Genomic DNA, 967,160 nt, shown 5'->3' with positions numbered 1-967,160 from the left:
ACACCCTAACACCCTAACACCCTAACACCCTAACACCCTAACACCCTAACACCCTAACACCTAACACCCTAACACCCTAACACCAAAATATTATAGACTCATCTCCCAGTCCGTCCGGCATCACATTTCTAAGCCCTATTTCCGATTCGTCAAGACAGGATGAAGTTCGCCGGTGCTGTCCATCGACGTCCCAGGCAGAGCAATTATGGCAAACATTTTTGGAAAATATCAATCCTATCATCAGGATAATTCATATTCCATCTATTGAGAAAGGAATTGCCGCTGTCATTGCCTCCCCAGGAAATGCTCCTCATGACCTAAACGCCCTTCTTTTTTCAATCTATTTTTGTGCGACAGTCAGTCTGCGCGCAATGAACGGTTTTGGTGTTTTAGACTGCGACCATGATTCGGCGCTGGCACTATACCAACGAGGATTCGAGGCATCATTACAACGAGCTTCATTTTTGACCTCGCCCACTGTCTTATCAATACAAGCAATGGCGATTTTCTTGGTGAGTGAAATATTTGGCAGCGTGCGCTTGGCGTCACGTATTAAAATTCGAACTCTAGATGGGTCATCGAACTCTAAACGGCAATCGTCCTGCTTGGATGTTGAATGGGCTTCTCTCTCGTGCATCACAGTCTATTGGGTTGCACCAAAATGGGGAATTATTTGGACTCCCACCTTTGGAGTGTGAGATTCGTCGTCGTCTATGGTGGCTGATTCATTCTTCTGATTGTCGAGTCGCAGAAGATGACGGTCTTCTGACACCAACCTCTTGTAGCCCTTGCTATACGAGCTTTCCGCTTAACGTTGATGATGCTGATCTACATCAGACTACCACTACTCTTCCAGAGCCGAAGGAACAGTGTACTGAAATGTCTATGTTCCTTGTGGCGCTAGAGGGAAACAGAGCATTCCAGCAAGTTTACAAAACCGCAATGGAAGTCACAGATGGCTCTATCAAGACGAAGCGGTTGAATCAGATCTTACAAGATTTGAAAGCCCGGATGCATTCAGTATACTTGAAGAATTGCGACCTCGGAATTCCAACACAGCTGTCTGCTTCACTATTAGGTCGAATGACTTTGGGCAAGTTGGAACTTTTCATTGGCCAACAAATTACCGCTTCGTCCGACAGCAGTGTGCCTATTGGTCAGACGCACGATACATTGACATTGGCCTGTGATACATTGTCGTTGGCCATACAAATGACAACAAATGATCTCCTCAAGCCATTTCGATGGCTATTTACCAGCTACACCCAACACTATCTTCTAACCTTCATAATCTACCACCTATGTTACGATTGGCAACATCCCGAGTCTGCAAGGGCATGGGGACTAGTGGAGCAAACTTTCCTTTCTGCGCAGAATCATCCGAATTGGAAAAAATGCGGCCCTAGGTGGAACATACTCTGCAAATTGTACGAGAAAGCTCAGAAATTGCGACCTACTTCTCTTTTGGAACAAGTGCGTCGCGCAGATGAAAAATGGCATGTTTCCTATGCGCTAACATGTGAACAGGCAGAGCATAGTGGTGAAAGTGAATTACTATGGGAGCCAGAGTTTCCTTTCTATCCTAATTGGTTGAATCTGGCTCAGCTTGATGAAAATTGGGCAATGGAAGCGCTTGAGATGGTGTAACTCATCATTATGCTGCGAATGATTGTTGAACTTCGCAACTATAACGGCCGTCTTTGAAATTATTGTCGACCTGAGTGTTGGAGTGTTGGATCTGTTGGATCCCCTGTACTGATGGTATTGTCCTGTCACCCTGATATGCACTACTCATGCATTAGGTTTAGACCTGTATCTATAATACGCTGTCATGACCCATAGATCTTCCAGAGAATACAATTTGGGAATGCAAAATAGGTGTATTCACTAGTTATTCCTTGAACACAGCGATATTTCAGCTTGCCAAAAAGAGAATCTTTCAAGATCAATCGTGTCTATAGCTCAAAACGCAAATTAGCCAACTTTTGTTTCTCATTGCCGTTCTCTTAGCCTATACCAGTGCTCATAAGTGCTACTTGATGGAGAAGAGGACACTGTACAAACTAAACGGTGCTACAAGGCATTAGGTGGTATATTCCAAGATGGGATATTCCAAGATGGGAATGATTGCAAGGCTGGTTCAATTTCGAATAGTCTAGAGGAGTTTGAGGAGTGTTGTGGTGCGTCTAGCACATCTGTCTCAGGCTGCAAATGTCCAACCTGCAAATTTTAGTTGAGTAAGTATTGACAGATGATATTGAATTGTGTCGGGATGCCACCATGGTGGATCCATGGATAAAAGTTTTGTACAGCACTAAACTGCTTTTGATTTTTGACATTCTTGGCATTGTGCGCTCATTTCGCTTACTATGCGTTGTATATTATAAAAGGGATAGCTAGATTATATACAGAATGCCAGAATTCTTCTATCTTGCGATTTTCGACCACATTTGGGAATTACTAGTGTAATTCGTGGTGGATCACATACACCGCCTAGATTCGATAAATTGATAAAAAGTTACTAACCATTTTGATTGATAGACCAGTGCATCTTTTCTGAATTGATCCTCGCTAGATTGGGTCAGCTCTTTTACCAAGAAATCAGGACGGACCGGGGAATGGGTGATGATAGACTGTGTCTGGAGATAAGTTGTATCAGTGACTTGTAGTATCGTGGGAATTTTGCTGCCAATGAGATCTCTAGTTTTCGTTTAGTAAGTTTTTTATTCTGATCTGGAAACATGGCTTTGTCTTTCGGATTTTGTTCTTGCTGTAGGAGTCATACAACTCCACCTTTTTGAGATTCAGTTGTTGGTAGTAAGTTACATTGTTTGGGGATAGCTGAATTTTCGGATCACGGGATCGCAGGCTTTTTCCAAAAGCGGAAAGGCGTTTTTGGCCACAGCTGCAGCTGCCGAGAACGTGGCTGTGCTCGCAATCTCATTGCGACCCCTGATAGAGCATCAGTGGGGTAACTGGTAGCCTCGCTTTCCCGGGCCCCAACAAGAACAAATACCTGACTATTAACCTCGTGCTCACTCTTACTTAAGATAGAACACTCCTGTGCACCGCACTACATGCAATCGACCCAGAAGATCGGATCCCGCGATGCGCGGTTGAAGAGCAGGGGTTGTCTTTCGTGTATTCGGATGAAAGTCAAGGCTAGTGAATTTGGATCGCCGTGCTGGCGACGTGCCAAAAGCCATGAGACATGCTAACACGTTTAATCTAGTGTGATGAAACGAAGCCACACTGCCAGAGATGTCAAAAATCCCGCCGAGTATGCCCAGGGTATCGGGACCAGAACGCTCTCATCTTTCGGGCCGAGACTGGTCTGGCATCTAGCAGATCTCGATCTAACACAGTCACCGTGTATACGAGCCCTGTTCCCGTCTCATTGCCCACTGATTGGTTTCAATGTGCTGTCTCCTACTACTTTCATAATTACGTATTGACGCGAACCAACGGCTTTCCCGGACACTACGACTTTCTTCCACGGCTTTACGGATCGAATGCCGAAGCAGGATACTTTCGGAACTCAGTCGAGGCAGTAGCACTAGCAAGCTTCGCCCAAGTCAAGAAAATGAGTCCCATATATGTCCGCAAATCTCGTGATTCTTATGGACTGGCCCTTAAGCAACTCGGATCTGTTTTAAACAATGCTACTGAGGCATATTCCCCAGCTTCCCTGGCAGCGGTGGCCCTGCTGTGGATGTACGATGTATGCAGCCTTGCTACTAGTTTCTTCTGGATCTGGCTTGCTTTGGCTAATGGAAATATCTGCTACGTAGATCATTGTGGGTGAAGACAAACTAGAGTCCAGAAGCCCGCACCGCCAAGGCCTACTACAAATCTTGTGTACACGACTCTCTTTGAACGCTCACGGCGAGAAATGGATCAACCGTCCCATCCTTGCGACAATACACATGCAGAACATTGACAAGTCACCGTCCTCTGCCGGCGCGGCCTTAGCTGTGGCTCCATCGCCACCATTTCACCGAGGAGTCTCTCTCTTAGAAGAGTTGCTTCCGCGGGTGGCTCAGGTCAGCACAGCCAACGCCACACTGATACAAAGAACGCCTAATCAAGTGGAAGCTAGAGTGGGTCTTCAACACCTGCAGTATCTTCTTGAAGATTTGGAAACTTGGGAGGGATCCCTACCCGAAGAATGGTTATACAAGATATACCCTAATCCGATACCAACCGACAGAAGCCCATTCCCTCTAGAAGTTATGGTCTTCCCTACTCTGTCCATGGGTGGATTATGGACGGCCAAGTGGCTCGCACAGTTGTCCGTTCTTCGTAACTTGGTACTGCTTGCGCCTATTGCACTCAAGATTGACGTTCCATGCCCACCAATAGCTGAGATCCGGAAGCAGATAAATTCTGTGGCCACGCTTCTTTGCTCTAGCATTCCGTATCTGCTTGGACATATCGCTGAAGATGGGAAGGCGAAAGATATTGGGAATACACCGGCAATCGGGGCCTTCTTCGCAATACGGTCGCTGTTTGTTACGGCCCAGCTGCCTGGCCTGTCTGAAGAACAGGTGAACTGGATATTGGATCGACTCGGGGAGATTGGTCGAGAAAGGGGGATACACCGGGCTCTTATTATCCGAGAGTCAATTTCAGGACGCAGGCTAGTCAATCACAGGCAAGCTCTCTGAGTACAGTGACGACCAGTGCATTGCTATGAGAATCATCGAGCGTTTTGCACCAAGAATATCCGAATCGAAGGAACGGATGAGTGCGGCAACATTTCAACCCACATTTTCTATTGCCTTCAAAGTCTTTTATATACTGTGAGGGTCGCGAAATGTTATAGAATTCATATTTGAAAAATATTCCATGCTGGGTCGTGCTCCACTTCTTGTCACTCCCTCTCTACCTTCAACTCAGTGGCGTGGGCTCATTCTAGGTAGAATGGCAAAACAAGCGACCGCATGAATGGCCGCGGTTGCGCCATTGGTTTGTCCTAATGCTCCAACGTCCCCTTTATTAGATTCCGTTAGAAATAACCCGCCTACATTTCAAAGATTCGGGAAATGGCTAGTGGTATATTGATCTAGCACAATTGATAAGAACCGAATTCTCGACCGTTTGTCACTTTTCAGCACTGTTGGGTATTCGTTGATTCATTTATCCGATCATTTCGTCGCTCGTTCGACCATTCAGAGGTCTCATTCGATTCCGAAAGGCGTGATCTCTCCGCGCCCTATCGCCAGATATCTTGTCTTACTCCATTTAGGGTTTAAACTGACCGAATCGCATATTATATAAAGGCTCATATTCTCTATTAACAAGTTTATCCTAAAAATATTATCCTTATAACCAATATGTCGAAAAATGGTACCATTCTCTCTAGGGAACGGACTTCAAAAAAGTTAAGGATCTTTCTAGTAATGTGGGCTGTGTATAGCTTCTTTCTGCGGGTTGTGATGCGGGTGTGCCCAGAATGAGGCGAGCCCCACTCACGCATGGACAAAAAGTATTCCTTGAGCTCAAAAATTCATGGACCTTCTAAATCGACGAGTAGAGAATCGGTTGAGTTCTCGAGCGGAATACTGGGGAGCGGAGCTTTTTCATCAATATTGAGAAAAAGCGATTATAAAGCCCATTCGGGTGCTCTCCAAGAGATATCACCTTGGGAACAGGCAGCCTAGTAGCTCTTGCCATGTGCTTTGCGGCAGCCTCCTCTATGCTTGTTTAGTCTGATCATTTCAAGACAAGTCCGCAGGGTAAATCTACGATCCGGGAGTCAAGCCTTATGCCATACCATGCAGAGTACCATCTTGATACGTAATAAAAAGCTTCATGCAATAGACCGCATACTTTTCGTCGAAATTTTCCAGGAAAAGGTGGCATTTGGGGGGTTGTCTTGCAAATCGCTGGCTTCATTCTTCTTCCGCGGGCATGCGGTCCACTATATTATAATCAGAATGGACATCTACTCAGACATTCCCATGAGGTGGAGGCCAGAAGGACTTTATAGTTTAGTTGGTCACTACGCAAATATAGGTTGCGATTACTGAATATAGTCTTTAAAAATGATTCAACATTTGGGTTGCGACTTGCGAGTGTACAGGCTTTATGATACCTCACGAAAAGCGTCGCAGTTAGACGAAAGCCGTTCTTCGACCTAGGGACACTGAAATGACGCTGTTATCTCTTTTGAGATGCTCTTTGAACAGCCGTCCTTTCTCAAAGGCGCTTAGAGCACATTTCTGCCCATATCCATTCTCTTTCGCTCTCTCTTCAAGCTACCTCTAGTTTAAACCACTATTGACTATGAAAGTCCTTTCACTTTGTCAATAACTTGGCTCTAGGTCACTCAATGGGCCTTGTCGAACAGTTCAGCGGGAGTTGTGTAGAAACAATAATAGCGGCCGATTAGTTCCGATGGTTCATACGCCCATCGAGTTGCAGTTGCACGGGAGCGCAAACCGTTTTCGGGCAGAACCAGCAGGTACCATATCAGGCGATATTTTGACTATTTGTCTAGTCAGGGGGATGTAGAGATATTCGTTTTACTTGGTTGCTCCGACTAAAATTCGCTTGTTAGTCGACCGAGAAGGATCCACTACATGGTAAAAAGCGTAAATCTGGCATTTCCATAATTCGTTGAAACAAAACCTTTGTTGAGGGGTAAAGTGGCACGTTATGCTGTGCTTGACGAGTGATCAAATTCAATCACCCCGACATTTTCCCGATGTTTAACAGATTAATCAAGTAGATCACACCTAGAGGTTTTGAAATGGCTTGTTGATATGTTTTATAGGATGGTCAAATTCAATCATCCTAGTCATCGGGATTGAACGGCTGGTCAGAGATGTGCTTATTCAAGAAGTGGTAGCAAGTTCCCCGAAGCCATACTGAAGCTCAGATTCTAAGTGTAATGCTCAGTACTATACCGTGGACCTTGGGGTAGAAAGACGGTGTATTTTATCCAAAGGAAAGATAACATCTATGAATGCCCCACTGAAACAGAATACTCCACCTCCTTCCGGATGATCATCTTCGTACTCCCATCACTCCCACTGTGCGTACTGCCCCCCTCCCCTTCGGACCTCCCCTCAACCGAATGCGCTGGTCCCGTAGCCTCACAAACAACCGTCCCGTTCTCCGTCCCATCGCCCACTTCTGGCCTCTCTCTAAACAAGCCACTCGCCCGGCGCCCGGGACGTCCCTTCACTCTCCCCATTTCGTAATCCCGCGACCGCCCCGATGCGTAGGGGTCTGTGTTTCGCCGTCTCTCGGACCCATACCTAGACCCGTAGCCGCCGCTACTACTACCAAGGTTGGAATCGCCAGCTGTGCCATAGTAGGTTGTGAGGGCCTTCATGAAGGGTCGTAGGCAGAAGGCCGTGCATGCTATTAGGGCGTAGTTGAGGTGGAGCTGGGTGAAGACCGTGTGGCTGATTGCTGTGAGGGTGGGGTTTTTGGTGGTTGTGTATTCTTCGAGGGTGGAGAGATGGAGGGCGGAGAATATAATCAATCTATCGGTTCGATCTGTTTTAGTTTCATGTAATGGGATTTGGGATGGACTTTCGAGAAGTGGAAGAGGGACGTACGGTAGTCTCGCCGCGAAAGATACCATGATCACGATTTTATGTGAGATGTGCATCTGCAGACCCCAGAGCATGGCGATGCAGAAGGTGAATAGCAAGATTTCGGTCGAGATGTCGAGCGCAGCGATTGCTTGCCAGCGGGGGAACTTATCACCGTCAGTATATCTCATTCCACGTCCGTATCTTTGATTCGCGGTAGATTCTAGAGGGCTGCTGGCTCTTCCGTAATTGTAGACATACCAGATTATGGCACTGCTCGCCAGGTATAGCCCACGGCTTGTTGCCCTCGCAGTTCACCGCAATAACCAACACCGACACGATAGTCCCCATTGTGCTGAGCCCGAACGTCGCCCAGAGGATGCTCTTGTGGCGCTTGCGGGGCGTCAAGCGCAGGTAGATGGCGATGATGCAGCATTTCGAGAGGTACAGGGTTAAGAGGTAGAGGACATCGACAGCGAGGAGCGACTATGTTGTCAGGTATTCTCTTATATGCAATTGGGTGAGGTGTTGGGTAATGAATACATTTTGTATTTGATCAACGGCCTTCTCGGTGAGTAGTGAAATGTCCGTCCCGAAGCCAATGCTCGCGGCGTGAAAGACGATGATCGACTCGGCGATGGCGGAGATCTATCCCGTTAGCCTCATTTACAGAACAGTTCAACTTCTCTCAATTGCGTACTGTCGCTCCCAACAGGATGACATCGTCTGATCCCCATGGTGGACTGAGGAATATCCGCACGTACACCCGGATTAGCAGACCGACCAGCGAGATCACCAGGCAGATGGCGGCGGTGATGATGATAATACCGGCATGATGCTTGTCGTCTATCGTCTCGAAAGGCGGCGACTGGCCAGGGGGCACTTTGATAGCCATTGCGGCACAGAGACTAAATCGTAGTTTGTGCGTTAGAAGTGTCAGGGAGGGAATGGTCTAAAAGGAAAAGGAAAAGGACGGCAATCAGCGATCATTATCATGGCAATTCCATGGATAGTGGCCACACAGCTCGGGCAACTCAAACGGAGGCAGCTAGCAGGGATGGTTTCAACGCAACGTGATCGATTAAGTTTACTAGGGCTATTTTATCAGCTGCGTGCGATCCTCCTGGTAGCCAGCTATGGGGCCGACGTGCGTGGGCATACTAGGCATACAAGTCGTCCAAAGCTCGGCAGTTCCGCATGCACTCACTGGTGCTGTATCATGAAACCGACATCCCTGTCTAGCAAGATAGCTAAGTTAGCTAGCGCACGATTGACAAATTAACCGGGAAATTAGAAGGAGACACGGCCCGAACTGGATCGCTAGCATCCAATCAGGGGGATATTCAAGCTAACCGGATGAACTAATGGGCGGGATAGAGTTCACGATGTGGAGGTCGGAATCCTTCCGCTAAATCGAGCTGCCCTCCGCCACCCGAATATCTAAGTAAATTAAATTAATCCATCGAGCTTATGCTCACGACCTTACTATTCTTTATCTTGCCAAGCGCTCCACTAGGTATGCCCTCAACTTCTCGATGTTGCATCGAATCTGCATTATTACCGTCCGAGCATGAGATTCATTTTACTAGCATACCGAATTGTTTTCCCTCCCTTCAACGTAACACTTATACAAGTAGGTAGAGATTACATCTCTCGCTTCACCAGCGCCACGGGCGGGATGTAATGGTGCCGTCCCCGCAACACATAATACACCACCGCGATTATCAGAATCGCTCCGTACATCACTGCGCACCAGTTCATACTGTCTGGTTCTACAGTCGAGGTGAGTGGGAAGAAGGCGAACACGAACACCGGGCACAGGAAGCACAGCGCCCCGATGTTGATTGCCATGCCGAACCGACCTAGCGTCCATCTGTGTGGTGGAAGGGGTTCCCCTCTGATACGCTTGAGGAGCACGCAGGCGATCGTAATGATGTACGAGGACATCATTGCGCCGATGGTCAGGGTCACGATGGCGAGAAGCGCGGTCGTCGAGCCGATGTTGATCAGCGATAAGAGGACGGTCACTGCCAGCGAGACCATCACGGCGTTCAAGGGGATGTTCCAGCCGGGGTTTACCTGGTGCTATTAGTGTTGCCACCCCTGGAGAAAGAAGGTAGGACGTACATATCCGAAGAAATCGGAGAAAGGAAGGCCGCGATCACGCGCGAAAGACCACAACTGGCGCGATGCCGTTGCTACTTCTGTAATCGTGCTCGCTGTCAGGGTCAGCACCAGAATGGCGGTCATGGTGTTCGTTCCCGGCAGACTCTCCGTCGCGTTGTAGAACACCTGCATGAACGGGTACCCTGTTGGAGTGGTCAAGATGTCGTCAATGTCGCCTAGCGTGAAGCAGACCGTCACTAGCATCAGAAAACCGGAGACAGCGTTGACGCAGACAGAGGTGATCATCGCCTTTGGCAGGGTCTCAGACGCATCTTTGATCTCTTCCGCTGCACGCCATTAGCGGAGTACGTCAATTTGAGAGAGAGACATACACATATGCACCGCGCAATCATATCCAATCAGGGCTGTGATGGTGGTCGAGAATCCAACGAGCGTGGCAGTCCCGGCGCTGTTCCAGGCCCCGCCGTTGTTGAATTCAGTAAACACCTGGGTCGCGCTGCGGCGAGGGCCAAGCACCCAAAGCGGAATTATGATGGCGAACAGGCCGCACACATGCAGGATCAAAATCAACACCTCCACGAAAGGCAGCCGCTTAGCCAGGAAGGTGTTAAATATGATCGAAAACAAGGTGATGGCTATCACCAGCAGGGTACCGTGCCACCGCTGGAAGTCGTAGTTTGGGTTATTTAGCACGATCAGGCCTTGAATGATGGTTCCAGCCAAAAAAGCGATCGACACAATGGCGCATTGCCAGCCCGTAGCGCACAGCCAGCCTACATTATTAGCTTAGTTGAGCAGGAAGGGAGCAAAAGAACTTGCCGGTCATATAGCTGAGGAACTTCTGGCAGCTAGGAGGGGCAAACTCCGATACCCAATGGTATTGTCCGCCGGAGGTGGGAGCCCTTGGAAGTCAGGATGGAGACAAGGTCTCAATGGGTTGACTCACATGGAGGCCATCTCAGCCAGACTCAGGAACACCAGAAGGAATCCAGCAGCGACGATGACGAACCCCCAGATCAGACCGGCAGTTCCGCCATCAGTCAGGCCTTGCTCCAGCAGACTAGACGGGCGGTCAGCCATTGAACCACAGAGTAACTATGGATAGCATACGTCAAAATAACCTCCCAGGTGGCGATCAGCGTGCAGCCAAATCCTACAATGGAGATGTATCGGAAGTTACGCTGCAGGGTCAGTTCAGATGCATGAGCCACAAAGTACTAAAAGACGTACACGCAAGACCTGCTCTCTCCCCAGAGCGCTCATATCGACCTGATCGGCCGGGGTGCCGCGCCATTTGGGGGCGACCTGGCCTCTGGACGGGGCTTCCTCGGCCAGAGGCATTGTGACTGTCGAAGGGTCTTTGTTCCAGGGCATATTGGCATGTAGACATCAAAGAGGACGAAGGATTAGTATGAAAGACAGGAGTAACGGTAGGTCCCGTCTGTATAAAAGCAGGGTGGTGTGAAGCGTTGGAATATTCTCTCGCCCCTCGTGGAATCCACCCGGCGCTTGTGGCCGACAGTGGAGCAATTCGCCTCCAACAAAATCTGGGGTCTTGAGCAGCGAAACTCTGTAGCAGGACTAGAGCATGGTTGCAGCATCCTGCGGGTTAGTGTAAACTAGGGCTTCGTGTTGATTGTGGCTCCACCGTGATTGTTATTGCCACGCCGGGAGTGGGGGTTGAACATAATTTGGCGGCAGCAAAGACTCTTTGCGTGAGAACAGAGCCTGATTGGGACTGACTACGAAGTATCGATTGAAATAATCGCCGCCTGATTGGCATTTTATCTTCTTCGTCTTTACCCTCACCCGTCACTATGATCCCCCTCATCCCCCTCGCCGTTCTCATTCTCACCTCCTACCTCATATATCACCATGTTATACACCCCTACTTCCTCTCTCCGCTATCTCCCATCCCCAACGCTCACCTCACATCTCCCCTCTCCAGCTGCTGGATCGACCGCAAGCGCAGCAGAGGAACGGAAGTCCTCACCATCTACGCCCTGCACCAAAAGCATGGGCCCATCGTCCGCCTCGGGCCCAAGGAGCTGAGCGTCAATTCTCTCCATGGTCTGAAAATAATATATACGGGCGCTTTCGAGAAACACGCATTCTACAATGATTTCTTCGTCAACTTCAGCACCGAAAATTTAGTCGGCATGGTGCACAATGCGCCGCACGCGCACCAGAAGCGCATGCTGAGCAAGACCTACTCCAAGTCGTTTCTCCAGGAATCCAGTGATCTGCGCGTGATTGCGAAGGATGTGCTGTGGGGGCGGTTGATGCCTATTCTCAAAAAGGCGGGAGAGAGTGGCGAGGTGTTGAATGTGCTGCCGCTGTTCCAGGCTGTTGGGATGGACTTTACCTCCTCTTTCCTATTTGGATTGGGACAAGGAACAAGGTACTTGTTTAGTATTCCCGAGTGGAAGATGTGGTTGGAGGAGTATGAGCGGTTTAAGTATTTGAGTCGGGACGACCGATTTATGGGGTTCATCGAAGAATGGTGCATGGGGTTCTGCGAGCGGATGGAGGCGTCTAAGAAACAAGACGTCTTCAGAAAGGAGGTAAAGCTGCCATCCACGAACCCAGTCGTCTACGACCAACTGCGCCAGAGCCTCCTCACTCAGAAAGAATACGATCCGCGTCCGCTGAACCTAGCAATTGCATCCGAACTACTGGACCACTTGGTTGCAGGCCATGAAACGACAGGCATCACGTTCACGTACATGATGTGGGAGCTGTCGCAGCATCCGGAGCTTCAGGCCGAGCTGCGAAAGGAGCTACTCACTTTATCTCCGTCCCTCCGATACCCAGACACAGACGGAGAGAAGCCACTTCCCTCTCCTTTCGCGATCGACGCCCTCCCCCTGCTGGACGCTATGGTCCGCGAGACCCTCCGTCTTCACTCCCCAGCCCCAGCCCAACTCCCCCGTGTCACCCCAATAACAGAAAAAGGGACTTCCCTACACGGGTATGACAATATACCCGGCGGCGTGATGGTCAGTTCAACCGCCTACTCCCTCCACCGCATAAGCGAGGTATACCCAAGCCCGCTGGAATGGCTGCCACGACGATGGCTCGAGCCAGGCGACAAGATTCACGGCATGAGGCGGCTGTTCTGGCCGTTCGGGAGCGGCGGACGCATGTGTCTAGGGAGTAATTTCGCACTGCAAGGTATTCCTCCCAAGTCTGGATTTTGGAGAAGAGACTAACGGTGCAGAAATCAAATTGGTCATGGCGGCTCTGTATTCAAATTACACGACATCTATTGTAGACGACGAGGGCATCGAGCAGGACTACGCGTTTATTTCGCTGCCGCGTGGGCGAAAGCTCATGTTGAGGTTTACCCCGGTTGATGAATGATGCGATGCAGTCATGATAATATCATAAGTAATGGAAAGCATTCTTTGATCCTTCTCGAACCTTGCCTGGAGCTGTTATATCAGGTTTCACTCCCAGCTTTCCAGACAAATACCAAGTGAACATTTGGCGCACAGGCCGCCAGATATGTCCTCGCAACCGGTGAACGGCAGCACGGTCATGTATCACCAGCTGAATAGTACCATCAACCATGACCCAAATCCAAGGAATCACCTTCCACAATAGCTTGTATCAGCTTAACCAGTCCAATTACACCCCCCACCCCCCACCACAAGTTCCCAGGGCCCAGGATAGATATGACTCGGACTGGGGTTGAGACAGCTCGTTAGCCAGCAATTGATCAAGAAATCAGGCTGGATTTCACGGCTCCCTTGGGGGGAGGGGATGATTATTAGTTAGTTCGCCTTTAAATTGTTGAGCATCCCTAGACTTGTTTTAATTGGAGATATATTCACTCGTGATTAGTAGTTCAATTATGGGAGATCGTACGGTCTAAACTTTGACACAACACTGACGTTTAGTGCTCTATATCGTGCTTCCAAGACCTTCTCTTGGAGGTATTACTAGGCGTATACACATGTAAATCTACCAGCTAGTCAGATCTGACAATGACAAAAACGGTGGGATTCCATCTATCTATCGTGTTTGCATTATTGGGGTAGAGAAGCGGAAAAATTCTTCAATCCAGATTGAATCATGGGAGATCAGGTGATCAAGATGCTGTGGGCATCGAGAATGGTAAAGAGGAGAAACCCTTCAACGCCTCCCCATCATCATGGTCACCGGTCGGGCGTTGTATCTTAGTTTTATCACCTATCATCATTGAAAATTGAACATCATCAATCCCCACTGGTTTCTGCATTGAGCAATCCACTGTTTGCCAGGTCCCGATACGGCTTACAACATTGAGATCCTCTCTCTCACTAGTTCGCCCCCAATTCAGCCTCTGGTCCCGGTTCGGACTAGTGGCTCACTATCCACCAATCCCCGTCAATCTGACGGATTCCGTGTCAAGTGCTTCAGTGCGGCAGGTCAACCGTCTAGTAAATTCCTAAGGGAGATTTACTTTGACACCTTCCATGGCCTCTCCGCCAATCCTGTGGTTTCCCCAGCAGTTCTGGTTTTGGTAGATTCTAGCAATTGTATGGAAATGCGATTCCATAAAGCGATTTTACAGACTATCCTCATTGTGGGGTCCAACTTCGGGGCGAGTATTTGGCCCCATTTGCTCTACCTACCGTACAGGCTAAGCTCAGCCGCTTCAGTAGATATGGGGGCCTAATTTGGTAGTCTGAGACATAAAGAGCGGGTCGGCGACACGCGGCTAGTTAAGAATTGAGACTTGCGGCCCTCTTCCTATTGCCCGGACCCGCCCTACCCCTTTTCGGGGCTGTTCCGCAACTCTCCTGACACCTCAAGTTCATTCTGAAGTCAGATTGGCACTTCGCGCGGTCGCAGTCATCACAGGCTGAGGGAATGCTAACATCCCCAAACGGCAATATGCAAGATCCGATGGCTCCATTCAAAGTCCTTATCGTGGGGGGCAGCGTATCGGGCCTCTCCCTGGCCAATATGCTCGAACAACATGCAATCGACTACGAATTATTCGAATCGTCGTCGACTATAGGACCAGACTTAGGTTTCGTTTTGGCGATGCAACCCAACGGCATGCGGATATTAGATCAGCTAGGTTGTTACGATGCAGTGATGGAACGTGCCGTCGAGATTGAGTCGTTGCGGGGTTGTGGTCCGACTGGAAATGTGCTCCTTGATCTTGAGAATCATGGAAATGATCAAGTAGAGAGGTCGGTTTTTATGAAATTTCTTAAATTCGCCCCCCCCCCCTCCCTTCCATGGAGAGTGCATAGCCTAATCGAGAGACCAGGCTAGGATATCGTCTCACCTCGCTGGCGCGCAGCGATCTCATCCGTTCCTTATACGGCAATCTGAAGGATAAATCGAAGGTTTATCCGAACAAACGTGTAACAAGAGTTGAGCCTACTGAATCTGGGGTCACGGTACTTACTGAAGATGGTTCTGTCCGGACCGGAAGCATTGTCGTGGGAGCGGATGGGGTCCGCAGCATGGTCAGACGAGAGATGTGGCGGGTCGCACGAGAGCAGAAATCAGACCTATTGGGCGAAGAAGATGGGAAATGTAAGACAGGCTTCCATCGAGATTATAAAGTCAAACGTTACTAACTACATCATGAACAGCTATATCCAGCACCTACAGCTGCGTCTTTGGCATCTCTACAGACATTTCGCGCGTGCGGCAGAACACTTTCTACATAACGGTCAATTCCGGCCGCTCATATATTGTGGCTCCTGGTCTAAACGGAACCTCTTATTGGGTGCTCTTTGTGCCAAATGAAAAGCCTATACCCGGGCCAGACGGCCGACGGTACACGGAAGAAGATGAGCAAAAGATGGTAAAGACATACTCTAACGACCCTGTCGTTGAAGGAGTGTCGCTGGGAGATTTCTACAAACGCAAGACGCGTTCCATCATGCTAACGCTTGAGGAGGGTGTGTTGAAGCAGTGGTATGGTGGACGAATTGTCCTTCTGGGAGATACTGCTCATAAAGTAAGTCCGTGAATATGGGTGTGCAAGCTCATTCAGTATCGACGGCTCGATTAGTAGATCCTGACACTTCTCTAGATGCATCCGGTGGCCGGCGTTGGCGGGAGCCATGCAATTGAGAGCGCTGCTGCGCTGACAAATAACCTTGCGGAGACTTTGCAAAGAGAACCTTGTCCCAGCGATGCATCTATCAATGAATGCTTCAAGCTATATCAAGCCGGCCGTAGAGACCGGGCTACAGAGAGTTACAATGAAGCGCACCAAACGCAAAAAATGCATGTCCTTGAAAATAAGGTGCTTCGATTTATTCAACTTGTGGTCTCTCCAAGACTCTCCGCCGAATTTATAATGGATCAGATAGCCTCGCAGTTCAGTCCTGCGCCGCGATTAAACGCTCTTACGATACCCATGAGACAGAATAGATGGGGATATGATGATGAGGTACAATTGAAGCCGTGTCAACGCGCACCCGGTCAAACGCTGCTGTTCATATTGTTACTTGTCTGTGTCATGATCGCATCCTGGTTTGTTTCGTACTTGAATACGGCATCGAACATATCATCGGTGAGCCCTCTACTACATGAAGATATTCAGGTTCGTTCTATGGTCTTGAGACTGGCTCTAGCAGTAATATGGACCATTGAATCTTATCGAGTGGGTGCGGTCATGACTCCTCTTATTAGGTAAGTAATATCAGCTCATTAAGTAACCTGTTTAACTCTTCGGTTACAGTGGAATTCTATGGACAATGATGGCTCATTTCTTTGGCTATGAGGTCATTGGAGCGCTGTACATATCAGTCCATGCGTTCATGAGCCAGAAGAGATCGTTTTATTATCCGATTCCGAGAGGGATCTCAGTACCAGCGGCCCGAGCATGCTTCTGGTCGCTTTTACTGGCTGCCATAATTCTGCCAACGGCCTGGTCTTCTCGGTTGCTGGATGACAAAATCTCTTTCGGTAACGCGGCTTATGCCTGCGAGACGACACTGTTATGCTACCCCACAATGGTCTTTGGAGTTTCAAAACTCGCACGTCTGTCATCTCCTCATCCTGAAGGTTCTATGGATAAGAAGAGGGCTGACATGAAATATATCTCGTGGACTCTGATACTACTGGCCCTTCTTTCCGGTGTTGTATCTCTGTTTCACACTCTTCTGATCCTCCATAGTGACGGCGTTACTCTTTCAGACGTCTTTGGCCCTTTCACACCATATGACCCTTTAGCGCCTGGTATTTTCATCTGGTGTGCTTTCACAATCTGGGACCTTCAAAGAGTTCAAGCTCCTGGAATTAGGATGCTTAAAAACTGCTTCGTTTTTCTCCTTATTGGTACTGTTTTAGGGTCTTCTGCGGTGCTGCCATTGACATGGCTGCTTAGGGAGTATGCGCTGGAGCGAGGAAGAAAGAGACGGGAGCCGCTATAACTTCATGTCGGGATGCCAGCAGGGTGGATTCATGGATAAAAGTATTGTACAGCACTAAACTGCTTTTTATTTTTGACGTACTTGGCATTGGGTGTTCATTTCGCTTACTATGCGTTCTGTATTATAAAAGGGATAGCTAGATTATACACAGAATGCCAGACTTCTTCTATCTTGCGATTTTCCTCCACATTTGGAAATTACTAGTGTAATTTCTGGTGGATCACATACACCGCATAGATTCGACACTTCATGACATGTTTATAATTTCAATAACACTCTTCAACCGGTCGATTAGGCTGATATTGGCTTCTCTCTTTGTCTTTGTGGCGGGAAAGTGCTGAAGACGCAAGCACTGTGCTGTCTGCTCATAAATAGATTCACCAAATGAAATTTCGAGACAAAGTCCTCTGCTAGAAATACTGATCGCAATATTGAGCCCTTTGAATACCAGCTCTGCACCGATAGACGTTAGTGGGCTATTTTAGCGTTGCTTGAGGCTCTATTTGTAGTTGAGTATGTTACCATGTGCTGAAAAGAGAAGCACTGGAAAAAAGGACCAAGAACGAGAGAAATAGAGAAGGGGGGTCCGCAAACTGAAAAATTGCAGACAGATGATTATAAAGATGGTGAGCCTATATTTTTTGAGTAATAGAATATTTTGATGTAAAGGCAGAAAAAGATTGACGATATATACAGTCGTCTTCTTGCACCGCAGTATTCAAAAACAAGTTCCACCATGGATACAGGGGCAGTGCTGAAGTCTGAGGCTCTCCCAAGTACCGCGCGAATATTCTGCCGGCAATTAGTAAGATTTAATCATCTGGGTGAAAACTACACCATAAGGAAACTCGCGTCGCTATTTCAAAGTAGCAAGGGTGTCAAGGGAGCATTATGATTTGGCGGTACAGAGTATGTGGTACGCCCACAGGTAAATATTTCTCTCGCATGTAGATTTTGTGAAGACTTGAGACTCATTCTGGGCTGCCGGAAAAGCACTTATGTCATGATGAGTTAATGGGAGCCTTTTCATTGCACCATTGAACCATTAAACTGGTTAGGTTCTTCTCAATTGTCAATTAATTTCTCTTCGAAGACACAATATTGGCGCAATGGGATTACCAGTGAATATCGCAGAATCTTGGAACAATAGCAACATCCTGGATAGCCTTCCCTATTCAACCAGTGAATACGAGTATCGGGGAAAGAACCACTTCTGGAATACCGTTGTTGCAGAATTGACTCTATTCATGAATGATAAAGCGGGAGCTAGGAGCCAATATGTAATATTTTCACATTTGGATGAACATAAATTCTTGAAGGATTTCGACTCGGAAAACTTCAAATACTTCGATTCCTATGATGCAGATGAGCAAATTCTCCTGATCAAAATGCCGACCAAGGCACATGAGCAAATCTCCAGGAAGTTCTCCAGCGGGTTGATCGTCAAACTATCCCGCATGAAGGAGGGTCTTCAAGATGAATTGCACGAGACCGGATCCGCCGATGTTGATCTAACGTCACGGCGAAAGGAACCCGACCAGTCCTTTCTCCCTGCAACCCTCCCATCGAGCCGTAGCGACAAATTTCCGACCCTGGTCATCGAGGCTGCATTTTCCGAGTCCAAAACAAGATTGCGCAGCAATGCGAAGCTGTGGCTGGTTGAATCAAAAGGTGATGTAAAAATTGCTCTCATTATGTCTACGAGCAAGACACGAAAGGAGGTTGTGTTTGAATTATGGCAGGCAACTGGGCGGGCGACTCGAAATGAGCCTGGGAGGATAGTTGCTGAGCTCAAACAAACAGTGTTTGTGACCGAAGAGGGCGGCCATGTCCGAGCTAGTGGAAAGTTGATTATTCGATTTGAGGATCTTTTCTTGCGAGGCGCTATTCTTCCCGAAGAAGACATTGTCTTCACGGAGCGTGATTTTGCGAAGATAGCGAGCCAGGTCTGGGCGGTGCAGAAGTTCTGATCTGCCGCCCTTCGTTCTTGGTGTGTTGGGATTTTCGACCCAGTGAGCTTCTACCGTCACTTTTTATCAAAAGTGGCAACCAAAAATGCAATGCAAAATATACCGCTAGGCCGATAAGCGCCGAAGGCCCTATTACAGCTCTTAACGATAATCTTCGCGGGCTGACAAAAAGTCCAGAGCCGAATCGGCGCGGTTCTGACTCAGCAGTCTCGTGGTTGTGTCTCTGATGCCCAAGAAGACACGGAGACTGATGAGTACCGCGTTCATAGTATAACTAAATTGCAACAGAGCCTCCAGAGCCTCCATGTTTCACAAGTTTTCTGCCACGCCTGCGAATGCGCGCAGCCAAACCCAAAACTCTAGATCGGCTCGCATCAGCAACGATCCTAACAACCACAGCATTGGTAACGCAGCCTCTCGCCCCGGCCTCGAACACAAAGCCGTACCCCCGGTCAAGCGGCATAAGGTCGCCAGAGCCTGCGACCGCTGTCGCCGGCACCGTCTCAAGTGCGACGAGCAGAAGCCTTGTGCACAATGTGTCGGCATAAAGGCAAAGTGCATGATGTCCTACCCTCTTCCACGCACCTCTCGGGCCAGCAACAGTGGCACCGACCACACGAGATATGTGTCGTCAGCACTCCCTTCAAGATCGCCACCTCCTTCGCCTTCTCACGTTACATGTCATGACAATAACGCCAGCCCGATCAGCCTGTCTGCCTCTCCTTCTCACTCTACTTGCATAGGCCAGGAGAGCTCGCACATGACAAGAACCGCGCCGGAAAATGTCCCCATGGAAAGCTTCGATCTCGCTCATATGCAAGGCTTCTTTGCCAGCGGGCAGTCGTCCTGCTCATATACCCCCGCCCTTGGTGGCTGTCTCTTCCCCCAGCTCCCGTATCCTAGCCTCCCTTCAGGAGAAGGTCTTCCGGTGCCGAATGCGCTTCCCAAGGGTCAGCGCAGCTGCTTGCTCCGGCTTTTTTGGGACACTTGTCATCCGCTTCTGCAGATCTTGAGCGAGACAGAATTTGCCGAGCTTGTTTCCATGCCGCCGTCAACCATGGGCGATGAATTTTCGGTGAAGAACGCTTTGCTTGATTCCATGATCGCTCTGGGCATACAGCACAGCAATGCTACTGGCCGCGCATGGCGCGTACTGGGTCTCCAGCAGCTACGCTCACTGGACACCGCCCGTCCTGGCTTTGAATACTTTCATCGTTGTCGTGAATGCATGAGGACCACTACAGAAGTGACGTTGGAGGTCTTACGATGCCACGCCCTTATGGTCCTCTACCTCATGAAGGGCAATGCTATCCACGACGCGTACAACCTGATCGGCATCACCATTCGCAAGGCCTACGTCATCAAGCTCCATCAACAGCCTCCGAGCCATCTTCCTGAGGCCGCAAAGATTGCTCACATGCAATTATGGTGGATGCTCTTCTCTCTAGACCTCCAGTGCTCATTGCAGCTCGACTTGCCCCCCGTCAGCCAGAAAAGTCTCGTCACATGTCCCTTTCCCGCTGAAGACGCCCTCACCCGCTTCCTCTCCTTTTCCAGCCATAGCGAGAAGGGCATGTACGCTTATATTTACTCCGCTCGTTTAGCAAAACTCGCCGTCATCGTGTCTGACATTAGCGAGTGCACCTCGACCGCAGGCCTTGCTGATGACGACAGCATTAGCTCGGCCACTCGAGAGCATCATGCCCTCAATCTCTCGTCCGCCCTGCAAAAGCTCGAGGCCTGGCGGGACCAGATACCTCCAGAGCTGCTGCTGTTGTGCCAGTGTGCAAACGGTTCTGCCAATACCGAAGTGCTTGATTTCGATCGCGCCCTGGCCTTGCCCGATTGGCTGCTGCGGCAAGCTGTGCTCTTGGAACTGCACTATCACAACGCATTCATGATGATCCAACGTCCCTTCGTCCGTCTTCTCTACGCCCACTCCGGCGACACTAGAGGCATGATAAACCCACCCGATTCCCGAGAGCCACACTTGGAGCTGCACATTGCGAGCGCCCTCGAGCACGCAACTTTAATTGTTGACTTAGTCTTCACGGTTTGCTCTATGTCCGACGTCCTCTACGGCTGGTCAGAGATCCTGCAGCCGCTCTGGAACGCGACACTGACAATCATGGCCTATCTTTCCGCTAATTCACTGAGCTCCGTGGTACCACGGGCGCTTGAAACCCTCACACGCGCCCAAGCTGTTTTTGAGTTCTTCTCCCCCACTAGCCCGACTGCCCTCTCCGCCAAAACCATTGTCCATTCGCTCGCCAACAGCCTACATGATACAATGACGCACAAATCATACACAGATTCCGGAAATGAACCAATGAACTGGCACATTCTTGCATCGCTGCTTGAGGAGCAGCAAATGTTCTCAGGCGGCTTCGAGAGCGCTTCTTCGTCGAAAGATATCTATAGCAATGTGCTTTTTCCAACCCTCATGCATTCGGTATCGCAAATGAACGACTCCGCCGCTTGAACTCGGTGACCACTCAATTCGAGAATTCGTGAGGCTTAGTCATGGAGCTTTTTCGTGGTAGTTTCAGATGGGTTACGCTATAACTCTTAGACCCCAGCACATCTCTCAGGGAGAGCTAATGACCTGGAGTTTAGCCCATTTACGGACCCTTTATTCTCAGTGGCAAACTTCTGTATTTCTGCTCGATACCTTCCTATGATCTTTTAACCTTGGTCAATTGACTCTGCTCTGTGGCGAAATCCTTAATCAACTTCATTCTCCGGGACAGTGCAGGAGATTATTTAATAGATTGCCAGTTGAACAGTCTGGCTTCATAATCGCTCGGAATCAAGGTCATTATGACACAGCTGGGCGTAACGGGGGTTGTCATATTCGAAAGTCCGAATCAGCCGCCATTGATCAAGGAGAAAACTCCCAGAGTTTAGAGTGGCGACCGGATGCATCCTCCGCCCGCAACTCCCCGCCATTTCTCCTGACTTTCTGTCTGCTCCGAGACAGAGAAGCCTATATTGTTACTTATACACACAATTGATGTGTCGTGATACCTCGTCGTTGCTATCTTAGAGTTTTGGTATGGTACAATAAAGTGTCAAAACATCGCGCAATGAATGTATCTTGTAAAAGCAGCACATTGAAAACAATGGCCTATTAGTTCTTACTTAATGTACAGTGAAGATCTCCAGCTTGGTAATGCCTCCGTCGAGCGTTGCCCCGAAGTTACTAACGACGTGGCCGAATGGCCCCGCAGGTGCCGGCTAAGACCCACCGGTGGACCGCTCGAGATGGTTCTATTTTTCATTTGTAGACCTTCACGGTATCAGAGACTGGTAGCTTTTCAGGTGCAATTGGCATCTTGCCTGACAGAGCGCCAAATACAATCTGTGCCTTAATGGACCACGCGGACGGAATGCTAAATGCGGACCTGATGCTGCGCTCCACGCCAGGTACAAAGTGCGAATGCTGCAGGTTAGCACCAAGGCCTTCTAGTTCAACGGCGGTCCAAAGCGTAATCTGATGCATCGCGTCCGAGTGCTCGGCGTACCCCTCAAAAACGGTAATGGGAAACTTAGGAAATTTCTGGTGCATCTTCTCAATAGCTGTATGGTCTTCGAAGACGAAGATCTGTCGACTACAGTCAGCCTTGCACGGGAAGAGAGAACCAGGAATAAGTAAGCATTTAAATTGCCGTTCCTGATATGGGTGCAGAAGATAACGTACTGTCCCGTAGGCAGCTTGAAATGACTTGAAACGATCCTCGTAGCGGTTCCAATCCTCTTCACCCTGCTGTTCGAGGACAAATGGCTTTGCACCGGCGATAACAGTGTTCCAAAGTCTCTTGTTCTCCTTGCCAAGGGTGACAAGGATGCGGGTACTCTGCATATTCCATGGCGAAGGGCAGGTTTGGATGACTTCATTCACAATCTCGACAATACGATCATCGGAGACTGAAACGTTGTCGGTAAGGCCGTAAACAGTGCGACGGTGCTTGACGGCCTCGAGATAGGTAGAACTCTGAACCTGGCAGTGCTTTTCTGCCATTGTAGGAAATTTGAAGACTTCTAGCTTCTGAGAAGTTTTATCAAATAGTATTTCCTTAGTGAGGAGAAAGGTTGAGTTGGGTATGCTGAATATTGCGAACGAAAACAAAGATTAAATAACCGGCGACATATATCTAGATTGAACGCGAACAAGCCTGGTAGGAGATTTATCATCAAGCTTAATAATATGGCGGACGCGGGTTGCGACCCCATCATCAGCAGCTCTGCGAAGCTAAAGACGGGCTTGAGATGCCCCGGAACGATGCCAAGGAATTTCCTGATTTAGACGCGCAGCCCCACATCAGGCCGGAATCGAGCTGACAAAGGACCTAGATTTACCAGATTCGGTAATTTGGATCCCGGAATACCCAAGCGGAAGGCTTAATTTGTATGCCATTAGAAATGACCAGGAATAGATTTCAAATCCACCGGCTGCACAATACTGCAACTGATGTCCAATTGTTATATATATGATCCATCACTTGACCCATTTTTGAAAGAAAGTCACTTGAAAGGCCTCCACAGCACAATCACTGCTGAAAGCAATTCAAGGTTTGTCAATGCTGCAACCATTTCAACAACGAGCACAAATAATGGACATCATGAGGAATTATTACCAAGGATCCAACTCGACGTCCACTAGACAGCCAGATGAGCAGCTATTCTTTGACAAGAATGGTCATCTGGAGTTTGGGCCGAATGATCCCGAAAACCCAAAGAACTATCCCTTTAGACGCAAATGCTATATCACCGCTATCGCTATATCCCTGGTAATGAACGCCACTTTCTCTTCTTCTGCCCCATCTGGCTCTTTTGAAGGCATTAGTGAGGACCTCCATGTCTCTACTGAAGCCGCCGGCTTGGTTACCACCCTCTTTCTCCTAGGCTACTGCGCTGGCCCGCTCTTCTGGGCACCGTTGTCCGAATTCTACGGCCGCCGCTGGATATTTTATACCTCCTTCACCATCTACCTCGCTTTTGGCTTTCTCTGTGCCTTTACTCCCAATTTTGCTGGTCTGTTGGTGGGCCGTTTCTTAACCGGTACAGCCGCGAGTGCTGCCCTGACAAACGCACCGGGCATTATCGCTGACATCTGGGGACCTGTGGAGCGTGGGAATGTCATGATACTGTTTGCGACAATGACATTTGTGGGGCCTGCCTTAGGACCAGTCGTCAGTGGATTCCTTCAATTAAAAAAGACATGGCGATGGACCTTCTACGTTCTACTCTGGATGGCGGGTACCTCCGAGATCATGCTCATTACTCTCCCTGAGACACTCCCAATGATAGTTTTGCGCAACAAAGCTCGCCGTATCCAAAACATTCCTGGCAAGGAGGGCGTCCTGGCCCCGGTCGAGGCGTCAGATCGTTCCCTGGCAGGTATCTTCAAGGTCGCCCTGACACGGCCTTGGAGACTTCTTATTGACCCAATCAGCTTTTTTGTCGCCATATACTACGCTGTAGTCTATACGCTTCTGTATATGCTGTTCAGCATCTACCCTATTGTTTTCAAGCAGAAGCGCGGCTGGAACGCTGGCGTCGGCGAATTGCCATTGATCGGTACTGTTATCGGTGCATGCATTGGCGGACTGGCACTTTTCATCAATAGCCAGATACAGCTCAAAAAGCCCCAGAGCCGCAAGCCGGTGCCAGAAGATCGTCTTCCGGGTGCGATGGTGGGGGGGGTCATGTTCACAGTGACGATATTCTGGTTCGCTTGGACAGCGGAATACGACTCAGTTCACTGGGCCTTCCCGACAGTGGCAGGGACCTTTCTCGCAACATCGATTCTGCTCATCTTCGTCGCTTTCATCAACTATATCATGGATTCGTACCTGATGTACGCCGCATCCGCCGTCGCAGCAAACACTATCTTGAGATCTGCCTGCGCAGCAGTCTCACCTCTGTTCACACAATATATGTTCGATGTACTCAGTGTGAGCGGGGCTGGTTCGCTCATCGGAGGCATCGGGATGCTCCTAGTGCCCATCCCGTTTGTCTTCTATAAGTATGGTGGTGCACTTCGGGCACGGTCTAAGTTGGTGCCGAAAGACGAACCGCCGCTCCCACATATTGATGAAGAGAAGGCCGTTGACGATATATTCCTTAGTCAGATGTTCCAGAAAAAGAAAAAACTGGTAGAGGAGCCGGTGGGAAGTGAGCAGATGAACTAGTCTTGTGGCAGTTGCTTCTCGGCCCTGAAAAAAGCAACGATGAATATGGAATATGTACAGCGACGACATATTAGCTATACCCAAGGTTACGGCTTCAGTGTTGTTTTCCGCTGCCCCCTTATTACTCGTCAAAGATAGGGAGCATCTTAAGGAGAAGTTGGAAAAACACTCCTCTAAACTTTTATTTCTACACCACAGAACATCCAATTACTTCACATTTCTTCAATCTCGAGGTCTTTCGGAGTAGTATCTATTAACCAAGGATACCTGATGAGTGTAGCACCAATATACATGTAGCTGTTCGTACTCAACAATCGAAATAACACTCACAACATTGACTAGTATGAAAAGGCCTACTACGTCTTATACGTAGAGTCGCTAACGTCTTCGCTATTGTAGAATTTGCTTCTAAGTTTAGTAAGACAATTTGATAGCGATTAAAACTCCCGAAATAGCAGACTAATTAGTCTCATTGGTATATATGCTGTTAGAGTTAGATTTACTCTAAAACGTGAACTAAGAACCATTCGGATTTTTAAAGAAGCACAACAGTCGAATATGGCTATATTAGCTCCTACACCCTATATAAGTTCATCTCTGTGGTGGTCTTTGCTACAGCGTTAAGAGAGTTATAGAGAAGGTACTGCTATGGAGAGAATAAGGCATAGGCGAAGTATAGTCAAAGATATATTTTTGGGTGATTTATTTAGTATTTAGGTTTAATATACTAGTATGAAGACGTAAACAAACTTAAAATGCAGTGCACTACTACATCTCGCAGGGCTCGGCGTGGGTAGTAGTGGAGTGGGTTTTGTGTTCCTGTGTGGTGTTGCTGTAGCTGTCCTCACTAGTCATTTGGTTACCGGAGGTGAGAGGCTGGGTGTGAGATTTATTTTCCTGCTTGGAGCTGCTATAGTTGTCCTCGCTAGTCATATGATTGTCGATACCGCGGGACTGCCCAGTGGAGCCTGTGCTGCTAGAGTCGAAATCACGAGCACCGTCGCTGATGTTCTGAGAACCGGCATTTTGAGAACCGGCATTTTGAGAACCGGCACTCTGAGAACCGGCATTCTGAGAACCGACATTTTGAGAACCGGCATTCTGAGAACCGGCATTTTGAGAACCGGCATTTTGAGAACCGGCATTCTGAGAACCGGCATTCTGAGAACCGGCATTCTGAGAACCAGTGGTCCCGTAATAGTTGCGGCGGTTGTCTATATAGGGATTTGAATTAGCTTTCTAGCTTTAAAACTGGTCATGCGTGTAAACGTGGATATGGATCGCGGGATATTGTGCAAGACATAATGGGAAGAAATATTCGAAATGGACAATGTGACGTATGAAGTGTCAAATTATGCATAAGAACCCACGGGTTCTCACTAAAAGGAATGACTCAACCAACCTAGATCACTATCGACGCGAGGATCCATCTTGTTGGCCATCTTTGATTGATGAGGGCCAGCATTGATTGGACCACCTGCGTTCTTAGCACCTACATATCCAGCCATTATGTCAACAAATGCCATTAGAAAAGAAAAATGCTCTTGGGAAACTAACCGCCGACATTTGGATCGCGATGAGTACCGGCCTCGTTGCTATAGCCAGGACCAGAGCCATAAGTGTTAGAGCCCACACCGGAAGAGGAACCCACGCCGGAAGAGGTGCCCATGCCAGAAGAGTGACCTATTCCAGAGGAGTTGCGCTGGTTAGGTCCGGAGTTCATTGCCTGAGGATTATCCACGTCATGATGATCAGACACGGCATCCTTGACTTTGTGCATGAAGTTCGACATGATGATGGTAATCTGTCGTAGTAGTAAATATTAAAAAGACGTTTTAAATCTGGTTGTTTGATAGTATGTTGGGATTAAGTAATCCTGAGTTGCTATATTTCTAGAAAATATAAGAAGATTTGATGCTTCTTTTGCGGGTTTATATGCCTCTAAGCCGCTATTACTAGATTTTTATTTGCGGAGACTTAGTGACGCCATAACGCGGGGGATCACGAGCGCTAGAACCAGTGAACAAGGATAAAGCCTATTAATTGCCTTATTTTGTAAGGTCGTGACGTGCCAAACAGGTTTAAAGCAGCTAAATGAGTATGTTGGCCGAAAATGAGAGAGCAGTGGATGTCATTCGTCGTCATGTCCAGGATCTAGAAAGCCAATAATGCCGCTGAACCCGGGTCCCTCTATGAAAACCCAAAATTTGGGAGAGTATACCACCTGGAGATCTTGTGGGTACGACCATTGTTGTCTATTGTGATTTCCATGGTTGCCTCATCACCAATAGCTCCATGTTCAGGTTTTGACAATTATCAATACCGGCGTCATTTGCCACCCACAGAAGAATGCCCAATTTCTTGGTAAACTCATAATTTATACTATTCAAGAAATCCTGATGTTGAATTAAAAGATTCCACCCTATAGGGGGCTCTGAGATGCAACGCGTCCTAGTTCGCGTCTTTTCTCCACTAGGAGAAAAAGTGGGGCCACGTAGATCATCCCATATAGTTTGCAAAGTTCGTATGAATATTATGTGCTGAGAATATTCTCGCGCGTGAAGCCTGGCCGAGCCTAAGTTCCGCATTTGGGACTACCTATACGAGATTTGTCTAAATTCGCAGGGTGCTTTCAGCGAACTCCCAGGTACTCTCAACCGTGTGCCCTTACGTGCGATACCGCTGCCCTCCCTTTTTTCTGATCGTTCAGTATTCGCTCGACTGAGCCATGATGGCCTCCACAAAGTCAAATTCAATGTCAAATCATATCCCATCTGTATTAATCAATTTTTATAGCTAATCTGCCCTAAAAGATATTTGAATAATCCTGAAGACCAGGTAAAAAGGATAGAGCGAAGCATGTTTTAGGTAAGCCTTCCAAATCAACTATTCATTGTTCATTTATTCACCCTCTTGGCTTCCCGCTTCGTGTCTATCTTAGGATTAGTTGCAAAATTGAGCCACCTACTGGTACAATGTCATTTCTCTAAACTACTAGTTTGGAGGCGGTTCCCATGTTTGTATTGGTTGGCATCTTGCCATGTTTGAGATTAAAAAAAGCTCTTCCACAAATTTTCCGACGATACAGGATGTCGCCTGTGAACCTAGGCCTGCCGCTTGCCCATAGGCCAAGCGTATTTCACATTCAAGAAGATTTTCATATATACTTAGAGAGGCGCTGAATTTTTAGTTTCACATGAACTATAGAGAACCTTTTTCCCACCCAGATTTCACTGACCATTCGATGCAGCCGCAAAATCTTTCATTTAGCCCAATGTATCGAATCGATGATTAAGCTCAAATACTAGGAAGCTGTGATTTAAGTCCGGCAATATGAACCCTCAAACGGGACAAATAGAACGAGCCTTTAGAATTAAACTATTTCTGTTTGATTAGCTTACTATGTGGGTTTATAGCCATGTCATATGTTTCGCCCGTTACTCTTATCTTGATATATGACAAAACACAATAACTCTAGGTGTCAGCCAATGAACCAATAATAGAAATATGTATGTTTCTTTTTTTCCCTTTATTTGACGTAAAGAAGTACATTACACGCAGATTTGAGTATAGCCAAGGGCAAAATTGCTTGCTGTTGTTAGGATAACTGCAAACTTACGTGCAATACCCCAGTGCCCGGCGTGGTTCAGTAAATCAATCATAGAAAACAATATTGTCTTAAGGGAGAGAGAACAGTCAAGTTCAGCCTGCTTTAGCCCGTTAATCAGCATGGACAGATTCATACCGGGTAAAGAAAGCTCCGGATAGTTATTCCATGCTGACAGGTGTGGGTGCGCCCCTTTACTCAGGGAACCGAATCTTATGTAGCAAAGTAGCGAAATTCCTGCCCAAAATATAGCCCTAGGCACATGTATTGCAAGTTCAGAGATTATTGGCATGGCTTGAACATATTTTCGAATCATCAGTCCATGAAGAATGCAGCGGGAGGCGTCTTCTGACGTTGCCCATGCCGTAATCGCTGAGTATTCGCTCGTGGTAAGCTTGCATCCTTCGCGTCCCACGGCCTTTTCAAGAAGATTGAAGTTGGCAAATGTTTCCATGAAGACAATATGCCATAGGATGTTTAGTTGAAGTGGGTCTGGGTTTGCGCCGCTCTCTTTCGGATTTAAGAATCGATTATGAAAATCAATAAGATGCTGGTCATACTCTCGGGCTGAGTGAGGAGTTCTAAGAGAGGACGCCTGTGAAGATAAAACTTGAATGCTGATGCTTTCTAGAATAGCATACGCAGTGAAGCGGCTGGTAGCTGGTATTAGACAGATGCCGTTTGAACTAGAAAAGATAGTTCGCGAGTCTAATGTCAATGGTTGATTGTGACATTGGCGGGTTTCCACGAGATATTTTACCTTCCAATCGAGAGCGTTTGGGGCTGAAAAGAGGCTGTCAGAACATGTGAAAGTGAATGAGTATGATTCGAAGTTTTGAAAAGGTTCGCGGTGTAGAATGCTTGCTAGCTCAGCGTCGACGATGTAGAGTCCATGTAGCACACGTTGAAGTTGCTCGCCGTAGGCCCATTTACGCCATATCTTATCGAGTTCTGCTCCATTTGTGCCTGGTTCAACCGGAATGAAGCCACCAGCTCTGTTAAGGTTGAGATGTCTCGCCCAAACTATTGGCGGGCCGTGAAAAGCATCGACAGTAAGCAGTATCTGTGGGCTTCCTGACATCATGCCAAATACCTGTGCCACCGATGCGCAATGGATGATTGACACCATGGTATCTCGGCTCTTGCTCATCAGGTTCTCCCAGTTCTGGAGTGTTGCCTTGTGGATACGTTCAAAGAAGTGGGTTCCCTGCTGCAATCCTTGGTCGGAGCCGGTGAAGAGGCTCCCTAGAGCGCACATCGCAATCAGAAGACTTGCACTTGCTCTGACTGGTCTGAAAGTAGCTTCATGAACGACTGGAAACACGGGTTGTGCCTTGGCGAAATATAGCCGTAATCCTACATTAAGACTATCTGCCGATGGAACTGTCGGTTCATAGGGATTGATTCGTAGGCGCTTCTGGATGTCCTGTCGATACTGATCGTCGATTTCCGAATCTGTGTAACGTGTAGATGGTGCTTCAGATCCCGATCGATAAGGTTGTTCAGAGACGGGCACACTAGAAGAATGGTTCGACGTATGACTGAACCATAGAAGTTTCATAGACTGGAGGTGCACCAGTTCCGCATCCATAAATTCGGCGCTTGGCTCACCAGCCATCAAGTTATTGTCTGGGGGACTTGGATTCACTCTAAAAATATCCTCCTGGAATCCAGAATTCATGATCCATGCCGCAAAGTCCTCACTAATGTTGATTGGAGAGGATGGGAAATTGGGGTCCAGTCTCCTTATGTCCGGAGAGGGATAAGGCGACCGCAATCCAGCCACATTCGGGTTCGCGACATACGATTCGCTGACGGGGTAAAGGTCCGACATCGTACTGAGAAAAGGACTAATTCTTGCGCTCTGGGACGTTGTAGTAAGATTGTTGCTTGTTGCTGATACAGTCGGTAACACTGTTGGCTGGACGAATTCGGTGGTCTCGCCACCAGTCTTGCCAGCGCCTTTGCAACGGACATGACGCCGATGACGAATCAGAATGTCCCTGTAAGGAGATTAATATGAACCAATGTGTGCATTATTATATATCCTTACTGTCGGCTATAAGAGCTCCCGCAATCAGGGCACTTAAAGGGCTTCTCTTTGGTATGAGAGCGAACATGACGCACCAAATGTTCATTTTTCAAGAAGCTTCGGCCGCATGTACGGCATTGGTAAGGTCTCTGGGAGCAAGGCTTTTGCTGCGAATTCAGCTGTCTGACGTTAGCCATATTGCTATTTGGTGGCTTCCGTGGTGTGATGTCTATGTCGAAACGTGTGCAGGGCAAGAGAGTGGAATGAAACCGCACGGAACAGCCTCCTATCTAATCTATCGCTCGGGGCCTGAGGCTTATTTTGTGTGGACTAGTACCCCGCACTAACCCCGCATGTGCAAAGGCCATCTTACCGTAGTGTGATGTTTCGAATCTACCATGGGGGGAGGATACTAACACAAATCACCGCTAGCATAGCTTGGCGCGCTAGTGTACAATAAAAATAAATGACGGTTGAAAAGATACTTGGTTACATACCAAACTACCTAGTATTTCGTATTCCATTTACCTGGTTTAATCACTGTTTGCACGCGACACGGCATCGTCATGGTGAGGTTGATAATTACCTGTTTCCTAATATTTGACCTTGCGATTTGGGCGTAGTCTATGAGATGCATATAATACTAGTAATTTGTTTTCACAATAAGGCCTATCCTAATATAGTATAGTGCTAGGCGGGTCTACTAGCGCTGATTTATTTCATTGCTTGGCACTGTACCTCTGTGATTGGTGGCGATGCCTTGGCATTTACAATGCTGGTCTAGCCATGGCCCTGTGTCGGGGTGCTTGCACTGGACGCCGCGTTGGTGGCAAGTCAAGATATCTCTGCGGTTGCCATTGATTAGGGATCTTGAGCTGGCCGGGGGAGCTCAACTTCTACTGACTTTCTGGAGTAGCGGTTCCCGCAGGTCTGGTACACAAACAGCTTCTCCATGGTGCATGACCGGACGTGGCGGGCTAAGTGTTCATTCTTTGTGAACCTGCGGCCGCATTTCTTGCACTGGAATGCTCCTGTCACTTGGTTCTATCGCATTTCGGCCGAGCACTCGACTTGAGACGTCAGAAGATGTGATGTGGGTAAAATCGAGTCGTGTACAAAGTGTGGGGAAGTTTCCGCCTCTGTCCTCAGGACGGAGTGCAAGGCACCACAGCCAATCCTGCTTGCAGATCGTCGGTTTTTGGTGCAATCTGAGCTACGCGGGAAACTGTAAATATCAATCGAGAAAGGGGCCATCAATGGGCGCGCGTATAATGGGGCTGAGCTGCGCGTATAGCGCATAAGATACTACGGAGGTAGAACTCTCCATGATGCGTTTTGGATGCATTGTCCTACCTCTTAAGCTTTCGGGTGTCCTGATGCATAATTGGAAAGAAAAAGTCCTATGCAACTGGTTCAACTATCAAAATGGTTAAGCATCTGGGTCCGTTTTTCTTGTCTTTTAAGGGACCATCGGCAGGTCTTCCGTGCCGTCCAGAATTGCCCCTCTGATCCTCCTAGTCGTGGCTTGGCGATCATGGCTCAAATCTTCGACACTGAACTGGCTTCTGACTTCTGCGTCGGCCACACGAGGACCGGCTTGGTCGCCCTGCCTTCTCTCATGTCGTCCAGCGCGCGCTGGTAATCCGCAACAGGGTAGAGGCTGACGAGCTTGTCAACTGGCAACTTGCCGTGCCGGAACCAATCGATCAGTTGGAGTATGTACTCCTGCGGAACCGAGTCACCCTGCACACAGCCAATTATTTGCTTGCCCGAGTTCATGTGGTCAGACATGGAGATGTCCCACGTGGCTTCTGGTCCGGCTAGTCCAACTTGGAGGACCTTCCCGTGGACGCGGACAAAGTCCCAGGACTGTCTCGCTAGAGTTTGTACTCCCGTCGTGTCAAGTGAGACGTGCACTCCTCTCCCCCCGGTCAGCTTCCGGACCACAGCAACGAGGTCCATGGCAGGATCACTGGTGTCAATGGTATGAGTCGCTCCCAAGCTTTTGGCAAGCCGCAGCCGCGAGGGCATGCGGTCAATGGCTATGATAGTTTTGCATCCAACCATTGCCGCAGCCTATCAGATATTTCAGTCAGCGGTATGCACGTTTTATCGTTTAGCCCGCTCGTCGGAGTTTCACCTACCATGATAGCACTTTGGCCAACGCCTCCCACACCGATGACAGCAACCTCGTCCGATGCCCGAACGTCTGCGATGCGACTGAAGGCCCCCGTTCCTGTTTGCACACCACAGCCCAGCGGTGCCAGGATCTGCATTTCCTGTTCCGTCACATTCGCACTGGAGATATTAACGACGCTGCGCTCCTTGACAAGTGCTTTGCTGGCAAAGGAGGACTGGCCAAAGAAAGCCCCTCCAATCGCTGAATCCTTACCATCCCTGCCAGCATACACTCCCGGCTCACCATGGAAGTTGCAACTGAAACAATGGATGCAGTATGCTGGATGCATATCGAGGCAGTTGTAGCACTCTCCGCATGACAGGAACGTGAGCAGCACGGCGTCGTCGACCTTGACGCCTCTCACTGCCTCGCCAACTTGTTCGACGTATCCCGCACCTGGTCCGCGCTCGAAAAGCTCGCTTAGCAAGAGCTATTCATAGATAAAACTTCGTTGGGGGTGGAATGGGAAAGAAGTAGACGGCCCCATCTGCACACTACTTACCCTCATGGCCCAGCACTCGCGGGTACCATATTGCCGGGTTTTGAGCGATTTTTTCCTGGGCAACATCGCCAAAGTGGACGTCTGCCAGACAGACACCAGAGGCGACCACTCTGACTAGCACCTCGTCATCTTTGATCGCGCGAGGCACAACGGACTCTAGCTTCCACTGCCCGGCGCTGAGCGGACCGTGAGCAACGATAGCGAGCGCCTCGTCCATATTTGCAGAGCTCATGGCCACAGGACTAAATTTCCGTAGATTGATTGCGCTTTAAACTGGATTGTCGATTGTCAGACTTAGAGCTAGCATTGTGCCTCGTCCCCCCTTCCCTTTTTCCCCACCTCCTCAGCCCCACGGCACTTCGAAATCGAATACATCTCCACGCCCCACTGATATTGGCTTGAAATGGTAGAGCGTCGGAAAGTTGGCCTTTTGAGGAGATTATCCATACTTCCCGCAACTGGTTAAAGCTGCTCTTCAAGGTCTGAAGCATGGCATCAATCGTCGGCTCCTTTCGCGCCCCTTGGGAAGAGACCCTTGTGATATCCAGAAATGCGTGCAAAATATACCGCTTTGGGAGGACAGCGACAATCCGTGACTGCACTAGTGCTTGCGTAGGCCCCCTGTCCCGCCCACCATTCCCCGCTCGCGGCGGAGGGGATGGCGGGGAAGTGAACGCCGTCTGGGTCTTCCCGGCCAAGTGTCTTCCCCACGAAGGGACGGGGGCATTTTGGGGGTACAGTGGCAAGCGGGCGCATCTGCTGGGGTCCACGGGCTTCGCTGGCACAGCACCAGCGAGGCCTCAAGAACGCTCGAATGGCTGCCAAGACTACGTGGGCTTCCTTGCTAGATTCTCCGCACCACAGGCGATATCTCTCCCTTCGCAGTAATCGTGCACAAGAAGAACCAAGCAGCCCAAAATGGCAACCACGAACGAGCTCGAGACCATCCCGCTCATCATCGACGGCAAACGTACCACCTCGTCCCCGTCCAAGACCTTTGCGGTATACGGCCTCGAGGAGCAGAGGGAAGTCTACCTGGCCGAGTCGGCCAACGTTGAGGCCGCTAATCAGGCCGCCGAGGCGTCATGGAAGACTTTCCAGATGTGGAAAACGAGTTCCGTCGTGACCCGCCGCAAGCTGCTCCAGCGTTACGCCGAGCTCCTGCGGAAGCACGAAGAGGACTTGGTACAGACCCAACGCCTCGAGACCAGCGTGATTGAGATGTGGGCACGCAAGAATGTGCACCTGGCCGCGGATCTGATCGAGGAGACGGCAGCATGTATCTCGCGTCTCGCGGGGGAGATCCCACAGACGCAGACGCCCTCGAGCTTGGCCCTCGCCTTCACCGTGCCGGTTGGGCCCGTGCTTTCTATCGCACCGCAAGTATCCCCCATCCCTCATACCGCAAACAGTGGCAGACGTAGGAAGTATGGGTACGCTAACTCTTGTCTGCTTTCCGCACTTCCAGATGGAATTCCGCGGTGATCCTTGGAGCGCGCTCACTCGCCACTCCAGTGGCTGCTGGCTGCACTGTGGTCTTCAAGGCCTCGGAGCTGAGCCCCAAGACGCACCATTTGCTGGTGGAAATCTTCAAAGAGGCCGGGCTGCCGGACGGTGTTATAAATGTCGTCCAGACCCGGCGCGAGGACGCGCCGTCGGTGACCGAAGCACTGGTGGCACATCCCGCGATCCGCAAAGTCGAATTTATTGGCAGTGCCCCCGTTGGCAGAATCATCGGACAATTGGGCGGGAAGTATCTCAAGCCCGTCCTGATGGAGCTGGGCGGCAAAGGCCCGGCTATCGTGCTCGCCGATGCGGATCTGGCGGACGCGGCCAAGAAATGTGTGACCGGAGGTAGGTCAGGCATGACAAACCAGGCCATAGACGGACTTCATTGGGGATGATACTCGATGGGCTGGTGCTGACTTGCGCCTTTCTAGCTTTCCTCCACCACGGCCAGCTCTGCTTCTCGACGGAGCGAGTCATTGTGGTCAAGGCAGTCGCCGATCAGTTCAAGGAATTGCTCAAGCAAGTCGCGCCGACTTTCACTACGGGAAGCGGAGTATCAGACCGCATCATCGAGGCTTCGCGGGAGAAGCTGATTGACGCGGAGAAAAAGGGAGCGCAGTTTCTCATCGGTGGCCCCGACAAAGCCTCGGCATCTGCGCTCCAGCCAACCATTGTGATGGGCATCAAAGAGAACATGCCGCTCTTCGATGAAGAGGCCTTCGGGCCGTCCTTCACTCTATACGTTGCCGATGACGATGCGAAAGCGATTGCAATTGCGAACAACACAGCGTACGGCTTGAATGCCGCCGTCCACTCCAGCAATATGCAGCATGCTCTCGATGTCGCCAAGCAGATCGATACGGCACAGGTCCACATCAACAGCATGACTGCGCACGACGAACGTAAGTCCATTCTTCTGTACTAGCTGATCAAATCCACCCGCCTGACATCATGCCGCGCGTGCGGACGTATTGCTGACCCTTTCGATAGCTACTCTGCCCGTGGGAGGCACGAAGGGCAGTGGCTGGGGCCGCAACAACGCAATGTGGGGATTGCAGGAGTTCTCCGAGATCAAGTTGATCACGGTCAGCATGAAAGGCAATTCATTCATCTGAGCAGGCAGGCCGACAACCCCGTGCAGCTAGCTCTCTACGACATTCAGATAGATACCGTTACTCAGTAGTACCATGAATCCAATCGCAGCGTCTTCTTTTAATCTGCCTCACTGCTTCACGAACATCTAGCGTGATAAGCCGTGTATCCACTAGCTTGTTTTCAATGTCTTGCACGTAAGTGGCCTCGCGACTGTGCATTCATTAGGAGTGTGTATGGATATTAGTTGGGAAGTGACGATCGTGCTGCGACAACCCTGGCCACACGGTAATCTTTGGCTTACGCTGATCTGAGACCGCAATCAGAATGCTGCGCGCGAGAGGCCGTGCCCAGACATGCTGCTTCGGTGGGCAACCATAGGGCTAGAACCGACCGGAGGGCCGTCCATCAGGCCGCCCGGTAGCTACAGTACTTCCTCTCAGAGTGTGGGGATACCCAGTCAGTCCCCACCCGTCGGCCACTAGCCTAACCGTGGAGGGAATGCTCCGACATGTGGGACAATGTACCGCTGAGGCTACACAATGTGGGGAAGAAGGCGGCATGTGGTTGCCAGTCGCGTTGGGAGAAAGAGACAAGGGCACCGACTTTGGGAACGCTGATAACATCGGAGATACGCTCCATTCTGCGTGGTCGCAATTGTTGGAATTGTTGGCAGCGTCGAAACCGGTGACCCCAGCTCCTCCCAAGTAGGCCGCCGCTCCTTCACTCCTTTCCTCCGTATTGTTCCAGACATCTTTCCTGCTCCGCCCACAGAATGGAATTGTGGGATTTCAAATACCTCCGCCGCGGCGACGCAGACTACGAGAAGGCTCGCTGCGGTGCCGTCTGGAATGGTCGTGTGCCGGATCGCTACCCAGAGCTCATCGTTTACCCGCAGCAGGACAGCCACGTCCAGAGCATCGTCTGCTACGCCCGCGAGCATGGCATGACCATCGGCACCAAGTCGGGGGGCCACTCATGGACGGCCTCATTCCTGCGCGACGGCGGCATCTTTGTCGACCTCGCCCACATGAATCATTTTAGCTTCGATGTGCAGCAGCGCATCGCCGTCGCGCAGCCGGCCGCCTATGGATCCGACCTCAACGCTGCCCTGGTACCGCACGATCTCATGTTCCCCGGCGGTCACTGTCCTACGGTTGGACTCGGCGGATTCCTACTACAGGGCGGCTTCGGCTGGAACTCGCGCAAGTGGGGGGTCGCCTGTGAGAGCGTGCTAGCCATCGACGTGGTCACCGCTACGGGCGAGCTGATCCACGCTAGTGCCTATGAGCATACCGACTTCTTCTGGGCGGCCCGCGGCGCCGGCTGCGGCTACTTTGGGCTTATCACTAAGTTCTACCTTAAGCTACACACGCTGCCGCACGGCATCATGACGGCCCGCTATGTCTTTGAGATCGACGACTTCGACGAGGTACTCACAGCCGTTGATAGCGTATCGGAGCAGGTCTTGCCAGACCTCGAGATTGGCTTCTTTGTGGCGCGCGACCAGGATGGCTTCGTAGGCCGGCCGACCCTCGCCCTGACGGCCGATGCGCTCTCCGATACCGAGGAGGAAGCGAGGCGCGCGCTAGGCCTCCTACACAACCTACCGGTCTTTAGCAAGACGATCAAGTCGTTCCCCTATATAAGTTGCACGCTCAAGCAGATGCTGCAGCGCTTCGACGACATCCTCGATAACCGCGGGCGGCGGTACGAAGCCAACAACCTCTGGGCTGACGTGCCAGTGCAGATGCTGCTCCCGACCTTCCATAACATCATAGATGCCCTACCGGCGGCGCCTTCGCACCTCTACACGATGTGGTGGTTGCCAAACAAAGAGCGGCCCGAGATGGCTTTTTCGATGGAGGCCCGGCTGTACATCGCCCTCTACGCAATTTCCGTAGACCCAAAGGACGACCAGCCCAATGGCAAATACGTTGTGGATTCTATGGTGCCGATGAACGAGTACAAGAAGGGTATCCAGCTTGCAGACGAGAATCTCCCTGCAGCCCCCGGCATGTTCATGAAGATGCGCAACTTCTCGAAGCTGGAGAATCTGCGCCACAAGCACGACCGGGAAGGCCGTTTCTACGGCTACATCCGCCTCCCGGAGGAATTTGAACGAGCCATGGCTGTTCTATGATCGTCATGCTCCCAGCGTTCAGTTGGACCCATGCGGCCTTTATGCTTCACTATCTCTCCCATCAGAAGACACTTTCGCACTACTTGGAGTTGGGCAACTATGGGCAACTATGCATGATGTATTCAAGTCGAATAGGAGGAAAGCCCGTACGATGGCACCACACTTAGCGTCTCTTCTATGTTGTCATGTAGTGATCACTTTTTATTCTCTTAGACAGATCAATATTAACAACGAATCCAAGCGTGGAAGTTTTCAGGCGCAATGGCCCTTCTATGCAATGCAGTATCTACAAAGCGCGGGGAAAACTGAAGGTGTTGAAGTTCCATCTTTGCCGGGCTAGGCTCTGTCAGTCGTCAAGGACTGGGAACTCCTGTAGCAACCACGCTAATCCTAAACTGGCCTAGTCGGATCTCATTGACGAGCCCCTCTCTTCCGTGTGTCTTTCCATGGGTCTAATAGACAAGTGCTTGTTGCCAACCAGGTCAAGGCGTACACATACAATGCCAAAAGGAAAACGCATCATCCTATGTCTAGATGGCACGTGGGTCAACAGCGACAAGGGATATAACCGGCCGACCCTTGGCCAGCCGGATGCCACTCTTCAGGTGCCTACAAATGTGACGCGCGTCTATCGGTCCCTGAAGAAACGGGACGCGAATGGGAAGAACCAGGTCATGTACTATCATCCTGGTGTTGGAACCACTGGGAACATCACTGATGAGATTGCGGGCGGAGTTTTTGGTTCTGGAGTTTCTGAGGTGCGTTGAGATCATACTTGTTGAGGTGACGGAAAGGGGGAGGCAAATTTCTAACTACGAGATGACAGAATATTCGGGAAGCGTATAGTTTCGCTGCAACCAATTACGAACCTGGCGATGATATTATCATAGTGGGCTTCTCTCGCGGTGCATTCACTGCGCGTAGTGTGGCAGTGAGCATAGCCGTTCTTTAAAAAAGGTTTCGGTCATTGAAAATTTATGGTTTTAGGGTCTCATAACCGAGATTGGGCTGCTCAATAACAAAGGAATGGAACTCCTCTATCCAATCTTCAAAGACATAGAGAACATACGAAACCCTCGGTACAAGGATGAATTCCCGACCACACCATTCCCCGGCAAACCCAGAGACAAACGGGAGTACAGGCATCGCCTGGAAGAAGAGGATCTCACGCGACTGTACGACCCAGATGGACGTCGCATCAAGATTCGCTGTGTTGCGGTCTGGGAAACGGTTGGAAGCCTAGGCATCCCGGACACCAACTTGAGCAACAAACTCAAGATACCTCGCTCTACAAAAGAATGCAAATTCTACGACACATCACTATCGAACGGAATCGAGTACGCCTTTCAAGCCCTTGCTTTGGAAGAAGATCGCACATCATTTGCTCCATGTGTTTGGAACCGACCTCGCAACGTTCGCACCGATCTACGGCAGGTCTGGTTCCTTGGAGCCCATTCCAATGTGGGGGGTGGGCTTCCAGACCAGGAACTGGCCAATATAGCCATGGCCTGGATGATGGACCAACTAACATCAATTGGCGTGGCCTTCGAGGACGATACTATCGATCGGATCTTTCAACAAAGTGTCCGCTACTTCTTCAGTCATCCCCACCCTCAAAAATCACAAACCAGCTCCAAACACAAGCCGTGGAGCCAGTGGGCCGTTTCCTCCGTCTATAATGAACACAGACCTGTTCGACCTTGGGGGCTTGGTGAAATTGTACAGCCCGAGACCGGATACTATCACCTCGCTGGAAAAACCACTCGAACGCCGGGGATGTACCATTATGTTGATCCGAACACAGCTCTTTCCACTCCTGAGTTTTTGACACATACTCACGAAAGTGTGCACAGAAGCGTGCGGATTCGTCTCACCCTCGAGGGTCTTGGATACGATGATGTAGGGCTGTATAAATGTTCTGCACTGAAGGACTGGAAGCTGGAGCGGATGCGTGTTGTATCTCGCCGTGATACTCGCTATTCTGGTGGGACAGAGGAAGAAGAGGAGATTGTGGAGAAGGTACAAGATCATCGATGGGGATGGGTGTACGTTGGGCCTGAGCGAGATACGCCGCCGAAAGCTATTTTGATGGAGGAGCCACTGGGCCCATATGAAGACAGATTGCTTCACCTTAATAAAGGCAAGTTGGCATTCCTTCTTGGAAATTCGGTCGTCTGTTCATCACAAAATTTCTACTACAAAGTTTTTACATACTACTCATTGGACGTGTGTGCTAATTTTATCATCGGTATCACAGGTCGGCCGTTCTACAAAGCTATGCTTGCAGAAAGCAGGCGGCCATGAAAGAAAGGAAAATGACAATTTCTCAGCCACCGTGTATCTTACTTGGATGTGATGCTCCTTGCTAGATTCGACCAAAATAGGACATCACTTCCGTGATCGAAACCGGCACTTTAATCCATGCTGCTTGGCAAACCAGAATGTCTGAACCCGCCATGTCGGGTCTTCAGATGCCCACTCAATCTCGAAGTGCCGCATTAGTTGTGGAATCAGTTTCCCCATCTCCATAATAGAGATATTCTTTCCAATGCACGTCCTCGGACCGTATCCAAACTGTGGCATATCAGTATGGTTGCGAAAGAATGAGAGCATTGTACAGACGGTCATCAGATGGCGATCCATAATCTTCATCTCTTCATCACTCGATTCGATCCATCGCTCTGGGCGAAAGTCACTGGCGTCATCCCCAAAAATTGTCTTATCGTGGTGCATCACCGCCGGATTGATACCGACAATGGTACCCGCTTCGAGATGAACGCCGCAGAGCTCAGTTCCTCCTTCAGGAACAATTCTCTCCAAGGGAAAGGCAACCCCGGGATGACACCGCATGGCCTCTTTCATTACTGCTTGGCTATTTGGTTGGAGAGACGTTAGCCAACAGCGCTTGAAAGTGGAGTCCAATGCTCACAGGTATCCCAATTCAAGACATTCGGCATAAGTGACATATTCCGAGAACTTTCCGGCCTGGTCGGCTTCGTCAATCTCGTTTTGAAGTTTACGATAAACCGTCGGATTCTGGACAACGTAGTAAACGATCGCTCGGAGTGAGATAGCAGTAGTATCACTCCCAGCAAGTCTGAGGAGGTGGTAAGAATGTTAGGCAACATAGGGTTTGAGAGTGTGTCCATGAACTCACAAATTGTTACTAAGATGATTGATCATATCTCGATTCAGCATTGGCTTGCCCCTCTTCTCCTCGTTTCGAAGCCATGCAAGGAAATCCGGCCGATCGCCGTGCATTTCAACCGGCTCGCTGTCATAGTCATCAATGCATTGCTGAGTAAACTGCATGCAATTAATACTTCATTAGATTGCTCAGCCATACCCTAAAGAACAGGGTACTTACCTGAACAATAGTCCTCAAAGGATCTGGAACTTTCACAAACGGCTGTGCAGCCAAAAACTTCGATAGCCAGAGGTTGCCCACAAGCCATGGGTGGAGGGCAGGCACCTGGCCAATGGTGCCTGCATACTGAAGGACCATTTCAATATCGGCGATCATGCCCTTGAAATCCTGGCGGGTCTCCATGAAGCCAAACCGGCGCTGGAAAGTGATTGCTCCGATCACATCAAAGGCATACCATTGGAGCCAGACTCCCAAATCAACGGATTCACCTTCAAGATCCTTCAAAGAATCGACCAAGATTTTGGTGCATTCATCTGCGAATGGCTCTAGGGCTTTGATCGAGGACATGGAAAATTTCTGTGCCACTGGTCGACGGAGAGCCTGGTGCTGGATTGGATCGCGCACAGTAAACATGCTCGGCATGATCTTATCTTCGTAAAACGGACTCATAGTGTCATAGAATGCAGACTAGTTACGCGTTAAAATGTCCTTAATTGCAGCTTAATTATACCCACTTTGAGGAACTTGCTGCTGATGCCGTATATGATTGGCAGGGCTTTGGGGTCTGAAATATCCACTGTCTTCGGCCCGGTGCGAACAATCCGACCATACTGACGATGCAGTCTCAGATAGAAGTCGGGAGCGTCTCCCTTGGCAATCTTCCAGAGGCGATAGAAAGGCGTAAAAGGTGCAACAGTCGGCCCTGGTATTGATCTTAGGCCAGGCTTCAACGCGACAGCAGTTGGCCTGACAATTAAAAATACCAACAACGCGAAACAAACGCCCAGAGTAAGCCAACTGTGATTCTGACTCAAAATAGAGGAGGGAGATCCAGGATGACCGGGCGCTGGTTGTGAGGCTGTCATTTTCAACGTGTTAAGTCGACAAGCTTGAAGTCATGCTCTAGGATGCCCTTTGCCTTATCCACCCTATGTTGATTCTCCAGGATTTCCCCGCAAATCTTCACTTCGGTCATCGGGAAAAGGTAACGTGATCCACAAGCGATCGCCTCGCCCCAAAACACTGTAATAGTGGGGAGTCAGCAAGCACTCTTCTTAGACCTTGCACGTCGCATTCTCAGTATCAACCTGTAAGTTCTCTTTCCAGTCTATGCTTGCCTTGATCAAACCTGCAAGCAGCCTAGGGGATTCGGAGTCTCTTGCTAGAGCTCATCGCCATTAGCCTCCAATATGTCTGCAAACTGTATTTGCTTGAAACAATCAGATAATTTTGTCTTGATAAACATGTTCTGATGCAGATTGCTATCTATTTCTCTTAAATCACTCCAAAGCAAGTAAAGCGTAAAAAGAGCGACGAGCAGAGGTATACCTATTGTGATCCTGGGCATTTCTAAGGTACACATGATCTTTCACTTCAGACAAAAAAACGGCCGGCACCAGTGTGTAATGGCAGCTGCTCCCATAAAAGAGTCTTGACAAAACCATCAATCGAAGAAGACTGTTTATTTGATCGGGGAATGGCAATTCAGCAAGACCAAAGAAGAAACGTGTTTGTAGCATTTCTTTCACCACTTCTCCAGTAACTCGTGGCTCTGGACTGAGCATAACTTGAGAAACCTGAGCAATCCGCTCCATGACCGGTGGAAACATGCCTCCACAATGGCATGCCCAAAGCGTAATGCCACGGCATCTGTTTACTGTACCTGATGTGAAGAGATTCATGAGTGACCAGGTTGAATCAAACATGAATTCCATCATCAGTCTCGGGTGTGCCGAGTCACGGATCCATCCTACCAATTGATAATGTTGCAGCTGGTTGTATGAAAGAAAACAATTGCTTTCCGCTCACTGAGCTTGTCGAAAACTCGGCTGAAGCGTGGATCTCCTGGGTACATGCCGCGCGAGTTGGTCGGAATTTGAAATCAGACTGCGCCCAGGGGGTCAAGCACATAGTCGATCTCCGAAAGGGGAACTTCTCCGTCCGGCAGTAGAAGCGAAACAAAGAATAGAAATTGATCTGGATGGTCGGCGCAAATCTTGGACATGCCGACGTTCACGTAGCAGTTTGAGACCAACCCTTTTAAACTTCTCTAATGTCTTTATGCATTTTGCAATTATGGTATTCTATTTGGAGCTGGTAATGCTATCTCTCTTTTCAGTATATAGTCGGGGTTCTGTTCTGAACCTCGACGTGACAGTTGCAGCAATAATGGGGACATTAGCAGAATCGTATTCACTTTCCCAATGCGTAACTATACTAACTGTAACAGTTGTAAATATCGCAAACAACTGTCCACGTTTTAATTATTGTTAATCTATTAATACCGAGATATTGAGATTCATGCTTAGGGCGTTAGATATGGCCCACGAGTGCTGTTAACCCGTTCTTTTGTCTTGAAGCAAACTACGCCCAAGAAAGCTTAGATTTGGCAGCCAAAACAAACCAGCGAATGGTTCAGGCGATCACCAGATCACGGGATAGTAGAAACTGCACAGCGCGAGATCGGTTCAGTTCCAACCATTTCGACCTCAAAAGCCAGATAAGCGGAGGGTTGCAGATCGACAGTTGCGCTAACCTGGAGAGTGCCAAGCCGGCCTGTTTCCAGTGCGCTCATTCGACCAGTGCCCTGCGATCAAGGGTCCGGTTTATCCACAATCTGGCCCGCAGTCATGAGATTGGATCTCCCGTGCCGGCGCTTCGTAGGGTCCAAGCGCAAGAAACGGCCAGCCTAATAATAATAATAATGGTTTGTCGTGGCCTAAGACTTCTCCTAACCGCAGGTGTTGTTCCGTCAACATTGGCCTCTTCAGCAATTTCACTCATTATGGCGTCTGCTAATGAGCAGCAGGAAAGGGATGCGGCCTTTTGGGCGCCAGGGACAGTGGCGCTGGAAGACCGTAAGCATGATTTCCCAAGTCCAATCGAGAAAAGAACGCGCTCACGTTCGATTCAGTTCACCAAGCCAGAGATCAACTGGTTCTCTTTCCTACCCCCTCCTCTGACCCGAATGACCCTCTCAACTGGTCTACCGCTCGCAAGGCCCTCAATTTTACCTTGGTCAGCTTCTACGTCCTTTGGACCTTTGTCCAGCTTGACATCGGCTTTACGGCATGGGGTCCCATGGAGACAGATCTCGGCTTTACGTTCGATAATCTGAGTATGGGTGCCGGGATCAACTACGCCGGCCTTGCTGTGGGGTGCATATTCTTCATTCCTCTGGTTCACAGATATGGTCGGCGGCCGATTTACATCTTCAGCGTTACTCTTCAGTTGGCGTCCTGCATTTGGCAGGCTAAGGTCCATACTTTTGGTGATCTCATTGGAAGCAATTTGATATCTGGGCTTGGGGGCGCGATCAGCGAGATCATTGCTCAGATTACCATCGCGGACATGTTTTTCGTACATCAACATGCCACCATGAATGGCTGGTATGTCATCTTCCAGAGTACCGGTGCTTTTCTTGGTCCTGTCGCTTCTGGATACATTACTGTCTCGCAGGGTTGGAGGTGGATGTGGTGGTGGTGTGTCATCTTCTTTGGCGTGACACTACTCTGCGTGATCTTCCTCTTTGAGGAGTCGAAATACATACCGCTTGTCGGCGGTCACGGTGTTACACCTATACCTGCCTCGCAGCGTCCAAATTCAACGGGTGGAAAGCTCAAATCTGAAAATGAGGATCGGACCGACAGAGAAGCCGCGGCGAATCGAGTCGCGCAATCCGATATCAAGCCGAAGACATATCGCCAACGAATGGCCCTCGTCACCACCACCGACGAGTCCATTTGGCAGCATGTTTATCAGCCATTTATAACGCTTCTGACTTTTCCAGCAGTTACATACTGTGCCATAACTTATGGCACCACATTGTGCTGGTTTGCGGTCATGACCTCACTGCAAGCATCGTACATGATCTATGTTCCATATAATTTTTCCGCGATCGGCATTGGCCTGATGAACCTTCCACCTTTCTTGGGTGCTCTTCTAGGCTTTCCATTTGGTGGATATATCTGCGACAAGTTTATTATGCGGCTCTCGAAGAGGAATGGCGGTATCTATGAACCGGAGATGCGTCTCTGGCTAGCCCTTCCTGTTGCCATCATAAGTCCAGCCGGGATTTTGATGTTCGGCATAGGTATTGCTCATGTATGCTTTTATCTCTGAATATATTTCATACTCCTGACTGATTTGGAATACAGGGAGTTAGCTGGGGTCTTCTGGCCGTTGGCTTTGGCTTCTTTGGGTTTGCATTAGCTTCGGTCGGCGCTATCTCGCTATCTTACCTCATGGACTGCTATCAGGATGTGAGTGAACCTACAGCCATATGATTGTCGATTTGACTGATTGAGTTGCTTAGATTATTGGCGATGCACTGGTTGGAGTTGTCTTCATGCGAAACATCTTATCTGTCATTGTCCTCCTTGTCCTGACTCCATGGGTCGAAGGGATGGGCCTGCAGAACCTCCATGTTCTTATTGCGCTCATCAACTTTGTTATCTTATTGCTTCCGGTTCCTTTGCTCGTTTGGGGCAAAAGGGCAAGAGTCGCTACTGCGACGAGGTACAAGAAAATGGCACAAAAACAGCTTAGCCATCGTGCTATCTGACCAGGGTCAACAGTACTAAAAATCATATGTCAACTCTTCAACTTTCCCATTCGGTCAGTATAGTCTGCTATGTTGAACCAGTAGAAATGAGTTCCACAATCTCGTACCGCCCACATGGAGATTAAATAGGCCTTGAATAAGGACTCAGACTGTTTCGAGAATTTTATGACCCACTATAGCATCTTTCAGGATCGGTGGCGCTTCAAGGAGATACTGCACAAAGGACCGATGGTGGGCTTTGTAAAAACTTGGGCCAATCAAATATTTATCGAGGGGCGAAGGGGCGGATATATCTTTCATGGGGCTGAAGAAAAAATTTATTCCCACATACCTAGCTCGGGAAATTGGGCTGTGTTGCTGGGAATATAGTTGTAGACACGAGAACCAAAGAACACATAAGCATCACCTCGGGGAGGTGTAGAGCGATTGGTAGGAACCAATTGATCGCTATGTGATTCGACGGAGCTGGGAAGCGTGTACCCCACGGTTTTGGTACCTGGAGGTTTCTGCCAGGCCGACCATACTGGCGAGTAGTGTGGCAAGTCTGATTGAGTCGAGTACATCGTTCGCACGGGACGGTAATATTAGGCCGCCGGCACTTCTTGAAGGTGTAGCATTGGTCACAGGCTCTTTTCGTTTCGCACGGTGTGGTCATCGCAGGTACTCCGGTTAAAGAGCTTCAATCAGTTGACTAACTTATGCAGAAGGTCATCAATGATATTGAAGTTATCAATATCCAGATTTTACTAATGCTGATGACGAGTTTATAGAATTTGATTCTTGTTCAATCGCTTCTATTTCTCTCTTAATGATGCGTTGGTCTTCCATGGTAAGGTACGAGATGAGATAAGGAAGAATAAAAAGAAGTCAGTGCATACCTACCGCTAGTAGCATTAACCACAGAATAAATCGGTTTGCCCGTCTATACTTCTCGTTGTCGCGCACGGACCCCTTTCTCCCGCCGCCGAGGAAATTCTTCCTTCGCCTCTCTCTCTCTCTCTCTCTCTCTCTCTCTCTCTCCCGCGCAAACTCCCCCACCCTAAACTCTCCCAATATGGCGCCGTCGACCTGTTTTCACTGCCATCAGGCTCGCGCAATCATTATCCGACCCAAGAACCGGCACAAGCTGTGCCGTGCCTGCTTCCTCCAGATCTTCGAGGCCGAAGTCCACGAAACGATCACCGGCGCTCGCCTCTTCTACCCCGGTGAGCGCGTCGCAATCGGTGCCAGCGGCGGCAAGGACAGCACCGTGCTCGCGGCTGTCCTGAAGACACTAAACGAGCGATACAACTACGGGCTGGATCTTTGTCTCTTATCGATCGACGAAGGTATCCGCGGCTACCGTGACGACAGCCTGGAAACTGTCAAGCGCAACGCGGTGCAATATGATATGCCACTTGAGATAGTGGGTTACGGCGAGTTGTACGGATGGACGATGGACCAGGTGGTGGAACAAATCGGCAAGAAGGGCAACTGCACGTACTGCGGTGTGTTTCGGCGACAGGCGCTCGACCGGGGCGCGGCGCGCTTGGCGATCAAGCATGTTGTCACTGGGCACAATGCGGATGATGTTGCGGAGACGGTCATGATGAATATGTTGCGGGGAGACGTGCCGCGCTTGTCTCGCGGGACCAACATCGTCACTGATTCGGACGCTTCGGAGATCAAGCGCAGCAAACCGCTCAAGTATGCATATGAGAAGGAGATTGTGCTTTATGCGCATCACCGCCAGCTGGACTACTTCAGTACCGAGTGCATTTATTCTCCGGAGGCGTTTCGGGGTAGTGCACGCACTCTGATCAAAGATCTGGAGAAGATCCGCCCCAGCTCAATTCTAGATATTGTCAAGAGCGGCGAGGATATGGCAGCACTTGTTCCACAGGAACGGTCCCAGGGTGGGAAATCAAGACAGGCAGCTGCAGCGGCAGAGGATGAGTCGGCTGGTGGCTGCGGCAGCCAGAACGGGCGATCCAGCGGCGGTGAGATGGCAGCGATGGAGAAGCAGTTGGCGGCCAACGACGCAGCCGAGTCGCGCGAGACAGAAATTGGACATCCAACCAAGTCGTTCCGGCCGACAGGTAAACAGGTCAAGGTGCAGACCATGGGCTATTGCGAGAAATGCGGCTATATCTCTAGCAACCGGATCTGCAAAGCCTGCTCGCTTCTGGAGGGTCTTAATCGGAACCGACCTAAAACCGCTATTGAGGTCAGCGTGGGCATAGAAGATGAGGAAAGCAGCACGACCTTAAGGCGGCAGATGGAGCGGACTCATTTAACGAACAGCTGAAGTATCTCACCGGGCCATTCATGACCGAGTACCCTTCCCCTTCCGAAGATGCAAAAAGCATCACGAAATCGGTGCTGCCAGTGAGCGCATTCACTTCTAACCACCTGAGACTTAACCACCTGAGGCATTGCTGTTACCACCACAGCCTGGAAATCATCTAGCGATGACCAGTCGCAGCAGCATCTACATCTGCGTCCCAAGACTTCGTCGAACTGGACCGACCTGGATGATTGTTACGACTCTCTTTAAACAGACACCAAAACCACCGAGTGGCCAATGTTCGAGTCTCGTCTCCTCGAAAGCAAGACCTATACAAATACCAAGGAGATACCAATTGTCCAAACAAGGATCATCCTTCAATTCAATCTTTGTACAAAACAAATAGACCAGATCCTAGTATACATAGACATAGACTTATATTCAAAAGAAACGCCCATCCCGTGCCGAGGCCTCTAGTCACGGAATATAGATGCACTCACCACCACAACCACCGCCAACAACAGCACAAACAACAACCCAGATATTTCTTGCTGTGTTTGTCTTGTCCCCATCTATATCAACCCCCCCGAACAATAATCAAACCCTGACTAGTTGTCCACTCCGGTATAACTAACAGTACTCCCATGACTGGCAGTCAATAACTCCAACCTACTCCTGTGTCCCCTTCGTCACCGGCAAATCAAAGCCCACCCTCCTAGCGGTCAACCTAACCCTCTCCTCCTCATCCATGTCCATGCCGGGATTATACCGCTCCAGCAGCGCAGCATAGGAACGCTGCGCGCGGGCGTACTGGGCCAGTTGCTCTGCTTCTTGGATGCGGAGGGCGCGTTCTTCTGTTGTGGATGGTGTTGAGAAGGGGGGCGTGGATGTTGGTGTTGGTGTTGATTGAGGGAGTGGTGATGAGGTTGAGGGGGTTGTGGTTTCTGCGCGGAAGAGCTGGCGGAGACGTTGGTGTAGCGGGGACGGGGTGGAGAGGTGCCGGCGTGGGAGTTCGCGGAGGAGGGCGCGGTAGACAGTGCGAGTTTGGATGGTGAGTGGTTCAGTCATTGTGGTGTTGATTTCGGAGGCAGAGGAGAGGATACAGAGATGAAGCGGAATGAATGGACGGGCTGTTCCTGGAAGAGTCGGAGCTCGGTCATCACGTGATGTTAAAATCATGCGGTCTGGATCGTGGCCTGATCAGAGATACGGTTACAGACGTTTATTATTTACTGAATGAAAAAGAGGTAAAGAGGTATATGTCAGGGGGTAGAAATTCCGATCTACACCACGGGGCCGGTGACACTCCCGCCGCCAGAGACGGACGAACTCACTCTATGTACAAAACATCGTCGCGGCCTGATCAATCAAATGCATGCGCCGCTCCAAGCGTCATGTCATGTCACGGTACAGCTCACGTACCTTCATCAACACGCAGTAAATGAAGAAAAAAACAAGGGGCAATATATATCAATCATAGAGGGGCATATCGACGTGAGGGGGAGCATGTTGGGATGGAAGAAGAAGAAGAAGAAGAGAGAGGGAAATGTGTTTTTGTATAGGGGAAAGACCTCGGGGAATATGATTATCATGAACGTAACCAGCCGAATTTTCTGCGTGGTGCCTCGCCGCCGGTGGATGGTTCGAGATACAAGCTGCGGCTGTACAAGTCCTGGCAGGGTCAGGTCAGCCAAAAGGGCAATCAATCGCTAGCACAAGAACCGGGTTCACTCACCTCTTCATCGCCAGAGAATTTCGAGTTCAAAATCAACCGCTCAACATCATCATACCGGTGAGCCTGCGGGTGAGGCGTCTTCTGGCTTCGCTGGATTCCCAGCACGACCTCGCCCATGACCTCGAATTTCTTCCAATTAATCCGAGATCGATTCTCGCCGACGAAGGTCTTGTTTCCTTCCTCGGCAGAGACCAGGTCACGCCGGTGTAGTGGCAAGAATGGGATACGCTCTGTGAAGGAGTTCTCCCACGCAAGACGGTAGGCAAAGTGGCTGCGCTGGGTGCTCATGAGGATGACCAGCCGCATAAACTCCTTCTGCGTGTGGGCGGGGATCAGATCCCGGGTTTGGTTCAGGCGGTGGACAGGGGTGCCGTTAATGGCGGCAATGACGGCGCCCAGTGAGTTGTAATTGTTTTGGCGGCGGAGTTTCTGGATTACTGTCAGCAATAATCTGAGACGGGAATGGAACAAAACTTACGGCCGCGATCAGCATGAACTTTTCCAATGCCTTGGCCCGGTGCTTCGGCTTGTCTCGTAAGAGAATCATGCTCGCCACGAAGAAAGCGAGGTGATTGAACTGCTTGATCATGCGGTTGACATTCTTCAAACTCTTGATTTTCTCCTTGTCCATGCCGGAGATGCTCACATGGCGGACGAGATCGCGTGGCCGGAACGAGTTGTACATGATCCAGTCGATACGCGTTAGTTCCCGCGCGAACTCTTCCTCCGGGGTCTCCATAAAATACCGCCACTGGACCTTGCTCAGAAGAGTACGAGGGGTAAGCTCCAGACGCGCAGCTTCTTTCTGAGCAGCCTCGGTTGTTAACATGGTAAATGACAGATTGAGGGTGCTGCTGGGCTTCTCCGGGTTGGACGATAGCGAAACGCTTGCCGAAAGCCGGGAAGTCGAGTCATGCGGCCCGTCGCTGAGGTCGAGTGCGCTCATGCTGTAGATAGGATCCTCCTCTTCCTCGTCGTCATCGTAGGCGGAAGTGAGGAATGGAACTGGCGAGCTTCGACCAGAATTGTGAAAGAACGTCTCTGTATGGCCGCTGTCGCCAACGTCGCCATCCGAAAAGGCCCAGCTAACTTCGTCATCCTCGGCATTCAAGTCTAGATATGATCCGATCTCCTTGGCGGCGAACATGTAGAAATGGCTCTTCTCAAGCGTTGCCACGAACTCAGTGATGCGCTTGCGCGTCTTGGGATAGGCAAAGTCGCCAGGATATTCAGACGCCCACTGGGCGACGACATTCAACAGCCTCAACTGATCGGCAATGCGGGCAAGCTGGTCGGTGGTGTTTGTCTCGTTCCGATCAAAACGAGTGATCAGCGCTCCCAGTAAGCTTGCAGGTGCTGCAAACTTTCGGTATAGGCACAGGAATATTGACTGGAACTTGTTGTCATTCTTCGACATGGGCATTGCAACCAAACGGTCCACCAGCTCATCAAATGATAACCCTGATTCAGCACTCGAATTGCTCTCGCTGCTAGGCTTCGGTCGAATCACCCCACCACCAGGACTGGTGGGGCGGCTCTGTCCGTCTTCCAATTCCTCGTCCATATTCAAGAAGCTGCTGAAGGCGTCCAAACCAACGCTGTCACGCCAAGCCGTATGCATTCGCTGCTGGCGGTTTTGGTCTCGGTTTGGCGAGTCGCTCGTGGCGGACGGTCTGCGGGGGTTCAGGCGAGCCGCAGAAGGAGGCGTCTGCGGTCGCACAGGCTGGGAATTGCTCCGAGCATATCGCGAGGAGCTAGACGGACGGGCGGTAGTTTGGTGAGCCAGATTGGAGGAGGGTGCCTGGTCGGTGGGCCGACGCTTCCCGCCGTCCCCATCGACTGTCCGATCCACGGCCGTCGTTCTTGAGCTGCCAGCGGCTCCAGTCAAGGCGGTAGGGTTCTCGGATTTGGCGCGGGCGTGGTGTCTGTCAGTGGTCGATTGCCGAGTCGAGTCGGGAGATTTTTGAGGAGGGGATGACGAAGGAGGATTCGAATTTTTAGGTTGGGCGGACAAGTCTGGCGAAAGGCTGTCAGATTCGAGTCCCTGTCTTTTTTGGGGGGGAAGGGGGGGGGGGGGGGGGGGGGGGGCTGCGCTGTCGATCGGTGCGTGACAAGAACAAAAAGGACCGCTAACGCCGCTAGTGGCTCACTAGAGGCCCAAGCTCACCACAATCGGATTGAACCAGACAAAGAAACGAAAACTCACCTTCTCGGTGCGCAATGACGGTCCGTAGCACCAGTGCAATACACATCCGCTGCGACCGTGGCGATTCGGGAGATGTACGGCGGATCTCGTAGCGTCCATGAAGCGGCTCCAGCTTGCTGTCGTCGGTGGTCAAATCGCATTTGCACGCCACCAGCAGGAACGGTAGCGCCGTGGCATCCAGGGAGTCTGTTAACAGTCAGTCCATAATGTGCCCGAGGAGAGGCCTGGGGTCGACGCACCCAGTAGATCCGTCATCTCTTCCAGCTTCTCCGGCTCCGTGGCATCATGCAGCACCAGAGCCCCATCAATTCGGGGCGAGGATTTGGGCCATAGAATGTTCTTCTTGCTGCCCAGCCGGACCTCCTTCAGATCGACCTCGAGCATGCGCACGATGTAAACCGACCCGTCCAGCGACATCTTCTTCTTGCTGGAGCTCGCAGCGGGCGTCGTCTTCAAGTCCAAGGCGCGACGAATGAAGCTGCTCTTGCCCGCATTCTCCTCACCGACTACCGCAATGGTAACTTCGGGGAACCCGACTTGGGCCGGTTCCTGACGTCGGTTAGAAACGCAGTCACTCTCTTGGGGGGTGGTCTTCCGCCATACCTCGTCGCCCTTGCTCTGAGCCGACGCGGACTTGGCAGGGATGGGCGGGCGCTCATCCTCCTTGACGAGGGGCTGGTCGGATCTCGAGCCCTTTAGCCCTGGGTCGGGTTTGTGAGAACCACTCGAGGAGGCAGATGGGGTGCGAGGGATGCCCGGTCGAGGGGAGGTGAGCGTCTTCTGGCCCTTGTCGGTGGACGCTCGGGCAGATTGAGACGAGGCCATAACGAGGGGAAGTCGAGCAGGCGAATACGAATTATTGCGAGCACCAGCAACACGGCGCCAGACCCATTCTTCTTGTCGGACAGAGCAGACAGACCATGCAGGGAAAGAGGTCAGAACGAAAGAGAGACGAAGGCGGTCGATCGAGAACCCAGGAGAGGTCGGGTGCAAACAGGAGGGCCCCCCGTGTGGCTGATTAACGGACCCTTGGTTCCCTAACTTAGTTGACCTAACTAACTTGACTTAGTTCACTAGTGAGTTTGTTCGCCTACGAATGAGTCCTCTCTACGCGGTCTCCCTCGTCTCCATGTATTTTTTCGATCCGGATTCATTAACTCTTCCTGACCAAGATCCGTTCATTCGGTCGCATTATGCTCCTGGGTGACCAGCGCCAAAAATTGCATAAACCCCTCCGCCCCGGGCCCCGTCTCCAGCCCGGCCTCACAGCGCTGTCGTAGCTGGCGCACCTTGCCCAGACCGCGATTGAATCCCTTCTCGGCCGTCCACGGGCCTCTGCTACGGCGAGCAGATCCTCCCCGGCTGCGGCCGCGTCCGGCGGGGGGATGCCATTCGACCCATTCTTCTTCGAGTGTGGTCTGGTATGTATCTTGCAACTGACCGCGAAGCTGCGGGCAGCGCTGCAACAGGTCTTTTAGCTCGGGTGATGCCGCGATGGCCCCGGGTGTGGCCATGCGCTTTTTCTGGTCGGAGGGAGTGTCGCCATGGGCATCGCTCAGTGACTGTGTCAGAGGTGGGGGTTCCTCGTGCGACGGGCTCGTCTTGGGCGCACAGTATATCTTATGGGACTGGGTGCAGGCCAGCGAACAACTGCCTCAATGAGTTAGTGAGCTGGTTCGACGCTGTGAACAAGAACCAAAATACCTCATGAGCCCACAGGTGGGACAGCGATACTTGGCTGCTTCAGACGAACAGACCTCGCAGGCCCCCATCGCGTGGTGTGCGGGTTGAGAGAGGGAGCGAGAACGGTGCCACGAGGAAAGCGTCGATGCCTGAGGCTGGACAAGCTGCACTTGCCTGTTGCGGGACATCACGTGACTCTCGTTGGCGGGCAGGGTTGGGAGGATCTCGAGGCTTCCAAAGCACATCACGGGTCTAAAGACTAGTGTGCCACGGTCCGGAATTCATGGACTCCTATAGACCTCCATCGTAAGAGGCTGATTGGCGGATCCTGATTTATCAGCTCCAGGTCAGGTGACCCTCTAGATTGCGTCAGAGTCCGTTTTTCTCCGCCGAGTGATGGTTTGCAACTTTTGCCATCTCGCAATCAAAATGTCCCTGGGCACTGCATCAACTGCCATGCTGCGCCGCACACTCCTCAGTGCGCGCCGAGCCACATCCACCACGGAGTCCTGCACCCGCACCATCAAACCTGCAGCGTTCGGCGCGGTTCGCGGCATCTCCAGCACCACCCGACTGCCAACCCTGACAGCCTCGGAGAGTCGTCGACGCCCGACCGTCCGTCTACACCAGCAGCGGGCTACACAAACGCCCCTGTCTCCGAGTAGCAAGCGGACGATCTTCATCCAGACCGAAAACACGCCCAACCCAGATGTACGTCTGATTTGCCTCCCCGGACCTGCGGCTCTGCACCGAAATAAAGAATCCAACTGATTGACCACCTCCTCTGCAGGCTCTCAAATTTATCCCCAACCACCGCGTCCTGCCCGAAGACTTCCCCACCACCTTCCTGGAGTATCTCTCCCCGCGCGCCACGCTCGCTCCGCCGCACCCATCCCCACTGGCCGCCAAGCTCCTCGACGTCGAGGGCGTCACGTCCGTCTTCTACGGCGCGGACTTTATCACCGTCACCAAGGCCAGCGATGCGCAGTGGGCGCATATCAAACCCGAGGTGTTCAGCATCATCACGCAGGCCGTGACGTCGGGCGAGACGATCGTCGCCACGGTTGAGAATGTCGGCGCCGAGAGCGCGCAGGAAGGCGGTGGTGAGGACTCGCTTGTGTACAATGAGGAGGATGATGAAGTCGTGGGCATGATCAAGGAGTTGCTGGAGACGCGGATTCGGCCGGCGATCCAGGAAGATGGCGGGGATATCGAGCTCCGCGGGTTCGAGAATGGTATTGTGTTGCTGAAGCTACGGGGCGCGTGTCGGACGTGCGACTCAAGCACGGTGACGTTGAAGAATGGGATTGAATCGATGCTGATGCATTACGTGAGTTCTTTTTGCCCCCTCGAATGAGTGAGTGGGTGCTGACTGCGGGTAGATTGAGGAGGTCAAGGGTGTTGAGCAGGTCATGGACCAAGAAGAGGAGATCAGCATGCATGAGTTTGCCCGGTTTGAGGAGAAGTTACGCCAGCAGAAGGGTGCTGGGGCGACGGCCAGTAGCCCGCTGGACAATGCACCGCAGTAGTTAGTTAGGGCCCGGGGCGGTTGGATCACCCATCCACAATCCCCCGGCTGATCGATCCATGATAACATCACCCCCCCACTTTCCGAACCTTTCGATCCCTCTCTCTCGCCTGGTAGTCCTCACCACAGTATGCCCCTTGTCTTCTTCGAGGATCTCGTAGGAAACCCCCCTCTCCACCTACGTCAGCACTCTGGCCAGCACACCCAAGTGCCTAGATTGGCCAGGCCGCGCGGGGGAAGGCGACTCGACATGCCCCGGAGGCTCGGGGGGTGGCATGATTCGCCTGTGCACCGTCCAGCTGTAACCGTGTGTGATCAACAAGCTCTCCCCGCAACATCAATCCGGGGTAAGTCTAGAATCATCTCATAGGTCCGTCCGCGCGAACACTAGTGAAGACCTCGCTAAAGCATCGACTGTCCCACCTGAGCTTCGGGGCAACGTTGCCAGATCCGTTGGACGGTCTCTCTGCCCATCCACCCCCGCCCTTTCTCTCGGACTTTCTGACTTTCTGACTTTCTTTCTCCCTCTGTTCTTCTTCGTCCTCCCCTAACGATCCCTTCCCTCCCCTTCCCCGTCTCATCTTCTACTCCGCCTCCTCCCCTTTCTCTCCTATTCGACAATGCGCCCGTAACGGGTCGTCGGTCTCGACTCCACAACGTCATCCATAGTCACGCCACCACTACTGCAACCTCGCGCGCATTCTGCACGCGAGCACCAAGAACCAAAAAAAGAACCCCTGCCGACCGACGGCGATTCCTCTCTCAACCACGAGCAGGTGTGTCGCGGCCACCCTCTCCCCCCCCCCTTCGTGCGAAATACTGGCCTGCTCAACTTGTCTCGGCTGCTAGACAGAAGACCGACCAGAAGAAGCCTGGCCGCTTCAGTCAAATCAACCACCCCAAAAAAGGAGCCGGATAAATTTTTGTGACGAGACCCACGAAGAAGCACACCTGGTTTCCCAATAGATCTGGCCCGATAAAAGAACGCGAGAAAGACCCTTTTAGAGTGGTGAGTGACGGGTGGCGCGCATTGTTCCCTTCTTTCTGCCCCCCCGCAATACGGGGAATGCGACGGTCGCTGACTGGAACATCATTCATCTCCAACGCACACAGACACGATTACGATCCCCTCGCTTTTTGTCGCATTCCGTTCCTCGGTTTCTTCGGGCGAGGTCCACTCCAACACACAATCGCCATCACCTCGGGGGCTATAGTCGCGTGACGGATATCCTGAAGAAATCCATCCGGTACGTGTGCAGACTGGGGCGCTGCGCTCCCACCCTTTTTTATTTTTCCCTCTCTCGCTCGCCTTCCGGGCGTCTTATCACTCCCTATGGTGTTCCCGAATTCCAGAGCACTTATCGGCTGCCTGGAGCTTGCGATATGTGGTCTCCTCACTGTCGCCACTGGCAGAGCTCGGCCACCTCCACATGCTGCGTGCTGCCCTTTGGTTTTTGTCTGACAGCAAGAAATCATCCGATCGTTTTGACTGACTGTTGCTTTAATGGAACATAGTGCATCGCGCCTCCTTCCCTCCCCCCCACCTGGTTTTTGAAAGACTGAGCCGGTTTCTCTGTATCTTTTTCTACCGCGTGAGCACCAAAGGCTGGAGCTTTGTCGCGTGTGCACACTCTTTCCTTCCAGAATCCGTTGTACCTACCCTAGTCCGACAGAGATCTCAGAGGTGAGCATAGCCCGGTCGGAAATCATTTGCAGAAGTTCCTAATTGCGACCAGTTCCACCATGGCCGCGCCATCGAATAAGCTGGCCTCGGCCCAGTCAAGCACACCACCTGCATCGGGTGCGACAGCTGTCAGGCTAGAGAAGAGCCATCCGGGTGTGCGCCGCTCGACCCCAGACTCGGAAGCGCTGGCCTCATCGGATGATGACGGGGACCATATCGCTCCCACCCAAACCACCGCCCCCCAGACCAAGCCTGTGAGGCGCCCCTCCTGGTTAAACGAGGTGCCACTAGGTGCTCAGCGAAAGCCCTCTCTACCTGGAGGCCCGCTTGCTGCAGGCCCATCCAACCCCGCCAGCCCTTCTGGCGACCAAGCGCCCTGGGCGACAAACCCGAGTCCCGGTCTGAGCGGCGGCTCATTCAACTGGAATCAAGCGGGCGGCAGCAGTTCATTTCCCTGGGGAACTGGTATCTGGAACACCGAATCCCGCAAGGAACCACCGTCTCGTCTGTCAGAAATTGTGCCGTCGCCAACGATGACCAACCCTCCACTATCGAGCGGGAACCTAGCAGAGGACATGCTGAGTCCAGTGACGCGCACTATCTCCGGTGAATCGGCAATTCCATTCTCGATACCGCTTCATCCTACCCCCAAGACCTATCGCTCTCAATCCTATTCTGTCGGTCAGATGGACCCAGAGTTGCTGGGGTTAATGGTCAGCAAGGCAGGGACTGGCGCTCCGTATGCGGGTGGTCGCTCTCGTGGACCAGGTCAAATGTCTGCTGTTCAGCCTCGCTCCGCACGACCCAATGTTCTCGGTGAACTAGGCCATGACCCCGCGATGCTCGGCCAGCTCCGAGAAGACGAAGACGGCGATGATGATGATGATGATGACAACGGCGCGGACGACAGCAATTACTCCGCAAGCCAGGCGCGCACGATTGAGCAGCTTGCGCGCGAGAATGCCATGTTACGACAAGCTGCAGCAGGTCAAATGGACAGCCGATTCCGGGACCGGGCTTCTTCGTCTGCCTCCGTCACCGGTGCCGCGCATGCCTTGCATCGCATCCATGGCAGTGTTCCAGAGGAATCGGATCTTGCCGTTGAGGATATAGGAGAGCTGCGCGATATTCAAGGATATAGCAACATGCGCAGCAACACGCGGAGACGGTTCTCTGAGCATTCAGCCAATCTGGAGCCGCAGTTTTCGTCGTTCGCTTCTCCCCTGGACAATCGTGCGCTGGACAATGTCCGCAAGGCTCATTGGCAGACGTCGCTGGGGTTTGGGAGTCTTGTCGACGTGCCTCAGAGCCGTCGCCACTCGTTTGCTGATATCCCAGTCCGGCACCCGTCCGCCGGCTCGGTCGATGCACATGCCGCGGGTGCTCGACCGGGCATGGGAGATCGTGAGGAGAACTATGATTACACTAACCCGCCCATGCAGCCACGTAAGTCTTAACTTAACGTCCATCCCTGCCTTCAGGTAAGATGCTAACTCTGTCTTCACAGAATCCTACTACCCCCGTGAACAAACCTTACGCGGTGATGGTTCATCGGGCATACCGGCTTCCCTTAATCAGTATGCCCTGTCAGGTGCCTATGGCCGTCAGCCAGGCTTGTCGCACGCCCACCAGAACCAACTTCTGTACATCGTAACATTCAAGTGCCACCGTGCAGATGTGTTCTACATCCAAGAAGACACAGGCCTCCAGGTCAAAGCCGGCGACTTGGTTATTGTTGAGGCCGATCGAGGTACAGATTTGGGCACTGTCCAGCATGCGAACGTCTCTCTTCAGAAAGCACGGGAGCTCAAACAGCAATATGCCGAGGAGCATTACAAGTGGCTCATGATGTTTTCTCGACAGGGCCAGCTCGAAGCGTCGAGCGTGGCAAGTCCAACTGGAGGGATAGCAGGTCTGGGTCGAAGTGCCACGGGAGGCATGGGTCCCCATGGTCCGCACGGTGTGCAGGAGCCCACCACGGACATCAAGCCCAAGCTTATCAAGCGCCTGGCGCAGAATCACGAGATTCTGACTCTGCGCGACAAGGAAGGAAACGAGGCGAAAGCCAAACGAGTCTGCCAGCAGAAGGTTGCCGAGCATCGACTCAACATGGAGATCCTCGATGCCGAGTTCCAGATGTAAGTTTCTTCTGCCATCTTCTGTCTTCTTGACAAGCAGCTAATTGGTTTCTCTGTAGGGACTGGAAGAAACTCACATTTTACTACTTCGCGGACTCATACATCAACTTCAACTCGCTCGTCACCGACCTCTTCAAGATATACAAAACCCGCATCTGGATGTCAGCCATCAACCCAGCCTCCTTCGTCACCCCACCCAGCGCGGGCCTCCAAGGTCCGCCGAGCGGGATCAGCAACCCCCTCTACAACCAGGACGGACCGCACGCCGACCGCCGACACCAGCACGATGGCAGAGCCTATGCTGGCGCGCGCGCCGACGTGGATCCTGGCCGCGAGGGAATCCCCAATCCCATGATGCTGCGCACGAATTACCCCGAGTCGTACCAGCCATTCACGCAGCCTTCCCGCCGGGCAGAGGGCCAGTCCGACCCGTTTGCCACTTACTCGCCTACCAGCTACGGCCCCCTCGACACAGCAGGGTACGCCGACTTCCCTCCCGGCGGCGCTGGCTCAAACGGTGCCCCGCGCATGCATCCGGCCCAGGGCGAATGGGTCAATCGCTTCCAGGGCCTATCACTCAATTCCTGAGTGGTCATCGATCGATCGGTTCTTGTTTCCATTTACTCATTTTACTCATCTGCTTACTTACTACTAAACCTTTGTACAATCTGCTTTTTGAAGTCTGTTGTTTTTGTCTTTGTGCCTTGTCTTGTTGTCTTGAGTCGTTAGTGCTTTTTGTTGCTATTTGTTCCCTGGCGAAAGAAAGATTCACACACGCGTTCCTAGACTTGTTACGGTTCGATCCATACGCTCTGACTGATGTTTTTGGTTTTGTTTTCATTCTTTTGATTTGACCCTTTTTGATCTGTTTTGTTTTGTTTTTTTCCCCGAAGAAATGGATGATGGATAGGGGGGATATGGATGCCACTCTCTATCTAATTTCTGCAAGAACTGCAGGATTTGCAAGAATGTTCTTTTATCTGTTCTGTTCGTGGATCTGTGGTCTACTTTCTATTTTCTTGTCCTTTGCCTTTTCTTTTGGTTTCTTGTCAACCTCTCCGTGTACGAACGACTTCTTTAAAGATTAGAATTCATACCCCTGGGGTGCACACGGGACGGAGAGACCCGCAGTCGTTACCACCGCCTTCTTTCTTTCTCTGTTTTCTGTTTCTTGATAGGTTGATGTTAAAAGATTGAGAACAGAATAGAAAGAAGAAAATATTTGTGTTCTAGTGGATAATGAGTCGAGATCTCTGTTGATATAGAAATTAGACAAAAATGTTATGATGAAAGATACTCTTGATATCGTCTGTCTACTGCATCTACAACTACGGTCTCTCTCTTTGTCTACAGTGGAATGAATGTGAGACTATCCCATCATGCTACTTTGATTTTGGACTTAATGGTACTGAAATCCAAAGGTCAAAAGAAGTAGATATACTACACTGTGTATATGCCGAGCTTCATAGCCAGCTGGGTGATTGGTAGGTGTGTGAGATCTAGCACTTGCGCAGGCTAGGTTCTAATCTCTCAGTATCCTCAAGGATCTTCTCCTGGTGGATATGGACTGGTGGCCTTTTGTTCTTCAGTCGCAATGTCTCTTGGCGAGCAGGATCTACAGCGCACAAAGAGGAGCGTGCCATATCGGCTTCTTTGCCAGTGAGCAATCGAGATCCTTGAGATGTTCCGCTGAGCTTTTGGTAGCCCATCATCTATCATCAATACATCTAGACATCCAGAAGTATACTCATCTCTGGGCTGCAGGCTATATAACCCTATCCAGGTTAGCATTTCTTCCTACCAACCCCCATACTGAAGAAAGAAGAAGAAACATACCTCAAGCAAACTTATCATGCTTCCCCTTAACCCTAACGTCCAACACCTCCTCATGAAAATTGCCCTCCTTCCTCGCCCTCCTCAACCGTTTCACATCCCCATCATCAAGTTTCCTCCGCACAATCCCCTCCAATTCCTTACGGCTAATCTTTTCATAAGCCTTGGACTCCTTCGACGCGCGGAGCTTCGGCTTAAACCGTGCCTGCATCCGAATGCGCACCGTCGTGTCGAACGAGAGCGCGCTCGCGTCCCCGCGGATCTCGACGCCTTTCGCGGACTCTTTCACGCTGAGAAATGTCTCCGAGTCGCCGCCGCGTGTTTGCACTGAGAATGTCCCCGGCAGGTCGGGTGATGGAATCGCGAGGAAGGACTCGTAGTGCGATACTGCTGATGCGGTGGCGCTTAGGATGCCGTAGTTGTCGCTGCTGAGGTATCTGCCAGCCATGCTACTCGTCAGTGGATGTGTCGATATGGCACTCCTCCAATGGAGTGGGAAAGGGGGAAACGCACTTCCCATGATGCCCCTTGAAACTAAAACTCTCCGTCCCCGCCACGCGCGTCGCAACCCACACCTGCCGCACATCATGCGGCTCCGCCGTGCCGGGGTCATCTGCAATGAGATTCTCCAGCGCGCTCGCGAAAACGGTCCCGTTCGCGTCGCTGGCGATGCAGCTTGGTTTGTCTGACGCGAGGACTAGCACGATTGGGCCGGCAATATCGCTCGGTGCGTCGGCGGAGACCCAGCTCTGGTCTTCGGGCGGGTTATCGTCGTCCTCGGTGGTCTTGGCGGGTGCGGCGGAGGAGGGGGAGTCGTCGGTTTTGAGAGTTTTGGAGGATGATTTGTCTTGGTCGGAGGGATCGCGATGCTTGCGCTTTCTGGGCTTGTCGCCTTTGAATGTTAGGGGTTTGACCATTTCCGGTGGTGGTAATGTGATGTGGTTGGTGGGGAGGTGAAGAATGGATTAGCCGTGATGGAGCAGGAAGTGGAAGGGGAAGTGGAGATATTGAACGAACTAGTTAAGCAGTTGCATGATCTGATCATCAGTTCGTTCGGCGCATTTTTATTAGATGATTAGCAGTGATAGGTCAACTGGAGACTATTTCGAGAATAAATCTCATTACTTAGGTCAACAGCCCACCTACCTTGGTGGCGGCCCTAGAGGTCCTCATTTACACCCCCATATCCATAAAAGTGCATGTTCAAGGATGTCAACTATTTTATGAATTAAAATCCTATGTGTCCAAATATCACTACTCGCTCATCTCACAACTCATCATATTTACCCGGCTTAGTCGAAGGTGATGGCAGCCTTGATGGCGCTCTTGTTACGCATCGACTCCAGGCACTCGGCCCACTGGTCAATCTTGAACACCTTGTTGACAATACCGTTGACTTTGACCTTGCCGGAGTCCAGGTAGTCGATAGCAGCGGGGAACTTGTACGTCTCGGAGAAGCTGCCGATGATGGTGATCTCGTCACCGACTGCGCAATAATCAGCAATTGAGCCACACCTTCAAACAAAAATAAGAAAATAACTTACAGATCTTGGACGGAGGCCACGAGACGCGGTCCTTGCTTGAGTACACGCCGTACACAACCAGTTTGCCGCCACGACGAACATAGTTGATCGAGTCCTCGAGGATTTTCACGTTACCGGTAGCCTCGATGACGATGTCGAAGCCGTACGGGTTCTCGGCCTTGAGCTTGTCGAACTGCGCTTGGGGATCCTGGCGTGACAGCTCAACATACACATCGCCAGCACCAAGATTCTTCGCAAGGTCCATCTTCAGACCCTGCGGCGCAGCCACAACGACATGGCAGCCACCGCACTGGCGGAGCATCTGCGCGAGAACCAACCCGGTAGGTCCAGCACCGAAGATGAGCACGGACGAGCCCATCTTCGGCGCGATCTTATCAAGACCGTGCGCTGCGCACGATGCCGGCTCCAGCAGCGTCGCATCCACATCGGACAGGTTCTTGATCTTGAACACCCGGCCGGCGGGGTACGCGCAGTATTCGGCGAAACCGCCATTCATCGTCACGCCGTGAGCCTGAAAGTTCTCGCAAAATAGCTCGTCGCCGCGGCGGCAGTAGAAACAGGTGCCGCACAGCTCAGAGTTGTCAGCGACTACACGCTCCCCAACTTCGAAGCCCTTCACCTTGGGGCCCACGGCGGCGACCACACCGACAGTCTCATGACCGGGGATCAGGGGGAACTTGTGGAATTGTCAGCTGTCTGTCCCAGCAATAGGACTGGAGACATACCTGGGCGATAAATTCACCCTCGTGGATATGCAGGTCAGTGCCGCAGACACCGCACGCCTTGACCTTGATCTATAATGTCACCGCGGTCAGCTACCGCTTCCACAGTACGTACTGTGGCCATACCAAAATATCGTTCTCGCGCAGCTCAGGCACAGGGACCTCAACGAGGCCATAGTGCTCTGGCTTCGAGTATCTATAGGAGGTGGTCAGTGTACCTGCAACATAGGGCGAGTCAGATAAGGTAGGGACTAACTGGAGAGCACGCATAGTCTTGGGAACAGCCATAATGGAAGATTGAGTTTAATTCAACTGAATGCGGAGGGAAAAAACAGAGGGTTCAAGAGGGAAAGAGGGGCATTATATACCCGCGGCCAAGGAGGGGCCACTGCAACGCCATCATCTACTTGACTATTGTCACTACATGGTTACTTCTCACCATGAAGTCACAGCCTCATGTGGGCCTGGATCGACATCGACGGGATTCCTGTTCCTGTATCGACTCCACTATTGCCTTTAAACATCTGTCATCGCTGCTCGTGGCCGCTGTTTGCGCATTGATCCGATAGAGTGCCGGTGGCCCTCTCTTCTGGAGAATTGCTAATAGTAATCGAACAATTTAGAACAGTTATTTTATTTCAGACCCCAGTCAGGCTCAATTCGGTGAACCGATAGGAGAAACGTCGTTGTTGTTTTGCCCATGACTTCATCTGCGTCTCCTGACGGCCTCGCCCTAAAACTGGACAGTATGCGGGACCAAATCTCAGTATGAACAACCAGTTGCGCTTATAGTTATTGTCCGCAGCCCTCCCTAATCTCTCACCAGAAAACTCTTCACACCACTTGACTTCCCCCCAAAACAAATCCGGTGAATTCGCCTTGCTCCTAACTCAGATCTAAACTGACTGACTCGTCCATCTCGTCTCATCTCACCGCCAGCTCCACCGAAAAAACAAATACAGACATGGCGGCACTTGAAACTGATTACGCGGACCAGCCTGGCTATAGCTTATTTTTGCCAATTTGACTGCCTAGGCGAGTGGGCGCGATCTGGACTCCTTGACCGCTGCGGCGGGGGCGCCGAGTTGGACGCTTGGACGCCAGCTGCAGGAGGTTACTACGAGGGGTTCAATGTATGTTCCCCAGAGTCAACGAGCACGCTGCTGGACGGGCGGTTGTGACTCGTAGCTGTTGAATGAATCAGACCGGATTGGAATTTGGTGGGAGTCTATTGAGTTTGAATTGATAGCGTCAGGATTAAGACTCTGCTAATCGATCTTTGGGATTCATGTCTTAGCCGTGAATTGTTAGAGTAGAAATTCGGCGGTTCCAAGCTTGAACTGCATAGTTGATTAGCTTCGCATTTCACAGACTGGCCCGACATAGCCCATTAATGCAATGGCACCGTCCACCTCTTCCCACCCCAACCGGCCAGAAACAGGCTTAAATTCGATCTATACCCCTAAATATTAGGTAAAATAGTTGCTAGGTCTAATTATGCCTCCCAGCTAGAAAGGATGAAAGAGTCCAATATAGTCAAAAGAGTTGTATAGTTCTGAATTGTGTTTATGATCTAGATCCAGAGTAAGCGGACCGGGCAGACTACTGGGCCATGGTCCACTCCGCTCAATCCACGGCAAGTTCCGCGGAGTCTGCCCCCCCCAAATTATCGTCTGTCTTGGGGGCCGTTCAGAGCCTCGGCCAGACCCAGGTAATCTGATGTAAGACTTTAGAAGAACAACCAACCTCTTCCCTTTCTGTTTTCTTTCTTCTGCTTCTCCCTCCAGAACCTCGATCCATCAATCTCCCCAAAATGAGCTCAATTCTCACACACCTCGGCCTCCGCGCCGCACCCGCCACGGCCGCAATCTCAAACTACGGCCCCGCCTTCCTGGGATTTAACTTCGTCTTCGCCTATGGCCTCCTCTCCAGCCGCACGCTTAAACAAATCTACGGAATCGACCACCAGGAATCACCACGCGAGGACCTGTCTAAATACGGCGAAGCCGCTGTGCGCGAGGGCAAGATGACTCGCGCGCAGCTGGACATGCTGAAGCGAAACGAGGCGGCGCATGCTAACGCTGTGGAGAATTTCACGTTGCTGGTCGCTAGTGTGCTTTTTGCGTCGCATGCTGGTGTCCCGGCGCAGACTATTAATGCTGCGGCGGCGTCGTATACCCTTGCTCGGACTGTTTATGGAGCGGTTTACATTCTCATTGGACATCCGCAATGGAGTCTGGTTCGGGCACTTGCGTGGTGGTGGGGAAATTTGAGCTGCTTCTTTTTGCTGTGGAGGGCTGGGGGGTTGCTTGCTGCTTAGATGGGACGAGGGTCGAATTTGTAGCAATAGTAATAGCACGTTATCATCGCCACTCAGTCAGGTTTAGAGCAAAACATGGCCAGAAATATAGCCTACGAAATGTCCTCATTGTAGAGAATTACAAGCCCCATCTCCATTCCTATGTATTTATAAAAACACTAGCAGAGCCACCATTGTAAGAAGAAGAAGAAAAAGGTATCCATGGACGCCGAGCCAGCCCATTCGTGTCATATCATAAAAGTGTCTTCCGCCAGGGTATTCAAGACTAGCAAGACTGGAGAAGTTATTCTTCATCCCAGGCTTCCAATTCCGCCTTTTCGTATTCATTCATGGTTGCTGCGTCGAAAATCGTCTCTCCAGCAGTGGGGATGGTGGTTTTGATGTCTTCAAAGATAGGTCGGAAAGCATCACCCCAGCGCTTGCGGCGGTCCATCACGATCTTCGCGGCGTCTCCGACAGCGGGGCGAGAAATGCCCGCGCTGGCAATGTGGCTACCTCCACCAGCACCACCTGGGCGATGCTTTGCCTGGGAGCCCTTCTTGCTCTTGCCCATAGTGCGGGTACGTTTGAGATAGGCCTGCTGGACTTGGGAGTCAAGGTCGTCCTGGATGGTAGTGAATTCCAGAAGCGCCATGTGCTCCTGCGCGATCTTCAGGATGCGGGCCTTGCGCGCGTTGTTGGTAATGACCTGCTTCTTGAGCTCGTTCTGAAGCAGACGGAGGCGCTCGGCAACTTCGTCGTCGAAATGTGCGTCGTAGTCCGGGTTGTCATCTGTGCCCAAGAATCCAATGTAGCGTAGCTCGGCTTTTGCGCGCTCGTCCAGTTGGGCATGGTCGAGCTTTGCCACGGATGTTTTGAACCCGTTAGGGTCGGCGTCTCGGAAGGCTGTTGCCGGAGGGTGTGGTTTGCTCTCAGTCTTGGTTTCTAGCTCACCGTTCGTCCCATCAATGTCCATCGCATCACCTCCCAGGCCGCCTGCGCCGGAGGTGTCGCCATTAGAAGTAGGGTTGTCTTCCGGGAGAGTGCGATGCTCGTACCGGAGAAGGGAGCATAGTCGACTGAGCAAAGGCCCGATCGAGACTTCGTTAGTTTCCGTCTTGTCGTCAGTCAGTTGCTCGATGCTGCCACGTCCTTGGTTTAGAGGTAGCTGGTCCTTGTCGTCTTGGCTTTGGTCGTAAGAAAGTCCGTCTTCCTCGGACCAGAGCTGACGGTAGTTCTTCTTTCCCCGGCGCGGATTAATAAAGGGAGTCACGCGATCGCCCTGTATCCAATTAGTATCTTGTGCTGCACTGATATGAGCGGCGCAGCTTACCCTATCTCTGAGCCAGGCAATGTCCTCTTCGGTAAGAGGCCGAACGAAAGGATCAATGTATGCCTGGAATGTATTGGCGCTGACCTGGTTGGAAGGCTTGGCGTTGCTGAAGTCTTTGTCCGGAGGCGTACCCGCCATTAAGTCCTTGAGATCGGTTTTAGGGAAGCGAGCCACACTGTAAATCTCCTTTTTCTCGTCGTCCGTCATGTCTGCCAGGACGTCACGGATGTGGTAAACAGTCGGATCGTCGAACTTGAGTGGATTTGCTCCAAAGACCTGCACCTGGGGTACTGCCGGTGTGGGTTCAGGCTGGTGGGATTCAGCGCCGGACTCGGACCCGGGAGAGCCAGGTCCGGCTGCACCTTCATCCTTCATAGTTGCGCCGTTCGGTGACATGGATGGTGGTGAAAGAGACGAACTGCCTTCGGAGGCTGCGTTTTTGGAGTTTTTCGAGATTGGAGAAGCAGCTGGAAATTGTCAGTTATTTTTGAGATCCGAAAACAGTTGAGGCATTGACGCATCACTCACCTCCCTCGACCTTCGTCTCTGCTCCATCCTGCCGAGCGATATCATGCGCACCGTGGCTCAATGGGCGCTCGTCCTTTGCACTGGCGCGCTCCTTGCGCTTCTTCAACTTCCCTCCCTTGGGCACATCGTCGTCATCCTCCGTCTCGCGCTTCAACTTTGAGCGTTCTCCCACCTCTCGCTCAAGCTCTTGGTCATCGACCACCTCTTTCCGTTTTTGGGACATCTCACGCATTCCAGCATTGAATGTATCGCCACGCACATCTGCCATATCACTGAGGGACTTGAGGTGTTCCACTAGCCTTTCAAGGGTCTTAGAGTCGGGGATGTTCGGTCCGGCCACCAAGTCGAGCAGATCCGTATACTCGGTATTGGCTACATCAATCTGCTTCGTCACATCATTGTCCAGATAGCTGGGAATTGATGACGCTGCGGCCGTGGGAGCGCTCGCGGTGGATGGGGTGGTGTTGCGGCTTCGCGACTGCCGCGCGTCGCGACCTTTGCCCTTGCTCTTGTATGCGGAAGGCATGGTTGAGTCGCGGATAAAGCCGAACGAAAATTGTTATGAAAGAGTCGGGAGAAAGTAGTACAGAGTAATATCAATTGGGGTGGACTGAGAGGTTCGTTCTTAAGAGGCACGGCTTGGAGTCCGGTAGGACATGTCTTCGGTCGGTCACTGGGCCAGGAATCGATCAGATGAATGAAACCAGCACACTGTCTCTGGTATCTCTGGACAACACGGGCGCGTTCTGATGGACAGTGATGAATATCAACAGACACGACGACGTTGGCGATATCGAGGCTCCCGTGACTCCAAGTTGTCGACCACGTGATATTGATCACATGATGATAGGCGATAGCAGATTGTGGCACGTGACTCGCCCGGAAATAGGGATGCTGGGGTGCTCGGCTTCTATTGTGTAGGTTTCTAAGTATCCGTTGATTTACAATAAAATGTTTTCATTTCGTAGGCTTTGAGAACGCATCACTGGTTGACGTAACATCTCTAGGGTGGTGAGCGAACAGAAGACCGGGGCAAGCTAATATATATTTCTGAACTATTGGGTGTTGCGCTCTTGCAAAACCATGACAGATTAGACACTATTCGCAAGATAGAAAAACGAGCTATGTTTTATATGTAAGACCGAATATTTACTATGTACTACATATATAATATCCAAACCATCTATTTTTATTGTGAGAGTGCGCGGGAAATAAAGATACCCCGGAAGCGTAGTCTTTCCGCAAACGGAAACCCTAATCCGGCAACCACTTGAGACGAACAGGGCACCCACCCATCCCTTGGCACGATTGCGGATGTGTTTCGATGTTTATCTATACTAATAATAATTCCCATTCATGATCCACAAGCTCCTCGTGGTCGGAACCAGACCTATGGGCATTCCTACGACGGACCCGATCAGGCAGGGCATTCTTCTAGCCACACATGATGGCCGAAATGGCTGCAATAGCTATGTTTGGCCTTTTTTTTGGCCGGAATCAAATTCCTTGATATCTCCCAGGCTGGCCTCTAAAACCGATGCTTTCTCATACCCTTCTTCTCTTCTTTCCTACTCGGCTACTGCAACTTCACCATGTGCATGCACCCACAATCGGTCAAGCTGATCCTGTGGAGTTTATGCTTCAGCTTGCATGGTGCTCAGTAATAGAGCATTGTTGCCATAATGTCTCGCACGTACTCGTCCGACTCGTCGCAGTCCACGGTGGCCACACTGTTTGCGGGCCCCGGGAGAGCTTCCAACGACACGCCGTCGGTTAATGTAAGGATATTGTGATCCTCTTTTCATTCTCGGATAGAAGAAACTGACTTAAAACCTCCAGGATAACGTTGGATTTCGCTTTGTTCTCGACAACACAGTCCAGACACTCTCAAGCTACAATGCGCCGAAATCCGGGGCCATCTCAGGTCTCTTGTTCGTCCCCAGTCTCGAGCCGAGAGACCCATGTAATTCAATCACTTTGCCATGGATTCCATCAAATGTGACTCGCCATGAAGATGTCTGGCAGTTCGGATACCCCATTCTCGGCCTGGCCCCATGGGTGAATGACGAGTGCACAAAATCCTTCTTGGCTGCTTCGGAAAAAGTTGGAATCCAAGCCCTCATCTTTTTCCAACCCTTCAGTAACGAGACGGGATTACCACCACCACCCAACGACGATTTGTGGAATTTGAATGATCGGGATGCATGGAAATCCGACAATCACTACCCTGTCTATGCGATCCCTGGTCCGGCAGGTGAAACACTGATGCGTGAGCTTTCTTGGTTCTCGGATGGTGGGAACATGAGCAATGTCAGCAATAGTAGCCATCCATTCATGGACCATCATGCGGAGGATAGTAGACTCTTTGCCATGATTGACATCAGTAAGTGATTGCACAAGATGTATTGTAGCTAGATTGGATTGCTAATCCTTTTCACAGATGACCCAGCAAGCCAGATGCCGAGTCTCTGGGGGTTCATCCTGGCTATTCTGGGAACTATTCTGGTGCTTACTCTGATCATCCTGGTCCTCTATCGTGTGTTACAGCGACGGCGGCGGAATACGCTCCGCAGACGTATCGATGCAGGCGAAGTTGACATCGAGTATCTGGCCTTGAATCAGATCAAGGTTCCTCGCAATGTCGTCGAAGAACTGCCGCTTTACACTTATCCCACCATCGAATCACCCCCCGCAGCGACACTGGCCAAGGACAATACGCACTCTGGTGTGGCTGAGGTCAACGGTGCCATCGATTCCGCCACATCCTCTGTTGAGAACGTGGTGGATGATGCTGGTCTGAAGAAGCCCGAGCTTGCGGTGACCAGCTCGGCGGCACAGACTGAGCCTGAAGACCCAAAAGCTCATTATCGACTGAGCCACACGCAAACCACCTGCGCGATCTGTCTTGATGATTTTGTGGCTGGGGAATCCACAGTCAGGGAACTTCCTTGTGGCCACATTTTTGACCCAAGCTGCATTGACCCGTTTCTCATGGAGAACAGCAGCCTATGTCCATTGTGCAAGAAGAGCGTCATGCCGTCGGGCCTGTGCGAGGTGCAAGTGACGAATGCGATGGTTGAACGGGACGATATGATGAGGCGGTTTCGGGAGAGACCCGCACGGGGGTTGCGCCGGCCGACCAGACCAGATGGCGAGACGGCGGAGACTGTACAGAGTGAATAATAGTTCTGGAGTTGGTTCCAATGTTGAATTTAGATGTTATTATTAGTCATGCAATAAAATCCGTTCATGCCTGAGGCAGAAAAGGCAGAAAGCGACTCCGCCCTCGCCTAATCCCACACACAGTCCATCCTCTTCTTTCCCGTCCGTTGAACTTTTCCGCCGACCGACAACGAACGACACCACCACACAACACCTAAACCGACAAGGTATGCCTACAATAATTGAATCTGGGACAGTTCCCCCGAATTGAATTTCGATTTCTGACTGGCTGTGCGTTCTCTAGATGGGTGCCCTCAAGTACGTGGAAGAGATCCAGAAGAAGAAGCAGTCCGACGTGATTCGCTTTCTGCTGCGCGTCCGATGCTGGGAGGTGAGATAGACCCCTACGACCCCCTCGATCCGCTTAACATCTCCGCCGGACGCTCGTGTGCGTTGCCATCGGAATTACCTTTCAGTGGTGTTGCGAGGCTCGAACAAAATTCGATTGGCCCGGCGGAAATGCTTTTTGTGGCACGCAAGAGACCCCTCACCATGGAGCCCTGTGTCTTGCTATACACTCGTTGAACTTTGCTGAGAGTGCATCAATATAGCTTCGTCAGCTGAACGCCATCCACCGTGCTTCGCGTCCCTCCCGCCCCGACAAGGCCCGCCGCCTCGGCTACAAGGCTAAGCAGGGCTACGTTATCTACCGCATCCGTGTCCGCCGCGGTGGTCGCAAGCGCCCTGTCCCCAAGGGTGCCACCTACGGCAAGCCCACCAACCACGGTGTCAACCAGCTCAAGTACCAGCGTGCCCTCAAGGCCACCGCTGAGGAGCGTGTTGGCCGCCGCTGCGCCAACCTGCGTGTCCTGAACTCGTACTGGATCAACCAGGACTCGACCTACAAGTACTTCGAAGTCATCTGCGTCGACCCCCAGCACAAGGCTATCCGCCGCGATGCTCGCATCAACTGGATTTGCAAGCCTGTCCACAAGGTGAGATTTATTTTCCCCTCTCTGGATTCTACGATTATACTAACATATTGTGTTTCAGCACCGCGAGAGCCGTGGCCTCACTGCCACCGGCAAGAAGTCCCGTGGCATGAACAAGGGCCACCGCTACAACAATACCAAGGCCGGCCGTCGTCACACTTGGAAGATCCACAACACCCAGAGCGTGTGGCGTTACCGTTAAGTGCTGCAAGGCACTGGGGTGGTGGAGGTTGGAGGATTCTGGCAGCGACATGTGGATATCTTTCCGAAAACTTGTTGCCCGTGTGTCATCTGCGCTGGGGTTGAGTTTAATACCACCGACCGGTTGGATCTACTGTTAGCCAAAAAGCTGATTTTTCATAACGAAGTATGACTGGTTCAACTTGATTAGTCTGGCCGGGTCCTCGGCCAGTAAGTAGAGTGTAGCACGGAACCACCGAGTAGTCTGCGGCGATAGTCTTTTATTCGAATTTGGACTGGCCCCACAGGTCCTCCCGGCCTAGTCTGGCAGGTCTTCAGCCGCACTAGTTGTGATAGAATATAGAGTCGCATGTTGTCCGTCCATCAGCTCATAGTTCCGCGCCCGGAGTTCGTTGCTGCCTCAGGCCACCACCAGGCACGGGTTCGCGGCTTCCCATGGGCGGGTCCGTTACCCTCCGCTTTCCCAATCCGTCGACGATAGGCTGCAACTCACTCACTCTGCTTCACTCACTCACCTTGACTTCTTTGTTACTTTTCATCCCTTCCTCCATGTACGACTGAATCCTGCCTTGGGCCGGCATCTCGGTTCTCTTTGATGCCAAAAGAGCGACCTTGAAGCCTGTGACGTTTCTTTCTACTCGAACTACTCGCCGAACCGATGCGCCTCCATGCCGTCCTCTGGACGCAACCTGCCTGTCCCTCCTCTCCCCCCTCTCAGTCCGCGACGTCCTTCTTATTCACATGATACTCCCCCGCCAGTCAACGGCGGCACATCCACTAGTCCATACCGTCGCGGACATTCTCGCTCCATCTCTCTCACCTCCCCATTCTCCGGCAAAAAGCAGAAAGGGGGCGCCCTAGACATCTGGGATTCTGATGATTCCGATGATGATGATTTCACCCCTTTGGAGTCTACATCGACGAGTCCCCGGAAAGGACTCCAGACACCTCGAGGGCTCATCGGCGACGATTTGGCTACCGGTAAGTGCGCAACATGCAATGCAACGGTCCGGTGGCCGCGAAATATGAACTCCTACCGGTGTACGGAATGCCTGATGGTCAACGACCTGGAAATCAGCAAGGATGTGAAAAGCCCGGGTGATACAGAGCTTAGGGTTCCGATTCCCTCGAATCCTACCACCACGTCACCACCATCCCGTTTGCATAGGAAAGAGGTTCCTTTGTCAATTGAACGTACCCACGTACTCATTGAGACATGTGTATCGGCCTATTTTCGGAGTCTTTTAGATGATGCGGACTCTACTATGTTATCACCCGGTGATAATCAACCTGGCAGGTCGCGGGATCTAAGACCTGAGGGCTCTGCATCGGGTGCCGCGCATCGTTCTGCCGGCAGGTACCTTCGGGTTTCTCGACCAGGTGATTCTCGAAGCCGAAGTGCATCTGCATCTAGTGAACGCGAACGATTCGACGTGACGAAAGAAAACTCGGCTTATCTCACACCGCAAGCTGCCCATCAAGATAGGAAGGCTGGCCCTCGGAAGCATGTCCCACTCAGAATACGTGCGAATTCAGATCTTCAGAGCCCGAAAGCGGAACGACATCCAGCACGACCAGCAGACCCTGACCTAAGGAGCCGCAGGCCGGCGCTGATTTTCGGTCAGTTAGAAGAGTACATTATACGCTCTTTTAAAAGTTGCGAATGCCTCAACAACTCGTTCACCACGAATTCTCACCGATCTACTCGTTCGGCCAGCAACTTCAACACCCCTCTGCCAGAGAAAACAACCACCACAGAACTGTCAGCAAATACAGCAGTCTTTGAACCCGACGCCAAAACACTTCTCCTGGGCGACTTGGCCGAGAACTCTTCCTGGTGGATGAATGAATGGGCCCAGATAGATGGCAACCGTGCCCATTTCAGGAAGAGCTCACACAGCGGATCTCGCACGGTCTCATCGCGAAGCCCTCGAATCAACTGGACTGATGTCTCTCAGTGGTACCAATTGATACTCACTGCAGGGAATTCGTGGGCCGAGCAATGGTCCGCGGAAAAGCCAAAAATCTTGCAGTCAGACGCGGACTTGACGAAGAAAAAGAGATGGGAGTCCATCGACCAGTCTGTGATCGAGAGGGAGCTTGCCGATGCTCGTATGCATCTTCAGAGAACTTTGCTGAAAGCCACCGAGAATCTTTTGAAACGACCACGGCGACCTCTGAAGAAAATTGACGATACAAGGTTTCTTTTTATCTTGTTGGCGAATCCTGTTCTTTATTGGCCCCATTCCCAGCCGAGCTCACCATCTCGAGAAGCTCGACGGCCATCGACTCATCACCAAGGCAAGACGCGACTGACGCCCCAGGATGGCAATTCGTCTCGAAAATCCTCCACCACGTCTTCTACGCGGCAAAGCAGTTCGAGTCATCATTATGGAATTGTCAAGCGAATCCTGGGCCTGATGTCCAATATGTCCAATGACTGTCATCATTATTTCGTTTCTTGGTTCTCGCGTTTCTCAGCCGGACACTTGGAGCGATTGGTGGAGCTGATAGGGGGGTTTGTCACGTACCGGTTAATTCGTCAGCATGGCCGCAGACGGAGTGAGTCGGCGCAGAACGGAAATGAACTGGTCCCAAGCTTTGCCAGCGCCGCCGGCAACACGCCAGCCGAACTGCATGCCGCTATCAATCGACGAAGCCCTAATAAGAAAGCCGCTGCGAAAAAGGAAACCCCTATTATGTACGAGGAAGACTGGCAGATCCGAGCCGCGGCCAGGATGATGTCGTTGCTCTTCACGGCCAACGATGCAAATGTCCCACGCCAACCGGACGGAGTTCTGGGAGCTTTAAAGACTGTGCATCGCTTTGACTCTGCTGTGAAACATTCGGGGCACCGCCAGGGCAACATGCTCCCCATTAGCTCTTTCTACAACACCCTTCTGGACTACTCGGACTTGGTTGCAGACTTTGAAATTTGGGAATCTCGAAGTGCCAAATTTTCGTTCTGCCAATACCCCTTTTTCCTCAGCATTTGGGCGAAGATCCATATCATGGAGCACGATGCGCGTCGTCAGATGGAGGGGAAAGCCCGGGAGGCATTCTTCAACAGCATTCTGAATCACAGGGCTGTGAGCCAGTATCTTGTGTTGAAAGTGCGGCGCGACTGTCTGGTTGAAGACAGCCTTCGCGGTGTGAGCGAAGTCGTTGGATCTGGACAAGAGGAAATCAAGAAGGGCCTCCGCATTGAATTTGTTGGGGAGGAAGGTATTGATGCCGGCGGCCTGCGCAAGGAATGGTTTCTCTTGCTCGTTCGAGAGGTGTTTGACCCGCACCATGGTAAGTAGACGAAGCATGAGTGAGTCTGTCGGATTATAGCTAACGAGTGAACAGGACTGTTTGTTTATGATGACGATTCAAAGTATTGCTATTTCAACCCAAATTGCTTCGAGTCGTCTGAGCAATTTTTCCTGGTCGGGGTGCTCCTCGGGCTTGCCATATACAACTCCACAATTCTGGACATTGATCTCCCACCCTTCGCCTTCAAGAAACTCTTAGCAGCGGCACCGCAGAACACCGGGCCTCAGCCAGTAACGTCAGCGCGAATCAACTTCAAATGTACTCTGGATGATCTTGCCGAATTCCGCCCTGCGCTCGCCAAAGGGTTTCGAGCGCTACTGGAGTTCGACGGTGACGTCGCCGAAACTTTTTGCTATGACTTTGTTGCTCAGGTCGACCGCTACGGTTCAATCGTCGAAGCGCCTCTCTGCGCCGGTGGCGAGAAACGGCCGGTGACCAATTCCAATCGACGCGAGTTTGTCGATCTCTATGTCCACTATCTCCTGGACACGGCCGTGGCCCGACAATTCGAGCCCTTCAAGCGAGGATTCTTCACTGTCTGTGGAGGCAATGCGTTGTCTCTGTTCCGCCCAGAGGAGATCGAGCTGCTAGTCCGCGGCTCGGACGAGCCACTCGATGTGCTTTCGCTCAAAGCCGTGGCCATTTACGACAATTGGAAGACCCCCAAACCCGAGTCAGTCCCTGCTGTCCAATGGTTCTGGCACTTCTTCGAGACAGCCGCGCCACAGGAGCAGCGCAAGATCCTGTCGTTCATCACTGGCAGCGATCGCATCCCCGCAATGGGGGCAACCAGCTTGACGATAAAGCTTGCTTGTCTGGGAGATGATTGCTCGCGATACCCCATCGCGCGGACTTGCTTCAACACACTGGCCTTGTACCGGTATACCACGCGGGAGAAATTGCAGCGTCTGCTCTGGGATGCAGTCGTCAATAGCGAGGGCTTTGGACTGAAATGAACGAATAAATTGAGTTTGGGGTAGGGGTCTTTTACGCTTGTGTCTTTTTTGTTTTTTTGCCACTCTCAGAAGTTTGAACACTGCTACGACTTGATGAATCATTGGCGCGCTGGATAGGGCCATCACAGATCGCAATGGAGGAGTTTGGAGTTTGGCGTTGTTTGTTTTTCTTTTGCTGCTGGCTTCGGGATCACGGATTTCGGCACATTGCTGCTTAGCTAGAGATTGATTGAGACAATCATATCAATGCTCTTTTATGTCTTGAACGGTATTCATATCCTCATGTCCCTGAAATCCAAGATTCTATAGTTCTCCTGCTTAACAACAACGCATTCGATTTGCCACGTAGCTTCGAGCCCTAAGCAAGGAGATAAAACCCCCAACCTCTCAGCGCCTTGGTTTTATTGAAACTGTTCCCAGAAACTCAAATCTAGAAGACCATGAAGCCCCTCATCGAGAGGGAACAGTGACGCATCCGAATTCCAGGCCTCGAGAGTGTTAGGGAAGGTAAAGTCATTAGGATCATAGTTGTCATATTGGTTGTCCATGCTCGGGGTGATGGTCCTAGGCCGCTCGAGATACTGACGTGTCCTATCCTTGCCACCAATGACAGAATACACAGATGATATGAGTGAAACCTGTACGAGGTCATCTTCCTGGCCTCTGGCGTCGTAAAGCGATAGTACATGTCGGAGAATTCGCGAGCCATGCACGGCAAGTGGAAGCGAGAGCCGCCGTTCTTGGGAATATTCTAGATCGGCGGCGACCATCTCGACATCGGCGCGGATCTTTGAAGCGGCTGGATCTGAGGGCATCTCCTTGACAAGGAAGAGAACGAGAGATATTGCCGTGGAGAATAACTGGTATGTGTGTGTCGAGAAACGGTGGCGAATAGGAGCTAGATTGTCGGCATACTGAGCACGGATAGTCCGATACACGGCGAAAGCGTCTGTAGAGGCATTCAACACGGCCTTTTTTGCTGAAATATCGCCAGTCTCTAGGAAGGGTTGGTACAAACGCATTCTTTGGACACATAAAAAAGCATGGAATAGATGACACTCCCAGGGAAACGCAGCCAACGCTAGAGGAAGACTGTCCAAAAACACAGTTTGCTCAGTTGAGCGAGAGGAGCAAAGCTGTCGGTACCAGGGAAACCGCGAGGTAAGGGCCTCTAGATCAGTGTCGATAGCGATGGCCAACTCATAAGATGGCTGCGTCCGTCCATACTCGGAGAAAAGCCGGTTCAAAATTCGGGTGGCTTCAGAGCGCAGAAGGTTGAAACTTCCTTCCGTCGGTTCGAAAGCTCCGCGCGGTACCAACCTTTCAGATCCCATGTCGACATCGTTGCAATTGGACGGCAAAGGCACCTCCGACAGCCGTGACGGGATTAACGGCATGCGATTCAGACAGAGGGACTGGAAGCTGGCAATAACAAGTCAACATTCGCGTAATCAAACGGCTTTCAGGAATCACTTACGTATCGGCAGTACAAATTTCCCACCAAATGCGATGCCGCATCTCAGATTCGGCCGAGAAGGCAGTCGATGTGTCCATGTCCAGACCTAGCGACTGGGCAGTGCGAACCGCTTGACCTAAACATCTGTAAATACCGTGTTGCATTAGCATCATCTCTAATGGATCTATTTAGAAGTGGCCAAATCAAACGAATCTTGACGTATTGTGGCAGTCAAGCTGTGCCTGACAGGTTCGGAGTTGCATACGAATTAAGAGTCTCCACGTCTTCCATGGTTAACCAGTACGACTGCAGCGTTAAAAAAGTCTGCAACTGCAGCAAGTTCGGCCTCGCTTCGGCACCTCCGGCAATGAGGCATTGACGCGAAGCCACATACCATGATTTTGAGAGTTGGACCATCTGAGCACTATCGAAGCCGACTAGCTCCGCCATCTCCCTCGGCAGATATAGAGCACTGACCGACAGGACAGCGAAGAGCAGAGAGAGCCAAAGAAGGGAAACTTCATCGGTCTTGTCGGTCCAAAATGCAGCATATGCCTGCCGGAAGGAAGGCGCATGTATAACCTGATAAATCCAGTTCGAGTTCTCAAGAAAGAATGAAACAATAACATCACACTGACTCTGCATCGGCACTACCTGTACCAGAAGATAGCGCCAGCGTCTAGAGTTGTATGCAGATGTCGTGTGAGACATGCAGGGAATATTGCAGGCCCAGTCGAAGGGTGGAGTCAGTGTCATAGTCTGAGCAGCCCATGTTAATGACCCTTTTTCCATTGCATCTTCTTCACAGGCAGAACAGGCTCGTTTGGTAGTAGAATGGGCCTGCAAGCTCTTGTAATCTCGCACACTGGTGCGATGCGAGCCGCCCACATTCTGAGAGCAAACCGCTGGCGTCAGACCTGAGCCATGGCATGCACTTGCAGAGCTAGATTGAGATACCGTCGGATCACCGATTATTGCTCCGCATTCCTGGCTTGAGGGCAATTGGCGCTGGGCTATCGTTGCCTCTGGCGTTCTCGGGGTTCCCCGGTTGGCGGATCTCACACCGCTGTTCAACGCAGGATGTTCTCGACAAGTATCTTCGCGGCAGTACTTGATGCAATTTTTACAAGGAACTAACCGATTGCATTTCACCTTGTGCTTTCGGCAAGGCAAACAGCTAAAAGTTTGCCGCTGAGGCTTCCGCTTCGGAGTCAACGTTAGATTGCTACCGATCGATTCTGGCCCCCTATTGGCCCGGGGTTTGAGTATCAAATACAACGGATTTGGAGATGATGAGGACATGTTCCCATATGTAACCAGACAATTGTTAAGGAGCAAGGTCGTGAGGATGTTGACCAGATCAGGTCGGATTTCGGACGATGGGGATAATATGCCGTAACATAATTGGTGGATTTCGTCTTAAGCTCCGATTGGTGATAAGCAAGTGGTGCGGGAGCCCTAAACACTCCCCCCCACTAGTTAGCCATCTATAACTTAGGATTCCCTAGACATTGGATGCAACGGGCCAGAAACTTGCAAGCCTGGACCTAGAGGAAGCTGTGTCTACCAATCATAGCACCAACGCAAAGCCGATTAAAGCCGATCAGAGAACGAACCAGAGCCGAACTCTTTGGAGTAGTGCCGTACCTGCGGTAGTATTTATAGATCTCCTTGAGAATGAAAGTGCATTTGAAGGCATATCAAATTTTACTTGGCAATTACCACAGCATCCAATTTCCCTACTTTCATAACCAAAATGTTATCTCAGCCTGCAAAGTTGTATCGACTGGGAGTGGATGTTGGTACTGGTCTTCCCTCAACCTATTGATCGATTCCTTTAGGGGTAACCAAGATTATGAGTTTACTAATCTGTAAATCTAGGAGGCACTAACACGGACTCGGCCCTTGTCTGTGCAAGCTATGAAAGCGATCATGAAGATGAGACCCCACGGCTTGAGGTTGTTTCCAGTTACAAGACCCCCACAACTCCGGACGTCACTTTAGGTATAGAAGCGGCGGTTGAGGGAGTTCTCAAGCAGACCAATGCCTTACGATCTGATATTTTGTCTCTGAACGTCGGAACCACCCATTTTATTAATGCGATCATTGAAAGCGATGAAAGCAAACTATCCCGTGTCGCAGTTCTCCGGCTGTGTGGGCCCTTCTGCCGCAATATGCGCCCCTTTGAAGAGTTTCCAAAGACATTGCGCTCAACCATACAAGGTCACATTGGCTACCTTCAAGGTGGAATCGAGAGTGAGTAATTATCTTCAGGAAGTAATTTCAGTTATTCTGTCTCTTACTATAGCTGCACAGTTGATGGCCGATTGATCGGCAGTGTCTGCGAGCAAGAAGTCTTACAGCATGCCACAGACATCCTTCAACGTGGTGACCAAGCTGTAGTGGTCATCGGCGTGTTCTCACCTTTGGATACAGCCGCAGTCTCTCAAGAGGATACAGTCAAAGAAATTCTTCAGAGGCATTTACCCGGGGTCGACATTGTGGTCTCACGAGATATTGGCGGTCTCGGTTTTATCGAGAGAGAAAATGCTTCGATACTCAATGCAAGCATACTGAGATATGGCAGGAGAGTTATCAGCGCTTTCCAAAGTGCGAAACTAAAATTAGGTCTCAATTGCCTCTTATATATCTCGCAAAATGACGGAACTGTCTTGGGTGCCTGTGCTGCAGCGTCCTTGCCCATTAAGACCTTTTCCTCTGGCGCTACCGTGAGTTGTGTAGATTTTCTGACATAACATAGGCTAATCTTTCTCCAGAATTCTTTGACGGGGGCTTCTTTTCTGGCCAATTTGCATGCTTCGGTCAAGATACCCGACTTAGATAACGAGCAGATTATTGTGGTATGTAATTGATGAATTTGAATCGTGAGGTATGCTCCGTATCGAATTTGCTGACATGGCATATAAAAGGTCGATATAGGAGGCACGTCTTCCGACTTTGCAGCACTGACACCGAGCGGATTTCCGCGCCAATCCTCGGCCGTTGTCAAGGTTTGTGGCGTTCGTACGGCTTTTTCAATGCCTGAAGTCATAAGTCTGGGGTTGGGAGGTGGCTCCCGCGTAATATTTGACGACCAAGGCTCCGTATCTGTTGGTCCGGAGTCAGTGGGTTATCAGTTACAGACACAATCCCAGTGCTTTGGGGGGTCCATTCTCACAGCAACCGATATCGCTGTTGCGAGTGGTCGGATACATACTTCCATCCAGCCAAAATGGCAAGATGCCCCCAGTGCTACAGCTGTGACAGAGGCACAGAAATCGATTGCACGAATTTTAAAAAATGGTATTGAGTTGATGAAGACTTCGGACCATCCAGTTACTGTAATACTGGTCGGTGGAGGCTCTATTATCCAGGTTGATGACTTGGAAAATGTCGGGCGCTGTATTCGACCTCCATTCCACGATACTGCAAATGCAGTAGGTGCAGCAATTGCAAAGGTAACCTCTTTTCCCGGAACCGAGATATGAAAGGAAATATTAACCTGCTTTCCAAGATTGCTGGCGAGGTTGATTGCGTACATATCCCCGGTACCAGAGCCCGGGAGGAAATTGTCGAAGATCTGAAGAGGCTGGCCGCCAAGTTAGCCATCGAGAACGGGGCTCAAGCCAGCACCGTTCGTACTGTTGAAGCCGAAGTCACACCTTTGGCATACGTAAACAATGGCGCTATCAGAGTCCGAGTGAAAACAGTGAGTTCATGGAAATTTTTATGAAAAAATTCTGAGCCTAAACATGGCATAGGTCGGAGAGTTATCCTGGAAAAGGCCAAGCCCTAATGCTCATCACACGGAAATTTTTGAGCCCGAAACTTATGAATCTTCAACTTCTAGAGGGTTCAGCCCGCCCGGTGAACCGACTTTTGATGAAAATGAGCTATGTTTGCTCGCAGATCAAAATCTCGAAAACTATGAGCCCACTGTCCTGCCTGTGACGGGGGAGTGGGTAGTATCAGAGACCGATCTGGCTTTCATATCAGAAGGAGTTGGTGTTCTAGGAACAGGTATGATATGAATTTACTATCAAATCTGCCCTTTATGAGATGATCACTAATAATACTGCCCAGGTGGAGGAGGATCTGTCCGGGACACATATCTGGATTGTATGAAGGTACTAAAGTCGGTTGGTTTCGGGAGACTGAAGATAGTTGATCCCGGGACACTGCCTCTCAATGGCCATATTGTAAGAGCTTCGCTATCCTTTTTGGAAATAAATTACTGACAAAATCAGGCGATGGTGGCTTGGACAGGGTGAATATTATACCCCGATTAATTTCGCCTTGTAGTGTGTCGTGTTCGTGCTGATCAGTGATCAGGTCACCTTTAGTATCGGATGAGCGTCTGTCAAATGGCGATGAGCTTATCACCGCGATGAAAGCGTTAAGGCAATTTCAAGGCGTCCAAAACTACGATGCAATCATGGGCCCAGAGATTGGCGGTGCGAACGGTATATGTGCTTTTCCAGTCGCAGCGTCTTTGGGGCTACCCATCGTCGACGCCGACACTATGGGTCGAGCCTTTCCCAAAGTGGACATGGCTTTGCCATATGTCCATGGCGTAGCAGTTCCGTGGCCTTCTGCATTTTCAGATGCGAGAAATAATGTTCAAATTGTTTCTAGCGCTCAAGATGCGTCTCGGTTCGAGTCCATGGGGAGAGCCATATGCGTAGAGCTTGGATCTAGTGCGTCAATGGTTTTGAACTCACTTTCTGGCAAAGTTATTCGAGACTTTTGTTGTCTTCGGGGACTATCTGCTGCTTGGTTCATAGGTCGACAGATTCTTCTCGCGAGACAGAAGAACCAAAACCCCGCCGTATCTGTGGTAGGCGGATTTCTTTTTAACCCATTTATCAGGAATAAACAATGTTCGTGTCAGCTGACATCTTATTCCAGCTTTCCGTTACAGGTGGTCGTCTTCTGTACACCGGAAAGGTGACCACTGCCGACCGGTCAGTTGCAGGCGGGTTCACAATCGGAAAGGCAGTCATCGAGCCCAGTGAGGAGGTTCCCTTCCCATCAGAAATGACAAAGACCGAGTCCCGCACTTTAGTATTGAAGTTCCAGGTATAAACTCCAAATATCAGCTCTAGGAGCATTGCTGACCCATAACAGAACGAGTTTCTTTGCGCAGAGCTTCGGAGTGCGGACAGCACTGATGAGGTCGTGTGTACCGTTCCTGATCTTATATCCGTACTTGACCAGAACGGATCGGCCCTCGAAACACATGAACTGCGATACGGCTTGTTAGTTCAGGTCATAGCAATGCCTGCTCATCCATTGTGGAAAACCGAGCAGGGGATGAAATCTGGTGGCCCAGATGCATTCAAGTACGTAAAAATCCACCTCTTAAGTTTACGGAGTGCTGTTCCTAGAGGCATTTTGCTGATTTCGTTTCTAACGCTCGAGAAGCCTGGGAATGCCCTACACGCCTTGCGGTAGCGAATATAATGTTCCAGTGTCTGTCATTGAAAGATATTCCGCGCGATATTCTGCGAAGTGACAAACGTCTATCTGCGGTCCGCGAGATCCTCGTTTACTCGATGGCACTTTCCTTCCCACATTGTTTGCCTCAACAACGGATGTACTTGCCTTCGATATGCCTTCCCCTGAGAGTTTGCTGGGTCTTGACGCTCAGCGAGACGAAATGTAGCAAGGCCTTTCCCAAGTTTCATCCGACACAGATATGGAAACCTGCTGAGCGGGGCGATTTGAGAAGTCTTTGCGACATTATTGATGAAGGTTCACACCGTCATGGAAACAGTGTATGGGTTTTGTCGAAGCGATAAAAAAGGAAATCTTCAGGGCTGCCCTCTACATTTAGGTGTCATCGTGACCTACGGATTCGTCCGGTAACTGTTTTGACTATGGAATACGCAACACTGACTTAGCCTGAAACCCATCAACTATGGATCTTATCAAGAGATTGGAAGAAACAGTCAGGATTGCAATATCTCAATATTAACAATAAGCAACATGGTAAAACATGAACAAGCCGTAGACGACATCTATTAGCAACTGCCCAGCCCCGACAGGCAATGCCATAAGAGGTAATAGAGATCGAATCTCGAGCCTCGAGAAAAGGAATCCAGTCCTTGGAATATAACGCCAGGGGAAGAATACGCCGACTGATGCAAGGCTGTCACAGACTAGCCACGAAAGACCGAAAAATGGGATAGGTGATGGGAAGGTTACCTCACCGGGCAGTGCCGGAGGCCTGGTTGGAAGACGATGGAAGAGTCGCACTTGATGCCAGGAGGTTGGCTGTTGAAAGAGGGATTGATTCGAAGAAACTCGTTGCGCTGGTTGCTAGACGTGTACCCTCGCGGTGCCGAAGCGATGAGAGGAAGTTGAGCGGTTGACCTGCGCGGATAGCGTGGAACATCTCGCTATAGCCTCGCTCTCCATCTCCGACCTCTTTCAACCACTGTTCCCAATCTTCATCGAGAGGTACGTTGGCTCCTTGGTCTCGTGCAGCCATGGCGGCCAGAAGACGGCTGTTCAGCGCGACGCCGCAGCTCTCCATTTCTTCATCACTATAATCCTCCTCTTCCTCTTCTTGGTCTTCAACCTTGTGATCCAGCAACTCAGTAGAATTGCGCTGGCTCGCGCGGACGGTGTGGTCACTCCGGGTATCGATGTTGTGATCCAGTTCCTCTTCTGGCCCGCAGAAGTCCTGGAAATGCACCTCAACCGGCGGCGAGGGAGGCGGAGTGGCTGGACGGATTGAACGGGCCGTGGTGTCCTGCACGCTGATCCCTTCTTCCTTCTCGTAGCGCTCTCGAGCCCACCTGGTCCCTTCCCAGCGACAGAGCGAGAGAATCTCAGCCTCTGTCAGCCCCAGCTCATCGAAAACACGGAACAGCTCGTGATGCCACGTGAAGCGACCGAGCCGCATGCGATGCGGTCCGTAGGAGTAGTCCAGTCCCGGGTACTGGGCCTCGATGCAGTCCAGCGAGCCGTAGAAAATGGACGTCTCGAGGCGTACCTCTGGCACGAGGTTGCGGGTGATATGAGCGGCGAAGGAGCCCGGGTCACTCGTAAGCGGGCGAGGGAACGTGGCGTTGTACACGATCTGGGCGAGCGACGGTTTGTGCATAGTGAAGTATACCGTTTGGCTGATATGATGAAGAGGAGACGAGGTGTCAGAAGGGAAATGAAAGGGTGGACAACACAGACAGACGCAGGCCCTGGAGGGATGCCCCTTGCCCTAGCGTTAGTGTAGTTGTACGGGAACAGGAACACAAGAAAGAGGGTGATCTAGGGATAAGCACCCGCGATGGAGAAGAATGACAAGCACCGCCTCTCAGTCTTTTTATATCGGCGACTCGCGGTGGAGTGTGCGTTGGCCGTGCAGCGGCCAGCTGGACGACCTGAACACGGAGAACAACACGGGGTTGTGTTGGCGGCCTGGCGGCCTGAGGCATTCTATCAGTCACAGGATTATCCATCCTGTTCATCTACACTCTGGATGATTCTCCTTCTACTTTCAATCAACCATGTCTCTGTAAATCAGCCCGTGGGTGGATGGCGGTCTTTGTGAAGCATTTGAGGCATCCGGTCTTTTCTATTGTCCGCCATGTATTCTCTTTCGAGCGCATCAACGACGATATTCCGAGACACCTCTGCCTGGATCAAATAAGATCTCTCGATGAGAGCCTCACTGGCCCCTGATGTCGACATTTGATGGCCGAGTGGAGGGTAAGTCTCAAGCAGCATGTTGAAAAATGAGCCAAGCTAATCGCCCTTGACAGAATTCCCTGACATCCAGAGTGAGTTGGCCGTGCTCTTGTAAACCCGCCGCTGACAGCCACAGTCGACTACTTCCGCAAGAGGCCTGAACGGCCACCGCTAGCATGCTTCCTTAGCCATGTGCACAGCGACCACTTGCAGGGCCTGGAGTCCTTCCGGGCTCCGTTCATTTACTGCTCACTAGCTACGCGGGAGTTGCTCTTGCGGATTGAGAAGTATCCCCATCGGATGAACTTCCGCAAGGGCATCTTGGAATCGCGCCGGCTTCATTACAAGCACCTCGCCAAACTGCTGCGTCCGATTCCATTAGATACGCCCACGGAGATTGAACTCACGCCTCGGAGGCGCGTTCGGATTACTTTGTTTAATGCAAACCACTGCATCGGGGCGGTGATGTTTCTCATTGAAGGAGATGGGAAAGCTATCTTATACACCGGTGATATCCGAGGTGAATTTCTTTCGCTTTCTAGTTTTGGTTGTTCATTAGCTAAAGACCGCCAGCGGAGCGATGGTGGATCAACAGCTTGGTCCGGAACCCGGTCTTGATACCATACACGCTGGGCCAGAAACGGCTGGACAAGCTGTATCTCGACACAACATTTGCACGCGCACCCAACACTTTTCGCGAGTTTCCATCCAAGGCGGTTGGACTGGCTGAGCTTCTCCGAAAGGTCGAGGCATATCCGGACGACACTGTGTTCTACTTCCGCGCATGGACGTTCGGCTACGAGGATGTGTGGATAGCGCTTTCAGCGGCGCTAAACACCAAGGTAATCAGTTGATTTAAGAGATCTTCCGCATGTTCGCTAACGACTCCTCCAGATCCATATAGATCAGTACCAGATGGGTCTCTATCGGTCCCTCCTGCGTGCCTCGAGCACCCACAGTATCAGTGAGGCATCTGCACTCTGTGGATTTAGTCTGGGCAACGGGACAGTCGCAGGTTGTCTGAGCGGCAACACCACCAGCCGAATCCACAGCTGCGAGCCGGGCGTATCATGCCCTACAACCCGTAGCCCCAGCACCGTCTACATTGTTCCGATTGTGAACCGCACTAGCGACGGCGCTGAAGTTCCGGAAGTCGGTGCAGGCGGCGGCATCGGAGATCTATATCAAACTCACGAGCTTGAGCTGCCTGATGAGTCTACGCTTGAGGAGCTGGAGAAGCTTTGTTTGCAACACATCCATGATGAGCAGTTGCGACAGCAACTGCGTACTACACTCATCCAAGCGTTTCGCTCAAAGAAAAAGGCGCTGTCACTCGACGAATACGGCATGAAGGACGAAGGAGACATTTCTCTCAAAAGGCTAGTGGATCTTCTCAGCCATGGTATGTCCGAAGGACCGTCCAGCACCATCACATTCAGAGAGCCTATGGCCAATCTACCGAGAACAATAGTAAGTTGACCCACCTTCCTGCAATATACTTGTCCTAAATATCCATCAGCGATTCCCGTACTCTCGCCATTCATCCTACGCTGAACTATGCGACTTCGTCGCCGCTTTCCGGCCTAAAGACATCCACCCCTGCACCGTGGACGAATCAACTTGGACCGAAGATGTCTCTATCGGGTATCTCTTCGGCCATCTATGCACAGGAACTCAATTCTCACATGATGCCCACATGCGGGAGATTCTCGGCGATGCAAGCGAGAATGGGGAGAACGATCCGCGAGCGAGAAAAAGAACTCGCTACGATCCGGAGCTTTCAACTCAGTCTACCGAGGGATCCAACAATCCGGTTATGGGCAATGAACCGAGTACAGGAAGCAGAGATCAGACTCAAACTCAGACTGCTGCCCCATTCTGTGACCCAATACAAGAAACCATCAATAAGCCACTCGATTTCCCACTGTCGAATCTGGAAACTGCAGAAGCGAAGCGGAACGAGATTCGGCAGGCTCGTCGGTACCTCCAGGAATATGCAGATCCTGAAATGTTTCAAATCGGCGCTCTCCCTTCTTCATGGGGGACAGAGGGGGATGAGTTCGAGCCTGGGCAGAAGAAGAAACACGCCTCCGAAGCAGAAGAGAAGCCAACTACTACCGACACCGCAGAATTTTGGGAGGTGTTAAAGATAGATCCCGGCGGTGATGAAGCCACAGACGGGCAAATGGAGTCTCAGCAGGCTGACAGCCAGCACACAGCACTTTCGATTTCCGAATCGGCATTTGCCTCTCCGCTGCCGGTCGAAGAGCAATCTGTCGGACTATCAGAGGACAATGAACCCGATTCGGAAACTACTCCCACTCACCATCGATCACGGACTCATACCCACGCTCGCATTGCTGCATACCTCGCTGCTCGTGCGGACACCTACTCTGCATGGACGGATGTATCTCTTGTGTCTGCGGGGGATAATCATACCGAGGAGGAGATCGAATTATGACCTTACTTCAGTCTACGTTGTGTTACATGCCACACACTAAGATGGGAAGGGCTGAGTGGGAATCAATGCGTCGTATGGATCTAGCTGGTTATATCGTCATTATGTACTCAAAATGGGGAGGAAAAACAGATATCAATCAATCAACGCTCAGGCAGAGAGGCACAAAGGTATAGTGAAAAGAAAAGGGCAGGACAAGACGCAAAACTGAAAGCCGAAAATGTGAAAGGAATGCCATCTAGAAGATATAGTACGCCTGCGTCAAGGGTAACTCGGCCGCAGGCTCAGCGTCACAGAGCATGCCATCCGCTTCGACGGTCTGTGCGAGGGGAGAGTATCATTAGAATTGAATAAGGAATCAAAAAAGAAACAGAGGGAGGAAACTCACATAGCTCTCTGGGTCAACCTTCATCTTCGGCATGGCATCATTGAACTTCATATCTTTCTTCCCGACAGAGCGACAATTCTTAACGGCTTCGATGCGCTTGCGCAGACCGTAAGACTGCACGACCCCGGCGTCGATGGAGGCCTGGGAGACGAACATGATTGAAGCGCTCGGGAGACGAGCCTGTTTTGGATATGAGCAGACGCTTTTTAGAGATAGAATAGAAACTCCAACTTACTGCGAATTGTGGTCGCACGATCATTGGTTCGATGGTTGGGATAGAGGCGTTGGGATCACCCTGGTTCGGTCACAAGTCAGCAAAAAAAAAGAGCCAAGAAAAAGCAAGGAAGGAAAGACAAACCATCTCAGCCACGACGATGAAGCCACTTTTCAGGACTTGGACCGGTTTCGTTCCGAATGTGTTCGGGTTCCAAACGACCAAATCCGCGACCTTGCCTACCTCTACACTCCCAATAGCATGCGCCATGCCTTGCGCCAGAGCAGGGTTGATGGTGTACTTGCTCACATAGCGCTTGACCCGGAAATTGTCAGCGCCCGTGCCCTCATCCTCAGCCAACGGTCCGCGTTGGGCCTTGTTCTTGTGCGCGGTGTGCCAGTTGCGCAGGATGACTTCGCCGCAACGGCCCATAGCCTGCGAGTCTGAGGACATCATGCTGATGGCGCCGAGGTCGTGCAGCACGTCCTCGGCAGCGATGGTCTCGGCGCGGATGCGGCTTTCGGCGAAGGCGACGTCTTCGGGGATGTTCTTGGACAGGTGATGGCATACCATCAGCATGTCCAGGTGTTCATCGAGCGTGTTGAGAGTGAACGGTCGGGTCGGGTTCGTGCTGCTGGGTAGGACGTTGGGGTGCTCCACCACCGAGATGATGTCTGGAGCGTGGCCGCCGCCAGCGCCTTCCGTGTGGTACGTGTGGATGGTGCGGCCCTTGAAGGCTTCGATTGTTTGCTCGACGAACCCGGACTCATTGAGGGTGTCTGTGTGGATCATGCATTGGACATCGTACTCGTCGCAGACGCCGAGACAGGTATCAATCGCCGCTGGCGTTGATCCCCAGTCTTCGTGCAGTTTCAGGCCTGCTGCTCCAGCCAGGATCTGCTCCTCGATGCTCACCCGCCCGCAGTCGTTCCCTTTGCCCGTGATGCCAATGTTGATCGGGAGGCTGTCGCACGCCTGCATCATCTGGCGCAGATGGTTCGGTCCGGGTGTGCACGTCGTCGCATTCGAACCAGTCGTGGGACCAGTGCCACCGCCCAGGAAGGTTGTGATGCCCGATGCCAATGCTTCATCCACCTGCTGCGGACAGATGAAATGAATATGTGTGTCGATCCCACCTGCAGTGATGATCTTATTCTCACCAGCCATCACATCCGTGGAGGCTCCCACCACCATGTCCGGATGCACACCGTCCATGACGTCCGGGTTGCCTGCTTTGCCGATGCCCGCAATAAGACCGTCCTTGATTCCGATGTCGGCCTTGTAGATACCGGTCCAGTCGATAATCATAGCGTTCGTGATGACAGTGTCCAGGCACTCCGCCGCCGACCTCCCAGACGCCTGACCCATTCCCTCACGCAGCGTCTTGCCACCACCAAAGGCGCACTCATCCCCGTAGACCGTCAGATCCTTCTCAATTCGCACCCACAAGTTCGTCAGTGCCAGTCGCACCAGGTCACCAGTGGTCGGACCAAACATGCGCGAGTATGCCTCGCGCTCCATCGAAAACCCACTGACTAGGGCACTATCCGCCGTCGGCTCCGGCACATGCGCAAACCCAGCCGTCTGCAAGCGCTCCACGATCTCCTCCGTTCGACTGAGGTCCACGGGCCCATTCGCCAGGAAATTCCCGCCGCGGATCACCCGGTTCCCGCCAATCTCAACGAGGGTCACCGTCTTCGTGTCGCCTGGTTCGAAGCGGACCGATGTGCCTGCGGGGATATCCAGCCGGAATCCATACGCCTGGACACGATCAAAATGCAGCTGCGGATTCGTCTCGACAAAGTGATAGTGCGATCCCACCTATTCCCCACGCCTCGTTTAGTTTCTGCGATTTCAAATCCTCCTCAAGTGAAGACGTACCTGAATCGGCCGATCCCCTTTGCTCATCACCTTAAGCCGAATCCTCCTCCTCCCCTCATTCAGGGCCACCCTCGCACTCTTGACAGGAATGACCGCGCCGGGCATTTTCTCGGGCAGGAAATCATTGGGGTCTGGGTCTGGAAACGCGTCCCGCGGCGGAATTGGCAGGAAACTACTGTACAGCGCGCGTTCGAGGTCGCCCTCATCGCTGCTGATCGGGTGGTGCACGGTGACGAGGTATGTGCCTGTGGGAAAGGTGCCTTCGACCTGGAGTTCGACGAGAGTGGCGACGACGGAGGGCAGGACGTGGCGCCGGCCTAGCATGGTTTTGCCGATTGACATGAGGTCTGCGACGGAGTAGATGCCATCGCGGATGAGCTGTGACAGCAGTGTTGGTGGATTGGATCTAGTGGAAAGAAGACGGGCAGGGGAGGGCCGGGCGTACCTCGTGGAGATTGGCGGAGATCAGGGCCTTTGCAGTTGCGTCAGCCTTTTCCCTCCCTCTCTCTCTCTCTATGTCTCTTTGGGAATGGAATCGGGTACTCACCACTGCCTCAGCATGGTTCAAGCGCACTCCGCGGGCCAAGCGACGCTGCGCCAGGAACCCCAGATGCGCGATGGTGAGCTTGTCGAGCTAGGCCAGTCAGTCAGTGGGCAGTTGTTCAATGCAGGATGGATCTTCCCACACACCTCCTTCGGAACCAACTGCATGGCGGACCTGGATATACGGCAATGAGGAGGAAGAAACCCGTGGTGTGGGGGATGTCCTTCCTGTCTTTTTCCTCCAGCCGATCCGATAAGGGCGATAATGCCCCGACGGCCGATTGGGTCGCCCTTCGGGGGTGTTAGTCAAGGCTTTAGTGACCCTAATCAGTGGAGCTCGGCGGACGAGGTCTCAGCAGGAGTACAACAGGCGGTGATCGTGGGTAGGTGGCATATTATTAGTCGCAGAGACATTCTCACTATACGAAGTACAAGTACAGCCATAATCACATAACATTATCCCCACTCTACTCCTTGTCCGTCTCGCTCTTGCGCTTCTTGCGCTTGGGCTTGCTCTCCGCGGGCTTGTCCGCCTTCTTCGCCGACGCGGGCGGCTCGCTCTTCTTGCCCTTCTTCTGCGGCGACGCCTTCTTCGCAGGTGCGGGAGTGTCGACCTCCTTCTTGGCTTCGCTACGACGGCGCTTGGACACGCTCTTCGGAGGTGTCTTCTCCTTGGGTTTGGGGGAGGGGGACTCGTCCGAAGAAGAGTCGTCTTCAGACTCGGAAGACGAACTGTTCTCGGACTCGTGCTCTGCGACGGCGAAGTCGTTCTGCAGCTGGTTCGCGGCCGGGTCGTCGTCATCCCCGGCCTTCTTGGCCTTGTACGCCGCTACTTCCACTTTGTACTTGTCCAGGTTCTCCCCGTACAACTTCTTCCAGATCTGGTGAGACGCGAGTTAGTGATCATGGTTCCATCAAGCTCTCGGGGCGAAGGACATACCTCCTTCTCCGTGTCCGACATCTGCTGCCAGCGTCTGGTTCCCTCCTCGGCGACATCCCGGGGGCGCGAGCCCTGGCCTAGCTCTTTGGTGATATCCCCCCGTCGGTGCTGCATATATAGAAAGTACGGGGTCAAGGGCCGCTTCGGCGCATTGGGGTCCACGACGCGCTTGCGCTTCTGCTTCCCGTCGCCGGCTTCCGACTTGACGCCGGGGCTGCCGGCGCGCGGTAGGCTACTGATGCCGGCGAACATGGGCGGGATCTCGATGGTGGCGGGCCCGCCGTTGATGACATTCTCGGCATGCTTGAGGTAAGACTTGCTGAGTTCGGCGACGTAGGATTGCAGGTCCATCAATCGCATAAGCATCTGCGATCGCGAGGGTTAGTTTGGGGTGCACTCGAGTCAATAGGGCAAGGCGCGGTGGGAAGAGTGGTCGAAAACACGGCTGCGACGAGACGCGTGGGTGTCGCGCCAGCGACAGCTAGAGGGGAGAAACAAGAAAATCATAATGAGATGGAGAACGAAGCCTATCAAAGGGGCCCCCGAGCTTGCGAAGACCAAATTATAGCCTTGGGGGGGAGGTCATAGCAAGCTTTGGGGCTTGCGACGCGTAGGCGACGCGCGACAACAACAATAGGTGAAACAAGCCCTCCCGAACAGAAAAGAAAAGAAAGGAAGAGAACTATGACATAGAAAAGTAAGACATACCGCATCCTTAGATTTTCTCAGCTCGTCGATGTTGACGGGCACAGTGGCCGCGCCGGGGGTGGAGGTCTCCTTCGGGGCCATGGTTGTTGGCTGGGGAGGGAGAGAAAGAGAATTTTTCGGGGCAAGAGAGGGTTAAGAGTTGGGGGGGAAGGGAGGTGGGCTAGGGGGGCCACTAAATACCCCCGAACGTCAGCCTGGCATGCCTGCCGTCTCTGCTTTGGGCTTAGGCGCTTCCACCCCCGATACTTAGGGGACGATCTGCCTGGCTATCGCCCACGGTCGGGGATGACGGTTAGGCATGTTCCCTATTTCTAACTTACGGTCGCTGGCGGTGGTTCCAAGGTTGATTTCGCGTGTGTGGGGGTTTTTTTTTCTTTCCAAGGCCATCATTCCAGAATTCAAACGAAACATACTATCGCAGGGCCAAGTGGTGAGATCATTCTCCGCTAGATATATATTTCTGCATCTCTGCAATACTTAGCCGCTAAGCTGAGAACGAAAGTACCCCAAGTTTAGTAGGTTGCAGTATTCCTCAGCAGCACAAAGGCTCCGCCATTATTATTACCCTAGATAACCCTATCGTTTTTTTTTAACCCAGAAAGACGGATGAAACAGTTATATTGTCTAGTGGATATCCTATGAGAAAGAAGGAGAACAGAAAAAGACGCATCAATATACACAGCCCATTCTATGTCCCTGCCCCCATCTCGGTATTGTGCAGCCTTCTATTTTAGAACTTGAAGACCTGGTCCTTGCTGTAGCCCAGCTCCTGCAGGACGCCGCTGAGCTCACCCTGGTCCTTGGGGCTCACCTTGGTACCGCTGACAGCCTTGTACAGACCCGGCGGACCGCAGACAAAGAGCTTAATGTTCTCCTCCTTCGGTTCGGGGAGGACGGTCTTCAGGAGCTCCTTGTTGATGTAGCCCTTGCCGCCGGTCCATTCCTTGGGTGGAGTGTCGAGCACGTAGAAGGCGCGGAAGCGCTGCGGGTACGTGTTCTCCAGCTCCTGCAGCTCCTTCTTCAGCAGGATGTCCTGCTCCGTGACATTGCCGAACACCAGCGTCACCTTGGTCTTGTCCTCTGGGTTCTTGAAGATCTGGCGGGCCAGCTGGTACATCGGCGTGATACCCGTGCCGCCTGCGATCAGGCAGACGTGGTCATGCTTGTTGGCCTCCCAAGGGTACTTGGGAAGAGGACCCTTCATCGACAGCCGCTGGTCGGGGTTCATCGAGTGGATGTGCTCCGACATGGGGCCGTTCGGGTAAGACTTGATCACCAGATCGAGGTATCCGGGGGTTTCTAGTGAGCGTCAGCAATGATTATGCAATCAACCAAGAAAAAAGGCATACCCTCATCACTGGTAGGAGTGTAAGGACGGATAACAGGCTTTTCCGCGCCCTCCGGCTGAAACTTGGTCAACAGCGCAGCTGAATGTGTGTCAACAAACCGGTCTGACCATCAACCTCAAACCACTTACAGGCAACGTGCAGACCCGAGACAGCCTCCTTGTCCTCGAACTCGAAGCGGAATCTCTTGGTGTTGGAGCTCAGATTCTCCACGGAAGCCAGCTTGAGGTCCACCCATCCTTGGTCACCACCGACAAAGACCTTCGGGCGCTCCTTGAGCTCCGCGGCAGAACCGTAGTAGCGCCACAGACCAATACCCACACCGGCGGCACCGACAGTGGCGTAGATGGGGGCGAGGGACTTCTTCTGTTGAGGGGCCTCCGAGGAGTATTTGCGGAAGCTCTATCGAGGCGTTAAAACTGGTGATGAAAACCTTCAGTGGGGCCGGAAAACGTACCTGGCGCAGAGGCTGCGCACAGCGGAAAGATTGGCGGGCAAACATGGTGTGCGTGGGAATCAATTGAGATGTATGGGGGATGAGAGAAGGGGAAGAGGAGAAGAGAACAGGGCGGAATCGGGTTGATCGGAGAGGAAGGCGGACAGGCTCCGCCCAGACATGACGCAATCAGCCTCAGGAGTACCCTATCGGACGGACTGTCTATCGATCTATGCGTGGCCGATTATTAATGTTGGAGCAAGTCAGGGTCGTTATTGTGTTGCTCGCCGGACATTAAAAAAAGTTCTTTAGATGTAGGATTCGGCTTCGGCGTACACGGTGCTGGAGGGATCCATGGTAAGCCAGAACCCAATGATCCGACCGTGTGAGCATGTCAAGTTAAACATGGATTGCTACGATAATGCATAAAATGAAAGAAACCCGATAATTTTTTTCAGATAACACCTCGAGATGTCACTATACGGGACTAGGGACATCCAAACAGGCTTGTGGCCAGTCTCGTTCATGCATGCTATGGCCATAACATAATTCTCATCCACATACACACCAAAAACCCCAGAACATCACGTTTAAGCAAAGGTCGAGGGGCGCGAGTAGGCGAAGAGTTTCTTGCCAGGCTTGACAGCGCGGTGGGGCAGGGGGAACTTGAGGTTCTTGGTGAGGAGCTGCCGGATGTAGGGGCGACGGATGCTATCGACGTTGTCGATCTCGACGACCTTGAGGATCTGCGGAGAAGGTTAGTTATGTAGTCCACAGAAATGACAGTAAGAAACATACGTGGATGGAACCGAAGCGGGAACGGTGACGGGCAGCCATGTCCTGGTAGAGGGCCTCGACGGCCTCGGTGCGGCTCATCTCACGGAACTCCTTGTACATGTTGTGGGTACCGGAGCGCGAGTTGTAGCGGAGCCAGATGCCGAAGTTCTTGACCTTGAGAGGGCGCTTCTCGTTGATCTGGGTGTGGTCAATTTTTGTTTTTGTTTTGTTGGAAGGCTAGGAAGAAAAAAAAAAAAAATCCCCCGACATACCACGTTCAGGCTGACGATCTCGCCGTTGGCCTTCTTCAGCTTGCGGAGCTGAGCGATGAAGTACCAGAACCGCGACTTGGCGACGACGGTGTTGGGCGCAAAGATGCGCATGCGGTACAGCTTGGGCGAAGGGTTCGCCTCGGTGGGCAGGTGACGCCCGATGACCTGGTACTCAGTGAGACGCCCTAGATGAATCCGTCAGTCATTGCCAAAAACCCCATGAAATATTCCATTCCAAATCAAGCAGGCAGACGGTGCGCGATCGAAGCCAACGAGTGACATCCAAGGGTGCGAATGAATTGATGGTGGTGGTCGTTGAAAAAAAATATTTCGAGATTCGGGTTTCGATTTTCACTTGATCGTAGTGTGCGCCCAGGTCCTCCACCGTATAGCATTGCATTCCCGTTTCATTTTCGCTGCGTGTGTTGCAGTTTGCCGTGGGTTGTCGCTCCTTGGGATATTTCGCCAGTCCGACCGTAACGCACCGTCGCCCTCCAATCCAGACCAGAAGAAAAAGAATGGCACTTACCCATCTGTGAAATCAAGACGTTAGTATAATCCCAGAAGATCCAGCAGCATTGGCACAGCGCCAGGGGGTGGAAGTCACTCACTTTGATTGTCGCTGTGGTGGATGAGTCGTTAGTGGTGCCGTCGGGGTTGAGGAGAATTGTGAGATGGGGTGGTTGTGTGCAACCCTAAGCCCTTAGCGAGGGTGGGTCACGTGCTGGGCGGGATTGTTCACCAGCCACAGTTTGCATCACCAGCCACACCCTCGGCCGCCCCACATGATCCCAGCTTCTCTCAACTTGTACTCTGCGCCGGTGGTCACACTATACTATACTATAACATCACTGCCATGAGCACCACTGCAACCGCGTTCCGGGATGCCTACCTTTACGGGTCGGGCCCTGCCCTCGCTGCCGTGCTCACACCGATCGCTCCGCCCGAAGATCCAGACCGATTGCGCGCCTTCTACCAGTTCTCCAACCCGGCCTATCTGACCAAAGACCTCCATTTCCATCTCTTCCACGGCAAGAACCTCAAGCTGTCAAAAGCGGAACAGAATGCATGGGTTGACATCTTTGCCGCATACTGGGAAGCCGTGGGGGAGGTGCTCAAGTGCGAGGACCGACACCCCGGGGCCTCCGTGGTCGCAGTCTTCAATGCGTGGAAGAAGGTAGCCAATGCTGTGATCAGGGGCTACTCGAGCTCTTCCGGGCTCCCAGCCTGGACGCTACCTTGTCTGTACACGGTGGGAAAGTTCTTGCGTACATTTGCGCTCAAGGCGGACGTCGAGGCGGCTTCCCAGGGATCGACGGGGTTTGGTTTTCACGACGATGTTGCGGCCGATGTGGATAAAAATGCAAACTTGGAGGAGGCGGCTCGGATTATCAATCGAATGTTCACGCTGTGTCTGAATGACAGGTGAGTCACTTGGGCCTGCTGAGAGCTTGCATGGCTGAACTAACTGGATCCCCAGAGCGGCCATTGAGGAATCGCGCAAATGGGGGATATACAACGTTACCAATCTGCTGTTCAAGACCTACTTCAAGGTATGAGATGACCGAGTGGAGTGTTTGAAGGCGTTGCTGACTGACTACAGCTCAACTCCGTTGGACTTACCAAAAACCTGCTGCGTGCCCTCAATGCCCAGTCGGTCGATTTGCCCCCATTGGAATCCTTCCCCAAATCTCAGATCGTCACTTTCAAATATTACATGGGAGTCATTCACTTCTTGGATGAGAACTATGCAGAGGTAGGGAAGATCGAGAGAAAAGATGGACGCAGCTGACTTTGCCCTTTATAGGCGGAAGAACATTTGACATCTGCATGGAAAACATGCCACCGAGGGGCATCCAAGAACCGGGAGTGCGTATACCACTTGCTTGTAGACGATCCTTGACTGACGAGCATGCAGACTCATTCTCACGTATCTCATTCCATGCCATCTCGTGACGACTCACACGCTCCCCAGCAAAGAACTTCTTGCTCCATTTCCACGACTCGAAAAATCCTTCCGTCCTCTCTCCAACTGTATCCGTAAGGGTGACCTGGTTGGGTTCGACCAGGCCATGTCTGCCGGGGAAGACGAATTCGTCAAGAGACGCATCTACTTGCCACTTGAACGAGGACGAGATATTGCCTTGCGCAATTTATTCCGCAAAGTTTTTATTGTGGGTGGGTGGGATGAATCCAAGGATGGGCAGCCTCCTGCCCGGCGATCCCGTGTCCCTATTGCGGAGTTCGCGGGCGCTCTTCGAATTGGGACTCATGCGACAGACCGATCGCGAGTCGATATGGACGAGGTGGAGTGTTTGCTGTCCAACCTGATCTACAAGGTATATTTGCTCTGGATTTTACGCGCCCAGATCTGACAGCTCTTTAGGGCCTGATGAAGGGATACATCCATCGTGAGAGAGGAATGGTCGTTTTGAGTAAAAAGAACGATGCTTTTCCCGGCACTGGTATCTAGTCAACTGTCAACGCCTCGGCCAGTGCTGGCTTGTACTCAAAACCACCGTCGACACATCGATCTCAGCGTGACCACAACTACCATTGAACAACCACCTGCCTTCAAGCCGCTGCCGAAACTTCGTTTACCGGCATCGACATTCGAGACTTCGCCGTCATCCTACCGATGCTCCGATATATCTCGAACAGTACATTAGGGCGACCAACATCGATACCCCAAATCCGCATCCTTACGAAAATTACTACCTCGTGACCCACTAGCGCGAAGTTCACTCTTTCATACAGGAAGGGCACTTTATGCCTAACAGCTCGACGAAGAGAATTCCCAGCCAGTACCCGCCACATCTCTCCAGGGTGATGGATGGACCATACTGAGAGGAGGCCAGCCAACGGGCTTGCCTCGGCTCGGAGATATGACATGAAATCAATTAGCATTAGAAAGAATAAAATGCATCACAGCCATGTAGACTCTTAATCCAGTAAGCTTGCAGTAACCAGGTATGGATATGTCTGTTTGGCCTGGGATTCTAGTCTTCTGTCTGCAATACCTGCTTAATGAAAATTTGAAAGGAAGATAACTTGATAAATTCCCAGTTACTGTAAAGACATTCTACTGTACAATAGCAACCAAATATAGTAGCACACTCAGGACTGATGCATTGCGGTCCTTACTCCCTTCAGCATAAAGTACAAGATGCTACGCAGATGCTACGCAGATGCTGGTAGCCGGGCGACACCATCACTGGCCCATCGAGGCCTGAGCAGCAGCAGCAACAGGATCCATATCATCCTGGACATACAAATCAGCATTATTACCCTCCTCCCCTAATCCTCCAAAATCAAAAATCAAAGGAAGAAGGAGAGGAAAAGACATACCATATGATTACACAACGCAACAAACAAGTCAAAAAACATCTTCCCTCCACGTTCCATCTCCATTTGCATCGTGCCACTCTGCTTAAAAGTCTCGCGGCACCGAACGATAAGCGCCAGATAATGCGCGCGTAGCTTGGACTCCGTGTCCGGCGTGTGCGCGTAGGCGTACCGCGCGCTGGCGAGGATGGTGCTGCATGAAATCCCGGCATGGAGGCCTTGTTTGCGCAGGGCGAGGCGTTGGAGTGTGGGGAGTGCGTATTTTTCGGCCGCGCAGCTGGGGTTGTTAGCTTTTCTGCTTGAGAGTATTGAGAGGAATAGAGGATCGAAGGGTAAGTAGGGAGGAAAAGGACATACTAGACAGCCGTGTCCCTCAGAATCAACCCGCCAACCTCAGCGCAGAACATCGTCGCCCCATGATTATCAGCACTACTGCCTCGCTCTCCCTGTCCCTCTCCCTCAGTGCTCACATCATCATTCAACCCCTCCAACGCCCAACACCCCTTTTCCTGGTCCCGTCTCAGCCGCGGCGAATAGTCCCCCTTATACAGAAACTCCAGCACACATGCAAAAACTTCCGGATGCTCATCAGGCAGATCGATTCGTCTCGCAGGCGGGTGGCGCGGCGGTGCCCGGGTGCGCGAGCTGAAACTGCGACAGCGCGATGCGAAGAAGGGGGATGTGCTGAGGATGGATTCGTGGGCGGCGAAGAGGCGCTTGGAGGGGCCGATGCGGAGCATTACTACAGCTGCTGATGAGGTGGATGGAGAGAGTGAGCTTTTGGGGTGATATGGTTAGTTAGTGGTTTGTGTAATTGATGAATGAATGGTCTTGGATTGGTATAGATGATTTCAGTGTCCTTTCAGCTGGAAGACATACATTCTATCGGGAGGATGACTCGGTTTCCGTCGTCGGTCCAGAGGTCTTGAGCTACTTTCCCCTCTGGTTAGACCTCGATCTCTCTCTCTCATGACAGATTTGGAAGCTCGATACCGAGCTGAAAGCACATCGGGAGGCTGTGTTGGCTTTCGAGTGGACAGCATGCTGAAAAGTCATGGAAACCGATGAAGATGAGAAGACCAAGAAAGATTCAGGGGCTTCGCCAGCTCTTTATACGCCGCCCAGGAGGCCATGCAGGTACGAGACGATGCCCGGTCGGGCCGTGTATTGCTGATCGGTGGGCCACTGTCCAGTCAGAGTACCCAACGGGGGGCATTGGACAGCCCCGAACGCGTACGAGCTTGTACTAGGCGGGTATGGCGGACGCCAAATGGGCGCGTGGTCACGTGTGGCGGGCCCATTTAACCCCATTCGGCCCGTTTCGATGGCATTGACCAGGCCGCTTAGATGAAGCTTAGGATGGCTGGCAGCCAGCTGCAATTGCAATATACAACCATACCCGGGATGCTACGTACAATTCATCCCTCCATTCATCGAGTCACTCGAAAACACCAAACGCCACGATCCCCGTGATATAGCCCAGCTCACAAGAAAGAAAAAAAAGACGGAAAGCAAAAGGAAAACTACAAGAACACCTTTCGAGCATCCTTGAAATGGCTCTCGTTCGGGCAGTACGGGCATTTGAATCTATTGCCCTTGCTCAGCCGCTTCAAAGACTCCTCAGCAATGACGTGCCCGCACGGCATCATCATCGGCGGGTTCTGGTCAGTCGCTTGCTCCTTGGAGACGGGGCAGACGAAGATGGAGTGGAAGAGATACGAGGGAGGAAGTGAGATTTCGACCTGGACGGATATCAGTATCTGGAAAAACAAGAAGGTGGCCGGGTTCACACTTACTGGAAGCTCATTCTCGGTCGTCCATTCCGTCCGCTTGGCCTTCATGATCGTCTGCAGCTTCAACAATGTCGGCAGCGCAATTGCACCAGCGGTGGCAGCGATATACAGGGGCGAGTCAGCGGACAACCCCAACAGCGAGCAGAACTCGCGCGTAAAGGAATGGGCGACATCCTCCCACGCGGACGGATTGTTGAAGATGGACCCGTAGGGCGAGTCCTGCAGGTTGGAACAAAAGGCCATGGCGCCCATTAGCTGCTGGATCTCCCGGAGATACCGGGGCACAAAGGAGTGGAACTCGCGTCGGGCGTATTCCAGTGCTGCCTGCCGACCACTGATCCCAGTCACCTGCTGATCCGATGCGCCGTGGTACAGCCAGACAAACTGCAGCCGGGACAGTTCGAATTCTAGGTTACTGCCGCGAGCTTCCAGCGCCTCGCGGTTCTCTCTCGACCATTCGATGGCCGGTAACAGGTTGTAGTTCTCCTGCATTTCCTGGAGGATGTAGTACATCGCCGCGAACTGCTTTCGGATCTCGGTGGAAGGGACTTCGTCGACGTCGAGCAGGTTTATGCCGTGGTCGGTGAATTTGGCATCCGGTGCATGCACTGCCGCTCGCTTCTCGGTGATTTCGGAGAGAAAGGTCGCCGCGACGGAGAACTGGCCCTCGCGGAGGAGGTGCATCGCAATAGCGCGGTTGATTAAATGTTCTTGGGAGGAGAGAGCATCGTGCTCGGTGCTGGGAAGGGGTCGGTCTTTAAAAAGCTGTTGTGTCGGTCCGTTAGCGAAGTCCATGAACGAGATGGGTGGGGGGCCTCGCAAGTACCTTATCTAGAGACTTGGTGTACTTATTCAGGCCACTGTGAGTTTCCTTCAAGCTATCATTGATCGAATCAAATGAAGTCTTGACGGGGTTCTGGAGTTTGGCGAGGGTAATCGACGCTTGTGTTGGATCTATAGTCCGAGGGTCAGCTTGCCTCGTTCTATATCCGGGTGATCTTCCTACCAGCGGCGATGGAATCCCGAGCGGACTGCAGCAAGTCGATCGAGGACTGGACATTCTTGATGCCCTGTGAGGCCTTGAGCCTCTTGGAGAGCCGCTCGTGCTCTTTCTGCACCAGGTCCATGGCGGGTTGGGCAGTTCGGTGCGGAGTCGACGAAGGGACCACTCAGGTTACCGCTGCTCGGGCCGTGCGGACGGTGCCATGAGGAGGATACAGGAATAGGCGAGGCGGTGTCTATATTGATTCCAACAATAATAATCGTTTGGGGAGGAGGCCGTATGATCCGGACGAAGTGATGCGTGGGTAGGTGAGGCCATGACCTGCTCCAGTCCCGGGGGATCGACTGACGCCACGGGCACGTGACTGCCCCGAGTGGATGATTCGGGGACGATGAGTTATGGTTTACCTCGGTCTTCGATCGTGGATAGGGGGTGTCATGAGTGACTTCGCGGGACACCACACAAATCCATTGTCACTCCAATCCTGTCTGTCTGTCTGTCTCTCTCTCTCTCTCTCTCTCTAGACCTCGAGCTGTCCCCATTGGGTCAAGGGGCTGACTCATCCCCGCTGAGTCACACCCGCTCTCGCTTATGCTAGCGCGCTTTCCCGGCCCGGTATTTAAGGGGGGAGCGCGCAGCCTCCCTTCCTCTTCTTTTTCTTTTTTTCTTCATCCTAGTGCACGGGTTTTACACGCGTCAGTGAGGAGACATCCGAGACCGTGTTTTTGCTAGTTGAAAACTACCAAATTGACTACTCCAGTTGGTCTTCGGATCGTCTGGGAATTTTTGAAAAAATACTTGCCCTGACAGATCCTGCTTGTTGGGATGTCAGACGGCTCTGGTCGCCACTGGTCGTGGATGACTGGAGCTGGTATCGGTTCTTCTTTTCACTGCTGCTTGCCGACCTGGTTGTTGGCCTGTAGAGAAGAGAGTCTCGTGACTGCTATCGGTGTTGCCCCTGGCGAGGGAAGGCAGGTGTCCTGTCAATAGTGTTGGAATACACTTCTGGACTCTTTGCATAGTAGATTCATTAGATTCATTTCCATTCACTATGTACCATATACCAATTGCTCATCCTTTTACCGTCCCTGTGCCGTCCCTCATAATCCTCCCTTCGCGTCCCTTGCCAGGCTCATGCCAAATGACGGCGGTAGCACTTGCACCTTGACCGCTTTACAACCAGTCAACGTCACCTTCTCGTTCGCCAATACTCCCTGCAGGTAGGGAGTAAGTATAGAACTGTGGTAATGTAGAAATAATAGCTGCTTGCCGTACACTGACTTTGGTATGTACATTAAAGTAGATCGCCGATTCACCGCCCGCCAGGGTGACGTCGGCTTCTGCAGGTTGCCGCTTCCTGTCCACTGCTTCTCTTCTCACACCTCGAGTCTTCGTCTTCCTGGACATGTCCACCCGCTGCTTCTCCCCGACCAGCACTGTCGGAGGATTGAGGGAAGGCCGGCTCCTTTCTTCGAGTGACCGGGTGGCGGTAGACAGCAGACTATGATGCAGCCCGCTACCCCCGGTCCGTCTTCGGATCGACACGATTCCGTGAAAGGCAGTCCCGCCTCGCTCCAGGAAAGCAACAAGCCATCCCCAAAGCACGGCCACCAGCGCCTCGTCTTTGTCGACCCCGTCGCCTTGCGATACCTCGAAGAAGACCCCTCGACCGACGTGCTCCACCGCCGCACAAGCCTTCAGGGCTACGAACTCTACATCGTCGAGCAGTGGGCCTGCTCCCGAGCCCATCCCACCTTCGTCATCTCGACCTACACCGGCGACCTCTCGCACAAGGTGATTGTCGGGGTGCTCAGTGTTCCTACCGATGAGAGTACATGGTCGCCGCGGTTGAAGTTGTATTTCGACGCGGTGAAGCAGTATGGTGCACGGAAGAAGGATACACCCCTGGGGACGGTCATGGTGACGGATCTGGGTTCGTTCCCGTCCGCCCTGACCGTCATTCCGGTACCCGAGGGCGACATCAAGAAACACAGAGAGGATTTTATTGTCAACGAGAACTTGAAGCGACTGGGTTGTGCAGGCCGTGCAGGCCTAAAGCTCCAACCACCGTCCGCGGCCACCGAGGCCAAATTCCACCAGCTATACCGAACAAGTGAGAGGGTGCCCCTCTACCACGCTGTCTTCGAGCTGGTTAAGCAGTGCCAGGTCGCTTTGTTGGTTTTTGGCAAACTCGCGCCGGAGTATATTGATGGCCTACTCTGTGACGTGACAGAAGGGGCGGTCGCCGACTGGTGGACAGATATCGGGACGGACCTGTACAATGTCGAGCCGAGCGACGGCAATCTGGGACCAACAAGTGTAGCTGCCCTGCTGGGCACTCTTCTAGGCGCTCGAAATCGGCTACATGCCTACGGAGCACCAGTGGCCAAGGATGCATTCGATATATCCACTCTGAAGAGAGGAATTGGCAGTTTCCAGAAATCGCAGAAGATGTCTCGGACACGGAGACTGGACCGACAAACCTTGCATCGACTTCATCGGGCCACGGCCAAGGCGGCGAACGCTGAAGGGTGGACGGACGCAGTGAAATCTACAGTGGCCGAGCTCAGTGGACAAGGAGGCGAGATGGTCATGGGGATGGTTCGCGGCCGCGAGAAAGGCGGTATTGCCGATATTGAAACCCTGGATTTGGACAACTTTGTACAGTGCTGCTCGGGAGAACGAGCGAAATGGTTGTGGCTGGGCAAGCCACGCAAGAGTGGGCTTGATGACCGCTTCAGCCGCGGGCCAGCAGCGGACATGATGTTCACGACCGATGAGCAAGGTGGCTACGTCTGGACCAGCCGAAAGAGAAACTCCACCGAAGACTTACTCGCGGATCGACTGGGCGCCGCATTCGACCGCCCCAGCAAGGCGTTGGAGCCCTCCTCAGAGGAAAGGGATCAGAGACGCAAAGGTGTCAGCGAACGAGTCTCGGATGCACGGGCGGGTCTTGGCCGCTTTAAGGACGCAGTTGGGTTGCCGGGTCTTCGGTCACATCACAGCAAGCCATCACGAGATGGTGTAGGCCTGACGCACGACGCAGCTTACCGTCCGTCGATTGACAGTGACACAGAGATACCACCACCTGCAAAGGCGCAGTCTACCTTCGCCCTGCTATCTGAACCCAAACACGATGTTTCCACCCAACTACTCTCCGAGGATGACCTTGAGCCTCCAAGTGCCATCGAGTCCGAGACTAAAGCACCTGAGATTCACATTCAAACTGCACCTTCGGTCCTAGATTTCGAGCCACCGCCACCGCCGTCGGATCAACTTGCAGTGGAGCAGCCTTCTCGCGGACGAGAAGTGGAATTAGACATGGACCGCACCAGAACTCGGTCCACTGCAGCATCGAGCGAACGAGAAGAACAAGTCCCTGGACTGGCCGTCATGGCTCTGCGACGGCCTCAAAGCTGTGATGATCTCGACAAGGCCGATAAACGGCTCTACCGACGAGACAACTATTATGCTCGTCACCTGTCCTTTACTGCCGTCGAGGAAGTCGTGCTGGGCTGGGAGCCGCTGGTCGGCAAGATGTCTGTTGACGACACTGTCGAACATACGCTGGAGGAGGCAATTATCCAAGAAGACATACTTGCCTCCGAGGCGCGGATCTTCAGCTCCCGAATGCTCGAGCTGAGTCACTACACCGTCCCCTGGGTCGAGCGGCAGGTGGATTCCGTCGACGGCCTGAACCAAACTCTGTACGACCGACATGAAGAACTCAATTCCGTCTACCTGGAACGACTGGGCGATTTCCAACGACTCCGCGAACGATCCAGCGACCTGCTCACCGACGAGCAAGCCCATCTCGGCGACAGCGTGAAGCGCGTGGAGTTACTGGGCGCCAAAATGGACTACGAACTGCATGTGCTCGAGTCCAAGGTCGAGGACATGGAAAACGGACTGAGCGATTTCGAGCGCCATATCGTTAACGTCGAGACGAGGATCAAGGCCCTCATCCGGAACGAGGAGCAGCACAGTGGCTCATCGTGGGTTACCTGGCTGGGCCGGTCGATTGGTTTTAATATGCAGTGAACGGTCGAGAGGGTGGTTGTACGATATTTCCATTTCTCCAGATCGTCTTTCCTTGCCCACCACACTATTGTACATAGAATATTTGATCTCGCCTTTTCCCACCCGCGATGATCTCGACAGCCTCCTAGATAGAATGATATGATACGGAGCTCTGAAATTACATGCCAAAGCCCACTCCGCCACCCTGCTTGTTGGCCGCCTCTCCCTGCATCTTCTCGCTGACCTTGATGTTGACGTCGAAGAACTTGGACACGCACCGGTCTAGGCACACGGACTCGCCCTTGTTCAGGTCGCCTTCCCGGTAGTCGGCGGGGACGCACTTCTTGGTGCAGGACTCGGTCAATCTGATCGATTGCCATGGGTTAGTCTCTCTTCTTTTGGGGGTGGTTGCTGGAGTCACGGCAAGATCTTTCTTTCGTACCGGTTGAACATGTCGGAGATCATCTCGACCTCGGTCTCAGCGGCAGCAATCTTCTCTGCCGAGGACATCTTGGGGGCACCGCCGAAGAGGAAAGACATTTTGATAGCGTGATGGGATGATAGGGCAGAATCCGTGGGAGTGGTAGTAGTTTAGTTGATGCTCCGGATGTAATAATGAGCGAGGTTGAGCCAAGGCGGAGAGAAGCTTGGACCCGCCGAACCCGAATTTTCTGCTTCCCTTCCTTTTCTTTCACCCTGGAACAACCATCATGCATTCAGTGCGCCCTCGGGCAGTGTGGTCAGGCCTAGCCCTGCGGAGGAGGTAAGAATCATCTCGTTTTTGTCTTTTCTTTCTTTTTGACTCTCAATACTTTCATGATGACTTTTCCCATTTGCTTCAGAACCGCTGCAATTGATGCTCCTCGCGGGTACATGAACTAACTGGAACTCATTTCTGACCTTTTTCCGTCTCTGTCCTTTTCCATTGAACCATTCGATTCTTGGTTATGTTGCCCTGGCTAACCCAGAGATTTAGCATAGGATTGCGTCCCTATCTCCTGATCCCCCGACACCAACAACAACTAACCGAGCAGCCCCTGCGGAAAAGTAGCACGACCGCGTCCTCCCCCGAAAAGGCATTCCAGGAGCGACTGCACGAAGTCAGCAATGCTTGTGCAGACCCGTACCCGCGCCTTGCGGTCGACTCCCGCTCTCTGAGCTGTGCGCAGTTCCGCGCGCGGTACAGCCAGCTGGCGGATAATGAATCAGTAGAGGACACGGTCGTGGTCACTGGTAGGTTTTTGCAGCCACATATTCAATGTCATGCCATGTATACTTAGATTAGCTTAGGTAGGATCCGTACCTATAGACTCGCGGGGAGCAAATTGATCTTCTTCGATATCGTGCAAGACGGACACAAGCTGCAGGTAATGTGCAACCAGCGCAGACTGGACGGCGTGACGCCGGAGCAGTTCAAGCGGCTGTACCGTCTGCTACGAAGGGGAGACGCCTTTTGTATGTTTTTCTTCGATCCTGTCTTGTATACCTTAACCCTCACTAAACCCATGTCAAAGCTATCACTGGCAAACCGCACCGGACTGGCCGCGGCGAACTCACCATTGAGACGACGGAACTGCCTCGGTTGCTCTCGCCGTGTCTGCACGATATCCCCGTCCACGACTCCACGCATGAAACCTCGCCATATCCGCGCCATGTGCAGTTCCTGGCTGATCCCGCTGTCGCGGATATCATCCGGGCCCGGTCATCGATCGTCCAGTACCTGCGTCAGTTCTTTTTGGACCGGTCGTTCATGGAGGTCAACACCCCGATTCTGGAGGCCGTCGCCGGTGGCGCGGTTGCCCGTCCGTTCTATACATCTGCCACGGAATTCCCCGAGCGGCAGCTGTCGCTGCGAATTGCGCCGGAGTTGTGGCTGAAGCGGCTGGTTGTCGGTGGGTTCGACAAGGTCTTTGAGATTGGGCCGTCGTTTCGCAATGAAGGTGCGTATATCTTCATGGGAAAGTTGAACCAAACGCTAACGAACGGGCTATAGGTCTGGATAAGACACACAACCCCGAATTCACCACCTGCGAATTCTACCACGCATACGCCAACCTCGAAATCCTCATGTCCATGACCGAGGACCTCCTCTCCGGCATGGCCGCCCACATCCGCGCCTTCAGTGATCAAACGGGAACCCTCAATCCCACACCCGTCAACTTCAACGCGCCCTTCCGCCGCATCGACTTCATCTCCGGCATCGAGTCCCACATCAACCGCAAACTCCCCGACCTGACTTCATCCTCCGCCCTCCCCGAAACCCGCCACCTATTCGACACCCTCTCCCTCACCCTCCCCGAAAACGCAACCCTCCCGCGCCTCCTCGACGAGCTCGCCGCCATCTACCTCGAGCCCCAATGCAAAGACCCAACCTTCCTCATCAACCCGCCAGAATGCCTTTCCCCACTCTCCAAATCGTTCATTCATCCAACAACACACCAGCGCGTCGCGGCGCGCGGGGAACTTTTTATCGAAGGCAAGGAGGTCGTGAATACCTATGAAGAAGAGAACTCGCCGTTTGAGCAGCGCCGCAAGTTCGAGGACCAGCTGCGGTATTCCAAAGAGACCGGTGAGCTTGGTGAAGTCGATGAGAGTTATCTCGAGGCACTGGAATGGGGATTGCCCTCGACTGGAGGGTGGGGGTGCGGTGTTGATCGGTTGGTGATGCTGTTCACCGGGGCGAAGCGTATTGGGGATGTGTTGCCGTTTGGAAATTTGAGGGCCGTGACGAGACGACCGACGGGAGAGAATAATCAGTAATATGTTACGATAGCATGGTGTACACAATTTCCATTCACGATGTATACAGTACGAACTATGAAGAATATCCGCTGATAAGCGTCCAGCCCTCGTTCGGCGCGGCCCGATCTCGCGGGGAAAGAAAACTTTCTCCTTCACACAATTTCGTCATGACGAAGGGAATCCAGGACGCAACGGTGGCCCAGGCGGTTACGGTGAGCCTGCAGGAGCTGATCGACGGTACGTAAGAGGAGAAGCTGCAATGCGAATGAATGAAATATCTATAGAATCAACTCCGATCTAATAATGCGGTCGTCCACCACCCACAGGCACCGTCTCCTTCGACACGTTGACCGAAGCCTTCGGGCCGTCCTCCCTGGGGATTATTATCGTCAAGGACCTCCCAGCGGACTTTGTGAAATTGCGCGCCCAGGTCCTCTCCAATGCGTCGTATCTCGCTGCTCTTCCAGCGGAGGAACTAGGTGAACCACCTCCATCCCACTTCCACCCCATCTATCACAGTAAGGAACTAACGAACGAACCACCCAAAGAATCCCTGGAAAGTCCCGAATCCAAGTACCTTGTCGGCTGGTCCTGCGGCAAAGAAACCCTCAAGACAGGGCACTTCGACACGCTGAAGGGATCCTACTACGTCAACTGCGCCTTCTACCAAGACCCCTCTCTGCAAAGCGCACCAGCAGACGGTTTCCCAGATCTGCCGCAGTACACAGCGCCCAACATTTGGCCGTCTGTCCCGCGTCTGCCCGGTTTTCAGGACGGGCTCGAGCAGCTCTGCGCGCTGATTATTCGCACCGCGGCGCTCGTTGCGCAAGCCTGTGATCGCTACGCGGAGGCCAATATCGACGGCTATAAACCTGGTTATTTGCATCATGTCGTTACGACCAGTTTGACTACCAAGGCGCGGCTGTTGCATTATTTTCCAGCGTCGAAGACGGAGGCGCAGAAGGGCTCTGGGCTTGAAAATGAGGATGAGGCTGATGATGATTGGTGTGCTACGCATATCGACCACGGCTGTCTGACGGGTCTCACGTCGGCAATGTTTCTCGACGAAGCTGCTTCGCCTCCTACTCTATCTGCATCTTCATCTTCATCGTCCCTCCCTCTCCTCCACGAACTCCCCCGCTCGCCCGACCCGCAAGCAGGCCTCTACATCTCCTCTCGCACGGGCGACATCGTCAAAGTCAACATCCCCAAGGACTGCCTGGCCTTCCAAACAGGGGAGGCCCTCCAACTCATCACGCAAGGCAAGTTCCGTGCTGTTCCGCACTTTGTTCGTGGTGCGCGGCGCCCGGACACGGCGGAGTTTGAGCGTGCGAGGATTGCGCGCAATACACTGGCTGTTTTTACCCAGCCGAATCTGGCAGAGGAGGTGCAGGCGGGTGTTTCTTTTGCGGAGTTTGCGAGGGGGGTTGTGCAGAGGAATTATTAGGTATTCTACATTGACATTTACATTTACATCTACTTTTGGGAGTCAGTTCAGTTCACTTCAATTGGAGATCTAGTTGTACATTTTATGGAAGTGGTGCAATGCAATGCTGCGCTCGCTCGCTGATTCGAGGAAGGGATCATGGGGGTATCTGTTCATCAACATCATAGGGTGTGCTCGAGTGTAAGGACAGCTCGAGAATGGATTAGTGGGTGCTCATTCGTTTTCGGGATGGTAATCGCCGAGCTCGGTCTCTTCAGTTCCTCCACGGAAATACAGTGGCTGCGAGTGACCTTCGAAGGGATCCTCCTGTTCGCTCGAGCTGGATTCGGCCTCGGCCTCCTCCTCGCTGTCGACGGCGATGGCATTGCCGGGACGGTTACCACGGACGGTGTGTGCGCCGTGGAGTCTCTGCCGTTTGCCGCTCGCGGACCTCACTGTTTTCTCTTCTTTTATTTCCATCTCATCCTTTTCTTCCTCCTTTGCATCCTCCTCCTCCTCATCATAATCATCATCGTTAGAGACTTGTCCCAACCCCGTGCTGATAAGCTTGCTCGTCTTCCCCAGCCTTTGAAGATCCGAGTCCTTCTTAAACGGACGGCCACGCTTCCTGGGCAGACGGGCATCCCGTTCGTCAGTGGGGGTCGCCTTGCCGTCCAGAATCCGGAAGATAGCCAGCCAGGGTCTCATGTGGATGGGGTGGTTGGGGTCGTACTCGACGTCGAGATTGGGATCACGTCGCTGCTCGGCCGCCACGCCAACATCATATCCGTTCACACTCTCCAGCCCCAATGTCTCGGCGCGGTAATCGCCCCAGAACCAGGTGCTACGCTCTGGCATGCGGGCATCGGCGATGCGGGAGTAATCGCGGCCCGCGAGGATAGCTGCCAAGTCGTTTCCGAGGTTATGATTTCCCCAGTGGAACAGGTGGGCGTCGGGGTCGTAGCATCGGCCGAGAATCATGTCCTGCGATACAACGGCCGTCTTGCCTCCAGCCACGCGGTACCAGTGGCCGTATTTGTTCATGATGTTCAAGTTAAGTGCGGTGGCCACCTCTTCCATCGACATGGATTGCAATGGGATATTCCCAAACATAGCGGTCTCGGGTCTCTTTTTGTCAAGAGTGTAGATTTTGCCCTTGATTCGAGCGCTGTACTGGGCTGCCAGCTGCTCATTATCCGGATCGTCAATGCAATCCTTCAAATGCACTTCGATCGTTTTAATAACCATCACATCGGTGACTTGAGAAAGACTGGTTCCATCGCGCGAAAGTGGACGGAGGCGCACCGTGTCGCCCACCGCTAGCAGCTCCGCGCCAATCCAGATTCCCTTGCAGAAGATGGAGGCGTTCGGCCAGGTACCCTTGAAGCGGTAGCGGGACACGACGCTCCACGAGGCCATGGTCATCAGGGCGTTTTCGACAGATGGGTCCCATTTCTCGCGAGGAACGGAATGCAAAAAAAATTGCCAGAAGCTGAACGGCTTGATGCAACTCAGTGGGAGATATTTGTAGTGCAGCGAGGCAGACTTGTCATCCTCAATCGGATGCGGGAGGGTTTCAACCCGAAAAAGAGCAGAGGTCCAGTCTTTGAGTCCTTTGTTCGAGGCCCAGGTTCCAGGTTCCCTGTCCTCGGGCGTGATGATTTCCTGGCAGAGGATTTCTTCCAAGGGAGTCTGCGTGATAATGCCGGCGAGCCATTCGGGCTTACGGAGCCATTCACCCTTGTCATTGCGCACCATGACGGCTTCGGTATCTTTGTTGAACTGAAGGTATTCACCGGGCTTGAGAGGCGACGGGGTCCAGAGCACCGTCTCCCCGTGGCGGGGGAGGAAGGCAGGCTGGAGGGTCAGCATTTCGAAACATTCCGTGAGGCGATCGTTGGTAAACCGCCAGTCCATATTCATGCGCTCTTCGATCAGCTCGTCGATTTTCGCAGGAGCCTTGGTCTTCATTTTCGTGATAGCAACCCTGAACACATCGACATCCGTCGGGACACTGCGGTCTCGACTCTGGCGATGGCGAACGGGAATCATGGTGCGGGCTGTGGGAAAGGTTAGATTGTGATCTCAGTTGAATGGAAAAGAAGAGTAGCGTACTCTGCGTCTGAGGTCTGGTATCAGGAGTTTTTGCTTTCCCACAGAGGTCACAAGGGCAGTCGGCAAGAGAGTCGGTCATCAAAGCAAAGAAGTGTGGGTAGAAGCGAACCCGCGATTGGTAATACTTTCCGCTGGGATGGCCGAAGAGAAATTTGTCGCGCTGTTGGGAACAAGGTTAGACATGCTTCAAGTATGGGCCCAGCAGGACACAACGACAACATCGACAACGTACAGGGGCTTTTGGGTCGCCTCCGCGGGGGCGGTCACAGAGCAGGTAGCCTTCCGGCAGCCTAGGAATGGTGTAGGTAAGGCCATTAGGAGGGCGGAAGTTCGTTATTGTCACATTCACATCTGAGCGGACTGTGAGCCAAGGCTCCGCCGTGCCTGCAAACTGGCGTAAAGCCAAGGATGTCGTAGAAACTTACTCGCGCCGATCTCTCCAAGCACTCCGATGTCCCTCATCCACATCATAGCGAGACCATAGCACCAGCTTGTGTCATCGGCCGCCTCATATCGCGTTGTGCTCTCCTCAGGCCAGAAGTCCTCGTTCCCATCACTGACGCCCTCGAGCGGGACGACAATCTGGGTAGAATCTTCTTTGACTTGGGAGGACATAGTGTGAGCAATAGGGGAAGCTAGGAGCTAGGGACACGAATGAGGAGTAGAGGGTCCATGTTAGGAAGAATAGACAATTGTTGCTCTCGCAAGCTACTCGTTTGGTCGATGCGATCCTTGGCGACAACAGTGGTCACGTGGTGATAAGACAAATGGTTATGGATAATATTCCGCGGGAGAGAGCCTCTCTCTGCCTTGGGATGAGAAGGTGACTATTGATTCTTCTCTTATTTAACAATCATATATACTAACGATATCCTGCCCATCAGTTCGCGGTTCCCTCAGTAGGGCCCTCTGGCATGGGCTGGTCTTCTTCCTCCTGGTAAGGCGGCGGCGCAATTTCGCCTTCGCTAGTCCAGACCTCGCGGAGTTCATTCTCAATCTCCTCACGGCGCATCTTCCACTCATCCACGCGATCGAGCCGTTTGCGCAACTCTTGCAGCTCTTTTTCAACGCCAAGCTTCTCCTTCTCGGTGCCGATCCGTTCAAACTCCCACTGCTCGCCTTCAACGCCGAGTCCGAGAGTGAGATTATAGGTGTGGTACTTCTTGAGGGATGCGCGAGTTGAGATGGTGATGAGCGTGATACCTTGCTCCTTGGCTCGCTCGTACAGCACACCCTCGACGTCGGAAGAAACGGCCGACGTGCCTTCGTCGACAAATGCATACCGCGGCTCGTGGTAGAACAGTCTCGCCAAGCCCATGCGCTGCTTCTCGCCGCCGCTGAAGACGTCCTTCCACTCCTTGCGGGCGTCCCAGCCGCCTTCGCGCGCAGGCAGATACCCAAGATGCGCGGCGTCGAGGACCTTCTGCAGGTCGGCGTCGGAGACGTCGCCCTCGCGCATGTCGATCTCGGTGTGTGGATAGATGACCTGGTCACGCAGGGTGCCTACACTCAAATAGGGCCGTTGGGGAAGGAACATGATGCCATCAAGACCAAACCCTCGTGGCCGGCTGACGAGGCCACGATACACGGGCCACAGTCCTGCCACAATGCGAGGAATCGCAGACTTGCCCACGCCATTGGGACCGGAAATCAGAAGATGGTCGCCCGAATGCACGATGAAAGACAGCGACTCGATGAGCTCGTCACCTCCGCGTGGATGGAGAGATGGCGCAACGATCGGGACCTGCTCTAGGCGAACCCCGTCGAAGCCGTTGTGGATGGTTCCTTGCGAATCTGCAAGAGAATAAAATTCGGGATGTGTGCCTCGGGGCATATAGTATGCGTTGGCATGAACGCGGTGCAGGGTGGCAATCAGACTGTACACCCGCGAGGTGTGTCCGGCCAGTTCAGAGATATCCTTGATGCTGTACATCATGCGGCCACCTGCATCGGCCAACGAAAGCATGAGGCGCTTGTTCGTGATGAATTCCTTCATTCGGCCTCGCTCACGGCCCATGCCCTCGGGTGCATCGGCCAACTCCATGGCACCCCCCATGCCGCCCCAGGCGGGAAGGAAGACAGGCAGTGAGGTGACGAGATAACCAAAGGCCGACCACGAGTATTTCAAAATCATATCTTCGAGCATGTTGTATCGGATCTTGAGGCTGTAAATGCCTTCCATCCAGCGCTGGAGGTCCTTGAAGCTGCGGACCAGGAAGACTCTCTCGATATCGGCGCCGCCGTAGAACGAGATCTCTTCCGCATTGGCCAGAAGTCGAGAGTGCAGACCGCGGAAGTCGCCTTCCCGTTTGCCCTCGACGGCCTTGAGCTTTCCGAACGGAGGTGACAGCTTCCGGAGTAGCACGGCTGTACTGAAATAGCCAGTGAGAATCCCGCTCAAGGCCAGCGGCCCGAGCGAACGGTACAGCTGGTAGTTAAACACGAACAGATCCACCAGAGGCTTGCCCATGGATGAGTACAGTGCGGCGGCGGACGAACAGAACAGTGTGAGATCTTGCGTGATGAATTGATCGGGACCATGGCCAATGCCTCCGTCCAGATTCATCAACTTGTAGTAATTGTTGTTGTCGGTCAGGTAGAGGTCATGGATATACCTCGTCAACCGAGTCCGGAAGGCGATCGACACCTTGGACTGAAGGAATTTGATCATTGCATTGGTGTACGATGCGAGGGTTCCAATACCGCACCACTTGACAATGCCCCAGGCGAAGGCACGGCCTTTGCCGGCAACCAGATCTCTGACAATATCACCATCCAGCCGTGCAATCAGCAGCGAGAGATATGTTCTCAGCAGGAGAAACACGCCGTGGCTCATTAGCAAGCCAGTTTCCTTGCTTCCCCACCGCGGGACCATGATGCTGCCGAGACTGAGGAATTGATGCAGGAAGGCCAAGTTCAGACCTGGTTTCGTTGTCGGTGGAGGGATTTGGGTTGCTGAGCCATCATCTTTGGCCCGCGCAGATGCTGGGGGGTTCAGGAACAGTCGTCGATGCGCATCGAAGGTGGTCGGTTTGGTTGGGTGAATCAACACCTTGGAGGTCTTGGATCCCTTGTAGGGAACATAGATGGTTCGCGACCCATCTTTACCCCGGATCCCCGAGTTTCGACGCAGCAGACGGCGGCCCTGCGCCCGTTCTTTTGCTCGTGCCCGGAACCAAGTATACCCACCGTATCCTGACCCGATGATAGACAGGAGCAGTGTGATAGTGGCGATGATTCGAGTCATGCGGGAGCTCTGGCCGATGCGTGAACGCAGCAAGTCGGAGTAGCGGAGGTATAGTGCCAGGAGGGGATCCTGCGGGCGCCGAAGCGTCGACTGGGCGGCCATGCTGATGCCCAATGTGAAGTCTCTCCGTGTCTTGAGATGCCTCAACGGCGGGTGGTCTTTTACATATGAGGGTTGGAGGCCATGCTCCCGATGCCTGAGCAGTGCAGACTAAGAAGGAGAGGAAGTCGACAACACGAAGGAAGCAGCTACATCATGGCATGTGAACAGCCTCGGCGCCGGAGAAACTCACGTGGCCGGGGAACAGGGTCACGTGACTGTGCCTAGCAGGTGGTGTTGTGTTAAGAGTCACGATCTGAAACATCCATCAGGTGATGACTAGAGTATGAAGTGGCAGTCGGAAGATCCATGGATCTGGAATCAAGAAAGATATCTAGAATGCCTTCACAGAGAACACGACAATAGACGTGTGCTACTTGAGTGATCTGAACAATGGAACCCGCTAGTAGTAAATCAATCAACTCCGTACAGTAACGTGTGTTGTCAATAAGGATTGTGAACCGGGATGCTCTACTCACGACGAGGGTGATTGTGGAATAACTTTGGTTGTTATTATTCGGTAGGCTAATCACTATGCCTAGTAAACCCACCGTCCCCAGAGAGTAAACTCGATAAACTCCAATCGATGTGGATCAGGGAGACACAACCACTATGTCCTATCCTATAACTATGATCACTAGGATAAAAATAAATCTCACTTTCGTTAAGCTTCTTCGGATTGTAGCTTGGGCCGCGTAACATCAATACATGACCATCAGCACGTTGTGGTCAACCACCTCGTGCGCGACGGGCCAGGGAAAAGGGGCCTGTGCAGCCAGCCAGCCAGTGGTGAAAACCACAGTGGAGCACGATCTGATCGGAGGGCGGATTACTATCATTTGTGCGAAAATCATGCTGGCTTCTGGTCCAGGCCCAACTAGTCTCTCAGGGGGGGCTGGTCCTGGGTACTTGGCTCGTTCCTTCACCCGGCCGGGAGGAGGAGGTACCTGGTACTGTCGCAATGTGACGACCACGATGACTAGAGCACTAGCCGCCGAGGGCTGAAGAGAGAGGAGCCTGTTACCATACCGTAATCCTACTTTAGCTCGTAAATAATGGTCACCCCCCAGACAGAAGAAAAAGCAACGCCAGGGCTTCCAGAACACGTGACCGCCTCGACTCCTCTTCTCGCCCTCCACCCCCGAGCACTGCTTTTCGTCCCATCGGATCTTCCCACCGTTTCTTATTGATTTCTCTGAGCCTGAGTGTGCTGTTGCCATCCTTGGCGTGTTGACCAGCCAATAGTGTTGGCTGATTATTTGGGGGGCTCGTTGAAAGGCGGTACGTGCTGTGTTCCAACGCCAGAGCTCAGGGCGCTTGCTTATCCAGGAGGTGAGCCCATGTTCATAGCCGCGCTCTCTCATTCCTCGTGCTGGTGAGCCTTCTGGCCTGCTACTGCATCCCCTCGAGTGCTTGTGCACTACTGGATCCTTTGCGCTGGACAACCTTCCTCCGCAGCTACCCCCGATGCGTGGCGCGAGCACGGGGCGAGACTCCTCTCCCTCAGCTCCGCCTACCCAAGCGCCCATGAATTCCACCCCTGGACAGTCGGACCCGAACAGTAAGTCAATGCGCATGACCCTTCTCCGGCTCTGTTGGCGCCTAGAGAACATTGCCCCCCTGACGCGTTTCGTTCTCCAGGTCCTGAATCGCCCCCAGGTCCCAGTCGCGCTGCCGCCGAGGAGGCCGAGATACAGCCCACCGAGCAGTCAAACCAGGCTTCATCTTCCATCGCATCGGCATCGAGTCCTCCCGAGGCTGCTGAAAGTGCGGACGCGCCGAAGAAGCACCATCTGCTGATCCCCATGCCGTCCCGACGCTCCTCGAAGAAGGCAGACAAATCCTCCGTGTCGGAACAGACCGAAGAGACTGGGCACAAAGAGCCGACTCGGCGACCTTCGAAAGTGAGCATCTTGAAAGCTGGCAGAGACCGGAGTAGGGCCAGCAGCCGCCGGTCGCGCCGGACGCAGCAGGACGTGGCCAATGTGGAAGAGAGCAAAGAAACTCCTGCGCCCGCGATGAACGGTCCCGCGAGACCTCAAAAGAAAGCCCCTAATAAGTTGTTTGCTTTCCTGAGTTGCTGTTCTTCCCAGGACGTTGATGCCGACGATGCGACCCTGCCTGCAAAGAAGACGACCAAGCGGCAACCGGCCTCCAACCGGCTGCCCACCCCCGACAAAGCAGAAGTCCACAATGGCGACTCGAGCACGGCCGAGTCGAGAGACCCGGCATACTTTGGTGATGAGAAAGCGAGCTTGACAGTCAGCGCCGACCAAGCGCAACCTCAGGCCGAGGAGGAGCCCAGCTCAGCTGCGACTGATGTGCAGGCAACGGCCGTGGGGCTCAGCCCGCCTGAGGCCGGCGCGTCCCCTGTGTCCAAGGAACAATCCGAGGATCATGCCGCCAATGGGACGATAGCTGAGTCGAAAATGGAGGGCATTCAGCGATCAAATGAGCCACCCAGCCCGGTCCCTGAAGAGCCGGCCGCTGAAGCTCCGGCGCCCAAGACGTCAGGCGACGGTCTTGATGAGTCGTCCCATGAAGAGGCGGTTCCGTCGGCGACAGTACTTCCCCCGCCACCTCCATTGGCGCCGCCTGCTCCCCAAGCTCGCTCTGGAACCGACGAAGATCAACAGTGGCTGTTGGGGCCTCCGCCACCTCACCTCCAAAATCGAAAATGCCTTGTCCTTGATCTTGATGAGACTCTGGTTCACAGCAGCTTCAAGGTGAATAAATCCTTTTTTCTGCAATGTTGCTAGTACTTATCTTTGATATAGGTCCTTGAACGCGCCGACTTCACTATCCCAGTGGAGATTGAAGGCCAGTATCATAATATCTACGTGATCAAGCGGCCAGGTGTGGATCAGTTCATGAAGCGAATGGGCGAGTTGTATGAAGTAGTAGTGTTTACTGCGTCTGTTTCCAAGGTAAGTATCAATCCCCCCTTTCCCCACCACATGCGCTGATTGTGTTCCAGTACGGCGATCCTTTGCTGGACCAACTAGACATCCACAATGTGGTGCATCACCGGTTATTCCGAGAGAGCTGTTACAATCACCAGGGGAATTATGTAAAGGTCAGTATCATTTGGGCGAGGAGCAATAGCAGACTCTGACTATCGTGCAGGACCTTTCCCAGGTCGGACGAGACCTCCGGGAAACCATTATCATCGACAACTCCCCAACGTCCTACATCTTCCATCCCCAACACGCGATACCCATCAGCAGCTGGTTTTCTGACGCACACGACAACGAGCTGCTTGATCTTATCCCCGTCCTGGAGGATCTGGCAGGGGCGCAAGTCCAAGATGTTAGCATGGTCCTGGACATCACCCTCTAAAGGTCCGGGCAGTACGCCTTGAGATTCCCGTTTTTGAGCGAGCTCTTTTCTCTTGCACGCGCGAAAAGCCTCTGTTCCAGCATTTCTTTCCCTCTCTCTGTTTTCTCTGTTTGGGGGTTTACTTTCTTTTGGCCCCTCACGCTCAAGGGAACTGGCCTCCCTTGACGTGTCCGGCGGCATCTATTGCATTGTTGTTCTAGGGCTGCCACTAAGCCTGGCATCTTGTTGACCTTTTGCATTTGTGTGATTCCATTTGACCAGACGACCGCTCCCAGCGAGCCGGCTTCCTCCCCTTTTTTCCTTTTCTTGTTGTTGATTTGATTCCCTGACGCGCTCTGACATCCTTTCTCTTTTTCTTCCCTATCCACGTCCTCTTTTCTGTTGTTTCCTATGCATCCCGCAGGCGTCCATTGGTTCTCATGTCAATGCTGTACCCTCAGCCAGCCTTTTCTTTATTACTTGTCTGCCTCGCTACCTACACTGCCAGCCGGTTCTCGAAAGATCCCCCTCAATCCATCCTGCTTCGTTCCGATCCCTCCTCCCCAGTGACCGGTTTAATAGCCTCCCTTCCTCTGTGCCGCCATTAAGGAAAGGACGCCTCCTGTTGGATAGTATTGCTTGAAACTACAATGTACATGACTATGAACCTCGCTCTAGTTGCTGCCGTAGTTATGTGTCTATTTGTATAGTCGTGTCTAGTACATGTAGTTAGTGAATGCTGGGTACCTTGACGATCAAACCATGTGTAGTCAGCCGCTCTCCAAAACTCCAAAAAAAAGGCTCCCCGCATCATCGTCATCCCACCCGCTCACACCTCTAGCCACAACCCGCAACCATGAAGAACAAGGAAGGCTGGGACGGAAAGCTTCGTATGGAGCCCCAGGCTGTGATCTCCAACCCGGAGGCCCTGGAAGATTCCGATTACTCGGACCCCGACGCCCCGCCCGTGGAAGAGATCGACGCCGATGAGGGTGAGTGAGCACGGTGGTGGTATCCCCCAGCACGGAATGAATGGATGCTGATAACCCGGCAGATCTACTCGCCGATGAGGATCCAAACACAGAGGAAATTGACATGGTACATTGTCGCATAACCTCCCTCGCAGCGCTCCGGTTAGAGCGCTTCTCAAAACTTCAGGTACTCCCACTGCTCCCTTTCCCTCTCTCCAACCAAACCCATACTGACTCCAGGATGGAACAGAAACTCTGCTTTCGCCAAAACCAAATCACCAAAATCGACTTCCCGCCCAACATCGCCGCCTCTATCACCGAGCTCGACCTCTACGACAACCTCATCTCGCACATCAAGGGCCTCGACGAGTTCCGCGATCTCACGAGCCTGGACCTCAGCTTCAATAAGATCAAGCATATCAAGAATGTGGCACATTTGACCAAACTGACGGACATCTTCTTCGTGCAGAATAAGATCTCCCGCATTGAGGGCTTGGAGACGCTGACCCAGTTGAGGAACTTGGAGCTGGGCGCGAATAAGATTCGGGTGTGTCTCTCTCCCTCTTTTTTGGGGTGAATTGATCTGACATGTTGGCCAGGAAATTGAGAATCTCGAGACCCTCACGGCCTTGGAGGAGCTGTGGCTGGGCAAGAATAAGATCACCGAGATGAAGGTACTATTTTCTCCCACTGATTTGAAAACATTCATGGAACTGACATCGGCATAGAACCTAGACCACTTAACAAGCCTCCGCATTCTGTCCATACAGTCCAACCGCCTCACCAACCTAACAGGCCTTTCCTCCCTCCCACAACTCGAAGAACTCTACTTCTCGCACAACGCCGTCACCGATCTCTCCGGCCTAGAATCCAACACGGGCCTCCGCGTCCTCGACTTCTCCAACAACCAAGTCTCAAATCTAGCGCATCTCTCATCCCTCACAAATCTGGAAGAACTGTGGGCGTCGAACAACCAACTCTCCAGCTTCGAGGAAGTGGAGCGCGAGCTGAAAGACAAGGAGAAGCTGGAGACTGTTTACTTTGAGGGGAACCCGTTGCAGACTGCTGGTCCCGCGGTTTATCGGAACAAAGTCCGGCTGGCGTTGCCGCGGATTAAACAGATTGATGCGAGTATGTATATGTTTCATCTTGATCAGGGAGGACCCATGCTAACGTGATGATTCTGCCTAGCTTTCGTTCGGGTTTGATACACATGTGGGATTCTCCCATCCAGGTGCCGGTAATGACCCCGGTGTTCTGTCAGTTTTTATAGCCCTTTTTCTGCAGCGAATACACACGATGCGATGCGCTGCTGGGCCCTGGATCAATGGCGTAGACGGTCCGATATGTGGCGCGAGTATCCTCCCTGGGCCACTGGCTCTGCTCTCGAGAGCGATGCCTATCTGGGGACGCCTGTCGGAAAGGGACTCGTAGACTCCATGCGGCGAAGCAGAGTCTACATAGATAGCTCCTCGATATGTTCGAGTGTGTTGCTCTCAGTTGATACTCCTCCAAGCAGCACCAGCACCAATTCACCCAATATCCTTCCCACTCTCCTTCTGCTCCGTTTCAATCTCCCGCACCCTGTCCTCCCTCCCCATATGTTCTTCCTGTTCCTCAATCTCCATCCCTTGTCCCTTCCTCCAAAGCCCCATCAAGCTCCCCGCACCCAGCGCCTTCGAATTCTCCGCAATCTTCTCCTTCACCGCATTCGAGATATAATACTTCTTGCTCGCAAGCACATCCGCCAATTCCCGTAACGGGATCGCGGTTTCTTTGCCTGTCAGATCCTCGTAGTGCGGGTTCTTCTTGTAGATGTTATATGTGCTGTGGAACGGGTTGCGGCGGAGATTGTGCGCGTGGTTGTGGTATGAGGGGGAGATGGTGCATGTTAGCACTGTGGGAGAAGTGTTTGGGGCGTTCGCAGAGGAGGTGGTGGTGAGGGAGGAGAAGAGCGAGGAGAGAGATGTTTTTTCTGGCGGCGAGAGCGGGACGGTTATGGGCGACGAGGCGATGGCGCGCTCGGCTGCGTCGGGGGTGGCGAAGATGGCGAGGATTGACTCGTGTTTTTTGGGGCTTGTGTTGAAGACATCGTACTGTTCCATCGGTCAGTTTGTTAGTAGGAAGTGCTGGGGTTGGTTGGTTGGTAGGTTGGGCTCACTTTAAGGTTCCGAAAGGTCACCACCTCGCCGAACTTCTGCAGCGCTGCCAGCACCAGCTTGCTGTCGCCTAGTTTGCGCGGCACGGGATGTGTGGTGATGTGCACCTGAGCGCGCGTGAGGGTCGACGGGGAGGCCATCGGGGCCAGTAGGAGAGAGGTGGTAGAGGGAAAGGAGAAGAAGTTGTGATGAATTAATGCCGAACGAACAAATGCTTGGCATTTTTCTATTTAGCCTCAAACTACAACACAAAAGGTGACCGAATATATCATTTTATCATTTTATGTACACAATCCGAATAAAAAGTAAGTCGTCATCAACGTCGGGACTCGTCATGTTCTAGGACCGTTTCTTGACATCTAGAAAATTGGGACATAGAGGCCGTACTATGTCGATCGTCAGTATCTACTTCAACTTGATAGAAAAGAGAGGCGGAAAACTCACAGCAAGGGGGTCATTGAAGCGCAGACCCTTATCCAGAGCACTGATCGAATCAATCTCGGCAGCATCCAGCTCAAAGTCGGTGACCTGGAGGTTCTGCGCCAGACGAGTCGGGTTGTTGCTCTTGGGGATGACGGCAATCTTGCGCTGCGTAGCCCAGCGCAGCAGCACCTGCGCCGGGGTGCGGCCGTGCTTCTGCGCAATAGCAGTGACAGCGGCGTGCTCAAACAGCAGCGGCGTATCCTGCGCATCCTTCAAGTTCAGCTCGAGGAAGCTGAGCGGGCCGAACGACGAGTACGCCGTGACAGTCAGGCCCTCCTTCTGCGCATAGTCGACCAGACGCTTCTGGGTCAGGTAGGGGTGGTGCTCGATCTGCAGGGTAGCCGGGCGGACACGCGCATACCGCAGCAGATCCATCAGCAGCTGGGCGCTGAAGTTGCTGACGCCGATGCTGTGGGCCAGCTTCTGGTCGACCAGCGACTCCATGGCGGTCCAGGTCTCGCGGATGCTGGCCGTGCTGAGCTCCAGCTTGTCGTCGGCGGACATCCAGCCCGGGGGATAGCGCACCGCCGGGTCGACGTACTTGAGCGCAATGGGGAAATGCACGATGTACAGATCGAAGTAGTCCACGCCCCAGTCGGCTAGCTGCTTGCGGCAGATCGGTCCGACCTTGTCGCCATCGTGAAAGCTGTTCCACAGCTTCGACACGATGAACAGCTCCTCGCGCTTGACTAGGCCGTCTTTGATGGCGCGTGCCACGCCCTGTCCGGCTTCCACCTCGTTGCCGTAGTCTGGCCGGGTGGGTCAGAATTTGGGGGAGACACTATTTAGATACTATGAAAGGAGACTCACCGCAGGCACCGTCGAAACAGCGGTAACCGGCCTTAATGGCATTGTAGATCTGGTCGGCGCAAGTGTCATTGTTGACCTTCCACAGGCCGAAGCCCACGAGGGGCATTTCGAAGCCGCTGTTCAGCGTGACGGTAGGAGCAACCATTGTGAGAGAGAGGGGGGGAGTACGTGACAAGAAGAGAGAGAAAAAAAAGAGGAAATCTGACCGGAACCGCAACAAGCGAGGGACGAGTGTCTGCTCTTAAATTCACATTTACACGGCGCCACACAGCTCATGGTCCAGGCTAAATGCGAGAAGTGTACATGACTAGCGGCCGGTAAAATACACGGCTAAATTCGTTCTATGGAATCTCGCCGCTGATTTACCCCGGGCCCTTCGGAGAAGAATGCAAGAAGAGGATCGTAACTATTATTATTTTCCAGAAATCATCTTGGTCCTGTCCGACGCCACATCCTTCCCCAGACCCCGAATAAATAAATAAACAATTCATATCATGTGAGCGTACATGAGTTTTCGAGACACAGTAGTACATAATTATCATTACCAATAAAGATCTTATCCGTTGGGAATATTTCCTAGACAGCATCCACCGCGTTCTCTCCGTAGCCATTACCGGCATGGTCGGGGCCTGCCCCGTGAGCATGCATACCCGGCCCGGGATTCGACATGCGTCCGACGATTTTGTCCATCAGGTCGTCACCCGGCATGAGGCCGTCGAAATGTTGCTGTGAGTCCCGCGAGGATGGTTGTTGCTCCGGCGCATGGAACTGGAGGTGATGATGGTGGTAGTTGCCGCCGCCGACATCGCTGGCCATCTGGCCTGAGTGGGTGCCCCACGACGATTGGCCGTGGCTGAGATCGTCCAGGGACTGCGTGTTGGGCGCAAAGAAGCCGTTCAGCATGTGGTTGCTGCTGTCGTGCACGCCGACGCTATGCTGCTGCGAGGGCACGTACTGCGACCCGTCTGGACCCATCCCGTATCCACCGAGACCGGAGTGGGAGAGTGGCAGATCGTGCATGTTCAGCATCACGGGCCCGCCGCTGGAGACGCTGAGACTGGTGGGTTGGGAGGTCTCGGGAGCGAGACTCGTGGGGAAAGAATCGAGGACGGAGGACCCGGAGGTCTTGTCGCCGAGTCCATCTTCGGACTTCATAAAATCAAGATGTCCCGATGAATTAAACATGTGGGTCATGTTGTCCTGACCCGAGTACATGGGCCATTGAGACTGGGACTGGCTCTGGTGGTGCATCAGTTCCTGAGACTGCGGCGTCTGGTAGACGCCCTGGGAAGGCTTGTTGAGAAGAATAGAATCCAGGGAAAGAGGCGGGAGGTCCACCCCAGACGCGGGCAGCGGGCTGTTGGTCGATGTGCGGTCCGGCGGTGGGATCAGACGTCTCCAGGTCGTGGTGCCTACTTCATTGGGCCGAGTTTGACGGAACTTCCAGACCAAAACGGCCATCCGCTTGCTTTCCTCGCCATGGTGGCCCGGGTGATTGGCCATGCGTCGAGAATTGGGTGAAACGGCGCGAAGCTCTTGCACCGCAGTCAATGACCGCAGGAATCGCCGAGTACGCTCCTCGGCGGCATGGGCGGCCTCAGGGTTGCCCGAATCTTCTGCGATACGCTTATCCTGCGTCAACTCTGTGAAGACCTTAGCCCACCAGGACGACTCGAAGAGCGGCTTGATCTTGGTCGACTGGGTTTTGGGAAGATCGTGGTATGTCTCCAGGAGCCTCCGGCCATCATCGTAGATGTGCGTGCTACATGTCCAGTTTTCCATCTGGCTGACCATCAAGACATCTCCCGCAGTAGGATGCCCGAAGTCCAGATCCAACTGGATACCCAGGCGCGACCTCGCCGGAGGAAAGTCGCTCATGAGTTGGAGATTGACCTCCAGCATGATGATATCGCAGTCCAATGGACCATTGATATCATCGACCATTGAAGACAGATGAGGAAATGAGGCCCTCCATCCCGAAACAGTTTCGAGAGGCATGGGCGGTGCCACGGGATGGTGCGAGTCTCCTTGGAGACGGGTGTACGCATGAAGGGCTTTATCAATGCGGTTGGCCTGCTGAGGAGCACTCACCCACATGTCAAAACTGAAGCCGTGGATACCATGCGTTCCTGCGTCCTGCATACTATGACCCATGCTGTAGTGAGACGAGGTAAGATCCCCATATGACTGCATCGATCTCATATGATCCAGATAGCCGGGGTGAGCATGGCCCCCATAGGGGTTGGATACCGATGGGTGCTCCATTGAGGTACGCCATTTCGGGCCATTGGCCTGGGCATGTCCATTCGACCGCTCAGCGGAGGCTTCACGTACCAGGCGTTCCCCTACCAGTCCACGTCAGTCAATTGTTGAAGATAGGTTTTCATATACTCACAGTCCGGGTCGCCCTTCAAGAACGAGTCGAGCACCTGCAGATGGCTGGAGACCTGCTTCCGGGTTCTTCTCTTGCCGGTCAATTTGAATATATACTCCGCAATGAGCTCGTTTCGACCATAAGACTTGCCCCGTTCGGACCACTTTCTCCGGCCCATGGGAGGGTTCGCTTCGAGGGCTGTATATACAATTTTTAGCATCTTGCTGTTGTCGTTGTTTTTTCAACAGGAGAGAAAATCTTACCCTGCTGGAATGCGTCTTCCAATTCATCCGACCATACGGCTTCTCCATCCTTGCCGGTGTCCCGACGAGGGCGTGCCCTGTATTCCAGGTACTTTTGGGACTTGAGGTAGCTTCTTGCACGTCGAGCCGCTACATTGGGACCAACGGAGTGAAGTCGTCGTAGCTTTCGGGCATGCAGCCTGGCTGCTACGGCCTGCTGGTGCATGTTGGGGCCTTGCAGACCGTGAGGAGGGGCGACATGGTGAGCATGAGGATATTTGTAGCCCAACTGCTGGAGTTGTTCTTCATGACTGGTGGGATCGTTGTGTGCCAGGCTATCCGAGTAGGACTGGACATTCCCAGAGGTATTCTGGAGAGCACGATCCGAATGAGCACCGACAGCGGGCTCCAGGGACGGCTGGTTCTGAGGCACGAGGCAGTCGGGCTGCCAGTCAGCAGCCATTGGAGGCAGCAGGCACCCAGCGTGCTATTCTCTCGAAAAGAATGACGGATTCCAATGAAGGATTGGAGAGATGTGAGAGAGTGTGGCACACCGGGCCAAATGCTTACTGCCTGGGCAAAGGAACGCAGCGCAGTCACAACACACTGCCGACCCAAGAACGCAAGATAGTCGGGAAGAGAATGTAAGAAACTGGGAAAGAGAATGTGAGAGCGAGCAAGATGGTGTTTATAGGGACTACCATAACTCTTGGCCCTAAAGGGAGGATGGAGGGGGAGGGTGGGACGTGATTATAGTAGCAGCATTGCTACGCCAGGCTGTTTGTCGCCTGCCGTCCCTCGAACGCCATCTCCATACTCCTGGGCAGGTCGCCGGTTCACGCGTTGATGGGGCCAGAGAGCAAAGGACGGCCGCCTCTCCGTCCTTGCCGCAGCAAATCAGGAGTCAAGAAAGGGCTTGATGGAAAGGACGGTGCTCCCAAATGCAAGGGATGCAGAGCAGCACGATCCAGTGAGCAGTCAGCCGGAGATTTTGGGTGCCCGTCCATCGACGACAATTGCCACTGATCGGTGGTAGTTGCGGACGAGCAGGAATGTTGCTCATCCAACAACATTGCCATTCGCGGGCGCTGAAGAATGTTGGAGAGAGAAAAAACCTCACAACATTGGTAGCTGGAATGTCAACCTGGAGGGTCTGGAGGGTCTGGAGGGTCTGGCTCTGTTGACCCTGCAATCCAGGCTCGTGGAGTGTACAAAGGGTGGATGTAGCGCACGTTGGTTGGTACGATGTAGGGTTAGGTTACTTGGACGGGGAGATTTAGCGCACGAGGATCGACTTGCAGCACACTGACAGCTGCAGGAACGTGTTCGGGGTATCTCTTTTGCGTACAGTAGTAGACTCTTTGTGTCCTCCATTGCTCTCCACTGCAATGCAAGGGATAGTTTTTTGACCAATCCATGGCCACCCATTGATCCCTGGAGGGCCGAAAGACCTGGAAAGAAAGAAAGGGACCAACCAGCCTTCATGCCTCCTCGTCCTCCTGGGCCCCTACGGTAAATTTCTTCCTTCCCGCGCCCGTAAGCTGCTGGAGCTTGACCCTGTCCACCTGCTCCCCTACCTTCTTCTCGATCTTTGCGATCTCCTCCTCGGGATCGACGGCCTCCTCGCTCGCGAATTCCAGCACCAATCTCCGGCCCAGGAGATGCGTGTTTTTCAACGCGTCCATGGCATTTTCCGCCTCCCGGGCGCTTACAAAATCAGCAAATCCAAATCCACGCGCCGTCCGGTCGAATTTCTTGGGAACCCGCACAGACCGCAGTTGGCCATAGGCTCCGAAGAGTGACCAAATGTCCTTTTTGGTAGCTTGGAACGGCAAGTTCTTGATGATGATCTTCGTCCGTCGGGCGGCCATCTTCTTGGCGGTATCCTCGCGACGCCGCTCTTCCGCAGCATCCATGCCCTTGTGCGATGCACGGATGACAAGCTCATGTTGCTCCAACTTGTAGCCATTCATGGCGGCAAGAGCCGCCTCGGCTTGAGCCTTGGTTCTGAAATCAACAAACCCAAAGCCCATACTGAGTGTTTGCCCGGGTCGTTTGGGATCTGTTTTGGTCTTGATGCGGCCTGTGATAAAGCCGTCCAGCGGCCGGAAGGCCTCCACGAAAATTTCGTTTGTTGTGGAGAAGTTCAAGTTCTTGACAAACAGCGTCGAAGTTGCCACCGAGCTCTCGGGCTCATCTGCTGCGAAGGTGTCCGCCGTAGAGAATCCTTGAGACCTGCCCCGAATCTCCGGAGCAACTGCCTGCGGAATAACGGTGGGATCAAACAGGTTCTTAGGCGCTTTTTCCAGGAAAAGAATAGAATCACCCAGCTTGCGATAAGCAAGTCCCCTGAATGCCTTTTGTGCTTCATCGGGCCGACCAAACTCCACAATAGCAATGGTACCACTGGGCGGCATCAGTAGTCGGACAATCTGGCCATAGGGCTCAAAGAGTTTTCTCATTTCTCCCATCTTCACACCGAAAGAAAAGTTCTTCACTAGGATTGCTGTATTGCCACGTTCTCGGCCCTTAAAGGCATCGATGTTGACTCCGTTAGATGCGAAGTAGGCCTTCGTCTCTTGGATAACATGCGTCTCAGCATGTGCCTGTTTGACGGCGGCATCGGACGACGTCGGGTCTAGCAGGTCTGCTTTGGAGACACCGAGTCTGTCGGCTACGGAGGACATGACAGCATCTGCCTAAGAGGGTAGTCAGTATATAGAATATGTTCAGTGTAGCGCGTGAACTGACATTCATATAAAGTGAGTTCCAACTGAAGTTGGAGGAGGTTGCATCCATCTTGCGCCTGATTTGCTTCTGCTTTTTCAGGGGGAGCTTCGATAGCTCGTACTCGTCAATCTTATATGTTTTCTTGGCAGAAGCTGGCAGAATATGAAGAAGGCGACCCTGGAAATGCTTGCCGTCCAGACTTCGATAGGCCTCCACGGCTGCATCGGCGTCGGCATACTGAATGTAAGCAAAGCCTTTGCTGGTTGTAGAGCGAGTATCGAAAGCGACGTGGATCTGTATTCATTCTGTCAGCATTTGATCAATGACAAAAAAAAGTGCTATAAAAGAATGGACGAGTGGCTCTTCAGATAAACAAGAGCATCTACTAAAATATCTTGACCTGTTCACATCACATGCGTTTTGCATCAGATGTCCCTATCAGGAAAATCATCATACGAGCACTCTGCCGACATATATATATGATAAATATATCATATGTATATGCCAGCATGTCCAATGGGGAAACAATGAAAGAAAAATAAGACACTGACCTCCTCGATCTTTCCAAATGGTGTAAAGAGTGGTTGAAGATCCACCTCCGTTAAATCGTAAGCCAGGTTTCTGACAAATAACCGAGCAGAATCATGAATGAGATCAACATTCTGATCCTTCTCGGGTGTTGCTCGAGCTACATCATCATCATCATTATCATCATCATAATTATCGTTAGTTGCGGGTTGAGCCCCAATGGTCTCAATTGCCGCAGTGCGGGATTCCTCATGGTTGCTTGCTGGTGAGTCGGCCCGTTCTTCAACTTTCGGTTGATTGAATTCAGCCTGTTCGTCCTCATCCAGAAGTCCCAAAAGACGACTCGTTTTGGACCGCAGCCAGTCTGCATCTGACACCGGCTCAGCGTCACCTGGAGCCGAGTCTTCTTGCTCTGCTTCATCCTTATTCTCGTCTGCCCCACTTTGGTCGACCACAATGGGCTCAGGATGCGCAGCTGGCACTTGGATCTTGGCTTTCTTTGGTAGAGACTGCAACTCCTCGGCCACACCATCATCGTCGGGCTGGTTAGTGGAAGGCACAGGATCCTCCGAAGCCTTTGCCGTGTTATCATCATTCGCCCATGTCCGGGTCTTCGATGAATGCTGCATTAACGAGAGGTATTCCTGAAGCTTTGGGTCCTGTGACTTGGTCTCGGCATCCCTCTTGCGCTTGAGCCCGTTTTCCGAGTTATCGGTAACAGCATCATGTTTCCGTGTTGTATGAGCCTTCTCAACTGGGTTTGAATCAATCTACAATGATACGGGTCAGTCTCCAGACCACCTTGATCGGTCAGCGTGCGCGGCGGCGAGAGGATGAGGCCGATCAATCACCGTGTGTGTTCACGTACCGGACGAGCGATGTCTACCGAGATCTTGGACATCTTCATGTAAGACCTGTTGAAATAGTCCACGGCTTGTTTGGCAGCTTCCTGGCTTTTGAAGCCGACGAAGCCCATGCGGCGTTTCGGCAGGACATGGGCATCCGTGACTTGGAAGCGGGTTGAAAAATGCTGCCGCAGCTGATCATTCGAGCAGGATGGCGGCAGACCACTGACGAAGACCCTTGTATTCTCCATTTTGAGGGAGTTCGGAGCCGAATGCCGGTTCAGAAGAGCAGAAGCAAAACGACGAGGAAAACTTTTTTTTTTTTTTCTTGTAGACAGACCCAGGCGGTGAGAACGGGCTCCGACAGGCGGTGAGTGGAATGGAAATTCCCGGCAATACTAGTCAAGGCGGTCAGCCACTGTTGGTGACGCGACTCCCATCACCGCGCAATTATTGTGCCTTGTCACCAAACATTCGACCGGCACCTCGCACCTCTGACCCTCTTCATCTCGCTCAATCAAATTTAGTCTCCAGCTGCGAACATGGCTTCAGAGAAGAAGGACAAGATGGAGGGTATGTTCTGCCCCTCCACGGTGGTTCCACCTGCTAAACATTGTGCGCAGCGCAAATCAAGTCCGTCGACATGGTAAGAGACACAGTACAATGGCCAGAAGTTCGGGCTCTCATTCAGATTTTTAGACGGAAGATATGCAGCAAGAGGCGATTGCCCTCGGTATGAGACCATGCACACCCCCGCGCACGATCAGAAAACAGTGACTGATTTTCCACAGCGATCGAGGCAATGGAGAAGTACCACATTGAGAAGGTGGGTGCATATATCCAGACATTCTGGATTAAGACTGACGTTCAATAGGACATTGCGCAATATATCAAGAAAGAAGTCCGCCACCCTCAGAACCCCCCTCGCTCGCCCGCAGCGCTGATACTTAATCTAGTTCGATTCGCGGAAGGGAGCCACCTGGCACTGTGTTGTCGGCCGGAACTTTGGCAGTTTCGTCACTCACGGTGAGATGATCTCCAATAGAGGACCCCACGGGACAGATGCTGATATTCGTAACAGAGACAAAGCACTTCATCTACTTCTACCTCGGACACTGTGCGATCCTCCTCTTCAAGACCCAGTAAATCTGTTATTTGCAATACTTTAGGATCAACATATCCTGCACAATCCCTGATTTCTTCAGCGATCTTCTTGTCTTCGTGTGATCACTTTCTGTTTGCGGGCCAGTTGTCTCTTTTGCCTTGGAATGCCGTGTCCCTCTGTATACAGTATAACGATGCCTTGATCAGCAATCCTGTGCACCTGTCTCTAGGAATTAGTGTAGCACGGCTTACTGTAACCAAGCCAGTACAACCTGATGATGTAGAGGTCCCAATTTGGCCTTTGCACATAAATGATGCACGAGCCCAACCTCCTTCAACATATTCACTCACGCGAATGCACCCCGAAGAGTTTAGTCCATCCAGTTTGTTTCTTAGATATAGAACTAAGGCATTAGAGAAATAGTACTCTGAATTAGCGAAGGAACCAGCTGTTGTTGCGCTTGTGATACTTAAAATGGGCATGCTTTGGTGTCACAAAAAGCGTGATACGAGGGAAATCTTCCACAATGGCCATTGCTTACCAGTGGATGTCTAATAACCCAACAGCTGAAATTTGGCTCAATATGACTTGGGCAAGCCCAAAACTCGTTCACCAATATAGTTACATATCATCTCCCGACTCACTGGAGCGATCCTAGGGATGAACACTTCACGGAGATACCTTTCCACATGATACTCCTTTGCATATCCCATCCCTCCATGTACCATAACAGCTCTTTCACATGCCTCAAAGGCAGCCTCCGCTGCGAGATATTTTGCTGTATTAGCGTATTCCCCTCCACCATACCCTTCGTCATACATTCGAGCCGCATGGTATGTCATTAGGCGGGCCCCCTCCAGTTTCATCCAACTCTCTGCAAGAGGGTGCTGAATAGCTTGATTTTTTCCAATGGCACGCCCGAAAACCGTTCGATCGCCGGCGTAGATAGCTGCTTTTCGCAAAGCTGCATAGCCAAGACCTAGAGCCTCGGCACCAATGAGAATACGCTCAGCATTCATCCCATGTATGATCATTTTGAATCCTTCATTTTCTTTTCCAACCATATCACTAGCCGGGACCCGCCAATTGTCGAAAAAAAGAGTGTTCGTGTCGACTGCTGCACGTCCCATTTTGGGAATTTCTGTGATTTCGACGACAGATGGATCAAGGTCGGCATAGAAAAGTGATAGACCTTGTGACGGCTTTTGGACTTGATCTAGAGCCGTGGTTCGAACGAGTATAAGGATCTTTTGCGCGTTTTGGGCGGTAGAGATCCAGATTTTCTGACCCGAAAGGTGATAATAGTCCCCTTCTTTCCGAGCCTGAGACTGTAGCTTCAATGTATCCAGTCCAGTATTTGGCTCAGTGACACCGAAACATGCCCTTTCCGAGCCAGCAATTAGGGGCTCAAGCCAGCGCTTTTTCTGCTCCTCTGTGCCAAATTTAGCAACAGGTTCCAAACCAAAGATATTCATATGCACCGACGAAGCAGCTGCCATTCCACCACCAGACTCGGAAATGGTTTGCATCATTATAGCGGCTTCAGCAATGCCCAGCTCGGATCCGCCATATTTTTGCGGTAAGCAGATACCGAGCCAACCATGCTGAGCAAGCTCCTGGTGCAGCTCGGTGGGAAACTTTTTGCTTTCCTCTTGCTTGAGCCAGTATTCATCGGAGTAGTTACTGCAAATCTTGGATATTGCTTCGCGGACAGTCCGCTGGGAATCGGTCAAGTCGGCATCGTAGTTCTGGAGGTACTCAATTGCACGGGCATGGCCATGAACATGCCGCAGACACCTGGTGAGATTGGAAGATGATCTCAGCGGGTGCCTTATCACCGGCCGTATGCTGGACACCCTCAACTTGGAGGATTTAGTAAGTCATGCATTTCCCGCACCGGTGAGGGGGAGAGACAAACAGGAAATTTGCACGCCAGAGATGCCATCTCGATCAAACAGAGATCCTGAATCACAGTTTACTTCTGCCAAAATGTCTTTTTAAATACCTTAAGCCACGGTTGACCCGAATATATCTAAAGAGAGAATGCCGAGTGCGTCACTTGTTCATTGGAGCCAAAAGATACTCTAGTTCGGACATCGGTGCCGCGGTCCGAATGCCCTCCCCGCTTTCTCCGAATGTGGAGCATCTTCGGCGCAAAAGCCCGAAGGCCTCCCTGGAAATCTGTTATTGATCGCAATGCCATCGTATGACCGATGGAAGATAGGTAATTACCGGGAGATTCTAAACTCCTCGCTAATATCACCACTTTCGAGCACTGAAAGGGGCTGTCATTTCAGATTTGTGTATAACAATAATCGGCGGGGAAAGACTCCACTGTCTAAAAAGAGTCCTAGAGTTCGAAGGGACAAACTAGTATTTCTAGTAATGTTCCGCAGAAATCGCATAGACCGGTCCTTCTCTTCTTTCTGACGTTCTGACGTTTTCCATCTTCATTTCATTTCATATAATCAACAGTAGTGGATTGCCCACAATTCACTTCAAGATGAACTGTTTGACTCGCACCCTACCCAGTCCGTCATCGCCATCCGCGGTCTTTAGGTCTCGCATCTCTCTCATTGCACGCGGGAACCACACAGGTGCCTCGCGCATCACTCCCAGTGGCCCATTGGCAGGCGTCAGAATTCTTGACTTGACACGGGTCCTTGCAGTATGAACCCCTCGAACGATATGGATTGACGGCTTCTGGGTATCTGACCTCGATAGGGACCATTTTGCACTCAAATCCTTGCAGATTACGGTGCAGATGTAATTAAGGTTGAGCATCCACAAGGCGGAGTATGTTAACCTTTATCTCTTACCTCACCATCGAAGTCGTCCATCTCTAACGTCGCATGCAGGACGACACGCGCCTTTGGAGAGAGGCAGGTGAGGAGAATATTTGGAAGCCTGAAGCTACCGGAACTTCACTTTATTTCAACGCCATTAATCGAAACAAACGTTCAATTGCCGTCAATCTGAAGAATGGGAAAGGGAAAAACCTCGTCTTGGAGTTAGCACGCCAGGCAGACGTCGTGTGAGTTGTGTGACAGCCCATGAGGCAGTACTCTGTCATGGTTGCCTGACATTATACCATTGGTACTAGGGTGGAAAATTTCATTCCTGGAAAATTAGATCAGATGGGCCTCGGATATGATATTCTGAAAAGCATCAACCCGTCTATTATTCTGGCTAGTATATCGGGTTTGTCGTCACACTCTTTGAAGTTTTCTGGGACTCTAATAGGTTGCCGTTACTTTCAGGTTACGGTGCAGACGGTCCCTATGCCCAGCGTGCAGGATACGATGTGATTGGAGCGGCCGAAGGTGGTTTGCTCCATATCACCGGCGAAGCAGACGGCCCTCCCACCAAACCAGGCGTTGGCTTAATGGATATGTGTACGGGACTATATCTCCATGGCGCAATTACGTCTGCATTGCTTGCACGTGAAAAGACCGGCTCGGGACAGAAGATCGATACCTCACTCTTCGAAACCACGATCTCGATCCTTGCGAATGTAGGGATGTCTTGGATGAACCTTGCCAAAGAAGCGCAAAGATGGGGAACAGAGCACCCCACTATTGTGCCTTACGATGCATTCAAAACGAAAGACTCGTATTTTGTCATTGGTGCGGTCAATAACAGGCAATTCAAAAACCTGTGTCTACGCTTAGGACACGAGGATCTGGCAAACGACCCTCGGTTCCTAGACAATAATTCCAGAGTCCAGAATCGAAAGGATCTGAAGCGCATTCTGAGTGAGTCCTTTGTGTTAGGGACAACTGAAGAATGGGAAAAGGCTTTCGAAGGAAGTGGGATGCCTTATGGTCCTATCAATACCCTAGAAAAAGTATTTTCGCATCCGCAGGCTCTAGCGAGAAGGATGGTAGAAGACGTTGGACAGGATGCAGCAGTATCGGGGAAAATTAAGGTTCTAGGTATGTCTTTTGCTAACCATCGGACATGACAGTATCTCGCGTTTGCTGATCATATGAAACGCAGGTATGCCGGTCAAGTTCAGCGGGTCAAAACCATCAATCCGGCAAGGTCCACCATCGCTGGGACAACACACAGACGAGGTGTTGCAAGAGCTGGGATTATCTTCTGACAAAATTGCAGAACTACGCAACGACGGGGCAATTTGATGATGTGAATTGGATGCTATGTGATGCATGACCTTGTATACATCAATTGCAGGATCTATTCATCCAAAAAGGGCTAGCTTTCAAATCGCTCCTGCGCCAACCCTAGCATACAGAACCTACTCCTCCTCGAAGATGACCTGACCGAAAGCATCCTGTAGTTGTCACCCAGCCAATCGTATTTCAGTAAATCTTCAGGCAGCATCAGGCATCCACAATCGACTGAGTTAAAGTTGGACAGAGAATCACGTGCCCGCCAAGCTGCCTCGCCACAAGCGCAATGCCGCTGCCTTGATCTTCGGTCTTTCTTCATCTCCGGCCAACTGGTCTTCTTCTTGCTATTGCACCCGACTTCATCATGGCTATCTGTATCACGTTTGGCATGCACGGTGAGTGTGCCTGTCCCGACTGGCCTTGTTCCTGGATTCGGCTGCAAGTGGACCTACCCTTCCCGTTCCTGAATAATGAAGCCATCCACCCCATCCACTTTATATCTAGCTCCTCTCTACTGAACTGGCGACCACAACAACTGACATGATCGCATCCAGAGTTTACCTCCATGCTGGAGGGCTATGAGCACGTACGTGCCTATTGCTACAATTGTGAGTGATTCTCATGTTGCTGTGGCCTAGTTGGCTGGAAGCTCTCTTTGAAGCTTCCAGCCCACCTTCCAATCGCCCGCTAATCAAACTTGTTCTTCCAGGCCAGCACTGGAATGGTCACTGCGTCAGCCGATGGTATGTATTTATTTCGGCGCCCCCCACGGTCAACTATCGAACTGGACAAGCTAACTTCTCTCGCAGGCCTTGGTTTACCCTCTGCTTTGTGGTAAGCTTCCTCAATTCAAGCCAACTCACCATGGAATACTAAGGTCATTAACCCATACCTCAGCCTATCCTTCCGCTTGCCATACACAAATACAAGGTAAACCCTCAACCTCCTTTGACGTAAGTCTCTGATGTTGATCCCCTTGCAGGAGGTGACTTGCCACACCTGCCGATTCACACAAGACCTGCGGTAGGTTAATTTTTTTTTGCCCATCGAGCTTTTTATGTTGGTGAACTAATTTCCATACCAGCGACCGGCCTGACATTACTCCCGAAACACGGCCCCCTCAGGGAATGAACTATGGCCCGCAACCGCCTCCACAGGCTTATGCCTCTGGAGGGTGGCAACCGCAGCAGCAAGGGCCCCCGCAAGGGGCTCCTGATCAGAAGCTGCAGTCTGAACAGCCACAGAAAACAGCCGATCAGTATGTATAGATAATGGTCGAAGTGTGGGTTCTTGTGGGAGGATGACTGCGGGGTTGTTTTACTTGTTCCTATTTTCTATGCTTCCTTGGTTTGATGTGGCAAGGAGTCCGAAGACAACTGGGTGGCTTGAGCGGTTGAACGGAAAGAAGTGGGCGTGCAGATGCAAACTCGGGTTCTCTGCCTATCTTCAAGGGTCGGATTCCTTCTCTGTCGACGGCGTTCTCTTATACTTTTATCGGAATCAATATTCCCTATGGCGTCACAAAGCTATTCAAGCTTCAATTCGTACGAAAAGTGGTATCATTAGGTAAACAGGACTCTAGGTATGGCGGGGTATAGGAAGACGCAAAGGACAAGAACAGAATAATCGCAACACCCAGAAGAGTCCGTCCTCCGACAAGACAGCAAAGCCTCAAGGAGACACCACCGAAGCCTCCTTGGCTTTATCATCGCCAACTTTCTCCGTCGGCGTCACAACACCAGACCTTGAAGCGTCCCCCTCAGCCTTCCGACCCCGATAAACAGCCATCGGCTTCCTACCCATCAGGTCCAAGGTCATAAGCCGGGCAGTACGTATAATACTCTCTCTGCCCTCATAAAGCGGGAAGATAACAACCCCACAAAGTGTACAGAACAACCAAATCAGACCGACAACAACCCATCCCGTAAAGAACTTCTTGCTGAAGACGTACGACGTGCCGTACATGGGGATGGGCCAGAGGATCAGAAAGGCAAAGGTCATGAACACAGTCAGCGTGCGAGAGTACAGTGCTGCGCGGTCGAGTTTGCGCGCTTCCTCTTCTTTCTCGGTGCTCGGTTGGATGGGGTCGGTTTCGCCGGGGACGAGCTCTGGATCTACGTGTGCGGCGGCGGCGACTTCGGTGTCGTCAACTTTGCGGATTGCGCGCATGGATTCGTAGTTGTAGTTTTGGGTGCCGAAGGCGTAGGTTAGGATTGGCACGAAGACCACGGGGCTGAGGAGGGCGGCGACGTTGCCGGCTAGCATGGGGTAACTATATCTTCATGTTAGTCGACGTCGAGGATGGTAGAAGCAAAAGGCTCACTTGGATCCGGTACTAGTGACCGTCAAGACACCGTACTCCTTCTTTGCAGTGACCAGCCACGCGATGAGAGACACGGCCAATCCCAGTGGCGGCGAGGCAGCAGCCGCAATCCAATTCTGTCCCTTCCAGAGGAGAGTCATAGCTCCCGGGAAGACAGCAGATGAAATGATAACACCCATTAGCAGGTAGAGATACCCCATCCCGATACCAGCATAGGCAAGGCCAGTCGCAAAGCCAGCCATAATAATTGAATAAACAATACAAGACATGTGCGAGATCCACACCAGCTTCTTGCCCTTGGCTGCAGGTTCGATGTATGCTTGGTAGATGTCGTATGTCACGATGGAGGAGACGGCGATCAGCTGCGCCGAGAAAGCGGAGGTCACGGCCATGAAGATCATGAGCGTCGTGGCTACCGCGCCGCTGTAGCCGAGGAGCTTGACGGCGGCGAAGGGGAGCACGAGACCTGCAGTCACATCGTCGGGGCTGATGCGCTGGGTTCCTTCTAGGGCCAGCGCGGAGATTCCCATTGTGCTGGCGCAGAGCCAGGGAATCGCAAACCAGCAGAGACCGCCGATGACATAGCCGGGGAATGCGTGGACGGGACTTGCAGCGATGGCTATAATCATGTCAATTAGGGAAAGGACGAGAGCAAGGAATGGCTACTAGATACCTTTGTTATAGTATCCATTGTCAAGGAAAACAGTGCTGGGTCAACTACGTTAGTATAAAGCCGTCATAGATGAGGACATTCAACGAACCCAAAGTTTCCTACATTGCCATCATCAGTCAGTAAAGATCAGAGCAGATAGCCGTAGCGCCTCTTACCGATCAAGTTGATCACCCAGAAAATCCCACCCTCCTTCGAGCGCATCGTCAGATAACTCCCCTCTGCATTCCCTTCCACAGGATGCCTCTTCGCAGCCGAAACCAAGGCATCATACATTTTGCCCGGCGACCCGAGGTTAGCATTAGTCGCGTACGCCGAAAACGCGAAGAGGAAGATCACGACCAAGATCACAACGGTGTGCATATAATCCGTGATGAAGGTCGCCTTGATCCCTCCGAACAGAGTATACAGCACGACGCCGATGGGAAGCAAGAAACAGGCCGCGGCGGTGTTCACGCCTGTCAGGGCTGTCATTACGGCTGAACCACCCGTGAGTAGCATTGCTGTGACGAGGATGTTGGTCATCAGGCAGAAGACGATGAAGACGACGTGGACGGTTGTTCCGTAGCGGGCGCGGATAACTTCGAGGAAGGTGTGCGCATTGGGGGCTCGCCGTTTTAGTTCAATAGCCAGGGTTGCGAAGAGGAGGATCTGAACGGTTGCACCTTTTACACGGAACAGTTAGCCCAATCCGTTGATTCTCGGATGTGGGAGACCAACCTGATGCATAGAAGAACGGGCCCGAGATGCCGTACTTGTACGCCACGGCCGACGACTGCAGCAGAGTCGCCGCCCAGGTCCAGCTGCTCACCACAGCGGCCGCGACCAACCCCGACTTGACGGATCGTCCGGCAGTGGTGAACATCTCAGAGGTTTGGACTTCATACTGGTAGCTATTACAAGAGAATGTCAGTGGAGGTTCACACCGGCAAATTGGAAAACACTTACCGTTTCAAAGCCCAGGTAATGAAAATCATCAGCAGCGCAAACGCAAAGCCGAGTCCCAGGATAATGCCATAGCCGAACGCCTGGGAGAGGGGCGCCACGAACTGGACCTCCCCAGACATAGCTGCTGTGGAGTCAATGGATACGGCCAGATGGTGTGCGCACTTCAGTATGGGCTTTGTCAATAGTACAGAAGCTGTCGGTCAAGTATGTAGCGGCAAATCAAGGGGCTGATGTCGAGTGCAAAGTACGACCGCGAAACGCAGTTTGTATAGATATGGATACTAATGAAACCAACAACAGGCACCACGAACTAAATATATACGAGCTACATTAACACCAGGGCCGGCAATTATCCTGCCACCCGCTCCGAGTTCGCACGATCCGGGGCACGGCATGGTTCGTCCTGGGGTAGGTTGAGATAAAGATACGGAGATTGGGCGATAAGGGGCCAGACGGTGGAGCATAGGTTCTCGTAATAGGTGATATGGAACAGGCGTGGCCGGCAGGCACACGAGCAAGAGCGGCCGACCGGATCTCTCCGCGTGGAGGATTCCCAGCGGTGCGTTGGTGGGCAGGGAGCGCGTCGAGCGGCCTTATCAGGTCTGTAGATCGCTGGGCGGTGGTGATTGGCTGGCTGGACCCCGGCGAGATAAGCCGGTTCCGATCCTCATTTCGGCGGAGAAGGGCTTGCTGACTGTTCCAGACGGAGCGATAACCTGGCAGGCCTTGCGTGATGCTGTGTCATGCTACGGACCTGGTGGAAGGATCCCCGATAGCGGACGGGACATGTTCGTGATTCACTGGCATTTGTCGGTTGGGTTTACACCAGAGACGGATTGGTTAGCTCCATTACGCATGTCAATACAACGAGCAGATCGGATCGATTGATCGAATACGGTCCTACAAAGAGCACCAGCAGAAGACTCTGGTCCCGAATGGTTCAATGCAGCACGTTTCACCTTCACCCGGTAAATATTGTACAGACATCCGACAACACAGCCCACCCTCGGTGGTCAATTCTCGTTCAGTCAACCGTTGCTCGTTCCAACGAGCACAATCGGTAGTCTGATCTACAGAACATCCCCCCTCAGCAGTCGACGTCGTCAAGCTTCCACACGAGAAAAAATGATGCCAGATCGACCTATGCAGCGGACAGGTCTCCAACGGCGGTCTTTTTGCAACGCCCCCACACACATGCCATAAGAGAGAAAAAAAAAAAGAAACGGAACCATGCCAGGACAGGAGGGTTCCAGCGCCACCACTCGGATCAAGGGAAATGACCGGAAGTCACGGGGTATAGGAGAAAGAAGGGATTCGCAGGAGGGAGAGATGGAGAGAGAGTCGAAGATGGCTTCACACAGCCCGTGTCGAGGAGCAACTACGTATCAAGGCCGACGCAACACGCTCACGAGGAGAACTTGCGGGTGATCTTGGCGATGACTGTGGAAGAGAGATATCAGCTTCGATCGATCGAGAAACCACACTCCAATGATAAGAAGAAGAAAAAAAAAGCTTACCGTGCAGACCAACGACAGAGAAAATGAAACCCAGGCTCAGCACCAGGACGACAACGGGGTCGACGCGCAGACCGGGGCTCTCATCGGTGTACAGCTTCAGCATCGTGCCGGACGAACCACCCGCGCCAGCGGAGCGAGTCGAGCTGGGGCGAACATTCCGCAGCGTCTCCTTGTGGTCCGCAGCCGCGCGACGGCGCATAGCGGCGCGAGGACCACCGGGAGGTGTCGGCGACGAAGGACGGCTGACGGACGAGCCGGTGGCGGCAGCACCGGAGCCGGAGCCAGGGGACTTGGCGTCAGGGCCTGACTCGGCGCCGGAGGTGAGAGGGGAAGCAGGGCGAGGGGAAGCCTAGAGAGATTGTGTGTCAATTTTGCAATGCCATTGACTGACAGCACAAGACCCTTCGATGGGAAAAGACACAGCGGACTGGGTGTCTATCCGGGTGAGGCATTGGCTGCTGAGAATAGAGAAACTTACCATTGCGAGTGATGGGATTAGAAGGGATTGGGGTTGAGAAAAGAAATGCCGTGCGCTGGGGAAAAGAAAGAGAAGGGAGAGGATGTCCGGACAAAAGAGGAAAGGAGGTTGCGGAGAGTGACAAGAGGCCACGATCGCGGATCCGCTAGCTTCGCACCCACGTGACCTTCCCTTCTCCAGATTGGACCACTTCGGCCAGCGTCCTCTCTGCTCTCTTCAGACAATCCTGTCCACTCTAAAATGTTGTGGACAATACTTGGAATTTAGGTCTTTGGGTAAATTCGCTCCCATGAACGATATTTCAGAGAGATATAGAGTAACACGGCAGAACAAATTCTTCGTAAATTTCGACCAGTCACTTAGACTGCAACACACACACACACACACACACACACACACACACACACACACACACACACACACACACACCCAAAAAGCGCCACAGCTCCGACGCAGGGGGAGGTATCATACCAAAATACAGGCTCAATGTCCAAGCTGTTCATACAAAGAGAACTCATATCACAAAAGAAAAAGGGAAAATAAGACGTGACGCTCCTAATTTCAAACGCCGGGGGGGATATCAACTATGTAAACTAAAAGAAACAAAAATATCACCACGCTATTTTTTGACCATCAAATCTCGCTAGTTCGAGGAATCAGGAATCAGTCGATCATCATCCGAGACGCAGCGGCGCCTCCAATGTTAGACGATAGTTCCGTCGTCTTTTCCTCCTCGGGTGTCTTCTTCTTGTTGATGTGTGGCCGGAGACCACGGTTGAAGTTGTTGGCGCAGATGCAGGCATTGATGATGGTGATGACAATCAGCATGAGCGTGATGACAGCGAAGAAGGTCATCGAGGGCCGAGCCGGTAAATACTGGGTGAAGGTTGCGGGGGAATACATTCGATAAAGCTTGAAGCAGAAATATGCCATGGCTGCGAAAAAGAGCAGCTGCAAACAATGTGGTTAGGATCCAAGTTCAGATGGGTTGGAGCCAAGGTACGGGGACTTACAATGATGACGACCATACCAAACATGCTTTCGCGTCGGACAAACAGTGCAGCACATGCCAAGATGATGATAGTCACCGGGATGGCAATGATGGTCAGGATGAACTCAGCATCGAGATTGGCCGACACCACGACGAGAAATTGTACGGTAAATCCGAGAAAGAAGAAGAAATCGAACTTGAGCAGAGCGATGTAGATCTACAGGATGTTGGTCAGAACTTTTCCTAAGCACAGTACCGTCGGAACTAACCTGGTAGGTGAGGTAGCGACGTTTCATGCGCAGGTCCGCGCTGATATGCTTGTAGATCGTCCAAGCGAATTCATCATACAGCTTCCATGCAACAAATGTCATTAGGATGGTTCCCAATGCCACGATGCATGGAATGATGATCAGAAAAGGCTCCGTTTCTCCCCAGACACGATCGTTGGTAGCGCCGTTATCAACCAAGACGCCGGCGGCGTTGTGGATCTGCCGCACCTGCACGGCGCCGTAGATGAGAAGTCCAACGTTGCAGGCGCATAGTCCAATGACCTGAATGGTATTCTTCATGCGAAGGGCGTCATATACCAGCACCAACTCGTAGATGAATCCGAAACTGTACAGAGCCAGGAAAGTGGGGATTGTTTTGGCAGCCGGGGCATCGCCGTAATGAAGTTGGATCTGGAAGTTCGCAAAGATGTAGCTAGAGGTATCGTTAGTGATCGGAGAGAACCCCCTCTCAAAAAAGCCGGAAGCTGGACATACCATTGGAGTCCGAGAGTGACGATGGTCTGGATGAGCGTCACGATCGCGAAGGACCAGGTCCATTGCGTATTCGGTAGGTAGCATTTCCGGGTAGTGGACTTGGGCTGCACAGTCGTATGCGCTTCCCTAGCAATAAACACGTCCGAATCTTGCCGAAAGGAAGGGTCGAATGAACCCCCCTCCCAGAGGGAGGCGTGCGACCCGTGAGACGGAATCTTGGCGAAGTGGCCCACCGACGAGGTCGGTGGCACCACGCGGTGACTTGGAGGGAGAGACACTGTGTTGGTATTGACCACCTGACGGTGGTTTCGTCGACTCGTAGATCAAAAAGGAGGGGTCGTCACTGCGACCAGGCTGGACGGTGACGGTTGAACCGTCCGGAGGCTTAGTGGACGGTGGACGGCTTCGCGGGTGCGTTGGTCGGGAAAGGATCAGGAGTCAGCCCGGAGTGGCATCGAACTAGGCGAAGAGCTCTCGAACCAGCCGAGATGAGCGAGCGATGGGCGATCGGGAAATTTCTTCTTCCCTTCTTGTTTGTGCCAAGAGACGGGGTGGTGTGGTGTTGATCGGTCGGTAAGGCGGATGGATGGATGGATGCAGGAGGGATGGCGTTGGCCTCCTGAAAAGAACGAGTGACGGGTGGGGGGGAAGGGAAGGAGAGAGGAGGAAGCACCGTTTGGGCTTTTGGGGGAGGCGAAGGAGGAAGAAGACAAGGGGCCGTCTGTCCGGGGTTGGGCATTCCACAGTCGGGCGGGTCGCACAGCTACTACCTACGGTGTATGTCTAGACTTAACTCTCATTCTCTCTCTCCATCGTCAAACCTTGCACGCCTGGTTCCTGGTGGGTCGACCCATCGATGGGCGACAGGCACAGGTACGCCATCCGCGGGCCCAGAATGTTCGGGAACCACTATTGCGGTTGCCTGCTTACATTATGATCACGATCTTAGACACGCAGTATTACTTTTCTCCAGCTCAATTTATGTGACACTCTGGGAGGCTTTCGAGCCAGGGCCCAGACCTTTTCCGTCCTGTGGCTGCCACACGCTGAAACATTCCGGGCGAGGGCGATCGGGGTCAACATCCGTGGCGGTGGCTGGGTGGCTGAGGGCAACGACCGAGGAGAATGTGCGATCCACTCCGGAGAGGAATTGACTGTCAGGTCGACACGGCCACCAGATAGAGCGGTTTTCGCATTCGACCGCCGTATCGATGCAGCAGTACGTACACCGGGATCAGGCCGCAGGTGCAAACAATCGCTTGTGCCGAGAAGGTCCAAGTCCAGCCTAGAAATCCCCAGTTAGAAAAGCCTTCTCCGCCAATCAAGAGCGGTGGATTACCAGAGTTCTCAACCCAGATGCTGATGAACCACGGATTGATAAAGGCCGACATCTGTTCCAGGCATATGGTCAATCACCCCGTCTCGAACAACCCCATGTTTGCACTCACATTGATCACCACCGAATAGAACATGATGATTTCCATGGCGAACTCGGGATAATTGTCCACAATGTACGTGGACAAGACCGTATTCCCGACCTGCGTCCCAAGGGCATCTAGGGAACGATCAGAAAGGGAGGGTGTCCAGTATGGACCGACGCTTACAGAGGAAAAATGCCACTTCGCCCGTCATCCAGTGCCAGCCTCGCTCAACGGAGTTGCCCCAAACGATGAGCCCGACCGATGACACGACTGCGGCGGGATATCCTAACCACAGTCTCATCTCGGGTTCCCGCTGGGCATTATTGCGGCGTGCTAGCCGGGCGACAAGCCAGTCGCTCAGACTCCCCGAGCAGAAGACCTCGGCGAAGACCAGACCGACAATGAGGCCGATGAACAGTAGTCCTTGGACTTGCACCCGTTTGGTCTCATATGCCAATGGCTCCATGGTCATGATGGAACAGATCCTAGATCGTGGCATGAGCCTGTGGCCTCATCTGGGGACTTGTTCACCTACCACCAATATTGGAAAAGGACGTAGGAGCACACGCTGATGGAAATCGTTGGGTATGTCCACAGTCGGCAGAACTCGAGGATAGCATCCCAGAACTTCGGGTGTCTCACTCCAGCGATTGGATGAAAGTGCTGTGGCCGGGTTAGAGAAGCATGCCCAGAACAATATCTGGGGATTTACCAAATATCCCAGCTGCTTGGTCCTCTTCAAGTCATCGGCTTCCATCTCCTCTGACTGGCTTCCTCGGCCTTCTCGCTCGAGCATCGCAGCTCGCGGGTAGTGAGTCTCCGGTAAAAACAGGCATTCGCAGACCAACAGGACCACAAACAAGATGGTGACATGGTAACTAATCCAGTATTGCGAGACGGACGCCAGGAAGCCACCCACTGGACACCATTAGAAACTCAATATCAACCCTGAAAACAAGAAATACATACCCACAGCTCCAAGCACAGTCCCAATATTAGCCGACATAGCCCAAAGTCCTACGCGAAACCCTCTCTCATGTTCAAAGGACAGGTCATTGATAATTGCGAGGCCGATATTAGCAGACGGCCCAGCGCCCACACCCTGGAAAAACCGGGCAGCCATATACCCCGATAGCGAAGTGCCCTTCAACGAGGTGCACCCACTCGCAATGACAGAGATGACCGTGCTCCCAATCAACACCGGGCGGCGTCCATAAGTCTCCGCCAGAGACGAGGTGAGCAAGGGACCCATTGCTAAGCCAAGGCATGGCACCGCGAAGGTCCAGTTCACTTTTGTATAAGTGGTATGGAACTGCACCTCGAGCTCGGAGAAAGCGGGGACAGACGCCGTCGTGAAATAGGTGAGGAGGCAGTAAGCAAAACAGACGAGGAGGATACATGTATATTTCTGGACGAGAGACCAGTTCAGCGGATCCAGGGGGTCGCTCGTTATTGTTGGCGAGAGTGGGAGTCCCGAGGGAGCAAGTCGAACGAGCTTCAGCTCGCCTGTCTCGGCGGCTGTTGCTGACGCTGCGATTACGTCCGCTTTTTCTTTGGGGGGCATATTTGTGGACTAGTATTCAACTTAGCAAATTATAAACTATGTCTACGGTCTTTATATAGTTGGTGACTTCATGACTCTACGGTACGGACTTATCTCCAATCGTGTAGTCGTGATGGCAGATAAGCTCTAACCCTACAGCTGCACTGACCCGAACCATCTCCTCAGCTTGCCTAATCGGGGCCAAGTGCCTTTCCCCGCACGAGATACCACGCGGATCGACTGTCAACAATTGAACCGCTTATCACAATTGCAATCCAGTCTTGTACAAACATGGCCATGGTTTAGATTATTCGGAGAGTGATTACCTCTTCTTTCGCCCTGAGAAAATTCAAACTTTATCTGGCTACTTGTATCTACTGGCTGGAAGATCCCTTCTCTAAGTATGTTGTCAGTGTGGGCAGGTGTCCTTCTCTTCCTTTTCTATGTCTTGATCCGAGAATTCTCTCCATTATCCAAAATACCCGGGCCATGGTATACCCGGTTCACCAGTCTATGGATCAAGTATCAAGAGTTCACAGCGAATCGTCGCCAATCCATCCATCGGCTACATCAAGTCTACGGGCCTGTCGTCCGACTGGCTCCGAGCGAAGTATCCTTCACGAGCCTCGAGGCTATCAAGGAGATCTATTCCTCTGGAGGAAGCGGGTATGATAAGACCGAGTTCTATGATCTCTTTCGGCAATTTCGAATCAAGTAAGACTTCTGCTAGTAATTCTTGAGGCAGCTACTTAGGGACTTTGGCAGGACAATGTTCTCGACACTGTTCAAGGATGAGGTTAGCTAATTGCTATCGAGATGGCAATGCATTCATTCACTGACAGAATCTGCAGCATAGCAAGAGAAAGCGACTCTTTGCGGAGCGATATGCCATGACCAATATCATGAAGGAGAAGCCCCTCGGGGAAATCAACGAATGCGCCAAGTCCTTTGTATCTAGATGTGCTGAGGCTGGCCAGAAGAGTGTTGATGTCTATGTATGTCCTGGCACGCATGGGAATAGGAATCTAATATACTGATTGCATTCAGGCTCTCCTCCACTGCTATGCCCTAGACTGCGTCACACATTTTATGTTCAGTCCCCGAGGACTTAAATCTCTTGATACCCCCAAGGACTTCGAAGTGATGCAAGAGATGACATATCATCAAAGCCTTCAGCGTAAGTTCCGCTTATCTTGCAGCAACCAACATATCTAAACACAAAATCACAAAACCTACTGGAGTACTACCTCCCACAGCTAGCGCCATATTTCCCAAGAGCAATCCGGCCGGGCGCCTCGCCCATAGCAGACCAATACGTGATAGACATGGCCTCCCAACCAAACCTGGAACCATACACACTCATGGAGAAACTAACACGCAAAGAATCCGGTCTCGAGCTCATGCAAGCAGCCGCAGAATGCAAGGACCACATGGCAGCCGGCATTGACACGACCGGCGACGGGCTATGCTTCCTCCTGTGGGAACTGTCACGGCCACATAATTTCGCGTTCCAGCGCCGGCTGCAAGATGAGATTGTCTCTGCGCCAGCGAATGCAACACTGGATAGCCTTGTCTATCTCGATGCGATTATCAAAGAAGCGCTGCGCTGCTCTCCGCCTATCCCTATGTCGCTGCCTCGCTATGTGCCTGACGGCGGCCGGGTGATTGGCGGGTATTTCTTTCCATCTCATACAATTGTCAGTTGCCAGCCCTATACCGTGCACCGTTTAAATGAGGAGGTGTTTCCGGATCCGAACCGTTTCTATCCGGATCGATGGCTTGAGGCGGAGGGTGCGGCGGACCGGAATAGGCTCTTTTTTGCGTTTGCTGCTGGGGGTCGCGGGTGCACAGGGAAGAAGTGAGACTTATTCTTACTGACGAATAATTCCACGCTAATAGTTGTTTTGTATTTTAGTCTCGCGCTGGTGGAAATGAAAATACTTCTTCGTGAAGTGTATTCGCGTTTCCAGACCACGGTGGCTCCGGATATGACGGCGTCGATGGAAATCCATGAGCAGATTATCTCCGCGAGACCGAAGGGGCAGATGTGCAAGCTTATTTTCAGTCCAATCTAGAGTAATTTAGTAAATAGAATAATAATGAGTGGTTGAACAGACGACGTTGCTCCTATGAGGGGAAACGACCAGCCGAGCGGGGAACAACTGATAAAGAGTTTCTCCTGGACATTCCGGATCTGTCTTCGTTACAACCACTATAACTAGCTCTCGAATTGACAACTCTACCCGGTACCTGTTCAATCCCCGATATCATAAGGGGGCGCCTCTCCGCTCTCAAGACCAGGAGAATAACAGAACGACCCAAGAGAACCCCTACTTCACCACCATGGCCAACCAAGTATCCACCAAGACGGAATGCCGCTTTTCGACCCGCATCTCCATCCGCTGGCTCCCTGAGTCAGCCCACGAGACAACAGATACAATCGTCATGTCTGTGAAAGATTGGTATCTGGATTTGCGCGTGGACAAGCAAACAGGCGGCATCGACTGGGCCATTGCGGGCCAGCGAATCATCGAGAGTCAGGAGCCAAGTAAGTCATTCATCATATAATCCCAAATATTAAAAAAAAAATCAGAATTGACCAATTCCAGTGCGAGTCGCATTTACACATGAGCTAGATTCTCATGGCGAGTTTAGCAGCGCCGACTGCGGGACGTTTGTCCCATTGCCGAACGGCGACGACCTCGAAACAGGCGTTATGCCTCGGCCTGATGTTCCCGGTGCACCACCAACCGAATACGAGGAGATATGGCGGGAGCTGCCATTTAGGGATGGTCCTGAAGGTGCGCATGGGGGCATTTCCTGGGTATTGGAGTCGGACGACGACGACCTAGTTGGGAAGGAGGGAGAGTTTACGGTGACGAAGACGTTCCTGGGTCGGATCTGGGGCATCTATCTGGCGCTACAGCAGACACAGGTTCATTCCCGGCGGAAAACTCCTTCTGGTGAATGGGAAGTTAGGAAGTCCGGGGCTGATGTTTGTATTCGAAGGGAAGAGTGGAGTGCTGCTGGGTGGAATGCGAAATATGTGGTTGGCGGTGCTGCGGGTACCTTGCCTTCAATGGCAGCTGGGTTTGAGGGTGAGGCTAAGGGGGCATGGCGGGGGGCGGGGGGTAAGGTTGTGGCCAACGGCAGACGGTATGTTGTTCGGGCATTTGAGGAGATAGGTCGACGGCCGGGTGGCAAGGCCACCCTTTGATCTGAAAATATATAAAGTAAGACTGCTCTATTTTTACAGACCATATAGAAGATTCCCAGTCGTGTTTCCAATATGTCCCCGTGATAGATTGAGGTAATCAGCAGATTAAAGCGATTTAAGCTATTAAAGCGCGGAAGAACAGTGTCGAATAGCCAACCGCTATGTTGAACCCTGACCGCATACCTGCCGTGCCCGATAGATTAGGCCAGTGAATTTTCACAGATATATTCTATATTCTCAGTAAGTCCGGTAATAGCCTCCAACTTTATACTCTTCAACTGGCGAGGACCAAGCAGTTTGATAGCTACATAGAATGACTAATCTTAGCCCACGTGATCCATCGACGCACCATAGGATTTTCCCACTATTTGACTCGCTTTCTTTTCTCTTCTTTTTCTCAAGCGCCATCCCCACCAATGCTGCGTTTCTTTGCTACACACGACAGCCGGATGAATTGTCCACTGTCCTCGGGGTCTGAGTCCTGGCACTCAGTCCCCGAGAACCCCTGCAAATGAGAAATTCGGAGGAATCTTCATCCACCCAACCCGCTCCTGGTTCTGAACCAGGGGCCGGTGCTGCCCGTGAGGGCCTGGTGTGAGACAAAAACCATGGCTTTAACGGGCCATGGCACACCTGCACTCGGCATCAGAAACATCGGGGGATTTCAAACCCCATGGGAGAGTCGGTGCGAAGATTGTGTGTGATGCCACTTTAGTGCAATACGCAGCATACCTCTTGTTCCTCCGTCTTGATCTTTCAGGATGGGGGAATTGGTATCATTCGATTCCGATTATTCGGGTGGGGATGGCGCTTCACCTTTTTTTCCCTTCAGGTCAGTGTGTTCTCTCTTCTTTTCCGTGCCCAGGTACATGACCGGGGCGGTTCTGGAAAGATCTGCCTTTTCTGGTAACTCTGCTAATGGGCAGGGCTGCCGGCCATATTCCCTCAGGTCCGTCTAGGTCGTCCTGTGTGGAATTGGTGTTGGGTGGACGGCGATAGGTGGGATGGAACGGACAAAATACTTTACGTTCCTAGACTTGATGGGCTAGATATCTCAGGTTTATCCAGAACAAAGAATCCATGTCGAAGAAGATTTACTACTACTATATGCTACGCATAATGGCACGGAATAGTGAGAAGTAAACACTCGACGTGAATGGTCCAGAATCCGTCCGCTGGAAGTCGTAACGGAAAAAAATCATCGTAGTACACCCCCCTTTGTTCTCGAAGCAGACTGGGACAAAAAATTCGTTGCTTCCGTCACATTCTCTCCGTGGTAATCAGGGTAGTTTTCTGCCTCTTGCATAATGGGTTTGACGTGACCAAGCCAGCTTCTTACTCCTCATCTCCGATCTGTGGGGGGACAAACATGTTAGGACAGGACAAATCTCAGACAGAAAGGAAGAAAACAAACCTTCGGAGCCAGGTAGAACCGCAGGTGGCCGCTGCCCAGACTATACTCGACGAGCAGTGGCACCTCCTGGGATAGGTGCAGCTTTACCGAGTTGGACAGGTTGGAAGCCTTGCAGAAGTTGACCAGGTACTTGAGGGAGAAAGTCAGGGCGACGGGTTCGGAGAGGGAGATGGTGACGTTCTGCTCGGGCTTGTCGACGTTGGTGTGCTGGCGGATGGTGACGGCGCCGTTACCAATATCACCCGTGCACGAGAACTTGACACCCTCCTTGCTGGCCTCGATGACGACTACGATCCGCCGATTAGCCTTGCGCTTCATGGTCCCCGACCTGAGGGATATGCCATACCTGACTCGGACAGCGCGTTCAGATCTCTGCAGATGCGCTGGAACTCCATCGCGGGCATCTCCACGGTAGCCGCATATTCCGTCTCGGGGATGGCCAGATGCTCCTGGTCGATATCCATGAGCTTGATATCATATTCGCTTAGCCGATCGGTCTCGGCGCTCTCGAACATCAGGTTGACCGCGTCGGGCGAGTCCTCGGCCTTGAGGGTCAAGATGTCTTCATTCTGGGCGGCCCGCAGGACCTTGGTCAGCGAGGTCAGGTTGATACCCAACGCGATGTTGCGGTCGCAGCGGTAAGGGGAGAATCCCTCAGCGCGCAGCAGCATCGACACCAGCGCCACGTGAGAGTTATCCATCGCCTGGAGGGCAATGCCCGAATCATTGCAGTCGAAGTTGCAGTCCTGCACCAGATCCTTGACCGCGTCGACGACCTGGGAAAAGGGTTTCTCAATCAGTCGCCTGTTCAACGGATGTGGAAGATCGGGATCGTCCTGGTATACATACACGCTTCAGAAGGCTTGCTTGTTCCAGCCGTGCTTCCAACACTAGAGTGGTTGTTCGTTAGCTAGCTCGATGGAGGGGCAGACAAGGATCAATGGAGATGATGTAACCACATACTGTTGGCAGGTGTATGAGAGAGAACTAAGGCTGTGGGTGGGAGAGTAGCAAGGTAATGACGAGGAGGGAGGGATTGAATGAGAGGTGGGAGGCAGAAGAATCGCGTGTGGAAGTTAGTTTGGTGGGCGACAGAACGCGCGAGTCACGCGTCTTCATTATGCCCCTTGGGGCTAGAGTGGTGCCTGAGGCAGCACATACGACACAGCACATCATTATTCCAAAGGTTCATTATTTCATGGAAGACACTATATATACACGGCTTCCTGTTATACATGGGGTATCAAGTCGAGTTCCAAAGGTAGTAGTGGGAATGGTGGACATTAAATGCTCGTCACTCTTTTCAAGAGGTCATTCCGCGGTCGCTGCTGAATGACCATCTCCAGTTCCTTGAGCATGTTCGTGTTCGCATCCACCTTCTCACGAGCAGCGGCCTGCCTCGCCCGATCTTCGCGAACACGCGCCAGCCGCTCGTCTCGCGTCAAAGACGCCCTCTTGTTTCGAGACGATGGCAGCACCACAGCTTCAAAGATCTCCTCATCGTCGAACGCATGCGTCAAGTCGGGTCGGCCCTCCCCGTTCAGTGCTTTGAGCGCATCAGTCGGGCTGCCTTCGACGGCCGTGGTGCCTCCAAGGCTCGAAGTGGGGGACAGGGGCGAAACCATCGCACTCGATACTCGCGATCGATCTCCAGCGCTCTGCCGCTCGGCGCTGTGCAGCATAGCAACTTTGCCTGCTTCCCATTCCTGGAGCAGGGCCCGAATGTCACTGCCAATCGATTGGTACTGTGCAAGGAGGGTTGCCTCGAAATCGGTGGGAGAGTCGGTCCGTTCGATACTGGCATTGGACTCCTCGCTGATAATGTGCATCTTGGCATGCAGGGCTCGTACTCCCTGTGACAGGGAGTTGAGCCTTCGAAACTGCGCACGAAGGTTGTCCTTGCTTGGAGAGGCCATGGGCAAGGGAGACGGAGGAATGGCATCCCCTGTTAGAAAATTAGCTTCTGCTCATCCGACCAATTCAAAAATACTCACGGTCCTCTTCATTCAAAATGCTTGTCATTTTAAGCATGCTCGCTCCGGTCACCGTGGCAAGATCTCGCATCTCCTCCACGGCGGTGCTCCATCTGGCAATATCGGAGCCCCCTCCATCGGCGCTCAGCGCCAATAGACAACACAGAACACTCTTTCTCACGCTGTATAGTTTCCCGAAGAGAGTCCGCAAGGAACGCAACGAGTACTGGTCGTCCAGTGTTCGGTGCGACACTCTGGCTTCGATTGCTTCGAGCTCCTCTAACCCAATGTCGTAAATATCGTAATATTTGGCGAGATTGCCTTCATCGGTGAGTGGCCGCAGGATGTTCTGTGACCGAATGTATCGCTCCAACATCGAAAAGAAGCACTCCGAGACCGCTCTGCGTAGTCTCAGGCACCTCCGTGTCTGCGTCTGATCTTCGAGTCGGCTGATAGGGGGTAAGGGAGTGCTGATCCGATAGCCACGCGAGACCAGCTCGACTTCCTGTATAAATACCACCGAGGCAGATGAAGCAGAGTCAAATCCCTGTGCATTGCCAACGAAAGCCCCGGCAGCCTGAACAGCCTGGTGTCGTAGATACTTCAGCCACTGCCGTTTGGCAAAGGCATAGAACAAGCCGCCCACAATGGGGACGAGGATGAGAAGCACTATCACTCGTTTCGGGCTAGGACCGGCTCCAGACCGTGAACGGCTCCAGTGTAATAGCCATGCGATTGAGAAAGACGCCACGGCCGTGACGATGGCGCCTGTCATTCCGAAAGTCGCGGAGAGGGATGGAAGGTCTGCGGATTGTGAAGTCGACACCACGTCTGTGGCGGATGTGTAAGACGGTGCGCTGTGCTCATTCAGCAACTGCGACGCGACGATCACGTAGCCAAACTGTTCGAGGAATCGCTCGTTGTCGCTTCGCCCGATTTGTGCATTTAAAGCGGACTGGAATGACGAGACCATCAGTTCAAATGTCTAGAGGAGTTGTTACCAAAACACATACCGAGCACGCATCGTACAGCTTGCCAATAACGACTCCCTCCCTCGATCTGCTGAGGTCGAGCGGTTTCGGCAGCTTGTTCCGGACGCGCTCTTGGAATTTCGAAGCGCCTCGAGGGGCGAAATTGGAAGCCGTGTCATCCAGGTCATCTTCGCTGCGTATTTCCTCCACGGGCCAGCGTTCGTTGCTCTCGCCCGCCCCTGGAATAGGCACCGGTGAGGGGGTTGCATGCGACACTTCTGTGGTGGGTGACATACCTTCGAGGTAATCGGCCAGCGGTGAATTCTCATACACAAGAGATTCCATGATCCGGTATCATTCCATGCGCGGAGTGGGTCGAGGGCGGAGGAATCGTCAATGGGTCTTGGTCGAAAGGGCGATCACTAACTAGCGGAAGGGAGGAGACAGGGGGAGGAGGGGGCGGGCCACGATATGGCGATCATGCGCCCATGTCGCGCAGGATCTAAGGGTGCCGGGCGAACAAAGATGGGAGATAGCAAGCCAAGCAGGTGTCAGTGGTCGGAATGAGAAGTCGCAAGGGCCACGTTGAGGCATGCATTCATCCGGGGTGACAGGAGAGACGGTCTCGTGACTGGCTCCACCGTAGCCCTACAATGTGGTACAAGTATGATTCGGGATTCGACAGTAACGACGTCAGTTGTTGTCTATTTCACTCCGAAGAAATCATTTTCCGGCTGCGTATTATATTGTTGACTCTGGTTGCACGGTATTTTCATCGTGGACTGAACCTGGAAATATATATATTTTGCGTGTCGAGTCAGGGTGAGATACCACCATGTTTCCTACGAAATAGACAGGAAGCAAAGGAGCCCAGAGAACATGATTATTCACTCGGGCATCAGCAGTATTGTATTTCAAGTCTTGCGTGATTCATTAGTTATTATCATTGAGCAGATCATCTTCGTTGTATATAATCACGTGCACCATGTGCCTATTACATAATCATCGTTGCCTGGGACAACCAGGACAATGTCAACAGTCTGGATCGCGCCTTCGGTATCGTCGGCCGATAGTTAGCTGAGGACGTTGCGGATGTGTCATTGATGTTCCCGTGGAATCCAACTTGCTCTTTTCGTGTTTGGATCGCTCCATCTTGCTACCCAACATCCCTCAACTTCACCGCTCTTCTTGATCCACCTAGTACTTCTGTACTACTACAACAACATCATCCTCGGACTACATTTCATACTCCTCGACACATATGCGCCACCAGCTCGCAACACCCAGACTTGATGGTACCGCATCATGTCAGGCATTCTCAACGAAGCCGCCACCCCGTGCCCCTCGAGGGCAAGGTCCTCGAGATTCGGTGACCGCAACAGTGGAAGCGACACTTTCGACAGCCTGTTGGGCGATGACTCGCCATTTGAACAGACAGGAGAAATCGAATTCACCACCGAAGTACGCGCGCCGATTTTGACGGGCACCCGCCCCCGACGAGCCCATCGAGCCGGATCAGCTTTCCAAATTCACGAAGAAACCGAGAAGCCAACGGGACCCGTGGAGAAGCGCCGACGACCGAATGAATTGACACAACAACCCCCAAATCGCAAGTCGTCTCTGCTGGCCCAACCGGCCCAGAGGTTCCGGCCGAAGGTCAACTTTGCACCCAGCCCGCCATCTCGAGTCGCAAGACAAGAACCAGAAACGCAGCCCAAGACGAAGCGAGTGGGATCGAAGGCTAAGCAGGAAAACCTGCCTCCGGTGCGGCCTAACAACCAGGAATTCGAGAAGAAAGGTCGCGTCAATGATCTCAAAAGGGATGTGCGCCGCGATACTGTGTATATCCCGCCGGAGGACACGACCGTCGCCAGTGTTTTTATGGGCCTGTTCAGCCCGATGAAAAAGCAGCAGCAGCCCGCATCGTCCCAAATAATCGAAGAAACCACCCAGACCAGCACCCTGAAGGCACAGGTTGCAGAACGGCAGGCTAGAAAATCGCTGGCAGTGTCTGCACGCAGAGCTCCACTCCAGCCAAGCCTGAAGACTGCCCAAGAGACTGCACTCCGGGTCGACATTGCCGGCAAGAATGGAGGCAAGGAAAACATCCCCCCAGGAACTCTTGTCGGCGCAAAAGATAAAAGCCCCGTTGATTCTGCCCGGCCACTGAAGCCCAGCCGAACTAGCATTGCACCAGAACGGAAACCAGCTCGTCGAAACACCGCACGTCCGCCTGCAAGCCCCAAGTTCGAGCCATCTTCTGCCAAAAAGACGAGCCCACCGCAGAAAAAGCGATCGGTGCTGGGTGAACGGCAGACCAATGTGAAAATTTCTACATCTTCTGTCAGTCAAGAGAAAGATGCTGCCGCGATGCCAAAGAAACCAAAGGAAAAGGCATCTTCTGTCAATGGGCGAATCGCTGTCCGACCAGGGCTCTCTGCGAGCCGGTCTTCTTCTAGCATGAGGAGTTTACCCTCCAACCCCAAGCTGAAGAAGTTGAACTACGAATACCCAATGCTCACCGAGAATATCTCCAAGCCATCTCTTTATGATGATGACTGGCTCTCTCATCAGGAGGTTGTGATAACCCAGCTGGTCAATGCGTTGTTTGAGTGCACGGCCACCAGCATGGATGCCTTGAACGCAGATACCCTTCGCCTGGAATTGCTTGAAACTTACCACACCGATCACTTCACTGGTCTCTATAAGCGGATCCAAGCATCTCTTTCGTGCGGGGCGCTGAGCATCCCACGAGATATTCTTACCCAATACGCCCGGGTCAAGAAAGATCTCGGAATCCGACGCAAGTTCTTGGATCTTTGGATCCAGACGTATGATATCCATGCATTGGTAGCTGCAGCAGAAACCGTCGTTGGACGGAGATTTTCAAATGAACGGATCTCTTTTGGGTCTGTCACCGAGAACGCCCAAGAGAACACAACTGGGCGCAAGAAAGCCATAGTCAGGAAAGCGGAGGGCTTTCTGGACACGTTTTTGTTGCGAAATGACGACATGGTCCAGTCTGCAGAGAAAAGAGACACTCCTGCAGAAGCATCTGCCAGGGCGTATCGCCGCACGATGCTTCGGTGCATCATGCTTGTTGCTCTTTTGGACAAGACTAGACAATCTCCCGCAAGTGCCGTGCCTCGCCAGCTTTTTGTCGCCTCATCTCCGTTCAAATCTTCTGCCGACGTACTCCAGGCTTTGGCTCGTCTGCTACTCCCATCGTGTGGGGATATCATCAAACCCCTAGGGCACCTGGACTGCCATTTGACCTACAAGCAGCACCAGCTACAAGAGTACAACTACCAAATCGACAACATCGCGGTCGATTTTAGAGACGGTGTGCGCCTGACGAGAATTGTCGAACTCCTGTTTTTCTTGTCCCATTCTGGAGATCAAACCGAGGTCTCTTTATGCACTGGAGACGTTCTTTCACTCCTTGGCGAGGACGCAGATCTTCCGCTATCCAAGCATTTGAAGGTGTCATGTGCCAGTCGCGCAGCTAAGATTTTCAATGTGCAAATTGCTTTGGGAGCCTTGAGCTCTCTGAAGGGTTCCAACGCAATTATTGGCGATATTCGTGCGGAGGACATTGTGGACGGGTACCGTGAGAAGACCATTGCGCTCCTCTGGGCCCTTGTTAGCAGATGGGGCCTTGCAGGACTGGTGAAGTTGGACGATATGAGCAAGGAGATTGAAAGACTGAAGCGCAAGGCCATCTCCGAACTAGGGTACGCGCAGATCAAAGACGCGCACTGGTTTTATGGTGATGGTATGGGTGGCGGCGAGCATGCGCAACTGCTCCAACAATGGGCATCCATCTTGGCGGCACTAAAGGGTCTTCAAATCGACAATATGACAACCAGCTTCGCCGATGGACGGGTCTATGCGAGCATTGTGGATGAGTACGAGCCGTTCGTTGCAGGCAAAGAAGCCTCTTGCGGTTCGTTGGAGGCACGTCTCGAACACCTGGGATGCAGCTCACAGTTTGGTAAGCCCTCAAGTTCTGAGCAATTGACAGATAGACACTAACAATGAAATAGCATTCCTTGTCTCCCCGACTTTGGCATCATCACGTATTCTGGACGCTGACTCCACTCTGGCCGCTCTCGCATTCCTTTGCTCGCGACTGCTTGCCGCCTCGAGACGCTCTCGAGCTGTCACAACACTGCAGCGCGCCTGGCGGGCAGTTTTAAAGGAGCGAGATGCCCATCGGCGTGCGGTTGCAAAAAGCCTCGCTACGCAGTGCGCTGCCGTTGTTCAGACACGAGATAAGATCTTGTGGGCTAAAGAAGTGATTGTCGAGTGGTGGAGGAAGACCAAAGCTCGGAAACAGCAGCAGCGCGCAAGATACGCCCAGCCTGCGCGAAGGTTTAATCGCTAAGTGTACCTTGGCCGCCGGTCCTTAAGAGGTGGACATTGTGCAGCATTGACGACGAGAAGCATGACAGACACTCGAAGGTTACGACAGGAGTTTGGACATACATTCATAAACTGGTTTCCTTATTTTTCCTACTGAAGTTTGGCGCTATCCAGCATTTGACAGCATGGGATATGGTGTGTATGGTTCATTATCCCGTTGATTCTACGTTCGTTGTGTACAGATTACCTTCATTTGACATTGAACATGATAACCCTTTACTTTGCTTCATATTCCGCTGTAGAATTATTGAAGCAAGCATGATATCAGTTCCCAAGAGCATCATCAAGATCATGCAGATAATGCCATCATCTCTCCAACTTACAAGGCCAAAAATACCTCAACCACCTACCTCATCGCAGTCGCCATCCATTCGATGTTATGTATACCCACGAACACAATCTCCCACGCGAGAAACGCGTCATGGAAGCCCTGCCCTCCCACCGCATTTGAGGCGCCGTTAGTAAACAATCTACAGCCAGCCAACCACTCAAGAGAAGCAATACATGAAGCCCAGGATTACTGTAGCGAGCCTTACGCAAGATCTGACGTATGCCCCGATTTCGGAGAGCGCCGGTAGCGCGCATGATCCCAATGAACACCAGTTAGAAAATGCTGCCAGGCATTTAGGCTAGTACAGTGGCAGTGCCGGAGTCCGAAACCCTCCCAAGTATCTTGCTTTACCGCTTCTTTATAAGGGACATACCGCCCATTAATAATAGCTTTTGAGTGGTTTAGAGGCTAATTGCCGGCAGGATATTAGCACGGTACTTCGAACGGTTTCAAGACTTTAGCAATGCCACTGTACACGAGAAAACGGGCGTCATGAACTTGTTGCTGTCTGTGCTTTTTGTTGTCCGTACCGTACCTAAAACAAAGGTCATCCCTGCTAATTGTGGGTTCGAGCGCAGACGCTCGGGGGTCGGCTCTCGGGGTGGTGCGCTGACATCACCTGTCTTATGCTGGGGTGTATCCGGGAGATTTCTGGATATTATCCTCCATAGTAGTTCATATTGGGGAGATGTATATATCCTCTGACCGCTGGTCAGCGTTTTGTATCTGTATCACCCTTAGAATATTAGCATCGGTTTTTGTATTTGTATCCGCATCTGTGAGATCATATCAGTCTCAATAGCGTGTAGCCCCCGCCACTGTGTACAACTGAATGCCTGTGCACGTAAGACACAGCCGCCTGACTCCTTGGCTTGAAGTATCAGAGCCCCCGTTCTGACTGATCAGTGGCACTGAGCGTGGATAAGAGCCCAGTGGTAGAAAGGGGAAGCAAACAGTCATAAGGGGCCATAAATGATAATCAGTCTGCATCTGCAAAGTGAGCTGGGTGATTTTGCCTCCTGGCTATGTATCGGCCATTCAATCATGACGATCATGGGGCGCCTCCATGAGGCAGAAGAATAGAGGTTTGCATGTTTCAGCCCCAGCTTCCTTCGCTTGACATCATCCCAATAATACCAGCCCCCATTCTGTTCCATGGGCTGTGGTGGCAGAGCCTACGTGGGGGTGCCAGCTTCCGTCATATATCATCTGCAAATAGAAATGTTTGAGGCGAACGTACTGCGCTAGGTGCTGTCGCAGATGTGGGATGTTTGAATCCGGCCCCAAGTGGCGGCGATCGCCCCATACCCACTGTACAGTGTACAAACAGGAGTAGTAGTAGTAGTCAGGCTGCATGCATGGAAGATCTGATTCGATGTAGAACGAAGGGTATCTCAGCGGAATAATCATTTTGGGGCTGATCTGATCTCCGGTTGTTGCCGAATTTCTGGCCAGTTGGGTGTGAAGGATTGATACGCTACCGACCATAGTAGTGCGCAGCAAGTACCGTTAATTCAAGTCTGTCCCGAGTTTGTAAACACACTCCGAAATTGGAAGGGAGTGACTAATGTGCACGCCCGATGACCCCGGTCACTCACCAACCAGACACATCCTGTCGGCGGAGACGAAAGTGCGATCGGGTGATCGTGTCGATCGGTGCTCGTCACGTAGCCAATGATCGGGGGTGGATTTGCTGCATGTTATTTTCCATTTGGGCTAGTTAACTATACTACACCATAGACGTAGTTGAGAAGAACTGGTGATGATGTCCAGAGTGGTATTATAGTCAGGTCTGTAGAACCTTACACCGGAGAGAGAGAGAGAGAGAGAGAGAGAGAGAGGGAGAGATTCTAGTGAGGTGTTGTATTCCAAGACATGCTGTCGCGGTTTCTTTACGCGTTTGCTTCTCTGAACAAAAGAATTATGTCTGGCTTCCCCTGGATATTGTCCTGCAGTACTCGGATCCTCGATCGGACCGGACCGAGAGGTACAAATTGTAAGTCTTGGCCGGATGGCCGCTCCGAGACACTCCAGTATGGTACAGCTGATGACACTGCCTGAGAGTACAGCCCGTCACTCGGTGCAACGACTCGGGGGTCAACGATCAACAATCAAACATCAATAGACCGAAATAGCCGCAAATAGCAGAGAGGGTCTTCTGAGTCTGGGCGAACCCGATCGCCCTTGGCAAGGCAGTTTCGATATCCCTTCTGCACTGCCTCATCGATAAACCAACCGTGCAAGGTGTATGGACGGGTTGTCTGTAAGTTGCGGCACTGTACGTGCATACATAGGGCACCTCTTGGCGCCAGGAACAGCCTCACCCCCTTTCCACCGACTCTGGCGTCGGGTACTGGCCCATTGTTGATGGCTGAAGCCAAGAAGTACCCACAATCAAGGGGTAGAATCACCACTGCCTCCCTGATATGTATGTATGCCCCCCCTGATCTTCCTGCCGCGCTTGGCAGTGCTGTTGTCAGCCAGTCCGCTGCTCAAGGTCGCACGGGGCGCATTCTGAAAAGTGAGCAATGCCCAGCCTGCTTGGCAGTTGGAACTATTAGACGCTGCTTGCCAAGCACGGCGGAAAGGGGTGGGTTTGTCTGCGCTGCGCTGCCGGGTAGATCATGATCTGCTCTGCCCAGACTGGAGGAGTGGAGGTGTTTCGATTCGATCGCTGAAGTCTTGGACTGTACGCCGTCCGACAGTGTAGGGGGCGTGGCCAAGGATGGCCATTGCAATAGTTGTATTGATGGTGGATTCAATTATTAGGTCTTGAAACTTTCAATGTGCTGGCCATTGTTTGTGCTTCTGTGGGATGTGTGCTTCTGTGGGATGTGTTTTTGAAGTCATCTCTGCCAAGGACAGTCAGTGAGGGCAAGATGCGAGCAAAGAGGGACAGTACAGACCAACTACAGCACCCCTATCAGATCATTCTTCTATGCTGGGCAGTCGTCGCTACTATGAACTAGCGGTCCAGTAGGAATTATTGTCTACGCGCACGAACCGCAACCTTCCCACAACCCTAAATGGTTGACATCCCGGGTAAACTCCATCTGGCGACAGTTGCATCGCTCCGGGGCCAAAAATGCCTCATACATACGCATCCTCTGCCCCTAACTAACTAATGCATGTCCATCCTGTCGTGAATAATACTTTAATCTAATTGCTCCAAAACGATCCGCTTATCGGGCGCCGCTAGCTTCTCGCTGGTGCGCTTGGTCTCTGCTCGTGCCGTCCTGGTGGTCTGACCCCTCCAGCACAGTTCACACTTTATTCAGGTAGTGGATGGGAGACCTTCTCCGGCCGGATCAATTAGGAACCCTTCCACAATCCCAATCCTTTCGAGCCACTGCCATTGGTTGTACCCTCGCGCCGACTACGGTCAGTCTCGTTGCAGCAAGCTCCCCCTGTCTTCGACCGCTGACCGGTTCGTGCAACCAGGAGGGGCTATGCCTGCTCCGGACATCTGTACATACATTCGCTACTGTGGGGGATCTCCTCGGACTCGCAGGAGCTTAGTGTATTATCGTGTTTTGCCTGGTTTCAGATCGGGCTCATCGTTCCTGCCCGCCGCCCTCGACCCAGTCAATCTGAAAAGAAGTGCTGAATCTGTAACACACGCGAGACGGGCGATGACTACTGTGGCCGGCCGCTGCCCGCTCACAAACGTGGCCGCCGTGCTCCATCCCGTTGCACGAGTGTCCTGCCGATCGGAGCGGACTTGCCATGTCCACGCGATGGTGGGCATGACAACGATCGGCCGGGAAGGGGGCAAGGGCCAAGAACCGGTCAGGAAGGTTTGATACTACTGTACTGCTGTACTGTGAGTGTGACGGGAGCCGATCGCGGTGGCGGCGAGGAAAAACAACATCGAGTGTAATGTTACGTCACAGGGGAGCAAGGGAAGGGGACCAAGCAGTCCAATAATTGATTCCAGCGCCAAGACGAAGCGCGCAGAGCGCGGCGGTTATACATAGAAACGGTGGATAAATCTGGATTTGGGATTTTGTGAGTGGTTAGGGCTTGACCAAGGCTGACCGGACCAGGCACCACAGGCACCGGCGGTCGTGACGCTTGCCATCCATGACCATGAGTTGGGGCTGGGGGGGCTTAGGGTTCGCCCCCGAGAGGGACTCTGGGAAGGCCAGGAAACGGAAACCCCAAAGAGAATAGGCAAGCGAGAACCCACAGTCCAGCATCCGTCAGTTAGTTCGGAGTGGACCACATTTAATATTGCGCTGGCCGCCGGTGGAAGTGATGGTCTCTCGAGAAGAGACCCTGATCCGGTTTAGTCGGCGACAAAATGCCTCATACTGCTGGGGGTTTCATGAGTATTTTTCAGGACTCCAACCTAAATCACCCGGTCCACTTGATGAAACAGGAATACAGGGATCCATCGGTTTACAGTAACTAATATTATCATCATAACACTGCTGATTATTATTCACGAACACTCCCCGTAAGAAATCACAGGATGAAACACCGAGGAGGCATGAGACAGAAATCCCCGTCGCCGCATGCATCCGGGCTGCTGAGTAAGGCTGTGTGGCAAAAGCGAACGCCTGGAAAAGGAAAAAAATAAAAAATTTCCGTACGGCGCTAGTCCCGAAACAACCTGCCGCTTTCCCGTACCAACGCCGTAAGTATCATCACTCTCTCATCCCACTTACACTAGCAACTTCCTTCTTTTCTTCTTCCGTTCCCCCCCCCCAAATCGTGCCTGGATCTTCCTGCTCTTCGACTTCTTATTTTCGACCTCTTCCCTCTCTCCCGTGCAAACAACTCTCCACTCTCCACCTACCTCCATACTTCGAGTCTTCGCATTCTTGTCGGCTCTATCAACCTCTGCGCCTCCCCAGCACAGACCATATCAAAAGTCTTGGGAGGCATCCGACATTTCCTCGGCGCTCCGTCTTCCCAGAGCTGTCATTCTTGCACAACCTGATTGCTCTTGGCGACTCTCCTGTCCAATCGCCACTCGATTCCACATCCTAGTCAATCATGCGTTTTATATCATGACGGCAGCCCTATCCGGGACACAATCTGTTCCGCCCGCCGGGTTGATCGATCTCCGTGATCGATCTTGAGAAAGCGTTCGCCAATTCAAGAACTACAACCGTCAACCGAGTTAAACATTGCTTCACAACTTTTGGATCTTCTTTGACACCTCCCAAATTCTTTGGTGGTATGAGAGAGCAGGATGGCCGAGTCCCGTGGCGACCGTCCGTTTTCGTCTTTCCAGAATCTCTTGAAGATGATTCTCTCATCCAACAACACAGCCACCCGGCCGGCGCACGACGATGCCGACCTGGCCGACGACGCGGATGAACCGCCAGATCACCATTTCCACCGTGCGACCACGGTGCACCACGAAAATGTCATCCCCACTCGTCCACCCATTCCGGATCGGCAGGAGTCGTTGCTCACCCGTGCCCTCAAGAGCAGCCCCGAGATGTCTCCTGCCGACCAGCACCCACACTCCCTCCACGACTCGACCTACATGTACCGCTCCTATCCGCACAGCAACATCAGCGGCATCTCCACGGCAGAGCTGACCAGCGATGGCGGCCTGACGAGCCCGTCTTTATCCAACACTCCCAGCCCACCTCTACCTCCGCAAATGATGGGCAAGCCAGCCCCAGTGCTGGGCCACAAGGATCTTGCGCCGAAGGTGAAGGTCGTCGACACCAACGAAACCACCGTGGAAGCCAACCTCGGACGCAAGCGATGCATTAGCTTTGCTTGTGGCCGCAAGACCGAACAACAGAAACCGCCAACCCCGCCACCTCAACCGGAAGAAAAGAAGGACGTGGCGCCTGAGCCGCTCAAGCGGCGGACTGCCCTCACCTTCGTGTGCCCCGGACGAGACTCGCCAAAGTTGCGAGACCGCTCGCCGGCAGCCACACGGAAGACTGCGCTCCGCACGCGCTGCCGTGGTTCCCCAGCACCCGTCGGCCGCAAGCCCTCGCCAGACCGACTTGACGCACCCTCAACAGACAAGGCCGCCGAGATCTCGACGCCAAAAGGTGTCCCTACCAGTGGCCTGGGCAAGTTTGAAGAATCCGAAGCTACTCGATTTCACGAATTCGCCAGCTCGGTTGAGGAGGACGACGAGTGGGTGAACAAGACGGCGGAATACACCCAAAAGATCACCTTGAACGACTGTATGAAGAAGGAGATTGCCATTCGAAAGCTTGGCGAAGAAGCCGACGAGGAGGCTGAGGAGGAAGACGAAGATGTCGAGGACGTTGCCGATGACGACTCGACCATCCATGACTTTTCTTCGGATGATGGCAACGAATCCGACAACGAAGCCGGCTTTGCGGATTCGGACGAGAGCGACGACGACGAGTACGAGTTCTGGGCTCCGTCGCGCCCGACTGCGAATCCTCTCTCCTACGCGGTGGACACCTTACCCCCGCCCATTGAACGTCGTGCCTCGAACACCTCTTGGGGCTCGATAACCGATGACCACCAAACATGGCTCCCGGCTCCCGTGCGGCGCATCGCTAGTGCTCGCCCTGCCACGATCTCAAAGATGCGCCCGGCCACACCCAACCTACCGGACAGCACTGATTTCGTTTGTGGAACTCTTGACGAGGATCGCCCACTCGAAGTTGCCTACAAGTCTTGCTTGGAGCAACGGCGTATGTCGAAGCGCGTCATCATCCCGCAAGACATCGACCCCAGCTTCCCCACCAGTGATCCGGAGGATGAGGAGGATGAGGAGGACTGGTCGAATGACGAAATCGAGGAGGTTGTCATGCGCCGTGAGGATTCGAGTCGCGGCCGAGCAGAGGGATCGGCTCGCAAGCCATCTCCGCGGCACTCGCCCAAGCGTATGGTGTCCCCGCCGCCGCCTCGTACCGGTCGATCATCTCCCAAACGCCTCAAGTCCCCGCCTCCCCGTCTGAGGATCAAGTCTCCTCTTCCCGATACCAGCAAATGGGCCGAGGATATGCCTCTCGCCCAGTCACCCGATGGTCTCAACATCAGCCACCTGGTGCAGCGGCGGCCTTTGGTGCGCACCAAGTCGTTGCCACGGACCCCTAACCCCTTCTTCACTGGGTTGGAGAAGTCGTACCGGTCGCAGGGCATTTCGCCCTTGACCGAATCCCCCGAACGTGAGCGGTCTCGCACCCGGGAGTTGCACATGCGCGGCCCCGTCGACATTGTCGAGGGCCTTGAGAAGAAGCGTCAGAAGCGCAAAGAAAAATTCTGGCGCCAACATTGCCGCAAAGCTGCCAAAGAGCAGATGGAGCGGCGGCCGACCCCCGGCCATGGAGCCGAACGGATGAAGGAGCTTGGCCTCGAAGTTGCTGAGAGGTGCAGGGCTTACGGTGTCGGTCAAGACACCCAGCTCGTCCTATCCGTTTAAGGCATTCCTACCCTACCCACCCCTATTCTACCCTGTACATATTTTTTTTTTTTACTACAGTTCGGTCTGTTACCCGGACGCCTTTCGCTTTACATACTTAACCTGATGATCCTTTTTCCTTTTTTAATCGTGGCGGATCTCTCTCTCTCGCTCTCTTTTTTTGCATTTCCTATTTGCTGCATGGGTTCCGGAGCATATACCCCCTTTGATATTTGCTTGTATGTGGATACAGCGGGAGGATGACTGAAGTATGATATGAACTAGAGAGATAGTACTATACCAATATTTCAATCCGATAAATAACAAGTCTCTATTTCTCCCTCTATGTACAAATCTCGGAAGACTGGGTTGTTGCCACCGCCGATCTTGCTGCCTGAGGCCACCACTCACCACAACCGATTCCCGAAAACATCACGGCAACCTGTCTTCTTGCTTCTCTCCCTCCCCGACTCCATCCACGCTTCAACCTCCAGCCCTTCTCTGGACTGTCCACTCCATTTCCTCTTCCTTCCTGTTGAGGCTCCTCCGTTTCCTGAAGTGCTTGCGCCCGTCACCATGTGGATCGTCAACTGGTGTAAGTGCCGTCCAACCCACCCATCACAGTGTGTATAAGTGTGTATAAGAGCTGGGCAGAGCAACAAGGGGAATATTCTTTGGACACTGCACACCGTCCAGGTCTAGCGTTGGAGTTGCTGGTTCCTCTTCCCCTGGATACCACGACTTCCAACACCCGGGGTGTTTTGAGCCGCGGTTCCCTGTGGTGTGATGCCTGTGACTTGGGAACAACAGGAAAACGGGAGCGATGTCACTCTGTATGCCGTTACTGATTTGATCTCATACAGTCTACGATGTCCTGGCATCGCTGGGTCTTATGAACAAGCATGCCAAGCTCCTCTTCCTCGGTCTGGATAACGCCGGCAAGACGACGCTGCTCCACATGTTGAAGGTGAGTGCTGTTGACTTGCCTGGATGACAGGGGTAGATACTGATTCTTCCATCTCCAGAACGACCGCGTTGCCGTCCTCTCCCCCACCGCACACCCGACCTCGGAGGAACTCGCCATTGGCAACAACCGGTTCACGACCTTCGATCTGGGCGGTCACCAGCAGGGTGAGTCCAGCCACTTCCCCCCTCTCACCCCTTCTGCGTCCACCTCATTCAGACCCTCTAATAATGTGTGATAGCCCGCCGCCTGTGGAAAGACTACTTCCCCGAAGTCAGCGGGATCGTCTTCCTGGTCGACGCAAAGGACTACGAGCGCTTCCCCGAATCCAAGGCCGAGCTCGACGCGCTCCTCGCCATGGAGGATCTGGCCAAGGTTCCCTTCCTGGTGCTTGGAAACAAGATCGATCACCCTGATGCCGTGAGCGAGGATGAGCTCCGCCACCAGCTTGGTCTGTACCAGACTACCGGCAAGGGCAAGGTGCCGCTTGAGGGCATCCGCCCCATTGAGGTTTTCATGTGCAGTGTTGTCATGCGGCAGGGTGAGTTTTTTTTTTGCCATCCTTTCGAGGATATTTATTTGTGGGATGCGTGCTAATTTGTTGTTCCCTGTAGGATACGGCGAGGGTATCAGGTGGCTGTCTCAGTATGTCTAGACAGAGTTCTGAGAAAACGAGACTCGCGTCTTCGCTGCAATTGCTGTCCTTCCATTGCTCAATCCCGCTGTTAGGCATCTTTGCTTTGACTTCTGTTTCTGCTTAAGACAAGCAGAACGCAAGTCTGGAGGGACTGGCTGACCGGATGGATGGACGAGACTCTCTGAACCTGGAATGAAATGAAATCACCCGACAACACCCCATTATCAGTCACCCTTTGCCCTAGCCCTATCGTCCATTCGACCCCCCATTTCACTGTTTCCCCATTATCTAGACCCCTCCCCGACTTCAAGTGCGGATGTCTACTACTATTCCTGTTGATCATGTCCTTATTACCTTACTACCTATCACTGTTGCTACAATCCATGGTTTTTAATTACGAATTCTTTTCGTGTTATCTCCTCTCTTCAGTTCAATTTGCTCGGTGTGTGGTTGCTGGTTGATGTACTATTGTACTTACTGCTAGGCAGTTGCAATCATCTTTAGCCAACAGACCTGAACCTCACCCAGACTTTTATAGGAAAGACAAGAACTAGATCTGTTTAGTGACCTTTTTTCGGTGGCTATTACAGATTGATCAGACTATAAATCGAACATATGATTACAGGGTACGCAGAACAGGACTTGACAACACCATTATCCAAAGGAATATGCACCGACACTCCGAAGATCAGTCAGAGAAGAGAACTGAAAAGAACCTGAAAGCAAGAAAAAGCGAAGCCAGCAGTCGGGTTTGACCTCGGCATGCGAAAAGATACGGCAGGTCAACAACGCCAGCGTTCTAATGTATGGGCTATTTCCCGTTCGCTCAGCTGTAGATACTCAGGGAGCCAGACCCTGCGACTTCTACCTGGGGCGATAGAGGGAGAGAAAACAAGGACAGGCGCGATTGATATAGATGCTGGTGATCACGTGCGACTGATTGTTCCTGAGCGGCGGCCCCACTTACATAGTCCTACCGACTTTTGCTCCTACTCCCTCCCTTGGCATGGCTCCACGCTTCAGTATCTTCACAGCTGCCTTCAGAAGAATACCACACTCTTCTCGAGCCACTTCACGAAGGCCATTTGTCAGCTTGTCCGCGGAAACGCCTATCGAAGAGGAAACGCTACCGCACTACGACCCTGAGGAATTCCACCCTGTGCACATTGGAGACGTATTCAGTGACAGATATCGGGTAACTGGCAAACTTGGCTACGGCGCCTACTCAACTAGCTGGCTATGCCGGGATCTTCAGTGCGTAAATACCTAAAGTTAGGAGACTAGCTTGCTAACCTGCCCAGGAGCCAGAGGTATGTTGTGCTAAAGGTGTCTACGTCACTACGAAAGTTCCCTACCGCGAGCGATCGCGAATTCAATATTTACGAGCATCTCGCGAAACTCAATTCGACCCACCCAGGACAGTCACTGATCCGAGAGCTCCATGACTCATTTGAGCTACGAGGCCATGCTGGCAATCACCGATGCCTCGTCCTTCAACCAATGCACATGACCCTCCTTGAGATGATGAGAATGAACCCACGACCATTTGACCTACCCCTCCTTAAAATGACGCTTAGACGGTTATTATTGGCGTTAGACTTCTTGCACACCGAGGTAGGCATCGTTCACACTGGTACTATGCCCTCTTTGAAGCTAAGATAAGAAACACCCTACCTAACTTGAGTTAGATTTAAAGACCGGCAATCTGATGCTCAGCCTAGAGGACAATACAATGCTAGGTGATTTTGCGGAAGAAGAAGCTAGGCAGCCGAGCCCTCGAAAGAAACTAGATGAATCGCGTACTATATATCAGAGTCGACAATTTCGTCGACCAATCGGAGGGAAAGGATTTGGTCTTCCAATCCTTTGTGATTTTGGGGAGGCAAAAATTGGGAAGACACATGAGACCGGTCCTTACGTGCAGCCCTATATATACCGAGCTCCGGAGATCATATTTGAGATGACTTGGGGAAGCGCTGTTGATATTTGGAATCTAGGCGCGTTGGTGAGTGCCGCGGGTAAAACCCTGTGTTACGCGCTCTACTAACTGATGCTTAGGTTTGGGATCTCTTCGAAGGGCGGCATCTATTTGGTGATATTTTTGATAGCGAAGGCAACCACGACCCTTTCAAGCATCTTGCATTAATGGTCGCTCTGATTGGGCCACCACCAACGAATTTTGTCCAGCGCAGTGAGACAACGCAACAGTGCTTTAATCACAATGGTAGCGCTCCGCCCTTACAGTCAGTTTGGGTCCTAATCTTGTACTAATTTCCTAGTAGGCGCTTGGATTGCTCATGCAGAGGCGACTGTGCCACTTATTTCGCTAGAAAGCCTGGAAGAGCGGCTTTCAGGCAGTGAAAAAGAGACTTTTATTCGATTTCTTAGATCCATGCTTAAGTGGCTGCCAGAGGAACGCAAGACGGCGAGACAACTCCTTGAAGACCCATGGTTGCTTTAAATTCAACAATCTTGTTTCGATCACTGTCCGTGAAGCCTACAATCCAGTGCTCTCCCTCGTGTGGATCAGCGGATGTGTTGCAGTACCACTGCCTCTAATATAGTGGTGAAACTGATTTCGAACTCTCATGTATAGATCTCAGCTATTCAAGATTTATCTTCTTCTGAAGAGATGGAAACAACCTTGAACTCACACCACAATTCAAAGGCTTGGGCTGTGTATGCGCCTCTGCAGGCTAAACTCAAAAAGTGCTTCCTCCGTATCGAAGCCGTGGAATGATTGAAGGAGTTGGGGATTAAAGTTATGTGATTCGTCCATAACCATCATTATCGCCTACGATGCGTTATCACTCAGAGACTTGGCTACTCTCGACAATGCCATCGTCACAGGTGAGCTGTCTTGTCTGGAAACCATACTGCTGGTGTCCTAGAGGTCGAGACGTTACTGACAATCTGGAAGCGGGAAGTACTAGAGCAGACCAGATGGATCAGCAGTACCAAGCAGAGATTCCCCCATATGCATGCATGCATGGCACGCAGAATGCGCCAAACGGGAACTAGAGATGCATTGCCCACTCCATGCAAGGGGGCATCTCTTCCATCCTGCAGATCTGGAACTGGTCTACTTATCTCTTTACGGACTTTCTATCAAAACACGGGCGATGGATCCGCTAGCTAGCCTACCTAGTCACATGCCTTGTTGGGAACAATGTACGTAAACTAGTGGGAGCAAGACCCAATTTTACCAGACGAGGTATTACCAGAGCAGGAAAAGGAACAGAGAAATGGATGAAGACTAGAATAAGAGACGATAAACAAACAGAAGACAACGACATGAGCTTTCAGAGAAAAAAGGCGAGCGGAAAGGGGGAAGAAGGTAGGGAAAGAAACACTCAAGACAGCACGAACAAACCAGTCCCACCCCTTCCAGGATGCCGAAAAAGTAAAAACCGTTCCAGATGGTAGGAAACAAAAAAAGGAAGACAAGAAAAGAAAACGACTCAAAAGAGAACTCATTCAACTCCGCTTGGTGTGTCACGCAGGTTTCGGCCATGAAATGATGATCTGATGCGGGGGGTTGTTCGCAAGTTCGCACGGGTGCCCGGAGTTTGTTGCTTGTGTGGTGTTGGAATGGGTTGAAAATATTATCGGCTTGTTTCGAGAAAAAGAAAAAAACGAGATGATAAGGAGGCCGGCACCGTTGTGTGGGGTTTGTTGTGGGAAGAATGGCGAGTTCCCTCGATCATCGTGCATCGTTTCGTACTGTAGAAATCCGGGGACTCGCGGCGGAGGATGTATGAGTGGTGGATGTGGTGGTGTGTGTATCATACGTGGAGGCGCCGTGAAAAGGATTGACCGTCAAGAGACTTTATCTCCGCCCGAACCTGCTGCACATGGGGAAGCTCGTATTGATTCTTTATTTCTTCTTTTGCTTGCGCGGAGGAGTAACGGGCCCGCCGGAGCTCATGCCACCGTAGACGTACTTTTGTTTCTTTTCGGCTGGTTTCAAGATCTATGCAGAGAAAGAAAGATGTGGTAAGTGTGGGAAATGCCTTGACAAACAAAGACAACTCACCTGGAAGGAACAGAGAAGGCTCTCGTCGACACTCATCATGGCTCCCGCATTGTCGAATTCACCGCAGTAGTTGGGCGCGCTGAATAGAGTGACCAGCTGACGCTTCGAGAAGAACTCGTACCCATCCTCCACAACTTGATGCGCGCGGCATATCAAATCCATGTCGTGCTTTTGCAGGAAACGCGAGACCACATCCGGACCAAAAGTGAACGATACACCACGGTCGTTCTCGCTCCATCCTGTGATGTCTTTGTCGGGATCGGACCACAGAAGATCGCAGAGGAGGCCGCAGTCGGGGATCTGTTGTCAGTGTCAGCGCATGGGGCCTTCAGCTGCAGAAAGCTCGGCCAGAAGGAACAAAAGAGAAAACGTACATCTGTGGGGCGCATGACCCGGCGAATCTGCTCCATAGAGTTGAGATCGGGGCTCAGACCTCCGTGCATGGTGAAAATCTTCTCATCAATGATGGCTGCAATGGGCAGGCAGTTGAAGCAATCTGTGAACGTCTTCCACAGCTTGATGTTGTATCGTCGTTTGCACTCATCGTAGAACCCATAGATACGGTTGATCGAGGCGCACTCGTGATTCCCGCGCAGAACAAAGAAGTTCTCGGGGTACTTGATCTTGTATGCCAGAAGGAGGCAGATGGTCTCGAGCGACTGCTTACCACGGTCGACGTAGTCGCCGAGGAAAAGGTAGTTGGCCTCCGGAGGGAATCCGCCGTATTCGAACAACCGCAGGAGATCGTAGTATTGGCCGTGGATATCACCGCAGATCTGGGGAGAGAACACGTTAGACCCGCGGGCTCCGCCTTTGAGGGTGTAGACACGCGATTTACCTTGATCGGGGCCTCCAACTCCAGCAGTATCGGTTGAGAGATGAAGATCTCTCGGGCCTTGGTGCAGAGATAGCGAATTTCGGACTCCAACAGCTGCACCTGCTTGCCCGGCCGGCTGCCCCTCACCTCCAGCAGCCGATCAATGATAGAGTCCAGATCCACTTCCTGGTCGGCCATGTCGGTCGGCCTCTAACGAATGACACGAAAAAGAAGGAACGGAAAAGAAAAAGAGGGATGGAGGGACTCGAGGGAGGAAGGGGTGATTTCCGGAGCGATCGGGAGGACGGACGGTGAAGATTTGATGACGCGGCGGCTATGTCCTGTCACACTCAGGGTGAAAAGTTAGCGAAGCCTCTCAAGGATCCTGAGATGATTCAAAATGGGCTGCACATGGGGTCACGACGATGAGACGCGTGTTTTTTTCTTTGCTGTCATTCCCCCTTGAGGGAAGTTTGGGTGGGCTCGTGCGAGGGAAAACAAGGACCCGACAAAGGTGACCTACCAAACCAGACTTTTAACGAGACCAAGAGACTCAAAGAAGAAAAGAAAATGGCCCTACGGCCGCGGAGTCAGGGGTTGGACAGAGAATCCAGACGAGGTGGACGATGCGCCTGCGGAGAGTGTGTCGGATGCGTGGATAACACGAAAGGGCGACGGGGAGCGGCTCCTGGGCGCCTCAACGGAAGTTGGGGCTGAGCGAAAGACGGTGGAAGTCGATTTGGTCAAGGCCGTGAACTTAGCAGACGATAAGAATCGACGCGATGGCGATGGGTTGATGAGGCTGAGAGAAGCGGGTTGTGATGGTGAAGGAAGGAGGGGTGTGGGAAGGGAGTCAGGGCAATCAAGGGAGAAATTTTTTTCTGGGACTTGGAAGTCTTCGCGGGGCGATCGGTCGGGGTGGGAGATGACAAAGGTCGCAGGGAACCAAAACAAACGAGGACGAGCGTGGGAAACGGAAGTCCGGGAATTGGGAATGGAAAGAGAAAAGAGAAGGAGGGAGAAGTGAGAACACGAGAGAAAGCGAGATTCAGGCGGGCGAGAAAAGCGGGAAGCGGTGTTTGCATTGCCTGTTTGGCTGGGCCGTTCGTTATATATAAATCCGACCTCTGTAGGCCTGTCGGTATCACGCCTTTGCAAGATTTACTGTACTCAAACTGCTCATGATGTAGAAATCTCTGTCTCTTGCTGGTCTAGACTCGACTGAGACTTAATTTTAGGATGCAGAGTCTATAATGTCATTGTCCTGCTAGTCTCCACCAGGCACCATCCCGATAAGACCGGCGGTACCGAACCTTGACAGTAGCAACGATTTGCCTAGGCAGTTCTATATTTACTGCAGAGTATCTCTGCATATCTCCATGCTCTTCAACCCAGCCGCCTCATGGAGCCATAATCTCCACCTAGACAACGATGATGAGCATTACAATGACCCCGATTAGGCAGAACCGAGTCCTGGTGGATCAATGAACTGGCAGTCGCCCCTGCTTTTCAGCATCGCGGTATTCGCTCACGACCTGTGCAGAGGGGGATGGATCGGGCTCGGGCGGATGGGGTGCGGTGACGCTCTCGTCGACGCCGCCGGGAGTAAGGCTGTATGAAATGTCTGGGTTTTATGAGTATGGGACTGGGAACTGGGCCCGGCAGGGGGATGAGATGCATACATTGATGCGATGGGATCCTTGACCATGTATCAAGTATCCAGCTTGTTACGACATATATATTATGCAGACTGCATTATTTGTGGTCGGGAAGAAGAAGACTTGAAAAAACACGGTTTATTTTGAGAATCGCTCTTCGCGCCTCATGCCTCATGCTATCAAAGACAAACAACAAAAACAAAATAGCACAAGGGGAATAGGGAAAAAAAAACAACAATAGCACAAAATCCACCAGCGCCAACTCCAAGGTACAGACAGGACACGCCAGTACGTGTCGTTTCGGAAAACGGTAAACACAACAAAAGCACAATAAAAGCAGGAGGTTCAAACGGCCGTAAATTTGTTCATACATCCGACCCGCCATATCTCGTGAATAGCCAAACAAATCAGAAAACGCCAGAAACAATGCAATTGGACGGGAGAAGAGTCGTCGAAGGAAAGGTCTTCGTAGAGTTGAGGAGTAGTTCACTTGTGGCTTCGGGGTTCGTTTCAGCCCAATAGACGCAAGAATGCCACATCGATGTTCTCGGAAGATTATGAAAAGTGTATCCTGAAAAATAGGAAGGTAAGAATCGAAGATCGTACCCGTTTTAGCCGCTCAATGTCCTGCCGCCGCTCACGAGAGCTTGGCCGTTGGCGCGGGCAAGGGAGGAGGCTGGCAGGGCTGTCGAATGATCCAAGCCCGAGCTAGCCAGATGAGCAGTTAGATCCTTGTGAGAGCTGTCCCAGGCATGGTCTCCCAGTACCGTGAGCCAGCCATGGCCCACCTCATGCCGCAGAACCTCCAACTGTTGACGGCAGAGTTCTTCGTCCAAGGACCAGTCCTTGACTTGGGCCGACGGTTGCACCAAGGATGCCTGCAAGGGTGGAGGACTTGGTGAGGTGACCTGCTTTCCAGGGCTCTGGATGCTGGACGACCCAGATTGAGTTCCACTATCCAGCTTCCATTGGGGATCGGAAGGGAGTAGGATAGATGGGTTCATCGTGGTTTGGATCTGTTGAATCGGGAGCACCGGAGACATCGCTGCGCCCGTACTGCCGAGTCCATCCGCCATAAAGGGATTGTCCAGTGAGAGGTCGACGATCCGGCGCCGTTGAATCTTCTTTCGTCGATTCGATCCCCCTTCACCTTCATTCCGCTGCACAGCCCGCAGCCGCGAGTCCTCCGCATCCTGTGATGACCGCGACGCTGCAATACCATCGGGGAGTACGGCAGTGGCGACTTTGTGTACAACCGTTGACTGATCCGCCGCGTTGGACCGCACAACCGGTGCACCTTCCGGCTCGGCTGCTCGGTCAACGAGCTGCTTTCTCTCCGTGTATCCGGGGGCGCGGCCGTCGATGATGATGTCTTCTGAATAACCAGGAGTCCGACGGAAGAGGTTCATGATCGTGACGCGATAGCCGGAGTGTGTCTTGGTGAACGGGTTGCCAGCCACCCAGATCTCCCGTATTTCAGGGAGACCGGTCAGTCGGGCTATCTCGGTGGGGTCCATGAGGTTGTTGTCACGTAGGTCCAGTCTTTCGAGAGACAGCAGTCTTTCGACGCCAGCGAGTGAACGGAGACGATTGCCGCGGAGATTGAGGGCTGTAATAGCAGGAAGGGGGTTCCGGGAAAGCGAATGTAGAGAATCTATCATACACTGAGAGAGATTGAGGGCTCGCAGAGACATCAAGGATGCGAGACTGTCGGGGATCTCGGTCAGAAGGTTCGCGGACAGATCCAGGGAGTTCAACGTATTGGCTACGGGGGCCAGACTGGCCGCGGAGACGGACGTTAATGAATTCTCCGGAAGACCCAGATGTCGCAAGAACCGCCATTTGGACGGGTGGAGCACACCAGGGAGAAGGGTGGAGGAGCTGCCAGTGCGATAACCGCCCGACGTCTCACTCGAGTTTGAGCTCCCTGAGCCTGTGCGTCGGATACGGGACGGCTGACCCCGGCGGTGGCTCTGCTTCGAAGTGGGTGGCCGAGTCGGCGAGATGCTTTCGGTCCTAGCGCGGATCTTTCTGTCTGCCCCTTCCGACTTAGCTCGTATCATCGAGACCGCTTTGGGGCTACTGCTGGTCCCCAAGGCAGTGTCTGCGATAGGGGACCCAGGAGCAGAAAGGGGGATGGGGTGGTCCATGCCCGGGTGAACCGGCTGGGAACCTGAACCGGTGCTGGCCGGCCATCCGAGCGGCGGTGATTGCTGAGACTTGGCGGACCGCCGGCGGCGCCGGTTGCTATCATCCAGCACGATCCTCGTCAGCAGGTCCGCCGGGTCGTCCAGGTGGGCACGCTTGATGGACAGGGTGCGCAGTTGCTCGGACAGTCGGTCCCAGCCGTAGAAAGAGCGATAGTCTATGTCAATGATCTCTAAAGCACTCAGGTTTTTGAAAGAATGCAAGGGCACCGCCGTTTCAAAAGGAAATTCCTCATATCCACGGATCAAACGAGCGCGGTGATCCGGGGCGAGGCGCAGACAGGGGATCTTGGTGAAGGCAGAGTAGAGATACTTCAGGTCTGCTTCTAGGGCCGCCTTGGCTTTCTCCGATCGGGAGGGGGAGTCCTTTGAACCAAGGCCAAATGAGGACCAGAGGCCACTCATACCGGACATGACGCTACGAACGCTGGATACGGAGTGGATGGAGTCTCTATCCCCCCTGGACCGTTGGGGTTTATTGAGAAACGAAACGTAGGACTGCGACACCTCGGTATGGATGTTCTCCAGTCGAACATTCATGGGGCCCACGGCAATAGAGAGGTCCTCGAAGCGGGAGAGCAAGTAGAAAAGATGGTGGGGGGTCAGGGTGAGCTTGGCCGGCTTCAGGGTTTGCGACGTAAACTTGAGCGCACCGAAGGACAACGCCGATGCCAGGGAGGTCGAGGAGAAAGAACCCGCGCTGGTCGGGGACTGGGGGGCGGCGCCATTGGTCTTGGAGGGCTGGCGTCGCAGCTGGAGAGCATTGGCGAGTGCCTTCTCGTGGGTGCGAACGAAGCCGGCGAGATTCTAAACGGGGTTAGTGGATGTTGAGGAACGAAGGGTTTGTTCGGGGCTCACCTTGATGAAGAGTTGTCCATCTTCTGTGTTGAGTTTCTCCATGGTCGTCGAGGTAACGTCCAGACGGACCAAGTCTCAGCTCGGAGAGAGCTCAGAAGATGGAATCACTCAGCAGGAACCACCAGGGAAGGGAGACATCTTTGCTGGTTGCAACCAGCAAAAAAAAAAAAAAAGAGAGAGAGTATAGGGGGAAGGAGAAGGGGTGTGTAACAGTGAGGGAAAAAAAAAGAGAGCGAGAGAGCGAGAAGGCAAGAGCGGCAGAGAAGGGCGGAAGGGAAGGTGCGGCGGGCGCTAACGACGATAACCCAATAAATCAACAATCATCTGGCATAACTAATTGCCTCTCATATCAGCACATTTGTGTTTTTTTTTTTTACTTTGGCTCTAGAGTAGATTATCATCCATCCTCTCTGAGTGTGGTGGCAACGCTCCGTTCTGACTGGTTCTAACTATCTCGATGATCCAGGTTCCCCCACCTCACCTCGTCCCGTTCCCCCCCCCCAAAAAATAACAAAACAAATCCTAATCAGTGGCGGCCGCGCAGTGATCACCAGCAGCCACACACCATGCAGGCCTGGGTGGGAATGCCGAGTCGCGGGCTGATTGGTGTCCGAGTGAGGACATTTCAGTCTTTTCGGGTCATGAACCATCGTCAGCTCGCATTGACATCTGACATTCCTCTGTTTCACTGCATCGGGCAGACGAGAACTTACTAACGCGTCACACGCTACTATTCTTATCAGCCACGACCACGGTTCCCGATCATCCCTTCATCTCCTCGATCTCATCTATGTGAGGGATGTCGGGGATGATTTACCATGGCCGACCTCTCTGTGACTTTCCTCCCCCTGAATATAATCCCTGGTTCGGATCCGCAGCGCGGGGTACTGTTCCCGTATACTTTCCGCCTGTCCATACTTTCCATTCCCCGATTGTTGATCGCAATGGCGATTCCCCCGGAATGAAGACACACATGGGAATGCATGATCGTCCGTTGGATCGGCCCCCCTCTTGACTGTCTCCCCCACCCCCTGCGTGTAAGTTGGCCCCGAAGCCTTTTCGAGGAACCCGGGCGCATCCTGGAAGTTAGATCGGAGTGGTGGCTATGGCGTCTGCTGATTGGACGAGGCCTCATTTGCAGATGCCAAGCCGTAAGCGGGGGGACGAGCTAGCGGCCTGCAGCGGGCCCAATGCGGATCCGTGTCGGATCACTGACGTTTCTCGACTCCCAAGAGGGTTAGAGGCACCTTCAACGAGGCAACGCGGGGCGGCTATCGCGTTCTGGTAGAGTCGCTGGTCGGAACCCGAAGGCAAACAATTTAGAATTTGCGGTTGCGGCGATGATGCACGATGTCGTACCCGGTCGTGAGAGCCCAGCGGCGATAGCATGGAAGTTACTGCTCTTGTCCAGTGGAGCCACTAACAAGCGCAGGTGGTCCAAGCTGACCCTATGAACCACCATGCCGTGCAGCCAGCGCGCCACATCAAACTGCAGCTGCTGCAAATCATCTCGTTTCGCCCCTTTGGGATTCACATCCCAGACCGACGGCGGGGGGCCACGAAGATCACCTGACCTGCCATCGGAGGTAGATCACCAGGCATTCTTATTTCTATCAAGAGCGACCAGCGAAGCATTCCGCACCAGACGGTACATCGTAGGAGCATCGCCGTTGCGATCCTCTCCGATCGATCAGTCTGGGTCCGATATCGCGCAGTAGCTCGTCTGCGCGGCACGTTAATACGCAGTGTGATCCATGCCCCAAGGCAATTCTCGAGGCGCCTGCCAATAGCACTCCGGAGATTGCCCTCTTCACCCCGGGTTTGCCGCTAGCGACCATCTAGCGGTGAGATAGAGTGTTCCGCTCCGGGGACTATGGGGTGTGTTTGATTAGCACCGATTCCTCTGGGGAGCTATCCCTCCAATTTGGAGGGCTGAGCCTTCGCAGTCGTCGATAGGCGGGGGACACATTCCAATCTTGTCTCGGTCTGGGGGTGAGCGGCCAATGCCGTAGCGATATAGGCTATCGGGCAATCACGGTAGCATTATTATTGATGAGGCCGAATTCCGACCGATGGATGAATTGGGCGTGGAATGTGACATCTCGCCTACATCTCCGTACAATTGTACTCCATAGGATGGACTTTTGGTCCTACAGGTGCTGGTTAGGGTTCCTGCGCGTCACCAGCCACAGCAGATCGCGGATCTACTGTGGCTGGTGCAGACACCACGTGACACTGATGTCATCGTCGCCAGCTGCAATCAAGGTACAACGCAAAACCGACTCCAACCCTTCTCTTACTTCTGCGCCAGCATGCCGACTTACCGAACATGAGCCCTGACGAGAAAGCCCCCGATCCATACGATCCCATCGGGCTTCCGGACTACGATCGAGAATTCATCGATCCCGACGACCTGCGCCGGTTCGAGAAAGCGTTGAACGCGCCCGAGACCAACAGCTTGAGCCTGGTGGCCATCAACGACTGGCGCCCGATCAACCAGAAGGTCCGCAAGCGCCGGAGAACCCCGAAGCGAAGCAAGGATGAGACGCGAGAAGGTGTGCTCTACACGGTTCTGAAATGGCCGTTTCTGGTGACCGTGTTCACGTGGCTCACCGTGCTCAGCATCGGCTACGTGCTGGTCCGGGTGTATATCTTCCTGTACGAGCAACTCGTGACTTGGCGCGGCAAGCGGCAGAAACTGCGTCGGAGCCTGTGGACGAAGACCAATTACCCGGATTGGTTGAAAGCTGCCCAAGAGCTGGATGCCCATCTAGGCAATGTCAAATGGAAGCAGGAGGATGAATATGCCTACTACGACCACCTGACCATCAACAAGGTCGTGTCTCAACTGAAGAAAGCCAGGAAGGATGCCGAGTGGGAGTTGCAGCACCGGCGCATCGGCGCTAGTGAACCGCCTGCCGTGGAGGAGCTGCAAACAATCCTCGAGGCGTGCGTCAAGAACAACTTTTCCGGAGTGGAGAACCCTCGGGTCTACAGTGAGGCGTACTCAGGAACAAAGGACCTGGTTCAGGAATACATCGACGAAGTACACGCCTGCATCAAGCTGGTTATTGACAGCAAACAAATTGACAAGGAGGCCAAGTACCGGCACTTCAAACACCTGGACACCAATTTCGGACGCACTGCCCTCTGCCTTTCGGGAGGAGCAACCTTCGCTTATTACCATTTCGGGGTCGTGAAGGCACTCCTGGATAATGACGTCCTGCCGGAGATCATCACGGGTACCTCCGGAGGCGCGCTTGTGGCCGGCCTAGTCGCGACGCGCACCGACGAAGAGCTGAAAAAGCTACTGGTGCCAGCCCTCGCCCATCGGATTCGTGCCTGTCACGAACGCTTTCCCACGTGGATGCGTCGCTGGTGGCGGACCGGTGCTCGATTCGACACCCTTGATTGGGCCCGGCAATGCAGTTGGTTCTGCAGAGGGTCCACTACCTTCCGGGAGGCCTACGAACGGACGGGCCGGATCTTAAACGTCACCTGCGTGCCCTCGGACCCTCATTCGCCGACCATTCTAGCCAACTATCTGACCTGCCCGGATTGCGTCATATGGAGTGCCGTGCTGGCCTCGGCAGCTGTTCCAGGGATTCTCAATCCAGTGGTGCTAATGACCAAGAGACGTGATGGGACACTCGCACCGTACTCATTCGGCCACAAGTGGAAAGATGGCAGTCTACGCACCGATATACCCATCAAAGCGCTCAATTTGCATTTCAACGTGAATTTCACCATCGTTTCCCAGGTCAACCCACACATCAACCTCTTCTTCTTCAGCTCGCGGGGCACCGTCGGACGACCAGTGACGCATCGCAAGGGGCGCGGCTGGCGCGGCGGATTCTTAGGCACTGCGATCGAACAGTATATCAAACTGGACCTGAACAAATGGCTCCGCGTTCTCCGGCACTTGGAGCTTCTCCCTCGACCAATGGGCCAGGACTGGAGTGAGATTTGGCTGCAGAAATTTAGCGGCACAGTGACCCTCTGGCCCAAGACCCTTCCGTCCGACTTCTGGCACATCCTCTCGGACCCCGACCCAGAACGACTAGCGTACATGCTCCACGCGGGTCAGCAAAGCGCGTTCTCCAAAATCCAATTCATCCGGAACCGACTCAAAAGCGAGCGTGAAATCATGAAGGGTCTGAAGCAGTGCTCCCCGGCAGGGACGGTCGGAGGCCGCACCCTGTCCCCGATCCTGTCTCGCCGGGTAAATGATTCAGAGCACGAGCCCTCGAACGACGACGCGCTGGCCCGGCGGTTGGACGAGAACTTTCCTGAGCGGGACGGCTTCAGCTCCAACACCTCGACTACGTCCTCGCGCCGGCGAAGCAGTGTTATCGAGGAAATGCGTCGCCAGTCGGCAGTGTTCTTTGACGACGACATGTACACCGACGAGGAGGCCGTTGTCACTTGATTCTGATATGATTATGCTTTCACTGGACCGTCCGTGAACCTTATCTCCCGAGCCGTGACGTCCGCTGGCAGCATCGGTTGGAATTCGAACCACCTCTTCGGGACACCCGCATTTCTCACTCTGCCGCCACGAACCTTATCCCTCCACACCCCGCGCGCAGACAATATTGCTCGACATGACAGGCGGCTCTTTTCGATCTCTTTCGCTCGGAGAATTTCGGAACTCGTCATCCTACCCGCAAGTCGGAGTCTCCTGTTCTTCCCCTTTTTTTTTTTGTTTCTCGCGCCCATGCACATACCCATACCACTCATTCTCTGCCTGCATTATCGAGGAGTTCTGTATCACTCATTGCTTCATGATGCCCCCCCTTTTTTCGTTCGGTTTGTTGCACACGAGACTCCGACGATGACGGCGTTGCTCTCTTCGGTTGTTATTCGAATTAGGAGGTCACTTCTATTAGACTAGGAAAGCTGAGAACAGGGGTGGCATGTAAATAACTATCCTATTCAAGATGACTTACTTCTACCACATAACAATTTGCATTTGGTCTGAGGGGACCGTTTCTAGCGTCAAGCCTCTCGGTCACGTCGCCTATACATACTGTCATATAACCTCTTTTATTCTGATTTTCTAAGGGGGTTGTCTAAAATCGAAATGAAAATAGAGCCATAGAGCCAGAGTCGTAGGCCCTTCTAATCAAGATGCATGCCCCAAAAAGTTTCTTGTTCATTCTTTTACCTAGGGAGTCGTTCCCGTCGAAGGATCCCCATAAAGGGAGACAACTGAGTCTCGGGCAGATGAGAGGTCGGCTCGTGTGAGATCAAAGAGAACAATGTCCAGGAGAATCTTACCATACAATATTCTGGCCCCTACTACAATTATTACGCTACAGAGATCATTGCACTAAGTATAGAGTGTGAAGATCGGTGGCAAGCAAGGTTGCTAGTACGACGGCGGGGGTAGATATTGGAGATCAATGAAGTCATTTCCTTTCTGTCTTCATTTTGAATTATCGGATGCCAAGAAAAGCGCTAGTGTACATTTCTTTTTTGCCGGTCATAGCCAGATATAACTCCAAGTCAATTGTTCGTCGTATCGTACACGCTAAAGCAAAAGGAAGAGATGGCACCCTCCCATACCCGGGAGACATGATAGCCAAAAAGGAAAGAAAGGCGTGAGAAGGTGGCCCACGATGGATCCACTCGCATCAAATAACCAGCCACTTTTTAGTGACGGCTTCTGCGCTGCGGAGATCGCCGCTGAGCGCGTGAAGGTTCTGTAGTGCAAAGGCGGCGTCGCGCGAGAAATCTTCGACGTAAGCTTGCGATGGCCCAGTTCCATCGCTCATAATTGCGTCTTCGCCACTCTCCTGTTGATGTTGTTCTCGCTGGATCTTCTCGCCTAGCACCAGCACCAGCTCATAGCCCTTGATGGCTAAATGGACCAGGCTGAGGGCATGGTAGACACGGGCGAAGTTGAATTCCATCTCCTGGCGCTCCTGCAGCAAAGTCCCCGATTTCTCGCGGACGAGGCGATATTCATGCATGAAGGAGATGCCTTGCATGATTAGGTAGTGACGATTCTCGGACTGTCGTTTGAGGGCGTGATGGATGTAGCAGAGGCTGATGGAAAGCAAAACAGCTGGGTTTTGGTCGTCCAGCGCATATGCTCGGAAGAAGTAATTGAGGGCTGGGTAGAAACTGTTCCCCGAGTAGAGAATGTGGCCGTAGAGCACGAGAAGAGCGATGTCGAGCTCTTTGGCGGGGATCGGTTCGCCGAACTCGTCCTTGGTCGAGAGAGCGGCGCGTTCTTTCCAGATGGAGGGCCGTGAGGGCTGAGGCCGAGAGACGTCGGGCAGAGTAAAGTCCATCGCTTTGATCTGGCGGAGCATAAATTTCATGTTTGGAGAGGAATGGAAGAGCGACCGATGAGGGTCGCCAGATAAGTGGCTCAGCATGGAGAAGAGTCGGTAGGTGTCTGTGACGAACTGGTATTCCTTGATAAACCACCGTGCCTCGTTGGAAAGAGCTTCTTCATCTTGAGCCCGCAGCGCACATGTAAACCAGCAAATATGGATCAATCGGGTTTTGGGCTGGCTGTGCAACCAGACACTGGCCATGGCCGCACCATTCAATGCTTCATATGCTTCCTCCGACTCGCCCTGCTCCGTTGAAAGCAGACCATATTGAAGAAAGATGTCAAGCCAGTCGTCAAAGGAAATGCCGTGGTAGTCAGTCGGGATGGCCCCCAGCAAGGACTCATCTGTCACCTCGCCGAGTGATTCTTGAAGACGACCTGCCATCTCCTGCATCTCATCCATCATCATCCTGCTCTTGGATTTCCCTTTCTTGTGTGCATCGACTGAATATCCCTGGAAGGTAATGCTGCGAAGCATGGGGTAAAAGATTCGGTTGGATCGGAAATCGCGCAGCAGAGCATCGGCAATATCGAGCCAGTCCTCGATGGCTTCTGCCGCGCCCTCCTTGATTCGAGGCTCGAGTTGCTGCATCTTCGAATACAGGAACTGAATGTCTTCTGTCCGGCTAACTTCTCCCAGCCCCGCTTGCCCTCTACCAGCGGTCAATGTTGTCAACGTTGTCGATGAAGTTTTGAGCCCAGGTGTTTTCAGAGCTTCTCCGGCTTCCGCCATCCTAAATTCCATGGCCAGCTGTTCGAGCCGAGTGTCTTTCCTCTTTCGCCGGGTTCTGGATTCTTGTCGACCGATCAAAACTGCCTCGTTGACATATTTGAAGGCCTGCTCGCTCATGCCGAGGCTTTCGTAGAGCTTCGCGAGTTGCACTCGTGATTCCATGTTGGCAGTGTCATTCGCGGCGACTATGAGATAGTAGTGTTCCGCGTCCTCTACTTTGCCCAGGTCCATGCAACATCCAGCCATGGCCATGAAGTAACCAACATCTGCATACTCCGTGGTCTGCTGGATTGGGGCGTAGTATCTGAGTGCTTCCTCCAACACTCCTGTTTCTTTTAAGGCATCGGCAACTTCTCGGAAAAGATCACCATAGTCAAAGATCCGGGCTCCTTCAGATGTATCTTCGGGATTCAACCACTCGAAGTGATGCTGCAATCCACTTTGTCAGAAACTATCGCTGCTTAAGGGTGGGAGATTTACTTACCAATGCCTCGTCCTGATGTTGATCGCCCATCTTCAAGCGGAAAAGACCCATTTTGATCCGGAGTTCAAGCGGAAGTCCCAGTCCATAGCTCTCCAGCGGCCATTGTCCGGGAATATAGCCATCGGTCTTGATGCGGCGAGGGGAATCATCGAAATCCCATTCACGATCGTCTTCATTAAAATCCTCCCACATGATATCATCCTTGCGGCCCAACAGCCATCGTGAGAGCCCTTTGAGGGCTGTCAATCCCTCTTCGTGCTGATTCAAATAACTGTAGAGCTCGACATAGATATTGGCATCGGACCAACCGAAATCGAGGGTTTCCTCTGGGCTGCGCGACATGAAATATTCGATACTGCCCGCGTAATGATCCACCGCCTTTTGAACATCGTCCAGATCAATGTACGTTTCGGCGAGATGTCGGAGTGCCCGAGCGTTGTGAGGACGTTCCTTGAGAATGCGCTCGTACTCGCCGGCCGCCCGGCCATTATACCCCAGTTCGCGGTAGATTGCAGCTCGCTGGAATCGGATGTTGTAGTTCCTGGGTTCAATGTCGATCACACGGCTGTAGCAGTAGATGACATCGTTCAACACACTTTTTCGATTCTCCCCAACGCGTTCCATGATGAGTCGAGCAACCTTGGCCCAGACGGTTGGATCTTTTGGTCGTGTGTGGGCTCCGCTGAACAGAGCCGTCAAAGCCTTGTCTTTCTGGCCCTGGGCGAGGAAGATCTCCGACAGAAGTGAGTGGGCAGCAAACATCTCAGGGTTGATCAGAATGGCTCGCTTCACTAGATCGATGGCGCGTTCATAGTCTCCGTCAATGAAGGCGGAGGTGGCTTCTGAATGAAGCATCTTGAATTCCGGACTGGGCTCGATCGGTCTGCGCGGCCCTCTTCTGATGCCTTTTCCGCCGCGCGCGCCATACCGGCCCGAGAAACGCCCTCCGCCACGGCGACGATGGCGTCTGGCAACTGAATCATTGTCGTCGTCATCTTCCGCCGGCTCATCTTCATCCTCCGCACTCGTACTTTGGTCCTCCGCGAATACATAGTCCGAATCGTCGGTCACGTCTTCGCCATTGAGATATGGCTGTTCCTCTTCTGAAAGGGCTTCTTCATTGGGGGACTCATCTCCAGAGTAAGCAGGGCCAGCCTCCTCCGACGCGTTCTGTGCAAACAGATCTCGATACAAACGCGGATCAATCACCGATGTATGGATATCTCCCGCTGCAGACGGCTGGCTGCCTTGCCACGGGTACTGCAGGGTCTCATCGATGTCCGGGTAGACCGAGTCCTCCGGGGGGGAGGTTCCCTCCATATACAGGTCCGAGTCTTCCATAGTTGGTACGGGAAGGGCTGCTCGGCTAGGCCATGCCCGGGAAGCCGATGCGGACGTTGAAGCACCGGGATGGGCGGAATTATTTCACGGGCGAGCGACTGGGAGAGAGCACACAACATGGGGTCGCAAACCCGACCGTTGCCATATTCGATGTGATGATTGAGTATGAGGAATGGATGGCCATTCCGGGCCCAGAGCGGGCGGTAGAACCCAACCCCGTGATCTCGCGGCCTGAAACAGAAAAGCCTCTTCTTCTTTTCCTCGTCAAAACTTCTTCTCTCCGCTTCACTCCCCAACATCCCTGCTCATCCCTCCCTCCCTTCCCCCCATCACTCTTCTTCCATTTCTTCTTCTTCTTCTTTTTCCCTTCTCTTGATTGATTGATGCCTGGGACCAGTGGCTTGCTGTGTTTGACACACTAGTGCTTCTGCTCCTGCCATCCTTTCTGTCGTTTTCTACTCCCACACTAATCGAACGCCCCTCCCTCCGCCTTGTCGAGGTACAGCCACTGGCCTGGCCTGTGCCTTGTCTTGCCTTGCTTGGACGGCTCTGTTCTATCTGTTACGCAAACTCAGCAGGCGCTGCAGGTGTTTTGCAGTAATCATTCCCCACTCTGTATTTACTATTCGGCCTTTACGTCCACTCGCCCAAAATAAACCATGTCCAACCACATCGGCAACCGCAACAGCACCCCGGAGGCTGGAAATTCCACGCTGCGTCCCCCATCGTCCTCCCGCAACCTCGGATCGCATCAGCTGCGAGCCTCGGCAGACATGTCGGGATTTCCTGCGCCGCTGTCGGCCCGCAGCATTCGTCCTTCGTCCGAAGTCTTCTTCAACCAACCCTCTCAGGGTCAGAACTCGACGGAGGATGCTTTGGATCGTGCAGCTCAGCAGTGGCTGGCAGATATCGACCAGTATGAGACAACGCTGGAGGAGATGGCGGCTGCCACGCTCGATCAGGATTTCAAAGATGAACTCAGTGCCATCGAGCAGTGGTTCCGTGTCTTGAGTGAGGCCGAACGCACTGCGGCTCTGTATGCTTTGCTTCAGCAGACCACTCAGGTGCAGATTCGGTTCTTTATCCAGGTCCTGCAGCAGATGTCCCAGGGCCATCCGATGTCTGGGCTGCTCTCCCCTGCCAACTTTGGCGAGAGGGGTATGTTCCTCCTGTATCAATCTACGTGCCCCTACAAAGCTAATACGCTTCTATAGATGCCATGTCCAGCCGTCTGAGTGACGCCATGTCGAAGTTGGACACTTCTCGCAATTCATTGGTCCGACCCCCGCCGTCTCCAGGCGCGAAGCGCAACTCGGCCCTCGACCCGTCCACCATCAATGCCATGTTTCCGGATGCCGCAGCGGCTATTGCGAAGAAAAAGGCCGAGTTCACCCAGCAGACGGGCAACGCACCTCCGTCCAACCGCAATAGCGCAGTCTTCGGAGAGCGTACGCCCTTCGTGGCCCCGACCATCTCCGCTCCTGACAACAATTCAGACAACTTGGGCCAGCCGCCGGCATCGCCATGGACCCAGCGCGGGTTTTCAGACCAACAGCCCCCAATTGCTCGGCCCAAATCTTCCTCGGGACAGCAGCCTATGGGTCAATTCAGCCAGACCACAGGCATGCGATCTCCTCTCCCGCAGACTGCTACCATTCCCGCTCCTGATATCGAGCCACCCATGCTCTCGCCGTACAATGTTGGAAACCACAGCTGGGCGTCTATGACCAACACCCCCATGACTGCTACGTTCGGGCAACAGCAGCAAAACCAGCAGAATCAAAACAACACGCAGGCGGACATGGTGGCCAACGCGACGGCGATGAAACTGGCGGCCCTTTCGACGGTGAACAACCGGATCGCTCTTGATGATGCGCGCAAGTACCGCCGGTCCCGCTCGAACGATGGCCATGGTAGGAATTCGAACGCCAACCCCTCGTATTCTCAAGGCCTGGCTAGTCCAGGTCTTCCTGGACAGAACTTGGTAGCTGGTCAGCTTTTGAATGCACAGCAGCTGGCAGCTCTGCAGGCTCAACAACAGGCCGCCATGGCGGGTCGGCGGTCTCGTCCTACGTCCCCCGGCATTGCCATGCAAGGCGGTGGTCTAGGTGCAATGGGCTTCACCTCGCCCCAGAACAATGGATTCTTGGCCGCATATGACCCGAACAACCCACTGATGGGCAACGGTCTGGGTTCTCTGGGCATGGGTCAGTTCGGTCTGGGCGGCGAGGGCTACCTGTCCGATCACTCGGAGGTGGCGCGTGGCCGCTCCCCGCGTGGTCGTCGTGGTAGCTCGAAGCCGCCAGAGGATCCCACGGACCCGGCTCTCTTGAAAGACATCCCCGGCTGGCTGCGGTCCCTTCGGCTGCACAAGTACACGGACCATCTGAAGGACCTTAAGTGGACCGAACTGGTCGCATTGGACGACAAGGCCTTGGAGGATCGTGGTGTCAACGCGCTTGGTGCACGGAACAAGATGCTGAAGGTGAGTTCTAACACCTCAATCAAGCCATTCCTCTACTAACATTGGTTCAGGTCTTCGAGCAAGTCAGGGAAGCCCAGGCGGATGGCAAGCTTGACAATCTTTCTTGATTGGCCTTGTCTTGCATCGCAATGACCAGCGAAGCATTTTTGTTTTATCTTTTCTTTCTTTACCATCATTCACCGTTTTTATCTGTTTCTGTAGTTGAGATCTTTTCTTTTGGCTGCGCCACTGGCAGGCAAGTGGCTGTGGATTCGGGGATGTATCAAACGCCGTCATGTCAGGAAACGGATTTCATGAAGGGGAACATCGCATACTTAATCGAATCGTAGATATTCTTTGGGTTGGTCTTCCTATTGTAGCCGGGCTGGCGCCCAGCTACAATAGGCTTCGCTTCGGGCTTGGTACCGTAGGAGGTAGCTGAGAGTTATGCGCGTTGCCTATGATGGGAAAACAAGTATAAATGAAATGCAGAACCCACCCTGCCATTGCTATCTCCGTCATACGCGTGGTCCTGTTGGGACGTGCACAGCCGTCCTGTTCCGGAAGGTCTGCGTACCTCAATGCCCTTCTCGGTCGGCTTCGCAACCAAATCAAACATAGAAATTTACATCTTTAAGAATTTAAAACATTTGGCGGGTCCTGAATCGGCATGTGTGATGGATGGCTACGGCGGAAGTACTACTCCGAACTGGTTGCAATATTTAGCCGCTAGAGCGGCGACCCACCGTACGGGTGGAGAGTCACGGGGGGAGCGAATGCAGCCTCCGATCGTCGCGTTCAACTCACCAATAATTGCATTGGAAGCAAAGATACGTACTTTTGATAGTTTCGCAACTACTCAATCTGCTGGAGGGCTACATACACAGGTCTTTCCCACATATTATGTATTCTCCTGGACTTTCAGCAATTGTGATGGATGATGAGAAGTAGCCGTCGCATAGTGGGTCAAGTCGGTTAGGGCGGATCCGTTTCTTCGGGCGCCCCGTTCTCTTCTTTTTTTTTGGCCGATCGCTTCTGCAGAGGGAGCTCCTGTTTACATTGTCGATCAGGCAACTGCCTGAAGTTTCTCTCGCACTGTCCAACCTTCCCGAGCAGTTTGATACTGCGAGCATCCGCGGCCTCTCTTGGAGCTTTGACCACTATGAGCGTCAGCAAGGCCGAAGAAGATCTCCAGCGGGCCGAGCTCGATGCTCTGCCGCAATCCACGCACAACAATGGGGAGAAGCACTCGATGGAGGCTGAGAGATCGACCTCGTCGAGATCGGGGTCCTCATTGGGGTCCTCATTGGGGTCCTCGTCGGGCTTGAGTAGCTCGGTCGACTATGACCCTCAGGCTCGCAGACTGCAATCGCGGAACACGGAGGTCGATCTGGAGCGCCAGCGGTCGGCATCGTCTCATGCGCTTAGTCGCATCGAAACCCAACGTCTACAACATGCTATGACGGTCGGCGAAAGCGTCAGACCGCGAGCCTCTAAGCTTCCGTTGCCGGCATTCGGTGCCGGCAAGCCTTATCCCCCACCGCTGCCAAACCGCGAGGATTACGTCGTGGAATTCGAGGAACACGATGACCCGCTGTATCCCCAGAATTGGCCGCTAAAAAGAAAGTACGTGGCTTCCTCGCCAAGACAGTCTCAATCCATAACTGATTCCCTTTGTTCAGAATCTACATTAGCGCTATCCTCGCATTCACAAGTATCTGCTCAACCTTCGATTCCGCCATCTTCAGCGCTTCTTCCACCAGTGTCGCCAGCCATTTCGGTGTCGGACTCGAAGTTGCAACTTTGTCCAGTACCTTGTATATTACTGGCTACGCATCTGGACCCCTGGTCTGGGCGCCTCTTTCCGAGCTGAAAGGTCGTCGTCTCGGTATCATCATTGCCATGCTGGGATTCGCGGTCTTTAACACGGCGGTGGCCGTTTCCAAGGATCTCCAGACGCTCATGATCTGTCGATTCTTCTGCGGCATTTTTGGCAGTTCGCCCCTGGCGGTCGTCGCTGCTATTTTCTCCGACATTTACGACAACCGGAGCCGTGGTATTGCGATTGCTTGTTTCGCTGGCACCGTGTTTCTGGGTCCACTTACCGCCCCATTTATTGGAGGCTTCATCAACATGTCCTATCTAGGATGGCGCTGGACGGCCTGGATCCCTGCATTTATGGGCTACGCGGCTTTTATATTGAACTTTTTCTTCCTGAAGGAATCCTACCCACCGGTCGTGCTTGTCGAGAAAGCCGCTGAACTGCGCCGTCGGACGAAGAATTGGGGAATCCACGCGAAACAAGAAGAGATTGAAGTAGATCTGAAAGAGCTGATGGTGAACAACTTCTCTCGTCCTCTCCGCTTGCTCTTCGGTGAGCCACTTATCATAGCAGTGACGGTCTACCTCAGTTTTATCTACGGTCTTCTCTACTGTTTCTTGACAGCCTACACTGAAGTGTTCCAGGGTGTGTATGGCATGAACGCGGGTGTCGGTGGCCTGCCCTTGTTAGGCATGGTCGTTGGCTTGGTTATAGCCACAGCATACATTGTCATTTCAAGCAGATGGTATAATCGAAAGCTGGACAAGAACGGTGGTGTGCCTATCCCGGAGTGGCGTTGTCCCCCTGTGATCCTTGGTGGTGTGCTATTTGCTCTAGGTCTGTTCTGGTTCGGATGGACTGGATTCACGGACAGTATTCCTTGGATCGTGCCAACCCTGAGCGGTCTTTTCACTGGCTTTGGTCTTTTGATCATTTTTATTCAACTGTTCAATTACCTGATTGACACCTACCTCATTTTGTGAGTATTTCCATCCTCCCTATCGTCCTCCAGGTCTAACATGGTCCATAGTGCCGCATCTGCCATTGCTGCAAACACCTTCTGCCGTTCAATGATTGCCGCAAGTTTCCCCCTGTTTTCGCGCCAAATGTTCACCAACATGGGTATTCAATGGGCTTCGACTCTTCTCGGCTGTGTTGCCGCTTGCCTAGTTCCTATCCCGGTGGCGTTCTACTTCTATGGCAAGAGACTCAGGTCAAAAAGTAAATTCGCACCTTTCTCTGAGCCTGCCATGGAATCATATGCGCCGGAGGAGGATGTGAACGGAACGGCCGAACCCTCTTAATTCTTCCAAAATTGTATATATCTCGAATCTCTACAGAGCTTAATAAAATATTACCTGGATGATAGAATGACTTTGAAAGGATACCCAAGGCAACGTGCCAGGAGCCCCAGTATTGGTCGGAGGACAAAACTTCGGCGCAGCGACCTTTGCCTCATTATTCTATTCGGTCGTAGCATTCGGCTTAGTACCAGCTAGAATCACCTAGTTCGCCCATCGGTCTATTAGTTCTGACCTGACGCGTTACCATGCAACACTTCCCGCTCCGCTATGTAGTTGTTCGGTGGTGGTCCGTGCGTCTTCTAGAAACTCAGGCCAACGACTCCCGCTCTTCACTCCCTCACGCACCTTCTCCCATCATCTCCACGTCCTCTCGACTCACCCCACCTCATCCCAGACTTGTGCGGGTCAATAAACAACGACTACAAGATGGCGCCCACCAAGCAGGAGCTGTCCCTGCTCATCAATCCGCTGGTGCCGGAGTGCGTCCAGCACAACAACCGGGTATGCCTACCACGCCCTCACCCCCTCTACCATTCTACCCCTAAACCTCCCATGTATTCCCACCAATAAAACCCCCATTCAAGCCACAATTCAATCCAACTAGAGTTCACTTGACTTACCTCCCGCAAAACAGGTCCTCTCAACCTTACACTCCCTAACCTCCTTCCTCCTGGGCCTGTCAGCCGGGATTCTCGCCCTGCAATCCAGCTCCGGCTTCCTCTTCTACGGTCTCGGCACGGTCCTCGTCTCAGGACTCTTCCACCTCCTTCTGATTCAGCGCTCCGACGGCGCGGGCGCGGGCGCGTTCTTCCCCGGCAGCAATAACGGCGAGATTGACGGCGTGGTCGAGATGGATCCGAAGAGTCACCGTGTGCGCATGCAGTTGGCTTCGAAGCCGGGTCAGCTGATCAGGAGGAGTGGTGCTTGGCGGGATGTTTGGTTTGGGGGTGGTGTTTTCTCCGAGGCGCTTAGTGGGTTTGTCCTCGGGTGGGCGGGTGTGGGTGGTGTTTTGAGGTGATCTCTACTCTTCCTCGGAGGGAGAGACGGGGGGGGGGGAGAGAGAGTGTGTGTGTGTGCTTGTATGTGATTATAGATATTATCGGTCGAGATTAGGATGAGAGCAGAACTGTCATCCGTCTCTACTCATAGGGTATTGGCATTTTTGGAGTTGTCTCGGACAGACCTTAGTTGCGACACTACAGAGCACTAGATACTACTGGTAACAATGTACAAGCTCAGATCAACCCAATTCATGCATGAATTGAAACCACGACTTTCTATATACACTAAACTTTCAAAAGGGTATCCCTAGAATTGGCCCAGGCACAGTGTAGCCGAACCAGCAAGTAAAACCGACCATAAATAGAGAAAATATAACTCCGAGAAGAGAGAGAACAAAGGTGATATAGATGATCACACCGACAAAAAGAGATTAACAAGTCGTATTCAAGGCATAGCAGACCGAGCGGTACCCTCCAATCCAGGGAGGGTACTATAGCACGATTGGATGCAAGAAGGAGGGAGAGATCAGTCGACGTGGGGGATCGAGTCGGATGAGTTGGCCACGGCACTTTGCAGGGCGCTGGTCAAGTCGATGTGGAAGAATGGCCGGTTCATGCCTTGGATGAGGGCCATCTTGCGACGGGAGCGGTAGGCCTTGCTGTCCGTCAGATCGCGCTTGAAGTGATCCTCGGAGTTGATGTCGCTGTTCTCGGCGCTGGACGACGAGGCCTCGGTGACCTGGGTCGTGCTCTCCTGCTCGGAGGCGGTCTTGATGCCCGCCTCGACGTCCTCGGTCTTGTGGTGCGCTTGTAGCTGCTCCGCGCGCTCGCGCTCGTTGTTCATGATCTCCGCGTGCGCCGCGGCGGACCCGCTGCCTTCGATCTCGGCCACGCTGAAGATAGGCTTCCAGCGGTGGAACCCCTCGTTCGAGGTTGGGGTCGGGTATCCGAAGCCGGCGGCGGCCAGAGCGCGCTTCGTCCACCGGTTGTTGATGTGGGCGAAGTGCCACTGCACGGTGCGCGGCGTGGTATATAGATCAAGCTGGTTGCGCACATCGATCAAATTCTGGATCGAGGTCGTGTCCACGTTGTTCACGGACGAGAAATCGAGGATGATGGCCTGCAGAAGCGGCAGGTTCTGTTCGTTCATTCCATCTTGGCCCGCCTTCGGGCCCGGGTCATTCCATGGCCGGTCGCCGTTGCGCGAGTATGCGTGCGCGTTCGTGCGGCGGGTGTGCCGGAAGACGGTCTGCACCAGGTTGTCCGTGTAATGATTGGCGTTGGGGTAGTTGAAGCCTTCGGAGAAGCGGTAGATGAAGATGCCCGGGTACGGCTGCTCCACGTCGACATCCGGGTTGGAACCATCGGTGTGGTTGATGGGAAGGAAGATGGACCGGTGAAAGCGGTCCTCATCATCGTCCTCGGCCGGGGCCTTGCTGGCTCCGAAGGAGCCGTACTTGCCGTCGCCATCCAGTAGATGGTCGCCAACCACGGAGTGGATGGTCACCTTGCCCAGGAAATGGCCGCGGGCCTTGGCCACGCGGAAAAGCAGCACAGCCACGGAGACACAGATCGTGCAGTAGATACCGTCTTCAATAGAGGTGAACATCGTCACAAGCACACCAATGAAGAAGATAAGGCAGTCCAGTGGTGCCACGCGCCAGAACTGGTAGACAGTATTGGGCGGCGTGATCAGGTCACCGACGGCGTGAATGATGACACCAGCGAGGGATGCCTTGGGAATGTAGAAGAAGAGCGCGGGCAGGGCGTAGATGGCCAACAAGACAACGACCGACGTAATCACACCTGCCAACGGGGTACGAACCCCGGCCTTCGACTTGATGGCAGTACGGGAGAAAGATCCAGTTGCCGGGTAGGCACCCAGGAACGGACCAAGCAGGTTAGTGACGCCAATCCCGACAAACTCCTGCGAGGGGTTGATGGTATAGTTGTTGACACGGCCAAAGGACTTGGAGATCGCGATATGTTCGATCAAAAGCACAATCACGGCGGCGGGCAGCTGACCACCAAAGGCAGCGATGACCTTCGACTCGAGCTTAGGCACAGCGGCATTCTGGAAGCCGCGCGGAACATGTCCCAAAAGCGAAAAGGCCGGGTTGTCCTGGCGGTGCAGGTTGACCGCAGCACTGATCATGGTGTAAAATAGAATCACAAACACCGTCCGCAGGGTAGACGCGAAGAAGAATATCCGGGCCCGGTGAGGCATCTTCTTCGCGGCGAACATGCATCCCGAACGGATCGCGTACAGCATCACCATAGCAGTCACACCCATGGCCGCATCGATTGTGGAGGTGGGCAGATACTTGAGGGTGTTGATGATGATCAGATAGGTCGAGCCGCGGGTAGAGAAGTCCGCCGTCTCGCCGAGCATGGTCGGCACCTGTCCAGAGCAGATATTCAAAGCCGATCCGGTCATGAACGCCGAAATGGCAGGAAGCGGGATGAAATCCACAATGAACCCCAGTCGGATCAGACCCATGAAACAGACAATGCCACCGCAGACGACGGCTAAGGAGGACGCGACCACATGTGGTGGCACTTCGGGATACTTCGCGGTGACCTGGGTGACAATATCACCTGTCAGGGTCGACATGACCGCGACGGGTCCAATTGTGATATCTTTGGAGGTCGCAAAGAACCAGTAAACCAGCACGCCCATAAACGACGAGTAGAGACCGAACTGCACTTCCAACTTCGCCAGTTGCGCGTACGCCATACCTTGCGGCACGACCACGGCTCCCACAGTGATACCTATCATTTTGAGGTTAGTTCATTCCCCTTTTTGCCACGATCTTCACGGGGTCTTCACATACCGGCCACTAGGTCACCGAACAACCATTGCAAGTTATACCGGCGGATCCAGGTCAGGAAGGGGAAGAGATTCAAGAAATAACGGCCGATATCCTTGAACGACGGGGTATGTTCCTGGAACCACTCGGTGGTGGTCGGTTCGGGTTCATTGTACGAGTAGGTGTCCACGGTGCCGACGGAGAAGGTCGACTCGCCGCGGGTGACGGGCTCGCCAGTGGCACCTAGAGGGTCTCTGTAGGGCAGCTTGATGCCCAGACCCTTGGCCACAGCCTGGCCGAAGTTGACGTTCTTCTCGGGCTTCTCGACAGCCATGGTTGCTGTATCGCAGACGAACAACCGGGTTCAAGAATGCGACACCCAACGGGCGTGAGGAAATGTGGCGGGAACGGGGGTGACACCGGAAAAAGTGTCCAGAGGTAGATCGAGTATATAAACGAATGAGAATAGCGGACAGGAGTTAAAGCACACAGCCCATTGCGATCACTATGACCGATGGATTAGGGGGTGTTTTGGGTTGCGGCGGGAGTGCGTGATCGGGAGCTAGATGGCGTGATATCAAAAGACACCCCGGATTCCACTTGGGCGCAGGAGGATTAGCGCAGCAGGCGCAATCAGAACGACCCGGATAGAAGACAGGAAGGTCGATTGCAGAAGTGCCCCGAGAACCAGAAGAAGGGTGAGAAGGAAATATAGGGGGGTCGATGCAACGGCGGCAGGCGCAGACAGTTAAAGAGGAATTGACCAGATAATTTTCACCGCGAGGACGACCCGCGGAGGGCCCACCGAAGATCTCTCACTCAAGAGCCGATCCCTGAGAGGGAAAGGTAGTTCAGGTGTGGATCCGGTCTGGCCGCCTGGAGACGATGACGACGGGCCGTGGAGCAGAGTACCGGTGGTTTTCGTCTGAGAGTTCGTGTGTGACCCATCGGAGCGGTGCGGGAACAGTGGTCTCACACGGATACTGCTTCCTTCGCTCTCTGTCGCCCGCCTCGATCACTTTCTCTGCTGAAATCTCTTTTTTTCGCATCTGGTGGGCATCGAATTCAGCCTCGTGGACGCTGACTAAGGGTTGATGCCAAGTCCGGTCGGAGCCAATCGCAATCCTCCGCCCTCCACCGCCCCAGAATACGAGCCAATCGTGGGTCGCCCTGAACACGCCATCGGTGTGGCGGATGGTGACAGCAGAACCACGTTTGACATCGCTCGGTTTGGCGGTTGGCTCATTTGCCTCTGGTCCGGCGCTGCGAAGCCTTTGCCTCACAATGATGGTTGGGGGGCTTTCCGTGGAAACGGTCTTGGCAGGGGAGGAGTGGATGTGGTGCCGACTGAGTGAAGAATTGCTGCTCCCCAGCCAGCGTAGTCCAGCCAGGGTCGCCCGACGATCGGCATAGACCGTAGTCCCGGTACTCCGTACATAGTCTATCCTGGAACAGTTGCGCCCCGAACTCCAAAAAGGTTAGACCCTGAAGGCAAACCGGTGCGTCGTGCACAAGGGCCAAAAACGCCATCGAGATCCAAATCACGTCATCAAGCTAACTCGTGGCTACATCCCCACCCACGCCGTCCTCCCACGAGGCCTTTCTCTTTTCGATTTGTTTGATATTCGTGTTCCCGCAGCTTTCTGGCGTGATTTGAGCTTATATATTTAGCGGCGCTGTCCGCGCTTCATCCTGGATCTGGGCGTAAATTGCAGCATTTCCTTCCCTGGCCGATTGTGATGCTATCACCACAGACAGGTGCCCAGAATAGTAACAATAATGTCTCAGCGTATCCGGTCTCTGCTGGGCGCCAACTGTTGCTGCGGCGATGATGTCAACGCATCTTGGGGCTGTTTCATGTCTGGGGATGGGTTGGCCTGCCGGCGAACGTCATTTGGTCCTGCGCAATGACCCAAGGGCGCCGACGAGGCTCTGTTGCTGGCCGATCATCTGACCCGCCCCTTCTGATATGTCGAGCCGTTCTACAGGATCCTACATAGGAGGTCGGTGAGACGGACAATATAGGGTATCTGCAGAGGTGGCTGAACCGTTGCCGATTTGATAGCATCATCGTAGTTTGACGCAGAGGAAGCGGAAGAGCACATAGCATATAGTTCGAAAGCCCATGGGAAAATATATCACCAACTCGATAAACGGCAGATCTACATATCTGATAGATAGTCGAGTGGGTTGTAATATTGTATCGACCTGATCCCAACTGTAGAAGTACAACTCCAGCTACAACTGAAAACACTCCTCCGACACCACCAGCTCACCGGTAGACTCGTGCAAAAACCTCCCATACACAAGCCGCCCATACCCTGGCCTCTCCGATGCAGCCACGACAACATCATTGAACCGCGCCTGCTCAGGAATATCACTTGCAGTGACCACATTCTTCCCCGTTTGATCTCTAGCAGCCTTCTCTTCCAACTCGGCCACCTCTTCCATAAACCGAGCGATTAAGGCTCCCTCCCACATCCCTTCCTGGCACGTAGTACTCTGAAGCAATGAGATAGCTGCACGTCGTATATCTCTGTCGCGGCATTTAACAGAAATGATATACAAGGCTGGAATGATGCCGGACTCCAAGGTGAATGTTAATCCGGGGAGGAATGAGGATTGCATGTAGTTGGAGGGTGCCACCCCGTTGATGAACTTTTCTGAAAGGGAGACGATGCGTTTGAAAGTATCAGCAAAACGGTCGCAGTGTTGTTCGTATGTATCGCGAACGGTTAATATTAGGAAGTGCAGGTAGAAATGCTGGATCTCCAGCAAGAGAGTAGGCCGCGCATGTGAGTGTAACGGGTGTAGCGAAAGAGCCTGGAATGCAGATGACCACCGAGCCAGATTGGTGATTAGGTCGTCATGTTGCTCTTGCAGTGCTGGATGACAACATAAGTTCACTGTTCGTGTCCGCGAATGATGCAGACAATGCCGGACAGCAAAATCCATCTCGGAGAACTTATCTCCGATCTCCAACGCTGCTAGACGGAGTAACTCGCCTCGAAACCGAAAGACACAGTTTGCAAGAAGATCAAGAGACTGCTTTGCTTCGGCGACACTTGCGAATGCTTTCGGAATGCCCAACTTCTTGTCAGCAGGGAGGAGAGCAAGGACAGGTGTCCGCTCCCCGAACATGGTAGCCTCATAGTCCAGTCTAGCAAAGACTCGAGCAAGCTGTCCCAGAGGATCCTGCTCTGTCTGAGAACTTAATTCCAGACAGATACTTCCCTGCCGCGGATCCAGTCTCAAAAATTGCACATGAAGCCCTGACAAGATCCGCAGTCCCGTCCGAAGATGAGCAACGGCTGCCGGTCTGTTTCCCTGGAGCATTTCGAGGCAGATAAACAACAGACACGCGGCGAGCGCAATCACTCCACAGCTCTCGTTTGATGATCCTGCCAGTCGGCGTCGGAGGTGGTTCAATGACTTCACGTATTGTCTGATCGCGAAGGGGTTTGCAGGCTCAAGAGAATTGCTGCCTGTAGAGAAAGAAGGACACTGGCCTCTGGAGAACCGATGCATTGCACCCACGGCCACTGCTGCATGGAGAATACATGGCTCTCTATGGCTCAGCTGCAGAACGAGGTGCTCCCACACCGATGAGATGAAAACCCCCGGAATCTCGCGGGCAGACTGGCACCGGAAGAAGTCGAAACTGGTGCTTTCAGCCGCTGAAAGATCAAGTCCATAACTGCCGTTTATGCATCGTATCGTATCATTGTTGTTGCCGAGTCTTCGTGGCTGCAATAGTCTCTTCCCCTTGTACTTCTGAGCAGTCTCACGCGCAGCAACACTGGGTACTTCATAGCCGTCACAGGCCCGGCCGGTTGAGCAGCACCGCTGACAGACAGGCCTATCCTCGTCACATTTTACTCGCCGAATGCTGTATCAAAGTCAGAACCGTGCCAGATGGGCGGTTTATTCCACGTACCGACAAGTCCAGCAACCAGTTCGCCCTCTTCTTTTCTCTGGGTTTGCTGTCATGGTTAACCAAGGAGAACTCCACTCCCAGCAGCCAGCTTCACTCGTTCTTCAATGCTATCATGTTGCACCCTCGACTCTTTCTCGTCCATGAACGGAAGCAGTGCCTTGGCAAGACTGGGGGCCAACCGATATTCCAATCTTATTCGCCCGTTCGCTAACCAGCTCCTCTCAGCCAATCAAAGGTTTCTTGGTATAGCTTCATAAAAGATCACCTGGCCCAACTACTACAGAAGTAAGTATTGGTTTGCAAGCGAGTAGGATCAACGCAGGTGCTGAGCGATTTCAGCTTTACTCACGATATAAAGATGGTGTTCTATTTCCTTCAAGGAGGGATTTGTGGCCAAGTCTAAATCTAATCATTCCATTTCAAGACCCTTCCGAACAAAGTACAGCAATGACACCTATCCAAATGATCCACATCCACTACCGCGGCAAATTCCTCTCCCTCCTCGGGTCAGACGGCACCACACCGCTGTACACCGTCAAAGTATGCCGCGAAACACCCCAAATGGAACTCGTGCGGATGAACGGCAGCGCCGCAGCCCGAAGCACCAGCCCCCAGATGCCGGAACTATGCACTGCATCTTTCAAAAATCTAAGCCTAAACGTTGCCCTCAGCATAAGAGGTATACAAGTCCATCTCAAACGCCAGGGCACGTTCTCACGCGCCTATGTCTTCGAGAGCACTGCTTCCCCCGGCACGACGTTGCTCTGGGAAGCGGATGGTGCGCTGACAGGGGATTTCAAGTTGAGTGATCAGTTCACAGGCCGGGTTGTGGCGAGGTTTCGGAATAGGCTGTTTTCTACCTCTGAGGTTGGGTCGTTGGAGATAATAGGGGAGGTGGAGGAGGTGCTACAGGATGAGGTTGTGATTAGTTGTTTGGCGGTGCTGGTTATGGTGCAGAGCTTGAATTTGGCCACAATGGTTTTGGTTGGGGGGAGTCCATAGACCATTAGCAGGGATGGTTTTACGGCCGAGTATATATCGGAAACTACGCCTCTGAAGCGAAGAGTTCGGTAAATAACCATGCAACAATGCATTCAAATCAAAATCCACGAAACGTCTATTCAAGTTCATCACCAGTGTAGGCTGGAAAAATCAAATCCCATAATCATCGGCCCCGCGCCCGAAAACCAAGACCTTGTTCGAAAGTGCGTGGTCTCATCTTCGTTGTTCGACGCAGCCAAAGCTCTTTCTTCTCTTCATCATGGCAAATCCTCTCACCTGCCCAATCACTCACTCCCGCCATTCTCTCCGGTTCCGGTTCCCATGAAAACAAAAAAGCATGAAACATGATATAAAAAAAGGAGAAAGGACAAGCCATGGGCAAGAGAGAGAAAGATTACAGGAAATGGGGGAAAAATGGAAGGGGGAAAAACCGAGAAAAGTTAAGTCACCCCAATATGCCCTTGTCATCTTCCAGGTCTTCAAATGGAACGCCATCACAAAGCAAAGAGATAAGAGAGAAAAAAAAGCGTCAATCGAGGACTGAAGGCCGACTCCTCCCCTCTTCACATGGTATCGTATCATAAGCCGAATTCTTCTTTTTCATCAGTGGCCCAGCATCACGACCTCCCCGATTGAATGAATGAGGTTCCCCTTTACTGAGAGGCGCACTGCACCCGCTCAGCACCCGCAGGCATGTCCTCGTCATCTTCGTCCATGACCCCGGCAGCACCGTGGGCGCGGGCCTGGGAGCCTTCGCTGGTGTCGATGTTCTCGAGCTCGAAGTCCTCAACCATAGCATCGGCAGGAGGCTGGGGCTGCTGCTTGCGGGGAGGCAGAACCTGTTCCAGAAGTTCTAGGTTGCGCAGCTGGTCCTTCTCGGGGAACTTGACGTCGAACTTGATGTAGAGGTTGCCGTGGTCGTGGTGGCGGAACGAGGGCATACCCTGGCCGGCGATAACCTTGATCGCATCTGAAAGACATTAGTATCAACGGTGAAAAAGAATTGTGGGGGAGGGCACATACCAGGAACGATAACTTCGCCGGGTGCGATGTTCACGGTCAACCACCGCTCATCGAGGTGCTCAACGTGGATAGTACCGCCGCCCAGTGCGGTCAGCAGGTCAATCTCGGCCTGGTAGAAGAGGTCGTCGTTTTTGCGCTGGAATCGCGGGTGGGGCTTCTGCTCGATCTCGAAGACGACATCACCGGGCAGCGAACCGGGCATCTGATCACCCTCGCCGCGGAACTCGATCTTGTGGCCGTCACGCACACCCTTGTCGACATGGACGTGCAGCACCTTGCGCTCGACGGTGGTCTTCTTGCCGTTGCAGCGCTTGCAGCGGTCCTTGTCACGGATGTTCTCACCCTCGCCATTGCAGTCCGGGCAGACGGTCTGGAAGCGCTGGATCATGGGGCCCATCTGGCGCATCATCGTCTTCATACCGCTGCCATTGCAACCCGTGCACTCCTTGACCGCGCCCTCCTTTCCGCCGCGGCCGTCACAGCCCGGGCAGATGACGGACTTCTGCAACGCCAATTTCGACACCTTGCCTCGGTAGATGTCCTCCAGGTTGACCTTGTGCACGTGGTGGATCGTGCGGGCCTTCTTGGGGCCCTGCTCGCGCATTCCACCGCCGAACATGCCGCCAAAGGCACCGCCGCCGCCGAAGAACTGCGAGAAGAGGTCCTCGGCATTCATTCCTCCGGCACCGCCACCGTGCTCCAGGCCTTCCTCGCCATACTGGTCGTAGAGTTGACGCTTCTGCGGGTCGGACAGGGTCTCGTAGGCGTGCGACAGCTCCTTGAACTTCTCGGCGGCATCGGGGTTGTTGGTATTTTTATCTGACGGGCAGTTAGTTAGTGGGGGCAGGTCGGGTTGTCCGGCGGGGGGATGGGCACATACCCGGGTGAAACTTGAGAGCACCCTTCTTGTAAGCCGACTTCAGTTGGGCATCAGAGGCCGTGGCAGGGACCTTTTCGTGGTTAGTTAGTCTCATTATGCACCGCTGATTCTCATCAAACCTACCCCCAGGCAATCGTAAAACTTGGTTTCCTTGACCATTGTGAAGGGCGGATCAGGGAGATCGATATCACCGCAAGACAAAAGAGAGAATATCGGTCGGAATGATAGGAAATAGGATCGGGCTCGGAGGAAGAGGACGAGGTGGATAGAGATGCAGGGAGATGGGATGGACGATGGGCACAACAGGAGCAGCCCGAGCGGTCACTTTTTTTCTGCCAGGCACAAAGGTATGTATGGTCACGTAAGATTACCAGGCCAGGGCACTTTTCTCGCCTCTAGCAGTCTCGTAAGGAAGATAGGTTGAAAGACGGAAGTGTCAAAAGTGAGGAATGCGTGTTTTCAATGTTCTCTAATCCCGACTGTGTCAAAGAATAATAGCTTGCGTAGCACTATCAGTGTCCACGCCCGCTTACTTCTACGTGATTCCAGGACCTTCGATGGCTTTTTTTCTCCACGCTTCCATCGCTGACTCAGCCCTGCATGATGGCATGGTCTTCTCTCTTCACCTTGACGGTGGTTTCACCACTCAGTAACTACGGAACGACTAGCATGTCTCTCAATCCGAACGATGGACTAATCGCCACAGCAAACGGATCCGTCACCGCCTGACCAGACGTAGAATTTTCCCTTTCGCCTCCCCACCGCCACACGCACCAGCCACAGTCTCGTTCTTATCGATAAGCCCGATCCACTCACGATGGAGGGGCCCGGAACTGACCGATGAAGACTCACTTCAACCTCAATTGCACTTTGGCCACTTCTCCAGTCACCATGGATCAAGACCCGGGTTTCATTGCTGCCGTCGAGGAAGCTAAGAAAGGTGCGGCCGAGGGCGGCGTCCCCATCGGCGCCGCGCTGGTTTCCAAGGATGGAAAGATCCTCGGCCGCGGACATAACATGCGCGTGCAGAAGGGCAGCGCCATTCTTCATGTTTGCGCTACCACTCAATTGGGAAATTCATGGCTAATTGTTTCCTGTCCAGGCTGAGATGTCCGCGCTGGAGCAGTCGGGCCGCCTGCCGGCTTCGGCCTACGAGGGCGCCACCATGTACACCACCCTCTCGCCGTGCGATATGTGCACGGGTGCCTGCGTGCTTTACAAGGTGAAGCGCGTGGTCGTTGGCGAGAACCAGAACTTCCAGGGTGGGGAGGAGCTGCTGCTGAACCGCGGCAAGGAGCTGGTTGTGCTGGATAACGCCGAGTGCAAGGAGCTGATGGCCACGTTTATCAAGGAGAAGCCGGAGCTGTGGTACGTTCACTGTTTTCTGGGCAGGAGCTGCCATCCATACTGATATTCATTCCCTGCAGGAACGAGGACATTGCCGTCTAATCTCGTCAAGAATTCGTATATAATCCATCAGATATCCCCAAACTTTTTTTTTTAAAAAATCCACGTATTTCGGATATGACCTTTCTGTTCTGCTGCTTCCCCTCTCTATGGACCGGGCTAAGATGCCGTCAATCGATGGATCTCTTCAAAGAAGAACTTCAAGTTCTCCGGGTCGACGAAGGGAGTGACGCCTAAAACGATCAGTCAGCACAAAGAGTCTTTGCAAACATAAGAGAAAACGCACCGTGACCAAGATTGGCAATCCATCCTTGCTTGCCCTGTTTGAATCCCTTGACCATGTGCTCGACCGTTGGCGTAATAGCCGCACGGCCTCCGTAAAGCATTCCCGGATCCGCATTGCCCTGGATAGTCACCCGGCCATTGGCAATACGCATGGCCTCCGCAGGGTCATGAAGCCAGTCCAGACCAACGACATTGTATCCCGAATCGCAGAGGTCATCGAGCGCGTACCAAGCACCCTTGGCAAAGACAGTCATAGGCACGGGCTCCAGTCCCATCTCATTGAGCCGCTTCGGCAGATTCGCAGAGATATGACGCAAGTAAGGGAGCGAGAACGAGCCGAACGAGCTCGGCGACAGCTCACCGGCCCACGAGTCAAAGACCTGCACGAGCTGCGCGCCCGCTGCAACCTGGAGCGCCAGGTACTCGACACAGACCTCGGCGATCTTCTGCAACAGCGCCTGCGACTCCGTAGGATACTTGTAGACCCATTTCTTTGACTCCACGAAGAGCTTGCTCCCGCCCCCTTCCACCATGTAGCACAGCAGCGTCCAGGGTGCGCCGCAGAAGCCGATGAGGGGCACACGGCCCTGCAGCTTGTACCGAGTGAGCGTGATCGCCTTGTAGACATAGTCCAGCTCAGCCTTGACGTCGACCTTCTTCGCCATCACTCTCTCGTACTGGCCGTCCGTCGGCGACTGCAGCGGCTCCGGAAAGTGCGGGCCCTTCTTGTCGACCATTTCCACCGTCATGCCCATCGCCTGCGGGATGACTAGGATGTCGGAGAAGATAATTGCGGCATCGATGAGCCCCGCGTAGCGATCAATGGGCTGGAGGGTTAGGGTCGAGGCGATTTCCGGCGAGCGGCAGCATTCGAAGAAATCCCGGCCGCCCTTCGCTTCGTGGTACTCGGGGAGGTAGCGGCCCGCTAGTGGAGGGGAGATGATCAGTTCAGTAATCTTTACTGTGAAGTGTCCTCTACGACCCGACACGAAGGGAAAGACAAGAGCACTCACCCTGTCTCATCACCCATATCGGCGGCCGTTCCACCTTCTCGCCTGCGATCGCCAGTCAGTCGGGACGGGACCCCAATAAATGATGAGAGCCTAGTTACCTCGTGCGGCCCGTAGCAGCAAGTCGTTCTTTAGCGGCTCGAATTGTTGCTGCATTGTGGTGTGGCCAGGTATGGTGTGCAGCCGCGGGTTGAAGGCGGGTGGGATGGAGTGAGTGCGATGGAGGTGGGGGAACCGCGGCCCGCGATGGAGCCGTGGCAGAGCACTTATACGTACCATGTAAGTCCTTAAATGTTTTATTTACTATTAATGTACAAGTATTGATTCAAAGGCTATGCGCAGGGAAATCATCCATTATTCGTCCCAAGATCGCTTGCGCAGGTTGCCCAGGCTATACAGCGAACCGGCCAGTGCTTTCTTCTGCTTGTCATCCAGCGCCTCTCCCAGCCCAGTAGTACCCTGCGAGGCGATGTGACCGGCCAGAGGATCAGGAGACGGATTCCAATGCAAGCCATCCACCTGGTTCTCGGCCTGGAGGCATTCAAGAAGCATCTGCGGCGACTCGACGCTCGGCTTCCACGTATCAGTAGAATTCTGCTGGTGCACAGTATCAACGGAGACGGCAATCGCATTGCGCGACTCAATGGCGACTAGATCCAACACATTCCCAGAAAGCTGGATGGGAAGCTGCTGCTTCAATGTGCTATCTTTTTCGAGCGTGAAGCAAAGAAGTTGCGACGATCTGCTCGCCAAGTCAGAAAAGTTCATCAAAAAATAGAGAGCTCGCACGTACCCTTCAAGTGCCACCAGAATAGCCCGTAGCGGGTCATCCATGCCTGCTACCTGTGCAAACGAAACTTCCCAGATTCCACGCACAATGACTTCCGTGGCCTCCGACGAGTCAAGTAACGGGATCTTTTGCAGCATCCGTCCCTCAGTCCATTCCCACAACATAATATAGTTGTCCCCGCCACCTGAGACGAGAAGCTCTGGGGCCCACGAGGGAACGCAGAGCTTGCTGATAAAGGCCGTGTGGCCCAGGCAATACTGCTCAATGACGTGTGCTTGCGGAACACCGCGTGACACGCGGATATGTTCATCACGATCCGCAGTCAGGATATAACTCCGCGAGGGGTTTGTCGGGGAAGGAACACAGATCAAATCCGTCAACAAGGAGACATGGCCCAAGATGACCTGGTGTTCGAAGGCGAGAGCAGTCTTCTCTTCCGCTTTCTTTGCTTTCAGCTCGGCCTGGCGCATCTGTTGCTCCAAGGATTCCAGATTGCGCTTCGTGTGCACAGTGAGCGATGTTGCCGCCGGCTTGTATGGTTTTGCCTCGCTTTGCATCTCCGCCACATAATCCGTGCTGGGGATCAGCGGAAGAGAGTAAGCATCCCCGAACTTGTCAGCGCAAATGATGGTCTTGCCATCTGGAGTCAAAGCCAATGCGCTGGGTCGCTTGGCCATTGTCCTGTGAATATATGAGGAAGTGTCCAATTGTGAGGGAGAACCCGACCTACCGCGAACTCAATTGCCGCAGTGTCCCATCTTCGTTCAGCTGCAGGACACGGATACTTTTGTCCTCCGCAGTGACAGCCACTACGTGCTTTCCGTCGGGAGAGACCTTCAAAATGGGAATGGTGGACCAGGTAGGCTTGTCCAATTTCTCCTCGGCGGACAGTTTTCTCCTTTTTTCAGGCGGCGCCTGTTCTTCTGTAACAGAGGCCCCCGCGCTTTCCAAGCTTGCCGAGTCTACATTCTGAGGCCACACGTCGAGGCGCTGGCCAGTGGGCGCAGCGTAGGAGTAGATCCGTTGGCCGGCCGAGCCAATGAGAAGATCTGTGGGTTGTCTTTGGACAGACTGCAAGCAGTGCAAAGGGTGCTGAAACTGGGCCATGGCGAGGTCCTACTTCCAGCAATTCCTGACTCTGTCGCCAGTGAGTCTTGTAGATGGCCACGTGACCCACTAGCGAGCCACACCGAAAAATGCCAAAATTCACCCGCGCTTTTCCGCCTTTTCTCAACCACCACACACAAACCCATACAACTTACAATTTATTCCCTTGCCCTTAAACATCCTATCTTCACTGAAAAATCAAGAAGACATGGGGGGCAAGTCAGCTACCAAGGCCGCTTACTTCGATAAGCTCAAGGCCCTTCTCAATGAGTACCGCACGGTCTTCATTGTCGGTGTCGACAATGTCAGCTCGCAGCAGATGCACGAGATCCGTATTTCCCTTCGTGGAGAGGGTGTTGTCCTGATGGGCAAGAACACCATGGTACGTGTGCCGTGGCGCACTTTCTGCTTATCGATCGCTAATTTTTTTTTTTTCCGGTCAATAGGTTCGCCGTGCTCTCAAGGGCTTCGTCGCCGAGAACCCCGAGTATGAGCGTCTGCTGCCTTTCGTCCGGGGCAACGTTGGTTTCATTTTCACCAACGGTGACCTGAAGGAGGTCAAGACCAAGATCCTGGCCAACCGTGTCGCCGCCCCCGCTCGTGCCGGTGCCTTCGCTCCCGCCGACGTCTGGATTCCTGCCGGTAACACTGGTATGGAGCCCGGCAAGACCTCTTTCTTCCAGGCCCTCGGTGTCCCCACCAAGATTGCTCGTGGTACCATTGAAATCGTGTCGGACCTGAAGCTCATCGAGGCCGGTCTCAAGGTCGGTCCCTCCGAGGCCACCCTGCTGAACATCCTGAACATCTCGCCCTTCACCTACGGCATGTCCATCGCCCAGGTGTACGACAATGGCCAGACTTTCGGCGCCGATGTTCTCGACATCGACGACGAGCAGCTGCTCAAGTCCTTCAGCCAGGCCATCAGCACCGTCACCGCCATCTCCCTGGCGACCGGCTACCCCACCGTCCCGGCCACCATGCACTCGGTCATCAACGCCTACAAGAAGGTTCTTGCCGTTGCCATCGAGACCGAGATCAGCTGGCCCGAGATTGAGGATCTCAAGGACCGCATCGCCAACCCCGATGCGTACGCCTCTGCTGCTCCCGCTGCCGCTGCTGGCTCCGGTGGTGGCGATGCCCCCGCCGCTGCCGCTCCGGCTGAGGAGGAGGAGGAGTCCGACGAGGACATGGGCTTCGGTCTGTTTGACTAAACGCCTCGCCTCGCGTGACGAACCTCGAATGCCGTGTATTAGATTTTGTCTGACCCCGCCTGAAAATGGCAGAGGAATGAAAATACGACTATTTATGGCAATGCTTGTTGTCTTGTTGGTTTTACAGTAGACTCGTATGATGGACCGTAGCTACGCTCCGTTATCTTGTCACTGCATCAATGGTGAGTCTTTTGATTCTGTTCTTTGTCTTCTTCCCGTCTGCCCAAGCAACACTTCCCTCCCCGGCGAATGATTAAAAATTTTTAACCCCGAGCAATGGCTCTCCGGAGTCGCGCTGAAGATTAAAAACGCAACAACAACACTCTAATTTTTTGATGACGCCTTGCCTTTTCACACCATGATTTTTTTCTGGTTCTTGATGCCTGGTTTGCAAGCAATTGCTAACTATTTCTCAGCAGGTAATTCTACAGATAGTTCATGACCGATGTAGACTCGTTCATTGATATGCCCGTAGAGACTTTGAAGATGGATCGCATGAGATTAGATAAAAATGAAGATGTTCTCAATCAACCAAGCTCACCGGCCTTCGAAATGCGGAGGCGACGTCTTTTGTTGACCACCATGCATGGGACTGCCTACCATACTAGAACTACCTAACTGCCCATCTACACGCGGCTGGTAACAAGTCAACGACCAAGTTCAAGCCAAGTGCTCCGTAATATGGAGGCATCATTAAAGCATCCATCTATCATGAAGCATGAAGCAGTTTTCTTGCCCTAATATGAAGGCACCCGCAAGGACCAGAATTAAATGCATGCAGATCTAGGGAAAGTACTAAGCCACTGGCTTTAATAGGGGTTTATGTTCGGCGGAGATGCTTTTTGCTGCACCTAGTGGTTGATGCCCCCACACCAAGCAGTTCGTGGCCAGGTATGAAAATATAGCTAGTAGTTGGGTATAGTCCAACCAGGGAAAGAAGTAGCATTCAAATCTATTAACTACAACACAGCTGAAGAAGCAGGATTTAAGTTACTCTTCAGCACCCCTCCCAAATCTACCACCAAAGCCTCCCAAATCCCGACGGAAGAACTTTCCAATGTTCTTGAGGTTCTCGTTGAGGGTAGCGGTGCTTTCAGATGGGGTGTGTACATGCGAGGGCGGCTGGGCAGGGGCTGTCGGGCCCGGAGACGACGCTGCCGAAGTGCCGGTAAGAGCTGAGGCAGACGTAGAGGATGTGCCGGCAGCGGCGGAAGAACTCAGGGGGTTTCCAAAGCGGTCTACGCCATCCTTTGCAGCGGAGATAATGGCAGAACCGAGCATGGTGGGATCAAACCGGGTAGGCATAGACGCAGCGGCGCTGAGACCCTGGGATACTGATCCCGTGGTAGTCGCCGGGGTGCTTTGGAAGGCTGTGAGGATCGGATTGCTTTGCTGCAAGTTCGAGGCGTAGCGGTCTGATGCGCGGTGGAGCTGGAATAGCTCGACGAGGTGGTTTTGCTCTTGGCGGTTGCGGATGCCTTTGATGTCGAGGATCTTGCGGAAGTTGTTATTGTTGCGGTCCGCGATGTGGACCAGGTAGGCTTGTACGAGGGCCTCTGGCGGTGAGGGTTGGACCTGGAGGGTCTTGAGGAGGGCTTCAATTTTGAAGAAGCTGTTGTTCACGCGTTTGACGAATCCTGCTGGAGCTGGAGCGGGAAGAAGGGATGAAAGGCCACTTTTGAGGGTGTAGGAGTCGAGCAGCATCTGAAGGTGCGTGAGCAGTTGTGAGAAGTAGTGATGTGGAAAGGAAGTTACCTGTTCTGCGCCCGTTTCTGAGACAGGCTTGCACTGGAAGATATTGCTAATGAACAAGCTCGAGATGAGCTCAACCAGATGGTCGGCGAAAGCCCTCGCATACTGCTGCTTGTGCAACAGCTGTGTGATCTCCGACGCCCTCGTCTTCGTCCGTGAAAGAAGCTCGCCCACATAGGAGCTCTGGTCACTGACAGCCTCCATTCTGCTCCATGGCGTATTGCGCATTTCCCGCCAGCAAGACTCCAGGTCAACCTCCACCTGCCGTACAAGGCCTCGAACAGCAGCCGAGGCGATCCCCATGAAGGAGTCGGCCTGACTCTGTAGATCCACGCTCTGCTTGATGGTATCATCGAGTCTCCCCTTGATTTTCTCTTCTAATTGAGTGCATGTCGTGTAGCAGTAGTCGGCGGTGTTGAGAACCGAGATAAGGTCCTCCTCTGATGGTGTTTTTGATGGTGTATGAGCTGAGGGCCGCTCGCTTATATAGTTGAGAAGGACCTGCTGTGCGTACTGATCCAGATACTTGGCGAACACCTTTGCCAGCTCCGCTAGACTGTTTCCTGTCGAGAGCTTGGCACATTGCTGCAAGGAGTGCCTGTAGAATGCGAAAAGTTCGGTGGACGATGGGACCACCGTGTGCGAGTCAAACTCTTCATCGATGGGTCTCAGGGGCTGCTGTCGGTACTTGGGCAGCAGTGCAGCCAGCTGCTTGTCCTGAGCCTCGACCCAGACACTGAGATACGGCTCGAAGGCTTCAGAGATGGATTGACTGAACACGGGAGCCTCGTTTGAGGCGAAGGTGTCGGTGGATTGTCGCGTCGGAGGGGCAAAGCGACGTTCAAGTGAATGCTCGAAGTCTAGTGTTTCCTGCAGACACGAGAGCAGAAGATTGACATCAATGGTTTGGCCGCTGCGCACAGACCGGGAGAGGATGCCCTTGTAATCGTCGCGCGTGCCTTCACAGAAGACATTGGCCAGAATCTCATTGACCCGCCAGGAGGTTGGAAAGATGGCCGCATTCTCCTCGTCATAGATCTTCAATATGCGCCGAAACCACGCGTATCTGCGGGAGATGTTGTCCAAGGAGCCTGCCTCTTCATTATTCCGGAAGACTTGCCGGTACTCGCGTAGCTGGGTGTTGCAGTACCAGGTGACCAACCGAGACCGGGCATACTCGCCCAGAGCGTCCACGACCAGACACGCCTCCGACAGGATCCCCCGTTTTTGAGTCACTTCGCTCTTGGAAAAAGCCATCTCAAAGTCCTCGCAGACTTGCTCCAGCAGTTGCCGTTGTATGTCCGCCACATTCTTGCTCAGGATGGCAATCTGATCAATGGATCGGTATGATTTGAAATGCGCCATCAGCTGGATGACCGCCTGAAGCAGCTGCGCACACTCGCGGTACTGGCGTGTCCGGCTGAGAGCCTGCAGCTGATCGTACGCGGTCGTCAACATCTGCAGCCGCTTCAGCGCCGTCATGGACAGGGTGAGGTTCTGCTTCGCATTGTCCAATTGCTTGATGTCGGCGGTCATTTCCGTAATGGACTGCTCCGTTTTGGACGCGCGCTCGCGCACTTCGTCTATCTTCTTGAACAGCTCGGATAGGTCCGCCTTGGCTGTCTGGATGCGCTCCACGCTCTCCGCGTTGGAGGTGACCTGAGTCTCCACGAGTGTGCCGATGTCATCGTCCAATTCATTTTCGTATGTGTAAAGGGCGCTGGAGATCTGAGAGACGGACGATAGAGAGGAAGGATGGGCGAAGATGGCGTTGAGATGGTCGATCGGGTCGTAGTCCACTGCGGGAGGGAGGTTAGCAAACTGCACGCGCAACAGGGGGCGCGGGCTCAAACCTGCGTCCAGGGCATCGAGACTGGGCTCCGCGTCGGGCAGCATATGGCCGGTGTTTGCAGGAGTCGCAATCATCCCATTAGCGACGACGCATTATCCGCTCGTTCAGGTCGGGACGGAGAAGGCGGAGCGAGGCTCCCGGAGACTGGGTGTCGCCAGCTTGGCATTAACGAACTATTTGTTAGGGCGAATTGATCCCAGCTCACTATGACAACCCATCAACAACCGGATGGTACATTTTCATATTTTACAATCAAATACCAATGACGATATTAGCCGTTCCCTATAGCTTTGCCTCTGGGTTCTACGCAGATTACTCTCGGGCGCTGAGCAAAAGCCTAGGAGGCCAGCCAGTCAGTGGTCAAATCAAGCTAGTGCAAGAACACTACGACCTCATTGCGAACAACGTGCTAGTAGATCGATCGTTGAAGCAATCGGACGTGAGAATTACGATAATGAAAGGTTAGTTCTTACTATCAGGGAGACTTTCTCTAAGGAGGTCGTGGCGTTCAGCTCGTTAATTGCTGTTACAACAAGCCAGGACGGGGCCAACGATGAATAGATAGGCAGTCTGGGATGTCCTTGATTCCACTTTTTGCTACCTTCCCTTTCCTAATAATAGTAAATGAAATGGTATTCAGCTGTGCCACTTTTATTTGAACCAGGGACAAATTGGGCTGGCCGAATCGTGAGAATTATCTCTGTACCGCGGATTCTTTGCTGGATTTTCACTACACCAGTATAGGTTGAGCGAGCCACAAATACGACTCTCGAGCAATACTACCTCAAAACATACCTAGGCATACGACGTACCGTCAATCCCAAGGTTGACATGGGCGGTTCCAACCTATATACTTTTAGTGCAGGCTTCATAAAGCTCCTCTCATCTTTGCTCCGTAACGACGAGGATTTACTTCGTCCTGAGACAACCGACCTCATGTTCGGTTACAGTCTGCCTAACACAGAGACGCTTCGACATTTCCGGACTAATCCCGAACATCTCAAAGATAACTTCGGTAACTTGGCTCCCGTCGGTATGGAAGTAGACCAATGTCTCACCGGGATGGTGAACCAAAAAGATTGGCTTGGAGGTAGAAAAGCTGGCAGCATTACCTTGCAAAGCGGCACGTGCTGTTATTGGGTACTTTCTTTTGCGTTGCCTTCTCAACTGATCTGTGCTAATACTTGATAGTGGATTGACCGGGAAGCTGACTTGTGTGGATTTTATGGCTCTCAGATTAAGATTGTCTACGACCAAAGTGTGACAGCGGGATTTGTTCGTGAGTTCGAGAGGACGCTTTATGATGTATCTGAGCCGGCTGCAATTGATTGCTAGAAAGCTTGGTGGGAGCTCTCATGACACGAAAGGCGTCAGTGGGGGCTGTGTGTGGATGCCCGGGGGCCGTGTGCCGATGTCAAGGGGCCGCGCGTTTCTAGCCAAACGAGACCATCCAATGATGACACCCCTGAGAGGGTCAATGCACCGGTTGCGCGAGCAAGGCCGACTCTCACTCGCATCTGAACACAGTGAATGGGACTTTACGACCGACCAGGCTGCGCTCGGGCCCTCTAGATAGGGATCAGCGGAGCTCACGAGCCGCTGCGTGGAGGATTTTGATGTTGAGCCTCATCCTCGCGCCCAAGTCGGAGCCACAAGAAGCGTGTATGACAAACTGTGTTGGGGAGAGAAGAGTCAATATGAAAGAAATATATGAAACTGTTGTTGGGAAATGAATAATTATTATGATAGAAGAATCATGGATCTATAGATGATCGATTGGCGATCAAGCGTGGTTAAGATTCATTATTGAGTTACCCTCTTAACCCACTAATTTCCCCCTGGCAGAGTTGAAGGCACCTGGGTAGGTGTGCTCATCTCTGGAACTCCTTTTGGCTCTGTAGCTGGCTCTGTAGCTGGCTCTGCTTTTGGCTCTACAAATGGCTGTAGAACTGGCTGTGGGACCGGCTGCGCAGTGGCATACTGAGATGCAACCTGGCGTTGCTCCGGGGGGAATATTCCCTGTGCTGGGCCATCATGCGGCTTACAGGCCACCTGCTTGCCGCAGCCGGTGCAGTAGTGATTTGTGTTTGCGCACCAGCCGCACAAGCTGGGAATGCAGACGCCAATAATGCCACAGAAGACACAGCAGAGCGCAGAGGCCGTACTAGTAATCACCTAAGTGTCAGGTAATGCAAGAAGAAAAGAATAATAGGAAAGGGGACTTACCATGTTTCCGATGAGTCTTCTTTTGTGACCCTTGTTTGTGTTCTTGTGCGGCAGTGAGGACAGTCAATCCACGCAGGCGTTTCCTCAAGCCCCGTGAGAGGCGTTACCTGGAGTGGTTGAGTGTAGGTCATCGTCGGGGGCCTGGTTGTAAGATGGTCAACTTTCAGAAAGTTTCTCGCTTAGGTGCTATGCTAGACGTACACATTCGACTTCATCTGCTCCGTGGGCTGGGCTTGATTGGCATTTGGTAAAGCGGCCGGGGACAGTTGCTGGGGACCCGTGTAGGGGGGCGGTCTATCGTTTTCGTGTGCATTGGACGTCGTCGTAACTGGCTGGATTACCTCTGGAGCAGAGGATGTAATCTCAGGGTTTTCCACTGTGGAGGCCATGGTTGCTCTTGCTTGATGTTCTCTGTTCCTTGACTGCCTGGTTTAATATGTGGCTGTTCAGAGGGCAGGGAATTAAAAAGAGCAAGGCTGAGTGCTCTCGGTACATCTCTGCTTTATATGTCTGTACGGCCCCTCATTTTTGGGGGCACATTTTGGCTAGTCACTCGAGTGAATGCGCCAGACCTATCCTATGAAGTGATCGACACACATCTTTTACCGACATAGCCACAGCCCGCACATCCCTGTCTGTACTTAGGCACTAGTGGATCGCGATACTACTATTTATAGTGGTCTTGCAGGTCTGTTGGCATCGAGTATCTAGATGTGGTCCTCTTGTATTCAAAATCTCGTACATGTGAAAGGAGCACTTCAGTGGATTTGTAGGCTCCAGGAATTCAACGACGAGATTGAACATGCGTTCCTGAAGTACATTTGAATCCCAAACGCTAGGGGCAAATGCAGTGCCCACAAAGGCTTTTTACTCGGATTAAGACTTTTCAGTCTTTCATAGCGCTCGCGGTTTAGCTGTTTTCATTCTGAACGAGCATGTTTCTGATAAAGACATATGTTGTTACTTGAGTAATCTCAAAAGTTCACCTAAGTCAAGGCATCCAATGGCAGACTTTTGAGTGTGCCGACTGCCGCTTCCCCTCATTCATCAAGCGCACGGGACGGACGCGTCGTACATCCCGAATTGATTTATTGCCGGATCAAGGTCAATAGGTAACGGCATTGAACCGCCAGTCCCTAAGACATGCATACTGTGCCGTATGTAAAATCAGCTGGTCTCATAATCTTGGCAGTGATGTACCCGGCCAATCGAACTCTCCATGTCTTTCAGTGGGTGTAGCGCATCTCTTCTCCCCGTAGCATGATTATGTGTACCTGTTCTCAACCCCACATCTACATCTCACATGGACTTTGACTTCTCTTCCGTGCCTCTTGATCCTACCATCCTTCACAATGCCACCGATCACTTCTGACAAGGACCTCCCCAAGTTGCTCGACTCATCCACAAAGCAAGTTAAATGGGTAAAGAAGTTGATCCTCAAGCATCTGGGCAGTGCTGTCCAGCGTATCGACAGGCCTCCTATGCAGGGAATGTACAGCCGGACCTTAATATTGGCGTTGGCAGACGGCCGGGAGGTGGTGCAACAGTTTCGCACTGAGCCACTCGACCTAGACGCTTTCAAGATTGCAAAGAAAGCCTTGGGCGCTGTCGTGCCTGACGCCATGGCTTTAGAAGATGAGGACCTTCTCAACGAAGGAGTTTGGGCTTATTCCTTTACGCGTCTGTATGGCAAGCTGTGGGTTCATGGAATTGCCGGCAAGGGTGCAAAGGGCCGAATTGCTATCAATAAATCGCTTGGTCGCGTTATGTCCAAGGGCTGCCTCGCTAACAATAGCGATGGGGCTATCAATGACCGTGTCCGTTCCCACATCGAGGCCCTCTTAGCATCGCCGCTAGAGGAAATCAATCCATACCGGCATCAGCTTCAAGGTTTCCTTGATAATCTAGAACAGCTGAAAAAGCTACCACTGTGGGTAGCTCACTATGACCTAAATGAAGTAAACGTCCTGATCGATGAGGATTGCAACATTACTGGCTTGATCGATTGGGAGCTCTCCACCCCTCTTCCATTCGGAGTCAGCTTCGGCCGCATTCACACCTATGCTGGCGAATATACGGGCGGAGAATTTGGGTGCCTAATGAATTTGAGGATGCAGAACGAGCTTTCTGGAACGAGCTGTTTGATGGAATGCCGGTAGAAACCCGCGACACATTGAAAACCCAAATTGACCTTATCCAGGATGCCGTTATCCTTGGAACCCTTTTGGATTGCCTGTCTTTTGAGCAAGGGAAGGTCATTGTTGGTTCGGTTTCTAAGAAGGCTCTTCCGAAGCTTCTTACTTATCGAATCCCTTTTGTTAGAGGGAACGAGCCCCCGTACAGAGATTAGAGCTAAGGAAGCTATGCCTCGAGATTTATCATATCGAAACTCACTTGAAGGGGGAAAAGACATTTAATTGATTGACATGACTTTAGTATCGAGTCATTCTGTTACTTCGGTCTAATAGCTACTCAGACTCATTGAACTACAAGGCAGAACCAGTCTCTTGTGAAACATGCGGTTAGGTGTCGAGGCATCGGCGGTTTCTCTCGGAAGCGTAACGACAAGAACGACGCGTGGGACACAGGGGCCCAGGATGGAATGGGCGAGCGCGGTCATGTCGCCTTCGCCATCCTCAGTGCCCAGCTTGAGGATGGTGGAGGGAGAATGGGTGAAAAAACGGCGTCCAACGGTTGGAACGGTCGGCCCCGAGAACAGAGGGAGGCTGGGGAGAAAGGCCCAGTCCTCCTGAGGAAGCTGCTCTGGCTGCTGAGAGCTCTCGTCGTGTAGTGTCATGGTGAGCGGCGATGCGTGGAGAGCAGTCCAGGGTATCGGGCGATATTGAGGGGTTACTTAGTTAAGTATCCTGGATTTAACTGCATACGGGAATTCACAGGTCCTGGTTTTACAAAACAAAGCCAATTCCATTTCGCCCAAACCATGCAAAGACATAAGAAAAGCTATTGACCACACACATGCTCCAGATGAACTTCCAGCAAGTAGATAGATTCCAGTGTACAATCAGCCATGAGGAAAAGAGAATACAGAAAAAAGAATTGTCCAGTTCGTGTTGAGATACAAGATGTTTATGCCGGCAAGAAAGCATCGGCAGGCACTCCGCCTTGCGCCTGTATGATGTTAGTATCGCAAATAACCAAAAAGTTCTGATAGTGACTTACCCTCAGATGCTCGAAATTCTGCCAGGCAGTTTCCAGATTCCAGTTGTTGCTCGACAGAGCCATCTCCGAGAATTGCAGGGTCATGCGCGATCGTGCACTAAGTTGAGCAATCAATTGCTCTTGCCGGACCTGAACGTCGGTTTTGCCGGGCCCGGGAGCACCGTAACCGTCAGGAACTCCGGGTTGGGCCACAGGCACCGGGGGCTGAGCCGCAGCCGGAGCCGCAGCCGGAGCGGCGGCCTGGGGAATGGCCTGATTCTCGGGACTCCAGGCCTCATGGCCGCCGTATGCACGAAGACACAGAATATCGCTGATCACTCGGATACCACCAACGCCGCCGCCGGGACCGAGGATGAAGGTGCGGTCGAAGCTGCGGATCTCCACTTTGTTTGCGACGCTTTCCTCATACTTGCCATGCACCATGACCAGTAAGCCGCCCACGCCGGATTCGCTCTGTCCGCTGGGGTCAGGGAGCCCAGGAATCGGATGGCATTCGATGAGCCATTCCTCTGGATGAGCCGTCATGTCGGGGTGCCGGGTAGGTGGGAGGGTGTTCCAAAGTTCGCGGATGCTGTCTGCGCCGACATAGGTACGTGACATACGTGCGGGGAGATGGCTGATTTTCAAAAGGTTGCGGCTCTTCTTGATGTAAGAGTCCCAGCCAGCGGTTTCCGTATGTTGGGCTTTGGGTGCCTGGGTGTTGACGTTGAGAGAGAAAGTGGAGCCGCTGTCATATACGCCGTTGAGGAGATCATTGCGGTCGTTGTCATAGCCGACGAAGAAAGCACGCACAAAGTTCTCGCCGATTTGGGATTCGTCCTGGAAGTAAGGAGCTTGAACGGGGATAGGTGTCTTCTTCTGGGCAGCAATGTCCTCCGCCGTTCGAACCTCCACATGGTTCAGGAATCGCAGTTTGGGGTACCACTTGAGCATGGTATCCTTAAAGCCAGGGTCCGCGCTGAAAGGGTTGCCGTTCAGATCAAGAAACTCAAGGGATCGGAATTTCCACCGCCATCCAATTAACGAGTGCATATCTTTGAAGTTGTTGTTTGAGAGGTCCAGGTTCTTGAGGTCCGGGATTGTCTGAGAGAGAGTCGTAACCACGGAGATGTTTGCAAGCTGATTGTCTCCAAGGCTGACACTTTGGACCGCTTCGCGCCGCTGCGCCGAACTGGTGAAACCCATCTCCCAGACTTTCATGAGGGCAGGGAAGAACTTGGATTCGGTTGAGGTGCTGTTGAATATGCCCATGGCCTGCAAATCCGGATCGGTTCCGAGCTTCGAAAGGTCCAGCAGTTTGGTATCTGGGTAATAGCGCTTGGCCAGAATGGCTGTCATCTTGGATTTGGTATCGGCGGTAGCAGCGGAGGTGCCGGTTGTCGCAGCTAGCTCTTGGTCCAAAGATCCGTTCGCGGTTTGTGGCTCGATAGCGATCTGGATGCCTGCAAACTGATTGCCATTGATCCGGAGCATTCTTTCTGCGAGTTCGGGGCGAACAGACACCACGAGGGAGTCACCTTCAACCCGCGACTAGTTCGAACTGTTAGCAAGGTGTAAGACACCTTGGGGCCGCAGTCACCCAAAGGAAGAAACGCCCGAAAATGCCAGGGAGTGTCGATCGTCATTCTGCTGGAAGGCCCTTCTAGGATAACGAGAGAGCGCCGGCGCGCAGGGACGTCGAGGCTGGGGTATCGGTGACCGCCACCTCGCAACGTAGAAACATACCTTTGTGATTTTTGCGCGGGGGCCTGATTTGGTGATTGCGTTCAGTCGTCGTTCGAGGAATGCGACGAGACTTTCGACTCCGCCGTCTCGGTTGGATGCTGCCTTGCTCTGTTTCCAACCGCTCACACGAAACTGTTCTAGGCTGGCACGTGCAGCGCCCTTCGACTGTCGGATGTTTGCCTGCGACTCTTTGGTGCTGCTGGAGATCGCCTGCTGAATCGCATCCACGGTCTTGTCTCGAGTCTGAGCTCGGCCACCGCCAGTCGCACGGCCGGTGTCGCCTCGCGTCCTTTTGCCACGGCCAGGTCCATCCATCTCCATATCACCGTCGCGGTCGGTTCGCGTAGGACCCCGCTTGCGGATGCCGCCGCGGTCAGCACCGCCCGCGCGGCTGCGAGTCGATTTCATGCTAGGCATGTTGGGCAAACCCAGCGGTGGGGAAAGGTCGAGGAGGGGAGGAGGGAGAGTGGGTGGTAGAAAGAAGAGTTGAGAAGCGGGCAGAGCGCTGCGCGCCTCGTGGCAGACAGAAGGTTTGCAATTCGCATGCAGTTGTCGGGGGGAAGAAGAAGTATTGTAGAGTAGAGGCAGAGATCTTTAATGAAGCAGCGACGCCGCCGACAGGGGACGACAAAGAGCGCGTTTGAGTCAATCAAGTCTAGTTTGGAGCCGCAACAGAAAAAGTGACGTGAAGCACGTGATGTCCTTAGCTAAGCAACCGCGACTGCCCCGGCCCACCAATCAGCGATTGTCGTCTGTCCTCTCAATATACCCGGAACTATTTACCTCCTCTCGCAAGCCCCCCGGGCAGCACCGCAGACGTTGACGCCGAAGCAAAGAAAAGCAAAGCAAGGGCTGCGAGTTGAATCGGTCACTCTCGGCGTGCGTGGGTAAGTACCCGTGATTTGGCCCCGTTGTCCTCCCCGACCCCCGTCCGGCCAGCTTGCGTGTTCAATGAATCAGCTAACTTTCCGTGTTTACTCAGTACCTATATAGACGATTGCTCGTTGCCACCGACGCTGTCTGCGCTCAGTCCCCTTTTATTTGCCCTATGCTTGCCAATTGACTGCAGAAATGCCTGCAAAATCGCGATTCACCAGGCTGGACGCCTTCGCCAAGACAGTCGAAGATGCTCGCATTCGCACGACCTCTGGAGGTGTCATCACCCTCACCTCGCTGTTGATTGTTTTCTGGCTGGTCTGGGGAGAATGGGCCGACTACCGGCGAGTAGTGGTGTTGCCGGAGCTCATTGTTGATAAGTCTCGAGGTACGGATTCGACATCGAAACGCATCATGCGTGCATGAAGGGTGAACTGACATATGCCTGCATAGGCGAGCGCATGGAGATTCATTTGAACATGACCTTTCCCCGACTGCCGTGTGAGCTTTTGACCCTGGACGTCATGGATGTCTCCGGTGAGCAGCAGGTGGGCGTTGCGCATGGTGTGAACAAGGTCCGCCTCAGCCCCGTTGCAGAAGGAGGTCGGGTGCTCGATATCCAGGCTCTGGATCTGTAGGTGTCACTGCGTTTTGGATCAATCAGGGCTTCTCTTATTAATTCTACGCTCCAGGCACTCGAACGAAGAAATCGCCAAACACCTGGACCCGGACTACTGCGGCGAATGTGGTGGAGCGCTGGCGCCGCCAAATGCAATCAAGCAGGGCTGCTGTAGCACATGCGAGGAAGTGCGCGAGGCCTATGCACAGAAGTCATGGGCGTTTGGTAACGGCCACAACATCGAGCAGTGCCAGCGCGAGGGCTACTCGGATAAGATCGATGCACAGCGACGCGAGGGATGCCGAGTGGAGGGTGTGTTGCGGGTGAACAAGGTGGTGGGCAACTTCCACATTGCGCCAGGCCGCAGCTTCACGAACATGAACATGCACGCACACGACCTGGAGAACTACTTCACGCCAGAGTCGAGCCCAGCGGACCAGCACACCATGACGCACATGATCCATGAGCTCCGCTTCGGTCCTGCCCTTCCTGCCGAGCTGGCGGGTCGCTGGCAGTGGACTGATCACCACCACACCAACCCGCTGGACGACACGAAGCAGGAGACAGACCAGCCGGCCTTCAACTTCATGTATTTTGTCAAGGTCGTCTCGACCGCCTACCTGCCCTTGGGCTGGGATCCTCTATTCTCTACTTCCATCCACACTGCCTACGACAAGGCTCCCCTCGGCACCCATGGCCTCGCCTACGGATCCCAGGGCAGCATCGAAACGCATCAGTACTCTGTTACTTCGCACAAGCGCTCACTTATGGGCGGTGATGACGCTGCGGAAGGTCACAAGGAACGCATGCACGCCGCTGGCGGTATTCCTGGTGTCTTTTTCAATTACGATATCTCCCCTATGAAGGTTATCAACCGCGAGGCTCGCCCGAAGACCTTCACCGGTTTCCTGACAGGTGTCTGCGCCATCATTGGTGGTACTTTGACCGTCGCTGCTGCTTTGGACCGTGGCCTGTACGAGGGCGTGATGCGCGTCAAGAAGATGCATACCAACTAGGGTATTGGCTGGAGAGACTGTATGGAGTCAGAAAGAGGCAAGACGAAAGACCTCCTGAGGACCTAGACCTCCCAAAGCATGGCCCTTATTACGACGGACTCCTCGAGTCGAGGGGTCCTTGTATTCGGCCAGCTATCCCAGACGATGAAACTAGGGCATGAAAGACCGCAGACACTCGTGGCGTTTGGGAATACCTTTTTACATTGTTTTTGACATTGTTTTCTTATTTATGAAAAGATTCAGATATTCACCTTGAATGAAGACATATCTTATAAAGTCAGTGACTTGTCTCTAATTTGTCGAATGTATGTAGTAGGGTCTGACCTTAACAAGAATAAGTAGATCTATATTCGACGTCCGAAGCAATCACCTTATTTATGACATTGTCACATACTGTTCCTAGGAGTATAGGCTAAGGAGACAATGATTTTCTATGCCGTTTAAATTGACGATTTACAAATTTGAGACACGACTCGCTTAAATGAAGCTCGTATTGGGTACTTTATGGCTGTGTAGACCCTCATTAGCCAGACCGTTGATGAGATTAGAGATCCTAATAATACTCATTCCAACGTCGCTCTCCTGAAGCTTTGCGAAAAGAAGAGTCGGTGCAAAATGGGTAAGACAGTCCTGCCCTAGCCAGTACGATGACAATGTATACTCATCCGCAGAACGATAGGGTATTCAGGAGGATTGTTTTCTCCGCGACTGAACCACTCGACTAGTTCTATGCCCATTTTTGCCGGGTGAGCTTCAATGTCGCTGGCAGCTGAAAACTTGGCGAGCCATATTCAACACATCCAAATGCATGGGTAAGAATCTGAATACTTGTTCAAATATTGTAAACAAAATTGTAATTACAATGACGAGGATCCATCCAAAGCAACAGGAAAACACGACAGAAGTAAAAAGCCGATGAGGTATGTATGAAAACTACCAAGGTAATAGCGTTAGGGCGCGCGTAGTCGAAAAAAAGGGACTCTTGTTAGTAGTAGAGACAAATGGTAGGCATTAGCGAAAAGCCCAACCACGCAAGAAGCAAAGATCGGATAGACACTAACATTAGACAAAGAATAGTAAGGAGTACGACGAACAATATACGTAAATACGAAAAGGATGGAACAAATAGGGCTCTACGAAGCGGGAGGGAAATCGGCGATGTACAACCACAACATGTGGTACGGTCGGATGGAGGTGAAAATCGGCATAGTTATACAGTTAATTTCAACAATGCGGATAGAGGCCAAATCAAGGGCATCGGACGATAGACGCGGACGTGGGAGTGGAAAACCCGGCGGGAGGCATTTTGGATGGGGTACGGAATGTGGGGCGGCGGAGGAGCTCTGGCCAACCACAACGCGGGACGGCACGAATGTACGGCAGTAAAGTGCAGAAAGCCATATATACATGTAGGATTGTGCTAAACTATGAACTGAAGCTGGGAATATCCCCGAAGCTGCCTAATGATGTAAACCATGCTGAACTACTTCTGGAAGCCTCCGACCGTAACAACCTGAGGCATAGCGCCGCCTATCAGGCGACTACGCGTCGCCATTTACCTGCTGCATGTGGCCATCCAGCAGCGCCTGCATCTTCGGGACCGCCTGCTGGATCAGCTCACCCATTGCCTGGATGTTGGCAAGGCCCTCCTCGCATCCGAAATCGAGAATCGGGCTGAACAGGTCGATACGCGACTCGTTGATCCATTTGACAACGGCCGGCTCAGACATCCAGATTGAGATGTTCAGGCAATTAGCGATCGCACAGCGCAGGTAGTCGAAGTCCTTGTAGGGCAGCGGCACGGGCTGGGTCAGCTCATTCTTGCGCTTCTCGTCGGCGTCTATGTTGCATTCGACGTTACCGATGAAGCCGGCACTGTAAACCTGCTGGCACATGCGGACGGTCTGCAGCGTGATGCGATTGCCGTTGAACACCGGGACCATCGGGACCTTGGGCAGGCCATCAGCGGCGCAGTCAATGAACACGGCATCGGCCGGCACCGGATGTGTACCCTTAGACATGTTCATCTCAGTCGGCGCCACCGACTCAACATAGCCCTTGCGCACCACGTTCTTCACGCGGCGCAACTCCTCGAGTTCCATTGGGGTGAACGTGGCACAACGCCAGCGACCAGGCTTGACCGCCGGATCCAGCTGCATCACCAGCTTGCGCTCAACGAGTTTCTTGAAGTAGTCGTCGTAGTCCTCGGCCTCGAGCGCAGCCTGCAGCAGGCCCATAACGTACTTGGTGACAGGATCGCTGAACTTGCGGCCCGGATTGACATCGAAACGGCTGAACATCCAGGCGTCCGACGGCATGACCCAGGTTATGCGCTCCGGCTCGACCCCGTTGGTCAGCAGGAACAGCACTGCATCCATGCCTGTCTTGCCAGAGCCGATGATAACGAAGTGCTGGTGCTGCGAAATGACCTTCGGCAGCAGGTTGACGGCCACCGCGTGCGCGCCGCCGGTCACCTTGAAATCTGGCTCACGCTGCGACGGCACCGTGACGTTCAGGTAGGTCGCGTCGACGAACTTCTTCTTGGCGCGGAACTCGTGTGTTACACCGCTGGTGAGCGAGACGGCGGTGTTGTTCTGCTTGTTGTACTCGCATAGCGGGAAGAAACGCACCCGCCCGGAGGGTAGAAAGCGCTTGCGCATCACGGTGTCGAAGTAGGCGACCACTTCGCTGCCGCTGGCCAGCTCGTAGCAGCCCTTGTTCAGACCGACCTGATCGATGCTGTAACCGCCCATCTCAGTAGAATTCACGCCGTAGCAGGTGAGGTCTGGTGCAATCGAACGAAGGGATAGGCATCATTCCAGTGGCCGCCCGGACGATGCTTACGGTCGATGATCGCGACAGTCGCGTCGGAGTGGGTGAGGATCTCGTCGACGAACGCCATACCGACTCCGCCGGCACCTGCCACCACATAATCGGCTTCGATAACTTGCGTCATTTGCAATTCTTCCGCGGTCTATGATAGACCCTAACAATAGTATCGTTAAGCAACCCCTCTTCTGCACCTAGCTACGGTTCTATATATGTCAGGGCAACCTACAGTTCCGAGGACGGATGCAGAGGGAAACTGTTCTACAGATGGTTCCGCTATCCAGCGGGGTCATGAGTGTGGAGTAGCAGGACATGCTGGGGCAGGCGGGGGCGATCCACATGGCGGCACGCGGCCAGGGCTCGAATACGCGGAATGAAATCCCGCTCTCTAGGTTCCTAGCTTGCCCCTCTAACTGTATCCAATTAAGTTTTCTCTCTCCGCTGTCGTCTTGCTAGCGAAGTATCCCCAGTTCCGTGGCGGATGTGGGGTGGGAAAAGGGCGGGGGAAGTCGCGTCACATGTTCAGGTGAAGGAATTTGGCGCGGCTGGCGACAGACCAAGTTGGAGGAAGCCTTTGGAGTGCGTGGATAGTAGGAAATGGATAATTTGCATTCATATATATCACTTAATCTAAAAACAGTCTTTAAATACTGAAGCAAGTTCGGTACCATTCCCAAACATAAAATTGTCGGCCGACTGCCACTGTTGAACATGGAACGAGTTCTGCCCTGCGGCTGAAATGACTGGCTCTCCCATTGCTTCATACCAGTCCATAAGCTCTCGGCTCATCTGCATTCCATTTACTTGAAATTCATCAAGCATGACGGGGGCAGAACTCGCGCCCTGCGCGATAACACGTTCTTCACCGTCTTGACCACTGGGAAAAGGCTCTTGTGAAGCAGGCTGGTTCCAGAGCCCCATCTGCGGAGCGAGCTTCCTTAGGCCTTTTATTGACATGGGCTCGCTTGCCGTGTTGTTGTAGGTTGTAATTGTGTGTGCGGATGATCGTGAATGTCTTACTAGAGAAAATCCGGGGGAAATGGCGAACTTAATATGCGGGGTTAGGTAGATCCCCAGCATTCCGCTTACCCAGAACGACCCCCGCCTGCGAACGTGACTAGACCTCGCCAAACGTGGGTTTGGGTTGGGTTTTCCTATTGAAATATTAAGTGATGCTTCAGTGTTTGTATTATTGAGGGAGTTGATTGTGTGTTGTGTTGGATGTATTGTGTAAGATACAAGTAGACTGAGAAGTCAAGTATATGAGTATGCACGTGATCACAGCCTCATTATTATCCATGTAACCGGGATATTTCAACACATGGGCTGGGTTTTCGCGGGCGGGTTTGGGCAGTGGGCGGGTTTTGGCGAGGCCTAAACGTGACATTTAGCGCCTTGGCGCAAACATAAACTAGGTCTGTTTTGTCATATTTTCTATAGGGAAATCATTAAGATGCGCTACGTCTACGATATATTATGAAGGCGGTGCTTTTAAGATAAGCGCAAAGTCGGCTAATACTTTTGCATCCTAACATGGCATGCGTGAATCGCACACCGGGAAATTTTGGTGAATTGTGAGCAATGCTACCGTCTGCTTTACGATTTCTTGGACGTTTTACATACCCGATATCTACTAAATAATGATATCCGCGATGCCTTGCGGGTTCTAATCTATCAGCGTGGCACTTTCTTCGACCTTCGCATAATCAGATAAGGTTCTCGAACTCGAAAACTGCGTATTCCCATGCAGATAGATATCACACCGTCGCAACTTCCTCCATTGTTAAAGGTCCTGGGTTCGTTCCTGGCTTTCAGAAATCCATCGCTATAAAACGACAGAGTCCCGTGCCTTGAATCTGACCTTAAACGGCTTAGGCTCCGTTGTGAGTGCCGTGGGAATCATGTTACACTCGAGAGCATCCAAGATCGGAGAGTCTGCTAGATTTTGTAGCGGGTGAATAGTGAATGCTGTGATTGTCCGGATGAAGGCCGTATAGAGCTCTCTGTTAGCCAAGTGCGACCCGGCACACATGCGAGAGCCTGCGCCGTAGCCGTAGTGGGGCGTTCCAGCATTCTCTACACTGTCCAAGTACCGCTCTGGTATAAATTTCTGAGGTTCGCAGAAATAGTCGGCATCGTAGTCAGCAGCCCAAGCATTCTAAGAGCTCGTAGTCAGCAGCCCAAGCATTCTAAGAGCCAGCAATGGCACGGGTCAGCCTTCACATTCGACTTTTTAGTGGGTAAGTGTACCAAACTCACCATGAAAAAGGTGGTGCTAGCGGGAATGATAGTAGAACCCCATTTGATATCTCTAATACTCCTACGAGGTAGGCAGATCGGGATTACAGTCCAATAACGGAGGACTTCTTTGACTAGGGCTGTGATGTACGGCACCTTCTCTTCGACGAGGCATTTGTCCCACGCGTCGCTTTCTGAGTAGACTTTCATTATCTCTTCGTATGCCTTCTGTTGGATGCGCTGACCATCCTTGGAGCTCAAGTATGCCAAAGCCATGACTAGGTTGCCTAGAACCGTATCTAGACCGGCTGAGACTATGGTCAAATAGAGCGATTTGATTTTAGCTGGTAGTGACGTATTAGCGACTATAGGATAGACATTGCCAACATAAGTTGGATGACTTACTATCATTGAGCTTGGCCTCAGGATCCTTTAAGATGTTCCTAGTAATACAAGGTTTGTTAGTCCCTTCTACGATTTTCTACTTGAGTAGGCTTAATAAATGAGTCAGGTACTTATCGCGGCGGACACGGAAATCTTTAGCTTCTTGATTCATCGTAGGAAATATGCGTAGCAACGGGATATAATCCTACTAGTTATTACTCGTGCTCCGGAAATCTGATACTCCACGTTCTATAGCAACAATCTCCTATAGTAAGGTGTCTTAAACATTGCCGTCAATCCGCATGCCATAGTTGAGGGTCAGACTAGTATTAAGCGCAAATCGCTGGAAGTATGGAATAGGGTTAATGTCTCTCGGGCCTCCTTGGCTGTCGGTAAATAGTTCTCGGATACTCGTCGTTGACTCTAAGTCAATAATTGGCATATACGATTGGACTATAGGCTTGTTAAGGGCGGTGGCCGCTGCCTTCCGCCGGCTCTTGCACGAGTCATCCTAAGGCGATGTCCTAATGGTGAAGCCTTAAGAGCTGGATACCATACTATAGAAGGTATGGAACGTCAGGCGAGAAATTAGGGCTGATTGCTCCTTTAACCATAGCTATTTAATAGATTTAAAACTATTCGCAAATACAATTCTCTTATGTTGCATCTATAAGAGAGTACCTAAAATACGCAACGATGGCATGAGAAAAGTTGCCGAGTCTCCTAGAAGATAAATGCGCCTAAAGTTTCCTCAATAGTCCACCTCTACTACAATAATGTGAGGACAAACTGTACTGTGACGTTATACTGCGCTTGCATGCCTGATCTCTAAGGTATATACTGCCTCACCGCTGCGCACTGATCATATGTATGAAACGCATAGATGAGCGGGGTAAATGGCCTGTACATAAATACCTCGCTGGCACCTGGGTTCCAGGGGCCAGCGATCAGTCTTGGAAAAATACTGAGTCGCACCCAAAGATTACCTGCGAGCCTCTATTGCCCGAATCCGTAAAACCACCAACTCAGGGGTATTGAGAACTACTCCTGACAAATATGACGTCTCTTTAAGCCCTTAGCCACCACGGTGAACATTCCGTAGCGTCCCCTAACCTTCGGCCTTAGATGAAGTGTACTCCGTAGGACTATTACGATCAGCGCGGAAGCGAGTTCCGTGATCAATGTCGGCTTCGTATTCCGCTCGCTCCCTTGACTTGACCCGTAGCGTATTAGGTTGAAGGTCATACGGCAGATGATTGTTCGGACCCAAAAAATGTGGGGCCCCTATCTGGACCTCCGCAAACTTCTCCTCTGTCCCCGCGTTTCCATCACCATGGTCAATGAGCTGCATGCGATTTACAAAGCGATCACAAGCTCCTGTGCCCTAAGTTGGGGGGTGTACGGCTGACACGGAGGGTTGATGGTGGGTCCGCCAGAGTCGAATTTCGTGGTCTCCACTTAACCCTGGCCCGAGGTCTTCCAACATTCTGACTGACCAAAAATACTAGCGCATATTGCTATACCAGAACATCTATTAATTACCTACCTTAATATGTACACGCAGGCGTGTACGCACTCTCATAGAAACACGCGTCGGAGCACTCTAAGCCTAGAAAATTGAGTACTAGAAGGTAGCACGCGCTCTCCCCCTTTTCCTACCTCTAGGTTTGAGCAAAATCTGTAATATTCTATTGGAAAACGGGCGCCATTCTCTATAAAATCGCTTGATTAGTACTATATCTTCATATCAGCACGTAGGACCTCAATCACGTGATAAGAATAGGGGTGAGGAAGTGCGTAGAAAGCGTGGAAGGAGAAGAGCTGGGTTTCGTGGGTTACCACTGGTCAAGAGTCACATGACATTTTGTCTAAACCTAATAGGGTTAGATGCCATTAGGTAACCCTGGCGGACCCACTTTCAACCCTCTGACTGAGCTGCACCCTGTAACTTGGGGTCAGCCCTCTAACCTCACCTCCGCCTGCTTGCTTTATATTGCCCCTGCATCCCCGCACATTCTTTTTTTGTGCTTTCTCTCTGTCTCCCTCGTGGCTTACCCTTTCTTTCTCGGCCCTTCCTGCTACGATCATCCCAACGCGATCTCCTTGCACGTGGTTTAACATTACCCCTCCCCCGCCCGGCAAGCCCTCGCTATGAAGTCCCCAAGAATTGTTGCACTGCGACGGAGCATGATTGGTCATGGTTCCTGGATGATTCTGTCCACGCTTTTGGGAGGGGTTGGTCTGTAGATGTATATTCTTGGAGGTTTTGAGCTCATCCCTGGCTACGTCCTGAAGTTCAGTCTCCCCGGAAGCGAAGCCGGCTGGGTACGTTGCCACACAGGTCCCGCGGCGAATGGCTTCATGGTTATCGTCTCTGCACTAGGATTGACATATCTTGATCTCCCTGATTCGACCGCTGAATGGATTGGCTGGATTTTGCTGATGGATGGATGGTCCAATGTGGGGTTCTATTACTTTGCCAATATCTCACCAAACCGTGGTCTAGCATTCGGCAAGAGCCGGTTAGGGCCTTCGAATATCTTCAGCGTCCTGGCTCTTGGCCCAGCCTATCTATTTGGTGTCTTGGCCATTGGGGCTTTAGCTGTTATGGGCTATCATGCCCTATATGGCCCGAATAGGCCCAAAGCCGCTGCACGCAGGGCATAGACTATACTGCCCCCTCCGCTAGGATGAGGTAGACGCGTTGTTGCAGAATGTCATCCCACCAACCAAACCGAAATCTCGATCGCCAGTACAGGAAAGAGATGCCCGACCGATTTTAGGAGTTGCGTACTTCAAAATGCGAGCCCAAAGGCTCACGCGGGTATGTTTGATATGAGGTTTTAAGCAGGGTCCGGGTCCTTGCTTGGATAGTTATGTTTGTATTTAAGCATATTTGGCGGCAGAATGTATCTGTTCCTACACACAACGAACAGCGATTGGTGTATACAAAACTTCCCGAGAACAATTCAGTCATGTGTCTCTTTGCTTCGTAATTGCCACATATCGTTTGCAGTATTGTGAATAGGCGTGCGTCGTGTAATATTTCTTGCCCTATCACCTTTTCGTGCTCCCCGGACAGAGGCAGAGAAGCCATTCGTGCGGAAGAGTTTTAGTCACGAGGAGTTTGCACACATGCTCCGGAATTCGTACCGTCGCCGTTCCGATATACCTTGACTATCCTAGACTAGCTCGTTAACTCAGGACCAATTCCGAAAATCAGAGGGACAAATTTTATCCGACGTTGCTGTCAGCTGGGCTGGCTGGACCCGGCGAGACCTGAAGCAAACAATATACCGGGGGCACCAAGATGAGTGCTTCGGCTCCCACCAGGCTTCACTTGTTCAGTGCTACAGAGGCAAAGTTGATGTCCTCATTTCTCGGTTCGAATGAAAGACATAAGTAAAAACCTCCAGGGTTGCACAACTTCAGGATCTGCTTTAATCAGGCACAGTATTTGATTTTTGCACATCTAAAGGCTTGCTAGGTCCATAATCATTCAATTCCAACACTGACTAGAGTTCCTCAGGCACCCGCCTCGTCAATCCCTGAACGCCAGGGTGCTCTTTGGGACTCTTTCGCTAGGTGCACGCAATACATGAATTTGTACCGACGGCCCAGAAAAGGTCGGAATTTTATGGGTGGAGATATGGTTTGAAGGTATGCATACAGAGCAGAACGCGATTGTGTTCGCTATATAGTTGACCTCAATTTGATGATCTCAGGCCACTCTACTTCATGATCAGGAGTCCATCTCCAATCTGGCGTGCGAATCAATTCTGAGGCAGGGAAATTCGAAATTGGCTCCTATGTTTTTGCACCAAGACTTATTCTGGAACCTATGCCGAGGTGGGGAGAATTGGGCGTGACCCCCACAACTCGTTCTAAACGAAGCTCAGCTTCCTCTACTTATAGGCTAGCTTAAGGGTCTCGGATAGTTTTGGTGAGCAAAAGATAGAAGTTGATTTCGAATTTACCTGTTACGAAGTAAGCCATAGCAAGATATCCGTTGGTAGTAGGGGCTGCTAGGTCTGTCGCATTCGCAGTATTGGAGGTAACGGTGGCCTAGGTGTACCAATGCATGCTGTGAGAGTCTCACGTATCGTTGAATGAGGAGCGTGTCTTCCAAATGAAAATCATTATTAAGAAAGTTATAGTCGACTCGAGATACAAGACGTAGCGCGAGGAAGAAAGGGAGAGAGCTTGCTCGCGTTTAGGGGAACCCAGATAAGCTATGTGGGTCCACGTCCTCTACTGATCGTATATACCTCATGTCAGTCTCTAACACATGCTCGGAACTAGGAGTGTCAAAAGTCTTATAGTGAAGCAATGACCATGCGCTCTCCACTCGGATTGGAAATGCTGGCCCCAACTGGGTCCGGAGTGAGTAAAGTCTTTTGTAGTCTAGGGAAAGAGATGAGTAATCACGTTCAAGATGCTTGCTCGCGATGCGGAATTTTTACAAAACTAAAGTCGACCCGGTATCCATACGGCCAGGCTAGGTTTGAAGAGCGGGGGGGGGGGGGGGGGTTCGTTTCATACATGCTTGAACGTTTTGTGTAGGAAAGCGCTTGTTGGAACGTAGGCTAGGCGGCTTACGGTGTTTTAGAGCCGGACTACGGCATATAACTATCTAGCGTGATTGAATAAATATCTAGGCTCCTAGGAATGTAAGTAAATTGATTCTGTTCCTAGGAGCTTCGAGTCTCAGGGTATTGGTTTGTGCTGCGTGTATTTAATTGCGTGAATTGACTAGCGCTGATCAACTAGGGTTTAGTAGCCAACATGCTCACGCTCTCAGCTACGGGCAACACTTATCATGATAGTTATCGCACTAAACATACATTTAATTCGGTGTGTTTTGATCATTCTGAATATTCCCTCCGCGAGTTTCTTCCCTGAGGCTCGGCTCTGTCTAACTAAGTAGGTCAGGCCGCTTAGGTAAGCGGTCAGTAAATGCTCAGTGAGCGGACCATCGTGATTATGTCAGGCTCTGTGAGCGGATCAGGGCGCTCAGCGCCGTGTTCAGTTCTACTCAGGGAGCACGCAGTGAGCACTAAAACGGAAAGAGCAAGCCAAGCATTGCTAGGCATCATCTGGTACATATGTAAGGCAAGCAGCATTTCCAAAAAAAAAAGAAAAAAAGAAAAAAGGACCATCGCGCCAGACCGAATTTGTAACTCCGTTCTGATGCGCGATGCACAAAAGAAAAAAAGGCCAGAGCAGGGGTTATGGAAATGAGCGCCACAAAAAAATACATAAGGAAAGAACAGGTGAGTGTATATCTAGGTCTAAAGCGATGAGGATATGTATGCAGGAGCAGCCATGTAACAAAGCGAAGAAGACATAGACGAGCAAGGATCGAAAATGATTTGACAGTTGAAAAATGAAAATGGAGAATCAAGGAGAGCAGTTCACGAATGCATTGTGTGAGGGTTATTGTAGTACCCGGGTTGCTGGGGCGGGTAAGGTTGGCTTTGCTGGTAGGATGGCGAAATGCTTGGTGCCTGGCCAGTGGGATGAAGCTGTCCGTACCAGGATCGACGTCGGGGCTCGTCGGGGCGGGCCGTTGGGAGCAGAGTATCCATGGTGCGGCTGGCAGCGGGGAGGTTGTACAAACTCTCCTGAGGGGCGCGCGAACCGTACATCGAGCCGGCTTGTGGTGGCAGTCCCATATATGGCTGCTGCGGGTATGGCTGATATTGCTGGAACGACTGCTGCTGCTGGTAAGGCGGTTGCTGTTGCATCATCTGCTGCTGGCGCTGATTGATGGCGTGTTCAACCATTTGGTTGGACATGCCTTCCTTCAAAGCGCGTTTTTCCCGCTCACGGGCGTCAATAGCCGACACCAGACCTGACGTGTTTGGCTGTGTTCTCTGATTGTCGTTGGACATATTGAAGAACGAGGATCCAGTCATGCGCGCCACATGCTCTTGTTCACGAGCGGAGAGATGGGAAGACATCTCGTTGTGATTGTAGTTCATCATATTGTTGGCGCCCCGAGAAGAAGGTCGGTAGTTTGCATCCCGAGAGGAAGGTCGGTAATTTGCATCCCGATAGGACGTCATCTGTGAGTTCGGACGGGCCTGTTGTGTCCAGTCGCCCGATGCCGGCCGTTGCAGGGGCGGGGTTTTTGACGACGAACGGAAATTCCCATGCATTGGAGGAGCGGGCGCTGCGCGTTGCTGCACATACTGCTCTGGCGTGAGGCCGCCTCCGGGGGTAACAGGACGGCCAGTGGCCATACCAGGTTGCCAAAGCATGCTCCGACGATATTCATCCTGATTTGGAGACCGGGATTGCGCGCGGGTAGGGTCCATGGGCTGTGTAGGCACAGAAAATTTGAACCTCTCCGTGCCATCCGAGTCCTTCCTTTGGTGCTCTGGCTTCCGCGCGGTTTCTGGGTGTCCAGTTGTGGGCATGTAGGCAAGCGTTGGCCCGAAATCCACCGCAGGGATATCTGGGTTTGAAGTTGGGTTTGAGGCCGCCGCCTGCTCCCGAGTGTAACGAGCATCACCAATGACAAGGTCTTGGTTGGTCGGCCCCGTGCCCACCGTCTTCATAACACCCATGCGAGGCCGGGTGGACTTAACTGATTTCTTGCTGTACACGGAGCCGTGGGTGCTTGCATAGTCGGGCGTTGTTGTCGACTCGTCATCATAGACGCTTTCTTCCTCGTCCTTTTCGGGTGACACCGGCGATTGGAGCGAATGGTGTGGAGGCGCAACCCGACTGAGCGCATCTTCGTCCAGGGTGTACCGAAGATCCTCCATGCTTGGCTCTCCTCCAGGTGACTGCGGCGCCTGTGGGAACAGTTGTCGTTGGGGAAGTGGCTTCCGTTTAACAGACACAGTTGAGTCGATGTGGGGCCCACGAGGAGACGGACCAGGGGACGGGGTACTTGCAGTGGTCGAAGTGCCCTCACGATGTTCCGGAACCCGCGGTGGTTGTACCGGGACCGCAAGGGTAATTCCTTCGTCGCTGGAAGAGTGTGCGAGGGAGGGGTTTGATGGAGCGGTAAGCTGGGGAGGATAGCCACTTTCAAGACTCTTCTCTTGCGGGTATTGACCATCTTTGGATTGAGGCCTGGATTGGTGTCGCTGATCTGCCCAAGCCGCAGCACCTCCACCCATAGCAGCTCCGGCGATTCCCATCTTCCCCGCCTGTGCAAGCTGGGAGAGGGTGGCCTGGGACATGCGGTTGTTGGCCCTCCTCATTTCCGAAGACGGCCGCGGTCGGTTGGACGGTACGTCTCCGGGACCATGTGAGAAGGCCGGCGGGTTCGAGACTGGAGCTGGCGGCGTGGGTGACGGAAGGTCGCTGACCGCAGAGAATTGTTGGGCGTCTGGAAACTCGAGGCGCCCTTCATCTTCAGAACTGGTACGCTCCGGAATAGTAGCCACAGCGGGTCTCTCCCGCTCCATTAGTTCGACGGCCGACGACGACGAGTGGGGAGAATTGTCAAACATATATCCAGACTTTAGACTGGAGCCTGCCTGGAAACTGGCGGTGTCAGAGAAGCCTCTATTGTGATACGCCGGAGGCACAAGGCCACCCCTGGGAACCTGGGAAATAACGGCTTCGGTAGACTTGTTGAATTCCGATTTGCCGGTGGGAGGGCCAAGCGGCCGGCCAGGGGATTCATCAGTCGGGGTATCACTGTTTCGGACAGGAGGAAGGCTGGAACGATAGCGAGGTCGTTGACTGGTGACACTGTTGGTGCGACTCCTGCCGGTTGAGATCCGTTTCTGGGTTGCCTCCTTGAGCTGTTTCCGCCACTCCGCTTCGGTCCAATCCTGACTACCCGGAGCTTGAAGGAGGGTGGAGATATCCAGAATGTCCAAATAGCCATAGCGGCGTTGCTTGGGGAAGGCGAACATGATGCTCTTGATGTGGTTGGTGTCCGCCACCAGTCGCGTGGGACGACCATAGAGGTTGAAAGTGTCAAAGGCTGAGAAGAGGAACCGAAGCATCATCTCGAAGCCAGACACGGCCGGATGCACTTCCGGCATGACGAAAACAAACCCCTCCGTCGAGGTCTGATTCCTCCCGTGGGTGGTGATCCGTCCCTCCAGCTTCACCAAGGTCGACTGTTCGATCAAAACCTGCGACTGCGGGTAGATAGCGTAGGCCGAGTACACGTTCGTCACCGTTGCAATGGGGGTCGCTTTTTTGGTCTTCTTCGAATCGTAGAACTTGATGTTTCCCGTGACCGGCATTGTTAGGCGATCGTAGGCCGATTTCTTCATAGCCTTCCGTGCCTTCTGTAATTCCTTCTCATCCGGTGGAATGACCACAAACCAGCATCGCCTCCACGGGGTTCCCGCCCCAAATCGCACCCGCGCCCAATCTTCATACTTGAACCGACGTGGCATCAGAATGGAATTGATCCCCGGCAGGTTTTTGCCCCTCGCCGCAATGAGAGACCCGGTATAAGCTTCGTACAGGGAGGTGTGTTCGAACATCGAGAGGCGGATCGCCCCGGTCCACTGGGTTAAGGAATGGAACGAGTTGAAATGAAGCAGGTATCGATTCTGGCCGGCCGAGCACAGACTCAGCACATTCTTCAACGGCGCAACCGCTCCGTTGCGAATCGGAAGGGTCTCGATCTAGCGCGCGAGGGTTAGTTTTTTGGGCAGATGACCGGGGTGGCTCACTTACCATTTTCATCGACGCGTCGGTCAGATTAATGAAGGTCGGAGGCACCTCTTCGCCGCCTGCCGCGTCCAGCGCCGTGGCATCCCACAGCGATAGCACCGTGCCCACGAGTTGAGCGTAGCATTCCAACCACTGTCGATCGGCACATGGCCGGCCATCTGCGCTGGGTCAGCCGCCCACTTTCCCCACAACTGCGCGACCGGGGGGGGGGGAGCACTTACGAGAATCGAGGTCATTCAGTTTCAAGAAATATCCTTCATGGTATACCTTGTTCGTGTGGGTGTTGATGTACGAGAAGATCGGGGCCAGCTCGGCCGGCGTACCGTCGTCCTGCTGCATCAGCGGCGGGTTGCGCGAGAAGACCATGGATGCGGGTCGCGAGCCGGATGCGTCCCCTCTGGAAGAAGCGCCCACTGGCGATAAGTCGGTCGGTGGCGAAGGCGTTTCGGGTGAGGGAGTCGCCCACCTTGGCGGTGTCTGGGAGGGGGTTGCAGGGTTGGATTTTCTGCTGTCTCGGTCGGAATCATTCTTGGGCCCTCCAAAGGTGGACATGAAGGAGAAGACTGGTAGAAATGCAAGGGACACCAGGTCAGCCCGAATGAACTAGTCCCATTCTCGGGTGATCCGGGGCCGATCAACATTATTGTTCAACTTACCACGCGAACGACCCATGATGACCGATTGTGAGGTGTCACCGACCCGACAAAGACCGTATCGACTGCAACGCGCCTGCGCGATAGCTTGTATGAATCCAATGCGAAACGGCGGCGAGAGTGGAGTCGGGCCCGGGAAGTGGACAGTAGGATTCGAAAGGAAACCGCTGCGGCGTCGGGAGTGAGAGGTGAGAGGAGAGTCGTTGAATTATGAGCAAAGAGCGAGAGACAAAGAGAGGGAGGGAAGGGGAGAGGGCGAAACAGAAAGAGTGAGAACCGGTAAGATTGGGAAGGGAAATTGGGTTCAAACGAGTGTGGATGTGGATGACGTTGCGGCCACACCGGAAGTGGGACGGATGGACGATGTATATGTAGGCATGGGCTGTTGCTTTGGACTTAGCAGCGAGAGGAAGCCAGAAGAAAACATAATCATTGTCGCCGGATGGTCTCGGCAAGACTAGCCTTGCATCTGCTGCGGCAAGAATGGGCGTGGCAGCCGGCAAAACGTCGCAGCTGGTCGTCTCAGGCGGGCTTCGCTAGGCTAGGCCTCCACTTTATAATTAGATGTCTTACTTTGACACCGATAGTAGGTAGCTAGTTCGTTCTTGTGGCCCGGATAATAGTTACTGTACAGTACGAGGCATAATAATCCCAGTCGATGCTTATAATCGAATAGGGGTAACTCTGATTATTATTCTTTGCCGTTGTCTTCACCCAGACTCGCCACAGCTTATCGCCCACCACACCGCCGCTAATGGTCCACGTACTCCCACCCGCCACACTAATGGCACTCCGCCTCCCGCTAGGCACATCCTGCACTGCCGTTGGTAGGCAAGTTCCCGAGACCAGTCATTGTTCGTTGTTTCCAGTGAGGTCAATGCAGAATCGACCGGATAAATGATGATCGACTATGAAATCATGCCTGGGCATAATTACCTAATATTCACCCTTGATCATGATTGCCGTAGATCTCTTGGCTCCGTGGGTATCGCGATCGGGACTGCCGTTGGTGCCTCAGGCAGTCACAAAACCCTAACCCAGGTATACTCCCAGGCAGGAACAACATCTTCAATCCCAGTATTCACTCACCACTTCCCCTTGTTTGTTTCTCTTTTGTTTGCCTCACCCCCTCCCAACCACCCTCTATGCTCTCTGCGCCAACATGGACAGGTCGTCTTCCTCGCAAGACTTCTCCACAGGGCCTTCCTGGGACGAAGAGGAGTCGGTCACCGGGGATCCTGGCTCTTGGATGCCCTTCAGCTGTTCCCGAAACGATGAATCCCCAACCCCAGTCCATGCTTCCGAAGCTGATGACGAGGACGAGGACGAGGGCAACGAAGAGGCTAACATGGACGAAACCTCTTCCTCGATCCCCATCCCGATTCCTCCTCTCGACATCGCTCGCCCACTTGACTGCTCCAAAGCCACCCATGAACTTCTCCTGGAATCAGTCGCCAATTTCTGGATTGGGTTTGATCTTAGTACCTTCCCACAATTCATCGCAACCTGGATTCCCCACCTGCGGCATGCCGCCCTGCCGGGATCGTACGAGCAGCTTTTGTTGCTGTTGTACGATGACCTCGCCCACTACGTCCGGCTTCAGAAGTCAATGGCAGACGGCATTCCAAACTATCTGACCACACATCGGGACCGGGTGCTCCATGAAGACAGGCTGCGCAACGTCGGAAGAGCTTATGAGTGGAGCCATCCGCGCTATCGCGAACCTGCCACGCTGCATGCTAGACGCCCGTCGTCCCTAGCAAGAAAACATGCTGACGAATCTCTTTTGTTTGCTGAGCTACGGATGCTGAGGGATCTGGTTGCGCCCGTGCGCGATGCTTCCCTGCCCGTTTACTGGATTACCTTGCGAACGGATCGAGCTGACGATATGGAACCCGAGTTTGCTGCGTCGCAGGATATCATCGCTAGGTTCAAGATACACTTGCAGGAGTCACTCTATGACCACCACAAGAACTGTAAGCCAAAACCATCCAGCTGACTCGAATGATTAATCGCTGACGCAGTCCAGACACCATCCACTGCGCGGGGTCTTCCACAGCTGACCCTCGCAAAGCTCTCAGCCTCAAACAGTTTCGTCTGGACACCTGCAAGGGAACGCTGCTCTGGGAGAAGTATCCTCCAGATCCGATGCACTTCACCGATTTCCACCAGCACTACCGAGACCACCTCCTCCAGACAGACCCTTTCGCTGCTCAACAGGCCGGATTCCTGCCTCCTATCAGCACACCCCCGCCTACCGTCAAGGTTTCCCACCAACCGGGCGTTGATCTAGGAGACCCATGGGCTCCAATTACCTACGAGTCAAAAATCCTAACGCTGTTGGTGCGAACTGCGCAGTGGTTGTCGTTGGCCCGTGGCCTCCCCGCCGTGCATCTCTTTTATGATGTGACTCGCCTTTTCACCATATACGGAGTTGACGTTGCCAATGCTACCCAGATCGACTTTTGCAATCTTATGGCCAGCCTACGTTTTCCTCGGGACGCGCATATTCAACCTCCTGGACGCCCTCCGCCAACTCCATCGGGAGGAATACACAACCCAGAGTACTTCACAGATCTCGAAGCTGCCAACCGTGCTATGACGCAGGCCCTTATTAATGAAGACACTTTACTGGGAAGGGATGACGACGCTATCTCTTGGGACTTCCCCCATCAAACTTTGGTTTGGGGTGCTGACGGCAGTGAGAGGAAACTGGTACTAAAAAGACCTTTCCAGCGTTGCCGATTTAACCCCGTTCACGTTGTGGATACCGAATGGGAGGATTTCATTGCCGCCCACGTTGAAAAAGATCGGCCCGAGGACGACGAGGATTGTGATGATTTGGATGGAGGAGTCCCAATCGTAGGTTTTCCGATTGCCGCCAACAATTCCTTTGAAGTAAGTTGATCTTTATTCCATTTTTGACAGTGGCTAGCACCCTCCGTTCTGATATATCTCAGGTCGACTATGAGGACAGCCACAAAACTCCCGAGTACAAATCCACAATGACTTCCCCTATCAGTATCCCCACCGCTGCAAAGTCTTTTAATCCTGCTGCACCCTCTCATTTGGATCCCATCCTCGAAGACGAGGAGCTTTCCGCCTGGCTCGATGCTAATCCAGGCTCGTCTCTTTTCTCTCGCAGCTACCGTGCTCCTCATTTGACGAACAGTTGTCCCTCGGCTTGTCCGCGCACTGACAACTGAGACCAGTTTTCTTGTTTCACAGCTACTGCATCCCATAGGCTTTTTGATTCGATGCGATATGATACAGTGAATGAACGGCCGACGCAAGCAAGATGTTTAGAGACTCGGGATCGGGATTGTACAGTGCCACGGTCTGCTACCATGGCAAGTTTTTTTTGTTTCTACATCTTGCTGTTTTATGGATCTCTCCTCTCTCTTGCGCTGTTTTCTTTTTGTCTTTAGGCTGAACATAGTCCTGTGACTTCTAGGTACCTGCATATCCATGGTATTTCTTCTTATTGTGTTGATTTATCAATTTCCATAAATTCTTTTCTTTTTTTCGAATGTTCCTACCTTAATCAACGGGGCTAATATTTTCAGCAAATCGTTTCTAGGATAACTGATCATTCTGTCGCATATAGTCCTAGGCCATGCTCTCCGTCAGATTCAGTCTAAGCTGCTGGTCTACTAATCCCTCTCAAGCATGGGTCGATTTGCATTCCAAAGTTGTTGCTTCATTCAGATACTTCCAAAAATGCACAAGGCAAAGCAAAATATAGCATGGGGAAGGAGGTAACCAACTGCCTATGTAACTCTTCTATTCGCTTCTTTCCAAAGATACTAAGGTACTCGGGTATGCCGAGGATCATACGTTTCATAACACGCATATCGCCAGCCGCTCCTAGTCATAGTTGAAGTGACTAATCTTCTAAACGAATTCGTCGCATAGCTTCATGCTACCGCTACAGTGCAGACAATCCTCATAGTAAGACGGTGTCAAACTTGGGCGCTTAGACCCGAACCAAGTGTTTCATTCACAGAGACCAGTTAAACATCGTGCAATATCAAATATCCATATCAAGTCTGCTTAATAGTCACAGGGATCGTTCCCATTGCCCCAGACTTACTCCAATTGCCAACGTCAACCGTGTACCTGTTATCCTGGTTCATTGTCTCGAATTCATTCCGTTTTCCAGGCTGCATTGAGGCATTCCAGGCTAGAGAGCAAATTCTAGCGTCCGTGATATCGTCAATGAGATCGATGCTTCCTTGAGCCTCGCTCACGGAGTCCCTATCTCCACGAATACAGATAGACCGTCTTCCACCGTTATGGCGAATAACCATGTCATCGACGTCGTCGGAGCTTAGGATGTCGCTTTGATCGCCTTCTCTGTAAAACTGGCCGCTGTTCATACCTTAGCACAAGCTAGTTTTCAAGGAGAAGGAAGAGGGAAATACCTCGCAATAGCCGAATTTTCAATACGGATATCGTACTTTAATTCATCTTCAATTTGAATCTCGAACGATTGCTCGGCCATGTTGAGGTGATAGACTGTTTGAATCCGAGGAGATACTTGGCAGAATGTAGAAAATAAATGCGTTAACATTCAGAGAAGCACTTCTCAGACCGGGGGATAAGCACTACATAATAATAGGTGGTACAATGCCTAGTCATGTGTATGACAGCTATTCGGTTCTTCAACCATGGGACGACATGGGACTCGACTTGCACCAAACTTTTCATGATATAAAACGGTGATCATAGCGGACCATAATAGTGACGTCACACGTTCTAGAGTAGGGTGTTTGCGGGCGCAAGCTCTCAAGTGACAGGTGTAGCATGAGTCTCTTCGCTAATATGAGTCATACTCTCGCGTGAAGGCCATGCAGATACTATTCACTTTGTTGTCGCCGGGTGGTGCTTGGGGATGGGTGCATACACGTGACATGGCTGGCGCTTCCCCGGTCAGATTTTGGTGATCCCTCAGGTAGTTGCGGCCGACAGGGGGTTCGTAACAGATATGTCTGGAACGGCTCTTTGGTCAAAACGTATGAACGATTTCTTGGGGCGGATAACCGAGGAATGTCTGCCTGACTACAAAAATCCAGCCACATTGCACCAGAATGCAGCCTTCAGTACCGACTAGCAACTTACAAGAGAGGAATTTTGTACGGGGGGACTGGGGGAAGTGTGAAAAGACAAATTAGGCTTTCTTCCCATATTTTAAGTTTCTCCTCGCGTTTTTAACTTTCTCGGCCGCCTGATCTGAAAACATAGCATTCAACGAACGGCGACACGTAAAGGCAGCTTCCAACCGAATCAGTTCGTGCACCAGAAGATTGCAAGGCCATTGGCTGCAGGTGTACTTGCCATGAACAAGCACCCAGGGAAGAGTTACTTTGACGGATGGTTGGCTAAACATACTATAAACATACTAATTGAGATGAGGACGCTATATGTAGGTACTTTAATATCCAAGCATTGACATGTCTGTCCAGCAGATTAATTACAATTAACTCTATATATTTTGTGTATTTGTTACTGTAACCGACGGTACATTCTCCAGTTAGGCCACAGAATGGTCTAGGACGTTCGCGAGATTATTATTGATACACCATCTTATCAAGTATTGGTGGACGAAACATCCAAGGGATTGTAGTAGGGATACGGTAGGATTAGTAGCATTTCTTACTGCAAAAAGTTCAGACCGACTGATACAAACACAAATTGATCGATTCCCAAATATAAAATAGTCCATAGCATCCTGTCCAGCCTTGTTTCGTGTCACTACCTCTCTAGATTTCCACTAAGCTTGACTGCTCTCGCTAACCACACTTGATATTAATTTGCTTGTGCATCATGCAGCTTCTCTGGAGCCTCCTAAGCTTGGCATTGCCGACAAGCATCCTTGCAACGTCTCTCCATACAAGAGTTTCGGGTGAGGATGCAACTCTCGGATGTATTGTGATGGAACTCGTGGTGGATCTGCTACGCGACAGTCCTACAGCTACCCAATTTTGCGAATCCTTGCTTGCTCCTATAACAACCACCACCACTACGTCGTGCGTGAACACAAAGAGTATAGAGAGCGAATCAATACATGCTGACGGATATTAGAACCAAAACACACACTAGCTGTGCCTATACGTATTCAGCGCATCAGGCGATGGTCGATGACCGGTTGAACATCGGTGCGGCTGCTCAGGTACGCCTTTTTAATCGTGATGTGAGATTATGGGCCAGACTAATTTCCCCAGATTACTGCTGCACCGAAAATCTCGCCAACACCCGGAGCGTTACAGCTGTATCCCAGTTCCAAAATCAGCCAAGTTTGTAAATGCCTCAGCATCCCGGCATCCGACCTGACAACACGCACCTCTACGAAGACAGCAACCACGACGACCACACTCTGCCCCGTTCCCACGACCTGTGGGAACAAGGGTGTACAGTGGGCATATTATCAAGACGATGCAATCCCCTACAACAGTATTCAATGCAGTGGTCCTTACACCTGGGACCCGACGGGGATTAAGAGCATGAGTCCTTCCTACACCAGTACAACCCCTTACATCTTCCTAGACAGCACCGGTGCTACAGATGTGTCGATCTACAGCTCCACTCAAACATTCGATGTGACCTACATCGCTCTCAACCACCGCGGGTACATCTACGCCGAAATCTCCGGCGACTACACGTTTACTTCGTCGGAAGCGGACGATCTTCTTTTCTTCTGGAGCGGTCCCAAGGCATTTTCAGGATGGACTGAATCGAATGCCGATGCAACCGATTACTACTGTGGTCCAGGAGCCACATTCACCGTGTCCCTTCTCGCGGGGCAATACTATCCATTCCGTATTGTGTATGTCAATGCGGAGTCGAATGCGTACGAGAACATTACTATCACTGCACCTGACGGTACAGTCATCCTCGGTGCGACCTCCAAGGGCTCGCCATACATAGTGCAGTATTCCTGTGATGGCACTTCGGCTCCGCCATTTCCGGCTTTTGGGCACGAGTCCTAAAGGTCGATTTGATGTCGGTACGCAGGTGCAAAGAGAGGTCCCTTATTAATCTCTTATGTCTTGTCATAGTGTTAACAATTGTGTTAGTGGTCGCATGCTTTACTTTAAGTCTAGATCAAATAAATCTTTGTGACCTTCTGACTATCCTGTTATGAGTAGACAATTAGCTATCCTCCCAGGAACCCCATAACTGGTCTCCCGCCGACACCTCATCAGGTCAATCCCTCACCATGTAATTATAAGAAATGCACTTGTTTATGGCCTTTTAATACCCGTTCTCCTCAGCTTGTAGTCTCAAGTACTAAGAATATCCGTAAAGCCACACATATCCACAAATTGCCTTGAAGACAATATCAAATCCTCCCGTCTCGGTACTGTATTGATTGTGGTGATTTATTCCGAGTAGACCATTGCGGAAACAAAGAGAAATTTTCATTCAATCTTGCATCTAACAAAATTAGTAGCTAACTACATCAAATTATAAGCTAGAACAGGATCAATCAGCGCCGTCTCATCCACATGGCTGGGTATCATAAAATCGAAATCTCCATCCGTATCCCCCGGGAAAGCATCCTGCATGATTGAATCGGAACCATCCTGAACACCAGGTTCATGCATCTGCATGTCGAATGGCATATCATCACCAGAATGATCAAGGCCTAGGCCATAAATCCCCAGTGGATTCCCACCCGGCCCGGTCTCTTCGGCTAGCAGAGCCCGCCGCATGAACAGACCCTGGACGTCGTCCTCGGAGCAGCCATGTTTCGAACTCATGTGAACCCACAGATCATAGTCGCGATGGAATCGGTACTCGCACTCGTCGTAGAAACAGGCAATATGTCGCCCCGTCTCTTCGGCATAGCCCTGCCCCGTCAGGGCTGCGAGCGTGGACATGTGGTGACTGCCTCCGGGCGTAGTGTTCGAGCCATTTGCCAGACCGAGTCGCTGGCGCCGCTCGGCTTTGGCATTCTGGTACCCCAGATGCGAGGTGCGGACATGTTCCTCGAGAGCGAGCTTGCTGCCGTATCGTTTCCCGCAGCCGAGCCCATCCCACCCTTCCACTTTCTTTGAGGTGGAGAGATCTGTCTCACCGCAGGCAAACCGTTTCTCGCCTTCGTGAACGGTCCGGATGTGCACGGTCAAGTTCCCTTTCTTAGTGAAGCTGCGCCCGCACCCGGGCACGGTGCACTCGAAGACTTGCCTCTCTTCGAGACTGACGTCACCGTGCGCAACCTCGAGGTGACGACGCAGTTCGCGAGATGTCGCGCAGATAACCGGGCAATTGGGACATTTTGGTGGGTGAACTGTACGGATGTGTTCTTGGAGCAGAGCGTAACTGGGGAATGTCACCGCGCTATCATCAGGGCGCTGGTCGGAGCACTCGGCACAGCTGAATCGCTTGTCGGTGTGGAGTCTGCTCTGGTGCGCACGCAGATGCCCTGCCGTGTCGAACGCCATGGGGCACTGTTGCCCTGTGCTCGGGTCCACGTGCGGACAGGGAAATGGTTTCTGCTTCAGGTGCACTGTCGTGACGTGTTTCTGGAGCGTGGAATGCTTCCGGAACGTCTCGTTGCAGGGTGCATACTCGGTGCACCGATATTTATCTCTTCCGTCGTGCGCAGCCAGATGGCGTCGCAGTCGTGAACCAGTCACAAAGCTCTTACCGCAACCTGGTCGGTCACAGACATAGTCGCGGACGCCGGTGTGGGCGCTCTTGACGTGGTGGTTTAGATGTGATGCTCGCAGAAAAGTCTTGTCACAGTCCTCAAATGTGCACTGGAAGAGTCGTTCGTTGTTGTGCGATCGCAGATGTTCTTGGAGTCGGGCCGGCCGGTTGAATGCCTTGGTGCAGCCGTCGAACGGGCAGCGGTGTGTTTTCAGCTCGGACGGGTATCGGGCCGAGGTGGTTGAGAAGGGTGTTTCGGGTGTTTCGTTGAGGTCGTCGCTTGCTATACTTGGTGTCCCCGAGGCTGAGTACTCGGCATCGGAATGGGCTTCCTCGTAGATCGGATCTAGATTGACGGGGTCAGCAGCGGGTGGTGGTTGAAAGGCAGTGAGTCTTACCCGAGCCATCCAACACCGTCTGTCTCTGGACCCGCTTAGGATCTGGCGTATCTGGCGTATCTGCCGTGGAAGCCTTGCGCTTCGGGGCCATGGCACCCTACGATTGATGATGTCGGAAGATCGGTAGTCAGAGTTGGAGGCCAAAAAATGAAATATTTTGCCGGCGATCGAGGCGGTGAGCCCCAAAGCGGCCTAGCGCCAGCAGTTTTTGCTTCGCGCTTTCCGCTTCGCTCGATCAATTCCTAGTCAGTCCGTCGCATCTGCTCGTTCCCTCGCCGTTTTACATTTGTTCCTTGATCTCTCCGTCTTGCACACCGGATCACACAGGATGTCTGACTACGGCGGTGACCACGATGGCGAGGACAAGTAAGACTCCCCGCTGTCGCAGGAAGAGCTTTACTCGCTTTGCGCGCTTTCCTCCAGCACCCCCGTGAAGCCGGGCTAATGTTTCTACCATCCAGCCTCGACTACGAGCCCCATGAGGAGGTGTTCGATGACCACGAGCCGGAAGATTTCCTCGACCAGGAGGGTCTCGAGGGCGAGGAAGGCGCCGAGGGCGATTCGTACCACCCTGCCATCAACGGTGACGACGACCAAGTCGTGGTCTCGGGCGACCCCAATGCTGGCTACTCGGGGAAAGTGATGGAACAGTCGCGCGAGAAGAAGGTGCCCAATGACCAGCGCACGACTACGCCGTACCTGACCAAGTACGAGAGGGCGCGCGTCCTGGGCACTCGGGCTTTGCAGATCAGGTGTGTTGCGACTGGGATTTCCATTGAGGATAGGAACAATGGATTGCTCATTATGGTTTAGCATGAATGCCCCCGTGCTCGTCGACCTCGAGGGCGAAACCGATCCCCTGCAGATTGCCCTGAAGGAATTGAACCAGAAGAAGATCCCACTGATTGTGCGGCGATATCTGCCGGATGGATGGTAAGAACTCCGGTTACTTTCTTGCACAGACCGGGATTAACTGGGCTTGTTTAGGTACGAGGACTGGACGTGCGAAGAGCTGTTGTAGTCAGTTCTGTCGGTCTTGGGGGTTTCGAGTCAATATCAGCATAGCGTTTGGAGTTTCTGGGAATCTGCAGCAGCCATGGCTTCAAGCCCATGGACGAGAAAATAACAAATATATCCGTTATGGTTCACCTGGGAACAGTAGTGAAGCGAGCGATGCCAGTAAGCCAGTCGTCTAGTTCGGAGTTGGCCGATCTCTGGATAACCGGCACGGTGTCGACGCTAAGAACAGTCCGATTACCGCTAACCGCACTACCCTGGCCAGATACCTGAGCACTAAGGTAGTATGTACCCGCCACTAACTCGGACCCCCCACAAGCGTCCAACAGGCGTCCGACTTGGGGGCAAGTATGCTCCGTACATTCATCCTGCCCTAGTCGATTTCGCCCAGCTTGAGTGGATCGGTCCCCGCTAGATGCTTTCTAATCCTTTACCCGGCAGATTTTTAAGTAGTATTCGAGTGGTTCGCCGGTTTCTCTCTTCAACCACAGCCAAAGCAGCAAGCCTCTGGTACTCACTAACCGGAGGCAATGGGTTCGACTAATCTGGAAACAGAGCAAACGGCCGTGCTCGCCGATGCTGCCAATCCCACAGCCTCTCCGCCCGCGGAGAAGGACTCTGAGCCGAGCTATGACACCGGTCTCACAGCCTGGCTGCATGTAATGGGCTCATTCTTTCTGTTCTTCAACTCATGGTGTGTTGGTCCTCTCCCAAAAAAAAAAAATATCTATGCTAATCCAGGTCGCACAGGGGCGTGATCAACACGTGGGGTGCTTATCAAACTTACTATGAACAATACTTGCTCGTCGGCGTCTCGTCGTCCTCAATCGCCTGGATCGGGTCGCTGCAGTCCTTTCTACTCATGTTAATCGGTGTTGTCACTGGCCCGCTATTTGATCTGGGCTACTTCCGTTCCCTGATCTCCTTCGCCGCCTTCCTGATGCCCTTCGGTCTGATGATGACTAGCATCTCCACCAAATACTGGCAACTCATTCTCGCCCAGGGTGTCTGCGTGGGGCTGGCCGCAGGCTGTCTCTTCGTGCCATCCGTTGCTCTGCTGCCGCAATATTTCCGCCGGAAGCGCGGCCTGGCTAACGGATTGGCTGCGAGTGGTAGCAGTATTGGCGGTGTCGTCTACCCGATCATGTTCAACCAGCTCCAAAAGACAGTCGGATTTCCCTGGGCAACGCGCGCACTGGGGTTTCTGTCCTTCGGTACGATCTGCATCTCGGTGAGCCTGATGCGCCAGCGGTTCGAGCCCAAGGAAAAGCGCAGGCTGTATGACTTCTCGGCTTTCAAGGAGCCCGCCTTTTGTATTTTCGCGGCTGCCATGTTCCTCGGTTTCCTGGGATTCTACAACTTCCTCTTCTACGTGCAGACCTACGCCATTGAGACTGGCATCGTCGGCCCAAATCTGGGCTTTTATCTCCTGTCCATGCTGAACGCCGCGTCGACCTTTGGTCGTATCACGCCCAACTTTGTTGCTGACCACACCGGTCCCATCAACATGCTGTGTCCCGCTGTGACAATCACCGCCGTGTTGGCCTTTGTCTGGATTGGCGTGCATACTGTTGCGGGCATTATCGTGCTGTCCGCCCTGTACGGCTTTTTCTCGGGCGGCTTCGTCTCGTTGCCGCCCGTTGTCATGGCCTATATGACCCCCGACGTCCGCGACCTCGGTACCCGGATGGGCATGGTGTTTGCCATCACTTCGATCGGTCTGCTGATCGGTACTCCGATTGGCGGTGCGATTCTCAGTGACACGAACCAGTTTCTCGGCGTGCAGCTGTTTACGGCGTGTTGTTTGATCGGATCGGCCGGCCTGATGGCCCTTTTGCGTGTCGTGCGTGCCAAGGGCCAGCTTATCGCCAAGGTCTGAAGGTGGAGATTTGTTTCATGAATATACCCGATACTTTTCTGTCTGCTGCAAAGGTGTTGTGCAGACAATCGCGGCGCTTTACATATTGCATACATATCATAGAGTGCGAAAACGGCGTTCTCTGGCTCGGTTTCGGTCCTATATACAACCAGGGCTTGTTTATAAGTCTATTTCATCATTGGTATATATCATCAAATGAAGTATCTATAGCTGCATCGTATGGTCCCATGAACACCCTGCAGAATTCCGTGCAAGGAACCCACCCAAAAAAGCCCCGAATGTCCCTGGTTTCAAAACTATGTGACATCTTCGGGACTCACGAGGAAGTCCTCTCCTTTTTCTCGCACATGCTCCAGTTTCTTATCTCGGCCGCATGGCTTGCGCATGTCAAAGGCATCCTCCCCAAACTCGGAGAGCCCAGTCGGATCATCGCTATAGTAATTGACCACGCGGCGGAAGACGGAGTACCTGCCGGGTCATCAATCAATGTAATGAAATCCAAAGATCGGATCGGAGACTCACCCCATGCCCTTGTACATATCCACGGCAACCTTATTGCTGGCACGGACATACAAATCCACAAACCAGGCATTGTTGATGTTTGACGCCTGCTCCAGCTGCTCGGTCAGTTTACGGGCATAGCCGAGTCGTCGCCAGGCTGGAGCAACGGTCAAGACGGTGATGTGTCCGTGCCATGGGGTGTAGTGTTCCGAGTGTTGCATGGAGGGGTGTTGTTCCTCCAGTTTACCCATAACTGAATGTTCCGGTCAGGATATTTCCTTTTTTTTTCCATTTGTATAGAGAGAGCAGGTGGCCATACTGTATCCGACAATGCCTTCGCTGCGATCCTTGACCGAGTTGAATAGCGACGGCCATCGCATTAGGTAGTTGAGATAGAAACCCAGGTCATAGTTCTCGGTCAGGGGATCTAGATTGGTCAAGTTGAGGGAGAGCACGTCCAATGGAGACGTGCGCTTAATGGAGCTCATGGCGAGCGAGTATAAAGAAAGAAGGAAGAAAGAATGTGGGGATGCAAGCAGAGCATGGTTGGTTCTGCCGGGCGGTGGTGCCAGAGAAGATCAGCTGTTCCTCGAGATGTCAGTTGCGAGTGTTTTGGTCTGTTCAGGCCGTGTCTGACTGAGACATCATTGTTATTCCTATTGTGTGTGTCTGGTCGTTTATTGTTGCCCGCTCGGTTATCCCTCTGTCTGGGCAAAAAGTGACCTGTTCCCTCGCGGTATCATTCATGCTTTAGCTGCATTTGCACTGCTCCGATTCCGGGTACAGATCCGTCCCTCCATCTTTCGGTGAGGTTGCAACTCCCATCCACCCACCATGGACGACCCCCCTATCTCGCCGAGCACGGCAGCTACAAATGGATTTGCACCCCGGAGTCCCCAATCCCCCAAGACACCCCGGCTATCTGCCCCTCCATCTCCGGTCACTCCGCGACAGACTACCGCACATCGAGGGTCAGAGGACTTCTCCGCGGCGCAAGATGGCGGGGGCGGTGGTGGGCTAGGGAATCTGGCAGACGAACTAGCCGATGCATGGGAACAAGAAGAAGAGGGATACGGATATGCATCGGGCCAGGAGAATGGTCGGACAGGGTCTCACCAGGACCACAGTGACGGGGAAGATGCATATCTGCAGTCCGTCCGCGATATGCGCACCCGATCCCCATCGGCCGACCTTTCGCCGGAGCATGCGGCGAGATCAAAGCACCGCTCGGCTCACCTTCGCCAGCATCGCCGCCAGGAGTCTTATTATGACGGCTCGGACTATGGGAACGAGTCGGATCTGGACGAGACGTCGGATATTCCGCCCGGCCTCGACAGTCAGATGGCCAGTATCGATAGTCTTGCGCGGCGGGGGATTGAGAACAACGGCAGTGATAACGACCTTGTCATCCAACGGACGGTGGAAGCCCTCCGGGATCTGGGCGGGCAGAGCGGAATTGAGAACAGTGCCATGAGGTTAGTACACCACGTTACTCCCCTCCAAAATCATACTCTAATTGGATTGGCAGACTTATCACGGCACACTCCTCGATTACATCGCATCTCACCCATCAAACCCGCACGCTCCAGTCCCTCATCCACCCACTCCTCTTCTCTCCATTCCCATTACTCTCCGAAGACGCCATCGACGCGCTCATGCCCCTGATCGACGAGGGCCTACTCCCCAACCTGCCCTACCCATTCCCAGACCAGCAACAACAAGCCCGCCAGTCCTCATCCAGACCATCTACCCCTTCACAAGCCACGGCTCTCAACCCACTCGTTTCTCTACAGGCTCTCATCTCCCAGACAGCAGATATTACGCACTCTCTGCGAAGCCTAAGCGATACTCTCTATGAATCGCGCCAGCTGACTGCAACGGCCTCTCGTCGGCTGCGGTCAGCGCGGGAGCTCGTAGCTGATCTGCGTCGTGAGGAAGAGGGTCGCGAAGAGGGCTCCCGTTGGATCGAGCGCGGCCAGTGGGATCGTCGTCTGAAAGATCGCGAGGCGGGCAAAGTCTGCGGGGACGTCGTCAGTGGCTTTGAGGCCGTGTGTGGTGAGTGGAGGGAGAAGCTGTTCGGCGCCGCCGAAGTCGCTGCTGCTTGAACTCGACTTTTGGACCCTTGGAGGTTCGAACGACCTTGGGTATATTCATTCTCTTGTCACTAATTTCTTTTCCTTCCTGTTGGATAAACTCATCATTACCTTAAGACTAGACTGTTCTGCTTTTTTTGTCATTTGTGTTGTCTCCCTCTCGCCTGTTGTCAGATATCCCCTTTGCCCTCTCTTGTTCACCATGTTCATATTGACATTCGCCAGCCACATGCATATATATGTATAGGTCCTTTGAATATATTCCATTACATACTGCTACTTCTTGTTTTTGCATGCTTTTGGTATTGTTGTTGTCCGCCTCGGGTAGACACTTCTTGTTCTACGCGGCAGACGGTGCCCTAATTGGGTCGGCGCAAGCCACCTAGGCCCGATAACTTACATCTAGGACTCTATCTAGTGATTTTCTCCGTGGAATGGATTAGGTAAGTACATTTGTTTCCCGCAGATGCCGAATTCCGAAATGGGAAGTCAATGACACCACGATACTTCATCTTCCCCGCTTGGATCTGGGGTTGTTGCCACCGGAAATATATAAGCTCACCTGCAATACCCGGTCGAACTGATTCCATTCTTCTTTTGCAGGCGCACTTCTACGGCAGTTACCAATTTGCCTATTGTATAAACCGTAATGAGCATGAAAGCCCTCGTCTACACGGGCCCTGGAACCGTCGAGCTCTTGGACCGCCCCAAGCCTACCATCCGGGACCCAACGGATGCCGTCGTGCGTCTGTTACACGCTTCCATCTGCGGGACCGACTTGCATATCCTGAAGGGCGACGTGCCTAGTGCACAGCCGGGGCTCGTGTTGGGCCATGAGGGCGTTGGTATCGTGGACCAAGTCGGCTCTGCCGTACTTGGCTTACAGGTTGGCGATCGAGTGTTGATATCTTGCATGACTTCGTGCGGCGCGTGCCGGTTCTGCGCACGAGGCATCGTTGCCCACTGTGAGACGGGAGGATGGATCTTGGGGAATCGAATCGATGGCACACAGGCGGAGTTTGTGCGGATTCCACACGCGGCCTTGTCGTTACACCCATTGCCTGAATCCATCCCCCCGCGTGCTGCTGTCGCTATGTCGGATTCCTTTCCCACTGGCTACGAGTGCGGTGTGCTAAGCGCCGGTGTTCAGCTCGGGGGGTCGGTGGTGATTGTGGGCGCAGGACCCGTGGGTATGGCGGCGCTGTTGACCGCGCGGCTGCACTCTCCTTCGCTCATCGTCGTGGTCGACCTGGACGAGACGCGGCTGGCGATGGCACACCGTCTAGGCGCACATGCCACGGTCAATTCCGCAGCGCCGGACGCCTCGCAGAAACTCCTCGATCTGACCCAAGGCCAGGGCTTCGACTCGGTCATCGAAGCTGTCGGAATCCCCGCGACGTTTGCCTTGTGTCAAGAGCTGGTCGCGGTGGGCGGCGCCATCGCGAATGTAGGTGTTCACGGCACCAAAGTCGACCTGCACCTGGAGAAACTTTGGGATCGAAATATTAGTATCCACATGTCGCTGGTCAATGCCACGACTACCGCCCGGCTGCTGCGGCTGGTTGAGTCTGGCACACTGGACATTGGGTCGCTGGTAACGCATAGTAGGTGTTGTCACTCCTGAATAATGCTTGGGAAGATCTAACGAGACATGGTAGACTTCCCCTGTGCCCAGGCGGTCACAGCCTATGACATCTTTCAAGCCGCGTCGGCCCACCAGGCGCTGAAGGTGGCCATTGACTTTGCGTAGGCATCATTATATAACGCTGCACAGAGGCATAACTGCATTTGTCACAAGGCTTGAACTCATAGATCGTGTCGAGAGCGGCCGAGGGTCATCGGGGAATGCATCTATAGGCCGGGAGTTGAATTCTAATATGGATAATCATCCGCTCTAGGCCGGGTTTCGCCAGAAACCCATAACGTAACCCGTTAGTTAGTCAAACCCTAAGACCGCCGTAAACAAGCCCCTGTGGATTGGGGAAACCCAGTACCAGAGCGAGTTGGCTTGCGATATTGCGCTGACCTCATTGATTGTTGACTCCTATGTAGCCTTCTGAATGGCTAAGCTACTAGGGAAGTACAAAAAGAAAGGCTACTCGGCCTCAACAACCACCTTCCTCGCCGACACTCCCTTCTTCAATACCTCATAGCCCTCCTGGATGCCCTCCAGCCCCTTGGTTTGGATTATCAACGGCTCCGGTGCAACAACATACCTGCGTTCCGCCAGCGCGCGCGGCAGAAAGTCCCCATAGATTTTGCACACGATGTCATCCTGATCCCCGAACACCATCTTCGCCCGCACGCCACTGGGCACTTTATCCTCGGGAACTGGACCTGAAGATACCACAAATGGACTCCCTTTTGTTTTGGCTGCTATCTGGAGGCATGGTTCGACATTTCCGGCCGCGTGGAAGATGCCTACGCACAACCCAGGGTCACGAGAATCTAGCTCGGCGACGATATCATCGACGACGCTCTCGCTCGAGTAATCAAACACTTTGTTGGCGCCCAGCTTCTTGACATGGACGAAATTACGCTCCGACGCCGTGCTCAGCACATCCAGCTCAGCCGCGCGCGCCATCTGGATCGCATTGCTTCCCAGCACAGAACTGCCTCCCCAAACAAGTAGATACTTCCCACTGTCACTTTCAGTCTTCCCGACCCGTGGCAGCGGTAGTCCGAGCATCTGACTCGAGAACAGCGCATGTGCAGACGAGTATATCGCAAGTGGGAACACGCTTGCCTCAGCGAAACTGATCCACTTCGGGATAGGACTAGCCGTGTCCGCATCAACGATCACGTACTCTTGGAACCCGCCCATTGTGGGTCCACCTGTCGTGCCCTTTGCAAAGGCAAGGACACAGTCGTCGGGCCTGAAGCGTGTTGCTGCAGAACTGCCGGTAGACACCACCGTGCCGGCGATATCTTCGCCTAGGATCACCGGGTACTTGACGAAGGGGAGGGCGACGTCCTGGAGCATGTGGTCGCAGGGGTTGATTGCCCAGGCTTGAACTTTGACTAGGATCTGGTTTGCGGCGACCTCGGTCTCGTAGGCTGTTGACCGGATCGATAGCTTGATCCCCGCTTCGTCTTGCCAGGCTGCACGGTTCGTAGGCATGGTGAAAGAGAAAGATGATTCGAAATTCAGATGAGATGGTTTGATTGAATTGATCTTATTGGGGTCGAGGCAAGACTCTTTTTATATTGTGCCTTTGCCTGTGAATACAGTCAAGTTCGGATAGGATCCAGGCCGATACTGAGTATAAATTGTCTTGGGGACGAGTATCTTCTCCCTGCATCGTATAGACTGTGTTATCCCCGCTTAGCTCCAAGCAAAGCACCAAACGCCGTTCAAAGCTGCCAAAATTCCATGATTATCTTATAAATATCATACAAGGTACGAACGAGGCTTTCTGACAGATAGCCTAGGCTGCTCTGGGCAGCCTGCGTCTACGGAAACGCATAGTAGAAACAACGAAGGCAATTCTATATCAGCCTGATATCCAGCATCATCATGCCAAAGAAACAAGAGGTAATAGAGAAAACGTGGCATTCACATCAAGGACAGTGAAACCTATCCTGTAAAGAGATTTTAAAGACAATGGGGAAACGCAGGGACCAAAAGGCCTCGTAGAGCCGATGATATAACGAACACATGATGCAAAGGGGAAAAAGGGGGTTTCGTGAGAACATGCGCCAAATAGAAAGAAAAAAAGCCTCAATACACTTTTTTTTCCCTCCCATTCTTGTTGTTTTCATGTTTTTCTACTCATGCCATTGCAGCCAGCCATTTAGCTCTGCTGCTGCTTCCACCGCGGAACCCACTTGCCAGAAGATCCCTTGGACTCTTCGGCAGGGGGTGCTGATGGCTGCTCGGAGGCAGGGTCGCGCATGCGGCGGGGCACGTAGCGTTCAGAGGGCGGCCCGTTCGAGGACTCACGGGGAGGTGGCGGGGAGGATCCAGAGCTGGCTCCGGCATTGCGCAGATGCGGCGGCACGTATCCACCACCAGTTCGGCGAGGCGCTTCCTCGCGCGCAGGCGCGGCGGCGGGAGCTGCTGGTGAGTCGCCGGCCGCTTCCCTAGCAGCCTGTTTCTCTCTCCAGCCTCCAGCGCCACCGGTTCGCCCGGCGAGGTTCAAGCGAGGAGCGGTACGCTCGGTGGTAGGCTCGGCAGGTGCTGCAACAGGTGCTGCACCAGGTCCAGTCTTCCGCTGGGCACGACGAGCTTCGGCTTCCTCCTCGCGTTGCTTTTGTCGGGCAGCCGTCTCGTCGAGTTTGCTATTGATAATGTTAGACAATATTTGATACAAAGACACAGGTGGTTGGAACTCACGCTCTCTCTTCCTCGCGCTTGGCCTTCTCCTCGGCCAGAGCACGACGGCGCTCCTCCTCGCGGGCGACCCGCTCCTCCTCCTCGCGCTGAGTACGCTCTTCCTCCTCCTTGCGTTGGCGCTCCTCCTCTTCGCGCTCCTGCTTCTCGCGACGGCGGCGCTCCTGCACCTCCTTGACACGCTGCTTCTTCTTGGCCTCGAACTCACGCTCGGCAGCCTTGCGACGCTTCTCGAACTCCTCGTGGCGCTTCTCCGACAGCTCCTTGCGGAAGCTGCTGAAATGGGGAACAAGGCGGCCGAGACGGTGCTTCAGGGTAACGGCCTCGGCATGCTTCGCCTTGGCCTCCTTCAAGGTCTCCTCCTTGGTCTGCTCGTAAAGCTCCATGTCGTGCTTCTTCTGCTGCTCGTAGTCCTCGGGGATGTGCTTGAGTTCCTCACGGCGGAAGGCACGCTCCAAGTGATCGATGCGCTTGGCCGTGGTACGGATACGGTCATTGAGCTCGTTCTTCTCCTTCTCCAGCTGAGCGAGCTTCATGGCGCGCAGGCGGTTGGCATCCAGCTCATCTAGATCAATCTCGCTGATATCGATGCCCTTCACGCCGGTCTTCAGCTCCTCAAGCTGCTTCTTGAGCTCTTCCTGTCGGATGCGGTCCTGCTCATCCTTGATGCGCTTCTGCTCCCGATCCCGGTGTTCGTTGAGCAACCGCTGCTTCTCAGCTTCCTGAATCTGTTGGGTGCGGATACGCTTGCGGGTCTCTTCCTCGCGCTGTTTGCGCTGCAGGGCATCCGTGGCTGCCTCCTTCTTCTTCTCGATGACGATACGGCGAGCCAGGGTCTCCTCGTGTTCCTGGGCAGTACCAGCCAAGGCGCGGGCCTGGGCGGTCTGCCTGGCCTGTAGACGGGCCTCGTTGTAAGAGGGATCCACGTACATGCATGTAACGTGAAGAGTCTTGGCGAGACGAGCGAGCTGGAAGCGGGCAATCTCGGCCGGGGTGTGCTGCAGACGCTGCACGGAGCCAAACTCACTCTCTGCCGATCCAGCGGCGCTGCCGGCGTGCATGGCCTTGGACGAGGAGAAGACGTCCGAGTCAAAGGTGAGAACACCAGAGATATGATCCACACGGATGGCCAGATCGCCCTTCTTGCAGCCGTTCATAATGAACTTTTCGATCATGGCGGGGGTGATCTGGAAAGGGGCAGGGAACTGGGCCAGCTCGTACACGAACTTGAGCTCAACGGACTCGTAGACCTGCGAGAGTTGCTGGAACAGACGAGTGAGGATGACCTGCTGCAGCGGCAGGACGTACTTCTCCATCTCCGGATCGGCACCAATCTCCTTAAGGATGGGAGTGATCTTCTTGCAGATCGACAGCGGGTGGAAGTCGACCTCCAGAATGTTGTACAGATCCCGAATCTCAGGGCGGACGCGCTTCAGAAGGCCCTTGTTCAGGGCATCCCGGAAAAGCACAGATCGAGACGGGGGCTGCAGCATACCCAGCAAGTTCGTGAGACGAGTGTTCTTGTTCTTGCGAGCCTCATCGACATCGACGAGAGCGCCGCGCGAGCGGGTGGTGCTGATGACCGGGATAGCAAGGGCGGACAGGAGCACAAAGGAGGCGGCCTTGGTCATTTCGGCCTCGGTCACCGAAGGGTTTTCCTTCTTGGTACCCTGACCGGAGGCCAGAGCGACCGACGACAGGCGGAGCAGGTTGTAGTAGCGGTTCCATGCGGCAGCATGGAAAAGATAGTTCTCACTGACGAGGAAGATCCGAGCCAGCTTCTCGTAGTAGTTGGCCATCATGACATTCTTGGCAGGGCGCTTGCTCAGGTTCAGCAGAGTGTGGATATCCTCAATGCTGCGGAAGGCCTCCTGCCACAGCTCCAACTCCACGGCCACATTCAGCTGCTGGAAGCGGGTGTCCAGGTGGCGCTGCAGGGTATCCGGGTCGCTCAGGTTGATGGCGTGCATCTGGGAGGAGTACTTGGCGGCATTCTGAACGTGGTTCCGCAGAAGTTCACAGAGGCGGCGGAATTCGGTCTTGCGGGTGTACTTGAGGCAGAACTGGAAGGCCTGCAGGGCGGTCGACTGGTACATGATCTCGAGGCGGGCATTGTTCTTCAGAATCTCGAGGACGGTGCGGTAGGTCTCCCACAGAAACTTGAGCCACGGAGTGACGACGGCGCGGTCGGTACGGTCGCGAGACTGCTCACCGGAGACAGTCGCAAGCAGGATGGTCTCGGGGGTTTCGATAGCTTCGAGGTCCTCGACGTTGGTGGAAGGCGCGGCGGATTCGAGGGACGACTGGATCTCATCGGCCTTGGCCTGAGCCTCGGTGACTTTTTGCTCGGCAAGCTCGATGAACTTCTTCAAAACGATCTATATCCCTAAAATCAGATGTGTCCGAACAAAGAAATTGTTTTTTTTTTGGTCCACGAACCTCGATGGTGCCCACGTTGGTGTTCTGCGCAATGTTCTTGTACTGGTAGAGACCATCCTTTGCAGCCTTTCCTTTGCGCAGGTCGACCGAGAGCTCCACAAACAGCAGCATCACGGGTTCGAGAGAGGCGATCGGACTGCTACGCGTCCTCTTGGAGGTGACATGTTCGTGCAGGACGGTAAGAGCGGCAGGGGACTGGCCCACGGCGATGAGTTCCTGGGCCCTCTGGAAAAGATCATCAGCGCACTCCCTTCATCAGTATCGGACGAGCGCTTACCTTGAGGACATTCTCAGGCTTGATATGCGGCGGAGGCGGCATGACGGGCAACAAGCCACCCCTTGGGCGACGGGAACGACTTGTGGTGAAAAAATTGGTGGAGGGAAGAGCGAAAGCACAGTGCGGCGTCAGACACGGGGCAGCGAAAGGTGAGGCCGTGAAAAGATGCTGCCACGCGGAAGGCCCGATGAAGAGGGGTGGGAGGAGTCGGGGCTTTGGGTTGTGCGTGAAGCAGCGAAAATTGGGAACCCACTCCAGTTTCTCCCACTTTGGGATAAGCGATCCTCGGGTCAGGTGATTTGTGTGTGCGTGTGTTGATGCCCCAGGTGTCTGTGGCCGGTATTCACATTACATACCGACAATTGCCATCCCAACTATGACCTACAGTCCGATGGGTCTCACGAATCTTCGCATGGGCATCCCCGATCTCAGCCCGTTGCAATAGCGATGGTCCTGCCTGTCTGGCCGGGGATGCGACCGGTACATCGGTTGGCCATTGTGGCCGATTGAAGCCCGAAGTACTCGTTACATACCGTTACCGACCCCCTGGCACACTCGGGCCTTTCCCTGTCTCTCTCCCTCTCTCTTTCCCCCCATTATTCTTAGACTAACGGCTGAAGTCCCTTCCTTTGTCCTCCCAACTAATCAACTTTCGCTCTCTCTCTCTCTTTCTCTCCCTTCCTTTCCATCTCTTCTCTGTTAGGAAGACCTCGCCCACACACCCCCCACCCCCCATTGTCGTTGTTGGGACAAACACCTTCCGGCCCCCCTTCTCGCACTACCACAACAGACCACCGCCTCACCCGCCCCCCCTTTCTTCCACTTCCCGCGTCCCCCTGTCAGCTCCCCAACCTCGAACCCACCACACCACGATGCCGAGCTACGAACTTCGATCCGGGGGTGATGTCAAGAACAAGAAGCAGAGCGTGGCCGACCTCAAGTACCGCCGGTTGACTGAGCTCAATGCCCGTTTAAAGGAGGATCTGGATCGTCCACGGGTCAAGGTGTCCGAGGCAGCTCTCTCGTGAGTGTTGACCCAATCTAAACCCCGTTCGTTACCCAACAAAGCACAGCTGGCTGACGGTCTCCAATCTCTACAGGCTCATCAGCTACTGCAACAACACCCGCGACTTCATGGTTCCGTCCGTATGGGGACAGGTATGCGACTCCATTATTTGGGCCCGATGTGGACGCTGGGTTTTTGACTGACACTCCACCCCCCTGCAGGTCGACAAGCGCGAGGACCCCTACGCTCCGCAGCAGCAGGCCGGCTGCTGCACTGTCATGTAATGGACTCATGACCGGAAATTGATTCGCTGGTTCCCCGATCGCCATGACCACGCTGCCATTTTTTTCTTGTTCTCGTTTCTCTCTACCTTTAATCTCATCATCATCACGACTACTATCGCCCCTTGGACCCGAACCCAATCCGTGCGATCTTCGCTCAGCTGCCGGGCGCGGACAAGCGAGAACGTAGGCGCTGAAGACAATACCTCGTCTGCTGGACCGGCACGACAAAACCTCTTCCGCGCCAACGCCCGGGTACTGGCGAGTCCCTTTTTGTTCCTGTGGCCGTGAGCGCCACGCCGTCTTTATTTACTTCCTGTCTTCTATTACCCCTACCACCATTTTCTGATCTGAATTTGGAACAAGCCATTTCCTTTGTTGCGTCTTACTGTCTGGGATTTTCTATTTTCTTTTTTTTTTCCAAAAAGAACTCTCGCTTTCTCCGCCTAGTGGAGTCTGAGAGTCGGCTGCCATTCGTGTATCATAGATTCGATTTGCATCCATGACCATTCTGAAATGATTTTCCGTTTCTCACCCCTCTCCCCTAAGATAGCCCGACAGTCTGGCTTGGCCCCCAAATCCGGGGGCCATTACAAAGCTGGGCGCCGGTTAGACTCACCTAGACGCCCCTAGCGATCCTGTGGGCGGACCGTTTCACCCAGTACGTACGCACAGGACGAACCGCGAAAAAAGTAAATCTCTACCGTTACTTCTGTCTAGGCCCATATCACCTCTTATAGTTCTCCTCGTCGATCGTCTGTAAATCAGCTGACCGCCCAATCCAATCGGGTTATCTCCCCGCTGACATCACCCACATTGCTAAGTTAACTAAACTATCTTTCGTCTACAATCTCAAGTCTAGCTCGAGACAGTGCATTATTGTCCGACGCAAGTCCATTCCATCATGACGGAACCAACACCCGCAATCGAGCAGAAACCGCCCACCGCCACCATCCCCAAGACTAGCAACACCGCCCGCGAGCAAGTGCATCTCCCGCGCATCGCAATCGCATTCTGCACGCAGTGCCGTTGGATGCTGCGCGCTGCATACGTATAGTCGCTTCTTTTCTTTTCTCTCTCTCTCTCTCTCTGTCTCTCGCGCGCGACTATCTCTATCAGACAGATATGTCATTTTCTCCCTGCTACCATCTTCCAAATATATACAATCAAAACCAATCCTCCAAACCAAGACTAATTTACGAATATCTATCGACGTCTAGTTCGCCCAGGAACTCCTCTCCACCTTCGGCACCGACCTCGGTGAAGTTGCCCTCGTGCCCATGACGGGCGGTGTCTTCACCGTGACGATCTGGCACGCTTCATCGCAAATGCCAACGGGTGCGGAGACGGAGGTCGGACTCGGACCCGGCCCAGTAACAAGGGAGACACTGCTGTGGGATCGGAAGCGGGATGGGGGGTTTCCTGGTATGTCTTCTTTCTTTCTTCTATTTCATCCTATTCTTTTTGCAGTCGGTTAGAATGCTTTGAGGATAGAACTATGAGTGTCATTAATTATGGTTGCAGATACCAAGATCCTCAAGTCGCTGGTGCGCAATGTCATTGCTCCCGATAGGGACCTGGGACATACGGATCGGGCGTTGAAGAAGAAGGCGGATGAGGAGGAGGCTGCAAAGCAGAGTGACAAAAAAGAATGCGAGGATTGCAAGTGATAAAAGAAAGATCAATATATATTGGAGAGATAATAGACTATTCCAAACACACGATAAGAAAACACCTCCGGCCTATAACCGAGCTCTAATGGAGATGACCGTCCCAGAAGAGCAAAAAAAAAAAGGGCCGCCCTTAGTAGTGAAGCACCACATACAAAAGCGGGCAGGAAATGCCCGATGCAAAATTGATGATAGAAGGTAAATGGCGAACCACACGAGTTCCAGCCTGCGCCGGTATGCTTTTTTTTTTTGGCCAAACATCCAGCATGGCTTTGTCCTTGATCTAGACTTCGTATATACCATCGTGGTAGACCGTAGCCAAGGCGCATCCGAGCTGTTGGCGCGTCGATTTGTCGTGAAATCATGCAACTCTGTCAAGAGAGCCTTAACGGTCGTCGCAAAATGTACCATTCATGAGGCCATTATCACGTTATACATGGCCGTGTTCGGGGGATATTTTTCCCCATCCCAAAACACCGGAAAACAAAATGCAAAGTCAAGACCCACCGCGGACTTCCTGCTGGTGGTGATTGCGGCGTCTCCAGAAAGCAAGTCGCAGGCGACTCCGCTTTTTCGGAAGCCTGCGCTGCCCATCACGAGAGGCATCCCCTGGAGAATCCTTGTATTTCATGCTCTCCCCGGTCGCTGTCGACTGGGTCGGGCTGCGAGCTCCGTTGACGGCGGTCCTGGTGTAGTCCTTGCTGGATCCGTTCTCAGTTACAGAATGGCTGGTCCCCAAGCTCCGGCCTTGGCTACCGCTGTTGCTCTGTTCTCCGGTGTAGGCATCTGATGTGCTGGGACGAGTGCTGCTGTCGCATGGAGCACCAGGGTCACTTTGGTATGAATTGTCTCCAGAAATTCGGCTTTCATCACCGCTGTCTACCGCCAAAAAGCTGGTGGCGTTGGTCGAGGGCGAGATCGGGGTCATGTTGTTGCTGTAGGTACTGATACTTTGCGTTCGCGCGCAACTGTTGCGGTTTGAACCCGTTGGAGCAGACGCGCGACCCGAGGAGCTATGGTGTGCATGATGACGCGAAGCTGATGATGAAAGGCCCTGGCGAGAGCTGCTCGGTCTGTCGGCTGCTGACTCGGCTGTCTGGTCGCCGCTGGTCGTGTTTCTCTTTGTTGAGTTGGCGTATAAGACAGCGGCCAAAACGGCGGGGTCCCCGGAAGAACGGTTCACATCTGTGAGCGGCGTATGATACGATGTTCCATCGGACCCATCCCTCTGTTGCGACGACCCGGGAAGAGAAAAGTATGCGAGGTCTGGCATGGCACTCGATGACTTCCGAGACGACACATCGGGCCCCATTGAACTGCCTGTGATCTCGATCTGAGGACCGGGGGTATCTGGTGAGACAACGGGTTCAATAGATTGGAGTGCCATGCTCGTGGAGGACCGGGGAGTTCTGAACGCATCAGCTGCGTCCGCCGTAGGACCGACGGGTGTTATATCTTCGTCGTGGTCCCCGGTTGGCTGGGCTGGAGGGCTATGGGATCGAGGCGAGACGGTGATTTCGGCTTGGTCTTCAGTGGGAAGGCTTAACCCGGCATTGGAGAGTTGCTGCCACTGCGCTTTGTTGCGGCAGATGTGATCCACCGTGAACTGTAATTGTGGCATGAGATCGGAGACACCTTCAAAGAGCGGCATAGCGAAGATCGACATGAATCCAATCTGGCCGGTGGCCAACTTGTAAATGTTGCCCAGTTCTGGTGGCCCGCCAAAGAGGGCAGTCTCCATGCCAACCTCCTTCTCCATTTCGCCTTGGTTGGCAAATTCTTCCTGCAGGATCTGAGTCCACTTTTCCGCGATCTTCCACGGCCGGGCGACATTACTGATGTCGGCGCACTTGATCAGTAAGCCGCAGAGAAGGGTCTTATACATCTCCACGTCCTGAGGTTTCCAGCCATCGACGGACTTGCCGTTCTCGTGGAACTTCTCCTGCAGCGATCCCATCCGCTCCATGAACTTTTGATGGACGCCCATATCAGTCGCCAGAATTGAGCTGATGAGAAGCTTCCGTAGCTGCTTGTCCTTGAAGGCAGCGGGCCATTGCCGGCGGAGAATCTGGGAGAACGCTGCGCAGTGGAAGGCCTCCAAAACCGAATTGTCGTTGTAGAGCTGCGCCAAAGGGGAATTGAGCTTAACGAGGAAGAAATTGTTCACGCCCGGATGGCCGACATCGTGACCAATTGCCGAAATTAGAAGAGTGAGGGAGTCGAAAGGCGAAAGAAGCGAGGCAATGGAGGATTTTGGAACAGCGGCCTGGCCGATCGGCTCGTAGGGGGGTAATGCGCCAATATGAAGCAGAAAGCAGAAGACACACTGCAACACATCGATCGCATGGCGGAAATTGTGATAGAGAACGAAGCTGTTGTAAGCGGCGCGACAGGCGAGCAGAAAGCTCCGCAGTTCATCGGGCGACAACCACCAGCGCTCCAGCCCTGGCATGGTGAGGGCATGCTGGAGCATTTCGCACGCTCCGAAAACCAACTCATCTTCCGAGAACTCATGGGCCGAGAATTTCCAGCTCCCCACCAGCTCTTGGATGATGGGTTTCCGGCTTGGCTCGATGTCGAGCTCCCGATCTTGGAAATCCTCAATGGTCTCCTCCGGATTGCAAATGCCCTTCATCAGTTTGGACACCATCGCCTCCCGCAGGTATGCGTAGGGCTGTTCATCGTGAACGCCGACCCACGAATATTTCCGCAGCTTTTTCCGGGCGAGGAAGCGGGACATCTCTTTCCGGGCTGCCCGGCGGGTGCGATAGGCATGAACCACGAGCCCCTGGATTCTTGCGCGATCCAGCGGAGTGGTCAACACATCCACAGCACCGGCATCCAGACATCTGGCGATCTGTTTATGCTCCACTGTCAAAGAACTACTCCGTCCCTGCAACACTTCGACTGGTGCGAAATAGCTGGACGCATCCGAAGCAACCGTGCGCGAAGTAGCCGTGCGCAGAATAGCGATCGGAACCACTAGATTCGGGTAATCTTGGACTTGGATATCGTTGGAGACCCCCGACAAAAGCGACAAGCCATGCGCTTCATCGAACTGCGATGAGAATGTGAACGTGTGGTGGATCGATCCGGGTGATGGAGGAGCGGTGTCGGTCCATGACGCGCGGGTGGCTTTGCGCCGGGCGACATTCATTTCGTCGCTGCCAAAATCCACATCGAAGAAGGCGAAGATCGGGGTACAGTCGTCGCCAGTATCGTCGCTCAGTTCGGCTAGTTTCCCGCCGAAGGAGGAACCGCTATGACAGAGAAAGACTCGGGAAAAGTCAGCGAAAGCACAACGCCGGATGGCCAGAAAATACTCACTCTGCTTGCACACAGTCAGGAGGGCCTCTACATCCTTCTGCAACGATGCGGGCTCTTCAGGGAACGATGACGCGACGTCAGCCATCGAGGCATCAATCGAACTACGGCGCACCCATCGCTCCGACCGGACGCGGTCGTCGATGTACACGCCCGGACATTCCACCGGATCCCCCATGGTTTTAGGGCCTGAACCACGGGAGCGTAGCAAAACCAAGGGGAGTGACAAAAGAGATGGAGGGTTGGGGATCTGGCCGGGTTGGCATATGGCTCAAAGGACGGGGCTGGTGTGGAAGGTAGGGACAGAAAACGAGCGGCGCGATCCGGATGGACGGACAAAGAATGGGAGGAATCGACTCGAACAGACGCGACTGCACCGAGTCCAACAATGTGGTTGTTTGTTCGCTGCAGCTGGACCCGTCCGAGTAGCGAGGCTGCACCCTTTGTTGCGTTGGAATCCGAGACAATGCCCAGACCCCGGCGATGATCGCAATGTAGCAAGATGTCTCGTGTGCGACAAAAAAGACCACGCCACCAACGGCGATGCACGCGAGATGAGACGAGATGAGATGAGGGGATGTGCGTTTTGGGCGCAGGGGCGGAAGAGGTGGATGGACTGTTTCAATGGTCGGGGCGAGGGAGCGTCGGGCGCAGATCGGCAAGATTAGGTGTGAGCGGGCGCGGTGATGGGGATCAGAGGAGCACGATAGGGGGGTGTCAGGGAATGGTATAGGACAGTATAGGGTAGATAGGGTAAGGAGAGTAGGGTCAGGTAGGGTGAGTGATTAGAAAGAGAGAGAGAATGAAGACAAGAGTGACATCGAGGAGGGGAGGGGGGGTGGCCCGGGACACGGGGAACGAAGAAGGGGCATTCTTGGCTCCTTCCAGAAGCCTTGGGGCCGGCACGGGAGGATCTTTGTTCTAGCCACGATAAAAGGACTGGTCCGGTCCCCCCTGTAGTACTAGTTTACTCGGTCCGTACGATGATGAACCATCTCTCTGACCTGAGGGATGGGTTTAAACGATGATCGGCTGCTCGTTTACGATCTCCTTCCCCATCTACTTTGATGGAGTTCTTCTTCCTTCGCTCAGCCTCCGGTGGAGCATCCTAGTCAGACGGATCCTGACTTTTTCTAGAAGGCCCACCGGGCATTACTTAAGCAGCCCGGATTCAATTCGCGGAACCACATTGAACTGCGAGTTTTTATTCAATTATGATTCCTCCGGGAAAAGTAGTAGGAAGGGTAGAAAGACCAACGAGAAAAGAGGAGTGCACTCCCTCTGCACTCGCTGGGGATCCGTGGGGCAAAACACTAGCGATGATCTCATCGTCTCCTCCCATTCTCTACAGTCGAACACCCGTTTTCCTGGCTCTACTTGATTCGGCGATTGCGACCAGCCAATAATGGGACTTTTTATTTTAATCGCGAAAAAATGACTACTCACTCCACCACACAGATAATCTTGCCCTTGCTCGTGTTACTCTCCAGCAACTGGTGCGCCGCCACAATTTGCTCCATGGGGAACACCTTCTCGACAAAGACCCGAAACGTCCCGTCGCAGAACTTGGGCAGCGCATGCTCCACCAGCGTATCACGCAGCCGGCGCTGATACTCTTCGTCCCGGCTGCGGAGCGTACTCCCCTCGACCCGGACGCGCTTGAACAGCAGCGGCGCAATGTTGACGCCATCTGGCAGCTTGCCCCCGCCCATCAACCCCAGCATTACCACGCGGCCATCCCGCGCGGCCACATCCAGATTGCCCTGGAAGTAGGTCGCCCCGATAAAGTCGACGGTCAGGTCGACACCGGCGCCGCCCGTGGCCTTTTGGATCTCCGCGGCCCAGTCCTGCGTGTGGTAGTTGAACGCCTTAGTCACGCCTAGTTCTTTCTCCAGGAAGTCGATCTTCTCCTGCGATCCGACCGTCGCGTAGATGGCCTTGGCCCCTTCTGCTTTGGCAAGCTGGATCCCGGAGATCGACACCGAGGACGCCCCTGCATGCCACAGTACGGACTGGCCGGCCTTGAACTCGCCGATCAGGAACAGGGCCTGCGAGGCTGTGATCCATGTCTGGCTGTTTGTTAACTTCCTTTCCCGTTTATTGTAGGGATGTATTCACCTCCGGCACGCCCGCCGCCTCTTCCCAGGACAGCTCTTTCGGCTTGTGCAGGAGCATCTTGGTCGACACGGCAATGTACTCGGCGTAGGCACCTGTAGTATCAATTAGCAATGGTTACCACCTACCCTGGTCGATCCACAATAACAATTAAATCCGATATGCCCGGGGAAAAGAAAACATACCACCATATGCAAGTCCCAGAACCGCATCCCCAACCTTAAAATCCGGTGGCGTATCCCCGCCGAAGCTGTCAATCGTGCCGGAGAACTCCACGCCCATAGTGACAGGCGCCTGCGGCGGAACAGGATAATTGCCCTCGCGCTGCAGGAGGTCCATCCGGTTGAGCCCGAAGGCGCGCAGCTTGACCAGGGCCTGGCCCGGCGCGGGGACGGGTTTGGCGATCTGATCGACGTACAGCGAGGTCGCGGGGCCTTTGCCTCCTTTCACGGCTGGGAATCGGGTCAGTATTGGGGATCATTGGCGGGCATGTAAACAGGGTGACAATTCATTATCAACCATGGTGGGGGGAGAGGAGGGGAACGGGGATGGATATGGATGGATGGATGGATGTACCGATCGCCCGCATGGTGTCGCTCATCTTGGTCTGCGTCGTGGAAGGTTGTTTGTGTGGTGGATGGAAGAGGAAAGACGCCTGTCGCTGTTCCTCTAATAGTTAGATTAGTGTTGAACACGCTGTGAAATCGGCCTGTTGTCCCGGTTATCCGTCCAGGCAGTCAGTGGAGGGCATTTGTCAGCACCGTTTGTACGACAGTTCAAATAGTGATTGATCTATGGAGAGATTAAAGCAATGCAACGAATTCGTCTAGAAGACCTCAAACAAAGTAGAATCAGGGTAATAGTGAAAGTAAACATCATCGGACGCTAGGTCCTCTACTCCATGCGAAAACTACCTAAACTATCTCGTGTTTCCTTCCATCGATTCCACTCCCCCACCCGTGTTTTGATGTAGAACGAGAGTGAAAAAAGACGCCAGATAAAACGGCAGACACAAAGGAAAGAAGGAGGTAGTATCATCTGTCTGGAAGAAACAAAGAAAGAAAGAAAGAAAGAAAGAAGAAGAAAGACAGTAGAAATCAACAAGACGCCAGGATCCATTTGACCGAGGTGTTCCCTTTTCCATTCCTTTTCATTCCACCCTTTTTTCCCTCTCGGAAATGCCACGCATATGCAATAAAAGCAGGAAAGAGGAAGATTATCATACAGTTCATCCAACAGTTCCCGAAGATCTCGGGTTCATCATACAAACAACAGAAATTAAGAAAGAAGGTTCTTGAGAGAGGGGCTGGCACTGGCGCCGGACCCAGACCCGGTGCCATTCATACCCGGCGGCCGGCTGGCACTGAGAGAAGGCGTATCGTCGGGGCGGTTGGGAGGCGTACGGCCGCGCGGATCCGCGAGACGCGCCTGCGTGACCGGGGGCGAGTGCGAAGGTGCGCCCAGGATCCGGTCGCCCGAGTACATTCGCTGAGGCGGTCCGCCGTTAAGCGCGCTGAGCGAGTTTTGTGGTGATCGGTTGACTGGCGTTGCCTGCACGACAGGGGGGGATGCAGATGCGGCGTACGGGCGCGGAGCCGGGGCTGCCTGGGACAGGTGTGGTGATCGCGCCGACAGAGGGCCGTATGGGCTCTGATGTGTCGAGTAAGACTGGAGCGGCGGAGGGCCTGTGCTAGGGTAGTGGGACGGCGGCGGAGGGCCAGCCGGATGCGGCGTTTGATAGTGGTGACTGGGTGCTGGTGATGCAGAAGGATAGGCAGATGGCGACATGCCATTGCGCCGATTGTCACCCCCGGGGCGCTGCTCGTATCCACCACTGTACGAGCTCGGAGAACGACCAATCATGCTGTTATTCGGGCCAGAGTGGGTATGTGCCACAAAGGTATGACCAGGCATTCGTGGAGTCGGTAGCATGGGTGGTCGCTGCGCAGCATAGGGCGAGGGTCGGGGGTCTGGCGATGGCTCGGGTGGGTTCTTGAGATGACATTTGTGGCATTCGTACGCCTGTTCGCCATCCCCGGGTTGTCCGAAAGGCTGTGGTGGATGACGGGGATGGAAGGACGAACCGACCCCATTTGTTAATGACGGCCGGCTTTCGAAGCGTCGCCCGTATGGCCACCATCGCGGGCTAAACTCGGACGAGCAGCGGACGCACTTGCGGGTCGTCTCAACGCCAGACACAATCCGAGGCGCGACGTGGTCGTCCGCATCGATATCCATCTCATCAGGCGCATCCTCGCTTGGCGTCGGCTGGGGTTTGTCTTTTGCAGCAGCGACTCCATTGCTTGTGGAGGCCCGTCGGTGTCCGCCATGGTGCGGTGGAGCTGCAACCGACTGCTGGATGTACGCTGCTCTCCGAACAGTCCCGGTAAGAGTGAGATCGGCCTGCTTGTATGTCTGGGCAAACAGCTGCAGGGCATTGACGCCGTCTTGGCTCGTCGGCTCGCCAATCTCATGCACAACAGTGGTCACGGCGTGGTGAGGGCAATAAATCGCTGGCACGGCCGCCCCAACTTCGCCACCAAGGCGAATGGTCTGTACACTGTCGCGCCGGGAACTCTTCACGGGAGTGACATCGAAACCGATGCGGTATTGCGCCTTGAAAGCACAGCCGATGTGGAAGTGGGCATTGCAACCAGTAAAGTGGCAAGGGACACACGCGCCCTTGTTCGACTTGCAGATCTTGCAAACTTCACGCCACCGCTCCTTGGGGATAAAGCCGAATCCCTCGGCTGGCTCTAGTTCTTTGGCATCTCCATACTTGAGCTCAGGAGTCCACAAAGAACACTGGACATGAGCCCAGTTGTTGCCAGCGGTGCGTTTCAATGGTTCACGAGGACCGACAGGTTTGCCGACAGCTTCTTGTCTCTGCCGATAGAGCTTGATCGCCTCGGAAACCATCTCCTTCTCCAGTCGTTCTTTCTCCTTATCTCGATCGGACTTCTTGCGACTAGTATTCTTGGATGTCTCCATCAGATCGTGTTCCGTCCATGAGACAGGGCAGAGAACGCATTCGTAGGTGGTCGAGATCGACGGACTTCGGTCATTAGAGCACATATCGCACAGCCACTTATTGTTGGGGCGCGAGTCCTGAATTCCGTAGCAGTTGCGGTGAACAGTCAGGCGACAATCCCGACATGAGAGGTGCTGGTCGCCTGTGGTGGGCTCGACCCTGTTGCACACCGCGCACGAAAGAGTCTTCGCCTTCGGTGGATCAGGAAGAATCGGAAGATCGGTGCCCTTGGCCTTCTTTGGCATGGGCTCGACAGAGGTTGCGGTCGACGTTGCCGTGCTATCTTTGTCGGTCCGCATTTTCCTCTTCGCAGCATCCAACTTGCCCTCGAGCTGCAGGACGGGGTTGTCCAACGGGATGTTCAATGAAGCCGCAACGGCCGCGGTAGCTGCAGTAATAATGAACGGGGTTTCAGTTGCCATGATCAACTGCGTGAAGAGCTCCTCATCAATGCGCCGCCGCCACGACTTGTTGCCGCTGGTCGCAATCCGTTTTCCAACCTCATCAACATCCTCCCATTGGATGGCGTACTTCCGCCACATCAAAGCACACTGTATGCAAAGGGATACTGTAAGCGCAGGGCCCTTGTCCTTCTTCGAGGTAGGATCCGAGAAGACGGTAGTACCTGGAGGCACTCCTGGAGCACGCCGCCACTGTCGTGAGCTGCGCGTGTTGCAAAATTTGCATTGGAACCCCAGTTTCAGGGCAACCGCTTTCTCGCTGTCAAAGGCGGAGTCGTCATGGTCGTCGGCAACGTCGTCGACCAATTTCGAAGTGGTACTCGCGCGTCGGATATCTTTCTTGCCGCGACGGCCTTCGTAACTGCCCCAGATTTGCTTGCCACGGGGGGTTTTCTTCCACATGTAGTAGAATCGAACAATCTGCCGATGAGGCACGGATCCGACGTGCTTAGTGATGTTGCGCCATTCCGACCCATACTTGGTCACAGCCTGTTCGAACAGTTTAAGCTCTTCCGGTCGCAGATGAGGTTCTTTGAGATCTTTGTATTTGTTGGCTTTCTTCAACTTGGCAAGAGCTGCTTGCGAATCAAAGCTGTTGGAGTAGAGCAGTTCGAGAGCCTTGTCGAGGAAGTTGGTCGAATACTCGGGCACTCCAATGTCGGAGGCCAATTTCTTGGCCTGCGTCATGTAGTCGTCGATGAATTTTTCGCGGGCTTCTTGGGTCTCGAAGGCGGCTGAACCATCGTCTTCTCTTCGGGGGATTTGGTCCGCAGTTGGCATCTTGAACATTAGCTCTGCGGTACGCACTTGCTTCCCATTGACCATGACCGGCTCATCCTCGCCGCGAGGAATGTACCCCGGCGGTTCATCCTGAACCCACTTGGGTCGAGTAGCCTTCTCCTGCTTTGCGTTCTCCATCGCGGACTGGGTCTCCTTGGAGGGTTTGCTGTCCTTTTTGCCGACGTTCATCTTCGCGTACTTTCTCTTGAGCTCGATGGCCTTGACATATTCCACCGGGCGCCCTGGCCAGGCAGGAACGATCGCCTGGTGTCGTGGTCCCAAGCGAGAACTCGCACGGGGGTAAATTCGGTCGTCGTAGTCGAGAGCGTCCTCCACTCGGCAATGTACACCCAAGTAGCGATAGGGCCACATTTTCGCCTGTGCGATTTGCTCTGCGGTCGCAGGAAGAGGCATCAAATCGTCTTCGGCAGCTGGGGTGCTGACACCGGTACCGTTCACAGCGACATTGAGATGCGCTTCTTCTTCCTCTTCCTCCATGATTTCGTCTTCGCCCTCGTGGCGCTTTTCGCCGATGATCGGGGTGTTACGCGCCTCGAGCTTGCGTTCCTGGGCGCGGCTACAAGGCGCACAAGCCCAGGCAAATCCTCGGGCAGGCTTCTTGGTGAGGACAGGGCGAACGCATTGCATGTGATATGTTGAACGGCAAACGGCGCAATCCACCGACTCAGAGTTGGCAGCAAACAGGTTGCATTTCGTGCAAGTTTTGACCGCACCTGTGAATTCTTTGGCTCGCCCTGTCTCGACCAAGATGTATTTCCACCGATCATCAAGAACCCTCTTCACTTTGGAGGGAACGTTGATTACGTCCTTGGTGGGAATGACATCGTAGAAACGGTGGATGTACCGGTCGAACATCTTTTCGTACCAAAAAGAATCCCGACTCCTCTTGAACTCCACAGGGTCGCTGATTTGAGACACATGGCGGATTTCACATTTCCCTCGCAATGAGGCAAGGGGGCATGTATCTGAGTGCATGGAAGCATAAACAATGCGCGGGTCGGCACTATGTCGTTGGATGTCTCGGGGGCGATAGTACCAATTGACCCGGATTGCCTCGATGAACCCGTCGGGCTTGGTCTTCGATGGCACAAACTCCATGATTCGGGCCAGGTAGTATGCCTCACCTGGCGGCTCACAAACCAGGTAGACATGATCTGGACACTGATGTCAGTGGTAGGAAACAATACCAAAGAACAAAAAAACCTTACCATTAATAGCGAAGGTCGTTCCATCATCAGCTTGTAATTTTTCATCGATCAAGTAAGGCCCGTGGCTTTCAAAGCTGACCATGTTGGTGAAATAGCCCCCATCAGCATCTCCGGGGGCAGAGGTGAAAATCCTCTTGGTAGAAGAAGTGCTGCCAGGGTTCAGCTGTGAATTTGAAGTGCTGGCAGCATGTTTGCGTTTTCGTAGTGAACTGGTCCCATTGACATCATCTGGTCTGGACGAGAATGATGAGGTGCCAGGGATGGCTTCTTTTCCGTTAGTGCCGTTGGTCAGACTCTTCCGGGGGAGCACCGGTGAGGGTTTTTCACTTTCGGATTTAGAGCCATTGACAATGCTATTAAGGGCGACGCCACTATTTCGTTTGGCGATCTTGGATGCAGGAGCATTCATCTCGATCTCCATGTCAACGTCATGGTCCTCAGCGTAGTTGGGCCGTGGCGCGTTGCGGCCTCGCGATCGCGTGCCGTAAGGGGTCGCGGCGGAGGAGCTGGCCGTATCGGCCTCTGCCTCCGGGGAGTTGGGCGTGGTCATCGAGTGCGACTCTCAGTCATCCAAGGCAGTCTGGTTGTAAGGGAATGAACCAGGGACCCAAAGGGTGGATGACCAGAGCCGTGATGGGACACACGTGTGGTGGTAAAAGTACGATAGCTGTGGCGGTGGTTAAGCCCGAGACTAACATGACACACTCGATGCGGGTGGAAGGGAGTGTATGGGGACAGCGCAGACGCGGGGGGCGAAAATCTCAAAAATGGGTGGATGCGAAGATATGCATTGATGGGGGAAGAGGAATAGTGCGCGGGATGTGCCGAACACGAACATCAAGAAGGAGTGGCGGGAAGGGGAAGAGAGGGTAGGGTAGAGTAGGGGAAAAAAGAAATGAGAAGGGAAGGAAGATAAAAACGAACGACCACAAAGAGTGGGCCTGGGTCAAACACCCGTGGCGGATCGGATTCTCTGCAGGGGGAGGGAGAGGAAGAAAGGGCGTACGGGGCAGAAGTGATATCAAGAACAGGCGACCACGGGGCCAACCGAGTGACCGATACCAGGCTTATATCGCGTAACGGCCAGAAAAAGGGAAGAAAGGTAGTGACCAGGAGGTGAATGGAGCGACGGATGATGATGATAATAATGATGATGATGATGATGAATAGTTACCTACCACAAAGGTACACGCAGATGCGGAAGGTGGATCTGGATGCGAGCGATAAAGCGGATGGGAAGACAGCGATCTGCGAAACAGACGCGTACGGGCCGAAGAGAATAGGAATGGGGGTGTACAGGTCGATGCGCCGAAGAGAGAATGGAGAGAGAAAGACGAAGGGGGGTGGAAGAAAGGAAAGAAAGCGGATGTGTGTGTGCGAGAGAGAGAGAGAGAGGGAAGGGAGAGAGAAAGAGAGAGAGTGAGAGAAGGGAAGAAGAAGACCGGTGGTGAGGTGGAAGCAGAGACGAGGATCCCGACCAGCCCTGGCCCCTAGTCCCGATATGTGAGTTAATATGACGGATGGCATTGGAACCAAAGGGAGAGGGAAAAAACGGTGCTTTCTTTTTTCCCCATCCGCCGAGAGGAACCCAAACCAGCCAGCTCCCTTGCTCTCGCTCGACTACAGGAATGCTAGGGCATGCCGTGACTAGATCGGCTACGGGGGATGTGGTCGGGTCAGCCTCGCGGAGTGCGATGAGGCAGTGAATCAGAAACATTCCCTCCCGGACGACTACTGGCATGGAAATCAGAATCACTAGTTTAGGAAAGCTGATATCGGACGAAGCACTGAAAAACCGCACTAGGCTCCACCCACGATCCCTGCGACCCAGGATAAAATACATACTACCATCCATACATACGGGACCGTACCCCCGTCGAGCTCGGCATTTTCCTGGATGTAACAAACTTCTTCTCATCATCGCAGTAATTTAACCTTGTCCCGGACCAATAATGGCCCTCCCACCCACCGAGGATGCCGTTGGTCGCCACCGGCCAGGTCTGCGCGTGGAATGAACCCTGGCTCTTCCAGCCGGAACATCCACTGGAGTTCGGCACGATTATTATATGACATATGGAGTCCCGTCTGCCATTTCCTTCCGTAGGGGTACGTTCCTGGACTTGGTTCGGTCTGGCCGGACGGATTATCGCGGTCAGACCTCCGGGGAACCCGTTCAGGCTTTGCATCTCGCTGGTTATGATCATTATTATTTGCAGGCGGGTTTCATATGACCACCCAACGCCCTTTCAGTCATCCCGTCGAGACAAGTCCAATGTGGAAGGCCTGATAATTTAGGCAGCATGTGTCTTGCGTTAGTTGGTTCGGGGGGACCTGTAGTTGAGAGTACCCAGGAATTCGCTGAGAGTACCCAGGTGTTCAGGCTCAGGTTTAGGGATTTAGGGAGGGACAGGGCATGGCTTGTTTTTGGGAAAAATTAGGGTGATTGAGGGAAATGTGATGAGCCCTGGGTACTCCCAAATTGGGAGGCATTTGGAGGGCCAGGGTACTCTCAGCGATTTCCTGGGTACGCTCAGCTACATGCCCAGTGAGTGCGGAGGATATCGATTGAATCTCAACGCCGTTATTGGCTGCTCCATGTTCATGAAACACAATGAACAGGTTCATTGATGGCGATGGGAACAGAATGATCGTGGGGCTATAGCTGCAACTTGCCTAGATCGCTGTACCACCACCCTTGTTCCGGGGAACAGCGCCTCGTCCGAGAAGATCACCATGATAGATGGCCACTCTCGGTCGCAACGGAGATTTTTGCTGCCCACCCCGTCCTGTGCTTGAAGGGCATCCGAAAATTTTAGCTTCCGAGGACCGGGGCGGGGACACTTGGCCGGGTTCGGCCGTCCGGCAGGCTCTGGATGACCAGCTTGGAATTGGTACTAATAAGCCAATGTCTTAGAGGCATTTGACTGGATTTGGAACAACAAGGTATGTGCAAATTCCATTTCCATCTTACTACCGTACATTTTAGCCCTCGGATATATATTGCGTGTAGGATGCTGCGTATTATTGAAGTCCGAATATCCAAGTAGTTATTGAGCAGTTCAGAAAAGGGACTATAGACTTATCTATCCTATAGAACCGCTCTTCCTCCCTATCCCAAGATATGTTATTATCATTCGTAGAGTGAAACCAGGGAGGGCTTGGGCTACTTGACGCCCCCCGGAACAACGCAGAAAATAACCGCGTCAGCGCACAGACTCTATATCCCCAGCCAATCAGCACCACCTATTATGTAGCGTCAGGGTGACCGTTTAACTAATTGGGTTCGTGCAAGGGGTCCCCAGGATCGCCCCCAACAATCAGTTTATTAAATTAACCCTTTGATAGACATTCATCAACCATGATTTCCAGAGGAGACCAGTCGTATAGTGACTAGGTATACAGTGAAATAACTAAAGAGATAAACTACCTCGTCGCCTGACATAAGCGCCATTTGTGCCTGAGGCAGCCATATGCGCTGGGCCGAACAAACAAACAAACGAACGCCGTGCTTGTTTCGAAGCCCAAAATGGATTGAGTTCCAGCATGTCCACCGGCCTCCAGTCTAGCGGGTTTGAGACCTCGCTGGAGATTGCCCGCCGACAAACTTATCAGGTAACGCCGCTGGCCGGCCACAAGCGGCCAGCGACGACCTATGCACCAAATAATGGAGACGATGTATTATTGGAGTCGACGCCGTTGGAAGCGGCTCGAGTCTCGTCGGCCCCCTCAGGTCGCTTTCTCGCTAGCAGGATCCATCTGGGCCCCGGCGAACAACGCGAGGACCAACAGCGAGCCAAGCCAGTGGCAGCAGCAGCGCCCGGGTCCAGTCAGAACCCGCTGTTGTCGCTATCCAATCTGCGATACGGCCTGCCGCCAGCGCTGACGGCCAATTTCGCGGCTTTGGGTGTCGATCGCATCTATCCCTGGCAGGCATCGTGCTTGCTGGCGCGCGGCTTGCTCTCGGGGGAGCGGCACCTGGTCTACACTGCCCCCACTGGTGGAGGCAAGTCGCTCGTGGCCGACGTGCTGCTCCTTAAACGGGTGATTGAGAATCCCACGCGCAAAGCCATCCTGGTCTTGCCCTATGTCGCCCTCGTGCAAGAGAAGCTCAAATGGCTGCGCCGCATTGTGGAGAATGTCGAGAAGCACCTCCCCGACCAGGACGAGGAAGATTGCTCGTTCCCTCCTCGCAAGCGATGGAAGAAATTGCAGAAATCTATTCGGGTCACTGGATTCTTTGGCGGCAGTCGGACTACGGCCACTTGGGCGGATACCGATATTGCCGTTTGTACGATCGAGAAAGCCAATTCATTGATCAACTCCGCCATCGAGGAGTGTAGCATTGGGGATCTGGGTGTAGTTGTGTTGGATGAGCTCCACATGCTCGACGATGAGCACCGTGGATACCTCTTGGAATTGATGGTGACGAAGCTCCTGCTCCTTCAGCAGGATATCCAGATCGTGGGCATGAGTGCCACCCTTTCTGTAAGGCTCCTCATTGCCTGTGCATATTCATGCTAACCTACTGTTCTAGAATACCGAGATGTTGGCACAATGGATCAATGCCAAGTTTTACATCTCGACCTATCGGCCGGTTCCAATCGACGAATATCTGGTCTATGAAAATGCCATTTATCCAGCTGCGACATCTAGAGAGCTATTCCAGACAGCATCGAAACTGACTGCAGCCGTGTCGACATCGTTGCATAACACTATACCTCCGCAGAGACTCATCGACCCATCCTCATCCAAGGAACTCAGCAATGCCGCCACAAACGCCATGGTCGCGCTGGCGGTCGAAACTGCCACCGGTGGCTACGGGGCACTGGTATTCTGCGGCAGTCGCCAGGGCTGCCAGATTCACGCAGCGACGATAAGTGAAGCAATGCCCAATCCAGCCGACACAGATGAATTGGGCAGACGACTGGATCTTCTGGCTGAGCTGCGCAGTCTCTCGTGTGGGCTAGACCCGGTTCTGCAGACCACCATCATCAAGGGGACGGGATTTCATCGTAAGTATTGCCCTATTCCAGCGCTTGCAATTATTGACTGGTGTTGTAGATGCTGGGATGACAACCGAAGAACGGGAGCTGATCGCGCACGCGTACGACCAAGGCGTGCTTCGAGTCCTCGTAGCCACATGCAGTCTCGCGGCGGGTGTGAATCTCCCAGCCAGACGAGTAATTATCAACGGTGCCCGAATGGGCCGGGAACTGGTAGGCCCCGCAATGCTGCGGCAAATGTGCGGACGCGCAGGACGCAAAGGGAAGGACGACGCCGGCGAAACGTATCTGATATGCGTGAAAGCTGACCTGGAAGCCGTGTGTGATTTGCTGGATGCCGATATGCCCGCTATCGAGAGCTGTCTGGCTCCTGAAAAGAGAGGTCTAAAGAGAGCACTGTTGGAAGCCATCGCGACGGGGTTGGTATCCGGATGCGAGGCGATCAAGGAATACGTCCGATGCACGCTTCTCTGTCGCACACTGGAGAAAAAGCTTGCATACAGTATCATGAAATCTGCGCTGCAGGAATTAATCGATGAGCAGCTTCTGGTCCTCAAAGAGGACGAGGCCTACGAGGCAACACAACTGGGCCAGGCCATCGTGGCCTCGGCCTTCTCCCCCGAAGACGGTCTTTTCGTGCACGAGGAACTCAAACGCGCTCTCCGGGCTTTCGTGATGGACGGGGACCTGCACGTCTTCTACATGTTTACCCCATTGCAAGCAACCGCAGGCATGCCCATCGACTGGCAAATCTTCCGAGACCAGCTGGACGGCCTGGACGAGAGCGGCCTTCGCGCGCTACAATTTATAGGCGTCCAGCCCGGCTTTGTGAACACCATGTATGTCTTCACCCCCGGGTCTTTTTCTTATATGACCCGATTCCTAATCCCCGATAGGGTCCAATCCGGCGCCTCGCTCAAAGAAACTACCCCGGAACAACTCAACCAAGCCCGCATATACCGCCGCGCCTATACGGCTTTCCAGCTCCGCGACATAAGCAACGAAGTGCCCCTCTCCACCATCGCGCTGCGCTACCGCATCCCGCGCGGCACTGTCCAGACGTTGGCGCAGCAATGCCACGGCTTCGCGGCAGGGATCGTCAAGTTCTGCCAGCGCATGAACTGGGGTATGCTCGCCGCCGTGCTGGACCATATGCGCGATCGGCTTGAGGCGGGCGCGCGCGCGGACTTGTTGGAGATGGCACAGGTTACTTTTGTGAAGAGTTGGACGGCTCGGTTGCTGCGCGATAATGGGTTCCCGAATCTGCGTGCGCTAGCTGAGGCCCAACCCAAGGATTTGGTTCCTATTTTGATGATGGTTGGTTTTGCTATTTGCTAGTTGCTCTTTTTTTTTGTTTAGGACTGATGGATGGGCTGTCTAGGTCAACCCTCGCAAAACACGAGAAAACCAGCTCTACCCGACCGAAGCAGAGAGATATTCCGCGAAACTGCTGGCTAAAGCTGAAACGATTGTCGCATCGGCCACCAAGATCTGGGGTAGGTCAATTGGGAATTTCGCTGGATCACATACTGACGTCTATATATAGAACAGGAGATGCAGGTCGAGCTGGAGGCGTGAATAATGAAGCATTGACAGGGTATATTGTCCCGACTATGCTAAATCTGGGAGTCTGTTTGGCACTGTACTTGCATTAGATAGCGTTGATGTACATAGATTGTTTTCGAAGCCACAATATAGAATCATGGATAAGCATATCATTTCAGGGTAGATAAAAAAAAGGATCATGTACAATCATCTAAACAGCGCATGTATATCACGGATCCCAAAACAGGCTCAAAGGCTGTCCAAATTCGCCTGGGCCTGCATCAGTTGCCCCTGATCCACAAAATCACACAGCACCACATTCGGCGCACGGCCATACAATCCCTCGCAAAGGGCAGCATTAGCGCCAATACTGCCATTACCCATCGCGGCGTTGGTGTGGGCAGCGGCGCCGCGATCCGGAACATCAGCGCCGACGATGTCGACATCGAGGTAATGATTGATCAGGTACATCCTACCATCAGCCGACGCACCGGGTGGTCGGTCGATGCTGCAGTTTGAGAAGGTGGCGTCGGTTACGTCGTAGGGCGTCTCGAAGTAGTAGGCGAACTCATCGTTGATGTAGTTGACCGTGTTTGTGTCGGCGCCGTAGTCTACAAGATGAATATGTTAGTTTAGTCGGAGCGGAGAGAATCTCGAAGGACTTACCCAGGAACACCACTAGTCGCTTTCCTCCCGAGATAATACTTCCTAGAGTTGGCCAATCGCTGATGCCAAGGGTCTCACCGGCGGACGTAGGCACAAAAGCGTAGCTGTCTACCCCCGCGGCGGAGAAGGTATCACCAAACTCGGAGATGTCGACACTGTCACCGTTCGTCAGGAGGAGGGTCAGGACCTCGTTCGGGTTCGCATCAAGCCAGCTCTTGAGGGTCTCCAGGTACGACTGCAGCGTGCCTGCGTCCTCGAGGAAGCAGGAGGTGTGGCACAGCTCCAGGACGCTGTCATCCGTGATGGAGTGGTGGGTTTGGGCTTGCAGGAAGCGGATGCCCATATTGAGCTGCGCGGTAATGTTGATGTTCTGATTCTGCTGTGGCAGGGACCCGACGAAGGGCGAGTCGTGCGAGCCCACGAAGGTTATGTTTGAGTAGGACCGGTTACAGAAGTCGGCGTTGCCGTTGCAGACCCCCGTTGCGGACGGGGAGGATGATGCTGACGACGTGGACGATGCTCGGGGGTGCATCACACCTGGTACTGCTGAGGCGGGTTGCAGGAGCAGGAGCCCGCTGAGCAGGGCTCCCGTTAGTCGGGTATAGTTCGGAGACATAGGGAATGAGAGAGGCAGGGTCGGTTGCACTTGGGACAGCGGACACCGTCTTCTGCCGGGGAGAGCATGCTACCTATATAAGCAGCGAGTCAGGGCATGGGCGTGACCAGACTACGACCATGCGTTTCACAGAATGATAAGCTCATGCCCTTGCCGAGGGTCGCATTCCGCATGGTGTCGATCGATGGCCGGACCAGGAAAAGCAGCGTGGGAAAGGAAGAAAATTGGAGGCAGGGCGACTACTCCATAGGACGCCCCATGCCCGCGCGGCTCATGGTGATAGGGCATGGCATCGCACATGCGCTTCGCCCGGTGACCGGGGTGGCTGACGGTAAGGATGGGATGTAACTGCAGATCATCAGAGATCCTGGAAGCTTGGTGGAGAGCGCACGGCATAGTCCGAGCTTTGCTCCCGCAGGTACAATGATTATCGGCAGCCCCGGAGTCGCATTCGGCTCAGGGAAGTCAGGATTTGGACCCAGAAGGGAGAGGGGCGTAAAGAGCCAGATAGGTGGGGGCAGATCCATCGAGGCTGGACGTGGGGAGTGCACGGCGTGTCTGCACTGGTCCTTGTATGTAGCAGGGTATCTGGCAGAGCCTTGGCCTGGACACAATAGTAACATAGTCACGAATGGACCATCCAAGTCGGTGACTTCCCAGTAGGGCAAGCGTGATGGATGCCTGGTTCAGCAGGTATCAAATGACGCCTGAAATATCAGGCAATAACTATACTTTGTATGTAACCAGTTACTTATTGGGATAATCTCACTACTGTGCAGAGGCAGTTCTTAATCACTAGATCCGTTGACTAGACGATCCATGGAATCGAATGCGACGGACTTGGACAGACAAGCAGTTGGTGAGTAAACACGAGTACCTGGGCTGTGGGGCCCCCTGCGAGCTCGACTTCCCCGTCATCATCTCGGAGCCTCATCTTTCCCCCCATCCCTTCGTGTCCATCGTTGTCTCTGTCCACCTGCGCTGGCCTTCCGGTGGCATCTTCCCCCTGCGACTACCCCCGTCTTGGACATAATAACCCCCCTTCCTTTCCCCCGACAACCACCGGGAGCAATGGTCAGTCGGAGATCTTGCTCATGGGCTCGATGATGGAGAGCAGCGAGGGCTGGACACGAGAGGATGAGCTTGATCTGGGCGCAGAGAACCAAACAGAGAATCTTCCCTCGCAACCCGACCATGATGCGCTCGATCATCCCTCCGCCGAGGCCCCCGACGCCGAACTGAACACGCTAGACGACGACGCGCTCGACCAAGCTTCGGAGAGGACAGTGGAACCGAATGCTCATCAGAGAGGACCGCGGAAAACACAATATGGTGAACTAACGGCGGCGCCGGGCAGTGTGGATGAGACGGCTTCGACCCCCGACGACACTCCGTCCTTACATGTCAGTCACTCTCCGCGGACAGCTTGATCATTGGTCTGATTGATTTTAGGACTCTCTTCCATCCTCCCAAAGCAGCAGTGCTCTGGCACTCCGAGGCTCTCCCCGCGTCAGCCCAAGCCCGACCCATCGTCCCTTCGACCTTCGCTTTCAGTCCCGCTTATCCTCATTGCCATTGAGTGCGCCGGGATCACCGTTCCTCGCCCATCTCCACTCCCGACACTCCTCCATCGCCAGCCAGATCTCTCCGAGCCCCGAATCCGACAATGAACCTGTGCAGGGGCCTTGGGATGTCGTGCGCTGGACCAGGCTACGGAAAATCACCGGACAGGCATTTTCGGAAATCGGAAAGCGCAATTTTGGACGACCAACCTGCTTAGCAATCTCTACAACCATAGTGATAGGAACGTCTAAAGGGGTGATCCTTGTCTTTGACTATCAGCAGAGTTTGAAGGCGATCATTGGGAACGGCACAAAAGGTTGGTCCAGAAACACGACTATGCATTGAATATCAAACTCTAACAACGTCACTCTAGCTGTTGAATGCGGCGCAATTACCTCGTTGGCTCTTTCTGCGGACCATTCGACTGTCGCCGGAGGACATGACACAGGGGATATCTTTTCGTGGGAAATCTCGCGGCCTGCGCGTCCCTTCCTCCATATTCCTCCAATCCCAGCAGACCAGGCCGAGAACCGCATTTCCGACGGCCATTTGGCGAGCGCATCGGTCATTCATGTTGGGTTTCTCGGAACAAGGCGAACTGCAATTGTGTCCGCCGACAAACGGGGGATGGCATTTTCACACCTGGCCACGCGGGGCATGGGAGCAGTAGCACGGACGGTGAAGACGACTCGGATTCTGGGCCGATATCCCTCGATTGCCCCTGAGGAAAACCGCCGGCGGAAACCCAGCTCGGTGCTTGCTTTTGCGCCCCTCCCTCTCGGCAATGTGGAACAGCCTACTGATTCGTTGGGCCTTGTTGCTCTGCTGACGCCCTATCTCCTGGTCATCGTGTCCACCACCCCAGTCGCTCAAACGCAGCACAAAGCGTCGCGCCCAAAAGAGGTTGCCGCTCATAGTGCCATGACCGGGGCTCTGGCATGGTTCCCGGCAATACGACTGAAGGGCAAAGATAGCCAAACATCGAACACGAAGCTTGTCTACTGCTGGTCAAACGTGTTGACCATTTTGGAAGTGACTGAAGCCGAAACAGATGAGCCCGTGGACAAAGATCGCCCTCCGAGCCTGGTCTTCAGAACGCGGAGCAGGTGGAAGGCGGACGAAGCCATTGTGGCTGTTCAGTGGTTAAGCCGTTCCGTCCTCGCAATCTTCACTATCACGCAGCGACTCTTGATTCTTGAAGATTATTCTATGCATGTCACGGACTCGATTGACCTTGCCTACCGACATATTTATCATACCGACCTCTTTTCATCGCAGCTGCATAACCTGGTTGAGCAGCTGGATGAAGAAGACACATCGATGCATGGGGTGGTTGCGGACGCATTTTATATGAGTTTTCGTGCCTATAAAGGGCGCTTGTTCCTGCTCGGTTACAACGAAGCCCTTGTTGGCAGTCTCTCAAACTGGGCTGACCGGCTGCTCGCACTAATGGAAGCGGGCGATTTCATTGAAGCTATTCGATTGGCGACGTCCTACTACACAGGCGAGGGCGAGAAGCTCACTGTGGGTCTCCCCGAGGAGGATGGGTTGCGTCAGCCACTTGTCCAGGAGAAGCTTCTGGAGATGATCTCGGCATCCCTTAAGTACGCATTTGGTCGAAATGCCGAAGCCGACAACGGGCGACTCGAGAATCAGGAACTCGAGGAACTTGCGGAAGTATCGATCGCCGCTTGTATCCACATGGACGATATCGACTTCCTTTGGGAGGAAGTTTTCAACTGGTACGAGGAGCAAGAATCCTGGGGGATCTTCTTGGATGCTCTCGAGCCAAGAATTACCGATGGGACCATTCGATCGCTGCCTCCGACTGCCGTCAAGGCCCTCATCAACCATTTCATCACGACACATTCAGCTGGCCGCTTGGAGGAGATTATTTGCCTCCTCGACACGACAACCATGGACATTGACCAGGTCACCACGCTCTGCAAGCAGCATAATCTATACGATGCCTATATATACGTCTGGAACCGCTGTCTGATGGACTACGTTGGGCCTCTGGAGGAATTGATCCAGTTTATCCCATCTTCCACTGAACCTCTTGTCAATGGGGATTATGCCGTCGAATTGGAGAGGCACACGAACGCGATGAAGATGTTTCCGTACCTTTCCTTCATCCTTACAGGTCGCGTCTATCCAACAGGAGACGCGATGGATGACGCCGAGGCATCACGGGCCAAAACGGCCTTGTACCAGTATCTATTCTCGGGCCGCCTGTCTAGCGCCGGCGATATTCCCAAGGGCGCAGACTCGTTTTCTCAGCTTCGGACGATGCTCAAGTACGATTCATCCAGTTTCATGAGTATGCTCAACGAAGCCTTCGAGGATAGCTTCCTGAACGAGTCCGACTCTGAGGACGCTCTTTCTTCAGGCGTGTCGATCAACCGACAATACCTCATCAGCATTTTGCTTCAAGTTATGACTACGACGTTCTTCACTTCTTCTGATACCATCTACTTGGACATGTTTGTTGCGCGCAATCTTCCCAAATACCCCCAGTACATTCTTCTTTCGGGCACGACCCTTCATCAAGTGCTTGAGCGACTATGCCACTATCCGGATCCGGACATGGTCGACGACTGTGAATTGAGCGCGGAATACTTGCTGTCATTCTACCACCCGCCAGATATTCAGAGCATGATCCCGCTCTTCAAAGAGGCACGCTTCTTTCGAATCTTGAAGTCGACTTACCGTTCCGAAAAGCAGTACCCTCAGTGGATCTTGACATACCTTGAAGATCCGCATGACCGGGAGGCTATCTTTACAGGGTTACAAGATTGTCTTCGCGCAGGTTCGGGACTAGGTAAAAAACAGAGGCGGGATGTGGTAGACATGGTAAAGAGCCATGCCAAGGAAGTAGCTGACATCGACGTCAAGCGAACCGCTCAGACCATGCAAGATCTGGCTCCCGACACACACGAGACATTCCTCCACATACTGGAAGAGGACACCTACCAGCAATATCAGTATCTACTGGTCCTTGTCGAGCCGCAGGCCCAAACCAACGGGGAAGGTCGGACCCCGCCCCCAGTCGAAAACTGGATGATCGAACGCTACGTGCAGCTCCTATGCAAGTACAACCCGTCCCACGTCGCGGATTTTGTCGATGGCCTGCGGGTCGGCGACATCCACCTTGAGGAACTGCTGCCGGCTATTGAGGAGAGCGGGGCCATCGACGCCGCGGTTATCCTTCTTGCACGACAGGGTCAAGTGCGAGTGGCTTTGGACCGTCTTATTGCCCATTTGGGCACACTTGAATCCGGTTTGGTGGGAATTCTCCAGAGCCTGGGTGACAGTCCGGACTCTGCCAGTACCGCCGAGGCGATTGACGACCTCATTGAGTCTCTCAACAAGTATGCTGGAGTCGGAACTTGGCTCTGCCAGGGCCAGACAAAGACCGCCAAAAATTCGGGGAGGAGTGGGACGAACGGAAAACGCGGCGTGGCAGATCAGGGTCTGGCGTTCGACGAGAGCCTTTGGCTTGATCTCATCGAGGCGGTGGTTCGCATCGCCAGCAACGTATTCGGACTCCTGCGGGATCACACTGCTCAGGTTACCGAGTCTCTCGGAGGGGACTCCGGCCGGTTGACAACCTCCTTGCGCATGCTGGTACAGCAGCTCTTCACAGCCCTGCTCTCCAGCACCGTCAAAGGCGGTGGTCCCTCGACCCCCGAGCGGACCGACCTGTCCTTTCTTCGGATCTTGCGTGCGTTTCTCACCCAGGCTGCGAGCTGGTCGCCGTCGCTACTGGAGCTGCGCGCCGTGCTGGCCTCCATCTTCTCCGCTTACTCCTACGAGACGTCCCTGCTCACTCTGGCCAACGGCATGCTGGACCGGGATCTTTTCGTGCACGTGGACGAGGTCGCCCGTCTGCGGCAGCAAGGCTGGCGACCTCGCGGCCAGGTCTGCGAAATCTGCCATCAACGCATCTGGGGTCCCAGCGTTGGCTCTGCCCACTGGTCGGCGTGGGAAAAGACACAGGGCGACGAGAGCAAACGTCGCATCGCTAAGCGATTCGAGGACGGGTACGATCCTGCGTTGGAGCGGGGGAAAGGAAAAGCGGCCGCCTCCATCGTAGGTTCTGAGCAGCCGTTGCATTCGACCCAGGCTGCAAACTCACCGTCGGCCGTTGATGGCACGGAGAACGGCACTTTGGCCGAAGTGAGCGCGGTGCCTGGGGTAGTTCTACAGCCCGCCGTCGTATTCTCTTGTCGGCACCTCTACCACCGCCAATGTGTGCTAGAGGCCGTCAGCAGTTTGTCCGCGGGACGGGACCGGCATCCACGAGCGTTTCGTCACGAGAATGCCTTGTCCGAATGGTCGGGAGTGGAGTTGTTCTGCCCTGCATGTACATAGTCCTTTTTCTTTTTTTTTTTTTTTTTCATTAATGTCCCTGCACAAGGGGAGAGTTCTGGATGGAGTATCATCTCGATGGTAGCAAACTTTAGTCTAGTTTTCATGCATCTAGACCGTGCCGGCAAGCCTAGCCCCTTGCTAACCCATGCCGGTATTTCACCGTCCCCGACACTTATGCCTCTAGAAAGAAACTAAAACAAGTGGACTCTGTTTCTCAATGCAACCCGTCGGCTTGTTTCTATCTATATGTGACTAGCGCTGGGGTGATCGTGGCCCGTGAGGGTCGCATTGAAGGATTTTAGAACGGTTTCGGGACAACCACCTTTCCCAAAGAGGACACTGCCAGCAATTGGACCGCGCGCTGGTGTCGGCGCTTAGTTCCGTTTTGGGGGGAGGAAGTGTTCAGTCGAGAATGCACGGCATGCGCTCTAGTACTCCGGCAGAGCAAACTGTTAGTCTCGACTTTCTTTTGTTTTGTGGGTTTGATTGCGATCGTCGTGCGATCTGACTCTACTGATCGTTTCTTCGGATCATTTCTTGCAGAACTATTTTTGAGTCTTGGCTTTGCGATTCTACACGAGAATTCAGACGTCTTCATCGCCACTTTGGCCCTAAAGATGACGAACATTATAGCATTTGGGGGCAGCAAACCAAGTCACAGCCCCTTCCCCGTTGGACCCTGACGAGCAGCTCGGACCCTGACGATATCTTGCAAATCCGTCGACTAGATCTGTCAGGCACCGAAAGCGACCGGCTTTCTGCTGCTCCCCTTTTGCCGATCCCCTTGCCACGGTCACCCATCAGCCCGCCCCTGGCCCGGGGAGAATTCTGCCATTGGCCGTCACCTGCGTTAGGGTCGAGCCAGTCAGCGCGCCGAGCTGGCCTGCTCGCCACCACCGTTCCCTTTTCCGGCCAGGGGCGACGACGAGTTAGCGTTCGCGATCGTCTCTGGTTCCGAAGCGCCGTGGTTTCGGCTTTGTTTGAGAATATCGTCAGATAGATCAAGGCTTTTTCCTTTGTGAGCTCTCAAAGCAAAACAAGTGGGTGTTGTCAGGCCGCGGGCGTGATCAGATGCGCCAGGCGACTGACATTTCTTTGACTGTCATTCTCATGATTCTTCTGGCCATCTGGTCCTCTTCTTCTGGAGGTGGGTCCGAATGGATAAATATTCCCGCGCTACGGGGAGCATAGATCTTCAACCAGGGGAGTTGATTCCTTGTCCGGATGCCCCCCGATCTTTGCCCCTGAAACGAGCCCACCTCCGCCTGCTTTATTAAGTGGACCGGGATCTGGGATCTGATGGTCGTCTGCAATACGCCACCATGTGGTCGTGTCGGCAGGGGTGGACCATGTCCGGCCCCGTGCCGTATAGAGTTGACTGACTATAATAAGTCCAGTCGGCCGCAACCCGAATGGTTTCTTTCCAAGCGTCCTTCCTTCCTTCCTTTGAGATCGTCTTGGTCTATACAATCCTTTCACCGACCCGGTGTATCATTCCTTCCTTTGATCCCTAGTTGGATCTATTTGATTTTATATACAGACTGTGTCTGCCGCAGGGGTTCTTTGACAGATACCCTATTACTTTCTTGAACAAATATACTCATCATGCATATGCATACTCTCCTTCCCACTTTGGGCCTTTTCGCCCACCTCAGTTCCGCTGCCTATACGTTGCTGGACGACTATGGCAATTCGGACTCATTCTTTGACCAATTCGACTTCTTCACGGACACCGACCCAACGGCCGGCTTCGTCACCTTTGTGGACCAGGGCACCGCCGAGTCTGACGGCCTCATCTCTGCAAATGGCGGCTCGGTCTACATCGGCGTTGACAATACGTCTGTGACCACGACGGGTCGCAACAGCGTGCGCATCTCGAGCACGAACACCTACACCCAGGGCCTGTTCATCCTCGACCTCGCGCACATGCCCGATAGCACCTGTGGCTCGTGGCCTGCCTTGTAAGTTTTGAGTCGGATTCAATAACTAAAGCAACCCAAATACTAATTAGACGGTATAGCTGGCTGCTCGGCTCTGGCACCTGGCCCGACAACGGCGAGATCGACATCATCGAAGGCGTCAATGACCAGTCTACCGACTCCATGACCCTGCACACGACGGACAATTGTACGATCAACGATTCTGGCTTCACCGGTACCTTGAGCACTAGCGACTGCTACATCGACGCTGCCGGCCAGAGCAACAACGCCGGCTGCGGTATCTCCAACTCGGACACCCAGTCCTACGGCACGGGATTCAACGATATCGGCGGCGGCGTCTACGCCATGGAGTGGACCGACCTGGGAATCAACATCTGGTTCTTCGGCCGCGACACTGGTATCCCCTCCGACATCACGAGCGGGACCCCCGATCCTACGGGATGGGGCGAGCCCGCTGCTGCGTTTGCCGGCAGCTGCGACTTCAGCGAGCACTTCTCGGACATGTCGATCGTAAGTTTCTCCCCCTCCTCTTTACCTACCTAGTTCCAATCACTCACAACCGAGCCAGATCTTCGATATCACCTTCTGTGGCCAATGGGCCGGCGAGGTCTGGAGCACAGACGCCGTCTGCTCCGCTCTCGACAGCAGCTGCAATGACTACGTCGGCAACAACCCCACTGCTTTCGAGGAGACCTACTGGAGCATCAACGGTCTCCAGGTCTACCAGGATAGCTCCGCCACCAAGCGCGACGCCAACATGGCTAATGGCCGTCGCATGAGCGCCCCCAAGCGCGTTCGCTCTCCGCCCACCCCCATGCGCGGCAAGTACCGCCGTGACCGTCTGAACTACTTTGCGTAGATAGATGGGATCTGGGATCTTCATCTTACTTTTTTTCTTTGGAAAGTTCTTAGGGCGATGTTCTGTTTCCAACGGCGTTATATTTCTCAACTTTGATTTTGATCAAATATGGGTAGCGATTGTTCCGCGTTATTTGTCTCGCTGCTACCATACCATTTCTGTGGTGAATACCCGCACTCGCTGCCTCTTTGCATTTGAAATCCGAAGGATTTTTTTAAATCCAATTCAAGGTTCTTTACTCCGTATCGCGTATTCCATTATTAGTTCCTATCGTAGATTCATCTCCACAGTGGAGTAGATTCAATCCCAAAGAAAAATTAAGAGACAAAACAAATAGGATCTAGCCACCAAGCCCGCCTAAACAGACTCCATGCACCTCATGTCAGCCATGCAAATCAGTAGACACATTATGTACAACATGATGATGAATTATGACCAAAGATCTTCAACCTTTGTAGCCCAACACATCGCGCTGGTCATCCGTCAAGCGGCCCCATTCCAGAAGTAGGCGGAAGAAGTAAATTTCCATATCTTCCTTGCGCAGGACGTCCCCAACCCACTGGTGACCGTCCTCAGCAATTACGCGGCCCTGCTCCTGGTGTCCCTTCATGGGATTCGGTGCATGGTCGGATGAGACACCTGTGAAATAAGCTAAGGTACTCCAGAGACCGTGGAGGCGAATGTCGACAGGCACAAAATGGACCCATGACGTAAGTCGTGAGTCGAACCATTGTCGGAATAACCCCGTCTTCAGGGGGAGACTGTGGCTCTGGAGGAAAGGGAGGAAGCGGCCGCTGAAACCAGCGCCGTCGAGGTCGAAGAGATATTTGTGGGTCCAGTGCTCTTGGAAGTCGAGCCAGGACACAGTGCCCATTTCGGCGCGCTGGAGCTCGCAGTCGTCGCAGCGGATGATGGGTTCGGAGAGGTGGACGTTTGCCTGTAAACCGAGTTGGGAGGTTGGCCCGGTTCCAGAAAAAACCTCGTAGCGGTATGAGTCCGGTTCACCTGTGGGGAGTAGAACGGAGACGTGACCATTTGTGTTGTTGTTGATCAGGTGTGCGGTCCGTTGTCGCGGCATACCCTTCCACTCTCCGAAGCGACTGACTCCCTCGGATGTACTGCCAACCCAGAAGAGATCGTTTTCTTTGTTGACCCACTCGAGATCTGGATGTTCCTCGGACGGCATGTATTCGATTTTATCCATGTAGTTCCACGGGCTTGGAAACAGGATGTCGCTGAAGCTGGATAGCGCACTCTGGCTGAACACGGGCACAAGTTCCTGGGAGACCTTGAACGAGGCCGGAGATAACAATAGCCCGTGAAGAAAAGCTAGATCTGGTTGATGGCAGATGTCGGAGGCGAGATTAAAATTCAAGGGGAACTGGCCCATCGAGTGCGGTGCTGCGCAGCTGATACATATATCGTGGCGGTCCCAAATCCTCCGAGAGCGCGCTTTGGACGACGGTGGACAGGTTACGCTCACATACGGGTCGAATATTCCTCTCCATGAGCTGTCCGTAAACACCGTCTCGTTGGTTTGGTGAGCAGGCTCAACCGGGCCCCAGCCTTGATCTCGGTTCATCGACCAGCTGTGGATAATGTCCTCTTCAGGGACGAGGGTTTGGTGATGTACGATCCGCTTCAGTGCTCTCGCCTTCCTATACGGCACGGCGACTCGAGGCTCATCATTCAGGTTGAAGACCAGATCCATGTCCGGGAGGTGTTCAGAGAACTTCTCAATCATGTTTGCAGCCCCGACCACCATCCAAGCATGAGTCGGCCTGATCCCCTCTTGCACTCTAGCTTTCCCATTGCGGATACTGACGGCACCGAGATCATTGAATGGATTTGTGGCGAGCTTGTATGTCATCTCCCGTAATTGATCGGGACGCAGGGCCCGGAATGGAAGCAGATTATCATAGATCTGATTGAAATCGTCTATGATAACTGAGGATCGATTGGTCGCATACTCATACCATTTGTCAAACCCAGGTGGTGGATGCTGATTGTATCGCCGCCGATATTCCGAGACGGCTTCTTCAATGCTGTTACTGCTCTTAGCTTGTTTTAGGAAGTGCTGGTGATTGGTTCGTCCATTCTGAATGAGCACGTCGATCGGGTGAGAATGAACTAGTCCCTCTTTATTGAAGACGAACCACAGACCTATTCCAAAAAGCGATACAAGTAGCACTTGGAGGACAATGTTGGTTCGGCGAAAGGGCCTCGTCTCCTTTTCGGAGGCAACTTGTGCGCCAAGGAACAGCAGAGTCCCCGTCAAAGATGTGCCCAAGGCGATGGCGGCGCGGAAAGGGGAGATAAACGGGAAAGGCGCCGGTGCTCCGTATAGTGTCGACACGGCAAATGTGGAAATGAAAACAAACCCGGCGAGAATTGACACCCCAATGATGCCGTAGTGCGGCAGCTGAACCACTTAGTACCATCTTCCATGAAACATGCGGCGTAATACTTACAATATGCCAGGCCGACAGCACCAAAATGACCGCCAGCAGTGCCTGACTCAAAGCACTGCGCGAATACTTGGCATCCAGAAATAGTTGGCCGTTGTGCTCAGGGAGGTGACGCTGCACGAAAATCCCGATTATCGTCCAAACCAAGGCCACGCCCTAAAGCTGCACGTTAGACTACCAACACAGACACGCGAACATCTTTCGCTTACAAAGAGACCGATCCCTAGAGAAACCAGTGTGCGCCTGCGCTGCACCTCTTGCATCCTACTGATTTCGCGCCATAATTCGGCGATACCAATGAGAAGAAATGAGTCGAGGAAGATGTTCAAAATCTTGTATGTCCGTAGGCGCAGTGCCTCGCCGACAACCTCGGGGCAGATGTAGGTCGATTGTTGTCCAGCGGGGAGCGATGAGGCCAAATAGCCACCAAGCAAGAGCAAGGAGGCAGCTATCACGCTTCGCAAACGGCCGTGGAATAGGTAAGACAGAATCCCCCGGCTGCTGCGAAGGGACAGAGACGGCGATTGTGGTTGCGGCGATTGTCCTACAGGGATGTAGTCGCTCGGTTTCCGAGACCGCTGAGTGCGCCAGTAGTCGTACAGGGAGACGGTAAAAGGGACGGCATACTGATGGCGCATGGACTATCAGACATCGAGCGTTGCAGGTGAGCTTTTCGGACAACTTACTTCATATGTAGCGGGCGCGCATTCGGTATGGAGCGTGATCCGGCGGAAGGTCTCAATGCGTAGACCACATAGTCCGGTCAGCAGAGCGACCTTGATCCACCGGGTGGTTTGCCATTGTGATCTCCAGGAAAGAGGAGTGTCTGGACTGCTAAAGCCACTGAAGACGGAAGCCGGCGAGGATATCGAGAAGGGGGAAGGGTCCGAGAATGGCGAGGGTGTCGGCGACGGGGTCCGCGACGGATCCCGCGAAGGCAGTTCAAACTGGTCGGTGAAGTGATCGCCGGACGGTTTGCGCGTTGGCGTTGGCGGCCGATATACTGATGGAACCAAACGGGCCCATATCATCAAAGCCACGCCGAGGAGAATACACACCAGAATGGCCGTGTCGACCGGGCGATCTATGCATGGTCAGTCCATTTCGCTCGGTCTGGAATGTAAGGAGGTCGACCTACCAAAGGCGAAAGTGGCACTGTAGGATGTGGCGAGGACTAGAGAGCTCAGCAGGAATATCCTACGGAAAGGCGTTAGTGTCCGTAGCTCGATCCAAGCCAGAGAGATCGCACTCACCCCACACAGACCTTGAGGCCAGTGTCCGCGGAGATTAGGGGCATGTTGATTAATCTCGCATGAAGGTGTCAAAGGCCATGGCGTCTAGAAATAATGCGCCTGGAAGAGGAAGAAGGAGCGGAGGGAGAAAAAGTATGTCGGATAGAAGACCAGAAGACCAGAAGAGGAAGAAGAGAAGGTGGTGGAGCCCAGGGGAGAGAGAGAGAGCAACGAGGGAGGAAACATGGCAGGGTTCGCCTAAGCAGGGAACATCGGTCGGGGCCGTATTGCGTCAACGGGGCACCTGATGGTGATTATTGACCGTGGTGCATGTCTTATTATTTACTGATGTATTCTGTAGCTGCAGATGGCACCGAGAATGAAATCAAGAAGATCCAAGACAACCGATGGTAGCTACACCGATCGGTGCTCGTTCATCTCTGCCGTCCCCGAGTGAGATCGACAGGCCAAAAGTATGAAGGGTTTGAGTTCAGGGAAAACTGGGGCCCACCTGCGCTGTCAGCCATTTTCTTTTCCAAGTTGCACGCGCCCAGACCCTGCATTTACAGAACGCGTCATCCACAGTCAATAAAGGGACTACGAACAGCCCCGGCGCTAAACGGAATCCAGAGACCGTCACGTGTTGGGTCGAGGTCATGTGACTTGATCAGGGCGGTATCACATCAAGTAAGCGGTGGCGGATGGCAGTATGGTTTTTCGTTCGGTCGATCGCCGGAGCAACTTTTTTTTTTTTGGGTTTTATTGCTTCCGACGGACTCGAATTAACCCCCGAGCGTTCTGGAGCCAGTGGTGTCCCGGATTATTCTACATCACCAATCTCACGAGTGATCCTTTTCGGCTCTCTCCCGCGGCCAGCTCCCGCGCCCTCCTCCCACAGCCATCATGCCTCGCAAGGCCATCGACTCGCGCATCCCCGCGCTCATTCGCAATGGCGTGCAGGAGAAGAAGCGCAGCTTCTTCGTCGTGGTGGGCGACCGCGCCAAGGATGTGATTGTGCATCTGCACTACATCATGTCTAGCGTCGACGTGAAGCAGAACAAATCCGTGCTCTGGGCCTACAAGAAGGATCTGCTGGGCTTCACCAGTCACCGCAAGAAGCGCGAGGCCAAGATCAAGAAGCAGGTCAAACAAGGCATCCGTGAGCCCAACCAGGAAGATCCCTTCGAGTTGTTCATCACCCTCAACCAGATCCGCTACGTCTACTACAAGGAAACAGAGAAGATTCTGGGTAACACATATGGCATGTGTATCCTGCAGGACTTTGAGGCGATGACGCCCAATCTGCTGGCGCGTACGATCGAGACGGTCGAAGGAGGTGGCATGGTGTTGCTACTGCTCAAGAGCATGAACAGTCTGAAGCAGCTGTACACTTTGTCCATGGACATTCACTCCAGATACCGGACGGAAGCACACGAGGACGTGGTCGCCCGCTTTAATGAGCGATTTATCCTTTCACTGGGCAGCTGCGATTCGTGCTTGGTGGTCGACGACGAACTGAACGTGCTGCCCATCTCCGGCGGCAAGAATGTTAAGCCGCTTCCTCCTCCCGAGTCAATCGATGCCACCAAGTCCGGCCCACAAAAGGAGCTGAAGGAGATCAAGGAAAGTCTGGCGGAGTCACAGCCCGTGGGCCCTCTGGTCAATCTGGCTCGCACCGTCGACCAGGCCAAGGCCCTCCTCACTTTTGTCGATGCAATTGCAGAGAAGACATTGAAGAGCACCGTTGCGCTCACAGCAGGCCGAGGACGCGGAAAATCGGCTGCCCTCGGTGTTTCGATTGCAGCGGCCATTGCTCATGGCTATAGCAATATCTTCATCACTTCCCCAAGCCCGGAGAACTTGAAGACGCTCTTTGAGTTTGTATTCAAGGGCTTTGACGCCCTGGGCTACTTGGATCATGTCGACTATACCATCCTGCAATCGACAAATCCGGATTTCAACAAAGCCATTGTGCGCGTTAATGTCCACCGCAACCACCGTCAAACTATCCAATATATTCAACCGCAGGACGCTCACGTTCTGGGACAAGCAGAGCTTCTGGTTATTGATGAAGCTGCAGCGATTCCGCTGCCGATGGTACGGAAGCTACTGGGCCCCTACCTGGTCTTCATGGCCTCCACCATCAACGGCTACGAGGGTACCGGCCGATCATTGTCGCTGAAATTGATTCAACAACTACGGGAACAGTCCCGCGGAGGTATCAAGACCGACGATACCGATGTTGCGGACCGTAGCACAGGCAAGTCTGCTAAGAACGCAGACAAGAGCCTTGGTGGGCGATCATTGAGGGAGATCACTCTGGCTGAGCCGATTCGGTATGCACCGGGGGACTCCGTGGAGAAGTGGTTGAACAAGGTCCTGTGTCTCGATGCGACTCTGCCCAAGTCCCGGATGAATACCCAAGGCTGCCCTCACCCGTCGCAATGTCAGCTGCTTCAGGTAAACCGTGATACTCTGTTCTCCTTCCATCCTGTTTCCGAGAAGTTCTTGCAACAGATGATGGCATTGTATGTGGCCAGCCACTACAAGAACACGCCCAACGACCTTCAGCTTATGAGCGATGCCCCTGCACACCAGCTGTATGTGCTCGTTCCGCCTATCGATGAAGAAGCCACAAAACTACCGGAACCGCTCTGCGTCATTCAAGTTGCTCTTGAGGGTCGCATCAGCCGGCAAAGCGTTCTCAACAGCCTGAGCCGTGGCCAACGAGCCGGTGGGGACTTGATTCCCTGGCTGGTGAGCCAGCAGTTCCAGGATGAGGATTTCGCCAGTCTGTCAGGTGCTCGCATTGTCCGGATCGCGACCAACCCGGAGTACGTGGGTATGGGTTATGGCTCGCGGGCTCTCGAGCTTCTGGTGGATTTCTACGAGGGCAAGTTCACGAGCTTGTCGGAAGACACGGCTGCGCTCCAAGAGGAAATGGTCCGCGTCACAGACGACGAGCTCGCCAATTCTAATCTCCTAGACGACAACGTTCACGTCCGAGACATCCGCTCTATGCCGCCGCTGTTCGGCAAGCTAACGGAGCGCCGTCCCGACATGCTCGATTACATTGGCGTCAGCTACGGTCTCACTCCCAGTCTTCACAAGTTCTGGAAGCGCTCCACCTTCAGTCCAGTGTACCTGCGGCAGACTCCCAACGAGCTGACTGGCGAGCACTCGTGTGTGATGCTGCGTACTTTGACGGCCGGCACCAACGATGCCGCCTGGCTGGGCGCCTTTGCACGAGACTTCCACCGCCGATTCCTGGCTTTGTTGTCGTACCAGTTCCGCGAGTTCCCCTCTGTTCTTTCCCTCAGCATCTGTGAATCGGCCAATGCCGGCGCAAAGCTCGATCCGTCTATTGTTGGGCGCCCTCTGAAAAAGGCCGACCTTGATGACGCCTTCTCGCCCTTTGACTTGAAACGTCTCGATAGCTACGCCAACAATCTATTGGACTACCACGTCATCCTTGATATGGTGCCCGCTATCTCCGAGTACTATTTTGCAAACCGCCTCGCCGGCAAGGTTAGTCTCTCAGGTGTGCAACAGTCCATTCTCCTCGCCATCGGCCTGCAACGCAAGAGCCTGGACGCTTTGGAGAAAGAGCTGAATTTGCCTTCGGCACAACTCCTCGCCATGTTCCTGAAGATCATCCGCAAGGTGTCTACCCAGTTCCGGGGCTTGGTCGAAGGCGCTGTCGCCGACACCATGCCCGCGGATCAAATCCCCTCGGCCATCTCTGCATCCGGAGCTCACGACGATAACCACACCGCCGAAGACCGGTTCAAACCACTAGAGACCGGTCTCGACGAGGAACTGCGCCAAGGCGGCCAACAGATCGACGACGAGATGCGCGAGAAACAGCGCGCACTGATTGACGCTCTCCCACTGGACCGGTAAGATCAACCGATCCTCGTCCGCAGCCAGGAATGAACAATAACTGATTTCCAGCCTCCAGATACGAAATTGACCACGGCTCCACAGCCTGGGACGACGCGGAGAAACAGATTCGCTCTGGCGGTGGCTCCACCGTGAGCGTCAAGGGCAAGGCGGCGAAGCGGAAGAAGGGCGAGTCTGCACGCGAGATCTTTGACAAGGAGGTGGATTCCAAGCGGCAGAAGATTATCAAGAAGGGCACGGAAGGCCGCAAGAAATAGATCGATATCTGTCTTCGTTTGCATTTGACAAGGTGTTCCTTGGGTTTCTGCTGGGGTTTTTCTTTTGTGTACCTATTCGGTCTACTGTGTATACAATCCACATTACTGTTGAAGCGAGCACTTAGTGGACCTTTCTGATTGCTCCCCCATTCCTTCCGTCCACCCGACACCCCGGATATTGCTTTCCATCAAAACTAAAACTCCACCGCTGATCACAGTTGCCGGGGTTTTGTGGAGCCCGAAGGCAAATGCATGTGCTCCCGACTGTATCCCGAACACCTACGCTTGCCCCTTTTTGAGCATGCGATTGGCCAAACCTCCAAACCTGCCTCGGCATGAACACAATTATGACTGACGCCACAGGGGAAAGAAACTTTTAGGTTGTAAAATGGTCTCCCTAGTCCGGTCTACGGCAGACTACCCCGCCAATAATGACTTCTAGGCTTCGACTAGTCAGTCCAGCTGTTCAACTGACAATCCTGCCCGCTCAGACAGGCCTTAGTACACTAGCCGCTCCGCTAGTCTCGCTTTCTCCGGCTTCCGATAGGCACGTCAACGACGAGAAGCCGGTGAAGAACAAGAACAACTCTTAACGTTCGCTCTCGATCCCTCCCAGGGTCCGCCATGATCGCGGCATGTTCTCCGGTCATCGGAGATTGTCTCGGCGATCATGCTCTCGCTGAACATGTTCCTGCTCTATGCAGGGTTTAAAGAACCGCTATAATAGTCCTCCTCCCCCGCCTGGTTCATTCGTCAATGGTTCGTCCGATCATTGTTAAATATTAATTTAACCATGTTTCTTCCTTCTGTCGCTATCGGGCTCCTAGCAGCCTCGGCGTCGCTTGCCAATGCAGTCGAACTCACGGGCTACGAGTATGTCGTCGTTGGCTCAGGGGCCGGTGGCGGTCCTGTAGCCGCGCGCCTGGCCATGGCGGGCCACAAGACACTCCTGATCGAAGCCGGCGATGACCAAGGCCAAAACGTGAACTACAGCGTCCCGGCATACTCGGCCAAAGCCTCCGAGGACCCGGCGTTGGCGTGGGATTTTTTCGTCCACCACTACGCCGACGACGAGCGCCAGGCCCTTGACTACAAGACTACCTATGAAACCCCCGATGGAACCGAGTATACAGGTCTCAACCCGCCTCCGGGTTCGACGCTCAAGGGGACGCTGTATCCGCGGACGGGTACGCTAGGTGGCTGCACCGGGCACAATGCCCTCGTTGCCATCTACCCGTTTGAATCAGACTTCGAATACATTGCCACCCTGACGGGCGATGATTCCTGGGCTCCGGATATCATGCGCAAATACTTCGTCAACGCAGAGCGGAACAACTATCTTGCCCTGAGTCCGGGACACGGCTACAACGGCTGGTTGCAGACCGAAGAAGCGCCGCTCACCCTCGTGCTCGAGGATACGCAGCTGCTCAGCATGATCACCGGCGGCCTCTTCGCCCTGGGTAATTACACCAACACGGTCTTCAACCTCGCTACTCTGGGCGCGGGCGATGCTAACGCCGACTCACTGGCGCGCGACCAGAACCCTGGGTACTATCAGATTCCTATCTCGTCCAAGGACAGTGTGCGTGTCGGATCGAGAGAATTTGTCGTTGACGTGCGTGATGCGAAAAATGGAGATGGTAGCAAGAAGTATCCGCTTGATGTGCGCACCGACTGTTTCGTAACCAAGGTTCTCTTTGACGACTCTGCGAGCCCGCCCCGTGCAACGGGCGTCGAATTCCTTGACGGACAGTACCTGTTCAAGGCTAGTCCTCGATCTGGAGAGACGACGGGTACTCCAGGAAGCGTGACGGCATCCCGTGAAGTGATTGTTGCCGGTGGTGTGTACAACTCTCCACTGCTTCTAAAGCACAGCGGCATCGGCCCGAAAGCCGAACTCGAGTCATTCGGCATCCCCGTCGTGGCAGATCTTCCCGGAGTTGGCGAAAACCTGCAGGACCACTACGAAATCGTCGTGCAAGGCCATGTCCCAAACAACTTCACTCTGCTTGACGGCTGTACATTCACCAGCAAAGAGAGTACAGACGAGTGCCTAAGGCGCTGGGAGAACCCCGTTCTCGGAAACAGAGGCACATACGCCTCGGACGGATTTGCATCTACCATGTTCTTCAAGAGCTCAACTACGGCAGATGAGAACTGGGATGTCTTTGTCTTCGGCGGGCCTGTCGGTTTCCGTGGATACTTCCCGGGCTACAGCATCAACATCACCGCGCAGCACGATGTCTGGAGCTGGGCTATCCTGAAGTCTCAACCACGCAATACCGCTGGAAAGGTTTCCCTGCGCTCGGCGGATCCACTTGATCTCCCTCAGATCGTTTTCAATTACTTCGATACCGGCAGTGGTGACTACGCCGCTGATCTCGAGGCTCTGTATGAGTCAGTCGAACTCGCCCGGGACGCCATCGCACGCCAGGTGCTTCCATTTGAAGAGATCCTGCCTGGTGCGGGTGTGAAGTCGGCAGAGGATATCAAGGACTACGCCAAGAATACGGCTTGGGGTCATCACGCCTCGTGCACCTGCCCGATTGGTGCTGACGATGACCCGATGGCTGTTCTGGACTCAAAGTTCCAGGTCCGTGGCGTGAAGGGTCTGCGTGTGGTTGATGCTTCCGTCTACCCTCGTATCCCGGGAACATTCACGGCGGTTTCGACTTACATGGTTGGTGAGAAGGCTGCTGATGTTATTCTGGAGCAATTTGGGCAGACTTCGCTCACTGACCAGGGCTTGGGGAGTATTCTCTAGGGGCTTTGAGGGTTGTGTTTTAAAATGACTGTCAACTCCGTCCCCATCGGATGAGATATTTTGAGTTTGTTCACTGTCTGGACATATAATAATTTGAACCTCTTTTTTGTACATAAGAAAATCGTCAATATGAGAAATGGTTACGGAAACGGCATAGCCACATCTTTGTCTAATGCAAGGGTAGCCTTTGTCCGAAGAACAATCGGTAGACTACTATTTTCATGTCCAACTCGATAGCGTGCGTCACAGGAACAAGTAATCGCGTTGTCCACAGACCTGCCAAGGTCCCGAACGTTAAGTTTCCTCGAGGTAGAAGTGCAACAATGGATTGGGTAGAATTTATCTACTGATCTTACTCCTGAATCTCTCTCCACATCCCAAGCGGTTCCTTGGATTAGTTAACAAATCCTTTCAGAGAAGTACTTCCACCGAGCCCTAGGTAAAAGGGGAGTAATTAAGTTCAGAAACTAGATCCATATCTCTCTGAGATATAGAGGAAGAACATGCAATTCGCTAAATAAGATCCGAAATGGACCCGTACAAGTAAGTAGGCAAGGCAAGAAGGTCTGTCTTCTCCCTCTTTTAGAGCTCATCATGCTCCGGCTCAGCCTGGGATTCAACGACCAGACCCTCGGGCAACTTCTCCTTCGCACCCTCACCCAGCCGGAGCGCATCCACCCAAGCCTCGAGGGCGTGGAGGCCAAAGTCCTCGCTCTCACCGTACTGGCGCCACCATCCACGGCGGGCATTCAGAGCAACGATTTGGACCGCTTGGTCATCGGCCAAGCCCAGTCCGTCACGCACAGTCTTGGAGCCTGTGTTGATGGCGGGCACCGCATACAGCGGGAAGAGTTTCGTTCCGCGCTGGGCGTGTTTGTGCGCGATTTCGGCCAGACTGGCCAGTGCATCTGTTGCGAGAGTGGGGAGCGCGGCGTCTGCCTCACTGGCCTCCGGGAGAAGAGCAAGCACACACGTTCCAGACTTGGGTGCGAGGCAGCTGGACTCGAGGGATTCCGCGGTTGCGAGAGTGGGGATCGGGGGTGCAGCAAGAGGAACCTGGGCGGGTTTGTCTTCAGCTGCCTTCTCACCGGATCCGTCGTCGTCGGCCGCGGGTGTCGGTTTCGTGGCCTTGGCCTTGGAATCGGCGGCGGACGCCACAGCTTCCGCTGCCATCGCTGGCAAAGCGTCCGGGTTTGGCTTGGCCGTTAGGCTGAGGAACGCAGTAATCGGGAGCTTCTTCATCTCGCCATTGTAGACCTTGTTCTCCCCGCCGTCGCCGGGAACCAGGACAAGTGATGGGAACTCGGTGATCTCGTACTTGTCGACCGACTCTCTCTCCTTGTCGCGCACCTGGGCGAAATCAATCGAGCCCAGGAAGTCAATGGCCAACGCGCGAATCAGCGCGCTGGTCGAGCCCTTCTCCGTGAACAGGATCGCCTTGGGCCGGTCCTCGTTCTGGGCCAGCCACTTGTCCAGATCCTTGTCCGTAGCGCGCTTGACGTGGTTGGGGATCTGGTCCACCACCGCGTCGACAATGCCCTTGGCAGTGCGCGCCCCCTTGTAGTCCTCCACACGTGGCTTGCCCGGTTTCTTGCCAGGCGTCACGATCTTAAGCGTTGGGAAGCCCTGCACACCCAACTGGCCGCAGAAGGGCTTGTTCTCTTCATCGTCGCAGTTGACGGCTGCAACCTTGGCCAGACCATCCAAATTTTTCGCGGCTTTTTCGTATGCAGGCTTCAAGTTCTGGCAGTGGCCGCACCACGGGGCATAGAATCTAGAGCTCGACGTCAGCGGGAAGGACAGCGATAACGAAGCGTGGGCCAAAAATGAAGATAGGGAAGCTTACTCGACAATCTGGAGCAGCGATGTTAGCTGTGAGGTAGCATGTCAAGCAACAGATTGACTCACGGAGGTGTAGTTTGAGTTGGCAATGAGAGCGTTGTAGGTTTTCTGGTTCAGGTTGAGCACTGGCGACTTCTTGGAGTACATGCCGTCAGCGTTGGCGGGCAGCGCAGCCAGCAGGGCGAGCAGGATCGAACTGGGCAGCATCATTATTCCGTATGGGGAGATGAGTTATCAAAATGGGGAGAGTCTGGAGGGAAGGAAAGAAGGAAAAGGCCAGGTGTCGTCGGCGCAAGCTGTCCGGTGTGGGGAACCCAACTCTGCCAAATGACAACAACACCCCAACTGGCCACGCTGCCCCTGGACCTCTTCTGGGTCATTTCTAGCCAGCTGTCCTTTTATGACATCGCACACTGTCGCCGGGTCTCGCGCTCATGGAACGAGGCCTTTTGCAGCGCATCCATCCTCGTGCCGCTGGCGAAGCGATGGTTCTTGGGGACGCCAGAGGCAGATGAGATCATCGCCAGAAGCTCCGACATTGACAATCACGAGTGTCGCCGTCTGTTTGACCAAGTCGCTTCCCGATGGCATCGGATGTCGATCCAGAAACCTCGCTCGCTGCAGAAATTCCAGCTGTGCGATGACTTTGGCAGCAATGGCGAACGCGAATGGTTCCCCGTCCCGCCGTGGGAGTCGCATGCCAGCCACTTCAGTAACCTTGTTGACCGACCGTTCGGCGAGGCGATGTGGACGTATGACGACAGTCTGCTGATCTATCCAAGTGCTCACCACCAGTGTTTGGTGCTGATGGACCTGAAGACAAATCGCAATTTCATGGTGCCATTTATCGTCCACGGAAAAGTCGTGCGCCGTGTACGGCTGCAGAAGCAAGTGCTTGTTGTCGAGTGGGCAGAACCCCAAGCCTTTCACTGGCTCAACGACAGCGACGGCGTCCATCGCCACTTTGCCTCGTCCTTCGACGTGTCGCGCAAATCCGACGATGGTTGGAGCATTGTCCCGCGCAACGAATGGAAAATCATGTTCCTGGGCCATCCTCTCAGTGACCGAGACCGCTTCTTCTCGTCTCATACCAAAACGCACTATGTGATCTATATGTGGCAGCCGAACCGCAGTCTGTACACCGCAGACGAAGATGCGCCAATTGAATCCTTGTTCGTCTGGGATATCTCGAAGCCGTCCTCTTATCGTCCGTCCCTGGATCCTACAGGCAGTCTGAGAGATCAAGAACCAGACGCACCCACGGTCGAGGTTCGCTTCGGTTTCCGCGATCTGGAATTCTTCGGTATTCGACAACGCGGGTGTCCCAGCATCCAACGGCTGGAAATCACAAACGACGCCCGGGCTCTAGAAATTACTGAGAATATCACCGACGAAGAATACGAGTGGTGGCCGTCATCATTTACTATCGTGACCAGCATTCCCTTGTCGGGCTATGGTCCCCACCGTCGGCACCGAGTTGAGGCCCCTTTAGTACCATATCGCGGGAACTGTAGCCTGCAAGCGACTCCGCTTGAGCCTGTACCTCTCCTGTGGGAATCGAGATACCCAGAGAATATCCTCGACTATGTTTATCATCCCATCGACTATGCTTCCATACCGACATTCTTCCTCTGGATCCTTCTTCTGAGCCGAACTCCAGGAAGGCAAGAGGCAAGCATATACCTACAATTTCAGTCTCTTCACTACCCACCCCTCACTCATCCAAATTTGGACTTTGCAGGCCGAGCAAAACTCTGTGGCGGAGAGTCCTACCTGGTGGGCGAAAACTGCAACAGAGAGCTTGTCATCTGGCGATTTGACCGCTGAACGAGCGTCAGCTCTTACCATCAGCGACAGTTTCGGTTTCTAGCCCTAGGCTCCTAACGTTTGACGATGAGGCCGAGCATAGCGGGTATCGAGGGCTTATTCTGACCCCAAATCCTAGTTGGAAGCGTTTGTCATTGCTACACGGTTTTTCCACCAGCAGTCTTCGAAAGTCGTCATCTTCAATGGCTGGCTAGGCTGGGTTACTTATCTTACCGATAATGCAGCTTCAGTTCTAGGGACAGTTAGCCTGTCCTAGTTTTCTGCAAGTCTCTGGCGTTCAAGGAAGCCAATCTGATTCTGCCGGACGTGATTGATTAAGTTCTTAACCTACTTTGAGGAAATACAAAAGGATACCCCGCTGAGGTTGGCGTACTCTGATCTCAATGCCGGTGTGGACAATGGTAATGATGTTCCCATGGACGCGATTGCCTGCGCGCATTGGGCTGCTTTGTTTTACATACAGTCTTACACCTTGGCCCTAGACTTTCGTATGTATGTGCTGTTATGTGTATTGTTTCCCGATAACTTATTTCTCTGCACATGATGATTAAGTAGTAGGCGGCAACAATCTCTCTCTTTCTCTCAAAGTTGAAATTTTGAGGTCATGGAAAATATCATTTTTTGGTTCGTGTAGCCCATGTGCTCAGGGTATTAGTTGGCGAGAACTGGAATGCAGCCCTTGCACAGCCTACTTTTGACTCAATGGTTGAACGGCTGACAAGAATGCAGCGTAGCGGCCAATCCAAGCTTTTCCGAAAAGCCCTAGATCTTTTTGGGTAATTGGTGATATGCGTTCATTGGCCAGAACAATACGAACAGATCGAATCCCGGCGGGATCGTAATTTGTTGACTTTCAGTCCCAAAAGTAAGCTGCGCTTCGACGTTAATCATTCCTGTCTCGGAACATAGCGTGATTGGAACAGGAATAACGACGGCGGAGTCTGGCGGTTCGAGCTTTAACCTGGAAAACTACCCCGTAATACAATCACCCCTCATTTAAGGCTGACCGGTGTCTCAGCCCGCGAGGGTTTCAATACCCACAGCCACACTTTTTGCAGGTGGATATTCGGTTTCTTAAACTGACTGGGCCTTGCCCATCTCCACCTTCCTCAGCTATCTCATAGTTTCTTTCAACAAAACAAAGCGCCAAAGCAAGATGCCGTGGAAAGAAGTTGCACCAGGTCGCTACGAGCGTCCTCTGGACGGAATTGAGAATGTATGCCGGCTGATGCGTGACCTATTCGTCCCCTTGAAAGGGGGTCATAACTGGGAGATGAACTTCGTCCTGAAATTGCGCTTTGGACACGGACTTGGCGAGGACAATATCATCGCAGGCTTACGTTCTGCCTGGATTCAACTACGTTATAATCATCCCTTGATAGCAGGGCTTCTGCGCTATGCCAATCACGTTTATTCAGTTCCCAAGTCTCAGGATGAAGTTGAAGAATGGGTGAGCAAAAGCTTTTTTGTGCATCGCGACAGCACGGTGGAAGACTGGTTTCGATCTGTCGGGATTTTGGATTTCTCATCATTGCATCTCTTTCCAGCATCTTCAGAGCTGGTTATGCGTCTGCACCACTGGCAAGAAGACGGTATGGGCGCTCTGCATCTCGTGGATAACTATCTTCGCTACTTTGCGGAAGGCGATGATACGCATCCAAAGTACGGTGATGAGGCCTCCCGCCTCGCACTAAGCCAGGCTGAAACTGTACCGCTGCCTGCAAGCAGTGAGTCAAGAATTGTGAAGGCAGCCGAGGAACTATTCAACCAGCATCCAGCTTTGATTCCCTCAGTTGGCTTGGAGATAAAATCCGGACCCCCAGGAGGCTGTGCCTCTGCGCGTCTTTCCATTCCTGGCCCTTCCTTTGAGGAGCTGAAAGCTGCTTCCAAGAAGGCAGGGCACAGCCTCACAGCCGCTATACACGCTGCAATTATCGAGACGACTTATGACATGGCGTGTCCAGAAACCGCGGGTCGGGACTTCACGTCCATGAATTTCTTCAACTACCGCCCCTATGTCAAGCCAGAATATGCAGACCCCAAAAAATGTGCGACAGGGTGTTGGATGGTGGCCACTCCATTCACACTACCTCGGGGCGATTTCACAACCTATGCTCGGGCTCTGCAGCTCAAGTATCATCAGCCGCTAAGCGTCGACCAGTGGATAGAGGCTGAACACTACGGTACCTATACGAAGATTTTCGCAGATCTCCTGAGTCAACCTTTGCCTGAAGGCGTTGTACCGCCACCACAGACCTGCCCGCAACTGAGCAGTCTTGGCAGAATGGATGACAAGGTACAACATGAGTATGAAGGGCCAAGGTGGGTGGGAGTAGATCACATAGAACTGGACATGAATCTCATGGGGCCCGGATACATGGTCTATCAGTGGAGTTGGAAAGGCACTTTCTTTCTGAGCGCGTCCTACAACGAGGGTTTCTACGACAGGGATTACGTTGAACGGTTTTTGGAGAATGTCACGGGGAATTTGTTCAAGGGACTGGGATTGCAGGAGCCGACGACTAGAAACTGAAATCAAGATTCCAAACGACGGAGCTAGTGGGCGCATGGACTCTTTTATCATGAAGCTTACCCTTTAGATGAACTCGAAATTTGGATGTCATCAATGGCCAGCGTATAATCAAATATTCCGAAGCAAGCTTTCTAGATGACGATGGTGACTTCCACGTAGCCGATAGGACGGTCGAGTCTGGATGAAGCTCGGTATATAGTGAATGAGCACATCGGTGTGACTTGATGCCTGGATTTCCTAGCGTCTCCATACAAGCGAGATACATGAGCTGTCGCATAGATAACATGTACTTAGGGTCTTGCCAGAGGGCTTAGAGTGGAAGTACACCATTCTATTCAACATTGACGTGGATACAATACTTTAAATTGTCCATAGACCAATAACTCCTACAACATATCGCCCAGAATAGACTCCAGTAAACACCGCAACTCCTCAATCAAACACTATACGTGTACATCAGACCCTCAATCAACCCCATCTACGAACTTGCACCGAGCACACGCCTTCGCACCACAGCTCGGGCAGGTCAAGATGTAGATCGGCATCCAAAGGTGGCAGGCGTCACACTCGGGGCAGCCAAGCGTCTTCTCCCAGGCGCCCAGATGAGGGCAGTCATGGTGATCGTTGCGCATGGCTAGAGGCTCAGCGTCAGGGTACGAAATGCGAAGGTCTTCCATCCATCCGCAAAAGGTCTCTAGCACAATTCCCTTGAGTTCCGCGTAGTAGTCGTCTTCGGTGTAGCGTCCGCGGGAATCGTTGAGCTTGGCATTGAAGAACGATGCGAGGACAGCAAACGGCTCCTCTTCTTCTTCGGAAGTCTGGTCAAGTTGGCTAGTCTCCTCGTCGCTAAGCAGTGAATCAATGAGGGAAGTGCTGCAATCGAAGAAGATAGCGTCTTCATCGTCTGTCTCCATATTCATGTCGTTCTGGGTCGTGTTGACGGGGTGCTCTCCATCCTCGTGAGAGCGGCCGTCGTTGTCAAGAAGCAGGCAGGAAGTAGTACTCTCGAATTCAGTCGTCTGGTCAACCGAAACATCATCACTTTCCTCCTCTCTCTCCAACTCTTCCTCATCGCGCATCACCAGGGCCTTCATTGCCTCCTTACGCTTTCCCTCTCTCTCTTCTTCCTTCGCCTTCTCAACTTCAGGATCAATACCCGCCCACGTCTGCTCCCACTCCTCGGCCGCAGCGCTGTGCTGAGCCTGTTCTGCCCTGGACTGCTCCGAGTCCGGATCCATGTGCACGCTATTCCCAAAGCTGTACATGTACCGGTCCCAGTCGTTGTTGAAGTCCCAGTGTTTCTTGCGGCCCCAGTCGGTGCCGTCCTCAAACCAGGTGCGCCAGTCATCCTCCGGGTGATGGTATCGCCTTTTCTTCACATTCACGCCCAGGGACTGGTCATGTTTGCTGCGTCGCTCTGGGTCGCGGAGGGTCTCGATGGCTTGTTGGATCTGTTGTGGTTTTAGTTAACAGATCATCTATATTTGAAACGAACAGTGTTTGGTGTGGGAATGGTTAGAAGAATGATTAGCGATACCTGCTGGAAACTCTCGTTGGAGTCATCGTCGCCGCCTGTTTTGTCGGGGTGGTGTTTCAGTGCGAGCTTCTTGTAGGCAAGGTTGATTTCTTTGGTGGATGCTGTTTGGGATACACCCAGGATGGCGTAGTAATCCATTGCTGAACGTCTCTTCACGAGTCAACTTTGCTTCTTCTTCGCAGACGTGGATGCCAGGTTTGTATTATTGGCCTTTTTGGGGATTGTTTACATGACTGTCAGCGTAAGATGGGTGTGGGAATAGTGCTCCTCAAACAAAACAAGAAATGCTGGCCGTAAATCAAAGGCAGACAGAAGTCAAGCCAGCGCAGTTTTGAGAGTTTGGAGAGAGTTGGGGAGGAGAAAGAAGAGAGAGCAAAGAGAAGAAAGTGACCAAGATCAAGTCAGGAAGCTGCCGGCTATACCAGACGCACAAAACCCAAGTTATAAGCACAAAGGAAATTCGATTGGATTGACACTGATTTTACACAAGCTGAAGGTCGATCTAAACATATATGGACAAGTCTACATCAAAGGTGACTTCTTCCCGTAAACGCTCGGCCTCTACATATCCTCACTGGCAGTGGCACCAGTGATAATCTCGACCAGCTCACCAGTAATCGTGGCCTGGCGCTGACGGTTGTACAGGATCTGGAATCTAGGGGCTTGTTAGATCGAGATCCAAAACACACAAGGAGAAATACATACCGGTTGATCATGTCACCAGCGTTGTTGGAAGCGTTCTCCATGGCATTGCGACGGGCCTATCAGCATGGTTAGCAGCGGCCACAAGAATATGGATGGACCGGTTCATACAGAGATCTCGCAGGCGTGGCCCTCGGCCATGGCCCAGAACAGGTTGTTGGCAAGAGCGTATTCGCGCAGGCTGGCCAGAGCCTCGTCATCAATCTCGAAAGCAGAGATGTTGGCTAGAAACAGCTATTAGTCCTGGCGCGGTTGAAATACTCGGTAACGAAAACCTACGGGACTCGGTGATGGCCTCCTCGGAGTACGCCTCGACGGTGGAGGCCTCGTAGGTCTGGGCGTTGACGAACTTGTTGTAGACAATCTTGATGCTGGCGTATTCGGCGGGCAGCAGAGAGATCTGGTCGGCGATGGCCTGAGCATCGGCAAAAGTGGGGATATCCTTGCAGACATTGGAGAAGCTCAAGAGGATCTTGTCGGCGGCGACCGAAGAGAGCTTCGCCTTGGCCTTCTCACCGAGGACGACAATGTCGGAATTCGGGGTAGTCTCGATCATGCGGCGAGTAGCCTTGCTCAAACTAGAGTGGATACCACCGCAAAGACCCTTGTCGGAGCTGGCGACCACGAACAGAGTCTTCTTCTCGTCCAGCGGCTTGGTCTCGGCATTCTCGAATACGGCGTTCGAGGTCTCACCGTATGCGCGGGACTCGTTCATGGCCTTCTGGGCACGAGTGAGACGGGTGGACGCAACGATCTTCATGGTGTTGGTGATCTTCTGGATGTTCTTGATGGACTTGAGGCGGCCCTCAATCTCACGCAGAGTCGCGAAGTTGGCGGCATTGGGCGGAGCAGTGCTGATCTCCTAGTCAGCGAAATTCAATTGATTCTTCTTCTTCCACCACTAGAATATTCATTGATGGCGTCGGGGTGATGGTGGTGGTCGGCAGTGTCGGGGGGAGGGAGGAGGTTGACACGAATCGGGACTTACCGGGTCACCGCAGCACTGCCAGCCCGCACGGCCGGGCGGACAGCACGGGAGAACATTGCGAGAGGATTGAGAGGAGCGAGGAAGGGATTGAGCCGAAAAGAGCTGTGGAAGAGGGAGGGGGGAGAGGGAGAGAACAAGCAGACGCCTCGCTGGTGGTGGTGGTTGAAGTGCGAAGTCAACTCTCCTGGTTCTGCCGTCCAGCGCTAAGCTGAAACAGGAAGGCAGGTACGGCGCGCCATTCCGGCCCCTGACGCAGTTTGTGGCCTTGGTGCCTAAGCGCCTGGATTCCCAGGCCAGACCTCGAATCAGTCGCTGGCGCCTTTCCATTCCATTCCTCATTCCCCCCGAGTCAAAACCGCTTTTCTTTTCCTTGCTGCATTCTCTTCTCCCCAACTCTCCCGCGCCCCCCCGAGGCTTACCACCACCATCACCTCCACCACCACCAACCCCCATCATTTGCACCATTCATGTATCATCACATTTCTTAGGACCACCTCGTTGTTCATTGGTCAGCGTTTCCTTGACTTCATCCTTCTATCAGACCCCGGCGCTGTTTGTCCGACTCGGCAAACGTACACAACACCTCCCCTGGGCCTACCCTCGAAGCTTCTTTCATTCATATTCTCGTTTCTCCTTGCCTTTCCCCCTTCGAGTGCCCATTATGAGCTCTTCAGAGGACGACACTCCCCTCATGGCCACCAATGGCCGGGTCAACGGTAAGTTCGGTTGTCTCTCATGTACTCCCTCGGCTGTCTTTTGCGTGACCATCACCAACTAAATCCCCTGTTTCTTTTCATCTCAATTGCCTGCTTTGCTTGTCCTAGCTTCGTTCGCGTGTCACAATTTCTACCTCGTGCTTATCTGACATACGATCACCTACTCTTCTAGGCACTTCCTCGGCGACAAAGGTCGATGCGAAGCACCCCAAAGTCAAAGCGGAGAGCAGTCAACTGGACCCTGGTATTTCGATTCGATTTGGCCCCGTGCAGGACAGAGATGTGGAAATGAAAGACGCGGAGGGCGGTGCCAGCAAGCGCAAGGGCCGCACAAGCGTCAGCCACCAGAAGTCATATGCGGAATCGGAAAGTAGTGATGAAGACGATCAGCCCTTGGTACGCCACACCCTCCCACAGAATAGGCCTCGTCTCCCCTTACGATACTACCGTCGCTGTGTTGGTTTTAGCGACTGACCATTCTCGACAGAGCAAGCGTCGACGCACCTCCATGAAACATAAAGATCCTGAAACGGACGAGGATGTGCCTCTGGCACGGAACGGACGAAAGCTTCCGAAGGCTTCCGAAACAGCCATTGGAGAGTCTTCCGACTCCGACGTGCCGATCGAGCGGAAGCTCGCGGCGCAGAAAAAGAAGATTGAGCAGAGGGCTGCGCGCAAACCAGCTCCGAAGAAAGAAACCAAGCCAACACCAGCCACCAAGAAACAAACCAACGGCGTTAAGAAGGAACCAGCTGTAAAGAAGGTGAAGGCTGAGTCGGTCTCTCCGCAGAAGCCCAAGGGCAAGGCCGTGAAGCGGGAGAGCGAGGATGCGGATGAGAAGGAAGATGAAGATGATGACGAGGAGTACCGATGGTGGTTGGACCCGACCAAGGGCGATGGGACCAACAAATGGACCACTCTGGAACACAGCGGCGTGGTTTTCCCACCACCTTACGAGCCACTGCCAAAGAATGTCAAGATGAAGTACGACGGGGTCCCGGTCACTCTTCACCCGGACGCCGAAGAGGTGGCTAGTTTCTTCGGCAGCATGCTCAACTCGACCCACAACGTGGAGAACCCTGTTTTTCAAAAGAACTTCTTCGGGGATTTCAAAGACATTATCAAGAAAACCGGAGGTGCCAAGGACTCCAAGGGCAACAAGATTGAGATCAAGGAATTCTCCAAGTGCGACTTCAAGCCCATCTTTGAATACTACGACGCGCAGCGACAGGAGAAGAAGAATTTGCCTCCGGCCGAGAAGAAACGCTTGAAGGCCGAGAAGGATGAGGCTGAAGCCCAGTATCAATATTGTATCTGGGATGGCCGCAAACAGAAGGTGGGCAACTTCCGTGTTGAACCTCCGTCTCTGTTCCGTGGACGAGGCGAGCATCCCAAAACTGGCCGCGTCAAGACTCGGGTGCTTCCCGAGCAGATCACCATCAACATCGGCAAGGATGCGCCTGTTCCCCCGCCTCCCGCTGGCCACCGCTGGAAGGAGGTGAAGCATGACAGGGAAGGAACCTGGCTCGCCATGTGGCAGGAAAACATCAATGGCAACTACAAATACGTCATGCTGGCCGCCAATTCCGACGTTAAGGGACAGAGCGACTTCAAGAAATTCGAGAAGGCCCGCGAGTTAAAGAAGCATATCGCCAAGATCCGGAAGGACTATCAGAAGAAGTTGAGGGACGACATGATGGTGGAGCGCCAGAAGGCTACCGCAGTCTATCTCATTGACCAGTTTGCTCTTCGTGCCGGAAATGAAAAGGGCGAGGACGAAGCGGAAACTGTTGGCTGCTGCTCGCTGAAGTACGAAAACATTACTCTCAAGCCACCGGCCACTGTCGTCTTTGATTTCCTCGGTAAGGATAGTATCCGTTTCTACGATGAGGTCGAGGTCGATCCGCAGGTCTTCAAGAACCTGAAGATCTTCAAGAAGGCGCCGAAGAAGGAGGGCGATGAGGTCTTCGACCGGCTGACGGTATGTAATTCCAAATTATCATCGCTGGTCATGTCTAACGGAAAATAGACTTCTGCGCTCAACAAACATCTCCAAGGTTATATGTCCGGTCTGACTGCCAAGGTCTTCCGTACCTACAACGCATCCTGGACCATGGGCAACCTGCTCAAAGAGATGAACGCCACTGGTTCTATTCCAGAGAAGGTCAAGGCATACAACGATGCCAACCGTCGGGTTGCCATTCTGTGCAACCACAAGCGCACTGTCACTGCTGGTCATGCCAATCAGATGGAGAAGATGGGTGAACGGGTAAGTTTAGCCTTCATTTTGGTCAGTCGGTCTCTTAGGCTCACATTTGTGCAACAGATCAAGGGACTTCGCTATCAGAAATGGCGACTCAAGCAAATGATGCTCGATCTGGATCCCAGCTTGAAAAAGAAGAAGGGCGCATCCTTCTTCGAGCTCGATGAGGACCTCGACAAAGAGTGGATCAAAGAACACCAGGCCTTCCTGATCGAGGAGCAGAGCCAGAAGATCACGAAGAAGTTCGAGAAAGACAATGAGAAGCTGGCCGCTGAAAGACAGAAAGAGATGAAGGCGACAGAGCTCGAGGAGCGTCTGAAAGTCGTCAAGGAGATGGAGAAGAAATTCAACAAGGAGAACAAGACCGGTAAGGTGGAGGCCGAAGGTAAGGGTCCGACTGTGGAGCGGTTCGAGAACAGCATCGCCAAGCTCGACCAACGCGTTGAGACCATGTCTCTTCAGGCCCAGGACAAGGAAGACAACAAGGAAGTCGCGCTAGGCACCTCGAAGATCAACTACATCGACCCACGTCTCACCGTTGTCTTCAGCAAGAAGTTCAACGTGCCCATCGAAAAATTCTTCTCCAAGTCTTTGCGCGAGAAGTTCGAGTGGGCCATCAAGTCTGTTGAGGAGGACTGGGAGTTCTAGGTTTATGCTTTCCCACCTGCAGAATCACTTTACACACCTCTTTTCTGGTACAATATTTCTCGTTTCTTTGCTAGCTTCACGCTTTCGTGTTCTCAGCAGTTCGTCATCATCGCCTTCGATTTTTCATCCATTTTACATTTAGCAGCAGGAGCATGGAAGCGCCAGCATAGTTTCAGGCAGTCTTTTTTCGCCTGAGGTTCATATAGATTATGCGCATCCAGCTCCTGTCTGTGTGTCAAGAAATATAGAAAATATAAAGGGAGAAACTATAAAAAAAAAAGTCACGTAGATGCACGCGTGTACTCATTCATAGACTTGGGTTCTTCGTTTGCCATCTTGATTCTGAATCGAGCTTGAGGACCCAATTAAATATACTGAATTAGTAGGCAGAGGCCGGTGGAATGCTTTTTATGTGTATTTGCCCGCAGCGACTTCCATCCTCTTGTTCTAAAATTCTGATTGGTTATATAAGGGCAGGCATTGTTCGGGCCGTAGTTCCGTCCGGAGTCAGTAAAAGTGGAGAGATCTCGGGCGCAACAAAAGCCCGAACATCAGCTTCATTCATGTCATTCGAGCCAGCTTGAAAGAGAAGATAGACTCCTCTCAGTATCATGTTTCTGTCTGTAATCATTGTGCAATCATGTCATCGCGATCTAAACCAAAAATTATCCCCGACACTCAAACAAACCCCAAGTCGCCACGGGTCCTTGCCTGCGTTTTCTGCCAGCAACGCAAGGTAAAATGTGACCGCCGGTTCCCGTGCTCGAACTGCATCAAGCACCGGACACGCTGTGTACCGGCGACGCAGACGCGGCGGAAAAGGAGGTTTCCGGAGCGAGTGCTTCTGGATCGTCTTCGGAAGTATGAGGATCTGCTCCGCCTGCATAGTATCAAATTTGACCCGCTTCATGAGACGAAATCGGGCGAGTCTCCTGCAGCTCGTTATGGTTCGGAGGATGAGCGGCCCGAGTCCGAAGGGTCGTCTTGCGAGAAGGTGGAGAATGCTTATGAGGCTAAGTAGGCCCTCTCACTCTCTTTGTCGCTCTCTTCGTCGTCTGACCCTTTTCTAGGAATATATACCACGCCATGAAACATGGGGTATGGCAATGCCATGTACAATTGAAGCTGTGTACTGACAATTATCAATCAAACAGTTACCAGAGCCTACAGACGTCAGCGACAGCTTGAACCATGGCGTCCTTCCCGGGGGCCTTTCAGTCGGCAAAACCTGGGATCAATTCGATACGGACGATCACATTCTCTTCAGTTCCCGCGACAGAGCGGTCGACCTTTCAACTCTCCACCCGGAACCAGTTCATGTTCTCCGGCTCTGGCAGATATATCTGGACAACGTCAACCCGCTGCTCAAAGTCACACATAGCAGTCTTCAGGGACGTATCATCGAAGCCGCGAGCAACATGTCGAACATCAGTCCCACCCTCGAGGCACTGATGTTCAGTATATACTGTATGGCGACTCTCAGTCTCACTGTGGATGAATGCGTCGCCATGTTTGGTTCGACAAAGCAGAATCTACTGAAGAAGTATCAAGTTGGTTGCCAGCAGGCTCTATTGAAGTGCGGGTTCTTACGGTCTAACGACCGAGAGTGCTTGACTGCACTCTTTCTCTACCTGGTTTGTTTATCAACCCTCATATCTAAAACCTATTGGGCTATACTGATAATATCTAGGTCTCAATTCATTCAAACACAGACCCTCGGTCCCTCTCTTCTCTGCTCGGCATCGCAATCCGTATTGCGCAGCGCGTAGGCATCCACAGTGAAGCAGCCAATTCTCGATGCACAATCTTCGAAGCAGAAATGCGCCGACGGCTATGGTGGTCCCTTATCCTCTTCGACTCGCGCATCAGCGAATTGTCCGACTACAAAACCACAATGCTAGCTCCTACCTGGGACTGCAGGGTTCCCATCAACACTAACGACTTTGAGCTTCGACTGGAGACCAAAGAACCCCCTGTTCCTGGACAAGCCACCGAGTCGATCTTCGCAGTTGTGCGCAGTGAGCTGGGCGATTTCATCCGACATGCACCCTTCCACCTTGACTGTACCAATCCAGCCCTGAAGCCTATTTCCAATCTTCCGGGCGGTGTCGACGACATAGCCGCGCTGGAGAAGATGGTCGAGGAGAAATACCTCCAGTTCTGTGACCCGGCGAACCCGCTTCATTTCATGACGATCTGGTCGACGAGAGCGCATCTCTCGAAATGCTGTCTCTTGGAGAACTTCTCAAAACAGTCGCGCTCTTCTTCTGTACACCAACCACTAACGCAAGCCCAGCGGGACGCTACCTCCTCCCACGCCCTCCGCATGCTCGAGTCTAACACGAAAGTCATGACTTCGCCTCTGACAAAGGGATACGTCTGGTTCTGCCACATGCATTTCCCACTCCCAGCATATATCCACATCTTGCAAGACCTGATCCGGAGACGATCACTGAGCAAGCAGTCCCGACACGCGTGGGAGGTCATGAGTGAGAACTACGAAGCGTGGCTCTGTGCGTCGGACTCGCCCACCCCGCCCCATTCACTTGTCAGTAATATCATTCTTCAAGCTTGGGAGGTTCTGGAGACGCCCGGTCAAAAGGATGCGTTGGCTCCGCCGAGAATTATCTCGAGTATCAGACAGAAAAGGGCAGAGGTGGCTGCCGATATTCAGAATGCCCACGACACAGCATCGTCTGATAGTGCGATAGATGCAGGCATCGACGATCTGTTTCTGTCCATGCCTTTGCCCATGGGTGTTGGTAGTCCCAGCCTAGGGTTTGGGATGGGTGAACAAGATGGCCACTCGGGGATGGACCCGAGGCTTTACGCTCCCCTCTCACTGGCTGATTTGAATCAGTCCAACTGGGCCTCAATGCAGTGGGGGTTAGGATGAGTAGGGGTAGGTAGATAAAGTCTTCATAATCGTTGTATTAATTACATACAAATAAATAAAACCACCTAGTCTCACAAGAAATGGATCCGCCTCCGTCTCTTATCCATATCCAGAATTAGAGCAGCGAGCACATATCTCAAACGCAAACCACAGATCGATCCAACCTGGCTAGGTGGATCCAGGAAACGGCAGGCTCAAAAAGAAATCATGAAAAGGGTCGTGCGCAAACGAAAGGGGGTAGTCGATGCTTGTTTCACACAAATGCAATGCTGATAATGTTGGGACGGTTGAGAAAAGTAAACAAAAGAAGAAAAAGAAAAGAAAAGGAAAAAAATAAGGTACGGGCCAAGAAGAAAAGAAGGAGGAAAAAAAGTTATGGCCACCAGCCCATGCGTTTGTAGCTCTCGACCATCTCGCGAATCCCCTCGGCGTTGAAGCGCTCGTGGGTCGGCTTCCATCCGGTCAGGGACTCGAAGAGCGACCCGTCGATGGACATGTCCTGATCCTTGAGCACGTCGCGCTCCAGGAACGGACTGATGGGACCCGGACGGCTGACATTGCTCTTGGCCAGCAGCTCCGCCCACGTCTGCAGACTGACCTCGTTCATGTCGTCGACGACATCGTCCAGGCTCAGCTTGGCCAGCTGCGAGACGAGCGAGCCGATGAAGGAGACCTTGAGCCCGAACACCTCCGAGAGGGCCTTGGCCACGTGCTCCTGGCGCGTGTCGTTGTGGTCAACCACGTTTAACACCTCGGGGTCCGAGTCGTTTCGCGGACCCTTGTTGGCACGCCACTCTGCCGCGCTGAATAGCGCCGCCGCCGCGTCCTTGACATGCAGCGTGTTGATCTTCAAATCCTTGCTGTACAGTAGCTCCAATTCCTTGCCCAGGTCGACGTGCACGCGGGCCAGACAGATGCCCATGGCGAAGTAGCCCGAGTCGTAGGCGCCGTAGAGGTGCGGCAGGCGCAGCGCGACATAGTTCGCGCCGGGGATCTTGCGCAACTCTTCCGAGGCCTTGAGCTTCCATTTGGCCAGGTTGTGCCACGGCTGGAGCTTGTCGGACTCCTTGCGCGGCGACGATCCGCTCTTGTAGACGTGTGCGGTGGAGCACTCGACAAACGCCGGGATGGCCCGCCGCGCGACCTCGCGGCCCAGCGCGGCGGTGAGGGCGCAGCTGCGCACCTCGTAGACGTCGTCGGGCTGGGAGTGGCGTGTTTCGCCGCCGCAATTGATCACGTAGTCGAATTGCTCGCCGTTGGCGCGGTCGAACATGCGCGGGAAGTGCTCTACAGAGTGAAATTAAGGACTGCCGATCACCGGTTTCGGGGCGTTCACCACGTACGTTCACGACTGGCGTCCGCCTGCACGAATTTCTCCTTGGAGCACGCCTCCTCGAATTCGGGCGCTAACCAGGCCAGTTGCGGGAGGACCTTGTCGACTAGCCGCACCTCGGCTGCAAGCTTGTTCTCATGGAGGTGCAGGGCAAGGTGGCGGCCCAGGAAGCCTGCATCACGTTAGCCGGTGATTGGGCCGCGGGGCCTGCCGAGTGAACGATGAACATACCAAGCCCGCCGATGATCAGGACCGCAGGCTTCTTATCATCCCCGGCCATTTTCTTGGTACAAGTGCGGGGAGAGAACGGGGGAAAAAAGGGGGGGAAGAAGTCAAAGAGTAGTTGAAGAGAGATGGGGAGGGGGAAAAGAATGGAATCAGGAATAATACAACAGGATGATTGAATGGAAAGATGGATCCGGAGAACGGGCGGGAGGGAGACCACTAACTAGTGTAATTAGTTCGTGGCCAGGGGCGCATGAGGAGTGACGATGGTCCACAACGCTAGAAAATTCGCGAATGGTTCGTGGCCTGCCAAGCGTGGTGTGTGGACCAAGTGGGTTAGGGTGAGTTACATGAAGGCACCGGACCATGGTTCTGTGAGCGATCGGAGATCGACCCGAACATTGTTTGGAGGTAGTAGTCCATGTAGGGTTCATGAAGTATGTCGGTCAACTAACACTCCTCCACCACCAGCACCACCTCAATCTCAAACTCGAAACAGGAAAACTCCCCCCGCGACTTACTCTGCCAGGCGTAGTTCACTTTGTTCGCCAGCGCCTGGATATCACCATCGTACCCCAATCGGATGGGGAACGAGGTGGTCGTCCACCGGGGCCAGGCCATAGCCGATACCACACGACGGTACACCCCGGGAGACTCCCGCTGAAGCTGGAGGGCGCTAGGATCCGTAGTGGGGGGCAGCCCGCAGCTCTCGGCCATGGCATCCAAAAAATGCTCCGACGTCACAAAGTGCTGGAAGGGGACGCAGACACTCGGACGGTCGGTCACCCCATCCTCGCGGACCAGACACGAGGTTCCGGCCATGAATGACTCTTCGTTCTCAATGCTGGCAAAGTTGATCTGGTTCAGAGTGGCTGGTTAAACGGCATGAGTCAGTGGTGAGCGATACTCACTTGCGCGAATAGGGGACAGGTTCTTACTGTTCGCTGGGGTAGGGCTGGTAGGAACCGGCCGGTGAGGCAGCTCTCCGGCAGGAGAGCTAATATCCGGTGTCTGGGGCTGGAGACGCGCGTTCTGGCGATCAATCAGTCGGGGAGGAGTGGCAGCAAACGGAGACTGGGTCTGCGGGTGTGGTCAGCTCAAGGGAATCTCCATGACAAACATCCAGGAAATCAGACCGTCAGGCCCGGCAGGTTGGGAATTGTCGATAGAGAAGAACCAGCTCTTCTCTCCTTTGTAAGTTTGGCGGTCTTCTCCAGGAGCAGCATCAATCCTCGGGTCATGCTGTGGACTGTCAGCCAACCTCCAGAAAAGAGAGGGTAGATGTAAGAAACGCACGCCTCTTTGCGCTCCGGCCACAGGCACACGTCGCCGGACTCGATACTTTCCTCCATCAGGTACTTCTTGCGGATTTCGTCTGTGCCCCAGAACTTGGGTCCGTTCTCCTCCAGGAAGGATTCCGCGATCTTGCGACGTTCACTTTCCAAGTTGAGGACGCTGACCCAGCTGGAGAATGAAGAGACCCATGCTTTTAGTTTGAGGCGGAATTCATCCCAAAACAGAACCTGCAGGTCGAAAAAGCGCCGAAACTCGTCCAGGCGACTCGTGACGACCAGCTCTTCCCGGTTGAGGAACTCCATCAGAGGGCATGGAGTGGTAGCAGATGAAGTTGAGGCGGCAGAGGTGATGCCTTTGCCACTGCGCAGCTTGGCCATAATGAAATGAATGACCAGGAAGGTAGAGGTAAGACTGGAGAAGGAAGGAGGACAAGAGAATAGAAGAGAGAGAAAGGGCAAGTAAAGAAAGAAAACATCTCTCGTAGACACTACAACCACAACAAACAAGATCATGATAACGCAACGCGGGCCTACGAATTCATTAAATACGGCTAAAATCAAGCAAAGTTGTGTATTCATATGTAGTGAAAATAAACTCCAGCTGAAAAAAAGAAGACTGTCAGACAAACTCATATCAACCCTCAACAGTATTTGATGTTCAGCAATCAAGATGCCCCCAGATACCTCAGTGAGTTCCTCAGCTCTTTAACGGCCGTGTCCACATCGTCAAACGTGAGCGCGGATACTGCCCAGCGAGCATGTTTCTGCGCCAGGGTGATGGACGTGTCGTCCATCCCGTGAGACGGTTGACTCGATGGCGGGGCAGCGGGCGGTGCGCGCGTTGGCAATGGTGCAGCAGGTGGCTGTGGTGCGGCTGGCGGTGGGATGTGCGCACTGGCACTGGAAGGGTCGTAGAATGAAGCTGGGTCTGGTGCGGTAGTGGAAGGGCTGGCAGATGGAGGAGGGAAGGACTGGAAGGCGTTGCTGGAAGGGTTTGTGGTGTCCCGGGCACCACCTCCGGGGGTATCTGGGAGCTGTGGCAGTGTGGAGGAGTTGCCGATGTGCCCTGGGGTTGAGGGAAGCTCCAAATCTCCCCCTGACGGTTCATCCGTGGCTTGCGGGCGTGTTCCGGGGGCATTGAGTGGGACAGAAGGAATATCCGGCTCCGTGGCGGTGGTGGAGGCGGCAGGCTGTCGCGGGAGCGATGAGGCGCGAGATGGATGGAGAGATTCATCAAGCGCAGATTGCCGGGCCAGGTGTGGTCCAAGACGGTCCGATTCATCGGGAATCTCTTCCACAGAGGGCTGCCGTGGTTTGGAGGCTTGTTCCGCCACCGATTCATCAAATTCCTGTACTTCGGGGGCTGTAACGGCTTCCTCGGTTTCCTCCTTCGGGGCGGGATTGGACTCGTTCGGGTCTTGGCCGGCTTTGATGGCCTTGACGATTCGGACGGCGTGGTATTTGGCGAACTTGATCCGACCCGCAATCTCGGGATCGGGCTCTCCCCAGATCTGGCACAGCTCCAGGAAGGTGGCCGCAGCCTGGAAAGTGTCTGCCGTTTGTCTTGACTGCAATTAGCGAATGTTGTGGGGTTTGTTGAAGAGAAGCTCACTTGGTGACCTTGTTGGCAGTCATGGCAGATTCGGCGCGCTTGAACACGTCCAGGCCAAACTGCTCGACAAATGCCTGCGCAGCGACATTGTCCGTCAGTGTATCGTTGTCCGGGTTTTCGATCTTGAACTGTGGCAGGACAGACGTTAGCGATCGGCATCGCCGAAAAGGAAGAGAGGGGGGCAACGAACCTTCTCCAGCTTCTCCACCAGATCTGTGGTGTAGAGCTTGACCTCATCATCTGAATTGTGGAGGCCTCGTTCGATGATCTGGTTGACGATGTAGAAATTGCCTATTGGAGAGTATTGGCGATCGAGCTCAGTGTTTGTGCTCAAGTGGGGGGAACTCACACCAGTAGGCCACGACTGGCTTGACGGGCTCGATCTGGGCCGCACGCAGGGCAAAGCGCCCGATGTCGGCGGATTTGAGCACGGCGGGAATGTTGCTGGCCATGGCTGTGTTGGAAGGAAGAGGAAAGAAAGAAAGAAAGAAAGAAAGAAAGAAAAGAGGTGGATGACGTTTTGATCCCGTGCGGAGAGAACGTGGGGACATTTCCCACACCAAAGAAGATAAGGCAGAAGTATAGAACTACAACTAGTATTGTTCGTCCACCACCCACTCCCCAATCTCAACTTTCTCTTCGGCTAATGCCTCAACCTCGAATTGATCCTCCACCTGCCCACCAGGACTCCGCTCAATCACAAGCCACACCTGCAAATGAGGCTGAAGATCAAAATCCTCGATTCGAACCCCCGAGACAGCATCGCTATGGCTTCCATCCTCCGAGGTCGCCAAGGTCTCCTTGTACGGGCCCTGGCCCAGTTCCACCGTCATCAGCACCGGAGAAGGGGCAACCGCCCGCGCCCCGATCATGGATCGTCTGTTCCTGGCCACCAGCTTGAGCCGCGTGAGGCGAGACACCCGCAAAGGCGCCAGCATGCGGTCTCGGCCGGCCGACAAGATTCCTACTTGCGATACCACAATGCGGCGGCCGGCCGACTCGGATGCCAGTGGTTGCACCACGCACGGGACCGTTGAGGAGATCCAGAGCGTGAAGCGGCCGAGTTGATCGGGTGCGAACGTAGAGCAGACGAGGGTGTAGCTGCCCCGATCCAAGGCCTTGGTCTCGGCCAGTGCGCAGCCGCGGCGGTAGTCGCCGCTATCGGCGATGATGTCTCGACTGCGTACCCTGGCAATGCGCGTGCCGTTGGACCAGAAGAGCTTAACGTGCGTCGCCAGCTCGGCCTCGTGGGACTCGAGTAAGACCGAAAAATCGGTCCGCTCGGAAATCTGGACACTGAATTGCGGGTTAGCATGGTACCGCGCGGACTCGGCGTTCCCACCAGCAGTCTGTGGAGCCCAGTATCCATATGCCTTGTTCAAGCAGAGGTATTTGTCCCTGGAAGGGGCCAGCGTCACCGGAGATGATGAGAATGCGGAGAGTGTGAAGTTTTGGCTCGACGAAGGGAGAGACTGCTCGGAAACCACAATCGTATAGGTCGTCTTCGGAGGCATCTCCAGCCTCATAAGTGTGTTGGGCGAGTCCACGTAGGGTCCCCGATGGAGGGCCCCGTCGCTCAAGGAAACCTTTCTCCCGTCCGCCGTAAATATGTAGATACTAATAAACTCTTGGTCTCCGATGCGGTGGTGGTCCACAGTCTTGAAATGTTTCCCGAGCAGAAGCCAGACCGTACCTCCCGACTCGCTGTGAATCGAGAATTGAGGGTTCTTGATAAAACAGCCAGCGATTCCTCGCCCCTGGGACAGATCCCAGGTGAAGTGGATGTCCTCGCGGTATTTGAATAGGCCAGGGTTCCAATTCAAGTAGAGATTTTCAAAATTCTGCAGAACCTGCTCGCAATCCATCCAAAAGATCCCTGGTGACAGAGGCAAAAGTTCATCTTTCCTGAATCCAAATTGTGTCTGCTCGGGTTCTTCGCCGGCCCACGGGTTCTTGAGAAGGAATTGGCGACGTCCGTGGACTTCCTTCATGTCCAGTATGGCATAGTCATGCTCACTCACCAATCCCAGTCCGTTTTGCTCCTGTTCGGTCAGCTTGCCCGTTCCAATGGTCAGTACCACATCACCGACATGGAACGGTTTGTACAAGCGGCCCCAGATCTCATCGGAGGTAGTATCCTCGTGATGGAGGAAGACTTGCTCTGGGATCCACCCGGTCAGAACCCAGAGGTCGGTTCCTGAGTTGCTTCCGGGAAAGTCATAGCCCCCACGGACTTTGAGATATGCTTTCTCGACCAGTGCGGGCCATAGAAAGTTGTAGTTGTTTCGATCGATCACATGGAGTGACCGTGTGGTTTTTGAAGACGGTAGACGGTCATCAATGACCACTTTTCGAAAAGACCCATTGAAGTAGAAACAGAAGATGTATTTCCCGGAAGATGATGTTTGGGGGTCTCCTTGCTCTCCTTCACAGGGGGACATGGCTGGCATCGCATGCTAGTCTTGGTCAGCCTTGTATGCCAAAGAGGTTCTATCGTCGTACTTTTCCCAGACCGCGCTCTGAGCGCGAGGTGGCGGCGCAGAGACTTGCAACCACCGAGCAATCGGTCAATACATCTTGCACCAGGTCCGTGGTGGTTGACACGGACATGACGGGGTTATCGGCATCAGCCTCTCTTGAGAGCAGCAGCTCGCGGGGACGTTTCCAGCCCGCGAAGATGGCCCGTTGGCATTCTGAAATGTGAAGGTCCGGTGAATCTCTACATCCAGTTAGTCCTACCGTCTGTCACGGTATTGGTTCCGACCTACGTGAAAACCTGGTTATCCGGCAATTCGAATTCCTCCGGAGCTGGTGGACGCTGCCATGGCGGAAATTTAAATCCATTTAGCTTCGCACCCTCGAGGGTAATGATCTCTTCACGTGTCGTGAGCTTGCGCTTGGAAGTAGGAGGTCGCAATCCCTTGCGAGATTCCCCCCACGCCGCCGACTGCCAGTCAGTAGCACCCTTGATTTTCTCCGCTCGGGTGAGCAGGTCTTTGCATTTTGCATCGAGCGTCGTCTTCTCGGTGGCCGGCGCTAGACGCAACGCTTTCATGTAATGCTCGGCGGCATCGATCGCCGCCTCCAACGCCGCGTTCCGCGAGGTGGCCGTGTCGACGACGCCCTCGGCTTTCTGGGCGGGCTGTCAGTCATGGCCATCCAGATCAGGAAATAATCTGGGGAAATAATATACTCTAGCCTGGGAGATGTGCGACTGCGTGGATCGATTGGGGCTAACCATGTTCGAGGTCTAGCCAAATCGTAATACTGTAATTGCCGAAAATGGGCCGGCCGCGCCGAACGAGCTGGCCGAACAACCTGGACAATTCCGAGCTAGGAAGGTAAATTCCGATGACTGAGAACCACCAATCAAGCTGGACTCTAGCAGGCTCAACAGAGCCGGCAGAGCGACCGGACAAAGTCGGAGGACATTGACTTCCTGTTGCTGTTGTTCATTCAGCGTAACTCACGTACGGCTATACCGGGCATGACATAAGCAGCCGAACGACCTCGGCTCGTGCTCGTGGTTGGATCGCCGAGGCGTTGGGTCTGTCAATCAGTGACGCCCCGGCAGTACATGTCGGGCTAATTCTCGTTCTCTTCCGCGTTGGCTGCGACGACTTGACCTGACCTGACCTGCTACTCCTCTCTCCCACGCATCTCTTTCTGGTGCTTCTGTTGTTCCGGAGCTCCCATTGCGAGTTACAGCCCCGCTCGTCCGCCCTCCTCTTTCCCGTGACCGCTGAGAGCGAGTCTCATCATAATTTACGATGGCTGGTCAATCAAAGCCGGTGCTCTCACCATGGGGCAGTGCCGTGGCGGGCGCGACCGGTGCCGTCCTCGCCAATGCCTTGGTCTACCCGCTTGATCTGTGAGTGATGCCCGTGGAGAGAAAGAGAATGAAGTCTGCTAACTTGATCCCAGCGTCAAGACGAAACTGCAAGTACAGGTGAAGGAGGCCGCCGGAGCCGAGAAGTCGGAAGATGTCGAACACTACAAGTCGACCATGGACGCCATCGCCAAGATCGTGGAGAAGGAAGGCACCGCCGGGCTATACTCTGGAATGGCCGGCGCGCTCATCGGTGTTGCTTCGACCAACTTCGCTTACTTCTACTGGTACAGCATCGTGCGGACTCTCTACATGGCCTCCAACAAGGTGCCGAAACCGCCGGGGACGATGATCGAGCTCAGTCTGGGTGCCGTGGCTGGTGCCGTGGCGCAGATCTTCACCATCCCCGTGGCAGTCATCACGGCCCGGCAACAAACGCAGCCGAAGGCGGAGAGGAGAGGCTTGCTGGAGACGGGTCGCGAGGTTGTGGAGAGTGAGGACGGCTGGTCCGGCCTGTGGCGCGGTTTGAAGGCTAGCTTGATCCTGGTTGTCAACCCTGCCATCACCTATGGTGCATACCAGCGCCTGAAGGATGTCTTTTTCGCGGGCAGGACCAATCTCAAGCCATGGGAGGCATTCAGTAAGTCGTGTGGTTGGAAGTGTCATCTATAAACTTGGTCACTAACGATATTATGTCTAGTGCTTGGTGCCATGTCCAAGGCTCTCGCTACCATTGCAACTCAGCCTCTGATCGTCGCCAAAGTCGGTCTGCAGTCTCGCCCGCCGCCCGGCCGGCAGGGTAAGCCGTTCAAGACTTTCGGAGAAGTCATGCGGTATATCGTGAAGAATGAAGGTCTTCTGTCCCTGTTCAAGGGCATTGGGCCCCAGATCACCAAGGGTCTGTTAGTGCAGGGCCTGCTGATGATGACCAAAGAGAGAATGGAGCTCGTGTTCATCCTGCTCTTCGCGTACCTCCAGCGGATCAAGAAGGAGAAGCTGCAAAAGGCCGTTGACAGTGCCGCCCAGAAGGCCAAGACGAGCATGCCGGCGACCTTGAAATGATTTTTTTTTCTCTCTCTGCGACTATCTGTACGGCGTTTCCGTTTTGATGTTTGGACAGTCTAGACCTTTCTCCAAAGGCTTGATGATAGAAACCTGGGTTTCTCGTTGATTATCATTATAGACTTGTATATACATGCTTTATCTTTGTTGAATCAATTCCTGCAGTAACAATATTCAATGCTACATAATTTTCCCACGTGCTGAGCCTAGAGTGATAATATAGTCTAGCCTCTGTCATGGTCGGTGATCGGCAAGACAGCCTCCGCCGTGATCACCAACTTCAACCCGACACACCTCGCCACCCCCAGCTCGCCTCGTGTCTGGCCTGCCACACCAATCACAAGGACACAGGTCGTCATGCGATGGCCGCCATGGAGCTCTCCGTCAACCGATGACGAGCGCGACCCGAAGTCCTCCAACGTGTCGGGCCCATCCGCGTCCATCCCCGCAACAACGAACACACAGCTCGACTGGGCTGCCTTCACCGAACCCCGGACTCTCCTCCCAACCCTCATTCTCACGAGCGGAATTTTACTCGCTGTCCGTTTCCACCGCCGCTATCTGCGTCGCATCCCCGATGCGCCCAGCATCTCGCCGTCCTTCCTCCGTCGCCGCTCGGTCTTTGGGCCGGTGACCAGCGTCGGTGATGGTGATAATTTCCGGATATTTCATACGCCTGGTGGTCGGCTTGCTGGATGGGGCTGGCTGCCGTGGAAGAAAGTGCCTAGCACGAAGAAAGAATTGAAGGATAACACGGTACGTCTTCCCCTGACACCACCTGCAGACTCATTCTGAGGCTCTACTGACTCTCTCTATCCAAAGATTCACATCCGTCTAGCAGGTGTCGACGCACCCGAGCTCGCTCATTTTGGCCGCCCTGAACAACCCTTCGCGCGCGACGCCCACGTTTGGCTCACCCAATACCTCTCCAACCGGCGCGTGCGCGCCCTCGTCCACCGGCAAGACCAATACCACCGCGTCGTCGCGAGTGTATTTGTGCGGCGCGCGTTCGACTTGCCACCGTTCCGTCGGCGGGATGTCTCGTACGAGATGCTGAAGCGCGGGCTGGCGACCGTCTACGAAGCGAAGGTGGGCTCGGAGTTTGGCGGCGACGACATGGAGCAGCAGTATCGGCGTGCGGAATGGTGGGCCAAGGTCCGGGCCAAGGGGCTGTGGAAGGATTATCGCAAAATCGGGTCCGACTGGGAGAGTCCGCGGGATTACAAGACCCGCATGGGCATGGGGGATCCCTCCTCCGAATCTAACGGGAAATCAAAGTCATAACTAACACTGCATTTGAACGAGATGATATGATAGACAAGAGAATATGTACATTGCTATGCTAGGCTGGATTGATCGAGCGCCGCGCTGGCGACTGTATTCCAAACAACCATCATGAACAACAGGGTATCGGACAAAAAACGTCTCACCAAAAGGAAAATTATATGAGTACATGGATGGACGAGGGTACGGTCTAGCAGAACCGCCGCTCAACCTCGGCAAACAACTGGGGCGAGATCTCGTCGCTGGAGTTACCCTCAACGCGCCAGAGACACCCGCGCCGATCATAATGATCCAGCAGCGCCTTGCTCGTATATTCAAACTTGCGCAGCCGCTGCTTCCACGTATCAATGGAGTCGTCCTCGCGCTGCGTCAAGGGCTCTCCCGTGACGTCGTCTTTCCCGGGGACTTTGGGCGTATGGAAATCTGTATTATACACGCGACCTGAGGGCTCATGCACCCAGCGCGATGCGATGCGCGAGAGGATCACGGACGGTGGTGTGAGGAGGTGCACGACGAAGTTGACCGGCACGAGGGCGTCGAGGCTGGATGCTTGCGCTGCGGTGCGCGGGAAGCCGTCGAGGATGAATGAGGCGGAGGGGCATAGTCCGGGAGAGGAGGGTGAAGTTTCTGGGAGCCAGCCCTTGGTCTTCAATTCGGAGGAGATCAGGTTGAGGATCATGGAGTCCGGGACGAGGTTGCCAGACTGCATGGCGGCCTCGGCTTGAAGACCTGTTGACGGCGTCAGAGAGAGAGACCAGGCGCCGGAGTCCACTCACACAACTTACCGAGTGGTGTCTTCCGTCGCACATTCTCGCGCAACAGATCTCCGGAGCTAATGGAAGCCAGTTGGGGGAACCGGGCAAGCAAGCGCTCGCTCTGGGTGCCTTTTCCGACCCCGGGAGCCCCGACGAGAATGATGCGCGCAGCTTTCTTGAGCTTCTGTGTTGTTGGGTGTGACATTTTGAGCGATGATATACAGTGGATAGGAAGAAGTTGAGGGCTATCGGGCCATTCTTGAATGCTGAGAGTGTTGAAGGATTAGCAATTCCTTCCCTGGCGATATTGTGGGGTTGGGGTTCCAACTGCCTCGGGCGGCCGGTGAGCGGAGATACCGGGGGAGAGATCGTCCGATGGAATGAACAATAGGAGTAGAGAGACAGCTACAAGCTATAATTATTATATGCCTTGCCTCGGTTGATAGTTGCACATGCAATAGTGAACATCTAATCAGCTATTTCATTCATTTTTTTCCACTTCCTTTGTCCCAAGGCTGTTGGAGCTGCCCTCGGGAGGTCACGTGATCCAGAATCCGACGTTCCTTAGTCAGCTCCTAGTTAGCTGAGCTGCCCCCCAGGGCCCCTTCCAATTGGACACACACCCCAATAGAGACGAATCACGTAATCTGGCGCGTTCCGTGGGCGCGTCGCGTGTCTCGAGCAGAAAGGTCCTCACGCCATCTAACCCCAACACCAGTTCAATACATACGGTGGAACTGCCAGCCGAACACCATGATCCGGCAAGACGCACATCGGATTGATCCCAAGCGCAGGGCTGTCATCGACCATAAAAAACGCCAGTTTGCCGCACCCGCCTACAAACAGCAAGACTACCCGTTCCGGCTGAACCTCTACGAGACGCCGCCAACCGCGGAGATCACCCTCGAGCAGTTTGAGCAATGGGCCATTGACAGACTGAAAAGTAGGCACCATGCAACCTTCTATCACTCTCGACTAACGCGGAGACAGTCCTGGCCGAGATCGAAGCATGCTCCTATCGAAACAAGACTCCCGCCGAGACGGCCGCGCAGATCACGCCGCTGCTGCAGAAATTCCTCCCTCTCTCCTCCAACACGTCCTCCCCCAACGGGGCAGCGGACCAGCGTCTGAAGAATGAACGCCAAAAGGATCACTACTCCCACTTTATTCTCCGCTTGGCCTTCTCGGCCACGGAGGACCTGCGCCGGCGGTTTGCACGCGCGGAGACGATGCTGTTCCGGTTTCGCTTCCAGCAGGATGACTCCAAAGAGAGACGCGCGTTCATTGATGGCCTCAGTCTCGACTGGGAACCCGTTGGTGAGGAAGAGAAGAATGAAGTCGCGGAGAGTCTGGCGGGCGCTACGCCTGGGCTTCGTCGGGTGGATGAGGAAACTTGGTATAAAGTCGACTGGGAGAAGGTGCCGGAGCTGGTTGAGCGGCGGTCTGTCTTTTTGAAGAAGGGCAAGGCGTATGTTCCTGGTCGAGAACAATTGAGTATGATCATTGCCGAGTTCACGGCGCGCTTGGAGCGAGCACTCGATGTATGGCTATTCACCCCTTTTCTCAAATATTTTGCTGGTGTTGACTGACGATCAAACAGCTTACGAGCCGAGCTCTGCCGCGTCTGGACGAGGACGACCGCCTGACCCCCATCTTAAATCACCTGTCCAAAAACTTTGGCAGCGCCGAGTCTGTATACTCGGAAAGCGAAGGTTATGTGGACGGTGCACCCATAACGGCCGCCTCCATTGACCAGCTCTCGCAGCACTTCCCGCTGTGCATGCGCAGTTTACACACCAATCTGCGGAAGAACAACCATCTGAAGCACTTTGGACGACTGCAATACACGCTGTTTTTGAAGGGCATCGGTCTCTCCTTGGAGGAATGTATCCTCTTCTGGCGCCAGTCGTTCAAGGGGTTTACCGATGACGAATTCAACTCCCGTTACAAGTACAATATCCGCCACGCCTACGGGGATGTCGGGGGAGACGTCAATCGGCGCGGCCGGGGCTACCCGCCCTACTCATGCCAGAAGATCCTCGGCGATTCCAACCCGGGTGTTGGGCAGAGCCACGGGTGTCCGTATCGGCATTACTCTGTCGACAACCTCGTCGGACTGCTCCAGTCCACCGGCGTTCACGACAAAGAGGTGCTGCGGGGCGTGCGCGAGGATGTGGGCAAGACACGCTATCACATCGCTTGTAACCGAGTGTTCGAGTGGGCGCACAAGAACGAGATCAAGAAGGTCAAGGAAGATGGGACCTGGAGTGCGGCGGATCTGGATACCATTGTCCATCCCAACACCTATTTTAAACGCAGCTATCTTCTCAAGCAGCTGGCCCAGGCTCCGCGGGACGCGTGAGGGACTCTCTGGACCATCACGATATTATGTTTCTTGTGTCTTTTGTGTGGAAGGGACTTTTTTTGGCGTTGGAGGCGCAGGGAGCGGTAGATTTTAACTCAATGAATGAATGGAATGCAAATATATTCATCAATATTCTATCTTAGCGAGAGACGTGTGACCACAGCTGATTCCCAGCAAATCCGAAAGGATCGGAACGACCTTTCAAAGCCAGGTGCCCAGCAACGGGTCAAGTCGATCTGCGCTCGACGCGAAAACAACTTTCGTCATAGCAGGACTAAAAGTTGTCGACAGTAATGTGATTATTGTTGGAGTCGGCGGTGTTGGAAGAAAATTGAAAGGGAAAGCGACGAAATGCCGAGATTTCAATGTTTGGGTAGGGCGGACGGGAGCGACCAGGTGTGCTGCAACCTGGCCTAATCACCCCCGGCCGAGCACACAAACAGTCAAGTCAGTCCCTCACTACTGCTCCAACGTCTACCCTAACGTCGTCGTCGGGGGTCCCGCTTTCGTTGCTTTTTTTGGGTCTGGGTTGTCCTGCTGTCTAGTTCACTTTCCCCCTACCCCCGATCCCATCCCCTCCCGATCTTCCCAAACAACCCACCCCAGCTCTCTCTCCCCCTCCCTCCCCTTGGTCACCACCGCCCCCCCGAGACCGTGCACACCCACCGACAAGATGGATTACGAGGCGATGAAAGATCAATGGAGCGATGTCGAGGACCGCGATGGCATCAGGCTCAGTTGGAACACCTTCCCGAGCTCTCGCATGGTTCGTAGGATCCATCGGCTTCCTGCTTTAAACCCCCATCGCATCAGCTGCTAACGCCCTCACGATAGGAAGCATCGCGCCTTGTCGTCCCCATTGCTGCCATCTATACACCACTGAAGGAGAAGCCCGATACGCCTTTGCTACAATACGAGCCCGTGACCTGTAAACAGCCCTGCCGAGCCGTGCTCAACCCATATGCGTATGTTGTACTAGCCTCGGTTATGGCATGGAAAGAGAAAGAAAACAAAGACTGACATACCATGCCAGCACGGTGGATGTTCGCGCGCGGATCTGGATCTGTCCTTTCTGTCTGATGCGCAACCCTCTTCCCCCGCACTACAAGGACATCACGGAGAACACGATACCCCCGGAACTTCACCCCTCCAGTACGACAATCGAGTACCAATTGGCACGCCCGGCCCCGGCTCCACCGATCTTTGTCTTTGTTGTCGATACCTGTCAGGAGGAGGACAGCCTCCAGGCCGTCAAGGATTCCCTGGTGATGAGCCTGTCCCTTCTGCCGCCTAGTGCGCTGGTGGGCCTGATCACCTTCGGCACAACGGTAGGAATGACCACATCCCGGAAAGTAGTATGCAACTGACATCGACTTCAAGACCCAAGTTCACGAGCTCGGCTACACCGAGTGTGCCAAGTCGTACGTGTTCCGAGGCAACAAGGACTATGCCGCCAAGCAGGTGCAGGAGATGCTCGGCCTTGCTCAGCCCCTGCGGCCCGGTGTCCCCCAGCAACAACCCGTTCGCCCTCCTCTTGGTCCGGCTGCACGCTTTCTTCTGCCGGTTCAGCAGGCCGAGTTCCAGATCACCAACGTCCTCGAACAGCTGCAGCGTGATCCCTGGCCCGTAGCAAACGACAAGCGGCCCCTGCGCTGCACGGGTGTCGCTCTGAGCGTTGCAGTTGGCTTGCTGGAGGCGTCTTTCCAGAATGCCGGAGGTCGCATCATGGCCTTCACCAGTGGAGCAGCCACCGAAGGGCCAGGCAACGTTGTTTCGCCCGAGCTGAAGGAACCTATCCGTTCGCACCACGACATCGATCGTGATAATATCAAGTACTACAAGAAGGCTGTCAAGGTTGGTTGTAAATCCGCTCTTGGTAAATCCCCTGCTAATAGGTTCAGTTCTACGACAATCTCGCCAAACGGGCTGCGCATAATGGCCACGTCGTCGACATCTTCGCTGGATGTCTGGACCAAGTTGGCATGCTGGAAATGAAGAACCTGTCCAACTACACTGGTGGCCACATGCTTCTGACGGATAGCTTCACATCATCGCAGTTCAAACAATCCTTTGTTCGCGTGTTTGACAAGGATGACAAGGATGATTTGCTGATGGGCTTCAATGCCTCTCTCGAAGTCCTCACCACCAAGGAGCTCAAGGTCACCGGGCTCATCGGTCATGCCATTTCGCTAAACAAGAAGTCGAGCTCGGTTGGCGAGACCGAGTGTGGTATTGGCAACACCTGTGCATGGAAAATGTGCGGTATCGACCCGTCGTCCAGCTACGGTATCTACTTTGAGATTGCCAACCAAGGTGGCCCTGCCGCTGTGCAGCCTGGTCCGCAAAAGGGCATGATGCAGTTCTTGACATACTACCAGCACTCGTCTGGGCATTACCACCTGCGTGTGACTACCACGGCACGACCCTTGAGCGGACCTGCAGGCGACCCGACCTTGGCCCAGTCTTTCGATCAAGAAGCGGCTGCCGTGCTCATGGCACGTATCGCTGTTTTCAAGGCTGAGGTGGACGATGGCCCCGATGTGCTTCGATGGGTGGACCGGATGTTGATCAGGCTCTGCTCGCGGTTTGCCGACTATCGGAAAGACGACCCTACCTCGTTCCGACTGGAGAAGAATTTCACCCTCTATCCTCAGTTCATGTTCCATCTCCGCCGCAGCCAGTTCCTGCAGGTGTTCAACAACTCGCCTGATGAGACCGCGTTCTACAGGCACGTCCTGAACCACGAGGATGCCGGCGACTCGCTCGTCATGATCCAACCCACTCTGGACTCGTACTCGCTGGAGCAGGAGGGCAGCCAGCCAGTGCTCTTGGATTCTGCCTCCATTCAACCCACGCACATTCTTCTCCTCGACACTTTCTTCCACATCCTCATCTTCCACGGCGAGACAATTGCCGAATGGCGAAAAGCCGGCTACCAGGACCAGGAGGGTTACGAGAATCTCAAGGCGCTTCTTGAGCAGCCCAAGGAGGATGCAAGGGTTTGTGCCATCTTTCCTGTTAAGAGTTTCTCTCTAAACTGACATGCTTCTAGGAACTCATTGCCGATCGGTTCCCGCTGCCCCGGTTCATTGTCTGTGACGCGGGCGGCTCCCAGGCCCGTTTCCTGCTGTCCAAGTTGAACCCGTCAACCACCCACGCGACAGGCGGTTACGGTGGCGGTGTGTCCTCGCAGACCATCTTCACGGATGATGTCTCGCTGCAGACGTTTATGGATCACCTGATGAAGTAAGTGATACTCCGCTATCCTACTGTCATTTCCATTCTGACTCTTTTTTTTTTTTCAGGCTTGCCGTTTCCGGAACTAGTTAGGAGGGGCTATTTGAGAGAGAACAAGGTCTTGTGTATCTTTAGCGGTGATTCCTAAACTCTTCGTTTGGCTATAGTCGTAGATTGAAATGGCATACAGTATTACTGGTCTGAACACGAGTCATGTGACAGGGTTGGCCCTAGAATGGGTGCACGGACCATTCGCTTACTGTTGGTGCGGCTACTTGCCAGATTCTCCTGCCGCTCCCTTTTCTTTTTCTCCAACCACACTCCCTCCGACAACCCAAGGAAGATCGACTACCTTTCGCACTCGCCATGCGTAAGTATCATCTACTTGGTTACCTGCAATATGGCGACTAACATCTCATTTATCCGTCAGCTCCCAAGCTCGACCCCAATGAGGTGAAGATCATGTAAGTGCAAAATTCTTCGGTCCTCCCAAAAAGAATTGTAAAGCTGACTCCCTGTCTAGCCACCTGCGTGTGACTGGTGGTGAGGTCGGAGCCCAGTCCGCTCTGGCTCCCAAGATCGGTCCCCTGGGTCTGTCTCCCAAGAAGATTGGTGAAGACATTGCCAAGAACACTGGCGACTGGGTGCGTCAACCACATAACTCCCCCCAATTGCAACACAAAAGCAGAATCTAACAGCGCTCTGTTGGGGAATATAGAAGGGCCTTCGTGTCACGGTCAGACTCACCATCCAGAACCGTCAGGCCGCCGTCTCGGTTGTGCCCTCCGCCTCTTCCCTGGTCATCAAGGCTCTTAAGGAGCCTCCCCGTGACCGCAAGAAGGAGAAGAACATCAAGCACTCCAAGTCCATCCCTCTGGACGACATCATTGACATCGCCCGCACCATGCGCGAGCGCTCGATGGCCAAGGAGCTCCGCGGCACCGTCCTCGAGATCCTGGGTACTGCCTTCTCCGTCGGCTGCCAGGTCGACGGCCGCAGCCCCAAGGATGTCGGTGATGATGTCAAGGCCGGCGAGATTGACAGTAAGTTGTTTCTGTGAGGTGACTTGTCCGAATCGTACTAAGTTGTGTCTGCAGTCCCTTCGGAGTAAATTATACTCGTGAATGAAGGATGAGGTGGCTGTCTGCTCGGTAAAGGCGGTGCATTTGTGCATTTCTGCTTCTTTGCGGTGCTAGTTGCAGAGAATACGAACCCTCGAAAAAAAAATAGTTCATGATTCATGACCCTGATACCTTTGATCTCTCTGCGGGTATTCGAACGGATACATACCAATGGATCTACTCGCATTTTCTCTCTTCCTTTTCCCCGTTCTCTCATTGATCCCCCTCCTTGCCTGAATCTCAATCCTCTCGCATCCATTCTATGGCGACGAGGATGGTAGATGGCACTTCCCCAAAACAAAACCTTTGCAACACTCTGGCCCATACCGTTCTCTCCCTGCGGGGTTTGATCTCTATTTACATCGTGGTATCGGCTTATTTTAAGCAAAGGAGAGCAACACTTTCGTCCCATTACTCATCGCGGTATTCCTTGGAGGCTTCGGTCTCTGTGGTTGCAGCGATCCATCATACGGGTCTACATCTCTTAAACTCTTGTAGATCTTGTCTGCAATGCGTGTCTCCATGCACTGTGGCACTGTAGGAGGTAGATGGCAGTATCTACGCGTGGCTGTCTTAATGCAAATATATTCATCTTTCCCTTTTGCCGAGTCGTTGTTCTGGAACCGACCGCGTAGTCTGTTCATAGAATTGTAACTAAACGCTATGAAGCCAATTTTCTATGCGTCTCCGTATACGGGTGGCCATGGTCCATGTGAGGCTGAGGGTGTTGCTATAAATGGGTGAGATGCTTAAGTCTGCATCAAAAGGGACCCATTTCCTCCCCTCTGGCGTCCAACCAACCGACCGTCTCATTATTGATATGTGGAGCATCTTTCTATTTCGTTGACTCTGTGCTAGTTCCCCCGTAGTATGTACTTCGTGCTTATAGAACTAGGCGCACATCTTCGACGGCAAAGAGACCCTACCAATCATGTCGTGTGCCCCTACATTTTCTTCAAGAGTTCACACTCATCCCAACCTCCACACTGAAACCACCCAACGGCCCAGCCTGTTTCAAACGTGTCCCTACAGTCAGTCAGAGTTCAGGGAATCTCACCAAGTCACCTGGTTACCCCGTATACTACAACCAGTCCGGTAACTAGTGCGTCAAATGGCGCTGGCGTTGGTCGCAGGAGCAGTACTCCACACACACGACGATCTTCGGTGGGGACAACCTGGGACAGCTTGGCTAGCTAACCGGGGCCAGTCGGCGAATAATTCGACTACCATGTCCAGAGTCCAGCGTACTATGTCCTGTTTGTCTCGGCTCCTCCGTTGAATACATAGTCTGTACGACCCGGCCAAGCCCGCTGTGCAAGTCAAGCAAGCACACTCACGGTGGGAACTGCCGATCGCGCTGGGGATCCGTTGGAAGATTCGATTAGTATTCCCCAGTGCGACCGGATGCTGGCCTGTGCTTTTATTTTTATTGGAGCTAAGTGACATTTTTTCGGTGAGCGCAGGGGGGGGAGGGACGATCAAGGATCAGATGAGCCCTTTTCCCTGTCAGTGATCAGGGCTGTGGCTGCAGGTTGGCAGGGCGCGTATGGACCGACGAATGGTCTCGGGTCGCTGCGCTTGAGGGATTGCGGTGTGGCGCCTCAGAGAGGTGATAGTAAGGCTCCACCGAGAACGGGCTCGACTCGATCGTCACGGCGGGGCGTCAGCGATCCATGATTAGTCCGCTGGCTGGAGCGGAGGGTTCAGCCGTTGGATCGGGTGGGTCAGTGGAGACGGAGGAAGAGAGAGAGAGAATGAGAACGGTGATGAGTGGGAGAGGGAGAGAAGAAAAAGGAAGGGAAAGCAAAATGAGTGAGTAACTACTGTCGAGTCAGGTGAAATCTACGAACTGCCGGTTCCTTTGTTCACTTCTTCCCATCTCCCAACTCTCTCTTCCCTCTCGGTTGATCGACCTCTATTTATTCCTCCCTCGCACACGAGTCCCGCCAAGGCCCCGTCCTGCCATTGGCCACCCCAGCATCGTCTGCCTGTTAACTAAGCCCTTCCCTTTTCTTCTTCCCCTTGCTTGTCTGGTCCCGATCCTTACTATCGATATCGCCTGTCTGTCCTTTGTCGACCGTTATCATTACTATTGTTCTTCTCCTTCTTTACCGATGCCAGTGTAAATTCTACCTGGTTTGCTGGCTCGCAGACTCATGATGAGGTGTCGGAAACGCTACAAGGAGGATGCTTGTTGATTATCTCGATCGAGTCCCACTGATCCTGTGTTGATTCTCGAATTCGCTCGGTGTCCCCCCTGTCGCTGGCCGACCTCGAAGCATCCCCGTTGCTGTTTGTTGGTGGTGGAGGACGACGACCGCGAAGATGTTTCCGACCGTCGCACCTTTCCCCCCGGTTCAGCCGCACCATCGCATCCACGATGCCCTCAACTACGACATGCACGATCCTTTTGCCTCCATGACTCCCAGCGACCCCTCCAAACCCTTTTATAATCCCATATCATGGACGCACCAGCAGCTCCCGCACCCCGTCCAACGCCCCAACCCCCGCGACGCGTCCGGCACAACTTCGAATCCCAACGCGGTCGGGGAGCATACCCTGAGGAGGAAAACCCCCAACGGCACGCTGTCGGCTGGCTACGATGGCACCCCGGGTGACACTACCATTCAGCCCCCGGCAACGAAACACATTTTGGTCTCGCCAATGGAGTCCGGGCAGTTTCTCTCACCCCAGGCGGCGATGCAGACCAACGGCTGGCTACAATCCGCACTGGATCAATCCGCGACCCCGAAGCATTTGAATTTCCCACCCATCTTCAAGAACGATGCCGCCGGCGGCAGTGCTCTTCCCGCCGGGGAAGTCATCCAAGATCTGAACGGAGCCAGCTGGGTCCGCCCTGTCAACTACGCTCCCGGCATGGACTCGGTTCTCCACCAGTCTCTTCCCCTCCAGCCATCCCAGCGTTTTCTATTGCATAATGGCGCCTATATCCCGACCGTGTTACCCGCGACTTTGCAGCCTTGCGTTGGACCGACCGCGTCCGCTGGCACCGGGCCGTTTGGTCCATATTGGCCGGATGGTGTCTATATTCCCTACCGTCCCGCTGCCTTTCGCGATTCACGATTCGACTCGCCAACCCCCTTTGCGAAGCAATTCGATGCGGCCGGCCAGCCCTTCTTCGGCCCGAGCCAGGCCGGGTACAATTCCGTTCCAATTCCGCTGGCCAGTCGTCCTGATTCGGCATTCCCATGGGCTCCATCGACACCCGGAATGCCTGCCTTCCCTCCTCGACACTCCGAACAACTCCCTTATCATGCTCGCGCGAACCGGAGTATATCAACGCTACCACCACCGCCAGCATTAAATAACGACCCTAGCACCTGGTCCGGCCGCCCATCGGGGAACAATTTCCAAAACCAAGGGCCAGCCGTGACAGTGAATGTGGAATTCAAAGAGAAGGTGTTGTCTTGGGCACATGGAGTCTATGTTGATCTTCTTGCCACCATCCACCGGGCTCGCCGCAACAGCATCTCGAATGGAGGTACTGATGGCCAGAACCACCGATTCTTGAAACCCAGCATCTACCCCAAGCCTCCGCGCCAACCGGGTCTCGATTTCTCCTCACAAACCTCCGCGCCCGAGATCCATCGACATAATAGCTATCCATCAAGTCAATATGACTTGCACACACAGAAGTTGAACCTTTCGAGGCCAAACAACTCCTCTCACTCCACTCCTCTTTCCCAAGGAAACGGCAACAACCGACGTCCATCACTGAGTCAATTCCAAAACCACCACCGGGGTTCTGACCTCACCAATGGGCGATTCTCGGGGACTCCGTCAACCTCACGTTTCGCCGGTTCGTTGTTCAATGAGGGCTCCCCAGTCACTAATGCCATGTCTGCGCTGGAGATGCTCTCTAACCTGTGTTCCGAAAGTCGCTGGGAATGGATCGATGGAATGCTTCTGGGGGGTTGTCTGGCGTATGGACTAGGCGATTACCACAAGGCGATGAGGTGGTATTCCAGGATTCTCGCTCGCGATTCATCGTGAGTAGTCTTTTCCCTAACACATTTACTTGATATTAACAGAACGCCCAGGCATGTGGAAGCTATATCTAACCTCGCCGCAACTCTGTTGGCACTGAATCGCCGAGAAGAGGCTCTCCAGCACTGGCTGCGTGCCGTGAAACTACGTCCAAGTTTCTTTGAAGCTGTCGAGCACCTGATCGGCCTGTTGTGCACCAGTCATCGTGGCAAAGAGGCCGTCAACATCATTGACTTTGTCCAGAGCTCTCTCCGCTATCCTAAGGACGGCGACTGCTTCAAGACGGATGAGCATGCCAGTGAAACCGAAAGTGATGCAGACAGTAGCGTGTCCGATGTGGGCATGTTCGACAAGGCATCCTTTGATTATGACGATGACATGGGCCGTGTCCAGAGTTGGAATATTGGCTCGCCGGATGCCGCCAGGCCCGTGGGGTTTGCGACCAGCGGCTATGAGATTTCGGGCTCGGACAATGGCAGGATGCTGGCTTTGGTCCATGCCAAAGGAAACATGCTTTATGCTCTTGGCGACAATGCTGGGGCGGCATCTGCATTTGAGGATGCCGTTCTCATCGCTGCTGGGAGAAGACGGCATGGCATCCAAAGCCTCATTAAGCAAATTTTCGCCGCTTTCTCCCAGGGATCGAGCAACGGCTACTCTGCATCGGTGCCTGATTCGAAGGAAAGTATTCTTCTTTACCCCGATCGGGCCCTGCAGACCTCCAAGCTGGTCTTCCAGAGCGGCGGAATGCCACCCGGTCTCAAGTACGTCGCCGAGGGTCTCGCCAGGAACGCAGCGGTTTCGACTACTAGCAACTCTCTTCTGTCCTTGGCAAAGATTTACCAGGATGGCATGTCCAACATCTCGTCTTCAGGCTTCCCGCGATCAAACCCCGGTGTGCGGGATATCCTTGCTCTTTACTACCTTTCTCTTTCCCTGCAACCGAGTCCATCTACGGCGAACAATGTGGGAATCCTGTTGGCTGGAATCCAAAACAATCCGCCTGCGAGGGGACTGGTGCGTCCCAATGGAGAGAGCCAACACCCCGAAATTCCCGGCGTCGTGCCCGGCAGCGGAATCTCCCTTGCCCTGGCCTACTACAATTACGGGTTGCATCTTGATCCTCGGCACGCACATCTCTACACCAATCTCGGCAGCCTGCTCAAAGATATCGGGCAGCTCCAAGCTGCCATTAAGATGTATGAGCAAGCGGTCCAGTGTGACGGCAAATTCGATATCGCATTGGCCAATTTGGCGAATGCGGTCAAGGACGCTGGCCGGGTGAATGACTCCATATCTTACTACAAGCGTGCCGTCAAGGTGAATCCAGAGTTTGCTGAAGCCGTGTGTGGACTGGCGAATGCCTTGAACTCCGTCTGCAACTGGGTCGGCCGCGGTGGAATTGTCAACGGCCGTGGCTTCCGCGATCGATGGCATGTGGATGAAAAGGGGATGCTCCGGGATGCCCAGAGTAATGACACGGGTGCTGGCTGGATCAAACGCGTTGTCGACATTGTCGATCGACAGCTCAGAGAAGGCGAATACTGGGGCCGTGGAATACTGACCGCCAGCACAGCGGAGCAGCTCGTTGCGCAGTTGGCGCCGGCTCTGGACTCCAGCCACTTTGCGTCTAGTCAGAAGATGTCTCTGGCCAAGGCCCTTCAATCGTGGGCCGGACGCAAATGGGAAGGTTCCCGCATTGTCCGCCTCGTCGAGCGGGCCACCCGGTTCATCACGTGGAAGTGGTATCTGGACCGCTATGTGTACGGCAAAGACTATCCTGCCTCCAAATACCGCCGTCCGCAGCTCCCTGCCGGGCTGAGCGCACCCAACGCGCCCACGGTCCTGCCTTTCCACACCTTCACCTGTCCTCTGTCTGCCAAGCAAATCCGCCAAATCTCTCAGCGCAATGGTTTGCGTATCTCATGCTCAACCCTTCGGCTCCCCTGGCTCCCAAGCACAGTTTACCGCCCGCCGTCTCCGCCGAATCCGTATCTTCGAGTGGGGTATGTGTCGTCTGACTTCAATAATCATCCTCTGGCGCATCTGATGCAGTCGGTCTTTGGTTTGCATAATCCGTCTCGCGTCAAGGCGTACTGCTATGCTACTACTGCGAGCGACAAGTCTGCTCATCGCCAGCAGATCGAGAAAGAAGCACCGGTCTTCCATGACACCAGCGGGTGGCCAGTCGATCGTCTTGTACAACAGATCGTCGACGATGGAATTCACATTCTGATCAATCTGAATGGCTACACCCGCGGAGCTCGCAATGAAGTCTTTGCAGCTCGTCCTGCGCCGATTCACATGTCGTTTATGGGTTTTGCAGGGACGCTCGGTGCTGAGTGGTGCGATTACATTCTCGCCGACCAAATTTCCATTCCACTGGATACTTTGAGTCCCGGACGGCGCACGGCGCGGATCGAGGATCGTATGCTTGTGGACGATCATGGCGAGGATCTTGAGAACTGGGTCTACGGTGAGAAGATCGTCTTCACCCGCGATACTTTCTTCTGCTGCGACCACCGACAGAGCGCGCCGGATGCGTCCGAGAAGCACGTTTCGTGGGACGAGGAGCAAATCCGGCGTTGGCGGATGCGCAAAGAGCTGTTCCCCAAGCTTAGTGATGACACGATCATCCTGGGGAACTTCAACCAGTTGTACAAGGTAAATTTGTTGTCTTCCGTGTATACTGTTAGTCTCAACTAACTTTCGTATCAGATTGAACCCACGACGTTCCGCTCGTGGCTGCGCATTTTGGCGCGAATCCCCAACTCGGTTCTTTGGCTACTACGGTTTCCAGACCTGGGGGAGCAGAACTTGCGAGATATCGCCGTGGCTTGGGCCGGCGAAAAGACGGCATCCCGGATTATCTTTACGGATGTCGCCCCGAAGAACACGCATATTGCCCGAGCGAAGATCCTGGATCTATTTCTGGATACTCCCGAATGCAATGCGCACACGACCGCAACTGACGTCCTCTGGAGCGGAACGCCGCTGCTCACGCTGCCACGGTACGACTACAAGATGTGCTCGCGCATGGCGAGCAGTATCCTAAGCAGTGCTCTCCCCGGCACAGAGGCCGGCCACCACGCTCGCGAGGAGCTGATCGCCAGTTCGGACGAGGACTATGAGAGCAAAGCCATCCGCCTGTGTCTGGACCTGCAGTACACGCCCGGCGGCGAGGGCCGCGCAACCGGCCGTCTCGCCGAGATTCGGAAGATGCTGTTCCAGGAACGATATCGCAACAAGCTCTTCGACACGGCGCGCTGGGTCCGTGATTTGGAAGATGCCTACGAGCGTGTTTGGGCGCAATGGGTGAATGGCGAAGAAGGCGATATCTGGTTATGATATGCACAGCGAATTATACCCCTTGAGCGTTTTTCTTTTTTTTTTTCTTGATATTTGGGTTGGAATCTATTTGCATTTGCGCCCCTTTTTTTCACCTTTCATGCCATCTTTCCCAGGATAGCCGGGAGTTTGCAACATGTATTACGTACATTGGGAATGTGCAGGACTTGTTCTTCTGGATAGATGTCACCACGACACGAGGTCGATCTTCGGTAGATGCGTGACCGGCCTTTGCATTATTTGCTGCTATAATTATAACACCAGGCATTATTGAGCAGCGTCATTCGCATCACCACCCAAAGGCCTTCTCATTGTAATTCTAAGTACCTTCCTGTATAGGCAATCGCTGCGTTTTCTTAGCCTCTCTCCCAGGATCCATCGGGCCCGATCATTATTTCCCCAGGAGCGTCCACAATCCATTGTCGAGTGTTCCGCTCAGCACTAGGACCTTGCGAGCCACAAAGGAAAAACCAAAACATTCAACGGCTCGTCGACCGACGTACGTATTCAACCAGATCTAGCCGAACCACGGGTCGACCGTGGGGAGACGGCACGGCAATTCGTCTCATGCCCAAGATCGGAAGAGCCGAACGCGTTGATCTACCCCTTTTTTCTTTGTATGCATTTTCCTCATCGAGACTATTCTACGCGATCTGAGATCTGATCTTTGAGTCTTTTTGCCTCTTTCTCGTTCTTCCCGTATACAATGTCACACCTCGGGCATCGGCCCAACAGACGGGACCTAGTGCGAGCTAGCGTTCACAGCGAGATTGCCCGTGCGCCAGTAGTGTTGAGTAATCGATCTGATTGCATATTAACTAACGTTAATTAGTTACTTACACCGGAGATACCAACATTCTCATGACGTAGGACAGATTTCGCAATTCATTAGTAGGCAGTGGATCCTCAAATAATCGTTAACAATGTGCGACACAACTACTGTGCAGTCTGCTGATTTGAAAAAAAAAGAACCACGATCATCTGTATTCCGTTCCTCAGGTACCATCATGAATACATAACTATGAGCCGAGGTCCTTACATGTAATATACCCCCGCCGATCCCCCCGTTCGATCGATCCGATCATTGCATCGATCGCCGTGGCATACGTAGGCCACCCAGAAAAATATGTAATGGCCCGTCAAAGCTACCGGGTCAGGCAACGCGCCGATCGGACCGGATCCAGCGCTCTGGGCCAACGGCGAGATCTCAGGAACAAAACAGGATGTCGGTAGCAGTCAGCACCAAGTCACCTGAAGTGATTGGTGCATATGTGCTGGGTTTCTGCACTACTCCTATGACAATGGTTGTCTGAAGGAATCGGCGTGATGGAATATGGTAGGGCCTCGGATAAAGTATATCCTGAAGGAATCACGACGGCCTGGATAAATCCGCCCATCCATATTACTGCACTGGTCGACGCGCATCTACCTCTCATCGCGGCCCTTGTTTTTTTGTACCCCTGAACCAAACTGCGCCGTCCATGGTTCCTCCGCCCCTCTCCCTCAGCCGTCATCCACACTCGGCCCCACCGCGTGTTTTTTTTCTTTCCCCTTCTTCTTTCTTTCTGCCGTTTTTTCTTTCTCCCCTTGCCTCCCCAACGGTTGTTTCAGATGGCAATGATCGATCTGGGGCTTGGCGCCGGTGGACCCCCCTTTTTCTGTCATGTCCCTGCGCAGGAGCCGGGTAGTGGTCTGGGCATGTCGTTGCAACGTTGTTTCACATCGGTCTAGTTACAGAGGAGGTAGCTATAAGGCGAGAAGTACAGAGATGAAAACAGTGGTCAATGTCTCATATCATTTCGACACTAGCAATCTTTCCGGCTGGCCCTGGTGCTGCTTGCTTATTCAGGGATGCATGTATTCCGGAGTCAACACCCACCGTCCATACATACAGTAATCGTACCGAGTACAAGTCAATAAAATACTGTACGGCCGGGCCATTACAGGTCGCTAGCGCATGAGCTAAAAGAGAAAATTCCAAATACTTGGGTAGGCACAATGGTCGATCACACACGGACAGGCCGTCAAAGTTAGTCTCCCTGCTTCACTGCCTCAACGAGAACAGACCAACGTCACGATTCTACCATGCTTCCGCCAGCCACATAACGGCCGAACCACCGAACCTGAGCGTCAATAGCTCCGGCCCGGCTGCTGATGTGGCACCAAGAATGGATCTTCGGTGCGGGGACCTGTGATAGATGGAGACGTCCCACGCCGTCGTCCATGGCTGGCTGATGGTCCCGTTCTTTCCCCTGGCAGTCACCACGGCAGCTGAACATTCAGCTGCCGCTGAAGAGTGGAACAAAGAGCGCCTGTTTGAGGTTGTTCTCAAGGCCAGCCCGGATCTAGCGCTGGTTGGGCGCTTCCTCGATCCCTAGTCACATCAATCACCGGTCTAGCCAACCGCCATTAATGAGTATTGTGGATTAGCAGAGAGAAAACCAACCACCTTCTCCATCCCACACACCCACTCTACTAAATGCTGGATGTCCCTAGTTTCGCTGGCTGACCCTCCTCCTCCTCCCTCCTCCTGTGACGGGGCCCACGGATGCTAGACCCGGTGGCGTGCGCAAGCAAGCATGCAAAAACCTTGCACGAACACCACGATGGCAGGCCCGTCCGTGCCCCTCTCAGTGGGACCCGCCGTTCATTCCATCCGCCTGTGACCTGTCTGATCGATGCATCGCACCCGGTGCCGATGGGCGGGGATCATTGGCCCTGTGGGCGCGGGTTACGGGGGCCCTGGTGACGACTGGCTGTTGAGGAGCCACTAATCACGCCGCCATCCTGGTCGGCCACTGGCGACGGTGCCAGAACGTTGATCGCCTGCAGCCGCGGACGAACCTGTCGATTAAACTTCCGTTGTCGCTGCTCGGCCTTAATTCGTCACCGTGCATCGCCGCCGCTGCAGCCGTCCAGATCCAGTGGATTCTAGCGTGGGGCCTTCGTCAAGTGATCGTACCATCGTCTACCCCAAACAGGATGGACAGACAGCATGTCCGAGAAATCGGTCGATCGGGTGGAGCCCTGGTTGCCGCCGAGGCTGCCATGGTTTTTGTGTCTAGACCCCTTGCGTCCTCCTCGTGAGCGGCATGGCGTGTTTTGACATTCCTCGCGGAGAGCCGTGTCTGGTGGAGCTGACGCTTCAGGTCGCCACTGTCTGTAAGAAATGTGCCACGCATTTACTAGTAGGAATGTTGTACCACTTGGGTTATCAAAAAAAAAGAAAGATGGATTTTCCTAGTCCAAAATGCGCAGGGGTATTATAAGCCAGCAACCAGAAAATATTGTCAAATCCCATAGTTAATGGGGGGAAAAGGGTAGCCCTTCTTCTTGGCCTTGCCCAACTTCCCCCCCAGATGATGAACTCCAAGCCGGACGACCAATCCCAATTAGAGTCGTTCACTCCCAGCCTGCCCAAAAAAAACAAAGGGAAAAAAAAAAGAAACCAAATTTTGTAAATCCGAACCCGAATGAAAACCGTGTGGTAATACACATTAGGAGTACAAAGGAAAAAAAACCAAAAAAAATCAACCCAAAATGAAACAAGAGCGAGTGTGGATGCTTTCGGCACATGTACAGGGTGGGAATAATATGGCACAGAGAATCACAAGAAGAGTCGTACAGTCGTCAAAAACGGGCGTCCTAATTCAAAAGGTTGTTGACACCCATGCGAGTATCGCGGACGGGTTCGGCCTGGGATTGCCACTGTTTTTGCGAGTCCACGGGCTGGTGCCATGAGGTCAGAGTGGGTTGGTACTCCACCCACTTCCGTTTGGAGGCGATTTCGGACAGAGACTCCAGCGATCGCCCGGAGTAGCTGGGCGGGGAGTCATCCACAACCTGGACGGGGCGGCGAACATCGCCGTACTGAGACCGGACCTGCTCTGGAAGAGGCAGAAGTTGAGGAGACGGCACAGTGCGGGGCGATGAAGAGCAGACGGAGTTGTGGTCGGAGACCATGGATGGAGGCTCGACCGAGGTGGCATTCGACACTTCTGAGAAGGCGGGAGAAGTCAAGGGGGTTTCAATCGGGCGGTTGATGGAGGGGAGTGTGTAGATGGGCGAGAGTTGGCGGGGCACCATCGAAATGGACTCTCTCCGCGAGTGCAGGCGGTGGTCAGGGTTGGCCCCCTCCGTCCATGGTCGAACGGGATACCGCGAGCGAGACGGGCTGTGAACGGAGGGGCGGGCGTAGGGGGCCTCGACACGGCCGTTGTAGGTGCGCGAGGCGGACGGAGTGCTCACGCCACGGCGCTTGCGGTTCATGCTGCCATTCCACCAGTTCTTGACCGCGTTGTCGCTGCGATTGCCCAGGCGACGGGCGATTTCCGCCCAGCGCTTGCCCATTTCCGTGACCATGCGCTCGATCATCAGCCCCTCGTCGGCGGAGATGGGCTCGCGATTGAGCGAGGGCTTGAGATTCTGGTGGAAGCGTTCGCGACATTGTTTGGGCGAGCGGTAGTGCATATGTTGCGAGATGCGCACCCAGTTGTTGGGGCCTTGCTCGCGGACTAGTTGGAGGAGCAACTGGTCTTCCTCGGGGACCCAGGGTCCACGACGATGAGAGGGAGTCATAGTATTGTGTGGTGGGTGTAGGTGTTTGTAGTTCAGGCTCTCAAGAGGTATAGAGAGAGGGAGAGAGTTAGGGTTAGGTGTGGTGTTGGAGTGAGGTTGAAGTGAGGTTGAAGTTGGAAAGGAGTGTGTGTGTCAGAGAGCGACAACCATTATATCTAAGTCTACCCAGGGGGATTGGTCCAGCAAAAATGGACTGACCACACTAAGGCTGCTCCACCCGCACACACGATGAAAAGAAGATCACGATCCAAGATCTCGGAGCTGACAGCTGGTATTACCCTGACTGGTAATACTGTACGGCCCACCGTTTCCAGTATTACTGTCCCCCGTATACCTACTCCTGTATACCTCTGTTTCCTCCTCATGGCCTGAGGAAGGGCGCTTCTCGACGACTGCCTCCTCCAGGGACCCATGTCATCTCCCTGTTTGCCTACTCGTCCGTCTCCTGGGGATTCCTGTATACACCCCGTCCATTCCAGTCCATTCAGAAATACCATCCAGTAACAGAACCCCCCCCCCCCCTGTCGCACTATTGTATTATCCTCAGATCGTGGGGATCCGACCTCGTATGCAACTGCGGCAGCACTAGCGGCCGGTTATTGTCCTGCAGCACTATCGCCAGACCTTGACAGGGAATCAAAATACTCCGGCGATCTGCACTCTACCCGAGCATTCGGGCTGAGAACCACAGACCATCCAGTAAGGATCGGAGGGATCGACATGGAGCCCCGTTGCTAGAATTCCAAATCATGCCCCACTCCTCCGTCGCAAGGCCCGATTGGGATTCTTCTGCTGGGTTTTCCGACTCGGATTACTTCATCGCCGTTGACATCTTGAAACAAAGAATCCCGACCCAATCGTGTGGAACTCAGATAGAGACAAAGAGAGGTGAAACATTAATTCGATCTTCGTGAGGCACCTGTCACTTTGGTCCAGTCCGTCCGTCCCAGCTCCACCCCGGACCAAAAATAAAGAAGCAATAGTTCAAAAAAAAAAAAGGGGGGGGGGAGAGAAAAAGGGACGGCACAGAAACGGCCAGGGGTGGTCCATCTGGCTCCCGTTAAGTGACAAGCGACCAGCCGCGGTTAGAGATTGAGATTTCCCCAGCCTTCAGCCAGCCATGCACAACACCTCTCGACGCGATCGAACCGGATCTTTGATCTGGCGCCCACCATTGGCCGATCGGACATGCCTCGAGCTGATCCATGCTTTCTAGGGGCTCCACTGCGAGATGGTGGAGTCTCGGATCATGGTTGACAAATTCTTCTGCTGGCGCAGTGCATATTGTTTCCTTTTAATTATTGCATGGCGACTCCAGTAGGAATCGAGTCCCCGAGCATCGCCGAAGGCATACTATCGCACACTATGGATTGGCGACCCCGATCGACGAGCGTCGCACAAACTGCCATTGCGAGAGGCCATCATGCAACTTTCATCCTTGGACCGTTCGTTCGTTTGATTTCTCTTCTGCTGCAGGGACAGCTCGCTTAGAAGTGCAGGGGCCACCTGCCAACCTGTCATTGTTTCTGCTTCGCTGCAAGCCGATCTCGATGATCCACCCCTGCGAGTGACAGCAGTGTATGTTCCAGCCGTTGAGCCACACCTTCTTTGTACAGTAGTGTGTATGTACTAAGAATGTATTTCTTATTCATTATTCTGTGACGAACCTCCGATCTCTAGGTATTTGTCATTCTGGGGGGCCCCCCGGGGACTGCTGGTTCGGGCAAGGATAGGCTGCGGTTCACATCTGGAGCTCCACCCTTCAATCTATTCCATACTGTCTCGTCGCCTATGTTGTTGGTAGTGACACCCGTTGCAAATTGAACACTATTGACGTGAGTGGGGAGCCCAGCTGTCAGGTCTGTTGTCCGTGCCGTGGACCCCCTCTTTCGTGGGGATTATTGGAAGAACTGTGTCGACACGACACCATGTTCACATTGTTCCCGATCGCGCCCATTCTCCTGGGTACGACCGTTGGCCATACTGGAAAGGATTGAGGAACCGCCCTCTCGGATGCAACATCGACTAGGGTGTTCCCGAGAAGTGACCTGTCACTTGGGCCTGCCGGGCCCGCCAATCAGGGGCACCAGCAGTATTTGAGATTTATCCTGGTCAGTCTGCAGGGGTCTCCGCCGATCATGTATACGTACGTACAGGAGGCCGTCATTATTCTCCGCGATCTGGCCAGTTCGATTGTCGGTGGCGGTTCAGGAACAAAACAATAGTAAACAGAGCGTCGATGACCACATATTAGGGGCTCTACCACGACCATCTCCACCATTATAATACAATAGAGTCCTCTCTGGCGGTAGGTACGGTAATACGGATGGCCCGACTGTTTCCTGACTGTCGGGCCCGATCACGTGGATGGTCTTGGTTAGGCAGTTTGTTGTGCGCGACCCATGGAACGGCAGCGGATTCATACAATAGCACTATAGGACCGGAGTACCGAGTCCCTACGCTCCCCTGGTACACCGGGCGTGTTCCATATTGTGGTTATACACTAATGGGAACGAAAACGAACAAATGAAAAATAATCAAATCAGACAGGTGTCTTTGAAACCTTAACCCAGCCGTTGGGACCACCCGCCGTTGAGTGCAAACAAGCCCAGACCAGATCCCTGCAGCGGGCCAGCCTCCTTGCCCATGACGTACTCTCGGGGTTCATCGGGGACTAGATTATTATAGAGCCCGACGGCCTGTCACACGTGGGTTTGCCCGGACGAACACCTCCCAACAGGGGCAACGGTCAAGGCTCCACTCGCCAAGAACTGGGTGCTCCTAGTTATGGTCATCGTAGGCACTACGATGATGGACCAGAAGAAGCATGAAAATGTCCCTGGTTTCGGTTGTCTCATCGAAGTCAATCATTATCCCTCAAAATAAGAGGCTGCCCCGCCGTCGTTGCCGTTCCCCGTTATGCGGTTCAATGCCTGGCCCGCGCGGCTGTCAAAAGTCCACGAACGCTCTCGCTTACAGTACCTAGGAAATGCTATGTACATGCCGACCGAGTTTGTTCCGTTCCCACGAAACAAGGTTTACCCGATAAGGGAAAAAAAAGGCAAGGAGGCGAGCCAAAAAATAAAGAAAAGAAAAGAAAAGAAAAAAAAAACCGTTCCTCCCCACCCAGGTACACTCCACACACATACTCGGCGTGGTTTGCTTTCACCTTGGCATCGCTGCTTCAACCCAATCTCCCCAGTCGAAACTCAATCGGCGAACCCTCTTTCCGGCCTTCCAGTGAAAAACCGGACCATGAGCCACCAGCAGGGTTGTTGCGCTCTGCTGGGACGGCCATGGCTTCCTCTGTATGGTTCGGGTGAGTGCGCCGTCAAGCCCTATCCCTAGCCCTGTTTACGGTTCCCGGCTTCTATTGGAAAGGTGGCTGGCGATCTAGCCCGCCAGGAAATACTATGGTATCTACCGGTATGTACAGTACTTTTAAGGAGGGGTAAAGAAAGGGTGGCGAAAGGCTCTCTCTCTCTTACACCTGCACGGCTACAAAAAGAGAAAACATGTAAAGCATGGGAGTGGAACCTGGCCCCATCTGGATCAGGGCGCCGTTTCAGTGCCGTTGAGAGACGACGCGGATTGAAGTGCACGGCCGAGGCCCCCCATAGCGAAGAATAGTACGGAGTACGGAACCTGGGATTTCGATCCTTGCGGGCGGTCTTACCGTAGCGTGGGTAGCAACGGTATTCGAGGTCGATATCCGAGCCTCAATTCAGGGGGGCGAGAGCGAGATTGTAGTGGAGGGGGAGAAACTCTTGCCAGCTTTGAGTTTGCAGCCAGTGATCCTGGTGTCGTTCATCGTCGTGTTGCTGGGCCGCTCTTCCCGATTCGGGTTTATGGCTGCGAGGCTTACTTATAGAGTTGGTGTCTGACTCGTCCGGCCCCTGGTCTGGGGTCGACGACTGACTAATTTCTGTAGTCTAGTTGGCGACTTGGCGATATCGCGAGTCACGTGTATTTCTTGCCCTGGAACGAATGAATCGAGGCGACGAAGTCTACTCTACCTCGGTAGATACTCTGTGGAATTTGTATCGTTTGTTTGTGTTCATCCAATCGTTCATTTTATTGAGCTGTTCCTATATGCGTTGGCACTTTTTGTGTGTATGTTTAGCAAATTTGTGTAGAGATATATATCTGAAAGCATGACAACAATACTACTAATCCCTCGAATTCAAGCCCCATCTTCACTTTAACTTTTGATCGATTAACAGTAGCGTAGCATGTTCTAGTTGTGGATTTGCCACCACCCCCAGACAAACGAAAACGATGCATCGCCCGATCAGCCTACACCCGACGTCACTCTCTCCTACTGTTCTCACTAGGTAGAAGCCCCCAAACTCACAGACAGCGACACAATTCTCGTGGCTGTTACCAAACCAGCTGAAACAGAAACGAGGGCGTTTCTGCAAGGGAGCGCGTGTGGCGAGGGGCGAGATGCAAGGCAGGTGTACCCCGTTTATGGGAATGGAGGGTTGGACAAGATGCCGGACAGGACAGTACTGTCCGGCATATTTGTATGGTATCGCGTACGTCGTACAGTTTTCCACTGTAAAGGTATAGTTTTCAATTCCGTACAGTTCTTGTGCGAGGGTGATGGTGCTTCGGCTGAGATGCATCATATTTGAAAGGGGGAAATGTGGCCATCCGCAGCTCGACCCATGACCAGAGCCACGGAGAAGAAACCATGTGGTCCGCGTGAAAAGGGTACTTGCAAAGAAACGGACTGGCTCTGATGGTAATTGAGTCTGGCAAGGATGTGTCTCAAGTCCTGCGGCTGCTCACATATCTTTTTGTCTGGTACGGTATGCAATACAGAAGATCCTTGGGAAGGAGGGTAGGGTTTGAATCCACATACCGTATAGGGAAACAACTTCCTAGCCAAAGTAAATGAGATCATTGTATAGTATGAGGGGGTACTGATATAGTGGCAATCTTCAGATTTAGTGGTTCCATGCTTAATCAATGACGAAACAGTAGTGCCCACTGGAGACTATCAGACTCGTATTTCTCCATTAGTCCATCCCGATTGTGCTAGGAGGGGAGTGGTCAGACATATCCCGTGGGGTGGAATGTTAAGAGCTGTTTCAGTTGGGCAGTTGCTTTGGTCTTTTCTGTTTCAATCAGGTGGAGACTGGATGATTGATTGATCGGATGCGTGGCGGGTTCCTGGAGGAACTGTTACTGGAACTACCGCGTGAACAACTCTTGGAACACTTGATCATCGGGGTTACTGCCATGGAGACCACCAATAACTGTTGTCCACCAGAGAATTTCAGAGGGTCCCATGTTTAAGCCTGCAGCGAACTGCTTCGGAAACGAATCCAGGAAGATGTGATGCCACCGCTCAAAACAACGCCCCGTATTCCTGGCTGCCTGTCCAAGCGTACCGTAGAAGTTTTACAATATTCATTTGGCCCTCGATTCATGGGAGCCACAAAGCGTATTTATTGGGGAAAATGTTGCCGAGCTGGAAGTTGCTGCCGACGTGATAGCGGAAGATATCAAAACATAGATAGAGTATTCGGACTCCGCCTTGTCCAGCCAGAACACCCGGATGCCTTTCTCGTAATAGTTTTTCTTTGCCTTGCTCCACGCTGAATTACCTGTCCTGGCATTAGTTGCGTCAAATTGTGTGATGTCGCCGTCGCAAGGCATAGCAATTCGCATACCGCGGCCATGCCGGATGAGCAGACCTCCCTCCAGAATCTCGGGTTAGCTCTCGAAGGTGTTCTCGACGGCTGGCCAGACGGAAACTATGAGCTCCACTTCAAGTTCCTCGAGTTCTTTGATCATGGCGTCTGAACCCAGGTAAGCTAGATGACTTGCCAGCAGCAAAGCCCACTCACCAGGATCCAGTCAAGACTCTACATCAAATCTCCATTCGCCTCAATGTTTCCACAGGAAGAAGTCGATAACAACTAGATCCACAGGTACTTGGCAGCGCCGATACTCTCGAGCGACATTGAGCAGCTGATCCTGATTCCAATAGTGGAGCTTACATTGCCTGAACCCAGGGCCATACTCGGGCATCATGGCACATAGCCTGTCACGCTCGCATACGCTTCCTCGATCTCCGCGGGTGTATCACAGGCCATAACGGAGTAATCCATCGATTTCGTGGAATATGTCTCAAATTTTATGACGTCGGTTTTCAGCATCGCCCGCCCAATAACGAGGTTAATCCATAGAAGCCCATAGCCACACGTAGAAACGGCAAAAGGTACACTCGCTTGGACATTGCGATGCACCAGCTCGAGTTCAGAACCTTTTACATTCAGATAGGGCTGTTGATACTGTAGGTCTTTCTTTTGCTTGGTATTGAATGACTCGGGCTGCATCGTGAGGTTGTGGTATCCACCTAGGACCGGACGCAGCTCTTGCGCTTCAATCTCCAGGGCAATACAATTTAGATCTTTGGGATCTCGTCGATAGCGGCCGTACTCTTCCAGCAGCTTATTTTCTTGGGAGTTGAACAACATGATCTCAGTGTCAGTAAATAGCCCTGAATATTGACACCTCACAAACCAGGTGTCAAACGTCCCATGACATAATCATCCCCCACACGGACGCTAACCCGATCAGGCCAGCCCATCAGCTTCGCCTTCACGCTTTGCTTTTCGTCCGCGAAATTCACTCACCTCTCTTCTTGCTCTCGGTCTGGCCTCACCAAAACGGAGGCAATTACACAACCCTCGGGCGCATACCACCTTTGCGACTTCTGACGCATCAATGGATATTGACATGGACCTGGACCTGGGCCTTGCCCCCGAGCCTGAGCCTCAGCCCATCGCGATGGTGAGTCGTCACATTGCCATGACATGCTTGTGAATCCTTGCTTCCTAACACGAGGACTTTCTAGGATATGGGGCACGAGGAGGGCATGGTGGATCCGCTCACAGCCGAAGCAGATGCGCTGTACGAAAAGGTCCACGTCCGGGGCGTGGACGACATGACAACCGACAACATCAAGCAATTCGCCAGCAGCCACTTTGAGCAGGAGCAGCCGTCGCGCATTGAATGGATTGACGATACATCCGCAAACATTATCTACTCCTCCACCGAGATCGGCCTCCAAGCACTCGCTGCCCTGACGCAAGCCGGTGAGGAAGGGGACGCGTCTGCCTTGCCGCCTCTGCGCCTACGCTCGGCCAAGCTCCTGTCAACCCACCCAGACTCGGTCCTCCAGGTGCGCTCAGCGGTCAAGACCGACCGGAAGCGGGCTCGTGCCCATGAAGCTAGTCGATTCTATCTTATGCACCCGGAGCACGATCCCCGAGAGCGCCTACGTCGGGAACTAGACGAACGAAGACAACATGGTGGCGGCGACTCGGGCGAAGGTGACTACCGGCGGCGTCGGTTCGATGACCGCGAGCTGCGACGACGCCGAGACCGTGATGAGGAGGACCGGTTCAACGTCGACATGTACGACGATCATGGTGGCAGCTATTCGGACTCGGAACGCAATATACGGGGCCGGAGAGGCCGTGGCCCGAGAGATCTTTTCCCCGAAGATGAGGATCAAAATTTCGGGCGCCTTCGCAATCGCAGCGCATCGCCGGGTCGCGACACGTTGGAGGACAATGACAGGGTTGATCGCGCCGGCCACAGCAGACGGGTTCGTGAGCGGTCGCCGCGACTCGGCCGTCGCAACGAAGGCCGAGAGCTCTTTCCGACCAAAGGTGGCAACTCGGGCACAAGAGAGCTCTTCCCCAATAAGCCGGCCTCCAGCTACATTCAGACCCAGAATAGCAAAGCCAGTAACCATCGACGGTCGGACGCGTTTGATGCTGCAGACGAGACTGCCGATCTGCTTGGCCGAAGGATCTCTGTCCCGCTTACTGACGGGGCCTCCGATAAAGCGCAGCGGAATAGAAATGTTGAGCTCTTCCCAGACCGTGGTGAAGACCAAGGTGCTGCCATGCGTGGGCTTACTTCGGAGGATCAGGGCTGGGCCATCCGAGGGGCTGCAAAAGGCATGTCCGTTAAAGGAAAGGGATCCTCAGTTCGGGAGCTGTTTCCGTCCAAGTACGGTGACAACTCTGGCAAGGAATTGTTTTCAAATACGCTGCAAGGACGTGGAGGACAGCGGCGGCGAGCGGAGGACATGTTTAGCTGAAGCCACCGAGTTCTTGAACCGGAGGCGATGCATTTGCGTTCGATAGAGTGTTTTCATCAGCATGATCGATGATATCCGGCGTTTGCCAAGGGACGGGTGTTTTGAGATTCAGAATTTAGTGGATAGAACTGCCTTATGATGCAATGAAACATACGTATAATCCGAGTTGAGAATAGTGGGTGGTGGTGATTGTCAATAATAGCTCTGATAGTGAATACTGATACGCCGCCGCATATCTTCTCCCGCCTTCTTCATCCTCCCCACCCTGTAGGCGTGCATCGGCGACCATGGCTCCCTCCACATCGGTCGATGCCCTAGTCAGTGCCTTGGTGGCCCGATTCCTGCGAACGAACAACTATGCCGAGACTCTCGGTGCGTTCATCCGCGAGGCCAGTCTTGCTCCGGATGTGGGGCAGAGCTCCGGCGATGACACCAACAACTGGACCATTCAAGGCCTGCTCGAGGAGAAGAAAACCTTCGACCAGAGCGTGAATTTTGAGCGATATGGCGCAGATGGTTCAGAGAAGGGTCTTTGGAGTGTGCCAGGTGAGATAATGTTGTCTGATATCTGCCTTTCGACACCAGCTAAGTTATCGCAGCACCCTCAAAACCAAACATTGTGCAGACACCGACATCAGCGAATCTACTTGCTGCATCAGTCGAACGCTGGCAGAAACCTTCCGAGAACGGAGATGTCGCGGAGTCAGAAGGCGGTTACATTGTGTCCACTGGCGCAGATAGAAAAGTTCATCTGCTCGACACTGCCATCGGCAATGACCCCATCGTCTCGTTCTCCGGGATATCTGACTCGCCCGTGCTATCATATGTGTCCGTCCTGCAAGGTCGATATATATTGATGACCAACATGTCTGGCCAAGTACTCCTCCAGCATGGCTGCGACACCCTGGATACCAGAAGGGACCACACGAAATACGCCGTCAAGGTGGTCGCTCACGAAGACCATCACGGCTCCAGTACTTCTCCCCGAAAGCTCTGGGTTGCCACAGCTGGTTGGGATGCGATGGTCTACCTGTACTGTCTCAGCATCCTAGACGGAGCCGACAGTTCAGCACTTGTGATGGGGAATCCTGTTGCACGCATCAAGCTAGTCACGAACCCAGAATCTTTGCTCTTTGTACGCCACATCGACACCGACGAGCTGCTCCTGCTTGTTTCACGAAGGGACTCGACCTATCTTTATTACTACGAAGTGGAATCCATACCACAAGGAGTCACCGAGTCCGAGAATGACACCCAACCACCGGTCCCAGAGTGCAAGCTGCTCGGACAGCAGAATCTGGCACCCCATTCCAATGCATGGGTAGCCTTCTCCCCTGCATACATGGCACTAAGTCCACACGATCCGGGTCTACTGGCAGTAGCTACGTCGACGCTCCCGCATCTCAAGGTCATTATCGTGCGGCTATTGTTCCCGTCAACGAAGACATCTGGCACAGAGGGCAATTCCGAGGCTTCCCTGACGCAGGCCTCTCAGGCATTCGCGGCGCTGGCGCTGCAGAACCGCGAGGACGCCGCCATCCTCGTGCAGGCCAATACCTTCGCGCCGCAGACGGCGTACTCGACACCACAGGTAGCGTGGCGGCCTGACGGGTCGGGTGTTTGGGTCAACGGAGATGACGGCGTGGTGCGCGGCATTGAGGCCAAGACTGGGAAGGTGGTTGCTGTCCTCAAGGACGGCCATGAGCCTGGTTGTAAAGTGCGCACGGTCTGGGCGGGCTATGTAGCTGTGGCTCATGATGGCGAGGACCCGGCTCAAGAGGAATGGGTCATCAGTGGGGGATTCGATAAACGGTTGGTGATTTGGAAGGTATAGTTTGAATGTACCCTACGGGTTCAAATGATGGGTACATGATAGCAAAATTGAGATTGTATAGATGTAGAATAGAAAACCAGATCTAGATCGATAATTTCCGAGAGAAACTTCTGTCAAGACTACTGCTTACGGAGATGGGATGTGGCCGTCCAACCGTGCACCTGTTCGCTTGAAGGAGCACAAACCGGCGATTGGTAGATGGAGGACGGCCTGGAAGACGCTCTTGGCACGTAGAAAATCCTTCAGCTATCGCACATGAGGAGAGGTGCGCAGCTGTACACACATATGCCGGGGGAAAAAGAAGGGAAGTAATGGGGAGTTTGCCCCATGCTGGGGATATCCAGATCGAGAAACTTGTTTAGCAGTTGGCACCGCCGAGCGTTAAAAATCGAATTTGAAGCCTGTTGATTTCTGTATCTCACACAACCCCGGACACGTCGCGCAACGGAATAACCAGACCTCTTCGAACACGGCGGACCACGGTTGTCCGGGTTTTCATCGCAACGTTATGTTCACCGAGTCCTTCCACATTTTGCATTTCTCCACATTTATGCGATCTCCCGCTTGCCCTCCTTGCGCTCCTTCTGTTCAATGGATTAGTATTCGGGTTTGTCGAGGGGTGCGTGTCGATGGCAATTGTCAACGTACCAGCGCCTTCATGGTGCCGTGCAGAGCGTGACGGTGGTTGCGACGGAACTTGGGGTCGACACCCTTCAGGGAGGGGTAACGGTTGGTCTTGGGCTTCTTGATACTGTTTGAGGACGAGGTGTCAGTGTCCGATTTTCAGGGTTCAAGCGGCGCTGCAATGCTCAGGATGTGTCGGTCGATGGTCCGGGCGGATGTTTCACTGTAGCGCTGGGGAAAACAAAGACACCCCCGAACCAGTGACGACAAGCACAGCTTCCTGTTGAAATCTTTCTCGTCGCAAAAAGGGCGGTGCAGGGACAGGGAAATCGCATCTTGGGGAGGGTACGCACCCGTTACGGTGAGCCTTCTGGCTGTTGTGGTGCTGCGAGGCGTTCTTGGACTCTGTAGCGCAAGAAGATTAGTGACTGAGGGCTGTGACGGGGCAGGACTTCACGTACTGGCCATCTTGACGGATGTGGTTGGTTGAGGTGAACGGGAAGGTTGAAAGAGACAGTCAAGGTCAGTCCGTCCAGGCGGTCCCGGATCCAACTAGGGCTTGTCTGTGTGGGAGATAAGCGAGCCCGGGTCATGTGACACCACGTGACCGTCCAGTATCGTGCCAGGACTGACAATATGAATGAGTGCCGGTCTGCTAGTAATATCAAAGAGGGTGTTATTATCTAAAGAGATATTTGCAGGGTGACCTAATTCCTAGGCGTACATAGACAGGAGATAATTCCCTCTCTTATGGTAATTTGCTGCGAAGTCTGTCTCTTCACTTCCGGGCTGGTCTCTCATCTTCGCAAGAAAGACACTGTTACAGACAGTCGCAGTATTTTGAAATAGCCAATTCGGTGTGAGATAACTGGTCTTATATTTTTCGTCATTCCCATGCCCTTCTCTACCTCTCCGACGGTATGGCATAGTCCTCGGACTGCCATCACGTGATGCGCTAGGGAACAACCGGCCGCCCGACTTCGACCTTTGCATCTCCAGTCAAGAGGGATCCTTCCGCCTGCCTTCTCACCACCACCCCCATCCATTGCACCATGAGCTCCGTTCGCTTCGCTCGCTCTGCCCTGAGGGCCCGTCCCTCCATGTTCGGCGCTCCCATCCAGCGTCGTGGCTACGCCGAGGCTGTCGCCGACAAGATCAAGCTGTCCCTGACTCTGCCTCACCAGGTGCGTTGATCAGCTCCCATGACCCCTGCCCTCTATAGCCCCAGGACTAACTCTTCGTCTCCATCAGAGCATCTACCGCTCGACTGGCGTGTATGTGCCAACCCCCCTGTTGCGCCCGATCGGCCCGCCGCAGATACTGACAGATTCGCGATCACAGTACCCAGGTCAACCTCCCCGCCGCCTCCGGTGAGATGGGTGTCCTTGCCAACCACGTTCCCTCCATCGAGCAACTCAAGCCCGGTCTCGTGGAGATCATCGAAGAGGGTGGCGCCACCAAGCAGTACTTCCGTATGTCCTTGACCGCATCGTTGTTGAACAAAAACGTTGACTTGTCGATTTTCAGTGTCCGGTGGCTTTGCCGTCGTCCAGCCCGACTCTCAGCTGAGCATTAACGCCCCCGAGGGCTTTGCTCTTGAGGAGTTCAGCAGCGAGGTAGGTTCTTTTTGGGGTGGGGATTCGGTACGGCGCCATGGAACACGCTGACTCGAATACAGGCTGTGCGCGCCCAGATCGCCGAGGCCCAGCGCATTGCTGGCGGTAGCGGCAGCGAGCAGGATATTGCTGAGGCTAAGATTGAGCTGGAGGTAGAGATCCCTTATCCGACCACTATTGAGACCGTTTGACTGACTTGATCGCGAACAGGTGCTGGAGACTCTGCAGGCCCACCTCAAATAGATTTGTTGATGTACATAACCACCTCGCGCACTCTCCTGATGTAGAATCATAGCAATTCTCTTTTGTCATGTTCTGTTGTATCTGTGCGCATCGCTCCTTCCTCGTCCCTCGCAACGGGACTTTCCTCGCTCCGTTTCTTCCTCTCTTTCTTTCTTTCCCTTCTTCACCCCATCATGCCCGTCCCTTCTCGTTCGATCAAATCGGATCCTCTGGGCGTCGTGGATACCCGCGTGCTGACAATGACCGACTACCCAGTGAGGGGCTCACTTTCCCCGTCGTTCTCATCAGTCATCGCATTCGAAGAGACTCCAGAGAGACAGTGTCTTGCAGACAATCAAGGAGACAAGCTCACCCAGGACCTCTCGAGCGAGGAGTCTGCCGTCGATGCCGACGAGTCTCGCGAAGCAACCTCGCATGTTGATGGCTCTTGCGAAGTAACACCCCATGAACTGAAGGCTTGGTTCCCCAATCTCGAGCTGGATGTCACGCTCGACAGGTACCATGGTCTGGATGGCCTGGCTGAACCGATGAACCCGCAAAACACCCCGGCCTCGCCCAGTGAACGGGACAGTATCCCGTATGAGCCTTACGACACGGAGAACTTGCCCACAAGCCCTGCACCCCAACGGGAATTCGCCCTGAACTGGCTGGGAGCGGCGATTGAGAATTCCCACGACACACATGCTGATGGATGGCTTAAGCCCTCAAAAAAGTTGCGCTTCTCGACAGATGAACAGAGTCCTCTTACGTCACCGGTGGGCGAGCAGAAACCAGTGAACGTCTACCAACCGAAGGAACTGGACTTCTCGCCGGTGCGATATGTTCATTTCTCTCCTGAACCCCCGCGTCCTCTTCGGTCTATGAGTCGTCCTGTCCCGTCAGTGGAACGCCCGCAGGATTACGTTGCCTCGCACCGCCAAAAGAAGCAGTATGAGAAGTGGAGAGGTTCTCGCTGTCATGCTCGAGCTTCTCCGTATCGCAGTCCGACCAAACTCTCGGCAAGTCGTCCAAACAAGCGGCCCGACATCCATTTCTCGTCTCTGTCCAATTTCCCCTTCCGCAGAGTTGACCAGACACGCCCTCAAACCAACGACGATGAGCGTGGAGACAATGTTTTGGAAGAAGTAGATGTGAATGCCGTTGACCAGCCGACGTCTTCGGATCAAGGAAATCGTTCCTCGAAGCAAAGTGACCTTTTCGCCCTCTCTTTTTCTTTGAACAAGATTCAACGTCCGGATCAACCATTTTCTCGAAACGTCCGAGTGTATTTGTATGTGTTCCAGTGGGGCATGAGCACGATGGCCCGACGAAATGAGGAGCAGACGCAAACTGCTGTCTATTCAGTCCCAAATGACCTGGTTCTGCAAGTTAATCTCATTCTACCGGCGCTGGTCCTTCGTCTCACCATTGCTGTCTTTTCTATTGCACGTTCTCTGGCCTGCTCATCTCTCGGGATTTCCGCCCTTCGGCTCGTCGGATCTGTCCTGTCTCTCCTCGTTTCGTTCGCTATCCCCTTGTTGTCCAAGTTTGGAGTAGCTCTCGACTTCCATCTGCGTTGGGACCATCGCCTTTAGGGGAAGACTTGTATTCTTATCGGCCTTTACGTTATCGGACGGAAGTGGATGCTTTCAAGTCGGGGTTTGTATTATTTTCTCCGAGTCAGGCTCTCCAACTGTTACCTTTCCTCCACGAGTCTATCCTCTTCTGAGTCTTGTGTTCTTGAGCCGAGGATTGATTATGATATACCTATTAGCTGTTCTGTATGGGCTAGCCTGCAATGAAGAGAAGTTTTCTGAGACTATATATACATTTGAACAGCCTCCATATCAGCCGCTGTCAGCCAAATGTTGGCCATTATCTGTAGCTACACACCCGTTATCGAAATTGGCTACATGCGGCACTGTCATCGACCCAGGGAGCCAACGAGAGAATGTAGGAAGTAGAAGTTCAAGAATGTAGATTTGAGGCAGTCTGTGGGAATGCCCTCCATCTTGCTGCAGCAAATCGAAAAAGAAGATCAAGACCTGGTATATTGAGAGACATCCAGTACAAAACAGACATGGTTTTAAATCCTCGCACGCTGGCATAATAGAAGAAAAGAAGGAAAAAAGAGACCTAGCGAATGAACCCATTTCCCGTTGTACTCGCAAAACACACTCAGAGAACCGAACCGAACCGAATGGGATATTCATATTGACAGGAAGCTTGAAAGAGAAGAGGAAAACAAATCATTTTGTACAGGTCGTGGAAGTGTCCAGGTTCGGACAAACGCGTGCATGCATTAATCAGGTAAACTCCACACCGTGGGACTGTTGTCGATCCTGGCGTACGCGAGCTCGTTCTGCACGGCGCCGGCGCCGGTTGTTTGCGTAGGATCCGCTGGCGTCGGTCCCCGTCCACGTCCCCGGTGAGGTGACGCTGCCGGCTCCATAAGGCATGCTTGAGGGCGCTGGGTGTGGTACCGGAGGTGGCGGAGGCATATTGCTCATCTGAGACTGTTGGGCGTAGGAAGACGGAGCAACAGATGGTCCTCCTCCTGACCCTGCTGCAGCCGCGGCAGCAGCTTCTTGCTCGCGCTGCATCTGCTCTGCTTGTTGTCGCTCCAATGCTTCCACGCGGCGCCAGCGGTCGTTGCTGCCTTCGTCACCTGACAGAGAGCTCGCGCTGCCGGTGCGTCGGCGAGAGCTATTTCGCTCTCGGCGTCGTGCCTCGCGACTTGCGGCTGCTTCTTCTTCGGTCAGACGACGAAGAGTCACATGTCGGCCGTCGTTGTGCATCTTGACTTTTACGGACACTGGCGGAGACTCGATGTGATCGTCTCGATGCCGGCTACCGCTGCTCGGACGGTAGCTGGATGCCGCAGCGGCAGCTGCCCCAGCTGTGGCCCCAGCTGCAAAGTCTCTTCCGTCATGAGAATGAGGTCGTGAGGGTCTTAGATCACCCGACAGTTGTTGGTGTGCTGGTGGGATAGGAGGGATATCTGAGGGCACAGGATGACCGGCTCCGACGGGTTCGGCGCTGAGAAGAGACTCTCCTTGCGACGGCTGTCGAGGTGGCCGCGGAGTCATATCAGTCGAAGTCAGGTCGCTTTCACTGTATGCACTGGTATGCCTTCGCTGCGGGTAGAACCCTGCACCTGCGGCACCCGCGGCACCTGCTGCACCTGTAGCATACTGTTGTCGCCGTTTGCTGTTTGCTCGCTGCAGCCTTTCGTCTTCCTCTTCTCGGCGGCGGATGTCTTCCAGCCGACGTTTCTCTTCGTCATCTTTGCGGCGCCCAAACAGCCTTTTCACGGTGGCAAATGCTCCAACGCCGAGTATAGCATCTCGGATTCCATGGCCGTGTCCACCCCCTTCTGGCTCGGTGAAGTAGGTGCTGTTGTAGTAGTAAGACGAGCCAGGACTCTGAGGCCGGCTTGGTGGGCGGCTCGGAGGGCGATTAAGGGGTGTTTGATGACTCGGCTCCGGTCGTCCGTCTTCCAGCCTGCTGAGAGAGTCTTCCGTGTAACTGTCGGTTCGTGTGTGGGCAGGTCTGTATTCGCCAGCCTCGGCATCCTCCTCTCGTTTTTTTCTTCGATCCCACCATCCTTTTGCCATAAGACCAGCACCGGCGAGTGCACCTATCTCAAGAAGTCTCTTTCCCCATCCACCTCCGCGATTGGAGACTTCATCGGAGTACTTTTCGTCCGAGTACGACGTGCGAGAGTCCTCATAAGCTTGACCCGACGTTCGGCGCTTTCGGAAAAGAGCCGCCAGACCTGCTCCCAGAGCACCACCGGCTAGTGCTTCTCCCCATCGGCTGTGATGGCGTTCTTCAGCAACCGCAGGTCCAGTGTAACGACTGCCATGCTCGCTTTCCATGGGATATCCTTCAGTGTCGTAACGATATGAGAGGATGAAGTAGATCACTAAAAGTGCAAAAGCCGCTAGAGCGAAGAGAATAAATAAGAACTTTGGAGAGCCGTAGAGCGTGAGCCCTAATGGGATTTGGACAATGCCCAAGATGGTGAGCCCCCGGCCGAGCCACCGATGGAACTGGAATGAGTATGTTAGTTTTTCGCGGGTTTATCGCTCAAAAAGGTATAACTTACCACTAGCTTCAATGGAACATGACGACTTCTTCTTTTGCTCTCAACTTTGTGCACATACCAGCCCCACAGGACTTGGAAGATCACCATGACATAGATAGCCAGACCGATCCCATGATGGGGGTTGGTCAGACTTCTCTCCGGACCGACCGCGAACCACCCAAGCACAAACACGACCGTTGTCAAGAGTAAAGTAAGGACTTGGCACCACGCATGAAGCTTGAAGGCCCAAAACGGATTCCACCGAGAGTAGTATCGAATGATGAGAGTTGAGGTCGGGACAATGCCCAGGAAAACAATGGTTGCAATGACACCGTGGGCGATAATTATGGTGTGGTATCCGGCCATTTCTTTAAAACGATTGCCCATGCCTAGAAAAAACAAGAGTTAAACCAGTACAAAAACCTGTACACAAACACTTACCATTGTAGCGCATCGTCTCAAAGTTTACTCCCATCAAATTTGGCAGCAGGAAGGTATCGCGCTGAGAATCCCAGGTGCCATCTCCGACATGGAGAGTATTCGAGGCATATGTGCTGCTTCCTGGGGCTGTGAGCCCCGATTGTGACCCCATTATTGTGGAATTCCGATCCAGCGTGCGATCTCGAAACTCTGGAATGGGCGACCTATCGAAGGAGATCTATTGAGATCTCCCGATCCGAAGAATGCACCATGCGACACAAGAGAAATATCCGATTGGCGAGGAATTTGGTGACAGATGCGTGAACAATGAGGGCCTATCGAAAGCACTGAATGATAAAGAATGGGTGCTGTGGATTGTCGTATATCGTGGCTAAAAAGGACACGGAGCAGAATGGGAGGAACTCGGATCAACGAGGATGCAGTTGTAAACTCGGCCGGAACGTGAAGAACATCAGGGAACACAAACAACAAATGAGCGGAACAGCGCATCACCGGGACAACCCGCCCCACACACCGACTATCCTGCCGGCAGAATGTCACCGCCTTCTCCCACCTCCCACCTGGCCGTGTCAATCATCCTACAATGATGATATGTCTTCGCTTTCCTTCGTCTTTCTTTGTCATGGGAAAGAATTCCCAGAGGGATGACGTACAATGGATCCTCAACTAGCGATCTTTGTCAAGGCTCTCTCTCGGTGTGTGGCCCTTCCTGATCCCATTCTCATCTGGGACGTGAGCTGACCAGTCATGCTTTCCGGCAGCCTCTTGGGATGGATCTAGTACGTGGTTGATCCTGCCTTGTTACGCCACTGACCGACTAACTGGACGGAAGCATGCTATGTTGGTCTGCCTCGTTCTACCCCCAGCCCATCTATAATTACCAGCGCGGTTCGACATCCGGGTTGGCCATCGACTTCCCGACTATCAACTTCTTAGGCTTTTCATGCTATGCGATCTACACGTCCGCTTTCCTGTACTCTCCTGTCATTCGCCGGCAATATGCAGCACGTTTCCCCAACTCCGGCGAGCCGACCGTCCGCTTCAATGATTTGGCATTTGCCGTGCATGCGGTGGTATTGAGTGCGATCGTCTATTCGCAATTTTGGCCCAGCATTTGGGGGTTGCGCGTATTCCGCACGCAACGAATCAGCAAAACTATGTTGGGACTGTTCTGGGGCTCGGTGATGGCGCCCCTGGTCGTTGTTTGGATGGTGGTGGCGCGCAGCCCGGACGGCGGTCTTGATCCAGCGTCCTGGGCGTGGATTGACGTGGTAAGTATATCCCCAGTCATGTCAACCGGATTGGGCGGACAGTCCCTCGCTAACAAGGGGGGGCATTTGTCAGATTTATGCTTTTTCGTATGTCAAAGTTCTCATCACGGTGGTGAAATATGTGCCCCAAGCCTGGGTGAATTACAAGCGCCAGTCGACCGTGGGCTGGAGCATCGTCCCCATTCTTCTCGACTTGAGCGGGGGCGTTCTCTCGCTAGTGCAACTCATCCTCGATTCGAGTCTCCAGAGCGACTGGAGCGGCGTCACGGGCAACCCGGTCAAGTTCCTGCTAGGCAACATCACCATTGTCTCAGACACGGTTTTTATTGTGCAGCACTACTTGTTATACCGAGATGCACCGAAGGACACCAAGGATGGGGACCAACATCGGGACGAACAAAGGCCGTTGCTGTCTGATGAGCCTGGCGAGGCTCCCCGAACCACGCGAGCTTTAGTTTAAATTTGGATCTGTAGATCAAACACTGGAGATCCGCGATGTTGTTGCGGGTTTTAGCTCTTTCTTCAGAAATCCTGAGACAAGTCATTTGGGGGCGGACATCTGGCCGACGATAAGAGGAAAGGCAGACTCGAGTGGCTCACCCGAACCTGGGGGCCGGCTGCGACGAAGGGGGCACGGTCTATGCCTAAACGGGCAAACGATTCGGTGCCAGGATCCATCTGATTGGGCCGCACGAGTGCCCGTTATGATCGGCATCAGGACCTACCCGAATCATGATTTCTCAGAGTGAGCCCGGCTATGAGCTGCTATTATTACCCTTCTAGGAGACCGTAGGTACGAATGATGTATAACGACGACACCGCTTGCGGCCGCACCACACCGATCGCACCCCACATCCCCAGCACCCGTGAGTGGCCCATGGGGGCGCTAAGCATGGGAGTTTGACGAGACAGCCAGTCACCGATGACAGGTGGGGCCAGATATCCGGCCAAACCGTCGGTGTCGATGTAGGGCGGAATTTGCGCTCGAGTAATGCTGGCCCTGCAAACCCTAACTAATCTTAGCATTGCCCGGTGCAGGTAGGATCGTCGCATCGTGCTGGACGACCAGTCGATAATGATCCAATACCACGTCGTCGCATGATACAGTAACCTTTGCGGTCCATGATTCAATTCTCCGCCGCCGACGCTCCTGGTGCAGGGGGGGTAAGTGAGCCTCGAGAGGCCCAACCCACGGAATTCGCCAACATCGAGACCCTTCCCAGACCCATCCCAAAACAGACTGCGGCCAGAGACCGGGAGGGCCCTACGCTGGTCCCCACTCGGACATAGGTGGGTGAAAACTCCGGGTCGACGCACGGGGTACGGAGACAGTCCCGACCGTGCCACGACAGACCGACTGTAAGGCTGGAGCTGCCATCCACGGATCTGCACGCAATTGCTTCAAACCAATGCTCGTACCCTCGTAGCGGTAGCCTATCACTAGTGCGCCGAGTCAGATCACAAATGATGTCCCCTGGTTGCGGCTGCCCCCAGCTTGGGGACCCTTGGAATCAGCCCTACTCGACGCGGCCAATGTCCGTGCAGGATTGCACAATTGAGCCCAACTTGGCGCTGTCGATCGCCGCCCATCAGCGCGGACCAACGCAGAAACAGGATGCCCCTTCCACTACCGCGCATTTGGAATGGTGGGGAATCCACTCTGCCATTCTCAAATGGCTGTCTCGTCACGCCCGCGGAGGCTGAGCAGCTGACCGTCGGCGAGAACTAGATGTCTTTCCTGACTCTAATCTCCTGTCCATCGGCGTGCAGATCGAACCACGTTTTCCCACAGCGCTGGTGGAACGCCTGGATTAGGCTTTTTCAGCACTGCCCTGTGCATTACATATAGATGTGCCCGTCAGCATGTTTTTTTTTTTGTTTTGGAGAGCCAGCCACATCGCCGCACGACTTCCGACAACCTTATTAATATATGCTGCCCGCTGCTCCCAAACCCTGGGGCCCTCTTCTTCGTCCTTCTCCATCCCATCCTCTGGCGTAAAGCGTAAGCTCCTCTTTGCTCTGGCCAACGCCCAACCATAACTACCCTTACCACAACAACAATTACCACCACCACCTTCACCTTCACCCTCACCCTCGCGCTGAAATGCGTGCGCTGTTTCCCGACCTGTTGGACTCCGACAGCACCGCCAGCACCTCATACGCCGGCAAGGGCTACTACAACGAATCACTCGCCAACATGGACAGCGACCTCAATTGGCAAACCTCGGGGCAAGGCAGTTGCTATGACGTTCATGACCGCATGGGATGCTCCGAGGACCCGAAATCCCTTCCCCCCGTAAGCATGATGGAGGTCCCTGTCAGCGCCTCGAGGGCTCATTCGCCCGGCGTACATTCACTAGAGTACGCGCCGGAGTCGCACCCACACTACCTGTCGCCTGAAAACTATGTCCCACACCGGCGGGACTCCTGCATCAGTGACACCATGGGCTCGGTCTATGCCTGGTCCAATGCTTCCTCAGCCGCGGAGCTATATCTTCGGGCTACTCCCCCACCCTCCACTGTCGGCAGATCCGGCACCACCTCGCCCTTCATGCAAGACTATCTTATGCCGGGACACTCGGCCCAACCGCCTCTGCATTCTGCTTTTACCGACGTCCACGGGTATACTTCCTCATCCCTCGAAGGCCTGGGTCTGGAGCCCGAGTCCGCTGGCAGATTCTTCCCAGCCCTCAGCCCGCTGCATTACTCCTCCGAACTCCCTATGAACACCGCTTCCGCCGTCCCAGACAACATCAGTACTGCCCCCGAGTCCTGGATGCCACTACCCGCGGCCTTCCCAGGGCCTCCCGCTATGCCATCACCCAACCTCTCTACGCCAGACACTTTCCTCTCTCCACCAACGTCAACAGCCATGTTCCCCAACGCTCCAACCAGCAACCCTGTCTCCGGGGACTCCACATCCCTCCTCAGCACCTCCCCAACACCAACCTTTACCTCAGACTTAGACGGCTCCCCGCCAGGACGGTCCTCCTCACGGACCCGCCATTCTTCTCCGTCATCATCCAGCGACCTCACCCGCTACGGCATCCCCATCGGCGAAGGCGCCTGGCAGTGCGCCCACCCAGGCTGCTCATCGCAGGCTATCTTCCGTCGTGGCTGCGACCTGCGCAAGCACTATAACCGCCACCGCAAGCATCTCTTCTGTCGCCACGAGGGATGTCCACAGGCTATGCATGGGGGGTTCTCTTCGAAAAAAGACCGTGCTCGCCACGAGGCAAAACATAATCCCGGCATTATGTGCGAGTGGCACGGCTGTGGTCGTGTGTTCAGTCGCGTCGATAATATGAAAGATCATGTGCGGCGTATTCATCGGAAGACTGGGCCTCTCTGATTGTTAGATCTGTCTTTCATTTATACCGTCTCTTTCTTCCCTCTGTGGGTGTTGTTTGATTTGGGTTCGGGGTTTTACGCTCCTTTCTGTACTATAGAATCCTTGTGCGAGATGTGGTCATTGTGGCTTCCTGGCGAGGTTGAGCTTCACTTATATATAGCGATGGGATATATTTTTTTGTTTGGACCATGTGAACATGAAGCGAGGTGAAAGGAAATCTGGGATTTTGGGTTTGGTGTTAGTGGACTGATGCATTTTGACCCAATTCAGCCTATCTGGCTCTACTGATAGTGTGAGTTAAAAGAAGACTTGCTGAAGCAACTAGAAGGTTGCCCGAATGTGGGGTTCTCTGTTATGTGCCATGGTTACGATAGCTCTTTTATACCCTACAGTCTACAGTACATTATGCCATAATGAGCACTTTTATGCAATCCTATCCCAAACCCTTTCTTGAAACCCCATTTTGGTTGACGCTCTCTCAAAAGCCTCCGTTTTGTGGTTCTATTTTCAACAATGCCGCGAAGTTGAAGTCAGTGCTTGTTTATTGTTTCTCAGGCTTCTCCCTTCTTTCAATTGTGACTTCAACACCCTTTGTGTAGGTAAAGAATCCATTTTTCAATGACCATTCCTTTTGTGGGTTTGTGAGATCAAACTGGGTAGGAGTCAAACAGTTAGTCTACCCCTGACAGATAAGCCAACCGTAACGCCAAAGTGACATACCTTGAATCTTACAAGCAGTTCAGGGATGACCTTATACATCTCCAGATACGAGATGTTTTTTCCAAGACAGACTCTTGACCCCCCTCCAAACTAATAAACCCGATATCAGTATATTCTCCACGTGTGATGTAGAAACTGAGCCGCTGAAGAACTAACCGCAAACAGTGCTCGGTCCATTTCTTTTCTCTTATCTTGGCTTGCTTCAATCCAGCGTCCCGGCTGCCAGGAAGCAGCGTCTGACCCATACACCTCTTCATTCCTATGTGCAACCCAAGCGTTCACTCCAAGCACTGTTCCATGTTCAAAGTGCTTGCCACATAACTCTATACCTTCCTCCGGAGCAACACGTTCCAAGGGGATTCCTATCGCCGGAGTCATCCTCAACGCTTCCTTGATGCAAGAATCAAGGTAGGGGAGCTTATGTGCAATATCCCATGGAACTGGCGACGGAAGGTTGGCATTATCCAATTCGGCAAGCAAAGCTTTCATTGAGTCTGGGTTCTTCAAGAGGTGATAGATCACTGAAGTCAGTGTAATCGCAGTGGAATCGGAACCGGCCTGAACGTTTTGCTGACACCAAGATATTATCCAACTATAATAATACCTTACATCAGTAGAGTAATAGAATCATGTTGGCGTAGGGCGTAGGGTGTCTCACGAATCAGGAATACTCGACGAAGAATTATCCTTAATGTCCAGAAACCGGGCCAAAAAGTCCCGCTCTTCACCTTTCTTCTCGGGGTGATCATGGCGCTCCTTTTTCCGCTCTTCTATCCGATTAAGAGCGAATTTCAGGACAGGCGATACTGTCTGCTTTGAAAAAAGACCTGAAAAAACCCCCACAAGAGGATTCTTGTGCCAAAGCTTATCGAGCCAGGGCATCTGACCGGTCTATCAGCCCCAGGGGCTTTATTAGTTACGAAACACATCCGAAATTTCCAGGAACAGGCTTATACTCACAACAGCGACATACCAAAACCGGCCCTCTATTGTTTCTAGGATGCCATCCACATCCTCCTCCCTCTCCAAAAACCCAAGCCTCTTTCCAAATGTGATCTCCATGATAACGTCAGTCGCGAACCAATGCAGCCACGTCCCTAGGTCAAAAGTTCTCCCTTCGTCTGCCAATTTGTCCAGCTTGCTCAAGAAGAGGGACTCGGTGCTCTCCACCAGTGGCTCATACGTCCTAAGATTTGTCATGGCGTACACTTGCGCGATAGGGCGCTTCATCGTCTCGTGCACAGATTCGTCGAGTGTGGAGAAAATAGTAGGAACAACCTTCCCATGAGCCACGTTTCCCATGACCGGGTAAAATTCCGATTTGGGGTAGCGAGTACGTGTATTGTATAGGACGGGGATGGCGGCGGGAGAGCCCACCGAGACATTGTTGGGCCCAAGGCGAACAAGGGGTCCATAGCGCTCGTGAAGGCGGATGTGATGCTCGTGGGCAGATCCAGTACGAACCAGCAGGAGACGGTATAGGTCAGTTAGCTTGGCAAAGGCGGGGCCTGGGATGGAGCGAAGATCGGAACGAAATAGCGGAAAGAGGACGAGATGGTAAAGGAGATATAGGACGATAGGTATGCTAAGGGTCACAAAAAGAGGGAGAGATGCGACGCCATGGAATTCGTCCATTTTGACCTTTCAGGAATCCTTTCTCCAGTTGACAAAATGTAATTCCGTGGGTGGTCATGGATATTTAACGACCCCTCCTGCTAAATAACCTAGTCCGTGCTTGATGCACCAATACTCCACCTGCCATCATAGCCGCTCCCTTCCCGAAATGACCAAAAAAGGGCCATGACTGTCTCGCTCTAACCGGCACGACTCCCTCCGGTGCCGAAGTGATATAAGACTCCATGGTGGTTCTTAGGTGGCATGGGGCCTCCAGCTGTTGATTGGCGTGTGAAAACAACGTGTTTTTGTGTGTTCTTTCTTTCCATTATCAGGTCTATAGGCATAAAGCGCTGGAAACACTAACTAACAAGACTCCGGTGGCTCTCGGTCGCCCGTGACAACCCTCTGCGATAGGCCTAATTCGTTAAATGTAATAGGAATATGTGAGAGCGAAGACTACGGAGTAAGGGCAGGGCCTTTTAATCTAGCCCATAAGAATTGCATATGATTTTGAGTAGTCGCACACGGGTAGTTACGTACCCGCCCCCTAGTAGTCGGGTAGTGTTAACTGACAGGATGGACTCAGTGGAGTTTGTGGGTCACACGGCTGGGGTGCTTTGAGGAGCACAGACGCCTGGATTATGCGCGAACGGAGATCCCACTTTCCAACCCAACACTTTGGTTCAGGGTAAAGAGGGCCATTCCTTCAAAAGTCTAGAGACCTTATCGACTCTGGAATTTGTCTTTGTTACGACACCACTACCCTCAAGAATACAGTGAACATCTAGCTTCAGGCTGGAGGAACTATCATTTTTTCTGAATCACGACTTCAGTGACTATTGCATTGGATCGAGAATCACTGGGGTGCCTGTGAATGTGGAGTTTGAATTTCGGTTACAGTTGGGACGTCAATCCGTAGTGGGTCAAGAGCTTCTTCGGGGTCAATAATGGCCTGTCAAACACCGAGACGAGAAAGGATCTTGCGGAGCATCTGCTTCGAGATCTGAGCGTTGAACCCTGAACGGACGGGACGATCGCTGCCAGATTTTCATGAAATTTCCTGTTTGTCACTTTGCTCGGCTATATCTAACCCTTTCGCTCCCTTTACCTCAATTCCACCTAGTCCGAGTCTTCATCTTTCCCAAACACTTGACGCAGAAGAGAAGTGCAAACCATGAAACTTCCGCCTCCACCCCCCGGCCTTGACATCTACGAGAATCACACGGCACATGTCATTGCATCCGTACTTGCTCCAGCTATACTCGCTGTCATAGCTGTGGGATTGCGGTTTTGGGCGAGATTTATGTCCAAAGCGAAGTTCCAATGGGATGACTACCTAATCCTAATAGCACTGGTAAGAATACAACCATTGCTACCTATCAAATGCTATCACCATAACTAACGTCCCCAACCAGGTTCTCAACACCGGTAATTGTGTTCTCAATATCTTAAGTACGGACAATCGCAGGCACCCGAGTGTTATCAGAACAGCGAACTAAAAGACAATACAGTGGCCAAACTAGGCGGAATGGGTAAACATGTATGGAACCCTTCTATCAATCTAGTGATGATGTATAAGGTTAGTTTGAACCTGTCTTTGACCCGGAATGCCAAACAATTAACCCTAATGATTGGCCCTCAGCTTGTCTTTGTCATGGAATTCGTCTACAGCTGTACGATCCCCGCGATCAAAATGTCGGTGATCATGTTCTATCATCGCCTCTTTCCGGTTCCTCGCTTTACCTACCTTCTTTATTTCTGCACTTTCCTCGCGCTTGGGTGGTTCGTTGGCGTGATGGTTTTTAATCTGATCCAGTGTCATCCATACTCATATTTCTGGGAGCAATACGGAGATACAGGTGCCCAAGGCTCATGCCTAGATGTTGAAGCTTACTTCATGGGCAATGGCATTGCGGAAGCCATCACCGACTTTATCATCCTTTGTGCCCCGTTTCATGAGGTTTGGAAACTTCATATGCCAACGCCCCAAAAGCTTGCGGTTATTGGCATCTTCGGGCTCGGAGCCTTGTATGTTTTCCACTTTTCGACGTCTTAGACCACTGAATGGGAGACTGACATAGACTACTACCTTAGTGCTTGTATTGCGGGTGCGCTTCGCTGCTATGCAGTAGCCCTCATGACCGAGAATATGGACATCACTTGGAACTTCGGCCGTGGATTTATATGGAGTTCTATTGAACCTTCACTGGGTATCATATCTGCATGCTTGCCGACTCTTCGACCTCTTGTCCGATACATCTTCCCATCAGGGCTTGGTCGCAGCCAAAAAACAAGTGACTTTTATCGTCTGAAAGAGCGCGGGGCCTATCCGTCTGGCTCCGGCGGACATGCTCCTGGGAATAGTAAGATTCGCAGGGGTTCCCTGGACTCAGCTGCTCACTTGGAGCCGCAGAACGACCCGAACTCCTTTATCATGGTTCGACGCGATATTTCGTGGTCCTCTAAGCAGGACGGAGATTAATTTACTGGCCCCCTGGCGGTTCAGCGCTGGTCCATCCTACTATGTAGTTGCTTCCACTGTACATTTGTAATAAATTTTGTGCTGCATATATCTAGAATCTTCGGTGGTCTGTAACTATCAACAAACAGTCTCCCATCCGATTGGTGTGGAGCTTTGGCAGCAAATCATCTCTCGCATCTCCTGGTGGATCTGGAACCACTCTTAAAAGTTTGTAGGGGAATGCCGTGAGCGGACCGTTGGTCCCGCAGCCTGACTTCGCCCTAGTCAATCAATGGTTCCACTTTAGAAGGAGGTTCCACAGTAAGGACGACTACCAGGTTCTTCTCTACGTGAATCTTATTTAAGCAATGGCTTAGCGCCACAGGGAACGAAGGGGGAGCACTACAACGGAAAGACGGAACAAGTCAACGGTGGCGAGAAATCCGGTTCGCATGTAACTATGCTCCCAAAACTGCCAGAGAGTCTTTCACTCATGTTCAGAACCCCAAAACCAAAACAAAAAAGCCCATAGAAATCTCCAATGTAAATACGAATATGCACAATACACTCCCTTGGAGTGGTCATCCAGATGAAAACGAGAGTAGGATACATGATGATGAAAGACTCTCTAGTAAAAACGAATGGCCGTGTATCATCATTCAGAATCTAACAATTGGAGCACATGGTATCATTGAACAATGAAGTTCGTAAAAAAAAAGGTATCATAGAAGAAGAGGGAAATTCGTCACTCGTAAACCAGGTGTAAACTCCAAGGGTGGTCGTTCAACTTCTTTGCAAGGGCTGCGCCCCCGAGAGAACTTATCAGCATTATGGTAGATGCAGAGAGAAAAAGGAGGGTTATCTCATGAATTCAACCGTCGCCGTCGGCCTCTTGTACTGCCGGGTGGCCTCTGCGAGAGTACATCTCGTAAGATGGGATCGTCTTTGCTCTTGTCGACGTGATGGACTCGAACGTGTCTTGATAAAATATGAGCATGAAGTGAACGACTCGAGGAAGTGGAATAGCATACCGTTGGAGATTATCCGGTCGAGGATACTTGTGCTGCTGGTCGAGACAGAATGGACAGACATAACCCGGCGAGTTGTGTACAAGACCGTGCCGCATCATCTCGTTCTTACGCTTGAAGCCTTTGCCGCCTATCGCCCGTGGACAGTTCTCTACCGGGCAGAAATGCGGTCGGTCCTGGGAGTGCACATTGGCGTGAGAGCTGATATTTTGGTCAGAAAGATATCAAAAACGAACGGACCGAGACATACTTTAAGAGGTATTGGGTCTGGAACGGCGGGGCGGTGCATCCCAGATGGTGGCACTTGTAGTTACCTGGGGGCGCGTTCCCGTTGGGAGATAGAGTCGAGTCGAAAGACGTCCGGTCTCCGGGCCCGGCCCCAAGTTGCTCTGTGGGGGTGGGATAACCGGCAGCCGGGCTTTTCGCCGCTATGGGCGACGGATCGTACGGAGAGGCTCCACTCGGGTGGAGCTCCGTCTGGGAGTATGTCCGCCAAAACGTAGGCATTGAAGCCGGAGAAGGATTGTTGGATATATCATTGGTACTCGTGGGTGAAAAATGTGAAAAGGGACTTGGTGGAATATGCTGTGGCTGGGGGAACCGTTCTTGTGCTGGGTCGTTTCGTGGGCCAGCCGAGCTTGGGCCCGGGTACGGATATGGAGGTATCCCGTTGACCCTTGGTGGAAAATCCGGTGGGTTTACGCCTAAGGTGTGTATTGATGGAAGCACTCGGTTGTTGCCATCCGGAGAAGTTGCAGGGTTCGACTGCGGTGGAGAATGAAGCGATTGGAGGGCTGGGAGAGAGACCCTGTCTTCCGGGGAGTGCCTGACTGAAGAATCGGTGTATGGTGGAGATAATGCCAGTAGGTCTTCAGACGGTCGTCTTGTGCTTGGAGCTGAGATGGCGGCCGAGATCGAGGGCAAGCGAGGACGGCTTGGCGAAGTAAATTCCGTCTTGACCGACGGCGCTGGTGGAGGGAGCGTCACCGAGACCGGGTTTGGTGGAGGGAGGGTTTTGGACCCCGCCAGCAAGGAGTCCTTGTCATCTCGCAGCTGATCCACGGCTGCTTTGGCCGTTGTTTCCAGTTCAGGTTTTGCTTTTCTGTGGTCGACCGGATTGAAATCCCGAGGCGCCGGAGGCCAGTCCTGCCCGAGCGGGTGCTCCCTCTCATAGTAGGCAATATCGGGCCGGCTAGGCTCTAGAAAGCTGATCAGTACCGAGTCGCCGTAACGCGTCTGTGCCCGGGATTCCGGCAAGTGCTTACGGGAACGACCGGGCGTTCCCTTGGCAGCATCGTTCTCGGTAGCATTGGGAGACCCTGGCGGGACAAACGGAGGCCGTTTCTCCTCCACCCCATAATTGGGTTTAATGGCCACTAGCGGCGGCGAGCGTTTCCAGACGTCGTCCGATTCATAGATCTCGGATGTCATGAGTGCGGGCCCAGGCGCATCAGGCGCACGTTTCTTTGGGCTCGGAGCAAGCTCTTGATCTGACCCACTCCTCGATAGCACCGTATAAGACGGAGAAGATGAGAGGGACCGCTCTGTTACGCAGTTAGCGATTGTTCCACTTCTAGTCTGGAGAATGAGAAACCACGGTGATCCCAGACAGGCTTGTAGGTAGCCGCCTCTACGTTCAACCCTCGAGACCAGTAGTAGGCGACAGTAACAAAATACAACATGATAAACGGTTTTACTACTGGTCCAAATGGTGGGGGGGGGGGAGGCGCATTCATAGAATTTGATGCATCAGAAAAAGGATGGAGCTTACCCGGAAGGTGTGAGCGGGTCTGATGAGGCTCAACGGAAGCAACCAGATTACGACTGCAACGCCATCTGCATGCGATGCGACTGCGATAGAAGATGCCTTGAACCCGTTGCAAGAGCAGCGCTTGAGGGTGGCTGTCGCGGCTCCGAGGGAATACGAATGGTGAGAGCGGGCGGGTACCGGGTCAGTGCATCAGGCGGCGGCGAGATGCTGTTGTTGTCCTGCGGGTGCAAACCTCGAGTAGAACAGTGGAGAGACCGAGTGTTGGGAAGGGGGGAAGTAAAGAGAGAAGTGGGTGTCGAAGCTGACCAGCAGTTGAGTTGAGTTGAGTTGAGGAAACAAGGAAGAGAGAGAAAGAGAGGAGAGAGAGGGGGGGAATTGGGGGGGAAGTGAGGCTCTGAGTGCGTGGGCACGGGCGATTATGCTGCTCCACCAAAAGGAGGCTGAGAGGAACGTGATTTCTTCATCAGCCATTAATTATTCCTCTCCCATCTTCCTTCGCATCGATTTCCTACGCTTCATTCCTTTCTCCCCTCCCCTTCATCCCCATAATCATCCACCCCCTCCCAGGATTGGCCCCCCTGCCACTTTCCTTTTCCCACCGCTTCTTCTGCGCATCTCGGGAAGGCTCCACCTTCCCGGAGTCATCTACCGGGGTCCGTTGCTCGCCCTGACTCGCACCAGCAAAACACACCTAAACCCACTCCCCACTCACTCACCCTCCCCGGCTTTTAACCAGGGTAGGGAACATTAACGACTCGGGCTCCACTGTCTATTTCATCCGTGTTTTCATCCTGTCTTCTGGATGGCCACTCCACCTCGAGGCTCCCAGCCTCGACCTGACGAAACTCTGTTCCAGCTAGCCTGGCGCCTCGCGCCTCGCGAAATGAGGCGGTTCCGTCTGCGGCGTCACCTGTGTTTCAGTTATTCCCAGGCGGGCGGCCTGCCAACCCGCCAAGATTCGCTGAGGCACAATCCGCGGCCCGCCCCGACACAGTTTTGTTCATTACTATTATTTGTTTTTTCTCGCTGCCTGCGCCCAGGTGGATTCTTCACATCCTGAGCCTCATGTTCCCGTAGAGCCGCAGGGCCGACCAGCCTCATCCTCTTCCTTCCTGGGACCCTCCTCCCCCGCCAACCCTGGCCAATGATGCCGCTGGTGGCGAAGTGTCCGTGCCTTTCGTCCCCATTGTCGCAGTGCTTGACTACAAAATAATTTTGCAAAAGGGCTGTTATTGGCTGATTCGTGCTGATTCGTCCAGGCCCTGATGTTACTTGTCAGTGCGACGGGGCTACCTATGCGACAGGATCGCTTGCTCGGCCAGAAGGATGGTCTCTACGTCAGTCCGAAAGTCTCCTTAATCTGCTACATTATGAGGTCACTAACCCGCAAAAATGCGACCAAGTGTGAGAGGGGTCAGCCAGGCGCCTACCCAAACACCTATTGTAGCAAATGCGGCTGCCCAGCAGATCAGGACATTATTGGCTTCCGACCCGGCATAATAATAGAATCATGTACAATTGTTTTCGCTAGGGTTTTTCGTTTATTTGATGATAGAGGTTTTTTGGCGGGTTTTATTGGCGTAGCCGATCGGCCTACTTGTTATTCCACGGTCTAAGATGAGCGCTGCCGGTCAACGTACAGGTATCTACGCTCTATCCCCAATCTCATTTTGGTAAGTAATAAAACTACTAATTATCAGGAGACTAATTAGCACGGCACATCAAAAGGTTTAAGCTTTTGCAATCACCCCGGTAGTATTTATGGACTCCGTGAGTTATGTCGTTCCGAGGGGGGGAGGGTCTGGGGGAGAGCGCTCCTCCAGATTCAAGCCACTGAGCGAAGCGAAGATCATGACTCGCGTAGATAGCGCATAACTGTATCTTACGCTGCCACTGGCTCGAATGACCCTCAGCCCGTAGATAAATGTGCTCCCTCATACAATGTTCGCGGTCCTTCGCAGCCGTCACAATATTTGATGCAGGGCGGCTTACGGCAATATACATCGTCGCAGAGCGCAGGGCGCAAGGCACCTACATCACTTCATTTGCGAACGTTTGGTCGAATTGTAAACGACCTCTATCACGGACGCTAGGTTCTGAGAAGTGTTGATATTACCTTGCGACCACAGAACACTTGTAGGACATAGCTAGCTCAGGCGAGAATCAGCGTTCAGATCATAATCATTTGAGATTGTGGAAGATCATAGCTTTTAGTGTATTATTGATAGCGACGGGAGATTCTTTCGAGTCCAGTTGGTTTTACTTTCGTTATCATCGATGTCATCCGAGCTCTAGGACTAGGCTGATCCCTTTCTCTATATTGTAGAACAATAAGTGATCAACATTATCGATCGACTCGAACGAGTCATTCGGATCACTCTCCGAGCCGGAAAGAAGATGTCAAGGGTTGCGGAGGCTAGAGTTGAGTAGAATGATTTGTGTTCATGTTTGGCTTGAAATTAAGAGACAGCATAAGGGGACCTTTCATCCCGAACATATTAAATAACATAGAAAACGCCAACGGTTGCTCAAACGAAGCCGCAGGGCCGGGACAAAGTTCGATTTCAAGGGTTTGACCCATTTGTACATTTAAAAGGTCCACCATAGATAGAAATATATCACAATAAGTAACAGGCTCTGACGAGTAACCTGTAACCTGAAACAGATCATTACTTTATCTCATCCATATTTGATGCCAATTCATGTCTCGGACCACCTGTATGGGCATCCAGTTCTACCGGTGCCCTCATCTCTGGCATTCCAGAGCCGATCATGACGGGTTCTTCCTTCTGCTGCTGCTGCTGCCGCCGCCGATTGCGGCGCATGAAGAACCAGATCAGCCCAGCCACGATGACTACTGCAGCGACCCCGCCAATGACTCCACCGACAATTGCACCAGTATGGGACGAAGAGGACGACGATTTCATAGCATCAGGAGCAGGGCTCTGTTGGAAAGGAGCGACATTATTGGTGGCGGAGGAGGAGGAGGAGGAGGATGTGGATGTATCGGAAGTTGTTGTGGAATCGGCGTTTGACAGTGTTGTTGTCGTGGTGGACGAGGTAGTTGTTGTGGTAGTAGTGGGAGTGGAAGCTGTGAACAGCACATCACACATGTAAGCACAAAGAATATGAAGGATAATGAAAGATCCAGATCGATACTTACTTGAGCCGTAATATGCAATTGCCAACAGCGTCATGCTGTGGCTCAAATCGGCAATGTCATCTGTACAGCCGACAAATGAATCTGGTCTCTCGAAAGCATGCTGGCCCTCAGCACAGCAAAAATATCCAGCGGCGTGATAGACATTCGCAGTGGCATTTGCGCAGTGTTTATTAATCAGTTGATCGCAGTTTGCCTCGGACGGGCAACAATGCACGTTGTCTTGACCGGCCGGGCAAAATGTGCCTCCTGGGCAACAGGCGTGAAAGGGAGCCCACGTTTGACCACAGTCGGTTTCCGTGCCTAAGCAGCCGCCACTTCTGCGAACCGCAAGCCCATACGGGCTACCCAAATCGGCCATCGGGCGTGTTCATATATCAGTCGATTAGATGACTTTGGAAACCGGAGGATCCGAAATATGGGTATTAGGCGACGGTAGGTGAGAATAATTCCAGTGTCAGGGAGTGTGCCCGCATCGGGCCAACACTGTAGGATGTTTTCGAGGACAAGATATGCGAGTTGGAAACAGACACCCACGGAAAGGGGTAAGATTTGGTTTATGTATTATTGTGGTTCCGGCGGGTAAGGCAAAGGAAATCCCACACTGAAAACGCCGGGTCGGAGCCAAGAACCTGGGCAATATTACTAGCCTATTGTATTCTTTACTAGCGTCTACTGTCGCTCACTCAGCCCCCCGGTCGGATGCCGCCATGCGCTTTCGCATCAGATTCCCCGTCTGGTCGCAGAATTAAATACTGACATTCTTGTTATTACTCCGTGTGGCTTTTGAGATCTCATGCAAAACGAGATACTTTTTTGGGTTTCAATAGCGACCCCCTGAAGTAGGAATCCGCTGCTTATTTCGATGGTTTCAAAAGCCATGTCGAGAGGCCTGAGTCACTTGCTATAGATAGGGCCACTGCTTATGCCGGCGCGAAGCTTTCCCTATTGATTGGGCACAGCCTGATCCGCCGTAAATAAGTGTAACCCGTTACATCATCCAGGCCTCTCTTGCTTCGGCCACATGGTCTCCCCTAGAATTGGATAAGATTGACGGTTTCTGGACGTGACGGTACTAAAAAAAGAGGGGCGAGTATGGCACTAGCCAAGCAGATCGGCATTGGCATAGCGAGCCTCGACCATTCGCTCAAGCATTTATCGGTTTATCGAAAAACCGGACAGCCCAAAAAGGTAAAGCAATAGCTTCAGATGCATGAACCCTGATCTACAGCAGCTCGAGGGATACCCTCCCTGCGAGCATTGTTTGTCGTTTATCGGAAGCCTACGGACTTTGACTATGCTTTGCCGAAAGAGATTTTCCTTAGCTTCCGTAATTGCGCTAGCTAACTACCGCGGCGGAAGCCGGTCTGGGGAAAGCGAGAAACACTCCACGTATAATTTCAGAACATGCCTTGCCTAGTTCATATACGTTGAGGAGGTCGCGTAGCGCCGCTTCTTGCATTTCAGCTTCTCTACAACCCACGTATCCGAATTGATAAACCTGATGTTCCCTACTCCTGTTGATCTGTGCCAGACTTTGTCGACCAATTTGCAATCAGTTCCTGCGCACCAAAACATTCATGTACATGTTGTAGGAACCCGGATTTAGATCGAGCGCAATTCTGTCGAGCAAAAGGATCCAGAGTGGGTTGACTCCTGCAGGTGCTGTATTGGCGGCCACACTAGACGAAAGCTTTCCAAATCCGTATTGCCTTAACATTCATTCGCACTCAGAGTACCAGAGTGCATGATCAATACCCTAGGTAGATGATAGGAGTGGAAAGGCAGCCGTTTACGGCCCTAACAGCGGTCATTCTCGGCGTCAATCCCACAGGTCTCCAAATTCTATGGGAAAGTAAGTCATTAGTGCATCTTTTTGCTGGTCCTTTTTTGCGCTGCTCCTGGATGCAAAGAGGGGATGGCTATCAGTGACTTACGATCCACGTGGAGATTAATCGGCTATGCTTATACCTTGGCGAATATCCCGCATGGCCACGCGAAGCCAAGGCCGCCTTACCCGCTTATTCTTATACCTTAGCCGCTATCTTCGAAGGTAATCGATTATCCATATATAAACTCTCATTGGGTCTCTCCTTCTTGCTAACATTCAAATCGCCAGTTTTTTCATAACCCTTTTGTCAACTCTCTCCTCTCTACCTCACTTTGGAAACCACGCTGCTTCGACTCAAGCGCGAAACCAGAGTGTTTTGGTTGAGGATTCCCCGAAGTCGGACGCCTGTTGTCGTTTATAGTATAGATGATAGATCTTCTAGATATCCTAGACCCGAAAGATGGCTTCGCTAATATTGATGAATATAATTTCTCGTTATCAACATAGGCCACACAACACAACACAGGGGTGGAGCGTGCTTCAGTATGTACAGTAGGCCTAAATTTCTACAGTTTACCCTTCTGCTGCCCTCCTTGCAACAGCCTGACCCGTTCCCACGCACTTAATGCAAAAGGCTTCGTCTTCTTGGCGTACTCCCCGGCCCGCGCGCTGCTAGCCTGACGCAAGGCGAACCGGGCCGCAATACCCTGCATAATGACCGAGCTTCGGAACGTGAAAAAGGCATCACCCCAAAGAAGCTCCTCGGCGGGGTTCCACCCGGCTACCTCGCTGTACCAGCGGACGCAGTCCTCGCGCGTGGGTAAGCCGGGGGTGTGCCCGGGTTTGAACACGTTGGAGTCATGCTCGGTCGTCTCGATGATGTAAGGGCTGGTGAGGTTGCAGACATCCGACAGCGGGTGTCCGACGGTGGCCATTTCCCAATCCAGAATGCCAATCACGCGCGGCTCGGTCTTGTGGAAGATCACGTTGTCGATCTTGTAGTCGCCGTGCACTAGGGTGCCGCGATCCCGCGGCTGCGTGGTCTTGTTGGAGAAGAAGCGCACCATGTCTTCAAAATACGGCAGCTCGCCTACGGGCTCCTTGCTCTCTACGTCGACGGCCTGCGCCTGCGCCTGGGAGACTCTCGAGAATGTTGAGATCTGTCGATCATAGAACCCCGTGGGCTTGCCGAACCTTTCCAGACCGACGTCCTTGGGGACCACTCTGTGGAATTTGGCCAGCGTGCGTAGTGCATCCTTCCACCTGAAAGAGGTCAGCATAGATCGGGCGTAATGGGCTTCCTCGGTCCCTTACAGGGCATTTCTCTCCTCCGCACTCACCCCAGGCATCGCTGGGTCTGTGAAGTGGCGTCCGTCCAGGAACTCCATAATGTAAAAGGGCGTACCGATCACACTGCTATCCTCGCAAAGGCAGTGCGTTTGCGGGACGGGCACATCGGTCGGTCCCAAGGCATGGATAATCTTATACTCGCGCTCCACCTGGTGGGCCGTCTTGGACAGCAGCTTGCCGGGGGGTTTCTTGCGGAGAACGAACTTCTTGCCATCGGCGGTGGAGAGCTGGTAGGTCGGGTTGGATTGACCGAAGCCAAACTGGTCAATGTTAGTTGAGAGCAGAAAGTGGAGGTTAGCCGACGCACCTGCTTCACATCCAACGGGGTCTTGATCTCGGGGACATTCTGGTCGATGAACCGTTCTAGAGATGGGATGTCGATGGGCTGGCGCACAGCACCCGCCATGATTGCAGTTGAATTGCTAAGATAGAAGACAATCAAGGTGTTCTATCTGGAGAGGAGACTGATATATGGGAAAGGAACAACCGGGGAACCGAGGCTCTCCAACCTCGGCCAGGAAAGTGTGGGGAGCGAGAGCATGTGTGCAAACAGTGCAAACGACGCGTCCCAGCCGTCCATGCGTGCACGCATTTCTTCAAGGAAGGGATGACCGTGTCTGCAGTATTTATTTGATCGGTCAACCCAGTTCCGCTTTTCTTCATTTCCCACAGGTAGTATCATGACCAACAAAGAGACTACTCCTCCCCCTGTCACTTCCACCACCACCACCACTGCTGGTCCGACTCGCGAACCTCCCTCCCTCCCCGCCTCACCACTCGCCAAACGAACCAAAACCACCGACACCATGACCAACGCTCCTGCCGTGACCTCCATTCAGCAGCCTCTGCCCCCGCTGCTGGTCAAGAAGCTGGTTGACTCGGCCCGCGCCCCAACGCGGGGCTCGGCCTTTGCCGCAGGGTACGATATGTACGCGGCCAAGGAGACCGTTATTCCCGCCAAGGGCAAGGCCATGGTCGATACGGGGATTGCCATTGCGGTGCCGGAGGGGACTTGTATGTTTTGAGAATCATTGGTATTGAGAGAAGGTCGGGCTAACAATTGCACCACCTCATAATAGACGGCCGCGTCGCACCCCGCAGTGGTCTTGCGTCGAAGCACTTTATTGATACTGGCGCGGGAGTCATTGATGCTGATTACCGTGGGGAGGTCAAGGTGCTTCTGTTTAACCACTCTGATGTCGACTTCCCTGGTATGTACAGACCGACCCGGCCTGTGTTTTTGAAGGTTCTGACATGTGGATATAGTCAAGGAAGGTGATCGCGTCGCCCAGCTGGTTCTGGAGAGAGTGAGTACTCCTCGGTTGATGGATTGGCTTGTCTTTGACATTCTTTATTTCTAGATCTACACCCCGGAAGTGGCCGTCGTCGAGGAGTTGGAAGAGAGCGTGCGCGGTGCCGGTGGATTCGGCAGCACGGGCGCGTAGACATCTCAACTACAAAAAACATGGGCATTGAAATGGCGGGTTCTTGGCTTTATCTAGAAGAGTTTCGGGAATACTTAACGAATTAAAGATGTGAGATTCAACAATGAAAAGAGGTTATGGGGCTTTTGTGGCTAGGGATTGGTTTCTATATACAGCAATGCCACACCCAACACGCCCTCCACCCATCCATCGTGTCTCGTCTATGTTTATTCGTCCCCAAGGGGGAATCCAGTATACACCGGGTATGTCCATCACTCATCTATTGCAGCTGAGCCGGCAAGTCCTCCTTGCTCCATTCCTGCACCGCAAAGTCCACATGCGGGTCGCGCAGGAACTGCGCGTTCCGGACCAGCCGGACCTCTCCCGCTTTGGTTCGACGCAGATGCTCCTGTTTCTCCTGTTCATCGGGACTTCCCACGCCATTTTGCGGTGCGGATGCGACCAACTCGGCATTGCGCGCCTGCAGCGTCCGCTCGAGAACGCGGTGCATGCTGGCCAACACCTTGACGGTGGCGTGCGCCAGGGGCAGATCCGTTGCCGGCACGGTGTCGGGGGATACCCAGGACGGGGCGGTGCGGACGTGATCGCCGGCGGCGGTGACGGCCTCACGCAGTCGTGCCACCATCAGGGCGGCGAACATGTCGCCCGTGCCGCTGAAGAAGCAGTCCAGGGCGGGGACGTCGATGCGGAAGAGACGTGGCGAGCCATTGGAGCGCGTTGTGGATCCGATCACAGTGAGGAAGTTCTCTGGTGGACTCGGCGTGGATCCGGACTGTGAGAGCTTGAAGAGCTGGACGGAGGTGATGATGACATGGGGTACGGAGTAGATGCGGTGGATGGCAGTGATGGCCTCGGCCAGAGTAGCCAGGGAGGTGATCTTCACACCGGAGAGGACTCTGGATCTTCGTTAATAGTGCTCGCTTGTAAATGTCCGACCTGACTCACTCTGCCTCGAATTGGTTGGGAAGGATAAGGTCTGCATGCTTGATGATCTGCTTGTAGGCCGGGACTACATCATCATTGACATACAACCGGCCCTGGTCGCCCATCACGGGGTCCAGCACTATGCGACGCCATCAGCGAATTGCCATTGACTCTGGTTTATGTTCTGACGCACCCCAGAAGAAGGATCCGGGCTTCTGCTTGGCCTTTTGCTGCAGATCGAGGCCAATGGCGCCAACTGCTTCCACCGCGGCCGCGCTAGGGGCATATCCTGACAGCATCACGTCGAAATCGGTGAGGTTACTCTGGCACAGGCCGGCGTAGAGATCCGTAATCTCGGTCGCGGTGGCACGAGTGCCCTTGAACTGGCGGTATCCCGTGTGATTGCCTGGATGATGATTAGTTTTCGGAGTGACTTTTCTGGCGCACACGGACCATACTGAAATGGACGGTGTTTATGGCAGCGACCTCGCAGCCCAGGGACTGCATGACGAAGGTCGCCATAGAGTTGCCGACATATCTGGCGGCGTCAGTGATCACCACGCCTACTTCCGTGGGGTCACCTACCCATAGACCACCTATTGAATGTTAGCCGTTGACTCGCGACGATTGTGACAAGCATCCCATACATGGCTGGCGATTGCAAGCACCCGGGTGTCGGGCACGAGCGAGTCGGACATGATTACTCTTGGACGATGTTGGCGGGCACAAAGACGTGGGGGACGAACGAAATCATCCCGAGGGCTGGAGTTACGTAAGAATCGATGGTCTATCTACATCCTACGAAGGAATAGTGAATATCGCGTGTTGATGAACTACGGGAGATTTTACAATCGACAATCCTTACGATGTGTTGCTGAGAAGAATCCGAGGACTGTCGCTGCAGCCCCCAATGAAACCTCGACGATCAACTCTGCCCGATCGGCCAGTCTCGACCGTTATCGCACGATGCACCGGAAGGCCCCTGAACGGGAGACCAAACTGTGTTCGGGCTAGCGTCGCCGGGCACTGGGCAGTCTCGGCCCTGATCTGGACGCCCCCCCGGTTTGCTGACCAGTTTCTTGTTCCGCTTGTTTCCTCCCTCGTGTTCCTGTTGTCAACTGCTGCACAAACCTCGTCGGTCATCTCACCTCGAGCCACGCCGGGAATAGAGGTCTACAATGTCGGATTAACCTCTTCACCAAGAGGATCCTGACTCTCACAGCCCGTCGGTAGCACTGTCACTCGTTCCTGGCCTGGGCCTTCATCGCCATGGCCTCACTCCATTGCTCCGGCAATCGAGGCACACACTCCTTTTCTGTTTTCGACTCTGTACAGCCATCTTCATCTTCATCTTCATCTTCAATCCACAGCCCATCCTCTCGCCGGGGATGTCGCTCACGATTCTCACACCGAGGGCTACTTTACCAGACCCTCGTAATTCTAATCATAATTCTCTGCGTCGCGCCGGTTTCCGCACTCGTCGAACCCATCGATCCCGGCCGACTTGCACATTTCACGCGATCTACTTCGCAACAACAAAGTGGAGAGCCCAACGCCGATCACCAGCGATCATCGCCATCGCGCGATGATGTGGCTCCCAAGGATGAGCACGAGGACATCTCGCAGTCCCAAGCATCCAATAACGCATCGTCCAATGCATCTAATTCCACATCCACACCGATCTCAACTGTCTCCAAATCAACGGAGAGTGTCGTATTCCCGACCCCATTCGACACCCTAGCCAACACCTTCGCCAATGCCAGCTGCTCCGCTTTCTTCGCGAACTTCCACGCCAATTCCACAATAACGGACTGCCACGCCGTCTCGCTGCTTCTCGAGAACTCTGTTTCCTTTTTCCATATCCTCTCTTCCGCCGCTGAGACGTCGCGTGTGCTCGACATCGCTTGCAACGCACCAGTCACTAAATGCAGAGACATCATGTCCTCTCTGGCGAACGATATGCTCAAAGATGAGAATTGCGGCTCGGATTACTCCCTAGGGAACTCCGTCGTCCAAGGTGCATACGATGACATGGTCGCGTATGAACCTCTCTATCACGCCACCTGCCTCACCAACCCGGTGACACAGAACTACTGTTTCGTTGACGCGGTCAAAAATGCCTCGGCACCGGCAGACTACAATGTATACTTTGTTCCGCTGGGCGAGACTCTAGGCTCGCATGCCTCGGTAACCTGCAACCGGTGTCTCCAGGCTACAATGAGTCTTTTTGCACGCTGGGCGACGCATGATGATCAACCGCTCGATCAGTCCTATCTTCCCTCTGCTCGCGCGGTTAATGAGCAGTGTGGCACTGGCTTTGCGCCTTCGAATATTACCGTCGGCGCCGATAAAGTGAAATCTGGTGCTGGTGTTTCGGCCTCTCTACCTACGACCTTCCTTTTAGCCGTCTTCCTCGGTGCTACGTTTATCGGCCTTGTCTGATCGTCATCCCGACTCAGTGGCTGCTCCCGATTTCTTCTAAAATTTCTGTTTATATATGCTGTCGCCTCATATGTTTTATTATATCCCCCTTTCTCCCTCGGGTAATTTCTGGTCAATGGAGTTCTGGTCACGCATCACGACAGCGAGGAGCGTGCCGATTCCTGTTTCTTTTTTCTTTCTTTTTTACATTTTGGATCCTGTACTTAAATAGTGATGGGCTTGTCTATACCAGCTCATCACGTATTCTGCTAGACGCCAGGACTAAATATACGCATGGTCTTTTATATGCACATTCAGGTGCACATGGACAGAGCAGCAGAAGAACCAAATAGTTATCAGATTGGTAGTGCTTAGGAACTCGGGCATTTCGGAGAACATCTCGAGCTATCTCGACCAATGCTTAGCGTCGAGATGTTAGTACCCGTTGACAATATAAAATCAAAGTCAAAACTCATAGACATTCAGTCAGACCAACGACATGAGTAGAACAACAAAAGAAAGCCTCTTCAGACTCACAACATGTAGAGATGCATCTCGGAATAAGCATCAGAGATGATAAATGAGACGACAATATTGCTTTCTGTTTTAGTTACTTCATGGAAGGTGACTTATATGATATCAACAACAGCAAGGTAATATTTCTACTCATGAATTAGAACAACTGTCCCTTCATAAACCATCTCACTGTGCCAAACATCACCCCGCCTAGCACCAGCCAGGAGATTAAACCGCGAGCATACAGAATGCGCGAGATCATTCGAACCTCAGAAGCATCGTTGCGGTGAGGGAAAGGCTCGTCTTTTGGTGCCTCCTTGCCAATAAACGCGCACAAAGACTCCCATCCGTCTTGAGGCTCGAATTCGAAGACCTCCCGCCCCCGTTTCACTGCCAATGCGTGGATCCACGCATTATGCGCATCATAATGCTTTGCCGTCAAAACCTCGTCCGCACTAAGACCCAGCTGGCTCTGACAGCGCTCCAAGATCTTGAACCACATGGCAGACAAGTTGCGGTCGGTCTTCCATAAGAAACAGAGAGTGTAATACACCGGTGAACCGGCCCAGGAGAGCACCTTCATTGACTGCTCCCACCGGCGGCCGCCACCGGGCCGCTTGTTCAGCACGATCTTAGCGTCCGGGTACATGTCCATGAGATCGTCCATGAGCATAGAGCCAGGGAAATCGGTGGTTGCCTGAAACCCATCGAACAGTTTATGGAGTAGCTTTTGCCGCGGTGCGGTGTCTTTCTCCCGCAGGGCAGCTAGAAGGGTGTCCCCGCGATCGGCGTTTGGTGCAATGTGGGCAAAGTGCATACAAGGAGTCAGGCCGATGTATTGGGACTCCAGTGCGGCTTGCATAGAGCTTGTTGCGCAGCGAGGGAGACCGGCGCAGAGAAGTTGCATAGGGGCTCGGTCGTTCCGGTCGACGACGACATCGTCGTTAAGGAGGCGCATTGCATGTAGTGATTGGTTTTGCGAGATGGAAGCAAAGTGGATGGGTTCTAAGAGCGCAGTCCTGGAAAAAAGAGGGTACGAGGTTGTAGTGACAAAATGGCTTCTCGAGGAAGAACCGTTTTTCTTTTACCTCGCTTTCAGCGTCAGCGCTAAAGTGACATCCCAAGGCTGCAAGGCTGAGGTTCTTGTATCCAACGTTAGTTATCGTAGATAGATCATCCTAGACTGGTTAGCGCAGGATTTTTAGATTGAAGAGTGGAATTCACACTGGCAATTGACTAGGATCCATCTGCCGCATCCTGATCACCTGATCTCTTCCATGGAATGGGGACAAGGGTTAAGCTGGAGAGGAAGGAATAGATCTAAGCTTCACTGTTTGCTAAGGTGAAAGGAGGGAAGAGCGAAATTTGGTTTCTCTGCCAGCAGAATTCTCATATTGGTCAATCTCTGTTGCCTTATGTTCATTATCGTCTGCCGTAAGGATGGTAGACAATTCGCAGCCTGTGCTGTCTGGTGATCATGTCCGTCTATTTACTCTCTTCTTGTCGCCTTCTCTCCCCTCTCTCCGGTGAAAGTGCTGAGACAAGATCAGCTCCGTCTCGACATCCCGTCGCCCAAAGCAACGCCAACGAGACTCTGCGGCTCAGCACCAAAACTAGCTCCGGGGTTGCTTATCGTCGGAGAAGAAGGCGTTTGACCAATGCCCGATATGGGGCTTTGGGCGGCCGCGTCACGATCCCGCTTGACACGGGCATAGCCCAGCTTGGCGAAGCGGCCGAGATGGGCCCAGAAGTGGCGTCCGGCCGGGTGCGCGGCAATACGATCCAGCAGATCGACGGTGGTTTCGCGGACGACTTGGTCGGGATGGAATAGACCCATGCTCAGGTAGAACAGTCCGGCCTGGTTCTCGGGGGCGACGGTCAACAGCTGACAGATTCCGTTGTAGTCCTTGACGGCGTGGGCCAATGCGATATAGACAGCTGCTGCTTCTGAATGAGACAGTTTCAGAGATCGCAGTCGGTCGTGGTGGTGGTGCAGGTCTGGGCGTTGAATTGGGCGTGCCGGAAAGTACATGGCTGCGATGTCTTGGATGAACGAGTAGTAGGACCTTGTGTTGCGCCAGCCCTCGATCCGTGATACCGACGCAGACAGCTCCCGCTGTTTGGCAGTTTCGTCGGACCATACATATCCATGACCGCGGAGAGATGCTGGGTCTGAGGAATCCGTTTGATGACCGGTAGGACTGTCGGGAGAGAGTTCCTCGCCGGGCCCGATGATGTAGAGATTTGAGGCTCCGTAGACAGTCTCCTCAAAAGCGGCAGCCACACGGGTGAATTTGGTGATGTATGCTCGCCATTTGGCTCGGATGGCATTCTCGCCATGCCGGTTGCTAATGCTGCGCAGGATATCCTCTATGAACAGGTTATCGCCCGTCGGGTCGGAATTTGCGTTGGATGCCTGGTTTGGCAAGAGAGAGTTTTGTTGCTGGAAAAAGAGAAGACCTTCGGTTACTGGTGCGGTGTCCACATGACTCGAGATCTTCATGCGACCCGTCGGCAGATCGCAGAGAACATCCCACCATTCTGGGTGATTGGCGAATGTCGGGTTGGTCACGCCAGCGATAAAGCCGGGGACGTTGAGGAGGTCATCGATCTTGGACAGATCTGTGTAAGGGAATGCATGCCGGGTGAATCCACGAAGGATCCCGCCAGATGCTAAGGCGCAAGCCGCCAGAACGGCCTCGGCCACTTCCCCTGATGGACGGTTGTGTCCCAGGAAGATGACTCGCTTCTGGGTCAGGATCGCATTCACCAGGACTATGATCGGATGCGTGAACGGACCACTCGTGGTCAAATGAGGGTGAGTTGGGAACGCTTGAGGAGAGGTGGAATGGGGCCCGGCAAAGGTCTGAATGAGCTTGATGAGAGAGAAATCGCCGACGGTCTCGGGCCAGATCACCGTCGGGATCTTGACAGGGATGGGGATATCGTTATAAGCTACTTTTGACTCGAACTCGTGGGTGTCCCTCGGAAGGATATAGCGACTAGCCTTTTTAGGGGATGGCGGATAGTCGCCCTCTTGGCCTTCCTCCTCCTCTCGTTGACGGATCATTTGCTCGAATTTCTCGATAAACATCTCCTTGGTGTTGCTGGACTGCAATATATGGCGTTCCAAGATCGATAGCTTCGGCATGAGCGAGAGGTCCATGGCGTTCACTGCGTTGTAGAGAGTTGCCAGTGTCTCCGGGTAGGGCGACTTAAAATAATCTTCTAGTGCGAGAAGTAGGAGGGGCTGGAATCACCTTGGTCAGTCGATCGAGCGTGTAGATGATGGTAGAGAGACATACTTTGTATATATGAAGAAACGAGTGTCGTGTGCAGATTGCCATCGCCTTGACCACGGCCCCTCTGTCGACCCGTTAGAACCGATTGATAAAGCACACAAGGGAAGACATACCGTCGCACTGTATTATCCTGCTTGGTATTGACCAGATTGAGGACATACATCAAGGGAGGCCCCTCGCCGCCCTCTTCATCGTCACTGCTGTCGGCCTCGTCCGACTCCTCGTCCGGACTCTCTTGCTGAACATCGGCGGCCTCCTCATTCCCGTGGTATCTCTGAGACTTGCGCTTCTTCTTCTTCTTTTTCCCGCTCTCGGACTCATCGTCGTCGCCGCTGGTGTCCTTGTGCAGAAAGAAGATGGTCCAATCCTGGCTGCGCACATGTGTTTGGTCCGGCAGCATCAGTTCAGCCAGCATGCTCTCGTCCCCGCTGATCGGAGCCGGATACTGGTGCTCCATGATGGGGCCGCGGTCGATATGGAACGAGGCGACGAGGATGTATTCGACATGGCGCTCGGACGAGTCGAGCGGGTACTGCGACTTGCAGCGGCGCGGCTTGAAGGACGCCACGGCATTGTCGGTGGAGGAACGGCGCATTGAGGAGCTGCTTTGCGAACGATTCGAGAACGAGGCGGCGGGGGAGAGTCGGGGGAGGCCGTCCGTTTTGAGGGGCGCGAGGGAGTCGGCAGAGGGACGGTAAGGCAGAATCGAGGTCATTTTCGCAGGATTCGGCCAATGGGCCTCTGAAGGAGCCCTTGTTCAGCAGTTTGGGAGGTGTCAATGCGGGTTAGGCCAATCGGGCGATCCTCAGGGGGTGAGGAAAAGGGGAGCTCCACAGCGGGGGGGGAACACTAGTGGTGCTGGGTAGGTGAGGTGTAGGGTATAGGAACATAGGTGTAGTCTAGTAGCAGCAGTAGCATTGTAGTAGTAGTAGAAGGTAGAGACATGACCAGTAGAATAGAACCAGTCACATCATCGTGTGTCCCATACATCCTGTACTCTGGACTGTGGATGGTCCCGTTCGCTCTCGGGCCGACTGTCGCCCCGGTGATTGTTTACTTCCCGTTCGGGCCAGTCGATTAGTGAGTGTCGTCACCTTCACCATTTCTCCTTCACACACCCATACACATACACACACCATGCAGGCCAACTCGGGCTCCCCCTACAAGCCATCGCCACTCTCCTTCGGGTCGCCACGGGCGTCGCCCTTTCGGCGACCCTCCACCCCGAATTCGTCACAATCCGGCACCCCAGGTAGCTCGCCCAGCCGGGGCTACACGCCTATGCAGTCGCCCAGCAAGCTGAACCAGTCCTATACCGCCGAGGAAGGAGATGCGACCTCCACAAAGACAGATCCCATTCCCCAACCCAACTTCAGCAGAGAACTTCCCCCATCTCCGACCAAAGGGGCGCAGGCGCCCGGTCGGTCATCACCAATTGTGGGCAACAGATACAATGGGCTCGGGGTGCCCAACGATTCCGCGTCAAAGCTGCCAGCCCACCAAGCGAGGGAGATCCGCGAGGCGTTCCAGGTCCTCGACCGCGACAATGATGGGAAGGTCCACAAGGACGATGTGGTGGATGTGCTGATGAATCTGGGTATGGATCTGGGTGTGCGCCAAAAGGGATTGATTGCAAGCTAACAGCCTCCAGGCCAAGACTCCTCCCCAGCAACAATCGCGCGCTTCTTCCCGCCTGGAGCACCGTCAACAATCAACTTCCCGACCTTCCTAAGCACCCTGTCGCAGTTGATGGCTCCCATGTCGACGTCCCAGGAACTCCTCAATGCGCTGGCTGCCTTTGACGACGACGACAATGGACAGATTGACGTGGCCGAACTGCGCGACGCGCTCCTACACACTGCCTCAGAGGAAGGCGAGACGCCGTTGACGGCGCAGCAGATCGACGAGGTGTTCAGTGGGTTTACCGGACGGAAAGCCTTTGGTGGCCGGGGGGCCAAGTCGGGAATGAACAAGAGAGGCGAAGTGTTCCAGTACCACGACTTTGTTCGCAGCGTCGTCGGATCTGATAACGGGCGACGCGAGGGCACGGCCCAGGGCTGATCTTTGGGGAGAAACGTTCATTCGGAAATTCGGGCAAGTAGCATGTAATGAATCAATCATGATAATAAATTGGACATTCAATCGACCGTCAAAGTGCTAGTTAGCTATTATTGATAGTATGCTCGAGTTCGTCGACCGCGTTCATGATTCTCGGCAGAATACTACCTGGTCCAACCATCCCCGCGTCTCCGACCTTCTTTCACCAATGCCACTGGCCATCGACTGCCCTCAAGGATGGCCAAACCTCAACATTCCTGGGGTCTCGCTGGCCCTGATGCACCTCCCTCACCGCGCACCATGCGCACGCTGCGCAAGATCCAGTCCCACCAGGTCCTGTCGAGCTCCGGGGCCGTAAACACCTCCACCGCGACCACCCAACCGTCCCAGCCACCAACTTTTACCCTTAATCCCGGAGATTCATCAGGCAATGCTGCGACGCGAGCTCGCGCACACCGTCGACCACGGTCGAACAGCGATGCCGTCGCGCGAGAGACAGTGGCAACATCTCCAGCCCCGACACAGCGACGGCCAGCACGGAAAACCGGTTCGGGGGTGGGCCTCAAGCGATCGATGCTCGAGAGCCTTCTTCGTGATGGGCCCCAGAATGGAAAGACCGCCGAGTCCCTGCAGGAGCTGAAATACCTTGTCTTATCTTCGCGAGTGGATGCCGACGGCGATGGCATGGTAGGTGATATCTCCCGTCAAGAAATCACTATGGAATATGCTAACCCCAAGGCTTTTTCCCAGTCACCATATCGAATATACCTTTGGCTCGTCCTGTTAGAGATCCCTCCTCTCTCCACCGACGACTACCTCGCCCTCATCCACCGGGGCGGCTCCCCAGCCTATACAAAGATCCGCAACGACACATTCCGCACATTGGCCACGGACCCGCTGTTCAAGCGCCGTGTCACGGAAGCAAGTCTAATCCGGCTACTCAATGCTGTAGCGTGGAAACTGCACGACAGCAAGCCCAAGCCCCGATCGCGGCCTTCTTCGTCCCGCAGGCGCGAAATGGAGATGTTGGTCAATACGCCGCCGAGTATTGCAGAAGAGCCGGAAATTGGCGAGCAGTCTTCGGTGAGTGACTCGGCTATCTATGTTCAGGGCATGAATGTCCTCTGCGCGCCGTTCCTGTATGCCGCCCGCAGCGAGGTGGAGGCCTTCGCTCTATTCCACTACTTCGTTACCCGCGAATGTCCTGGGTATATTCGCGGAGCTATGGATGGCGTGCACAAAGGCCTTCGTCTGGTGGATCAATGCCTGGAGATTGTCGAACCTAAACTGGCGGCATACCTCTTCTCCAAGGGCATGCATGCCGAACTCTACGCTTTCCCCTCGGTGTTGACGCTGTGTGCCTGCACGCCGCCATTGCCTGAGGTGTTGCACCTTTGGGACTTCCTTTTCGCTTACGGGCCACATTTGAATATCCTGTGCATCGTCGCTCAGCTTATTCGTATGCGGGATACCCTTCTCGAAAGCCCGAGGTATGTTGCTCCATTCGATGAGTGATCACCCCGCTAACTCTTGCGTCAGTCCCAATAAAATACTCCGATCTTTTCCTCCTCTCGACGCCAAGGAGATCATTGCACTGACAGTACTGCTGGCCCAAAAGGTGCCGGACGATCTCTATGCGGAGATGGTCAGCCACGCCAAATAACAGACTCATAGTGACCGTTTTCGAATTAGCTTTTCATATTTTTGGCGTTCGGGAGACATTGATTGGGTTATTGGATATGGTTGTTGGGAATGGAGCATTGGGGATCTGGGACGCATCTAGGAAAAGGAACTAGAACCCTACGCCGTGTCTAGCAATTTGAGGAATAGTAAGATCGATCTTTACAAACCCACCTTGGTCCATTCTCCATAAGCCACAAAGAATTGAAATAAACAGATACATTTATACATTTCTCGATGCAACGTCAGATGCAAATTACATTAACAAGAAGCCGCCCTTACCCTCCATCGCATCTCCAGCTATGTCGGCGCCGAGGTCGACAAGCTCCCCACGGACTTATTCGTCTGTCCCGATCCATCAACCACAAGTGGCTGGCACGGATCAACAGGCCTGTTATTTGACGCAGCAGCTCCCAAGCTTCTGCTTTCCTCGATCTCTGCCCAATCCAGCCCTTCCATCTCATCCCAGTACCCACAACCGCTATCCAGTACTGCCCCATCCCAGCTTCTTCCCCGTGAAGCATGTGATCCCCTCGCCATCTTCACACGCAGTTGCGCACCCATGAAACTCATGTTATTGAACATCGACACAGCGCGGCGCGCCCCGTCGGCGCTGTGCATCGTCGCCGAGCCGTAGCTCGTCTTGGCGTCTGATGTTGCCGTCACGGTGCATTGCTCTACCGCGCCGGCGCCCTGGAGGAGGTTTTTGAGGTCGACGTTTGTGGCACTGGTGCTGAGATTGTGGATTGATATCTCCCTCGAGTTGGGCATATACTGGTGATCGTGCTGTTTGCGTGGGTATCTCTGGTATCCCATTTCGTCCTCGGCTGCTGTTCCATGCTGGGGATGCATCGGGGACATTGGATACGCGGGCATCATCGCCCAGGCTGGTGGGTCGAACATCGTGCAGTGCATCAGTGGTGAAGGTGGGTAGCAGGGGAGTGGCTGTGCCATAGGGTCGGCCATCATAGGCATGAACTGCTGGGGTGGCATGCCCATGGGGCTCATCATGGGTCCATAATCTGGGTAGGAATATGTTGTTGGGCTAGAAGGATGCACCGATCTGGAGGGATATCAGCGGGATGTTTGGATATTTCCGGGAATAAAAGGTCCTACTCGGGTGATATGGGCGACGGTGGCATCGTCAGATTGGCCTGTCCTCGTGGAGGCGTCACATAGCCTGAGGGTGTCATGGCCGACGGGCTTTTGGTCGGCCCTGCGATGGGCTTGGTGGGTGCACTGGTACGTGCCAGCGTGACGACCAGACTCTGGCCGTCCCATCCATTTGTCGATAACCGGTCTGGGTGATTGTTAGAAAGTGAGTTCGGGCAAGAGATGAGGGAACCACGCACGATATGTCCGCCACGCCTCGTCCTCGTTCTTGACGATAATCTGCCCTAATCCTGTGGGAACACCATGACTATCATCGTACACCACTGCCTGGCGGATATGCAGCGCCGTCTGCCGCACCAGATCCTTCAGTTCCTGCCAGCGGCAATGGGCCGGAATCTGGGAGTTTGTTGTTAGACTGTCTCTGATTTCAAGTCATGCGCGCACTTACACCTTGTAAGAAGACGACAAACTCGTCGTCTGATCTGCGCGACTTTGGGCCACGGGCTTTCTCACGGCCAAGAAACGGCATGGCGGCAGTTGACTGAATGGCTCTTGAATTTTCTCCCTGTGGACTCACTGTGCTAGCAGAAGAGTAGATGGTGTCGTCGGACGGGATCCAATATCCCCGAGCGGCCCTGTCACCGGCGTTGCGAAACAAACGGGGCTCGAGCTATCGGGCCAGGATGTGCTCAGTCGAGTCTTGAATTAAGGCACACCTCGGCGGGTATCTCCTGACATACTTAGTCTAGGGTTCACCTCCGGTATATTAGGGCAGCCGGGGGAGAGGGGGAGAATGTATGTATTTCATGGAAGTCGACTTGCTTCCAGCACGCACGATGAGAGAAACGACCACTCGGGCCTCGAAGTCGCTTACCTCTCTGCCAATGGACGCAAGACAACAGTCTGACCGACACTATGTATGCAGTGCAGATAACACGATCACACACCTTTCTCTCTTTCTTTCTTTCGTCGACGATAGTAAGGCCTATTATAAACAATAACAGAGACGAAGAAGGAAGATCGAATCGAAAAGAAAGAAAATGTTTCACAAGAATCGCTTCCATGATGGTCAATAATTACTCCAGGGCTAGGACCCAGAAGATGCATGGGCGAATCCAGACGATTCAATCCACTGAGATATGTCATTTTTTGCCTGAGCTCAGCTCTCCTCCTGCCAACAAATAGCCACTATCCACCCGCACCCAGTAACGTATGTCCCTACAGATTTCCCCCATTGTGTTTTTTTTTCCTTCTTCTTCTTCTTCTTCTTCTTCTTCTTTTCCCTTCCTTCCTTCTTCTTGTATTATTTCCAATTCACTAGATCCTGACGCCGGGTACACCCGCGCCTTGGGGTGGTGGGGGGGGGGTGGAGCGAAGGACCCGATCTTTGACCGATGCGCCTAGCTTCGTGTTACACCGCCAGATCCGGATCAGACGGCGCTCTGATTGCCCAGACCGAGTCTCCAGTCAATAGAGTATCACACAAGCCTAGATCGCCGATCGGAGGGGCGCAACCGGTGTGTGCTGGGTCTAGGTATACACAGATTAATTACATATTGTTCTGAAGCCTGTCGGAGTACCTGCAGCGGCCGCTAGAACCCCATCGTGGCTGGCTGCGCGTGGAGTACGTCTATTTTGTTTTCTCTTTCTTTTGCTCAGCAACCAGACAGACCTGGACAAGTCACACTGCAGGCCATGTTCATTTATTCATGGATCGTCGTCCGGTGACACCAACCCGACTCTAGATAGAATGCCAGATCGAGATGAGCGCGCATAAACACAACTAGGTTGGTACGACTCTGCATTTCTGGTAAATATGTTCATACATTTCCAACGCTGGAATCCAATAATGCGAAAAACAAAATTCATGTACGCCCAGTACAGTGGCCTTTATCAGTAACGAACCAAACCCCGCTCTGGATTGAAACTCGCATATGATTTGAGAGTGAGCAGTATGGTGACAGCAAATAAGGAACGGTCACAGATACAGGTGGGAATCAATGCAGTGTCTGAACACGGCTACCAGTGTCGATGGTGTGAATGAGAGCCCGAAAAGCCAAGGGATTTGGTGCCCAGCCTTATTCAGGCCCCAGAGGCACCCAAGAGCCGCACGGTCCGAGACGCAATTGGCTGATTGGGGGCATGAAAAACAAAAGGTCGACATTTGACATCGGTGTCAAAGTGAATGTGGGTTGATTCTCGAAGAAACATAGGCCATCACCACGCCTTCTAGGATCGATATTCCTCCATAATGTATAAGTCGTGCCAGCACGGACAATGGGGTTTCACATGAAATCGGCTTTCGAGATCGAAGAGTCATAAAACGAAAAAGAAAACAACGGAGTGTTGCCATTCGCTTTTGTGGGCCCTGGCGAGGGCAGAGTTGTTGTTGTTATTGTTGTTGCTTGTAGTAGTTGTTTGGTTCGGATGTGTAGATCGACGGGTCTCCTCCACTTCGCTCCAGATCCTCCCTTCTGTGTTTACATACTTCACCGGCCGAACCCGACTTTGGACGCGCACCGATTGCAGTAGTAGGAATTCATGCCGAACCGAACGGCGCCCGAACTGGCTTGGTTTTCTATGGCGAGCGACTGCTGGCAGCGGGAGCAGCGCACGATATCGTAGACTGCGGGCGGCGACGCGGACGTGGATACGGACGGGGCCGGATTGGTGGCCGTCGGTGGGGAGATTTGGACCGCCGGCTCACTCATTTTGGGATGAGCAAGAGAGAGAGAGACAGAGGGAGAGAGCGGGGATGAGAGTGACGGGGCAGAGAGAGATAAGAAGAACTTCCGAGAGGGGGGAAACCTGCTGCGCGCCCGTGGCAAGCCGAGAATCAAGTATGTAGGGAACAACATTCCAGACGAGATCAGCTGATTGTAGTCTAAGCGTCAGACAACTGGATGAGTTAGGTTCCTCCTCCAGTATTGTGAACATGAACCGATCCGACTCGATTGTAGTGTTCATAATAGGAATTGCAGTTAAGGGAGTAGGTGACTACGATGCCCCTATACTGTTATCACTACCTCCATCCTAAGACAGCGGCAGCTTGCATGGCCCCGAACACCACGGAGATAAGCTCAGCGAAGACACACGTCATTACCCGTCTGCCATCCACACACCTTTTTCACCCCCACCACTCTCGCTCTCTCTCTCTCCTCCCTATCTCTCTCTGTCAACATCCACCATGGCTACCCCCCCACCCAAACTCTTCAGCTTCCCGGATGCCGAGGCACTGGCTCAGCAATTGCGCGCCTATGTCCTACGCAATCAGAACGCCGCCCTGGCCCGCCACGATACCTTCCGTTTGGCTGTGTCCGGTGGTTCGCTGCCCGCTACACTGGCCAAAGCCCTGCTGGCCCCCAGCGATGGATCGCCCGAAGACTCCCCGCAGTTCGACAAATGGGACATCTTCTTTGCCGACGAGCGCGCCGTGCCCCTCGACCATGAAGACAGCAACTACCGCCTGTTGAAGGATGAGCTGCTGAGCAAGATCCCCGCCGAGCTGGGCACCCCGACCGTGCACACCATTGATGCCAACCACATCCAGGATGACGACCCCCAGGAACTGGCCGATCTGTATCAGGATGAGTTGATGCGTTCCTTCGCCGCCAAGGACAGCGTCAAGCTGCCCGTCTTCGACCTCATCCTCCTCGGCTGCGGGCCGGACGGCCACACCTGCTCGCTCTTCCCGGGCCACGAGCTGCTGCGCGAAAAGGACGCCTGGGTTGGCGCGGAAAGCAACTCACCCAAACCCCCGCCCAAGCGCATCACCCTCACTCTACCCGTGGTGACGCACGCCATCAGCATCGCCTTCGTGGCGACGGGTGCCGGCAAGAAGGAAATCCTGAGGAAGATCTTCGACCTAGAGGAGGGCCGCAGTATTCCCTCGGCACTGGTCAACGAGGGAGGTGGCGAGAAGGTCAGCTGGTTTACCGATCACCCGGCGGTGGATGGTGTTTCGTTCCCTCGTCGCGGGAGCCTGTGAGAGGGGGGAAAAAGAAAGGATTGCGCCCAAAACTTATTTTTTTTTTGAATGTTATAGACTTGTTACTCGAGTGGATTAATCGGGTGCCGAGAACCATTACTATTAGGACTACTGTTTGCTGAGAATTCAACATGGTCATTGGTTATTTATTGTTAGTTACTCTGTAGCTCCCGTGGCGCGGTCGCAGCTCCACAGCTTTGCTTTATTTACTTTCTTCCTCTCACCAACCCCAGCAATAATAATGTCGCCCCCCTAGTGACGGCCATCATGCCCATTCCCACGCGCTCGTCCTCGCTGCGCGATCCTCGCCGGCAGGTTAGTTCGTCCGTGAAATTTCCCCAGCATTCCAGCGGCTGACACGGCAGGAAGACCTCGAATATCGCCCGACCTGCCACGAACACCATCGGAACAACTAGAGAACCTGCCCGCCCGACAAATGAAAAGCCCAACCACTCTATCCCCTCGTCGGTCGAGAGTGCCTCCGTGAAAGACAATGCGACCGTCAAGGGGACTCTCCTGCCGCAGCGCGGGACGGGTCAGGTACGGTTTCAGCCACCAGAAAGCAGGCTGCCGCAGCGGGATGTCTCACCGAAAAGATCGCAGCAGGCATCCCCCGAGAATGCAAAACAGGAGCAGCCCGAGTCCCAGGTGGCCTCAAGCCGTGCTGTCCCTGGCCGTCGTCAAAGCCTCAGGCGGCCCGGGGCTCTGAAGATGCCCGCAACAACTGCAAAGACCAATGTCTCTGGGCCAACGAAGGGCCCTGCACCCTCATTCGCGCCGCCGTCGCCTCGCAAACATCAGGCAGTGCTGCCCTCCAAGCGGCCTCCGTCTCCGAAAAGGACGGATATGCCGCCGCCGCCGCGTCCCATGAGATCTGCTTCGTTGAGGCAGGCTCCTAACCATGCCGGACCGGCCGCGGCGGCTAGAGGGCATGCGCGACATCGCAGCCAAGTAGTTCCGACGAGCGCGAAGCAGACCGAGATCACCCCCAAATCACGGACACAGTTCTCGACATACCAGCAACACTACTCTCCCAGGAAACCCGGAGTCAAACCCCCAACGCCTACGCCCGGCACTACTTCCGACACGGGTAGCCTTCAGATCCCATCGTCTTGGCCGGATATCACAGCCCTGCAGACGGAACTGCTTCAATTGAGCTTATTCCACTCGACCTCGCTTCAACGGCAGTCGGAGTGGAAATCCCAATCGACGTCTGGTCTACACAAGAAATACAATGCAGTTGCCAATCACTATCGGTCTGTGTTGGCGGATGAGAAAGCATGTCAACATCAGCTGAATATGCAGGCCCTGAACGTCTGGTTTCAGAATTGCCGTGATCACACGGGCTCGAGTGGATTCCCGGAGCAGATCCAGACTCTTTCTCAGATTCTGCAAGAAGTGTCCGATCTCGGCGGAGTTGGTGGGCGGTACACGCGTACTGTGCAACACTTTGAAGAGTGGTTCGAACAAGCAGATGAGATTCGAAATTGTCGCAAATCAGCCAAAGCGATGGAAGCAGCTGGGTTCATCAACCCACTCGACCGCGCCTGGAAGGAGGAGCTGCACGGTCTACAGAGCAAGCTGGAGCTATGCACGCGCCAGCTGCAGAGCTTGGATATCTTGGGACTTGGACATACACAGCATGTACAGCACTCGGCTCTGATCCGAGCCGCGCAGAACCTGGTGGACTACATCCAGCTCATGACGGAGGAGATCGGCGCGATGCGGGTGCTGGAGGGCGAGCTCGTCCGGTCGGAGAGGGAGTTTGCCTGTCAGCGGGCAACACAACTGGCGAATGCGCCGCGAGAAATGAGAGCTCCACGGGCAGGAATCTGGACTGTCGTGTAAAGAATCATAATCATAACCAAGTATCAAATTCATACTTCCAAATTGGGAAATAGCTGAGTCAGCACAGCTATCTCCGGATGGAACAGAAGACAGGCGCGGTCTGGATCTCCGGCTCTCTCTCTCTCTCTCTCTCTCTCTCTCTCTTTCCCTTCATTCCGTTCTCGGTCTCTTTCTTTTCAACTGCCTCTCGCTCATCCTATCCAACCCCAACTCTCATCTCCCACTCACCCGAGCGGATCAACGTTCGACTGGCTCGTTCCTGACGTCATCTACGACAGAATCCGTCTTGACAGCTAAAGATATCCAACAACGGAAACCCCACTTTCTAACTTTCTACGGCCATCCGCAATGGTCGGCCAGTACACCTGACAACGAATTTGAATCTGGGCTGCAGGGTGATTCGGTCACCATGAAGGATTCTCTGTTCAATCGCCTCTGGCGCCGAGAATGCGGGGAGCTGTCGCCCGACGCGAGTCTGGGGGGAATCTACGGGTCGAAAGAGTGGATCGATGATCTGGACATTGTGAACGAGTTGGGTGGCCACACGGGATGCGTAAATGCTCTCAGGTACGTATTTTGACCCGTCACTCCGGCTTTGGCGCTGGCTGACAGCTCGTTCGGCAGTTGGTCCCGCTCGGGGCAGTTCCTAGCCTCGGGTTCGGACGACAAGCGTCTGAATATCTACTCGTATCAACCGGATTCCTCGACGGCCCCCTTCACTTTGAACACCACCGTGGTCACGGGCCACAAGGCTAATATTTTCTCGGTGAAGTTTATGCCGCATTCCAACGATCGGACCTTGGTCACTTGTGCCGGCGATTCCCAGGTGCGCATTTTCGACATCGAGTATTCTGGCAGTAACGGCAACACCTCGCCGGTGGCGGCGTCAGTCCAGAGTCAACGGTTTGATACCTTTTTCGCGGGTACTCGGTATCTGGGAGTGGAGAATACCAACGCCCGAGTTTACCGCAGCCATGCCGACCGCGTGAAGCGGATCGTCACCGAGTCATCGCCGCATTTGTTTCTGACCTGCTCGGAGGATGGCGAGGTTCGGCAATGGGACTTGCGTCAGCCATCCAGCGCCTACCTTCCGCCCCGGGGTGGCCAAGGATTTATGGCCTATCGTCCCGGGCTGGAGCACGATGATTCCAACGTGCCGCCACCTTTGATTTCTTACAAAGGATATAATCTCGATCTCAATACCATATCCTGCTCACCAAGTCAGCCACACTACATTGCTTTGGGCGGGGCCCATTTGCATTGTTTCCTGCATGACCGGCGCATGCTTGGCCGCGACACGTTGGCTGAACGAGGCAGTGCTGGGGCTGGCGCATCCAGCCCAAGCGCAGCTAGTTTTGATGAGGAGGCAATGGGCAAGGCGACTCGATGTGTGCGAAAATTTGCACCGGGCGGTAAGCGTCGTATGAAACGCCTCGACAACGGACACATCACTGCCTGTAAAATCAGTGATGCCAACCCCAACGAAATGGTGGTCAGCTGGTCTGGAGACCACATCTACAGCTTTGACTTGATTCGGAGCCCAGATGCCGGGGAGGCCGAGACGGAAGTAACAGCCACGAAGACTCCCAGTTCACATCGCCGGCGGAGTTCCCGAAATCGGAAGCGCAAACGCCCAAAACCAGAATCGATGTCATCACAAGAGAGTGGTACTAGGCATCAATCGCGCCGTCGGTCAGCGGAGCCGAACACGTTTCGCGTCCACTACGCCAACGGTGAAGAAGAAGATCTCCCATTCCCGACAGAGTCTGACAGCATGTCCGAGACTGCGGAGAATATGATCGAACGGGCGCGATACTCCGTGCTGAACGACGCTCAGCGTCTGAGTCTGCAGATCGCAAAGGGCTTGGTCAAACTCCGGAGCTCTCTGTTCTCGCTGGAGACGACCATTCGGGAGGCAACGGGACCTGACCAGACGGACCTCACGCCATACACGGCTTCCTTCTCGTCTGCTCTGAAGCTGGCATCCATATACCTCCCGCAGATGGATGAAGTCATCCGCCACTGGACCTATCCGATGAATCCATCTCGCGATACCGTTACCTTCCAACAATCACTCCGCCACAACCGCCAAGCTTCGTGGAGATTTGTACAAGCCGCTGGGACCATTGCACGAGCCCTTGGTGGCCAAGTGGAGGCTGGTATCGAAGAAGATCCGGACGTCAGAGATGATTTTCAGAAGATCAAACCGGCTCCGGGTGAGGATGGGTCTATTGACTCAGAATCACAATTTGGCTATGATTTCCTGAAAGCGATTCTTCTCTGGCTGCAAGGGGGCAGACCGGCTCTTCTGGCTGGCTTCAAACCCGACGGGGTTTACCGACGATCTTCTTCTCGATTCCCAATCCCCGCAGACGCAGGAGAGGACGCCATCGACACCGTGCTGGTCCCTTATCTACAAGAGCTGGCGAGGGCTTCCCCCATCGTGAATGTGGATGCTTCCCGGTTCGAGCACGATGCCACGCGCATACTGTTCCCAACCCAACGGGCCGCTGTAACTGCATTTGGGAACGCTGTCCGGCTCCCCTTGGAGAACCTCGAGACCTCGGCCGCGCGGGTTGACAGACGCCGCTTGTCGAGCTCATCCTCGAGCGTACGCTCTCTCGACCGATCATCTGCTACCCGGTTTTGGATTCTACGGGTGTGCAGAGGGGTCTTGATGGAAGCGGGGAACGGTGTGAACTACACTTTTGTCAATCGTGCTTTTGGCGGATTGCGCACCACTGTGGATGAGGACTCTGACAGTGACTTGGGCCAGGAGAGGTCTCAAGATGATATCGAGACCAATGTGGAGGAAGAACCAATTCGCGATATCAATCTGGTGAGAACCGATTCTACGACGCGTCGGAGCACGCGGCGCAGTCACCAACAAGCAGACCCATCTTCAATCAATGGTGAAGCGGAAACTTCAAGTGACAACGACAGTGAGGAAGAAGAAGATGATGATGATGGAGAAGATGACGACTCCGATGATGATGGCGAAGACGTTGGCGGTTGGGACATGTCCTCGGAAGAAGACGAGGATGAAGATGATGACTCCGATGCGGAAGAGAATTTCGAATGGCGGTATGGAATCCGCAAGACACGCCGGGAAGACGTGGAGCTCGAGGTGCCGTGCTCATCTCACACGCGCGTGTACCGGGGCCATTGCAATGTCAAGACTGTCAAGGATGTCAACTTTTTCGGAATGAACGATGAGTATGTGGTCAGCGGCAGTGATTCGGGCCATGTTTTCATCTGGGAGCGCAAGACTGCGAAGCTGGTTAATATCCTGGAAGGCGACAGCGACGTCGTCAACGTGGTGCAAGGTAAGTTTGCTGGTTCATGCGAGATTCGACTCAGATGTTGATTGGGAGCAGGTCACCCCTATGAACCAACCATTGCCGCCTCGGGCATCGACAACACGATCAAAATCTTCTCCTCGGACCGACGGGCGCAGGAAGATGCTCGTAAGGGTATCAATATACTTGATCCGGACCACCGGTCCAACATGCTCTCGGCGAATATATCTGGTTTCGGTGGACTCCAAAGCCGGAAGAGGCTTCATGATAGCTACCGGATCATGAGCCAGAACGCCGTTGAACGCCGTGGAGGCATGAGTGATGCCTTTATCACTGTACGTGAAACCTGATCAAATTTTTCTTGTCATATACTTACATTGACTTGCAGAGCAGTATGCTGGCCCGGCTGGCTGCGACACTACGAGGCCGGCGGGCCCTAGGCGGCACAGCTGAAGGTATCGCTCCGGCGGCCGGCGAAGGAGCTACTGTCGTCCTTGAAGAGAATTGCCCGGTATGTTGATGTTTCTTTGCGACAGTCTCCGAGATGCTGATGTTTGTTGTAGGTGATGTGATGAGCCCGATGAGTTAAGAGGATTCAAGGGCATGGAAACTCGCTTTTTTTGGTCTGGTAACCAGAATGCTGAGGAGGATTGGGCTTGTACTTCCTAATGGACCAATAAGACTGCGATCCATGCGATCACGTGATGATACCACTATCAGTAGAAATTTCTTGCGATAAGAACATCTCGAAGCGGGACAGATTGAAGGAGTTAGTCCAGAGAGAGGACTCTGTGGCCATTGAATCTCTCGTCTTGGAAACACAGCTATATATCCACGGTGTCTGCCCCGCACCAACTTTGAATATCCACCGCATCGTCCACCCCATTGTAAATTGTCTTCGGATAGGGACGACGAGAAACAATGACTTCAGCCGAGATTTTGCAGCAACGCGCTGAAAAGACAGCCCAGCTCTACTCGGATCCTCACAATCCCCATCTTCATCTGGAACGGGCCCTCCTCCACGAGAAGCTGGGCTTCCCCGATCTAGCAGCAGCAGACGCTTATCGTGCCCTGTCTTTGCTCGAGTCTGTGGTTGATCCAGACGGATATGAATTCCACGCTCGCAAGAAGGTGGATTCTTCAGACGGTCGAGCCCCGACACCTAACGGTGATGTTGACAGTGAGGATCAAGATGAAGACGATGAAGAAGACGACGGGACCATCCCCGTCACCCAAGAAGAGTACAACACCCTCATCGGCGACGTCTACTCCGTCTTCGTGCGTGGTCTCGTCCAATGTGGCTGCTACCGTGACGCATACGAGTTCGGTGCACGCGGAAGACAATTGTTGCACGAGCTTGCTACCCCCATTAAAGACAACGATAATACACCTGCTCTATCGTCAGCTGCGGCAGATGTCCTCTCCAACCAACTCGAAAACATAAAACAGATCTACAAGACTCACACCAACTGCACCGAAGCAGACCTGCAGTCCTTCGACCCGAACCTCCTCCCAGCGCAGGGCTTCGCGCGCCGAGTCCTCTACCCATGGAACGAGCACGAACCAGACCGCAACTCGCCGGAGAAGCTACACGTCCTAAACGAGCGCTTGTCCAAAGTCGCACCAAAATGCGAAGTGCGTGCCGTGGCACTCCCGGCACTGCGTAACACGAGTTCTCCGACACCCGACTCAAACGCGGTTTCTGTTCAATTGGGTCTCTTCACGAAAGAAGATATCGCCCCCGACGAGATCATCCTGCGCGAATCTTCGCTTCTTACTGCCACCAATCGTCTGCATGATGATATCTGTGATGCTTGCCATGCTCCCCTGCCTGATCTTTCGGACCCGAATCCCCCTGTTGCGTGTGATGGGGGCTGCACGGATACAATCTTCTGTTCCCAGGACTGTCACGATGCCGCGCAGAGGGTCTACCACGGCGCTATCTGCGGTCTGGAAGACGGGCTAGAGTCGATTGGGAAGGATATTCCCGACCCCAAGGATAAGGCCGACTACCTCTATCTACTGTTAGTGGGCAGAGCCCTGGCAATGTCCGCCACGCAGGACGTGCACGCGCTGGATCTGCCGGAGGTGCAGTATATCTGGGGCGATTTCCACGAGACCGCCACGCTGCCCTTCTCATTCCAGCTTAATATCCTGCAGCCAATGCGTCTTCTTGAAGAAATGGAACTGGACCCGTACGCTTCTCTGGAACAATTCGATACGTGGGTCCTGAATACGCTGTACGCTAAATTCCGCGGCACAGCCTCGGGCCGTTTATCGACGTGGGACGGCGGGCCTGAGGTGTGTGCCGTGCATCCATTGTGGTGCCTGGCGAATCACTCGTGCGACCCGAATGTGCGCTGGGAATGGGGTGGGGAGATTACATTCCGTGCGAAGACTACAGACGAAAAGCCTATCTGGGAGAGGAATTTCAAGGGCGTGCATCAGACGCGGCCGGCTGAGTCTGGAGGGATCGGGGCCAATGTGGAGATTCTGAGCCACTATTGTGATATTTGGATGGAGGTGAAGCAGCGGAGGGAGTGGGCTTCTGGTGCTCTCGGGGGGATGTGCCGGTGTCAGAGGTGTTTGTGGGAAGCGGGCGAGGTTGAGAATGTTGAAGATTCTTGAAGATATCTTACATATCTGGTTAGGGATGGTGAACATAGATGCTCGGACCACGCCCCCACACTAGGAGACGGTAAGGCTGAGCCGAGAATTGCTACGCTTGACGTCAGTTTTAGCGTCTTGGGAGGCCTTATTCATTCATTGCACCTTTACAGTCTTCACATGGACGACTCTCACGCGATACAATCAACGATTCGATGGTGTACTGAAAACGGGGTTGCCCTTCCCATGTTTTTAGGGGAGTCTCAAGAATCTTGAAGACCATCCCTGATACAGTACCGAGAAACCTCGAACGTCTATCTAGACGAAGGATGAAGCTTAGCTTCCTCTGCTGCTTCGTGTTTCTAAATCCAGCTCGGCAATCGAGGTCGCGTAGTCAGTGATCGGCAGACGTCATCGGGTTTCATTGCTTAGCGGCCGCGAGTCATGAGCTTAATTTGTTTCGTCGTGACTTGCATCGCGGGTGGCCTCGAAACGATCTACCGCCCCGTGCAGATGTGTGCCTGAAAAGAGAGCCAATCGGCTACCGATGTGGCTTGGACCCTGGATTGCCACCATCCGTATGAAATTCATGCGGCAAAACACTTGAACCTTTGCCTCATTGCCACGTCGAGTCGTTTCGATCCTCAACACACTTGAACCCTTGCCTCATTGCCACTTCGCGCCGTTTCAGCCTTAGTACTGACGATAGAGCGAATAGGACAGAGACATGCCTGAAAAAAGAAGTATAGGAGGTGTGATGCTTCCAAAGGTATACACGTAGGCTTCGTATACACATAGATATAAAAAACCCCATGTTTCCCCGCAGCAAAAGGAACAATATTTCTGATCATTTCAATCATCATCTTCTCTTCCGAAAATAACATTCAAACCTCTTAAAACCACATTTTCAAATCAACATCAATATGTTCACCGTAAAGGGACTTGCCTATCTTGCCCTCGTTGGCCTCGCCCGAGCCGACTTCTATTTCGGCGTCCTAGATGGTGATATGGAGGATGGTACCGGAGACGATCCAGACATTACGAGCTACATAGATGAGGTCATTATGCTGCAAGGACAGAACATCTGCGATGCTCCCGGATTTCCCGGTAACCCGAGCACACCCTCCACGGATCCCACCGACCCGTGGGTCAACTGGTGCGGTGAGCCTATCAATATGAATGGGCAGAGCCTTATGCTCGATCCGACTGACGATGTGAGTTTGCTTGTGACTTTTGTTCCTATTCTTGCCCTATATTGATTCACGATACAGTGCGGCGCGAGCGTCTCTGGCGAAACAACTGTCGCGAACGGCTATTTCTATGCCAACTTGATGGACCTGAACAACAACAACAACACCGTCGGCAACTGTGTCTTCGAGCAGGGAGGCAATATGCAGGACTGTGGCTGGGATGGCTCTCAGGAAGCATCCACTTCCATCCACTGCTACACAAGCGCCCTCGGAGAGACAACCGGATCGACAACCACTTCAACCCCTCCTCCTCAACAAACGATCACTTCGATATCGGTCATCGGCACCTGGCCTGCGTCTTTAACCGCGTTGTACTCCTCTCTGATGCACTCCGAACAAAACATTCTTGCAAAACGTGGCATGAGAGCTATGCCGGCTCCTACTTCTTGAGAGTGGAAAGAATGTTTCCATGATAGATGATAGGATGTCTTTCTATACTTGTGTGCTTTTTGGAATGTTTTAGGGTTAGTGAATAGATGAATAGATATTGATCGTTCATCTTGACTACTTGAATGGTTTCTAGCCTTGGGAAATGATAAAAAGCGCTGGCTGATATCATCTACCTCGCGCTACTATTCCCCTCATTTGTCATCTCCGTAGGACGGTAGCTATACATTAATCCAGCAAGATCATTCACTGCTTCGGTCACGCAAAAATTTGCCACGCCGCGTACTTGGAGCAAACAAGTCAAACGGTATGTGGCTAGGTTGTAAACTGGGTTGATGAACCAACTTTCTACTGTGATATGAAGCTTTGCATCGGAATCAACTCCTGTCCTCCACGGAAGCCTCAAGATTGATTGCCAATCAAAGTGGAAGTTGGAGGTTGTATATATATCCTCGGCCCATGTCTGAACTTCAACCTTAAGCGAAAGTGCCATCGTCAAGATTGCTCCTGAAACCTACATAATTTATGCAGCTCGTGATTTACTGATGTTTGCATTGCTTAAGACAATGAGGACGACCCTAAGTATCATCCTTTGCGATCCGTACTCTCGAAGAACCGGACTTAAAGTCGAGCCTAACGGACCACCCTCTTCCATGGCGAGGTTTAATGGTTATGCTAGGATAGTTATATCGTGGCTAAAGTAACACGGTATCCCCTCACTGATTGTAAACTAGTAGCAACCCTTTTTCTAGGTAGATATATATTTACATATTGATAGTAAAGTGATTCCCGAACCTATTTACTTTTACTAAGAGATCGGATTAGCGTAGTATGCCATGACAATTACTAGACTAGACACAGCTGGAGCTATCACAAAGTTGTCTGAATTTCTAACTAAACTAGGACCTCGTCATTATAAAGCAATTGATAGAACGATTGCCTAACTCTATCGCACTAGGTTCCTGGCTCTCGAATACGGCAGAGAGCAGCATACTATTAGGGATTTTAGCGATGCTTCATTTAGAGATAACCAATGCATTGCCAACTCAGAGACACCAAGCATTCGTTGAAATGCCTGAGAAAACGGACATCAGGCGACTCATTCAGGGGCGGGAATAGCTTTATCCCCTCACAAAAAGGAATCTGGTGTGTGGTTGGGGTATGTCGGCATGTAATCAGGGATAAAAGGTTGTACAATACTAAACTTGGTTTTGGTTTGTCATTTCGCTTACTATGGATTTGGTGCTAGTTAAAAATAGATAGCCAGATTATGCTTAGAATGTTAGGCATCTGGATTTTGACCACATTCTGACATTACCATTGGTGGCTCGTCAATTCTCCACTGGATTCGTCATATCACTTTGGCCCCTTTTTAGCGTTTCTTTCTGCCGTCTTCTGTTAAGCTTACTCCACTTAGAGAAAGACGATCTTATTTAAGCGCCTGTCATATTCTAACCATATTAGGAAGGGATCACAATGCCTCTCCAATCTCGCAGGAGCTTCACCACCTTATCCTGGTCCTGCAGAAGGGCATAAGCTTCAGGCATCATTTGCATCCGGCCTTCGATTTCAGGATCTGCCCCGTGCTCCAGAAGCCACTGCACTTCCTCAACCTGGCCACGATACGCTGCGAGATGAAGTGCCGTTCCACCGTGGGCCAGCGGAGGAAGCCAGCCGAAGTGATTGATATCCACTCCAAGGTCGAGCAGATGCTCCATTACCGGGATTCGCTTCTCTTGCCGCACCAAGGCAGAGTGGAGCGCAAGGCTATTTTCGAGTTTGGCCCCATGCTCTACCAGGATATCAACGATGCACGTGTCGCAAAACCGGCTAGCCTCTTCCAGCGCTGCTCCTGAACTGGGTACCGGTACATCGTCAGAGTCCACGAAGCCCTTGCGACGAGTATCTGGTGGACCCAGATTGGGGTCCGCTCCTAGAGAAAGGTACCATCGCAGGAGTGCGGCGTCATTTTTGACCACCACTGATCTAGAAATCAGCGTGTCAGCATCTGCATAAGCAATAGGGCAAGCTAGCCTTCCAAGACTGGATCCACTTAATATAACACAGTCGAGACTAAACTCACATTAGCGGTACAAGAGCCCAGGGCATCGGGTTGTTGATCTCCAGTCCGTGTTTCAACAGAATCTCCCAGGCCGCTTGTGATTTGGCTGCGTAGACGGTCCATGTCTGGATTGTTGCCCCCCTTTCTAGCAGCAATTCCATAATGACAGGCTGGTCGGCCTTGGCCGCCTCTGTGAGGGCATGGGATAGCCAGGTATTGTTTGGCTGGTGCTGCTGGAGGCTTTCCTCAACCACCGGAAGATTTCCTTGTCGGCAGGATTCTAAAAATTCCGTGAAACCCGGCTCATTACGGCTAGGCCGTTTGACGGTTGAAAACTGAAGCGGCATATCGTGAAAGGATGAGACAAAAACAAAGTAGCAGCACCTTGTTTCTATTAGTACCCGCCCACTAGAAGCGGGCCCTCACCGCTCTCGCTGGGGAGTGCCAGACCCGGCACTTAGCACCATTAACGTCCGGCGTAATTAATATTTTGGCCCCCCCCCCCTTACCCACCGTCTATCGCTAGTATGTAGTGGCTAGTCGTACGGTAGTCTCTAATGATCCATTCAAGCTCCGCATCTCTTCTCTGGTTCTCCTACCGGGAGCCCCAAATTCGGCGCGATATAGCATTTTAGCTCATAACTTTTTGGTGTCACGTTCATACGTACTTGCGGGTTCATTACTTGGTCTCCACAACATCCCGGATTCTAATGAGAATATTGGAGTCCCTAACTCATAGAGCGCCTATTTTAGATGACTACTGCTTAGTTTATTTCACATTGGCTTGCTCCTGGCTCTCTGGTAGCGGCCCAAAGCGCGCTAAGACCATTTGGCCCCAAATTAGAGCCATCACAACATCCACACTGTCGCTCAGGTGTTCTATGTAGCGGATATTGTGCTATTCCCTCAAGGAAAAATTCAATCGCTTCTGGGCTTGGCAAATACTGTGGAGCGCAGGACAAGATGTGCCTAGTTCTAGGCTGCCCTATATCAAGACCGTTTTGTCCGGACTATACTCGGAGTAAACGGTTTCTTGGTCAATTATCCTAGGCTTCTATCAATTGCTGCTCCCGATGCCCGTTTCATTGTTGAAGGGCCTCGTAGTCCTTGGTCTTTCGGCCACAGGACTTGTGGCGAGCGTCGATGCTAAGCCTATCGTCACGCATAAGTCGTCAACCTCCCTTACTCGTTCTTCGAATTCGTCGACTCCTTGTGCGACAATCACAGAGGTTATTACAACTGGTACTTTGATTATCCATGGAACTTCCACTTTGACCATCGGCAACGGCGAACCAGGTTCGCAACCTTCTGTCCTGCCAGACGGGGCTGGTGACCAGTCACAACCGGATACAACTACAACCTCTCCAACTATATCCTCGCCTAGCGATTCTCTCTCGCATAGCCCTTCTCACCAGCCGAATGGAGGTGGCGCTTCACCACCAGCGGATGCACTTACAAACTCTCCGAATATACCCTCGCATAGCCCTTCTCGCAAGCCAAATAAAGGTGGCGCTTCACCACCGGCAGATGCTCCTACAAACTCTCTGAATAAACCCTCGCCTAGCGACTCACTCTCGGATAGCCCTTCTCACCAGCCAAATAAAGGTGGCGCTTCACCACCGGCGGATACAACAACAAAAGCCACCACGAGTGATCTTCCAGCGAAGCCTTCATCAAGCCCAAATGGCGATGGTGCTAGTTCGCAAGCTCCTGAGGGTCCAGGTCAATCAAAAACTAGACCAGTCCCAGTATCAGCCAAGCCTCACCAGGAGCCATCTCATGAGCCTCATCAGGGACCTTCCAGCAAGCCAAGCAAGACTACACGTCAACCCATGCCACCTGGCATTATGGTGACCCCGGGTGTAGTGACTCTTACAGGCCCGTCGGGCAGTTTGACAACCATGACTACGGGAATGGTAACCATCACAGAATCAAATCTGCCTCCGGGCGTCGTGGTGTCGCCGGGAATGGTGACGGTTACAAATTCAGCAGGTGTGACGACAGTGACTCCTGGCATGGTGACAAGCACGGGCTCGGATTTGGGGTTATCACGAACGACCGACTCTGGCATTACTACGTCTACAGGACCAATTTCGATGATTCCTGCAACTGGAGCTGTTGCCTCCAGGAGTGCCATGATGTTCTCATCCGATCTCGTGGGGATATTTCCTCTGATTAGCTCTTGGATGCGTAACCCTGATCCTCCTGCCGCAACAGCTGCTCTCAAAGCCCTTAGGGGTACTCTTCCGCCAGTTGGGCACCTCGAAGAGGAATTGGGCGGATCTAGTGGCGGTAGCAGTGGTGGTTGCGGGAGTTCCCTTTTTGCTCTTCTCGAGTGCATTACGGACAAGATCAAGAATATTGCCAAAAGTATCGAGGCTTCAATCAAGCTTCCTGACCCAGAAGACGAGATCAAGGATGTGGAAAACGAACTGAATGATCTGAAGCCTGATTTGGACAAGTTGCCTGATCTTTTCCCTGACAACTCGGACGATGAGCCTGATGACGAGCCGTCTAAAACAGCATCAGAGACGGACTCGACGTCCACGTCCACTACAACCTCTACCTCTGCCAGCTCCTCCACCTCTGCCAGCTCCTCCACCTCAACTGCAACATCCACTTACGTTTGCTCTCCGCAATGCTCGGCATGTACGGACTCTAAGGCTGTCCCCATTGGTCTGCAAGGCAGCTCTCTTTTGCATTCCAAGCGAGACTTGCTACCACCGGTCGACTCCTTTGGAAATGATACCAACGCACTCCAGAAGCGAACATTGGAATTCGACTCTGAAACATATTTCAGTTTTTTCTTGGATGCGCTCTTTTCATCTCAAAAACTCAATCATGAAGCCGAGGTTTTGTGGGCCGGTTTCCCGTCTACAAATGATGGTAATGCTGGAATGTCAAGCGCCCTGATGCATGGTCTGTATAGCGAGAAAGCAAGCTTCAGCGTGGTCAACCTTTACGGCTGTACCTCGGTCGTTCTGGTATCCAAGTTCGGCATCTACATGTCACACTTCTTCGAGGTTCCGACATTCCGACAACGGGTCACCAAGACCGATCAATATGGCAATAAGTACACGGTGCTGGTGTTCAACCAGGAGCTGTTTACCAATGACGTGCTCGATGTGTTGGAAAATGGGCTAGCCTGAGCGTCTCGCAGACCACGGTTCCGGGTATTCAGGTCCCTTACTTCACTCGTCCTGATGCGGAGACCGAAGCCATCATCTTTACCCCATTATCTCGTGACGGACCCGGCATGAAGTACCCAGACCAAGTTGGCCAGATCCAAAACAAGATCGCGGAGCTGCTCAACGTCCAGGCAAGTGTCTACCCATACGTCAACATGGGTCAAGCAGATCCTAGGATTCCGCACCCAGAGCTGGTCCACGATATGGAATGGACTTACGGCAAGTTCATTGTCCAGTATGACCCGCAAGATGGAGTGGTATCACACACAATGCCCAATGGATGGACGTGCGATGGGATCCAGGCAGGGCTCCAGGTCTTGGCGGGTGATAGCCCATTCGCGCCAGTCGTGAGGAAGACCTGGCTGGCAGAACTGAACCAAATTGACCTATCGGACCTAAACCTGAAGAGAGACAATGCCCCTAAGTGCTCGAAGAATGATTACTCCTCTGGGCTGGACTGGGCACCAACCGGAATGCCAGCCGGCGGCGCCGGGGGATCGGGGTCGACCTTCAAGACCAGTGCTGCCTCACACACAGCCAAGCCAACAAAAAGCTCGAGTGGACACTTGTCGGGGCCGGCACCATCTTGCCAAAGTTCAACTGACTGCACTGATTATTGCGGATCCGAAGGCCCTGGGTGTGGAAACGGGCAGTGTATCTGCGATCCTGAAGCCAGCATGATCCCAACGACCTCAATTCGCCCCGTTTCCAAGACTAAGACTCCTTCCTCCGTTTCCAAGACGAAAACTCCTTCCTCTATCACGCCGGGACCCTCATCCGGACCTTCAGGGAGCGCGCAACAAGGAGACCCACTTTGCGTAAACTCTGCGAACCCCGATGTTTCTGGCGTTTCGTGTGTATGCTCAACGAAATCTTTCGGTCAGGAGATCGTGACCTCTTTTGCCCTTCCTTACACCGCGGGAACAAAAACAGTCAGCTACCAATGCAATGAGATCACCGAATACCCATCGACCGACTACACCTCAACCATTACACCAGCGCCATACACTCCACCAATTGTTCACGATTACACCTCAAAAGATGCCAATCAAAATTTGGTCGTGTTTACCGCCGCGTCCGTGGAATATGGAGCAATGGACGTAGGCTCGAGTGCTATGCAGTTCGCGGAGACATATGGGATCGGAAAACCCACGAGAACTATAACCCACGTACCCACACCGACCGCCGCATGTTCGTATTGGAATTGGGTCCTGGGTGACACATTTGTCATCTATAACATTCAAGACTGGAAGGGTCAGGATGAAGAGCTCGCCAAAGACGGAGTGGCGAACCCCGGGTCGGATGATCTCAGCGACCTGTTCGATACGCTCAAGAGCAAAATCGAAGCACACAATTGCGGCGCCATTACTAACTGGAAAACGGACAATGACGTTCCACAATTTGGACCAGCGGTCAAGTTCAGTCTTGGTACTAGCCAGGCCACGTGTGTGGACCATGCTATCCAAGACGCTGGAGGTCCCCCGGAAGGATGTGCGAGCGAGGGCACTCAGTTGTGGGACATCTCGAATTCAGTGGCGGATACTTTGGCGGACCACTACTCATGATCATGAGATACTAGATTAGACGAAATAGACCAGTTGTATGCGTTTCGCTTGTTTTACTGTTCACTTCGTTTGATAATTGCTTTACCCTGATCTCGAATTAGATGTTGAACTTAGATAGAATAATGAAACTCGAGAATGGTAATCACACGTGTTTAGGAACTGCTCGGATTATTTGAATGTCTACTGCTTTGTGAATGGTGTGCTTTATACCTTATTGTCCCAGGATTACGAGGAAAGAGAAAAGAATAGCACCCAATCTTTAATTTGACAACATGAATATATCCAGCTGCTCAGCTGAGAACATGGTATTGGATTCTGTCGCTCAAGACGAGCAACTCAGAAAAAAATAATAATAATAGAATACATCATGCACAAGGTCGATGGGACCTGGAATTTCTTGATCCTCCCAACCTGCTTCAAATACAAATTGATAATGCCGTAATAATTCTCCTTATTCTACCAGGAACAAAAGCTTCAAATCTTCCAATTGCCCCGTCTAATCCCTTCCTGGGCTTCAATCACGGCGAGGTGGCTGCGAACGAAACACAGAAGAATCACGTCCGCGACGAGGCGGAGACGACGCTGACGCGGAGGAATGCCGCCTTGCTCGCGATGCAGGCGCACCACGCGCCGGGGGTGTGACAGACCGAGAAGGAGACCGGGAGTAGCTGCGATTCCTCCTTCGTGTTGCTTCACGACGCGGGGGTGTGACGGATCGAGATGCAGACCGTCGAGCCCGGTACGGACTGCGACTGGGACTCCTCGAGTAGGAACGTGCTCGGCTTTGACGTTTTGGGGCCGACTTCGACTGCGGCTGGTCTCCAGGGGTAGGGGATCGGCTATGCGAATCGCGACGACCCCGACGCGCCGGAGACCGCGAGCGCGAGGGTGTGTAGCTCCGGCTTCGTGAAGAAGGGGTCCTGGAGCGGGAATAGGACCGTCCGCGGTCCCGAGAAGGTGACCGAGAGTATGAATAAGAGCGGGAACGTGACCGTGGGGTGCACGTGGAACATGTAGAATGCGAGCGGGAACGCGACCGCGAGCTGACAGAAGACGAGCGAGAATCTGCGCGTGCAGCAGGTAGGGCGGGCACGGTTGGCTGAGGCAGATTTTTGAGATGCTCGCGCATGTCTTCCGTTAGAGCGCCCATGCCAATGCTGGTGAAGTAGTTGATCGAGAATCTGGTGTGGCGAGGGTTCTCTGTCGGGAACATGCCCTCGAAGCTGGGCCGCAGGATTTCATTTCGGAAACGTGCTTGCAGGCCGGGAACGCCCAAGTTCTCGGCAAGGTCCTGGAACAGGATCTTTATGAAGATGCGGCTGCTGGACGTGGTTTCCTCTTCGTTGAGGTGAACCACAGACAGGACATGCCAACCAAGGGCATCGTTGCTGAGCAAATGTCCAAAGAACCGCGCGATGTTGCGGAGGCGGTTTGTTTCGTAGCGGTGAATGGTGTCGTAGTACTTGGCAAACGCCTCCTCGAATAGGTCGGACCACAGTCGGTTGATCTTGGCAAATCTCTCACCGATCAGTCCGTAGAACTTGGAGTACGTCCGCTCCTGAGAGCAGCACTCGATGACCATGGAAGGCAGCTCAGCCTCTAATCCCTGGGGGAGATTGATTTTCATCAGTTTGTGGCAGCATTCTTCGAAGTCGATGCTGGACATGATCGTCAAGTAGATTGTCCGTCGAAGATTGACCAAATCTGTGTTGCTCTGGTCTTTGATATCCACGCGCTGTGCCTCCGTTTCAGACTCTTCGTCTGAGCTCACGTCCGAAGCATCCCCATCCTCCTCGTCGCTCTCTTCGCCGAGAATCTCGGCCTTCAGCTTCTTGTAGGCGTCCTCGTGTGCCTCCCATTCCGCATCGTACTTGAAGATATTGAGCGTATCCTGGGTCTCGATCTCGTCGTCCAACCCAAGTCGGTGTGTGATTTGATCTTCTTCTTCCACCAGATCGAGCTCCTCCTTGACGGTCGGGTTGTCCTTATACCGGTCCTTGCGCACCTGAAAGAGAACTTCGATCATGTACTGCACCCGCTTATCGATGTCGGCCTCGTGCAAGATATTCCGGAACTGGTCAAAGACGGCGAGCGCAATCTGCGGGTTCATCTCCTCCAAATGCTGGCCCACTTCCCGAGTGAGGCCCACGGCGATTTCCACGCTGTCGTCTGTTGGCTTGTGGAGGAGAAGCAGCAGGGTCTGCGCGGCAAGCATCTCGTGTGCCACCTGCTGGTTGCAGAGGTGTGCGATGAATGTCGTGGAGGAAATACAGACTGCCTTGTCATTTCGCTTGAACGCCTTGCGGAACTGGACAATCAGTCTCGACAGCAACAGATCGCCCACCTGTGGCAGCTTTGTGTTGACGATCGCCGCCATCGCAGCGTAAATGGGAGTGAAGGGTAAACTGGCGGCCTGCGCCTTCATGATGGAGCGGCAGAACAGACCCCGGCCCCGGACCAAGTTCTCTGCGAAGAGCTCGGGAACGATGTACTTGATGTTGGACACGTTGACCTTGTTGATCAGCCCGTTGATCGACTTCTTCAGGGCTTCCCATGCCATGCGCTGGTACTCTTTGCTCGTCTTATCCGTGATCTGGGCCTGCAAGGCGCGCAGCCGTGCTGGCGGAATATAGGTACCGCCCGATCGCATGTTGAGTAATTTCTCATATTCCGCCTTGGCCGACGCCTGTTTCTCTTCTTCGGTCATCGGCTTGCGAGCGGCCTCCTGTCGCTCGTGTTCGCGGACGCGCTCGGCGAGTTGGCGCTCCCTCTCAATGGCGCGATCGGAATCCATTCGAGGGATATCTCCATTATCCTGGACCGAGTTTCTCGGTGGCGACCGTCGACGATTGGGAGACGGCGAGCGGGAGGGGGGTGAGCGTTTGCGAGAGCCAGCGGCCGGCGAGTACGACGCACCCGGGGGAGGGGTGGGCACGCGCACCGCAGACTGCAAAATGACCGGATCCTCCATGATGAGAGTCGAGGAAGACGACGGAAAAGCGGCCCGGGAGTTGGGTTGGGTTGGCCGGACTGAGGCTGGAGCAAAAAGAAGAAAGTCGGTCCGGCTGAGGCTAGGGAGAAAGCTCTGTGGTCACGTGCATCGGGGCGAGTGAACAGCAGGAGCTCCTGATTATGATTGTTGTTGTCCTCTCCCGGTCTTGTCGCATTCATTCATTCATTCTGATTCCCAACCCCCACTGGTGTTGAGAGTTCTCCGGACACTTGCTGTTCCTCATAATGGTGAGCCTGAATTTTGCAAGCCCATTGGCCGCCGACTGACTGTCTATAGCTGGGTCAACTCGTGGGATCCGCCATGCTTTTGGCCGCCACTGCCATCTTTCTCTACTATACGGCCTGGACCCTGTTGATGGTATGTCTTTACTCGATCGCTCGGTCTAATCCCGACACTAATGATGTTGGCCAGCCCTTTGTCGACCCGGGCCATCCCCTCCACGAGCTGTTCCCGCCGCCCGTCTGGGCCATCCGCATCCCCGTTATCCTGATTCTGCTGGCGTCTGCCGTGGTGGGCACCTTCATCGGCATTGTGATGATCAATAGCAACAAGAAGAAGGCTGCCAAGGCCAAGGCGGCGAAGAAGAAGACCTGAGCGGTGGATGGATCGGGAGGCAATCATCGTGTACCATATTCCCTATTCCCCGTCCGTCTGTCACCTGGCCCGGACCCCGTGACCCTTACCCTCGAGGCATGACGGAATCATTTTCATTGTTCTTCTTTTGTCGCTCAGTCGGAGACCACCTGTAGTTAGTCCCGTAGGTACCAGGTCTACCTAGGTAATAATAGGTACTCGGTGCTCCCTCCTGGGCACTGAGAGGGACACCATCTACTCGCCTGCTTAGCTAACCGCGTAGGTGCCAGGCAAGATCGTCATGCCTCCGCAGCGGGTGATCGGGTCTGAGTCAGGAACGGCGGGGGAATGACTGAGCTGCCCCTCTTCCTCGTTCATTCTCCTCTTTCTTCTCTCATCTCTCTTACTTCTGCTACCTCTCGATCCGTCTGATCTCTGCGTGTCTGTGAGCAGACACTCACATAACTGTCTATCTCGGTTGATCCGAGCTGAAGCTCCCTCTTCCCGTTCTCGGACCTCCCCCAACTAGGTCCCGAGCGCCATTACTGACTGACTGACATCACTGTCGCCTCCCCTGTGAGGCATCTTCCACTTGAATGCCCCCGGCAGCCCCAGACGACCTGATCCGCCAGCATAGCCAGTCCCCGGGAGACGACATCACCCACGCCACCGATCAGAACAAACCGACCCAAGAGCATGAGCCAAGCACCAAAACCAAGAAGAAAGGGAAGGGTGGAAAGAAGAACAAAGGGGCCAAGGCAGCGACGGAGGATCTGTATGCTCCCACCATGATTGCCGACGATCATCATCATCATACGGCTGACGACAGTGGCCAATCTAGGACCACCCCCACCATCCAGGCCTCTTCTCCCCCCCACGAACCTGCTTCCTGCCCAGATCCCTCGTTGGACCATCATGTCAACCCCACCATAAGTTCACCGGTCCTCGATGCTCTCGGGTCACTGGGAGAGACGGGAGACCCCGATTTCGCCAATCGGACGGACACCTGGGCCCAGTCGGTGCCCTTTGGCAAGAGCCCGCCAAACGATCTGATAGATGGCGACATTCCGAGTGACTCTCCTCTGAATTTCCCCACCATCCAAGCACGGGCACCGTTCAGCCATCCTTCCTCGGCTTCCAACCCCAAACCCTTCAGCTCTGGAAATGGATACCGGAACAGCATGCCATCTCGACAGCAGTCCATCGACGGCCGAAAAAGCCACTCATACGGGAGCAACCAGGCGCCACTGCCCCATTTGCCCCAAGCCCATTTCTACGGTGCACCGGACGTGGATCTTCTCCCAGCCTCTAACAGACCTACCCAGGATGGCAGCTACTCGTTTTGCGGCTTTGATGTGCTTCCAAATGCTTCCCCAAAGACGCCTCGGGTGGGTATGAATGTCTTGCTGGTGGGAACAGATGGGTCCGTCGAGGTTCTGGCGGTTGAAGATCGTCGAACCCGTCGTATTGGACAAATCACTGGCCTCAACGGCCGGGTGATTGAGGCGAAAATCATCCCAAGCACGCCGGATGACCCTTTAGCACAGTCCAGACCTCACGTAGCGCTCATCATCCATGGGCCACTGCCACCAAATGAAGAAGAAGGCCGACCCTCCTCTGCTGGCTCAGAGGTGAATGAACTTCCTCCTTCGGTAGCCAAAGGCCATTCGAGCGACAGGCGCGATATTCCCTTCTACCAAACCAGGGTTGAAGTATATTCCCTCCGGACAGGCTATCAAGTCGCGACCCTCTTTGCAACCAAACCAGTTCCCTCTTTAGAGAACATCCCGGGTCTTCCATCTTTTGCCCCGTCGCCAGTGGGGAGCCTGAGGCTTTACATTAGCGGAAATCACATTGTCTTGGCCTCCGGGGTTAGTGGAGAAGTCTATGTCTATAAATATTACCCGACCACGGCAGCATGCACCTATCAGTGTGTCGGGAAGACATGGACCAGCATCCAGTCCAGAGATGCCCGTCGATATTCTGCCTCTTCCAGCTCGACTGATCCGGATGGATCTCGCGCAGACTCCCCTCATGGCCCATCTGCTATGGAGCGACCAATTCTGGCCGTGCAAGGACGATGGTTGGCAATAGTGCCACCTACGTCGACTTATAGAAGCTCGATTCAGGGAACAGTGCCGGCGCACCTGCTCGAAGGTAAAGTCTTTGGAATAGAGACGCGCAACCCACCTTCTATGCCATCCGTGAATTGTGCCACAGATGTTGGCGAAGGAGAGAGCTTCTTGGACAAGGTTGCCCGAGGAGTGACCCAGGAACTTGTCCGGGGTGCGCGTTGGATGGGCGATCAAGGCCTTCAAGCTTGGAACAATTACTGGAGCAACCAGCAAACTCCTGGCATCTCTCCGCGGCGGCCGACCCAGGCACCCGAACCTCAAGCACAAGGCTACGGACTTTTCCCGCCGACGCATGCGCAGGACACGCAGAATTCTTCTACTGCCGATTCGGACATTGTTTCGATCATCGATCTCAAGCGACTCGATGAAAGCGCGTCTTTTCATCCTCTGTCTACCTTCCAGGTACCTAATGGCTGCAGCTTTCTTTCGTTGTCGCCGAATGGCCTCATGTTGCTTACTGCGAGTCAGAAAGGTGACGTGCAGTATGTTTGGGATCTGATGCAGCTCAAGAATTGCCGTGCCACTGTATTTATGGCCGACGACCATGCCAGCCAGAGCCCGAACGTGCGGCAAGTGGCACGGTATCCACGACTCACGACATCAAGCATTGTCGATGTCATTTGGACTCCTCCAGTTGGCGATCGGTTGGCAATAATCACCAAAAAAGGCACAGTACATGCTTTTGATCTACCCCGAAGCGCATTTCAGTGGCCGCCATTCCGTCGAGCACGGCCTTCGACAGCCAAACCGCCCGCCACTGATCCTACAGCGGATGACATGTCGGGACAAGGGAACGGCGGAAACCCTCTGTCAGCGGCCATGAAGTTGGTGGGCGACAGAACCCAGCCATTTTTCTCGGCTGTGAGAGGCCGTGTTCCTTCGTCTGGCACTGCATTTTCGAACATGAGCGGGTTTGCATTGCCGTCTGCAGCGGGTGTGAAAGGCGGCAAAGTTGTTGCTGCTGGGCTGAGCAAGTCGATGGGAGCAGCAACGGGAACCGTCAATACGCTCCGCCATGTGGGAGAAAATCGCCTGCACTTGTCTGGCCTGGCACGAGAACCTGCTCCGTATCGAGTGACTTGGGTCTGCAACAAAGGAATCATGTTCTTGGGCCTGGTCGATGATGGCTCCTTCAAACTTTACCGCCTCAAACGAGCCGCGTCTACGCAGAAACACCGACAGTCACACACCGTCATTGGCAGCAAAGAAGGGGATTTCAAGCTGCCAGCCGGTTTACAGACCCACTGTGGCCCAGCACCCATTATGCCTTATGACCCGGACCTGGCCATCCATGCCTCTCTGATGCTACCATCGTTCAGCTCACAGCCAGCAACCACTATGAACGGATTTTGCCAGCCTCTCTCTCAGGCAGAGATTGAGACCAACACTCCCTATCAGCCTTTCCACACTGATCAGAGAGTTGGACTCCATGTTTTCGCTGGTGGCAGGGACTCAACAAAGTCAAATCCCAGTGGCCAATGGGTATTCGGTGGTGACATCCCTACGACCAAGCTCCACGTGAGATCATTCGGTAGTGGTGGAGATGATCAAGGTGATGATGAAGAAGATGCTGCTATTCACGAACACTCACTTGGAGCTGGAGGAGAGATGGAGAACCATATCACTTTGGGCAACAGCACCGGCAATTTTGAGGAAGTCATCATCACCACGCGGCGGAAGAAGAAAAACGTTTCTACGCCACTGAAAGCGGATGATGGATTCTTCGAGGACGACTGCGAGGTACTTGATTTTGCACGGGATCGAGTTTGATTTGGCTGCTGCTTTCTTGCTGATTTGTATTTCTTCTTCTTTTCTGCTGGCGCATTCGCTGCTGGAACGTCGAAGGTTCTGATTTTTGCTTCCTTTGATCTTCACTCTTCAACCATATCAACACAACACATACTTGTCTTTCTGTCTTTCCGGCGTTGGATATCTCTGCTTGTTTTGTTTCCTTTCACGCATACGTTTTTGCTCACAGAAACCCAAATACCCAAACTATGTATCTATTGTGTTTTGTTCTGGCGTCTGGATAGATGAGAGAGGTCCTTTGATGATTTGGACAACGGTCATTTTCTCTTTTACTTGCTATCAGGACTTGTCTCGTCCTTTTCCACTCGTTTGTGAGGCTTTGAGGCTATTGTCCCCCAACACTTCATCTGTGAGTTAGCATGGATGCTATCGAGATAAATGGAGGGATCTCCAAGATTTCTTATATACAAACTACCGTACTCATTCTAAGTAAAATGCGCCTCAAGGCCCCTCTAAATCGACTCAAGCATTTCTTCCTCCCACCACCCTCTGAAAATCTTGAGTCGTTCCGTCCGCTCCCTCGCCATCTTCCGCCCTGTCTCCGTCTTCATCATCCCCTCCAGCTTCTCCAGCTTCTCTCCGAAATGCTGAATCGAATTTTCCATCTCCCATTTCCCGTCTGGTCCGACAAATTTCTTGCCCTGCGCACCCAAGAAAGTAAAACACCGTCCGATCCCGATGGCCCCAAGAGCATCCAGCCGGTCTGCATCCTGAACAATACCCAGCTCGGGGTATTGGGACACCATATCCCGCACTAGTTCCGGGTCCTTGCACTCCTTCGAGTACGAGACATGGTAAACAATCCTTTGGATTTTGTCGGCCAGTCGTGCATCCATGCCGTAGGCAGTGAGTACGTAGGAGGCTATTGAGCGGGGCTGTTGCTGTTGCGTACCCTCTGCTGTGAGAACCTCTGATTCGGATCTTCCGGTCAGTTGTGCCACTAGAGCCGCGTTGGACGAGTACTTTCTGTCCTCGATGTCGTGGAGCAGTGCAGCCAGTTTGACCGCTGTGGGGTTGTACCCCGTGTCTGGGTGAAGGGCTTGCTCGCCGTATAGGATTTTCATGGACAGTGACACCACTCGGTGCACGTGTGCCATATCATGCGACGGGTCGTAGCTGGACATGTAGTCGGCGACGAACGAGGTCGTTTTCTTGTAGAGGGCCGCAAAGTGCTCATCATTCATGAAATCACTGGTCGATGGAGGCTTTGGAGCCGCTACATTTTCTTCCGTGGTGGTCATCTTCAGCTCTGTAATTCCATGCGTGTTGGTTGGTTAGGGAAGAAGAACAACGACGACAAAAACAAAGATACGCGTGAGAGGCTAATCACCAGCCACGTGATTGGCCCAAACTATGTCAAGGATGTACACTACTCGTAGTTTACACCTACAGCACTACTAGACAAGGAAATAAACCTTTAAAATGTTTTTCATGGTCATAAAATTCACAACCTAAAAACCCCGGTCCCAGGTATTTCGATACTATTATCACACAGACGAAAGAAAAGCCAGAAATTTGGCATGCAAGGGACCATCCGCCTAGCAAAAAAGTGAAGATCCACTCTAGCCTCGGCCTACAGAGCAAATGCAGCCACAACCAGGCCCAGAAGACCTGCAGCAGAAGCACCAATGTTGATATGGCTGGCTGCATTGGTAGTCTGGGTGACGCCCTTGGCAGTGTTGGTGGCAGTAGTAAAGGTTGAGACGGGGCTGCCAGCGGAGTTCGTGACTGCGAGATGGTTAGAAAAAGAACCCTGAGAGGGAATGAAGATATACATACCCACAGATCGGGTGGTGGTGCCAGTCTCAGTCATGACGGTATTGCCAGCGGAGTCTGTGACTACGAGAGGGTTAGAAAAGAATCCTGAGAGGAAATGAAGATATACATACCCATAGACCGGGTGGTGGTGCCAGTCTCAGTCATCACGGTGTTGCCAGTGGAGGTGGTCCCGGCCTGGCGATTATTGACACTGGTGGCCGGAAAGTAGTGCGAGTTGTAGCAGTTCTGCTCACAATCCGAGTACCGCTGGGTGTCGGCCGCCGAGCCATTCCCTTGAGGGCAGGCCGCGACGCATTTGTTGGTGTCGTTGACCTGGCTGTCGCTAGGGCAGGGCACGTTGTTGCATTTGGCGCGGCAGCACACGTCGTTGGCATCACCTACACATTGTTCCTGTGAGCCTTTTTGAGACAGAAAAGAAGAGAGGGTGGACTACGACTTACACTTGCTGGCGCAGGAAACCTCAGCGTTTTCGGTAGTCACCGCTTGATTAGCATTTGTGATGGTGGTGTCTTGCGCGGCGGCAAGCACCAGGAGTGTGGAGAGAGCGAGGACGTTGAACTTCATGATGAAGAAGATGGTAAGAGATTAAAAGTAGATTTAGAGAAAAGGTAGTGGCTAAGGAGTGACAGACCGGTGTAGAGAGAAGAAGCAGAAGAAAAGAAAGAGAGGGTGGTCCGTCAGGAATAAATAATAGAGGCAAGTACACAACCCTGACAGCCCCAAACAATCGTGGCTCCCATCCGCACTGTCTCACAATGATCGCTTTCCCTGGCTCTACGAGATGCAAGCTGGATTTGGCCATTGCCTTGCGTCCCCAGCGGCAGGTTCCCGAGGGACGAGGGTGCCTGGCAGCACCCCTTGAGAAGAAGGGGTTAGTTGGTAAATAGTAATTCCTATGTAGAGAGAGAGTAGATCTGTCAGATCCGGGGCAGGGACTTGTCCCACTTCGACGATAGTGGTTTTGCTTATAGGCAGGTGAAGAATTCTCAGGCAAGGGAGAGATCTACTATGGTTATGATTTTTCCGCCCTTGACTAGGGCTGGACACGAGATGATTATTGTGTAGTCAACTAATAGAGGTCAGGGATGGCAAGGATCCGATCGGGCTAACAAACGGTGCAAACACTTTGGTCCACGTGACACCGCGCATCCCCCACTGACGCGCTTCTTGTCACGATGATAGCAGCCCACGCTCTGCGCGATGCCCGCCACGGACTCCGCGGAGTCTGACTACTTAGACGACGATGATGACTTCATAGTCCCCAGCACCCCCTGCGACAAACCGTCGCCCTCACCTCGTCCCGCCAAACGTCGTCGCGTGGAAGACGAGCACCGCGATGGGGGCTCCAGCACGTACGAGTTCTCTTCCATGAATGGTGACGACGATGACGTCCAGCTTCCCTCTCCCCACCGGGACTCGTCCATGGATCTTGAAGAGCGACAGGCCCGGTCCAAGTCGAGGAGTTTCGTGCCCAAACGAACCAACACCAGCTATCAAGAGAACATATTCGTCACCCAGTTGACCCAGCCCAATTCAAGCCCGGAACGGATTCGTGGACCCCGGTGGAAGAAACCCGATCCGGTACCACCTCCTTCGGAAGCTCTGCAACCTGTACGCGAAGATGCGCCGCGGAAGGCTCCGAATTACTACGATAATGACGCAGAGTTGAGGGCCGCCATTGCAGCTTCGCTGGACTCGTTCGAGGGGGAGTCGCGGAAGACGGTGCCAAATTTGGGTCTATCGAATCGGCCTCCGCAGAGACTTGGACAATCAGCAAATACAGAATCCCAGAACGGCTCGGCGGATGTGTCCTTCCTAGACGATATCCCAGAGGATGCCTTTGATTCCTCTCCGTCTCTTTCGCCGGTGTCACGACCAGCACAACCTCCCCCCGCACCACCAGCGGCAACTCGCCCCCTAAATCGTCAGCCCAGCCTTCGGCAAGCCACGCTTTTCGGAATGGCTGCCAGGAACCCGGATATTCAAACCTCGCGGGAGCGAGGCTGGTCTCCTCCGGACAAAGACGAGCCTCCGACTCAGCACAAGCTGAATCATGACGCCTTAAATACTTGGGTATACCCGACCAACTTGGGCAACACGAGAGATTACCAGTTCAGCATCACCCAGGCAGGTCTTTTCCACAACCTTTTGGTAGCATTACCCACCGGTCTTGGAAAGACCTTTATCGCCGCAACGATCATGCTCAATTGGTTTCGTTGGACGAAAGACGCGCAGATCATTTTTGTGGCTCCGACAAAGCCGTTGGTGTCGCAGCAGGTGTCGGCATGTTTGGACATTGCGGGGATCCCACGATCAAAGACAACTATGCTCACTGGAGGGGTGGCGCCTGGTCTTCGAGCGGAGGAGTGGCAGTCTAAACGAGTGTTTTTCATGACACCGCAGACATTGACCAACGACCTGAAGACTGGAATTGCAGACCCAAAGCGCATTGTTCTTTTGGTCGTAGACGAAGCTCACCGTGCGACGGGTGGCTATGCGTATGTCGAGGTGGTCAAGTTTCTGCGGCGATACAACAAGAGCTTCCGAGTTCTTGCATTGACAGCGACTCCCGGATCGACCGTAGAGTCTGTACAGGCAGTGATTGATGGCCTGGACATTTCTCGTGTAGAGATTCGGACCGAGCATTCGATTGACATTCGACAATATGTGCATGCTCGTAATACGGAGATCGAGACCTTCGAGAACTCTGACGAGATGGTGTTTTGCATGGACCTGTTTTCCTCGACATTACGGCCACTTGTCGACCAGCTCCGGACTCTCAATGCTTATTGGGGACGAGATCCCATGTCGCTGACTGCCTATGGTCTAACCAAAGCGCGGCAGCAGTGGATGATGTCCGATGCGGGCCGAAATGCCAATTTTGGGCTAAAGGGCAAGGTCAATTCGATCTTCACGGTTCTTGCGAGCTTGGCCCATGCCATTGACCTTCTCAAATACCATGGTATTGTCCCATTCTATCGACATCTCCTGCACTTCAAAGGAGGCGGCGACGGACAGAAGGGAGGAAAGTATCAGAAACAGATTGTGCAAGACGAGAGTTTCAAGAAGCTCTTCAGTCACTTGGAGCCATGGAGCAAGAATCCAGAATTTATTGGCCATCCCAAGTTGGAGTATCTCAAGTCGGTCATTTTGAATCACTTCATGGATGCAGGGGAAGGCACCGGTGCTTCTGGCAGCAACGGAAATCCTGCAACACGAGTCATGATTTTCGTTCATTTCCGTGACAGCGCTGAGGAAGTCGCCCGAGTGTTGAAGCGCTACGCGCCCATGATCCGCCCTCATGTTTTTGTTGGTCAGTCCAGCGCCAAAGGTTCCGAGGGCATGGACCAGAAGACACAGCTTCAGATCATCGAAAAATTTAAAGGAGGGACATACAACACCATTGTCGCCACCTCGATTGGCGAGGAGGGTCTTGATATTGGTGAAGTCGACCTCATCGTGTGCTATGACTCGTCCGCATCGCCTATTCGCATGCTGCAACGAATGGGTCGAACCGGTCGTAAACGGGCAGGAAATATCACCCTGCTCCTGATGAAGGGCAAGGAAGAAGAGTCCTATATCAAGGCTAAGGATAACTACGAGAAGATGCAAGAAATGATTGCCAGCGGCGCTCGATTTACATTCCACAATGACCGGTCTGCTCGCATCCTACCCGCCGGTATTCGGCCAACTTCCGATAAACGACACATTGATATTCCTCCCGAGAACTCCCAGCAGGAACTGCCCGAGCCGAAACGCAGAGGAAGGGCGCCTAAAAGACCCCCCAAGAAATTCTACATGCCCGATGATGTGGAGACGGGCTTCACACGAGCGTCCAATATTGGAGGTGACAGCTCTCGCGAGAAGGCCAAAGCTGCACCGCCGAAGAAGCGACCTCGAACACCGACCCCAGAGCCTGTGGATCTTCCATCATTGGAAGACGTGTTCCTCAATCCGGCCGAGCAGAAAGAGCTCGAGCATCGTTATCAGAATATCGGAGCTACCTCCCCACAGTTCATCCGCTTCCCGCGCACTGATGCTTTCCCTCGGTTGCAGCTTGATGCATGGCCTACCAAGATCGTCAAGCATGGCTCTCTGACCCGTCGCATGATTGCAGCCTTGCGGAAGATGGATGAGACGAGCCTTGATTGTGATGATTATTTCAAGCAGATTTTGGCGCGGGCTCCCCCATCATTCAGCGAGACTCAACAGTCCTCGATTGGCGATTCAACCGTGAAGCCCAAGACCAAGCGCCGGAAGGCGAGGCAGACGCAGCCAGCGCCCAGTTCTCACACTCGGGGGGTGACAGCCCCCGGTGCCGATGACACCTATGATGCCGATATTTTGGCCCTGTTGTCGACTCCGGACCCTAAACCCAAGCACAATCAACAAGCTCCTCCTCTTCCAGAGGATGATCTTGATGATGACATGGATTTCGATCTCCCGAGCCCTAGTTTTATGTTTAGTAGCAGCCCTAAACCCAAGCCTGTCCGGAAGCAGAAACGGCCTATGATCGAGGACAGTGATGAGTGACGACCATGAGCGAATGTTGTATTTATTGGCATCCGGTGTGATTGAGGATAACCTCTGTTTGTTTCGAGTCCACTGTACATACTGGAGAATTGGACACTTGCTCTTCACAGTATTCTGTTCTTGCTGTTCTACAGCGTTCCTAGTTATCTTATCGCCACGCTCTCCGCCTCAGCCACGCACCTCCGATCAACATCTCCCCCGTTCCGCCTGGGACATTGATACATTTCAACCCACCACACTCCCCGTCCACCATGGCCGATGCTCAGTTTGACAGTGCCCTGTGAGTGACGCACCCTTTTTGCATCCCCCCCAACTTCAATCCATCGACTTTCCACACAATCTCCAACAAGTCACCTCTCTCCGCCCCAAATCTGACCCCGCCCTCTGTTGACCGCGACAATTGAACTGACCAAAGCACACCCCCAGCGATCTACTCCGGCGGCTGAACCCGCGCAACACAAAGACAAACCTCCAAGCCATCACGTCCATTGTCCCCGATCTGACTGAAGACTTGCTCTCCTCCGTCGACCAGCCCCTCGAGTCCCGCCGGTGTAAGCAAACGAGCCGTGACTATCTGCTCTGCGACTACAACCGTGACGGTGATAGCTATCGGTCACCATGGAGCAATGAATTTGATCCCCCGCTGGACGACGGCACAGTCCCCAGTGAGCGGGTGCGCAAGCTGGAGGTTGCAGCCAACGAGGCGTTTGATGTCTACCGGGAGCTTTATTATGAGGGGGGTGTAGGGAGTGTGTACTTTTGGGATCTGGATGATGGGTTTGCGGGAGTCATTCTCCTGAAGAAGGGTATGTTACTTCCTTCAGCCATTGGGCATTCACGGTGGTTCTATTGACTGACTATTCCATCTCCCAGGGGTCACTCCCGGTTCCCAGAGCTCCGGCGAATGGGACAGTATCCACGTTTTCGAGGCTACGGACCGCGCACGCATGTCACACTACAAGCTCACCAGCACAGTCATCCTGCACCTCTCCAACGAGAATGAGAAGCTCGGCGAGATGGACCTGAGCGGGAACATGACCCGCCAGGTGGAGGCTGATCTGCCTGTTGAGTCGGATGCCAGCCACGTCGCGAATGTGGGCAGACTGGTTGAGGATATGGAACTAAGAATGCGGAATTTGCTTCGTACGGTCTTTCATCCGTTTGTTCTGTGGTATATTTGGCTGACCTGTGCCGCAACTATCAGAGGAGGTTTACTTCGGCAAGGCCAAGGATGTTGTCGGCGAGCTGCGGAGTAAGTGAGCCCTTCACGGTATATTGATCCGGTTACTGACTGTGCATGCAGGCTTGGGTACCTTGTCCGAAGCCAACAGGGGCCGCGCGACTCAGCTGGAGATGATCAAGGGCATGCAGAAATAGATCGCTGCATTGGTCGGACATTTCGATGTTGTCTTCGTTTCCTTTGTCGCATAGCTTCGTAGTTTGGTGGACATTTCCTTGCAATATATTGGTCCACATCATAAAAATTGTTTAATTGCAATAGACTCCCCGGGGTATCAATAAATCACAAAGCCCGCCGCAGCTCCGGCTACCCGCAGACGATCAACCAGCAACGGCCAGCTCCTTCCCAGATTCAATCGACCTGCATTTTCTCCGAGTCTGACTCTGGCTTGCTAGAATCCCCGCTGGGAGCTTCCAGCCGGTCAATTTTCTCGGCCAATTCGCTCGCCGCCGCCCACAATTCGGCCTCCTTGTCCATGCCAACCGTGTCTTTCCGGCTATTCAGCCAGCTAATATCCAATGGATCTCCTTCCCCATCTCCGATGGCTGCGGCTCCTGCAGCGGCACCGGCACCAGCGCCAGCACTCGTCGTATCGCCCGCCCGCGCGGCCGACTCGGGCGCCAGCACATCGGCCTCTTCTAATGCGTAGACCTGCCGGCGAAGCCGTACATCAATGGATGAGAGGAGTGTAAAATATCGAGCGGTCGCTTCCTTGAATTGGGTCTTGTGGGAGTCAAGGGAGCCGTCGGGCACGGCGGCGGGAGGGTTGGAGGCGTCGGGTTCGGCGTTGGTTAGAGCCTGGATGGCCAGTCCGGCGGAGTGGATCAGTTCTGCGACATCCTAGGGGAACTGTTAGCTGCGTGGCTGCCTGTGTAGTCATGAGAATTGAATAGCCCACCTTGTCGACTTCGTTCAGCTGCCGAATGCGATCCGCGGAGGTGAACCTCTGCTCGTCTTGGGCAGGTGGCGCGTCGTCGGCCATGATGGGGAAACAAGGACCAATTGGCGAACACAGTTGATCAATCGACAGCCAGACCGAGCTCACGAGCTGCAATTTTCGATCCCGTCGAGTCTCCTGGTCTCCTTGAGCAGCACAGCAATGGAAGAAGGAAGTTGTCACGTGTAAACCTGGGGGAAACCACCACGCTTAGTCACGGGTGAAGCTCGCTGCAGCCGCCATCGAGATATCAAATTCATCCCCATCGTCGACTCAGCGCGCCGACTCAGCGCTTGGCATCCCAATCAACCTCTGCAGCCATCTTTCCTCTCTTGTCTTCTTTCTCTTCACACTCATACCCCTTTGCCTCTTCATCTTGCCCTTCACCACTCACCCAACTCCGATCCTCACTGACCTTCAAATCGACTTCATCGCCATGTCCGCGCCAGGCGGAGCCCCCAGCCCTGCACCACGCAGTGGCAGCATGGGGCCTGGTGGCACAAGTGGCAGTGGAAGCATGTCCATGCCCTCCCAGCAACCACTGTCAGGCACTCCTGTGCACTCCGCTCCGACCCCAGGCCCGCCGCCTCCCCCTAGTGGCGCTATGTCGCAGCAGAATCTCAATCAAATTGTGAGTGAATTTGATTCTTAGCAGTTTTTTTTTTGGTGCTGTGATTTGCCTTGTGCTTGTTGCTGGTGTTGATCTGGTGCACCTTTGTTGTATTCTGTTCTGGCCCAGCGTGCTTTGCCAGATGCTCTTCTTTCTTGTCTTTCTGTTGCTTTTATATGCCATGGCCAGTGTGTCTATTGAGTCGATGGGTTTTGCCTGTGAAGAACTGGTTATTCCAGTGGCCGACATCACAGAATGCCTTCCCTGGGGGCGATATCTGGGGTGGTTAATTCATGGCCAGCAGGAGCACCTGAGAAGTTGGATAGTTCTTCTTCCATCTTTCTTTAGGGCTCTTACTGTCGCCTAATATGGCACGTGATATGGGCAGCCTTCCCATTTGGGATCTGTGGTGGTCTATCTTATCATGCGGCTCTCCTCTGCCTGCCCGAGTTGCTTGCCTTTGCCTGTATTTGATTGTCTTTGCTTTTGTTTGCTCTTTCGGCCTCGATTCTTCTCCTACACTCCCATCCCCTTTCCTCTTTTGTTTCAATACTTCACCCCGACCCTTTGAGATATTCCACAACCCTAGAAACCCTGGGATTTCAATATGCCTCCGAAGAAAAAGCGGACTCGGAACTCGTGGACCTCGCGCCGGGAGCAAGAAAAGGAGCGGAAGAGAAACGCGGCTCGCAAAGCTGCTGCGCGTGCTCTCGCCGCTGCCTCGCCCTCCAGCAGCTCAGCTGATGGGAACATTGCTGATGCCGCGGTTGTCGAGCTTCCGGATGTTGCCGTTGTCGAGAGCGTTGCCGACAGCAAAGAGGCTCATCTGGTTGCTGAAGACGTGGACTTGGTCGCTCAGACGGAGCTACCAGCATCTGCGCAACTTGTTTGTTCACCCAGGCATGGGCTGCTTTACATCGCTTTTTGTCTTTCTTTTTTGTAACTGCATGCGGAGCGTTTGATTTTCTTCATGGGTGTATTTGACTGACTCGTCCATGCTGTCTTAGGTGATCGACTATCTTGCCAAAAAGGGCTACAGCCGCACCGAAGCGATGCTTCGTATGGAGTCGGCCAACCAAGAAATTGACGGCCGCCCTCTTCCTCCCTTAGGCGAAGATGCTCGTCCGAAATACCAGCAAGGTTTCGGTAAGCCCACCTTCTTCCTGACTGATCGCAGCACGGTGGCTAACAACTTCTCTAGACTTGCTGAAGGCCTGGGTCGAGGAGAGTCTCGACTTGTACAAGGTCAGTCCCTTGCTTTGAACCTCCCCGAACCTCTGCTGATCATTTCGTAGCCTGAGCTTCGCCGTGTCTTGTGGCCGCTCTTTGTCTATTCGTTCCTGAACATGGTCACCTCCTTTTATCCTCAGGAAGCGAAGCAGTTCTTTGAATCCAATAAGAACATGTTTCTCCCCGAGCACACCGATGACATTCGCATCCTGGAACCGATCAGTCTGCCGGAGCATGTTCAGGACAACGCGACCTCAAAGCTGTACCGTACCAACAAGTACCGCATTGTGCTGAGCAACTCCGCCTATACCAACCTGCTCCAGTTCTTGGAAAGCAAGGAGAAGGAGGGCGGGTCGGTCATGACCGCGATTCTGAGCAGCTACTGCACGCTGAAAACCATGGATCGCGCCGCAGATAACCGTTTCAGTTTTGCTGCGATGCTGAACCAGATTGGTGCTGGTAAAACTTTCCCTGCTGAGGACGAGGGTATCCCTGGCCATCATCCCGGCTCGGCGTACACTGGTGACAATCCAGCTATGGCTGGAACTCTTCCGAGACTGAAGCTTGGCAAGCTCCCCATGGAGCAGGGAATGGAAACAGATGTTCGTGCTGAGCTTGCTGAGGAGGATGCCAAAAACCCCCCAAAGGATGGACAGAACACTTTGATGCAGGAGTTTGACGAAATGATCAAAAAGGAAGAAGATGAGGAAGCCCCTTCTCGCACCGACATGTCGTATCCTCCTTCTATGGCTCAGGATGTTGAAATGGCGGTCGTCCAGGTGAAGGAGCACCGCGATCGACTGAAGATCGAGGGCCGCACTGGCGGCGTGGGCCCCGGAGTCAGCGTGTGCATGTTTACTTTCCATAATACTTTGGATTCGTATGTACCCCTTTTCTACACTCTTTTTTGCTATCTGCCGCCTACTGACATGCCCACAGGGTCTGCTGCATGGATTTCTCCGACGACAGCGCCTTGATCGCCGTCGGATTCCAGCAGTCATACATTCGCATCTGGACTGTGAACGGAAAACCCATTCGGTCAGCTCATCCAGAGCTCGACAACGGACCACCGACCAACTCCAAGCGTCTCGTTGGGCACAGTGGGCCTGTGTATGCGGTTTCGTTTTCCCCAAGTTCTATCTCGAGGGATACTACTCCCGGGGCGGACCGAGTGTCTACCAATTCTCGTTGGCTGCTCTCGTCGTCGGCGGACAAGACTATTCGACTATGGAGCCTTGACACATGGCAATGCATGGTGGTCTACAAGGGCCATAACCGTCCCGTCTGGGATGCTCGTTGGGGTCCTTTCGGTCACTACTTCCTTTCGGGCGGCTCTGACAAGACTGCGCGCCTCTGGATCACCCATGAACCTCGCCAGACGCGCATCTTCGCCGGCCACGATCAGGACGTGGACTGCATTTGCTTCCACCCGAACTCGGCGTACATCTTTACAGCTAGCTGCGATCATACGGTTCGCATGTGGGCTGTCACCACCGGAAACGCGGTTCGCATGTTCACCGGACACACCGGCAATATTACCGCTCTGGAATGTAGCCGTAATGGCAAACTTCTGGCTTCTGCTGATGATGATGGATCTATTCTCCTCTGGGATTTGGGCCCTGGCCGACTTCTCAAGCGGATGAGGGGACACGGCAAGGGCGGCATCTGGTCGCTCAGCTGGAGTGCGGAGTCTACCATTCTGGTTTCTGGTGGAGCCGATGGCACAGTCCGTGCCTGGGATGTTGATGCTCCCCAGGAATCCACACAGGGACGTATCCTTCCTCCCGGAGAGGGAAGCTCGAAGATTGACGGCGGGAACCCGTCCACTGCAGGTGCTGCCGGTAAACCCAAGAAGAAGAAGAAGGGCAAGGATGATACAGTCACTCCCGATCAGATCAGCGCGTTCCCGACGAAGAAGACTCCTGTCTACAAGGTCAAGTTCACCGACTCAAACCTCGTCGTGGCAGGAGGAGCCTATCTCCCTGATTTGCCATAGGTGATTTCGATGCATCCACAATACCCAATTTTCATCTCTTACCTGGCGCCAATACTCGGGGGGTATTTTCTTTGCACCACAGCTTTGATCTGTGGTTTTCATTATCTTTCTTGATCTGCTCATCATCATTTCTTGATTCTTGCGGGATCTTGGTGGCGCATGGATTTAGAAAAGCTGGCTATCGGCGTTTGGGTTAGGAAGGCAGTGCACGTTTCTGACGACAATTTCCTTTTCATGTATCTTTTTCCTTCCGTTCCCTCTGGTTTTATTTCTTCTTCTTGTTTTCTCTGAGCTTGGCCTGTCCCCTGATTGTTGGGACTTGGCAGCGACCTGACCCCGTTGCAGGACGGAATGCGGCTGCTGTGACTTTTGTGGCTGTTCTTCTGGATGATCTGATGGCGGAACTACGGAATGATACCTTCATGGGACGAATCGCGGACTGCTATTGCCAGATGTGGCCAGTAGGACTTTGAATTTGAATTCATTTCTGGATATTCTTTACTTCCATTCTTTCTTCCTTTACTCTAAAACGGAAGATGCTTGTAGTTCATCAAGATGGACGAAGAAATCGTAGACCCAATACCCATGCCTGCCCGTCATTCATTGTTTCCCAATGTAGAAAGCCAAACCCAGTGGTGGCTGTAGGCGCCGTTCTTGAACACAAACCTATAACCAGTCTTCATTGCCAAGGGCCCATTTCTATCGCAATTAACCACTGCCACTGCCACCGGCACCAGACCCTTTCTTCATCGCCGCCGCAGCCTGCATATCGGCCACCTTGGGTGGCAGCACCAATGCGCTGCGGTCATTGCGCTTGTAGAAGTCAGCCAGTATTTGTGCCGTCTTGGCCGGTTGATCTTCCTGGATGAAATGGCCTGCTTCAGGGAAAACCTGGAGTTGATATTTGCCTGGGAAGAATAGATTAGAACTATAATATCGAAGACGAAATCGTTTATAGACGATGCTTACCTTGCATTTGTCCAATCATCAGCTCCTTATCTAGTCGGTCTGTTCCCGCAAGTAAAAGTAGCTTTCCACCTCGTGCTTCGAGAAACTTTTGGCTCAGCCCGATGAACCAATTCTCCCAAAATGGCTTCGTTGCAGACAGATTAGTGCGCCAGACCCATGGCTTGCCCGGGTCGGCGGGCTCATTTTCTTTGTAGAGAAGCGATGGCACGGATGCACGAGCAGATATAGTGTTCCGAATAGTGCGGGAGCGTGTGCTACATTCTGGTTAGTTTCGGCCATTTCATGAATGAGAGATCAGGCTGGCAACGTACTGCCATTCAATTCCTGATGCAAGAGATGGAAATCGGGTTGGTCGTGTCGAGAGGTATTTCTCCATGCTCTGAAGGGCATCCATTGCCGACCCTGAACGGGGACGTGGTTAATGTTGAGCAGGAGGAAAAAGAATCAAGAACATACCTTCCACCACGTCCAGTACCGCATACGCCAGCAACTTCGACCCAAGTTCGCCCTTCTTCGCCACATCTGTGATGACCGCACCCCCAAGGCTATGTCCAACAAGCACGATGTCTGGGAGAGATTCCCAGCCCATCCTTGACTGAGTTTGGCGAATCATATACACAAGATCCCGACTCAGGGTTTCGAGACTCAGATCAATCTCAATATGACCATCAGCCTCGGCTTTTGTTGATTCTGCGGTGGATGGATTGTCCGGGCCCTTTGGTGCATTTTTGGGTGTCATCATCGTCCGACCGTGGCTTCTGGCATCAATGGACATGACCCCCGCCTTGGGAAGGATTTTTCTGATTTCTTCTGTACAGGCCGCAAATGATAGACCAGAAGAGCCTGCGCCATGATGCATAACAAACAGTGGGCTTGAGTCTGTAGGTGGTGTCAAATAGACATGGTGTAAAATGCGGAGGTTATCGACTTCTTCGGGTAGGAAAAGTTCCTGTGCGAAGAAGTCGGTCCATGTCAAAGATGATTGTGATGATGGTCTGTGATTCATATTAGCTTGAATCCAGCCCGTATTCATGATCACTCAATATTGTTGACGGAAAGCATTGGAAACCACCCGGGTGCATTATGTCCGCTATGGTGAAGGGGAGAGATACGGACCTGCGGCCCGCCCGGGCAAACAGCTGTCTGGTAGGCGAAGGAACCAACGTTCCCGTGGAAGATTTAGATGAGACAGAGGAGCAGTCCTCGTCCGGAGCATCTCCAGACATTGATTCGAGGGTGGGCGCTTCAGGGGGCAGCTTGCCGAGTTGCGACTTGGCGAAGGACTTATGGAGGTCGCTCATGGATGCACGTCAATCTCGGGAAGCACGGATCGTAATATCAGGAGCGCAAAATCGGTAATCTAATGGTTCATCTGCTTTGTCAATTCAAAAACGGAAATCATAGAGGATATCGAGTGTAGAGTCAAGATAGACAGAGGTGATGCTTTACGCTGCTGAGTCAGCCATGACATCGTCGGTGTTTACCCGGAAGTATAGAATTGTGATAAAAAAGCAGCATAACATTGATCTACATCATTGGAATTGCAATCAGCAGGTAAACCCGCAGTCCATATTGCGGGTCCCTGTGTCATATTTCCCGACACTGCACTGATCCGCATCCGAATCCCACTCTTGTCCATTGTAACTGAAGCTGATCGGATCCGAGTCAATGTCACCTACCGTCACAGAGAAGGGATACTCGAGGCCGTCTCCCTGGACTGAAACTGGATTAATGGACTCTGCTTTGGATTTGGGTGATGTGATGATGATGTTGTTGTCTGCATCCTTCACCTCGAACTGCACCTGATAATTGTCCGTCGGATTGAGGCCATTATTGTTCTCATTCTTCTGGTATTGGACCACATGCACACCACAAGCGCCCTGGGCGTAAGTCACTTCCGGCAGTGCTGCGGTACTTGTTGGGACACTGGTCCCGTCATATGCAGTCTTCGCGGGAGATGGAAGATCGTAGGTTGTCGTGGGAGGATCGTCCGTTGGGTTAGGGCAACTGAAGCCGCAGTCACCGTTTCGTTGACCGCCGTCATAATCACCAATGTTGCATCCCCAGTCATCATTATCCGTGCACCAATATTGATCGGAGTACCAGAAACAAATTGGATCGTCGTCGCCGTCGCCCACCTGAACCCAGAGATCATATGGAAGTTTGCTGGGAACAATCAGCGCCTCGTCGGCCGCCTGCTTGGTCATAAAGCCAATCATCTCCTCGTTGGCATCGAGAATATTGAGTTGCAGCTGGAAAACATCCAGCGGGTTGATTACATCGCCCTCATCTCGTTGGTATTGAGTGATATGGACCCCGCATTGCCCTGCGGCATACCCGTCATCATTTTTGGGCGTTGACTTTCCGCTAGCATCTGGCTCTTCGCCACAGGGATCACTGTCTTCAAGAATATTCTCGACACGCTTGGCCGCTGCATACGCATTTAGGCAGATTGGAATTTGGAAAAATCCTAATATATATTAGTAGTGTTGGTAGAAATCTTTGAATCGATTTTTGTTATCTTACCGGCAGTCCGGATACTGTTGCCAAAAACACCTGTATCATCTTCAACTATCTGGCTCATTGAGTCATCGATGGCCAGTTTTGAGTCTTCCGGCATTTTCTATCCCGAAAATGTTAGCACAGACAATCTGAATTTCCTGGTCAAGACTTACGTAGCCTCCATTTTTGTTGCCATTCGCCACGAATGCCCCATATGAGCTGCGAATAATATCTCTGGACCATAGTCAGCTTCGACCTCAAAACTGGTATCAAATTCGACTTACTCAAGGGTAATTCCTCCCCATGTGCTATCTTCGCCCGTCAAGGTGTCGGTGTCCCCACCATCAAGGCTCTGGAAAATCTTTGGACGATCGCTGCAGTCAGCACCTCCGCCGCCGCTGCAGCTCGTGGGACCGTAGGCGTTGAGCAAGAACCAGGAGTTGCCACTTCAGACCCGTTAGCATCATAACATTTTCCTTGAGATAGGAACCCCTACTTGGGATCACACCAGGAGGTCTTATCCGCCGTGTCTTGGTCTATCCAGTAACCCAACTCCCAGTCATCTTCTTCAGGTAAATCGCTCTTGCTCACGGGGCCAACATCATCTCCACAGTTGTAGTCCGCGTGATCCACATAGCTAGGCAAATTTAGCAAAGCTCAAAGGAGAATCGTCAGTGGTAGACATCTGCCTTACAGAATAAACGGTCGCTGGCCATCTGGAGACAAGGCCCAGGTACTCGGGATCATTTTCCCATAGAGAGTCTTTTTCTGCTCGATAATCATATCACCGTAAGTTGAATTGTCCGTCGCAAGATCAAGCTGGATCATGGCGCCATTTGCCACCATCTTGGTCAACTGATCCTGATTGGCTTCGTCCACTGCGTTGAGGGTGTTTGCCAAAAATTCCCTCTGTATATCACGTAGTCTGTTATAATAGTTGTCGACGAGAACTTTGAGGTCGTCAGTCAGTTCGCCACTATCCGTAGGTCTGTTTGCCTTGTTTAGAAAAGGGACAATCAATAATTGAGTTATTCCAGAGAGCATACTGTTTCAAACTGTCCTTGCCCATGTTAAGTCCGTAAAATGCGGCAGCATTGGACATATCGGCAAAGGCTGCTCGCCAGTCATCATCTGAACTGTCAGTACCTTCTAACTATAGAAGAGGTTGAGTAAAAATACCTTTGAATAGTTTGGCTTTTTTAATCCCTGGCGGATCAAACTTGCGTTAGAGACATGCTGGAATATCTGGGATGGTCCACTCACAAACGTTCCAGCCGATTGCTGAACCGAAACCCCAGGTTATCTGAAGGGCATCCATCATGTATTTAATGACCAGCAGGTTGTCTTCCGGAAATGAGGAAAAGGTATTTTGGAATGTCACAATGTCGGCCTTGATATCATCGCGAGCATCCCCTAGTGCCGTTCTTTCGTTGAAGATCATCTTCCTACTATCAGCATAATTTTTCAGCAACTGCTATCAGCTTGCACATACATTGTGAATAGCCACGAGAGAGTTGATAATCAAGAACCCAGCAGCTGGGGCCTTGCACTCCACTGTTGTGCCACAGTTAATGTCTTGCACCAGATCGCAATGTGCCTGGTCACTGTAGTGGAAAGCATTTCTCGCATATTGGCCAAAGTTCAATGGATAATCGTCGTTTTTGCTCTTCCAGTCATCCATCATTTGGTCCCAAGCATCTAACAAGCAATATCAGTGACTGTCTTTAGATCCCTGGGTGCATGATGGGTATCTTACCGCTCACTTTGGCATACTCAAACCGGTCCTTAGGGGGAGTTGCAGCATCTGTAATTCTGGCATCTCCGTCACACTGCACATCCAGCCAATCTCCGGATGCAGGGAAGATAACGCTAGTCTGAGACGCACTCGAGTCCTTATTTATTATAGTGGCATCACCTTGGAGGATACCCGGTCTGATGGTGTGTGTGCTGTCACTTCCAGAGGGTGATATAGTCTTCGATGGGGCTTCTGAAGATTCTACCACGGGTACATCAACAGGAATTCGAACAAAAAGGGATTCTGCAGCTGGAAGGCCAGAGGGCGATTCCTTGGTGAGAACGGGCTTCGAGCTCGACAACGCAGACAAGACAACAAGGCCCCAGATAACGATTACGGCCATATTTGCCGAAAGAAGAGAAGTAACTCAGAAAAACTTGAAAGAAATAACAAGAAAAAAGTATCTTCGCGGCTAGCTGATTGATGCCGGCTTGCTCGAGAAAGTATGAAGGACAGATGAAAATATCTGGAGCATTTTTTAATACTTATAAAACTCGCATTTCGGCCCCCATTATGTATATATTTTTTAGTAACTATATATCGCTTCGGTAGCGATGGTTTTCCGGGCTCATTGTGGGGTGATCAGGCAAGGCCCCCAGAATGTTGGGGAGATCTCCTTGACTCAGATCATGTTATAGCCAATGGCCAAAAGAGTTACTGTTGGATAACATCCTAAGCCCATACATAAAGAGTTTTAATGAAGTAGGGGTCTGTTGGTGAAGACCAAAGGATCGGGTACCTGGCAAAGCACAACATGGGTATGGTGGATCATCCATTTTTAGTCAACTCAAATTTACCTTGCGTACAAAATTAGACCTCAAAAGATGTATGTCTTGGCTTCGTCTTCTGGGGCTTGGCTAACCCATATGGGACCCAGTCACGGCCTTTTTGTGGTGCATCACGCAATGGTGTGTCCTACCGAGCTTGCTTCCAATGTGAACTATCCGGCATCTCTGGACTTGAACTATGCCAAGATATAATGCTATTTTAAGAACTTTTGATCTTCCAGGTCAGGAACAGTGCGTGAAATTTCCTTCTTAAGCAATATGGTGACTAAATGAGTCCTACTGCTATTTGCATACATGGGTATGCTGAGTAGACTCTTTCTAAAGTTGAATGGTTATCCCATAATATTCTTAAACATTAGACGAGCCATAAAATTTGCCTTGAGTCCTGCTTAGGATTGAATCCCATGTAATTTTATTCGATTGATGTCATGTGGTTGTGTTTACTTTGGCCCTTTCTTGGCTATTTGTGTTAATGCCAAGGTCAATATTTTTTATTATGGAAGCAAGCCCCTCGTTCGTCAAAGCCTACAGCTGCCTAGAGCCAAGAAGCAACTAATGTACATAAATGGAAGTTTCTATCCACCGTGATGTGGGTTTGCTAGCGTTTTGTCCCGAGTCGGCCAAAAATGGCAAGGATCAATTAGTAAATCTTGGCTGTGCGTAGCGGAGTTTTGGCGCGGATTCTGTGCAGCATTACGTCTCGATTTGATGCCAGGAGGGATCCACACGGTGGAAACTGCCAAGGGACCAAGACCGCCGGGCTGCCAAGATCTATGGGCGCCGCCGAGATCATGCTAGGACAAGGAGGTGCACTTTTCACGGTCTGGCCCCAGCTGTTATCCTCGGCGAAAAGCAAGTCACGCGAGTGAGTTTTCTCCGCCACTTGTAGGTGCCTTGCACCCAACAATAGCCATTCATATACCTTTTTCTATATTCAGCGCGGTTCAGGGTACACCCCAGGTGTCCCGAAGCTGTCGCTGAAGGGCATGGGTTGGCCAGCCGTGCACTGCATCCGTTTGAACAAGGACCTGAACCAACAAATCTTGCTGCTGAGGATCCGTAAAACGATCGCCACCTTGAACATCGTCAATTAGCTATTATTATCATTTCGCTTGTAATCGATTGCCGCTTCTTCTTACAGATATGGATCGCCATGCATCCGACGACCATGGCCGGAGGAACAGAAACGTTGGACAGTCCGATGCCGCACACGGTCCATACCCCCTTTCGAATCATGTCCTACACATTATATTAGTGGGCGGCCAGAAATAAGGTCTCGAATGATCACACTAACGTCAGCTTTCTGAATAAACCGTCTCCGCAGTGGCCCAATAGTGGGAAGATTAGGGTCGTGCACATGCAGCAATATCCGGGCAAGATGGTTGTATTGATTCCCAATTGCTTCATTCGTTAAACAATGAGTTAGCTTTGACTTCTACATGAAACACAGTTTCAATCTTGAAATAGTTAGAGGAGTTACCAACCATGCCAAGCAGAATGAAACCGAATATCAGGAAATGTGGCCCCAATCTCCACCTCGTCGCTGTCGATGAAAAACGGGTCAAAGGAGTCTGGGCGCGTATCCAACCATTCTTGGTTTTTTGCCTGCAGCTCGGCATGAACAGAGACCGAACGCGGGCCTTCGCCAAATGAGAACATTAAGACATCAGTGCAGTGTGCGATGGCTTGATTTGCCCATGTGCAATCGTCGAAGTCTTGGCCGAGCCAGCTAAATTGAGAATGAAGGGTACTGATATCAACATCTGGTGCTTGTTGAAGGCTGAGTGAATTATAGATTTCTTGGCGCAAGCCACTCCAATAGACGGCTTGTCGTAGGCGCGGTGTTGTCGTTGCGGTTGTTGGTGGGCCTTGAATGAAGGCCTTGGTTCCAAATGAGTGGCCTCGAAGGTCCGAACCCGCCAAGGGAACTGTGGTATCTGTCAATGGGGTTGCGACAGTGGTTCAAGATGACAAATTTCTCACCATCATATTCTTCTAACAGCCTTAGAATGACGGTGGCAGCCAGTAAATCATCATCCATAGTAACTTCATGGTCATTCAGCGCTGGAATGAGCTTTTCCAGGCACAACTGAAAGTAATGATCTGAAACAAATGGGTCAAAAGATGTAGTGCGACTCAAATGTCTTGCTGACATTGCCAGGATTGCATTGAATAGCGTCTCGCAATGTCGCGCTCGATAAGGAATGTGAAGAGCAAAATGCCGTTGATAATCAGTGCAGTCGAACTGGGAAGCCGTTAGAATAGGACACCGACACTACCGACAACGTGTATCTTACAAATGGCGTGATTTTTTCGACGAAGTTCAGCAAGAGATCGGCTTCCTCGGCGTCTCTCAGAGGCCAGGATCGTTCCTTGGACCGGACGGCCCTGTTCTCGGACATCTGACGACTAGAGAGCTGCCCGATCCCATTTGCATCCGCTTTCCGGGTCAGCGCATCGGGTTCTTTTGTTAAGCCTGGCAGTTTTGTTGTGGAATAAGATTTTCCATTCGAGACATGGCCAGAATTGGTATCGGGATGTGGCTGGTCCTCGTTGCCTACCACTGTGCCCGCCCTTGCGCTTTCGACCAAGCCATCATCGTCCCCATTTCCTGACTCAAGGACAAAATCCACTATTGATTCATTGTTAGTTAGACAGTGCTAAAATTGTAGGGAAGGATCGGTGGCGTTCAACCTCGTGGTGGCGGTCGCAGCCAAACTTGGTTGCGTGGAAAACGAGTGCGTGAATCCCGACCTTTGGCCTGACGAAATTGGGTCACACGGTTCCCTCGCACACATTCCCGGCCAGCTCGAACGCATCGACTGCATTGCGGCTGCTTTGCATCGCCTGCCAGGTTTGGTAAGACAAATCTTGTGCTTGAAGGGGCGAGCAGTCCTTACACTTGTGGTGCAGCAGTCGGCACGGATCACTATAATTTGCTTGTTCGGACCAGAAATCACTCGCGAGTAAATGCAAGGGTCAGTCTTACCAACACTGAGATCTTCGTGCTGTCGTCATGGCCGACTACACGGATGCCGAGATTTTCGGGGTCGATGAGTTGCAGTGGAGAAGTTTCCCCGCTGTGGGGGACGAATGGATTTGGATTGAGTACTGCCAGCCGGTACGACATATAAAATGGCTCGATTCAAAATAATGATTTGGGCGTCGGCGCTAAGGGAAGTAGTTACGGTGTCATCATCTAGGAATATATTCATTTCTCCAAGTGTATATTAAAACATTCTAAAAATTAGAAGGCAAAAACAACCCGGCTGCTACAACCGGGACAAAATGCAGAAAAAGGAAATATCAGTGCCATAGCTCTGATTTTTGTAAGTCGTTTCAACCCACATAGACTCAATTCCTCTGTCGGGCAAGGTCCATTTCTGAACAAACCCCTTTCTGGACTGGCAAGTCTTCTAACTGTCGGCGTCGAAGGCTTCTCGCCACTCGAACAGGGTCCAAGACATGCTTGGACTTCGTGAAAATCTCATCCATCTCTTCGAGACTGCGGCCGGCGGTCTCGGGAAACAGGAAATAGATGAGAGGTATTATGCAAACGTTGAACCCAGCGAAGATGATGAAGTAACGCCATCCGATCATCTCGAGTGCTCGAGGAGTGATTTCGGCGATCAGAACGGTAAACGCCCAGAATGTGCCGACGCTGATACCATTGATGGCCGTACGCAGGTTCGAGGGCGCGATCTCTGTGGCATAGAGGAAAGGGATCCCAGCGAATCCAAGGGCATGACTAAAATGAAAGAGAAATGTGAAGACAACAGCTCCGTGCATGGCGAATTTATTTTCGGGCTGAGACCCCAAGCCGCCTATCAGTGTCATGCAGATAGCATTTCCCGTAGCGCTGGCCAGCATCAAACCCCGACGCCCAAATCCCTCAATAGTCAAAATGCACACAATACCACCAATTGGGCTGATTAGCTGGTAGATCGCTGCTAGAATTCTGGATTTGACATCACCCAAATGCAGATCACGGTGCAGGATTGAAGTGGCTGTATATACAAGTGAGATTGATGGAACTTATGACAAAAGGAAAAGGATGACATACTGTATAAGCTGATAACATTGACACCCGCTAACTGGAGGAAGATCATCACCCCAGTAGCCAACATAATTCGGTGAAAGACCCTTCTAGGGCCCATATGGAACATTTGTCGCAGAGATTGTTCGCCAGTTTGTGCGAATGAGGCTTTCACCTCATTTATTTCCGCCTCAATTTCAAGACTTTCGAGAGTAGAGTCGTCCAGCGCAGCCAGAGTCGCGCGAGCTTCGGCTGTTCTTCCCTGTCGGACGAGCCAACGGGGCGATTCCGGCATGAAGAGAGTGGAAACCAGGACAATAAGAGAAAACACGGTCTGAAACACGGCTGGGAAACGCCAGGCCACACTACCGGGGGCGAAGGACATGCCAAAGTCCACGAACAAAGCCACCGTGAGACCCATCCCGAGGAAAACACCCGTTGTAACAACATGGGCACCACGCTTGCTGGTAGGAGATATTTCTGACTGCCAGACAGGAACAGTGGCTAGCATACCGCCGGTGCCAACACCCAGAATAAGGCGAGCAACAACAAGATGAGCCAGGCGAAATGCGCTTCCCATGAAGACGGCACCAACAATCTGAATTGCCGAAGACGCGAGTATAACCCGCAGCCGACCAAGTCTGTCCCCAAACCAGACGCATGCTAGAGCCCCTAGGAGGCCTCCAACTGCGTACAAAGCCACAATGGTGCCTTGAATAATTGATGTATGCTTTTTATCACCAGGATCGGCATGTGAGACATCAATCTCTGGGAATTGCTTCCTAAAACTGTGGAACGACAAAATTCCTCCAAGCTGAGTCTGGTTATATCCAACGGTTATAAGCCCAGGCATTGCAACGCAGAGAATTGTCGCGATATTGAGGCGGTTGCCTCGAAGTCCGGCGAATCGTTTCATCGCGATATTTCGACGCGTAGAGAGTGGCGTCCTTGGCACGATCGACAGAACCGGCAGCAATCAACCTTAAATTCAAAAAGCTGGCCACTTTGGAAGGTTCCCGGTGCTCGGCTTACTGGATTCTTCGGAATTTGCAAGTAGGGCCACTTGTTGTTGCTGCATTCCATTCCCAGAGTGTTGGAATCCGAATGCCACGGTCCAGCCCCAAATGAACTCATAGATACGCTGGAGTACGACTCTCCAGACTGGCGTTCCGACAATCTAAAATACTCGACAGTATTTTGTGAGGAGAGAACTGTAACGTAGTGGACCGCTGTCCAAGATGACAGTCGCATTGGTTCATCCATTCCATCTCGGTCGCAGGCGTCTTTCCTTATCTTTGAGACAAACTCCACATAATGTCATAGTTGAAGTAATAGGCGTGGTTTCCTCTCCTGTAGTATCCAATATCTGGGTCCCTGGCTTGGATAGCGAACCCCTATCATTGCGGCATTACTCGGAGTTGAAGTGAGTCTGCCTTGGAAGTCAGCATGCCATATGAGGTAGTAATGAGCTAGTGTTAGCACTATTTACTTTCCCTTGAAAGCCGCTTGGGATTATAGCATGATTTTTATCAAGGTCGTTGTAGGAGATTCTACACCACTGGACAGTTTGGTGTTGTCAGTCGCTGAGAGAAGTGACAATTATCGTTCGAAATGTTGACAGGGGTTTGTTTGATTGGTATTATGCCTATTTTTCTAAACACCGTCTCCAACTTCGTAGAATTTATTCCAGCGCTATGGTTTACGTTAGCTTTTTCTTTCTTGTCCATAACAAGCATCAGAGCTTACAGTATCATACGGCTTCGAGGAATCGACAAACCGAAGATCGGTTGCAAGGCGGATGACACGATCTGGATCATTGTTGATTGTAGAAGCATGAATCTGGCCTGTAGTCAGCACATTGACTGAAATCAATGGATAAGATTTCATACAGCATGCGGCTTATGCAGCACAATATCTCCGGCTTCATATTCAGCCACAAGCCAGCGTCTACTGTGCTTATGCGAAAAGTCGAGAGGCAATTCCGATAAAAGACCAGTTGCCATCATGTTGTTGTTAAATGCATCCTTGGCTTCTTCTTCAGATAACCCGACATCTTTAGCCTTTTTGGTAAATTCTTCTTCAATACTGAGTCCAAGGGAATCACCTGAAGTGCACTGGTTAGAAAACAATCAGAAACGTGCTATGGCTAGACAAACCATTCTCCAGATAGATAAGTCCGCCGCCAGTCAATTGGATGTCTCCAATCGGCACCCAGGCCGTCACACTGGTCGGCTCCCCATGACGAAGAAAAATCTGGTCATAATGGACTCCAATGGGCTTAGTTCCGGGGATGTTGTTTCGAAGAAGCGACCGCCGAAGGCCTAGGGTGTTGGACTCCCACCCCGTAAAACGGGCCACGAAGTTGATCAGGGCTGGATGCCGGCAGAAATCCTGGGCGTACCAGTCTCGATAATGGGCGTCAAGGGCCAAGTCGATGAACTGCGCCGCTTTCTCGCCCCCTGGTCGGCCATTCTTGCCCGCAGCGCCGGCACCGATGCCTGGAAACTCCTCTGCCGATTTGAGGGAATTAAAGACACCCTCAACCGGCAGAGTGCCTTCTTCTAAGACTCCTGTGGGCGCCATCATGTTGAAATATTCGTGGCGCGCCTTGAGCACATCGGCGCGAGGAATCAGACCCTTTAGGAATAAGTAGCCGTCTTCCTCGTAGCGTTGTCGCAGCTTGTCAAGAGGTTCATCGGCGTGCGATTGGTGCAGAAACTTGACATTTTCCAGAAGGCCGTCATTGACAGCTAGGCGTCCAGGCTGGCATACGGTCGGGAGCTGCATTTTTTGTCGAATGGTTGCGAGGTGAGGGGTCTCGTCACAAGATGTTCTACCAGGGCAATATATTTATATTGTTGGTATTTCAAACCGGAGCAACTTGCTCATTCTTCACTATTTCCTATTTTGTCCGATTTACCAGTCTGAGTACTCCACGTTCAAGACAAATCTTTATCTGGCGTGTTATTCCGCCGTCCGCGATGATGTCGGACCATGTCTGCTCTAACCGCACGAAATAGGGAAATAAATTCCGCCGTCAAGATCCCCATAGGGTATTGCGGGGCAGACTTACCCCTTTCAGTCGCACGGAAGCAGGGATTCGCGTCCGCCTAGCCACTTCATTCCCCGGCGAGACCAAAGGTACTAAAGCCCGAACTGTATCCTTGGATGCTCTCCAACCTTATTGGAGCGACGTCGAGACAACAATGGACCGGCCCCTTCTCCAGGAATCTTCTCTACCCGAATCCGGGGACCCCAGATTCAGCGACGATGAAGAGGAGGAGGAGTATTTAAATCTGGCGTCGTCCCCTCCGCGGACCGATAAAGGGTATTCCATAGTCTCTCGCGCCATGCTTTCACTCAAGCAGACGAAGCCGATCCAGCCACCCGCTGGCACTGATCCTCTCCGGCCGCGGCCAGGAAACACCAACTACCTCTACGCGCTCACGATATTTGTGTCGCTTGGTGCGTTCCTGTTCGGCTACGACCAGGGAGTTATGGGTGTGATCGTTGCCGATAAACGCTGGATTGATTTGATGCAACCAAAGAACTCATGTGCGTATCTGCTTGCTCATGGTGTCATCTAGCCCATGATTATGTCGAGTATCGATGCTGACCCTCGATAGGGGTGACGGGCATGGTAGTGTCTTTGTACGACATCGGCTGCTTTATCGGAGCTATGTCACTTGGGTATTTGGCCGATCCCATAGGCCGTGAGCGAACATTAGCTGTTTCCTGTTTTGTTTTCATCATTGGCGCAGTGCTTCAGGCTGCGTCCTACTCCATCACGCAGATCGTGAGTATATTGGCCCTGGATATATTCAATTGCTAAAGCTAAGCAAACAGACTATTGGCCGTGTGATTCTGGGATATGGAGTGGGAGCCTGTGCCGGTGGCGTTCCATTGTATGTCGCTGAGCTGTCACCGCCAGCGATCCGAGGCCGCATTGTGGCCATCGAACAGATGATTCTATGTCTGGGAGAACTAGTTGCGTTCTGGCTCAATTATGGCTTCAACTTCCTTGAGATCGATGATTGGTGGCGCATTCCGTTGGCTATCCAGATCCTGCCTGCTCTGGTTCTTGGCTTTGGTTGCTGGTTTTGGCTTCCCCCGAGTCCACGCTGGCTGGCCAGTCAAGACCGCCCCGACTGCGCGCGGGAGGTTCTGACCCGGCTTCATGGCTCAGAAGCTGCCGAGCTGGAAATGCAGGAGATTCAAAGCTCAATCGAGTTCGAGCAGACAGTCAGCGAGGCCAGCTGGAAGGATATGTTCACTAGGCCCGTTCTGAGAGTGACGCTGCTGGGAATGGGGGTGCAGTTTTTGCAGCAAATCACAGGGACCAACTCTATCCTCTACTACACGGTACGTGATTAGCTTCAGCCGTCTCTCATGTGCAAATAGACGGGTTTCTGATATAAAAAAACAGCCTTCTCTCTTCGAACGCGGTGGCATCAAGGACCCTCGCACTGCAAACCTCGCCACTGGTGGTGTAGGGATCGTGCTTTTCGTGACCTCATGGATTCCAATCTTTTTCTTTGATCGGCTTGGTCGAAAGACCTGGCTGCAGATTGGAACTGTGGGCATGATGGCCGCGATGATCGGCATCACTGTCCTGCAATGGCACGCTGAGCACCACCCCAACGACCCGGCCAACTACACGATCGTCGCATTCCCGTATATGTTTTATGTATTCTTCAACATCAGCTGGGGCGTGGGCTCGTGGACCTACGCCGCCGAGATCTTCCCTGTCTCGATGCGTGCCAAGGGCAATGCCCTGACCACCGCATCGCTGTGGGCCGCGTGCTATATCGTGGCCCAAGCGAGTCCGCCGATTGCCGATGCCATTGGTTGGGGACTGTACATCATCTACTCAGGGATCTGTGTGGGGGCTTTCTTCTTTGTCCGATATGTATTGGGTATGCTAACAATTTTTTTTTTTTTTCATTTTCCTTAACGCAGAAACTGACCGCTTATTTAGTCGAAACCCGCGGCCGAACCTTGGAGGAAATGTCCCGACTGTTTGGAATTGAAAGCCGGTTGGCGGAACGGACTGGCCTCCGGCCTGGTCCTCCTAGTAAAGGTCCGATGGCGGAGAGCATGGAAGATGTGGGCTCGGCGGAACCTATTAGTTAGAAGCCGTGGGAGGTCCGTCATATATCAGATGGAAATATCTAAGCATCACTTGCACTATTCTCGTACCAAGATGCCAGGGCCATTGGGATCCCCGAAGACAGCCAGAAATCAAGAAAAAGGCTCAAAGTTGTGGACAATTGTCAGTCATTACTAGTCGCAAGCTCCCAAAAAGTGCCCCTGCAGCGGGCAGGTCTACATTGCGTACGGAGCGGTGCATAATGGTCCGGCCGGGCGCAGAAATGATCCGCCTAGACCGCCAGTTGAAAAGCCGCTAAGCCCCGCTGCGGTGAGATGCCCCTCACTAGGCAAATTCTGAATTTTTCTGGTCCGCAGGGGCCACCTCTTGGCCCGCGGCCGATCGAGGGGTTGAACGACTTCCGGGGACGCTGTTGGAGTTGAATTCCATGATACTTCGACGGAATCAATAGTAGTGAGTAAATGATTCATTCACCTTGTTTGGTCTGAAGAAAGAGGCCAACCAGGTACCCCGGGGGAGGTTCCACCCGTGGCCGAAAACGGGGCGTCCCATGGGCCTCCGGAAAGTGATTGCGGCATCGACAGGAGAAGAAAAGGGGGAAGCCACTGAGTGGACCAATGACCTCGAGCTGCCGGGTCGACACGGATGCAGTCCACCTTCTTCTCTTTCTCCTTTTCTGAGCAGGGGTTCGCGTGTAAGGTGATGGAGGGTCCATCCCCTCCAGATCGACCGCTGAACGGGCCAACCATACTCTCCTCAAGCAATAAACCCAACCGAAAAAAGGCCAATGCATCCATCTCCTAAAGAAGAATCCTGTGAACTTTCGATGGAATCGTAGCGTGTAAGCTAAGGCAAACTAAAGAAGCGAAAAAGAAAAGTGTTGAGGGCGGGGCACGTGCCCGGCTTATCTATACTTAAGCCGCCTGTTCCCTTCCTCTCCTTTCCTCTTCTCCTTCCTCTCCCAATCCCACTACTTCCCCCGTTGTATCGTTTCCTCTTAGGTTCGTATAAGCCTTGTCAGCAGGTTCGATCACTCTCTCCCGAGCAGTGATCCCATACAACCGTCACGATTTTCTCCACACTTCTTAACTCGTGAGTCTTCTCTGGTCTGCAGCAATGGCTATTCGAGTGCCGCTCGCAGCTACCGTGAATCCCCGACAGAGCTGACATGGATCCAGGCGGCACCACCCGTTCAACGGCCGACGCTCATCCAACCGTGGAGGAGCATCGGATTGCGCACCCTTCATCCGCTAAAGCAACTTCACGCTCTCAAGCAATTCTCACTCGCCTCGCCATCCCACCGTCAACGCAATGGCTCCCCACGCTAGCTCGGAAGCTGCCAATGGCGCCGTGAACGGCTCGGTTCGCCAATCTGCCCCGCTGTTTACCGTCCAGTCGCCCAATGTGGTGTACACCCCCGATGAGATCAAGAGTCAGTACGCCTACCAGACCACGGAGGTGACTCGCACCGCGGACAACAAGCTGGTTGCTACCCCCAAGACCACCAACTACCACTTCAAGGTCGACCGCAAGGTTGGCAAGGTCGGTATGATGCTGGTCGGCTGGGGTGGTAACAATGGCTCCACCGTGACTGCGGGTATCCTCGCCAACCGTCGTGGTCTCTCTTGGGAGACCCGCGAGGGCAAGCAGGCTGCCAACTACTACGGCTCGGTCGTCATGAGCTCCACTGTCAAGCTGGGTACGGACGCTAAGACCGCGGAGGAGATCAACGTCCCCTTCCACGACCTGCTTCCCATGGTCCACCCTAACGACCTGGCCATTGGCGGCTGGGATATCAGCGGCATGAACCTGGCCGAGTCCATGGATCGGGCCCAGGTGCTGGAGCCCAGTCTCAAGGTCTTGGTCCGCAAGGAGATGGCCGAGATGAAGCCGCTGCCCAGTATCTACTACCCCGACTTCATTGCTGCCAACCAGGAGGACCGTGCCGACAACGTCGTCGAGGGCACCAAGGCCAGCTGGGCTCACGTGGAGCACATCCAGAAGGACATTCGGTAGGTGAACCTCATTTCATTCACAATAGACCCAACACTGACCCAAGTCACAGCGAGTTCAAGCAGAAGAACGGCCTGGACCGGGTGATTGTCATGTGGACCGCCAACACTGAGCGGTACGCCGACATCATCCCGGGCGTCAACGACACCGCCGACAACTTGATCAACTCGATCAAGTCTGGCCACGCTGAAGTCTCCCCGTCGACCGTATTCGCCATTGCCTCGATCCTGGAGAACACTCCGTTCATCAACGGGTCGCCCCAGAACACCTTCGTGCCCGGTGCTCTCCAGTTCGCGGAGCAGCACAAGGCTTTCATTGGCGGTGACGACTTCAAGTCTGGCCAGACCAAGATGAAGTCCGCGCTGGTGGACTTCCTGATCAACGCCGGTATCAAGCTCACCTCCATTGCCAGCTACAACCACCTCGGCAACAACGACGGCAAAAACCTGAGCTCGCAGAAGCAATTCCGCTCCAAGGAGATTTCCAAGTCGAACGTTGTCGACGACATGGTCGCGGCCAACAGCATCCTGTATGAGAAGGATGAGCACCCGGACCACACCGTCGTCATCAAGTACATGCCTGCTGTCGGGGATAACAAGCGTGCTCTGGATGAGTACTACGCCGAGATCTTCATGGGCGGCCACCAGACCATCAGTCTGTTCAACATCTGCGAGGACTCCCTGCTGGCCTCGCCGCTCATCATTGATCTGGTCGTGCTCGCCGAGATGATGACCCGCGTCAGCTGGAAGGCCGACTCCGAGGGCTCTGACTACAAGGGCTTCCACAGCGTGCTGAGCGTGCTCAGCTATATGCTCAAGGCCCCCTTGACCCCGCCGGGCACCCCCGTCGTCAACGCCCTGGGTAAGCAGCGATCTGCCCTGATCAACATCTTCCGTGCCTGCGTTGGTCTGCAGCCCGAGTCGGAGATGACCCTGGAGCACAAGCTGTTCTAAAGGGGGCTCCCTTGCGTGCCACTCTTGATCGATTGATCCTCAGTTTTCCAACTACAGTCACTCCTTTGACAAATGCCAACTTAAATTGATTTTCCAATCTTGTGTCCTTCGCCGTAGCTCCGTAAATTCATCACTAGCTTTATGGCCTGCTAACCCTGGGTCCGGCCAATATCCGAATACGCATTCAACGCCAACTGCCCACCCAAATGAGCATACAACACATTGCCACCCTGGATCTCTCCCTGTCGGATCATATCCACCATACCGGCAAAGCTCTTCCCCTCGTAAACCGGGTCCGTGATAAATGCCTCCATGCGAGCGGCATACTCAATCGCATCCCAGGTCTGGCGATCTGGGATACCATAAATGCCAGCATGATAGCGGTCGTCGAGAATGACATCGGCGTCAGTGATATCGTCCGCGCTCAAACCGATGTGGACAGCCGTGTTGCGGGCAATCCGCAGGACCTGCGCGCGAGTAGCCTCCACCGTCGCCGAGGCGTCGATGCCAATGATCCTTCGTTGGGGGTCTGTCGGGTGCAGACGCTCCAGCAGCTTAAACCCTGCGATCATGCCGGCGAAAGTCGACCCAGTCACGGCGCAGACGACCACCGTTTCGAAGAAAACGCCCTGCTCCTGTTCCTGCTCGCGCACTTCAAATGCCCAGCGGGCGAACCCCAGCCCGCCGAGCGGATGGTCGGACGCGCCTGCGGGGATGTAGTATGGCTTCTTGCCCTGCGCAACGCACTCGTCCACCACTGCCTGCGCGGTGGTCTTGTGTTCAATTCCGAACCCAGATGGGTCCAGCCGCACGTCTGCGCCCATCAGCCGTGACAGCTGGATGTTTCCAACGGTCTCATACCCCGGGTCCACCCAATCGACCCAGTGCTCCTGCACCAGGCGAGCTTCAAGGCCAGTGCGTGCGGCCACGGCGGCCACCTGGCGCGTATGGTTGCTCTGCACGCCGCCAATGGAGACGAGAGTGGTGCAGCCTTGCGCCTGGGCGTCGGCGAGCAGATACTCCAGCTTGCGGGTTTTGTTGCCGCCATATGCGTACGCGGAGTTCAGATCATCCCGCTTGGCGTAGATGGTCACCGGTGGGTGCGAGCTGTTGCTGGCGAGGTCGGAGCTGATGCGGGGGAGGGCATGGATCGGCGAAGGGCCAAGGAGAAGCTGTGTTCGTGGGATGGAGGCGAAGGGCTCCGGGAGGGCGAGCTCTTTGGCCATGACTAGTTCGGGCTTGAAATATGTTTCAGATATTGTCTATAATAGGATGGGAAAGTGTACAGTGATCGATGAAGGAAGACTGGTGACCGGAGAAAGGCCGGCCAGGTCGATCTCGCCATGCCCGTGCGAGTGGCTCTGTTTATAGACGTACTCATGGTGGACCATCTCAGGCCTTGTCCGGTGGATGTGGTGACCATCTGGCCTTATAGACTGTACTCTGCCGTGAAGATCACCGTATTCCGCCTGGCTGCAGGCTAGACTGACCATCCAGAAACCATTCTGGCTATCAAGTGCGACGTTCTTCCGAAATAGAACCGAAATCGACCTGTTTATCTATGCAAGGAGAGGTGGAGACCATCGGATTCTTACCGATGGAGCGAGAAGATGCACGCAGGCGAGCGGGGAGGTCGGCTCGCAAGGTTGCTCAATGCTGGGGACCTTGGCCGTTCATGTACGAACTCTACATAGAGCGTGGACAGCCCCGGCAATAAACTTCACCAACGCAGGAGAACAGTCACAAGTTCATATTCCACATATCAGAACTAACTTTTCGCTCCGTTACTCAGAACGCAAGATCTATTTCATGTCCACCACACAGCGGATGCAGTCACCTTGCTTCATCTGGTCGAAGCCACTGTTGATGCCATCCAGCGGCTGGCGGTGCGTGATGAACTCGTCCACCTTGAGCTTACCGCCGAGGTAGTCGTCCACCAGGGCCGGCAGTTGCGTGCGGCCCTTGATACCGCCAAAGGCACATCCCTTCCACACACGACCGGTGACAAGCTGGAATGCTGTTGGAGAAGTCAGTTAAATGGACAGTGATTAAGGAACCCAGAATGACTTACGCCGAGTCGAGATCTCCTGGCCAGCAGCCGCCACACCGATGACGATGCTCTCACCCCAGCCCTTGTGGCAGGCCTCGAGCGCGGCGCGCATGACACCGACGTTACCGGTGCAGTCAAAAGTGTAATCGCAGCCGCCGTCGGTCATCTCGATCAGGTGTTCCTGGATGGTCTTGCCCGAGAGCTTGGTGGGGTTGACAAAGTCCGTGGCACCGAATTTGCGCGCCCAGGCCTCCTTGTCGTCGTTGACGTCGACCGCAATGATCTTGCCGGCCTTGTTCTTGACCGCACCCTGCATCACCGACAGACCGACGCAGCCGGCACCGAACACAGCGACGTTGGAGCCCTGCTCCACCTTGGCCGTCACCACCGCGGCACCGTAGCCCGTGGTGATACCGCAGCCGAGCAGACACGAGCGGTCGGTAGGGATCTTGTCTGTGACCGCAACAACAGAGATGTCGGCGACCACAGTGTACTGCGAGAAGGTCGAGGTACCCATGAAATGCAAGATGTCCTTGCCGCGGGCCTTGAACCGGGAGGTGCCATCGGGCATGACACCCTTACCCTGGGTAGCACGGATCTTGCCGCAGAGGTTGGTCTTTCCAGACTTGCAGAACTTGCATTCACCGCATTCAGGAGTACTGGAAGCGAGTCAGTCGATGCCATGCTTAATATGGGCGACACTGGACATACTAGAGAGCGATCACATAGTCGCCAGGCTTGACCGAAGTCACGCCCTCACCCACCGACTCGACAATGCCGGCACCCTCGTGTCCCAGGACAATGGGGAAAGCACCCTCCGGGTCCTTGCCCGAGAGCGTGTAGGCATCTGACCGTGTTAGTGTGAGGGGCGCGGATGGCGGGGCTTACGATGGGACTTACCGGTGTGGCAGACGCCTGTGTGGTGGATTTCAATGCGCACCTCATGCGCCTTCGGGGGAGCGACCTCGACGTCTTCCACAGACAGAGGCTCACCGGCGGCCCAGGCGATCGCAGCCTATCAGCGATGCGTGAGTAGGTGACATCAGGGTGACGCGAGGTAACATGGCGGGGCACATTGGAGTTAAGCTGGGGCACCGGGAAAAGTTGTAGCTTACCTTGCAAGTGATGGTCTGAGACAATTCATGTTAGTTCATATTCACGATATTTCCAGGGAGAGTCTTTTTACCTTTCCGACGGTACCGGACATGGTATCAGGTCAGTTTCGGGTGCACAGAAAACGCTGTGGGAGGGCGGTTAGCGATGGGCGGGATGGGTGGGAACTACGTAGGACGACCCGACTCACAGGATAAGACGGAGAGAGATGGAAGGGGATATAGAGAAGAAAGAAGAAAGAAGGGCGACGGGCGGGAATAATTAGGAAGAAGAATGGGTGGAGTCGGAGAGTGAGGGGGTGGGGGAATAATAGTTAGTGAACGAGGTTGGAGTGCGTGAGGAGGATGATGAGGGGAGATTCCGTTGCTTTCCTGAGGGGAAGTGTTTGACTAAGATTGGAGAAGTCTGGTGAACGCCGATGACACCGACCCACTGCTGGACAGCCGGTTCTAGATAGGCAATTCGTCCCGCTCAAGATCGAGATGGGTGTTTTTACTCCAACAGACCATCCATACATAGCTGGTGTCCGGTGAAAAGAGAGGTGGATTGAACAATAATAACAGCCTATCAGTAGAAAGAGGAACGGGAGAGTGAGGGATGCAGAAGCTTTGGGCATTTTGCGGCGGGATCGGATGATGTGGACATCGGAAGTAAGAGCAGGGTTTAAGGGCGAAGTACCGGGGGCTATCAGAGCCCTTTTTATATTTGGAAAGGCGACGGGGAGCATGCACCCCCCGCGCCTAAAAGCACTATGATACACGGGAAAGAAGCCGAGCTTGCTCTGCTTCCTCACCGATAGGGGCCCCGAGAGCCAGGCAGTGATCTCACACCAATCTCACACCAGCCCCTCCAGAATCGTTCCGGTTGGGCCGGAGATGGCCATGGCTATCCTCGAGGTCCCATCGACTCTCCTTCTCCACACATTTGAGAGCCATCTTCCGCACACAGCCCGTCCAAGTCCGCACTTAACGGCCCGGCATCTGCCCGCCCTGCATCATGGCGGCATTCTGCTCCTGGAACCGCTCGTTCAGACGAGCCGAGCTCTTGAGGTGCTTATCGACGCAGCGCATGACACACTGCTCCTCGCGGTTGATGAGGGACTTGGTGGTGAAATCATTGACGCAGTCGTCGAAACACCGCTGCACCATCTTGGAGTACATCTAGACAGTCAAGAGCATCGTCAGATTGGCACAAGGAAGATCGAGGAGGGGAATTGAGGATCCGGCTCAGATGAGATGGCACATCATCGGTTTAGGGAGAGGTCGAGTAGCGTACCGTCATAAACTCTTTCAGCTGCTTCCGCTCCATGCGGGACGCGAATTCGCGTTGTTCGTTTGCGTTGAGTCTGGATCAAGTCAGCGATGTGTGAGAAGAAAGGGAAAGGAGATGCACGCCTACCCTTCCATGGTGTGTGTGGAAAAAATGAATGCAACTGGTGGACAGTGTTTGGATCACCTCGACTCAAACCGCTCCGAAGCTGCACCAGTTCCGGCGCAACAATGTTGATCCGAGATTAGATAATACAGCACGTGAACAGGGTCACATGACCTATTGTCCTATGCCTGTTCGGTACGTTTCATTATTATGATCGTTTAACCCCATTATGAAACTGTTCGGCGCGTGTCAGTAGGGATGTCCAAAATCATCATCATGCCCCTGGCAAAGGACCTGTGTCAATCTGGGTGCAATCTCCCTCTGACCCACCGGGAGAACACGACCAGAAAAATTCACGAAGCCTGCGGAGCCCACCGGCGGGCCGATCGGTACTAATTACGGTAGGCGAAGACATCTGAATGGCCACGCCGGCCCCTTTGCCAGGGTCTAGCCACGATGGTTGACTAGGGGCCGGTGACGTGAGGGCAGGGCCGTTTGAGTAGACCCTAGAAGAAAAATCGTCGAGTTAGACAATAATGATAGTGGCCAATTCTTCCATAGTAACATGATAATAAAAGCGCAGAACCTCTACTGATTATAATAATAATAATACCCAGTAGTGGTGACCATGATAATATCGTCTCTGTAACTTGCCCCAGTCTATTCATAGTACTGACTCTGTTGGCTCGTGCCCCGTGAACCATCTTCACCCGCCTTGATCTTCTCTCTTTCTCACTCACGCACTCTCTCGGGTCTCCCTTCATCCTCCCCTACTGCGCCCTCTCTCATCCTCCTTCCTTCCCTTCGCCATCGTGGCCTCTCCTCCAGTCTCTCCTTCTCCCCTGTCTGCCCTTCTTGGGCCCTTCGCCCCCCAGCCCCAGCCTTCTATCCACCCGAGGGCGGTGACGCAGGGCCATCCTTCCCTACGCGCTTTCGCTCCCTCCCGCTTGTTTGCACCAACGCCTTTCTCTCGAGTCGCACCTCGTTCGCCATGGTGACCGGCAAGTCGCCGCCGGCCGCTGAGGCCATACCTCCGCTGCCCACCTCGCCCGACCCCGTGGACTCCAGCTCGCCGCCGTCTAAACGCGACCTCGCCTCGTGGTGGAGGCAGTTCAAAAGGAACAGCAGGAAGGATGAATTGAAAGGTACAGTGCCGACCATACTTTTCCCCTATGCGACGGTGATGCCACTGCTGCGCCGGGAATTCCTTCGCTCCGACCAGCCTGCCCGCCTCCCTCAGCGGTCAACGTCGCGCCCCCTGAATGTCCACGCCCATAACTTGGTTGTGCCACAGAGTGTTTCCTCGTGACGGCCATATTAATGGCGACCGCTGTCGCACGTGCCTCAGATGTTGTTCCTTCGAGCAACTAGCTAATTCGTGATTGCGATAGAACCTCCTCGAGGCATCTTCGGTGTGCCACTCAACGTCAGCATCAAGTACGCCAACGTCGCCATCTCCCTGACCAATGATCACGGCGAAAGTTTCATCTATGGTTATGTTCCAATTGTTGTCGCCAAGTGTGGCGTATTTCTGAAGGAGAAAGGTACGTGGCCTGGATCCTCGGTCTGACCGGACCCCACTGACCCTTCTCCACTAGCCACGGACGTGGAAGGTATCTTCCGCCTCAACGGCTCCGCCAAGCGTATCAAAGACCTCCAGGAGATCTTCGACTCACCTGAGCGATACGGAAAAGGGCTGGATTGGACAGGATATACCGTGCACGATGCGGCCAACGTGCTGCGTCGGTTCTTGAACCAGTTGCCGGAGCCAATCGTCCCGTTGGAATTCTATGAGCGTTTCCGGGAGCCCTTGCGAATCTATCAGAAGCAGGTTCAAAGCGGAGTTCAAGCGGCCGATGCGGACAAGTTTGATCACGCCAAGGCCGTTGATACGTACCAGCGGCTGATCATTGAGCTGCCGCCCTTGAATAAGCAACTGCTCCTCTATATCCTCGACCTTCTCGCAGTCTTCGCATCCAAGTCCGACCAAAATCGCATGCCCTCGGGCAACCTGTCGGCTATCTTTCAGCCTGGGATGCTGTCCCACCCGCAGCATGACATGTCGCCCGAAGAGTACAAGCTGAGCCAGGATGTGCTGATTTTCCTCATCGAGAATCAGGATCACTTTCTGTTTGGGATGAATGGCACTGCAGCCGACGAGAAAACGATGAAGGAGGTCGAAGCGGGCATGCCGCCCAAGACGACGCACTCGAATATCCGTCGTTCCGTGTCCAGCGCCAGTGGAAGCACCGAGGGCCACCGCAAGCTGGACAACCTGCGCCGTAACGTTTCTGTGTCGTCCAAAAACTCGCGGAATTCGAACAATGCCCCCAGCCCTGGTACCCCGACTTCTGCATCTGGTGGTGGCGTTCACCGCAGTAACACCCTGCCGTCCAAGATGGCTCCCGTCGTTGCTTCTGCGCGCTACTCACGACCCAGCGAGGCCAGCGCGACCGGCACGACCGGCACGACCCATCAAACTGGTCTCTCCGCTTCCCATCAAAGTTCTCGATCGACCAGTCGAACGCCATCGGTACTCGAAGAGCCAGAAGAACAGGGCGCTAGTCAACCCACCTTGGGAGTTTCAACGCCAGCCCCCTCGTTTAAGCATACCGCGACTCACGGCCCCGTACCGGTGGCAGCCTCCGAGCATCGCAGCACAAGCGACGCCCCCCGTCCGCAGGAAATTATTCAAACCCCAACCTCCCCGCTCCCTCAAGTCTTGACGCCGACCCGGGAGCGAAAACTCTCCAATCTTTTTAGCAAATCACCCCCCGCAGATGTAGAGCAGAAGGAAAACCGGCAGCCAAATCGGCTGAAGAAGCGACGAATTCCTGGCAGCGCCAGTGCCAGTGCCCAGAGCTCATCCAACTCCTTGCAAGGAGTGAACTCTGAAAGTGTGGATGCTGTCTTGGAATCGTCGCGTGGAAGGAAGTCAACGGACATCAGCATGGGCGATACAACCCCTCGACCAACTCAGTCGTCCACCTTGGGCTCTCAGGCCGAGTCCAACACAAACCCCGGCGAGAACACACCGCAGCCGGCGACGGACAACTCCCTCCGACCCCATCAATCCCGCACTCCTTCCATGAACTCGCGCTCTTCATTCACCGACCACTCGGACGTGGATCAAGCCGACGAGGCGTCACGATCCGAGCGCCGAGATCACCGCCGCAGCTGGCGGTTCCCTCGCTCATCTAAACGGAGCAGCGAACAGCTTGGACTGGGTGTATCATCCCCGCCCCTCGCCACAAACAACCCCGGTGCCGAACAGAGCAGTAGCTCTGTCGGAAATGACCTACAGCCTGCTTCTAGCGACCTGTCGAGCCAGCCGTTAAGTTTGGATGCCGAGGTTCAAGGCAATAGTGTGTCTAGCTCCGAGCCAGAGAAGAAAAGCATATTTGGCAAATTCAAGGCCAAAGTCGCTCAAGTTCGGGATGGCGTAAAGGATGATCTCGATCGAAACAGAAGCCCCGGTCGTTCGGACACAGATCCTTCTATCACGAGCCAACCGTTGTCCCCGACCGGTCCTGACCCGGATAACGGCGCGCCAACATTCATTGACATACCGCGAGAGCAACCGAAGGAAGAGCCTCTTCGCTCCCCTGTTTCACCCATGCCTGGTGGACTTCCGCCTTCGATCCCTGAGGAGCCGCATAGCCCGGTGGTGCCGTCCGCTGCCCCAGCTGCGGACCACGCCAAAGAGGTGTCTCAAGCTGCAAGCACCGCGACTACTGAGGCACCGACCTCGGCATTAGGGGGATCTTCTGATGCTTCCAAGGAGGCTGCCAAGGAGGCTGCAGAGCCCTCTACTTAAGTGTCTTCTGACGCTTTTCCAGCTTGCGCAACTGCTTGGTGCTTGTTTCTCTTTATGTTTTAGCGTCGGTTCTTTGTTCTTCTCAAGCACCAAGGGAGGGGAAAGATTTGGGATTGGTATTGGGGGTTTCCTATCATCTGTGTTTTCGTATTTTCTCTGTCTGTTTTTTTTTTCCCTTTTGCTTTGGGATCTTATACCTTGAAGCAATCTCCCTTTTTTGATCCCTGGCCTTGCTTCTCTTTTCTGGCCTTTCACCCGGAATGCTTTTGTCTTCGCGTTCTTCCCAACATCTAATCCCTGTTCATATCCCTTTCTTGCCGTGTCATGCGTCGCGATGTGTCTACGAATGTATGGATGTCTCCTATCTTCAGCCAGTCTTGTCTGTTCTTTTTGTGGTTGATTGCCTACTAGTGGACTTTTGATTCAGGTCATTTTTACGATTGCTAGAATCAAAATCCATGAAGTCAGTTGGTTGATTATTGTATGTTTCGGGGGTCCAGCTTGAGAGTGGCCCGGGCACGTCGTTGAGCGTACCCAGGAATTAGCTGAGCTTACCCTGGCCCTCTCCAAAGTTGAGAGTACCCAGGGTTCGTAAAACTTCCCTAAGTCACTCTAATTTTCCAAAAACCAAGCCTAATCCCTCCCTAAACCTCCCTAAGCAGGGCACTCTTAGCTGGAACCTCCTTGGTCAGTCTAGGAAGTGTATTTTCGAGTGCCTGAGTGACGAGGCACCAACCGCCAGCTGCAAACCAGACAAACCACAGCTGGATTCCTTCCCTTTGCCATGCTGGGATGAACTTCGACCGAACCAGACCGCGGTTTCTGCTCCCATGTGTCTACAATGGCCTCGCCCTTCTCTCCTGCTTCTTCCTTGAGCCCTGCGGCATCCTCCAGCTCGACTTCAGGTCAACCCCTCGTTGAGAAGCCTCCCGTTCCGCCTGTCAACATCCTTCCTTCGCCCACCTCGCAAATCTACTCGTTCGTTCAGCCGACATTGCTGCTGACGCTCTTTGCTTTTCGCTTCGATGCATTGACTGCGAATCCGGCCCGGGAGCTCCTAAATAGCTTGCCATGGGTGCTCCTCCTGCAGTTGAGCTACGTGATGGTCTGTCTTCCGCCGGTTGGGACGGTGCCGTCTCCTTCATCTTCCAAGGTGACGGACACGGGGTCACCGGTTCCCGGAGATGGGGAAAGGAAATCTGCTCCCCGATCGCCCTCTTCACCTAGCGTCGCGTTGCGCCCCGGTAAGCCTGGCTACCGACGGAAGCAACAGACGGGTAAGAACGTTTGGGCTGGCATTTGGGCTAAATTGATGGTATGAGAGCTGCTTCTTGGATCGTTGGGTGCTCTCTAACGCTGACGACGTTCTATAGCCTGCATTCCTCTCCCTCGCTCTTCTCTCTCTCCTGGCCACACCCGTTTTGGCCATCCTGCTCGTCCTCTTCGGCGCTCCGCTCACCACTCAAAACGCCGAGACTATGCTCTGCGCTGCCCATATGGCTGTTCTTTCTGCGACTGCATTGATATACGTTCATGGAGTCGACGGTGCGGCCTGGAAAGAAGTCTGGGGCTTCGCTCTTCCGGCGGACACGGTCTGGGGTGGCGCTCTTGGGACGGGCCTGGGAGCATGGTTCGGTGCTATTCCTATTCCATTGGATTGGTTAGTATTTTACAATCATTGAATTTCAACGATCCATCTTGGCTGACTTTTGGATGGCAGGGATCGGCCATGGCAAGCATTCCCAATCACTATTTTGGTTGGGGCCTACATCGGCTATGCCGTGGGTACGTTGGTGTCTCGGTCTCCTTTTCTCTACGGGAAGCGGATTCGATTTGCTCCGGAGGACAATGAAATTGCCGAGAAGAAGAAGAACTAGGGATTTGCTGTGACAATTGTGTTGCAGCTCGACGCACGCAGATTTAGAGGGGCTCTGCAGGACCAATCGGTTAATGTATTCTATTATGGCCTAATCGCTTATCCATGACCAACTACGTTTCCTCGGTTGCAGCTTTAGTTAGTGCGGTTGGACCTCGACCATACGGACTAGTTATACGAGAACTACTTGACCGGGGTCCTGGGTACTTCCGCTTATCCCTAATAATTGCCCTCGAAGATTTCATTCTATTCCATCCCACCCACCATGAAACTCCTCGCTCTCACTGCCTTTGCCGGGCTCTCTATTTCTACTGCTGTCGCGGATTTCTCGCCGCCATTAGGCACAGCGCCCATCCCACTGTCCTTGCTGGCCAATGATTTCGTACCACACGCCGGCGAAGATGCAACCGTAGTCGAGGCAATCCGAAACACCCTCGCGCTCTACCCATTTGCCATTGATGGAAAGAACTTCGACGCCCTAGACAAGGTCTTTGCCGAAAATGCCGTCGCCAACTACTCGGCACCCCTTAATGTTCTGACACCGCTGTCCAACATCCAGCAAGCACTAGCTGCCAGCCTGGAGTGTGTTACGACACAGCATCTATTTGGCACCCAGCTGATTGATCCTATCTCGCTTACCGTCGCCGAGTCCGTGACCTACTATCGCGCTGCGCATTTCGGCTCCGGACAAGCTACCGGCCAAGTCGCATATGCCTACGGCCAGTACCAGGATATATGGCATCGGCAGTCAGATCGGACTTGGCGCATTGCGCACCGGAATCTGGTGTATATGGTATGCTCACAATGAAAACATAAAATAGCCTCTTATCATTTACTGACCCATCGATCTAGGGCCCGATCATTGGCAATGAGACTATTTTTGTCTGCTAGAACACGTTCCTGTACCGATCGATCATGGCATCAAAATAGAGTGGCATCAGGCCCGTTTAGTTTCGTAGTGGTGCTGGAACTGGGCCGGAGTGATATCGGGCTTGCGAGGGGCAAAGAGAAGAGTGCGGACGGTCATTAGCTAGAGTGTTCTAATCTTATAAATCGATTGGAATAGGCACAGCAAATGTAGCAAGAATGATAATCTAAAAGTGCGGGTGTCGGTGCTTATGGATCAATGGGCACGTAAGGCTCTACCGATTGCCTACAAGGGTCGCGGCTTATCTATATCCAATTGTAAGCTAAATTAAGTAGGGTGATTATAGCAAGGCCAAACATGCTGTGAACCATGCAGGTACGAGACAAATCAAAGCTTGCTGAACTCCTTGAAGCTGCCATGTCGGCCCGACCCTTTGCTGAATGCGGCCGCGCCTGCGATGGCCTCAGCAGAGATGACTTTGCGCCCAGCATTGAATTCCTGAGACATGGCATCCTGGAAGGAAGAGGCCTCAAATGCGCTGTAGTAGCATGAGCGCCGGTCTGTGTTCAGGCAAAGCTCTGGGAAGGCGATGAGCTGCTTTGCAATGGCAAGAGCCTCCTTCAACGACTCTCCCTTGGGGACCACACGGTTGGCCAGTCCCATAGTTAGTGCTTCCTGAGCGTGAACTGGCCGACCAGTCAATATCATATCCATGGCCCGACCGAGGCCGACAATCGCCTGCAGGCGAACAGTGCCTCCGTCGATGAGTGGCACACCCCAGCGCCGACAGAAGACGCCAAAAACCGAGCCCTCCTCGGCCACGCGCATGTCGGCCAGTAGACTCAGCTCCAGGCCACCGGCCACCGCGTACCCGGCAACCGCCGCAATGATGGGTTTCTGAACGATCAGCCGGGAAGGCCCCATGGGCCCTAGGTTGCGGCCGGAGACAGGCTGGAGATTGTCGGCAGGAGTGTCATCGCGACTTTGCGCAACGCTGTGCAAGTCGGCACCTGCACAAAAAGTATCACCGGTGCCGGTGAGGATGCAGACCTTTTGTCTTGCGTTGGCCTCAAACGCGAGGATGGCCTCGTAAAGCTTCGCGGCTGTCAGGGAGTCGACCGCATTCTTCCGAGAGGACCGGTTGATTGTGACAATTGTGATGCCCTCATGAGAGGTGTCCGTCAGCACGGGGGGTGCTTCCGTCGCCATGATCCAGGTGACATATACCATTCATAGTGAATCGGTGCTGGGCCAACCTTAGACATCATCATTCCTGTGTTCCAGAAATGCCTCGGCTAAACCCCACATCCACAACGCACCTCTCCGACCTCCATCGGATCGACTGATTCCTTCCCCATAGCGCCATGTCCACCGCGTGTATCATCTGTCACAAGCGCAAGGTAATTAGCGGGTCAATCGATCTAGCCTTATTTCGGCAATGCTGACTGCCCCAGGTGCGCTGTGATTTGGCTATCCACGACCCATGCACCAATTGCCGCAAGTCCGATGTGGAGTGCAGGTGTGTAGATGCGCCCGGAATGCGCGGCCTAGGGACTAAACAATGCATGTATTTAGGCCCTATACAAGGAAGCGCAAGAGATTCACGAACAGTCTGTCACCGGGGCGGCACCTCTCTGACCCTGCTCTGAGCGAGACACCCCAGCGCAGCGCCTCCCACGCCCCGGTGGGCCCGACCGAGAGTCGGATAGAACCACGCTTCTCTTTAGACCATGCTCAGGCGGCCAATGCAATTTCCACGGGATCATTGTCGTTGCCCGACAACGATGGCGCGCCCTTCATCAAGGAAGAAAGCTACCGCGGGCGTAGTGAGTATCTCGGCGGAAGCGTGCCGTTCAACGAGAATATGGTCAAGCCCGGCCGCGAAGCCACATATCCCGAGCAAAAGGTGTCGGACGCAGACCTAAAAATGCTCCAAGAGCAAGGCGCTTTTGAGCTGCCACCGGTGTCGGTCCAGAAGGAACTGATGGACAGTTTTAACAAGTATTGCGTTTCCTGGACCCCCATTGTCGACCCGCGATGGCTGGATGAAAATGCACAACCGCCCATGCTACTTCTCCAGGCAATTTTTCTGGCAGGCAGTCGAGTATTAAAGACTCCTTTGGAGTACGGGACAAGTGAAGTGTTCTACCGGCGAGCTAAGCTTCTATTCTTTTTTGGCGGCACCAACAATCCCCTCATCTCGATTGTGGCAGCCTGTCTTTTGCATTGGTACAATCCAGTAGGACCCGAGAGTGTTTCTACCGACACAAGCGGGTTTTGGATTCGCACCGCGGGTGCAATGGCTTTTCAGATCGGACTACATAAAGAACCACCCCCGAACGCCAGAGACCGAGGACTTCGACGTCGGCTATGGTGGTCTTTAGTTGTAAGTCTTTCTTCCCCTGGAAATTTTGAGAATGCTGCTGACGAGACAAGATTCGCGATAATATCATTTCCGTTGGGGTCGGGCGCCCACGAACAATAAATCTGCGTGACAGCGACGTGCTCCCACCCTCGCTGGATGATTTCCCCGTCCGAGACTTCAAGGCCCAGCTTTTCTTAGCCTATTGCACGATCACTCGGCTTTTAGGTGATACGGTTGAATGTTACTTGCGCAAAGAGATCTCTCGACAACGGCAGGTCAATTTGGAGAATGCTGTGTACCGATGGGCCAAGCAAGCGATCCCGAAGTTACGCTCATCTGTCCTAGCGCAAGAGGACGCATTCACCTGCCATTTCGAGTTCCAGCAGCTACTAGTCATCTATTTCGTTGTTCTCATCATTCTCCATCGTTCACCCACCCCAAACAGCGTGCCGCCAGCTGTATCAATCGTGGCGTCCTCGTTTATCGCGGGCATCTGGGAGGAGTTTCTTCTACGTGATGAGCTCCGCTACTTGGGCCCTGTTTTTGCCTTTTATGGCCTTTGTGCCGGGCTTCCGCTACTCTCAAGCTGTCGATATACGCATCTACAAAGCATTGCTGAACATGAACTGACGGTAATGAAGTTGTCGCTCCAGAAACTGTCTGAAAGGTGGCTTTCAGCAGTTGGTCCGTTGCGAGCTCTTAATAAATTGACCGAGGAAGTCCGAGCTCAAGGACCGTTCGAAGGTCCATCGCCCACTCTTGACCCTGACACGGCTTCGTTCTTTGAGGGATTTGACAGCAAAATGTGCAAACAATGGCGCCTGATTGGGCAGTCCTCTGAACAACCAAATGGCAACACGGCCATCTTGGCCACTTGCTCGTTAGCAGACCTTCAAGAAGCCAGCGATGCGCTTCATCCGTTCGACACGCGACCAGAAGAGCAGCTTACGGAAAATTACGACCTTACGACACTCGATGCCGACTTGGATCCATTTAGTAACAATTGGGAAGGTGCTGGATTTGACTGGAGTGGCTCCTGGCTTCTCAATTTGTGAAATAATTTTTTTTTTGTCACCCACATATACCCAAAATACGGCGTTCCCGCATCTATGTACTACCTTTGTGGTCTCGTATAGTGAAAACTAGAGGCAAAATGAATTCTATCTATCGATCTATGATACACTGCGTTTATAGCTTGCTCCTGCTCTCCTTGTTTGCCTCGAGATCATAAAACTGTCTGAAGTGATCCAAACATCCCGGATTTGCCACAGTGCTGCTGATTGTCTTGGGAAGCTGGCCCGAACAAATTACCTGTTTGACCAAGGTTTCGACCTTCTTGCCATTGACCGTCATGGGTACCTCCTTCACCTCAATCACAAAACGCGGGACATGCTTGCTACTTAGTCCACTGCGGATGGCATCTTTCAGTTCCAGTGCGAGTTGGCTACTGTAAGGCTTGTTGGGCTGCATCACGACAAACAGGAAAACAGATTCATCAGTGTCTCGTTGCAGTCTCCGTCGCCCAACACACAGAGTGGCTGAGATCACCGAATTGAAGGGGGCCGACTCGGTAATTGAATAGATGTCTGACGACCCAAAGCGAATGCCCTGCGGGTTCAACACACCGTCACTGGTTTTTCAAATCCATTAGCATCCAGCCAATTTAGCAAATTTTCTTTTCGAACATCTTCAACCTACCTTCTACCGTGAATCTGCCATCCCTTGGTCAAGGGATTGTAGCTTGCCCAATCATGCTGAGCCCAGCAGTTCTCGAACTTGTCGAAATACGTGCTCTTGTACTTTTCTCCGTCTTTATCACCCCAGAAAAAGACTGGCATGGATGGAAATGGCTTGCGACATACGAATTCACCATGCTGCCCAGTGGTCTTGGTCGACTCTCCCGTGATAGGATCAGCGACATCCACATCCTGGCCCAACATGGGAAGCTGAATCTCGCCGGGATATAGGGGGCCTGCAGGGTCGGTTCCGATCCAGGACGTCACCAAATCTGTGCCACCAGTGACGCTAGTGAGATGGATGCTAGGTGGGAATGCGCGGTAGAACCAGTGATACTGGTCGGCTCCAAGATGGGACCCTCCCGTCTGCACCATCTTCATGGAGGACAAGTCGAACTCATTCTTGGGAATACATCCAGACATCTCCAGCTCCTGCAGATAGCGCGGAGACACCCCCCAGTATGTCACCCGATGATGCTCAGCGATCTCCACCATCGTCTTCGGGGTTGGCCACAGCGGTGATCCGTCGTATAGAACCAGAGTCGGGCCGACAGACAGATGGCCAATCATGATGTTCCATAGCACCCATGAAGTGCTGCTGTACTGGAACACAACATCATCAGTGGTCAACGAGTTGTGCAAGACCGATGTCTTTTTGTGTTGTAGAATGACGCTGTGACTGTGGACCAAGCACTTTGGCTGTCCCGTGGTGCCGCTGGTGTAGAGAATGTACAATGGTTGTGAGAATGGAACTCTCTTGAACTCCAAGGTATGACTTGGCTGCGACATTGACAAAAATGAATCGAGGCTCGGGAATGCCTGCTCGTGATTGCCAGTGATGGGAACCAAAAATACCTGGGGCTTGGATTTCATGGCCTTGACGATATTGCGAATCTTGGGTACGTTTGACTTAAACCTACCCTTGTAAGTCGATTCGCTATCGGCAAACAAAACCCGCGGTGTGACTTGTTGCAGTCGGGACAGACATCCCTGTTGCCATCAGTATCTCCCGATCGTAATCGAAGTGCTCAACTCTTACCTCTTCACCAAGGTCCGGTGCAATACTGGTCCAGATGGCACCAATGCTTGCGGTGGCCAGGAATAATCCAACAGACCACACGCTGGTTGAGATAATGGCTGACACACGGTCTCCCTCCTTGACCCCAAGCTGCAACAAGGCACTTCTAGCCTTTCTAACATTCTCTCTCAACAGGCCCCAGTTCCAGACCTCGCCGCTCAAGCCTTGCCCTTCACGGACTCCAACCAAGGCCTTCTTGTCGAGGTCTCTGCCCGAAAGCACATTTTCCGCATAGTTGACGGTTGCACCACGAAAGAACTCAGGCACTTTTTCCATGGGAGTGTTGGGGTCATAGGCAGTGGTGACTGTCGGGGGCAAGGCTGGAATGACGCCCGTGTACTGGTGGAGGTCCGTCCAGAAATCCTGCAAGTTGTCGACGGACCATTGATGCAGCTCCTGCGATGATCGCAGCTTCTGGTTGAACTTGCGGTTGATATGGGCACGGTAGATGTTGATGGGGATCTGGTCCTGCGGCACCCTGGGCGTCCATATAGGGCTTGGCTTTTCGAGGGCATTAGTGCCCTTGGAGAAGTCTGCACTAGCCATCGTCTTTATGAATTTGGCCCGAATTGCAAGTGTATGCTGGTCTGCAGGCACTTTGATATAGTGAAGAAGCTAGTCGACATTTAAGGCCGCGCCCGCAGCAATAATAAGATTAATTCCACGGCGGTCGGCACACACCTGTCGGGATCCCCGCAATGCTCCTTGAGACTGATGTGGGCACTTTCGGCGATTGTCGGTCGCTCTCGGTGGTGTTGCTCGGTCCAAGGCCAGGCGACGCTATTCAGGCGACGGTGCCGACGTGACTCCACCCCCGCATGGCCGGTCTGTCGGACGGTATAAAGCTCGAGGTTATTAAGAAAGTGAGGTGTTCACTATTGGTCCCCAGGCCGCACTAAGTAATTTTTTTTGCTCGCCTCTCAGCCGGCATGTCTCAACCTCTCAAGCCTTCGACCGCCGATGAGGGGTTTATCCTCTCGACACCGGCCCTAGAGAATCCAGCGACCTCTGACCCGATCTTTCAACGCATCTTGCAGTGTATGTTCTCGCGGGGTTGTTTTAAAATAGCTATGGTTTTTGGGAACCCAATACTGATATTTCCATCTTACTTATAGGGCATCTGCCAGATGACGTCCTCGCAAAGATCTCTCCAGACCTCCGCAGCTTCGGTGCCGAAGCAATTTCCGATGAAATAAATACTCTGATTGGCAATGCTGAAAGCCAGCCTCCATATATCAAGACACGCAATGTGTGGGGTGCCAGGTATGAGGCGGATCGCTTAGTGACTAGTACTGGCTGGAAAGAGTTGGGCAAATGGGGCCTTAAAAATGGGTATGTAGAAGGTTCATTGGGGATCTAATGCTCCTGATATTGACTCTACGCCAGCGTAGTTGGCCGGGGGTACGAAGATGAATTTGGACCATACCGACGGGTCGTGCAGCATGCCTTGTAAGTGTTTTCAAAGATATTATGTCTACTCTTCCGTTGACGCATGCCTAGCAACTACATCTTCTCCGCAGCATCGGCCGCCTACTCGTGCCCAGTATCCATGACCTCCGGGGCAGCTCGCTTGTTCCGGCACCAGCTGCCTTCTGTGCCCGCCGACCATCCATTTCATGAGCTCTATGCAAAACTAATTGCCCGCGAGAACAGTTGGGTTTCAGCTCAGTGGATGACCGAGCGCCCCGGGGGAAGTGACGTCCGAAATAGCGAAACTGTCGCCGTTTACTCCCCGCTGGCATCTAAAACGGGTCGATTCGGAAATATGGAGGAAGGAGACTACTTGGTATCTGGCTTCAAGTTCTTCTGCAGCGCCACGGACTGCAATATCATTCTGCTTTTGGCAAAGACCGAGTCTGGAGAACTTTCGCTCTTTGTGGCACCGACCAAGAAAACGGCCTTTGATGCCAACGGCGACAAGAAAGAGGTTTCGAATGGGATTCGCATTCATCGACTTAAAAACAAGATGGGCACCAAGGAGCTCCCCACGGCTGAGGTCGAACTAAAGGATGTGCGCGCACATCTCGTCGGCCCCAAAGACCGTGGCATTGCTACAATTGCTTTGCTGTTGAATACTACGCGCACTCACAACTTTATCACGGCGGTTTCGTGCCTGCGCCGAGCTCTGGACATCGCCAAGGCATTTGCCCGAGCACGTACGACGATTGACCAGCCTCTGTGGACGTTCCCCATGCATTTGAACGTTCTGTCTCAACTTGAGGTCAAGCATCGAGGCTGGCTACAGCTGGCCTTCTTTACTTCGTCGCTGCTTGGCTTTGTTGATAATGGTTTCCCCACGGGTATTCCAGCGCACTACAAGGTGTTGGCGGCATCTCCAAATGCCGCTTTAGTGGCCTTGCGAGTCCTAACCTCAACATCTAAGGCTGTAGTCTGTAAGTCTGCCACATTGGCATTCCAAGAGTGCCAGGAGGCAATGGGTGGTGTTGGCTATATGGGTAAGCTGCTTTTTTATGCATATTACCGAATAATCTCATCTAACCCATTAATTACAGATGAGCCGGAAGAACCAGAGTTCAACGTGAGCCGATTGTGGCGTGACACTGCGAGTAACAGTGTCTGGGAAGGCACCACCAACGTTCTTGCCAGCGAAACTGTGCGGCATCTGATGAATGGCCGCAATCTTGAAATTTTCGGATCCTGGATCACCGATGCAGCTGCCCAGGTGTCGGAGCCTGCATTCCGAGCGGCTCTCGAGAATGTTTGGTCTGCTTTACGAGAGAAGCTGGCCGCTGGGCAGGACAAGCGTGGTCTTTCCGGTGTATTGAGCATTGGTCGTCAGATCATGTTTACTCTGGCTTGGCTCGTGAGTGGCATTTTGCTTGTATTAGACGCACAACGCGATACCGACGGAGTTGCTCGCGAGGTCGCTCGTAGATGGGTACTGGAAGGACAGGGTGTGCCGGGGGAATTCGCATTCACAGACCTCATCTACCAGCGCTCAGCTTCGGTACAGGACAAGAGGCCAACTGAGAGGGAGCGAACACAGTGGGATTGTCGCATTGTTTGGGATATGGATCTCCCATCAACTGCTTCCGCAGGATTCCGGGCGGCGAAGATCTGATATGAGAGTAACCCACTTGGGCTTTGTACCTAACGTCATCTTACTTGGTGGGAATATAAAATTTTCTAGCATATTGCATTCTCATTCTAGGCTTTTAATAAGTCGTATTGATTTTTACTATCTCACCTTATCTAGTTTGTATCGGCATAGTGTCGACCCTGGACCTTGGAAGAGGGCCGTAGAGTGGGCATGACCTCGTCCGAGCTCCTCATTAACAAGTCAAAAATTGGGAAATTATTTTCACCGTCGAATAACATGGGAATCAAGCTACAATCTTTCAATGAGATGTACTAAGTACAAGCACAGTAACGGTATTCCACGTAAACTGAGTATGATATCCGACTTGGTGATCATTCATTGCGCCTGAGTAAAATCTCCACATTGACAAATAACATTTGAGTCTTCCAGTTCATACTAAACCCGCTCAAGGTGAGAAGCCGTTGCACTCTTCATTATCTCCCTTCCCATCTCCGTATTCTCTGCAATTCGATCCCCTTCCGCGTCGATGAAAGCCTGGGGACGCTCGCGTTGGGTCAGTTCACGTTTCCCACACACAATCAAAGATGGGTTTTGGATGAAAATTTCATCCATATCCTCCAGTGTACGTCGCGAGGTCTCGGGATAGAGAACAAAGACTATTGGGAAAAAGCACCACGCGATGATTGCAAAGACTAGAACCCTCAAGTTAGCATCTGCTGAGGTAGGTAGAAGATACTAAAGTAGCTTACTCAAATAGAACCGCCAGTGAAGATTGTTAACGCCAACGCTGGTGAATTGAGTGACGATAAAGCCACCCATCCAGTTGGTTGCAGTTGCTGCGGCAGCACCTCGAGTTCGCCAGCCAAGCGAATTCACTTCCGAGTTGTATACCCATGGAACCTTGGCAAAGCTTGTTCCGTAGAAGAAGTAATACAGAAAAAACATGGCCGTTGTCACTTGTCCCATCTGGGTTCATTAGTTACGAGTATATATTGCGGATGATGAGGACGTACAAGTCTTTTGCGCGAAGGATCGCTCTCGCCAGTCTTGAGGCAGATAGCTGCAACCAAATAGCACGCTCCCATAGTGACGGACCCATAGAGCATGAGCCTGAAAACATAGTTAGCATAAACAATAAACAGTGCTGGAGTGGAAGTCCAAGGCCATGCAACCACTTACTTGCGACGACCAAATCGATCAATGATCAGCAGACAGCAGAATGCAGCGAGGAGGTAAGTAGTTCCGTTGACAGCAGTGAGAAGACGACTCTCTTCTTCTCCTAGCCCGACACTCTCCTGAAGCAAGGTGGGAAGGTAGTATCCCAGAGCATTCACTCCACTGAACTGTTGCATGAACTGAGTACCACAAGATAATAGCAGCCGGCGAAGGTTTTGCGTCCTGTCGCGACACATCAATACATCCATAGCGGGCACGCGGTCTTTGCGCTCAACCTCCAGCGCTGACTGAATAGATAGGAACTGGGCTGTGACATCGGGATCGTGAAGACTCTTGTTGTTACCTTCCAATCTGGCAATAATCCGGAGCGCCTCGTCATGGCGATCCTTGAGTAGCAGCCATCTCGGTGATTCCGGAATGAAAAGAAGTGCCAAAACAACTATTAAGGGAAATATGAGCTGAAAGCCAAGCGGAAATCTCCACTGAAGCGCTCGGCCCTGGAAATACAGGCCAAAATTCATCCAATTGGCGAGACAAAAAGCAGCAGTGTTGGAAACGGAGCCCACTGCAACCAGCTTACCACGTATCCGAGGCTTTGAGCACTCAGCCTGGTAAACGGGACATGTGGAAGAAGTCAGGCCCATCCCGAATCCATTGACAACGCGACCGACAATCAATTGAGAGAAATCCCATGAGACAACCTGCAAAATTGCGCCAACGGTGTTGCAGGCAAGTCCGAGAGCAATTGTCTTCTTGCGGCCAAGCTTATCACCTAGTGTGAAGGCAAAACCGGCACCAAAAAAGGCACCAAGCTGGATCCAATATGAGTTATTCGACTGGACCCTAGATAGTATTGGATACTTACAGAGAAGCAGCTCGAAGTAATCCCGGAGATGTTGGAATTCTGGGTTTGGGGAAAATGCTTTATAAAATCGGCGGAGATGAGGACTCCGGAAAATACTCCCTGGTCGTAGCCAAACCATGCCATAGAGCTGCTCGACAAATTAGCCATCCCCTCGGCCTTTCTTGAAAGTTCCTAGCGTCAACTCACCAAGCATTTGCAATCGTAATGACAGTGATAAGCCATGTCCCACTGAGCCGGTCTGAAAGATTGGCTTTTGCCATTTTGATTGATCTTATCTGTACTCGATTCCAGGTCGGTCGCTGAATGCCAGAAATTCGGGCCCTATCGAGACAATGAGCCCCTAAAGGTTTTCAAAAGCGCCGGTCATCTCAGGAATAGCGGAGATCAAACCACGAGGAGGCCCTTGAGAGATTAAATACTCGTGTTGCTTCCGAGGTCTCCGCGTAATCGTGGCCTATGGCTTAGGGCGTCTACCCCGGAAGGATTAGCTCTAATTCAAAATACATGGCTCGGACGTACAAATCCCGTGGCATACAGACGCAGAAGTAGAGATGGAAATCCGGGGGTGTCCCTATCCCTCGTGGGGGCGGGATAATGCTTGGACGGGGGGAAGCGGCAGCTCCACCTCCCCCGCGGGAATGGTCTGCGGCCTGATCCAAAAGATCCTAAATACCGACCAGATGGGATTCTGTTTCTTGCAGCATCCCCCCAGGGCCTCCTGACCAATTTTGACTTGTTTCAACGCTCTTCAAAAATGCCGAAATTCGTTCTGGTCACCGGCGCAACTGGCTTCATCGGCGCCCACATAGTGGACGCGCTGCTTGCTCGCGGCCTGCGCGTGCGGGGTGCAACGCGTTCATTAGAAAAAGGCGATGCGATGATAAAGACGCGCTTACAATATAGAGAAAAGCTCGAATTTGTTCAGATTGACGATTTTGAACATCCTGGGGGTCTGGTGGAAGCCGTCAGGGGGGTAGATGGGGTAATTCACGCTGCCAGTGTAAGGGTGTCACTTCAACTTCTGCGGCTTACAAGAGATCTGACCTTATGTTCGTATGTAGCCATTTACCTACAATACAACAAACAACGAGCGAGAGCTCGTTACCCCTGCCATCAACGGTGTACGTGCAGTTCTCGAAGCTGCTAGCACCAACCCACAGATAACTCGCATTGTCCTTACTTCTTCGTTTGCGTCCGTTCTCGATGTAAATCGAAAGGATCAGCCTTACTTCACATACACCGGGGCGGACTGGAATCCCCTCACCTACGAAGAATCGGTCGATCCAGCAACAAGCGCTGTCGTCGCCTATCGCGGCTCGAAGAAGTTCGCAGAGCTCGAGGCCTGGAAGTATATCAAAGAACATAGCCCAAATTTTGACATCGTCGCCCTCTGCCCGCCAATGACCTTCGGACCGGTAGTGCATCCTGTCTCCAACGTGAAGAATCTCAACGAATCCAATGCTATGCTGTGGAAGATTGCCGAGGGAGCGAAACCTCTTCCTGTTTCCCGAGTCCCATTCTGGATCGACGTCCGCGACCTTGCTATTGCACATGTGGAGTCGCTTCTTCGCAGTGAGGTAGGCGGCAAACGATACGTGCCATCCTCTCCAGAGCGATTTTCCTATGGGCTGGCTGCAAAGATCATGACGGAGGAGTTTCCGCCTTTGAACGATAAGGTGTCACAAGAGGAACAAACAATTGACGAATCGTGCGGCTTGGACGGGCAAACTGTCGCGAAGGAATTGGGATATGAGTATCACTCTTTCCGGGATACGGTGAAGGACCTTGTAGCGCAAGCCATTGCGTTGAGTAAAAAGTCCTCTTAGTGACAACTACCTATACGTAACATAAACTTGATAGATAACCCAAGACAGAAAACCATGATCTTATTTCCATCTTCTATATTCTTGATCGTATAAGCATGGGCAAATGCGCATTTAGTGTTCCGTGGCTTTTTCCGCCGCCAGGTATCAGGTGGTTTCACAGAAGCGGACAAGAAACCCGTTTCACCGAACCTAGCCTTTGCTCGCTTATACATTGCATCTCCCCGGGAGATGTATATCTCCAATAGTTTGCTGTCCACGCGACTTGGAGTTGCCCCACCAGCTGTATAATGGTCAAATGGCAATCCAGCGGGGGGAGGCGGCAGCTCCACCAACCTGTGGGTCGCAGAGCTTCTCCGCGTTCCTGTATCTTCTACTCCGTATGCAATCTAGCTATTCTTTTCAAATTTAATTAAAGAGACATCTCATATGCACAGAGAGTTTGCCCCTCAGTATTTGCAAATATTTGGCCTGTTTTCTTTTTGTCTCTCCTGCCACTACTTATATCCGATCGGTTTGTGATCTTGTTCCTTGACAGGGTTTCTTCCATCCAATTTCTCTCACGGTCCATAAACATGGGATCCCATCTTCCAGTCACTGAACATGATGTCACGGTCACCTCTTTTGAGATCATCGACCTGCGATTTCCTACCAGCTTAGACGGTGTCGGCTCAGATGCCATGCACGTTGGCACCAATGGCTCGCATCCTTACATTCGGTTGAAGACAAATCAGGAAAATCTAGTTGGCGAGGGTATTGTAAGCTCGAATATTTGCTACCAATATTTGCAACGGACATTGACACGGACATATCTTAGGCATTTAGCAATGGGCGAGGCAGCGAGCTGATTTGTATGGCGCTTGACATATTCGCAAAACGGATCGTTGGAAAGACGATGCATCGTCTTACTCGCGATATGGGAAAAACATGGAGATACATGGTCTCCGACTCGCAATACCGTTGGGTTGGTCCGGAGAAGAGCGTCACACACTTAGCGGTTGCTGGGGTATTGAACGCGGTCTGGGACCTTTGGGGCAAAATCCTCGGCAAGCCTGTTTGGAAGATTGTGTGTGACATGAGTCCCGAGGAGGTTGTTAGATGTATTGATTTTCGGTACATCACTGATGTTATCACACCAGAGGAGAGTATTGAGATGCTGAAAAAAACACAAAAGGGCAAAGAAGCTCGCTTTCAGGAGGCTCTTGAAAACCGAGCGGTCCCTGCGTATACTACCTCTCCTGGCTGGTTGGCTTTCTCCGGAGACCGGATGAAAGAGGTGCTTCGAGACACCGTCGCTGCTGGATATGACACATTCAAGTTCAAAGTTGGAACGAGTATTGAAGTCGACCGGGAAAGGCTGTCCGCGGTCCGAGAGATTCTCGGGTATGATAAGGGATATAAGATAATGCTCGATGCAAACCAGGTCTGGAGCGTGCCTGATGCAATTGAATACATGAAGCAACTGGTTGAATTCGAGCCACTTTTCATCGAAGAACCCACAAACCCTGATGATGTTTTGGGGCATGCAACTATCCGCAAAGCATTGAAGCCATACGGTGTCGGCGTGGCCACGGGCGAGGCGGCGCAGAATCGGGTCACCTTCAAACAATTGCTGCAAGCGGAAGCTACTGACGTTTGTCAGATTGATGCAGTCCGACTCGGCAGTGTCAACGAGTGTCTTGTAAGTCCCCATCATATTAACATCTGACCTTGGTCTCACTTACTTTTATAGGCTGTTATGCTCATGGCGCTTAAGTTCGATGTTCCCTGTGTGCCCCATAATGGTGCCATGGGTCTAACAGAATTGACTTCCCACCTGAGCACAATCGACTACGTCGCCATTAGTGGGCGGAGGTCGATGCTCGAAAATGCCGACAGTCATCGGGAAAATCTACGCCATCCTTCCAAGGTTGAGAACGCGCACTACGTCACCCCGCTTGCCCCTGGCTACTCGACAGGTTACACTGACTTGGCGTTGGAGAAATACACTTATCCCGCGGGTAGCTTCTGGGAGAGCGATATTGGTCTAGAGATAATTGCTCAGCCCACTGGCGGAGAGTTATAGGTTTATTGTGTGCCAGGCAGGTTATTTGCGTGATATTTCGATGGTCACTAATGTCCATCTTTCTTTAATCTCTCGCCATTCAGAAGACTAGCCTCAATAGCCTAAGCACGCGACAATAGTCTCTGCTTCTTTTGCATGTCCTCCAAAATAATAACTACAGCCGCTAGACTGGAGAATTCCCATGGCCGAATACTGTTCAGAACGAGAGTTTGAAGTTCGTCGATATCGGGAACCAGGTCTCGTAAGACTGGATTTAATGAAGCAAGTGTGAGAACAACAACAGCGCCAAGAGATCTGCATAACAATGGTCAGAATACCACAATCAATATTGTTTTTAGAATGTCACGATGCATACGACAGAGAAAATGTCCATGTGTACTGGCTTGGCTTTGTCAAAAGCTGCGCCGCGCTGTAAATGTATGACCGACAGCTCTCGATGCAGATGCCAGCTTTTGCAATCGTGGAGCCGGGAATGTGGCTCATACGATGAGTGACAATATAGAGAACGAAAGGTCTGTATATAATATGGCGCGCTGCAAAATATCGAGTCCGTAGGATTTGTCGACGATCATCGAGTTCTGGTATGTTGGTTCCGATACTTAGGTTCGGGCGGAAGGTCTCCGGTATTGACGAATGCCACAGTTCGAGCTGGGAGTGCAATTCATCACATACAGCGCCCATGGATGAGATATCATCAATAGAGAAGTCGTCTGGTGCCATCAGTGATGTAGATGATAATGCCAATACGTGTTTCTTGGCGGGATAGAGCGAGTTATGAATGCGGTTTAATAACCTTCGAATCGAAATCTCGGCAAGATAGCAGGTTGCTTGCATCATCCCAAGATTTGTGCACTCTGGAAGACTTATTTCGTCAGTTAGTTGCTGCAGTCCGCTCCTTGGAAGCTCGAGCTCAGCAAGTCTGTCGCATTCAATCAAAAAGCATGACCAAAATAGGCGAGTCAAGCTCTCTCGCCACTTGGGCCCCTCATAATGACTGTCAACTCTAGCATGGCGTCAGAAGTTATTTTGCTCTGTGAATTTTGGACTTCCATACCCCGAGAGTTTAGATTGGAGAATGGTTGTGGCGGAGTAGATCAGTCGCCAGCTCTGGAGAGGGCGGACTATGTAGGCGAAGTATACACTTGCCAAAACAAGCGCTTGTGGTAGCATTAGGTTAAATGAGAAAGACCATGATGATTGGTAGAGGAGCGTTTGCATCGCGTGTTGCATATAATCCATGCCCGCAGGTGAAGTGTCAAAAGTATGTGAGTCTGCTGGTGAGGCAGCGACAGCTCCGAGGGCCAGAACAACCATACATAATGCGGACTCAATACTTGTATCAGGACCGGTATCTGAAAATCTGGTATAGATTTTCTGAAACTCGTCTGGGTCCAGGATGGGGTGATTCTGGTGGACCGAGGAGAAGAAAATGGAGACCAGCTCCGAGGCGAGATCTCTTGAGATCTCAATGGACGACTGTGGGACTTGCAACTTATCTAATGATAGGCCTTGGGGTAGTTGATTCTTTGACTCCAAGCGGAAAAATAAGTCTGGTGGGTATTCTCCGATCAAGGACTTGACCGGCAGCAGACTTAGCAGGTAACTAGACGAGGTTTTGTGTTTGACTGGAATTGTCATGGGTGGCAGATCTGGAGAATTTAATTGATCCCCTAGCACTGGAAATGACCATGGGGCAACTGGAACGTTGGGATGGGGCTCTTGCGGAGACGCCAATGAGTGTGGCGGTGGAGGGGTCTCAATAGGCATCTGGGAAGGGTCGGCATTGGATGCGGTTATGGTAGAAATCTGGTCAAACAAAGCGTTGAGTACGACCTCAATCTCGTGCAGCCGACCTAAAATTTCTTTTGTGCCACCAGTGGTATCGATCCTACCCCCATCAGACAGCTTCTTCCTCTTAGTACTGGCTAAAAACTCACCTTTGTGACGGCGAATCATCGTAGTGACACTCCACCTCCAATTCTTTACAATAAGAACACGAAGGCTTCTGGGCATCACATCGTCGTTTTCTGCTTTCGGTTCAGCACAGAGACAACAAAAATTAATCTCGGCGAGCATTGCCTACCGGCTTCGACAAAATGTGCAAGCTAGGGCGACTCGTTTCCTACTGAAGCTCATTTCGACCGGCAAAGATGCTCTCGCCGACGATTGCAGTCTAGCACCCGAATAAAAAGAAAAAATAGCACTAGAGGCTAGGCTCAATTGTGAGTGGAAGAGCAGACCGCGTTGTATGACCAATACTCCAATCCTGTGGGTTATGGGAGTCAACGGAATGCGGGGTAGATCACATCCCATGAAGTTGGTTTCCCAGTGCCTTTTACCCGCCGATCCTGTCTCTCGCCGAGGGGCTGACCACCCTACCTAAACAACCTGCCGGGATGCCAGCCAGCATGGATCCACCATGCTACATCGTCTCATAGTATTTTAAATAGATAAGGACTCAATCTAGTAATATCATATGCTATGATAAACCTTTACTAAAAAGTTGTACTGTAAATTCTCTGGATTCCCGTAGAATCCCTTAGAATTGCCCATGTAAACAGCCAAACAGACGGAGACCCAGATTTCCCCCCTCCCGGTACCTGTTGGGTCCCGTTTGCCTCTTCTTTGTTGTACAGCAGCCTACGTGTACATCCGCCAAGAACTACCGGTGTAAGATATTAGCCAACCTATGATAATCATATGATAGCATGACTAGCTTTTCTGTATAGCTTAACATTAAATATCACGACGCTACGCGATAAGCAACAATACTTTTCAATCTAAACCTATCTACGGGACGAAATCTAGGTGATTGAAAGATAGATTGAGCTGAAACAAAGAGTATGTGTCTGATACGCTGATGATATGATAGACAAATTAGGGAAATTATATACTAAACTAGAAACTAACGGTCGAGGAGTAGTCCAGTGGCCCAGTTCACGGAGCGCATATCGTTCTCGTCCTCTGGATCGATATCGCCGTCTTTGTCGAAGTAGCGGTTAATGATCCCTATCTCTAGTGCGACCATAACAGGCTCTTCAAGATCTTGCCTTGTCATCCTGGGTGGCATAGCATCCCAGAGGGTGTCCCAAAAGGTGGCTTCCAGTGTCTCTCGCACAGTTCGCGGCGGATTCCCTAGCTCCTGGCTATCCTGGATGGCAGGCTGGTCAAAGAACCTCCACTTTGCATCTCGCATCTCTCCAAAGAAGCCTTCGTATACCCCGAATAGGCACATGCCGAACGCCTCTATACGAGCGCCATCGAAATCGAGGACACCAGTTAGGTGGCCATCCGACGGATCCACCATAAGGTTGACCTCTGCAAAGTCAATATGCGTTAACACTAATGGCAAGCGATCTAGTAAGTGAAGCTTAGATATAAGCTCCGCCGCTTTCTGCGCGAACCGCGGTTCTATCTGGCGTAGTTGGTTCATGCTAGCTAGATCCTTAAGCTTTATACTAGCCGTTGTAGTCCAAGAATCGCTCGACAACGCTTGTTGAGGCTGGGGCCAGAAAGCCGCCTTAGCAACGAATGCGGCTAGATCCCGTACTGTATTTAGCTGACGCTGGAGGGGGAAGCTATCCTTTGGGAAATCTTGGAAGATGTGGACCACGCCTGGTATCACCGGGCAGACGTACATAGGTAACGGAAAGCTACCTGGCTGGGTAGGAATAGGCACTAGTTCACCGTAGATATCGTGTGCGAGGCTTAGGATGTACTCGTTAAAAGGCTCGAGACGAAATTGGACGATCTTATTCTGGCTAGGACAGATAAGTGTGTAGCTAGCAGCGCCTTGGTTGTCGACTGGCCGGACGTCGTTAGAGCGGAGGATCTTGCGGGCGAACGCGGTACAACCTTCGGCGGTGCACTGGAAGCTATCTTTGGACGGAGGGAGCTTGCGTAGCGCTAGCGGGACCTTCTCTTTGAAGAACAGATCGATCAACTCTTGCTCTTGGGTGAGCCACGCCTCGGAGAACCGATCTTGGGTGAGCGATGCCTCGGAGGACCGACCGTGGGTCGTTTCATCTGGTCGCGGAGTTGTCCATGAGCCGTGGACCATTTGCGGCTACGATTGGGTGAGCTTACCTGCCATGTCTGATCGGAACCCCGCCCTAGAAACGAAGAGTCTTAGTCGCGAGTCGGGGAGAAGCAGACAATCTGCAGCGGCTGGCTTCCTGACGTTCCTATACGAGTCGGATGGCGATGATTGGAGCACGCGAGTGAGACGAGGGTCACTGTTTCGAATGGATAGAGGTAGGAGGGTGCGCCCGCAGGATTTCGTTGGCGTCAAGTTTCATCGGAGACCTGGCTCCTCTCTATATCTTTTGGCTGGGCATGTGAGAGATCAAGATCGATTCTGCGCCTCAAACCGAGTTCGGGACTATTGAGATGACAGATGAGGTAGAGAAAGGCTGTCCTTTGCCTCATCGGCCTGAGACAAGCGCCTCGGATACTTACCTAACCTACAACTGCTCTGTATCACTTCCCTCCACCTCGTCCCCATCACCCACCCGACTTGCCGCTCTCTAACTCATTCCCAACATCAAGGAATTCGTCCGTGTGGCGTTCTTCCAATCAGATGACTACTTAGCTGGCCAGATTGTTGATAATTCGATCCACTGATGTCGGCCCATCTGCGTCGTCCCCTCCCTTTCATCCCAGCCCATTTGCGCCGCCTCCTCCTAAACGGGAACCTAGGGCCACGTGCAGTTGTAGCGCTAAGGGGTAATATCAGGATGCTGGCATAGTGGACCCATAGATAAAAGTTTTGTATAGAACTAACCCACTTTTGATTTTTGACATTCTTGGCATTGTGCGCTCAGTTTGCTTACTATGCGTTCTATATTATAAAAGGATAGCTAAAATATAATCAGAATGCCAGACTTCTATCTTGTGATTTTCGATCACATCTGGAAATTACTAATGTAATTCGGGGTGGATCACATACATCGCCTGGATTCGACAATTTCATCAAATAACCATCTTCACTCTAAGTTAATCGTCCTAACAGCAAAGCACACTAGGCCCTTTCATAGTTCACTGTCGTAAATGATCAATTATCTCATACAACGGAGTTTTGTAGGATTCGGAGTGAGAGTAATGGCAGATCACGTTACTTTCTATCGGTCGACTCTACCATATCTAGCCAAAGATGTAATCATGACGTGGATGCCCATCATGGTCTATAAATTGAGGACACCCGCAAGACAATAGCGTAGTCTCTCATCCAAGCCTCAATACTTCGGGATCCTCGCGTTTTATTCAACATGCCTTGCGCCATTGTAGTTGGCGCCACCGGTACGTCCCACTTGTTTGTCGCCGCGTTCCTACGAAACTAACCAGATAACTAGGCATAACTGGGAGTGCTATCATTCACCACCTCGTCAAGGACTCGTCCTATGACAAAATCTACTCATTATCGCGGGGTAACCCTGGCTACCAGAACTCCAAGATCCAGCATGTCACTCTTGATCTCCAGGGCTCTGTAGACGACATGGCCCATAACCTCCACGGGATCTCAGCTGAATATATCTACTTCTGTGCCTACCTCGGCCGCGACGATGAGACAGAATTGTTGCGAGTAAACTCGGCCCTCCTGCACAGTTTCCTCCAAGCCCTCACTGTCACTGGGGCTGACAGGAGAATCAAGCGTTTCATTCTCACTTGTGGCTTAAAGCAGTACGGCGTTCATCTGGGACAGGGCAAGCAGCCCTTCTTAGAAGACGATCCATTATTGCCAAATTCCAAGGGAGGAGATTCCTGGCCTCCTATCTTCTACTACGAGCAACAGAGGATCCTCGCCGAGGCCGCCGTCAATGGCCACTGGGAATGGGTGGTCACGCTGCCCGAGGATGTACTCGGTTACGCCAGGGGCAACTTCATGAACGAGGCCACCTCAATCGGGCTCTACTGTGCGGTTAGCAAGGCTCTTCCAGGCTCTAAGTTACCATTTCCCGGTAGCAAGGCCAACTATTTCACATTCAACTGCTGGACGTCGGCAAACCTACACGCTAAATTTTGCCTTTGGGCCGCGACAGCCCCCTCAGCGGGCAACCAAATCTTCAACGTGATAAACGGCGACACCGAGTCCTTTCAAAATCTGTGGCCTCGTCTGGCTGCCCGCTTTGGGTGCACGATTCCGGACCCGATATTCCCGAATGGCGGGGTGCCTGACACCAAGGGATTCAAGGACTATGAGTCGTCAACGATCCGGATGCAGAATCGGCCACCCATCAAGGCGAGGGAATCATCTTTAGGTCTCTCCTCAGACCCCGTGGTAGATAACGCTCCTACCCTCTTTCTGCAGGTGGACCCGGAGAAGTGGGCGCGTCGATCAGATGTGAACGCAGCCTGGATGCAACTACGGGAGAAGTACCATCTGGACCAGGAGGCATGGGACAAGGCGACGTGGAATTTCCTAGTTTTGACTATGGGTCGAGACTGGAGCTGCGTAGCGAGTATGAGTAAGGCCCGTAAGCTGGGATGGACCGGGTATGCGGACACATGGGACGAACTGGAAGAAACGTTTCAAATGCTGGAAAAAGAAGGGGTCATGCCACCAGTGGAGCAGCTCCGGCGGGACTTCTAGTATATTCCGGGAATTGGGTTACGATATTAGTTCATCAGTCAGTAATTTGTCCCTAACTTTCCGAGCTGAAATGAAACCCCGGTACATGGCGAACTTTATCTGGCATTAAGTTGGCTCGAACAATCTGATGCAAAAATTGACCGACCACCAGTAAGTTCTTGGAGAAGGACGGGGGGTCATCGGGACAGGCAAGCTCCTCAACACAGGCACTTACAGCCTTCGACCTATGGTTATTACCCATACAGTCTATGATGCTTTGACTTATGATAGATACTACAATGGGTGGTCGGAATGAAATTCCTTTGTATGTCTCACACGGGTGACCTGATCCTGCGCACCAGGATATTAACTAACAAGTTACCAGGGAATGTCTCATTGGCTGAAACGACTTGCGTCAAGAGTATGACCTCACTGAACACAAACAAGATATTCGTACACATACACAGACATATATATTTATAATCCAGCGATCAGACTGACTGTTACCGTTCAAAATACCTATGAGCCCGCAATTACCAATAAGTTGCTAAGAGCATTTTGTGAATTACTTGGACACTTTCCTTAACGATGTCAAGTACTGGACAAGGCCAACGTGTCCTGCTGACAGGCGCCAATGGCTTCGTGGCCTCTCATATCCTCTCCATTCTGATAGATGTACGCAATTTTAGTCGCTCCTGGCCCACTAGGCCGCTAACTAGCCAGTAGCGTGGATACTCCATCACCGCGACGGTGCGCTCTCAAAAGAAAGCAGATGATATAATCAAAACCCACCCGACTTGGAAGGGCAAGGTGGAATTTGCGATCGTCGCAGACTTCACCACCTCAAGACCTTTCGATCATCTCTTCCAGAGCGCAAAGGCGCCGTTCAACTACGTGATCCACACGGCATCTCCGCTGACGTTCCAGGCGTCTGATATTCAGAAGGAGATAATCGAGCCCGCCGTGGCAGGGTACGTGAATCTAATGAAGAAGTAGTCTTCCGAAGGGAAGCTCACATACTTAGAACTACTGAGATTTTGAAGGCCGCCCACCACCACGGGGGCACCGCCCTGAAGCGCTTTATCCTGCTGGGTAGTGCCGTATCCGTGCTCAACTCCTTCGAAGACGAATCCAGGGAAGGAAAGCCGTACACGGAGAAAGACTGGAATCCCGTAAGTAAAACTGACATCCACTTCATCATCGGGTCACCCGTATCTCACCTAGACATAGGTGACGGCCGAGCAGGCCATCGAGAGAAAGGATACCGTTCTTGGATACAACGTGTCCAAGATCCAAGCCGAGGCGGCCGCGTGGGAGTTCACAAAGCAGAATTCTCCCTCCTACGACCTGGTCGTGATCAATCCGGACATTATCATCGGTCCAATGATCCACCCGATCGAAGGTCCCAAGTCCATCAATCAGACCAATAAGTTTGCCATCGCAAGCTTCATTGATGGAACTCACAAGGAGATTCAAGGGTTGACGTTCCCTTTTTACTTCTTTGTAAGTTTTCCTTCTTCGACTTCGAAGCTCAGCCGACTAGTCGTTAAAAAGAAACTCCTTATCCAGTGACCCTGGCTAATGTACTATGCTCAGGTGGACGTGCGTGACGTGGCCCAGAGCCATGTTGATGCGCTGGAGAATCCCGCTGCGGTAAACCAGCGGATTCTTCTCGTCTCAGGGCTCATCACACCGCAATTGGTGGTCAATATCATCCGCAAGAATTTTCCTGCCCTCAGAACCCGGGTTCCGGAGGGAAACCCCTCCCAAATCTTGCCCGAGGGAGTACATCCGACGGGATTCGACATGCGCCATAGTCTGAAGATACTCGCTAACGGTACCAAAGACGGCAAGTGGGAGTACATTGGTCTCGAGGCCAGTATCACTGACGCTGTTGAGTCTATGATCAAAAGTCATGCCATTTAGTGTGCTTTCGGTTGGTGTGTGTTTAAGTGATTAATGCGTACATGCAATAATATCACACATGTGACTATATTTAGCATAATCATCACGTCTAAGCCCGTGTTTACATCTACTTAGTGAGTCGGAGCCTGAGTGCGCTCATAAGAGTGGCGGCAGTCTTTAAGGTCCCACCAAGCAGACATTATCCTGTCTATATAGGAGGCACAATGTCGAATTACCAATCGCTTTTTGGGGTTTGGCCCCTTGCAGCAGTCGCGTGCTTTGTGTCTAAATTGACCTCATGAGTTTAAGAATTTCTGCCCAAATTGGCTCGTCGGCGAATGCTGTACATATCAATATCGACTCTTTCCGCGTTAACGGGTTTTTGGTAATTTCCCTAAGCGCTCGAGGAGAGAAGCGCTTCTAGTGACATTGCTATCGTTATATCGTAAGTGTAGTGCAGGTGCCGGTGGCTGCTACACGCACGGAAACAGCTTCGATAGGAAAAGCGATATATGCAAGCTCGGGAGCCAAATGGCCTCGGATAACCCGGCTGGTAGCCCAATAATCCGAGTAAAGAGAAGATTTTTCGTAGGCTAGCGGGTAAGTTTAGAAGGTCGGATAGAAGGCGAGCGGCCCGAGTTTCGGCAAACGCAGATTAACCAACTAATCAAGATATTACTTTGCCTATACTGTCGCCGACATTGCTCAAATCTTCACTGTATAGAATATGGAATAGCCCTATTTGCTTGGCCGATCAAGCAATTGGCGACCTGTGATCGACGCTCGAATTAACCCTATTAGGCTAGGTCCACGGGGCCCAGAGACCCTAGAAAACGAGGCGAACCAGGTGGAGTCGCTTGGCATCAGCAACGGGGGCGAAATAGCCGCAATCGCATGAGCAAAAAGTGGCCAATGCCACTCGACTGGAAAACAATCAGGCAACATATTACAAGCCTGCAATGCTCCTCATCGCGTAGCGATGATGTTGAGTCTATCCCGACCTGCGAGGGGATACTATCTAAACCGTCGCAGAAATGTCCTGCTCCTGGTGATTGTGCTTACATTTCTCTGGTTTCAGCCGTTCCTATCGTCGAGAAGCTGTCGGAAGTCGCAAGCTGACAGCGAACCGGAATTCCTATGGCACTCTCCTTATCGCGATAAGCCGGACGCCGACTATGAGACTCGAGTGAGAGATGCCTTGAAATATATTGAGCAGGTGGCTGTGGAACACGGAGATGATCAGGCCGCGGACAAAATATGGCAGATCCTGCTGGGTAGGGGGGAAGATACAAACAACCGGGGCCCGCATTCGCATAATTTCCAGGAGAAAAATGCAGACTGGGACTTTCAAGTGAGTGGAGGATTCTAGTAATTTCAATTGCTCTCCCTGCTAACCCTTTTCTTTCCATGATAGGTCGTATCCAGCACATGGGCGAACTGGTTCATCGAAGCAAACCTAAAAGTCGTCCCGGACCTAGAACACTGGTGGAAGTCATACCCGGACGAAGTCCTACGAGCCGACCTGCTCCGGTATCTAGTGATGTGGTATCACGGCGGCTACTACGCAGACCTAGATGTCATGCCAGCACTCCCCATCCGAGACTGCCCGTCGCTGCAAAACCCGGCGTTCCAACAAGATCCCAAATCTCGAATCTCGCTGATCGTAGGGATTGAATCGGACGAGCCATTCGCTACGCCCGAGATGGGGAAACAATGGCAGGTGGGTCGGAAGTACGGATTCATCCAGTACACGATGTATGCGCCGCGGCGGTTCAGCCCGGTGCTGCGTGAAGTGATCGTGCGGGTGCTATCGCACACGAAACAACATTTCGACAGGCAGAGGTGGCTCTTTGGAGAGTTTTACGATCATTACGATGAGAAGATGACGCATGAGATCACAGGTCCCGGCGTCTTCACCGATACGATTCTGGATATGCTCTCGGAAAATCTCCTAACGAGTCATCCACTAGTCGTCCAGTCCGTGGAAGCAGAGAGGAATTACACCGACAGTCCCACTGAGAGGGTGACTTGGGCACCGTTCCATCGAATCCAGGAGCCGGTCTGTGTCGATGCCTCCGAATCAGCTCCCGGCAAGCAGATGGGCGGGCTATGCGTGCTTCCAGTTACCGCGTGGGGGAATGGCCAGCGACACAGCGGCTCGGTTCCTTTTAATCACCCTAAAGCGTGTGTCAACCACCTTTTTAGTGGCAGTTGGAAAAAAAACTGGTTTGAGCGTCTGGTGGGCTGAGTCGAAGCGTCGTATTTTATTTGGCGGTTGATCAGCTACGATAGATTGTATAGCGAGTTCAATATGTGCATAAATCTCGGCTAGAGCATCGTAGGTCATAGAGAGGTGATATGTCGCGCGTCCTCAAAATGCCGCCCAAAGAGCCTCAAATTTTTTTTTGCGCCCCCCCCTTACTTGATACCCCTCCGGTCTTGGTCGAATTGGGCTCTCCAGACCTCGTCCGTTTGTTTATTTGACTCGACACTGGTAAAATCACCAGGTCCAGACAAAATAAGGTTTGATGGATAGAAAGCTCTTTCTTGATCATTTGGATGGTGGTGCATAGCCCGATCCACATTTGGGGCCGTTGGCTTCTTAGTGGGACTATCCGCTCAAGCCGATGGAAGTGCGCGGCAATAAAAGGTCTGTGATGCCCTTAGATGTTCTTTTGGGCCCCACGCGCGCTATATTGACAGGGCCGGCGAGTACATCATCTTGACAGAGAGGCCTAGGTAATCATGTAAGTACTCATGGAGCACTAAGTAGACACTCATGAGCATCCGTCATCTCTTGTGTGACTTCCCTAAGCTCGTGCTGGCATCTTCTCATTGAATCTGAGCCTGAGTGCTCTCACAAAAGTGGTCGCAGCCTAGATAGGAAACGCCCAACCGCTAGACATTATCCTATGTGTATCAGTGATATATTGTATTATTCTGCACACTATGTACATTGAAACTATAATTTCAGAGCTTCGAGCCTGCATTTTGCAAGGACCGATGTCCAGATGCTCGATTGACAGGCAATTCAACACCCCACGCAATTTTACAGTCCCATTGCAGATGCTCCTCACCACCAGCAGTGACACTATCATTGGCTCTCACCGGGACAATATCACGGAAAACCATGTCTCCAACGCCTCCTTCGCCGTTCAGTATCCACCGGTGAACTATTTCAGTTGTTACCGGGTCGCTATCACGCTCGGCATCAACAGCTAGTAGGCCACCCATCAAGATCCAGGCAAGAGTGAACATATATCGGCGCGCATCAGCAACTATAGTGGCAGGTGCCTGGTCTTTGGTCGAGAAGCGCCCTTGCAAAGCCGACCAGGCAGTAGTCAAAGCGTCACGAAGGTCTGAAGTCTGAATCAATGCCAAAGTACGGCTGAGCCACGCGGCGAAGACCTCGAAGTGATCTTTCTTCAATAAGAACCGAATCAGCTCACTTGCCAGCACATTGGTGGTTCCCTCCCATATGGAATTGACAAGAGTGCTGCGCAGAATCCGAGAGATGTTGAACTCGGGCTCGTCGGCCTCGTCCATGTAGCCAACGCCACCCATCGACTCCTGACATTCCTGTATTCCAGCAACAGCCATCTTGCTGATCACAGCTTTAGCAGTGGCTGTCAGAGCACGGAACACAATGTTAGCTTCCTGGCCTCGCCGTGGCAAATGTGCCTGCTCAGAGGACACGTCGTTCTCGACCACCCCCATCACAGCGATAGTGAAGAAAGCAAGGTTCATGCTGCCGCGGTGCTTGACTTCCAGGTCTGCAAGTAGCCGGAGGTGCATTGGAATCAACCATAGTGGTTCCCCAACCGTGGTTCTCGCCTTTGCAAAGCTCTTTGTAATGCTGATTGCGCGTCGCCAACCCCCGAGGGATCCAACGAATGTGTGGATACGAGTGATGTTGAGGAGAGGCGCAATTGTCATAACACCCTGGTCCAACTCTCCTACCAAATGAGCTCTCATATCCTTTAGCTCCAGTTCGGCAGTTGGCAGTTCCTTGGTACCAAGTTTGTTCTTCAAGCGATGGATTCTCACGCCATTGGAGACTTCTCGAGGCATACCATCATCTCCAACGACGGTCTTCCGTAGTGGTGCAAGAAACGTACTCAGCTTACCAGAAGGAGTCTTTGCTAGCAGAAGAGCCACGTCGGCATCTGTGGCAGAGGAGAAGAACTTGAACCCATTGATCAAGTAGTCTCCGTCCGCCAATGCTTTAGAACTTGCGGACTCAACCGGTGCATACGTGGCCCATGTTTCAGTGTTCTGCACATCGCTGCCTCCAGCCCTCTCCGTCATCCATTGACCTGAGGTCCAGTGGTCGTCCTTGTCAGAAATCAAGCGCTTGAACGTTTCATGGAAAGGATGCGCTAGTGGCAGCGCCTTGAGTTTTGGCGCGAGGATAAACGCGGCTCCATCAGTCATACTCATTGGGCATGAATATAGGCCTGAAGAAGGCGAGTAGAGATAGTTCCTGTCGGCGAATGAGAAATAGACTCGAGAAGAAACAAAACGTATCTTACAGTGCATATTGGACAGTCCGTCTATGAGGACCCAAGGTCGAATCATATCCAGTGGACACAATTCTGGAAGAATCCAAGCCAGTCAGCCTCAAGGAAGAATTGTCCGTCTAAGGGATCCATACCTGCGCTTAGCGCCCCATTTGCCGAGCTGCTTCCAGCCCTCACTCGTCACCAAGCGATCATATTCATAGCGCTTACCCCAAACATTGTGGCTCTTGACATACGGCTGATTGCGCTCCGCGTCGGCGCTCCACTCCCGAATGCGTTCAGACACCGCGTCGGCGCCGAGATGGGTCAGTTCTGGCTCGGCAGAGCGTAGAATTGAAGCCGGCAGATACCCTGGATTACATTAGGGAACGCCCGTACTGTCAATAATATTTGGTAAGAAACTTACATAACAACGCGCGTTGAAGACTGGCGTCTGATGTATACGTGTTCCCCAATGGGCCCGGTTGAGTGATGTATCCGCGATCTGCAGTCGCAGGTAGGGGCGAAGTTGACGACATAACGAGCTATTGATAAATGAGTTGAGAAAAGAAGATGCGATTTTGATGAGTGTTGGCGATATTACCCTGAGTTGAGCATAGGCGGGGTCTCCAAAGCTTGTTGGTCAGGAGCCTCGGTGTTCGGTTGACAGTGGTGGATCGTGAATGTGGCACCACAATAACGGGGGCATCAATGCGCCGTAAAAGCGCCGAATGCATTATTTGCAATAAATAAACATTAAATATGCGCATTATACGGGCTTAAATTTTCGGAGACTGCCGCTCTGCGTTAATTTCACAAACTACCTACCGGGGCACAGGAATGCAAGCGCGATGCTCATTGAGCCTAGAACTTTTGGTATTTTTAATTCAAAGCACTACCGTCTTTCCATAAGTCTTCACATGTCATGCAGTGTATTGTAGCCTGTCTCAATTAGACTGCGCGATCCCCGAGCATCCGAGCAGATGTGCCAGTAGAACAGTCCTCCAAGCTTCGATGTGGTGACAAACTCGGCCTTCTGTTGCACCGTGGCTGGTGTGTCGTACGTCACAAACCCACCGTCGCCGCCAATACAGTACGCTGCGCCGGCCTGTTTGTCATGAAACTCCTTGGCCCCCGAACGTGGCAGCTCACGATAGTCAAACACACCGTCCTCACCTCCGCAGCCGGTATATCGCTGACCAGGTCCGTTGCTGCCTAGGAACGAGCGTCCATACACCGGAACACCGAGAATGATCTTCTGGGAATTGACGCCTTGTGCCAGCACGTACGAGACCGCTGACTGGCCCGAGATGGCATATGTTGACCCGTACAACTGTGCTTGATGGCCCGTCTCGGGCTCCCAGGGACCGGAGAAGTCATAGGCCATGAGATTCAGCATGTCCAGATATTTTTGAGCAGCAGCAAGATCAATATGGCGCAGTGCCCATTGTCCCGCGGGAAGACACGAAGCCAATACGTATCGCGGAGCAGGAAGCACTTCACGAAGCTGGGCCAAGAGACGGATGTAGTCTTTCCCCTGCTTTGCATCCGCAGGATGCTCCCAGTCAACTGGGCGATATAAATCATCAGTCTTCCATTTCAGATTAAAAAAAAATTATCATGGAGCTTTACCATCAATGCCATCCAGTCCAAACTGATCGACCAATCCCTTGGCAGTCCGAACGAAGGTGTCCATTCGCGAGCGACTGTGGGCGACGGCAGCGAAGTTCTCACTGCCCTTGCCCCCACCTCCGACTGAGAGGACAACCCTCATCTTAGAGTATTGCTGCTTCAGTTGAACAAACGCCCGCAGGCAACCTTCTGTTCCGTCTACCGGCATCTGTGTGTCGGCCCACTCATCACTCAACTAGAATCAGGATTAGTATTTGATCCACTGGTTTGAACAATTCGAAAAAAGACCTACGTAAACGGTGCCATCTTCCTTTACCCTGAAAGTATTGCAATGATTGATTAGCTGGTTTGATTTTTTTTTTTATACACCATGGTTGACTGCTGGTTACCAGGCAAATGCATAGAACACGTGCGAGATGAACCCCAGTCGGAGGGATGACGGAGGTTGTTTCTGGTAGATCCTCCAGTTTGGATAGTAGGCAGCATTTGTGTAGAAAGGCACTTCGTAGGGGCTGGCCTGGGGGGTAGCCGCTGCGGGGTTTGGGCGGCGACGAAATATGGAGCTGGCGGTAGAGAACATGGTAATAACGAATATCTGTGGATGAATCCTACCTGAAAAGAAATGGGAGAAAGACAGAAATTCAGTCGCGGGTAAGTGTTTCCCATTACAGAAGGCATCACGTGGGGTCATTGATTGTTTTTTTTTGGGGGGGGTTTTCGTTACAAATATCATCATCATTATTATTATGTTGGTCTTGTTTCTCTCACCCGGCAACCCCGAAATGAAACAGCCGGGTCTCGTGCCAGGCCCCCGGTATGTCCTTATTGGACGTGCGGTGAGATCGAGACCGCGTTTGTCTGGAGTCGTGCATATGCACGAATGATGTGTGTGATGCTAAAGTCGGGGTACTTGAGGATCATTGGCTTAGGGGTTGGCGAGGCGTGTTCAGGGCGTTTCCTACCCCTGCAAGCCCCTGCTTTTCCCCACACAGTTCTCGTCGACACGTTGTAATCATATCCAGTGGCTGGTGTGGTACGAGGTGTGCAATAAGTGAATAATGCCAGAGAGCAATTCAATATAGATACTCATTTCGCGATGCATTGGCTTTAGGGGAAGGGTATTTTTCATATATTATCTGGACAGAGGTGAAATATATATAGTGGCATAGAGAAAGCACGAAAGTCATTACCGGAACCGATCGGTGGCAAGATCTTCTTGATTCATTGAGCAGAACCGTGCAGCTCCAGCATACCAGTATATATTTGGTCATTTGATTCGATTTTACAGCTATACTGCTCCATCAACTACTAGTATGAACCACGATCACGTGATCGATTCTAGATCGTTCGCCTGATTTATAAGGCGGCAAGAATAAATAATCCACTTCCTCTCCGGACGATTCCCAGCTCTCATCCTTTCTTCTCCGAGCAGCCACCAACCCCGCAGCCGATAGCTTGATCCATACTCTTATTCCGCAACTCAACGCTCGACAAGTCGCCCAACTCTGCGTGGCCTCACCGAAGTGGCCTGAACAACATTATGGCCGACGTCCACAGCGCTGCTGAGCGCCTTCTCTCTACCGAACCCACCCGGGATCCCAGCTACGACAATTTCTCCTTCACCCCTTTCCTCCGTAAGAGCTTCGGTTTTGGGTTAGCCAGCGATGTGCCCGTCTGCAAGGCCTACAGCGAAGGACATTGCCCCCTTGGGCCGGCCTGTCCTGACCGACACCCCACGCCCTCGCGCGTGACAACCTCAACCACCACGGCGTCCGGGTTGGCCCCGTCAACCACGCACGGGTCCCTGGTCTGCAAGCACTTCCTCAAGGGCCTCTGCAAGAAAGGCGTCAAGTGCGAATACCTACACGAATACAACCTACGCCGGATGCCGGAGTGCCAGTCCTTTTCGCGGTCCGGATACTGCCCCAATGGCGACGACTGCTTGTACCAGCATGTTCGGGAGGAGGCCCGGTTACCGCCCTGCGAGCACTACGACCAAGGATTCTGCGAGTTGGGCCCGCTGTGCGCGAAACGGCACGTGCGCCGGCGTCTCTGTCGATTCTACCTGGCTGGATTCTGCCCGGAAGGCAAGGGTTGTCCCGATACGCACCCGCGGTGGTCGGAGAACCTGCCTCGGCCGACCATGCGGACCGAAAAGACCGAGGAAGAACTGGAGCAGGAGAGGGCGCTCATCCGAGAGGAGCAGGAGCGCGAGAAGGAGCGCGAGCGCGAATGGCGCAGTGAACGAGGGCGTGGTGGCAGCTTCATGCGGGGACGATACCGCGGTCGCGGACGGGGATAGAATTGGGGTACCGTGGTCATTTTGGGCGTTTGGCGCAGGGGGGGAGTTCATTTCATTCCGGATTGCGATATACCCATGAATAATCATCTGCAAGGATTGGTGCTGTCCATCCATTGCGGAATGCGCATCATGACAAGGAGTCCATGACATCATGATCGCGAACATTTCACAGTGGTCTCTTAGGACTGTCTACATGTAAATAATACACTCCTAGGTAGTCAATTTGTATCCTGTCTCAACCATATCTCACAAGAATAATCTGACACGAATCGTAAGAAGCCGAATCCAGTCCTATAGTTCGGCCATTTGTCAGACGTCCGTCAGACATCCGGCAGAATCCGGTGGAGTCCTAAGTCCTCCAACCAATCAGCGCCGGCACCGGGCTTCTCTGTCATCACTGACTGATGCTTGCCAACCACTTTACTAAGTAGTAGGGCACCTGCACTGGGACTGGACATATGGATGGATTGGCACCCTCCCTCCCGGTATAAGAGGACCCGTGCCCCTCCCTCCTTACCTCCCTTTATTCACACCCTCTCTCTGCATTTTTGCTTTTCTATCCATCCATCCACCCATCTAGACTACCCCACCCACCGTCGCCATGGCTCCCAAGGTTGCGATTGTATTCGTATGTTCCTCCCCCTTCAATTGCTCCTGCCCCTCCTTCTGACGCGCGCAGTACTCGATGTACGGCCACATCGTGAAGATGGCCGAGGCCGAGAAGAAGGGCATTGAGTCTGTCGGTGGCAAGGTCGACCTCTTCCAGTACGTCTCGACCGGCCACCATTGATGATTGCCGTGAACTAATCCCGTCGTGCTCTAGGGTCGCCGAAACCCTCAGCGACGAGGTCCTGGCTAAGATGCACGCCCCACCCAAGTCGAGCTACCCCGTTGCCGAGCCCTCGGAGCTGCTGGAGTACGACGCCGTGCTGTTTGGTATCCCGACGCGTTACGGTAACTTCCCCGCCCAGTGGAAGACCTTCTGGGACAAGACCGGCTCCATCTGGGCCACCGGTGGCTTCTGGGGCAAGTACGCCGGCGTGTTCATCTCCACCGGCACCCTCGGTGGTGGACAGGAGTCGACTGCCATTTCTTCCATGAGCACACTCGCCCACCACGGCTTCATCTACGTCCCCCTCGGCTACAAGACCGTCTTTGGCCAGCTCGCCAACCTGGAAGAGGTCCACGGTGGCAGCCCCTGGGGTGCCGGCACGTTCTCTGCGGCCGATGGCTCCCGCCAGCCCTCCGCTCTGGAGCTCCAGATCGCCGAGGCCCAGGGCAAGGCTTTCTACGAGGCCGTCGCCAAGGCCAACTGACTGCATGGCAGTGCCACCAAGCCCGAGGGCTCGCCAGAGGCTGCTGCGAAGAAGACTGAGCAGCCCTCCACCGAGCAATCGGGCGCCCCGGCGGCACGCAAGGAAAAGAGCAGTGAGGGACCCTGCGGTCTGCCCAAGAATTGCAATATCTTGTGATCGGGGTGCTGGGACTTTCTGCTCATTCTGCGATGGCGTTCTTGAGGGCTTTCCTTCGCTTTGGTGATGATAAACATGGACATAAAAGTAGTACTCAAATGGCGAATTGATGATCGATATAGTTGGTGCCCGTCACTGGTATAACTACTTCCCCGTAGTATGTAAGGCAATGATGGTCAGTTCTAGTTGACTAGTAATCGTATTACATAATTTCCCACCATCGACCAGTCAGTCTGAGTGGTGTCCCGGGTCACGGCCTGACCACAATACTCCTACCGCCCTGGACCGTGACGTGACCGACCAGTCGAAGCTCTTCTTCTCTCTTCCACCGACTCCTCGCGCAATGCATCTGCTCTGGCCCTATAGTTGAACCCGCGGAAACCCCTCATTCCTGACTCTCTTTCTCTCTCTCCCTCTCTGCCCAGCGCCGCCATGGCATCGCGACCCGTCCTCCTGCGGTTTGAGAGTCGGAACGGCCAGTTTCGACTCTCGGTCAGCCCGCAGGAGCTATTCCCGGCTCTCCAACAAAAGGTATGCACACTCCTCACAGTCAGTCGAGACACCGTGCCAGACCTGACATCATGGCTGCGTTAGATTATCGAACACCTGCCCTCAGCCGTCGATCCATCATCCATCGTCCTTTCGAATAAACCCATAGGTACCGGAGGCGAGGAGCGTCAACTACAGGCTCTCAAGGGAGTTGCAATCGAACAGGTTGGCCTCAAGTAAGTACCGTTTGATGACATTCTAAAGCCGCTAGAAGGAATTACTGACGATGCCATTCATCTAGACATGGTGACAAGCTCTTTGTCGGGTATCAGGAACAATCTGCATCTCAGAATGGCCCCTCGAACGGCTACACATCCGCCACTGCCGAACACCGTCTGAACGGAGCACCGATCCCACCGCAGCAGACCGTTCCAATACGCCCACAGCCAACATCGCCTACCGCCACCACCAAAAGCCCGTGGGAGACAGTGCAACAGTCTCCCCTAGATGATTTGCTAGACAAAAAAGATGGCAAGATCAAGCGGGGCATGGATTATAGGATGTGCAAGCATGGCCCTCGAGGGATGTGCGACTACTGCATGCCACTCGAGCCCTATGATGCGAAATACCTGGCCGAGAAGAAGATCAAGCACCTCTCGTTTCACTCTTACCTACGCAAAATCAACGCCGCCACGAACAAGCCCGAAGTAAAGAGCTCCTACATGCCGCCTCTCAGAGAACCCTTCTACCGAGTACGTCGAGATTGTCCGTCCGGGCATCCATCCTGGCCGGAGGGAATCTGTACCAAATGTCAGCCCAGCGCGATTAGCTTGCAACCGCAGGAATTTCGCATGGTCGACCACGTGGAGTTTTCTAGTCCCGATCTCATTAACTCGCTGCTGGACTTTTGGCGGAAGTCGGGGGCACAACGGTTAGGATTTCTCTACGGGACGTACGAGGAGTACGCGGAGGTCCCACTTGGGGTCAAGGCGGTAGTCCAGGCAATCTACGAACCCCCGCAGGTCGGTGAGGTTGATGGAGTCACACTCCATGAATGGTCCAACGAGAAGGATGTCGATGAGGTGGCCCGTCTCTGCGGCCTGCAAAAGGTGGGTGTCATTTTCACTGACCTGCTCGACGCCGGTTCTGGGGACGGGTCGGTGATATGCAAGCGTCATATTGATTCCTATTTTCTCTCTTCGTTGGAGATTGCCTTTGCCTCGCGGCTGCAGGCCCAACATCCCAAAGCGACAAAATGGAGCGACACTGGGCGATTTGGGTCCGAATTTGTGACCTGTGTCCTGAGCGGTGATGACACCGGAGCGATTTCGGTGAGCTCCTACCAAGCATCTGTATCAGCGGTGGAAATGGTACGGGCAGATATCATTGAACCGTCGGCAGATCCGTCTGTGATGCTGGTGCAATCCGAGGAAGACGATGATTTGGGTAGCAAGACCCGATATATCCCCGAAGTCTTCTTCCGGCGAATCAACGAGTACGGTGCCAGCGTGCAGGAGAATGCGAAGCCTAGTTTCCCCGACGAATTCTTGCTGGTGACTCTTACCCATGGTTTCCCCACCGAGTCGACGCCGCTCTTGACCAACAACCGCTTCCCCATCGAGAATCGCGAGGTTATCGGGGAGAGCCAAGAGCTCAAGCACGTCGCTCAACAGCTCACGTCGCACGGAGATCCTGACAAGGCCTTGCAAGGCGTTTCAGATTTCCACCTGCTGTGCTTCCTGCATGGATTAGGCACATTCAACGAGGTCGGTACCATAAAACGAGGACCACAGTATGGGACATTATTAACTTGACAATATGGCAGACCGAGGAAGCTCTTTTGTGCCGCGTGGCGACTTCTCATTCCCCCGCCGACGGCATGCAGCTGCTAAACACCCCTGGATGGGCGACCTTGGTGACGATTCTTCAGGAGAGTGGTGAGCGCCCCCCCACGCGCCCCTGTCCCACCCTGGCCCAGCCTGCTCGCTCGGCTTCCGAGTCCAGGAAACGGCGATATCATGCACCTGCCCACCCCTCACCCCGTTCCACGTCTCCCAAATCCGACGGTGAACAGCTTGCTAAGAGGTTCAAGGGAGCTAGCCTAGAGTGACGATCAGCCGTTCTCTTGCCGCTCAAATCTTTTATTAGAAATTCTTATCGATCCGGTTCGGTTTCCCGCCTCGCTCTCGGTCCTCGAATTCGGGTTCTGGAAAAGGTTGTGGAGGGGTGGCAGTGTTTCAATCACACTGCTTGTCAGACATTACAGGGCTTTTCTTGTTTTGTCTTGTTACGACGAGAGACCGGAGAGAGCAGACCGCAAAATGACTGTGGTAGAGGGCATGCCGGGCACAATGACAGAGCGTTCAAAGTCATCAGCATCGATTAGTTGTGAATAATGGAGCATAGTATTTACCCGGGGAGATTCTTCGGGCTTTACCACGACGGTGATAGTTTTCCAACGTAAGATTATAGCGGGAGCATCGGATATTAATGTACAGTGAGCGCGTTGTATATGGCACACCAACTCCGAAAACCAAAAACACCCTAGGCAATGAACGGACACTCTTGAACAAATGCAACAAACCCCAACATCTACGGCCGGTATGAAGAACTTTTCTGAACCAGCTCTCGCAAACGGTTCTCTACCACCCGACGCCCTTCACCATCGGTCCATACTTCATGTGGCGCCTCCGGCACCACGTCCCAAGAGAGACGATTGTTTGTGAGGTGGGAGAGATCTTCCTGTCGTTCTTCCCACTGAGGATCACTCTTAATATGGCGCCCAGAACTCACAAGGACCAGCGGAGTCTCGCCCATCTGAATGTGGCGCGCCGACTGCACCTCCGCGGCAGTCATGGTGACCGCGACCAAATTCTCCTGCAATTGAGCCTTAATAAACTTGTCGGACTGGTAAGCTGAGCGGCCGACCACGCGGTCTCGACTAGAGCGGCCGCGCAACAGAGCACCTGCCAGTCGATCCAGTCCCAGCGGTGAGAGCACACCGCGCAGCCAGAGTACAAACCCACGGCCGGGCCGGGCGAGCTCTGCCAGGTATGCTTCGTGAAGTGGATCAATCAGGAAAATGCCCTGCACTTCGAGAAGATGGCGGCTGGCAAACAACCGTGAATAGATCCCGCCAACCCCCGCCGACACCAAAATCCAGGGCCCGCGCTCTCCGGCGCGGGCCAAGGCTTCGGAGAGTGCATCTGCGGTCATGCCGGCCGAATGGGGTGACGGGGCGGTGTCCGACCACCCGAGCCCCGGGCGGTCCCAGTAACAGTAGCGGGGAATGATGCCATCGCGGTAAATGTCGTCGAGAAAAGGTTGCAGGGTATGCTCGACCGGACCCGTTCCGCCTTCCAGCAGAATGGTGGGCGCGTCAGCAGTCTCCGAGGTGCGGTTCCCCACGCAGGCAAGATGGACCTGATACGTATCGCCATTGACAAAGTATCGGCGTCCAGGCGGGGGCAGAGAAGCATCCCGGGCACGTAAAATGAGCGTTGCAGTCATCAATAGCACAGCCACTCCCATGACTGCCATGAGAATCGTCTCCGCGAAAACAGCCAGCCACTCCCGCAGCGAGCGACGAGTCTCTTCGCGACCAGTCAAACGTTCTTCCTCTTCGCGCTTCCCCCACGCAACAGTCCGGATCTGGATGACCTGGTAGATTGACATGACGGCCGCCCAAACGACCGAGGCAATGCCAACCCAGCCCTCCTCCAGCCGCAGGCGCGGTACTGCCGCACTAATACACATACCCACTAGAAGTAAGACGGAGAGGATGATGCCCCAGGTGGCCATTGGCTTGGATGGGGTTGCAAAGAACAGCAGGCCGAGCACGATGTACCCCAATATCAAGGTTGTGTAGGCGAATGCGAAGAAGCCCGAACCGCGGGTGTGCATCAGCGGAGGACTGACGAAGTTAGACGTGAGAAGAAAGGCCCACCACACGAAGGTGACGGCCAGGGAGACGAGCGAGAGGCCGCGCAAGATGTGTATGCTCCAGAGATTGTACGGCGACACCTAGATGCGCAGGTTAGCTTGGATGCTGGTCTGCCTTCTCATCGGAAACAGTCGTACGGCCGGATCATCTGGACTCAGATAGGCGTTTTGCGGGGGAAGAAGTCTCGTCTGTTCATCAGGCTCCGGCTGCGGTTCCTGTTGCTGCAGGTACTCGCCCTCTTCGCCTTGGACATTCTGGTCCTGCGGTGGCCCAGCCGACCCCTGAGGGCCACTCTTTGTTCGATTCCAGGGCGCGACCATGGTGGTGATGGATGGTGCAAGAAGAGTTCATTCGACAAAGCATGTTCTCTCGGGCTGATAAGATCATGACATGACGTCACAACTCATGTCTTACTTTGTTCCCGCCACTTCCAAGATTGTCAACAATCTGGTGGGAAAAGCAACCAAGAGCTGGACAACTGCCCTAGCCGCGATCGCAACTGGCTCCGTTGCTCCCAGTTGCCTTGTTCAATTCTCCCTGCGAGTGAGGACATGACGCCGGACTGTGCATGGCGGGGTTAGGCTTTAGAGCAAGGCTAAGGGAAGAACGGGATGGGGCCGAATGCCAAAGCTCAACGCACTGCCTGTACGCAGTGGTAGGAGTATATAGTGACATGGTGAACTAACTATCAAGCTAGGTGACTATTTGTGGATGTCGGACGCTCCACTAGAAGTGTTATTGGGAGTAAGCTTATTCTCCCCGCTGCTTGTCTCGGATCACCAATGTGTTTGCAGTATGTTGAATATTTTGCATCTCCCAGGCCTGGAATCTGTACTCCTTCCAGCCTAGCGTGATATCTACGGCCATAGGTGGTTGCAGCGATGGTGCAAGTCTAGAAGACCAGGCCGACGAAGCAGTTGCCCCGCGGATGATGATTTGCCCTAAGCTATTATTAGCTATCTTCATCTCAATGAAAATCGTCATGATCGAGGCCCCCATTTGATGATACATACCACCTGGGGGCCACGCGCTCATTTGACGGGCGAAGGATGTCAAGCAAGGGGACCAATTAAATAGTCCGAACCGCGATCGCCCCGGGCTCGGATCAGTGCCAGGCACCGAGTTGGGGTTGGCCATTGCGCCTTCAGGCTCCACCACGAGCCGTGCGCCCAGGTGGTACCCCCCCTGAAGTAGCAAGCGAATCGCGACCAGAGAGGACAGAGTGGGAAGATGGGGGGAAAACGATCTAGAGAATGCTGAAGATCTAAAGATAAAAAAAGGAAACCAGAACCAATGGAGAGCCGATGCATCGGGGGTGCATTCGATCGACGTTTGCACGCAGGGGGCGAACTTTACCCCTGAAGCCAAACTTACGAATGTGATGGAGACGCTATCGCACTAGCGCGCAGTTCGGGCCCAGGTCCTTTTGATCTCACTGCAAATTGGCCCAGTCATGGTGCTCTCTGCGCCTGGTGGGGCCTGGCTCTGTTCGCCCGCTGTCGATTGTCGCTCCCTTCTTCTCCTGTAACCCAAAGAAAACAACACCACCATCTCTCTTCGGCCTGGACAGATCTCCCAGGATTCGGATTCTGCACATTCGTGACTGCAGCGCTGGCACATCGACTTGTCTGGCATCGTCGACGTTCTGTGACACAGGAGACATAGGAGACACAGTTAGGGCAGCTGGCCCGTGGAACAAGTCGATGACTTGACCTACCTCCTCCCGATACAAGATGGCGACCACCATGGAACTACCAAGCTTTATGCCCACAATTAAATGCTCCAACTGTGGGAACAATGTTGAGATCTCAGCCATGGGCGACCATGTCTGCAAGCCCGACGGTATGAGGCATCCTCCCGTGATACAGCATATACCATATGCTACACGTCAGACCGGTGCTGATTTCTTGGGTTTCTTTTTTTCTTTCTAGTCCTATCGGTACCTTCGATGCCCACACCTCCGCCCTCTGCAGGGTTAGAGTCGCCCGGCTATCTGACGACCGCGATGGCATCCAAGCCTGGTCGAGCTGGAGCGCCGCCGCAAATCGACCCATCAATCGCAAGTACGTGATGGAGATCTCCCCGCGCGTCGCTTGCATGGACTGACCCCAGATAGATCGTGTTTTTTTGCATCCGACTGTGCCGACGCCGGCTAGCAGCATTGGATCTCATTCTCCCTTATCTGTCACTTCCGCCCCTCGATCCCCGCTTCGGCCGCCTCCGCCGCCGCGCAACCAGAGTAGCGATGATGAAGAATCCGAGGTGATCAACCTGGACTCAGTTTTATCCCCCATCCCACTCCCGGAGAGGTCGCCCGCCCGCCTGAAAAATGGGGCCACTCCTCGATCAATACCCCCGGCGCCATCACCGGGGCTGGGACTGGGCCTGGTACCGCAGGATATCCAACTCCCTCCTAGCCCACTCCCGCCACATCCTGATCCCTCTGATATTGGCCACCAGCGCGGGGATTCCATGGCCAGTCACAGCAGCTATCGCACCTCGTTTGCCAGTACACGGTATGCGAGCTCTACGGGCCGGTCGTCAACGCACAGCTTTTCTCGTGGTCTCCGGACGTTTATGGACGATGACAAGCCGCCGTTGCCCCCGGCACCTCTTCGAACCTCAAATAAATCTCCCGTCATCCGAGACTCGAATGTGTCTCTGACCTCCTCGTATCGAAGCGACTATCAGACTGACAGGGGGGAAAGCTATAGTGGATTTGATTTCGGCATCTCCTCCGGCCGGCCATCCATCCAAGGCCTGCATGATCTGCCGGAGGAAATTTCCCCGGATGATCGAACGGGCTATATGCACGACCTGAATTCCCAACTACCCTCGCCCATGCACCTGCACCCGGAGCCGAACAACGATGCCTCAAGGAAGGGTTCCGATGCCACCAGTGACGGCGCTCTATCCGTCACAAATTTTGCCCGCGCTCTCGGCCTGGACGACCATTTCAATCAAACAGAAAGCTCGAATACATCCGACGATTCCTCCCCATCCGACACCCGCAGCGGGAGCTCCATGTCCAGTGTCCCCTCTGAGCCCAGTTTGCACCGACATAAGCCGACTGATCCGCTAAATCTGGGGCCTTTGGTCGAGGAATTGCCTCCGCGGACACGGCAAACCATTTTGGAACTCCCTGGCCGCACGAGAGGCGTGCTAGAGGAGGTGCCTCCGATTCCGGCCGTGTTTTTCAGTCCCGACTCTCCCACGGACCCGGCCATCGGTCAAGGCAGCCTGGCGCTGATTTCGGATAGGCCTGCAAGAACCAAAACACCTGTTCAGGCACCTCCCTCGCCACTGAGACCGCCGCAGCGGTCAGCAACTACACCCATTCCTCCATCAACATCACCGATTCCTCGCCCACCAACTCGATCAGCAACGCGGTCCAAAGGGAAGTGCAAAGGCTGCGATGAGGAGATCACGGGCAAGTCGATCTCATCGTCCGACGGCCGTCTCACCGGCCGCTATCACCGCGGCTGCTTTGTCTGTTTCGAGTGTCATTCGCCGTTCCAAACGGCTGACTTTTATGTCCTGAACAACCGCCCGTACTGCGCTCAGCACTACCACGAACGCAATGGATCTCTGTGTTCCACCTGCCATAATGGCATTGAGGGCCAGTACTTGGAGACCGTCGAGCTCAACCAGGGTCGGTCTGACCGCCGTCGATTCCACCCGGAATGTCTGCAGTGTCGAACCTGTCGAGTTATGCTCAAGGGCGATTATTTCGAGTGGAACGGACAAGTCTATTGTGAACGGGACGCGCAGCGGGCAGCTGCTGCTTCTTATCCCCCGCCACCTGGTCGTCGACGGCCCCCCGCGGGCTCCTCTCCCTTGTCCCAGTCTCGTGAATTCCCTCCCAGATCTCCAGGCCTCCCAGGTCCTCCAGCTGGGCTCCGACCACCACCATCGCCCTCACCCAGCCAAGGCCTTCGCCCTGGTCCCAGGTTTCCATCCGGAGGTGCTCGGCGTTTCCCCGAGCGGCGGACGACCCGGCTGATGATGATCTAAGAGACCACGCTCTGTCCTTGTGACCGGTCGTCTGATTTTCCATTCGTTCTATAGATTGCGTTATACCCTTTTCTTCCTCTTTTCATGTGGCTTCGGCCGACGCTGGCGTTGCTCGATTGTTTTCCCGTGTGTCTTGGAGGGATTTTTGCAGCTTTCTAAACTCTGCCCACGCTTTCGCTCCTTTTTCCTTTCCTTTCTTTCTTGTTCGTGTATACTTTTTGTTTTCATCCACTGTGATGTCGCAATGCTTTCCATGTACTAAATAGCCATCGGTTGGGAGAGGGGGTTGGGTCAAGGCGTCTTCTTATATCTATATTGTGAATGGAGATCATATCTACTTCTAACATTACGAACCCGAATCGTATGGTCTCATTATCTCATTAACCATCAGAGATGCGGTCCGTCCACTCGCCCGGATTCAGTTGAGTTTGCGCTCCTCGAACTGCACCCGCTCCACGGCGGGAAAGTTCTTTCTATAGAACCAGCCGAATACGAGCACCATAAACGACACGACGAGAATCTCCAGACGCTGTCGCAGCGAGAGTCGATCCATCGCTGGGTCGCGTTTGGACGGAGAACCACTCGTGAGATCCTCCTCCCACTGTTTGCAGTCCTCCCGGAACCGGTCTGGATGGTCGGTGATGACTCCGTCGACCTCATGGCGAAGCGCCCAGCGCGTCAGGGCCGGAGCGTTCACCGTCCACAGATAGACGCGTCTGCCTGCCGCTCGCACTTCCTCAAGGAAGCCGTTGCCCAACGGGCCGAGCAAAACCTTTTGATTGATGCTGAAGGCAATGCGCGGCACTTGGAGGAACTGGCGTGCATAGCTTAGGTTCCAGCAGATCAGAGTGATTTCATATCGAGGCAAATACTGCTGGCGCAGTGGCAGGTACCGAGCTGACCAGCAGCCGATGTTGATGCGGCGGTGCCAGTCTACGGTGCGGATGGGCACGGATTCGATGGTCTCCGCGATGCCTTTCATGATAGCGTGGGGATCGTTGTCCAGCTAGCGTTCTCCCGTTACTACCGAGTTCAACGACCGGGATCGGGCTGGGGCTCACCTTGATATCCAGCATCACCCAGATCTGCTCCCGCTCCGGTTGCACCAGGTATTCGAGGACATCCGCTAACCGCGGCATTGGCTCATGCGGTGCTCGGAGGGTGCGCAGGGTCTGGATATAGCTCCAGTCACAGTCGATGATCTTCTTCTTGACCCCAAAGCAGCGCTCGAGAGTTCCATCCTGCGTCTGTCAATCTCGGGTGTCACCGGGCCATAAACTCGCTACCCACATGCGACAACACTACGACTCCATCTCGAGTAAGATGGAGGTCAATCTCAACGGCATGGCTGCCTGCACGGACCGCACCATCTATTGCAACGAGCGTGTTCTCCGGATAGCTACCCTTGAAGCCCCGATGCGCAATGGTCTGGGGAACCCGGGAAGAACCGGTGGGGTGCATGAAATGGGCTTAGGAACATGAGTATGGATGGCTAACGGAGAACATGCATGCCAGCAACCGACCTGGGATATCTTGCACGAGCGGTGTCCTATCGTCTGCCATAGTGGTGCGCAACGAGGAGGGTTGATGAAGAGGTGAGATTAGGAGGGGGTCGGAGAGCCCACTAACGAAATGATAGTGTGTTTGGGGGCTGACAGCTAGCCATAAGCAAAAGATTTACTGGGAACTTTTTAAATTTATATGGATAAGCAGAGATTCATCATCATAAATAATAATTTATTAGTAATGACTATAACGAACGCATCGACAACTATATAATGCCGATTTAATAGACACATGGTAGGACATCCCGCAGGCACTGGTGTTGTTCTCCTAGCTGAGTCATTCCTTTATCCGTCACTCAAATTCCTCTCACTGCCAACCCCAAGACTGTAACTATATGTGGGAGTTTTAACTAGGCGTATACACTATATCCTCCACCATGTCCGTCCAACAATGGGTCACGCCCCTTCAAGGCCTGGACAGCTTACGCCAGACCGAAGTGCCCATGCCCACCCCGAGCCATGGCGAAGTGCTAGTGGAAATCCATACGGTCTCGCTGAATTACCGCGACGTCGAAAGTGTGTTCATTGCCAACCCTCAAACAGCCCAGAATCTGACTGGTCCGCAGTCACTAAAGGCGAGTATAAACACCATAAAGCTTCCGAGCAGGATGATACCGTCGTCCCCTGCTCGGACATGTGTGGTGTGGTCACCCACGTTGGTTCCGGCGTGACTAAATGGGCAGTGGGCGATCGTGTCCTCTCGACCTGCATGCCGGACCATCTCACCGGGCAGATCACGGAAAAGGATGTGTCCCGGAGCCTGGGGTCGCCGCAGGATGGCGTCCTGGCCACTCACCGGGTATTCCCCGAGTACGCACTGATCAAATCTCCCGACTACTTGTCCGACCAGGAGGCAAGCACACTGCCGATCGCATCAGTCACGGCGTGGATGTCCATCAACGGAACGCGGCCCATGGGCCAGAATGGTGGCCAGGGCGAGTATGTCTTGTTCCAAGGCACCGGAGGCGTGTCCATCGCCGGATTGCAGATTGCCAAGGCATCCGGGGCGAAAGGTGAGTTGCAGTCGAAAAGAGCAAAAAGTGCACCAACTGAGTGAGCCATCTAGTGATCATCACCTCCTCCAGCGAGGCGAAATTGGAGCAGGCAAGACAGTTGGGTGCTGATCTGACGATTAATTACCGGACGAACCCCAATTGGCAGGACGAAGTGATGCAGTGGACGGACAACCACGGAGCTGACATCATTCTCGAGGTTGGCGGAGCCCAGACCCTGCGCAAGAGCTTTGACTGCATCGCCTTTGGAGGCCTGATCAACTGCATTGGCTATGTGTCCGGGAAGATAGATACCGACGACGATCGATTGAATGTGAACTTGCTGGCGCTGCGCCGGACCGTCACCTTGAAGGGGATCATCAACGGGCCCAAGGATCGATTCGAGGAGATGATTCGATTCTACGAGGCCCACCAGATTCACCCGGTGGTCAACCGAGTCTTTTCGTTTGCGGAATCCCGAAAGGCATTCCAGTTCTTGGAGAGCGGCAGTCACTTTGGCAAAGTTGTTATTCAGGTCAAGCAGTGAATTACAAATCACAAGATGGCACTTGTACATACATTCCCGCTCGGACTGACCAGACCTAGCTAGCTGGCCGGACTGGCCGACCTGCTCGTGAGCATGGATGTCGGCATCGCCATTGAGATTGGCCGGGAACTGGTTGGTAGTGTACATAATATTAACTTATGAATATTAGAAAGCTGTTCCTAATTTAGAGGTTTCAACTTATTACTCTAGCAATCTTTAGAATGTCTATATAGCGTGCATTATGATGCCGTAGTTAGCACTCTAAGGGTACTCCTAAGCGTACCTGGGAGTACCCGGAGGAGTGGGTCCCAATGGGCAGGGTACTTTCAGCGAATTCCTGGGTATTCTCAGCTGTAACCCCATTGAAGTCGAGCAAGTGGCCCATATCATTATCATTGCATCCTATCAAGCAAATCCCAAAATGGGACGTGCCCCATTAGTATCATTCGACCGATTTCTTCAGACGATGTAATTGGCACGGTTGGCGTATCCCGTGTTGGACTGCATCCCACTTAATTGTGGATCCGGCCAAGATGGGAACCCTTCACAGACCGCTGATCTTACGATCATCATCCATCTTCCCCGGACAATACCCGGCATCATTTGTGTAGAACCGAGTTTAGATTTCTCCCGTGGCCCTTTTCTTCAGGCCGAGTCTCGACCAAATGCGTACAGAAAGATTGGACTGGCCCAACACACATCGCTATATACACCGTGGTATCGTCCTACAGAAACCATCGGAATTCCGGGGACGAAGGTCCATCTCTCATGCGATCGGTGGGGATATCCCGGGCCCGGATCGTCACCCCGTCACGGCGGTCGCGCCGTTTGTTGTCCAGCCACATATACAATCCCAGCAGACCTGCCAGACAGGCCCCCGTTGCGCCAAAAGCGGCGACGGTGATCAGGGCGGGCATATATTTGGGCGCATCCTGCTCCCGGAACAGATTGCTGCTCACAAGGCCCATCAGGTTGGCGAGCGGCACGCCGATACTGGTCAACAGCACACGGCGGCCCTCATGAGCAATGTTGTTATTGTACCAAGTGCTCAACAACACTGATGGCGCGGACGTGCCCCATGTCATCATGAAAGTGGCGAAGTAGGCCACCTGTAGCTCCGCCTTGACATTGTCAATGGACGCGTAGATCATGAACCCGGCAAATGTGAACAGGAATCCGAGAACGATGAATGGTGACCGCAGTCGAGCGAAATCAGAGCAAAAGGCCAGCACGAGCAGCATGACTGCGCCCGTCACGTTGGGAGCGACGGTGTATAGATTGGTCTTCACGGTAGCATAGCCCAGACGTGCGATGATCTGGGGCATGAAGAGCGCGACACCCTGCAGCGGCACTCCGAGACAGATCTCGATGCAGAGAAAGACGTAGGTGGTTGGATGCTTGAAGATGCCCAGCGCTTCCCGGAAGCGGAACTCTTCGTTGACAACGGCACTCGAGTCCACCTGGATGCGATGAAAAGCGAGTGCCTTTTCATCTTCCGACAGGAACTTGGCCTCGGCCGCACTGCGAGGGAGATAGAAATAGGCGAACACGGCGAAAATGACGGTCACTCCGCCCTCGATAATAAAGAGATAGCGCCAATTCGGCAAGCTGGATCCCTGGATCTGGAAGACGCCAAAGGCGATGAGGCCCGAGAAAGCGTTGGCGATGTTTGAAGCAGCGTAGAAGACGGCCAGGCGACGAGCCAGCTCGCCGCGGCGGTAGAAAGTGGTCAGGTAGTAAATGACCAGAGGGAAAAATGCCGCTTCGGACATGCCTAGGAACCAACGCAGCGCGAACATGCCGCCAAAGTTGTGGGTTGCTGAAGATAGCAGGGTGAAGGCGCCGAACGAGAACATCAAGATCGGCAGCACGCGAGCCGAGCTGAACTTCTTCCCCAGCATGGAGAACGGGGGCGCGAAGATGACGAAGGGAACGAAGAAGATGGACAGCAGCAGGTTGTACTGGTTGGGCTTGAAATGGAGGTCTGCGTCTGGAGTCAGTCTCGTCGCCGTCGGTTGGTACTGATGGGCTGTCACATACCATCGGTCATGCCATCCGTCTCGGCGTTGCCCAAATTGCCCTTGTCGAGGGCATTAAACAGGTCTATACGGGGTCAATTACCGTCGTACTTATGTCGCAGAAGAGGACAACTCACACATGATTGCGAGGACTGGCAAGAGCCGAAAATCGAATCGCCGGCAAAGTCGTCGCTCGGCCTTGTGGTCCACCACGCGGGTGACCTCGTCCACGATGTCGGGAGCTGATCCATAGCCTTGGAGCTTGTTCTTCTCATCGACAGTCCCGACGGCTGCCGCCTTGGTTGTATCGTCCAGCGACGATGGAGGCGGGGAACTCGAGGCCATCCTGCGGAGCCAGCAGCAGGCGAAGATCAACAGGGTCTGGAAGAATCGTGTGTTTGCTGTCACCAACACCGTTGTGCAAGGATGGAGTGAAGAAGGAATAGAGAATCCGGGTCAGTTGCAGGAGGTAGCGACATTCCTTGGCCAAGAAGAAGAATGTAGCATTTCCCCGGGGGCAACCATATCATCCACCCATCCATCCCCCCACGCTCTTCTCCGCATACGTGCATCCCGCGAAATGGATGCAGTTGGCAGGGATCGTCGGCGGCGGAGACTTGCGTGGGCATGGCTATCTTATCATCTTCTCGGTGGAGAGCCACGACCGGAGCCGAGGCCGAGTATGATTCTGGGCATTGCCATTTATTATTCATTGTTCCCGGGCTATCTACACTATCCGGCAATAATCCCGTGACAATTTCCTCCGTCGCTAGAAGTGTTCCTTCGTTTACCTTGTTTTCAGATCCCTATGACATGCCAGGTCAGCGCGGTCTTCGTCGTATGCCGTGAGAGGAGATGGCCAAGAAGCAAAGTCACGGTCAGAACCACATGAAATCATTCTCCCGCTGGTCTTAAGCAATCCAGCAAGATCATTTCGGCGAGTGATAGGTCTCATCAGGGACGCAAGGGCACAATAAGGGTCTAGGAGGCAGCACTCTTTACTTACTACGGACAACCCCCGAGCAGATATTTGTCTGCTCGAAAGAATCGACAAAAGCATTCCTATCAGGCCTGCTGGTGCAGTGCAGGTCCTAACTACGATATACATGTATAAATAAAGCAATAGTTCGTTGGCCTGTCACTCGCGATAGTTACTGAGTCAATACCCGTCATCTTGAGTCATCCTGTGTAATGTCAAGTCAGATGTGCTCAGGCCCAGTCGATGCAACTGCTCGTGTTCCAGCCAAGCTGCCAAGATTGCACAATTCCCTCATCATTGTTCCTTTTTTTTTTTTTGTACATGCCACAAAAAAAGGGTTACTGAACATCAGAACTCCGAATTGCAGCACTTGCAGCACTCTTAGAAGATCGAAATTACCGTCCCCACTTTACTCTCTTCAATGTTTATCGGTGGCACAAAGGGGCACAGAGTGTATTCGAGTTTCCGGTAATATATAGCTGCTGCTGCTAGCCTTGCTTCATTCAGTAGCTGCGGCCTCCTTCGACATAGTCCGGGACAGATCAACCTCTTCGGCCCCGCGCATCCGCTTGGATCCCCTCCTCAGCACGACTCTTCCAGCTCTCTTCCCATCGAGACAGCGCCGGCCGTCCTTCCAACGCATCATCACCAGCCCATTTCATGCGTGCCTGGTCCAACGCACGGTCGGTCTCACCGTCCGGACAGATGATGTAGAACGACCCCTGTTCCAATCCCTTGCGGAGCTCTTCGGCCACTTGGCTCGGGTACCATGCTCCGGCGGGTTTCTGTACCTCTTCTTCTTTGGTGGGGCCCACGTTGCCCATGAGACCGGTCCACGTCCATCCTGGAATGAGAAGGTGAACGGAAATATGGGCGGTGGACGGGTCAGAACGAAGATCGTGAGCGAGATGCTCGGTCATGCTCTTGATTGCCGCCTTGGAGGCATTGTACGCCGGATTGCTCGCGCCGGGCGGGTTGGTGATGCCCTGCTTCGATCCAGTGACCACAATGGACTTGGGAGTCGGGACTTGGGCCCGGAGAAGAAGGGGTAGGATAGTCTCCAGTCCATGCAAAGGACCGAACAGATTTGTGTCCAGCGTCTGTGCGAATTAGAGCTTAGGTACGATGGTCACCGGGCATTTTTTATCTCTCTTACCTTGCTCCAGTATCCAGGATCCAGCCAGGTCTTCAGTCGGCCTCCCTCGGACTGGCCCGCAGCTTTGTAGGATTTGCCGGCATTCAACACCACCAAGTCGATCTCCGGGAAGAGTCCGACCATTTGCTTGATGGCTGCGTCCCAGGCGGACCGATCGGAAACATCCACCACGTAGGATTCGGTCTGTAAGTCTGGGTTCATCCCCGCGAGGGCCGTCTTTGCCTTGACGAGATTCTCACGGTCGATGTCGAGAAGAGCCAGATGCATGCCACTGCTCCGGCAGAGCTTTGCGATCGCAAAGCCGACGCCGGACGCAGCACCGGTGATGAGGGCGGTTTTTTTGTTTTGAATCACGGATTCTGCCATGGTGAATGCTGGAGGAGGAGGAAGATGACGAAATAGGAACGTAGATGATCCAATGTTCCCCCCCGCCCTATGATTAATCCTGGCACGGCTTATGGAATCCCGGGAATAGCGGAGTTAATTCAGGCTGTCACTCTTACTTGTTTATTGGTCCCCAAATCTATCTATGTCAGGACAGTTCTATATGGTCAGGAACAAAACAACAGCAATAACCATACGCGGCCCTCTCAGCCATGCCGTCTCGGAGGCCCACGCAGACCCCTCTTCTTCAGCGCTCCACCCTCGAGCAGGCTTTCGGTGCGTCCCGGTCCAAAGTCTGGTCGGCCACCCAGAGTACCAAAAATATCGCCGATATAGTTATGAGGCGTGACGCCCGGGCCAAAGGTCGCGTCCCAGCCATTGAGGATGCCCGTCACCACCTTGATTCCGGCCAGGTAGATATTCTTAATTGCCGGCTCGAAGCCGCCCTGGTTGGCGTGGAGCAGGTTGTAGGCTGCCGACGACCCCGGATACGGGCGATCAAAGTCCGACGCGGTGCGCATGACAATGATGCGAGAGAAGTCGGTCAGATTGCGAGCGGACGACCGGAGAAGGGCCCCGAGGGTGGCATTGTCCTCTTGGGCGGTGGCACAGTAATCGCCCGTTCCGTTGGTCAGCAGCTTGGTGGTGTTCGCAAAGGCCGAGCTCAGGATGTTTCCACTGTAGTACACATCAGAGGTGGCCACATCACACTTGACCACCCCTGGCGCTAGCGTCGCGGCTTTGTACTGGTCGTCTTTGGTGGCGTAATGCGCGCGATACTCTTTGGCGGCGGCCGAGTCGGACAGAGTGGCCTGGCGAGCGAGATGGGCGGCCATCGTGCGCAGGTCGGCATTGACCTCAAAGACCTCGGTGCCGTAGAGGGTGGAAGGATACCGACCGGGGACCTCCGCGCCCATGGGGATATACCCCGTGGCGTAGCCTGGCGGCAGCTCTCGGATATCGATCTCATACTGCAAGGCCACCTGCACTGCGTAGCGCGCAAACATCACCGAGCCCGTGGTGGCGCGCTCCGGGTTGACACCGGCAATGCCGGCGATGAAGAAATAGGTCTGCGTGAGGTCGAAGAGACACGAGAGCGCGACCGACGTGATCGTGGCGGCGGCATTGATTTCGGATTCGCCCGTGACCAGCTGGCAGATGGTGTGGTCCTCCGTGCAGTGCACATCCGGAAAGAGCGGCGAGAGGCCCGGCAGGGAGATGTTGTGGGCCAGCACATCAAACTCGGCGATGTTCCACCACGCCTCGGCTTCTGGTTCAAACTGGAAAGCGCTGAGCCATTGGTATCCCTGCCTGGCACACGGGCCAACTTACCATGGAGACGATAAACACTTTCGGGACGATCTTGGGCACTTCCGGGGAAATCCCATGCGCCGTCACGCGCACGGCAGTGCCCAACAGCAGCAGCAATAGAGGGAGAGAATACATGCTGTGATGAGAGTGGGAAAGGAGAGCAGTAGCGGCGGGCTGGACGCGGGATCAGACTCTGCTGATCAGCAGCCGTGATGAAATATTCCCATATCTCTTATCTGATTATTGCTGATATCGGAGAATTGAGGCCATTGGTCCCTGTTCGGAGGTAATCCTTCCTTCTCCAGGATGGTCCTCGCCCCTTTTCCTCAGCCACGGATCACGGCCACACCGTCCCATGGTTGTGCCAGGGCGCCCATCCGGATTTAGGGTTATATTTGGTTCTGTTATGACGCGGGAGGCTCCAGCCACGAGGCCCCACGGCATGACGTACAATGTGTTCAGGACTGGTTGAAGCGCGAAAATATATTAATCGTTTGCACAGGTACCGTTGTCTTCCAACGTCACTCTTGACGTCATTTTAATCTATTTCTTCGTCGTTCCTTTGGCGCGCGTCCATAAATAAAACCCCCCCGCCAACACCCCCTCCGTCCGGTTCGTAAAAAAGAACCATTCCTCCCGTCAGGTTCGTCAGAAGAACCATCCCTTCCGCCCGTCATGCCGTCTATGCACGAACGAATCCGCGAGGACCTCCTCCTGAAAGAACGCGCGTTGTGGACCGCCATGACCTCGGCCGCCCCAGCACCCGCCGTTCAGAAACTGTGCAATCCCGAGGTCAACCTGATGTTCCCGCAAATGCCGATCCTCACGCTGGAGGACCAGTCGACCTTCGAGAAAGCGTTGGAGCCGCCCTTCCATCGATTTGACGGGTACCAATTAGACGAAGTCCGCGTCATCATCATCGACCTTATGGCCGGCGTGGTCACCTACAAGGTCCGCGCCATGCGCGGCAAGAGAGAGTACCTGGCGACGGGGTCCAGCACATGGAGCCAGGGATCGGACGGCGAGTGGCTCATGGCCCATCACCAGGAAACGCTGATTTAGGGGTTAAGAGGTTCCACGAAAGGGAAGGCCGGATTCAAGGAACGGTCCGGCGACGGAATGTTTATTCGAGAGGCGCTCATGGATATAATAATGACCGGATGACCATGAATCAACGAGTTTATGTCTTTCAAGATCTCCGATGGATTGCCAGTGCAGGTGCGATCGGCATTCGCGGGTGTTTATGTGCATAGGGCTGGTGTCTAGGGGTTGGGCGAATGGCACCATCTCGTACCGCTGCAAGGCTGCGGTCAAAGCCCTTCGCGCGGGGCAGATACTCGCGAGCGTTATCTATTGTCAGTACCAGTTGGACTCTGATGTTTGCCGGGCCCATTCTGTCCGGCGACTTGGCGGAGTAAATTAGATATTACGAGATGAACTGCGTGCTAGATCTGTCAAATGCATCATGAATGAAATCCAATTCACAAAGCAAGACCGATCCTTATTCTGGTCCACAGCGGCGATGCCTGCTTTCTGTGCCTTGGCCACCTTTCTGTAAATCGAAATCATCCGTGCCACGATCGGTGCGGAGATGACAGACGATCGCCACTTTGCAAGCCGTACCGGTCATTAAATCCCGACGGCCGGTGTTTGGTGTTGAGAGCCCGGTGTAGTAGGGAAAACGCTACCGAGATGAAGGACCCCGTTGTCCAGGCCCCCAGAAATTGCAGGGCTTGGTGAAGTGGAAATGGCGTCGCCGATCAATCTCTCGCAGCAGCTCCAAATCGAAGATTTGAGTGCGCGTTGACCGTTTCAGGATTAGAACGGGTGGGCCGAAGGGCTCCACAGCTCCGGCAGGATACGGACTGACACCCCTGCAACGGCTGTCAGAAGTTTTTTTTTTTGGCCTAATTGGGTCACGGACGTGACATTTTTTCTATCGCAGAGAAGGTGCCCAGTCTAGACGTCTCCCCCCCGGGGGCCATCGCCATCTGCCAGCTGGCCCAAATATCTGGTCAATTGGTTGTTGTTCGTTCCTGTTTTGCGACCGGTCACTCCAAGCGTACGCCACTTTTCGATGCTCCACATAGTCGCCTCGCCTCCCCTCGGGCGATGCCGAACGATCGCCTCGCTCGGCCGAACGAAAACCATGGGTGCCACGACGGGCATGAGTAAAGGCTGATTGATCTGTACATAAGAAATGGGTCTGATCGAGCTGCGGCCTGCTAATCGTTGGTCATCGAAATGCACAATGGCCTCTCAATCTATACGTATATTAAACCCAACGGTGACCCTCGTAGCGCCCGTTGCTGGCCGGGTAACTATACCAGCAAGTCCATCAATATCTGACGTTCCTATTTCGTGTCCCTGTGGACTCTATCGAGGCGCGGATATCGATTAATCAGGTGTATACTCCAGCCAAGCTCTTGACAATGCAGCCGCCGCGCAATATCATCATTGTCGGTGCCGGCATTGGAGGAATCGCTTGTGCGCTCGCCCTCTCCCGCGAACTCACTCCATTTGTACCTGATCTGAAAATCACCGTCTTTGAGCGTCATAACATCCTGTCTACATCGGGAGGTGCCATAAACTTGACTCCGGTCGCGCAGCGGCATCTGGCGCAGTTGGGAGTGCTGGAAGAGTTGGATCGGATGGGGCCCGAAGGTGGAGCCGATGTGGCCGCGATTGAACTATTCTCTATGCGTTCCGGCCACTCAATTGGTTCGATTGACTTCACTGACCAACGCGGAAACGGATTTGGGGGATACAAGGGCCGCCGGGTGATGCGTATCGTCCTCTCCATGGCGATGATGGCTGTGGTTGAGCGCAGCAGCAATGTGGAAATTGTCTTCGGCAAAAAGGTAACGGGCGGCGAGGAGATCAATGACAAGGCCGTGGTTCATTTTCATGACGGCTCGGAGGCCATTGGAGACTTGGTCATCGGCTGCGACGGTGTCCACTCTGCGGTGCGCACTCGCTGGCTGGACCCAAACCGGCCCTCTGAATATACAGGGTTCTCATTTGTGCAGGCCACTATGGACTCCGGCAGTATTTCCTCGCGCGCCCATTTTCGCTCCTCAGCACTGAATATCTCCCGTCATGGTTCCGTTCTTACGAGCTATTGTGACCGGGACCGGGAGCAAGTCTTCGCCTCTGCCATCGTACAATTGAGTGAGGAAGCACTACAAACCTATCGGCTTGAACCGGGACAAGACTGGGCGACCCAGAACAGAATGAAACGTGCTCTACGTGGCGAGTTGAATCATCGTTTTGGGAAATGTGCCATACCTTATGTTCGGGAGATTGTCGACAGTGAAGCCGAATGGATGCTGTACCCAGTGTATCATGTCTGCCCCGGTGGACGATGGTACAATAACCGTGTGGTACTCCTTGGGGATGCCGCCCATGCAGTATGTGGCTTGTTGCATTCTATGATCTCGTTGTTCTGCTTAACTGACATACCTATCCCAGATGCCGCCACGGGATGAATCGGCAGCCTATGCATTGGACGACGCCATCCTCTTCGCTCGGATTCTCGCTCGCTACCGCACGGAGCCATTGGAGGGGGTCTTTGATGCTTATGAGCGTCTCCGCCGCAGTACAATCAACCACGCATTCAAGGAGTCCAGTCGGATGTGGGACCGGAATCGGGATATGGGCGTGCTCGAAAGTCGGCTCAAGGAGTGGACGTTGCCGTTCTATCTCCGCAGCCATCGCGATGAACGCGAGGCGGCCTGGGACTTTGATGCCATGAAAATTGCCATCCCAATGCTGGACTCGAGTGAGGATTTAGTGACACTGCATTCGTTTCTGAAGGAGAGTGCCCACTAGCGAGCCACACATTTTTGCATTGCGGGCGTTTTTGCAAACAGATTACAGATTCAAGTGCGTGATGCTGGAGTGTGAGATTTGTATTAATTTATCGGATACCCAAAAATCACACTGATTCCGCCTCCCAGTACTGCATGGGATACAGTAGTAGGCATGGATGTGATGCTTGTGTCCCGAGATGTTATTATCTCGTGTTGTCTGGCTTCCCTTGCTCGCGTTATATATTCGTAGCTATGCCACATTTATTTCTCTCGTTGATATACCTACTCTCGAAAGGTGCAAACATCAATATGTAAGTAACATAGGCCTCGCTGCCTGTATGTGCTGAGTCATACGAATGGTTAACCAAGTTAACCTCGGCGCTGCCCCTCGCAAAGACCGAGCAATGCGGGCTGACTACATGCGTGGCTCAAGCATCATCATTCGAACGTCCGAATTAATATTTAAACTGCTTACAAGTCTAAACAAGGCAGGATGCCGGAAACATTCTCGTCCGTCCCAACGGTGGATTTCATTAAATTGACATCGCCTGACACGAAGAGCGAAGAGCTCGCCAAGCTTCGTGATGCCATCTTCGTGGTCGGCTTTCTATATCTGACCAAGACGGGATTAGAGGTACTAGGAAACCCTATAAATTCATGTTTGGCTCAACATGCTGATCTGCCTAACCACAGAATCTGATCTCCCGCACCCAGTCGAGTCTACCGGCACTTTTTGCCTTGCCTGCCGAAGCCAAACAGAAATGCAATATGATCCATTCGCCGTCGTTCCTGGGATACACCCGTCTTGGTGCAGAGACCACAGCAGCCAAGACCGACCTTCGCGAGGTAATGCAAATCGCACAACGCAAACAAACAACAACACAGCCAGATGGACTGATTCCGTGCAGCAATTTGACTTCGGCACGCCAGGAATGAAACCGTGGAAAGAAGAAGATCCGTTTTGGCAGCGACTTGAGGGCCCAAACCAGGTTCATGGAATCTTCCCCCCGCTGGTGCGCGGCAGTCCTAACGTTCTTATAACCTAGTATCCCGAGTACCCTGCGTCGCAAGACATGGTCGAAGGCTACATTACTAAAATAGAGGATCTGGCCCAGACATTTGTGCATTTGGTTGCGGAATGTCTGTCCCTTCCATCCACTACATTCGATGCTTTCAAAGGCAATATGAGTCGCTTGAAATTCGTCAAGTATCCCCCTTCTGCACCGGATTCGCAAGGCGTGGGGCCCCATAAGGATTCTGCAGGCCTTTTCACCTTCCTCTCCCAAGATGATACGGGTGGACTGCAAGTGCTCAATAAGAATGGCGAGTGGATTGATGTGCCTCCAGTGGAGGGAAGCTTGGTGGTGAATATCCAGCAAGGCTTCGAGGCAATCACAGGCGGAATATGTGCCGCTACGACCCACCGAGTAATTGTACGTTGTTCATTGACTGGCTATCATGACAGACCTACCACTCACCGTATCCTGTAGGCACCAACCTCAAAAACACGATACAGCATTCCATTCTTTCTCGGAGTGAGACTGGATCTGACGCTAGACCAACTTAAAAATTCGGCTTCGCATATTGTGCAATGCATTCCGGCATCTGACGACAATAAGAAGCGCGCTGTCGATGTTCCAAGCGAATTTCTATCTCCGTTGTACTCCTGTGTAAGTTTCATGCGTGCCAATTATGTGGAAATTACGACTCATTCCAATCAGTTTGGCGAGGCGCATCTCAGAAATCGGATCCTGAGTCACCCGGATGTAGGTCGGAAATGGTATCCTGAGCTGTATGCGAAATACTCTCAGCAGATTCTGAAATAATAAAGCTTGAGAGGGTTTATGTACATGCTCAACAATAATTATTTGCGTAGACCAATAATACAACACGATTCAAAGGGTTTGGCTAACCTAAGCGAGCAACTAGTTTTGATTTCCTGACATACGAATGCCAAGGGTGGAACAACAGATAATGGTACGATAGACGACCCACGGTTACTATTGGGCGTGTCTCACGATCCACCGAAACTATTAAATACCGAGCTACGACCCGCGGTTGCGGGGTCTTCCGCCGACAACGATTTCAGAACAAGCAAAAATGGCCCCTCCCATTGATGCCGCGGCCTTGCAGGCTCTTCGTAGTCGCTTGACGACAGCGACAGTGTACGAGCCCGGATTTGATGGATACGCAGACAGCCTAATTCGCTGGTCGGACACCGGAATGAAATATGCGGTATGTGTTTGGTAGAATAATAATGAAATCGCGTACACTCATATCCATGTTAGGGAGTGGTTGTTCAGCCTATTGAGGTGGCCGACATCCAGACAGCTCTTCTGTGGGCCCAGGAATTCGGAGTTGCCGACATTGCTACCAAGGGTGGAGGCCATTCTACTGCCGGCACTAGCTCTAGTGACGGAGGCCTGGTCATTGATCTGTCTCGTATGAAGGAGGTCACTGTTGACACAAACAAGAAAACTATAACTGCTCAAGGTGGCGCGACCTGGAAAGATGTTGATGAGACGGGGGCAGCACACGGGCTGGCGGCTGTTGGAGGGACTGTGAACCACACTGGAGTGGGGGGTCTGACACTTGGGGGCGGTTATGGCTGGTTGAGTGGGCAGTATGGCCTTACCATTGATAACCTTTTGTCAGCCCAGGTGGTTCTGGCAGACGGTACTCTGGTCACAGCCTCCACTACGGAGAACCCTGACTTGTTCTGGGGTTTGCGTGGTGCGGGATACAATTTTGGTGTGGTGGTCAACTTCACCTATCAGGGCTACGACCAGGCGGACCCTGTCTACGCTGGCATTCTGGGGTTCATGCCTGACAAGCTGGAAGGCGTTATGGACCAATTGAACGTCACTCTGGCGAGCCCCGACGCACGGTCTGGCGCAATGTGCATATTTTCACAGGCTCCAGATGGCTCGGGGCCGATTATAGTTGTGATTTGCTTCCACAATGGGCCCCGGGAGAACGGCCAGAAACAATTTTCTGGGTTACTGGCACTGGAACCTATTCTCGACACGCTGGACATGGTGCCATATTCAGTGGTGAACACACTGCAAAACCCCCAAGCTACCTACGGGGACCGGAAATTATTCAAGGGCATCTTTTATCAGCCGCCTCTGGACCCGAAATTTGCTCGGATGATCTTCAACGACTTCATGGCCAAGATCAACGCCGAGCCGGATTTGACGCCGTCTGCTATTATTCTCGAATTCACTGATATGCGGAAAATCTGCGAGGTCCCCCTGACTGAGACCGCATTGGCGAGCCGTAACTTCACGCAAAATGGTATTATCTTCTTGCGATGGACCGATGCATCGAGGGACCTGGAGCACCGTGCATGGGCACGCGAGATTCAGGCCAAATGGAAAGCCGAACTAGATACCAGAACAGCTGACCAGGAAGCTGGAGATGATGTGCCACAGTACATCAATTATGCTGAGCGTGAGTCCGGCTCATCCTGGATTATGTCCATGTATTTCAATGCTGACCTGCTTTTAGCTGGGGATTCGGTGGTTTCAAATATCTACGGTGTCAATCTGGCCAGGTTGCAAGGTCTGAAAGCCAAGTATGACCCGAACAATGTCTTCAACAAGATGCACCCGATTCTTCTCAAATAAGACCATAGGATATAATTCCATAACTGATATACCGATATCATGTTTCTTTAAATGGTCATTCGCCATAGGCATAATTACAAAGAACATAGAATTAGAGGAAATGGTATAAATCCAATCAAACATACGAGAAATGTATGCAATGATAATAAAGTGGGTTTGCCACATGCATGTCCACTATGTACTGCACTTTTGGGAACCAACGGCTGCATCGATCTCCCTAGCTGCAGACAATTAAAGACGTGGAAGGATATGGTATTCCACAGCTTTGATGGTCGTCCACCCCTCCAGCGTATTCACGACACCAGCTGGGAAACCGGCCTCCTTTACCAGCTCTGCAAGTCGCTGACCGTAAAGGGGTGACATCTCTGATGTTTTGACAATTAGAACATTCCCGGTTGCTAGGGCAGGAGCCAGCTTCCAAATAGTTATCATGCTGCCAATATATGTGAGCTGTTTGCATTGTGATGCTTTGAAAGGATGCCTACAGAGGGGAGTTCCAAGAGACGATTGCACCGCACACGCCCAAGGGCTCGCGATGAGTGTAGACAATACCCCCATCCATGGCAAGAGTCTTTCCATCTACCTTGTCAGCCCACCCTACATAATATCTCAGACAGCCGACAGCCTGAGGAATGTTGAGACCCATTGACTCTGCATACAATAGACCGGCATCAACTGCCTCCAGTGATGCAAATTCCTGAGCGTTCCGTTCAATCAAATCCGCAAGCTTGAATAGAAGTCGAGCCTTTGAAGAACCAGGAAGACCCCGCCATGTCTTAAAGCCGAGCTTAGCAGACTCGACCGCTTTGTTGATATCCTCCGTGCCCGCTGCAGAGATAACGCCGAGTATTTCGCCAGTGGTCGGGTTTTCCACAGAGAGCTTCTGCTTTTCCGACGATATAATAAACTCATTGTGAATAAACAGACCCGTGGGAACTTTCCAATGTTAGAAATCAGTCAATACCTCTTGTATTTTAAGGATCGGTTACCCGTGATTTGACGACCTTCCACCCCAGTGACGGTTAACGACGAAGCCATGTTAGGAGCAGGTTGTGATTAAAAGTGACACTCAATAATAATCTGGAGAATGAACTAGCACCGCACTTCTACTCTATTTAATACCTTTCTTCTCCCCGCGCGGAACAGAAGGAACTGTCATGGGTCGTTCCGCGGAGGAGAAAATCCCCCATTGCAAAGCCATTGATTTGTTCGATGCTTGCGCACTGCAACACCGGCTTGGAGATGGGTCGATCATGAGTTTTATAAATTCTATCTGAAACTGAAGTAGCGGAAAAAATTGTTTGAAGGTCTATATGTTTGTACTTGATATCTCGTTAAGGTACCAAATATCAAACAGAACCATAAAATGGAACCCGCCCATCTGCTTAACGAGCTTCAAATGGGAGGGGAATTCCGCCGATGTGCCATGTTGAATTGGCTTTACCAGTATGTTGCCCAGTCACTTCTTCCTTTCACAACATCTATGAAACTCTCAGCTATGATTTGATCGGTCCACTGAGACGGATGAAGCTCATCAAACCACATGAAGGAATTGGAATAGGGCAGTCTTGTGCAATCAGCTCCACTGAGGTCACAGTGATCATCATATCCAGTGACATTTAGAGGGGCACTCCCATTCGAGTAGGATGCCGGGTTGTTGTAGATATCAGTTAACTGGTGAAATATTAGCGTAGCTCAAAGTTGGCAGAGACTTCTCAATTAGTGCCTACCAAGCCATTCATATCCATTACAGCAAACCTAGCACCCGGGTACCGTTTTGCGATGAGCAGTTCAAAGGGTGTTTGATATTTGAATGCATGGTTGACGGTAGCAACCTGTTCCCACATCCGATAACTGACCTCTGTCAAATTGCTGGGTTTATCGGGCCAGTAGTGGTTTGGTCCGACGCCATGGTGTTCTGGAGTCGCATATAATGGGGCCAGCTGCAGTGGTGCGACGTTCATAAGAACGAAAAACCGACCACCATTGTCATACACTCCATCCAAGGACGAATAAATGCAATCAATGTAGTCTGGGATAGTCTTGTTCGCCACCTGCGAGTCGGTGAGGAATGCGTCAACCCCCAGATCATTTGTGCCGATCCATATCGAGTACACCGTCTCAAGAGGTGGGATATTCAAAAATCGGCGACCAGAGGGTGTGATGTACTTGCTATCGGCTACATACGCAGGAATCTCGTATTCCAAAACCGAGGGAAAGGGCGCATTGATGGTGGAAAAGGTTCGAGGTGTAATCTCATTGGAGCATACCGCGCCACTGACTGCGTAATTGTATAGATTGACACCGGCAGAGTCGGCCACAAAGCGCGCCCATATATATCCACCAGAGGCGGTATCATTGTTCTAGTTCAGAGCGATCAGTAATTCCCACATTCTCAATTTTAGTTTCTTGCACGAACCACAGGGTCTACCCATCCAACTGGCGGGGCTGAGCCGTCATGGCTCGAAAAGTAATTAAGTCGAGATTCATCGGTATAACTATCTCCAAAGGTCACAAGGCTTCTGAACTCGTGTAAAGGCCAGGAATTCTGTGGGTTGGCCAGCGAGAAACTCAATAGACACGTAAAGATCCCAAATATAGAGGAATAACAGAGCATGGTGAGAAGGTGTGTAAGTAAGTGTGGGTGTTTAGTATAAAGGCTTCAAGAGCGTGCTCAAATGGACTTGTCTTTCAAGTGCCTAAGCATTCTACGTGTACATTATAAATCCGGATATTATGCGAGGTGGAATTGATTAGAGCGATGCCCCGCTCACAAAATTCCGGATCATAATATCAAGTTCAAGGCAAAGGATGCGGGGGTCGCATGGACTAGCAGGATTTAGGCGGGGGAAACGGGTAAATTCAGGCCAGCCTCGAGGGGCTGGCGTGAAGAAGAGATAGTAACGGAGGGGAAGTGAATCTTCTTGGAAGATGAAAATATTGTTAATTGATTTGGAAGACCTCACGTGTAAAAGCACTACTAGTATTTTACTATGTAGTTGGTCCATCTGCCCCATCCCGAGCAAAGATCTCCTCCCATTATGGAACTTAGGCGTCCCAGGGCAATTTCCACATTGCAGAAGTTTTCCGCTTCTCTGCCCCTATGAATACAGACATGACTATTCCGCACTTCCACAGATTTTCCCCATTGATCTTGGCGAATTGCCTTTGGAAACATGGATGACTGCCGGATCGGATGGAGTCGCGAGGCGCGACTTCGTAACATTTCCTTCAAACGGACATTCGAAGAGCCTGTTCTAGAAAGACAGTACATGTCGATGATGCCCGCGCCCTGGCTGTACGCGACCGACGGGACGCGAAGCTACTTCAATGCAAGAATATCAGAAGGCTATGGTAAGTATTTCAGGCTGCCAAATTCAACAGCTGCTAATGTCTCGTAGCTCATGCGTATTTGACCATGGGTGTCATCTGCCTCTGCCTGAACTATGGCGGAGAGATTATCAGCCTCGGGAAAAACCCGTCGAGACAGTAAGGAAATGCCGAGAACCCAGTCGGTGCATCGCTGACGCCAGTAGAACCGAAGAGGGGCTCCGCGCGCAGGAGGCTCGTCGGGAAAGACGACTGGACGAGGTCGCGGCACGTACTGAAGAAGAGATCACCACGGAAGAGGAAAAGAAGATCCAGCGCCTGAAAGACCTCGGAGTTGATAAAGATCGTCCCCCGCGGCGCTTCCTGTTCTCAACGTTCATCACAGCAGATGTCCCCATCTCGGTAAGTTTCGCAAATCCACCAAGAAACGAGGTGCGCATACTCAGTAATCAGGCCGTGAATAGCTTCTTGCAAGGCCAAGCGTACCACGCGATACCGCAATCGGTGGATCTAGCGGGATTCGCGGTTATGCGGTCGGAAGAACGGCCTTCCATTCATGACGAGGGCCTGGTCGGAGAGATCCCAAAGACATTCCTTGGTAAATTGGCGGAGGAGATAGTTCGTCCGTGCCGACGACGAGGAGCGAAGCTTCAATGCGGCGTACACCTTCGTCATCATGGATGCGCAGACGAAGGAAGATGGTACGGTTCTCATTTGCGTCGACAGCGAGGATTTCCGTACCGTTAGAGCCGAGCCTTCGGTTTGCCTATGGTATGTCTTATGTCGACCATCTCGATCACTCCCGCTAACAGTCTATCTAGGAACCTCATCCCGTTTGAAATGCTCGTCTTCAATGTAGATGACATTTCCGAGGAAGGTACGATTTTGGCCGAACCATCTGCTGAAGAGGATCGGGGATTTCGCCTCCCATCTCCAGGGCAAAATCAGCCGTCCGATGAGAGCTGAAGCAGTAAATAATGCGAATGATAACAATGACTCATTCCATACCTTTCACGAAAGACGATCCAAATTGACAGGGACTTCAGGGGAAAGTAACTTTATTTAGACGAGCGTATTTCAGGATAGGGTTCAGAAAACAATATGTGAGTGTACGCGGGGGAATCGGTTTTCAAATATGGCAGTACTAAGAGGGGTCGAATGAATCACTCCCCAAGGCCAACTTCATATGATGAACTATCAAACGGGAACATATGGCCCAGAAATCTAGTGCTGTCCATCAAATGGATAGACTGCCAACTGTTGCAATCCCGGCCCTTGGACAGTGTCTAGAGGAGCGACAAATGCCATTTGGCTCCACGAAAAGTCCACATTGTCCCCACCGTACACAAACACTTCGAATCGCCCCACAAAGCTGCCATTTATCCAAGCCCGACTTCCTCCAATGGGATCTGAAGTTATCATGATCTGCGCTGGAAAGGGGATATCCACGACTCGATGGGTTGAGCTGGTCGCGTTGGCCCAGATGCGCCCCGGCTCTGCAGGATCGAACCCATCCGTTTCGGAGACGGAGCGAAGAGGATACGGCCATCCGTCGGAAGTAAAAATCAGCTGATTGTGATGGGTGAGTGTCAATTCTGAATCCGAGGAGCAGAGTGAGAAGGGGCCAGTAACGTTGAGTCGAAGAGTATAATTCATGCCCTTACTACCATCACCCAGCCACAACTCTCGGTCTTCTGAGTCCCGCTGTGGGCGATTCCATGAAAGTAAGGACCCAGAAGGTCGCTCTAAATCACGAGGTAATCGGCGATCAAGGTTCTGTCCTACTGCGTTGGATGTCAAAAGCGCGATTGATTCATCTAAGCTTGTTTCATCCAGTCGCGGACCACGAGAGCCTGTCCAAGACCGAGAAGCAACGACAGGAATGCCATTGCGAATGGCATAGTATGCTTCAAGTTGTGTGGTCGCGTCGGGCCCATTATCGTTCCAAGCGGCCAGGATCGCGCCTCTCACGGCGTTGGAGTGTGGCTGTTCTGTTGTATTGACCGGATTAAACAGTTGCGGAGCCCATTGCCAGGAATCTTGGTTTGCAAAGTTTAGAATCCGCGTGTTGTTGAAAGATTGGGGATAGGGCGCCGGGGTGATGGGAACATGATTGTTCTTCAACGACATATAAGCCCACCAATCTTCCGAGTTGATAATTTGGTAGCCATCACGGGCCAATGCAACAGGATCGGACTGTCCGTACTGCCAGTGTTGAATTGTTACGTTCTTGTCAATCGAGAGCGTAGACGAAGGCTCGTAGGTCCCCCAGATGCGGATTTGCTTGCCCGAGCTTTCCTCGATGAAATGAGACATCTCGTTGACGAAGCCGATGTAGTCATCTGCCAGAGTGGAATTGTACTCGTCGGCGCCGATGTGGACTTCGCTGGTGTGAAACCACGGAAGAAATTCGGACCAGATCGATCTCATGAGCGGGATGGTTTCTGGATGGGAGAGATTAAGCAGATCCCTCTCTGCCAATGCCAGCTCTGGTTTCCATTTCGTGACCGAAAGACAGTGGCCAGGGCCTTCGATTTCAGGGATGACGGTCACCCCTCGCTGCGCACAGTGCACTTGAAATTGGTCGAATTCATCTCGTGAAAGTGTCTCGTTTGCCCGCTGCACCAAAGGCTGTAAGTCCGGGTTTTCGGGGCGCAGCGCGAATTGTGAATAGACTTCGTTCCATGGCAGATCAGGGCCGCGAGTCAAGGGGTAGTTATCAGTGGCATGATAGTGAAATTCGGAAATCTTGAAAAAGGACGCGTAGGTGCACAGATCTTTGAGAAATGACAGCGAGTACCATTTCCGGCCGGCGTCTAGCATGAAGCCCCTGGTGGCGAAGGCTGGCGCATCGTGCATGCGGCCCGACGGAATCATGGATTGGTTGGTCAGGACGAGCTGCTGCAATACGGTCCGAGTCCCCCACCACATGCCGCGGGCTCCGGAGCCTCTGATGTACAGGCGATCATCCTCTACCTCCAATTCATAGCCCTCCTCGGTCGGCCGGCCATCCTCGTAGGTGAAGCTGTCGCGAGAACGCTCGATAAACACTCCCGTTCCTCGCAAGGGAAAATGACCCACGGTTTGAAGATCCCACGAAGAATTGGTGAGCGTCTCCAGGTCCTGGCGAAAGGTGTTTGCGAATTCGTATGCCGCTGCGGGAATCAGTGTCGGCCCATCTTGGTCTCTCTGGTGCGCAAAAGTGGCATCAAGGTAGATTGTGTGGTCAGCAGTTGCAGGTGAGAAGCCTCGCCCAGACACGGGATCCGCCGGCTGGAAGGCCACCGGGGGTAGGTTCTGCAGCGCCGAAGCGACAGCTGCGGTGGAGAGAACAAGCCACTTCATAATAATACGGCGTCATGGCAGCAATGCGTTCCCTGCTAGACCTTTTATGTATTACACAAAGCAAGGAGCAGCCTTTTAATGGCAGCGTTACATCCCTGGCTGCCAATTGCGAGTCTTTTGGGATCGACAATTGACTGGTCCAGGGCGTGGGATGGCGTGGGATGCGGGATAAGCCGACGGTGGGGAATTATCTTGGCTGGTATGCATTATTGCGATAATCAGTTAGACACATTGTTGTTGCGGCTATTGTTTGACCTACATCCCCCTCCGTCGATTTTCTCAAACCGCGACGGAAACATGTAAACAATGGAAATACTATTCATGGCCGGTTTTTGAACATATAATCATCAAAGGTTTGCAAGACCCACTGGCTTCCTATCCGGCACGTGAAACCAGGCCTGTTCGAAGCCCACATGGCGGGGCCACCGAGCTGTTACCCGCTGTATCTCTTCGGACAGCGTGCGCACATGCTGGTATGTGGCACGAATCATGTCGGTTTCCCGCGTACCTGTGTCGCGGTTAAATTGCTCGGCAGAATCCATAGCTGCGAAATATTGATTAGCAAGTGCGCCATTCACTGGAGGTTCAAGTATATAGTCCCTACCCATATGCGCAAGAGTGAAAAACTCTTGATCGGTTGTTAGTTTGAACCCCGGATTCTTCACATAAGACTTGCTGATCTGTGCCGCAGTGGCGATTCCGCGGATGAGCTTTGACAAGTGACCGTCATCTTTGTAATCACAGGCACGTTGAAATATTTGTTGCCATCCCGATGGACGCAGAGGCCGATATATGGCCAATTCGTCGGGGCGCGGCAGAGGTGCGCCTGTCTGGCAGTATAGAATCAAATCCGAGCGACCTTTCCATTCCAGCAGTCGACACTTTGTAGTGGTACTGATCCATGGCGCACTATTCAGAACGGGCCAGAACGACCCTGCGGTGATGGAATGCATCAGGAAGAAGTCAATGCGGATCTGCTTCTCCGGGCGTTGGGCGAGACCCGTCCAGTATACTTTTGACGGTTTAGTAGATGCTCAAATTGCACAGAAGTAAAAGGTAAGAGGGACGTACGACTAGCATTTAGATCTTCTGCAGTCTTTTCATCCAGTTCCTGTGGTTTAACCTTCCAGGATCCCATGACACGAAGGAATTCCTCTCGGGCATTGGCAAGGAGCCCTTTTTGGATCTGAAACACGCCATGCTTATAGTCCATGGCATCCCGTAGCTTCTGGTTTGAATGTATTTCCTGCTGAAGGCCAATCAGACTCTTTGATGCAGGAGACAGCGGGGCGTTCTTCTCGACGAGTTCCAAGATGTCACCGAACGAGACATCGTGGATCGCAGTGAGGGCAAGCGCCTCGGCGGCCACTAGTGGCTGGTCGAATTCGATGGCATAGCCTAGGTGGATCGGCGAGTGCAAAAAGCCTAACGAGTGGATCAACTTGCTGTCCATGTACCTAGGGTCAATGCACTGTACCGCCAAAGAACCGGCGTAGCATGTCTTCCGCCCTCTCATCGCCTTTAAATAAGAATTCATTCACGGTGTTGGGCACTCCATTGCGGCCAATCTCCCGCTGGAAAAACAGAAAGTAATCGTCGTAGTATTTCCCCTTGCCCAGACATTTCTTGAATTTGGCAGGATCCGCAAAGTCCAAGACGCGATCGATATCTGGGTTCCGCGTGGGCTGCTGAGAGTCAGTTGCTAGATTGTAGGCATCCTCGAGCTGGCGAGGAGTGCCTCCCAGTGCATAAATGGCCAGAAGGTGGTGGAGGATATGGTCTGCGGCGGACTCATCAACAACAGAGTCCACAACGGAGCCTTGAGGGTTACTTACTGTGCAGGCCGAGATCGTGGATGTAGATGTGGTAGTTGTTGTGATTTCGCTGCAACAGCTCCGACGCCTTGGTGGCAGTCTCGACCATCAGCGGGCGTGCTTTGAAGATGCCGGTAGATGGCACGTTTGTCGGCACGCTGATTCGCTCGGCGGTTCCCATAGTAGCCATATAGCAGACAGACAGACAAGTGTGAGACAAATGCTCTTAAAACCAAGGACCGGTCGCGTCCTTTTGACCCAGATTCCGTCCTCGACAGCAAAGGGGGCACATGTCTGCGCCAAACCCATGCAGCTGGGGCGAATTCTGCATAGTTAGTACATAAGTATTAGTAGTGCCGAGCTCCTCACTACTACTACTTTCAGCGCCCCCTCTCTCGTTTCGTCATGGGTTGGAGAACGGCGCATTAGTTACTGGCCGATGATCCTACGGCGACCGACCCGGGCGGGAGCAGTGGGGCAGCTTGAGGGGCCGTCCGCTGTCCCTCGGACCGTCGACTATCCGTCAAAATTAAGCTCCAGATGAATGGGTGCAGCAGAGGGTGCACATTATTATTACTGAATAGTTGTGCAACGCCCGATTAAAATGATCGAGGTATGCCTCAAGCAGCAAGTCGAACGCGATTGTCTGGTTTGCCGACTGCCGAGGTTGAGGCCAATGAAGGCGCATGGACTCTCAGTAAACAATGCTTTTACAACAACTCTATCCCGGTATCCCTAAGTATTATGTTACAAACAAAAATCCTCAATCCAAATTTTGCATGATATCAAAGCCAAGAAGTGTTCTCGGCCGTCGGCCAAATAGTTGGGCGATAGTCGGAAGTTGGGAACCGATCTTTTCGTAGAGATCTGTTTTCTGCCAGAGAACCGGCAGACATGTCTATTCGTATAAAATGCTCTGGCTCGCACCTCTTTCCAGTTCTTTCTAGCTGCATTCTTTTCGTTGGTCAGTCAGCACTTGTCTCTTACTCTTGGGAATCAGCGAGTCAAACCCTTGGCCACGACACCTTCGTCCAGGCTGGTCTCTCATAATGCCAGAGTCTGGTAATTCCAATCGACGCTTCAATACCACATTGGAGAAAAGACCAGGTCCGCAAAACTATAATCGTAACTCATACTGGCCTTTACAGCATGACATCTTCATCGTAGCTGACGAGCCAACCTTTATATTATATAGCGGAGGATATGTGCTTTGGGCCATGCTGCAGAAACAATTGACACAGATCCCATGATGTCTATTATGGCAGTTGCATGAAATGTGGTAACAAATTATATATAAAATTGGAATATCGCTCCTGCACAGGAATGCCCGTGAAGACCGTACCGTAGAACTGATGGTTGCGCTTGCAGACCACATCGGAAACCCCCTTTTCCGTTCGTGGCTGACCTCGTGGATTTTGTCACAACACAACATGCGACCGAGGGAATGCGAGATATGAATTACATAAGTCGGCGTGGGGTAACTATCTGCCAGTCATGCTGCGTGCTAGTCGTTCACTAGCGACCGAGTTCCGAGCTACGATCCTCTGAGAGGGGTTCGGTCGAAATCTCCGAGCTCGATCGGTGGCTCACATTTCTCGGAGTCTTCCGTCCAATGTCACCTGCCCATTTATATCTGACTGCGCCTTCGCATCATCGAGTTTGGAAACCCAAGCTCGTCGCACACGCCTGATTTCTGACAATTATCATTATTGACCGGCCTAGTTCGTCTGTTTCCCTCACAGAGACACCATGATCTTTGAACCTGCGGAGCGCATTTTGCTCCCAAACAAGGATCTGCTTTCCTTCATCTTTGACGATCCGCCGTACGACCAGAATGCACCGGTAGGGCTAATATCCTGTGTCATCCGTCCGAGACTGATGATGTCGTAACCCGAGGTAGATATATATCGACGCCCAACAACCCCGAAGGTCCATTTCTTGCAACCAAGCACGATCGCTGATTCGGAAACTGGTCGCGGGATTCCGGGCTGCTGGCCTGCAAAGGGGTGACTGTGTCCTCATCCACTCATTCAATGACGTAGGAGCGCCGGATCCCATCCACTGTTCGCAGGGGGAAGCTAACACAGAATGACATGGCTGGCAGATTAACTATAGCATTCTTGTCTTGGCGATCATTGGAGCCGGGGGCATCTTCACGGGCTCGAACCCATCATATACCCCCGCTGAGCTGGCCCATCACATAAAGGCATCCGAGAGTAAATTCCTAGTCTGCGAGCCTGAGATTCTCGAACCGCTGCTTCGCGCTGCGGATCAGGCGGGTGTGTCTGAGCGAAATTTGTGGGTTTTTGATAACCTGGGACAACCAATTCCCGCAGGAAGAAAGTCATGGAAACAACTGATGAGTTTCGGTGAAGAGGATTGGGTACGGTTTGATGATCTGAAGACCGCGAGCAAAACAACCGCCGCGAGACTATTCAGCAGTGGGACGACCGGTCTGCCTAAAGCGACAACCATTACCCACTCCAACCTCATCGCCCAACATGAACTTGTTCTAGGGGCCAATCCTCGGCCGTACGCCGTACGTATCACGCATTGGGCCAGTTGATGTCCACATTGCTAACTGACGTTGGGTGGTCCAGATTTCTCGCATCATTGCGGTACCTGTTTTTCATGCCTCTGCAGCACCTGTCACCCACATTTCCACCCTCAAATCGGGCTCGGCTGCCTATGTGATGCGTCGATTTGACCTAGAGCAATTTTTGGCTATCATTGAAAGGCACGATATTACAGACCTTGCAATGGTGCCGCCAATGGTGATTGCCATCCTGATGTCTCCTCTCTCACGAAAACGTCCGTACCTGCAAAAAGTTCGGCTCGCGGCATGTGGAGCAGCTCCTTTGGATAAGGATATTCAAGCTCGGTTCCGCAAGCTTATGGGAGACAATGGTCCATTCACCCAGGTTTGGGGTATGACGGAAACATCTTGCATTGCCACCATGTTCCCATATCCAGAACACGATGACACGGGCTCGGTTGGTCGCTTGATTCCAAATCTGGAGGCCAAGTAAGTTGCCTGCCTAGAAATATCACACGGGCTAGGCTTGCCTGTTGCTTCTATTGTTATTGACACACGGACTCTCTAGGCTGATCGACGAAGACGGAAAGAATATTTCGGCATATGGCGTCCGTGGTGAACTTTGTGTGCGAGGACCAACAGTGACACCCGGGTATTTCAACAACCCGGAGGCGAACGCACAGTCCTTTGACTCCGAGGGCTTCTACAAAACAGGCGATATAGCCTACTGTGATAAAGCGACCCGAAAATGGTATATCGTGGATCGCAAGAAGGAACTCATCAAGGTTCGCGGGTTTCAGGTTGCACCTCCTGAGCTTGAGGCCGTGCTCTTGTCACACCCACAAATCATTGACGCTGCTGTGATTGGCATCTCCTTTCCCGGCTCAGACACGGAGTATCCTCGCGCATATGTGGTTCGAAGACCCGGTGAGGAGGGTAAGAAGCTATCGGAGGTGGACGTCCAGCAATTCATTCTGAAGCAGTTGGCCCGATACAAAGCATTGACTGGTGGCGTCGAATTTGTTGGCGCCATTGCGAAGAATCCCAGCGGTAAGATTCTTAAACGAGTCTTGCGAGAAGAAGCGAAGAAAGAAATCGAAGCCGGGCTTATCAAACCCAAGCTTTGAGCGTATACAAGAATTGATTTTGCTGAGACCACTCTCTGCATCCCCTCAAGTGACCCCAGTTTTCTCTATCTAAGACATACATTATGAATATAGAGGTTGTGGCTACTACTGTTCAATGACTGAATCTACAGTAAAGAAATACATGCATTTCAAGGTAGCGTAAACAGCACCGATAAACTATGTGCGAGTGTCTCTAGATATGCCGGCGCTAGACGTTGGTGATTGGGGTTTTTTGGTTCTAAATAACAACCTGAGAGAGCGGCCCTTCGTCCTGGAAGCACTTAAAGAAAGATCCAAAGTCCCGATTTGGAGTCTTTCTTTGTATCTGTTCAGAACAGCAATTCCATGATACTTGTGAAACTTTTTGGATGCATCCTTCCCTGCCACCCCCAGAAGTACTTAAACGAACAAGGGTCAGAATTTATGAGATTCGATTTGATCGCTCTTGGACATACTCTTGGCTCCGCCAGGATGTTCATCCTGAAAGCTGGACAGATCATATACAACATGATCGATGACAACCCAAAGGACACCAGCCAGGTTGTGTAGTGCGACCTCATCTTGCGAGTAAATACACTTTCCCTCAGGTCGGCTCTCAAGGCTCGGACTACCATCCATCCCGACGCTAAGAAGATTGGAATATTCAACAGTGGATAGATACCAAGGACATGTATGGCTCCTGGGACAGTAAAAGTGGTAGGTGTTTTCCCCTCCCTTTCTAAGGCGCTTTTAAAACACGCGGGGTTCTAGGGTAATTGTAGCCTGGGGCAGAGAACCAATATCTGAAACCCCTTTGCCGCGGACCATCAAGGACCCCCGGCACAACATGTGGGGACATGAACGACTGTCGGAGAGTCAATAAAATATTTCTTATTCAAAGTTCATATTAATCGTGACGTATAAGAAGCGCATCCATGTTCCGCTAGTTATTTACAAGAAGTTTAAGCGACCGAGATAAATCATGGAGAGTTGTCACATTCGACAAACCACCCATGATTTTAGAAATCTGCTGGACCCCCTCTTGCAATGAAGAGCTATTGGAGCTCGGGTTGGAGTGCGTTATACCATGAAGTGTATCTAGCAGAAGCTTCATAAAGGGGACGCGAGCGGTGAGCGTAAGGTTGTTCAGGACTTCCTCGTAGTAGGGAATATGATGGTTGTCGTAGATGGTCGAATTTCCGGTAGCCGAAAGCTCTAGATCACCACCAAGTAAGGCAGCCATTTGCGTGCCGAGAATTTCTGGAAGGTTTTCAAGCACAGTGTCGATATCTACCCAGCCTCGCAACCCGATCGTGTTATTTCCAGGCTGTAAATGAACGTTGTAGGAGGTCGCTTGTCCGATGATTAAGCCGCCACTTTGAAGATTCAAAGTCACGTTTCCCTGTAAAAGAATAAGTACACATGCGGAATGAAGAGTAAGTAGTGGGAACCAACCATTTCAAAGGTGAAAACGGAGCGGTTGGGTAAAACCGCAGTGCCCACCAGATTCGTACCATCTTTTTGCGTAGGAATAATCAAACGGGCCGAAGGAATAGAGAAACCATCAAACTTATCCATTCCTGCGAGATTAAAGTGAGTGTCAAATCCAGGCTGTGCATATGGTTGCATACCATTCAGTTCAATATTTTTGTCCAGCGTCAAAGACGTCTTGAGCGCCCCAAGGTGACCAACTGTAGAGCCTTTCGCAGACATCACAAAGCTTTTTCCGTAGACCGCAGTGGTCAAAAGCTTTACAAATTGGGATTCATTGAGGATCTCAGTGTTGCGCCGGGTCACACTCATCATATTGGTTCCCCCCTTCAAGTTGTAAGCCGGAAGCGCCACGAGCAAGTACGGTTCCATCGGTCTGACGTCTTGATTAAACAAGCTGAGGTTGAGTGGATTCGTACGAACACTAAGGCCCGACGGAATTTTGAGTGAAGTGTGAAGGGTGAACGTGAGTTTGTCTGGCTTGGGATCCATGATCGAGGCAGAATACACAGGAAGATTTGTTTTGTTGACAATTAGTTGTGCAATGGCAGGGATGACAATCAAGAAGCTATAGTACAGACACTGGATTAGGAAATAACCCCCAAAGTTAGGAGGAAAACGGTTGCTTACAATATGGGAAGAAGAATTGCAAGCAAGACAATGGATCCGAGCAAGTAGCAAAACCAGAAGCGGCGCCAATGCTTCTTAAGTTTCATTGGAGTTGCCTTGCTCTTGTTCAAGTCCCCTTTCTCCAGTGGTTTCAGGCTCTCGGTTTCGAGATTCGGCGATTCCAAATCTTCATTCTCGCCCCCCAGCTTGCCTGGGGAGTTGGGCAGGTTTCTGTTTGCCCCAATAACAAACCCATTCTTAGTGCCGCTATGCATCTTGGGGGTCGAGGCGTGTTTTCAAAAAGAATAACAGGAGATCTAGTGCGAGATTTGCCGGATATAAATCGTTGGAAGAATCAGACATATAATACGTGACTATATACTCTACGCTACCCGCGTTCGAAACTAGGGCATGCCGCTCCCCTCATGTATTGGGTAGCAGCATCATGGCCATACAAGACGAAAATCCGGGGAAGTCTAAGTTGTGTCTGCTACCCCAGAACTACCGACGATCTCGGCATATCCCTGTCATCACAACGGTCGATCACACACAACCCCTCTATCGCATGCATTGAATTGCTCTCCGCGGCAGAACGGTCCTCGGTAGCCCATGCTGGCGGTATCACTTTTTGTTCTGGCCAGAAGGACCCCTTGAACTTTACTTCACCAACGGTCCGCGGTCGGCCCAGTCAGAGATTTAGCGCGTCACATGAGGGTAGAAAGAAGCTTCTCAATCTTCGGAATTTAAGGAGAGAGCTTTTACTATACCCAAGAAACCATGTATGGTCCTCGAATATCCTGATTTTCCGAAAACGCTTCCCCGATTCACATGTCTTTCTTATCTGACATACCAACCATTAGAACACAGTCGGTATGGCTGAGCCTAAACCAGAAGTCATCGTCGAGGGCAACGACACTGCAGAAATCGCCCAGTTCGGCACCGAAGAGAAGAACGAGAATTCGGATGGCGACGTCATTGGTCCAAAGTTACTTGATGCACTCGAGCAGCCAGAGCAAATCCGCCGAATTGTTCGAGAGGCCATTCTTCTTGCTGGCGGTGCAACTGCCATCTTGCTCCAAGTAGCTGAGCCTGGTGTGGCCAAAGGCGTGGACGAATACAGCAACTTCGCCTATCGACCAATGGACCGACTCCGTACCACAATGACCTACGTATACTGCATGGCATTTGGCACTCGGGACGAAAAGAAGGCCGTCATCGAGATGGTACATCGCGCCCACGCCCCTGTCAATGGACCAGGCTATTCCGCTGACGATCCCGAGCTTCAACTATGGGTTGCCGCCACTCTCTACGCGGTTGGCATTGATCTCTATCAGCGGATGTTTGGCGACATAGATGATGCAGCTGCTGAGGCTATCTATAGGGAGTATGCCATCCTGGCCATTTCCCTACGTGTCAAACCTGGGATGTGGCCGCCTAGTCGCAAGGCGTTCTGGGAGTATTGGGACAATAAGATTGCGACAACGGAAATCACGGATCATGCCCAGAACGTGGCCAAGAGTCTATTATTCAACAAACTTGCTCCCCTTCATATACGTGCAGTGCTTCCTCTAGTGCGTTTAACGACCACTGAAATGTTGCCGCCGCGCATTCGAGAGGCCTATGGACTCAAGTCCACTAAGACGCGGCGCGGCGCATACCGGTTTGCCATGGGGTTCACTAAAGTGACATATCCTTGTCTTCCCAAGGTAATTCGAACGTACCCCATGCGCTACTACCTGAAGGATATGCGCAAGCGACTACGGGATATGGCATAGTTCTCATCGCAGCGAGAGTGTTTAGATGGCTAGGCAAACGATGGTACTTTGGCTTTAGTCATTCTGATAGATGGGAGGCCTACTCGATGTAGTCCTCCATTACTTGCTGTGGCTTGCAATTTAATTTGACCACCGCTGACGCAATTTTTGACTTCAATTTACGGAGTGGAAGGCCTGACCTGGCATTCAAAAATTAGGCTTTGAAATTTTCATTGCACATATCATAGCATCATTATTCCACTGTATCCAACCTAACCAACACAGACAAACCCCGGATTGCTTGGCTCGAGCTATCATTATGGCCCACTCGATCTAGTTTGTCCCTATAGATGAGCATTGTTGCATGGCCTGAGGAGTGGGGATGTGGAGTAGCCGAGTTCCGCGGTAAACTCCACCTTGCGGAGAACCTTGCTGGCATTGAGCGAACAAACAATAAGCTTCCCTGGTGGGTGGAGACCACCTGACTAGGTCTGGCCAGCCGTTGGCTCTAGTGGTGCAAATGACTCAGTCCGGAGAAGGCTGTGCAAGCCGTGACTCTCCATTCGGCCAGGATGATCAAAACCCATGCCGCCCGATGCGCTGTCCCTAATCCGGGCGCCATTCCCAACTGCCGTCGAGAACATCGGTAGCTTTGTCCTAGATATTTGTGTCTTTAGAATCCGAGCTCCAACCGGCCCGTGTCAGACAGAGATGTAAGCTTGCGCCCTAGGTCGATTGACTTGAATCATGTAGGCTATGCCGTCCAAGCACTTCGTTAGTGGCGGTGGCCCCCTGATGTTTCGTTTCCACTACCATTTGCCTTTACTAGCGATACCTGTGCTCAGAAAGCGGGGCCCCCCAGATCTGAGGCTGGGTCTGAGGCTTCCCAGCGAAAACAACTCACTCTCCTGTGACTGACCCCATAGCCCGAACCCCCCACGAACCCCCTATGCTACGGCGCACGAGACGAGCGCCATCGGCATGCTCTTGGTGCCACCACCGGAAAGTCCGATGCGACGCGTCGATTTTGGGCTGTCCGTGTACGCGCTGCCGCCAGGACGGTCGCACTGACTGCGCGCTTCGAGCAAAGCTATCAAAACAGTACGGAGTCGTACTGATTGGTATAATACAAAGACGAAACTGACTGGCCTTAATCAAAGATCTAAATTCACACCGCGCAGCCCGCCTTTCGCTGCCTCGAGCGAGCATGGAACACGCGACCACGAATATCAACAACTTGACAACGCACTCTCCAAGGGCCTAGGCGACAAAGATGCAGGGAAGCATCCTCCACCGGCTGCACATCTCCATGTTGACAGACCTGAAGAACGGCGGTGCTCAAATGTTGCGTACTCCGAATACGACTTTATAGATTGCATTTCACTCTCCTCTTTGCCACCAGAGGATATGCAATTCTTGGCCTCAAAGTCTTCTCTTACTCTGCCGGATCAAGATGCGATGGATGAGTTTGTGCACCAGTATTTCAGACATTTTCATCCCACTGTGCCGATATTGGATGAAGGCGAGTTTTGGCGGATCTACCAAGGCGATTCTGAACCCGAAAGGCTGTCAATATTCGTCCTTCAGGCCGTTCTTTTTGCCAGCTGCCCAGTATGTGACAACTCCAGAGTGGACGAACAGAGACAGCTGATAAAGCATAGTTCGTCTCGTTGGAAACATTGCACCGCTGCGGCTTTAATGACAAGCGACATGCTCGAAACCAGCTGTATAGTCGCACAAAGGTAGGTAATTTCCAAGAACCGAGTAAAGCTGCCATATGAGGAGAACTAATTATTTCTTTGTTTTGAAACAGCTCTTGTTCGACTTGAAAGCCGAAGTACGACCCTCGGCGAAAGCCCAGGGCGCTGTTCTTCTCACTCATCATACCTCCGCCGAGAATCCCCAAACAGGAAGCTTGTGGTTGACACGAGCCATTGAAAATGCCTTGATAATTGGTGCTCAGCCAGCATTGGTGGAGGAGCATGTGACAGATTCACTCAAAAAGCGACTTTGGTGGTCTATTCTTCTCCGTGACCGCAGCCTGTGTATTGGTCTCCGGCGTCGCCCCCAGATCACATCAATCAACCTACATGGATGGTCTGACTGGCTGCGTGAAGAAGAATTTGCGGAAGAGTTACATTCCTCGCGAGTATACGACCTAGACGCAAAACGACTATTATTACAGGCACTCCAGGAACAATGCCAGCTCGCCGTACTGCTGACCGACCTGGTCTCGTTGATCTTCTGCCCTCGAGTCAAACCAACCTGTTTTCACTCGGCGGATGAATTCCATAGACTGACGTCTAATATTGCGAGGATTAGGAAATCATTGATTGAGTGGGAATTGCAGACACAGCCCGCTCTGCGACTAGATGCAGCACCTGACGCTTACGGCCCTGTTGCGACAATTATCAATTCGACCTACATGTACTATCAGTACGTACGATTATTTTGAGCATTCTCCAGGAGCGGAGCTTGTCCACTGACATTATTTCTCCCCCAAAGTGCTGCACGAGTTGGCCTTGCTCAGTATGAGTCGTTCATGATAGAGGAAAACCTATCGTATGCAAGAGAGACATACGCACAGCAGATGTTCAAACTTGGACACGACCTCAGAGGCGCAATTGGAAGTCTGACTTCCATCATGGAATTCTTTAGCGCAAATAAACATGAAGACAGCTTGCCTCTCAGTATGTCAGTATTCCCACCGGTCGGCCAGTGCATGATTCGAGGCATTTAGCTGATAGAGACTAGACTCGGCTACGTGGGCATGCCATTAGTCTTGGCGGCCATTGACTTAAAGCTATCACCTTCTTACGAAGAGATGATGATCCGGCAAAAGCGTCTCCATTCACTTAGTGGAATCATACGGCAATCAGAATCACTCTACGATGTCACCGATTTTGTCGCTGCAGGCACCAACCACATATTGCAGCTTGCCTATTTGACTACACAGAACCTTTTCCTAGGCTGGGAGCACCCTGTTAAAGGGAATGCATCGAGCGGTCAACTAAAGAGACCTTGTTTGAGTGACAATTCTTCAGACAACGATTTGGCGAAAGGACCCAATTCACATGTCCGCGTGAAGAGCTGGCTCGACGCTTTTATTTACTTCCCTCGAGCGTATCTATTAATATCTACAACAGTGGACTACAGCTTATCTGTTGGCCGTCTGCCGTATGAACATGCTCTTCCCGAGCTGGTACGTCACATTCCATCAATGGGTGCTACTTCGAGGCTCCCATGGACGATCAATGCTCCAATCCGCACAACGAAACCATGCACTTCATCCCGCCAAAAAAGACGAAACATGGGTATTCGATCAGAGTCTGTAATGACTGGGACCACCGTTCAAACCATTAGCACTGAGACAGATGAAGGAGCACCACATCGACGAGAATCCTATGCTGATGAGCGTACAATGTTGCCCCCATCTGGGCCAGACGCCACAGAGGCTTTAAAGCCTTCCAACCAGACTTCTTATCGAGCTGATAATGCCGATGATGGAACATGGCGATCGTGTGAGATGAACCTCGACTTCATGGACTTAAAAAATGTCCCAAACGCCTCTGGTGGGTTGTCTCCCACAAGCACTCCGCAATGTGAAGGAACCTCCGCGGCTCCTGGGACTACAAGCACGAGTGCTTGCGAGTCTGTCGCGCACAATGAACAGGTGCAGGTACACCATGAGAGCTTTGTGACCGAAAACATTGAAGTCAAGGGCTTCAATACGATTTTGATGAACTCAATATTTCAAGATTCCAGTGGGGAGGAGTTGGATGAATTGTATCACTAGGGATTCCAGGCGGCTTGTTAAAATTAATATTTGCTTATCTCAAGTGAAGCCTGTGACAATCGAGAGAAAAGATTAGCCCGTGGTGAACCACGTACTTGTCCGGGCTAAGTCTACAGTGGAGAATCTCAACTACGTGATGCCTCCAACCGATACGTTAATCTGTGACTTAAAGAGACGAGACGAGATAGCTTACGTAGGAAAAAAAAACCATCTTGTATCCACGGACGACTGTCTTTTGCAAACGCTAATTACAAAATCACTTGTCTGATGCATAGGGATCATTTGTAAGAAAGAGCCTTATCCGCAGCTCGCACCCTTATTCTCGTGATCAGATGGTTCTTCCTTAACTGATAGCTCATAGTAGCGTCCGATGGTGGGAATTATGGAAAGCCCAGAACATGGAATACGCAATACACCCAGAAACTTCTCAAGTAAATTATGTTATCACTCTGTATAGCATATACAGTCTGGATTGCTGGTCCCACGGATCAAGGCATGGATGCCAAAATCATTCCTGGGAAAGGTTCTCCCCAAAAACAACCCCCGCAAAAACAGATTGCCTTTATAGTGGACGCAGTACCTTGCTGTGACCATTTGAGATCGATATACCGAGCAATGGATGTCATTCTCCACGCCGGGGATGATTCAAGAGAGAGCATGTTAAACTCCTCACGCCGTTATCCCTTCTGCGGTTCCGACCATCTCTTCTGCGGTTCCATGGGCGGGGTGTACAGCAGAAGAGGCTCTTCTCTTGTCATTGCCACCTTTGATTCGTGCAAGGCCGACCATTTGACCGACTTCCCTCCAGAAGCCTACTGGGGGATCAATGAAGCTTGCCTCGTAAGCATCGATAAGAGGCCTTTCCCAGACCAGATCTGCTTCGTTAGGCCGAACAAATCGAGTCTTCTTGACGAGTTTCCAGATGAGGAAGAGCGGAGGAATCGCAATTTGCATCGTGTAATCCGACCAGAATGTTTTCAGATTCCATGGTTTGTAGGCGGGATAGCCGTATAGGATTGCCACGAGGATCATCCAGACAAGAGCGATATACGCGCAGTACGGTTGGAGTCGTGCGTAATAAGAGAAAGTGCTGCGGTCCAGACCCTGAGCTTTGCAGGCCCGATGGAAGAAGATGTAAGTCAGTGTGATGGTAATGTAGTTAATAAGTCCTAATCCAGAAATTAGCGTCTAGTATAATTGTAGGGCATGAGTTGGGAGTCCGTACCTCCGGCAGTGACAAGGCTCGCAAACCATGTGATGACTATGGAAGAGCTGCTCGAAACCTGCATAAATGAAAGTATCGGGAAAATCATCACAATGGCGAAACAGTAGATCGGCACACCGCTGCGAGTGGTGCGAGTGAGGACCCTCGGGGCTCTGCCCTCAAGGGCCAGTCCATAAAGAGTGCGGATGGCGCAGTAAGTGTATGTGTTGCCAGCAGAAAAGATCGAAGTCAACAGAAGCCTAAAAAAAACCAAGTCAGTTTCCAGTGATTGTCTGTGCTCCTGCTGAATACTAACGCGTTGATGATAGAAGGGAAGATCTTAATGCCGAGATTGGTCATGCCAATGACATAGGGCGATGATCCAGCACCACCACTGCCTTTGCCTTCGACAACAATTCTGTACAATTGTGGATCCCTCGCGGAGCAGATAATACCCGCGAAAAGGGAGCCGCCAATAAAGAAGAGCCCGAATCGAACATAGACTGTCTTGAAGGCATTCTTGATATAGATGCGAGGGCGTTTGGCTTCGGCCGCGACCATCGAGATATACTCAGGGCCAACGACGCAGAAACAGGCGGACCAAAGACCTCCCAAAAATCCTTCAAACCGACCAAGCTTGCCGGTATCCAAGTACTCCATGAAGGCACCCGGGTTGTTCCAATAGCGGAAGCCGTACGCATCATGGGCAGGATTACCACCAACCATTGTAACGAAGGTGAAGAGGAACAGGGCGAAGATGAGAATGACCTTGCCGCTCGAGAGCCAAAACTCAGCTTCACCATATGCCTTCACAGCCATGACGTTGAGGGTACTATGATAAAGTCAGACTTAGGTCCAGAATTCAGAGAAAGTAGTTTCGGCGCTCTGGAATCAAACACAGAAAAAGACGTAGACTGGTCTATCCAAGAGGTTCGAATAGTATTTGAGGCGATCTTACCCATAGCAGATAATAATTGCAGTAACAATCCCGGCAACTGGGCCAGGTTCAGAGACCGTAGGGGACCAGAACGACAGCACAAGGGTAAAAGCTGAGATCTCGAATGGAATCAAAAGTGCTTCGTAGAAACTGCATACGGTGTTAGCCATGCTATTGGTCTCCAAAGCGTATGGGGCAGACAAAGACAACGTACAAAAAGTTCCAGCCAACCATAAAGCCGAGGGCATCGTCTACCCATTTGCCAGCTAAGCGGATAAAGCCACCGCTGACAGGGTATGCAGTGCTCATTTCCGCGAGGCAGTTGTTCACCATCGCAAGAACGATACTTTGCAAAGTGTATGCAATAAACAAACTGCCGGGCCCGGCATTATAAAGACCGTCACCAATACTCACGAAGAGGGCGGTGCCGATAGAACCTCCAATAGCGATAAGCTGAATTTGACGATTCCCAAGGTGGCGTTGGAGATTGTCGGCGTTGTCGGCCATCACGCCCTCTTGGACATCATGGGGACCTTCGGATGACTTAGACCCTAGCGAGCCCAGCACGCCGGTGCTGGCCTCTTTATCTTTGTTTTCCTTGTTTAAGAAAGACATGTTGTTCTCATTCCTGGTTTCCTATGGTGTCGAAGTGGCGATAGGGAAGAGGGGCAAGGCGCGGGTGAGGGATGAGCTGAAGTGAGCAGCAAAAGATATGGGATAGTTGTCGCTTAACGGTCTGTCTTATGGCGCATGGGTTGGGCAAGTATCAAACGTGGGATCAGCGAGAGATAGGGCAATCCGTGGGGTGGAAAATTCGATGTCGCGTGATGTCGCAAGGGTGTGTGGGCTTCTGCGATTGTTGCTATGGACAGTGAACTGGTGCAATGGTATCCGTCGATTTTCTAGAACGTCAGGGAGTAGTTGGTTGCGCTCGTTCTCTGCACGGAGTTTTTCAGGCGGAGTAGATCCTAACGGGCCGCGACCTGTTCTGTTGATGATATCCGAAGAAACCAGATACTTGGGATCTCCCAAATACACGAGTAGAAATTTGTGCTCAAAATAAGGCTGAGACTCGATCCGAACAAAAATCGAAGGGCAAAGGAAGGGCAGATGTCTCTCCTGCTTTCCAAGTGAGAAAAGTGGTGACAATTTTCAAAACGCGGTTTGGCCGGGGAGTTTGATTAAAAGGAGGCAAAAATTAAACTGGGGCCAAAGGCCGACTTTTCTAGCGCTATACGCGATTCACGGTACCACGGTAGGAAAAACATCCATGACGGCGCATTGGGTCGTTAATTTACGGTAATAGTGTGGCCAAGAGCGGGAGTTGAAGGTCTAAGCCACGTTTTGGTCGCCCCTATTGGATAGGGCCATTATCGCAGGGCCATTATCGCTGGAATCGACATCCCAGAAGCGAAGATGCATTCAGTGGCGCTAGCCTCATTTGGACCCGAGTGGTCAGAAATGGGCACTCACCGGCCGCATCAGCCCCGATCAGACGTCAGAGGCGTGGGGCTGGGTAGGTCAGCGAATGAGAATCCAGACCCCTTCCTTGGCGGTGGCTCCCATTGGACAGGCTACCAAGTTGGACCCAAGGAGTTGTCGCGTGGCTCAAGGGCGGTTGAGTGCCCCGAACGCCCCGAACGCCCCGAACGCCCCGAACGCCTCAAACGCCTCATAACTATACTGCGCAGTGGAGTTATCACGATTGTATAAAAGACCCTGCCCTGGTTACTTGGACGCAAGAGTTAATAGCAAAGAATGACTAAATATTTCCAGGCGCGAGAGAGAGGAAAGGGAGAAAGAGCGGTGGGCACCAAAGTTACAACCTCCAAAAAAACCCCTCAAGAGGCAGTGCCAACCGGGGGCAGAGCGTAATCCACAAGCGGACGGGCTGATTCACCCCTGGGCAGAAATTGCGGCCTCGTTTGAAAGGCACCAAGGCAACCAACTGATTACCGACGGAAACTAGATTACATAAGGAGGAGCCGCACGATATTTCCCGTTGTCACCTGACGTGCTGTTGCATCCACTTTGGGTCCATAGTGCCTCGCATCTCGCGATGTGTCCTTTCAATTGTTGGTGGAGCCAGCATGCTCTCAGTCCCTGGGAAGGGTCTCCAGATCAAGATGAAGAACCGCATAGTCCGGCTCGTCCCTGTGGCGATTTTGGGATCTCTGTTTTTTTATACCATACTTGGCGGCCGGAGACCAATCAATCATGCGGCAGTCACTTTTCCGACAGCCGAGCGCACGGATGCCAAGTCAACGGCCTCTATGGACTCGGAGAGAGTGATTGAAGGGTCACTTCGCGACATTGCAAACACAACCCTTGGTGTAAGTACCACGCCTTGCAATACACAGTAGGTTTCTTTTTCCGGCACGTGTACTAAGAGTGATCAGTTCGAGAAAGTCTTTGCGGTAGGCTTGCGGGACCGCATGGATAAGCGCGATGCCATGACTATAGGTGCCTCCCTGTCCGGCATTCATCTAGAATGGATCGATGGAATACATCTTGGCGATATGTCGGAAAAGTCGTATCCAGCGGTATGTGATTTCTTGGTCTTCCACCTCTTCTCGAGGCTACCATCGTTTACAATATCTTGTATCAATATAGGGTTGGAATGTAATAGACCCTATACCTGCACAACTTGGAGCTTGGCGAGCACATATGAATGCGCTCCAAAAGTGAAGATTCCTGCAAATCTATGACATCCTTTATAGTCTGTCTAACCTATCATCTGCAGGATCGTGAACGACGAGATCAGCACCGCCCTTATATTTGAAGACGACATCGACTGGGATGTGACTATAAAAGCACAACTCAAACAGTTTGCGCGTGGAGTACGCGCTCTCCAAGACACCAGTGTTTCCTCTTTTTCTCCCTATGGCGAAAACTGGGATGTGCTCTGGCCTGGAGGATGTGGTGCCGGAACTAAACCCTCGAGCCGCGTCTATATGATCCCAAATGATACGACAGTGCCACCGCGGTCACGCCACTTCCCTTCCGAAATCATCAAGCCAGTATTCGCAGAATGGGAAGGGATGGAAAATGCACGATTTGTGTTCAATGATGCCGACGTACCATGCTCCTTGGCGTACGCTGTGACATTCGAGTCAGCACGCAAGATCCTCACCAAATGGTCGTTGGAGCCAAACAGCCAACCATTCGATAATGACTTGAGAGAGCTCTGTAATCCAACCAACTCGCACGGCACTTCTCTCCGGTGCCTGGCTCCGTATCCGTTGCTATTTAACAGTTATCGGAAGGAAGGCCCTGATTTCCAGAATTCAGATATACACAATGATGGTGATTTTTGGCACGAGGCTTTCACCAATGGAATTACATACAGCACTATGCTAAATTCCAAGAGACTGGGGAATGGTGCCAAAACTGCATTGGCACAATATCCCGAGGTCAGGCCACAGCTGCTTGAGTTTGAGGGACTCGAGCTTCCTCAGGGGAACCTTACTTCATGGAACCTTAGGCTTTATCAGCCTGAATAGAGTTCGCTATATAGTATGTAGTGACTTTTATATCTGATAAAACTTCAGGTCATCTGCCTAGTCCGACCGTTGAATAAGCGAGTTGTTTGTGCCATATGCACCTCTACAGTCATAGTTTCTATCGGAAACTAAATGAGCAAGGTCTTTTGTTACTTTCGCGACTACTCTCGGGTCTCGAAAATAACCAATACCAGCCGGCGTCGCGATTTGGATAAACTAACTGGCGATATGGGCCTGGCTGTCCTCTGAAGCAATGAAACGAACCAGGTGAGTCCGGGATGGCATTGTGAAGCGTGTTAATGATCAATGCTGTATATTGTTCCAAAGGATACAATATATTAATCGCTTGTTGCTTCGTGGATATCCCAGAAAAATTGTGGATAAGGACAGAAAGAATGGTAGTAATATATGTTTCTATCGCAAATCCAACATGTCTTGAGGTCTAACCACCGAGAGCATTGAACGAGCACCTTGGGTCAATAAGTTAGTTATTACTTAAGTTTTTGTATATCTTATTAACGAGGTAACGTAACTAACTCGTCAAATAATTAGTTAGTTATCCTATCAGGGTTGTTTACTAATAATACATCCTCGAAAGCGAAGTTGCCTAGACTTTCCCAAATCATTCTTTGAAGTCGGAGAAAAGGAGAAACCCCATAAAAACTCAAATTACTTGGGCTTTCCTAAAAGATTCTTCCAGGTCTGCGAAAATGCTCCAGCAGACTCAATGTCGTCTTGAGTAGATATCTCTTGAGTAGATATCTCACTCACTCCTTCAGGGCTACCCAAGCAAATCTCCTGGGCAGGAATCAGCCATGGTTTCTTCCGACCAACAGTAAGCTTGTGTCCAAAGTACAAGACCACAAACAAAAGAGTGCCAATGTAGGCAGTCAAAAAATCCGAGACATTCCACTGTGAAGGGAAGAAGACGTAGAATCCGTTCAAGAGACCGATAATCACGAAGAAGACAATACAGAAATAGGCGCCCGGCTTGCCACAAATCGAGACGTAAGGCAGGGTTGAGCGATCCACACCCTGGACTTTGAGTGCCGTTCGAAATCGAATGTAGGCAAATGAGAGCAGAATCCAAGAGAAAAAGGCGGCCATGTTGATCATGTTGACAAGCCAGTTAAACACCGTGCCAGAGCTGGAGCTGACATTCAAATAGGCTAGGAGGGTGAGCACGGTGCAGCTGGTCACTGCCAAGTACTGGACACCCCATCGATTGGTTCTGGTAAAGATTTTGGGCGCGTTGCCCGCTGTGGCTAGAGAGTATATCGAGCGGGAGGCCAGGTGCATGTATACGTTGCCAGCTGACCACGCAGAACACAAAATGACTGCATTCACGATATGATCGAGAACATGGATGCCCGCGTCCTTGATACCGACGACAAAGGGCGATGAACCGGCCCCTTGGCCCCCGGAAGTGAGTTCCGGGGCATTAGACGGGCAAGTCAGCGTGACTCCCAGGATGGGGAGTACGTAGAAAACAAGGAGGCGGACAATGAAGGCTTTTGCAGCGTTGGGGACCGTCTTTTGGGGATTGCTGGTCTCGCCGCCGCACACGGCCACCATTTCGGCAGCAAAGGAGAGCTAACGAGAAAACAGTGTTAGCTTCGTTATCAAATTGTAGCTAAAGAGCAGACCGAGGGATCCTCACAGGCAGCACGACGCTAACGAGCACGCCGAGGAAGCTCACAAACATTCCTGCGCTTCCCCCGACGATCCAAGGGTTGGCTGGCCCCGGGTTGTTCCAGTACCTAAATCCAACAGGGTCTCCTGAAGGCCCACCACCTGCTGCTAGAATGATGGATAAGAAGATCATTCCAATCAGCATGGTGAGCTTCAGAGAGGAGAAGGCAAACTCGGCCTCGCCAGCATTTCCAACTGGCAGATAATTCAGGGAAATGATGATCACAAATAGAATAGAGATAAAGACGGCGGGAGGAACAGGCGGATTCCAGTACTGAATAACGAGCGTGGCGACGGTTATTTCGAAAGGAACCAGAATCGAGTATGCATACCAGTAGTTCCAGCCCATGGCAAAGCCAAAGGATTTAGAGAGAAAGTGAGTTGTATAGTAGTCCGGACCCGCACCATTCAGCGGGATATAGGCCGCCATTTCAAAAAGAAGGGTGGAAAAGACCCAGACGACGGAGCAGATGGTGATGAATCCCGCGAGGGCGAGGGCAGGGCCGCCTCTGCTGAGGGTTTTGCCAGAGCCCACCAAAAAGGCGGTTCCGATGCAGCCTACACGTTGTTATTATTGCCGCTATTGTTAGTTGGGAGATCAAGAAATCTTACCTCCCATGGCAATCATATACAAGTGTCTCGACTTGAGCTTGGAGTGAGAGCCAGCCGCACCGGTTTCGAGCACCTGGCCATTAGAGACGTTGCCAGGTTCGGCCGCCATATCCTTCTCTGGTAATTGGATCTTGTCGGCATCCGACATTGCCAAGTAAATCTCAGGAGTCCAGTCGTATTGATTTTATGTTATATTTCTTTCCAGGTTGAGACTCGTAGTAACTGATTGTGGCCGCGTTTGTCGGAGCGCGCAAGATCAGAAATGGGTTCGAGGCATTGTATAAGTTTTGTAAGTATGCGGCCATCTGGACATGTAGATACGTAGAGGAATGTTATATTGGATTGTGGGGAAAGTAGGTATTGCTAACCCTTTGCCCTATCATTCCATCGGGAGCCATGGTGCCGGCTAAGATAAGGATGGGTACCGGCGTATCGGGCGGACGTTGTTCTACGGTTCTGGTGGAGAACACGCGAGTACGGTCCTAGGTTGAATTTCCCCGCATCAACTTCCCGCCCTAGCACCCCCGAGATCCCCTTTGGACGGAACGACAAGTCTTGCTGCCTTTCTGATGAACTGTACACCTATGAGCCAGCCTCCTGGAGCCACTGACCGCCCGATACGCCGGCGCTTTGCGGCTGACGGCCGCGTTCGCTCGGGCTGCTTGACATGCAAGGCCCGGAAGAAGAAGTGCGACGGCCAGGCCTCGGATCTTGACGGTCGTTGTAGATCGTGTGTCCGCCTTGGGTTAGTCTGCGAGCAGCCTCCTCTGCGGAGAGTCCCCGTTCGCCCGCCGCGGAGGAAAGCCCGAAGAGACGATGAGATTACCAGTTCGTCCAAGGACGAGAACGGGTGGCGAGCTGCCAGCCAAGTAGCAGGCAGCTCAACAGATGGCGACGAGGATGGTGATGAAGTGGCGGAAGGCACGGGAACCTTAGCCGGCAGCGGGTCCTACATTCCCGACGACTCAGGCTCCTGGGACGGCATAGAACGTGTTTTGCTGAGATACTTTTTGGACCATGTCGCCCCCCTCTGCTCAATCCTGCAGCAAGATGGCAACAGCTTCTGTTCTGTGCTGCTCCCCATGGCCATCGTTGATCCGTCGCTCCTACATGCCCTCTTCGCTTACGCTTCGGTCCATGTCGACACTGCCAGCCCCGCGATTCCTGTGACTCCAGAGGCTCGTATAAAATTCGAGAGCCAGGTGACCCGAGGTTTGGCGGACGCCATCAAAAATAATGCCGTCACAGAAAGTACCATTGCCTGTGCTCTCGTCATTAGTACCGCTGAGGTCATTGGTGGCGATACGTCGCGCTGGCTGCTCCATTTACAAGGCGCGGGTCATCTCATCAACCACTTTGGAATACCCAGGCTGCTCCGCACGTCCGACGGGGCATTTCTGCTCCGAGACTTTGCTTACCATGATATCATGGCCTCGCTGAGCACTGGCCATCGCGCCTTGGTTAATGGCGTGTACTGGGTCCAAGACGTCAACGCGACTGTCAAGTCGGCTGATTCCTTTATGGGCCTAGGTCACCACATATTTACGCACCTGACCGAGATTTCTGCCTTTGCCGCCGACACAGCTGATCTCGATCTTTCATCATGCTCTGACCGGCGGTCGAGAGAAACTCTGCGGGCTGAGGACATGGCCCAAGCCCTTCGCTCGGAAGATTTGCGTCTCCAGGTGGATCCAACCGACAGCTACATCAAAGCGCTTATCCATCATGCGGAGGCCTTCCGCTTCGCCTCTCTTTTCTACCTCTACCGTCATCTCCTCCGCTTCAGTGACGCGGGTGCTGTTTATAGACTCCGCATGGAGGACTGTGTGCGGCAAATCCTCCACCACGTGTCTCAGGTCCCGTCAAATTTGTTTTGTGAGATAGGTCTCTTATTTCCTTTGTTTATGGCTGGGATTGGGTGTGGCGACAACACTAGCATGATCCAATACATCCAGAATCGTCTCACATGTATCGAGACCTGGACCAGATTCAAGCATGTTGGGAGGGCCCGCGATCTGCTACAACTGCTTTGGGACAACGGGCGGACGGACTGGGAACTCATGCTACGGGAGTTGGATTGGAACTTATCTTTTGCCTGATATTAATTACATGTATATTGCTATATTTTATTGTCGAGAATTATGACCCTCATTTCCAACACATGATTCAAAGCTGGCATCTCACACCCACCGACGATGGACAGAAGAATCCTCCCGGGTCTGGCTAGACGCGGCATCGTGTCTTTTTAGTGTTTCTCAGTCAGCATGTCTGTCGTATCTGGCGGGTAAATTCCAGGTCTGGACTAGCGTGGAGATACGGGGTGCCTGTTCATCAATAGTGACTAACAAGAACATAGAATATGCTGGGGGTTTAAGAGAGGGCCGGTTCTAGCTTTAAGCACTAAGACCCGGGCATGTAAAGTCAAAATTAGGACCCGGCGCGAAGCAACGCATATAGCCTCTTTTCTGCTTCCATCCCCGGGACCGGATATCTTCCCCAGTCGTCATGACTCCTAATCGCCGCCCCTTGTACTACAATCCGGATGCCCGGTTTTGGACAACGAAGGGCTTTACCTCCGCTGATGCGATCGAATCCTTCCATTTGCAGGTCGAAGGGTACCATCCATCTCCTCTTGTCCCTCTACCCAGTGTAGCAGAGTGCCTCGGGGTCAAATCGGTCTATGCGAAAGATGAAACCAACCGACTACAGTGGATGGCACAGGGCTGCTCGACTCTCATGCGGGAGCTCGATAGCCAGCTCATGGGAGAGCAAGCCAATCTCGTAGTCTGTCCTGCGGGCACTGGCGCTCTGTTGCAAGCCGCCGTAAACCACATCAAGGCCCCAGAAAGAAACCCTGCAGCAGTTCTTGCTGTTGAGCCAGACACTGCCCCTTTCTTGTGGAAGAAATTGGCCCGAGAAGAACCTCCTGGTGAAAACGGCAACTGCGAGGCACCATTCGAGGCTTTTTGGTCGGCTTTGAAGTCCGGAATCGATGCCAGCGCAACGGTCTCTGACTACGAGGCTCATTTGGCCAGTCTTGAGCTACAAGCCGCTGGAATCAGTGCAGGACTGGCTGGTGCATCCGGACTGGCTGCTCTCCGCCGGCTGGATGAATCTCACAAGACGCAGCTAGGGTTGAATGAGAGCTCTGTCCTTGTTATCATATGCACCGAAGGACTTTCACCCTACACGACACCCAAGGATGTCTCATCCGACGATGTCATCACCCTGGCCCAGACATTGGTGCAAATCGACTCTTCTAACCCCGACTTCGGCTCGACACCTGGTCCTGGAGAGACGGTTATTGCCAACTACATCACGTCGTGGCTCGAGCATCGTGACATCGAGAATCACTGGATTGAGCCCACTCCAGGACGGCCATCCATTGTTGGTGTTGTTCGCGGCTCTGGAGGCGGCAAGAGCCTCATGTTTAACGGGCATATGGACACAGTCACGCTGCTGGGCTATAACGGCGACCCTTTGAGCGGCAGCATTGTTGATGGCAATATGTACGGTCGAGGCACTGCCGACATGAAGAGTGGTCTTGCGGCTGGAATGCTGGCGGTTGCTAGTGCCAAATCGAAGAAGATGAAGGGTGACGTGATTCTCGCCGCGGTTGCGGACGAAGAGTCGGAGAGCGTTGGAACGGAACAAGTGCTTCAAGCTGGCTGGCGAGCAGATGCGGCAATCGTGGCCGAGCCCACGGAAATGGCTTTGATCAATACGCACAAGGGTTTCGCATTGTTCGAGGTCGACATCCAAGGCGTGGCGTCTCACGGGTCTCGTGCCGATCTGGGAGTTGATGCAATCTGCAAAGCTGGATACTTCCTTGTTGAGCTCGACCGCCATGCGCAAGAGCTCCAGGAGCGTTTTGGCGACGCAAAGCCAGAGACGGGGGCACCGAATATCCACGCCGGCGTCATCAAGGGCGGCGAAGAGATTGCTTCCTACCCAGCCCTCTGCACCATCTCCATTGAGCGTCGTACAATCTCCGGAGAGACTGCCGAAACTGTGCGACTCGAGCTCCTGCAAATCTTGGAGAAACTTGCAGCAACCGTGCCCAACTTCAAATTTGACTTGCGCTCGACCTTCTCGCGAGCCCCTTACTTCATCCCCAGAGATCACGACTTTGTCAAACTGGTCGCCAAACATGCCGCCCAAGCTACAGGCGCGAAACCAACTATCAAAGGGGAAACATACTGGACGGACATGGCCTTGTTGGACGAGGTAGGTATCCCCGGATTGATCTGGGGACCCAAAGGATACGGTCTCCATGCCAAAACGGAATGGGTAGAAGTCGAGTCAGTGCGGCAACTTGCGGAGGCATTTGTAGGCATTGCGGAAGATTTCTGTAAATAAAATTCACACCCTGCAAGATATTTCTAGATAGGTATAGAGAACAATCTTCGTAATTTACTATTTATTATAATGCAGAGGAAAATATTGCACAGTGACGGTTGTGCGGACCGCGAACTAGACGGTGGGTGGCGGGGATAGGGGATTGGGTAAGTTAGTGGCCGCTGGCCCGAAAAGTAAGTAAATACGTGCTTAGTTCGGTTATATACTGCTCATCTAGGTGGCTCCCTGGTAGTCACTAAAGTCATACTCAATCTCGTAATCCTCGGCGTCGGTCTCGCCGTCAGAAAGCTCAATGTCCTGCAGGTTCTCGCCATCATCTTCCTCCTCGGCAGAGAAGCTGTAATCCTCCTTGCGAATTTTCTTCCAGGAAGCAAGCGTCTGTTTGCGAGTGAGGCAGAAAGGCAGCTTGGAGAGTGGCACACAGCCGTCTGCAGTGACCTCGACGGTCTGCCCGACAGAGCTAGCCGTGTCGGTGGCCATGTCCATGAGAATAATGTGGATGAAGAAGACCATGCCCTTCTGGACGACGACGTCCTGGCCACGCACAAACATGGGGAAGTCCATCCAGGTCGGAGCAAAAGTAGCGCCCATACTGTATCCGCAGGCGCTAAGTCTCTGCTCGCTGAAACCGTTCTCATCGGCCACACGGGCATACGCCTCAAATACGTCGCCAATCTCCCTGCCTGGCTTGAGGGCCTCCATGGCAGCCTCCATCTGTAGGATATTGACCTCGTGCATACGTCTTGCCAGCTTAGTGACGCCGCCTAGCGGGATCGTCCGCATCAGACACGCGTGGTAGTGTTTATACGCCGCGCCGTGCTCTAGGGTGATCTGTCGGTCGATCTTAGACTTGCCAGTAGAGTAGCGAGTCAAAACAGCCTTGTTGCCAGACACGAGGATGTTCTCGTTGGCCGGATCGTCGCCGCCACCTTCGTAGACGGTACCAACAATCTCGCGCCATAGGTCGCCCTCGTAAGCGCCCGGCTTAGCGAGTTTGAGTGCGCGGACGAGGGCAAAATCGACCAGGTACGCAGCCTTACGGATTTTGCGGATCTCCGTCTCGGACTTGATGAGACGCAGTTCCCGGCCGAACAAGGTGCTGTGGTCGACAAGGGTGCAAAGACCGTCGACGGCTTCGAGGAGCAGCTTTCCAATACGCAGATTTAGGGTGCACGAGTCTGGCTCGTAGCCGATTCTCTTCGAGGAAGAATTGATGCCAAACTCCTTCAGCACTTCGGGGACAAGCGAGACAGGGTTGGCGGTAGCCTCATCAGATCGGATCATGACGTCCTTCTTCTCGAGGATGGAGGTGTAGAGAGCCTGGCGCAGGTCTGGCGAACGGGTAATCAGACGCATGCGTCCATCGCTATGGAAGTACATAGCCTGGAAGAAGACGTAGCCGAAGGTGTCGAATCCGGTGAAGTAGTAGAGGGACTCTTGTTTGGTCATGAGGAATCCATCGAGGTTCTCCCGCTTCATGAGGGCGAGGGCCCGGTTGCGTCTCTCCTGAAACTCCTCGACGGTGAAGTGGAGGGCCTTCTTGAAAGGCTCGGGCTTCTTTGTGATGACCATCGTGAGCGAGATGCCTAAAATCTGATTGACTGGGCCACAGGAGGGTAATCAAGGACAGAAGGGGGTGTGGTGCTTGACTTGGAGATAGAAGCACTCCGAACAGCTTTTATAGACGGAGGCCCAGTGGGGTTATATACACTGATACGGATCCATCTCAGTCCGGTCCATCCCACCTTATCCACACGGGGTCATGAGGAAAGGTAAGAAGAGGGACATCGAAGCCGCGTTGATGAGGATTCGGCGATAGGGTACAAGTCCGCATGTCTGGGTGCTAGCGTATCCGGCGGTCATTTTGGAAGGAGAGCATTCGGGTAGATTTCCCCGCGCGTATCTTTCTATCTCTTCGACCCACATGACATGCGCCCTATCAGTAGTCTCGATCCCGGCATTAAGAACCAGGGCGTGTCTGGCGGCCCTTGGTTCAAAGATATGGCCTAGACGCACCAAATTCACTATTATTGGCCTGCCACTGTGCCAGAGCTTGACCACTCTAAAATCATAATTACACATTTGTAATGATCCGTATGAGTTCACCATAGCTATGGGGGTCCCAATAGTAGTTCCCAGAATCCTCGGTTTTAGTGAACTCTCCTGCTCCGAAGCTGGCAAAGCCATTTTTATTGCGTACATAATCTCTGAGTGTGTCTGTAGGTGCGCGCGTGGGTTACAGGCTCATTGTCATGTCAATTTGAAGTATATAAAGGACGTGTTGTATCACGAGCGACACAAGCATAGCATTCCATCCAGTGCATCGTATCGGGTACTTGGTTTGAGAATCCAGTGAGGCCAACATTCACAGCTTTGAAATGGATCCAACGGTCAGAGTACCCGTTTTCTGGATCAGGTACTCTTCAATAGCTACATCTTTGCCCGCTTCCTTGCCGTATCCCGACTCCTTGATTCCTCCAAAGGGAGATTCTGCCCCGGACGAATTGCCTGCCCACGTAATTAGTACACGGAGTGTGGAAAACATCGAAAAGACCAATATCCTCACCTGTATTCATGCCAATCATGCCAGCTTCAAGGCTCTCCAGCAGTCTCCAAGTGCGGTCAACATCCCTGGTGAAGAAGTAGGACGCAAGCCCCATGGAGGTATTGTTTGCCGCTTTGACGACTTCCTCCTCAGCTTCAAACCTATACAGACCCAGAAGGGGTCCAAAAATCTCCTCATTTGTTGTCATCATGGATGAGGTCATGCCGGAGATGATGGTAGGTTCGAAGAAGTATCCTGCTAGACCGCTGGAGGTCTTGCCTCCGCACAGAACCTTGCCTCCCTTGGACACGGCATTGGCAACATGCTTCTCCAGTTTTTCAATGCCTCGGGATGTCGTCAGCGCTCCCATGGTAGTGGTAGCGTCAGCACCGTGACCAACGCGGATCTCCTGAGTAGCTTCAAGCATCTTCTGCGCAAATTTGTCGTAAATTCCGCTCTGCACATATACTCTGTTTGCATGGGTGCATGCCTGACCAGCAGTGCGCCACTTGAGTATCATAAGTGCAGCTACTGCTTGGTCTATATCTCCGTCGTTAAAGATGATGAACGGGCAGTTGCCTCCAAGTTCCATTGTGACCTTCTTGAGTCCTTCGGAGCAGTGTCGCGCAATAACTCGTCCTACGGCAGTGCTACCTGTAAAGGTCACCTTGCGGACAAGGGGATGCTTGCAAAGAGCCTCGCTGACTGCAGGTGTATTGTCATTGTCGGTAGTGATGACATTGAACACGCCTGCTGGGAACCCGGCCCGAAGAGCCAAGTCGGCAAGGGCCAGAACACTCAAAGGTGTCTCGGGAGATGGTTTGACGATCATAGAGCAGCCAGCCGCCAGAGCAGCAGCGACTTTGCGGATGATCATAGCCACTGGGAAATTCCACGGGACCAGAGCAACGGCCACACCAATCGGCTGCTTAATCACAAAAGTCCGACGATCAGAGACAGATGGGATGGCTACGGAGCCTCGAATGCGTTCTGCTTCTCCGGCGAACCACCAAGCAAATCCCAGGGCATAGTCGATCTCCCCACGGGCTTCGGTGAGAGGCTTGCCCGTCTCGTACGTGACTAGCTTGGCGATGTCCTCCCGCGCATTGGTGATGAGCCTATGCCACTCGAGCAGCATCCGGGCTCGCTGGCGGGGGTTGACATGCCGATACGTGAGGAACGCCGCCTGGGAGTTGGTGACGAACTCATTCACATCTTGGACCTTGTTGACGGGACACGAGGCAAAGACTTGGCGGCTTCCGGGATCTGAGGAATGCGATGGAGAGTCAGTATTGCACTCATTCGACAAAGCCAGACGGTGGTGCAGGAGAGAGGCCCCGAACCTTCCACATCAAAGGTCTCGCGCGATTGCGCAGGAACCCATTCGCCATTGAGCAAAGAGCTCTCATGAAAGAGGGACTGATCGTCTAACTGTAATCGTGTTGGCCACTGATCGGGACATCCCACGCCTCTTAAGTGTGTTCTTGACGTACCTGAAAGGGTCGCTGCTTAGGCATAGTAACTATAGACGTCTGCTACAATATAAACGGGAGCGGATTTTGCTTCTCTTCCTTCACGTAGGTAGAAGCATGAAAGGAATAGAAAGTATGAGATAAATCAACAATAATCGATATCAATCATCGTTTAATAGCTTTGAAACCCAGTGATTAAAGACGCGGATGAGCCATGATCAATGAAGTGTGCAAGATGCATCGGCACCCGTTTGTCAGATACCCGCCCGTTACGCGGGCGTGGAACTGCTCCATTTGCCCGCCGCCGCTCGGGTTGCCTTTAAAGGGTCGATTAGCATCTGCTTAATCCGCATGTTAATTCGAGAGTTTGGTTGACGATTTTAAACTATACCTTTGGAGGGAAGAGATAGCGGAGAGGCGCGCTTTCTATCCTCCAAAGGTGAAAAGATCCTTCCTGCTGGGAGGGGTTCTTTTTTTCGCAACGGACCAGGAGCCTTTGGAGGAAAAATCCCCACTTTCATCTACAAGTATAAAGCTGGGAGTGTCTTGGGTCTACTTCTCTCGTCACTTCATTTCCTCGTCACTCGGCTTTACTTCTGCCTCCAACACGGCTTCCCGCTACGACAATGGCTGCTGCGCTCCCTCATCCCTTCGACCCACTTGGGCCCGAGGAAATCTCACGAGTGCGTCAAGCATAAATCTTTTTTTTTCTCCGCACTGTCTCTCTTCGTTCATGTGCTAAATCAGATGCATTTTTAGGCTTCGAGGATCGTCCGCCCGCACTTTGGGGGGCAGGACCCTAATTTTCGAGTCGTCACCCTTCTGGAGCCGTCCAAGAAGCAGATGATCCCATACCTCGAGAAGGAGCATCATAAGCAGCCTGTAGGACAGGTCCCGACTCGGTATGCCCGGGTTGAGGTAGTCGTGAAAGGCAGCGGCAATGAAAATCAGCTGTTCGAGCTCATTGTCGATCTTGACAATGACAAGGTTGCGCGGAAGCAGCATGTCAAGGGAAAGCATTCCTACATTGATGCCGACTACATGAAAGCTGTGGAAGCTGCCTGTCTGGCCAACGAGGAAGTACAGGCTGAGATCCGCACCCTTGACCTTCCAGCTGGGGCCACTGTTGTTGTTGAGCCGTGGGCATACGCCACGGATGGCATGAACGATATGACTGATCGAGTCACAATGGTCAGTTGCCCCGTTCGCCTTTCCAAATTCTGGCTCCAACGCTGATTCCATCTAGTGCTGGTTCTACCTCCGGTTGCTAGAGAGTCCCGATGCCAACTACTACGCATATCCACTGGACGTCTGTGCGGAGGTCTCAGAGGCGCTCAAAGTCACCAAGGTCTATCGTCTGCCGACCAAGCCGCACGAGAGGATCAATAACGAAAAGAAGCCCTTTGACCGCCGAAGAATTCATTCGACCGCTGCAAGCGAATACCATCCTCAACTCCGGCCAAACCCGCGGACGACCACCAAGCCATACCAGGTTGTCCAGCCCGAGGGCCCATCATTCCATATCCAAGGCAACGACGTCAAGTGGGAGAAATGGAGCTTCCGAGTGGGTTTCAATTACCGAGAAGGTCTTACCTTGCACGATATTCGCTATGATGGCCGTAGCCTCTTCTACCGCCTCTCCCTGGCCGAGATGTTTGTGCCTTATGGAGACCCGCGTGCTCCCTATCCTCGCAAGGCTGCATTCGATCTTGGTAATGATGGTGCGGGTATTAATGCGAATAACCTGCAGCTTGGCTGCGATTGTCTCGGTAAGATGCGTGCCTAAGTCGTGCTCTATGATTGTCAAAACTAACCGGTGCCCTCTGCCTCCTCTAGGAACGATTAAGTACTTTGATGCTTACCACAACACGCCCGCCGGCGATCCCTTGAAATTGCCCAATGTTGTCTGCTGTCACGAACAAGACGATGGCATCCTTTGGAAGCACACCAACTTCCGTACTCAGACTCCTGTCGTCACTCGCTCTCGCATCCTCATTCTACAGACAATCATCACCGTGAGCAACTATGAGTATATATTTGCCTGGCACTTCTGCCAAGACGCCTCGATCTTTTATGAGGTTCGCGCCACAGGTATTCTATCCACGGTGCCCTCCGATATCGATATCAAGGAAAAGATCCCCTACGGAACTGTCGTGGCACCTGGCGTCCTGGCGCCCTATCACCAGCATCTCTTCAGTCTCCGAATTGACCCTGCAATTGATGGTCAATCCAACTCGTTGGTCGTTGAGGAGTCCAAGGCCCTCCCAGTCGACAACCCGGCCGTCCATAACCCATTCGGTGTAGGCTACACCACGGAAAGCCAGATCATTGAGGAAGAGGGCGGCTTCGACCTCGATTTCACCAAGAACCGCACCTTCAAGTTCGTCAACGAGAACAAGACCAACCCTATCACGGGTACGCCCGTTGGGTTCAAACTCATGCCCTTCTACAGCCAGATGCTCCTGTCTCATCCTGACTCGTACCACGCAAAGCGCTCTGAATACTGCGAACATGCCGTCTGGGTGACTCACTACGAGGACAACGACCACTTTCCAGCAGGCAGGTACACCATGCAATCACTCGGTGGCGACGGGGTGGCCTCTGCTATTGCAAATCGCCGAGGCACGGGCACAGCCAAATCCGTCAGAGACCAGGACATTGTCATTTGGCACACCTTTGGTTCAACGCACAACCCTCGCATTGAGGACTGGCCTGTGATGCCGAACGAGAAGCTCATGGTCGGACTTAAGCCCGTCAACTTCTTCTCTGGGAATCCTAGCTTGGACGTTGCTGTCTCCACGCAGGACAAGAACAAGAGTGTTTTGTACACTGGCGAGGAGACAAAGACCGCGGCATGCTGCCCCTCTAGATTGTAATGAATAAAGACAGATAGATAGTCTCACCTTGTTAGTCACATAGCCACTCGGATCTGAGGGTTGATTGTGGACACTGTGCTTGGTGGATACATACTTTTATGGACTACGGGAATGGCACCTGGGATTACAGTGGTTTATGAGGATTGCAATAGCGAGCTTGTTATTGTAGGTAATGATGCACTAGCTAATTATCATAATCTCTTCCTTGGGGTTTGCGATGTTTCTGGGGTTCATAATAGCATAAAAGCAAAGAATCAGCGGAGCAAATATAAAAAGCTAAATTGCAAAATCAGGCAAGCGCCATGATCTCCTCCTTGACCTCCTTCAAAGTCTGATGAAATAGCAATACCATATCTTCCTGCCGCTGGTCAACCCATTCTTCAGCCTTGCCATACACAAGCTCCCATGTACTCTTCAGATCCGCATTCTTGTTCTTGAGGAACCCCATCGCCAGAAGCGTAGCAACGAGCACTCCAGTGGCAGACTGTGGAGTCATATTTTGGCCACGGAGCAGCTTCTCCTCCATGTACTTCGTGACTTGGTGTTCGTCTGTGTCAAGCAAATTGAATAGCTCCTTCGACCATTTCCAGGTTCCTTCAAAGGTTTGCAGTCCAATGATGGCGTGGGCTCTTTCAGCTGGGGACTTTGGATCGGTGCTCTGCGGCTTTCCGAATGGCGATGCTGGTTTTCCTGAGAATCGCTGAGCGTCCGAGATTCCGAATGGCGATGCTGAATGCGCTGAGAATCGTTGAACGCCCTCGGCATTTGCGCTCCCGAATAATGACGAAGCTGGCGGAGGAGGACTATTTAGGGCACTTGCAAGTTCTCCCCGTTTGTTAGCAGCAGATGCACTGCCAAAAAGTGAAGCGGTGGGCACTGCCTGTCCAAACATTCGTCTAGAGCTCGGCGGCGTAGGGGCATTGGCTGGTGCACCGCGAGACAATCTTGAAGGAGCCTGAGCCGAAGCAGCGGAGGGTCCATATCCCCAGCCCATAAATTGATTCTGCATATTTTGAGAAAGAGCAGGGCCGCCCGAAGATGGTTCGGCACAAAACTCATTGTCAAAAGAATTGCCGGCAGAAACTGAACCAAAAGATGGCGCAGGCGGCCGACGTGCCCGGGATGCGACGATCTGCATCATTTGGGGCCCTCCACCCACTCTTGCCATCTCAGCGGGGTTCTCAGCCTTTGGTTGCTCGGTCACCTCAAATACCTTGTTCGGTTGGCCTTTGGACAACTCATCGAAGTCCTCCTCCAGGGCAATGAACGAACAGTACTTTCCCGAAACCTGGTACTTGAGACCCAGACGCTGACACTCGCTGGTCTCGAGTTGCTTTTTGGTGTTGGGGTGAAGCAGCTGGATGGGATTTCCGGCGGTGTCTTTGGCATCACTGAGCCAGCCATGGCCCTCTTCCAATTCAATGACGGCTTTGCGTGAAGCGAGATGGTGGATCGTTTCCCCATTTCCGATATCCTGGATGGGGATTTGTAGCTTGAGCGGGCCGTGCGAGCAGGTTGCGTGGAAGGTGAGGGCTTTGGGGACTTGTTCGGGTGATTGGGGGTCAATCAGAAGGTATACAGACGCTCTGATGAATGGAAACAGAGCTGGGATGTTGTATGGGGCTTGAAGAATCGTAGGCGGGTCGACGGTAGAGAGGCGCTCCGTTGCTGGTTCTGACCTCTCAGTGTCGTCTTGAAATTTTTCATCAAACAAGGATATTGGGTTCTGAGGCTTCTCCCCTTGAGAGAGAAGTTCTGATCTTGTCTTCTCATCTTCCGTCTGCGTTTCAGTCTCGGAGCCCTGGACCATCTCGAAATCATTTTCCAAGTCACCCTCGTACTCCACTTCGAGCCGGCAGTCATAGAGGTGAGGATACAGCGCACCCTTGAGCATTCGAATAACCTTTCGATCAAGCTCCTCGTCCAGGAGCACAGATTGAGAGATCCCATTCCCATTCCTTGCAATTCCTTCAACCAAGGCAGAAGACGCCGCATCACCAATGCCAAGGGAGAAGAAGCGAGCCGGGGCGGTGCGGCTCTTAGATTCCTGGCGGACGAAATTGAATAGTTGCTCTTGGTTGCGAATCTGTCCGTCTGTGAGCAGAAGAACTTCTAAGCTCTTGCTCTCCAAGCGGTTCTCTACAACTGCTTCAACCGCCGGCGTCATGTTCGTGCCCCCAAAATCTGCAGCGAGCTCCTCAACCAGAATCATAGCCTCCTGTAAGCTTGCTTCATCGTAGACTCTGCTCTTTGGCCAGAGGAACTGATGACGGCTTCCAAAAGAGCAAATGTTGAAGCAAATGCCGACGGGCAGTGACTTGAGGAAAACTTTGAGAGCAGACTTCAGCGTCTCGATTTTGCCACCCATGCTGCCACTCCGGTCTAGAACAAAGACAATCTCTGGGTTTGCTCGTGGGAGGTTGAACTTGGGGACCAAGGTCGCCATCACTGCTCGCTGACCAGGGATTGCGGGATGAGATTCGATGATCGCGCGAGGTTCGTCAAGCCCGTCTGCTTTGCGAAGCAAAACAAAGTCCTTTTCGAGCAAGATATTGCCTTTACTCAGGTTCAAAGTGGCGGATGCTTGAGATGGTTCAAAAGTGGTGGAGTCAGATGCAGAAATACGGCCCAGCGAGGCCTTGATCGAATGGCTTGGGGACTGTAGCTCCCGGATGATAGAGTCTTTATCCATCAGCACATCAACTGTAATCGATATGCCTTGGATGTCTGCAGTAACGTTCGAGCCTCCCACGGTGCTTCCGTAGCGAGGCGCGATGACATTCGGCAGCATGTATCGAACGCCATCAGTCTGCGCGTCCTGTCTCAGGTCGCCAACGAAGGTGATTTCGACTGTGACTTTCTCGCCGGCTCGCACATTACCCAGCCTGATCTTGAAGACATCACCTTCGTTTTCGTTTTCCAAAAGGGCAGCCGACTGGTCGTTCGAGACGGCTTGCTTGAAGTCGGCGGTGGCCTGGTCCTTTGTCTTCACCTGGCTGCGTAGGAATCTCGTGCCAATATGACACTTGAAGCCGACCACACTGACCCCATCGTAGAGAGGAAAATCGTATTGCACCTCCTCGAGAGTCTGGTCTGACGGGTTGGCAAAGATCTGGATGAGGGTGGTACGTGCCACGGACGATAAGATGGTTGCATGGGCCTTGAGGGAGATCTGAGGAAGGAATGACCACCGGCCGCTAAAGCCTTCTCGGGGGAGAACATGACAACCACAAAGATGGAGATGCATGATGTGCGACGATGGTGGGATGGGTGGTGAAGAGTGAAGAGAGAAGAGAGACGAGCTAAGGGTGGTTGGGGGGCTATTTATGCGTCACAGCTAGGCACCACGGAGCGGACCTGTCCGTCAGCTTGATGCCTACCGGCTATGGTTCCGGAATCCCTGCTGGTGTTCTCTTCCAGCTGCTAGTCCGGTGTTGTCAATGCTTCAAAGCTCTCCATTCATCATAGTGCCCATCTCTTCCCACTTGGGCATGAGACCCACCGGGGAGCCGTGAACACTTGCCAGCAGCCTGAGGTGTCGAGGCCACTATTCCTATTAAGCGATCTAAGATATTTTACATCAATGAGACTAATTATAGAACCATGACCTAGCTCTGTGTAAATCCCCAACCCATTTTAACGGGCCAAAAGACCCTAATATACATTCCTTCGTTGTCCAACCATTTTCCAATAGATCACGGTGCCCCAACTCACAGCTTGAACTGCAATAGATTCCCAATCATCTCGCGCCCCGTGATGCGCGTCGTCGCCCACAGCGTGGGGAAGTCCAGCGTGCTGGAGAAGGTGTCGGCATACCCAAAGAAGAGCATGGGCGGGATCCAGCCCCGGGCGTACTCGAGCGCGAAGCAGGACGAGTCCATCTTGTACTGCTTGACCTCGCCACGGACCAGGTGGTGCACGCTGCCTGCCGGGTAGACCTCGGCCTCGAATTCGCCGGGGACGTAGGCCAGCTGGGTGCCGTGCAGGATGTTGAAGTAGTCGTCGGCTGTGTGACGGCCCGTGTGGCCCTCGGTGCCGATAGCAGTTCCAAAGATGATCAGGTACTCGGTGATACCTAGGGACCGCTACGTTAGCATGAAGTTGTGTGCGGGTAGGGAGGGACCCATGGATGCGACGGATCCTTTCAGTCCAATGGTCGCGCTGCTGTCCTCCGTGCCACCCATGGTCCACCAAAAAGAGAGAGAAAGAAAAGTGACAAACGTACTGGCATGGATTATGTACATGGCGCCCATCGCACCGCCGGCATTGTTGAAAACCCACTCCTCCTCGGTGTTCAGATACTTGGAGCCGACCTTTTGCTCGAGTTCGGCGACAATGAAATTGACGACGGAGCGCGTGTCCTCGCCGTGGGCGCTGATGGCGCGCTGCGAGAGATCGTGCAGATGCTCGGGTTCGAAGACATAGAACTGCTCCAGGCGCGCGTCGAGGAAGCTGTACACGCCGGCGAACAGGGCGAGGAAGAGGGCGAGGAAGCTGAGGGTGCGGGCGGAGAGGCAGCTGCAGCAGCCCGAGCGCTGAGCGCTGGTGGAGGAGGACTTGGCGGATTTAGAAGGCATGATTGGATGGAGGGGGAGAGAGGTGAGAGGTGAGTGAGGAAAGAAGGGAGGAAAGAAAAGAGAAATGAATTTGGTCCCCCTGTTGATCCACTCTACATGTGGGGCAACCTGATGAGCCGCGGTAGAGAGCTACAAGGTATGCATGCAATCATTATCGTAGCTCTATAGTAATACTCAAGTATTTTGTACTACACATCTATATTTACACGAAGAGACTACTAGATGTAGAAAGTGTCCAGTTGATGCTGTACTCGTTTCTGCCTGAGGCTGTCAATCACCCTAGGCTCCACGCCATCCGGACCAGCTGGATCCGAAACCGCGTCGCTCTCATTGGTGTAATATCGAGCTGTCCAGGCAGTAGGGAATATCTCGCAGGCAATAATGTTGCATGGAAATAAATTGATGTCAGCCATTCTGAGCGGATATATTCTGGAATGACTGAGATCCCAAGCGACCATATTACTCAAGACCTACATAACACCTACCCCCGAGGATAGCTCATCACACTAACTATAGGTCGTAAGCTTCAAAGAGCAAGGGACCCCGTAATCCTAATCAAGGGAAAAGTCATTCACATTATTGACTGGTGTTGACTTCTGTTCCTGGTTAGGAGGACAAACCGCCGAGGAGCGGCCCAGTGGCCTTGTCTCAGGACTCAGACCGCGACAATCAATTTTCCCCTCGCTTTTTGTATTCCTCGTCGGTAACTTGTTCAAGCCATTTGGTTTCCCCATGCCCACGACAAAACGTGTCCTGATAGAGCTGTCACCGGCGCCGTACCAGTGAGTGGTGCCAGGGGGCGCCCAGATAACATCCCCCACTTTAATGTGACGTGCCTCCTTGCCCTTGCCACAGATCCAGCCAGATCCAGAAGACACGTGAATCATTTGGCCTCCCTCATGAGTATGCCAGTGTTAGAAACACGAAAAAAGGGTTATCTTGGCCTAGGCGAGGGGACCGAGTAGAAACCTAGACACGACGTCAATAAAGTGGGTCGCTTTGTTGATGTTAAAATGGGAGTTTCAATACCGAGGATTCCAGAGGGGGCCTAAGTCTCAATCATAGCATATAGGCCTTCTAGTTAGTGTCGTGAAGGCGTCATCTCTTTTCTTTTCTCTTTTTGTTTTTCCATGGCTTTCCCCAGTCTTGAGTTTAAGTACAGAATGGGTAGAGGACGCTGAAGTCGGCGCTAACGGGACAAACAGAGCTCACATAGCCACTGCTTTAGTACAGATAATCTTCGTGTTGAGTGGATATGCGGGGTTACCAAATTGAGAAGCGGCATTGCAATCTCTCTGTCTAAATCAAGTGACGGAATTATATTGGGGTCTCAGATACATATCTGATCTCATATCGCGTCGGGTCTGTGGAAGCGAACAGACCTCTCCTTGTGGGCCGCCACCTTCACTAGCGCTCAGCAAGCTTCTATAGTCATTTCTTACTGTGAATCATCGAGGGGTATATTCCTACGCAGTATGAGTAGAGACTTAAGAGAAAAAAAACATGTTGCCTTCCTCAGTAATAAGATTGTACTGAGAGGAAGGGTGGAGCGAATCGATGGGATGATCACAAGTCTCCCTAGTTTCTTCTTTCTTTTAGGATTTTCCTCTCTTAGGCAGCGCCTGGCTTTTTATGCCCGACTTCGGATCCAAAATCTGATCCAGAATATCTGCCTCGGAGGAATCCGAAGATCTTCGGTGTTGGTGATCCCAGGCATCCACAAACTTAACTCCGACTGGGATGACAATCCCATCCACCGTCAATAGCGAGGTTAACACCACTCTTTTACTTCGATTACCTATTCGTTCTTTCTCTCGTCGTGACTGGCCGAGCTACATTCTATAGGAAAACAAAATTAACAGAAGCCTATTGACTATCATGCTCATTAATCTTAGAATACCCGAATGAATATAGCTGAATATCTTGGTTTGGTTGAGAACTATACGCCTGGCTTCAACATCCTGTCAGCCAAAATATATATTTCAATCCCATGGTGCGCAATCACTTCTTCAATGGATACCAAACTCGAGTGCACGCCCATGCTATCCAAAGCCGGTTAATTTCCTGATATTAGAATACCCATTCTTCTAAAGAATTCTCCCTCTGATAGCACACATCCAAGGATGATGTGTCGATCCGCACCCAGTGCAAAACGGCCAGCGCTCCGTGCACGGATGCCGATGCCGAGGCAGTATCTCACGGATTTAATTTTCTGCAGCAATCGCTTCGCGGGGTATATATGTGGAGAAAGACTGGCGTTTCAGTTCATCCTTCGGCCAATCTGGACAGACTCTAATGCTCCTGTGATCTTGTTCGGAGGAAATCAAACAGGGGAACGCTCCGTTCCGTTGCCCGCAACGCCGTCGTCTCGGACACGCTTTCTCTACCGGACATGCTACCACGCTCTGCAGAATGTCTCCTGCAGAACTTCCCAGTCGTGGAAAAACTAGCACCGGGCCGAAGTGCTGTGTGGATAACCTCTGCAACAAACACTTTATTACCCGGTGGAGATGATCCCTATGATCAAACAGCGCGACTTCACTCCGTGCTCTATACGGAAACCCCCCCCAATGAACGAGCTTTCGCATGTAATAGCCTAGCGACAGATATAAGATAGAACGAAATTCCAGAGTCTTCCACTGGACAAAAAGTCAGCCTCCACTTCAACACAATGAAATCCTCCATCGCGTCTCTGTCGCTCATCTCCCTAGCGCTGTGTGCGACAGGTAGTGCATCTATACTGCCCACCAGGACGCTCCAGCGCCGCGCCGACTTCTGCGGCCAGTATGACTCAACCACAACGGGCAGCTATATTGTCTACAACAACCTCTGGGGCCTGAGCGCTGATGAATCCGGCACGCAGTGCACAGGCGTCGACTCGCTGAGCGGCTCGACGATCTCCTGGTATACCACATACTCGTGGTCCGGGGATACAAGCCAGGTCAAGAGCTATGCCAATGTTGCGTTACAGTTCACCGCGCAGCAGCTGAGTGCGATCAGCAGCATCGAGTCTACATGGGATTGGAGGTAACCATTACTAGATATTCTATGAAAAACTATTCTGTCCAGTTGCTAATATTAAAAAAAAAAAATAGTTACTCTACTACAGACATCACCGCTGACGTCTCGTACGACATGTTCCTCAGCTCGAGCGCCTCCGGGTCCGACGAATACGAAATCATGGTATGGCTAGCAGCGCTGGGCGGCGCAGGCCCGATCTCATCGACGGGCTCGACCATTGCGACGCCGACTATCAACGGGGTCACCTGGAAGCTGTACTACGGTCTGAACGGGAGCACGTATGTGTACAGCTTTGTGGCGGAGTCCGAGGTGACTAGCTTCTCGGGGGATATGTTGCAGTTCTTCCAGTATCTCGAGGAGAACGAGGGCGTGAGCTCCAGTCTGTATCTAGTGACTGTGGAGGCGGGCACGGAGCCTTTTACTGGTACGGCTGAGCTGACGACCTCGGCTTATTCGGTGGTTGTTTCTTGAGCCGGAGAATGTGAGATGTGGATGTCAGATCGTGGAGGGGTAGATTTGGAACCAAATTTCATTCTGCTTGACCAATAGCCCTAAACAATCTGTCTGGTTCAAGCCACTCTCTCTAAGCGCGGATCCAACATCATGACGCGCCTCTGAAACCGACGGCCTGGTGCATGAAACAGGACGCGGTTTCAGCTTCTCGCCTGTCAAGGCCTGGAATTCTTCCAAAACTGCTGCCTAGAATACCCAATGCATAAAGACCAATCGATGCACTGCTAGAAAACCATTCTGCGGGTGCGCGACACGCCCACCTAGTGAATCCTACGTTTCAACGCGAGGATCGGTTTGCTCGACAGTGGGACCGACCGACCGGAATGCCATTCATTCTATGAATAGCTTTCGTCTAGAACACCCAACATTAACCGAACAGCGTTAAGAGCGGCGCGACCGAGCCAACCGTTGGCTGTGGTTGAGATGGTTGTAAGCGCTGGCCGGGGGGAAGACGGGCGCTTATATACAAACAGTGGAGGATGCCGATCGGGGTCTTTTTTTAGAATAGATGAACACTGCAAGTGACAGACGCTACGGACGGGCTCTAGTGGGTTAGTGCCGCTGGACTCGTACCAAGTGACTCGCCTCATGTAGGCGATCAGACTATGTCCATGACCGGTGCGACTGATCAGGGTGCACAGACTCGATGGTGTGAGATGTATGATTGGGTTTGGCAGGACACAGGAATAATAGAGTTGACCAAACCCAACCCCCTTCTCCCTGCCACCCTTCGGCGCGAAACACCACACCGCGTCCAAGGACCACGCGAAACATCTTAGGGGGAGGAATCTGCGCTGGCATCTACTCCACGTCTTCCCCCCGCGTCTCGCACAGGAGACAAGTGAGACGGTCGCGAGTTTCAGCGATGACATGGTCTAGCTCAACCACTAGCTAAAATGTGTCGACTGCCGCTGAACTCCACCAAGCTAGCGTCGATCCCTCGCAGCGGTGGATCAAGGTGATGGCCCCATGATTTTTGGTCCATCCAGGAGAACTCGCCGGGAGGTCCGGTAGTAGAGAGAAGGAGATTGTCAAGATAGTCAGTGTCGCAAGATACGCGGGATAGCCTCTCGCTCATCGCTCTGGACGTAACCGGACGGGCGTCAAATAATCGAATCCAGGGATACCTCGCACCGTGTTTGATAGACCTAATAGTATATCTGTCAGCTCCACTGCATTCCCTCCCGCGCGACTATGTATGCAACCCCTTGTCCGCTTCCTGACTGGTCCTTGCAGTGACCCCCCTCTGGCGCATACCACACGCCTATATCTATCCCTCTGCCTCCCAGATTCTTCACGGGATTCATCCACATGCCCACCGTCGTCATTTCCTTTTTTGTTCTCTCGTTTCTTTTAACCCTCTGTCGCTCCCTCAGAACTAATATCTGTCAACCTCTTCTGTGACTGATTCTTTGTCTGTCTGTGTGGACTGTTTCTCGCTGTCTCACTTCCCGCCATCTTCAGTTAGGGCTATCGCCACGATAAGAGGGTTGACACGACAACCTCCGCTATCCTTACCGCAGCATTCTTTTTCGTCGACTAGACCGGAGATCTTCCTGCTGGCCAGGAATCTTGCCTCTTTGTTCTTTTTCTCTCTCTGTCTCTCTTCTCCATCCTTCCATCCCAACCTATCTCTCCGCTACGACCAAAGCACATTGTGCCACCTCCAGGGAGACAATCCCCAACTATATAAACCACTCTCTAGACTATTTCCACCATCCACCATGGATTCCCCGCTGGCTCTCAACCGGGCCGCTCTGGACGAATTTGTCGGGCAGCGAGTGTCTCGCGAGATGGTGTCACACTTGGCCCGACAAGCCTCGCAGGTCATCCGCTGCGAGCAGGTGACCGTCAGTCACGGGCAGGTCACGCCCCCGTCAACACCGCCGCTAGACAATCTTCCTCCGCTGCCAAACATCGAGCAGTTCATTACCTCGCTTGTCGCCCGTTCGCAGGTCCAGGTGCCCACTCTGATGAGCTCGCTGGTCTATTTGGGCCGTCTGCGGGCCCGCCTACCCCCCGTGGCCAAGGGCATGCGTTGCACCGTTCACCGGATCTTCCTGGCCTCCCTCATTCTGGCAGCCAAGAATCTGAATGACTCCAGCCCCAAGAACAAGCATTGGGCTCGGTATACCGCCGTCAAGGGCTTCGATGGCTTCGGGTTTTCCATGCCCGAGGTCAATCTGATGGAGCGGCAGCTCCTCTTCCTGTTGGACTGGGACACCCGCGTCACCGAGGAGGATCTGTTGGTACACCTGGAGCCCTTTCTGGAGCCGATCCGGCTCCGTCTCGAAGCACGCGAACAAGCCAGGAAAGCCGAGGAGGACCGACAACGGAAGCAGCAGCAACACCGCGAATGGTACGTGCTTGCAGTGATCCTCATTCAGGACTTGTTCGCTAACTATGCTCTCTTACAGGCGCCGTCTCCATGCTTCCGCGGATCTGCTCGCCAGCCGCCTTCGTCGCCAGAAAATCGATATCCGCAACGACGGCCGTCGTGGATCCGATATCTTGACGCGTCGTCTGCCCAGCCATGTCTCCTGCCCCAGCATGCATAGTGCCATGAACAACAATTCCTCGCCGACCAACGCCGCAGACGCCGATCGTTTTAATCCCTACATGCGCCACCGCACCTCGCCCTCCCGGCAAGGCCGCTCCATCTCGCCGCCGTCGGTTCGTGACGTGCCGGGTCTATCGCACGCCGAGACGTTCAACTCGCTCTGCTCGCGGTCTTCTAGCCTAGCGCCCAGCTCGCGTGGCACTCCCGCTAGCATGAGCACCTGCTCCTCGCACGGCACGGATGACGTGATGGTAACCGACACCAGTAGCAGCCCGGCATCCTCGCTGAGCTATAGCTATGTCACCGTCGGGTCATTGGAAGCCAAACAACCACTGTGTGAGCCAACCCGCCAGCCCAGCAAGAAGATGAAGCCCAACGGCCACGTCCACGGCGGTGGCTTCGTTGCCCGATTCTTGGCCTCTGCTACTGGCTCCTACGGCCGGATTGGCCGTCCTCACTAGTAGTCCAGTCGAGCCGGTCTCGACTGGTCTGTTCCCTTGTCTTGTCGACTTAATATTTATCCGTGTGTGCTTGGCTCCGCTCGCTGTCCAGTACATTTTCTTTCCCTCTCGTCGACACGCCCACTTTCGCTACTTTCTGATTTGTCTTTCAGCAAAAGCATTTCGTCGTTGATACGCATTTCATGCCCTTCATACCTATTCGTCATTATCCTCTTCTTCATTCCACCGATTATCTTTCTCTTTCGCCACGCGTCTTGACCATCATCATATCCCTTTCTCCTTCCTTACCTTTACCATTCCCTTCACTATCCCTTTCTCTATTTCTTTACCTATACCTGTGACAATACCCTTCGTTCGCCTCATGTCAACGATCTATGATCCGCCCTCCGTGGCGCCATGTGTACGATTTAGACATGTCTTTTACTTATCTCTATACTGCATTCTCCACGACCTGGTCTGGCGTTCGATTCACGGTCTCGTCTCGTGTTTGATCATTTGCAGTCGGTTTCTTCTTGGATACGTCTCTCCCATTACCTACTACTGGGATGGGAAGTTTTTAGATGTTTTGGGGGTTTTACTTCGCTTTTTTTGGTTCTCCGGGTTACAGGGGGGTGTGTATCTAAGTATCATTGTCTGAGTGGACGTTAATGATATCGATCTTTATTACGACTATCAGCTACAAGTAGATTGTAGGGTAAAGCACAATATCGAACCCAGCCTGATATCATGATATGGGAATAGGAAAAGAAGAGATTACAACTTCCCCTTCGCCATCATCTCCTTCCTCCGAAAAAACTCCCCCATCATCCTCCCCGGCTCCGTCTCCGTCTCCCCATTCTCAGCCTTGACCTCAAAAGCCTCCCCAAAGGCATCAACGCCCGCCTGAACACTCTCATCAACACCGGACAACGCTTCCCACCTCCGCATAAGCGCCTTCTGCCTCCGCACAGCCAACGGCCCGTTCTTCTCCAGCGCCTGAACCCATTCCTCCACAGCCTCATCCAGCTCTGTTTCGCCATCCGAAACCACTTTCTCCACGAGGCCCCAGCGCAGCGCATCGGACGCGCTGATGTTTTCTCCTAGCATTAGGAGTTGTCGTGTTCGGCCCCAGCCGATTAGGTTGGGCAGGAGGGCTGCCTCTACGACGCTGGGGATGCCGACTCGGACCTGTTTTTTTTTTTTTTTTTGCGTATTAGTATGAAATCTTTTCCCAAGCACTCCCAAAGCACTCTCAATACAATTGTTGCAGAAAAAAAGCAGAAAAGAGAAAGACGCATTACTAACCTCCGGCATCCCAAAAACCGCTCCCTCCCTCGCGACCCTTAAGTCACAACTCGCCGCCAATTCCAATCCCGCACCCAGCGCAAACCCATTCACCCTCGCAATAACAGGAACCGGACACTCGCGCACAGCATCACACGCACCATGGACACGGGTGATGAATGCCCGCGCCGAGGCCGGCGAGTCCAGCGCCGCCATCTCGGCGAGATCCGCACCGCCGACGAATGCCTTGGGTCCTGCGCCTGTGAGGATGACGGCCAAGAGATCCGGGTGTCTGGTTGTGAGCGATGATAGGGTTTGGGGAAGGGCGGCTAGGAGGGCGCTGTTTAGGGCGTTTAGTTTTGTAGGCCGGGAGATTGTGACGTGGGCTATTTGGCCTGTTGCGCGGGGTGTGAGTTTCGTGAGAATTGAGGCCATTTTTCTTTTTTAGTAGAGATTGGTTTCGTTTGGTCTTGTTGTTGAATACCCAGCTGGTTTATTTTATTTGATGTTCTTCACGACCGAGAATCACCGACTTGGATGCGGGGAAGGGGAGATTTCCGAGGTTCGAGTGGGATCCACTATAGCTATAGCTATAGCTAGCTGGTGAAGATATACAGCTTTGACTGGTTAGAAGCTTTAGCGTCATGTTATCTTGGGTTCACTACAAAGCATCGTTGAAGCTTGAGCTTGTTTCTATTGAAAGAAATATCTCTTCCCATGGAGAGCACAACGACCGTGGATGCAAATCCATTCGGGTGTATCTACGGAGAGACAGACAGACGGACACTAGATCAGAGATCAGAGATCAGAGTGCAGTGAGTGCAGTGGCAGCTACGGTACGACAGAGACACCCACATCTGTTTAAATAAATAGGGAAAACAGTAAACTGTATTAATGGAAACCTGCCTGAATATTAAAAGAATTCAACAAGCCCAATACCTTCAAAAAGCCAGAAATCAATGCTGGTCATCACTCATTATAATCTCGTTATGCAATCAACATAGCCATCATCCCGCAAACTACAACACCGGAGCCTCCCAATATTCTCGTCGGATCTTCATGACGGCGGACTGTTTATGCGGAAAGCTGACTTCTCCTTCCTTGTAGAAGCCCGCTTCCTGCAGATAGCTGATCATCCTGCCGAGGTGGTTAGTTAGGCACACACAAAAAAAATAGAACAGAGGCAAATAAACGTACTTGGTATTGTCCACCCTCGGCTCCAGGAACACCGTCTCGGTTCGCATATCTGCCAAGAAGCAATGGTGCACCAGTGCACTCAACCACACGGCAACGCGGTGCGGACCGCGGAACTCCTGCTCGCCGATGAGAAGGTGGATGCCGCGATCATAGTTGTCCACCCGATCCAGCAATCGACCCAGAGGATCTTCTTTCACCCAGTAGATCTCGAAATACCCAAATGGTTTCCCATCCCAGCATCCAATGACGGGGAAACTGTGCCTGCTAGTCAGGTTGGCAAGCAAGAACTTTTCCTGCACGGCTTTCGGGCCACCGACTCCCCACATCGCCTCGACGCGGGGGTCGTTCATCCATTTGTGCAGCGTGTCCAGGTCTGAGGAGACGTCGTGGCTGAGGTGTTGCTCCACGCTTGTGACCGATGAGATGGTCGGCGTGGATGGGCGACTCTCACTGCCGCTGCCGCTGGTCTGAGCAGCTCCGGGCTTGGTCATGGGTAGGAACGGAATGCGGAACGAAAGATACTGGCTCATGCTGATGACGTAGCGCACGTAGAAGATTTCGCCCTGGTGTGGCGGCTTGGGGCGGACCGGGTGCCGTACTCCATTCGTGTATATGTATTGTGTCGGTGCGGGCGGGTAGTACGTGGGCAAGTGGCTGCCAGAGGTAAACGGTCCACCGGAGGTGAATGTGCCGACGTTCGCAGTGTGGAAGGTCACCTCTGTCGGCGCCAGTGTGGCGGGCAGTCCATCCCGGTTTGGGGAGGACGTTGCGCGATGAGGCGAGGCACCCCGGGACTGCAAGGGCGTCACGGACGGCGACGGCGACGGCATTGCTCCACGCGGCGTGAGTGTGAACAGAAAGAGACGCGGATCAAGCTGCCAGAAGCTGCGCCGACTGACAAACATCTTCGCCCAGCTGGACGAATCACGCGTTTCGACCGGCTGAAACCCCACGGATGAGTCCTTACTAGCGATCAAACCCATTCGCTCGAGCTTCTGGAGCAGGTTGCGGCCCTTGAAAATGCCCTCGCGCTTGATATTGACGATCCAGTCGCCCTTGGGACGCGCATCGTGGGGTGTCTTGCTCGAGGCCTCGGTTTCCAGTTGTAAGTCTGGTTCCGGTTCGTGGAAGTACCACCACAGCGTAGCCCAGAGCATCATGGCGATCTGGCGGGTGGGGGAGCTGGCGGGCTTGAACTCGCTGGAGGGTGGATTGACGATGTACGAGATGTAGATGCTGTCGCGGTTTAGGGTGGGCGTTGTGAAGCGAGAGAAACTGTCCGGGTCGTCGGAATCGTGGGAGCTCTGGTCGAGCTTTTCGCTGTGGATGATGATGGTCCATCCTGGCGGGAAGATGGAGTTGTGGACATTCAGCTCGTTGGATTTGAAGGTGACGCCACCGAAGACGGGGGCGACGGTGAAGGTGAGGCCATTGGGCAGGTGGCAGGTAGAGTGTCGCATGTCTATGAATGGTGTATAGCTATACCTAGGGTAGAATGGAGGTTCTAGGTCCAGGCGGACAGCTCTTCTTTCTGCCCCGCCCTTCCGATGACGCAGTGACCAACAGTAGCAACAAGTACAACAACATTAATATTCAACTAGTAAAGAGCAACTATGCAATCGTTAATCGGGTATCAATCATGAAATTAGAAATCATCCACTGTCGTCCCCAGGTTTCTCTCGCGTGCCAATCGCACCAGATCGCCGCCCGTCACGAGATCCATTAATCCCAGTCCAACACTCTTGTAGATGACATTGCCCCGCTCCACCCATTCGCGCAGGCTCTTTTCTTCGTCCGCCGTGTCTTCCTCGCTGGCCTGGGAGGCCTGCCGCACCATGAGTAGTTCGCCGAGCTCCACCACCTGCGTAGGTCGAATGCCCGCCTGGATGATCTCGCCGGCCTCCTTCATCGCCGCGTCCAGGCTATCCACCACCACGACTCCGCTGCGCTTCGTATGCTTGTGGAAGTGCCGATGCGGTGGCGTCACAAGCACTTCGTCCCGGAGAATATCCGGGTGCACCTCAGCCATATGCGCCTTGTAGGAACCCACCGCGCCAATGAGACGGCCTTTCTGCCGCCCTTCGCGCGAGGTCAGGAACTCGGCTGGAAACAGCGGCGAGGTCGACGGGGTGCAGCAGAAGATGGCGTCGGCTTTGCGCACCGTCTCTTTCAGGATGCGGTTGTACTCGCCGAATTCGCTACTGATCGCGGAGAACTTGACATCGCGCCGCCACTCGGCGTTCTCCGGCAAGTAGATGTCGCGCAGGAGCTTGGCGGCGCGGTCAAAGGACCGGTTGAAGATGTACACGCGCCCGATCTCGTCGCCTCGTAGAACCAGGGCCAGTCGGATGTGCCAGTAGGCTTGGGTGCCAGCCCCAAAGATTAAGAGGGTGCGCACCTTTTTGCGCTTGTTGAAAATCAGCAGCGAGGCCAGCGCCGTGCGGAAGGCTGTGAGCTCGTGGGCGTTGATGAGGGCGAAGGGCAGGCTCTCTCGGTCCAATAGGGTCACGCTGCCCCGCGGGGAGGTATCGCGGGTGCCCACCCCGGGCCAGGCACCCATGGTTTTGGAGAGGCTGGATGTGCTAGACGCGACCGGTTGCTGGTTGACGCACCCGGTCATCAAGGACGAGGACAAGCTACTGCTCCCAGACGTGGTCGTGTCCGAGGGGCTAGAGTTGTTGTCTTCCTGGGACGAGCCCACCGACAAATCGCTCATGTCGGAAGACAGGGAGATCACCGAGCTGCGGATGCTGCGCGACCGTGATGACGACTGGTCCCCCTCGGAACTGTCAAAGCTGCTGCCTTTCTCCACCGCGCACCCCGCAACGCCTCCGTCCTGCAAGGAAATCATCTTGATGCCGATGGTATTGCCGGTACTGGCGGGCATGAAGAGCGTGGTGCAGCCATTCTCGCGGGTGATGGCAGTTCGCTGAGGCTGGTAGGTGGCCGAGCAGCCCTGCTCCTGCGACCCGGTGGAGTATTCTCGCAGGGCGTCGCCCAGATGCCTTTGGAGGTCTACGATTTCATCCCGGTTGAGGGAGTGCAGTAATGTTCGCAGTTGGGACGCAGAGAGGATTGTCAGAGGCATGATGGTGGTGGTGGTGTGTTGGGTAGGAGTAGAGATAAGGTGAAGGGGAATATCTATCGCAGATAAGACTGTCTGTCAGTCAGGCAGTCCGCCCCAAGCCAAACCGCGCGTTCGCCAAGTCAGAGTGAAACACACACGCACAGAAGTCGCCACATACCTAGTGACACCAAGGGAATTAGGTCCACTTTGACTAGAAGATCTGGACCCTTGATCGCAGTCGGATACGGCGCTTGGACGAATCTCGGTGGATCACGGATGACGAAGAGAAAGCGGGGCTGTCAAAAAGGAATATAAGAACAATGCGAAGGATTACAGAGACGTTGCATACTAGGCAGGGGCTAGAACACAGGCCGACATGAACATGCAGCGAAGAAGGCCAAAGGAAGAAGCAAAGAAGAAAAGAAGCAAACATAGAGTAGGCAGGATCAGCCAGAAGCCCCACTGTTATTGGCCTGGAGTTAGGCACAGGTGCATCATCAGTGCGGGACGAGAACGGAAAGACGGTTGAGAGGAGTGTGGTGGATGCTGTCATTGCATCCATGTTAGGGCTAGCCTCAACTCCTAGCAGTGTCGATCATAGTGCCTGGGCTCTAAGGTCTACGTAGGAGATACCATGTCTTGTTGGCATGAAAATGGTTTCTGTCAGTCATAGATGGTTATTAGGAAGGGAGCTGACCCAAGAAAGGGTAGTCGAGCTCATGACTTTTTCAATAGGATCATAATCTTGAATTTATTAGAATATATATGTCCATAATGGTTTATTCCACATTACAAAGGTATCGGCGTCCAGTGACAATTCATCACAAGGCTGGACAGAAAGAGGGGTATAAAACGTAGCCACTGAATATACAGGTGTCTCTGATGCAGAGATAAAGAACGACTAACATGACATCTCAAACCTGTCCACCCCAGGTCTTGGGGTCCTTGACAAACTTGGGCCATGTGTTGGTGAGAACGAGGTATTTGATGCTGTGTTCAGCGTTGTCGAAGACAGAAGCATCAAACTCCGCTGGAACCTCGCCCCAGTACTGCACGAGGTTCTTGAGGGTATCGGACTCTGAAACATTCAGTGTCTTCTCCGAGTTGGTTGAGGTACTGGGCGACAGAGGTGCATCCACAGGGAAGGTAGCGGAGAAAGGACTGACGGGGTTAGGCTCGTCCTTCTCGCCGTACACAATACGAGTAGCATTGTCGAAAGTGTTTTGGAGTTTCCTGACGTCGGTGGAAGCGATATTCAGAGGGAACTCGGCATGCTCGCGACTAATGAACTCGGCGTAGATGTGCAGCGCACGGTTGAAATGGCTTCGGATCATATCCTTGGAGTTTTTGTCTTTAAAAGCAGTGCCATCCTGGACGGAAGGAGGCAGCGAGTTCTTCCAATCGGAGACGGCAGTGAGAAAGGCAACATTCTCTCCGGAGAACTCGCGAAGGGCGGAGAACTCCTGAAGAGGACCCGGGTTACGCTCAAGGACGTACTCAAGTGCACTCATAGTCAGGATACTCTCTTCGGAGGCATTGGTCCGGACGGATTTCCTTGACTTCCGACCGGACAGCAGGGACTCGACCATAGTAGAACCAGAATCGAGAGACTTGGCCCCGGAGTCGGAAGCCTTGTTTCTTTTCTCCCACTGAGCAATTGCGTCGAGTGTCTCTCGACGGAGAGTCTGGCGGCGCATAACCTCCCAGCAGGGAACGAAGACTGTAAATATCTCCAGGAAGACCACAGAGAGGCAGATCCTGTAACCGCGTTATTGAATGAAGCAACGATAGATATCGGGAGGCTTACCACTGAGGAGGGATCCAGTACTGGTTGGCCGGTGCCATGCCGGGGACATAGAGAGCGATTAGCCACATGGGGGTAGCGTGGAGGCTGCGAAAGACATTAGAGAGAGAAGACTTCGGCAGTGGTTTCGTACTCACCCAGCAATTGCGCAGCCAATTGTCTGAACGCGCCAGCCCTGAGTATCGTGGATGTTGCGAGACTTCCAGAGAACGATGGGGGCAACAAGCCAAGACCAGAAGAACTGCGAAACCACACCCGGCCACCTGTATACTTGTGAGACAACAATCGTAATAGAATGAGGGCTTCCCTTACCATTCCCACCCTGTGCCCTGCTCCGTCTTCTGTTCCATTGGGGTACCGTGAACCTCAGTTCCGGGAATGCCCCAGGAGCTATGCCATTTGCGAGAGATGAGGTACATTAGGACCGTGAGGAATATCTGGATAACCGGTTAGACGAAGCACACTCGGCAAAAATCGTATGTACGTACCTGAACGACCATTAAGATACTAACGGTAATCAGAGTCTTTGTCGTATAGGCGAGTCGGTGGAAACGGCTGATCAAGCCACGCCGCTGTGATGGAGAGCCGCAGATGCTGTTGCGTGGTTGGACATATTTCTTTTGCAGCTTGGCAACGTGGAGGAAGCGACTGTTGGAAGCATGGAACAGGGCCATGCCACAGGGCAAGTAAGTGCCCATAATCCAATACTGGGCATCTCCCGGCATCATCGCGCCAATCATGACTCCGGTTTGGACAGACGCCCAGTACATGTGAAGAAGCACGACGGCCGAGAGGGACAGCCCCAAGCCTCGAATGCGGACAGTAGGGCTGTTGCGGTGCACAATCAAATAGGCCATGCCTAGTGCGACGCAGACCGTCCAGATACCCATCCAGCATACCCACCAGATGCTCACGGGGGTGATTGCCAGCCCGGGCTTGGTGTTGGCGGTGATTCCGAGTTCAGATCCCATGATGAAGGTCAAAAGAAGGGCTTAAAGAGAGTGATGAAGTTGGATAGCGCTTGACAGTCAGAATGGTCGGGGGAATCATGGCCCTCTTTAACTCATCCATAGATGCTCTACCGGTAGAGCAACTGAATTTCCCTTTGTGGATCTTCCGCACGAGATGGACCGTGTTGAGTCCGAGCTGGCCCGATCGAGGGTATCGATCGTAGATCGGGCGCGATCGGGTAGGAGCACGGGCGATCGACACGCCCTGGCAGCGGGTCTATTGACACACTATCGATTCTCGTGCTTACTTTCCCATGGGGCTCGCGCTAATCCCTTGAATAAGGTTAGTGCGGCCCGATCCAAATTTTAGTGATGGAAACTGTTTAATGCCATTTCCCAGCGACCGAGCTTGATGATTGGCTTGAAGGAGATTCCAAATAGTGATGATGTCGCCGAGGGGTTCTGCTCGGAAGAAATACAGGGTTTAAATCTACTAGTCTTGTACATCGCCTCGGAGCAATGGAGTAGTCGACCACAGAGAACCTATCTCCCTATGTATACTGTTCCACACATAGCTCGAACGTCACCGTTGCCTGGCCGTAGATTTCCTGCCCGTGCAGATTGTATCTATGCCAGATGGCATCCATACTCCACCGCTCTCGCCCATCCAAAGCATCGGCATTGGTCCTCGGTCGCATTTTATGCCGGTCGGAGTTCCAGTCATACGGTTCGGCGACCAAATGGTCTATGAAGAAGTCGGATCTTAGTGTCTCCGTTTTCTCATTCAGACACGCGCGGATCTTTTCAGCCACTTCCTCGTATTGCTCTTGGTATCCGTGGACATTCTTCCAGCGTACTGAACGAAGGAGCACGGCGTTTTGCTGGCCGATCCCTACTAAGAAGAGAGGCAGACTTCTCGGGCACGAAAAGGCGAATCTATTGAGGCCGAAAAATACTTGCCGCGCTTCCTCGTAGACCTGATGGTTGGCCGACATGATTGCCAGGGGGTGATTTGTGGGGTTATGCTGCAGGTAGAGCCCACTTCGATGGGGTGTGATCCATGCTGTGCGGATACCCGCAGTGAAGACTATCTCCTCGAAGCACAGGAGATATTCGTAGATGATCCTCCGAATCTCTAGTTGAATTTGTGCCAGTGTCATCATCAGGTCTCTCTGCCGTGTGAAAGTTGAAAAATCAAAAAAAGAAACACTCACCAATAGGAAGACGAAGGAACAGAAAATTCCCCCAAACTGTCTTTTCATAAAACACAGGGATCGAGAAACGATAGTTCCGCCAATTTCGGGCTCCTACTCCACAGCACCGTTCATAGAAAGCATGCTTGAAACCCTGCCAGCGCGTACGAATTATTCTGTAGCAGGTCGGGCATCGATATCTCTTGCACGGTGAAAGAAGGCGGACAAGCTGCTTGATTTGCAGGACATCGTGAAGTCCATCGGCCGGCAGCAGGTGCTCGCCGATATAGAATAGCAGATGCTCGCCAAGGTCGCGTTTGCTGGCGCATTCCTTGACGCAGAATGGACATATCTGAATGTTCCAGGGCATCAAGCGCGACATCGGAGAATTCACGCGCTGATCTTTATTTTCTGTGGAGATTCAGGATCTGCGCCAGATCGATAGTTCGGACAAGCTGTTAGCGGAATCACATACTAGCGTGGCTGGATGACAGGGAATGGAGCTGTAGTGGAGACGTGATGAGGTGATCACGACACTATCACAAACAAAGACCGCCAGAATTTGGAATTACATAGGGGGGTCGACACCCCAGGCCACAACTATTTACCCAACTACAAACCTGTACCGAGGTATCACGGTCAGTGACCTTTTGAATTTGAGGACCCATGATATTTCAATGTGCAAAGGAGACAGTGTTATGAACACAAACATAATCACATCCTAGCCCGGATCCGACCGGACACTGCATTCTTGGCTGCCTCTTTCCAAACCCTCGGCAACGGCCCATCGAGCCCATACAAGGGGTCCAAAGGTGGAATGGACACGGAATCACACTTTTCAACAAGCGCTGCCGTCTCCTCTGGACTCTTCATCGCATAATTCATATCAAATCGATGGCCGGTCGCTTCGAGAAGACCCTATCAACTCACAAATGCATTAGCCCCGGGATGTGCAACAGGGGAAAGAGAGTGGAAACTTACATTTGGGTACAGTCCGATAAATTCATAGTCTCCTTCTGACTCGAGGGAGGCGTGGCAGACCCCAGCCTGCAATTCAAACAACGTTAGTAAGTCTTGGTCAAACACGGCAACATTAGAAGGATCAACGAGATGACACACAGGGAGCACAAAAACATCTCCTTTCTGAACAGTTAACCGCATTCCGTACGGCTCGCCTTTTTCATTGAATTCGGGGTCCGTCGGCCCAACGCCCAGCTGATATGTGGTCTTCCCCTGCAGAACGGCATAGCATTCGTGACATGCTGCATGGAAATGGGGCACATTGTATGCTTTCCACTGTCCACCCTTCAACCATCCATTGGGCTCAATGATATTGAGAATGTTTCTCGGGCTAGGGTCCGATAACGCATTGCGATAGACTAGAATGGGCAATCTGGAGTTGGGGACGTGTGGTGTCGGATCGAGGAAATATTGCTCTGGCTCTGTCTGCACCATTATCAAAAATATCAACGGTTTTGTTTGATATAATTTTTTCTCCTCGCGGAATTTTGTGCGGAGATAGTAACCCGTCGTCTTATAGATGCGTCCGTTAGATGTCTTCCCCGCACGGTGTCCTGGTAGAGTTATCACCGCGCACGCCGCCGGTTGGAGACGAAACGATACGCTGACCGGGGGGGGGGTGGAGAAGTCCGGATTCACGAACCAAAAATAGTTAGGACCTCCACGATTTTCCATTTTTGGGGGACTCTGGGCTTTTGCTGGTAATCAAGTAGGGCAGACGGTAGACGTACATGTCCCACTCACCTTTTTGCCGCATGTTTGTAACGACGACCTCTTCAAGGCCGAATATGCCTAATTTGGAGAGACACAAAGCTCAGAAGCCATGGAAGCCTTCCAGGAACACGGGTGGGCCGGAGTTTTCTCGGTGGAGAACCCCTTTCACGATAATGATCCCCGCATCTCGTCTCGGAGATCAAGTTATGCAAGCAGAGCACGAGCTAGATGTTCTATTTAAAGCATAATCGTCTATAGCTGACATAGGAATGAGTTTTGTTCGATTTTGCTACAAAATCCATTGATCTTGTTCTTTGTCAAAAGATAAAACAAACATCATGTCGGCAGCCCCAACCGAATTATCGGGGAGTCCAACCGAATCCACACGGCCTCGGCTCACCGCATCTGCGCATTCCGGACAACTCTCTCTTCACATACCCCCAATATAGCAAGAATGGCTTTATCAAACCAAACAGTCGGATTCGTCGGATGCGGTAAGCATAATAATGGGCCGCACTTGAAATTCCATGCTAATAGCATCCAGGGAACATGGGCGGGGCAGTGCTGAAGGGGGTGTTGGATTCTGCATTCACAAACAACAACGCAGAAAAGCCTCCGCCTATATCCAACTTTATCGCAACCACGCGGTCAGAGGCCTCTGCCGAAAAGCTGAGAGCCTCTATTCCAGCAGAGCACCAATCGCGCGTTAAAGTTGTCCATGGACAGAGTGTCGAGGTGATGCGGGATGCAGACGTGGTGATTCTCGGGTTCAAGCCGTTCATGGCTCAGGATATTCTCAGTGGTCCAGGTGTTAGGGGCGCTCTGGCCGGGAAACTGGTCATCAGTATGCTGGGCGGACAACCGCCCGAGAACCTGGCTGATATCATTCGGTCCGGGACACCGGGTGACGTTGCGGAGCCTTTCCTAGTGAAAGCGATTCCGAACATGGGAGCGCCGTTCCGGCAGTCAATGACCATGATCGAAACGCCAAACGAGTCTCTGCCAGCTTTGATGCTAGAGATCGTGGAGTGGATCTTCAACCAAGTGGGCAAGATCTGGTATCTTCCTCGCGAGCTCACGGACGTCGGCTCGATGCTGACCGGTGCATCTCTCGCGGCGATGACCATCCCGATTGAGGGACTGCTCGACGGTGCAGTGGCGGAGGGGATCAAGCGGCCTGAGGCCATGCAGATGATTCTCCAAGGACTGAAAGGCTTGACTGCGGCGCTGGAATCGGGTATTCACCCTGCGGTTTTGCGGGAGAGCATTTCTTCCCCGAGAGGGTGTACAATTCAGGGTCTTTTGACGCTTGAAAGAGCTGGGACTCGCTCGGATTTTGCGGATGCACTGATCAATGGGACTCGCCATTTTCAACAACCGAAGAAATAGAGGCAAATAAAGCGCACTGCAAATAGAACTCCGTGATGAAAATAAACCGCCCTTTCTTTCGGTTGCAAAATTTTGACCTAGCAATCGGCTGCGAAGAAATAAATTATTGGAAAGATAAAACTATACATCCAGTGTATATATTTGAGTGGCGGGAATAGAGAACTGATATACGTCCACAACTTATAACTCCAGAGTAGATAACTGTGAACCCCGAACAAACGAGAGATTCGTCATCCCCACATATCATTATCATCCTTGACCAGGTCATCTTCAATCAACACGCGCAGACCATTCTCCTTCTCCTCTCGTTTCCGCTGCCTCTTGTTAACAGTCCGACCCGGCGTGAATGGAGTCACGGGAGTAAACGGCATGTACGGACTATACGGCGTTGGCATTCCTGTCATGGGACCATTGCGGTGCTTGGTTGGCCGGTCTAGAATGGTCGTCTTGGTGGCTGGTGCACTCTGCGGTGGATAGGCATCGCGGAAGGGCAGGGAGGTGGACGAAGATGGGTTTGCGGCTGTGGCCAGGCTTAGCGGCGCGGGTGGCCGGGCGCGACCTGCATATGGGTTCTGAAACTGAACCATCGCTGACCCTCGAGGAGCCTGGGGCGGAGGACCGGGGGTGTAGATCCGCGGTGACAGCGGCGGCTGGTCCTGAGAGTAGGTGAGTTTGGGCGAAGCCACCATCTCGGGCGAGGCGAGCGGAGATGATATTTGGGCTTTCCGAATGTTGGATAGGCGCGGGGAGCGCAACTTGTTCGGTTCCCCGCTCGGTCGGGGGCTCGAGTTCGAGGTGAAGAGCCTGGACAGCCGAGAGGCCCGGGGCGACTTCAGCGGCGACATTGGAGGGGCGTCAGGCACCGAGGCCCGGTCTGTGAACGGGTTGGTATAGTTGCTGTCCGGTGACGAGTCTGGTTCTCTCACAGAGACCTCGGAGCCGGTGGCCTTTTGCTCGTCGTGTTCCATGACCGCGGCGTACAGCTTCTCCATCTCGTCCTGTGCTCGCTGTCGATCGGACGCCACCACCGACTCATCGACGGTCATGACGCTGTTGTTGGCGGATGGGTGAGAGGCCTTGGCACCCTTCGCCAGACTACCCCACGACATGGTGAAGCCGGACTTGCTTGGGCTGGGAATGTTCTGCGACATGGGAGAGATGGGACTGGGATCCATGCTGAGAGTTTGTTTGACGGGCCTCAGCATCTCCATCTGCAGTGAATAGTTGGATGACTGGACAGTCTGACGCAGTCGTCGTCCGACAAAGAGCAGAAGAGCGAGGAGGATGGCAACGAAGCTCACGTAGGCGGCGGCGACGCTGCCTAGCTGGATGGCGAGTAAGGGTTTGTCGAGGTGCCCTCCACGATCCGTCTTCACATCTGAGTCCCCGCGAACCGAGGGAAAAATAACCGCCAGAAGAACCAGTGACCAGCAGGTGACTAGGGCTGGAGTCATCGCCGGGATCTGGAGGTCGATGTACAGACAAAAGGAGATGGAGAAACGGGGTGAGTTTTAACAACAGAGTCAGGTTAGACCGATCGACATGCCGGAAGACTCGAGAGTGAAAGCCGGAGGGATGCATGGTGGGAGGTGATGGTGATGGTTGATGTGATAGTCTGAAGTGTGATAACCCTAAGCCTGTCGTTGGTCCCAATTAACCGCCCGCCATGCACGAGCATCACCCGAGAGAACCAGTCAGAGTGCAGAACGGAGATGCCGGTTTGGGTTTAGTGTATAGATCATTCATTCATTCATTTAGATCCGATAGTTATAATACACAATTCATGCGGATCTATTTCGAAAAGAGGTCCCGCCAGAACTCCTTCATCCCGTAGTTATTGCCCTGATCCTCGTCGGCCACGGGCGAGGTCTGCCCTAGACTAAAGGAACCCGCCGCACTCGACGAAATCGGTCGAGCAGGCAATGTTGAGCTGGTAGTTCGTTCGGTAGCCCGTCGTTTGATCTCCTCGGCCAACTGGGGTGCGATGTCGGCGTAGCAGGATTTGAGCTCGCGCTCGAGGCTGGTATACGGCTTCTGTGCCGAGGGTGGTGCTTGGAGGTTGTACGAGCGCGTGAGTTTATTCAAATGCTCCACCGCCAGCTCGTGGTAGGATCGTTCGATGGCGAGGTAATCGGGATCCCGAAGGGGCGGGAGATGGAGGATTTCGTCCGGGGATTCCCTGCTAACACTCGGTTCGCCGGCTTCGTCTGTGGAAACTGATGAGGGCTCGGCGGTCGCTTCAGTGACATCTTCCGACAGGGACTTCTTCAGCTTGGCATGCTCTGCCAACCGAGCCTCGGCCGCAGCAAATCCCTGCGCCCGTATCATCTGCGCCTCTAACGACCCGCCCTGGCTGGCAATCAGCCGTGCCGCATGTCTGCGCCACTCACTGCGCAGGCGCTGCCGGAAACGATTGAGCTCCATGGCAAGTTCCTGCTGCTTCTCAATCCACGGCGGTACGATCTCCTGTTTCTGGATGATCTTGTTCATGAAGTATTCCGTCGTGTCAATAAATGCACTGTTCGCATTATGGTCGGTCTCGGTATTGACACCCTTCCCGCGCTTGATCTTGCGGAACTGGCCGCGCGCAATTGCGTCTTCGATGCGCTCGTTGGCTAATGATGAGAGACCGTGAACCGAGATGGGCACCGAGCGTGCTCCCAGGTTTAGTTTTTCCTTCATCTGTTGGCGCAGTTCCTCTCGCTCTTCTTGCGAGAAGCCCGGTGCTTGGCTGAGTGAGTATGTAGAGGTGCGATCCTTTGCATCTGCTAAGCGGCGGCCGGGGGTTCGCTTGGCTTTCGGGGCTGGTCGGAGGTTGACCGGCTGGGGGATCTTGTAGGGGGCTCGGATCGGTTTGCTTGCGTCGTCGAGCATGCGCAGAGCGGAGTCGTGTAGGCTTTCTGAACCTGTCCACGCAGTCGCTCCAGCGATGTCGCGTGTACCTGAGCCGGCGCTCGACTGTAGTCGTCAGAAGTCAGTAACTGGTCTCTAGGGCAGCAACAGAGCACATACCGGCATATCTAGAATCGAATGAGCAGCGGCATGCTCGCTTTTGAATGAAGCGGCCGCCATCCGCTCTTCCAACTGCTTCTTCAGCTCTTCCGAAAATCCCGCCTGCTGCACGTTGCGGCGTGCAGACCGGCCTCCTTCCAGCATCGCATCTTCGGTCATTTGGGCCAGGCGCCGGGACATTGCGCTTTCCTCCTCTTTATCTTTCGAAGTGTTTGCATCTTTCTCATCTTTTTTGTCCGTGTCATCCTGCCCAGTCTTAGATGAGGGCGTTTGTCTCCGAGGATACACGGCAGAGAAACCTCGGACGGGGACTCTGGCCGCACATTTCGATACAGCGCGAAGCTGCACAGTCGCAAAATGCCTCCCACTCATCGCCTGCACCGACTGTAATGAAATATAGCTGTAACAGAGAGATGAAATAGAAGAGTGTTCCAGCGAAAGCGCCGACGAACTGGGAAGTGAATGCTTATGTCAGCCACTTCCGCGGAGTCAAATCTTCGTCTCTCCCTGAGCAGGAACAACACTCTCTCGCATCCCTCTCAGCCGCCAATATGCCACCCAAGAACGTGTCAACCCGCCTCAACCCCATCCGTCTACAGACAATCAACCACCTCCGCGTCCGCCGGCCAAACCAGCAGGAACAGAACCCATGCGTGACCGTCATGTCCTCGATGCTGAGTACGTGAAGCCCTGCTTTGGATGAGCTGCATTTCCATCATCGCCTCGCTCCGGCTGTGGCTATTGAACATTGCGATTTTAAAATTGAAGCGAATGAGACTGCTAACGCTCGTCGCTCACGAACAGACTGCTGGGCTTCCCAGGGATATAGTGCGGAGGGCTGCGCTGCGCTGGAGACGCAATTGCGGAAATGCATGGATCAGCCGGTACGTTTTGAACAGTCCCATATGTCTCACCTTGCGAGGCTATTAGAAGGATTTTTGCTAACAACCCCATTCATAGAAATCCTCCGAGAAGAAGAAGAATACCGTCAACTACCACCTGATGAGAATGTACCCCAAGGTCGTGGGTCCGCGGAAGAAGGGCGGTGTTCTGGGTTGAGAAAAACGTTTATTTTTGTGCGCATTTTCAATTTCGCCCTGGACTGCTGTGAAGGGGTTCGGGGATAGAATTTGTTCATCTGGGAGTTTGGGGGAATATTTTGACGGAATATCTTCTGAGCAGCCGAGTTGATCTGAAGAACTCGCTGTTTTGTATGAAAATAAGGAGTTGGCTCATCGTGCTTCTCCTCTGTACAGTATACACCATGAGAGATATGGGATAATTTCTTTGTTTTATGCCTTCTTGACTACATATCATGAACGAGTCTTGATATATCGCCCCCGTCTACTGGGACGGGCTGCAGCAATCCATTTTTCAATTAACCACCCCCTTCAGACGGGGTGGAACTTCAAGATCAATTTATCCGAGCTTGGCTTTACGGTATACGCATCATTCGCCTCCACATTCTCGTCGTCGACGATAGTTGTGCGGAAGTTGGTGTAAATAGCCGCAGCTACCAATTTCATCTCTACAGGCTATCAGTCAGTACAATGTTCAAACACATATGGTCGAGCAACATACCTTGCAGCGCAAGATTACTCCCCACGCACATCCGCCCACCACTGCCAAACGCCCAGAACCACCGGCGTCTCTCCTCGAGATCCTCACACGAATTCTCCTCCTTCAGCCATCGTCTCGGCTGCCAACTCTCGGGGTCTGGGAAAACCTCCGGGTTGCGGTGCAAAGAATAGGCTTGGGCATTGACCCTCGTGCCGGCGGGGATATCACTGTACCCGGTCAAGGTACAGGATGGAGACGGAGTGACTCGTGGCTGGATACCCGGGATCGGGGCGTGCAGTCGCAACGTCTCGGTGATGATTGCTTCCAGGAGAGGGAGGTTATCAATTGATTTCGCTGATGGCAGTTCCGAGACCCGTGGATATGTAATCGGAGGATCGAGGGTCAAAAGTTCCTCGCGGAGCTTGGTCTGGGTCTCTGGGTGCTTGGATAGCTGCCAGAGCAGGAATGTGAGACCGACGGCGCTGGTTTCATAGCCCGCGGTGAGCTGGTCATACATTTCACACGCAATATCCAGTCTTTCTTGGGCCGGGTCAGGCTTGGGGCCGCGGTCTTTTGAGGAGTGTTTGTCCAGACTTTGCTTCAGCTGCTTGTAGACAATGGGCTCGACACCTGGCTCCGTTGAAGACATTGCCTGCTCCGCCCTGTCGCAAAGATCCAGAGCCCAGTTATCCAGCATTTCGTTGGCATCGTCACAATATTTGGGGATCACACGGAGACCGACGCACTTCATCCAGCCGTTCAGATTGGGCATTTCTTGGTGATAAAACTCGTATGGTTTGCGACACAGATATAGATGGAGCCAGTGTTTGCGATAGGAGTGGTTTTGGAGGTGGTTGGTCCCATTTTGCAGGCCAAACAAGTAGGAAGACACAAAGTCCATGGTCAATCCTTGGTTCATATCGTGCACGTCAATGGGGCTGTCCGATGATGCTGTCTCATGGAGCAGTGGCAGCAGACGGTCAAAGACGACTGCATTCGAAGCCATGCGCAAATGAGGCGAGGACTGCAAGGTGGACTTGGAATAGATGTTGGACAGCATTCTCTTCCGGACGGAATGGGTCTTGCTTCCAGTCATGGTGAACATGCTCACTGTCCTAGACAAGGTTAGGTTCAGCTCCATTCAATGGGTGAGGATCTTACCCAAAGGACCCGAACACACGCGGATACCACTCATGCTTCTCGAATCCACCGGTGTACACCGACTTGATCCCTCCATCGACACAGTTGATCGAAATCTCCGTAGGTCCAAGCCTGACAATCGGACCCAGCTGTTCATGTGCCGCCTGGATGGTGCGGTTGTTTTGCATCCGGAAGCGTCTCCAGAGCATCCAGGCTGGCGATATGGGGGCGCTCCAGTGTACATTGGGGATCTTGGCCAGTGGTGACACAAATGCCGGGTAGATGATCGCTTTGTACACGACCAGAGCGGCGACAATCGCCGCCGCCAGTGTGGAGAGTGAGAACGCCATCTTGAGTAGGATGTGTCAGTGGCAGTTTGGTAACGCTCCTGGCTTTATAGGCGCGGGATGAAGGTTTAGTTTAGGTAATTGGCTCCCACACCCCGCTTGGTCGATTGTTCTGATATCCGAGGATCAGAAGACTGGATCTCCTCGACCTGCCGTCTTGGGAACAGTTCGGACTGATAGGCGGTAAGATAGGATAGGCGATAAGCAATGACATAATGTTGTCCGTCGCCTCTGCTTTCGCACACACACACACTCTCTCTCTCACTCTGTCTCTCTTTCTCTCTCGACTCGAGCTATGGAACAGCGGCGTTATAGGGGGTCAAGTGCTTTTTTATAGATATAGACTACTGGGAGTGGTGAGGGAGGTTCACTAATCCACTCAGCCTGTGTATAAAACCGGTCATGCTCGCCGACCTACCCTCCGAGATCATTTACCACATCGCCCTCTTTCTCCCGACCGCCAATGCATTGACCAATCTCGCTCAAACCTGTCAACGGCTGCACGGAATTATCACCGCCGAAGACTCACGGATCTTTCGCGCCTTTGTGCAAAGCAGATTCCCGGCCATTCGAACGCCACCATTCTGGAAAGACGCCGCGCGTGCTTTGACCTCACGATCGCGGGCCCTGGACCGTCATTCTGTCATTGCGCGGTTTCTTCTCCCGCCGCCAGATGCCACCAAGATTGGTGCCCACCAGGCGACTCGGCGCGATAACCCGACGCTCGGATATCGACCGGCGATCGACTCCTACGAGGTGTGGAATGGTGAGCGCTGGGCGGATAGGAAGGAGGTCGTGGCATGGGGCGCTGCAGATGAGCTAGTGGTGCGCAACGGAAAGAAATGGTTCGTGCTGAATGACCTGGACCATGTCAGCAGTTGGGATGATATCTGTGGCGTGCATCTTCTGGGACCGGATTCCTTGGACAAAGAACATTTGATCTTTGCTCGCAGGCGGGGAGATATTGTCCGTTTGGCTATTTCCCCAGACGATGGTGCCCACGAGTATCAACAGACATTCCTGGCATATGGCCGGGAAGTGGATCGCACGGATGTGATCGATGGCATCCTGGCTGCCCATTGCGACAACCACGCCCTGGCCTTCTACCACACCACCACGGGCGAGGAACAAGTCGAGCCGTTTGCCTGGCTCCGTCTGGGATCGGGACACCAGGCGCGCATTCAGTATTCGAAACTGCTGTCGCCGACACGGGCCGCAGTGGGATCTGGCGAGATTGATGATTCTCTGTGCATCGCCACGATTTCTGCAGATTCCGTCCGACCCAGTCGTGAAATCAAAGTCCGATCAATGGATCTCGAGGGCCGTCTCAACCCCGAAACAGTAGCACATCTCAGTGCCATTGCCCCTCTTCCTTCCCACGCCTCTCCCGGTGAAGTGTTTCTGGCAGCATGGGGTGATCGGGCTATCCGGTATATTTCCTTTCTATACAGCATCATTGGTAGTAGTAGCTTACTCGTTTTGCAGCCTCCACGACCTGCGCTCTCCACACGCCTACGAGGCCACCTACCGAGACAATACAGACACCAACCCAATATACAGCGTCCAGGTCTTCGGCCACGACCGCTTCCTCGCCGGAGCAGGCGGTGATGCCGTTTTAAAGATATTCGATTTGCGAATGCAGAACACGTACAGCTACCTCGATGCACAGCCTCCCCCGTCATATCGGAAACCAGCGACCAACGGGGTCCACGCTCGCAAGACCCCTCGCAAGGATCTCTCACTCTTTCTGTCTTACCAACCCCCTCCGCCGACCACAACACCTCAACCCAATCACGTTCGTGCCCGCCGGAGAGGTCCCTACCGCGGCCCTATCTATGCCATGTCCTCACCCTCTCCTTCCTCGCATACCGTGTACACGGGTGTCGGGGACGGGGTGCTTCGATTGGACTTTGCGTCTACGGATGACTTATTCGGCTCGTCGAAGGAGTGGTACCGTCACAATCTTGGGCTAGAGCTCGATATGGATTCTTCAGCCGTTAAAGGCGCTTCTCAGACCGCGCCAGGGAAGGTCCTCAATCTGTCTGGGTACGAACGCCCCGAGCCGGACGATCTAACCACTACCTCCAAATTGAGGACGCAGCAGCACTTTCGGTCCATTGGTTCTGAAAACATACAAAATGAGATGGATACGGGTTGGGACCGCAGATGGGAGCCATTGACTCCAGACGGGGCATGGAGACGGCGGGATGATGTGTTGGATACGTGATGGTGTTTACAAACATATGAAACAAAAATATAGAGCTATATTATCACACAATATAAACACCCCCTCAAACATGTCAAGTTTCATCTATGCAATTAGCTTTGGATGCATTTGGCAGTAATCTTCAGTGTTCGTGTTGAAGCCGTGGGATTAAGGCTTCCGGTCTACATATCTGAATATACCCAATTGTGAATAGAGAGTAATTCGGCGAAACTACTGCAGAAGCCAAGCACGTAAAATACGTCTAAATAAATGTAAACTTTTGGTGCGCTAAAACATTGGAGCGAGAAATCCAAAAGCAAAAAAAAGGAAAAGAGGCTGTGCTCCACAGCTCCGAGTGCGCCATGCTGGGTAAGGTAAATGTGTTAGAAAGGGGATATCCAAAGTTCAGTGGTGTTCCCAGGGTTGGGAGTACGAATGGTAGCAAAAGCGATAATTCAACCCAGGCCGTCGTCTATCTTCTCCCAGGTCTTGTTTATCCCAATGTGAATAGGCGCCCATCTAATCATCAAACTTGAAGGATTTGCCTCCGGCGATATCGATAGGGCCACCACGGTAAGAACCGCGCTTCTTTTTATTCTTCTCCTTGGTGAAGCCCTTGCCACGAGTCACGGACAAGTCATTGAAGGCACGGTCCGCATAGGCGTAGGAGATATAGTCGTTCGAAGGGTGGTCGTGGGGCAGGGCACTCAGTGCAGCGAGAGGGGTGGCACGGGCGCCGGTGTGCTTCTTCTTCAAGCTGCCTCCAGGAGCGGGGCTGGCGTTCGACGAGGACGACGAGAACTGAGCGGCTCTGGCAGGGTGCACATAGATTTCTGGTGACGCCCCAAGAGTGGCACTGGTGTCGGACTCGTTGGGCACAAGGGACACACCGCCAGCCTTTTCGTTGGCAGACTTGTAGTCGCTATCATCGGAATCGCTGCTGCCGGACTCGGGAAGTGGTGTCTTAGTGGCTTGTTTCAAAGACTTGGAGTTGGCTTTCTTGTTGGCCTTCTCGGACTCCGAGGAGGATGATCCAGACGAGGAATCAGAATCAGAGCTGGAGGATGAGTCGCTATCCGAGCTGCTGGACGAGGACGAAGACGACGAAGAAGAAGACGAAGACGACGAGGAAGATTCTTTCTTGGTAGGGACCTTGGCCTTCTTGTTCTTGGGACTGTCGTCTTCCGAGCTGGAGTCCGTACTCGACTCGGCCTTCCGCTTCACACCAGTCACCTTCTTCGGGGTAGGGGCCGAAGCAGCGGCCGCCGGCTCTTCTTCCTCATCGTCAGCATCACTGTCGGAGCTGGACGAGCTGGACGAGCTGGAAGATGAAGGGGATGATGAGCGAGTGGGCTTGGTCTTAGTCGCGTCTTTCATGTCGACGTCCGAGTCCGAATCGCTGCTATCACTCGAACTGCTGGGGCTGCTGCTGTCCGAGTCACTGGAGGAGCTGGAGGAACTGCTGCTCGAGGAGGACTTGGTGGTGGTCGTGGTAGAGTCCTTCTTGCTGACGGTGTACTCCCAGCACTCGAAAATCTCCAGCAGCGACGGGGCCTTCAGCAAGTCGGGCTTGTTCTGTTTGCCCAGTTCCTTCGTGAATGCTTCACTAGCACCGGAATAGCCATTGTTGGACAGAAAAGCAGCAACAGCGGCAGCCAGCTGAGGAGGAACCGCCTGTGGCTTCTTGGTGGCGGCCTGCAGGAGACGGATATCATCAGTTGAAGTTCCACTGCAGATCATGGCATGTTGGAAAATGCGGGCTGCATACCTTCTTGGCCGCTTTCTTGGGGGCCGGAATAGCGCCCATGTTGTCGAAAGAATGGGGGTGGCTGTCTCTCCGGTCTGGCAGGGAAGACTGATAGGAGGTGATTGGGGAAAGAGAGAGCAAGAGACAGGTGATTGTTGTTTTGCGTTGGAGGACCCAGTGCCAGGAACAAAAAAAAAAAAAAAAAGCCAGTATAGTGAAAGCGGTGAGAGTGAAACAGCAATGATTGGGTTTACTCAAAAAGGGCTAGCGTGGTGAACAGACTGTCACGTGATGGCTATTGTGTACAGAAGTCGATTCGAATACATCACAAGGACATCGTTCATTGGACTGTGTTGCAATGGCCAAAAGCAACAAGAATAACCATTAACATAGAGCAACCGAACCAAGTACTGTTCGCTTTGTCTGAAGCGATGTACAAGATGTGGTGATCGAGGATCATCTGCCGCCCCCATTGACACTCCGCCCTTGAACCCCCAAAACAACCGGGATGAGCTAATCCTCTGCTCTGCTCCCCCCCAGCTGCCGCCTCTCTCTTTCGTCACAACGCCCAACCACTTGCGGGCCCAGTCTCCTTCTCCACCGGCATGAATGGTCGCGACCGCAGTCGTGGTGCGACGTCTAGTCATGCCTCGGACGGTCGCAATGGCTCCGCCGATACCTCCATGTCACGGGCTGAGAAGTTCGAGGACGAGAAGAAGCGTATTGTCCAGAGCTGCTACTCCAAGAAGGATAGCGATGGCACTTGTACGAACAGCCCTTTCTCCCCGACTAGACTGATCCCTGTGCTTTGCGCGAAAGGGGGTGGATAGCGACACATGGCACGGAGACGTGCAGCTAGCTCCCTTGATACCAGCCAAGCTCCGACCCGTCCACGTTCATCCCAGGCATTGAAGATGGATCTGCTAATACATTTTCCCTCTTCTAGTGGTCGAATCCTATATCACCCACGTCCGAATCACCGAGGACTCCCAGTATCCCTCTGCTCCTGCCCCTCCGAGTTCGGCTCCCGACAACAAGAAAGCACGAGTCATCATAGTCTCGGTACGGAGATCTGGCAGAGTGCGCATGCACAAAGCTCGTGAAAACAATGACGGGACCTTCTCCATCGGCAAAACATGGATGCTCGACGATCTCTCCTCAATCCAATCCTACAACGCCTTGATGCCGAAAACACCGACCGAAGCGCAGCACAAGGAGTGGGCATCAAGTGTCGGGTTCGTGGTGACGGTGGGAAAACCATACTACTGGCATGCCCGGAGTTCCAAGGAGAAGGAGTTCTTCATCGGCAGTTTGGTCAAAATCTATAAGAAATACACCGGTGGCAAGGTTCCAAATCTCATTGGATTTGACGACAGGGAACGACAACTGCTCACAGGAGGCACAACGTTAGCGATAACGGCGCCACCGGCTCGGCCAGGATCAAGAGGTGGTGATGGATCCGCGCCTCCGCTATCCAAGTCTGCCCTTGTGAGCCGTGATGTGAGTCGCAATATGAGCCGTGATCCAAGTCGTGATGCGAGTCGTGATGGAAGTCGTGCCCGGAGTCGTGATGAAACCCGTGCCTCAAGTCGTGATGGTCCCCGAGAAGTCCGGCGCAAAGCATCTCAAGATCCAACTCTCCGAGTGCAGCGGAGCCGTGACCAGGTCTCCCAGCCATCGACTAGCCAAAGCAACCTGTCTATCTCTGAGCCTACTTCAATCCCGCCATCTACTACTTTATCTGGTGAAAGGGATCTACCACCGTCTCGTGGAAATGATATTCCTGCACCTGTTGCCCCTGCCTTGCCAACAGAGCCAAGAAGCAAAGAGCCGACACCTGCTGCTGCCGAAGAAAAACGCCCATCCACCTCGTCACGAGTCGAAGAGCCCGTCCAGATGCCGCAGCCATCCACTTTTCAAACAACCCAAGCTGTCGAATCTACCACCCCAGGGGCCGGACACGATAATCTTCGACCAAGCGTCGGTCCCGCACCCGGCCCCCTTCCCACTCCCACTATGGTCCAACAAACATCGTCTCAGAGTCGGGATACGTCAGATGCCACCGACATTGTATCAGGAGAGCCCTCTAATGTAGGCACAGCCGATGCACGTTTTTCTCTTGCGCAAGTCTCAGATCCCGCCGTGGCCGCAGCTTTCCTGGCTGCTGGGTCGCCTGTGGAGGCACGCAAACGTCCAGTTGAATTGTCGGCTGGCTCTCCTACAGCTGCAGCTACTCCATCTGCACCTGCTCCCGCTTCTCCCCCGGTGGTTACTCCAGCTCCACCTGTTCCGGATTCTCCCCCGGCGGTTACTCCAGCTGTACCTGCTCCGGATTCTCCCCCGGCGGTTACTCCAGCTGCACCTGCTCCAGATTCCTCCGCGGCGGCTACTCCAGCTGCGCCTGCTCCAGCTTCTCCATCTACAATAGCTCCGTCTATAAAATCCCCTACTTTGACAACGCCCACTTCAGCAACGGCACCTCCAGAAACGCCTGTCGACGATGTTTCGGAAGCACATCGCCCCGGCCTGGGGCCGATGGTGAAAAAGAAGTCTGCGAAAGACATCGCCGGCGCCTTTCGAAAGGCTGCAAACGCCTATGGTGCTTTCAAACCAAGACCTGGTGGGGCTGGTGAACGACTGCTGGCAGCCGCAAAAAAGCCACAAGAACCCGAAGCCGCCGAGCCAGATGGCATTACTGGCGTTGTTCCTGCTCCGTCATTGACTCGGTCCGGAACCGAGCCAAAGAGTCCAGTTGCTGAAACATCGGAAAGAGAGCTGCCTGCCCCGGACAAAGATACAACTCCCATCGTCGAGGTTACCCAGCCTGTATTTGAGGAGACTGCGGTGGCTGCTGCGGTGGTCGCCGAAGAATCCAGAGATACCTTCCCAGATACTGTCAAGGTTATCACAGATGACCGTTCCAGAACGCCATCACCGTCAGGTCAGGGACGTCGCCGAAGACGCCAAGACAACACGCTCAAGTACTGCCAAGCGCTCGGAATTGAAATTGGCATTCTTGATGGGCGCGCCATTGATTTCGATGATATCCTCTCCGAGCTTGGCTGGAACGGGCGATTGAATGATGAAAAGAGGATCGAGGATCTCGAAGCAGACGTTCGTCGCGAAGTTGGCCGTGTTGAGGCCGTCAGCTGGCTAGGAAACCTTGAACAGCAAGACGGAAAAGTGGAACAACTTGCCAAATTGATTGACAAGACAGTCGAGGAGTGCGAAGAGCTGGATGGTCTGTTGACTCTGTACTCGCACGAATTGAACGTAAGCGATGACATTCCGAAATATCTACCCTTGCTAACCCTAATTAGACTCTTCATGACGACGTGGCATATATCGAGGCCCAGGGTCAAGGGTTGCAAGTGCAAACAGCCAACCAGAAGCTACTTCAGAACGAGCTACAGAACCTTTTGAAGACGCTCTCCATCTCCGGTCATGAATTGCGGCCACTGAAAGAAGCTTCTCTGAGCAATCTTGACGGAATGAGGGATACCGAAGATGCACTTGCGATACTGTACAAGGCGATGGTCATGATCGATTCCGATATTGGACAAAACAAAAAACGCTTGGTTGACAGCGCGGGCGAGCGTGGCGGCGTCGGTGTCTATGCCGATACGGATATCGGTCAGATGCGTGCAATCAAGGAGAAGAAGGAAGAATACCGCTCTGCAGCCTCAATGTTCCTCGGGAGATTCAAGCAATTCATGAGTCTGGCTTTCAAGATGGCGGAGCAGAAACGAGCAGATGCCCTGGCACATGCGTCCAAAGACCCCCTGAAGCTTAACAGCTCGGCGCGTGGACACTTCCGTCGGGAAGTTTGGATGTATCATGCCCTCATGCTTTTTGCCAGAGAAATCAGCCAGGCGGAATGGCACGGCTTGATCGGACTATATGAACAGCAGTCCAAGCCATCTTACCAGAATGAGTTCCGAGACAATAATTTGGCCTGGAAGAAGTCAGCTCGTAAACCGACGCCTGACGAGCAGGAACTGCTCTTTACCCACCAAGAGAAGGAGAAGGAAGGTGAGGGTATCACCATGGCCGCACGCAAGCTGACCGTGCGACGCGGCAAAACTGTTCGTGCCGCGACCGGCCTCCGTCTGTCTTCCAACGAGAAAAAACGGGGAGGCAAAATTGAGCCGTGTGAGGCGTTTGCCGGCACGCTGCGGGAGACACTGAACATGATTGCCGAGGAACAGGACTTTGCCGTTCAATTCTTCCACCTCGATTCTCTCGCCACTGCTGATTTCACCGATCTGGTTGCTTCTACAACCCCGGATGCCCGTGAATGTCCGGCCTTTTCCACAAGACATCCGCACGATCCAGACAGGGCGATGTCGAAGCGAGTCGAGCAAATCATGGATGAGATTTACTCATTCTGGCCAACCGACATGCAGAACCTCGTTGATTGGGCTGTCCAGGATGATCCTATGTACGTCTTCCGAATCCTCCCTCTTCACTCAACCACTGACCTTATTTTTTTTCTCTCTCTAGGCAAGGAATTGGCATCCTGTTTGGCCTGGAGTCTGTCATGGCTGAGTTGGATGACACTAATCAGGAGTTCATCCTCCACTCTCTCCAGAAGCTTCACTCCCGTTTGATGGGACTGTTCAACCGATTTGTGGACGAGCAGATCCGGGGCATCGAGGACACCAAGGTGAAGATCAACAAGCGCAAGGGAGTGATTTCCTTCATGCGGGTCTTCCCCCATTTCTCCACCGCGATTGAGAATATGCTGAATCACCCATCCGGCGAGTTCTGTGACGTCCGGATCAGCGTCAACGATGCCTATGACCGCATCAATCGTGCCATGTGGGAATCCCTCAAATTCATTGCCAAGGAAGCGCCCGGACAAGTCACTGGAGTGTCCGCCGCGGCTGGTGACCCGGAGGACAAGGAGGTCTTGAACTACCACATCCTCCTCATCGAGAACATGAACCATTACCTGGAAGAGGTGCTCGTGTACAACCTGCCCGTGCTCGAACGCTGGGTCACGCGGGCCGTCCAGGACTACGAAGAGCACATGAAGCTCTACCTCGACGCCGTGATCCACCGCCCGCTGGGCAAGCTCCTCGACTTCCTCCGGTCGGTGGAGAGCCTCCAGGAAGCCAACGACAACGCCGACATTGCCGCTCGCACCAGCCACTCCCGCGCGGTGGCGAAGAAGGTACTCTCGTCCTACGACTCCAAGGAAGTCCGGCGGGGCATCGAACTGCTCAAGAAGCGCGTCGAGAAGCATTTCGGTGATGCCGACGACCCGGGACTCAGCCGTAGCCTGGTCCTCAAGGTGCTGCGAGCGTGCGAAGGCCGGTACGAGGATGCGTACGATCGCACGAAGCGCATCATCGACAGCGTGTACGACGGCCAGCTGGAGCTGGAGTGGCGCAAGGATGAGATGCAGACGATGTTCCGAAAGTAGTGTTTTTCTTTTCTTCTCTTTAATCTGTTCCTTGGATCTCTATGCTCTGTCTGCAGCATGGGTTGGGTGGTTCATCAGGAGGCGCATTGGGGTTTCGCATGTCTGTCCACCGATACGCATATAGCCATGATCATTGTTATAGTCTCGCCGTGTATCCTACGGGGTCCTTCGTGAGTTAATCAGGTAGTAACTGGATCCACCAGCCCTTAATTGGCGAACCGGGCTGAACGGCCCACTGGTTCGAGGCCATCGAGTTCAGTTTCCGCTCAGGGGCAGTTGCTGGTCTGTGCTGGGCGACTGACTCGAACGGATGAGGACAAGGTGAGAACATAATAATAAACTGCGTATCACCTTGAAGACTAGCTACTCCTGTAGTTACTGCGCAAGCCAGCAGTTGCGGTAGCTACCCTCCAGCTGAAACGCGCTGCCTTGTCAATCCAACCAGCGACTCTCTTTTTTTCTGGCACGGGTTGCGTGCATGTGGGGAAGGAAACGAGACGGATCGTGATTTTCTTTCTTTCTTCCTCTCCTCCTTCTCGACTACCTACTCTCGCTGCCTGCGCGGCTTTCTCTCTCTGATCGGACCTCTTTTCTTTGTCTTTTTTCTTTTGCCTCGTCCTTTCCGGATTCCTCTCTCCTACTTCTAGTATACGGTGAGTGCCGCACAACCCTTGGTCTCCACTGCGATCTCGTCTCCACCGAATGTTCCCAAGGGGCGGCCACAACTCGATTCCACGGAGCGCACGATTGGAATTGGTGGTGCGCCTTACATCACCGTCGGGCTCCTCTTCGTCCTATCACTGCTCTGTCGCAATCGTGCCGGCGCTGGGAATTTTTGGCCCCCTTGGGAGTCCCTGAGATTGTACGCTTCTTCTGTGCGCGTCGCCTCCTAATCATGTCACTTTAGATCTGGCCGAACGCACATTCTTCTCCTTTTCTACATACAGCGCCCCGGATCCGACGAGCCAAATTCCTCCGCCACTGCATGTCGCGTTCCATTGGCACCCCACGATCATTCCTCGCATCTCCTCCCCGCGCCCCCCTTGCCTCGAATCTCGCGATTGGATCCTCCCACGGCATTTGCGGGGAATTGGCCCGTTTCGAGTCCGTTTTCTGGAAGTTCTAAAAAAGATACCCTCGCAGCCATGCCATGGCGGCCGCTGCCTCGCATTGCCTTTGCGGTGGCCATATACCCCTTCCACCCGTCCTCCCCGGATGATCTCCCCCTGGAACTTGGAGATGAATTGTATATTATTGAGCAAGGCGGCACAGATGGCGAATGGTGTCGCGGCTACCTCGTGGCTCCGCCCTCGCTCCTGGCGGGTTTGACAAGCACCAAAGGCCAGACGCTGGAAGCCCGCGTGTTTTCTGGCATTTTCCCGCGCAACTGTGTGGAGATCCGGGAAGTGCTCGGCGACGGAGCGGAGGGCTACAAGGGCGTCAACGGTGACCGGAAGAGTATCGATGGACTGACCCTGCCGGGCGGGGACGCCGACATCGTATCTCGGAGCAGTGCGGCGTACTCGCTGAATGAGTCGCAAGCTGGCGTCGAGGTCTCGGACGTGGTGGTCGCGAAAAAGGGCAAACCGGCGCAAATCGTCATCCATAAAATGGAGGAGCCAGATCTGGCAAGCCCACGGTCCATTCGAACTTTCAAAACCGGCTCGGTCCCGCCGACCCCTTTTACCCCGTTTACCTTTGCTCCTCGCGACCCGAGTGCGCCGAAGCCTGCTGCCCCGGTACCCATGCTCAAGATTGGTGATGAAACCCCGACCTCTCTCACAGAGCCTCTGGTGGACGAAATCGCGTCCTGTCTGCGCGAATGGCACTCCACCAATCTGCACGAGCTGCTTCTGGCTCGTCAATACGATGTATTGGAGGAAATGACGACCATTGTTCAGGATCTGGATTTGGCACGGCGACAAATGCTGCACAACGTCCTGACCGGCCAGGAGAAGGAAGCCTTGCGTGGCGAGACCGTTTGGAAACTGGTCAAGGCCAACAAGATGCTCTCGAAAGATGTGATTGTTCGGGATCCGGAAGCGAGGGGCCGTCTTCTGACTGGCGACGATTCCGCCATTCAATTGGCAAAGCTGCAGTCGGAGATGGGCATGCTCGAGAGCCAGCCCACTCAGAATTCGGATGCTACGGCTCTGCACCATCTCCTGCTTGAAATCGATGCGGTCTCTGGCAACACCCCGGGTCCTGTGACTCTCGCTTTACAGCTCTATTCTCGGACAGACTCCGGTCCTCTGAGCCCGTTGTCGGAAGCTTATACATTGGACATTCCGTCTCCTGACAAGTTCATCAGCATGACCCAGAGCAACAAGTTGAAGACCCTCTGCACGGAACTGGCCTCAACAGATATCGGGGATGGGTCAACTAATGGCCCGCAGCTATATCTGGTGGTTTCTGTACGCGCCCAGGAAACGCGTCCAGTCGCTGGTGCCCTTCCCCAGCCTCGCACCTCGACATCGAGAGAGGCCCAGGCCGCGCCCAAGGGAGTCAATACTGGCAATGTCCAGTCCCCGGCCAAGGGAAGCTTGAGGACACGGCGCAGCATGATGTGGGCTCCCAAATCTCGTGGCGGGCCAGGCCTGGATCAGTCACCGCAGCAGCAGCAACAACAACAGCCCAGACCCAGCACCCAGGCAGCACCCCCTCAATCGAGCAGCTCTTCCACCACAAAGGAACAAAACACCACCCAGTCCACTCCGTCCAAGGAGACTGCCACCATCCGCACTGTTGGTGTTGGCATTTTGGAAGTATCACCAATTCTCAAACAAGACAAAGACATAGAACAAGTGGTTGATATCTGGTCCCCGCCTCGAGAGGGTGATGAAGGTGAAGGCCTCACCGAAGGGTTCGACAACTTGATCCGTACACTCCTCCCCAGCCCTACAGGCCGCTATATGCGTTCAGACCCAGCTGCTCGTCTACATCTCCACTTGCATCCTTTCGCCAGCAGCGATTTGGATACACTCGTCCGCGAAAATCCCACCATCTTGCACGATGTCGTGCAGACTCCCCGCATCGGATTCTCCAAGGCGCCCTCACGCCCAAGGTCCGATATCTACGTGACTATCTCCCAGGCCGTATTTCCCACAGACGCCCTCTTGTCTCATCCATCAGTTGGCCAGATTCCTCTGCAGCTGCTCACTGGGCTTCATAACCTTCAACTCACGCTGGAGGTGCGCAATGCATCCGGGGCGCGTGTCGAACGATGCATTTTCCCGTCATCGTCCACCACTTCGCATACCGCCTGGCGCACTACGATCGCTGAACGGGGTACACCATGGAACCAGACAATCCGTCTCAATGTCCCCACAGAGCAGATTCCTGGCTCTCACATGGTCATGAGTGTCGCTGATGCTCCGGAGTTTCCCTTTGCTCTTGCTTGGATGCCTCTTTGGGACCAGCAGGCTTTCATGCGGGATGGTCGCCATTCTCTTCTGCTGCATGCTTATGACAAACAAACCTCGAGCATCGAGAATGGCAAGGGTGCCTATCTGAACCTCCCCTGGAGCGCGCTTGGCAAGAATGAGTCTACCAAGGACGAGGCGGTTACGGGACCATTGGCCACTCTCTGTCTTGAAACTCACCTGTGCAGCACGGAATACTCCCAAGACCAGGCCATTCTGGGTCTGTTGAACTGGAAAGAACGGCCAGTGGAAGAGGTACTGGATACCCTGAAGAGGTTACTCTTCGTGCCTGAGATCGAAATCGTCAAGCAACTCCGTGGCGTATTCGACGCGCTGTTTGGGATTCTGGTCGAAAATGCCGGTAATGAGGAGTATGAAGATCTGATTTTCAACGACCTGGTCACTGTCCTGGGTATTGTTCATGATCGACGTTTCGATCTGGGGCCGCTGGTCGACCACTACGCTGACGATCAATTCAACTTTCCTTTCGTCACGCCGTGCCTCATCCGGAGCTACCTGCGTCTTTTGGGCTCGACAGACGATGCCCGGCAATCCCGCAATCTTCGTGCTGCCTTCAAGGTTGGCCGTCACCTGCTGAAATTCATCATCAATGCTCGTGGGCAGCAAAAGGCCAAGGAAGAAGGCATTGGCATTACTACAGTCCAGTCCACCTTTAACAGGGATCTACACACAATCTTCAAGTCTCTTGAGTCTTTGATGAAGAACCCCTCTCCAGCCCTGGTGGGCAGCAAGACACTGGTGGTCCAACATTTCCACACCTGGCTTCCCGAGCTCTCCAAGGTCTTTGAACGTGATGAGATGATTATGATCGCCCTCAGCTTCATGGATTCATGCAACGATGTGACGGGCATGCTTATTCTTTACAAGCTGGTGCTCATCCAAAACTACACCCAGTTCGAGATCTTTGCCTCGGGAGAGGAACGACAGACCCTGATCTCCAGCTGTGTGAGCTGGCTGGCACCGTACTGGGGTTCCACCGGAAGTGTCTCCGATCTGTACCGCGACCAAGTCCGATTGAGCAGTGCCATCGTCGCTCGCTTGCTCAGCCAACCTGACCCTCAACTGTACGACTTCATGCCAAGCATCGTGGCCTCCTATTGCGCTATCGCGACGGAGGGCGTGGATGAAACTGAGTACCTCTCCTTGCTGTTTAGCAAGTCTTTCCCTTTCCAGGTGAAAACGTCTCAGACTCCCCAGAGCTTTGACGAGTCTCTCGTCGAGCTCTCTGCGCTCATGGCTTCCCTGGCCAAGATCGTGAACCCCAAGATTCCTTCTCTCAAGGAATTGGAGCTCGCAACCTTCATCGCACAGGCCTTTGAAGCACACAATTCAATTCTGGACTGTGAGGCCTATCCCGAGAACTGGTTCAGCATCCACGTCTACAACCACCGTGCGACTGTCAAGAGTCTCGAGCATCTTGCCTTGCTGTTGATCGACAATTTCATCCCTGCTCCCGATGACGCTGATAACTTCGATACGAAGCTCTGGGAATCGTTCTTCACAACCATACTCAAGGTTATCTCCAGCGACGCGCTTGCTCTGGAGACTTTCCCCGAGCAGAAGCGACGCGCTGTCTGGAAAATTGCTGGAGATGTGCGCGAGCAAGGTGCCGATCTGCTGCACAACACCTGGGAGGCGATCGGTTGGGAGACTACCGATGATGAGAGAGAGAAGTACAGACTGAAACGGCTGGGTGGTTATCAAGTGCAATACGTCCCCGGCTTGGTGTTTCCGATCATTGGGCTGTGCCTCAGCATGCATGAGGGTCTTCGTCATGTGGCTGTTCACATTCTTCGGACAATGATCCTGAGTGAGTGGGAACTGAACGAGGATATCTCTATCATCGAGACGGAGATCATCTCCAGTCTGGATTCGCTCTTCAAGTCCAGACACATGGGTGAGAACGTGGGTCACAAGGTCTTCGTCGGCGAGTTGATGGACCTCTTCGAAAATGAAACAATGTCCGATGAGGGTTTGTCAAACGCCCTCAAATCCCTCATCTCGACGGTTGATGAGCTGCTTGATCTCTTGGTTGCTTCCCAGAGCGGCTCAACGACGCAGAGTCTGCACGCGCTCAAACTCATGGAGTACATGAAGGACATGGGCCGCGAGGATATTTTCATCCGCTACGTTCACGAACTGGCTGATGCTCAGGCCGCAGCAGGCAACCTCACCGAGGCCGGTCTAGCCCTCCAATTCCACGCCGATCTTTATGAGTGGGATGTTACCAAGTCTCTGCCCGAGCTGCTCACGCCGCCTTTGCCGGCACAAAGTCCTTTTGAGCGGAAGGAGGCGCTTTACTTCTCCATGATCCAGCACTTTGAGAATGCCATGGCCTGGGCGCCTGCGCTGGCCTGCTACAAGGAGCTATCCGCTCATTACGAGAGCACCACGATGGATTTCGCCAAGCTATCGCGAGCACAAAGCTCCATGGCTCGCATCTACGAATCCCTCGCCAAGGACGGCAAACAATACCCCCGGTACTTCCGCGTTGTCTACAAGGGCCTTGGGTTCCCTGCAGGTATTCGTGAGAAAGAATTCATCGTTGAAGCGTCACCGACGGAACGGATGGCCTCCTTCGTGGATCGCATGCAGCGCGATCACCCTACCGCGCAGATCATGTCTTCTAACGGAGAGATCCCCGACTATGAGGGCCAGTTCCTTCAGATCAGTGCCGTCAGCGCCCAGCGCGAGGTGTCCCACCCTGTCTACCAGCGATCCAAGGTGCCTGGCTCCGTCCGCGAACATCTGCTGGTCTCCAACCCGTCTCGTTTTTCTGCTACTTCCCGGAGACACACGGGCGGCTCGGATGTTCGCGAGCAGTATACCGAGAAATTCATTTTCACTGTTGCCGAGCCGTTCCCCAACATCCTACGTCGAAGTGAGATCATCTTCGTTGAGGAGGTTGCCCTATCGCCCCTGCAGACCGCTATCGAGCGAACGTGGCGCAAGACGCAAGAGCTGCAGATTCTGGAACGTCGCGCGGCTGAAGACAACAACTTGGCGAATCTGACCGAAGCCCTTGAGCAACTCCTGGACCAATCGTCTTCATCATCCAACTGTGTGGCCCTGTATCGCAAGTTCCTTTCTGGTCCACAGGGAGAGAAACGCAAGGCTCTGGCCGAAGAGGAGGGGGAGGATGAGGCGGAGGGAGATGCCGAGGCTGCAGATGAAGATGAAGAAGAAACTACAGAGCCTGTAGATCCCATGGAGAACGCACTTGCCGTTGCCCTCATCGACCACGCCCTGGCCATCAAGCATGCTCTATCCCAGTACCAGCGGCCTGCTCAGACCGCCACCCAGTCCGAGTTGATGCGGCGTTTCGAGGCCGTATTTGAACCTGAGCTGGCGTCTCTTGCCTCTTCTTCCCCAGAGACGGATACGCCGACCCCAACGCAGCCAACCGGTCAATCTCCCATGCCGATGGAGCGGCACCAGAGTGTCAAGCGCTCAGCCAGTCCGGAGCAAGAGCCGACCCGGTCATCTCGTGGAAAGGGCCACACGCGCAAGCGCTCTGACCGGCAATCCGTCAGCCATCGCATCAGCGTCATCAACCCGTTCAAGCGCTCCCACAACGGCGGGTCCAATTCCATCTTCACGATTCAGCAGTCCGACATCAAGGCCGCTGGCATCTCCAGTGTTGGCGAGGGCGAGGAGGGCGCGGAGGACGACGCAGCCACCATCCACAGCCGCGCGACCAGTCGCTCGCGCGGAGGCGGCCGGAGTGAGAAACGACGCAGCTTCTTCGGCGGCGACAAGCTGCACAAGCACGGCTCCACGCCATCTGTCGCCAACGCCGACGAGGCGCAGTCTTCGCAGTTGAAGAGCCAAGCATCGCGCAGCCAATCGCGCGACACCGCGGGCCACGACGACAGCAGGCGTCGCTCGGGCTCTCAGCCACCCGGGTCTGCTCCGAACGGCGGCACCAGCGGCGGCCCCAAGTCCGGCGGCTGGTCCACGTTGCCCTCGACGCGCGATTATTCTCGTCCAGCGACGCGCGACAGCACGACGATGCCGCCGCCCTCTACCACCAACGGCACGGCGGCCCCCGCAGCGGTCAATAGCAAAGAACCCCCCGTGCGAGACTCGATGTTCCGTCGGTTCAGCCTCCTCAAGGGCGTCGGGCGTAAGAGCAGTCGTATGGACTTCCGATCTAATGGCACATTACAGGAGGAGTAATTCTTGTCTGTCCTTTTTTTCATGTTTCTTTTTTTTTTTTCCTGTCCGATATTTCCCCCCGCTATCTCTCTCTCTTCTTGATCTGTGATTTACTACTACTACTATACCTTATTCTTTGATGTGTTTCGCCTGTGGACCAGGTCTTATTGTTTTACTTTGTGCTTTTTGTGGTGTTGTGAGGTAATACCAATTATGAACTATAGCTTGTTAGTGCCCGAGACCAATCCATGCCGTACCTCGTCATATCATAGTGGCAGTGCACCGGCTTGGCTAGCATGTAGCCAACCACGTCCCCCAGAACAGTGGGCCCTCCACATCTTCTCTGACACGCCCAAGTTCCCGGATCCCTCGCCTGTTGCAACTGTTTCCACGGATCCGTGGCTAGTGAATTTCCCAAGAAAACGACCGAAAGAGCTTGGCAGCCATGAGTGAGTACCTAGTCACTCTCTTCCCCCCAGTTGCTCCTAGCTTCATTCTCCGTGGCCCGGCAATTCGACTAATCGTGTCGCGTGCACAGCTTCCTCGCCCAGTTTCCGCTCGCAGTATCGAAGCTACAGCTCCGGTCCGGGACGGACAATGTCCTCTAGCAAGAACGTATCCGGGGAGCGCACCGCTCTGCTGGGTAGCAACAGCAGCACGCCCCGTTCCCTCTCGGGTCTCTCGGGCCATGAGCATACCGATCATGGCCAGCATCATCATCATCCCCAGGACAGTCGGACCTGGGCCCGCTGGCCCACGATGGTCGTCCGTCTGACCTGGCTGACTCTCGTCCGGGACTATGTGAACCTCCTGCTCGTCTTTGTTCCCTTGGGCATCATCGCGGGCGCCCTGCACTGGGACCCCGCGGCTGTCTTCACTCTGAATTTCTTTGCGATTATCCCCCTTGCTTCGCTGCTCAGCTTCGCTACCGAGGAGCTGGCGGCGGTGATGGGGCAAGCTCTGGGCGGTCTGATGAATGCGACGTTCGGGAACGCCGTGGAATTGATTGTCAGCATCATTGCCCTCAAGGACCACCAGATCCGCGTGGTCCAGGCCAGCATGCTCGGCAGCATCCTGTCCAACATCCTGCTAGTGCTAGGCTGCTGCTTCTTCATTGGCGGGCTCCGCTACCCCGAGCAGAGCTTCAACAGCACGGTGGCGTCAACCATGTCGTCGCTGATGACCATCGCGTCCGCCTCGCTGATCATCCCGGCCACCCTCTACGCCGCCCTGTCCCACTCCAAGTCCAGCGCCGAGAAGAACATCCTGATTCTCTCGCACGGCACGGCCGTCATCCTGCTCGTCCTCTACGTGATGTACCTCTACTTCCAGCTGCGCTCGCACTCCCATCTCTTCGAAGAGGCTAACGAGAGCGACACCGAGAATGCCGACGGCTCCGACGCCGAAGAAGAAGAGCACCGGATCCTAAGCCCTCTAGCCGCCACCGTGGCATTGATCCTCGTGACCATCCTGGTAGCCGTCTGCGCGGACTACCTGGTCGGCAGCATCGACAGCATCGTGGAGAAGACCGGTATGAGCAAGACGTTTATCGGGTTGGTCCTGATCCCCATCGTGGGCAACGCGGCCGAGCACGTCACCGCCGTCGTCGTCGCCTACAAGAACAAGATGGACCTGGCCATTGGCGTCGCTATCGGCAGCAGCTTGCAGATCGCCCTCTTCGTCACTCCCTTCCTGGTCATCTTGGGCTGGATCATGAATATTAACATGACACTGCATTTCCAGATCTTCGAGACGGTTGCGTTCTTTATTGCTGGGCTGGTGGTTACGTTCCTTATCCAGGATGGTAAATCCAACTATCTGGAAGGGGGGATGTGCTTGGGCATGTACCTGATTCTGGCGCTGGCCTTCTACGTCTACCCCGATGATGCTACGGATACTGTTGGCCAGCTGAACTGGCTGTTCAACTGAAGCTCTTTCTCTTTTTTTTTTCGGGTGTGTGGGGAGCCATGGGGTTCTGCTGGGCAGTGACCGTGTCGGGTTGATGACAGCATTTTGTCCATTGTACCTATGAATCATTGTTTCTGAGTTATGTATATGTATTGTGCTTTCATTGAATTTCATGTGTCTATGTTCCGATCAATACTCTCCCCAAAAATAGAATTCATTGATCAATTTACGATACGGCGCCGTTTCAGTCTCTGGCGGCACAGATGCCCACAAGGGCTGTTTTTACCAGGGAAAGAAGCTCGAGATAGACGAACTGAGCTGAAATCGTCTGGAGTATTGATGCCCGACGCAGTTTGAGTAGGCCGTTGGGCCGGCACAGACCACGTGAAAAGAATCCCCTCCACCGACAATGCGCCGAACTGACCACTCCCTAATACAAGTGCGGATAGTTAGTATTATTCAAGTGTCTCATCTATTTTCTCGATTACTTGCAGATATGAGTGTCTCGGTTCTATCGGGGCTAGGCGGGTGGGATAAGTCCAGGTTCGAAGCCTACGCAAAACTCCTACTGCTAAAAAGTGGTAGGCAAATTGAAGGAACCTCCGATTTCACTGAGATAGTTGACGAGCAAATGGAGCTTTCTGACCCAGATAATAGCGACTCTGTCAAAGTGAACATATTGTCCCGGTTCAACGAGGACAAACTAAAAAGAGCTTTTCTCGATAGACTATCCGAATTTGTTGCCAATAAGAGAGGAGGCTACCATGTCACATCATCATTAATGATCGAGTGGCCGGATAGAGTCGATATTCTAGTGGCAAGGAACACTGAACTCCATAAAAAGGGCATGATTGTGGAAATGCTAGAGACCATTACGTCAAACCTGCGAGCCATCTCTAGGCTTAATCGCCATGGTCGGTCCTCTGATCTCCCTTCTGTTTTACAAAATGACGAGCTAATAAAAGCATTTTGGAGATGCTATCTCTTCCTGTATTAAGCAAAATCTTTGGACATCGTTAATACAGTGGTACAAGCCCCGGATAAAACTCTATCTTATCGAGGCTAGGCAAGCTCTGAAGAAGACTAGCTTACGCGCCCCCGGTGATTTGGCTTCAGAATTGCATGATCACTTATCGTCCCTTCTCTCGGACCTTGAGGATTTCCGAGCTTTAGTAAACGATATATCACGTTTGTCAACACAGGGTGGTCTCGAGGAAGCAGTTCACAGCGCTTATAACATCTGCTGCACTTACAATGACCACGATTTTGAGGGTATTACGCACAATATTTCTAGAGCGGGGCCACTTAGAAATGCTCTTAGCTTTTTAGGCAGGCTCAATACGTGCTTCAAAACTTTGATCCGAGCTGCAGAAAGACTTTCGAACTTTCAGGGCCTTCGGATTCTCCCAGTGACAATACTGCCTGCTAGCAGAGTCAAATCAAAAAAGGAGATCTCAGCCAATAACTGGTCAGTTACGAAGACCTTTTCATCTCTAGGCCTTAACTTGGACGAACGAACTGTGAAATCTATTTTCACAACTGAGAAAAAGAAGAACCCTTGGACAAAGAGAAAATTACTCCAAGATTTCGACAACCTGAAATCGCCGGTTTCTGAGGTGCACGCAGAAGTCCAAGTTCTGTTAGCTGCAGCACGACATGACTGTAGAGGGGCATCCACATTCAACTATGTGGGCTGCAGTAAGCTAAGCTGTTTTCTATGCTCCAAATTCCTTCAGAGGTATGGGCAATTTAACTCAAGGGGATCTCACGGTAAGCTCTACGATCTCTGGACTGTCCCCGAAGTTCCGTGGCTTGCTGAAGAGAAACGGAGGAGTCTTGGCCAAATTCTTGAAGACATCGGGGAGGATCTGAAGGACTCTATCCAAGATAAAAAGACCAAAAAACTTCTACCAGAAAAGGAGTCTACCGTAGGGTGCTCCTCGCTTGCGACCATAGAGCAGCATTCTGGTAGTCCTTACACGATGCCGCTCGCCTCGCAGCATCTTCAAGCTCAACGTGAAAACATAGTACTTGCCATTAGAGACAAGGTCAATTTTCAAGAATCAAGGTGAAGCACACTGCTGCCAATTCAGGAATCTGCTAACAATGGTCCAGTAACAATTTGCTGAACGAGGACGGATTCGACACTGCTAGTGACCTAATTCTCCCTGAGCAAAAACAAGACATCCACCCAGTGATAATGCCAAAATCCATACTAGCACTGGATGAATGCAAAGTCTGCGGTCAAGAGACCTATCGCCAGTGTGCGCACTGTAACCGGGATTGGTTTTGCAGACAGAAATGCCAAGATCGCATGTCTTTGGCCCACCTTGCGAAGTGCTCTGCTCGCCCAATAACAACAGCTGACATACTCTTTGACGATGTTATAAAGGATCAGCTTCCAAATGATGAAGAAACCCGTGAGGCATTTGGATTCAACCGATGTTACCATTGGATGGGGGAAATCCATCTCCTAGGCCTTTACAAGGGTCTTCTTCTTTACCTTCAGGACCCAGAGATAAGCCCTGTCAACCTCAACGAATGGCAACAGAAAGGCGTGCTTGCAAGAAAAATCATTGAGAAGTTTTCTGAAATCCCCGAACACAGACGAGGGCAATACTTCCCGTGGTTTCTTCGAAATCAATATGTTCTCAACAACTCAATGGCAATACCTCGGCACCTAGGCCAAAAAAATCCCATTCTGCGAGCTCTCGATGCTGCAAAGCCTCACCTTGAGTCAGAAGATCGCGACAAGGACCCCCTCAAGCTCGAGCCTACAGAAAAACGTCATTGCTTCATTTTCTACGCATTAGCTCTGGATAGCTTAACCCCGAACCCAAATTGGGTGGAATTCGATTTGTGGTATGACTTTGGTTTTGCGTTATGCACCGATGAACATCACGAAAGGACCCTGGGGGGTCTCTATAGCAGACTTATCTGTGGTGGAAAGTTCTTCAGCGACTACGATAAAAGTCTCGGGATCGTTTCTAGTAGAGCCTACAGCTCACCTACCTGCTCCTTTGATGAGTTTTGGCGGGCATGGCGAGATGGAAGCATGGCACATATATTCGACAAGTACCACATTGGTGATAATTCAGACGGGGACACCGGATCTTGGTTGAAGCAGAGCACCGGACTTCCTCATTTGAGAGATTTTATATCCTTTCCAGTGGAAAAACATGGACTACGTCCTTCAGTTTGGCGACTTAAACACTTTCTAGCCTTGGACGGCAATACACCGTTAAGAGAATTTCCCAAAATTGAGGAAGCTGCTCAGGAGTATGGTTTCACGCGGCAACTAGATCCAAGGACAATGATAAGTTTGCGCCAATTCTACAGAGAGTTGCTTAAGGCGGGCGATCCCCTTGAGGTCCACAGGGCAAAGGAGCGCGGAAACTTGCTGAATCATGCAGAGAGCTTATTGAAGCTTACCGACGACAGAGTGCGAGATGTATTACAAAGATTGGATTCCACAAGGTTGATGACCAACGGAGGGGGGGGGGGGGGGGGGGGGGGGGGCTATAATTAGCATTGTTTGAACACCCATTATTTCTACTGTTCGATAGTAACACGCTTTTCGACTTTTGTTTAACGATTAAATGAAACCACTCACTATTTTCTGGGCAATCGGACTTCCAAACAACTTGAAAGCAGATTTCACCTCTGATTGTGCAAGCCTAATACGGAAGCCATTATGGTGGCTGTTATTTACAAGGGAACATCCAACAGGTCGCCATGATGTAGCATCCGCAATTGCTCAGAATATGCAAATCAAACTAAATGTGAAATATACAATGCTTCTTTTTGCTTTTATCTAGATAATCTATCTTGTACATCAAATCTATTCTAATGTGAGAGGCTCATTGGAGAATGGAATCAGGCGAGGCGTCAGATCCGGTGATTCCTCAAAGGTTTTGTCGAATGGCCACATGGGGCGAGAAATGCGCTCATGATTAAGGCGAGGAAGATCCTGGTCCACACCACCGGGCGTCAGAGCCAGCATCCAATCAGTCGCCATATTGAACAGCTCCGGCTCCAAATACCCAATCTTGACCATCACAATATCGGCCGATCGAGGTTTCAGATCGAGCTCGGTGAAATCCTTCTCGAGGTGGTAAGGCTTGCGAAGTCTGGTGACAATGACATACACGCTGCCGACCTGAAGCACCGCTTCAACGACAGCATGTCGGTCTCCATGTTTGATCGCATGAACACGTCCTGTCATGCTGATTGGGCCTTCGTGGAGGTTGTCCACCTGTGCACCAGCAGTGACGGTGACGGTGGCCCCTATGCCTGCCTTGAGGATTTCCTCGATAGCTTGCGGTCCCGGAATGCTGGCGTAAATTACTTTGGGGCCCGATGACTGCTGAAATTCGGGCCGCTCAAGCAGTCTCGCAAGGCTCCAGGTAACATCGCCCGCACCGCCGGCTGTAGGGTTGTCGCCAGAGTCCGAGATGAAGTAAGGCCGGGCGGTCGAGTTCAGAGCAGTGTCAAGACACTGCGTGAGAGATCCAGTCGGTGCAACGAATTCGAATCTCGCACGGCTATCCCAGAAGAAGTCTGCAAGTTTTCGAGCACCCGCATTGATCGCATCGGTGTCCCATCCCGTCACCATCACGACCGCATGGTTGCGAGGCTCGTCGGCCCAGGCATACCCCACCCAGATCGCAGCATCCAGGACACCGGGCATCGATTCAACTTCGGGGACAAGGCCGTAGAGTCCCTTGGCGGGCTCTAGCCGCGTGGATGTTTGTTCTCCGGGAAGTAGAATAGGTATCGGAACCCATGCCTTCAATGGACGGGCTGGTGATGAGCCCCCCGCAGTCAGCAAATCGACTAGGTTTTGACAGGCTCGCTCTTTAGTGTCCATCGCATCTTCATGGGGTGCCATGCGGTAGCAGGTGATGAGGTCTGTTTGGTGTGCCAGCTCCCGTGAGACATTTCCATGAAGATCCATTGACGCCGACACAATGACCTGCTGGCCGATGACTCGTCTTACTCGACGGAGAAGTTCAGCCTCAGCATCGTCTAGGCCTTCCACGCACATCGCTCCATGGATATCGAACCAAAGCCCCTGTATGGCGGTGGAGTTGCATATCTCTGTCAGCCGCGTGATGATTTCCGCAGCAAGCGATTCGAATGCATCTCGAGTGACAATGCCTCCGGGAAGGGCATGCCCGATGAGTGCGCCACGCCAGTCGGCCGCCTCGCCAAGGGGTGTGCCAGGGTGGATGAAGCTATACTTGTCGATGACCTCTGTCCCGCGTCGAGGATGGAATGCAGGTGCGAGCGTACGGGCTGGAGAGAACCCCGAGGTCTCGCAGGCAAGTCCCGCAATGGCGATGACTGGACGGCTTGCCATGGTATGCGGTGGCTTCTTTGCGCGGCTTCTGGAATGGAAGAAGCTTGGGGATTCTACACAGTTCTTTAAAAGCGCAACTCGACGCGGATTGGCCCAGGTTGCACCGAGGCTGGCGAAGGCTTTGCCTTGACATGGCCTAGCGCCCCGATAGCTCCATGCAACGTCGGTTCGAGCCGCCGACTAACTACTTTAACCCCGCTTATCTCTCGCCCCGCAACTCATCCGAGAAATTAGCGTCTCGTTTATTGTTATCCGGGTTAATTTTTGCTATCGGAGTTAATTCTGGTTATCCGGGTTATTTCTCCCCGACAACTAAAAAAAAAAAGACCACCTCGTTCTTGAGGCTCAGCCCGAAGACCGTTGCGCAACATGTATAGATGTAGGCTGCGTTAGGGCTTAGTGTCAAGAGCGGGGAGGGCCTTGCTAATTGAGAAAGCAATCCCCAACTTCTAGCATATTTGACTAGGGATAGGTCAGGTGCCGCCCTTTCCCCAGGACGCAACCTTGCCGATCGGCCGACCCACGATGGAACGCTCCTATCGGCAGATTGCATCCCTCCTATTACCCAAGAGCAACTTGGTGGAGCCCTAAAGCCGGTCTCCACGTGTATATATAGGCGGGTTGGATGCGGGCGAGACTTGGTCAAGTTTGACAGAACTGCATTCACCATGTTGAAGAGGTCTGCAACGGGAACATGGCTGCCCGCATGGGTGCCCGAGTCTACTTTGACCCTCTCATTCCTGTTGCTCATTTGCTCGATCGTTCAATCTGCGGTAGGCACAAAGACCCGCCACTTTCCTTCATGCTGTGACCGCTAACACTGACCAGACGGGTGGTTATGACGGATCTATGCTGAACGGGCTCAATATCCTAGCATCCTATACCGACTATTTCAATTTGAATCCTGTGACGACTGGTCTCAATACAGCATCGGTGAACATCGGTGGAGCTATCGGTCCCTTGGTTGCTGGAGTGATCACAGACAAATTGGGTCGGCGCCCAGCAATCTTCTGGGGATCAGTGTGGACGATTGTTGGAATTATTCTTCAAACCGCTGCACAGGACATTGCAATGTTTGTTGTGGCCCGAATCATCCTTGGATTTGGAAGCGCAATCACCGGTGTGGCTGGAGGGATTTACCTCTCCGAAGTATTCTCGAGCCGGTGGCGTGCATGGGGGGTCGGACTATTGAATGACTTCTACTAGTAAGCCTCTGTCATTCTCTATCGGAAGTCACGAAAACTAAAGCACAGCGCAGTGTTGGGGCGCTTCTTGCGGCCGGTATCACTCTCGGCACAGGGCAATGGCAATCGACATGGGCTTGGCGAGCACCTTCCCTTTTCCAAGCGGTTTTCTCCTTGCTTTGCATATTGACTTTGCCTTTCATGTCAGTTCCGCTTCTTCCTTCATTTTCGTCCTGGTCAGTCTACTAATAAATCCACAGTCCCGAATCTCCTCGGTGGCTTGTTCACCAGGGCCTATATGAGGAAGCCAGATTGTCAGTTGCGCAATCCAATGCCAATGGAGATGTCTCCGACCCTATCGTTCTCGCGATCTTCAAGGAAATCGTGGATACATTAAAATGGGAAAAGGAGGAGGGGCATACTATGAACCCTATGGAAATTTTCAAAACTCCCTCGGCGAGAAAGCGCCTTCTCATCGGCATGTCGCCCGGGCCATTCTCCTGTATTGCGGGCAACATCATCGCATCGTATTACTTTGGCGCGGAGCTTGATACGGCCGGCATCACCAACCGAAACGATCAGCTCAAGGCAGTAAGTTCTCCCCTGACACCCACCAAATTCCAGAATGTGACTAAAATGCAACAGAACGTTGTTTTAGATGCTTGGTGCCTCGTATGCTGCCTTGTTGGAACGCACCTCATAGCTAAATGGGGAAGGAAACCAACTGCAATGCTCTCTCAGGCCCTTCTCAGCATCTGTCTATTCCTCATTGGTGGATTGTCCAAGATGTATGCTTCGAACCCAAGCGGGGCCTCCAACTCACTCGTTTACGGAAATGTTGCGGTCATGTTCCTGTTTCAAGGATTTTATTCAATCGCGTGGACGCCGCTTCTTTACCTTTACCCGCCTGAGATTATGAACTACTCCATTCGTGCCAATGGAGTCGCATTTTCATCATTCGTGTTGAACGCTTTTGCGTATGTGTGCTGTCCATCTGCGTCATGATTCGCGCTAACATCAATAGACTCGTCTTTACCTTTATCATGCCAATTGCTATCAACAACATTGGATGGAAGATATACGTGATCAACGCGTCGTGGGATGTTGTCATCCTGGGTCTCATCGTAAGGCTTGCTTTATGTGATATCACTTCCAATGCTGACCCTTTTAGGCATATTACTGGGTGGAAACCAAGGGGAAAACCCTCGAGGAGATTGATGCGTTGTTTGAAGGCGAGAAGCATTCTTCTGTGCCAGATATTGAGAGAATCCGGAATGGTGACAAACAGATCGATACCACGATTATCGAGGAGCAGCTGATCGCTGAGCTGGACCCGACGAGAGCCAAGGTTTCGGGCAGTGAGATCGTTGCCTGAAACTTTTCGTCCTAGGGATGTTCTTATCTGTGCTATAAGCACATACACGACGAAGCTATCCAGCTCGGCGCTATATCCAGACATATTAGAAATGAGGCTATTAAGTTTTGTCCCTTCTGGCATTCAATGGTGGACCAGTAGAAAGAAAAGAGAATGCCTCCGAAGCAACAACTTGAATGATCCACTGAACCAATGAATAGCAACGATAGATAAGTCTTTACACAGGCGAGCCTCGGGTCAATTGGGACATGAGCCCATCCCAGAAAATTGAGCCTCTACGGGGCTGTGGCTCCACTCGCTACCACCTTGCCTTGCGCTAGGAAACAAAACCCTCGGAACACCTGCCCGCATCTGTCAGTGCTTATCGTCCCCGCGTATTGTCCTTTTTCCTGCCCGCCGTTGGATTTTTTTTTTTTTTTTTTTGGCTTTATCCCACGCCCAAATCCCGACCACGGCTTTTCGTTAGGTCTCCTCTGAAGCCCATGGATCAATCCACCTTTCAAGAGAGCCCTCTCCTGGAGATTGCCTGCTTTAACCAGGAGTCGGCAATTATTGCTGCGAATGGAGGGGCCGATCGAATTGAGTAAGTCTCTACATTTTTGCCGGGACAATTGTAAATAGCCGCACGGTTATTATTAAGCACAGAGCTTGTCAAAAGTTTTGTGCGAGCATTCGATCCATTGAAGAATACTTTACGAAATGCTTTTACTAACTTGCTTCCAGGCTATGCAAGGATTATGGAGCTGGAGGTCTCTCACCAGATGCCGCAACACTGACGGCGCTGAAATCTCAACTTTCAATTCCTATCTACGTGATGATTCGACCGCATGCAAACAGCTTCTGTTATGACAGCGAGTCCTTTGAAGCAATGAAAGCCACTCTAAGCCTTCTGAAAAACCTCGGGGCTGATGGATTTGTGTTTGGCATTCTCGACCCTGTGGTGCAGGGCGAACCCCACGATTCATATTCAGGTATTGATCTTGCGAGAAACAAGGAACTGGTTCGGCTTGCAGACGGCAGGCCATGTACTTTCCACCGTGCCTTCGACTGTATTCCGGAAGTCCAATGGGATGCGGCACTTGCCGATATAGTGGAATGCGGCTTTTCCTCGATCCTTACCAATGGAGGTCCATCGGGCGACAGGGCAATCGACTGTGCCGAAAAACTAGCCGATCTCACTCGTCGGCTGGACTCTATGAGATCTCGTGTTCCCGAAACAAGTGAACTTCCTCGTATCATCGTCGGCGGCGGGGTAAGATCTAACAATGTCGGGCTATTATGGGAAAAGTCGCATGCAGGGGTATTCCACTCGAGCGCACTTGTTTCCTCGAGTGAAATGGTTGCAAAGGACGAAGTGGAGAAGCTCAAAGATACGCTGAGAAATGTTGGCCGTATAAATTAATGGTGTGGCATAGAATAAAAGAGTGAACATGTATATCCCTCAAATTAGGGTGGTGCGCGTTCCTCAACGTGGACCACTGATTGTTACATCATTTCAATTAAAAGTGTACTTTGGTCCTCTAATGAAAGCCATAGCGAGGTGAAGAAGACGAAGGAATGCACATTAAGTACAGAATATATGTAGAAGGACCCAATGGTACGGAGAATCCGAATATTCGCACAGAACGCGACGCTCCGCTTGTTCGGTCCATGACCTCACAGCGAAAGGCTTGATTGGCACTGCTGACTCAGCCCGAAAATCGCAGGGTCTCCGCCGCAACAACTTGATTTCCACGACCAGCAAGCAAAGCACATCAGCGTCTCAGGGGTTCTGTTTACACACAATGCCACCCCGGTTCAATCTCTGCACAGCTCAAAAGGTGATCTCCGCCTTTCGCCAACCGCCCCTCGCCTCTCCGCGGAAACTCGCCATCCACCCCCGATTCCGTGCCGCACAGTCGACGACCCCCCTACAGAAGCGATGGAACTCGTCGAGGAATGACGCGGAGGATCTGCCAGAAAGACCAAAGGGTCCCTCGGAAGACCCGCTGCCGGATGTTAGCGAGGAGGCAGCGGAGATAGATCGGATCATGAACAAGGAGAAGCGGTGTGATGGGCAGCCGGCGAGTCCGGAGTTGGAGCAGGGCACGCCTGTTTCTGAGGTGAGCAGATTTCTGGTCGCATTTCCACAGGTATACATATGCTAATAGCGCTGTTTTGAACAGATCCTCTCCCGCGACAAGGAGGCCATGAAGCACATGCCCAAGGTGATGCAGGACCAGGTTAAGAAGAACGGCGGCTCGCGCTCATTCTCGACCTCAGCGCGCAGCCGGTTGCCGGATGTTCAGGAGACCAACGCCGCTAGGGAGGACCCGTCCATTGCCATGGTGGCCAGCATGATTGGGCAGGCCACCGAGCAGGCCCCGGGGCTGGAAGCCGAGAGGCACTCGGGCCTCAAGTTCGATTACCCCGTGTCCCCAGCCAATACCAAGACGCTCAATTTTCGGAAGCGTTACGATACCCTGCAGGAGCAGTTCACCAAGATGATTATGGAGGACGGCAAGCTGAGTCGCGCGCAGAAGGTCATGGCCTCCATTTTGGACCAGCTCCGCACCTCACCCGCTCCCCAGGTGAATGCTCGCCGGCGTCTACTCGGCGCACCGCCCGCTCCCCAGCTGCCCCTCGACCCTGTGCTCTATTTGACCTTGATTGTCGACTCGGTGGCCCCTCTCTTCCGTATTCGACAGCAGAAGGGTCTTACCGGCGGTGGTACCGCTGTGCAAATCCCTCACCCGCTGACGCTGCGCCAGCGCCGCCGGTCGGCTATCAAATGGATCATTGATGCCTCTGACAAGCGCCGGGACACTCATGTGGCTCAGCGGATTGCTAATGAGCTATTGGCTGTCGCTGAGGGCCGCAGTGGTGTCTGGGAGCGTCGGGACCAGCAGCATAAGCTGGGTATTGCCGGTCGGGCGAATCTGGGACTTGCTCCCCGTCGGCGGTGATTTTCTTGGGGGTTTCATTCTGTTTGGGTTCGGTTAGGGTCTTTGTTGTGAGCCCTTGTTGCATCTGTATATCTATTTCTCTAGCCTGACAATGGAGAAGAATTCTTTTTTCACAGTTGTATACTCGTAAACTCATAACCCACTGTATACCACTACTATTCCTCTCTCTAGTTAATTACAGCGCCATGTCTTACTTATTCTAGATCGAACTATCCCGAACGTGGGAGTCCCCCTGCTTAGATTTGCGTATCCCGTGATAGGTGCATTAGCTAAGCCCACCAGTTCTGATCGCGTAACGGGCTCCTGAGCATCATCGAGTGACCAAAGTCACGGAGCATATCATCCTGTGCCTACCAGACCACACCGAGCTGTGCCCTTTGCGCCTGTCAGTCCAGCCTGACCATCAGTGCAACCCGCGCATGGGGGCCAGCTGACCTGTTCTTTTCCTCTAGTCGCATTCCATCCTATCCGCACATCCCACCCTCTCACTTCAATCGAAGATCGTTCCCTACCACTCCTTGGATGACCGTGGCCGACCTCTTCCCGGCCTTTCTTCCACGACGGTGGCTGCTCCCACCCCAGCTCGTGATTCCATCGAACTCGCCGATTTCAACCCACCTCCCCAAGAATCTGCCCGCACCAGATCAGCTAGCCGTGCTGCGTGGCCCTTTGAGCCCGCTGCCAGCTCACAGTCACTAGCAAGGCTTGGTTCAGGGCTAGACACCGAGTGGGAGAAGAGCGACTCCCCGCCAGAACAGCGCCACCGGCAGGGTTCCCGCTTCACACGACTCTGGTTCTGGACAGAGGCCCTTCGACGTCGCGCTCAGAACCGCATTGTTGGACAAGAACAAGAAGCTACCGCCGAGATGAAGTTCTCTCACAGCATTCAGTTCAATGCGGTGCCGGATTGGAGTTCCAATTACATTGCGTATAGCAATCTCAAGAAGTTGTAAGTATTTTCTTCTCTTGTGCGGACATGTCACATTGCACAGTGCTAGCCGAACAAACATGTGCTGACGGTAGAACTTGCCCTGTAGGATCTACACACTTGAGAAGCAGGTCAACCGAGCGGATGGCGCTGCTGATGTTGAGTCCTCTCCGCTGCTAGGTTCGGTGAGCAACCCGGATGCCATCTTCAAACGGGCGCTCGATGGAGAAATGGATAAGATCTGTACCTTCTATCAGCAGAAGCAGGCAGAGATATTTGAGACTACAGATCAGTTGATGCGGGAAGCCGCTATCTACCTGTCAGAAACTGATGGGGTCAACATGGATCCCGTGAGTGAGACCGTCATCAAGGCACGAACGATGAGCTCGAGCTCCCGCCAGGGTACAGGAAGTATCTTCCAGAACTTCGGGTTTGGTCATCACCGGCGGTCTAGCGCAATCAGTGAAGACGATACTGATGAAGAGCACTCGCCGACGTTTACTCCTAGGCAGCGAGCGAGGCAATCGACTGATGGCGAGTCGACCAATCTAGAGGATGGACATGACCTAGCAGATTCCGCTTTCTTTGGCGCAGCCTCCAGCCGTGGCCCACAAGATTTCTCTTCTGGCGACCAAACCCTTTTTGCCTTGTACAACGCTGGTGTTTCCCTTAAAAAGCGCCTCATCGAATGCTACGTTTCCCTCTGCGAACTTCGCTCCTTCATCGAACTCAACAAGACCGGCTTCGCCAAAGCTCTGAAGAAGTACGACAAGACTCTGTACCGCAACCTTCGACGCGAGTACCTTAACTCGGTTGTGTATCCCGCGGCTCCCTTCACTGAAAGCACCATGGCTTCCGTTGACAACACCATCGAGAAGGTCGAGGGCATCTACGCCGACGCCGTCACTAAGGGCAACCGTGGGCTGGCCAGTCGCGAGCTGCGTCTGCACCTGCGTGAGCATGTCGTATGGGAGCGCAACACGGTCTGGCGCGAGATGATCGAGATCGAGCGTCGCGCCCAGGCTGCCAACGTGGGTATCCGTCGTACTCTGCTGGGTGGCGATGAGGACCCGGCTACCGCGCGCCGCCAAGGAGACAAGCAGGAGATTCGCACCATGCAGGTTGCGACTCCTCTCGGGCGCTTCCATTTCCCGCTTTGGCTTTGCGGCCTGAGCTTCGGTACTCTGATCTTCACAGTTGCTGTGTTCGGCGCCTTGCTGGCGGTCCCAGTGATGGACACCCCCGAACAGCAGAACTGCCTGGCCATGCTCGTTCTCGTCAGTATGCTCTGGGCCACCGAGGCCATTCCTCTCTTCGTGACGTCTCTCTTGATCCCATTCCTGACCGTGATCCTGGGTATCGTCCGATCGGACGACAAGCCGCACAAGCGGCTGGGCCCCCATGAGGCTGTGGGCATGGTGTTTTCGGCCATGTGGACTCCGGTGATTATGCTCCTGCTTGGTGGGTTCACTATTGCGGCTGCACTGTCGAAGTATGACATCGCGCGTCGCATGGCCATGTTCGTCCTGAGCAAGGCCGGATCCAAGCCACACGTCGTCCTTCTTACCAACATGTTTGTGAGCATGTTCCTGAGCATGTGGATCAGCAACGTCGCGTCCCCTGTGCTGTGCTACTCGATCATCCAGCCTCTCCTGCGCAACATGCCCCCCGAGTCGAACTTTGCCAAATCGCTCGTGTTGGGAATTGCGCTCGCTGCCAATGTCGGTGGCGCTGCTTCTCCGATCGCCTCGCCACAGAATATCATCGCGCTGCAGAACATGTACCCAAGCATCAGCTGGGGCACCTGGTTCTTCATCTCTCTGCCCGTCTGCATCATCTCGATCCTGCTCATCTGGGGCCTGCTGTTGGCGACCTTCCACCCTGGCCGCAACGCTACCATCATTCCCATTCGACCCGTCAAGGATCGTTTCACCGGCGTTCAGTATTTCGTTAGCGCGGTGACCCTGGTCACGATCGCCCTCTGGTGCGCCAGCCACCAACTTGAGCATGTCTTCGGGGACATGGGCGTCATCGCGATCATTCCCATGATCTTGTTCTTCGGCACTGGCATTCTCAACAAGGAAGACTTTAACAACTTCCTGTGGACCATCATCATCCTCGCCGCCGGCGGACTCTGCCTGGGCAAGGCCGTCACCTCGTCCGGGTTGCTGCACACTATTGCCTCGGCCATCATCGTGCGCGTCGAACATCTCAGCCTGTACAGCGTGCTGCTCGTCTTCTCAGCCCTGATCCTAGTCATAGCCACCTTCATCTCGCACACCGTCGCCGCACTGATTATCCTGCCGCTCGTTCGCCAGGTCGGCGTCAGCATGGAAGATCCCCACCCGAACCTGCTCGTCATGGCCAGTGCCTTGATGTGCTCCGTGGCGATGGCCCTGCCCACAAGCGGCTTCCCTAATATGAGTGAGCTCCTTTTCCTCCATTTCTTTCTGTCATTTGTCCCCGTTAACCCAGTTGTTATAGCCGCTATCATGACCGAGGTCCCTCAGACGGGCCAGCGATACCTCCAAGTCCGCCACTTCCTCACTCGGGGCATTCCATCGAGTCTGATGTCCTTTGTGGTGATTGTCACCATTGGCTATGGGCTGATGTATGTGGCCGGGCTGTAATTCGTGCTTGTTTTCGGGGAGATTTTCTTCCCGGGCGACATATCATTTTCTTTGCAAGAAGGAATTTCTTTTTTTTTTCCATCTTTTCATGAGCTGCACGACTTTGTTCTTTGTTAATACTGCCTGCTGCTTCCTTTTCTGCATAGCTTGTTTGTTCGTTGTACAAAGATCACCATAGATGGATCTGGCTGGAAGGCACTTTGTTTCCCTCTGTTCTGTATCATCTAGCACACATACCACCATACATGCCTGATCTTGGCGTGTTCTACTACTTTAGTCCTTGTCAATGTAGATGTAGTAAAAGGATAGGATACTCTGGTTGTTCCAGATGGGTTTCCAATCCGCCTGACAAACAACCAATGTCGACTTTTACTCTTCAAGTATGTACTACGTCTACGTAAGACTTGGGTATCCAAAGAAGACAGGTAGTTACCAATTCCAAGCATTAATTCATTCACCGGATTGACACATAATCCATCCGGTGTGCAAAACTGCACTGTACTATACAAACCAAAAGGTCTTGGATGTCGAGTCAGATCTAAGAAATAAACAAACATCAAAACAGAGCAAAGAAAACCTCAAGCCATGCCTCATGCACCGCTTAGACACCGCTTAGACATAAATATAACCATAACCATAACTAACTAGTCGTCAACCCAACAGGTGGTCGTCGAGAGGACGTTATCATGAAAAAGGCTAGATCTTTAGCCTCTGCAGCAGAGGATCGATCAGTTACTATACGTCAAGTCAGTGAGGTTCCAGTAAGCGGAGATTAAAAATGGTAACAGGGTATTGTCTGATATATGGATTGGAAGGGAAGGAAGGAAAGGGAAATACTGACAGCAAACCCAGCGTTAGATCACCATGGATCTTAGCCTTCAACTGAATCTCAATATCCAAGTTCAGATCCAATCGGAGACGCAATTGCTCATCGCGCCCACCATCGTCCTCTCCCTTGGCTTCGTTTTGGGCACCACCTAGGATGCCACCAACGGCCTTGCCCGCGCTGTCAGTCGCCCCATTCACGGCATTACCAGCTGTGTTTTGCACCATTTGACCGGCCTGATCCGCGCCGCCGAGGCCGCCGAGCGGACCGCCGTCGGATTGGCCCTGGCCCTGCTGCTGCTGGGCCTGGCGCGTGCGGCGCGTGCGCTGGCGTTGTTGCTGCGGCTGGGAGTCGTCCATGTCGCTGCGTTTGACGGATTCCACGTCTGATTCTTGGGGACGGGGACGGCGACGGCGACGACGTTCTTTTTGGGGTTGAGGCTCAGGCTCAGGCTCAGGTTCCGGTTCAGCTTGTTCCTCCTGAGCGCCGTTTTCTTGCCCTTCTTGCTCCGCGTCTGGCTCTTGCTGGGCAGGCTCGTCGTTTTCTTTGTTCTCGGCGTCAGACCCGGTTTCTTCTTCCTGCTTCTCCGACGGCGGCGGGGTCTGCTCTTGCTTGGCGGGAGTATTCTTCTTGCCCAACTTGGGAGGCTTCGGCTTGTTGGGTGTGGTAGTCTGGGAATCGGCCATAGTGGAAAGAGAAAAAGAGGAAAAGAACTAACAAAGGTACGGAGAGGGGAGGGGATAATAATATGAGCGAGCGGAGAAGGTACCTTGGGTTAAGAAGCGTTATTAAGGGGCGATGATGTATGCGTGTTTCACCGTTTATATCGTCAGTGCCGTTGCGAAAACCGGGCATCTGGATTCGCCTCCGACGTCAGGGCACATTGTGGCTCACCATTCGGTCCATGGATGGTCGGTACCTGGACCTCTCCGGAGATGAAGGGATATGACGTTTGGCGGGGTTTCACGAATAAGCCTAACCGGGCCACCGTTGGATCGGCAAACAAGCGTAGCTACTGGCGGATCCCCGTCAGACTCCAATCAGTGTCCCGCCCCGCCGACGCTACTGCGATGAAATAGATTAACTCGACGTAGTGCAATGACGCCACTCGGAAAATTCTTGCAAGGACGGACAGTGTCTCCTGGATCCCAGCCACAGGTCCCGCCAAAGGCACCCACGGTTCGAGTCGGTCCACTTCTCGCCCGGTAAACTTGTTTGCTCTCGGCCGCCACTGCGTCACTTTTCCAGGAGTACTTTTGCCCCATCTTTTTTTCAGCCTTCTAGATATAGTATTACTATTCCTGTCCGCCGGTAGTGGTAGTCCCCATCCAACCTCCTACCTCTTCCATCAACCGCACTCATGGCCACCGCCGAAAAGACCCAAGACAAGCAGAAGCAATTCCAGGTGCCGGACGACGCAGACTACTCGTCCGGTGAGGAAGACTACGATAGTGCTGACGACTACGACGAGGAAGAAGAAGCGCCGCAGAAGAACAACAACCAACGGCGGCGCCGGCCATTGCAAAAGGCCAAGAACGAGGAAGTCTACTCCGATGAAGATGACTATGCTTCGGACGAATACGACGACGATGATGATTACTCCGATGACGGGGACGATGTGGTCCAGGGCAAGTCCATGCAGCCCTACATGCAGCAGCGCGGGATGCAGATGGGCCAGATCTCCGGCGGGATGAATGAGGCGCCGCAGAAGGAGGAGAAGAGTATGCTCGATGAGGAGGGCATGAAGTTGAGGCTGGAGCTGAATCTTGAGATTGAGATCGAGCTGAAGGCTCGCATTCACGGCGATTTGACCATTGCACTCATGTAAGTTCTCTTTTTTTGTTTTTCCCTTGCCACCCGTCCCTTCACTGTGAATGCCATGCTCAGACAAGATTAGGAGTTGATTCTTTGATCCTGTGTTAGGGCTTGATTTATTTATTTATCTTTGGTTGTTTTCTTTCGCTCTTATCCCTTTCATGTCGTCACGATTTGTCGCCTGATAGAGTCTTTTTTCATAATGTCATGCGGTTGCACTCGAGTCCTGTACTACTATCGTCTATCCATTGAGCAATCACACATGGCGGTGATCAGGCCCCATCGGAGCCGAGGCTCGGCCGGAACTGGACTTCGCTTTTTTTTCGTAAGCGCAACACCTACCGTAGGTCCCTTTCTCCTGTAAACACAACCGTGAATGGACCCTCGACGACCATACAATCCATATTATAGTATATACCGCCCACCATGGCCAACAACATCATCAAGCACATGAACGCCGACCACGCGGACTCGCTCTCCCTCTTCCTACAAGCCTACAATGGCGTGTCCGCCCGGGCATCACACCCGGCCATCCTGGAGAACCTCACCGCCTCAAACATGATCATCCGCGCCCACGGCACCCGCTACGTCGTCCCCCTGGAGCCCCCGATGAAAGACCTGTCCGAGTCGCGCGCCCGCATGGTCGCCCTGCACAAGGAGAGCCTACGGCGCCTGGGCCGCAGCGATGTCACCCTAACCGAATACCGGGGTCCGCGCGGCGCGCATGCCGTCATCTTCTTCTTGTGCTTCTTCTTCGTCGCCAGCTGCTACTCGCGCGACAATCTCCTCCCCGGCGCCTGGGCCTACGAGTACCTGGGCTACAAGTACGTGCCGGACCTGGCGCACTTCACCTATAACGTCCAGCCCTATCTGTTTCCGGGTGTCGTGGGTATTCACATCCTCGAGACGGCGTTGTTGGCCTGGTTCCGGCTGCGACCGCTGGGGGTTCCGGTCTTGTCGGGAACGTGGTGTAAGTGGGTGGCGTCGTGCTTAGTGGAGGGGTTCGGGTCGTGGTCACGGATCAATCAGATCGTCAAGGAGGAGCGGGCGAAGAACAAGGCGGAGTGAAGGGTGTCCATAGGTCTATAGGCATAGAGTAGACCACCAGAGATTCCTTTGTCTGAACGCCTGCCTGACTGAAGAATAAACCACCGACACGTGACCATAACACAGATGTATCACATGACCTCACATGACCGTAGTCCGTCGCCTAACCCTATCGGGTCTAGCGTATAGGGCACCGCACACAAGCGAGCAACACACGAAAATCCGACCGAGACTCCACGACCAACCACTTCCCCCATTCGACAACTTACCTTGGTGAAGGGCTGCTGAGCAAGAGGTAAGTTGGTTTTTTCTCATGATATCCTGAACAGCGCCTTCTCTTCTGCTTCGTCGAGTCGCACAATTTCGCTTCGTGGTCCAATTCCTGTTATTCGATCAAACGCACCGTCAAATTCAACACCCAACGCACAACCACGCACCTGGACAAAGAGGAGAAGGACCAAAAGGGGGATCTTCGCACTCGACTGCATCAACAAGGGACAAGAGGATTCTTTTCTTTTTTTTTCCCCTCGTTGTGTGTTTCTCCTGTCGCCATCGCCATCGCCAGGGATTTTTCGCTCGACCCGAAACCCGAAAATTGCTTCACACTCGCTCGAATCAGAAGAGAGAGGACTCTGTTCAGGATTGTCACAACCACCTCGGACTGCTTGCTAATTTTGAATTGTCCCAAAGACCCCTCCATCAACAGCAAACATGGGTATCTCCCGCGACTCTCGCCACAAGCGCTCGGCCACCGGTGCCAAGCGTGCCTACTACCGCAAGAAGAGGTATGCACCTTGTTGATACCCTAGACGAGGGAGAGAGAATATTGTCGGACAGATTTCTGACTTCATTCAAATAGGGCCTTCGAGAAGGGCCGCCAGCCCGCCAACACCCGTATCGGCACCAAGCGCATCCACCTGGTCCGCACCCGTGGCGGCAACCGCAAGTTCCGTGCCCTGCGCCTGGAATCCGGCAACTTCTCGTGGGGATCCGAGGGCGTGTCCCGCAAGACCCGCGTGATCGGTGTCTCGTACCACCCGTCGAACAACGAGCTGGTGCGCACCAACACCCTGACCCGCTCGGCCGTCGTGCAGATCGACGCCGCCCCCTTCCGGCAATGGTACGAGGCCCACTACGGCCAGGGTATCGGCCGCCGGCGCCAGGCCAAGACCGACGCCCCCGAGGAGAAGAAGAGCCAGTCCGTCGCTAAGAAGCAGGCGGCTCGCTTCGCTGCCGTGGGCAAGGTCGAGGGCGCCATCGAGCGCCAGTTTGAGTCTGGTCGTCTGTACGCCGTTGTCGCTTCGCGTCCCGGTCAGTCCGGCCGTGTTGACGGCTACATCCTCGAGGGCGAGGAGCTGGCCTTCTACCAGCGTGCCATCCGGAAGTAAACATAAAAATATCAAAAAATGCTTCTCGGTTGTGGTGTGCGGTTTCTTAGGTGGTGGTTGCACGGGTGGTAAATCGGAGTTTCAAGCTATGTTTGCCAGAAAACTTCTTATGATCTGGGCACGGATGCAATGTCTGTAGAGCTCTGAGCCGTCAATTCCATGGAAATGATTCCTTAAAATGATTCGTGTGTGCGATGTATTCCTCTGATCGTAGTATTGTATATCTTTCATGTACGTTTCAGTTGAGCCTCATTCCCGGTGGTTTAGTACTGGCTTGGTTTGTCAGGCTGCTGTCCATATCAACCCTGGTAGGCATGCAACTCCTCCGCCTGCCCCTCCCACCTCACTACAACCTCACTCTTCCAACAACGCAAGAGAGTCAAGATGATCAAGACCCGCATCTGCATCATCTCAGACACACACACCTGCGCCCCCAATGCACCGCTCAACACCTCCAACCCGTACCGGCAACCACTGCCAAAAGCCGACATCCTGTTACATGCGGGCGATCTGACCAAAGTCGGGTATCACGGCGAGCATGAGCAAATGGTCGCGATGCTCAAGGAAGCAGACGCAGAACTGAAACTTGTCATCGCCGGCAACCACGACATGAGCCTGGATGAAGAGTACTTCACCAGCTACGGGTGGCGACGGCACCAGCGCCCCGAGCCGCTGGGTGGCCAGGAGATTCTACCAGACGAGGACCCAAGATCTACGATTCGAATGAAAAAAGGCGTGCCGCCAAGCGAAGCAGCGCTCAAAGCATACGTCCAGCGCGCCAAGGATCTATACACCAATGCCTCGGCGCAAGCAGCTGGGATCCGCTACCTGGAGGAAGGGACATACACATTCACGCTTTCGAATGGTGCCACCTTCACCGTCTACGCCTCACCATATCAACCCGAATTCTGTCGCTGGGCATTCGCATACGAACGCGAGGAAGACAGATTCAACCCGCCTCTCGTCCCCGGTTCTGCGCAGCAACCAGCAAACCCAGTCCCCAACCATCCCGCCGTCGACATGATGATCACACACGGCCCACCACTGGGTATCCTTGATAAAGTGATCCACGGAGGAAGAGTCGGATGCACACATCTGCTCCGCGCGGCAGAGCGCGCGCGGCCACGACTGCACGTCTTTGGGCATATACATGAAGCGTATGGCGCCGCACGCGGGACGTGGGATGCCGCCGCGAAGAGGGGAGTGAGGCTTGAGGATGTGAAGACCGATCCTGAGGACGTGCTGGAGAGGCGGGGCGCGTTTTGTGATCTGAGTGCTGAGGGGGGAACGCCGCTTAGGTTTGGGGAGGAGACGCTTTTTGTTAACGCGAGCATTAATACTGTGCAGTATAAACCGAGGAATGCGCCTTGGGTGGTCGATTTGAATTTGCCCGTTGGTGCTGAAGGTGGTGGGCAGGGATAGGCAATGCAGCCGGGCATATGTCTCTGCTCACGAGGTTCAAATGCAACAAACTCGCTCCAGTAGGTATATTCCAATAGTAGGGCCGATGGGAAGACTTCCTAACATATCTCCTTGAACCGCATTTTAGAGTCATGTACCGAAGCACTCCGTCTAAGCTGTTCATTATAAAAGTGTAATAATGATGTCTTGGGTTTATACTTGCGTGACCCTAAACCCCGGGGAAAGGGGGATCAGCTCTGTTCTCATCTGGCAAGACATGATTTGACCGAGGAAAGTAGTAGCCGAGGGAACAGTCATTATCGATTAGCGCTACATATTTGAAAATCTCAAGGCTGTTTGTTTGTGATGAGTTTCCTCACCAACTCCTTCTGTCCGCAATGTGGATCTACCCCTGAATTATCGGCACTTGGCAAGGCGATCACGCTCAATTCGGGAGGAAGTCATGACGATATGTACTCCGAACGGAGTATGGGCGCTGAACAAGCTCATGGAGAGTCCGTTAGGAGTGGATCTTTGAGGGGGGAATCCTTTGATGCCGAGTTAGGACTAGACTGGTATAGATAGGATGCAGTGACCTCACTCAGGGGTAACATACTAATGAACGCGAACTCACCGAGTACGAAGAGATTTCCTGCATCCCTATTTCTCACAAATAGTGGGTGTAATCTGGCTTGTCTACCGAATATGTATAGTGGTGTTCCAAAAGTCTGACCCCGTTGCCCGCTTAGGCGGTAGGTAGAGGGGTCCAGACTTTCGGGACACCGCTGTACACATCTCCCCCCTCCCTCAGGATGAACAGAACAAATAGCTCGGAAATCCCTTTTCTGCATGGAGCAAATCCCAATCACAACGGCCACTGAACGCATCCCATCCCCCAAAGCCCTATAGCCAGTGGACCCTTGAAATGGGCCCGAAACCTGTTCTATGCCGGTACAGACTTTCACTAGAGCCCGCACTACGTTCATTATTGTTTTCCTCCAATGGTCCTGATAGGTCCCGGCTAGGTAGTTAGTATCGATAGTCGGGAGATCGACGCAATTCCCAACGTCGCGAATGGCTCGTGGCCGCACGTTGAACGAGACGTCAGTCTAGGATCGGCGTCCGGCTCATCTCGCACGGGCAAGCTAGGCTTGTCTAGGCTGTAGTCAGTCCCTTGCCCTGAAATCGACATCATAACCATGGGGGCCGGCAACGTCGAGGGGAATGAGCGATGGGCCCCTGGTGAGAAGACATAAAAGCTGTAGATAGTCCAGGTGTAGAGAGTCAAGCTTAACCATCACTCACTTCAATCACAGTCATTCATTCATTTTTTCTGCTATCAAGTCACTCCTTTGACCAACCACATCCAATCTTTTATCAACATGCAGTTCAAGCTCTCCCTCGTTGCCTTCCTGGCCACCACTGTTATTGCGGCGCCCGTCCCGGCCGGCAAGGAGGCTAGCTGTGCCTCGGATGCTATCAACGCGCTGAGTATCGCGACTAGCGAAGCCAGCTCCCTTACCAAGACTCTGGATGGGAATGGCAACCTGATCGAGGTTGGCCATGTATGTATTTTCTCCTTTGAGTTGGTCGGGTTGATTGTTGACGAGCTTCATCTATTTAGTCTGCCGTTTCCGGACTGACCAACCATGTCGGAACCCTCCTAAAGAGACTCTCTCTTCCTTGCGGAAGCAGCCTGAGCAAGAGCGAGCAGGAACAGCTCTGCTCTGCTGCTGAGCTGGTATGTCGTTATTCCCAGGTTCTCTAAACGGCACTTGGAACTAATTTAGCGGGAAAAAATTAGTTCATCGATCAAGACGAGGCCCTCGTGAAGTCCCTTGACAACCAGAAGGGTCTCCTGAAGGACACCCCCTTCTTTGCTCCCGTCGCCGCGGCCACCACTGCCCTCGAAGGCGCCACTGGTGAATACTTCGACCCTATCTTCTCTGCCACCCCTCTTTGCGGAGGTAGTCTCCAGCAGTTGGTGCAGACCCTACAGGATGACATCTCCCAGCTTGTGCACTCGTTCACCATGCTCCAGAGCGCCCCCAGGCTTCCTCTGCAGGGTCCTGGCTCCGGCGCGGAGTCTGGCAACCCCAACTAAGCCGCTCACTCATGCTTGGCTTGGCGGGCCTGCTCTGGCTTAAGCCTGGAACGATATTTATGTTCAATTTAAACACGCAAACGTTATCACTTGGTTGAATTGTTGGATACCTTTTTTCTTTCAGGATGTACATATATGATATGATTGTTAAAAGTTTTATTTAATCTGCGTTGCGGCGTATAATTCACTGTTGTATCTATTGCGACCAATCTATAAGCTCCATCGAAACGTGCATCTCCCCCTGTGGACCATGCTTCGCGGTTCGCAACCAAGTCTTTCCAGGAACCGTGTCGTCCCAAAATACGAGGGCTGCAATCCGCTCGTGCTCCGGAGGCACCCTCTGCTCGACCGGCATAGACAAGAGACTGGCTTCTTCGGAATTGATCACGTACTCGACAATCTTGGCTGACCGACGAGAGTTCCATAAATTTTCCTGACGCTGATTGTCCACTAAAAGATCAAAAGCCCTATGTCTTGTCACGGGCTCCCGACAATTTGTGGCAATCCATTGCAGGGCGCGGACAACGACATGATCCAGACTGAAATACCGCTCGGCGCTGGAGTGTGTCTCAAGATGCAGAAGCTGCTCTACCATAGTCAGCATTCCTGCATAGTGGCCATTCCATTTATCCTTTTCGGTTTCTTTCCCCCTATTAGTACTCAGCGACCATGTGAGGAGCGTGAGGAATTCGATTCGGAGAACAAGCACCGCACGCTTATCTGCTGACTTGCCCCGCTTGGTCTGCAGCAGTCTCTCGAAGGAGACAAGCCACGCATTGTAGGCCGCCTCCATGATGGGCAGCTGGGAACGAATCCACTTCTTCCCCTCTTCCTGCTGGACACTCTGGCGGGAGAAGGCGCCCGATTTCATGAATGCGGTTATAGTGTAGTTGGCTATAGAAGTGGAGAACTTGCGGGCATCCGAGATGCTCTTGAATGTGGCAGGTACCCGGAGGCACTTTGGGTCGGTGAATATGGAGAGGAGCTTGCTTCGCCGCGCGAACATGAGCAGTTCCACATTAAAGCGGAAAAAGAGCTCTGACAACTCTTCGTGTACTTTCTGCTGGTCGGCTGTTTGTGACTGTGGCTGTGACTGAGACGCTGTAATCGACCTTTCGAGGATCTCCAGCCCTGCCTCTGTATGATCGAGGACCCTGTTGTGGTCCCCTCGAAACATTTCAAGACACATGAACAGACCGCAAGTGATCAGTGTTAAGTCGAGCTTTTCATTCGTAGGTGCTGATAGGTGCTTCATGAGAAGCCGAATTGCGTGATTGTATTGCTGAAGCATGAAGTTTTCGGTCCGCTCAGACCCCACAGCAATGCCCTGGTACCGCTGGTGGGCGGCGCCGACTGCCGCCACAGCATGGCGGACAATGGGCTCGGAATGACTGAGTTGAGGAAGCAGCCGATTCCAAAAGTCGGATGTAGAAAACCCCGTGAGGGCCTTCGATGTCTGCGTGCAAAACAGAGCAACATACTCGCGCTCCTGTCCAGTGCCCTCCAGAAGGATTACTCGACTATCTGGACTGCAAGTGCGGCTGTGGTCGTAGGCGAGCAGGGCCTTCTGGTGCAGTTGCTTCTGGGAGATTGTAACATCATAGCCGTCGCACTTTCGCCCTGTTTCGGTACAGTTTCGGCAATAAGGTTTTTGTTCGTCACAGCGAGTATGGCGTTGTCTGCATGCTATTAGCAGCCTGCATGAATAGGACCATGGGTAAAACGTGGAGTTAGGGACTAGGCGAGGATATATGTATCTGTTAAGTCAACAAGAATAACTCACTTGCAGGTAATACAGCCACCGCGGCTCCTCTTTCGTCCAGTCCGTGTAGGCATTTTGTCTGAGATTAGTTGAAAGTTTGTTAGAGAGAGATACGATGTAGCAGATAAGGAGTCTGTAAAGGGTACTTTATACCTGTAGAATAGAACTATTAGACCCTGACAGAAATCTAAATTTGTTGAAGAAAGATACAATCCAGGCAACGAGAGCCCAGCAAATTCTGGAATTGGGCTAAAGAATAGGAGACAGCGCTGAGGCTAGAGTTGAGACAACGGTTGAGACTGAGTTGATGATCTCCGCGGCCCCCACGGCTTGGGCCAACCGAAGGACACTTGGTTCTCAATCAGCGGAAGACGGGCCGATGTGGGGCCATCCGAAGCGACAGAGGCTGTCCGATCGATTCTCTTCCCAGTGTACATGGCGGAGCGGGATCAGCAAATCTATCTGATACTGAGCTGCTAACAATAGCGCTCGGATACGTACAGATAGCATGGCAAATGGGTAAAAATAAAACTAACTACTAGAAAATCCACCCATACCGACTAAAAGCTAAGCAAAAAACCACCAGTAGCAAGATTAGGAAATAAAAGACAAAATCCGCCAACTTGAAAACCATAACCTGCCTTCAAATAATCATAAAGAAAAATCCTTCAAGGAGCACCGCCGAGACCTATACCAACTTAGTATCCGAGCACATACTCCGGACGATAGAAAGGACTTACCAGCTGCGTGAGCCAAATACCATGTGCGCGATGCACCGCCGTCGATCCAGGTATAGTTAAACTCCTTCTGCGCGAAGAATTCCCAAGAAGCCTTGGGATCGATGAGCGCGAGGTTGGCAAAGAGTACACCCTTCCAGCCGCCGTCTACCTGGTGTGCCGGGGTTGAAGCATTCGGTGCAAACATAGCATTCCACTCCTGGTTGACGAATTGCTTCTGACGTGTGTAAGCGGAGCTAGGAAGGAGGGGCAGCATGTGGATTCTGAATAGCTAGTTAGCCAAATTTTTGTGGGGGGGGGGGGGTTCGATAGCTGGACTGGTGTGGTCATACCCTTGGACGTATTCCAGATTGGCGCCGAAGTAGGTCGTGTGGTCGACCTTATTCTCGAATAGAATTCCAGTCACCTTGTTTCCGGTGAAGTTCGAAGGCTGGTTCACGTTGTCATCTTCCATCAAGAAGTAATTCTGGAGAGAGCGACGCATAATGCCCAGCATCATGTCTCCGCGAGCCTCCATGCTAGCGTCGCCGACGGTGCGTCCCCACATCTTGACTGCATAGGCGAACATGGTGTCCTCGGATGTAGATTCCTCATCCTTGCCGTCATAAGATTCAAAAAGGCCCTTGGCCCAGGAGTGGCCGTTGTACCAGTCGAAAGAACGTGAGAAGGGGAAGTGAGGATCATCTGCCGCAGGATTCCCGGCATCACGGACTAGCATATTGACCCACTCTTTGTTTTCCGCCAGCCAGCTCGGGTCAAGAGACCCGATAATTGCACCAGCCAGGATGAAGTACCCATAGTGGAAATGATGGTCATTGTAGGCCGTGTTGCCGAAGTCAGCATTTAGATCACCATTGTATCCGGCGGAGGAAACCACTCCCTTCCAGACGGCATCATAGACAAGTGGGAATTGTTGCTGGTTGTTCACGAAGCGAGCGAAGCATTTCGTCAGATTTTGAAAAGCCGGGGTCGAGAGGCTGACGTTATTACCCAGCTGGTTGACGGTGTAGACCAAGGTCGCGAACTTGCTTAGCGCCTTGCCGCTGTAGTACATGCTGTTGAGGTTCGTCTGGCTATCCATATCTTGGTGAAGCTCTTCGGGGGCGACGTCCAGAATCCGAGTCTGCGCAGTTGACGAGATTGTATGAGTATTCCCAGCGTTAGGAGACCACGGCGCAAAGCCCATATCAATTGGGAGGTTAGGCTCAGTCATGTTCCATGCTTCACCAATGACTGCGGTCGCCATACCCTTAGTGGTAGTTCGCAAATGAATGTTAGTCGCGCGGCCCTTGGTACTGTTATCAAAGGATTCGACGTGATGAGGTAGAGCGAACATGATCAACGGAGTAGCCTGCGAATCCTTGCCGGCTTTAGTCCATGCTAGGCCGTAGGTGCCTACATCTCCAGACACCGACCCCGTGACTCGTCCTTCGACGGGATACACCCCGGAGGAGTTATCATAGAACTTCTCTCCAGAGGTACCCGCAGGATTTTTGGCGACCTGGATGGTTCCGGAGAACCCACGAGGGCCACGGAGATTGGTCTGTGACACAAGCTTCAGGTCAGGATCCTGGCCATCAGCCGGAGTGGCATAAAGAAGCCAGGAAGAGTTATCTTCGAGCTCGACCTGGTATTTGAAGATCCCATCCCTAGGAGAACCGGCGCTGACGACTTTGCGGAAGAACACCCCGCTCTGAATCAGGGGCTGCAAGTTTGTGTAGATGGCTGTCACATACGCCATACCCTGCACCACAGGGAAGGCGATCTTGCCTGGCTGTTGGGGGTGTGAGAGAACAGCATGAGCAGAAAACGCCATGGGCTGCTCCACATTGAGGTCGGTGTTGTTATCCAGCTCTGCCGCAGATAGAATCATATGCTGCAGACCGACAGGGTTGATGTAGTATTGCACGGGATCACCAGGTATCGTGAGGTTTTTGGGACCCCAAGCAAGCATGTCCTTCTCCACATGGGAGACACCCATCCCCCAGCTCTTGAGATGACCAGTTCCCTTTGACCATGCGAGCGAGTAAGGCTGGGTGAAGCTGGCATTGGTTTGCGTTCCTAGGAACAGCCCGGCATAAAACTTGTTGGTCTCAACTGGGCCCGTGGTATTGATCTGTTTAGTTGAGTTAGAACTAATTCTCAATAACAGTCGGGCACTGCACGTACGTGCTTCTTATCCACTGGGTGGTCGTTTCGAGTGGTAATGTTGGAGGCAACCGCACCCGTCCCAACGGGCTGGAAGATATCCTGGTTATTCATGCTATGTGAATTATCAGGCTGAGTAGGCTGAGGGCTAGGTGGATCAGGAGATGGTTGAGCTGGAGGCGACAATAACCCGTTCACGCTTGACAGCACGCTCCCTACACCTAACGTCGGCCACGGAAGCAGTGATGCGTGGCCGTCGTCTTGCAACAACGAACGATAGACCTTTCCTAGTCAATACTGATCATCAAAAAATGTTCAATTCGGGAAACTCACTGGCTTGTCCTGGGAGATGAGCAGCCTCTCGTTCGACGGTGGATACTGCGTCTTGAACGCACTCGTGGGTTGAGTCTTGGTCTGTTCTCTCAGTATACTCTCCGCGAGAGTGCCAACAGGCTGAAATGAATAGGCCGATTCTACAACAAAGAGGCCCATTAGCAAGGCTGCCTTCCATCTTGAACCTGACTCCATGGCGCGCCAGCTTCGATACAATCAACAAGAGCACAGCTCAAAGGTGTGTCAGGGATGGTATCTAAGCATCAATTGACTCCATACAAGACAAAGCAATGCAAGGTAAAATGAAGATTCCGCGATGGATCGAGGGAGGCTGGTAACTGACCAAGTATGTGATCGTATCCTGGGTCGCTTGCGCTCAGCACGAACCGGGTGGGTTTGTTGTGGCGGGTGAAATTCCTGGGCGTCGATCTTCACCTCTGAGATAATCGCGCGTTGGTCTGAGGACAAAGATAGACAAGGGAGAGAGTGGTGTGGGGAAGAATGAGCAATGCAGGGAGAGAGGTGTGAGCTGTGCCCGCAACTAAGACACGGAAGGAATGTGTGGGTCAAGTAGAACGTCCACGACAACACCCGCGATGTTCTTCTTTTTTTTATCTTCCGACAACAATATATCCTCCGACACCCTCGTAAGGTGACTCGAAGGAATTTCCTGCAAACCGTGTGAATCATCCGACACCCATGGTTCGGCCATAGGCAGCATTCCGGTCTTTTTCTACGAATTTCTACCAGATCCCGTTGACGGTGCCTGTGACGGCATCACGGCTATGTGGGAGTCAAGAAATTAAGGCGCAGAAAGACAGAAAGAGAAAGAGAGAAAAACAACGGATAGATTCCATTTGAATGCAGATGAATATGTATTTTGTTGCCAATATGTACAATTTTTCCTTTGGATAATCCAACCATTTCCTCCCTACATCGGCTTCTCCATAGGCTTGATAACCCCCTGCTTGACCATGACCCGGGGCTTGGTGCCGCTCTGGTAGATCTCCTTGGTCGACCACTCCGGGCCCAGCGGAAGGCGCAGGGACCGCTCGTACTGCTGCTTCGTCTCGAAAGGATGGGGCAACTGGCTGGCCATGTACTTGGTGTTCTAGAAGAGCAGAGTGAGCAGGGTTGCCTGATGCACATCTGGAATACAACTTACCTTCTTAACTCGCTTCTCGTTGATGATGACGCGCTGAAGCTTAGCGTCTTTGCGCTGATCGGCTTTCACGCCCTCCACCGTGGTCAGGTTGCGCTTTTGTCTCTTCTGCTGCCTCTTGCTGATGCCTTCACCGGCCCAACTGCCCCAGCCGGGGAGCGTATTATCCACCACCTTGTCACCCTCGTCTTCGATGGTGTCTAGTTTTTCTTGTTCGAAATCTTGCACCACTTCGTCGCCGGCAAACGCCCGCTTCACGAGGTCGTGGTTTTTGAGCAGCACGGGAACATTGTCATCATCGCTATCGTGGTCGTCTGCATCGAGCTGTTTGGCGGGTGGTGCCTTGGTTGCTTTGTCCTTCTTGCTGCGAGCATTAACCGCGGAATCCGAGGGTTTCTGGTCGTCGTCGAGAGAGATATCCACAGTCTCTTGGCCATCAGAGAGGTTTCGACGACGGTTGTTTCGCTCCGTCTGGATCAGCCAAGGGTTCTCCTCTTCTTCACTGGATTCTTGCTGTTTCTGGGCACCGGAAGACTTGCTCGAGGGCCGCACGGCAGTCTTTGCTCCCGAAGCCTGAGACTTCTGCTTGGCAGGAGTATCAACCACGATATCGATATCCTGGTCCAAGTCTGCCTCACCATCAGAGCCCGGAGCCGCTTCAAACTCGTTCTTGGGCAGTGGCTTGGCTTTGGACTTCGAGTTGGTCTTGTCGGATTGACCGAACTTGCGACGACCAACCTCAGACTCTGCCTCGGATGGCGATTCCTCGCCGTGGAGCTCGCGGTTAAGACGGCGCAGTTCTGCATCATTCTGCTCTTTGCGCGCCGCTTCGGCGTTCCGCATGAACTTCATAGACAGGAGGTTGGTATGAGGCCCCGTAACCTCACCATCAATATCGTTTTCTTCGAGAGCGCTGAGCTTCTGGCGCAGTTTGCGATTCTCGGCATCGGAGCCTCCATCCTCTTGCCAGAGATCCTCATCTTCAGACTCCGAGCTGGAAGAGCCCAAGTAGTCCTCGTCACCGTTGGACACGCGCTTCCCTTCAATTCTCTTTCGCAGCTCCTCCTCGCGTTGCGCCAAGTCGGCGGCACTGTTGCGAGCATTCTCATCCCACGCAGTGCGACCGGTCTCTTTCAGGCTCTTTGCCCATTTGCTTTCACGGTGCTTGGAACCCATGCGAGCCTCGGCCCTCATTCGCTCGTTCTTGTCGCGGTCTTCCTCGTCCATATCCACACCGGCCTCCAGGAGAGCCTGCTGCTCTTGCTGTTCCATCCTTTCTCGTTCTTTTCGATGAACTCGGCGGTATGATTTGCTCTTGATCTTTTTGATTCGCTTGGCGCGGACTTCCTCCCGGAAAAGCAGGTCCCGCCGTTTCCTGAGCTCTGCTCTCCGGGCTTGGATTTCCTCAATGGGCAGTTTGCGAGCTTGAAGTTCCTCAAAGTCCTGAACTTGTTCTTCGATAGACTTCCCCTCGGCTTCCGCCAGCCCGCTTTCCACCAAAATACTTTGAATGGCATTTTCCAAGTCGGTCTGCGGCTTGGTCACGTCCATCCGATGAGTCTGTTCGGCCTCAGGGTCGGGCAGCGGAAACATCAGGTGCTCAGCCTCACGATTGGCCTTGACGGTTTCAAGCCACCGGTTCAGGGTCTCTTTGCTCTTGTCGTAGGCGGCGGTGCGGTCGAGCCGGTCTTGCTGTCGTTTTGGGAGAGGAGCATCCAGCTTGCCCGGAATGCCGGAGGATGTAGTCTGCTTGGGAACAGATTCGACATGCTTCAGCGAGTTTTTGAGGCGGGAGTCAGTGATGGATGGCAACAGATCGGCGATCGTCAGTTTGCGTGTAGAAGTCAGCCCATATTCCGTGGGATTGGCCTGTTCATTGGTCTTCCGTGAAGGCTTTGTAGTTCTCTGGGCCTCCATTGAGTTCACGAAATCCTGCAGCTTGGACAGTCCATGCTTGGAGGCATCGGCGTCGTCGTCGGAGGCAGAGAGCTCCGTGTCGTCGTCACTGAGATCCTCGCTATCCTCCTCAGAGCCAGAGTCCTCTTCGCTATCGTCTCCTGCTGCCGCTTTCTTAGACTTGGCCGCTGCTCGCTTAGCCTCTTCCTCTTCCGCCGCAGTATTCATATCCCAGGCGGTGGTCAGGTCGATGGCGTCCTCTCCCAAGTCATCATCGTCTTCTTCCTCGTCTTCATCGTTCTCAGACTCCTCGTCGTCCTCATCAAGGTTGATTGCGGATCGCTTCTTAGGAGCGGGTGTCTTCTTAGGCTTGGACTTGTTCGAGGACGACCCTCGGAATGTAAAGGCTTCAAATCTCTCCTCGTCGCTTTCACCGAGAGCTTCGTCACTGTCCAGCTCCTCATCGTCGTCGCTTTCAACCTGACCAAGAGTCCACTCATGGCCTTCGCTGTCGCTACCGCCCTCGACACTCTCGCCGTCCTCCGTTTTGCGGCGCTTGTGATCCGGGCGCTCGTCGTCCTCGTCATCTGGGTCTCGAGCTGAATGGCGTTTGTGACTGGGCTCGTCACTTTTGCCTAAGCGAGTGCGTCGGACTCCCAGTTTCGTGTGGACCTGCTTCTCTGCAATTGAGAGCGCATTAAGCGCCCGGCCATTTTTGCGCTTCTGTGCTGGTTTCGGGGCCGAGGGGTCTTTCGGCCCACGCAGCTGGGTCTGCTGGCGAGGCATACTGCAGAAGGAAGTTGAAAAAGACCGACTAGGACAAGAAGGGAAACCAAGCAGAAAACCCAGCAGCCAAAAAAGCAGTCCGGAGTGGTGGGTGAGAGAGGGAATGCGGTGAAGAAAAGAAAATTCTGCCGAGGTTCTGCCTCTGCCGCCTTTTTTGGTTGTTTCTTCCTCCTTCCTTTCCGTCCCACGCTCGACTTGGCCTGCTGTCACACACCATGGTCAAACCATCAATGCCAATGATGGCGCGCTTGCGTCTGACCACCAAACACACCAGAGGCGGCTACTACAAGGGAAACCGGACGGGCTCCATGGGTAGCTTTGTGCAGCCAAGCAGCAAATACGAGGTCGACTGGAACAAGGCGCGCACCTACGTGGTTCCTACCGATTCCATGGAAACATTCAAGGTCCGCAGCAGTAACTGAATTGTTTTGTACTCTCTGCTAACTCGGTGTGCAGCTCACGCCCTTTGTCACGAAACGCATGGAGCCGAAGCGGAGCCGATACTGGAAGGATGTTGAGCTGCATGGACAGATTCGCAGCATCCCCGCGTCTCTTGGGGGCAAGGAATTCCTCGACCTCTGGGCCGACCACAACCAGGAGGAAGTTCTCGAGCCACAGAGAAAGCAGCAAGAAGCCGAAGAAACCGTCAGAGCGGCTGAGGAATATGTCGAAGCTGCCGACGAAAATGTCAAAGCAGCCGAAGAAAAAGCCCAAGCAGCCGAGGCAAAAGTCAAAGCAGCCGACCAAGCAACCATAGCAGCCAAAGCAGCCAGGGAGACCTTGGGTACCGAACCCTGGAGAGTAGCCAGGAAAGAAGCCAGGAAAGCCAGAAGTGTGGCCTGGAAAGCCAGAAGTGCAGCCTCGAGAGCAGCCCAAGAGGCCCACGAGGCCAGAGAAGCAGCACAAAAAGTTCGAGAAGACCGAGAAGCCGCCCGATGAGCCCATTCTGGGTAGGAGCCCAGTCAATCAGCCGGGGTGTCAGTGCATGATCCTCATGGCAGATCCTCGATGTCCTTGCTAACTTTCTGTCTAGTGCCTCCCCACCGAGTACAGCTCATATCATCCTTTCGCTCGCTGGCCGATCGCATCTCTTTCTCTCTGTTTTGTGTATGATATGTACAGTACTTCCGATCTGGCATAGAAGTCTATAATCCCTCCCAATACATCCCGTAGTGATAAGTGGCCGTGCGTGGTAATACCCACCGCACACCCATTCCGTCCGTGGCAATATGGCGATAAGCTCGCCCATTATCGGGCGGATGTCATAGTTGAGCTTCACCACTCTTTCTCATCGGCTCCATCTGTCCTGGACTTTCCGTGCGTGCGATATGTGGTCCTCTATTTGTTTCTAGCATCTCCAGCGATTTCATTTTGCATCCGGACCTCCCATCTTTCCTTTTTCCTAGCTTCCCGGCAGCCGGAGTGCCCGCCATGTTCCAATCCTTCACCGGCAACGCTCGTCGCCCACGCCAAGTGAACCTCAGCGGTCGCACCACAAACCCCTTTGCTGCATTCCCAGGTGGCCCCGCGGGCCGACAAACCCCACATGCGTCGAATCCCCAGAGCGCGGTCGCAATTGCGCAGCAAGAACGCCTTGCGAGACAACGGGAGAGGGAGCGGCAAAGTGCCAGCCGGGTCATCCAGCGAACATGGCGAGGCTACCAGAGTCGGATGAAGACGCGCGATGAGTGGCGGATGGAGTGGGACAAAACCGAGCGGAGGAGGGGATCTGCTATGGATGTCGACGACTCCGAGGGTGATCATCCCATGTACCTGTCTCGTCGTCCCACACCCTATGCGACGGCAGAGGAGTGTTTGTCCCAACTCCGGCTGCTTGTGCAGTTTGTGGGAGCGGGACAAAAGACAGACGACGTGCTTCGTCTGATCTACTTCTCCAGCGCATTCGAGCAGACATTTCACTCTCTGCCCACCATCGCTACAGAGAGGGAGTGGACGGAACTGCTGAAGCGCTTGGCCAAGGCCATGCTTTACGTCCTATCCTCAGCCGCCGATAACCCTACTTGCCGGGTTGGAGTGACACCCCTGCTTCGGACGGTCGTATTTCTCGCTGGGCTGATTCCGAAGAAAATGGCAACCATAGCCAACTACTATTTCCATGCAATGGCGTCCTTGACAGTCAACATTCATGAGCTATCCGATCAGACTGGGCTGACCCGCGAGGATATGCTGAAAGGTGTGCTCGCGATGCTTCGACCGATCACCTCAGAGACCATGACGGCCTATGAATCATTTGCGACCTCGTACCTCACAGTGCCCAACCTTGAATCGTTCCTTGGAAGACTCGATGAGCTTGCAAGTCAAATCAATTACAAATTGCTTGCTTCAGCGGTTGGGACTCGTCTCGCCCATGAGAAAACGAGTTCTCTCAACTCCAATGATATTGAGCATCGTCTCTGGCTTCTTGCATACCTCATCTTCTTCCACCGATATGCCCTGGGCAGCCAGGCGAACCATCGTGCTCCTGAACTAGAGTTTGTATCTGTGGTCTCAGAGCTGCTCACATCAACTGCCACTTATATCTCCCGACGCATGGAAATGGAGGAAGCGTCAGATTCGGAAGTGGCCTCCTCTGAAGACTATTTGGACCCATTTATCAAGGATCAACTCAGTGGACTCGTTAACCAGGAGAGTGTGACGGGTTTGCTCTCTCGAATTCGGTCGTCTCACCTGTCGGAGACAGACCTGGCAATTAGCGATTCTGAGGCGTCAAACGAGGCTCGAGTGCTGGCTACCTATGCGTTGACTTTGCTAAGAGTCTTCCCGCGCCGAGGAGATGACATACGCATGTGGCTGTATCTCGGCTCGGCGCCTTCGGGCGACCAAATCTCTGGCCAGCCGGGGGCAAAGATTCCAGCCATCAAATATTTCTGGCAGGCATCTCGATCCAGTCGCATTTTCCAAACCATCAGCAAGGATTCAACAAAAGTTCTCCCATTACTGAAGCTCGCGGAAGATACAAATGCATTGGGGTCTGTCGACAATCTTCAAAAGGAAAGAGAGCAGGAGTGGACGATCATACTTCTTTTCCTTGAACTCTACACTTTTGTTTTGAAAGTCATGGACGACGATGAGTTCTTTTCCAGCGTATCCTCCTTTGCTGCATCGTCAAACGCACAGTCATCTTGGACAAGGGAGAGTGCCTTGCCATTGAAGGATGTCAAGGAGATGACACTGTTCCTTAAAAACCTTGGCTTCACTCTCTACTGGAACTCGGCCGATTTGAGTGAGAGAGAGCCAGTTGAGCAAAGTGCGGGCGACCTCCGCAGCTACTTCAGCTCCTCGATGCGATCTCCTGGCGTTACCACGAAAGCCGATGAGGTAGAAGTGAAGGCTCTTGTCAACAATCTCCCGGGAGTGACGGATATCCCGCTTGACTATTTCAAGGGGCTGGTCACGGGCTTACTTCGAATGATACACGAACGAGAGTAGGTCAGACCTGTGTGCTCACCTGTTAATTTACTGACGATTTTGATGTATGCGCAGCTCCCGGCGTAAATTTCTCCCTCCCAATCACTGGCTCATGACAGACCGTTTCGATATGGAGGGATTCATTCCGGCCGTTGTGGCCGAGGAAGAAAAACGACATGAATTCCAGGAAGACGAAGACGACGATGGTGATCTGATGGATGACGGGCTGAACGAGCTTCGTGGATTGGCCGGAACGAGTCACGCCCAACAGGCGATTCGAAACGAAGCCCTGCGACGCCGTCAACAGCGTGCAGCCCGGGGAAAGGTACTGGCGACTATCGCTCCCAGACTCGAGATCTTGCGGAACATGCCGTTCTTTATTCCCTTCGCCACTCGTGTGCAAATCTTTCGTCAATTCATTTTTCGTGATCAGCTCCGTCGCAGACAAGGATATGTCGATCCAGATGCGTGGCGCATGTCCGTCGCTCAAGCCGCTATGGGACAGATGTTGAACAACCAACCCGCTTCCAACGATATCCTGGCCCGGCATCATGCCGATATTCGGCGCGAGAGCTTGTTTGAAGATGCGTTTTCGCAATTTTACGAGTTGGGAGATGGCCTCAAAGAACCGATCCAGATCAGCTTCATCGACCGATTCGGGACGATGGAGGCCGGCATTGACGGAGGTGGAGTGACTAAAGAGTTCTTGACTAGCGTTACCAACGAAGCCTTCAAGACGGAGACGGAGTTGCCTATGTTTTCCGAGAATGATCACCACTTGCTCTATCCGAAACCCACGGCCGTTGAGCAGTGCCGCGCACAACTACGGGCGACCGGATTGTCGGAGGCCAGTGCCGAGTACTCGGCCGGCGTACGCGCACTCCTCCGTCGTTACGAATTTCTGGGTCGGATAATCGGCAAGTGTCTTTACGAAGGAATCCTGGTGGATGTCAACTTCGCCCCATTCTTCCTCTTGAAATGGGCGTTGACGGGTGGTACTGGCTCTGCGGTGAAAGAGTCCTCGTACCGCGCAAACCTGAATGATCTGAAGGACCTTGATGAAGGGCTCTACCAAGGCCTTGTGAGTTTTATGGGCAGCCTTTCTCTTGACTTTTGCTGACTCGAATAATTTCTAGCTGCAACTTAAGAACTACCCTGGGGACGTGGAGGATTTCTCGCTTGATTTCACCGTCACGGACACCATTCCGATTCCCGGGGCGACCAATCGCACAGTTACCAAAGATCTGATCTCGCAAGGCTCGACAACCGCAGTAACAAACAAGAACCGATTGGTGTATATTTCCTACATTGCCCGCTACCGTCTTCAACTCCAACCGGCTCTCCAGACCAACGCCTTTCTGCAGGGGCTGGGGCAGATCATCCAGCCGGCATGGATCTCCATGTTCAACCAAGCCGAGTTGCAAACGCTGGTGAGTGGCGAGACAGGCGACATTGACGTGGAGGACCTGCGACGCAACACGCTGTACGGAGGCGTATACACGGTCGGAGATGATTTCCAGGAACATCCGACCATCCAGCTCTTCTGGGAGGTGATGCACAAGATGAGCAACGAGGAGCGTCAGCAGGTGTTGCGATTTGTGACCTCCACGCCTCGGGGTCCCCTGCTGGGGTTTAGCCACCTGAACCCGCGCTTCAGCATCCGCGACTCCAGCGAGGACCAGGAGCGGCTCCCTAGCACCAGCACCTGTGTCAACCTGCTCAAGTTGCCGCGGTACTCGAATGCCGAGACGCTGCGCACCAAACTGCTGTACGCGGTGAGTTCCGGGGCGGGCTTTGATCTGAGCTAGTCGATTCTTTGTCTTCTGTTTGAGGCATATCATGGGCGTTGCAGATATCATCCATAGATCTATCTACCTTGACCAAGTAACTATTGTTGTTGTGCATCAAAGAACCCCCCACCCTTAAAGCGGCAGGGCGGGTGTCCCGATTAGGCTTAGTGCCAACCGTGCCTTCCGCCGTCTGAATTTTCCAGAAGAACCCGAAAATCATTGGCCCAAACAACTTTTTCTTCTCTCCCTCTCTCTCTTCTTCATCCCCCTTCGCCTGCTCGCTCTTTCTCTTGGGAAAGTCTCCTTTTCTCTTCGATCTCGAAAGAAAACCCCAAAATCCCAAAAAAATCAGAAAAACCCCTGCAAAAAACCCCATCTCTCTATTTTATCTTATCTCTCATCCCTCCCCGATTGTGCGGTGTGTTTGTGTGGAAGATTTTCTTTCAACCACCGCCTTCGCCTCACAGAAACTGATTCTCTGGTCCGTTGTCTTCCCATCCACCCCCCCTTCGGCTTCAACTTCTCGACGCGTCCAGTTTTCACTGACTGCTCTCTCAGTGTGCTCTGATCCCGTGCAGTCCATTTCAACTTTCTTGCGTGGACCCCGTTGCTGTATGGCCCTCCCCTTTCTTCCAAACCAGTCCCTCCCTTCCCCATCGTCCGGCTTTCCTGCTGGCTTTCCGTCATCGAGACTGCATGAAGAAGACTGCAGTGTAACCCTCATCGACCTTCGTCCATCGTCTTCTCCCCAACACCGTCACAGACCATCAAAAAAGAAAAGTCACTAAGACCCTCGCTAGATTCACAGCAATCCAAAATGTCTGCCGAAGCTGCCACCGCTCCCGCCAATGACACCCCTGTCAACGGCACCCCCGAGGCCAACGGCGCCCCTGCCGCTGCCGCTGCCGAGGGCTCCTCCGGCGAGGGTGCTGCTGCCAACGCGCAGCCCCACTCGGCCTCGCTCTACGTCGGTGAACTCGACTTCTCCGTGACCGAGGCCATGCTCTACGAGCTCTTCTCCTCCATCGGCCAGGTCGCCTCCATCCGTGTCTGCCGTGATGCTGTCACTCGTCGCTCCCTGGGCTACGCCTACGTCAACTACAACAACACCGCCGACGGTGAGCGCGCTCTGGAGGACCTGAACTACACCCTCATCAAGGGCAAGCCCTGCCGTATCATGTGGTCTCAGCGTGACCCGGCTCTGCGCAAGACTGGCCAGGGCAACGTCTTCATCAAGAACCTGGACAATGCCATTGACAACAAGGCCCTGCACGACACCTTTGCGGCGTTTGGCAACATTCTCAGCTGCAAGGTCGCTCAGGATGAGTTCGCCAACTCCAAGGGCTACGGTTTCGTTCACTACGAGACTGCCGAGGCTGCCAACAACGCCATCAAGCACGTCAACGGCATGCTGCTGAACGACAAGAAGGTGTTTGTCGGTCACCACATTTCCAAGAAGGACCGCCAGAGCAAGTTCGAGGAGATGAAGGCCAACTTCACCAACATCTACATCAAGAACCTCGAACTGGAGATCGGCGATGATGAATTCCACACCATGTTCGAGGCGTTCGGTGAGATCACCTCGGCCACCCTCAGTCACGACCAGGATGGCAAGAGCCGTGGCTTCGGTTTCGTCAACTACTCGACCCACGAGAGTGCGCAGGCCGCCGTCGAGGAGATGAACGAGAAGGACATCAAGGGCCAGAAGCTCTACGTGGGCCGTGCCCAGAAGAAGCACGAGCGTGAGGAGGAGCTGCGCAAGCAGTACGAGGCTGCCCGCATGGAGAAGGCCTCCAAGTACCAGGGTGTCAACCTGTACGTCAAGAACCTGACTGACGACGTGGACGATGAGAAGCTGCGCGATATCTTCACCCCCTATGGTACGATCACCTCGGCCAAGGTGATGCGCGAGACCAACGGTGAGCGCTCCGAGTCGCCTGACTCCGAGGAGAAGGAGAACGAGGCCAACAAGGAGAACGAGGAGGTCAAGGAGGCCAAGGAGGAGGAAGAGGAGAAGGCCGAGGACAAGGAAGACGAGGAGGACAAGGGCGACAAGAAGGGCCTTGGCAAGAGCAAGGGCTTCGGCTTCGTTTGCTTCAGCAGCCCCGATGAGGCCTCCAAGGCTGTGACCGAGATGAACCAGCGCATGGTTAACGGCAAGCCTCTCTACGTCGCCCTCGCTCAGCGCAAGGATGTCCGCCGCAGCCAGCTTGAGGCTAGCATCCAGGCTCGCAACACCATCCGTCAGCAGCAGGCTGCTGCCGCTGCTGGCATGCCCCAGCCTTACATGCAGCCAGCCGTCTTCTACGGCCCCGGCCAGCAGGGCTTCATTCCCGGCCAGCGTGGCGGCATGGCTTTCCCTCCTCAGCCCGGCATGGTCATGCCTGGTATGCCTGGCGGTCGCCCGGGTCAGTTCCCCGGTCCCTTCCCCGGCCAGCAGGGCGGTCGCGGCATGGGTCCCAACCAGCAGATGCCTCCCAACTTCCAGGGTATGCCCATGGGCATGCAGGGTCCTGGTGGCATGCCTAACGGCATGGGCTACCCCATGGGTCAGGTTCAGGGCTTCGGCGGTCGTGGTGGCGGTGGCCGTGGTCAGGTTCCCGGTATGCCGATGGGCCAGGGTATGCGTGGCGGTCCTGGATTCGGTGGTCGTGGTGGTCCTCAGATGGGCCGTGGTCAGGGTCGTGGTCAGCCTGCTCCTGGTGGGCCGCCTGCTGGCCGTGAGGATGGTGCCGCTGGTGGTTCGAACCTTCAGGCTCTGGCTGCCGCTCCCGCTCCTCAGCAGAAGCAGATGCTCGGCGAGGCTCTGTACCCCAAGATCCAGGCTCAGCAGCCCGAGCTGGCCGGCAAGATCACCGGTATGCTTCTGGAGATGGACAACACTGAACTGATGGGCCTGTGAGTTTTCTTTTCTTTTTGCTCGTGTTTGATCACCTATACTAATCATTTCCCAGTCTCGAGGACGATGATGCTCTCCGCGCCAAGGTCGACGAGGCTCTCAGTGTTTATGACGAGTATATGAAGAACAAGGGTACCGAGGGCGAGGCGACTGCCGACTCCAAGCCCAAGGAGGCTGCTGCCAAGGATGCTTCCTCGGAGGAGAACAAGTCGTAGACGGGTCTCTCTGAATCTGAGATCGATCGGCCTATTCGGAAATCTTGGAACGTTGTTTTGATGAATGACTCTTTCTTTTCCTTTTCTATTTTTTTCCCCCCCTTACAACCCTTTTTCAACTCTAAACCTCTTATCGCCCACCTATTTTCTCTCTCCCCATCTCTGATCCTGATATCCCTCTCCTGTTCGAAAAGTTTTCTGTGTTAGGCAGTGTCTTGTCACCTACCTACTGGTGTTTTAAGTGAATGCGGTACGAATTCGGATTCGGTTTTCAATTCCTTTTCTTTTCTAATTTCTATTATCTCTCCTCTATCTACCTAGACTTGCCCTGTGTCTCTCTCTGCGCGGACCGGATTCGATTGGAGGGAAGAAAGGAATCTGAGCCAACACGGTATTTAAGATCCGGTAGAAGTTCAATTCCTCTCTTCCCCTCTTCCTTTCTCTTCTGTCGTTGGACGCAGTTATCTTTGTTCTTTTCTTCTTTCTTTTTGTTTGGATTCTGGGAGGTGGTTCTGCGGTCTTGATTGACCCTATTCGTCTTTTATCTTACATGCGTGTCACTTAGATATGTCTGCTTTCTTCCTAATACAGGATTATTGAGCTTATTCCTATTCTCTGCTCTCGGTTCGTGAGTTTGCATATTCTCATTCCTCTCTGTAAAGATGGCCGCGAGTAGTTCAACGTTAAGAAATAACGTGCCCCCAACAACTGGCTGTGAGTGGCATCTTGTTGGGATTTTATAGCGGTGGTCTTTTGAAGATAATTGCAAATCAGTTAATGGAAGATAACGCTCAGATTAGGTTGACTTTGGCTGATGCAACTCGTCGCTTAGGAACTTATCAGTGATGTCGAACCCCATTCATCTCATACGCAATTCTATAATCAATGTCTTCCATGGTCCTCCTCAGCCTACAGTTCGAGTATTTGGCGATGACGGCAAATCTCTCAATACAATTTGGCAATTTGAATTATGGACAATCTCTTTCTCTCAATAATTAAGTACTATGGGGATATAATATTAGTGGGCTGGTTTTAGTTCGTATTCGTACAGGATCAGGCGCGCCGGACGTTAGCCCCCACTTGCCGAGGCTCTCCGTCGATGATGAGATGAACATCAGCCGCAGCGTGGAGAGACCGAAACCCGAGCGAAGCTGAATTCAGTGACTGGCCTGCTGCTATAAAAGACCACATTGATCTGCTTTCTGCTGAAAGTTTTTCTCATTTGCGAATGATCAGATCCACGTCAACACAACTCCCCCCGCCATGTCCAGCGCCATCCATCGTTCTCCCTTGCCCGATGTGGCACTTCTCGATCTTGATTTGATTTCATACCTTTTTTCCAACCCATACAACGTATCCCGCGACCGCACAATCTTTATAGATGCAGTCTCTGGGCGGTCTCACACCTATGATGATGTGCTTCAGCGCACCAGATCGCTGGCATCCGGTCTACGCCAACTCGGAGTTCAGACAGGCGACACCGTGGCTATGATGTGTCCTAACTCTATTGACTACCCCATCATCTGTTACGGCATAATTGGGGCTGGCGCAACAGTGTCTCCATCCAATGCCACCTATACCAGCGAGGAAGTCCATCACCAATTGCAGACAACCGGAGCCAAGTATCTTATTGTTCATTCATCGTTAGCGCAAACCGTCAAAGACGCCGTCAAGGGCACCGCAGTCCAAAAGGTCATTCTCCAAACAGGCAATGACAACCCTCCAGCTATGGACGGTGTAATGATGCCCACAATCGAGGATCTGATGGCTCAGAAACCAACGAAAGACCTCGTTATCACTCCATCCGCGTTGCTGGATGAGCGATCCGCATTCATATGCTTCTCCTCGGGAACGACAGGGCCAGCTAAAGGAGTCATTACCACTCATCGGAACATTGTGGCCAATCTGCAACAATGGGATGCACATAGCACTCACGGAGGAGCTAAGCTGCCTACTGCTAGTGTCGCATTCTTGCCTTTCAGCCATATCTACGCCATCAGCTATTTTGTCTGCGGCGCATTTCTTCGAGGAATGAAGACTGCTGTTATGGCAAGTTTTGACCTAGATGTCTTTCTGAACAGTATCCAGACTGTTCAACCAGAGGAACTGGCTGTGGTGCCTCCAATCGTCCTCCTTCTTGTGAAGGACCCTCGGGTCGAAAAATACGATCTCAGCAGCGTGAGAACCATTCTATCGGCAGCAGCCCCGCTGAGCAAAGAGCTAGCTGAGGCTCTCGAGGGCCGGTTCCGGAAGCTGTATGGAACGACCGTTTATTGCCACCAGTCCTATGGTCTAACGGAGACGAGCCCACTTGTTAGCCGAGTTTCTCCAGAACGGATGGTCGACAAAAGACACACTGTCGGCTGCATCACTCCCAATATGCAGTTCCGATTTATTGATTCCGAGACTATGCAAGACGTGGACATGACAATCCAAGACAACGGCCAGCTTCCATTGGCAGAGATCCTATGCCGTGGACCGAATGTGACAAAGGGATATCTTGGAAACGAATCCGCCACTAAAGACCTGTTCCATGTTGACAGCAACGGAGACAAATGGATGAGAACCGGCGACATTGCTACAATTGATCAAGACGGTTACATCACAATCCATGACCGCATTAAGGAGTTGATCAAATACAAGGGCCACCAGGTCATTCCCAGCGAGCTTGAAGGCAAATTACTGGAGCATTCTGATGTTGATGACTGTGGTGTTACATCTCAATATATTGAGGATCAAGCAACTGAGCTGCCAGTTGCCTTTGTTGTTCTGACCGCGGAAGCCCGGTCACAGCCGCAAAATGCTGTTGCTATGAATCTGAATCAGTGGATAAATGAGCGTGTAGCACATCACAAGAGGTTGAGAGGTGGAATTCGGTTCATAGACGCCATTCCTAAGAGTCCCAGTGGGAAGATCTTGAGGAGAAAATTAAAGGAATTGGTTACGCGTGACCGCGGCGCTTCGAAGCTATGAACGGGATAGCACTGGAATATAGGCAATCTGATAGCTATACCAGAAGATCAATAAATTTCAGTCGTAATTGTATCAACAAGATAGATCGTGAAAATAGAAATTTAGTCACAAATATCTATGCACTATATCAAGAAGGCTGACAAAAAACGTTCAAGTTTGTATTACCAAGTAGCGTATGGCCAGTTCTTGATCTCCTAGTTGTTTAGTTTCATAGAATCCAGAAACCTGGTCAATGAATGGAAAGACTTCCAGTCTCACTTACAGAATGCTTGAGATTTGGGGCTGGCATGCCTCCAATGATAAACGAAGATGTGAAAGGAATCCGGCTACAATCCACGGTTCAGAACAATATTATTTTTCACGATAAATTTGAAAATATATAATATCTTGGAACCCCACCTCTTCAAGGCATCTCATTTACCAGTATAAGTATTGTGTTGATGGGTGGTGGCCGAAGAACTCGGTTTGTTGACGTCACGACATTAACCCTACATAGTGTATGCCTGTCATTCAATCTTCTAAATAAGAACGGGAGAGAGGTACGTGCATAACTGATCCTTAATAAATTCAAAGAATGCTTAATATTTTTTTGGAATGTTGTTTGGAATGTGGCCTATTGTCAGAAGTGTTAAACCCTCGGGTTTGCCAACTTGGGAGATCAAGCCCGGCAATTACGACCAAACTCGTGAGGGCTTGCATATCGCAAAATGTGGCTTCTGTCTTTCTGGCTTTTTCCAGTCATATCAGGCTGCATGTGGATTGGTAAGTGCTCAATATAGTGGTCGTAATTCACTGACATGAGTTTTAGCCACGCTTGTGGGCATGCTTGCAAGCTGGGCGGCAGATGGGAAACCCATATATTCAACCATGAGCCCTGGACTAACTATTCCGTACGTATGCTTTATTTAAAAAGATTTGGTCACTATAAAAGGCTAAATCATCCGGCCTATCAGGTACATATCGCACATTGGGGCCGAAGGACTCAAGCCACTTTTTATCGCAGGCTGCGCAGTCACTGGTGTTTTCCTGGACTTGGCCTTGCTTTCGGAGCGCTGGCTCCGACATTCAGGACAGCTGGCAAGAAACAGAGGAGTGTTTGATAAAACCTGTGCTGTTGGGTCTATCGTGTTCTCCGTCGCAGGAGCTTTAGGCCTTCTGCTCTTGGCCATTTTTGACGTTAAGCACCACGACCATCTACACTACGGATTTCTCATTATGTTCATGTAAGTTTGCTAATTCAATTCCATTGACTTACAAATAACTGGATGTTTCATAGAGTGAGTTATGTGGTCAGCGCCATCCTGGTGTGCCTTGAGTACATTCGCCTCGGCCGTTTCTATCGGCCACAGCTGCGAATATTACTCGTCAGCTTCTATCTTAAGGCTTCGTTCATCGTCCTTGAAATTGGTGTTGCCATTGGATTTGGCATCTGCAAGAAAGCCAAAACTCCCTCAAAGAAGAACGCTGCCGCTATTTTGGAATGGGGTATGCTAAACCCCAACATTTGGTGGAAACTTCATGGCTAATTAAAGCAGTGGCTGCTCTTATTTTTGCGTTCTTCGTTTTCTCTTTGGTGATTGACCTACTTCCATCTGTTCGTACTCGAAGACGAGTTCCCCAGGGAGAGAAGTATCCTTTCCCGAGTCTTGCGGCAAACCAAGAAGCACCTATCCATTAATATTGAATAAACAACCAAATGTAGTATTAATAATTTATTACGAGTGTTACCCTCTTCGTATTGAGAAAAGTGTACGTAATGCCATTCAAAATTTGGTTGGTTCCATATGATGAGATCATACACTTTCGAGGGGAAAAACTATATTGGGGAACTACGCCTTGCGGCATATCGTGAGCCCCCATCATTTTGATAACGCTCTTAAATCAAGAGAAACTTAGTGATACCTTTCTGTTGAAATGGAAAACTTCCACGGTCATCCTCTCGGCTTTGTCGCTATATTCGCCCATACAATACAGTGTATCAGCGCTCTTATTGTCCTCGGCATAACAGCATGGGCTGTGCGGGATACCAAAACGGTGACAGTTATCTACACTCTGATCGTTGTAGGTTCTACGTGGGCGGCTACTGCAACAATTCAAATTCTAACAACAAGTTAGGCTGCCTTGACACCGGTTGTTCATGCCTTTGCGCTAAGCGGAAGTTGTGTCGCAAGGCGCCGTAAATGGCATGTCTTTCCCTTACTTATTACCGATGCAGCAATCTCCTACTTGTAAGTGTGAAGCATACCTATCATATGGTGCTATTTTAATCATATTCTCTCCAGATGGCTTACCGCGTTCATTTTCTTGGCGCTTAATTTTAATCAAATCAGTTGTCGAATTGACCGCTGGAACGGAGCACCAGTTTGCAGTCGGAAGTACGCCGCAGAAGCATTCAGCTTTATTGCGTTGTAAGTAAATGAGCATCCTATCAATGGAACTTTAAAACTGATTCAGTATAGCTTCGCCACACTTGGTTGTCTGGTGTTTGAAGTATTATACCTTTACTGGGTTAAAACCGGGGATCCGCAGCCAAAGAATGATCGTAAGCCCGAAGATCAACTAGCTCAAAATATGCGCACTGCTGGTGTAATTTAGATTATTAGTGCAAAGAGTGAGGAGAGGAGATACAGTAGCTTTTGTGGGCGGGGTTACATCCTCACGAAGAACATTTGATTCCATGACTCTAAATGAGTCACGAGTCAAAACATCCCTTCACTACCAGATGGATCAAGTAGAACTCAATCACTTCCAAATATATTTCTATTAAGAGTCGACCTTTGCCCAAAGGAAATTTATCGGTCTTCATTCGAAACTATCCCACCCTCGAAATGTCCCCCACTCTATCTGATCCGACTTTCTCCAACTATTCGCATAACCAAGCCCAACAATATGCGAACTCACGTTTGTCTTACTCCGCTCAATTATACAACACTATTCTCAGCTATCATACCGAGACGCATGGCCAAGTGAATGTTCTAGCAGATATCGGTTGCGGGCCTGGTAATGCTACGCGTGACCTGGCCATGTTCTTCGACCATGCTGTAGGCCTGGATCCGAGTGCGGAAATGATTAATACTGCTCTTCTATCGGACGGCCTTACCGGAGGTGGCCGGCCATTGGCATATGCGGTCTGGACCGCTGATAATATTGTGCATGGGATTACAGAAGCATTGCCAGCTGCCAAAGAAAATGGAGGAGTAGACTTGCTGACGGCTGCAATGGCGGTAATTCTAAATCCTTTTATCTTGTTCCTTGTTGGGCATCACTAACCTGACCATAGGCCCATTGGTTTGACATGCCTAAATTCTGGAAGGAAGCTTCTCGCATAGTCAAGTCTCAGGGGACGGTCGCATTATGGACCTGTGCATCTCTTTACTGCCGTGAGTCATCTATACTTATATTATAGGATTGACAATAGAGCGGAGCCAAAGTGAAGTTAACACAAACATTACAGATCCCTCCACTGTTAACGCCAAGGAGGTCCAAAAAACCCTCTTCCACCTTGAGCGGGAAATCCTGTCTCCATACGAACTTCCACCTAATCGGCTATCTCGTGACCTGTATAAAGATCTTGTCCTTCCATGGCATACAGGTGATGATAGCGTGGCGAAGGAGTTCCCAATTGCGGAATTTCGGCGAATGGAGTGGGATCGCGATGGCATCCTCAGCGATGAAAAACAGTTCTTTAATTTTTCTCAAGAAAAAACACTGAATGGGTTGGAAACAAGCCTTGGGACAGCCAGTATGGTGACTCGATGGAGGGAGGCACATCCTGAGCTTGTAGGGACCAAAAAAGACTGTGTCAGACAGATGATTGCACAGGTTCGGGCAGCTCTGGGCGCAGGGGAGGATGAGAATCCAACTATCACAGTTGGAACTGCCGTTGTTATCCTACTTTTCAAACGGAAATGACGATTTCACGCAATTCCTAGGGGGACTTACCGTATTTAGCTTAATAGAATCTGTCAGAATTGAGGTCACCATACAAAATTTAGCCCTCTAATTACTAGCATAGTTTGGATTACCTAATTGGTTTATATATTTAAGTTATCTATTATTTTATTCCTCTATAGAATCAGAGAAGATGAGATTTATTCCTTGGTGGCTTAGACTTCCATGTGGGGTGTGTCGTATATGCTAGATTCGATAGAACCTAATGATTGAAGGGTAAACTCAATTGACGTGCTCTTTAGTGAAGCAACCCATTTTTTGTCATCAATGCTCGCATGGCTTAGTTGGTAAAGCGCATCACTAGTAATGATGAGATCCTCGGTTCGAATCCGAGTGTGAGCATTTTATTTTTGTTTTTTTAGTCTTTTCCGCTTTCTCAAATTCATTGTCTGACTGCCTATCGCGTACGATAATCAACAGTTTTCAATTTTTCCTATGAATTTCTCTGAAATGGTTCCTTGCCATACTTAGGCAACTAAGTACCAACTCCTGCACTACGCGTCACCAAGAGGTAGCAACGGAAGATTGTCCGCTAAAGAAGACAATCAGAGCTTTGATAGCGGCCTAGGAGTCTATGTCAATTAGTGTCTACGTTATAGGATTGCTAATATATAGAAAGTTTCGCACTACTAAGAGGATGTCAGATGTAAGAATTCAAATATTAGCCCGCACCTAACTAATCGATCGTGAATGCTTGAAGTTAAGCTCAAACCTACGAAAGGGCAATTCTAGCTCCTCTACTTCCGCCTCTTTGACTAGGCCATAATCACTCTGTCTGGTCCCATGAGCTGCCATCGCTAAGAAAGAGCCAAGCAAGGCTCGGGCCGCAGTCTGGAGACGAAATACTAGGAATGAGCCAGTAAGGAGTACTTGTGGAGTGGGCCAGAATCCCTACTTTGTCGATTTTCAGCACGTCGTACTAGTAGTTAAGATGTGGTAAAGCCGTAGGTATTCAATTGATATCGTGTTACATATCATATAAGTGCCTCTAATGTTTTGTGTACAGTACTAATCCACTTCGATCACACCTGAACATGTTGGGTCATTGTCTGATAATCGCACTAAAATCTGGCCTCTAATATTTAATCACGTATGGCGCGCAGCAAATCTTAAATGCTGATATATTTGCTCATTACTTACGGTAGCGTGTATTCAAGTTTACCGGCAGATAGAAACTAAACCTATCGAGAATGTTAGCACCGGTCAATGCGTAAGGCGTCCCACGAGCACGGGCGGCTCATGGACTTGTAAGGTGAGAGACATGGCCATGCCAAGGCGTTTTTAGGGCTGTGGTGGGTAGCGTATATATCATGGCCATGCCAATTCTGGCCGGGCCGGGCCTTCCCTTCTTGCTGCTGCCCGTTTAGTTCGCTGCATAGCGAGCCGTGGGACCCAAAATTCCCGTCCCGCCTCTTTGCACGTCCATCATTGGCTGTGTGGTTGCCGAGGAGACTCGCAGATCGTCGGGGTTTCTTAGCTTTCATTGTCCTACTGCCATATCTTCTTGCGTGTGTTTTTTGTAGTTCAGGATGGCTCCCCAACGGGGCTAGACTTCGCGACAGGACGATACTTGAATCCGTCCTGCCTGAGCGTTGCGCGTCTCGTCTCGAATCTCAGCCCATTTACGCCACACTCCACCGCATTCTTTATTGAATACTAGGATGATCCTTCGGTGCTTATGTTTAATTGAAATTACTGTCATTCTATTTTTTTGTCCCTTCAAAGGCCATCATGGAGGCCGCCATGGATGGCGATCTGAACTCGCTATGTCGGAAGCCCAGTTTTATTTTTGAAAAATTTGACAATTTCGTGGCTTGCTCCAACGATCTAACGACTAATCAAACCTTTGAACACCTTGTCCAAACCTGTGTCCGTGATTACTGCAAGAATCCGGATACCGAGCTGGGAGGATGCCAGGGTCTTGATGCTTACCAGTATCCGTACGGATTCATGATTCGAAACGATAATGATTCATACACTTTCTATTCTGGTCCTGCCTGTGGTGGAATCAGCTCGAACGTCAATGCAGATATCGGCGGGCCTGGGGTATATCAAACATTTTGCCATCTACGTGCCTTCTCCGAAGACTAACTCGGTTCCTCTAGGCTGTTATCTCGTACTTCTTCCAGCTGGTTATTATCCTTTACCTCTGGTTCCTTCTACGCACATTCAGCTTCACTTCTCGAATGTTCCGATTTGCCGGCCATCTTGCATCTCGATTGAAACAAGACCAAGCCAGAAAAAACGCTGAGACGCTAGAACACAGATCTAGAGAGTATCTTGCTACGCACGCATATGTTTTGAAGTCCATTCTGGTCGAGTATCAGGAGGCCCAGTGTTGGTTTATGATCGCATGCCAGGCTGCTACCATGTTCGCCATGAAGTACAACCAAGTCTTCGATGCCTCGACCCTAATGTCCTTGTTAGCGAACAATTCAGTGGCAAATGTGGTCGCTGCTGCTGGTATCCTTCCTATTGTCTTTGGCTTGTGGAGTTTGCTGAAGATGCACATGTGTTCCACCTGGATATTCTTCCTTTCCACCGTCACCCTCATAATGGCGGAAGTCGCATTCATAAGGAATGCCACTAAGTGGCCAAAAATCAACCGTCTGGCGGCTCTCGATGGGGATTGGCCAAGCAGCTGCGGAGGCCAACCTCCTCCTATCAGATGGTGTGCAAACCCGGATTTTATGCATCACCTAACAATCCCGCAGAAATTGTTTGGCTATGCTCTCGATCCGTTCTGTTTCGTGGTGTATGTTTTTTGTCTGGTTGAGTGGCTGGTCCTACGCCTGCGCAAATGGATTCGATTTGGCTCGATTGTCAAGAAACCCCCTCCGCTCACTCGACTCTCTTGTGCCTTTCAACGATTCCGGGCGTCAAAGTGGTTCATATACGGCCACGGATTTTTCTCCGCTGCCGTCGAAGTGCTTCTGCTTGTGGCTTCCATTGTATATGTTGCGATGTTTGTCCTGATTGCCGAGGCTGGAACAGTTGACCTAAGTGGCTGGTCCTTCGGGCAAATTCTCGCTATCACCCTCTGGGCCCCTGTTATCGGCAAATACGTTTACTGGTCCATATGTGAGTTCACCAATAGGTTCTGCTCCCTTCGGATCATATGTTGACTTGCAGCAGTTGGTACCGAGTCCTACTCGGAAGTCCGCGTTGCCGCCCCGTACAGGATTGTCAAGATCGGAGAGGACGAAGACGACGATGAACATAAGAAAGAGTATGATCATGATCATGATAGGCCTTCTCGTGTCCTTCCCTTGAGTTCTGGACCGCATTTGCTTGATAAAAAGCAAGACTATTATTCTCAGGAGAGCCAATTATGTCTGGATGCTTAGTAGTAGCGGAGAAAAACGACCCTGCTATTGGAACCTGGTGTCAAATCTGAATACCAAGTCTGGTTGATACAATACTATATTCCATCTAAGCTTTCGTCGACCGATTCTCTCCATTTGAATCTATAGTGGCTGCTCTTTTACCACCCTTAGCCTTGCCTTCTATCTTCAGGATCACAGACCAAGACGGCTCGCGTGTTAACGTTAGGATCGCTGCTATACCTGAATCTGCTTCTGGAAGCTTGGTATTATGGTGCAGATTTCAAACCCTTACAACTTCAAGAGATCCTTACGGCTTTAACGGCGTTTGAAACGCAGCCAATGGTGGATTTTTAAAGTTTCGCTGCGGTTTCTAGACCATCTGAAAACCTTTTGAAAGTGTATAGTTTAAAAATATATATTTTTAGCATTCGGTCGCAAAGTTGTTTGGCCAGATGATAAAATGCTTTTTCAGTCTAGTTCAAGTCAAACTATAAGTGTATTAAATGTTAAGAAACAATCCTACAGTGGTTACCGAGTAAAATCAAGATGTGGTCGTTGAGATAGTGGCGAATCGCGTTCCTCTTTTTCCATGATGCTTTTTCAGGGTGGATTCAGTTGCCTATGCAGTCCATCCAATAATAGGTGATACCAGCTCAAAAGCTCTCCACTAATTCGCTCGCATGGCTTAGTTGGTAAAGCGCATCACTAGTAATGATGAGATCCTCGGTTCGAATCCGAGTGTGAGCAAATTTTTTTGGTTGTTTTTGAACCTGGAAAATCCTTCAAAATATTTATATCGTATTTTCAGGTAGCCATAAATATAACCATGGAGTAGACACTCCCTATACATCTAGGTATGCAGCAAGCAATCCATTCTCTGTCACCACTCATTTTCACTCACAATGGTCTGGTTGGCCTCCTTCATCGGCCGCTCTTGAATCGACGGTTGGATTCTTCGTTGCCGCCAAATCCAGCATCTCACGAACAGCAATCTTTACAATACAAGGGTCTAACATGGCCTGTCTCCGCGCCAGTAAAGCTCGGCCGATTTCGTACGAACTGACGCGACTTAGACAATGACTGATCAGTAAACTCGGAGAAGTTTCCTTTTTCGCCTCATTACGTAGGAACATCAATTATCCCGACCGTGAGGGACGAGGCTCTCAAGAGGATGGGTAAGGCTCTTAAGAGGACGGGCAAGGCTCTTGTTCTCCTTTGCACCAGCCACTCTGTATTTCATCAAAATGACCTCTTCGCTCCCCGGCTCCTGCTGCTACCAGGGTGTCAAGCATGAAGGTGTTGCAAAAGGGGAACTATCAAAGGTCGGCGATTTCGAGGTATACACTGTGCATCCCGCAGAGCGTGTCGAGAAAGGTATTTTGATGTAAGAATTGGACCCCCTCCCTTCCATCATGGACTAATAAAAATCGACTGCGCGACTTGCAGCTTGACCGATATTATTGGCCACAAGTTCATCAACGTCCAACTCATCGCGGACCAACTCGCGGCAAATGGTTATTGTTAGTGAACTTTGCATGCCAGGATGACAACACAAGCTAATTTAACCTCTCAGTCGTCATGATTCCCGACCTGTTCGATGGCGATCCCGTCCCACTTAACCTTCCAGGCTCGTTCGACATTCCAGCGTGGCACACTGGAAAATATCACCCTGCAGGAACAGCCCACTTGCCACCAAACGTTGGCCCTATAGTCGATGCTTCTATCGCGGAAATGCGAACAAAATACGGATGCAAGGTATCATGAGTTATCCTATTTTCTTGATTGAGAATTAGTACTGTTCTAACTATTCAACTATGCAGGCAATTGGTGCGATAGGCCATTGTTTCGGCGCAAAATATGTTGCTAGATACCTTCGACCAGACATCGGCAAAATTGATGCTGGCTTCATCGCGCATCCGAGCTATGTGACGGAGGAAGAGCTCCGTGCTATCAAAGGGCCCCTTGCTATTGCTGCCGCCGAAATCGATGCAATTTTCCCAGCTGAAGAGCGTCATGCCAGTGAAGCTATTCTAAAGGAGAACGGGTTTCCCTATCAGGTCACCCTCTTCAGCGGTGTCGCACACGGGTAAGTATCCCAAAAGCTTCGGAAAGGATGCGGATTACGAAGTTGCTAATCTTTCAATTTTAGGTTTGCGGTTCGAGGCGACCTCAGCAATCGTGCAGTTAAGTATGCGAAAGAGACTACCTTCATTCAGTGTCTTCAGTGGTTTGGCGAGTACCTCTAAGTATATATCGAGATCTTTTCTGACTGCACTGACTGGATCTTGGATCTTGGCCGTCTTGTCTTCTACGTGCAATGCGAGCCCATTCCAACCCTATAGCCCGTTCGCAAACCAAACTAGAAATTTATGCCCTTCAAGCATTCACACTCACTGGCCCATCTCGTATGTACTAGTAGACACTAGTAGACACTAAAGATTTGCCGTGGCGATCTACACGTGACTACCCAATTTGGCCTTCCCCTGACATCTTCTGCTAGCGATACGCCACCTCATTACCACGCATAAAAGGATATATCAACATCATGGCAAGTGAAATCGACTCGAAGCCGTCGGAAGTACCAAATGGGGGAGCAGATACCACAACGACGATACCCCCCGCGACTGAGAACAGCAAACCTGTTGATTCTAAAACCAACGCGCGGGTGATCAGTGCTGAACTGCCATCCCCAGATTCTTGTCAGAAAGTCGAGAATTATACCATACTGGATCGCAAGGGCGACGCTCATCCGTTCAAGAGTCTCTACGATGGGCCCGATTCCGCCTCCCGTGTACTAGTGATCTTTGTCCGGCACTTTTTCTGCGGGGTAAGCTACTTCTATCTATCCTAGTGAGCCCGGCTTGATCAAGTTACATACTGTTGAAATCAGTATGAGTTAACATTTTACTAATAATATTTTACTACCGCAGATCTGCCAGGAATTCCTTACTGCCCTCTCAAGTTCAATTCGACCAGAGGATCTGAAACGCCTACCAGCCAGTACATCAATCTCTATTGTTGGCTGTGGCGACCCTGGCCTGATTGATTTTTATGCCACCGAAACAGGCTGTCCATTCCCCATCTTCGCAGATCCAACTCGCAAACTGTATGATGACCTTGGGATGGTAAATACTCTTTCCCTGGGAACCCGCCCAGATTATCTTCGCAAGAGTATACTACGAAATGTCGTTGATTCAATCGGACAAGCTTTGAAGCACATTCCTAGTGGGCTAGGAACCAAAGGAGGTGATTCTCGGCAGGTTGGCGGCGAGTTCCTCTTCGAACCAAGCGACAAGGGAGAAGGAAAGCAGGTGACCTGGTGTTACCGAATGAAAACGACGCGTGATCACACTGAAATCTCGGAGCTGGCTAAAGTCCTTGATCCAGAGGGGAGCACTCTGCTGCAGAAGGCTTAAGGGCTACCTTTATCAAGGATTGCAATTGCGAGCCCCTGAAGGCTTAGTGATATGGAAGAATAATGTGTGACGTGAGAACTGGCTTTCGAAAGTAAATATTTGCAGATCGACGGGGGACTGTTGCGTTTATTTTGCTTGTTTGATCATTCTGTGGTGGGATTATTGGACCTAATTTACATACTCTTCAATTTTTGATTCTCAAATCTTCTGCACGAGGGCAGTTTTAATAGACAACACAGATGAATTAATTGCACGAATAGCAATCTGCGCAGTTGAACCTCCATCAACTGGGTTGTGACCAAAGGATCAAACCGTGAGAGACTTGGGGAAAGGTTTATGAAATCTAACTTAGAAATAAAAAAAACAAGAATGAAAAAAAAGTCGAATGATAGTAATAATACTTCTCGAAGTGGGGTGGTTCTGATTGGTTTAGGAAGGAATCGTGGACTCATATTCCAACACGGCCGGATGCTTCACCCCTCCCGGTGATAACTTACTCCAATCACTCTCAAAGCCCTGCTCAACATCTGGGAATGGACCCATAGGCGTTATAGCTCTCGGATTAATATCTCCATGACTTTTTGTGTACTGAGTAGTGTTAGCTTAGGTCACGATGGGAAGAAGGAAAGAGAGGAAGTACATTTTCTTTGATATGTTTGAAGTCGGTCGATGCCCGCGCTGCTTCCACGTTCCAGTAGATGCCCTTCAACCAATTGTTCAACACTGGATAGTCATGTCGGATGGTGCCCAGATTGCACTTGAAATGTTGAACATAGACCGCATCAAAACGAATAAGTGTCGCAAACAGTCGAATGTCCAGCTCGGTCATGTCGGGTCCCAGCACGAAGGGGCCGCCATTCCGTGCGATGATGCCCTCGAGCTTGTTTAGTGCACCAAAGACGGGAACGACATTCTTGTCGTAATCTTCCTGCGAGGGTGCAAATCCCGCTTTGTACACCCCTCTGTTGACATCCGATTGCATCCAGGGGGTAATGGCGTCAATCTGCGCGCGCAGATGTGGTGGATAAAGATCGATTTTGCTGAGAGATGATGGCAAAAGCTCATTGAATGCCAAAGGAAGCCAGCGTAACAGCTCATCACTTTCATTGCAAACCGCTGTCTCGGTCTTTTTATCCCACAGCAGTGGCACGGAGTACCGCCCTTTGTATTCCGGATCTGCCCGGAAATACACCTTGTGTAGGTAGTCCTCTCCGTACAGATGGTCGACCGTCGCACCGGGATACTCCTCATTGGATTTGGGAAAGCGCCATCCCGGCCAACCATTTTCGTCGCCCTTTGGATATGGCTTGACTATGCTGATGTCGATGAAGTCGGTGAGGCCTTTAAGGTGACGCACGAAGTTGGCGCGGTGCGCAAAGGGGCAGAATATGCCGATGTATAGGTGATAGCGGCCCTTTTCAGCAGGGAATTGGTTGCTGGGGATGATGCCGTGCCATCCGTCGGCTGTCGCGGGTTTGTGAACTGAATCTGATTGGGTTGTCATGGTTCGATGGCCTTGAGCGGTTTGTGAAGGCGGCAGTATATGAAAGCGTATTGGTGTAAATATAGAGCGACCTAGGATCATGCGTTGGATTGATCGATGCATGAAGTACTGGCCTCCAAATGTCAGGCTCCCCCACCCTCTATCTTTTGATTGATAATGGACGACGGAACAATTCCGATTATGTCATCGATGAAAGAACGCGGTTGAACATCGACAATTATCTTGCAGTTTATGAGCACGTCCAGTTTGAACAACAATCATTGCCTCGATATTGGCATTTCCAAACCAATTCCGGAGAGTTGTATGGTTGAAGCGCTGACACCTCAGGCTCTCAGGCACCACTCACACTCAGCTGTTCCTGGCACCACTCTTCCATCCTTCGCCTCACCACACAACATGAATGGTTTATTTACAGTATATAATTAGTTACCACCTAATCACAAGACATAAAGTAATCGAAAAATTTAGGGTCTAAGTTAAGAGAGACTTAGAGATTTAGGGATCAGGCTTGTGTAGGCAATTGTAATTTACTATATGCAAGGCGGTATACGACCTATCGTCCGAGTAGGCGGTTCCTTTGTTTAATACAGTCTCACCGTCATTTTGAAGTTATAAAGCCTAGCTACTTCCCCCCGCTCCTCCTCAGTCCCCATCTTAATTTGATTTGAGAGAAAACAGAACATCAGCTTTTCATACACTCTGCGCCTTCGATGATGTCAAGTGTGCATCCCTCTTGTACTTAGAATGTTTACAATGTTGATAATCCGTCTTAGACGACGAATATTTCACAGGCTACCTATGGTCCTATTTCACTTCTATTACGGATAAAACTCTGAAGTCAAGGGCCGAAAGTTTTCTCCATTCAACAGACTGGGATGCTCTTGTAGAGTACGCGACGGCTATGCGGAACGGAAGAACATGCCGACTATTGCAAGATATTGGGCTTGGACTCAATCACATGGTCCGCATTATTGAATTTGATGATAATGTGCGGTGGATAGCACGCCTACGGATGCCGCCTCTGTCCTCAAAGGACCCGAACACCGCGAAGCTGATCATGGCACACGAATACAATACCATGTCACTAATCAAACAGAAGACCAGCATCCCTATCCCACAGGTTTATGCGATTGAACTCGATCCTGAATGTAGGGTCAAAGCGCAGTTTTTGTTGATGGACTGCTTGAGGGGCAACGCTGGTATAGATCTCGGCCTGCAAGTGCCCTCGAACTATAAACACCGGGTTTTTACGAAAATGGCCGAAATCCAGGTATGCTGTAGAAGCTTGCCTGTCCGATGAATATGCTAAAACCGCTTTTGCTAGGTCGAGCTATCGAGAGTGCAGCTACCGAAGATTGGAACTATCCTGCGCCATAATCCTGATGGCTCATTTGAACAGGGCCCTATACCTGGTATAGGTGGACCATTCGAAACAGCCAGTGATTTTTTCAAGGCGTGGGCTGCCAGAGCTGAGCTCGGACTATCCGAGGAGCGGCTGAGAGCAGCGTCAGGGGAGTGGGCAGGTAAATTATCTTCCATTAGGTCTTCCTTCAGTATGTTAGCTAACATAGCAACCGGGAGATGAAATCTGGTCGTCTGCGTCATCCTTTACACTTTCTATCAATGCACTGGCTGCAAATATCTCCGTTCAAAACAAAGGCCCTTTTCCATTATGCCATGGCGACTTTGGTCATAACAACATGATTTTCGATAACCAATACAACCTGCTAGGTGTAATCGACTGGGAATCTGCATTTGCTGGGCCATGGGAGATATTTGGCGAGTTTCCCTTGACCTTATTGACAATACCGCCAGAAATGGATGCCCCGTGGAATTATGATGAAAATGGCTTTCCGAGGGACGAGGAAAGCAAACAGAGATTTGCAGACAGACAGGATTACATTATAGCAGTAATGGAGAAGGAGAAAGAGATGGGTCTCACTAATGGATACCGTCTGTCAATGGCACTCCAGGATACCAGTCGACAATATTTAGCCACAGCAATGAGATTGTATCAGACAGGAAAAGCTGGATGGTACTCAAAGGTGGTGGACAGTTTTTCTAGAGCAAATGAATGCTAAATTCACGGGTTAACTCTATGGTTGAGTGCTGGCGAAAGTCCTTAATTTATGCAATGCATAGAAGATCTCTTAAGGGCTCGGGGGAACAAAGAACGGTTACTCAAGACCTTGCGGCTGCGGTAACCCTTCTTTTCTAAACTCTCGATGGGATGCGATCCTCTGATTGTCTCAGTAATTGTTATTGTTGCGGGTGAGACGACTCTCTCACCCCCAGGGGTAGGTTCAAGCAAGTTTGCACCACAGAAAAGTTTTCTTTTTCCAGGCATTGGAAGACAAATCCTATTTTAAATAACCATGCGAAAGCAACAGTATTATACTTCTAAGCTACTAGATCAACTCTTTTTAGCATATAAGGGAAAGAGAAAAGCTCGGAATGCAACATCGATCCGATGCGCCGCTCCGTCGCGGAATTTTCGAGTCTCCCGATGCTCCGATCGATTGCGCGATCTATAAACTACGGGCAGTACCAGACTTTTTTTGCCTAAATCATTTATGTGAAAGTTTTCTTCTACTTTCTGCCTCTCTCTCTTTTATTGTCTCCGGCTTCTTTTTTGAGCCTAACGAACATGGTTATGTGAGCGTCGCATATATTTGGGGCCGATTGATTTATCTTCTATCTTCTCGCATCTGCCTGCCCTCTTAACATCCTAATTACACCTTTATCCCGCGCCCTGAGAGGACCTTTGGGCTGTTTATCACGATTTGGGCTATATATGTACCTCTTTCATGATCAAAACTCTGGCAATGGCGGCATACCAAAGATGCTGCCGTCTGGCAACCACCCATCCAGCTCCATACCTGTCCCAGGCATCTGCGGCTGCCTTTGCGGATCAAAAGCAAATGGTGCAAGTCCAGCCGTTGTCTGCGGATGCTGATAGCCGTCCGGAATCGACTGGAAGAGAGCAGCGTTATGCCTTGCGCCATTGTCTGCGGGCCACATGCCAGCGCCGCTCATGGCAACATAGCCTTCGCGAATGTTTCCAATACCCGGAGACATATGAGCCATGTTTTGGGGAACAGAGAAGGAATCCATAGCGGCTGGATCGTGCAAATGATCTACGGGAGGCACTGTCGGGTCCTGAGTGGCGGACATCTGGCCTGGCACGGACTCGGTTGATGGGCTCGCGGAGACGACGCTGTGTCCCAAATTACTTGATTGAGCCGCATATCGCGCCTCAACACGAGTAAACCAATCGCGACCCTTGACCGCGACGACGTGGTACCACCGACTGGGGATCTTATAGTTACCTCCGCCGCTCGCCTCACCCAGCTTGTTGGATAGAGCATCAAGATAATAGCTCACGTTCACGGTGTCAGTAGTGACCACCTCGCTCAGAGCACCCGTGCGCACCGAGAAATGGATTTTCAGAAGCGAGGTCATTGCCATTACAGTGCGCGTATACATATGATTGGGCATCTTGCGCATCAGGTCTGTGCTGCAGTCGATCACGGCGTCGAGCATCTCATGGGCTGCATGCATCCATTTCATGTTGATGTCAATACGGATAGCACTCAGCGGTACCTGCAGACTCCCATCTTCGTCGGGGGTGGGAAGAGTGTAGAACCGGTTCTTGATGGCATCCGGTTCTCGGTACCCTTCTCCTATGCCTAACTCATACATGGCGAGAATGGTGGCGCGGTATTCGAGGGTCATGGGTTCTGTCGGTCCAAGGTGAGCTTTGGCATCTTGTTTCGATAAGATGGCTCTTACCATTCAGCATCTCTGATGGGATCTTTTTTCTCCACTCCTCTACCCGTTTATCGAACCATCTCAGCACAGCCTGAACACGCGATTCCGTTAGCATCGAGACAGAGCTGGTGTCATCCAGACCGAAAGACGCCATTGCTTCGTCGGTGATCTTCTGGAGCTCGAACCACACCGCTAGGTGCTGGTCTATCCGGTTTGGCGATTGTTCCAAGTGCTTAACGCACTCGGCCATCCAGTCATTGAACTGGAGCAAATTGGGCCGGCGGGTTTTCATGGCGACACTATACAAGTCGGTAAGCAGTCCACATCAAAGCAAGGCAAAGAACTAACGTAGATCCTAAATTATAGCACCCGAGAACTGCACGCGCCTGTTCCGCCAGCAGCTCGTCATAAGGCTCATACCGGCTCTTTCTGTCGTCGGATTTTTTGTTCGATACGCGGCGCTTGCTTGCAAGTCCGATCTCCAAAGCCATGGTAGAGGCGATGTGCGTATACTGATAAAACTGCAATTTCAAGGGAGAGTCCGGCGGATAATAAAAGACAATCATGAGCAGCAGCGCCTGCACCAGCTCGAGTGACTTTTCGCCCTCAATGAAGAAGCGTTCCGCATATAGTCGAACCATTTCCCGATTGAGAACAGCCGCTAGGTTTGCGTCGATGGCGATCGCCGCGGCAGAGATCACGGAGAGGAAGAGGATTGGCTTGGAATGCCGCAGGGCCGTGGCGGTGGTATTCGAGGGCAAGACGACCAGAGGGAAAAAGGGAGCGAGTTCGTGGTTATAAAAGGAGATGAGTTGGCCCGCGTCTTCGAGGGAGATGATGCCTCGATCAACGACGTCGTCATGAGCCTGGTGCATTTCGGGGCCTGGCGAGAATCTGGTCGAAATATACGGATGGCCAGTATTGTGGCCGGCATTCAGCAGCTCTGGCGAGTAGTCCATGAAGCCTGCAGAGCCTGAAGCGTGGCTGGACGAAGGTAGTCGATCCTGGAAGGGCACGTCGTCGTCGTTGTCTGCAGGGTCACCGTCACTGCCGTCCGGCGACTCCGGCTCGCTCTCTTCGCGGATACGATCTTTGAGCAGCGAGCGCATCATACGCATCTCCTTCTCCAGTTGGGCGACCCGCGAGTCGGTCCGCTTGCGCGGCCGACGCCGTTGCGGAGCTACGAAAAGGCAGGCCTTTCTCCCCTTGGCGCATCGCTGGCACTGATTTGGCGTGGCCGGGTTGGGCAGACAGCGGACCTTGAGACTTCTACAAGACTCACAGGATCTGTTCAGCTGCTGCGCCGTGGGCACCGTCGGAGTTGCGCCGGGGTCACCATAGGCAGAAGTGGGCGTCTCTGTCATGTTTCACTTCTGTTAATGGGGGCGGAATGGGCGGTGGTGATGGTCGTTTCTCGAGTGAATCAAACAGCCAGGTGTTGTAGCTTATTGGCAGGGGCTATATCGACTCATTGTATCGAACATTGCAGCAGTCGTGGAGAGCAGAGCCTAGTTAGAGGGCATTGATAGATAGGTCAGGTTGCTCGACTGGATCTGCCGGTCAGATCTCTCTTTCGCGAGATTAAAGAAATCGCGACAGGCCTTGGCGATTTGAAAAAACATGTGAAAAAGAGGCGAAGCTCAAGAGCGCAGCAGGGCAGTTAGGTAAGGACTTTTTTTGCGAGAGGAACAGTCGAGTTCACCAGAGGCTCATAGGCCCATAGGCCCATAGGCCCATCCCCACAGCCGCCAGCTGGTACCAGCCCACCGAGATGTCAGGGTCTACTCCACCGCGCCTGTTTAGGGAGGAACAGGCACCAGAGCCTGTGCCCAGAGAGGTTGTGTCCACGCGCGGAAGTCTAAGGTTAAACCTGGCGAATCGCCTTTTCCACCGGGGTGTTGGGCGGATCCACGGAGCTGGCGCCCCCCGACGGTTACGCCCGACGCCCCGAATCGGGAGGCCGCTGATCTTAGTCAACTCTCGCTATAAGCTGCCTGAATAAGCAGCGCTTGGGTTCGGTAAATTCGGTGAATTAATGTACGTTGTATGCAGTGTCTTGTGCACACCAGTGAAATGCAGGATCAGAAGTCGGTATATTCTATATTGTCCGACCGTAGATGGGAGTATAAAAGCGGCGGGTACAGTAGCTATGGCATTGGTAATGGTAATGGTAAATCAACTGAGATCATGAGTTCCGAATTACTACAGACCTTCGACGCTGTCGCCACTGCCGTGGAGGCCGGAGTCAGCGAGCACGACCGCAAGGCACTACTGCAGACATGCAATAAGCTCATCGCCAAGCTGGAGAGTGCCCCAGACACGGCGACACGATTGCTCTTCTCGGTAAGCCGGAACTGTACTAGTCACAGGTTAGTCGCGGGGCTAACGTCGATACCAGGCCCACCAAGCAATGGCTATCAGACTAGGTGTCGATCTGAAGCTTTTCGACGCGCTAGCACAGGGTTCGGCTACAGCTGAGCGATTGACAGCAGAGACCAATAAGAATGCCGATCCGTTGCTCGTTAGTAAGTAGTCCAGCAATTACTTGATGCGGAAAAGATATTCACTATCGTTAAGCGAGGATCATGCGATTTCTGTCTGCAATGTCCGTGGTCAAAGAGACTGAACAAGACAAATATGCGTTGACGCCCTTCGCCGCAGCTTTGCAGTCGTCTTCACCGTTGTCAGCTGCAGTTATTCATAGGTATGGCTGCTTCATCTAAGAAAAGAAGAAGCCAATGTTCATATGGACTAGCACACATTTCTTAACGGTTCTGTCGAAACTGCCCGAGTACTTCCATCATAATGGATGGAAGAGTCCTGATGACGGCTTCAACGGACCCTTTCAATATGCCATGGGCACCGATGCTCATTATTTTGATTTTCTGAACACCCATCCCTACTACCAGCAGGCATTTAATACTGTCATGAGTCTTCCATTCCGACGACGGGGCAAGGACTGGTTCGAGTTTTTCCCCGTCACAGAGCGCTTGCATATGCCCGGTGAATCCGATGTACTGATCGTCGATGTCGGCGGCAGCCAGGGTGAGGACCTGAAGAAGCTCAAAAAGCGATTCCCCGGTCTGTCGGGCAGGCTCATCGTCCAGGATCTACCCGGTGTTGTGGAAGGTGCTCAGGATATGCCACCTGGCATCGAGGCCCACGGGCATGACTTCTTCCAGCAGCAGCCGATCTGCAACTCCAGGGCCTACTTCATGCGTACGGTCTTGCACGACTGGCCGGACAAACAGGCTCTTCTGATTCTGCGACGGCTGCACGAAGCCATGGGCTCGGACTCCCTCCTGCTCATCAACGAAGCCATGCTCCCCGAGTTCGGGGCACCGCTGGGGTCTGTGCTGTCCGACATGCAGATGATGGGCTCCTTCGCTTCGCTAGAACGGACAGAGCGGCAGTGGCAGCAGCTGCTCGAGGCATCGGGGTTTGACCTCGTGCGAGTTTGGCTTCCCGATGGCTCCCAGACAGACCACGCCGTTTTGTTTGAAGCTCGCAGGAAGGCTTAGCCGAATTGATCTATATCTATTCATAGCATTCTATACAACTATACCTGGCTCCCTCACTTCCATTGCACGTGACGGATAGTTCACTAGTGAACCTTATGGCCATTAGTCAGGCGACCCTGATCGACCAATTATAAATCCAAAATCCAGCCCCAACCCGAGCCATGACTCGATCTCTGCGAGGTGGAACTTGTGCTCGTCTTATCCAAAGTCCTTGCTGCACAGCGCGAAGCATGTAGCAGGCCCGCCCTACATCCCTCCCCATCCCAACACCATGTCGTTCTCGTCAGGCTCCTCCCAGCAGCCGCTGAACCTCTCCCCCGCAGCCAGTGATAATTCCCCGAAAGCTTCGCAGCCCACCTCGACCACCCATGCTTATCCCCCGGCCCTGGACCAGTCCAGCTCGCGGAGCTGTGTGACCTGCCGCCGTCGGAAGGTGCGGTGTAACAAACGATCGCCATGCTCGAATTGCATCAAGGCTGGGATCGACTGCATCTTCCCCCCACCTGGCCGAGCCCCACGGAAAGCCAAACGACCCCCGGACGTGGAGTTGCTGTCACGACTGCGTCGTCTGGAAGGTGTGATTGAAAATTTGAGCGGTAGTGGAGCAACTGCAGATGTCATCACGAACGGCTCCGCTACTCAGGCTGCGCCGTCGTCGACTATTCCGTCGACTGCTTCACCCGACTGGTCTGCTGCTCCTGCCGCTGCTGCCACCACCACCACCACCACCGTGAGCGCACCCCTTCAATCTGAAGCCCAACAGGGTGGTTGCCCTTTTGAGGACGATCCCAAAAAGATTTCAGTGGGCAAATTTGGCAATGAATTTGGAAGGTTGGTTATTGATGAGGGCCGGAGTCGATATGTTAACAATCGACTCTGGGCCAGTCTGGGGGATGAGGTATGTCGTCTGTCGAAAGCTACGATGGTGGCTCTGTATACTAACTGATCTTAGGTCGAGGAACTTCAAGATATTCTATACCATTCCTCATCGGATGAAGAAGATACCACATCCCCTGAGTCGTCAGCCTCAGGCCATGAGGGGTTTTTGTTCGGCTTCTACTCACTTTCACACTCTCTTCGAGAACACCACCCCCCTCTGCCAAAGGTGTCAATACTATGGGAAGCCTACAACGAAAACGTCGCTCCGTTGATTGTCATTGTACACAAGTCGACTGCACGCAATCTGTTTGTCGAGGCGGCACAGCACCCGGAGACTTTGGACAAGAACTCGGAGGCGTTGGTGTTTGCCATGTATTTGTCCGCCGTAATCAGCATGACTCATGCACAATGCATGAACCAATTCGGGGAGGACCGCGAGATCGCCATCAAGCGGTACCGGTTTGCCGTGGAGCAAGCGTTGGCAAAGGCGAATTTTCTCAACACCCAAAGCTTGGTTCTCTTGCAAGCTGCAGTTCTTTTCCTGACCACCATCCGACGAGAGGACGACAGCAAATTCGTCTGGTCCATGACCTCCATCGTGCTCCGCCTTGCCCAGAGCCTAGGGATCCACCGCGACGGCACGAATTTCGCTCTCAAGCCGTTCGAGACGGAAGCACGCCGACGGCTGTGGTGGCATTTGGTCCTGATGGATTCTCGGTCGTCTGAAGATCACGGCACTGACCCACTGATTAATGAAAACACGTCTGATACGCGGCTGCCGTTGAATGTCAATGACGACGAGCTTACACCTGACATGGTCAATCCACCCGAAGAGCGAGAGGGTTGCACCGACGTGACATTCCTTCTTATCCGCTGTGAGATTATCGGTGCTCTGCGGCGGGCAAATTATGTAAATTTTGCCTGCCCTAGCGGCAAAATCCGCATGGGTGAAGAAGGCCCGTTTATCAATCGTTGCGAACGGATGATACAGATCATCAATGACCGTGTGGAAGAACGGTATATTAAGCAATGCGACATGAATGTGCCTGTTCACTGGGCTGCTGCAACGGTTGGACGCCTCATTCTCGCGAAGCTGTGGCTCATCGTTCATCACCCAATGACACGAAAGGACCACGTCACCCACGTGTCCCAAGCGACTCGTGAAAGCCTGTTTATTACTGCGATTGAAGTACTTGAATTTAGCCGTCTCCTTGAATCCAACGAGAAGACCGCAAAGTGGAGCTGGCTGTTCCGAACCAACATGCAATGGCATGGAGTAGCCTTCGTGCTCTCCGAGGTCTGCGTTCGCCCGATCTGCCCACTCACTGATCGAGCCTGGAACGCCATCTTATCGATGTACTCGGACTGGGAACTGCAGACCAAGCACAAGAAGAGCATGCTCTGGCGGCCACTGGCAGCCCTAATGAAACGGGCTGCAGCAACCAGAGCCAAGCACCAGGAAGAGCTACGCTCCCAGTTCGGTTTCACCCCATCCGTTGCCACTACCACCGGTAGTGGCTCAAGCGGTGGTATTGGCTCAAGTGCCTTCGGTGAACACTGTCTCCCTCGAATCCATGTGCCCATCAGCCCGCCCACGCCGACATCTACGACCCAGGCCGTCCCGCCACCGTTGCCCGACATCTCACTGAATGTCGATCTCAGCAATGGGCCCTGGGAGGCTCTGCAAGATATCTTCCCAAACACAAATTTCCTGGCTACCCCCAACGTCTTCGGAGCTCCTCCACCTCAGGATCCCATCTCTGCGGCAAATGTGCCCACACCGCTGCCGTATACCAATACTGGCGTGGATCCACTTATGAGCCAGGTTAATGTGCCTACCGATACTCAGCTCAATTGGGAGGAGTGGGATCAGGTTATGCGGGACTTCCAAATGGAGGTTGAGAAGTCTGGGCCTAACCCGTCGATGGGGACTAATGTGACTGAATGGTTTGCATGATTTGGACTGACGTGTTTGGTACAGATTTGGCGAAGTTTTTTCGTCTATCTACATGGTTTTTTTTTTTTTTGTTTATGTCATGATCACGATGAGATGAAATTGGTTTGGAGTTGAACAGGGTCCCGGCTTACAATCCCTCCTCTCCTCGGTGTTGTCCTTCTTCCCTCCTATTGTCTAATCCCCACTTCGGTTTGGTTCTTTGAATTGTATGTCTGAATATTTAGAGAATTCAAAGAACGTCATGTCGTTTGTATTTTAGCGGGATCCTATTGGGAATCAACAAATTCCCAAAACAGCCTTGACTGTCCCCACTGCATTACATCAACTGTCTTTCTATCCTAGAGCATTAGTGCGGCGCGTATGTACACGAGTAATAGAGATACATGAGCAAGTGGGTTGGTCCTAATAGAAACTTAGGTGTACGAAACCCCTAAAGTCGGTAACGATCCAGGAAAGAGACCAGCATCTCACCAATCCTATCGGGCTGATCCTCCGGAGAAAAGTGGCCGCAGTTGTCAATGACATCTAGTTCAGATCCCGGAATAGCCTTGTTGAGCTTGTAGCCCCAATCCACCACCTGCCACTCATCGTCTGCGCCCCAAATCAATTTGACAGGAATTTGGGCAAGCTCGTGATATCTGTCGGCAATATCCATAGTATGCTTAGGGTCGTAATGTCGCACTTGATGCTGGAACAGACTGCCTTGGCCAATGGGGCCTGATATATAGTCTAGAAAGGTGTCTAGACTGCTGTTCTCAAGCTTTTCTTTATTATGAACCGTTGAAAGTAGCCAGTTCTTGAAATGCGAGCGATGCTCTTTGTCGTCTGCCTTGATAAGCGGATCTAGCCCGTTCTTCATCTGCTCCTTCGTTCTCTTAGAAGGGTAGCTATCGAAGCTCACGACGTCAATCATCGTCAGCGATCGCAGCCGCTGCGGTGATGATATGCCGAATCGCTGGGCGATTCCCCCGCCAATATCATGAGCAACAAGATGGAAAGTGTCAAGGTCCCAGTGAGCGAGGAGACCGTTGAGAACGGAAACTTGGCCTGAGATCGAGGTGTCAATGGACTGGTCCCATGGTCGTTCCGATAGTCCGTATCCGAGGAGGTCAAAGACATAGACTTTGAAACCGCTCTTAGTGAGATGAGGAATGACATTGCGCCAGATGAGAGAGGAAGAGGGCGTCCCGTGCAGGAGGACGATGGGTTGTCCCGTGCCGTGTACACCGTAGGCGATGCGGCTTCCGTTGACGATTGCGTTCTCTGTAACAACAGGCTCCATTCTCGTCACTGTAGGATGTTAATGGTCTACTTTCAGTTTCTAGAATCAGGAGTTAGTTAGACCTGGCCCTGATTAGAAATCAGAGCCCTGCTGATGTAATTGACTAGTTGGGGGTAAGGCGCAATGTGAGTTCCTGGTCTGACTTCGGTCATTGTATGCGTCCACGTGACCCGGCGATAACGCAGATCGGCGCAGCTCCATCCAGCTGGCATCATCTTCCACCTCCCAACCCGCCATTGCCATTCACCTAACGACTCGAATCTCTTCAATTCGCGTCATTCCAAACACCCCTGAACACCAATTGCACCTCCTCATTTATTGACACACGACCCATTACCTCACACCATGCCCGCCAAACGACACGCGGCCTCAACCGCCTCCGCAGCACCAGCATCACCAACACCTAACACCCCAACACCACTCTCAAAATCGCTTTCCTCGGGCCCCGCAACCCTGAAATCCAATGCCTCCGCGGTTGAAATCGCTCAGCTCGTGTGGGAGCAGTATCTCTCCTCAACGCCGCAGCGCACCCTCCTCCTAGATGCTTTCATGGCCTTCCTCGTCCTGGTCGGCGGACTACAATTCCTGTACTGTGCTCTGGCAGGCAACTACGTAAGTCTTTCTCCTTTCCACTCCCTCTTGACCCCTATCTTTGGGAGTGGTTATCGCATTTCCTACTGTATCAACAAGAGAGCCGTAAAGCTAACTAAACACCACTCAAACACAGCCCTTCAACGCATTCCTCTCCGGCTTCAGCGCTGCTGTCGGCCAATTTGTGCTGACGGCTAGTCTGCGCATGCAAACGAGTGAACCCACTGGACAGAGCAAGCCTAGCTCGAAGGGGAAGAATGCGCGGTTTGCGGAGGAGCCTGAGGAGCAGGGCGCTGTGACGGCGTCGCATGAGCGGTGAGTACTTTCCCTCTCTCTCTCTTATTTGAATAAGCGTTCTTGTGGCTGACAAGGTTTTATAGCGCCTTCGCGGATTATATCTTTGGGAGCTTGATTCTACACTTCTTCTGCGTCAACTTTATTAACTAGGTTTGCAGTGCAAGGGGTGTGGGTGTGCATTGGCACGTTGGTCGTGGTCTTTTCATAAGGAGGAGATGTCGGGTATCGTGGGGTATCTTGTCTGTCTCTACGATCACAGATGCTTCGTGGACAATGTGCACTTCGAGTTGGGGGCCGGCGTCGAGTGCTTGATGTGCTCCGCTGGGTGGAAGCTGCATCGTTGGTGAAAAGCCTAGGGTTGTCCTGTGTATCATCACAATTGCGGAAAATAAGAACGAGACGAGTTCACCAATTAAATGTTCCAAGAGTAGTAAGAAGGAAGGGATGTAATTGACAGCGGGTATCTATGCAATAAATTCTGTCTAGAATACTCTTATGGCACAAAAGAATATGTCTACAGGGTTGGGCATTATGCCTCGATCAAGTGTCGAGACCGAACTAACCAACCGGTCAATTATCAAAATGCGCGGCCGGGTCTCCGAGGTATTTGCGGCTTCTTCACCACACTTCCACCTCCCGAACCACCGTTTCCACCACCAGGCCGGGAAGAAGAGGACGAGGAAGAAGCAGTAAGGCCACCGGGTTTTCGAGCACCCTTGACCAAAGGCTTTCGCACAACAGAGCCCCCGCCAGCTTCCACCTCCTTCCGACGGAGGGAAGGATCGTTGCGTTCCTTTTCACGCTCCTTCTCAACAGCGGCGCGCTCGCGGTCCGCAGCCATCTGGGTTTCGATTTCCATGCGTTTATTGAATTCCAATTCGGTAACGCGGCGTTCGCGCTGCGAGTAGCCCTTTTCCTTGACGGAGTAGAACACGCCGCCCAGTTCGGCGAGCCAGTGCGGGTCGACGGCCGTCACGGTCGACATGTACTCCTTCGCCGTCAGAATCAACTCGTGGTACACCACGTACTCTGGGACGTAGCCGAGGCCATACAGAGCGCTGGTCGGGTGCAGGGCCATGGTGACGCTGGTGCGGAGATTGATGAACTCGCCGATACCCTTGACGCGCGCTGCTTGGTGGTAGAAGCCCGAGCAGATACACTTGCGAATGAAATCCCAGTCCGTGCCGCAGCTGATGAGCGGCAACTTCTGGACGGTCATGATATCGTGGAGCTGGTCGCGCACCTCTTTGGCGCGCCGGAGAGTCTTTGCATGCAAGAAGTGTTTGACGCACCACCCATCGGAAAAGCCGTTTGACTTCCACTGCGTGTAAACATGCAACAGAGTAAGATGGTCCGATTCCGGCACGAAGAATTTCTCGCGCGCCGCGTCGGACTCTTCTTGTCGCTCTCTGGGACGGTAGAAAACGTTTGGCACAGACAGCATCGAGACGATTGTCAGCATTTCCTCGCTGCACTCGTACTCTTCTGCGGCCATGATGAGGAGTTTGGCGAGTGGGGGGTCCATGGGGAATGGGGTCATGCGCCGTCCAAGGTGCGTCAAGTCTCCCAGATTATCCAGTGCGCCTAGTGACCACAGTTCGAACAGAGAGGTGCTAATGGTTTCTTGTGGTGGCGGATCCATGAAGTCGAAGTCGAGCAGGTCCTTGACTCCCAAAGACTTGAGGAGCAGCACAGTGTTGGAGAGACTCGTCCGCTGAATCTCGGGAATAGTTTGGATGTAGAGCTCGTTCTTGTATGCGGTCTCGGTGTACAGACGGTATGCTTTTCCTGGTCCAGTTCGTCCGGCTCGTCCCGAGCGTTGGTTGGCGTTGGCTTGAGAGATTGGCGTGATTTGAAGTGTGTCCATACCCATGCGTGGATTGTAGACTTTGAGCTTCGAGTAACCAGAATCAACAACGAACATGATTCCGTCGACCGTCAAGCTAGTCTCCGCAATGTTTGTGGCCACGATGACCTTGCGCACTCCCGGAGCGGCTTTTTCGAAAATCCTGGCTTGCTGCTCCGCGGGCATCTGACTATATATGGGCAAAATGCTCAGCTTCGGCGGGTCGTTGAGTAACTTCAACCGCTCATCAACTAGCTCGCATGTTGCTTCGATGTCCTCCTGTCCGGTCATGAAGACTAGAATATCTCCCGGGCCCTGAGAGACATGGATGGCCAAGACCTGCTTGACCGCACTGTCCACGTAATCCTCGCAAGGTGTGCGCGAGAAGTGAAGATCAACCGGGAATGTCCTGCCCGGGATGATGAATTCTGGAGCACCACCGTAAAAGCGCGCAAAGCGCTCCGAGTTCATCGTAGCTGAAGTCACGATCAACTTTAGGTCCCGGCGTCGAGCGAGAACTTTCTTGAGAAGACCCATCAAGACGTCGGTATTTAAAGCTCGTTCGTGTGCCTCGTCCATGATTATACATGAATATTTATCGAGATCTGACTGGGTCAGAGATTCCCGCAGGAGGACACCGTCGGTCATATCTAGCGTTAAAAGTGTCAGCAATTCAGACAATACAGCAGGTCGAAAAGAAACTCACACTTGATCACTGTCTCATCACTTGTACAATCCTCAAAACGAATTGCGTAACCGACTGGCCCACCAAGCTCCACATCCATCTCTTCACTCACACGTTTCGCCACACTCATAGCAGCCACACGGCGAGGTTGCGTGCACCCGATCAAGCCAAACTTCGAGTAACCATCTTCGTGCAGAAACTGTGTCAACTGCGTTGTCTTGCCGGATCCGGTTTCTCCTACAACCACCACAACTTGATTGTCCCGAATGACCCGCAAGAGATCCTCGCGCACGGCAAAGGCAGGAAGATATTCCCGCTGCTCCCGCATGGTTTTGCTTTTGCTGAAGGAGCTGGCACCCCCTCCATCCCTTTTCAAATGCTGAGCAAATTTATTCCCGCTCTTGCCTCCCTTGTAGACCTCCTCAACCGGCATGGCGACAGCACTATCGCCTTCGTCTTCCTTCACTCCCATCAGGTTTCCCAGAGCCGTACCCTTCATCGTAGTCGCCTCTTGCGCCTGCTTCTGGCGCTCTCGTTGCTGGCGGCGGTCCCTGACCACTTTACTTCCCTTCCGACTGAAGACCGCCATGTCGCTCTGTGGGTCGCGTACAGCAGAGATCGGCTCCAGCTGTTTCGTGAAGATGGTGCGGCCATCGAGGAACGGTGGCCGAAGATCGTGGACCAGCAAGTGGACGCGCGTGGCCTCTTCGTCGTCGACCCCGAAGTCGCCATCAAAATCACGTCGCTGCGCGACACCGGACGTGAGCATGCGGTTGGTCTCCCAATTGTCGATGTCTTTGCGCTTGGCGTCGCGCAGCGTTGGCGGGAGCGTTGAGCTCTTCAGCCGCTTGGCTGGAGGACCCATATCGTCGCGAGCCATGGCGATAGTAATCTGGGGGGCAGATCCAGTGAGGATGTTGTTCACTGGGATCGGTGTTGCTGGGAAAGAAGTTGCCGCTATCAAGAAGTCCAGCAATTCCTATCGCAAGCAAACATTGCAAACTGATTATCGATGGTCACGTGATTTCACCTTTATTTTCATCAGTTCGAGGAAATGTGAGACGGTGATTTGGTTTAATAATTCTGAAGAAACTAGGTTCGTTGTGCTGGCCTTCAATAGACTCGGTTATAGTCTGAGTCCATACATATTAGGCGTGGGTGAATTATAGCCCAGCTCATAGTTAGTTGCGCCGTCACCCAAACTCCCTCTCACCACCGCCCCGCATCGTCCCTTCACCATATTTTCTGTACAAGCGCTCAACAAGCCACCATGTCGAGCCAGCAGCAGGTGGACCCGAAGAAACAACAGGGTATGATTGATCCTCAACTCCCGAGTATGAGCCTACGGTCAGACTAACAACCCAACCTACGCTCAGAGCTCCAGCACCAGTACGGGAACTTCAAGAATACCCTGCAACAGCTCGCGCAGAAGATCGGTGACATCGAACAGGAGGCAGAGGAGCACAAGTGAGTGGATGGTTACTTAATGAGCCCCCAACAAGGCCTTCAATTGCTAACTGTTCGTCTGGAAAGACTCGTGGTCGAGACATTGGAACCTCTCCCCCAAGACCGCAAATGCTTCCGAATGGTGAACGGCGTGCTAGCCGAGCGCACTGTTAAGGATGTACTCCCACTCCTCAAGACCAACTCGGACGGACTGAAGCAAGTGCTGGAAGAAATGCTCAAGCAATACAAGACCAAGCAGTCGGAGTTAGATTCGTGGAAGGTACGCACTGTCAATGATCGAACCGAAACATTCGGAGTTGCTAATCCTGCTCGTGCTCGCAGAAAAAGAATAACATCCAGGTGGTGCAGCCCTGAGGGTATCTTGCCGTGTGTCTGTTGATGTATATTTGATCTCCGCTTCGTCTCCGAGCAGGCGGCTATTGGCGTTTACGGGGCTGGGAAGAAAGAGTAGACATAGTTAATGCAGCGTTGTTTCTCGAGTTGCGATGACCTCCTCCGTGTAGACCGGGGGTTGTCTATGGTCCGTCTTTCCATAAAGATTGAATATCATTACTAGGGTAATTTTGCCAGTCCTCGTGGGTTCCATTTCCGGGATTTCCATTCTATTAAGACACAATGCCCGAGGTCATTAAATATCCTTCCCCCATAATCCCTAGGACGGGTCGAGCCACGCATTTTCGGATAATTATCACTTCTTTGACACACCGAGCTCACTAAGAATCTTTGCTGGTCCCAAATCTGTCCAGATTTTGAACAGTTCTTTGTTTATCATTGTAGGCGTGCCCATCATTCCCGCCGCGTTGGCGCCTGCTCCAGCGAAGTTGCCTCGGCGGCGAGGTATCATGACCATCCATTCTTTGACTAGAACCATATTGTGCGGACACGTTGTTACCGAGTCGGCTTTCGCAATCCCCAGTGCCTCCCTGCATTTTTCCAGCAGGCTTGTATAGACACCAAAGATAGCCTTGCCATCCACTGGTTCTCCCTGTCCAGCAGCATTGAAATGATGCACGAAGTAAACATAAGGCACCTGGATCTCTTGGCTCTTGTTGTCGGGGAACAAGCAGAAACCCGTTGACTGAGAATCAGCGCATTCTGGTTTGGGCATGATCTGAGTATGCTTGTGATGTCGGCTGCATCCCGCATCCGGAGTGCAGTTGTACATGGCATAATAAGGTGAATCCAGACGTTGAAGGACCTCCCATGACGCCTCAATGTCTTGCAAATCAAGAGGGTCGTTTTGCGAACGATATGAGTCCAGCGAAAGAAGAATGTACTGGGGCCGAAACACAGGGTAGATGTTCAGAGCCAGCACATGGGTGTCGTTGATCGTGGCGATAATCTGATCCGGATGACTCTCGTAGATGTCGCTACCAGGTCCAAACAACCTCGGCTTCACTGTGGCCTGATCTGTTGGAAGGGCAGCATCGACGGTCATTGGCTTCTTGGCCCATGAAGGGCAAATCCGGAATTCGAACTACTCTAGACGTTATTCCCACCACAGCACGTTCGGGTTAGTTCACTTACCTGAAACTGGTGGTCGACGATGGATATTGCCTCGGAAGGGCCATGGTGGATGATGTTGAGCGCCGCCAATTTGTCAAAGCGTCCGAGGACATTTTCGGAACTCAGATCGGCAGCCATCAGTTATACAAAAGGGTGGTTATAATAAACGGGAGGCTATAATGAATAGGAATAGAATAGTTGGAGGATACCAACACCTAGTGGAGAACGGAAGTTGTCTGGTGGCTGGTGACAGTCAGGTACAGTTGGGTCCTGAAGAAGACTCGATTTACAGGGTTCTATAGACCCAAGTATATCGTTCTTCTACTGCGGCCGCCGTATCATGTACATGATAAACCATGTCCAAAGAGGCGCCTCATAATTAAATAATCACCGAAAGCAAACGATTAACTATAGCACCCTCTCTCTTCAATGATAATTACCCGCCCTCACGGTACTGGGATAACCGGAACTGCCGTATTGATGCCTTAGATGCCTGAGGTGTCACTCACCATGACTGATCTCGCTCTTGTCCTTTGCTTCTCTCCCCTCTTCCAGCTTCCCCCCTGACGACATCTTCATCCGCTGAATTCCGTCGTTGATTCTATTTTCATCCAAGAAATCGCTGTTCACTGTGGTGCTTGATCTCTAGGTGTGGGCCATCTTGTGACCCTTCCACTTTACAGTTGCCCGCCAGCCAACCCGAAGGCGTCCTTCGATCTGCCATCTGGTTCGCCAATTGCCCTCAAGCGGTAAGAGGGTCCCCCCCAGTCAAGCTCATCGGATTCATCGGCACCAGTCCCGATCTTGGATCCAAGCGAATCGGAATTCGTACTTTTTGTGTTTTTGATCCTGTTCCAGAAAGGTAGCTCTGCCCTTTCCCCCCTGGCCCTGCGCAACGTGCCACACCATACCGTTGGGCTGCCCTGCCCACCTTTGACCCACCATTGTTCCCGCGTTGCGTTCCCGCGTCACCCCATCACCTCTCCCCCCCATCATCAAGCTTTCTTTTGGTCTAGTCACTTTTCAAGACGCAGGATTGACGTTGTCACTGCATCAGTTAGTGCCACGCGACCATCTGCACTGGTGCTCTCGAACCCCTTCCTATCTTCTCCGGGAATCCATACTATTTCCCGAACACGAGACTAATCGGGTGTTCTTGCACGCGTCGCAAGTTTACAGGAGTGCAGCACGTTTCAGTCACATCATCGGCTGACAACCCTCGTTGAGGCTACTGTGAAGCGCTTTGCTACCCAGTCATCACCACTCCCTGTTCCAACTCGGCGACCCTGAGTTGTCGGACGAATCCCGACTCGACTGCGCACCAGCCCCCCCTCGAGTCTGACGTGGTCTGCCAGCAGACAAGCCAAGCCTTGACGCCCAAAGTTACTACCCGCCGCACGTATCCAGACCACTCATAATGTCGTCGACCTCTCCATCGAAGGAGCCGGAGGTGGACGCCGAAGCGCAATCGGGCGAAGACCACGACCAGCAGATGGATAAGGAACAAGATCCGCAAGGCCAGGGCCATCCTGATTTCGAGGTGAAGGAACAGGATCGGTGGCTTCCGATTGCAAACGGTTAGTTGCATTTCCTGGCGGCTTGCTCTTGTCCTGATTTGCGTGTACCTGGGCTCTGCATCTATATTCTTATTTCCCCTGCCCTTTTACCTTCATCGCGTGCAACCATACCTACAGTACGACAACTTCTGCTCGTCGCGATCTGGAAAAAATAATTCGCATCACGGATTTCTTTCCAATAAGTGGTTCATCACATATGCTCGCCGCGCTTTTGATCCAAATCATTGATTCCCCCTCATTTTTGGCATGCGACCCGAGACTCGAGCTATCATGTGCTGATTTCAGTCCTTTATTCAGTCGCGCGTATTATGAAGCTCGCTCTCCCCGAGAATGCGAAGATCGCAAAAGAAGCCAAGGAGTGCATGCAGGAATGCGTGAGCGAGTTCATCTCGTTCATCACCAGCGAAGGTACCTATTTTACCCCGCCTTTTCTATGATAAGCTCTAACTTAAACTGCTTTCCAGCTTCGGAAAAGTGCCAGCAGGAGAAACGCAAGACCGTCAACGGCGAAGATATCTTGTTTGCGATGACCTCGCTTGGCTTTGAGAACTATGCCGAGGCCCTCAAGATCTATCTCTCCAAGTACCGCGAGGTAAGACATGCCCACCCATAACTTGGAACTATAAGTTAATCATTTGATTCTTCTAGACTCAATCCGCGCGAGGTGATAACCAGAACCGGCCCCCTAGCAGTGGCTATGGCGCCGGCGGTCCTGCTCAGGGTCGCCCAGGAGCGCCGGGCTTCCCCGAAGGCCCAGATAGTGCAAACAACATCTTGAACCCCAACATGGACCCTTCGGAGCAGGATCCCTCCGCGTACGGTTACCCGCCGATGGTCGGCCAGCCCCACAACGGGGCTGGCGGAGAGTCCTACTAAAGGACTCTTGTTATTGATTCCAATGGGAAGACCACGATCTGGGCATGGTCTTTCCCACCCGGGGTGGCTCCTCAGCGGAAGCGTGAGGCGTGGAGGCGTCTTTGGTTTCTCTTTCTTCGATGTCTATCTGCAAACCTCTCTGAAAGCACGGACGTTGGACGACGCAACGGGTTCATAAGGTCTGGACAGGAGTTTATACAGTTGAATGCGACGGACTTCTTCCGGGAGGACTTCTCCTCGTCGGCTTTTTTGTGTTTTACAGTTTCGGGGCACACCTTGTACGCGCCCTATTGATTGATTGATTTTTTTTCTCTTTTTCGGCGTTAGTTCTGCGCGGGGGATCTATGGAATGGCGGACACAGTGATCTGCGAGCAATTATTTGTATCTACCGTATCTACTCACTGTCCTTGTCTTCTCAGTAGAGTTTTTTTGCCATCATTACATAAGCGGGTTCTCCGCCGTGGACCCGGACCCCGATCACGCAGCCTCTCGTCGTCCCGACTTTTTCTCGTTGCGATTGTTCGCTGCCTTTCCGATTGCTCGTTCTCATGATGCGTTGAGAGACCCTTGCTGATCCCGTACCGAATTATGAGGAACAGTGGCTGTTCTGCTATTGAAATGATGCTGATGGTCCTCTTGTCATGTCCTCTGTCGCTACCGATCAACCTTCCCCGCCACTCGCGGGCGATGGGGTGAACAAACGCAAGCCGGGTACGCCTAGAATTCCCAATTTTTGTACCGCTTTATTTTGAGCAGGCTTGTTGCTCTAGTTCTGCCTCGATTAGTGGGACTATAGGCTTCCGTGAATAAGTACTAACCTGGGTGACTCAATCTAGGCTCCGCGGCCTGCGTTCATTGCCACCGGCGCAAGGTTCGCTGTGATGCTCGAGCCGTAGGGCTCCCTTGCACCAATTGCCGTGCGTCCGGAAAGAACGACTGCCGCATCCATGAAAAGAAAAAGCGTCTCGCTGTCCGCTCGATTCTCGACCCCGTTCCCATCCGATCTCGGCCTCTGCCCCCGTCCGAGAATAATCAATCCACGACAGCGACCCCAGGGTTTCCAGGCGCATTTCCCGGGAGCAATCCGGTGACACCGCTTGCAGGTGGTCTCCCACAACATGGATTCCAGTCAAATCCCGGGTCCCAGCCGTTTATGCGGCAAGATCTGTCGCATGCGCATGAGGCTCACACGGAGATGGAGCAGCGTCTAGTTAAGCTCATCGACGAAGAGGATTCCGGTAGAAGAGAGATTCAACGGGGCGTCCGTGCATTCTACGTTGGTCATGAGCATTCGAACATGTCCTTCCTGATTCGCCAGCAACGAGATCAAGACGACGACGTCTTCCATTTTGCCAGCAATGAGATTCCACGGCGACAGATCAAAACAGGGCATGACCAGCTGCTCATGGATGCACTCACCTTGCCCGAGCCTTCTCTTGCCGATGAGCTCGTGCAGGCGTACTTCACCTACGTGAACCCCGGGTTCCCAGTCGTCGACGAAGACTTGTTCATGACTCAATATCGAAACAAAGATTCTGCTGATCCTCCACCAATTCTGCTTTTGCAAGCCATCCTCCTGGTGGGGACCCATGTGACCAAGGCAAAAGCCGAGCGGGACGCGCTTAAGGAAATCTTCTTCCGACGGACCAAGTATCTATTTGATAACCGAATTGAGCGGAACCGTGATATTCTCGTGCAGACAGCTCTGCTGTTAACATGGCATTCTGATAGTGCCGATGACGATGTCGCGGCAGATGCTCATTTCTGGGTCGGTGTCGCTGCCCGGATAGCCACTGGGTTAGGCATGCATCGTAACCCGGTCTCTAGCAGCTTTGTCACCCGTGACCGGCGGATGTGGAGGCGGGTTTGGTATATATTGGTGCAGTTCGATGTGATGGTGTCTCTGTCGCACGGCCGGCCTCAAGCCATGTAAGTGACGCAAGCCCCAAGTCCGAACATTTGGATTCTAATATCGCTTAGCAACCTTGATGATTCTGATGTATCTCCGTTGACGCCTGCTGATTTCGAGAACTGTGGCCCCCATGTTCAAACCGATTTTGTGATGAATTTTTCCGAACTGTGTACGATGATCTCGTATGTCATGCGCGATCGCTTTGGGCTCCGGGCTACCGATGAGCGACGAAAGGCTGTTCTCAAGGAGGCCGATGAATCGCTGGCCAATTGGTCCTTAAAACTCCCTGATAACCTCCGGCTTCGAGCGTCTGACATGGATCCGTGGTCCGCCATGCTTCATTTGACTTACAATAATTTCCTCATTCTCTTACATCGACCTCATCCCAGAGCATCGGCATATAACGACGACTATGGGCCCCACGATGCGGAAATCTGCAGTGCTGCAGCGGGTGTCATCGCATCAATCTTTGAAGAGCTAAGGTTGAACGACCGTCTGAAATACCTCTGGTACACGGGCGTCCACACTCTCTTCACAGCCATGATCCAGGTTCGGGTGGAGCTTCGCTTTTCAAATCCAGTTCTCGCCATTAATGCCCTACGACGTTTTGACTCGGCATCGTATTCGCTACGGGAACTGGCCAATTATTGGGTTCATGCAGGCACGATCCTCCGACTATTCGAAGACTCCAAGCGTCTGCAGGACGATCTGCGCTTGGCAACCAGAGAAGGCCCTAAGCCTTTCAATAGTGCTCAGCCTTCCAACAAAATGGCAACTGCAGACGCCGCAGCTGCCATGCAAACCACCCAAACACCCCGGCCCTTGTCGTTCGGGGTGCCGACACCCGACTCAACACCATTGCAACAAACGACCCTATCACCGCAACCAAACCCTCCCCAGTTCGACAATTGGATCACCGCTCCCCTCCGGCTCAATGTTGGGCCCTTGGACAGACAAGAATCTTATTCAAACACTGCTATGCAGGTGGACCAGATAGAGCCGACGCGAGACCTGATGGACTGGCGACAGCTCTTCTCGTTCACAGACTCTGATCTGCCAGTTCCCATGACCATTGAAGGTTTGCCTGAGCTGGAAGATGAGTGGCGGCAGATCTACTGGCAGGATACGCCGATGGCCGACCTCATCCACGACGGAGGATGGATGCATAACTAGTTTATTTGACCCTACCTTTCCCGCGACCTTCCATTCTACCGAGCTGGCTCCTTTTTGGGAACATTTTCTTTCTCCACAACGAGCTTTGACGACGAGACGAGGCGAGATGCCCACAATACAGCAGCACATGATACACCCAGAACAGCCATCCTACGAGTGAAGGGTTTAGATCACGGCTCAGGCCTCCCAACGATACCATGTCGTACACGACCACATACAACCCTCTATAGAAATATATACTGCTTTATTTGTGCAACCTGGTGTTTAATCTTCATCTCATTTCACTAGATTGGGTATACGTACATGATGCGTCTGTCTATGCAACGTTAATGGTACAGTTCGGATGCAAAAGCCACCAAAAGAAACACAAACACGGCCTCAGCCAAAGACGAAACGCCTCCAGTTATCAGCCAGTTGCTGCACTCCACGTCGCAAATCCCACCCCCGGATCTCACAGATCTGACGCGCGGCCTGCTCCAACAGCTCATCCATCTGCGGCCCTGCCGTGTGGAGATCACTTTCAACGAGCACACGGTCTTCCGGCAAGGCGTCGATCACATCAGACACCCTTCTCGACGAGGCCGACGATCCCGTAAAATTAATCACACTCGAGAAAGAGAAGTAGACATCCGATGGATTGGCCTTGTGCAGGAACTGGCGGAGCGGCTCTACCGGGCCGGAGTAGGAATGCAGGCAGATCCGCGGCGGAAATGGCTGCTGCTTTCCTGTCGCCGATTTCGTTGTATCTGCTTCGTCTTCCGAAACAGCCCCCTCGGCATCTTGCTGCTTCTCTCTCTCCCGGCGGGAAATGACAACCCGCTCATGGCCCGCCCATAACTCCTTGAACAGCTCGAAAATCGCCCCGTGTGCTTGCACGCTATGCACCGAGACTGCGCGGGCCAACTCCCCTGCTAGTCGGAGCTGCGCTTTGAGCACCGTGCGCTGGTGATCCAGTTTTACTTTGTATGGCGACAGCCGTCGGCCCTCTCGAGAACCCGGCGTGACCTGGCCATTGCGGCCATCGAGGTCCTCTGCAGTCCAGGCACTTGGTAGGCGAAAGGACTTGTCAAGGCCGATCTCACCGACCAATGCATTAGGGAATGAGAGCAGGCGCTCTCTTGTTTCTGAAATAAGAGTAGAGAGGGGTTTCGGCTGTGGAAGGCATTGGATGAATGCCTCGTCGTCCTCTGGGCAGGGGGTGAGAACTGCCTTGTAGTGTGTTCTTTTTTGTTGCTCAGCGTCTTGCTCTGGCTGCTCAATTGAATCGTCGATAATCTGGTGCGAGAACCAGGGATGCCATCCGAAACAGGGCATCACTCGATCCACGTGCGCCTCTGCTGTCTGGCGCACGAGCTCCTGGTCTTCCCCGCGCGTGGCCATGACAGTGAGGGTGGCTGCCGTCATGGCGGGGATGGATGCAATGGATGCCATGGTATCGGTCGGGTGGCAGTGGGCATCAAACACCCCGATCTCCCAGGGGAAGGCACTCTCATCGTGGGCCATGGTGAAGATGGACAAGTCGTTGTAGTTCGTTATCGGTGATGTCAGGTGGGATGCCCGAGGCACCAGTCACATGCGGAGGGACTATGCCCGACACCAAAATACAACATCGCAGACAAACAAGATTTTCTTTCACCATGTTGTGCCTCTATGTCGACCTTGTCTTCTCTCCTTCTCCTACCGGTGCTGGGCCTAGCATCCATCCCGCTGATCCTCTCAGCATGGGCCACCGTCTCAATCGCCATGGCTGCCCTGCTGGCGCGGCTCGCCGTGGTCTATATTGAAGTAGGCTGTGCGCTGCTCGTGAACTATTTCATTATACCTACTTCGCCCACTTCTTCACTGCTCACATTTAACCCATCGGAGCCTCCCAGTCCTGTCATGGGCAGATCTCGAAGGAACTCGGTCTATACCTATTCCCATACCCATGGCCATAACCATGCCCGCAAAAGCAGCGACCAGCTATCGTCCCGGGGCATTAACGGGCTCCCTGATGAGCGCATATCTAAAAGCAAGAATACATATTCTCGCATCATGGCTGAGGCCCACGATCTATCTCCCACAGCACCCCTGCTCGGCTTACCCGTCAGCGGAGACAAGCAGCGCGACTTCGAGAGTGTGGGTGGCTGGCGCCCATACTCGGGTATAGCAGCGTCCTCGTCTTCAAAGCTGCACGGTTCAGCTCATGGCCGCAATGAGAAAGCACCCAGCTCGGCGTCTTCTCTATCGGTTCATAGTCTCGGCGGTACCGGAGAGACTGGTCTCGACGTCGATCTCGATGCAGAAGAGCGCGCGTGGCTATCTCTCAATCGCCGCTTGGAGCTTCCTTCGCAAGTCATCATGCTAGGAACGGGATCTGTCTCTGCCAGTGCAGTCAATAGTCCCGGTCGCTCGGAATCTCCCCCTGTCAGCCGTACGCGGGGCGGGGACCTTCAACCTCTAACGACATCCGCGTCGCTTCATCATCCCAGACAGTATCTCCACCATCACCAAGAGCAGCGGAACCACCATCGCTCAAAGACGACTTCGTCCGTGACGATACCCGACAGAAGAATGGGAGCTGGACTGTCGATTGCGCTATCGACCCGTCCAGACCATGCAAGCCCCAGTTCATCGGTTTCCCCATCAGCATCGCGACTGCCCACCCCCTTCATGTCGCCGCATCCCTATTCCTATTATTCCAGCGCATATCCCCAGCAACAACGCTCATTGGCCAGGCGTCAACAAGCAGCAGTAAACACTGGTCCCCTAACAGATCTCTATCCTTCCGGCGGTGGACGCGAGGGAGGAAGCTACTTCGCCCTCCCAAGGTTGGAACCATCCCCAGCTCAGCAGCATGGAGCGACAAGTCCTCTTTCTCTTCAGAGCACATTCACTTCCCCTGGGGCTACGTCGTTCGAAGATCGGGATTTGTCATTCCCAAACCTAAACCTGGGGAGGTCCATGGCGCATTACCCTACCAGTGTCCGCCATCGGAGACGGAGTATCTCGGGACCGTATTCGAGGGGAGGGTGCACTGCAGACCGATGAGTTTTTGGACTGTTGTATATGAAATCAGCACAGCGTTTGGAGAGGACTTGTGTGTTTATGTGCGGAAAATATCTGAAGATATCATTGTTTATATCCGGTTATGATCTATACGACCCCATGTGACTCAAAAGTATAAATCTTGTAAATCTTGTAGATGATAGAGATGAAGATGAGAATTCATATACAAAATCAAGTACGTATAACTACCCAAGTCTACCTGTAGCTTCAAATCAGCAATGACAGATAAGAAATATCCATATATAGAGGTCCGTGAGGACAAATCAAATGGTCTAGCCAACCGAGAACAGACCAAAAGATAACAAAGATGAAAACGGGGAACATCTATATCCCGCACTATTAACCGCGTTTTTAAAAATCGCCTTCGTAAACCATTATTCACACACGACTGACCGTCATGACTGACGATCCCTCTCCCGTCGATTGACTTCCTCCATCTCCGCCAGCACGACTCGGTTGAATTCCTCCCAGCCGTCCAGGTAGAGATGGTGTCCAGCTCCCTTGATGACTATCACTTTGGCGGAACCGCTGTCACTGCGCCGTTCCTCTGGTGTGGCGTTCGCCAGGGCCCGCTGCTTTTCTTCTTCGAGACGGGCTGCGGCGGCGTGGCCACCATCGACGTCCATCCAGTCGTGGTCGCCGTACATTAATACAACGGGGATGCCGCGCTCGCGCTGAGTAGGGGTAGAGGATGGTGCGGGTTGCTCTGCCGGTGCAGCATCGGATGAGGGAGCAGTGCTGTCTGAAGCCAGTCCTCGTGGTTTCGTACATTTCGATGCAGAAGTAGTGGCCGCTGCGGAAGTGGGTAGAATATTCGAAGTCGAGCCGGATTGGATCATTTGCCGGCCGACCCCGTGGATGCGACGGATGAGAGGACTGCGGGCAAAGGCTCCCGGCGCGAGGATGTACGCGAGTGCGTATTCGCCACTGCCGCGCATACTGAAAATCGAGTATGAATAGTTATGGAGTGCCTTGGCTTCTTCGGCTGGCAAGTGAGAGAAGCGGCGTGACGTCCATCCCGAGACGAATCGTGGACCCAGCGGGCCGGCCCATCGTACGAGGCTGAAGGGGGAGATGTTGGCATCCCACAAATAGGCAAACCACTTGGGCAAGGTGCGTCGTGGCGGCCGGTTCTGCTCGACAGGAGGTTCAGCGTTCCGTCCCGTGATAAAGCCGCCGTCTGCCGTCTTCGGAGCTGTGCCCGGAGCGGCCGCGGCTGCAGCGATTTCCTGCTGATCTTGCGTAAGTTCATTGCCAAGCGAAGAATCAGTTTGTTCGGGCACATCGGCCGTGACGGCATATGGGTCCTCTGGGATTCCAACGGGAGATGCCAGAATGAGTTTATTCAGATGGCCAGGGTACTTCAAGGCATAGGATACCGCCATATACCCGCCCAGGCTGTGGCCGAGCAACGTAAAACGATCAATTTTGCGCTTGATCCGCCATTCCTCCAGTGCATCTACAAACCAGTCCTCAGCTTCGCGGATGGCCTCCTCTCGTCCCTTGGCCTTGATCCGGAATGGCGGCCGAGTGCTGCGACCCATACCCAGCATGTCCAACGCATGCAATTGCCAGCCTCGGAGTCGGCTCAGCGGTTCAAAGTTCTTGTAGAAAAAGCCAAGGCCGGCGCCGTATCCGTGTAGCATGACTAGATGCTGGTCCGCTTCCTCACCAACTCTCTCCACGGAGAACTCGTTGAGCGCCCGGTTCTTCCCACTGAGCTCCACCATGCTGGACCGCCACCGGCGCGGGCCATAGGGATCGCCCAGAGAGCTGGTTGCGATCTCACCCTGCTGGCTTTGGTCTGCATACTCCAGGCTGCTTGGCGCGGACCCATTGGGGACCTCCGTCGTGTTTCCGGTTTGGAGGTGGGTGGGAGGCTGGTGGTGCAGATACGGCAGATACGAGAGGACTTTGTGCTCCGCTGCTGCAGCTGGCAGACGAGCCCACTAGAATAGACATTATCAGTTTCCTGTGCGACGAATGTGGTTTGGGGGGAGGATTACCCATTGGCTGAAACCTTCCCGGTATCCCATCGGGAAGAAGGAGGGCGCCGCAGCGGCACCGGCGGCGGCGCGGGCTGCGTACGGAGTGCCTTCTCTGGCCTGTGCCATGGATCGTTGTTCGCGACGCTCCCGGACGTCCTCTTGAGACGAGTTGATGGATTCCGAAGCCATTGAGGATGAGTGGCGAAGCCTCGCAGGCAGCGTGGCGAACGGGACAGAGCAGATACGTCTAAAGGAAGAGAATGTAGAAATTGTGGGTGAGATGGCGAAGCACCAGGGCAGCTTGGGTGTTCGAACGCCCAAGTGGCAAGTGCTCTCAGTTGGAAGAAGGTGAAGGGCCACGAGGCCCATAGGCAGCTGCGCTGGCTTTAACAGGTGCGGGCCGGAGACAATCTTATCCCCGAAGCCGTGTGAGGCAGTAGGGAGGCGAAAGGGAAAGAAGTAAGTGGAAAGAGTAGAGGGGAAATGACAAGAGAGAAAGAATGAGGGCAGGAAAGAAAAGAGTGGGCAGAATGATGTCTTGTGTCGATCGTGGGTCTTTCCGTGTTCTCCTCTTGTTCTGTCGTCCCTTCGCACCCTTCGCCCTCTTCCCCTTCATGCGATGAACGCACACCAGGCCGTATCGCTCCGATGGCCTCGCTAGACCAGCTCGTCAAGGGCGCTCCCCCGTCGGAGGCTCGTCCCCCGACCCCAGAGCCATTACCATTCCACTCCGGCACCTCGTCGCCGCCACGGCCCTCCACCCCAGATCCGTTGGCGACATTACCATCATCTCCGCCGCAGATCTACCTTAACCTGTTAATCCTCGAAGCATCCCTCCGGGCACAATATCTAGCTCTCCGCGAACGCCGCCGTCAAAATACCTTCTTCCTGCTCATTCTCGCGGCCTGGATCACCTATTTCGGATACGCCCTCTTCCTCCGGCCACGAGAAGATGGCCGTGGTGTCGGCGGGTCGGTCTACTGGGTGGTCGAGATGGGCGAGAAGGTCGCCCTGCTCGGCGGAGTGGTGACGGCTTTGCTTATCTGGGGCACAGGGCAATGGGAGCGCGGTATTCGCTGGCCACGGCGTTGGCTCGCCGTCGCCAACCGCGGCCTGCGCAACATGAACACCAAGATCATCGTGATCCGCGGGCCCTGGTGGCAGGAACTGCTATCTTACATCTCATTCCTGTTCCCTTTCTCCGTGCCCTTCTTCCCCTCGCCCCAGGGCAACTTCCACTTCATTGAGCGGCCTCCTACCGAGAGGCGCGCGGGCGGCCGACAGCAATTCCAGCAGTACTACAATGGCCGCGATAGCGAGTCCGGCCTCGCGGAGGAGGATCTGAGCTCTGGAGGCGATTATATTCGACTGCTGTTGCTGCCCAAGTCTTTCTCCCCGGAATTCCGCGAGAACTGGGACGACTACCGCACGGATTTCTGGGAGAAAGAGAACGATCGCCGCGCTCAGCTGCGTCATAAGCTGCGCGAGAGGGAGCGCCAGCTCGCCCAGACAGAGGGCGGCTGGCTCGCTCGTCTCGGTCTGGACTGGCGCGCTTCGCAGCGCCGCCGCCTTGTCGCAGCCACGCTGCATCGCTCGTTCGAGCCTGACGCCAAACACCGGTCTCCTCCCCATCACCCTCATGCTCCTCATCATCACCAACACCAACCATCCACTGGCTCTAAGCTGAACCAGGAACATCGCACCGCTGCCGTGGCCCGCCGCACCACCCGATCCGACTCCTCTCATTCTCGCACGTCATCCCGGGGTAGTACCCCCGTCGACTTAGGGATGGAAGAGCGTTCACCATCCCAGTCATCTGCTAGCGGCCGTCCCCGTCGCGGCAGTACCACTCCCGCATCATCTGTCTCAAGCGCCGAGCAGACACCCCAGCAGCGGAAGCGGAAGGGCTCCAAAACTCTCCGCCGTGGCCTGTCACCGCTAACGCAGGCCCAGGTGCGAGAGGGCGTGCGAACCGGATCGGTCTCGTCTGATGAATCCGTGATGATGGCTGCTAGCGAGAAGGATAGGGAGGAGTCTATACCTCCTGCTGCAGCAGACTTGAACCCTGCCGTGTAGCGAGTTATTTACTGTGGGACTGCTTTCCTCTCTGTTCTATACCCGTACAACCAGTGCGATATGTTTAGATGGCCTGTTGTTTTTGGAGCTCTGCAATAAATGCTTTCACTCTGCCTATCCATGAATATCTACGTACCGGATAGTCTCTACTACTTCTTACTCTCTTGCAATCTGTCTCATATGAGAAGCCACAAACTCGCTCTAATACGTATCTTGTGTGCCGCAAATATGACCTGCTAGTCGGTTAAACCTGTCATGCTTCGCTCCGGCAGTCAGACCACGAAATAGACTCCTTCCCTACTCCGGACATGCAGATAAATTCAAAACTAGGGACATGAAAGCCCTTTGAATCGAGTCGGCGTGGCGGTCTGACTATACATCTTCGCCTTGTTATCCACCAATCCTTTATTCTAGATTTGTCGTATTTAGGTACTATATTCTTGCTTTACGATCCACAACAGGAATGGCCCTTGGATTGATTGGAGGCAACAAATTGAGGCTGCTCGGGTGGCGCTTGAGGATCTTCAACAAAGGCCTGGGTAAGTCTCCAGATCTCGTTGACAGGGAACTCGCTTTATACTCGCTATTCACTCGTATACTTCCAAGCATGTATCATAAATTGTTTAGACTGCAGTCATACAAGTCCTTTGTGACTGGGGTAACAATATCAAGAATACCGTATCTCTAACCGGGAACAATATCAACTGAAGCAATCCCCGGCAATCCAAGTTTCATATTTTCCTATAGCATTCTCTAATGGATTAGCGACCTCGGCTACTACTTTTCCTTGTTCATGATCCCTGACATCAAATTCCATTTTATCCAAATAACGAATATAAATATCTCGTCCTGTGCCTCTCGAACACTCTTCTCTTCATCACCATCCAACTTCATTTACAAACTTCCTGATCAATCTTCCCAATCCAATCTGTCGCAATGGCTGCTCCTCAGATCCAGAACTACGCTGCTGTCAAGGGTACGTGACATCCATCCCTCCATCTTCCAGATTCTTTCTCCGTCTATGGACCTGCTTGCTAACATATTCCTCTCTACAGCCAACGATGGCTCCGGCTTCTGCGTTGTCATGTAAATTCCTTACGTGCACGCCCCCATTTCCACTATGTCTACCCCCTTCAGTATCATAGTGGCTGGCCTACTTTGACAGTCCTAGCTAGGGGTGGCAATGAAGACCTCAACACTCACTGCACCCTACGCTACGGATACTGAATAAGAGCCTACCAACCGTTGTCTTTATTTCGAAAAGAAAAGTCACTCCCTTGACGACATGACCGACGAATTACACCCTTTTTGCTTGCATCGTTGACCGTCCAATTCATTCCTTACCGACAGGATAGAAAAGGAAAGAGACTCCCATTTTATCTGTTGTTTTCGTTTCGTGTGCACTATGATGAACGGGACATGAACTAACTTCAGTTTACTGGGGCCGTTTTTTCTTTTCATTTTTTGTTTGCAACCGACTTTCTGGACAGGGGAGAGAGGGGGGAGCATAGATAGGTCCTCAAATGAGAGTATTCTATGCCTGAATCCAGCCGTTTCTTGCTGTGATGTCCGACTCCTTTGCATAGAAATACAGTAAATTACAGGCTACCATCATCTACATCAAAATTATCTCTAAACGAACCAGAAATGCATATATTCCACTCATATTGAGCCCCTCAATCCCCGGAACAGACTCCTAACACCGAGCAGAACTAAGAAAACATGATATCATCCCAATGCAGATTACTCAACCTAGTCCGAAAGCCTCAGTTGAAGACAGCCGACTAGATACGGTAGACATCGTCGTCGCCATCGAGGAACCTGTTAGAAAGAATGGTAGTCAGCAACAGAGTATATAATAACCTGGGTGTGGGGAGGTCATACATCAGCAAGTTGTCATCATTCATCGCCCGCAGAGCCTGGACGGCTTCCGGCCTTGAGAAGACTTGCGCGGCGCCAAGAGATGGGGAAGTGCGGATAGCCGTGTTCACGGCCTCGATCAAGACATCCACATTGCATGTATCGCCGTCAGTGAATACACGGCTGCCCATAAGGGAGCCCAGGGTCTGGCGGAAGGCCGTTGATCGAGCCGGAGTGATGGGGTGCTCCGCTGCAGCGGTGGTCTGCGAGTCGTTTGTTTGGGACTGGAGAAGCTGCGAGGCAGGCTGCGAAGACGCGACGGACATCTGGGATTCAGTTTGCGTCTGCGTGGCGCGCATTCTCTGGCCACGTGGGCTTGCAGTGTAGAGCCCGTCCGCATCTTCAGCGTCTTCCTCTGGGATTGGAGCGCTGGACTGTGTTGCAACAGTGTCACGGCTTCTTGTGCTATGCTGATTCGGGGTCGCTGTCGATGTGCCCCTATAGGTCGGCTGGTCGTCATCATCATCAAATTCTACCTCACTGTCCTCATCAGAGTCATCATCGAAGGTAGTAACCTTGCGTCTCTTGCGACGCTCATCCTCAACGATCTCCTTGAACATGGCAAAGCGTAAGATGGCCTCTGCGGACTTGGCATCCTTCTCGTCCACCCGGCTGGACAGACGTGCCTTGGCGTGGGCAGTAGACAAACGAATCAATGTTTCAAGAGTACGCGGTGTGATAGGCGAGGTACGACGCTTGTTGCCATGGAGCTCCTCATTGCGAAGGTTGGAGTACGCGGCAATGATGTGGTCGGCCGCACCTTTGGTCAAGACGGGCTTGACTCGCGACTTTGCGTACTGGACGTACTTCTTGATGAAAGGAATGCTGATAATTTCCACGTTCTTGTTGCGGTTGCGGCCAGTGTTGTTGACCATGCCACCGTGGAGCATGACGTTGAACTTCTCAAAGACCTCAGTTGGCGCGTTGGAATCCTGTCGATCTTCAATTCCCACGCCAAGCGTCTGGTTGAGCTGCTCCCGAACAGGAGCACCCTCCTCGGTGCCAGGCTGACGGTACCGGTGCATGCGCAGAACGTGTTCAGAAACTATACGGTCTCTCGTGTCTTCAATATCATCTGTCACGACAAAAAGCAAATCAAAACGAGAGAGGAGAGAGTCCGGCAGAGCGATGTTCTTGTGGGGATCCTTATGAGGATCGTACTGGCCGTAAATAGGATTGGCCGCTGCCAGTACACTGCATCGCGCGTTCAAACTCGTATGGATACCGGCTTTGGCAATCGTGACGGTCTGCTGCTCCATAACTTCGTGGATTGCAACACGATCCACATCACTCATCTTGTCGAACTCATCAATACAAACAACACCGCGATCACCCAGGACCATTGCACCGGCTTCCAGCCGACGCTCGCCGGTTTCCTTATCGGAAGTGACAGCAGCAGTCAGACCGACACCGGAGGAACCTCGACCAGTAGTGGCAATCGCCAGAGGAGAAGTGTTTAAGACGAAGCGAAGGAGCTGGGACTTTGCGGTGGAGGGATCACCAACCATGAGGATGTTGATATCACCACGAAGATGAGTACCATTTTCCAGGTTCTTCTCCATTCCACCGAGCAGCATCAGTAGGATAGCCTTCTTGATGTAGTCATGGCCATGAATACTGGGCGCAAGCGAACTGGAGAGCAGATCGAACACATTCTTTTTCTTGGCGATTTTGTTGATATTGCGAATGTCCGTATCGGTGATGGTAGCCTGCGCAATGCCGCCGCCGGACTTCGAAGACAATTGAATGATGTTGTTGGCCATGACGAGTGTGCGGAAAGTTGAGGATCCGGAACCCGCATTCCGATTTCCTAGGGACCGGTAGATACCAACCAGCTGGATTCTGTCTCCAGGCTTGGCTTTGTCGACCAGGTCATCGTCGAGAATGACATCGACACTTCGAGGCAGCTGTCCCGCGGGGGCACGTTCCGGCATTTCTTGAATGGAAATCGACTGGTGGTCCATGTATGTTGAGTAACCGTACTCGGTGATAAGCTACAGCCCAAATAAGTAATGCGTTAATTCAAGCCTAACGTTGCGTGTAAGAGTTTGTCTTACCGGATTTTTCTCATCATCTTCCTGAGGATACACATTCAAACTTGTTGCACCGCTCGCGGACATAGTCTGGTCACGATACTTTCTGGAAAGGAAGCGGTCCTTGCCCGCACTATAGTGAACACTCTGGATGACCTTGGGCCGCACCAAGGAGCATTTGGTAACGATGCCTTCAAGGGAGATCATGTGGTTCAAGTGTTGGGAGCTCAGGGTTCGCGGGTTGCAAGAGAATTCTCCGAAGGCTCCGACATACGCGCAGTAGTAGCTCTGCAAAGACAAGTCAGCCTCCCCTTCGAATGGAGTGCACTCGAATCAAAACCCACCACTTCTTCCGATGTTTCCTTGGCCGGTCGGTTCGGGATTGTTCCGATCACCTTCTTCAAGGCTCGGTCGAAAGCCTGCGAATAGTCGAAGGGGGAAGTAAGAAGCCTACGATTCAGACACAATAAGTTTTTTGCTCGAGGTTCGGGGAAGGGAGATCACGATACCCGTCTGCAAGCTCGCGATTATGTGCTCTGATCTCGTCAATGCTGACCTGGACAGAAGAAATTAGCTGGTTGTGTAGTGAGTATTCCCAGATATTGACGAACTGTCAAACGTCGTAGTCCTCGATTCAGCATCACCACAATATCGGCACGGTAGCTGTTTTTTCAAGTCAGAACAGGCTGCGCACAGTTGATCCTTGCCAAGGGACTAACCTGCGAGCTCTGGCATCACCTGGAAGAAAAACACATTAGATGAATCCCACCGCACCACAGCCAGCCAACACACTTACTTGGATCCAGGAACTCCGCAGCAGCACGCTCACGGTCCTGTGCGGCCTCATCGCGCAGCTGAACCCCGTCCATGATGGTGCAGTATAAAGTAGGGTGGGCGAAAAGGGAGGGAGTTGGGTGTGGTGGGAAGCAGAGAAGCGACGCGGGAGAGAAAGTGAAAGTGTGGCTCGACGCGACCACGCGCGTCAAAGTTCGTGTTTCGCTGACATAAGCACAGATCAATATGACCCAAAAGAGACAGTGGATGTGGACAATAATAGACGGCTAATAATAATGTACATGGCTTTGATGCTGATGATATACAAATGATGATAATAATTACATGTTACTCGCCCTTGGGCCATGGCAATGTGGTGCCGGCCACCTCGACCTTGTCTTCCGAGCGTGTAGGGCGCAGTTCCTTCCGGAGTAGAGTTCGTACCGGCCGATCAATGAACCAGAATTGCTTGGACTTCCTTCCGAGAGCCGGATCTCTGGCGGGTGAAAGCCTCGTGGCTCGTGGAAACCGTGGGTGCAGCAGACGACCGGGAGCGTTTCGTGGCCTGGGATCTGGATGCTCCCTCCTGACGGCTGGGGATTTGTCGGCTGTGACGTCCTTCTGGCCGGGAGTATCCTGGGTTGTCGGAGGCTTCTGGTGTGCTGTGGGTACCTGTGTCGGTGGGCTTGTCATCTTCTTCGGTTCCCTTGGAGACAGACTCAGGCAGACACTCTTCTTCTTGCCGAGCCTGGAGTCATGCGGCTCGACTACAGCGGACCCATAACGAATTCGTCTGCGCAGCAGGAGATACTCGTGAGAAAGATCTTGCTGGTCTTCGGGTGCAATGACCGCCTCCAGATCATCCGAAGCGGACTCATTGGAAGATGCTCTCTTGAACTTGGACGACACCTCCTTAAAAGGGCGTTTCACGACGCGTGGTTCACGGCGAGCACGTCTGACGCCACCTTTCATTCGAGTCCAGCCAGGACCTCCAAGAACGCCACCGGTCCAGACAAATGGCTCATGCTTGGTCCAATCCTTTGACGGGCTCCCATGGTTCGCGCGTCCGCGAAGGATCGTGCCCTGAACGCTGTCGCGTAGATAAGGCATCTGGGCGATAACATTGAGCGTCTTGGGTGCGATACCATGCACAGCCCTCAACTCTGTGCCACCATCCAAAATGCTTCGGTTTCGAATCTTAAGTAAGGCAGCAGCGAGCTTCACAACGCAAGTGTAGGTGGGTTGCATGAACCAAGGCCGGAACTGGGTCCAATACTGTCGGACTGTCCTGGTGATGATGTTGCGTGGCAACTTGCGGCGTCTCTTGAGATAATCGATCAAGTAGGCAGTTGTAGAAGTCTGATTAGGCTTGAACCCGGAGCCCTGTCGAAGCTTAGCCCAGCCAGGAAAGTGATACGAAAACTTCTGTTCGAACATCTGGAAAGCTTTCAGTTGATCGGCAAATTCTTCCGAGATCGAAAGGACTTCCACGAAACGCGTCCAGTTGAACGTGGACAGCTGAAATCCAGCCGCTTCGACTTCCGAACAGAGATCCAGAATTTTCTTGAATTCGTTCTGCATGGCCAAGGACTGCATATAAACAGAAAGTGGTCGGGAAAGGATAAAGCGCTGTGATCCCAGGACCTCCATCTGCTTTTCGGGAACAGATATACCGGGGGAGGGGCTGACCAAGAGCTCCTCCTTGTTCGGGCCTCCTATCGGCAGAAATGGTCGCGGCGGTTCGACAAAAGTATGGGTTGACAGCGGCAGTCCAGAGGGTAGTAGTTCATCGAGGTCAATCGGACGCGCCAGTTCGACGCCGCGAGAGAATACGACATGCCAGAGCTCCGCAACTTTGTCGTGATCTCCATCCTTTAGATATGCCGTCATCAAAGAAGAAGCCAGGTTAAAAGGCATAGAATCACTCTCATTGTTCAAAGAAGCCGAAGACCGCCGGTTCTTGGCATATCGATCAAAAATTTCCAAGGCCTGTTGAGTAGCCCCTCTCGAGGCGTACGCCGTGATAAGGTACTCGTAGGCCATTGTGTCGAAAGCGGCGGAAGGAGACGTGCCACCGATGCCGGGGGAGGGGAGCTTGGTTGCCAGTGATGTTGTGTCAATGTCTGTCGTCATTCTCTCAAGGGATCTTTCAGCGTGCTTGAGATGTAGGTTGGGGTCTTTGTGCTTAACGCCATCTGTCGTTGACTGAAAGTCCCGTTGAATCTGAGCCTTCAGTTTCAAGAGAAGGGTGCTGAGTCCAAGTCGCCCGAACCGTTCTTCGATTTCCCGGAGAATCACGTACGCCATGTCTCGATTTCGAGCTTTCACATAGCCCGACAGGACGATGGCATAGTGAAATTGGGTGGCGTGCAGGTGTTGGTTCCGGTGAAGTGTTCTCAAAAGACGCCGCGCCGTATCCGGCTCACGAATAAGAGTGAACGCAAGCATGAGAGCACTATAGCTCATGGAATCTGGTCGCACCCCGTTGATTCGCATGAGTAATCGCACCCGAGCTATGGACTTTAGGTCCACCCTGAATGCGTATTGCGTGAGTAGTATGTTCCACATCCGAACGCGCGACCCTGGGACGTTCATGCTCTGGCAAGCTACGGCAATTCGTTCCGCCAGATCCATACGGTCGTGCCGAGTAAATGCCTCCACAACTGTGTCAAGTAGCGGCATCGTGATCTGCACTTGATGTTTCTTGGCTTCGCTGAGCAAGCGGCGGACACTGGCTGTATCGCCTCGGTTGGCACATATCCCCATCACGGTACCGTACGTATGGGAATTTGGTTGAATGCCCTTCCGTAACATCTCCGCGAAAGTTGAAAAGGCCCCAGTGAAGTCGTCGGCGTTTGCGTGTGCGACAATACGGATGTTCCAGCACACCGTGTTCTGCTCGAACTTGAACTCTTCAGATACCCTTTGAAATTGCCGCATGGTCTCTTCGACATTCCCATGTCGTGCATGAACATAAAGAAGAGGGGTCAATAGTCTCCGACTCTGTGGCATGCCATGGTCTGCTACCAGCTTGCTGAACACTTCATTAACTTGTGCCACATCGCCCGCTCTGGAAAATCCAATCAAGGCTAGTCTGTAGGCATGGGTGGATGGAGGCGAGTAGAAGTGTGCCAGTTCGCTCAAGAAGTACCGGATGCCACTTGTAATTTCAAAAGACACAAGAGAGTCCAGAAAGGCCCCTAAGAGCTTCCTGGATGGCTTCTCGTCAGGCAGCCGCCAGCGCAGGTGACGGTAAACCGCCGTAGAACGAACGAAAGCTGATCGTGTACCCAAAGACTGCAAGGTTTTGATGAGGTGGAAATAATGGTAACCCTTGGCAATGTTCAACGACCGGTATATTTGCAGAACTTGCAGAAACCCTCCCGTGGTGATCCTTTCGCAATTGCTGGACGACCCAACGACTCGATCAAGAAGGCATGAGGCAAGGCCGTTGAAATCGTTGACCAGTTCCCGATTCCGCAAGAGGAATGATCCTAGAGCACGAGCGTCGACAAGGAGTGTCGATTCTTTGACCCGGGAAACCAGTTGCTTCGGTGACGGTATATTTGTTCCTTCTGAGGGCTGTGAACTCTGATTCCACAGCTCTAGAGCGTCCTTCCATCGGTTACTGTGAATAAAGTGTGTAAATACCAGTGGCCAGACTTTCCTGGCACGAGTTTTTGAATCCCTAGCTGATCGTTCGCATAGCATTTTCATGGTTGAGACCGTGCCATATGGGACCTGGGACCACAGAATGTTGCTCCAATCATTGGCATCGAGCTTTGCCGGTGGAATTCGTGAAAAACACCGCCAAGCCCGCCTTTGATTTGTTCGATCTCTGGAACTACTCAGGTAGGCAAGAAGTTCCGAGGAGAAGCGCGGCGGTCGTCTCAACGAAACGTATAGGGTCCAGGCCTTTTCATAATCGGTCCCTTGTTCGTGTAACACGGCACTAAGCTTGTCCTCTGCCTCGAGCTGTCGAAGGCGATCCGTCCCCTGTTGTGAACCATCTGCTTCCGGGCTCTCTTCTTGTACATCCACCGCCTTGGCAAGAGACTGATGAAGACACAAGGCTCTCGAGACATATGTTCTTGGATAGCCGGTCAACGGCCTCTTCCTCCTGCGCAATCCAAGTCTCTTGGGGAATCGAGATAGACGTGGAATGGGGGGTTCTTGAGTGTTTCGGGGGTAGAGGAAGTCGAGAAACGGCGGTGTGGCATCGTTGGCAGATTTGCTTTCGGTTGAAGAGCTTGGACCCGGGGACGGTCGTTGAGTCGGCGGCGGTAAGAGAGCGAGAAACCAGTATGGAGTACCCGCGCCGTCACCATGGTGTTTCCAGAAATGACGGGGTAGTGTTCTCCTGGACCGAATCGCGCCATTGGACTCTTGGAGGAAACGCCGTCCCGCGCTCTCGAAGCACCCGGCCGCTCGCTCGAGCATCACCCCCGGTCGTTGCGGGTTCAAACGCTGAGATCACCGGAGATGGTTGATAGATGGCATTATATCGCGACGAAAAACTTCCCCTACCAGGTAAGAGTTAGAAAAGCCCAGTTGTCTTTTCGGTTGGATGTTTTGGAGGAAGTTGTTTGGGTGAATGACAGGATGCCGTACCAGTGGAAAAAAAAAACCGAAGGGCTCCCAGGACCTTAGCTCTGCGCAGCTGGAAAGCAAGCCGCGCCTTCACACTAATTCAAGTCCCAAGCTGCTTGCTGAAGAAAGGTCGTGCCCTGAGAAAACCAAGGTCCCAAAAGTTGGTGTTCAAGGCTGGAGAGCTTTAGGGATGGAAAAGACGAGGAAAATTGCCGCGCCTTGACCGAAACGGGCACCGCCTTCGTGCAGCCCACCAACTCACCATCTCCCACACCTTTCTGCCTTCCAATTCACCCACCGACTTGCACTCACTCCCCATCCAGCAATGGAAATCACAGACTTCATTTTCAGGGAGAGGGAGGAGGTGCTCCTGGCGGGTGACTACAATGCCTACCGGGCGCACACCACCCGCCGGTTGCATAAACTGCGCAAGAAGCTGGGACAGACCACCGCCAAAGGCCGCAAATACACAGCCAAGCCGGCCGTGGGAGCTGACAATATCGGAAGCAACGTGGCGTATGTTTCAGTCATTTCTTTCTCATGATCTCATACTAATTGGCTTTATTCATTGCAGTTATGTGCACCTCTTGCTTCTGGGGTCGGAGCGAGCGTGGGCCCACGCGATGAATATGAAATCGACACACTCTGCCGACCCATCTGCCAAAGGATTATCCGGTACTGCCAGACGTCACATTATCTCCCGACTGACCAAGGCGACTGGATATGCGCAGCACCTCGTTTCGCTGCTTCATGAACAATCGACGTCGGGAGCCAGCGACATTGACGTCCTTGAAGCCCGGGCTTATTCTGCGACGATCTCGGGAGCACTGTGGCTGGAAAAGCGGAAGTGGGAGCAGTGTCTCCATGATTACTCGATTTCAAGGGTGATATACACTGCGCTGGGTCAACAGGTCAAGAAGGACGCCTTTCGAGACCTTTTGTCCGGTACCGTCGACCCCAGTCTGCGCTACGCTGCCTACCAGATGAAACTGCCACGTTCCAAACCTACGTCCTCGCTTGCCATTGAATTTTTCCCGTCGGACTCTAAGATGCGGTCCGAGGTTGAGAAGATCGACCCGTCTTGCCTAGCCGAAGAAGCTGCAGGAACACGGAGGACTGCCGAGGGCGAAGTGCAGAAATTGCCCGAGTCGATTACCTGGAGGTCGCGGACTGTTGCACTGGAGGATGCCTCCATTTCTCAGGCACTGGCTGCTGCCTCTGCCGCAGAGACCAGCCTCTCGTCCTGGTTGGCCGACAACAATGGACGATCTGCCACCGCCAAGGAGAAGGCTGCTGCGTACGATAATGTGATTATTGCAAGCCAGGATGCAGTCGATGCGACCAAGACGGCGATTGACGATCTGGCCAGCGAGGGCGTTGATCCCGGTGACAAGAGAATGCAAGCGCTCCAGATCACCCGTACTGCTGTCAACTACACTCTGGTGGGATGGCGCGTTGGGCGCAACCGGGTGCTGTGTGGCGGACAGGACGGTCTCTCTTTTGAGGAGGAAGAGTCCGCGAAGGGCAAAAAGGGCGCCAAGCGCCCTGCGGGTAACGGGAAGAAGCTGAACAAGCTCCGTGAGCGCGTGGTTCTGTACGACTCGACACTACAGAGCTTGGAGTTCATTCTCGAACTCCCCGGTGTCGCCGCCGATTCTACATTTGTGCAAGAGCTGGAGGCCAAGCGCCACTACTTCCGGGCTCTCAGGTATGGCAATCTCCCATAGTTTCCTTGGGTTCCTCTCTGACCATATTCTCAATTCAGGTGTCTGGCCCTTGGCCGGTCACACAGCGTTCTGGGCAGATCCACAGAAGCCCTCGCGCTGTTCTCGCAGGCATTGGATCTTGTCAACTCCGCCGCCACTTCTCAGTCAACTGACCCCGAGGGTCCCCCGAAGCTCGATGTCTCTCGGACGCAAGTTGGTACCCTGGAGTCGATTCTCCGGGAACTTGTTGCTCAGTATCGCGGACTGGTGACTCTCGAAAAACTCACAGCCGAGGATGCATCGCAGTCGGCTGGGCGGCCGCTCGTGGAACGCTTGCACCAGTTCGCCGGTGCCCAGACGGACCTCCACAATCTGGTGCCGTACCCGCCGCAGATGCTACCCGTGCCGGTTAAGCCGCTGTTCTTTGATGTGGCGTGGAACTACATTGACTACCCGCGCGCCGATGGCGCGGAGAAGGGCGCGGAGCCGCAAGCCGAGGAGAAGAAGGGCCGTGGCTGGTTTGGATTTGGGCGGTGATTGCCCGGGTCTACTTTTTTTTTCCACTGTAGAGAGATACAATCAATTCGTGTGGATATTGTTGTTACCAATGCCCTGCTATATACCTCCCGTTCTGTAGAGAAGGTTTTGCGCAGGTGGTATACTTTGAACTCGGTATACAACAGCACAGTCTTGGCAGTCAGGGCTTGAACCAATCAGTCGGTGGGCCGATGCCGGGTCTGCCGTAGCCGAGATCACGTTATGCATCGCGCCCGGAACTTGCGGTTATGACCATCGCAGGCATTCTGATTAGGAGCAGACAATGAAAGGAGCATTCAAGAGATCCGATGCGACCGAGCGATCTGCCGGTACGAGTGACTTCCCAGGACTTCGTTCGAGCGAGATAGCCGTAGATGCATTTCTCACGCTATGTTCGAGAAACATCACGAATAGATTTCTATACTTGCCGAGGAGATAGACGAAGAGATTAGGTTATTGTTTTCTGGCAATAACAACACAGATCATTGTATTCGTTAGGTGCAATTATTCATAAAATCCCAGAATAATAATATGCACCGTGACTGGCTCGTGGTGTCCCTAGTAGTGTTCCTAGTGGTGTGTTCCTGGGGTCTAATTTACTTCCGCCCCTTATCGAAGAATTTGTTCCGGCCCACTTTCTCCTCCTCCTCCACCTCCTCCGTCTCCAGGGTCTGAGATTTTATTTCTCAGTCCGACTTTCGTTTTCTGTTTTAGCGGTTTCATTTGTGAACTCATACGCTATGGTCAACATCACTGGGAGTTTCATCTCCCCTTCGGCCGATGCGACGCTGTATCCCAAGGTTTTCGCGCCGGGGATGATCGCATCCGTGCTTCAGGACCTCACGGTCTGGAAACTGCTGGTGACCCTGTTCATTGCAGCGGTTATCTACGATCAGTGTGAGTGGTCTGGATTTTTTTTTTTTCCAACGCGTCTTTGCTCTAACCTCCTCGGTTTTCTAGTCAAGTACCACTACCTCAAGGGCGCGATCATTGGACCCGCGTACAAGATCCCCTTCATGGGCCCGTTCCTGGAGTCTGTCAACCCCAAGTTCACCGAGTACAAGGCGAAATGGGACAGCGGAGACCTGAGCTGTGTTTCCGTCTTCCACAAGTAAGGACTCCCATTTCCGAGTTGCCGGAATTGCCGCTCATAACAACCCCTTTTCAGGTTTGTCGTGATCGCGTCGACCCGTGACATGTCCCGCAAGATTTTCAATTCGCCCGGCTTTGTCAAGCCCTGCGTGGTGGATGCTGCGCACAAGCTTCTCGGCAAGACCAACTGGGTGTTCTTGGATGGCAAGGACCATGTGGAGTACCGCAAGGGCCTGAACGGCCTGTTCACCCGCCAGGCGCTGGCCTGCTACCTGCCCCGCGCCGAGGAGGTGTTCGATGATTACTACAAGCGCTTCCTGGAGAAGTCGGCCACGGCCAACTTGGAGCCACGCCCCTGGATGCCCGAGTTCCGTGAGCTCATGACTGCTCTCTCGTGCCGCACGTTTGTCGGCTACTACATCACCGAGGAAGCCGTGCAGAAGATCGCCGACAACTACTATCTCATCACTGCCGCGCTGGAGCTGGTCAACTTCCCCATCATCCTGCCCTACACCAAGACGTGGTACGGCAAGAAGGCGGCGGACATGGTGCTCGAGGAGTTCTCCAAGTGTACTGCTAAGAGCAAGGCCCGGATGGCCGCCGGTGGTGAGGTTACCTGCATTATGGACGCCTGGGTGAAGGCCCAGCAGGATTCCGCCAAGTACCGGGAGAAGATTGCCCAGGGTATCCAGGTTGACCCCTCGGAGAAGCCTCCTCAGGTCCTGCGTGACTTCAGCGACTACGAGATTGCCCAGACTGTGTTCACGTTCTTGTTTGCCTCCCAGGATGCCACCAGCGCTGCCTCGACGTGGCTGTTCCAGCTGATGGCTGACCGCCCGGAGGTGCTGGACAAGGTCCGCGAGGAGAACCTGCGCGTCCGTCATGGTGACCGCACTGTGCCGATGTCCATGGATCTGCTCGACAACCTGCCCTATACTCGTGCCGTCGTCAAGGAAACCCTGCGCTACCGTCCCCCGGTCATCATGGTCCCTTACTTGGTCAAGAAGGACTTCCCCATCACCGACAAAATCACCGTCTCCAAGGGCTCGATGATCATTCCCTCGGTGTGGCCCGCCACTCACGACGAGGATGCGTACCCCAATGCCGACTCGTTCGAGCCTGAGCGCTGGATCACCGGCACGGCTGAGCAGCAGACCAAGAACTGGCTGGTCTTTGGTACGGGTCCCCACTACTGTCTGGGTCAGACCTACGCCCAACTGTCCCTGATGGGCATGATCGGCAAGGCCAGTATGGAGATGGACTGGGAGCACACCCCGACCCCGAAGTCGGAGGATATCAAGGTGTTTGCCACCATCTTCCCTCAGGTATGTTTCTCAATCCCTTTCGTTTCCCTTGGCAATCATCACTGACTCGTACTAGGACGACTGCCTGCTCACCTTCCGTCCCCGGGCATAAATATTTCCTTTCTCCCAAAAATGACGCTGGTGCATGCATAGCCTCCTTTCCTAGATTGTTTGGCCCCATCGTCTTGTCCGGCACTGGCCCTTCCTATCCTGGAGATGGAATGGCCTTGAAATAATTCATTCATCTTGGCTTTACGTGGTGTGCTCAGCGAAGGAACAGTTTCACGATTGTCCCGCATACCTGGTTTTTGTACGTATACCACCAGGGAATCTGTCTCGGAAGCTCTCCATATATCCTGGTCACCGCAGGGGTTTTTGTGTTTATGATGTGTGCGGCCCATGTGGGATCGCTGTTTCGAAGAAGGGGTTTTTCTGTTTTCTTTCCTGGGATCGGACTGATGTGTCCGTCCTCGGGGTATGCCTTAGAATAATATTAATGAAGGGGGTTTTTGTTGTTTCATTATTGAATGGGCTGGTATATAGTTCCTTTATTCTTTATCTCACGCCTAAATTCGCGACACAGTCAACCACCATCTCTGGCCCCAGGGTCATTGCACCCTTCAACCTGGATCTGTCTGCTTACTAGGATCGAGATCTCCAGATAGTGTAGTCCTCGGCCAGACCATTGGCCTTCGGGTTTCTATAACTAGCCCTGTGGAGATCGCTTCATGTATCGGAACACATAATGCCCCCACTTTTCAGTCCTGCCCTGGTTGTTGAGGAGCAACGAAGGGGCATACTGATCCAAATCAACATCAAGGGTTTCCAAGGTTTCAAAGCCATGCTTCTGGTACATCCGCCATGCACCCTCTGATGAATGAACCCAGATGAAAACCCCAGCCGCGTCAGCTTTCCGAGTACCCCAGTGTAAGAGGGATGCCCCGACGCCCTTTCCCTGCCATTTAGGCGACACACATAGAGAAACCACAAACATGCACCTCGTGCCCTCTGGCATCACTTTATCCATCCAGCGCCTTAAATCAGCGTCTGTGATTCTTTCAAGCTGTTTGATGGGGCTATCATCAACAGGTCCTGGTTCGGACTTGGCCTGCTGCTCTTGAGAGGCTTGCACTCTCTTCTCTTCCTCGGCGGGCTTTTGAGATTCAACTTCATTGGAGATCAGCGCTGTGGCGTCGGGATCTGGCCCCGCAATCTCAGCGGGACTAAATCCTCGAAAGCCCCAGCTTATCCAGCCTACGATCTCTCCTGTGGACTCGTCGACTGCTTTCAAAAGAACCGAGGTGGGCGATGCGATCTGTCGAGGCAGATAGGCCGCCATTGATTGTTCCAGATCATATGGATTTTCGCCCTGGCTTTTCATTTGCGTGTGACGGTCTTCGAGGAAGGAATCACTCGAGATCTTGGCCAGCGTTGGAACATCAGAGATGGAGGCTGCCTTGATGGCAAATGCCGTATTTGGATCCATATTTGTTTATTTTCTGTCTGTCTTCTTAGCAAAGAGAAAATTGCTTAGGATCTGTCTAGGATAGAATGAACATCAATCAAAATACTTCGAGAAGCGGTGCTCCTTAGCCGCTTGGTGGGAACACATCGGGGTCTAAACCGGGTTAGCGGAAGTACCCGTCCCAAGTCGGACCCTCAAGCGCTAGCGCGGTTGTTAGTTGGGGATGAGATCGTAACTGGATCGGAAGTTTGGAAGCGATTACGGCTAAATATGGACCTATGTGGTACAGGATGAGTGTCATCCATGGCCTACTTCTTTTAGTTTAATTTTTTTTTTGGTTGTCAAGTCTAATGCTCGATAGATTTGGAGTAAAATGAAATGCCGTGGTGTTTTAACTGGTGATTAAATTGTATCACTTGGTTCATCTTGGGGAGGCAACTGCTGCTGCCAATTTACAAGCACCTCAGGTTAAAGGCGCCGCCCAAGCATCGCGTCTAATTTTCATTATAACCTTGCGCTCCTGTGGAAAATTCACTTCGCGGTCCTTATTAAACCCTATTGAGTCAAGATTGGCAAGAAAGCTAACAACCCTCGTCAGCCTTTTTGAATTCCACGTAGATATACGCATGGCAATTTGACGCAGGCCCACATACCTTGTATTATCTGCCCTGATATCAAACATGACAGCTTGAGTTCTCTGGTCATACTGCAAAGAGTGATGCACCAGAGAACTCAGGCAAACTTTGATGTAGTACGGGCTGAGGAAGCTCGTATCTCCAACCAAATAGCGGATGCCTCGGTCCCATTCTCCTGAATCCCCCAGGGCTCGGCCCAAGTCGTCCTCCAGCACCCAGAAGAGCTCAAAAAATCCAACTGGTGTAGAGTCCCAGCACGCCAATAGCGGAAAGGAGTTGGGACTCGACAGTCGTTCTTCGAAAAATTCCGTTTGGGCAGGAATTGACCCCTTCCGAGCCAAAGCGCTGTCTGAGGATCCTCCTTCCATCCAATTATGTAAAAGCTTCATGTCGCTCCATAGTTCCGAGTCGAGACATAGGTCTGGGACAATTTGGCCTTGCGATCCATCGAATTGGGTTACTGCGCGCCTGGCATCAGTGTCCGGCAGCACCGGCAAACGGAAAGTCAAATATTGACCTCCACTTGGGATGTGTCGGACGTAGAATACTTCCCCCTGCCTGTAGCTTTTGGGTCGTATCGGATGGCGAACATTCGTCGTGAAGGTATATTGCTGTGGTTGAGGAGGATAATACGAAGGAAGAAACATGCCGAATGTTTTGGGACCCGCCCCGAAAGGAAAGCCGGCCCCGAGAGCATCCATAGATGGTATGGAACCCACATGCGTACTACTAGAAGGTAGCTCAGTCGTAGTTAAGCTGAACAAGTAGAGTCTCGGATCCAATTGCCAGAACGCTCGTTGGCTGATGAACATGTCGCAAATATTGTTCGAGTCTTTGTCTGTACCGACTGACGCATCCTCGCAGGCAAGCAAACCCAGGCGTTCGAGTTTGAACATCTTGTTTCTATGGCCAAGGATGCCTTTTTGTTCAACAGACAAACGCCATTCTTTCTTGATCCGGCCTGTCTCTGGAATAACAGCCGACTCGGGTGTGTGCACATATAAATTGGGTTGTGGCTCATGGAAGTACCAGTTAAAGGTTACCCAGAGGATTATGGCAACCTGTCTGGTCGTAGCACTGCTTGGCTTCAAGTCTTTCCCGTGAGGCATGGACATAGATGACAGGTACAACTGGTCGCTGTCCAGCGAAGGTGTCGTAAAAGTAGAGCGATCGTCATCGGTGTCCTGACCGTTCGCAGGCCCCAGGTCATTGCTCTCCTTTCTCCCCTTAGTCGAGATAGAGATCGTCCACTCTGGCGGAAAAGAACCCGAAGGGTCTTCAGTCTCAAGGGTGAACTTGAACCCAAAAAGCACTGGGCTGACATTCACTTTCTGTCCGCTTGGCAGGTAGCATGTGCTGTACTTCATGTTCAGTCGTACGTGTTACAAAAGGCGATGGTAAACGTCCTAGGATGCCGCCCGTGCGATGAAATTTGTTATATTCCAAATTATAGTTCATGGCTCGATTAGCTCATATGACGCCAAAATAAAGTTGAAACCGTGGGTGTCAGGTGACAGTAAGGTTGAAAACGGCCATAGAGTGTGGCCCAACACAAAAATTGGCCTTGCAGTAAGTGCGAATCTGCGAAGGAAGAAACCGTCAAAATAGAGATAGCTTTCAGGATCCGAAGGTTCGAAGGTGCCCATGTCAATACGGTAAAAGGCAATGAAAGCTTTGTTGTTCGCGTTTAAAATCGCCTGGCCTGCGATCCAGACTTCGCCAGCCGACCTGTCGATCCTGTCCAACAACCACATAGGGATCGAACGCATTGTATGGATCGTGTGGGAAAGGAGAAGCCAGCTGTTAACAGCCGTTTGCTACAACCTACGTCATACCGAATTCACACTGAGCGAGCCTCAGTCGTTAACCCGAGTGGAGTAGCCTGGGGATATCTACTGATAAGGTTCTGGGGTTCCACCCGAGGGCTAGCAACGCAGGCATAAAAACAAGATTGTTAGGTGCTCATCCATCGCCGCTTTTTGCTCAACAAAGTACATGAGAATAATCGGTACCGGAATAAAGATCCGAACTATGGAATCTCACTTCCAAGTCGCGGGTACCACGTCATCGGCGAGCACTCACGGTGGCAAAAACCAGCAGCAGGGAAAAATACCAGTTTCGCCCTAGCTTTGCTCTGTTTTAATTTAAATTAAAACAAAGTCGCACTTCGTCATCGGGAAACAACTTATTGCCTGTCCCTATATATTTCGATCACTATCGCAATAGGCACCCAGCTTTCTCTATTTGTCTTCTCATACAGCACAACACCACAACCGCTGCAACAATCATGTCGTCCATCATAACTTCCCTCAAGGACCTCATCGGCTCTATGTTTGAGGTCATATTCTCTGTGATCGGTGGTGCGTTCGACGCAGTCTCCGGGCTCGTGACAGCCCTTATTGAGTTTGTCGTTGGCACCGTCAAAATGGCGCTACACGCGGTGGGAAGTACCTTGGAAGCCGCAGGCGGAGTAGGCAAGTTTATTGCCAGTAAGTCCTCCAATCCCAACTATTTAGAGTCGCGAATCTCTAACAATTCATGCGAAAAGGCAATATCGTTGTTATCGCAATTATTGCCGCCTGTGGCTACGGCTACCTGCAGTACCAGGGTCGTCAGGGACGCCCCGTCAAGGCTGGAGCCAAAAAGTTGAACTAGCCTGGAAGTCGCAGGATGATGTTATGTACCAACTGCAAGCGCTGGATCTTTTGAAGCTTTATTTTTGCAATCATGCGCTGCTGGCAGGAAATTTCTCAATGCAATATCAGGAATGTAGCTATAAAAATAATATTACGAAATTACACCAAGTGCAAGTCCTCATCGTGCGCCCGCTGCCTGAATTATGGCATTCACGCCGAGCCTTGCTCCAAAATCCGAGCCGTTAGGAACACGAGCTTCATTGCTGTCAAACTCTCCTCATGCACCGTTGATTATAGGTCGGAGCTGTTGGGATGCCAGATCTCCTTGGGAACTTTCGCTTCTCACTTGCGTTTAGGGCACGGCGCATCGAGGCTAATCTCAGTGCGGCCCAAAGGGCCCTCTAACTAGGTTATTCTTCCGCCAGAAAGTTGCGAATAAAAAATCTCTTTGAATCTATCGTGTATCGTTGTTGTTACAGAGATGATGGCAGAAAAATTAGAAAGCAGGATCTCGACTGTTTCCTCTCCACCGGATTTCTTTCCCAATGCTCATGTTCTCGTACCATTTGAGCATGTCGAGCAATCCAGGTACGACAGGATCCATATCAAGTTCTCCTAGAAAGGTCCCCCCACCCTCCACCTCTGCCAACCCTTCCGCATAGTGATCCCACCTGTCCGGTTCTCTCAAGTTTTCACGCGGCCCAAAGAGTTCCCTGACCGCTGGTGGGGCATTATCCGTCCTGAGCCTCTGTGCACCTTGGGTTCGGGACCGGACGGACAATTTGAATGCATGGAAAAGATGCCTCCCCACATTCGTACGGCAGGCAACGGTGGAAAACGCACTTGTGAGGTTTAAGAAATCGGAATCCAAGATATCAAAAGTGTCTTGTGCAAGCATGCAAAACAGTGACACGTTGATAGCATACATAGCAAATTGATGGCAATATACCAGCCCGTAGTCCGCTCTGTACACTTCGATAAGATAGGCAATTTCTCGCGCAGAGGATAGTGCGATCTTGATGGCATGACGATCCGGGCTAACCGCATCAGGAGTGTCCTCGCTTGCTCTTATGGATGCCAAATTGTCTTGAAGGTCATAACACCACAGGTTGATCACTAGTGTGTGATAGCGCATCCTGTCGGGAGATTGGCCATTAGTACACAAATCAGAAACTGAGTAAAAGATATTGGCAGCACGAACATGAGGATGAGGATATACGGTGCTGGATTCTCTCTCGGGTCGAAGAGCCGGGGCAGCTTTCGTCTCCACTCTTGCAGCCGACCGTACACCTCTTGCTTGAGCTTCACATCCTTGAGCGCGCGCGGCATCTCCCAAGCCGTATCCCTTGCGATGTAAGAGAGCTCGCATGCTTCATCAAAATATAAGCTCATGTAAGACTTTCGCAGTGTGCTTTGGATTGGATATGGCGTCCAGAGTTCTTTCTCGGGCGTTTCATCACGATTAATGGGGTCCACATTCACGACCTTTATATGACTCTGTCTGAGGAAGTTCATGTGAACGATTCTGCAGGAAATTTAGCTTGAAACACTCTAACCGAATCGAAAAGGGCCTCACGTATCAATCTGAAATAAACCCCATGCAGTTCGTTTGAGAGAGGCTATCATGTCCTTAGACATGTACGGTTCTTCCAGGCGTGGCTTTCTAGTATTGTTCACAATGCCCAGTGACTCCGCCATTCCGATTGCTCTATTGAGCATTGCATATCCAAAATTGTCGGTACCATCCATGGAGTACCTGGGGAGCCACCAAGTCAGAGTAAGAACCAACAAACATCATGAAATCAAGGTGTTGTTACCTCTCATATAAAAGAAGAGACGCTTGTAAAGAAGACAGACGGACATCGCTTCCGCTTTCAAATTGATGCGATTTCAGATGCCTTTCGGCTTCGGCCAGGAAGTGAGCTCCTTTCCTTTTCACATCCCCCGGTAAACTATATGCCTCCGCGTAATCCGAGTAAAACTATATAGAGTCAGACATGTTTAACCATACTACGACTGAATGGCTGGACTTACACACGCATTGGCAAGAAGAGCATTCACTAAAAAGGGGCTACAGAAGTCCGAGTTCAGCTGACCGGATCTCATATGCTTAACAAAAGTTTCACGACAGAAAAAAGCGTAAAAAGGGTAACCCCAAGTCAGGTACAGTGACACTAGATGTGAAACCAAGTCGTCGCTGTCCGTGACGGTTGTCCACGGTTTTGCAGGGACGCTATATGGGACAATGTCACACAAGTAATGAATGTCCATAACCATGGGACGAAATGTGAGCGCCACATTCTCCATCTCTCTTCTGCGTTTTGGGATAGATAAACGACCAATTATTTGGTCATTCAATTCAGACAGTCCTGCATTCGCTAACATTCCGTCGAGAAAGGCACGGAGTTGTTGCACAGGCCTGCGATCTTTGATCATCTCAAGGAGTTTCTGTTCATGGCTCTGATCTGCCCGGCGAACCGTCTCGAAAAGTTCAAAGAGTAGCTCACGGTTGTCGTTCGATTCAGCTGCAACAGCTTTCGTCCCTTCATCATAGTGGGGACCTGATGGCTCGCGAACATGACCGGCCTCGCTGGGCCGGTTGCCTGTAACAGACTCGAAGCTGTCATAGGTCTGAAATTGGTTCATTAACGGGCCATGTTCGCTCATCTAGGCGTTGTTTAGTATTGGCTGCCGTTCGAGTAGACGTGTCGACTTGCCTTTTTCTCACTTGAATGCATAGCTGAGCCAGCGCCGGGGGGCGTGCGCCCCGGTTTATTCGACATGAGACAATGATTTGAACAGAAATTGAAGCCCAAATGTAACTTGAAAGTTGACGACCGAGATCGTGTTCTTAATATTGGCATATCGGAGAGTATGCTTGATTTGGCAATGACAGAATAATGACATCAGACCATAGCACAATCGGGTATTCACAACCACAACCAAATTTCGGTGAGAGAGAGGAATTTGTGAATCATTCTAAAGATAAATCTTTTGCTACGGTTCTCGCTCCTGTGGCCAATCTTAATTATCCACAACTTTCTATCTCTCGGCATTGGTTGTTTTTGAACGGATGTCAAAACATTTGAATAGGTGCAGAGCCTCAACATGTCCCTAAGGCGGAACAACCCTCAACCATCGGTGGACATCATCGGGGAAGACGAGTGACCAGGGCGGTTCCAAAGTGATGTCTCGGCAACCGCGAGCGTTTCCGACATACCGGCTGCTAAAACAACATCCTTGATAGGAACACCTAACACATCCGCATCGGCGTCTTCGGCAGGAGCGAGACCTGCGAAGATCGCGATCCCTCGACAACGGTCAGCCGCCTCACCGAGGCACGGCAGACGGGTTCCCCGGGCATGCGAATCTTGCCGGTTACGGAAAACGAAGTGCAGCGGCTATAACCCGTCTTGCAGACAATGTCGAGAATTAAGGACAGCTCATCTTCTTCCGTTGGATCACTAGACGACCTGGACCAAGTGAAAGATGATGTCAACCGTACTGATCAATCCCGGGCCACAGGGCATATCGGCAAGAGCTCGGAGATCACTTGGATGCAGCGTCTGCAAGAGGAGGCAGAGAAGCACAGTAGGTCCGAAGTTGAGGGTCTTGACTCCAATGAAAATGATATTATTGGTGATAAATTCGTCCCCTAAACTACCATCTGGATGATTTTGAGATAGAAGTATCGGAGCCAGTGCAGATGTATTGGCTGCCTCCTCGGCCGCTGGCGGACAAACTTTTCGAAACCTATCTGCAGGTGGCTCATCCATACTTCCCAATCATTAATCGTCTTTTATTTTCCCATCAATATCGGAATTTTTTCGACAGGTTTGCTCTACCTTGTGATAGATGGATAGCGATTTTGAACGTGATATTCGCCATTGCCGCCAATTACGCTCACTCAGTCGGGTTAGAGTGGTATGGAGATGATCAAAGTCACCTTGGCTGCTATCACGACTAGATAAAATAGCGACTAAAATATCATATAGTTTTATAGAAGAACAACTCTGAATATTTCGAAATAAACGCAGAAGATGTCTGATTAATTTCAAGATACTCTATACCTAGGCACTTAGGCCTAAATCCCTATTCTACGCCTTCCACTCCATCTATCAGATCCCCCTAAACGCGCAGGCGGTGTTCGGCGGCAGACCTTAATTGACATCACAACTCCCGAACCCGAACGGACGCATCTCCAACAAACCACCTGCCCAAGCAGTACAGCCATGGCGATACCATTCTCATCCGCGTTACGGCGCTCAGCGCTCGGACAAGCATCCGCCAAGATCACAGCGCCGTTGGTGCACGCTACCCCGCGCCGAGGCCCGTGTTCATCTGCGGCCGCTAGGACGGTCACCTCTCTCTCCGCTCAGACACGATCTTGTCCTCTGGCCACGGGCTTGAACTTTCACACTCAAAAGTACCAGCAATTCCCTGGCCGGAGACAGAATCTTCGGTGGAAAAGCAGTAATGCTCCGACGGAAAATAGTCTGCGGCAGTGGGGGTTCGAGGAGGTATGTTTCCATTCTGTGTGCTTTCTACTGCTCAATGTCACCGACAATGGCTTCAAACCCCAACCTATGTCCAAAACATACCTTAACTCAACCTCCAGATCAACACCTCCCTCCCAGCCGACTCAGCCACAAGCCCAACCCACGCCCCCATAATCCTAGTCGACGTCCGCGAACCCGCCGAATTAACTGGCACGGGAATAATCCCATCAGCAGTGGCCATTCCGCTCGCGTCTCAGCCCGACGCTCTATTCCTCACGCCGGACGAGTTCGAGACGCGGTTTGGCTTTCCCAAGCCCGGCTCGGAACAAGATGGAGAGATAGTGTTCTATTGCAAGGCTGGTGTGCGTGCTCGTGCCGCGGCACAGTTGGCTGTCCAGGCTGGGTATGATCCGGCTCGCATTGGGGTTTATGAGGGTTCTTGGCTGGATTGGGAGAAGAAGGGTGGGAAGGTTGACAAGTGGGAGGGGGAGGATCTGTAAACTATTGATTACGTTGGGAGATTGTATATAGAAAAGAATGGAACTTGGATCGATACTAGAAGACGTAGTTGATACGTAGTAGTAAGATCAAACAAATACTCATTCAACAGTTTCTAACTACAGGTAAGAATTAACAAACAGATCAGATCCGGCTATCGTTCACTCCGAAGCCATATACAGGAGTTGTTGTAAGTGAAATAAATATCAAGTCACAATTCCTAGGCTGTCCATCCGTCACATCGTCGTGGTCATTCATTGTATGTCCATATCGCAATCAAACAAAATAACTTTTCCCTCCTTTTGATGGCAATCATATCACATTCGGACAGTTCTGACTCGGCCTTAAGACCCGTTGAACGACGACCTGTGGCGCCCCCTAGGGTTTATTGTCCATGCCCCCAACGTTGAAAGAAAACTAGGTGCATCCATTTCACGGAATCTCGAACACAGGCTTGAGCTTCTTGACCAGGCCCCACTCTTCCATCGACACCTCGGCCCGGTAGAACTCCTTGAGGGTATCGATGCTGGCGCGCGAGATTTTCGAGTACAGTTGGTCCTTCTCTTCAAGATGGCGGCCGTACATGGGCTGATTGGGACCCTCGACCTTGACGGCCACAGAGGGCTGGCCTCTCTTGCAGACCGGGACGGCCTTGTGGTCTCGCTCGATGGACGTTCTAGAGAAGGGGAGAGAGAGTTAGAGAATAAATCAGACCAGAGATAGAAAACAAACTTACACTCTGCCGATATCGATAACTTCCCTGACACCAGCGGCGTTGGTCTTGATGACGCACAGCGGGGTGTGCATGCGCAGGCTGCCTTCGACAACGTCGACACCAATAACGATGGGGTCTTTCTTGTTAAAAACAGCCACAGGCTTGATAACACAGGGGAAGACAGCAAGAAGCTTGCTCTCTTCCTTTCGCTGCTCAGTCAGCTCGGCCATGTGGGCAGTGAAGTCATCGAACAGATGATAAATGATGTCGGCCGTGAAGATCTTGACACCAATTTCCGCAGCGTAGGCGGCAGCGTCCTTGTCAACTCTGACGTCGAAACACAGCATAACCGCGTATTCTTTGGATTTTTCAAGCATCGTTCCTGCCTGCATGACATCGCGCTTATAGACTGGGCCGATGGAAATATTGGCAACGGGAATCTTTGAGACTCGCAGGAACTCGAGAAGGGCCTCGAGCGAACCCAGAGTGGACGCCTGGACGGTGACACCGCGCTGGTCCGTGGAGACACGGCTCAACAAATTTTCCAGATCGGACATGACTTCATCCATAACGTCCTCTTCGTCATCATCGGGACCGACAACCATCAGACGGGAGCCGGCGATGGCATTATCCAGGTCGTTGGCAGCAATCTTGACACCAAGAGCGGCCTTGACCTCCTTGTTGTGAACATACTGCGACTTCAGACGCAATTCCTTCAATGGCGCGGGTGTTAAGAGCGCTCGAATATTGGTAGCTATAGGTCCGTTCAGACCACACAACACAACCCGGTCACCTTCACGAAGGACACCGTTGGACAGAACCACATCAATGGTAGTACCCAGACCCTCGATAACCTTGACCTCGAGAACTGTGCACTCCACCTCGGACAGATACATCAGCGCGTTGGTCATGCGCTCCTGCGTCAGGGTGGTCAAGAGCTTCAGCATATCGGGAACACCCTCGCCCGTGTGGGCAGAGGTAGGCACAAGGGAGACGAATTTGGCCATCGACTTGTTCTCGAAGAACAGCTCAGAGTTGAAGCCCTGCTCGGCAAAAGCCAGCTTGGTCTGCTCCAGACGGGTGCGGAATTCGTTCTGGACACCCTTGCTCTGCATCTCCAAGCTCTCCTGGAAACCGTTGTTGTCGATCTTCTTCCAGCCGTAGAGACGATCAATCTTGTTCAGGGCAACGATGAACGGAGTCTTGCGGTCACGCAAAAGACGCATAGACTCGAGAGTCTGGGGCTCGAGGCCGTGCATGATATCGACGACCAGAATAGCAATGTTACAAAGAGACGAACCTCTTGACCGAAGGTTGGAGAAAGACTCGTGACCGGGAGTATCGATAATCAACAGACCAGGGATCTTGAATTCGAACTTGCCGTCCTGGTTGACCACGGCAGTCTTCTGCTTCAGAGCATCCACGGGGAAGTAAGTGGCACCGATCTGCTGCGTGATACCACCCGCTTCACCTTCTTGCACGTTGGTCTGTCGGATCTTGTCGAGAAGCTTGGTCTTTCCGGTATCGACGTGCCCAAGAATACAGCAAATAGGAGAGCGCAGGTTGTCCTTGGAACGAGCCTTCAAAGCCTCCTCGTGCTGGACTCGTTTCCGTTCGGCGGCCTCTGCCTTCTTCTGTGCAAGGGCTCTTTGAGCGGCAGTCTTCTCCTCGTCGTCGGATGAATCCTCATCGGAGTCCTCTTCGGAATCCTCTTCGGACTCTTCCCCAGCCTTGGCGTCGCCATTGATGGCTGGCTTCTTCTCTTTTTCTTCTTCCTCATCCGATGGAGCATCCCAGCTATCCTTCACGTCGTCGTCCATGTCGGCAGCCTTCTCCCAGTCGTCGATACCATCGCTATCCTCCGCAGGAGCAGCAGCAGCCTCAGCCTCAGCCTTGGCCTTGGCCTTCTCCTCGGCCTCCTTTCGGCGCTCTTCTTCCGCCTCACGCTGGGCCTGAGCGCGCGCAGCGGCGGCTTCAAGGTCGTCTTCCTCCTTCTTGCCACCCTTCTTCTTCTTCTTCTGATCATACACAGGGCGTTTCTTTTCAGCTCCGCCCTCCAGACCCGCGACCTTGCCACCAGCGGCAAGCATCTGCTTCATCCGCAATTCGTTCTTTGCTTGCTGTTCCTTCTGGGCCTTGGTGAGCAGCTTGCCCTGTTTGCGGAGCTCCTCCTTCTTCTCTCGCTCACGCTCCTTCTTTTGACGACGAGCCTCCTCCCGCTTCTTCTCTTCCTCGGCGTCTTCGGCCTCCTTCTTTGCATTGGCCTCTTCCGCTTCTTTCTGGATTCGCTCTTCCTCTTCACGCTGCTGTCTTAGCATTTCCTGTTGCTTCTGAAGCATCGCTAGTCGAGGGTTGAGTTTCTTCTTGGAACCCGCTGACTCTGCGGCAGGAGCCGGTTCCGCAGCGGCGGGCTGTTCAGGCTCGGCAGCAGCCTTAGTCGGTTGAGACTTGGATTCAGCAGGAGTGACCTTCTTCTTGGTGGCAGCCTATACCAGAAAGATTGGGTCAGCATGTAATATAGCTTGCGGAGATCCTCTCCAACATACCTGCTCCTTCTTCCGCTGCTTCTCACGTTCCTTCTTCTCCTTCTCCTTTTCCTTCTTACTCTTCACGCGAAACTCTCCCTCCTCCTCAGCAGGCGGAGGTGGCGGAGGCACGTCCTTGATGGGTTTCGTCTTCTTGCCGGCGAAAACATCGTCGTCGTCAAAGGTACCCTCCTCGGGCTCCTTGCCGGCAAAGTCGTTGCTGGCATCCTCACCCTCCACGAAATCGTTGACGGGCTTGCCCTTCTTCGCCTTCTTGTTTTTGTTCCTCCTCACCGCAGCTAGGAGGCCACCGCCGCCGCCGCCCGTCTCCTCCTCGTCGGCAGGAGCACCATCTTCTGCAGGCTGCTCGGCGGTCGGGGACTCAGCAGCAGGGGCAGTTTCACCCATCTCGGCTTCCCAGTCCTCCTCCTGGCGCTTATTTCCCTTCTTCTTGGGTGCCATTTTTGTGTCTTGTGATCCTTTTCCGGGAGATGTGTTCGGTGTAGCGACCGGTAAGAGAATCGAGTGAGCGCCCACAAACGGAGTTAACCGTTCAGTTGCTGACTCACGGGAAGAGACAGTGGACAAACTTCAAATGCTGAAGAAAATCCCGGGGCAAAAAGAAAGGCAGAGCGTGGCTCTCTGGTGGTGGGGGAAGGTGTCGAGGGCGAAAAGAATTTCGGGCGGAGGAACATCATTTATGGTGGGGAACAATGAAACGGAGTGCGATCTGACTCGCCACTACATACATGGCACAGTGAATGAACTACGAGATACAATCCCATCTTATTTTCAGTGTACAACACAGTAGATACAGATATCCCCGTCCCCTATTCTTTGGCTCTAGCTATTCAAGACTCTAAGTGCAGCAACTGCCGCAACCACCCAATCGCCGCCTCACCATGGTTCGCCGACACCCCTAGCACATCCTGGACCATCTCACAGAACTGGGACTCCATGCCGTTCTGCATAGGGGACCATGGGTCATGGCGCGGAGACTCCTTGATCATATCCTGCAAATAATCGGCGTCCAGCTCACTGAGCCGGGCCAGCATATCGCCGTCAATAGATCCCTGGGCCCCACTGGGATCCACTGGTACGAGGTCCCTTGGATTGAGGCGTCTTCTCCTCTTGGTCAGGGATATGTTGATGGCCGGGTCCCTCTCGCAGAGATTCTGTAGGAATCGGAGGAGACGCCATTCTTTTTTCTCGAGAGTCAAGAACTGGTGGACCGTTCCATTAAGACCCACACCGTACATCGCATATCGGGCGGGAGATAAGGTCGCACACCGGTTTCCCACCAGAAGTTTGAAGATGGAGAGTGGAAGATACACCTCCGATCGTGGTCCTGGAAGATTTTGATCCATCGTCAAGTTCTCGATATCCACGAGCAAGCGGACACCGCCGCCCCGGCTAGTGGCGAACGTGAGCTTCGGTTTGCCGGGGAGGATGCTGTGGGATAGCCCATCACGCTGGACAATGTCCAAAGCATGCGGGACCCAAGACCCGTCCCTGATTTCGTACACCATGAGCCCATTGCGCGAGGTGGTAATGTAGACATAGTGCCCATGCACAGTGATCGCAACAGCAGGAGAGGGCAGAGAGAGCACGGCGTTGCTAAGCCATTGGACCATAGAATGGAGAGACCTCAGCGGGAAAACAGATTTGCCAGCAGAGACGATCAAAGTGTCGACATACGATGCGATAGTGCGCACAGGCTTTTGCACCGACTTCATGTGCTTGAAGAAGCAATCGATCCGGGACGGATTATCTGGGTTGCGAGAGACTTGCAAGAGGATAACCCGACCCCGGGACGAGTCGAAGTCATCGGCATAGGGCCGCGAGGTTCCCACAGCAATCAAATGATATTTTTTGTCACCTCTGATAGGCATCCAGTCAAAAATGCAAGTGATCGTCTCACCAAGACCCCCTTTGGGTCGCCATGGCTCATTTTCATCTGGCATCCACGGTCTGTTCTGATGGACCACTGCCTGCTGCGAGTCCGGATCCACGAATTCAATGTATGGGCGTTGAGCGTCTTCTGGTCCCGTTCTCTCGGGACCAGCGTCGGGAAGAGTGTATGATACAATCAAGCTTTCCAAGTGTTTGGAATAGCAAAGCTTGCCGGGTCTTCCTGGCAGATCAATGCGTCGAGGAACCGGCTTCGCTCTTTTCTCCAGAGTGCAAATGAGGAGCTGTCCATCTGAAAAACAAAAAAGGGAGCCCAAGGTATTTCCTGACGCATGGGAGTTGATTAGAGAGAAGCTGTTGAGGGTTACAGGGAAGTAGGCGGACTACCGCGAGAATTAGATGAAGTATCCAGGACCAAACAGCGCTCGCGGTACTCACATTGATTCTATCGGTGATCCAGACCCGCCATAGGAAGTAATTGGGAGCAGTGCCATCTTCGGTGTATGACACGCGCCAAAGCTCATGTCCACATGTGAATAAGGCAAAAGAACCACTGCCCTGAAGCCTGATGGATGTCTTCCCGATCTGTGTCGGTGGTTTCTGAGTCAGTCCTGGAGATGAAAAAGAGTTAGCCCGGCCATAGATCGCAAAAGGAAGAAGCCGATTTACCTATGAGAGTTGGGGCATTGAAATCAATCTCAAATGGAATCAGGATGCCACTTCGCAGACCGCAAAACAGAAGTGCCTGTAGAGAGCCTTTGACGTTGGTGGAAATGGCTGCAAAGCTCTCAACCGCCATCGATATGTCATCTTCTGTTTGGACGGAGATGGCAATATCAAACAGAAAGATGACGGCCTCGTCATCAATATGAAATACGAGCACGCTTCCATCACCCGTGCCCATGAACAAGAACGAGGTATCCCCAAACTTTTGGATAGAGAGGCAAACAGGGTATTTCTCAATCCCGACAGGATTTCCAACGCTTGACATCGAGACAGCAGAGTCGGACGTAGTAAAAACTCGAGCCACGCTCAGGTTCATTCCATCCTCACCTCTCATCGCCGCAGCAATCATAGAGCTTGGGCCATCAACAGTGACGGTAATGAGACTGTGGTTTGGATCATGATTGACAAAGTTGTTAAGGGACTGGTCACTTGTGACAAAGAAATGGATGGCCCGGTCAGTCACTTGAATAAAAACCCCAGAGGGTGTAAACCCTGCAGCCAAAGTCTGTGCATCGTCCAACCCCGTATCTGCTTCGTCGAGAGCAGTAATTTCATCTTCCAAATCTGAGCTCATACACAGAAGCTGAGAGGAGATGGGGTCCGAGATCATAACATAGGTGAGGCCATTGATGTCCTCACTCCATATATCCCGAACCGTCGGGATATCGCCTAGGGAGGCAGCGACATTGATTGGCGCTTCGACTCCATGCCGCAGTTCGGTCAATGCCCCAACCGCCGTGGAAGATGCTGAGCAGACAAAAAGTCGACTGTGATCCATATCGTCTTCCAGAGCTCCTTGGGCCTTCGAGGGCACGGTGACAGCGTCGGTAACTGGGGCCCAGTTCAGGAATCGTTGCTCGCATTTTGGATGCTCTCGGGCTTTTTGGACGAACAGTCCACCGTCACCCATACTTCCAGCGGCCATTATGAAGTCGGCCCCTCCGTCACCCATGTTAAGCACGTCAAAGGCGGTATCGACATCACAGTGAAGTTGGCCCAAGTCAGTCAGGTTCTCCAGAGCACCCTCATTACCAAACTCTAGATAGTAGATCCAGCCATCCTCGCGACAAACGTAGATGCCGTCGAAGTTTTGGCTATACAACCAATTGCGGGATGGTCTTGCCCAACGAGTCCATAGTGCAGCCTGACCTTGGTCAGGGGCAGGAATGATGGTGGGGTAAACCCGGGGCGGAGTTGCAGAGTTGATGGAATAAACGGTCATCGACGTGGTTGTAACCAGCAGGAACGATGATTCCTTGGTCAATGGAACAACCATAGTCGGCTGTCGATCCTGTTCCCGTAGTTTGATTTCCTTGATCCGGGGTCTGGTTCGGCGCATGGTGTTCTGCTCATCCCATTGATAGACCACGGCTTGGGTGCCGTCTTCTTGGGAAATTATGAGAAGCAGGGTGATGGTTTTATCATTGGGAGGAGCTCTGGGATAGAGAAATTCCATGAACAGTATGTCTCCATTCACCGTGAAGAAATGCTCCGCATCCACTGGATCTAGTTGCCCTTTCGTCATCTGTAGCTGTAGTTCGTGGGGAGGCTTCAACCACAAAACACCGAAATAGTTGTTGGACGCGCTGACGGCAACTCCTCGCGACTTTGGATCGACCGCAATGTGCCGCCCAAACTTCTCAGCCAAATTGACATCTTGGGGCAGCGGCCGACGATAAGTGACGAAGAACTCCTCATTGGAAATCGAACGGTAAAGAAAGACAAGTTCCTTCATATCGAGAGCGAGAAGCAGGATCTGAATAGGTAGGTTGTCCGGGTCGATATCCATTTCTTTCGCACTACTCCCAGCCCTGACCTGTGAGTCCAAAGGCAGCTGGGTGCTGACATTGATTACCTTTGCACCCACAATTGGTGCATCAAAGTCTGTCTTTTCAATTACATCTTCAAGGTGGCCATTGATGGCCTCTTTGATCTGCACTCGCTTTTCACCCACAAAGACAACGTCGTTGTGATCTTTGCTACGGAGACGGGCTGGCATCATCCACTGGATCATGGGGCTGGCCAGAGCAGTCCGGGAGAGCAACGCGACTGGCTGATGCACCTCACATGTTTCGCGGGATTCGCTAGATTCTCGGTAGGAGTTTGACATGATGAAGGTGTTTTGACGGGAGAAAAGAGAAATAAAAGAATGATGAGAGAGAAAGTGATGTTCCAAAGAATGAAGTAATGACCTTGTACGCTGAGGTCGATTGTCAGTCAGAGTCTAGATAGACTCTGGACAAAAAAGCATTCTCAGTGGCAGAAGCCCAGACACAAGGGAAGGATATGGCTGCCCCGCAGGGCCCGCGATATCCCGCTCTAAATCTTTCAGCATATGAGTTTTGGCCTAAGAAGAGTGAACCACCATCAAGACTGACTTTCAGTTAAAGATGTATAAATCAGACGCGTGGTGCTCGCAGGTGGTGCACAATGAAGCACCGGAGAGCTTCCTGCTTGTCACGGCCCGTGGCGGGAGAGACCCGGTGGATTGGGTTGGCACCAAAAGCCACTCAGGGTTGAGAGTCAAAGGTAAAGAGTATTCGTCCAAAGACCTGACTCCAAAGTGCACGATCGGAAGATGGGGTGGCAGAGCAAGCGGTGTTGACAAAAGAGTATCAAGCGGGCAGCCCGCTGGGCATCGTCACGCGGCTGATGCCTGAGGCGACCATCTGCCTGGCCGAAGTACTTTTGTTAACAGAATGTGTCTAGGAGCTTTGTTTCACAGATAGAAGTCATCTATACCAGACACAATAAAAATAGTTTCATATTTATTACAAGTACACACTCTGAACCCCCTCTACCTCCTCCAGAGTGTCTGCAGTCGGCCCAGAACAGACCAGATCGAAGCATCCAGACCTTTCTTGCGGATATAGATCGATGCCACCCCGACCACAACAGCCAGAACCACCGATCCAATCGACCGTCGATGATTCCACGCAAGCTTCAATACCTGTTGCCTCCGCTCCTCGCGACGGATCTGCCGCGCCTGCTGCTGGAATAGTTGCACAGCTTCGTCGACCGTGTAGGTCTGGAAAGGATCGCGAGATGCCTTGAGCACGCTGCACCGAGGGATCTGCTTCCAGGCACCGAAGGGTAGTGACTCCGGGGGGTGGTCCTGGAAGAGTTGTGTAGCCTGTAAGATATGGCTTTCCAGATCGAGTGGACAAGGGAGCTTGGAGAGGGTGAAGTGTAGCATTTCCGGCTCTTCGGTGGGTATCTCCAGCAGTTCCTTCTTGCGCGAGAGAATAATCGCTGCAAATAGGTAGATGGTGACCACTGGTTCCTTCGCCAGAATGAAATCAAACAACCGGGCTATATCGCTGTATTCCTGGATGTCGTGGGCGTATAGGGTCAAGGTGGCTGCGAGAGCGAAAAAAGGTTGGATGTTGGCCAGGTGCTGTCGAAGCTTTGGATCAGCCGTCTCGATGATTGCAGGTATCAACTGCAGATGCTTTATCGCCGGTGAGAGCGTGGGGAGCATGTAGTCTCTGATGCGAAAGAGCGATATCTGTGCCATGGCCGAGGCGGCCTTTTGCTCGCCGAGAACTAGGAGTAGGACCTGGACGATGTCATGATAGCCCTGGAAATAACAAAGCATCGGGTAGTTCCTGATGACTTGTCTGATCAGGGCCGATAATTGCTCTTTCTTCGCTGAAATCTCATCTTCCGGGGCTGCGTCGGAGTTAGTATACCAACTTAATCATGCCACTTGAACAGACAGACTAACCGCTTGGGTAGTAGACAAAGGACCGGTCAACATCGAGCTGGACCTGGTCCTCGTCTACATGCCGAGGCAGTTCGCCTAGGGGCTTAAGGTCATCATGTCGTGTCTTATCGTCGCATTGCAAAAGGAGAGGCCCTTTTCCCTCAAGATCAGTTCCATCCATTCATCAAATTCCAAAAAAACTCACAGGCTATTTGCCGCAGTTCATCATCAAGTAAACCACCTTCCGAGGTTGCGTGCTCAACTAGAGCATCGAGGTCGCGCGAGGTGCACGCGCGGCGGATTGCCTCTGCCTTTTCCGCTCGAAGGCTGGACAGACGTTCTGCCTCGGAGGAGGGTAATGACCCAGTCGAGTCGCCGTTTGACGCAGTGAAGAGCTTGTCTTCCTCACTCGACACGGATGCCCTGGCGGAACTAATTCGGGACTGGTCCATCCCTGGGAATTCTGTCCCCTAAACCAGTGCAATCTCAGATCCAGGTGAGTTACAACATTTACCCAGTGTTGTCGCAAATGATATATTTTCCCAGGGGTCCTTTGTAGGCGATATGACCCACAACACACTGTTCAGTGGCACGGCACTTCAAACCGGGGGGGTGAATCAGAATTGTATCAGAAAAGACCCAGTCTCCAAATGATCGATGAAGACGGTAATCGGCCTGTTTCTGGCATATATTGTAGAAGGAAGGCCATCTATGCAGTAACCCGGTCAAGAAGGCGGCAGGGTACTGCCAGGCTGATCACGTTGGTTTTGGCCCGCTGGGGGAAGCTGATGTGTCCTGTGCTGTGTATTCTTCTTCGCAACTCCCATTCCTGCCCTTCCATCTCACCCAATCCACCCATAATGGCGAACCAGGGCTACGATGTGGTTGTTGACGTGGATGCCGAGGTATGTCGATAATCCTCCAATTAACCCCAAGTCGGTCGCTCACGCAACCCGCAGGGCGACCTCGGACATACCGACCTGCAAGAGGACCTTGAATTCCACCCATCCAGTGAGTTGCCCTCAATTTCAATAACAACAGAGCATGACTGACCATGTTTGTGACACGCCCCAGACTTCGAATCCGACCAGCGCAACGCAAAAGCCCAAGCCGACTCCGCCCCATTCTTAGGCGGCAGCTCATCGCGTGGTGGTGGCCGGGACCGCTCACCGGGCGGCACGCCGACCAAGCATAGCTGGTGGTCGCTGCACTACTACGAGCGGTTTTTCGACGTGGACACGAACGAGGTGCTGCGGCGGTGCGTGGCGGCTCTGTACCCACGAACCAACTTCCTCGATGTACTCGAGGGCAATGCGGACCTGTACGGGCCGATCTGGATCGCGACGACGGTCGTGGTGATTCTTTTCCTGACGGGCACGATCTCACAGTGGTTGGCGAACCATGACGACGAGCACTTCGAGTACGACTTCAGGCTCCTGTCTGGCGCGGCGGGCTTGATCTACGGGTATACGGGTGTAGTGCCGATTGCGCTGTGGGCTGCGCTGCGCTGGTTCGGTAGCTCGACGGCTGATCTGATCGAGTGCTGGGCGCTGTATGGGTACTCGAATCTGGTCTGGATTGGGGTCGCGCTCGTCAGCTGGAGTCCGCTGACGGCGCTGAACTGGGCGCTTGTTGGCGTTGGCTTCGTGTGGACGGTTTTCTTCCTGCTGCGCAACCTCTACCCGGTTCTCAATGCTACGGATGCCAAGGCTAGCAAGATCTTGTTGATTTTGGTTGTCGTGTTGCATGCTGCTCTGGCTGCTGCTATCACGGTGCTTTTCTTCGCGTGAGTGTATCCCCTCTATCGTTACCAAACAGAGCTTGGCTGACAACTTCTTCCTCTTCCAGACACGGTAGCCCAGCGAAGAAGGGAGGACACAAGGACCACGACAATAAAGATGGCGGCGATGACAACCAGCGTCGGTGGATGATGTAACCGGGGAAGATAGAGATGAGATGCTAGGACTCCTGTGTATTTTCGGCCAGCCTGGTGCAGGCCACCTTTGTTCCCTGTTGATTTGCGCGCGATGTCCATCTTGCGCAAGCATTGTACCTATATCTAGCGGAGAGAGAAAGAGAGCACTGAATTCCAACTTGAATTTTTTTACAACATTGAAATCATGAATTGCAACTCGATAGGCAAGAGGAGCCAACTAACAACAGGTCGACCGACTGTGGCTGTATTGATTTGTTCCATCATTTTCTAACGCCATGTATAGACCTCTTCCATGTCGCAGTCCAACCACGCTGCTCCACCGCACACCGAACACAACGAAAAGGGGGGCGAGTCGCTTATTTGAGCTTCTTCTTGGGGCGGAGCTGGTTGGTGTGGCCGCACTTCCTCTTACGGCAGTTGGTGGCACGGGGAGGCAGACGGGCCTGTAGAGGAACCGGTTAGTTTAAATCATCTGGGGGACGTAAAAGCCTGTTGATGTCACGTACGTAGCACTTGCGGCAGATGGACTTCTCGCAGTTGTACTTGGAGGCAAGGGCCTTCAGGGAAGGCTCGATGATACCACCACGGAGACGGAGGACCAGGTGGAGAGTGGACTCCTATAACGAGAAATGACGTTGTTAGCCACCATTCATCTGAACTGATCCCATGCTGAACAATGATGCAGTGGATTTCCATCCCCAAAGCCTTTGAACCGTAACGTCGGATTCGAGGATATCCATCCACTGCTCACATCCTCCACCACACAGGGAATCGTACCTTCTGGATGTTGTAGTCGCTCAGGGTACGGCCATCCTCAAGCTGCTTGCCGGCGAAGATCAGGCGCTGCTGGTCCGGGGGAATGCCCTCCTTGTCCTGGATCTTGGCCTTGACGTTGTCGATGGTGTCACTCGACTCAACGTCGAGGGTAATGGTCTTACCCGTCAGGGTCTTGACGAAACTGTATTCGAGAGAAATTAGATTCTGGGATTCATTCGATCGGGCCGGGGGACGCTTTGCGAACGGTCCACGGGCTGGAAGGCACCGGGGAACGGGGAACGGGGGTTCAGAATGACCTACATCTGCACTGGAAGACGCAGAAAAAGAAAATGTTAGCTTGCTAGGTCAAGAGGACACGGGAATAGGCATTTGAAGGGACTGTACGTACTGGTTGCGGGTTTTCGTTGTTGTCGGTCGCAGTGAGATCGAGGCGGAAGAGGCGGCGGCAATGTGAGTGAGCTCGCTTAGGAAAAAGTGGTCACGGGATCGTTACAGCCCTTGAATACCCAGTCACGTGAATAGGGCTGTACTTACACGTGACATGTCTCCATTCACTATGGACCGAAGAGAAAGCATGGGATATCACTATGTACTATAGAATAAAATAACGCTAAAATACTACAGAAAAGACGCCGCGATGCATACTAAATCTCCATACCATCACCCATGACCAGATCTGTCATCTGCTCATCCAGGTCATCCAGCACATCGCCATCCAACGCTTCTGCACCGCTCTCGCCAAAGTCTTCGAGGAGTTTCTGGTCGTCCAAGAACCGTTCAAGCCGAGTCTCGGTGTGCGAGACAGCTCGGAGCAGCGTTTGTACCGATACAGCCGTAAGCCGGGCTGCCAGTTCGTAAAATGCCTGCTCAGGTTCAGTGAATGTAGACCCTGGCCGACACCGCTGGTACCCAGAGCCCGGACGGGACACTCCCTGTTCTTCGTCTGGGACAACTCGCCTGGGCCGGAGGTCTTGAATCACGGTGTGTAACAGTTGTTCCAAAGCTTCGTCCGGGTCTGTGGCTATAGACGGAGGTGGATCAACGCTCGCATTTGGCTGCGTGGCAGGGAACATCCCGGCGAGAGGGTTGGTAGCTATACATGATCAATATCAAATGCAATTTCATAGTACATCGGCACTCCTTACCTCTTGAATTGTCCAACCAGCTGTTTGCATACCAGTCCATGTACTGGTCCATCTGACCCGGGGTCATATTCAGCACATCTTTATCAGTGACGTGGATGGCATTGCCCTTCCCGATCTCGCCATCAGGACGGTCATGGCTATCGAACTGTCTGTGGGCCTGCGCCCAGATATTCCAATCCATGATCTGAGCAGCAGGCTCGTTGCTCGTAGTTGGATACCGCTTCACGCTATCAAATGGAAATAGCAGTTTCGTGGCAATGACGATCAAAGCCATGATCTGGACCTCAGGCAGGTGGAGCGGCATTTTGCGCCCTTGTTTTCGAAAAGGATATTGGTATGTGAAGCCCACTATATCTTGCAGTTTCTTGACTGCCTCGTATACCTCGACTAGAGCCTCGTGTCAACAGCAGAAGCTTTAAACTGGGAGATTCCTCTTACCAGGAATAGCCAGTCTCTTAATGTGACGGTACAGAATGAGAGGAGAGTTCAGTGGAGGAACGACGACGCCGAAGCGACGTTCGTAGAATATCTGCAGCTCGAAGAAGGCTCGCTGGAAGTGGCCAGCTTTCGGGAGTTTCTGTGTTGAAAAAAGGTCAGCCTGTTCCTCGATGAGACATACAGTAGCGTACATACGCTGACCTCGAGCAGTGATAGGAATTCCGGGGGAAATTTATCTCTCATCTCGCTAGGGATTTCCCTCACCACTCGGATGTAGGGAACATCTTGCCGGATGACCAGACTGCAACAAATGTGAGCCCCTTGAAAACAAGAGGAGACCAAGGTACATACCGATGAAAATCACTGACACAAATCGGAAGCCGCATTATGAGGGCAGCTAGATAACATAGACCGATGGAATCGATAAGACGAGGCCAGGCCAGGTAATTCCCACGGGGTTTGAAGCCCAAGTCTTGCGACTCGTCCTTTTCGGTCGGCTGCGAACTGAAGAGTTCGGGCTCCGACTCGTCCTCCTCGAAGGATTCATTGATCTTCAATGAGTAGTCCTGCAGCCGAAGAGCCCAGAGGTCGCGAACGACATGCTAGACAAATGTCTTAGTCTCGCATCCCGTTCGGGCTGCTCATCAACTTACCTCGAACTGCTCGGGAAAGCCTTGCTCGCGAACCAAGACATGGCACTGTTTCCAGAGGATCAATTGGTAAGCCTGCAGGAAAAGCGTATAGGCCTGGCGACCGCGATATGCTTTTATTGCAATGTCAGCGCATCCCGCGAGAGGGAGTGGGTGTTCACCGTACTCTTTCTAGACTTCTCGGTCGCGGCGCGTTTCACCCGATGCGTCTTGCCTTGCTTTGCGAAATCCTCTGGATCTTCTTCGACTTGGACACCCTGCACGATAATTTAGCCTTGGCATTCGTGCTTACGCCTTGACTCCGTCGTGACAGGACGGAAGGGGCGCTCTCCTACCGCTTGTCGGTGGCCGCGTTTGCAGAACCACAGGCCCGCGTCAATATAGTAGCGCCGTGTCCGGCATCCTTCTTGGCCGCAGACCCCTCGAGTGACGTATTCCACCATCCCAGGGCAGCCGGAGCATGGCTTGTCTGTTTGGGGTGGAGGGGATGATGTTCTTTACGTGAATAATGCTGACGTCCCGGACTTTTTTTTTTTTTTCTGCAAAAAGTCACCGCCGCTTCGGGTCCACGACCACCCAGCATGCTTGGAAATAACTTCAAGAGTACAGGTAGTGTAACAAAAAACACCATGTTCTACTAGTTACGGAGAGAAAAAAAAATACAAGAAAGACCATATAAAGGTTACGGATTCATTCGTCACACGATCATGAGATGCTGGGACTCAGAACTGATCTTCGGATAACAAGTCATGCTGCCAACCAAAGCAATTCTTCTCGTCGGTCCAGCCTACATCCAAGGCTAGATGGTGGATACAGACAATACCCGGCCATTGAACCATTGAAGATGAATTTTTTTGAGGCACAAGCCATTTTGAGTATAACGGTTGACATCACAGGCGATCCAGGGAGTGATCCGCTTATTTGGGAGCCTCCTTGACATCGATGGCGGCCTCCTCACCCATGGCGGTCTGGACAACGACGTCTGGGAAGTGATGGTCAGATACGGAATCCGCAGAAGGCGATCGCGGGTGTACTTACTGACGTCCTTCTCCTCCTCACGGAACATGCGAATGATGCGCTCACCGAGGTCGCTGTCGGGGACCTTGACGTCGTCCTTGGTGGAACCAGTGTCGTCCATCAGGGACAGGAAGTCGTCGTCAGTGATGTCCAGCTGAACAAGAAGGTCAGTGTCTGTGCGATTTCCCCGCTCTCTTAGTGGGGACGACGCACCAGCTGGTACTCCTTGCGGGTGACGTTGGGGACATCCATGTTGTGGGTGGAGGGAGACAGATCCTCCAGCTTCTTGCCGGTGAAGATATCGATGGCGACCATGTGCACCTTGGCGTGACCGTGCTTGCCCGTCTTGGAGGTGGACATGTCGACGATCTTGCAGGGACGGCCCTTGATCACAACGTGACCGTTCTTGCGCAGAGCCGAGCACTGCATGGGGTAGGTGGTGGACGCACCGGCATCCGCCGACTCGAAGGTAACATCATGCTGGAAGTGGTCAATTAGTATGGTACATGAGTAAGAAATGGCTGTTCACCCGAGGACACGAGAGGGGGGGGGGGGAGCCGCATGGGATGCGGGGCTGGGAGAGACCAGGGCAGATCGAGGCAGAAGGGAATAGAGACTGGGGGAAAGAAAAGAGAGACATACCTCGTCAGCCATGGTGAAAGGTTAGTGAGTGTCAAAAAGGGAGATAAAAAGAAAAGCGATCAATGGTATCCGGGAAGAGAGTGGAGGAGAGGAAGAAGAAGGAAGAAAAAAGCGATTTTTGTTGTGGCGGGGCGCCCGTGTCGCTACGGCCCGATCGGGTTTAGTGTACTCCCAGTCCATAGCCTGGCCTTGGGGAGTTCTGTACACTGGCCAACTACACGTCCACCACCTCACATGGATCACGAGAATGTGGCGTGACCGCATCTCCGGCACCTCGACTCCCTCCGGGGCGAATTGCAGCATCTCGCCCTTACCGCCCCGTTCATCCCATCTGTCGCCTAGTCCATATGGCCGTCCCGGGCCCGTGTCGCGCGCCTCGTCCACTACCTCCCTGCTCACCGTGAGCGGATCCACCACCTCCCTTCCGCGACCAGAGACCAAGGAAACCAATGTTCGCCGACCCCGTCCGGCCAATGTCCCAGATCCGCTGGAAGTGTTGAGCGGGATTATTGGAAAGGAAACCCAGACCCAGAAAGATCTCCCCCGACGATCCGCGCACTTGACCAGCCGGCCCGCGCAGCTGGTGGCAGTCGTGAATTTCGACGGGCGGAGCCTCGAGGAATTCGTGGCCGAGGAGCAAGAGCTGGCGCTGGTGAAGAAGACGCGAGGCAGTGATGTCAATGCCCAAACAATTCAGCAGTTCGAGAAGGAGCGAGACAAGTTTCAGGATCTCCACACGTCCATCACGGGCTGCGACGATGTGTGCAAGTCGGTCGAACTCTACCTGAATGACTTTCAGTCTGAATTGGGCGCCGTGTCGGCGGAAATCGAGTCCTTGCAGACTCGCTCCACCCAATTGAACGCCATGCTGGACAACAGGCGCAATGTCGAGCGTCTGCTGGGTCCGTCCGTGGAGGAGATCAGTATCGCCCCGAAAACCATCCGGACCATTGTTGAGGGCCCTGTGGATGAGAATTGGGTGCGCGCTCTGAATGAAATCGACGCACGTGCGACGAACATCGAAGCCAAGGCGTCTGCATCCAACGGGTTCAAAGCGGTTGAGGACGTTCGTCCGCTCCTGGAAGATGTGAAGAACAAGGTACGTTTGCTTCCGCCTATGAGTCGAATCTTGGATTAACTGTGATCTAGGCGCTCGAACGAATCAGGGACTACTTGGTGGCGCAGATCCGTGCGATGCGGTCTCCGAACATCAACTCGCAGATCATCCAGCAGCAACGGCTGGTGAAGTATAAAGATCTATTCAGCTACCTGACCAAGGCCCACTCAAATCTGGCGAGCGAGATCTCACAAGCATATATCAACACGTTGCGCTGGTACTATACCTCCAATTTTACGCGGTATCTGCAGGCACTCGAGAAAATCAAGATCTGGCCTAGTGACCGGAACGAAGTACTGGGAGGCGAGCCCTCCGGACACCGAACAGGTAATTGTCATTCTGTGCGTCAGCAATAAAAAAATACTCACGCCCCTCTCCAGGACATACCCACAGCGGCCGAGCTGGCTCTGCCGCACATGACCCATTTTCCTTGGGCAGGCGGGTTGATATTCTTCGAACCAGTAACCCGCAGGCAATATCCTCATATCTGGCCGAGGAAGACAACCATTTCCATGGCATTGAACTCCCCTTCCGAAACTTCAACGTCGCTCTCATGGACAACATCTCTGCCGAATACTCTTTCCTCACCGAGTTCTTCTCCGCTCTGTCATTCCATCAAATATCGCGAATGGCGATGGACATCTTCGAACCAATTTTCACCCTTGGCCAGAACCTGACCAAGAAATTGATCGACAACACCACCGACTCTCTCGGCGTTTTGATCTGTGTCCGTCTCAACCAGCACTCGGCCTTTGAGTTGCAACGGCGCAAGGTGCCCGTGGCCGATTCTTATGTCAATGGGATTAATATGCGCCTGTGGCCCCGGTTCCAGGTTATCATGGACCTCCACAACGAGTCGCTGAAACGAGTCGGATCGAACACCGGACGCAGTGCAGGTGCTGCACTGTCCCTCGCGGGCGGGGATGACTTGAAAACGTCCTCGGCCCCGCATTTCCTGACCCAACGGTTTGGCCAGCTTCTACATGGCCTCTTGGTCCTCAGCAGCGATGCTGGAGATGACGAGCCCGTGTCCAACAGCCTCGCTCGCCTGACTGCCGAATTCGATGCTCTCCTGGCGAAACTGAGTCGAAACGGCACGGACGCGAAGCGGCGTGAGCGATTTTTGTTCAACAATTATTCCTTGATCTTAACCATCATTAGTGTATGTTGTGTGTGATATCCGACCGGGGAGTTATGCTGACTGACTGGCCGATGGCAGGATACCCAAGGCAAATTAGCGACAGAGCGACGACAGGTGAGTTTGTTCGATGATGATTGAGATTATTGGCTAACCTGTCCTCTAAGCACTTCGATGAGATGCTTCGGAATTGCCACAAGCGTTAGATATTGGTGCACAGTACTCCATGTCCCATACACCGTATATAGAGAATCCAATTGGAAATTGTACACTGGTTACTACCTCGTTGTGGGACCAGTGCATTTACATCATAATTCAAAGTTCTTCAGTCAACTTATCCGATCTAGATGTATCCATAGTTCCGTAGTGTCGTCAAGTGCGGGTCGGATCGGCGCTGTAGGCCAAGTCGGTCTTCACCTCAAACTCAGGTTCTCTCCTTCACCCACACACTATGCCGCCGCGCCCATCATTCCTTGCGAGGCTGCCACATCGCCGTTTCTTCTCTACTACACGCTCCACCAATGCGGATTTTACACATGCGGTGAGTCCCCTTTTCTTCTACCCCTAGGCATAGCCGGAAGAACAAACACCCGCTGATTCAACATCTCCTTCACTAGGTAATTGGTGCCGGAGTCGTCGGCCTGGCAGCTGCGCGCCAGCTCGCCGCGCGAGAGGGCACCTCGACCATCCTTCTAGAGAGACACGACGCACCGGGGACGGAGACAAGCAGCCGCAATTCCGAAGTATATAGCCCCCAAAGTAGCCAACACCAAAGAGCTCGAGGACTAACATACAAGCTCTGTCCAGGTCATACACGCCGGCCTCTACTACCCCGCCAACTCCCTGAAAACAAAGCTCTGCATCCAAGGCCGGAACATGCTCTACGACCTATGCTCCACCCACGACATCCCCCACCAGAACACGAAGAAATGGATCGTCGCGCAGACAGCCACTCAATGGGATGCGTGTCTGAAAGTCCACAAGCACGCACAGGGACTAGGTGATGCGCCTACGCGGCTGGTATCACGGGAAGAAGCGCTGCAGCGCGAGCCAGACGTCAGAGCCGAGGCGGGGATCGTGGAGAGTGAGACGACGGGCATCGTGGACAGCCATGCACTCATGACATATCTACAGGGTTCGTTCGAGGAGCGCGGCGGCGATGTCGCTTTCAAGACGCGTGTGACGAATATCCAGCCCGTGGCCGGCGGCGGGTATGAAATAACGGCCGTGTCTGATGAGGACGGCTCCGAGACGACGATTACCACCGAGACGCTGATTAACAGTGCTGGACACGGCGCCTGTGCAATCAATAACATGCTTCTCCCGCCAGACCGCCACCGCGTTCCGCACTATGCCAAGGGCACGTACTTCTCGTACGCTGCATCACGCCCCAAAACCTCCGTGCTCGTTTACCCCGCCACTGTACCAGGCCACGGCGGGCTCGGCACTCACCTCACTCTAGACATGGGCGGACGCATCCGCTTCGGACCAGACGTTGAGTGGGTCGACGACCCAAATGATCTCAAGCCGTCGCCGGCTCGATTGGAGCAAGCTCTCCCCGAGATCCAGGCCTATCTACCAGGCGTAGATGTGTCCGCTATCGCGCTAGATTACTGCGGGATTCGGCCTAAGCTTGGTCGCAAAGCGGGTGTTAATGAGGGGACGGGATTTCAGGATTTTGTAATCCAGGAAGAAGAGGGTTTCCCGGGGTTTGTGAATTTGTTGGGCATTGAGAGTCCGGGGTTGACGAGTTCTTTGGCAATTGGGCAGATGGTCGATGGCATTTTATATCGGTAAAGGAAGGCATTTATACCCTTTTGTACATACAGCATTAGAGTCGGGAACAGTACATAGAGCCAACGACACGCATATACATCGGAAACTAACCACAGATGTGAGAAACTCGGCATTGGTAAGAATGCCACCTGCCTAGCTGGGCGATGATAGGCGGCAGGAACCGCGCTTTCACTGAACTGGAAGGCGGGTAGATAAGGCCTGGCTAGGTATAAAGCGGGGCGATTCACCCGCTGCCTAGCAGAGAAGACTGAGGGAAATACGTAGAGAAATAATCTCGGATGTTCTTGACAACAATGACCATGTTCCGAGTGGCTGTTGTGGGCTTGGTCGCAGCAGTATTTTGCTCGATTCGCACCGGTACGAAGCCCTTGACAAGCAACTGGGGAAATAGATTCTTACCAACTACTATCAACTTCTAGCTGCGGAATGTACCTATCCGGATCTCCTCACTGCCACGGCACGAGAGCTTCAGCATGGGCTTGACGCCGGCTGTTTTACGAGCGTGGATCTCGTGGATGTGAGTGACACACTGAGTATCGCAATGGCTTGTTTCTGATGAAGAAAACCAGGCATATATCAGAAGGACTGCAGAAGTCAATTCAACCGTTCGAGCGGTTGTTGAGCTGAACTCGGAGGTGTGGGAGATCGCCAAGGAGCTGGATGAAGAGCGGAGGAAGGGAATCATCAGAGGGTGCGCATCTCTTTCTCGCCATTTTGAGTAGTTAACCATTCAAAGTAACTAATCTCCGGCGGTATAGACCGCTCCATGGCCTCCCGATTCTCATCAAAGAGAATATCGGCACAGATGATGAGCTTCAGACAAATGGTATGTACTCTTCCACACTTGACGGATAGTTCGCTGGGTACGCTTACCAACTAATATGTTTGCAGCCGGCTCGTATGCCCTAATGGATGCCAAACCCATCTCAGACTCGACCATCGCAGCCAGACTGCGCAAAGCAGGCATGATCATCCTGGGCAAGACCAATCTCTCCCAGTGGGCCAATTTCCGCTCCACCAACTCGTCCAACGGCTGGAGTGCATGGGGCGGACAGGTCATCGCGGCTCATGTCCCCAACCAGGATCCTAGCGGGTCTTCCAGTGGGAGCGGTGTTGCCTCCGATCTGGGTCTCGCATATGCCAGTTTGGGCACTGAGGTAAGGAGTGGTTCCTCTCCGTCCAACGAAAGACAATGCCTCTAATGCAGCACATCCAGACTTCCGGGAGTATCACCAGCCCTAGTGAAAAGAGCGGCCTGGTTGGCATCAAACCGACCGTCGGACTCACCTCTCGCTACCTGGTCATCCCCGTCAGCGAGCGCCAGGATACCGTTGGTCCCATGGCTCGCACCGTCAAAGACGCAGCCCTAGTTCTCAGTGCCATCGCTGGCCAGGACCAGCACGACAACTATACCCTAGCCAGCCCCTACAAGCAGCACGTCCCAGACTACGCTCAGTACTGCAAAGAAGGTGGCCTGAAGGGCAAACGCATCGGTATCCCGCGCAATGTACTCGCATTAAACAACGGCCCCGCGATGGCGCCCTACTACGCCGCATTCGAGGCCAGCATCAAAGTCCTCAAGAAACTCGGTGCCGTCATCGTCGAAGACACCAACTTCACCGCGTACGCGAACTTCCAGAACAGCAGTGTCAGCGAAACGGTCCTGGAAGCGGATTTCATCAGTGACCTGGCGAACTATCTCTCCGAGCTGAAAACCAATCCCCAAGACGTGCACAGCCTTGCAGATGTGCGTTCCTTCACGCACAGGTTTCCTCGCGAGAAATGGCCGGCCCGGAACACGGGTACATGGGACCACGCCCTCAAAGTGGGCATCAACAACACATCGCCTGCCTTCTGGCCACTGTACGAACAAAACTTGCACTTCGGCGGAGAAGGTGGTGTCTTCGGCGCTATCGAGAGAGCAAACCTCGATGCGGTGATTCTGCCAACGAACCTGGGATACCCCGTTTCAGCTGTGGTCGGTGGACCGGTTGTTACTGTGCCGATGGGCGCGTATCCCGCAGGAACGCATGTGCAGCTGTCTCCTCCGTGGAACTTGACCTCTGTGGCTCCTGGTGTTCCCATGGGTCTGGCGTTCATGGGGCTGAAGTGGAGTGAACCGACGTTGATTGAGATGGCTTATGCATTTGAGCAGAAGACCCAGGTTCGGGAGACCTTGCACCATTACATTGTGCCCAAGGCGCAGTTGGAGCACGGCGATGGAGGGGCACATAAGCATGAGAAGCATAAACACTAGGTGTGAGAAGTAGGGGCTGGCCGATAAAAACTTTGGAGTCGTTTAATCATTTAGATCATCATAACCCAGAAGAACCAAACAGCCTCCCAGCGTATGGAGTAGTATACATTGCAAGACAAAGTCTAGCTAGCCCAGCTAGAAGACAACTCGATTCACTCCACATCCATTAGCACATCACTCATGATGTGCAAAATATACGAGAATTTCTTCACGCTCCACTTCCCCGAATCTTTCAAGAGACCCGCATAGTCCAAGAGAATCCGACGAGCAGACTGGTACCCGCCTTGAAAAGGAACGCCGCGCAGGTAGATCGTCGCGCCGTTGCGGATGAAGTTGACAGCGGGGTCATCTGTCGGCGAAAAGTCCTGGCTACCGCGGGGGTCCATGAAACTTGTGAACCCCTCCGTGCCAACCTGGTGCCAGTCGATATCATCCATTAATTCGATGGAACCGAGGCCGGCTGGACAGGATGCGGAGCTGGGGACCATGAATGTGTACAGACCCAGCACCAGTGCTGCGGAGAAGACGGCGAAAACGGAGTGAAACGTTGGAGGGTCTGATGCTTTGCGATTTGTCATGGCGCGGTAGATATGTGCGGCGTGCAGACAGGCACGTCGCGCTGCGGGGGTTTGTGACCACTCTGCGATATTGTCCAGAGCTTTACGCGCGGGGCCGGGACCAGCCCGGCCAGCGGCGAGATCAAAGATCTGAATATCTGCCGTCAGGGTCATGCACATATTATGCCACATGACCGAGGCATTTGGGTTCATGCATTCCATATTTTCACCGTAGGTACTGATGAGTTGGAATTGCAGGGAGGGAAGGCATCGGGCCCGCCCGTCCATGGCATATGTGTGACAGGGGGCGAAGGGGTAACTGGCACGGTTGGAGAGGAGGCGATGGTATGCTTCTGACTGGCGGAGCTGGACCATTGCGAGTACGACGTGGATGCAAAAGTCATCGGCGGGTCCGTCGAGCGTCGGGATGTTGATTTTCTCAGACGGTGCCAGCACCGTCGGCATCAGGATCCGTTTTCCGTTGCGGATAAGCTGCGTCCAGCGCATTGAGGAGTGGGCACTGAATAGAGCTTCGTTGCAAGGGAGAATGACTTTGATGGAGTCGGGGACTATGATTGGACTCGTAGATAGGAACGAGGAGTACCATGAATCCACGAGGAGGAGTCCGACGACGACTCTGTTCAGCTTGTGTTAGAATATTCTCTACTGAATAGAACGCTGCCACTCACCTTTTAGCGGACTCAACTTTACTCCATGCCTTCCATCGCATGTCGATATCGGGGACTGCCTCAAACAGGCTCATGTCGAGGATCTGCCCTTCAGTTGCTGCAAATAGTCCATGTCGTTGTGTGATCTGTGATCCTTGTTAGAGCCAAAGTTTGTAATTCACATGGAAACCATACTTACCGACATCAGACTCACGTAAAGGATCTGGCATTGCTCCAAGTGCGCTTTCTCCTGAAGAATGAATTAGTACGGAAAGAGGACGAACAAACACAAGCCAATCTTACGCCAGTCAATGCGGCGAGGCTCAAAAAGAGAAATGCCGTGGCAAAAGTAGAAACAGAGCCGGATGAATTCTCGGTTCCCATTGAACACTTTGATAACTCGGCAGTCACCTTTTCGAGTGTGCTCTGTGCATGATTGTCAGTACAGAAAAAGACAGCTAATGAGTATTTGACCCACGGTGAAATTTTTGACCACATAACTAGTGGTCCCCTTGGTTCCCATCATCATCATACCGATAAGACACATAACGTGAAGTAGCGGAACATGCGCCTTCTGCGCCGAGAAGGTCGGAAGATGTACAAATGGCACGAAAGGGTGGAAAGTGCGAAAATAAAGGTCAAGAGCCATATCCAAGATCTCCGCGGGAGGAAACGCGGGTAGGCCATTGACAGTCATATTGAGTGCAGCGGGGGAAAGACCATTGCGGTTGGGAGATTGCATATTGGGCTGAGTGAACACTGGTTGTCCAAACGCCGCCTGAAGACGGCGTCTGCAGTCCTCATCAACCCCACATCGCGATCCTTGAAGTAGACTTGACTCGCTGGGGACATGCAACGAATTCACCGTGAACACGTTATCCGCAGGGCTGTAGACCATATCGTGCCATAGAGTGTTCATGAGTCGACCGGCGTGATTGGGTGGAGCTAACCAGCATCGCTGGACTTTGGAAAATCTTTCATTTGGAATGTTGTCTCCGCCCGACTTGCCACTGTCGATTGAGTGTCGGTTCTGCCGGTCTGGCGAAACAACCGCATTGTCCCCCATCAAGGGAAAATGACCCTCCCGCATCAAATCAAGCGAACCGTTATTCGATCCCGAGTCTGTGCGGGGCTCAAGCCACATCTGCAACATGTCGTTTGGCACTGAGTCAAATGTCATGCCAGGTCTGTGGGGAGTTTGGTCGGCAGGCGTCACTTCATTCCAGCCGAAATACGGCTGCTGTTCATCAATCATCATGTGGTGAATCTCCGGCTCTGTTCGAGCATGATGGGCCGAGATATCTGCCAGGAAATCCAGAGAGGACGGTGGGAGTCCCGGCGCTGAGAGAGCTGGTGTCGTTGGGAAATTCGGTATTTGATGTGCCTCTGTACCAAAGCTGGGCAACATATGAACTCCATTTTCGGGTCCGGCAACCATCGGCATCGCAGAGGACCGGCGATCTTGAGCTTGGCCAGCCGCAGCAGCGTCTTCGATCTTAGCCCCGGCGGCCGTCCGACTATGCGGATTATTGTGGCCTTTGGCATGCCGACTCAAAACATCACTAGAGTCCAGAGGATCAGATATCATGAAACAAGCGCATCGTAATTTGGGTCTTTACCTGCGAGAAAACCGTTTATGGCAGACATTGCATTCGTAGGGACGTTCCTTGGTATCTAACTCGAATGTCAGAATCAGTTATATTACCAAAAAGGACCTCTGGACTGACGTGACCGCTCATGGCGCTTGAAATGCTCTGTTTTCTTGAACCGGCGATCACAGATGTTGCATTTGCGCAGAACCATGACGGAGCTCGCGGTTCAGCGATAGATGGTCCGGCGACTACAGCGCATGGCATATGCTCAGCGGGCTAGCTCGTGAAATGCTACCCGAAGCTAATGGCGATTGAATAAAGCTGCTAACACCGAGAGAATCTGAGGAAAGAAAGAGCATCGCCAGTGGAGAGGGGAAGCTGTCCGGGGTTAGTCAGCGGGAAAGGTAATGGTACGGTAAATACGTCACAATTGTGACATTTGCTCCGCCAGTCGGATGTTTTGTTACCGTCTTCAACAATATCAAACCACTGCTGGTTTAAGCGGAAGATCCAGAAGAGGCGAACGGTGGAACTGGCACACTTGGGCCTGGAGTAAACAGTGGGGGAGTACAATGAGTTTAGCTCAGGTCTCTCTATGCATATTTGGGCAAAGTTCTTCTATAGCACGACTAAATCGCCTAGGTTATTGGGTTGAAGCTCAATTACTTGGTATACAAAAAAGCCACTGAACTTCCCCCGTGGGGGAAAAGGCCAGAAAGGGAACAATCATTGGGCCTAAAGCCAGCCAGGCCCCCGCAAATCGCATGAACAAATAAAGATGCACCGCATGCAGACAATAAGCAGACGGCCTCGAGACGGTCCTACTACCCGACCTCTCATTGGCTCCCCACCCATCCTCCGGCAGTTGGGGACGAGCTTCAATACCCGAGTGTCTGCTTACTGGCCCAGCTGCAACACCAGTGCGGCCAGGCGATCGTCATCATAGTACGTTTCCAGGCGCTGCTTGCGTGCCTCCTTGTCCGCCTTGACCTGTTTCAAGATCTCCTGGATATGCGGATACGACGAGAATTTGTCCTGAAACCATCAGCCCTATACTGCGTATACAATTCCCAACAGAGACTTACTGGCAGCGCATCCCACGCCTTGGGATCAGTTCCCTGATCATTGAATGTGCCACAGCCACTCCGAGCATACTCAGTAAACAGGAAAGACCGACTGCTCTCGATCATGATAGTCATTTGGTCTTGACGACATTTAAAATCAGCACATACTTCATACATCGATTGAGACTTGCATCACTCACTTTCGAGAATCTTGCGCGGCTCATTCACTTGATTGCGCATCTCGTACACGTAGGCATCGCTGAAGTTCCCATGTGGCGTATGGCTAATCTCCACACTGCCGCCGCCAGGAAGAAACTTATCTGAGCGACCCAGCCCACTTCCATACAGGCAGGCCAGGAATTCTGTCGCCGAGTTGCGGTGGAAGTATGGCAGGCGGAATGTGTTGGACGCAACATCCCACCGAGGTCCAAACCAGAGGAAATCAACCAGCGGTGTGACAGGGTCTCGCGACGGGGCTGTGAGCACGCAGTTCACCGACGGGTCGGTGTGGTCAATGGTGGTAGCGTTCTGCGATGCGAACTTGGTCAGGTCGTACTGAAGAAGCTAGTATTAGCAAATATTCAACATTATAGCAGACCGAATACCACTCATACCTTATAGGGAACGACGTTGCCATGCCACGCCACAAGATCAAATGGGCTGTGGTCTTGCTCAATGGCATGGTACTGTCCATTGTTCTTGTTGACAATCGACCAATCTTCATGAAGATTCTCATCGATGAACGCGACAGGATGCAAGAAGTCGCGTGGGTTTGCAAGTCCGTGTCCCCCAAGGGGTCCCAGGTCCGGCAACTCGAAGCGGGAGCCCCAGATTTCAGTGATATAGCCGCGAGCAACGTCATGTCCAGGACCAAGGCGAATGGCAAACCGAATTCCGCGAGGGATCACGCAGACCTCGCCCGGCTGTAGGAACATCTTCCCCAGCTCCGTTTGGATATCTAGGTTTCCCAACTGCGCAACAATCAGGAAATCACCATCAGTGTTGCAGAAGGCACGGTGGTCCATGTCGGTATTGGCCATGAAGACATGAAGCGCAATGCCCTCGCGCAAGTTTGGGTCTCCGCTGCCTCCAACCGTGTGCATTCCGTCCACAAAGTCAATTTTCTCGTCATCTTTGGGCAGCGGAAACGGTGCCCACTCTCCTTGTTCTGCTAGCGTGGCAACCTTGGGATTAATAGATAGAAAGCAGTTCTCGATATCAGCCTTGTTGGGGATGTTGGCTTTGTAGCCGTCTTTGTATACCAGTGGTTAGTCCTTTCAAGGCTTTTTGTCCAACAAAAACAAGACATACTATGAGCTGCAGCCGGCCGCACTCGATACATGTAAGTGCTAAAGTTTGCGTGTCTCGGCGCCGCGAAAGCCGAGTACGTGATGCCCTCCGTGTACAAGCCAAATCGGGGTTCTTGGGGGTTGTTTTGTCCGGCTGGGAGGGTGCCTGGAATGACCTCGGACTGGTGGCGGTTACCAAAGCCTGTTATGTACTCATATGGATCATTGTCTCGTGTTGGCTTGCGGCTCATTGTATCCGTATAATGGAAAACCTTTTGCATGTCTTTGACCGGCTTCCTCTCTTGGATTGGCGGAACAGACATTGTCACAGGTGTTTGTCCGAAGCAAAGGTAGAGCAATAACAACTCTGAGAGATTATGATGTAGTGGCAGCAGTTGAGACTCTGCTACGTGTTTTTATCATAAACAGGCTGTATAACCTTCCCCAGTTGCAAAACTCATATGGGGCATCTCCGTCAGCTACATAGCTCCTACAGGTTGCACAGCTCCCACATGCTGACTGGACCCACATTGGTATTAGAATACATACGCAGCCACAAATAGGTCTTGATAATTTAGTTGGATCCTGAAGCAAGACAACGAAATCTACTTGCGGGGCCTCTATGTGGATGTGGAGAAGCCGGATTCGGTGTGAGTAGACGAGAGCAAAGGATTAGAACTACGGATTGTCTTGTCAAAATCGCTGGAAACACCTTTTAAATCATAAGTATACGTAGTAGATATCGACAATATAGTGGACGCTCATGCTGGCCGTATCCGAAACCGCCCTAATCCGTATTTGGAAGGCGCGAACCACCACTGAATCACCTCCAGCCTTGCGCTAGCATCCTTCCCTCCACATCTACCACACGGTACCATTACATACGATGGTACAATCAAGCTTATCAGATATTCTGAAAACAGCATCCTTGGACTTGGCTCCCTACGAGGACCTGTACAAGTATTTCCACGCACATCCCGAACTTTCTCGGCAAGAAAAATCTACATCGGAAAAGCTCGCGGCGCATTTAGCCCAGCTGAAAGCCTATGAACTTCACACCAACATCGGAGGCTACGGCCTTGCGGGTGTGTTTCGAAATGGCGAGGGCAAGACTGTGCTCCTGCGAGCGGACATGGACGCACTTCCAGTGAAAGAGCTGACCGGGCTCCCCTATGCAAGTTCCGTCACCATGCGCGATGCCGATGGGAATGAAAAGCCAGTGATGCATGCTTGTGGCCACGACATGCACATTACATGTCTTTTAGCAGCAGCAGAGACGCTTGTAAAGATGCGGAATGCCTGGAGTGGGACTTTGATCGTGCTGTTCCAACCAGACGAAGAGCGAGGTGGAGGCGCGCAGGCGATGGTTGACGATGGACTTTACTCTAAGATTCCAATTCCTAACTATGTCCTTGGTCAGCACGTTATGAGGATGCGGGCAGGAAGCGTTGGCTCGCGCCCTGGAGCCATCATGGCTGCTGCGGACAGCATGAAGATCACTGTCTTTGGGCGTGGTGGTCATGGATCTCAGCCTCATCAGACCGTAGATCCAGTGCTTCTTGCTGCGCACATTGTTGTTCGACTACAGAGCATCGTGAGCAGAGAGATCAATCCAAGCGACCTCGCCGTCTTGACCGTGGGAAGTCTGCAGGCGGGGCAGACAGAGAACATAATTACCGACAGGGCCGAGATCGGTGTTGATTTTCGGTCTGTCAAATTGGAGATTCGGGAACAAATTATCTCTGCGATCAAGCGCATCGTCGAGGCCGAGTGTGCGGCGAGTGGCTCGCCCAAGCCGCCAGTGTTTACTCCGACAAGACGCTTCCCACCTACCCTGAACGACAAAGATACTGCATGTCAAGTTGCCACGACATTCGCCGCTCACTTTGAAGACTTCGATGATGATGTACCGCGAACCAATGTTAGCGAGGATTTTTCTACGTTGGCAACCTGCCGCGGGCTTCCTAGCTGTTTCTGGCTCCTTGGAGGCATTGATCCTGAGCTTTGGGATAAGGCACAGGAAGATTCTCGCACGGAGGAAATACCCGGCAACCACTCGGCGCTTTTCGCACCTGTTATTCAGCCAACTATGAGAGTTGGGGTGGATGCTTTGTGCCTTGCTGCTTTGACTTTCTTGAAGAAATGATTGCCCAGGGCGTGAAAGGATAAATACAAAATCCTATATTAAGAATTTCTAGAGACTTCTAGAAGGGAAATATTTAGATCAACCACACGAGAATACATCACATATCATATAGCTAAGCTGTAGAATACTCTAGTATATATCGTCTATTCCACTGCCAATACATCATCCACCATCCGGGCTGAAGCTCCCAGGTAGTTTACTGGATCACACAACTCCCTCAACTTCTTGCTGTTCATCTTTGCCGTAACTTCTTCCTTCTCCACAAGACACGCGAGCAAGGTCCGATCTTTCTCAATGCTCTCTCGACATGCCTCATAGACAATATCATGAGCTCGTTGGCGCCCCACATGCGGCGCCATCCCCATCATAACTGCCTCAGCCACAATCAATCCCTTTGTAGAGTGGAGATTCTCCATCATCTGCTTGCTATTCACGGAAAGACCAGATAGTGCAAAATCCGTCTGCGACAGAGCACCCACAGCAATAACAAAGCTCTCTGGCACAGCAACCCATTCCAGATGCCAGGGACCTGAAGCACGCTCAAAATCGGCTACCATTCCATCAAGCACAAGCCCTGCATTCGATCGCAGGACCTTGGACGCGGCCAAGATTACCTCACTGGAAATTGGATTGCGTTTCTGCGGCATAGTTGAGGATGCACCACGATGAGGCACAAATGGCTCGGCTACCTCGCTCAACTCGTTCGAGGACATAAGGATAATATCCAAAGCCAGCTTGCCCATGGATCCGCCCAACAAAGCTAGAAAGTTTGTAATCTCCGCCACACCATCGCGAGCAACGTGCCATGTAATCGGGGTATTGCTCAGTCCAAGCTCTTGTGCGAGCGCTTCACGGACTCGCAGACCGTCGTCTCCTGATCCCAGTGAAGCCAACGAGCCCGCCGCTCCGCCAAATTGCACCAACAATGTTCGCACTTTGAGCTGTTCCAGTCGCTCCAGATGTCGCTGGAATCCTGATAGCCATACAGCACATTTATATCCAAATGTCACCGGCAGCGCATGCTGGAGATGTGTTCGGCCCGCCATGGGGGTGTCTCTGTACTTCTCTGACAGCCCCCGCAACGTCTTGATAACGTCCTTCAGTAATCGCTCAACAATGCTCAGCCCCTCTTTCATTTGCAAAACACTGGCCAGGTCCATTATATCTTGTGTCGTTGCGCCCCAGTGTACGTACTTGCCAGCCTCTTCGCCGCAAATAGTCGATAACTGACGCACCAGCGGCAGTATAGGATAGCCAACGATCTCGGTCTCATGGCGCAGTCTTTCAAGATCAAGGGTTGACTCTTGCACTTTGCGCGTCACCATAGCCCCGATCTCTGAGGGGATCACGTTGCATCGGGATTGTGCCCGAGCTAGAGCGGCTTCTGCGTCGACGCAGCGCCGGATATAAGCGTCATCGTCGAAGATCTAAATTTTGCGATTAGCCTAACACGCAAGGAATTTCGACGATAATGAGTCTTTAACCTTGCGAATCTCTTCTGTTCCAAACAAGGTCCGAAAAATGCTCGAGTCAATGGCACTGACGGATCCGATCGATCTCCGCCCGGTGGTGTTCATCCACACGCTGGGCTGAAAGACCTGTGATGCAGGACGTGTGAGCCGAATTAATATCGACATTGTGAGAAAAATACAACTAAACGCCTATTGACAATGGTCGCGAGGTGGTTTCCCCGGATTCAAGTCCGTTTTTGGTCGGAGTCTTGCCCCACGTCAACAGTTCATGTGGGGCTTGAATTGGAAGGAGTACTCGCCGGCTGCCCACAAGAGCTGCGCTGTTATGGGTTCGACTTGGGGGCGGGGATATGGGAAGTTGGAGCATGTAGCATTGTTCTTTGTATTTATATGATATTATTATCATCTATTATGGACTATGTACTTTATTCTCTGATAAAGAGAGATGCTACTCCCATACCAGTGCTAAAAAGAAAAAGAAAATTGTCAGCAAGCCCCGGCTCGTAGTAAAATCCAAGACAACTCACCTGGCACACATGCTCACAATTCCAATCTCCTTGTCCTGCCTTCGCAACTCGGCCAAAAGAGTTGCAGTCTGCCTTGCTCCAGTGGCACCCACGGGATGGCCGAGGGCAATGGCTCCTCCATTAGGGTTGACTTTGTCGATGTCCAGACCTAGCTCGCGGATACAATAAATAGATTGGCTGGCGAACGCCTCATTCATTTCGAAAATGTCGACATCCTTCTTCTCAATGCCCAGGTACTTGTACAACGCTGGAATGGCATAGATAGGTCCGATTCCCATCTCATCAGGTGCACAGCCTGCCACCTGGGTGCCAGCAAATCTGGCAATGGGCTTCAGGCCGTGGGTCTCAGCCCACGATCGCCTGGCTAAAACGGTGCTGGATGCTCCATCGGAGATTTGAGATCTGGCAGTTCAGATTTAGTGATTAGCTTCATGACGAAATAATCAAACTTACGAGTTTCCTGCCGTGCTGAATCCATTCTCCAGAACAGGCTTGAGAGTCGACAGTTTGTCCGCTGTGACATTATGCCGAATACCTTCATCACTCTCTACCACCTGGATAGTATGCTCATCAATGCCCTCGCTGACTGACCGGGTTGTAATTGGCACAATCTCCTCAACAAATTTACCACAGTTATGTGCTTCACTCGCCCGCCGTTGACTCTCTGCCGCAAACTCATCCTGCTCCTGACGCGAGATATTATAACGCTTGGAAACATTCTCAGATGTCTTCAGCATAGGTAAGAGACAATCTTGGGCATCTTTTACCGCTGATTCGTTCAATGTAGGAGAAATATCGATAGGAATGCCACGAGTGGCATAGTTGCGGGTCATACTTTCGACCCCGCCCCCAAGCCCGACATGAATCTGACCAGCCAAAATGGCATGCGAAATGTGCGTAATTGCCTGCAGACTACTCGAACACTGCCTATTTGTTGTGTGGAATGTTGTGGAATTTGGAAAGCCCGCAGCGTTGAGGGCCATGCGTCCTGTTTTCGCGAATCCCAGCTCGGCTAACACGTTTCCAATTAGGACGTCGTTGACTTGATCCGGCTCAATTTTGGCACGCTGAACGGCGTTTTGCATAACCTGAAGTAATAACATGCTCAGAAATGATCTTTACACAATGAAGACAAACTTACTGGCATCAAGATCTCTTCGGGGTATGAGTCCTTGAATCCACCCTTGAACGCCCGGGCAATAGGGCTTCGCACTGCCGACAGCACAACCACATCGTCTGGGCTCTTCCTAAAAATTTCACCAGCTGCTCTTTTTAGCATCTTTCTTGTTCTTCGGTGCGTTCGATGGGGTTGTAAAGAGGTTTGGAAAGGAGCAGGTACGTAGCTTCTCCGACAACGCGGTGGGGCCCTTCTCCTCATGACGATCATCACGCTTGTTTCCAAGGTGGCAAAACACTTTGCATAAAATCCCCAGCGGAAAAATAGGGAGTACCCGCCATACGTGGCCCGTACCTAAAGGGCAAGGGAGACTCCCACCTCAGTGCAAATTTTAGTTCAACGCCTATTAATGCCAAGACTTCTGGGTAATGATTATACCTGTCCACAGCGCCATTCCCTAAGCCAGAATGCCAGTTCTGCATGGTGATTTCAATGTTAAATTTTCCTACAGTATAAGTTATTGTTCCCCAGTACCAGGCTTAATTTGTATAGTTTTACCCCAGGAGTTCTAGGTGGTTATAACATTAAGTAGATTTCATTGCCAATTTTATACAATTCTATACAGTTCTATACATCCGTCCTTTCTCTCATGAGTTCTTCCTCTTCTGGGTCCTTTCCTTCTGGATCCTCTGTTTGCGCTTTTGAATATGTCCGTCGAACATATTCACGAAGGGTTGGATAGCAGAAGTGTAGAAAGAAATATCCAGCTGTACTGACGAGAAGGCCAATAGCAAAAAATCCAACCTGATAACCTTGCACTTGCTCTTGCACTTGCTCGATAGTTTCATCATAGTCAAGGTCTTGAACACTCGGATCATCGGGTTCTGGCATTTCTGCTCCCTCGGGCCAATACTCCGGAGGATCAGTGCGAACGATATCGGAAGTTTTGAGAACCTTATTGGATGCGTCTAGAGCCTTCACTGAGACCCTGTCCATATACCCGCGAACAGTGTAAGAAGTTTCGAAGCCATTCTTGGAAGTGCTACCAATTTCTATGTCGGGACCAGATGCATCTGCCCGTGCGTAGAATTTCCAGCGTTTGACCTCGGTGGCCCCGTTCCAGCTTACGTAGAAGACTGTTGAGAGATCTGATCCGTTGACACCGTAGCAAGATGATACCAGAGTTGGTGGGGATGATGGACTGCGACTCGTCCAGGGAAACTTGTATGCTCTGTAGGTGCTGAACCTGTCGGAAGCAAAGCTGGCATCCATGAGGAGCTTTCCGTCGGGGGTGAACTCGCTCATATATCCGTTCATACTCCAAGAGACCAAAGTGTTGTTGTTAGGAAGAGTTTGGACATTCCCCCGCTTGTTGGTGCTTCCACCATCAGGACGGGTATATTGTTTCAGAATGGTGGCTGTCATATTCACCGTGTTCAGCTCGACGTACATCGCAGACGAAACCGGTTGCTTTACGACATCATCGCGAGCACCATTGTTCAAAAATGACAGAACCTGATGTGTATCGTTAACTGAGATGAACTTGGCGTCATGTTGCCCGGCAAATTCAAAGTCCTTTTTGAAATCGTTCTTCTTTCCGCCTAGTCGCCAGATGATTTGGCCGTCTTTGCCAGAGATCAGGTAGATTGCATCGGTATGTCGGCCGGAAAGTAAGTAGTCGCCGTGTTGATTCCTGTCAGCAGAGTTGGTGTGGATGTAGTCACTGTTGGGATAAGTGAAAGATTCGTCCAGCGATATGGCATCTCCTGAATGCCATTCCTGCGATGTTTTCCCAGTTGTGATATCAAACTCCACGAATCCTCCAGTCGATACCGTCGCTTGCCCTCCTGGCTTCCCGACAGAAGATGTATCCAACGGGTCATCTCGGCTGATCATCGCTAGTGCTTGGGACGAACTTTTGATGTTGATCTCATGCCCGTTTATGTGCGGCAATTCGGTGATCTTGTGGGTTTGGTCGTAGTTGTTGTCATAGATGAGTACCGAGTGTGTTCTGCCTGGGGTATTCTCTTCTCGCAGTAGCATTACGAGGGACGGTGTATCGCCAAATGTATCGACCATGCGAAAGTCATAGATATTGTTGTTATCGGTGTCGCAAGATCCTGTCCAAACAAGTTCCTTCCCTTTGTCAGTAAACAGAGACGTTGATAATGAAGAGAAGTCATACCCCATCCTGATCAAAGATATAAGCGCCAATCTGACAAGGCATCCATCGATTCGTGCTCGGTTCACCCATGTTTAAATAATACGGTGCCACAAACCAATATCCGGGAGCAACAGCGGACCGATCGTGGTAGGTAATATTCCATTTCAGGGCTCGGTTTTGGGGTAGCTGATTGAGGTGTCAGTCTCTTGGCTCCTAGAATCCTGAAAAACTCAGTGACGAACAGTGACATATGTGACAAGGTCATCATCTTCACTAGGGTTGAAAGCAGATATGACATGAGGTAGAAGCAGTAAGTAGCTCAGGAAAATCAGAATCATGTTGTGCAAAGATCACTGACGAACAGTTTCATCGGAACGGCAGCTTGTAGGCTACAAAACTGCTTGAGACTCGGCATGAAAAGGTGCCAGGCAAGGCTACAGGGGGTAACTCCCTATTAATAGGGATGACATTACATCGGGCCGGACCCCCCGGCTATGGCTAGTCATTTTGTATGGGGACTTGGGGCTAGATAGTGGCTGTTTGAGACCGGTAATGATCATGTTTTGGGTATGTTCCAAGAGATCGTTCAAACGCAATGTCAAAAACACTTTGTCCAGAGGCAAGGCAAAGACAGCGCTTTATATCACACTACTGGCACTAGTCACACGCGTTGAGATACGAAAATAATTCTCAAAGTCTAGAAACCTAGCAGCATTATCTGTGTGAGCGAAGTACAGATCTGTTCCGATTCTTTCATATCGTATGGGTCAACGCCCCAAATGGGGTCAAAGCGAGTACGAGAGAGAGTACGAAATCTGGTGGCGGGGCTGTAGGTTCGCTCAGCTGGATCCTGCATCCAAACATACGGGGTCGTGTGACTTTCCAAGGCAGACCAATAAGGGTAAATTGTAGACGGGGTTTCTAATTCTCTGCGAACAGCAATCGGGCAGCGCGAGTCGTAACGGATGACGCTGAACATCCAAGATAAATTCTTTTACCGAGTACGGAGTAACGGGCTCGTATTCGCCTCGTGGATGATCCCCTCGTGAAAGGGGCAGTGGAGTGGCTTGAAGGTTTGACTATCTTCTTGGCGTTGCGACGCTGCAAATGGTAAGCATCGGTACTTATCGCTACTTTTGAACAACTTTTTAAAACACGTATTGTTACAATTACAAGTCGTGTGTTCACTTCCCCTAAATCATCTCTTCCCCTTAATCATCTCTCCCAAGAATATACTATGCGCGGTAGTGTACGGAGTAGCTTCACGATAGTACGTAGGGAGAAGAGAGCTTGGATTTTCCCAGTCGGTCACTTAGAGACCCTAAATCAACGTAGACATTTCGAGTATGTTGTAAACATCTGTCAACATTATAACCCCATAACGGCTGTGTGAACATATTAGGTGACAAAAAGAAGTCATTGAGGATACACAAGAGCTCGACATTTCTTCATAGTACCGAAATGACACCATCGGCCCTAATTTCTTGTCATTTCAACTTTAAAAAAGGTAAACCTACCAGCTGCTAGAGACCAAGAACGTCCATCAAACTGATTAAAAAGATCAAAAGACATGTAGGAACAATACACGTAACTCTTAATGCGTTCTGGGCTCCTGCCCGGCGCCCCGGATGTATTTATTTATCGTACTAGCCCCGGAGGTATTGCTCTTGTGACGCCGCAAAAGTCTATTGACCACTCAGGTACCTTTCTTTACCGCCTCCTTATAAGGGACACACCGCCCATTGATACTATTTTTTGAGTGGTGTGGACGCCAATTGCCGGCGAAACATTAGCGCGGTACTTTGGGTCACAAGGCTTCGCAGCGCCACTGTACGTATTGGTCCCCGGTGCATTGGCCCCCAACGGAGAAGACCCTGAGACATGCCAAGGCTTTTCTTCACCTAAACCAGATACAGTGGCGTTACTAAAGTCTGAGATACTCCAAAGTACATTTCTTTACCGCCTCCTTATAAGGGACATATCGCCCATTAATAGGAATTTTTGAGTGGTGCAGACGCTAATTGCCGGCAAATTACTAGTACGGTATTTGGGAGAATCTCAGACTTTAGCACTGCCACTGTACATTAGGAGGGATGCGAGGTTGTAAATTCAGTACTTGAATTTCCAAGCTCTCCATTTCTGTCCCACTATTGTCTGATTGTTGAGATATAGTGATGCAATTTATCGCATTTACTATGATGTTTTGGGGTGTGAAGCTCTTTTGCAAAATACATTAGGTGTCCATCTTGTCAGTGCTTGCATTGTTGCACTTGAGCTGGATCGCGAAGAACAACCTCATTTCTAATCGAGAGAAATCCAAGATGTGAGGCTTCCCCACACGGTCTTGTTCAAATTATCGCGGGGTTTCTAGGCCGGCTCGGGATGGCGCCAAAGCGGTTGTGGGGAAGCTGAGCGGTGACGCTAAGCGTTTTCTCGGCTGCTCAGGCTTGCTTGTCGAAGTATGACTGTTGTCCTTGCAAAATTGGGGTGTCTTTTTTTTTGTTCTTCTTTCTCCTCTGCGGGCTCAGAACATCCTCAATTGATCAAAGGTAGTCGACAGCACCATGTCACGGCCATTTCCTGCGGTGAAAGTGTTCCGCCACCATATGGGGCGGCGTAACTTCTCAGCGTCGACTTCAATGCGGGCCATTGACAAACTGCGAAGTTCTGCAAATGATGCTGTCATGGACATGAAAGGTCCTGCAACCGTCCTAGTAGGTGGATTTGGCTTCTCGGGGGTACCGAACACTCTTATCAACGCTATTCGTGACCGTCCTGACATCAAGGACCTGACTGTGGTCTCGAACAATGCTGGAATGCCGGGTGCCGGTCTTGGTAAGTTCGTTGTCTTCGTCACATGAAGACAGCCTAATTTTAAGGTCAATTCTAGGCCAGCTGCTTGAGTCTAAACAGATCAGCAAGATGATCGCTTCGTTTATCGGGGAGAACAAAGTGTTCGAGAAGATGTATCTTAGTGGCGACCTGGCGCTGGAACTCACTCCTCAGGGCACGATTGCTGAAAAATGTGCTGCTGCAGCTTCTGGAATTCCTGCTTTTTACACTCCTGCAGCTTATGGAACTATCGGCAAGTCTCTAGCTCAATTTGAGGATACCCAACCTGACACCGCTTATAGTGCAAACTGGTGAACTCCCCGTTCGGTACAACAAAGATGGCACTGTGGCCGAGAACTCAAAGCCCAAAGAAGTCCGTCAGTTCCGCGGCAAGGAATACGTTCTAGAAGAATCCATCTACGGTGACTACGCTCTGGTCAAGGTCCACAAGGCCGACAAGTTGGGCAACTGCCAATTCCGCAAGGCCATGAACAACTTCAACGAGGCCATGGCTAAGAACGCCAAGGTGACTCTGGTCGAGGCCGATCACATCGTCGAAGTCGGCGAGCTTAAACCAGAGGAAATCCACTTGCAGGGAATCTACGTCGATGCCGTGATCCAGAGTACCGAGCAGAAGCAGATTGAAAAACTTACTTTCGCCAAGGACTCCAGCGAGATGCTCCAGGCCGGTACGTGTATCTGAATCTTTGACACAAAATGACAGCTAAAAACTTTGCCAGGATCTGGTGAAGCCTCTATTCGTCGTGAGCGTATCGTCAAGCGTGCTGCCAAGGAGTTCAAGGACGGAATGTATGTCAACCTCGGCATCGGTATGCCTCTGATCGCCCCATCATACCTTCCCAGGGGCGTTGAGGTTGTTCTGCAGTCAGAGAACGGAATCCTTGGTCTGGGTGGCTACCCCAAACCCGGCGAGGAGGACCCCGACCTGATCAACCCGGGCAAAGAGACCGTTACCCTGGGTCGCGGTGCTTCCGTGTTTGGTTCCCATGAGAGTTTCGGTATGATTCGTGCCGGCAAGATTGATCTCACCATGCTGGGTGCGCTACAGGTCAGTCAGTACGGAGGTACGTGTATATTGTATGTCTAATGCTACAGTTTTAACTGACCATTTTGCAGATCTGGCCAACTTCATGCTTCCCGGTAAGGTGAAGGGCATTGGGGGTGCTATGGACCTGGTCGCCAACCCGGAAAAGACCAAGGTCGTTGTGACTATGGAACACGTCGACAAGAAGGGTAGACCCAAGATTCTGGCCGGTAAACTTCTACTCCTTCCAACAAATTGTATTTAGCTAACAGGTATCTTAGAATGCACCTTCCCTTTGACCGGCCCCCGGTGCGTGTGGAAGATCATCACCGACCTGGCTGTGTTCGAGGTCAGTCCTACAGAAGGCCTGACCCTGTCCGAGCTCGCCGAGGGCGTTTCGGTGGACGAGATCCACAGCAAGACCGCGGCTCCATTTAAGGTCGCCGATGACCTGAAGCCCATGCTGTAAATGCATTATACATGCTCATTCATGGTTGGGAATCGGTGTTTTTCATTTTATTTTTGACGACTACATTTAGGAATTGTGGCTTTTCCAGCGCATTCATAATGCCATATCTTATAGCTGCCATCTTTAGAGTCAATAGACTGGACCCAACACTCACTTTGACCTTCTCTTATCCATAGTCGTTCCTTCATCCTCCTTCATCCTCCTTCATCCTCCCGCATCCTCCCGCATCCTCCCGCATCCTCCCGCATCCTCCCGCAACCACGTCCGATGGCCCCACTGTCACTCTGTGGAGCAGCGGCCCCACCAGAGGTTCCGGGCGATCAAGGCAAACGGAAAACACGCACCAAAATTGTTTTAGACATTTCTGCATCAAAATGCAAAAACTGCTGGAGAAGTATAGGTAGCATTTTATGCTTGCTTTGGGTTGCTTGGTGAACAAGAAGAAGGTGGAACATAAGGAAAGGGTTTTTTGCTAAAGATGGGCTGTATCTTCAAGGATATCATATCATACCAAAGTCAAGTCTCTCTCTCCCCAACCATTGCCCAGTAGTCAAGGCAAACGTAATCCACATCAATTGCTGTACCAACTCTTCATGCTCGGGAGTCGTGTTCGAAAGTACTTCAAGTAACATATCAGCGTACTCTGGCGCTTCGAACCTCCGTGCTTTGAGCGATGCGACCTTAAACCCATCAGGGTATATACTAGCGTTGTCCTAGTCAATCAACCAAACTTTGCCATCATGACCTAATATTATGCTGCGGAGCACGATATCTAGGTACGTGAGAACTAGTTTGTCAAAGCAAAACGGTAGGATAGTATTAGGCGCCTAGTGGAACTTCTGGGAAATTTCGAGTCGGCAGTTGAACTAAGATTCTAGATATTCCTTCGAATCAAATGGGCCGGCTCCTATGTCGGTAAACCAGTAACCACGAGCTACACACTTTTGCAACCTACTAGGCCGGGCTGCTATTACTACTCTAGGGATAGCGGAAAGGAGCGTAGAGTGCTAATCATCGAAGCGACCTAATTGATAACGTACTCACGCTCTGCCTAATTCAAATCACGCTAAATATGTAGCATATCGTAGAATCAAGAGCAATTTTTTCTTCCTCAGTGATGATGAAAGCATGAGGAAGTTGATCAAGCTGGGGTTTAGATGTGCCGGGTTCAACTACATCAGGTATTTATAAGATGCAGTAAAGTGCAAGCCCGACAAACATAAACCACTGGAGTCCATGTGAAAATGTCAGAGTGGAATTCCCACTAGTATTGCTAGGATCCATCTGCCGCATCCTAATCCCCTGATCTCTTCCATGGAATCTGGGCTCCAGTGCAATTTCCATATTCTGGCAGATTTTCCGCTTTCTGCCCCCTATAGATTCAGGCATGATAGCTAGACAGAATACCATCGTTTTCATCATTGTCAGTTCTGACTACATGGTAGAATTACTAGTGAAATACGCTTATTTTGCATTTCCACAAACTCCTATTTTGTATAATACTGTGTCATGTCGTGGCGAAGCACATCCAGTCCCTGCCGTATAATCAGCATCATGAAGTAACCCCCAGTGAGAAAATATAATAAATTAACATACCAACGCGAGCTCTTTGGCAAGCTCACTATCTGTCTCTGACTTCACACAGAGTTGAAAGAACTCATCGTTCTCCCGTGCCTTATCCGGATCTTGGTCATGGAGCCGCCGGAAATTCTCTCGGGACATTGGGTCAATCGTCTCAGCCCAGATGCGCTTGCGTACCTCGCTGTATTTATCCAAGATTGCGTCGTCGGCAAGATCTTTGTGGATTCCCATCAGCGCATCGAAGAGATTTCCCACATCCGCGATGCCACCTGTCAATCCCAGACCGCCACTAACTATCATTAGCTCCGGGTGGCTGGTGCTGTAGGACGGGCACACTTACAATGGGTTGCAAAGATGGGCCGCATCTGCCGCAAGCAGAATTTTTCCGACGCGAAAACTGGGCGCGCATCGTTGCTGCAGCCTGTAGGGGCTGATATTCGTGATGCGATATTCCTCCGGCTTCGGATTGCCGGGCAGGATTTCTTCGTATCTCTGTGGCTGGCGAGCAAGGTATTCTTCACGACTAAGGCCTGGGATGTCTCCATAGGACACGCGGTAGAGTCCATCGGTCGTGATGCGAGCCGCCATATACCAGTTCTTCGGATGGATGATAGAATTGCTGTCCCAGTATCCGTAGCGGTCAAAATCATAATACACCTGATAGTACAAATAAGCACAATAGTCATGCTGTTGACACTCTAATGTTATTGATCTCACATTTGTAGCAATAATCTGAGCATTCAGCGTCTCACCGGGATACTCAGGCCCGAACAGTTCCTGTCTCACGGTGCTGTTTGCACCATCACAACCTATGACATAGTCCGCATCAGATCTCTGCAGGCCAGTCGGAGTCTCAATCTCGACCCATGCCTGTTCCTGATCCTGTCCAATTCGAACAACTTTGTGGGACCATTTTACCTCCGCCGTCGGTTGGCGCTGGATGTGTTCGCAGAGAAGCTTCCCCAGTCGGTCAAGAGGAAGAACAACCATTTTGTATGGATAGTCAGGAGGTAGCGCTGCATGATTCAGGCCGGCGACGAAAGTCGTATCCAGTTTTCTCCACGCAAAGCTCTGGGGCAGGAATCCGCGTGCCTTGACGTCTTCTAGGACGCCGGCTCGCGCCAGCTCGTATGCGGCAGGGGATGCATAGTGAGCTGCGCGAGGCTGTTTGTCGAGTTCAGCGCCGGCATCAAGCAGCTCGACTTGGATTCCTTGTTTGGAGAGTAGAAGACCTAGGATGAGACCCGAAGGTCCGGCTCCCACAATAATGACCTGTTGTCCATGTCAGACCGTTGATGGTAATCGTTCTTTTGGGTCTGTACCTTCTGAATTCGCATTGTGTAACTTCAGTGCCCAAATATCCTGGAGTAAAAGAGTAATAAAAGTTAAAAGATTTGTCCAGGGGCATACCTGCTATTCACTTCCCCAAAAAGCTACCACCTCCACTGCGGGGGCCCCACGCTCTCGTCCCGAGGTCGCTTCGCACCGATACAATTGGATATCGGATCTCCATTGTCCGGTGGGGCTCAGTTTCTTCAAGGAGCTCACAGTAAATTCACAGGCCAATATTACTATAGCTTGAGTATGGTAGACATGGTTCGATCAGTACGCAAATGCACGAAAGGATTAGCTCAACCGCTCTACCAGTTTTAGTCGCTTTTGTTTTCAGCGCCGATGAACTGGATAATGAATTAAAATCCTCCTTCTACTCCGCTATGTTCTATAATCTGGCTGGATTAAATCTTCAAGAGTGGTATCCGACGCCGACGAAGCATGGCTCAAACAATGCCAACCTGAAAACTTCCCTGTTCTGTCCTTCGAATCCACTCAAGATTTCCTTTGGTCATTTCGGGATGAAAACACACCCCTCATCCACCTGATAACCCCTCATAGCAAGCCAGTGCTATCACACTTGGATTGGGATCTCTCGAACATTATTCTCCATCCGAATCTCGACGCTGTTGCTAGTGTAATTGATCGGGAACGTGCGGCTTTCTTTCCGGATGTTGCGTTGAGCGTTCATCGAATGCGTCATCGGTGGAGGGGATGGGAGACCCTTTTTGATGAAATTGAATTTCAGACCTTATATGAACATGGCATGGCATTTTGATATATGCTTATCTGGGTGGGTTGTGGAGAGGGATCAAGAATCATTTTTCGGGGCGGCTCATGGCGAGAAGAAATCCCGAAGTACCGAGTGAGGAATCACTTTTGAGATGACTTCATATTGGACATGGTTTAATATGATCAAATGTATTGGCATTTTGTCTTTTTACCAAAGAAACTGTCGTTGGAAATTGAGAGATGGTGCTCCGGTCCATGAAGTTGGGGTATAGATGGCATGGGATGTGTCGGGATGAATATTTGCCTCATTCTCAACATTAAGCGATTTGGAAGGTTCCATCAAAGCTCGCCTCAGAGTTTGTTGATATTCCTGGACTTCTGATAAAGGCTTCTGCGTGATTGGCTGGTATATTGACCTCGACGTCGCTTGTTTATTCTTTTCGCAGCTTTCAGGTGTACCCTGGTACTCAACACCCTGATTTATGTCCTCAGAGAAGAAACTCCGTTCATCATGGCTCTCGGTCCGTCGCCTTTTCGGCTCTCGAGGCTCGTCATTCTCCGAACGAACTTCCGGACTCTCGAGATCAGCGACTTCGCGGCCAACACAAGCTTGCTGCCATTGCCGGATATTGTACGGAGTATCCAGAGGATACTCAGACCAATGGTCCATGCCTTCCTTGCTGAGCCTTGAGAAAGGCATGTATGCTCTCTTGCGGCCTAGCCTCGTCGTCCGGTCACTCGGGAGGGCTGCTAAGAGCTGTTGGTCGGAGGCCTGAGAGAGCAGTTTCAACAGCACGCTCTCTGTGACCTGGAGGCGGTGCTCTAAGTTCTCAATGTATCCCTTCGCTGGGCCCCTGTAGTAGTGTCATCAGAACCCCATGCTTCGCAAGAAAGTGCTCGTTGCGGTATCTACCTACCGCCGCAGTTGTTCGGGCCAATTACACAAACGGTCAAATTCAAGGCATTGCTCGCAAACAGGCCTTCAAATTTATTATTCAGTCAAAATGATCAGTTGGGCATGAAGCGTTGAGGTCTTACTTTTCTCCACTGCACTAAAATAAAGAGTCAGCGTACAAGCTGGCTATCACGAGCAAGAGACAACTTACTTTCTGTTTTCGCGAGCGACACGCATTACAGGCGACAGTAATGCGCGCGGGATTCTTCTCCTTAGATTTCGGGGACATTTTCTCTTCTTTAGTTGATGTTTTGTCGAGAGTAGATGTTGATTCGAATTCCAAGTCTACCGAAAGGCGGGGGAAAGAATCGCCTGAAAGTTTTGCCGAAGACGCCGGTCCGGTTGGACCATCACGCTAATTTACACTCTGAAAGCCGGTATTAATAACCAGGAGGGCCTCGTTTCCTGCTTCTATCAAACATCTCAAGTCGACCTGTGTTCAATATGACCTCGAAACCTGCATACCGAATCGCGTCCATTCCGGGCGACGGCATCGGAACGGAAGTAGTCGCTGCTGCAATCCAAGTGGTCGAGAAACTGGCCAAGACTTTGGAGACCTTCCAGATCGAATTTACTCATATTCCATGGGGGACGGCGTACTATAAGCAGAACGGCCGATACGTGCCCGAGGACTGTCTGGATATTCTACGCAAATTCGATGCCGGACTATTCGGAGCGGTTGGAGCGCCAGGTATGTATGATATGAGGGAAGTGACTTTTGGGAACCCTATAATAATTTCTAACACTGCGGACAGATGTGCCGGATCATATCTCCCTCTGGGGTCTCCTCCTAGCTATCCGTGGCCCGTTGCAGCTCTACGCCAATGTCCGCCCGGTGCGGACTTTCCCAGGAACTAAATGCCCACTAAACACCGCCACGGATGGTATAGATTGGCTGCTTGTTCGAGAAAACTCCGAGGGCGAGTACTCGGGACAAGGAGGCAGGTCGCATATCGGGCAGCCGTGGGAGGCCGCCACTGAGGTGGCCATGTTCACGCGGGTTGGGATCGAGCGGATCATGCGGTTTGCATTTGAGACTGCTCAGTCGCGCCCGAAGAAGCAGCTCACGGTTGTGACGAAGAGCAACTCCATGCGCAACGGCATGGTTCTATGGGATGAAGTGGCCGCCCAGGTTGCCAGGGGCTTTCCCGATGTGAAATGGGATAAGATGCTCGTGGATGCGATGACGGTGCGGATGGTGGCTAACCCGCAGTCCATAGATACGATTGTGGGCACGAATCTGCACATGGATATTCTTTCTGATTTGGCTGCTGCCCTGGCTGGGTCCATTGGCGTAGCACCGTCGAGTAACCTTGACCCGACGAGGAAAAATCCTTCCCTTTTCGAGCCGGTGCACGGGAGTGCCTTTGATATCACCGGAAAGGGAATTGCGAACCCCGTCGCTACTTTCTGGTCTGCGGCTGAGATGCTCTCATGGGTGGGTGAGAAGGATGCGGCGGCGAAACTCATGCTCTGCGTGGAGAATGTCTGCTCGGCAGGTATCCTGACGCCGGACCTGGGAGGCACCGCGAACACACAGGGAGTGGTGGACGCGGTAATCGCGGAGATTGAGAAATTGAAATAGATTGTCCAAGTGTTCCTTCGGCTAGCCTCTGTGTCGGGTAACGAGGATTTTTGCAGCTCAAATCTATAGATCCTTTGGGTAAATAAATGGTATGCAGTATACAGAAAAGATAATGTACAAAATGAAAGATCAACCTCCAAAAAATTTGTGTACATATGCGCCAACAAATCACTCGAAAAGTACCAACCACGCCATGAGGGCAACCCAACCAGCAACAAAACCGACAGTAAGGATTCCAGCTCCTGCTCGGTCTCCCGTAGTAATGGGTCGGAGAGTCGTCCCACCATTATTGCCATTCTTACCCGCGTTAGGATTGCCTTTGCTATTGCCTCCCGTCGTCTGGGTCAAAGGCCCGTTCGCGATGTTGTTGTTGAAAGCGATCAAGTTTGCAGCGAAACAGTTGCCAGCACTGATCTCAGGCTCCATGCCGGCGCGACCATCGAACGAGCCCGTCACCCAACTCTCGCCGCATTCGTTGCCACCCAGAGTACTCCCTGAGCAGGCTTTTGCCGCTCCCCCGGCAGAAGCCTGGAGTTTGGGAAGAATTTGCGAGTATGTTTGCGGGACCAGTGTCGCCGTCAACGCTAGCCAGGAAGTGGTCCAGCCCTTCATCAAGAAATTGTTGCTATCAAAGCACGTCTTGATGAACCCGTCGCATGACAGCTCGAACATCACGTAATTGTATTGTTCAAGGAAGAATGTCTCCAGGGTTTTGTTTGCAAGACCATAGACTGCAGTTGCCCATTGCTCCTGCTCGGCGCCCGTTGTCTAAAGCGATGCAAGTTAGTGGTATGCAAGGTCCCTCGGTAGAATGTATACTCACTGAATTATACATATACGCGCAGCCCATTAAATAAGTGCCGTAGTTGTAAGAAAATTGCGTATTGCCTTGGCTGGTACAATCGTCCTGCATTTGCGTAGAGTCGGCCACATTCCAAGTCTGGTTATTCACCAAAGGCGAGTTCACCGACCAATTCCAAATCTTTTCGGCCCAATCCTTGTATTCCGAGTTGCCGGTATAGCGATAGAGGCGAGCAACCAGTTGGAACAGCCCACCATTCGAGATGGAATTCTTCATGTAATAACCACCTCCCTGGTAAAAGAACTTTTGCCATCGTACGCCGCCACCGCAGGCGGTTGTGTCCCAGCCTACGTTGTTACCGCTGGTCTGGTCTCTGAACACACCCTCGGCAAGGGCAAGCCAATCCCACGTTCCGTATGATGAAGGGGCTTGGGGAAGATTCATCTCTGCAGCAGTGATAGCGGCAATGCCCCAGAACATTTGGTCGTCATTTCCCTGTTTTTGACAAGAAAAAAAAAGAAAAGTCAGAATAGCTCTTGAGCAGAGGTCGCGGGGAGTTCTTTTCTTACCAAAAACTGACTGTAGTTAGTCGGCATATAGTCGCCTTGAGGTCCACTTTGCCATTCCAGTCCCTCGGCCGTGATGGCATTGTATGTATCGTCGCCCGTATAGTGCCAGTAGTTGAGCGCGACGATGAACAGCGCAGAACCCTCGTACCATTTTGAGGGGAAAGCACCCGGAATCCCCCCGGAGTCGTTGCCCGAGTAGTATGTAAAGGCTCCGTAAGTTGCTATCGAGGCGGCATTTTTGAGAGAGTCTATGCGTGGTTTTTCGGAAATGGTTAGCGGAAAGCCCCAGACAGTGGTGAAGGGGGTCCGACAGTCTATCACTCACCTTCGCTATTGACGTCCAAATCGATGGCTAGTGTCGGACGGGTTAGAAGTAGGCCGGTCCCTAGGCCTGCCAAGATGCGAAGGATCTGCATTTCTGCTCAAACGGGCATGAAAGAGAGATGCCAAAACGTCAGAGCAGGAATGTTGGACCTTTCGGGCCGTTTCGTTCGTTCGTTAGTTAGTTAGAAGAAAGATGCCCTAAGACTGAGCGCAGATCCCAGCACTTGGCCACTCCTAAGGTAAGCGATCCACTCTTATGTATTATTATCATAGCGAGACCGTGTGACCCTATGGTCCAAGGGCCAATCAAAGAATCTTCCCCTTGAGACAAATGGGTTCCTGCACCTTCGCTCTCTGGTTGGCGAAGAATGAAATCATCGGGTCCACCGGGGTCCTCCCCTAACGTCGCCAAGCCTGTCCGGCCCCTACTATAATTATAGTTAATTTCAATCACCCTACTATATCATAGTTAGTTTCAATCAGGACGACAATCATCCAGAATCAGTCCTTGGCGTCAACTTAAATCATATACTAGGCACTCGATAAGCCTGAGCGAAGGTTTTTTTTTCCATCTTCATCCCGGCCTGTCAGAGTTTTCCACAGTGGGTCTCGGGATTGCCACTTTAGTTTGATCAGGTTGGTTCCTAAAATAGTCGTGATGACACCACCACTTGACATAGGTGTATTCCTATTCTGTACAATAATCCCTTTCCTCAGAATAAGAATATACCTGAGTCGATGGCCAAATGGATGGACTATTGTTGGGGTTGATGGGAAATTCCAGGCTGACTGTGAAGTATATGCATAGCTGGGGATCCCGCCGTGATCCGGTAAGAGTTGGTCCTCGACTACTGCAAAACAGCAAAGAGTTGTAGCTTGTAGGTAACTATGTAGTACGTTTAGATAACTCCTGCAATGCACCGGGTGACTAGACAAGTACATCGGTACCGTGAATGGTGGATGCTAATTCTCATTGACATCTATTGGATCTTATGACAGAGGCACCTGCAGTTAGTTTAATTTAAATCATCTTCCTGGACCAGTCATGTTTCAGAGTAATAATAGCAGCTTGCTTTTGCAATTCATCATGGGACTCCGATTGCACCGGATCAGTCCACGCGTCAGGCACCAAGGCACCACTGTCCATATCACGTGTCTCTGCAGAAGAGCAGGAGTAAACAATTCCATTGCATCCATTGCATCCATTGCGTCTACTCAACCCGTTCACCATGGCCAGCTCTCTCTCAGCCTCCGTCTCGTCGCTCCAATCCTCCCTCCAACTCCTCGATAACTCTATTTCCACCCTGGACGAAGGCGTACACGACTTCCCCCGCCTCTGCAAAGTGCTCCAAACAACACGCGTACGTCCTCCTTCCCCCCAGCGAAATGACCCCACCATCCCAATCCGAATCCCGAACCCCCCAACTGACAAACCAAAATAAACAGCACTTCGAACTCCTTCCCGAACCAACCCTCCGCGACGCGCAACGCTCCCTCCTTGACGAGATCAGCCCGAGCATCGCACACCTCCTCTCCCTAGCCACCAACCATGTTGAGAAACTCGCGCGGCGCGAACAGGGCCTGAAAGCAAAATGCGATTTGCAAGAGGGTCGCCTGTCGTCTAAGTCGGAGAGTAGAAGCTCTGCTGCGCGGCAGAACCAGGCCAGCGCTGCGGCGTTGCGGGCGAGAATGGCTGGAGCGGGAAGTGGGGATAATGCGGCGAAGGCCCTGCATCTGAAAAGTCTTGTGCAGAAGAAGGAGAGGTTGAAGTATGCGGTTGAGAGGTTGGAGTTGCAGAGTACGCAGAAGGAGAGGCAGTTGAGGAAGAGTATGGCGGCGCAGTGAGGCGGGCTTTGGGGTTTTGCATTTATCTGCTGCGACGGGTTGAATTGAGTCAAGCTGCCATATCCATATGGATCATGGCCTCCGCCCACGCGCGTCGGGATGGTCTAGCTACTTAGCGGGGGGGAACCCGCGCCTCTACTACCTGCTATGTATCCTACGCGCGCGGCATTTCCTCTTCGACACGCCGCCGAACAAGGCACCCAAGATCATCATCATCACGCACTGGCCAGCTAGCAGGTGAAGGTCCGGGCTCCTCGCGTCTTCGCAATGATCAGCTGGAAATCTCCGACTGAGAATAGTGGATCTGGGACTTTTCAAGGGAAATTGACAACTCGGCCCTCTTGATACGACCATATAGCATGAAGGATCCGGCTCAGAAGATCTAGGCTCTTAAGTCACTTGGGTATCGGAGACAGCAAGCCAGAATATTTTCTATACTTCCGGCATTTTCTATCAATTCCGGTCCGGTCTGGTCTGTTCTCACTAGTGCGACCACCGCTGGACTTCGAGTGGTGCACAACCGTTACGGTCAAACTATTATTTCTACATGAGGTCAGGAACTATAGGCAGATCCTATTATAGATGCCAATTGAAGCCAATTGAAAGGGCGGAGACATAATGTACAATTGCAGTGTGAAGAATGATCCTAGTATACAAATCCCAATCCCAAAATCCCAGTACCGATGTCCATGTCGCTGTGAATAAAACATAGTATACAATCCCCGAACCCACGATGCGATGCCATCACATATCATCCGCCGACTGCCTCCTCATAGCCTGCCTAACCTTCTTCTTATCATTATACTTCTTCCAACTGGGAATATTCTGCCCCTTCTTCCTAACCGCAATCTGCGGGATCCCATCATCAACCACATCCTCATCCTCCAGACCTGCAAGTTCACCCTCATCCAGGGCCTCATCATCAAACTCGCCCTCGCCCTCCTCCTCCAGCTGGCGCGCCTTACTCATCGCCCTCCTCGCTAGACGCTCCTTCTTCCCCTCGCCGTGCTTGTCGCCCAGATTCAACTTGCGCGGAATGCGCGTCTTCGCGCCCAATGCCCACAGGTCCCCCCATCGTGCCTTGCGCGCATCGCGATAGGCCTGCCGGCTGTACGAGCGGGGTACGGTCCAGCGCTCGATTTTGCCAGCGGGCGTGCAAAAGTCGAAGATGACGTGGCCGCGGCGTTTGAGGGGTGGGTAGACGGCGCGCGGGAGGGAAAGCGGCTGGACAGTAGAAGAAGAAAGGCCTGCTTCTTCGTCGAGGTGCTCGTAGCCCTCGAATGCGGTATCGGTGACAGCGGCGTCCTGGATGATGTTCTGTGTCTGGCGCAAATCGGCCCCGCGCTGCACGGCCAGGTAGCTGAATTTGACGTCCTCGTGGTTCCGGTCCTTGGCGCCCATGATGCGCTGCAGGAAAGGTGGGCGAATGAACCGCTGCTCGAAGTGGCAGTAGTCTCGGCGGCCTTTGCTTGGGCCGGCGGCGTTGTGCATCGGACAGGTGGAGTGGTTCGTGCAGGGGGCGACGATCATCCCGGGCTCCTTGTCCACCGTCTCGGCGGAGTCTGGGGACTCGGTGAAATTGGTATATTCTGTTGAGCCGGGGCTGGCGATGTGCCGCTTCAGAAGCATCTCGCGGGCTCCCGCGATGGCCTCGAAGCCCTTCTGGCGGCCTTTCTCGAGGAGAACCAGGACCCCGCCGTTGGGGTTGAGGAAGGCCCATAGGTTCTCGACGTGCTCCTTGCGCTCGTAGTCCTCCGTGATGCCGAGGAGGGTATGCGGTGCGATGATGATATCGTACTGCTTGCGTTTGGGAGCAGGGCGCTCGTCGTCTAGGGTTGGTTTCTCGCGCACGTGCACGTAGTCCGGTAGACGGGGGAGGAAGCTCGTGTCTTCTAGCATGGCACTGGCTCGGAGACGAAGGGCCTCGGACCCGGTCAATACGGTAGATCGGCCCAGCGGGATAGGCGCACCCTCCGGGTGGTCAGGCACCATCAGCTCATATTCTGCACGAAGCACGTCTCTCCATGCCAGAATACCGGCACCGCCGCCACTGGCATCGAGCACGTTTGGTCCGCCTTCTTGTGACATGAGATTGCGGATCCAGTCTGTGCCCAAACGCTTGCGAATCTCCACCAGGACACTTAAAACCGATGCGTAGATGCCCGGGTACAAGGCCGCGAGGTACGTGTTAGCCTCCATATCGCCCATATGATGCTGCGAGGCATGGAGAGGGATGGGAAGCTGTGGGAGCTGGGCACGAGGCGGCGCAGTCGTCGTCGAATGAGGCAGTCCCGGACCACCGAACAGACGTCGCGCAGTGTCAGCGACATGCTTGTTGGAGAACTCGGCCAAGATCGAGGAGATGGGGTCTGTCAGTGTACGCTTCGGCAGGTAGACCGTGCTGGGGTCTGTTGAGAATTTACCCTGCAGGGTCAGAGGGTGAAAGCGCGGCGCCGAGTCGGGATTGGCTTCGTTCTCAAACTGCTCCAGCATGATCTCGCCGCCCAGCTGCTCGGCCACTTCGCGTGTCCGCCGCATGGCAATCGTTTCCTCTTCTACGGGCCCAGTGTCCATATCGTAGACGAGGGGCACTTCCTCTTCATTCTGTGTGTGTGTGTCTTGGTCAACCTCCACCTCCTCCCAATATCCCTGCTCGTCTTCGAGGAACAGCCTCTCGTCTTCCTCGCCCTCCAAGTCTGCGTCGGAAATTTCCTCCCCGATGATGACTGGCTCGCCGTAAAGACTGGTGTAGAGCTGCAGATCGGACTCGTCTAGAGCCCCGAGAGGCACGTTTTCGCCGAAATGCTGCCGGACCTTCTGCACCCATGCCTCGGCAGTGTGTTCGTCCCGATTCCCGAGCAGCAGCTGCATGAGATCTAGGTCGTCGACGTCCTCCATATCCTCGATATTCTCCATATCCTCCAGCTCTTCCAGCAGCTCCATCATTCTGGCCTCATTTTCACTGATCCGATCGATCAGGACGGAGAGTTCGTCATTGTTGTCGGGTGGCGTGTCGGAGGGGACGGCGGTGGACGAGAGTCTCTGTTCGGTGTGCCACTGTGCCGTGCCATTTCTGGGGGTATTCGTAGTCCGTGGCGTGTATTGAGACGCGGTCAGAGGGGATTGTGTCGCGGCGTGGTGCTTCTGTCGCTGCGTGATCAGCCGGGTCCCAGCTCGCGGTCGTGCTGAAGAAGCGCCGGGGACGATGCGCAGCAGATCCCGCGAGCATTGCCGACTGGCCGAAGCGGAAGATCGAGACAACATCGTCCTTTGCAAGAAGCGACGGAGCTGGAGAGAAGAAGAAGAAGATGATGAAATTGAGAAAATCCATGCCAAGACTGAAAAATCCACGAGCGCTGATTGGCGGCTGAGACTCAGCTACAAATAAGCATTCGCGTATAGAGTCAGTTACGGCAGTTAATCTTCATAGTGTAGACATGCATTAAAATTATTTATCATCTATCCGGGGAGAATTTTCCTCGCTCTCCGTCTCGTCATTGCCCATGAGCACCCGCAGCGCCGCCACCCACCGCATCACCTCGTGCTCCAGGGCCGTCAGTTTGGCCATCATGGCCATGAGACTGGGATCCTGGCTTTCCACCCGCACCTTCTCCTTGACATGGACCTCCTCGCCGTGCCACATGAACACGTCGCCGGCCTCGTCGTGGGCCGGCTGCCGGGCGCCGAAGATCCGGTCGCGCAGGGAAAATCCGGTCAGCGAGATATCCGACGCAAACGCGGTGGGTGCCTGTGCCGGCGTCGTGGACTCGAGGGTGCGGAGCAACAAGACCAGCGCGGAGTCGGCGATGGAAAGATGGAAGGAGACATAGGAGGGCAGGGGAGGGTCGAACATCTGCTGTTGTTGAGCATCAGATCCTAGCATCATTCATTCATTCATGCACGTACCAGTTCCGTGGCGTTGGCGTCCCACCACTTGCCGCGCACATCGTCCCCGTCGCCCTTGAGCATCTGGCGCGCTTCACCGATGGTCTCCAGGAGCAAGTGCAGTTGACTGAAGATGAACGCTGCATTGAGCGGGTCGCCGGTCCACGCGCTGACGTCGATAATATCCAGGCTCTGGTTCACTAGATTGCGCACCGAGACGAGTTGCTGTAGCACCAGCTCGGGGGCGTCCGGCGCCTGGGACAGGCTGAGGCGGGTGCTCGAGGCGCCCCGGGGATGCGGCAGGGAGCTCAGGCGAAGCTGGATATCCTATGCGACCAGTGAGTCAGCCACGATACATCAGCGGCTTCTGGAGTAGAGACACGTACCCCCTTGACCACTTTGGTGCCAACTCGTGTAACGAAGCCCTTGACATTTTCAGATCGCAGCGACGACAGCACCAGGGTCGAGCCGGGTTCCTTGGGCGCCAGGAGCGCGGCGCATTCTTGAAGGCCTTCCTTGAGAGCGACCAGGGAGTCCTGCAGTGCGCGCAGCAGCCACTCGAGTTCGCGAGACTAATTGGGCGCGGTTAGCTTCTCCACACATTTTTTTTGTCCATGGGTGGTGAGTGGCTGAGGGACCCGCCAGGGGGGGAGTCAGTACCAGAGCCGACTCGGCCTCACGAGTAAGCTGGTCGGGCGGCAGGGGAGGGTAGGCCCAAGTGGCCATAGTTCGCGAGTGTCGTGAGTGTCGAGGTCGGGAAGTGCACCACGTCAGACCGATAGAGTGCACAGAGTGCAACATCGTCATGGACTAGCCATATCGGGGTCCCCACCAGCAAGTGCAAGCATGACGTCGACCATCAACGGATCCCCCGGCTTCTTTGACGTTTATACTGTGCTGCATTCTCCGCGATGGCTTTTTTCTTCTTCTCTTCTTCCGCACTGTTCGACTCGATCCTCATTAATTCATCCTTCCTCCGACACTAGATCGATCACCCTCGAGCATACATCGCACAATGGCTTTAAGCAGTACGCTACCCTGGTGCAAACTCTATACTCCCCAAAACTAACGAATATACCAGGAGTGGGAATGGGCTTTTTGGGCCTGTTCTTCATGGCCGGCGCCGTGCTACTCATCTTCCTAACCCTGCTGGGCGGAGCCCGCAACACCGACCCGCTGAACCGCATCTACTTCCTGGAAGCCAACACGGGCAACATCCCGGGGGCCCCGCCGGTGTCGCGCTGGACCTTCTGGGCGCTGTGCAGCGTCAAGAATGGCCTCAATGACTGCGGCAGCTCGCACCCAGACTTCCCCTTGGACCCGCCAAGCCATCGCAACTTTAATACCACGGTCAATGTGCCGCACGAGTTCATTGGGTATGTGGATTGTATGCCATCTATATCCAAGTCCCGAAACTAACGAACCACCCCAGAACAAACCACTACTTCCTCACCTCGCGCTTCATGTTCCCCTTCATTATCATCGGCCTGTTCTTCGCAGTCCTGGCCCTCTTCACCGGCCTGCTGGCCTTGTGCACTCGCATCGGCAGCTACATCTCCGGCCTGCTGGCTTGGCTAGCCCTAACTTTCCAAGCCATCACGACCTGTCTCATGACGTATGTGCTTTCTCTCTCTCTCTCCCCCCCCTACAATAATTCGCGAAACTAACAATTGGGTTATAGCGCCGTCTTCGTTCAAGGCCGAAGCGCATTCAACCGCAACGGCCAGTCCGCCAGCCTGGGTGTCAAAGCCTTCGCTTTTATGTGGACCGCGACAGCCTGCCTGTTTCTATCCTGTCTACTCTACGGCCTTGGCGGTGCGGTGGGCCGCAAAGATCCCGGCTACAGTGGGCGCGAGCAACGGCGTCGCGGGTTCTTTTCTTCGCAGCGCTCGAATAGCGTGCGCAGTCAAAGCGCTGCTAATAAGAAGGAGTCTTCTTCTTATGCTTAGGGGAAGTGGGTTATACCGCTTTCTCTCGGGGTGAGGATCTCCAAAAAAACGAAAAAAAGATCCATCGATTCAGATTCGACTTTTCGGTTGTTTGTGTTGACATACCCGACTGATTGACTGGCCCCTTCTTCAATGATATCCCGTTTGAAACTTATTGTTGTCTGCGGTGAGATTTATTTTGTCTTCGTCTTTGATTTTGGCCAGAGCAAGGCCTTGCTTATGCGGCGCTGGAGAAACAGACGCCGACTAGTTCACTCTTCTTCCCGCCCATACATCACATTCACTATCATCATCGGTGTCATGCCATGCCTTACGAACTGTTCACGATCGTTACATCACACCTGCCTCCGGTGTTCATCATTATGATGATGGCATCTCCTGTGTTTCTCGCAAGGTTTTGCGGAGTTTTGTTTACGAGTTTCATCTGTTGGTGATTCTCCTTCCACTCGGTGTTTATCCGGGTATCTTATGGTTTTATGGTTTTTTCTTGCGAGAGATTTCCAACTTACTCTACTAGTTGTAATATAATGTCTTGTCTTAGATTATTGAGTACTGGTTCTGAATCACCGAGTAATGTCTGTCTCCTCGAGCAGATCTATAGACTTTATAGATTGGGGATCTATGGCCAAAGGGAACCAAGTTATCATTGGCTACATCCAGATTGAGATCTATATAAGGTAAAATGGAAAGAACAGAGGCGAAAAAAAAGGAACAACAGCTTCTATCAATCATGTATGCCATCATCACATAACAAAAAAAAGCAATTTTTGAACAAAAGGCACTACTTAAGCAGAGCCGTTGATAGCACCGCGCACGGCGTTCTGGCCACCGACCTCACGCACCGCGATCTGCAGACCCAGATCTGGGTTCACGTGGACCATAACCTCGATCTTGCCGCCAGCCTTGACGCCCTTAACCGCCATCTCGGCGACCGGCTTCTCCGCCTTCCAGACAACCTCGCGAAGATCATCCTCCTCCTCTTCGGAGTCGTCAAAGTCCGAGTCATCCTCATCATCCTGGGCCGGCTTCTCAGCCTTGGCCTTGGGCTCGGGCTTGGTGACCTTGATCGAGCGAGTGCCCTCGCACACGCGCACGAGCACGTCGCCGCCCTCCTTGGGGGCAAGGTACTGCGCAATGCGGCGGGCGGGAATGGCGGTCTCAGCGTCCAGGAGGGGCTGGAAGGCCGTCTTGCTGGCGGCCGAGGTGATTTCCACGCCGATCGCCTTGCTCAGGTGCGGTGTCACGGTGACCATCGGGTGGATGGACTGTTCGATGTCCTCGCTGTCGAACTCCTGGATCAGGGACGCCTGGAAGGCGGCACCGCGGGCGGACAGCTCGGAGGGGTTGATGGCCGTGGACGAGGTCGAGGGGGCCAGGATGTTGGTCTTCTCGGGGAAGATGTTGTGCGCCAGCTGGGCAATCTTGGGGGTGTGCGAGGTACCACCGGAGAAGATAACCTGGTTCGAATGTCAGTATACGTGTAAATCATTGGAAAAGAGGAACGGTACCTCATCGATGTCCAGGACATCAAGGTCGGCCTTCTTGACCACCTGCTCGATCAAACCGGTGAACTGAGCAAAGACCTTGTTCGACAGCAGCTCGAACCGAGTGCGGTTGACAGTGGAGTGATAGTCAATGCCGTCCGCCAAGCTCTCAATGCTCAGTTGGGCGTTGGTGGTCTGGCTGAGAGTCTTGCGGGTGCCCTCACCAAACGACTTCAGCTTGGCCAGGCCGCGGGCGTTCTCGCGCGGGTCGGTCTTGTGCTTCTTGATGAATTCCTTGGCGAAGTGATCGATGATGATCTGGTCCAAGGATGCACCGCCCAGCTCATAGTCGTGGGCAGTAGCCAGAATGGTGTACATGCCGCCGCGGCAGGCCACCACGGCCACATCGGACCGGGTACCGCCCAGGTCGGCCACCACAACCAGCTTGTCGGTAACGGTCGCTTCGGGACGAGCATCGTAAGCCATGACAGCCGCAACGGGCTCATGGATCAGCTGCAGCACCTCGATGCCGGCCTCCTTGGCCGCAGCAACCAGGGCCTCACGCTGGGCATCGGAGAAGTTGGTGGGAACGGTGATGACGGCCGCGTTGACTTCCTTACCCAGGAAGTCGGCAGCGGACTGTTTCAAACGACGGAGATGGCGGGTGGTGACCTCCGAGACGGTGACGATGTTGGGGGTCTCGGAGCTGGGAGAGTCGCGGACCGAGAACGCCACGGTCGAGTCGCTCTGCTGCGGGTGGGCCGACTGGTGGCATGGAGTCGGGTCAATCGACTTGAAGTCCTTGCCCAGGTAGTCCCGAAAGTATGCGATAGTGTTGTTGGGGTTGCGAAGGAGCTGTGCCTTGGCCTGCGTGCCGTGGTATTCCTCTCCCTCGATGTAAGAGAGAATGCTAGGAATTTGACGATCTAGGCAAGTCAGAAAATGGCAACGAATCTGACAGAACTGGGCGAAAGCAAAGACTCACCTCCTTCCTCGTTGGCAATCACCTCAGCCTTGCCCTCCTATATGAACGACATGTCAGTTTTGATCGGGGACCAGTCGAAGGCTCTTCACACGTACGGACGAAATACGAGCAATGGAGCTGGATGTGTTGCCAAAGGAGATACCAATGGCAAATCTCTCTGTCTCCGCAGAGACACCGTTAGCCGCGTCACCCATTTTGCAAGAAATATATTGATGTTGAGGAAAGTGAAAGAGTGGATGGATCAAGGCCAGCGGGGGAAAAACTTTTTGACTGTGCTTATGTAAGGACATCCGATAAGCGTTTTCTTCTTTCGAGTGCTTGCAATTCATTCACTCCCTCGCAATAATCAGCTTTCTACCATGACGACGCCGCTCGTCTTACTCCCTGGCGAAGAGGTGCCCTCCGACCATTTGCCTCCAACCAAAAACAACAATCCTCTCAAATTGGGTCCCGGACTCCGGTTACTATCGCAGCCATCCACATCAGCGGCGGCCGGCCATGTCCTCACAGCAACACAAGCCGGTCTATTGACGACCGATGCCAAACGAAACACCGTATCCCTTCTCTCATTCTCTAATCGCCGCTACCTCCCGACCACCAATGACCTCATCATCGCACAGATCCACCACTCCAGCGCCGACTACTTCCACTGCATGGTGACCCCACATACGGCGCATGCCCTGCTGGGCCAGCTGTCCTTTGAGGGCGCAACGAAGAAAACAAGACCGATGCTGAAGCAGGGCGAGCTGGTCTACGCGCGGGTCTTGTCAGTCGGAATCGGTGCCGGCGCCGAGGTCGAGCTCACCTGCGTCAATCCCGCCACGGGCAAGGCAGAGCCCGGTGGTCTGGGCCCGCTGGTGGGCGGCATGGTGTTTGATGTCTCTACGGGTATGGCGGCGCGGTTGATCCGAGCCAGCTCGGCCTCGCCGGACCAGACAGACGCCGTTGAGGGACTGGTTGTCCTGTCCGAACTGGACAAGAAGTTGGAGAGCGTGGGAGGGTTTGAAATTGCGGTCGGGCGGAATGGGAAAGTCTGGGTGGATTGCTCGAATGCTGGAGACAGCGCCATCCAGGCGACGGTGGCCATCGGGCGATGTCTGCAGCAGACGGACGAGGGCAACCTGAGCACGTCGGAGCAGAAGAAGCTGGTGTCGAGGATTCTGCGCGAGATGAAGATCGGGTGATGTCAAATGTTTCTGTACGATATTATGAGTAATCCATTGCATACAAATAACTAGAAGTACCTCCTATGTGTCGTACATCTACATCGTTACTCCTTCTACAAGTCTTTCTAGCTATCGAGTTGTACTCCCAGTCAACCAATCATAACCTTGTCACCACCCGGCCCACCCAACCTTTTCTCCTCGTCCTCTCCTGCTCCTTCTTTCGGTTGTCTCTCCCTTGGGCTTGCTATGGGTCAGCAATCTTCGCAGGTAATTGGCGAAGAAGAGTTTGGTAAGTGATCCTCCTGCGCGTCCTCGTCGACTTTCTCCTTTCGAGGCTGATCCATCTTGCGCAGTCCCCGAAGCTCCACACCTCTCACCCGTCATGGAGTCCCCCAAAAAGAAAAAAAAGTCCCGGTCAAAAAGACGCGCTTCTCTACTACACACCACCGGTGATGGCCTCGAAGCCGAAGACCGTCCAGACCTCCCTCCCCTTGAAGCCGCAGACGAGTCAGCGCCTAAACGCAAACGCGAGTCGGAACCAGCTGAGCCCAAGAAAAAAAAGAAGAAGAAGAAGCATCACGCACCCGAAGACAACATAACTGTCAACATGCCGTCTCCCCCGAGATCGAACGGCGTCTCCTTCACCGCTGTGAACCAAGCTCGCCCTGTCCCCGAATCTCAACAGTTTCCTCCCTCCTCGCAGCCAGAAAATTCCCCGACACAATCCCGTGCATCACCAGAACAAAATGGAGAGAGACAAAATGTAGAGGAACCCATCCCTCGTCAGCCTGTTCAACATACCCCCTCGACACCGGCATCGGCAAGCCAGGAACCCAGCGGCGAGCGCGACTCCTCGACTCCCAACGGGGAAGAAAAGAAGAGGAAAGCCAACAGGGAATCACGACGAGGGAAGAACGACATGAAAATCGGATTCTTCACGGATGAGGAAGTCCAGAGAATGGAGGGGTTCAAGCTGGCATTTTGCGCGGAACACCGAATCGAAGGACCGCAGTTCGACATGCTGGTGCAGTACTCCCAGCGCGGCCCAGAGAAGGAATTCCCACTTGACAATGCCTCCATCAACAAGGCCGATTTTTGGTCCAGGATTCTCGGCACTCTCCCGGACCGTGAGAAACGATCCGTGTATCGGTTCATGCGGCGACATTTTCAGGCCTCGGGGCAGAAAGCGCATGTCTGGACGCCAGAGCAAGACAAGGAATTCATCCAACTCGTTGCCCAAATGGGCCCCAAATGGAAGGAAATTGCCAACATGCTTGGCCGCTCGGATGACGATGTCACACAGCGGTGGAAGAACCGCCTGGAGCATCGCGACAAGATGAGACATGGTGCATGGGAGGAGCCCGAGATCCGCCTCCTTCTCGAGGTGGTTGAGGGCATGTGGAAGGGTTTGAAACAAACGGTCCCAGAAAGCTGTGGCAAAGACATGTTTGACATGGACGACAAGCTCCTCGCGTGGGGTTCTGTGAGCGATGCAATTGGCAACATCCGATCTCGACAACAGTGTGCAGACCGATATCGCAAACTTCGCTCTCATGTCCAAGGGCTGCGGGCCCGGTCTGGAGATCCAAACGCAATGCCTGACCTCGCAGACACAGCAAAGAAGAATGCCAGTTGGAACAAGAGATTCATGGTGAAGGATCAGGCGATCAGCCGGGAATACGTTCAGGATGAGGGCAGTGACGAGGGCTCAGTCGGAGACGATATTCCAGCTGAGCCTCAGAGCCTCAGACGTGGATTCAGCATGACCGAAGACATCGCGGCTCTTGCTTCATCCCAGGGGAAGAAAGAGGCGCAAGCCGCGCTCGCTTCCATGTCTCAGGAGAATGCCGAATCTGAACCTGAGATTCAAGCTACAACTGCTACTGACGATCAACCACCTGTGGTCTCTTCCGCCAAGAAATCAAAGAAGCGCAAGCACGCCGAGACAAATACTACGGAAGCTGAGGCGCCCTCCTCGCCAGCCCCTGAAAAGAAGAAGAAAAAGAAGAGCAAGAAGATAGATGAGCAAGCAGAAGGAGAGAGGGCCGACAACGGAGAGAAACCGAAGAAGAGAAAGAAGACGAAGAAGAAGCACTCCGAAGCAAGCGAGGCCGCAGTCCAACAAGAAGATGCCAACACCGCAGTCGCCGCGGCTGCAGAGAATGCGAAGCACGCAGACAACGGCGAGAAGAAGAAGAAAAAGAAAAAGAAGAGCCGCAAGTCCACTGCATCCGAGCCCAATGGCGTCTCAGACCATGAACAAGAGCCTGAGCCTGAGCCTGCGGAATCGACCAAGAAACACAAGAAGAAGTCCAAGAAGAATAAGGACAAGACCGCTGATCTACCGGCTGCCGACGAGAGGGATGCCGGAGAAACCAACATCGGCAACAGCCCGGCCTACGAGGTATCACCGCCATCTGCCCCTGCGCCACCGATGTCGCCGTTAGGCAATGCTGTCGATGATCAAGATGATGTCAAGATCGACTTTACGAGTCCAGACTCCGAGTTGCAGTATGGCAGCGACTCATCGGATGTGGATTCCGACGAGGTATCGGTTAAGGAGTACGGATCTGAGTCGGATTGATCAATTGGTTGGTTGATCGTTTCTGGGGAACGACTATGGGGAGGCTGGTTTGTACAGAATCCCAGAGAGGATCTAATAATGTTGGACATGTAAAACAAAAAGATGAATGAATTTGTACGCTTCCAGGCCATATCTCTGGGATTTTAAACGTTTTTTCCCTCCCCTCTTCATCCTCTATTCTACTCACCTGGTCACCGGGCGAGCGCGGCCCAGATCAAAAACACAGCTGTTTCCAGACTTCGTAGCAGTCATTTTCGAAGTCACCTTCGTTGGCCCTCTTATTCTACGCACAAAAAGTCTCTCTGCTATCCAATTCCCAATTGCTGTCATACATGATGAATACATTTGTTTTCCCTACTTCGCTTCTAGGTATACACTACAAGGACTCTATAGCTCATCCTTGCGCTCATCCTTTCGCTCATCCTTTCGCTCATCCTCAGCCACCACCTCGCCTTCGACCTCAGCCTCTTGAACAGGCACACCATCCTCACCCGACTGCACGAACCCGGCAACGTCCTCATCCACCGCCGCAACCCTCTTCGCCAAACCGGCAATCTCATCATCATAAACCGTCCACTCAGGAACCTGCCTGCGCGCCCGGGCAAGCTTCGGCTCCTTCGTCTGCGGATTATTACACAGATCAATCGTCCTCGCCGTCTCCAGATCCTCATCACTGCACCACGTCTCGCACCACAGCCACTCCTGCGGCAAACTGTGGATGGGCAGGTTATGCTGCAAGTGATTCGGCAGGTCCTGGTCGAGATTCGACAGACTGTTCGGATCCGCCGAGAGCATCTGGTACTGGCCGCGCAGGCGGTCGCCCGCGGCGAGCGCGCGGAACCGCGCCAGATCGACGACATACAGCGCGGAGATGTGGTATGGTTTCCCCCGTAGGAACGAGTTCCAGTATCCCTGCTTCCAGAAGCGGAAGCCCTCCATCTCGACGCGCGAGTCGCCCATTGGGGTGAAGCCGTACGGCGCACCTTCCAGGTCGTGCGTGACGAGGTCGTGCATGTCTGTTCGGACGATTTGGTCTGCGTCCACGAAGATGACTTTGTCCAGGGATAGGGGGAACAGGACGTCCAGGAAGAGGATCTTGTAACCCCAGATCTCGCGTTGTTTCTCGCGCTGACCGCGCAGCCAGTGCGGCCATTTGTAGGTGACCATTTCGTAGGAGAAGTTGTATTCGCGCGCGAGGTGGGGGAGGAAGGCGCGGAAGGAAGGCGAGAGGAATTGCTCGATGAACCAGAATTTGACGGTGTGTTTCGTGTGTCGCATCACGGAGACCATCATGATGTTGAGCATGCGCTCGTAGAGGTGCCCGCTGGCGACGGAGAAGATGTTGATGTCAGCGTGTTGCTCGCCACCGCTCGTGGACTTCACGCCGACGCTGGAGAGAACGCCCGAGGCGAAGTTCAGACCCTTGGAGACGTAGTCCATTGTCGACCCCGGCTTGGGGCCGGTTTCCAGGACATCCTCGGCTTCCATGCCAGCTTTGCGTGAGAGACGCGGGAAGAGCGTTCGACCCTGGAAGGACAGGAGAGCGACTTCGTTGTTCTCATCGCCTGGTTGGGGGCGTTGTCCCTCGCCGCCGACGCTGTCGATGTTGAAGATCTTCTCACTGCGGCCGGGCTTTAGGTTGATCTGCCATAGGCCTGGCTGGGCCTTGAACTGGAAGTAGCCCAGATTGGCCATGATGATGGTGTCGGCGAAGTAAGGGTTGTTCTCAGTACCCAAAACTAGTTGCACACCTCGCGGCGGGGACTTGTCTGTGAGATCGCGGCTGTGTCCTTCAATCAGGATGTGCTCGAGCTCGTAGATGGCGTCGACATTTGAGTCAGACTTGAGCGAGCTGAGTTTGATGTTGTCAAGGTCGTGGATGGACTCTTTGGGAGCCACGAGCCACGATGATGGCACATCCATGCCGAGCGTCAGGAGGGCTTCAACAGGCACGCCCGAGAATGAGGCCTGGGGTCGAGACAAAGACCCGTCTTCCGTGAAAGACGGTTCAGACTCCAGCACGTAACGGTAGAAACGCTTGACCGGAAGCTCTTGCATCGTTTCCTTGGGGTTGAGGAGGATCTTCAGGTCGACACCCGCCAGTTCTGAAAGGACTTTGAGGATCGGGAGCCAAATTTGAGCGGACTCGGACGCCGGGTCGACAATGGCTGCCACTTTGATCAAGGGATCCTCAGAGTTAGAGACTGTGATCACGGAGTGATCCGTCTTCCACCGTTGAGACACATCCATCCGAAAATCAGGGGTATTCTCAAAGATCCCTTCCGGGACATCGGAGATGCTCGAAAGAGCAACAAGTGAAGTAAGTTTAGCGAGATCAAGCGGCGTGGCGAGTCGAGCATCAAGGTCAAGCTTCGAAGCAGCCCCTGCGACAGCATTGATCCGCTTGGTGCGCTCGTACGCAACAAGCTGGCTCAGGTCGTCCACGGTCAGCGAGTTGTCTTTTTCGATAGGACCAACTGCGCGGCCATTCACGACGAGACCTTCTGTGCCAGGTTCAAACCCAAGCTCTTCCACCAAGCGTCGGTGTAATTCCTGCTCCTCTGCCACTGGCCCAATTGCGCCTTCATTTGCGGTGATCTTTTCCAGGACCTTGGGGACATCATCTCCCTTGGTAGGCGAGCGGGAAGCCTCCTTGCACAGACCATCCGGGACTGCTCCTCTAACCAGAGAGCAGGCAATGCTGCCAAGCCGGTTTGAATCAGCAACAGAGACAGCATTGTGCAGTACAAGAATATCCACTTCATCATGTTCTTTGCGGAAGTTCAGAGCCTCGGTCAGCAGCTTCAATCCTTCTTCCGAATCGAAATCGCCCACAACAATCATCTGAACACTTTCCAGGGCACCTTTCTCCGATTCGATTCCCGGGAAGGCATTCAATCCGTCAACACCGGCAAGATCCACAATGCGAACACTCTTCGGATCTTCGGGCATGAGGAAATTATTCCGCCGCTCATAGGCACCATTTAAGAGAGAACTCGGCAGCCAAGCATCCTCTTCAATGTCACCCCCTGCAATACTCTCCTGGATGGAGCGGAGATCCTTGCTGATCTGCATACTCATCTGTTCCATCCAATTGTCCTCACGGGGAATGGGCACTCCGTTGGCCAAGAAGTAGCGTTCGCTGCCAATATCCAGACGACGCGTGTAATCCATTGTGCGAGAGACCAGGTTTTCATAGTCTTCTTTTTTCAATACCTCATCCAAAGATAAGGTCTCCTTCTCGGCGCGAGGTTCGCGTTTCTTGGTGATGGAGGCGAAAACGGATTTATCTGGAACTGTCGTTTTCGGTTCGGAGGCAGACTGCGCGGTATTGATATCAGCACGTAGTTAGATTTTTGTATGGAGGACATTACCTCTTCCAGATATTCTATAAGAGCAGCCAGCCCATAGGTCTCCTGGAGGTAATGGACTACCTTCGCCTGGGCAATAGCCTCCGGCGAGGAAGTGGTAGGCACAAATCCGAACCTCACAGGAATCATTCGCTTGACGAAAGTAAACAGAGTCGTAGAGACCATGTTCATATCTTTGGGACTGCTCAGGTCGACCGGCATGACGATATTGTGGAGTTCACGGCGCACTGGAGGCAATTGGCCCGGATAGGCTCCCATCAGGTACTGCAAGAGGTCAGTATGCAGTGACGCCTCCAAAACATAAGGTTCTACATACCGCTTGAAGCTCACTGGGCCAGCTCTCGTATCTAGAGTCCTTCTCCAAATTATTCATCCAAATAATGACCTTTCCCCCTTCCAATACATCTCGATAATCATATCTCGGTGAGGCATCCTCCGCCTGAGATGCCGCAAGAAGAGGATGCGACAGAAGCTTCACAGCTTCTTGGGCAGACAAGCCCAGATCCCGGAACTTCTGGATCGTTCTTCTCTCCCGACGCAGGTGATCCAGAAGAGAGTAAGCGTCCATCTGCCGCGAATCAATCTGAACTCCATTGATCCACATCACATTGATTCCCGGTGGGACCATCTGCGCGCGGTTCGAACGAATCTCCTTCCGCAAATTCACCGAGGCGTTGTGGCCAGTGACCATAGATGAGTATTTCGGGAAATTTTGAGAGACCTTGATCAATGTATCCAAGGGATCTGCACTGTCCATCACATAGCTCGCAGCATTGAGTCCCAGTCTGGAGACTTCAGAGGCCGATAGCGGACGGAGGTCGTCGGGCGCGTCTTCTTTCAATTCCTCCTCCTTATTGGGTTCTTTTACCTCTCGCTGCTCGGCATCTCGATCATCGATGACGATATAATCCGTTCGCTTCAACGCAAGTTCCACTCCATATCCGGAGACAAACAACGGCCGCGAAGTCCAGTGCTGAGGGGGCCGGTAGCGCACACGATAAGACACCTGTCCCTCCTTGGCCATTTCACGCAGCGTCTCATGAAAATCTTTAAATGTCGGCTCGGAGATATCCGCGTACAACACAGCAGGAGGCAGTGAAGCATCTCCCAACACCCGGTCAAAGGGAAGCTCTCTCGGATCTCTAGAACAGCCGAGGGGTCAGTCCGACAAGTCATCAATCATAAGTACGAATCAGTGTTCACGCACTGTTCCCCAAGAACATCCTGTTGTGCCCTCCCCATGCTCGCCGAGCAATACTGCTTTCCATCCGAGTGAACCCAAACAGGACACACGGCATCCTGAGCCGCCATGAGGGTCTGCTGAACCGAGGAATTATAGAACTGGTAGTGCGCCTCGATGCGAGGCGCGGACGACCGAATCGCAAGCGAGAGTTTAAACGATGAAAGGCTTTCGGCAGCGCTGAGGTGTCCATCTTCGTGGATGACCTGCAGAAAGCGGTCGTAGAGCTCTTTCTCCGTAGTGGCTTCTTCGAAGGTGCCGTCGGCGATGCGGTCGAGGAGCGGGAAGTACGCGGTGGAGTTTTCTTCGGCGGCGGATTCACTGTTGTGCACATGCGTGTGTGAGATATCACCGGTGGGAAATGTTAAGGTCGTCGGGGATGAGAACGTACAGGAGCTCCACGAGGTACGGGGCCGCGTCAAAGGAAGCTTGGAGAGCCACGTTCACTGCTGGGCTAGCATTTACCAACCCGGCAGATAGGAATGCCGCGATGGCGGTGGTGTACCACCGCCATGATAGGGGCGACTGTCGTGAGGAACCCATGTTGAGGCCGCAATTGGTCGGCAATGGGTATATAGTGGAATGTGTACGGGAGACAGCGGCCCCGCCACGCAAGTCGCTGTGTCGCTGTGTTTGCGCGAAGACAGTAAAGGAAGCCGCTATGGTTAATCAATGAGAGGAGAATGTAGAACAAGCATCACGGGCCCAGGTCCCGAGTCAAGATGGTTACAAAGAGAGTTACTGGGGGCTGAACAACTTGAAGTGGACACTTGGATGATTGGCCTTATCTTCTTATCGCAGTTACGGCGGGCACTGCGGCCATTTGCGCAGCACCTCCGAGAGTCTGTACTTGGCGAACTACGCATTGTTCGGTTCGTTTTCAATTTTTTGCATTCGTTAGGCATGAATTCGTTAAAAGAACAAAAAGATCCGCCTGGGCCTGACTTTTCTTTTGCGCCACCGCCAGTGATATGCGTCCATGTGCGCCAAATGATCCTCTCGGAGGAAAAACAAAGATACTCAAAATATGCAACCCGACTTTTTCTTGCTCCAGTTGCACAGACGCCAGGTCAAAAAAGAAAATAAAGAAAAGGAATATGGTGACAATGTGGGGGGGAGGGAGGCGCTGGGCTTCCCTGTCCCATTCCATGTGACCAAGAGCCGGTCATCGATCACAGGAAGATATGTATGGCAAGAGGAAGCTCGCTTCCTAAGAGTGGGACTTCTTGCGGAAAGTAGCCTCGCTAATCAATCGATGACGCTTCGGGCCGTCGGTCTCGAAGACGGAGCTCTCAGCATAGCTGGGTGCATAGCTGAGCTGGCTGCCAGGCCGGGAGTCCAGCACGCTGGTCGATTTCATCTTCTTCAGGTTCCTGGACTTGGCCCCGTCGCCGAACTTGCGGAACTCACGAGCAAGGCGCTCGAGAGTAGACCCACCAGTCTTGGTCTGGCCGGCGTGATGAAGAGTCGGGAACTGCGGGAGAGGCTTGTCCGAGTCTTCGGAGGAGCCGCTGCCGCTGCCGCTGCCGTTGCTGCTAGTCGAGCCAAAGCTGATGCCCGAGTCCACCTTGCGGCTCTTGTTGTCGTGGTCCTGTGCATCGCCTTGTTCCAGGTGAATGGGCTCGGTGACCAACATGCACTCGTCGATCGTTGCATTGGCAAGATTCAGGTACTGGTCCAGGGCATTGTGGATCTTGGGCCACGAGTTGAGATGTCCCTCTGGCGCGCCCTGGCAGATGATCGGGTTCAGGACCTGCTTGCCCTGGGTGTCTCGGGCAGTGATATAGCGGAAAAACCCGTCGCGCTGCGACTTGAGGATCTGATGCGTCAACTGAGAGGTTGGGGTAGGCATCGCGTCGGTGATGGGGGGAAAGAGGGTGTTGAGCATGGCGATGCAGTTGGCCTTGTTGTAGTCCGGGAGTAGCATCTCGTTGATGAGCGTCCAGCGGCGGATGCCGAGGTAGATTTGGGTGTACAGGGCCTCGATGGTCTTGCCCTTGACGTTGATCGCTTCGATCCACGAGAGCACCCCGGGGTACTTCCGAGCCAGCTCAGAACGGTTGCGGCCCTCGACATCCTCTGGTTTGATGTTGAGGCGTTGCAAAGCCGCGGCAACTTCCTTGCGGCGACGGGACTCAAAGTCCTTGAGGTAATCCAGCGCGGTCAGGACCTGAGGGAAATCCACGGACTCCAGTTCCTTGGTGAAGCAGCGGCGCAGAAATGAAGTAATGAAGCTGGCGGGGAGCGTGCAAGGCTGCGAAGGCAGCTTGGAGATCTGGTGGACCAACTGCGCGCGGAAATCGGCAGCCGGGTCGACCGACGCGTCTTGGGAAGAACGCGAAGACTTGGTCGAGGTGGAGTTGCGCGGGGTGAACGCGGATTCGGGAGAACGAGTGCCCGGCTGCTGGGCCGGATGGCAGTTGAGGTCATACATGGCGCGCAGAGGGATCTCGTAAGAGCCCGGGTAGCGTAGGCAATGGTCGAAGATCCAGGTCAGGGACGAGCCATTGGGAGCATCAAGCGGCTCGGGATGGGGAGCCATGATTGCAAGGTGCAGCAGTGGAAATAAGAAGAAACGAAGGAAGTGGGATGATAAGTATCGGAGTAGTCAAAGTTCCCGTGGGCCGGCACGATTCCAAAGTCACCAAGGGATGAGTGTGGGACAAGATCGGAGATGACGACAAAAAAAGAAAAGACACGAAAGGAAGCAATTGAGACAGGTCGAAGATGGGAAGAGAAGGTTCAAAACAACGAGCGTATGGGGTGAAGAAAGAGAGGAGAGGGAGAAAGAGAGAGCAATGATGAGAGAAGAGAGAGCGGAAAGGGTTCCTCCTGTCTAGACCCAATCGACTGCATCCATCCGAGTAGCGAGACTGATCCACTGGACTGGTCCACTCAGCTCGTGTGTGTCCCCGACGCCACTACTATAATTTTTAGATTCGATCATATTAATTGACTATTAAATCGGTGCCACGGTTGCCTTCTCCGATATTATGCCCTTGTACGTGTACCTCGTACATCCAGCGCAAGTCCGCCCGCGGGACCCCCCGCGTCCGAAGCGAAGAGGGAAAAAAAAATCTCCCCCGGCCCCGAATACCGGGGCATTGGGTCGCAGGAAGACAGCCGTTAGTACTAACGAACCTAGTAGTGTCATCATCACTGGTCGATCACCTCCTATCTGTTATTCCTGTGATGATTCGGGTGGAATTACAGTCGTCGTGTGCACAGCACTGCTATGACATTATTCGTCGGCGTGGTCCACGCCCATAAACAACTCGATCCATGGATCCATCGAGTCAGGCAGGTTTGATGGGTCCACCCGGAATGGCGGGACCTGAATCTGCACTTGGCCGTTTCACCTGGACCGGAGGATCGATCAGGTTCATGAGGAGCACGAATCGGATTTTCAAGATGGGAATTATTTTTAAGGATATCCAGCCACGATGTAGGGGACTCGTTCGTTTACTGTTAATCCATTCCTGGGAGGAACGCGTTACCCGTAGACGGGTCGGTCTCGTGGGACCGGATGTTGATCGCCAGAGTCTGGGCCACTGCGATCAGCCCTCGTTCCTGACTGGCCCGGGGCAGTGCGGCGTTCCTACCGAGGCAGACAGCCGACGTCTCACACGGAAGGCTGCGAAGGGCTTCCGGGCGATCCTGGCATCACTCAAGGTTAGTTCATGGCAGGATGCAGGATCGAATTGACTGGGGGCGGTGCTAGGTATCGAGGAAGCCCCGGGGAAGGTAGGTAGGCGTCAAGGCAGTTATTATTTCTTGTGCTTGTCTCCAAGGCTTCCTTCTCCAGAGCCCCAATGGGCAGCAATACGTCTCCAGATTCAATCAGTCCTTGGTAACCACTGAATTTGCGGTAGACTGTAATTAACTGCCAATGGGTTTATTTCATGGCCACTGGATCGAATCTAGCTGTTGGAGTAAATTGAGTTAGCAGGTAGGTAATAATGATATATATTGTGTGCTGCTCGGCAGTCGCCATTCTCCGAACCATCCCACAAGCCAAACATCACCAAAACATTAGTCCGAGAGCAAACATCTACGATAACTGAACGTATTCCAAAACAACACACAACATACACCCACCATAACTGACAGCATACCCTAATAAGTAGCACACTTGCACCTTCCTAATTTGGGGGTTCACGTCCACACAATCATGGCATCACCAGACCGCCCGGCAAAAAAAGAAACGATAAGAGCAGCAAAAGCAACAAACCAAAGCTCCCCAGACACCAACCACACCATTCACCATGGGTAAAGGCCCGCTGGAACGCCAGCACCGGTTCGAGAAGAAGAACCAGAACCTGGTCAAGCTGCCCAAAAGTGAGCGCAACCCCACCTCCCACCACATCCATCACCACCAGACAGAAACTAACCAGGCGCGGTACCAGACGCAAAAGTCTCCAAACGACCCATCCCGCACGCTCCAATCGCCTCACCCTACGCTGGCGCAACAGTGCCAAAGATAGTATATGTCTCCAGCAGCACGCCCTTCATGAGCGCCGTGAAGCGCGTTCAGAAATTGCTGCGGCAGGCGGAGAAGCGTGACACGGCCGCGGTCAGTCTGGAGGATACGCGGACGAGCGAGAAGCAGAAACTCGCGGAGCTGGCGAAGATTGCTGGTGCGGAGAAGCGCGAGGAGGTTTTTGTTAAGGCTACGGGGCGCGCGATTGAGAAGGCGCTCAGTGTTGGGAAGTGGTTTGAGGAGCGGGGGGGTGAGTTTGTCGTTAGGGTGAAGACGGGGAGTGTGCTTGTTGTTGATGACGTGGTCGAGGGGGAGATGGGGGAGAAGAAGAATGAGAATGATTCGGAGTCGAAGGTGGCCGAGGGAGTTGATCCACCGGACTCGAAGGCATCAGACTCGGACAAGAAGAGGAAGCGGGGTGCTGATGATGATCCCGCTGCGACAGAGGAGGTGCCTGAGACGCGCACGCGGTGGATCAAGATGGTCGACGTTGCTATCTCGCTCAAGTGAATGCGCGGAGAGACATGACGGGTTCTTTCTCCCCGCGATACACTCGACGGGACACAGTCGACAATATGTGAAATCCCTAGTGGCTACTGCTACTGAATCCGGAGTGATACCATCCTCAGCTGCACTTAGCTGAGTGACAGGCCAGGACAGCCGTTCAACTCAGCCGAGCAGATGGAAGGGAAACCATCTGTCAGCTTCCAACTACCGCCCACTGCACTCCATGTCAGCGTATCAATCCGATCATGCGGATGCTTTCCGGAATGCATGCATGGCCATGGCTCCACATCTGGCGCCAGTTCAGAGCAATCCCACCGATGATGATGCTACCTTCTTTCCCCGGACCAGAAGGACATCACCATCATCATCTCGAACATGGCAGACTCAACTCCATCGCCCGACCTCCGTGGGTCAAGCAAGCGGGACTGGGACCAGAATACTCCAGCGGCGACCTCCTACTTCTACATCACACCAAGACGTAAATGAACAACAGACATGCCACAGCTCTGATTCCCTTAATCTGTCACCACCATCTTCCATCCACAATCAAACATCACTCTCTTCTCTGGGAGGCAATTAAACAAACACTCTTAATCACTGTAACAGACCTCACCTTCTCTCTAGTCTTCGAGAAACATCGGAACCGATAGCCCACGCACAATAAGCTACCGAGTATTCTCCCAAATGAAAAAGAAGACGATGCCTACAGAGGTGGATTAGTGGTGACATGAATCGTCGCACCCACCAGCAGGGACTAAACAGAAAACCAAAAAGAACTCCGTCCATTGGCACTATCCATTGAGAAGAAGAAAAAGGAGAAAGAAGAGATAAATAAAGGCCGGCGCTCACATAACATGACGAATGATGATATCCATGGATGCATTCTTCCGATCGCAAAGAAAGACAAGATACATGCTTTAAAAAAAAAGAGAGACGCTCCGAGTGTGTGTCGTGAACCATATTCCCGATTCTTTTCGCCATCATGTACAGAGAGACATAGGAGAAGTGGATGGAAAAACACGTGAAGACAGATGAAACCAGATTCCCAACCTGCAAAAAAAAATGAAGGGCTGATTATGACCAGATCCAGAGTAATAAAGGAAACGAACGCTAACGGAACAAAGAGAGAGTTTGGGGGTTTGTAGGACGCCTCGTGTGATATAATGAGACAAGCGGGTGAAGACAAAGAGAGAGAATGGATCGTCGTTGCCAGGAAGTCATGACTGGCAGACGAAAAAGACAAGCCGGGGTGCAGGAATGGATGATGGATGGATGCATGGATGGATATCCCACGATGAAACAAAAACAAGAAGAGAGCTTGCTATGAGACATGATGCAAAGGGAAGAAAACAAAAACACCAATCTCCCCGAAACACTCAATGGCAAGAGCCGGACGCCCAAGATCAGGTTACAAGAAACAGGACGATGCAATGCTGTCCAGGAGGGGTTCACGTGGTCTCACTTGTCCACCTTCTGCCACCCGTTGAGATAGGCCATCAATCCAACTCCTAATAGCACCACACCAAGCATGGATGCATAGGGGCTGGATTGTTCCAGAAGATTATGTCGAGACCGTTGCGTGGCAAAGGCTGTGGCTGCAGCGTCTAGTTCTTTCGAAGAGGTTGGATCGAGGGGTTGTGTTGACGAGTCTCTCATTTTAGCGTGCGTTGCATCATCTTTGCCCAGAGCCGAGCACCCAGGAGCATGTCCTGTCGGGTCATGGACATGTGCAGTCGACTTGCTATCCGGGCTTGCTGCAGAAACGGTCGCAGCGCGCTCCTTCCGCAGCGTTTCAATCATCTCAGCCAGTGACGTGTGAGACCGAACCGACTCATCTTCGGCCTTCTCGGCTCGTTCCTTGAACGACGCGACTTGCTGTCTCATGGCCTCCATTTGCTCCATCATGGTATCCAGGCGATGCTGGAGAGTTTTGGTGTTGACATCTGCCGAAAAGTCGGCTTGACTGACCTCCGGGCGCGTAGATTCAGGAGGTGAAACGGGGCCGTTGGTTTCCGCGGCAATTTCCACGTCTTCATGCTTAGACACCTGCTCTGGTTGTTCCAAAGGTACAACGGGCGCCACCTCGGGTTTGGCATCTGCACCATCCAAGTTCGGACTTGTCTCCGTTTTCGTGGCCTTCTCCTCTGCCCACTCCCGCGCAGCCCGTTCCTGTTTCAAGAGATTCTCAAGTTCCTTGATACGAGATCCCTGAGTATCAATTTCTCTCTTGGCAGATGACAATGCCTCAATGAGGGATAGGATCTGACTTGAATCACGGGAGACAGGTGAAGTTACACCCATACCCTTGGGCTTCTCTGTGTCACTGCGCTTCAATGGAGAGAATGCATCGGCTCCACTCCGCGGGGGAGCATCGGGTTTCTGAGGCAGCGGCTGCTGTGGAGGTGGGGCGGGTGGATCAGAGAATCGAGAGAAGGAGTCGACGCGAGGCATCTTGGGACGGCCGTTGAGCTGTCGAGGAACACTGTTTTCAGACGAAGATGGCTTAGCGGCCTTTTCTTTCTCTACATAGCCCGGTTTCATGATCGACGTCAAGAAATCATCGGTCTGGTGTAGATCTTGCGATTGTTGTTTTGCTTGTTTCAGTTCGCCCTTCAAGTGAATTAGCAGAAAATCTCACCAAAAAAATGGAAGTAGTTAACCATACCGTGAGTCTTTTGGCAACCTGCTCGATGGAGATCGGGGAGTTCCAATAGTTCATTTGACGTTGTTGATGGAGCGCATTGAGTTGGGTGCTGCTTGCGCTTTGAGCACTCCGATTGCTCACGTTACTCCCTGCTCGGCCTCGGAGATGAGACAGGGGCTGGCTGAGAGGCGAAGGAAGGAGCCCGCCTCCAGAGGCTGGGTCGAGATCTCCAAAATTGAGATCGAGGATATTCGGAGCGGTTCCATAAACGCCAGCGTGTTCAACCTTTGCCGAGACCTTGTGGTGTACGATGGTATTCTGATCCTCGCCCACAATGTCGATTCCCAACTCCAGTGTATCGTTCTCGCGCAGCTCATGTGGTTCTGATTCGCGATTTTCCGGAGACAGTCGGTGACCGTTCACAAACGTGCCGTTGGATGACTTGACATCCCGGATCCAAATCTTCCCAGCCTTGTCGGCCCAAATCTCCGCGTGCTGCCGTGAAAGAACCTTGGAGTCGAAGAAACCATTGACAGCGGTCGGCACCGTTTTGGCATTGGTTTGTCGACCAATGCGCAGGACATCAGGGTAGAATGGCACATTGATTTGTTTCTTCTCGAAAGTGCCGTTGATCGGGACCAGGGCCAGGATCGCAGGGGTTTCCGCGGCCTGGCCGTTTGACGGTCGAACGCCATTCTGCTGGGACGGCTGAAGCATATGTTGTGATGGGACTATGGATGACGGCTGATGAATGGCGGACATGGTCGAGGATGCAGAGGGCCCCGATGAGAAAGCAGGCACCGCCTGAGATCGAGTGTTGGTAATCCCCGCGACCGGTTCTGACTTGGAACTCGGCCAGGGGTTTCTGGCGTTCTTCTTCTTCGCAGCAATATTACTTTTGTATTCGCCGTTGGCACCTTGCCCAGCAGGTGGATCTTGCGAAGAGGGGGACACAGTCGATGTAGAAGAGGACGATGCAATGGAGGAAGAGGAGTTGGACCGCTGAAGTTGTTTTCGCGGCATGAACATGCGAGAGACCTCGTCCGCGTTCACTGAGGGCAGCGCTCCTTGTCCTCCGTCACCAGCACTGTACCATCCCAAGCGAGGCCCCGATTGAACGCTAGGCGGAGATGCCACCGCAGTCATGGAGAAGGATGCCGGAGATGACTCGACGCAATGGTCTTCCTAGGTGGTTGATTGCTGACGGTCGCGGAAAAGAGTATGCGGTAGGGTATCTGCAACCGTGAGAGCGAAGAGAACCCAAGAAATCGACAAGGTTGGCCCTTCTGGCGTTGAAGAAGTTGAATGTGCTTAGGGGGCGGTTGTTATTCGTGGTCGGCCGACTAGGTGACAACGGTCGCGTTAGCGGCTACTCGGTCGCCCGCCAAACCTCAAAAGAATTCAATGTCCCCCGGAGCCCGGGTGCAGTCCTCAGGGCGTTCCAGGGTCCACCAGAAGTATGAAGAGAGAGAGAGAGAGAGAGAGAGAGAGAGAGAGAGGGTAGACTCACCTTTCACAGAGGATTATATGGTAGCCGGTCGTATAAGAGTGAGGCTCTAGGCCAAGGAGGCGTGTGAGGTCTTGCCGGGGAAAAGCAGCGACCGGGAGTGTCTCAGACGGTCCAAGGACAATAAGGGAGGCACAAGACGGAACAGCCGCCTGTATGGGCTTGAGGCCCCAAGAAGAAATCGACACACAGGAAAGTCACCGGCTGGGGATGGTCACCATAGAGGAAAAGGGCCACACAGGGGAGGGAGGATGACAATGTATGGCTCGAGACTAGACTGGGGCGCCACACATCACGTGCCTCTCAGCACGAGGACACGGGTCAGGTGACTGTATCCAGGGAAAACGTAGCTCCGATCTTGTTGCTCGTCGTCTCTCAACTGTGTTGCTCTTCTGTTTGCCAGCCTTTCGCCTCACTCAACATGCCAGTTGTTGCAGGACCAGCGGCAGGGGGCCCTGCCGGTCCCTCGACCTTTGACAAGAGTATGTCGCCACCCCTACGATGGTGACCAGCAGAACTAACCAGACACTTAGTGAAAATGGGCGCCCTGATGGGATCCAGTATGTGGTGACCACACAGACCATTTGAGTATCTGCTTACAATTCTCCAGCTGTCGGTGGAATCATGGGCTTTATCATTGGTAAGGGGACCACGACAATGATGCGATCCCGCCTGGCTCACACAGCACACAGGAACCGTGACCGTCTTCCAGTACGGCGCTGGCCCCAACGGTGTCATGCGCACCCTGGGCAAGTACATGCTGGGCTCAGGTGCTACTTTCGGGTATGTTGGACTTGGATTTTCTGATCCTGCCCACAAGAAACGAAATCGCTAACTAATTGCCGCCCCTCTCTAGACTGTTCATGTCCATTGGCAGCGTTATTCGCACCGAGGGACCGTACAACGATGCCTGGCTCCGTGCCCGTGGCCCCCCAATGATGCTCCCCCGCGCGAGCCCTCTGCGTCCGGTGCGCCAATAAACACTGTCCGACAGGCGACATCCAACGGACATGCGACATGACCAATCCAAGGGAGAGGGACTTTTGTACGATATACTCTAGCGAGTAGCGCTGGCAGTGAGTTGGATTAAAAGGGAGGGAATGGCCCAGGGGCTTCGAAGTCAGGGCAGGAGCCGCAGTCGACCTCGGCACGCAATGTATATAGGCTAGGGGCACTGGCAGGGTGCTCGTAATAGGGCGAAGGTCGTTTCCTGCCTGGCTGCTTTGTACTGTGCAGTACCATGCGGATATCAATTTACCGTCATGGGCAGATAATATGCTACGTAGGGTAGACGGTCGGCAGGGCTGGCCTGGACTGGTTGTAGGTCGTCGTTAGGGCATAGTGCAGTCAGTAGTCCGCGTCGTCACTAAGGCCTCAAGGTCGGCAATAATAATAATAAGAAGAAGAATAGCCACCTTGATCAAAATACGCCGACCGCATCTCACCGAATGTGGCAGTCTGCCGGGCCCATTATCGTTCACACCAGTTGACTCTTGTGTCCGCCTCAGGCCACCACGAACCCCTTGCAGGCATCCCCGGACTCGCCCATGCGCAAACTTCTAGGGCTGCCTAACCCGGCAAGTCCAGGGGTCGATCCTCATCAAGGTGGATTCCCGAGGATCCATGGGTCTCGATCAGGAACAGGGAAGGTCAACAAGGGCTCGGCCCTGAGTTCGTTTCCTTCTGTCCGCGGTGGGGGTTTATTTCTATTCAGTCGGGCGGCCGAACGAGTTGTTGATTTCAATCTCGGCTAACTCTTCGTATCCCTATCTCCCGATTAGGGTACGAACACAACCCACTACTGTCGTGCCCGCATTCCGTGACGCCAGGGGGTACACAAAAGAAAAAGATGACAGCTCAGGCTCTGGGCTTCTGGAAACACGTCGCGGGACAGGGCGGGTATGTTTGTTGTTGTGTGGTAGATCCTCTGCCGGCCCCGTTCTAAGAAATTAACGTGTCGCCGGCGAGAGAGCACGCCATCTACGCTTGAATAGCGTGTTGAAATCACTTCCCCCGGGGGCCAAGAAGCCTCGTATTCTCTGCTCGCATTTGTTTACGAGCTCGTCTCGTAGTCGTTTACGGAGTACGTAGCTGTGGTGTAGATGTCATGCACAACAACGGCAGTTCCTGGGCTATTTGGACCATGCGCCGGATCGTCAGTGATCGATCAGATCCGGTGTCGTGTGAACAATAATACCGTTAAGGCATGGGCCCAATAATAATCCTTGGCCCGCTGGGGCCTATAGTTCGGGTCCCGATGTGAATAGTCCCATCGCGCGCCAGCCTGAGGGGTCCAATGAGAGCCGTGGGCCCCCTACCAGCAATTAAAGAAATAAAATGAAAGAAGAAAAAATTGGTCAAGGGTTCGCCCATTGGTCCCTTTCCCCAAGCTCAGGCATGCGTTGCCCTATGGACTGTACTAGGTATTTAGTCCCTGTCATCCCAGGGGCGGACCCCCCTTTGGACGCCTCTGTATCTACGTACCTACAATACTCTCCCCGTCGCCAGGTTGCGTGTCACTGATTCACCTCCAGTCATTCATTACCCCCAAGCGAAACCAAGTCATTCTTTTATACTATACTCGCTCTCGAGCAGTGCTCTCTCTCTTCCGCCACACTCTTTTACTATCTCATCTCAAATTTTGACGCCCGGGAGACCCTCTCGAAACACTACTCGTCGCATCGTGTTTTTAGCAGTCGCGCGCTTTTGGCATCTCTGCACTGTTGTCTGCGACACTGATCTGATCTGCTCCGATCATCCAACTGCTTATACACTGTGTGTTCCTCCGTGACCGCATTGCGCATCGCATCGCATCGCACCACCACCACCACCACCACCACCACCAGCACCAACTTTCAAAATGAAGTTTAGCGCTGTTGCAACCTCCCTGCTCTGCCTAGCGGCCCACGTTGCCGCTGGCGAAACTACCACCTCGATCTCGACGACGACTATCACCAAGACCCTGCTGCGCGTCAACGCCGTCACCGCGACCCCCAGCTCCAGCAGCATGACCTCCGTGCCGGCCACCAGCACCCGGCTGGTTACCTCCAAGCCCACATCGTCATCCCATCCCGCGGCTCCCACCAAGACCGGTGCCGCAGTCCACCTCGGCGCGGGCGTGCCCGCTGTCCTGGTTGCTGGATCCTTTGCGCTGGTTCTTGGCCAGGCACTGTAATTGCGCAACTTGCGCATTTCACCAGCAGTGTCCGAAGGAGCTGCAGCACAAGTCCCGGCCTGTGTTGAGCATATCATGGGCTGGAAGCATTCCGTCGTTGTCGCCGTGTCGTTAATGCGCCCTCACGACTTATTCTTTATACGCCGCAGCCATGGTTTGCAGCAGTTGCCTGCGGCTGTTGTTTGGTATATACTTCTCCACTGAGGCGGGCTTAATCATGCCTTTCCAGCCAAGCTCTTCTTCTTTACATTTATATTTTTTTTTGGCTGGAGAACCCCCGTTTCGGAGAAGAATTGCCTTTGATTTTCTTTGAATACCCACTTCTTTCTTATTTTTATTTCTTGACGTGATATGAGTTGATGTTGACTTCTTCTCTTCTTCTTCTACCACTTTTTTTTGGACTGGTGGAACTTCTTCTGTTCATATCTGTCGCGTGGATGGTGGTGTCGCACCACTGTCGTGTTGCAGTGCGATGCTCCTCCACTCGACTTGACCCGATAATCATCATTCAATATATGTATTCTATTCTTCTTGTAGCGCGCATTCCTTTGTATACTGCCGATCCCTCTAGTTAATCCACCGGGCACGTGCGCCGTGACGGTTCAGGAAGGTTGCCATCTTATCTTTAATCAGCCAAATCTTGTTCTTCTTTTCTTTCACTCACCACCCAGAGAGCCATTGACCCTTCCAGGCCTGGTTTCTCGTCCTCGAACTGTCCGGCGCGCGTGTTTGTTGACACCCGCCGATTAGTCTCCATCCTGGTCTCCACAAAACGCGTCACACCACCGCGGGTCCAAAACCCCGATCAGAGATTCATCAATCAAAACACGGAAATTCTGAATGGCATTGACGAGCTTACTCACGCGACTGCATTGATCGCACCAATTCCTCAAACATGGACAACGAGGTCCCTCTTCCCCCGCCGCGGCGCATCCGGCACCGCTCGCCAGCAGCGCACGGCGCGAGCACTGGCTCGGGGACAAAGACAAGCACGTCGTCCTTGCGCAAGTCGCGTCGCCTATCGCGGTTCGACGACCGCTCCAGCCAGCCGTCGAGCGACCCGGCTTTGTTTTCCAGCGACGATATCCCAGCCTCCGGGCTGGAGAACTACCATGCGCCTGTGACTGTGGGCGGCAACGGGAGCAGGAAACGGCGGTATCGCGGGACCTGGTGGGGGGAGCAGGTGGTGGACCCTAACAAGCGCAAGAGAGCCGAGTTTAAGGAGAAGCGCTATGTTGACAGTGGTGTGTGGATGGGAAGCGATGAGTCTTCGAATGCGGAGTCGCTTATGCTCTCTTCGGAGGGGGATGCGCCGGGCTGCTGGGGCGAGGATTTGTTGAAGACGGCGCTGGAGTCCAGGCTGAATGGCAGGAACCAGAGTCAGACTCAGCTGAGAGGCCATGGCCCGATGCCGATACGTGCTGCGAATGCTGCCGCGGGTGCTTTTAAAGCTCACGAGGAGTCGGCGGAGCATCGCTATGCGAAGGAAGTGGTCAATGATTGTTTGGAGAAGGGAAACGATAGTGTCGACCTAGGGTAAGTCCATGTGGACTTCTTGGGCAAGATCTCAAGTATGCTGATCTTTTGGGACTAGGAACCTCCATATGAGGAGCATACCGTCCGGTCTGCTACGCCCTCTACAGCATCTGACCAAGCTCCCCTCTGTGAACGAAGCCCCAGTATCCGAGAACGTGTTCACGTCCCTGCAGCCTTTTCTACGCATTTTCCTATCCAACAATTCCCTCCTCGAGCTGCACACCGAGCTATTCGAGCTAATCGGCCTGAAGGTCCTAAGCTTGCGCAACAACAAGCTCTCCGAGATCCCGCCGACAATCTCCAGACTCACAGCGCTGCAGGATCTCAACGTATCCGTTAACCGGCTAAGCCATCTTCCCTGGGAGCTCCTGTGGCTGGTTCTTCAAGGAGAATTGAAGCATCTGATCGTGCGACCCAATTCTTTTGTTTCCATTGAGGAAGCGCAGATTGCAGAATGGCATTCTCGTTCCGAGGGCAAAGAAGACGACGATGAAGAGCCTCACAACCCACTTCAGCTCCGCGAGAACAACGAGGGAATTACACCCGCCGAGGCATGGGCGCCCATCCACGTCGCCACGGGGCCGACAATCCAATTAAACATGGAAGGCAAGCCTATGCCAGACTGTTGGATCACCACACTAGCAACAACAACAACAACGACAAACTCCTCAAACTCCCCCTCCCTCCGCGAAGTCGCCCTCCGCGCCGTAGCCAAGCTCCCAGCTCTCGACCAAGTCTCCCCCGCCGATCTAGCCGAGTATCCCGCCCTGGTGATCCCCTTACTGCAGCGCGCGAAAGAAGTCCGCGCAAGCGGCGGCCGGGTGTGCTCCGTGTGCAAAGGGGACTTTGTCATTCCTCGCTCGGAGTGGGTGGAGTGGTGGGATTGCACGCCCCATGAGAACGGGCTGAAGAGGCCTCGCGCTTCGGCGGAAATGATGCGCCCGCTGCCATTTCGGCGGGTTGGCTGTTCGTGGGCCTGTGTGCCGGACGGTGCGCGGAGTGGGTAGATTATTGTGGGATACTTGTTGATGGAAACGGAGGGGTTGTTTATACATTACCTTACCATGCTTGTCGATATTGATTCTGTACAGATGAACGGAGGGAAGGTCTTCGGTGGGGATGTGTTAATATTATTCGTTTACATAACTATCTGTCATTCGAATGAATGCCCCGAACAAAGGCCATTATGAAGGCATTCAAATAATACACAAGGAAAAGCCATGGGCTCAGAACCGCTCAAAACACTAGTCAACCGAGGTGGAAGAGAAAAGCAGGACATGGGTGAAGAGCTCGCGCAAGACCTATGTACTCATTGAGGACCGAAGCACATCGAAGACTTGAAGGATTTCCTCCTCATCCTCTTGAGACAGCTGTATGCTGCTCGCCTGAGCATGTCCATCTCTGAGCCGTGCACTCACAATAGCCTTCGGGGTTTTGGTTCGGAAAGCAGCTTCTATGCTTTTCGAAATCCCATAAAACGGATAGGCCGTCAGTCCGATTCCAGCTTCAAAACCCAGAGAGTGTTAGTGTTTGCTCTGAACAGCGGACGAGGATTCACTCACCGGAAGGCATCTTCGTAGCCATCCCCAAAGCCCCCCTGGTAAGACCCCTAAGCGCACCGTCTTTTCCATCCGCCAGCGCCCCTTGAATCGGATATTGGATGATATCCTTGATGCCGCCAGCCATGCCCCCTACGAAGTTCTTACCGCCGACTTTGATCCCAGACTTCCAATCTGAAACCGTCCCGTAATCCTTCGGCTTCTCCCCATATAGCTGCGGCGCCCTGCGGAAGCCCTCTGCCCCCGCGTGCGGAACATCCACCACCATACCCCGGAAGTAAGTGGCAGAGAATTTACCGAAACCCTTCATTCCCGCCCCGACCATATTCCTCGCAGTGTCAAATGAGTCTTGTCTTTGTTCGCTCGTAGATCGGTTGAGTGCAGGCGGGGAACTTTGTGACTGAACGTGATCACTTGGAGATTTGGTGGAGTGAGAGGCTGGTTCTGTTGAGCTGGTGGATCGAGATAGATCTTGCGAGCTTCCGCTTGCGCCGGCAGCTCTTGCAGCGCGTCCGCGTTTGTATTCCTTGTATGGATTGTAGAACATCTCGCCCGTCGATCGTAACATGTTTTCTCCGGTACCCGAGGCAGCAGACATGACGCCGGTCAGAGGATCCCAGCGACGATTCTCGATGAGGATGGGGTTGATGGCGTGACATTTCAGCTGTTTGGCATCTATTCTGTTGTGTTCAATCAGAATGCTCACAGCTGTCTTGGACAAGTTCAGAGACTCCTTTTTGCTGCCGTAAGTCCATACTGCAACTTGATTGGGGATGATACTGCATCGCATCCGATCTAACGGCAAATTGCGATGGAACGAGTCCACCGCTGCCGCCACGCCGGTCTCGGACTGCATCTTGATCGAAATTTCCAGCGCGGCAGAGGCAGCTTCCGGTGTGACACAGAATTTAATTGCAGCGGCGAGATTGTCAGGGTTGAGTGAGGCATGTGGAATTGGATCCGGGCCTGCGCCGGCTTTGGAGACCATGTCGCCCCAAAACGGTTGACTGGAACGAGGGATTGGATCAGCATTCTGGGCAAATGTAGAAGGGAACTCCACTGTGAGGGGTAGACATACTCGCCGAAAAACGGTACGATGGTGGTTGGCCGCCCATTTACAAGACCACAGGCGGTGGTTCCCGCACCCCCATGGTGAACCACAGCAGCAACATTCTGGAAGAGCCAGGTATGTGGACAGTCGCCGATGTAGAAGATGTTTGCATCCGACTCCCCGGCCAGCTCGCTCCAGCCCTTCGAGACGATTGCACGTACACCAGCCTTTTCAACTGCCTTGATCACAGTATCCGCTAACTTCTGAGGATCATCAACAACAATGCTGCCAAAGCCAATGTATACAGGAGGCGGTCCTGATTGCAAAAACTCGGCCAAATCGGCAGGCGGGGTGTAGGAAGATGGCTCCGAGAAGAAGAATCCACACACATCTAGGAACATCAGTCATCTCAGCTGCGTTGAGCGGTGCTTCATACATACCGATGTAAGCTGGCCAATCCCGTGGCTTTGGAACCAGGGCTGGGGACCAACAGTAGGTGAATGGTATTTCCAAGGCCTCGGCTAGGCAGGGCCCCTCCGTTCGGGGAACGGGTGCGAGGTCTATTGAGGACCGCCATCGATTGATAACATCTCCCAACCTGTACGCCAATGTGAGCTTTCTTTGTCAACTAGTGCTTGACTGGGGGTCAGCTTACCCTTGCCACGTTAGCCATTCTACCACTCCGTATGAAACCCAGTTCGCCGTCTTTGCGTCCACATTAGCTATGGACGCGGAATGCAGATTGGCCAAAGGATGGGGAAATGCCCTGGTAGTAGTCCAAGGCATGGTAAACATCAGGTGGACGGGGATCCCTAACGCCTGTGCACAATGGATATGTGCAAAGCTCGGCGGATTGGCAATGATTGCATCGGCAACAAATGGCTCCTGGGTGTCTGGATCATCTTCGATGCATGATCTCCAGCAGCCATCCAGCATTTCTGCCACCATGACCTGCTTCTTTTTGATTTCTCCACTGCGCAGTGTCTTCATCTGCGGGATCAGGCCGGGGTTTTTGACCATGTACGCCATGAGCTGCGCTGGGTCTCCACCGATGGGGAAGAACTCCAAGTACGACTCCTTCACGAAGTTCTCGAAGACGTCGTGGGTGGCAATGCGGACACGGTGACCATGCGTTTGCAACGCGTTCCCCAGTGCGATGAAGGGCTGCACATCTCCGCGGCTTCCCACGATTTGGATGACGATGTTCAGTTTTACATCGCAGCGTATTCCCTTTGCGGTTAGAGCCTCGTCATACTCCGGCGCTGGAGAAAGGTCTTGCTGCTGCTTGGCGACCTTAGCGAGTGACTTGGCGAGCTCCGAATCTAGGTTGACATCAATACGGCCGTCGACTGTACGAAGGTTAATTTGTAGCTCTGTTAGTTTCTGAATTGTCTGAATGTAGGTAACGTACCTTGGACATCACCCAACTCTGCGGCCAAGCGGGGTTCAACGTAGGGGGAATAAGCTGGGGGAGGCTGTTCCGGTGTCGGTTCCCGGTCGGGGGTTGGAGATTTTCCCATCTTGTCGGGACCCTCACTCGAAGGAAGACTGGAGTGAGAAAGAAGCGACGCACGATCTAGGAAGGGAGTGGCTGTTTTTGAACCGCGTATCGCAGTGGCGAGTGTCGTGTCCGCCCTGGATTCCCCAAATAGGCAACCGAGTTTGAGGTTGATAAACCGACGAAGGAAAAGTAGATACCAAGCGAGAGGACTGATAATCCTGGACGACGTCGGATCTTTGTTGATCTTCTACTCGTCGCGCACTGCCAACCAGACGGTCTGCCGGTTAATAAGCGTCTTTGGCGTGGTGGCAAGCGGGCCGTGCTGAGTCGATCCCCGCGTTGTGGCTGTGTCCCAGATGGGAAACCTGCTTGACCGTGTCAACATTTCCTCTTCTAGCTTGTCGACCGCGCCCCGTTCCTCGGATTCTTTGTGGCGATGGAGGGCGACATCCGGGATGGCGCCTATCCCTCTTCGTCCAGCTTGTCGCTGCCTCCGCCCGGAGGTTCGCGCAGTTCGGATAAGCGCAGGCTACTGTTGATTTATGTCCATGGCTTCATGGGCACGGAGGCTAGCTTTCAGGAGCTCCCCGCGCACATTCATGACCTGTTGACGAGTTTACTGAGCGAATCACACGTGGTATACACCCGCATTTACCCCCGGTACAAATCCCACGGCGAGTTACAAACAGCAGTGGACCAATTCAGCGCCTGGTATGTGATCACCCACAGCCATGACAAGCCGGGACCGCCCTGTCTAGATGAAATGAATCAAGGGCAAGGACTGATGCAAATACTGGCAGGCTATCGCCGCATGAGGCGGACGATCTGGATGTCATCCTGCTGGGCCACAGTCTCGGCGGGATCCTGGCCGCAGACGTTGCGCTTCTGCAGCCGCCACCAATGGAGCACCCGAAGCATCGGATCCTGGGCCTCGTGAACTTCGACGTCCCCTTCCTGGGCCTCCATCCTCGCGTGATTCCAACCGGACTCATGAGCTCGATGCCGAGGAAGGAGGTATCCGCCGAAGACGAACTCGCGGAAGAACAAGAATCGTTAGGCTTGGACCCGGCCTACAAGCCCACCGCTCCTAATCCCAACTTTGATCCTCCATTCAAGAATGATGTGCGCCTGGTGGATCGTGGCTTCTTCAAGGGCATGATGCATTTTGTCAACAAGAACACGGACAATCTCTCACGATCGATCTTTAACCGTATCGTATCGCCCGTTAAATTTGCAAACTGCGTCAACAATTACTCTGAACTTCGCCGGCGGTATCGACGCCTTATGGAGCTAGAGGCTGCGGAATACAGCCCTGGGCGAGTACGATTTGTCAACTACTACACCTCCAGCACTGGTCGCCGGAAAACCAAGACAAAGCCCACAAAGGAAACCGAAGAACTTGATCAGATAAAGAATGAAGCGCCACCCTCTCCACCAGAAGTTTCGGAGACTCCAGGCTTTTTTAGCGAAACTGAGACTGCCAACCCCTCCTCGACAAGCAACCCAACACTCGAAGGACAAAGCCCAAAGTCCGCTGCTTCCGATTCCACTCTGGCAGCCGAACCTACGCTGGCAGCCAAAGAGACCAGTTCTGAAAAGGACATTCCACCAGTGGATATCCCCAGTATCACACCACCTGCACCTAGCTCCATCGACCAGAAGGAGGGGCAACCCCTTTCGGAGAGCGCCTCCCTATCAACGCTCTCTCTATCAACACTTTCCCTCTCACCCTCCGAGTCTGCTACCAATGCAGAAGGCGCCAAACAGAAATTTCGCAAGTTTATTCTCTTGCCCTCACATCATTGGAGGCGTGCAGACAATGCGCACTGGACACCGGTGCTGATGGAGGACATGGACGAAGTGTTAGCGCATCAGTCTATGTTTATACCAAATGCTTCCAACTACGACTACCTCGTTGGAGATACTGTGGCGCTGATAGAGCAATGGGTCCAGGCAGATCTCACCCGACGGCTGCTCCAGGAAGACCTTGACTGAGGAGTTTTTGATAGACCATACTAGTTAATCCGGGCAACTACAGGTTCATAAATTTGAAAGAAAGAACCCGCCAGAAACAGTTTTTACTTCCGTAACCAAATTCACTTCAAATCCATCCCGCACTCGTATAAACGGCTGTTTTGTGGCACGGAAGCCTCACCCCCACCAGTGCGGGGCATCCACATTTTCGCCTCCTACACTCCGCGACAAGCATGAAGAATGTCCGCATCGACGCTCTTCCCTCCGATCGTCAAGTAGCATCCAAGGGTGAGTCTGCAGGGGTCAATACGTCAGTCAGATGGAAAACTAACGTCTCAGATTGCCGCGTTTGCACGAAGCGGCGCATCAAATGCGATCGAAGCATCCCGCATTGTCAGAAATGCGCCATCCGCGGACTTCGCTGCCCGGGGTTTGAGCGACTGCCTCTCAAATGGGACCAAGGCGTGGCTAGTAGAGGCAAGCTCGCTGGAAGGAATCTCCCAGTGCCTTTGAAGGATGGGTCGAGGGACTCCAAGAACTCAGAGACCACCGAGTCTCAACCATGCACGCCCTCCACGGTTATTCCAAGCAGCCCGACAGGGGACCTAAGTCTTGTTAGACGTCAATCATCGGGTGTCCTATCGGACAAATTACTTGTTCATTTCCATCTCGAAGTCGCTTCTCTACTAAGATGGATGGACAGCCCTGTCAACCCATGGAGAAGTATCATCCTGCCGATCGCCCAGCAATCGGCCTGTCTGAGACTGTCAATACTCAGCCTGGCTGCCACGCATTTGTCTGTCACCTCTGGTGGAGATCCCGAGCAAGCATCGGCGCTTGTGCAGGTCAACCACAGTCTTCGAGATGCCAGTCTTCGGGCATTGAACCGCATAATACACTCAGAACTCCACCGTACCCCAACTGCAGTAGGGGATAATTGTGGAATCTCATCCCTGACGGAAATGCTTGCCACTATGTTGGTTCTCTGCTACGGGGAGATGTTTGTGCCAAACTCGACAGACTGGAAGCTCCACCTGCGTGCTTGCCGCACCATCATCGACAGGCATAAACTACAAAACCGACAAAGAGAACTTCAAGATCCTGTCGCGCAATTCTTACTGAAAGAAGTGGGTGATGTGGAGGCCTTTGGCAGTTTCTCGGCGTTTACAAGGGAACCATATCCCACGGCCGTCGTGCGGCCACATACAATGATCGACGGCCAGTTCTGGACCTTTACAGATTTAATATTTGAAATAACAGCGGCAGAAAGACATCGTTACAATATTCTACAAAACGACCAAGGGCTCCCCGCGGTCGATATGAGTACCTGGCGCACCAAACTCGAGCAGGCTTCCGAGCGGGCGTTGACCGGACTCAATCTTCTCTCTGCCAGAGAAGCATCCTCACGAGAGCACTTTGAAGCCGTTATCCGGGCTCATTACTATTGTCTTCTCATCTACAGCTACCAGGCACTAGCGTCTCCAATGGAAGCCGCACAGAATATAAGTCCGCTCATGGGTCTTCTGTTTCTTGAAATCCAGACCCTCACTGAAGGTCCAGCGCATCACTTTTCCCACGATGTGTTCTTCCCGCTTTTCATCGCGGGCACCGAGTCTCAGGAAGATAAGCAGCATCAGAGTCAACTCCAGTCACTTTTCATTCAATCTATTTCCACGACTGGGGTCTGGTGCAATCACGCTGCGCTGCAGTTTCTACGTGCCTTCTGGGCGAGGCCGGAAAGAACTGGGAACTGGATAAACTTTGCCAGAGAAAACGAGCAGGAGTTGAGCCCTTTTCTTATCTTCTGAAAGACAACCCTGCGGTCATTCCTGCAGCCCATTACCCAACCTAACCTGTTATCATCTTGTATATATAAAAAATAACGAACAATGTATTATGAGTGCAATTTAGACGCAGAAAGTACAATCCAGGCTTACCTTTACATGTTAACAGTCTCCTCATCTTCGACCCCAAAAAGCACTCTCATCGGATCTTGATAATTCATAAACCCGACACCCGGCTCGCAGACCCCGTATCCCAACAACCTCTGAGCCTGAGGCTTCAGCTTTCTCGCCCTTTCGAGTGGGACCATCAGAAACTGGTTCTCGGCCGGACGCAGAGTCGGCTGACAGAGAAATATGCCGACAGTTTCCCGATAATCGGTTCTGTAGGGCACGGTTACTTAGTGATCACGAATCATCCACATTTCAGGATAGAACGCGAGAGACATACTGGGTAGTGTTTGAACCACCGCCGTGATACAAGTTACCAAGGAAGATAAAGGTATCCCCGGGTTCCAGCTCAGCAGGCACAGCTTCCTCGCGAAGAGGACGACGCTCTGGGCCCCAGAGGTGTGAGCCGGGAATGGCGACGGTAGCACCGTTCTCTTTAGTTGTCTTTGTTAGTGCTGTGACACAGCCAATCATCACAGGCAGCTTCTTATCATGGGGGTGATAGTCGCTTTTTCAAAGCAGTCAGCCAGTATTCATGGACAAAGTATAGGCTCAAGAACGCATACTTGTCATCGCGATGCAGCACCTGCTGCTTCCCACCAGGATTGACACGGAACCCAACCGTCGAGGAAATGATCGGTTTACCACTAACAGTCTCTTGATGATCGCCTCTCCAGAAAGTGTAGCTAGAAGAGACCAGAGTATTGGCAATGCCGGTGTAGATCGGATTGCAGGCGAGTTCGACACAGGCGTCCGAGAAACCTAGCAAGCCGCTGGCCCGCTGCGTAGTTGCCGGGAAGAACCCATATTTGTCTGGCGTGTCCCGATCAAAGTGCGGCTTTAGGTCGCTCTTGATTTGCTCGGCTAGATCTTGCGAGATGAGGTTCTCGACGATTACGCCGCCGTCGCGGTTGATAGTGGCGACCAGTTTTTCCTGGGTAGTGTCGGAGGCTGCGGCGTCGAAACGCGCAAATGATGGGTTGTTGGAGTCAGATCTGATTGCCATTCTTAAATTTGAGATCGATGATCAAGTTTATGTGTAACAAAAGAGAAGCACTGCGGACTCAGTCCAATTTATATCTTTGGCTTACGTCGGTGCTTCGGCCTGCGCCGACGGCGTTGAGTGCCCCATCGAAACGTGCGAATTGACCCTCAGGATTGTATTGCCAGATCAGGCAAGTCAACACAGTGTTGTGGAGTTGTTGATGCCAGAGCTACAGTTGAGTCGGGCGACAGGCCACAGAAAGGGTGGCACCGCTAAACCTGATCCGGAAGGCCGGGCGAGAAAGAGTCTTTGCCCTGATATACATTCCGGACATTTCACACAATGATCTCTGCATTTCCATTGCCTCCTGACCATGAGCAATATGAGCTGTCACCAGGCGGGTTCCTGGTGGTGCATTGTTGTCGAGACGTGGAAGGTCGCTGCCCCTTCACCTCTCACCACGTCGGGACTCCTAGTGGCGATACTGGGGTTGGCTCTGTGGTTTTTCTATGGCGGTAAACCAGTAAGTTACCTTGCTCGTCTGTTCAAGCATTAGACCTGACATTTAATATCTTAGCTTTTTATGAGGTCAGTTGGTTCCAATCAGAATGACGCTCGCTATAATGCGGCGGAGGGGTTCAATTGGCAGGCCACGGAACCTGTTCAATTTCGGCCATTTAAGCCAAAATATCACCTGACGATGGGTTGAGTTACACTATTTCTTGGAGATTGAGATCAGGACTCACCATTTTATAGCAATCGAGACACTGGATCCGCACGATCTGATTCTTTTTGACAAGACGTATCGAGAGCGTCTAGACATCAGAAAGAATTTGGTCAAAGAACACCCTCAGAAGATTATCGGCATTACAAATGCAGCTGACCCTCGCGTGGGAGCTGCGGTCAGAGAGCTGTATCAGTCTTTGATGGGGAATTATCTTCCTCAACGATATCCGACAATCTTTGAAAGCAAAGATTCATCCGTCCGAAATACAGTCACGGGAGAATCGTGGCCTACCAGTTTAACAGACGCAACGACAGCAAGGCGAGCCCTCGAGATTTTGCCTGTCAATGTCGACGAAGACTTCTTCATTCTTCTTCCTGATAACCAGGGAGATAACAAGAGACTCGCCGGCGATGAGGACGAAACCACCTACATTTTAGAAGCGTACAGCGCATGTTTTCCCTCAGGCTTCGAACCTCAACACAAGCTAGGCAAACGACTAGCATCGATTCACGACCCGGTACCTGGATACAAGGAGAGACTTGAAAAGAGCATGGATCGCTTCTTCCGAACTCTCCCACCGGGCAAATACGTCAGGAGAGTGAACTGGGCCGTGACTGTTGACGAGGAGTTGTATTCCAATTTCGACAAAAGCGGGAATGCCATGACGGAGGAGTGTAAGCAGCTTGGTATCGATGACCTCGACTTGAACAAGGTATGTGTTGTGGACAAGGCTTGTAGGCCCCAGAAGGGAAAATGTTGATGGGAAACAGACATTCCTCCGCTGTGAGCGGCAAACTCTTCATCGGTTGCCGCAGTCGAACGCAATTGTCTTTGCTTTCCACACGTATTTGTACCCGCTCGAACAGGTTAAGGCAGAGGGCCTAGGCGAGGAGCTGGCGACTGCCATTGATGGTCTGACACGGGGGAACACACCTGATATCTTTTTGTATAAGAATGGGCCCAAGTGGGCGGAAGCTGTGAAGCAATACTTGAGAAGCTGAACTAGATTTAGCTAATCCAGTATTTATAATTTCATGTCTACATGATAGAGCGCCATTTTTCAACGATATTCTGTTCTTTATCCTAGCATGTCAATGGAGTCTTTCCTTCCTCTTCCACGCCTGATATAACTTCTGGAACTCTGAATATATTATAAATAGCGTAGCCGGCTCAGGTAGTTTGTAGTGCATTAGCTAGGATCGCTGAATCTCCTTTCACAAAGGGATGGGCTTTCTCGAAATCAACAATAAGCTGTTCATGCTCCTGGCTTCGTGGGGTAAATGTAGCGGCGAAAGAAACAGGATGGCTCAGAATGCCTGGTGTAAACCCGACGTCGGGCTCAAATTCCCTGCCATTGTCTCCAATGGGCTTTTTGATGTCAAAAACGGCCAGCGTGTGTGCAATCATCAGGAAAATAGACGTTTCAGCAACCAGACGTCCTGGGCAAACCCTGCGGCCGAAGCCAAAGCTCACATCTCCCGGCTCAAGGGTAGGCTTAGATGAAAGGAACCGTTCAGGTTGGAATTCCCGCGGGTTAGGATAAATAGCGGATTCATTGTTGAAAAACCTAGATATAAGTTAGATTGCACAAATAAATTCAATGTAACAGGTGCCAGAAATACCAAACGTTGGGTAAGAGAATTGCATTTTTGGGGATCAAGAAACCGTTTATAACATCATCTTCGTCTGTTCGATGAGGGATTGCAAAAGGTGCGACGGTGTGCCATCTGAGGGCTTCCTTGACGATGGCATTCACATAGGGTAGCCTTTCTCGGTCAGCCGCTGTTGGCAAAGTCGGCTTACCGAACAGATCGTCCATTTCGGCTTGAGCTTTGCGTTGAACATCCGGAAACAGCACCATTGCCAGGAAAAATCCTTCAAGAACTCCAACGGTCTAAATGTTGGGCAAAGAAGACGTATAAATATAGGTCAACCGACTATTGTAGATTATTGGGAACATACCGTATCGGATCCCCCGCCATACATGGCTAAGGCTGACCACTTGACTATTTCTTCATCCTCTCCTTGTTTGAGCAGCCTCGATACGATGGACTGTCGATCCTCGCCACGGTTCATCTGAAATTTTGTGAATGCGACTGGATTCTCCAAAAGTCTCGTGAGAGTCTGAAAGTGATCCCGAGCCACTCGCTGGAAGTTTGCCCCCGGCATCCACTCTGGGATATATTTCACTGAGATGCCAGTCAGACATGCGGGGTCTGAATTCAAGCCGCTCATTCAAAAGTCTTACATGCTGGGACCAAATCGACTAACCATGCCCCCGGAACGGTGGCCTCTGAAAATTGCTTCAGTGCGAGATTGGCTAGGTTTACTAATGGGTCTTCGCCATGTGGCTCGATGTTGTAGCCGTATGTGACGTTCAAAATGAAAGCACCAGCAGCGCTGCCGTTTCAGGCGAAATAAGCAAATCGATTCCTGCAAGCGAGATGTCGGCGGAAACTCACGTCCTGTTGTGCTCGATGAATTTCTCGGGCGTGCGCAATACGCGGCATGTAAATCTTCGGGCCTCCAATTCAAGCAGGCCATCGAATTTGGATGCGGATTCTCGGCTTCCGATAACTTTCGTGATTGCTCGACGATAGGCTCGAAGAAGAGGCGTATTGTCTTGACTCGACGCCAGCTTGCCCCATCCAGCCCTATAATTGCCGGTTAAATTTCGATACTCGCGAGGGAGTATTGTGTCGCGAGGCAACGGAACTCAATCAACATACAATTCATCGGCAAAGACAAGCCGTGGCCGGGAAGAATGTTTTGCGGAATTCTTTTCTAATATCTTGAATGCCAGATCTCTATCGTTAATTATGATGATGGTCTTGCCCAGAACTGTGATGGAACTGAGGGGGCCTATGCGGAGGGCTTAGTCTTGTCGCCGAATTGGCCAAAGAGTACGAATGAGGGACACAATACCATAGAGATCTTTGTGTTTCAGCCAATGTTGCCATTCCTGAACACCTGGTGAGGGAAGGTCCAGCAGATTGCCGATGATAGGTTTGCCTTTCGGTCCTGGGGGGAGATTCACTATCTTGCTTCCTATGAAAGCCCACCGCAGAATCGCAATTAGGCCTAAAGTGATCAAACAGATCACTAAGTGCCCGGTTGAGACCATGATGTCGTTCAGTGAGACGAAAGGCCCTAAGATTCAGTGGACCGCAGAAAATCGTAAACGGGTACAGGAAAGGGTAAATGAATTTAAAGTACGAAGACGACATGTTAAGTGGCTTGTGCTCAGCCGCACTCCTTGACCTGCATGTCTGTCTGGGCGTATTACCCGTAAGCCCAACTTGGTGACTTGCTCCGCCCAGTGCATCTTGGATGGACAGAAGTGGAAAGGATCGGCCGCTCTAGTGTCTAGATGTTTCACTCTCTAGCTGCTTATCTAGAAGGCACTGCAAAGGCCGTCTATTGCGCACTATGGGTCGGAAAGAATTTGTCCACACATGTTATTTAGCAGAGGATGGACTTGAGCCGGAAGCTGGCAAAAGAACCTTGCAATAATGGGAGCTGGCGAAGAGTCTACATAACCCAGGAATGGATTGGGTTTAGCGTGTTTCCTACGTGATACTCAAGACATCCCCGATTGTACTCGTCCCCAAGTCAGACTCACACCGCTGTTGTAAGATTGTCATCACACCTAGTTATTGGATCTTTCTCTCTCAATCTCTTGAGCGTATAGAACAGAATTTGCGGGACGGTTAGGAGTAGGATCAAGCTCGGAGACAAAGCGATGATCTATAGTGGCATTGCATAAGCTAGGTTAGGTAACTGAAACCCGAGAAGGAAAAAAAGCCCTCGAGCACACGGTATGGATCAAAGTCAAGCAGTCCAAAAAAGAAAAAGCAATGGTATCCATTTCAGCGTCCATCGGGTGCAGAAGAAAAGAGGAGAAAACGATTGATCTGCGGTATATTCCCAGCCGCGTCCATCAACAGTAAGTCGCAGATGCTTTGCAACCGTCCAGCACTCCGAGTGTAGCCACCCAACGCCCACAATTCACGTCATAAAGGAAAAAAAAAAGGGAAACGATCGCTAATAGAGCATGCGTCAAGGAAAGAGAAAATGAACTCCCATATAAGAAGTGGAGAAGAGAGGGGCATGGAAAGAGTGAATAAGGAGATATCGAGAGAAATTCGAGGGTATTTAACGGTTCCGATCTGCGCGGGCCTGGTGCCAGATGGTGTCCCCACTGAGCGTCGAGAAGCTAAACGAGGCAAAGTTCCTCCAGCTAGACTGAGGCGCGGATGTGGAATGACCATCCAAAAGGCCTTCGTCGGCCCCTGCGTGTTGCTCCGTGTCAGAATCATGGTCATCGTTGGCACCTGCAATCAGAACTGGAGCCGAGGATGCACCGTCCCGGGACTGCAGCTCGGCCAAGTGGTCGTTTTGGTGTGCTCCATCGCCAGACTCGTCGGATTGACCGTTTGTCAGAGACCGGACAACATCCCCTTTGCAGATCGGGCAGGTTCGTCGGCGAGTTGTTAGCCAGGGGGTGCTGTGAGAGGAGGGTTAGTAAGATGTTATAAAAGTATGTAGCTCAAGCCACTTACATGCACTCCGCATGAAACTCATGGCCACACGGTAAGCTCATCACTCTGCTTTGTCCATCAATGTATTCCTCCAAACACACGACACACTCAATCTGCCTGCCCGTATACTTGCGGCGCCATAGCGTCGACCCACTCTGCACGCTCGCCAATTTCTCCTGATTGGGCACGTCGGGTCCATTAAGCATGCCTCCCAAAGTCGCTTGGGGCCGTGGACGAGGAGAATCCGCGCAACTTGTCAGAAGAGGGGATGTTGCAGACGCGGAGCCGGGGCTTGATGGCCGTGGGGAGCTGTCAGACGAAGACGTCCTCGAGATCGTGTGGTAAGTGCGAACAGGGAGGCGTTCGACAACCGATTTCGGCGCGCGCCACCTGCGACGCCGAATTCGCGATCGGAGCAACAAAAGGACATAAACCACCGTCAATGTCAACAGCGGACTGACGACAAGCACAAGGAGGGTATCGAAGAAAGGGCTTGTAGACATGCTAGTGGGGGTCAAAGTGACCCAGAGGCCCTCATGTTCCGCGGCCTGAACACTCGGACGATTCAAGGAATGTACGTTATTCTGAGTTTTCTGCTCCACCGCGAGACTGAACTGGTGAGACGGAGAGAGAGATGGCTGAGGATCGTGACCCTCATTCTCGCCCCATCCGAAGTGGCTAGAAAACCAGCCCTTGCCTCTAGACTCTCCGCCGGCGGCAGGGACTTCTTTTCTTGGGCCTTTCTCATTCGAATCATGGGTGTTGCCGCTAGACCTGTCAATGCTTTGATATTCACCGCTTCCCGGAGTGATGCTGCCACCTTGCAGGAGGTTTGGTGTGCTGCTCGCATCCTTCTCGGACGAAGACTTGGTGCTATCCGGTCCAGTCACAGCACTGCTGGGATTCAGCTGCGTGTTGCTCCGGGCAGGCATCAAGTCGGGGTCTCTCCAATCTTGAACCCCTATGACGAAACCATCACCGTCAATGTTATCGGATAACAGACCCGTGCTGGCTGATGAGGCTTCTGATTTAAGCCGATTGCGATTGGATTCGACCGAGCCTTTTGACTTGTCCGCGGCTCCGCCCTTGATACCTGAGCCGAGCATCATCCAGTCAATGTTGCCGCTGCTTGGTGGACGTCGACTGTCTTCGAGCGAAGTGCCATGGTCACTGCATAGCCCCAAGAAATGACCCAGTGTGCGGAAGAACCCGTTGCTCGGTTTGGCAGCAGAGGAAGCTCGCTCCTCTGCCGTTGAATGACGAGTCGATGTGGGGCTGGGCATAGAGGGCATGGTCGTAGTCGTTGTCCGCGGCTTGCCGTTATTGGTTTGACTGTCAAGCTTCGCCTGAGATGACCTCAACACATCATCTAGGCTCGCTGCACTGCCAGAATGACCTGGGATGAGTGACGAAAGGAGGTGGGCGGTCGTGTGAGATGTAAACAGAGCTGGGATGGTCACGTTGGACGTATCGCCTCGCGCATACATGGTGACCAAGTTTCCACCGCGTGTATCATCGCCGACAATCAGCGCAATGCCTCCCCGACGCTGAGCCCACTTGGCCTTCTCCAGGAACCCACAGCCACCTCGGCTCAGCAACACGACTTTGCCCTGAATCTCAGCCGTCTCCTGTAGGGATTGAATGTCCGCGTGCGCTGCTGGTTGGCCTTGAACATAATCTCCATACTTCTCCGTCACTCTAGGATCTGGAACGCCAGATTCCGGTAGTGGATGATGCAAATGATCGTCAGTGCCGTCGTTCAGCGATGGGTGAGGAGTGGCGTCGTTCCTGCTGTTCTGCAGAGCGGTATCGGGCTGCGGCGCTGACCGAGCACGGTTTTGCGGGGCGGATGGGTCGTTCGCCGTGATACCGCCGGACTTACTGGAACCCTGCTCGGAGCCCCTGGAAGATCCGTCCTGCTTCTTGGGGTTGGCGCCTTCGCCCCAGCCGGGGATATCGGAGCAGCCCAACTCTCCTTCCGCGGAAACCAGATTGCCCTCGCCGAAGCCACTACCCACCCATAGCTGGCCACTCAAACCTTTGCCAGGCAGTATCGGGCCGAACGCAGCAGGTCGGGCCAAGAAGAAGGTCGAGTTGTCATCGGTGAGACTGATGATGGCGGATGGCGGGAAGAGCGAGGACGGGACGTTGAAGGAGAAGAGAGCATGGAGGCCAGACGTCCGACCGGCGAACGTATTGGGGGTTGTGACACGGGGTGACGACAGTGCCGAGAAGAAAGTGAGGAAGATGGGGAGGAACAGTAGGCAGAAGAGGACGGGGATCAGGCGTGGCGGCCGCATATTTGACAACAAGAGAGACTGTCAAAGCAACAATTTATGATGGGAGAGGATTCGACAGGCAACAAACAAGACGGAAAGCGATGCCGGGTGATGCCTCGTACCACAGTGCTGATGGGCTGAGTCTTATGACCTATGCCACGGTCGGAGAGCGGAAAGACACCTCATCGAGAACAATGAGCAGCACCGTGGCCGGTCAAACCGAAACCAAAAATACGCTCTTGCCGACCCACGACAGCGCAGGAAAAGGGATATCAGGGGAGTGGAGGGGGGGGAAGGATGACGGCGATGGGAGAAGGAGTGAGAGCAGGTGGAGAAGGGGAGGCCGAGCGACGAAGGATTACGTAACCAGAGGCGTCGAAGGAATCAGCCTGAGGCAGCAAAGATAATCAGCTCACCGATCGACACCAGCCGAAGGAGCTGTCAACAGTCAACATCGCCTCGACACATACAGAAAGGCGGTGATGCTTGATTGACTGGTCCGCCGATCATGTTATCCCACATTTTACGGACCCCTGTCAGTCGACCGCTCTTTGCAAGGTCCTGGATGCGGAGCCATTGACGACTGCCACGGCGAATGATGGAATACGAACAGGGTTGCTCCTTGCGACTGTGTGCATACGACAGACCACCACTGACAGACCACCACCGCCGTTGTGATTCCCCGACAATGGGGGGAGAGGGCATGGTCTGGGCGGAAATCGGTACAATCAGCCATGACGTACTACAGTCTGGTTCGACTTCCGGATCCGCCGCCGAACTTCTAGAAGTGCCCTGCAGCCCGACCACCGTCTACTGTATGATGGCTGGCGGGTTCGATTTAAAGTCAAAACTCTTCGTGGGCTACTGTCGTCTCTAGATCAGGGATCGTAACGAGCAGCTCCCAGCTCTCGAAGCAGAACAATACATGACGAACCCGTGGATATCGCCGGCCAAGGACCCTGGTTACGCCTGGGAGCTCCCTAAGCTCTCAGCGTGCGTGAATGCACCCTTGAAGTGGCGCTGTGGGATTGCGCTCTGGTCTGGATCATGACGATCGATGACATTAACGGCTCTACGACTTCGTACCCCATTCTACTTCGCGCACGTCATGACAGACAATGGAGCGGAAGAGAGCTTGGACATTGCTCTCTGACTGGCTTATTCTCTTGTACTCCCCGCGTTATGGCGTCACTGAGTCCCGCGAGCATGCATCTGGCGATGGCGGACGACAGTCGATGGGGAAGGGGGACATATAAAGCCTGAATGGACATTCTTCTAGAAACTACAGGTCTTCACATGTACCCATCATTCTGAGAAATTTGATTACAATTCTTTATCATGTCGAATCTGATGCACAAAGTCAAGGATGCCTTAAGTGGCCATCATGAGTCGGAGAACCAGCAGTCCTCGTCCAAGCAGGACTCGTATGATCCCAACAGAACGTCCATGAACGGTCAGTTCTCTCGGTCATGCAATTGGGCAGCAATTAATCAGTAAACAGAGGCTCGTGATACCGGTCGTGATACGTATGGCTCGACAAAGAACTATGGCTCGAGTGGCTACAATGATGCCACTAAGGGGTCGGGCAATACCCACGGCTCGTCGAATCTGGGCTCAGATGCCTATGGCTCTGGCAGAATGGGTGGTATGTGCAATTGGGCATCCGGTTTAATAACACGACTGACATTCTTTAGATACCTATGGCTCGGGCACCCACGAATCCCAGATGGGCGACAATCTTGGATCCACGATGGATTCCGGCAAGTACGGTTCCAGCGGTTACGGCTCTGGTAATACCCAGCAGGCTCGCGACACTCTGGGCTCGTCTACCATGGACTCAAGCAAGCATGGATCTAGCGGCTATGGCTCTGGAACCCAGAAGCACACCGGCGACACTCTTGGATCTAGTGGCTATGGCTCTAGCACCCAGAAGCACACCGGCGACACTCTTGGATCTAGTGGCTATGGCTCTAGCACCCAGAAGCAGACCGGCGACACTCTTGGATCTAGTGGCTATGGCTCTAGCACCCAGAAGCAGACCGGCGACACTTTTGGATCCAGCGGCTACGGCTCTGGCACCCAGAAGAACACTAGCGATACTCTTGGATCTAGTGGCTACGGCTCTGGCACCCAGAAGAACACCGGTGACACTCTTGGATCCAGTGGCTATGACACTCTTGGATCCAGCGGCTACGGCTCTGGCACCCAAAAGCACACCAGCGACACTCTTGGATCAAGCGGCTATGGCTCGGGCATGCAGGACTCCCGCCAGGGCATGGGTGGCTCCACGATGGATCCTAGCAACTATGACTCTAGTGACTATGGCTCTGGCACCCAGAAGTACACCGGCGACACTCTTGGATCCAGCGGCTACGGCTCTAGCACCCAGAAGCAGACCAGCGACACTTTTGGATCCAGTGGCTACGGCTCTAGCACCCAGAAGCAGACCGGCGATACTTTTGGATCCAGCGGCTACGGCTCTGGCACCCATGACTCCCGCAAGGGTATGAGTGACTACAACTCCTCCACGATGGATTCGAGCAATTATGGATCGCAGGCTGGAACCGGAAGCTACGGTTCTGGCGCCGACACCTATGGCTCGGGTACCACGGGCGGTTATGGATCGAGCAACGTGAAAAGTGGCATGACCGATTCGAAGACGGGCAGCAAGATGGACAGCGAGCTCGGTAAGAAATCTAACCTGTACGTCGTGGGCATAGATACTAATTCCCTTGGTCAGGCAACCGCGGCTATGGAGGAACCACTGGATCTCGCCAGACCGGTGGCGACACCTACGGCACCACCGCTCGCGACTATGGCACCAGCGGAGGGACGACTGGAGATAGCGGCTCGAAGGCCTACAACACGCGCTCCACGGCCAACCAGATGGATAATCGCGCTGAGCAGGATCTCAACAGCCAGACTGGCCAGCAGGGGAGCTTCTCCGCCGGTAATGCGGCTGCCTCTGGCTCCAGCGGCAAGCGACGGACTTCCGGTCCGCACAGCTCCAGCCTGCTGAACAAGCTTGATCCGCGCGTTCGCAGCTCGGATTACGAGAACCCGAACACTGCTGGTAACCAGCGAGGTGGATTCTAATCCAAGAGCAACGTGGATATTTGGCCTGCGAGATCTGATTTTAATGCGTTGATATATGTACTCGTATCTGAATTAGTAGATAATCAGAATGACATGATAAATGAGATGTCTGTTCGTATATTAAATGTTCCTTTAGATGCACTTTTCGGGCTGCTCACTGTGGTGACTCGGCATGCCGACCCCGCACTCGGCATCCCGTATTGCGTGAACGACATCACTTCCCGATTCACCACCTTCAAACCCCATCACGACCATGAAATACCGTCGCACATATGCACCGCTCACTGGCTGGATTTGACAGGTATGCTGCCTGTAGCCCATATAAATAAATCCTGCTCCCTTTCCGTCCTTCCTTCAACCATCTCAAACATCCATTCCCATCCACTTCCATCCACGAATGATCAAAAAATATGTGGCTCCAGTCATCAGATCCATGATGTAAAGCACAGAGATGCTTTGGATGCTGAGAGAGATACCATTGTTTAACAAGCAGGCAAAATTGCCATGATGAATGTGCTCTCCATTTGCCTTGGCAAATGGCAGATGCCGACAAAATTGTATAGTCATTGAAGAGTACCCTGATTCCAATGAGACCAGTCTGATCGGAGGGTGTGCCATTAAGCTATATACAACTGGGCTGATGAGATTCAAGATGCAAACTGGACTGTCAGGGGCATCTAGAGTATTGTACCGAATACCTACCGAATGCTGCAACCCGAATGCTCGTAAGCCTTTCCGGGACTGCATCTCTAGCGGAATTGGTGAGATGTGCAACAACTATGTTTATCGGAGACAGGTCACCTGCTCTTTAGCAGTATAGGTGAGACATCTAAAGTTAGCTGGGGTTTCTGATTCTGGCCCTTGAGCTGTTTGCTCTAGCTCTGATGCTGGAAGCATCTGGCGTCTGGCAGGCACGGGAAAGAATATCGCCTGTGACGATTGTGCTGTGCCTGTCATTTCGGGCTCGCTTATTCTCATTGTTTTCTTCCATAGCCACTCTTTTAATACACACACCCTCACTGCTTCCACAGCGGCTTCCCTTCCACCTTCCGCTTTCCCCCTCACATATCTATTACCGCAATCACTACGATGCTCGCTCCCCCTACTACGAGCCAGTCCTCTGGCCGTAGCCAGCCGGCACCAGTGACTAACCTCACGGGGGGTGATAATGCCGTAGGCATGTGGCCCCCGTGCTTCCCGTACTACCACGGCCAGACTGCACCCCCTTCTGCTCCTGGATATGGTCCTTATTATCCTTGGCCTATGCCGCCATATGGACCGATGGGTCATCCCAGCTACGGGCCGCACTACTTTCCTCCATCCCATGCTCCTGCATTCACAAATCCTTACAACAGACCTCACGCCGATTATCATCAGCCATACATCCCTCCTCCTCTCAGACCGGTGGCACCGGATGAGAGACATGCTCTGAGAAATGACTCGCATGCTGGCTTCACCTCGACGACTCAGCAGAGTCATCTGCTTATGGGATCTGCTCCTTGCACGGAAAACCTGCCTTTCTTACGCCCCGCCAGTATCAGTCCTCAGCATCCGACTCAAGTTCCTTCCAACCCCCTTCAGTGGCGAGCTCATGCCAACGCTCAAACTCCAACTCGCAGCCAAGGACAACGGTCAACTTCGTCAACTCGAGGACCTCGGCTGCCACGAAGCCAGACGACCAACCTCACCAGTACTGCTACTGGAAATCGCGTCAACAACCACAGAAGGCAGCGATCTACTGCCCACCCTCCTCTCGCAACCAGCAGCCAACCTGCTCAGCGCCCTGCATCCTCGACTCGAGGCCTACAGGCTCCCATCCGCGGTGGGTTTTCTGTGAATCCAACTGCTCCAACCTTTCACCCGGCTTCAGTCAAGGAGACAGCACAGAGCTCGCTTTCTGCTGAACAGGAAACAATTGTCACTCCTGATCGTCCTGCTGTTGATTCCAGTCAGTCTCAGGCTTCTCCAGCCAGAACTACCGCGTCTCACACGCAGGCCCAGGATTTTAATCCCGTTCAGCTTGCTTCAGTCATTCCCTTCTCGGACCCTTCTCAGAACCACCCTACTCCAGTCTGGGCTACGACCACCGCTCAGGTCAGGCCTACCTCACCCACAATCACAAGTCCTGCCCAGCAGAACCTTCGTTTCCCTGATACTACGTCTCCTTCTGAGCATTCTCGTCTTCTCTTGAGAGCTCCAACGTCCACTCCAGTTCACTTTACTCCTGGTAGACCCACAACTTCTCTTCAGATACCCTCCACCCCAACAAAGCGTGCAACCATTTTCGGGGAGTCACCAGCCATGGCAACCAACAAGGCAATTCCTGCAGCCAACAGCGATTCCAAGAGGTACCACTCCATTCTGGAAGCACCAAATTTGGCAGACAACGATGAGGGCCCCCTTAAGGAGCCGGAAAGGTACGACGCGGTGTCTCGCGCTCAAACCAATGCGCGTCTTCAACGACACAGAATTCAAATGCTTGATCTCGACGCTGCCGTGAAAGGATCTTCCGAAACAGGTTACATTCCTGGCTCTGTGCATATTAGCCATCGCAGTGACGAGGAGATCGCTCGGCGCATGGCTGCTGAGCAATACGACCCTCCTCCAACCAGCAATGAAATTCCGCAGAATCATCATCCTGCGGCACCGCCTGCTGCGCGCATGCTCTATTCTCATGTTGCTGCCGGCCAGGGCTTCGCTCAGCCTCAACCAATGCCGGCTGGGCCTTCCTTCTATCCCCATGCCCCTGCGACCACGGGCTTTACTCATCCTGATCCATCTGCGCCACCTGGCCTACCTTTTCCTCCGACTCCGAACCCTCGACCTCCACCCCAAGAGTTGTCGGAAGAATCCGGTCTTCTTCCAGTCTACGACTTCAAAGCATCCATGGAGCGTGGGCAGTTCAGACAATACCCACCCACTGGCTGGAATATACATATTCGGGCTCAGTGCCGTCCTGATCAAGTGATCGAGGCGATCGAGCAAGGTATTAAACAGGAATACGATAATCTGGTTGACTGGCGCGAGGGCGGCTTGGATGCAGTGAGCGTGGTGAAGAAAGCTTGCGGTAACCTCAGGTGGTACGCTGATCATGGCTACGCCAACTTCCAGGGAGGTCAGGCTGCGAAGGGGCGCCGGAATGATCCCTCTGCAGATGGACAGAAAACTTTTGCTCCCGAGACACAATTTGATACCTCGAGCTTTCAGGGCCGCCGTGTCTTTCTGAACAACGCTACACTCGTCCCGTATATGGGTCCATCCTGCATTGGCAATGCACCTCCGAACAACAACCCATCCTCGAACAATATTGCGCCCTCGAGAAGCGACCCGTCCTCGAGCAGTGCTGCCCGCCCACAGGCCTCTCAGGATGCCTCTATCTGGCCTGCTTGGTGTGATAAAGCGCGGAAGGAAAACATGGACCCTCGCTCTCTGGATCTTCTCTGGGATTCGCAGCATCCACGTGCAGGCCTTGCTGAGCACCCTGCATTCACTCGTCCTGCTCGTTCTCCGCCCCGACGACCCCTGTCACAGCTGGGTATTGATATTCCTCTTCTGGATACGCACACCACGACTATGGGACCTCTGCGTCCTTCGAACATTCAGCCACCCATCGGGACTCCTTTCCCTGCTTCTTCGCAGGCTGCTCCTTTGGCACAGTCCTCTTCGTTGGATAATTCAATGTACCCGCCAACTGCGCCGGGAATGCATTCATCTAATGACCGTCCTTTCATGCATCCACCCGGTCTAGCTCCGATGCAGCACTCCCAGCGCCCCATGGATACCTCCTACATGTACCCGCGTGCTTCTCTGCGACAGCCTCTTGCATCGAGTATTTCCGGAATGTCCTCAAATGCGGATTCTGCATTGACCCAGCCAACTGAACCCACTCAGATGTCTTTTGTTGTTAACCCCCAGGGTTCTGGTCCAGCACTGCCTCCACCTACCCCGATGAATCGTACCATGCGCGGCTCGGTCAGTGTCGACAGGCACAACGCTTTGGTTCAATTCGAATCTCAGGGCCCCGATGACTCTCCCTCCCCCAATGAAAGACGCCAGCATGATCCTCACATGCTTCCTTGACTTTTCTGTCTTAAACCCCCCCCCCCAATTGGTGATGACAACGTTGAACGATGAGAGATGATGAAACATGCGATGACTTACGATGATTTCCCCAATTTACCCTTCCCATTCTTCTCTGATGTTGTTTTCGATTTCTTCAATTTGAATTTTGCCAGGTTTGGTTTTGTGTGTTAGGAGAAGCAAGAGAACCGGGGAATGTGGTTGAACGGCTACCAAGAACGACCGTGAACCTGCATGGGAGTGAAGCTGGCACAGGACATTGCGCCTGAAACTGGCCGACTTCTTTTGCTTGTTGATGGATGACGCTTCCTAGTTGCTCGACCCCTCTGTTCTTTTTGTTCCTTCTAGTGCGCTTTTTCTCTTTTTCTGTCGTGTATCTAGCCAGTTCTTTCTTTGAACATGCGCCTAGCTTGGTCTTTATTCATTCTCCTTGATGTAGTTCCTGTAAATGGCGGTATTCTCGTGTTTGCAGTGGCAAGAGGCACACTATCAGATGTCTTCTTGTATTTAGATGGTTGGTCTGAATCAGGGCACGATGGGTCACGTGAGCGTTTTCGTCTTGCTTTTTAGGGACATCGAGGATAGTTAGGAGTCTGGAATCGGGCAGGATATATCGACACATGGTGTTCTCGAATAACTGTGATACTAATCTAATTAGACATAGTTTTCAACATCACCAAACATGCCATCACAGCAATATATAAATCTACAGTACATTGGATGTTGCTAGGTACCGGTGGTGAAGAAGTCTAGTTGAATTCTCGAGATCGCATTTGGGCATTGGTCTAGGCACATCCTGTGCGAGCCAATCGGATTCCAAGCGCGTGGCTGCAAGGATGATTGGCACGCCAAGCATCGGATATGACGCACTTGGAGGAGCGGTCGCATGTCCCATGACATCATGATCCCCTTTCCACGACATGACATAGTACGGTAGTCTCCCAGGCACCTAGGCATGCAAGATACGTAGGGAAAAGGGACCCTGAACGCAAGAGGATCCAAAGTCCACTCGGATTGGCCTGGTCCGTAATGGATATCCCCAGGTTGCACCAAAACCTGCTTTTGACCCAGTCTTTGATTTAAGGTGTCAGGTCCTACTTAAGGTGTCGGGTATACCCATTTTTGTCGGACTGGGAGATGGTATGCGCAGATCAAACCCCCCAATCGTTTAAACCATGGCCGCGATTGTAGGCCCCGATTCGCATGCGCGATACCGCCTGGCGCAAGAACGCGATTTTCGCAAGTAAGGATGAACGACGTCATTTACGCGAGATCCCTGAGATTCGCGGGAATCGCTGACCTTTGAGCCCGCGACAGGTATGTACCGAGCGAGTTTTCCGTGTCGCAATTCGCTCCTTTCGACCAAGTTAGTCGTCAAGCCTTCACGCCACAGCCATCACCAGACCCGGCCTTGACGGCGTTTGCCCAACTAGGCGCGATCCGCGTCGGAACCCAACGGGCCATCGTCACCCTCTTTGATCGTACGCATCAGCATATCCTCGCGGAGGGTACCCCGTCATTAAATCTCGTCGGTGGAGGGACCCAGGATGATCGCGATAACCTGCTACTGGGTTGCTGTGTGCTCCCGAAAGAAAGAGGCCTGTGCCACCATGTCGAGGGTCTGCCGGCCTCCGCGCGCGACGCCTTAGTTGTTGCGAACGTGACTGTGGACCCGCGTATCGAGACTAGCGGGCTGCTGAACAAGCTATCAGATGTGCGTTTCTTTGCCGCTGTGCCTCTCGTCAGCCCGCGGGGGCTCACGATCGGTTGTTTCAGCGTGATGGACACCAATGTCAGAACTGCAGGTCTCCCAGATCACTCGATTCGCTTCATGAATGACATGGCTAGTGCCATTATGAAGCACCTGGTGAGGGGCCATTTCACCCGCAAAAGCCGCCAGTCCGAACGAATGCTTGTCGGCCTGGGCAGCTTCAATGAGGGCAAATCTACACTCCGTAGCTCATGGCAACAAGACAATGCAGAAAATCTCCGAGAGTCGAAAGAGGGCCAGGTGAACAGCCAGCAGCAGGATGCCCAAGACAATCGGGAGCCAAAACCAACCCCCCTTGTCTTTCGAGGTCCAAAAAGAACCGAAGCTCTTTCGGGAGCCGGGTCAGAACATGGCGGCGCGGAGAAAGACCAGACCCACGATACTGCCTTGGAGATTGCACCACAATTGAAACCATTTCAAAGTATTGGTCAAAATCTTCAAGAAGATTCGCAAATCAACAACATCAAACAAGTCTTCTCACGAGCAGCAAACTTGATAAGGGAGTCAATTGGGACTGAGGGTGTCATGTTTCTTGATGCGCAAGGCACTCGCTTTAGCCAAAACGGTGACAACCCCGGCCACAGGAGATCGGATCCCGGCATCAATAGCAATCCATCGAGCAGCGATGACAACAATGATTCGAGCTCACCGACCAAGCGCGAGTCGGCGCCCACCACTCAGATGACAGAAGGAGAGAGCTCGCCTTCGTCCACGTGCCTGGGATTCTCAAGCTCGTCAGGATCGAGCATCAACAATGAGACAGTGACTGGCCCGGCATCTATGGTGCCTGAAGCTCTGTTAAATACTCTTCTTCGCCGATACCCACATGGAAAGATATTCACCTACGATGCCCAAAAGTCTGTCTCTGATGAGAGCGATGGCAGCTCACGGGAGTTAGTTGGAGCTGGTCAGATCCAACCCGATCTACGAAGATCGTCCAGCGAGAAGCGCATGTCAACTTTCCAAAAAGACGCTCAACGCCTGATCAGCATTTTCCCAACAGCTCGAAGCATTCTACTATTACCAATCTGGGACTCGGACGACCGAAAGTGCTTCGCTGGAACGATAATCTGGACGAATGATCCGGAACTTGTTTTCACATTGGAGAACGAAATGATGTACGTTTCGGCCTTTGCGAACAGCATCATGGCCGAGATCAACCGACTGGATGTAGAGATGGCAGACAAGTCCAAGACCAGGCTGCTTAGCAGCATCACTCACGAGCTCAGGACGCCCCTGCATGGAATCTTGGGCACTGCGGAAATTCTCAGTGACACGGCCATGAATGCTTTGCAACATGGCATGGTTCACACAATTGAGTCTTGTGGTCGCACTCTCCTGGACACCATTAACAATTTGCTGGATCTCACCTTCCTTGGCGAGAACAAGAGTTCTCGAGGCCAGGGAGACAAGCGGCGTCGCTTAGCCGACAGGTCGGATGAAGGGCAAAGTAAACCTCGCGGTGCTCAGCCTCCATTATCGCATGTCAAGTTGGATGCGGTGCTCGAAGAGGTCACCGAGTCCGTTTTTGCCGGATACAGCTTTTATAACTACCCCAAGAACCCGCCGCCAGCGTTGACTGATTCTTCATCACGCTCAGCTGGTCAAACGAGCTCGTCCAACCAGGTTGGTCCACGGGCCAGCGAGGTCACCATCATTTTTGACATCCAGCCCGAGACAGAATGGGAATTCAACACCAAGCCTGGTGCCTGGCGTCGCATTCTGATGAATGTTCTTGGTAATGCACTGAAATATACAAGTTCAGGCTATATCTACGTGGGGCTGAAATCATCCGAAAACAGCGTCCCTCAAGACAACACGAGATTAATCTCAGAATCGTCAGAGGAGCAAGAGGCTGAATTCGAGGTCACTCTTATTGTCAAAGACACCGGCAAGGGAATTGGATCGGAGTATTTGCAGAAGAACCTTTTCACCCCCTTCATGCAGGAGGATTCACTCATGTCCGGGAGCGGATTGGGACTCAGCATCGTCCATCAAGCTGTTGGATCCCTGGGTGGCTCGATTGAAATCAGCTCTACCGAGGGAGTCGGCACTGAATTGACGATCCGGACTCCGCTCGTGCGTTCGCTCAATACCTCGGACGCTGCTTCGTCGAGCACGGAATTCCTCTCGCTATTAAGATATACCGAGGGGAAAACGATTGGATTCTTGGGCTTCGGGGAATCTCTGAAATCTCATCGAGATAGGTGCCTGTATGAATCCCTAGAGCGACTGTGTCACCACTGGTTCGGTCTGTCTGTGACGAACGTGTCTTCTTACCAGGGTGAACCCCTTCTCCTGGACTTCTACTTGGCCGTACAAACAGAGCTGGACAGTGAAGACACAAAGGGAAGAGACCTCTTCGCCCTCGGAGAATATCGTCAGGGTGCGAACTGGAATGGCTCACCCATCGTTGTTATCTGCCAGTCTCCTGAGGAAGCGCATTACATGTTTGTAACGACCAAGAGTCGCTGGGAGACACCCGTCTTCGAATTCATCAGTCAACCTTGCGGGCCACGCAAACTGGCCCGGGCTTTGAACCTGTGTATCAAGCGACAGCGCGATTCTCGGTCCGGCCGGTCTAGCCCTGCCGAGCAGACTCGCTGGGTTGAACTGCCGCAGTCCTCTCGTCTGCCAGTCGATCTCCCCGCTAATGATCCTCCCAACAGAAGGATGAAGATCAGCAAGCGACCGACCACGGATACAATGGGATCTTATGAAACTGTGCAACGTCAATTGTCGGAGAAGGAGGGAACCGAGGAAGGATCGCTTCAGAATGGGGCACCTCCGATCCCACCTGCGAACGAAGCGCCGGAAGACCAAGATCAGTCTGGGCCATCCGTTTTACTGGTGGATGACAATGATCTGAATCTTCAACTACTGAGCGCCTACACTAAAAAGGGCAATTACGAATACATGACCGCTCGGAACGGCGCCGAAGCCATCGAAATCTACAAAGCACATCCCAGTTCTTTCCGGGTCATTCTTCTAGGTTTGTGCCATGCTCTTCCCCAGCGTATCCTTTGCTGCAGATTCTGACAAAAACCAGACATATCAATGCCCGTCATGGATGGCTTCGAGGCTGCCCGCCGGATCCGCTCCTTTGAAAAAGATTATCGAGCCTCGTTGTCAGATTCCGCTCGAGAGGCTTTCCCCGCCGTAACCATCGTCGCCTTGACAGGACTCGGTGGTACTGCCGCCGAGCAAGAGGCCACTGCTTCTGGCATCGACGAGTTTCTTATGAAGCCGGTTAGGCGATCCGCCGTCCTGGCAATGCTACAAAAAACGGTCCCTTGCCAGACTGGTTAAGTCGCAAAAACACACGACTCTATGTACACTTATGAATTTTTTTATCAGCGCGTACTTGAAAACTTTCTAGATGATTATTTGGTAAAGTAGTAAATCCAACTTTTCCAAGGATAAGCGGCACTGGATTTCTCTGGTCTGCATTGAGAATCACTGTTATACAACATGGTGCAATGGGAAGGTACAGGCCTACACATCGCGTCTCCACTACAGGCCTGATAAGACGTTCTCCATCGCCCTCTCGCTCTGCACGAGTTATGATATCGTTAGCCTAACCGCCCATAAAGAGATAGGCCCAGTTCTGGTACATACCTCTAGAACCACATCATAATCCCTCGCCCACTTGAGAAATTGCGGCGTCCTCTGGTTCGCCGACATGTCCATTTCCACTCCGCTGAGGTCCGGTGGTGGACGACTTCCCATCTGCCTAATTTTCTCGTCCCTAGCCTCCTGTTCTGGCCCATCTGGCAGGCTCCACACGTTCGCGTTGCTCGTAGACTGCTTCATGAAGATGTCCGCTCGCGGTTTGCGTAGGTTGACCCACGCTTTCGTGACGGTGGGGATATCAACACCCGATTTTGTCGTCCAGCGCAGCATGCGAGCTAGACTCAGTGCATCTTCAATCCCTTGGCTGAGGCCCTGGGCTGCATGCGGTAACATGGCGTGGGCTGCGTCGCCCAGCAGCACGATCCGCCCGCTTGCACTCCGCCACGTAGCCAGCTCGGCCCCTCTAGCCATCTGCCATTTTTCAGCGTGGCGGACATGCTCCAAGAACGCCCTCGTTATCGCATTAAAGTCAGAGAAACGCGTACGAAGTAAACCAACATCGGCTGGCGTGTTCCAATTGCCATCGACCGGGCCCGGATCCGCGTGATCAACGTCAATAAACTGCACCCCGAGGAGGCCCCCGTGCATGGGTCGGCTCAAAACAAATCGATCGGGCCCCAGTGTGCCATGCTTGGTTGCCGATTCAAGCCAGGGTGCTAGTCGCGCGTCCTGAGCGAGCTGAGACACGGGTGCACTTGTGAGGAAGATAGACTCTCTTAATGGAATTGGGTCGACGTGCTGTGTTGGGAAGATGATTTTGCGTGTAGCAGATTTGATGCCTATATCAGTAGTGAGCACCACTTGACTCAATCAACTTCCATACGCAGACATACCATCCGCCGCTATAATTAAGTCCGCTGTAAACATTTCTCCATCGGCTGTCCAAAGCCTTGGCTTCTCCGCGACATCTTCTATCGCTTGCACAGTCCTCCCGAACAGAAGCTGGGCACCATTGGCAACTGCAAGCTCATGTAGTACTTTTTGTACCGAGGGCCGATCAGTTTGGAATCTCCGTTCCGAAGGGGACGCCGCTGGAGCTGCAAAGGGCTTGGTACCCTTATACGACCACCACCGTAGCGCCCCTGCTTCAACACTGACACTGTCGAAGGCCTTGTGCGCTCCCTTGAGGTGCTGGAGTGCTCTGACTGCCGCGGGCTGGATTACTAACGCGTGACCATGGGGCTGCGTGTCTCGCCGTCGCTCGAGAACGGTGACGCGGTGGCCCTCTTGTCTCAAGGCCGTGGCCGTGCAAAGACCAGCAGGTCCGGCGCCTATGACAATTACCTTAAGACGTGACTTTGCTGCAGATACAGCCATAATGGGTGTTAATGGGCTGTGATGACGAAGGTCGCTGGTAACTAGTAGGAAGCATGATCATTCGCACCAGAGAATTCCCAGATGGCTCGGAGCGCTCTCTGACTCCGAGAAATTGTCTTAAACCCCCACCCCCTGTTCTTCCATTCTGCTTACTAGTCGGGGAACTTCGGCCCTTTGCCTGGCCTCTCAAAGACATGTACAGACAGTAGTATTATTTCGGTTAAGTCGAATCATTAGCAAGAGAAAGGGGAAAAACAGGCGTTATGACCAAGTTTTAAAGCAATCTCAAACTCGCAGGCTTGAAGACACGAGAACTCGACACGGTGGATGACAGATCCCGAGAAGAAAACGAAAAAATGAAAAAAAAAAACCAAGCAGACTAAGAAGCAAGAAGTCATCATGCACCCGAAAATATTGACATTCCAGAAAGAAGTAGTTAACGGCCAATTGAAAAGTAAAAAAAAACGGACTCCGAGGAGAACCAAAGATCAAAAGACAAAAGCCACGTAGATAAAATCGATCATGTTATTCGCCAAGACGCCGGATAGATTGCACATTCCGTATGCAAATGCAATTACACAGGGGAAGATAGATTGAAGGAATTAGAGGACTGGAGAATGGTGACAAAAGGCACTCCGTGGTGAGTCGCACAGCAAAGCAAAGGCCCAAGTGCAGCTATGTCTAGCAAGACACGAGATTGATGTGGTGGTCGTTCAATGCAGCGCATGCGAGGACGGTGCGATGCGGATGGAAGGCCGTGCTGGCGATGGGGGAGGAACGGTTGTGGTGGAGGAAACTCGAGTAGGGCTCGAAGGTGGAGAGATAGCTGCCGTCCACGTTGAAGGTCTTGACCTCGTGGCGGTTCGTGCCCATGCTGAAGACAGGGGCATGCTCGTGCACACTCAATGTCCGGAGAGTATCCTTCGTGGCGTGGATGGTGGAGAGCGGGTCGTCCATTCTCAGGTCCCACAGTCGGATTTCGCCGTTCCGACTGCCAGAGATCAGCTCCCGCAAGCCGCCGCGCTGCATGTGGACATTTGTGATCCACTGCTTGTGCTCGCGCCAAACCTTGACCATGGATGTGGTTGGTTTCAGTCGCTGGTCGAATACTCGAACAGCACCGTCGCCGAAGCCCGCGACAAAGATGTTACCAGCGACTTGATCTGAGGTCAAAGAGGTGATACAGGAGCCGGAGCGGGCGGGGATGTCGTTGGTGCAGACTTCGGTAGCTGCGTTCCAAACACGAATCACCTTTACATCGCCCGCAACGAGAGCTTTCCCTTGACCCTGCTGCCAATCAAACACAAGCCCAGCATTTCGATTGCTCGGAATTAGGTCTGGCAAGGCTCGGAAGGCTGTGACGACCTCAATACTCTTGGCAGACTCATAGTTCCGGAAGAGCTTGAGAACACCGTCAGAGGAGCCAGTCATCAACAAAGCCTGGTCGTCCTCGTTGATGTATCGAATTTCGTTGATTTTCGATCCAGCCGGGTTACCATTTGAGAATTGATTGAGGCGTTTATGGCTTTGCCAGTCCCAAATCGCAATAGTATCCCGGTCGTCTGCGACAGCGATGTGATCTTCGAATTGATGGAAGCACATCTTGAGGGGCTGACTGCTGTTCGATAGCAAAGTAACTGAGTTGTCCCACCGACTTGTACCGGCCTTGGTCTTCAAGGGCTGGGTTTCGGCAATGATCTTCTCGTTCCGTCCGCGTCTCCAGAGACGCTCATTGTAATCGGAACTGCCGGGCTCATCCGGTTCGTTGGGTTTCATCTGCGGCTCACGGAAGTACTCTGTGGACCAATCCAAGAACCTACTCTTCAGCGGGATCGCAGGTATCCCAGCCGATTCTCTGGACTGAAAGCCACGGGATGTCGGCATCGGAGCTTGATGGTATGACGTTGCGGGAGCGACGTGGTCGTTCACTTCAGGAGGTCGGGACCATTCAATGGGCGCTCGGCCGCGCGGGGTGATGGGTGTCCGGCTCTGAGTTGGCGAGGGAGGCTGGCTGTCTGATAGCGAGTCCGTCGGCGCCGAAGGACCGAATGCGAGATTCTTGAGCGAGGCAGCCACACTGGCCGTGCGTCTGAAACCCAGCGACAAATAGCCCTCTTGCTTGGGGGCATTCGTGGCGTATGACGGGGGAGTCGAAGGAGGGGCCGCTTTATTCACCTCGGAGCGTTCAAGCACTTTCTGCTTTGGTGACAGGCGGCTCGTGAGCTCCAGGATTTCAATTCTGAGTTTGTCTGTAAGCTGCGACATAGGTGACTCCAGAAGGGTCATATGGATGAAGTCGACAATGACACCGGCGTCCTGGGCAATATCAGGATGGGGATCCACCGAAATAACCAGCAGTTGTTTCCAGATGGCTCCGAACGTAGTGTTGCGAGACAATTGGTGCGGCTTGGCTTCGGAAACCGTGAGACTATGTTGACCGCCGGTCTGAGAGCTCTCGCTCTCGAAACGATGAAGCAAAGATTGCTTTTCCTCCTGAAGCTCTTCGTACGCTGCTACAAGGAATTTGTTCTGGTGGCGCTTGACAAACGTGGACAAGAAAACAATCAGCTCCTTGCGCACGAGAACGCTTCCATCAGCCGACATGGGCAAGACGGCCAGGGCCAAAGATTCCTCAATCTGCGCCACCTGGTCCGTCAAGTCTGGGATACCCAAGAAAGTAGTCACTGCATGAAGCATTGCGGCGCGAACTTCGGGCACAGGATCGAAGTTCAGCTCGCACAGTCTAGCAGTAGCTGCACATCGAATACCCATCCACTTTGCTTCTGGGAAGTCACACCAGAGCATGCTGAGGCATAGACATGACCACTGCCGCAGCAGGGGGTTTTCGACGTCGCCAAGATGTCTCAAGCATGAATCAAACAGCTCCCCAGACAGACAGACATTTTGACCCTGGGGGTAGTTTTTGCAGAAGATAGAGACGATGAATGCACACATAGCTCGATGCTCGCTGGCATTTCCAACAGGGATGGGGGACGATGGATTCAAAATCGAAATAAAGTAGTGGATACCGTTATCCTTGAGAAGGTCATTTTGAACAGTGTGGTCGACCGCCATAATCCTGGCCCAGATAAAGACCATGACCGGCTTCAGCTCTTGCGCAGCTGACTGCAGCAGCTTGACGACATAAGGGAAGATGCCGATACTCAGGGCAAGATGAACAGCCCACGGCCCCAGATCCAGGAACTTGCTAAGAAGAATCAAGGCCCGCAACCGATGCGCCTGACTCAGGAGAACCTGTAGCACGATGGGCAGCTGATCTGGCGGGTTCTTCTCCGTTGGACCGGACGAAAGATAAACCTCAAAGGCTGTGAGCTGTTCGGCGAAGAATGTGGAGTGCTGATACTCATACTGCCGGCGACCTTCCTCGTGATCGATCAAAGCAGGCAGCTGAGACAAAACCATCTCAACAGCGAGATCCCAGCTCTTCCAGAGCGGGTGGTGGTGGGTCTCTGGGAGCTCGGGCGAAGAGATCGGATGGCATTTATAGGTGCGCATGATTCGCTCGCTAAGCAAAAAGTTGCGGAAAAGGGCCGCAACCATCAAATCTTGCCGGAAAAGCTTCTTGAACAAAGTCCGGGGTAAGGTGTTCCAAGCAATAGTATCAGTGATGGCGGTGAAGATCCAATTCAGCTCTCCCAGAGGGCTTCGTCGATCTTGCAGACGGCCCGGGACTCTAAAATCATCGATTGATATGTCGGTTCGGAGAGGATTCTGTAAGATGAAGAAGCGCAACGCAATCTCGATCGGGGTTGTCAAGCAGCAGGTGAAGAGGTCGGCGGGTAGGTCAGGGTTGGTCGGGAGCGATTCGTTCTTTTGGCAAGCGGCAAGAAGGATGCAGTCGCCGTAGTTTTGGACGGTGGCATTAGGGTCCCGTTTCTTGGTCTCGAGGTTCTCTTTCTCATGCTTCTCCACAAACGTGTGGAAGTTCTGGACAATATTGCCCGCATGTGAGGCATCAAAGACGAAGAGACTGGGCCCGGCGAGCCAAGACTGCAGATCGTATAATGGAACGGGGATGTACTGGGTGTAGTTTTTATTGAAGACCCAGATCTCGCCGGATTGAGTAGGCAGCGGAACACCATGGCCGTTGTAGTGTAGCAACACTCGCTCATCCTTGGCATTGCGGCGTAGTGATATGCAGAACTTCTTCGTCTCGTCGACGGACGGGTCCAGGTACTGCTTGTACCTTGTCCGCAGACTGAGGGTCTCGTATTGTTCCTGCAGTTTCTTCCCAATTTGCTCCATGATCTTATTCTGGCCGCCGCCGGTGGTCGACGTAGGGTCCACCCAGCATTCGAGCTTGGCTGCTGGGTTCGTCTTGACCACATCGGGAGGATCGACACCGATGTTCAAACAAATGGCTAAAGCCGCAGAAACTGTTTTGAGCCGATCTTTCATCCGCCAATCCTGACTGGGCCAGCTTCCAACGGGGTCCCTGGGGATACCATTTGACTCATGTCGTTTCTCCGTGAAATACATGTAGAAGTTCTAAGCCACCAATCTCGGTTAGCGGTTTGATTCACACAGAAGGTGAGGGGGGCAAGAGATTACCGAATGCAAAACCTTGAGATATTCACTCGAAGTGTACTCTTCTTGCCATCCGTGTCGCATGGCAAAATCTTCATCTTCATCGGCTGCCGCGGGTTTGTCAAAGGTGATCCGGCTCGGCCCATAATCACTTTTGGCTCTCTTCAACATCGCTGGCCGGCTGCTTTCTGCTCTGCGGGGTGATGGCCGCCGGGGCGGAGAATCTATTCCCGCCACCCCATCTCCTGAGGAGCTCGTGGGCCGCACCGGTGGAGGTGCCAGAGCCGACGGTGCCGCTTTGACGGACGTGCGAGAGCGGCGGTGGCTGGACAAAGGTTCTGGCGATCGGTCGCGTGTGGGGATCGTTGTTTCCAAGTCGGGACCAAAGGCTACCCGTACAGATTTAGCTGGATTGCGGCGGGATTCGATGGGCCCATTGGTGGCCGGCTGTTGGGAGTCTTGTTCCATGTTCACGGTGGGATCCCTCATGATGTCCGTCCGTTCATGGTGTTGCGCAAAGCTTGAAGGTCGGATGGTCGTCAGGGCCGGAGTCGAGCCGGAGATTAAGTGTCAGTAGCTGGGTGTTGAGAGGCCGGTCAATGATGGATGTCCGAACGAGAGGAGCTGGTTCCGGAGAGGGTAGCACGATAATGAGATGAGGTGGACCGGATATATTTCTCTGGCGGAGCTGGGGGTTGTGAAAGTTCTGATGGATGAGAACTAGACAGCAAAGCTTGCTGCCGTAGTAGTCAGAGAGTGCCGCAAGAACCTGGGCAGCACGAGTAATGCGCTGTCTCTGGCGATCGAGGACGGTCTAGTGCTACGGCTCGGTCGTGCCGGACTATGGATTTTCCCCATCCCGGTGGGTTACTCAGCCCGGCAAAGGCGGTGTGACCGGGTCAAGTATGTACTTCTGGTCGCCAGTTTGGTCAAGTAGTAGTTCGTTCGTTTTCTGTGATGCAGTAGACGATTGTAGCGCTTGCAAGTGAAATCGTTCGTACCTCATTGTTGGCTAGTTAACAGTTGACGAATCATGACTTCGAGATGACCGAGATCACTGAGTCACTAGTTATGTACATAGAATGAATAACATGTAATGAGGGCATTGAGAGCGGCATGGTATTTCGAACTATAGATTAGAATCATGACGACTTTCCATACTTGTCACTAAATATGTCTTGACGAGTCCGAACAAGGAGAGGCTCACATCCATCCCTTCGCATGCCAATGGCCGCCGAGCCGAGGACCGGGTGCGCTCAGGCGTTGACGATCACCCACTGATAGGCCGTTCATCCGACCCCCCCTTTTCTTCGCTCCATCCACTGCGAGGCCTCCCCTACCTGACTATGAACTACGTCGACAGGTTCGCTGCACGTTGTGGAGAGTGGATAGGATTATTTAGGCGCGAATAATAATAATATTCTAGCCCGCCGTTGAGACTTAGTGCTCATCGTGATTTCCCATTAGGGCTACCTCTGGAAGGCCCTAGGCTTTCCATGATTGTCACAACCGGGCCTTGTTGGACATGCCATCTGAGGAGTGCCATGGATGGCCTAAATGGAGCAATGGAACAATGTAGCATGGATGGCGAATATGGCCCCCATTGTTGCTGGAGGCTGGGGTGGGAGTATACGGACACCTCTACGGAGGAGTGGGAAGCCCCAGCGAGCGACAGAGGCCCTAAAGAAAAAAATAATATCAGCGTAGAGACCAAAAGAATCCAAAGAATGAGACTACTAGCCATTCGGAACGATTCTTCATATGACCGTTGGCATCGATCACCCGTTAGTGATGCCCCTGAGCCCCAACTCAATAACTCGCTAGCATCCTCCGCCAGGGAAATTATTCACTTTTTCCCTTCATTCAACCTGGCCTTCCCACCTCTCTCCCTTCCCATTCTCCCTTCCCTCCTCTTCCTCCCCGTCTAATTCGTGCCTGGTCGCATTGAGCTTCCTTTCTCTTCCTCCCTATTTGTCTGGTTTGTTCATGCTCAGGCCCAGCGCTGGAGGCTGTACCGAGTTGGACCTCCTGACCCTGCGGGATATGGTTCCTGGTTCCCGACTCCACACTCCTAATAAAAAAAAGAACACACCCACCTTGCCCCCTGTCTCCATCCCGACCTCCGTCCCACCGACGTCGCCATTTCGCCTCGACACTTCTGCGGTCGCAGTCCCCCAACACAGCTGACTCCCAGCGGTGCCCGCGCTATCCTCCGCCGTGGGCCCATTGCGCTGTAAACGACCGATTACGACTTCCTGTTGACGATGGCCTTTTTGTTTAAATCGAAGAAGAACTTGGCAAACCAGCCGCTCCCCACGGCCACGCGAAACGTCCACACCTCCGAAGGAGCTCCGTCGACCGGGGGTTCCATGGCCAACGGTGTCAAGGGGGAGGGCTCGCTGTCCCAAACCCCAACGCCCAGCAGCAGTTTTAACAACTCGCTGAATTCGGCCTCGGCCACCAGCCCAACGAGTCCTGATGGTGCGCGGCGACAGAGAGCCGAATCGGATTCACAGGTAGGTTGTTCTTGTAGTGACTTTCACTGCGGCAGACACTGATCGATCGCATCGCAGGTTCAACGACCTCCACAATCCGCGAATGGCGCTTCCCCTTCGAGCCCCGGCTCATCCCTCTACCCGTGGTCCCAAAGACGCCTCAATTTCTCCTCGGCTCAAGCAAATCCATTCCCGCGCTATGGCGCAGCCATCAACTCGGTTGCGTCGAAGGAAGGCGACATCTACATGATGGGCGGTCTCATCGATGGATCGACGGTGAAAGGAGATCTGTGGATGATCGAGAGCAGTGGTGGCAGCCTATCTTGCTTCCAAGTTGCCACGGTTTCTGAGGGCCCAGGGCCTCGCGTCGGCCACTCGAGTTTGCTCGTCGGGAACGCTTTCATCGTGTTCGGTGGCGACACGAAAATCGACGAAAATGATAACCTGGACGATACGCTATATCTGCTGAATACCTGTACGTGGACACCACTGACATTGCCCTGGGATATAGCTGTTAACGCAGATTGCTTCTAGCCTCTCGCCAGTGGTCTCGTGCTATCCCTCCGGGACCCCGGCCCTCCGGACGATATGGCCACACATTGAGCATTTTGGGCTCTAGGCTCTATGTGTTCGGTGGACAGGTCGAAGGCTTCTTCTTCAATGACCTGGTTGCATTTGACTTGAACCAGCTACAGAACTCGACGAACAAATGGGAGTTTCTCATCCGAAATAGCCACGAAGGCGGTCCTCCCGTTGGTCAAATCCCGCCAGCTCGCACAAACCATACAATGGTGAGCTACCAGGACAAATTATTTCTGTATGCTCACCTTCTCTCTTCTCGCGTGTACAAAAGGCCTAACTGGAAATAGGTTCGGTGGAACGAACGGTGTGCAATGGTTCAATGACGTATGGGCCTTTGATCCCCGTTCTAATACCTGGTCTGAGATGGATTGCGTGGGTTTCATTCCGACGCCCAGAGAAGGTCATGCGTCTGCGTTGGTCAACGATGTGATGTACGTGTTTGGTGGTCGCACCGATGAGGGAATGGACCTGGGTGATCTGTCTGCCTTCCGTATCAGCACCCGAAGGTGGTACTCCTTCCAAAATATGGGTCCTGCGCCGTCCCCTCGCTCTGGTCACAGCATGACGGCCTTTGGCAAGCAAATCATTGTCCTTGCCGGTGAACCTAGCTCCGCCCCGAGAGATCCTGCCGAGCTCAGCATGACCTACATCCTCGACACTTCTAAAATTAGGTATCCAAATGATTCCCAGGTATCCGCTCCCGGTTCTCGGAAAGTGAGCATCGAGAAGCAAGGCCCTCTGTCTGGGCGTACCTCTCAGCAAGCCCAGAATTCTCCTTCAGGGTTGCCGCCACGCGGACCATCTCGCGAAAGTTCGAGCCCAGCCGCTATCTCTGGCAGACCTGGGGAATATGGAACGAATCCCATGGGCCCTGGGTCTCGACTCCCGCGTGCATCAATCGCACAGGCTCCGTCCGGGCCACCACCGCCTGGTCAAGCTCCCTCACCGGGACCTCGAAGCAACGGACCCCAAGGGAGCTTGAATTCCCGAAGCAAAACTCCCACGAAAACGACCGATTCTCGTGTTACCGAAAGAGCAGAGTCACCGGTCGCCAAGGATGCGCCACAGGATATATCAGCCCCTCCGTCAGCTGGTCGCCGCACCCCGACCCAGGCACAGCAGAAGATAACTGCCAAGGCAATGGAAGTGGGCGAGGCAGCTCCAATGATCAGTGCCCCCGGCCGACAGCGTTCTCTGCGCTCACAACGTGCCCGTGGCTCCGTTGACAGTAATGAAGAGTCTGTTCTTGGCCGACATGCAAGCATCGACGGTTCCGTTCGGAGTCACCGCGGTTCGAAGAATTTCGGTGAAGAACCTAACTCTCCCAGGTTGACACCTCACCAGGAAGCTTTGTTCAAGGAGCTCGAATCCACCAAGGCTCGAAATGCCTGGTACGCATCCGAGCTCGCTCTGGCGAAGAAGGCAGGCTATGTTCCAAATACCACAACCAGCCCTGCCTTGGAGGAGCGCGTTGGTGACGCTCTGAACGACGACGACCGCCCCTTGATTGAGGCTTTCCTTGCCATGAAGGCCGAGCTGGCCAAGATGCAAGCCACTGTGGACCGACAGGCGGCTATCGCCTCGAAGCGGGTTGCAGAAGTTGAGCACCAGCGCGATGCAGCAGTCAATGAGGCGGTCTATGCCCGTGCCAAGCTTGCTGCCCATGGTGGCAGTCAGCGAGGCACTCCTCAGCCCGATGGCTCCCGCGACGGAGATAGCACATCAGAACGCTCCACTGACATGGGCCGCCGCCTTGCACTGGCTTTGGCCTCTCAGTCAGAACTCAAAGGGAGACTAGATGTCCTGACCACTGAGCTTGGGCAAGAAAGACAGGCGAAGGATCTGGCAGAAGAAACAAACGAAGCCACTCGGAAACGCCTGGCCGAGCTCGAAATGCAGAGCAACACTCTGGAAGTGGAGAGTCTTCGGGCCGAGCTTCACCAATCTCAGGCTTCGGCCAGAGGGGAGGCTTTGTTGCGGGCAGAAGCCGAGGCGTCCCTCAAACAACTCCTTCTTGACAAGGAGGAGCTGTCGAAGCATGTCGAGGATTCGTCAAGCCGGCTCAAGGATTTCGGTTCGAACTTCGGCAGTTTGCGAGAAGCTGTGGCTGCTTCTGCTGCCAAGGCTGCGCTTGTCGAAAAGCAGTTGCATGAGGAGCGAGAACGCCGGGAGGGCTTGGAACGGAAGCTCCTGCAGCTACGTTCTGAACATGAGGAGCGAACCACCGAACTGGAAAACACCACTCGCCGCCTGAGGGATGCAGAGGAGCTAGCTGATATCCACGCCAAGGAGGCAGAGACGCATAAGATCGCATTTGTGTCCGGTCTGGAACGTGCATCGTCCACTGACTTGGACGGCTCGATCCGCTCGCGCGCTGATGAGCGGGTTGCTGCCTTGGAGGCTCAAATTGAACGGTCTAACGCTCTGGCCAAAGCCAACCAGGGCGCGGCCGATGCAGCCGCAGAGAAATTGCGGCGCGCAGAGGAGCGAATTGCTGGTCTTGAAACGTTCCAAGAGCAGGCTAGCCGAGAGGGTCTGCAACTTCGCAGACAACTTCAGGCTGCCATGAAAGAAAGCCAGGCTGCCTCCGCGGAGAGCCGGGACCTGAAATCTCAGCTCGAAACTCAGGTGCGCGAAGCTGGAGCCCTTACTGTTCAACATGCTGCTTTGAAGGATCTCCTCGGAGAACGTGGAATCAGTTCGGACAGCAGACGGTCCCCCCGCCTCGATTCTCCGGGCTCACGATTCGGCACTCCGGAGCAGAGTCGATTGAAGGAGCTGGAGCAGCAGCTGTCGGCTAGCATCAAGGCGCACGATGACCTGAAGGTCACTTTTGAGACCCGTGAGCAGGAAGCTGACCGGACATTCAAAGAGAAGCTTGAACAGCTTGAGAACGATTACCAGTCCGCTGTTCACTACGTCAAGGGTACCGAAAAGATGCTCAAGCGTATGAAGGATGAGCTTTCCCGGTATAAGACCCAAAATGCCAAACTCCAATCTGAGTTGGAGGGCGCCCACAAGAACCTGGAGGAGCGCTCCGCCAGTCAAGCGTCTTCGGCATCTGCCGAGTGGGAACTTGAACGCTCGAAGCTGCAGCAGTCAATCTCGGATCTCCAGCACAATACTTCGTCATCCATTACTGAATTGGAGAGTCAAATTAAGCAGTTGAAGGAGGAGCTAGCTGCCGCCGATGTGTTGAAGGAAAGGTCGCGGGCTGACCACGAACGCGTCAAGCAGCAATTGCTTGCTGCCGCCGAGCAGAGCCGCGCGGAACTGGAGCAGATCAAGCACGAAAACAGTATGCTCGAGGGCCGTGCCACGGACGCCGAGCAGAAAGTGAACATGCTCTTGGAGCAGGTTGAAACCTCTGTGACCCATTACCGCCGGCAGTCTCAGCACGGGGGTCTCAACGGCCTCTCGCGCAGCCACAGCAATGCATCCAGCATGACCGGTGGTGGCCGGGCACGAGCTGATAGCAACGTTTCGCAAGACGACACCTTCCTCCCTGATAACCGAGGCTCCATGGCACTGGACTCCCTCGCCAACGAGCTAGATGCCCTACGCAGCCACTGGGAAAGCACCAACCGCAACTACCGCCTGAGTGCCCAGCTGGATATGGACCGCACCCCGACCAAGGAGGACAGTAATGGGCCGGCGATGATGAGCGAGAACCTCACTGAATGGCGACGGAGACTGGATGAGGAGGAGCGGGCCGGCAAGCCCACCAAGGTGAACAATAATGGGGCCCAGGAGAACTCGTCAAGCGTGGCCTGAAGGAGACAGTAATCATTGTCTCCGGTTTCTACGAAGAACCATATGCTTTTTATTTGGGGGAAAAGAACTTCCACCCTCTGAGCGTTCTGCCGTCCGCGTTCATTCCTTTCCTGTCTGTTTTTTGAGACGTGATCTTTGTATGACGAAAGGTGCTTTTGTTTTTCTCTTTTCTATTATTTTCTATCTACGCCGAGGGATGGCACTGTTTCTCCCTCTGTCCGCATCTCTCCTTAACGCCTTGCGCTGTGTTTCCTCTTGTCTAATTCTCTGCTTTCCTTTGTGTCTGTCTCTTTTTATACCCCGGTTTCCCGATGTTCATTGGACTCTGGCTGTACCACTAGCAACATCTGTTTCCTGTCTACCTATAGTCCTAAATCATCATCTGCTTGCTCTATCGATCTTACACCTCAGCGGTGAATGCAGCCTCCGTAACTAAGCCTGCTCCGCACTGCTGCAGAGGCAAATACGTGATCGGAGAGGTCAGCTGGCTTCATGGCCCCCAGTATCGCAATTCGCCATCGTCATTATGATTATGTTGAAGATAGAGTATTTTGACCACCATGTACATTTTTAGATATCTCTATCTATTCGTGAAATCCGTTGTAGGCAGCGTTGCAGCCCAATCGTAGGGTATCCGTACACTCCGAGTGACTGCGTAGGTACTTGATTTTCTGCGGGGCCCCCCGCGTACCCAGCGGTACCTCACAAGTCACCCGCCGCTTCGCTAAAGCCAAAAATGCCGCTCACCGACTCTCGCCCCCCCTCTCTCACTCACTCTCCTTTCCCTCCTCCCTCTCTCTCTTTCTTTCCCAACACCCTAGCATTTTGCTCTCCCCCCAGCCCTCATCAAGGCTTTGTCCTTGATCCGTTTTTCGGTTTTCTGGGATTTTCATCCCTCGTTGCTCTCTTCGGCTCTGTCCGCTCTCCACCACCCCCTTTCCTAACCAACCTCTCCAGCGGATTCCGTCTCCTGGACTCTTTGGGTACGGTCGGCTTCCCGCCATCATCACATCACCACATTTGATCTTTCAACCAGGTTAGTCCTCGGTCCCCACACCGTCTTCCTCTTCCTATCTCGTTTCTCCTCTTTCTGTGTCCTCTGCATATTCTTGCTGCCTGCGTGGCCACTGCTCCAGCGGTCGGCTTGCTGCCTCTAACCGCCTGACCTGGTTGGGTTGCCTGCCGAGAGGCTGAGCTGAAACCTCCCTCTGCCTTTCACACTTCCCTCTACGCGCTTCCTTATTCTTTCACTTTTCTCCTTCCTTTTCACGGCCCCCCTTCGTCAGCTTTTCATCGTCCTTTTGCCCTCAAATCTCGCGTCACGCCCTACGCCCTACGCCCTACGCCCTACGTGACTGACATTTAGATCGACAGTTTCAAGGCGTGCTGCACGGCTGAGCTGTGCCACTTTCACTCGGTCAAGATGACGACCATGGTGAGTGCCCGTCGTATTGCTTTCTCCCAACTGCCCCCCTCCTGGGGTTGGCTCGCCGTCATGCAATCTCCATACCTCTGGATCACGCTGTGCTAACCTCATCTGCAGGATCTGCGTGTCGGTAACAAGTACCGCATCGGCCGCAAGATTGGAAGCGGTAGCTTTGGTGACATCTATCTCGGTAGGTGCTCTGTGGATTCAGGTTTCCCGTGGCATCCGAACTCATGCATTATCTAGGCACCAACATCATCTCCGGTGAGGAGATCGCTATCAAGCTCGAGAGCGTTAAGGCCAAACACCCCCAGCTGGAATACGAAGCCCGCGTCTACAAGTCCCTCGCTGGTGGTGTCGGTATCCCCTTCGTGCGCTGGTTCGGTACCGAATGTGACTACAATGCCATGGTGATCGACCTGCTGGGTCCCAGCTTGGAGGACCTGTTCAACTTCTGCAACCGCAAGTTTTCGCTCAAGACTGTTCTGCTCCTCGCCGACCAGCTCATCTCCCGCATCGAGTACATCCACGCCAAGTCGTTCATCCACCGTGACATCAAGCCCGACAACTTCTTGATGGGCATCGGCAAGCGTGGCAACCAGGTCAATGTGATTGACTTCGGTCTGGCGAAGAAATACCGCGACCCCAAGACCCACTTCCACATCCCCTACCGCGAGAACAAGAATCTCACTGGTACTGCTCGTTATGCCTCTATCAACACTCACCTCGGTGTCGAGCAGTCCCGTCGCGACGACATGGAGTCTCTGGGCTATGTCATGCTCTACTTCTGCCGTGGCTCTCTTCCGTGGCAGGGTCTGAAGGCTGCTACCAAGAAGCAGAAGTACGACCGCATCATGGAAAAGAAGATGACCACCCCTACTGAAGTGCTGTGCCGTGGGTTCCCCAACGAGTTCGCTATCTACCTGAACTACACCCGCTCGCTGCGCTTTGACGACAAGCCCGACTACTCTTACTTGCGCAAGATCTTCCGCGACCTCTTCGTCCGCGAGTCTTTCCAGTACGACTACGTCTTCGACTGGACCGTCTACAAGTACCAGAAGAACGCTGCCATGATTGTGGACGCCAACTCCAAGAAGGACAAGGACGCGGAGGACCAGCAACGTCGCCCGGCTGCCCCCGCCGGTGCTATCGGTGCCTCTGGTGCGGCCAAGCCCGGTGCCATCTCTGGCCAGCGTCGTAAGGTGATCGACCGCGGCACCCTTGACAACACTCCGGACACCAACCGTGCCGTGGGAGGGAGTGATAGGATGTGAGTATTTGAAACCTGGTTCCGTGTAGGGAACCCCTTCTTTCTTTCTCCTACTGCGTTTGGTGTTTTTTCGTGACGCTGGCGTGGAGGACCCTTTTGGTTCTGAATCTGACTAATCGCATAGTCTCCGGCGTTAGGCTGCGTTCTGCTTCGAAGGGTGCTGCTTTAGGTGCTTATGGACCTTCTGGTAGCCGTTCGAAGCGGGACGATGGGATTGGGGCTCAATGGTACTAATATCGTGCAAAACATGGCAGCGAGGCGCTATCTGTCTCTGCATGTTCTCACCCTTGCCAACCTAGAAACCCGGAATCCCTTGATGTTCTTCGCCTCGAAACGGAACCTGCCGCATTCAACCTCTCGGAATTCTTTTTTTCAACCCCTTGGATCTCCATTCTACAATCTCTGATACAGCCCTTTTATCCCCGTTTTTTTCGATCCTGTTTCGATTATCAACCGTTTCGGCCCGTCATTGTTTCATCGTTTGCTCGATTGCCAATTTGCGAAATATTTTTTCGACTCGAGCATACGATCCACCTTGATGGCTGTTTTGTCTCTTTCGGTTTCTTTGTACTCGTCTCTGGCGGGACATTACCGATTCTTCAGCCCCGAAACGCTTTTTTTGATACTGTGGCTATTCTTACGTCTTGATCTTTCGGCATTGCACACTCAACGAATCTTGCAAGTAACCGAAGGGTGAGACTGAAGGAGATGCAAACGGAGTCAACCTGGTCCCAGATTGTTTCCTCTTTGACCGTTGATCGCTTGCACTGGAGATCCTTGAACGCATGATCGGATGCGATGCCTATCCTTTACCCCCCTTTGTTTTCACTGCCCATGAATTTGCTCCCTTTCCCCTTTTATATTTGTGTCCCAGTTTCTCATTTTTGCATTTCGACGCCGTGGGGACGAGGGGAGACCGACGATGTGGTCGACTGATGGAGTGGTGCTTTCGGGGATGGCTTTCTTTACGGATTTCACGCAGACTTTGTTGTTTCTTGCCTCGACTCCTTGCAAGAACAATTCATACACATGGGTCTACCGTGAATCTGGTTTGAGGGGATGCCGGTCTTCGTTGAGGTGGTTGGCGACGGAATATGGTTAGGGTCGCTTCCGGGGTGGTTTTGCGTCGATCTGCGCCTTGCTTTTTACTATTTTCTGTTCCCCCTTGAAATTGCCCGTTTTTATTCTCATCGATCGTAAGCCCTGCTCGAACCTGGCCAACCTACTATGGAGGGTAGCCTGTCTAATTCCAACCCGACCCGACCTTGGTTGGAGCCCGGCTCTTACTTTCGTGGTCTGCTTTTTCAACATCTAATATCACTGAGTTGTCTGCCGCACTTTGGTTCAATAGCATTCGTAAGCATAGGGTCTCGAACCGCGCGGAACCACGGTGAGATCATCCATTTCGAGGGCCGCCCGTTCTGGCCGGCCATGCACGGGCTAGACTTCTGGTGTAGTCACTCGATTGATTCTCTCGAGTTTGTCATTTGTTAGTATGTGTTCGTAATTCGAGCCGAGCGGGAAAGTACCGAGTACCTGCGACGATAGCCGGTGCCCCGACCCAGAAGAAGTACCCTGTACATGGCAGATGATCCGTCCCCGATCCCCCACGAGCTCCAGTACTCTTCCCCCGCCGCACTCTGGCACACCTCTGAACTTCCCAACCCTCGATCTCTTCACATTGATTGCCCGATGGATTATTCATACTACACTGGCCCTCGACCCCAGCCCTTCTCGCTCTATGGGTTGCCCACCCCCGACCAACAGCCCCAGACGCAGACCGACGAAGCCTTCGCGGACTCTTTTTCCCTGGTGCGTCCCCGGGAGAATCCCCCCTGAGAGTGATCAACAGAATCTGATGATATACCCAGAATAATAACTACAACCAGAATTTCGCCTCCTTCGACCCTTCTCTCCGTCTTGACGCCTCGTCTTCATCCTTTGCCCCGCCACCGGGGCACTCGCCGCCAGACTCGTTTACCAAGCAGTCTGTGTCGAGCAATGAGGTAACTAGTACCCAGCAGGCGGGTTCGGCCTCGCTTGACGGCGATGAGAATTCGATGGCAGTGGGGAGGAGTAGCAGCGAGGAGAAGGAGTCGACGATCCCCGCGCAGAACAAGCGCAAGGCCCAGAACCGAGCAGCGTATGTGTGATAGCATTGCCTAACAATAAACTCCCACACGGACTAACACGCCACACCAGCCAACGAGCTTTCCGCGAACGAAAAGAACGACATGTCCGCGACCTCGAAGAAAAAGTTACAGCCCTCGAACAACAATTCAGCACCCTCCAAGCAGCCAACGAGCGCCTGAAGCGCGAGCTCGCCAAGTACGCTACGGAGAACGAGATCCTGCGCGCAACATCGCAGCAGTCCCATGCTGCAGCCGGTAACAGCAGCGCGCACGACCAGCCTCCCCCAGAGCCGACGGTGACAGGGCCGATGCAATATTCCCCCACGGACTTTTACTCCAGTCTCATGCCGGACGGGGCGGGTACGCCGCCGCCACTGCATCGTGTCATTGTTTGTCCGGTTACAGGGGAGAAATTGCTTGATGCGGGCGCAACGTGGGATCTGATTCAGAGTCATAGGCTGTTTAAGCTGGGGAGGGTGGATATTGGTGATGTTACAGAACGGTTGAAGGGGATGGCGGTGTGTGATGGGCAGGGTCCTGCTTTTAAGGAGGGTCAGGTCCGTCAAGTTATTGAGGAGAGTGTGGCGGCGGGAATGGATGAACTGATTTAATGGGAGTCGGTTCGCTTTCTGCACCGTCAAGCCTCGCATTCGGTTGGTGTGGTTTTCACGATTATTTTATGACTATCTTTGGAGTATTTTGGCGCTGGGACATGGATGATGGACGGATGGGTAGGATAGCGATGAATTATAGTTACTACTATCGGTTAAGTTTAAAAATTGCCTTACTGTCTATTGTATGTATATTTATGTATACCTCTACATCTATCACGCATTATTTGAAGGTATTCAACGTCTCAGCTCTTGCATTGTACAAAGTGTTCATTCGGTTTTCTCCCATTTTCTGGCTGGATCAACCGCCCGATGAAATAAAAGGCCAGTCAGTCAACCCATATGCCCAAAGACCAGCGACCCGTCGTTGATCTCACTGGGCATGGCCGACTCGGTGATCTGATTTTCTGATAATGTACATCCGCGCTCATAGATTTCGTGCAAACGCAGTCCAATCCAAACAAAAAAAAAAGAGACTCAATCCCAGTCATCATCATAGTCCTCAATGTTGAGGTCATCATCGCCCGCCTTGTCGTCCTCGTCAGAACGTTTCTTCAGACGGACATCACTTTCTTTCACGGCGCCAAGATCGACGAGCAGGCGCTCGATATCTATTGTCTCCGGCATTAGCGCTGAACCCCGCAACAAAACAAAAAAAAAAAAAAAAACATACCTTCAATCTTCGTGCGTGGACCCTTCAGCTCACGCAAGGTAACAAGCTGCCTCCGAATCTCCGTGTCCTTATAAACCAGGATTGTCGGCGTGTTCCGCTCCGGATATCCCTCAATGCACATGTCCGCGCGGATCTCACAGAACTTGACATCTCCAAATTTGACCGCCAGTTGCCGCCACAGCTCGGTTAGGACCTGCGACTCGGTATTCCCGCCCTGCGAGGTGAGGTTCACCAGCACAAAGGCCTCCTTCGAGGCCTCCGTCACCTCTCGCGCATAGTCGACTTTCTGGAGCGGGTAGACCTGGTTAAAGAGGCTGGTTTGCTGGAGGGTTGAGAGTTCGGCCAGGCGTTTTTGACTATTTGGTTAGCTTGGGAAGAAGGTGAAGCTTGGGGAGTATAATATAATATATTTACCGGTATTGCTGCAGGAATGCTTCGTCCTCTTCATCTTCGAGAGCATCCAGTTCGTCGAGATCTTTATCTTCCAGGCGGTTCTCATGTGCTCTGTGCTCGGCTTCAATCAGGGCTTCTTGGATGAGAGGCTCCGGGTCCTTGGGTTTCTCGGGGATGATGCCATGTTGGCGGAGGATGTCGTTCCTGCAAAGTTCCCCGGTGGTTAAAACACTGATTTTCGAAGAGAATCAAAACAGGCCCATACCACTCCGTGTCTTCGTTCTCATTGACCTCGACTTGCATGCTGGGCAGTTCGTTGTGGAAGAAGTCGAGTGTCCCCGTGCAGCTCCAGGCCACCTCCACCTGTTTGCACTGTTTGGCTCGGACTGCAAACACACGGAAGGCCACTTAATCACTCTTACCATAAACAACGCTCGGAGGTTGTGGTCCACCCAACACGCTCTCCCTCAATTATCACTGAATATTCCTCCGTGGGCAACGATGCACCTGCTGTAGTTGCCTGCTCCGCCCAAATCCCTTGACCGAACTGCACTTGACCCGCAATCAATTGCCCTCGACCTTCCCTTAACCCTTCCCCCCTCCCAAGCGACTGAGAAGGACACTCTGCGGGCGCAATCCCAGCAGCTGTGGGCACCATGAGCTACATGAAGAAAGATGAGGATGCCGATCAGGTCATGATCAAGCTTGATCGCACCTCCGTGTTCCAAGATGGTATTCCCGCCCAATCGAGTTCCCCCCTGGCGCCCGCACCCTCGTGCGCGGCACACAATTCACCCACTTCGTACTGACCGATGCACTCGTCTAGCTCGCCTGTTCAATTCCTCGCCCATCTCGCCGCGAACATGCCGCACCCTCCTGACAAAGATCGCCGTCCTCCTCTTTACGGGGGAGCAGTTCCCCACAAATGAAGCCACCACCCTCTTCTTCGGCATCTCCAAGCTATTCCAGAATAAGGACCCGTCCCTACGCCAGATGGTCTATCTGATCCTGAAAGAACTAGCTGGCACGGCGGAGGACGTGATTATGTCGACGAGTATCATCATGAAGGACACTGCGGTAGGAAGTGATGTGTTGTACCGGGCCAATGCTATCAGGGCGCTGTGCCGTATCATCGATGTAGGTTTTGTGTGACTGGCATGGCAATGAGGATGCTGACAATGTTGTGTGAAGGGTTCGACTGTGCAGGGTATCGAGCGACTCATCAAGACCGCCATTGTTGACAAGACCCCATCTGTCTCGTCCGCGGCCTTGGTTTCTTCCTATCACCTCCTTCCAATTGCGCGCGACGTCGTTCGGAGATGGCAAAGCGAAACCCAGGAGGCGGCTTCGTCCTCGAAGCAAGGTCACGGCTTCCTAGGCTTCGCAGGCAGCGCCCATTCCCACGCCATCTCGCAGTCGAATTTCATGACCCAATACCATGCGATCGGTCTTTTGTATCAGATGCGCGCGCATGACCGCATGGCGCTGGTCAAGATGGTCCAGCAGTACGGTGCTGCGGGTGTGGTCAAGAGCCCGGCGGCTTTGGTCCTCCTGGTCCGTCTCGCGGCCAAATTGGCGGAGGAAGACCCTAGTCTGCGGAAACCCATGATGCAGATGCTGGATGGCTGGCTCCGTCACAAGCACGAGATGGTCAACTTCGAGGCAGCCAAGGCCATCTGCGACATGCGCGATGTCACCGATGCCGAGGCCTCGCAGGCCGTCCACGTCCTGCAATTGTTCCTGTCCTCGCCGCGGTCGATCACGAAATTCGCCGCCATTCGCATCCTTCACAACTTTGCCACGTTCAAGCCGAACGTCGTCAATGTCTGCAACCCCGATATCGAGACGCTCATCTCCAACTCCAACCGCTCCATTGCCACCTTTGCCATCACCACGCTGCTCAAGACCGGCAACGAAGCTAGCGTCGACCGTCTGATGAAGCAGATCTCGGGCTTCATGGCCGACATCACCGACGAGTTTAAGATTACCATCGTTGAGGCCATCCGTACGCTCTGCTTGAAGTTCCCGAGCAAGCAGGCCGGTATGCTCACGTTCCTGAGTGGTATTCTGCGGGATGAGGGTGGCTACGAGTTCAAGCGCACCGTCGTGGAGAGCATGTTCGACCTCATCAAGTTCGTGCCCGATAGCAAGGAAGAAGCTCTCGCCCACCTGTGCGAGTTTATCGAGGACTGCGAGTTCACCAAGCTCTCTGTCCGAACCCTGCACCTTCTGGGTGTCGAGGGTCCCAAAACAACGCACCCCACCAAGTATATCCGCTATATCTACAACCGTGTCGTTTTGGAGAATGCTATTGTCCGCGCCGCGGCTGTCACTGCTCTGGCCAAGTTTGGTGTTGGACAGAAAGACCCCGAGGTCAAGTCGAGTGTCCAAGTGCTTCTCACCCGGTGTCTTGATGACACGGACGATGAGGTGCGGGATCGTGCTGCGCTTAACCTGCGGTTGATGGGCGAAGAGGATGAGATGGCCGGGGCATTCATCAAGAACGACTCGATGTACTCTCTGTCCACTTTCGAGCACCAGCTCGTCATGTACGTGACCTCGACCGACAAGCAGACTTTTGCTGCTGCCTTCGACGTCTCTACCATCCCCGTTGTCACCCAAGAGCAGGCTCTGGCCGAAGAGCGGACCAAGAAGCTCACCACCGCCACTCCCACCCTCAAGGCTCCGTCAACCGGTCCCCCCAAGAAAGCGGGTGGCGTGGCCGAAGCAACCACGGCTGCTGCTACCCAGAAGTACGCCGACCAACTCATGCAATACCCCGAGTTCAAAGCGTATGGCAACCTCCTCAAGTCTTCCATTCCTGCCGAGCTGTCCGAAAGCGAAACGGAGTATGTCGTCACTTGCATCAAGCATATCTTCAAGGAGCATATCGTCTTGCAGTATGATATCAAGAACACCCTGCCGGATACTGTCCTCGAGAACGCCACTATAGAGGCTACGCCTGCAGAGGAAGATGTGCTGGAGGATGATCTGATCGTGCCGGCGCCGAAGCTCGCCCCCAACGAGCCGGGCGTTGTCTACGTAACATTCAAGAAGCTGGGCGGCGAGCACAGCGTCCCAGTCACCTCCTTCACCAACAATCTCAAGTTCACCAGCAAAGAGATCGACCCGAACACCGGCGAGCCCGAGGAGACTGGCTACGAGGACGAATATCAGGTGGAAGACCTCGAGTTGACTGGCAGCGACTATGTCATCCCGACATTCGCAGGCAGCTTCGACCACGTCTGGGAACAGACCGGTGCCAACGGCGAGGAGGAGAGCGAGACTTTGCAGCTCAGCAACATGAAGAGCATCACAGGTATGTCCTTTTGTTTCTTTCTCATTCTCATTTATAGATTATCGCATACTAATTCCCAACTCCAGACGCCACCGAACAGTTGATCTCAGCGCTATCCCTGCAACCGCTCGAGGGCACCGACGTCGCCCTGAGCGCCAGCACACATACCCTCAAGCTCTTCGGCAAGACCGTCTCCGGCGGCCGCGTGGCCGGCCTCGTCAAGATGGCCTTCTCCAGCAAGACCGGTGTCACGACCAAGATCACCGTGCGCGCAGAAGAGGAGGGCGTGGCCGCTGCCGTGATTGCTTCGTTGTCCTAGAAAATAAGTTCGTTCCTTGGTGTTCTGTTTGTTTCATTTTACCTACATTGGGCTGTTATTTCCCCCTTTTTCCCCGTGTCTGTGTTTTCTGCCCGAGTTTTCTTTTCCATAGCAAATTGTAGTAGACTTGAGCAAAAGATTTGGTCTTTTTCTGTCTGTCTGTGTCTGCCTCTGTGGGGTGTGGATGTGTCTGTTCTTAAGCATGCTTGAACCTTTCTTTGGCCTAGGTGACTGACTGACCTGACTTGTGGTTGGGCTCTTTGTTTATTTGTAATGAGTGCTATGAGAGAATACTGGCAAAAAAAATGGACATGTTGTGCTAAGCGAGTTTTCTTTGGCGGTACTTTTCTCTAGTCTGATCTGATACAACTTCTAAAGACCCTAGAAATATGCAGTATGGGCTGTGAGGACGCAAAGGATAATATAAGAAGCGCTGCAAACCTGACCGGCGGATGCTATGCGTAACACGATAAACGCATACCCATCGAACTAGCGCCATGGATGCCGAGTTTCATGGAATCTAGTCCCCCAGAAAACTAGACCTGCGCAGGTCAAGTCCATTTGGAAGATTTGAGCGCCCACTCTACCGCCGCTTGTACATTATCCGTGATGGTCTTTGGCGTCCAGGCGGGCTCGCCGCCCGTATAAACACCCGTCCGCACGAGAATCGAGTGCCAGCTACTGCCGATATCGCTGCGATAAGAGTTGGCGCCCCGGATATCTGACTCCGGATTATCGCCAATCATGTACACCTTCTGCAGCGGCGGAAGACTCGCGTCGTTTCCAAAGGCGGCCGCCCGATTCCGAAGCAGTTGCCGCTCCGCGAACTCATATGTTCCCTGGAAGGGCTTGCCGATGACGGTCTTCTTCAGCTCGATGCCTTTGCTGGGTCCGCCTGTCGTCGCGGCCCAGACGCCCTCCAGGGCCTCGCGGAATCCACCCTGCCCGAGTCGTGGCAGCGGGTATGCGGCTGCCCACCACAGATCCGGGTTCGAGAAGTATAGAGGCGGTTGGCCGTCTTGTTGGTAGCCGTGATTGGGGAGATCGGTTCTGCCGTTCGTCCCTGATAGCGTACCCATCACTCCCTGGGAGGACATTAAGACGTCCATGATGACCTGCGTGTCCAGAGCCCAGTCGCGTGGGTCGTTGAACACGAACACGGCGTCGAATTTGAGGCCTTTGGTCGGGTTTGTCGGGTCGATTGGCTTCGGTAGAGGCCGGGAAAATGTGTTATAGTAATCCTGGAAGTTCTTCGAGAACGGCCAGACGGATGGATAGGCAGTGAAAATATCTCCCGGTGTCACCACATTTTTGAAGCCATATCTAGAGATTTTTGTCAGCAACAAGCCGAGACAGCAGCAAGGAAAGCCTCTACATACTGTTCCGCTACACGCCGGCAGTTGTCGCCATCACCCCCTACCACCAGCACGCATTTATTCTCCAGCGAGCTCGCCTCGTCAACACCCTTGACCAGCTCCGCAAAAGGCGAATGGCTCTGGACAATCACGGATGGATCCAATGGGACTTGCAGCTTGTCACTGATCTCAGCCACGCGCTCTGTTTCGTGTTTCCCGCCGCCATTGGTGAGTAGGATGAAGGGGATGCCCTGTTTCTTCAGGAGTGCCAACGAGTCCGCGGCGCCGGGGATGGGTTTGGAGGATCGGAGAAGGACACCATCGATGCTGCATCATAGTGTTAGATTGGAGAGGACAGGTATTAGTTGTTTGCATACATATGTGCTACTCACTCGAACGCAAAGGCGAAGTTCGGGATGCGCGAACTGGCTGTTTGGATAGCGCGGCGACCGATGGGGACGCGGTAATGGGATGATGCGCGCTGCAGCAGGCTGAGAGACTGCCACACTGGTTGTCTCATTGCGCCAGGCTGGGTGGTGGTATGTGAAACAGTGAATGAGTGAAATGGCGAAGAGACAAAGAGGGGAAGGGGCAAGGTCTGAAATGATATCACTCGGGCCTTATCGCCGCAGCTTTATCTTTTTGCCGTCTTCACCCACTCACTCACCACAACCACCATATCTCCCGCCCGGGCTATGGCCGGCGCTCGCCATGTCTGCGTCGGTCTATCTCCCAGCGGAAGTCGTCGTCAACATTGTTGAATTTGTCTTCGGCGAGGATACGACATTCCTGCCGGACCAGAAGGAGAAACAACGGGACCTACGTAGCTGCTGCTTGGTGTCACGCCAGTGGTACTCGGCTTCTATCGGCTTCCTTTATCATCGGCCATGTTTCTTGAAGGGAAACAGCTTTGTCCAGTTTACAAACACTGTCTGCCCGCCTGTGGGAACTAGGAGAAAGCGAAATGTTGACCTGGGGTCGCTGGTGCACTGCTTGGACCTGGGTGGCTTAGTCCATCACAGTTCCAACAGTCTGACGGCACGGCTGTTAGGTCGAGTCAAGAAGAATCTGGAGTATTTTGTAGCTCCAAGAGTCTCCTTTGCGTAAGTTTCATTTCTAGACGGAACAACTTGTTCACATATCCCTGACTGGCTTGAAATATTAGGGTGAATAGCCTTCCGGCATTGGCCAAGTGCCACAAACTCCGCTATCTCGACCTCTGCCAGATCCATGGAGAGATCGAGTTCATGACTATGAAAAAGGCCATCAGCCACCTTCATGAGCTGGACACATTATTTCTACCACCATTACCATTCTGCCCTAGCGTCGATGAAGACGCGGCTGGGATTTGGCCGTCTTCCCTGAAATGTCTATGGCTCACCGGTGTCGTCCAACTAGCTTCGATGCCTTCATTCGTCTTCCCTCCAGCGCTCGAAAGCCTTGTTTTACAGCATTGCCGGAATCTTAGGCTGTCAGTCTTTGAGAGAATCCTGAATAGGCCACAGCTTGAGTCGCTTTTGTCGCTTTCCCTATTTGATGTCAGCTTCTACGAGCGTGAGGACGGCGACAGCTCTGCCATCTACTATCTTCCAAACCTTGTTTACCTTGGGATTTCATGGGACTTCCTCGAGCGCCTCCTGATTCTTCCGTCACTGCCACTTTCATTTTTCGGTCCCTTGTCTACCTTGCCTATCAAAGTCCTTGAGATCAGAGGTGACTTTTACGAAGAGGAAGAAACTTTCGACCCAGAAAAGCTGATTAAAGCGCTGACATCGAACCTTTCCAGCCTTCGCGCCTTGCGTCTGCAACAACGGCCTGCCTTTCTGGACTCCTCACACGCAGAAGAGATTGAGCATCTCCTTTGGAGACACATCCTTGCTCTTCCGCAAGAACGGCTGGACGACGAGGACCTCTATCACGAGGATATGGGGATTGTGATTTCAGATATGGCGTATGAAGAAGCACGGAAACTTCCGGATGTTGAGAGAACCATTCGTTTTCCAGCCTATCGCTACATGGAGTAGTGATGGCATTCAAATAAGCAATTCTGGTCAAGGCGATGGGTCAAAGCACCGGGGGCTTTTTTTTCTCTATTCATGATAAACTTGTATTAGATTATTGTATATAGGATCGGATAGCAATCATATTTGCCCTACTTCATTTTTATTTTCTCAGCGTATACTGTTGTAATGCCTCAGGTGTCTGTCCACGTGATGCCCCTCTAGGGTTCCATTAGGGCAAGCTTTCGGCGGGGTGATCCTTGTCCCGTTCGTGACTCAAGCTGCAACGACTCATTGTGCCGTATTGTCTTGTTCCAGAGTACTCTGAGGTGAGTCCGATTGACAGTTACCCCTTCCTTGATCCTCTTCCTAATTATCCTCACCACAGCACCATGGCGGACTCCGAATTGCCCCACCGTCCCAAGCCCGAAGAGACCAAAGAAGCTCCCGCGGAGGGCGGTGATTCCAAGAACGCCAGCAAGAATGCGCTGAAGAAGGCGGCCAAGGACAAAGCTAAAGCAGAGAAGGCGGCCGCACGCGCAGCCCAGGAAAAGGCTCAGGCCGCGGCCCAGGATGCCAATGACACGGCCAAGCACCTCTATGGCCCGATCCCTCCGACGGAGGATGTTCTGCCCTCGATCCGGTTCGCTGATCTGACCGATGACCACTATGAGAAGGAGGTCACCGTGGTGGCACGTGTGGACAATGCGCGCGTGCAGAGCGCCAAGCTGGCCTTCTTGATGCTGCGCCAGCAGGGCCAGAAGGTGCAGGCCGTGATTGCGGCTGCAGAGCCCATCTCAAGACAGATGATCAAGTACACTGGTGGTTTGAATGTCAACTCCATTATCCAGGTCACCGGTATTGTGAAGAAGCCCGAGATCCCCATCTCGTCCGCCTCGTTGAGCCACCTCGAGATCCACATCCGCAAGGTCTACATGATCTCCGAGGCGCAGCAAATGCTGCCCATGCAGGTCAAGGATGCTGAGCGCCCACCACCAGAGGGGTCCGAAGAAGGCCAGGTCGACGCTGAGGGTGCGCCCATCGTCACCCTCAAGACCCGTCTCGATAACCGGGTGCTCGACCTGCAGACTGAGACCAGCCAGGCTATCACCTGGATCTCGAGCGGAGTGTCGGAGCTGTTTGCCGAGTACATGATCAAGAGCGGCTCGCGGTGGATCTTCACACCGAAGATGGTGGGTGCCGCTACGGAGGGTGGCAGTAATGTCTTTGAGATCAAGTACTTCAAGCGCAATGCCTTCCTGGCGCAGAGTCCTCAGTTGTACAAGCAGATGTGTATTGCCGGTGACATGGATAACGTGTTTGAGATTGCACCGGTGTTCCGTGCAGAGGATAGCAACACCCACCGTCACTTGACTGAGGTATGGCAATTCACCCAATTCTCGCGAAATGCACTAACCCAGCCCCACAGTTCTCCGGTCTCGATTTCGAAAAGACTTTCCGCCACCACTACCACGAAGTGCTGGAGTTCGCCGAGGACCTCCTGGTGTTCATTCTCTCCCAGCTGAAGGAGCGGTACGCGGATAAGATTGCGATCATCCAAAAGTCGTACCCCAAGGCCGGCGACTTCAAATTGCCCAAGGACGGCAAGGCGCTGCGACTGAACTACATGGACGGCGTGGCCTTGCTGAAGGAGGCGGGTGTGGACATGTCGGAACAGGAGCGGTTCGAGAACGACTTCAGCACGGCGATGGAGAAGCAGCTGGGTCTTATCATCCGCGAAAAGTACGACACGGACTTCTACGTGCTGGACAAGTTCCCCATGGCCGTGCGGCCCTTTTACACCAAGGCTGACCCGCAAGACCCGCGCCTTTCCAACTCGTACGACTTCTTCATGCGCGGCGAGGAGATCATGTCGGGTGCGCAGCGTATCCACGACATCAAGGAGCTGGAGGAGTCGATGCGCGCCAAGGGCCTCGACCCGCAACACGAGGGCTTCGACGACTACCTCAACGCTTTCCGCCAGGGCTGCTCGCCGCACGCCGGTGGTGGTCTGGGCCTGAACCGGATCGTCATGTTTTTCCTGGGTCTGCCCAATGTTCGCCTGGCCACGCTCTTCCCTCGCGACCCGCAGCGTCTGCGGCCGTAAATTGTTAGATACGAATGTTCTTTGCCTCTTTGAAAATAAAATAAAAAGCATTTCAAAAGTATTGCTGTTCCAGCCAGTCGTACCCTTTAGCCTAGCATTAGAAGCACATCTATACTGACTGTTACTATGCTTACCGGATTCTCTGCTAGGACTTGCTCGGTGGATTACGACAAAGTTCTAATGGGGCCTAGAGTTTTCCCTGGCCCTTGATAACGGAGATGGACAAGAAGGGGTCTACGAACCCACAACACTCGAAGTTCTCCACCCTGTGGTTCTTGTATATCTCGCATGCAAAGGTTTTGCAGGAGATGAAGATGTTCTCCTCTTTACTAAATGAGCCTAAACTAACCAATATTGTGGCCGAATGAAGCGAGGGGTGCTGCTAGTCAAGTAACCTTATTCCCCAAATATTCACTATTACGCGGCTCAATGGTCTAGAGGTATGATTCCTGCTTTGGGCAGTCACTGGTCACATATGCAGGAGGTCCCGGATTCGATCTCCGGTTGAGCCCGCTCTTTTTTACTTTTTTTTTTTTTAACTTCTAGTACCACAGCTATAGAGGGGTTGATTGGTTGAATGATATGTAAATTTGAGTAGGAAATCATGCCAGCATGGAGATTATGCTTGATGAGACGTGCAATATGGTCATTGTAATATTGGGACCTGTGAATTCCCTGTTACGGTTAGCTTTGCCGTTCCCGGTTTAGCGCCCCAATACGCCGTCATGTATACATTCTCCGATGCAGCGCGACGTGTCCCAAAAAGAAATATACCGCATTTTCGCAGCACTCATATAGCAGTGTTTTAGCCAAATGCCAACCAAATCCTCTACTCCTCCTTGACCCTTGTTTGTTTGTTAGGGCCCCCAGATATGGCAGAAAGACCTATCGACAATGAGTGCATAGCTTGTGGCTGGTCCACTGAGAAACAGAAGCGGTGTCATTATTCTAGCCACATCAAACTCTTTTATGGGGCCAGCCAGCGAGGTGTATGGGCTATTGGTTCGGATATCATCTTGAAAGACCGTCCTAATGGGCCTCCTAAAACCGAAGTCAAAACAATGGAATACCTCGCGCATCACACAGAAATCCCGGTTCCAACAGTTTTGCGTGAATGGACTGACAAGGAAAACCGGGATATGGTTCTCATGGAACGAGTGAAAGGTCAAACTCTTGAAGATGCTCGGCCTATACTTTCTAAAACTGAGAAAGAGACCGTCGCTGACCAGGTAGCTGAAGCTATAAGGCAACTACGGTCTTTTGAATCAGCGTCTATGCAAGGTATAGACCAAGGTCCGATCTATTCAGGGTGGCTATTCGGAGATCCTAAAAAGCCTTTTGGGCCCTTCAGCTCCGAATCTGAATTGTGGGATGGCCTACGTCACTGGTTTCATCAACCACCTACTAAGGTGTTTCCAGAACGTGCGTTGGAAACCTTTAGGAAGCGTTTACCTAAATGTAGTCCTTATGTCCTCACGCATGGGGATCTTAACGTGGGGAACATTATGGTTGAAAATGGCAGACTTACTGGAATTCTTGACTGGGAATATGCGGGGTACTTTCCTATTTGGTGGGAATATGTTGCGCTTCACATTGGGCTGTCTGAAGCGGATGCGGAGTGGAAGAAGCTGGTTCGACAACGGATTGAACCTCATGTTGATGGCAAACAGTTTTGGTTTGGTTTGTACTCGCTACGTAACTATCCGAACGTGGACGAAGACGGCCAGGAACTCTTGAAGGAATTATCCTCTGATAATTAATTGACTTTTTCACTAGTAGTTCTGCCTGTTCCTTTGTTTTCTTCCTTTCTCATTGAACTGTCGGCCAACTTTAGCGACCACGAACAGCAAAGAGACGGCTATGCCAGGCAGAGCCAAGAGATGTAAAACGCTTACGCGTTTTGTGAGGTAGAAGCTGTGCTTAATCGGCGGCTTACTATCCAGAGTTACAGGTGGAAAGACAGCCGTTTCTGGCGCGAGAGGCTGTCATTTTCGGCGTCGTTTTCACTGGTCCCTACATTCTAGGTGTAAATAATGGAGACCTTTACTGGTTCATCCAATTCTCTTCTCTCACCACGCTCGCCATAGGTAGTATGGATCCTTGGGAATATCAACATTTACACTCTGACAGAAACATTTCTCCTGTCACAAAGGTGTTTAATCCGTCAAGAAATTGCAGCATGGCGACCGGGTCGGCGGGAGTAATCCCCAACCAAGTATACAATGCCTGCCAAGAGCACATGGCCCAAGCTCCCCGACATTTCCACTTTCTTTCCTTCATCCTCGCCATGTCCGACAAGAGGAAGCCATCCATGTCCCCACCCCCCTTCAAACGACCCCGAATCTCCTACGACGATGGTAACGACAAGGCCAACTCGGTGACGCCCCACGAGCGACCGCGCAACCACCCCATCTACGGCCAGAAGAGCGCGTTCCCGGGACTGGACGAAGGCCGCGATGAGCTGTTTTACGGTCCCGCGGAGGATGGACTGGAGTATTTGCGTATGGTCCGGTATGTTACTTTCTATCGTGCCGAGCACGTGTCATTTCCTAGGCTTTTGTTCAGTCTGGGACGATATTTCGGAACGAATGACTGACTTGTGACTAGATCCGAAGCGAGCTCGTTGCCGTCGCTATTCATTGCACCCGTTCAGATAGAAGATACTCCGGTGGCACCAGAGCCTCAATCCGAGTCGAATACCTTCAAATCCTCGCGAAAACCACCCGCGCATCAAACACCCGGCTTCTGGGAGGACGAAGCATACATCGCACCAGCAGACTCAGGCACCGACCACCAATCGTCTCGAAAAGAGGGAATTTACCCCCCAGCACAAGCATCATACTACAACCTCCTTCATCACCGCTTCCTTCTCCTCCGCTCCACCCTGCGCTGCGTTCCACCACCGGAAACCATCGCCGCACTGGACGACACACACCCGATCAGTCTCCCGCGCCATGCTCTGCCGGCGCGCAAAGAATGGCGCCGGCTGCTACTTACGGTGGATCCACAGATGGCACAGCTAGCATGCATGGATCTGGACAGCGTGCTCGGTGTGTTGGGTATCATGGCACGACTGATGTCCGAGACCGTGCGCGGTGGGAGCGCCGAGCGCGTGCGCCGCATCGGAGCTTGGGCTTGGGGGCTGCTGGGGAAGTGCCGTGAGGTTGGACAGCTGGCTACAGAGGAGGTGGGTGCGATTCGGGAGTTGGGGAAGAGGGTAGGCACGATTTTGGCAAAGATCAAGGAGGCGGAGGGTGCTCAGGATCCTGGTGAAGACGAAGATGTCGATCTGTCTGATTTGGAGACTGGGGAAGGAGGAGATGGTCTGGAAGAAGAGAGCGAGGTGCAGGACACTACTACGGAGGAAGTTGAGACCGTTGAAGACGAGTCCGCTGAGCTAGAGGCGGCGAAAGCGCGATTACAGGCTCAGTTGGATGGTAATCTTGATTCTGAGTTGTCCGCTGGGGATTCGGGAGTTGCAACGGTAGAGGATGTTGCGAAGCAGGTTCGCATAATGCTTGATATGATCATCACGGTGGTCGGCGAGTACTTTGGCCAGCGCGATCTACTGGATTCCCGCGAGGTCTGGGCTGTTTAGTTTGTGACGTTTCTGAGATGTTTTCCTGAGATACCCATGATATTATGAAGAGGCAGACATCGTGTTTGTTAGCGAAAATAGAATCCGCCCTGGGCTGGTTAGGCCGGGTTGGTTAGGCCTGTTGAGGCTGAGTATCAAATCGCACTGACCTGGCTCAGCCTCACACGTGGGTGGCCTGGCTCTGGAGCGCTTACTGCCCAACTTCCCATGAGCGGTTTAAGTACACCTACGCCCATTTCCATAGACAGGATTCCATTGCAACATAATCCAACGGATCTCCTCCCAATGGGCCAACTATCCGACTCGGATATTCCTCTCGAAACTGTCTACCATGGCGATCGCCCCCCGTCGTACAACGATGTGATCGACCCCTCATCCTCTAACCCAGACGAAAGCTCTATTCCAGGCGCTCGGAATGTCGTTTGGGACGAGAAGGCCGGTATCGTGACACTATCGTCTTCGCTTACTGAAAGCCCACGTAGGCTCTACCAGCTCATTGCCCAGCAAGCCCTACTGCCACCGCGGCAATATATTCACATCCAGGGGCATAAGGACAACGAAACGGATTTCAATTTCACGCTTGACGTGACGCCTACCTTACTACACCTTGGCGAAGATAATAGGGAGTGGCACGACATTCGCGTTGTTCGCGACGGGGACGGCCAGGAAGCGTACCGTGGTGCCATTATTCCGACTCTCCACTGGGAGGAGCCTTCTAGTCTCAAAGTCCTTCGTCAGACAATAGACTTGGAGGATGGAGACGAGAATCCAGAGGACCAGATCCTCCTAGGCGCGACCGTAGATGGCTCGAACGAAGGCACCCCTACTCTGATGGGCTGGTGTGAACGGTTCTGTCGCGATCCTGCTAGAGTCAAATCGTATGTTAGGAGAATGACATGGCTGAAGCTACAGACTGACCCTGATATAGGTTTACCTTCAAACGGGAGCTAAAAGGGTTCGACCTTGAGCCTATGCGCTCTGAACTTAGGTCGTACCTCCGTTCGCTCAACTACCGCGGTAAAATTGAAATTACAGCCTCTATTCCGAACAATTTCATCACTGTCTACTCACCACACTGGATCAACCGACTACGGAACAACTCGTTCGTCTGGTGGCTTTGCGTTCTCCTACAGCTGTGGATCGTGATGTGGCCGGTGATAGCAATACTCGAGAGACACTTCGAGGTCGTGCATTCAGAGTGGAGGTCCTCCCGCGAGGTCGAGGATTCCACTGCGCCGTCCGGGCGAAGGAAGATCTATGCGCATGGGCGCGATGAGGCGAAACTAGCAGACTTCTGGGCCGCCGCAGTAATGCAGTTAGCGTGGGACCAACGAGACGGCGCCGAAATTCTGACGGAGGCGGACCTAACGCGTCTTGAGCGGCGCGGTCAAGAACGCATGGAACGGATCGGACGGTCAGTGCCATCGGATCGGAATGGAGTGGCTGATTCGACAGCTGAGGATACGCAGGCCAGTAGGCGTGGGCCTGCGATTCCCGGCGTGGGGGCTGGAGGGTACGATTTCCAAGCTGGATGGGGTGTCCAAGCTGGATGGGGTGCGAATACCCATTCGACGACCTCATAGCAGGACGCGTTTATCAATATCTATTGTGTCTGGACAGTCATTCTTCTGTTTAGAAGCTCCGCGAGCTCGTGCAAGGTGTATTGTACTTGTTCTCATGTCTTCCAACGACTTTCTTTTTCTAGGTAATCCAAGTATTATAGTTATAGCAGCTTCCAATCCTCTCGGCTAGCCTTATATATCTCTTTCAAATTACAATGTTTCTTTCACGAAACAGTAGGTTTGGCAGCCTTCTCCTGTTCCGCAACAGGCGCACGATCTTGATCTGCAACAGGCGCATTATCCTGCTCCTCAACATGCGCCTTGTCAGTCGCAGCCGTATTTTCAACATCCCCTGCGTTGCCCTCCGCGGGTCCATGCAGACCAACCTCAGCTGCAGTAAAGGAATCGACCACATTCCTGTAGCTAGGAATAAAGTTGACAGCCAACGCGTACGTCCAAGCAGCAACAAAGAAAACAAGAGGGACCACCATGGCGATACCATTGCCATAGGCATCAGCGGCGGCGAATGTTGCGGGAGGAACGCAGGCGCCGCCGACCACACCACCGACGATATACCCACTTCCACGCTTGGTGTGCTTGCCGAGGCCGCGCATGCCCAGGGCGACGATGGTGGGGAAGCAGATGGACTCGAAGAAAAGGACGATGTAGAGCATGGATATGCCGATATCTCCGCCTTGCGTGATGGCTGGCGCTATGAAGATGATGGCGCCAGTGATAAAGACGACGAAGCACCAGCGCGGACGGACCCATCTCATGATGAAGGATCCGAAGAATCGACCGATGGCGAAAGACGCCTGGGCGCCGCCGTAGAGCTTCGACCCCATAGAGTTGCTCGTGCCGGGGCGGGTGTATGTGGCGTAGTTGATGAAGCCGCTGGCGATAGCGACCTGGGCACCAGTGTAGCAGAATTGGGCAAAGGCCGCGTGGAAGAGCTTGTACTGCTGAAAGAAGGGCTTATCTTCGGCACCGACGTGTGTCTCACTAGCTTGGAATTCCATGTCTGCAGACCAAGTTGAATCAAAATCAGCACGTCTGTCTTCATTAGGATTCAATAGGGGCAAAACCTACCGGCATCAGTAATTTCTGGGATCTTCGAAAAGAAGAACAGTATGGCGAGGAGGAGCACAAAGACCGCAATAGCGAGGTAGACCCATTGGACGTTCTCGATGGCGCGCTTATCGCTAAAGTTGAAGAAAACGTAGGAGCCGAGGACGGGGGCGACAACAGTGCCAATACCATTGAAGGCTTGGGAAATGTTGATGCGGATCTCCGAATACCGTGGTGGGCCGCAAACTGTAGCATTGAGTGTTAGGCTTAGACAGAGAATTCCATGGCTATGGATGATGTACCGGTGATGAACGGATTGGCGGCCGTCTCTAGTGAGCCAAGGCCATTGCCAATAATAAAGATAGAAGCGCAGAATCCGCCGAAGGACTTGGCCTTGATGCAGGGAATAGCAATCAAGGCACCTAGAGCGTAAAGACAGAGACCCCAGATGAAGACGGCGCGATAGCCATAGTGACGTAGGATCCAGGCGGCATGGCCAACAGAGGCTAGCGGGTAGGCACTTGAGTAAAAGTCAGCATTTATTTCCACCCCTTCCTGGTTCTTGTTCTTGGTTTCCAGCCAAGGGACGAGGTTGAGGGGTAAACAGACCCAAAGTAGGCGGCCTGCAGACCAGACGAACGCGCCTGAGTAATGTTCAGGACACGCTGGAAATGTTTATTGAGGGTGTCAAGCAGGCCGTAACTGAAGCCCCAGAGGAAGAATAAGATGGTGACAATGCAGATGGGGTAGATGGACTCCCGCAGGGTAAGTTCGGCGGCCCTCGTGCGGCGGTGGTCAGGCGCCTTGAGCGATCGCTCCTTGAAGAATTGCCTAACGCGTAATCGCAGAGACGTGGAAGCCATGATCATACGAGACTAACGGGGTGGGGGCAATATTATTGACGGGACAGGGGATGGCCCTTCCTTTTTTTTTTGATGAGAAGAAAACAAGAAAGGCAAGGTCCGCCGGTCTAGCTAGCGGCGGTCGGGGTGCTTCTTATACGAGCAAGTAAATAGTGAGCCAAGCATTCTTTTCCAGAGTCACTGAAGTCACCCTATAGCATCGTGTTGACATTACCCCATGGTCGGGTAATAGTATGGGGTAAATATGGAGAAACCGGTCTAGCGCCGGAAAGTCAAAACGCAAGGGTCCAGTAGCATCACGGGAGGCATCACAAAGGAGCAGACACTGACCCTACCCCGCTTTGAACTACCACTCTAACTATCACCCGAAAGGAAATCAACCAAGTTACCGAACTTGCCAAGAACACTGTCCGTGTTCCAAGAATTGGTGGCAAAAAGCCGATAGTAATGACCCGATCCACCAAAAGGCAGAGATAAAACTATAGCGTGCGTACTCGATAATCGTGAGAATGATGGAAACAATGCTGAAAGAGCTCTTGTGGCCATGGGCTGCACGGTGGTTAGGTCCAGTGGGCAGCTTCTGAGTGAGCGTGCCTTGTTTCACTTGTTACAGCATAACATATATCACATCACCATACATGATTTTTGATGGTTGTAGGAGCAAAAATGGCATCGATGGAAGATCAGACAATATCGCGACATGTCCTCTACGTCTCCGAGGAAAAACGAGCAGTACACTCCTCCTTATATGCCTTCAGCTGCTCCATCTTAGTCTCCGTAAATGACTCCATCTCGGCACGCGCTTTATCGTCAAGCAACTCAACACCCGCACCGTCGGTATGTAATGCAGCCCAATAGATGGTGTCAACATCGAAGCTCTTCCTTGCCGCATAGTCGAACCAAAATCGCCCAGTCCTCCATGAATCGCGCATCCGGGTAGAAAGAGACGGTTCACCGGGTTGTTTGACCCCTAATGCCATTTCAATTTCCACTCGCGCTAAAGCTCGCAAGAATTGCTCCATTCTAGGCCCATAGAGAGTCAAAAACTCTTCCATCGCACAGCGTTCCAGCCACATTTCCGGTCCAGAGAGCAACAGCCACCAGGGCGGGTCATACGTGAACTCAGCTGGCATGGCATTCGTAAACTCGAAATCGAGAATGGCAGTGATCCGGAGTGTTTCTGGGTCTATAAGCATATTCGAAGGTCGCATGTCGTCGCAGAAGGGTATAAATAGCCCGCAGTCCTCAGGATAGTACTTTGAAATCAGCTGTGCGAACCGATGACGGGCAATGAACCGCTCCTGAGCGATTTCCGGATCGTCGGCAAGGTTGCGCTGGGTCCAAAGGTGGACCAAGTGCTCGTTCGCGACTGATTGCAGATAATCACTTGCACGGTCAAACGGCGCGGTTGGAAATTGATCATCAGGGTAACCAGCGACAGTGGCTAACTCGTTCATGTTGTATGTTAGGGGTCTTCCGGCAACGTGCCATGAGCTTGAAGCGTGGTCCTTCGAGATGGCCCCAATTCTAGCAAACGTAAGTTGAGAAAGTTGGAACATATAATAGGCGATTTGATAATAGATCCTGTCTAATGTTGCGTTGTCGATGTTTGGGTCCAGGACCATGTTTTCTTGATTGGGTTGTTTCAAGATAGTCGATAAAAGTGTACCGTCGACAAAATCCATGATGATGAATGGGCCAAGGTGTTGTGGACTCTCGGCAATTAAGCCCCAGCTGTGAACACGAGGAATAGGGATATCAGTGTTTTGGCGGAGGTATTCCATGATCTGGACCTCATTCACAACTTTTTCGTCTCTATAAGCTGTAGCCGTGTGTCCTGGTTTCGGAAACCGAATAATGACATCCGGCCGTCCATCGCCGAAGCTGTAGCGAAAGCTAATGTTGAAGGAACCCTTAAGAAAACCAATATATTTTCCGTTTCCCCCTCCTTCTCGACGCCCAGCAATAAAAGTTTCCAATTCAGCCCTTGAGTCAAAAGCTCTACTTAACCAAGCCTTGCATTCTTCATCACCGTTGGTCTCTTCTAGCTCGTCAAAATAAGTCTTGAGCGAGGATGTCTTCTGCTGAGGCATCTAGGCAGTTGAGATGCGGTGATAGGGAAGGATGCAAACTATGCAGAGCAAAATGGGAAGGAAATATATTGTTGGAAGATTAAACTCGCACTAGCGACAGAGCTTCGACCGTACCGGATAATGTAATGCGGGTGGAATAAGAGGGAAACCGGCTGGTTTGAGAGAATGGCCAACTGGAACGGCATGCAAGGCCGGCCCTGTGCGGTGTGTGCCCCGCCAGCTATATGTACATCAGATGCCTCTTGATAAGCAACATGCGGGGGATTGTCGCTATATAGATCTACGGTGATGTAAGAAATGTCCGAAGAATATTTGTAATATTTACCTCGCATAATACAGGATTCTGACGGCGAGGGGATTCTTCCTCTTATAGAAACAAGTCCCACCCCTCTGGCGATTTCCTGGTTCTTCCACTTGCCGGGTATTTACACACGTCTTTACAAATCTCCATTATGTCTTTGATGGATATTGTGCGGCTTTCTATTACCGTCATTGTTGCTGGCACTATTCCTCGCCTAGGTACTCATGGCCCCTATACTGGTTAGTATCCTTCCTCTGTTGCTGACGCTTCATTTTCTAGTTGCTTCATCACCAGCAAGCGCTTCTATAAGTGACCTTCCGACTTCTGGATGCGTCAAAGACACTGGCACTATTCCGTTTGGAGTCTCAGCTGTAGGCGGATTTCAGCTGGTATATGACCCCAGTGTTGGGGAGCCCAGACCATGGTACATCAACGATCATACTTTCATAAAAAATGCCAAAGACGGCACCTGGCATCTATTCGGTATTACGCACACAAATCCGGCTGACCCAACGAACGAGCATGTCTTCGCTCATGCAACGGCACCAGAATTGTACGGCCCGTGGACTAAACAAGCATTTGCACTGCATGTGGACCCAGCCTATGGTGAGACTCATTTGTGGGCTCCGTATGTTCTGAATGTGGATGGCATTTACCACATGTTCTACTGTGGAGGCGGCAATGACACGGCATACGCAATCAACTTGGCTACTTCAACGGATCTATTTCATTGGACCCGGCGGCCAGAGGGTCCTCTGTTCCATGATGGCTATGATGCGAGAGATCCGTTTGTTGTTCGAGTCGGCAACCAATGGGTCCTCTATTATTGTGGTACTAGTGAGCCGACGGGTGGCCATCATTCTGTGCTCTATCGAACTAGCGACGACCTGGTTAACTGGAGCGAGCGTCAAATTGCATTCAAAGATCCCACAATTGGTACCAGCGGTGGAAATACGGAGTCTCCATATTTATACGAGCATGACGGCCATTGGTATCTCTTCACCGGTCCGAGGCCGAGTCAAGAGGTGTACGTGGGTACCGATGTTTTTGTTAGCGATGATCCGTTTCACTTCGATGTGTCGAACCGCGTCGGTCACATCAACTCTCATGCTCTGGAAGTGATCACGGACGGTGGAGTCGACTATATCTCCCATTGTGGCTGGGGTCAAAATGGAGTCTCTTTAGCACCATTAAGTTGGCCTACGTGGAGTGAGATGTTGCGATGTCCCGCAACAGCACAACTGTTTGAGGCTTACTGAAAAGTCAGTATATGGGCTAGAGAAGTTGATAGTACTATTACACCCACGGTTCATCTCGAGAATAACTGAATACTGCTGTAGTCAGCCTTTGAAGACACTTTCAGGATCAGATCATTCACGGAATTATTAATAATAGTAGGAGGTATCACCTGTAACAGTCTATACCGCTATATTATGAAAAGGGGAAGGTGGATACTGGCAGACCGGGTTTTTTAACATCTCTCAATCAATCAAAGCCGATCTCGACTAATCTCCTTTGACAAGATAGAACCGTAACCGGAAGATTCAGAATGAGCTGCTTCGTTCCTCCGTATAGATCAGCTGCACCCTCAGCCGACAGGATCACATGACCGTCTATCCTTATCGCCCGTTGCGTCACTCGTTTCCTCCTCGACTTGACTCTGCTGCTTTCTTTCCCTCTGTTCTCCTTCTCCATGGCGCCCAAAGTTGAGATTGCTATTCCAAACACCACACTATCACCCACATCCCCACCCCACACTGTCTACAACATTACCGTGCGCCTTCCGCTCCGCTCCTTCACCGTCTCCAAGCGCTACTCCGACTTCGCCGCCTTCCACTCCACGCTAGTCAACCAGACAAATGCCGCGCCGCCAGTGGCTCTCCCATCAAAATCCTGGTTCTCGAACACAGTGAAAAACGAGCAGTTCCGAGAAGAACGCCGCCATGGCCTGGAACAATACCTCAAGGCGATCAACGAGGCCTCCGACGGCCGCTGGCGCACGTCGCCCGCGTGGCGCGCCTTCTTAAACCTACCCAGCGCGGCAGCGGCCTCGAGCAACGGTACTTCCAATACTTCTACCCGGCTGCATGCAGCCATCACGGACCCGGGCAATGCGGACAACGCATCGATCACAGACCCAACGCTCTGGCTAGACTACTACCGCGACATGAAGGGCCACCTCCACGAAGCCCGGCTGCAGCTCTCCCGCCGAGACCAAGAGACCACCCCCCAGAAGCAACACGAGAGCTCTGCACAAGCGAAGAGTAGTCTCGTGCGAGCAGGCACGATGCTCTCCGCGCTAGACGACGGACTTAAGAATCTCGGCCGCAGCGGGTCTTTTGAGGGCTTAGGCGACGGCGAGCTGCGCCGGCGCAAGGACCTGATCATCAACGCGCGCAAGGAGAAAGATGGTATGGACGATCTGCTGCAGGCGATGGCTACCAAGAGCCGCCTCGACCATGCCGTTGCTTCCGTGAAAGACAAGGATACTTTGCTTCGTGCGCAGCAGAATGGAAGTGATGCCGGCGGCCGTAGGACTCCGCGCTCGGGTCGTGTTCTTGGAAAGGAGACAGAGCGCACGCGCGAGCTCGATAACGAAGGGGTTTTGTTGTTGCAGCGCCAGACGATGCAAGATCAGGATACTAGTGTGGAGGAGTTGATGAAGATTGTGGCGAGGCAGAAGGAGCTCGGTGTTGCTATTCATGAGGAATTGGAGGTGCAGAATGAGATGTTGAGGATGGCGGATGAGGATGCTGAGAGGTATATTGATCAACTTGTTCTTGTTTTTCTGCTTATACTGACTGCGGTTTTAGATTGCAAGCCAAGCTCGATGTTGGCAAGAAGCGGGTCCAGAAGATCTCTTGATGAGAGAATACTATTCTCGGCGACATGTGATGACGAGACACTTTGTTTCATCTGGGCTCTTTCCTTTAGCGGAGTCGGTTTTGCTTACTGGGCGTTTAATATATTCCCCTGTGGGTTGTCGGACTTTTATCTGTCTTTGCATCCACTATCGATAGATCGAGCATCTTATTTCATTTCTACATCTTTGAACAGTGGCATTGTTTTGTTCCAGCCCCGCAGGAACTTGTAGATAGAGGTGCATAGTCCATTCCTAACGTATACGATCTTCTAGCAAGCCCAACAATCTGTGGCATCAACTTAGACTCCGGAGTGGAAGAAAGATGAAAGGAGACAGTGTCACTCAGAGGAAGACAAGAACTAGAGTACAGAATCAGCACTGAGCCCTGTACACAGCAGGAAGGGAAGGGAAGAACTCACCTCTTTGGCCTCCTTGGCTTCAACCTCCGACCTCTCGGACATCTCCTTGTCAATCAAACCCAGCTTTTTCCTCCGTATAAGCCACCACAACTCCTTCCGGTCACCGCCTAGCTCCTCACCCAATATCTTCTCCTTCAGCTTCCGCAGGAAATCATTGTACGCCGCCGGCTCCTCGTAGTCAACGAGCTCATCACGCATCGTCCCAAGACCCTCGATGACACGGTCGTAGTTGGCATCGCCAAGACTGTGCCGGATCAAATTCTCGATAATACCGGCCATCTGTTTCACGGCATCGAGAATGACCTCGACGCTGTCTGCACGGGAAAGAAGTTGCTTGAACTCCGGGATTGCGTTCTCTGGAGACAGCTTGGCCCGTTTGGGTTCTTGGTTGAGTAGGGCGTCGACATCCAGACCGGAGAGAGGCTTTTCGGCTTCGCGTTGGCGTTTGCGGCCTTTGGTTTTTGGAGGAACTGTATAACCGAGTCAGAGACGTTGTATTTCACCAGATTTCAGGACTTACCCTTCTTGACATCTGCGATGGTCATCAGTTTCTGGAGGTATGGCTGCGACTTGTTCACCATCTCTTCCACCGGCTCAGCAAACTTGGTCAAGCGGTCTGATGGGTCGAGAACGGGATCTTTGGGATATACAGCGCGGTGCCGCACTGCCGATTCGATGCGGTGCAGGAGTGGCGAGTAAGAGTACTCAATTGGAAGTGTGTTAACCAGTTCTCTTTTCTAAGGTGTCAGTGAAGTGATTTAGAAAAGAATCCCAAGAAAGAAAACCCACCCATCATCATTTTTGTATTCCAGATCCATACTTTCGACGTATTTGCTCATGGCATCCTGCAAGCTGTGGCTGGGGAGATTCCGGTGCTCGGTGACTACCTTGCCGGAGACGGTGACCACTTTGTCCAAAGGAGGGAATCGGTATGATCGGACATCCTCTGCAAAGGGGAGCTGTGTTTCAATGAGGCACTCATAATCCGGCTCGATTGAAGGGGCGAGCAGGACCATGAACGGGGGCTTGGCTTCTTTGGTCACTAGTCGAGCTACCGCGTACGATTCCACCTCGAAAAGAGCATGGATGAAGGATGATAGTGCGAGAGCAGCTTTGTCGTTCGCTCGCTGTGGAATAATCACGTTGGTGTTGGACATGTGCAGGTAGCGATCATACTGCATAGCAATTAGTTTTAAAAACAGAAAAGATCTCCGCGATAGAACCCACCTTGTTTTTCTGGACGAACCCGATAAGTTCCAATCCTGCAAATGTCTCCAATGTTGTGATGTTCTCGTCGATCTGACTGATGTGTACTGCCGTACGTCCGTACTCGTACCCTTTCGCAAGATCATCTCGCTCGACATCCCCCTTGCCTCCTGGCGCAGAATCATCTTTGATTTGATATGTTCGTGACATCCTCACAGCGGTGAGGGTGTTTTCTTCACTTGGTTGACTGGCTCCAGGGGCGGTTACGGTTGCAGAGCTGCCAGACTCTTCCTGACCTGCGCTAGCGCCAGAGCGCAGCACGAACGAGCTTGCAGAGGGTGGCTTGGCGACATAGGTTCGGAAGTACCGTTCAACCGGTATCCGCACGGCAGTATCATAATCGTTTGAGTTGCCGAGTTGGAGAAATCCCTTGAACGATGGCATGCTCTTCGTGACTTTGATACGAGGAAGCTCCAGTTCAGTGATGGCTTGTTGAAGGGTGCCAAAGACGCCGTCGCAGTCTTCCGCAAGTTTACGAAGCAAGGCTTCATTTTCAGCCTGCAATAGTACTACATTAGCATCATATCACCGTGGCATTGATCAAGATCCACATTCACCTTTCGAGAATCTTTGTCTTCCTCCTTTATCCCGTACTCCAGGTCATCAAAATCTGCCCCGCTAAAGGAAATGAGCAGCGGAATTTTGGTAAAATGTTGGAATACTTACATGATTACCAGTTCCATGTTATCCTCTTTGATCTTCTCCGTGATTTGATCGAGGCCGTCACCGCTCATCACCCCAGAGCCATTGGTCACAAGCACAATTTTCCGTTTGTACTTGAGCTTCTTGCAGAAGGTGATGATCATCTGCATGGCGATGACAATCGAAGAGACCGCTGGCTGGCAGTGAGCAAATGGGTCTCGCGGAAAGGGAAACGTCACATACCATCGCCCTTGTTAGTATGACTGGGTTTGATCGACTCGCGCAGCTTCCGAACATCGGGCATCAGAGCCTGACCGAGACCCAAAAGCACGGAGATGTTCGCAAAATTTGGGTCACCTTCGAGGTCATTGACGGTATCTGGCATCCGCGCGTCAGAAGAGAGCCCCGGTAGAAAGTAAGAGACGCACCGTCTGTCCTCAGAGCAACCACTCCCAGTGTAGCCGTCTTCCGACCAGTAGCAATCTAGATGACAGATCAGTATTAAGGACGGTGCAGCTGCAAGGTATGGGCAACTGACCGTCGTGGTGATTCTGTCCCAAACATACCGCATCGCCCAGTCCAGGTCGGTCACTGGGCGGCCGTTATGGCACTCGCCCATGGACCTCCCCACATCCACAATGTACACGGTGGCCTCCTTCTCTGCCATGGATGGGGATGCAGTGAGATGAGGCTCAACGAGAGAGCGAGAGAAAGGTACAGTCCAGGCAGACGCGCGATATTACCCTTTTTGGATTAGGACAAACGCGACGGCACATGACATCACTTGACCGGCGTGCGTGTATGATATAGTGCGTAGCAACAGCCCTTTCACACTCTCTGGACGTGCACATAACCACATCCCCACCCACACCCGTCTGCCATCACGCCCGGGTTTGTCTTCCTTCTATTTTTTGACCCTCGACCTGAACACAATAAGTAAAAAAACCTTTTCCTGGAGCAGGAAAAGAAAAGAAAAGAAAATGACCGATCCACGCCCCTATCATATCCTCAGGTCCGTCAGCACATTTCACCTATCTGACTATCAACACAGCTCGCTAACAACACCGCAGCTACGGCACCCTTCTGGGGACACAGTTCTACCAGGTAAGCTACAACCCTATTCAGAAAAGCCAAATCATCAATCTAAGCGCGTCCCCAGTCCTTCGTGGGCGGCACAGTCGCATTCCGCGCCTTGCCGCGCCCCCAGTTCTCCAGCTTGCAAACCGCCATCTTCCCCATCTATTTCTCCATGCAGACCGCGCTGCCCGTGGTCGTTGCTCTGACCGCCAGCCGGGGTGGCCAGACTGTTGGATTGTCAGGCCTGATGGCCCCCGAGAACCGCCTCTCGACCCTTCTGCCCATGGCCACGGTGGCGGTCACGGGTCTGATTAACCTGTTTGTGCTGCGTCCGATGACGGTCAACGTGATGCGTGAGCGGAAAGCCCAAGGTGAGTTTATTGTCCACTAATCTTAAAATACAAAAATATAGGGCTGAGGCTTACTGGACTGCAGAAACCCGGGATGGAAAGAGGAGCTATGACCCCGCGCCGCACTCCAAGGAGATGCTTGCACTGAACAAGAAGTTTGGGCGTGTGCATGGCATGTCGAGCTTGGTTAACCTTGTCAGCCTGATTGCTACTGTTTGGTATGGCGCTGTTCTGAGCAAGAGGCTCGAGTAGTTGTCGCCGGGGTATACTGTTTTCGGATCGTCAAGCGCTGTTGATAGTTTCAGAGGTGTAAATGGTCTCCGCTTTTTCGGACATTCCAATCCATGTCTAATGTTATCTTAATTCTCTAGGAATATAGCACTACAAGACCAAAACGTGCCAGACTGGAAAAGTAGAATTAGCGGCCTCCTTTCTACCACTAAACCTGTAAGGAAACAGGCCGAGATCTACTGGGAGAAGCGCTGTGAAAAGGACATCTCTTGCTCAAAAGAACGACACGAGCCAGTAAGGCTCAATTACATGAGGAAGGTATCCCGCCTTCCTGAAAGCAAAGCACGAAAACTAAACCGGAAAAGACAAAAACGAGTCAAAAAGCCAAAGTGGCTGGAGTAAGGATATCAAAAAACGTAAACATGGTATCAATTCGCAGAAGGCGACCCAAGAGGTCTGGTATCGCCGTTGAAGCAATGAACGGGAAGAAGCTAGGTAGATCCAGTCCGGTGCTTGTTTTCTGCTGCATCGCCCACTTCGGCCATGCGCTCGGAGCCTCGGTAGAAGCTAGGTAGAGGCTCCAATTTCTGGCGGAGTACCCAGACACGGAAGTGCCACCAGGCATTCTTAAGCTGATATGAAGCGTGTTTCCTGGTGGAAACGGAGAAGACCTGGTCCAGTTCCTCCAAAGTAAGAGCTGAAGAAGACAAAAGTCAGTAAGATTCTGAAAGGTAAAGAAATGGACATGACTTACCCTTGGTCTCGGGAACGAAAAGCAGAACCAGGAACCAGCCAACGACGCACCAGGCTGCGTACCACCCAAAACTGCCTGTCGATCCGAAAGAATCCTCCATGGCAGGCCACGCGAAGCTGATGATAAAGTTGAAACACCACGTCGTGGCAGTAGCCCATGACATACCGACCTCTCGAACATGCAAAGGAAAAGCCTCGGCTGAATAGGTAAATGGCACTGGACCTTCACCAGGCGAGTAGAACACCTCAAATAGGTACATGCCTGTAGTGACCATCGCAACCCGTTTGTGGCTGAATTTGTCATCGGGCTCGATAAAGAATGAGAAGCCGGTCCATAAGAGACAGATTGCAAGGAAGGGGAAGGTGAAAAGCAACAGATTCCGTCGCCCCCATGTATCGATTGTGAAGAAGGCAGGTAGCGCGAAGACCCAGTTAAGAATACCCGTTCCCATGGATGCAAGGAGGGCAGAGTCGTCGCTATATCCGGATTTCTGTATGGTTTATGAGCAACTCAGAAATGTGAGCGAAAAACAGGTCAGCTTACCTCGAAGATAGTGGTGGAATAGTAAGCAATGATATTCACACCGCAGAACTGCTGCATAAACATCACAATCCAGCTAGCCAAGGCCGCACGGCGGTTGCGAGGAATTGTGAAGAGCTCAATGAGCATGGAGAAGAAATTCTTGCCCTTGTTGATCTCCCGCTCAAGCTCAACGCCCACGTAGGCATAATAAAGGTCTCTAGCGGCCTGGATATCGGTGGGACGCAGGGTTCGGAACGACTTGAAGGCCTTGTTGACTTTGTCCTGCTGGATGAGCCAACGCGGAGACTCAGGACAGTAATAAACTTGAGCACAGACAATGAGTGGCAGCACCACAGTAGACCCAAGCATTAGACGCCAGCCAAGGTCGGGTGCCAGTCCTCCAAATGCCACTCCCATGATGTTCCCCAACATAATGCCAAAAGCAGTCCACATCTGCCACATCATCACGAGAGCACCTCGAATCGGAGCAGGGGCGCATTCCGCTGCATACACAGGGACAGTCGTCGACTTGGATCCAATTCCTAGGCCAAGCACAAAACGGGCAATGAAGAGATTGACCCAGGAGTTAGCGACACCCTCCCAGATTGAGGCTATAGCGGCAATGGCACAGGAGATAAAAATTGTTCCCCGTCGGGCAAAAAATGAATTCAAAGGTTGGGTGAGCCAGGATCCGAGAACCGCGCAAGCCAAGTAGGGCGCGCCCACGACAAGGCCAAGAATGAGCGGCCTGTTTTCGATGCCCAGGTGCTGTGTCCCATTTAGTATACAAGTCTCAACTCACATATATCTTTATCAGAGGAGCCTTACCGTGGCGTATTTGGTCTGCGCGCCGTTGTTGACCGTCTCATCCATACCCTGTACAGCAGCTGCCAGTGAACACATGGCTTGAGAATGTTAGTTTCCGGCTTGTCATGATATCTGTGTTCCATATTGTTCCAACTCACTTGCGAGCCAATACAGCTTCCAGGGTTGCGACCACTTATGGGTATGCTCCCTGATGAGAGCCTCCCTCTCCTCTTCCGTCAGTTCAGGCAGGTTAATCGCATTGGCCGGGTCCTGCGAAATCAGAGCACCCTTTACGAAAGTCTCCCGATACTCCTCGAGCTGGTACTTTTTGCAAAACTCCTCGACATTTCTGACGAGCTGCTCGCGTGGAATACCGGCTAGAGGATTCTCAAAGACGGCATTCAGGTGATCGCGTCCTATATCTTCCACGTCAGGCCGGTGATGGTCCTCCTTGGGCTTCTCCGCATGCTCATAGCTCGGGGGATAGTCGCTCTTGCCAATGGACTTCTCGTCCGAGGTCGGCGGCGAGATTTCTCCGTCGCCCTTCATCTTGTCCTCAGTTCACAAAGATTAGCAGAGTGGATTGGCAGAAGAAATTGGCAACCGATATAAGCAACGCGAGGGAAGAAGATCGCAGAAGAACGTCGGCTGCGGGGAGCCAGCACCTTTTCTAAGGATGCGGAGCAGCTTCAAGCGTTTAGTCACTAAATACGGAACTAGTTCATCATTAATGACACTGGCTGAGGGGCTGAGGCGACCAAGGATAGTAGTCATCGACGGCGCTTTGTTGCGCTCAACCCTAAGGGATTCACCACTGAGCGCGGCCAAAAGAACCAATATCCATGGCTCGGCCCTGCCAGAGGATACTTCCCCAACGTGGAGATGCCCATGGGGGTGGAGCGATGTGGGCCGCCTTGTGAAGTGGATGCCAATGAGTGCAAGCGTTGACAAGCAACACGAAGTCCTGGCCGAAGCATCCGGGAAGCGATCACCGACGGGCCCGCCTATCACGCCGTGGGATTTGGACCACCACGTCATCCTGCGCGGTGCAAAGACCGCGAGTCCAATAACTCGACAGGCCTGATTACCGGCTTTGTTTCAGCTAGGGAGACATGGATACAGCGCCACTGACGGCGATGGCACTCAGGAGATCCCGGGTAGTCCTCTCAGGCCCCTTCCCGACCAGAGCCGCGACAGAGGCACATCCTCCACATACTTCGGTGGCTTGACCGGCTGACGCCTCCCGCTGCTATGGGGCCATTCTAAGGTTATTCCGACGCCTTCTATCATTGGGGAACGGCCTGTGCTCCCCGCCGCCCCCACCCTGGAAATCCCCCGATCAAGATGGTCGCATGCGACGAGTTTCGTGGGCTATCGGCCCTTGCATTCATGCGGCCATCCATCGCGCCCGGAAAGAGTGTTCTGTGTTTGTCACGGAATCAGATCCCGGTAATTTTTGAATGGTATGGGATTCAAGTGCGATAGTGGTGACCCACGGCACGGATGCTATATAATGCATGTTTTTTCTATTGAGATCCTTGTCTCTCCCAATCACTGCGTTTGGCCCCTTGAGCATCTGACATTAGATGCAACACCTTCGGGGGCCGTTGACTAATAGTATTTCGCGCAAGGCTGCAAATTGAGTCATGTAGAAATCTGCCTTCAGTCTAGAAATCGCAGATGCTAATGCACAATCCAGAGTGTTTTAAGATCAGTCAGGACTAGAATTACACAAACAGAGTACCCTGTAGTGCAAAACTGCGGCATGCTTTCTCGTGGCATGACAAAGCCCACAAGGCAAACGCGGCTTCTTTATATACACGTCATTCAATCTAGCTCAGTCTAACTATGGTCTCCCAGGTTGAACAAAATACTTCGCAAAGAGAGCACTTACTGCTTGGATTTTCAGCAACAAGTAAGAAAGTCCGAAAGGTTAATGCACACGCGTTGTAAAAGACAATCGATAGGCTTCTGGAAAGATTATTGAAAAGCAAACTCTGAATACCAGACAATAATGCAAAGGTTCAATGAACTGCCCGTCTGCTCACAAACATCATGTTCATCGTATCATTCCGCCTGTGCTCCTCCCCGGGGAAGCAGCATATATGCGACGTTGCAGGTACTTGGATCGTATGTTGTAGACACACTACACCACAGCCATCTACTTTCCAGTTCCATCACTACTCATCGACATGGAGCTTCGCATACTAGGACTTGTCTTCCTTGCCAGCAATCTCTGGGGCCTCTACGGTCCCATCCCATTTACCGCTATCCAGCCGAGCCGGTCCTTTTTAGATCGGGCTCTGGGATCCCTTCAATTGACGAGCGCGGTATACATTCTCGATCACCTCCATCCCTATCTTTTGCCGAACTCTCTGGCCCAGTATGTCAGTCTGGGTCAGGAAGTGGTGGCCGATTTCGTGGACAGCAACAACATCACGATGTTTTCAGACTCTGATACAACAGTGAGCACAGATCTGTTCACCGCTTCGTTGCTCTCCGATAAATTCTCAAGCGACAGCGAAGATTATCATGCACAGAAACAGCATCCCTCCAAGCCAGGGAGTTGCACCCCAGAGGCAGGATACGGCAACGCAATCCTAGTCCTCCTGATCATCATCCTCGCAGTACAGCTCAAGGAAAAAACCCAACGAGGCACCAGCACCGATACCAGAGATATCCAACTCCTGCGCTCCGAGCAGCAGATCCTCTTCACCGAACTCCAATCTTCACACAAAATCGCACTCAATGCGACCCTCCAACGCCTCGCCTACCTGGAAGAACGCACAGATGAGCTTTTTGGCGTCGGAAACAAGCTTCTAGCCCACAAGGACATGCTCGCGGCCAAGATCGCGGCCAGCGTTGCCGATGGACTCAACAGTCCGGACTCCGAGTTGAGGCACCATCTACGTGATGTTCAGGATGGTCTGGCGGCGCTCCGGGAAAGTGAGGGTCAGAATTTGGGGGCTTGGATGGAACTTGCGGAGTTGCTGAGGGCTTTTCCTTCGAACGTGGCATCCGCGATTGCCACCTCTCTGGCGGAGGAGATTATGAATGCGAGAACGTCGGATGGGACTTCGACCGGGGTCTCAACGGGAACTTCGATGGGGATGTCGTCGGGATTGGAGAGGAGTGTTTGGGCGGTGCGCACGTAGATTTTTGATCTGGTTATGTTGGAAATTCATGAGGATGTATGTTTTCCCCTGGTTGTTGGCGATATGCTGTTTGGTCCCAATGATGGGCCAGACGGTATTTTCTTTCCTGTTATGGGGGGTTTGTATGGGAAGAGAACAGGGCGGGTGACCGCAAAAATCGATCTTGTTTGAATTCTCACATTATCTCAACGCCCATTATAACAAGGCCAGTAGGGTATCATCCGATCAACAAAACCAAGCAAGTCCGCGCCGGCAAGCATTGTACCCCTCAGGAGGCAGCCTCTTCAACAAGATACTTCCGACAAGCGTCTTTCAGCATATCGATACGCCTCTGCGTATGGATGAAGACCTCCCGGTACATGTCCAAGCTCTCCTGTACGACATCCTGACGAGTCTTGGTACCCGCACAGATCTCGAGCATGCGCAATTCCATTTCTTTCCGCAGAAACGGTTTGCTCAAAGACACGCTATTCGGAAGCCCCGCAACCACATTGTCATATCCCTCCACTAGGGCAACGCCCAGACGAGTAGGGATGAGTTCCTGGACTGAACTGCGCCCACCACCGCGGTTGTGCGTGGCGACGTATTCGCGTTCTTTGATTTTAGCGATATGTTCCGCCATCGTTGCGTCGGTTCCTATGCCGTTGGCATCCATCAAACCGATGAGCTCGGGCTCGGTGAGATAATTCGGGGCTGTGGTCTTGCCCTCGGAAATGTTGGCCTCGGTAGGTTCGAAGAGCTCGCCTCGCTGGAAGGCTGGTAGTCGCTGGCTGCTCTCCCATTTGTCGTAGACGTACACGTCCAGATAGTTCCTCTCCAGCACGATCAGGCCGTTGGCGTGGAACATCTCCTCACCGTATTGGATTTCGACTTCACTAGTTTGGCCTTTGGCATCGTCGGAACAGCACGCAAGAAACCGGCGGACCACGAATTCGTAGACTTTCTTTTCATTGGCTTGTAGTTGGTTCGGAGAGACCCAGCAGACAGGGTGGATGGGTGGATGGGCCTTGTCATTGTGACGGCCCCAACGTGGCGTTCTAAATTTTCCATCGAGCAGTCTAAGGCGAGTCTGTCAGCGGAGGTGAAACAAGAAAAGGAAGTACTCCATACTCTCGAGCGTACTGCCCCCAACCTTGGTCCTGCAATTGCTTTTCGACCAAGCTTTTCAGATCAATAGCCTTGTCAAACTGATCCGTCTCTGTTCTCGGATAGCTGATGTACCCCTTGGTATAGAGTGTCTCTGCGACCTTCATGATAGTCTGACTGTCCAGACGGAGAAATCGACTTCCCATCATCTGTAGGTCCACGGTTGTCAAAGGCAGTGGTCTCCATTTGCTCGTGGGCTTCTGATTCACTTTTGTGACCTTGGCCTGTTTTGCGGCCAAGCACCGCTCAAGCATCATCGTGACAGCAGCTCGGTCAAAAAGATGTACCCGTCGCCAGAGGAAGTTGACTTTGATGTCATCTCGCTTCAGCATGACCTTGATGCCCCAGAAAGGTTCCGGCTTGAAATTTTTCACCCTCAGATACCGGTCAACCACAAATCCCAGGGTCGGGAATTGACATGAGCCTACTCGATGTCAGACTAAAAACACAGAGGGTTCTCGGGTTGGTCCTACCATAGCTAATGACCTTCTCTTGCAAAACTGCGACTAATGTCTGCAGCTGGAGGGTTTGCAGACGTGTGAAAGCTGCGCCGATTCGGAGATCCAGTTCAATTCGGGCAGCGACAGCATTTGCTTGAAGGTCGTCAAGCTCCACAGGTTCTCGAGCAGCACGTAAAACATGACTGTTCCCAAAATCAGCTCTTGTACCACCTCTGATACCCGCGACAAGCCAACTCACGCTCTTTCGGTGTTACTGAATTTCGCCCGCTTGACCTCGATGCGAGCATTCCCCGACTTCGCCTGATGTCGGACTTCTGAGCCGATATGCTCCCCTTCACGATCACAGTCGGTCCAGATAAACAGTGCCTTGGAGAAACGCGCTTGGTTCCGGATATTCTCTGCGATTGGCAGCTTATCCTTATCAACCGCTTCTTGAACAGGTGCCTCAAACAGTGAGCCTGGAGGACAGGAGGTCCAGCCTTTATACTGGCGCTCGAAATCCAGGCCTGTCAGATGGCCCACCACGCTGGTCATGGTGACGGAGCAGTTCCCCCAGGCGCCGCCGAAATTGAAATCAAACTCATAATTCTTCACGAACTGTGTCCCACGTATAGAGCGCTACAGTTGACATCAGTCTGTGCCACCAATTGTTCAAGTTGAAGCACCGACCGTTTGCATCGAACCACCGGACAGATGCGTGGCCACCGCGCGGGCAATGGCGGGCTTCTCTGCCACGCACAGGATCTTCCGAGCCATGGTGGAGGCCGAGAGTCAGACTCAAGGGGCCATTGTGTGTGCCACTGGCCTTCTACACAGTCGTGGGTTGGTGATCGCCTCGCACGCTTCCCACAAGCGGTTAGATTGGGGAGTGACGCGAAGAAAACGAGAGACGCGCCTGTTGATGCCTGAGGCAGCACAATCTTTCTGCCTGAATGAGGTAAGCCAAACACAACAACCGCGATCCCCCCATCAACATCATCGCAAACACCATCCACTTGCGCGCATCTTGGACACCCAAAATGATTACTCTCCCGCTGCCCCGTGTTGAGTCCCTGGCAGACTGCACCTCGTTTAGGTTCACCGTTCTTCCTTATTTTTCCCAGTTGGAATGGCTGGCCCCCAGTTTGCGCGAAGCCGGTCGCGACCTGAATAGCTTGAAGGCTGTGTACCTCGCCACCAACCCCTTCATCTCTGCACTCGCTTTTGGCGCATGCCTTGCTGCGCTGTTCTTTGTGGCAGCGGAGATCAACCGCAACTATTCGCAGGTGGATCGCTTCTGGAGCATCTTGCCCGCCGTGTACAATGTGCACTTCGCCACCTGGGCACGCTTGGCTGGAATTCGCACCCAGACTGTGGACACGATCGCTGTTATTAGTGTGCTGTGGAGTGTAAGAGTTTCGAACAAATGCGTCCAGCTCAAATGTGCTAACTCGAATATTTCCAGGCTCGCCTGACATTCAATTACTGGCGCAAAGGAGGTTACAAGATCGGGTCTGAGGACTACCGCTGGGAGATCGTGCGCGCAAAAGTGAACAACAATTTTGTGTTCATGATCTTCAACCTGACCTTCATTGCTGCGGCTCAGTCGTTGCTGCTGCTTCTCATCACCGCGCCGACCTACGTTTTGCTTGTAGTGGCGCACACCCAGGGCCCCGAGTCGTTTGGGCTGCCCGACTTGGTCTTCTCCCGCGCGGCCTTTTTCTTTATTATTATTGAATTCTTCGCCGACCAACAACAGTGGAACTTCCACCAAGCCAAGTTCGAGTACCAGAACCACGCGCGCATTTCCGACAAGTACAAGGACAAGTACACCTCCGAAGACCTCGAGCGTGGGTTCGTGGTCAGCGGACTCTGGTCCCTGTCGCGTCACCCCAATTTTGTCGTCGAACAGGCTGTCTGGGTGACCCTGTATCTGTGGAGCTGTTACCGCACTGAGACCTACCTCCAGTGGACTGGTCTCGGTGTCGTGGGCTACCTCCTCATCTTCCAGGGGAGCACCCGCCTCACCGAGTCTATCAGTGCGGCCAAGTACCCAGAGTACCGCGAGTACCAGGCCCGTGTTGGCCGATTTATTCCCCGTTGGTCTGTGAAGTCGAACCAGACCAAGCGAGGGGGCAAGAAGGCCGAGAAGGCGATCAAGGACAAGAAGAGCAAATAATTTGGATATATCAGGAATGGCTTTGAATTGCTTTGGGGAGAAACTCTATTTAATGCTATATTTGGATGGGCGGTTTTGGACAGCTTTCGATTTTTGCGACACCAAACATATAACTATGTCAAATGATTTTGTTCCGCGATATTATATATAGAATCTGAGGAACTATGAAATTGACGCCGAGAATGACCGCTTTTGACATTAGAAACGGCTGCCTATCGCTGCGTTAATAACGACGTCCGTAAATAGATGCGACGAGTCTGGGTGCTTCCTTCGTTTTTGTAGGCAGTAGGCTAATTAGAGCATAGTTTTTTAAGGGTCCATTACCCGGCTCCACCCAATCATTGACCAGATCATTCGTCTCTGCGCCGACGACAGTAACTCAAATTGTCTCCTTTATCGGACTTCTTTTGGCTCAAATTCTCCGCGATACGGCGATGAGTCAATTGTTGTCATTGGCCAATCGCTTGTTGCGCCCCACAATATTCATGTTCCCCAGTCATTTCTCCTCTCCTTCGTAAGGGGCATATGCCACTGCGTCGTCACAAGCAACCTCGATGCGCGTTGATTCTCACCGCATTCAACTTAATGGAGACCAACGAAGATTTGGACACACGTATCCTTTACGAGCCTCTTGAGGGAGTCGAAAGACTTGAGAACTATCGACCAGGAGGCTATCACCCCATTCAAATCGGAGATCACTTTCACGGTCGATATCGAGTTGTTCATAAGCTGGGGCATGGGTCTTACTCAACTGCGTGGCTGGCCCGTGATGAACAATCCGATAAATACGTTGCACTAAAAGTTTGCACAGCAAACGCGAATCCAAAAGAAGTGGACATTATGTCTACTCTCACTCGTCCTCATTGTCCTTCAGTCAACCATCTAGGAAAGATGATGATCCCTTCAATTCTCGATGGGTTCACTATTCACGGCCCAAATGGCAATCATGCTTGCTACGTTACAGCGCCGGCGCGCGCTAGCCTCTCCGGATTGAAAGATGGTTCATGGATCCGCTTATTCCAGGTTGACGTAGCCCGGTCATTAGCTGCGCAGCTCGTTCTTGTTGTGGATTATGTGCATGCCCAAGGAATTGTCCATGGAGACCTTCACCTTGGCAACATTCTTCTCAAAGTTCCGCCCAATTTTGACCAGCTCTCACTCCAACAATTATATGAGAAATATGGACCACCGGAACTAGAGCCAGTTGTTCGTCTAGATGGCAATCCGCTTCCGCCTAGTGTCCCATCCCACGGCATTGCGTCTATATGGTTGGGGGAAGCGAGTGAAGAAATCACACTTTCAGAAACCAGGATCTTGCTTTCAGACTTTGGTGAAGCCTTTGCCCACTCAACAGAACGGAAATACGAATCTCACACCCCCCTTGTCATCCGCCCTCCCGAGGCGCGGTTTGAACCAGACGACCCTCTCTCTTTTTCATCGGACATCTGGACTCTCGCCTGTACGATATGGTCTATCATCGCTCAACGGCCATTGTTTGAAGGATTTCTCGCGACGAAGGACGACATGACCTGTGAGCATGTTGATACTCTTGGTGTTTTGCCACTTGCATGGTGGAGTAGGTGGGAGGCGCGACGACTGAAATTTACCGAGGATGGTAAGCCAATGAACCGAAACCCTTATCGATCTTGGGACGATCGGTTTGAAGATAGCGTGCAACAGCCCAGGCGAGATAGTGGCATGCCGTCGTTCGATGCAAGAGAGAGGGAAGCTTTCTTCGACATGCTACGGCCGATGCTCTCATTCAGGCCTGAGAATCGCCCTACTACTAGGCAAATTCTCGAGTCAGGATGGATGCGTAAATGGGCTCTGCCTGAATATGGCAAGATCCAAGATGATGTATGAGTTATTCTAGGGTGGGACTGCATGTATCATTTTCATCCGCCCCCAAGGGAGTATCCCGGGGTCTGTTGCAAAGTATAGGATGCTTGCACCACTAAATGTCCGGGTCACATTGCCAACCCACTGGCCTCACATAGAGAGAGGGTAAAATGTGGGAGATATGGCTGCCCGAGCCCGTAGTGGACTAGCGCAACGACCCGCATCGGAATTCGAGCTTGGGTTGACAGAGGGGTTTACGACAAGAGGTTGTGTGCAGTGGCTGTATGTGGAGGGTCGAGGGCTCATTTCGAAGGGAGATCACGCTAGTTCAGATCCCATTGTATTTGGCTCAGTATAAGTTGAACCTAACCGCATACTTCGCGAGGGCATTGACATTAGGTCATTCTCTCTCACCACATCAGAGTCTCAAACTGCGAACGCTGGTCTTCAATGAGAGCCCTCAAATCAGAGTATTCTCCTGTCCAACATCGTTGTATCACAGGTCCCGCTGCGAGTCCGTCAACCGGCGGGTACCTTTTGGAGGCAAACAAATCGTCAACCTGCTCTTGGTATTTTTCCATCTCCTCCAGAGACTTGAATGGACCTGGAGACCTATAGGGCTAATGGCCAGTCATTATCGTATAGTAGATGGACCCAAGGCTGAAAATGTCCGTGCTTTCCGTCGATTCCGACGGATGGCAAGGATTGAAAAATCCGGCGTCGGGGAGATGTCGACCATCTATCTCTCCATTTGTTGACCCCCCAAAGTCACAGAGTAGAAGATCGAGCTCGCTTCCGGCAACAGTGTGTAGCAAAAAGTTGTCTGGTCGAAGATCAGAGTGAATCACACCCTTTCGATGAATGAATTGGATCGCCTCCGCGGCTTGTGTGCGCCATTTGACTCGTAGAGACATGTCGATGCTAGCATGGTCCTGGTCAATGTAATTCTGTAGATTTCCATCGCTTGCCTCGGCAAACAACAATCCAAATGGATCATCTGAGACGCCCCTGAACCTGGACCCAAGTCAATCACAGATCACAAGAACTTAGGGGCCAACGCACTCTATTATTCTTGGATGTAGTCCGAGGATTTGTAGGAGTTGTTCTTCCACCTCAAAACTTCGCTTCATGTCTCGAATGAACCATTTATCTGCCGCAGTCTTAGAATGCCACCAAGAGAATCGTGGACACTTGATGATGACCCCTGGCGCCACGCGTGCAATACGGGAAGTTGAGCCTTCGTCCAAGACTTCGCCGAGAAGAGGCTCGTATGGCACCGGACCTTCTGTTTCGATGTTTACGGCACATGGGCCTTCCGTCATTGACATTGCAGGTGGTCGTCTCATCTGAGCGCAGGTCGAGGCGCTCTGCAAACGTCTCAAACAATGCTGCCACGATCGTTGACCAATGATCATCCACTCACTATATGCATGGATCAACCTGTCTATTTGCGAAGCAAAATGTAGCACGATCCCTTCCACCTTTCTCTCTCTCTTATGTGTGTATATGCGTTTTATTCATTTGCCCTAATCCTTCACTAAAAGGAAATATAGCTTAGTGAGACACGTCCCATCCTAGTTTGCGTCTATAGGTGAATTTGTACGTAGGCAAGTATCGTCAAGCCAAACAACCTTGTTGAGATAGCAAACGCCATCCACAATACTCGTTAGTCCTAGTAGCTACGAGGCATGATCGCTTCCGACCGACCGACCGATTTTCGTCCTCACATCTCATTCACTTTTGCTTTCAAACCACTGACTAAACAGAGTCTCGTTCATCGTCACTCACCACCCCGCGGCAGGAAGCGTGAAGCACGTACACCCCGCGCTTCCTCCGCCCCAAGGAGTTGATACAGGTGCTCGAAGCTGTTCAGGAAGTCGCCTTTAGTGCTGTCATCCTCGACCTTTGTCACAAGATCCGAGACCCAATCATCCCATCCCGGACCTAGATTTACCAGAATGAACTGGCACCACAACCAGACATTGTCTTCCCTTCCTTGGCGGTTGCACTCGATGGCCCGGATGCAGACTAGCATTTTACACAGGTAATCATCTAGCGACGAGCAGTCATCGTACCCGATGCGCAAAAGGTCTCGAATGCCTTGGAAGGATCGCCGTGTCATGGCCAAGTCGCCGCCGCATGTCCTCTGGAGATAACTCCAAGTGCCTCGCGCGTCCCACGCCAATCCATTATCGCAGAGCTCACGCCGGATCCTCCGCGACACATTTGCAGTCATCATCATCCACGCGTGATTGTTCACCTGTCTCCACCGGGTATAAAACTTGCTCGTCGCCGGCACTGGCTCCAGACTACTGCCAACAATCGGCCGGACATTGGACTGGTCCAGCATCTCTCCCATATTTTCTGCCCAGGGAAGATAGTTCTCTGCACCGATCAGCGGCTCGTCGAGGAGCTCTGTCCGGTAAAACCTGGCCTTGTTCTGCAGCGAATGCAGCTTAAGCCATTGTTCAGTCTCCCAGTGTGGAGCCGACGGATCGGTCCACGAGAGCGGAGCCGGTCTCTGTCTGCGCCGGTACGGATGTCTGTTGATGGGCGGTGCTATGTCCGGGTGCGGGAGGTATACTCCGTCGTTGATCAGTGTTCGACCTAGGTCACCGAGAAACGGAGCGAGTGAAAAGTTGCGTAAGGCTGGGATAACCCATTCCACCTCGCTCCTCCTGGTTTTCGGATCAGACTGTGCGTTCTTCTCTTGACCTCGTCTTCGCTTGACTCGGTTCTCCGGGGATTCCCATTCGCGTGGCTCCTCCACAGGCGAGTCTGGGTAGTGGTCGAAAATGCTGCCATAATCATCCAGTGTAGGCAGGGTGACTCCATTGTTGATAGATCGGGTGGCTGGCATGTCTCTCTCTATGTTTTTTTTAGAGTAGAACTTGTGAGGGCAGTGAACACTGCTTTCACAATATAATGGTCATCTCGGCTGTATATGTACTCAGCAAGTTTCCCTCAAAGATATCTAGTCATGTGAATAGACGAGACCTTGCTATAACCTCTTTGTTCTCATATCGGTGTACAGCAAGAGAATTGCGGAAGAAGTATGAGACATTGGACTGTGCGGCTTATTTATCCTGAAACCAGTGAAAAAACCAACTAGACCGAAAGAAAGGAGAGCACAAACAATAAAGTCAAGAAGACGAAGGGTTTTTGAATCATCTTCCAATACTCAAGTCAGGTATCTATCTGTTTTGGTAATCCACTACGCTGTAGCAACTAAGCTTGGTCAAATCTTATTCTCATCAATTCCCTATTATACACTGCATAGATGTCCCAAGCGGTGGAACATCAAAAAGGAGGAGAGGGGTGGGAAGAACAACACAAGATAGGAAAGGTTCTTCATATTTAGAGCGACATGGTCGAAAGGAAGATAGATAGGGATGGAAAGAGACGAGGGAATGAAGAAGTGAGGGGAGGAGAAGAGGGGAGAAGAAAAGGGAGAAAACCAATAATAAAGATGCAATCCATAAGTACAGAAGTCACATAAGAAAACAAAAAATCACTCCCTCAAAATCTATGTCGGGAGAGGGGTTTCATCGCGGCCATCCTTGCCCGCAGTCTCCTCGGGGTCCAGAGGAGGCTCGGGAGGAGCGATAGTGCTGCCGCCCTGGCCGTCGAAGTACTTGGAAAACTCGCCTGATTCAGGCCAGGCACGCGGGCCCAGGAGACGGATGAGGTCATCACGGCCGAGAACCTCTTTGGAAAGGAGCTCTTCAGCGACGATGCCGATTTCTTTCTTTTTCTCGGTCAGGAGATCGCGGCACTGCTTGTAGGCCTCGTTCGAGATGCGGCGGACCTCGGAGTCGATGCTCTGGGCGGTCTGCTCGGAGAACGGCTTGTGGAGCTGCTGCTGCGGGTCCTCTTCGTAGTAGATGTAGCCCAGCTTGGGGGACATGCCGAACTTGGTGACCATGGCGGTGGCCATGCGGGTTACTTTGTTGAAGTCGTCACTGGCACCGCTGGTGACGGTATCGAAGTGCAGTTCCTCACTGACTCGGCCGCCCAGCGTCATCGCCATCCGGTCCATCATCTGGTTGGTGTTCATCAGGTAGGTGTCACCGCCGGCGGGGAGGTACTGAGCATATCCCAAGGCACCTTGGCCGCGCGGGATGATGGACACCTTGAGCAGCGGGTCGGCCCACCGGAAGTACCAACCGCAGATGGCGTGGCCGGCCTCGTGGTAGGCAACCGTTCGCTTCTCCTCGGGGGACAGCACTAGCGACTTTTTCTCCAAGCCACCGATCACTCGCTCGATGGCTTGCTCGAAGTGTTTCATGACGACCTTATCCGCGTTGGCACGAGCAGCTGCATGGACAATTAGCATATTGAATTTTTGGATCAGAGGGAAAACAAAAACTTACCAACAAGAGCCGCCTCGTTCACACAGTTGGCAATGTCCGCACCAGCGAAGCCGGGAGTCAGGGCGGCAAGTCGGCCTTCCAAGTACTCCAAGTTCTCGTCGGTGACAATCTTCTTCAAATAGACCCGGAAGATCTGCTTGCGACCGTCCATGGTTGGCTTGTCGATGGCGATGTTTCGATCGAATCGCCCGGGACGCATAAGGGCCTTATCAAGAACATCCGGTCGATTGGTACCGGCCAGGACAACGACCTGCTCGGAAGTGTTGAAGCCGTCCATCTCCGTGAGGATCTGGTTGAGGGTGCTTTCACGCTCATCGTTTCCGCCACCAAAGTTCGACTTCGATCGCGATTTACCAATGGCGTCGATTTCGTCAATGAAAATAATGCACGGCGTGTTCTTCCGAGCGTTGGCAAACAGATCACGGACACGAGAAGGACCCACACCGACGAACATCTCGACGAATTCCGAGCCGCTGACGCTGTAGAAGGGAACTCCAGATTCACCAGCGGTAGCCTTGGCCAGCAGTGTCTTACCAGTACCGGGAGGACCCGAGAGAATAGCACCGCGCGGGATCTTGGCACCTAGCTTCTCAAAGCGTTCGGGCTGCTGAAGGAAGCTGACGAACTCCATGATCTCAACCTTGGCCTCGTCCATACCAGCCACGTCCGAAAACTTGATCTTGATATCGGTCTCGTGGTTGAAGCGCTTGGCGCGGCTCTTACCAATACCGAATATTCCACTCTGGCCGCCGCCACCACCACCCGCACGCCGCGACATCCAGTAGATACCGGCAAATAAGAGGACAGTGGGAGCGAGGCTAAACAGAGCAGGACCCCAGGGCATTTCATCAACATAGGCCACCGGGATCCGTTCCTTCGTGGGGATTCCCAGTTCCTGCTGCGCGGCATCCAGTCTTGACTCGAAGGCATCGACGGATCCGATGCTGAAGTAGACGTGATGAACAGGCTGCCCAGCTGAATCCGGGTAGACCTGAGCCGCAGCTTCGCTGTTGAGGTCAACGCGGACCTTGGTCTGGTTGATCACCGTCAATTTCTCCACGAGACCCTTATCGAGGTAGTTCGCCTGGAATTCCTGCCAGGTGATCTCCCGGGAGGAGCTCTCGCCGGGGAAAATGCTGCGGTAGACGTAGTAGGCGCAAATGGAGGTAATCAGGAAGGAGGCGGGATCGAGCTTGAACTCAAATACTCTGCCACCCGGGGGTGGTGGAGGCTGCTTCTTTTGATCCTTCTTTTGCTGTTGCTTATCCTCTTGCTTATTCTTCCCTTCTTCCTTGTCTTCCTCCTCGGCTTCCCGATCTTCCCGCTTCTCTCGCTTTGTCTCCTCTTCAGTCGTCTCATCCTTTATCTTCTTGCTTTCGTCGTTGGCATACCGCAAGATAAAACGAACCATCCGGATATATTCCATCAGCGAAGGGTCTCCGTGCTTTTCGAGACGTTCAACAAACGTCTTCACCTCTGGCGGCAGTCCCTCCTGCATCAACTTTTTTCGCATCTGCTGAAGCTGTGCGTGCTGAGCGGCAGGCAGGCGCCCTTCCACACGCTTGACAAACGCATCGAGCTGTTTCTGCTCCGCCGCGCTCAAGACAGACTCCGGCTTCTCCGGTTCTTCATCCTTGCGATTATTCTTCTGCGGGCCCTGGCCGCCACCGCCAGTCTGGCTTTGCCCATTCTGGCTGTTCTCGGGGCCTCCGGGGCCGGCGGTGGCATAGGTTCGGACGCGGGGCGATGCGATCAGGGAAGATAATCTCGTCGGCGGCAGCACGCGCACTGATGCTGGTCCGGATCTACCGATGCATTCTGCGGCTCTCCTCGAGTAGCGAGCAAGATTGCCTGGCCGCCGGAGAAAGGTGGCCATGGTCGAGGGAGAGGAGCCCAGACGGCTGCGGGAAGGGAGAGGGAAAGGGGGATCAATCGGCTTCAGCAGTTATGGACAACTACTGAATCCATAGAAAACCCTTGCGCAATAGGGGTGGAGGAGGGTGAACGACCCGAGGTAGATGGTAGTGGTTTAGCTCTCTGGCAGAGCTGCTCACGGCCGATTTTCATCAGTTTCCGCCCGAGGTGATGAGTCAGTGGACCACGTGATCATCAGAACCCCGACGAACCTGAGAGATAGGCTTGGAAGTACTATCACTACAGTAGGTAGGAAGCTATAAATCATGATTGAGAATCTGGATCAATGTACATCAAGAGGAGATATGGTAGTTATCGCTGAGGGGGGAGGACGCCGCTCTGATCCTCCCATCAGAACCAAAAGAGAATGTCCCAATAAAAATAAAATAACACTCCTGAAACCCCAACTGTCACTGGACTCCAGCAATAATTACAAAACTCTAACAAGCGCCAAGGATGAGTCCGGTTTTCTTTCTGCGTCCCACCGTGTAAGAAATCATACTTATCATAAAATCACTGTCCCTGCGGCGGGGGTCCATTCGAGCCGACGCCGCCGGCTTCAAAGACAGGGAAATTCGTCGACATATCTGCCCAGTCCCACTCGATGGTCATGGGCATCTGCCACAGATCCTGCGGGACAAAGGGTTGCTGAAACGATCCCATGGGATTCGAACTGGCGGTTCCAAAGGATTGATCGGGGAATCCAACGTTGGCCAGATGGTCTGGGCTCAGCATCTCCTGGAAGTCCTGGCCAAGACCGGACATGGCGTGGATGTTGCTCGGAAGATCGGTGGAGATGCCGCTGCTCGGATGCATGGTGGAACCCATGTTGAATGCCTTGGCGGTGTCGGTAGATGGAGCGGTAGCGTTGGGGAACATGGAGGGGGAGAAAGGCGAAGATGTAGCAGGTGCATGTGGATTTCTGCCAGTGCCTTGCCCTTCATGTCCATCCTGCTGGTCAAGCTCTGAGTCTTGGGGCATTGTCTTGCGCTTCTTTCTCGAATGAGATTCCTTTTCGGCTTTGTCCAGGACCACCTTGGCGATTCGCTCGAACTCGCCGCAGAGACCGAGCATGCGCTTGATGCTCCCGTTAGACTCGTCGGACACCAGAGTCGACAAGAAGTTGACAACCACGTTCATCAATTTGACATCAGAGCGAGCGCGAGCATCGTTCGGGTTTTGGAGGATGTTGGCAAAGAGGGTGACGAGTGCGGACACCGGATAGTAGAGAATCAACCAGACGCAGGCAAAGTCTCCCTGTGGGATGTACCTGATCAGATTTATCGACGCTCTTGCCGCCGTCACGCACAGAACCGCCGATAGGAAGACCCGGGGATTCAAGGGTCGCGCGTTCAGACCTTGAATGGCGTAGTTGGACAGGCGGCTGGTCCAATAGCCGTGGTGGACAGACATTCGATGAATGGTGGTCAAGCAATTATAGTAGGCGAATTGTAGAACAACAACATGAAGGATGAGGGGAGTGTGCGAGGCTTGGATCTCGTATTCAGGCCGGAAATCGACAGGAATGCTGTCTTTCCAGTCTTCCAGCTCCTTGTCAAGCTCGCCGATGGTATTGAGCAATTCACCATCAGACTGCTTGGATGCCTTGGCCGAGTACAGTCGCTTGTAGACTCGGCTTTCGATGGTAGCAAATTCACACATAGCTCTAAAGAGATTGAATTTGCCTTTTCCATCGGAGAGCGGGACATTGCCGACGTTATCGGGGGGATCTTCACTTGGAAGATCGACGTTCATGTCATCGTCATCCTGCACCGGGGGTCGGCCGGAGCGAAGGCAAAGGCTGCGTCAAATAATTAGTACAAGTCAGAATGTGTCGTGGAAAAACACCACATACTCTTTATCGAGGCAGTATGCAATCCAGAACACCCGCTTCCGCTGTTCAACCTCCACCGGGTTAAGGCCGAATCCAGACCCGCGCTTGTGCAACCCAATACTGTGGGAAAGACGAATGGCCGCAGCAACCAGGAAGAAAGCAGGCTGAGGGTTCGGGGTGCCTTGGAGGAAGAGGGTCTGGAGATTGTATTAGGGTCTAGAATCCCAATGTCAGGGGGATAAAAGACTCACCATGCCTAGCAGCGCTTGAACACTGAGGAGATCTGTGTTCCGCATCGTCAACTCGGTCAAAACACCCATCGCATTTTTCAGGTACAGCCATGCTTTCTTGTCCTCTTCTTGGGGTACCAAATTACTCATTACGCGGAGCCGGTGGGAGATGGCCAACACCACATTGATACTCGCCCACCAGCCAGAGCCTTCGTAAGGGTCGCGCGAGTATTGACGTTCCACTAAATGCATGAACGTTGCCTCGTGAAACAACGGGAACATGCAATTGAAGTTTTCAAAGAAATCTCTGAATAGCGAGAGCGCTTCCTCCTTGGGAGGGAGTGGTTTGAAGACCCGCCGGGCAAAGATGTCGCTGAAGATCTCTGGCTTCCAGTACATCCACTTGTTGTCGTCTACATAAGCCGATGAAATCATGTCCTGGAACGATCTGTCGCCCGTCTTCTCGTTGACCCATTGAATGCCCTTGGGCGAGAAGATTGAAAAACCGGACGAGGAGCCTGGGATCATATGTCAGTCCACGGAATGCATCAGGGCAGCCAGGAGAAATACCGATATAACGAGTCTCTCCGCAATTGTTTGTCACCAACGAGCACATCATATCCGACAACGCCTCGACCTCGGTTTCCGATTCCTTCTGCGAGTCAGGCGAAGTGGGGGCGGTTCGGGGACTGGAATGTGACTCCATGCGGGGAGTAGTGTGGTAAGAGGCTGGAGCTGGCTGCTGGGAGGTACTGGCGGTATTCACTCGGGTTGCAGTGTTGGATGTGTTCAGGGTACTCGCTCGATCGGCCAGTCGTTTCTCCAATGTCCCCAGATCCGTCTTGCCGTCATCGTCCTCGGAAAGTAGACCAGAGAGTCGCAGCAGCGACTCCATCCGTCCTAGACGGTTTTCCAGGCCCTCGATATACTTTGCGCTGCAGTAACCCGTAATCAGCGAGGGGGTTCTCTCCCTGGCAATATTTGCGAGCAACCTACCCTTTGGGCGGATTTCGTTTCTTCTCCACCTGTGTGAAAATACATTCGGTCTTGTAGTTGATGCAGTGTGAGCACTTGGGCATTTTCCCGTCGCATTTGATCTTCTTCTTGCGGCACATGTCGCATGCCTACAGTCATAACCACCGTCAGCCACCATCCATTGTGATTTTGCCGTTCCAAAGACGGTCCTCACCCTCGCGATTCTCCGCCTCTTTGCATCATTCGCATCGTTCCCGTCGTCCCCCGCACCCATTGCAAAGTCGTCGGGGTACATGGGCGCGGACAGTGGTTGTGAGCCCTCCTGGGAGTAGGCGCCGAACAGCTGCGGCTGCTGATTCATGGTCATCATGGGCTGCATGTCGAAGCCCATGCCGTCGTCGTCCCCCAGGCCATCCATTGTTCCTCTGGGCTTCTCTCTGTTCTCGCAGAGGGGAGTATTTAAATAAGGTTCCAGGGTCGGAGAGTAGGAATGCCCGACAGGCTCCCCGGTGGACAGATCGGAGGGGGAGGTGACGATCGCAGGGGAAGCCGATGACGCATCCAGACGTAGGCAAACGTGTGGCCCCGAGATGAACGGATGATGGAGATGGTTTTTGAGGTGGATGACTCAACCGGCACGTGGTGGAGGATCTAGATGCAACGCTCTCCTGGTCGTTTCTTGTGCTCCGAATCTTCACCGATGGAGGCCACTATCGTGGCTGACAATTAAGCTAGCTCGATACGAGAACGATGCAACTAAAGTCTTCTTAGCGTCGCCGCCGGATCCCCTAACCCCGACGAGCGGACGGCGGACGGTCAGATTTTCGTCCGTTCCCGAACGCCGAGACTGCGTGACCTGACGACCAGGCACTTCCGGCCCCATTCTTCCCTGGGCTTCGATGGGGTAGGACAGGCCTGTCTACTGCCCACAACCGGCAGAAGATCGACACGACCCAAGTACAGAAACCGAAGCCCGGAATTCACCGATCGGGGGGTTTCGAGCGCATACAGAAGATCGGTTAGGCGGTGTAGAAAGTAGTAGTACATTCAAAGAAGAGTGGCGATCTCGTCAGGATATAGAAGAATCACAAAAAAAAAAGTGCATATGATACATCGAGGCGAAAGAAACTCTCGGCCTCTGCAAAATGCCAACCGAAAACAAAACACCACGCTATGCAACCAATATGGCCGGTCTGTCGAACACAATATTCCGTCCGTCATTCCCACGGAGGCGAAGTCAAGAGACCAGGCGGCTCAACCGTTTTTGTCGAGGAATTCCTTGGCCTCGTTGATCTTCGTGGCCAGGTACGGACTGCCACCGCGATCAGGGTGGTTGAGCAGCATGAGCTGGCGGTGGTTCTTGCGCACTTTGTCCTTGGTCAAGGTTCGCTCCCTGGGCGATGAGTTAGGAGTTGTCTGGATGCGAGATGGGCCAACAATAAACATACGAGAGTTCCAGGATCAGGGAGGCTTCGCGGCGGTTCATGCGCGGTTCAAATCCTCTGTTCATTCCGTCAGTCACGACTATCAGATATCGGGATGAAGAGTCACGAACCCCTTGTAGAAGGCCTTTCCGGCCGCGTTCATACCCCCTCGGTAGCGGCGGAAGGCGACAAACCCGGCGCGGCCCTGTGAGGCAAGAAGTCAGTACCAACTAAAAAATCATGCGCAAGCACCTTCCACTTACCAAGAATGCGGCGGTGGCCACCCCGAGGCCAAGAGCAAGAGTCGAGGCCATTGTGATGGATGCAGAGGATGAGGAGCGGGTGAAGGAAGGGACGAAGAGGAAGAAGTGTCGAAAGTGTTGGCGCGGGAGGAAAAGTCGGCGGGCCCGATCGGGTTTAGCGTGACCGAGCACAACTCCAACCCAAAAAAAAAAGTTTCTGGCAACGGAACAGCGACGAACAACAACAACTACCCACGCTTCTCGCCCAGCATGCGGTGAGTTCTCTCTCTTGTCGATATTATTGAAAAGCTACTGACGGACATTCTCTTCTAGTGTGGAAACCTGCCACTTCTGCTCCCGCCCCGCCTTCCCAGGGAAGGGCATCACCTTCGTGCGCAATGACGCCCGCCAATTCCGCTTCTGCCGGTCCAAGTGCCACAAGAACTTCAAGATGAAGCGCCAGCCGCGCAAACTGAAGTGGACCAAGAGCCACCGCGCCGCTCGGGGCAAGGAGATGATCGTCGACTCGTCGCTGGTGCTCTCGCAGTTCACCAAGAAGCGCAACGTCCCCGTCAAGTACGACCGCAACCTGGTCGCCGCCACCGTCAACGCCATGCAGCGCGTCGAGGAGATCCGCCAGCGCCGCGAGCGTGTGTTCACCAAGCGCCGTCTGGCCGGCAAGCTGGCTCGGGATCGCCAGCGCGAGGCGGATCGCCGCGTTGTCGCCGAGGGCGAGCATCTTATCCGTAAGGAGCTGCGCGAGCGCGAGGAGGGGATGCCGATGGTTGCCGAGCAGAGCAAGACGGCCAACCGCGTGCATGGCGAGGAGAGACTGCGCCAGAAGAAGAAGACGAAGCTCTTGGTCGATGGTGGTGTTCAGGAGGAAATGGATATCGATTGAACAATGTTGCCGACTCTTCTTTTTGTTGGGTCTTGATCTGCTTATGGGCTTTTTTTCTCTGTCAATGCTTTGCACAGATACGACACGATTGCACTTTTACGGGTGGAGTTTGGGACTATTTAGTTTCTAAAAGAATCAGCGTTTGCCTTAGACGGCTGCCAATACATCAATTTCAGGTTTTGTATTTGCCTTTATCTTTCTCTTAAAGCAGCATGATTTGGATCTTGTTGCTGTATAAGTAATATGAAAAGGTACTGCTTCAAAAATAGGACTATAGTGCTGGTTCTTTGCTGTGGTACACCATATATATCTCCGATTGTTGACTTTTCTTGACAAACACTCTCGTGATCTCTAGGAAGAAGTGCAGTAATTGCATGCAAGAAAGTATGGTTGGAGAACAGTGCGTTTGTGGTTGTTTGTATCCAGCCCAGACACACTATATAAAGCTGTTCCATCCCCGTCTGGAGTGAAGTCTCCTGGACTATATATACTTCACTCGAATCTTCTTGGCTTGAAATTGTATAACTTCTATATGGTTAGTTCCAAAGTCAGTGATTTCCCTAGCAAGTGAGCTGACTCCAATATCAGTACAGATATGCTAGCTCAGGCACCTGCTCGACTCCTCGGAGGTACTTCGGCCACCATGATATCAAGCTGTGTCCGAAAGTACCAGTCAGTTGGCATGAAATCCTCCCGGAACACATTGCCAGCCACTTCAATATACCGTTGCTGCCTGCGAGGTTTGTTATTGACAGTGAATGAATCCCTAGCCCTACTTGCCTTCCCTTTCTGGCAGCCTGCCTTCCCACACTCAACTCGTCCCTCTGTACTTGCATCTCTTCTTCTTGCTTTTCCTAGCTTCTCTTCTTCCTCTTTCTCTCTCCACCCTTCCTTCACAACGCTCCATCACCATCACCATCAGCCATCACTACCATCCATTACCTTTCTCATCATCATCATTACCACTTACCTACCTACCAACCGTAACCCCTGCTCCCTTCCCTCTCTGTGTTGAGCCTGAGATGACTGATATCTGATTCACTCCCAACAGACCACCAACAAGGATGATTGTTCCCTTCGTTGGTTTCTTTTTCGCCCTGGCACTTTGGGGTTCCTGGTTCCGCGTCCCCGGGATCTCGGACCCCAATGAGCCTTTCATGAAGAGGATCGCTGGGGCTTTCGAGGCCGTCGCAGGCGGCAAGATAGTCTACGACTTGCTGGAGGACATCTCCAGGTACACCCACCCTGGGAACGAGGGCGTGTACGTCCGCCACGACGTCCTGGTCGTGGAATGGGACCACGTAGACATCTCGAATCGGACAACAGTCAACCTGGATCTCCGGCTGACCATTTGGGATGAGGCCTTCAAGGCATCTTCGCCCATGTTGCCCGTGCAGGTTTGGACTGGCTACCCGGATCTCCGGTTGCCACTGTGGGAGGAGGCCCCTCGCTGGGCATCGTACTCGCCCACGTCCTGCCTCGAGACAATCTGCGACGTGCTCATCTCGCTCCTCGTCTTCGGCTTGGTCTTTGTGGACATTGTCTCCTCTCACGATGCTTACGCACTGCGGGCTCGTGTCACGAAGAACCGGGAGTCCCTGAAGTTTCTGGAGGACCAGCCCAAGGTTCGCCTTGTAGAGGGCCGGACTCTGTCTCTGTTCGAGGAGATGGATGTCCTGGCCGCGGGTCCGATGAAGGACGCAGACGGGATCTTCTTCGGGTCGTTCGTTGACGCCCGCACCGACCTCGTGGTGATCGTCGCGCCGTGGGAGTTCCGGACCATGCACCTCGCCCAAGAGGTGGCCAAGGCGATTCGCCGCCTGGAACTCCAACGGTTGCTCGGCGTGAGCCCCGGGTCGAAGGTCATCGTCAAAGCTGCCGAAGACCTCTTCACACTTTCTCTGGCTGCTGCAGCCACGGCGCCTGATGCAGCCGCCCCCGAGCCCTGCCCATCGTCCGGTGCGTTGATTCGTCGATGCCCGGAGTCTCTGCCATCCTTCCGGGTGGTCCAGCTTGCGAGCGCTTTGGTAGCGAGCTGGGAGAGACAACATCCAGAGATGGCAGAGGTGACGGACGAACGCGCTGACGGCGCCACGAACCCACAAGGATCGAAGCGCAAGCCTCGCCCGAGCCAGGCGAAGAGGCGGCGCCACGCACGCCGGACTCTCCGTGAGAAGCAGGAGGAACTGATCCGGGGGTTTGAGGAGGAGGGATCAGCCTCTCCTGCTTGGGGAGTTCGGTCGGCGTCGTCTTCGAACCTGGCGGCAGAAATGCCGCAGGGCGAGGTCTCGCAATGGGGTCCAGGGTTCGGCCAGCAAATGCGGCCCGGTCCTCTCTACCCGGCTCCCATGCCCCGAGGCATGCATCCGTCTGCGTATGGCAACACCCCCCCGCCGTACCTCAACCAGGACCCTCCCTTCGCGGGGTACTACCATCCCTACCCTCCGGGGCAGTAAGAGGGTGGTACCTGCATCGGCGGAGTCGGGCTGTCTCACTGGGGCCGTTAGGGTTGGCACCCGCTTCTTCGGGGGTGAGTGGGCCGCCCTTTCCTGGCCACCAGAGCAGTCTCTGCTTGCGCAGTGCAACGCGGACGAAGACCTGGTCTTGATAGGCGTGGGAAGTTCGCCATGTCGCCTGGCGGTGGAACCAGGGAGATCAGAGGCGTCGAGTGCGGCTCACGGTGGAGATGTAAGTTTATCTTGTCCGGACCCTTGAAAGACGAATCCATTGACCATTCGCTGTATACAGGAAAACCCTCGGTGCCCTCCTCACCACTACAGCTTTTCTTTTTGTCTTAAAAATTTTTAAAAAAAGGGCCCGAGGGTTGATTCTCCCCGTGAGTTCGCTGTTTCGTTTTATGGTTTTTTTTGGTTTTTGTTTTTGTTTGAGTATGCTGGCCCCCCGGCCGTCACTGTGAAATTTCTGTCTCTGGCTCCGGCCATCATCATGTATGATTTTGTCTCTGACGTGCAGCGTTGGTCCGCGGCTCTTCTGCCATTTCACCATTCTGTGTCCACCGTCTGTCCGGATGGTTCTTCCTGTACTGCTTTCATCTTCATATTCAGCGTCACTCGCAGCTTTTCAGCCACCTGCTTCCTTCGAGAGCACCACATCACTTCAATGTGACATTGCCGATATCAATCAGCATCAGGCCGTTTTCAGACTCTGCTTCAGCAGCAATGGCTTTCTACATCTCATCATTTCTTCTTGCCTCGAAAGCATCTCACCACATCACTTCGTTATGACATTGCCGACATCAATCAGCATCAGGTCTGCTTCAGCAATGACGGCTCTGCTCTAGCACCGATAGCTTCGGCTTCACTTCACTTCATCATTCCTCCGTGCCTCGATAGGTTCTTCTCATCATTTCATCTCACTTCGCCTTACGCCATCAACACTCATGATACCGACTTCAGGCCATGATCCAGCACCGAACAGTGACTGCCGACCTTGTGACAAACATCTACACAAAAAAGATCAACCATGAAACTACCTTGCTCTGATCTCTGGATCATTATTCCCTGCTGATTGGCGCAAAGCTCCAAGGATTTGTTCATCATCCGATCACATCACATCATGCCAATACGTACATATGGTCGTATTGCTTTCGGCAGATCATCAACCCACCTCACATCCACACATCCTCATCTCGCAATATCGGCATATCGACCGACATCTCTTCTCACATCCACAAACCCACCCAGCTCAGCTCAGCCTACCACTATTCGCTGCTGACAGAAGCCTAACAATCCGCCAATGATAGCACCAAAACCCACATCACATGGGACGGGTGGATCGCTTCGGCGATGAGGGGGGATCGGACACAAAAAAAAAGCGGGGGAAGGGTTGGTGACTAGCTGGAGCTTGGGCCTGTTGTCGCTATTGTGGCTTGTGGGGGTAAAGCACGCTGGGAGAATGACCTGGGTGGGGGAGGAGGAGAGGCCGGCGGCGAATTCGACCAACCACCTGACTACTGCGCGCTCGGGGATGGTTTCTTTTTGGTTTTAGTGTCCTGTATTTTTGCGCAGTTTTGTATTATTGTCGTCTTGAGATACCCCAGGCGTCGGCAGGTTTTTTTTTTTCCCCTTCCTTCCTGTGGTGTTGGTTCTGTCCACCTTTCTTCTCCTACATACCATTATTTTCTCTTGTTTGGGTTTGAGTTAGGGTTTTGGCTCGTGAGTCTAGGGTAACGTTCTTTTTCCACCACTCGCCGGGGAGCGGGTGTATTTTCCGCTGGAGAGTGTGATTGCACGTGGTTGGATCTGGATGTACTGTAGATGTAGATCTAGATGTACGTAGCTCCTCAATTCCCCAGGTGCGGGATGTGGACATAAGCACATGTGCTCTCTCGATTCAATCTACCAGGGTGTGCCCTGCACCTTACAGTATACAGTGTATACAGACAAGAAGAAAAGACTATGATTTCATGCGTTATATTCATCGTGCGCCGATCCGCAGAGCAGGACCGGAAGAGTAGACAACAGGGGGGGAGGTTCTCCATGGCATGGCGACAGAGACGTATCGAGAAACAAGAAGCGGACAGAGACACACAAGAGGGGGTGGGTGGATAGTGTGGAGGGGATTGTTTGTTGGAGTTTGGGGTTTATATGAGTATGTGAGTGGACACCGAGCAGGCAAGGAAACAAAGATGATGTTGACGGGGATGCGAGTATGAGTATTGAGTATACTGGTGGTGATGATGCGAGACAACAAAAAGAAAGAAAAAAACAAACAAACAGGGTATGCGCCGGCCAACGAATGGGCCACATTTATGGGTTTCCGGGATAAGAGGTCCGAAAAGGACCAAAAAATATAAAAATAAAAATAAAAACCAGTGGCCAAGGAGACATGATACATGGGATGGAAAGAAGTCCCGAGAGAAGATGTACACGCCTGAGAGGAAAACTCGAATCTCTGATGAACCGTCTCATCAATTGAGGTGGGCTGCAGAGAGTGGTTTGCCAATTTAGCAGGGTGGGTTTGCAAGATTTCTGAACAAGAAAGAACCAAAAAAAGGAAATCGCTCAAGCTCGTACATGGTCGTGAAAAAGGGGTCGTTTGGTAGAGAGGGGTTTAGTTAAAAGGGGGGGGACCCGTTGTCCGGCTCTGACCAGAAGAGAGAGGAGGAAGAAATCACTCTTCCATCAGGCCGAAGACGCCGTCGTCGTCGTCATCAGCCGGGGCGGAGCGACTGCCAAAGTCCACGTCCGCGTTGCGGCGATGACGCGACTCGCGGGCCGCGGCGCTGCCAGGGCGGACTTCACGCTCGTCCGACACCTTGTACGACAGAGACGGGTTGAGAGAGGTCGGGAGGAAGATGTTGGCCTCGGAGTCCCGGCGAGCGGGCTCGGTGGTTTCTCCGACGTTGCTTGGGTGGCTGCTGGAGTCGAGGAAGCGGGCCGGCAGTGGGGGCACGGGGGGCACATCGGGAGTCATGGAGACGGGCCCAGTGCGCGGGGTACCGAAATTGCAGAGACCGATGGCAGCAGCCAGTTCGGCCTCGTCATCCTCGTGCAATCGAGTGTCGGCGGTCGAGGGACGCGTATCGATGCTCGAGTGTCGGAAGTGGGAGGAGAAGGCCGGCGAGTGCAGCGGAGCACTGCCCGTATAGGAGCTGGAGGGGATCGACTGCTGGTAGGAGCGGGAGAAGGCCGACAGGTTGCCGATGCTGGGCCGCTTGGTCCACTGGGATGGCACGCCAGACATCTCATAGTCGTCGTCCTCTTCCCGCTCATCCAGCGGCGGCGGCGTGGTCTCTGCCGAGCTGAGACCATCACGCACCTGGGACGATGCGTCGGGGGACACGGACGATCGCACTGATTCCGCCTCGGCGGAGTCATCGGAGGGCTCGTCCACGTTCATGGTGACCAGGACGCTGGCGGCCTCCAGGAGCTGCACCTGCTGGTGCTTGGAAATGAGTAGTTTCGAGGTAATCGCCCATGCTGGGTCGTGCTCCCACCTAAGATGCCACAAAAAAACCACAGGTCAATCGTACTGCCAGAGAAGAAAAAAAAAACAAGTGGGAGGGGATTTTGAAGGGGAGAAAGGTGAATGACCACGAGGGCGACCTGCACAGAGCCGACATGGTGCATATTTCCGATCGAGCAAGAAAGAGACGGCCGGGGAGGATACACACATATGCTTGGACAGGCAGCTGCCATGCTTGTACCCTTTCCCGCAGCGATCGCAGCGAAGATCCGCCATAGAGCGTTTTCCATCGCCCTTCAGCAGATGGGCGCCCTCGCTGGCCCGGCGGTTCCGGTTCTTGAGGTTCGCGTCTGCCTCGTCCGCTTGGCTGGGGGAGGACTTGCGAGCGACCGGGGGTTCCTGGCTGGGACTGTGCAGGCCCTGAGACAGATACCCAGGAGCCGTTCCGACCGAGCTGGATTCTAGTCCCTTGCGCCCACCGAGGCTGCGGCGATGGGAACCTAGAGGGAGCGACGCGGCCTCTCCGGAGTCCTTGAGCGAGGCCGCGACCGCGGCGGCGGCATTAACGGCAGCGGTGGTGACACTCTTGCGGCGAGTGACGCGGTGATGGGCATTGACGGCACCCAACGAGATCGAGTGAGCGTGGGCTCGCTGGTTGGGACTGGGGAGTGGGCGGGAAAAGGACAATTCCTGAAGGGCGAAGGGGCCAAATCGTCAGCGACGCGACCAACCAAATAATAATAATAAAAAATTGAGGGATCACCGCGTCGGAACACATACCTTGAACGAAGCCATGATCAGAGAGATTGAGAGTGCGGTTGGCAATCGAGAGTCGGAAAGCCCGCAGGGACGAGAGAGAGGCCCTCAATTCAGGGCAGGCAGGCAGTGCAGCAGCGTGGGCGGCTAGACAAAGTGAGCGGGTCGTGGCGGTGGTGGGGTGGATCCAAGTCGAGTTGAGCAGAAGCCACGTTGTCGTTGTGAGAGAGAGATCGAGTGCAAAGACCGCAAAGCGAGATGAATGAATGGGCGGAAGATGGGAGGAGTAAGAAGAAGGAAAGTGTGAGGAGGGAAAAAAAAAAGGCGAGAGGAGGGAGCGAAATGGTACCGTACAACGATCCGGTATGGTCTGGCCCACCAAAATCGCTCACTCTTTGCGGGGGCCTTTTTGGGTGAGCATGCGGGGGGTCTAGATCGGCGCAGTATTGTCCAGCGGGATTATTCTTGTCGGAGGCAGATGAGTGTGTTCGGTCGATTGAGAAGAGAGTGTCTCTGGTGATTCCCTCGACGAAGACCGGGAGACGATTGGAAATCGGGGGGTGGTGGTGATGGTATCCGTGGTGTGAATGTTCTGGACAGCGTGTGACGCGCTCGACCCACAGTTTCGCTTCTCGACCTGACGGGCATCCCAGGGGAGACGATCCCGTGGTTCGGAAGGAGTTCCGCTGTGGTGGACACATATATGGCCTCTACGCCTCGGATCCCTATGTCTTACAGTCCTCTTCTTGGAGTCCCTCCTCAGTCACGACCAGAAATCCCCCGTTGCCTGACGATCACCCGTCCAGACGAGGGAAATAACTTCCCAGGAGGGCTGAGTCAGACTATGTGCTTGCCTTGGAAGTGGGCCACATGACATCACCCGATCAGGTGATGGTCCGAGTGGTTCTTGGGACAGAGACACACCACTTGGTCGACAACACCAATGGCCCTACTGCACTGGTCCTGACGGTGTCCTCACTATGAACGGTCGGTGGCCTGATGAGCCTCCCCTTCGACTGTCTGTCCTGCCCACGCTCCCGGCAGCACGCGGATCCTTCCTGCATCCGCCCTAGTCCGTCAGGGAGCTCGAGCTCGCCCTGCGGCAGCGAAAGGGGGCTATCGGTGCCTGGTTCTGGCACATTCCTCTCGCCCCATCCCGCATGCCTGCATCAGCCGTGCTGGATCTGGCATGGTGCACTGCTGATCCTGGACGGGCAAGACCAAAATAATCCAGGTGAAGGAGCAGCTCTCCTCCGGTCCCTCGTAATGATCCACGTACATACCTCGGGTTGGCCAGGCGGGGGAATCCTGAGTGGAGGACATAAACAAACAATGCAAACACGGTAGATGGTCGTCCAGATTCTTCCACGAACCCTTGCGACGCAGTATGCTCCCCCTGGAGATAAGAGGAAATGCTTCAGTCCCGCGTCCGACCGGCCCGCCGCCCTCCTCCCAGCAACACCTCCACGCCAGCCCCCAACCTACCCGACGAGGAAGAGCCTGAAGATGTCTTCGGCGCCTTCCTCCCTCACCTCTTCCCCGACGATGCCCCCTCCTTCCACGGCGATCCCGGCCAGCACCTTCTCTACGCGTCGCCGAGGTATGGCGATCTCGAAATCATGGTGCCCACGTACCCGGGCCAGAGCCACAACCGGTCGGAGGAGATCGCGGCGGGACTGAGCGACAGGAAGGACGGCCTGAATCAGAATCCCGTCGAAGAGGGACGGAAGCTGTTTGCGCATTTCTTGTGGAATGCGGGCATGGTGATTGCTGCGGGGGTGGAGGACGCTGCCGCCGGCAAGGCAGAGGCGCAGATGTGGAATGTTGATGGCGAGAGAGTGCTGGAGCTTGGTGCTGGTGAGTTTTTTTTCTTTCTGAAGTTCAATTGCGTTTGAGCTATGAAAACCAGTAACTTCGACTAATACGATGCTATACATCTTTTAGGTGCCGCTCTCCCCTCCGTCATCAGTGCTCTATCCAACGCCGCCGCCGTCACAGTTACAGATCACCCCTCCTCGCCAGCCCTATCCGGCGCAATCGCCTTCAACATGACCCACAATCTCCAGCACCGAGGCGCAAGCTCCAGCACCGTCGCCATAGTCCCCCACGAATGGGGCATCCTATCAGACCCCTTCTCCGTCGCACACAAAGCCCACTTCACCCGCATCATCGCCGCAGATTGCTACTGGATGCGCTCGCAGCATGAAAACCTCGCGCGCTCGATGCTATGGTTTCTCGCCCCGGGCGGCTGCGTCTGGGTCGTCGCGAACTTCCACACGGGCCGAGAGATTGTGGCGGGATTCTTTGAGACGGCTGTGAGTCTGGGGTTGGAGGTGGAGCGCATCCATGAGCGGGATTGCATGACGACGGGGGATGATGGGGCCGAGGTGTGGAGGGAGTGGGCTCCGAGGAGGGAAGGTGAGGGGCCGGGGATGAGGAGGAGGTGGTGTGTTATTGCGGTGTTGAGGAAGAAATCATGACTTTATGGAGATGCATGGGTAGGTGCTCGGTTTCATGGGATGGCGTTGTGTGTTTCGGGACGTGGACAATAGCTTGATAGAGGTCTAGACAGAGCAATCCCGGTAGGGCTAGGATATAGATCAGATCATGTTCATAGGGACCAATTGTTCAACGACAATCAAGATTTATCTACTTACAAGCCGCTTACCCAAGAAACTCATGCGATTTGAGTATGTATAGGACGAGGCTTAAAAGATGCAGTTTGATGCTATAGTCTACCTACTGCACAACCCTCCGAAAGCACACCGTACTCACCCCCTGCCCTTCATGCCCCCCAAACCGAAACCGGGGATACTCCACCCTTCCCCAAACAACCAATCTATCATTGCCCCCCTGATCATGACCACCCCCGACAAACCAACTAACCAGCTCCTCCTCCGTCCAATTGCAGCTGGTCACGACCACAAACCCGCCTGCGCGCACCAACCGCCGCGCAATACGCGGATACCGCTCGCAGACGCGCGTGTCCTTTGCGTCGTCTGAGAGAGACACGGCGTCGAATGTGCCCTTGTCGAGGACAATGTCGAAACCGCCCGTTTCATAGGGGAACCAGTCTAGTTTTTGGTCCGCGGGTGGTGGTGCGGACGACGGCGTGCCGGTCTCGGAGAGCTGTGCGGTCGAGCCGAGAATATCCCATTCCTCGAAGCGGATCTCCTGCGGAGTTTGGTTCTCATCTGTGTCTGCCGAGATGCCGACTGCCTCCGCCGTAGCTTCTTTTCCGGGCTCGGGGCGAGCAAGCACAGTCTCCTCTTTCGCAGCAGCGTTCGGATCCTGCTCTTCACCCACTTCCTCATCTTCCCCTTCATCATAATCCTCATCAGACTCAGACTCATCCTCGTCATCAGTATGATAGGCAGAATGACCCCTTGCGGACTGCAACTCCCGCGCCAACTGCACGCTTCTCGCCGAGTAATCCACGCCCACCATCTCACCCACGAACCCGCCCTTTTTGCGCAACAGCGCTAGCATGCTCCCATTCCCTGTGCCCAGGTCGAGGATCCTGGGCTGGTGTGGCAGGGTGGGTGAGGACGAATGGCCGCGGCGGCGGAGGGTGTTGCGCGGGGACAGCGGGAAGGATTTCGAGGTGAGGAAGCGGAGCACTTTCTGGGGCGCGTTGTGTTCGGAGAACCATGATGTGCCGGGGTCGTCGTCGTCGTTTACTTCGGAGGCGCTGTCCGAGTCGTCAATCTCTGTGGATGGTGCATTGGGAGTGATATCGGTGGTGGTGGTGGTGATGGTGGATGATGAGTTGGGTGGTTGCGATTGGGAGAGATGCGCGAGTGTGCGTGCGTAGTATGCTTCCCAGCTGGAGAGTAGATTAGCTTCTGTCTCTATTCGATTATTTCCTTTTAATAAGAAAAGGAAGAACAGCCAGTGTAGGTAGCTGGCACGCGAAGAGATGCCCCTCCTCGCGAGTGCAATCGCGGGTGATGAGGTTATGCCACAAACACATGGGCTATTTTTGAACTTGCAATGCAGAGAAAAGACGCACGTACTAATCCTTTGAGCCCAACTCGCTGGGCGAGAGATAGGTCGGGGGCGAGTCGGCCATTGGAACAGTGGCAGTGGGCGAGAAAAAAATCGGTGGTTCGGGCATGACGTTAGGCTTCTTATCACATCTTATCAAACTCCGGCTCCAACTACAAAAGTGTGTACACAGTGAAATCAAGAGCCATCTATTGTTACGCGAGGCAAAACTGACGGTATGGACAATAATGCTGAATTCTTCATCAACATGAGAGGTAGGTATTCAATTCCTCCGCAATAATATTACAGTTATGCGCAGACCTGCCGAAAGATAACATGGAGTCTTTCGCAGCCGCGCTTGGTATCAAGAGTTTCGTGTCCGTTTTGACACCCGAGACGCCATGACATAAGAACAAAAAGGAAAAATGAGAAAAAGGCAAGCGATGGAGTAGTCCGGGCAAAACCCGTGGACTGAAGAGAGTCCAAAAAAAAAGTCGAAATGCAAAGCAAAGCCCGCTTTGGTCATGCAAGTCATGATCATGATGGATAATGACGTGGAAAGGTAAAATAGCGCAAATTGAAATGAAAAAGAACCCTTGGGCTCATGATGAACAAAAGAGTCCACCCGAATGGACAAGCAAAGACATATGCCGATGTCAAAGTCATGGAATCGTTTCAGACCGGAGCCAGAAGACTGGTTGGTCGCACAATTACAGAAATTCATCAATATTTCTCATGATCAGAGGCTCGCCGCCCGAGGGAGGGGAGCGTGGATCGACCGGTTCAGGTGTGAGCTGCATGGGTTGAGGAGCATCTGGAATGTGAGAGTTGCCCCGGGACGGAGGAGGCCGAAGTAATGGTGGTACGAAAGATGGTGGTGCAAGAAAGTCGGTGGTTCTGGGAGAAAACAAGGCCGGTTCTGGATTCGGCGCATCGCGCATAAACACATGCGATTGGATCAGGGGTTCGCAGCTGCTGATGCGGGCCAGGCCGCGTCGTCGACCCGAGCCCGAGGCGGGTGCAATAGACTGGAACTTTTGGCGGAATGGCAATGGGCGCGGGGAGAGGCTGCGCTTGGGTGACGGTGACTTGGGCATACCCCGTCCGTCGCTGGTGGTCGGTCGCATGGAGCTCGTCGAAGAAACATTCAAACAGCCCAGCGAGGGCGCCTGGGCCAGTTTACGGAAAGGTGGCCGGCGGCTTGCTGTCGAGTCGGCGGCGGCCATATTTGCAGTTGCCTGCTGGGCCTGAGGGTGCTGGGGCTCAGAGCTCCTGCGGTTGCCATTGACAAACCACTCCTGAGGAGGAGGGCGCGATGGCGGTGCTCGCATTAACCGTGACCGAAAGTCCGTGAGCTGGTAGATGAGGCTCATGTTTGGACCCACCCACTGGCTGCGTTCTTTGACCATCTCATACATCGAGTTGAAGTCCAAGTGTTGGTTTTTATACAGACCATAGGCGATCACCAGGGAAGCCGAGCGACTGGCACCTAGCTGGCAGTGGACAAGAACCCTCTTGCCCTGGGATATCCGACCGTCGATGAGCTCGCATAGAGGGAGCAGGTCGTCCAGAATCTCGGAGTTGTGATCCCATGAAACATGGATATATTCCGGTGTGGGGTTTGCAGAAGTCGGGGTTGGCGTGGTCGGGGTACCCGAGTCACAGTCAGGGGGTTGAAATTCAAATGCCGATTTGAAGGATACTTCGGACATTGCGGTGTGAGGATCGCCGCTGGAGAACCGATTCGAGGCCATCGAGGCGTTGCGCCAGGTGCTCATGACCGTGTCATTTCGTTCCTCCTTGGTGGTGATGAACGGGTTTGCCACTTCCTTCGCGACATTCACCACGACGTCAAACTTGGCGGCCTCTTCGGCGGTCGGTTCCAAGTACAGATACACTCCCGAGTCGTGAATCCGGATTGGCCCATCCGGATAGCCTCGATCCTTCTTGCGAGTCGATTCCCGGGAGTCGATATGATCATCCTCTTCTTCTAGTTCATGCAGCACGCAATGTGAGAAGGTAGATCCATTGTCAGGAAGAGACGTTAGCGGGGACGTTGTATCCTCTGAAGATGCGCCCGGGGATAGATGGGCACCATGGTGCGTCATCGGGCGTGGAAGGTTCATCCCTCCTGTGGGGGCGAAACAAGGCGACGTGATCGACGCCAAGGACGGCGTCGATTCGGTGTGCCGTAGGGATTGCTGTGGTCCCAGAGGGGTGGGAGGGACCACGTCAACGGCATGATTGGAGAACGATTTGTCAAATCCTGGTGTCCGTATAGTAAGGTTTGCGGGTCGCCGCCGAGAACTCTTGGGAGGAATTTGGATGGGAGAAGGCGGGCCCGACAGATGGTGACTGGAAGTCGTCTCCACAACGGAAGCGGTGGCAATAGGAGGCCGCCCCTGTGATGGTGGAGGCATCCGCAGTGATAGGTTCTTCAAATTCCGAGCTCGTCGCCCTGGAGAGCTGGGGCTGGAGAGTGCATTGGTGGACGGGTTGGGCGACAGCCGGGGCACGTCCGTTGATAGGGATGGATGCGATGCAGGCTCGACATGACGAGCAGCAAACGGCGTGAATTTAGGGTATGACATGGGCATCGCCGTGGGGGATTCCGGGGATGAGCTGGGGGAGATATCACCGCCGGCGGGCGAGTCAAAGGGCGAGACCGTCGTGGTCGGCGAAGATTCGGTTGATGCCGTCGTTGTAGACGACACGCTTTCGCGATGAGCAGAGGGATGAAGGCGACGTGTATCGACAGGAATATGGGATGGGACCTGAAGAGGCTGGATGCTACTGTCTTCCTCCTTGTAGCGCGGGGGCAGTCCACCATACACCGACATAAAGGACGGGAACGAGTCCAGCAAGGACGGTGGACTGGTCTGTACTGGCATGATTTTGAGATCTCTCGAGGCGTGGGGGTTACAAGGCCACGGCCCTTTTGAAACCGAGAAATCACTTTGCTCGAGGGGGCAGTGGTGGCATTCGGGATCGATGATTGCTACCGGCGCAAGATGGGGGTTTTCTGGGAAGCAAAGGGCGTCAGTGGCAAGCTGCGAGCTGCAAGGGTTGAAATCGATGATCCGCGCCCATGCACAACAGAACTGATTCTCTGCAGGCACGAGTCGTCACCACGGAAGGGCCGTGTCGCCAGGTGGGATTTGGGTGTCGGGGTCTGGTGGGATCGAGACTGGGCGCTCACATACCAGAAGGAATTCTCGGCCCAGGGATCGGCCGAATGTCTCTGGGGGGGGGTTTTGGATAGTCGAGATGTAAAGAGTGAAGATGAATGACAGAAAAAAAAAAAATAAGAAACCTTCAGTCCAGGCGGGTGGCTGAGGGTTCGCAGCGATGGTCCTTCCTCCGGGGAATGACAGAAAGAGAGAGAGGAAGGTGAAAGAGGGCCCGTCCCTATCTGGTGTATGGATGGTGGGTGGGTGGGTAAGTCGTGGAGAAGAAGAAGAAGAAGAAAGATGGACGAAGAAGGGAAAGAAAGAAAGAAAGGTATAACCCACGATCGATCTCAGTCAGTCACTAACACAGTGGGCCGCCGATCCAAGGCTTGAGGGGGGGGGCTTGGGCACATTGGGGGCGAGATGAAACCAACTGACTCTAATTATAGGGGGCGCTGGCGCCAAACGGGAGCAGCTGAGAGGCTGCTGCGTCGGATTACGGCGATGGCGTGCGATTAGTTCTTCCCCACCGTCACAGAATATTTTACACTGGTTACAGTACTAGTATCGAGGCCATGTCCTTGACTATGCTCCTTCAGGGGGTGTTGTATTCAAATTCGGACATGAGCCGTCCCGTCCCTGTGCACGGGTCTCCCTCGGCTGAGATGAACGGGACCCTTCTTGCCGAACCAACGATAAATCGCAAACAGTAGGAGTAAACAACAACAACAACAACAACCAAAAAAAAAAGAATTCAGAATACTAACTTCCCACAAAGAACGGAACCGACCGGGAGAACGGTGGGCGGGCAAAGAACCATGGATAGTCCTGGCCGTACGACATCCCGTGAAACAGGGATGGGCGCTTCGATGCCAGCTGAAACGCAATGGTGAAACACGCTAGGAGCTTGGCGATCACGGGATCCCACGTGGAGTGGAATGCGACAACTAAAAAAAGAGCCTCGATTCATGATTCCACGAGACGAAACCCCGTTCACCCGACAACCGATGTGACCGGGTCAAAATAATCGAGTGTAGTATGGTCATGTCCATGAGTTGACGGTGTGGTATGGCTAGACCCCCAAATGCCACAGATCAAGCTTATTTCCCTCGAGATCACCCCTGGCCCCAACCAATTTAATTATGTCTCGGTGAGCTACAGAGTCTTCTGTAACACCCTTCCTTGGTTTCCCTGGTCCAACGGGAATGGCCGACGTGGCTATTCATCGAACACCTGCATTCAACCGGGCTGGGTTGAAGCTTGAAATATCTTTAGATGGGTCGGCCATCGGGCGCGCACTGAAACCATGGCTCGGTGCGGGCGGAACCGTGGATGTGGTGGTTGTTTGTTGAGGCTCACAACCATCGATTGAAATCCCTTCTGAAGAAATTGATCGGACAGGTATCTGAGATAGCTGCGCAGTTGGAGCCGGGGCTTTAGTGGATAGATTAGCCTCGTCCGAGAAAAAAATGATTGCGCATAGACTGTTCTGGGCATGGCATAGCTCTAGTGAGGCCAAAGAGAGCACTGTTTCACGTCAGATCCTCGCTCAACGGATCGCATGCTCCACCGTTTCCTCGTGCCAGAGTCTCGAAAGTGACAGAAGGGAGTGGCTGAAGTGGAAGATAGAAGGAAAGTAAGAGAGGGAGGTGCAATTGATATAGTACTGCTGCTGCCAAACATACGAAGGTTATCTAGGACATGAATGCCGGGTAGTCTAGGGTAGGGTCTCTACTCTGTCTGGTGCCCCTACAACGGCATACACCCTCCATGAATCGTAAATTACAGAGAGCGCAAGACTGTCGTTGGGCTGCCGGTATCTCCAAATTAGGCCATCCTAGTACTTAATATAGGCCAGGACCTGACTCGTTGAATGGTGATAACGCTTCCAGCCCCGTGTTGCTTACCCCTGCCGAGCACTCACTGAAGATCCAGGCAGGGGTCGTTGAGAAGCTAAAGAGGGCCAAGGAGGATTACTATATCTGGTAAGATGTAGTATGTATCGCTCACCCCCCAGGAGGGTCGGGTGTAAGCCCTGGGTTAATAACCAAAGACAATTGTTCTACATTTGCTGATAGATCTTGAGATGCAATCAAGCAACTAGCCCAGCAGAGTATACGATCTTCCCAATCAAGTAAAAATGTTGATACTTGATATATATTTAGACATGGGCATTCAACGATTTCAGACACGCGTCCCGAAACCACGGCTCGAAGCGAGCAGAACCACGGGTGAATTAGTTTGTTTGTTGGTGGAATCATCGAGGATTCTGTTCGAAGAAGTAAGTATTCAAATGTCTAAGTCTTCTATCTCCCGAGAAAATTCTGCTATGTTGGTACAGGTATACTAGGTACGCTCCTCCGAGGTGGTTGGTCAACTAGTTATAGGCAAACAAAGTAACTACCTCAGTCGGCATTGCAATCCCCTGCACGCTCCCAGTGTGATTACTGTCGCTATCCACCTCTGTTGCCCAACTGTTCTTCCTGTAATAATTTTTTTCTGGGTTTCCTTTCTTTTTGTTGTGCCCATACCACGAATGTACTACATAGTACCTGCTGTACTTCCACGGTTACTGGACCCGGAGGCCCCCACAACCCAGACTCCCGCTCCTGCTCGACGATCCTGCCTGAGCTTCCTCTCCCCAGCCTCACCATTTCTTCACGCCCCAAGACCACCACCACCACCACGAAACACTCCCCAGATGCCGACCATTCCTGATAACCCCTTCGCGCCCTGATGTAAACGGTCCACCATGCCCTCGAGCGTGGCCTACTCCGAAACCAGGATCCTGAGCGACGCTGGCCGCGCCCTCGCCCGACTGGGCCAAGACAACGCTGCTCCAGACGTCGACCAGGGTCGGCCGCGGAACGACGATATCTTCCTGAACATCGCCAGGTCCGACTCGACCCGTCGCGAGTCGCTAGGTCGGTCGGATTTTAGACGGGTGAGTGGCCGCAGTCCAACTTGGAGCACCGCGGGCGCTGCGTGCGCTCTGAGCAACCATCCCCGAAAAAGCTCGGTGACTGACAAGAAAACCCCCACAGTCGCGACTCGGATACTCAGCTCAAAGTCTACGGACACCGACTACTACTACTTCTCGCCGCGACGAAGAGCAGACTCCTTCCCCTGATCAACGCCTCACCAATGCCGACAGCCCCTTGCTTTCGCAGAATGGTTCTCCAACCATTCCATACAGTTCTTTCGCACATTCCTCAGCATCCGCTCACCCACTAGACGATCCAAATCGCCTCCGATACTCGGGCTTAGCCTCCGGTCCGCGGTCTACCATCGGTGTACCGCGCAGCCGATTCAGTCGCTCGAGCCCAGATGCCTCTCCGCAATCCCCCTCTTTTAACGGAGAACGACGATCGTCCATCCATGATCCTCATCCATATCGCCATTCAGGGCTGTCGACTATTCGCAGCAGTCGCCAAGCGTCCGGCTCCGAAGTGACGGAGCGAGGTCGGGTGGATGGAGAAAGGTCTCGTGCAGATGGAACCGAGTCAACATTATCAACGACCGCGCCATCTACAGTCTGGGATGAACTAGAAGACCTCAAGTCTCGCATTCGAAAGCTAGAGATCACAGGGAAACTACCTCCATCATCCCAAGCGGCGATCTCCGGCGCATCCCATGAGAGACCGCGCACTGCGACCACCACCGTGACCACCTTGTCCTCCTCGCCCAAACACGGGCGCAAAATCAGTACCCCAACAACAGACGCCGAAAATGGCTCGACTCAGAACCAAATACATCCACTGCTGCAGTCTGCGTTGGCAAAGGCCAAAGGCATCCTCAGCACTGACGTGTACGCGGCCCTGGAGGCGACGATCACGGACGCTCTAAATCTTTCCGGGATATTGGGTGCCAACACAGCTCCATCGGGCAGCGTCTCGGTTGTGAATGGTGGCGGATACAGCTCGTCAGAAAGACAGGCCAGACGCAAAGCGGACAGCCTGTGTCGCAGTCTGACGGAGCTCTGCCTGGCCTTGTCGGATGAGCAGCTCAAGAGGAACCGCTCGCCTGTGACCAGTCGTGACGGGCCGGCACAGGCCCAGCCGTCAAATGGCCCCGAAAGCCCTCAGGTGCCTCCAACGCCGTCGTACCAATCGTCATATCAGCCGTCATATCAACCGGCATATCAACGAAGTGCTAGCCACGAACCGGAAGGGGCTGCGCCCGAACGGCATCCGAGCTCCGCCCACATCTCCCGTCGCTTCGGATCACGCAGAGCATCTTTGGCCTTTCCAAGTGCCCTTTCCACCACCGAAACTGCATCAGAGACAAAGACGCCTCAAACTCCGAGCATCCCTCCTACCCCGACTAGCCGTCTTCATCGCATCTCTACCTCTCTCCGAAACCGCAGAGTGCCCGCCGAAGAGGAGAACCAAGAGACCACAAGTCCCCATTCTCGCTCACTCTCAAGGGCTATGACGGAAACTGGCGTACCCAGTGCCATCCCAGGCAAATCCCCACAGCAGCGCTACTCTCATGGTCATTCAGTCTCCCGATCCATCTCCGGTGCACAGCACGGTCAGGGCTTCGGCATGTCTTCTCCTCAGTCCCCTCAATATCAACCCCCACAACCGTCTCCAGCTCAGCCGCAATCGTCACTGCCTCGCACCCCTTCAACCCTCTCCCAGTCCGGGCTGCCATACCGTCGCAGCTACGCACCTCCGCCCGCATCTTACACCCCAGCGACATCCCGCTCCAATATTCAAGCTGGATCCCGCCGATACGGTGCGTCGCCTGGCTACTCCCCAGCACAAGGATCTGGCGGAGAAGACAGTCCCAATTATCCCCAGCCAGAGGCGCCGCAGACCCGCATCTCTGCCCCATCAGGCAAGATGGCATCCAGCTACACGCCCATCGAACAACCTCGAGTCCGGACCAACAGCCTAGGCGCGCGGCGATTCGGTCTCAAATACCGGTCTTCTGCTGCACCAGATGACGCAGGGAAGAATCTAGACGACAGCATTGATTAACAAAAGATTTGCATGAACGCCCTCGTTCCAATCGAACCATGCATGACATACCACGCCTCTCGATACTCGTTTACGCAGCGACCTCGCATCTGATCATTCCTCTTTTCCATCGGCGTTGTATGTATGTATGTTGTGCCTGCTTCTTTCTTAGACACCTTTGCTTGTGTATGCATATGTTCGGTCGTGTCTTCCAAGGTCCATTTCCAGCCGCTGGCCCTGACATGTCATGTACATCACTTCTTTTCGATGTCGATACATCTGACGAGGTTTTCAACGCACATTTTTGCGATGAATAGTTACTGCTGTGTTGTCTCAGTCAGCATGTCACTTCAGCGAGGGTCATTCTCCCACATTCGGCATGATATTACTTGGGAGTCTTGTTCTCGTTCTGGGTTGACCCCCTCTCATCCTCGATATGTGTCTCAAGGAGCCCTGACACACCTGTACAAAAAAACCAACCAATTTATCACAATCGGCGTCAATGTTCATGTGCATAGCAAGCCCTTGTTTCATTGATTTCTTGTTCGGGGGTTCTCGCGCTCGTGTTCTTACTTCGTGGCCATTTCCTCTTTTTTTCTTGTTTCTCGTTCGGTGTACCTTCTACCTGTCCTCTATGGTTTCCTTGCATGTCGGATTTATGGAAGTATGTTCTCAGGTAGACTTCTTCTTTTGATATTACGAATGATGCAAATGGCACAGAATCCACGGGTTACAGTAAATTCTCTTTCGTCAACAGTATTCTCAAACAACTTAAAGGGACAGAATAGACCTTTGTTTTAGCCATACACTAGATCTACTGTGTTCACTCAATTCCGAGACAACATCAGCTACGAGAAGTTGCAAGGAAAAGGATTCCAGATCACATCTATATGCCATACATATGCATGTCTCCTTCCTGTTTTTGGGATTGTTTCATCATATTTCGATATACTATGGCACACCCTAGCCACATTCATACACATGAGAAGGGGATACCAGGTAAGATAAGATATGATCTTGAGAGAAAAACAAAGGAGGCAGGGAGGAAGAGAAAGCAGAAACCGAGGGAAGGGCGTTCGTTCAGGCGAGAACTAGGAGAGAGAGAATAGAGAGATAAAGAGTGCTTTTCTTTTTTTAAGGGTTTCGAGGCGTTTTCAAGAGCGTGGGGAAAGAATTGGGAATGAGACAGGATTTGAAAGAAGATGAAGGTGTAAACGAGGTTGGAAGGAGAAAGCGGCGGAGCCGGGACAAGATCGTCCTTCTCCTCGATCGAGGGATCATTTGATCTTGTCTCGGGGGAAAGGAGAGAGATTTTGAGGTAGGGACAGGGCGGCGGAACCAGAGGCAAAAAGGGAGGTGACGGTAGTCGAAGGATCAAAACAGAAGGCGAGAGGATCGGGACAAAAAGTAGCTGGATGATTGGAGGATGGAAGGTGTCGACGCCAGCATCAGTGGATTGAGAGACAAAATCAAGGGTGCGACTCAGTTCGAATGTGGTAGGAACACCATGCAAGATTTGAGCACAACTCCGTCCATCGCAGCAGAAATTTGCCTCTTTTCGGTGAGAGAGCAGGTATCAGGAAATAGAGTCGAAAAAAGAGACAACAAAAACAAAGCGCTAGCATATGACCGCCGCTGGTCGTAACCGACAGTCTCCGAAGAAGTCGTAAGGTCAAAGAACACAAGATGGAACCATGGCCAGAGAATTCTCGTCTACAAGAGTGTTTTACTCCTGAGGCAGCTGGCTGCGGCGAGTCTTCTCGGCCTCGAGGTTCTCATACAGAAGGTACAAAGCCTTCTCATTGGCCTGAGCGCTTCCCATGATCGTGAACATGCGCTCACCAGTTTCATCATGGGGAGCCTTGGCGATCGAGATGCGAGCTCCCGAGCTGCGGCGGATCTCAGTGATCTTGCTGCCAGCCCGGCCGATGATGCATCCAACCATATCCGCGGGAATGCTGATGTTCTGAGTCTGAATCTCCTCACCATCTTCCGTGACGAGAGGGTATCCACGGGTGCCAGCGTCGGAGTTGGACCGTCGGCTATAGCCACCGTTGTCGCTGAAGTCGGCACCATTGCCAGTGCGGTTGTACTGACGGCTGGTGTAACCATTACCACCATTGCCACCACTACCGACTGGGTTGCTGTTGCTCAGCGGCGGCGAGCTCAGGGACGCACGGACCGCGGGGTTGTAGAGCACAGTGCCGGTGCCGCGCTGCCAGTCATCAATGAGGCACTTTCCGATTTCCCAGATGGCCTTCTCGATGCCTTCAGGTGTGCCCTGGACTTCGACGATTCGCTCCGTAGACTGAGGAAGCATCTCCTTCTGTGCGACCATGCGCACCCCGGAAGCATCCTGGATGTGCTTGATTTTCAGACCCTGTCGTCCGATGATGGTGCCCATCTGGTTGTGCGAGATCAAGAGTCGGACGGCTTTAGTAGGTTAGCGCATTTTATTCAGTACATCCAGGCCCTCGCAGCTAGGATATGAGAGAAGAGAAAATACTTACGGTGGGTGCCGTTGTTGGACATGATGCCGCCCATGCCCATCTGCGGAGCTCCCTCCAGCAGACCCTTGGCAACGATCGCGTAGGCTTGGGCAGTGCCCGACAAGGGACCGGTGACGGTCAGGACCCGGTCGTGGACGCCCGGGACGACCTTGCTCACGCCGGCCTTGACACCAGTCTCGTCGCGCAGGTCGGCGACATTCTTGCCAGCCTTGCCGATGATGACACCGGCCTCCTTGGACGAGACGATGGCACGCAGAGTCAGCATCGACTGCGCGTACTCCTCTTCGGTCTTGGGAGTGACCTCCATGTCGCCCTCGCCCAGGTTGTCGTTGAAGGCGTCGGCCATGGTTTCATCCATAACCTGAGCGTTTTGCTGCATCTCGTTGGGGTCCATTTTATCGATGAAGAAAGGTAGAAACGGAGTGGTCGAGTGGGGGAGGGATGGTGTTGGAAGGCGGGTCAAGTGACGAAGTTTGTCTTGATCGGAAAGCTCAAGGTCGCGGGTGTGGGTGCGAAAAAGAGTCAGGCCTAAATCGCCGAATCACGCGATGATCAGTCTCTGCAATATCTGGGTACCAGAACGCGTGTTTTGGCTGGTACAGAAGGCGACTTACCGAGACGGTGGAAGTGTCGGTCGGAGATGTGGAGAAATGGGAGGGGAACGTGACGGAGGCAGGGATGATGGAGGGGCAGCGGGAGAGAGTAAGGAGAGAGAAGAAGAAGAGGAAGAGGAAGGGGGAAGAGGATGGATGGCGATGGGAAGAGAAGAAGAGGTGGAGGAGGAGAGAAAGAGAGATGGAGCGATGGAGGGAGAAGAAGGGAAGAAGAAGAGGGAAAGAAAGAAAGAATGGGCTGAGATTGAGCGGGCCTGACTGGACTGGCTGATTGACTGACCACCACCATGATTGATTTTCTCGTCGATTTCAATGTTTCTACTTATTCGTTCATTCATTCACTCATTCATTCATTCACTACACCTCCATCAATCATATCCATCAATTGATTTATCGATCAACCTCAAACACCACCTTCTGCACCTTATTGCGTTGAATAGCTCGTAGCCCTCGGCGGCCTGCGACAGCGGGATAATCTTCTCTGCCATGAAGCTGTGCTGCATTAGTCCTCTGGCTTACAATAATTTTCAATACAGTACTCACCCGAGTTTGTGCTGGTTCTTCCCAGCATAGCTATGGCCTTGTGAGCCACCGACTAGACAGGACACCGGCCTATCTGGGAGGTGGTGAGGTTCTTCCTGCCGGCCTCATTGCCATCCCTGGAATCTATACCACCCACATCAGCAATGATCTTAATGATCACTTATCCTCTGCCCCGCATACCTCGCCATTAAGAACTCCCACGCTGCTGACCGTCCCCCATGACCGCAGCAGGTCGGACCTGGCTGGGAAAGGTCATCCAGCACTAGATGTCACCGACACTACATTACTCAAGTGCCAGAAGCAACGATGATCTTCGTTCAAGACATACTAATAGTCCGGAAGAACCTAAATTCCCGGATCTAGCACTTCAGTACTCAAGTGACTACAATCTACGGCTGTTCCGCCCATGTAGAGATCTGCTCTTCCCAAGGAACAACACGAGCCCCACGAGTGGACAGGCGGTGCTCAACCTCACGCTCAATCTCTATAGCGGTTTTCCCATTGCTATCATAAGTCGAATGTGCGCCGGAGAGCACGGTCACGTCAAATCCAGCGGCCAGTGCCCCTGTGGACGTCGCCTCCACGCAGCCCTCACTCTGGAGACCGAACGCAACAATCTCGGTGATGTTTTTATCACGAAGGCTCTGAGCGAGATCAGGATTTGACACGAAGGTGTCTCCTGCAGACCTGAATTAGCTGGCGCGCGTCATGAGTTTCGGGGCATATATATACCTGTGCTCTTCGCCACCAGTATCTCGTCCTCCTGGTTTGCACGAAGATGAAACAAGAGCTCCCAAGGCTTGCTGCCCCTCAACATAGTCCCTTCGGGCGGGAACTCTTCATGCTGTACGAAGACAATAAGCCAGGGTGATGGACGGTTGTTGTTCAAGTCAATGATTGACCGAGTAGCCTTGAGGATTTCTTCGGATGCCTTGATGACCCGCTCAGGATTCGGAATGCGGGTTTCGGGATCGGCGATAAGCTCGTTCTGGATATCGATAACGAATAATGCCCTTCGGGAAGCCATTGTTGGAAAATGGTATAATGAAGCTGGTTCGAGAGAATGCAAGAGAAAAAGAGAAAAGTGAAAAGGAAAGAGGGAAAGGCGGATGTTGAGGGGGTTTGAGAACCAAGAAACTCCGCGGGGCTTCTCGCGACATTTCCACGTCGACGCGTTGGATTACCTGACACTTGGCAGTGTACATGAGAAATCCTTCTTAAAGCAACATCCTCATATAAAACTGTAAGTGACAAAACGACCGTGGAATGTATGGCATCGCATCTTGTCTAAAATGAAAACGCAGTCTTGGAATCTTATTCTGAAATACAACGATAAGCATGAACTGCGCTTGCCGTTCATTTCCCCAGTCAACAGAGTACAGTATTCCGGAAATTCACTCAAGAAATATCAATCTCAATTAAGTTACTCTAATACCCTCTTGTCCTCGAATTTATGTTGACTCTGTCAGAGGATATTGTGACATCCGACAGGGATCCGAATTGTTTCCGTAGCCAAGGGTCCGGACGAAGTCATTTAAACCGGTTAAACAAGGCCTAACTAACTAACCTGTTAACCCACAGCAATTACTAATATTTGTCGATAACCTTCCATTTATTGTCCAAATCGAACGCTCCCCCTCAAAAAACCAACCTCGAACAAATACTTTTACCAATTTATCCACCTAGTATGTCCTCAAACGACAGCAAACAACGTCCTTCCGCCGAGGCAGTTCCCTACCGTGGCGAACCGCTTCCAAACGTGGTTGAAGACCTCGTCGTCCCCAAAATCCTGAACTTCGGCAATCCCATCGACGACGACGAGAAGTACTGGGTTCCTCAAGCCCCAGATGTTTGGTTCCGACCCCTCCTCTTTTCGGTGTCACAGGGCTACTTCGTGAATCTGTTGCGGGTGCGCCGATCCGGGATCTTGAGTCGACACCGCCATACCGGACCCGTACATGCGACAACGTTGAAGGGCCGGTGGCATTACCTGGAGCATGACTGGTGGGCCAACGAAGGAGGGTATAGCTATGAGCCCCCGGGTGATATCCATACCCTAGAGGTTCCGGATGGTGTTGAGGAGATGATTACTATGTTCCACGTTACGGGGGCTTACATCTACGTTGATCCTGAGGGGAATGCGATTGGGATTGAGGATGTGTTTTCTAAATTGAAGACTGCGAAGGAACACTATAAGAAGGTCGGGCTTGGAGAGGGCTTTGCGGACCAATTTATTCGGTAATTCTTGTTGTTATTACTTGGATTGATCATGTTGCCACACAGGCATTATCAAATGGAAACGACAGACGCTGTCATGTTTTTTGGAAGCTATGTTGGCTCTCTGTGGAATAATTTTGTGCCTATCTAGTTCTATAGTTCCTCCAATTGTATCTCCTATCCTGGAGACTTGTCAGAAATAGTAGAAAGTCAAGCTGAAAGGCAGAACTCACGCCTTAGTCGAAGCCGCAATAATCAGTAATACTTTCTTGGGTGTGCTTGCACGAGTTGCAGTGCTCGATGAGTTGAATGCCTTGCGAGCTGCACAGGAACAGTGCATTGGAGGAATCTCCGCTTGAAGTCCTAGAGTTGAGAGTTTGCTCGTTGTAACCTTACGCCATTGCTTCATGTCAGTTGATTGAACTAAGACCGGGAATCCAGAGTCGTACCGAGGGAACGGAGATGGTAGCCACAGTAGTCACGGCCAGGCTGGCACTGCGCAGCACTAGCTCCTGATGCTGCAAGCATCAAGGCCAGAGCAAGTGCTTTGATAGAGGCAATCATTGTCAAGAAAGCGTTCTTCGGGTTCGCAAGTGAATTAGAATGACGAGATGGATAATGGTTATGGCGTAAATGGAGGCTTATTTATATGTGTAGATGAAAGGTCCTCTAAGACCTCAAGCAAGGGTGATAGAGAGACTCGACCATGTGTGAGACATATGGTGGAACATCGTACTTGACATGATGTATGTTTTTCTGCCAACATAATGAGGCTGCTGGGGTTGCTACAGCAGCTGCCGCAGGTTGCAGGCTTTATAATAATGTCTCAAGTCTGATAAGTGCATTAAGCATTATGTACGTGGCCCGCATGTTCCCCGCCCCCTACCTCATCTATATCCCTACGGTAGCGTTGTGATGAACAAGTCTTACATGTGGTCTTTGGTTTGCCCCTTGCTGGGCCTATGGAGGCTGGATTCAATTTCTATCGTGTAAGTTGAATGAGAATCGGCTCAAGTTAATTTGATGAATCATTTGATTGGAATACTTGAAGTGCCATGCAGCTAGTCCTATCGAACGAACCCTGATATTCAATCCACACATACTCAATTAATGTTTGACCTTCGTAACTAGCTTTCCCGTGTTGCCACCAGAATACAACATCATCCAGGTGCGGGGAATATCGGCAAAGTCTGTATCGATAATCATTTCACTCTCATCGCCAATGACAATGTTCCCCTTCTTCCACTCGTCGATGAGGATGGCCCGCACCTCAGACAAGTGGTCAATCCAATCGAGATTAATAAACCCAAGGATCTGTAGACGCATGGTAATAACTTCCTGCAGACGAGTCAGGCTTGGTTTTTATTAAAGATTCAACCCACGTACGTAGAAGTTCTTCAGACCAATGGTGTCCACATCACGGTTGTAGTTGGAAATGGTACCACTAGAGAAAGAGTGAGCTCGCCTTCTCCAAGTTCTTTCAAGTTATCTTTCTTACCTGGCAGCAACACGGCCAAACTTCGCCAGGCGAGTCAACATGAAGTCCAGGATATCTCCGCCAACGTTGTCTATATCGCATCACGGTCACCCTCTGCAGTAATAGAAATCATGGGAGATACGACAAACCAAAGTAGATCTCCACGAAGCCCTCAGTCTCCTTAGTGAGCTCCAGTTTAAACGAAGACGACTTATAGTTCAAACAGACATCCGCACCCAGCTTCTCCACCCACCTGCACTTGTCATCTGTGCCAGCAATACCAATCACCTAGACAGAATAAGCAATAACTCCAAAGAAAGAAAAATGAAGAAAACACACCTTTCGGCATCCGATCATCTTCTTAGCAATTTGAACTACCATGGTCCCCACCGCACCAGCCGCACCGCTAACAACAATGGCGTCCTTCGCAGTCGCCTTAACGATCTGTGTCAGAGCATAGTACGCCGTGAAACCAGGCAGACCCAGCACACCCAGGAAGTGGGTAACGGGCAGACCGGGCTGGGGATCAATGACATCAACATTCTTGGCTTCGTCGATCGAGTACTCCGTCCAATTCGGCATACCAGTGACCAAGCTACCAGTCTTGACGTCCGGGCTGCGCGAGTCCACGACTTCCGCAATACCCATGGACGCCATAGGCTGGCCCACTTGCACGGGAGGCAGGTACAGGCGCTCTGCCCGGGCAAGCGGCGAGATCCAGGATCGCTGAGCGGGATCATTGCTGAGATACAGCGTCTTCAGCAAAATCTGTCCGTCCTTCAGCGCGGGGATCTTGGCATTGTTCAAGGCGAATGTGGGCTTATCGCCGTCCAGCACGGGTTCTCCGTATGGTTTCTCATGAAGATTCCATTGCTGCGATTGGGTCGGTAAACTCATGATTAGTCCGTCGCAAGGGGTCGTGAGAAGTAAAATGGGCGCGAAACGTGGGGTGTGCGTCGTGCGACGGGGGTTGAGATTGATTTACGCAACATCTATTTTACGCCTAACCACGATTCTGGGAAGAAACGCCCCGCTTCCTTCAAAACTCCACCACTCGCGATCGTGGACTCTCGGAACGGTGCGCGTACAGTCCGGGATTTAGACAGTGGGATCTACCAAGGTGCGGAAGTAGTATAGTAGAGGCCCGTGATCAGTTAATACGATACTTAGATTCTTAAATGGATCTAATAGATATCCAGCTTTCTTCGTCGATCATGCTCATTACGGTATGCTTTGAAGAGTATTAGAGGATTGGCAAGAATAGGCATTGGGCTCATAATATCTTCATACATGTCTCTCGCGGGCCCATACGAGAAATCCGAAGGCGAATGACCAGGTAAGTTAGATTTAGAGCCAATCCGTACAAACATGCCAGTAGCTATTCCTCTCACAGTGTCGGGGTCTCCCCGAAGACGTTCATCGACATTCTACGTAAGATATCAGCCGGGTGTTATCCAAATGAACCAGAGAAGAACTTACGCCGCGTGATAGCGATCACCAGGGACTTCAGTCCGCTCAATTAGATCACGAAGATCATGAACCTCCTTGTCCGTCAGTTGAATCAATGCAGAGGCGGTGTTCTCGTCCGCCCGTTCAGTCGACCGGGTACCGGGGATCGGAATAATATCAGAACCCTGCGCCAGCACCCACGCAATCGCAACTTGGGCCGTGGTGCTGCCGTGAGCGTGAGCTACGTTCTTCAGCCCCTGCACCAACTCTAATATCTTGGGAAAATGCTCCGGCTGGTACTTCGGTAACATGCGGCGGAAATCATTTTCGGGGATGTCCTCAAACTTCTGAATATGCCCTGAGAGGATACCTCGGCCAATGGGACTGTACGCGATAACAGCCACACCCAGCTCACGGCAAACGTTCAGCAGATCATTGTCCGGCTTTTCAGCGTCCAGTGCGAAGGGACTGTATTCCACCTGGTATGCAGCAATCGGATGGACAGCATGGGCACGACGCAGGTCTGCTGCTGAAATTTCAGAAACGCCAAGGTACCGGATCTTTCCCTGGCTTCAACCAAAATGAATATCAGCGCTTGATTCCAATAGGGTCAGAGAGGATAAGAACTTAATACTTTTTCAGCTCGACCATGGCTTCAATAGTCTTCTCAATTGGCGTGATACTATCCACGCGATGGCAGTAATAGAGATCGATGACATCCACCCCCATTCGACTGAGGCTCTTCTCACAGGCAGCTTTAACGTACTCGACATTCGAGTGGAGGGACACGGCGAACGTCGTGGGGTCAAATTGGATTCCAAATTTCGTGGCGAGGAATATGTCATCACGCTTGCCGGAGCGCTTGAACCATTCCCCAATAACGTCTTCACTGTCAGCATATAAGTCGGCAGTGTCCCAGAACCATTGGCCAGTTGCATGGGCATGTTCCAGGAACGCAACTTTGTCGTCGAGAGACCCGGCTGATCCATAGGCATCGCCGAGACTCATGAGACCAAGGCCAACTGCAGGCACCTGAGGACCGTTGCGGCCTAAGCTTCGAGTTGGGATAGACATTTTGAATTGTGAAAAGTGTTACAAGAGATGATGGGGATCGATGGATGAGGCTTGGAGAGAATTGGTGAAGGATGAAGAGAATATAGAAATGGGCACGACCAGCCTTTAAATATCTGCTCCCGGATCTCAAAGAGGACGCCTTATAGCTGATTTCTGATTTCTAAACTTGCATTCGGAGTCGGGCTGGTATATCCTGCCGGTTTGAACCCCGGGCCTAAAAGCTCGACCAATTAGAGAGCGCATGATCTACCTCCGATCCACGTTGGCAAATTATAGCCAATAATATCTCAGCTATTCCGAGCTGGCCAATCGCTCCCCTCTTGTCGATAGGGATTACTAATCGATATCTGTTCTTCTAGTTAACTTAGTTAACACGACGTGCTGACTCTAGTTTTGATCTTGACGCCTTTTATGGATCATGCACGAGTTAATTAAACACCCCACGCGATCTCGGAGTAAAAAGAGGGTTAAGACGGGCTGTAAGACCTGCAAGTGAGTCCAGACCAAGATTCCCCGGCCGTACTATCCTAAAACAAAGCGCAGGGCCCGCCGAGTGAAATGTGACGAAAGCCGACCAGTATGTCGACGTTGTGTTTCTACTGGCCGAGTCTGCGATGGCTATGGTGTCTGGGGCGGCGGCGGAACCCCCTACGGCCAGCCCCAAAGCAATCGGGCGTTGTCGATCTACTGTACCCCAGTTCCCCTCGGCAGTCTCGGCCGCGAGGAGCAAGCCTATTTCGACTGGTTCATGAACAAGACTACCCAGAAATTTGCCGGACTCTTTGCGTCTTATTTCTGGGAGATACTCGTCTTCCAGGCGTGCGCAGATGAGCCAGCCGTTCGTCACGCCGTGGTGGCTTTGTCGGCGGCTCATAGATCGGACAACTGCTACCAGCAGTGGGCGAATCCTGCGACGCATGGCTTTGACGCAGAGCAATTCATGCTGCAGCAATACAACAAGGCCATCAAATATCTCTCCGCCACCACGGTAAACGGCAACAACAATAGTCTACGCATAGTGCTCATCACCTGCATGATCTTCGTGACTTTGGAATACCTGTGCGGAGAATACCAAAGGGGCAGCGCACATCTACGCTCCGGAATTCAACTCCTCTCCAATATCTCCTCGCCGCAGGCCCGCTCTTCCATATCCCCTAGTGTCTTAAGCCCGACAGAAGACCTCGCTCACAACGCCCTGATCGATGCATACGAGCGTCTAAGTATCCAAGCCGCCATGTTCGGCCACGTCCCCTCGCACATGTGCGTCGTAGCACGAGATCCACAAGCATACGCCATGCCTTACGCATTCTCATCCCTCGTTGACGCACGTCAGAGACTCGACGACCTATTAAATAGGATACACTGCCTAAAATGCCACTACTATGGCCTCTCGTCTTCAAAATTCAACACAGATGGCCGAGAAATGTACGAAGCACAACGCCAAATCAGCGCAGATTTATCCCTCTGGCACAAAGCGTACGACGCCTCCTTGCATCGTATCGAGGTGGACTCAGTGCGCGACGCAAAGTTTGGCATCAAGATACTGAAGATTTACTATGAATTAGTTGTTGTTATGACAGCGGTGTGTCTATCCGACGACGAGATGATCTTTGATTCGTACACAAATAAGTTCCTTACGATTATGACGGGATTTGTTGATTTGTGGAGTTACTGGGCGAGTCTGAATACGCATATCAAAGACGTGAAAGATATTCTCAGTGATCCCGAGTCCGATTGTGACTGTCATGGGTTTACTGTTGAGTCTGGGTTCATCCCGCCGGTTTATTATACAGGACTCAAGTGTCGGAATCCCCGTCTTCGCCGACAGGCAATTCGGATACTAAGGGCGGTGCCGCATAGGGAAGGGGTGTGGAATGGGCCTCTTCTAGCCAATGTCTTGGAGGAAGTTATCAAGATCGAAGAGGACGATGTCTATGCTGGCGATTCCAGTTCCTGTGAGCCTATTGTCCTAGATGGACTCACGGCGGAGGATCTCGATACTCCAGAAATCAAAGCGTCATCGCGCATCTCAGATGTGTCGGTCCTTCTTCCCGATAAGGTGGAGGGGGATACGTTTATGACATATCATAGAAGGGTTGGGAATCATCAGGGGGAAGCCTTCAAGTGCAAGATTAGACGTGGTGGGAGCAGTTCCAGCGTGACGCGTAGTCCCTTCTCAAGTTCGTGATATTCATTGGGTCATTCAGATAGATGAAAAGGCAATAAACTTATCTCTGACATTTCTAAAACTATGGTTGGTGTTTTGCTCTCCGATTATGGCCACTGTCGTTTTGGACCGCCCAACCTGTATAATAATGTATTTGGTGGCAACAAATTCGCTTTCTGGTCGGTACAACAGGAGATCGTGTGCCGACCATGGTGGCAACAAGTCAGTGTTCCCCTGTGTAGACACTTGCATCTTGTTCGTGGTTGAGCCTGCCTACAGCATGTTGTATCCTCTGGGACTCAAAACAAAACCTTCCTAGCAGCATTTATTCCTCCTATATCCCACCGCTGTGGCGCCGTCCTCTCCATCCAGATCGACCAATCCCCCCAAAAAGCCGGCCGCAAGATCTGCGCATACTCCCAGTAATCGGGATACCACCCCGCCCATTCCCAATCGAGAATGCCGGTGACATTATTCTGCTCGTCCACCATAATATTGCGTGGCGCAATATCCGCATGCGTGAACACCGAGCGCTCTGATCGGGGCAACATATCTAGTAGTTGATTCTCATACCGAGTTCCCCCGCAGTGAATATACCGCTCATAGATCCTCGTTCGTAGCTCAGAGTCGCTCGAAATTGGTCGAGCGGGCTTTTGTAGATCCTCTAGCATTGGGTCACGGGATAGAGAGCCATCCGCGGCACACTGATAGGATCCTTCAATCTCTTGTGGACGAGCGATATTTCGGACCTTCGAGAGTAGATGCCATAGTTGAAGACAGATTGATTCTTTAGCCTCGTTGTCAAGTGTGTCCCATTTTTGCTCTAGAGGGATTCCGGGAATAATTGTCATCCCAATCAGTCCTTCTGGTGAACGAAAATCGGGCTTGAAAATTTCACTAAGATCTGTTACCTCTCTAACATGAGTAAAATCGGTGAAAAGCACTTCGGGGACCGGAACATCGGTGTGCTTAGCGACAAATCTCATAGCCTCAGCTTCAGCGGATCGCACTCCAAACCCTGACTTGGTCACCCAGGAGAAGTCCCACTCGAGTACAAGCCTCGCCATTTGTTTGTCGAGCACAGTAATCACCTCTTGCCCAGCTTGGAGAAAGAGTGGATTTACAGAGGACTGACATGGTAATAAAAAGTTGCCGTCCTTGATGTAATGGTGCCCCTTGTGAAGATTTTGTTGTTCATAAGGAACCTTGGTTGATGGAGATTCGGTCATTTTGCGGATAGTTTCTTGATCCGACAGTCTCGTCCACCTGAATGGCAAGGTGGTGTAAATCTGACGAAGTTCAAACCTGCTTGTGCGGGCGGCGGCAAGAGAGGCCTGATAGGCGGGATCGGCTGATATAAGCCAGCTCGCGGATGTGTGTACTTGCGAGGAGTATTTGGCCCAGAGGACAGAGCCTGGTTTGCTAAATTTTCTTTCTATAGCCCCTGGATATCTCAAGTACGCAAACTCAGTCGAGAGTTCTATCATTTTGATTGCAACGTCGGGGATTCTGCTGCGCTGCGGAAATGCTTCGGAGACATGTGGTCGTCAAGCATCGTGCCTGACATCCTCCTCAACTACACCGGCACGAACCGACGAGGAGCAGTTGAGGTCCTTATAGATAAAAATCTTGATTCTGTAAGAGTATACTGCTCTCGTCCCTACTGAACAGCTATGACTGGCCCTGCAAAAAGGGTGCTCGGCCTCAATCTCAAGGGCAGTTTTGTCGCAGCACAGGAGATGGCCCAGCAGTTGTTCAAGCTCGAACGGCCAGGCAAAGTCACCAATATCGGGTCTATGACCGCGTACCAGGCTCTCTGGCATACTGCGGCCTATTTTGCGATAGCTGTGCCGAGACTCGTGGACACACCAGTTGAAGGTTGCCACTCTGTGTAGAATTCTTCAATACACTACTAGCAATAGATCGAGAAGTGAGATATAATGATCATGTTGAAATACCAAAGATGCATAAACCGAAAGCTCCCCATTGCACCCAAATTCTGCTCTGAAAATCGGCTTCGCCGGCTTCAGAAACAGGCCCAGTAGATAGGAAAACCATAAGCACCGCACAACGCCATCGGTAAACACCGGAGCTGAGAGCAAATAAAAAGGGAGACAAAAAGAATGTACCCGCTGCGGTAATCAGTCTGTCAAAGTCAAGAAAATAAATGCACCAAATGCCACCACAAATCCATCATCGGAAAGATCATGAGATCATCCGAGTTCATGAGCGCTCTGAGCTCTCTCAAGGCTCACGGATATGTATCAGAGAAGTGTCTGCCTCTCAGCACACAACACAAAGCAACTCCTCTTCGAGAATAAACATCCCCTCTTTGTATTTCTCGTTGTTTTCAAATGCCTTGTCATACTTCCACCCTACCAACTCTTTGCACTGGCGGCAGGAGATGTCGCGAACGATATGTCGTCCAGTCGTCATGCTACGCTCATCCTGTTCGCCCAGTGTGACATTGACGACGTTGATAAAAAGATAGGCTTTGCCGTGCGCTCCACGGAAATTCTGGGGCAACAGAAAGGGTGGATGGTCAGTCACATGAAACTCGGACAAGAGGGAGAGGTGTGGAAAGACGGATAATACTCACCCGACTCTTGATATCGTTGTAGTCTGCTAGGTGTGTCTTGCAATGCTTGCACCCGAAAATCTTGTTGGAGGTCAAGTAGATGGGGTAGACTAGGCCCATGGTGGCGGAGTGTAGATGTCGTCACAGAGAACAGGTTGTCGTCGAGATATGAGGTAGAAACCTGGGATGTGAGTGCGGAGAAGTAGAGCTGTTCTATAGGCAGAGATTTGGAAATATCGCGGCTGTGATGCAAGCACGATAGAGGTTTGTCTGCGTGGAGGTGATATGAACCGCCCCTTCCCTCGAATAAGAGGGAGACTCCAGTCCGGCCGTGGCGTAGCGTCTTTGTTTCGGTTCTCGGACGACGGGAGGCCTGATGCCGGGTTCGTTTTAAAAGTGTTCTTTGAGGCTGTAAGGCAGCCTAGATGGATCACGAAGAGTCTTGACGGCGTTACACTGGGTTCAGAATAGGCCTGACGGTTTGCTGACGACGATAAGCTCTCAGGAGCCACGATAAGAGCGGGGGCCGGATCGGACGGAGACACGGGAACTGGGGGAGAAGAGGATGCTGTGGGACGGTTGCAGATGTTCTTTTCTCATAAAACACTCTCCCTTCGAACGGGGGTGGAAGAGAGAAAGAGAGTTGGGGAAGGTTGGGGGAAGTCAAGCTGAGAGCAAGCTGAAGTTGGTCGTACTGCCTCAGGCCGCAACCCCGCACGGGAATCGTGATCTCCCGGTCATAGATCTGATAGTTACTCTGAAATAGTGTATAGAAGTGCAAGAAATGTATTGATCCCTGTACAACGCGCCGGCAGGAGATGTTCCTGCAATGCTTAACCAAAAAAAATAATACAAAATTTTGAAAAGCTGCCACCCCATCACTCGTAATCCCGAACATACCGACCGGGCAACTCAACATCCCACATCGGTCGTTCTACCACTGCAACCTCCAGATTCCCACTCGTTTGCTCTTCTGAGCTATCCCCTGCCACGGTGTTGAGAGGCACAATACCCAATATGTCCCGATATTTGTAGGTGTGCCACCACCGACGGGCAGGCTGCGACGAGGCGCCATTGATCTCGACCGGCTGCTTCTGGGGGGTGGGTCCGGCTCCATTGACAGCGGGGGTTGCATTTCCTTTGGCGTCGAGCTGCTTCTGGGGCGTTGCATTCTCAACCGCGCTTCCATTCTCACGGCGGAGACGGGCCAGATTGGCTTCACTGCTTGCCGCGAAGGTCTCGTCGTACTCGTAGGCCTCGTCTTCCTCACCGGGGACACGAGAACGTTCTTTGTCCAGCGAAACCCACTCGCCCCGCGACCCGTCGCTTCCAACAACCTTGCGGGCCTTGCTGCCGAGGTGGATGTCTGCCTGCGAGCGAGGAATCTGGTCCCCTGCGCCACTGCTGGGCTTCTTGCGCTCATTGCCGGCCTCTTCATGAAGGTCGCGTTTCCGTTTCGATGCTTTGACCAGCTGACCAGGCGGGTTGGCCTCTTCTGCTGTTGCTGCTGCTTCGGCCTTGATTTGCTCGGGAGATGGGAAATCCTGGAGCAGGTCAAACATCCAGAGCCAGGATGTTCCATACAGCCAAAGACGCTCTCGGCCCTCAAACAGATCCCACATGCAACCCATGGCTCTGTCCTTCACTCCTCGAAACTCTGCAGGAAGATAAGCCTTCGGGTTGCGCCTGGACCAGTCCGATAGCTTGCCATTCAAAGCCTCAAACTCCATAAGCTGGTGTTCACTTGTGAGCACCATCAGCCTATACTCGTGGTGGCGGTGATCAGTGCCGTTGGCCAGCAGCTTCTGCGGAGGAGTACCCTGGGGCCGGAAGGACATCAAGGCTATTCCAGACTTCATGCGGGGAATAGGAGAGTCGGAGGCAGCGATTTGCCAGCGCTCGCCCTCGATCGCCACATCCTCGTCCTCGTCGTCCGACGATTCATCGTCAGATTCTGACACTCCATTGCTCTTGATGTGACCATTGGCACCGGAGCCCGTCTCTGTACCCAGAACCCAGGTATCGACACAACCCGAAATATCACCAGACGCAAAGATCTTGCTATCGTCTGAGAAGATGACAGATCGGATCGTCCTCTCGTATTCACCCAGAGTACCGTGAGACGCTTTCTCATGTCGTGCGTGTCGTGTAGCTCTCTTTACTTTCGCGAGGTGAGGCAAGACTTGGACTCCCTCAGTGTTTGAAGGCTGGATTCTTGCCATGTGGATGTCGCTGTTTGGTCGAATAAGGCAAAGCCACCGGCTATCCGGGGAGATAGTAACAAGACGTGCACCTTCATCAGAAATTCCCTTGGGAACCTCAAGCTTTTGTATCCGCAGAGCACCCTTCTCGTCACCTTTCCGTCGGCGAACAGCGAATAGTTTGACATCAGCGATCGTAGCGACAGCGAGGATCTTCCCGTCCTGGGACAACATGGCAGAAGTAATGTTCTCTTCGCCCTGTGGAGAAATTGTAGAGTTAGAATGTGACACTGCTGTGCGGACGCTCTGTTTCTTACCTGAATCATGATTTTGCCAACAAGTCTCTGTCTCTGGCCGTCGATATTCTCATACGCAGAGGTCGGCCCTCGTGCCAAACGCCAAAGGCTGATCTCTCGATCCCAGAAACTCATCACCAAACGAGACGAAGGGGAAGAGGCGAGCTGGGGAATTTGAGGCAGACTTGACAATTTCCGGTGGTGTTCCTTGCCAAATTCACGCAGCGGCAGTACAACCGGTGTTGCGTCGGGGCCTACAGGCAATGGGTTAGTATATCTGACGAGCCCGGGGATTCGACGGAACAGTCACATACCTCCAGACACAGCAATGCTGATATCTTTGGTTTCATAAACAGCAAAAGTCTTCACATCGTGCGAGTGGTATCGCCTATGCATCAATTCCACCCATCGACTTTTCTTGTCCCCCTTCTCTCCCTCCTTCTTGCGATAAACGACGGTCCTCTGATCAGCACCTCCGCTGACGACAGTATCCCCATTTGCGCTCACTGCCACATCGAGCACATCGGCCTGATGGCCCTGGATGCGCTGGGTGAGGGAGAAATTCTTTGCATCCCAGAACCGGATCTCACCAGCCGAGTCTCCAGAGACAATGGTGCCGTCTGGGAGACATTTGACCGACCAGACCAAGAGTTCCTTCGAGCCGCCCGTGGGACCCTTTCCAAGCGAGATTGTTCTCAATTGCTGGCCGGTGCGAATATCGAAGAGACGAATCGAGCTATCGGCATAGCCTGCGACGATGGTGTTGCGGCTCTGGAAGGTGACGCTGAGCACGCGCGCCCTCTTGGTCGACGGGCGCACCAGACGAAGAAACTTGAGGTTGTCATCTGCGGTAGACAAGATCACGATCGAGCCATCGGCACAGCCGGCTGCGAGATGCTGGCCTGTAAACTCCCCCTCGGCCGCGGGCAGCAACTTCCCATCCTGACCGCGCCGTGTCGCTTGCCACCGCGGCTGCGCAGCAAGGCACCAGATCTCGCCATAGTTTCCACTCGAATGGCGCAAAGGACGGCCGTTCTCGAGATCCCACTCGGTCACCGCGGTGGAGAATCCAATGCTGAACAGCCTCAACTTGCCGGGCAGCTTACCACCGTCGGGACCGTCCTCTTGGGGATCCAGGGTCCATGCGAGTCCTTCAATACTTCTATCCTTTCCACCATGCAGGACAGTCTCCTGGAACCAAGCCCCGCGCAGGGGGTTCCATATCTCGATGTCGCCGTTCGCACGCCCGATCGCGAGTCGAAGAGTAGGCACACCGCGACCAGCTAGATCAGCAGATGGGGGATGCGAGAATGCGAGCGCATTAATCGCCTGCGGGTTGTAGGACACGAAACGGCAGCGGTGGATGTCCATGGTTGGTGCAACAAGCTTCGCCTGAAGCCAAAGCTGTCTCGGTCGGAAAAGATGGACGGTGATTGCGAGACAACGATAGGGGCGCTGGAGATCAATTCAAAAATTACTCCAACTCGGGCCGTAGAAGCAGCCCTAAACATTCATTGTGAAAGATTAGAGAAAGGAATGGGTGAAGTGTTGTCGTTCTTCGCCGTTGCGGCTCTTTCTCTTTTTTTTTCTTGTAGATGATTTTTCTGCCCGGAACAATTCGACTGAAGTGGCTAGTTTGACCGGGTCACATGATCTATTGATGCCAGGTAAATTAGGTGTCCGTATAGATGCCATCTCGAGCAAATATGAACTATCAAAGCTTTACACGACGTTTCGGATCGAACAGTTCAGGGTACCAATCTGCTTGTCATCGATATGAACAGTATTTTTCAAGACAGCCGCCAAAGACAGGCGCTACCACGTGTATGGTATCAACATGCAAGACACGCACAATTTAGGTTCTTTTTTGTTTACTTGTCGGGACTCGTGCAACACTCTCGACGTCGCAAAAGTCACTTTCTAAATTGATTAATTGGTAAGTGGCGGTCAGCGTGATCGCATGGCTTGACATTTTGGATCAGCGGGCAACTGTTGATTAATTATTGACAGATGGAACGCCCGAGCGCACAGTAGTGTCGGCGTCTTCTGGCGACGAACAGAGACATTGTGGCAGTCTGGACCCCCCCACGAACAGCCGACCGATATACCCGACCGATACACCCCAGTCCAAGGCTGTCCACCGAGGGACGACCACGTCAGAAGCGGCCAATCTCGCATGATATTTCTCTATGTATCAGATTTCCAAGAAAGCCGGGGGCCCAGGCATCTGATAGGGTCGATATTGCAGACTCGAACTCCACCTCGGAGTCGCCCCTGCACGCGCTCACTGGACGAGCACGAGCGAGCTAAGAACCGCGGAGAGGCTGACGGGTTGCCGTCAGCGTCTCATTGGGCCCGTGGCGCAGCATACAAGGAGGGGTAGGCCCAGCAGGAGATATTCTGCGATCAACAATAATCTAGGGAGCCATGGAACACCCCCCGGTCAGCACGGGCTGCGCACGAATCGATAGCTCACCCAGATAAGGTTGGATGTTCTCGCTCTCGATCTGGATCTCGGTTTTCGATTTAGTGCTAATCCAATCTCAGGCACCGCAATCAAAGCGGAGCAGTGGTGCTGGATGGAGAAGTGCGACAAGATCATCTCGGTACACCATCGTGAAATCTGGATCTAAAATCGTGGCGCCCCGCTGAACAGCTTTAGCACTGTTCGATCCGATCGGAAGCTGTCCCAGTTCATGGGGCAGTTCTGTCGATCGAGGTGCGCCGGCCCCCAAGATAGACCGCGTTTCGCTTCAGTCATGCTCGCGTGCGAACTAATTTTGATTTCTTGCCGCGGCATGAGCTGCTCTCGTGCAGGGCTGAATCTTTGTCCTGTCCCGCCTTGGCAGGAGGAGGGGGAGGCTGCGATCGTCTCCGTCTTATCCGTCTGCCGGCCCTTCCAGGATATCGGCGTCAGTTCGTGAACACAAAGAGGGGAGGGAGTTCGTCGATCGGCCACTATCTTCGGCGCGTTCACGAGTTTGACTAGGATTGGCGACGTGGCAATCGTGGCAATCAATTGTCTGGTTACAGAACACAAATCTCTCTCGGGAAAGCGGACACTGGCCGAAATTCATGTGCTGGCCCCATAAATAATAAATTGGAATTTGTTCAGCAGTCAATCTCCAGCCACCCGGAGAAGTAGGAGAATATTCTTCTCTGCTCAGCTATTACCTCTTTCATGCAAGAATCCGAACGCGCAATACTAGCTGTGGAACGCAATGACGGCATAGCTTTACAACTAGTGGAGTTTGGGACGTAAGCCTCCTTCAAATTTGTCGTCCTTACACAGCGGCAGGGAGAAGAGACTGGTTTTCTTCTTCGAAGCTGCTCGGACATTGTACATACTATCGAGCTCCGTGTTAGTTCCCACCTGTAACTATACTACAGTACTGTATAGCAGCCAATGTATCCTCTTTGGGAAATGCAATTCGGTAATCCGTACGAGACGAAATGCTCTTCCCAAATTTCCTTACGGTTCTCCACTGAAGCTAGACCCGGGATGGCATAGCTGGTACTGAACAGCCTTACTGCTCCGATTACCTTCCCGTCTCAAATCGGACAGGTCTCTTACGGGTACAAGGATGTTCATTGCCAGGTCGTGGTTCCAATTTTTCCGCTCCCTCCCCTGAAAATACCCATGGTTCCTTGCCGGCGCCAATAATGTGATCAACGTCGCATTTCACCCGCCAACCCGTGGTGATCTTGACGCGGAAAGAAAAGAGCTTGGTCAAAGCGTAGGGGCAGAAAAAAGGGGGCTGCCCGAAAATCTTACGCCAATTACCCAAGGTTGAGCCTCCGCTGCCCCAGCTGCTTAGGGCTTGAGCCCAAACGGGTCATATTGTCTCGAACTTTTTCGCCCAACGCGCGGAATTATTACTAGCACCATTCTTATTCGTTGTCGTGACTTGCAGATCCTACAAATAGCTCACGCTTTGGGCTGTCAATGTCACCGTCATGGATTTATTTGACAGTGCCCGCCACTGGGCGAGAGCACGCCACTGCGAATTTAGGACAAGCAAGGTGTGCGCTAATGATTCCGACCGCGCCTTGCTGGGTATCGGATACAGGCCTGACGCGCCTTGTCCACCACCCGCGTAAAGTATTGACTTAAGGTGCAAAATGGAGAAGCAAAAAAATGTCTGACATGGTGGAGTTCCGGAAGAAAAAAAAAACCTTCAGACCGTTGTAGAAGTCTCCGCTTGGGAGCTGCACCGAAACAATGGTTTTTCACCGGTCAATATACACAACGCTTGACGAGTATCAAGAACCCCGGTATTACAGTAGTCGCCGAAGCTTTTTATCTTTCGGTCAGTTCTGTTCTCTGCGAGCTGGCCTGAATATGATGGCAGCTAAACTGAGATCGAATGCTTTCGTATGTGTATCTTCAGCTGGAGAACTGCCCGGCTGTACGAACCAACCCAACCATCCTGTATTCCAAGACATTGCCATCTCAACTAGCAAAATCCTTCTATTCTTCTAGAAGGAAACTGTTACCTTTGGGATCCGCTACTTCCGGCATCCACAGGCACCACTCTGTTTTTCACGTCAGGGCCACAGTGGATCTTGAAATTGTAGCTGTCAACGGAGCGGGTCGGGCACCAAAAGAGCTTTTCTTCGGCGTTGAAACATGTTGCCAGGCTACCGTAAATTGGTAGAAGACGGAACGGTCGGCTGTTGTCCTGCCATCGTTCCCTGAACCATAGTTTCTCTCTCCCGGACCGAGCCTGCAGAGTATCCGTTGTTTTGGATGTGGAGTCCGGATTTTGTATGTTGAAGAATATGTGTGGGCGGAACATACAGTATACAAATTTTTTTCTGCCTAAGTGGGCTGTTATATGATACCAAACGGTATATACTGCTGCAAGTCTCGGGTGACCGGCGAGAATATACAGGTTGTAACAGAAATGAACAGATGTTGTATAGAAAGAAAAATTCGGCGTTCAGAATTAATGTTTCTGGTCGAGGCCTAGTAGTGAGAGTTGAGTACGCCGATACCAAGGTGGACACCATGATGACACACAGAAAGCAGATCATAAATGTGGCGACTTGATAGACAGAGACATCCCATGCAGTGCGAGGCTGCAAACAAGATGACCGCTGCATTCACGAGTAGACCAGATCTACCATTCGGAGTGTTATACGTAGTTCATGAACTTCCTAGAATTACTCGTTCGAGGAGAATTTCTCCCTTGCAGAGGAAACCCCGATGCAGGGACGATTCCAGGAAACACGGAGACAACGTGGAGGGTTGGGGGTTTCCTGTCAGCAAGGGGAGTAGAGTAGACCTGACCAAAGCTCCAAACCAATGAAAGCAAAAAACTGAATGTGTGAATTCAACGCTAGACATGCATGGTATGCACCATTGGCTATCCAAGTTCAAGTTCCGTCTGACACCTGGCGGCCAAGGGGCGATTCCATTCTGGGCTTTGATGATAGGTTCTCATTTCTTCGCTAACTAAGCCTGCTGTCGCAAAAGTGTGAATATAGCGACCGGCTCAAAGTTCCTCAGACTGGAATTGTACCCCGGACGTTGTCACTACTGGCCACTGTATCGTCCCACATGCTGGCGCTTGCGGGAACGTCGTCGGAGCCTAGAGCCGAATCGCGCAGAGAGCCAGACCAGACTCTAATAATAATTTCCCAATGGCGCGCGCTTTCTCTATCTGTTTGCACCTGAAACTTCAGTCAGAGATCAAAAAGCCCCTTTTGGGACATTTCCGGCTGGGCGCATTGCAGTGCAAATCGTTCACTAGTTTCCCCAGCCATCTTTTGCTCCAGGTTACAGACTCGCTTCGGGGGGGGGGCAAAACCGGTAGTGGGAGGCCCCATAGGACTGTGCACGCTTGCATAAGATGATACCCAATACAAATCCCCCGAGCAGGTCCGTCTTTGGCCCCCCCTTTTTGCCGGACAGGCGACGCCCAACCCAATAATTAATTCTAAGCGATCGACAGGCTGGTGGTGTCAGATTGCCCTGGGATGAAATGATTCAAAAGAAATGGCATCAGAGCTTCTCGTTCTAGGCTGCCGGCAGGATGGATGGAACGTCGGGGTTGGTTCAGAATCTAAAACACGAAGCCTTGCGGCCTGTGTCAAATGCGATAGACTCCGTAGTTGATTATTGGCAATTGAAATGAACCAAAGAGGTTGCGAAGGGATCGCAGTGTTTGCCATGCTTAAACCGTGTTCCCCTTGCGTTGCTACGTTGTACAGAAGATTCGGCAACAATTCTACCGCGATGATTGTTCGGACGGAGATATAGTTTGAGTGTCAGTCAGTTACAACGGTCAAGCCGCATACGTGCTCGAATTCAATAAACCGGGAAATGGTGAGGTGGGCAAGGGACAAAGCAAGGAGACGGTGCCGAGGGCTAATATCCTTCCTGGGAATCCCAGAGCCAGTCAACCTTATCGACGGTCGCGTGGAGGGAAAACGCGTAGAATGAACGAGATACGAAGAACAGGATCGGAGGGGCCGGCTGTGCCGCACCTACAACCTGCTTTGGAATGATTAATCCCCACATAGTCGCCAGCTGAGTTGAGGTCAGCCCAAGCCAGGGCCATCCTGGCCGGGCCAGTCACGGCGCGCAGGCCACAGACGACCCTGGAACGCGAGCAAATGTTACCAGTCGATCCGGGCTGCCCCTTTTTGTCCATGAATCCGGTAATCCCGTTAGGGAGGGAGAGCTCGAGGAAAAGAAAGAACAGGACGCCTTGCTGCAGCGCCCCGTAAATAGCTTATTCGCTTCATCAGATACCGGTCGCTACGGAATTGGTCGAGAAGAAGACAAGGGAGTCGGTATTAACAGATCCAGTCACTAGGCATGGGTCGAAAGGTAATAAATTCAGCCACGGAGATCTCTCCACCAGCCTGATGTTTCCGAGCCAAAATGACCGGGTCGCGCCCAGCTGAGACCGCGATCTATGTATAATCTAAGTACGGGAGGTAATGAATAATGGCTGGCCAAGAGGCTCTCTGGTGGAGAGTGGAGGACGCTTACTCGCTTCGTGTATGCTGAGCAAGGACCAACCACGGGGGGCTCAGGCCTCGCTCCTGAGGGGGATGGGGGTATTCATTGTTTTGTCCGAGAACCGTGGCCAGCAACAGTGGGAGGCAGGCTCAGTGACCATCGTTCGAGGCCGTGTGAGCAGTAGAGTGCGTAAGAATGAATCCCGTCCTTGCAGTTTTGTGTCCAGAAACCCGAAAATACCAGGTACACAATACCACTCTTGGCTGGTCACAATACGGTTTCCCCACAGAGCCCACTTAGGGAAACCGGCGTCCAGCAATACCGTATTGAAGAGCATCTCTTTTAGTCTCAGCTTCTCTTAACTTCTCCCTTCTCACACCTGCCTGGAGAGAGAACTTCCATCCCTCCTCCTTGTACCTCTCCTCCTCCTCCCTCCCTCCCTCCTCCCTTCTCGGTCACCGTTCCTCTTTCCTCCCCTTCGTCAATTCGTGGAGATAGAGAGAACACTTTGGAGTCTGGTCTCCTGGCCCCCCCCCCCCGAGTGCATTCGAGTCGACGGTCATCGTCAACTCAGGTTCTCAAGGCTACACTAGACCTCCAGTCGAGTCGAACCCCTCGATCTCGGCTCGCCAATTCGACGTTTGTTAGCTCAAACGGCGAATTACCTCCCCTCCCCCCCGATCCCCTTCTGTGGGAACGACCTCGAACCCTCCTGATCCATCTCCTGCCGGTTAGAAGAGCGACAGGGTGGGCAAGTCATTTCGGATAGACTTCGAATGATACCATATATATTATAGTGGTCGGCTTTTGGTTGTTTTTTTCAGCGTGATAACCTAGGAGGTGAGTGAAGAAACTTTTTTTTTTCTTGAAAGGGTATCGAGTCAGACTCGGGCACCAAATGAGGGAGGTGTACTGTTCCCCTCAACGGGAGATGCATCGGTAGCACCGACAGATGGCAATATGCCCGGAGAGTGCTCTGGAAGTAGCCTTCTATGGCGGGCACACGACACCTCGATTCGTGCAACTCCGATACCTGGACTCCCACAACCCGTGAACCCTCATTACCTACACCCCATTCGATTCCATCGAGATTGGAGGATGAGCGAGAGAGGGTTTGGAGACGAACACATGCATTGTGTGCTGGGTTGTGGTTCCATGGAATCAGGGGAAAGCCGGTGTTCTTGAGGCGAGCAGAGTGCCAGGTGCCTTGGCTCCTAGAGCTGGACCGCAAACCTGCATTTAAGATCCCAAGGTTCAATATGAGCTGTTTTATCTCAGGACGCTTGAATAAAGGGGGTCTGCAGTTCTTATACTGTTGCGGGACATACCTCGGGTGTGATGATCCAAGCCAAAGGCCATACCGGCAACCGATTCAACATCGGTATTTTGTTTGTGAGAGAAAATGCAGGGACTAACATTGAATGGATGTAGGATTTTCCTTGTTCATCTACCGTCCACTCCTTTTGATGTGGATGATCTTGGCCGTTGAACGTCCATCCTATCCTACCACGCTGCAATCCACTACCTAGTCTTCATTCGAAGACCTGTTCCTGAAGTGTGAGTTCCCTACTTGTTTGCTACATTTTCCTTCTTTTTCCCCTCCCCTGACGATCGTGACCCCCTACATAGGGTTGGCCTCCTGTGCACTCCACATTCCGCAGTACGGCCCCAGGGGTGAAAGACGTTTGCTCGTACTTCATCTCTCGGACTGGTATCCTCCAGAATCCCAATTCATCGGATCATTCCTGCGTTCTTGGCCAGCCTAGATGCCAGTCTCGCCGTCACGGTAAGGGTTGCATTGTGCCCTCTGCCCGAAGGCTTCTTTATCTGGGTTAGTATTCTCCCGTGGAGCCAATACCTTCCTCTCTCTTCCTCTTCTTCCCTTTCACCTAGACCTTCCTTCTGTCTTTCTCATTACCTGCTGTCTTAATCCTAATCATTCTTAATCACCTGGCTAATACTCACTCCTCGTCTCTCCAGCTTCGACCTCTTTTGGAGACCTTCACCTCGGTCTTCCGGCCTGTCTTCTCCAGCATCCTGACTATCGTCTCGACGCTGGTCCACTCTCTTTAATCATTCCAACTACTTTCCAGTCATTCCTTTCTTCGAACTAATCAGACGACTGTCACTCTCTTAATTCCGTCGTTGCCTGTCAGACTTGGTCGGCCAGGTTTCATTCTTTCGAATATCCCACACATCTAATTTCTTCTTCCACTACTTTCCTTTGCTTTTTTGGAACGGTCCCTCGACAATATGGCTTTTCACCACCGCCCGACCTCCAGCTTCCAGCCTTGTGAGACGTTCTTCGTGGAGTGCGATGACTACACTCTGCCGCCGTTGAGTGCAAAGCAGCAAGCCGAGAAGGAGCACACCAAACTGGTAGCTCGTGAACGGCAATATGCTATTGCGGATCAACTGTCGAAGATTGCCAGCGATGAGCTCCGCGAAGATATCTTATCCCACATGCTGGAGATGGATGTTAGTGGTCATGAAATCCTGCTGTCGAGTGTTGTTGCTAACCTATCTCTCTTCTGCTAGGGTCAAACCCTTCCTGACGTCGAGTCTATCGATATTCAGACCGAAATTCAGTGGTTCATGCGTCCCTACCTTCTTGACTTCTTGATCGAGGCCCACACTGCCTTTCAACTCCTGCCGTCGACGCTGTTTTTGGCGATCAACATCTTGGACCGGTACTGCTCCAAGCGTGTGGTGTATAAGCGGCACTATCAGTTGGTTGGTTGTGCGGCCATGCTCATCGCCGCCAAGTACAATGACAAGAAGGATCGGGTCCCCACCGTCAAGGAGCTGAAGTCGATGTGCTGTTCTCTCTACGATGACGATATGTTCATCCAAATGGAATGGCACGTGTTGCAGACGCTCGGCTGGACGATTGGACACCCCACGGTGGACGCCTTCCTGCAGATCGCTACTCTGGATGAAGCGTACGATCCCGAGGTGGAGCACATGGCACTCTACGTTTTGGAGATTGCCCTGTTCCATCGGGACTTCGTGTCCAAGCCCTCCTGCGATCTCGCTCGGGCTGCGTTGGCACTGTCCCGGTGTATACTCGGCCGGCCCCAGCCGCGCCACACTCACTGGGCTTCGCAGTATGATTCCATGACATTGGTCGGCCTGTCCCAGCAGCTTCATCAGCCGTCGACTGTGGTCGCCCGCAAGTACGCCTCGGCTCACTACTCGCGAGTGTCCAAGATCCTCGAGCACTTCCTTACTCGCCAGGCATCGATGGTCAGCTATTCTCGCTGCACGCCTCCGGTGGAGATCCCTGCCGAGTCCAAGCCCTACACCGGGGAGATGGGCCTGGCGACTCCCCAGAAGTCCCAGCAGTTGACTGCCATCCCGCACGGGTACCTCACTCCGCCCATCACACCGGAGAATGCGGCCTTTGTCCATGCTCATATGGGCAATCCCGACATGGCCCGAGGAGTGCCCGTCCAAGCCACCTGCTCGCCAACACCATCGCCGTCATCTGAGATGCAGTACATGAGCACCGATGTCTATCAGCAGCAGGAGACCATGTACATGTCTCAAGCACAGCACCCATATCAGCACCAGCAGCCGCTACAGCAATACGCTCCGCATCCGCAAATGGGAGTCCCCGCAACTTATGTGGGTGCCATGTAAAAAAAAAAAAAAAAAGACGACTGCCCGAAAAGTGATTTTGCGCCCTGCACATATTCCTTCGGTCCGCCTTTTTTTCTTTTCTCTGTCTAATAGAGCATCTGCCTGCGTTCTCTGGGTCTGCCGTGCTAATTCACCTAATCATCTCACGACACCCTCACCTCTCTCTGCTGTCACCTTGAGCCATCGTCTCTCCTCGAACTCGACCTCATCTCACTATCATTCAACTATTGCATTCGGCTCTGATCCACTGGATCGAGTCGACATCAGCCATTTTTTCCATTCACTGTTCCAAAATTGCATACCCCCCATTTCATTTTTTTGTCTGTTTCTGTCCATCTTTGGGTCATCAAGTTGCATTCGATTTTTTTCTTATTTTGTTCTAGCATTGCAAGCGCGAGCCATGTTGATTCATTGTTTCCAGATTGCATCTGCCACTTACCTTCCCCTCTACCCTGACCATACTTCACTTCATGTCAAGGAACTCTTCCCACCTCCTTGGCCTTCTTGTCTCCAGCTGCGCGCCCGTCGGCGCTGCGCCTTTGCATGACCAGCATCCTTTCTTTACCTCATACGATCTTTTGCAGCAAATTACCTGCCTCCAGAACCCCCTTCCCCCCCCCCTTTCAAACGCCTCAGATAAAGAAAAAAAGTCTTTAATGTGTCTGACCTCGTCTTCTTCTCTGGTGAAACAGAGAGAAACGCACCCCCACCAAAGGTGTTCTTCCAAAAAAGGAGGTCACAAAAAAAGCAAAAAACGCGACAAAAACCCGGAAAAAAGACTTCGTTGTCTCTCATCCCCTGGGGAGAAGGAAAAAAGAATACCCAACTTTCTTCCCCATTTTGTTCTTACTCTCGCAATCAATATCCCCCTCCCCAGTTTCCCCTCAAGTGGCCCTGTGTGTGTATCTAGCCAATGGGCAATCTAGTGTGTGCTTTTTTACTTTTTGTCTCTTTTTGTGTAGACTATCGTCTAGTGTGGAGAATCAATCATGTCAAATGGCCCATGAATGATATTCCAGCTGTGGGAATTCTTAGTATCTCTCCGTAGTCTGATCAATGCTTGCGTTGTTGACGGTTTTCTTTTTAAGGACATCTCAACCGTGGAACAACCAATAGTTCAATGGAGCTTTGTGGTTGGCTGGATGGCCTATTTGTGGAGAGTAAGTGGATCCCCAGCAGATCCGCCTTGATTGCGGATTTTGTATTTCTCTCCTTGCTCCCTTTGAAATAAGTGGAAATAGGTCGCACCAGGGACATCTCGAGCGATCCGTAGCTAGGAATGTCATAGATCTCTATCAGCCTAGAATAATTGGTTAGTGATATTTCCCAGTGACTAACTCAATCGGTAAGCGACTGGGTCGACGCAAAACACCATAGTAAATGCGATATTTTACCACTGAATCCCTCAAGAACGGTAGCTTAATGTACAGTTTGATCATATCCTAATAATATTCAAGGAATACCTAGCTTATTTTTGGGAATTAAAGAAATTTTGCGAAATTAGATTTCTCGTTGAAGATGATGATGGTAAATATATATAGAGACATGTATATTTTCCAGTTTCACCACACAAATCACAACTACCACCTTTAATAATATTAAGATAAGTTGTCTTGTTTACTCATGTGATCAATAGAATAGCATCAAAAGGTCTATAAGCAAATAGATCTTATAAAAATACATAGTGGAAGGGTAAAAGAAGTGGTAGTTATAAGCGTTCGGATCAAAACCCAGTAAGAAACAGAGACAAATCAGCGATGCAAAAATTTCAGGCCGATTCAGGCGTCGGTGGGCCGTCAATGGATGGACAATGGACAGAGCTCTTTTGTCCATGGACTATCCATGTCGCATTTAGTACGCGACGCTCCCTGCTATGCGCGCTACACGCTAGGGGCGGGAGCACGGGGCAAATTGGTGGGGCGGAAGAATTCCAGTGCGGCCGCTCTAGAGTTGCTACTGAGGTACAGCCATGGCTCTTGCGTGCCAGCCGCAGGGTGGTTGTCGTCATAGACTGCTAGGTCGGTTCCCGCTTGAGCGGCCGCAAGTCCGTTTGATGGTACCACCCCGATATAGTTAGTGCGTTGTCATTATCTCCACTTGAATGCTAACTTTGTGAGAGGGAGGTGGGGAAGCGGCCGCTCGTCTTTGCCTCTGGAGGACCGCCCATCATTTGCTGACCCTTGTCCCTTTTGTCTTTTCTTCCATTGATTTGAACAGTATGGATGGAACCTCGCGCCCCGAGACGGCCGACCGCGCGTGCGCATGGTGCAAGAAGAATAAGCGTCGTTGTGACAAGAGCCTCCCCGGTTGCTCACTATGTACAAGGTACGGCCAACCGTTGAAGGAGTTTTATACGAACAGGCGACTAAATTCAGATATTGATAGAATGGGTCGTGAATGCGACTATTCAGATCAGTCGCCCAGAGATCCCCAGATCAGGATTCAAGAGCTAGAAGAACTCGTTGCTCGCCTAATGAATCAAAGTCAGACGCCGTCATCGACTACGAGCTACGAATCAGTAGTAGCCACTCTCGCAAATGATCCTGCTCATTCGTATTCGCATCGGTTCTTTCTACGGTCAATATTTCTAGATTCAGGCGTCTCTACATTCCTCAATGCTCCTATTATTGCCTCCGACACTCCCATTCCAAGGGAAGTATCTGAAACTCTCGGATCTCGGTTGGAAATTGACCTGATAATATCGTATTACTCCGAAACTGTCAATACCTGGATGCCCATCATCAATATTTCTAGATTGGAGAGGCTTATCGGCATGGCCTCAACCGAAATGAGATCCGACCTGGCGCTCCTATTGTTGTCTATAAGGCTCATTCAGCACGTACCGGCTTCTGACGACGCGGAACAGTCGCCGTTGTATATCGCTGCCAAGAAATTCTGCTTCGCCTTGGAAATGGGAGGCACATGTTCCCTGCTAAAGGTGCAAGCTAGCTTGCTAATCGCAATTTACGAGTTGGGCCATGCTATTTTTCCTGCGGCCTATACTTCAATAGGTGCCTGTGCTAGACAGGGAATCTCCTTGGGCATCCACAAAAGAGATGCTCCGCAGATTCTAAGGAAGCCACGGACTTGGATAGATTGGGAAGAGAGGCAGAGAGTGTGGTGGCTTATTGTTATTCTCGACAGGTATGCAAATCGTCTATGTCTCAGAGAATATGTTATTGACTGTCATCTTATTTAGATATGTAACGGCTGGAGGTGATGACCGACCATTATGTACGGAAGATCCATTGAACGATACAATCATTCCGACGGATGAGATGGCCTGGACTGGAGGGGTATGCTCAATAACCCCTTTTCGCTCTGTTTTATACGTAAGACTACCAATCTCTAACACTGTGGTAGGAAATGGTTCCTCCTGAAAGACTATTTCTATCTACTCCAACCAGTGTACCGGTCAGTCCATTCGCACGCATGGCACAAGCATCGAATCTGCTGGGGCGGGTGATTAGACACTGCAACGACGAGACCCTTGAACCAAAATTCGTTCTCGAAGACATAGAGCTACTAAGCCAGACCACCAGCTCCCTCCTTCGACTTTTGACAAGTGATACCAAAATGACAGGAAACTTGAATGTCGCAGCAGCGCTCTGTTTCAGGTAAAAGCCTTTCTCCTATTACTCACCTTGAAGCCACCACTGATGTTCCCTCAGTTCCCTTATGAAAATCAGCGACTTCCATAGCTGTGACTCATTCCCAGAAGACAAACAACCAGTAGGAGATGCCATACCAATAGCTCGCGAATGCACTGCACGGGCTCTTACCATGCTAAGAGAAAACGCATGCCAAATCGTGCACTTTGTAGAAATATTGGAGCAACACTTTTCTGGTTCGGTAGAGGCCCTTTCGCCACTTGTGTTGAACTGTATATACAAGGCATGTGCGGCATTGGTGTGGATGGCCTTGGAACGGAATGACGGTCAATATGCCGCAGGGAAAGCTATCTGTGTAGGCATGCTTCGTCGAGCTAATCTCAGATGGAAAGCTGCAGGTAACGCATACAAAACTCCGGTGTTCCACTGAGACATTTACTAACTAACTGATATCATAGGTGCCTATTTGGAGATCATTGAGGCTATGGAGAAGGAAATGGAACAACATACGTTCTAAGATCTACTGTACAGAGTTTCTTAAAAAGAGCCATATTTGGAATGACGCGAATTTAATGACAACGACCTTCAATCTAAACGGTTCTTCCATATTTCAAGAACAACAGCGTATTGAGTTGCCGTTATAGTGGTTTGGAGCTGATGCTAGAGCTGATGGTGACTTACTTCCGAAGTCATTGATGCTCTTCTCAACAGATCAAAGGAACCAGCTAGGCTTATGTACCTTTTGATTTAGTACTTTTGAGAGTCACGACCAGTCAGGGGATCATCGAGGTTACTCAATAAGCGGCCGCATATCGTTAAAGTCCGTGCTTGCGGCCGCAAGAGAAAGTCAACCAGAGGGGGCTGAGCTATGCGAGGGGTCACGGAGCACCACGCCGTGAGGCAGACCCCATAATTCGCCCTGGCAATATATTTGCCAAGTCAAGCGGCTTATTTTTGCCCATCATGATTTTCAATCCATTTTTAATCCCTAAAGCCCAACCTACACTTGAAAATGATGAGCGAATACACGACCCCAGAGTCACTTGCGGCCCTGTCTGTGATCGACCCCGAAATTGAATCCCTGGTCCTAGCAACCCCTTCGACGCCAAATAGAGAATCTACCATAGAGGATATTCGAAATGCATCTGCCGGTTCAGCTGTACGAATCATTGGCAACGTCAGTAGGAGTCAGGTACAAAAAATACCTATGCGCGACGGGTATGCCAGTGAAATCCGGATCTACCGTCCTGAGAATCCACGGCCTCGAGAGCAAACGCCGCTAGTTGTTCTAATTTACGGCGGGGGCTTCATTCTCGGTGACAACAAGCAGCTCAATGCATACGCTCGCGCGATATCCACTCTTTTTGGTGCCACAGTGGTGTCAATCTCATATCGCCTCGCCCCTGAATACAAGTTTCCTATCGCCGCGTACGACTGTTGGGATAGTCTGTGCTGGATTGCGAAACATGCGGCTGAGATGGGTGCCGATCCCACCACCGGTTTTATTCTCGGAGGTGTGTCTGCCGGTGGCAATCTTGCAGCCGTAACTGGTCAAAAATCAATCGCGGAGAGGTTTCATCCTCCATTGACAGGCCTTTGGCTCGGCATTCCCTTTATCCTGGATGAAACGATTGTGCCTGCCATGTACAAATCTTTGTTTGTTTCTCGAGTACAGAACCGTGAAGCCCTGATCTTGAACGGCGACAGTGTTCGAAACACGTACGATCTAGTCGGCTTTGATGTTTTGTCGCCCGACTTTTCGCCTTTTAATTTTCCTGGAGCTCACATTGGGATGCCTCCTACTTACTTCCAAGTGGCCGGCGCCGATCCTCTGAGAGATGATGGTTTAATCTACGAGCGAGTGTTGAGAGAACATGGTGTTCCCACTCGTCTGAGCGTTTACCCGGGTGGCCCTCATGGACATTACTCTGCGTGGCCGGATGCAGAGATCTCGCGCAAGTGGGATTTTGATGTGATTGATGCATTTGGCTGGCTTCTAGGGCGCTCTGTGAATCCTTCTTCGATTAGAAAAGCTCGGGATGAACGAAATTGCCCCTGATCTCATGGCGATAGCAGGCAACGGAGGAAGGAGGATGACTTGGGGACAGCAGAAGACGAGTGTGAGGCACTAAGGGTGCCGTAGCCAAATATCACTCAATGGTGAAGGGCTGGATTGTAACGTTGCCCTGCTTATCAAATTACTTAGCTTGTCAGCCAAAGCTCTCTTTACTTCGTTCTCTTTGAAAGAGCCTCTTCTGTGGCCCTTGACTATGAAAACTCTCTGGTGCTTCACCCGTGGCAGCGAGTTTATCATTATCAGAAGGGCTTCATGGCAAATGTTTTTCTATCTGCATTCATTGGAGCAGGCAATGATGATTACACTTAACCAACCATACAAGAAATAGATTTTCGTATTGCAAGGGATCTATCAAAGCAAGAGCCACGTTGGCGTGAATTCTTTCGATACTGGATGCTCTACTTAGCCACCTGCCTGTTACAGCAGACCCTTTCCTTTCATCTCCCTCTCTGTCCACTCCCAAAGCTTCGCCGCCATCTTCACATCATTTGCCTGGCGACTTGCAGTAGCAGTCTTTGCAATAGGCGTGAAATATCGGCCCGAATCGTCGGCGGAGAATTTTTCACTGGCACTCACATACAATGAGTTGTAGGAGCACTGATCTATACTGATGTATAGGCCAAGCAGACGGAAGATGGGCGTCACGCAATCAACGAAAGGCCCCAAGATTGCAGCCTTTCTGTTTAAATCCCTATTTCTAAATTAGTATCCGTGGCCATGAGAAGAAACAGTGGCAATTACGTAGGTGAATTTCCCGGATGAACAGCTGCCACCCAAATACCCTTAGCGCCCGTGGTGCATTCACCACGCGGCCCATACCGCCGATCAATCTATTTCGCGTGCAAAACATTTCCCAACTTGCTTACCCCGTATCTTGAATATGGCGAGGCAGACTTCTGGTCCAGATCCAGAAAACCTATTCCATTTTTCGGCGCGAAACTATGTCCTACGCTGGACACGTTCACGACTCTAGCCGCACCAGGTTCTCCTAATCCTTCCGCTGTCCGGCGGAGAATTGGTAGCAGGTGAAACGTGAGAAGCCAGTGGGAAAGATAGTTTGTTTGCCACTGGGACTCGTAGCCATCTTGGCTTAGCTCCCATGGGACAGCCATGATACCTGCGTTGTTAATCAGGCCGTGCAAGGCTGATTCTTTGCTGATGAAACTTTTCGCGGCTGCAACGACGGATTCGAGGGACATATGATCCATGATCAAGATTTGAATGTCTGCGTTTGGAAACTGTTCGCGAATGGAGACTATGGCGTTATCCGCTTTTGTTTGAGAGCGGGCTCCCATATATACCTTTGCGTTATGTTGGACCAGGTGGAGGACTGTGTAGTAGCCGCTGGAGCAAACCGTTATTATGGCATTCTGTTGGACTTGAACTCAATTCGATATATCTTACATTCCAGCATTGCCGCCTGTGACAATGTATACTTTGCCCGAAAGATCGGGGAGAGAGTCAGGGTGAAAATTCGACATTGTGTGTATAACGTAGAAGATTGGAAGAAATCTCTTTGTAGGATGATGATACTTCTGGGAAAGTAGTGGCATTGATTGGGCTTATATAGCCTTTTGTCGTTCCTTTCCAACTCGGACTTAAGCCACCGAAACCCCATTCTAGCTATTTTCATCGAGAGAAGCTCGACGTTGTAGCTCCATAGTTCCAAAGTTTCGACAGGAGGGCGCGGCGCCATGGACGCTGCTCCACAAGCGGCCGCACCGCCCGCACCGCCCGCTCGTGGCCCAAGTATGCTCGGTAGGATTTACGATTAGCCCCATTGCTACCTTTTGCTAAGAAGTAGTGTCTCAGGCTTGAGATTACCACTCCCGCTGTATATAGAGGGTTATTTTATCTTTTGCATATAATATATCATGTAGTATATGTACACTTGAACTATGGGTTTGTGTTGAGTCCGAGATTGCACCCCTGTGACTGTCACAAGAGAAATATATATAACCCGTGTCTGTTCAAGTCATATCCAACTTCCAATTTTAAAGCTAGAAAACTAGTATTATTTGTTCATACAGATATGCGTTACCTTAGTAAATATAAAATACAGTTTCTGTTGTTACCCCCAAATCCACAGTGCAATGCATCCAAACAAATGGGAGTGTAAATAAAAAAATTCGCAAGACAGTATTCAGTGTAGTTGAGTGAATAGTGAAGAATGTACACTTTCCCTATCTAGGAGGACAGAGAAATGGAAGAGGTCTGAGTGGTGAGGGTATTGAGATGAGAGCAAGGAGAGGGTGGGAGATAGCTCCCGACCAACCCATCCGATTGGGCCAACGAAATGGAAGGGGGAGAGGAAGACAAAAATGCGAACTATCAGCAAACAAGCAACACCGGGACCCAGAACTCCGCCGATAAATATGTCATGGTATGGTACAAGGAGGGAATAGTGCAGCTATAGTGTCGAGTCGAAGCAGATAAGTGAGCGCGACTTCCGGGGAGAGAAAGCAGGAATCCCCAAAGGAAGTCCCAGACAGAGAAGGGTTGGCGGTGGCAACAATCAGCACAGCGAAACGGAAGCCATCATTACTTGACCAAACCCGATTGGATCCAAAAGACAGAAACCCCCTTGGGGGTCGCCCGAAATAGAATAATCCCGAGCCCTGCCCCTTTTTACTGATCTGGATCGGATTGGATCCCTGCCGCGTACCTGGCAAGCTCGGGCCTGGTCAAATGGCAATCTCGCTATGTTGTCGATCACCGCCTCACTTTTTTTTTTGTGGTATTCTCTGGGTCTTTCTTTTTTCCGGGGATGAAACAAGCTGCCCCCACCCGGATGATTATTTCCAGCGCTGTTTGTCCCAGTCTGATGGCCGGGTCTCATCGTAAATCTGGCCGCCCTTGTTGTGCACGATAACCGGTGGCTGGCGGCGGCGGCTGCTGGTGTTGGGATTCGCGGCTGGCACTGTGGGCAATGGCGTCGTTAGCTTGCTGCCAGATCTTGGACTGTCGCAGTAGGTAGGCAGGGTAGGGGTTGGGTGTCCTTTGCACTGCACAATGATCGACATACCGGGCACTTTGGTGACGATGACCTGGTCGCTGCTGTCGGTGTCATCATCGCTGCCTTTGCTGGCTAAGGAAGAACTCGAGTCGTTGGTGACCTTGTGTGGCATGATTGGAGGTTGGATGTGTAGGTAGGATCTAGGTCAAGTATAGAGGGTATGTATATCGAGAACGAAGTCAGGAATTTGGCCGCAGTGTTGAACTGCGGCAGAGACAGAGAAATAAGATAAAGTAGTCAGGAAGAGTAGGAGCTGAGGTGAGCTAAGTTGAGCTGAGAATAAGAAACTATGTATGCTTCAATTGGAACTTCCCCCTTGTTGTCGGGGGGCGACAAAGCGGTCTTTGTACTCCGTATAACTGCTACAGTCCATTCCGCATTAGGTGAGCGTTATGGATTCCCCGATCTCTCAAGTGACACCGAAACCTTCCCCCCTCCCCCGAAAGGCCCCCAGGGCCGTCCACGTAACTGGGCGTCTCAGGAGCTGGCTGGGCTGGGTCGCTAGGGGAGCTCAACCTAAGCTGGGGGTACGGCTAACACGGAATGGATCGCCTCCCTGACGTAGACGAGCTCTCTTTCCCCGGGGGATGGGGTACATAACTTATTCAGGGCAGCAAATCATCTTGGAGTCAGGGACACGCTATTTTTGTGAACCAATGCTCTGGTGGAGCCAATAATGATGACTCAGCCTAGAGGAATGGCTGCGTTGACTACTGTAGTGTCACTAGCCCAAGGCAGGGATGGAGCTAATATTGTCCGAAGTAGTCGGTGCGGATCCCCCGTGATTAGGGTTGTCTGCCCAACAAACACGGGATGTGGAAACACAGTCGAGGCGGACAGCTCACCGCCGGTGGCCCACAGTGGTCCAGACTGTGAAGCTAGACCGAGTGTATCGCAGGCAGGCTGGAACAAATGACGATGATCTTCAATCATACAGTATGCTCCCCTGACGATCTGTCTCCCGCCAACACATGCGGTGAGATCGGATGCGAGTCCAGTGGTGATTCGATTGCCCCCTAGATCCAGATTCTTGATACAAGGCGGATCGGACGGAGATTCCTCCAAAAGTAGCACAGCGTCACTCAGCCTACCCTTCCTTTCCCTTCCCGTTTCATACGATCCTCCCAACCATTATTCATACTCCGCCGGATCCCCAACGTCCGCCGGCCCGACGTCCCAGGGGCTTGCTGGCGGACCACTGACATCGTAGTTGTGTGGAACGTTGATGCAGACTGGAAGCCACTGGTCGAGCTTTCTTGCGTCTTCTCGCTGGCAGGTGGATTCTCTGTATTGGGGTTCAGCTGTGATAGCATCCTTGCCCGTTTGACTGTAGATTTGGATGGAGCTGCAATAAAGGTGTAGCCGTTGGGCTCAGTGGGCTCAAGGGTCGGTCGTGATGGCTGAAGCGGCCGGGATTGAGGCCGGTGAGATGAAAGCGAGGATGGAACAGCTGGGCGCACAGTCTGAGCAGGCGCCGGTTCGTTTCGTCGAATTACCTGAGGTAGTGAGCGAGCAGGTGCTGCGGAAGATTCTTTCTTCTGGGAAGATCCCGACCCGCCGAAAAAGTTTGAGATACTTGCTTGGGCGAGGCCATCTTTGCGGCCTGTGCTGGTGCCCGTTTTTGGCTTACTGGATGATGCGACTTCTGATGAAGTACGCTTCAATCCGGAGGCCGCAGGTGCTTCTGCAGTGACCGCAGAGTTTGTGGCGATGTAATCACGAGCAGACTGGAAACCAGTGGAAAGCGCCGTAGGAACTGCGAAGTTTGAGAAGTTGCTCATGGTATACCCAGTGGAAGAGACGTAGGTCGTTGATGTCGGACCCTGGTGGGTGTTGGGACGCTGTCGTTTCGGGTATGGCTCACCCCTATTATTGACAGCCAGGCTGTTGTCCCATTTAGTAACAGCATCCTTGATTTCTTCACCATCTGGCGTCCATTGGTCGTCTAAGGTTGAAGGAAGCGAGCCCAGTGCTTTGAACATGGCTTCAGCAGCCGGGTGAACTCGCCGCAGGATATCGGCGATCCCGTAGACCACCTTTTCCTGCAACCGAGGCCCCGTCGGGCGAAAGTGTGTCTTGGTCACCTTGCCGCTCAGAAATGGCGTTAGGCTTGTGGTCGTGTCCTCGCCTTCACCGAATCGAGGTTGTCGAAGAGGCAAGCTCAGATACAACAAGGCTTGAGCCCTAGTCATTGCCACATATAGCAGACGTCTCTCTTCATCCACCACTTCAGCTCGTGAGTGAGGAATACTTCCATCATATACTGCGGGAACAAAGACGACGGGCCACTCTAGGCCTTTCGCTGCGTGAATGGTGGAAATAGTGACTTTTTCTTGGGCCTGTTGACCCTCTTCATCCTCGTCTTTGGTCATCTCGGTGGCCAAAGCGACATTCGCCAGGAACTGGGATAGCGCCTCTTCTCCGGCGTGGGTCTGTTGTTGCTTAACGCCCTCGATCTCTGGCAGGTCTTCCTCCTTATCACCGTCTTGGCAGGTTGCAGCAACTTCACTGGCTTGACCCATCAATTCCTTGACATTCGCCCAGCGAGTGTCCTCGTCGAGGGGATATTCTTGAGTGAGCCATTCCTGAAACGAGAGCCGCTCGGTGATGAACTCAAGAAGTACTTGCGGAGCAGATGCATCGTTACATCCCTGCAACTTCTCTTTGGCCGCCTCAATCAATTTGACCAGAGCGCAGAGCCCACGCTCCGTTGTACTCTGTAACTTCTTCCCGGTCGACCGGTGTCCTTGAATGACATCCTTGATAAAAGTCCACAATGGAATATTGGCCTTTTCCGCACCGCTGGTCAGCTGTTTCACGGTTTCCTCGCCAATCCTGCGCGACGGAGTATTGATAATACCCAGCAAGGCATCCACATGCTCAGTGTGGCTCACGACGCGCAGGTAATTTAGTAGAATCTTGACTTCAGCTCGATCGAAGAACTTGCGCCCCCCAACCATTTGGTAAGGGATGCCTGCTCTTCCAAACGCCGTCTCAATCCGGGTCGACAGCGCCGCAGTACGGAGTAGAACGGCGAAATCGGACATTCGCAACAGGCCACCGGTCATAGCTGCACACCGTTTGATTTCGAGTACTAGCCACTGGGCCTCAGCGTTGGCTGTTGGTAATTTTCTCAACACAGGCAACGTTCCATAGCAATGAGTTGCCTGCAACTTCTTTGCTGGCCGAGACGTATCCTGCTCAATAACCTCCTGGGCTGAATTCAATATCGACGCCGAAGAGCGATAATTATCCTCCAAGAGGACCACGGATGTGTTCGCATACCGCTGTTGCATTCGATTGAGGTTTTGAATTTCTGCCGATCGAAAGCCATAGATGCTTTGATCTGGATCACCGACAATGGTGATCCGCCGGTTCTTCGACGCAAAGAGATTCATCAAGTCGTATTGAATCACATTTGTGTCCTGGAATTCATCTACCAAGACAGCCTGAACGTTGGACACGCACTGCGGATGCTGTCTGAGAAGGTCGCCGCATCGCAGAAGCAAGTCATCGTAATCCAAGAGATTGGACGCGGCCAGCGCTGATTCGTATGCACGGTATATATCCACCAATTCCTGGTCCTCCGCCTTGGCTTGAGCGGCCACTTCACTGGGGCTCAACCCATGAGCTTTGTGGCGAGAGATCCGTCCTTGTGCCGCTCTGACCTCCATGCCGGAGTTGAGTCGTTTGAGGATCCTCTGAAGTCTGAATTAGCAGCAGAAATCATAGACAGATTAGCTAGTCCTCACCTTAATGATGGATCGCGTGTCGTCTGAATCCGCAATCCCAAACCCTTTCTTGAGACCTATCAGGTAGCCGTACTTGACCAGGTATCTCCGACAGATAGAATGGAAGGTACCCAGGATCAATCGAGACTCCAATCGCTCTCCGATCAGTTTCGCCAATCGTTCACGCATCTCACGGCTCGCCTTGATGGTGAAAGTGCAGCAGATGACATCTTGAGGCTGGTAGCCATCGTGCGCGAGCAGGTACGCGACGCGCGCCGTCAAGGTCTTGGTCTTTCCCGATCCAGGCGGGGCGAGCACCTGCAGGATGGGGGCAGAGGAGGTGACAGCCGAACGTTGAGCCGAATTGAGGCCATCGAGGATGGTGTCCATGGCATGTTGGAGGGAAGAGAGAGTACAGGTGTTGGTGCTGCTGTGGGGGGAAACGCGACAACACACGAGATCATGTGACGGGGCAACTATACAAGCAACGAAAACCAAAGTTAAGAGATGGGAGTGTTAATATGTAGTAATATGTGTATGCACTGTATAAATAGATAAATAAGTACAATCAAGCGAACAAACAAACAGAGACAACCTCCGCCCCGCGGACCGAGCAAGCGACTCCCTTTCAAAGCACATGGGGATATCAGTACCGAGAAACAAAGCCAGAATCCCGGGTATTACGCCATCAAATAACAGATTGCGATGAAGTCGTGTGTGAGATCGCGAAATGACCACATCCACTTCTTCTCCTTCTCCGGCAGATCAAACAAATGTCCCCAAAGGTAGACTCATGGCCACTTCATAGTTGGGCACATTGACTGCCTCGGTGATCAGCAAGTCCCCGGCAACGCTGGCAAGAATATACGCCTCGCTGCGAGTGAGTCCCCGAGTTTCGACAAGCCATTGGATGAAATTCCGCGTGGCATTCTTCGTGGCCTCGAGCAGATCCGGGGCAACCCCCAGGACGCCGTATGTCCCCAGGTCGGGAAGGGGATTGGGAATCTGTGCCTGCGGAGGAGTCTGATAGTGAGGTGTAGTGACCCATGACCGGCCCTTACAGAGCTCGAAGCGGAGAGTCGCGCGGATAGGAGTTTCGATGGCAGTCCCGCAGACCTCGCCATGGCCCTGGGCCGCGTGTCCGTCGCCGCAGCTGAAAAGTGCACCGGCCGTCTGGACGGGCAGGTAGACGACAGAGCCAACGCTCAGTTCCCGGCAGTCCATATTCCCGCCGTGGTTTGTGGGCGGAACAGTGGAGAGTTCGTCATTGTTGGCCGGCGCCAGGCCCATGCATCCGAGGAACGGCCGTAGCGGGATACGCATATTTTTAAGCTCTGCATATCCCTTCTCCCGGTCGAGTGACCAGATTTTGATCTCCGGTTCAGGAAATTCGTCCGCCAGCAGACCGAACCCCGGAATGATAGCAGACCAGCCCCAATCGGCCACTTCCAGGTTCAGGATTTCTACCTTGAGGACATCACCCGGGTTTGCATCTTGCACGTAAACCGGCCCAAAGACGGGATTGGCCAGGCCGAGGTCGAGGGACTTGATCGCCGAGGAGTCAGAGGTGGGCGACAGTTGGCCGTTGCTGCTGTCAACGGCGTCGAAGGTGACGGTCTCTCCGGACGAGACGGTTAGCTTGGGAGCAATGTTCTTCGACCATTTCAGGTGGCTGCACTCTCTTCCCACATGGAAGTTGCTCCACCCTTGTGCGTGTCCCATGTCAGTTGAAGTGGTGACCCAACTTTTTTTTCTCCGTTAGGCGAACATAAGTTGCGAAGAGGGTCGCGGCGACAGTCGAAGGGAGACGAGGGTTAAAGAAGAACAAAAGAACCGGAAAACGATCTCTCTAGCAATTGACCATTGTGGAAGGTGGCTAGACACGGCCGAGTCTTACTCATCGGGTTGGTGAAGGGATCCATTTTACGTTTGATCGCCTGCCTAAACGGGAATAAGAGGCGTGTTGCCATATCCCTGATTTCCCGTGCTTGGAGCCTCTCGTTACGGGCAATAGATCCGGCCTTTAGACAAAAGGATCTGGTTGGTTCAGCCACTCCGACCCCAGACCTCGATTTTTATCGGCATTATCGCATCGATTAACGGACTAGTGAGTTAACTGCTAGGTGGGGGCTGACTAAGACCAATCGAGGATGTTGTGTTTTTACCACTGAAACCTTTTATAGGTCTGATGCGGCTATCCTAGTTTACCGTTAAGAAGGTTGCCTGGGAATACGAAGTGTACTTGACTCGACGAGAATCCAACGTTAGGCGGCAAAGACCATCATGATCAGGCCGAGGCGCAGTTGAACGACCTTCTTCTTCGGGTAAGGGTGGCTCTACCCGATGATGACTTGCAGGGCTCGGCCTTTCCTCTTTTCACTCTAGCCGGGTCGCGGAATATCCGATAGCTATCCGATCCCTCGCACATGCAACCTGAACTCACCATCGCTTCTAGCAATGATGGCCTCATCTCTGTGGATAGTATTCTCGTCTCGAGCCTGGTGAATCGACTCCACTTCTCTGCAATGTTGCTCGATCACCCCACGAGTTCAAGATTAGTATTTGTACTTGTCGGCAGCTCCGTCGATTTTAACTTCTGAACTACCCACAGTACATTCTTGTCAATTGGTTTGTGTTTTTCTCCGGTGGGAACCAATTCTTCATAAATGATGGATGTTCGCCTCGAAAATAATCCATCAACGTTTCTCCTGAATGAGTCCTTGTGGGTTGTTTCAGTTCCTCCGAGCATATCCGAAAACATCTCCATGTGGGGTGTCGTATCGAGGCACCGCATATTTACCTGCAAAAAGTCAAAAGTAGTAGGCGCCGTCGCTATGGACGACCTACTGCGACTTGACATCGGACGTGGTTGACTATTTGGGATAAATTTGCTTACCTTTCCCCCTTGAGCAGAATGCAAACTGTGAAGTCCTGGACACCCTTGATTCTTTCGATCGGTATTATTCTCTGTACCCGGAGCTGAATTGCAGCACACAGAGCCTTTTTTGGACAGGTAGATTGCATGATCATAGTCATACAGATGGACAGGAACCTCTAGAGCTTTGCGGGAATTGCAGCCACAAGATTGCGACGCTCTCCATCACAGTGCTTATCCAGTAAACAAGGAGAAGTATGATGCCATATTCATCGCAGTTGCGCGTTCTCTAGACCCTGCCGAGTCGTCTGCATAACTAGTAGTGATGAATGTGCACCGCCGAATTAATGCAGATTAATACCTTAGAACATGAATGACTCAGAACCGGATTCCCTACGGGATTCCACATTGGCCCGGGAATTGGAATTCGGCTTCGATCATAGTGCTACCTACACTCAAAGTAGCTCGAGATCGCCTGAAGAATCGGCCAGTTAATCTAAGTCATAATTCATTTTCCGAGTCTAGGTACATGCTTGATCTTGCCGATCGTTACTATGTAGGTAGGTGGATGCTACTGTACCCATGAAGGCAGGAGGTGTGGGCCAATCGTCTCAAGATGTGCTAGGGTTATGTGTGCTCACCAGAAGCCATAGTGGCCATTGAGCAAATCGATAGGCATGAAACAGTTTTCTTGCCACCTTGGGGATCGTCCCTTCAGCTTTGGGTCTGAAACAAAAATAGCCCGTTGATTTACACTATCCGTGATGGAGCAGCAGAACATCCACGGCCCCATTTTGCATCATCACACCGTTAGTTAGCTTAACACAGCCCTTTTGCTCTTGCGCTTTCTGTTCCGTATCCCTCCCTCTACACTTTCCATGCACTGGTATCGATGGTCGCATTTCTCGCGACCTCAATCCATCATGATCCTCTTCTCTTCTTTATTACTATCATTCGTCTGCAGTGCTGCCGCACAAAGCCACGATGGTGATCTAATGTCATTTGTCACCGTAACTAAACCTTGAACTCCGCTCGCATCTCCAATGCTAAGATCATGCAGCTCCCCGAAACTAGGGCCGTGAAATGGGATGTCACATGGCATGACCGCGATCGCGTGAGCCCCGGATATTGGTTTGTCGCGCCAATTGCGGATGGCGAACCCGAATCTTCTGGAACAAGAAGATTCCATCAGTATCAAGTTGGACCGTATATTTATGATGAAAACGGGGTATGTTACATTTGTGAAAGGCGTGACAGTTAACTGACAACTGTGATGCCCTAGATCCTCATCTGGGCCGGCTCATACCTGTTCGAAAACCGCAATGTATTCGATTTCAAACCCCTTCACAACATCGGCGAAGACCCACGCCTCTCCTTTATTGAGCAACGAGATGCGAGCGGCAGGACCCGTGGACAGGGAATTATTCTGAGCCAGAACTACACGATTGAAAAGGCCGTGGGGGCCCTACAAGACATCAAAGAATTTAACGTCCGTGAATTCAACGTGCTCCCCGGAGGCCAGTTTGCGTTGGCCTGCGTGGACAAGGAGGAGAAGATTCCTCTTCATGAACTTGGTCGCCCTGGCGAAGACTCATATCTCATTACGGGCGGGTTTTACGAGGTTGATACGGAGACCGGTCAGATTGCTTTCAAGTGGAGGTCAGATGGACCTGAAAACGTCAACCTTCTCGAGTCCATCAAGCTCGACGGGGACTCTCCCGCCGCAGACAAACCAGGATACGACTACGTACATATTAACTCGGTTGACAAGAACGAGGACGGCGACTACTTGATCTCTTTGCGATATACCAACACCATCTATCTGATCTCCGGCGAGGATGGTTCTATCATATGGCGATTCGGCGGATCCGAGAGCGACTTCCTCGTTGACTTCAAATTCTCCAAGCAGCACGACGCCAGATTCGTCAAATCGAACGGAACGCACCACACAATTACCCTTTTTAACAACGCAGCTGATGAGAACGAGAGAGAAGAGAGGGTATCTGCCGCTTTACTCGTGGAGCTGGACACCACCGTTAGCCCCATGAAAGCCACTCTCCTTCGTCGGCTACAGCGGCCTGACGGAGGACTTTCCCGCTTTCGAGGAAATGCACAGTATCTCAATAATGACAATATCTTTGTCGGATGGGGTGATGCGGGTTATCTTACTGAGTTCGCACCTAACGGCGACAAACTGGTCGAGGCTCGATTTGTTTCTTCCCGCTTCAGCACCTACCGGGCCTACAAATCCGCGTTCGTCGGACGACCCATCGAACCACCTGATGTGGTGGCCACTGTGGTAGGGACCGATTCAGACAGCCTAATAACCACTATTTATGTTAGCTGGAACGGTGCAACAGAAGTCGATTCTTGGAACTTCTACGCTCAGGGATGGAAGAAGCAATATCCCATCTTGATTGGAAACGTCAAGAAGGTCGATTTCGAAACCCTATACGTCGCAGCCGGCTTCATGGACTGGATCTCTGCCGAAGCGCTCGACCGCGAAGGCAACGTCTTAGGCACGTCCGAAGTCCAACGCACAGAGACTCCTCCCCAATGGGGAACCGCAGGCTTCAGGGAATCAAGTGAACCTACTGCTGAGGACCCAGCTCTTCGCTACTCAGAGGATGGTACATGGAGAGAGCACCACGACCGCCCAGAAACGGCCAGGGATATGCTCAGAATCCTTGCCAATATCAAAGCAATCGGGACCTTCTTCATTTTCGTGCTGGCTGCGGGTGTCGTAGGCGCATCGAGCGTGGGGATTTATTGGGCTGTGAAAAGGCGGCGAGAGAGAGAGTCCTACAAGCATGTTCCTGCGGATAATGAGGATAGAGAAGAAATGTTTGAGGCCCCGGAGATTGAGCCGTCTAACTCTGAGAAGTATCAGTCGCGAGACTCGCGAGAGTGACTGTACCAGACACAGTCAGAGCATCATTGTACATAACGGCGTATTTTCCATATTGCATAGCCATATTGCTTCCGTCACTTCTACGCCTTGCAGCTAATTGAAGAAGCTTGGTTAGATTGATTACTGTAGATCAAGTTGATGGGGCCAGCTGCAACACTGCCGCGAGGATCAAGGGCCAGAAGGATGCGGCAGTTGGTGGAGTGGCTCCGTGGCTACTGGGATGGCCCCCAGTGTGGCTCCAGAGAAGCGCGTTTCTATAATTGGAAACAATATGATGATTCCAACTGTTGAATGCAATCCATGACCTGCACTAACTAACTAACCGTTTTAGTGACGCTAGAGATATGCGACAAATGAACCGACTCGCACTTGGCCCGGAAAATCACGACTTTTGTCCATCCAGCATCGCAACGATACAAGAGGCATTGTCACTGGTGGGGCGATTGCCAGCAGTGGATGCGATCTCCTGCGCAACATCGCTAGCCCTCATCCCACGCATCGACAGCTTCATTACATGTTGAATCAAACTGGTGTCATCCGTGTGGTCACTCACGCCGTCAGAGACAATGACCAGCAAGTACCGACGGTCTGGCTGCAATGTGTAATGGGACGTATAGGGCTCGTTTGATAAATAGTCTCCTCTTGCTTCGGACGGAGTGGACGATGAGGATGCTCGTCGGGTGTATAGTGTGGAGCTGTCGTCATCGAGGGTGTTGACCGGGTTCTTGTACTGCAGGTCGCCGATAGCTCGGGACATGTTCAAAGAGCCTATTTATGAGATGATCAAGATGAATTCCATTAAGAAAATAGCACCGAGACACTCACCAACGCGGGCAGTTCCGCTGCGTGTATTGACCTTGCCGCCTGCTTTCTCGATGCGGGCCTGTTCGCTGGGCACATCGGGCTTGTGAGCCTTGGTCAGGCGGCGCTAGTGCAATTGTTAATACAGACAACCATACAGGGAGAACTGCACGGTACACACAATATGGTATGGACGGTCTGTTTTAGGATCCCGCTCCGCCAGGATGACGCACGAATCGCCGAGGTTGGAGACAATGAAATCTCCCGTTGTCAGATTCACGAAACACACAGCAACCGTAGATCCAGACATTGCTGGCTCAGATGTTTTATGCTTGAAAGTCTCGAGCAATTCTCCGTCCATATCTGACAAGGCTCCTCGAATGGCTGCGACGTAGTCTCCCTGATCAAACTCGGGGCGCTTGGCTAGAATATGGTGTAGGTTGCGACTGGCATGTTCCGAAACCAATTCAGAGCCACTGCAAGCAAACTGTTATTACATCTGACCGTCATAAAGACCTGGGCTTCTTACTGTCCATCGTAGATAGCAAAAAAAGCGAGCTTGTCATCTGTCTGGGCAGGGAATTGGTCCGGCAGAATAAATGTGCAACGGTCTTCCTGGAATGGTCGGCTTCCTTGCGCCTGTAAAGGTATTTAGTGCAGACTTCCAATTGAGACTCTGACTTACTTGGCCTGCTCCCGCGTCGAAGAGCAGGACGGCGTCCGATGTGGACATGAGCGTGTTGCGGAACATTTGATCACTCAGAGCTCTGTGTGCCACGACCGTGCTCAAGACATTGATTTCTACCGACATAGCAGTTCTCTATCCTTAGAGTGATGAGGCGTTGACATCATGGCCGTCATCTGGCACTCATGGTACATTTGTATAGACAGACAGTTAGGGCTCAGATAGAGCGCACGGGCCCAATGTTCTTCTCCCTTGATCCCTCATTTTCTTCTCTTTCACACTCCCCCCGGCTTCCCCTCCATCTTCGTTCGCTCAAGCTCAGTCCAAAATGGGCTGGGTCGGTGTGGGCAGTCTAATCGCAACCGCGGGCTATTTCGCCTACCGCTATCCTCCACGCCGGTGGACCGGTTTTTCTGACCCCCCGGAACCCACCTCCGACGTGCCGCCAGTGTCTCCGACCGCGGACGAGCACTCGCAGGCGAAGAATGGCGTAAGCGACTCAAACGCCCCATTGATAGAGATCGAGGAGGACGAGTCTCAGACCACGCCTAAGGCGTCTGCGTCAACCCCATCGGGGCTTCCGGTACCAACGCTCAGTCTGGACGAGGACACAAGCGGAAGCGCCACGTCCACAGACGCGCCAACACCTCCCGTGCAGCGCAATATGGCCAGGAACACACCGTCAACGGATCGTGGAGGCACCGCGCCGCCTTCATCTCTCATGCCCGCTCCATCGTCACAACGCCCGCCCGCCCCGGCCTCGTCTCTAATGCCTCCCCCTCCCGCTCCCCGACCCCGGCCTACACCCAACGGCACGTCCTCCGGCCAACTTCAGCCCCCTCGTCCAAACAACATGTCCAGCTCCCTGCGCCCACCACCCTCTGCCGCATCATCCCTACGCGTCCCTCCCAGCGGCGGCAGTGGCAGCCGCCTCAGCAGCAGCACTCTCGCCCCGCAGACCCTCAAGAAACCCTCCAATGGAGCGCGCAGCAAAGTCATCCTCGAACCGGGTTACTCGCCGCTAGACTGGGCCGCCCTCGCCGCGAAGCCGAACAACCAGCTCCGCGGCGCAGGAATGCCTCCGGGCCTGCTGCGGGTGACGCCGTCGATGCTGAAGACGCAAAACGGACGCAAGGGCCGCGATGCCTGGACTTCGTACCAGGGCAGGATCTACAATATCTCGCCTTACCTGCCTTATCACCCCGGTGGGAAAGGCGAGCTCCTCCGCGGTGCGGGGAAGGACTCGGCGAAGCTGTTCCAGGAGATTCATCCGTGGGTCAACTGGGATGGGATTCTGGGGGAGTGTCTGGTGGGCATTTTGGTCTCGGAGAATGATATATTCGAGAAAAACAACCTTGACGCTATGGATTGATGGGGTCATTGTATATTATGGTGGCTTTGTTTTGTACTAGATGAGATACCCCTGTAGATGTGTGTAAATAGAGCAGACCCGAATTGAGTATAAACCACAAACGTTCCAAAACTACTGTGATTTCGCTGCTGCGAGACAAAACCAAGAACGTCACCGGTCTTGTGCATCCGAATCATGTCTTGATCACGAGAGGCGCGACGTCGGCTCGTGATGGAACTATCAGTGTACTTGCTCAGCGGCATCAGCGACTTGTCCAGGCCCGTCCAATCGCCCACCTTCCTGCAGCCATCCACATACCTCTATTCCAAAATCCCGCTAACGTATCGGTCTTGCTACAACAGCTAGGATTATTACCCAATCGGAGTACTACGGACAACCTGGGATGACCTCGATCGAGTGTATATCGGGGCCCGGTTAGGCGCTCCCTCCATTGCATTATCTTCAAAGGCAAAGGTCTTTAAACAAGGCAGCGCCTAGTGGCACGCGGTGCCTTCGGGTATAAACCATAAATCTCCCAAATAAAACAGACTACAGCTCATCCTTCTCGACACCGTCAATGCCCATCAACTCCGTCTCAAACACCAACGTCGCACCGCCGGGGATCGGCCCCACGCCGCGGTCGCCGTAGCCGAACTCGGGCGGGATGGTCAGCGTGCGCTTCTCGCCGATGCACATGTCAAGGAGGCCTTGGTCCCAGCTGGAAAGAAAAGTTCGTTAGCGATGCACATACGAGATGAAGAATGAAAAGAGAGGCAAAAAGCTCTCACCCCTTAATCACCCGCCCTGTGCCCAACTTAAAGGTCAACGGCGTGTTACGCTTGTAGCTCGCGTCGAACTCAGATCCGTCGGACTGTAGCGTGCCGCGGTAGTGCATGGAGATGGTGTCGCCGTTGGCGGTCTTGCGGGCGCAGTCGACCTTGTGGGTGGTTTCGATGCCGAGGTCGGCGGCGGTGGCGAGGGAGGCCACGGCCAGAACGAGGAGGGAGCGGAGCTGCATCTTGTCTTGTTTTTGGGGTTGGGTTGGTTACTGGTGTTGAATTGAATTGAGGACTGGGAGTGGTGGTGTGAGAAGAGCAGAGGACAGGAAGAAGACAGAGTGGAGGGATGGAGGGGAGTGCGGAGAAGGTTGGAGTGGGACTGACCAATGATGATAGATGCCTTGAATAGGGAAGTATGAATGTAGCCAACTACTACATAAACTAACTACTGTTATAGACAGCAACTAAGACCCCTTTGCAGCCTCAATCTCGTCTCCCAACGCCGCCGGAATCCCTTCATCCGCCCCAGCGCGCAGATCCTCCTCACCCATCGCCCCATCCCAATCTTTCGACACCAAATACGCGCGGAAGTGCTCGTCGCGCACCCGCAGGTCCTCCCCCGTTAGGTCTGGCACAAAGAAATAAGTAACCACCACGCCAACAACACCGCAGATAGCCGCAATAATAAAGGTCCAATTCTTGCCTAGCCGATTCTCAATGGGCTCAAACGCCTGCGTGCCAATAGCCGCGCCTGCCTTCCCAACAGCCGCAGAGATGCCATAGCAAGTGCCCCGAACACCGGTAGCATACGATTCTGACGACAACAGACCGAGCATATTCCCCGGTCCAAAGTTGCCAGAGCTCTGCATCAGCCCGTAGAAGACGATGAACAGCGGCACGATCTTCGTGACCTTGTCGTAGGCGCATCCGATGATCAGCCCGAAGATGAGGTAGCCGCAGAATCCCATCATCATGATTTTTTTCCGGCCGACGCGGTCGCACAGTAGTGCGCCGAGGAATACACCCGGCAATGCGATTGCGCCGAGCAGGAGCTGCCACTCGCCGGTTTGGCGGACGGTGCCGTCCCCGACTACGGAGGAGATGATCACGCCGGAGAAGACGCCGTTTGGGAAGGTGACGAAGTCTGGGCTCTCTCGTTAGCAGGAATAACGAAGCAGGAAGAAGAGGTGGAAAGCTACCGTATAAGAACCAAGCACCGCACGTCCCCAGGAGTGTCTTCCAGTAGTATCGAATGACCAGCCCATAGGGCACATGCCTCTTGATCGCTCCACGGCGGTACAGCGTCGAATTAAGCATGCGAATGCGGAAGTAGAAGATCGAGAGGGGCCAGATGCACCCGATGCCGAAGCAAACGCGCCACACGGTGCTATAGTGCGATTGGTGGCATGCGGACAGCACGATCAAGAAAATCGACACGGCAAACGGCCCGCCAAATGATAGCGGCAGGTTGGTCACCAGGATGAAGGCCGGACCGCGCTGTTTCGGGGTGAGATCGTTGGCTGCCTCGGAGGCAGAAGTGGAGGACGCGGGATACTCGCCGCCGGTGCCTGGAGGTTAGTTTCTTTTGTTAAGAAGTAGTGCGTAAAGAAGATTGGACTGACGTACCAAATCCAACTATGCCCCGCGAAACAGTCATCATCCAGAACATGCCATCGATCGTGACGCCGCGCGCGGCTGTCGCGAGAATACCTCCCAGGACGATCATGAGGGTGGTGAAGACGATGGCGGTTTTACGGCCGAGGTAGTCGCATGTCAGTCTGTATGTATGTGCAGCGTTGTGTTAGACTACTAACAAGCCATGATTTTCTCTCAATCTCACCCAACGATAATCTGCCCGATTACTTCGCCCACGAGCAACGCATTCGACACACGCGTGCTGACCGCCGAGGTGTATTGGGTGGGGTACTCCTGCGCGAGGAGGACATTGGTCATGGTCCTGGGCTCCGAATGTCAGGAATAAGCTGCAATGACAACGGGAATCGCTCACATCAGGTTGTTCTGGTATCCATCGCTAATGAGGGCGAAGCCACTGGCGAACTGTTCGTGTCGCGTGACATCAGTAGATGTATACCAATGCAGCCAAGAAGAGAAAGCGTACAATGGTGAACAGATCTGAGAGACTCTGTCGTTTCCTCGACACCTCTGGCGACGGATCCGCGTCCACGGGGCCGATTTCTTTCTGGAGATCCGACTTGGGAGACTCCTCGGTAGCAGAGGTCTGTGCTTCCGCCATGTTGCGCTGGACTCAGCAATTTCGAGGAGAGGTGGAGGGCGAGAGTAAAGTGGCTCCGTGGACAAGACAGGAAAAAGAATACGGGTCGTGCCCACTGGGAGAGAGGGACCCCAGAAGAGATAGGACGGAGGAATGCAGGTGAAGTGGTCGCGTGCCATCAGAGGAGAACTCCTCACGAAGGAACACCAGCATGCAGCCCTAACCGGGTTCTTAGCGGGGGACGTCGGTCTACTAGTCGATCCCCAACAAGGCTAAGTTCAGTCGGCTGTTTCGGGCAGAACTGGCGAGCATTCTACATAGCTGTCAATCACACTGTCATGCCAGATCCAACGAGTTTTTATTGGGCTGGTGACTGTGGAGATTGGAATGCGATCTAATCAATTCTTGATCGGTGGATCAGATAACAGCACGTGGCGTAGGGCGAGAGAAGGCTAGATTCAACGTGCAAGTTGGCCTGCCCGATGGTTATAGAAACCGGGGACAATCAATGATCTTATTGCGGCATAATCATAACTCCTGGCCAAGTTCCAGACTGGTTAAGTGTAGTCGATCCCACTAACTATAGTTCTGTCTCTCTAACCACCTTATACGGTTGTTGTGACCGCCCAGAGACAGCTGGCTATTTCACCAACGCCATCAAAAAGCCATCATAGCTCTTCGCTCCAACCGTCTGAAGAACGACCGAATCCACTCTATCATCCCGCCCGACTTTAGCCACCAAGTCACACGCATCCTTCTCTCTCTCTTCATTGCCGACGACGCCACTTTCGAACATCTCCCGCACAACATTATCGACATAGACCACACTACCCTTCCCCCTAGCCACCTTCACCCCATAGTCAAAGTAGTTCCACTGGTTATCCCAATCAGCATCAATGAAGACAAAGTCAAACGGCTCCCTCTTCCCTTCCTGAATCTCAGCAACCAACTTCGGCAGCACATCCAGACCCGCACCCAGAATCGGCTCAACCTCCTCGGGAACCTTCACGCCCGCATGTTGCAGATTGTCAATCGCAACTTGTCGGTTGTGCTCGTCAATCTCGATACTCGTGACTTTGCCTTTTCCGTGAACGGCTTCAGCAAACCAGATGCTGGAGTACCCGCCCAAAGTGCCGACTTCGAGGATATTCCGTGCCCCGCCTAGTTTCGCAAGCATAGATATGAACTGGCCTTGGACGGGAGAGACGGCTATCATCGGCAGTCCATTCTTAGTGCTGTTGTCGTAGGCATGTGTATGGCTGGGCTTTATGGGGAGGAGATGGGATTCCACATAGGATTCCACTTCGCCTCTAAGCTCGATGTTCTCGAGAGACATGTTTTGAGAGGTAGAGAGCAAAAAATGGTATGAATATGCTAGGAGCGTAGAGCAGTGAGATGTTCAGCGAAAAAGAGGGGTCCAATCTTGGCGGCCAGCTCAATTTATACTGCAGGACAGCTCGGATCTAGCCCTCGGCGATAAATCCTCGTTATGCACAAGAAACCCGAACCGACATGCTTGACAGATCGTAAAAAAGGGCTCTAGATGGAAGTAAGTTCAGGCAGCCTCGTTTAATCAAAGCTAATTGGCTGTTTCAAGGGTTCAAGCTGATCAGACCACCCCGGCTTACTTGACTCGCTCTTTCCCGCCCTCGGACGACGCCTCGGGGCTCGGATTTGGCCTCAGGGTGTTATCGATCTTTCAGGGTGCCATCTCTGTTACACTCGGATCGCACTGCTCCCCTGCCGACGCTATCGAACTTACAGTAGTACCGGAGACATGGTGAGAAGTGTGGGATTGTGAGTGCGATTTGATCGGTGGATCAGATAAGAGATCTATAGTCGCGGAGATACGCGGGCGCAGAGATCCACCTACGCAGAGATCTACAACAGCCCATCGGCGTAGAGCTACGGGAGTGTAGATTCAATAATCAAAGTCAATTGACGCGGAAGTTGGTCTAAATACATGAAACAAAAAACTACCGAATTAACGCCAGACATAATATGTGCAGATGCTGCAAGACGGCAGCCAGCTTGCCCCCTGGGTATCGCGAAATGCATGTCAAGTGACCATCAGGAAGCAGGAGGGGGGGACAACAACAAAAAGTATGCAACATGAAACCGTAACGCCTTCTTCTTCTTTGACATCAGAAGTTTATGCCCACTTGCCCAGCAAGGCCATCAAGGCCGCTCCAAGACACAGCAGGATAAACGCAGTTAGCACGGTGCGGAAGGGGGCCTTGCGCATGGAGTTGCTGAACATGAACTCGTGCGCCATCAGCTCCACCAGCGCCGTGTAGATCAGGATCCCCGCGGAGATCGAGTCGAAGACACCGTTGACGAGCAACGTCGTGCGGCCGGTTGGCGGGTAGGTCTTGCGAACACCCAGGCCAATGGCAATGGCGATGGGGGTTGATATTCCAAAGGCGAAGCCTAGCCAGTAGGGTGTCGAGCGTTTGGATTTCGGCCATGGGAGAGTGGCCAAGCGAGAGCCGAGACCCAGGCCCTCGAAGGTCTGGTGGAAGACGAGCACGATGTACAGGGTGGTGAACTCCGGGCCGGAAACGGCCAGGGTGAGCCCGATGAACACCGAGTGGAAGATGATGCCGAATTCCAGAATGAAGATGGACGTCATCTGAGCCGCATAGTCCTCGATTGATTGGATGCCTTTCTCCTCGTCGTCGGCATCGTGATGCTCGCGCGAGTGGCCCAGGTGGTCTTCACCCGGCATGTGGGCGGCCTTGGACTCCTCCGCTGGGTCGAGGTGGGTAGGTCCATCGTCAGTGTGCGAGTGGTCGTCGCCTTCTTCTTCGTCGTGTGAGTGGCCCTGGCCGAAGTGAGAGAAGCGCATGACCATCAACTCGACGAAGAAGAGGACAATAATGGTCATCAGGACAATCCCTTCTACCCAGCTGTATGATTTGATCGGGCCAGTCAAACAGGGGTTGGTCAGGGCCTCCTCAGCCGGGGCCAGGAGGTGGATGAAAGCTGTTGCAATGATGACGCCGGAGCCAAAGTACTTGGCAATGAAAAAGGTCCACGAGGGGATCCCCAGACGTCCACCAAGACGCTTGGCGATGACGGGGAAGAGGGCGCCAAACATGGACCCGACCATAATGACGAAGATGGAGGAGACACGCAGTCCGATGCGGCCGTCGAACTCATTGCCGCTGTCGCATTCGTCTCGTTTAACGAGATTCAAATCCATGGCGGGGCAAACGACAATGGTCGTCACTTAGAATGTCTCCCAGAAGGTGGAACCCCGAACAAGCGCACGGACAGATCTGAAGAGGATTGATATGGAAGGAGATGCAAGAAAGAAAGATCCGAGCAGGTAGAAGATGGAGGGGGTTCCTCGACTGACGTGGACCCGCGTGTGCGTAGGCGACCAGTTTATACTGGACCACTTATTTGTGCGTGTGAACTG

At 52.8% G+C, this 967,160-nt stretch overlaps 365 protein-coding genes and 3 non-coding genes across 368 annotated transcripts; 187 read left to right on the top strand and 181 right to left on the bottom strand.

The window, feature by feature from the left end:
- Positions 1-8,247: 8,247 nt before the first annotated feature.
- Positions 8,248-8,442, bottom strand: PFLUO_LOCUS7278 (uncharacterized protein; the record flags this gene model as incomplete). Its single annotated transcript, XM_073784905.1, has 1 exon — positions 8,248-8,442. A coding segment is annotated over one exon (195 nt), but the record flags the coding sequence as incomplete, so codon positions are not given.
- Positions 8,443-9,191: 749 nt separating this feature from the next.
- PFLUO_LOCUS7277 (uncharacterized protein) lies at positions 9,192-9,959 on the bottom strand (the record flags this gene model as incomplete). The annotated part of the gene is made up of 2 exons (XM_073784904.1): positions 9,192-9,626; positions 9,675-9,959. The coding sequence occupies 2 exons, from the start codon at positions 9,957-9,959 to the stop codon at positions 9,192-9,194; spliced, it is 720 nt and encodes a 239-aa protein (XP_073641312.1).
- An 8,494-nt stretch (positions 9,960-18,453) lies between these two features.
- Positions 18,454-19,035, top strand: PFLUO_LOCUS7276 (uncharacterized protein; the record flags this gene model as incomplete). Its single annotated transcript, XM_073784903.1, has 1 exon — positions 18,454-19,035. One exon carries the CDS (start codon positions 18,454-18,456, stop codon positions 19,033-19,035), a length of 582 nt encoding a protein of 193 aa, XP_073641311.1.
- A 304-nt stretch (positions 19,036-19,339) lies between these two features.
- PFLUO_LOCUS7275 (uncharacterized protein) lies at positions 19,340-21,517 on the top strand (the record flags this gene model as incomplete). The annotated part of the gene is made up of 1 exon (XM_073784902.1): positions 19,340-21,517. One exon carries the CDS (start codon positions 19,340-19,342, stop codon positions 21,515-21,517), a length of 2,178 nt encoding a protein of 725 aa, XP_073641310.1.
- Positions 21,518-22,312: 795 nt separating this feature from the next.
- Positions 22,313-23,056, bottom strand: PFLUO_LOCUS7274 (Putative nitroreductase; the record flags this gene model as incomplete). The annotated part of the gene is made up of 2 exons (XM_073784901.1): positions 22,313-22,639; positions 22,736-23,056. 2 exons carry the CDS (start codon positions 23,054-23,056, stop codon positions 22,313-22,315), a joined length of 648 nt encoding a protein of 215 aa, XP_073641309.1.
- A 601-nt stretch (positions 23,057-23,657) lies between these two features.
- PFLUO_LOCUS7273 (uncharacterized protein) lies at positions 23,658-25,229 on the top strand (the record flags this gene model as incomplete). The annotated part of the gene is made up of 1 exon (XM_073784899.1): positions 23,658-25,229. One exon carries the CDS (start codon positions 23,658-23,660, stop codon positions 25,227-25,229), a length of 1,572 nt encoding a protein of 523 aa, XP_073641308.1.
- Positions 25,230-25,997: 768 nt separating this feature from the next.
- On the bottom strand, positions 25,998-27,021 carry PFLUO_LOCUS7272 (uncharacterized protein; the record flags this gene model as incomplete). Its single annotated transcript, XM_073784898.1, has 3 exons — positions 25,998-26,443; positions 26,632-26,721; positions 26,787-27,021. The coding sequence occupies 3 exons, from the start codon at positions 27,019-27,021 to the stop codon at positions 25,998-26,000; spliced, it is 771 nt and encodes a 256-aa protein (XP_073641307.1).
- A 5,386-nt stretch (positions 27,022-32,407) lies between these two features.
- On the bottom strand, positions 32,408-33,781 carry PFLUO_LOCUS7271 (uncharacterized protein; the record flags this gene model as incomplete). Its single annotated transcript, XM_073784897.1, has 3 exons — positions 32,408-32,944; positions 33,013-33,443; positions 33,550-33,781. 3 exons carry the CDS (start codon positions 33,779-33,781, stop codon positions 32,408-32,410), a joined length of 1,200 nt encoding a protein of 399 aa, XP_073641306.1.
- Positions 33,782-34,467: 686 nt separating this feature from the next.
- Positions 34,468-36,173, top strand: PFLUO_LOCUS7270 (uncharacterized protein; the record flags this gene model as incomplete). The annotated part of the gene is made up of 4 exons (XM_073784896.1): positions 34,468-34,976; positions 35,018-35,403; positions 35,490-35,960; positions 36,049-36,173. 4 exons carry the CDS (start codon positions 34,468-34,470, stop codon positions 36,171-36,173), a joined length of 1,491 nt encoding a protein of 496 aa, XP_073641305.1.
- Positions 36,174-36,925: 752 nt separating this feature from the next.
- On the top strand, positions 36,926-38,293 carry PFLUO_LOCUS7269 (uncharacterized protein; the record flags this gene model as incomplete). Its single annotated transcript, XM_073784895.1, has 1 exon — positions 36,926-38,293. The coding sequence occupies one exon, from the start codon at positions 36,926-36,928 to the stop codon at positions 38,291-38,293; it is 1,368 nt and encodes a 455-aa protein (XP_073641304.1).
- A 2,925-nt stretch (positions 38,294-41,218) lies between these two features.
- On the bottom strand, positions 41,219-42,110 carry PFLUO_LOCUS7268 (uncharacterized protein; the record flags this gene model as incomplete). The annotated part of the gene is given in 4 exon segments (XM_073784894.1): positions 41,219-41,390; positions 41,451-41,599; positions 41,661-42,091; positions 42,107-42,110. The coding sequence occupies 4 exon segments, from the start codon at positions 42,108-42,110 to the stop codon at positions 41,219-41,221; spliced, it is 756 nt and encodes a 251-aa protein (XP_073641303.1).
- A 2,335-nt stretch (positions 42,111-44,445) lies between these two features.
- On the top strand, positions 44,446-46,224 carry PFLUO_LOCUS7267 (uncharacterized protein; the record flags this gene model as incomplete). The annotated part of the gene is made up of 4 exons (XM_073784893.1): positions 44,446-44,518; positions 44,575-45,764; positions 45,818-45,922; positions 45,976-46,224. The coding sequence occupies 4 exons, from the start codon at positions 44,446-44,448 to the stop codon at positions 46,222-46,224; spliced, it is 1,617 nt and encodes a 538-aa protein (XP_073641302.1).
- Positions 46,225-47,278: 1,054 nt separating this feature from the next.
- On the top strand, positions 47,279-48,511 carry PFLUO_LOCUS7266 (cytosolic thiouridylase subunit Ctu1; the record flags this gene model as incomplete). The annotated part of the gene is made up of 1 exon (XM_073784892.1): positions 47,279-48,511. One exon carries the CDS (start codon positions 47,279-47,281, stop codon positions 48,509-48,511), a length of 1,233 nt encoding a protein of 410 aa, XP_073641301.1.
- Positions 48,512-49,159: 648 nt separating this feature from the next.
- Positions 49,160-49,558, bottom strand: PFLUO_LOCUS7265 (uncharacterized protein; the record flags this gene model as incomplete). The annotated part of the gene is made up of 1 exon (XM_073784891.1): positions 49,160-49,558. One exon carries the CDS (start codon positions 49,556-49,558, stop codon positions 49,160-49,162), a length of 399 nt encoding a protein of 132 aa, XP_073641300.1.
- A 520-nt stretch (positions 49,559-50,078) lies between these two features.
- PFLUO_LOCUS7264 (uncharacterized protein) lies at positions 50,079-53,256 on the bottom strand (the record flags this gene model as incomplete). Its single annotated transcript, XM_073784890.1, has 5 exons — positions 50,079-50,162; positions 50,226-50,654; positions 50,704-52,241; positions 52,432-52,617; positions 52,671-53,256. The coding sequence occupies 5 exons, from the start codon at positions 53,254-53,256 to the stop codon at positions 50,079-50,081; spliced, it is 2,823 nt and encodes a 940-aa protein (XP_073641299.1).
- A 353-nt stretch (positions 53,257-53,609) lies between these two features.
- On the bottom strand, positions 53,610-54,140 carry PFLUO_LOCUS7263 (uncharacterized protein; the record flags this gene model as incomplete). Its single annotated transcript, XM_073784887.1, has 2 exons — positions 53,610-54,081; positions 54,136-54,140. 2 exons carry the CDS (start codon positions 54,138-54,140, stop codon positions 53,610-53,612), a joined length of 477 nt encoding a protein of 158 aa, XP_073641298.1.
- A 403-nt stretch (positions 54,141-54,543) lies between these two features.
- On the top strand, positions 54,544-55,643 carry PFLUO_LOCUS7262 (uncharacterized protein; the record flags this gene model as incomplete). Its single annotated transcript, XM_073784886.1, has 3 exons — positions 54,544-54,825; positions 54,905-55,444; positions 55,497-55,643. 3 exons carry the CDS (start codon positions 54,544-54,546, stop codon positions 55,641-55,643), a joined length of 969 nt encoding a protein of 322 aa, XP_073641297.1.
- Positions 55,644-57,385: 1,742 nt separating this feature from the next.
- On the top strand, positions 57,386-60,052 carry PFLUO_LOCUS7261 (uncharacterized protein; the record flags this gene model as incomplete). The annotated part of the gene is made up of 3 exons (XM_073784885.1): positions 57,386-58,772; positions 58,834-59,464; positions 59,524-60,052. The coding sequence occupies 3 exons, from the start codon at positions 57,386-57,388 to the stop codon at positions 60,050-60,052; spliced, it is 2,547 nt and encodes an 848-aa protein (XP_073641296.1).
- Positions 60,053-61,301: 1,249 nt separating this feature from the next.
- On the bottom strand, positions 61,302-62,214 carry PFLUO_LOCUS7260 (uncharacterized protein; the record flags this gene model as incomplete). Its single annotated transcript, XM_073784884.1, has 2 exons — positions 61,302-61,746; positions 61,811-62,214. 2 exons carry the CDS (start codon positions 62,212-62,214, stop codon positions 61,302-61,304), a joined length of 849 nt encoding a protein of 282 aa, XP_073641295.1.
- A 375-nt stretch (positions 62,215-62,589) lies between these two features.
- On the bottom strand, positions 62,590-63,851 carry PFLUO_LOCUS7259 (uncharacterized protein; the record flags this gene model as incomplete). The annotated part of the gene is made up of 5 exons (XM_073784883.1): positions 62,590-62,783; positions 62,842-63,517; positions 63,567-63,635; positions 63,690-63,759; positions 63,820-63,851. The coding sequence occupies 5 exons, from the start codon at positions 63,849-63,851 to the stop codon at positions 62,590-62,592; spliced, it is 1,041 nt and encodes a 346-aa protein (XP_073641294.1).
- A 2,315-nt stretch (positions 63,852-66,166) lies between these two features.
- On the bottom strand, positions 66,167-68,249 carry PFLUO_LOCUS7258 (Transcriptional regulator; the record flags this gene model as incomplete). The annotated part of the gene is made up of 3 exons (XM_073784882.1): positions 66,167-67,144; positions 67,196-67,662; positions 67,724-68,249. The coding sequence occupies 3 exons, from the start codon at positions 68,247-68,249 to the stop codon at positions 66,167-66,169; spliced, it is 1,971 nt and encodes a 656-aa protein (XP_073641293.1).
- A 1,156-nt stretch (positions 68,250-69,405) lies between these two features.
- On the top strand, positions 69,406-70,906 carry PFLUO_LOCUS7257 (uncharacterized protein; the record flags this gene model as incomplete). The annotated part of the gene is made up of 3 exons (XM_073784881.1): positions 69,406-69,501; positions 69,563-70,106; positions 70,164-70,906. The coding sequence occupies 3 exons, from the start codon at positions 69,406-69,408 to the stop codon at positions 70,904-70,906; spliced, it is 1,383 nt and encodes a 460-aa protein (XP_073641292.1).
- Positions 70,907-71,189: 283 nt separating this feature from the next.
- Positions 71,190-72,079, top strand: PFLUO_LOCUS7256 (60S ribosomal protein L15; the record flags this gene model as incomplete). The annotated part of the gene is made up of 3 exons (XM_073784880.1): positions 71,190-71,276; positions 71,497-71,880; positions 71,939-72,079. The coding sequence occupies 3 exons, from the start codon at positions 71,190-71,192 to the stop codon at positions 72,077-72,079; spliced, it is 612 nt and encodes a 203-aa protein (XP_073641291.1).
- A 2,582-nt stretch (positions 72,080-74,661) lies between these two features.
- PFLUO_LOCUS7255 (Putative E3 ubiquitin-protein ligase) lies at positions 74,662-76,352 on the top strand (the record flags this gene model as incomplete). Its single annotated transcript, XM_073784879.1, is given in 3 exon segments — positions 74,662-74,669; positions 74,687-75,375; positions 75,430-76,352. The coding sequence occupies 3 exon segments, from the start codon at positions 74,662-74,664 to the stop codon at positions 76,350-76,352; spliced, it is 1,620 nt and encodes a 539-aa protein (XP_073641290.1).
- A 401-nt stretch (positions 76,353-76,753) lies between these two features.
- On the bottom strand, positions 76,754-77,374 carry PFLUO_LOCUS7254 (uncharacterized protein; the record flags this gene model as incomplete). The annotated part of the gene is made up of 2 exons (XM_073784878.1): positions 76,754-77,349; positions 77,371-77,374. The coding sequence occupies 2 exons, from the start codon at positions 77,372-77,374 to the stop codon at positions 76,754-76,756; spliced, it is 600 nt and encodes a 199-aa protein (XP_073641289.1).
- Positions 77,375-84,016: 6,642 nt separating this feature from the next.
- PFLUO_LOCUS7253 (uncharacterized protein) lies at positions 84,017-84,919 on the bottom strand (the record flags this gene model as incomplete). The annotated part of the gene is made up of 1 exon (XM_073784876.1): positions 84,017-84,919. One exon carries the CDS (start codon positions 84,917-84,919, stop codon positions 84,017-84,019), a length of 903 nt encoding a protein of 300 aa, XP_073641288.1.
- A 574-nt stretch (positions 84,920-85,493) lies between these two features.
- On the top strand, positions 85,494-87,961 carry PFLUO_LOCUS7252 (uncharacterized protein; the record flags this gene model as incomplete). The annotated part of the gene is made up of 6 exons (XM_073784875.1): positions 85,494-85,521; positions 85,575-85,592; positions 85,637-86,020; positions 86,074-86,342; positions 86,395-86,970; positions 87,020-87,961. The coding sequence occupies 6 exons, from the start codon at positions 85,494-85,496 to the stop codon at positions 87,959-87,961; spliced, it is 2,217 nt and encodes a 738-aa protein (XP_073641287.1).
- A 235-nt stretch (positions 87,962-88,196) lies between these two features.
- On the bottom strand, positions 88,197-91,152 carry PFLUO_LOCUS7251 (Urease; the record flags this gene model as incomplete). The annotated part of the gene is made up of 8 exons (XM_073784874.1): positions 88,197-88,277; positions 88,347-88,526; positions 88,582-88,641; positions 88,705-90,381; positions 90,442-90,819; positions 90,887-90,913; positions 90,989-91,075; positions 91,132-91,152. The coding sequence occupies 8 exons, from the start codon at positions 91,150-91,152 to the stop codon at positions 88,197-88,199; spliced, it is 2,511 nt and encodes an 836-aa protein (XP_073641286.1).
- A 299-nt stretch (positions 91,153-91,451) lies between these two features.
- On the bottom strand, positions 91,452-92,713 carry PFLUO_LOCUS7250 (uncharacterized protein; the record flags this gene model as incomplete). The annotated part of the gene is made up of 3 exons (XM_073784873.1): positions 91,452-91,865; positions 91,925-92,290; positions 92,633-92,713. 3 exons carry the CDS (start codon positions 92,711-92,713, stop codon positions 91,452-91,454), a joined length of 861 nt encoding a protein of 286 aa, XP_073641285.1.
- A 649-nt stretch (positions 92,714-93,362) lies between these two features.
- On the bottom strand, positions 93,363-94,480 carry PFLUO_LOCUS7249 (NADH-cytochrome b5 reductase; the record flags this gene model as incomplete). The annotated part of the gene is made up of 4 exons (XM_073784872.1): positions 93,363-93,931; positions 93,982-94,059; positions 94,110-94,380; positions 94,436-94,480. The coding sequence occupies 4 exons, from the start codon at positions 94,478-94,480 to the stop codon at positions 93,363-93,365; spliced, it is 963 nt and encodes a 320-aa protein (XP_073641284.1).
- A 524-nt stretch (positions 94,481-95,004) lies between these two features.
- Positions 95,005-95,996, bottom strand: PFLUO_LOCUS7248 (60S ribosomal protein L20B; the record flags this gene model as incomplete). The annotated part of the gene is made up of 4 exons (XM_073784871.1): positions 95,005-95,160; positions 95,213-95,389; positions 95,464-95,648; positions 95,993-95,996. The coding sequence occupies 4 exons, from the start codon at positions 95,994-95,996 to the stop codon at positions 95,005-95,007; spliced, it is 522 nt and encodes a 173-aa protein (XP_073641283.1).
- A 323-nt stretch (positions 95,997-96,319) lies between these two features.
- Positions 96,320-97,838, top strand: PFLUO_LOCUS7247 (COP9 signalosome (CSN) subunit; the record flags this gene model as incomplete). The annotated part of the gene is made up of 5 exons (XM_073784870.1): positions 96,320-96,888; positions 96,944-97,016; positions 97,067-97,219; positions 97,271-97,332; positions 97,439-97,838. The coding sequence occupies 5 exons, from the start codon at positions 96,320-96,322 to the stop codon at positions 97,836-97,838; spliced, it is 1,257 nt and encodes a 418-aa protein (XP_073641282.1).
- Positions 97,839-100,331: 2,493 nt separating this feature from the next.
- PFLUO_LOCUS7246 (uncharacterized protein) lies at positions 100,332-101,728 on the bottom strand (the record flags this gene model as incomplete). The annotated part of the gene is made up of 4 exons (XM_073784869.1): positions 100,332-100,550; positions 100,605-101,366; positions 101,428-101,555; positions 101,608-101,728. 4 exons carry the CDS (start codon positions 101,726-101,728, stop codon positions 100,332-100,334), a joined length of 1,230 nt encoding a protein of 409 aa, XP_073641281.1.
- Positions 101,729-103,110: 1,382 nt separating this feature from the next.
- PFLUO_LOCUS7245 (uncharacterized protein) lies at positions 103,111-105,645 on the top strand (the record flags this gene model as incomplete). Its single annotated transcript, XM_073784868.1, has 1 exon — positions 103,111-105,645. The coding sequence occupies one exon, from the start codon at positions 103,111-103,113 to the stop codon at positions 105,643-105,645; it is 2,535 nt and encodes an 844-aa protein (XP_073641280.1).
- A 157-nt stretch (positions 105,646-105,802) lies between these two features.
- PFLUO_LOCUS7244 (protein transporter tim10) lies at positions 105,803-106,164 on the bottom strand (the record flags this gene model as incomplete). Its single annotated transcript, XM_073784867.1, has 2 exons — positions 105,803-105,989; positions 106,067-106,164. The coding sequence occupies 2 exons, from the start codon at positions 106,162-106,164 to the stop codon at positions 105,803-105,805; spliced, it is 285 nt and encodes a 94-aa protein (XP_073641279.1).
- Positions 106,165-106,571: 407 nt separating this feature from the next.
- PFLUO_LOCUS7243 (mitochondrial lysine-tRNA synthetase) lies at positions 106,572-108,384 on the top strand (the record flags this gene model as incomplete). Its single annotated transcript, XM_073784865.1, has 4 exons — positions 106,572-106,857; positions 106,915-107,079; positions 107,139-107,564; positions 107,618-108,384. 4 exons carry the CDS (start codon positions 106,572-106,574, stop codon positions 108,382-108,384), a joined length of 1,644 nt encoding a protein of 547 aa, XP_073641278.1.
- A 149-nt stretch (positions 108,385-108,533) lies between these two features.
- Positions 108,534-109,813, top strand: PFLUO_LOCUS7242 (uncharacterized protein; the record flags this gene model as incomplete). Its single annotated transcript, XM_073784864.1, has 2 exons — positions 108,534-108,603; positions 108,693-109,813. 2 exons carry the CDS (start codon positions 108,534-108,536, stop codon positions 109,811-109,813), a joined length of 1,191 nt encoding a protein of 396 aa, XP_073641277.1.
- Positions 109,814-110,026: 213 nt separating this feature from the next.
- Positions 110,027-111,844, bottom strand: PFLUO_LOCUS7241 (uncharacterized protein; the record flags this gene model as incomplete). The annotated part of the gene is made up of 1 exon (XM_073784863.1): positions 110,027-111,844. One exon carries the CDS (start codon positions 111,842-111,844, stop codon positions 110,027-110,029), a length of 1,818 nt encoding a protein of 605 aa, XP_073641276.1.
- Positions 111,845-112,787: 943 nt separating this feature from the next.
- PFLUO_LOCUS7240 (ATP-binding cassette long-chain fatty acid transporter pxa1) lies at positions 112,788-115,256 on the bottom strand (the record flags this gene model as incomplete). Its single annotated transcript, XM_073784862.1, has 1 exon — positions 112,788-115,256. The coding sequence occupies one exon, from the start codon at positions 115,254-115,256 to the stop codon at positions 112,788-112,790; it is 2,469 nt and encodes an 822-aa protein (XP_073641275.1).
- Positions 115,257-116,720: 1,464 nt separating this feature from the next.
- Positions 116,721-118,592, top strand: PFLUO_LOCUS7239 (uncharacterized protein; the record flags this gene model as incomplete). The annotated part of the gene is made up of 5 exons (XM_073784861.1): positions 116,721-116,814; positions 116,895-117,979; positions 118,031-118,180; positions 118,231-118,329; positions 118,380-118,592. 5 exons carry the CDS (start codon positions 116,721-116,723, stop codon positions 118,590-118,592), a joined length of 1,641 nt encoding a protein of 546 aa, XP_073641274.1.
- An 835-nt stretch (positions 118,593-119,427) lies between these two features.
- PFLUO_LOCUS7238 (protein phosphatase regulatory subunit Sds22) lies at positions 119,428-120,750 on the top strand (the record flags this gene model as incomplete). Its single annotated transcript, XM_073784860.1, has 6 exons — positions 119,428-119,563; positions 119,626-119,669; positions 119,793-120,089; positions 120,142-120,216; positions 120,271-120,673; positions 120,734-120,750. The coding sequence occupies 6 exons, from the start codon at positions 119,428-119,430 to the stop codon at positions 120,748-120,750; spliced, it is 972 nt and encodes a 323-aa protein (XP_073641273.1).
- Positions 120,751-121,074: 324 nt separating this feature from the next.
- PFLUO_LOCUS7237 (uncharacterized protein) lies at positions 121,075-121,841 on the bottom strand (the record flags this gene model as incomplete). Its single annotated transcript, XM_073784859.1, has 2 exons — positions 121,075-121,638; positions 121,704-121,841. 2 exons carry the CDS (start codon positions 121,839-121,841, stop codon positions 121,075-121,077), a joined length of 702 nt encoding a protein of 233 aa, XP_073641272.1.
- A 219-nt stretch (positions 121,842-122,060) lies between these two features.
- On the bottom strand, positions 122,061-123,139 carry PFLUO_LOCUS7236 (D-xylose reductase; the record flags this gene model as incomplete). The annotated part of the gene is made up of 3 exons (XM_073784858.1): positions 122,061-122,087; positions 122,146-122,933; positions 122,995-123,139. The coding sequence occupies 3 exons, from the start codon at positions 123,137-123,139 to the stop codon at positions 122,061-122,063; spliced, it is 960 nt and encodes a 319-aa protein (XP_073641271.1).
- Positions 123,140-123,570: 431 nt separating this feature from the next.
- PFLUO_LOCUS7235 (uncharacterized protein) lies at positions 123,571-126,073 on the bottom strand (the record flags this gene model as incomplete). The annotated part of the gene is made up of 3 exons (XM_073784857.1): positions 123,571-125,339; positions 125,390-125,566; positions 125,632-126,073. The coding sequence occupies 3 exons, from the start codon at positions 126,071-126,073 to the stop codon at positions 123,571-123,573; spliced, it is 2,388 nt and encodes a 795-aa protein (XP_073641270.1).
- Positions 126,074-127,091: 1,018 nt separating this feature from the next.
- On the bottom strand, positions 127,092-129,964 carry PFLUO_LOCUS7234 (Multiple RNA-binding domain-containing protein 1; the record flags this gene model as incomplete). Its single annotated transcript, XM_073784856.1, has 4 exons — positions 127,092-128,309; positions 128,362-128,634; positions 128,892-129,638; positions 129,737-129,964. The coding sequence occupies 4 exons, from the start codon at positions 129,962-129,964 to the stop codon at positions 127,092-127,094; spliced, it is 2,466 nt and encodes an 821-aa protein (XP_073641269.1).
- Positions 129,965-133,321: 3,357 nt separating this feature from the next.
- PFLUO_LOCUS7233 (uncharacterized protein) lies at positions 133,322-134,960 on the top strand (the record flags this gene model as incomplete). The annotated part of the gene is made up of 6 exons (XM_073784854.1): positions 133,322-133,328; positions 133,571-133,614; positions 133,677-133,852; positions 133,922-134,019; positions 134,079-134,753; positions 134,818-134,960. 6 exons carry the CDS (start codon positions 133,322-133,324, stop codon positions 134,958-134,960), a joined length of 1,143 nt encoding a protein of 380 aa, XP_073641268.1.
- A 955-nt stretch (positions 134,961-135,915) lies between these two features.
- Positions 135,916-136,219, top strand: PFLUO_LOCUS7232 (uncharacterized protein; the record flags this gene model as incomplete). The annotated part of the gene is made up of 2 exons (XM_073784853.1): positions 135,916-135,974; positions 136,036-136,219. The coding sequence occupies 2 exons, from the start codon at positions 135,916-135,918 to the stop codon at positions 136,217-136,219; spliced, it is 243 nt and encodes an 80-aa protein (XP_073641267.1).
- Positions 136,220-136,622: 403 nt separating this feature from the next.
- On the bottom strand, positions 136,623-139,011 carry PFLUO_LOCUS7231 (urea active transporter; the record flags this gene model as incomplete). The annotated part of the gene is made up of 5 exons (XM_073784852.1): positions 136,623-137,223; positions 137,275-137,893; positions 138,103-138,609; positions 138,665-138,837; positions 138,893-139,011. The coding sequence occupies 5 exons, from the start codon at positions 139,009-139,011 to the stop codon at positions 136,623-136,625; spliced, it is 2,019 nt and encodes a 672-aa protein (XP_073641266.1).
- Positions 139,012-140,297: 1,286 nt separating this feature from the next.
- Positions 140,298-140,890, bottom strand: PFLUO_LOCUS7230 (Arf guanine nucleotide exchange factor sbh1; the record flags this gene model as incomplete). The annotated part of the gene is made up of 3 exons (XM_073784851.1): positions 140,298-140,332; positions 140,410-140,758; positions 140,888-140,890. The coding sequence occupies 3 exons, from the start codon at positions 140,888-140,890 to the stop codon at positions 140,298-140,300; spliced, it is 387 nt and encodes a 128-aa protein (XP_073641265.1).
- A 660-nt stretch (positions 140,891-141,550) lies between these two features.
- On the bottom strand, positions 141,551-142,705 carry PFLUO_LOCUS7229 (uncharacterized protein; the record flags this gene model as incomplete). Its single annotated transcript, XM_073784850.1, has 5 exons — positions 141,551-141,838; positions 141,901-142,095; positions 142,148-142,580; positions 142,643-142,668; positions 142,697-142,705. The coding sequence occupies 5 exons, from the start codon at positions 142,703-142,705 to the stop codon at positions 141,551-141,553; spliced, it is 951 nt and encodes a 316-aa protein (XP_073641264.1).
- A 1,349-nt stretch (positions 142,706-144,054) lies between these two features.
- On the bottom strand, positions 144,055-145,627 carry PFLUO_LOCUS7228 (uncharacterized protein; the record flags this gene model as incomplete). Its single annotated transcript, XM_073784849.1, has 5 exons — positions 144,055-144,197; positions 144,247-144,548; positions 144,599-144,726; positions 144,776-144,981; positions 145,033-145,627. The coding sequence occupies 5 exons, from the start codon at positions 145,625-145,627 to the stop codon at positions 144,055-144,057; spliced, it is 1,374 nt and encodes a 457-aa protein (XP_073641263.1).
- Positions 145,628-146,375: 748 nt separating this feature from the next.
- On the top strand, positions 146,376-148,823 carry PFLUO_LOCUS7227 (uncharacterized protein; the record flags this gene model as incomplete). Its single annotated transcript, XM_073784848.1, has 7 exons — positions 146,376-146,402; positions 146,449-146,601; positions 146,654-146,783; positions 146,867-147,464; positions 147,522-147,653; positions 147,829-148,154; positions 148,216-148,823. 7 exons carry the CDS (start codon positions 146,376-146,378, stop codon positions 148,821-148,823), a joined length of 1,974 nt encoding a protein of 657 aa, XP_073641262.1.
- Positions 148,824-150,158: 1,335 nt separating this feature from the next.
- PFLUO_LOCUS7226 (proliferating cell nuclear antigen) lies at positions 150,159-153,526 on the bottom strand (the record flags this gene model as incomplete). The annotated part of the gene is made up of 7 exons (XM_073784847.1): positions 150,159-150,176; positions 150,238-150,524; positions 150,584-151,013; positions 151,536-152,182; positions 152,232-153,195; positions 153,224-153,420; positions 153,478-153,526. The coding sequence occupies 7 exons, from the start codon at positions 153,524-153,526 to the stop codon at positions 150,159-150,161; spliced, it is 2,592 nt and encodes an 863-aa protein (XP_073641261.1).
- Positions 153,527-154,486: 960 nt separating this feature from the next.
- Positions 154,487-157,568, top strand: PFLUO_LOCUS7225 (uncharacterized protein; the record flags this gene model as incomplete). Its single annotated transcript, XM_073784846.1, has 2 exons — positions 154,487-157,175; positions 157,228-157,568. 2 exons carry the CDS (start codon positions 154,487-154,489, stop codon positions 157,566-157,568), a joined length of 3,030 nt encoding a protein of 1,009 aa, XP_073641260.1.
- Positions 157,569-163,137: 5,569 nt separating this feature from the next.
- On the top strand, positions 163,138-165,315 carry PFLUO_LOCUS7224 (uncharacterized protein; the record flags this gene model as incomplete). Its single annotated transcript, XM_073784845.1, has 1 exon — positions 163,138-165,315. One exon carries the CDS (start codon positions 163,138-163,140, stop codon positions 165,313-165,315), a length of 2,178 nt encoding a protein of 725 aa, XP_073641259.1.
- A 555-nt stretch (positions 165,316-165,870) lies between these two features.
- PFLUO_LOCUS7223 (COPII coat GTPase) lies at positions 165,871-166,913 on the top strand (the record flags this gene model as incomplete). Its single annotated transcript, XM_073784843.1, has 5 exons — positions 165,871-165,889; positions 166,158-166,261; positions 166,320-166,425; positions 166,500-166,799; positions 166,873-166,913. The coding sequence occupies 5 exons, from the start codon at positions 165,871-165,873 to the stop codon at positions 166,911-166,913; spliced, it is 570 nt and encodes a 189-aa protein (XP_073641258.1).
- Positions 166,914-170,772: 3,859 nt separating this feature from the next.
- PFLUO_LOCUS7222 (type 1 serine/threonine-protein phosphatase catalytic subunit glc7) lies at positions 170,773-171,946 on the bottom strand (the record flags this gene model as incomplete). Its single annotated transcript, XM_073784842.1, has 4 exons — positions 170,773-170,868; positions 170,932-171,231; positions 171,306-171,707; positions 171,770-171,946. The coding sequence occupies 4 exons, from the start codon at positions 171,944-171,946 to the stop codon at positions 170,773-170,775; spliced, it is 975 nt and encodes a 324-aa protein (XP_073641257.1).
- A 2,071-nt stretch (positions 171,947-174,017) lies between these two features.
- Positions 174,018-176,513, bottom strand: PFLUO_LOCUS7221 (uncharacterized protein; the record flags this gene model as incomplete). The annotated part of the gene is made up of 2 exons (XM_073784841.1): positions 174,018-176,420; positions 176,472-176,513. The coding sequence occupies 2 exons, from the start codon at positions 176,511-176,513 to the stop codon at positions 174,018-174,020; spliced, it is 2,445 nt and encodes an 814-aa protein (XP_073641256.1).
- Positions 176,514-178,800: 2,287 nt separating this feature from the next.
- PFLUO_LOCUS7220 (uncharacterized protein) lies at positions 178,801-180,900 on the top strand (the record flags this gene model as incomplete). The annotated part of the gene is made up of 1 exon (XM_073784840.1): positions 178,801-180,900. One exon carries the CDS (start codon positions 178,801-178,803, stop codon positions 180,898-180,900), a length of 2,100 nt encoding a protein of 699 aa, XP_073641255.1.
- A 1,207-nt stretch (positions 180,901-182,107) lies between these two features.
- Positions 182,108-185,375, bottom strand: PFLUO_LOCUS7219 (transcription factor TFIIIC subunit tfc4; the record flags this gene model as incomplete). Its single annotated transcript, XM_073784839.1, has 2 exons — positions 182,108-183,979; positions 184,035-185,375. 2 exons carry the CDS (start codon positions 185,373-185,375, stop codon positions 182,108-182,110), a joined length of 3,213 nt encoding a protein of 1,070 aa, XP_073641254.1.
- A 659-nt stretch (positions 185,376-186,034) lies between these two features.
- Positions 186,035-187,967, top strand: PFLUO_LOCUS7218 (Flap-structured DNA-binding and RNA-binding protein; the record flags this gene model as incomplete). Its single annotated transcript, XM_073784838.1, has 3 exons — positions 186,035-186,533; positions 186,590-187,860; positions 187,911-187,967. The coding sequence occupies 3 exons, from the start codon at positions 186,035-186,037 to the stop codon at positions 187,965-187,967; spliced, it is 1,827 nt and encodes a 608-aa protein (XP_073641253.1).
- A 1,034-nt stretch (positions 187,968-189,001) lies between these two features.
- On the top strand, positions 189,002-190,965 carry PFLUO_LOCUS7217 (uncharacterized protein; the record flags this gene model as incomplete). Its single annotated transcript, XM_073784837.1, has 3 exons — positions 189,002-189,465; positions 189,522-190,640; positions 190,692-190,965. 3 exons carry the CDS (start codon positions 189,002-189,004, stop codon positions 190,963-190,965), a joined length of 1,857 nt encoding a protein of 618 aa, XP_073641252.1.
- Positions 190,966-191,391: 426 nt separating this feature from the next.
- PFLUO_LOCUS7216 (uncharacterized protein) lies at positions 191,392-191,983 on the top strand (the record flags this gene model as incomplete). Its single annotated transcript, XM_073784836.1, has 2 exons — positions 191,392-191,466; positions 191,600-191,983. 2 exons carry the CDS (start codon positions 191,392-191,394, stop codon positions 191,981-191,983), a joined length of 459 nt encoding a protein of 152 aa, XP_073641251.1.
- A 509-nt stretch (positions 191,984-192,492) lies between these two features.
- On the bottom strand, positions 192,493-195,110 carry PFLUO_LOCUS7215 (uncharacterized protein; the record flags this gene model as incomplete). The annotated part of the gene is made up of 2 exons (XM_073784835.1): positions 192,493-194,738; positions 194,801-195,110. 2 exons carry the CDS (start codon positions 195,108-195,110, stop codon positions 192,493-192,495), a joined length of 2,556 nt encoding a protein of 851 aa, XP_073641250.1.
- Positions 195,111-197,014: 1,904 nt separating this feature from the next.
- On the bottom strand, positions 197,015-198,112 carry PFLUO_LOCUS7214 (uncharacterized protein; the record flags this gene model as incomplete). The annotated part of the gene is made up of 1 exon (XM_073784834.1): positions 197,015-198,112. The coding sequence occupies one exon, from the start codon at positions 198,110-198,112 to the stop codon at positions 197,015-197,017; it is 1,098 nt and encodes a 365-aa protein (XP_073641249.1).
- Positions 198,113-199,175: 1,063 nt separating this feature from the next.
- Positions 199,176-199,715, top strand: PFLUO_LOCUS7213 (uncharacterized protein; the record flags this gene model as incomplete). Its single annotated transcript, XM_073784832.1, has 1 exon — positions 199,176-199,715. One exon carries the CDS (start codon positions 199,176-199,178, stop codon positions 199,713-199,715), a length of 540 nt encoding a protein of 179 aa, XP_073641248.1.
- A 653-nt stretch (positions 199,716-200,368) lies between these two features.
- On the bottom strand, positions 200,369-201,777 carry PFLUO_LOCUS7212 (Type I HSP40 co-chaperone; the record flags this gene model as incomplete). Its single annotated transcript, XM_073784831.1, has 4 exons — positions 200,369-200,685; positions 200,739-201,557; positions 201,619-201,688; positions 201,742-201,777. The coding sequence occupies 4 exons, from the start codon at positions 201,775-201,777 to the stop codon at positions 200,369-200,371; spliced, it is 1,242 nt and encodes a 413-aa protein (XP_073641247.1).
- A 732-nt stretch (positions 201,778-202,509) lies between these two features.
- PFLUO_LOCUS7211 (cytosine deaminase) lies at positions 202,510-203,067 on the top strand (the record flags this gene model as incomplete). The annotated part of the gene is made up of 3 exons (XM_073784830.1): positions 202,510-202,668; positions 202,721-202,986; positions 203,046-203,067. 3 exons carry the CDS (start codon positions 202,510-202,512, stop codon positions 203,065-203,067), a joined length of 447 nt encoding a protein of 148 aa, XP_073641246.1.
- Positions 203,068-203,184: 117 nt separating this feature from the next.
- Positions 203,185-204,340, bottom strand: PFLUO_LOCUS7210 (Uroporphyrinogen decarboxylase in heme biosynthesis; the record flags this gene model as incomplete). Its single annotated transcript, XM_073784829.1, has 3 exons — positions 203,185-203,258; positions 203,312-204,235; positions 204,337-204,340. 3 exons carry the CDS (start codon positions 204,338-204,340, stop codon positions 203,185-203,187), a joined length of 1,002 nt encoding a protein of 333 aa, XP_073641245.1.
- Positions 204,341-204,674: 334 nt separating this feature from the next.
- On the bottom strand, positions 204,675-206,217 carry PFLUO_LOCUS7209 (tRNA (guanine-N(7)-)-methyltransferase non-catalytic subunit trm82; the record flags this gene model as incomplete). The annotated part of the gene is made up of 3 exons (XM_073784828.1): positions 204,675-205,062; positions 205,114-205,791; positions 205,841-206,217. 3 exons carry the CDS (start codon positions 206,215-206,217, stop codon positions 204,675-204,677), a joined length of 1,443 nt encoding a protein of 480 aa, XP_073641244.1.
- Positions 206,218-206,425: 208 nt separating this feature from the next.
- On the top strand, positions 206,426-207,428 carry PFLUO_LOCUS7208 (ribosomal protein P0 (A0) (L10E); the record flags this gene model as incomplete). Its single annotated transcript, XM_073784827.1, has 2 exons — positions 206,426-206,599; positions 206,664-207,428. 2 exons carry the CDS (start codon positions 206,426-206,428, stop codon positions 207,426-207,428), a joined length of 939 nt encoding a protein of 312 aa, XP_073641243.1.
- Positions 207,429-208,418: 990 nt separating this feature from the next.
- PFLUO_LOCUS7207 (Vacuolar protein sorting-associated protein 53) lies at positions 208,419-211,076 on the bottom strand (the record flags this gene model as incomplete). Its single annotated transcript, XM_073784826.1, has 2 exons — positions 208,419-209,132; positions 209,184-211,076. The coding sequence occupies 2 exons, from the start codon at positions 211,074-211,076 to the stop codon at positions 208,419-208,421; spliced, it is 2,607 nt and encodes an 868-aa protein (XP_073641242.1).
- Positions 211,077-216,345: 5,269 nt separating this feature from the next.
- Positions 216,346-218,580, bottom strand: PFLUO_LOCUS7206 (poly(A)+RNA binding protein; the record flags this gene model as incomplete). Its single annotated transcript, XM_073784825.1, has 3 exons — positions 216,346-216,387; positions 216,439-217,968; positions 218,164-218,580. The coding sequence occupies 3 exons, from the start codon at positions 218,578-218,580 to the stop codon at positions 216,346-216,348; spliced, it is 1,989 nt and encodes a 662-aa protein (XP_073641241.1).
- A 654-nt stretch (positions 218,581-219,234) lies between these two features.
- PFLUO_LOCUS7205 (ER-derived vesicles protein erv46) lies at positions 219,235-220,674 on the top strand (the record flags this gene model as incomplete). The annotated part of the gene is made up of 3 exons (XM_073784824.1): positions 219,235-219,427; positions 219,493-219,673; positions 219,732-220,674. The coding sequence occupies 3 exons, from the start codon at positions 219,235-219,237 to the stop codon at positions 220,672-220,674; spliced, it is 1,317 nt and encodes a 438-aa protein (XP_073641240.1).
- Positions 220,675-222,215: 1,541 nt separating this feature from the next.
- PFLUO_LOCUS7204 (uncharacterized protein) lies at positions 222,216-223,630 on the bottom strand (the record flags this gene model as incomplete). The annotated part of the gene is made up of 2 exons (XM_073784823.1): positions 222,216-223,459; positions 223,519-223,630. The coding sequence occupies 2 exons, from the start codon at positions 223,628-223,630 to the stop codon at positions 222,216-222,218; spliced, it is 1,356 nt and encodes a 451-aa protein (XP_073641239.1).
- Positions 223,631-225,328: 1,698 nt separating this feature from the next.
- Positions 225,329-225,661, bottom strand: PFLUO_LOCUS7203 (uncharacterized protein; the record flags this gene model as incomplete). The annotated part of the gene is made up of 1 exon (XM_073784821.1): positions 225,329-225,661. A coding segment is annotated over one exon (333 nt), but the record flags the coding sequence as incomplete, so codon positions are not given.
- A 5,878-nt stretch (positions 225,662-231,539) lies between these two features.
- Positions 231,540-235,149, bottom strand: PFLUO_LOCUS7202 (uncharacterized protein; the record flags this gene model as incomplete). Its single annotated transcript, XM_073784820.1, has 3 exons — positions 231,540-234,734; positions 234,787-234,941; positions 235,005-235,149. 3 exons carry the CDS (start codon positions 235,147-235,149, stop codon positions 231,540-231,542), a joined length of 3,495 nt encoding a protein of 1,164 aa, XP_073641237.1.
- Positions 235,150-236,598: 1,449 nt separating this feature from the next.
- Positions 236,599-238,642, top strand: PFLUO_LOCUS7201 (uncharacterized protein; the record flags this gene model as incomplete). Its single annotated transcript, XM_073784819.1, has 3 exons — positions 236,599-237,412; positions 237,466-238,334; positions 238,397-238,642. 3 exons carry the CDS (start codon positions 236,599-236,601, stop codon positions 238,640-238,642), a joined length of 1,929 nt encoding a protein of 642 aa, XP_073641236.1.
- An 837-nt stretch (positions 238,643-239,479) lies between these two features.
- Positions 239,480-239,940, bottom strand: PFLUO_LOCUS7200 (uncharacterized protein; the record flags this gene model as incomplete). Its single annotated transcript, XM_073784818.1, has 2 exons — positions 239,480-239,807; positions 239,861-239,940. 2 exons carry the CDS (start codon positions 239,938-239,940, stop codon positions 239,480-239,482), a joined length of 408 nt encoding a protein of 135 aa, XP_073641235.1.
- A 1,629-nt stretch (positions 239,941-241,569) lies between these two features.
- Positions 241,570-242,425, top strand: PFLUO_LOCUS7199 (uncharacterized protein; the record flags this gene model as incomplete). The annotated part of the gene is made up of 2 exons (XM_073784817.1): positions 241,570-241,608; positions 241,661-242,425. The coding sequence occupies 2 exons, from the start codon at positions 241,570-241,572 to the stop codon at positions 242,423-242,425; spliced, it is 804 nt and encodes a 267-aa protein (XP_073641234.1).
- Positions 242,426-242,893: 468 nt separating this feature from the next.
- Positions 242,894-244,580, bottom strand: PFLUO_LOCUS7198 (uncharacterized protein; the record flags this gene model as incomplete). Its single annotated transcript, XM_073784816.1, has 2 exons — positions 242,894-244,437; positions 244,490-244,580. The coding sequence occupies 2 exons, from the start codon at positions 244,578-244,580 to the stop codon at positions 242,894-242,896; spliced, it is 1,635 nt and encodes a 544-aa protein (XP_073641233.1).
- Positions 244,581-244,817: 237 nt separating this feature from the next.
- PFLUO_LOCUS7197 (II) lies at positions 244,818-245,510 on the top strand (the record flags this gene model as incomplete). The annotated part of the gene is made up of 4 exons (XM_073784815.1): positions 244,818-244,855; positions 244,951-245,241; positions 245,303-245,422; positions 245,477-245,510. 4 exons carry the CDS (start codon positions 244,818-244,820, stop codon positions 245,508-245,510), a joined length of 483 nt encoding a protein of 160 aa, XP_073641232.1.
- Positions 245,511-246,036: 526 nt separating this feature from the next.
- On the top strand, positions 246,037-247,385 carry PFLUO_LOCUS7196 (uncharacterized protein; the record flags this gene model as incomplete). The annotated part of the gene is made up of 2 exons (XM_073784814.1): positions 246,037-246,200; positions 246,257-247,385. The coding sequence occupies 2 exons, from the start codon at positions 246,037-246,039 to the stop codon at positions 247,383-247,385; spliced, it is 1,293 nt and encodes a 430-aa protein (XP_073641231.1).
- A 296-nt stretch (positions 247,386-247,681) lies between these two features.
- Positions 247,682-248,374, bottom strand: PFLUO_LOCUS7195 (N-alpha-acetyltransferase 20; the record flags this gene model as incomplete). Its single annotated transcript, XM_073784813.1, has 3 exons — positions 247,682-247,853; positions 247,908-248,139; positions 248,206-248,374. The coding sequence occupies 3 exons, from the start codon at positions 248,372-248,374 to the stop codon at positions 247,682-247,684; spliced, it is 573 nt and encodes a 190-aa protein (XP_073641230.1).
- Positions 248,375-248,720: 346 nt separating this feature from the next.
- Positions 248,721-249,991, top strand: PFLUO_LOCUS7194 (uncharacterized protein; the record flags this gene model as incomplete). Its single annotated transcript, XM_073784812.1, has 2 exons — positions 248,721-249,361; positions 249,415-249,991. The coding sequence occupies 2 exons, from the start codon at positions 248,721-248,723 to the stop codon at positions 249,989-249,991; spliced, it is 1,218 nt and encodes a 405-aa protein (XP_073641229.1).
- Positions 249,992-250,628: 637 nt separating this feature from the next.
- PFLUO_LOCUS7193 (uncharacterized protein) lies at positions 250,629-251,729 on the top strand (the record flags this gene model as incomplete). The annotated part of the gene is made up of 2 exons (XM_073784810.1): positions 250,629-251,583; positions 251,638-251,729. The coding sequence occupies 2 exons, from the start codon at positions 250,629-250,631 to the stop codon at positions 251,727-251,729; spliced, it is 1,047 nt and encodes a 348-aa protein (XP_073641228.1).
- A 345-nt stretch (positions 251,730-252,074) lies between these two features.
- PFLUO_LOCUS7192 (uncharacterized protein) lies at positions 252,075-253,100 on the bottom strand (the record flags this gene model as incomplete). The annotated part of the gene is made up of 1 exon (XM_073784809.1): positions 252,075-253,100. One exon carries the CDS (start codon positions 253,098-253,100, stop codon positions 252,075-252,077), a length of 1,026 nt encoding a protein of 341 aa, XP_073641227.1.
- A 673-nt stretch (positions 253,101-253,773) lies between these two features.
- On the bottom strand, positions 253,774-257,070 carry PFLUO_LOCUS7191 (eukaryotic translation initiation factor 3 subunit A; the record flags this gene model as incomplete). Its single annotated transcript, XM_073784808.1, has 4 exons — positions 253,774-254,260; positions 254,316-256,690; positions 256,752-256,976; positions 257,029-257,070. The coding sequence occupies 4 exons, from the start codon at positions 257,068-257,070 to the stop codon at positions 253,774-253,776; spliced, it is 3,129 nt and encodes a 1,042-aa protein (XP_073641226.1).
- An 830-nt stretch (positions 257,071-257,900) lies between these two features.
- Positions 257,901-258,318, top strand: PFLUO_LOCUS7190 (Guanine nucleotide-binding protein subunit gamma; the record flags this gene model as incomplete). The annotated part of the gene is made up of 3 exons (XM_073784807.1): positions 257,901-258,052; positions 258,129-258,186; positions 258,256-258,318. The coding sequence occupies 3 exons, from the start codon at positions 257,901-257,903 to the stop codon at positions 258,316-258,318; spliced, it is 273 nt and encodes a 90-aa protein (XP_073641225.1).
- Positions 258,319-259,219: 901 nt separating this feature from the next.
- On the top strand, positions 259,220-259,985 carry PFLUO_LOCUS7189 (uncharacterized protein; the record flags this gene model as incomplete). Its single annotated transcript, XM_073784806.1, has 3 exons — positions 259,220-259,366; positions 259,536-259,740; positions 259,840-259,985. The coding sequence occupies 3 exons, from the start codon at positions 259,220-259,222 to the stop codon at positions 259,983-259,985; spliced, it is 498 nt and encodes a 165-aa protein (XP_073641224.1).
- A 496-nt stretch (positions 259,986-260,481) lies between these two features.
- On the bottom strand, positions 260,482-263,487 carry PFLUO_LOCUS7188 (the record flags this gene model as incomplete). The annotated part of the gene is made up of 2 exons (XM_073784805.1): positions 260,482-263,261; positions 263,313-263,487. The coding sequence occupies 2 exons, from the start codon at positions 263,485-263,487 to the stop codon at positions 260,482-260,484; spliced, it is 2,955 nt and encodes a 984-aa protein (XP_073641223.1).
- A 1,264-nt stretch (positions 263,488-264,751) lies between these two features.
- On the bottom strand, positions 264,752-266,025 carry PFLUO_LOCUS7187 (uncharacterized protein; the record flags this gene model as incomplete). Its single annotated transcript, XM_073784804.1, has 4 exons — positions 264,752-265,378; positions 265,428-265,519; positions 265,610-265,876; positions 266,001-266,025. 4 exons carry the CDS (start codon positions 266,023-266,025, stop codon positions 264,752-264,754), a joined length of 1,011 nt encoding a protein of 336 aa, XP_073641222.1.
- Positions 266,026-266,702: 677 nt separating this feature from the next.
- PFLUO_LOCUS7186 (putative PHD type zinc finger protein with BAH domain-containing protein) lies at positions 266,703-271,475 on the bottom strand (the record flags this gene model as incomplete). The annotated part of the gene is made up of 2 exons (XM_073784803.1): positions 266,703-270,871; positions 270,926-271,475. 2 exons carry the CDS (start codon positions 271,473-271,475, stop codon positions 266,703-266,705), a joined length of 4,719 nt encoding a protein of 1,572 aa, XP_073641221.1.
- A 2,993-nt stretch (positions 271,476-274,468) lies between these two features.
- PFLUO_LOCUS7185 (uncharacterized protein) lies at positions 274,469-277,506 on the top strand (the record flags this gene model as incomplete). The annotated part of the gene is made up of 6 exons (XM_073784802.1): positions 274,469-275,410; positions 275,460-275,937; positions 275,987-276,767; positions 276,825-277,245; positions 277,310-277,424; positions 277,475-277,506. 6 exons carry the CDS (start codon positions 274,469-274,471, stop codon positions 277,504-277,506), a joined length of 2,769 nt encoding a protein of 922 aa, XP_073641220.1.
- A 216-nt stretch (positions 277,507-277,722) lies between these two features.
- On the bottom strand, positions 277,723-278,755 carry PFLUO_LOCUS7184 (uncharacterized protein; the record flags this gene model as incomplete). Its single annotated transcript, XM_073784801.1, has 2 exons — positions 277,723-278,084; positions 278,140-278,755. The coding sequence occupies 2 exons, from the start codon at positions 278,753-278,755 to the stop codon at positions 277,723-277,725; spliced, it is 978 nt and encodes a 325-aa protein (XP_073641219.1).
- A 1,094-nt stretch (positions 278,756-279,849) lies between these two features.
- PFLUO_LOCUS7183 (Vacuolar protein sorting-associated protein 8) lies at positions 279,850-284,692 on the top strand (the record flags this gene model as incomplete). The annotated part of the gene is made up of 3 exons (XM_073784799.1): positions 279,850-280,158; positions 280,208-280,634; positions 280,692-284,692. The coding sequence occupies 3 exons, from the start codon at positions 279,850-279,852 to the stop codon at positions 284,690-284,692; spliced, it is 4,737 nt and encodes a 1,578-aa protein (XP_073641218.1).
- A 1,605-nt stretch (positions 284,693-286,297) lies between these two features.
- PFLUO_LOCUS7182 (uncharacterized protein) lies at positions 286,298-287,491 on the top strand (the record flags this gene model as incomplete). Its single annotated transcript, XM_073784798.1, has 3 exons — positions 286,298-286,653; positions 286,713-287,142; positions 287,201-287,491. 3 exons carry the CDS (start codon positions 286,298-286,300, stop codon positions 287,489-287,491), a joined length of 1,077 nt encoding a protein of 358 aa, XP_073641217.1.
- Positions 287,492-287,936: 445 nt separating this feature from the next.
- PFLUO_LOCUS7181 (uncharacterized protein) lies at positions 287,937-291,256 on the bottom strand (the record flags this gene model as incomplete). Its single annotated transcript, XM_073784797.1, has 6 exons — positions 287,937-289,913; positions 289,963-290,115; positions 290,169-290,600; positions 290,646-291,043; positions 291,098-291,156; positions 291,213-291,256. The coding sequence occupies 6 exons, from the start codon at positions 291,254-291,256 to the stop codon at positions 287,937-287,939; spliced, it is 3,063 nt and encodes a 1,020-aa protein (XP_073641216.1).
- Positions 291,257-292,094: 838 nt separating this feature from the next.
- PFLUO_LOCUS7180 (N-acetyltransferase 10) lies at positions 292,095-295,351 on the top strand (the record flags this gene model as incomplete). Its single annotated transcript, XM_073784796.1, has 2 exons — positions 292,095-295,090; positions 295,153-295,351. The coding sequence occupies 2 exons, from the start codon at positions 292,095-292,097 to the stop codon at positions 295,349-295,351; spliced, it is 3,195 nt and encodes a 1,064-aa protein (XP_073641215.1).
- Positions 295,352-296,144: 793 nt separating this feature from the next.
- Positions 296,145-298,115, top strand: PFLUO_LOCUS7179 (uncharacterized protein; the record flags this gene model as incomplete). The annotated part of the gene is made up of 1 exon (XM_073784795.1): positions 296,145-298,115. One exon carries the CDS (start codon positions 296,145-296,147, stop codon positions 298,113-298,115), a length of 1,971 nt encoding a protein of 656 aa, XP_073641214.1.
- A 582-nt stretch (positions 298,116-298,697) lies between these two features.
- PFLUO_LOCUS7178 (uncharacterized protein) lies at positions 298,698-300,167 on the bottom strand (the record flags this gene model as incomplete). Its single annotated transcript, XM_073784794.1, has 2 exons — positions 298,698-299,858; positions 300,024-300,167. The coding sequence occupies 2 exons, from the start codon at positions 300,165-300,167 to the stop codon at positions 298,698-298,700; spliced, it is 1,305 nt and encodes a 434-aa protein (XP_073641213.1).
- Positions 300,168-300,284: 117 nt separating this feature from the next.
- PFLUO_LOCUS7177 (uncharacterized protein) lies at positions 300,285-301,784 on the top strand (the record flags this gene model as incomplete). The annotated part of the gene is made up of 1 exon (XM_073784793.1): positions 300,285-301,784. One exon carries the CDS (start codon positions 300,285-300,287, stop codon positions 301,782-301,784), a length of 1,500 nt encoding a protein of 499 aa, XP_073641212.1.
- Positions 301,785-302,940: 1,156 nt separating this feature from the next.
- On the top strand, positions 302,941-304,317 carry PFLUO_LOCUS7176 (uncharacterized protein; the record flags this gene model as incomplete). The annotated part of the gene is made up of 1 exon (XM_073784792.1): positions 302,941-304,317. The coding sequence occupies one exon, from the start codon at positions 302,941-302,943 to the stop codon at positions 304,315-304,317; it is 1,377 nt and encodes a 458-aa protein (XP_073641211.1).
- Positions 304,318-304,781: 464 nt separating this feature from the next.
- On the bottom strand, positions 304,782-305,992 carry PFLUO_LOCUS7175 (uncharacterized protein; the record flags this gene model as incomplete). The annotated part of the gene is made up of 2 exons (XM_073784791.1): positions 304,782-305,768; positions 305,855-305,992. 2 exons carry the CDS (start codon positions 305,990-305,992, stop codon positions 304,782-304,784), a joined length of 1,125 nt encoding a protein of 374 aa, XP_073641210.1.
- Positions 305,993-306,415: 423 nt separating this feature from the next.
- On the bottom strand, positions 306,416-307,600 carry PFLUO_LOCUS7174 (atp3 gamma subunit of the F1 sector of mitochondrial F1F0 ATP synthase; the record flags this gene model as incomplete). Its single annotated transcript, XM_073784790.1, has 5 exons — positions 306,416-306,509; positions 306,560-306,615; positions 306,668-306,780; positions 306,836-307,410; positions 307,545-307,600. The coding sequence occupies 5 exons, from the start codon at positions 307,598-307,600 to the stop codon at positions 306,416-306,418; spliced, it is 894 nt and encodes a 297-aa protein (XP_073641209.1).
- A 605-nt stretch (positions 307,601-308,205) lies between these two features.
- On the top strand, positions 308,206-311,171 carry PFLUO_LOCUS7173 (DNA topoisomerase 1; the record flags this gene model as incomplete). Its single annotated transcript, XM_073784788.1, has 5 exons — positions 308,206-308,260; positions 308,433-308,656; positions 308,748-310,241; positions 310,290-310,529; positions 310,587-311,171. 5 exons carry the CDS (start codon positions 308,206-308,208, stop codon positions 311,169-311,171), a joined length of 2,598 nt encoding a protein of 865 aa, XP_073641208.1.
- Positions 311,172-311,811: 640 nt separating this feature from the next.
- On the top strand, positions 311,812-314,067 carry PFLUO_LOCUS7172 (uncharacterized protein; the record flags this gene model as incomplete). The annotated part of the gene is made up of 4 exons (XM_073784787.1): positions 311,812-312,188; positions 312,242-312,269; positions 312,326-312,805; positions 312,862-314,067. The coding sequence occupies 4 exons, from the start codon at positions 311,812-311,814 to the stop codon at positions 314,065-314,067; spliced, it is 2,091 nt and encodes a 696-aa protein (XP_073641207.1).
- A 373-nt stretch (positions 314,068-314,440) lies between these two features.
- PFLUO_LOCUS7171 (uncharacterized protein) lies at positions 314,441-315,680 on the bottom strand (the record flags this gene model as incomplete). Its single annotated transcript, XM_073784786.1, has 3 exons — positions 314,441-315,354; positions 315,411-315,572; positions 315,632-315,680. The coding sequence occupies 3 exons, from the start codon at positions 315,678-315,680 to the stop codon at positions 314,441-314,443; spliced, it is 1,125 nt and encodes a 374-aa protein (XP_073641206.1).
- Positions 315,681-316,075: 395 nt separating this feature from the next.
- On the bottom strand, positions 316,076-317,298 carry PFLUO_LOCUS7170 (uncharacterized protein; the record flags this gene model as incomplete). The annotated part of the gene is made up of 4 exons (XM_073784785.1): positions 316,076-316,497; positions 316,537-316,705; positions 316,762-316,867; positions 316,922-317,298. 4 exons carry the CDS (start codon positions 317,296-317,298, stop codon positions 316,076-316,078), a joined length of 1,074 nt encoding a protein of 357 aa, XP_073641205.1.
- Positions 317,299-317,585: 287 nt separating this feature from the next.
- On the bottom strand, positions 317,586-318,984 carry PFLUO_LOCUS7169 (uncharacterized protein; the record flags this gene model as incomplete). Its single annotated transcript, XM_073784784.1, has 4 exons — positions 317,586-318,483; positions 318,533-318,660; positions 318,723-318,823; positions 318,882-318,984. 4 exons carry the CDS (start codon positions 318,982-318,984, stop codon positions 317,586-317,588), a joined length of 1,230 nt encoding a protein of 409 aa, XP_073641204.1.
- Positions 318,985-319,125: 141 nt separating this feature from the next.
- On the bottom strand, positions 319,126-321,773 carry PFLUO_LOCUS7168 (cysteine protease; the record flags this gene model as incomplete). Its single annotated transcript, XM_073784783.1, has 4 exons — positions 319,126-320,988; positions 321,035-321,251; positions 321,301-321,665; positions 321,726-321,773. 4 exons carry the CDS (start codon positions 321,771-321,773, stop codon positions 319,126-319,128), a joined length of 2,493 nt encoding a protein of 830 aa, XP_073641203.1.
- Positions 321,774-322,302: 529 nt separating this feature from the next.
- On the top strand, positions 322,303-323,423 carry PFLUO_LOCUS7167 (ADP/ATP carrier protein; the record flags this gene model as incomplete). Its single annotated transcript, XM_073784782.1, has 3 exons — positions 322,303-322,403; positions 322,457-323,001; positions 323,062-323,423. The coding sequence occupies 3 exons, from the start codon at positions 322,303-322,305 to the stop codon at positions 323,421-323,423; spliced, it is 1,008 nt and encodes a 335-aa protein (XP_073641202.1).
- Positions 323,424-323,780: 357 nt separating this feature from the next.
- PFLUO_LOCUS7166 (putative endonuclease lcl3) lies at positions 323,781-324,707 on the top strand (the record flags this gene model as incomplete). The annotated part of the gene is made up of 2 exons (XM_073784781.1): positions 323,781-324,179; positions 324,246-324,707. 2 exons carry the CDS (start codon positions 323,781-323,783, stop codon positions 324,705-324,707), a joined length of 861 nt encoding a protein of 286 aa, XP_073641201.1.
- A 190-nt stretch (positions 324,708-324,897) lies between these two features.
- PFLUO_LOCUS7165 (Adenylate kinase 2) lies at positions 324,898-325,667 on the bottom strand (the record flags this gene model as incomplete). Its single annotated transcript, XM_073784780.1, has 2 exons — positions 324,898-325,436; positions 325,493-325,667. The coding sequence occupies 2 exons, from the start codon at positions 325,665-325,667 to the stop codon at positions 324,898-324,900; spliced, it is 714 nt and encodes a 237-aa protein (XP_073641200.1).
- A 548-nt stretch (positions 325,668-326,215) lies between these two features.
- On the top strand, positions 326,216-327,824 carry PFLUO_LOCUS7164 (DNA primase subunit pri2; the record flags this gene model as incomplete). The annotated part of the gene is made up of 3 exons (XM_073784779.1): positions 326,216-326,405; positions 326,453-327,003; positions 327,063-327,824. 3 exons carry the CDS (start codon positions 326,216-326,218, stop codon positions 327,822-327,824), a joined length of 1,503 nt encoding a protein of 500 aa, XP_073641199.1.
- Positions 327,825-328,500: 676 nt separating this feature from the next.
- Positions 328,501-331,157, top strand: PFLUO_LOCUS7163 (GTPase-activating protein S23; the record flags this gene model as incomplete). The annotated part of the gene is made up of 7 exons (XM_073784776.1): positions 328,501-328,593; positions 328,662-328,792; positions 328,861-329,155; positions 329,208-329,681; positions 329,729-330,826; positions 330,880-331,073; positions 331,133-331,157. 7 exons carry the CDS (start codon positions 328,501-328,503, stop codon positions 331,155-331,157), a joined length of 2,310 nt encoding a protein of 769 aa, XP_073641198.1.
- Positions 331,158-331,430: 273 nt separating this feature from the next.
- On the top strand, positions 331,431-332,175 carry PFLUO_LOCUS7162 (60S ribosomal protein L12; the record flags this gene model as incomplete). Its single annotated transcript, XM_073784775.1, has 5 exons — positions 331,431-331,434; positions 331,495-331,528; positions 331,588-331,708; positions 331,783-332,107; positions 332,162-332,175. The coding sequence occupies 5 exons, from the start codon at positions 331,431-331,433 to the stop codon at positions 332,173-332,175; spliced, it is 498 nt and encodes a 165-aa protein (XP_073641197.1).
- A 2,335-nt stretch (positions 332,176-334,510) lies between these two features.
- PFLUO_LOCUS7161 (uncharacterized protein) lies at positions 334,511-339,541 on the top strand (the record flags this gene model as incomplete). The annotated part of the gene is made up of 3 exons (XM_073784774.1): positions 334,511-336,195; positions 336,238-338,857; positions 338,912-339,541. 3 exons carry the CDS (start codon positions 334,511-334,513, stop codon positions 339,539-339,541), a joined length of 4,935 nt encoding a protein of 1,644 aa, XP_073641196.1.
- Positions 339,542-343,186: 3,645 nt separating this feature from the next.
- Positions 343,187-344,119, bottom strand: PFLUO_LOCUS7160 (uncharacterized protein; the record flags this gene model as incomplete). The annotated part of the gene is made up of 1 exon (XM_073784773.1): positions 343,187-344,119. The coding sequence occupies one exon, from the start codon at positions 344,117-344,119 to the stop codon at positions 343,187-343,189; it is 933 nt and encodes a 310-aa protein (XP_073641195.1).
- A 6,041-nt stretch (positions 344,120-350,160) lies between these two features.
- On the bottom strand, positions 350,161-350,610 carry PFLUO_LOCUS7159 (uncharacterized protein; the record flags this gene model as incomplete). Its single annotated transcript, XM_073784772.1, has 1 exon — positions 350,161-350,610. One exon carries the CDS (start codon positions 350,608-350,610, stop codon positions 350,161-350,163), a length of 450 nt encoding a protein of 149 aa, XP_073641194.1.
- A 250-nt stretch (positions 350,611-350,860) lies between these two features.
- On the top strand, positions 350,861-352,247 carry PFLUO_LOCUS7158 (uncharacterized protein; the record flags this gene model as incomplete). Its single annotated transcript, XM_073784771.1, has 2 exons — positions 350,861-350,926; positions 350,991-352,247. 2 exons carry the CDS (start codon positions 350,861-350,863, stop codon positions 352,245-352,247), a joined length of 1,323 nt encoding a protein of 440 aa, XP_073641193.1.
- Positions 352,248-352,534: 287 nt separating this feature from the next.
- PFLUO_LOCUS7157 (uncharacterized protein) lies at positions 352,535-354,081 on the top strand (the record flags this gene model as incomplete). The annotated part of the gene is made up of 2 exons (XM_073784770.1): positions 352,535-352,793; positions 352,847-354,081. The coding sequence occupies 2 exons, from the start codon at positions 352,535-352,537 to the stop codon at positions 354,079-354,081; spliced, it is 1,494 nt and encodes a 497-aa protein (XP_073641192.1).
- A 548-nt stretch (positions 354,082-354,629) lies between these two features.
- On the bottom strand, positions 354,630-355,173 carry PFLUO_LOCUS7156 (60S ribosomal protein L29; the record flags this gene model as incomplete). The annotated part of the gene is made up of 4 exons (XM_073784769.1): positions 354,630-354,665; positions 354,730-354,832; positions 355,059-355,110; positions 355,167-355,173. 4 exons carry the CDS (start codon positions 355,171-355,173, stop codon positions 354,630-354,632), a joined length of 198 nt encoding a protein of 65 aa, XP_073641191.1.
- Positions 355,174-355,757: 584 nt separating this feature from the next.
- Positions 355,758-356,564, top strand: PFLUO_LOCUS7155 (atp16; the record flags this gene model as incomplete). The annotated part of the gene is made up of 6 exons (XM_073784768.1): positions 355,758-355,889; positions 355,957-355,979; positions 356,047-356,177; positions 356,233-356,321; positions 356,384-356,473; positions 356,532-356,564. 6 exons carry the CDS (start codon positions 355,758-355,760, stop codon positions 356,562-356,564), a joined length of 498 nt encoding a protein of 165 aa, XP_073641190.1.
- Positions 356,565-356,737: 173 nt separating this feature from the next.
- Positions 356,738-358,138, top strand: PFLUO_LOCUS7154 (uncharacterized protein; the record flags this gene model as incomplete). The annotated part of the gene is made up of 1 exon (XM_073784767.1): positions 356,738-358,138. The coding sequence occupies one exon, from the start codon at positions 356,738-356,740 to the stop codon at positions 358,136-358,138; it is 1,401 nt and encodes a 466-aa protein (XP_073641189.1).
- Positions 358,139-358,849: 711 nt separating this feature from the next.
- Positions 358,850-361,225, bottom strand: PFLUO_LOCUS7153 (uncharacterized protein; the record flags this gene model as incomplete). Its single annotated transcript, XM_073784765.1, has 3 exons — positions 358,850-360,598; positions 360,655-361,022; positions 361,075-361,225. 3 exons carry the CDS (start codon positions 361,223-361,225, stop codon positions 358,850-358,852), a joined length of 2,268 nt encoding a protein of 755 aa, XP_073641188.1.
- A 682-nt stretch (positions 361,226-361,907) lies between these two features.
- PFLUO_LOCUS7152 (uncharacterized protein) lies at positions 361,908-362,805 on the top strand (the record flags this gene model as incomplete). The annotated part of the gene is made up of 2 exons (XM_073784764.1): positions 361,908-362,345; positions 362,419-362,805. The coding sequence occupies 2 exons, from the start codon at positions 361,908-361,910 to the stop codon at positions 362,803-362,805; spliced, it is 825 nt and encodes a 274-aa protein (XP_073641187.1).
- Positions 362,806-364,449: 1,644 nt separating this feature from the next.
- On the top strand, positions 364,450-365,697 carry PFLUO_LOCUS7151 (uncharacterized protein; the record flags this gene model as incomplete). The annotated part of the gene is made up of 1 exon (XM_073784763.1): positions 364,450-365,697. One exon carries the CDS (start codon positions 364,450-364,452, stop codon positions 365,695-365,697), a length of 1,248 nt encoding a protein of 415 aa, XP_073641186.1.
- A 3,991-nt stretch (positions 365,698-369,688) lies between these two features.
- PFLUO_LOCUS7150 (uncharacterized protein) lies at positions 369,689-370,516 on the top strand (the record flags this gene model as incomplete). Its single annotated transcript, XM_073784762.1, has 2 exons — positions 369,689-370,062; positions 370,129-370,516. The coding sequence occupies 2 exons, from the start codon at positions 369,689-369,691 to the stop codon at positions 370,514-370,516; spliced, it is 762 nt and encodes a 253-aa protein (XP_073641185.1).
- An 850-nt stretch (positions 370,517-371,366) lies between these two features.
- PFLUO_LOCUS7149 (uncharacterized protein) lies at positions 371,367-372,954 on the bottom strand (the record flags this gene model as incomplete). The annotated part of the gene is made up of 2 exons (XM_073784761.1): positions 371,367-371,724; positions 371,774-372,954. The coding sequence occupies 2 exons, from the start codon at positions 372,952-372,954 to the stop codon at positions 371,367-371,369; spliced, it is 1,539 nt and encodes a 512-aa protein (XP_073641184.1).
- Positions 372,955-378,851: 5,897 nt separating this feature from the next.
- On the bottom strand, positions 378,852-380,041 carry PFLUO_LOCUS7148 (uncharacterized protein; the record flags this gene model as incomplete). Its single annotated transcript, XM_073784760.1, has 3 exons — positions 378,852-379,548; positions 379,600-379,895; positions 379,943-380,041. The coding sequence occupies 3 exons, from the start codon at positions 380,039-380,041 to the stop codon at positions 378,852-378,854; spliced, it is 1,092 nt and encodes a 363-aa protein (XP_073641183.1).
- Positions 380,042-381,339: 1,298 nt separating this feature from the next.
- On the bottom strand, positions 381,340-382,511 carry PFLUO_LOCUS7147 (Putative pyridoxal kinase; the record flags this gene model as incomplete). The annotated part of the gene is made up of 4 exons (XM_073784759.1): positions 381,340-381,976; positions 382,026-382,143; positions 382,198-382,410; positions 382,463-382,511. The coding sequence occupies 4 exons, from the start codon at positions 382,509-382,511 to the stop codon at positions 381,340-381,342; spliced, it is 1,017 nt and encodes a 338-aa protein (XP_073641182.1).
- A 762-nt stretch (positions 382,512-383,273) lies between these two features.
- PFLUO_LOCUS7146 (uncharacterized protein) lies at positions 383,274-384,446 on the top strand (the record flags this gene model as incomplete). Its single annotated transcript, XM_073784758.1, has 1 exon — positions 383,274-384,446. One exon carries the CDS (start codon positions 383,274-383,276, stop codon positions 384,444-384,446), a length of 1,173 nt encoding a protein of 390 aa, XP_073641181.1.
- A 652-nt stretch (positions 384,447-385,098) lies between these two features.
- On the bottom strand, positions 385,099-385,899 carry PFLUO_LOCUS7145 (uncharacterized protein; the record flags this gene model as incomplete). The annotated part of the gene is made up of 1 exon (XM_073784757.1): positions 385,099-385,899. One exon carries the CDS (start codon positions 385,897-385,899, stop codon positions 385,099-385,101), a length of 801 nt encoding a protein of 266 aa, XP_073641180.1.
- A 588-nt stretch (positions 385,900-386,487) lies between these two features.
- Positions 386,488-388,958, bottom strand: PFLUO_LOCUS7144 (uncharacterized protein; the record flags this gene model as incomplete). Its single annotated transcript, XM_073784756.1, has 3 exons — positions 386,488-388,191; positions 388,247-388,307; positions 388,357-388,958. 3 exons carry the CDS (start codon positions 388,956-388,958, stop codon positions 386,488-386,490), a joined length of 2,367 nt encoding a protein of 788 aa, XP_073641179.1.
- Positions 388,959-389,380: 422 nt separating this feature from the next.
- Positions 389,381-390,304, top strand: PFLUO_LOCUS7143 (uncharacterized protein; the record flags this gene model as incomplete). Its single annotated transcript, XM_073784754.1, has 2 exons — positions 389,381-389,840; positions 389,895-390,304. The coding sequence occupies 2 exons, from the start codon at positions 389,381-389,383 to the stop codon at positions 390,302-390,304; spliced, it is 870 nt and encodes a 289-aa protein (XP_073641178.1).
- A 234-nt stretch (positions 390,305-390,538) lies between these two features.
- Positions 390,539-391,964, top strand: PFLUO_LOCUS7142 (CDC16 protein; the record flags this gene model as incomplete). The annotated part of the gene is made up of 3 exons (XM_073784753.1): positions 390,539-390,988; positions 391,052-391,791; positions 391,841-391,964. The coding sequence occupies 3 exons, from the start codon at positions 390,539-390,541 to the stop codon at positions 391,962-391,964; spliced, it is 1,314 nt and encodes a 437-aa protein (XP_073641177.1).
- Positions 391,965-392,281: 317 nt separating this feature from the next.
- On the bottom strand, positions 392,282-392,989 carry PFLUO_LOCUS7141 (uncharacterized protein; the record flags this gene model as incomplete). Its single annotated transcript, XM_073784752.1, has 1 exon — positions 392,282-392,989. One exon carries the CDS (start codon positions 392,987-392,989, stop codon positions 392,282-392,284), a length of 708 nt encoding a protein of 235 aa, XP_073641176.1.
- A 104-nt stretch (positions 392,990-393,093) lies between these two features.
- PFLUO_LOCUS7140 (uncharacterized protein) lies at positions 393,094-393,623 on the bottom strand (the record flags this gene model as incomplete). The annotated part of the gene is made up of 3 exons (XM_073784751.1): positions 393,094-393,281; positions 393,334-393,490; positions 393,543-393,623. 3 exons carry the CDS (start codon positions 393,621-393,623, stop codon positions 393,094-393,096), a joined length of 426 nt encoding a protein of 141 aa, XP_073641175.1.
- Positions 393,624-396,281: 2,658 nt separating this feature from the next.
- On the top strand, positions 396,282-397,082 carry PFLUO_LOCUS7139 (suppressor of los1-1; the record flags this gene model as incomplete). The annotated part of the gene is made up of 1 exon (XM_073784750.1): positions 396,282-397,082. The coding sequence occupies one exon, from the start codon at positions 396,282-396,284 to the stop codon at positions 397,080-397,082; it is 801 nt and encodes a 266-aa protein (XP_073641174.1).
- A 267-nt stretch (positions 397,083-397,349) lies between these two features.
- PFLUO_LOCUS7138 (uncharacterized protein) lies at positions 397,350-398,930 on the top strand (the record flags this gene model as incomplete). Its single annotated transcript, XM_073784749.1, has 2 exons — positions 397,350-397,397; positions 397,452-398,930. The coding sequence occupies 2 exons, from the start codon at positions 397,350-397,352 to the stop codon at positions 398,928-398,930; spliced, it is 1,527 nt and encodes a 508-aa protein (XP_073641173.1).
- A 409-nt stretch (positions 398,931-399,339) lies between these two features.
- Positions 399,340-402,801, top strand: PFLUO_LOCUS7137 (uncharacterized protein; the record flags this gene model as incomplete). Its single annotated transcript, XM_073784748.1, has 5 exons — positions 399,340-399,497; positions 399,555-402,256; positions 402,308-402,564; positions 402,618-402,740; positions 402,793-402,801. 5 exons carry the CDS (start codon positions 399,340-399,342, stop codon positions 402,799-402,801), a joined length of 3,249 nt encoding a protein of 1,082 aa, XP_073641172.1.
- Positions 402,802-403,150: 349 nt separating this feature from the next.
- On the top strand, positions 403,151-404,857 carry PFLUO_LOCUS7136 (uncharacterized protein; the record flags this gene model as incomplete). Its single annotated transcript, XM_073784747.1, has 1 exon — positions 403,151-404,857. The coding sequence occupies one exon, from the start codon at positions 403,151-403,153 to the stop codon at positions 404,855-404,857; it is 1,707 nt and encodes a 568-aa protein (XP_073641171.1).
- Positions 404,858-405,759: 902 nt separating this feature from the next.
- Positions 405,760-406,476, top strand: PFLUO_LOCUS7135 (uncharacterized protein; the record flags this gene model as incomplete). Its single annotated transcript, XM_073784746.1, has 2 exons — positions 405,760-406,050; positions 406,108-406,476. The coding sequence occupies 2 exons, from the start codon at positions 405,760-405,762 to the stop codon at positions 406,474-406,476; spliced, it is 660 nt and encodes a 219-aa protein (XP_073641170.1).
- Positions 406,477-407,933: 1,457 nt separating this feature from the next.
- PFLUO_LOCUS7134 (uncharacterized protein) lies at positions 407,934-408,882 on the bottom strand (the record flags this gene model as incomplete). The annotated part of the gene is made up of 2 exons (XM_073784745.1): positions 407,934-408,459; positions 408,557-408,882. 2 exons carry the CDS (start codon positions 408,880-408,882, stop codon positions 407,934-407,936), a joined length of 852 nt encoding a protein of 283 aa, XP_073641169.1.
- Positions 408,883-409,608: 726 nt separating this feature from the next.
- PFLUO_LOCUS7133 (uncharacterized protein) lies at positions 409,609-411,684 on the top strand (the record flags this gene model as incomplete). Its single annotated transcript, XM_073784743.1, has 1 exon — positions 409,609-411,684. One exon carries the CDS (start codon positions 409,609-409,611, stop codon positions 411,682-411,684), a length of 2,076 nt encoding a protein of 691 aa, XP_073641168.1.
- Positions 411,685-411,791: 107 nt separating this feature from the next.
- PFLUO_LOCUS7132 (uncharacterized protein) lies at positions 411,792-413,288 on the top strand (the record flags this gene model as incomplete). The annotated part of the gene is made up of 1 exon (XM_073784742.1): positions 411,792-413,288. The coding sequence occupies one exon, from the start codon at positions 411,792-411,794 to the stop codon at positions 413,286-413,288; it is 1,497 nt and encodes a 498-aa protein (XP_073641167.1).
- A 474-nt stretch (positions 413,289-413,762) lies between these two features.
- On the bottom strand, positions 413,763-416,259 carry PFLUO_LOCUS7131 (pre-mRNA-splicing factor cwc22; the record flags this gene model as incomplete). Its single annotated transcript, XM_073784741.1, has 2 exons — positions 413,763-414,208; positions 414,321-416,259. The coding sequence occupies 2 exons, from the start codon at positions 416,257-416,259 to the stop codon at positions 413,763-413,765; spliced, it is 2,385 nt and encodes a 794-aa protein (XP_073641166.1).
- A 266-nt stretch (positions 416,260-416,525) lies between these two features.
- Positions 416,526-416,895, top strand: PFLUO_LOCUS7130 (Dolichol phosphate-mannose biosynthesis regulatory protein; the record flags this gene model as incomplete). Its single annotated transcript, XM_073784740.1, has 3 exons — positions 416,526-416,528; positions 416,578-416,658; positions 416,713-416,895. 3 exons carry the CDS (start codon positions 416,526-416,528, stop codon positions 416,893-416,895), a joined length of 267 nt encoding a protein of 88 aa, XP_073641165.1.
- Positions 416,896-417,470: 575 nt separating this feature from the next.
- On the top strand, positions 417,471-420,779 carry PFLUO_LOCUS7129 (uncharacterized protein; the record flags this gene model as incomplete). The annotated part of the gene is made up of 1 exon (XM_073784739.1): positions 417,471-420,779. The coding sequence occupies one exon, from the start codon at positions 417,471-417,473 to the stop codon at positions 420,777-420,779; it is 3,309 nt and encodes a 1,102-aa protein (XP_073641164.1).
- Positions 420,780-421,270: 491 nt separating this feature from the next.
- Positions 421,271-422,059, bottom strand: PFLUO_LOCUS7128 (uncharacterized protein; the record flags this gene model as incomplete). The annotated part of the gene is made up of 1 exon (XM_073784738.1): positions 421,271-422,059. The coding sequence occupies one exon, from the start codon at positions 422,057-422,059 to the stop codon at positions 421,271-421,273; it is 789 nt and encodes a 262-aa protein (XP_073641163.1).
- A 332-nt stretch (positions 422,060-422,391) lies between these two features.
- On the bottom strand, positions 422,392-423,161 carry PFLUO_LOCUS7127 (uncharacterized protein; the record flags this gene model as incomplete). The annotated part of the gene is made up of 4 exons (XM_073784737.1): positions 422,392-422,546; positions 422,598-422,657; positions 422,708-422,974; positions 423,038-423,161. The coding sequence occupies 4 exons, from the start codon at positions 423,159-423,161 to the stop codon at positions 422,392-422,394; spliced, it is 606 nt and encodes a 201-aa protein (XP_073641162.1).
- A 636-nt stretch (positions 423,162-423,797) lies between these two features.
- PFLUO_LOCUS7126 (3'-5' DNA helicase) lies at positions 423,798-427,130 on the top strand (the record flags this gene model as incomplete). The annotated part of the gene is made up of 1 exon (XM_073784736.1): positions 423,798-427,130. One exon carries the CDS (start codon positions 423,798-423,800, stop codon positions 427,128-427,130), a length of 3,333 nt encoding a protein of 1,110 aa, XP_073641161.1.
- A 251-nt stretch (positions 427,131-427,381) lies between these two features.
- PFLUO_LOCUS7125 (F-actin-capping protein subunit beta) lies at positions 427,382-428,507 on the top strand (the record flags this gene model as incomplete). Its single annotated transcript, XM_073784735.1, has 5 exons — positions 427,382-427,410; positions 427,557-427,936; positions 428,004-428,273; positions 428,335-428,382; positions 428,434-428,507. 5 exons carry the CDS (start codon positions 427,382-427,384, stop codon positions 428,505-428,507), a joined length of 801 nt encoding a protein of 266 aa, XP_073641160.1.
- Positions 428,508-428,721: 214 nt separating this feature from the next.
- PFLUO_LOCUS7124 (uncharacterized protein) lies at positions 428,722-429,352 on the bottom strand (the record flags this gene model as incomplete). Its single annotated transcript, XM_073784734.1, has 2 exons — positions 428,722-429,210; positions 429,269-429,352. 2 exons carry the CDS (start codon positions 429,350-429,352, stop codon positions 428,722-428,724), a joined length of 573 nt encoding a protein of 190 aa, XP_073641159.1.
- Positions 429,353-429,743: 391 nt separating this feature from the next.
- Positions 429,744-433,143, top strand: PFLUO_LOCUS7123 (Transcription initiation factor TFIID subunit 5; the record flags this gene model as incomplete). The annotated part of the gene is made up of 6 exons (XM_073784732.1): positions 429,744-429,938; positions 430,507-430,803; positions 430,925-431,063; positions 431,119-431,162; positions 431,213-432,027; positions 432,087-433,143. 6 exons carry the CDS (start codon positions 429,744-429,746, stop codon positions 433,141-433,143), a joined length of 2,547 nt encoding a protein of 848 aa, XP_073641158.1.
- A 708-nt stretch (positions 433,144-433,851) lies between these two features.
- Positions 433,852-434,887, bottom strand: PFLUO_LOCUS7122 (Protein phosphatase methylesterase 1; the record flags this gene model as incomplete). Its single annotated transcript, XM_073784731.1, has 4 exons — positions 433,852-434,051; positions 434,113-434,366; positions 434,424-434,514; positions 434,569-434,887. 4 exons carry the CDS (start codon positions 434,885-434,887, stop codon positions 433,852-433,854), a joined length of 864 nt encoding a protein of 287 aa, XP_073641157.1.
- A 772-nt stretch (positions 434,888-435,659) lies between these two features.
- PFLUO_LOCUS7121 (uncharacterized protein) lies at positions 435,660-438,752 on the bottom strand (the record flags this gene model as incomplete). The annotated part of the gene is made up of 11 exons (XM_073784730.1): positions 435,660-436,582; positions 436,639-436,735; positions 436,788-436,848; positions 436,899-437,060; positions 437,111-437,251; positions 437,309-437,602; positions 437,661-437,745; positions 437,794-437,820; positions 437,878-438,055; positions 438,107-438,312; positions 438,371-438,752. The coding sequence occupies 11 exons, from the start codon at positions 438,750-438,752 to the stop codon at positions 435,660-435,662; spliced, it is 2,556 nt and encodes an 851-aa protein (XP_073641156.1).
- Positions 438,753-440,141: 1,389 nt separating this feature from the next.
- PFLUO_LOCUS7120 (uncharacterized protein) lies at positions 440,142-441,599 on the bottom strand (the record flags this gene model as incomplete). Its single annotated transcript, XM_073784729.1, has 6 exons — positions 440,142-440,272; positions 440,337-440,436; positions 440,492-440,598; positions 440,682-441,125; positions 441,181-441,442; positions 441,495-441,599. 6 exons carry the CDS (start codon positions 441,597-441,599, stop codon positions 440,142-440,144), a joined length of 1,149 nt encoding a protein of 382 aa, XP_073641155.1.
- A 373-nt stretch (positions 441,600-441,972) lies between these two features.
- Positions 441,973-442,986, bottom strand: PFLUO_LOCUS7119 (uncharacterized protein; the record flags this gene model as incomplete). Its single annotated transcript, XM_073784728.1, has 2 exons — positions 441,973-442,044; positions 442,591-442,986. 2 exons carry the CDS (start codon positions 442,984-442,986, stop codon positions 441,973-441,975), a joined length of 468 nt encoding a protein of 155 aa, XP_073641154.1.
- A 2,130-nt stretch (positions 442,987-445,116) lies between these two features.
- PFLUO_LOCUS7118 (uncharacterized protein) lies at positions 445,117-446,020 on the bottom strand (the record flags this gene model as incomplete). Its single annotated transcript, XM_073784727.1, has 2 exons — positions 445,117-445,337; positions 445,390-446,020. The coding sequence occupies 2 exons, from the start codon at positions 446,018-446,020 to the stop codon at positions 445,117-445,119; spliced, it is 852 nt and encodes a 283-aa protein (XP_073641153.1).
- A 419-nt stretch (positions 446,021-446,439) lies between these two features.
- Positions 446,440-448,366, top strand: PFLUO_LOCUS7117 (uncharacterized protein; the record flags this gene model as incomplete). Its single annotated transcript, XM_073784726.1, has 5 exons — positions 446,440-446,788; positions 446,860-447,029; positions 447,080-447,595; positions 447,660-448,149; positions 448,212-448,366. The coding sequence occupies 5 exons, from the start codon at positions 446,440-446,442 to the stop codon at positions 448,364-448,366; spliced, it is 1,680 nt and encodes a 559-aa protein (XP_073641152.1).
- Positions 448,367-449,654: 1,288 nt separating this feature from the next.
- PFLUO_LOCUS7116 (Myo-inositol-1-phosphate synthase) lies at positions 449,655-451,309 on the top strand (the record flags this gene model as incomplete). Its single annotated transcript, XM_073784725.1, has 2 exons — positions 449,655-450,355; positions 450,409-451,309. 2 exons carry the CDS (start codon positions 449,655-449,657, stop codon positions 451,307-451,309), a joined length of 1,602 nt encoding a protein of 533 aa, XP_073641151.1.
- Positions 451,310-451,458: 149 nt separating this feature from the next.
- On the bottom strand, positions 451,459-452,535 carry PFLUO_LOCUS7115 (uncharacterized protein; the record flags this gene model as incomplete). The annotated part of the gene is made up of 1 exon (XM_073784724.1): positions 451,459-452,535. One exon carries the CDS (start codon positions 452,533-452,535, stop codon positions 451,459-451,461), a length of 1,077 nt encoding a protein of 358 aa, XP_073641150.1.
- Positions 452,536-453,111: 576 nt separating this feature from the next.
- On the bottom strand, positions 453,112-454,566 carry PFLUO_LOCUS7114 (formate dehydrogenase (NAD+); the record flags this gene model as incomplete). The annotated part of the gene is made up of 6 exons (XM_073784723.1): positions 453,112-453,326; positions 453,381-454,018; positions 454,071-454,206; positions 454,260-454,374; positions 454,475-454,489; positions 454,546-454,566. 6 exons carry the CDS (start codon positions 454,564-454,566, stop codon positions 453,112-453,114), a joined length of 1,140 nt encoding a protein of 379 aa, XP_073641149.1.
- An 871-nt stretch (positions 454,567-455,437) lies between these two features.
- PFLUO_LOCUS7113 (protein transporter tim9) lies at positions 455,438-455,878 on the bottom strand (the record flags this gene model as incomplete). Its single annotated transcript, XM_073784721.1, has 3 exons — positions 455,438-455,632; positions 455,748-455,817; positions 455,871-455,878. 3 exons carry the CDS (start codon positions 455,876-455,878, stop codon positions 455,438-455,440), a joined length of 273 nt encoding a protein of 90 aa, XP_073641148.1.
- Positions 455,879-456,837: 959 nt separating this feature from the next.
- Positions 456,838-459,663, top strand: PFLUO_LOCUS7112 (GTPase activating protein (GAP) for Rho1p; the record flags this gene model as incomplete). The annotated part of the gene is made up of 3 exons (XM_073784720.1): positions 456,838-456,991; positions 457,238-457,390; positions 457,445-459,663. The coding sequence occupies 3 exons, from the start codon at positions 456,838-456,840 to the stop codon at positions 459,661-459,663; spliced, it is 2,526 nt and encodes an 841-aa protein (XP_073641147.1).
- An 841-nt stretch (positions 459,664-460,504) lies between these two features.
- On the top strand, positions 460,505-461,540 carry PFLUO_LOCUS7111 (Glycosylphosphatidylinositol (GPI) anchor assembly protein; the record flags this gene model as incomplete). Its single annotated transcript, XM_073784719.1, has 3 exons — positions 460,505-460,978; positions 461,037-461,323; positions 461,384-461,540. 3 exons carry the CDS (start codon positions 460,505-460,507, stop codon positions 461,538-461,540), a joined length of 918 nt encoding a protein of 305 aa, XP_073641146.1.
- Positions 461,541-461,804: 264 nt separating this feature from the next.
- Positions 461,805-462,430, top strand: PFLUO_LOCUS7110 (uncharacterized protein; the record flags this gene model as incomplete). Its single annotated transcript, XM_073784718.1, has 2 exons — positions 461,805-462,332; positions 462,392-462,430. The coding sequence occupies 2 exons, from the start codon at positions 461,805-461,807 to the stop codon at positions 462,428-462,430; spliced, it is 567 nt and encodes a 188-aa protein (XP_073641145.1).
- A 364-nt stretch (positions 462,431-462,794) lies between these two features.
- Positions 462,795-463,616, bottom strand: PFLUO_LOCUS7109 (uncharacterized protein; the record flags this gene model as incomplete). Its single annotated transcript, XM_073784717.1, has 1 exon — positions 462,795-463,616. One exon carries the CDS (start codon positions 463,614-463,616, stop codon positions 462,795-462,797), a length of 822 nt encoding a protein of 273 aa, XP_073641144.1.
- A 155-nt stretch (positions 463,617-463,771) lies between these two features.
- Positions 463,772-465,827, top strand: PFLUO_LOCUS7108 (uncharacterized protein; the record flags this gene model as incomplete). Its single annotated transcript, XM_073784716.1, has 4 exons — positions 463,772-463,807; positions 463,862-463,926; positions 463,983-464,793; positions 464,844-465,827. 4 exons carry the CDS (start codon positions 463,772-463,774, stop codon positions 465,825-465,827), a joined length of 1,896 nt encoding a protein of 631 aa, XP_073641143.1.
- Positions 465,828-465,960: 133 nt separating this feature from the next.
- On the bottom strand, positions 465,961-468,132 carry PFLUO_LOCUS7107 (uncharacterized protein; the record flags this gene model as incomplete). The annotated part of the gene is made up of 3 exons (XM_073784715.1): positions 465,961-466,402; positions 466,471-467,498; positions 467,548-468,132. 3 exons carry the CDS (start codon positions 468,130-468,132, stop codon positions 465,961-465,963), a joined length of 2,055 nt encoding a protein of 684 aa, XP_073641142.1.
- A 383-nt stretch (positions 468,133-468,515) lies between these two features.
- Positions 468,516-470,668, top strand: PFLUO_LOCUS7106 (uncharacterized protein; the record flags this gene model as incomplete). The annotated part of the gene is made up of 5 exons (XM_073784714.1): positions 468,516-468,624; positions 468,702-468,918; positions 468,973-469,035; positions 469,087-470,042; positions 470,100-470,668. 5 exons carry the CDS (start codon positions 468,516-468,518, stop codon positions 470,666-470,668), a joined length of 1,914 nt encoding a protein of 637 aa, XP_073641141.1.
- A 414-nt stretch (positions 470,669-471,082) lies between these two features.
- Positions 471,083-472,948, bottom strand: PFLUO_LOCUS7105 (uncharacterized protein; the record flags this gene model as incomplete). Its single annotated transcript, XM_073784713.1, has 6 exons — positions 471,083-471,339; positions 471,397-471,613; positions 471,661-471,757; positions 471,827-472,635; positions 472,689-472,815; positions 472,875-472,948. The coding sequence occupies 6 exons, from the start codon at positions 472,946-472,948 to the stop codon at positions 471,083-471,085; spliced, it is 1,581 nt and encodes a 526-aa protein (XP_073641140.1).
- A 494-nt stretch (positions 472,949-473,442) lies between these two features.
- On the top strand, positions 473,443-474,514 carry PFLUO_LOCUS7104 (uncharacterized protein; the record flags this gene model as incomplete). The annotated part of the gene is made up of 2 exons (XM_073784712.1): positions 473,443-473,688; positions 473,750-474,514. 2 exons carry the CDS (start codon positions 473,443-473,445, stop codon positions 474,512-474,514), a joined length of 1,011 nt encoding a protein of 336 aa, XP_073641139.1.
- A 572-nt stretch (positions 474,515-475,086) lies between these two features.
- PFLUO_LOCUS7103 (uncharacterized protein) lies at positions 475,087-476,576 on the top strand (the record flags this gene model as incomplete). Its single annotated transcript, XM_073784710.1, has 3 exons — positions 475,087-475,269; positions 475,329-476,192; positions 476,244-476,576. 3 exons carry the CDS (start codon positions 475,087-475,089, stop codon positions 476,574-476,576), a joined length of 1,380 nt encoding a protein of 459 aa, XP_073641138.1.
- A 2,905-nt stretch (positions 476,577-479,481) lies between these two features.
- On the bottom strand, positions 479,482-480,636 carry PFLUO_LOCUS7102 (uncharacterized protein; the record flags this gene model as incomplete). The annotated part of the gene is made up of 1 exon (XM_073784709.1): positions 479,482-480,636. One exon carries the CDS (start codon positions 480,634-480,636, stop codon positions 479,482-479,484), a length of 1,155 nt encoding a protein of 384 aa, XP_073641137.1.
- A 1,207-nt stretch (positions 480,637-481,843) lies between these two features.
- PFLUO_LOCUS7101 (uncharacterized protein) lies at positions 481,844-483,165 on the top strand (the record flags this gene model as incomplete). Its single annotated transcript, XM_073784708.1, has 2 exons — positions 481,844-481,874; positions 481,928-483,165. 2 exons carry the CDS (start codon positions 481,844-481,846, stop codon positions 483,163-483,165), a joined length of 1,269 nt encoding a protein of 422 aa, XP_073641136.1.
- Positions 483,166-483,732: 567 nt separating this feature from the next.
- PFLUO_LOCUS7100 (uncharacterized protein) lies at positions 483,733-485,070 on the top strand (the record flags this gene model as incomplete). The annotated part of the gene is made up of 5 exons (XM_073784707.1): positions 483,733-483,819; positions 483,871-484,115; positions 484,169-484,316; positions 484,375-484,647; positions 484,741-485,070. 5 exons carry the CDS (start codon positions 483,733-483,735, stop codon positions 485,068-485,070), a joined length of 1,083 nt encoding a protein of 360 aa, XP_073641135.1.
- Positions 485,071-486,031: 961 nt separating this feature from the next.
- Positions 486,032-487,297, top strand: PFLUO_LOCUS7099 (uncharacterized protein; the record flags this gene model as incomplete). The annotated part of the gene is made up of 2 exons (XM_073784706.1): positions 486,032-486,400; positions 486,464-487,297. The coding sequence occupies 2 exons, from the start codon at positions 486,032-486,034 to the stop codon at positions 487,295-487,297; spliced, it is 1,203 nt and encodes a 400-aa protein (XP_073641134.1).
- Positions 487,298-488,019: 722 nt separating this feature from the next.
- Positions 488,020-489,588, bottom strand: PFLUO_LOCUS7098 (uncharacterized protein; the record flags this gene model as incomplete). Its single annotated transcript, XM_073784705.1, has 2 exons — positions 488,020-489,506; positions 489,582-489,588. The coding sequence occupies 2 exons, from the start codon at positions 489,586-489,588 to the stop codon at positions 488,020-488,022; spliced, it is 1,494 nt and encodes a 497-aa protein (XP_073641133.1).
- An 876-nt stretch (positions 489,589-490,464) lies between these two features.
- Positions 490,465-491,760, bottom strand: PFLUO_LOCUS7097 (uncharacterized protein; the record flags this gene model as incomplete). Its single annotated transcript, XM_073784704.1, has 4 exons — positions 490,465-491,117; positions 491,181-491,415; positions 491,473-491,497; positions 491,570-491,760. The coding sequence occupies 4 exons, from the start codon at positions 491,758-491,760 to the stop codon at positions 490,465-490,467; spliced, it is 1,104 nt and encodes a 367-aa protein (XP_073641132.1).
- Positions 491,761-492,720: 960 nt separating this feature from the next.
- Positions 492,721-493,482, top strand: PFLUO_LOCUS7096 (RNA-binding component of cleavage and polyadenylation factor; the record flags this gene model as incomplete). Its single annotated transcript, XM_073784703.1, has 1 exon — positions 492,721-493,482. One exon carries the CDS (start codon positions 492,721-492,723, stop codon positions 493,480-493,482), a length of 762 nt encoding a protein of 253 aa, XP_073641131.1.
- A 601-nt stretch (positions 493,483-494,083) lies between these two features.
- PFLUO_LOCUS7095 (flavodoxin-like fold protein) lies at positions 494,084-494,798 on the top strand (the record flags this gene model as incomplete). Its single annotated transcript, XM_073784702.1, has 3 exons — positions 494,084-494,110; positions 494,162-494,247; positions 494,306-494,798. 3 exons carry the CDS (start codon positions 494,084-494,086, stop codon positions 494,796-494,798), a joined length of 606 nt encoding a protein of 201 aa, XP_073641130.1.
- Positions 494,799-495,386: 588 nt separating this feature from the next.
- Positions 495,387-497,553, top strand: PFLUO_LOCUS7094 (nuclear protein localization protein 4; the record flags this gene model as incomplete). The annotated part of the gene is made up of 4 exons (XM_073784701.1): positions 495,387-495,485; positions 495,549-495,679; positions 495,745-497,209; positions 497,269-497,553. 4 exons carry the CDS (start codon positions 495,387-495,389, stop codon positions 497,551-497,553), a joined length of 1,980 nt encoding a protein of 659 aa, XP_073641129.1.
- A 482-nt stretch (positions 497,554-498,035) lies between these two features.
- On the bottom strand, positions 498,036-499,706 carry PFLUO_LOCUS7093 (uncharacterized protein; the record flags this gene model as incomplete). The annotated part of the gene is made up of 2 exons (XM_073784699.1): positions 498,036-499,466; positions 499,524-499,706. 2 exons carry the CDS (start codon positions 499,704-499,706, stop codon positions 498,036-498,038), a joined length of 1,614 nt encoding a protein of 537 aa, XP_073641128.1.
- A 1,413-nt stretch (positions 499,707-501,119) lies between these two features.
- On the top strand, positions 501,120-503,400 carry PFLUO_LOCUS7092 (uncharacterized protein; the record flags this gene model as incomplete). The annotated part of the gene is made up of 3 exons (XM_073784698.1): positions 501,120-501,228; positions 501,318-501,449; positions 501,503-503,400. 3 exons carry the CDS (start codon positions 501,120-501,122, stop codon positions 503,398-503,400), a joined length of 2,139 nt encoding a protein of 712 aa, XP_073641127.1.
- A 418-nt stretch (positions 503,401-503,818) lies between these two features.
- Positions 503,819-504,861, bottom strand: PFLUO_LOCUS7091 (uncharacterized protein; the record flags this gene model as incomplete). The annotated part of the gene is made up of 3 exons (XM_073784697.1): positions 503,819-504,406; positions 504,462-504,641; positions 504,691-504,861. 3 exons carry the CDS (start codon positions 504,859-504,861, stop codon positions 503,819-503,821), a joined length of 939 nt encoding a protein of 312 aa, XP_073641126.1.
- Positions 504,862-505,342: 481 nt separating this feature from the next.
- On the top strand, positions 505,343-506,504 carry PFLUO_LOCUS7090 (uncharacterized protein; the record flags this gene model as incomplete). The annotated part of the gene is made up of 3 exons (XM_073784696.1): positions 505,343-505,481; positions 505,532-505,978; positions 506,032-506,504. The coding sequence occupies 3 exons, from the start codon at positions 505,343-505,345 to the stop codon at positions 506,502-506,504; spliced, it is 1,059 nt and encodes a 352-aa protein (XP_073641125.1).
- A 725-nt stretch (positions 506,505-507,229) lies between these two features.
- PFLUO_LOCUS7089 (uncharacterized protein) lies at positions 507,230-508,867 on the bottom strand (the record flags this gene model as incomplete). Its single annotated transcript, XM_073784695.1, has 3 exons — positions 507,230-508,488; positions 508,545-508,607; positions 508,660-508,867. 3 exons carry the CDS (start codon positions 508,865-508,867, stop codon positions 507,230-507,232), a joined length of 1,530 nt encoding a protein of 509 aa, XP_073641124.1.
- Positions 508,868-510,043: 1,176 nt separating this feature from the next.
- PFLUO_LOCUS7088 (uncharacterized protein) lies at positions 510,044-511,023 on the bottom strand (the record flags this gene model as incomplete). Its single annotated transcript, XM_073784694.1, has 2 exons — positions 510,044-510,601; positions 510,658-511,023. The coding sequence occupies 2 exons, from the start codon at positions 511,021-511,023 to the stop codon at positions 510,044-510,046; spliced, it is 924 nt and encodes a 307-aa protein (XP_073641123.1).
- A 224-nt stretch (positions 511,024-511,247) lies between these two features.
- On the bottom strand, positions 511,248-512,487 carry PFLUO_LOCUS7087 (uncharacterized protein; the record flags this gene model as incomplete). Its single annotated transcript, XM_073784693.1, has 2 exons — positions 511,248-512,321; positions 512,374-512,487. 2 exons carry the CDS (start codon positions 512,485-512,487, stop codon positions 511,248-511,250), a joined length of 1,188 nt encoding a protein of 395 aa, XP_073641122.1.
- A 540-nt stretch (positions 512,488-513,027) lies between these two features.
- PFLUO_LOCUS7086 (uncharacterized protein) lies at positions 513,028-513,414 on the top strand (the record flags this gene model as incomplete). Its single annotated transcript, XM_073784692.1, has 1 exon — positions 513,028-513,414. One exon carries the CDS (start codon positions 513,028-513,030, stop codon positions 513,412-513,414), a length of 387 nt encoding a protein of 128 aa, XP_073641121.1.
- A 1,370-nt stretch (positions 513,415-514,784) lies between these two features.
- PFLUO_LOCUS7085 (uncharacterized protein) lies at positions 514,785-516,183 on the top strand (the record flags this gene model as incomplete). Its single annotated transcript, XM_073784691.1, has 2 exons — positions 514,785-515,762; positions 515,824-516,183. The coding sequence occupies 2 exons, from the start codon at positions 514,785-514,787 to the stop codon at positions 516,181-516,183; spliced, it is 1,338 nt and encodes a 445-aa protein (XP_073641120.1).
- Positions 516,184-516,657: 474 nt separating this feature from the next.
- PFLUO_LOCUS7084 (uncharacterized protein) lies at positions 516,658-517,990 on the top strand (the record flags this gene model as incomplete). Its single annotated transcript, XM_073784690.1, has 6 exons — positions 516,658-516,798; positions 516,858-517,010; positions 517,073-517,153; positions 517,211-517,597; positions 517,655-517,834; positions 517,886-517,990. The coding sequence occupies 6 exons, from the start codon at positions 516,658-516,660 to the stop codon at positions 517,988-517,990; spliced, it is 1,047 nt and encodes a 348-aa protein (XP_073641119.1).
- Positions 517,991-518,264: 274 nt separating this feature from the next.
- Positions 518,265-519,793, top strand: PFLUO_LOCUS7083 (uncharacterized protein; the record flags this gene model as incomplete). The annotated part of the gene is made up of 3 exons (XM_073784688.1): positions 518,265-518,399; positions 518,453-519,617; positions 519,675-519,793. The coding sequence occupies 3 exons, from the start codon at positions 518,265-518,267 to the stop codon at positions 519,791-519,793; spliced, it is 1,419 nt and encodes a 472-aa protein (XP_073641118.1).
- A 3,176-nt stretch (positions 519,794-522,969) lies between these two features.
- PFLUO_LOCUS7082 (uncharacterized protein) lies at positions 522,970-524,089 on the top strand (the record flags this gene model as incomplete). The annotated part of the gene is made up of 6 exons (XM_073784687.1): positions 522,970-523,147; positions 523,195-523,282; positions 523,330-523,525; positions 523,577-523,693; positions 523,743-523,894; positions 523,945-524,089. The coding sequence occupies 6 exons, from the start codon at positions 522,970-522,972 to the stop codon at positions 524,087-524,089; spliced, it is 876 nt and encodes a 291-aa protein (XP_073641117.1).
- Positions 524,090-524,347: 258 nt separating this feature from the next.
- PFLUO_LOCUS7081 (uncharacterized protein) lies at positions 524,348-526,468 on the bottom strand (the record flags this gene model as incomplete). The annotated part of the gene is made up of 1 exon (XM_073784686.1): positions 524,348-526,468. The coding sequence occupies one exon, from the start codon at positions 526,466-526,468 to the stop codon at positions 524,348-524,350; it is 2,121 nt and encodes a 706-aa protein (XP_073641116.1).
- Positions 526,469-526,815: 347 nt separating this feature from the next.
- PFLUO_LOCUS7080 (uncharacterized protein) lies at positions 526,816-528,472 on the bottom strand (the record flags this gene model as incomplete). Its single annotated transcript, XM_073784685.1, has 5 exons — positions 526,816-527,012; positions 527,073-527,480; positions 527,540-527,893; positions 527,946-528,248; positions 528,304-528,472. 5 exons carry the CDS (start codon positions 528,470-528,472, stop codon positions 526,816-526,818), a joined length of 1,431 nt encoding a protein of 476 aa, XP_073641115.1.
- Positions 528,473-530,031: 1,559 nt separating this feature from the next.
- On the top strand, positions 530,032-531,945 carry PFLUO_LOCUS7079 (uncharacterized protein; the record flags this gene model as incomplete). Its single annotated transcript, XM_073784684.1, has 4 exons — positions 530,032-530,124; positions 530,387-530,821; positions 530,883-531,307; positions 531,387-531,945. 4 exons carry the CDS (start codon positions 530,032-530,034, stop codon positions 531,943-531,945), a joined length of 1,512 nt encoding a protein of 503 aa, XP_073641114.1.
- A 922-nt stretch (positions 531,946-532,867) lies between these two features.
- On the bottom strand, positions 532,868-534,299 carry PFLUO_LOCUS7078 (uncharacterized protein; the record flags this gene model as incomplete). Its single annotated transcript, XM_073784683.1, has 4 exons — positions 532,868-533,326; positions 533,380-533,504; positions 533,556-533,983; positions 534,046-534,299. The coding sequence occupies 4 exons, from the start codon at positions 534,297-534,299 to the stop codon at positions 532,868-532,870; spliced, it is 1,266 nt and encodes a 421-aa protein (XP_073641113.1).
- A 597-nt stretch (positions 534,300-534,896) lies between these two features.
- PFLUO_LOCUS7077 (uncharacterized protein) lies at positions 534,897-535,799 on the top strand (the record flags this gene model as incomplete). The annotated part of the gene is made up of 1 exon (XM_073784682.1): positions 534,897-535,799. The coding sequence occupies one exon, from the start codon at positions 534,897-534,899 to the stop codon at positions 535,797-535,799; it is 903 nt and encodes a 300-aa protein (XP_073641112.1).
- Positions 535,800-540,243: 4,444 nt separating this feature from the next.
- PFLUO_LOCUS7076 (uncharacterized protein) lies at positions 540,244-542,330 on the bottom strand (the record flags this gene model as incomplete). Its single annotated transcript, XM_073784681.1, has 5 exons — positions 540,244-540,743; positions 540,800-541,038; positions 541,095-541,610; positions 541,737-541,865; positions 541,930-542,330. The coding sequence occupies 5 exons, from the start codon at positions 542,328-542,330 to the stop codon at positions 540,244-540,246; spliced, it is 1,785 nt and encodes a 594-aa protein (XP_073641111.1).
- Positions 542,331-544,382: 2,052 nt separating this feature from the next.
- On the top strand, positions 544,383-545,218 carry PFLUO_LOCUS7075 (uncharacterized protein; the record flags this gene model as incomplete). The annotated part of the gene is made up of 2 exons (XM_073784680.1): positions 544,383-544,399; positions 544,459-545,218. The coding sequence occupies 2 exons, from the start codon at positions 544,383-544,385 to the stop codon at positions 545,216-545,218; spliced, it is 777 nt and encodes a 258-aa protein (XP_073641110.1).
- Positions 545,219-545,887: 669 nt separating this feature from the next.
- Positions 545,888-547,670, bottom strand: PFLUO_LOCUS7074 (uncharacterized protein; the record flags this gene model as incomplete). Its single annotated transcript, XM_073784679.1, has 3 exons — positions 545,888-546,811; positions 546,879-547,468; positions 547,523-547,670. 3 exons carry the CDS (start codon positions 547,668-547,670, stop codon positions 545,888-545,890), a joined length of 1,662 nt encoding a protein of 553 aa, XP_073641109.1.
- A 436-nt stretch (positions 547,671-548,106) lies between these two features.
- PFLUO_LOCUS7073 (uncharacterized protein) lies at positions 548,107-549,621 on the top strand (the record flags this gene model as incomplete). Its single annotated transcript, XM_073784677.1, has 1 exon — positions 548,107-549,621. One exon carries the CDS (start codon positions 548,107-548,109, stop codon positions 549,619-549,621), a length of 1,515 nt encoding a protein of 504 aa, XP_073641108.1.
- Positions 549,622-550,027: 406 nt separating this feature from the next.
- Positions 550,028-551,881, top strand: PFLUO_LOCUS7072 (uncharacterized protein; the record flags this gene model as incomplete). Its single annotated transcript, XM_073784676.1, has 1 exon — positions 550,028-551,881. The coding sequence occupies one exon, from the start codon at positions 550,028-550,030 to the stop codon at positions 551,879-551,881; it is 1,854 nt and encodes a 617-aa protein (XP_073641107.1).
- A 213-nt stretch (positions 551,882-552,094) lies between these two features.
- PFLUO_LOCUS7071 (uncharacterized protein) lies at positions 552,095-553,453 on the bottom strand (the record flags this gene model as incomplete). Its single annotated transcript, XM_073784675.1, has 1 exon — positions 552,095-553,453. One exon carries the CDS (start codon positions 553,451-553,453, stop codon positions 552,095-552,097), a length of 1,359 nt encoding a protein of 452 aa, XP_073641106.1.
- A 793-nt stretch (positions 553,454-554,246) lies between these two features.
- On the bottom strand, positions 554,247-555,943 carry PFLUO_LOCUS7070 (uncharacterized protein; the record flags this gene model as incomplete). Its single annotated transcript, XM_073784674.1, has 4 exons — positions 554,247-554,389; positions 554,448-555,692; positions 555,770-555,857; positions 555,920-555,943. The coding sequence occupies 4 exons, from the start codon at positions 555,941-555,943 to the stop codon at positions 554,247-554,249; spliced, it is 1,500 nt and encodes a 499-aa protein (XP_073641105.1).
- A 581-nt stretch (positions 555,944-556,524) lies between these two features.
- PFLUO_LOCUS7069 (uncharacterized protein) lies at positions 556,525-558,774 on the top strand (the record flags this gene model as incomplete). Its single annotated transcript, XM_073784673.1, has 4 exons — positions 556,525-556,581; positions 556,658-557,089; positions 557,145-557,667; positions 557,735-558,774. 4 exons carry the CDS (start codon positions 556,525-556,527, stop codon positions 558,772-558,774), a joined length of 2,052 nt encoding a protein of 683 aa, XP_073641104.1.
- A 289-nt stretch (positions 558,775-559,063) lies between these two features.
- PFLUO_LOCUS7068 (uncharacterized protein) lies at positions 559,064-562,021 on the bottom strand (the record flags this gene model as incomplete). Its single annotated transcript, XM_073784672.1, has 1 exon — positions 559,064-562,021. One exon carries the CDS (start codon positions 562,019-562,021, stop codon positions 559,064-559,066), a length of 2,958 nt encoding a protein of 985 aa, XP_073641103.1.
- A 463-nt stretch (positions 562,022-562,484) lies between these two features.
- Positions 562,485-563,351, bottom strand: PFLUO_LOCUS7067 (C-8 sterol isomerase; the record flags this gene model as incomplete). The annotated part of the gene is made up of 2 exons (XM_073784671.1): positions 562,485-562,849; positions 563,000-563,351. The coding sequence occupies 2 exons, from the start codon at positions 563,349-563,351 to the stop codon at positions 562,485-562,487; spliced, it is 717 nt and encodes a 238-aa protein (XP_073641102.1).
- Positions 563,352-566,022: 2,671 nt separating this feature from the next.
- On the top strand, positions 566,023-566,843 carry PFLUO_LOCUS7066 (uncharacterized protein; the record flags this gene model as incomplete). The annotated part of the gene is made up of 2 exons (XM_073784670.1): positions 566,023-566,378; positions 566,447-566,843. 2 exons carry the CDS (start codon positions 566,023-566,025, stop codon positions 566,841-566,843), a joined length of 753 nt encoding a protein of 250 aa, XP_073641101.1.
- A 1,766-nt stretch (positions 566,844-568,609) lies between these two features.
- Positions 568,610-569,906, top strand: PFLUO_LOCUS7065 (PHO85 cyclin-1; the record flags this gene model as incomplete). Its single annotated transcript, XM_073784669.1, has 2 exons — positions 568,610-569,244; positions 569,303-569,906. 2 exons carry the CDS (start codon positions 568,610-568,612, stop codon positions 569,904-569,906), a joined length of 1,239 nt encoding a protein of 412 aa, XP_073641100.1.
- Positions 569,907-570,659: 753 nt separating this feature from the next.
- Positions 570,660-571,604, bottom strand: PFLUO_LOCUS7064 (uncharacterized protein; the record flags this gene model as incomplete). Its single annotated transcript, XM_073784668.1, has 2 exons — positions 570,660-571,073; positions 571,191-571,604. 2 exons carry the CDS (start codon positions 571,602-571,604, stop codon positions 570,660-570,662), a joined length of 828 nt encoding a protein of 275 aa, XP_073641099.1.
- Positions 571,605-572,188: 584 nt separating this feature from the next.
- Positions 572,189-573,826, bottom strand: PFLUO_LOCUS7063 (uncharacterized protein; the record flags this gene model as incomplete). Its single annotated transcript, XM_073784664.1, has 2 exons — positions 572,189-572,306; positions 572,367-573,826. 2 exons carry the CDS (start codon positions 573,824-573,826, stop codon positions 572,189-572,191), a joined length of 1,578 nt encoding a protein of 525 aa, XP_073641098.1.
- A 185-nt stretch (positions 573,827-574,011) lies between these two features.
- Positions 574,012-575,454, bottom strand: PFLUO_LOCUS7062 (uncharacterized protein; the record flags this gene model as incomplete). The annotated part of the gene is made up of 1 exon (XM_073784663.1): positions 574,012-575,454. The coding sequence occupies one exon, from the start codon at positions 575,452-575,454 to the stop codon at positions 574,012-574,014; it is 1,443 nt and encodes a 480-aa protein (XP_073641097.1).
- An 893-nt stretch (positions 575,455-576,347) lies between these two features.
- On the bottom strand, positions 576,348-578,208 carry PFLUO_LOCUS7061 (uncharacterized protein; the record flags this gene model as incomplete). Its single annotated transcript, XM_073784662.1, has 5 exons — positions 576,348-577,191; positions 577,241-577,324; positions 577,375-577,500; positions 577,550-577,674; positions 577,726-578,208. 5 exons carry the CDS (start codon positions 578,206-578,208, stop codon positions 576,348-576,350), a joined length of 1,662 nt encoding a protein of 553 aa, XP_073641096.1.
- A 530-nt stretch (positions 578,209-578,738) lies between these two features.
- Positions 578,739-579,347, bottom strand: PFLUO_LOCUS7060 (uncharacterized protein; the record flags this gene model as incomplete). The annotated part of the gene is made up of 1 exon (XM_073784661.1): positions 578,739-579,347. The coding sequence occupies one exon, from the start codon at positions 579,345-579,347 to the stop codon at positions 578,739-578,741; it is 609 nt and encodes a 202-aa protein (XP_073641095.1).
- A 2,221-nt stretch (positions 579,348-581,568) lies between these two features.
- Positions 581,569-582,503, top strand: PFLUO_LOCUS7059 (uncharacterized protein; the record flags this gene model as incomplete). The annotated part of the gene is made up of 2 exons (XM_073784660.1): positions 581,569-581,608; positions 581,659-582,503. The coding sequence occupies 2 exons, from the start codon at positions 581,569-581,571 to the stop codon at positions 582,501-582,503; spliced, it is 885 nt and encodes a 294-aa protein (XP_073641094.1).
- Positions 582,504-582,733: 230 nt separating this feature from the next.
- PFLUO_LOCUS7058 (uncharacterized protein) lies at positions 582,734-583,957 on the bottom strand (the record flags this gene model as incomplete). The annotated part of the gene is made up of 1 exon (XM_073784659.1): positions 582,734-583,957. The coding sequence occupies one exon, from the start codon at positions 583,955-583,957 to the stop codon at positions 582,734-582,736; it is 1,224 nt and encodes a 407-aa protein (XP_073641093.1).
- A 337-nt stretch (positions 583,958-584,294) lies between these two features.
- Positions 584,295-585,695, bottom strand: PFLUO_LOCUS7057 (uncharacterized protein; the record flags this gene model as incomplete). Its single annotated transcript, XM_073784658.1, has 2 exons — positions 584,295-585,461; positions 585,516-585,695. 2 exons carry the CDS (start codon positions 585,693-585,695, stop codon positions 584,295-584,297), a joined length of 1,347 nt encoding a protein of 448 aa, XP_073641092.1.
- Positions 585,696-586,066: 371 nt separating this feature from the next.
- Positions 586,067-586,574, top strand: PFLUO_LOCUS7056 (40S ribosomal protein mrp10; the record flags this gene model as incomplete). Its single annotated transcript, XM_073784657.1, has 3 exons — positions 586,067-586,193; positions 586,320-586,399; positions 586,476-586,574. The coding sequence occupies 3 exons, from the start codon at positions 586,067-586,069 to the stop codon at positions 586,572-586,574; spliced, it is 306 nt and encodes a 101-aa protein (XP_073641091.1).
- Positions 586,575-586,906: 332 nt separating this feature from the next.
- Positions 586,907-588,565, bottom strand: PFLUO_LOCUS7055 (uncharacterized protein; the record flags this gene model as incomplete). Its single annotated transcript, XM_073784656.1, has 3 exons — positions 586,907-587,043; positions 587,097-588,190; positions 588,237-588,565. The coding sequence occupies 3 exons, from the start codon at positions 588,563-588,565 to the stop codon at positions 586,907-586,909; spliced, it is 1,560 nt and encodes a 519-aa protein (XP_073641090.1).
- A 399-nt stretch (positions 588,566-588,964) lies between these two features.
- Positions 588,965-590,789, top strand: PFLUO_LOCUS7054 (uncharacterized protein; the record flags this gene model as incomplete). Its single annotated transcript, XM_073784655.1, has 2 exons — positions 588,965-589,992; positions 590,048-590,789. 2 exons carry the CDS (start codon positions 588,965-588,967, stop codon positions 590,787-590,789), a joined length of 1,770 nt encoding a protein of 589 aa, XP_073641089.1.
- A 498-nt stretch (positions 590,790-591,287) lies between these two features.
- Positions 591,288-592,575, bottom strand: PFLUO_LOCUS7053 (uncharacterized protein; the record flags this gene model as incomplete). Its single annotated transcript, XM_073784653.1, has 2 exons — positions 591,288-592,463; positions 592,537-592,575. 2 exons carry the CDS (start codon positions 592,573-592,575, stop codon positions 591,288-591,290), a joined length of 1,215 nt encoding a protein of 404 aa, XP_073641088.1.
- A 545-nt stretch (positions 592,576-593,120) lies between these two features.
- PFLUO_LOCUS7052 (uncharacterized protein) lies at positions 593,121-597,943 on the top strand (the record flags this gene model as incomplete). The annotated part of the gene is made up of 4 exons (XM_073784652.1): positions 593,121-593,280; positions 593,462-595,788; positions 595,836-596,956; positions 597,019-597,943. The coding sequence occupies 4 exons, from the start codon at positions 593,121-593,123 to the stop codon at positions 597,941-597,943; spliced, it is 4,533 nt and encodes a 1,510-aa protein (XP_073641087.1).
- Positions 597,944-599,088: 1,145 nt separating this feature from the next.
- On the top strand, positions 599,089-605,565 carry PFLUO_LOCUS7051 (Deoxycytidine kinase 1; the record flags this gene model as incomplete). Its single annotated transcript, XM_073784651.1, has 1 exon — positions 599,089-605,565. One exon carries the CDS (start codon positions 599,089-599,091, stop codon positions 605,563-605,565), a length of 6,477 nt encoding a protein of 2,158 aa, XP_073641086.1.
- A 424-nt stretch (positions 605,566-605,989) lies between these two features.
- Positions 605,990-607,473, top strand: PFLUO_LOCUS7050 (Vacuolar calcium ion transporter; the record flags this gene model as incomplete). The annotated part of the gene is made up of 2 exons (XM_073784650.1): positions 605,990-605,993; positions 606,083-607,473. 2 exons carry the CDS (start codon positions 605,990-605,992, stop codon positions 607,471-607,473), a joined length of 1,395 nt encoding a protein of 464 aa, XP_073641085.1.
- Positions 607,474-611,293: 3,820 nt separating this feature from the next.
- PFLUO_LOCUS7049 (uncharacterized protein) lies at positions 611,294-612,814 on the bottom strand (the record flags this gene model as incomplete). Its single annotated transcript, XM_073784649.1, has 1 exon — positions 611,294-612,814. The coding sequence occupies one exon, from the start codon at positions 612,812-612,814 to the stop codon at positions 611,294-611,296; it is 1,521 nt and encodes a 506-aa protein (XP_073641084.1).
- Positions 612,815-613,482: 668 nt separating this feature from the next.
- On the top strand, positions 613,483-615,373 carry PFLUO_LOCUS7048 (uncharacterized protein; the record flags this gene model as incomplete). Its single annotated transcript, XM_073784648.1, has 7 exons — positions 613,483-613,587; positions 613,643-614,019; positions 614,073-614,201; positions 614,259-614,589; positions 614,740-614,975; positions 615,023-615,122; positions 615,170-615,373. The coding sequence occupies 7 exons, from the start codon at positions 613,483-613,485 to the stop codon at positions 615,371-615,373; spliced, it is 1,482 nt and encodes a 493-aa protein (XP_073641083.1).
- A 1,784-nt stretch (positions 615,374-617,157) lies between these two features.
- PFLUO_LOCUS7047 (uncharacterized protein) lies at positions 617,158-618,318 on the top strand (the record flags this gene model as incomplete). Its single annotated transcript, XM_073784647.1, has 2 exons — positions 617,158-617,475; positions 617,539-618,318. The coding sequence occupies 2 exons, from the start codon at positions 617,158-617,160 to the stop codon at positions 618,316-618,318; spliced, it is 1,098 nt and encodes a 365-aa protein (XP_073641082.1).
- Positions 618,319-618,840: 522 nt separating this feature from the next.
- PFLUO_LOCUS7046 (low-affinity phosphate transporter) lies at positions 618,841-621,876 on the top strand (the record flags this gene model as incomplete). The annotated part of the gene is made up of 3 exons (XM_073784646.1): positions 618,841-618,881; positions 618,971-619,267; positions 619,356-621,876. 3 exons carry the CDS (start codon positions 618,841-618,843, stop codon positions 621,874-621,876), a joined length of 2,859 nt encoding a protein of 952 aa, XP_073641081.1.
- Positions 621,877-622,604: 728 nt separating this feature from the next.
- PFLUO_LOCUS7045 (uncharacterized protein) lies at positions 622,605-623,388 on the bottom strand (the record flags this gene model as incomplete). The annotated part of the gene is made up of 2 exons (XM_073784645.1): positions 622,605-622,611; positions 622,718-623,388. 2 exons carry the CDS (start codon positions 623,386-623,388, stop codon positions 622,605-622,607), a joined length of 678 nt encoding a protein of 225 aa, XP_073641080.1.
- Positions 623,389-624,062: 674 nt separating this feature from the next.
- Positions 624,063-624,530, top strand: PFLUO_LOCUS7044 (uncharacterized protein; the record flags this gene model as incomplete). Its single annotated transcript, XM_073784644.1, has 1 exon — positions 624,063-624,530. The coding sequence occupies one exon, from the start codon at positions 624,063-624,065 to the stop codon at positions 624,528-624,530; it is 468 nt and encodes a 155-aa protein (XP_073641079.1).
- A 413-nt stretch (positions 624,531-624,943) lies between these two features.
- Positions 624,944-625,585, top strand: PFLUO_LOCUS7043 (uncharacterized protein; the record flags this gene model as incomplete). The annotated part of the gene is made up of 1 exon (XM_073784642.1): positions 624,944-625,585. One exon carries the CDS (start codon positions 624,944-624,946, stop codon positions 625,583-625,585), a length of 642 nt encoding a protein of 213 aa, XP_073641078.1.
- Positions 625,586-626,275: 690 nt separating this feature from the next.
- PFLUO_LOCUS7042 (ribosomal protein S8A) lies at positions 626,276-626,952 on the top strand (the record flags this gene model as incomplete). The annotated part of the gene is made up of 2 exons (XM_073784641.1): positions 626,276-626,349; positions 626,424-626,952. The coding sequence occupies 2 exons, from the start codon at positions 626,276-626,278 to the stop codon at positions 626,950-626,952; spliced, it is 603 nt and encodes a 200-aa protein (XP_073641077.1).
- Positions 626,953-627,336: 384 nt separating this feature from the next.
- Positions 627,337-628,374, top strand: PFLUO_LOCUS7041 (uncharacterized protein; the record flags this gene model as incomplete). Its single annotated transcript, XM_073784640.1, has 1 exon — positions 627,337-628,374. The coding sequence occupies one exon, from the start codon at positions 627,337-627,339 to the stop codon at positions 628,372-628,374; it is 1,038 nt and encodes a 345-aa protein (XP_073641076.1).
- Positions 628,375-629,735: 1,361 nt separating this feature from the next.
- PFLUO_LOCUS7040 (uncharacterized protein) lies at positions 629,736-630,457 on the top strand (the record flags this gene model as incomplete). Its single annotated transcript, XM_073784639.1, has 3 exons — positions 629,736-629,918; positions 629,978-630,094; positions 630,158-630,457. The coding sequence occupies 3 exons, from the start codon at positions 629,736-629,738 to the stop codon at positions 630,455-630,457; spliced, it is 600 nt and encodes a 199-aa protein (XP_073641075.1).
- Positions 630,458-630,653: 196 nt separating this feature from the next.
- PFLUO_LOCUS7039 (3-beta glucanase) lies at positions 630,654-635,218 on the bottom strand (the record flags this gene model as incomplete). Its single annotated transcript, XM_073784638.1, has 4 exons — positions 630,654-632,077; positions 632,960-633,192; positions 633,289-635,072; positions 635,126-635,218. The coding sequence occupies 4 exons, from the start codon at positions 635,216-635,218 to the stop codon at positions 630,654-630,656; spliced, it is 3,534 nt and encodes a 1,177-aa protein (XP_073641074.1).
- A 1,150-nt stretch (positions 635,219-636,368) lies between these two features.
- PFLUO_LOCUS7038 (uncharacterized protein) lies at positions 636,369-639,281 on the bottom strand (the record flags this gene model as incomplete). The annotated part of the gene is made up of 2 exons (XM_073784637.1): positions 636,369-636,548; positions 636,603-639,281. The coding sequence occupies 2 exons, from the start codon at positions 639,279-639,281 to the stop codon at positions 636,369-636,371; spliced, it is 2,859 nt and encodes a 952-aa protein (XP_073641073.1).
- A 215-nt stretch (positions 639,282-639,496) lies between these two features.
- PFLUO_LOCUS7037 (mitochondrial) lies at positions 639,497-640,220 on the top strand (the record flags this gene model as incomplete). The annotated part of the gene is made up of 2 exons (XM_073784636.1): positions 639,497-639,685; positions 639,738-640,220. 2 exons carry the CDS (start codon positions 639,497-639,499, stop codon positions 640,218-640,220), a joined length of 672 nt encoding a protein of 223 aa, XP_073641072.1.
- Positions 640,221-640,712: 492 nt separating this feature from the next.
- On the top strand, positions 640,713-644,518 carry PFLUO_LOCUS7036 (ubiquitin-protein ligase (E3); the record flags this gene model as incomplete). The annotated part of the gene is made up of 3 exons (XM_073784635.1): positions 640,713-642,727; positions 642,786-643,791; positions 643,847-644,518. The coding sequence occupies 3 exons, from the start codon at positions 640,713-640,715 to the stop codon at positions 644,516-644,518; spliced, it is 3,693 nt and encodes a 1,230-aa protein (XP_073641071.1).
- A 799-nt stretch (positions 644,519-645,317) lies between these two features.
- On the top strand, positions 645,318-647,614 carry PFLUO_LOCUS7035 (Protein phosphatase PP2A regulatory subunit B; the record flags this gene model as incomplete). Its single annotated transcript, XM_073784634.1, has 2 exons — positions 645,318-647,398; positions 647,455-647,614. 2 exons carry the CDS (start codon positions 645,318-645,320, stop codon positions 647,612-647,614), a joined length of 2,241 nt encoding a protein of 746 aa, XP_073641070.1.
- Positions 647,615-648,877: 1,263 nt separating this feature from the next.
- Positions 648,878-650,587, top strand: PFLUO_LOCUS7034 (uncharacterized protein; the record flags this gene model as incomplete). Its single annotated transcript, XM_073784633.1, has 1 exon — positions 648,878-650,587. One exon carries the CDS (start codon positions 648,878-648,880, stop codon positions 650,585-650,587), a length of 1,710 nt encoding a protein of 569 aa, XP_073641069.1.
- Positions 650,588-651,802: 1,215 nt separating this feature from the next.
- Positions 651,803-652,113, top strand: PFLUO_LOCUS7033 (uncharacterized protein; the record flags this gene model as incomplete). Its single annotated transcript, XM_073784631.1, has 2 exons — positions 651,803-651,810; positions 651,864-652,113. 2 exons carry the CDS (start codon positions 651,803-651,805, stop codon positions 652,111-652,113), a joined length of 258 nt encoding a protein of 85 aa, XP_073641068.1.
- A 2,694-nt stretch (positions 652,114-654,807) lies between these two features.
- PFLUO_LOCUS7032 lies at positions 654,808-654,880 on the top strand. Its single transcript has one exon. It is a non-coding gene; the product is annotated as a tRNA-Thr (tRNA).
- A 1,389-nt stretch (positions 654,881-656,269) lies between these two features.
- On the top strand, positions 656,270-657,885 carry PFLUO_LOCUS7031 (uncharacterized protein; the record flags this gene model as incomplete). The annotated part of the gene is made up of 3 exons (XM_073784630.1): positions 656,270-656,584; positions 656,644-657,619; positions 657,674-657,885. The coding sequence occupies 3 exons, from the start codon at positions 656,270-656,272 to the stop codon at positions 657,883-657,885; spliced, it is 1,503 nt and encodes a 500-aa protein (XP_073641067.1).
- Positions 657,886-658,538: 653 nt separating this feature from the next.
- Positions 658,539-658,611, top strand: PFLUO_LOCUS7030. Its single transcript has one exon. It is a non-coding gene; the product is annotated as a tRNA-Thr (tRNA).
- A 497-nt stretch (positions 658,612-659,108) lies between these two features.
- Positions 659,109-660,110, top strand: PFLUO_LOCUS7029 (uncharacterized protein; the record flags this gene model as incomplete). The annotated part of the gene is made up of 5 exons (XM_073784629.1): positions 659,109-659,248; positions 659,311-659,384; positions 659,438-659,619; positions 659,685-659,950; positions 660,014-660,110. The coding sequence occupies 5 exons, from the start codon at positions 659,109-659,111 to the stop codon at positions 660,108-660,110; spliced, it is 759 nt and encodes a 252-aa protein (XP_073641066.1).
- A 299-nt stretch (positions 660,111-660,409) lies between these two features.
- Positions 660,410-661,280, top strand: PFLUO_LOCUS7028 (uncharacterized protein; the record flags this gene model as incomplete). The annotated part of the gene is made up of 2 exons (XM_073784628.1): positions 660,410-660,691; positions 660,795-661,280. The coding sequence occupies 2 exons, from the start codon at positions 660,410-660,412 to the stop codon at positions 661,278-661,280; spliced, it is 768 nt and encodes a 255-aa protein (XP_073641065.1).
- Positions 661,281-661,709: 429 nt separating this feature from the next.
- On the bottom strand, positions 661,710-662,784 carry PFLUO_LOCUS7027 (uncharacterized protein; the record flags this gene model as incomplete). The annotated part of the gene is made up of 2 exons (XM_073784627.1): positions 661,710-661,868; positions 661,921-662,784. 2 exons carry the CDS (start codon positions 662,782-662,784, stop codon positions 661,710-661,712), a joined length of 1,023 nt encoding a protein of 340 aa, XP_073641064.1.
- Positions 662,785-665,595: 2,811 nt separating this feature from the next.
- On the bottom strand, positions 665,596-667,919 carry PFLUO_LOCUS7026 (uncharacterized protein; the record flags this gene model as incomplete). Its single annotated transcript, XM_073784626.1, has 3 exons — positions 665,596-666,524; positions 666,577-666,854; positions 666,904-667,919. 3 exons carry the CDS (start codon positions 667,917-667,919, stop codon positions 665,596-665,598), a joined length of 2,223 nt encoding a protein of 740 aa, XP_073641063.1.
- An 823-nt stretch (positions 667,920-668,742) lies between these two features.
- Positions 668,743-670,076, top strand: PFLUO_LOCUS7025 (uncharacterized protein; the record flags this gene model as incomplete). The annotated part of the gene is made up of 4 exons (XM_073784625.1): positions 668,743-668,898; positions 668,954-669,080; positions 669,133-669,259; positions 669,311-670,076. 4 exons carry the CDS (start codon positions 668,743-668,745, stop codon positions 670,074-670,076), a joined length of 1,176 nt encoding a protein of 391 aa, XP_073641062.1.
- A 271-nt stretch (positions 670,077-670,347) lies between these two features.
- PFLUO_LOCUS7024 (uncharacterized protein) lies at positions 670,348-672,912 on the top strand (the record flags this gene model as incomplete). Its single annotated transcript, XM_073784624.1, has 2 exons — positions 670,348-670,974; positions 671,029-672,912. 2 exons carry the CDS (start codon positions 670,348-670,350, stop codon positions 672,910-672,912), a joined length of 2,511 nt encoding a protein of 836 aa, XP_073641061.1.
- A 430-nt stretch (positions 672,913-673,342) lies between these two features.
- Positions 673,343-674,194, bottom strand: PFLUO_LOCUS7023 (uncharacterized protein; the record flags this gene model as incomplete). The annotated part of the gene is made up of 1 exon (XM_073784623.1): positions 673,343-674,194. One exon carries the CDS (start codon positions 674,192-674,194, stop codon positions 673,343-673,345), a length of 852 nt encoding a protein of 283 aa, XP_073641060.1.
- A 345-nt stretch (positions 674,195-674,539) lies between these two features.
- On the top strand, positions 674,540-675,232 carry PFLUO_LOCUS7022 (oligosaccharyltransferase complex subunit epsilon; the record flags this gene model as incomplete). The annotated part of the gene is made up of 3 exons (XM_073784622.1): positions 674,540-674,806; positions 674,922-675,100; positions 675,166-675,232. The coding sequence occupies 3 exons, from the start codon at positions 674,540-674,542 to the stop codon at positions 675,230-675,232; spliced, it is 513 nt and encodes a 170-aa protein (XP_073641059.1).
- Positions 675,233-675,659: 427 nt separating this feature from the next.
- PFLUO_LOCUS7021 (DEAH-box RNA helicase prp16) lies at positions 675,660-678,493 on the bottom strand (the record flags this gene model as incomplete). Its single annotated transcript, XM_073784620.1, has 2 exons — positions 675,660-677,578; positions 677,635-678,493. 2 exons carry the CDS (start codon positions 678,491-678,493, stop codon positions 675,660-675,662), a joined length of 2,778 nt encoding a protein of 925 aa, XP_073641058.1.
- Positions 678,494-678,883: 390 nt separating this feature from the next.
- PFLUO_LOCUS7020 (Cochaperone prefoldin complex subunit) lies at positions 678,884-679,434 on the top strand (the record flags this gene model as incomplete). The annotated part of the gene is made up of 4 exons (XM_073784619.1): positions 678,884-678,923; positions 678,990-679,080; positions 679,147-679,339; positions 679,402-679,434. The coding sequence occupies 4 exons, from the start codon at positions 678,884-678,886 to the stop codon at positions 679,432-679,434; spliced, it is 357 nt and encodes a 118-aa protein (XP_073641057.1).
- A 334-nt stretch (positions 679,435-679,768) lies between these two features.
- PFLUO_LOCUS7019 (uncharacterized protein) lies at positions 679,769-680,724 on the bottom strand (the record flags this gene model as incomplete). The annotated part of the gene is made up of 2 exons (XM_073784618.1): positions 679,769-680,557; positions 680,608-680,724. 2 exons carry the CDS (start codon positions 680,722-680,724, stop codon positions 679,769-679,771), a joined length of 906 nt encoding a protein of 301 aa, XP_073641056.1.
- Positions 680,725-682,003: 1,279 nt separating this feature from the next.
- Positions 682,004-683,039, top strand: PFLUO_LOCUS7018 (transcriptional activator hap3; the record flags this gene model as incomplete). The annotated part of the gene is made up of 4 exons (XM_073784617.1): positions 682,004-682,163; positions 682,449-682,571; positions 682,628-682,755; positions 682,812-683,039. The coding sequence occupies 4 exons, from the start codon at positions 682,004-682,006 to the stop codon at positions 683,037-683,039; spliced, it is 639 nt and encodes a 212-aa protein (XP_073641055.1).
- Positions 683,040-683,681: 642 nt separating this feature from the next.
- PFLUO_LOCUS7017 (uncharacterized protein) lies at positions 683,682-686,125 on the top strand (the record flags this gene model as incomplete). Its single annotated transcript, XM_073784616.1, has 3 exons — positions 683,682-683,751; positions 683,877-684,969; positions 685,021-686,125. 3 exons carry the CDS (start codon positions 683,682-683,684, stop codon positions 686,123-686,125), a joined length of 2,268 nt encoding a protein of 755 aa, XP_073641054.1.
- A 378-nt stretch (positions 686,126-686,503) lies between these two features.
- Positions 686,504-687,628, bottom strand: PFLUO_LOCUS7016 (Cut9-interacting protein scn1; the record flags this gene model as incomplete). Its single annotated transcript, XM_073784615.1, has 1 exon — positions 686,504-687,628. The coding sequence occupies one exon, from the start codon at positions 687,626-687,628 to the stop codon at positions 686,504-686,506; it is 1,125 nt and encodes a 374-aa protein (XP_073641053.1).
- Positions 687,629-689,568: 1,940 nt separating this feature from the next.
- PFLUO_LOCUS7015 (uncharacterized protein) lies at positions 689,569-691,350 on the bottom strand (the record flags this gene model as incomplete). The annotated part of the gene is made up of 2 exons (XM_073784614.1): positions 689,569-691,122; positions 691,180-691,350. The coding sequence occupies 2 exons, from the start codon at positions 691,348-691,350 to the stop codon at positions 689,569-689,571; spliced, it is 1,725 nt and encodes a 574-aa protein (XP_073641052.1).
- A 459-nt stretch (positions 691,351-691,809) lies between these two features.
- On the top strand, positions 691,810-693,237 carry PFLUO_LOCUS7014 (Nem1-Spo7 phosphatase regulatory subunit; the record flags this gene model as incomplete). The annotated part of the gene is made up of 1 exon (XM_073784613.1): positions 691,810-693,237. One exon carries the CDS (start codon positions 691,810-691,812, stop codon positions 693,235-693,237), a length of 1,428 nt encoding a protein of 475 aa, XP_073641051.1.
- Positions 693,238-695,021: 1,784 nt separating this feature from the next.
- On the bottom strand, positions 695,022-698,059 carry PFLUO_LOCUS7013 (MCM DNA helicase complex subunit; the record flags this gene model as incomplete). Its single annotated transcript, XM_073784612.1, has 8 exons — positions 695,022-695,058; positions 695,122-697,151; positions 697,215-697,478; positions 697,535-697,640; positions 697,700-697,746; positions 697,802-697,853; positions 697,910-697,928; positions 697,987-698,059. The coding sequence occupies 8 exons, from the start codon at positions 698,057-698,059 to the stop codon at positions 695,022-695,024; spliced, it is 2,628 nt and encodes an 875-aa protein (XP_073641050.1).
- Positions 698,060-698,312: 253 nt separating this feature from the next.
- On the bottom strand, positions 698,313-702,404 carry PFLUO_LOCUS7012 (uncharacterized protein; the record flags this gene model as incomplete). The annotated part of the gene is made up of 1 exon (XM_073784611.1): positions 698,313-702,404. The coding sequence occupies one exon, from the start codon at positions 702,402-702,404 to the stop codon at positions 698,313-698,315; it is 4,092 nt and encodes a 1,363-aa protein (XP_073641049.1).
- A 475-nt stretch (positions 702,405-702,879) lies between these two features.
- On the top strand, positions 702,880-704,797 carry PFLUO_LOCUS7011 (signal recognition particle subunit srp68; the record flags this gene model as incomplete). The annotated part of the gene is made up of 3 exons (XM_073784609.1): positions 702,880-703,070; positions 703,129-704,262; positions 704,320-704,797. The coding sequence occupies 3 exons, from the start codon at positions 702,880-702,882 to the stop codon at positions 704,795-704,797; spliced, it is 1,803 nt and encodes a 600-aa protein (XP_073641048.1).
- Positions 704,798-705,537: 740 nt separating this feature from the next.
- Positions 705,538-707,305, top strand: PFLUO_LOCUS7010 (RNA polymerase C-22 sterol desaturase; the record flags this gene model as incomplete). The annotated part of the gene is made up of 4 exons (XM_073784608.1): positions 705,538-705,694; positions 705,758-705,908; positions 705,966-707,214; positions 707,270-707,305. The coding sequence occupies 4 exons, from the start codon at positions 705,538-705,540 to the stop codon at positions 707,303-707,305; spliced, it is 1,593 nt and encodes a 530-aa protein (XP_073641047.1).
- Positions 707,306-707,899: 594 nt separating this feature from the next.
- PFLUO_LOCUS7009 (uncharacterized protein) lies at positions 707,900-708,679 on the bottom strand (the record flags this gene model as incomplete). The annotated part of the gene is made up of 1 exon (XM_073784607.1): positions 707,900-708,679. One exon carries the CDS (start codon positions 708,677-708,679, stop codon positions 707,900-707,902), a length of 780 nt encoding a protein of 259 aa, XP_073641046.1.
- A 2,901-nt stretch (positions 708,680-711,580) lies between these two features.
- On the top strand, positions 711,581-711,948 carry PFLUO_LOCUS7008 (uncharacterized protein; the record flags this gene model as incomplete). Its single annotated transcript, XM_073784606.1, has 2 exons — positions 711,581-711,782; positions 711,842-711,948. 2 exons carry the CDS (start codon positions 711,581-711,583, stop codon positions 711,946-711,948), a joined length of 309 nt encoding a protein of 102 aa, XP_073641045.1.
- Positions 711,949-712,425: 477 nt separating this feature from the next.
- Positions 712,426-713,064, bottom strand: PFLUO_LOCUS7007 (uncharacterized protein; the record flags this gene model as incomplete). The annotated part of the gene is made up of 1 exon (XM_073784605.1): positions 712,426-713,064. One exon carries the CDS (start codon positions 713,062-713,064, stop codon positions 712,426-712,428), a length of 639 nt encoding a protein of 212 aa, XP_073641044.1.
- A 2,287-nt stretch (positions 713,065-715,351) lies between these two features.
- PFLUO_LOCUS7006 (uncharacterized protein) lies at positions 715,352-715,588 on the top strand (the record flags this gene model as incomplete). The annotated part of the gene is made up of 1 exon (XM_073784604.1): positions 715,352-715,588. One exon carries the CDS (start codon positions 715,352-715,354, stop codon positions 715,586-715,588), a length of 237 nt encoding a protein of 78 aa, XP_073641043.1.
- A 573-nt stretch (positions 715,589-716,161) lies between these two features.
- PFLUO_LOCUS7005 (mitochondrial) lies at positions 716,162-716,928 on the top strand (the record flags this gene model as incomplete). The annotated part of the gene is made up of 2 exons (XM_073784603.1): positions 716,162-716,449; positions 716,548-716,928. The coding sequence occupies 2 exons, from the start codon at positions 716,162-716,164 to the stop codon at positions 716,926-716,928; spliced, it is 669 nt and encodes a 222-aa protein (XP_073641042.1).
- Positions 716,929-717,358: 430 nt separating this feature from the next.
- On the bottom strand, positions 717,359-720,628 carry PFLUO_LOCUS7004 (eukaryotic translation initiation factor 5B; the record flags this gene model as incomplete). The annotated part of the gene is made up of 3 exons (XM_073784602.1): positions 717,359-717,602; positions 717,663-720,127; positions 720,188-720,628. 3 exons carry the CDS (start codon positions 720,626-720,628, stop codon positions 717,359-717,361), a joined length of 3,150 nt encoding a protein of 1,049 aa, XP_073641041.1.
- A 389-nt stretch (positions 720,629-721,017) lies between these two features.
- PFLUO_LOCUS7003 (uncharacterized protein) lies at positions 721,018-724,913 on the bottom strand (the record flags this gene model as incomplete). The annotated part of the gene is made up of 3 exons (XM_073784601.1): positions 721,018-722,460; positions 722,516-722,688; positions 722,747-724,913. The coding sequence occupies 3 exons, from the start codon at positions 724,911-724,913 to the stop codon at positions 721,018-721,020; spliced, it is 3,783 nt and encodes a 1,260-aa protein (XP_073641040.1).
- A 687-nt stretch (positions 724,914-725,600) lies between these two features.
- On the bottom strand, positions 725,601-726,961 carry PFLUO_LOCUS7002 (GTPase-activating protein gyp8; the record flags this gene model as incomplete). Its single annotated transcript, XM_073784600.1, has 3 exons — positions 725,601-726,475; positions 726,531-726,662; positions 726,715-726,961. 3 exons carry the CDS (start codon positions 726,959-726,961, stop codon positions 725,601-725,603), a joined length of 1,254 nt encoding a protein of 417 aa, XP_073641039.1.
- Positions 726,962-727,369: 408 nt separating this feature from the next.
- Positions 727,370-728,445, top strand: PFLUO_LOCUS7001 (uncharacterized protein; the record flags this gene model as incomplete). Its single annotated transcript, XM_073784598.1, has 4 exons — positions 727,370-727,414; positions 727,469-727,520; positions 727,584-728,295; positions 728,358-728,445. The coding sequence occupies 4 exons, from the start codon at positions 727,370-727,372 to the stop codon at positions 728,443-728,445; spliced, it is 897 nt and encodes a 298-aa protein (XP_073641038.1).
- Positions 728,446-732,372: 3,927 nt separating this feature from the next.
- On the bottom strand, positions 732,373-733,126 carry PFLUO_LOCUS7000 (translation initiation factor eIF5A; the record flags this gene model as incomplete). Its single annotated transcript, XM_073784597.1, has 4 exons — positions 732,373-732,437; positions 732,494-732,626; positions 732,686-732,952; positions 733,115-733,126. The coding sequence occupies 4 exons, from the start codon at positions 733,124-733,126 to the stop codon at positions 732,373-732,375; spliced, it is 477 nt and encodes a 158-aa protein (XP_073641037.1).
- Positions 733,127-733,361: 235 nt separating this feature from the next.
- PFLUO_LOCUS6999 (Vacuolar protein sorting-associated protein 52) lies at positions 733,362-735,575 on the top strand (the record flags this gene model as incomplete). The annotated part of the gene is made up of 5 exons (XM_073784596.1): positions 733,362-734,213; positions 734,264-734,558; positions 734,612-735,393; positions 735,451-735,486; positions 735,537-735,575. 5 exons carry the CDS (start codon positions 733,362-733,364, stop codon positions 735,573-735,575), a joined length of 2,004 nt encoding a protein of 667 aa, XP_073641036.1.
- A 245-nt stretch (positions 735,576-735,820) lies between these two features.
- On the top strand, positions 735,821-737,166 carry PFLUO_LOCUS6998 (uncharacterized protein; the record flags this gene model as incomplete). Its single annotated transcript, XM_073784595.1, has 3 exons — positions 735,821-735,910; positions 735,987-736,112; positions 736,177-737,166. 3 exons carry the CDS (start codon positions 735,821-735,823, stop codon positions 737,164-737,166), a joined length of 1,206 nt encoding a protein of 401 aa, XP_073641035.1.
- Positions 737,167-737,465: 299 nt separating this feature from the next.
- PFLUO_LOCUS6997 (uncharacterized protein) lies at positions 737,466-739,423 on the top strand (the record flags this gene model as incomplete). The annotated part of the gene is made up of 6 exons (XM_073784594.1): positions 737,466-737,523; positions 737,586-737,683; positions 737,736-737,857; positions 737,925-737,992; positions 738,058-738,323; positions 738,383-739,423. The coding sequence occupies 6 exons, from the start codon at positions 737,466-737,468 to the stop codon at positions 739,421-739,423; spliced, it is 1,653 nt and encodes a 550-aa protein (XP_073641034.1).
- A 152-nt stretch (positions 739,424-739,575) lies between these two features.
- On the bottom strand, positions 739,576-742,451 carry PFLUO_LOCUS6996 (uncharacterized protein; the record flags this gene model as incomplete). The annotated part of the gene is made up of 7 exons (XM_073784593.1): positions 739,576-740,617; positions 740,670-740,794; positions 740,848-740,898; positions 740,952-741,074; positions 741,127-742,210; positions 742,268-742,322; positions 742,376-742,451. 7 exons carry the CDS (start codon positions 742,449-742,451, stop codon positions 739,576-739,578), a joined length of 2,556 nt encoding a protein of 851 aa, XP_073641033.1.
- Positions 742,452-743,137: 686 nt separating this feature from the next.
- On the bottom strand, positions 743,138-744,916 carry PFLUO_LOCUS6995 (uncharacterized protein; the record flags this gene model as incomplete). Its single annotated transcript, XM_073784592.1, has 5 exons — positions 743,138-743,275; positions 743,326-743,444; positions 743,505-743,859; positions 743,919-744,556; positions 744,616-744,916. The coding sequence occupies 5 exons, from the start codon at positions 744,914-744,916 to the stop codon at positions 743,138-743,140; spliced, it is 1,551 nt and encodes a 516-aa protein (XP_073641032.1).
- Positions 744,917-745,479: 563 nt separating this feature from the next.
- Positions 745,480-746,739, top strand: PFLUO_LOCUS6994 (uncharacterized protein; the record flags this gene model as incomplete). The annotated part of the gene is made up of 1 exon (XM_073784591.1): positions 745,480-746,739. One exon carries the CDS (start codon positions 745,480-745,482, stop codon positions 746,737-746,739), a length of 1,260 nt encoding a protein of 419 aa, XP_073641031.1.
- A 143-nt stretch (positions 746,740-746,882) lies between these two features.
- On the bottom strand, positions 746,883-750,017 carry PFLUO_LOCUS6993 (uncharacterized protein; the record flags this gene model as incomplete). Its single annotated transcript, XM_073784590.1, has 5 exons — positions 746,883-748,166; positions 748,664-748,676; positions 748,739-749,140; positions 749,192-749,826; positions 749,880-750,017. 5 exons carry the CDS (start codon positions 750,015-750,017, stop codon positions 746,883-746,885), a joined length of 2,472 nt encoding a protein of 823 aa, XP_073641030.1.
- Positions 750,018-750,482: 465 nt separating this feature from the next.
- PFLUO_LOCUS6992 (uncharacterized protein) lies at positions 750,483-751,975 on the bottom strand (the record flags this gene model as incomplete). Its single annotated transcript, XM_073784589.1, has 1 exon — positions 750,483-751,975. A coding segment is annotated over one exon (1,493 nt), but the record flags the coding sequence as incomplete, so codon positions are not given.
- A 2,608-nt stretch (positions 751,976-754,583) lies between these two features.
- On the top strand, positions 754,584-756,365 carry PFLUO_LOCUS6991 (uncharacterized protein; the record flags this gene model as incomplete). Its single annotated transcript, XM_073784587.1, has 6 exons — positions 754,584-754,854; positions 754,910-755,044; positions 755,154-755,540; positions 755,592-755,936; positions 755,989-756,126; positions 756,178-756,365. 6 exons carry the CDS (start codon positions 754,584-754,586, stop codon positions 756,363-756,365), a joined length of 1,464 nt encoding a protein of 487 aa, XP_073641028.1.
- Positions 756,366-757,852: 1,487 nt separating this feature from the next.
- Positions 757,853-759,283, bottom strand: PFLUO_LOCUS6990 (uncharacterized protein; the record flags this gene model as incomplete). Its single annotated transcript, XM_073784586.1, has 5 exons — positions 757,853-757,900; positions 757,962-758,235; positions 758,287-758,603; positions 758,664-759,218; positions 759,269-759,283. 5 exons carry the CDS (start codon positions 759,281-759,283, stop codon positions 757,853-757,855), a joined length of 1,209 nt encoding a protein of 402 aa, XP_073641027.1.
- Positions 759,284-761,409: 2,126 nt separating this feature from the next.
- Positions 761,410-762,550, top strand: PFLUO_LOCUS6989 (uncharacterized protein; the record flags this gene model as incomplete). The annotated part of the gene is made up of 2 exons (XM_073784585.1): positions 761,410-761,656; positions 761,721-762,550. 2 exons carry the CDS (start codon positions 761,410-761,412, stop codon positions 762,548-762,550), a joined length of 1,077 nt encoding a protein of 358 aa, XP_073641026.1.
- Positions 762,551-762,718: 168 nt separating this feature from the next.
- Positions 762,719-764,337, bottom strand: PFLUO_LOCUS6988 (uncharacterized protein; the record flags this gene model as incomplete). The annotated part of the gene is made up of 4 exons (XM_073784584.1): positions 762,719-763,318; positions 763,374-763,847; positions 763,922-764,169; positions 764,247-764,337. The coding sequence occupies 4 exons, from the start codon at positions 764,335-764,337 to the stop codon at positions 762,719-762,721; spliced, it is 1,413 nt and encodes a 470-aa protein (XP_073641025.1).
- Positions 764,338-765,474: 1,137 nt separating this feature from the next.
- PFLUO_LOCUS6987 (DASH complex subunit spc19) lies at positions 765,475-766,090 on the top strand (the record flags this gene model as incomplete). The annotated part of the gene is made up of 2 exons (XM_073784583.1): positions 765,475-765,606; positions 765,692-766,090. 2 exons carry the CDS (start codon positions 765,475-765,477, stop codon positions 766,088-766,090), a joined length of 531 nt encoding a protein of 176 aa, XP_073641024.1.
- Positions 766,091-766,834: 744 nt separating this feature from the next.
- On the bottom strand, positions 766,835-769,354 carry PFLUO_LOCUS6986 (37S ribosomal protein S22; the record flags this gene model as incomplete). Its single annotated transcript, XM_073784582.1, has 1 exon — positions 766,835-769,354. One exon carries the CDS (start codon positions 769,352-769,354, stop codon positions 766,835-766,837), a length of 2,520 nt encoding a protein of 839 aa, XP_073641023.1.
- Positions 769,355-769,538: 184 nt separating this feature from the next.
- Positions 769,539-770,701, bottom strand: PFLUO_LOCUS6985 (uncharacterized protein; the record flags this gene model as incomplete). The annotated part of the gene is made up of 4 exons (XM_073784581.1): positions 769,539-769,946; positions 769,997-770,302; positions 770,362-770,547; positions 770,636-770,701. 4 exons carry the CDS (start codon positions 770,699-770,701, stop codon positions 769,539-769,541), a joined length of 966 nt encoding a protein of 321 aa, XP_073641022.1.
- A 289-nt stretch (positions 770,702-770,990) lies between these two features.
- PFLUO_LOCUS6984 (Eisosomes component) lies at positions 770,991-771,924 on the top strand (the record flags this gene model as incomplete). Its single annotated transcript, XM_073784580.1, has 4 exons — positions 770,991-771,003; positions 771,057-771,351; positions 771,408-771,590; positions 771,657-771,924. 4 exons carry the CDS (start codon positions 770,991-770,993, stop codon positions 771,922-771,924), a joined length of 759 nt encoding a protein of 252 aa, XP_073641021.1.
- Positions 771,925-772,709: 785 nt separating this feature from the next.
- On the bottom strand, positions 772,710-774,587 carry PFLUO_LOCUS6983 (Hsp70 protein that interacts with Zuo1p; the record flags this gene model as incomplete). Its single annotated transcript, XM_073784579.1, has 4 exons — positions 772,710-773,381; positions 773,433-774,334; positions 774,394-774,430; positions 774,489-774,587. The coding sequence occupies 4 exons, from the start codon at positions 774,585-774,587 to the stop codon at positions 772,710-772,712; spliced, it is 1,710 nt and encodes a 569-aa protein (XP_073641020.1).
- Positions 774,588-774,752: 165 nt separating this feature from the next.
- Positions 774,753-775,577, top strand: PFLUO_LOCUS6982 (exosome non-catalytic core subunit rrp40; the record flags this gene model as incomplete). The annotated part of the gene is made up of 1 exon (XM_073784578.1): positions 774,753-775,577. One exon carries the CDS (start codon positions 774,753-774,755, stop codon positions 775,575-775,577), a length of 825 nt encoding a protein of 274 aa, XP_073641019.1.
- Positions 775,578-775,941: 364 nt separating this feature from the next.
- On the top strand, positions 775,942-778,143 carry PFLUO_LOCUS6981 (uncharacterized protein; the record flags this gene model as incomplete). Its single annotated transcript, XM_073784576.1, has 1 exon — positions 775,942-778,143. The coding sequence occupies one exon, from the start codon at positions 775,942-775,944 to the stop codon at positions 778,141-778,143; it is 2,202 nt and encodes a 733-aa protein (XP_073641018.1).
- A 387-nt stretch (positions 778,144-778,530) lies between these two features.
- On the bottom strand, positions 778,531-783,297 carry PFLUO_LOCUS6980 (killer toxin resistant protein; the record flags this gene model as incomplete). The annotated part of the gene is made up of 5 exons (XM_073784575.1): positions 778,531-781,464; positions 781,518-781,778; positions 781,831-782,656; positions 782,722-783,075; positions 783,146-783,297. The coding sequence occupies 5 exons, from the start codon at positions 783,295-783,297 to the stop codon at positions 778,531-778,533; spliced, it is 4,527 nt and encodes a 1,508-aa protein (XP_073641017.1).
- A 667-nt stretch (positions 783,298-783,964) lies between these two features.
- Positions 783,965-785,296, bottom strand: PFLUO_LOCUS6979 (uncharacterized protein; the record flags this gene model as incomplete). Its single annotated transcript, XM_073784574.1, has 1 exon — positions 783,965-785,296. The coding sequence occupies one exon, from the start codon at positions 785,294-785,296 to the stop codon at positions 783,965-783,967; it is 1,332 nt and encodes a 443-aa protein (XP_073641016.1).
- Positions 785,297-787,019: 1,723 nt separating this feature from the next.
- On the top strand, positions 787,020-787,744 carry PFLUO_LOCUS6978 (uncharacterized protein; the record flags this gene model as incomplete). Its single annotated transcript, XM_073784573.1, has 2 exons — positions 787,020-787,092; positions 787,149-787,744. 2 exons carry the CDS (start codon positions 787,020-787,022, stop codon positions 787,742-787,744), a joined length of 669 nt encoding a protein of 222 aa, XP_073641015.1.
- A 1,455-nt stretch (positions 787,745-789,199) lies between these two features.
- PFLUO_LOCUS6977 (uncharacterized protein) lies at positions 789,200-791,531 on the bottom strand (the record flags this gene model as incomplete). The annotated part of the gene is made up of 2 exons (XM_073784572.1): positions 789,200-790,351; positions 790,407-791,531. 2 exons carry the CDS (start codon positions 791,529-791,531, stop codon positions 789,200-789,202), a joined length of 2,277 nt encoding a protein of 758 aa, XP_073641014.1.
- Positions 791,532-792,313: 782 nt separating this feature from the next.
- On the top strand, positions 792,314-792,872 carry PFLUO_LOCUS6976 (subunit of TIM23 translocase complex; the record flags this gene model as incomplete). The annotated part of the gene is made up of 5 exons (XM_073784571.1): positions 792,314-792,374; positions 792,426-792,452; positions 792,503-792,532; positions 792,585-792,675; positions 792,749-792,872. 5 exons carry the CDS (start codon positions 792,314-792,316, stop codon positions 792,870-792,872), a joined length of 333 nt encoding a protein of 110 aa, XP_073641013.1.
- A 1,880-nt stretch (positions 792,873-794,752) lies between these two features.
- Positions 794,753-795,067, top strand: PFLUO_LOCUS6975 (uncharacterized protein; the record flags this gene model as incomplete). Its single annotated transcript, XM_073784570.1, has 1 exon — positions 794,753-795,067. One exon carries the CDS (start codon positions 794,753-794,755, stop codon positions 795,065-795,067), a length of 315 nt encoding a protein of 104 aa, XP_073641012.1.
- Positions 795,068-795,962: 895 nt separating this feature from the next.
- PFLUO_LOCUS6974 (uncharacterized protein) lies at positions 795,963-797,610 on the top strand (the record flags this gene model as incomplete). The annotated part of the gene is made up of 2 exons (XM_073784569.1): positions 795,963-796,603; positions 796,662-797,610. 2 exons carry the CDS (start codon positions 795,963-795,965, stop codon positions 797,608-797,610), a joined length of 1,590 nt encoding a protein of 529 aa, XP_073641011.1.
- A 547-nt stretch (positions 797,611-798,157) lies between these two features.
- PFLUO_LOCUS6973 (uncharacterized protein) lies at positions 798,158-800,733 on the bottom strand (the record flags this gene model as incomplete). Its single annotated transcript, XM_073784568.1, has 5 exons — positions 798,158-799,169; positions 799,241-799,604; positions 799,654-799,811; positions 799,869-800,562; positions 800,625-800,733. 5 exons carry the CDS (start codon positions 800,731-800,733, stop codon positions 798,158-798,160), a joined length of 2,337 nt encoding a protein of 778 aa, XP_073641010.1.
- A 417-nt stretch (positions 800,734-801,150) lies between these two features.
- Positions 801,151-802,709, top strand: PFLUO_LOCUS6972 (uncharacterized protein; the record flags this gene model as incomplete). The annotated part of the gene is made up of 2 exons (XM_073784567.1): positions 801,151-801,425; positions 801,515-802,709. 2 exons carry the CDS (start codon positions 801,151-801,153, stop codon positions 802,707-802,709), a joined length of 1,470 nt encoding a protein of 489 aa, XP_073641009.1.
- A 1,918-nt stretch (positions 802,710-804,627) lies between these two features.
- PFLUO_LOCUS6971 (uncharacterized protein) lies at positions 804,628-805,646 on the bottom strand (the record flags this gene model as incomplete). The annotated part of the gene is made up of 3 exons (XM_073784565.1): positions 804,628-804,853; positions 804,921-805,148; positions 805,207-805,646. 3 exons carry the CDS (start codon positions 805,644-805,646, stop codon positions 804,628-804,630), a joined length of 894 nt encoding a protein of 297 aa, XP_073641008.1.
- A 679-nt stretch (positions 805,647-806,325) lies between these two features.
- PFLUO_LOCUS6970 (uncharacterized protein) lies at positions 806,326-807,353 on the top strand (the record flags this gene model as incomplete). The annotated part of the gene is made up of 3 exons (XM_073784564.1): positions 806,326-806,329; positions 806,382-807,064; positions 807,123-807,353. The coding sequence occupies 3 exons, from the start codon at positions 806,326-806,328 to the stop codon at positions 807,351-807,353; spliced, it is 918 nt and encodes a 305-aa protein (XP_073641007.1).
- A 169-nt stretch (positions 807,354-807,522) lies between these two features.
- PFLUO_LOCUS6969 (uncharacterized protein) lies at positions 807,523-808,521 on the bottom strand (the record flags this gene model as incomplete). The annotated part of the gene is made up of 3 exons (XM_073784563.1): positions 807,523-807,919; positions 807,975-808,246; positions 808,315-808,521. The coding sequence occupies 3 exons, from the start codon at positions 808,519-808,521 to the stop codon at positions 807,523-807,525; spliced, it is 876 nt and encodes a 291-aa protein (XP_073641006.1).
- A 1,986-nt stretch (positions 808,522-810,507) lies between these two features.
- PFLUO_LOCUS6968 (uncharacterized protein) lies at positions 810,508-813,193 on the bottom strand (the record flags this gene model as incomplete). Its single annotated transcript, XM_073784562.1, has 2 exons — positions 810,508-810,859; positions 810,915-813,193. 2 exons carry the CDS (start codon positions 813,191-813,193, stop codon positions 810,508-810,510), a joined length of 2,631 nt encoding a protein of 876 aa, XP_073641005.1.
- A 1,317-nt stretch (positions 813,194-814,510) lies between these two features.
- On the top strand, positions 814,511-816,268 carry PFLUO_LOCUS6967 (uncharacterized protein; the record flags this gene model as incomplete). Its single annotated transcript, XM_073784561.1, has 4 exons — positions 814,511-814,625; positions 814,674-814,817; positions 814,867-815,859; positions 815,913-816,268. The coding sequence occupies 4 exons, from the start codon at positions 814,511-814,513 to the stop codon at positions 816,266-816,268; spliced, it is 1,608 nt and encodes a 535-aa protein (XP_073641004.1).
- A 2,301-nt stretch (positions 816,269-818,569) lies between these two features.
- PFLUO_LOCUS6966 (uncharacterized protein) lies at positions 818,570-820,348 on the top strand (the record flags this gene model as incomplete). Its single annotated transcript, XM_073784560.1, has 1 exon — positions 818,570-820,348. The coding sequence occupies one exon, from the start codon at positions 818,570-818,572 to the stop codon at positions 820,346-820,348; it is 1,779 nt and encodes a 592-aa protein (XP_073641003.1).
- Positions 820,349-821,523: 1,175 nt separating this feature from the next.
- PFLUO_LOCUS6965 (uncharacterized protein) lies at positions 821,524-825,428 on the top strand (the record flags this gene model as incomplete). The annotated part of the gene is made up of 3 exons (XM_073784559.1): positions 821,524-821,591; positions 821,666-825,111; positions 825,169-825,428. The coding sequence occupies 3 exons, from the start codon at positions 821,524-821,526 to the stop codon at positions 825,426-825,428; spliced, it is 3,774 nt and encodes a 1,257-aa protein (XP_073641002.1).
- A 204-nt stretch (positions 825,429-825,632) lies between these two features.
- PFLUO_LOCUS6964 (uncharacterized protein) lies at positions 825,633-827,069 on the bottom strand (the record flags this gene model as incomplete). The annotated part of the gene is made up of 3 exons (XM_073784558.1): positions 825,633-825,671; positions 825,738-826,531; positions 826,586-827,069. The coding sequence occupies 3 exons, from the start codon at positions 827,067-827,069 to the stop codon at positions 825,633-825,635; spliced, it is 1,317 nt and encodes a 438-aa protein (XP_073641001.1).
- Positions 827,070-827,750: 681 nt separating this feature from the next.
- On the bottom strand, positions 827,751-832,106 carry PFLUO_LOCUS6963 (Target of rapamycin complex 1 subunit kog1; the record flags this gene model as incomplete). The annotated part of the gene is made up of 2 exons (XM_073784557.1): positions 827,751-831,578; positions 831,642-832,106. The coding sequence occupies 2 exons, from the start codon at positions 832,104-832,106 to the stop codon at positions 827,751-827,753; spliced, it is 4,293 nt and encodes a 1,430-aa protein (XP_073641000.1).
- A 1,775-nt stretch (positions 832,107-833,881) lies between these two features.
- Positions 833,882-838,468, top strand: PFLUO_LOCUS6962 (Negative regulator of mitotic exit; the record flags this gene model as incomplete). Its single annotated transcript, XM_073784556.1, has 4 exons — positions 833,882-834,133; positions 834,191-834,587; positions 834,647-834,929; positions 834,982-838,468. 4 exons carry the CDS (start codon positions 833,882-833,884, stop codon positions 838,466-838,468), a joined length of 4,419 nt encoding a protein of 1,472 aa, XP_073640999.1.
- Positions 838,469-839,891: 1,423 nt separating this feature from the next.
- On the top strand, positions 839,892-841,168 carry PFLUO_LOCUS6961 (serine/threonine protein kinase; the record flags this gene model as incomplete). Its single annotated transcript, XM_073784553.1, has 3 exons — positions 839,892-839,903; positions 840,012-840,084; positions 840,141-841,168. 3 exons carry the CDS (start codon positions 839,892-839,894, stop codon positions 841,166-841,168), a joined length of 1,113 nt encoding a protein of 370 aa, XP_073640998.1.
- A 1,688-nt stretch (positions 841,169-842,856) lies between these two features.
- PFLUO_LOCUS6960 (bZIP transcription factor) lies at positions 842,857-843,907 on the top strand (the record flags this gene model as incomplete). Its single annotated transcript, XM_073784552.1, has 3 exons — positions 842,857-842,976; positions 843,036-843,307; positions 843,367-843,907. The coding sequence occupies 3 exons, from the start codon at positions 842,857-842,859 to the stop codon at positions 843,905-843,907; spliced, it is 933 nt and encodes a 310-aa protein (XP_073640997.1).
- Positions 843,908-844,384: 477 nt separating this feature from the next.
- On the bottom strand, positions 844,385-845,276 carry PFLUO_LOCUS6959 (Proteolipid protein 2; the record flags this gene model as incomplete). Its single annotated transcript, XM_073784551.1, has 4 exons — positions 844,385-844,518; positions 844,581-844,936; positions 844,995-845,177; positions 845,239-845,276. 4 exons carry the CDS (start codon positions 845,274-845,276, stop codon positions 844,385-844,387), a joined length of 711 nt encoding a protein of 236 aa, XP_073640996.1.
- Positions 845,277-845,629: 353 nt separating this feature from the next.
- On the top strand, positions 845,630-848,590 carry PFLUO_LOCUS6958 (coatomer subunit gamma; the record flags this gene model as incomplete). The annotated part of the gene is made up of 4 exons (XM_073784550.1): positions 845,630-845,705; positions 845,800-846,110; positions 846,165-848,292; positions 848,358-848,590. The coding sequence occupies 4 exons, from the start codon at positions 845,630-845,632 to the stop codon at positions 848,588-848,590; spliced, it is 2,748 nt and encodes a 915-aa protein (XP_073640995.1).
- Positions 848,591-849,141: 551 nt separating this feature from the next.
- Positions 849,142-850,465, bottom strand: PFLUO_LOCUS6957 (uncharacterized protein; the record flags this gene model as incomplete). Its single annotated transcript, XM_073784549.1, has 3 exons — positions 849,142-849,913; positions 849,970-850,272; positions 850,338-850,465. 3 exons carry the CDS (start codon positions 850,463-850,465, stop codon positions 849,142-849,144), a joined length of 1,203 nt encoding a protein of 400 aa, XP_073640994.1.
- A 191-nt stretch (positions 850,466-850,656) lies between these two features.
- PFLUO_LOCUS6956 (uncharacterized protein) lies at positions 850,657-851,969 on the top strand (the record flags this gene model as incomplete). Its single annotated transcript, XM_073784548.1, has 2 exons — positions 850,657-851,048; positions 851,111-851,969. The coding sequence occupies 2 exons, from the start codon at positions 850,657-850,659 to the stop codon at positions 851,967-851,969; spliced, it is 1,251 nt and encodes a 416-aa protein (XP_073640993.1).
- Positions 851,970-852,337: 368 nt separating this feature from the next.
- PFLUO_LOCUS6955 (uncharacterized protein) lies at positions 852,338-854,052 on the top strand (the record flags this gene model as incomplete). The annotated part of the gene is made up of 2 exons (XM_073784547.1): positions 852,338-853,324; positions 853,375-854,052. The coding sequence occupies 2 exons, from the start codon at positions 852,338-852,340 to the stop codon at positions 854,050-854,052; spliced, it is 1,665 nt and encodes a 554-aa protein (XP_073640992.1).
- A 423-nt stretch (positions 854,053-854,475) lies between these two features.
- On the top strand, positions 854,476-854,564 carry PFLUO_LOCUS6954. The gene has a single exon. It is a non-coding gene; the product is annotated as a tRNA-Pro (tRNA).
- A 1,775-nt stretch (positions 854,565-856,339) lies between these two features.
- Positions 856,340-857,650, top strand: PFLUO_LOCUS6953 (uncharacterized protein; the record flags this gene model as incomplete). The annotated part of the gene is made up of 2 exons (XM_073784546.1): positions 856,340-856,563; positions 856,660-857,650. The coding sequence occupies 2 exons, from the start codon at positions 856,340-856,342 to the stop codon at positions 857,648-857,650; spliced, it is 1,215 nt and encodes a 404-aa protein (XP_073640991.1).
- A 285-nt stretch (positions 857,651-857,935) lies between these two features.
- Positions 857,936-859,233, top strand: PFLUO_LOCUS6952 (uncharacterized protein; the record flags this gene model as incomplete). Its single annotated transcript, XM_073784545.1, has 2 exons — positions 857,936-858,528; positions 858,579-859,233. 2 exons carry the CDS (start codon positions 857,936-857,938, stop codon positions 859,231-859,233), a joined length of 1,248 nt encoding a protein of 415 aa, XP_073640990.1.
- Positions 859,234-859,436: 203 nt separating this feature from the next.
- Positions 859,437-861,143, bottom strand: PFLUO_LOCUS6951 (uncharacterized protein; the record flags this gene model as incomplete). Its single annotated transcript, XM_073784544.1, has 4 exons — positions 859,437-860,233; positions 860,302-860,526; positions 860,583-860,800; positions 860,890-861,143. 4 exons carry the CDS (start codon positions 861,141-861,143, stop codon positions 859,437-859,439), a joined length of 1,494 nt encoding a protein of 497 aa, XP_073640989.1.
- Positions 861,144-861,850: 707 nt separating this feature from the next.
- Positions 861,851-862,600, bottom strand: PFLUO_LOCUS6950 (uncharacterized protein; the record flags this gene model as incomplete). The annotated part of the gene is made up of 1 exon (XM_073784542.1): positions 861,851-862,600. The coding sequence occupies one exon, from the start codon at positions 862,598-862,600 to the stop codon at positions 861,851-861,853; it is 750 nt and encodes a 249-aa protein (XP_073640988.1).
- A 2,630-nt stretch (positions 862,601-865,230) lies between these two features.
- PFLUO_LOCUS6949 (uncharacterized protein) lies at positions 865,231-866,402 on the top strand (the record flags this gene model as incomplete). Its single annotated transcript, XM_073784541.1, has 2 exons — positions 865,231-866,297; positions 866,351-866,402. The coding sequence occupies 2 exons, from the start codon at positions 865,231-865,233 to the stop codon at positions 866,400-866,402; spliced, it is 1,119 nt and encodes a 372-aa protein (XP_073640987.1).
- Positions 866,403-866,738: 336 nt separating this feature from the next.
- On the bottom strand, positions 866,739-869,394 carry PFLUO_LOCUS6948 (ATP-dependent DNA helicase yku80; the record flags this gene model as incomplete). Its single annotated transcript, XM_073784540.1, has 10 exons — positions 866,739-866,759; positions 866,820-867,289; positions 867,340-867,551; positions 867,609-867,994; positions 868,047-868,583; positions 868,643-868,703; positions 868,752-868,920; positions 868,971-869,105; positions 869,156-869,210; positions 869,266-869,394. The coding sequence occupies 10 exons, from the start codon at positions 869,392-869,394 to the stop codon at positions 866,739-866,741; spliced, it is 2,175 nt and encodes a 724-aa protein (XP_073640986.1).
- A 313-nt stretch (positions 869,395-869,707) lies between these two features.
- On the top strand, positions 869,708-870,406 carry PFLUO_LOCUS6947 (uncharacterized protein; the record flags this gene model as incomplete). Its single annotated transcript, XM_073784539.1, has 4 exons — positions 869,708-869,739; positions 869,798-869,831; positions 869,887-870,175; positions 870,240-870,406. 4 exons carry the CDS (start codon positions 869,708-869,710, stop codon positions 870,404-870,406), a joined length of 522 nt encoding a protein of 173 aa, XP_073640985.1.
- Positions 870,407-870,876: 470 nt separating this feature from the next.
- Positions 870,877-873,017, bottom strand: PFLUO_LOCUS6946 (uncharacterized protein; the record flags this gene model as incomplete). Its single annotated transcript, XM_073784538.1, has 5 exons — positions 870,877-871,082; positions 871,140-871,629; positions 871,683-872,429; positions 872,490-872,548; positions 872,627-873,017. The coding sequence occupies 5 exons, from the start codon at positions 873,015-873,017 to the stop codon at positions 870,877-870,879; spliced, it is 1,893 nt and encodes a 630-aa protein (XP_073640984.1).
- A 1,643-nt stretch (positions 873,018-874,660) lies between these two features.
- PFLUO_LOCUS6945 (uncharacterized protein) lies at positions 874,661-875,623 on the top strand (the record flags this gene model as incomplete). Its single annotated transcript, XM_073784537.1, has 1 exon — positions 874,661-875,623. The coding sequence occupies one exon, from the start codon at positions 874,661-874,663 to the stop codon at positions 875,621-875,623; it is 963 nt and encodes a 320-aa protein (XP_073640983.1).
- A 268-nt stretch (positions 875,624-875,891) lies between these two features.
- Positions 875,892-877,986, bottom strand: PFLUO_LOCUS6944 (DNA topoisomerase; the record flags this gene model as incomplete). The annotated part of the gene is made up of 5 exons (XM_073784536.1): positions 875,892-876,681; positions 876,734-877,193; positions 877,243-877,412; positions 877,469-877,848; positions 877,900-877,986. 5 exons carry the CDS (start codon positions 877,984-877,986, stop codon positions 875,892-875,894), a joined length of 1,887 nt encoding a protein of 628 aa, XP_073640982.1.
- A 263-nt stretch (positions 877,987-878,249) lies between these two features.
- On the top strand, positions 878,250-879,388 carry PFLUO_LOCUS6943 (uncharacterized protein; the record flags this gene model as incomplete). The annotated part of the gene is made up of 2 exons (XM_073784535.1): positions 878,250-878,618; positions 878,675-879,388. 2 exons carry the CDS (start codon positions 878,250-878,252, stop codon positions 879,386-879,388), a joined length of 1,083 nt encoding a protein of 360 aa, XP_073640981.1.
- Positions 879,389-883,007: 3,619 nt separating this feature from the next.
- Positions 883,008-884,087, bottom strand: PFLUO_LOCUS6942 (uncharacterized protein; the record flags this gene model as incomplete). Its single annotated transcript, XM_073784534.1, has 1 exon — positions 883,008-884,087. The coding sequence occupies one exon, from the start codon at positions 884,085-884,087 to the stop codon at positions 883,008-883,010; it is 1,080 nt and encodes a 359-aa protein (XP_073640980.1).
- A 666-nt stretch (positions 884,088-884,753) lies between these two features.
- Positions 884,754-887,476, bottom strand: PFLUO_LOCUS6941 (AAA ATPase afg3; the record flags this gene model as incomplete). The annotated part of the gene is made up of 2 exons (XM_073784533.1): positions 884,754-885,544; positions 885,601-887,476. 2 exons carry the CDS (start codon positions 887,474-887,476, stop codon positions 884,754-884,756), a joined length of 2,667 nt encoding a protein of 888 aa, XP_073640979.1.
- A 551-nt stretch (positions 887,477-888,027) lies between these two features.
- Positions 888,028-890,971, bottom strand: PFLUO_LOCUS6940 (uncharacterized protein; the record flags this gene model as incomplete). Its single annotated transcript, XM_073784531.1, has 6 exons — positions 888,028-889,315; positions 889,370-889,545; positions 889,600-890,096; positions 890,149-890,513; positions 890,575-890,702; positions 890,768-890,971. 6 exons carry the CDS (start codon positions 890,969-890,971, stop codon positions 888,028-888,030), a joined length of 2,658 nt encoding a protein of 885 aa, XP_073640978.1.
- Positions 890,972-891,807: 836 nt separating this feature from the next.
- On the bottom strand, positions 891,808-892,291 carry PFLUO_LOCUS6939 (mitochondrial import inner membrane translocase subunit TIM14; the record flags this gene model as incomplete). The annotated part of the gene is made up of 4 exons (XM_073784530.1): positions 891,808-891,946; positions 892,002-892,055; positions 892,109-892,182; positions 892,241-892,291. The coding sequence occupies 4 exons, from the start codon at positions 892,289-892,291 to the stop codon at positions 891,808-891,810; spliced, it is 318 nt and encodes a 105-aa protein (XP_073640977.1).
- A 198-nt stretch (positions 892,292-892,489) lies between these two features.
- Positions 892,490-893,120, top strand: PFLUO_LOCUS6938 (ATPase-activating ribosome biosynthesis protein; the record flags this gene model as incomplete). The annotated part of the gene is made up of 2 exons (XM_073784529.1): positions 892,490-892,494; positions 892,553-893,120. The coding sequence occupies 2 exons, from the start codon at positions 892,490-892,492 to the stop codon at positions 893,118-893,120; spliced, it is 573 nt and encodes a 190-aa protein (XP_073640976.1).
- Positions 893,121-894,184: 1,064 nt separating this feature from the next.
- On the top strand, positions 894,185-895,576 carry PFLUO_LOCUS6937 (uncharacterized protein; the record flags this gene model as incomplete). The annotated part of the gene is made up of 1 exon (XM_073784528.1): positions 894,185-895,576. The coding sequence occupies one exon, from the start codon at positions 894,185-894,187 to the stop codon at positions 895,574-895,576; it is 1,392 nt and encodes a 463-aa protein (XP_073640975.1).
- Positions 895,577-898,253: 2,677 nt separating this feature from the next.
- Positions 898,254-899,843, bottom strand: PFLUO_LOCUS6936 (uncharacterized protein; the record flags this gene model as incomplete). The annotated part of the gene is made up of 3 exons (XM_073784527.1): positions 898,254-899,079; positions 899,257-899,738; positions 899,829-899,843. 3 exons carry the CDS (start codon positions 899,841-899,843, stop codon positions 898,254-898,256), a joined length of 1,323 nt encoding a protein of 440 aa, XP_073640974.1.
- A 1,373-nt stretch (positions 899,844-901,216) lies between these two features.
- Positions 901,217-902,516, top strand: PFLUO_LOCUS6935 (uncharacterized protein; the record flags this gene model as incomplete). The annotated part of the gene is made up of 3 exons (XM_073784526.1): positions 901,217-901,661; positions 901,749-902,191; positions 902,505-902,516. 3 exons carry the CDS (start codon positions 901,217-901,219, stop codon positions 902,514-902,516), a joined length of 900 nt encoding a protein of 299 aa, XP_073640973.1.
- Positions 902,517-902,543: 27 nt separating this feature from the next.
- On the bottom strand, positions 902,544-903,876 carry PFLUO_LOCUS6934 (Protein-lysine N-methyltransferase efm4; the record flags this gene model as incomplete). The annotated part of the gene is made up of 2 exons (XM_073784525.1): positions 902,544-903,630; positions 903,821-903,876. 2 exons carry the CDS (start codon positions 903,874-903,876, stop codon positions 902,544-902,546), a joined length of 1,143 nt encoding a protein of 380 aa, XP_073640972.1.
- A 625-nt stretch (positions 903,877-904,501) lies between these two features.
- PFLUO_LOCUS6933 (tyrosine/serine/threonine protein phosphatase) lies at positions 904,502-906,682 on the bottom strand (the record flags this gene model as incomplete). Its single annotated transcript, XM_073784524.1, has 1 exon — positions 904,502-906,682. The coding sequence occupies one exon, from the start codon at positions 906,680-906,682 to the stop codon at positions 904,502-904,504; it is 2,181 nt and encodes a 726-aa protein (XP_073640971.1).
- A 3,031-nt stretch (positions 906,683-909,713) lies between these two features.
- On the top strand, positions 909,714-911,946 carry PFLUO_LOCUS6932 (uncharacterized protein; the record flags this gene model as incomplete). The annotated part of the gene is made up of 2 exons (XM_073784523.1): positions 909,714-909,905; positions 910,006-911,946. 2 exons carry the CDS (start codon positions 909,714-909,716, stop codon positions 911,944-911,946), a joined length of 2,133 nt encoding a protein of 710 aa, XP_073640970.1.
- A 1,705-nt stretch (positions 911,947-913,651) lies between these two features.
- PFLUO_LOCUS6931 (heterogenous nuclear RNP-K like protein) lies at positions 913,652-914,829 on the bottom strand (the record flags this gene model as incomplete). Its single annotated transcript, XM_073784522.1, has 2 exons — positions 913,652-914,358; positions 914,436-914,829. The coding sequence occupies 2 exons, from the start codon at positions 914,827-914,829 to the stop codon at positions 913,652-913,654; spliced, it is 1,101 nt and encodes a 366-aa protein (XP_073640969.1).
- Positions 914,830-915,981: 1,152 nt separating this feature from the next.
- PFLUO_LOCUS6930 (uncharacterized protein) lies at positions 915,982-916,619 on the bottom strand (the record flags this gene model as incomplete). The annotated part of the gene is made up of 2 exons (XM_073784520.1): positions 915,982-916,271; positions 916,325-916,619. The coding sequence occupies 2 exons, from the start codon at positions 916,617-916,619 to the stop codon at positions 915,982-915,984; spliced, it is 585 nt and encodes a 194-aa protein (XP_073640968.1).
- A 660-nt stretch (positions 916,620-917,279) lies between these two features.
- Positions 917,280-917,834, top strand: PFLUO_LOCUS6929 (uncharacterized protein; the record flags this gene model as incomplete). The annotated part of the gene is made up of 1 exon (XM_073784519.1): positions 917,280-917,834. One exon carries the CDS (start codon positions 917,280-917,282, stop codon positions 917,832-917,834), a length of 555 nt encoding a protein of 184 aa, XP_073640967.1.
- A 1,082-nt stretch (positions 917,835-918,916) lies between these two features.
- Positions 918,917-920,183, bottom strand: PFLUO_LOCUS6928 (uncharacterized protein; the record flags this gene model as incomplete). Its single annotated transcript, XM_073784518.1, has 5 exons — positions 918,917-919,147; positions 919,196-919,253; positions 919,308-919,377; positions 919,436-919,574; positions 919,626-920,183. 5 exons carry the CDS (start codon positions 920,181-920,183, stop codon positions 918,917-918,919), a joined length of 1,056 nt encoding a protein of 351 aa, XP_073640966.1.
- Positions 920,184-920,673: 490 nt separating this feature from the next.
- On the bottom strand, positions 920,674-921,809 carry PFLUO_LOCUS6927 (uncharacterized protein; the record flags this gene model as incomplete). The annotated part of the gene is made up of 3 exons (XM_073784517.1): positions 920,674-920,713; positions 920,766-921,305; positions 921,370-921,809. The coding sequence occupies 3 exons, from the start codon at positions 921,807-921,809 to the stop codon at positions 920,674-920,676; spliced, it is 1,020 nt and encodes a 339-aa protein (XP_073640965.1).
- A 418-nt stretch (positions 921,810-922,227) lies between these two features.
- On the top strand, positions 922,228-923,997 carry PFLUO_LOCUS6926 (uncharacterized protein; the record flags this gene model as incomplete). Its single annotated transcript, XM_073784516.1, has 2 exons — positions 922,228-922,301; positions 922,353-923,997. The coding sequence occupies 2 exons, from the start codon at positions 922,228-922,230 to the stop codon at positions 923,995-923,997; spliced, it is 1,719 nt and encodes a 572-aa protein (XP_073640964.1).
- A 278-nt stretch (positions 923,998-924,275) lies between these two features.
- Positions 924,276-925,205, bottom strand: PFLUO_LOCUS6925 (uncharacterized protein; the record flags this gene model as incomplete). The annotated part of the gene is made up of 1 exon (XM_073784515.1): positions 924,276-925,205. The coding sequence occupies one exon, from the start codon at positions 925,203-925,205 to the stop codon at positions 924,276-924,278; it is 930 nt and encodes a 309-aa protein (XP_073640963.1).
- A 1,054-nt stretch (positions 925,206-926,259) lies between these two features.
- Positions 926,260-926,674, bottom strand: PFLUO_LOCUS6924 (uncharacterized protein; the record flags this gene model as incomplete). Its single annotated transcript, XM_073784514.1, has 2 exons — positions 926,260-926,493; positions 926,576-926,674. The coding sequence occupies 2 exons, from the start codon at positions 926,672-926,674 to the stop codon at positions 926,260-926,262; spliced, it is 333 nt and encodes a 110-aa protein (XP_073640962.1).
- Positions 926,675-927,432: 758 nt separating this feature from the next.
- On the bottom strand, positions 927,433-930,422 carry PFLUO_LOCUS6923 (U3 small nucleolar RNA-associated protein; the record flags this gene model as incomplete). The annotated part of the gene is made up of 3 exons (XM_073784513.1): positions 927,433-929,013; positions 929,073-929,305; positions 929,366-930,422. 3 exons carry the CDS (start codon positions 930,420-930,422, stop codon positions 927,433-927,435), a joined length of 2,871 nt encoding a protein of 956 aa, XP_073640961.1.
- Positions 930,423-938,277: 7,855 nt separating this feature from the next.
- On the top strand, positions 938,278-939,666 carry PFLUO_LOCUS6922 (uncharacterized protein; the record flags this gene model as incomplete). The annotated part of the gene is made up of 2 exons (XM_073784512.1): positions 938,278-938,502; positions 938,563-939,666. The coding sequence occupies 2 exons, from the start codon at positions 938,278-938,280 to the stop codon at positions 939,664-939,666; spliced, it is 1,329 nt and encodes a 442-aa protein (XP_073640960.1).
- Positions 939,667-944,289: 4,623 nt separating this feature from the next.
- On the top strand, positions 944,290-945,336 carry PFLUO_LOCUS6921 (uncharacterized protein; the record flags this gene model as incomplete). Its single annotated transcript, XM_073784511.1, has 1 exon — positions 944,290-945,336. One exon carries the CDS (start codon positions 944,290-944,292, stop codon positions 945,334-945,336), a length of 1,047 nt encoding a protein of 348 aa, XP_073640959.1.
- A 2,813-nt stretch (positions 945,337-948,149) lies between these two features.
- PFLUO_LOCUS6920 (uncharacterized protein) lies at positions 948,150-948,482 on the bottom strand (the record flags this gene model as incomplete). Its single annotated transcript, XM_073784509.1, has 2 exons — positions 948,150-948,274; positions 948,380-948,482. 2 exons carry the CDS (start codon positions 948,480-948,482, stop codon positions 948,150-948,152), a joined length of 228 nt encoding a protein of 75 aa, XP_073640958.1.
- A 970-nt stretch (positions 948,483-949,452) lies between these two features.
- PFLUO_LOCUS6919 (ATP-dependent DNA helicase srs2) lies at positions 949,453-952,491 on the bottom strand (the record flags this gene model as incomplete). The annotated part of the gene is made up of 2 exons (XM_073784508.1): positions 949,453-952,071; positions 952,123-952,491. The coding sequence occupies 2 exons, from the start codon at positions 952,489-952,491 to the stop codon at positions 949,453-949,455; spliced, it is 2,988 nt and encodes a 995-aa protein (XP_073640957.1).
- Positions 952,492-952,866: 375 nt separating this feature from the next.
- Positions 952,867-953,823, bottom strand: PFLUO_LOCUS6918 (uncharacterized protein; the record flags this gene model as incomplete). Its single annotated transcript, XM_073784507.1, has 1 exon — positions 952,867-953,823. The coding sequence occupies one exon, from the start codon at positions 953,821-953,823 to the stop codon at positions 952,867-952,869; it is 957 nt and encodes a 318-aa protein (XP_073640956.1).
- A 2,207-nt stretch (positions 953,824-956,030) lies between these two features.
- PFLUO_LOCUS6917 (uncharacterized protein) lies at positions 956,031-957,887 on the top strand (the record flags this gene model as incomplete). The annotated part of the gene is made up of 2 exons (XM_073784506.1): positions 956,031-956,204; positions 956,259-957,887. 2 exons carry the CDS (start codon positions 956,031-956,033, stop codon positions 957,885-957,887), a joined length of 1,803 nt encoding a protein of 600 aa, XP_073640955.1.
- Positions 957,888-958,269: 382 nt separating this feature from the next.
- PFLUO_LOCUS6916 (uncharacterized protein) lies at positions 958,270-959,439 on the bottom strand (the record flags this gene model as incomplete). Its single annotated transcript, XM_073784505.1, has 5 exons — positions 958,270-958,655; positions 958,713-958,815; positions 958,870-959,164; positions 959,218-959,327; positions 959,374-959,439. The coding sequence occupies 5 exons, from the start codon at positions 959,437-959,439 to the stop codon at positions 958,270-958,272; spliced, it is 960 nt and encodes a 319-aa protein (XP_073640954.1).
- A 262-nt stretch (positions 959,440-959,701) lies between these two features.
- On the top strand, positions 959,702-960,745 carry PFLUO_LOCUS6915 (uncharacterized protein; the record flags this gene model as incomplete). The annotated part of the gene is made up of 1 exon (XM_073784504.1): positions 959,702-960,745. The coding sequence occupies one exon, from the start codon at positions 959,702-959,704 to the stop codon at positions 960,743-960,745; it is 1,044 nt and encodes a 347-aa protein (XP_073640953.1).
- A 528-nt stretch (positions 960,746-961,273) lies between these two features.
- PFLUO_LOCUS6914 (Peptidyl-prolyl cis-trans isomerase fpr2) lies at positions 961,274-961,742 on the bottom strand (the record flags this gene model as incomplete). Its single annotated transcript, XM_073784503.1, has 2 exons — positions 961,274-961,442; positions 961,513-961,742. 2 exons carry the CDS (start codon positions 961,740-961,742, stop codon positions 961,274-961,276), a joined length of 399 nt encoding a protein of 132 aa, XP_073640952.1.
- Positions 961,743-961,967: 225 nt separating this feature from the next.
- Positions 961,968-963,757, bottom strand: PFLUO_LOCUS6913 (mediates uptake of glycerophosphoinositol and glycerophosphocholine; the record flags this gene model as incomplete). The annotated part of the gene is made up of 6 exons (XM_073784502.1): positions 961,968-962,647; positions 962,703-963,071; positions 963,130-963,281; positions 963,344-963,460; positions 963,512-963,561; positions 963,623-963,757. The coding sequence occupies 6 exons, from the start codon at positions 963,755-963,757 to the stop codon at positions 961,968-961,970; spliced, it is 1,503 nt and encodes a 500-aa protein (XP_073640951.1).
- Positions 963,758-964,376: 619 nt separating this feature from the next.
- Positions 964,377-965,072, bottom strand: PFLUO_LOCUS6912 (uncharacterized protein; the record flags this gene model as incomplete). The annotated part of the gene is made up of 1 exon (XM_073784501.1): positions 964,377-965,072. One exon carries the CDS (start codon positions 965,070-965,072, stop codon positions 964,377-964,379), a length of 696 nt encoding a protein of 231 aa, XP_073640950.1.
- Positions 965,073-965,888: 816 nt separating this feature from the next.
- On the bottom strand, positions 965,889-966,941 carry PFLUO_LOCUS6911 (low-affinity Zn(2+) transporter zrt2; the record flags this gene model as incomplete). The annotated part of the gene is made up of 1 exon (XM_073784500.1): positions 965,889-966,941. The coding sequence occupies one exon, from the start codon at positions 966,939-966,941 to the stop codon at positions 965,889-965,891; it is 1,053 nt and encodes a 350-aa protein (XP_073640949.1).
- Positions 966,942-967,160: the final 219 nt, after the last annotated feature.

Source organism: Penicillium psychrofluorescens (genome assembly GCF_964197705.1).
Source record: "Penicillium psychrofluorescens genome assembly, chromosome: 4".
NCBI classification, from domain to species: Eukaryota; Fungi; Ascomycota; class Eurotiomycetes; order Eurotiales; family Aspergillaceae; genus Penicillium; species Penicillium psychrofluorescens.
Note: the sequence above shows the minus strand (reverse complement) of the source record. Positions and strands in the feature narration are given on the sequence as shown.